Below are 1016061 nucleotides of genomic sequence, written 5' to 3'. Positions count from 1 at the left end.
TTAAGAGATAAAAATTAGTATCCATTTATCCAGATTTTTACCATTTTTGTTTGTTTTTCTTTCATTCCTAAATTTCCAAATTTCCTCCTGATATCAGTTTCCTTTGCACTAAAAAATTTCCATTAGCATTTTTTTAAAACCCGTTGACTGGTTACAAATTCTCTTCGATTTACTTTATTTGAAATTGCCTTTATTTTACCCATGATTCCTGCAAAATATTTTCACCGGATATACCCCACTTGTTTTCTTTCAGCACTTTAAAGATGTTTAACTGTCTTCTGGACTCATGGTTTATGATGAGAAATCAGTAATCATTTGAACTACCTTTCTTCTAAAAACACAGTGCTGTTTTTCTTTAGTCTCTTTCAAAGGTTTTAAATACTTTTTCTTGGTATTTAGTAGTTTTATTATGATGTGTCTGGGCATGATTTCTTTGACTTTATCTTGGTTGCCATTTATTGAATTTCTTAGATCTGTAAACTGACTTTTTCACCAGATTTGGGAAATTTTGGCCATCGTTTCTTCAAATGTTTTAATGTACCAATATCTATTCTTCTGGGATTCCAAGGACATGAATGCTAAACATTATGATATTGTCCCACAGATCTCTGTGGCTATGCTTATTGTTTTTCAGTCTCTAGTCCCTCTATCATTCAGATTGGATAATTCCTATTCATCTGTTTTCAAGTTCACTGACTCTTATCTCTATCGTCTCCATGCTGCTATTGAGTCCATCTAGTAAATCTTTTATTTCAGATTATATATTTTTCAGTTTTAAAATTTCCTTTTAAAAATAGATTTTATTTTTCTGCTGAGAATATTTATCTATTCATGTATTTCAAGACTATTCTCTATCTTATGGACCATCATTATGAAAACTGCTTTGATACCTTTGCCTGATCATTTCAAATATCTGTGTCATCTAGGAATTGGCATCTTCTGTCTTTTCCCTTGAAATTTTCTTCTTTTGTGTTTGCTGGGTAATTTGGGGTTGTATTCTAAACATTATGTCATGAGACTCTGTATGCTATTAAAAATCCTCTAGCAAATGTTGATATTTATATTTCAGTAGACCTTATTGTGTTCATATTGCAAGATCTGTACCCCCTTCTGTGGATGACTTTTCCAATGTTAGTTTTCAAACTGTTGCTATGGTGTTTGGGGTCTGTCCCATGTTCGGGCTACCCTGGGGTTAATCTGAGGCTTGAGTGGTGGTTTAAATTATAAGTCAGTTCTCAAAGATTTTCCCATGATGCTTTGTATCTGTCTGGTGCATTCATACTTCAGAGATAAGTCTGAGCCTTGTATAGGTTTATACACAGAATTAGAAAATTCCGTTTTCTGGGTCTTTCCTATAACTCCAGCATTCTTCTTTGTGATCCAGATGATAGAGGAGTCTTTCCTGATCCTCTGCTCACAAAGATGGGGTTTTACTTAGGGTTTTATCTGTCTGCATCCTTATAGGCGATAGCACCCCTCCATGACTGGGACCCATCCTCAGGGCAAAGAAGCAAGAGAAAAAGAGACGAGAACAAGGATTCCTCACATACTTTGGAGACTGCGGAGGCCTCTTTCCCAAATTATCTTGGTCAGAGAATCGGAGTTCCTATTAGAGTTTCAGCTTCATGCACTGCCGCACACAATTCCATGGCTGGGGCTTGTCTTCAGGTCAAACCTGGGGAGCTCATCACTGCACAGGTTGCTGATGCAGTTTTTCCACTTCCTTTCTCTGTCTCTTCTCTTTACAATTCAGAGTCCTCAGGTGGTTTCTTTTTTTAATCTTGCACATAGTTTTTAGTTGTAAATAAAGATTAGAGAGTTACGCTTTTGAACTGTGGTGCTGAAGAAGACTCTTGAGAGTCCTCTGGGCAGTAAGGAGATCAAACCAGTCAATCCTAAAGGAACTCAACCCCGAATGTTCATCGAAAGGACTGATGCTGAAGCTGAAGCTCAATATTTTGGCACCTGATGCGAAGAGCTGACTCATTGGGAAAGACCCTGATGCTGGGAAAGATTGAGGTCAGGAGGAGAAGAGGGTGACAGAGGATGGTTGGAGGGCATCATTGACTCAGTGGACGTGAGTTTGAGCAAACGCTAGGAGATGGTGAAGGACAGAGAAGCCTGGCGTGCTGCAGTCCATGGGGTCAAAAAGAGTCAGGCATGACTGAGCAACTGAACAACTACAAGGCTTTTGTGGGCTTTATCTATTTTTGTCTGACACCAGATGTTCTTATAATCCTTTTAAAGTTTCATCTTTTTACTTTTAAATCTGTGCTCCTTCTGGAATTAATTTTGGTGTAAAGAGTTATGTAGTATATACTATTGCTGTTGTTGTTGTTGTTATCCGAGGAAACCTTTGTTAGGAGAATAAGTCAGGTAAGAGAATAAGTCAAAATAAATCCCATAGTGGGAAGACCATGGGATTAGCAGTTGCATCAGCTTGCGTTGAAATGACTCCATCACTGACAAGTTTGTGACCTTGGACATAACCTCCCTAATCTCAGCTTCCTTACCACTATAGTAGGGATAGTGAACAATATCTGCTTTATGGAGTTGCTGTGACTATTAAATGAGATAAAGCTAGTAAGATATTTTGCACAGGGCCTGACACTTAGTAGGAACTTAATAAATGGCAGTTGTTGTGAGTATGGTGATGGTGGTAATTATTGTTGTTATATAAATAACAAGACACAGTCATCACACTTGTGAGTCAGGTGCATTGAAGGCTTAAGGGGGATGTTACTTAGTCACAGTACATATGTCAGCCACACAGAAAGCGACTCTTTGTCCCAGGATGCGTGTGAGGTCTGTATGAATGACATGATTTGAGCTTGTAGGATCGGGAAACATGACTGGGAAATGGGGAATGTCATAGGTAACACATTCATAGCTCCCTCGCCTAATGTTAGTAGAGAAGGAAAAAAGAAGAATCCTACATTTTCTAGGGTAGTGTTTTTCAAAATTGGTATAATCATCTGGTCCACCTGTTCCTATTAACATCCAGATTCTTGGGCCCCTGACCTAAGAAATTAGAACTATGGGCAGGGCCTGGGAATGTGCATGTAGCAGCCTCCCCAGGCAATTCTTTTGTGCACCAAAATTTAAGGAACACTTCTCCAGAAAGAAAAGGAAGAAGGTGGGTATAGGGATCTTGGGGGGAAGAGGAAAGAAAAACAGGGACAAAGCAGGAGAAGAAAGAGAGGGGAGGAGGGCTACTATCTGAGTTAGAATATTAACATCTTCCCTTTCTAAGTTTTCACTGGCCCACTGTTACTCACCATGATAAAATACAATCTGGATCCTAGTTCTTACACATCACTAAGAAATATCCATTTAGTCAACCAGAAGTTTTCGAGTTTGGCTCTGGACCAGACTCCTGGAGAGAGTCAGAGGGAAGAGATACATCATCCAGTAGTGGAGAAAGACACATTCGCATGGATCCCACAGGCAACCACAGTTCAGTATGGAGGTGCTGTGGTATTGGGATAAGTGGAAAGCTGAAGTAGGGGCATGAAACACAGCCTGGCAAGACCAAGAAGTGGCTTCTGGGAGGAGAGTTGCCTGGACCGAGTTCTGTGGAGAGTATCATTTGTCATGAAGAGGGGAGAAGAATTAGCAGGAAAAGAAAGAGAGCTAAAGACTCACAGCCATATATGTCTAGGAATATGCTACTTCTGAGTGTTGCTGGAGGGGACAGTTTGAGGTGGGGAGGTTATTTGGTTAGAATGGTGGTCAGTAGCCAATATTCCCCCCTTGTCCTTAAGAGTACAAGGCCTGTCACAGAAGACTCCATGGGCTGTGTCAAGGAGCTGGATCAATGAGGAACCACCCAAGAGTGGAAGCATAGGGAGACTTGGTTGGATTCTCATTTGGTTTTAACATTATTTCTTTAAACTGAAGTTAGCTGTATTGATTTTTTTCTGATGACAAAGGTAATTCATGCCTATTATGAGAATAAAAAAAGATAATTTAGAAAGGTGTAAGGAAGAAAGTAAAAGTCACCTAGAATTATAACACCCAGAAAAACTCTGCAATTAACATTTTCATATTTCTATTTCGAGACTTTCTTCTAGACGTGTGTACATTTGCTCATACACACAACACATTTTAAAATGAAACCACTTCATACATGTGGAATATTGCGTTTTAACACCTTTTCAATATTAAGTGGACATTTGTCTCTGTCAGTAAATATAAATTTATACCTTAATCATAATTTCTAATAGTACTGTTGCTCGTTCCGGCCTCCCTCTCACTCCTCCAGGCTGTGGTCCTCTTCCCATTTGGTCTCACTGCAAGTATCAGCTCAAGGGTGCAGCACCAAAGCCCATCAGATGCCTGGAGCTACTTTATTGTGAGACCTTGATTCTGGTAAGGTCTCTGTGATGGTTAATTTTAGGTGTCAACATGCCAGGTGGAGCTAGTGGTAAAGAATCCTCCTGCCAATGCAGGAGACACAAAAGGAGCAGGTTTGATCCCTGGGTCGGGGAGATCTCCTTGAGTAGGAAATGGCACCCCCTTCCAGTATTCTTACCTGGAAAATTCCATGGGCAGAGGAGCCTGGCGTGCCCCAGTCCATAGGGCTGTAAAGTGTTGGACACAACTGAGTACACAGCACACATCATTGAACCACGGGGTGCCAAGATATTTGGTTAAACATTATCCTGGGTATGTGTACGAAGACGTTTTTGAATGAGATTAACATTTGAATTAGTAAACTGAATAAAGCAGATAGCCCTTCCCAAAGTGGTGGGCATTATCTAATCTGTTGAAGGCCTGAATGGAATAAAAATGTGGAGTAAGGGGGAATTTGCTCTCTCTGCCTGACTGTCTTTGAACTGGGACATCTGTTTTCTCCTGCCTTTGGACTCATACTCAAACTGAAACTTACAACACTGGTTTTCCTGGTTCTCAGGCCTTCAGACTTAGATTAGAACCATACCATTGGCTCTCCTGGGTCCAGAACTTGTCAGCTACAGATTTTGGGGCTTCTTAGTCTCCACAATTGTATGAACTGGTTCGTTATAGTAACTCTCCTAATATATGTATGTATGTGTGCTTTTAACTATACGTGTTTATATATATTTAAATATATATTTAATATATTTTATATACTGCATATATATTGATATACACTATACACACACACTACACACACACACACACACACACACGCACGCACGCACGCGCGCGCGCGCGCGCGCGCGCTCCCCTAGTGGCCCAGACAGTAAAGAATCTATCTGCAGTTCAGGAGACCTGAGTTCGATCCAGGTTGGGAAGATTCCCTGGAGAAGGGCATGGCAACCCACTCCTGTATTCTTGCCTGGAGAATTCCATGGACAGAGGAGCCTGGTGTGCTATAGTCCATGGGGTCGCAAAGAGTCAGACATGACTGAGTGACTAACACTATATATGTATACACACACACACACACACACACATATTTAGTGTGTTTCTCTGGAGAGCCTTGCCTAATGCATTTTCCTCCCTTGTTTCTGTGTCTTTCTGGTCCACCACCTCCCTCTGTGCCCAAGTCCCTTGCTTTGTCCCTCATTCAAAGCAAGTCGGTTCTCAGTAATGCTCTCTCTGATCTATCTATCACTCACTGGCTTAAGGTTTCCATGGCCTCCATGGCCTTCAGGAAGAAACCCAGCCTTCCTAGGCTGGCCCAGGGAGCTTTCTTACCAACTATTGCAGCGTCTCCTCCCATCACCTCCAGTCACCCCTCCCTGACTCTCGGCCTTCATTTGTGGCAGCGACTTAAACTGCTTGGATTTCCTGCTTTGTGTTTCTCTTCTGTGGCTATGCTGTTGGTGCTGCCGGGATGCCCTCCCCCTCCAATTGCATCTGGTTCCCCTGGCTAACTCCAGTTCACTCTTTATGGCTCCACTCAGTCATCACCTCCTCCAGAATTGTCCCTGACGCAACTCAGCCTGCGTTAGCTGCTCCTCCTGTTGTTCCAGGAACACGCCATGTTTTCCTCTCTCGTTTCTCTTATCAGATGTATTATATACCTTTCGTATGCCTGTCTTCCTCACTGGGTTGTAAGCTCCTTACCTTATTTAACTTTGCATTCCAATCCCCTGAAATGTAACTGGCACTACATATATGTTTGTCGAATGAACAAAACTGAGTTTTTGTAGAAGGGCCTCTTTATTACCTGTTATCAAAGTCTTCTTGAACCACCTACTCCAGTGGCTCAGATCCAAGTGGTTTCCACCTGGATCTCTGCTTATCACCTCTTTCTGCTTCCTTGATGGCCCCGCCCCCGGACCTTGTACTTAGTTTGGACTTTGGCCTGTGGTGCTTACTTCCTGCCTCTGCCTGCTCACTTCTACTGATCTTCTGGTTTAGCCTTCTTTGCCTTATCCTTTCCAATACACCAATGATCTCCTGTCATCTAGGTCTACTTGAACTGCAAGACCCAACCTTGTCCTTCTAGTCCATCTTCTCACCTCAAAATAACCCCCGTTATCTTCAAGTTCTATATTATACTTCCTACACATTAAAATTTACCATAAATTTTATTTGATAATAATACCATGACAAAAACGTTCTTTATAAAGCAGCAACAGCAAATCTGTGCATTCGTGTGGTTATGTGAGATTTACAAGGTGCTTTCAGACAATTTATTTCATTAAATCCTCACAACAACCTTGTACAGTGGGTTATTATCCCCATTTTACAGATAAGGAAACTGAGCCTCTGAGTAGTTAAATGAACTGCTTGAGATTTCATAGCAGTTCATAGCAGGGGAGTGAGAGAGCCTGGACCTTGGATGACATCCTTTGACTTCAGAGCTTTGAACTCTTTGGAGTTCAGCATGACAATAAAACATGAGATACAGCCGATGAAAAACCAATATGATTGTTCCAATTCCAGTTCCAGTTCCAACTGCAACTGGAACCAGATGCAATTGGAGGGGGAGGGCATCCTGGCATCCTAGCTTAGTTAATTAAGCTAATTAACTGTTAGCTTAATTTAACAAAAAACTTTAATTCAGGTCAGATTTCTTTCCTATTACAATCCTGCGGTGGACCCTGGTCCCTCATCCAGTTACATGGGGTTCTCTTGAGTCCTGACCTCAGTCTCACCCTATGTTTTAGCAATCTCTACCATTTGCCTTGCTCTAAAGGGCAGTGATGGTCCATGCCTTGGTGCTCTTTGACCTAATTTCCCACCTCTAGCACATCTGCCTTTTGCCTGGCCAGTACCTCCTTCCTGTCTAGCTCAGGTATCCCCTCTGCTCTGGACTCCTATTAAACCTCCCTACCACCCTCACTCACCCTACTACCTTCTTCATAGTGTTATGGAATGAGTTATACCCTTTTGTTCCAATACCTCTGTTTGTGATGTTGCTTAGATTATCTATCTGCCTGCCTCTGAAGACCTCTATATTCCTCCAGGTTACCAATGAGTCCCAAGTCCTCCTGTGTTTATAGACACAGCACTTAGCACAAGTTCAACACAGAGTCAAAAATTGTGGATGTTTGAATGGCTGTCTACTGAATGGATAGTTAGAAGGACGGATGGACAGCTGGATGGTTGGATGGATGGATGCGTACATGCACGCAATAGTGAACTTCAAGTTGCCCCTTCAAATCCAGGTCTTCTCTATTTTCTCTGGTAGCAAAGTAATTAAATATTTTCTGTATAATATAGACTATAGGACTAACCTCTTTCCTCCTTAGTATAGTCATTGAGCTGTAGAGGAAATACAAAGTCACCTCTTTCAGCCCCCTCCCTTCAGACCAGTCAACTTGCCAATCATTTTATTCTTAGGTTATATTAATAACTTTCCAGGTAGAAAAAAAAAACCCTTTATACTGAACACAAGTCTGCCTCCATGAAACTTTTGCACTTGGGTCCAGTTTTGGCTTTTTGATTCAAGAGAACTGATTAATCCCTCTTTCACAGGGTAGACTTCAACATATGAGATCAGGGACTGCATTATTAGAACCTTTAAGACTGTTTTGTGACAGAAAACTCAGCTTAAACCAGGTAAATAAAAAAGGACAGTTATTGCCTCCTATAAACCAACTGCAGGATGGCAAGGATAGAGCTATCTCCACGGTTGACTCCACCTCGCCATTTCTCCGCTTGTCTTCTATTTGTGTTTTGCTCCACCATTTCAACTTCTTCCAGGTGGCTGGGGATCTGAGTACCACCATCTCTGCAAACACACACTTTAACTTCTTTCCAAGGGGGAAAAGATAAAAACCCTAGGGTAGGGCTTTGATTGGTCTGGTTCAGGTCACATGTGGCTAGAGGTCAGAGTACTGCAGGTAAAATCCCCTCCTAGAATCACAAAGAATAGAGGAAAAGCAGGTCCTCTACGAAGCAAGGGAAGTCGTTACCAGAATATGGAGGCAAAGGATTCTGGTTAAACCTGAATAGGACATCTGCCACACCCTGAATTCCCCTTACCTTGATGACTTAAGATTTTGAACTTAATGATTTGAGTGTGGCCCAGATATTGACCATCCTCTGTTCCCCTGGATATGCTCGAGTTTGTCAATATCCCATTCACACTGTGACCCTCTACCCTCAGTGAAATCTTGAGGAGTGCACTGTTCCTCAAGTGATCTGATCTGCACAGGACACAGCAGACTCCTTGGGGTCCTTGTTCTGAACATGAGTGTCCCAGTTCCAGGCATATGGTGGGTACTCCAGAAATAATGAATGCATAAAAAGATAACTGTGATTCTCAAGCCATCCTGCCTAAGCATTTCTCCCAAAGGCAAATAAGGCAGCTGTTTTGCAATCAATAAAATACAGTAAAAGAGAAACAACCAGTTGCACTGGGAATGTGGCAGGTTATGGGTGGGACACGTTGCCAGGTGCGCCTGGCACTCCTGCTTGGTGGGAGGGCTCTGTCCTCCTCTAAACTTTCAGTCCACAGGAATGAACTGCTTCTCCCAAAGGCAAGCAACACAGGAAGATATTTACAAAATAAAAACAAAACCCCAGATGTCAGCGTCCTTTTCTTGCCCAGGACTTTGGCTTCAAGAACAGAAAACTCAAAATGACAGTGACCTAAATATAAAAGACAATCATTTAAAAAAATATTTATTAAAATTTTTTTTTTATTTGGCTATGCTGGGTCTTAGTTGCAGAATGTGGGATATAGTTCCCTGACCAGGAATTGAATCCAGGCACCTCCCCCCACCCCCATATTGGGGATATGGAGTCTTAGCCACCGGACCACCAGGGAAGTCCCAGAAAGATAATTATTTAAACCAAGTGCAAAGGTCAGGGGTCAAGGCTGGAATGGCAGCTGGATGCAGTTCCTGGGGACCCAGTTTGCTCCTGTTTCTCTCCCATCTTATTGGTCCCAGGTTCCCATCATTCCACCGCCATTCTAACAAAGTCGGAGGGGATAGAGGAAGCAAGAGAGTGAAGGTATGTTCCAGGAGTCTCTTAAGATTTCCAGAAAGCTCCCACAACACTTCCATTTACATTTCATTGTTGGAACTTTGCTCTAGCTATGAGCAAGGCTGGGAAATAAGGCTTTTATTCCAAGCAGCTCTGTGCTCTTCTAAAGCCAAGGGCTCCATCACTATGTAATAGAACAGGAAATGGATCCTGAGGTGGGCAACCAGGATTTCTATCAAGGGTGCCAGGAAGGAAGAACTGATTCCAAAGTGTGAAGGCAAAGGCAGGAAAGTTAGAGCATGCCCTCCTGTGGTCCGGGCTACAATCCTGGTGGGGATTTTGGAGAGGAAGACTTCAGTCCATCAGTCAGGTTGCCAGAGGCATCTTCCATGAAATTAACCAGATCAGATCCAGGATCTCATCTTGGTTTCCTGTAAGCTAAACTCCCAAGCGTGGTATGCAAGGCATTTCTCAGCTGCCCCAGTTCTACCTCCCCTTCCTGTATCCATCTACCACTCTCTGTGCTAGGGCCACACCCAGCTCCGTGTCATTTCTGGCCAGTTCAGTTTGCCTCCCTCCGCATGTGAGTTTCAGGTGCTTGGAAAGAACTTTCCTCTTCTCCTATTGTGAAAATTCCCAAACAATGAGTTGAAACTCACAAGGACCGGCCCCCCCCCACCCCCGCACCCCCCCACCAAGGGTTCTGGGCTCACTGCTCCCTCCTTTGTGAGTGCTGGAAGCCTTCCTCAGATTTCTCATGCTTTGTCTTTATCCGTGTCTTCATCACTGACCACCCTATTTAAAACAGCAGCCCTCATCTCCCTCTAGATCAGGGGTTCCCAACCCAATATTCAGCAGGAGGTGAGTGGTGGGTGAGTGAGCAAAACTTCACCTGTATTTATAGCTGCTCCCCGTTGTGGCTGGCATTACCGCCTGAGCTCTGAAAAAACAAGCTCAGGGCTCCCACTGATTCTGCATTGTGGTGACCTGTATAATTATTTCATTGTATATCTCAATGTAATAATAATAATAGAAATAAAGTGCATACTAAATGCAATGTGCTTGAATCATCCTGAAACCAGCCCCCTCCCCCGACACCCGTCCAAAGAAGACTTGTCTTCTATGAAACTGGTCCCTGATGCCAAAAAAAAAAAAAAAAAAAAGGTTGGGTACCACTGCTCTAGACCCTTATCCTGCTTTTTGTAGGTAATTAACATTACCTAATGTGTTATGTATTAGTTTTTCCCATATGTTTTTGTGGGCCTCCCCTCCCATTATGTTTCCAAATTCCTGGTAAATATTTACTTTAGGGATTTCAGGGAAAAAAGAGGGGGGAGGAGCTTTTCGGAATTCTCCAAGTCATGTTTTTCCTCTATAAAAATAATCTCAAAAATATTTTTTCATAGCTTTACTTGTTTTAAAATGATAATGAGGTACCCAAATAATAAACAATGAATCCTTTTTTTTTCCTGTGATAAGGTTATGCCAACATTTCAGAGATGTCCTGTTTAAAAAACCTGACATATCAAATATGAACCATTTGTGAATCATGAACCTATGCATGGTGAGGCTACGTATTTCAGCAACATACGAAAATGATTACTTGATATTTTTGATAAAAGATTAAAAGAGAACACTAATACAAATTACCTTTTTATTCATTATATGACAAACATTCCAGGTGTAAGAAAACATTTCAGGTTGCATTGGTAGTTGTTTATGGAGTTCCAGAGCATCTTTGAGTTGGGTACGTATTCCTTCATGCACACTCCTTTCCTTGACAATGAAAATGTCTTGCCTGCCTACTTTGTTCAGCTTGATTATTGCCTCCTCAGAGAGGCCTGCTGGGCCTGCCTGATTCAGAGCCGTAGACCGCATCCCTGTCTGTTCCTCTTCCTCCCTTCCTCCCTTCACAGTAGGAGGTAAGTTCTAACAAAAGAGGGGAGACCATTTATAAGTTTCAATCAGGCCCTCAAAACTCTACCAGTTCAGCGTGAATCCACACTGCGGGAGAGTCAACCCTTAAAATATTCCCAGTTTAAAAAAAAAAAAAATTCGCAGTAGCAGTAGTAACAGGTAGCAACTGTTAAGAGCTATGCAATAGTAACAGTAAGAGCTATGTCTTCTTAGCTCTTTTTATGTACCAGGCATCCAGTAAGTCTTTAAAATTAAAGGTTTCTAGGAAGTAGATAGGATTATTAACCCCCACCCTCATTTTATTGAGAAGGTCACAGAATAAATAACTTGCTCAAGGCCATGCAGCTAGTAAGTAGCAGCTAATAACTTGCTCAAGATCCCAGAGAGGAAAAAAATTTACTTGCTCAAGGTCATGCAACGCTCCCCAGGAGGCATTGAATCTAGAACACTTGCCTCTAGATTATGTGCTTTTCACTGATATACTGCCTCCAGAAGAATTTTATTCTATGTACAACATGGCATACGTCCCCAGGGGAGAAAGCTAGGTATGTACTCATCGCCTTCACCCTTTGCTAGCCAAACCTTGTGGAAGAGGGCTGTGTTTGGTTTGGGGCTTTACTGGAGGGTTCAGAAATAGACCATGTAGGTTGAAGCTAAGAGCCTGTGGAGGCTTGACCTGGGGAGGAAAACGCACGTGACTGCTTTCCCAGTTTCTTTAGGTCCCTGCTCAGATGAGAGAGAGAGGCCGCTCCTGGTCACCCTGTTTAGAATGGCAACCCCATCACCCTGGTTCTTCTCCTGTTTCATTTTTTGTCATAGCACTTATTACCACATTTATTCTTGTCTGAAGGGTCTGTCTCCCCGACAGGAGAATTAACTCTGTGAGTTCAAGGATTCTGTCCAGCGCCATCCTTCCAAGGATGAGAGCAGTGCCTGGTACAGGGTAGACATTCAATCTATTTGTTGAGTGAATAAATAAATTCTGAGTCCCCCAGATAGAATATTTTCATTTGTCGACCTCCAGGGTCCCGCCCTTGTCAAGGAGTAGATGCGAATTTGTATAAACCTAGAGTAATATCACAGAGAGAATTTTATATCCTAAATTTTCTACTGATATTGAGCTAGGCATATTTTTCTTTTTTGGCTGCATTTAACCCTTCACTTCCCCTTTCTTTCCTACCTTCGCTTTCCCAAAAGCAGCTAATATCAAAAGTCTGTCCTACCCTATCTTTTCTCCATATAATTATGTACCTATATGACATGTACGTGGAAGTTTTTCATTGTTTTACAAAATGGTTGTATTATATATCTCTTCCGTTCTGCCATTCCCACCTATGTAAATATTTACTTAGGCTACTTACACTTCATGTAAGTATCTTCATGTAAGTGAAGGTATAGAATAAGCATGAAAAAACTCCCACAACATACTTAATGGTATAACTGTTTCAGCTTTTGTACATTTCTTCTGGGCAGGCATTTTGATTGTTTTCCATTTGTTGCCATTCTAGCAATCCTGCAATTTGCATTCTTACAGGTATATTCTTTTGAGGTTGCATTTCATTTGTTGCATTTTATAAAGTGGGATTCCTGGAGTATTAAGATGTAGGGTCAGAGCAGATTGGCTAGATTTCATCCCCAAAGAGCTATAGTAATACATGTGTCTATCAGCAAAGGTCAAATGAATGTCCTTTTCTCTCTGCAGTCTTATGGGGAAAAAAACCTTCTGTGTATTTCTCAGTGCTCCTGTAAAATGCCCTAGCATTTTTCCTGAGACAGAGAAATGTACCTGGTATGAAGACAGACAATGTTTGCCTTCACTTTTGATTGACACATTTTACTTTCCATACACTCTGAGAATTAGGTCTGCAGTTCAGTTCAGTTCAGTCGCTCAGTTCAGTTCGGTCGCTCAGTTGTGTCCGACTCTTTGTGACCCCATGAACCGCGGCACGCCAGGCCTCCCTGTCCATCACCAGGTCCCAGAGTCCACCCAAACCCATGTCCATCGAGTCAGTGATGCCATCCAACCATCTCATCCTCTGTTGTCCCCTTCTCCTCCTGCCTTCAATCTTTCCCAGCATCAGGGTCTTTTCCACTGGGTCAGCTCTTCGCTCAGTCGTGTCTGACTCTGCGACCCCATGGACTGCAGCACGTCAGATCTGCAGCCATTTGTTAATGCCTCTAATCCAAAAGGATAACAAAATTTCTCTTATCTCCCCAAGTGGGACAAATGATTATGACCTGGACTAAGATCCCTAGGTTCAGCTTCGTAAGTGTCAGGAATACTGGACCACTCTCTCTTTAGTGTGTAAATTTCAAAAGGGATGAGAGCTGGAACCTTGGAACCATTTCTTGGTTGTAAAAGCCTGAGGCAGCTACTGGGCTTAGCTGGCCTTTGGAGAGATGTTTTTATATTCCAAAAGGTTAGCGTGAGAATCCAGGATTCTTCCCATTCCTTTTCCAAGGGTCAAAGAGTTTTCTCTTTCCAATCCAGAGAGGAGAGAGATGGCTGCCTTGCCCCTGTATACAAATGGAGGAAATCTTTCTTTTCTTGCCATCCTTTGTGTATGGGATGAAATCTGCCACTCATAAGAGAATTTTTACCAGCATTACCCGTGGGTCTAGGTGTCAGGGACTGACAGTGCAATTGACTCTATTGAACTGGTTGCATCAATAAAGAACTCTTTTCCCAGAGCCAAGGGTCTGTACTTCAGCAGTACCCATGCATATGAAATACAAAAACCGTACATGTGGAAAAACATTCCAGACTCTTCACAGGTTTTGACAGAGCACCCTGCCCACACTGGGTATGATCATTCTTTTTCATTTTTGCCAGTCTAACGGGTGAAAACTGTCTTCTCACAGTCTTTTTTTTTTTTTATTTAAATGCCTACATTTAAATAATCTCTTTAAAAAGCAGTTAGATTAAGAGACTGAACAGGAGCAAGGCATCTAAGGCTAGTGAAATTGAAATTGAACATATTCCATTTAAGACATTTCAGCCCCCTTGCATGTGCATCTGTGTATCTGCTTGAGAACTGCCTTTTCATACTTTCTGCCCATTTTTCCAAAGTTTTCTTTGAAAATTGTCTTAGTCTCTATGAGCTATTTTCCTAGTCAGAACATAGCTATGAATATAGAATGAGGGTGGCTCTTCAACAAATGTCTTTCAAATACCTTTCTTCCGGTCAACCTTTTGGCATGATACCTGTCCTCATCCTGCTGTTCTTCCTACAAGATTTGTTTGCTTTCTGTGGGCTGTCCAGTAGGAAGAGGGTCCTTGATGCCTACCACTTGCAGGTCCAAATGCCAAAGCAGGTACCTGTCTCCTTATTGGTGAGGAAGGGGCTACAGTCACACACGCAGGGGAGAGCCTTCCTCAGGGGCTTACTGTAGGGAGAATGTGTTCCTTGTAAACCTCCTGCCTGAGTCTGATGAGAAAAAGACAGAGAAGCCTAGAGAAAAAGACAAAGAAGATGCTGATGGGGATATGCCTCCACCAGCTGGTCCCTGCAGCCCGTGGCCTGGGATACACACTCCACCCTGGCTTAGGAAGAACTTCGGCGTCCTGACTTCCACTTTATCAACTGGCGTGCCATCAGGATGCAGAGTTTCTCTCCTCTCCTCACTCCCCTGGAGTCAGAGGGTGGAGATAGGTGCCAAAAAGAGCAAATTAGGCTGGCCCCATAGCTAGAAAGAGAATTTGGTATTAGGAGTCTGTGTTTGGGCCAGAAATGAACAGGATGTGAAATGGACCTGAGGTTGCTGAGGCAGAGACCGGGGAAGCTGGACCCCCATCTCCATGCTGGATGCTGTGAGTAGGAAATAGATGAGGAGAAGGACCAGAGTGTCCTTGGGGAGGGGGATTCGAACAGTAGAGGAGACCCAGCCCAGCTGCCGCCTGGGGCCAATGGGCAGCCTGCTGGGCTCATTCCTTCAGTCAAGTTTCTTTCTAAAAAGAAACCACGTGGAAGCTGGTTTTCTTTTCCAGATGCAAGCTCTGAGTGTAGAGAAGCCAAGAGAAATCCAGGGCTTTATGAAAAAAAAGGGGGGGGGGTGGATTTCTTTGGCCTTAAAACCTCCAGAAGCTAGTAGAGGCTGGAGACAGTTGGCCATAACACAGCTTGGGGGCCGGAAGGACACGCCGATTCCCGAGAAAAGGTCAGCTGCGTACAGAGTGAGGCTGAGGGCGTCTGCCCCTTGGTCTGGCCACGGCTGGGGACTGACTCACGGCCGTTCTCCTGGGGGTCTGCCGCTGCACGTGCGGGAGGGCCGGTCACGCAGTCTCAGCCCTCAAATCACCTTCTTTCCTCATGTCTGGGTACTGAGGGTTCCTGCCACCCTCCTGGAGGCTGGGCCAAGCTGGCAGCAAGAAGAGAAAGACAAGTCAGGGTCGTGCTGCCCTACCGAGGCATTTGGGGCTATTTTAGCGAAGCGATGGGGTAGCTATGAGGGTGGTGGGCTGGTAGTGACTTTGCCCCCTGTGTGCGTGTGTGATCAGTCACTCAGTCCTGTCTGACTCTTTGCCACCCCCATGGACTGTAGCCTGCTAGGCGCCTCTGTCCGTGGGTTTTCCAGGCAAGGATCCTGGAGTGGGTTGCCATTTCCTTCTTCCTGACCCAGGGATCGAACCCATGCCTCTTGTGTCTTCTGCATTACAGGCAGATTCTTTACCTGCCAGTGCCACCACAGAAGCCTGATTTCTTGCCCAGATGTGTAAGTGAGAAGCATCAGATTGCCTGGCAGAACTTGCCATGGGGGTGGAAGAACTTAACACTCTCTGATGTGGTAACCACCAGGCAAGTGGCTGGTGAGCACTTGGGAGTATGCGACAACTCTACGAGCAAGAAAGTGGATTTTTATTGGAGTCTAGTTGGCTTATAATGTTGTGTGAGTTTCAGATGTCCAGTAAAGTGAATCAATTATACATGCAAGCTTATATATAATTCAGATTCCTTTCCCATATAGGTTCTTACAGAGGATTGAGTTCCCTGGGCCACGCAATATCCTTATTAGTTATCTATTTTATATACAGTAGTTTGCATATGTCAGTTCCAATTTTCCAGTTTATCCCACCCCACCCTTACCCCCTGGTAACCCTAAGTCTACTTTCTACATCTCTATTTTTGTGGATTTTAAATTTTACTTGATTTTCATTCATTAAAAGTTTAACATAAGTAGCTCCCATAGTGGCTAGTGGTTACCCTATTGGACAGTCCAGCACCAGAGCATCAGAGTCAGGAGTTTGGGCTCTTGGGCCAAAGAATCCTGTTACCCTCCCTTCCAAGCCCTGTGAACTTGGAGGTTAAGACCTATCTGTACTTCTGTTTCCTTTTATCTAAGCTGGGGCTCACGGCGCCAACCTCTCAGCCTTGCTTGGGGCTGTTGCCTATTCACAGACGGAAAGACTAACCAAACACATTACAAATAATTGTCACAGTGCTGAGAATCCACACCTGTCCGTCAAGGTGGAGCTGCTGGGAACTTACAGGTAATGTAGGAAGTCCTTGGTGCTGGAGGCAGGAAGGGAGGTGATGCTTTCTGAGAAAGGGGCTTGGAAAGAGCTCAGTTAATGGGCTTCTGTATCTCTGATGCCTGAGGGTTCCTGGGTGGTGGAGTGTGTCCCAGGGGGCTTTCCCAGGAGGAAACAAACAGGATGCTCCTCTCTGGGTGGGATTTGTTTCTGAGAGTTGTCTCCAGGGCCAAGTCCTGAGCTGCTCAAGACTTGGACAGATTCTAAGGAGACCCCAGGGGCAGCAGAAGTGGAGTGGGGTTGGAATCTATGTCCAGAGAATCTTGTTCAGAGAAAGGAGAGAGAACACCAGAGGCTAGGGAGAAGGTTACTTCCTCCCAAGCTTATGGTGTCATCCGCAGAACTGGAAGGAAAAGTCAGTCCTGGTGATCTGTCTTTGGTCTGAAGGCACCCTTGGGCTTCCTAGGTTGTGCTAGTGGTAAAGAACCTAGCCTGCCAATGCAGGAGATGTTGGAGATGTGGGTTAGACCCCTGGGTTGGGAAGATCCCCTGAAGGAGGGCATGGTAACCCAGTCCAGTATTCTTGCCTGGAGAATCCCATGGACACAGGAGCCTGGCAGGTTACAGTCCACAGGGTCACAAAGAGTCAGACACGACTAACGCGACTTAGCACACACACACCAAAGATACCCTGAGGCGTCAGTGATGGTACTAGTCTAGGAAGAGGGTAGGTACACACACGCCTAGAGCCAGGGAAGATGGCAAGGTCCAGGCTCAGGTTCCGTCTCTTGCTGTGAACCCAGAAGCAAGCCTCCAGCCTGGTTTATCAAGGCAAGTCTCAGGGTGAGGATAGGATTTCACAGCTGAGTGTTTTCTTAAATTCCACAAGTCAACCCCACCCGCTTGCCTGCAGGTGACCTGTAGACTGTCCCCGAGGAGAGGAAGCTGTATCGGATCCTGTTTAGGACCTGGTGACTGCGTGACAAGATGATGTCACTTGCCTCCTGTAATGTGATTTATAATAAGTATCACACACATGGTCTTCTTCCTCATCCCAGCCGTCAGGGCCACAGAGCTCCCCAAACCCTTGGAATTTCCTACCTGATGAGAACAATAAAGGTGTCTTTTGTTATGTTAATGAGGTGACTTTTGGAAAGCTTCTGTGGGTGGGGAACTGGTGGCCAAGCCTGTGTGATTAGAGGGCTGGAACTTTCAGTCACCTCACCCCCTACTCCAGCCTCCCTTGCCAATGGCCAATGATGTAATCAACCATGCCTGTGTAATGAAGCCTCCCGAAAACCCCCAAAGGATGGGGTTCAGAAGGCTTCTGGGTTGGAGATTCTCCTGGTGGTGCATTCCAGAGGGCATGGAGCTCTGAGCCCTTCCCTCTCCTTGCGCTAGGCATCTCTTCCATCTGCTTATTCCTGAGGTATCGCCTTTTATTAATAAACCAGTTGTCGAGTAAGTAAAGTGTTCCTCTGAATTCTGTGAGCCACTCTGGCAAATGAATCAAACCCAAGGCGGGGTTGTGAGAAGTTCTCATCTATAGCTGGTCAATCAAGAGCACAGGTGACAATCTGGACTTGGGCTGAGTGTCTGCAAGTGAGGAAGTGTTGGAGGGATGGGGAGAGATTTAGCCTTATGAGACTGAATCCTTAACCTGTGGTATGTGATGCCATCTCTGGGTTAATAGTGTCAGACTTGAGCTGACATCTGACTGCTGCTAGAGAGTTGCTTGATGTAGGGGGAAAACCCACATGTTGGAGATAAGTGACAGATTTGGACCTCCTTCCTGGACTCCCGCTCCCAAGCCTCTCCATCACCTCTCTGTCCAGCACATGTTGTGAGCTTGGTCTTCCCGGGAAGCCACTTTGCTCCTGGCGCAGCACTGTTCCTGACCACCCCTCTGACTCCCCCCACCCCCACGCCCACTCTGCTCTCCTGCTCAGGCTCCCGTGGGGTCCTCAGCTACATCTCATATCTCCAGCCTCTCCTCTCTGGTCCTTCTTCAGTACAGTCTTTCCTCTGCTCTCTGCCAGGAACGTCCTTCTTATCCAAATCCTGCCCCTTGGCTTAAGGCTCTCTGTTTTCGAAACCTTTTCTACTGTTCTGGCTCCTTCCACCCGGCTCTGTTTCCCGGACTTTCTCAGCACTTACATCTTAATCCTACACCAATCAGTAGGATATTTGGTTCTGAATAAGGGAGCACATCATTTGTCTTGCTGTCATAAAATCCTGCTCCTCCACTATGTACTTCCTGCTCCCGCCAAATCCAGCCCCATGGAAGGGTGCTGGGAGCTTGCACAATGGGCACAGCCTCTTCTCAGGAAAGAACTTAAGATTTTTTCCCCCACCTGCTCATACCAGCACCCCCGGAGGTCCCAAAGGTTTACATGGGGGCAAGGAGTGGGGGACCGGGGCATCAGAGCACAGTCAGAGAGCTGAGGCTAGAGGCTCTGAGAGCCCCCGCCTGCCTTGCTAGATCCTTGGCAGGACCCCCTAGGGCACTGGGTCCAGGTGATGCCATCTGGACCAAACCCCAGCCCATCACAGCGCCTGGCACACAGTCTCACTGCCGTCACACATCAGGACACCAAAGATGGATGGAAAATGGCAAAATCTTCCAACTGAATGACTAGTCTCCTCTTCTCTTTGGCAGCAACTTACTGCTGCTGCTGCTGCTAAGTCGCTTCAGTCATGTCTGACTCTGTGCAACGCTGTAGACAGCAGCCCACCAGGCTCCCCCGTCCCTGGGATTCTCCAGGCAAGAACACTGGAGTGGTTGCCATTTCCTTCTCCAGTGCATGAAAGTGAAAAGTGAAAGTGAAGTCACTCAGTCGTGTCTGACTCTTAGCGACCCCGTGGACTGCAGCCCACCAGGCTCCTCCGTCCATGGGATTTTCCAGGCAAGAGGACTGGAGTGGGGTGCCATGGCCTTCTCCGTTGGCAGCAACTTACTACCAGGTGAAGCTGCTTCTTGAGACCCTCTGGGGCCTGAAGGGTGGGATCACATTGTCTGTGTATTAAAGGACAGTTGTTGTGCTGGTTTTAGTTGCTAAGTCGCGTCACTAAGTCATGTTATTTTAGTTACCTAGTTTAGTTGCTAAAACCCCATGGACTGTATGTAGCCTGGCAGGCTCCTCTCTCTGTCCATGGGATTTCCCAGACAATACTGGAGTAGGTTGCCATTTCCTTCTTCAGGGACTGAACTCTCGTCTCTTGCATTGGCAGCTGGATTTTTACCACTGAGCCGCCAGGGAAGCCCCATTAAAGGACAGTGTGTGTTTTAAATGTCAAAATATTGTGCCCACCTCATAGGGGCTATGAGAAAATGTTCCTCTCTGATTTATAATCAATGATGCAAGGTGGTGGTGGGAATAATAATTAGAACAACAGACTTGGGTTCAATCCCTCTGCTATAAGACTAAAAGTCTAAGAGCCTCACCTTCCTTATCTGTGCAATGGGGATGGTGGTGGTTACTATTTCCTACAGTGTTGAGGGGATCAATGAAATCACGCATTTCAGGCACTTAGCACCATTCCTGGGACAATGGAAGTGATCAGAAGTGTTAGCCATTATTGACATTATGTGAAGAGTCCTATCATATCAGAATATAGATATTATTTAGACTTTAGTAATAAGTACATGGAAAGTACTTGGGTAGAAAGGTGAAGTTTTAGTTTTGTTGTGATTGCAGAAGTGAAGTGAGCCAAGGACCCTAGTGAAACGTGACCTTGGGGGTCTTAACTATCGACCGAAGATCTGAGTGTCTCTCTGGTTGCCTGAGTTTTGAAGTGCTTCTTGATACTAATGGCATCATGGTGATGCAAATAGAAAGTGAAAGTCGCTCAGTCGTGTCCGACTCTTTGCAACTCCACCGACCGTATAGTCCATGGATTTCTCCAGGCCAGAATACTGGAGTGGGTAGCCTTTTCCTTCTCCAGGGGATCTTCCCAACCCAGGGATCGAATCCAGATCTACCCTCATTGCGGTCGGCTTCTTTACCAGCTGAGCTATCAGAGAAGCGTCACGACAAGGAAAAACTTACACCAATGAAGTAAAAAAATGACCAGGGTTGAGTAGCTGTGGCTCATGAGCGCCCCCTGGAGGAAGGAGTGGGGAGGCGTTGGAAGGGGTTGTCAGGGGTGAGTTACTGATACGTGTGGGCAGAGTGTGAGCCTTCGATCAGGGACATCTCGGATCTGGAGTTTGAAAGCTTCTTGCACAGGCCTGCAGGCATGGTGAGGCCTGCGAAAATAAACCCCGGCCCCAGTTTGTCCTGCTTGCTGTGTCGGAGTGGGAGGAACGCTCAGCATTGGGAGATGGTGGCAGTCACTGACTGCCCTGTGGCTGCTATGAATGGTTTTAGGTGGCCATAACTGTGGGCATCCACTGCCCTGTTGTAGATCCTGCCCTTTCCTCCTTCTAAAAGGGGGCAAATCCTGCCTATGTAGGCGAGAAAGGTATTATTCCTGGGCTGTTGTTGTTATTGCCATCCCCAGCATCACCACTGTCAGTTACACAGCTGGAAAAGATAAGATATTGGTTGGGTCAGAACACTACCATCGAGTACTCAGAGTCCTCTGCTTGGATCTCAGCAGGAAAGAGAAAAGATGCTGCTAATGGGCTGTAAGAGACCAGAATGAACACTGAAGTCCATTTATTCAGAAGCAAAGGCCAGAGAAGGCAGAGAGGTGTCCAGGGCAGCCACCTTTCCAGCAAGATACCCCGTATGATCCTAAGGACCATTTTTGGTGGCTGACTATGCGGTAGATGCCCTGCAGGGGCTGTCTGCACAGTCTTGTGTAATCCTTGGGACAACCCCAGAGTGGAGGGGTCATTGTACCTCTTTTGCAGTTAAGGCAAAGAAGGCTCAAAGACCTTAAGAGATGTGTCCACTTGGATAGAGCTAGTAAGTGGGAGAGTGAAACCTGAACTTGGATCTGACTGGATCTAAAGTTTTCCATTTCATCACTGGGAGATGTCACCTCCCAGGGCTTCATTTTTCTTCTCAGTAAAATGGGGGTGGGAGAAACTGGTTCTAACCCTACTGGCTACAGGTGGCCATCAACCATTGGAAATGGGAAAGTGTAGGAAAGAACCCAGTTAGGTGAAACAGCAGTTCTGTGTCTGAAAAGGGTGATCCAGGCAAGAGGTGTGTGTGCCAGGGGCTGGTAGAGGGCACAGGCAGCTCTGGGAGGGAAACTCTGAGAAGGTAGGGGTTGAGACACACGGAGTCTGTCTTCTTCAGGGCATTTGGATCCCCTGGGAAGGACATTAAAGATGCTATTCTTTTTTTTTTTTTTTTGATGCTATTCTTTCTCATACCTTTCTGCCCTTTCTCCAGCTAGCTTTGGGCCACCAGGCTGGACTCTCAGCGCTCAGAACTATATTCTTCTTACCTCTGGATGCTTCCCCTCTCATCCCTCTTCACCGCAGACATAGCATCAGCACTAGGGGCGATGGAGGGGAGCTTTCCTGGAAAAGCGGCTGGAGATTTGATCCCTTTTTCCATGTCACCAGGCAGACCTTGCTTCTCTGGGAACCACTGTGAATGACCCAAATACAAAAGTGCAAATCAAAGCCCCCTGGCCCTTTGAGACTTTCACATTTTCACTGAACCAGCAACAGCAGCAGCTCTGTCTGCGCCAACGGCACCAGTATGACTGTTGGGGTTCAAACTGTCACCAGAACCCCAGCAGATAGATTCTCTGACCTCATGCATGATGCCAGAACATTCCAGCTCAAACTCATACCCAGCAACTGTAAGATCCTCCAAGACAGTTTCTACTTCCCAGTAAAACCCCCAGAGATGTGCATTTGTTTTAAAAACTGTTTTATTAAGGTTTAATTTACCTATTAAAACACATCTCTTTTACCTATCCATTTGGTGACATATTCATATACCTGTATAGTCTTTATCATGATCAATATAAAAAACATTTACATCATCCTAAAATGTTCCCTGTTCCCTTTCTCAGTCAGTTTTCCATCCCTGGCCCAAGATAACCAGTGATCTGCTTTCTGTCGATAGGTTTGTCTTTTTTATAGTTTTGAAATCTTTTATGTCATGTCTCTTTCACTCAGCATAAGTGTTGGGATACATCCATGCAATTGCATGTATCATAGGTCAATTCTTTTTTAATTGAGGTATAGCTGATGTACAATATCATGTAAGTTACAAGTGTACAATAGTGATTCCTAATTTTTAAAGGTTATACTCCATTTATAGTTATTATGAAATATTGGCTATGTTCCCTGTATTGCACAGCATGTCTTTTTAGCTTATTTCTTTTATACACAGTATTTTATACCTCTTAATCTCCTACCTATGTCTTGCCCCTCCCCCCTTTCCCCTTTCCACTGGTAGCCACTAGTTCTCTATATCTGTGAGGCTGTTTCTTTTTTGTTATGTTCACTAGTTTGTTATATCTTTTAGATTCCACATATAAGTGATACAGTATTTGTCTTTCTCTGACATTTCACTTAGCAGAATACTGTCCGAGTCCATCCATGCTGTTACAGGTCATTTTTATTGTTGCTGAGTAGTTTTCAATTATATGGATATACTTCAATTTGTTTATCTCTTTTCCTATTAATGGACAGTTGCATGGTTTCTACTTTTTATTACTATGAATAAAGTTGCTATAATATCTACATATTGGTCTTTGCAAAACCATGTGTTTTAATTTCTCTTGGATAGCAACCAGAAGTGGAACTGCTGAATCTGTGGTACAGAGGTGCTTAACTTTATAAGAAATTGGTGTTGAGTTTTGTCCAATACTCTTTTTGTATCTATTGAGCAAATCATATGGACTTTCTCCCTTGACCTGTTAATATGGCAAAATACTGAATTTAAAATGTTAAATATTCAAACACTAGGTCTAAGAGATATTAACTTTAAAAAATTTTTTTTTTTACATTGCCTGATTTGGTTTGTTAAACTTCTGTTACAGATTTTCACATTCATACTATGAAGGCTGTTGGGCTCAGTTTTTTATTTCTTTGGAGTGTGTTTGCCTGGTTTAAGTATCACAGTAATATTGGTCTCATAAAATGAACTGGGGAACGTTCTCTCTTCCTCTATTCTCTGGAAGAGTTTGTGTAGAATTGGTGTCATTTTTTCCCTAAATGCTTGGTAGAATTTATCAGTAAAGATATCTGGGTCTGAAGGTTTCTTTGTCAGAAGTTTTTAAATTACAAATTAATTTTCTTTAACAGAGACTGGGTTGCTCAGATTTCTTCTTAAATCACTTTTGCTCCTTTGTATCTTTCAAGAGACTTACCTGTTTCATCTAAGTTGCTAATTTTATTGGGAAAAATCTTTTTGTAGTCTTACTGTCCCTTTAATGACTTTAAACTGAGTAGGGATGCCACTTTCTTCATTTCTGCTATTGGTAATTGTTGGCTTTTTTTTTTTCTTTTTAACTTGATCAGTCTGGCTAAGGGTTTGTCAAATTTGTTGCTATTTTTCAGGGAATGAGCTTTTGGTGTAAATCTTTTTGTTTGACTATATTCTATTTCATTTATTTCTGCCCTAATTTTTGTTTATTTTGGTGGAAGTTTAGACAACTAATCTTAGATATTTTTTGTTTTTGTCTCTCTTTTTTTTCTTTTGTTTTTTTTTTTGTTTGTTTGGTTTTTGTCTCATTTTAAATTTTTTTAAAATGTGTAGAAATGTATACCTTAGAAAGTGAGAATTTCTCATAACCCATCTCCCCGAGGTAACTGCCTTTTTGCCAATATGCTGATCACTTAAGACATACCAAAGGACTTGACATCCTTCTAATCTACCACATGCCTTTGAACGTGTGTGCCTTTGGTCTTGGCGTTCCTTCAGAAAGGAATACTCTCTGCCCAACAGTCTCCACTTGCTGGATTCATAGGTATTAAGATCCATTTCAAATACCATTTCCTCCTTGAAGCCTCCTTCTGTTCCTCCATCAGAGTTCACCCTCTTCTCTGTACCACTGGACTCTGTAACATGACTATGCTATGCATACTGTTCATTGAAAGGGTAGAATTTGAAGATGGTCCATTTGCTCCGAAGTCTACACTTTTGTGTCCTGCGCTGCTTCCCTGGAATTTTTTGTTGGATTTTAGAGCAGCTTTCTATGATTTTTGACTTACTAGGCTGTTCTTGGAGGTTGAATTCACATACTATAATAAAATCCACTGTTTTAAGGTGCGCAATTATTACAAGATTTTAAGCCCAAATTTCCTTTTGGAAAGAATTATATATATCTTAATATTTCAGTTCCTGGTACAGTACATAACGTTCAATAAAATGGCAATGAATGTTTCCTGAATAAAGAAAATCAGTGTTTACTATATGCTCTATGCTGGTATTTCTCAAATTCAGTGCGTACAAATCACTCAGTTCAGTTCAGCTCAGTCGTGTCCGACTCTTTGTGACCCCATGAGCCACAGCACACCAGGCCTCCCTGTCCATCACCAACTCCCGGAGTCCACCCAAACCCATGTCCATCGAGTTGGTGATGCCATCTAACCATCTCATCGTCTGTCGTCCCCTTCTCCTGACTTCAATCTTTCCCAGCATCAGGGTCATTTCAAATGAGTCAGCTTTTCGCATCAGGTGGCCAAAGTATTGGAGTTTCAACTTCATCATCAGTCCTTGCAATGAACACCCAGGACTGATCTTCTTTAGGATGGACTGGTTGGATCTCCTTGCAGTCCAAGGGACTCTCAAGAGTCTTCTCAAACACCACAGTTCAAAAGCATCAATTCTTCAGTGCTCAGCTTTCTTTATAGTCCAACTCTCACATCCATACATGACCACTGAAAAAACCATAGCCTTGACTAGATTAACCTTTGTTAGCAAAGTAATGTCTCTGCTTTTTAATATGCTGTCTAGGTTGGTCATAACTTTCCTTCCAAGGAGTAAGTGTCTTTTAATTTCATGGCTGCAATCACCATCTACAGTGATTTTGGAGCCCAGAAAAATAAAGTCAGCCACTGTTTCCACTGTTTCCCCATCTATTTCCCATGAAGTGATGGGACCGGATGCCATGATCTTAGTTTTCTGAATGCTGAGCTTTAAGCCAACTTTTTCACTCTCCTCTTTCACTTTCATCAAGAGGCTCTTTAGTTCTTCTTCACTTTCTGCCATAAGGGTGGTGTCATCTGCATATCTGAGGTTATTGATATTTCTCCCGGCAATCTTGATTCCAGCTTGTGCTTCCTCCAGCCCAGGGTTTCTCATGATGTACTCTGCATATAAGTTAAATAAGCAGGGTGACAACATACAGCCTTGAGGTACTCCTTTCCCTATTTGGAACCAGTCTGTTGTTTCATGTCCAGTTCTAACTGTTGCTTCCTGACCTGCATACAGGTTTCTCAAGAGGCAGGTCAGGTGGTCTGGTATTCCCATCTCTTTCAGAATTTTCCACAGTTTATTGTGATCCACATAGTCAAAGGCTTTGGCATAGTCAATAAAGCAGAAATAGATGTTTTTCTGGAACTCTCTTGCTTTTTCAATGATCCAGTGGATGTTGGCAATTTGATCTCTGGTTCCTCTGCCTTTTCTAAAATCAGCTTGAACATCTGGAAGTTCACAGTTCACATATTGCTAAAGCCTGGCTTGGAGAATTTTGAGCATTACTTTACTAGTGTGTGAGATGAGTGCAATTGTGTGGTAGTTTGAGCTTTCTTTGGCATTGTCTTTCTTTGGAATTGGAGTGAAAACTGACCTTTTCCAGTCCTGTGGCCACTGCTGAGTTTTCTAAATTTGCTGACATATTGAGTGCAGCACTTTCACAGCATCATCTTTCGGGATTTGAAATAGCTCAACTGGAATTCCATCACCTCCACTGACTTTGTTCGTAGTGATGCTTCCTAAGGCCCACTTGACTTCACATTCCAGGATGTCTGGCTCTAGGTGAGTGATCACACCATCGTGATTATCTGGGTCATGAAGATCTTTTTTGTACAGTTCTTCTGTGTATTCTTGCCACCTCTTCTTAATATCTTCTTCTTCTGTTAGGTCCCTACCATTTCCGTCCTTTATTGTGCCCATCTTTGCATGAAATGTTCCCTTGGTATCTCTAATTTTCTTGAAGAGATCTCTAGTCTTTCCCATTCTATTGTTTTCCTCTATTTCTTTGCATTGATTGCTGAGGAAGGCTTCCTTATTTCTCCTTGCTATTCTTTGGGAGAGTGTTAAAATGCAGATTCTTGCCTGGAAGTGGAATCTGAGATCTACATTTCTAACAAGCTTTTTCATGATGTCCCAGCTGCTAATCTGAGGACCACTCTTTGAATAGTGAGTGAAGTGAAAGTCTCTCAGTTGTGTCCGACTGTTTGCGACCCCATGGACTGAAGCCTGCCACGATCCTCTGTCCATGGGATTCTCCAAGCAGGAATATTGGAGTTGATTGCCATTTTCTTCTTCAACTCTTTTTGAATGGCTGCAGCAGCAGCAACCTCCAAAGGACCTCGTCTCTAGAGTAAAGGTAGTTCTCCTGAATTCTCACAAGGGGGCGCAATGGGCAAACATTTCTACGGCTATTTCTGTTGTAACACTGTAGTGAATGAATTCAGTGACATGCTTCTCAACAGCTGTTTTGCTAATTACTATTTATTTCATGGAACAGGCACAGTGGATATCTCAGTATACTAAAAATGGGCTTTCCTTTAAGCCGTGTCTTTTGAAGAATTAGCCAAGATTATGCCCATGGAAACTGGAAACACTGCGTATCTGTTATCAGAAGTGTCAAATAAGAATAGCATTACAAATTTCTTAGGAAAGATCTGAAAGATGTGAAAATAATAATAATAGTAATAATAAAAGTAATAATGATAGTATCTGTCATTTATTGATACCTATTAAATGTGTAGTATTGTACTAGCTGTCTCACAGAAATGATTTCATTTAATTCTCACAACCGTCCCACAAAATAGGTAGGACTGCCCCCATTTTTACAGGTAAGAAAATTGATGCTTAGAAAAATTAAATAAAATGCCCAAGTTCAGGAAGTCATAACTGGAAGGGTAGCATTTGAACATGCTCTTTCCCAAAATTCACCCTTGTGTGCTATATTGCATCTTAGGAATTTTTCCTTCTTTTCTCTTTTTTTGGGGGGAGAGATTTTTCTTTTGGGGTTTAAAACAGTGATTTATGATTCACAATTTGCCTTACTCTTCTTATAAATTAAAATATGACTCATATGCCATAAAATTCATCCTTCTAAAGAACACAGGTCACTGGTTTATAGTATAATAAATGCAAGATGGTAAACTATTGTCAGTATTAATTGCAGAATATTTTTGTCACCCCCAAAGAGAAATGCATACCCTTTAACAACCTTTCTTCATTTTCCCCTCCCACAGCCCCTGAAAACCACTAATTTTCCTTCTGTCCATATGAATTTGTTTATTTCACACATTTCATATAAATGGAATCATGCGACATGTGGCCTTTGTGCCTGGCTTACTTTTTCAGAGAGTATAATGTTTTTAAAGTTCATCCATGCTGTAACATATATCAGTCCTTCCTTCCTTTTTATGTCTGAACAATATTCCACAGTATGGATACACCACGTTTCATTTATTCATTTACCAGTGAATAGACATTTGGGTTGTTTCTACTTTTTATCAATTTTTGAATAATGCAGCTGCAAACATTTAGGTGTACGTTTTTGGGCAAACGTAAGTTTTCATTCTTCCTGGGTAAATAACAGGGAGTGGAACTGATGGATTATATGTTAAATCTATGTTTTGCTTTTTGAGGGACTTTCAGGCTGTTTTCCACAGTAGCTGCACCACTTTACATTCAGTTTTTTTCATATACTTTTCACCAACAGGTTTTTCCATATACTTGTCAGTCCTTGTTGATTTACCATACTCTTGTGATCATGAGTTAATTGAAGGGGAGATAATCCAATTCTCAAATGTTTCAAAATGAGATGTCCTTTAATTTTTTTTAAGTGATCAAAGTGGGTTTCTGCCTACTGCGGTGAAAAGAACGTTGACCTGGGTGTCTTCGTCATTAGCTATCGTTTTCTGTCATTAACTCTGTGACCCCGTATTATGAGCTAGTCCTTCAGGCTCTCAACTGTAGTTCTGGGATAATAAAACCTGCCTGGCTTCCCTGGTGGTCCTGGCATGAAGTTAAAACCAAATAGCTAAGGCAAGAGGAAATACTTTCACAAATGACAGAGTTGCCAAAGTTAACGCAGTTAAAGCACCAGCACCTCTCTCTTGTGTGAACTTTTTCCAAGATCTCTGGCCGCTCTGTAACCCCCCTCCTTTAGAGGGCAGGCACTGGAGTGGCCAAGGGCATGCTGGGTCACAGCTAAAGGTAAGTCAGCTGGGCTCTAAGGGACTTGTTTCTAACAAAGTAAATCCTAGGTATCAAAGTCATGTGGCATCTTCGTCATTTAGTGATAAACTGTGTTGCATCCAGTATCCATACTAAGTGCTGGGAATACAATTTTTAAATAAAGGTTGGAAAGCAATTATTTTAGGCTTTTTCTTTTGTATTGGGGTATAGCCAATCAACAATGTTGTAATAGTTTCAGGTGAACACTGAAAGGTCATACATATACATACAGCATTATACACACATATAATATACATGTATCTACTCTCCCTGCCATCCAGGCTGCCACCTAGCACTGAGCAGATTTCGCTCTGCTACACAGTAGGTGCTTGTTGGCTTTTCATTTTAAATATAGCAGTAAGCCCATATCCATCACAAGCTCCCTGACTATCCCTCTCTCTCATCCTTCACTCCGGCAAGGATCAGAAAATTTAATGTAGCTTTCTTGGGACATCAACTGACAGAGCAGATTTAAAATCAGCGAAAATACAAAAGAATTACCTTGTAAGCCTGAAAAAATAGATACATATCCCTTACAGCCAACAAATAGAATGTGTACGTTCTTTCCACGTGCATATTAAATTTTGACTTCTGTATACCCAGGAGGGTAATCACCACCAAGAGTGTAATTTCTACCCATCACCATACAGTTGACCCCACTGACCTATTCCCCCAGCCCCACTTTACTTCCTCTGGCAACCACTACTCTTTGTTCTGTATCTGTGTTTGTTTTTGTTTGTTAACTTATTTAAAAACTTTTTTATATTCCACATATGAGTGAAATCGTATGGTATTTGTCTTCTGGCGGCTGACTTATTTCACTAAGTGTAATACCCATAACGTCCATCCATGTTGTTGCAAATGGCAAGATTTCATCTTTATTTCATGACTGAGTAGTTTCCACTGTGTGTGTGTGTGTGTGTGGCACACTTCTTTGTACATCGATGGGCACTTAGGTTATTTTCATACTTTGACTATTGTAAATAAAGCTGCAATGAGCATAAGGGCTTATGCATCTTTCTGAATTACTGTTTTCGTATTCTTTAGATAAATATCTAGAAGTGCAGTAGCTGGATAATATAGTAGTTGTTTTAATTTTTTGAGACACCTTTTTACTGTTTTGCATAGTGACTGCACCAATTTACATGCCCACCAACAGTGTATAAGGGTTCCCTTTTCTCTGTATCCTAACATTTGTTATATCTTGCCTTTTTGATAATATGTATGTTTTGATCATACATTGTGTGTTTATTAAAATTGGCTATGTTGTAGGCCACGGGAAAATGTCAGTTTATTCCTAAGAGTCAATCTTAGACAGGCTATGTTTTGTAATGATAATGCAATAAAGTTAGAAATCAATAACAATAAAAGAGTTTTAAAACTTTCCTTTTTCTGGAAAACAGCAAACAACGAAAACAAATCAAAAGCAGAAACAGTCCCCCACATCCCTGGGTTAAAGGGATCATCATACAAAATTCATGAGGCACCAAGTAGTATTTAGAGGGGAAAATTACAGCTTTAAGCAAGTTCATCAGGAAGCAGGACCATTCAAAGGAAAATAAACAAAACATTCAACTACAGTAATTTGAAGAAGACTCTAGTCGTGGGGTTCTGACTTACGCACCCACAGAATGCGGAGTGAGCCCAGCAGAGCCGCAGCTCACGTGGAGAGACCACACGTGCACCCACATGGCTGATGAAGTGTAAGGAAGCCGAGGGAGCTATCTGGGAGAAGTGCAGAGCAAGGGCGCTAAGGTGAGCAGCAGCCAGCGGCAGGGCAGGGAAGGCTTCCTACGGAGGGGAAGTCAGAGAGGAAGCCAGGGTTATGTCAGATGGTGAAAGCTTTGCTGTGAAATAAAACGCAGGCCTAACACATCTTTAAAATGAAAGGATGATGATTTAAAATAAGAGTATGAACTCCAGGGTCAGATGACACTGAATTTGAATCCTACTTAACACTAGCTGTGGGATTCTAGCTATGTCCTCATGGGCTGGTCATTTAACCTCTGTAAGCCCCATGTCCTCATCTATCCAGTGAACCAGTGAAGTTGCTCAGTCGTGTCTGATTCTGCGGCCCCTTTTAATTTTGTGGTTGCAGTCACCATTTGCAGTGATTTTGGAGCCCCCCAAAATAAAGTCTGTTACTGTTTCCACTTTTGCTCCATCTATTTGCCATGAAGTGATGGGACGAGATGCCATGATCTTACTTTTTTGAATGTTGAATTTTAAGCCAGCTTTTTTCACTCTCCTCTTTCACCCTTATCAAAAGGCTCTTTAGTTCCTTGCTTTCTACTGTTTTTAGTGTAATTGTTCATAGCACACCTTTTCACAATCAGAAGTGTCTCTGTTTGGCTGATAAGTTGTATGGTCATATCAAGTTGGCACTTAGCTTGTCAGCTCTATGGGTGTGTGTGTGTGTGTTTTAGAAAGATCATACTTAATGCATGTTGGAGCCTGGATTTCAAGGACACTATGCTAGAGACAGAAGGTCACTTAGGAGGGACCTGGACCAGGCAGCTGAGGACAGACTGGACAGTTCCAGAATAGAGGTGTATTTTTTTGGGAAGAAGGCGTATGGGATGGTGAATTTTGAACACATCAACTTTAAATATGTTCGGGGGATGGCAATGTAGAAGGGATCAATAGCATCAGAAAGCAGAATCTGAAGTTCAAGGGGAGGCTGGGTCTGGAGATAGAAATATGGGTCTTACCTGGATGTGTGAGCAGATGAAATCACTCAGGGAGAGAAGTGAAAAGTGAGATGAGATCAGTGCTAAAGACCAAGCCCAGAGGGATGCTGCCAGGTAAGCGTCCATGAGGGATGCTGTTGCCCTGGAGCTTGGGAAAGCTGGGAGAAGAGTCACAGCAGACAGGGAGGGCAGCGTCTTAGGAAGCAGTGAGCTATCTTTGGCATCAGTGCTCTGGAGCAGTTGGATAAAATAAGGGCATAGACGTGCCATTGAGATCCCCATGAATGACATGTTTTCTTTTGGAAGAAAGTTTCCAAGGAGTGGTGGGGTAGAAGGCAATTGCAGAAAGTTTAGTTTGAATGGTAGCTCAGGAGGAAAGAAGAGTTAAGTTGTATTTATAACTTTTCTCAGACTCATAGATTTGAGTCAAATCCATAACTGTGATAATTGAAAGAATCCCTTAGAAAGTTCTGGTGTAATTCTCATGGCTGACAAGTGAGCATCTGCAGTTGTTGTTTATCGCGTGCTAATTATCATGTGGTGCACTCTGGCCACAGTGTCTGGTGTGATAATCCCAGGCTGGGGGAGAGGAAGGCATCCCTTGACAAATGCAGAAACTGAAGTCCAGAGGATCCACCTGACCTAATCAGGGTCACACTATGTCACACACACACACACAGCTACACCATCCCAGAACCACCAGTTACCTCCATCTCTGATCCACCCCAAAGTCCACATTTGTTCCTCTGAACCTCAACGCCACCTCAAAACTTCTCCTCTTTTAAAAAAAATTTTCTTTTGAATCTTTATTTTTTTGTAGCTTATTTTATTTAATTTTATATTTTTATTTGATAGAGGAATGGATAAATTAGAAGGGTAGGCTTAACGTATGTGTGTGTGTTCAGTCCTGTCCAACTCTTTGTGACTCCTCTGTTCATGGGATTCTCCAGATAAGAATACTGGAGTGGGTTGCCAATTCCTCCTCCAGGGGATCTTCCCCCACCCAGTCATCGAACCTGCGTCTCCTGCATTGCAGGCATTCTTTACCACTGAGCCACCTGGGAAGCCCAACATATACACAGTATGTATAAAATAGATAACCAACAAGGACCTACTCTATAGCAGCAGGGACTCTACTCAATATCTGTAATAACCTGTATGGGAAAAGAATCTGAAAGAGAATATATGTATGTATGTGTATCACTAAATCACTTTGCTATACATCTGAAGTTAACACAACATTGTAAATCAACTATACTCTCCTCTTTTTTTTTTTAACTGTCCAAAAAAGCAATTCAACCCTCCTACTGCATAGTCACTACTTTTTAAAATAAAATGCAGAAGGTTCTCAGAACTGCCAAAGGAGGCAGTCACTTGTTCGTCACGGTACCACTAGCGTACCTCAGAAATGTGAAAAGCATTAAAAAAAAAAAAAAAAATCACTGTGCTTTCTTGTGTGAGAGGGAACAGTGGAAAATGACCTGTCTTTCCTACCTGAGCCTGCTTTAGGGGAAACAAGGAAACTTTGTATATCTTTCAATCCCAGAAAACAGGGGCCTTGTCTGTGAGTAAAATAGCAAGTTTTCCTTTAACTTTCAAGAATGATGTCTTTTCATGCCTTCATGGGATACCTGAAGCCCTGCCAACCTCATGAGTGAGAAACCAGACCTGCTCACCCTGGCCTGTCCACACCAGTTCCCGCCAACTCTGAGGCTCTTTCAGGGGTGTGAGTGAACCCTTATGCTGGGGCTCCATTCATATGTTATTCTTCATAGCACATGCACGTTCTTTATGGTCCTTTCTATGTATCAAGCATTTCATGATATAATTCCAAAGGCACTGCTTAAAAATATAAACAAAAGTAAGACTAACATTTTCAAAAGAAAAAGAAAAAACATCTTTGAATAGAGGAACGAATAAACAAAATGGGGTAAGACATTTCATGGAATACTAGATAATTCAAAGAATGGGTGAGACCCATTTGAATCAGCTTGGGCGAAGCTCAAAAATACATGATTATGTGAAAATAAAACATTGCAAAATGACATGCGTAGTGTGATACTTATCTACATATAAAAATGTTAAAAAGCAGAGACATTACTTTGCTGACAAAGGTCTGTATATTCAAAGCTATGGTTTTTCCAGTAGCCATGTATGGATGTGAGAGTTGGACTATAAAGAAGGCTGAGCACTGAAGAATTGATGCTTTCAAACTGTAGGGTTGGAAAGACTATTGAGAATTCTCCTGGACTGCAAGGAGATCAAACCAGTCAATCCTAAAGAAAATCAACCCTGAATGTTCATTGGAAGTACTGATGTTAAAGATGAAGCTCCAATACTTTGGCCACCTGATGCGAACAGCCGACTCACTGGAAAAGACCCTGATGCTGAAAAAGATTGAAGGCAGGAGGAGAAGGGGGCGACAGAGGATGGATGGTTGGATGGCATCACCAACTCAATGAACATAAGTCTGAGCAACCTCCAGGAGATGGTGAAGGACAGGGAAGCCTGGTGTGCTACAGTTGATGGGGTTGCAAAGAGTCGGACGTGAGTGAGCAACTGAACAACAACAACAAAAATAATAAAAAATGGATTTTCAATGGATATAGACCTATATAAATTTATATATTAAGGACATTATACCACCAGTTGTGATTACTTCAGTGGCTGGGAGATGATGGGTGTGCTAAAGAAATTGGTATTAGTGGATCAGGAAGAGGACTTCAGCTTGATCTGTAACAGCTGTTCAGAGATGGTTCAAGGATCCATAAAAGTCCCCATGACCCCTTCAGGAGTTTTTTGGAGTCAAAACCATTTTCATAGTTGCACAAAGGTGTTATTTGCCTGTTTCATGGTGCTGACATTTGTACTAGCGATGCAAAACCAGTGATGTGCAGAAATACAGGGTCCTTTGTAGGAATCAGGGAGTCATCGTTATACCCTGGGCTGCCACTCATTTCAAGTGAAAAAATAAACCTGCTGGTTTCACTCAAGAATGACCTGAGGAAGTGGTAAAAATTGTTGATTTTATTAAATCTTGTCCTCTGTGTTCATTCTTAAAAACATTCTAAGTGCTGAAGTGTATATGAAATACCTTTGCTGCACTTGATGTAATGGTTGTCTTAAGTAAAAGCACTTGTGTATTTGAGTTGAGAGCTCAATTAATTGCTTGTTTTTCACGGAACAGCATTTTTATCTGCAAGGATGACTGACAGACAAACTGTGGTTTTTCAGGTTGGGGTATTCGGCAGATATTTTCTTGAAAATGAACAAAACAAGCCTGTCACTTCGAGGAAAATAACTGACAGTATTTGTTTCCCATGATAAAAGTACAAGTTTTCAAGCAAAAATTAGAATTTTGGAAAACTTATTTCTGCCACCATGAGTTTGACAGCTTCTCAACCCTTAAAATGTTTGCTGATGAGACTGATAGTCATATTAACAAACAGGACTAAACTTATTTTTTCATTTTCTATTGGGGTATGGTTGGTTTTCAATGTTGTGCTAGTTTATGGTGTACAGAAAAATGATGATTCAGTTATGCATATACATATATCTATTCTTTCTCAGATTCTTTTCCCATGTAGGTTATTATAGAATATTGAGTAGACGTTACTATGCTATACCACAAGTTTTTGTTGATTATTTATTTTATATATAGTAATGTGTATATGTTGATCTCAAACTCCTAATTTACCCTTCACCCCACCCTGCCCACCAATCCCTTTTGGTAACCGTATGTTTGTTTTCTATGTCTGTTAATCTGTTTCTATTTTGCAAATAAGTTCATTTGTATCATTTTTTATATTCTACACATAAATGATATAATATGATATTTGTCTTTCTCTTTCTGACTTACTTCACTTGTATGATAATCTCTAGGTCCATCCATGTTCCTGCAAATGGCATTATTTCATTCCTTTTTATGACTGAGTAATATTCTTTTGTATATGTAATATATCTTCTTTATTCATTCCTCTGTCAACGGACATCTAGGCTGCTTCCTTGTCTTGGCTATTGTAAACAGTACTGCAGTGAACATCAGGGTGCATGTATCATTTTGAGTTATGGAACAAGCAGGACTGTTTGATATAGTATAATTAAAACAAGCCAACATTTGGAAGATCTGCCTCAGCTAGTGAACCAGTATTTCTGAAAGACAAATGCATTTTGTTACAAAATCATTTTATTCTTTTTTCCTGCATTTTCAACTCTAAAAAAACCATTTACTGAAAAAAAAAAAAAAAAAAAAACCATTTACTGTAAGGTGTTTATCTTAAAATAAATCTAGATTACTAGAACTAAAGTTATTTAGGGGTGGGCAACAGTTCACAACACATAACTTACAGCCCCCAAGAATTTGTACTTACCTTTCTCTCCCAATTATGTCATACTTCATCTTCCTTTTCCCCTACTTTTCTGCTTTCCCATTCCCTCTTTTCCCCCTATATTCACAAGTCAAAATGACAAATGTAGTCAAGAGTTGTTGATGTTGCTCATGTGTGTGCATGTGAGGCTTCTGATATTTTAGGGAGAAACTGATCACAGCATGTGCTGTGTGCTTAGTCACTCAGCTGTGTCTGACTCTTTGCGACCCTGTGGACTGTGGCCCGCCAGGCTCCTCTGCCCATGGGGATTCTCCAGGCAAGAATACTGGAGTGGGTTGCCATGTCCTCTTCCAGGGAATCTTCCCAATCCAGGGATCAAACCCAGGCCTCCAGCACTGCAGGCGGATTCTTTACCATCTGAGCCACCAGGGAAGCCGATCACAGCATGGCAGGTGTAAATTGAAGTGCCCACAATTTCATGCCTCCTCCTAACTCAGAGCTAAAGCCCATCCCCTTTCCTCCCACAAGGGGAGTCTGCAGAAGCCTGAGCTTGAGTTCATCCCTGTGAGCTCATCATGATTGTCCTTTGGGCCCAAGCGTGGCAAAGTCAACCTCCCAGGCAGGACCCATGTCCAAAAAGGTATTTCCAGCCACTTCTCAGGGACCTCTTGTGATGCTTTCGTGCTGTTAACATCTGCCTCAGTCGTTGTCTATTGAACATGCACTATATGCCTGAGCGCTGCTCATTTTATTTAATTCTGCAACAATGCTCTGAGGTTATCATCCTGTGTCAGGGATTGATTGTGTGGACACACAGCTAAAGTCTATTTCCCAAACTCCTTGACAGTTAAACCTGGTGATAGACTACGTTTTTGCCAAAGCTTTGCTAGCAAAAGTATGGTGTGTTACTTCCAGGCCTGCCTGCACTCTCCTCCCACATCTCTGACTCTCCGTGTTCTTTTCTCTTCCTGTATCTTATGAAGACACGCACACTGATGCTGGGGTTATAAACTGGAAGGAATCTGGCTTTTGAATCACATCTCAGAGGACAGCCACTGCTCAGTAACACCCATTTTGGACTTCAAGGGAGCAAAAATAAACTTGTACTGTATTAAGCCAATGAGATTTTTGGAGTTTACTTATAGCAGCTTGTGGTCCTCGCACTGATAGTCACCCCCATCTCACAGGTAAAAGAACCAAGCTTTGAAACATTTTCTTGGTCCACAGTCTCACACCTAATGAGCTGATCCACGCAAGCTTGAATTGTGTGTGTCTATTTCCTTGGGAATGAAGTAGTGAGGATCTCAGTTAGTTAGCAGTGTGAAGTTTGTGTGTGTGTGTTGTGGGATACAGTTCTATCAGTGTTTTGGGCTGATGGTTCCTAAGATCCCTCTTGATCTCAAACAGGAAAGAAAAATGTGACTTTCAGGACCATCCTCTTCCCTGGTCGAGGTACTGAGGGCTCCACCATGTACTTCTGCTCCTAAGTGCTGCTGAGCAAGGATCAGTGACCCCCAAAGGGACTGAGCCTCTGCCCCCAGCGTGGCTGCTGCTGGGTGGCTGACTGACAAGATCCCAGCCCTTATCTGGGCTGCAGAGGGCCTGGCCATGACGACGATGACTCCAACCTTCGGGAGAATGCAACTCTGTTCAAGGTCAGCTTTCCCAGGGGTATCAGTTTCAGGAGGCTGGCAGGAGGTGGAGGAAAAGCAATCTCAAGCCAGTTTACCTTGTGCAGGGCGGTCTCCCTCCCCTCTCCCCCATCACTTGGAATGTCCACTGGAGCAGGCAGAAGACAAGCCACTCTTGCCCACCACTCCGTGTCTTTTAAAAATTTAATTAATTAATTAATTTATAGTTTTAGCTGCACGGGGTCTTCCTTGCTGCTCAAGGGCTTTATCTAGTTGTGGTGAGTGGGGGCTCCTCTCTAGTTGTGGTGAGCAGGCTTCTCAGCACGGTGGCATCTCTTTTTGCAGATCACAGACTCTGCAGCCCAGTGATGTGGAGCACGGTCTTATTCGCCCCGAGGCATGTGGAATCTTCCGAGGCCAGGGAATGCCACCTGTGTCCCCTGCAGTGGCAGGTGGATCCTTTACCACTGGACCACCAGGGAAGTCCTACCCTCCTCTTCTTAGCTGACTTACCCAAGCTGGCTGACCCTTTCCCTCATAACTGCATCAGTATGGAAGTGCCTATTGGAGAAGGCCAGGCAGTGGCGGGCTTCTGTCTGTCTCCAAGGCACTCATCCATTGCACTACTACTGTGAATTCAGGAACTAACTGTTAGAACGTGGGTGCTCAAACAGAGCAACTATTTGGGCTGATATTCCCATTTATGGATTTCTTGGTTTTCTAACTGAGACCAGTTAGAAAGTGACTTGATAAAGATCCTATAACTTTTAAAATTTGAGGTCATTCATATAACTTCACCGATGCAATGAATGTGAACTTGGGCCAAATCGAGGCGATGGTGAAGGACAGGGAGGCCTGGCATGCTGCAGCCCGTGGGGTCGTAAGGAGTTGGACAAGATTGGGCGACTGAACAACAACAACAGTATATAACTTGCTGGTGGTGTATTTGGGCTCCTACTAGATGCTCAGCATCACTTCACTGCTGTGGGGTTGTGTTCCCAAGGGAACAGACTCTACGACCCTAAGGTTTTGTTGCAAGAAATTTATTGGTTGGTGCCCTTGGGAGGCCATGGCTATGGGCGTGACAGGGGCAGGACTGGGCAGGTGGACTTGAACTGTGATTTTGTTGCAGCAGAGACCCAAGTTGATCTCTGGGGGAGTGGTGAGACCGAGGTGGTCCTTCAGAGATGTTCCAAATGGAGGCAAGAGGACTGAAAGTGTGTACTCCGACCTGGACCAGTCATCCAGCCAACATCTGTAACATCTGTAAGCCCAGATGAAGCAGGTCCCTTCAACAGAGGGCAGTTTCCAGGGAGCGACTGTGTCATGAGCTAGGGGAATGAGTGTCCCAGTCCTGGGTCCCAGAGGGGAATTGGATGGAGGACCATAGCAATTGCTATACTTGTTTATAGGCACAATAGCACTGAGGTTTAAGATAATGGAAACTGAAGTTTAGGAAAAAGATGTCATTGAGGTCACATCGCCACTAAGTGAATTAGAAAAAATGTAGGTCTCTGGTTTCAGACTTTTAGCTTGGAGGCTCAAAGTGGCTGGAAGTCACTACAGAGGACAGACCAGGTTGATCTTGAGACTGGGGGACTTCCAGTGCAGGAAGTGGCCCGAGTTGGGTGAGTGGCCAGGGCTGAGTTGACCCCTGAAGTGTGTGGACAGAAAAGTTGGTGGGGTCAGGGGCAGAGGAGGGGAGAGACCAGGCAACAGGAGGAAAGGATGGGAGGAGAAAGCTTGGTGCTGGATTCCAGAAAACCTGGACTCCCAGGAAGAGCTAAGGAAGTCTTGTAAACACTGAATTCCTGTTTCCCTGCTGTGGGGGGCCTGGGGTGGGAGTGGCAGGGGGCGGCAGTGAGTGAGGTGGAGAGAAGGGACCGCTATAATAGTTCTGAGGACTGAAGGGGTACAGCTCCTCCCCAACCAGCAGACCCTTGTCCCCCTCCCCCACCCCTGGGATGTAAATGTCTTAGATGACAGGTGACATGTGAGCAGGTGGTCCTAACACCTGGGAGGCATATATTCTACCAGGAAAAATTGTGAAAGATTTTGAAAAGGGCCCAAAAGACTACTGGGTGCCTTTTCTAATGTACCGTATTTGTTTATCTGCCCCTTTCATTGCCTTTGAGTTGTTTTGTGATTCTGTCATTGGTGGAAAACTGATAGTAATGCAAATGATTCTTGCCCATAGAAATGCAAATGAATTTAGTCCAGTGGGATGCTGTTGGCTATTGCACAGTGGATACTGACTAGTTTTTGCATTTATTTATAAACTCCTTTCAGCATTCCAGCTTGCCTTGATAGGTATACTCTTTGAATGCTCCTTTGATCTGGTTGTAACACTTTACTGGTTCTCTTATTAATGAGTTAAATAAATCTTTGACACATGCTCATTAAAAATAAAAAAGGAAAAATAAATCCAGATTCCTTTTCTCTCAGTCGAGTTGCCCTAAGACCAGAGAAAGTTAAGCTGCAGTCTGTGGGGATCTTATTTTGTATATGAAAATAGTTCATCTTTATTGTGGGAATTGCAAGGCGCCCATACTGTTTCAATGCATGCACAAATCCTGTGAGTGAAGACCTTTCAGGGCCCACAGGAAGGGGGTTGAGAGGACTGGTGGAGACTCTGGACCCTCATGTCAATCAGAGAAGCTTGACTTTAGTCTACTTTTGTCTTTTATTCCCACAGGGAGCATCCATGTAAGATTTCATTGGAACCAAGATGTTATGGGTTGACATAACATCTCCCTCCAAAGATATTGTCCTAATACCCAGTCCCCATGAATGTGACCTTATTTGGAAATAATGTCTTTGCAGATGGTCAGTTTGAGATGAGGTCACTAGTGTGTGTTAATCACTTAGTCATATCCGACTTTTTGTGACCCCATGGGCTGTAGCCTGCCAGGCTCCTGTGTCCATGGCATTCTCCATGCAAGAATACTGGAGTGGATTGCCATTTCCTTCTCCAGGGGATCTTCCTGACCCAGGGATCAAACCCAGATCTCCTGCATTGCAGGCAGATTCTTTGCCATCTGAGCTATAGGGAAGTCCATGAGGTCACTAGGGCAAGCTGTAATCTGATACGACTGTGTCCTCATAGAAAGGGAAAATTTAAACCCAGAGATGGGCACACACGGAGTGGGGGTGGGGTGGGGAACACAGCTTGTGAAGAAGGCAGAGATTAGGTTGATGCATCCATTAGCCAAGGAAGGTCAGACATTCCAGCAAACCACCAGGACCTGGGTGAGAGGAATGGAAAAGGTTATCTCTCATAGCCCTCAGAGGCACCAACCCAGCCATCACCTAGATCTTGGACTTCTAGCCTCCAGAACTCTGAGACAATACATTTCTGTTGTGTAAGCCACTCAGCTTGCGATATTTGTCATGGCAGCCCTAGGAAATGAACGTGCCAGTCTTCTACAGCTGCAGGCAGTGTCAACCATTGGCTTTTGGCTGGCTGACCCTCTCTTTACCACGAGAAGTGGCATTAGGACTGCGGAGTGTTACAGGGCTTCAAGTACCCTAAATACAGCCACCATTCAAGAGGGGAGGCATGCCATCTTTTTGGTTGTAAAACTTCTCCGGGAAAACATAAAATCCAAAATAGTATGCCCAGCTGCAGTTTGACATTGTGTAATTACAGCTCTCCTGTTTGTTTTAGTCAAAAGCAGATACCCTCCCTGTGTCTGAACAAAAGGAGCAGACTGTTGCCTGAATGGCACTTGGTTACTGGGTCCTCAATTTCCCAACCAGAACTGTCATCGGTCATACTTAATTAAGCCATCTTCCCAGCCTCTTGGTATCCAGTAGGTTCCCATGGTAATTACAAAGGTTTCCAAGCAGGGCGCCTTTCCTGCCCTCCTGCACGCTCTCCTGGCAGGCAGGGGTGGTTGGGACTCTGATGAAATCTTGGCTTTTCCTGCAGCATATACTGAAGTAAGGGCTTCCCAGGTGACTCAGTGGGTAACGAATCCACCTGCAATGCAGGAGACGTAGGAGACAGGGGTTCAGTTCCTGGGTTGGGAAGATCCCCTGGAGGTGGACATGGCAACCCACTCCAGTGTTCTTGCCTGGAAAATTCCATGGACAGAGGAGCCTGTGGACATCACTACAGGCGTTCACCGCTGTAGCAGGAGTGAGGAACCACTTTATAAAGTTGCAAGGCTCCAGGAGACTCCTCTGAAGGCAGGAGAGAAGTCCATGGGCAGGAGGTTAGAAGTGATTAAAGGCTCAGCGAAAGAACTCACACAAGACACACCCGGGGACACCTGGAGGAGTTGGCTGTGACTTATCCCTGTGACTGCAGGGATGAGATGAGCTGAAATGACAGACAGCCCCGGCTCTGTTATGGACCTGTCTCCATCATGCAGCTGCTCTTTACAAAATAGATAATAATCAAGGTGCTTGCTTTCCCTGGCACCAACCACAATTCCTTGAGCCCTTATGACACTGCAGACTCAATGGTGCCAGTTGCTTTGTGTCTGCTTGTAAATGTTTATCCAGAAACTCGCAAGGCCAAATTTGTCTAGGCAATTGTATTCTCAGAGAAGAAACTTCCGTGGCATTTCTCCTGTTAAGTAGAAGAAGCTTCCAGAATAGACAAGCCTATCTAAGTGAATCAAGCCGAAGCAGTTGGTTAGACTGGAAAGCTAAAATCACAATTCAAGAAGCCACATGACAGGAACTCATGTGTTTTGGGGGGAGTTGGAGAGCTACTCTGAATGAGATTTCTCCTGTGTTAAAAATCATTCCTGATCCTTGACTTAGCAAATCCTTATGTTTCAGTTACAAGTGAAGGTTACCCAAGAATGTGGAGGTCATCCAGACCTGTAGATTTCAGTCTGTGAAGAAAGCCAGCCTGCCTGGAATGTAAGACGTGGTTTTCATTCACCTTGCCATGTCCTCAAACCATCCACAGGAGCTCACTCAAAGGGAGTGCTCAAGGCTCATGCGGATCTTCCTTGACTTACCATGGGGTTACATCCCAACAAACCCATCGTAAGTTGAAAATGTCGTAAGTCAAAAATGCATTTAATACCCCTAACCTACAGAACATCATAGCTGAGCCTGGCCAAACTTAAACATGCTCAGAACACTTGCAGTAGCCCACAGTTGGGCAAAATCACCTAACACGAAGCCTATTTTATAATACAGTGCTGAATATCTCACATAATTTCTTGAGAGTGCCCTGAAAGTGAAAAACAGAATGGTTGTATGAATAGTGAACAGTTGTAAGTGTATCACCCTTGGGTATCACCCAAGGGTAAGTATTTACCCTTGTGACCGTGTGGTCGATGGGGAACTGACACTCACTGCTGCTACCTAGCGTCGAGAGAGGATATACCAAATAACACTAGCCCGGGAGAATTTAAAATCCAAACTTCCCAAGTCAAGTGTCTATTGAAAGTGAATTGTTTGGTATCCTCGTAAGATTGAAAAATCATTAAGTGAACCATTGTTTGTAATATCGTTGCTAATGCGTAGTGGTCAAGGTCCCATTAGGAGACAGAAACTACCTGCTCTTTTATTTTTTCTTTTAAACACTACTGGCAATATTCATGGCCTGGAGTCTGGCCCTGGTGGGTGGAGGGTGGGGGTTTCCCAGAAAAGGAAGCTGAATGTGACTGGAGCCCTCGGAGGTGCCCTTTGATGCTTTAGGTTTGTTTGTGGGTCCAGATAAAGGGGCAGAAGAAGATGAATGGGATTCAAAACAGACCAGTATCACAGTGCAGACATCTCCTTCCCTTTTGCCAAGTTAGTGTGTGGCATTTCCAGCCTCCATCGGATGCCCTAGGTAGATTTTCACAGCTCCCACATGTCATGTGGGGCTCCAGTCTGTATTCTCTTTTTGGGAGAACATGAGACTTTGCTTTGTCCCTAAACCTTCCGACCACTCAAAGCCAAGTTCAGCTCTCATTCTTCTATGAACTGCTTGGCTTTAGTTTTTGCCTCTGAGTTGAGCTGTGCATATCTCTCCTTCATCATGTCTTTAGCTTTTCTTTCTTGCTTTCCAACTCCTCTAAGTATGTAATAAAGCTCCTTATGGGGAGGGGGTTGTATATTTTATCCTGGATTTATACATGCGTGTAGCTGAGGTGGGGAGGCCATTCCAGGACAGGTGAGTTTGTTACAGTGATCAAAGTACCCAGGAGAGAGATGTGCAAAGGAAATGTTAAGATGTTTGGCTGGGGCGGGGGTCGGGGGGATGAACTGAGAGAGTGGCAATGATGTGTATATACTGCTGGGTGTAGAATGGATGGCTCATGCGAAGCTGCTATATAACACAGGGAGCTCAACTGGGTACTCTGTGATGACCCAGATGGGTGGGAAATGGGGAGGAGGAAGGGAAGCTCAAGAGGGAGGGGATATATGTATACTTATAGCTGATTCAGAGAAAATTCCCATGGACAGAGGAGCCTGGTGGGCTGCAGTCCATGGGGGTCTCAAAGAGTCGGAGAGACTGAGCGACTAAGCACCCAGCACACACAGCTGATTTATGTTGTTGTCTAGCAGAAACTAACACAACATTGTAAAGTAATTATACACTAATTTAAAAAAAAAGGATGTTTGGCCAGAGACTAGGACTGTGGTCTTTTACCCGCCCCGGATAGCAATGTGAATTGTTTCAAATTACTTTTGATTATCGAACTATGGCCTGTTTTATTACAACTGCATGCACAAAATGCAGTCTTGCAGGGCTCCAGTTACATTTGAAATATGATTTCAGGTTTCTAATGATGGAGATTGTGAGTTTATCCATCTCAGTGCTGGCCATATAGGAGATCCTCAATCCATAACTATACAGCAAATACACACATGAATGAGTGAATGGGTGTCAGTTTGCTAGGACAAAAATCTTACAATTGGGGTCTTCCATCCTCAATAATTTGACAGCTCTGCTGACCCGAGGAGGTGCTGTGACAGTGACCAGCAGCTCCAAATGAAGTTAACAATAAACAATGGCTTTCCTGACAGAGACGGACACTCGGGAAATGTGAAAAGCAAAACTAGAAAGAGAATGCTTGAAGGAAAACATTTATTCAAGGAAGTGACAAGTTGAAGGTGACTTTGAAAAATAAAAGGAAAGGCATTGTTGACCTTATGGTAGAAAGGCTTTATTGTCTCTGTGGAGAAAAATCAATGAGAATTTTCGAGTGAAAAGAGAGGAATCATGGGTTTGTCAGAGCATGCTGTGTACAGGTGTAGCAACGGCTTTGTTTCAGGGGAAGCTTTTATAGCCTCACGACGAAGGGGCTTCCAGGGACAAGTCACAGGCCAACTGGGGTGCAGTCCTCATAAACTGAACAGTGGGTCTTTCAGAACAGGAAACTGACTCAGAAAGGATTTATACTTCGGTATTACAGGGAAAGGAAAGTGGACCCTGTAAGAGAGGGTTTGATTCAAAAAAGGGAGAAGACCTTGAGAATCACATTAAGTTGACGAGAATAAGTAGCATCGAGGCAGGTGTGAGAACTGAAGCTACATCAATGGCAGTGATCAGTGACATGGGGTCAGAGAGGAAGCCCTGGACAATGGGCAGACCATATTGGACCACACTTGGAGGAGAGTGGGGACAGGAAGCTGGGGAGGAGGGGGTAAATGAGGAGAATGATAGGGTCACAAGCTTGGCTCAGAGGATATTGACAAAGGAGGCAGAATGATTCCAATCTGTCCTTCCATCCTCTCTCTCAAGGACACTGTTTTCAAACCGGCAAGGTAGAACAAAGAGTGTGTGAAAGGGAATCGCAACCATGTATTGCTAAGGAAATAGGGAGAACCAGGCCCAAATGAACTATATTCCAAAGATTTAAAGAGTTAGGACTATATGAAGCTCTTGTCAATAATTTATGAGAAATTGTAGAAAATTAGTATTGTCAGGTAGATTGTCTTAGTCCACTGGGGATTCTATAACAAAATACCAAAGACTGGTTAGTTAATAAACAGCAAAAAAATTATTTGTCACATTCTAGAGGCTGGGAATCCAAGTTCAAGGTGCCAGCAGATTCAGGGTCTAGTGAATACCTTATTCCTAGCTCATAGATGGCTATCTCTATTGTGTACTCACACGGCAGAAGGGGACAAAGAACTGTGGGGGTCTCTTTTTAAGGGTAAGAATCCCATTCGTGAGGGTCTACTCTCAGGACCTGATCACCTCCCAAAGGCCTTGACTCCAAATATGCTCACATTGGAGGTTAGGTTTCAACATAGAATTTTGGGGGGGAACATGAAAATTCAGTCTATAGCACATGTTAACACAGTTTTCAGCAGAGCCACCACTGGCCTATAGGGAGCTTTTGTGTGATTTAGCTAAAGACACCTCTTCCTCAAGATATTTTGCTTCCATCTATTGGAAAATTATCATAATATCATTTCTAAAGAATAGGACATTTTACAGCCTTCTCCTGGAACAATTTTTATAATATTCAATGCTCAAATCTACAGTATTTACCATGTATGTCATCCCTCCTTATAAGTGACACACTTCAGTAATGGATTGCCTGTAGTCCTTACACAGAGTCTGTGATTTTAGGAGAGAAAAATGGTAGGTTATAGGAAATTATAGAATAGGAGTGTGATGTGATCCTTGGAAAAACTGAAGGACAGTCAACTAGCCTACTTGGGAACACTTAGAAAATAAAGTGATCAGTAGCACTCATTCAGAATGTTGATTGATGGAGAGAAGGTAACTTGATATACTAGTCTGTGAAAATTATATTTAATAGGGAAAACTTGTAGATTTCAACCCTTGAGTCTGAGAGCAGAGCCACAAGTGTAAAATCAGGGAAAGATGTGGTTTAGCAGACGTATGCATCAGAAGAATTCCTGTTGCCAGGAATCTCAACGAAAACAGCTGGTGAAAAGTGATGCCTATAGAGAATTTTGGGATCCTAGGCTACATCAGTAAACTTATTAATTAATTGATTTGTGGCCATGCTGGGTCTTTGTTGCTGCAGAGGCTTTTCTCTAGTTGCAGTGTGCAGGCTTCTCACTGTGGCTTCTTTTTTGTTGCAGAGCAGGGGCTCTAGGGCAAGTGGGCTCAGTAGTCGTGGCGTGAGGGCTTAGTTGCTCCAAGGCATGTGGTATCTTCCCCGACTGGGGATCGAACCCACATCTCCTGCATTGGTTGGCAAATTCTTAACCACTGAACCACCAGAGAAGTCCTACAGCAGTAATATTAGAAACACAGAGATTAGGACCCCTTTCAATGTTTTTTCAGCTCAGACCATGATTTTACATTTGGTTCCGGTTCCACACATGAAGACAGATACACCTAAACTGGAAGAAATTCAAGTGTTTGTCTAGGAAAGTGAGAAAAATGGAAAATACATTGTTTGTGTAGCCGTCTAAGGAATGGGTGGCATTAGCTTGTGTGATAGGAAAAATTACTCATAATTTATAACTTTCCTGTTGAGTAGTTGTGCTTGAACATTCTTTTGTTTGCTGAAAGCACAGTCTTTCTTGGAATAATAACCCTGGGCATTCTGGGATTCGAGACTGAACAGAGGGCAGCCAAGTGGAAAGATTTTGGGGAGGCAGCATGTGTAGGATGGGGATCAGTGGGTTGTGAAAGCCTCTCTCCAACACATCAATAAAATCTTGGGTAAAGTTTACATTGCTCACTCTGAGTTGTGGAAGGTAGTTGTTGTTGCAGGCTGAGATGACGTGTGGAGTCCTGCTTCAAGGTGGGCTAGGTCACCTTGGGAAAGAGAATTTTCATAGGGAAGGTAACAGATACAGAAGTGTGTAAGCTGAAAAAATTAGTAGCAGTCGCTTTCTTAAATATTTTTGAATCCCCTCTTCCCACTTTGTCAAACCATTCATTTGTGGAAGACAGATGGTCATTTCTTCTGCAGACTTTCCTCCATTCTGGACTTGGCTAGTTGCTTCTTGTGTAGTTGAGCTTGTTTTTCTATCCTTCTAGATTCTGTAATTTCTCTAGACCTATAGCTAGGTCTAGACACTCGATTAGATTCAGATTCAGTTTTGCCTATGCTTCACATTGATGCATACAATGCTCCATTTCCCCCAGTTTTTGTGTGATGCTAAGATGATCAACAGGCTTAAGAGCTGTCCGTCTGATCCATTCATTAAAAAATTTCCCATCAATTTGTTGAATGACACAGGGAACCCAAAGCCGGTGCTCTGTGACAACCTAGAGGGGTGGCATGGGGAGGGAGGTGGCAGGGAGGTTTCAGAGGGAGGGGACATATGTATACCTATGGCTGATTCATGTTGAGGTATGACAGAAACCATCACAATATTGTAATCATCCTCCAATTAAAAGTAAAACAAAATTTAAAAAATTTTCCATCAACTCAACTACTTAACATCCATCAGTGATTGTTGTGTAGATACACTCTTTAATTACGGGTTGCAAAGTGGTCTTTTAAATTTTATTATTACTTCTACACATGTTATCTGGAATTCTTCTATCAAGAACAACTTATTAAAAAAAAAAAAGAACCACTTACTCTTCAACCATTTGGTTGATGAAATATAGTTCACAGAGGAAAATCAAGATAAATTCTCAATTCTTGCCTTTTGTCAATTTTTAGAATAGTGAATTGATATCCCAGCAATCTCTAAAAGTGACTAATGCTTGTTATTATTTTAAATGATAATATAACCCAGGCAGTAGTCTTAGATGGTTTCCTTCTTCCTTTAATTCTTGACAGACTTTCCCTGGGATGGTTCATTCTTCATTCACCACATTTCCACTATTTCTTCATAAAGCAATTCTGGTCTTACTAAGAGTGTTAAATGAGATAAAGTGTTTAAGGCTCTAAACAGGTAGTAAGGGTTAGTACTATGGGAACTATTATTATGAGAAGATTCTTGTAGCAGACTTTCATCTCATCAACCCACCCAGACAAACGAGAATCCCTGCCAAACAAATACCTCCTCCCTGCTCGACCCGCGGGGATTCAACCTGCTCAGTCCTACATTATGATTCAATGGTAGCTTGATTCATCAGAAGATCAGGCAGCTAGGTCCTTGAAGCCTGTCCTGGAGAGAACTCACTTCCTCTCGCTTAACTGTGCTTACCAATACTGTTTCTTAATGCTGACACTATTTATCCTATACTTAGCTTTTGTTCCACATATGCATCTTTTGTGGACTTTTGTGTGAAAATGATCAATATTTCTCATGGTCATGGCACACTTGCGGCTCTGGATTCACTCTCCATCCTTTACTCTGCCCCATGTCAGTAGTCTGACTACATCCATGGGCTTCCTTGCCCTCTGGCTTCTGGTTGGGTTGTACCATTGGGAGCACAGACAGAGGACTTGGAGTGAGGGGATGGTTCATTCCAGCAGCTCCCTCCCTGCCAGCTCACCGTGGCTCCATCCTCTACCGTGGGCTGCAGCTCCCTCTGGAAGTCCTCTTCCTGTGTTCTCCCGACTTCCTGGCATGTGCTGATTCTCCATCAGGTACGAGCTGCCTGGCATTTCAAGGTACCAGGTAGTGTACCCTTCATTGGTTGCTTTTCCGAAATCCTCCCCTTGACTTTGTAATAGCGCTTTTTATTAAGCTCGGCTTAAATTTCCCCATGTAAGGGTACAAACTGTCCCGCTGAGTGATAGGTACAAAGTGTTTTATGTTATTAAAAGATCAGCAACAACCTAAAATAATCACAACTTGTAGGGGGTTAGTTTATCAAATTGTGCTGTGACATAATAATATGTAGCCATCTGAATTTGAGTGTTTGAAAAAATATTTAATGACAAATATATTCATGGTGTAATAGTCAGGATTATCCAGTTTTGTAAAATAAAGTGTGTATCTATGTGTGTATGTAGAAAAATGATTATTTTCCTTTAACTTAAGTTCCATGTGGGATTGTGGTTGATTTTGACTTACCTCATGCTCTGCATGCTTCCCAAATTAGAAAATGAAAAGGTGGAGTTTTGTAAGAATAAAATCAATACATTTCATTATTTCTATATTATTTAAATCAGTTTTCTACTTCATGTCATGAAGGGCAATTAAAGCAATGCCAGAAGAGTTACTTTGGGGCCTATGTTCTTTCCTATATGTATATTGTTATGCTGTCTGTAACTTGCTTTAAATTACTTCAGCATAGATATGAGTGTGTATATGTGTGAATGTGTGTGTGTGTATAAGTGTGTGCGTGTGTATGTGTTACTCTAAGCAGCTCTCGAGGGGTTGCCCTAATCAACAATTTACACCCCAGGGTTGATCAGCTATTACTTGATCAGAAAGGCCAGACCCTAAAGGCAGCTGCTATAGCATTTAAGCTGTCTATATCTCAATTACCACCAGGGCCTTCATTAATTAGCATAATGAATGTCAGAAATGAGTTTTCATGGATGAAATGTATGTCTTGTTAATCTACGTAACAGATGTTAGAAACAGGCACTTCTTAGTGGAAATTAAAAGGTCTCCCAATATGTGAATTGTCTAGACTACTTTAGAGACAGTTGCCAACCTTGCCAGTCTTACAACCTGTTCTCTTGGGGATGGCCCCTAAGGTTTGGTCCTTAAGTAGTTCTATGTCAAGTTGCAGAGTGGAATGATTCTGGTTGCTGTCTGTGGACAGTTAGGGTGACAGAATCCTGCCTCTGGGACATTGCGGCATCTGCCTCTGGTTAATGTTCCACGTAAGATAGAATCAGAGCATCTAAAAACCAAAAGAGCTTATATAACCTGGCTTGTGCTTACTCACTATTAAAGTTTGTTTAGTTGATATCTGTACATGTGGCAGAATTTGGTCTGAGACCTGCTTTCATAAAACCTGGTAGCAAGGTTGTGGAGGTGAGCTACTTTTGAGTTTGGCCAAGACAAGAGCCCAAGAGTCTTGGGTGACCCGAGTAGTATAAGTCCATTTGCAACATAGAGAACTTGTATTCCAAGGCACGTGTTGGAATACGATGAATTACAAAGAGCTACTTGAGGATGGAATCATGATAAAATGCTCTTTGGCCAGTTGAAAACGAAATAGCTAAAGAGTGTGCAGCAGAATGAACATTTCAGTATGAAATGAACATTGTGCCCTGTGCCTTCGTAGGGTTTCTGGCACTCACCTGGTCTTGAGACCAGGATGTTCCTGGTAGAGAACAGATCAGAGCCCCAAAAGGCGGACAGGAGCCTCCCAGGTCAGAGGAGGAGGAAATGGTTCTGAAAATAACTTCAGGACTGAAAGGGAAATGGTAGGCCCCTTGGATATCTCCACGAGACAGCACATAGATGTAAATCACTCAAGGCCTTAGTGACTCCTGAGATTAGGAAATAAGGCATCAGTAGTTGTGGGCACATTGAATATATTTGCACACTGTACTTGCTTCAGTTCAGTTCTATCGTGTTCAACTCTTTGAGACCATATGGACTGTAGTTCACCAGACTCCTCTGTTCATGAGATTCTCCAGGAAAGAATACTTGAGTGGATAGCCATTCCCTTCTTCAGGGGATCTTGGCCGACCCAGGGATCGAACCAGTCTCCTGCACTGCAGGCAGATTCTTTACAGTCTGAGCCACCAGGAAGTCAAATATAAATAATATTTCTATTTATTTAAATTCTAAAATTCCACTGTTTAAAACTATTAAGGCAGCTGGATAATATTATAGTCTATATAACAAAATGAAGTTAATTCATTTAGTATTTGATGATATATTTTATGGGCTAGGTTAACCCTATAAACCTTTCAGATACAGTTCTCTCCCAAAAGACATCAGGAGACCAGCTTATTGAGCAAGTAGGACTTTGAAAGTGAAAGTCGCTCAGCTGTGTCTGACTCTTTGTGACCCCATGGACTATACAGTCCATGGAATTCTCTAGGCCAGAATACTGGAGTGGGTAGCCTTTCCCTTCTCCAGGGGATCCTCCCAACCCAGGGATCAAACCCAGGTCTCCCACATTGCAGGTGGATTCTTTGCCAGCTGAGCCACAAGGGAAGTCCAAGAATACTGGAGTGGGTAGCCTCTCCCTTCTCCAGCAGATCTTCCTGACCCTGGAATCGAACCGGGTCTCCTGCATTGCAGGCAGATTCTTTACCAACTGAGCTATCAGGGAAGTTAAGCAGGACTTTACTTTTTCTCTGAACTTTTCTGTCAACTTGTCTTTCCCTGCCCCTTGATGACTATCTGGGAAGTTCCCATAGCTTTTCCAATAGTTCTCAGGTTAATACATAATCTAATTTTCCAAGCATTAGTAAGTCCAGTCCAGTTGCATAGGAAATTTTAATCTTCTGTCCAATTTAAAGTCTCTCCTGTCCACAGTGTGGACCCTTGTCAGGTAGATAGTAGCAGTGAGAAAGGAGACATGGTTGGATTCTTCACTGTTCCTCCCTCTTCTACTCATTCTCCTTGACTCTGTGGCTTTGGCTTCTCCAGGGTTAGGGCTGGAAAAAGAGGGAGAGGAAGAGGCAGAAGATGCTTGGCTTGTCTTAAAATGTAGATTACAAGGTAGTTGTAATGGTCATTGGTGTTCTCTGGGTGAGGCCAGTGGATAAAGGCCAATTCTTTCTCAATAGGGCTTTCTCATATGCCCACTCCCTCTTGAACCTTCCTCCCACCTCCCACCCCATCCCACCCCCTCTAAGCTGTCACAGAGCATAGGATTTGAGTTCCCAGCTCATGGAGCAAATTCCCACTGGCTATCTATTTTACATATGGTAATGCATACTCTCTCAATTCTACTCTTTCAATTTGTCCCACCCTCTCATTCCCCCACTGTGTCCACAAGTGTGTTCTTTATGTCTGCATCTCCAAAGGGCTTTCTCCTAGATTCGCCAGAGTTATCTTTCCTGGGGCCCTCCTATGTTTAGCTCAGTCGGTAAAGAATCTGCCTGCGATGCAGGAGACCTGGGTTCAATCCCTGGGTCAGGAAGATCCCCTGGAGAAGGAAATGGCAACCCACTCCAGTGTTCTTGCCTGGAGAATCCCATGGACAGAGGAGCCTGGCGGGCTATAGTCCATGGGGTCGCAAGAGTCGGACACGACTGAGCGACTAGATCACCACCACCTATGTTGGTTCCTTAATATGGACTTTCCAGGACAATCTCTGACTCTCAGTGGCTCCCTCCACACCCCTTCTGATGGGATCACCTTGTCCCTCCAGTGGATTCGAGCCTTCCTCCCTTCTGAGGGATCCCTATTTAACACTTGGGCTGCATATATGCATCTTTGCCCCTCCACTCTCTTCAAGTGCTGGTCAGTTGCAACACATCCCTCTTTTTTTTTTTTCATTTATTTTTATTAGTTGGAGGCTAATTACTTTACAATATTGTAGTGGTTTTTGTCATACATTGACATGAATCAGCCATGGATTTACATGTGTTCCCCATCCTGATCCCCCCTCCCACCTCCCTCTCCACCTGATCCCTCTGGGTCTTCCCAGTGCACCAGGCCCAAGCACTTGTCTCATGCATCCAGCCTGGGCTGGTGATCTGTTTCACCCTAGATAATATACATGTTTCAATGCTGTTCTCTCGAAACATCCCACCCTTGCCTTCTCCCACAGAGTCCAAAATTCTGTTCTGTACATCTGTGTCTCTTTTTCTGTTTTGCATATAGGGTTATCGTTACCATCTTTCTAAATTCCATATATATGCATTAGTATGCTGTATTGGTCTTTATCTTTCTGGCTTACTTCACTCTGTATAATGGGCTCCAGTTTCATCCATCTCATTAGAACTGATTCAAATGAATTGTTTTTAATGGCTGAGTAATATTCCATTGTGTATATGTACCACAGCTTCCTTATCCATTCGTCTGCTGATGGGCATCTAGGTTGCTTCCATGTCCTGGCTATTATAAACAGTGCTGCGATGAACATTGGGGTGCACGTGTCTCTTTCAGATCTGGTTTCCTCGGTGTGTATGCCCAGAAGTGGGATTCCTGGGTCATATGGCAGTTCTAATTCCGCAACACATCCCTCTTAACTGTACCACCAAGGGCCTCTTTGGCCAGCAAGACTCTCACATTTTGACAATTTCAGGTATAGGTCAGCTCCGGAGTCTGTCTTCCAATCACCAGAGTCTATCAAACTCTAAGACTTGAAACCCATACTTCCGTGGCTTCAACTTCCCACTTCCTTCCCCTTTACCAGCGGGAAGGGAAGAGAAATGCCACACCAAGTTCTTAAAAAACTCTCCACTTCCCAATCTTTGTGACAAATCCTCAAGCCTGTCCCAGGGTGGGGAGTGAAGGACTGCACAGCCCGCCTCTTACGTCTAAGCTCATCCTACCCAGGTGGTCTTGTCCTACTATACTCAGCAGCCAGGAGAGGGAAAGGCATATTTAACAGCTTGTAGCTCTAGCTACGGCTTCCCTGGTGGCTCAGTGGTAAGGAATCCGCTTGCCAGTGCCGGAGATGTGGGTTCAACCCCTGGTCTGGGAAGAAGCCCTGGAGAAGGAAATGACAACACGTTCCAGTATTCTCACCTGGGAAATTCCAGGAACAGAGGAGCCTGGTGGGCTATAGTCCCTTTGTACAGCCGTAAAAGAGTCAGACATGACTTTGCAACTAAACAACAAGAAAAACAAGCTCTAACTACACACTCCCAGAGGCAGTTCTGTTTAAAATGAAATATTGCAGAGGAGTCATGATAATTAAGATCTCACTGCAATAGAAGCAAGCAGATCATGCCTGCTCGAAAAATCTACCAGGTCAACATCATCATGTTCACTGCAATTCAGTCTGAAAAATTTAGAGACCACAAGTACATTAACTATTCAGGATTACTTAGCTTTGGGGAAGTCCCTGGAGACCTCCATTTTGTGTTGACTGCCAACTGGTTTATATCCATACTCCATGCAAAGTTGGAGCTACACCAACCCTCTCCAGATTCTCTCTCTCTCTCAGCCTCATATCAGGATGGAACAGGCAGTTCACTGAATAGTCTTCACTGGACTACAGTCTAATTCTATGGCTTTCATTGAAGGTCAGTATAATGAGCAACTGTTTGCAGTTTCCTTTCAGCTATACTAGAAACATCAGGAAAAAAAGCAAATCTAATGGAGAAATTACTAGCTATCTTTAATCTTCCTGCAGACATCAAAGTTGTGAGACAAAGATGGAAATTCTGGAGAGAGTACAGAAATATCAACACTGCCTTACAACCCCTGTGTCAGCGAGTCTGTGTTACAGGAGACACAGGACTGAAAATTACTGGTGATTGTTCTGCCTCATTTGGGGACAATTCCTATTAAAAATAGCAGAAAAAAAATTTTTCTGGAAGTTGTAATAATTGCATCTGGGCCAGACTGGAAGAAAGAAACTATTGGGACTATTTAGTTTTCATGCCAAGAACAAGAACAACTTTAAAATTTTTTATTTATTTTTAAACATTTTATTTTGTATTGGGGTATACTTGATTAACAAACAATGTTATGATCATTTCAGGTGAACGGCAGAGGGACTCAGCCATGCCTATATATGTATCCATTCTCTTCCAAAGTCCCCTCCCATCCGGGCTGCCACATAACATTGAGCAGAGTTCCATGTGCTATACAGTAGGTCCTTGTTGGTTATCAGTTTTAAATATAGCAGTGTGTACATGTCCATCCCAAACTTCCTAATTATCCCTTTCCCGCATCCTTGTCCTCAGCAACCATAAGCTTGAAGAACAATTTTAATGGAAGTAAAAGGTAGCCTCTGACTGAAACTTTCTTCTTGTTTGCCCAGCATCCCTTGAAATCTTCACAGCCTAGAGCACTGTTTCTTAACCTTTTATTCATTATAACCCAATAAGGAGCTTTTTCAGACATTTTTCCTCATCTCCTCCCATGAAAATTTAATACCATAAGCATAATTTTTGTTTATGTAAACATTAAAGTATGTTTATACATGTACCATCTTTATCTGCATACCTGTATCTATGTGTGTGTGTGATAAATAAAAGGAGCAAAAAAATTTTTTTTACCTATATTAACTTCTTAGGGCTGCCATAACAAAGTATTGGGTTGGCGAAAGAGTTCATTTGGGTTTTTCTGTAAGATGGTATAGAAAAATCTGAATGAAATTTTTGGCCCACCCAATACCATAAATTTGGTGACAACACAGGTTTATTCTTTTATGGATCCCTTGGCTTGCAGCTGCATAACTTCAATCTCTGTGGCAGGCTTCACATGGCTTTCTTCTCTCTGTCTCTGACCTCTTCTGTTTTCTGCAAGAACACTCTCATTGGATTAGAGTCTGCCCTCATCCAAAATGACCTCCTCTCATGTCTTACCTTAATTATATCTTCAAATATCCTATTTCTGATAAGGACACATTCTGAGGTTCTAGGTGGACATAGATTTGGGGAGATGCTGTTCAATCCACTCAGATCCCAAGAACCAATTTTTGTGTCCTTGAAGATGATATCATCCTTATTGAGAGTACCATAGCCTAGAAAATAAATGGTATTCAAAGCACTCCAGAATTGACATCCAGCTTATTTGGAGAAATGAATGTTGTCAACTCTCTGAAGAGATCCCCTGACAAGTGCTCTGTTGGTGACTTCTGTATTAATAGGTCTCTGCTAAGAGATGTTGTGGTCCCCGGAGGAAAGTCACAGCACTGTCAGTCCATCTGCCTTCCCACACCCCCTAGCCCACCTGCTGAAAGGGTTTTTAACTTCTCTCATCCTCCGCTGCATCATTTACTTCCTGGAGTTAATTTTGGCTTTAACTGAGGTCATGCACAAGGAAGGGTTTGCTCAGTGTCTGCCACAGAAAATCAATCAATGATTAGTAGGTTCTCTCTTTCTTTTTTTTTTTAGTTGAGGCTTGCAAACTCTTTGCAATCATGTGGGATCTAGCTTTGCAGCATGTGGGATCTAGTTCCCTGACTGTCAATTGGACCTGGGCCCCCTGCGTTGGGAGCTTGGAGTCTAGCCACTTGATCAGCAGGGAAGTCCTAGTAGTTGTTTTTATTATCATTCTTTTTCCCTGAGGATGTCTTCCCTGAGATATGATGTTCTCTTGCTAGTTTCTCTCTCGCACAGTGAGTTATGAGACTTCTTTTTAACTCGATGGGCATGAGTTTGAGTAAACTCTGGGAGTTGGTGATGGACAGGGAGGCCTGGCGTGCTGCGATTCATGGGGTCGCAAAGAGTCGGACACGACTGAGCAACTGAACTGAACTGAGCCATAATTCCTAGACTTTCCAGGTGGCGCTAGTGGTAAAGAACCCGCCTGCCAATGCAGGAGATGTAAGAGATGCAAGTTCGATCCCTAGGTGGGTAAGATCCCCTGGACAAGGGAATGGCCACCCATTCCAGTATTCTTGCCTAGAGAATCCCATGGACAGAGGAACCTGGTGGGCTACAGTCCACAGACTCACAGAGTTAGACACGACCGAAGTGACTTAGCATGCACGCATGCACCATGATTCCCATTTAATCACAGCCCATCTGATCTTTTATAAGCTTCGGCTTTGCTTTTCACCAGGAAATCATGAAAATTCCTTTCATTGGCTCACAAAGCTTGCCTTGATATATGTTGGCGAACCATGCACAGGGAAAGGCCAGCCATCAATGTGGTGAAGCAACTATGTCAGGAAAAAAGTGGGTGCATTGGTCAGCTCTGGCACTCTCCAGGGGTGGGGGCAGAGGGGCTTCTGTGTGACTTCTCTTCTAGAAAAGTAAGGAAACTATGCAGTGTCTTCTCTGGAAAATAGTATATCATATGCTTGTGAATAATTTGCATTTCAGGGCATTCATCTTGGCATACTTCTGACTTCAGGCTTTTTAATCTTTGTCTTTATCCTCAGGCTAAAATTCTGTGGCAGAAATAAAGGCGGAATGGGTGACCTTGACTCTGTCAGCCTGAGAGGGATTCTGATCAAATGCTCCCACTCACATGACAGGAAGCGATTCTTTGGTTTTGATTTTATCTCTGACAAGCAAGTTGAGATTTGTCATTACAATTCCATCTTTTCTGTCCATGTTGCACAAGTTCTGGGTAACATAGGATTGTGTGTGTGTGTGTGTGTGTGTGTGTGTACTCAGTCGCTCAGTTATCTATGACTCTTGGTGGCCACATGGACTGTAGCCCTCCAGGCTCCTCTGTCCACGCCATGGGATTTCCCAGGCAAGAATACTGGAGTGGGTTGCCATTTCCTTTTCCTGGGGATTTTCCCCACCCAGGGATCTAACCTGTGTGTCCTGCATTGGCAGGCAGATTCTTTACCACTAGCGCCACCTGGGAAGCCTCAGGATTGTGCTTATGATCATTTAAACACTATTTGTTTTACATACCCAATGTCAGAACCAAGCATTTGTGGGGACTTGAATGATATTGGGGGTCATTGCTCAAAGGACATGCTGATTACCCCCTCTTCTAGTTAATCGGTCATATATCCTTGAGTCAAACTAGATCACGGAGGGGACCTCCCTTGTGGTCCAGTGGTTGACTCTGCACTTCCAATGCACAGGGTATGGGTTCAGTCCTGGTTGAGGAACTAAGATCCCACACGCTGAGCAACATAGCCAAAAAATAAATAGAATAAGAATGAAAAAAATAATTTTAAAAAGAATTTTAAAAAAACTAGACCACAGAGACCCCAGAAGTTGGGTTGCACTGTCCTGACTGCGTGCAAAGTTAGTTTTGCTTAGGTGCTTCTTGGTTTGAGGCCGTCAGCATTTATAGGGATCCGCATGGACCCATCCCTAAGAAGTTTCTTGTTCTGTCAGTTGAAGAGCAAGGCTGAGGATGTGATGCTTTCCTTCCATGGTGTCCTGTTAAGAAAATGCTATTGTCTTTACTACTAAGATTGGCTTCCCTACTGGCTCAGTGGTAAAGAATCCACCTGCAATGTAGGAGCTGCAGGAGATGCAGGTTTGATCCCTGGGTTGGGAAGATCCCCTGGAGAAGAACATGGCAACCCACTCCAGTATTCTTGCCTGGGAAATCCCATGGATAGAGGAGCCTGGCGGGCTACAGTCCATGGGGTTGCAAAAGATTTGGCCACCACTTAGCAACTAAACAACAGCAACAACTAAGAAGATCGGTACTTCCCTCTCCTTTAACAAATTTTTTTCTTGAATTTTTCTTGAATGCTTTTTGCCTCATGGATGTTGGGAACTGGATGTAGGATCATGTTTCTTTTTTTTTTTTTTTTTTAATTTTACATGTTTCTTTTCTTATGTTGGAGGCTGCAAAGCTTCCAGCCAATAGGTGGTTCAGTATAGCCAGCTTGAAGATCCCCTCCACCAAACTCATTCCCATCCCTTTCCTTGTAGTTTTTTTTTCTTCTGCACCATTTACAATTTGTGCTCTTTTATTGTTTTTTAGTTCTCCTTGTAAGATTCCTTATATCCTTTTTGGAATAAAGTAGGAAAGATATTTTTGAGTAAATAAACATTTATTTGGGAGGAGAATTAAACTAATTCTGCATGATCCCAATGGGCAAAATGAGGATTCTTTCTTTTTTTCTACTTTCCCTGTCCCCCTTATCTTCCTCCTCTCCCTCCTCCCCTTCTTTCCATCCTCCTCTCCCCTCCTTTTTTCCTTATCTCCCTCTCCCCTCCCTCCTTCCATCCTTCCTTCTTTCTTGTTACTCAAATATTTAACATATTAATATATCAACTATCAGGAACTGAACTAGGAGACTTAGGGAGACAGAGGAGTCAGTTTCTGTTTAAGAAAGGACTTTATAACACTCAGTCGCACCCAGAGATAAACAATTACCTCTTGTACCAGAACTTCATAATTTACAAAGCACTTCTGCCTGCATATGACCTTGTTTTACCTTCATAGCAGAGCTCAATGGTAGGAACTATTATCTTCATTGATCAAGAACCTGAGCTTTAACAAGAATCTTGGCCAAGGTAACTTAGCTGCTAAATGAGAAAGCTATGAATGGCTTCCTGGTTTTCTGATTTCAAATCCTTATTTGCCCTTTCCATGACCCGATACTACCCCCACTTGTCCCCTCTCCACTCGTGGTAGGCGTGCCTTCTTGTTCTGAGTGTATTCCCTTTCCCTCTGAAGTCATTTTACCCAGAATGTGAATAACATTTCACATAGTGTCATTGCTATTTTTATTCTCTGTGATTTAAAAGCAGACAGAGATATGCCAAACACGTTTCTGCTTTCATGCTTCCAAGTTTTGCATGAGGAGACAGCATCTTCTGTACGGGGGCCACATGAATGCTGGTTGGAAAATAGGCAGGTCCAAGTGCCAGTCAGTCAGTGTTCCATCAGATGCAGCATATAGTATTTTTTATATATATATTTATTTACCTGTGCAGGTTCTTAGTTGTGGCATGTGAGGTCTAGTTCCCTGACCAGGGATCAAACCCCAGTCCCCTGCATTAACAGCTCAGAGTCATAGCCACTGGACCACCAGGGAAGTCCCTTCGTTCATCATTTTTGAGTCACCACATGTCACTGCCTCCACCTTGGGAGGTGGTTCTAGTTTGCTCTTCATGTGTGTATATATTGTGTATTATCTTAGGGAGAGCAGAATGCTACCTTCTGGACTCATGGCTCATTTTATCTTTAGACTCTTGTGGGAATATCATCAATTAGAACAAGAAAGATCGCCTCTCATTTTGCTGGCCCTTTCTAAGTTGACAGGTAGAAGATTGATCTTTAGAAAAGAGCACACAGAACTCTAATACTGTAGATTGTGAATGGATGATAAGATTTTCTGGGCAGTCTGATTGAACTCATTTGACATCATTCCCATTTTTCATGGCAGCTCCTAATGATCTTCCTTCCTTGGGGCTCCCTAGAGAGGAGAGGAGAATTAACCATGTACACTCTGCTTAGGTTCAGCAAGACAGTTTCCATTTATCTCAAATTTCACAGAGCACTATGGAATGTATGACTACTAGGGCCCTCCAAGACTCCACTGAGGGTCATGATTCCTTGCAGAGCCAAAAGGGCATGTAAGACCAGCTCTGTGCCAGTGAGGCCCAGTTCTCCCTCAGAACCGGTTCCTATCATCCCAGGGGGTTAACCAAAGGTGTAATATATGTACATCACTTGTCAGGTTGGAGCCCAGAGAGCCCTTCCAAGTTTCCCCACTTCTTCCTTCTCTGCTCCTCTGCCTTCTACCCAGCCTCCCATTCCACCTCCAAGGTCCTTGTTCCAACTAGCTGCTACCATGGTTGGCCAAGCCCAGGATGCTCTGTACCCATTTGGTCTGAGGTCACTGCATCTCAGGAAGATTAACAGTGGATCTTTGTATTCCTCAGAACAAGGCACCTACCACACTGATCCACTTCTCTCTTGCTAATACCCATTACCCTGAAAGCCTTAATTTTAATGCACGATTATGTTTTGTTTTGTTTTTTAAACTTTCTTCCCATAAGGGGAAGGAACAAAGCAGGTGAGCAGAACGGAATACCATGTGTGTTCACTTTGCTTTCTGAGGAAAGGAAAAATCTCAGAGAGAAGCCATGTTTGTGTTTGCATTGTTCTCTGCCTTCTCCCCAGTCTCCCATTTTTATGGTAAGAAAAATAAGCCCTGCCCTTTGAGAAGACGAAACAGGTTCAAGAGCTTCTTAGTCAATTCTCCCTTGATAACAACTTACTGGTTTCTGTTAGACTTCTCTTAGGTTATATAAACCAACCACCTTGAATGCTGACTCGGGGTAAGCAAAATAAACCAAAGGAAAAGCCAGTTAGAATGTATTAGTGAGGCATTTGTTCATAGAAAAATCACAGTTGGTCTTTGTAATGCAGAGAAAGGCCACAGCACCATCACCTGGGCAAGGGTTCCAACCTTTAGCATGACTTTAGTCCTAATATTCTTAATAGATTGCAATGATCTGAAGTCATCCTCTGTATTTCCAGCCTGATTCCAGCTTTTTCTGTCAGTTGTGCCTATAGAAAATGAAAAAAAAAAATGCAACTGATTCATAATGTAAAGATTACTTTGTTCTTAGAGATTTTTGGATCTGATTTTAAAATCCCAGAAGCTAGTGCTGCCTTTTAAAACAGCACATTGCTTGACACAAGGTTTAAGTTCACTTTGGTAGCCAAGAAAGAACCTAACACTCCAAGTTCTTTCTGAAATGTCCTCAAAGCCTTCCTAAGAACAGAGAAATGCTCTCCCAATCCTCCCTCCCCCAAATCATTGCATTTTCTTTCAGTTTACCACTTAATACAGTGATCAAATTATGTAGTGACCATTTTTGTATACCAGTCCATAGGACTGGAAAAGGTCAGTTTTCATTCCAATCCCAAAGAAAGGCAATGCCAAAGAATGCTCAAACTACCACACAATTGCACTCATCTCACACACTAGTAAAGTAATGCTCAAAATTCTCCAAGCCAGCCTTCAGCAATATGTGAACATCTAAAACCAGATGTTCAAGCTGGTTTTAGAAAAGGCAGAGGAACCAGAGATCAAATTGCCAACATCCGCTGGATCATAAAAAAAGCAAGAGTTACAGAAAAACATCTATTTCTGCTTTATTGACTATGCCAAAGCCTTTGACTGTGTGGATCACAATAAACTGTGGAAAATTCTGAAAGAGATGGGAATACCAGACCACCTGACCTGCCTCTTGAGAAACCTGTATGCAGGTCAGGAAGCAACAGTTAGAACTGGACATGGAACAACAGACTGGTTCCAAATAGGAAAAGGAGTACGTCAAGGCTGTATATTGTCACCTTGCTTATTTAACTTATATGCAGAGTACATCATGAGAAACACTGGGCTGGATGAAGCACAAGCTGGAATCAAAATTGCTGGGAGAAATATCAATAACCTCAGATATGCAGACAATACCACCCTTATGGCAGAAAGCAAAGAAGAACTAAAGAGCCTCTTGATGAAAGTGAAAGAGGGATTGCTTCTCGGCCTTTTGGCTAAGATCAAGTGTAGTATCTGTTCTTATCAGTTTAATATCTGATGCGTCCTCTATCCGAGGACAATATATTAAATGGATTTTTGGAGCTGGGAGTTGGAATGGGAGCTTGCTCCGTCCACTCCACGCATCGACCTGGTATTGCAGTACCTCCAGGAACGGTGCACCAAAAAGAAAAATAAAAAAAAGAAGAAAAAAAAAAAAAGAAAGTGAAAGAGGAGAGTGAAAAAGCTGGCTTAAAGCTGAACATTCAGAAAACTAAGATCATGGCATCTGGTCCCATCACGTCATGGGAAATAGATGGGGAAACAGTGGAAACAGTGGCAGACTTTATTGGGGGGGGGCTCCAAAATCACTGCAGATGGTGACTGCAGCCATGAAATTAAAAGACGCATACTCCCTGGAAGAAAAGTTATGACCAACCTATACAGCATATTAAAAAACAGAGATATTACTTTGCCAACAAAGGTCCGTCTAGTCAAGGCTATGGTTTTTCCAGTAGTCATGTATGGATGTGAGAATTGGATTATAAAGAAAGCTGAGCACTGAAGAACTGATGCTTTTGAACTGTGGTGTTGGAGAAGACTCTTGAGAGTCCCTTGGACTGCAAGGAGATCCAACCAGTCGATCCTAAGGGAGATCAGTCCTGGGTGTTTATTGGTAGGACTGATGTTGAAGCTGAAACTCAAATATTTTGGCCAGCTGATGAGAAGAGCTGACTCATTTGAAAACCCTGATGCTGGGAAAGATTGAGGGCAGGAGGAGAAGAGGACGACAGAAGATGAGATGGTTGGATGGCATCACCGACTTGATGGACATGAGTTTGGGTAAACTCCGGGAGTTGGTGTTGGACAGGGAGGCCTGGCATGTTGTGGTCCATGGGATTGCAAAGAGTCGGACAGGGCTGAGCGATTGAACTGAACTGATGAGAGTGTTTATGGCAGGGACCGCTAATGAAACAACAGGTAGGACATGGACCAGTTTCAACTTATCTTGCTTTTAAAAAACAGGCTGTTGATGAGTGAAACCTGGTCATTTTACAGCAACATCACCATGCATGTGCAACACGGAAACCTGTGCGTCCAGGGTGAGCCTGGAACCAAGGATCTTCAGTCTCCCAAATTCAAGGAATAGAAATGTTGCCACCAGAGCTAGTTATGAAGTGAGAAGTCCTTCAGTAAAGCAAATCCAGCTTCCAGCTCCAAAAGTAACTTATCATCTATCTACTGATTCAAGACTAACCCATCAGCTTCCATTTCACTCTTCAGTTTCACCCTGAACCCTGGATCTGGGAGGCCCATTTGAGCCCTGACTCCTGTGGGCTTGAGGGTCAACCTGGCAATAAAGTTCTTTCTTTCTCAAAAGCCAGTGCCAGAGTACTGGCTTCCCTGCACCGTGGGCAGTGAGCTTTCACCAGGTAACATTAATCTCTGGCACACAATATGTTTCTATTAATAATGGTACCACTAAGCCTAGTAGATACCAGGTGTTCAATAGATATTTGCTAAATAAATCTTATGTAATATCCCTGCTTAAAAACTCCCAAAGCCTTCCTATAAAATTTCAGCTTCCTCCTGACTCAAGTATTTAATTAAGAATTATTCTGTGTAGCTTGGAGCTGAGGGATTCAAAGACTATCCTTGGGTCTATGACCCAGGTTTTCTTTATTATCCCTAAAAACTTAGAGTATCTGCTAAGATTAGGAAGGCTTCACCACTTCATGTCCTCATTAGCTTTTCTTCGGACTGTTATTATAGTTTCTTATCTGTTCTCCTTGCCTCCTGACTCTCCCTCGTTTTAATCATTCATGATCACCCTCTCCTGAACTCAGGACCAGCCACATAATTTGAAGGTTCCAGTGCAAAATGAAAATGCAGGTCCCCAGGGACTTTCCTGGAGATCCAGTGGTGAAGACCTCACCTTCTAACCCATGGGGTGTGGATTTGATCCCTGGTTGGGGAGCTAAAAATTCACATACCTCATCGCCAAAAAAACTGAAACATAACACAGAAGTAATATTGTAACAAATCCAATAATGGCTTAAAAAATGGTCCACACCTAAAAAAAAAAAAAAGGAAGAAAGAAAAATGCAGGGTCCCTTATTCAAAATCACTCAACAAGCACAGGGCCCCTCTGTGATTGGGGTCCATGGTGCCAGCAGAGTTTGCACACGTGTGAAGCCAATCTTGCCTGCATTCAGTCTTCTAAGGCACAGTATCAGTCACAATAAGTCCTTTTTCAAAAACTTTCAGGGACTTCACATTGTCTAGAGTTGTGATTATAGAGACTTAAATAAATTCTGATCCCAGTCAGCTCTCCCCACTTTCTTTCCTAGAATTCCTCTTTATATGCCCTGTGTGTGTGCTTGCGTGCTTGGTCAGTCGCTTCAGTCATTTGTGACCCCATGGGCTGTAGCCCACCAGGCTCCTCTGTTCACGGGATTCTCCAGGCAAGAATACTGGAGTGGGTTGCCATGCCTTCCTCCAGAGGATCTTCCCAATCCAGGGACTGAAACTGCATCTCCTGCATTGCAGGTGGATTCTTAACCCACTGAGCCACTTGGGAAACCCTTATTTACCTATACTTTTCCCAAATAGAATGACTTAACTCTTGTCCAGAGGTATCCTCTCCTATCTCCATGCCTTATTTGTTGTATCGATCCCATTACTTAGTGGGCTTTTCCTCCTGCTTCCATCATCACAAATCCCACGTGAAGTCTTCTTGGATCCTTTCATTTAAGAACTCTTTCCTCCCTCTGATTTTCCAATATCATTTTAGCAGAGTCCTCTTTTGTCCTTTCACTCGTTAATGAACTCCCAAGACTGAGCTCAGTGCTGTGGAAGGTACAAAGATGAGCCCTGTCTGAATAAGAAAGATGATCTTGGCAGAAGGTTAAAGGCAGAGGTTTAAAGTAGAGAAAATAGGCGGTGCAAAGGCCCTAGGGTAGCATGAGCTTGGAGGAAGAGAAAAAAAAGACCAGAGTGGGCAGAGCAAAATGTGCATAGAGAGAAATATGAGATGAATGAGAGAAGGCCAGCCAGGAAAAGGAACATTAGTTTTTATTCTAAATGTGAAGGGATGCCTTTGGGGGATGGGAAGGTTGGGTTTAAATAGAGGAGGAATGACTTGAATTCTTTACTTTGTGGATACTGACCTTTGAGGGGGCAAAGCTGGAGACAAGGTGATATGAGGTGGCAATAGTCCAGGTGAGAAGATTTTTTTTTTAAAGGCTATATAGTGCTTTTTTTGCAGTGTCTTTGCTGTGTCCGACACATTTTAATGCATAACATCTTCATTATCTTTTGGTCCCAAATACTCTGACATCCATTAGGGATTATTCTTTGACCCACAGGTAATTTAGAAGCATGTTCCTAAACTTCCGAACAGGAAACTTTAACAATTACCGCTTAAGTTTTTAAATTGTGCTGTGACCAGGTAATATACTTTGTATGACATTGACACTTTGAAATATGACTTGTTTTACAAACTTTGAGAGTTTCCCCCACTGTTCCATGTGTGCTTGAAGTACATACTGTTTTTGGATACTGTCCTGTGTGTCCATCAGATCAAGCTTATGACTGCTTTCATCCTAACCTTCCATAGCCATCCGATTTTTATCTGCTTGTGTACCGATTCCTAAAAGAGATGTTAAAAATCTACCACTTTGGTTTGTGACTTGATTTCTTCTTGTAATTGTGTCAGTTTCTGCTAGACAGACCTGGTGCACAGATTTCCACCTTCCAGGTGATTTGAACCCCTTTTCATCACGTGGTGATATTCCTTCTCTTTAGCAGTGCCTTTTATCTTAAAATTGACTTCATCTTCTAATACAGCCAACACCAGCTTCCTTTTGGTTACCATCTGTTTCTTAACTGGAATTTAGTCAAAAGAATTTTATTAACAGGTTTAAAAAAATAATTTACATACCATAAAATTCACCTGGCTGCCTGTGAGCTGGGACTTAACTCTGCCTCTGTGTATCCTCCATTCACCTGGCTGAGTCTGAGGTTTTTCTCTCCCACCTCCTTCTAGATTGACACTGTCCATCCCACTCCATATTTCTTCCTCCTAGTTAGACTGTTTCTATCTTCTGTGGTTATTTTAGGATTTTAAATGTGCATGCTTATCTTAAATTCTAATCTTTACTCATCTTCCAAATAAACTTAGAATAATTCAATTCCAGGCAACCTGAGGATGGCCCCGCCTTCTCCCAGTTACCCGAGACCAGCAATTCCACCTTCGGGTCTGGCTTCAGGCGCTGTTTTTTGTCCTTTTCAAGTGAGTTTGGGGCTGACACAGCAGTCCCAAAGGCCATTCCCTTCCTGCTCCTGAGAACTCGGGAGATAAGGAGGGGGTCAGTGAAGCCCGCCCCTCCCTACCTGGCGCCCACCGCCTCCTCACCGCTCCCTCGTCCCCCACCCTGCAACTTTCAGGGAGCGTTCAGGCCTCAAGAGAGGAGGCTGGAGTCTAGGTGTGGATCAACCCTTCCCCAGATCGGAAGGCTCTTCTGCCCACGCGGCCTGAGCCCTGGACAAGTCGGTGAGCGGAGTGTGACAGCGTCCGCTCTCCACCCAGAGCCAGAGCCTGCCTTGGGTAGAGCATCGGGACCCTCAGGCCAGGCCGGTCTCCAGAACCAGGGTGCAGGATGCGGCCCTCCTCCAGGCGCCCCTCGGCCTTGGCCGCCTTCTTCTTGCGCAGGTTCTGCCGCCATCGGTCCGGCAGCAGCATCTTCCCCACCCCGTGGGCCGCGGGCCCTGCGCTTCTCCCACGTGCGCCCGCGCTGTCCCCGCCGCTTCTCCTGGCACTTCGGGGCCTCCGGCTGCAGGTGCTGGCTGTCGAGGGTCTTCACGCCTTTGGCCTTGGACAGCAGGTTCGTCCCTGCATCTTGGCCTGAAGCTCCCGGCCCTCGGCCGCGTCCCCGTCCGGCAGCTGCTCCAGCCCATCAGCCCCTTCACCTTCTGCCTCCTCTCCTTCCTGCGCTGCGCCTTGCAGGCCTGCTCCTCTTATTGACTCATCTCTAGCTTAGTGAAGAGCCGCCCGGCTGGCCTGGAACCTCAGGGGGCCCCTTGGAGACCTTGGCGGCTTTCTCCTTCATCCCCGGCTCCCTCTGGATCCGCTACTTCCGGTCCCGCTCCTTCTTCCTCAGCTTCCTCCAGCATCTTTTCTCCAAAGAGGTGGGAGACAGCTTCCTGGCGTTGCCCTGGCTGCGCGCCTCCCCTATGTTCTGCAGGCGCTGTCGCAGGACGTCCACGGCAAATGAAGAGTCGGGCGCTGGGGCCAGGCCATCCGCAGGGGCCGCAATGGAGCTGAAGGCCGCCGCGCCTCTTTCACTGCCACTGACTTCCTGCCCTGAGGCTTCTCCACAGGAACCCGCTCCTGGGATTTCTAATGTGCTTTCTTCCCCTTCTGTTTTGGGGGCCCAGCAGTTTCTGAAACTTGAGTTTTGCGCGCGGAGTTGTGCGTCTGGGACTCGGGACTGGGTAGGGAGCAGATCTTCTTGTTCAGGCTCTGCAGCTAGGCTTCCTTGGCAACCTAGTAAGCCCTGGCTGGAGGCTCGGGGTCCTGCTTGGGGAAGGAGGGCTGGGGTGCAGCGTCCCGGGCCGGTCCTACCAGTCTGCAACACACGCAGGGCCCCCCAAACCCCCAGTCTGCGCTACCTTCATTTACCCAGCTGCACTTGCCAGAAACCCCCCACGTGAGAACTGATGGTGGCTTGAATTAGGGTGGAAGTGGCTTGATCACCTGGATGATTGTTGGTGCTGTTCTTGAGGATGGAAGAGATTAGGAGAGGTGTAAGTTTGGAAGGATGTTGCAGAGAAATTCTGTCAAGTGGAACAAGAAGGTCTGGATGGACAATAAAGGATTAATCTTTCCCCCAAAGAGGTTTGGCCTTTGCCCTTGGCTCCTGGGAGGTAACCTCTAAGACCTCGGAAAATCTTGCCTTGATTTGTTTAACCTGAGGACCTTTGGCCAAGCCAGATAGCCTGTGCTAGCAGTGTGATTTATAGGAAGGGTCCTTGGGTCAGGTAGTATGTATCTGACCTCTTGAGACTAAGGTTGACGGCATGACCAGTCAGCCATGGCTATGTGACTGAGCCCCAGTAAAAACTCTAGATACCAAGGCTTGGGTGAGCTTCTCTGGTTGGTACTGGCTTGTGTGTATTGTCACACATTGCAGCTGTGAGAAATCAAGTGTGCATAACTACACAGGGAGAAGACAACTAGAGGTCCCATGCCTTGGGCTCTCCTGGACCCTTCTCCATGTCCCTTTTCCCTTAGCTGCTTTTAATCTCTGTCCCTGTTCTGTGTTAAACCGTAACTGGGAGTATATCCACTTTTGGTGAGCTTTCTGAGTCCTTCCAGTGAATTATCAAACCATAGAGTGATCACGGGGACCCTCTAACTTGAGATTGGTGACAGAGGTAAAGATGGTCTTGTAGACCCCCGAACATTTCAATGAGGGTATGTACGAATTTAACAAAGAGAAGCACTGGATGACTCAGGTCTTAACTCCATTCGTCAACTGTGTCCAGCTCCATCGCAGTCCCTGCAGATGGCCCAGCCCAAGAGCCTGGCTCTTTATTCTCCGTGGATGTTCTGCTGGCAACACCTGCATGAGAAGATAGAGGAGGCATGCAGCCAGGGCAATGCCAAGAAGCTGAGGAGTGAAAAGAGGAGAAAGTACCTTGTTGTCTCTTGACTAGTGTCTTAGAGGATTTCTCTTTTCCTTTTTGCCAGGGCCTCATTAAGAAGAATCTACTGTCTTCTGGTCAGAGAGCTGCCTACAAGTGTAACCTGGAGAGACAGCAAAGAAAGGCAATGTCTTTAGTCATTGTGCATAATGAAATCTGTGGGAAGAAATAACACCCTCAATATGTCAGCCACAAATATGGTTTCTGTCTAATTGAATCCATTCGTCATTACATTAAAAAAGAAGCTGATGCAATTGAAAAGTAAGTTCAATTAATCCATCCTCTCACAATAACAGTTTGTGTGTGTGTGTATTGATGTGAATCTCATCATAAAGAAAATAAAAACCCTGGCTTCAGGCACATGAAGGTTCATTTCCTATGGCAGCCTCCTTGCATACTGCTGATAGTTACAGCATGTGGAATTACTTATAACTAAAGCCTCTGACTGAAAATGTGGAGGTAGCACTCGATTTATCATCCTCTGAGATTTAAAAGCTCTTTAGAACACAAGCCAATACCAATTTCTGTTTTAACAAATCAGTAAGTATCTCTTCATGGACTAAATGACTTTCCCATTTGGCACCTCTCAAAACCCTTCTGCCGCCCTCCACCCCCACCTCCCGGTGGCTAAAGAGGTTGCCATATATGTGCTGGATACAGGCAGCTTGGAAGAGTGTGTCTTATCTTACAGACTCTAGCATGGTTAGCAAGACTAATTGTTCAAAACTGTGAAAAACAGACATTCTTTCCTTGATAGCTCAGCTTAGATCAGTATTGCACTGGTTATCTATTGCTGTATAGCAAGTTACCCTAAATATAATGGCTTAAAATTATGCACATTTATTAATACTCACAGTTTCTGTGGTCAAGGGTTGGGCATAGTTTAGCTGATTCCTTTGTTTCAGGGTTTCTTACAAGACTGAAATAAACTTGCTAGTTGAGGCTGTGGTCTCATTTGAGAGCTCAGTGGTGAAGGATCTGTTTCTAAGTTCCTCCAGGTTATTGGCAGAATTCAGTTCCCAGAGGACTGTTTGACTAAAGGTTACAGATCCTTCCCAGATCTTAGCTGGAAGATTTCTCTAGTTCTTTGTTCTGTGGACCTCTCCAGCATGGCCACTTTTTTCATCAAAGTATGCAAATGGAGAAAGCAATATGGAAAATCTAGCAAGACAGAGATTTTTAACATAATCATGCAGGTGAATCCCATCACTTATGCTGTATTCTGTTGGCCTTCCCACTCTCAAGGGGAGGGGATTACACAGGGTATGAATACTAGGAGATGGAGAACATTAGGTACTATCTTAGAATCAGCCCACCACAAGGACAGGATCCTTGGTTGAAGAAGTAACAGTAATAATCCTTTTATAAAGAATGTGCTGTATGTTTCTGAGTTTCAAAAATATTTGCGGATAGGCTCAGCAGGCAGATTATATCCTTGAAGAAATGATGATGCTTTGGTGGCAAGTATGTCTTTAGTCCAGCTGATTTTCTCATTTTTCTCATGTTATTTTCCATCTTCTCCAAAGAATCTATTTTCTTCCTTCTTTTATTATAACCAAAAAAATGTCTGGTCAAGTTAGAAGCTGGGAAGAGCTCAGAGTCCTTAAGGTTGGGGTGAATAGCCTAGAACTTAACAGGGAGGGCAGTAATGTGTCTGCTCAGGGCAGCTTTCAGAATTTCAGCTTTTCTGTTTTACTATTTCTCTTTTATATTTGTGAGGCCCTCAATCAGACACCACACAGCTCCAGTGTTGTTTCCTAGCAGTGTCTTCATGACAGAGCATTTCTACAGAATTCCACGCTTGACCCTCCAGAGTTTTAAAACCTACTGAGTTAGTTTCTACCAGTGTTCTTTGTTGTTGTTTAGTCACTAAGTCGTTTCTGACTCTTATGAGACCCCATGACCTGAAACCCACCAGGTTCCTTTATCCATGGGATGTCCCAGGTAAGAAGACTGGAGTGACTTGTCATTTCCTTCTCCAGGGGATCTTCCCAACCCAGGGATTGAACCCGTGTTTTCTGCATCGGCAGGCAGATTCTTTACCACTGAGCCACCAGGGAAGCCCAGTGTTCCTTACTAAAATTTACAGATGAGATTCTGACAGACTAATATAAAGCACCCATGTGTGCCCCCGCCCCCCGCCGTGGACAATAATCTTAGGGATTAGGAAATTATTTGTTGTTGCTGCTGTTGTTTTCAGTCACCAGAAAGTATGAAACGTTTATCTAATCGTTCATTCACACGTTGACCTTTACTCATTCAAGAACAGTCATTGGCAGTTGCGATTGAGAATGCCAGCAAAGTCACTGCCTTTATTAATCATCGCTCTTCTTTCCCTTCCTGGCTTTCTTCTTAGCATCCACAAATGTGTTTGCCTGCTGCTTTAGCCTCTCTTAGAGGTAGAAAGTATGTGCTCAGTTGCTCAGCTGTGTCTGACTCTTTGTGATCCCATGCACTATTAGTCTACCAGGCTTCTCTGTCCATGGGATTTCCCAGGCGAGAATACTGGAGTGGGTTGCCATTTCCTTCTCTTCGCATCCATAAATGTGTTTGCATGCTGCTTTAGCCTCTCCTAGAGGTAGAAAGTGTTTTATCTCTAATGCTTGTTTGGGTCCCAGAAGACTCAGAACTACTATTTCCTAGGTCTGAACCCAAAGAGTCAAGGACAGTTCTTAGGCCCAAATCAGCAGCTCCTTTTTTCATGTTCTTCCGCAGACCCAGGTGTGATCCAGAGCCTACTTTGCCTTGAGACAGACCTAAGAGGATGCAAGCTTCCTTTTACCTGCTTGAGGGTGATGGACAGAAAAGGGGAGGAGATGGGGGAATACCGGGATTCTGAAGTCTAGAGAAGATGACTGGAGTCTTTCAGAAGATGAGATCAGCAAATCTCTGAACCTGTGGTGAGGCTGAACCTGTGGTGATTTTCAAACAACTTAGGTTATGTCAGAATCACCTGTGGGAAAATTTTTAATATGAATTCTATTTGCAGATATTTTAGTCCAAGGAGGGCAAAACACAGCCCAGGAATCTGCATTTGCACTTAGCATTCCTCACATTTTAGATGCGGATGGCCTAAAAAGCACTGTTTAGAAATGGTGAGACTTTAGAGAAATAGGTAGACCACATGTAAACCATAAGAGGAAAAATTCAGGGAATGAATTTACTATTTGTTTTTCCCTTCATTGATTTCAGATATATAATCACACAGTAGCAGATACTTGTTTTCAACCAGAGGTGGAATGGTTGCAGTGCTTATTAGATGAGGGAAAACTGAAAGCTGTAATTAAACCAACTGGCTACTTAATTCGTTCATTCATCTACTCCGTCGAAGGAGCATTCATTCATTTCCTTTCTCTTCTGTGATCCAGGAACATAGTCACCTAGGCTTTATGAATGAAAGTCAGCAGCCTTTCACAGCTAGACAAATAAAGCCAGCTTGGGACAACCAGACAATGTCTCCTCTATATTTATGCCTCTAAATCACACTGTGAGTAGCCACCGCTTTTCTCTCTTGGGAAAAACAAACTGAAGTTTGGAATTACAAAGACCAGAGTGGGAAGTCTATGATATACCAAAGAAAAAAGAGCAAGATATGTGAATATGATGTCCATCTAATGTGCATATATATGTGATATTTTTTATGATGCAAAATTTTAATGATTTTTATTGAATACTGTGATATAATATTTTTATGAGAAAAAAAGGTGAAGATAGACTCTACCCTTAATATTGGGTATGTTTCCCCACTTTGGGGAATTGGAGATGAGATTAGTATGGGAAATTATTAACTTAATTTTTTATACCTTTGTAGTAGAATACTATAACAAGTAGTTATAGAATACTATGAGTAGAATACTATAACAGTGAACCATACCATTTTTTTTGTATAAAACTTAAAGAATATTGTAGTATGTAATAAATGCAAGGAAATTCCAGCTCTCAGGTCTCAAGTCTTGGGTATTTTAAAATTAAAGGAAGAACCTAGATATGGAGGTAGATGGACTCCAATTGGTCTCCCATCAAATGTCTTTGTCAATGTCTTTTAGATTAGATTTGCTAATTATTTGAGTTGATAGACCATCTACTTTCTTCTTTTCTCAATGTATGTATGCTACATGGGGTTTCAGTATGATCAAGAGGTCAAGTGGAGATCACCATATGGACAAAGCACCCCCCAGATTAGTAGGAAGATGGCAGGATTTCTAACGACATCAAATATGTCCTGATTTTGGAATTAAGATTTTTGTTTGTTACTTAAAGTAACTGACTGCTTATCCCTTAAGAGTAACCAGCAAAGTCCTGGGGCCTTCCCAGGTTTTGAGGCAGAGGTAGGGAAACCATTCATTCATTCACTAAATAAAATTTTAAAGGTGAGTAGAGGGTAAAAAAAAAAAAAAAAAAAAAAGCATTGCATATGGATTCCATCTGCTAGTAGCTCTTGGTCAACAGCTGGTTATTTTAGCTGTTATAATTGAAAATCAGTAGAATTCAATTTATAATTTAAGAAATCACTAAAAATGCAAAAGGACAAATATAATGTGATTACATTTATATGGGGTACCTAGGGGAGTCAAATTCATAGAGACAGAAAATAGGATGCTGGCTGCCAAGTACTGGGGGAGAAGATGGGGCAGTTCATGTTTAATGAGTACAGAGTTTCAGTTGGGGAGGATAAAAAGGTTCTGGAGATGGATGGTTGCACAACAGTGTGAATGTACCTAATGGTCACAAAACTGTACGCTTGAGAATGGTTAATATGGTAAATTTTATGTATGTTTTACCACAATTTAAAAAAGAGTTCACTTCAGTTCAGTTGCTCAGTTGTGTTTGATTCTTTGTGACCCCATGGACTGCAGCACGCCAGGCCTCCCTGTCCATCACCAACTCCCGGAGTTTACTCAAACTCATGTCCATTGAGTTGGTGATGCCATCCAACCATCTCATCCTCTGTCGTCCCCTTCTCCTCCCACCTTCAATCTTTCCCAGCATCAGAGTCTTTTCAAATGAGTCAGCTCTTAGCATCAGGTGGCCAAAGTATTGGAGTTTCAGCTTCAACATCAGTCCTTCCAATGAACACCCAGGACTGATCTCCTTTAGGATGGGCTGGTTGGATCTCCTTGCAGTCCAAGGGACTCTCAAGAGTCTTCTCCAACACCACAGTTCAAAAGCATCAATTCTCTGGCACTCAGCTTCCTTTATAATCCAATTCTCACATCCACACATGACTACTGGAAAAACAATAGCCTTGATGAGACGGACCTTTGTTAACAAAGTAATGTCTCTGTTTTTTAATATGCTGTCTAGGTTGGTCATAACTTTCCTTCCAAGGAAAAGCATCTTTTAATTTCATGGCTGCAGTCACCATCTACAGTGATTTTGGAGCCCCCCAAAATAAAGTCTGCCTCTGTTTCCACTGTTTCCCAATCTATTTCCCATGAAGTGATGGGGCCAGATGCCATGATCTTAGTTTTCTGACTGTTGAGCTTTAAGTCAACTTTTTCACTCTCCTCTTTCACTTTCATCAAGAGGCTCTTTAGTTCTTTTTGCTTTCTGCCATAAGGGTGGTATTGTCTGCATATCTGAGGTTATTGATATTTCTCCCAGCAATTTTGATTCCAGCTTGTGCTTCATCCAGCCCAGTGTTTCTCATGATGTACTCTGCATATAAGTTAAATAAGCAAGGTGACAATATACAGCCTTGACATACTCCTTTTCCTATTTGGAACCAGTCTGTTGTTCCATGTCCAGTTCTAACTGTTGCTTCCTGACCTGCATACAGGTTTCTCAAGAGGCAGGTCAGGTGGTCTGGTATTCCCATCTCTTTCAGAATTTTCCACAGTTTATTGTGATCCACACAGTCAAAGGCTTTGGCATAGTCAATAAAGCAGAAATAGAAATTACCCGACAGAGCTTGATGGAAAATGCAGGATGCTTCCAGAAATGTCTTCAAAGTACAGCATTCTTGGATCTTATTACCCTTGCAGTATGGACCTGATTATTACAGTTCAAGGGGAAAATATTGGGGTGACCAGGTGTCCCACTGTGCCTGGAACTGAGGGACTTCTCCAGATGTCAGACTTTTCATTGCTAAATTGGGAATCCCATGAAACCCAGAGGAAATTGGTCATTTTAAGGGTAGCCAGCAAAGGCACACCTTGGAGAACACAGACAGGATGGTAAGATTGTTAGCCATGGAGAACAAGGAAGGGCAGTGAGTGGTGAGGCAGAGTCTCAATGTGGGGAGGTAAGTCCAGTCAAGACTTCCTGCATCTACGATGGTGGAGATGCGTTTTATTTTTAAATTTCATTTGAAATATGAATTTTCTTGACTTCTTATGAATTTACCTGTGTGATTATCAGTGAGCAATTCAAATAAGGAAATGGTGCAGTCCTAGGCTTGAAGGTACTGGCAAAGGATACACTGTGGGACTTAATGCAGAGACTGCCTGTTTTGTCTATGTCCAAGTTAGCCCCCCAGGTCTTCCGGAGAATAAACAGATAACTGAAATTGCTTCCTTTGATGACCCATTTGGCTGCCCAAGGGCAAAAATCCCCAGACAACCTTCTGGCTGGCTGCCAGCTGATCAGCATTTTACCCAAAGCATGAAATCAAAAGTAGCTCAGTTTTTTGTTTGTTTGTCTTTGTGTTTATTTTTGTCTCCTCTCATTCTCTCTCATATTTAAGTCATTTATTTTGTGTAATTTTGTTGTTAGAGGAAATTAATTTATTATTGTTTTCCCTCATGCATAATTAAATGGTATGCTAATAACTTTACTGTATGTCCTTCAAATTATTCTTTGACTCTTATTCTGAAGGCTCCACTGTGATAACGCCCACCACAGAAATGTGTAGATTAAAGCGCACCTGGATCTTGTCTGGACCGGGACCCCTTGGGTCCTCGACTCATCTTCTCTTGGCTCCTGTGATAAGGCTAGTGTGGAGCGTGGAGACTGGGCTCTCTGGCTCTCACACGCTAAACTGATTCCTGGTCTCACCCGTTTCTGCTTCTGGTTAGACAGAATGAGTTGAATTTACCCTGGTGGCAACAATGGCGGCATCTGAGTTTCAATTCTATGACCTAACTGTTAAGTGATTTCTGTCAGTGGCAGTTGATAAGAATCCGTAATCTGATGTCCATGACCCTTCTTTTGTTGTATGCCTGAGGATTCTGATTGTTCCTGGCACTTGAGTGCAAAGTTGAAAAGCTTTTGCTGTTTTCCTTCCTACTGATAACATTCTCTCTCTTTATGTGTTCTGATTTGTGTCAATTTGGCTTCCTCTGACCCTCATGCTCAGAGCCTTTTTTCTTCTTTCAAAATTCTGATAATTTTTCATGTACATTTATTATGGTCCTAATCAGGCCAATATCTGCTAAGTTAAAACTCCTGCACCAAAAATTAAAAGGAAGCTAAAGCCCTAGTATTCAACCATCTATTTTGGTTCTTCTTAACAGTTGAATAATGCCCAAATTACTTTGTTCAGGATTTGTAAATTAAGGCTGAAGAGAGGAGATTATCACTATAGCTTTTTTAAAAAAAGGAAAAGAAAAAAGTATGGACACTAGAAAAAAGAGAAAGACTCATAAATTCAGAGAGAAAAATCAGAAAATTACACAAATTTTTCAACACTATGTTTCCCAAGGGGAACAAATGGTGATTAATTACATGTTTTTATTCTTTAAATGATCAATATACTTAATAAATATTAGTGCCTGTTCCAGTCAAAAGAGACATGACAACCAAGTGCAACTCACAACTCTGAACTGGGTTTTTTCCTATGAGAAAGTGTGAAAGTGTTAGTTGCTCAGTTTTGTCCAACTCTGGGTGACCCCATGGATTATAGCCCACCAGGCTCCTCTGCCCATGGAATTCTCCAGGCAAGAATACAGGAGTGGGTTGCCATTCCCTTCTCCAGGGGATCTTCCTGACCCAGGGATTGAACCTGGGTCTCCTGCACTGCAGGCAAATTCCTTATCATCTGAACCATCAGGGAAACCTATTTTATGCACGTGTGTTAGTCTCTCAGTCATATGTTTAACAGATGAAACAATCATAAGCTCACAAAATAGTTGGACATACTGCCAAGGCCTCTCATTTCCTGAACTATTTGAGAGTAATTTGCCAACCTTATGTCCTGTCACTCTGTCTCATGTGTACAATATTTCCTACAAGGCCATTCTTCCATAAAACCACAATACAACTATCAAAATTGGGAAACTAACTTAGATGCATTATTACTATTACTATATGTTATTGTATTACTATACAATCCTCAGACCACATTCAAGCTTTCTAATAATATCCTGTATAGGAAAGAGCTTTCCCGGTGGCTCAAATGGTAAAGAATCTGCCTGTAATGCAGGAGGCCTGGGTTCCATCCCTGGGTTGGGAAAATCCCCTGGAGAAGGGAATGGCAACCCACTCCTGTTTTCTTGCCTGGAGAATTCCATGGGCAGAGGAGCCTGGTGGGCTACAATCCATGGGGTCACCAAGAGTTGGACAAAACTGAACGACTAACATGTTCACACTTTCTCATAGGAAAAAAACCCAGTTCAGAGTCGTGAGTTGCACTTGGTTGTCATCTCTCTTTTGCCTGGAACAGTTCCTCACACTTGCCTTGATTTTCATGACCTTGACACCTTTGAAGATTACCAGTCAGTTATTTTGCAGAGTGTCCCTCAATCTGATTGGCCTGGTGTTTCCTCATGACTAACACAGGTTATGCGTCTTTGGCTGGAATAACACAGAAGTGATACTTGTTCTTCTCACAGTGTCCCATCAGGTGGAGAAGGGTGTCATTTGGTCCCATTACTGGTGATGTTCACTTTGATCACTTGCTTAAGGTCGTGTCTTTCAGGTTTTTCCTCTATAAAGTTTTCTTCTCAATAGCCCATTTGTCATTCAGCTAAGTTTCTTTCTCTCTCTTTTCCCCCTTCTTTCCTTTCCACTATTACTGACTCATAGATTTCTGTTTTATTCAATGGGTTATAATCTGTTTCTATCATCATTTCTGTTGCCCTCAACTTGGCTCCTGAAACCACATCAGTTCAGATTGGTATCTGTCCTTTCAATATGTTCCATCATTCTTTGAGTACTTCATAAATTGTTTCAGGCTTATCTTGTACTTTTCCAGTCCCAGTTCTAGAAAAAGACATTTCTCCAAGAAGCACTGGTTCCCTTTAGTGGAGAATGATGTCTAGAAACCCAGACTTGGGGACTAGATGTCCTGATTTTTATTAAGCTATCACTGCTCCCAGGCCCTCTCTTTGTGGGTGGGAATAGGGAATATGTGTTTGTGTGTATGTATTATATATACTGCCAGGCTCCTATGTCCATGGAATTTTCCAGGCAAGAATACTAGAGTGGGGTGCCATTTCCTTCTCTAGGGGATTTTCCCAACCCAAGGATCGAACCCAGGTCTCCTGCATTGCAGGTGGATTCTTTACTGACTGAGCCACCAGGGAAGCCCTACATATGTGCATATTTGTATCTTTATTTATCTCTCTATATATCTATATATAAATTGAGAACTGTGAGTTAACACCAAACCTCTTATTTCAGTCCAACACCATAGATTTAATTGTTTTTCTTTTGACATTTATTACTTCATTTTCTGACATTGAGAAACCAGACTCATATTATCCACATATATCTCTTTATTTGCTCAGTCTTCCATAACTGACCATTTTCAAATCTGTGCCATCATCTTCACTTTTAACCTGCCTAGGATTCAACCCTAATGGTGTGTATGTGTGTGTGTGTGTGTGTGTGTGTGTGTGTATGTGTTAGTTGCTCAGTCGTGTCTGACTCTGTGACCCTCTGGACTGTAGCCCACCAGGCTCCTCTGTTCAAGGAATTCTCCAGGCAAGAATACTGGAGTGGCTAGCCATTTCCTTCTCCAGGGGATCTGCCTGACCCAGGGATCGAACCCTGGTATTCTGCATTGCAGGCAGATTCTTTACCACCTGAGCCACCAGGGAAGCTCAATCTAGTATGGTGTTATTTGACAATGTCTCATATATTAAAAACAACTAAGGTGTACCTAGTTCTGATGTACTGTAACTTTAAAATATTTTACTATATATATAGTTACCTATACCTCATTCTATTCAGATAGCCATCTGCTGGAGACTCAAGTATTAGTATTTTTGCTAATAATGGGTATGTCTTCAGATTAAGATTTTCTTGAAATATAGTTGAGGTACATTATTGTGTTAGTGTCAAGTATACATAAAAGTAATTCAGCTTTATGTATGTATATACACACATGTAATTTTTTAGATTATTTTCCATTATAGGTTATTATAAGAAGTTGAATATTGGTCCCTATGTTATATGGTAAATCCCCGTTGCTTCTCTAGTTTATACACAGTGGTGTGTATATGTTAATCCCATATTACTAATTTATCCCTGCCTCTTTCCCCTTTGGTAATAAGTTTGTTTTTCTATGTCTGTGAGTCTCTTTCTGTCTTGCAAATAGATTCATTGATATTACTTTTTAGAGTCCAAATATAAGTGCTTTCATATGATTTTTGTCTTTCTCTGACTTGCTTCCCTTGGAATGATATTCGCTAGGTCCATCCATATTGCTGCAAATGGAAAGATTTTATTCTTTTTTATGGCTGAGTAATATTTCATTATATGTACATACCACATATTCTTTTTTTTTTTCCCCACATATTCTTTATTGGTTGAGATTTTGATATGGTATAAAAATAAAAGAAAAAAAGATAATGACTTATTAGAGACACTTCAATAGCTGAAACAAAATGGTTGTTAAAATTAAAGCCAAAACTAAAGAAAATGCTCCCAGTATCTGATCTGCCAACAAGTAACCATTGTCTGTATGGGCTCCAGAATTCTGGCAAGGCAGAATGGGCTACAAGTGTGTTAAAATCAAAACTATCCAAATTTTCAGAAGTGCTTACTCTTTACACTAACTCTGATATTAGCAACACAAACCACACCTGAAAACTTCTGTGCTCCCACCATGTGGAATGCTTACAGGAAGACCCCTTAGACTTGCTTGTTTCCCCATCTAACACTCTCCACTTCCTTGTACTAGTATTCATCCACTCATGAGGTCAAACATTTTTCTTGGGTTTCTTGGTGTCCTCACCTCGCCCCTCCTCAAGTTTGCTGGTTCTGACCCCAGATTGTCCCCAAGTCTGTGTCCTCCCCTCACCCCTCTTAAAATTGGCAGTCTGTACTTGCTTTGGTGCTTGACCTGACTCCTGCAGTGCAGATGGGGGCATGGGCCTCTCTCGTTTTCACAAGGAAATCGAAAGGTACATGGCACAGAAGCAAGATATATTCTAAAACATATTTGCTTTGTAGCACAGTAAGTTCAAGTCCAGAAGTATTCTGAAAAGCGTTGATTGTTAGCAATTTGGATGGGAGAATTCTATGATTTGCACAGTGCCATATTTGATCTGATCCATCTGTTCCTTTATGTTGAACTTTAATAGCCATTCAAAAATTGATATTATTTGAAAGACTACCCTGTACCCAAATATTTTCCCCAAGGCTAGTCACAGTGTCTGAAATCTGAGCATCAGAGATTCATTTGATGAAGAAAGGAACCTCTAAATATTTTGGGTCCTTAAGTGCCCTTTGTGGAAATAGGAATCTCCATGGGAGGATTGTAAGGCTGGGAGAGGTTCAGAGGTCCTTGAGATCGATTTCACTTTTCAGATCCAGCTTCTCTCCTGCTCACTAGTTTTGTTTGGACTTACACAGTTTCTAATGTTTTGGTGTTAGAGTGCTGTGGAAATGATGCTTATGAATATGGAAAATGAAAAGGGAGGAGGTGATGTGTTGTTGGAGACAAACACACTTAGTTCATCTTTGTAAGTTACTTAAGATGCTGGCGCAGAGGGCTGTAGCTCAAGTTAAAGAGAATGCCCAGGGGAAAAGTCATCTGTAATGTTAATTAGAACCATGAGTTAAGCCTAGGGGGCTGGAGAATGTGGATGTAGTTCAGAGAGGCCTCAAGGACAGCTTGGGAGGCAGAAATGCCACCCTAGGCAGAGGGTCTCACAGTTGGGACATATGGGCTTCTGGCTACCATCTTGTATGTCACACCTACATACAGTCAAGAGAATGGGCTTTGAACCAGTCATCTGGGTGGAACGGGGTGGGTGGAAGCTTCAAGAACTGCTGCCACCTCTGAGTTTTATAAGAAGGGTCCTTACTCCCTTCCTGCCACTCATTTGCTTAGAGGTGCGTTAAATGACTTATGCTGACTTGTCCTGAAACCCATACCTCCCTCAAGAAAACTTGCATATGCCCTGACTTCTCCTCCTTTATAACAACCAGCATATTTTAAAGAGGCCCAGAGGCTTCCCCTCACTGCCCATTCATTCCTAGGTAGCCATGTAGCCAGTTGTGTGACTCTGCAGGAAAGCTATGAAACATCCACATTTGTGGCTTGTGAACATTCAAACCCATCACAGCTGATCCCTTGAAACAGAGATTATAAAGGGCAAATATGGCCTCTGATACATGGGATTATTTAAAAATTTTTAGTAGTCATTAACCATTTTCTTCAGGGAGATTTTATGCAAAAGTAAAGGTGTTTTCTTGTTTTCCTTTAGAAAACTCAGAAGGTATAGACACACCAGACCTATATTCCTCCATGGTGGTAGTTGGCTGGGGTTGAGTTGAGAGTACGACTTCCAGATGGTGTATGGTCCCCATGGTTGGTCATAGTCCCTATGATTTTCTATTGTCCCTCTACTGGGCCCTCTTTGCTCATTTAAAATACATGCTTGGCAATATCACTGATGAGCATACATGCAAAAATCTTAACAAAATTCTAACAAACAGAAGCCAACAACATATTAAAAAGATCATACATCATGACCAAGTGGGCAAGGATTCTTCAACATTTGCAAATCAATCAATGTGATACACCACATTAAAAAACTGAAAGATAAAAGCCATATGATTATCTCAATAGATGCAGAGAAAGCCTTTGATGAAATTCAACATCCATTTATGATAAAAACCCTCCAGAAATCAGGAATAGAAGGAACATACCTCAACATAATAAAAGCCATAGATGATAAACCCACAGCAAACATTATCCTCAATGGTGAAAAATTGTAAGCATTTCCCCTAAAGTCAGGAACAAGACAAGGGTGTCCACTCTCACCACTACTATTCAACATAGTTTTGGAAGTATTAGCCACAGCAATCAGAGAAGAAAAAGAAATAAAAGGAATCCAGATTGGAAAAGAAGAAGTAAAACTCTCACTGTTTGCAGATGACATGGTCCTCTACATAGAAAACCCTAAAGACTCCACCAGAAAATTACTAGAGCTAATCAATGAATATAGTAAAGTTGCAGGGTATAAAAGTAACACACAGAAATCCCTTGCATTCCTATACACTAACAATGAGAAAACAGAAAGAGAAATTGAAGAAACAATTCCATTCACCATTGCAATGAAAAGAAGAAAATACTTAGGAATAAATCTACCTAAAGGAACAAAAGACCTACATATAGTAAACTATAAAACACTGATGAAAGAAATCAAAGATGACACAAATAGATGGAGAAATATATCATGTTCATGGATTGGAAGAATCAATATAGTGAAAATGAATATACTATCCAAAGCAATCTATAGATTCAATGCAATCCCTATCAAGCTACCAATGGTATTTTTCAGAGAACTAGAACAAATAATTTCACAATTTGTATGGAAATACAAAAAAACCTCGAATAGCCAAAGCAATCTTGAAAAAAAAGAGTGGAATTGGAAGAATCAACCTACCTGACTTCAGACTATACTACAAAGCTACAGTCATCAAGAGAGTATTGTACTGGCACAAAGACAGAAATAGAGATCAATGGAACAAAATAGAAAGCCCAGAGATAAATCCATGCACCTATGGACACCTTATCTTTGACAAAGGAGGCAAGAATATACAATGGAGAAAAGACAATCTCTTTAACAAGTGGTGCTGGGTGACTGCAACAGCTGGGAAAACTGGTCAACCACTTGTAAAAGAATGAAACTAGAACACTTTTTAACACCATACACGAAAATAAACTCAAAATGGATTAAAGATCTAAATGTAAGACCAGAAACTATAAAACTCCTAGAGGAAAACATAGGCAAAACACTCTCTGACATAAATCGCAGCAGGATCCTCTTTGACCCACCTCCCAGACTAATGCAAATAGAAGCAAAAATAAACAAATGGGACCTAATGAATCTTAAAAGCTTTTGCACAACGAAGGAAACTATAAACAAGGTGAAAAGACAGCCTTCTTCTTCTCTTTGAGAGAAAATAATAGCAAATGAAGCAACTGACAAAGAATTAATCTCAAAAATATACAAGCAACTCCTGCAGCTCAACTCCAGAAAAATAAATGACCCAATCAAAAAATGGGCCAAAGAACTAAACAGACATTTCTCCAAAGAAGACATACAGATGGCTAACAAACACATGAAAAGATGCTCAACATCACTCATTATCAGAGAAATGCAAATCAAAACCACAATGAGTTACCAACTCATGCCGATCAGAATGGCTGCTATCAAAAAGTCTACAAACAGTAAATGTTGGAGAGGGTGTGGAGAAAAGGGAACCCTCTTACACTGTTGGTGGGAATGCAAAATAGTACAGCCACTATGGAGAACAGTGTGGAAATGCCTTAAAAAACTGGAAATAGAACTGCCATATGACCCAGCAATCCCACTGCTGGGCATATGCACCGAGGAAACCAGAATTGAAAGAGACACTTGTACTCCAATGTTCATTGCAGCACTGTTTACAATAACCAGGACTTGGAAGCAACCTAGCTGTCCATTGGCAGATGAATGGATAAGAAAGCTGTGGTACATATACACAATGGAATATTATTCGGCCATTAAAAAGGATGCATTTGAATCAGTTCTAACGAGGTGGATGAAACGGGAGCCTATTATACAGAGTGAAGTAAGTCAGAAAGAAAAACACCAATACAGTATACTAATGCATATATATGGAATTTAGAAAGATGATAATGATGACCCTATATGCAAGACAGCAAAAGAGACACAGATGTAAAGAACAGTCTTTTGGACTCTGTGGAAGAAGTTGAGGGTGGGATGATTTGAGAGAATAGCATTGAAACATGTGTATTATCATGTGTGAAATAGATTGCCAGTCCAGGTTTGATGCATGAGACAGGGTGCTCAGGGCTGGTGCACTGGGATGACACTGAGGGATGGGAAGGGGAGGGAGGTGGGAGGGGGTTCAGGATGGGGAACACATGTATACCCATGGCTTATTCATGTCAATGTATGGCAAAAACCATTACAATATTGTAAAGTAATTAGCCTCCAATTAAAATAAATTAATTAATTAAAATAAAAGAGGAAACAGTTTTAAATTTTTAAAAGATAATAATAAAAAAAGTAAATAACTAAATACATGCCTGGTGTTTGTGTGCTGAGTTAAAAAACTCACCTAGAACTATCCTGGGCCTGCATCTTTGAGAGAATTGCACAGAGGTTAGAAAAGGAGTGGGGAAGACTGTACAAACAAAATTACCCCATTTCACAATGTTTAACTGATGCACACCATGCAGGCCACAAATCTTAGCCTGACCCAGACTTGGACCTTCTCAGTGACTCAAGTTCTCTGCCCAGGTAGGCATTTGTATCATACTCACTGAGCCGACATTGGAGATATACATGGAAATATTCTCTTTCACTCATTTGGAAAGAGACCAGGGTGTACTTCTGTTTTTCCTAAACAATCTGAGACTTCCAGGACCAAGAACAGTAGGTCTGGGGAGCAAGAAGATAGACTGATCTCATCCCATACTTTTCCTTAGCTTCTGTTCCCCAAATCTGCGCCCCCAGGAATGGCTCACACATCCAGCATGGCTGGGAGAGACACAGCCAGAAGAGGGAGGAGATGCCACAGCACCATCTCTTTCCTGAGGTTTCGATCTCAACCCAGGAATACCCTTGCTGTTTCATTGCACAGTAAGTTTGTAGGGATGACAGAGGTGGGGTAGGGGAGTGGTTATGGAAGAACACGGATTCTGGAAATCTGAGAAAGTAAAACAAGACTATTAACTTACCTTTTATTTAAAAATAGGCTGTGTTCATGTTTGGCGTTGCAGCATGAAATCTGACGAGTGTAGCTGCCTTGAGTGGAATGGAAGTAAATTTGTTGGATTTTGAGGAGTCAGGAAATGATGATGAAAGAGTTTACATAAGGCATTCATGTGATATGAGGATGACACCAGCCAAGAGAGGGGGTCAAGGAGTGTCCTTCAGTGTAACTGACAAAGGTGATGGGATGGAAAGGTTGGTATGCTTCACCTGATTCAAAGGAGGATATTTAAAAATTGTATCCAGAATGGAAATTTAATGGAGGAGAAATGGCAGCTGGGAGCCAGGAGGGTGTGTAAATTATGGATCCTTCCAATGATGGCACGTTTGCTGCCCAAAAATCAAATGATTTCTTATTGGGAGTATTTTACCTTATTTAACATATAACCAAAAACACAGTGTTTGAGTAATCTGTTGAATCACTCACTTTCCCCTAAGTCCTCTGACACTAGACTTTCACAGCAATCCAGATCAGTAGAAAATTAAGTTCCATTGGTTCCTCAGATATTACTTTTCTCCTGACCTCTCAGCGTAGCTCTCCTGGGAACATGTGTTTCATTGGTCACACAACAGATTACAAGGTGGTCCCAGCCCAGAGGGAAATGAGGATCAGCTTCTCGTTTGTTGAGGTCTGAATCCCCTGGTGGCACCTCAACGCTGCTCTTGAATGCTGTGTCTCAGTTGGTCTTATCATCTTTCAGTCAGTCATTCAAGCCCTGAGAATCAGGCTTGATGCCTTTCTCTTACCCACACTTCCTGTGTCCTGGCATATTTCTTAATTCTCTTTCCTTCCCATGCTAAATATAGCTGCCCTATTTATCATCTCTTGTCTAAACTATGGCAGCAGGCTTCTAACTAGGTGTCCATCCTAAACTAAGAGAGACCCTGAGTGTCTCCAGTTACAATTCTTGCCTTGTGATTTGAAGTAAGAAGGGGTGTTGTGTTTGCCAACATCATCCTGTCCCTTAGCGAAGCCTCTGCAGTCAAGGTCCTTTACTGACCTTCTCCAGCCTCATCCTTAAGCACCTTCTTCAGGACCATGGCATTGCACAACTCTGGGGGCAGCATTATACTGTATTGTATGTAAAAGGGAGTTCTGGTGTGGAGTGATACTGTGGTCCTTTTATTTGCCTCACATTCCAGCAAATGCCAGAAATAAGTAGACATCACCCTGCTGATTACTGTTTCTTTGACTTTAATTTTGTTGGTCCTTCTTTCTAGAACATCTTCTCACTACTTTTCCTCACCTCCTTGGACACACAGAGATACACACAGACATGTGCACACATGCACACTTCTGGTTAAGTGTTATTTATCCTTAAAGACATAGCCTGAGCATCAACTTCTCCAGCAAGATTTTCCCATTTCTCTATTCAGCCTTACCTTTGTAACCAGCTTATAACATTGTATTTCAGTTTTGAAATACAAAGAGTCAGTTGCTTCTGACTCTTTGTGATCTCCATGGACTGTAGCCTGCCTGACTCCTCTGTCCATGGAATTTTTCAGGCGAGAGTACTGGAGTGGATTGCCATTTCCTCCAGGGGATCTTTCTGACCTACATCTCCTGTGCATCTTCTGGATTGCAGGAGGATTCTTTACCACTAAGCTACTGAGAGCAAGCCATAATACATATCTATGGAGACCATCAACTGTAAAGACTGGATCTGAAAAAAGATATGTCCAAGAAAGTACAATTTCTTGAGATCTTGCTCAAGGGGAATTTTTACATTATTTTATTCAACAAATATTTATTAAGAGCCTACTATATGCTGGGAACTGTTCTAGGGTACATGTAAGTGAACAAAATAGAAAAATAAATCCTCACCCCCATAGGGCTTACATTCTAATGAGTACTTAATTGCATTTGCATCAGTAAATATTCTCCTCACATTTTTCTGAGAGCAAAAGAACAGTCTCCCTTCAAGGATAAATCAAAGTTTCCAATTCCAGAAGAGACAAATGGTTTCCAACTTGACAATGATCCTCCTTAAAGCATCTTCAAAAAAAAAAAATCTTGTGGGTGATTTTAGGTAGTATTACTTTTGATGTTGACATTTAATATTTGTATCAGGAGACGAGAGTATTTAATGAAGAGATACATAAGCCTACCTTAGAGATACCACCAAGTAACCAAATAGCTTCTCCAGTTTTATTCAGCATAGGAGAGCTGAAAAGATTATGCTAGATTAAGCATCCATAGCCTTAATAGCAATTGAACATCATCTAGCTCTCCTGGCTCTTGGCTTAACCAATGTGCAGTGTGCTTGGGTGACACTGGACTGGTTTCTCTCCTATGTGTGGTTAAGGGGCAGCTTTTCCTTGGCAAAGTCCCCTTGATGAGTCCATGGTGTCATTGGGTTATCTCTGAGAGGTCATTGTTCATCTTCCATCATAGGTCAGACTTGGCAGTGGTGAAATAAGTGTTCTTGCTACATCTGTACACGCATAATCATGGGCTGTTCTGAACACATACGTCATCTTGTGGGTGGGTGAGAGGATTTAAAAACAAAAAACAAACAGGCCTTTTCAGCTTTTTGAGCTAAAAGAAAACAATAAGTGTATTTCAACACAGAGGATGATCCCAGGTCAGTCATAGAAGTTTGTGTTGGCTGTTGGACTAGGTAGGTAACCCCCAGAATCCCTCCAGTCATCAACAGACTGTGATTGCAAGAATCGTCCATGAATCAGAAGTCAGTGCTATCAGTGTCTTGTCTGGGCAGATTCATATATAGAGGGAGGTCAATAGAAGACTGTGAAAAAGAGGGATAACGTTTGCCCATGTTTAACCAAAGAAAAGAGCTCTTTGCATTTTGCTGACATCCCTCCTGTCACAATTCTAGCATCAGTAGATTCACAGGAAGCTATTTGAGGTGACATATTTTCAGAGAGAACTAATTAATGGTGAAAGAAGAGTGAGACATGAAGGATAATAGTAACTCCATGATATTAATTCCAGCTCTGTAAACCAAGTTGGTGGGAGGCTGCTCTGAAGATGAATGCAACTCAATAAATTATGTAATTACACCCCCACCTCACAAACACACACATGTGCAGCTCTAGATGAACAAATACCCAATTTCTATTAGAGGTATATTTCTTTCCTACATACTAATGTCTCTAATGGTAACATTATTGGCATGAAAGTAAAAGGGTAGAATGATCCTTGTTATAAAATATGAAAAGTACATAAAGCTCCACAGGACATAATACTTCTAGGAGTATAGTTGAAATCCAGTAATGCCAAGCAAATTAGAAGACTGCTGTTTTTTTTATTTTAATTATTAACCTAACGGTTTGCTTTGGGTTTGTGGATATATTTGGATGGTTCCTGGAGCTTGACAAAGCAATTGTTCTTATTTTTTTCCTTCCCAGGTAGACTTAAAATGATAGTACTATCTTTGTCCATCACTGACAAGGAAGGAAAGTGAAGATGAACTCTGAATATACTTTCCAAGAAACTAAATTTCAGTCTAGGCAAGGTATAAACATTAACGACCTAATATATATGGAAAAATTTGAAAGCCCCATTTAGTCATTTTGTTTTGTTTTTACTTTTTTTAAAAGGTTTTTTTTTTTTTTAATGTGGACCATTTTTAAAGTCTTTATTGAATTCATTACAATATTGTTTCTGTTTTATGTTTTGGATTTTTGGCTACAAAGCATGTGGGATCCTAGTTCCCTGGCCAGGGAGCTAGGCCCAGTTCCCTGGCCTCCATTGGAGAGCCAAACCTTTACCACTGGACCACCAGGGAAGTCCCCCATGTAGTCTTTAACACAACACGCTGGCCGTGATTATCCTATGCTGGTGTCAGGAGTTACTGTAATGTGTAGGGTTGTGTGTTCCTAAACTGAAGGACTCCAAAATGATGTTCTGTTTTGTTGTCCTCTGCCCATTTTCACACCTGTCTTCCTCACTTTTAACTGCAACTACCTGAAGTAATGCTTTTCCTGTTTCTCTCTAACCTCTGCTAATTGTGTGTTTCTATTTCTAGTAAACCAGAAAAACCTTTCACCAGACAGGCTCAGAATTATATCTGAAGTAGTTCTATTAGGAGTTTTGTTTGGTTTGAATTTTGAAACACTAAGGCATGAACCCCTCACACCCACCCCCAAACCCATAATTCTGCCTATAATCTCAGGCAGATTGCTGAAGTCTGCCATGGTCCCCAGTTGAAAAAATTCCTGTTTCTAAAGCTTATTCATTATACCTATATAAAAATCCTGTTAGGTATTCTCTCAGAGCTGGTCATTCTGTTTTTAGACCAAGATGCTGAAGGTTTTGGTTCTGTTGATGAATTTGACTCTTTGTTAACAAATAACCTCAGTTGTTTAACTACTCTAAGCTTCAGTTTCTTAGTCTGTAAAGTGGTGATAATATTCTCTCAAAGCAAGACTGAGGGATAAATATAAAACAATGTATACGCAAGCAAATTGGAAACTCCAGACAAGTAGAACTTGGCCTGAGGTTCATAGACAATGGATGGACTTCATAGGTCCACAGACTACCTGATATTAAAAGCAAAATGTGGGTTTGTGTGTTTTTCATGGACTGAGAGACCACAGTTTTCATCAGATACTTCAGAAGGTTATGACCCTAAGAAAGGTTAAGAATAATTATTTATGGGCTGGACTTTATGATATTATTGTTTTATCTGTTTCCTGGTTCTAGACTAGATTTCAGATAATTAGTTATGTAATTGACTTTTAAGTCGTAAATATGTATTTGGTGTATTAACAGTACTTGGTGAGTCTAGCTTAAATGAATAAACTATTAGAGTATGTGTATTAATGGTTCCACACAGCCATAACCTGCTACTGTGTAGCTCTGCTATATATATGTCTTTGTGTGTGTGTGTGTGTGTAACATCCTCACTTAATCAATGAGAATAAACGAACTGATCGTCTATTACCTTTATCTGTATTGATTTCCTCTCTTCAATACTATGAAGATACATATTGATGGCTGTTAAACTGAGATTTTAAAGGCAAGTTACAGTGCAATAATGATAATGATGATGATAACTTATTACTGCATAGCTATTGTTCATTGTTTACTAAGTACCAGGCACAGTGCTAGGCAATTTATGCATATTGTGTCTAATTTTCAATCTAACCTTTAAAGATAAGTTTTATTGTTCTCATTTTATAGGGAAAGAAACCTGAGACATAATAGGTCCAAAATCACAAAGCTAGTCAATGACCAAGCTGGAGTTTTAACCAAAGTCTGTTTGACTCTAATGTCTTGTTATTTTTTCCCCCTAAAGCTAACTATAGCAAAAATGTATTTATAGCTCTTAACAAAGTCTAAGCCAGTCCTGTAAAATGAAGGTCTCATTTTTCCATTGCTTTTTAAAATTGTAATAATCAATCCACTAACTTCCAAGAAAGCTTCCAATTCATTAGCTGCCTTATGGCAGAAAATGAAGAACCAAAGAGCCTCTTGATGAAAGTGAAAGAGGAGAGTGAAAAAGTTGGCTTAAAACTCAACATTCAGAAAACTAAGATCATGGCATCTGGTCCCATAACTTCATGGCAATAGATGGGGAAACAATGGAAACAGTGAGAGACTTTATTTTTGGGGGCTCCAAAATCACTGCAGATGGTGACTGCAACCATGAAATTAAAAGACGCTTGCTCCATGGAAGAAAAGCTGTGAGCCACCTAGACAGCATATTAAAAAATAAAAAAATAAAAAATAAATTAAAAAAAGCAGACATTACTTTGCCAACAAAGGTCCATCTAGTCAAAGCTATGGTTTTTCCAGTAGTCATATATGGATGTGAGAGCTGGACTATAAAGAAAGCTGAGCACAGAAGAATTGATGCTTTTGAACTGTGGTGTTGGAGAGTCCCTTGAATAGCAAGGAGATCCAACCAGTCCATCCTAAAGGAAATCAGTCCTGAATATTCATAGGAAGAACTAATGGTGAAGCTGAAACTCCAATATGTTGGCCACCTGATTCGAAGAACTGACTCATTTGAAAAGATCCTGATGCTGGGAAAGATTGAGGGAGGGAGGAGAAGGGGACGGCGGAGGATGAGATGGTCGGATGGCATCATCGACTCGATGGACATGAGTTTGAGTAAGCTCCGGGAGTTGGCGATGGACAGGAAAGCCTGGTGTGCTGCATGCAGTCCATGGGGTTGTGGAGAGTCACATATGACTGAGAGACTGAACTGAACTGAATTGAACTTCCAAGAACTTAGGATGCACCTACAATTCAATTTAACCTTTATCTTAAAGTTAAGAGATGCCCATTGAAACATTTTGGGCTTCCCTTGTGGTTCAGACAGTGAAGAATTTGTCTGCAATGTGGGAGACCTGGGTTCAATCCCTGGGTTGGGAGGATCCCCTGGGGGAGGGCATGGCAACCCACTCTAGTATTCTTGCCTGGAGAATCCCCTTAGACAGAGGAGCCTGGTGGGCTATAGTCCATGGAGTCGCAAGGAATCTAACACAACTGAGTGATTAAGCACATTGAAAGATTTTAGGCAAGATGACTATATGATTAGATATGTGCTTTTGAAAGGTTGCTCTGGCTGTTCAATTGAATGGATTGGAACTAGATGTGATTGGAGGCGAGGAGGCCAAGAGGAAGCTTATTTTATCAACAGCATAAGCATAAGGATAAGAGAATGGCTTTGTGACTTTTCAGGAGGTAGCCCAGATTGATCTCGCTGACTGACTGCATACAGCAAGTCAGGATGTTAGGCATCAAAGATAAAGCCCAGGTTTCTGCAAGAACCCTTCCATCTGTGTTGTTAGCATAGGAAAATTCCATGAACAGGAGTCTGGTGGGTCCATGGAGTTGCAGAGTCAGATACGACTGACTGAGCACTAACCACATACACACAGGCAGGGTATTCAGTTCAATTCAGTCATTTAGTCATGTCCCACTCTTTGTGACCCCATGGACTGCAGCACGCCAGGCCTCCCTGTCCATCACCAACTCCCGGAGCTTACTCAAACTCATGTCCATTGAGTCGGTGATGCCATCCAACCATCTCATCCTTTGTCATCCCCTTTTCCTCTTGCCTTCAATCTTTCCCAGCATCAGGGTCTTTTCAAATGAGTCAGCTCTTTGCATCAGGTGGCCAAAGTACTGGAGTTTCAGCTTCAACATCAGTCCTTCCAATGAATGCTCAGGACTGATAACCTTTAGGATGGACTGGTTGGATCTCCTTGATGTCTACGGGACTCTCAAGAATCTTCTCCAACACCACAGTTCAAAAGCATCAATTCTTCTGTGCTCAGCTTTCTTTATAGTCCAACTCTCACATCCATACATGACTACTGGAAAAACCATAGCCTTGACTAGATGGACCTTTGCTGACAAAGTAATGTTTCTGCTTTTTAATATGCTATCTAGGTTGGTCGTAACTTTCTTTTGATTTCATGGCTGCAATCACCATCTGCAGTGATTTTGGAGCCCCCAAAAATAAAGTCTGCCACTGTTTCCACTGTTTCCCCATCTATTTGCCATGAAGTGACGGGACCAGATGCCATGATCTTAGTTTTCTGAATGTTGAGCTTTAAGCCAACATTCCTCTTTCACTTTCATTAAGAGGTTCTTTACTTCTTCTTCACTTTCCGCCATAAGGGTGGTATCATCTGCATATCTGAGGTTATTGATATTTCTCCTGGCAATCTTGATTCCAACTTGTTCTTCCTCCAGCCCAGCGTTTCTCATGATTATGTGCTCGGTATATGTAAAATAAGCAGGGTGACAATATACAGCCTTGACGTACTCCTTTTCCTATTTGGAACCAGTCTGTTGTTCCATGTCCAGTTCTAACTGTTACTTCCTTACCTGCATACAAGTTTCTCAAGAGGCAGGTCAGGTGGTCTGGTATTCCCATCTCTTGAAGAATTTTCCACAGTTTTATTGTGATTCGCAGAGTCAAAGACTGGCATAGTCAATAAAGCAGAACTAGATGTTTTTCTGGAACTCTCTTGCTTTTTCAATGATCCAGCTGATGTTGGCAATTTGATCTCTGGTTCCTCTGCCATTTCTAAAACCAGCTTGAACATCTGGAAGTTCTTGGTTCACGTATTGCTGAAACCTAGCTTGGAGAATGTTGAGCATTATTTTACTAGCATGTGAAGCAAGTGCAATTTTGTGGTAGTCTGAGCATTCTTTGGCATTGTCTTTCTTTGGGATTAGAATGAAAACTGACCTTTTCCAGTCCTGTGGCTACTGCTGAGTTTTCCAAATTTGCTGACATATTGAGTGCAGCACTTTCACAGCATCATCTTTTAGGATTTGAAATAGATCAACTGGAATTCCATCACCTCCACTAGCTTAGTTCGTAGTGATACTTCCTAAGGCCCACTTGCCTTCACATTCCAGGATGTCTGGCTCTAGGTGAGTGATCACACCATTGTGATTATCTGGGTCATGAAGATCTTTTTTGTACAGTTCTTCTGTGTATTCTTTCCACCTCTTCTTATATTGGGAGGAGATTTACAGGTGAAAATGATGAGTGAATTTTGGACATATTAGGTGTCAGGTGTCTGTGAAGATGTTACAATGGCCTTTGAGTATTCAGTTTTAAAATTTAGGAGAGTGATGTGGGTTGGAGATTTCATTTGGAATGAGAGCACCATGTCAGTGGGTAAATAAAGCCACAGAAGTAAATGAAATGGCACAGGGAGGGCATACACAGTAAGAATTAATAAAATTGAAGATAGACCCAGCAGAGCCCCAACATTTAAGAGACAAGTAACAGGTAAGGCATAGCTAGAGTTGAAGCAGTGGGACTTCATAGAAGAGAGTGTTTCAAAGCAGAAGGGGTGACCCTTGTATTGACCCCAAAGAAATGAAAACATGTTCACATAGAGAAAGAAAGTGAAGTCGCTCAGTTGTGTCTGACTCTTTGTGACCCCATGAACCCCACCAGGCCCCTCCATCCATGGAATTTTCCAGGCAAGAGTACTGGAGAGGGTTGCCATTTCTTTAGAGACCTGTACACAAATGGGTATAGTGGTTTTTATTAGTATTTTACACAATCTAAATAGCCATCAACTGGTGAAGATAAATTGTGGTGCATCTGTAGAATGTATTACAATTTAGCAAGGATAAGGAATTACCTATACTCACAACAACACGGAGGACTCTCAAAAGCATTTGCTAAGTGAGAGAAGCCAAACACAAAAGGCTATGCATATTGATTGATTCCACTTACAGGACATTCTGGAAAAAGCGAAACCATGGAGATGAAAATCAACTCAGTGTTGCCAGGGAGGTGCGAGGAGGGGCTTGCTATCAGGGCAGTGAGAGGAACTGCCTGGGGTGATGGTAATGTTCCATATTGTGACTATGGTGGTGACTTCATGACTGTGTAATGTACCTGAACTCACAGACCTGGACACCTGAAAGAGATGAGTGTAACTTATGCCTCGATAAACCCAACTTAAAGTTAAAAAAAAAACAACAACAATACAAAAAGGAGTGGTCAAAATGTCAAACCCTGATCCTAAGTCACATAGGAAGAGGACAGAGATGTGCACTGCAGTCAGCCTTGGTGACTCTAGGGGGAGCAGTGTCTGTGATGAGGCAGAAGCTAAGGACAGAGGAGTTTGGCAAAGATGGCTGGTTGTCCCCCAGTACCCATTTCCCTCTTCTTTCATGGAAATGGAGTCTCTGACTTTCAGCAATATTCATGACTATACAGACCGAAGACTGCTCCACCCAGGCTCCCTGGAAACTGAATAAGGTCGTGTGAATGAATTCTGGCCAAAGAGATGTGAATGAAAGTGTCCTGAGGCAGTTTCTGGGAGCCTTCCTTAAAAGGAAGTTGACGTGCTTCCTTTGCCTTTTCTACTGTTTGTGCTTGAAAATGGAATGCAGGCATGATGGCTGGAGTCTAAGCAGCAAAGTATCTTGGATCATGAAATCACTTTAGGAAGGGACACCACAAATAAAAGAGCAACATTTTGGGGGAGGCTGGGTCTCAGCTCTTTGAGAACTGCTAAACTGATCCAAGTCTCTGAACTTAGGAGGTAGAAGAACAAATCTGTTTCCTGATTAAGCCTCTTGATTCCTCACAGATGAACTTAATTCTATAGGCTGCAGGGAGTAAGTACAAGGAAAGGATGTAGAGATGGTGAGTATGGGCAACCCTTTCAAGAGGCTTGACTACGAAGCAGAAGAGTAAACATAGGATGGTAGCTGCAGAGGGACATGGGCTGAGGAAGGGTTTTCTGATCTCCAGATTCACCCTGGATCCTCTGAATGGAAACCTGGAGAAGATCTAGGATCTCTTTCCACAAAATGTCCTGTGAATCATCACTGGGTTGACTGCGGGGCTCACTTTTTAGAGGGAGAAGAAGGGAGTGAATCTACCCAGAACACTTTGTGCGGCTTTCTTTTCAGTCTCTTGAGTGTGCAGAGCTCTTCCCCATCCTGTCTAGAGCCACCAAACAAGTTGGTGGCTGCTTAGAATGCCCTTCCCACTGTGGTTTGCATTTCCCAACCTTCCCCTTCTCAGGCCAGCCCTTTAAAAGGTGGGTTTGGGGTGGGGGGGTACTTCCCTTTGAGTCTCCATCAGAATATTTTTTTTAAACTGCTATAATAAGATATAATTTATATACCATAAAATTCATCCAAAATGTACATACAGTTCAATGCTTTTTAGTAAATCCAAGAGCTCTGTATCATCATAAGTTCATTTTATTATTTTTTATAATTATTTTAAAAATAATATTTGTTTTTATTTATTTATTTGACTGTGTTGGGTCTTAGTTGCAGCATGTGGGATCTACTTCCCCGACCAGGGATCAAACCCCAGGCCCCCTGCATTGGGAGCATGGAGCCTTAGCCACTGGACCACCAGGGAAGTCCCTGTTTTTTATAATTATTTTTAAATTGTTTGGCTGTGCTGCGTCTTCCTTGCTGTGTGGGCTTTTCTCTAGTTTTGGCAAGTGGGGGCTGTGTGTGGCCTTCCCATTGCAGTGGCTTCTCCTTGCAGAGCACCAGTTCTAGGGCACAGCAGGCTTCAGTAGTTGCAGCAGGTGGCTCAGTAATTGCGGTTGGGTTCCGGGGCTCCAGAGCACAAGCTCAATAGTTGTGGCTCTGAGGCTTTGTTGCTCCGCAGCATGTGGAATCTTCCCAGACCAGGGATCAAACCCATGTCTTCTGCATTGGCAGGCGGCTTCTTTTAACACTGAGCCACCAGAGAAGCCCCATAAATTAATTTTAAGACATTCATCACAACATTTTACTGCTTAATTTTTAGAGCAATATCTTCAGCCTATGATGACCTGTTTATTTATTCATTTTTCTTTCTCTGTACTTTGTCCTTCTACATTAGTCTGAGATTCACCAAGGCAGGGACTGAGATGGCTAAGCTTAGCGCTGCATCCCCATCACCTAGCAGACACCTGCTCGCAGAGGGACCCGGAAGTAAGATGCAATGAGAGCTTGAAGCTTGTCTCATCCACTCTTCACTGCAGCAGGTGCAAGGCCCCTGGATGGGAGCCAGGTTCCCACTCGGGAAACCATTAGGAGCAGAGAATTCTCAGTGGGATTGTAGGGAGGGAATATATGCCCCGGGGAGGCTTATGACTCTGGGGTGGGGCCGTGGTAATTTGGGAAACCGTGTTCAGTCTATCTATTGTTTTCAAAGGACCAACTAGGGAAAGTAACTCTGGGAAATATCTTTCTGGCAGGCGAGAATACGCATAACGTGGAGTGGTAAGAAGGGCGTGGGGTCGCCAGTGTGATGGAACACCGCATTAACGCGCCGCAGCGCAACTGGAGTTTTCCTTGGGAAACAAACTCAAGACTGGATGGCCGCTGAGCTGGCACAATGGCGTTTCCGAACCTTGTGCCCAGTCTGTTGGGGGCAGTACTTGCTAGTTGCGGAGGCCAGGCGCTTCGTTCTCTTGCAACTTCCAAGCCGCAAGAGCTGCAACCTTGCCAATGACTCAATCGTTTCCCTGCACCCTCTGGGCTGTGCCACCCGCCGCAGCCGCACATCTCCCGCCTCCCACCGGTTCCCGGCGTCTCGGGGCAGCGCCGCCCGTCCCGGGGGAGCCGCTGGCGCACCTGGCGCCTCGGGCGCCCGGGCCCTGCGCGCTGGTGGCCACACCGCCCGGCGCCCAGCTGCTGGCGCGCTCCCTCCCCAAACACTTAAGTGGAGTGGCTTGTCTAGCGCCCAGCGAACAACATTATCCAATTGCTTCCCGTTTTATTCGCAGGCTGGGAGCTGAGAGAGCCTGAGCGTTCACTTTCAACCCTCAAGGGGAGGAGGGATTGCGGGTGGGGAGGGGGGACGCTCCCGGCTCCACCTCGCGCGCGCGGCGCGACCAGAGCGCCCGGCTCCGGCAGAGGAGAGCAGCGCCGGAGAACCCCGCAGCAGCCCGGAGCCCCGCGATGGAGTGAGTATCCCCGCGCCGCGCGCGCCTTTAGCTGCTTTCCCCTCCGCATGTTGCTATGGCGACCGAGGCAGCCGGCTGATCCCGGCTTGGGTCCCGGTCCAGGATGGGTGTTTAATTTCAGCCCCGTGTGTACGCCTGGCGTTTCTATAGCAGCAGCCGGGGAGGCAGGAGCCAAGGGATGGGAGACCTGGGATGTGTGGTTTTGGCCGCTGCCCCTTGGCCAGCAGGGCCTCGGGAGGGGACGATGTTGCTGAAGAGGGAGGCACGTTCTAGGTTTTCCAGTCCCTGCCCCAAGCTTCCGCCACTCAGGGAGTTGGCCGCAATAGCCATTACTTCCGATTCCTAACCTTGTCAGCATTATTGGACTGCAGTTAAAAAAAAAGGAGTGTGTGTGTGTGGGGGGGGGGGGGGTCACTGCGGATCAGAAGCAAATGTAGTTTGATATGAAGCGTGTAATGGAAGCATGATGAGTTAGTGGGGAATATGAGCCAGGGCTGCAGTGCCCCGGCTACTGGAAACCATGAGGACCCCCAAATAATTGATTTGTTCCTGGAGTAATTGAGAAAGGAGACAGAACCGTAGGACCAGCAGCTGAGGGTTGAATTACAACGTTTGGCACCGTGGGCACCGCATGGGAGGCATGGGGAAGAGGGCATGAAGGCAAGAGGGGCGTTAACCAGCAAAGACACAATGAAGGTCTTGGGTGGAGGTGCGGACTGGGATTCCTCTCTCCTCTCGCTTGGCATCCCTGCGTTGCTTTTTGGTCACTCTTCCAGGCTGCTGCCGCAGCAGAGCCACTCTGACAGGCGACAGGCTCCAAGAAAGAGTCGTTCTGGGAGCCAGCTATTAGATACCGATCAAGTCCTCCTCCCCTTTTCTTCCCACGGATACTCCCTGACATTGACGCTGTATGAAATCATATTTCAGCCCGGAGATAATGTCCTGTTTTCAGGTACTAGGACTAAACCCTAGATGCAGCTTGTGTGTTCCCTGCCCCCACCCCCTTCATATCTGATTGTGTAGATGCAATTTAATCCTCACCAACAAGGCTGCTAAAGCAGAAGTGAGGGATGGTGTGGCATTTTAGCAATGAGGAGTTGTGGATTTCAGCCTCTGCCTTGGCTGGTCCTTGTGCTGGTGATTTCCTACACCAGTAATTTGATATCTCTGAGCCTCAGTTTCCCTGTTTATACAACAGAGGTAAAGATGTTCCTTACTCATTTTGAAGTATTGAGAGGATCAGATAATGTTTCTTTCTCTTCTAAAGTGCTCTGTCAATTGTAAGGTATATGCAGATTTAAGGAGCTATTGATCAAGGCTCTGGAATCAGTTTGCAGGGTTTGAGTCCTTTTACACTTTGCTGCCACGACATTAGTCTCTCTGAGCCTCATTTCTGGAAACAAATGGTAATAATAGCAACACTTTTAGTGATTTTTGTGAAGATTAAGCCAGTTGATGCATACCAAGTTTTTCTTAGAACAGAACCTAGCACAAACTAAACTCAATAAATAGCATCAATTACCAGTGTTATTATTACTACTATGGTCTCCAGTATTTTCCACTGACACTTGATGGAGTCTCAGGTTGGCATCTGGCTTTTTTTTCAGACAATTGCTAAAGAAACACAGTGTCCCAAGGGCAACTGAGAGTGGCACAGTTTTAAGATACCATTGTAGATGCAGACAACCAGAAGACACAGCAGGCTTGGGGATACGGAACAGAAACTGGCCACCTTGCCTGTGGCCCCTCTCCATTCCCATCCTCATTGCTGTTTTCTGACCCAGAGGTTGTCTGTTTTAAGAGACTGAATGTAGGTCTAGTTATTTGCTAGGGGAGTAATTTTCATCTTTGCGATTTCACATTAACGCTCTAATGTATAGAACATTATCTGCCAGGCTTAGAGGGTGAGAGTTTAGTAACTGTGTATAGGATTTGTCCATTTACCTCTTCAGACCTTCCCTCTATTTCCTCTCCATCCCCCGCTAAGCTTTGTTCCAGGTGTGCCTGTTTCCCACCTGGAACTCCTTGAAAACAAAGGGTTTTCTCATTATACCCTTCTGCTCCCTCCGTGGGATCCCAACTGGGGCCTCATCCAGCCCCCTTCTCCCCATGGGCCTGGCCCTGGATTTCCCCTTCCCCTGTGATGTTCCAAAGCCCTCCTCACCTCCCAGTTAACCTCGAGCATTTCCAACTGTTTATCTGTTCTTTGCCTCACTCCCTCTGCGTCATTAGTATGATTTGCTTTTTAACTCTTTACTTCCCCTTTCAGAATACCACGGTTTTTTTTTTTTTGTCCTACCTTGAAATCTCCCACCTGCACTTCCTGTCCTTCCCCTCAATCTAAACCATCTCCAAAGCTCATCCTAGATAGGACAGTTTGCCTTAAATGTGGGTGAGATAGGGACTCAATTCTCCTTACTTACTATATCCAACTCAGGTTTATGGAAAAAATAAAAGAGGGAATGAAATTCACTTCCTTCTTTTATTTTTTCATTTAACCAACAAGTATTTGTGGAGGTTAGCACTGGTCAATGAAATAGTCATGATTCTTATCACCTGGAGTTCATTGTCTAATGAAGGGATAGATGTTACACCAGTAAACACAAATGAATCTATGTTGTTGTTCAGTCACTGGGGTCTGGTTCTTTGCAACCCTATGAACTGTAGCACTCCAGGCTTCTCTGTCCATCACAAACTCCCGGAGCCTGCTCAGACTCATGTCCATAGAGTCGGTGATGCCATCCAACCATCTCATCCTCTGCTGTCCCCTTCATTCTTTCAATCTGCTGTCCTCCTGCCTTCAATCTTTACCAGCATCAGAGTCTTTTCTAATGAGTCAGCTCTTCACATCAGGTGGCCAAAGTATTGGAGCTTCAGCATCAGTCCTTCCAATGAATTTTCAGGGTTGATTTCCTTTAGGATTGACTGGTAAAGTACAATAAATGCCATGGAGGAAAAAACACAGAGAAAATGACAGGAAGGGGATATAGGTTAGAATAGGGGGTCAGCAAAGCCCCGCTGAGGAACTGAAATGTAATGTGACATCTAAAGGAGAATCTAATGTAGGAATTGGCTGGTTAAAGAATAGATGGGAGAAGCACTCTGGGTTGAGAAAACAGCATGTGCTAAGGCCCTGAGACAGGAGAGACCTCAGCAAGTTGGAAGAACTGGAGGAAGGATCCTATGGCTGGAGTTTTGCAGTGAGGGGATGATGGTTCAGAGATGGTTATGTGCGTGGAGCCACCAAAGAACTTTCGGCACCTTTCCTTCTGAAGATGACCAACAAGGACCTACTGTATAGCACAGGGAGCTCTATTCAGTGTTATGTGGCATCCTGGATGAGAGGGGACTTGGGGGAGAATGGATACATGTGTATGTATGGCTGAGTTCCTTTTGCGGTCCACCTGAAACTATCACAACATTGTTAATCCAGTTCTATTCCAATATACAATAAAAAGTTTAAAAAATGAATGTGTCATAGCCAAGTATGAGAATGCTTTAAATGTCTGCAACTGGAGAAGAGATCATCAGTTTTACAAGCCAGACTGTTTTTGGTTTTTTTTTAATAGTTCATTCCCTTTTATTACTGAGTAGTATTCCACTGTATGGATACACCCATCATGATACACCCATTCATCTGCTAAAAGATATTGGGTTGTTTTCAGACAGGGACTGTTACAAACAAAACTGCTCTAAGCAATTGTATACAAGTCTTTGTGTGGACACATGCTTTCTTTTCTCTTGGGTAAATAGCTAGCTGTGGACTGACTGGACCACATAGTAAGTGTCCATTTAACTTTATAAGAAACCATCAAGCTCTTTTCCAAAACTTTGTAGCATTTTACTTCCCACCAGCAGCATGTGAGAGTTTCAGGTCCCTCACATCACCAACACTTGGTGTGGTCAATCTTTTTCATTTTAGCCACTCTAAAAGGTGTGTAATAATACTTCTTTGTGGTTTTAATTTGCATTTCCTAATGACCAATGATGTTGAGCATCTTTTCATGTGCTTATTACTCATTTGCATATCTTATTCAGTGAGATGTCTACTTAAATCTTTCGTCTATTTTTAATTGGTTTGTCTTATTATTATTGAAAGTTCTTTGTATGTTATAGACACAAATCCTTTATAAGATATATTATTTGCACTTATTTTCTCTGTCTGTGACTTGCTTTTTTTTTTTTCTATTTATTTTTATTAGTTGGAGGCTAATTACTTTACAATATTGTAGGGGTTTTTGCCATACATTGACATGAATCAGCCATGGATTTACATGTGTTCCCCATCCCGATCCCCCCTCCCACCTCCCTCTCCACCCGATCCCTCTGGGTCTTCTCAGTGCACCAACCCTGAGCACTTGTCTCATGCATCCAACCTGGGCTGGTGATCTGTTTCACCCTTGATAATATACATGTTTCAATGCTGTTCTCTCAGATCATCCCACCCTCGCCTTCTCCCACAGAGTCCCAAAGTCTGTTCTGTACATCTGTGTCTCTTTTTCTGTTTTGCATATAGGGTTATCGTTACCATCTTTTTAAATTCCATATATATGCATTAGTATACTGTATTGGTGTTTATCTTTCTGGCTTACTTCACTCTGTATAATAGGCTCCGGTTTTATCCATCTCATTAGAATTGATTCAAATGAATTCTTTTTAATGGCTGAGTAATATTCCATTGTGTATATGTACCATAGCTTCCTTATCCATTTGTCTGCTAATGGGCATCTAGGTTGCTTCCATGTCCTGGCAATTATAAACAGTGCTGCAATGAACATTGGGGTGCGTGTGTCTCTTTCAGATCTAGTTTCCTCAGTGTATATGCCCAGGAGTGGGATTGCTGGGTCATATAAAAGCCAGACTGTTATGTGCCCATAGCTGATCATTTTGAATAAGCCAAGGTCACTATTTAAAATGACACTGAGTTAAAATAAAAGCAAAATCATTTATTCATGAGATGATTGGTTTTAATAAAACAAGAGCATCCTAGTTAAAATGAGGGAAAAAAAATCTCCATCACAAGCTGAGAGGGTCCTAGATGATTGTAGTTGGCTAGGTAATTGTAGTTGGCTGCCCTCCTTGTTCGGTCAGCTGAAAGATCAGGGTATTTGTGGGCATGAACTGTAGTACATGCAGTTACTAATTTGATTCCACACCTAAAGGTTGTGCCAGGCACTTCTCTAGAACAGTCTGGGAGCCAAAAGGCAAAGAGAACGGAGCATAGAAACTCTTTATATTGCTAGAGTATGTCCAGTTTAGACTTGATAGGTTCTTTACTCAGCAGCTGAGGAAGTGAGAGACCATCACCTATTATTTACCATTTGTTGCAGTTATATTGTGAGTTTTACCTTTTCAAAGTTGTGAACATTTGCAGTTTTGGAACTGTAAATATAATTCTCACAGTTCATCTAATTGAGTTTTCTTTATGTATGAATCTCTGTTCTAAGCGCTGAGATTACAACAGTGAACAAAGCTGAACCAGATCATCTCCTCACGGAGCTTCTATTTAATAGTGGAGAACATGTATATAAATGTTAATGTCAGGAAGTGATGAATGTTAAAAGTAAAACCCAGTAGGAGATTGGAGGCTGATTAGAGCAGGTTACTTTTTTTTTTTAATTGAAGTATAGTTGATTTACACTGTTGAATTAATTTCTGCTGTATAGCAAAATGACTCAGTTATACATATATATATATATATACACCTTCTTTTTTATATTCTTTCCCATTATGATTTATCACAGGATATTGAATATTGTTCCCTGTGCTATACAGTAGGACCTTGTTGTTTATCCATTCTATATATAATAGCTTGCATCTGCTAATCCCAAACTCCCAATCCATTCCTTCCCACCCCCAAGGGAGGGTTACTTTTGACAGAGGAGTAAGGAAACAGGTTTCTGAGTTGGTGAGTTTGAATAGAGACTTGAACAAAGTGAGAGGTTGACCCATTGTAGAAGGAGAGAAGTTGCAAAGGTCCTGAGGCAGAACCACGCTTTGTGGGCTTCGTTTTCATCTTGGATCTAAACGGAGTCCAGATCACCATCAGCCCTTTCACCAATGGCCTCCTCTTTCCTGAGCATTTTGTGTTGATTAAGTGTTCAGTGGGAAGGTTTTATTTTCTAGGAGGGCCCAAGGGTGTTATATTCTGAAAGTCTTTCTGTGGCTTTTATGAACAAACAAATTGAATGCATAAAATTATGCAATCACATTCCTCCCCCCACCCCCCATAATTCTATATGATTTTTCCATTGTATTTCTGGCCTTGACTGTTACTCTGAAGCCTGAGGCTAGTCTGTTTAATTCCTCTGGCAATTTCATATTTATTGCCTTGATGCTGATAGAAATATTTTTAAACATCAAAGTTTAGCAACTTTTTTGGTGATATTTCTCACTATAAGTCACTGTGTAGTTTTTCTTGGAAAATGGTATGTTCCTTTGATCTGAAGATCCATATTTTCCTTTATTTTTTTGTAGAGGGATTTTCTTCTTAGCCTTCAATTAAAAAATTTATTCTCTTATCTGCTACAGGGTGCATCTATTACTCACTCCCTGCCATCATAACTATTTTGAATTGCTTTCATTTTTATCCCCCTGACTTTCCCATGAGTTCTTGTGACATTTTAAAATCTATCCCCTAGGTAACTGGTTTTTAGCAGTATTTGTTTAGTCCTTACTCATTCTAGTGTAGCTTTCACTTCTTTAATGGTTTTGTTGTTTTCTTCATTTTCTGGCACTGCCAGTTCATTTTGCGCTTATTTTTTTTTTTTTTTAAGCGTTTATACTTGGCTTAATTTCTTTGAATGTGTGGAGAAGAGTTTATCTGAAAATTCCATCTATTTCTTGTGTAATTTTCTGAAATAAATTTGCCTGCCTTTTGCTTGTAAATCTTTCCTTTCCTTTTTAAAAAAAAAGTAATAGTTAAGTATATAGAATCTATGCACATTGATAAATTTTTATTTATTACTCATTGCCAAATGCAGGTAATTCTAGCCAAAACTGCTATTTGTCCAAGAATAAGTGACAAGGATAAGGGCAGTGTTTGGGGGAACACAATGACTTTAGATGAGATGTTTTGTCTCATAAACATTTCTTACAACTCTACAATGTTTTCTGCTCTAAAAATACCTTGCAGTGAGTGAGCAGATCACTCACACAGGTCACACATCTCAGCTTACTTTGTGTGTGTGTGTGGGTTGGGGTGGGGAGACAGACAGCTACGTGGTGCTTATTTATCCTTGCATAATTGACTCTGTTTAGCATACCAAACAAAGGGGAGGGGGCAAGTCATCTTCAAAGGTAATTGTTATTTTCTTTCTTACATCTCTTGCCTCCAGACTAGTTCTCCGTGTTTAAAGTTTTCAAGCTTTCACAGATAATGAAGATAAAGGGCTCAGTGTCACTTCCTGCACCACTCCGGTGTAGAACCATTCCCTCCACATAGATGTTCCCCATGTCACCGTGACCTGTCCACATCACCCCCCACCATTCCAACACTGGGCCTTTCTGGACTGTCTCCTTACTTACAGAGAAATTTGAAAACCTTCTGAGATGTACAGAGGTAGAGATCACCCTTTAAGGCAGTCCGCTGATTTAATAAAAATTATCCTCTTTTTGAGACTCAGACTTAGAAAATGAACTTACGGTTGCCAGGGGGAAGGGATAGTTAGGGACACATGGCTATATTTAAAATAGATAACCTGAAAAAATAAAAAATAAAATAAAATAAAATAACCAACAAAAACCTATTGTATAGAATATGGAACTCCATTCAACTCTACCACTTATGTGGTGGCCTAGATGGAAGAGAGATTTGGGAGAGAATGGATACATGTATATGTTTGGCTGAGTCCCTTCGTTGTTCACCTGAAGCTATTACAACATTGTTAATCTGCTATATGCCAATAAAAAATAAAAAACTTTTTAAAATTGTCTCTTTTTGGCAGAGAATTCTTATAATCTGTGATTTGAGAATCCTAGCTCTTTGCTAGCTTCATAGTAGATCAATTTTTATTTATGATTTTTCATTCTTTTAGGTCCTTTCAGCAGGTTTCCTGCAGATAGAAAACTTGCCTTTACCATATCTTGAATGAATCAATGAATCTTGTGTTCCTATGAAAATAATATTGGAAACTACCAAATGTCATTGATATTAGAAAATCATACATATATTTTTCTAATGAATTCTTAGGAATGTTTATGTCATAGTAGGTTCGTGAATGATATTATAGATACTTTGCAGTGGAAGAGCTTTGGAAAGGGTATACATGGTGGATATTCTTCATCTCACCCATCACATCTACTTTCCCCTCTTCGCACACTGATTTGTGCCCTTGGAGGCTGGCCTCTGTGGTTTGCATCAGTTAGGCTCTCCTGCCCTTTGGTTTCCTATTGGGTTGGATCAAGGGGAGACATGAGCAGGGTAGAAGGAGAGTGAGGTCAGAGCATTTATTGCATCATCTCCTTTCTTGTAAGGAAGTGGGTTGGCAGTAGCTGCTGTTCTTTTCTGAAGGCCACAGCCCCTGCCTGCAGCCTGTCCTACATCTGTAGCTCTAGTTCTCTTCCAGTTCTGACACCCCGCCCCCTCCCTGGCTTCCCTACTTTCTTAGCCTTTGGTGCTTCACCATCCCTGTTGGTTTTTCTTCACTCTGACCATGTCTCTGTAAAGCAGGCTCTTTATTAAGCTCATTTCAGTTATTCAGTTTGAGTGTGCCATCTATTTTCAGCTGGGATTCTAACTCTCAAAGGATTAAAGTATTTAAAGTCTTACCAAAACATACTTCACATTTCTGGGACAGACCTTGACAGTTTTTGTTTATCCACACATTCTGGTCATTGGCGCGCGAGGCCCCAAAATATGGCACAAGTGTTGACAGTTATTATGAGTTTACCATGAACTTACTAAGGAGGAGCTTCAGTTCCACAAGGTACCAAAGTGTGTGTTTGCTTCACATTGAAAAATGTCATTTTTCTGATTACTTATAATAAAAATTCCCCTAATTTGACTCCTCAGAGGAAGACTAATCTCAGTTATGGAGAGGTTGGATTAGAATTTTATTCTATTTAAAGAAGTGAAATTTTCTTCTCATTAGAGGAGGGACCCTTACTAGTCAAAATTCTGTTTTTTTGTTTTTTTTTGTGCACAGAACTTCATTGTATTTCACCCACTGTTTAAACACAAGTGATAATTTAACTAATCAATAGTATGTAAGTGAATGCTTCCTAAACTGCTGCCAAATCAATAAAATCTGTGCCATCTTGTTTGCTCTTCTTCTTCACAGAGAGTTATCTCAAGAGCATAAAATATATCTAATCAGAACGTATATCTTACAAGTTCTGAATGTTGTTGTTGTTTAGTTGCTCAGTTGTTTCAGATTCTTTGCGACCCCATGGACTGCAGCAGGCCAGGTTTCCCTGTCCTTCACTATCGCCTCCTGCCCTCAGTCTTTCCCAGCATCAGCATCTTTTCCAGTGAGTCAGCTCTTTGCATCAGTGGCCAAAGTATTGGAGCTTCAGCTTTAACTTCAGTCCTTTCAATGAATTTTCGGGGTTGATTTCCTTTAGGATTGACTGGTTTGATCTCCTTGCTGTCCAAGGGACTCCCAAGAATCTTCTCCAGCACCACAGTTTGAAAGCATCAGTTCTTTGGTGTTCAGCCTTTTTTATTGCCCAGCTCTCACATCCATACATGACTACTGGAAAACCATAGCCTTGACTATACAGACCTTTGTTGATGAAGTAATGTCTTTTTTTTTTTTTTTTAACATGCTGCCTGGGTTTGTCATAGCTTTCCTTCCAAGGAGCAAGCGTCATGGCTTCAGTCACTGTCCACAGTGATTTTGGAGCCCAAGAAAAGAAAATCTGTCACTGCTTTCACTTTTTCCCCATCTATTTGCCCTGAAGTGATGGGACTGGATTTCGTGATCTTAGTTTTTTGAATGTTGTTTTAAGCCAGTTTTTTCACTCTCCTCTTTCACCCTCATCAAGAGGCTCTTTAGTTCCTTTTCACTTTCTGCCATTAGAATGGTATCATCTGCATCTGATATGTTTTACAAGTTCTGAATGAATGGGCTCTAAATTAAAGACATTATACGCCATCTAGTTTTTTTTTTTTTCTTTTTTTGCCATCTAGTTTTATAAGTATTTCATACTTAGAAAGTATGTTTTTTAGACTGCTTATCATCTTGCTTTGAGTACCACTTTCTCTGTCAATTATGTTCATTTATTCATTCGTTCAACTCATAATTGTTAAATATCTATTTGGTGCTAAGTATTGTTCTAGGTCCCTGTGATACAAATATGAATTTGACGTAGTTCCTGCCTTCATGGAGGCCATACTCTATGAGGAACAAGTATAACTGGCTACATAATTTTAATAAAGTGTGCTAAGTGTTGTACTATGGGAAAGTTTCAAGAAATATTGTCTGAAGCACGTAACAAGGGGACAGGAGTCTAAATGAATCTTAGGCATTCAGAGATCCTACATGGGGCCAAAATCCAAGCCTGATTCTTAGCCCCTTACATTAAGTTAGCATTAAAAAAAACAAAACAAAACAAAAAAAAACAACCTTTTTTAATGTCTGAACTAGTCATCTTACAACTGCTTAAGTCATTTTTCTAAAAAAAATTAGCCAAGCTAATTGCAGTATTAAAGCTAGATTGAATAATTGATAGTCTTCAAATAAAAAGCATTTGTTCTCACTAAGGAGCCTATGGCTGAGGCCCCCTCCGCAACCACTACAGTATAGTGGTAAACGTCTGCCCCCTGGAGGAATCAGAAACTCAATTTTTTTCAGATAATAGTGCCAATAGGATTCACTAAGGAAGTAAAGCAAAACAAAGAACAGAAGGCAAAGAAAACAGAACAAACAGACAAAAACACATGAAGATGTATTTGCTGGGTACTGCTAAACCTTTTTGGATACTTTACTTCTTTTAGCTGTCTTTGTTGAAATCATGTCCAAAGCCTCTCACTTTTGAAGAGCATTAAGATTTGCTACACTGTAGCTATGAGTCTTCCAGGGAAGAACTAAAGAAGTTTGTTTAGAAACAATTTAAAAGTTCTCCAACTTTCCAATGCTTTCCTTACCTTATTTTCCAAGACAGAGGTCTCCAGCATTTAAAGCTGATGACACCAACGATAAAAGTTTATTTCCTCAGAGACTCACACTGTAAGTTTCAATGAATCCCCTGGGAATAGTGTTAAAGGGCAGTTCCTGATTCTGTGGATCTGGGGTGGGACTGGAGAGTCTACATTCCCAACAAGCTTCCTAGGAGATGATAATGATGCTGCTGCTCTGGAGACAATACTTTGAATGGCAATGCCTACAACACAAAGACACAGCGCAGGGCTCTATATAATGCAAGAAGTGAGAATCTCGTCCTTTTACATGTCCTCCCCACCAACAACCCTCCTGGTAGAAGATTGCTGCCATGAACGGAATTCAGCAGTCTACAGAGCAGAAACTAGGCTCTTCATTTTAGTTGGCATAACTTGGCAGTTCCATGTGGATAAAGCCTTTATTTTCTAGAAAGTTAGGGCAGGATGGGGGTTGTGGGAAAAAAAGTGTTTAGGGGGTAAACATGAATTTTATCTATTTTTAAAAATATGAATTAAAAAAGTGTGGGGGTCATAAATAATTTAAAATCTAAAAAAATTTTTTTGGCCAGTTCCTTAATATTTAAAAAATAACTAATGAATCTAATTACCTCTAAGTATTTATAGATTGGTAAAATCTTGGTGTAAATGTCAAGTTATGATTCTATAAATATAATAGTCATGTTAATATGAATATGAAATGTTCAGGGCAAGAAGCTTGTGGTATTATATTTTTTGAACAAGATGGACAAACTTAGGGATCCTTACTGTTGAAAGCCAGGAAAGAGTGATTGATTTCATAAAGAATAATTTAAACATGTTATTATGTTGACTTTTTATGTGAGATGAGAATTATCCCGCAAATTCCTTCCTTGTTATGGGAGTTAAATACTCTGGGAACAATACATGTTTGAGAATTAAACTGTACAGAATAAAGTTTAGTTATGGATTCTTGATTGCTTAATAAAATGATGGCTCTCCAAACCTAATTACATTTGCGTGAATTGAACACATTTCTTAAGGGCTCTCGATTTGTCTTCCACCAGCGTGTGTCAGCTATGCCATGTGCCTTCCTGTTAGCGTCACTCCAGGTCTTGAAATTAGAAGCTTTATATTATATTATGGTGATGTGCGTACAGAATCAGTGCAAGAAGAGTAGGAGTGTCATGCCCTGCAGAAACAAAGATTTGGAGGGCGCGCGCGTGTGTGTGTAAAACTCTCTTTTTAAGGCCTCCTTCTAAAAGGAGTATCTGTGTCTTATTTTGATACTTTCCCATTTCCCCCATGCGTTACCTTGGGAATGATAAAAGGATTCCTAAGGCCAAAATCCTGAGGCTGATGGAAAAGCTTTGGCCCTTGTCTCCCGCTGTCCAAATTTGCCTGCTTCAGGGGATTGGTCCTCCTTGGGGTTATAGGCTGGCATCTGGCATGCCTCAGCCAGGAGACAGGGCTGGCTGCCTGTGTACACGCTGGGCTCTGGCCGGGGTAGGGAGGTTAAGGAGAAAGGGTGGGCGAGGACGTGGGGAGGGACTCAGACATTGTGATGCAGAAACACAGAGTGAAATACACGGGATCCTTGGTGCCTGTTGGTTTTTTCAGTACGGAAAGCTGTTTGGGTGGTCTGCGGAGGAGGCCACTGGAAGCTGGTCCCTCCCACTGCCTGGCTGATATTGATAACCTCTGATTTTCTTTCTTGTTTCTCTCTGTCTCTGTGCATCTCAGCTTTGCTTGTCTCTGGATGGGATGAAAATCAAATGGGTCCTTCATGTAGTGCCCTGAAACAGTGGGGAAGCTGTTGATTCATCCTGATCTCTCCCAGTGAGGGGGACTCTGTCTAACTGGGAAGTTCCCTTGACACTGAGCTATGCCAGCCTGGGGAATAAGTCAATGCAGACAAAATGAATTGTCTTCCCTTTTGTTTGGTTATTTTTCTTTCACTGTGTTATTGAAGTTTCTTAAGTAGACCCTTGAGCTCACCCAGAGCTATTTTTGTTCATGGATAGTTGTCTAATTGCTGATCTTTTTGGGAGACAGAGGCTCAGGTCTTCCATGTCATCATCTTGGTGATGTCACCCTGGAACCTAATTTAGCTCTGATCCATTTCCAAAGTACACAACAGTCTCCTATCATGTCTAAAGCTGTATCCCTAGACCCTGACATTCTAAGATGCAGGTACCATGTAGCTATCAAGATAGCTAGGGGCCTATCTTGATACTCTCAAAGCTCAGGTTGTCACTGCTTTTGATTCACAGAATAGAAGATCTGTAGGGTAGATTAGCATAAACCAGAGGTCAGAGGTAGTGTCATTGCCTGAAGTTTGCCTATATTGGAGTGGAAGTTTGGGCTTGCAGTTGATAAAGAAAACTCACCTATACTTAGGTATTAAGCTTATGAATAGATTTACATTTGAAGTCTCTTCCACCGTTAAATATTTCATATGTGGTACTTCATAGGTTCCCTTTATCAAATTCAGGATGTTATTTTTTTTCTCTACCCTCCTCCAGTCTGTGACAGTTTCTCAGACTTTTCCTGTTTTTTTATTACTACAACAGTTTCAAGGAGTACTGGTCAGGTATTTTATAGAATTGTCCTCCATCTGGGTTTGTCCCATGTTTTTCTCATGGTTGGAATCGGGCTATGGCTTTTTGGAGGAGGACCACAGAGGGGAAGTGCCAATCTCATCACATCATCTCAGGGGTATGAACAATCCATGTGACTCATCACGTTGATGATGTTAACCTTGGTCATGTGGCTGGGGCAGTGTTTGCCAAGTTTCTTCTTGGTAAAGTTACTTTCCCACCTTTTCCAGGGTGTGTCCCACCTCCTTGAGGGTAACTGGATATTGGAATTCTTCTATAGGGAGATTTATTGTTTCCGCACCATTTATTTGCTTATTCAATCATTTATACATATCAGCACAGGCTCATGGATATTTATTTTATATTTTAGGTTATTATTACCCAATGCTACGTTATTATTTTGTTAAATTTTTTCTGTTTTTGTCATAGGAATCTTTTTTAGGTTGACTGTGATGTACCTAAATGTCATCTTCTTGATGTTTCTCCTATAGGGTTTTGGACTTTCAGCATATATACTTTTCCCATTCATTCTTTATCCTTTCCTTTTAGGACCACAATTATTCATATTTTAGAGTGCTTGGTATTGTCCCACAAGTCATTGAGGCAATGGTTTTCTAAATGTTTTTCCTTGTATCATGCTTCTATTTTGATAATTTCTCTTGATCCATTTTCACATTCAGTTTTTTTTTCCTTGCATTGTCCAATTTGCTGTTAATCACATCCAATGAATTTTTTAATTTAAGTATTTTGTTTTTCAGTTCCAGGATTTCTTTTTGGTGCTTTGTTAATCTCCATATCTCTGTGAATTTTCTTATCTTTTCACCAGTTATATCCACATTTTCCTGTAGATCCTCTGACTTATTTACATAGTTATTTTAAACTCCCTATCTTCTAATTCCAGTATCTGGGTCTTCTGTGGGCCTGTTTCAGTTGACAGTTTTCTTCCTTTTTGACTGGGTCACATAGTCTTCACTCTCATTGTGCCTGTAGACGTTTTTGAAATGATGATGGGGGACTCCCATGTTAAGTGGTATCTGCCTAGCACCTCCTAAGGCAATCTGTTCTGCAAAATGTCTTACTAAAGTATCCAGAAGATACTAAAAAGATAAAAAGAAAATTTCAACACCCCAGGTTGAGACAAATGACCTTTTGTCACCCTCTGGAAGGAATTTCTATGAATTATGAAGTCAACAGAATTGGGAAGAGGACAGAATTCAGTGTCCTACCCTTTGCCTCTGGAAAAGGGAGTAGCCTCACATCCCAAGAACAAGGTCAAGAGAGTTCTCCCCATCCCTTACTCTCTGCTCAGTTGACCATACAGCCAGAAAATCAGGCAACTTTTTTTCATTTTAAGACATATATTAAATGACTGCTATGCCCAGAAAACAGGGAAGAAAACAGAGGAATTATTGTTTGTCCACTGTAATCTTGGATAGTAGCTAATGAGAAAAGTACTGCAAGACAAAGAGGTGATAATTGGTTGAACGTTGGTAGCTTCGTTAAAATAGGGACTATAGGAGACAAGAGTAGACTTAGGTGACAGATGATGAGTTCAGTTTTGCACTTGCTGAGTTTGAGGCTCCTGTGGTGTTTTATTAAGATCATTAAGATGTGAGGCACTTTTAGATTTAATTATAATCATTAAGACTTTTCAAATAGATCCAAGGGAATAACCGGGATAAACTTGGCCATGTGATTGGACTTTAAGTCAGAAGTGATATGGGCCTGGAAAGCATGTAGTAGTTGAAGTCAAGGATATGGATGAAAGAAGAGCAAAGGGCCCTGGACAAACCCCCACGGGGCACCAACATTTTAAGTTCAGACAAAGGACAAGGAACACGCCCAGGAGACCCAGAGGAGTGAAGGGAAAATGTCATGCAAAAAGTGATATCTCAGAGTCCAAGGAAGTAAAGTGCTTCAAGAAAGAGGACATGGTTCACAATGTCAAATGTTTCATATTATACAAGTCATAAGTATGTAAACTGAACGTATGTATTAAGTAAGATTAAGTAAGATGAGTGCCGAGACTTGATTGCTGGAATTGAGTACTCGTTATACACTGATTATTTTTGGCAAAGAAATTTCAGAGGAATGATGGGGGTAGAAATGAGATTCCCATGGGTTGAATGAATGAAAGGGGCAAAGTAAGGGTCACAAAAATCTTTCTAGAAATTTGACTTTGAAAGTAAAGCTAACAGACAGTAGCTAGAAGATTGTGTGTGTCTATGTGTGTGTTAGTAGCTCAGTCATGTCTGACTCTGTGCGATGCCATGGACTGTAGCCTGCCGGGCTCCTCTGTCCATGGAACTCTCCAGGCCAGAATACTGGAGTGGATAGCCATTCCCTTCTGCAAGGGATCTTTCCAACCCGGGGAACAAATTTGGGTCTTCTGCGTTGCAGGTGGACTCTTTACCATCTGAACCACTAGGGAAGCCTCAGCTAGAAGGTTATGTAGGATCATAAGAGAATTCTGTTCTTCATGAGGAAGACTTGAATACATTTATATTCTCAAGAGAAAGAAGCAAGTGAGATCAATATTGAAGAGAGAATGATTTATAGAGGTGGACCTAGAGAGGAACAGGTAAATTTATTGGCAAATCACTTACTATGTGGCTCCAGGACGCAAATAAGAGATTTTTTTTTTTTTTGATTCCTTAGTTCTTTTTTTAAAAAAATAAATTTATTCATTTTAATTGGAGGCTAATTACTTTACAATATTGTAGTGGTTTTGCCATACATTACCATGAATCAGCCATGGGTGTACTTGTATTCCCCATCCTGAACCCCCCTCCCACCTCCCTCCCCATCCCATCCCTCAGGGTCATCCCAATGCACCAGCCCTGAGCACCCTGTCTCATGCATCAAACCTGGACTGGCGATCCATTTCACATATGATAATATACATGTTTCAATGCTGTTCTCCCAAATCATCCCACCCTCACCCTCTCCCACAGAGTCCAAAAGACTGTTCTATACATCTGTGTCTCTTTTGCCGTCTCGCATATAGGGTTATCGTTACTATCTTTCTAAATCCCATATATATACATTAGTATACTGTATTGATGTTTTTTCTTTCTGGCTTACTTCACTCTGTATAATGGGCTCCAGTTTCATCCACCTCATTAGAACTGATTCAAGTGTATTCTTTTTAATGGCTGAGTAATATTCCATGGTGTATATGTACCACAGCTTTTTATCCATTTGTCTGCTGTTGGACATCTAGGTTGCTTCCATGTCCTGGCTATTATAAACAGTGCTGCGATGAACATTGGGGTACACGTGTCTCTTTCAATTCTGGTTTCCTTGGTGTGTATGCCCAACAGTGGGATTGCTGGGTCGTATGGCAATTCTATTTCCAGTTTTTTAAGGAATCTCCACACTGTTCTCCATAGTGGCTGTACTAATTTGCATTCCCACCAACAGTGTAACAGGGTTTCCTTTTTCCACACCCTCTCCAGCATTTATTGTTTTTAGACTTTTTGATAGCAGCCATTCTGATTGGCATGAGATGGTACCTCATTGTGGTTTTGATTTGCATTTCTCTGATAATGAGTGATGTTGAGCATCTTTTCATGTGTTTGTTAGCCATCTGTATGTCTTCTTTGGAGAAATGTCTGTTTAGTTCTTTGGCCCACTTTTTGATTGGGTCATTTATTTTTCTGGAATTGAGCTGGAGGAGCTGCTTGTACATTTTTGAGATTAATTCTTTGTCAGTTGCTTCATTTGCTATTATTTTCTCCCATTCTGAAGGCTATCTTTTCACCTTGCTTGTAGTTTCCTTCATTGTGCAAAAGCTTTTAAGTTTAATTAGGTCCCATTTGTTTATTTTTGCATTTATTTCCATTACTCTGGGAGGTGGGTCATAGAGGATCCTGCCATGATTTATGTTGGAGAGTGTTCTGCCTATGTTTTCCTCTAGGAGTTTTATAGTTTCTGGTCTTACGTTAGATCTTTAATCCATTTTGAGTTTATTTTTGTGTATGGTGTTAAAAAGTGTTCTAGTTTCATTCTTTTACAAGTGGTTGATCAGTTTTCCCAGCATCACTTGTTAAAGAGATTGTCTTTTCTCCATTGTATATTCTTGCCTCCTTTGCCAAAGATAAGGTGTCCATAGGTGCGTGGATTTATCTCTGGGCTTTCTATTTTGTTCCACTGATCTATGTTTCTCTCTTTGTGCCAGTACCACGCTGTGATCCCTTAGTTCTTAAGTGAAATTATGGTACTGTAGGGATCTATGTAGGGATCATAGACGGCTTTAACGTAAGGTCTGACTTGGCCAGAGAATTCTTGCTAGACTAAGGATAATGTTGGCTTTGTCCTTCCTCTTATTTTGATTGGACGCTAGTTGCTTTACAGTGTTGTGTTAGTTTCTGCTGTTCGGTTCTCATTAGTTATCTATTTTATACATCAGTTCAGTTCAGTTCATTCGCTCAGCTGTGTCCGACTCTTTGCAACCCCATGAATCGCAGCACGCCAGGCCTCCCTGTCCATCATAGTAGCACATATATGTCAATCCCAATATCCCCGTCCATCCCACCCTCCCTTCCCCCTTTGGTGTCCATACATTTGTTCTCCACATCTGTGTCTCTATTTCTGCTTTGTGAATAAGTCCATCTATACCATTTTTCTAGATCCCACACATATGCATTATATATGATACCTGTTTTTCTCTTTCTGACTTACTCTGCATGATAGCCTCTAGGTTCCTCCATGTTTCTGCACATGACCCAGTTTCACCCCTTTTCATGGCTGAGTGATATCCCATTGTATATATGTACCACATCTTCTTTATCCATTCCTCTGTTGATGGACATTTAGGTTGCTTCCATGTCCTGGCTATTGAAATAGTGCTGCAATCTTATTAAGACAGAGGTCTCTTCTACCTCCAACCCCCTAACTGCCACAGACAACCATAACATTAATAATATTAACAGACCAACCTAGTAAAAACAGTTTCATTCTAAACAGGCTTTGAGGTGATTTAATAGATATTTATTTTAATAATAGAATTGAATAAAAAGAAATGGGTGATAGAATCAAGACAAAAGGGAAATTAGGTTTGAGAATATAGATTAAGGCTGAGCAAGATTAGGACATGGCAAATGCGTGTCACATTGTTCCATTCCATTCATTGTTGCAGAAGTGGGCTGCACATTTGACTCTAGTCTTGCTAGTGGCTAGAACGAAGAGGAGAAGCAACTGGCTGCAAGGTTAAAAATGCCTAAAGGAAAGAAATAAACTAGTTATTAAAGGGAAAACAGTTTTTCTTAGGCCCAAGACTTGAAAGAAATTTCTGTCATGGATGCTCCATGTTCCCACAATAAATTTACAAGAATTTCCTTGCAATGCCCCTTGCTGAAAATGGATGACAAAACAAAGGTGTGCATTGCCTTTTATAGAATGAAGTATCAGTGGGGGGAATTAATGGGTACTAAATACTTTAAAAGTTCGAACTACTTTCATAGGTCCTATTACTTACCCCACAAAAGTTCCTTACACAATCTTTGTCCAGTGTTTCACCCTTAATTTTCACATCTTTTAAAACCCCTGAAATAAACATGATCTGCATTTCATTTTGAAGAAAGGATCTCTGTTTCAGTTCCCTTTCTCATTGTTGACTGTGCTTTGCACTCAATCTAAGAGAAGCAAAGCACTTGGTACTGGGAGCTGATAATGGTGGGTTTCATTTACAATCATTACGGTTTTCAAATAGGTGCCATTTCTCAGGGCACATACTTGCCTAGCAGAGATAATCTTGGGGCCTTCCTAGTGTCCAGCAGAGACAAGGTAAAGACAGAGGGAATTAAAGTTCTGGGAAGAGGAAATCACTGTTGGCCCAAATGTTATAGTAGCTTTTTCTACCCCCACCTGCCCCCCCCCCAGCTAGAAGTAAACCAAAGTTTAATTATACTGCTGATGGTCGGGCTTGATGAGTTTAACGGATGCTAATTCAGAGGTGGCCGGGAATCAATATAATTTTTTCAGCAAGTAATAACATGTTTGCTTTGAAATCTTTGATCTAAGTGTAAGATTCAGTGTGTAAAGTTTTTTGAGTCTGATAAAGGCAGTATGGCAAAGGCAGATTCCTGTCTAGGATTTCGATCGTCCCTCCTCACCTCTGGAGCATCATTTTAGAAATCTCCAGACACCCCCAAACCCTCCTGGTACTGTGTCTGTGTTATGTGAGGCCAGGCCTCCAGGTGTCTGGAACTCCATCAGCTTTCTATTGAGGCTTCTTCCTGGGAGTGTTCCAGGTTGCACATTGCCAAGCTGCAGCTGTGGAGGGCATCCTCCTGACAGCACTAATTTAAATGAAAATGCTTTCATCCTATAGATGTAGCAGGTTGGAGGGAAGCTGTTTCAGAAGTGACAAGAGCAAAGACACACCAAGAGACCAGTGGTATGAGAATGGGAACAGTCAGTGTGTGGAACAAGAAGTCATGTGAAGAGCTGGTTCCTTCACCAGCCAGATGCCCTTGTTCTCTGCTGTCTCATGGTTGCTGACCTTGATCTTCACCAGTGGAAGTAAACTACCACTTCGCTCTTGGAAAGGAATCCATGTATACCTGCCACTGAGTTTTGTCTTTGGCAACTCTTGACTTATACTATGATGTTTGGAAAGTAACTGAACTTCCAGGCTTCAGAAGCCACTATAGTAGGATTTAGACTAATTATACTTGACTTTTTCATGCTCTGCTGGAAGAGCTAGAGCAACCCCAAAGTGTAGAATTCTAAAGCTCAATAGTCATCGGGCTTGTGGGTGTGTGAACTCAGAGGTAAGCAGTCTCCATTACAATCTGAACCACGTTTTAAAAATGCACCCCCTCCCAAGGTTAAGAAACTCCTCTGGCTGATGATAAGAATGTTTCATTACTTTTAGGCAAGAAGATGCTCTTGGCAATGAGAAGTATTGTTGCTGGAGGTGGAAGTCCCTCCTGTAATTATGTTGGGCAGGCTGCTTCATTTACTATCTGTCTGACTTGGTAAAGTCCCCCTGTTCATTCTGAATTGTTCATCTGTAAAATGGAGTAGTAATCCTCTCTCTAGATTCAGGCAAGAAGAAAGAATGTTTTAAGCTCTTATGTACTGATGTTATTTTATAGTTTACTGACATTATTTCTGGGAAGTAACCAATTTTCATCGATGACTCACGTTTGCCTTACAGTCCACCGAGATTCCCAGGTGGTTCTGGCTACACCTGGGTCTGCTGAGCCGCATCTTCCTGCAATGTGTGTGGTCTGGTTTTGATTCAAATGGTTCAGCTTATGTTTAAACTCCATTCTCTGTTATTGAAGCCAAGTCACACACAGACAGGCCCGGACTCCCTTGCAGAGGGACACTTGCACACTCCCAGGCCCACTTTCTCTCCTGGGTGAGCCGTGCGGGACAGTCACACACGGGCAGGGTGGGGAGGGGGGCAGGAAGAGACCATGCTCTCACATCTGCTCCCATCACTGGTCCACAGCAGGAGAACCGTCCACGTGCAACTCTGCCCAAAGCTCAGAACTGCCTTTGGAAGTTAGCTTTTATTTTTTTTTTCTGGTACCACAGATTTTTCTGGCAGTTTGATGAAGCCTATGGATTCCTTAAAAAAATCCCATAGAATGTGTAGGATTACAAAATTTAGAAACATTTACACTGAAATATAGCCATTAAAACATTTTTTAAAATATGGTATAGTAAGTCATGTACTTTTTATTCATGCATTAAATGCCAAGCCTAACAGCAGATGAAATAACTACAGTTAAGTGATGAGTATATCAGTTATTTCTATATATCTGCAACAGTGAAAATATCTGTGATTTCTATTAGTGACCAAGCCAGAGGTACTGCTTATCCTACTGTGGTTTGTGACTTACATTCATAACTGGAAGAATTACAAAATTTCAGGTAGAAATTAGTGAAAATAAATGTCATTTTTTTCCCTATACAAGTTTATGAATTCCCTGAATTCTATCCCAGGTGAGGGACCCTAGATTTGGTCAATAATGAAAGCAAAAGAAGAGATAAGTATGGGAAAAATAGAAAACTTACCTTTTCAATGTACAGTTACATGAATATTAGGTACATTTCAAACAATGAACAACAAATGTGAGTTAGTTTGGTGCACAGCTTTTTTCATACGTTGTCTCCAGTAAATATCTGTTGAAGAAACTAACAGAAGCATTACTTTGCTTTCATGTATTTACTATCTTTTCTTCCTCCCATGGACTCTTTGAGGACATGCAGACTTCCCCATGATACAGGAGCCCAGTAAATCCAAATTAAAATAGACATATGATATAATGTCTGGAATAAGTCAGAATGTCTTCAAAATATCATCTGCTTAGCTTTGTAATATCCTATCAGATAAGAAAGAGAGAGTCCTCACTAATTTCTAGCAGAATTCTATCTGATAGATGCCATTTATTATTTATTGCCTGTCAAGGATATAATTGTCATTTAATACAATAAGCTTGCGAGTATGCATTACCCACATTCAGCAATACAACTCAAATATCATTAGTGTTTATAAGCCATGGCGGGCATTGCCCTAGGAGCAGGGGTACACTGGGGAATATAGAGATGAAACAGACAATGATTCCTGCCTGCAGATAGCTTATGATCCAGTAGTGGGGAAGATACATATAGACCTAATCGTGAGACAGGTTGAACAAGACAGACTAAAGGTCAGCATGACAAAGAGCACTGGGGCACATGGAGGTTTTTTTCTGGAAATGGTGGATTTTTGAAAGGAACGAAAGCTTGAGAAGGAAGAAGGAAGAAGAAAAGGCTGAAAAGGTTGAGATTTTAATTTCAGTGCCAAGTATTTTAGACTTCTTACATGCATAGTTCAAAAACACCATTGCTGTCCTCAAAACCGTATATGTCCTCAATGGTATGCCTCCTTCTAGTCACTGTATAGCAGATGGATCATGATTTTGGGGCCACTCTGAACACCTTGTGGCTCAGTTGGTAGAATCTGCCTGCATTGCGGGAGACCTGGGTTTGATCCCTGGGTTGGGAAGGTCCCCTGGAGAAGGGAAAGGCTACCCACTCCAGTATTCTGGCCTGGAGAATTCAATGGACTGTATAGTCCATGGGGTTGCAAAGAGTCGGGCATGACTGAGTGAATTTCACTTTCACTGAACACTATAGTGATTCTTGAGTTTTTCAGATTAAGTTTAATGAACACTGCTTTCCTCATCCCCAGTGGAAGTCTTGTTCAAAGAATTCAGGTGACTCCGAATTTCTGATGGGAACAGAGGCATCTAAGGGCCATATGTGACCAAGCTGACAATGCTAATCTGAAGCATGCTTTGCCCTCACTCTGGTAAAGCATCATCGTAGTGGTTCAGGGTAATTTTCTGAAATGAAAAATTTAACAGGATTGATAACACACAGTGATTTGATACAACTTTATTCTCTTAGACTAGCCAAGACCATTAGGGAGCCTTCATCCATGCCAGGCCTCTGTGTGTTTTAATGAGGAGTGCCTTGATTTATAGTGAAGTCTGGCAGTTTAATGTAGCTCAAAATGTAATTTGTAAACTCTAATGACCAATGTGCTAGTGACCCGAATGGTATAAATGGAACCATTTCTCAGAATATGTGCTGTTCTGATGTTTCTGGATCAGGTTGCTTTGCTTGCTCTAGGAAAAATATTACTTTGTACATGGTTCACTAGATAATGAAGCAGTTATATGTTTGACCAAAAATATGCTTTTCATATAATTGTCTAAGTACATCTGTGGCTTTTAAATGTATAGAATAATGAAATATTTGTGTAGATGGAACTTGAAAGTGTCCTAGGGCAATTGCCTTACTTTAAAAAAGGAGACTTTGAGATCCAGAGAGGAAAAAAAGATTTGCCTAAGGTCATTTAATTCCATAAGAGTGGACCTTGGATAAGACCCAGGCCAATGCCTTTGCCCCACTCAAGGTTGACCCCATGTGTGGGTTTTTAGCTCACTTGATCTTTTTTTTTTTAATGAATATGTATTTATTCACACTTTCTGAAGTTGGTTTAAAACACTTCTCACGTACTGCATTTCTTTTTGATGTTCCTATTATCGATGTCAAAAAATGTCACAGCAGAGCAAAAGAACTGTTACATTATTAAATCAAGAGAACCTTCAAGATTGTTTAAATAAAACTTCTGTGGATTTTCAGTTTCCGCTGCTGTCAGTGGCAATTAGCACTTGATCTTTTATTTGTTTGGAGTACCTTATGCTGCAAGAGAACATGTTTCTCTGCCAGGATCCTGGGGACTTCTGACCAAGTAGCCTTGTGTATTTTGCACTAAATGGAGAAGTTCCGGCCTTGATGAAATATCCTTCCTTCTCTGATTTCTTGCCTTTACTTCTGAACTTCCTTCTTATGATAGGCTGAATGGCAGCCCTCCCAAAAGATACACCCGTATCCTAACCCCTAGATCCTGTGAACATTACCTTATTTTGAAAAGGGGTCTTTGCAGATGTTATTAAGGTAAGGATCTCAAGATGAGATCATCCTGAACTTAGGGCAGGTCCCAGATTCAATGTTGGATGTCCTTAGAGGAGAAAGGTAGAGGGAGACTTGATACTCAGAGACACAGGGGAGAAGGTCATGTTATGAAGGAGGCAGAGCTTGGAGTTATGAAGCTACAAGGACCAAGGGAAAATGCCAAAGATTGCTGGCAGCCACCAGAAACCAGGAGAGAGGCATGGAAAAGATTCTCCATCTGGACCTCCAAAAGGAACCAAAGCAGATGCTAATCCATACTTACGGATTGAATGAAAGGCCGATAAATGTTTGCTTCTAAAAAGTGCATGGTGGTCCAACTCATAAGGCTGCCAAGAAGTTAGGCACTGCAGAGAAGATAAATACAGAGAAGACTGAAATGCTTAAGGAGAGGCAGATACCATGATAACCTTTGTGAAGCCTAACGTATCCTTCTGTAATCATGGGTTCTGGGACTCTAGTTGCTATCATCACTCTGAAAGACCTCAGTTCACATTCACCCACTGAAGAATCACATTCCCATCAGAGGACTAACTGATAAAACTCACTGAACAAGTGAGCAGTGGTTGACTCTAGGTCCCTTAATCCTTGGGATCTTCCAATTTTCATCTGTAAGATGAGTAAAAATTATACCTTCCTCAGCGTCTTTTCAAGGTCTCACCATGAGATCCCCATGATATAATACATAGCACCTCTTTAACAGGGTATAATACATAGCACCTCTATGACTTGCTAGAGTTCTGAACAAACTGAGAAATAAGACCAAAATAATCAATAGACAGAAGACAGAACTATCACCTTTGTGATACTGGTAAAGGCAAGGTGGAGGCCACAGTTTAGTAGAAGATGTCCATGAGGCAGCTGCATCCCTGCATGGGACACACTTAACCTTCCTGCCTCAGGTTACACTGGACCCAGCCTTTGGGAGGGTCTCTGGAGGGGCCCAGCAAGCCACAGGTTTCCAGTGGCCCGGCCCGCTTCTGAGGTAAAGAGGCAGGATAATGCATGTCAAAGTCCTGCCTCCCAATTCACTACTCAACCGAGGGCCTCCTTGGGCAAGAGTGAGCGAGAGGTGGACAGAGGTTGTGAGTGTCATGGAAATAGAGCTTCTTTCACATGAATAGAAACATTTGGAGTATATTTCTGTTTTGTTAATCCACTAGGGCTGAGCCTGTGCTCAGCCATGGAATAGCCTTCCCCCTGTGGGAGGGGAATCCTTGGTTATCGGGTCAGTCCTGTTCTTATCGTGACAAGACGGTTGTCCGTACCAGCTTACTGCTAGCCAACACTTCATCCTGTCTTGCTTGTGTCGCAATAATATCTTTAGTTCACAAATGAGAAGCATGTTTTTAAAAAATCTGTAGTATTTGGCAAGAGATCTTGAAAGAAATCAACTATAGGTAAATTATACCTTGGTAATTATGAAGTTAGAAGAATAAATCTTTTCTTCTGGATGCTGGCTTAAAAAGGAGATTGAAGCTCTCCTTTTCTCTGTCACACATACTCCTCCAAAGGCCCATCTAATCTCTGCTCTAAATTTATGTCTCTCAAGCTCAAAGAATCCAGTTGGCTTTAAAACTCCTCATAATTTTTAAATGGTCTTCAATTTTCCTTTCGTCATTGTAGTTAAATACTGTATAATTGGGAAGAATACATTGTGTTCACAGCTTGTAATAGATATGTCATTGCCTTTGTTCTCATATATAAATTTAGGGTTTTTCTCTGCCAAACTGAATTCAAAAATAAAATTAAGTAGGGTACATGGAGACCCAGGATTAAATGTTCTAAATAGCTAGTACACATTTGTACTTAACAAATATAACTTACAAATGTGTAAATTATAAAGACCCTCTTCTTTTGTGAACACACATTGGATCTGGTTACAAAGTTAGGACCTCGTTTTACACAATTATGAGATAAAAGATTTTAGTTTGAAAAAATTTTTTATTAAGAAAAATGTCTTATTGAAATATTTTTTGCTGTTGTCCAGTCCCTCAATCATGTCTGACTCTTTGCGACCCCATGGACTGCAGCATGCCAGGCCTCCCTATCCTTCACTGTCTCCCGGAGCTTGCTCAAACTCATGTCCATTGAGTCAGAGATGCCATCCAACCATCTCGTCCTCTGTCATCGTCCCCTTCTTCTGCCTTCAATCTTGCCCAGCATCAGGATTTTTTTCTAATGAGTCAGTTCTTCGCATCAGGTGGCCAAAGTATTGGAGCTTCAGCTTGAACATCAGTCCTTCTAATGAATATTCAGGGTTGGTTTGCTTTAGGATTGACTGGTTTGATCTCCTTGCAGTACAAGGGACTCTCAAGAGTCTTCTCCAACACCACAGTTCAAATGTATCAGTTCTTTGGTGTTCAGCCTTCTTTATGTTCCAACTCTCACGTCCATACATGACTACTGGAAAAACCATAGCTTTGACTACATGGACCTTTGTTGGCAAAGTAATGTCTCTGCTTTATAATACACTGTCTAGGTTTGTCATAGCTTTTCTTCCAAGGAGCAAGCATATTTTAATTTTTTGACTGCTGTCACCATCTGCAGTGATTCAATCTTAAATTGAAGGAAGTAGGGAAAACCACTAGGACATTAAGGTATGACCTAAATCAAACCCCTTATGATTATACAGTGGAAGTGACAAATAGATTCAAGGGATTAGATCTGATAGACAGAGTGCTTGAAGAACTATGGATGGAGGTTTGTGACACTGTATAGGAGGCAGTTATCAAGACCATCCCCAAGAAAAAGAAATGCAAAAAGGCAAAATGACTGTCTGAGGAGGCCTTACAAATGGCTGAGGAAAGGAGAAGTGAAAGGCAAAGGAGAAAAGGAAAGATATACCCATTTGAATGCAGAGTTCCAAAGAATACCAAGGAGAGATAAGAAAGCCTTCCTCAGTGATCAATGCAAAGAAATAGAGGGAAACAATAGAATGGGAAAGACTAGAGATCTCTTTAAGAAAATTAGAGCTACCAAGGGAACATTTCATGCAAAGATGGGCACAATAAAGGACAGAAATGGTATGGACCTAACAGAAGCAGAAGATATTAGGAAGAGGTGGCAAGAATACACAGAAGAACTATGCAAAAAAAGATCTTCATGACCCAGATAACCATGATGGTGTGATCACTCACCTAGAGCCAAACATCCTGGAATGTGAAGTCAAGTGGGCCTTAGGAAGCATCACTATGAACAAAGCTAGTGGAGGTGATGGAATTCCAGCTGAGCTATTTCACATCCTAAAAGATTATGCTGTTAAAGTGCTGCACTCAGTGTGACAGCAAATAGGGAAAACTCAGCAGTGGCCACAGGACTGAAAAAGGTCAGTTTTCATTCCAATCCCAAAGAAAGGCAATGCCAAAGAATAGTCAAACTACTGCACAATTACACTCATTTCACATGCTAGCAAGGAAATGCTCGAAGTTCTCCAAGCCAGGCTTCAACAGTATGTAAACTGAGAACTTCCAGATGATCAATCTGGATTTAGAAAAGATAGAGGAACCAGAGATCAAATTGCCAACATCCGTTAGATCATAAAAAAGCCAGAGAATTGCAGAAAAACATCTACTTCTGCTTTATTGACTATGCCAAAGCCTTTGAGTGTGTGGATCACAACAAAGTGTGGAAAATTCTTAAAGAGATGGGAATACCAGAGCACCTTACCTGCCTCCTGAGAAATCTGTATGCAGGTCAAGAAGCAACAGTTAGCACCGGACATGGAACAATGGACTGGTTCCAAACTGGGAAAGGAGTATGTCAAGGCTGAATATTGTCACTCTGCTTATTTAACTTATATGCAGGCTTATCTAAGGCTTGTGCTGGAGGAAGCACAAGCTGGGATCAAGTTTGCTGGGAGAAATATCAATATTGAAGTATAGTTGATTCAAAATGCTGTGTTAGTTTCGTGTGCATAGCCAAGTGATTCAAAGATACGTAATTGAGTCACTTTCCAGGTTGCGCCAGTGGTAAAGAATCCTCCTGCCAATGCAGGGGACACGAGAGACATGGGTTCAACCCCTGGGTAGGGAAGGTCCCCTGGAGTAGGAAATGGCAACCTATTCCAATATTCTTGCCTGGGAAATCTCATGGACAGAGGAGCCTAGCAGGCTATATATAGTCCATGGGGTTGCAGGGTCGTTAAACAACTGAGCATGTATGCACACCATGTATGTATATATATATATACTTTTTCAGATCCTTTTCCCTTAAACTACTGAGTATAGTCCTCTCTGCTGTATAGTAACAAGATCTTAGTTTTATATGTTATACTTTCTGCAACAACCATTCTGCCTATCTGAGATATTTCTCCTGATTTCAGCATGAGAACACTGGCCACTTCTCAGAATGGAGAATGAATGGGTATGTTTCAGAACAAAAGCTATACAAATGGCTTTTAGGTGCCCTTGGGAGGGGCCTGGAAAAATCTTGAAAGGGGGAAAGTTGAAGGGGTAGTTGGGAGAATTGGCTGTTGGCATACCATCAGAGGAGGTTCAAATATAACCATAATATACAGTATATTAATGTTCTCCTCCAGAGCACTTAGATCTCTGAGATGCATGAATGTTGTATTATTTGAATCAAAATTTACACACACACACACACACACTGTTTCATATGTTCTGTAGGTAGCCATAAACTGTCAGGGCAAAAGCTGTGTTAGTGAGAGAAAATGAGATTGAATCCAGTATCTGATTAAAGAGCAGAGTAGAAACATTTCTCTTCCTCTCCTTTGATTTTCTTTCTTTCTTTAATAATTTAACTCTATTTATTTATAACATGAAAGTGAACGTGTTAGTCACTTAGTCATATCTGACTCTTTGTGACCCCATGAATTGTAGCTTGTCAGTCTCCTCCGTTCACAGGATTTCCCAGGCAATGATATTCGAGTAGGTTGCCATTTCCTTCTCCAGGGGAATTTTCCCAACCCAAGGATCAAACCTGTGTCTCCAGCATTTTAGGCAGATTCTTTACCATCTGAGCCACTGTAGCCTCATGGATCCTAGGAGAGGGGAAAACATTTGGAAAGGAACTGGTATCATCTCCCACCAAATTTAGGAGTTTTCACCCTACCATTCCAAATTCTGGTCTTCTTATTTCTATTTGAAAGGGCCTAACAATGCAGAGGATGAGATGGCTAGATGGCATCACCAACTCGATGGGCATGAGTTTGAGTAAACTCCGGGAGTTGGTGATGGACAGGGAAGCCTGGCGTGCTGCGATTCATGGGGTCGCAAAGAGTCGGATACGACTGAGCAACTGAACTGAACTGAACTGAAGGATGCAGAGTTCTGAAATCATAGGATACCTGTGCTCTTTGCAGACCATGTTAACAATTAGAAAACCTTGTATCTAATGTAGATACAAGTAGTTGACTTTCCTCTCCCTGTAATATTTACCCTTTGCTTTTATTCAGTCTTTTAGAACTAAAGGAAATGAATTAGTTTCCCTGCCCACTCTCGTAAAAACGTTTTAAAATGTTGGAAGAAACTTCTCACGTTGCAACAAGTCTTTTTTGTCCAACTGATATCCAAGTCTTGCACAGTTCAACAAATGGCATTTTGAGGGGAGATCTGATCTTAACAATATTGAGTTTTCCAATCTGTAAAGATGGTATTAATATATATCGCTCTATCTCTGTATCCTTTAACTTCTCTCAACAATACTTAAAATTTTTTCAGTGGACAGATTTTACATATATTGCTAAATTTGTACTTATTTCATGGATTTGGTGTTTTTTTTCAGATTTCATAGTTTTTTCTACATAAACACTCATGGCATTTTTGAAAAACAGTTTTAATTCTTTCTCTAGTTCTATTTTTTTATCTCTATTTTGCATCATTACTAAACTTCTAGTAAACTGGTGAATAACAGTGATGAGAGCAGATATTCTTGCCTTGTTCTTGATCTTAGGAGAAGGCCTTTAACTATTAGGTATGATATAGCTACAGGTAGATGCCTTTATTAAACTGCAGAATGTCCTTCAACTTTCAGTTTATTGATAATTAGTTTAATGAATGAGTATTGAATTTAGTCAAGTGATTTTATCTATCATAGTGTAGTCAAGCCATTTTAAAAATGTTAAACCTTGCCTTTCTCCCCATTTGAATCCAATGAAATGAATCCCATTTGGTCAACCCCCTTTTCCTATATTAGTTAATTTGCTAAAAGGAGTTTTGCATCTCTGTGCACAACGGATATTGGTCTGTGATTTCCTTTTTAAAACAAAGTCTTAGGATCATTCTGTTAACAGAATAATGCCAGTCTCATAAAATGAGCTTGAAAGTGTTCCCTCTTTTTTTTTTTTTTTTAATTTTCTGGAAGATTTATGTTGAATTGGCTTTATATTCCCTTAAATGTTTACTAGAAGTTACCCAGAGAAGCCATCTGGGCCTGGTATTTTCTTTGTGGGAATGTTTTCAATTATGAATTCAAATTATTTAAAGCTATTGAGCTATACAGGTTAGTTATTTTTTTTCTTGAGTGAGCTTTGGTACTTTGTGTCTTTAAAATAATTTGTCCATTTAATATAAATTGTCAAATTTATTGCCATAAACATTCTTAGATATTAGCATATTATTTTAATGTCTATTGAATCTCTGAGAAATTTCCCACTTTTCATTACTAATACTGGTAATTTGTGTCTGCTCTTTTTTTCTTATTAGTCTGACAAGTGTTTTATCAATTTTACTGACCTTTTCAAAGAGCTGTTAATATCATTGATTTGCTTCATTGTTTTCCTGTTTTTTATTTCACCGATTTATGATCTGATGTTTATTTTTCCTCTCTTTGCTTACTTTAGGTTCAATTAACTTTTTTCTAGTCCCTTAAGTTTATAACGCTGATTTTAAACTCTTCTTCTCTAATTTTGTGCTAGCAATTCCCTCTAAGCTCTGCTTTAGTTGCCTCTCACTAATTTTGCTGCATTCAGTTTTAAATATTTTCTAATTTTCTTTGTGATTACTTTTTTGACTCATGGGTTATTTAGAAATGTGTTGCTTAATTTCCAAGTATTTGAGGACTTTTAAATATATTCTAATAATGATTTCTAATTTAACTTCATTATGGTCAAATAAATTTATTAAAATATCTTTTGTGGACCAATGTATAGCATATTTGGGGTTTCCCAGGTGGCATTAGTGGTAAAGAACCCACCCGCCAACGCAGGAGATGTAAGAGACTCGGGTTCAGTCCCTGGGTTGGGAAGATCCCCTGGAGGAGGGCATGGCAACCCACTCCAGTATTCTTGCTTGGAGAATCCCATGGACAGAGGAGCCTGGCAGGCTACAGTCCATGGGGTCTCGAAGAGTTGGACATGACTGAAACAAGTTAGCACACACGCACATAACATCTTTGGTAAGTGTTTCTTGTGTATTTGCAAAGAATGTGTATTTCAAATTAGTTCAGTTTTATTTGAAACAGCATCACAGATGGAGTGGCTTATAAACAAGAGAAATTTACTTCTCATAGTTTAGGGGACTGGGGATCCAAGATCAGGGTGCTGACTTGGTCGGGTGCTAGGAAAGTCTCTCTTCCAGGTTGCATGCATCCTACTTCTTGTTGTGTGGTCTCATGATGGAAGAGACGAGAGAGCTTTCTCAGGCTTCTTTTACACGGTCACTGATTACATTCCTGAGGTCTCTGCTCTCATGACCTAATCACCTCTCACAGACCCACCTCCTAATACCATCACTTTGGTGGTTAGGATTTTAACATATGACTTTGTGGAAAACACAGACATCCAATCTGCAGCAGCTACTAATGGGAAGTACATTCTACAAATATCATTTTAAGTCAAGGTGATACGTAGTATGTTCAGGTATTCTATATCATTACTGCTCTTATTTAGCTAGTCTATCAATTTTTGAGAGGGAAGCATTGAAATCATCAGTCTAACTGTAGATTTGTCTGTTCTCCTTTTATTTCTGTAAGTTTTGAATTCCTGTATTTTGAAGGTTTATTATTTACTGTATACACATTTCATATTATGTTCTTATGTTGAATTCACCCCTTTCTCCTTGTAAAATATCCCTTTTTTCCTCCCTGATAATAGTCCTCATTGTAAAATTTATTTTGTCTGCTGTTAATATAGTCATTCCAGTTTTCTTTAGGCTCGTGTTTTTGGATTACATCTTCTCCATTATTTTACTTTTAACCTCTATTTTTATATTTAACCTAGTTTTTTTTTTTAAACTGTGCAAAATTGGTTCCTACTTTTTTTTTAAATAATGAGACAATCTCTGCTTCTTAATTGAGGTATTTGGGTTGTTAGTGTTAATTATCAGTGTTAAGTGTTCAGTTGCTCAGTTGCATCTGCTCTTTGAGACCCCATGGACAGTAGCCCACCAGACTCAAGTATTAGTATGGTTTGGTATAAATCTACTCTCTTTTATATTTATTTTCTATTGGATCCATATGTTTTTATTTTTCCTTTTTTCCTGCCATCTTTTGGATTAACTGATACTTTCATTAATCTATTTCATCTTCTGTGTTGGCTATATAGTTTGCTTTAATTTTTTTGTGTGTGAGGTTATCTACTGTTTGTAACATATAGACTTATCATATTCTACTTTCAAAGAATATTATGTCAGTTCACAAATATAATATTTCAGAACACTATACTACCATTTTCATCTCCCAATCTTTACACTATTTATTGTCTTTAATTTTCTCCTAAATATGATGTGAATTCCATAATATGTTATTATTTTTCTCTAAATAGTCAATTATTTTAAGAGATCATTAAAATGAAAAGATTTTTATATATATCCACATTTCCCATTTCTGTTGTTTTTTTATTGCTGTCTATAGATTCAGATATCCATCTAATGTATTTCCTTTCCACCCTAAATATTTCTTGTAGAGCAGATCTGATAGTGAATTCAATTTGCTTTCATTTGTCTAAAAAGTACTTCAACTTCATTTTTGAAAGGTATGTCCAACAATAAAGAATTCCAGATTGACCCTTTTCTCTCTCCATACTTTCAAGATTGAATTTCATTGTCTTCTTTCCTCATAACTCCTAATGAAATGTCAGCCGTATCTTTGAGTCTCTGTATGTAATATGTCTTCTTTCTGTGACTGCTTTTAAGATTTTCTCTTTTCATATCTTTGCTCCTCTGTATGTAATATGTCTTTCTTCTATGGCCGCTTTTAAGATTTTCTCTTAAAAGCCTTACCTATTTTTAGCAGCTTGATTATGATGGCCCTGGTCTGTTTTCATTTTTTAAAATGTTTATTCTACTTCTTGTTCATTGAGCTTTGTGGATCTGTTGGGTTAGAATTTTCATCAAATTTGATAAAAGTTTGGTCTTTATTTTTTTCTTTTCATTTATTCTCCTTTTTTAGGATTTTCAGTTAATACGTATGTTATTTTACATATTGCTGAGGGCAGGTTAATTTTTTCCCCAGTCTTTTTCATTCTGTGCATTATTTTGGATAGTTTTTATTGTTATAGGTTGCAACTCACTGTTCCTTTTTTTTTCTAGTGTCTAGTCTAATGTTCAACCCATACAGTGAAATTTTTTCATTTTAAACATTTTATTTTTTTATCTCTAGAAATTCCATTTGGGCCCTTTTTATATTATCCATTTTTTTCTCTTCCTCATGATTAAGCTTTTCTCCACTTTCTTGAAAAATAATGAAACATTTATGATAGCTGTTTAACTTTCTTGTCTGCTAAATGAATAATTTCTGCCATTTCTAGATGGAGTCATTGGTTTATTTTTCTCCTGACTATGGGCTATATATCCTGCATTGTATACCTAGTAATTTTTGACTGGATGCCAGATATGAAAAATTTTTATTGTTGCTTCCTGGATTTTTTATATTATTTTAAATAGTATTGCCACTTAAATTATGTGCAATCAGTTGGTATTCTATTCCAAGCCTCATCTGGAGGCTTAATTTTAAGAGTTTTAAGGGTGTTATCTAGAACAACATCTTGTCTAGAGCTAATTTGGCCCCACACCTAAGACAATACCTTTCTGAGTATTCTACCTGAGGCCTACATATCACAAGGCCTTTCTACTCTGCCTGGTGGGAAAAAACTATTCAGTAGCTCTGTGTGATCCCCAGGAATTAGTCTTCCTGTTTCTTTCTGGTGGCTCTTTTCTTGGCTTAAGGTTGTTTTCTGTTGGGAATGCCAGGTCTGCACTCAGCCAGAGTCAAAGTGACCCGTCTGCAGATCTTTGGTGTTCAATGTATGTGTGGCTCCCTTCTCTGTGGCACTCTGTTCAGCAGGTTCTTTATACCTTCTGGGTCTCCTAGGTCCCTTACTCAGTGAGACCTCCAGGCTCTGTTTGGATTCTGCCTACAGCCAGTTAGCTGTTGCAATAGTAGGACTTACCTTCACTGTTATCCTTCTCCAAGAGAATACAGTCCCATACTGCCTATTATCCAATGTATGAAAACTTGATTTTCTGGTTGTTTAAGAAAGAAGGGCAAATCTGGTCTCTGTCGCTCCATCTTTAATGAAAGCAAAATCATTCTTCGGTCTTTAAACTTTAATAAGTTTATCATCACATCAAACTTCCTTGCTCTTCTTTATCCCAATTCAGCTTAGCTGCTGTCCCCTTCATCCTATGAAAATGTGCTATTTTTTGAGTAACCTCCACCCCTGTTTCATTAATCTAAAAATTTACAAGTTCAATTTTAGCCACACATACTTGTCTCAAGTAATTTTTAATTCTCAAGAAACATATCTATACTATAACTTCTCAACTGTGATTAAACTTTTTTTCCTAAGTATTCTTTTTTTCTCAGTACCATTTCTATCTTTACCCAGGAGCAAGTAGACTGGACTTCTGAAATAATACTCCTGAAATTAAACATATAAAGTTCTTTTGGTTACAACCAAATACAAGGATCTGTTTTGCAGTGATTTGCAAATTTTGAAAACTGAGGTATCATGGTAACTGTGGGGAGTGACTAGTCATTTCAACCCAAATTAAATTATTTCGCTTCATTATCATTCCCTTACTCCCTCTAAGTCTTTGATCCTCATAGTTTTATTGCAGTCAAGGTAGAATTGGATCCAACTTTTGGGTATATTTGTGTCATCTTTCCACCTTGTTACTCAGCTTGTAAAGATAGATCACGTCTTTGCAAACCAGTTTTCTGTGAACTTTAATCCTCAGGCAGGGATAAAATAATGTGAAACAGCATAAGGAAGAGTTTTTACTTGCAGTGAATGGTATAAACAATATGCCCATTTTTTTTTCAAATTGGGAGACTGAGCCAATATTTCTAGAGACATGTATCACTGAAATATTCTCTATTTGTAAGACAAATGCTTTAAAAGTAAAAATAGGAAAAAAGTGCCCAGGGAAAAATAGTACTGGCTGGTTTTTATTATACTAATAAAAGTAAGGTATATTGCAATCTTTTAAATAGTACATTATATTAGGTCCAAGTGAGTCTAAAAAATTTTTAAGTTGTTGAACAAAGAAACAGATGTACATTAAATGCCAGATGGACCTTCAGTTTATGTCAAAGTGTGACAAAGGACTGTATAATTCTGTACTGAAGGTCACTAATCTTTAACCCTCTTGGATACTTTAGGTAATGTTTTGTATAGGCTTACTATTCCTTCAGCATGTATGATTTTTGAACAGTGTGGTATATAGGGCATCATCTCTCATGAATGAGGAAATTGAGGCTTACATGACTTGGCCTGAATCCCTTGCTTGGTATCATACACTGCTTTAACAAACACTAGTGTTGTCCTTTGATGAAACATGACAAAAATATATATCCTGATTCTGTTTACTTCTCCTAGTCTCTCCAGCTACCACACTAGTTCACCCAGATGCCCATCTGTATAACTAGCACCTTCTTCCACTCTTGTCCGGCTATAATCCATCTCTACACAGTAGCTAGAGTGATTTTTTTAAAAAGATATAGGTAAGAGCATGACTTTATCCTTAAAATGATCTCATGATTTTCCATTGTAGATAGGTAAAAATCCCAGTTCCCTACCATTGTATACATGTTTGGATGCTTTTGGCCGCAAGTAAATAAGAAGTTGACTAATGTAGCTTTAAGTGATAAGAAAATGTATTGTGTTATAAATCTGGAGGTCCGTGACAGTCCAAGGGTGTCTTCTAAGATCCAGCTTCTTTCTGTCTCAGAGCCCAGAAACCCTGATGAAGGGTTGGTCTTATTTTAAAGTTGATTTATTTCCTTATCAAGAGATGGCTGTCAACCACTCACTGGGCTACATGCTTCTGTCCTCAGTAAGGAGGAGAGAGAAAACCTGTCACTGTATTATAAGACATGTGAGCATCTGGGACTAATGGATGGCACCATGTGGAACAGGAACTGGTGTAGACACCTGAAGTTCTTTCAGAATGGAGGGAGGAGGGGCGGATGTTGGGTAAGAAGCTAACACTGTGCACTATGCATGACATATAAGGGCCTTGGTGATCTGGCCCCCTGTGTCTCTGACCCCAGTATGTGTCACTCCACCCTTCTCTCCTTCACCAACTCCAGCTGCAGTGGCCTTTCTGTCCTCAGATACCCAGTCTTTCTCATGGCCTAGGCCTTGTGCATTTGACACCTTCATAATACTCAAGCTTCAGTTCAAATATCCCTTCTTCAAAGAGTCTTCCTTCACCTTGTCATTTAAAATATCTCCCTTCCCATCCATTTCCCTCCACTCCTTATCACAACAACTTGTTTTATTTGTTGCATATTACCTACCACTATATGGTACGTTATTGTAAATGAATTTCTTAACCTTGCTTAATTTCTATTTGTTCTTTTCCCTCCATCCTTTCTCCACAACTAAAATGTGTGTTCTGTGACAGCAAGAGTTTGACTGTCTTGTTCCAAGTATTCCCAGATCCTAACAGCTAGTAGGTATTCAAGTATTGCCTGCATGAATGATTAAATAAACACATAAATGAATTTATGTAACTTTCCTCAAAACACTAAGAGAATTTGTACGCTAGAAGTTATGTACAGGTTACACCATGGTGCTCAGATGAATACTTTAAAACTTCTCTTTGGTTAGAATAAAAAAATGTGAAAATTTGGCATGTATATATTTCTCTAAGTATGTCTCTAAAGAAAAAAATCAGTGTCTAAGAAAAATAATTTTTATGTATCATACACAGTTGCTTCTTAAATTAAGTCCAGATGATTTTCTTATGTGTCATACACAATTGCTCCTTAATTCAGAATTCTGGAAAATGCCAATCTACCTCACTTATAGAAATTTTTTTATAGAATTGGAAAGGAAAAACACAGACAACAACAAGGTAGGGGATATGATGGAAAAAATCTCATTTGCAACAGCAACATGAAAAATAAAATATCTAGTAATAAACTTAACAAAAATATTTAAGATCTATATGAGGAAATAGTCAAAACATGATTAAAGGATGCAAAAGTTAAATTGAATAAATGCCTCTTGGAAAAGCATACTTAATATTATCAGGTACCCATTCTTTCAATATTAATCTATAAAATTAAAATAATGCTAAAGAAACACTAAAGGTTCCTCAAGCATAAAAGGAAAGATAAATCTGCCAGTGTAGCGAAGATTCTAAAAGAAGACCAATAATCTGTGACTCACTTGCCACATATTAAAATATATTATAAAACAATCTTAATTTAAACTGTATAATTGAGGCATCATTGAAAAAGAAGAGTCTGGTAATACCCCAAACAAACAGAGAAACTTACTCCATAAAGGTACAATTTCATTTTAGGGAGGAAATGATTAATTAATTACTGTGTGGTGGTAGGACAAATGTGATGCCATCTGGAAAAAAAATGTTTTTCAGGTTGGAACCTTCCTTTACTCCTTACATCATCATAAATGCCAGCTGAATCAAAGATTTAAGTGTAAAAAATGCAACCACAAATGTCAATTTTAAAAAAACACTGAAGGATTTTTTTACAATTGTGGAGCCTTTAGAAATGTGACATAAAACTGAGATGGTGTTAAAAAGAATGATATATTAATTATTAAAATATTTTATGTTTTCTTTTTTTTTTTTTTTACGTTTTCTTATAAAATACCCTCAGCAAACTAAAAAGTCAACTATATGTATATGTTTTTTTCCACAAGCAAGGGCTAATGCCATTAATATAAAGAGCACTCAGGAATCAGTTTAAAAAAAAGAGAGACCAACAGCTAAATAGAAACATGGGCAGAGGACATAAGCAGGCAGTTCTCAGAAAAAAAAACTAGATCATGGCATCTAGTACCATCACTTAATGGCAAATAGATGGGGAAACAGGGGAAATAGTGTCAGACTTTTATCTTTGGGGGCTCCAAAATCACTGCAGATGGTGATTGCAGCCATGAAATTAAAAGATGCTTACTCCTTGGAAGGAAAGTTATGACCAACCTAGATAGCATATTAAAAAGCAGAGACATTACTTTGCTAACAAAGGTCTGTCTAGTCAAGGCTATGATTTTTCCACTGGTCATGTATGGGTGTGAGAGTTGGACTGTGAAGAAAGCTGAGCACTGAAGAATTGATGCTTTTGAACTGTGGTGCTGGAGAAGACTCTTAAGAGTCCCTTGGACAGCAAGGAGATACAACCAGTCCATCCTAAAGGAGATCAGTCCTGGGTGTTCATTGGAAGGACTGATGTTGAAGCTGAAACTCCAATACTTTGGCCACCTTATGCGAAGAGTTGACTCATTAGAAAAGACCCTGATGCTGGGAGGGATTGGGGGCAGGAGGAGAAGGGAACGACAGAGGATGAGATGGTTGGATGGCATCACCGGCTCGATGGACATGGTTTTGGGTAGACTCCGGGAGTTGGTGATGGACAGGGAGGACTGGCGTGCTGTGATTCATGGGGTCGCAAAGAGTCGGACACGACTGAGCAAATGAACTGAACTGAACTGAAAATATGTTCAAAGCTTCACTTAGTAAGAGAAATTGCAACAAGATGCCATTTCCTGTCAGAATGACAAAGATGAAATATTTAGTAATATATTTTCAGAAAGGGTGGGAGAAGATGGAAACTTTCACATATTTTGGGTAAGAGGGTAAGTTGGAGAGTAATTTGGGACTGTCTACCACAATTTTTAAGTGTTTATTGCTTTTAATTCAATTATTCCACTTCTAGGCATTAATCACTTCAGTGGTACCGACACATATACAAAGGCTGTGTCTACGAGGATATCAAGATTGCTTGTACTTGTAAAATTGGAAGGGACAAAATGTCAGTGTGGTGCCCCAGCTAGATCACTTTTTCTGAGCTAGAATATCCATCTTCAGTTGCTCTAAGTATTGGCCATTAATGGTGTATAGTCACACCCCTTTCCAGAGAATTATTCTCAACTGACCAGGATCCTTCTTACCTGGAAATGGCTGGAAGGCTACGCCTGGATGGAGCCCAAAGTCAGTGTTTGACATATATATGTGGTGGGACAAAAGCTCAATGCTTTTTGCTGGTGCCGTGTACACTCCTCAGCTCCCCACAGGATCAGGCTGAGGTTAGACATGACTAACATCATACCTTAGCTTCTTCCCCAGCCATATCTCTCTCTGGCTTCTGTATAGGTTTCTTTTGAAAATACTTTTCAAGGAATCACTTGCACATGAACCCCCATCTTGGGCTCCACTTCTGGAGAATTCAGGCTAAGAAATTCATTCACAGAGACCAGCTGAATTATAGTATTCTGCATAATGGTATACTTCCTAGACGTGAAGAAGAGAAGCAAAAGCTCTCTGAATGGGATGATCTCCAAAACAGAGTGCAAAAAGCAAGTTGCAAATAACTATGTGTAATACACTACAATTTATGTTAATGTATGCAATTGACAAATATGTTTGAATATGCACAGAATATCTCTGTAAGCACAGCCAAATAATAGTCTTTGCTTGATGCCAAGGGGAGCCCAATTGGTGTCTGTGAGATGGGAAGGAAGAAGACAGAGTTCATTGTATATTATATACTATTTTCTATCTTTTAAATGTGCTTCCATGGAAATGAATTACCTATTATTTTATATCAACAATATTAAAGCAAAAAGCATTTGTGCTACTGAGTCACTTAGGTTTAGGAGAATGTTACTTCTCAGAATTCTTTTGCCCTCAGGGATAGATTACATTTTAAAAAATTAGCATGTCAGTACCCTAAATATTTTTTAAGTCTTTGGAGAAAGCTTAAAAATTAATAATCTGTATCTTAAGGATTCTCTCTGCAATTTGTTAATTGATTTAGTAAACACTTCTTACAGGTAATGCCATGGTAACTTCCAACTTGCCTGTTCCAAATTATCAAATTGCCAACAACCTTCATAAAAATGAATGTGCTTTTTCTGAAATTGAGCTTAATGACTATTCATTTTACTGTATTAATTATGATGGATATCCTGCCTCCTTCATGCCTATGACCAAATAGATACCACACCATTATTAGTTTATATTTGGCTTTTGGTTACAAATTATACACATGTATTTGTTGTGAATTGTACATTATATTAAAGATCAAATATGCTGAACTTAGGGCTTAAACACAGAAAGCAATGACAATGCATAGTCCGGAGACTTGAGACCGCATATCATCTTTCTTATAAAAGAGGTCATGGCTATGCAAAAAACAAAAACAAAAACTTTTTGCAGCTAAAACATAATAGGAGATATGCCCGCCTCTCTCTGTTCAGCCCAGAGACCAGAAAACTGGCTTTTACCCTTCAACTACATGGATACTGCTTTTGGAGGCAGGTGAAGTGCTCTCTCCTAGTGCTTCACTCTTCCAGGTCCCCTCCCCACCTCTCACTCCTGCCACGTTAGTGATATCCATTCACAAAACACAGGGTGGAAAGACCGGTGTGAATGCATCTTGGCCAGCTGGACTGTACTCTTCCATTCATTCAGTCAACATTAATGAATCCTTATGATGTGCTAGCCCTAGGGCTAAACATCAGGGTACATGGTGGTGGGTATAATGCATAGCCGCATGGAGTTTAGACTTCATCTTAGGCAAGACAGTCAACTAATGAGAGATAGTAAGCAAATGTCCTTTTTAGGTACAAAAAAGGAGAGGGAGAAACAAGGTAGATGTGGGCACGTGTGTGTAAAATGTAATTATACATATATATTATATATGCCTCTGCATGGGTGAGTTGCTCAGTTGTGTCTGACTCTTTGTGACTTCATAGACTGTAGCCTACCAGGCTCCTCTGTCCATGGAATTCTCCAGGCAAGAATACTGGAGAGGCTGCCATTCCCTTCTCCTTCCTGACCCAGGGATTGAACCCGGGTCTCCTACATTGTAGGCATATTCTTTACCATCTGAGCCACCAGGGAAGCCATTATATATACCTATGTTTAGATTATTGGACTACATGAAGTTTCAAAACTATGCACTAGAAATAGTGTAAGAAAAATGGACAGGCTAAAGATGACAGGTTGATTGTAGCAGGTATGACACGAAAAGGTTTGCTCTTAAAAATTTTTAGAAAAAGAGAAAAAGATTGCTCTTAAAAATTAATAACAGGAAGAAACAGCTCAAAAGAAAAATGGGCAGAAAACAAACAGCTCTTAAAAGAATGAGCAAATGATGAGATACCGTTTGTATCTATTAAACTGGTAAAATGTTTTAACTGTAGGACCTCATGATGCAAGAATGAGGTTGGAAAGGCCCACACATACAGTCAGTAGTGGTATAAATTGTCTGATGGACAATTAGACTGTATAAATCAAACGTCTGAAATCGGTTTATGCCACTTGACTCTTCAGAATTCTATTTTGAGGAAGTAATCAGATGTAAATAAAGAGTCTTGTACAAAGATGTTTATTGTAACACTATTTATAATCATGAAAAATAGCAAACATCCTATTTCAAATTTAGATGTTTAAATCTATTATAGAAGTTATAGGGTAGAATATTATTCTACCATTAAAAATAATATCTTCAAAGAATAAATATGTGAGAAAATACTGAAGGTAAATTATTAAATGAGGAAAGCAGGTAAGAAAAAAAGTGAGTGATATGTACATAGAAAGGAATAAGTCATGTCAATGTCATGTCAAAGTCATGGCAAAAACCACTACAATATTGTAAAATAATCAGCCTCCAATTAAAATAAATAAATTTATTTAAAAAGAAAGGAATAAGTCAAAGCAGTGAGTGATTACTGCTAGGTGATGGAATAAGGAGTGATTTTTATTTCCATTTTGTTTTTTTAACCTATATTTTCCCATCTCAACTGTGAACAAGAATTACTTTGATAATATTGGGTTGACCAAAAAGTTTGTTCAGCTATTTCCATATAATATTATGGACTTTTTGGCCAACCCAATACATTCAAAGATTGCATCAAATGGTAAGGTAGAGATGTAGTAAATACCACCCAATTCATTCTGCACCCAATCTAGATATTTACATATGAATGGTGTTTAAAATTATTGTTTATTCAAACTCTTTAAAGTTTTTTGAATACAACTGTATCACAACATCTCAGATTTCCTCTAGGTTGTAACTTGCTGCTCATAATTACACCTCCAATGTGTCCTTGGAAAGTTTGGGCTGTTTCTAAACAGTTACTTGAAAATTCTTTGTTGTTTGTTGTTCAGTCGCTCACTTGTGTCCAATTCTCTGTGACCTCATCGACTGCAGCACACCAGCCTTCCCTGTCCTTCACTATCTCTCAGAGCCGCCTCAAACTCATGTCCATTGAGTCAGTGATGTCATCCAACCATCTCATCCTCTGTCGCCCCCTTTTCCTTCTGCTCTCAATCTTTCCCAGCATCAGGGTCTTTTCCAGTGAATTAGCTCTTCCCATTGGGTGGCCAAAGTATTGGAGCTTCAGCTTCAGCATCAGTCCTCCCAATGAACATTCAGGGTTGCTTTCTTTAGGACTGACTGGTTCAATCTCGTTGGAGTCCAAGGGACTCTAAGAGTCTTCTCCAGCCCCACAGTTTGAAAGTATCAGTTCTTCGGAGCTCAGTTTTCATAAAGAAGCTCAGTCTTCCTTATGGTCTAACTCTCTCATCCATAGAGGACTACTGGAAAAACCATAGCTTTGACTATATGGACCTTTGTTGGCAAAGTGACGTCTCTGCTTTTTAATACACTGTCTAGGTTTGTCATAGCTTTTCTTCCAAGGAACAGGAATCTTTGAATTTCATGGTTGTCGTCACTCTCTGCAGTGATTTTGGAGCCCAAGATAATAAAGTCTGTCACTGTTTCCACTGTTTCCCTCTCTATTTGCCATGAAGTAATGGGACTGGATGCCATGATCTTTGTTTCTTGAATGTTGAGTTTTAAGCCAGCTTTTTCATTCTCCTCTTTCACCTTCATCAAGAGGCTCTTTAGTTCCTCTTAACTTTCTCCCATTAGGGGGAGACCTGGGTTTGATCCCTGGGTTGGAAAGATCCCCTGGAGAAGGGAAAGGATACCCACTCCAATATTCTGGCCTGGAGAGTTCCATGGACTGTATAGTTCATGGGGTTGCAGAGTTGGGCACAACTGAGCAAATTCCTCTTTCACTTTCATCTGCCTATCTGAGGTTATTGATCTTTCTCATGACAGTCTGGATTCCAGCTTGCACTTCCTCCAACACAGCATTTCACGTGATATACTCTGCATATAAGTTAAATAAGCAGGTGACAATATATAGCCTTAACATACTCTTTTCCCAATTTGGAACCAGTCCATTGTTCCATGTCCGGTTCTAATGTTTCCTCTTGACCTTCCTGCCTCAGGAGGCAGGTAAGATGGTCTGGTATTCCCATTTCTTTAAGAATTTTCCACAGTTTGTTGTGATCCACACCCTCAAAGGCTTTAGTGTAGTCAATGAAGCAGAAGTAGATGTTTTTCTGGAATTCTCTTGCTTTTTCTATGATCCAGCAGATATTGACAACTTGATCTCTGGTTCCTATGCCTTTTCTAAATCCAGCTTGAACATCTGGAAGTTCTTGGTTCATATACTGTTGAAGTATAGCTTGAAGGATTTTGAGCATTACGTTGCTAGCGTGTGAAATGAGTGCAGTTGTGTGGTAGTTTGAACATTCTTTGGCATTGCTCTTCTTTGGGATTGGAATGAAAACTGAACTGAAAAGTTTTATCCTCCTCACGTATATATTTTAAAGTTGTTGTTAGATATCCCAATGACACCTGGGGTTCATTAAAGGTGGAGGGGTGAGAAGGTCCAGGAAAGATGCATTATTTTAGTCCAGATGCATCATTCCCTATTTCATTTTTGTCCACCTCTGCCACCTTATGTTTTCCATCTGTGCAGTTGAACAGCAGATAAAATTATCCTTTCATTGGAAAATCAAAACATGAACATGGTTGGCAAAAATACAGTAAGGCAATAATGTGACTGGAATTGTAACAAGGACAGAGTCTGGAAAATCACATATGGTAGACATGGACATTTAGGCTGAAATGCAAGTTTTTATAGCTGAGAAAAAGGGAATTCTTAAAAGAAGATTTTTTCATTCAGTATTAAATTTTATGAGATAATATAAGATTGGGATATAAACATTATAGTTGGAGACAACTGAACAATCTACAACATTTTATGGCTACAAAATAAATCCTTCAGCAGGATAATGGAACTTAAAAAAACCATCTTAAGAACACGTCTCATTTGGCTGAATTTAGGAATTCAGATGTACATACCTTTATATGTACATACATTTTGCAATGTTGTGGGTATTCAGGTCATTATTCCTGGTGAAAATTATTGAGCATTATGTAACTCATCACAAAATATTTTTCAGGCTTCATCTGGCAGAAACAGTTTTGGGAACAGGTGTGTGTTTGTGTTATGACTAAAAAGGATTTTTCTTATTACGTAAGTTTTCACTATATGAGATCATAGAATGGTTTCACTCATTCAAAACACTTATTGCATACTCGGTATGTTGCAGCCAATATGTTGTTCTAATAATTCCATTATGTCCTGAAAATGTCTTCAACTGGGACTTTGTAATGGCAAAATTTGAGGGAAAGTTCATAGATTTGTACTTTTTTCAAAATAACACCTTTGTTTTATATCAGAAAAATGGGAATTAGACAAAATCTCTTTTGAAATTTATGGCTAATTCCTGGAAATAATTTTCATACTTATTCAAATAAGAAAACATCATGTGAAAGAAAGGAGGATAGTGTGTGCTAGTGAGAAAGGCTATGCAGTGTGGTTGTATTTCATGGAAAAGAAACCTTAGATTTATGAACTGAATATTCATAAGTGTTCAGAGTAATAGACAATGAAGATCTTTCGTAGCAGTTGAAGAAGTTAAATAAAAGTATTCTTAACCTGGAAGATAACTTGAATATATTTGAGTTAATCTATGAAGGACATTAATTTGACTACACACCTCAGACACCAGAAAACTCATATTTTTATTTCCTAGAATTTTATTCCTCTTCTCTGAGCCTCTATACCCATGTCTGGGGAAATTCTATTTCAACTTGTTTTGTGGGCCCTCTCCACTCCTTCTGACTAAGGGTTTTTTTGGTTTTTTGTTTTTTAAAAAAAAAGGTCCAGACCACTGGGAAAGGATGTGCTCATTTTAGTCCACATTGACCACTTCTGAAAATCTCCTTGTGTCTCTCCTTGTGTCTTGATCCCTCACCCTGGGAGCCTTCCAGCCTTGGGACAGTGCTGAGGGGACATCTCTGAGAGAACAGATAGATGGCTTCCTGACTCTGTGAGCCTGAGATGGAGCTTAGGGCAGGAAAAAACAAGGGCCCAGGGGCTAAAAGGAAGAATGGAAGATGTCCTTTTTAGGGGAGGAGACTTAGGGAGGGAATTACCAGTTAAGATAGGAGGGCTGGTGCTCAGATGTGGCAGGTTCTAGACCATGACTGTGAAGCCCTCAGATTCATTTCCAAGTTTCTCAGCCTTTTAGCCCATAAAGTCAGAGCTAAACCAGCCCCTGGCTCTGAATGACCACCCTTTGCGCAGCGTGTAAGTGATTGAAACCAGAGCCATGGCTTTGAATCACTCATACAAATTTATCAGTTATTGACATGGTTCGATCAAACAGGAAAAAGTGGCAAAGTGTAGTCCTTGGTAACTCATTGCAGGGAGAGAAATTTTCAGACTTGATAGTATATAGAGTGGGGATTCTGATGGGAAAAGCGTATGCCTTCACAGGATATCAATGCATGGACGCACAGTCAGTCATCTTTACAGCGGCCACCTAGACCATAGGGAGTTTAGTGGGAATCCAGTAGGTGGCCACTGGTCACTGTTTCAGGGCTGCCTTTTCTCTCATCCTGGGCGTCTCACCAACTGGTCTCCTTTCACACCTGTAACAATATCCAAACCCACCTCTGCTGCGCTCTGCTTTCCCCACTCCTGCCCCCGCCTGCCCCAAAGGACCTAAGACTCACGTAACCACAAAGACTCAGCCCCCATGAGCTGCTCTTCCCTTCAGCTTTGCTCTCACCGCTGCTTGACAAGCCTTCTCTCCATTTCTCCTTGGCAGGTCTTCAAAATGGCGATTTTAAACTGTTCCTCTCTTCTTAGCCCCCACAGACCTTCCTGCTGAGAGTTAAGATCGTAAAATGTGTGAGAATGTGGATGGGGACATCAATAGCTTGTCCTACCAGTCATAGAACCTTCGTCAACTTTCTGTTTTTTAAAACTGAAGTATAATTTACAATGTTGTGTTAGTTTCAGGAGTATAGTAAAATGATTCATATATATATATATATATATATATATATATTTCATATATATATTCTTTTTCAGATTCTTTTCCCATATAAGTTATTACAAAATATTGAGTAGAGTTCTCTGTGCTATACAGAGGGTCCTTGTCCTTTTATCTGTTTTATATATAGTAGTATGTATATGTTACTCCCAAATTTCTAATTTATCCCTCCTCACAACCTTTCTCATTTGGTAACCACAAGTTTGTTTTCTATGGCTGTGAGTCTGTTTCTGTTTTGTAAATAAGATCATCTATACCATTTTTTTTTAGATTCCACATGTAAGTGATACCATATTTATATTTGTCTTTCTCTGACTTAATTCTTAGTATGATAATCTCTAGGTCCATCCATGTTGCTGCAAATGGCCTTATTTAATTCTTTTTAATGGCTGAGTAATATTTAATTGTATATATGTACCACATCTTTATCCATTCATCTGTCAATGGACATTTAGGATACTTCCATGTTCTGGTGAATGTGAATAGTGCTGCAGTGAATGTTGGGGTGCATACATTTTTTTCGAGTTATAGTTTTCTCTGGACCTTTGCCAAGTTTCTAAACTGCACCTGGAAAACAAAGATGATAATAAATAGAACTTAGTCTCTGAGCATTTGTAAATCTACAAAGAGAATATCTGGAAAGCACTTAATGCGTGAGGACCAGAAGCTGTTACCGTCATCTGTGATTGTGGATAACCTCCCTCCAAACGAATGAACAATCTCATTCCTCCTTTTACTTGGAAAATTAAGCACCCTCTACATATTCCCCTTCAGCTACTTGATTATAATTTCCACATATCACTCTTTACGTCTGTTTAATCACCTTTTCTAAAATGTACCTGCAAACCTGTGTTCTTGGATGTCATTGTTAGTGGGCAGGTTCCTTTTCCCACAGTGATCTTGTCTGCCACCTCCCTTCGCCTCCAGGCAAGCGCTGATGCTCTTGGAAACACTTCTTGAAACACTGCCCTCCCTCGAATTATCTTGCACCATCCACAACTGTGTGTCACTGTCTTTTCCACTTCTGGGTCATGTCTTAACACTTTGGCTTTTGTGTTTGTACTAGTTCACTCCAGGAGCTTTCACAGGATGTTGAGTGGGACAAATCATCGTTAAGTGCTCCACAGAGAATAGCCAATGTAAGTTGGAGCTGGATACCTCCCCATGACTTACCATGATGAGACAAAACTGCTTACGTAAATAAGTGATGTTTGTCCTTTTCCACATCCAAGAAAATGGTTAAAAGCACAAATTTTTGGATCCAGACCACCTGGGTTTGACTCCTGACTGCCACTGACATGCTGTATGCCTCTAGTTGAGTTACTTATCCTAGTAATTTAACCTCTCTGTGCCTCTGGTTTCTCATCTGTAACATACAGATAATAATAGTACCTACCCTGTAGGGCAAGTGGATTAAATGAATCCATTATCAAGAACAACAGCATCTTTGTAATTCACTAATCTTTCTGCCTTGCCCCAAGTCCCAGGAGGGGAGTAGTGGGGAGTGACAGAGTGAAGGAATAAACCACATTTCTCTCCTCACTTCAGATCTCCCCAGCTAAGAGTCAGAGGTGTACAGGAGAATAGGGTAGGGAGGAGATGAAATTTAAATCACATTTGAGATAGAAATGATTGAGAGACTTGGGCTTTTAGTAACTTCTCAGAAAATATCTGGAAAGCTATGAAACCTGTCCAAGATGAAATTAAGAATATTTTTAAAAGGCTTATTGTAATTTTGGAGAAAAAGGATCACTTTTTAAAAACTTTATCAGCTTGAATTCTCAGTAATGATGATGATGATGATGGCTAACTGCATCAGAATAGGTTTGCTTGGATATCCATAGCAAGCAATTAAGCTTGAAAATTTGCTTATTACTTTATGCTCACTGGGGTGGCTATATTTAGAAACACAGACAACAAGTATGGATGAGGATATGAAGAAGCTGTAATACTCCTACATTACTGGTGGGAATGTGAAATGGTGCAGCCACTTTGGAGAACAGTTTGGCAGTTTCTCAAAAAAGCTAAACATAGAGTTATCTCATGACCCAGCAGCTCTATTCCTGGATATCTACCCGAAAGAAATGAAAACATCTGTCCACACAAAGCTTGTCCATAAATATTCACAGCAATATTATTCATAATAGCCAAAAAGTAAAAACCTCAGTGTCCATCAGTTGATGAGTGTATAAACAAAATGTGATATCCCTATAATGGAGTATTATTCAGCCATGAAGAGAATGACATACTGATACATGCTACCATAGGGATGAACCCCAAAAACATTGTGAAAGAAGCCAGTCACAAAAGCCTGTATATTGTATAGTTCCATTCATATAAATGGAATCAATTATAGGATGATTATGTTGTACATCTGAAACATAATATTTTTGTCAATTATACCTAACTTTAAAAAAATGAGGAAATAAACAAAAAAAAAATGATCCTATACTTACTCCCTATTCTCTAGATTCTCAGGCCTCAGAAAGGCATTTATGCTCACATCCCATGCTTTCTTATTCTCTGGCCACATCTCTCACTAACTCTCAACAAGCCCATCTCATGCCAAAAGGTCAAATCCTGTTTTCATTTAGTCTGGCTCAATTTACTGCAGACAGTAGGCCCTCAATAAATCTCTTTAGTCTGGAGACAGACTAAAGACAAAATATTGAATTCACTCCTCCATTGTAAACCCCAGATTCTATGGCAGTGATGATGTGGGGAACAATAAAATAAGCATCAAGCATCATATGACAAAGTCTATTGGAATGTGATATTCTTGGCAGGAAATCACTTCAGAGTGGAAAATGTTTGCTAAATATAAACACTGCAAAGACATGTGTACCACCAAGACTTTATTATTAGATTCCCAGCAATTTTTATTTAGAAGCTGCAGAACTTGCAAGGCTATACAATTCTTGGAATGGAATTTAGGTTGGCTTTCTGAAATCAATCCAAGCAAGCCTTTCTACACACGAGCATTCTTAGAAAGTCTTTGAATGTCTATTCTTACTTATATTGGTGGCAAAATGTCCCCAAATAAAATCATCATGAGGTTCTGCCTGCTTCCTGCTTTAGTTGCGCTGGAAATCTTCCCAGGAAACTCAGGGACTTTGTAAATTCTCCTTTGCCTTTCCCATTGTCATTAGGTAGTTGAAAGCTAGGTCTAGGATGGTATTTGTGGTTCTACCCCCGATTCCAATGTGGGCACAATTGTTTCCTCCACACCAGCAAGCAGTTCTTGTTCCCCAACAGGATGTCTGAGGATTCAACTCAATTCTGACATTATTTATCTGGTAATAGCGTCAAATTCTACAGGTTAAGTCCTATAAGACTGTGCCTCTGCTCCCCACCCCCTTCAGGTGCTGGTTGACAGCCCAAGTTACCACCTGTGCTTCTGACCCACAGTCTATAGATAGGAGGATTTATGAACCACTCTTTGCACTTCAGACACATGTCACAAGTCCAGGTTGTTACCTATTGTTCAGTTGCCAAGTCATGTCCAATTCTTCACAACCCCATGGACTGCAGCACACCAGACTTCCCTGTCCCTTACCATCTCCCAGAGTGTGCCCAAGTTCATGTCCACTGAATCAGTGATACCATCTAGCTATCTCATCCTCTGACACCCTCTTCTCCTTCTGCCTTCAGTCTGTCCCAGCATCATCAGGGTCTTTTCCAGTGAGTCAGCTGTTTGCATCAGGTGGCCAAAGTATTGGAGCTTCAGCTTCAGCATCAGCCCCTCCAAAGAGTGTTCAGGGTTGATTTCCTTTAAGATTGACTGGTTTGATTTCCTAGCTTTCCAGGGGACTCTCAAGAGTCTCTCCAGCACCACAGTTTGAAAGCGTCAATTCTTCAGATGCTCTGCTTTCTTTATTGTCCATTTCTCACATCCGTATATGACTACTGGAAAGACCATAATTCTACCCAACTGGCTATAAATCTGAGGTTCCTATAACCCTCTCCCTGGGTTTGATTAATTTGCTAGAGAAGCTCACAGAACTCAGAGGAACATTTTACTTACTAGATTACCAGTTTGTTACAGTAGGATATAACTCAGGAACAGGCAACTGGAAGAGATGCACAGGGCAGCATATGGGAAAACGGTTTGGAGCTTAATGCCCTCTCTTGTCACACAACTCTCCCCAAATCTCCAACCCAGAACTTTCTGAACCCCTCCTTTTTGGTTTTTATGGAGGCTTCATTACATAGGCCTGATCAAATAAGTCATTGGCCCCTGGCGATTGAACTCAGTCTCCAACCCTTCTCCCCCTTTCTGGATGTACAGGTCAGGAACTGAAAGTTCTAACCCTCTGATCTCACAGTTGAGTTTCCTGGCAATCAACCCCCTCCTTAGGTGACCTGAGGGCTTTCCAAAAGTCATTAACATAATGAAAGACACCTTTCCTCTTTTATCACAGGAAATTCTCAGGAATTTCAGTTTTCGGATCTCTGTGCCAGAAACTGGACAAAGACCAAATATATATGGTTTTATTATAAATCACAACATCACAGATAGCGTGAACCAAAACCAGTCCAGAATTCTGAGCAGGAGAATGCAGAGGACTGGACTACCCTTGCCAAAGGTAGACTGGAAAGCCAGGGGAAGGGGGAGGGGGCTTGAGCCGGTCAAATGAGACTTGTATGACTCCTCTTCCTCCAGTGAGGCCACTGGGGGTCCAAACAGATCCTGACCTTTAGCAGGAGGGATTGAAGGGTCTACAGCCCACATTCTGAGGCTTTACAACTTGGCCTTTCTATTGCTGGGTCTGGCCCTAACTTTGGGCCCTGAATGTGATACAGTGAGAGTGTCTGGTCAAATTCTCATGTTAGGCCCATGTGAGTGATTGACACCTGCCCCTTCTCTCCTTACGCTCCCTTCCATGTGATTTCCCAAGATGAGTATCACTCCATTCTTGCTACCATAAGCCTTCAGACCAGTGATCAGCTCTCTTGGCTGCTGCTTGCTCCACTGGGCCAGGGTCTGTTGTTAAGGCCATGGCTTTTCATCAGTACTGTCCTTCACAACCTCCTGCCAGGCAGAGCCTATTCTGTTAACGACCTGTCTTCCCACCATAAGATCCTGCAGGCAGACCTAACTTCAGACCCTGACCATGTGTTGACTCTACCAGGCTCTACTCAGAGAGCTAGCAGGAGCTGCGGATGCTGTCATGGGTTAAAGACTGTTAACCGTGACTAGAGAGAATGGGTCAAAATCCTAGCTGAATGGCCAGTAGGAGTCAGAGAACACGCTGAGGAGACCAGGGCATCCATTAGCCCATAGGTGTCTTTGTGTGAAATGGAAAACCACATCGCTTCTGAGTGGAACAGTTAGAAAAAGCTACACTTTCTCCAGATGAATAGAACCTGAAGTGGGTTGATAAAAGTGAAAAGTAAAAGTGTCAGTCACTCAGTCGCATCTGGCTATTTGCAACCCCATGGACTACAGCCCACTAGGTTCCTCTATCCATGAGATTTCCCAGGAAGGAGTACTGGGGTGGGTTGCCATTCCCTTCTCTAGGGGATATTCCTGACCCAGGGATAGAAGCTGGGTCTGCTGCATTGAAGGCAGATTCTTTACCATCTGAGGCACCAGGGAAGCCATTTTTACTTTTGAAGTGGGTTGATGGTGGTCCTTGAAAAGATACATCCAAGTCCTAACCCCTGATACATGTAGATGTGACCTTATCCTGAACAAGGGTCTTTGTAATATAATTAAGAATCTTGAAATGAAATCATCCTGAATTAACAGGGTGGGCCCCAAGTCCAATGACAGGTATCTTTATAAGAGGAGAATCATGGAGGTGACACAGAGAGAATGCTCTATGGTGATGGAGGGGGAGATTGGAATTACACAGTTAGAAGCGAAGAAGGCCAAGGATCCCTGGGAGCCACCAGAAGCTAGGAGACTGGCATGGAGGGATTCACCCTCAGAGTTTCCAGCAGGAGCCAACCTTGCTGACATCTCTATTTCAGACTTTTAGCCTCCAGAGCAATGAGAGAACAAATCTCCAGTGTTTTAAGTCACCCAGTTTATGGTAATTTGTTGCAGTAGTCCTAAGTTATACTCCAGGAAGTGGTTATGGCTTCCTGGGCAGAATGCAGGCTGCTTTAAACCCCTTCCTGCCCCTCAGAAGTTCCTTTAAAGGCATTTATTTTTTTTGGGCATTCTCTTTCCAATATTTCACTGTTCAGTTCATTTCAGTCACTCAATTGTGTCTGACTCTTTGCGACCCCACGGAGTGCATCATGCCTGGCTTCCCTGTCCCGTCACCAACTCCCGGAGCTTCCTCAAACTCATGTCCATCAAGCTGGTGATGCCATCCAACCATCTCATCTTCTGTCGTCCCCTCCTCTTCCTGTCTTCAGTATTTCCCAGCATCAGGGTCTTTTCCAGTGAGTTCTTCTCATCAGGTGGCCGAAGTTTTGGAGTTTCAGCTTCAGCATCAGTCTTTCCAATGAATATTCAGGGCTAACTCCTTTAGGGTTGACTGGTTAGATCTCCTTGCAGTCCAAGGGACTCTCAAGAGTCTTCTTTAACACCACAGTTCAAAAGCATCAATTCTTCAGTGCTAAGCTTTCTTTATGGTCCACCTCTCACATCCATACGTGACTACTAGAAAAATCATACATATTTCATTGTAGTATATGTATTTCATATACATATTCATTGTAGGATAAAGGAATGCAGCTGATTTCTGAATGTTAATCTTGTATCCTGCTACTTTGCTGAAATCATTTATCAGCTGTAGGAGTTTTTCTATATAGTATCACATCATTTGCATATAGTGACAATTTTACCTCTTCCCTTTGGATAACTATCCCAGTTTGGATAACTTTTATTTCTTTTACTTGTCTGATTTCTGTGGTTAGGACTTTCTAGACCATGTTGAAGAGAAGTGGTGAGAGTGGGCATCCTTGTCTTGTTCAGATTTTAGCAGGAAGGCTTTTAGCTTTTCACCTTTGAGTATTATATTGACTGTGGGTTTGTCCAGCCTAGTTTCTTTGAACAGGTATACACTGCACAGCCTCTCCCCAAGGCTGTGATGGAGACTGAGGAACCAGAGCCCAAATCTATAAAAAAAATTAAAGAGTTTCAGTGTATGGCAGTAGGAAAAGAATGAATTCTGGAGGCAGACAGAAGTCTGGGATTCTGACACTGTCACAAGTTAATAGGACTTTGAGTATCATTTCTTATCCACAAGTTGGGGATGAGAAGGGAGAGGACAGTTATTGACCACTTTCTAGGAATTTTTATTCCTCTGACTTCACTGGATGGCTGTCAGCTTTGGACCAAAATGTACAGGGCATGGAGCCCCATCCTTCCTTGTGCTAAGTCGCTTCAGTCATATCTGACTCTTTGCAACCCTATAGACTGTAGCCTGCCAGGCTCCTCTGCCCATGGGATTCTCCAGGCAAGAATACTTGAGTGAGTTGCTATGCCCTCCTCCAGGGGATCTTCCCAACCCAGGAATCAAAACTGCATCTCTTATGGCTCCTGCATAGCAGGTGGATTCTTTGCAACTGAATCATTGGGGAAGCCTAATCCTTCCTCAAGAGATGCTTATTACTTTTCCTCTTCCCATCTTAGGTAACAGGTATGGGCTTCCCTGGTGGCTCAGAGGGTAGAGAATCTGCCTGCAATGTGGGAGACCTGGGTTCGATCCCTGGGTTGGGAAGATCTCCTGGAGGAGGGCATGGCAACCCACTCCAGTATTCTTGCCTGGAGAATCCCCATGGACAGAGGAGCCTGGAGGGCTACAGGCTCCATGCATCACAAAGTGCTGGACGTGACCGAGCAACTAAGCATAGCATCAGTATTGCAAGAGCAAGAAGGCTGCTTATATCTATGCCTGAGCATTGCTTCAGCTCAGGAAAGTTTGGCACCTTTTAAACAGCAGTCAGTAGTATCTGGCCTTGGCTTTTTTGGACCTTGCAGGGAGAATGAGATGAAAGTGCTTTCTGAGGGGAGAGAATGAATAAAGCAAGAAGTGCAGTTTATAAATTCTGTTTCCCAACATGGTCATAATTTGAAATCTACTCTGCATATTTATTTCAGATGTAATACTCTGTACATGCACAACTGATTTAAGACATTCTCCATGATGAACACAAGTGTTTTAACCACATTTGGTTCTCAATAGGAATTCAAGTGGGAAAGTTTTTTTTTTTTTTCTTTTCAATTCCAGTATGCCCTTATTTGGATATTGTGGCCTTTGCCAGTCAGGGGGAATGCCTTTGTTTTCATTTTAAAAAGGAAAGATGGTGGAGTTAGTCCTGATTTAGAAGAGAATGGATTTGCTTCCCCACCAAGTAGAGTCTCTCTGGTGATTCTGAAGCATAGGAATATTCTGAATCTGAACAGATGACATTGTTGAAATATTAGTATGCACTATTAAGAGGATTTTGATGATTTATAAAACTCTTGTGACTCATGTTTGAGAGAGGGATACTGAAGAGTCTCCATAGATCAAGTAATGAGATGTATGCCACTTGTATATTTTTCATTTGATTATGTTTTCAGTGTTGTGTTCTGACTATTTGATAGATAAAGGAAACCAAAGTCTTTAATTTTAGACGGAGATAATAATTGCAGTGTGACATTGGAGGGTGGTTTGTGAGTCTGAGTTGGGGAATTTGTGAGTCCCAGTGTTGGTCCTATGTGCCCTGGTTATAGAGGTGCTCAGGTGCCCAACATTGCAGTCTTCTGAGTTCAGGGATGACAATTAGGAGAAAGAGATGGTTGCACTTGTGTCCCTTTGCAATCTGCATTACTAAAGCTTATGTCCACCAGCGATGGAGCAAAGTGGGGCACAGAGGAGAGGGCTAATTGTACATTGTACATCCCTACACTCCCTATTCATCCCCTGCCCTATGCCCCACCTCCCACATCAATCCCTAGAGAAATCTGAACATATTTCTATTGACTTCACCATGGCTTTTCATGAGATGGCATTAGACTGTTCAATGGCTAGGGTCTTGTGGTTCTTTCAGAGCAGGGGATAAGAAAATCCTGGCTTTTCTTATATTTATGTACATACTTATCAATGAAGGCTTATTCCAAATGAGCTATCACTATGGATGTGCCTGTCCTTATGCATGTTTATGCTTGAGTGTGTGTACATATATATGAACAAGTTACATAACAAGTCAGCTTAAAGGATTAGTTTTGCCTTCTGATCCAACAGATGTATATATTTTAGAACTTTGAACTTGTCCACCCAATAAAGCCAGGGTAATATAAGAATCTTCTGTTTTTATGACCCATTTCAGCATTCTGAGGAACTCTCAGGCAGTTCATTGCTTAAAAGGTAGTTAAAGAAAGATGCTAAAGGATGAATTAAATATTAACCATGTGTTATGCCAAAGTTAGTGCCAATACCTACTGACAAAATAGAAGATTAATCTCTGAACCTTTCCCTAAACTGCAGGCTAACGCCCCAGTCACATCTCAACATACTTGTTTGCAGGGAGGCTGTTTTAACTCTCTCCAAGGTGGTATTGATAGACTTATGGAATACGTTTTCTTGTTCTCCAGAAGCTTGTCAGCCCTCCACTGACATGTCTTTGCAAATAATTCAGCTAGTCAGGTCCATCTGGAAATGGTTGTTTTGATACTTTATATCTTTCACGTGACCCCTACAGAATGAATATTGTTCGCAGAAAGATTGAGGCGTCCCAAGGTAGCATTTAATGCCCTGTTGACATTCAGACAAGTCAGCACCTTTCTCTTTGGAAGTTCATGCATTAACACGAGGAGCCACAGAAGCTTGGGGTGATGAAGTGCTTGCCCCAGAGGGGCTTAGAGCTTCTACATCCACCTCCTATTGCTGAGCCGTGTCTTCTATGACTTTCCCTCTCAATAGTCTCTGCACACAAGAAAGGGATGCTCACCAATTTGCAAGGCAGTCTGTTTCTACTGCAAGGCCACAAGAGAACAAGGAAAGTTCTCCTATGCACAAGGAAAGTGCCTATGTGACATTTGGTCCTAGTTCTGCTTCCTGAAGCAACAAAGAATAAATCTCATTCCCCAGGATGGACTGTGGGCTAGACAGACGGGTAGAGATACTGGGTTTGACCCTGCTCCATCACTTGACCAACTGGCCAATTTAGTATTTCTCAGAACCTTGGCTTCCTGATTTCTTAGATGAAGATCAGAATTCCAATCACCTGGGCTGTTTGTAGGTTTTGGACCACATAATGTATTTTAAACACCCATCCCGGTGCCTGGCATATCATGAGCATTTAGCGAAAGTTCCTGGCCTGCCTCCTCCTTGGCAGCTCTTCTGACACTTCAAGGCAGCATGTCTGTTTCCCTTTGGTCTCCTCTTTTCCCAGCTGCTAAACTCCAGATCAAAGGGATAGAGTTGAAAGTAGGGACTGGAGAGGGGAAGGGGGCTGGAAATAGCTAAATCAGTGTTTAGTAAGGTGTTGGCATTGAGAAGGATTATTTTTAGATAGCACTTGGATGATCATTTTACAATTTAAATTTATCTATTTAAATGATATATCTCATAGTTGTCTTTAATTACAGAGCAGGTGAATCTATTTTTCCTGGTCTGATAGTGATATAAAGTTTGCTTTAAAAATAACTTTCAGAGTAAAGGTGATTCAAATACCCTCTCCCCAGAGCTCTTATTATTGCCTTGCTTAAAATTAAATGAATTTTAAAACAAATCAAAATCTGACTCAAAATCTCATTAGCAGGCCAGTTGGAAAAGACTAGATCATCTATGATTCCAATTATATGACATTCTGGAAAAGGTAAAACTGTGGGGACAGTAAAAAGATCAGTGGTTGCCAGGGATTCAGGTTCAGGGGGAGGGAGGGATGAATAGATGGAGCACAGGGGATTTTTTAGGGCAGTGAAACTATTCTGGGTAACACCATAATGGTAGCTATGTCATTATACAGTTGTCAAAGTCCATAGAAGGTACAGTGCAAAGAGTGAACCCTTGTGTAGACTGTGGACATTAGTTAATAATAATGTATCAATATTGGCTCATCTCTTATAACAAATGTTCCACATTAATGCAAGATGCTAATCATAAGGGAAACTGGGGGTGGGTAAATAAAGGGGAAACTGTGCTTATGTTCACATATGAAAACTGCTTTATGCTCGATTTTTCTGTGAACCTAAAACTGCTCCAAAAAATCTTTTAATTAAAAGAAAAACCTCATTATCTAGGTAGATCACCAATCTGTTTATTTATTACCATATCTCCATTTGTTGGGAGAATATTTCATGTCAAATCCAAATTAATCACATCCTCCACCCCCACCCCCATAATTCCCTGGTGGCTCAATGGTAAAGAAGCTGCCTGCCAATGTAGGAGACACAAGTTTGATCTCTGGGTGGAGAAGATTCCAGGGTAAGGAAATGGCAGCCCACTCCAGTATTTTTGCCTGGGGAATCTCATGGACAGAGTCCGTGGGGTCACAAAAGAGTCAGATACAACTTAGTGACTAAACAAAACAAAAACCAAAACCCAGTTACCACCAACTGCCAACCTCTGAGGTCCTCAGACTCATCTTAGAGGATTTTGAGTTCTTATTCCTCCTCAATTTACTACATTCAGTTTACTATTAACTCTTCCTGTTCCTCCCCACCCCACTCCACCTCCTCCTCTTCCTCTCTCTGGAATCTCAGGCCTGTTGGATTTTCACAACTGCTGCCATGGACTAGGAACTCTCATCACCCCAAGCCTGCACAACTCTGACAGTCTCTTGGGTGGTCTTCTTATCTATAACTTCTCCATTCTAGATTATCTGTTAAAATAATGTGCTAATAATGTCTCTTGGATGGTCTTCTTATCTATAACTTCTTCATTCTAAGATTGTCTGTTAAAATAATGTGCTAATGTCAATTTCACCCCATTATTCCTCTGCTTGAGAATTTACAAATCTCTGTCCCCAGCCATCCAAATGGATGTTGTGATTAAAGACGTGGATATTTCATGTGCTCACCAGGTCAGGACAGGGACCTCGACACACATCAGCCACTGGCTGATCCAACAAAGATCATTGTTAGTTCAGTCACTCAGTCGTGTCCGACTCTTTGCAACCCCATGAATCGCAGCGCTCCAGGCCTCCCTGTCCATCACCAACTCCCAGAGTTTACCCAAACTCATGTCCATTGAGTCAGTGATGCCAGCCAACCGTCTCATCCTCTGTCGTCCCCTTCTCCTCCTGCCTTCAATCTTTCCCAGTATCAGGGTCTTTTCAAATGAGTCAGCTTTTCGCATCAGGTGGCCAACATATTGGAGTTTCAGCTTCAGCATCAGTCTTTCCAATGAACACCCAGGACTGATCTCCTTTAGGATGGACTGGTTGGATCTCCTTGCAGTCCAAGGGACTCTCAAGAGTCTTCTCCAACACCACAGTTCAGAAGCATCCATTCTTCTGTGCACAGCTTTCTTCATAGTCCAACTCTCAAGGACACAAAGGTGTGTGCTGGTGCCCAGGCTGTCCCTCATCCCCCTCTGCCCACTGCTGGAAATGTTGGTGGCTGGCAGCTCTCAGATGGGGCCCTCTCTAAAAATTGCTGTCACCTGAAGACAGCCACCTGTCAGGGCTAGACCACACCTAGTGACTGGTGTAAATGGAGTTATGTGGGCCCTACCTCTTAGCCTTGAAGCAGGACATTTCAGAAGAGCCATCCAGGCCCCAGAGCCGATTGCCCCATGGCACTGGCTGCCTGTGTTGTGACTGCATCACAGTTGAGTTCTCCTCCACTTCCCCACAGCTCTTGCTTCCCCGTGAACCATCCAATAAACTTCATGCACACAAGTCTCCATCTTGGCATCTGCTTCATGGGGAACCATGTCAATGACAGCATCTAAGGTCAATTAGCCTTTTAAGTCTGTGCTGTTCCCCTGACACACACAAATCTTTCCAAAACAGGTGGGTGTGGGGGAGAACAATTGATATTTTTGAGTACCTTCTAGGTTCCAGGAGCTGTATTAAGTTATTTTGTTTATATAAGTTCTACTTTACATCCACACTGTGACATAGGGCTGCTTTCTAGATAAGAATACTAAGAATTAAAACCAAGTTGGGAATGTGTAGAAGTGGTCCAGTCACAAAGGTGTTTGGACTTAGGGAAGTCCTGTAAGTGGTAGCAGGGAGGCAAAATGATAGCTTAGAACATGTATGGCTCAGTGCTGAGTTCTTACTTACCCCCTCTGGCCCAGAGACACACGTGGTACGAGGGGATAGGGGCTGAGTGGGGCCAGGAGGGCTGGGTCGTCATCCCCCACAACAGCCTCATGGCTGTCTCAACTCCCAAGGCCCCAACATCACTCACTCTCTTTCCACAGAGGAGCCCTCCATCCCAGCCCAGCTTCTCTGCTTTCCATCCCTTTCACTCAGTATAACTCAGCTCAGCACCTGCCTTGCGTCTGTACCTGCCTTTTGTCTGTGTCTTGTTTCTTCTTCAGAAATGCCCATTCATCAGCCCATGCCATTATATCCATTTCAGTTAGTTTAAAAATATGTCTCCTTTCTTTTTTTTTATTTTATTTTTCCATTTATTTTTATTAGTTGGAGGCTAATTACTTTACAATATTGTAGGGGTTTTTGCCATACATTGACATGAATCAGCCATGGATTTACATGTGTTCCCCATCCCGATCCCCCCTCCCACCTCCCTCCCCATCCCATCCCTCTGGGTCTTCCCAGTGCACCAGCCCTGAGCACTTGTGTCATGCATCCAACCTGGGCTGGTGATCTGTTTCACCCTTGATAGTATACTTGTTTCAGTGCTATTCTCTCAGAACATCCCACCCTCGCCTTCTCCCACAGAGTCCCAAAGTCTGTTCTGTACATCTGTGTCTCTTTTTCTGTTTTGCATATTGTGTTATCGTTACCAACTTTTTAAATTCCATATATATGCGTTAGTATACTGTATTAGTCTTTATCTTTCTGGCTTACTTCGCTCTGTATAATGGGCTCCAGTTTCATCCATCTCATTAGAACTGATTCAAATGTATTCTTTTTAATGGCTGAGTAATATTCCGTTGTGTATATGTACCATAGCTTCCTTATCCATTCATCTTTTAAGTTTCTTCATTTGGCTGTGCCAGGTCTTAGTTGTGTCACGTGGGATCTTTAGTTGTGGCATGCGAACTCTGAGTTACAGCACGTGGGATCTAGTTCCCTGACCAGGGATTGGACCTGGGCCCCCTGCGTTGAGAGCTCAGAATCTTAGCCATTGGACCACCAGGGAAATCCCAGAATATACCTCCTTCTAATGCTACCCCAAGAAAAAGTATTCACCCCCTTAAGTACTTAAACCCTCAGTGTGGCTATCACTCTGTCATCAATCATATCTTATAGGAGGTTGCCTTTAGAGTTTGGAAAGCTCTTTTCAATGAGTTAAAGATTTGGTTGGTGTCAGGCTCTAATCTCACTTGTATCCTGAATTAATCATGAAAAGACACAAGAAGCTAAATATAGTACTAAGTCTATTATGCTAAAATTCAGACCTGGGGATACTGACTTAGAAGAAAGAGCTCTGGTTTCCTACCCATTTCCCCAAATCTGACTCTGGTGCCTGATGCAGGTTTAGACAGGGGGTAGGAAGGGAACAAAAGCCCAGGCCCTGTGTGAGTTCTGTGAGTTCTGGCCAGGTCTGAAAGAAAGGAAGAGACCAGACCAATTTAATCTCACCAAGCAGGCAGGGAAGCCAGGGCAATGGGGGTAGAAGGGAATCTGGAATGTTCCTTCAATACTATGTCCTGGGGAGATAGGGGCTGGCCTCTCTCTTCTATGAACATGTGACAAATGGTGCCCTCCCATCCATCTCTTGAGCAGAAGTGGATTCTACTTAGTCCACTAGGATGTAAGCCCCTGGAGGCTAGCTCACCTCTTCCTCCACTTCTCCTCTGCTTTTGCTCTGAAGATCAGAAGTACCTCAAACTTGACATCATTGTGTGTTGCTTTTATGTAGCATCAGTGCTCCTTGGAATATCAGACCCCAGAATGCTAATTTTGACCAACTTTATGGAGCAGATGTTCTCTTCTCTGTTTATTACCACATCTATGGTGCCCATGTGATTTCTACATATTTTTCGGATGCTGCTGGCTCTGGACTTTTCTGCCAGGTTGACTGGAATGGTTAGAACATTTTATCATCTGCAGCTGGGGAATCACTGAACTGTCTGAATACTTTCCTATGTGAGTGATTCTTATGTCAGCCAAGGCAGAACTAAGATTTTAAATAAGCCTAAACTGTTCCATGATGTAATTCTAGGAGTGAGAATTGTGTAAAAATGCGAAAAAGTAAAGGTTTTTTTATTGTGATAACTGTCAGAATTCTCTCCCTTGTATGTCACATCATTGCCCAGAAAGTCTTAATATATTCTCCTATGTTTATAATATTATTGAGGATTAAAAACACATGAAGCAGAGCTCGACTGTGCGTGATTCCCATTTAATTCACTGGACTCATGAATTCCACATCAAGATTTATTGTCTGAATACCACTTAAGATGGCATAAGGGTTGCCAGGTAAAATCAGGATGCCCACTTACATTTGAATTTCAGATAAACAGCAATTTTAATTTTAACTAAAAGTATGTCACGTGTTTATACTAAAAAGTTATTTGTTGTTTATCTGAAATTCAGATATTCATGGGCAGTCTGCATTATTATTTGCTAAATTTGGCAACTGTAGGCTTGCAAAAACCTGGGAAGACCCTTCCTTCCACCAAGGAGAAAACTGGGTCATGGAGGGAAGTTTTGGTCAGAGCAGGGAAGAAAGAGCATTTTTAAACTATTTATTTTATTAAAGTAGAATTCATTTCATTTAAGATACCTCCTCTACTCCATTGTCTCCTTTTTATTATTTTTTTTATGGAAGTCTAGCTGATTTACAATGCTGTGTTAATTTCTTTCTTTTATTTTTTAATTTGACTTGTGTGTGTTTATTTATTTATTTTTGACTGTGCTGGGTCTTCACTACCGTGAGGGCTTTTCTCTAGTTGTGGTGAAGCAGGGGCTACTCTCTAGTTGTGGTGTGTGGACTTCTCACTGTGGTGTCTTCTCTTTGTGTGGAGCATGGACTGTGGGCGAGCGGGCTTCAGTAGTTGAGGCACATGGGTACAGTAGTTGCAATTCTCAGGCTCTAGAGCAGAAGCTCAATAGTTGTGGCCCATGGGCTTGGTTGCTCCATGGCATGTGGGATATTCCCAGATCAGGGATCAAACCCATGTCTCCTGCATTGGCAGGCGAATCCTTTACCACTGAGCCACCAGGGAAGCCCAAGTTGTGTTAATTTCTGCTGTATAGCAAAGTGATTCAGTTATACATATATGTATATAAATATATATTTATCCTTATTCATATTCTTTTTTGTTATAGGTTTTCATAGGATATTGACTATGGTTCCCTTTGCTACATAGTCGGGCATTGTTTCTCCATTCTATGTGTAATAGTTTGCACATGCTAATCCCAAATTCCCATCGCATTCCATTTCTCCCTGATTCTCCCTTCTCCTTGGCAACCACAAGTCAAGAGCATGTTTTTAGTGGTAGTGAAGACGGTCAAAGTAATATCCAATCAAAATGTGTTCTCCATTTGAAAAACAGAAACAATTTGGGAAGGTGGGCATAAACAATGGTCTGTGGAAGGTGGGGAATGAGCCCGATGGCCCCACATGTATGCATCTAGAAAATCAGTTGGCTGACGTGGACAGGTTCAGTCCCTGGTGGTGCTGGCATCCTGGGCCTGGGAAGGAAGAAGGAGGAGGTTACGGGAATCAGTATGGCAGAACTGGCTTGACTGAGGAATGGCTCCTGGTGGGATGTCTAGTTGTCTCATATTCAATCTTCAAAGTGACATGGCCAACTTGCCCTTGGTTTGAGCCAGCAATAAAATTCAATGTGATCCAATATGGCAGGCCAGTCATGAGAGACAGGCCTGGTTCCTTAAGAGAGAGGTTGGCAGGAGTTTGGATAAGAGTCAGGACTCATGTCCCAGTGGGGATGTGGAAAGTATGGAGGGCAATGGAGAAAGAAGCTGGTGACTAGAGAAGGGATGTTCATGAAGACGTCTTGAGTCTTTTGGGCTTCTCCCAACACTGAAGGGCCCTGTCAGGGCTGCCTGTGTGATCCTGGGTCTATCTCAGGAGTGACCTGAGGCAGCTCATGTCCTGTCAGTGGTCCTGCTGGCCCAGGTCCAGGAGATGCCCAGTCCAGGAAAACGATGCAAGAGCCACAGTCTGAATAGCTCAGGGGATCCTCGGGGAAGAGCCACAGGATTGTCTTTGCTTGTGACAGGGAGGGGTGCGGGGCAGAGAACAGGCTGTGTACCAGATAGCATTTAAAGAAAGCAGCAGAAACAGTTGGAGATGCAGGGCTGGCTGAAACAGGAAAGTACAGGCCAGAAAGGCAGGTGAGTCATCGTGTAAAGATAGTGCTAGAAGCCATAAAGGTCTTTTTCCTTTGAAACACAGAAACAATTCTCAAAAGGTGGGAAAAATGGCTTTGTAGGCTGTGTGTGATCTATGGCTGGGCTCAGCAGGAACCTGTCCTAAAAAGGCTTTCACTGAGGAGAGCTCGTAGGTGGAGCAGCCTAAGTTCTCAGCAGAAAGGTCCGTGATTCCTTTCGGTCCAAGGTCTCAATTGATTAATTGCATTTAATGCCTTGTACAAAGTCATAGGACTATATCCAAGTACATTTGGTGCCTCAAAGCTAACAAAGAGGAGAGTTTGGGGGAAATGAATGAGAGTTTAAAAGAGAGAAAGGAACGGAGATAAAAGGAGAGATAGGGAAAGAGAGAAAGAGACCACACAAACACAGGACCATTTTTCACCTTTTGTTGCTCTGATTTGTATGCTATGATTGAACATTCTGAAGATGAGCCTTTGCTAGACATTCTTAGCTTATATTTTTGTATTTAAGTTATATTTTGCCCTCAAAATGTTTGCACTGTGATTGTGTGCTCAGTCACTCAGTTGTGTCCAACTCTGTAACCCCATGGACTGTAGCCCACCAGGCTACACTGTCCATGGGATTTCCCAGGCAAGAATACTGGAGTGGGTTCCCATTTCCTCCTCCAGGGGATCTTCCTGACCCAGGAATCAAACCCATGTCTTCTGCATTGTCAGGTGAATTCTTTACCACTGAGCCACCTGGGAAGCCCCTTGCAATGTGATTACCAACTTCTATAAGATGTTCCTTACTGGTGTTGCTTTCTACTAAATTGATTTATATTATCTCAGGAAAATGTCCCTAAATGCTTCTTAGAGTAACTTATAAATGTACTTCTAAGTACCCAGGTCTTAGGCAATAGAGAGATGCTCCCCTCAGATCCTCGTTTTCCCTTGCCCTTTAAACCTGAACTTTAGCATCCTAGTCCTTGGTATCAATGTGTGGTCCCTGTTTAAGTGGTGTTTTCCTCTCACTTGCTTTTTGTATGGACCACATCTCTATTTACATTCTTCCATGTAAAATAAACTCTCTCAATGATTTTTCACACAGCTAACATTGAAACTGAGGCAGACATGCATTGTTTTGGCAAGGAAAAATATACTACTGGGGATAAAATAAAAACATTCATTTTCCAAATTTAAGGCTGAAGTCTGGAATTTCATCATCTCATAAAAATAAGCCATTTGAAAATGACTTAATTCATCACTGATTCAGTCTGGAAATTAGATATCAAGGAACAAAGACAATAAAGCTCTGTTAGTTGGCATGAAAAGGGCAGAGCGTGTTTTGTTCAAGTATTTAGGTTAAATAGTCCATCATTGGGGGTTTGCAGAAAACTTCAGTTTCAAAGAAGGCTCTGGAAGGTCAGCAAGGTATAGTCCTAAAAGCATGAGAACCCAGGAGCAGGCATCTACTTCCAGCTTTTAAGGCTGATTTGGGTCGTCTAAGACAAGTCACTTACCCTCAGGTCTGATGTTTTCACCGGTAAATGAGAGATAGAGTCGGCGCTATGGCCTGAATGTCTGTGTCCCCACAAAATCCATAGATTTAAACCTAATCCCATAGTGATGGTAATAGGAGGTGGTAGGACTTTGGAAGGTGATTAGTTCATGAAGGCAGAGCCAGTTGAATGGGATTATAAAAGTCCCCAGAGAAAGCTCCCTTGCTCCTCTGCCATGTGAGGTTATAGAGAGACGGCAGCTCTCTATGAGGAAGCAGGATTTTACCAGACGCTGAATCTGCCAAAGCTTTGATCTAGGACTTCCCAGATTCTAGAACTGTGAGATGAAATTCTGCTGTTTATAAAGCTACCCAGTCTAGGCATTTTTGTTATAGCATCCTAAATGGAGTAAGACAGAGAGGGAGCAAAGTTTTTCCCCTAATTCTCTTTTTACACACACACACACACACACACATATCAAATTCCCTAAACACTAAGGCATTTAAGTAGTAGTATCTGATGATTCAGGCTTTCCAGGTAGTGCTAGTGGTTAAAAAAAAAAAAAAAAAAAAAACCTGCCTGCCAATGCAGGAGATGTAAGAAACACAAGTTTGATCCCTGGGTCAAGAAGATACCCTGGAGGAGGAAATGGCAACTCACTCCAGTATTTTTGCCTGGGAAATCCATGGACAGAGGAGCCTGGCGGGCTCCAGACCATGGGGTCGCAGAGTTGGACATGACTAAAGCAATTTAGCACACACACAGCACGTCTGATGATTCACTTGGCATTTAGGTTCTTGCTGTAGATAAGAGCCCTGATATGAATGTTAGCTGTGGTGCTGATGAAATACAGAGGCGAGAATGAGCGGAGATTTTGAGGATTGAAGGCAAGATCAGTGCATCTGAATCATCCAGTGAGGAGGTGCACACGAAAAACGGAGGTAAACAGGAGGATGCTCAAGCCTACATCACCTGGCCTTAGTGCTCAGCTGCCCAAGGTTCTTCCCAGACGCGTCGAGGGCCAAGAAGATTAATCACTTGGACATCAACCTATAACACAGTCATTCAGGATGTTCTAGACTAGAAAGCAGAATGTACTGTGGAATGGAGAGTGATGTTTACACGATAAACATGATAGCTACTAAAAAGAATACTCCTTTTAATTTTCTCTTCTTCTTATTAAAACAAAATCCAGAATGAAGGAGGAGGGGCATAATTGAAGGGGATGAGACAATCAATTCAGTTGGTGACACACCAGTTCTGAGGCCTTTGAGACATTTGAGTTGAGATATTGAGAGGCTTCCCAGGTGGCCCAGTGGTTAAGAATGCACCCACCAATGTGACTGCACACACACATGGAGATGCCAGATGGATGCCCAGGTCTGGAAGGAAGTTGAGGTTAGAGTGTTGGAGGTCATTAGCTTGTAGAGATGAGCTTTGAAGCAATGGACAAGATTTCTCTGAGAGAATAAGCCACACATGGGCTCAGGGCAACAGGAACTCAGGGGTTGACAAAGAGAAGGAGCTAACAAAATAGATCAGGCTCATCTGGGGCATTTTACAATGTGGTTTAATGTCTTTTCATAAGTGAAAAACATAAGGCAAATTGCTATCCAAGTGTAGATATGATCTGTGTTTTGTAATGATGTACATAGATAGAAGCAAGGGCACACACATAGGGTGAATTTGTTCATTCGTTCATTCACAGTAAATGCATTCATCCTTTCAGTGAATGTTTACTGAGCACCTAGTATGTGCTTGGAATTATTCTAACCATTGAGATACAACAATGAACAAAACAAGTCAAGTCTCTTCCTGAGTGGAGTTATGTGTGGCACACCACATCACACATACCCACACATACCCACACATACATACACACCCCACTAAATAAAGCCTGCTCCCCACAAGGTAGAGTAGAATGTAGACCAGTCTGTATTTTTTACTGGGCCAGGATTCTTTATCCTCAAAGGATTGCTTGTCATCACCACCAACATATTGCTTTGGCCCCATTGTTGTATTTGTCTTTTATTCACTTAAAAGGTTAACTGGATGGTTGAATTACAGGATTCTAGCCAAAGTATGCTTCCCATAAAGGAGTTCCCAGCTCATCAGTAAGCTGCGCTGGTTTGGCATCTGTCTTACATTAGTAAGGAGCTGGGCATCTGCAGTCTGAGCTCATACTAAAGAGACATCAGCAAGACCTTGATCAGCCTTCATACCATCATTGCTGGATGACAGGGGAGCAGCGGAGGTCATGGTTCAAATCTGAGCTGGCAGGTTCTGAGGACAAAGCCTGCAGGGATCACTGTCTGTTGGAAACTCTTTCATTTTAATTCAGTGTCAGAATATTCCAACCCCAGGTCTTCCAACTCCAGACAAAGTGAAAGCAAATCTACCTTTTCTCTTTCCACCTTATCATTGCCTCCAGATTTTTTTCTTTTGGTTAAAATTTTCTCCGAAAATTAGATCAGGCTTCCCAGATGGCACAGTGGTAAAGAATCTGCCTGCCAATTCAGGAGACAGAGGAGATGTAGGTTTGAACCCTGGGTTGGGAAGATCCCCTGGAGTAGGAAATGGCAACCCATTTTAGTATTCTTGTCTGGAAAATTACATGGACAGAGGAGCCAGGCATGCTACAGTCCATGGGGTCACAAAAAGTCAGACACGACTAAGCACACATGCCATGGAATGCAAGATCTTTTCCACTTCTAGGCTAGTATGTTTTGGGTCCCCTTTAGCTGATAAGCCAACTCCATCTCCAAAATGTGCTATTTCTATTAATGATGCTATCCACTGGTGTCTCTAATCTCTCTGGTTATTTAATATCCCATCCAGGAAACATTTTTCTTCTCTGCCTTTTCTCCATTGTCTGGTAGAGACCTAGTTGAAAGCCTGAATGATATTGGAGATGGGAAGGAGATAGACTTTATAGTCAATAGTTCAAGTTGATCAAAGTGTTGGCTGTCCTATCCTTTTTATTAATGAACTTGAAGCAACCCTTGACTCTTTGCTCTTCCATCATCTGTCATATCTAATTAGTTATATATGAAATCAATTTCTTTAAAAACTGTTTGCACATGCATCCTTCATCCAGTAACTTTCAACAAATTCCTATTACAAATTAGAATCCAATACATTAGTCAACTGTTTGTCCCAGTGATGAATACTTTTAGGAACTTATCTTGCAAATATAGTCATACTCATGCAAAAACACCTCTTTGCAAAAATTATCATAGCATTATATATAATGGCAAAAGACAGGAAATAACTATGCCCATTAATTTGGGACTAATAAATTATTATTCATTTATACAGTAGATTACTATGCAGGTATGAAACAGTAGATTCTTTATATACTGATGGCAATGATCTCTAAACTCTACTGTCAAATGGAAAAAGTTAACATTTGTGAAAATGGGTATGTATTCATGTATGTATGTAGTCAGTCAGCTCAGTCACTCAGTCGTGTCCAACTCTTTGTGATCCCATGGACTGCAGCACGCCAGGTTCCCCTGTCCATCACCAACTCCTGGAGCTTGCTCAAACTCATGTCCATCAAGTCGGTGATGCCATCCAACCATCTCATCCTCTGTCATTCTCTTTTCCTCCTGCCTTCAATCTTTCCCAGCGTCGGGGACTTTTCCAATGAGTCAGTTCTTTGCATCAGGTGGTCAAACTATTGGAGCTTCAGCTTCAGCATCAGTCCTTCCATTGAATATTCAGGACTGCTTTCCTTTACGATTGACTGGTTGGATCTCCTTGCAGTCCAAGGGACTCTCAAGAGTCTTCCAACACCACAGTTCGAAAGCATCAATTCTTCGGTGCCCAGCTTTCCTTATGGTCCAACTCTCACATCCATACAGCACTGCTGGAAAAACCATAGCTTTGACTAGACGGACCTTTGTCAGCAAGGTAATGTCTCTGCTTTTTAATACAGAGAAATATCAATAACTTCAGATATTCAGATGATACCACCCTTATGGCAGAAAGCAACGAGGAACTAAAGAACCTCTTGATGAAGGTGAGAGAGGAGAGTGGGAAAGCTGTCTTAAAACTCAACATTCAAAAAACTAAGATCATGGCATCCGGTCACAGCACTTCATGGCAAATAGATGGGGAAACAATGGAAACAGTGACACACTTTATTTTCTTGGGCCCCAAAATCACTGCAGATGGTAACTGCAGCCATGAAATTAAAAGACACTTGCTCCTTGGAAGAAAAGCTATGACAAACCTAGACAGAGTATTAAAAAGCAGAGACATCACTGTGCCAGCAAAGGTCCACCTAGTCAAAGCTATGGTTTTTCCAGTAGTAGTGTGTGGATATGAGAGTTGGACCATAAAGATAGCTGAGTGCCAAAGAATTGATGTTTTTGAACTGTGGTGTTGGAGAAGACTCTAAGACTCTTGAGAGTCCCTTGGACAGTAAGAAGATCAAACCAGTCAATCCTAAGGGAAATCAATCCTGAATATTCATTGGAAGGACTGATGCTGATGCTGAAACGCCAATCCTTTGCCCACCTGATGCGAAGAACCAACTCATTAGAAAAGACCCTGATGCTGGGAACGATTAACGGCAGGAGGAATAGGGGATGACAAAGGATGAGATGATTGGATGGCATCACCAACTTGATGGACATGGGTTTTAAACATGCTCCAGAAGATGGTAAAGGACAGGGAAGCCTGGCGTGCTGCAGTCTGTGGGATTGCAAAGAGTTGGACATGATTGAGTGACTTAACAACAACAAAGTGGGACTTTGGCCCTTCAGTGGCACAATATTTGCATGCTCTCTTGGTTTACTAGAATAGTAATAGGTACAATATGATGTTGGAATGATAATAGTGAAATGATAGCTAGCAAGCATTTAGGTGTTCACTCTGTGCCAGGCGCTGGTCCAAGCACTCCACATGCACTAACTCATTTAATCCTCAGAGTAACTCTGTGTGGTAGGTGCTATTAGTGTGCTATTTTACAGATACAGCAACTGAACCCGAGACCCACAGAAGTCAATTTCTTGCCCAATGACACATAGCTGTAAAGTGGAGAAGCTGGAATTTGAATCCAGCTAGGCCAGAGATCAAATTGCCAACATCGGCTGGATCATCAAAAAAGCAAGAGAGTTCCAGAAAAGCATCTATTTCTGCTTTATTGACTATGCCAAAGCCTTCGACTGTGTGGATCACAATAAACTGTGGAAAATTCTGAAAGAGATGGAAATACCAGACCACCTGACCTGCCTCTTGAGGAACCTGTATGCAGGTCAGGAAGCAGCAGTTAGAACTGGACATGGAACAACAGACTGGTTCCAGATCGGGAAAGGAGTATGTCAAGGCTGTATATTGTCACCTTGCTTATTTAACTTATATGCAGAGTACATCATGAGAAATGCTGGGCTGGAAGAAGCACAAGCTGGAATCAAGGTTGCCGGGAGAAATATCAATAACCTCAGATATGCAGATGACACCACCCTTATGGCAGAAAGTGAAGGTGAACTAAAAAGCCTCTTGATGAAAGTGAAAGAGGAGAGTGAAAAAGTTGGCTTAAAGCTTAACATTCAGAAAACTAAGATCATGGCATCTGGTCCCATCACTTCATGGGAAATAGATGGGCAGACAGTGGAAACAGTGTCAGACTTTAATTTTTGGGGCTCCAAAATCACTGCAGATAGTGACTACAGCCATGAAATTAAAAGACGCTTACTCCTTGGAAAGAAAGTTATGACCAACCTAGATAGCATATTAAAAAGCAGAGACATTACTTTGCCAACAAAGGTCCACCTGGTCAAGGCTGTGTTTTTTCCAGTGGTCATGTATGGATGTGAGAGTTGGACTATAAAGAAAGCTGAGTGCCGAAGAATTGATGCTTTTAAACTATGGTGTTGGAGAAGACTCTTGAGAGTCCCTTGGACTGCAAGGAGATCCAACCAGTCCATTCTAAAGGAGATCAGTCCTGGGTGTTCATTGCAAGGACTGATGCTGAAGCTGAAACTCCAGTACTTTGGCCACCTCATGCGAAGAGTTGACTTATTGGAAAAAGCCCTGATGCTGGGAGGGATTGGGGGCAGGAGGAGAAGGGGATGACAGAGGATGAGATGGTTGGATGGCATCACTAACTCGATGGACATGGGTTTGGAGTAAGCTCTAGGAGATGGTGATGGACAGGGAGGGCTGGCGTGCTGCAATTCGTGGGGTCACAAAGAGTCGGATACGACTGAGTGACTGAACTGAACGGAACTGAGGCTTCCCAGGTGGTGCTAATGGTAAAGAACCCACCTGTCAGTGCAGCAGACCTAAGAGACACTGGTTCAATGCCTGGGTTGGGAAGATCCCTTGGAGAAAGGCAGGGCAATACACTCCAGTATTCTTGACTAGAGAATCCAGTGAACAGAGGAGCCTGGCGGGCTATAGGGTCACACAGAGTCAGACATGACTGCAGCAACCTACCACCCACCGCAGTCTGCCTCCCAAGCCCGTAAACACTGAGCATACTCTGCCAAGTGCCTTGCAAACCATTACTAACACAGTGATCTTCTTGGAATGACTTTTTGATCTCCATAAAAGATTCCCCTTTTATGAACCACTGACTTTCAACTTGACTTAATGTCCAAGGTCTCACCCAGCATGTAAGTGGCAAACCCGGATTTGGAGCCAGACAGTCTGGATCCTGAGGCCAGGCATTTGATCATTATGCTGGAGTGCCTCTCTGAAGTGAGGCTGGAGTGGTGGACCCTTTATACCAGTAGGACCCTTGACCCAAACCCTAGTGTTCATCCCGATAAGAGCAGGACTGTGGTTCTTCCATGTAGGTTTGAAGATGCCCCTTGTACTAGGGCTTCATCGCATGACCTAGTCAGTAACCTCAGACTGGACCTATCCATTGTACTCCCTTTCTGAAGTGTGGGTGGTGGGTATTATCCTTGATCACAGACCCTTTAATGGAGAGGAGGAGATGGGGTGGGGTGGAAAGAGTTGACAGAAGTCTCAAGCTCCTTCAATATTTACCCAGAGTTCTACTTCCCCCCAGGCAACCATGTCTACACACTCATCCTTGGTGATGTTCTCCCTTGAATTCTTGTAGTCCTATTGTGACTGCCCACAGCAGTGCTTGTGTGGCCACTTGCCTTGACACGCATGATGGTGCTATGCCCCCCAATCAACTCAATGCATCTATTGCTTTCAATAAGTATTTATTGAATACCACCTTGATACCATGTCACCAGGTGGCAAAACCATGATCAAGACACTATTCCTGCCCCCTTGGAACTCATGGGCCATTAAAGTAACAATTATATTTAAATGAGGATGCCATCACTGAGATGAATGAGACATGAAAGAGAGACCACCTAACTCTGCATGGGGCATCAGGAGAAGCTGCTAAGAGGAGACTGAATTTGACACAAGTCATGAGGATATGAAAGGAGTTTTTCATCATGACAAGTTTTCACATGACATGGAAAAAGAACAAGGGAAAGAAATATCCAAACAGGAAAATGTTTCAGAAGAATTACAACTAATTCAGTTTAGCTAAGGTACACAGTACTTATAAAGAAACAAAGGAGATGAGGATGGATCCGTAGGCAAGAGCTAAAACACAGTACCAATTCCTCTTGAATGTAAGCTTCTTAATGGCAGGGAGTTTGTATATTTATTGATATATCCCTGGTGTGCCATAGTGCTGGCACGAAGGAGGCTTCACAGCATGTTTTTGTTGTATATGAAAAAGAAATAAAGTATTTCAGGTCCAGAAATTTGGACTTAGTCTTGAAAGGTTATTTAAGAAGTTTAGGCTGATAAATATTGTGATTAGAAATTCATTTTTGGATAAGCACACAGACAGTTACTGAAAATGAATAAAAGGGCTCAAAATGAAGGCTGGATACAAAATAAACATGCAAACGTTGCCCATTTATACATACATGTACTTGCCAGTAATAAAATAAATAACAGAAAACTGTAGAATACTGAGTAAAACAAGAATGTGCAAGATGTACATTAAGAAAATGATAAAGCTTGATACAAGGGTAAAAAAAAGACTTGACTAAATAAAGAGAAACACCACGTTCTGGACAGGACGACTCAATATTGTAAAGATGTCATGCTTCCCTAAAATAATATATAAAGTTAGCACAGTTTCAGTTAAAATCCCAGTAGGTTTTTGTGGTACTTGACAAATAGCTTTTAAAATTCATTTGTATGTATAAATGAATGAGGACAGCCAAGAAAAACTTGAAAAAACCAAAAAAATGAGAAGGGAGCTTGCTTAACCAGATCAAAAGTCACTATATAAATCTGTGATAATTGAAACAGTATGATACTGGAGCAAGAACACACAGAAAAATGCAACAGAATAGGGTATCCGGAAACAAAATCATGTGTGTGTATATACTTAGCATATGATGATAGCCAATATTTATTGAGCACTTACTATGTGCTTGGCGCTGTTCTATGCATTTTGTATTACTCATTTGATTCTCAAAACTCTGTGTGAATGGGTCCTATTCGTGTTCCCATTTTACATACAACAAAGCACATGCCAGCCAGTGAGTGGTATCCAGGCTTTATGACTCAAAGCCTTCATTTTATTTTATTTTGTGTGGCTATAGTTGAATTTATTTTTGTATAGTATTCCATTAGAAAAATATAACCCATTTTATTTTTACATTCCCCTACTGGTGAACATTGGGTTGTTTCCAACTTGATGATTTTCCAAAGAACACTGCTCTGAACATCCTTGTCCACATACATGTACATATCTGTGTTGGGTATAATTCTAACAGTGGAATTGTTGGGCCATAGAGTATGTGTATGTCCATCCTTTGGAGATACTGCCAAGGAGTTTTCAAAGTTGAATGAACAGTTTATGCTCAAACAGCTGTGTATGAGAATTCCAGTTGCTCCACATCTTCACCGACACTTTGTATTGTCAGGTATTTTTGTTTCTTTGTTTGTTTTAACTCTTATGGTGTATGTGTAGGGATATCTCACAGTGGGTTTTTGTTTTATTGAAGTATAGTAGATTTATGATATTGTGTTAGTTTCTGGTACACAGCAAAGTAATTCAGTTATATACTTTTTCAGATTCTTTTCCATTGTAAGTTATTATATTAATAAGATATTGGGTATAGTTCCCTGTGCTATAGAGTAGGTCCTTGTTTATCTATTTTATATAAAGTAGTGTATGCCTGTTAATCCCAAACTCTTAATTTATCCCTCCCCCCCACCCACTTCCTCTTTGGTAATTATAAATTTATATTCTGTGTCTGAGTCTGTATCTGTTTTATAAATAAGTTCATTTGTATCACTATTTTTAGATTCCATGTATAAGTGATATCATATGATATTTGTCTTTCTATGTCTGATTTACTTCACTTGGTATGATAATCTCTAGGTCCGTCTGTGTTGCTGCAAATGGCATTATTTCATTTTTTATGACTGAGTAATATTCCATTCATTATTTATCCATTCATTTGTCCATGGATGCTTAAGTTGTTTCCGTGTCTTGGCTATTGTGAATAGTGCTGTTATGAACATTGGGACACATGTGTCTTTTCAAATTAGAGATTCCTCTGAAAATATGCCCAGGAAGGGGACTGCTGGATCACATAGAAACTCTATTTTTACTTTTTTAAAGAACCTCCATACTGTTCTGCATAGTGGATGCATCAATTTACAATTCCAGCAACAGTGTAAGAGGGTTCCCTTTTCTCCACACCCTTTCCAGTATTTATTATTTGTACTTTTTAATGATGAGCCTTCTCACCAGTGGGAGGTGATACTTCTTTGTGGTTTTGATTTGCATTTCTCTAATAACTAGTGATACTGAGCATCTTTTCATGTGTCTGCTGGCCATCTGTTTGTCTCCTTTAGAAAAATGTCTATTTAGGTTGTCTATCCATTTTTTGATTTGGATTGCTTTTTTAAATATTGAGTTGCATGAGTTGTTTGTGTATTTTGGAAATTAAGCCCTTGTTGGTTGCATTGTTTGCAAATATTTTCTCCCAATCTGTAGGTTGTCTTTTCATTTTGTTTATGGTTTCTTTTGCACAGCAAAAGTTTTTAAATTTAATTAGGCCCTATTTGTTTACTTTTGCTTTTATTTCTACTATTCTAGGAGGTGAATGCAAAAAAATATTGCTGTGGTTTATGTCAAAGAGTGTTCTGTCTATATTTTCTTCTAGGAATTTTATAGTATCTGGTCTTACATTTAGGTCTTTACTTAATTATTTAAGTAAAATAAAATTACTTTAATTTTGAGTTTATTTTTGCATATGATGTCAGAGAATGTACTGATTTCACTTTTTTATATGTAGCTGTCCAGGTTTCTGAGCACCACTTATTGAAGAGACTGTCTTTACGCCATTGTATATTCTTGCCTCTTTTGTTGAATATTGACTGAATGAAGGTGTGTGGGTTTACTTCTGGGCTCCCTGTTGTGTCCTATTAATCCACATCTTGTTTTTATACAAGTATCATGCTGTTTTGATTACTGTAGCTTTATAATATTGTCTCAAGTCTGGGAGAGTTGCGCCTCCAGTTCTTTTTCCTCAGGATCGCTTTGGCAATTCTGGGCCTTTTGTGGTTCCATATAAGTTTTAGGATTATTTGTTCTAGTTCTTTGAAAAATGACATGAGTAATTTGATAAGGGTTGCATTAAATCTATAGATTGCTTTAGGCAATAGAGCCATATTGATGATATTAATTCTTCCAAAAGCATAGAATATCTTTCCATTTCTTTGAATCATCTTCAGTGAATCATCTTCAATTTCCTGTATAAATGTTTTATAGTTCTCAGCATAAAAGTCTTTCACCTCCTTGATCATATTTATTCTTAAGTATCAGTAATATTGATTCTGCCTGTATTTAAAATTTTGATATTTGTTCATCATGGATTTATCAATATTTCCACTTATTTTGATTTTTAAAATATTGCATTAAAATATTATTTGTCTTGATTACTGAGTTTTTTTAATGCCTCTTTAAATTTTTTGTCCAAGCAAAGTGCCTTATGTATCTCATCCTAGTCTAAGCTCTGGATGGAAAAAGAAATTATTACTACCTTTGAGAATGATTTGCAAAATCAACATGTTAGGCCTGCTTAACCACCAATTAGCAATTCTGTTTCTTGGAATTTTACCTAAAAGTATGACTGAACAAGTACCCAATGATATATGTATGGTATTCTCATTGTAGCACATACAATATAGAAGAAAAAAATTGAAAAATTGAACTGACCATCAGGAGGAGATTGATTAAAGTATGGTACATTTGTGCAGTGGAATACTATACAGGCACTAAAAAGAATGACATAGAGGTATGTATATTTAAAGGCATATATTGTATTAAAGAGTAAATTAAAAAGCATGAATGTATAGAACTGTATATATACAATAATCTCAATTAGGCAACACATACACACAACTCCAAAAAAGTCTTAAAGAGTAATGTAAATTTTTTCTGAAGTGACATGAAAAACTAGCCAAAGGAAATATTACATTTCACAAAATCTCACTCATTATGGCAGTTACTCTAAAACTCTTGACTGTCTCTCTTAAAACTCTCTTTTTTGCCAAATCACCCCTCCCTCCTATTTCTCTGACATATTCTGTTTTCCAAGTGACAGTGGACAGAGCCATATGCCAACCCCTACCCCAACTCCCATGCCTTTAATTCTGTAGCTCCACTTATCTCCCAGGAAGCCTAGAACCTCTAACACATTAGCCACCTTGCCTAGGAGGCAGGTGTACTTCCCTTTGGTTAAGGGAACTCTTAAGCTCATGAGTCTGTCCCCCTCACAGAAGCCAGATTCTTGCTGTTCTAGCCTCCCTTGCAGCTAGAGCACAGGCATGTGGCCTTGGCTCAATCAACTGCCCCAGCCCCAGACTGGGAATCTGAAACCAGCAACTCAAAGCATCAGGTGCCATATGGAATCCAATCTAGCTGTGGCAGCAGCAGATCTATCCAGGGTCTGGATACAGCTCTGGCAGGGATCCTTGTGCTGGGACTCAATATCCCACAGCCCGGGGTTAAGAAGGCAGGCCACTTTACCCCTCCAATCCTGGTTTTCTGGCTTCCCAGAAACTCTGTGATTGACCTAATGTACTATCATAAATCCCTTATTCTGCTTAAATTAGCTAAGTTTATTTTCCATTGTTTGCAACAAAGAATACTGCTTCATGTGCATTTACTTTGGGTGCTGCCATATATAGATTTTATGGAGAGATCCGATGTCAATGTTCATTATTTTACCCCTTTAGGTCCATCAGAGAAAAACAAGCTGATAGGTCAAGTCAAGTTGTTACATTTTGGGACAGCTTTAGTTCATCTAAAGATTCATAGTCTGATATGGTAGCTACCAGGCTCCTGTGGCTGTTTAAATTTGAATCAATTAAAAGTAAATAAAATTAAAACTTAGTTTCTCAGTATCACTAACTACATGTTAAGTGTTCAGTTGCCAACTACGGCTAGTGGATACTATATTGGACAGTGAGATCTAGAACATTTCCATGATCACCAACAAGGTCTATTGGACTGCACAATCTAGAGAGATCTTAAGATCTTACCAGTCCTCACTGAACCATCAGCGAGAATCAGAGCACTCTGGAATAGATTCAGTGCAATATCTGACCATATCACCAATATTTTATGTTAACAGGTAGGTAATCTTGATACCTAGACTAGGGTGTATTATATCTGTACCATTTAAATTGTTCTTGCTTGTTCTCTGCTTTCTGACCTCTCTTTTCCCCTTCTCCCTTTCTTTGCCACACCCTGGTGTTGGTGAATTCATTGAAGTTACTTGGGCATATGCTCTAAGTCTTTGGTAATAGTATTTGCCCTGCCAACTCCACAGGGTTGCTGTGAGCATAATCATATCATGTAAAGGTGGTGGAAGGTTGATGTCGATGGTCTGTAATGAACCCTGAGATGAGATAATTTTATGATGCTAGCCAGTTGACTTTGAGAAATTACTCCATCTTTCTAGATTCCAGTTTCTTCACCAGTCAATTGAAGAAGTAGAATGAGAGCACTGCCAAGTTCTTGTCCGTTATCAACATTCAAAAATTCTATGATTCCATATGTAATCCCAAAGACTTTGTTTATTATCTCTTCAAGGGAGCTGAGACTAGAGTTCTGATGCTAGTGGGAAATGGTCAGGGAGGTGAGATGAGAATAATCTACAATGAGTCTTTATTCAAGATTTAATGTGTGGTAGCCCACTTTACCGGAGAAGGCAATGGCACCCCACTCCAGTACTCTTGCCTGGAAAATCCCATGGACGGAGGAGCCTGGTAGGCTGCAGTCCATGGAGTCACGAAGAGTCAGACACGACTGAGCGAGTTCACTTTCACTTTTCATTTTCATGCATTGGAGAAGGAAATGGCAACCCACTCTAGTGTTCTTGCCTGGAGAATCCCAGGGACAGGGGAGCCTGGTGGGCTGCCATCTATGGGGTTGCACAGAGTTGGACACGACTGAAGCGACTTAGCAGCAGCAGCAGCAGCAGCCCACTTTACTGGTGGCAAAGCACAGGATGTGAAAAGCAAATTGAGAAGCTACGATCTCTTTATCAAACTACCTAATGGTCATATTTTTCTTGCACTGTAGTTAATGTTTAAATGTTCAGAAGCAACCTGTAAATAAGTGAAGTTTTAAGTCTACACTTTCTCTTTGATTGGCCCAGTTTCATGCTTGGCAATTCATTCCTTGCTATGGGAACACAGTCTACCCAAAAGTGATTAAATTGTTATTCCAAATTACTGTGTTCTTTAAAAAAATTCAAACACATATTTCAAAGCTGCCCCTTGAGGTTAGCCACGTGGTACATCTTAGTGAAGTAATGTTGAGCAAATGGCTTTCTAGTCAGGAATTCAAACACACAGTGTCAGCCTATCTCTGTTGAACCTACTGTTCCCACAGCTTCTGTCACCAAATGTTAGGCCAAAGCTTTTTGAGAAGCAAGGTCACTCTTGGTGAGAGAGTATTAAATCTTGAAGATTTAGTAGCTTAATTCATTTCTAGAAGTTTCTGGTAGGAAAATGAATGTTCCTCAATTGTGTTACAATAGCAACAGTATTAATTGTCATTGGCTTGTGTGAGTGCTCAGTCATGTCCAACTCTTTGAGACCCCATGGATTGTAGCCCCACCAGGCTCCTCGCTCCTCTGTCCATGGGATTCTCCAGACAAGAGTACAGGAGTGATTTGCCATTTCCTCTTCCACAGGATCTTCCTGACCCAAGGATTGAACCCACATCTCCTGTAGTGGCAGGAGGATTCTTTACTGCTGAGCCACCTGGGAAGCTGACTTAATTGTCATTAAAATTCCTTAAGCATTTTCTATGTGTTTAACACCTTATTGACATTCCCATTTTACAGATGTGGAAACAGAGGCACAGAGAGTCTCAGCAAATTGCCTTGCCTTATAGCTCTGGTTGATCAAGTGCATAAAGTTGAGAGGATTTGAAACTTAGAGTTGGCACAGCCATCTTGCTACCACATGCAGATGGGAAATGATTGCAGCACACAGAAGGAAGAGGTAAAGGAAGCTGAGAAAAATCTTGTCCTGCTGACAGCAATTGAGCTCTAAAATTGATTGAGCCCAAGTCAGTTCTAGCCCTGTACTTTGAAGTTTTGAGTGCTCAGTCAAAGTTTTTAGGGGGCAGTTTTTCCTTCACTTGCATCCTCAAGAATCCTATTTGATATAGATTTGGTTTTTTAATTAAAATATTTGAAAATTTTATTACTACTATTATTTTTTGAAGTACAATTGAGCTACAGCTTTGTGAGTTCCAGGTATACAACATAGAAACATTTTATATTTCTGTGCATTACAAAATGATTATCACCATAAGTCTGGTAGCCATCTATCACTATATAAAGTTATTGCAGTGTTATTGATTGTGTTCCCCATGCTGTACATTTCATCCCATGTCTCCTTTATTTTGTAAGTAGAAGTGTGTATCTCTTCATCTCCCTCACCTATTTCATTCATCCCCAAACGTATTTTCCTCTGGCAACCACTGATTTATTCTCTTTATCTATGAGAATGTTTCTGTTTTGTTATGCTTGTTCATTTCTTACGTTCCACATTTAAGTGCAATCATATGATATCTGTCTTTGTCTGATTTATTTCACTTAGCATCATACCCTGTAGGTCCACCCATGTTGTTGCAAATGGCAAGATTTCATTCTTAGTGGCTCAGATGGTAAAGAATCTGCCTGTAATGCAGGAGACCCAGGTTTGATCCCTGGGTGGGAAAGGATTCCCTGGAGAAGGGAATGGCAACCCACTCCAGTATTCTTGCCTGGAGAGTTCCATAGACAGAGGAGCCCGGTGGGCTACAGTCCATGGGGTCGCAAAGAGTCAGACACGACTGAGTGACTAACACTATGGAGCCCAGGTGACTTGGAGTAGGTACCATCCTATTAGTGGTTGGGGCTGGGTCTGCTTGCAGCTGGCTGCATGGCCAGTAGAGAGAGGGGGTGGTCCCAGATCTGGTGCCCAAACCCCTAACACTAAAATGCTAGAGGGCAAACTCCAAAATGGCACTTACCCGCGCTAGTGACCTCATGGTAGAATGAGCTCTGGAATATGGCTGCTGACTCCATCTATGTCCCCAGGAGTCCTAGTTGTCTCTCCAAAAGGCTCTCCAACATCTGCACGTGGGTCTAACCCAGGCTTCTTTAACATTACTGCCTCTGCCCTGGGTCTCACTGTATGTCAGTTTTGCATGAGCCCTTTCAGAGTGGACTCTCCGATCCCTACTGCTTTCTGGGTCTCCTGTGAATAAGCCCTGTGGTGGTGGTGGTTTAGCTGTTAAATCACATCTGACTCTTGTGACCCCCATAGTCTAATAGTCTGCCAGGCTCCTATGTCCTTGGGATTTCCCAGTCAAGAATACTGGCGTGGGTTACCATTTCCTGTCCCAGGGGATCTTCCTGACCCAGGGTCTCCCACATTGGCAGGTGGATTCATTCACCACCAAGCCACTGGGGAAGCCCTGTGAATAAGCCCTTCTGGCCTTCAAAACCAGATGTTCTTGGCACTCATTGTCATGACACAGGACCCCAGGTTGGGGAGTCCATATTTGGGGCTCAGACCCTTCATTCTTTGGGGAAAACCTCTACAATTGTAATATCCTCCTACTTATAGATTGCCTACCCAGGGATGAGGGACTTCCTAGGTGGCTCTAGTGGTAAAGAACCTGCCAGCTAATGCAGGCGATGCAGGAGACACAGGTTCAATCCCAGAGTTGAGAAGATCCCCTGGAGGAGGAAATGGCAACCCACTCCAATATCCTTGCCTTGAGAATCCTGTGGACAGAGGAGGGCTGTCCTGACAAAGAGTTGAACACAACTGAAGTGACTTAGCCCACATGTACGCAGCCAGGGATGAGGGTCTTGACTATACTGCATTTCCACCCCTCCTACCTGTCTCGGTGCAGTTCTTTCTTTATATTTTCAATTGTGGAAAATCTTTTCTGCTAGTCTCCAGATTATTCTTGTGGATAGTTGTTTTGTAAATATTTGTAGTTTTGGTGTGCCTGTGGGAGGAAGTGAAAGTGTTAGTCAATCAGTCATGTCCGACTCTTTGTGACCCCATGGATTGCAGTCTGCCAGACTCCTCCATCCATAGGATTCAGCAGGCAAGAATGCTGGAGTGGGTTGCCATTTCCTTCTCCAGGGGATCTCCCGGACCCAGGAATCAAACCTGGGTCTCCTGCCTTGCAGGTGGATTCTTTACCATCTGAATCACCAGGGAATCCCACCTGTGGGAGGAGATGAAGTCTTTCTTTTCTGTCATCTTCACTATGCCTACACTTGTTTTAATTAACGTTACCAACACAAATATACATGACCTTGTGCAAAAATTTTAATACAGGAATATGTAGGAAAATACTTTTTTCCCCTGGGTAAGGCCAGTGAAAACCACCTCACCCCCAAGATGGCCTCCAAGAGCTGGCTGGATGTCAGACTCACCCTGCCCCCTCCCACCCATTCTGCAACCAAAGCCTTGAACGGTACTGGAGAAATAATTTAATGTGGCATTTCGCTGAAACATCCTGTAGATATTTTAGGTATTTGCACAGGGAATTTTTTGACCTTTGAATAATATATGTGCTGAGAAAGGTCTTGGGATATTTTAACAACATGTTGAACTGAGATATCCCTGAAGAGGTTTGTTTTGTTATCTTTTGGCAGCTACTCTTTTTCAAATCCTACTGGGATTTTTTTAGACTCTATGAGGACACAAGGTTTTTCTACTGCACCATATTTCATGCTGTTTGATTGTCCCTTCATCAAAGGTGACACGCAGCCAGGTAATAAACCTTCCAAAGAGTGGCTGCATTAATACTCTAGGTGCGTTCCTACCGACCCACGGCAGCCACCTGGACCTCCACCAAACACCTCCAAATTAATGTGTCCCAAATGGGGTGCTGGCTACTTAGAAGGGGAACATACTTTCCCAACATTTCAAACTGCTGCTTAATTCTTTGAAAATATCAGCACAGGTCATGACAGGCACAAACAGACCCGTATAGCCAAAGATATCTTGAAGACCGGATCTCTTCCACAGGTGGTTTTTGATTGAGGGGACAATTATATCAAACTTACCACATCAGCCCTTTAGCAGAGGAGACTGAATGTAATTCTGCTGTCAGTGCAGTATGACAGACCTCAGCTTAAGCTGGGGATTAATTAGAAGCACCTGCCTTGTGGCTATTCTGCCAAAAACACAAGAAAGCAAATTCTCCCAGAATGCAAGGTAGTCCCTTGGCTAGAGTTTGGCATTCTTGGAGGACCTGTTATCCTTTCTGTGCAATTAGGCTACCAGGAAATGTATTTCTGCCCCCAGAGGACCATTTGTTTCCTAAAAGAGAGGAACTTGTATTGTGAAAGTTTGTGAGTGAGAATGCTATGATTTGGTCTTAAATTATATTAAGGTTGATTTTCTTCCAAATTAATAAAAGAGCATGGACTCTGTCTTGCTCACTGCTGAGTTCCTAGAGTTTAGCACAGTGACTGCATACGGCAGGCATTCAATAATTATCTTGGATGAATAAATGCACTATAGTGGTAAGCAAATGCCTTGAGGAGACAGAAACCAAACAAGCTCCAGAGGAGAGTTCTGGAAATGGGTATCAAAGATTGAGTAGGAGGTCTTGGTCAAAGAAGGAAGGAGGGAATGGAGGAAAAGGGATTATAGTCAAAGAGAACAGTGTGAGCAAAGGAATGGAGACATGAATTTCAGCCGTCTAATAATTTGCAGCAGGAATTCGTGAATAAAATCTTGCATAAGGTAATAAATAACAAACCTTCACAATCAAAGTGCAAATAAAACCCCAATTCATAAATGTCCTGCTGTGGACATTGGCCAGAAGTTGGACTTTAGCCACAACGTAAGCATTATATTAGGCCAATTATCTTTGTGAGGTGATGAACCGTTTCTAGAAGTTGGCAGGTTCCTGCCTGCCAGTTTTTAATAAGGCTGTTGCATAATGTTGACTTATTCTAGAATATTGCCTGGGACTGCCCTACCAGGAGTAAATTCGTCTACAGTTGGTCTTTGGCTAACTGCCATGTTTTTGCCAATAGGGTGCTTCTGAGACTTTGAATTTGGCTTAAGAAATATAAGACAATTTTAGAAATCACTGTTTCTTAAAAAACAGCTATTGCCTTTTCAGAGAGTAGGTATATGCATACAAAGAGTCCTTAAGGAGTAATAATCACCCTTTACCCCAGGATGCTTCACAAAACAGAATAGGGAACAATGCATGTATATGTATGGCTGAGTCCCTTTGCTGTCCACCTGAAACGATGAAAGTATTATTAATTGGCTATCCTCCAGTACAAAATAAAAAGGTTAAAAAAGAGAGAATGGAGACATAGTCATTTCCAAAGGTCAGTCTGCTGGGTTCATTAGATCACATACCCTACTTACGCAAAGACAGGGGTGTCCGCAGTCTTTCTAACCAACTGCGTATCTTGAGTAGTACTCATTTGCCAGTGGAAAACAAGGTGTAGCTTCCCTTGTGCTAATTAACAAACCATCTGGTGTCGATTTAGCTAGCTATTCTTTAAGTGCTTGCCTATGACTTCCAGTAGTGTAAGTAAGTGTTAGGCGCTCAGTCATGCCCGACTCTTTGCGACCCCATGGACTGCAGCCCACCAGGTTCCTCTGTCCATGAGATTTTCCAGGCAAGGATACTGGAGTGGGCTGCCATTTCCTTCTCCAGGGGATCTTCCCAACCTAGGGATTGAACCCGGGTCTCCTGCACTGCAGGCAGATTCTTTACCGATTGAGCTACAAGGGAAGCCCAACTTCCAGTAAGGTCCGATCAAAAGCTAAACAATCATCCTGAAATATGAATTTCTTATTATACACTGCAGATGTTATTAACCACACCTGGAGTGTATATTAAAGTTAACTCATATATGCATATACCTACTGAAACACACTGAACTATTCATAAATAATTACAGAGAAAATTGTCTTAATTCCTGATTTTTTCCTAATGATCCCATATCTGCCCTCCTGCCAATGAATCAAGGAATCACTAAGGCTGTATGAATGAATTGACTTATATTGGTTATTTCCTTTCTTTTCCACATCAAATGATGGGAGTAGTACTCAAATATCTTGAAGTAGGTTAGTTTCAGCAAATCTAACCTTAACCTGTTTGTCCCATCTTCTATCCTTTCTGAAAATAATGAAAAAATTTACTTGTGTCCCCAATACAATCACCTTTTTGTATTCAGTAGAAAGAATAGTGAACTGAATTGTACACAAAAGTGAAGTTGTAAATTAGGATATTTTTATCTTCGCGTTATCTGACTGCCTGATTATCCTTTATCTTGATGGACCTTAAGTGTGAGTTTTATGATCTAGGGTTTGATCTTATTGTACTCCTATATGTGTTCTGAGGACAGTAAAGTTGGAGTTGGCAGCTTTCTGGTTGGAAGTTGGCACTATCCTGATGCAGGATTATACTCATATATGTGACCTGTGTGTCAGCAGAGAGGAGGAAGAGAAGATCTCTACCTTATTTGGCCTGAGGTGCCAAGTGAGAGAGCACCTGGGCTTTAATTCTTGTTCCAGCTACAGGGCTGAATAGGGATGGTAGATGGTGCCATAAATTACATTCTGGGTGGGTATACAGCCAGGTCAGTGATTTGGGAAGCCCCGCATCTTAGTGCCTTTAGCAGGACACAAAGGACGATGAGACAGGAAAATCCCTATGAGACCAGTCTTCCTCTAAAGGAAGGGCTTCGTTGTGGGCTTGGAAAGTATGCAAGGACCGATGCACAAGACCAACGCTGGTGAAAGACATTACACAAAAGAATAATGATCCTTCCATGTGTTCCCTTCTTTTGGGTTTTCCCAAAAGTTCTCAAGTACATTGCTTCAGAAGACTGGGAGGGTAGGGTGTGATGAAAATAGTACCAGCTTTGGAGGCAAAAAGGTGTGAGCAGCTCAGCCCCACTGTATCCTCATCAGGTCCTCATATATTCAATGCCTGTAATAATATCTCCCTGACAAGTTTCTATGATGATTAATGAGATACCCCTTGGGGAGAATTTTTATTTTATTTATAATTTATTGCTGTCATCTAAGGTAGGTAGATGATAGTAGTTGGAGGATTTTTTATTTGGTTATCAGATGGATGGGTGGTGAATGTATAAGCTTGGAAGTGTTAGAACAGAGCTACATTGCTTAAATGCATTTATTCAATACATGGACATTTGGGATATGGGCGAACAAGGCAGACAAAGACCCTGATCATCTGAAATTTACCTTCTAGTTGAGGGAGGCAGATAATAAGGAAATAGTCCAAAAAATGAATAATATGTGCCTCATGGTGAGTGCTAGGGAGGAAAAATAAAGCCAGGGCACGAATTTTGAGAATGCCTGGAGTAGAAAGGATACTCAGAGACGGCTTCTCTCTGAGCCAATGGAGAAAGAAATACACAACCCAGGGTGGAAGGGGGTTCTAGGCAGAAGTCTCTGAAGTACAAGGACCCTGCAGCTGGAACGACCTTGCAGTGTTTGATGGAATTCCCCAAGGAGATCAACTGACCAGGGTGAGTAGAGGGAGGGATGCATGGTAGGTGACAGGGTTGAGAGGTGGGCAGGGAGGATCATGTAGAGAGGCTTGGGCAAGGAGTTTGAATTTTATCCCAAGTGGGTTGGGAAGCCACTGAAGGGTTTTTAAAAGAATGTCCTGGTTGATGCTGGGTTTAAGAAAGGCGAGAGGTGTTTAGAAGCTTGGAAGAGAGGATGAGGGAGCTTAAAGACAAGAGACAGGATGCTTCTTGGGAAAGAGTTGTGGAGAAACACATCTTCCGCTCTGTCTTCCCATTGGCTTCACTCAAGGGGGAGCCTGGGTGGGAGAGAAACAGACAAGGAATGTCTGTTTGTTCAGAGTGTGGTGTGTGATGGAAGCTCACACCTCTCCTTTGCTAGAGAACCTTCAGATAGTTCTGCACTGGTCAACAATACTTTAGGGGAGTACATCCCAAATGGAGAATGTGAAGAAGTACTCTGTTTGATGTAATGGCTAAGCAGGGTAAGCATAGAAGCTGTGATACGTGGATAAATACCCTAGTGGGCACCGAACATAAACCCATTAAGTGTGCCCTTTTTCCCACCCCTTATATCTCATCCTGGCTTTGCTTTCAACTAGCATCCAAGGCCAATTCCTCATTTGTTGAATGACACTGAACCAGGCTGAATCCCTTCCAAGGTTGACCGTTTATAACCCAATGGCTTTTCATCTCCCAGAGAAGGCAACCTACTCTATGCAAATTTGCCCTCAGTTTTAATCATGGCATTTAGCATAATCATTTGGGGATCAATCTGGAAATCATCAGGGAATTTTTTTCTTTCTACTGTTACCACATATAGCAATTGTGCAGCCCAGTGCAGGAAAGAATTTTGCTTTTGATGTTGCAGGAAATGGAAAGTTGTTGCCGTCAGCCACTTAAAATCATAATTGCTTTTGCACCACAAAAGAAGGCTTGTAAGAAACTAGAAGATGGTCTGGGTAGTTGAAATTCAGTGGTTAATACATCATTGCATAGAAGTGATGCAGCCATGTTTGAGCAGTTTGATTAAAGAACAACTCAAACAGATTCTAGATGATTTAACCTTGACTTATTGTAAGCACAAGGGAGAGACCGTAATTATAACTGACTTCTCTTTTTCTTGGCAGAGTCTAGAGTTCGTTTCGTTTTCACTTCACTTACTGTATTTCCTCTACTCAATTATCTCCTTTTTATTTTTATTTTAATTGACTTTTTAAAATTGAAGTATAGTTGGTTCACAATGTTGTGTTAATTTCTGCTGTACAGCAAAGTGACTAAGTTATACATTTTTTATATTCTTTTCCATTATGGTTTATCCCAGGATATTGAATATAGTTCTATATGTTTTACAGTAGGGCCTTGTTGGTTATCCATTCAATATGTAATACTTTGCATCCACTAACCCCGAATTCCCAGTCCTTCCATGCCCACCTCAATTCCCCTTGGCAACCACAAGTCTGTTCTCTATGTCTATGAGTCTTTCTGTTTTGTAGAGAAGTTCATTTGTGCCATGTATTAGATTCCACATAAAAGTGATAGCATATGGTATTTGTCTCTTTCTGACTTACTTCACCTAAATCTCTAGTTGCATCCACATTGCTGCAAGTGGCATTATTTCGTTCTTTGTTATGGCTGAGTAGCATTCCATTGTATATATTTGCCACATCCTCTTTATCCATTCATCTGTTGATAAGCTCAATTACTTCCTTTTTAGATAATGTTAAGTGTTTTAAGAATCTTACAGTCATTTTCCCTTTTAGCCTTGTCCTGGGGAATCAATCTAGATGACCACAAATAATGCATCATAACTAGCATTTGTAGCTGGTACCAAGAGAATAAATTATAAATTGAATGCTTAACCTTATTTAATAAAGCTAATATATAGCTGTTAGGCATATATGTCTATTTAAATTTAAGTTAATTACAATGAAATAATATTAAGAATCAGTTCTTCAATCACACTAGACACATTTCAAGTGCTCAGTAGCCACACGTGACTAGTGTCTGTGATACTGAAAGCATAGATATAGAATATTTCCCTCATTTCAGGTGATTATTGAACAGCCTGCTTTAGGAGTTTTAATACTTGGAATCAAAAGAAGAGCTCCTTAGAATGTATAAAGAGGTAAGAAATTCTTGTCAAATGGTTTCCATGACATTTTAACTTCACACCCTTTAGCCGCTGACATCTTCAGGAATGGATCTGTATGTTGGAACCAACTAATTACCCCAGAAGAAGAAAAGTGAAGCTAAATTTTCTATAATTTCCGAAATGTTTATATTCCCAAGAAGTTAGGATATTTTGTAAAGTGGTCAAAAGCAATGCAGCAGGTGGAAAGAGGGCCCATCTACTGAGTAATCACAAGGCCCTAGAGCAATGAACTCAGCCATTCCCATCCCTGGAGAAATAAATCGAAGCCTCTTCACTTCCATCTTGACAAACACATTTACATTTCCTCAGTCAATGTGGGAAACAAAACACCTTCCCAAGGATGCAGTTCTCTTGGGGGCCAAGCTGTTTGTCCAGGGGCACACAGAAATACTAGCAACTCCCTTCTCAAACACTACCTTGGTCAAGAGATTGATGAGAACTTAAGCTTGTTCTCTAAGCATAGTTGGAGGGTTCGCCAGCTCTCTGTGCTACTCTCGCCACTCAGACAAAAGTTGTCCTCAGGGCCTGGCTATTGCCCTGGACACTAAATCCACAGGCCTTTTCCTGAAGCTCCTTTGTGGCTGATGCTGATCGTTTCCCCAGCAACTCAGCCTCAAGTAGAGCTTGGAGCCACCATTCTTTATGGTCTCCTAGTGATGCAGGGAAGAACTGTGTGCATATGCACATGTGCATGCTCTCTGAGAACTGTTGGAAACTGTGGTTCTAAGACTTCCTGCATCTTGTGAGCCTCAATTAAAGCCAACTTCCTAGAGCAAAATCCCTGCTCGAATTATATACTACAGGGAGCCAAGGCCTTAGTCCAGTGAGTTCCATTTTTAAAGCTGTGGAATTAAGCATAGAAAGACCTGATGAATGCCTGTAGTCACGCAGCAAGTTAATCATGGAGTCAAGAAATCACTTTTTTAAAAAACTGAAATTCCTATTACGTGGTTAAGAACTTTGTTCCCTTCACTCTGTTCTACTCTCCAAAGATGCTGTGTGAGCCTAGTGGAAAGGGACAGATGGTGTAGATGCTAATTATCACTTAATAGATTTTCCGTGGAATGTTGGTGAGTTTTGTTCAAAGCATCAATGGCAAGTTGGACCTTCTGCATCTCATCATCATGCTGATGATGGGAAGAAGAGAAGCAGGACAAAGATTCATTTTTTCCCCCAGCCTTTTAGTCCGTGACTTGGGTTTGTCTTCTGTTTATGTGCAACAGGCTTTGGAAGACAGGCCATCTCTCTGGCTCTCAGATGTTAAGGAATGGGGCCAAATGTAAAGAAAAAATTCAAGTGGGCGTTTCTCCCACGGTGGTTATCTTTAGTCTATGCTGAGGTCATTTCCTAGTGCGAGAAAGTTGTCTGCTCATGGGCTATGGGCCAAATTCACACTGATTTCTGGAGTCTGGAAAATCACTAACCATCCCAACATATGGGATCAGACTTCTTCAAGGCATAAGCAGGGTTAAAATGCCCTGTGTCTTGTCTTGCCCTTAGTTATCTATATGGAAAACAGGTCTCACAGGTCTAGTGCTGTGCAAAAAAAAAGAGAATGGTTTCAAACCCACATACATTTGTGAGTGGGTGGATAACCACACACTGTGGAAGCAATCTCTTTTACTCCATCGTGACTATGAACATGAGAGCAATTGATCATGTAAATTGAAGTTGAATGAGTCAATATATTACAAGACATGTTCAAAAAGTGGTCTAGGTGTCATAAGACTCTTAAGTTACAGTTGCCATGGCCAAACAATAGTCCTAGTAAGATGAGTGATCCTTTCTTCAGTTCTAGTGGAAGGCAGTGACACATGCTAACCTTTACTGCATAACTGAAAAGATTTAATGGCCCCTTTATGAAGGCTAGGAAAAGCCTCTTTTCCCTGATCACAGCTAAAATATTGGTATGAATGTGCAACCCAAGAATAATTGACAGAAAAGAGTTAAATAGCTTTAATGAACTGAATGCTTATGAGCATGAATAGTTGCCCAGTTAAGCCATATCTTTTGCACATTAAGCTTAGTCATTCTGATCTTTGACATCATTGTGGGAGAACCAGAAAGCATTTGAAATTGATTAGGATAAGACAACATAGCAAAAGATTCTTTAATCTCTAGGGAGATATCACTTGGGAAGGATTTTGTCCGGAAGCATTCCTTCTCATCCTAAATCCTAAGAGAAACAAAAAAACGGTTAGGGGATCACTATTCTGGATCAAAAGACATCAGAGGGACCCTGGGAACCACATGATCAGAGTAGCTTACAGAGATGTGGTGGAAAAGACTTAAGGACCAGTGGTTAGTCTAATCAACACACAGAGCAATATCCCCAGTAGCCTGAATGGTCAGTCAAAGCTGGAAGGAAGTGACCAGTGGATCCACATGTCCTGTGACAACAGATTTGGAATGTGTCCTTTAAAACCTGGGGAAGTGCCTAATAAACTCATTGACTCCCTGACCATGTGGCCAAGGGTGGCGTCTGGCATGATAATGCGGAGAAGTGTCACTTCCTCTGCCAAGTGTGTGTCTGAAAAGAGGCAGAAGCAAATGAAATGTTAGAGGCGACAGCAGCAGCCACTGTATACTGAACTGAAGCATGCCAGAGGCCTCACCGCAGACAAAAAGAAGTAAGCCAGGCGCACAAGCATGAAAAGTCAAAGGAAAACAAGACCAAGAATAAAACTGGAACGTTGCTAATTTTAGCTAGATGCATTCACTGCTCTCATAGTGAGAGCAACTGACAATCCTACAAGAAAATAACTAGTTGACACGCACTGTAATTAGTGAATTTTGACCCTACATTGTTTAGCAAATCTATAAGCAGTTCACTCATTGGGTTCCAAAGCTTGTGCTTTCAAAGAACCAAATTAAAGAAACCTGTTCAAACATTATTACTACTTGTAAAATGGATGGTCTCTTTCTAGTTTTAAGGTTTTGTTCTTATTATGTTTTTTCAAAATGATTACAACATTTAGGTATTGGATCTAAAAAGTCTGAGACCAGATAGAGGACTGCCAACTTGCCTAACATGGTCTTGGTGTCTAAGCATGGAAAATCTCAATTGTGTCTTCCAGGTGGCAAGAGGCACAGATAATCATTATATAGTCGGCTTCTAAACTGAGAATCTTCCTGACTCCAGTATTACCAAAAATTAGTATTCATTTCCTGAATACCAACTATGTGCAGTGTATTGCATTTGCCACACATCATTTTTTAACATGACCTTGTGTTTCTCTCATAGCATACCTGGAAGGGTGAATTACTATTCCCAATCTAAAGAAGAAGATATTGTATATTAATACATCTGTGTAGAATCTAGAAAAATGGTCTAGAAAAATATGATCTTATTTGCAAAGCAGAAATAGAGACATAGATATAGAGAACAAACATATGGAAACCAAGGGGGAGGGGGGAGTGAGTTGAATTGGGAGATTAGGATTGACACTATACGCCATTGATACTATGTATAAAATTGGTGACTAATGAGAACATTCTATATAGCACAGGGAACTCTACTTAATGCACTGTGGTGGCCTGAATGGGAAAGAAGTCCAAAAGGGAGAAGATAGATATATATAATGGCAACCCACTCCAGTACTCTTGCCTAGAAAATTCCGTGGATGGAGGAGCCTGGTGGGCTACAGTCCATGGGGTCGCAAAGAGTCGGACACGACTGAGCGACTTCACACATAGCTGATTTCCTTTGCTGTAAAGTAGAAACGAACACAGCATGGTAACGTTGTAAATTTTAAACTACCCTTCAATAAAAATTAAGGTATAAAAGATAAGGACACTGTGTATAAGGGGTCAAGTGGAATCTTCCTCCCCATTTTCTCACAGCTGCCCCTAGAGCCTGCTGCTCAGAGTGTCTACTTTAGAGAAACAACAGCTGCCTCTAAGGGCTTTCTGATGGGTGCATCAATTTTGAAGAATGAAATAAAAGGCATCCTAGGCATGGCCAAAATAAAAATTAATTAATAATTTTTAAAGGCATACTAGGAAAACATAAGTAGAAGAAGAATAGAAGAAAAAAGCTAGGGGGGAAAACCTGTCTTTTCTCATAGAATAATGATTATTTCTAGAGAAAATTAAGAAGTCTTCAAAAAGTTGCTCAAACTATGAATTTAGCAGGGTCTATGGATGAAAGCAATGGCACCCCACTCCAGTACTCTTGCCTGGAAAATCCCATGGACGGAGGAGCCTGATAGGCTGCAGTCCATGGGGTCGCTAAGAGTCGGACACGACTAAGCGACTTCACTTTCACTTTTCACTTTCACGCTTTGGAGAAGGAAATGGCAACCCACTCCAGTGTTCTTGCCTGGAGAATCCCAGGGGTGGAGGGGCCTGGTGGGCTGCCGTCTATAGGGTCGCACAAAATTGGACATGACTGAAGCAACTCAGAAGTAGCAGCAGCAAGGATGAAAGGTTGTTATACAAACAACCACTATATGTCTGTGTACCGGCATTGAACAGTTGGAAATGAGATTTTAAAATGTCGCTTTTGGTCTCTAGATTTTTTGGATGATATGTGGTGGATGAACAAGAGGCAGCTCTATTATCAAGTCCTAAATTTTGGAATGATTGTCTCCTCGACACTAATGATCTGGAAGGGGTTAATGGTCATAACCCGAAGTGAAGGTCCGATTGTAGTGGTGCTCAGTGGCAGCATGGAACCTGCATTTCATAGAGGAGATCTCTTTCTAACAAATCGAGTTGAAGATCCCATACGAGTGGGAGAAATTGTTGTTTTTAGGATAGAAGGAAGAGAGATTCCTATAGTTCACCGAGTCTTGAAGATTCATGAAAAGCAAAATGGACATGTCAAGTTTTTAACCAAAGGAGATAATAATGCAGTTGATGACCGAGGCCTCTATAAACAAGGACAACATTGGTTAGAGAAAAAAGATGTTGTGGGGAGAGCAAGGGGATTTGTTCCTTATATTGGGATTGTGACGATCCTCATGAATGACTATCCTAAATTTAAGTACGTTGTGCTCTTTTTGCTGGGTTTACTTGTGCTGGTCCATCATGAGTAAGAAGTCTGCCTTGCTGTTCCTGGAAGATGCTGTACTTTTTGTTACTGAATGTTTGGAGTAGATGTCGATCTGTGGTTGGTGGAATGGAGAACATATGTCAGCGCTTCTTGGTAGGACTGGTTTGCATTAGTTTGTGTTTCCACGCCAGAGTATGTGTGGGCGGGTGTGTGCACCACCACGCGCACTCGAGGGGACTTTCAATCACAGATTTTCTTATGTTGTCACTGTCACACTTCGCATTTTTGTACATCAGTGAATTTTTTATATTAAAAGGTTGAGCCAAAAAAAAATGTCGCTTTTATACAAATAGAATTCCTGGAAAGCAGTAGAATCTGGAGGATTTATCCTTGAGGGAATCTGCAATCCAGCAGAAAAGAGGAGTCCACACAGAACAGGTGGTAAGAAAATAAAAGTGTTCTGCATTTTACCTCCAAAGAGTTGAGACTCCTCAAACAAACTTTTACACAGGCCCAAAGTGATGAACTTTCCTGAAACCTCACCACTCATAAACCCAAAAGCTGGGATGTGAAATTCTGGCCTACGACTCAAAACTCTCTTTTTTTCCTGCCACAACATCCCTGAATGTGTACTGTGAATGGAGAGAGATCTGATATACACACTATTCAAATACTTGAAGGTTCAAAGATTCTTCCTGATCTCTCAGCAGTTCCATTTGGTTTTAGATTGGCTTTCAAAGTCCAATATTATGATAATACTATCTCATATTCACATAATAGTATTACTAAGCTATACCATGCATTACCTCACTGGATCCTCACAATGACTTGTTGATAAGGAAAGGCTCAAATGATCTTGTTTTGTAGATCGATATGTAGATTGGCTCAAGTTTTTTTTTTAATTGAAGTACAGTTGACTTTGTTGTTGTTCACTTGCTCAGTTGTGTCTGACTCTTTGCACCCCATGGATTGCAGCACTCCAGGTTTCCCTGTCCTTCACCATCTACCAGAGCTTGCTTAAACGCATGTCCATTGAATAGGTGATGCCATCCAACTGTCTCATCCTCTGGCATCCCCTTCTACTTCCGTCCCTCTTTCCCAGCATCAGGGTCTTTTCCAATGAGCCAGCTCTTCGCATCAGAACAGTTGACTTACAACATTATATTAGTTTCAGTGTACAGCACAGTAATAGATAATTTTATTGACTATACTCCATACAGTTATCATAAAATATTGACTGTATTTCCTGTGTTGTATATTATATTCTTGTAACTTATTTATTTTATACCTAGTAGTTTTGCCTTGACCAATGTCATGTTGCTTATACATAGCAGGATTAGAAATGGAGCAGAAACTTGCTGCCAAAACATCAGTCCACAAAGAGCACCAGGGTTGGCCAACAGACTGATTTCATTCATTCAAGCAGTTGAGTTGTTGACTTAGACAACATCTGAGCCCTGGAGTATATTTAAGGAAATGCAAGCTGTTACATCCATTTACCTGCATCAGTGTTCTGATGAGGATGGAGACAGGGAAGGTAGGCCTCATGTTTGAGAGAATGCCATCTGTTGTAGAAAGAAATGTGAACTCATTTGTAATAAGCCTATCTTTTTTTAAATTGGAGATGTTATGACTGAAAGCTTCACTTGGAAGAGTTGAACTCCTCAGTTTTAGAGATCACAAACTCAAAACATTTCAGAGTTGCAAAGTGATTATAGAGTCCTTCTGGCTGAACCTCCTCTTTCCTAGTGGAGGGAGCAGAAGCTCCAAGACTGTAGCTGATTCCTTATGGTCACACCACCAATTAGCGACAAAACTGGTCTTAAGAGACCACAGCCAGACGCCAGTCTACTTCTGTGGTCTTATACCCCACACTTGGGAATATTTCCCTGTTTTTAGTTTGTACTAAAAATGTTTTTACTGTAGTATAGTTGACTTATAATGTTGTATTAGTTTCTGGTGTACAACAGAATGATTCAGCTATACATATGTATTCTTTTTTTATATTATTTTCCATTATGGTTTTTTATAGGATATTGAATATATTTTCCCTGTACTAAACAATAGGACCTTGTTGTTTATCCATCCTATATACAATAGTTTCTAGTTTGTATTCGTTTTAATACTAACTTTCAGGTCTCTGGTTTCTAAATAGTTATGATTTTGGAATACAAATGAAAGCAGCTTAGAAACTCCATACCAGACCCACTGCGGGGCCACAAGAGGGTACTGCAGAATGTGGGTCACTCCCAGGGCCGTGTCATCCCCTGGAGTTCCCACTGTGAGCACAGAGGACAGTCTCATAGGTCATCTTGCTCTATGACTTCTCATCTTAAAGGACTTGTCAAAGTTGGCCACATAGGTCCTTAAAAATACTGCAGAGTTCTTTGAAGTAGGTTGTTTATTTTTCCTGAAACATCTGCTATTCATCTTATTTGTGTTTTGAAATGCAAGTTTTTTAGCCAGCAATTTGAAAGAGAAGTCTAATCAAAATTAAGTATATCAATTCAATGTGATTTTTCCCATCAGATCTACCTAACCTCCTGGAGAAGGAAATGGCAACCCACTCCAGTACTCTTGCCTGGAAAATCCCATGGACAGAGGAGCCTGGTAGGCTACAGTCCACGGGGTTGCAAAGAGTTGGACACAACTGAGCAACTTCACTACACTACTACACTACCATAACCTCCTATTGATTCATTCTTTCATCAGCTACTTAGTAGGTGTTTACTACATGCTAGAAACTATAGTAGCTACTTGGGAAATAGAAGTGAACAAAACAAAGTCCTTGCTATCGAGAGGCTTTCATTCCAGGGGAAAGAGACAATAAACAAAGGTGTAATTCACTTTTTCTAATTAATTTATATCAGATGTTGATGAGTGCTATGGCAAAGAAGCATGGGAAGGGAGGGCAGGGAGTGTGGTGTGGTGGTGGTGGTGATTGTGATGTAATTTATATAGGGTGCTTACGTAAGGCTATTCTGCTAATGTGGCATTTGTGCAGAGACCTGATGGAAGTGGAGAAACAAGCCACGTGACTATCTGGGTGAAGAACTTTCCAGACAGAGGTAACAGTAAGGCATAGGCCCTGAGTTAGGAGATTGCTTGGTATGTTCAGTTCAGTGCAGTCGCTCCGTCGTGTCTGACTCTTTGCGACCCCACGGACTGCAGCACGCCAGGCCTCCCTGTCCATCACCAACTCCCGCAGCTGGCTCAAACTCATGTCCATCGAGTTAGTGATGCCATCCAACCATCTCATCCTCTGTCATCCCCTTCCCTTCCTGCCTTCGATCTTTCCCAGCGTTGTATGTTCAGGAAATGGCAAAGAAGTCCTGCATGGCTGGAGTGGAGGGAGTGAGGTGAAGAGTCAGAGGAGCTGAGATCAGGGAGGTAGCAAGACCAGGTCACGTAAGGCCTAGAATGTTACTCAGCTTTAAAAAAGAATGCATTTGAGTTGATGGATGAGGTGGATGAACCTAGAGCCTATTATACAGAGCTAAGTAAGTCAGAGAGAGAAAGACGAATATTGTATATTAATGCAGGTGTATGGAATCCAGAAAGAAGGTACTGATGGACCTGTTCGCAGGGCAGCAGTGGAGATGTAGACATAGAGAACAGACTTGTGGACACAGTGTGGGAGAGAGGGTGGGGCACATGGAGAGAGTAGCATGGAAACGTATACATTACCATATATAAACCAGATAGCAAGTGGGAATTTGCTGGGTGACACCGGGAGCTCAACCTGGTGCTCTGTGACAACCTAGAGGGGTGAGATGGGGTGGGAGATGGGAGGGAGGGTCAAGAGGGAGGAGACGTGTGTCTGCCTGGCTGCTTCGTGTTGATGTATGGCAGAAATTGGCATCGTATTGTAACGCAATTATCTTCCAACTTTAAAAAAAGGTTAAAAACAATGGGACTTTCACCTTTTTTAAGTTAAGTTATAAAACTTGAGATATAATTTACATATAATAATAAAATGTGAGATCTCAAGTATTTGTTTTGAAGGGCTTTGGTGATTATATATGTCCTGTAACCACCACAAAGCCAAATGTAGGACATTTCATCATCTCAGAAGGTTCTCATGAACTAGTCAATGTTCTAGTCAATTCTCCCTTCAGCCCAGAGGTAAACAGGGTTCTGATTTTTATCACTGTTCTTGAACTTCAAAAAAAAATGGAATTATGTAGTATGTATGCTTTTGAGTCTGATTTCTTTTATTCAGTATATTGTTCCAGAGACTCATCCATGTAGTTGTCTTTATTGGTAGTTCATTGCTTCCCAGGTGGTGCTAGTGGTAAAGAACCCACCTGCCAACGCAGGAGATGTAAAAGATGCAGGTTTGAGCCCTCATTTGGGAAGATCTCCTGGAATAGGAAATGGCAATCCACCTCAGTATTCTTGCCTGGAAAATCTTATGAACCAAGGAGCGTGGTAAGCTACAATCCATAGCGTTGCAGAGTCAGACTCAAATGAAGTGACTTAGCATGCATGCATTGCTGAGTGATATACCATTGAATAAATACATCACAGTTAGCTTATCCATAGTTTTGATGAGTATTTAGTAAATATTTTTGAATAAAATTGCCATGAATATTTTTTTTTCTGGTACCTTTTGACCACCTTCACCCATTTCCCCATCCCCCATCCCCTGCCTTCAGCAACCACCAATCTGTCCTATGTTTCTATGAGTTAGGCCGTGAATATACTTGAATGGGTCTTTTTGTGGTTATGTGTTTTCATTTTTCTTGGGCCCATACATAGGAGTGGAGCTGCTGGGTCATAGGCTGATAATGGGGATTCTCCAGGCAAAAATACTGGAGTGGGTTGCCATGCCCTCCTCCAGGGGATCTTCCCAACCCAGGGATCAGACCCAGGTCTCCTGCATTGCAGGCAGATATCTTTACCATCTGAGCCACCAGGGAAGCCCATGATAACATGTTTAACTTTTATATAAAACAGCCAAAGCGTTTTCCCAAGTGATGTGCCACTTTACATTTCCACCAGCAGTGTTTAAGAATTTCAGTTGTGCCACATACTCACTTACATTTGGTATTGTCAGGTGGGTTTCTTTGTTTTTGTTCTAATTGTTTGAACACAGTTTGAAATACACTTCACTGTGGTTTTAATTTGCATTTATCTGCTGACTACGGATATTGAGCACACTTTCATGAGCTTTTGGGCATCTGCCTATCCTTTTTGGGCTTCCCAGATGTTGCTAGCAGTAAAGAACCTGCCTGCCAATCCAGGAGACATAAGAGACATGGGTTCGATCCCTGGCTTGGGAAGATCTCCTGTGGGGGAGCATGGCAACCCACTCCAGTACTCTTGCCTGGAGAATACCATGGACAGAGAAGTCTGGTGGGCTACAGTCCTTGGGGTTGCAAAGAGTCAGAAATGATTGAAGCATATCCTTTTTAGATGAAGTGTATGTTCGTATGTCTTGCTCAGTCTTTTAAAATCAGGTGTTTGTATTTCATTGTTATTTGAAGCAGTTTTAAAGGTAGATTTTGGTAAGACTCCTTTCACAGATCTTTCTCTCTCTCTCACCTATCTATGTATGTATCTGCCTCTATTTTTTTTAATTAAAGCCTGCAGGTTGCAGATTTACTTCCTTAATGGCATCTTTGGCTAGATAGGATTTGTAATAGGTGTGAAATTTTTTTTATCATTTTTCTTTTATGATTAGTACTTTTTGTGTCCTGTGTAAGAAATTTTGGTCTACTCCAAGGTCATGGACATGTTTAGAAAGATTATGGCTTTTGCTTTAGGATTTAGTTCTGAGATCCACCTTGAATTAATTTTTGTGAATACAGTAAGGGGGGATAAGCTGCAGATAGTTTCAGCACTGTTGGTTAAACTTGGATTTTTCCATTGAATTGTCTCTGCAGAAGTTTGTTTTCACCCTAAGTGAGAAGAAAGCTGCTGGAGGGTTTGAAGTGCTCCCTGAAGGCAATTAATACTTTTCACCTTGTATACTAGTTGCTTATGTGCCTGCCTTAAAACACATCCACACAGACGTTGAAAACTGGGACTGTATCTTGCTTGGGTTTTTACCCTCAGCCTCACACCTAGCCTCGTGCTTGGCATGTCATAGTAATTGGTGAATGAATGGATGGAGTCCAACAAATGACAAATTAGCCTCCCGCCCCCGATCCCGGCCCCTGCACTGTGTAGTGCATGGGTATACTCATTTGTCTGTGTTCCATATGGCTCCCACCCAAACTATGATCATTTCCCCTAGCTTTGTTAGTCCCAGATTTATAGGGCATTTCTAATGTGTGTGCAGGATTATATGTATTTCTTTGACCCACGCCACATAAACATATACTGGCCCCTTGCATGGTTAACTTAGCTTCTATTTTTGTTCCCATCTCTACTTGTCCTATTTGGGTAAAGAAGATTAAAAAGCATATGTGGAACAGAGAACTGGCATCTGGATTGCAGCCTGGTTGCAGCTCTCCCAAGTCTCCTAAAGTGCCCAGAAAAACTCAGAAACAAGAAAGAATGCTCACCACAGCCCTGAAAAGGATGATTGTCAGACAGCCTATCGCCAAGATCCAGCAGAGGTGGAGGGAGGGGAAAAAAGCTTTTGACACCTATCAGAGTCTTCCTCTTACAGAAACCCTTGGTTTATTTCAGCCAGAAAACTCAGTACCTCTCTCCTACTTCTGAGGGGCTCCTGCTTTTTTCAGTGGCCACAAAGCTGTTTCCCCGTTTACCCTTCCTTCTTTCTCTATCCACCCAACCTTAACAATTCCCCCAAACTCAACAGGATGGAAAAAAGGGAGGGATATTTTTTCCCTCTCTTGAAGCATGTTTAATTGCATCTTAGGAAGTATAGTTCCAAAAATTCAGACTTACATGAGCTCAAGAAGTAAAGATTTATCCCAGAAGTACTCTAGAAGTACTCTATAAGCTGGAGTTGGAGTTTTTCATGTACATTGAGTCAGAATCTCAAAAAAACAGACAATGGAGGCAGGAGGAGATGCTCCCCCAGGACAGCAGAGCTGTGTTAGAGTCTGGAGTTTGGATAGACACTGCACATCCACCTGTGGTCCAGCTGTAGGCATGAGATCATCATACAAGTGAAGGGGGAGGGTGTAGATGAGGCTAAGTCCATACCATGTATGATTGCTGTCTCTAAGTCAAGAGAGGGCTCGTATTATTTAAGTGGTCATCCAGAAAAAATAAATAGTCTAAAAGATGACTTAGAGCCAGTGGAAAAAATTGCCACAGATCTCAAGAAAGGGAGCGTTGATCTTAAAAGTTTAGAGGAAAATAAGACCTCTAAAAATTGTCTAATGCAGGAACCAGAAATGACCCCCAAAGTGTGGTATTCATAATATCTTTTGAGATTTAAACCTTTCTTAAGATTGGTAACACTTTCTACCTTGCATTATAGTTGTTTATAGTGTTTATTTCCTGATACATTTTGATATGGGGGCATATCTTGCTTTAGGGGGCATATCTTGCTTTAGAACCTAGCGTGGTGCTTGTTATGTCATAGATTCTGAATGAATGAATGAATTGCAGCAAATGACAAATGGGCTCTTTTTTCTTGTTTAGTATGTGAATGTACTCATTTGTCTATGTTCCCTATGGCCTTTAAAAATAGAAAAACCACAAGGTCATTGGAATGTGGAGGAATGAGATGAAAATGGAAATGAGAAATGGATAAAATATGCCTGAAAGCGAAAATCTCAAGAGCAGTATTAAAACCCTTATTAGAAGCAGTAAATAACTGAACTGAACCAGTTCAGAAGTGAACCATTATTGGAGAAGATAAATTAGAAATCTCTCTCGAAATGCAGAGAATAGGGGAAAGATATGCAAATGGCAGGAGAGATATTGTTAGATATTGCAGGCAAGGAATGGATTTCCAACCTAAAAACTGTATGTATTTTTGAGTTGGTAATAATAACCAGAACAGAAATCCTTGTAAAGACTCTGAAGAAACAATTTTCTGTACTGAAATTAAGAATATGGTTGTCACACAGCAGGCAAAATGAATGACCATATTTCTGGATCACACCGATAAAGCAGATTATCTTGAAAATCTCTGTGGACATTGTCTAGCTTCATGGCCTGGAACAATTTTCTGAGCCTCAGTTTCTTTATGTTGAAACGATTAGTAGGAAGTTACTAGGTCCCTGCTTAGACTTGATTATCTTACAATTTCATAAATGTTTTGAGGACTAGAGTGCCTAAAATACTGATTATTTTAACGTCACACTTGAGAAAGAGGAAGCAGTTGAGTTTGGTTTAAGTCCCTCCAACCAAGGCTGTATTTCCCCTTTAACATCATCTGCTCCAGGGTGTTAACTGGGATTCCAGGAATGTTATAAGCTCCCCAGATGTTCTCCTAATAGCAGCAGGGCCTCACGGCTCCAGCAGCATTCTCTTCTTGCTCTGTTCCTCTCTCACAGAAGAGTTAGGGCACAAGACCTCTTCTCCTTGAACTCCTATGAAGTCTGTGTGTCCCTTTAAAAGTTCCTTTAAGCCCTGCAATAATTTTTCGCTCCCTCAGCCCCTCCTTTCAGCTTAGGCATCAAGCACCTTTTCTGAGAGCTTACTCAAGGCTTCAATAAAATCTCATCAGTGAACACAGGTTTCAACAATGCCCATTTTCGGAGCCCTACTGTGGTGTTGGAGAAGACTCTTGAGAGTCCCTTGGACTGTAAGGAGATCCAACCAGTCCATCCTAAAGGAAATCAGTCCTGGGTATTCATTGGAAGGACTGATGCTGAAGCTGAAACTCCAGTATTTTGGCCACCTGATGCGAAGAGCTGACTCATTTGAAAAGACCCTGATACTGGGAAAGATAGAAGGCAGGAGGAGAAGGGATGACAAAGGATGAGATGGTTGGATGGCATCACTGACTCAATGGACATGAGTTTGGGTAAACTCTGGGAGTTCGTGATGGACAGGGAGGCCTGGAGTCCATGCTGCAGTCCATGGGGTCGCAAAGAGTAGGACATGACTGAGCAGCTGAACTGAACTGAAAATGTAAAGTACTTCATGTACTTTAAATGTAAAGAATTAGCTTTACATTTAAAATGTAAAGAGTTAGCTTTTAGCAAGTACTTTACATAAAATGGCTGGATGGCAGATCCAAATCATTTAGCGCTGCCCACCCCCCCACCCCCACCAACCCTGATTGCTATCAGACTTCCCTGGTAGCTCAGTTGGTAAAGAATCCTGCCTGCAATGCAGGAAACCCCGATTAAACCCTGATTCAATTCCTGGGTTGAGAAGATCCGCAGGAGAAGGGATAGGCTACCCACTCCAGTATTCTTGGGCTTCCCTTATGGCTCAGCTGGTAAAGAATCCACCTGCAATGCAGGAGGCCTGGGTTTGATACCTCGGTTGGGAAGATCCCCTGGAGAAGGGAAAGGCTACCCACTGCATTATTCTGGCCTGGAGAATTCCATGGACTGTATAAGTCCATGGGGTTGCAAAAAGTTGGCCACAACTAAGAGACTTTCACTTTCACTTTTCACCCACAACCCTGGAAAATTCCAGGGACAGTGAAATCTCGCAGGCTACAGTCCATAGGGTTGCAAAGAGTTGGACAAGACTGAGCGACAAAACCACCACCACCACCACCATTTACCAGAGATAGCCATGGGCTGTGTTTGAAAAGGAGCTCATTGTTCAAAGTTTTCACTTCCCTTGTAACTTTTGTTGCCTAAAATGAATGCTGTCTCCCTTCTTTCTCCTTTTCCCTGATCTCTGGAGTCAATTCTAGTGGCCGTATGCATGTGTGTGTGTGTGTGTGTATTTGCAGACATGTACAGACTTAGCTCCAAGAAGGAACAGACATGAATTGCACCAGTCAGAATAGGCACACCCTCTCCTGTCTTGCTAGATCCCACTCCAGGTTGTCTAAAAAGTCACTCCAGTGCCAGATTTTTAGCAACAATAGCAATGGGCAGACATCATCTGTGCTATAAACAATAAATACGTTTAGGGGAAAAAGTGGCTGATAGTAGAAGCCGCTGGCAAGTGTTTCAAAGGCATCTTTTCCCCCAAAGAACGTGCAGAGGTGGAGCAGCCAAGCCGCCCCGGCCCGTGCACTTTATTTACAAATGGTCTGGTTGCCCCATTTGTGACCACGCAGCTTGGCGCTGGGCTTCCTCAATTCAGACCCCAGAATACAGTTTATTTGTGTTATGACTCCATCCAAAACGTTCCAGGGAAGCCAACTCCCCTCACCCCATTAAAAAGGCATACTACGTATTTTTACTAGCCCGCGGAGCTCGGCGTCCGGAGGTAACAATATGTGCTTTGTTACTGCACAAGTTTGCTGCGAAGTGTGCTGTAATCTTTGCCAGGGGTCTGCAGCTCTTTCCCAAGAGAGTTCACAGCCCTGAGGAACACTTCAAACTGCTTAACGGCCTGCCCGAGCCTTGCCTTTTATGGTATTTTTCTTCGGCACATGGGAATGACAACCACTTAGAGTGTCAGCCAGGGAGGAACAGTTGACAGCAAAAAATCCACTCTGCTCTCAGTCCCAGGGTGTCCTATCTACCTCCAACTGTTGGTCTCTGAGCCCGTTCTCTGATAACAAACTTGGGAATGCCAGTAGGTTTGGAGGGAAATACGAGTCACTTAGAAACGCTCGCCTGATAATTCTCTTTTAGAGAGCACAGAAGAATGTCTTCCCCTCACCCTGGTAAGTTAGTTAATAAGCACAGCGCACAAGAAGCCCCAAATATATGGAAGAAATAAGAGTAAAATACAGGGTACAGTGTAGGTGCTTGACCTCATATGCTAATGTTTTCAAAAGTTTATCTTATTGAAGTATAGTTCACTTACAATGAGGTTAATTTCTGATGTACAGCAATGTGATTCAGCTGTACGTAAATATATTCTTTTTCATATTCTTTTCCATTATGGTATATTACAGGATATTGAATATAGTTCCCTGTGCTATACAGTAGGACCTTGTTGTTTAATATGCTTATATTTAATCATTTAATTTAATTCAATCTTTAGGTCAGAGTTAACAGAAATAAATTTGCTTATTAATTATTAACCCTTGTTAATTAATGATTATTAAAACCATATTGATAGACCCCAATGCTGGGAAAGATTGAGGTCAGGAGGAGAAGGGGGCAACAGAGGATGAGATGGTTGGATGGCATCACCGACTCAATGGACATGAGTTTGAGCAAGCTCTGGGAGATGGTGAAGGACAGGCAGGCCTGGTGTGCTTCAGTCCATGGGGTCGCAAAGAGTCGGACACAACTGAGCGACTGAACAACAACAAAAGAACCATAGGGAAGTGTCCTCACATGCAGAGTCTCGGGTTCTAGCCCAATAGCAAAAAGCACTAACTGTATTCCCCGGAGGTTGAAGGAAGGATGGCATAAATCTGGCTCAGGCACTGTTGTGTCTTAGAGCTAGTATCTTGTTTAATCATCTCGGCAACTCGATGAGGTAGTAGCATTCTTTCCTCATTTTGCAGCTGAAGACACCAGGGTACAGAGAGGTTAAGAAGCTTGTCTAAAGTCACACAGCTGGTTCACAGGAGCCTAGAGTTTAAACCCAGGCCATCTAGCTCCATGAGGGTTTTAACAGACATGGGGTGAGGCTCAGTGGGCATGGCAGAGATGGCAGAGGGAACAAGAGAAAAAGCATGGAAGAGGGAACAGGCATGTGTCTGGTTGGAATAAAGCGTGTGTAAGTGGGTAGCGGGAAATCACGCCAGAAATAAGGTACCAGTATATCGTGGAGGGCCTTGAATGCTGAGGTGAATGCTCCATAATTATTATGATTGCCACTACTACTACAAACCATTATCTTCTAGTTTTAAAAAATTGTTTATGGCATCTGAACTAAATATGTAATAGTCTATGTCTATTTTGCTGTGTACCTAAAATGGTCAAATTCACCAGCCTCATTTTTTTACCCTTGACCTACAAGTGGTTGATGTCAAGCTGCCACACTGATTTTCAACTTAAAAAAACCTCTGGTATTGGGTCTGTCATTAAAAATGCCTTCCTACATAGATGCTCTACTCCAGAAACGGTATTCAAATTCTACTTGATTCCATTTCTGAGTAATCCCTTACAAATTTGCCTAGGTAACAGTGTTTTGGGTTTAAGCAGACTTTGATATAAAACCATCCACAATCATGCAAAATCATAAGAAGAGCTGAAGAATGAAGGAGTTTTTCTTGCCAGTCACAGAGAAACATTTCTAAGTAAAAGACAAAATCATACATGATGTCCCTAAATGTTGCCCCTGTGGGGAGGGTCCAGTAAATATTGAGTTAGGAAGTAAGATTCCTCTGATTTCTAAAAGACTATAACACTGTAATTTTCAAGACCACAAAATGGCTCCACCAAAGGTATTATTTTGACCAGTTTTATCAAAATATTTACCAGGTAGATGTGGGGGAAGCGGGGCTTTGAGCCCAGGCAGACACGCCCAGCCCCTGTGCAATTTTAATTTTGCGCTTGGTGAGCTGAGCTTCTGTTCTGCACCAGGGGCATGTAGACTGCCCAGGTCCTTGTTCCCAATAGGGCACTAGAGCCTGTAAGCAATCAGGTACTATAAGAGGAACAAGAAAAATGGACCAGGGGCGGGGGAGGTCTGCAAGATGGCAAACCCTTTGCTTTTTGTATTCTTTGTACCAATATCTTGTGGCTCAGCTGGTAAAGAACCCGCCTGCAATGTGGGAGATCTGAGTTCGATCCCTGGGTTGGGAAGGTCCCCTGGAAAAGGGAAAGGCTCTCCAGTATTCTGGCCTGGTGAATTCCATGGACTGTATATTCCATAGGGTCGCAAACAGTCAGACATGACTGAGTGACTTGAAAAAAAAAATAGAAATAGAGTCCTGATGTTTCGTAAGTTAAATGGCTGACTCCATGTGTTGTCCTGTGGTGTGTCTTATTATGACTGGCAGTGACAGGTTTATGCTCTGGGTTGGGGAACTGCAGTTTGATGTTGAGATGGGATGTGTTTCCTCTTAGGGCCCCCAGGACAATGGGGCCATCTGCTTTAAGAGTGAGGCCACAGCACAGCTTTTGTATTGCCATCTCTATGGCAACACCCTGGGCTGCCCATTAGCCTTTGCAGGAGTTGGCCTAACAGGTCAGGGTGCCCTTCAGAAGAACCCAGGCCTTTCACAATATGTACTGGGCCACCTCCACGTTTCTTCAGCAGACTATTTTAATTGGTCACATACCCTGCCTTAGAATCACTTTCTTGGGCTTGGGCAAAGCCCTAGGGCTGGGAAACAATCCTTGAAATTAAGAGATTGTTCTTGTCCAGATTGCCACTGGTCTGCTCTTGGGCAAGTCTTTTCCTTACCTGGAGCTGATTTCCTTATCTAGGATATCATGAGCTTTATGATTTCTAAGACCAGCTATATGTGAATTGCTCTAGAAAGTGCAAACGTGCTTTCGCAGTTGGGGAAAAAAAATTATTTCCTAGGAATCTAGTGTTTAAGAAATTTCAGTTTTACAGCATATTTTCATGATAAAAGTTAAAGTATTAGGTAATCTTATAGAACGAGTCAGGACCATTTTGCTGTTGTCTAGAATTCAGCCTGTGATCTCCAGCTTGCAAATCTGACACATATTTTCTGAGCGCTAATTCTATACAAGGTGCCAGGGCTGAGCACTGCAGTTAGGATGCAGTCATTCAGAGGCAAATAAGTCTTGGTCTTCTGTTCCTAAGAACCCTAGCCAACCTGTTTCTGTCTCTGTGTATTCAGACACCTTGGCTAATGTCAAAGGTTCCTACGTTGGAGCCCATGGCTTTAATTCCTGGCTGCCCTTTGGCATTTAGAGCCTAGACAGCTCCAGGCTGGTAAACATCACTGACACAGCTTTATTGCTCCCACGAGAGAAGATTGCTCCTTCAATTTGCCTGAGTGCAGAACAGTGATTTGTGGGGCCAATATTGACAGATCTCCTGAGTTACCAAGAAAAACCCAGAAGTCTAGATTGTAAATAAACCCCTACATGATTGTATTTAAGCACAGAAAGACAAGAAACCAAAGGAGCCACATGAAATAAGAGAATGCCAGAGAACGGTCTATTACTTCCCTTACCTTTAAGATAAAGATGACTTACAAAGATGCCCCTGACATTAGCATGCTGGTTCCTGGTTAAAGAAGGAAAATAAAGAAAAATATATAAAAAATTAACATTATTATAGTTATGCAGAAGTAGTATAATGTAGGGTCTTCCCTAGTGACTCAGGTGGAAAAGAATCTGCATGCAATGTGGGAGACCCAGGTTCAATTCCTGGGTTGGGAAGATCCCCTGGACAAGGAACTGGCAATCCAGTGCAGTATTCTTGCCTGGAGAATTCCATGGCAGACCATGGGGTCACAAAGAGTTGGACATGACTAAGCAGCTAGATGACATGACATGAGTATAATGTTAAGAAAATAGCAAAAAAGAGAAAGAAACAGAGAAAATAAAATGTTCTGTGTCATATGAAAATAATCATGTAGTACCAAGTAACCAAGTAAGGTACCTAAATTAGAATGCCCAAAGGTAGCCAACTAGTAGAGACAAATCTCATTTCCCTTTTATCCTGAGGGCTGTATGTGTGTGTACACACATGTGTGTGTGTGTGTGTGTGTGTATACGTGTGTATATGTATACCAGGCAGCTAGCCTGGATGTGTGAACTTGGACTAGAGAAAGGGAATGGTTGGCTTGGGGCAAACTGGGTTGTGTGTCTTTTCTAAAGGTCTTTAGCAGATGGATTTTACTTGACTCCAGCCAATTGTTGCCATGCAGAAATTTGTAAAATGCTGGCAACCAATTTAAGACATTTTTTAAAAAGACATAATCTGGTCCCAACAAAGCAAGTCTTGGTCACTAATTTGCAACCTCTTTTCTAGAACATCCTTCAGAACTTTTTGTATTCAGTTCATGATGGGAAGGAGTAAGTGCCAAGTTGAGACAAATTTCTTTCCCACTGAAGAAACTCCAGACAGAAACCAGAGCAGGCAGACTCTTATACCTCTGCCCCACCGCCACCAGCCTTCAGGTTTCCTGTGCAGAGTGTACAGTCTACTTTAGTGTGCTATGTTCACGTGACTCTTTCAAAATATACCTCCATCCATCCAGGCAATCCTAGATTTGTCCAGGCAACTCTGTTTAGTTCCCCTCTCAATATTCCGCTCAGAAAATGTCTAAACTGGGTGGGAACTCCAGTTGAGTTGAGCATATAGAAGGATATCTTCAAAGCTAAATCTGCCCTAAATAGCCATGATAAGAAAAAAAAAAGGTTAAATAATAAATTATTCAAATGGACATTCATTCTTGAAACATTTTAAGGATGTTTACATTGAAACCAGATGCCTCCTCCACAGACAGCCCCCCATTTCTGTTGATTTAACAGCTCTCCTGCTCACTTCAGTTTTCTCAGTGGGATCTTTGTTTCACTCACAAGTAGAAAGAATGTTTCTTTTGTTTGCTTTCCTTCCCCATCAGTGCAGCCAGCCTCTGGAGGGAACTCCAGCGTGCTGTGACTTGGCCAGCAACCCTTTCATTTCACTCCTGAAAGTCACATGCACGTGTAAATCCTTTCTGATGCACCACGTGCTTGGGCTTTTCCTAGGGCCCTTTACCCCTGTGTGGTTGGAATTTTGCAGCAATTTGAGCAGCCATTAGCCAATGCTCCCGAATAAAGTTGAGTCAACTCAGAGAAACCCATCGCCTAGCAAGGCGAAGCTAGGATTTCTAGGGAATTTTTGGCCCTTCGAAGATGTCATCTGAACCCAAAGCTTTTACTTCTAACCTGAGCTGAATCCATAGCCAAGCAAAGAGCTGGAAGACTTATTTGTTCAAATGCCTGCAGCTATTGGCCTGGGGCAGTAACGGGAGAGGAACTTTTCTCAAGGGTTCCCTGTTCTTCCTTGGTTGGTTGGCAGCTTCTCCAGAATGAAGAAGAATCTAAGAAAAAGTAAATGGCAGAAAGATCACTCAGCAGACTTTTCCACTCCTACTTTTATTTGGCCTGGTTCATCCATTTGTCTATTCAAAAAGATATTTACTTAGCATCTATTACTTATTACCAGGCTTTATGCTAGGTACTGTGAGCAGTGAATATCTCCTGGTGGGGGTGAAAGAAGAGGCCAGAAAATTAAAATGTGGCAAATGACATGGAGAGAAACACATAGGATAATGGTCAACCAGGAAAGGCCTTCAGTGTAGATTAGGGAAGAAGGAAGGTAGAGTAAGAGAAGAATTCTGGAAGGAGGTCAAGCCTGGAGTGACCATGAGTAGGAAGCAGAAGGATCAGGGCTTCATACACGTTCCGGTGCATAGGAATCATCTGGGGGTTTTGTTATCCTGAGGATTCTGATTCCAGAGTTCTGGAGGGGAGCCTCAGAGTCTGGATTTCTAATATATCTGGATGATTGCCTCTCATCAGCCGATAAAGAGCTTTCTCATTCTGACAGTCGGGTAGTGTTTTCTGGGATGATGTATAAAAACTCATTTAACCCAAGGAGGAACAGCAGTGAATAACATGGTGCAGATCATTCTGCACATGGATGAGCTGTAGGATACGATTCGTGGAAGAGGAATTGCTGGGTCAAATCATAGTGATTTGTAATGTTAATAGACATCCCTGAATGCTTCTGCATAAAGGTTGTCCCAGGAGTAGCTGATTTTTCCTAAACTCTCTAATGAGGGTGTTTCCTGTACTGTGTTAACAAACTTAGTAAACCTTTTTTTTTTTTTTTTTAACCTGCCCTATGAGTACAAAATAGTGCAGCTTTAATCTGCCTTTCTTTTAGCCTGGGTGAGTTTAAGCATCTTTTCATATGTTTCAAGGCTATTTGTACTTTCTCTTCTATGAACTGTATTCATTTACTTTGCCCAGTTTTTTTTTTTTCTGGGACTGTTGATCATGTCTCACCAATTCATAGGAGTGCATATTAAGAGAAGTAACCACCTGACTAATTATGCTGAGGTTGAACATCTTTTTATATGATTAAGAGCCACTGTATTTTCTCTCCTGAACTGTCTATTTACATAGTTTCCTTCACCACCACCCTCCCCTCACCGTTTTTCTTTTGGATTATTGATCTTTTTCTTGTTGATTTGTAGAGTCACTTGTGAGTCACAGAATCTAAGTTTTCAGACCCCTTTCCAACCTCTTACACTAGGACATGTTGTCTCCTCTAGTGACATTCTACTTTTCTTCATTTCATTGAATGGAAGAACATTTATAAGTGGACATGTAAAAACAATTTCCTATGGACCGCAAACTCAGGAAATGTTGCCTCAAAACTGTGATGGTTTTTTAAGGGGCAAGATAATGTGAATCATTTAATCTCTGGTAAATGCATTATAATGTGCAAACTTTTAGAATAGAAGAATAATCAAACTTACAGTAAAATTTATGAGCAATTTATAGAGGCTGGAGACTAAGTTATTGATTGTAGTTGGTAGAGAAGAAAAAAAAAACTTAGTGATTAATTGCACTCTTCAGACCAGTTTAAATGCAATCTCTTCCATGATATATGTCTTGGTGTCCTGGATGAATGTTTCTCTGACCTCTGAATTCCCGGAGAACTTGTTTAGGAGGAGTATCAATGTCTGTCTTTATTAGTCAGTCTCTTAGAAGAGTATTCCCAGGAGCATTGCTCATTTCCTGTACTGATCATAGATTTTTTTCTTAAAGGAAATTTTGATGGTCCCAAGCCAGTCTTCTTTGACTCTAAAGTCAGGTTTATTGAGATATAAATTCCATACAGTAAAAGTCACCCTTTTCAAGTATACAGTTCAGTGAATGCTGACAAACAGGTGTGTTATCACCTGAAAAATCAAGATACAGAACATTTCCATTCTCACAAATTGTTTGTTCCCTTGGCCCCTTTGTCATCAATTCCCTCTCTCCATTCTTCTCAGCTTCTATCAATCACTGATCTGATTTTTGACCCTATAGTTTTGCCTTATCCAGAATGTCACATAACAGGAATCATTCATTCTGTAACTTTTTGTGTGTGGCTATTTTCACTTTCAGCCACAGTACTTTGCAATTAAACACAGAGAAAACAATTTCCTCATTGCTTTGTGGGATTTAGCCTAAGTAAATTCCACAAAGCAAAATCATACCAAAACTCACCAAAATCATACCAGTGGTTAGGCAATGGCCACAAGGCAGGGGTGAAAAGGAAGGAGGGAGAGACAGAAACTCCAGGCAGTTTAATATTTCTTGTAATATTCTTTACTACTTTGAAAATGTTACTTTGCAAGGAGCACTTCCAGTGTGCCCATTGTTTTGGGTAATCTGCATGACAATCTCATAGCTTGTTATCAGTCCCATTCTGCAGATGAGGACACTGAGGTTCAGATTCTATAAGTGACTTGTCCCCAAGCAGAACCCTACCTAGTAAGTGGAATACCGACAATGAACTGACCTCTGATTTGAAAGACTTTGTTTTGTCGCTTTTTCCAGGCTCCTTTCCCCACAGAGTCTAGTGCGGGAAGAGTTGACAGGAAGACCCATCAGCTCCCCAGGGAAGAGTTTCTTTCCGCATTCACATAGAAACTCATTTGCTAGAAACCCAAAAGCTAGCCCTGGACCACCATATAGCAGGTGCTCATTAAATATTGTTAAATGAACCAATAGAAGAGGAATCTATCTTTCTGATCTTCCCAATGCAAATACACTGAGTATTCCTCCCCTCTGGCTCACTGGGAGTTTTCCAATGGTTACATTTTTATTTTAATGTATCAGTTTTTACTCAAAGGAAAATGCAAATTATCTCTCAATCCTATGATTTGGTGTCATCCTAGCACACAGATTGAGTGAGTATAAGTGAGTTCCAGCTATTCTCTTTTAGATTGTCTGTCATTTGAGTGAAGGTCTGGGTTCATTAAAGACCACTCCAGAAGCATGAGTCAATTAATCATTCCTTACTATGTTCTATAGCTAGATCATGAGGAGTAAAAGTCACCCTTAAGTAAAATGGACTTAATATGAATACCTAGGAATGATTTTAGTAAATATTTAGTGTCTTAGATATATATGAATACAAAATAGGCTATATGTAAAGTAGTCTAGAAATGAAAGGAAAAATCTAATCTTACAGTATCTTAAGTTGCTGGCAAACCCTTTGGGTACATGGCAAATTTCTTCCCAAATAAGATGACTGCTTTTCTAAAAACAATCTGAATGTTTGAAAACAGATGAAAATGTCAGGAATGATGAAAATTCCACTTGGTAAAATGTTGTGAAATGATGTCTGAGAACAAGGATAAACAATGTAAAACATTGTATTATATCATATAAACCTGTGTGCTTCCTAAAGGGAGCTTTACAGTATTTCAGGGAACTCTGGGAAGTTTTTGAGCCTTTGATTTCTCATTATTCTTTTACATAATTATGTCTCTGAAATGGTTCCATTTTTGGCAATGAACTTGGTTCAGTGGAAGTGTGGTGGCACCTGGGTTGTAGGTCTGTGTCCATTTTTTTAATTTAAAATATTTATCTTTTTAATATCCTGGACCTTCCAATGAAATTTCATCTCAGAGTATTTAATAAAAGTCTGTTTTAATACTAGATGTGTAGAATCATGCTAAAATCCACCTTTAAATGAATTGATCAGTTATGCTGACTGGCACATTTGCCATCGCAGACCCACAGAGGAAATTGTAGGAGCTGGCTATTTCTTGAAATAGCAATGTGTGCTGTGCTTGTCACTTAGGTCATGTCTGACTCTTTGCAACCCCATCAACTATAGCCTGCCAGACTCCTCTGTCCATGGGATTCTCCGGGTAAGGATACTGGAATGGGTTGCCATGCCCTTCTCTAGGGGGTCTTCCTTACAGGGATCAGACCTGTGTCTCTTGCATCTCCTGCACTGCAGGCAGATTCTTTACTGATGAACCACTGGAGAAGCCCCTGAAATAGCAATGTAACCTCTCTATGGCAATAACACAGTAGATTCTGTGCTTTATCGTTGTAACCCAGGCTCATGTAACTCACTCACTGCGGTCCAGGAAAAAAGATAAAAACCTAAGTCATTATAAAGGAGCAAAAAGTATTTTTGCATGCTTTTTTTTTTTTTTTTTGGTCCCAGCCTTGAGCTGAGAGAATGGGAAATGTTTTAAAGGGAAAGAGGAAGAAAACAGCACTGAGGAAGCTGTGACCTTTTCCCTTGGAAGACATAGTTTTCCTCCCAGCCCATGACCTGGATGCCTCGCCTCCTCATTTTACAGGGAGACAGAGATGGTGGGAGGAGAGAGGCAGGGATGCTGAGAGCTGCTGCTGCTGCTAAATCGCTTCAGTCGTGTCTGACTCTGTGCGACCCCATAGACGGCAGCCCACCAGGCTCCCCCGTCCCATCTGAGAGCAGAGACCAGAATAAACACGAGAATCTGGGATCAGAAGAAGTTTCTGTGCTGGGAGAGAGCTCAAAGATGTAAGAAAAGCCAGAGCTGACACGGAGAAGAGTGGGCAGTGAGACCACTTTCCAGGGAATCAAGAGTAGGACCATTTTGAGGATGTATCTGGGGAGAGCCAAGGAGGACTTCTTGAGAAGTGAGTGCAAAGAGCAGGGCGAAAGTCGGCAGGTGAGGACATCTTGAGGGGCGGTGTGGCAGGGAAGACAGAGGCTGATGGAGACGAGAGGATGGGGGCCCCCCAGCACCTGAAATCTGGGAGGCTCGATTCCTCCGGCCTGCCCTCCAGATGCCCGGTGAATTGACATGCCCTAGTCATTCTTCCCACCTCCTCAAGTCTACTCCTTCCTCTCCATCTGTCTGACATGGGACCAGGGAGCTGGAAGCTCAGGCTCTGCTCCCAGACTGCCTGCGTGAGAAAGCTGCCCAGCCACCTACTGGTTTAGAACCCTGAGTGAATGACCAAGCCTCCCTCTGCCTCAGTGATCTCACCTGATAGATGGGAATGCTGCTGCTAGGACTTACCTTATGGCATGCTGGGGGTGCTACATGAACCAGCACCCCCTGCAGCGTTCACCAGGTGCCTGGCATAGAGTCAGTAGTTGATTTTAGTTGCTGTGTTAATTTCCTAGGGCAAATGCAACAAATTACCACAGACAGAGGGAGGAGTAGGCTTAAAACAATGGAAGTGTATTCTCTCAGAGCTCTGGAAGTCAGAAGTCTGAAGTCAAGGAGTCAACAGGGTTGATTCCTTCCGGAGGTTCTGAGGGAGAATTTGTCCCATGTCCCCCTCCTAGGAGCTGGTGGCTATCACCAGAATCCTCGACGACCCTTGGTCGATTGGCTTCCTAACTCCAGTCTCTGGCTCTGTCTTCATTTGGCCTTCCCCTCTGGGTCCGTGTGTCTCAAATCTCCTTCTCCTTTCTCTTATAAAGACACCAGTCTTTGGGGTTAGGATCCACCCTCAACACAGGATGCCCTCAGAGCAAGATCCTTAACTGCATCTGCAAAGTCTTCGTTTCCCGACAAGGTCATGTTAACAAGTACTGAGGACTAGAACTTGAACATATCTTCCAGGGATTATTCAATCCAATACAGTTGTCATAGCTATTATTTTCAATTCAGGAACTTCTCATTTCTGACTCTGAAAATAGTCCCCCTGCCTCTAGGCTTTACCCAAACATCTGTTCTTAATAAGTAGCCCCAGTGACCTTTCCAAAGTGACTCCCCTGTTTTCCCCCTTTGGTGGCTCCCCATCACCCACAGGAGGACATGTGATGTGCTGAGCGGGGCTGTGACCTGGTCCTGCCTCATCTCAGCAGTGCCATCTCCCACCTTCTTCCATCTTGCACATCCCTTTTCAAAACAGGATAGCTTCTAGCGTCCCAAACACAATGGTACTCTCTCATGCTTCCTGGCTCTTGCACAGCCTGTCCCCTCCCTATGGACCATCCTCCTCCCTACTGGGAGCCTGTGCATCCTTTGATATTCTATTCTCATTTTCCACCCTCTGGGGAGTCTTCCTGGACCCTCCCCAGCAGCACCCCCAGATACCAGGAACTGGCTTCCTCCTCTTTACCCCTAGTGCCTCTTGAACTTATCCCTGTCATCAAACTTCATTCATTGTTTTGTAAAGGTATGTTTAATGTTTCCATTGCTTCTTGAGGATTGTGCCTTACTCAACTGTATACCTCAACGCCAGGCAGTAAAGTGTTGAATACTGGTTGGTTGGTTGGATGGAAGGATGGATGGGCAGGTGGATATATAAGTAGATGGATGAATGGGTAAATGGTTGGATGTCTATGTAGATGAATGGATGCGTGGATGACATTGGGGGGATGGATTGGATAGATGTGGATGGAGGGGTGAATGGATGGATGAATGAATAACAACTGGGTAAAGGAAAACTGTTGAGTCAGGGATCATGTGGAACCACAAGGTGAAACCTGGATTAAATCTGGGACTATTTGTGGTTAAAAGATCTGACCAGTTTTTAGAGGACTGAATGTGACTACTCAAGGCTTGTATCTGAGTAGTATAAACTACCAACAGGTATGTGTTAAAACATTCCAGTACATAATATCCAAAGTAACTACTGAGAAAATTCATCACAGCTCCCTAGAGTATTCTGATTCGTCTCAATTTCCAAAGTCCTAAATTAAAGAAGCCCCTTAGGGAGTAGATAAATTGTGGTTCTCATATATTACACTCTAGTATGAAAAATATTCAGCTATTGCAGAAGTTTAGACTGTGACTCCCTAGGCCTCACCCCCAGAGATTCTGATAAAGTCAATCTGTGGCAGGCTCAGTGATTTGTGGAGAGGTTAAAAGCACAGATTTCACTCTGCCACATCCACCTTCTGTAACCTTAGATGGTTTCTTAATTCTTCATCTCTGACGTGGAGAAAATAATAGTACCTCTTTGTAGGACTGGGATGAGTTAATATAGTGATAACAAGAGTTTGACATGTGTAGGTTCTTGATCAGGTTACCTGCCATCTTTGCTATCATCATCATTATCAGTGAAATTCTAGATCAATGGCTCTCAATCCAAGCTGCATAATAAAATTTGAAAATAGATGCTACTACAGTTGGTCTGGAGTAGGGCCCCAGGGATGGGTGTTACTTTAAAGCAGCCCAGGTCTACTACACTGTCACAGTGAAGACCCAGTCAGCCCTAGATTGTTCTTGTTCAGTCATTCAGTCTTGTCTGACTCTGCGACCCCATGGACTGCAGCACACCAGGCTTCCCTGTCCTTCACCATCTCCTGGAGCTTGCTCAAACTCATGTCCATTGAGTCAGTGATGCCATCCAACCATCTCATCCTCTGTCGCTCCCTTCTCCTGCCCTCAATCTTTCCTAGCATCCAGGTCTTTTCTAATGAGTCAGCTATTCACCTCAGGTGGCCAAAGTATCGGAAATTCAGTTTCAGCACCAGCCCTTCCAATAAATATTCAGGGTTGATTTCCTTTAGGATTGACTGGTTTGATCTCCTTGCTGTCCAGGGAACTCTCAAGACTTTTCTCCAACACCACAGTTCAAAAGCATCAATTCTTCAGTGCTCAGTCTTCTTTATGGTCCAGCTCTCACATCTATAAGACATAACTACTGGAAAAACCATAGCTTTGACTATATGGACCTTTGTGTTGGCCCTAGATCGCAGCTTCTCAAATTTGAATCTGCCCAAAGATCACCAGGGAATCTTATAAACATGCAGATTTTGATTCAGTACGTTTCAGGCCAGTGAGAAGCTGCATGTCAACATTGACATGGTTGTTGCTGTCCACAGACCACACAAGGAGTAGTGAGACTTTGGAGTAAACCCCTGAGCCCAAGCAGATGAGACCTGCAGCTTGGTCGGGGGGTTGATGTCAGCACCAGGACTGATTGTGACAGAGGCCATGTGGTTGCTGGTTACACCCAGGGCCATCACATCCTAGTTCCTGGAAGCTCCCCTATCCCTCACAAACTCAGCCAGACCCTGGGAGGAGAGGCAGGCAGGCTTTCTCTGACTTCCTAGCTAAGATACGTCAAATGAACATTCATTACAGTCCCAGGAGTCCTTTCAGAAGCATTTAAGGAAATACTGCACATTTAGCACTTAGCTCTTCAGATTTCAGAGTTCTGGGTCATCATCTTGCCCACAAAAGGGCCATTTGTTTGTGTCTGAACTGCTGAGTCAATTACACTGCTGAGCGGGGATCATCGTTTTGTTGCCTCTGTTTTTGGCATAGACGACTTGAGGGTTTTCCAGTCATCGGTAAGTGCCGAAGTCCCTGGCTCTTGATGCAGCCCAGGTGGAATGGCTTGGAGACCTACAGTCAGACCAGGTTGGGGAGGGGGTGGGGGTTTAAAATCTGAGCCAGCTAACAGGTGTAGGAGTTAGTTCTTAAGTCTCCAAGATGGTATCTGCATCTTTTTGAAAGCTCACTGAGATTTTCTCCAAGTAGTCCACTGCAAGGTTTAAGTCGTAAGCAGAGGCCCTCGCTGCCCGGGTAAACAAGATGGCTTCACAAGCATTGTGAATTCACGCTGATGAAGGCAGAGCTGAGAGCATCTTCACTCACTGTGCATGTAGTTCATGTTACATTGTCCTTTCACGGCATATTGATGAGGCAAACTTGTGAGTCACTTAAGTATCTGTTGTGTAGTTGCTCAGCCGTGTCTGACTCTGTGACCCTTTGGCTACTTGGACTGTAGCCCACCAGGCTCCTCTGTCCATGGGATTTTCCAGGCAAGAATACTAGAGTGGGTTGCCATTTCCTTTTCCAGGGGATCTTCCCAACCCAGGAATCGAACCCACATCTCCTGTAATGGCAGGTAGATGCTTTACCTCTGAGCCACCTGGGGATCCCAAATATACTTTTACAAAGACTTATATTTTACATGACAAACCTATCCTTTAGGATAGGATAGGATAGGATGCCTTCATATTTTATGATTCCTAAGATCTGGAATCAACATTAATTACAATTTTAGAAGGCATGCATTATTTATCATCTTCATCACCAGAGTAACAAAAGCCAACACAGGCCTCCCCATGCACCCTTTAAGGTACATAATATTAACCTGAGTTTACCTGGGATGAAATTGAGGAAACTTAAGTACCTCACCCAGGGTCCCCCATTTAGTAAATATAGAGTTGATTTTGACCCGAGAACTTCCTGGGACCAATGCTCTTAACAGGAATGCTGCCACTCAATGTTTATGAGAGCACTTAGTACCTGCCAGGCACAGGGCTTGACATAGATTGTGTCCTTTTGTCCTCAGAATACCCTTACCGGTTCAGTTCAGTTCAGTTCAGTTCAGTCGCTCAGTCATGTCCAACTCTTTGCAACCCCATGAATTGCAGCACGCCAGGCCTCCCTGTCCATCACCAATTTCCAGAGTTTACTCAAACTCATGTGCATCGAGTTGGTGACGCCATCCAGCCATCTCATCCTCTGTTGTCCCCTTCTCCTCCTGCCCCCAATCCCTCCCAGCATCAGGGTCTTTGCTAATGAGTCAACACTTCGCATAAGGTGGCCAAAGTATTGGAGTTTCAGCTTCAGCATCAGTCCTTCCAATGAACACCCAGGACTGATCTCCTTTAGGATGGACTGGTTGGACCTCCTTGCCATCCAAGGGACTCTCAAGAGTCTTCTCCAACACCATAGTTCAAAAGCATCAGTTCTTCGGCACTCAGCTTTCTTCACAGTCCACCTCTCACATCCATATATGACCACTGGAAAAACCACAGCCTTGACCAGACGGACCTTTGTTAGCAAAGTAATGTCTCTGCTTTTTAATATGCTATCTAGGTTGGTTATAACTTTCCTTCCAAGGAGTAAGCGTCTTTTAATTTCATGGCTGCAATCACCATCTAGTCACTATTAATTTCCTTTTCTGATCAAAGGAGCCTGATCTTAGAGAAATTATGCAATTTTCCCATGTTTATACTCTTATTTTGTAAACTGGGGAGTTGAACCCATGGGGTCTGCATCCCCTCCCCTTAGCTGACATTGGATCCTTGTCCCCTGCCTCTCCTCCAGCCCTGGAGTGAAGATTTCCCGGGTCTGTCTCGGCACTAATTCCATCAGAGCCCACCTATGTTCATGCCACCAAAGTCCCTTTTTCCATGTAAGGTGACACGGTCACAGGCTGCAGGGACCAAGGCACGGACATCTTTGAGGTCATTATTCTGTCTACTACTGTCCTGCCATTCCATTGTTCTGTTGCAGGAATCCTGCATTGTCCTACATCCGATCTGCTCACATCTTCTCTCCCTCGTCACTGGCAGTCACTGATTTTTTAAGGTGTAAATACATCCCGTCACAGCGTGTCTAAACCCTCCCAAGGCCATGATCTGATTGGATCACTCTCTGGCCTCCTCTGTCACACCTCGACTCCTCGCCCCTCCGGCCCCCGTCACACTGGTCTCCTCAGTGGTCCTCCAGTGGATCTGAGCACACTCATGGAACAGAGCCTTCCCGTGTGCTGTTCCCTCGGCTCTGAATGCTCTTCCCTCGGTATTCTCGTGGCTCTGTCACTCACTGCACTCAGGTCTCTGGTGGAGTGCCACTCCTTCATCTGCATACCACTCTCCCTTCAATGTGCTTTTCTTTGGAATATTTCTGAAGTTCAGTTCAGTTCATGTCTGACCCCATGAACCACAGCACACCAGGTCTCCCTGTCCATCACCAACTCCCAGAGTTTACCCAAACTCATGTCCATTGAGTTGGTGATGCCATCCAACCATCTCATCCTCTGTCATCCCCTCCTCCTCCTGCCCTCAATCTTTCCCAGCATCAGGGTCTTTTCAAATGAGTCAGGTCTTCACATCAGGTGGCCAAAGTATTGGAGCTTCAGCTTCAACGTCAGTCCCTCCAATGAACACCCAGGACTGATCTCCTTTAGGATGGACTTAGATTATAGATTTTTCTATATTTAACGTCTCTCTGTCTCTCTCCCTTCCCTGGAAGTTCAGAAAGGCAGCTTCTTTGTCCCATTCTCTGCTGAACCCCAGCACTTGGGATGATGCTTGGGTATGGAGTATGTGCCCAATATGTGTGCCCTTTCTATAAAGAAAGGAAGGAGAAAGATGGAAGAAGTTGACTTAGCATTCTCCCCCTTTTGTCGTTATCTGAGGTCTTAATCCTCAGAGAAGATAATATTCTAAGTACCTCAAAAGGAATCATTTCACCTCTTTTAAATGCCTATTATTTATACAGATAAATTCTCCCAACATTTAAATAGTCCCACACAGATACTCTCTTCCAGCAGCATGAGCCGATCACCTGATATTATTGTATCTGCTCCTTTGAGCTGTGTGACCAGAAGCTCTCTGTGTCTTGGTGTCTCATCTGTAAAATGGGTGTAATAATAGTGCTGCCTTCATAGGACTGTGCTGAGGACTGTGTGTTTAGTTGCTCAGTCATATCTGACTCTTTGTGACCCCATGGGCTATAGCTCACCAGGATCTTCTGGTGGATAGCCATTTCCTTCTCCAGGGGATCTTCCCGACCCAGGGATCAAGCCCGCATCTCTTGGGTCTCCTGCTTTGGCAGGCGGAATCTTCACTGTTTGAGTCATTGTGAGGCTTACACTTGCTAATGTTTCCAAAGCACTTACTAATAGAAGGGATCCAGGGACAAAGTATCACATCAGTGCTTATTAAAGATAAAAAACCCACGAAAAACAAACAAACAAAACCACCTTTTATATTCAAATTCAAACTGCTCTCTCCAATACTCCTTAGACCTTCATTTAATTTAGAAATAAACTTGGAAACTTTCAACTTTTTGCTTAACTCAATTTGTTCCTGCTTTATTATAACTTGGGAAAATAGTAGTTTGTACCCCTATTAAAGTAAAACGGCAAAAGAGTATCTTAAATTGCCCATTTTTTTCCATCAGTGGTCATATTCTTACCAAATAAATGTTTCCTCTACGGACAAGGGCTGTTACAATGTTTTTTAAATAATAGGATTATCGAATTTAGGACTTCACTTGCTCAGAGGGCAAGTGTGAAACCTCCAGGCTGCCTCCAAGCCTGTTGAAGCTCCTCCTGAAAGAAAATATCTTTTGCCTGGCTTTCCAAGGGGCTGGGGTTTGAAACCTGACACCCATTTGTCCTGTGCCTCATTAGGTCACCACCCTGGAAAGGCTGCTTCCCCCTTATTAAGGAAAAGCTGGCTCCATTTATTTTGGCTCCAACCGACCTAACAGTGTCTTTAATTCAGCAATGGTCTATTTTCCTTGGAGGCTGGAGAGGTTTTGGACCGAGCTTGAATTCTTGTGGGAAGTTCCAAAATGGAAGTCAGATGACTTCAGCCAGCAGTGGTGGAAGCAGGAAAGTGGGGCAGGCCTTTGGAAAGTGGATTTTGAATCCTGGAGGCTGTTCATAAGATGCCTGACAGGATAGAGCCTAACCATTTGAAGGTGATGGCAGACAAATCATTTTATTATTCTGTTCAAACTGATCCCTGTTTTCTTTTTTTTTTTTTTTATTGTTTCCACCTAGAATAGAAAGCAGTTTCAACATGATTGTCGGAGGCCAGAAGGGATTGATAAGATGCTTACCGTACACAGATGCAAGACAAGCCCCTTCTGGGGGAGACCTGTGAGGGTCACTCTTGTTGTTCAGTTGCTCGGTTGAGTCTGACTCTTTGTGACCCCATGGACTGCAGCATGCCAGGCTTCCCTGTCCTTCACTATCTCCCGGGGTTTGCTCAAACTTATGTCCATTGAGTTGTTGATGCCATCCAACCATCTCGTCCTCTGTTGCCCCCTTCTCCTCCTGCCTTCAATCTTTCCCAGCATCAGGGTTTTTTCCAATGACTTGGCTCCTCATATTATGTGACCACTCTAGAAGGACTGAAGGCTGGCTATGTATTGGTCAGAGGAAGCCTTGGGGTGGGAGAAACATTGTAGAGGTAGCTCATGCCCACGGAGGGGCCTCATTGGTGCCTGTGCCTTTTCTGCCAGAAACTGTGGCGGGGAATTAAGGCAGGGCAGCTCTCAGTGTGGAGAATGGGCAGTCTGCACAGCCGCTGGGGAGGTCGGGGGAGGGGAGAGGTGGTGGTGCCCGGGGTGAGCAGGAGGGACCCCGACTTCAAGTCTCTTGCATTAATAACTAGGTTGAGCTTCCTGCCTCATAAAACCACTCTCTCTCATCTCTTTCTTGCCTCCCTCCAATATTCTAGGTTCCAGAGATTCTTTTTTTTTTTTTTTAAACCAGAGGTCCATGGATCTTCTAAGAGTGTCCATGGAAGAATTTAAGGTGGTTCCTGAAAGCTCAGAGATTATATAAAAAATGTTGTAGGCATGTTCATTGCCTTTAAGTCCATAGTTCACACCAGATCCTCAAAAGGACTCTCTGATCTGCCCTCCTGAGAAGCTTAGAATCACTGTTGTAGATGGTAGCATAAAATCACCCCCTAGGACACATTGCACTTTTGTCTCCTTCAATCCCTCATGATAGGTGCAGAATCTGGCAAAGCCAAAATGTTCCAAAACATTTTGTTTGGAACAGCATCAGAAGACCTTGGAGAGCCAACTCTAGAGGCAGGAAGCAAGGGTCCTGAGCTTTCATGAGTCGGTGCTGGTCTAGACTGAGGGCTGAATCGGCTGTACCTGGGGTCTCAGCTTCGGCGGCTACGAAAAATTATACAGACTGGTGGCTTAAACAACAAATGTTATTTCTTCCAGTTCTGGAGGCTGAAAAGTCCGAGATCAGGGTACTGAGATATTGGGTTCCTAGTGAGGGCCCTCTTCCTGATTTGCAGATGGTGATCTGCTTGCTGTGTCCTCATATGGTGGGACGAGACAGAAAAGCAAGCTCTCTACTGTCTCTTCTTTAATCCCATCATGAGGGCTCCATTCTCATGACCTAATTATCTCCCAAAGGCTGCGTCTCCATCACATTGGAGATGTGCGTTCCAACATTTGAATTTGGGAGCTCGGGCATGAACATGCAGTCCATAGCACCCAGTGATGGGCTGAACAAATGACTCGGAATCTTTGGTTGAAGACAAGCATATCTAGGTAAAAACACATCCAGAGTGACACAGATGGATGAATAAATAAGATTAGGTTCATGATTTTGAAACAGTATTCATGACCACCTTCAATATGTCAGGAGATACATTACATGATGAATACATAACATCACGTGGGCTTTCCAGGTGGTCCAGTGGTAAGATATCTGCTTGCAATGCAGGAGCTGCAGGAGATGCAGGTTCGATCCCTGGGTCAGGAAGATCCCCAGGAGGCGGGCATGGCTACCCACTCCAGTATTCTTGCCAGGAGAATCCCATGGACAGAGGAGCCTGGTGGGCTATATAGACCATGGGGTCACAAAGAGTCAGACATGACTGAAGCAACTTAGCATGTGTGCACGTGATATCACTGGATTATAGTCACTTGATTTTATGATAATCTTGTAAGATGGATACTAATATCTTTCCCATTTTACAGACAGAGTAAGAGTAACTTAAGCTCAGAGAAGTCAAGTCCATTTCTCAAGGTCATGAAGTGGTAGAATTGAGATGTCAGGTCCAGTTGGTCCAATCCATGCTTCCTGCCAACCTAGTAGCTTTGTTACATGCAACCAACCATCATAGTAGCTTGTACGATGCTGATGAATCTGAGATCTCCTTCAGGACTCTGATTTTATCATTTTTAGAGTTAACCGAGAGAGGGACAAGTCAAGTAAATAATTTGTTAGTCACACAGTATGTTAGGAATTGGGAGGGATAACCACTTTTCCTTCCCAGAGGGACCACCATGCGTACCCTGAGGGGGTGGGATTTCTGGAACGCAGTCGAGTTAACAAGAGGGGACTTGGGAAGTTAGAAAAGGGAGGGGGAGTCTGCATTCCAGGCATAGCTCATGGTATGAGAAAGCACCAAATTTGGAATGGGACAAACAGATGAAGAAGGTGTCAAGTTCTCTGGGGAGGAGTAGGGGGACTGGAGACTAAAAACAGCATAAAGCTCTGACAAAGATGGACGGTGACTTCTGAGCCGGAAACAAAGGAGAACCATCCCGAACCCTAGGAGCCTCCCCTGCCCCATCCCAGCAAAAAGGAGTTCCATGCCAAAAGGGGACCAGGCTCCGGCTGGAAACTGCCCATCTACAGAGGGAGATCTTCCATTCTAGCAGAGAGCTCTCCAGCCACGGGAAATGCCATCTCAATCTCCATGGCTTGTCCACTGGCAAAAGATGGCGTTACTAGGGCTTGACTTAGGGAAGCGTGAAAGTGAGGAACTAGAGGAGGAAAGAGAGGAACTGAGTGGGAAGGGGCGAAATCATTAAGGACCGACAGGAGACACCGGGGTCGTAGCACGGGCATCCGCAGTCTGACATCCAAATGTGGGTGCACAGCACTGAATCCAGCTCAGACCCTAGAAGGCAGCAACCCCTCTGTCCTCCACGCCCAGCCCAAGAAAGCTGTCCCCGGAGACAAAACAACGGGAGTGACATCAGCAGAGAAGGCAGGCTCAGCTGTGCCTTAGACGTGGCTCTGCCAGCTGCTTTTCCCCAGGGGACAGACACTGCTCTCACTGGGGAGAAGCCTGGAGAGTGGCTGAGTGTCCATTTCCCGAAGGACTGAGCCAGACCCAAGGGCTCAGGGCAGCTCAGAGAACTGCTTTCTCTAACGCAGGACCTGTAGTCTTGTTCGTGCTCACTCCCTCCTCAGCAGAACATAACACACGTTCCTTTGTCGAGTCAGCACAGGCTCCATCCTCGGAGCCTCCCTCAGGGGCTCCCCCCACCCCCAGAGCGCCTGGCTCCCAGTCAAGCAGACGCCTCTGCGTCAACTCTTTTTCCACCCCCACCTCCCCAAGTATGCCGTTCCCTCTCGTGGGATAAATTTAGCTCTGAATGAATGAGAAAGGAGGGCACAGTCATGTAAACACGGACCAGGTACCTTTCCAATCTAAGTTTGACACACACAGATGGCAGAAAAGATTCAAGGATTTCTGGTTCCTTCTTTCTGCTGCTTCCATCACATGCTCAGACCCTGCATCGTATTCTCTGCATTTTTGCAAAGCTAATTAAATATGTAGATCAGGATGTGAACCATTTGACTGGATAAAGCAGAAATCACTTGAGTGATTGAGGGACATTAAGGAGTCAAAGAGAGCCTTGGGTTGCATTGGACATTTTCATTTACTGATTTGATGGTCTTAGAAACTCATCAGACACCTGGAAGCTTCTTTTGTCTTATCTATTAGCTGAGTCTTTTCTCCGGGTGGGCCAAGCCTGTGGCTGCTAGAGAATATTGCAGTCTTAAAGACATCACCTCACCCCTGCTGCCACCCCACTGACCAGTCCTTACCTCTCTGAGTTCCTGACTTCTAAGGCATCTCTTTCACTGTTGTCTTTGCCACCCCGAGAGCATTTATAGTCCTTAAGGCATGTTCTCATTCATGAGTTCCTTTCATCCCTACAAGAACCTTGTGTGGTAGTTAGCTGTCTCTTCCCCAGTGTACAAATAGAAAACTTCAGCTCAGAGCAGTTAAGTGACTTTTCTGAGGTCACACAGTAAATGGCAGAGTTAGGATTAGGACCTAGTGTTGAGATTTTGTCTGGTGCTCTTCCCATTCTATCTTGAGCTGTTTTGAGAAAAGGCTGTCTGTCCATGATGCCCCAGCTGGAAGGGTTACATTGAGTAAGGAGCAATTTTTTTTGTTGTTGAAGTATAGTTGATTTACAACGTTGTGTTAATTTCTGGAGTGATTCAGTTATATGTATGCATGTGTATATGTATGTATATATATATATACTTTTTCAGATTATTTTATATTATAGGTTATTGAATGATACTGAATATCTTATAGTTTCCTGTATAAGGTCCTACACAGTAGGACTTTGTTTTTAATCTACTTTATATATAGTAGTTTGTATCTGTTAATCCCAAACTCCTAATGTATCCCCCCTCTTTTCCCCTTTGGTAATTATAAATTTTTTCTATGTGAGTCTGTTTCTGTTTCATAAATATATTCATTTCTATCATTTTTTTGATTTCACATATTAGTGATATCATATGATATTTGATATTTTTCTTCCTCTGTCTGACTTACTTCACTTAGTATGATAATCTCTAGGTCCGTCTATGTTGCTGCAAATGACATTATTTCATTCTTTTTTATGACTGAGTAATATTCTATTGTGGGCTTCCCAGGTGGCTCAGGGGTAAAGAATCCGCCTTCCAATGCAGGAGATGTGGGTTCAATCTCTGGATTGGGATGATCTCCTGGAGAAGGAAATGGCAACCCACTCCAGTAATCTTGCCTGGGAAATCCCATGGACAGAGGCACCTGGTGGGCTACAGTCCATGGGGTCACAAAAGAGTCAGACATGACTTAGCAACTAAACAACAACAACAATATTCTGCTGTATGCATATGTATGTATCTGTGTGTATCTGTGTGTGTGTGTATACATGCCACATCTTTATCAATGCATCTGTCAATGTATATTTTAGGTTGTTTCCATGTCTTGGCCATTGTGAATAATGCTGCTGTGAGCATTGAGGAGGGCATGTGTCTTTTCAAATTAGAGGTTTCTCCAGATATCTGCCCAGGAGTGGGATTGCTGGATCATATAGTAACTCTAATTTTAGTTTTTTTTTAAGGAAACTCCATACTGTTTTCCATAGTGTCTACACAAATTTACATTCCCACTTACAGTGTAGGAGAGTTCCCTTTCTCCATACCCTCAGTAAGGAGCACTTTTTGAGACTTTCTGGCTATTACCTCTCTATGAGAACAGCTCTAAGGGGCCAAACCCAAGTTGGATCCATTTTGCTAGTGTATGGAGGGTGGGGCATAGAGGGGCATGCAGGATTGAATCGCTGGACGTTCCAAAGGGCATCAGAGGGGCTCAGCATACATAGGTGATAGGAGCTGGAGCTAGGCTTTCCCAATTTCATTATTCATTCCCCAGACAGGAGGGCACACAGGATTGACCTGATAGGTCGCTGTCTCTGCACAGACAGCCCCCTAGAAAATCTCTCTCTTGTCAGCAGTGCTGACTTGCAGGATGCGTATGGTGTGATCACATCACGGTTAACAATGAAAGCGTCGATGGCCACACTGCAAAACAGGATTCAAAGCTGACAGGGCACTTCGTGGTCATTGTTCTAAGGCAATCTAGACTGGCCCCTAAGCTGTCTGAGAAGCCTATGACCTGATTGTGTCCACTGGCATCAGACAGCCAGATGGGCCTTCCCAAAGAGTTTTCCACTTTGTAGCTAATATACTCCCAAACCTTGAGTTACTTCCACCAAGGAGCACCTTTAATAGGTGGGCATGTAGCTCTCTTCCTAAACACTCCACTTCCTAAACACTTAAGCTTTTCTTTCCATCTTTTCCTTGGACTTAATCCATGTCCTCTTAAGTATTCCCTTGTCATTCCTTCTTATTTATAATTATTAAGTTGACTCACTCCAAAAGATAAGGCTGTAGGTGTCTATGAATCGTTAAAGGGAGAGTGTGGTAATGAAATTTCTAGGCAATAAATGACACAGAGCAGAATCCTTCCTCTTAAAAGATGAAAGAGAAGTACTTATTCATGTGGGGGACTTAGAGACTATTGAGAGTTCACCCCTTTTCTTAAAAGAAAAGCCTACATTTTGTAAAAACAAAAACAAAAACAAACCAAGCTAACATAAAAGGGTAGATACAACCAAGTCACTTACTTGATTTGGTCTGTGACAGCGTTAATGAAGTGGCAATTGGGTTGAATAATTAGGACCTACCATCACTGGAGCACCAACTGTGGTCAGTCTCCTGAATTTTCAATCTATCTTGATTCCCTGCAATGTCCCTATGAGGTTAGAGTTATCTTCTAACCTCCATTAGAGATGAGGATATTGAGCTAAGGGAATTCAATTTGTGCCACTGGTCAGTCCGAGTACCAGGATTCTAACTTGTCTTTACAGCTCATGCCTTTTCTCTGTCATACCCACCTCCTAATCCCACTTTTCAAAATGTTTATCAACATCTGAATGTCCCAGCAAGGTGAAGGTGGGATGACCCCTAACCATCCAGATCTTGTTCCTCTGTGCTCTCCTTATATCCCCTGGTTTCTTCCAGAAATTCACAGCGTTGATCAGCTGACATTGCCAAGGCTCATGCTGCTGTTCATGGGGTCGCAAAGAGCTGGGCATGACTTAGTGACTGAACAACAACAGTTGCCAAGGCTAGCCAAGAGAAAAGAAAGCCATCAAATGGAAGTTCTACTGTTCATTTCTAGATGGATTTCCAGTTGCTCATTTTGATTCTTCTATGTAGAGAACTTCGACAGTCTATACTTTAAGTGACATCCAGCCTAGTCTATTTCCCACACTGACACTCTGTTTTCTAACTTCTTTCTCTTTCTTGCACCATGGGGACTCTCTCTATGGATCTGTCATTTGAATCCCATTGAGAAAAACATCACATACTTGAAATCTCATCAACTTCCGCAAATTGTTCACAACCACAGGAGCCAAAAGGGCTCTCAGCACCATTCCCCTCCTTTTGATTCTGTGTAGCCATATGTTTTGAATGACCATGTATTGGAACAGATCTTAGGCAAAAGAGAGCTGATACAAATACAAGCATTTTGGACCACCTGGCATTCCTTTGAAAATTACTTTTGTCAAAGGAAAGCTTCAGGCTACTCTGAAATTTCACACTCTTAGCTTCTGTTCAGCAAAACTTTAACTTACTCAGTGGGTCTTGGCGAGTCATTTCCCTCTTGGTTTTCAGAACTCCTGTTTTCCCCACAGAGAATAGGCTGTGATCATCTGTGGTTCCCAAAGGACTCATGCCCTAAAATAGATTCTGCAATTTTTATTACCAAAGCATCTATTTTGCAAATCGAGCATTCTGTATTCTCTCCATACAATGCTTTGCAATACAGCATCTATCAGAAAAACCATTAAACAATACGGGCAGTGCTTATGCAATGTGGTTTAATGTCCCAGCAAGAACTAGTGATTTGTTACACACATTAGGCACCCATTGTAATAGATCTTTTGAGATTTCAAATGTGTGGAGGGTAAAAAGTCACCCATATTAGCACTAGACGAGGAATTCTTTGTAATACCAAGCCATTGCCTCATGTCTAGTATAGAATGACTACACAATAAAAGTTTATGAAAGAAATGGTACAACTTGGGTTATAAATGTCTGTGTTTGTAATGGTTTTGATGATTTAAAAATGCTAAAATTTAGAGATTTGAAGGGAGGAGTGTTGGGAGAGGAGAAAATGTTTTCCCTATACTCTTCACATGCCTTCCTGTTTCACTTAGGGCTCTTAGTCACAAGCAACAGAAACTGATTTGCATTGCTAGGAGCAGAGAAGGCATGAATTGAAAGTGTATTTATCACGTAGTTCGAAGAATAGCTGGGAGGATGAGAAGAGGCTTGAGCAATGGGCAGAACCAAAGATGAGCAAAAGCCTGAGAGAATTCTCTAACTCTATGTCTTCAAGGTCCTTGGCCAGTGAACGTATCTCACAGCCTGGATTGCATGCCATGTCATAACTTCCAGGGACCTGGGAAGCAAGAGCCTGGCATTTCCCAGCTTCTATGTTGGGAATTGGCTCTGACTCTCTCTATGGCTTATGATATGGGAATTCCCCCAAACATGAAAAGGGCTTCACAAATTGGGCAGCCAAAAAATATGCAAAAGTCTGCTACATTTCCACCTGGACATATCCCCAGGGTTGGGCATTTTGAGTTTCTTCTCTCCTTTGACTTTTTGCCATAGCTGCTTTGACAGTCCTCAGTGCTTAGTGAACACGACCACTGCATATCATCGTCCCAGGCAGTTGAAAGCCATGGAGGAAGTAAACACAACTGATCAAAGAGTCTTCTATCTATTCCTAGTAAACCCAGTTAGTACAACGGTTCATCCCTAACCCCTACCTCACCCCATAGATATTTAATTCTATACATGTATCCAGAGAAATGTGACCCAGGAGATTCTGATGCATACTTCTGATTAAGAATCGTGTCTTAGTTTTCCCCATATCCCACAGTATCTTTACAAACCACTTCTATTTTTCTGAAGTCCCACAGTCCCATCTATCTCAACCAAAGGCACTTCATCAGCTGAGAAAACTAGGCTTCTGATATATGCTCACTCAACTTCCCTCTCCTTCAACTAAAATGTCTTCACCTTTACTCATTCCATCTTTTGTCCTCTTTCATTTTCCCTTCTTTCCAAGGCTAACCTGGCCACCAGGGCTTGTCTGAATGCCCTCTGATCTAATTTGAGACCTAACACTTATCTTCCCTTTTGACTGTGTCTTTGGTCTCACTTCCCTGATACCTAATTCCCTTTGACTCTGAAACATTCAAGTCTCACCTCACCTAACAACCCTCTAACTTGCCTTTGCTTCCCATAGACTGCCTCCAGTTCTCCCCAACACCATCATCTTCCATATCCAAAGACCTCAAAGGAGTGTTTTGTACTCAAGGGCGTGCCTTTCCCACCTCTCATTCATTCTCAGCTCTCTGTCACTGCTTACAGGCTCACCCTGTACACACACAGCTCTTTCCACGTCACCCATGGCTTCCTGGCTGCCCAAGGCTCTTCTTAGTCTGCATCATTTTTTTTTTTAAACCTCCCCAAACCATCTGACCCTGTTGAAAAGCCTTTTTTTCCCATTGTGATTTTTCATAGAAACATCCATCTTGATTTTTTTCCTTCTCATCCTCAGATGACACTTCCTCAGCCTCCTTTGCTGGGCTTTCTCTTCTTGTTGTTTGTTCTGTTTTCTCACTCTGAGCATTCACATTTCTTTAGCTAGAACCACAACGTAGATGATAGCCAGATGTATGTTCTCAATCCTGATTCTTCTATCTTGAGATGCAAAGCTTTCAAACTGGTCACTTCCAAAGGTGCCTAAGCCCTTTGCTTAGGCATCTCACCTTCCATCATGCCTTTTAAAAATTTATCATAGTAAAATATACATAACATAAAACTGATCATTTAAGAGCACGGTTCAGTGACATTAGGTCCATCACATCATTGTGTTCTTCTAATTCCTTTTTAATATCTGTATCACCGGAGGGGAAGGGACCACTTATTCACCACTGAGGCTTGCCTCCCCTCATATGACTGGCTGAGCCTGGTGCCTGGTGGTTATGAATGTGGTCTCTGGAGGGCCTGATCTGAGCTGAAATCCCAGCTCCATGACTCTGACTGAGTCCTTCTACCTCTCTGGTCTCACTTCGCTCATCTTGTTATTCTCTGCCCTAGCTGGGTACACAGTCACTCTGCCGAAGTAATAACAGCTTTGTTTATCTGTGAGAAAACACCCTCAAAAGACTTGTCCTCTGGATTTGGCGCTGGAAGTAAAGAGAAAATGCAGCGTTTGAAGAAAGTGATGGGTCTTAGTCAGAAAGAAGTTCTGGGTATACTGGAGAGGGATGTCAAATCTGGTGTTGGCTTGGATTTATGACCCAAACAGCTCCACTGATGCCTGTTATGAAAAGAAAGGGAAATCAATCAATCAGTTAAACTGTTTCAGTCTTTGGGCAGAGTAGTAATTGCTCTTCAAGTGACAGGTGAAACCTCCCTGAACGTTGAAAAGTTGATTTAGTAGAAATTGTAAGAATTTTCCCAGGATAGAGGTAATTTAGAGAAATTTGGTGTGCATACCTTTAAAAATGCCTTAAGTCTTGCATTATCGGATCAAGCACCTGAGTAGGTCACATTGGTTTCTCCCCCATCCTTCCCCCCTCATGTTTATTTCATTTTATGGAAGAGAGTTTGCTTATGAATGTTGGAAATTCTAGCGGCCTCCTCCTGGATGGTAAGAGGTATTTTGTTTGCTTTTACCTTTTATTTCCGTTTAGACTGGATCTTCTCCATCTCTCGTATCCAGCCCAGGGCCTGGCATAAAGGATGCACTTTAGTACTGTCTCCTGTTTTAGTAAACTGAAAATGAAAGTGACTCAGCTATGTCCGAGTCTTTGGGACCCGGTAGACTATACCGTCCACGGAATCCTCCAGGCCAGAACACTGGAGTGGGTAGCCATTCCCTTCTCCAGGTGATCTTCCCAATCCAGGGGTCGAACCCAGGTCTCCCGTTTTAGTAAAGAAGAGGTAAAATATTGTAGTGACCAGATCCTACTTTTCCTTTCAGAGACTGAGTATAGAAGTAACAATTCTCGGTGTTTCAGCCCAGAACATTGCAGGATAATGTTAAGAACAGATTGCCCTTTACAAAGCACCTTTATATACTTTATCTCATTTAGCACTTCCCTTTTCAGATGAGGAAACTGAGGTTCAGAGTGGTTAAGTGACTTGCCCAAGGCTTTACAGCTATTAAATGGTCAAACCTGGCCAGCGGAGCACCTGTAACTACAAAATCTGCACCTACAAACTCGTGGTTGTCTTTCTAACCCACATCTGACCCCACAGAGGGATGGCCTGTGTTCAGCTGTACGCTGTCCTTGGCCAACTTGACCGCTGAGGATCCTGCCATCTGAGGCATGTGGGCGAGGCAGCCCTTCCCAGTGGGAAATGTCCCCCGTGTCGAGTTCAGGCTCTTGGCACAAGCCAGAAGGCAGGACGTGCTGGGGCCCGGCTTTCTACCTGAGGCTTTGGGGCTGGCGTCTGCAGGTCCCCAGTGAGCACGTGTCCACCTGGGCGCACCAACCCTGCGCCCTAGCGGCTCCCGTGCGCCCCGGGTGCCCACCCGCACGCGCGGTGCCTGGCCGCCCCCGGGGGAGCCCCCATTCCCTGCGGCTACAACCCGGTGGCTCCCGCCCGCCTAGAGCCGCCCGGGGGCCGTGGCCGCGGGCCCCCCACACCCCAGGGGCGGAGCGAGGCGCGGAGACGTCAGGGCGGAGAACCAGCGCGGGACGAGCGCGCCCTCCCGGCGGCAGCCAGCGGCCCACGTCCCCGACTGGCGCGGCCGGCGGCCGGGAGATGCAGGGAGCGGCAGCGCTGGGGCGCAGCCAGGCGGCGGGCCGGGCGGGGGCCAGACGCTGAGCGGGGCGAGCCAGCGGCGCGCACAGCTCTGCCCGCCACCCCCGGAGCACATCCCCGGCCGCCCGTAGGCTTTCCCTGGGGTTCTAGCAAAGCCCCCCACCCCCCGGGGTGCCCATCAATTTCCTGGGGTGACTACAGCGTGTGTTTTGTTTTTCTTTCTTCTTTCCCTCGCTGTGTGCCCTTCTCCAGGATGGCAGAGGCGGAATTGCACAAGGAAAGGCTGCAAGCCATAGCAGTAAGTCCACTTTCATTTTATTTTCTTGCTCTATTGTCCGGGATGGGAAGGGACCCCCCGTCCTGTGGGGCCGTCGACATTCCAGCACAGTAGCCACGGGACATGTGTTTTGGGGGATAAAAGTCTGTCAAGGCTCAGCTACGCTGCGTTTTATTTTATAGTCTGTAGATGGAAAGCCCCAGGGCGCGCTTTGGGCTGGGGATTTGAATGTGGAAGAGTGGCTTAGAAATAAGATGCTTGCTACTGGGCTTTGGGGAAAGACGAAAGAGAAGCATGGGGTGGGAGGGGGGACAATTCCTAGAATGTTACCACCCAGTGCTCACTAATACTTTGACTTCAGATGCTGGAGAAGGCGGGAACGGTCACCAAAAACCGTGACTTCCACGCTCTTTGCGGAAGCTGTTGGTCTGCTAAGTGAAAAACCAGCAGTCCACTCCGCTGCCAGCCACGCGGTAGAACCTCCTCCCTGAAACCGAGAGTATTCATTTTCCCTGTTCTGTTTGAAATTGACAAGGGCACTGGCGCAAAGCCACCACCTTGGGTGAGAGGAAGGTCTGGGGACTTCTTGGAACAACTGGGTCCTGGGAATAATATTCCGAGAGAGCCCTCTTCTTATGTGTGGTTCCTCAACCTATTTTCAGCATACAAAGGAACAACCAGTTTGAGCAAAGTTTATGCGCACTCTCAGAAAAGTGTACCCATGTGCATCTTGAGTTTAAAAGAGAGCTCTCCAAGGCTGCCTAAATTTGAGTGGTCCTGCCCCAGTGTTGCCAATGATCCACAGATGTGGTATTTTTACTAGAGCCACCACAGCTGGATTATATATTTCTTTAGCAGATGAAGGAATGATTACTGCTGCTCTATGAAATAATAGCAATTAAAAGAGAAGCTCTGTTAACACATTGGCATAAAAGAATCTCCAGACATTCTTCTACCTAAGTAAAAAAAAAAATTTTTTTTTTTTGGTCCAGGAGTTCCCTGGAAACACACATGAATTTGTTGGAGAAACAGCATGTAATGTTTTGGAAGCGAAGTATATTAAAATGTTTTCAAAATCCTTTGGACGGATTCTTCACTGGGAAATGCACACAGGCTCTTCTTTTTCTTTTTAAAGATGCATTTGATGTGGTCTCTGTGGCTCTGAGACCCTCTTTATCAAAGTCTTCTAATCTTAAATGTCTTGGAGACTTCACAGCTGAAGCGAGAAAGACGTTTGTTGGCATTGTTGACTGTTATGGCTTTTTTTGTCTGTTGGGCAATCTTTGAACTTGGTGATCAGAACTCAGGAACGCTTCTCCCCCTCCCGCCCCACCTTTTTTTCCTTTCCCTCTGAGCGTGTGTATTTTGATGGTTAGTGAAGTTGTTTTCTAGAGTTTGTGGCCAGGCAGTGTGGCCAGTATGTCATGAACTGGGTAAGAATGGAGATATTCAGTTCTTGGTGCCATGTAGCTGGTGGATGTTTTATATAAACTGAATAATAGGCTGCTTTAACTGTCCGTGTAGTGGCTGCTCCAGAGAGCATTCCATTGCTCCCATCAGTGGCCGCTGAAGGTTTCCAACAGTTGTCACATTTTCTGCCTTTGCATGACCAGCTTGTCTGGATGCCTGAGGAACAGCTGGGCCTCATGAAAGGGCTCGCTTTCCGAACAGGGAGCCAGTAGCAGCTCACACTTGGGCCACCCTTTTCCACGTGAGGCTGGGTCATTCCCAGCAGAGGCTAAATGGATTTTTGAGAAGGATCTAGCCAGTCTTCTGGGATTCTTACGCCCATGCAGTTGTGGAATTGAGTTTGTCCTGTACTTGGGAAACTGTTAATGATTCTCATGAATGATTCTGCCTCAATGAACATATCTTACTGCAGATTTTCTAACAGCAAATTAACTCTGTGTGTGTGTGGGGGGGGTGTGGAATTGAGAGAGGGAGTGGAGGCTATTCTGTACCCTTCTTTGACCTAATGCATACTCTCCAAATTTTGCAAACCCTGAGTCTGTCTGCCACCTTCCTAGGGTTCTCAGGGGACCCTAAGGAGCTCATAAGCCTGCCCCCAGAGCCTAGTCCTCCTGAAGTCTCTCTGGAGATGTGAAGGAGGAAAAGCATGACTCTCTATCTCTTCACCAACTTGGGCTCCTCTCCAAGAGGAGATTCTCATCTGTAGGTTCTTAGACACTCTTCAGTCTACACCTTGGTCCCTTCATCTGTAAAGAGGGCTCATGAGTTCTGCTCCAGGGGCTGGCTGTAAGATTTAGATATGGTGCAGGTGAAGGGCCTGGCATGCAGGGGCCAGCCGATGATCTTCAGCCAGAGCCCCCCATTCCTGTCTACCCTGCTGCCTCATCCTGTGAGGGCGAGAGGCAACATCTCTGAAACAGAAAGAGCCTGAACGGCCTTCTGTATCCTCTCCTTTACTCAACTGAAGGCCAGGGCTTGGCCTAGCATCAGTTCCACCAGCTGCTCAGACCCAGGTGCAGTGATATGACTGGAGGATCCAGCCATCCAGCAGGTTATTTACAAAGGGTTGCCTCTCGGAAGAAAGTGGCAACGCCAAAAAGTCAGTGTCCCTAAGTTTCAGCCATCAGAGGGAAGACTTTACTCTTTGCACACTCAAGTTCTGAAAAGGATCGATGTCCTGTGACCTATGTCACATGATCATTGACAGGATTCCCCCTGCCACCTCCAGGGAATGAAATACTCAGAAACTATAGTGCTTTAATTGAATCTTCCAGTTGAGTCCAGAGAATAATCAATGAGAAAAGATGAATCTCATCCTATTTCCTGCCAAAAGAGGAGCAGATCTTGACAAGTGTCTCTACTCCCAGGCTCTCATTCCATCAGTAGGGATGTTCCCAAAGCTGTAATTTTAGGAGAAAGCAAAATAATTCTGAGGCAGGATGAATGTGGCTTGTCATTCCAGGGAATAATAATACAATTGCCATTTATTGACCATCTTCTATTCAGCAAGGCCCTGTGTGTCATGGTTCTTTCCTTAACCTCAAGTTAATGGTTTAGCATAAACAATTACTAGCCAGGGGAAGGAGTACCTATGCAAATAAGCACACAAGTGGAGCAGGTAAACCAAGGAGCTGTAGAACACTTACCCGGAGAGATGTCTGAGTGGGTCTTGGAGATTTGGTATATTAAAATATAAAATAACACAAATACTTCCCCATGAACAGAAGGAATTTATTTACTTGTTTGTTGTTAGTTTATCATTTATTTGGAACAGTTAGTAGAAGAAAGGGAAAGCCAACCACGTGAAGTTAAGTCAGTAGCCAAAGGCACCAACTCAGTAGTGAGACTCAAGTGCATTTTTAACACAGATGATGTCATTTAATCCTGATGAGCTGATGGGGGAGGAACATCTAGATTATCCATGTTTTAAAGAGCCCAACACAGAGAGTGTCAAAGCCAGGATCAGAACCCAAATTGCAGGGCCCTGGAACCTGTTTAGTGACCACTGCCCAGAAATGCACCCCCCAAGATGGTGGCAGCATCTTGAGCTCCTCCCATGAGCTCACTGTGTGGGTGGTTTCGGCAGCCCCTGTGCAAACGGATGAGGGAGAAGCAGACTGATTCAGTAGCATCGGGAAAGGCTGAGACAAACCAGGAGGCCACATCCTTTTGAGAGTCTTCCAGCACATGGAAATACCCGGTGGAAGCTCTAACCAAGTGAGTAACCCGTTCCCTCGGGGAAGAACCCACAGCGTCTCAGTACAAACCAGTTTTCGGGGGAGGATGTTGTTATGTCTGCACGTCACCAGAAGAGGCTCTTCCTTGGGTTCAGGTGAAGATAACTGAATGTTTCAGAGATTGTCTTGGGCAAAAGCCCTCAGAGAGGTCTCAGGCCATATGTGCTGAGGTGGCGCTAGTGGTCAAGAACCCACCTGCCAATGCAGGAGACGTAAGACATTCAGGTTCAATCCTGGGTTCGGGAAGATGCCCTGGAGGAGGGCATGGCAACCCACTCCAGTATCCTTGCCTGGAGAATCTCATGAACAGAGGAACATGGCGAGCTACAGTCCATAGGGTCACAAAGAGTCAGACATGACTGAAGCGACTTGGCACACTCACGAGATGCCAATCCAACCTACACTGTCTTTTTAGGGTATTTGGTCGCTTATTAAGAACGTGAACTCTGGAATAATAAAAACGATCTTTGGCATTTGGGTAGCACTTTACAAAAACCTGCATGTGTTACCTTAATTCTGAGCTGTGCTAGGCAGGGCTCATTGTCTGCACTTTAGAGTATTCAGAAGTGTCTGGGCTCACAGTGACAAGTGGAAGGGTGGTATCTCTCTCCTGACTCCTGATTCCTAGTATTGGTGGCGTGTCTAGCTTTGGGCAGGGGGCTGCTCTGCTATGGGTGAGAGCTGCCTCTAGGATCCTTCAACTGGGGGCGGGGGGCGGAGGAGAGGGGGTGAGCTTTGGGGTATGTGGGCCTGGATGTGCCTCTGTGGAATCTGCCCTTTGGGGATTTCACTTTGGGCCCCTCTCCCTCTTAAAACTCTCCCCCAGGGGATACAGTTAGTGGCCTGTGGCCTCCACCTGCTCCCATGTTCTGTTCTGAGAAGGCCTGGTTGTAGGTGGGTGACTTAGTCTGGCTCTGCCCTGTACTTGCAAAGAGACAAGGCATTTCCTTGGCTTCATCTCTCAATGTCGTTCTTGCCTGAGCCTCTGAGCAGTTGGAATGTGGACCAAAGGCTCAGGAAACCAGTCAGCCTGCTCTGATCCAGGCCACTTGGGTTGGCCTGCCTGACTCGGGTAGAAATCCTGGCTGCCGTTCACATGTAATCCAGTCCAGCCTAGCTTCTCAGGTCAGGGGTCCCTCAGAGGTTCTAGAGACTCAAATCCAAGACTTACAGTAACACAAACTGTGGTTGTTGGGGAGACCATCCCTGTACATGTCCCCTGTGAACCTCTGTCATTGGCAGGCAGCTGGTAAAAGGATGGGAGAATTGAAGATGCCAGCCATTCATTTCTTCATCCTCTTCCACGTAAATGGTACCCTGCTTGTAAAAGTTCAAGCTGAAGTTTAAAATATGGTTTGCTCAGGGCAGTGGTGCTGAGGAAGGGTTTGCAGGACCGCCCAGTGGATAGGTGCCACTTAGGGCATGTTCAGGGTCGTTGCCAGGTCTGAGAGTGCCAAGGCAGGCCTTACACAAATATGCCCAAGGGTCATACACCTCTCTGACCAGTTATTTGTACCTCTGAGTATTTCAGGCTTTAGCCTCTTGGGACAAAGAGCAGTTGCTCTGGCAAGTGCCCTGTGAAATAGACCAGTCATCATTTAAAAAGCCAAGCAGGGGGCCTTGTGGGTTACGATTTGTCAATATTTAGAAGAAATCCAGGGCTCAGTAATAGCCCTTCTACATTTCTCTGGGGTTTTCCAGTGCTTTGGGGACCACCACTGTTGATCCTTTGAACTACCCACATTTCATCACTGATCCCTCTTGAGGATGTTGATCAACTTCCTCGGCAGTAAGAGTTGGTCCTCGTGTTGAAATATTGACTGAGACAACAAATGGCATTGATGCACAGACACAGTGGTCCCCAAGGCTGTGAGTGCCTTAAAGTCTGGCAAGTAACAAGCATGGATTCTGGCCTCCGAAAGCCTTGGCTCATATCCCGGCAGCCTTTCTATTAGTATCTGTGTGACCTTGCTTTCCCTCCGTTTCCTCATCTATAAGGTGGGGATAATGACAATACCAGTCTCATAGAATTGTTTTGAAGGTTATTTGACAGGTTTCATGGGAAATACTCAGTGCAGGCTTACAGAAATCACTCAACATAAGTTTTCTTTTTATAGTATGTAAATCAACATATCATAACTCATACATTTTTAAGGAGAAAATGGATGCAAAGGGTGAAAGATGAATTCTTTTCACCTCAACTGGTGAATTGCCACACTGGGAAATTTCATGAATATAGTGACACCTTTGCAGTGCAGGAGGATACTAATAATAACAATGAAAAGGATTGTTTACAGTGAACAGGATTTGCAAACCCAGAAGGACCTGGGAGTCAGCATGTAACATAAATGAGTGACACAGATTGAATGGGAAATTGTGAGGACCTGAAGAGAAGATACCACTTCTCAGTAAAGGTACAGTTAATTTATACCAGGTGTGAACGTGGGTCCTATGTTGTCACATCCACTGATTCTCTAGAGAAGCCAGAAATCTTCCTTTTTAAAATAGGAGAACTCCCATTTCAAAATCAACTGGCTTAAAAAGTTTTTAAAAATTTGTGGATGAAACAAAATTTCTTTTGGTCCACGGGTTGACCTCTTGTGACCTCCAGATATAGGTAGAGCTTTGAACTTTACACTGTGCTTTCTTTATGCATGGACTTATTTGGGTTTCATTAGGATGCTATCAAGTAGTACTACTAGTCCCCCTTAGAGCTTTCATGATGTTACAAAAGCAGGGTGCCTTTTCAGCAGGGCTTCGTGAGTTTGGTGTCCAAATGTTTGGATCACTGGGAAAAGTGCATATTTGCTATATCTGTTGATATTAAATTAGCTCTTTTTAACCACTGACATTATTATAACTCAAAATTCATGTCTAGGTAGATGATGGCTTTCTCAAAATTGACAGTAAAGCTTAAAATACAGCACCTTGATGTGGGAAATTCCACTATCATAGAAGCATCTTTAACAAGATAGTCAGGACTTCCCTGGCCATCCATTGGTTAAGCCCTTGCCTTCCAATGCAGGGAGTGCAGCTAAGATACCATATGATTCATGGCAGAAAAACCAAAACATAAAAAACAGAAGCAGTGTTTTAACAAACTGGATAAAGACTTTGAACATGGTCCACATAAAAATTTTTTTAAAAAAAGGTTGGGCAAATTTGAGCTGTCACACGTTACCAGGTGTTTGAGACGATTTTAATATATCAACCTGGAATAACAGACAATGTAGGGTGATCCAGCTGGTCTCAGGACTTCTAATAATAGCAGTGACTGCTACAGGACAAAGACTTTTGGCCAGCAGTGGTATAGAACCATGATTCTCAAACTGCAGTACATTAGGATCACCTGGAGGACTCCTTAGAACACAGATTGCTGGGTCCTCCTCCTAGAGAGTTTGATTCAGTAAATCTGGGGTAGGGCCTGGGAATTTGCATTGCTAACAAGTTCCCAGGGTTTGCTGTTCCTAGCTGCAGCTGCTGTTCTAGGGAATACACGTTGAGTAGCGCTGGTGAAGTGATAGAAGACCAAGGGAGATGATGGCCTGGGTCTTCGTTAAGTATCACACACTCACTGTGACATGCCCAGGAGTTTGTGAACTATGGATATCTTAAAGAGATGAGATGGAATAAGACACCAAATTCAAGCGGGCTATAGTCCCTGAGATCACAAAAGAGTTGGGCGTGACTAGTGACTAAACAATGACAACAAGAAACCTAGCTCAGTTTGAAAGTGATGTAGCTGTGTCCCTCTTACATCAATTGGCTGCTCAAGGGGAGATGTTGTTTGTCTTGGGTACTTGTTTTAATCTATTTGCGTGCATGCGTGCTAAGTTGCTTAAGTCACGTCTGACTCTTTGCAACCCCATGAACTATTATAGTCCTCCAGGCTCCTCTGCACATGGGATTTCCCAGCAAGAATACTGGAGCGGGTTGCCGTTTCCTGTTCTGGGAATCTTCCCAAGCCAGGGATCAAACTTGTGTCCCTGGTGTCTTCTGCATTGGCAGGAGGGTTCTTTACCACTGAACCACCTGGAAAGCCCAGATGATATGTGTATGATGCTCTAGATGGAGAAGTCCCGGAGCAGATCAGCCAGTCAAGTCTTGTAGCAGCCTCTCCAGCCTGCAGGCCTGATTCTCAATGCAGCTGCTTCTCATATGGGCAACTCTAATAGGAGGCCAGGGCAACTGAGGTTCACTTACTAAATGATGGTTAGTGATTCTCCTAAGTCAGTCTGGGCGCACAAGCCTGGCTTGTCATTGGCGTGTCAAAGAGGTGTTTATTCTTGCCAAGATGTCCTCCAGTCTTCCCTCATCCTAATGGTAGCAGCCATTGTGCAGACCAAGGCTTCTTATTCAGATGATTTCAGCCTCACCCAGACTCTTATTTGTCTTAAAACACAAAGCACAGAGGCCACATGTTGCAGGATGAGACCTAAAAGAAGATGAACGGGCTGCCGGGTGATGGCCGCCCAACACGAGGAGCTTTGTGGAGGAAAGTTTGCACATGAGCGCTGTGGGTTTGGGCGAATACCACACAGCTGAGACCTATTTCTGGCAGGAAATGCCGGCAGAAGCAGAGGTTTGTGGGGGTGGGGGTGCATGTTGGAGCTGCATATGCCCTTGGTTAATGGGTATGGCAGCCTTTTCCATTAGCCTCATGTTGAATTAGAATCCACAAAAGGAGATTATTAAATACACAGACGGACAGAGACAAGCCTTTAGTCTATTTACATAATGCTTGAACGTGTATTAAAAATACTTTGGGGCCAGTCTTTGACTCTAGTATCCATGTTTCTATAGCATCCTCTGAGCTTAGCTAGAAGAAAGAAAGAGGGAACCTGGTCCCTTTGCCTTGCATAAAATGGGAGGGGGAAAGAAAAGCCACATGCGCTCCCAAGATAAAAGCCCTAGCAAAGGCTATGAGCCAGACCTCAGAACACATCTTCCTGCTCTTCGTTTCCCCTCTAGCAGCCTATTTCATTACCCTGCGGGCTTCCAGGCTCTTGACAGTCTGTGCACTAGCAAGATGTCTTCAAGGCATTTGTAAAACCTGCCCTTAGTTTTTCTCTGCATGATACTGATTTACTTACTATTCTAGGTGGGTGGGATTTTTCCCCCCTTCTTCTAAATTATAACCAGTCATCTGAGGATTCACTTTATTTTTAAAGTCAGGGCTGAAACTTAAAACTTTGAGGGTTATAAAAAATGTTATTCTTAACAGAAAAACATAGGCTTGAAAACTTAACCCCTTGGTGGGAGCTAGGGGATCCTCTTTCTTGGAGTTTGAGCATTGATGCCAACAATTTTTGAGACCAGTAAATATCACATGGGGCTTTCAGGCTTGGGACCTGTGATGCATGTATGTCCTTATGTGATGGAGAGAGAAGCCGGAGGCATGGGGTCAATTCAGCAGCTCCCCTCTGGGCTTCTGGTTCATCTTAAAAAACAAACAAACAAACAAAAAAACAAAACCCCACAAAAAACAGTATGGTTGAGGATCATCTTTATTGTTAGTGATATATTATTTTGCCTTTTTATTTGGCCATTCTGTGTAGCATATGGGATCTTAGTTTCCCGATGATGGATTTGACTTGTCAGCTTGGGTTGATGATACTTGCTGCTTCTAATGGGTCAGGAAATGGTTCAAAAATTTGCCACAGTGGGACTGTGAGACATGTAGATTTGAAAAGTGGAAAAGAGTGTAGAGGTTCATCAAGAAGTTAAAAATAGAACTGCCATGTGATCCAGCAACTTCACTTCTGTGTATATATTACAAGGAAACAAGATTACTGTCTTGGAAGGACATCTACACTCCCATGTTCATTGCAGCATTGTTCCCAGCAGCCAAGAGATTAAAACAACCTAAGTGTCCATTGACAGATAATTGAATGAAGAAAATATCTAGAGTGGAGTATTATTCAGCCTTTATAAAGAAAGACATTCTGCCATCTGTGACTAACATGGATGGACCCTGGAGGGCATTCTGCTAAGTGAAAAAAGCCAGACAGAGAAAGATAAATACCTGTAATCTCACTTATATGTGGCATCTAAAAAAATATTGAATTTATAGTAAGAGAGGAGAGTGGTAGATACTCGAGGGTAGGAAGTGGGGGAAAGGGGAGATATTAAAAGGTATAACTTTAGTTATAAGTTGAAAAAATTCTAGAGGCCCAATGTATAGCATGGTGACTATGGTTAAAAACCATGTTAGTATATACATGAAATCTGCCAAGAGAGTAGATCTCATGTGTTATCATTAAACACACAAAAATGGTAGCTGTGTGAGGTGATGGATATATGAATTAGCTTAATTATGATCTTTATTTCCCAATGTATATCAAAAATATGTTGTACACTGTAAATATACACAATTTTTTTTCAATCATACCTTAAAGCTGGGGGAAAATGATCCATTAAAAAAAAACGATCTGGAAAGCTTGAAGCTAGTATGAGTGGCCTTGAAAGGAAACACTGCTTATCCAGGAAACACACACACACTATAGGTAGTGATAAGGCCATCATCTGAGTGCTCATTTTTCTTTTCCAGCTGGTATGTAGGCAGCCATGCTCATGAACAGTGAAATCTGAGCATATGTATTCAGAATTTAGTGCTGGTCATCAAATAAAAGCTGCAGCAAAACCCAAAAGATATTTAACAATAACTGAGATAGATCTGTGGGGATGGGTCAGAAGGCAGGGCAGGTCCTGGGAGGCTGGCTGTTGATATACTGTCTAGGTTGTCATACAAACTGAAGTAAGTAAAAAAAGGAGAAAACAAATATTGTGTATTCATGCATATATGTGGAATTTAGAAAAATGGCAAAGCAGAAATATAGATGTACAGAACAAACTTATGGACCCTGAAGGGGGAGGGGGGAGTGGGATGAAATGGAAGATTGGGATTAACATATATACACTATTGATAGTCTGTTGAAGGCTTCCCAGATGGTGCTAGTGCTAAAAAAAAAAAAAAACAAAAACAAAAACAAAAAAACTCTGCCTGTAAATGCAGGAAACCAAGAAACACGGGTTCGATCCCTGGGTCAGGAAGATTCCCCTGGAGAAGGTTATGGCTACCCACTCCAGTATTCTTGTCTGGAGAGTCCCATGGACAGAGGAGCCTGGTGGGCTATGGTCCTTAGGGTCATAAAGAGCAGACACAGCTGAAGTAACTTAGCATGCACGCATAAAATAGATAATAAGAACCTACTGTATAGCTCAGGGAAGTCTACTCAATGCCCTGTGGTGACTTAAATGGGAAGGAAATCCAAAAAAGGGGATATATGTATATATATAGCTGTTTCACTTTACAGTAGAAACTAACACAGCATTGTGAGCAATAAAAATTAATTTAAAAAAGAATATACTCTCTAACTCTACCAGCGACTAGAAATAAGACTCTGGCAGCCGGATCACTCCCCGTCCTTATTCACACGGGAGTGAGAATGATGAATGTCTGATCAGCATTGGGTCTGATGGCCATGATGAAGAGGAAGTGCTGGCCTTGACAACACAGAGGCGGCTGAGGTGAAAGTAATGTCAGTTCCTCAGTCACTGTTCTCTTCCCTTCCTGCCATCCTTGCTTTCTGTCCTGACGTGTCCCGGCCTCTAGAGGATTCCAGTTCCCTTCTGCCCTGAGCTCAGGTCCTCAGAGAAAATCTTGAGGCAGAATGGCTTATCAGTGAGGAGGACAGGAGGGGTGCTCAGGGTTCCCCTGGGCTCCCCAGGGCTCAGAAAGCAAGTCAAAGATGGTAACTTGATCCTGTAGCTTTCTTTCAGTGGGAGGAAGGGTCTCCCAGTTCCTGAGAGTTTCCCCTGGGCCGGACAGCTGGCTGAATGCCTTCTGTTGGGCATTAAAACCTCAGTTGAGCACGGGTGGCAGGTTGATGTGGTGGCTGAGCCTGTGGGACTCTGGTGATTGGAGAGAGTGGGCTCCCCAGGGAGTACTCAGCTCCAACTGATGGGCACTTTGTGGGAATACAACTCAAGGATCTTGTATTCTTCAAGGGCATCTGGAAAGCCAGCTTTTGAAGGAAGTCTGTTGATATTTATATCATAACCACTGAAGCACTGTGTGGACAAACCAAACACAGGTTTTAATCTAGTGTGGGCTGGATTCATTCCTCACCCCTGACCCCTTCCCAATCCCCACCCCAGGCCCCCAGTTTCCCACTTCGCCTTTCACAAGAAGATTGTATTTAATCGTAAAGCTGGTAATATGTGGAGATGATAGGGTGATAGTATTACAGCTTGAAACTAAGTCAAATGTAGGTATATTTAGTCCTATTGGGCAAATAAATAGGCAGCCTGCCAGAGGCCCATCGAGGACCATAAGAAAAATGTTGTCTCAGGTTAGAGTCAGTATTGCTACTTAAATCTGTTCCTTATCCAGCATGCTGAGTAAACCTCCCAGTTCTCTGTAAGAAATAACAACTGAAAACACTCCTTAAAAATGAAATTAACTTAGAGAGAAAGTTACCATTTTGATGTACACTTCTCCAAATTTTGTAAGATGTAGATTTATGTAACTGCCAGCACACTCAGGATGCAGAACAGTCCATCAACCCTAAGGACTCCCCCAGGAAGAACTGTTTTTTAAACTCTGTACACATTGTTGGAATGTAAGTAATTCTCCTTGTCTCCACCTTGTTCCCTGACTTTAAAGCTTCTGAAAATCACTTAGAGGTTAGAGGGTTAACCAGAACAAGTTCTTGCTTTTCCCCAATAAATACCTTCTGCTCCAGCCTAGTTTGTTTTTTCTGCTCTAGTCTCTACTAGAGGTATCACATTTAGCAACTAAAATTATAGGATGCCCAATTATTGCATGGGGCACACTTTTATACTAAAAAAAATGATTTGTTTGAATTCAGATTTAACTGGGCATCCTATATTTTATCTGGCAAGCTCATCCCCTTCACATATAGGCTGCATTCACAACTGAGTTCAGAACCCACTTTTTCTGGGTCTGTGTTTCACTCTTGCATGTGAATACTCAGTGAAAATACTCATGAAAATACTCAGTGGTTTTATTTTTTTCTCTTCCTTCTTTCATTTTTTAAAAATTTTTATTGGAGTAAAGTTGACTAACAATTGTGTTAGTTTCAGGTGTATAGCAAAATGATTCAGTTATACACGTACATGCATCTGATTTTCAAATTCTTTGCCCATTTATGTTATTACAGAATATTGAGAGTTTCCTGTGCTATACAGTAGATGCTTGTTGATTATCTAAATATAGCAATGTGTATATGTCAATCCCAAACTCCCAATCTATCGATACTCATTGATTTTATGTAGTAATACGTTTATGAGAAGATAGGGCATGTATTAAAAGGTTAAGGGGATCTCGTCAATACATTCATGTGTTTTGAACCCACTAGACACTAGACATGTCCTTTCTGGAGAATCAGAAAGGGATTAGTGTGTGTTGGAGGACAGAGGACAACTGGATTTCAGAAATTAGGACATTTCCCAGCCCTCTTCCAACCCCCTCCGCTAGCCCAACCTTTGAATAACATAAAACTGTGAAGACTAAACAAAGAGATTGTTCACACTGGGTGATTTTGAAAATAATCACTGGAATGCCAGCCTTCAGCAGCCAGTACGTCTTACACTGCATTGAGCAAGATGTGGCCTTGTGTGTGTCTTCTGTGAGTCATGCAGTGCTCACAATCAGCTCGTTCCCAGCCTGGATGTTTTGGTTGAGAATGCTGTGATGGTTGATTGGTGTCTCTTGTTTGTTTGCTTTTTCATTTATCAATTTTACTAGTGTGATTTCAGAATCACAGTGAGACGAGAAGGAAAATCAATTTTATAGAGTACCTTCAGAATGAAGAGTGAATGTAAATTCCCATTTTCTGTCTAGACCAAGGCGTCAGTAAACAGCAGTCTGTGGGTCAGATCTGGCCCGCAGTCTCTCTTCATAAGGCCTGTGAGCAATGTGTGGTTATTACATGTGTAAATGGAAATTTTTTTTTAAAAAATTTCATGACATGAAAATCATACGAAGTTTAGATTTCCATATCCACACATAAAGTTTGATCAGAACATACTCCTTACCATTCATTTGCACATGGTCTATGGCTAATTTCAGACTACAACAGAAGTGAGTAATTCCAACAGAGACCATATGGCCTGCAAAGCCTAAAATATTTACTTTCTGACCTTCATGGGAAAACTTGGGCTGACTCCTGCTCTAAACTCCATATCTTCTGTGGTTGTGTTTGCCTTTAAGGTCCTAGGAATCTTTTTTTATTTTTTCCCAAACTTTAAACTTTTTATTTTGTATTAAGAGTATAGCCAATTAACAATGTTGTAGTAGTTTAGGCGAACAGCAAAGGGACTCAGCCATACATATATATGCATCCATTCTCCCCCAAACTCCACTCTCATCCAGGCTGGCACATAACATTGAGTAGAGTTCCATGCGTTGTACAGTAGGTCCTTGTTGGTTATCCATTTGGAATATGGCAGTGTGTACATGACCTTCTCAAACTCTCTAACTATCCCTTCCCCCTGGCAGCCGTAAGTTCATTTTGTAAGTCTGTGAGTCTCTTCCTGTTCTGTAAGTTCATTTGTATCTTTTTCGATTTCACATATAAGGGATGTCATACAATATTTCTCCTTCTCTGCCTGACTTACTTCACTCAATACGACACCGTCTAGGTCCATCCATGCTGTGGTACATGGCATCATTTCATTCTTTCTAATGGCTGAGTAATATTCCACTGTATGTATGCACCACATCATCTGTAGCCACTCCTCTGTTAATGGGCATTTAGGTTGCTTCCATGTCTTGGCTATTGTAAACAGTGCTGCAATGCACATAGGGATGCATGTATCCTTTTGGATCATTTTTCTCCAGATATGTGCCCAGGAGTGGGATTGCAGGGTCATATCGTGGCTCTATTTTTAGCCTTTTAAGGAACCTCCATACTGTTCTTCATAGTGGCTGTACCAATTTACATTCCTACCAACATGGTAGGAGGATTCCCTTCTCCCCACACCCTCTCCAGCATTTGTTGTTTGTGGATTTTTTGATGATAGACATTTTGACTGGTGTGAGGTGATGGATCATTGTAGTTTTGATTTACATTTCTCTAATAACTAATGAAAGATGTTGAACATCTTTTCGTGTGCCTCTTGGCCATCTGTATGTCCTCTTTGGAGAAATGTCTATTTAGGTCTTCTGCCCATTTGTTGATTGGGTTGTTTGTTTTGATGCTGGTAAGTGTCATAAGACGTTTGTAAATTTTGAAGATTAATCCCTTATTTGTCACATCAGTTGCAAATATTTTCTCCCAACCTGTGGATTGTCTTTTTGTTTTGTTTATTGTTTCCTTTGCTGTGCAAAAGCTTTTGAGTTTAAGTAGGTCCCATTTGTTTGCTTCTGTTTTTATTTCCATTATTCTGGGAGATGGATTAAAAAAGATGTTGTTGTGACTTATGTCAGAGAGTTATGTCTATAAAGGTTCTAGGAATCTTTTGGCTAAAGATGTGACTATTATCTGGTTGCTGACAGTTCAGATCAGTAAAGCTCCTAGAAATATATCTGGAAGAAAAGATATACACACCTCAGTGTTCATAGCAGCACTATTTACAGTGGCCAAGACATGGGCTTCCCAGGTGGCACCAGTGGTAAGGAACCCACCTGCCTGTGCAGGAGACATAAGAGACGCAGGTTCGATCCCTGGGTTGGGAAGATCCCCTGGAGGAGGGCATGACAACCCACTCCAGTATTCTTGCCTGGAGAATCCTATGGACAGAGGGGCCTGGCGGGCTACAGTCCACGGGGTCTCCACAAGTTGGACGTGACTGAAGCAACTTAGCACAGAATAGCACAAAAAAGAATAAAATAATGCCATTTGTAACAATAGGATGGAACTAGAGATTATTATATTTTAAAAAATTGAAGTAAATTCAGCAAGACAAATATCACTTATGTGTGGAATCTAAAAAATATGACACAAATGAACTTATTTACAAAAGCAAAATAGACTCACTGACATAGAAAACAAACACAGTTACTAAAGGAGAGAGTGGGGTTGAAGGGAAGGATAAATTAGATTTAGAAGTGAAAGTGAAGTCGCTCAGTCATGCCCGACTTTTTGCGACCCCGTGGATTGTAGCCCACCAGGCTCCTCTCTCCATGGGATTCTCCAGGCAAGAATACTGGAGTGGGTTGCCATTTCCTTCAGTTTAACATATAAACACTGTAATATATAAAATAGATAAACAACAAAGGCCTACTGTATAGTATAAGGAACTATATTCAATATCTTGTGATAACCTATAAGGAAAAAGAATATATACTGAAGTTAAACATTTTAGATATATATAGATAGATAGATAGATCTCGCTATGCACCAGACTTGAAACTAACAGCATTGTAAATCAATTTCAATAAAATCAATTTCATATAAATAATTTCAAATAAATTTCAAATAAATCAATTTCAATAAAATTTCAAATAAATCAATTTCAATAAAATTTTTTTAAACAAAGAAGGCAGAGTGAATGAGAATGAAAAGCAGTAGAACATAGATACCCTTTTCACACTCCTCTGGGCTACTATGATGAGAGGCTTATAGTTAGTGAAATGCTCACGTGATGAGTTTTGCTTGTCTAGAGTTTCCTTGTTATATCCTCACTCTCTAGCCAACTATGTGTTTTCTTTCAAAAACCAGGAAATCTGATCTCTTAGAGGTATCAGTTTGGCCCATCTAAAAATAAATGATTACATTTAAAGCCATTTTTTTCCCATTGACAGGAGTTAAGAGGGTAGCAGAAAAGCCCTGGTGATTCTTCATGTCATTTTTATTTCTGGCCAGAAATTGCCAGGAGCCTCGTGCTGTGCTCCCCGGGGGATTATAAGGGTGCAGTGTCAGAATGGGAGGCAGAGAACATGCTCACCACATTCCCTGAGTCAGAGCAGGAAGCCAGTGGAAAGTGACTTCTGACCCACTGCCCTGTCGTTCATTAGCCCTTGGCTGAGGGTCAGTTACCTTATGGAAGCCATAGGGCAAATGGCTTCATTTGCAAATAAAGTGACCAGTGGGGGTCAAAGCTGCCTTTGGCCTGTGGCAGCAGACTCCACTTTGACCTCCCTGAACCGTCGACTGTTTCCTTTCTGCCCCCCTTCCCTTTTTTGTCCAAAAGGGCCAGCTGCAATTTTGAGTCTTGTCTGCCTGGAAATTTCCAAAGGGACTTTGGTGACTTAGTAAATATTTTCAAATTGCCCAAGGTTTGGAGAGAGCAGAGCCACAATTGTGAAATCAGATTTAGAAAGGGATCACTGCCATACTTGGACCAGCCGTGTGAGCTTTGGGGGGATGGGGGGCGGAGCAGGCTGTGGTGTGGACACTTGTGGGTCCTTCTTCGACCAGCGGGTAGCTTTTGCTTTTTTGGTCAGACATATGCCAGACCCTGAAATTCTCTTTCTGGATAACTTCTGAGCAGCTGCTGGGAGAATAGGAAGCCGAGCATGGGGATAGTGTAAGGTTTCCTTGACTGTGGCACTATAGACAGCTTGGTCCAGATAATTCTTTACTGTGGGACCAGGGGCTGTCCTGTACATTGTATGATGTTTAGCGGTCTCCCTGCTCGCTAGCCAGTAAATTCCAGTAGCATTGCCCATGCCCCAGCATGACAATCAGAAGTATCCCCAGACATGGCTAAATGTTCCCTGGAGGACAAAATAAGCCCTTTGAGAACCACCAATGTAGTATAATGTAAGGGTTATCTGACCAAATGTAGTTCCCATACTTTCAGCATTAGAGATTCATTGCTTTAAATCTTCCCTCTTACCCTGCAGGATTCATTCCTTGATGCCTTGGAGGCTTTTATAGTTTCCAGAATCACCCATGAAAGCTTCTCACAAAGGGTAAAGCCCTGAGCCTGAGAGGGCAAATGGTTTTCATCCCATGTCAACTCTGGCTGTCTTGGGAAGATGCCTGAGGCTGCAGGTGGGCTTGGGGAAAGAACAACATTATAGACGAGAGTCATCTTGGATGTACTTATGTCCAGGGGATAAGGACATCCTTGCCTACCCTTTGTGCATAAGAGGCCTTCTTATCTGGTGTCTCTGCAGAGATGTATCAGTCAGACCCTCTTCTGGGGTGGTCACTGCTCCCAGGGGCACCATTCACACATGCTTGCTATGGCTTCGTGTTTGTTAGGGCAGTTTTCTAGCAGGTGCCAGAAAGGTGTCTTGAGGAAGAGGTATCATTTCTAGATCCCGCAGAGCTGCCGTATGGACTGGCAGAGGTGCTGTAATTGGCTTGATGGGAATAAGCAGCGGGAAGCATAAGGAGGAGGGGAAAGAGGGTAATTCCCATCTCTTTCCTTTCATTTGATTGTAAGCTCCTGGAGGACAAGGACAATGTCAGTGTCATTACAGTACATTGCTGCCTTCAAGATACATTTTACATAGCGCCAAAGCCACTTTCAGTTCAGTTCAGTTGCTCAGTCGTGTCCAACTCTTTGAGACCCCGTGGGCTGCAGCATGCCAGGCCTCCCTGTCCATCACCAACTCCCAGAGTTTACTCAAACTCATGTCCATTGAGTCGGTGATGCCATCCAACCATCTCATCCTTTGTCATCCCCTGTCATGTATGGATGTGAGAACTGGACTATAAAGAAAGCTGAGCACCGAAGAATTTATGCTTTTGAATTGTGGTGTTGGAGAAGACTCTTGAGAGTCCCCTGGACTGCAAGGAGATCCAACCAGTCCATCCTAAAGGAAATCAGTCCTGAATATTCATTGGAAAGACTGATGTTGAAGCTGAAACTCCAATACTTTTGCCACCTGATAAGAACTGACTCATTTGAAAAGACCCTGATGCTGGGAAAGAGTGAAGGCAGGAGGAGAAGGGGATGACAGAGGATGAGATGGTTAGATGGAGTCACCTACTCAATGGACATGAGTTTGGGTAAACTCCAGGAGTTGGTGATGGACAGGGAGGCCTGGCGTGCTGCAGTCCATGGGGTCTCAAAGAGTTGGACATGACTGAGCAACTGAACTGAACTGAAAAATACATACTCTGATTTCTAATTATTGGTGAACATAAGTGATATTCATCTCCCACAACTATAATGTGATATGACAATACCTCTGATTGCTACTTATGACAAAGTCATAGGTACTAAAAATATTTCTGAGGCTTGTCCTTCTGTTTGTAACTGAAGGAGATGCAATATTTCAGCTCTAATAGCCTTTAAGTGGCTGCTGTGAGTTCTGGCTCATCCCTGGACTCCTTGAATTCTTTTTATTTTTTAAATAAGGTATGACTGTTTATTTTTATTTTATTTATTTATTTATTTATTTTGGTGGCACCACATGGCATGCACGATTTTATTAACTAGTTCTCAAATCAGAGATTGAACCCTTGCCCCCGGTGGTGGAAGTGTGGAGTCTTAACCGCTGGACAGTCAGAGAATTCCCCATGAATTTTTTCTTCGCCAAGTGTCGGCTTTAACGCTCCCTCTCTGCCCTGGAGTAGAAAAAAGGCAACCCACTCCAGTATTCTTGCCTGGAAAATTTCATGGACAGAGGACTGCCGTCCATGGAGTCACAGAGTTGGACACACTTGAGCACACACACACACACTGTTCCCTCACCTGATGCTACCCCAGCCACCTGCTTGAGACTCTTCCCTAGCAAGTTTCTCCAGGTTCCTCCTTCTGCACAACATCCCATCTAAGCTCTCCCAGCTGGGTTGTGTCTCTTGTCTTCTATCTAAGTTCAAAAGGCAAGGAAGCATCCAGCCCTCACTTGGGGTTCCCAAGTTTAAGAGAGAGAAGCCGTCACATCCTAGATACTCAGAAAGTGCTTGTTCAGATGAAACGGTCGCTTTACCAGCTTCCCCCTGTTTTATCTGGGGCCACGATAGGATGCTTGGGCTGTGTTGCCCTCACCAAAATTGCACAACTTAAAAACTGAGAATTATGTTTTCTTCAGTGACCTCACTGAGCACTGTAGCCGGGAATGGCAGCTTGTCAGACAGCCCTGGGGGACTGTTCCAAAGAGGTGAGGGAAGAGGCAGGGTACACAGGAGCTTTTGCTGATGAAACAAGCATGTAGTGCCACAACAAAAGATGGCTATTCACACATACACAAAAAAATCCAGACATCTCAAGTTAATGATTTTAGTGCTTTTCTATGTATGAGAAGATGCAAGAGTCTGGCTCATTGAAATTTCTTTTGATATGCATCTTAACTATCTAGGGCCAGTATCCTTTTTATTCTCCTTCTTGCATTCCTCTCAGGGTGCACATTTGGGGTATCTGCAGTTGCTGATGGCTTGATGGTGGATAGCAGCCTTGTTTGCTGGAATGGCAGGCGATGTTTTTTCGATCCACAATAATATTTGAGCTCAGTCCCCTCTTAATGCCTGCCTTCCCCACAGAGAGCAGCTTTCGGTCTGGTTCATCCAATTCCTGGAGGTCTGCTGATCTCCCCTTGAGAAAAGAGAGGGCTGGACACCCACTGTGACCTTGAAAGCAATAGTGAGCAGCATCCTTGACCAAGAGTGATCCCACTGCATGCAGGTACCCCAAGCAGCTGGGAACCAGGCATCCCCATCCCCATGGCACACCTTGCTGTGGACCATCACGGCAGGAGTCGGCCCATGAACCAGGAGCCTGGGTATTCAGGATGGCCACAAGGGAATTTCAAAATACATCAATAAAAGTGAGCCACTGCTCGTTCGTTTCCTCTGACTTTAAGGTCAGCAGGTTCCAGAATGTCCTGTGTGGGGTCAGTGCCTGTGTTTTTTACCCAGTGAACCCGTGGACATTCTAACAATTTGGACTACTGTGGCTTCTGAAGTTCTTTTTTCCCCTGGATTGTTATAAACAGTCCCTGTTAGTTTCTTAGGGCTGTCATAACCAAGTGCCACAGACTGGGTTGGTTTAAATGACAGAAGTGTCTGGTCTCCCAGTTTCAGAGGCTGGAATGCAAGATCAAGTATCTGCAGGCTAGGTTTCATCTGAGGGCTGTGAAGGCAGGGTCAGCTCCAGACCTTTCTCCTTGTTTTGACCCTGTCCCTGTCTTATCCCTTCACAAGCTCTTCTACATGTGCGAATGTCCACATTTCCCCTTTTCATAGGGATACCAATCATGCCAGATTAGGCCCTGCCATAATGACACAATTTTCATGACCTCTGTACGTGTGTGTGTGTGCTAAGTTGCTTCGGTCATGTCTGACTCTGCGACCCCAAGGACTATAGCCTGCCAGGCTCCACTGTCCATGGAACTCTCCAGGCAAGAGTCCTGGAGTGGGTTGCCAAGCCCAACTCCTCCTGGGTTCCAGGGATCAAACGTGTGTCTCTTATGTCTCCTGCGTTGGCAGGTGGGTTCTTTACCACTAGCACCACCTGGGAAGCCCGACACCTCTGTAAAGACCCTATTTATAAATAAGGTCACAGTCTGAGGTGCTAGGGCTGAGGGCTTCACTGTATCTGTAGTGGAGGGATGTAATTCAACCCACACTAGGGTCTCTGCTTATTATCAGGTGGAACTTGCATTTCACAGTGATGGCCATTCACATCCTAGTCTGCTTCTGGCTGTGGCAGTAGAAACCGTGTCCCAAGGGAAGTGGCCCAGGGACTCAAGAGTAGTGGGATGCCATTCACCATGAGTGACTCAAGCCTCTGCATTTTGTCACACTCCTGACTTCCTCCTAGCACCCAGGACCCCCAGGGTCCCCTAACCCTCTGTCTCCAGTGGAAGCCGTTTATGATCGAAGCCTCTAGTCAAGGCCAAGAACAGCATTTCACACTAAGATGTGATGAAGAAAGCTTAAATATTCCCTCCGCAAAAGCCAGTTAAGAACAGAGGGTAGAGCTTCAGACCACATCCGAGAACTCAGAATATCAGCTCAAGAACTGTCAGGGCTGTTTCATTCAAGGCCCTGGATTGTCCCCTTCCTCATCACCAAGAATGACTGAAACATTCCTGGTGGATTCATAGGTCTTTTAGCGTTTGCAGAATTCCCTCACTTTCCTGATCTTTTTGTGCCTCAAAGAACGGGACAGGTGGCATTTTCTACGTTTCATTTCAGAGAAAACATCAACTCGGCTCTGTAACTTGTCCAGGCTCATCCAGGGCTGTGTCCTGCACGTCCCTCTGCCTCCAGCACACCTACGCCATGGCCCTCCACCTCTCCTCTGGGTCCCCATGGTGTGGTCCATGTGGCCTGTGTCCCATAGGTTCGCTCATTCCCTTGCTCTGCCCCAGGGCTCCATCCGGCCCCTCCTATCCTCCCTAAAAGACCAAAAAGTAGCCTAGTCCTGGTGAGGGTGGCCAAGATGAGAACAGTCTTTGTTCCAAGTTCTAGGCCAAACGGGCAGCGTGGACAAAGGCTCAAGGCTCGTGATGGAGCAGAGCAGCAGGAGGAAATGACGAGGAGGTGGGTGTGGCTGGAGTGTGCCAGGAAGTGAGGCCACAAGGGCAGTGGGTGCTGGGTCACAGAAGGCCAGGTACGCCAGGTTCAGGGGCCAGCACCTGGCCCCGTGGTTGGTGGGGCCATGAAGACCCAGGGTTTATCAGAGATTGCTCTGATGGCAGAATGGAGGCAAGGTGCTTGCCTGCTTGCCCAGTGTCCCATTGCTGTTGGAGCTGGTAAGTTGCTGAAGCCTTCTGAAGTGGCCTGTCTGTTTTGTGCAGGGGTCACCTTTAGTTCTTATTATCGCTCATGTCATTCTCTATAGACGGAAACCCAGAAGAAGCATCTGAACCAACTTCAGCTGAAAGCCTGATTGTCAATGGAAGCCAATTTAGAGTTGGAGGCTATTTCTGGACACTGTGACATCCTGTTCAACTTTCAGAGGAGCCTGGGAATAAAGGGGTGACTCAGTCTGTGAGCTTATTTTTAGGAAAAGCTGAGAATTCAGTCTAGAGCCACTCAGAGTCCTCCTTGCCTGCCAGTGCAGAGGTGCTATTGGTGGAGAGGATGCTGAGCAGAAATGCTGTATTTATCATCAACTGTTACCCAGTGCCTCCTACACGCCAGCATGTGGTTTATTGATTTGAAAACAAGATGGGAATCAACGTAAACAAACCTTTGAGTCAGAGGAGCCTATTTTAGGGCATTTACTTTTGAGAACTGACTTTGGAGCTAAAGAATTAATATCATAAGTGCTTCTGTTTATTGGGCATTTAATATGTATTAATACAACATATTTTGCTTTGCAAACATTTAAAGGGAACTTTGATACTCTGTTAAAGGTATAGTGCTGTTAATAGGCATGGAAATGTTAACTCAAGGAGGTTAAATATTATTCTAGGCAAAGGTGACTGAGTTTGAATTTGACCTCAGATCTGGCTCCAAAGCCCATACAAAGGATCACTCCAGGTCTGGCAAATAACTGCCTCTCTTTGGTCTTGTGGGTTCGATCCCAGGGTCGGGAAGATCCCCTAGAGAAAGGAATGGCTACCCACTCCAGTATTCTTGCCTGGACAGAGGAGCATGGTGGGCTTCAATCCATGGGGTTGCAAAGAATCAGACACGACTGAGTGACTGACTAACTTGGTCCTGTGTATCACTAATTGATCATGGGATTATTGCCAGTTCAGCTCAGATTTGGCCTCAGAATCCTTCTCAACACAGTACTCTCAGTAGAGTTACTGCGACCAACCTAGCAGCTTAGTACTTGAGATAAAGCCCATCTGTCATCTTAATTTTATCTTTGCTTTAGTTCAAAATGGAGACTTTAAGTCTGGAGAATCTGTTATTGTTGATTTCTGCAGCTCTATTTATAGCCTTTTATTTTCTAAACACTTGGAAGCAATAGAGCATTCACTACAGTTTCCTTTTACAGTCAGTGGAGACTCTGTATTCTTTCATAGGGGTTTCTGACTGCCTTGGAGGGAAGAATGACATTTGAGGACCCCAAGCCTTGATTAGACAATTGGCTTATGTGTGGGTGTCTGCAGTGGTGCCTGGGAGATGGTGAATGAGCCTTAAGAACTTAGGCCATTTATAGCAGTAAACCTTTTAAATAGCCCAGTCTGATTAATTGCAGCAGGGAGGTGAGGTGGGATGGGCGGATGTGGTAGGCAGCCTGAGACAGCAAGATGGTGGGACCAGCTCTGGGGAAACTTGCTGCTCTTTAGTTGTTCTGAGAAACGTCACCTCAGCTGGCAAACCTGTTGTCCTCAGAGCTGAGCACTCATGGGAGCTTGAGGTCCCAATGGAGAGAAAATCTGAAAGTAAAGTGGAAGTTGCTCAGTTGTGTCCAACTCTTTGCGACCCCATGGACTGTGTAGCCCACCAGGCTCCTCTGTCCATGGAATTCTCCAGGCAAGAATCCTGGAGTGGGTTGCCATTCCCTTCTCCAGAGGAAGTCCTTAAAAGCAAGCTCAGACAAGAGAAAGGGGAAGAGGATTCCCAGGATGGTGGCAAAGGGGGAACCTAGTACCCAGCCATAGAATGAGATAGCAATCAGTCCAGAAGGAATTTCTTTTTTTTTTTTTAACTCCTTTGCAATATTGTGTTAGTTTCTGCTTGCAACAATATGAATCAGCTATAAGCCTACATATGTCCTCTCCCTGGAGCTTCCCTCTTCACCCCCCATCCCCCTCCTCCCCCCACCTCCCTCCCACTCCTCTGGGTCATCACTGAACACCGCGTTGAGCTCCCTGTGTGACACAGCAGCTCAGAACAAAGTTCTTGGTCAAGATCAAAAAACCAGAACATAGAGGAGGAATAGAGATGCATTGCTTAGAAACACGGAGGCTGCCATGATTTCTTCAAGATTCCAGATAGTTGAACTGCAGTGGAGTTGAACAGTTGAAATGGATGAAAGGTAGCACATAGGGGATCATCAATGCAGAGTACATTCAATAAAATTAGAACCTTTTTGCTTTACCTTTTCAAAAAAGAAAAGACAAATCCAGCTCAGGTCAGCAGCCTCTAGAGCCTGTCGTCAGTCGGTGTGCAGGATTTCAGACATAGGCCTGGGCTTTAGGGCTGGGATTCCAGGCCCTAGGAATGAAATAGCTAAGGGCGTGATGAGATACATCTGAAATCTGGTTGTCAGAACTGAGGCGAGAGGTCGGACAGAGGTGGAATCAAAATGCTGCTGCCCAGACTGATTGGTCCTGGCAGACAGTGCTCTCTCCCTGCTGATTTCATCCTGTTGAGCCTTATTTTCTGGGTGTGTACGTTATGCAAGCTTGGGGGACCCTTCAGATTATTTGGATCCAAGCCAGAAAGAGGGTTACCTTGGAGACGAATTTATTATTTCATCTCCTGAGATGCTGGTGAGTTGCCAAGCAGAGATCAGAGACCTGGAAGCTTTCACCAAGCTTTATGACAGACACAGCCCATCCAGTCCTCATCAGCCCAACAGTGTGATGCAGGTGTGTGTATCAGCTGCATGGGAAGGATGCAGAAGGGACAAAAGCAATTTAGTATCAACAGGAGGAGAAGGCACAGAGGCTTTAATCCCCCACCCCTCACCTTCCTGCTTCCTCCCGTAACAGACACAGTGCAGAGAGGAGATGGAGACAGCGGCTTGGAAATAGTGTCTGCGTTTGATTGGTATGTGCACCTTGAGAATTAAAAAGTAGATGAGATTAATGCATGTCTAAATGAAGACACTCGCCAAACATACACTCCTTAGAGCTTGGGAGCCCTATGGCTGTGTCCCAGACCAGACTCATAGAGTCCAGAGAAAATCAAAGACTGTCATATAATATAACTGTCTGGCCACCTTTGAAGCCACACTTTTTTCTAGGTGGCTCCAGAAAAGGCCAACTCCCAGCCCAGCTCCGACAGCTGAATTAGATGGCTGAGTTGTGGCATTGCTGCTGCCAAAACTGCTTGGATGGTTCCCCCGGGGGGCTTAAGGATGCAATCAAGTTTCCTGGTTTGCCCTGAGCTAAGCAGAAAAATCTTCACCTGGCCAGTTGGTGTTATGTCCATGTCACCTCATCATTGGAGAAAATGCATTACAACCTCCTGCAATTTCTTTCATGAAATGGAGCATGGCATCAAGGAAATAAGATGGTCAGCATGGCATCACAGCGGGTCAGAAATAGTATCATCTACATATTTTGATTATATTTTAAAATTCAGTTTACACACAATAGGAACTCAGTTAATTAACTCCAAGCTGTAATCTCAGTCAGATTTGAATGGATCGGCATTTCAATAGCTTATTCCTTCAGAATAATATTAAGAAGCCCCAGAGCAGCCTGTCATTCTAGGGCTAAAATCATAAAACTTGGTTGTTTTCTCCTCATTTTCAACAACCATTATTATTTATGCAATACTAATGAAATCAAGCAGTTAGTATGACTTTTTTGTAGTTGAGGTTAATTTGTCAATTTCCTGCCAGTCTTCCAATACCTCCAGCACACATTTTCCTGGTTAGTTGACAAATCTAATGATGGTATCGCCGAGTGGACTGGCAAAGTTTACTTCTGTGGATCTTTTCCCAAATCATAACTGGTTGATCTTTTTTCCTTTGAGTTTTCCAGGACAAAGGAATTCTTATATTTAGTAACATCTTTTCATTCTAAACAAAATGTGCAATGTGCAAAAAAGTGAAAAGAATGAAATCATTTAAAAGTGCCTGGCTTGGGGCCTGACACTAAATAAATATTTTAACATTCTAAAAGGAAAAACAATGCCCTTGATTTCAACACCAAAGAAATTTGGGGGATTTTCTTGGCATCGATTTTATGTAGGTGTGATCAGACTCCATATGTATTTTACTTCAAGTTTTTCCTCATTTAACATCTACATGAACGTTTTCTTATGCTGTTATGAGATTTTCATAAATAGAATTTTAGTTGGTTACATAATCATTAGTAAGGAGTACATTTGGCTGTATCAGAAAGCCTGAGAAACAGTAGCTTAAGTTTTTTTAGCTTCAAAGAAAAAATTGGGACAACTGAGGATGCTCTTGGGGTAGGGAGACTGCTCATTGAAGGCAGAAGGAGCTTTTCTTTTTTTGCACTATGTAATTATTTTTAATGTCTAGAGTTTATAATCTGAGGACCAGAACTTTCTCCCATACCCAAGTTTATAAATTCTCAAATGGCTTATGAGGCCAGTACAGATACTTCCTCCTGTCTAATTTGGTTTCTGGGAAGACTTCATTCAAGTCCTCAATGGTTATCTGATCAGGTGGAATTATGTTCCTCATCTTCTCCAGCTCTTTCGCATATTCCTAAATCCTGGTCTTTGAGAGAGACAAAAACTCAGCACAATTTTTCCTATCTTCTTTTTCTTCAGGATCCGCCTTGGCAGTATAATTTATCCTCCAGCATAGGAACTTTCAGGGCATTAAACTTCTTCTCGGAGTCACCCACCAAGCCAGGCTTTGCCACGCTGACCATGGAGGAAACCCAGTTGATGGCAGGTAGCTTCTCAGGCAGAGTAACCAACCTAGAGTTGAGGGACTCGTTCCAGGATTTCAGGGAGTTAGCAAAGGCCTTCTGGCTTCAGTGGATGGTCTCCCCAGAAGCTACCCAGTCAATGGCTTTTAGAGCAAGTTTCCATCCAGACATCTTGAGATCCTTCACTGACCCCGGCGGCCCACAGTCCACAGCAGCTCAGGAGGAGATCCTGATGCTCTGCTATCCTTAGGGAAGGCTGCCATGTACCAGGCTTGAGCCTTCCCAAAGAGAAGGAAGCTATGGTTTGGGGAGACTTCAGTCACATGATCACCCTCACTCAAAAAAGTCTGGGAAGGCAAGTTGATAACCTTTCCAGCCTCTCTGGTGAAAATAGGCAGGTGTCTTAGAATGAAGTGGTCAGAATTCCAATTACCATGTCAAAGGACCATGGATTTCTTTTTTCCAAATTCCAGTTTGATTGCTGCCTGGCAAGTGGCAGGATTTAAAGGGCTGTGCTCCATTTATGACCTCCTGACTTGGTGCTGGAAACACAGATGTACAACCAAGCAGTCGTGAAAGTTGCATCAAAACCAGTGGATATCAGTTTCAGGGAGGCAGCTGTCAATACAAGATAAAGAAAAATTCCTCAGCGTTTAAAGCTGGCCCTGTTTGAAATTAACTCCTCTATGGCAGCTGTCAATACAAGATAAAGAAAAATTCCTCAGCGTTTAAAGCTGGCCCTGTTTGAAATTAACTCCTCTATGGGATAATGAGCAATCTGCCCCAGGATGCAGAGACTGGACAGATAACTTGGTATGTAGGTAGAAGAGGCACTTTATGGATCCGGTGAAGTGGACCAGGTGACCTCTACCATCGATATACATCTCCATGTTTTAAAAATTAGGGTATATTTGCTAAAGTACTTCCCCAAGCACCTAGGGTATTGGCTGTGTGGTAGAGCCTTGTTCCCACGTTGCTTGTTAGTTACCTGAAATGTAGCTGGTAGAGTGATTGCCAGACACGGTGGATTCACTCTCCAGGCTCCAGTGCCGTAGGAAAGCCCTGTCTTAGGCTTCCAAGCCATTGCCGGGCTTATAAAGCAGCCCCATCCAAAGTTACACATGTCTTTTTCCTCACTGCCTATTAACACGACACTATTATTTTTCCAGAGGCTGTGAATTTCCCCTTTTGTGCCAACAAAAGACGCATGTTCCTCATGGGAAGGATGGTGTGGACTCTGACATAACTCAGTTGTAAAACAAGGAGAAACGTGAAAACCATTGACCCTTTGATTTATTTGCAAAATGGACTTGCTAAAATGGAAAGTTTCATTCATTAAACTCATTTTCTGTGAGCTTAAAGCTATAAAGGAAGTGTGATCGATAAACTAGTGAGTCTAAGCTTATGTAACTCAGGCAGCATGGGTTTTTTTTTTTTAAGTAACAGAATTCTTCATTTTATTTTATTTCTGGCTGCGCTGGGTCTTTGTTGCTACATGTGGGCTTTCTCTAGTTGGAGCGAGCCGGGGACTAGGCTTCGTTGTGCTGCCTGGGCTTCTCATTGCAGGGGCTTCTCGTGTTGCAGAGCATGGGCTCTAGGTCCGTGGGCTTCAGCAGTTGTGGTACACAGGCTTAGTTGCTCCAGGGCATGTGGGATCTTCCCAGACCAGGGATCGAACCCCTGTCTCCTGCATTGGCAGGTAGATTCTTAACCACTGGATCACTAGGGAAGTCCAGGATGGCTTTCACTTTAGGTGAAATGAGGATCCATTGGAGGATTTGAGCATCATCTGACCTATTTTTTTTTTTTTAAGGATCACTTTAGCTGTGGTGCTGAGACTAGATATAAAGATCAGATTAGTTACCAACGGGGAAGGGAGTTGGGAGGTGGACAAAATGAGTAAGTGGGTGATCGATGGGTACTTTCAAGAAGTTTTGCCGTAAAGGGCAAAAGAGAAAGGGAGAGGTAGATGAAGAGGAATTTGGGCTCAACTGCTTTTAGACATGTTAGAGCATGTCTGAGTGCTGTTGAGAATGATCTGGAGACTGGGAAAAGTTGCTGAGGCAGGAAAAGAGACAATTGCTGGAAGGACACCCTCGAGTTGGGGAGTGAGGATGTCATCGAGGGCACAGATGGAGGAGTCTTCTGAAGGTGATGGCAGAGCCTGTGGGACCAGCGAGGAGGCTGGAGCCCATGAGGGAGGGTGTGGAGGAGGCTTTCTGACTGCTTCTGGTTTCTCAGTGAAATGGGAAGCAAGGTCAGCCACCGTCAGTGAGGAAGGGGGAAGAGGCATTGGAAGTTTGAGGAGATAGAAGGTGTAATATCATCCTCTGAGACAGTTCAAGAGTAATTAAACTAGGGAAACACAGATTTCTGGATACCCCTGAGGCCTCCCTACAATTTAAATTCATGAATCAAAAGCAAAACCAGACAACATGGTCCTATGTTTTCCTCCAGCATTTTCAGCTGAATATGTGCAGATACAGACAGGCAAAGTATTGGATTTCATCTGAGTTGGGTTTTTGAAAGACTGTGGTCATAGTTATTGATGGTGGAATCTAAAAGTTTCCCAAAGAGGGAAGTGAGGGCATGAGGTGGGGAAAGGGCAGTGAAAGGGTGATAGGATCAAAACAACATAAAAAGAGTAGTATTGTATTTTATGAATTGGATTGTCTTTTATAAATTAAATCATATTTCCAATGCATGATGGAAAGTTAGCCACATTATGAAAAGTGAGTTTTCATATGTGAAACATCCTATATGATTAGGAATAATTATCTGCTGGTATTTCTGTTTACATTGTGTTTTCTTTTGTGTGTATGTGTGTGTTACTGGTTTTTTTTTAAAATCAGGGTATAGTTGCTTTACAGAGATGCTCAGCATCACTAGTTATTAGAGAAATGCAGATCAGAACTACAATGAGATATCACCTCGCACCAGTCCAAATGACCATCATCAAAAAATTCTACAAACAATAAATGCTGGAGAGGGTATGGAGAAAAGGGAACCCTCCTCCACTGTTGGTGGGAATATAAACTGACACAGCCACCTTGGAGTATATTGTGTTTTCTTAAAGCAAGTGGCGGTATATCTGGAAGAAACTAGATATAAAGCTTTCTGGGAGCTCTAAGCGGAAGCCATGTGTGACATAGGGGTCACTGGCCCAGCCCCCAGGCTACATGTGAACATGCAGCTGGTGCCCCACTGGCCAACGAGCGGCCGTCTTGGTCCCATAACAGAGCTAGGGATCAATGATGGGTCTGGTCGGAGGCGCAGAGACTACTCACAGGGAGCTGACTCCAGGCAGCTGACTACCTGGAGCCAGGATCTGAGGAGCTGCTGAGAGCTGAGGACGGCGGGCGATGGGAACGCCCATCTGAAAAGGGAGCAGGGTGGAAGGCAGTGTAATAGAACCGCCAAGGAGGGGCAGCGGGGAATCCCAGCCATTCCTCCTGAGTAACCAAGCCTGGATTTGGAGGTGAGGGTTGTTGGTGGAATAACGAGACCACAGAGGTAGCTCAGAAGGAAGGGAGGAACCTGGTGGTGGGGGTGTGTGGGGGGGTGATTCTTAGCTTTGAACATCCTTCCCACCGTGGTCTGCGCTGGCCGAGACACTGGGTAGGACTGAGCCTGAGGATGGGGGCACCGATGATCTAGCTGCAGAACCTGGGAAAAGCAGGGGTGGAGGAAGTGAGGAGGGGTTGACGAGGAACAGCTGTTCTCTTCCCTCAGAGCAGATGGGAGGTTTCTGTACCAGCACACCATTTATATCATCCATGGCAAAATGCGTGTTTACTTCATCTGTGGCCCCATTGTCCATATTTAACAGAAGTCAGGGCCAGGTAAGGGGCTTCCCAGGTGTTGCTAGTGACAAAGAACCCGTGTGCCAATGCAGGAGACGAGGGTTCGATCTCTGGGTTGGGAAGACACCTTGGAGGAACATGGCAATCCACCCCAGTATTCTTGCCTGGAGAATCCCATAGACAGAGAAGCCTGGTGGTCCTACTGCTAGGACCTCAACGAGTCGGACATGACTCAAGTGACTTAGCATGCATGGTAAGACAGGGTAAAGGGAAACCATGGGTCGTTTTCTTGGCCTCACTGAGCTTATTCTTGCCTAGGGCAGGTATGTATGTGTTAAGTATCATGAAATGGGATGACTGTTCCTGGCATGAGTCTTGATTCTAATCCAGCAGTGTCATGGTCTTGTCATGAGATCCTCCCATGTTTGAGTCTTCTCATCCTCGATAAGGAGTTAGCATTACCTGGTCTCTCAGTAGCAGCAGATAAGAGATATGGAAGTGCTTTGAAAAGCGTGATGTAGACGCAGCTGGAAGGCTTCTGCAGTAGGTGGGGATACAGAAGCCCTAACCTTGCAAAATGAAGTGAGGTCAGCGCAGATTAAGCAGACCAAATCAAATCTTTGATGGTTGAGTGATTTCTAAAAATGATTGCAGGTCGGCACAATTTAACAGGACTGCCCGGAGCAGCTGAAAACATTGTCCAGGACAGATCAGATAAAGCCAAGTTAGAAATTGGTTGTTGCTGTAAATCAGGCAGTAGGCTATCACTGACCTAGATTTTTCCCAGAAGTTTTCCCACAGGAAGTGAAAGAAAAACCACCCCGTGGCTGCCAGGGCTTGATTTGTCAGGAGCTACACGAGGTCTACATGGCATTAAAAGATTGCCTATCTCTCAGCTTGCCCTCATGAATTGGGGCTCATTGAATTCAAAGCCAGTGAGATGTGTAAATCACATCTATAGAATAAAATGGCCAGATTTCAGCCCCAGTTGCCCGCGATCCATAACAGCCTCTGGTTGCATCGTCCTTCCCTTAGCTACTAAATGTTTGGCTTGTTGCTGAAACTGCTACTTTTTAATGCCTCACGCTGTAAGGTCAGTATTTTCCTCACTTTCTGCCTCCCTTTAAGGAAGTAGGAATGAGAAATGGCATAAAGAGGGAGCTTGTTGTGGGCCCTGACCTGGGAGACCCAGAGAGCTAGTCCTGAAACCAAGAACTGGCTGGCTGTTCTCTCTCTGCATCAGAGGGTATGGGGCCAATCCGAGGGACCCAGGGATGTGGGAGCTATTCCAGAGCATCCTGGGAAGACCCAAGAGCCAAACTCTTCTCATCTTATGTCAAATCTGTGCTGTGCTGTGCTTAGTCACTCGGTCATGCCCGACTCTTTGTGACCCTTTGGACTGTAGTCCACTAGGCTCCTCTGTCCATGGGGATTCTCCAGGCAAGAATACTGGAGTGGGTTGCCATGTGCTCCTCCAGGGGATCTCCCCAACCCAGGGATCGAACCCAGGTCTCCTGCATTGCAGGCGGTTTCTTTCCCATCTGAGCCCCCAGGGAAGCCCTATGTCAGGTCTACAAAGCATGTAATATACCACACCTTGCACCCCCACTGATCAAAGTCAGGCACAGTCGCCACAGGCTGGTTTGTGATAGTCCCCAGGATCCTCCCCACTGCTGCTGTGTCAGCCTTCCTCTCTCCCGCATTCTGAACCCCTGGCCCTGAAGCTGGCTTTGACTCCACCTTTTCCCCTTTGGGTTTGTGTCATTACCATGACGGGGCTGATCGATACTCCCTGACTTGGTACGCGCGATGTCGGAGGAGTTTGGAGTGGCTTTGGTGATGACGCCGGAAAGCACCCAGTTGCATGTTAGAACGTGGTGGGTGAGCATAGTTCACATAAAGATAGAGATATCGTGCACACTTGTACCATCACCTCGGCTCCATTGCACTGCTGGCCTCTTTCACCCATGTGCACGTGGAAGTGTAAATGTGTACGTACCTAAATGTACAGGTGTCAGTGATGGAGTTTTCATGAGAAGAAAAATCTAAGAAGTATCCAAGTACAGGCCTAGAAACCCTGTGTGGGTCTGAACAGGACTGTGGTAGAATTTTAAGGCCCTGGCTGCCCTCTTTGTAGAACTTTGTAACAATCAGATGCCAAGAGCGGTATTGAGAAGTGAGCATCCCCTCACTGAAACAGTTGATTCATCCTTTTCATTTATTTATATGCAGAATAAGTATTGATCGCCTACTGTGTTGGGATTCCCTGGTGGCTCAAAGGGTAAAGAGTCTACCTGCAATGCGGGAGACCTGGGTCTGATCTGAGACCTGAGTTTGATCCCTGAGTCGGGAAGATTCCCCTGGAGGAGAAAATGACAACCCAGGCCAGTAGTCTTGCCTGGAAAATCCCATGGGCAGAGGAACCTGGTGGATTACAGTCCATAGGGTCACAAAGAGTCGGACATGACTGAGCAACTTCACGTTCACTGTGTGCTAGGGATTCTAGGACAGCCCAGCAAGCAGGATAGATGGATTAGTTACGAGGATTTATTAGCTGATGCTGGTAGTGAGTGTTCTGAAAGAGAGAAGCCTGTGGTGGTCTCAGGATAGGTACCTTGTCCATGGTCACAGACCAGTAAGTGACAGGGCTAGACTTCGAACACATGTCTGTCTGACACCAAAACTCACCTATCAGTCCCTAACCTGTAGTACTTCACAAACATTTCCCTGTAACTGGATGGGAGGGTAGAGAGAGGAATGGTGAGAAACAATGGTGGGAAGGTGGACCAAGCTTTTGTTAGGTAAGGGGTTTGGATTTTGTCCTGTAGGTGATGGGAGGCTCTGAGGGAGTGATCTAATGGCACATGCATTTTTGAGAGAGTTTTCTACTATAGTATAAAGTAGTTTCAGTTGGGAGAGACAGGGACCACTCAGAGGTGGTTTCATTGATCCCATAATGAAGTAGCAATAGCCGAAAGTATGAGAGGAAGGAGGTGGGTGGGAGGAACTGGGAGGTTGGAATTGCCACACATATGCTTAGTGATACTATGTATAAGATAGATAATATAATGAGAACCTACTGTATAGCACAAGAGAACTCTTATTTAATGCACTGTGGTGACTTGATTGGGAAGGAAGATCCAAAAGGGAGGGGATATATGTGTATGTGCGGCTGATTCATTTAGCTGTGCAGTAGAAATGAACACAACATTGTAGAACAACTATACTCCAATAAAAATTAAAATCCAAATAGAACAAAAAAGGAGGGTAGCTATGGAGATGCTGGAGAAGGCATGGATGCGGTAGTTTTGAGTTATGATTTTCAAGGTGATGTTAATCGACAGATCTTGAAATTGATTGAAATGTGATATGAAAGGTATGGAGAAATAAAGGAGAGAGCCAGGTGTCTACCTTAGCTAAGTGGATGGTTTGATGGTGTTATTCATCAGGATGGGGAACATAAGAAGTGTTAATGGCTCAGTCGTGTCCGACTCCTTGCAACCCCATGGACTCCAGGCTGCTCTGTCCATGGGATTTTCCAGGCAAGAATCCTGGAGTGGGTTGCCTTTTCCTTCTCCAAGGGAACATAGGAAGAGGAATATATTTGAGGGGAAGATGGTAAGTTTAGTTTGGACACGATGAGTTCATGATGCCTTTGGGACACATGTGAGATGCCTGGTAGGCATATGAACATACAGGTCTAGATCGCAGGATGGTGATCCAGTGTAGGGCCTTAAAATCTGCATTTAATGGTAACTTCAACCATGGGAGTGACTGAAGCTCTCCAGGGAGAGAATGCAGCATGTAAAGTCAACCCGATGACTCACGTCTTTAGGGATGAGGGTGGCCAGAGGCGTGGGAGGACAGTCAGGGCGGCAAGGAGGGTGGTAGGTGAAGATGAAAGGACTTCTCACGGAGGAGGGAGTGATGCATGATATTGAATGCTGCTGACAGACAATAACAGGGCTTCTGGAAGGTGTCCCCTGAACATGCCAACTGGGAAGTCACTGGTGGCCCAGACAGAATGGGAGTGCTGGTCAAATAGAGTGGTGAGGCGTGGAGTTGAGCTGAGAGCACATGGAGACACTAAATGAAGACTCTGGCTCCCCATGTGGTGTGGTTGTGGAAAAAGAAAAGGAATGAACTTTAGTTAGAGAGGGCATAGGATTTACATGGCTTCCCTGCTGGCTCAGATGGTAAAGAGCCTGCCTGCAATGTGGGAGATCCGGGTTCCATCCCTGGGATGAGAAAATCCCCTGGAGAAGGAAATGGCAACCCTCTCCAGTATTCTTGGCTGGAGAACTCCATGGACGGAGGGGCCTGCTGGGCTATATGGCCCATGGGGTCACAAAGAGTCAGATACGACTGAGCATACTCTCTCTCTCTCTCTGTATATATATATAGATAGATAGATAGTATCTATAGATAGATCTATAGATAGATAGTATCTATAGATAGATAGTAGCAGCTGCTGCTGCTACTGCTAAGACACTTCAGTCGTGTCTGACTCTGTGCGATCCCATAGACGGCAGCCCACCAGGCTCCCCCATCCCTGGGATTCTCCAGGCAAGAACACTGGAGTGGGTTGCCATTTCCTTCTTCAATGTGTGAAAGTGAGAAGTGAAAATGAAGTCGCTCAGTCGTGTCCAACTCCTAGCGACCCCATGGACTGCAGCCTACCAGGCTCCTCCGTCCATGGGATTTTCCAGGCAAGAGTACTGGAGTGAGGTGCCATTGCCTTCTCCAATATAGATAGATAGATAGATACAGATATATATGATTAAGATGGGTTTTTTTTTTAAGTCTAAATTATTTTTAATTTGTACTGGAGTCTAGTTGCTTTACAGAGTTGTGTTCGTTTCTGCCGCACAGCAGAAGGAATCAGCTCTATGTTTACATATATCCCCTCTTCTGTGGATTTCCTTCCCATTTAAGTCACCATAGAGTACCAAATGGAGTTCCCAGTGCTATATAGTAGGTTCTCATTAAGAAGTCTAAATTCTTAGGTGAACAAGCTAGTTGAAAATAAACAGGTGGAAACTACAGGTGAATGGAAGTATTAATGATGGCATTGGGTCTCTGAGGGATGATGGAATTCAGGGCACTGGTGATGAGCCTTTTATATACAAACAAAAAAATACTTATTTTAAAAATAGGCTTATTTAAATATAGGCTTGTGCTGGGAAGGGAGTATCTTCTAGTGAAGTTACAGACTGACAAAGGGCAGGCACAAGGATTCCTGGACAGTGTCAAGAGCCCCCCTGAGGTTGAAGACCATGATTCATAGTGTCTATCTCCTGCAATGTTATGGTACCCTACATAGATGTGGTACCCTACATGGATGTTTAATCTTGGGAAATCAGGATGGGCACTGAACCCTGACTTGGAATTCTGCTAGATGGGTATAGCCAGAGGATGAGGAGGTGAGGTGGTTGAGAATACAGGAAGACAGTGGTTGGAAATGATTGTTCACTTGATTCTAGCCAAAAAGAGATGAAAGGGAAGAAGACAGAGCTATGATGAGTGGGGAGAAAATAAAGCCATAGATGAGGGGGCTTGAAAAGCTCCTAAAGCACATGTGGTGAGGACACGCAAGGGGGGAGAGGGGAGGATGGGAGGCTGTGGCTGGAACCTGGGCCTTTGTTGCTAACATTTCATACTTAGTGATGAGGCCAGATGTCAGCCCTCGGGAGGGGTGTTTGATGAGGGGAGATCAAGGTTATCTGAGATGAGATTGTCAAGGAGCTGTGGGAATAACGGCTGGATGAGTCACGCGCACGAACACTGAGGTCACCAGGATGATGGTGGGATTTGATAGGTGTACTGTGAGCCAAGGAGTGAAGTCATCGGTGGATGTGAGGAAGTGACCAGAAAAGTCACTTGGTGACAGAGATGAGGATGATTAGAACAAGGGAACAAGCCAGACTTCCCAGGAGGACAGCTGTGGTCTGGAAGCAACATTAAGGAGCAAAAAAAAAAAAAAAAAAATCTTTGGACCTGCTTCTGATCCTGATACTATCTGGTTTAAAAGCCCATATTCTTAAAACTATTCTGTATTGTTCACTCAATCTGAAGGATAACTTTCAGTTTACCTATATCTTTCTAAAAAAAAAAAAAAGTTACAGGAAGTAATCTATTCTCAGCTTTATTCAACCAACTCTGTTCACTTCTACTGAATTTTCCAAATCAGCAAGCCCATATTTTAAAGGCTAAATCTTACAGACAAATCATGATGGAGATAGAATGACCTGTATCACAAAACTCCTTAAATCAATCAAGCTAATCTTATAAATCTCTGTTTAAAATTTAGACTGCAGTGGACACTTAACATGTGAAAACATTCCAGTTGGCACTTTTATGGCTTGGGCACAGTTGCTGGCCTTTTGGCCTGACCCGAGGCCGGCAATGAACTAGGAATACCCCTTGTGTAGGCATGATGTCCTGCTATTTGTAACACATGCTTGGCATCTGAACCTATCTGTTACGCTGAGAACTATCAGACCAGAGAATTGCTGTGAGTCACAAAGGCAGCAAATTTAACCAACCCCTCAAACTTCTATGATTCAAGATTCCATAGCTCTGTTACTCAGATTTTTTAATCTGAAAAACAAAATCACAAAGCAAACCTCCAGGTGAAAGTAGATGAAATCGGCTGTGTACGTTTGCAGTGGAAATTTGCCTCTGTGATGAGCTGTGCCATGCCTGTGGGTTGAAAAATGGAATCCAGAAAGCAAATAGTCGGTTGCCTCAGAGCTCCTGTGTCAGTGTTAGATAGTTGCTCGGTCTTTGCGACCCCATGGACCGTAGCCCACGAGGCTCTTCTGTCCATGGAATTCTCCTAGGGATCCTCAGAATTCCTTAACATCATGGTGGCGACCACTGAAAGTTTCATTCTGCTTTGTGACTTGACTTGCAGTGAGGAAGGTAGCACAGCTGTAAACCAGCTGCGATTCATCGATACTTGGAAACAGGGTTCTTTTGTCTGTTCCTGACACTCTTTCCCACTCCCTTAATCTCACAGACTTAGGTTGTTGATGGAAAAGTAGTTGTTGAAATAGAGGTTCAGTCTTGCTGAGACTGCCCCTCACCAGGACTTCTGGGGACCCTCGAGTGTTGAATTTAAGACAGCGAATCTTGTTTGTGGTATGTGGCAGGGTAAAGAAGTCGGTGGATTTCCTACCCATGCATTTGTGACTTCATTCATAGAAACGCGCTGATTCCTGAGCCATTTGCCAAGGATGGCCTTCCCAGCTATCTGGGAACATAAAGGGATGTAGCGCCGCCTAGTGGAGGCAATTTCTTGGCATGAAGTGAAGTGAAGTCGCTCAGTCGTGTCCGACTCTTTGCGACCCCATGGACTGCAGCCTGCCAGGCTCCTCTGTCCATGGGATTTTCCAGGCAAGGATACTGGAGTGGGGTGCCATTTCCTTCTCCAGTTTCTTGGCATGCATTCACCCTTATTCTGTAACAAATACAGGAATGAATGTATCTATTAAAAGTGGGTAGCAGTAAAACTGAAAGGTGTAAATAAGCCTTTCACAAATTTAATTTACTACACAGTAAATTTTAATGGTGAAAAAATGACTTTGAACCACAGCATCTTATAACTTACAAGGCTATGAGGATTAATAACATGGGAACTAGAATTGTGGTTACTTTTGAGTGAAAGGAGAGGGGTTGCAGATGGGATGGGACACATGGAGAGGCTTCTGGAAGTGACTGGCAGATTCTATTTATTTTGAATGGGTGATGATTACAAGGGTAATGAGGTAATGAGCTCAAAAAGAGCTCATTAAGTAAACATTGATTTTATAGTGTTTTTTGTATCTGTTATTTAATTGGAAGGTCAAACTATGGAAACTTTTAACCAAACACACCAGCTCCTAAATTTATAGCCCTTTTCAGAGAAACTCCATAAATGCTAAAGCTTGTATGGTTTTGACACTTTATTTCATCATACTTTCAAAATAAGTTTTAAGGACTGATAATATCTGCATTGACATGCCTGTAGCATCATTCAAGCCTAAGTTCTTTACCTCAGTAGATGTATCATGCTTTTATAGTGGACTGTGTATTTTTGTCCTATTGTGTATTTGAATATGAGCTTTCATGTTCTGTGGCACAGAATTCCCCATTCCCAGCTCTTCAGAGAAGCCCCAAATCAGTAATGCACTTGAAACAGCCAGTTGCCATGGAAATGACCATTTAGGCTACAAGTTCGTTTTTGTGACCAGTCAGAGAGAGAAATGAAGAATTACTTAGGAAGGTATCCATCCATTAGAAAAATCCTTTGCAGAGTCCCAACTTTTAAAAAATTACATTTCTTTTAGAAGTGTGGTGAACAGAGGCATTAGTAATGCTGACATATTTGACTGCTTCTTCCAAAGGTGAAAACTCCATTTTACAGGAGAAATTATTTAGGAGTGATATAAGTGAGAGCAAATCAACATTGGATTATAATAGCAAATCCAACATAGTTTAACTCTAAGTTATTCAGTTGTAACAAAATTTCTTCAAGACAATGCATTTTAAATTTCCCCTTAAAGGAAATCTCACAAAGGATTTCACATTTTTATTATCCAGATGAGAAATGAGAAAAAAGCAAGGAAGTTGAAAGACCCAAATCAATTCCAGAAGTGCTTGCCAAGTTTCCATAATGTCTCATCGGTTGTTTGTGGGGGAGGGAGCCTTGGGAAGAGCAAGGACTCTTTTCTAGGTTCTCAGGTTAGGAAGGGAGATTTTGATCTAGTTGAACTCATCTTGTATCTCTCTTCATGTTTTCTACCTTATCCCAGACAGATCTAGCCTCTTGGATGAACAGGATGTGGTGATAGCACACATTTCAGGGTCAATTCTTTTGCACTCATCCTGGAACTCTGCCAACCTCACAGTGGCTGGAATACACACACACACACACACTCTTAAGTGAAGACTAAATTATAAGTGTGTGTGTGTGTGTTGTATATCTTGGGCTTTCCTGGTGGCTCAGCAGTTAAGACAGCTTCCCTTGAGGCCCAACTGGTAAAGAATCCGCCTGCCCTGCGGGAGACCTGGGTTCAGTCCCTGGGTTGGGAAGATCCCCTGGAGAAGGGAAAGGCTACCCACTCTAGCGTTCTGGCCTGGAGGATTCCATGGACTGTATAGTCTATGGCGTCGCAAAGAGTTGGACATGAGTGAATGACTTTCACTTTCACTTTCAACAGTAAAGAATTTGCCTGCGACGCAGGAGATGCCATGGGTTCAATACCTGGGTCAGGAAGATCCCTTGGAGAAGGGCATGGCAACCCACTCCAGTATTCTTGCCTTGGAGAATCCCATGGACAGAGGAGTCTGGCAGGCTACGGTCCATTGGGTCATACAGAGTTGGACATAACTGAAGTGACTGAGCATGCATGTTATATATATTAATCTGGGTGTTTATGTGTGTACTCTTTTTTTCCCATCCTCTAGCACTGTGTATATGGAGATCAACCACTTTGAGTTGGAATAAACTGTCCTTATTTGTTTGGTGTTATGAGACAGTTTTGGGTGTTGTGAATCCAAAACTAAGTTTTCGAAGAAACATTAAAATAGAAGTGAGAGTGTGTGCCCGGAGAAACGTAAATTAGGAAGGATGGGGTTTTGTTATTGTTGTTGTTCTTTAGCATTGTTGGCAATGCTAAAATTGGGGACAGTTCTATAGGAAAAAAGGAAAATGGCTAAATATGGTATGTTCATAATCTATGTTTAAATAATAAAGTAGATATATATGTTCAGACATGAAAAAATTTATGTGCATAAATTTATGTACATGCCTTATGTAAATAAGGGGCTGGTGATTTTAGAGAGGGTGGGAAACAGGGGCTTGATCTTTTTTGTATCATTTGTTGTCCAGTCGCTAAGTCATATCCGACTCTTTGTGACCCCATGGAGTGCAGCATGCCAGGCTTCCCTGTCCTTCACTATCTCCCAGAGTTTGCTCAAACTCATATCCGTTGAGTCAGTGATGTTATCTAACCATCTCATCCTCTGCCGCCCCCTTCTCCTCTTGCCCTCAATCTTTCCCAGCATCAGAGTCTGTATCATTAAAGTTTTTTAAATATCAAAATTGTGTTCATATATTACTCGTGTAACTTTAAAAAATCAAATTAGCTAAATTTAAAACTTTTTTGGAATCTACTTTTTCAGAGTTATTTTATTTTATGTAGGGGTAAAGTTACCTATGGTTGAAGCTTTGACGGTAACCTAAATTCTTGGTCTTGTTGGACATTTTAATCTAAATTTTTTCAAACGAGGATTTAAGGAGGAAATCAGACCCCTGTGTGTCTGTCTGGGGTGCTCTCCAGGTGGCATGCTAATCATCTCAGTCCAATGTGTTGGTTGATTGCAATGGTTTAGGGCTCAGTATCAATCCCTCTGTGTCCACTGTTAGCTCAAGGCCCTTGTGGGGCAAGAAGACGAAATCATCAGATGCCAGCCAATCTTGGAATTTCCTGGGAACTCAAAAGCAGATGCTGTCTTATTCCAAAATTTCTTATGCAAGATACCACCAGCTCCAGACAGTCAATGGCAGAGACTCATTAAACATGCTGGCAATGCTAGCTGCTCATTTGTCATTTGAATTCTGGCTACTAAGCAGATCTTATGCCCCAATCAGAGGAAACCACAGGTCTTTTTCAGCTGTCATCTTTGGAGGAGTCCTTGGAGTGGCTAGAGACAGTGGATTCAGGCTCTTCCTTTGAACAGCAGTTTGCACAATGTGTACTAATGGCTCATAGACTTGGTGTTCATTACTGACACATTCTGTCTGGGGGCAGCCAGGGGTGCTGCCTGGACTTTTCAATTAGTGCATTATGCTGCATTCATTTACTTCTGTTTGCTGCTCCAAGCTCGTCCCAGCTGAGCTCTCAACTACCCCCAGGAACTCTTAGCTATAGCATAGCATCCTGATTTCAAGCTAATAAGTCAGTCTATTTCAGCCTCCTCAGTTTCAGGTCATTTTCAAAGTGCTGCCCCATTGCTGCACAAGGCACAGATACCGTTTCCAACTCCAGTAACTGCCAGTGGAGGTGCCTGCCTTATGAGCTGCCCGGTGGGACCAGGGAGTACCCAGATCTGGAGCCACCTGACGTCTCCATCTGTCGAGTAGGTGCCGAATATTATTCCTCAAGTGGCTGAATGAAGCAACATTTGTTTAATCTGGAAACTTGAGTGAGTCTCCTCCCCTACAACAGAGCCTTTGTAACTGAGCTCCTGGGATCCACCTCATGTAGGAATCTCTCTGAGGCCATCGTGCATCCATCTGTTCATACAACAAAAGGTGTTGATTAAGTACCAGATACTGTGCTTATGGGATATGGTGGTGGAAATGGCATGGTCCCCACCAACAGAAAAGAGACTCTGAGATACATCTGGGGTGTTGTATGTCCCCACGGATTAATTGTGATGCTTTCCCTGAGTTCACTGATCAGTAAAGGACTGTTGGCGCCTGTTTAACACCTCGACTGTCTTCGTCTCCTCCCTGACATGGCTCTATTGAACGGGGAACCCGTTCTCTTAGGCACTTTGGTAAACCCATCTGCCTGTGTAAAAAGGTAAAATGCCTCATATTCCACTGCTTAGAATGAAAGTTTGGGACCAAAGGCATTCCATTTTTTTAAAGGAAAAAAATAGTTTTTCCTAAGCTAATGTTTTTCCTTCTGGACCTGGGTGACCTTCTCTTATTCATCCTCTGCCTGGGCAGCTAAGAGATTTGAAGGGTAAACTAATACCAGACTCAGCATGTTACATGAGAAATGTATTAGTTAGAAGCCTGGGGTTCTATGCAATAGAGACCAGATCGAGCTAGCTCAAGGAGAAAGCGGTGCATTGTTATAAGAGATGCAGGGGTGTCTTGCAGAATCAGAAACAGGAATGTGTCAGGGCTGAAGCAGAGCATCAAAGCTGGGAAGCAGACAGTCACTGGAATCGTTTCACTGTTTTCCACCTGTCTGTTCACCTTTTTCACCCATCCATCTTTTCCCCTTCCCTTCTTCCTCTCTCTTCCTCTGCTCCGCATCTCTCTTTCTACCTCACTGCCTCTGCCTTTCTGGTCCATGTGGTCAGTCAAATTTTTCTGCCCCACAGCTTCTCAATTGATACATCACAAGTCCGGCCTCAGTACAGCGACTCCCTTCAAACCAGATGTGGTTGGGCACCAGGGTCATATTGTTCCAAAATGGTTCCTGAAAGTCATGCTTCTGGATGTGCATTAACTTCTAGAGAAGGGGGCACAGTTTGATCAGGATAGACATGCCCAAAGGTATCTAACGTGCCTGGGTCTACACACACAGACACACTTGTAGCCCAGACACCAAAATCCCTTCCATGATGGCCACACATTTACCTAGAGATGGTCTAACGGGTTCTGCCCTGAACCCGTGTGAGAGGATATGGTTCAGACTTGAGCTGCAGGATTCACAGGGCTCTTGTGGAGATTCTGGGGACAGTCCTGAACCTGAGCCAGAATACTTGGGATCCAGTCATGGATCCACCAATAAGTAACTCTGGGATCTTGGACAAGTTCTTATGCCAGCCGATCCTTCATTTCCTGTTTATGTTGAGAGTCACAGAGACGGCTTTCAACAATGTGGAGGGCCATAGTAATGGAGAAGGAACAGGCATGTTATCTCTTTAGTACTAGAGTGAAAAGGACAGGACACTACAGAGTGCTCACAGTGGCCAAAGAATCCAAAGAACTTTCTTACTATCAGGCTGCACAGACCCTAGAAGCTGGCATTCCCTGTCACTAAAACCCAAAAATGACCTACAAAATGGAGATACCAACCCATTTTTTAAAACAATTTTATTTCTTATAGGAGCAAATAGACTAACAATGTTGTGTTGATTTCACACATACAGCAAAGTGATTCAGTTTTACATATACATGTATCTATTCTTTTTCAAATCCTTTTCCCATTGAGGTTATTACAGAATATTGAGCAGAGTTCCCTGTGCTATACAACAGGTCCTTCTTTAGTTGTCTGTTTTAAATATAGCAGCGTGTACATGTCATTCCCAACTCCCGATCTGTCACTTCTCCCAACCTTCCACCTTCATAACCAAAAGTTTGTTCTCTATATTGGTGAGTCTGTTTCTGTTTTGCAAATAAGTCCATTTGTATCATTTTTTTTATATTCCACATATAAGCAATATCATATAATTTTGTCCTTCTCTGATATACTTCACTTAGTATGATAATCTCCCAATCTGTTTCTTAAAAGAATTATTTTTGTGTGTGTGCATGTGTGTGTAGGGGAGTTTTGAGTGCTCTGTGCCTTTTGCATTATGGTCTTAACAAGGGAGAAAAAGTATATTTTCATTTTGTACATTTGTTTAAACCTTTGAAGCATACTTTTTAGTGCTTGTGTCACAAGAGTTTCCAAGCCTGAAGAAGGGATTGATGGGGGCGTGAATGACATGCACTTCACTTAATGAAAACAATGCTGGTTGTTCTTCTTAGCCCCATCACTTTCATCTTTTGAATTCTTTCTCCTTCCCTTCACTCCTTTGTCTTTTCTGCTCCCTGCTGGACTCTCAGGGTAGGGGTGGGAATAGGAGAGAAAGCAGATTTTTAAAATCTACCGTTGTGTCCTATGTGAGGATCTATTGATGGAACGCCCCTTCTGGTCCTCAGCTGTGTGTTGCTGATGTCTGGTTATCCTTGTCTCTGTCACCATAACCTCTGATATTGTCACTTTCTCTTTCCAAAGTCTTGGCTGGAGTTTGAAGAGCTGAGACACCAGGGCTGTTCTGCTTTTGACAGGGGGTATTAGCTGAATTCCCTTTGTGAGGCACTAATGGCATATTTGTCTCTGTCTGTCTTTGGGCTCAAATACTCGCTTCAGATGGACCCTTTTGTTAAATCTCAGATTGCTCTGATAGTTTCATGCCTTTCAGTTTTTACCACCCTCTGGTTGGTTTTCACTGCTACTCAGTGGAGCTGTGTGGTCATTCAGAAGCAGGTACAGGTACGTATCTGAGCCAGGTATTTTGCTTAGTCGCTCAGTCGTGTCTGACTCTTTGCAACCTCTTGGACTGTGGCCTACCAGGATCCTCTGTCCGTGGGATTCTCCAGGCAAGAATACTGGAGTGAGTTCCCATGCCCTCCTCCAAGGGATCTTCCCAACCCAAGGAGCGAACCCAGGTCTCCTGCATTGCAGGTGGATTCTTTACCATCTGAGCCACCAGGAGGCCCATTTGAGCCATAGTACAAATCTAGAAATATTTACATAGTTATCATCTATAAATAGATTTGATGTATAGACCAGGGAACTATATTCAATATCCCATGATAAACTGTAGTGGAAAAGAATATGAAAAAGTATAACTGAATCACTTTGCTGTATAGCAGAAATTAACTCAATATTATAAATCAACTGTTTTTCAATAAAATTTTTTAAATATTAAAAAATTTAACAGCTACATCTGCTATATAATTAAAGTATAAAATATAGGATCAGATCTCTTGGGCCTATTGTTTTATGTTTTTCATATTATTGCTGTCAATGATGTCTTTTAAGTAAGACATTGATTTCACTATAGGAGTTGCCAACCTATAGAGATGTGACATGTGATTTAGTATTTAAATGTAAAAATAGTTACCTCCCCAGACTTGTCCACAGTCATAAGTTTTAACACCTAATGTAGCAAAATTAGTACATATTTCCAAAAAACTTGGGAAAGAAAGAAGTTTTAGAACTCTAGCAGTGAAATAAAATAGAATTCTAAACTTGAATTTTAAGAAACAGTTTACTTTTTAAATCCTGAATGTTGGTGATTGAGGGAAATGTGTTTAATTCGAGTCACTAAAGAAAGCAGATGAAATCTTTCACGAATATTCTGAAAGAGATTCTTGGACCTCTCCAGAGTTTAGAAGACAGAGACACTGGTATATTATTATGTGTAATTTCACTAGAAAACATACTTCTGACACAGTAATAATTACGTCTGTTCACATTATTTGGATTTTTTTGCCTTGCAAAAAGAAGATACGTGAAAAAAAGCTCTGAATTAATTGGTAAGAATTGGGAGAAAAGGGAGAATGCAGACAAAGCTAAAGAAAATGTCAGTATTTGTGAGAAGACTGCCTGAGAGTGACTAGGGAGGCGGGTGTGGGGTGGGTGTGTCTGGTAGGACTTGCCATTGGGGTGATTGAAATTGAGATCGTGTAGTTTTCCACATCTTTCATTAAGTGGGCACAATTGATTCAACACATAATAATGTTTTAGGACCAAGATTCTCGAAATATCCTCCTGACTGATTATAAACTAAGATAAAAATACAAGTTCTTGCTTTGATGAAAAATGAACAATCCCGTCAAATGCCAGCTTTTACGTATGACCGAGGGTTTCTAGAATAAACTACTAAGTAAGCTTTCAAAGGTGTTTCTGAACTCACATTGTCATATTAACACAGACTCTAAATAGTCAAGGACTCTTCAGTTCTACTAAAAAATCTAGCTGCTATTCAGTAACAAAGCACCTATAACGCAGCATTTGTGTAGATAGTTGGAATTACCAAAAGAGAAATGTGTAGGTAGGGCACAGACTGAGCAAAGTGGGCAGTGATCAAAGAAGTTTGACAGTCATTGGTTTAGAAAAGTTCTTCTCTATTACTCAGCCATAAAAAGAATGAAATACTGCCATTTGCAGCAACATGCATGGACCTATAGATTATTATACTAAGTAAAATAACTCAGAGAAAGACAAATATATTATGATGTCACTTTTGTGTAGAACCTAAAATAATGGTACAAATGAACTTATTTACAAAAAAGAAATAGACTCACAAATATAGAAAATAAACTTATGATCACCAGAGGGAAAAGTAGAGGGGGATAAACTTGAAATTTGGGATTAACAGATACATACTATTGTATGTAAAATAGATAAACACAAGGTTCTACTGTATATCACAGGGAACTATATTCAATACCCTGTAGTATCCTATAATAGAAAAGAATCTGAAAAAGAATATATGTATACATATATACATATGAGTCAAATCACTTTGCTCTACACTTGAAACATTGTAAGTCAACTATACTTCAATTTAGTAAGTCAAGTATACTTCAGTTCCAATATGAAAGAAAGGCAATGCCAAAGCATGTTTGAACTACTGCACAATGGCACTCATCTCACACACTAACAAATACTCAAAATTCTCCAAGCCAGACTTCAACAGTACATGAACAGAGAAATTCCAGATGTTCAAGCTGAATTTAGAAAAGGCAGAGGAACCAGAGATCAAATTGCCAATATCTATTGGATCATTGAAAAGCAAGAGAGTTCCAGAAAAACATCTATTTCTGCTTTATTTACTACACCAAAGCCTTTAACTGTGTGGATTGCAACAAACTGTGGAAAATTCTTCAAGAGATGGGAATATCAGACCGCCTTACCTGAGAAATCTATATGCAGGTCAAGAAACAACAGTTAGAACTGGACATGGAACAACAGACTGGTTCCAAATAGGGAAAGAAGTACATCAAGGCTGTATGTTGTCACCCTGCTTATTTAACTTATATGCAGAGTACATCATGAGAAACACTGGGCTGGAGGAAGCACAAGCTGGAATCAAGATTGCTGGGAGAAATATCAATAAGCTCAGATATGCAGATGACACCACCCTTATGGCAGAAAGCAAAGAAGAACTAAAGAGCCTCTTGATAAAAGTGAAAGAGGAGAGTAAAAAAGTTGGCTTAAAACTCAACATTCAGAAAACTAAGATATGGCATCTGGTCCCATCACTTCACGGCAAATAGATGGGGGAAAAATGGAAACAGTGACAGCCTTTATTTTTGGGGGGGGGGGGCTCCAAAATCACTGCAGATGGTGACTGAAGCCATGAAATTAAAAGACAGTTGCTCCTTGGAAGAAAAGTTATGACCAACCTAGATAGCATATTAAAAAGCAGAGACATTACTTTGCTGACAAAGGTCCATCTAGTCAAAGTTATGGTTTTCCAGTAGTCATGTATGGATGTGAGAGTTGGATTATAAAGAAAGCTGAGCACCGAAGAATTGATGCTTTTGAAATATGGTGTTGGAGAAGACTCTTGAGAGTCCCTTGGACTGCAAGGAGATCCAACCAGTCCATCCTAAAGGAAATCGGTCCTGAATAATCATTGGAAGGACTGATGTTGAAGCTGAAACTCCAATACTTTGGGCATGAGACATGAAGAACTGGCTCATTTGAAAAGACCCTGATGCTGGGAAAGATTGAAGGCAGGAGGAGAAGGGGATGACAGAGGATGAGATAGTTGAATGGCATCACTGACTTGATGGACATGAGTCTGAGCAAGCTCTGAGAGTTGGTGATGGACAGGGAAGCCTGGGGTGCTACCGTCCATGGGTCACAAAGAGTTGGACATGATTGAGTGACTGAACTGAACTGATACTTCAATTTTAAAAAATATTCAAAATACATTTTCCTTAAAAATGGTTTGGATTAGAAAAATAAATTCTCAGAATTGCAAATGAATGAATAAATAAATAACTTTAAATTTAAAGAAGAAGACAAGTTATTCTCAGTCCTGACTGGACATCAGAATTGTCTGTACTTCAGTCACAGTTCAAAAGTATCAATTCTTTGGTGTTCAGTTTTCTTTATATTCCAGCTCTCATATCCATACTTGACTACTGGAAAAACCATAGCTTAGATTAGATAGACCTTTGTCAGAAAAGTAATGTCTCTGCTTTTTAATATGCTGTCTAGGTTGGTCATAACTTTTCTTCCAAGGAGCAACTGTCTTTTAATTTCATGGCTTCAGTCACCATCTGCAGCGATTTTGGAGCCCCCCAAAATAAGTCTGTCACTGTTTCCACTGTTTCCCCATCTACTTGCCATGAAGTGATGGGACTGGATGCTATGATCTTAGTTTTCTGAATGTTGAGTTTTAAGCCAACTTTTTTACTTCCTCTTTCACTTTCATCAAGAGGCTCTTTAGTTCTTCTTTGCTTTCTGCCATAAGGGTGGTGTCATCTGCATATCTGAGCTTATTGATATTTCTCCCAGCAATCTTGATTCCAGCTTGTGCTTCCTCCAGCCCAGTGTTTCTCATGATGTACTCTGCATATAAGTTAAATAAGCAGGGTGACAACATACACCCTCAACATACTCCTTTCCCAATTTGGAACCAGTCTGTTGTTCCATGTCCAGTTCTAACTGTTTTTTCTTGACCTGCATATTTCTCAGGAGGCAGGTAAGGTGGTCTGGTATTCCCATCTCTTGAAGAATTTTCCACAGTTTGTTGTGATCCACACAGTCAAAGGCTTTGGCATAGTCAATAAAGCCGATATAGATGTTTTTCTGGAACTCTCTTGCTTTTTCAATGATCCAGTGGATGTTTGCAATTTGATCACTGGTTCCTCTGGCTTTTCTAAAACCAGCTTGAACATCTGGAAGTTCATGGTTCACGTATTGATGAAGCCTGGCTTGGAGAATTATGAGCATTACTTTACTAGCATGTGAGATGAGTGCAATTGTGTGGTAGTTTGAGCATTCTTTAGCATTGCCTTTCTTTGGAATTGGAATGAAAACTGACCTTTTCTGGTCCTGTGGCCACTGCTGAGTTTTCCAAATTTGCTGACATATTGAGTGCAGCACGTTCACAGCATCATCTTTTAGGATTTGAAATAGGTCAACTGGAATTTCATCACCTCCACTGGCTTTTTTCATAGTAATGCTTCCTAAGGCCCACTGACTTCACATTCCAGGTGTCTGACTCTAGGTGAGTGATCATACCATCGTGATTATCTGGGTCGTGAAGATCTTTTTTGCATAGTTCTTCTGTGTGTTCTTGCCACTTCTTAATATCTTCTGCTTCTGTTAGGTCCTTACCATTTCTGTCCTTTATTGTGCCCATCTTTGCATGAAATGTTCCCTTGGTATCTCTAATTTTCTTGAAGAGATCTCTAGTCTTTCCCATTCTATTATTTTCCTCTATTTCTTTGCATTGATCACTGAGGAAGGCTTACTTATCTCTCCTTGTTATTCTTTGGAACTCTACATTCAAATGGGTATATCTTTCCTTTTCTCCTTTGCCTTTCACTTCTCTTCTTTTCTCAGGTATTTGTAAGGCCTCCTCAGACAACCATTTTGCCTTTTTGCATTTCTTTTTTGGGGGGATGGTCTTGATCCCTGTCTCCTGTGCAATGTCACGAACCTCCATCTACAGTTCTTCAGGACTGTGTCTATCAGATCTAATCACTTGAATCTATTTCTCACTTCCACTGTATAATCGTAAGGGATTTGATTTAGGTCATACCTGAATGGTATAGTGGTTTTCCCTACTTTGTTCAATTTCAGTCTGAATTTGGCAATAAGGAGTTCATGATCTGAGCCACAGTCAGCTCCTGGTCTTGTTTTTGCTGATTGTATAGAGCTTCTCCATCTTTGGCTACAAAGAATATAATCCATCTGATTTTGGTACTGACCATCTGGTGATGTCCATGTGTAGAGTCTTCTCTTGTGTTGTTGGAAGAGGGTGTTTGCTATGACCAGTGCGTTCTCTTGGCAAAACTCTATTAGCCTTTGCCCTGCTTCATTTTGTACTCCAAGGCCAAATTTGCCTGTTACTCCAGGTATTTCTGGACTTCCTATGTTTGCATTCCATTCCCCTATAATGAAAAGGACATCTTTTGGGGGTGTTAGTTCTAGAAGGTCTTGTAGGTCTTCATAGAACCGTTCAACTTCAGCTTCTTCAGCATTACTGGTCGGGGCATAGACTTGGATTACTGTGATATTGAATGGTTTGCCTTGGAAACGAACTGTGATCATTCTGTTGTTTTTGAGATTGCGTCCAAGTACTGCATTTTGGACCTTTTGTTGACTGTGATGGCTACTCCAGTTCTTCTAAGGGATTCTTGCCCACAGTAGTAGATATAATGGTCATCTGAATTAAATTCACCCATTCCAGTCCATTTTAGTTCGCTGATTCCTAAAATGTCGATGTTCACTCTTGCCATCTCCTGTTTGACCACTTCCAGTTTGCCTTGATTGATGGACCTAACATTCCAGGTTCCTATGCAATATTGCTCTTTTCAGCGTTGGACTTTACTTCCATCACCAGTCACATCCACAATTGGATGTTGTTTTTGCTTTGGCTCTATCCCTTCATTCTTTCTGGAGTTATTTCTCCACTGATCTCCAGTAGCATATTGGGCACCTACCAACCTGGGGAGCTCCTCTTTCAGTATCCTATCTTTTTGCCTATTCATACTGTTCATGGGGTTCTCAAGGCAAGAATACTGAAGTGGTTTGCCATTCCCTTCTCCAGTGGACCACATTTTGTCAGAACTCTCCACCATGACCCATCCATCTTGGATGGCCCTACATGGCCCTATGGCATGGCTCATAGTTTCATTGAGTTAGACAAGGCTGTGGTCCTTTCCACAAGGCTGTGGAATTGTCTGTAGTGCATTTAAAAATTATGAGTTGCTGGATTCCATGATGGTGTACTCAGTAGAGATTACCCTATCCCCAGGAGACTTTGCCTTCATCTCGTTGGCTAAAACCTATCCACATGTCTACTCCAGAGGAGCTGCTGGCAAAGGAGATAGGGTTGTGAAGATTCATCCCCTGGAGCATTTCCTTGCTCTCCTAGGAAATGCACTGTGGTTTCAGCATTGTGCGGTGTACCATGGAGTGTAAAAAATTCACTTTAAAAATAACAAGAAGAAAGAAAAAGTCTCTGCCTTCAAAGACCATATACTATTCCCTTAAAAAGGCCAAACATTGTAGAAAATAACAGGATAACTAATTCATACAGGGCAAGAGGAGTAGAACCAACCTTTATTAAGTACCTACCTAACCACATGTGGAGTACTTCACATTGTCATCTTTTTTAATCCTCACTTCAGTCTTATGAGATCAGTCGTGTCCATGACCTTTTACAGATTAAAAAACTGTAAATTCAGAAATTTCAGGGCATTTGAATTGTATTCCTTATCTAGAATATGGTAAACTAGAATTTGTGGGGTTTTTTGGAATCTAGATTGGTTGATTTGTTAATTTTGTTTTGTCATGGCAATCTACCAGGTTGTCTCCTAATTAATAAGGAGATATCTTACCCTCATCCCAGCTTTCCATGTGACATGACCAAAATGCCTTCTATACCTGTACTTTGAATTTATAGGACAGATATGGAGTGGCCATGTTTATTTCCTCAGGATGAACCTGTGCATGAAGCTTCTTGAATCAGAACAATATTGTAAAGTCTAGTTCTGCTCATCAAATGTCAGTCAATGATTTATTGACAGGCCAAACAAGTAATCTGTTCATGTGAGTTTCTCTGCACCGTTTCTAAATCATTTCAAGCCTGCTCTGTAATGTAAGAATGATAGGTGTACAATAACTCTATCTACTGGTGCAGCTATACTGTTAACCAGAGTTTTTTGTTTGACTTTCACCATGATTTCACAAAATGGGAATTCATTTCATAAAGAAGTTGAGTTCATACAGAGAAACTGCACTTTGGGTTTTCTTAAGAGATGGTGATTCTTATGACATTGATCTCATGGGCTCATGTTGTCTGATCTTATGGAAAGAATAATATCTGTATGTGAATCAATAATTGAAAGGGAACACAGTAACTCTTCAGAAATAGACCTAAAATAAGCTCAATTTATGGTGATTTGAAAATGGATCTTGAAAGAGTCTTTCCAAAAGGTGATGATATAGTGATGGAATGTAGAGCTTTTTCTGTGAATGTACTCTTTTTTCCCCCAAATTATTGAGTTAGGTGCAAGAAATATGATTCATTTTGTAATGCTTTAGTTATCGATTTCATAGGAGTTTATTTTCTGCTTCAGCTATTGTTCATAGCCACTAACACACAGAAGAAATATTGCTTGCTTATTTAAAGAATTTTTTAAGATACAAAAATTCCCCGTGGTTAAACTTAGTTATTTGTATAGGCTCTGCTCTCCCTGAGATGTCCACCTCATTTCTCCATTGGCCTGGAGAGCACAGACCCTGTTGTATCACCTCCCCTATAAGGCCCTATGGCCATCCTCTTTCACAATTCCATCTTTTATATTCCATCCAAATGCATCTTGTATCCATAACATTTAGTGTGTTTATTATCTCCTTAACCTGCTTTTCTCAACTAGATAGTGAGCCCCTTGAGGATTAGCAGAGTGACCTGTTTGTCTTAATTTCCCCAGCACCCTGGAGCAAAGAGCGTGCCACATTGTAGGTGTCTATGCCAAATTTAATTCAAGGAACCTTGGGACTGCCCTGCTCACTGTGGAGAGGGAATAAAAGCTGAGGTTAAAAGTTTTCCACTTGCCCCAGCATTCTGGGGTCAAAATGTATGAAGGTTTTTTTGGTGCACACACAGAAGTCATTCATTTCACAGTTTTAAAATCTGTCCTCCTTTCTCTCTCTCTTTTTTAAAAAATCCAAGCTATATATCTTGTATCCCAGCCAGAGCATCATTTAGAGTGTGCTCAAGCAATTTTTCAGTGTCCTTGATTAAGGTCTCAGGACTGAGATAACCAGTTTTGCTTGGTAACCCTGTTCACTTATAAAAATCTATCCTTCGATCAAACATTAATTTTTATGAAAAGAGTCAGTACAAAATAAACCTTGATTTAGAATTTGAGCATGCAGACATTTAACATTGAGTTCAGTTAGGCAAACAAATAAAAAACTGAAAGGTGAGTTTGAGAGAAGGAATAATAATGATCTATTTGAATAGTGTGAATGATTCTTTGTGAGCTTGTGTCCTGCCTGGTCAGTATGAGGTAGAAGATGGATACATTTGCTGAAATCTCTCCTAGTCTCTGTTTATGATTTTAGTGTTTAAAGATGCAAGTATCTTTTTCATTCTTCTCAGCTCCTAAACAACAAGCCAGCTTCTTTATCTGATGGTCAAACAAAAAGGCGATGGCTTGGCTCATAGTAGGAGGAAGAGGCGATTGCATTGAATTCCATGTGAGACACTGCTGCTAGATGCCTTATGGATAATTAATGGATTCTGAAGGATAATTTTAATGAATTTCACCTTATACACAGACCAGAAACAGACAATGACATTCTTGGAGACACAAAATTTGTTGTCTGGATAGACTTTAGGGTTGGCAGGTTTTTTGAAGACGCTGTGTATGTGTGTGTATGTTTGTGTGTGTAGGGCTGAAGGGAGGTCAGGTCTGTTGACCAGATCAGGGGCTGGTGCTCATGTTTGATCACCAAAACATCTCTAGGCCTAGGATTCTGATCTTGGTTGAACTGCTGGCTGAGGTTGAGCAAAGCCTTTTCATGCCTTCCTTTCCTGTAGTGGTCAGAGAAAACTGTTAAGGAAAAGGAAAGAATATGCAATGGTTTCAGCTAAGCAGCAGTTCCATTTAATAAAGGAATGGAGTTTTTTAATTTAATTTGAATGGAAAAATCTTGGCCAATAGTTCCAAACCTGGGCTGGAATAACAGAATGGCCTTGAGGGAAAAGGAGAGAGGATAGGATGCTTGGTTTTTAGTGCCTGCTGGACATTGTGTGCTGTGTTTAATTACATGACAGCCCTTAGTGGAGGGGACAGCTCTCTCCATTGGGCCAGCATTGTGACTGGGGCTCAGGAACCCCTGAAGGTCACACAGTCAGTACTGACAAAGTCTGGACGGGAACCCAGGTTTGTCTCAACCCAAAGTCTATACTTCCTCTCATTGCAGCTCTTAAAACTGGCACAAGATGAAGGTTGATGGAGACTCCTGGGCACTACCCCAGATTTGGGTGGAACATCAGGTTTAGGGGTTATATGTCAGGAAAAGGAGTGGATTGTGAGTCTTTGGGTTCCCAGAACCTTGGAGAGAAAACGTGCTGATGGAATTAGGAGCTGTTCAGTTGGAGGGGAGGTGTTCAGAGTAGGGATTCCAGTGAAGTCATTTCTTTCCCATGGGTGACTATACTCTCTCCTGACAACACGTACGTGTACAGGAGTGTTCACACACATGTTCATGTACAGGAGTGTTCACATATATGTCAACATACACACACTCACATACAGGGCATGTATTTTTGCCCGTTCTTCCTTCCTTGCCCCATCTCCAGCCCATAGCCATGGGTGCCTCTCTGAGGCTGAACCTCGTCCTGTATTAGGGTGTTCACAGGTAAGAACTCTTCCCCCAGGGTCCAGAGAGTGCACCTCCTTCATTTTTAAGCCTCCCCTCCCCCACGGCTCCTGACCTGATGATTTGGGGTAACTTTTGACAAGTTAAATAAACCATCACTTGACACCCTTATGCTACTGTCTGTCCAGCTATATGGATACCTGTCAAATGAAGCTGGGTAACTTTTAAAATATCACAATAAAAACGGTCCCAGCAAAGCCAGTTCCCTGAAGGAGGCTGACATGCTTTCGATCTTCTGGGAGTTTTCTGCAGGCCTTGAGATAAGGGGCTGCTTTCCGGACTTAGCACAAAATTAGTGACAGACGCAGTTAGAAGAACAGAATAAAGATGCCTAAAATTATGCAATCCCTTTTAGTTGTTTATAATTGATATGCCCAGCATTTCTTGGTAATTACTGGAAAACATTGAGCTTTATAGTGCTTAATGTCATCAGTCCATTTCTTTGATGAGCCAACTGTCTTAGGCAGTATAGAACACTAACTTTTAAATTGCCAAATTAGTTATTTTTTGTCTTGGTAGAGAAAATAATTGAAAACAACCTCATTTAGGGTGACTGGAGCTGTCAGTTAAATTTAAAAAGCTAATTATTTTTAAGCAGTAGAGCCTTACAAATTTGAAAGCCACAGACTGGAAGCCAACCAACCACCCAGGGTATAAATATTTCCTTTTGGGGGAATACTGACAGATTCTTTCTACGTCATTCTAACTCCAGTCCCCCACCTCCATTCACTGGCATGAGACACAGGGAAGCCTCCCTAATTGGCAGCGCTGGACAAGTGTAAAGATTTGGTGCATGCAGAAGCAAGACTCTGGTCTTCTCATGGGGTCTGGCATTTGGGCTGTTTGGGCTGCATGGAAGGTGCTGGAGATGGTTCAGTCTTGAGATTTGCAAGTCTCACCGCCTAAGTTTGAATCCTGGTTCATTCACCTACTGGAGTATAAAGGGGGCCAAGTTACTTAGTGTCTACAAGCCTCAGTTTCAGTATCTGTGAAATAGGGATGACGGTAACCATGCTCACTTCCTAAGGATGTTGTGTTATGAGGGTTAAATCCATGTCGGCATGTGGCACAGGGTTGGACTCATACAAGGTGCTCAACCGAAGGTTAGTAGCTCTCTGGAACTTTCCTACTTAGTCTCAGGCTTACACAAGTCCCTGTTTCCTGCCTAACAATAATCCAAAGCCAATTTCCATGTTTGAAAGGAATGTTAAAGTTAAGAAAATTATACCTAGAAACTGAATTTCTCATTTAATTTCCATGCCTTCATGGAATGACCCAGACAGAAGAAGACTTTCACAAATACAGATTTCTGATCCAGAAACTTCCCCAGCACTAGTGATAAAGCTTTTACAAGCCCCACATTTCCTTGATCCCAGTGAAACCATTTTTCAGTCACAGATTACCTGACACAGTTCTGATGTGTTTCTCACATGATAAGAGCTTGTTCAAAATTGCTATTCCTGAACCCCCTCCCTAGACAGGCGTTGTGGAGATATTCATTGTGATGCTGGACATGAGTAGATGACTTTTTGAGATATTCTTCTCTAGGCCTTTGGGCTCCTTCCAGACCTGCAAAACCTGCTGTCCTTGGGGCAGGTGCCCTCTGGTCTTCATGCCAGGGTTGTTGCCCAGCCAGCATGCTCCACTAAAGGCAAAGTGACTCACCTTTTAAAATCAGCTTTTTGAGCACCTGCTGTGTGGTAGATGCCATGATGGGCCTGGAGTTTACAAAGATGAATTCAGCATGGCGTGTGCTGATACAGATCTCCCAGTCGGACTGAGGATCCCCAGCAGAATGGAAGACTTTTTGAACTCAACACTTACCTGTACTCATATGGACAGTCCCATGAGTTTTGAACTGATTTGACACGCTGCTTACTTCATCTACAAATTATTCATTTTAAACACCCATTTTATGCGTACTCCATAATGTAAATGTTAGTTCAGTGGTGCATACTGTTTTTCATTGTTATTCAGTCACTAAGTTGTGTCTGACGCTTTGCAATCCCATGGCCTGCAGCATGCCAGGCTTCCCTGTCCTTCACCATCTCCCGGAGTTTGCTCAAACTCATGTCCATTGAGTCGGTGATGCCTTCCAACCATATCCTCTGTTGCCCCCCTTTTCCTCCTGCCCTCAATCTTTCCCAGCATCAGGGTCTTTTCTGATGAGTCAGTTCTTTGCATCAGGTGGCTGAAGTATTGGAGCTTCAGCTTCAGCATCAGTGCTTCCAATAAATATTCAGGGTTGATTTTCTTTAGGATTGACTGGTTTGCATGTAGATTGTGTTAATCTATTATTTGCATGTATTCAGGTGGTACATACTCAAAATATTTTACAGAAAAAGGTATGTAAAAAAAAAATTGAAGACCACTCTGATGTATAATATATGTGCAGGGCGGGTTGGGAAGATCCCCTGGGGAAGGGAAAAGCTACTCACTCTGGTATTCTGGCCTGGAGAATGCCATGGACTGTACAGTCCATAGTTGCAAAGAGTCAGACACGACTGAGCAACTTCCACTTCTGGTACACATCACATGAGGGCCATCAGTGTTGATTTTCCTCCTCTTCCTCCCTGGAATGGAGTCCATAGTACTTAAGTGAACCTTGCTGATGAAAGAGGAGTTGTTGGTTTGATTTTTGGAACGAGGTGCATCTAAAGCTTATGCTACCCTAGGGTCTGTCCCCACCCCAGACAGACACGTGGAGCTCCAAACATTTGTAGGAGCCAGGACGAGACCAGCTGGCTGCCTGTGAGTGGCTTTCTTCTGTCACCACTGCACGGCTGTCACGGCCCTGGCTTCCACCCACCAGACACAGCCAAGAAGCTGAGCGAAGATTCAAAGCTGCAGTTCTGGATCCCAACAACCACACCCCGTGCTTTTGTGACTTGTACACAGAAACTACATTTTTCAGATTTGGGGTCTGCTCCTCCAACTGACTCTGCCTGTTCATGTGTGGGTGAATCTGAACATGGGATTCAGTTACTCCTGTCACTGTTAAGAGCGAATCTCATAGCTAACACTTACTGGGTGCATCGTATACCCAGCCTTCAGCTAAGCACCATTCCAGAATTATTTAATTTTCACAACAATCCCATGAAATCAGTTCTTTTACTAGCTCTGTTTTACACACCAGCAAACTGAGGCCTAGAGAAATAATTTCACTCAAGGAAAGTAAACAGAAAAGGAAAGTGACAAAGCCAGCATCTCACTGGTCCAGGAGCCATTTCCTCCTCTTTCAAAGCCCATCGTGTAAGGACTGAAGGGGAATGCCATCCTCAGTCATCAAATAGAAAGGCACTAGGTGCAGTGTGGATCCTAGATTGGATTCTGGAATGGAGAAAGAACATTAGTGCAAGAAAGGAGGGGTCTGGGCTGGGAGGGAAGCTCATGGCACTCAGGCGAGTATCTACGATAATAGGGACCTGCCTCTAGAGGAAGCGAAGTGAGCAGCAGGTTGGTGTCCCTCCTGGCTGCTGCAGAGACCAAAGAAAAAAGGTTCCCAGTGGGGCCGCCTCCTTGGTGAGCATCCAGCATCATACGAGAAGTCTCTGACCATTGTGGTTCTTTCTTGCCTGAGTCTACCTCTGTTGGCTGGCCTGCACCAAAGGGAGGATGCTGATGTTAGAATGGAGAAGGCTCCACACCCAACTACCCTTATCACCAAAGTCTTGGGTTTGGGGAAAACCCAGCGAAGGCTCAGAGACAGAGCTGGGTGCAAATACCTGCACCATCACTTCTTCCCCCTGTGCTCCAGGCTTTCACTCATCTGAGCCTTAGCTTCTTCCTCTGCAAAGTAGGGACCATGCAACCTTCTTCTGTGTTGCAAGACTTGAAAAACACCTGATAGTTCCAGGTGCACTTATCATTAAGTGGGAATCCTCTCCCTAAGTCCTTCCTGATCTTCTCCTTTCCTCTAGGTATAAGGAGTGCACCAATCCAAGACTCGTGAGACCTTGTATTTCTGTTTCCTTTCCCTGTGTCTTACCTACATAAGCCAAGCCTACCTAGCACCACCACCACCTCAAATGCACACACAAGTTGTTGACCAGACTTCAGTCTCCTAGAGCTCAATAGCAGAACTCAGGAATGACTGGTTCTTATATATATAAATTTTTGCTTATATATTTATTTAGGCTGTGCTGGGTCTTCGTTGCTGTGTGGGCTTTTTGCTAGTTGCAGCAAGTAGGGGCTGCTCTCTAGTTGTGGTGTGCAGGCTTCAGTAGTTGTGGTTTTCAGGCTCTGGAGCACAGGCTCAATACTTTTGGCACATGGGCTTAGTTGCTCTCTGATATGTGGGATCTTCCAGACCCAGGTATCGAACCTGTGTCTCATGCATTGGCAGGCATATATTTTACCACTGAGCCACCAGAGACGCCTGGCATGATTGAGTGTTGATACTTGGAGCCAGGGGTCTGCAAACTACAGCCGTTGGCCAGATGGAGAGCAGCCATGCCCATTTGTTCCTGTATTGTATGTAGCTGCTTTTTGCTACAAGGGCAGAGCTGAGTGTTACCAAGCCATACATGGGGTCTCCTCATCCGATGACTATTAAAGCCAATCTACTGATACTGGGTTGTGGCGAAGAAAAGTGTAGCATTTATCTCAGGGCCATGCAAGAATGGGCAGCTCATGCTCCAAAAACCTAAACTCCCTGATGACTTTCAGGGAACCCCTCCTTCTGACTAGCTGGTGGGGAGGGAACAGGGTGAAGAGTTTCAGGACTCTTCAATCATTAACCTTCTGGTTCCAACCAGTTCAGGCCTACGTGCCGGTGGTCAGCATGCCCTTAACTTCTTCCACCTGGTGAGGTTTTAGCATCTGCAGAACAACCCAAGGACATGACTCAGGGTATTATCTATAGCCCTTGAGGAGGGATTAAAGGTCCTTGACTTTGTTTATGGCTAAACCATTACTATTTTGTCTTCCTTTACCGTTTTCTTTTGTTTCTGTTTTGTTTTGTTTTGTTTTTTTTACTTCTCTGATTAAATTTTTCTTCTTGGAACTCGAGGATGGACTAGAAACCTAAAGCTTTTCTACCAATGAGAGGTGGGGGACACGGTGGGGTGTGTTCTCAGGAAGGCCATGCAGGGTCCTGTGGGTTTTCTCAAGCAGTGACAGAGACGGTGAAGCCAAAAATATTTAGTCTGTGGCTCTTTACAGAGCAAGTTAGCCAACTCTCAAACTAGAGGATAGAGGGATGTAGGCTAGAACATGGACTCCTCGTAAAAGAGAGAAGGAGTGGAAGGGAGATGGGGAAGGGGAGGGTGGGAGAGAGATCTTAGAGTTTTCACAAAGCCCTTTCTTCCCTGACAAATGCAGTGCCCTATCGAACTTTCGCTCTCTTGGTACCAATGCCCTATTGGTACCTTTAGTCCTCTGCTTGAAGGCGGGAATCTTCCAGGGGTCAAAGGCAGGGGCCAGAGCCTCGAGACTCCCAGCTGGCACTCGTTAATAACTCTTTAGGGAGGCAGGCATCTCAACGTGAGCCTACACATAAGGCACCAGCTGGAGATTGCACATAGACACCTTCCCCATTAAAATAGATCAAGAAATGACTATTTGGCATCACTTAATATAATCTTGTTTCTTGGATAGCAATTTTCTTTTCCAAGTCGGTTGGCTTTCACATGTCAAAAAAGCAAATGAGAAGTAGGACCATGTAATAAGAGGGGTGCCATTTGCCAAGTTTGTGATGTCCCATTCTTGCACTGTTCCCCCCCCCTCCCCGCCCCATTAAATTAGACCATTATCGGCCTGCATTCTTCAGTCTTTTTTTTTAAAAGACATTCAAAGTTATAATTGTTAAAAGTTATTAAAAGTTTTTTGATCAGGAACTTGCCTGAAACAAATGCTGTTAAGATGCTGGAAAGTGTGGGAACAGAGGAAAAGGATAGGATGGTCCACTTGTTCACTATATGTAGGGTATCCCAGGGAGGCTGAGTCAGTTCAGAGAGACCCATGGGCCTCCCAGGCCCTCACTAGAGCTGATTCCCTCTCCCTGTCTCCAGCTGTCATCAGTCACCAAAGGAGACCAAAGAGGGACCCTGTGAGCCTTTGGAGGTACATGTGGGATCTATCACCTATAATTCAAAGCTAGTTGAAGACCTACTCAGGCCATATTTATTGCTCATTCTCAGCCCTTGCAGCTGTTATAAGTGGAGCCTGCATAGAACAAACCTGTTCTCAGGGATAATCTTTTTCTTAACTGTTGTCTTTCTGAAGTTTGAAATTAAGTGTAGCATTTTAAAGTACACAATGTGTTTACCTGAAATCAAAGCCAGGTTCCATTTGATCTTCATCTGAGGTGTTTTCTGTGATTCGGTATCCAACCTTCCACCTCATCCCTTCTGACCCGGTTAATCATTCATGACGTAGGGTAGAAATGGTCAGCTAAACTAATCCCGAGGACGGGCATGAGGGGAGGGAGAGAAATAGGAGATACCAGCTGATAAGGATGATAAATCCTACAATAATAAAGCAATGTTGACTCTTGAAAGCCATGTGATCAGAACAAGCTCTCCAAGGCCTATGTCAAAACCCCCATCAACCTGTGGCTGAAACCCAGACTCCGAAGAGCAAAGGAAGCAAGGACATAATTGCTAAAATAGAAAAATGACTGACCCAGTGCTGTCTTCTAAAATTTAACCAAATAGCTTATTTCAAACTGATGAAGAAATAGCTCAAACCAGCTTAAGCCATAGGAACTGCTTATCAGCCTGGACCATGAGATTACCACATGCCCAGCAATGATTTTCCACCTCGGCTGATGTTAAAATTTCCTGGGAGCATTTACAGCTTCCTCCAATGCCCAGAACGATAAAATCAAAGTCTCTGGAGGTGGGGCCTGGGCTTGGTACTTTTTAATGTTCCTCTTGGGTGATCTTAATGGTCCTCTAGGGTTTTGCACTGGGGGAAGAATTAAGGTAAAGTGTGGTGGCATCCAGCTGCTCATGCGTGTTGAGAACTGGATGAGACTGGAATTCAGATGTTAATAATGGGGTCAGGGCACCACTTAGGCGGTATTAACAGCCAGAGATCTTGCATCTTGCCCCAGATTGCAGCCAGAACTCTGGAAGGTTCCCCAGGGAGATAGGCACATGGGGGATAATGGCAAAGGGAGAGCAAAGTTCCCCTTGATCCTGAGCCAGACTTAGGGGGATCCCTGCCTGCCTGCCCTCCATGCCTCTTTCATGACACATCTCTGGGTAAGGCCAATGTGGCTAGAGTGGGAAGTGAGGAGGAGAGAGGGACAAGGTGAGGGGCACGAGAAAGGCAGGCAATGGACCATGAATGGGCCTGCTTTGATTTTATTTCAAGCGAAAAGGGGAGTCATTGGGTGATTTGTAACATGTCATCTTATTTAACCAATTATTTGCTGTTTTGATTTTTTTTTTTTTGCTCTTGCATATAGCTCTGTATTGAATGTTCTTTACAAAAATCTTCAAACATATTGAAGAGCATTTCCTCTAGTAAACTCTGATAAAGTGGATCGAAACTTTTGAAATAGCCTTCTGGAAAGACAATTTATAATTCCAACAGAATTATACTTTTATAACTATTCATTATAATTCTGACAGATTACAGAGAGGGTCTTTTGTTTCACACCCTCTCCAACACAGAACACATGATACTTTAAAATATACTTTGGTGGGGTGGAGAGAATGCATTTCATAGGTGGAAAGTGACACCTCAATCCTTAATTTGTATTTCTTTGTTTATTAAAAATGTTGAAGATTTCCCCTATATTTTGTTCTTTTTCCTGTATTGAACTGTTTATATCTTTCTTTATAAATCATATTGATTTATAAGAACCCTATATTTACTACAGGTCTTAGTCTTTTGACATATACATGTTGCAGATATTTTTTTCCAGAGAGGCACTTGCCTTTGAGTTGCTATCTGTGGTCGGCACCATAAAAAGCAAAGCTTTAAGTTTCATGTAATGAAGTGTATCAGTTTTGTTCTTTGTGGTTACCTTCTTTTTTATTCTTTATTAAATGTTTTTACATTTTAGGTCTGTGTTCCATTCTGAGTCATTCTTTGTATATGGTGTAAGATATGATTGGTTGTTGTTGTTGGTTTTTTCTTTTTTTGCATAGAGATACTCAAGTTTTCTAATGCCATTTGTTGTTCAGCACTGCGTGGCATGTGGGATCTTAGGTCCTTGACCAGGGATCAAACCTGTGCCCCCTGCATTGGAAGGCAAAGTCTTAACCACTGGGCCACCAGACTTCTTCCTATGCTTTGCTTTTAAAGGCCTTTTCTACCCTAAAATCAGATAGTCACTCTGTTTTCTCATGTTTCCGGTTTTTACATTGCTTTAGTCCATCTAGAGATTATTTTGGTAGATGGAAAATTTTGTATTTTTAAATCATGAAGAATAGCAACAACAGCAGAAGGAATAGACCCTCTTTCATTATGGATAAGTGGGCACAACTTTGCTATGAGATAACGCTAATATTAACAGTGCAAGGAAAAGATGTACAGATTTGGTTCCTTCTAGAAAACTGATGGAGTCATAACAGACTTCTGTTTATGAGGTAAAAAATCATTTTGTAAACCTGAAAACATAGAGTAGTAGTCTATGATAAGGACAGATCACCCAAGTGTGTTTTAAGAACAGCTTACAGTTAGTAATAAGGTGACAGATATTTGCTTTCATTTAAAATGCCCCTGGGTCACTAAGGATAGGACTCATAAGGGGGGAAAATCATCAAAACTCTTATTAGTTGCTTGAGTCCTGTTTTTAAGTCAGATTTATATTGTTTAAAACACAGAGAACATGTTTTGAAGAGGGTAGTTTGGACCTGTTAAAGTTTTAAATGCTCAAATTCTTTGACACAGCAGTTGTACTGCTGGAAATGTACCCTACGGATATTGTCAAAAAGTACATATATGTAGAAGAAGATTCATTGCAGCCCAGTTTATAATAGCAAATAAAACACTGGGAACCACCTAAAATCTGTCAACAAAAGACTGGTAAAATAAGTTAAGGGACATTTGTGAAATACCATGTGGCAGTTACAAAAGTGGTGGTGGGGACCCAATTGGGGAAAATGGCATAGAAAAGGTAAGCTGAAAATAGGACGCCTATGGTATGATTGCTTTTATGTAAAGAATAAAAGCTCCATATGGATAATAGGTTGATAGACTCGTATTTTTCCCCAAGTAGGATACATACAAAGTCTAAAGGAAAGAAATTGATGGAGATGGAGTGAAGAGAAATTCAGCTGTTCATTTTATTTCTTTGTATACTGTCTAAATTTTCCTACAAACACATTAGTTTGATTTATATTATATTTTTTAATGCTATATTTATCTGGGATATACAGATATTCTCCTGAGGTTGGTATCCAAGGAAAACAAAAGCACAATTGGCCAAAGTCATAAAAGGTGTGTACCTCTCTAAAACTATGCTAATCTTCTGGAGTTCGCAGTCCTTGGTTGTTATCAGAATCCTGCACATCACGTTGTCTGTTTCTCTGCATCCTACTTCATTTGACGTTTGCCATCGCCATAGCTGGATTCAGTTTTGGCCCAGCCCCTCTGCGGTCCCTGTGGGCGGCTGCTCAGAGACCTGCAAGGAGCCAATGGGAAAGTTGCTTATAGCAAGGTCCAGACAGTAGTCCCGCCTACTTCCTGCAGAGGGATCTTTCCTCCAGGACCTTCCTAGGATTGGACCGTCAACTTAATGGACATCTCTGCTCCTTTCTCTTCCTGTCGTCTAATTTTAGGGAGATATATTCAGATATGGAGAAACCCGGGTTTAGAGAGTTTTCATGATCCCAATGTGGTGAATTGAGCGCTTTCCTGACTGCTGCCTCATTGCAAGTAGTCCCTCTGCAGTGAAAAGGGAAGAGAAATATTCTGCATTTTCTCGCCTTATCATTTAGTCCCCCAGAAATGTCTCCCAAAGGGGTTAAAGTAGAAGACTATAATATTGGTTCACCAGGCGTTTCCGAAGGTTCCAGTCCAGCCTGGACCTATTTGTTTGGAATTGACAGATGCTCCCAGATTTTGTAAGAGGCTTCCTGTCTTAGGAATGGAAGGATTTGACAGCAGAGTGTTTTGCATTTTCAACATCTCATTTATTCTGGAAGCTTTGGGCACACAAGCATTAAGATGGTGAGAGAATGTGTTTCATGTTTCCTGTGTGGAGCTAAACAAGTCTTAGCTGCCAACACACATCTGTGTTCATGATAAAGTGCCCTGAGTCGGATCGTCTCAGGTTCAACCCCTGCTTGGCTACTTCTTGGCTCATGATCTTCAGTAAGTTTACTTACACTTGCCAAGCCTTGACTATTCTCTTTCACAAAATCAAGGATATTGAAGGTACCTACCTCAAAGTGCTCTGAGGGTTAAATGAAAAACTGAAGGGACATGTTCCTTAGAAGGATGCCTGGCTCATAGTAAGTAGTGCCTGTTGACCATCTGTATAGCTTCTTTAGAGAAATGTCTATTTAGGTCTTCTGCCCATTTTTTGATTGGATTGTTTGTCTTTTTGATATTCATTTGTATGAATTGTTAATATATTTGGGGTATTAACCCCTTGTCAGGCACATCATTTGCAAATATCTTCTTGCATTTCATAGGCTGTCTAGCACATGAAGTTGGTCTCCTTCAGTTCAGTTCAGTTCAGTCACTCAGTCATGTCCGACTCTTTGCAACCCCATGAATCGCAGCACGCCAGGCCTCCCTGTCCATCACCAACTCCCAGAGTTTACTCAAACTCATGTCCATCGAGTCGGTGATGCCATCCAGCCATCTCATCCTCTGTCGTCCCCTTCTCCTCCTGCCCCCAATCCCTCCCAGCATCAGGGTCTTTTCCAATGAGTCAGCTCTCTGCGTGAGGTGGCCAAAGTATTGGAGTTTCAGCTTCAGCATCAGTCCTGCCAATGAACACCGAGGACTGATCTCCTTTTGGATGGACTGCTTGGATCTCCTTGCAGTCTAAGGGACTCTCAAGAATCTTCTCCAACACCATAGTTCAAAAGCATCAATTTTTCGGTGCTCAGCTTTCTTCACAGTCCAACTCTCACATCCATACATGACCACTGGAAAAACCATAGCCTTGACAAGACGGACCTTTGTTGGCAAAGTAATGTCTCTGCTTTTTAATATGTTATCTAGGTTGGTCATAACTTTCCTTCCAAGGAGTAAGCGCCTTTTCATTTCATGGCTGCAATCACTGTCTCCTTAGCATCATAGAATCCTAGAATGGGAGGAGCCATAGAGCAAAGCTGGTCCAACTTGCTCATATGACACATGGAATCTAAGATCCAGAAACAATAAGGGGTTTGTCTAAGTCACCCACGGGTGAGTGGCAGATCTTCTACCTGAAGCCAGCCGTCCTGACTCCAAGTTCAGTACTCAAGTGGCTTCATGGTGGGAATAACACAATTGGTTGAGAGTGGTGATAGGAAGACTGTCTTCTGCATGTGAATCTAATTATGTTATTTCTGGCATTTGGGACTTGCTCAGAGTTGTCTTCTAGTCTCTTTGTACAGAAAGTACGCAGTTTTTTTCCACCACAGTGGGCTTATCACTACCATATCAAGATGCAGGTTTGTTCCTCACCAGAGCTGTATCAGACTCCTTTCCTTCTTGGTAGCTAGAGAAGGATGCTAAAGGGAAGCACTCATAGCACAAAGAACCGTTTTTTTGTGTGTATAGTTACATTACAGTGTTGTGTTAGTTTCAAGTGTACGGCAAAGTGGTTCAATTATACACATGCATATATGCTTCAGATTCTTTACTTTTCAATGATAAGTTGTTATAACATATTGAGTGTAGTTCCTTGTGCGATACAGCAAGTCCTTGTTGTTCACTTACTTTGTATTTAGTAGTGTGTGTATGTTAATTCCAAACTCCTAATTTATCCCCCTTGCCCCCACATCCTCTTTGGTAACTATAAGTTTGCTTTCTATGTCTGTGAGTCTGTTTCTGTTTTGTAAACAAGGTCATTTGTATAATTTGTTTTAGATTCCGCACATGAGTGATATCATATGATATTTGTCTTTCTCTAACTTATTTCACTTAGTATCAAGTTTTTTGTAGGTTATATTATGACCATTAAAGCAAAAAGGTAGCTATATGTTTAAACAGTTGTTTAAAGAGTAATGCTATGGGCAGACCCTAAAAATAGGCTTAAGGTATAATTCATGTGGCTAGTAGAGTATCTACTAAAGACTTTAAACTGAAACTGTCTTTTGTTGTGCATTTGACTTGCCACTAACAGGCTAGCAATAGCAATTACTTGGTATAAGTAGTAACAATTTTACATCCGAATTCTGTAAGATGTTTCTTACAGTTTTAAATATTATTTTATTCTTTCTAAAGCCAGTGGTGAGGACTTCTCTGGTGGTCCAGTGGTTAAGAGTCCACCTTGCAATGTGATGCCTAGTCCAGGGAGATTCCACGTGCCTCGGGGCAGCTGAGCGCATGTGACGCAACTGCTGAGCCTGTGTGCTGCAAACTCGTGAAGCAGTGAAGACCCACCGCAGCCAAAAATAAAGTATTATTTTTTTTTTAAAAAGTCATGAAATTTGAATTAATCTATGTCTTCTTCTCCTATTTAAAATTCTTTCTTTATAATATCTGTTAAAAAACAATACTAAACAAGCACTTCCCTGTCTTACCAGTAGACAGTAAGCTCAAGGCCAAGTAATCAGGTAAGTAAAGAAGTTATGTAAGTGGAAGTGCTAATCAAAACTAAGCGATGAGGAATGAACAGAGCTGTAGGATTCACTACTCCATATGGTGATGTTGAAGGTTGGATGAGTGCATGACGAGGCAAGACAGTGTGATTACAGGAAATCTGAATTGGCCTTTTGACCAAGCCTTTTAAACTGACTCTAGATTCTGTTACTTAGTTTTCTGATATTACATACCAAGTTAGTTTTCAGTATACACAACTATGAACCCAAGAGCCAGTTTATTTACTTTACAGTGGGTGGACATTACAGGGAGCTTAACAAGGGTTATCTCTCCATTTAGGTAACTACTTTCAAAGCCTGAATATAGTCAAAATCCTATTGGGCGGCCTTAAAGTCAGAGCCAGGAGAGAGGGTCTCTTAATATCTAATGGAATTGAGATCAGATCACTGATTTCTAATGGAGGTGTGTCTTGCTGAGCAAATTCATCATTCAAGTTAGCCGGGCAGACAGCTATACTAGGCTGAGTGGGCACCTCTTTGATTGTTTTATACCTGATCACTCAGGTTCTTAGTTTCCAGACTGACCACCTTCCTTTCTTCCTGAGACATATAAATGACATTGGTTATGCAGCAGAATGATTCTGCAGCAGAATTAAATAAGGAATTATAATCCAACCATGAGTGAGATGGCATTCTGTAGTTTAATTCTTAGAATGTCACCTTATACTCTTTTTTATAGGATAGTAATATTCTAATATACATTTTATATATATGTGTATATATATATATGTATCAGCCATAAAGAATAATGAAATGATGAATAATGTCATTTGCAGAAGAATGGATTGACCTAGAGATTATCATACTAAGCAAAGTAAGCCACAGAGAGAAAGACAAATATCATATAATACCACCTATATGGTGGTTCAGATGATAAAGGATCTGCCTGCCATGTGGGAGACTCAGGTTTGATCCCTGGTTCAGGAAGATCCCCTGGAGAAGGGAATGGCTACCCACTCCAGTATTCTTGCCTGGAGAATCCCATGGACAGAGGAGCTTGGCAGGCTCCTCTATATCACAGTCCATGGGGTCGCAAAGAGTTGAACCCAACTGAGCAACTAACATACACACACACACACATATGTGGAATCTAAGAAAAGAAAGGATACAAATGAATTTATTTATAAAATGGAAGTAGACTAACAGACTTAGAAAACTAACTTATGGTTACCAAAGGAGAAAGGGGATAAATAGGAGTTTGAGATGAACATAAATGCGTTCCTAGATATAAAATAGATAATCAACAAGGGCCTACTATATGGCACAATATTTTGTAATAACATATAAGAGAAAAAAAATCTCAAAATGAATATTTTATATATATATATATATAAAATGGGGCTTTCCTGATAGCTCAGATGGTAAAGTGTCTGCCTGCAATGCGGGAGACCCGGGTTCGATCCCTGGGTCAGGAAGATCCCTTGGAGAAAGAAATGGCAACCCACTCCAGTACTCTTGCCTGGAATATCCCATGAACAGAGGAGCCTGGTAGGCTACAGTCCATGGGGTCACAAAGAGTCGGACACGACTGAGCGAGTTCACTGTCTCTCATATATTATGTAGCTGAATCAATGTGCTGTATACTTTGAAAATATTATAACATGACATTTTAAATCACCTGTACTTCAATTTAAAAAAAAAGTCACCTTCTTAGCATAACCTGTGTAAAGCCTGACACTAATTTAATTTCAGCATGGAGCATGTTCAAAGGAACACAGTCTAGTAGACAAAACCCCTGTATCCTTATGGGCATCTTTTGGAGAATGTTAAAGGTGATTCACTTCATAAGCCACAACAATATATCTGAAGATTCTCTCCCCCTTGTATTTTGGCCTTAATATCTCAGCTTCCTTATTTATAATTTCTTGAATTTTAAAACTGTACCCCCCCCCAAAAAAAAAACTGTCCCCACTCCTTTCGATTCTTCTTCTGTCATCCCTTCTCTCCTTTTTTCTGTCTTCAATTCCCCCCTCTATCTAGTATATTCACTCTTCCCTATCCAAGTGCAAACTACTTAATACCGTCTGGTTCGTACATTTTTTTGGCACTCTACTTTCTCCTTGGATGTTGCATCACCAAAGCCTAGGAACCAGCTAGCCCACAGTCACTTACAGGCCTGTGTGATGGAGGGGAGAACAGAATTGCCTTAAGCTCACAGTGGGAGGGGTCAACACAGAATTTGCTTTCTCTAGCAGTATACGGAGAAGAGGTTGCAACATTTCAGTTTTAGCTTATTTTCTTTTTTAAAATTTTATTGAAGTACAGTTGGTTTACAGTGTTTTGTTAATTTCTGCTCTACAGTAAAGTGACTCGGTTATACATATGTATTTTTTCATATTCTTTTCCATTACGGTTTATTAGGATATTGAATATAGTTCCCTGTGCAATACAGTAGGACTGGGTTATTTATCCATTCCATATACACTAGTTTGCATCTGCTAACCCCAAGTTCCCAATCTATCCTTTCCCCATTCCCCCTCCTACCTGGCAACCACAGGTCTGTTCCCTCTGTTCCTGTTTCGTAAATAAGCTCATTTTGTCACATTTTAGATTCCTCAGATCAGTGATATCATATGGTATTTGTCTTTCTCTTTCTGACTTACTTCGCTTCAGTGTGATAAACTCTTGGTCCATCCATAACATATTTCCTGTTTTCCCCTCATCAAAATTCTGGGATATCTTAGTGGCAATAGTACCTTGAGGAGGACTTCTGGTTCATGCCCACTGCTTTGCCCTGGGGCTTGAGGTATCAGCCCAAGCCAGAATGGCCCCCAGCAGAGGAAAGGAAGCACTGTCTCTCTGCCTCTCACAGCCTTCCTGCTCAGCTTCTTCCCTCTCTCACTATTTCTCAGAGACTCAGTGTGGACCCCTCCCCCAGCCACCCCCTAGCATTCCCCAAAACCTGGGTTGCAGCCCAAGAGAGAAAAGGGAGTCTTCCTGAAGCTGCAACAGGGTGGACACAGGCTTTCTAACTCCTTCTAATGCTGGTCTTCCCATCATACTTATTAACCACCTTTGAACAGATTGTCCTGTGTTCTATACAGGAGTGTCTTACTACACTAAGAGTTTGTGGTTTCATCATGTTGCAATACTTCCAGGAAACACTTGCCAGGAAAATACATAATTTGCAGAAAGATGATGAAAGTGGTTTGCTAGGCCTCCCAGATCGTGGAAAGATCTGGAAATCCTCCTAATGGATTGAGATCACTTCATTCCAAATGTCTCTTGAGGCACATTCCCCCTGAATAGTTTGCTACTGTCAGCTCATTATGCTTTCCCTGGAATTTCTATTTCTCTCAGCCTTTCTCCCCAAAATGAGCTTTCTGTGATTTTTTTCTCAGAATGAGCTTTTTAAAACTTTTCCTCTATGCAGAGCAATAAGGGTCTATTCCATGCGGGCTAACAGAAAGACACTTCCGGTTTTATGGACTTATGGCTCATGTGTTTTCAGTGTTTCAGTTTTACTGCCATTGAAATCATGAGTGCAGGTTTATGATGTTTTTGACTAAGGGATCTGGACAAACAGAAACATGATGGGAGAACAGTGTCTCATTCAGAGATCCTTACTGAGTGTCTGTTACATGTCTCACTCTAGACTTTGGAGATGCGTGGGCCAAGATCCTTGTCCTCTAGGAACCCATAGTTTGGTAGGAAGAGAAGATGTGTAAACAGTTAAGTACATAAAGTCCTAAAATGCTCAGGGTACTAAGTGGAAAGATCTATAGTTCATTAAAGGAAGAAAGAAGGAAAGGGTGATGAATTCTATTTGGATGGAGCAGAAAAGGTTTCTGTAATTTTCAGAACTCATTGAGTTGCAAGTGACAGAAACACCACTCAAACTAGCATAAGCAGAAGGGAGATTTATGAGTGTATGTAATTTAGGAAGCCCACAAATGGTTCTAGCTTCATGTGCAACTAGATCTGGGACTCAGACAGTGTCACTCGGATCCTCCTTTGTCTTCGAGCTCTGCCTCTCTGTCTCTACAGATTAATCTTTCTCCAGCATGGATGTGTTTCTTCCATGTGGCTTGGGAAAACTGCCACTGAGACATCATCGTGGCTTGACCTTAGTGAAAAGGGAGCTTTTCTCTCCTGGGATTCACGTGTCTATCCCTAGAAATGTCTCTTCTAGGTTCTGCTTCAGTCATTTAGTTGCTCCTTGGACCAGTCCCTATTGGAACAGGATAAGGTAGTTCAATTGTCCTAACCTATGTCACACACAAGTTCTTGTGGCAGGGATGAGTCGGGCTATATGTGACTGACTGTGTCTGGCATTTCCATCAATGCCATTTACAGTGAGCGTAGGTGGGTTCTCCAAAGAAAGGAAGACTGGTCAGGTGGTCACTCTAGCTTCATGGATATTTAAGCTGGTTGTCATGGAGAAAAGGCTTTTGTCAGATGAAGGAGTGAGTGAAATCCATTATTGTTAGAGGGAGCAGTAAGAGCAAAATCAGGAAGGCTTGAACCCACCTGGCAAATCAGGAAACTTAAGATCATGTGTTGAGGTTGGAGCATATGGTTGGCAGGTGGCGGGCAGGCATGGCTTGAGATGAAACTGAGATAAAGAGGGGCTTCTTGGCCACTGGAAGGAACTTAACTATTTGCACTGTAGGCAGTGGGAGACATCCTGGGATTTTAGGCCGGAGATGGAAGTAGTCAGATTTCTATTTTAAAATATTACTGTGGCAGCAAAACAGAGGGTGCCTTGCTCAGAGCCAAGACTCGGGGACAGGAAGACTAGTGAGGAAATCACTGCGGTAATCCAGATGGCCAGAGGATATAAACAGTTCAGCACTGTGGAGTGCTGACGTAGAGGAGTCTGCATGTGGGGGTGCGGAGGTAAACGAGGGAGGATTAAGGTTGTAATGTTACAGTGGGGAAGGGGAAGGTGTGCAAAATGACAAGCAGAAGCATCAGGACTTGGTGAGTATCTAGAATAAACCAGATTTCCGATTGGGATGATGTCATTTTCTGAGATGAAGAATACAGAAGGAATAGATGTGAGAGTAGGGCAGGAGGGATGGCCAACAGGATGACTCAGGGTTTGGTTTGAGGGGCTGGATATGAACAGTTGGCAGTTGGATATGGAAATTTGGAACTCAGAGGAGAAATCTAGGCTGAAAATATAGATCTGATAGTTATCTATACTGATATTATATAGGTTGTGTAGCTGTTGAGAGTAAAGGAAATCGTGTAGACTAAATGTCTGCATTTAGACATTTGAGAAGAAGTGAGAAGAGGGCCCAAGAGCTAGTGGTTTTGCCTTGATTAAGGGAAGGAGAAGTCTGGGAAGCAGTGGGCTAGCCAGGTGCGATGCATGGCCTGGCCCAAGTAAACATGCAATAGGAAGTCAGCAGTGACCTCCTTGAGCGTGCTGTGCTGTGACTCATGTCTGATCTGTACACGTGCGGATTGTACATCTTACCTCTTGTCCGGTTGGGAGTGACTTTAAGACCTAACTCCATCTCTGTGGAAGGGGTCATCAAAGACTCCCCGCAATAGTCATGGACACAAAAGTGTTCTTGTGCTGGGACCAAGCCCAGAGTCTTCATCAGATAGAACACAGGTGAGAAGAGGCTGATGCCCAGTTGTATGTGTTAACAACTCTTGGGTTTCTGGCTTCAGCCCAATACGGAATTTCCAAAGGCAATGTATGAATATGGAATAGATGGGAAAGCGGCACCTTCCCTCTGTTACCCGTTCCTACATCAACACCGTCTGTGTGGCTCAAAGCCAAGACCCCACACTGCCTCAGCCCCGATTAGTCCTGAGCCTCATCAGTTCTCTCTGCGTTGGTCCTTTACTTTTCAACCTGATTGGAACAGCTTTGAGCTAGGATGGGCCTGTTAGTTTATCCATCTCCACTGTACCCCAGGGTGAATGTAGCATCCTCCTAAAATGTTTTTTAATTGCATTTTTTAGCTGAAATATAGTTTATTTCCAGTGTTGTATTAATTTCTGGTGTACAGAAAAATTATTTGGTTTTATATATATATATATATTCTTTTTCATCTTCTTGTCTATTATGGTTTATCTCAGGATGTTGAATATAGTTCCCTGTGCTAAACAGGAGAGCCTTGTTTATCCATTCTATATGTAATAGTTTGCATCTGCTAATCCCAAACTCCCCTACCCTGGCAATCCATCCCTTCCCCTCCCCAGGCCCCCTAGGCAACCACAAGCCTGTTGTCTATGTCTGGACTCTGTTTTGTGAATAAATTCATTTGTCATATTTAACATCTCACATATAAGTGATATCATATGGTATTTTTCTTTCTCGTTCTGACTTATTTCACTTAGTATGATAATCTCTAGGCTTACCCAGGTTTTATTCCTTTTCATGGCTGAGTAGTATTCCATTGTGGGGCTTCCTGAGTGGCTCAGTGGTAAAGAATCCACCTGCCAGCAGAAGACGCAGGTTCAGTCCTTGGGTTGGGAAGATTCCCTGGAGAAGGGAAATCCCATGGACAGAGGAGCCTGGTGGGCTACAGTCCATGGGTTGCAAAGAGTTGGACACAACTTAGCAACTAAACAAGTATTCCATTGTGTGTATGTGTGTATATATATATATATATGTATATATATATATGCTGCTGCTGCTGAGTCACGTCAGTCGTATACACACACACACACACACACACCCCACATCTTCTTTATCCATTCATCTGTCAATGGACATTTAGATTGTTTCCATGCCTTAACTACTGTAAACAGTGCTGCTCTGAACACTGGGGTGGCATGTATCTTTTTAACTTATAGTTTTGTCTGGATATATGCCCAGGAGCGGGATTACTGGATCATAAGGTAACTCTATTTTTAGTTTTTTGAGAAACTTCCAGACTATTTTCCATAGTGGCCGCACCAGTGTACATTCCCACTTACAATATAAGACATCTTCCTAAGACATTTAATGATCTTCTCATCCAGAGGTCAGGAAACTCCGACCATGGGCTAAGTCTGGTCCACCACCTGTGTTTGTCAATGAAGGCTCATTAGAACAGACACGTGCATTTATTTACAGATTGTCTACAGGTATTTTTGCACTGCAATGGCTGCATTGAGTAGCTACAACAGGGACTGTATATTCCACAAAAGCTAAAATGTTTGCTATGTGGCTATTTACAGGAAATGTGTTCTAACCCCTATTAATCCATCCTTTACACTAGTGCAAGATGGTGTTCCTAAAATGCCATTTCACCATATTACTCTCTGGATTAGAACCCACAATGATGTTACATGGTTCATATAATAAAATCCAAACTTCTTGGCCTGGCATCCAAGGTCTCAGAGGTCTCTACTAAAGGCAAGCCCTGCACCTCAGTTTTATTTCCTTTCTATTTCCATATCCCTGGAATATGCAATGTGTTTCACCCCTGCTCACACATTCCCTGGAATGTACTGCTGATTCACTGTACCTACCTAATTCCTACCTTGGTTTATTCATTAAAGAACTAACTTAAAGTCATGCATCTTTCACGATCATAGCTGTTCACAGTGACCACTAGTGAGTCTACCTATATTAAGGTTCATTGCCTGTACCATCTGGTGATATTTCTTCTGTTCAAACATAGTTCATCAATATGATGGATGGCAACTTGCAGTGAGAACTTTACATGAACAAAGACTCAGAGGAGGGAAAGCCTAGGGAAGATTTGCAAATGACCAGATCTGTAATTAGAACACCACCAGGCTCCTCTGTCCATGGAATTCTCCAGGCAAGAATACTGGAGTAGGTAGCCATTCCTCTCTCCAGGGGATCTTTCCAACCCAGGGATTGGGTCTCCTGCATTGCAGGCAGATTCCTTACCATCTAAGCCACCAGGGAAGCCCATTGTCCATTCAGTTTCCTGTAATGAAATGCCATAGAATGAGTGGCTTATAAACAACAGAATTTTTTTACTCACAGCCCTAAGAAATCTTAGAAGTCTAAGATCAAGGCACCCATTGATTTGGTCTCTAGTGGGGGTCTGCTCCCTGATTCATAGGGAGCCCTGTTCTCAGTGGGTTTTTGCATAGTGGAAGGAATGAAAGAGCTCTCTGGGTTCTCTTTGTAAGAGCACTGACCCCATTCACAAGCCCCACCTTTATGACCTAATCACCTACTAAAGGTCCCACCTCCTAATACCATCATCACCTTGGGGGTTAAGTTTCAATATAGGAATTTTGGGGGAGAATGCAAACATTCAGTCTGTAACATACACAGCACTCAGTTAACATGTGTTTATTATTATTATTTTATTTTTGGATGCGCTGGGTCTTCATTGCTGTGTGGGCTTTTCTCTAGTTGCAGGAGTAGGGGCTCCTCTCTAGTTGTGGTGTGTGAGCTTCTCATTGCAGTGGCTTCTCTTGTTGTGGAACATGGGCTCCTAGGACTCATGAGCTTCAGTAGTTTTGGCACATGGGCTTATTAATGGCAACTTCTGATGGCAGCCCACTTCAGGATTCTTGCCATGATAATCCCATGGACAGAGGAGCCTGGCGGGCTACAGTCCATGGGGTTGCCAAGCGTTGGCCACAACTGAGTGACTGAGCGTGCATGTATGCAAATATACCTTGATAGCCCATGGGAATGAAAGATAAAGTCCAGTAAACTTACTCTTGAGAAATCCTGGAATATAGAGCTAGTGGTTCTAGATGTTTTTGCTTGATCATGTAGTACCTTTGAGATGCTGGACAGGTGGGTTCTTATCATTGGTCTTTCTTTTCCCGTCTACCTCCACATATTGTGTATTCTTGGACGTCCTCTGGGATTAAGCAGCATCGATGGTGCACCATGGATTGGAGTTCTTTGGTAAATAATAAGTTCCTAGAATATTCTCAGGTCTCACAGGAGATTATGTCCCTGACTTGGATATTATGTCCCAGTGGCTTGAAATTATAAACTACTCTTTCTTCAAAGTCTGTGCATTACACAGAAGAACTTGGTTATAACAAATTATTGCTGTGTTGATTTGAACAGCAGTGGTACAATCACATCCACAGAAACATCGCAATTGCATGAAATTAAAGGTTCCCTTCACATAGAGCAGGACAACCAGGCTTGTACATTTTTGTCTTCTTCAGGATGTGGCTGTTGTGTAAAACACAATTATATCTTGTCTAACAAGTTTCCCCCTGCTTATGTGAATAAAAGGAAATAGTCTAGTGCAGTAAACGTGTCAGTAAACCACACCCTTATGCACTTTGGAGACAAAATATTAACCATGTAAGCTATCATAAGGGCAGGCCTTTCTATAAGAATAGAAATTAATCACCTTTATGTGATGTTTATTGTTTCTATTTGCTATGTATAGAGAAGAAAAATACAAAGTGTACACTCCAGTGAAACATTTATGCTCTGAATACAAGGGAAATACATTCTTTTAAAAAGCCATCTCTAGGCATTGTCTAGAAGTAAATATGTGACAGTAAGTGTAATGGCAAATAATATTTATTGAGCATTTACTATGTGCCCGGTCATTGTTCTAAGTCCTTTACATGTATCATTATCAGTGCCCCAGCTATATGGTTTAGGTACGGTTCTTATCTTCTCTTTATTCCAGACCTAGGGAGGTAAAAGAACTTGTCCGAGGTCACACAGGTAACAAATAGGAAAGCTGGGAATTGGACCCAGGCAGCCCAAGTCCAGACTTCACATTGACCATAACCTGGGTGAGCCCTTGCCCACATGAAATGCTCCCTCCAAGAGGAGCTTAAACAAAGACCACCCATCTAATTTGCATTGTTTGGTCAGTCCAGCTGGATGATTTGTCCTACAAAATTTGAAATTGTATGGCATTATTTATATGTAGGGTTTCGATAACAAGAATCTAAGCCCAGAATTTCTCATGGTTTTATTCTCTTATCTTTGCAGTTGAGAACAACCTCTAATCTTCACAGTTGAGACATTTTTATTCTTTGTCTCTAAATTAACACCGCACAGAACATGACTGTGTGTGTGTGTGTGTGTGTGTGTAGAAGCTGCTTTCTTCTGGATTAAATTGTTGCAGCTTGGCTGAGTGAGGAGAATTCTCCCACTCACTGAGCCCACAGCAGACATGTTAGGAGAAGGCTGCTGCTTACAACACACCCAGACCCGGAGGGGCAGGTGACAAGGGTGTGCGCCCAGCATCTCTGGAAGGGTCTCTGCAGATGTGTACAGCCGCTGCTGCTTCCTGCCGTCAGATTCCCGGAGCCAACACCCACCCACTCTTACAGCCTCTCTCTCTCTTTTATTTTCAAGGAAAAAAGAAAGAGGCAGACGGAGATAGAAGGCAAGCGCCAAGAGCTGGACGAGCAGATACTTCTGCTGCAGCATTCCAAGGTAAGCAGCTGATCCCTCGAACCTGTCTGTTATTAGACATGCAGATCACACGCCAGAGAGCCGGGCAGAGCCTGCCCTGGGTGAAGGCACTGCCGAGGGCTGCCCCAGCCCTTTTTCATTCAGTCAGGAAACCATCCCTGGGCTGTTCTTGTGAATTTCTCAAATTCAGGGCATTGTTACACAGCGTTCCAATTTCTGCAAGCCTGATGAGATGATAGGGTGCCTGTGGATGGGTTTAGGGGGGTGGGGTGTGCCTCTGAACTGTGGTGGTTATATATAGAAATTGGAGGAGAATTTCCACATGGTGGGTGAGGCAGAGTTCCGGGGCTATATCTCTAATCCATAGGTGCTGTATGTATGTGTGCATGCGTGCAGAGGTTCTCAAAGATACATTTAACATAGTGCTCTTTATTAAATTCAAAATATCAATCTTTTCTTTCTTGATATGGAGGAGAGGGAGATCAGAGCAGTGTGGTCTGGTAAAAGAGCAATGCTGTGCATGCTGGATTATGTATGTGTTTTATTTCTACTTTAATAGTTTTCAAAGTGTCCTGTTAGAGTACTGTCAAAAGATAGCATTGAAATTATTTGACTTGGTTGCTTTTCATTGCACTACGGGGAAGAGAGAGATGCTTATTTATTTATTTTTCTTTAAAACATAATGCACTTAAGCATTATAATTGATGGCAGCCCAGGAGAAAGCTCTATCACCGTCACAGGGACTCCACCGGCTGCAGAACGTTGCTTTCTGCAGGCTCAGAGAATAGTGTGACCAGTGGCCAGCGGGGCGGTGCTGCTGGCTTTTCACTGCCCCTGGCTTTTTGAGAAAAGGTTTCTCCTGCTCACCTCAAGTTGCCGTGACATTGCACGTAGAGAAATTGGATCGCTCAGAGGGCTAGTTGGGAAGGTGGGGCTGACTCTCTGGGTGATGCTAGATGTGGATTATTTGGATTTTCTTTTTTTTTTTTTTAGCAAGAGGAACCTTTACAGTTGCGTTTCCCATTCTTTTCTAGAAGACAAGGTTGTGCTAAATGAATCCTCAGAATGAAATCATCAGCAACATGATTTTAAATAGCAACATGACCTAAATCTGCCTCCCATATTTATCAGTTCACCGTTAACTTGAACTAGAGAAAAGTGTTTAAAAGGAAAAAAAGCACGATAGTGAAAATTGCCTTTTTCTGTCTTACTGCTTATCATGTGAATCCATTTATGGACCTTTCCTTGTAAGAAGCTTTGCATCTGTGCTGTATGCCACTTTTTTTTCCTTACCATGTTCCTCAGGGAGGGCTGGGGGCCAAAGTTAGCATCTTCTTTTTACAGAGAGGTGTGGCTTGAGCTTACTTCATAGAACCAAGTGAATTGTTCAAGGTCAATCTGGACAGAGCTGGGTCTCTGGCTCAGAGTGCAGTCAACTCACTCCTGATAAGAGACCAAAATTTACTAAACCTCAGTGAATTCTTGCTTCAAAGGTGAACTTTTGAATAAGAATACTGAAAGAATGAGAGGATGTTTTTGACTAGACAGATTCTGTCCTCTTTCAGCTCAGTGAAGTTCTTTGCATCTGCATTCCTTGAATCAAAAGTCAGGCAATAAACATATGTCAGAAGATCAAGTTTCTTTTGTCTCACTTCTCATCTTTCTGGGTGTCAAATAAGATACCAAGGATTCATTCATTGCTGATCCAGTCCAATGTTGCAGTGTTTATTTCATATTTCATCTGTCTGTTATCCATCCACCCACTCATCCAATCAATAAAAATAACAGTACAAATGATTTAGTATTGCATAGGAAAGCAGTGAGATTCCTGCAAAGACTTGGAGACAAGGGAATAAGATAGTTCTCTGTGGTTATCCTGGTAAAATTATCACACAGTTGATGAGATTGACTATTTGAGGAAATACATGGCACTTTCACCAAGGTTACCTTGCCCTTATCTGGAGAGAAAGGATTGGAAATGATAGAAATTTAATGATGGAGAGACCAGTGCACTATATTTTTCTCTTACTGGGGAAAACCTCTATAGACAGAGTGGGAGTGGACCACTAGCCTTGAACAACAGAAAAAGAAAGCTCAGAGATCTCCAATGTGGTTCATCAGGTGTTACACTGGAGGGAGATGCCAGCTCTGGGAGGTCTCGAGTTTCTATGCCCTGGTGAGATTGGGTGAGGACAGTCACTAGCCTCGCTGCAACACAGGTGGAACCTACTTCATGACTGCCTCTCTTTGTTCCTGGTCCACCCTCCCCAAAATAATGGAGTTGTTTTACTATGAGGAAGGTGGTGCCTGACTGAGAGATATGATCACTGCAGGCACCAGAAAGGAATAAGTTCTACTTTAAATCAGTTAACTGTGCACTGACCTTAAATAGCATGAGTCACCTTCCCTGTGATGGCTCATTCTGGAGCTTGGCAGCCTCACCCCTGGATGGTAGTACATTCATTGAGGTTATAGTTCCCCCTGGGCTCTTGGTGGAGACCCAGCCAGCATCCTGCTGGCAACGCAGCAGCCACATCATCCCTTTGTCCATCATCAATGGTGACTACTCAAGAATAGTCATCACTGGGACTTCCCTGGTAGTCCAGTCTTTAAGACTTTACCTTCTAAGGCAGGAGTGCAGGTTTGATTCCTGGGATCCCACATGCCTCAAGGCCAAAAAAAAAAAAAAAAACCAGCATAAAACAGAAGCAATATTGTAACAAATTCAATAAAAATTTTTTTTAAATAATAGTCATCATTTTTTTTCAATGCCTAATGTGTGTGTGATACTTTAAATACATCCCCTCAATAATGACACCAAAGTAGATACTACTCCCCCTGGGTTACGTGAGAAAACAAACTGGTGAGATCAAGTAGCTTGCCCAAGAACATAAAAACTCCAAGTGGGGGAGCCCAGTTGAACCCCAGGACTGTCTCCATAATCATGCTTTCCCCAGGAGACTGTTTTCTTCAAATGAAATAATTTGTCTAGAGAGACGTCAGTTGTGCTCCTCGGTGTCTCTTTTACTCTAAATATATTTTCATGGGCTCTGGGAAGTTTGGACCATGTGGAGGTATGCTGCAGTGATGATTGGTAGTTTCTTGAAGTAGAAAATAGGTCAGTAATTACTATTTATTTTACCATTTTTCAAAATCCCAGATATGCTCTTAGGAAAAAAAAATAATCTCAGTGCAGATTTAAATGGAAAAACATTAGAATTTGATTTCATTTTTATTAATATATAATTCTCATTATCAAAGTCTTTGGATGCTTATTATTATGCCATGAAATAGAATTATTTAGACATTCACTGGTCTCTTGTCAAAGCAAATAAATAGAATGCAAGGCAATCATGTTGATACTTGTATATTTGATTAATATACTTGTTAATTGCAATAGTTAGGGCTATATAGTAACTCCACAACATGAAATATCATTACTTTCTATATGAGTGACAAGCAAATTCTATAAGGCAATGAAGGAGGTGTTGAAATATTAGCTGCTGCAACCCACAGATTAGGAAACCTCCGGGTACCTTGAGGTCCTGGCCAAATTAAACTCAGATTTCTTTTTATAAGATCCTTAGATTTATTGAGTATCTAATATTTGTGGCGAAGAATTTCTAAAAAATGCTCATGTATGGGACCAGCAAGCAATTTTAATAGATGTATTCTTTTTCTTGATTATAAAAGAAGAAGTGTGTAATCATTTCAAGAGTGAAATTTAAAAGTATAGGAAAATATAAAGCAAAAACTTATCAATTATCTGCTTACCACCCAGATATGGCCCAATATATTTTTATAGAATAAGATATGGAACCCTTACTATAGGCCTCATCAGCCTGAGAGTAAAATGAAATTACATTAACATTAGTATCCAAAATACATTAGCTTTGATCTCAGTTTTGATTTTTGTATATGGGTTCTTTGAAGTTCTCGTACAAAAGTTTATAATTTGTATGAACTCACATCTAACATTCACTTTACAATTTGTGACCTTGATGTTGACCTTGGAAAGAACATCTCCATCTTGAACACTTAACCTATGATGTTTCTTCTACTTCAGTAGTTTGTCGATTAAAATCTAGAATGTATTTTCCTATAAGGAACAAGGTAGGAATAACTTTACTTTTCAGTGATGGTGAGGCGGTGGCCTCAACATGATTTATCGATTAATTTTTTCCCCACAGATTTAAATGTCTTCTTTGTCACATACGTATTTCTCACTTACACTCAAGTCCGCCACTTGTGAATTCTTTTTATTCCATTAATCTGCCATTCCTGTGTTAATTTCATTCTCTTTAATCCCTCTAGCCATTTAATATGTGATAATATTTCATGCAGCAAGAGCCATCACTATTCTTCTTTTGAAAAATTGTCTTGGCTTTTAACTCCATGGACACAATTACTTATTTTTATTGTTTTTATTATGTAACTCATGATCATGTGAGTTTAAAACAGTAAATCAACTATTGGATTGTACCAGACAGAATTTAATATTCCCTTTGCCCCTTGGTTGAATTGCCTGAGATTTGTCTGTTTCATTGGGCATGTCAAGGTCCCAGCAACAGCAAGCCCTCAGTACAGATTGCCACGTGAATCCTTTTGGGACTGTCCCATTTATAAAGGTTTGTATGGCACATTGGCAGGGTCAGCATCCAGTTGCTCATAACCACATCTTCAGTACGTAAGCTGCCTTTGAATTATTTATTCATGAGCAGGAACACTGACTAGAGTTTTCTTCTAAATCCAAGCTATGAAAAAACATATTTTTTATATTTAAAGAACCACAGCCTTTTCTCTCCAGACGACTGAATGAAAAAACAAAGACGGACTTGTGACCCTGTGAGATGTTTATTATCAACACTCCAAGGTCATTTGCTGAGAAGCCTGAAGGTATCAGGAGCCTTGCTTACAAAGACATTACGATTGTGTCTCTCACAATTGTGAACCATTCAAACTAATTTTAGACTTTTCTTGGTTTTTAGTCTGTGTGAAAAGTCAAGTTCAAATTTGAAAATATTGACCAGGCAGGCAGGGTACATGGTGTAAAGGAACTTATAATGTCAGAACACCTCTGGAAAACTGAGTTCCCTGAGACAGGCCCACGGTCTTGTTCTGTTAGATCCCCTCTTCCTGTCCCCTACAGGGATACAACTCAGCCGGCAAGACAGCCACCAGCATATACAAATTGCACCACAAGATTTCACACCTGATTTTATATTATTAAACAATGCCCCATAAATTTTAAGTACTTTTTTACGGAGTACTTTTTAATCTTTTAAAATGAACTCATTAAGATGGACTGGATATTAAGTGTTCTTGGGAGATTTTATAATCAATCTGTAGATGCATAGGAAATGTCCTTATTTTTTAGAGACTCATACTGAAATATTTATAGGTGAAATGTCCTAATGTTGGTTATTTAAGAGGCTTCAGTGGGAAGGGCTTCCCTGGTGGCTCAGATGGTGAAGAATCCACCTGCAATGCAGGAGACCCGGGCTCAATCCCAGAGTTGGGAAGATCCCCTGGAGGAGGAAATGGTAACCTACTCCAGTATTCTTGCCTGGAGAATTTCCTGGACAGAGGAGCCATGGAATCCCATGGCCTGATATTGGTTATTTACTTTAAAATGCTTCTGTGGGAAGAATATACGGGGAAATATGACAAAATGTTTATAATTGTTAAATGCACATGAAATTACACAGGAATGCATCGTCTAGTTTCTTCTGTATGTTTTCAAACTTGTTAATCATAGAAAATGCGGGAATCAATCCTTCTGGTGGCTCTCTGGGCATAAAGCAGGAGCAAGTGGGGGCCCACTGCTGAGGGGTGAAGCTGAGACAGAGGGAGAGGACGGTGTGAACTGAAAGGCATCGTCAGTCCGTTCTCTTTCTTATTCCTACAGTCTAAAGTACTTCGAGAAAAATGGCTGCTGCAGGGTATACCTGCTGGAACCGCGGAAGAAGAGGAAGCCAGGAGGCGGCAGTCTGAGGAGGATGAGTTCAGAGTCAAGCAGCTTGAAGATAACATTCAGAGGTAGGTGGTTTCCGGTCCAGGGCCACACGCTGTGCCTTTACAGTGCAGTAACTGCCCTTCTCCTCTAGGAGGCGGTGCTGAACGCCATCGCCTTTTCCCAGAGCTTTAGAATTATCTTCCTCAACAGAGTATGTGCACTGTCGCTGCTGAAACTTTCCCAGAGGATCCAGAATTTTTACTCTGAGGACTAAGTATCATATTGCGCTGTCACGTAGTTTAGTGATGTCTTCATGGACCAACTAGGTGTGATGAGCAGCTTGCCCCTTCACTAAATGTCCCCCTTTTGAGTTCTTGTATCAGCTCTTGCCTTTTTCCTTCTTGAGCTCAGGCTGTTAGCTGTTAGTCTGTTGCCAAATTTACTACATTTGATCTTGAAGTGGGACATCTATAGCCAAGGGTCTTGGAATTGACACTGAGGGTCCCTCTGAAGGCTGTGTGCCTGTGCTCTGAAAGATTCACTAAGTATTCTCTGGTTTCTGTGCTGTAGAGGGTGCTCTGTGGTCCTCAAGCAGGTTCTGAACATTTCAGTCTAGGAGATAAGTGACCTTCCTATATGTCCAGTGTCTAGCCAGACTCATACAGAAGCAAAACAAATATAGGTTTCCATTTGGGAATTGTAGCCACAGCAGGTCCCAGGACACCCAGCCAGAGATGTGAGATGGTGCGGAAGATGGTGAGTGGAGGTGCCTTAGAACAAAATCTCCATCTCCACCTCATCCCCCAAATTCTGCCGGCAATCTCATCCTGGAGAGTGTCATCTCTTTCTCCTGGGGTTTTTGAACTCTTTTAAAATACAAAGAGTAATAGCTAATTTGCTTCCAGTCATTTGTACCCAAGAGTGAATGAAGCTGCTGAGAATACCCTGGGGACCCGAACAGCATCACCAAAGGGAGAAGCAGACTGACTGTAAGGCCCCAGGCCTTCTCCCTGCTTTCCTGGAGCCCCAATGCCCCTTGAAGAGTTCTTGGAGCAGCTTGGCCAAGCTTTGCTTGTGGGGGAAACCTGCTAAGAAAAAGTTCATATGAGATGTGTGTGTGTGTGTGTGTACATACATATACATACACAAGCACATTTTTCTTAAAATATAAAGGATAAAAGCTAAGTATTATATGTACATATATATATATATAATATTGGAAAGGCTAAATTATGTACTAACATATATATGTCTCTGTGTGTATGTATAGGATTGGCTGAAAAATTCATTTGGGTTTTGCCATAAGATGTTACAGAAAAACCCAAATGAACTTTCTGACCAACCCAATTATTTAAATATATATCTATATCTATATATATCTATATATGTATATCATAAGAAGAAGAAACTTTAATTATGTGAATGCTGACCTCAAGCTTGTGAGGACAAGTACCTCCAGGATCCCAGAGGGAAAAATGGGACTTCTTCATGTTAGAAGCCCAGAAGATAGGAAGGGGAATGGGCAGAATGAGTGGCCCAGTGTCCTGAGCTTTGGGGATTGCCTCGCCTCAAAAGTGGCTCAGCTTGCTGCATCTTAGACAAGATGAGGGAGCCATGAATAATGGGAAACAGCGACAGTAAGTTGAAGAGGAAAAGACAGCTCTGAGAAATTTCTTTTTTTTCTTTCTTTTGAGAAATGGTTTTATAGGAGGTTTGTTTTTAAGTCTCAAAGTGGCAAGTCCATGGTGCTTTCAGCTGCAATGACAGTTGAGACCATATAGCATCTCTTTGTCTTTACTCTTGTTAAAAGCTCTAGTCCATTTCCTGTCTCTTTCTTCCTGGTTTCACGTAATCAGGACAGATGGGTCTGGCACCAAGTAGATGCCCCATAGTTGTTTGCTGAATGAAAGGATTGGGGCTGGGTGCACCACATCAGGGGACCTGCCTGGCAGAGGGAGCCTGGGAAGTTACTCTCCAGTCCAAGCTGGCAAAACCCTGGGAACCAGTGACTTAGGTACAGTCTAGTCACAGCAAGAACTGTGGTTTGGGCTCATATGGGACAGCATTATACTCCTGAGGAGTTCCAGGCAGGATGAAGAAACAAAGATGAAAATTGCAGGCCCCCTCTGAAGTGGAGGGAGACAGGGTACACACAGATGGGCAGAAAATCTGATTTAAAAATCATTTTTTAAAACCCGGATGTCTTTTCTCACTGAGCCTGTCATGTACATTCATTTCATGTTGTAGGTGTTATTACAGATGGAAGGCAGACAGGGTTTGGAAAGTAGGATAAAACTAGTTCCATGACCTTTTCTACTTTTCTTAATTGGCATCAGAAAACGTGGTCCTCAGCAACACTGGCAGTTTCACTTTGACTTGAATACAAATATATTATGGTTCTGGCCCAGTAGGTAGTAACTCTCACCTGTCAGATGAGCCATTGCATGTGGAAGTAGAGTCTTAAATCAAGGCTCAGTTTTGGCCAAATTAATCATTGGAGTGAGATATAAGAGTGAAGTGCTGGTTTGTTGTTCAGATGAGCATGACCATACTCCAAAAAAAAAAAAAAGAAAAAGAAAATCTCTTTTCATCTTTTGAGTAAGGAAAGAACTCATTCAATGCATGCAATCTCCTGGAAGGCCATTTGAGAGAGAGATTCCCAAGCCAGAAGGAAAGAAATCCTAACAGACTAAGGGGCTAGGAGTGGGGTGCTTAGGCCTGGATTCAGGGGCTATTTCTTTCTGCCATAATCATGGCTTTGCTGGACATCGGCCAGATGGACATTGGCCATTTGCTGGGGGATGAGCTGTGGCCCCTGGAGCTGCTTTTCTGTAGGAGCAGGGCTGCCAATGGCATCACTTCCTCCTTAGGGCCTCTTGTGGGAGGAGCTTCCCCCTACCCTAGATGTCAGTTTCTGCTTCCCTTCATCTTCCTTACATCTTCTGTCTTCTATGGGGCTTAGCATCGCTAAGCTCCAGTCCCAAGGGAAGAAAGAAAAGCGCTTTCCCCCTGCTCCTCCCTTAAAGGATATTCAGTCACCTGACACTTCCCTGAAGTCAAACACTCGTTCTCTCTCACATTCTTAATCCCTTGAACTGCTTTAAAGGCTCACTGTAAACAGAAGCATCCTCCAGTTTTACAGAGTCTGTGTGGATTGGTTAGCCTGGCTTTGCTCATTTTAGCTGACCTTGGCTAAGTGACGCTAAGCTGTAGGTTGGATGAGTCTGCTCATACTTTCCCTGCACGAATGAACTAATCATGACAATTTCCTTTTATGGCGATGGCAGAGGTGCGGAGGGGCTGAAAGGGCAACAATGCATAGGCTCAGAACCGCCCATGAGCCATTAGCCAAGGTGGGTGGATGGTTCATCCCCAAACCCAGGGGAGGAGATGGACAGTCAGCCTTTAGTAGAAGGAACTCAGAATTATGGGGCAAAGAGTACAGATACAGGAAGGGGTGAAAATGGGGACTCATCCTTCAATCTTCCAGAAGCATGATTATTTCATTGAAAACTGCAAACATGAGGGAAAACTGGTCAGCAGGAGGAAAAGTACAGAAAAGCAAATGAATGTGAAAGGGGATGAACTAAAATAACTCAGGAATTCAGAGGAAAAGGAAGAGAATAAAGGAAAATATGAGTGGCTTTGAAGTCAGATCTTATCTTTACATAATAGGAATCCTGGAAACTCTCTGCAGAACCACCAAATAAGGGAATTCTAAAGGAAAGTTTCTTTGTTTGAAACAGAACATTAATTTGTAGATCTTAACATTTGGGTCCACTCGTCTAAGTTCACCCCTAGCAACAAATTAGATTTTCCTAAAGAGATATATGAATTCTTTTCAAACTGTATTAATATATAATATGAATATAATAAAGTATATTAGTACATTTGTGCTCTGAAGGTGTGTTAGTTCCTCTTGGTGAATTCAGAGTAGCTTGAAGAACCTGATGGAGCCTACAAGGAAAGATGAAGGGAAATTAGGCTCGGTTAGTTTAGAACAAGAGAAGGTAATGGTAGCAACCTAACTCAGAACTTGATGTGTATGTAGAATTTAGGTCACATCTGAATTCTTATGTCTGGGCTGTTCTGAATATGATGAAGACTTAAAATAAAGCATGAGAATTTGCACTTAGACATATGTCTGTTTCACTAGATATATCTTCAAGAAGAAAGAACATAACCACCTTTCTAATTCTGATTTGAAAACCCTTTATAGCTCCAGTAACTATACAGGCAGTTCCAAATTAACAGACATGTTTTCTTCCAAAATGTTATTTGTAAATTGGTGGTGGCTTGGAACTGAGATGTCTGTCTTTTAAAACTATAATATGTGGTGCTTGGGTCTTGAGGGCAGCCCACAAAGAGGACAGGAAAAACAGAGGGGAGGAGAGAGGGAGGGAGGGAAAAATGTAACTAAATTATTAAATCTAGGTGTTAGAATCACCTGGGAAGCTTTTGAAAAATATAAATGCCTAGGTCTCATTCCAGGAAATTTGGATTCAGCGACCAAGGTGAAAGTGAAAGTTGCTCAGTCGTGTCCGACTCTTTGTGACCCCATGGATCATACAGTCCATGGAATTCTCTTGGCCAGAATACTGTAGTGGGTACCTTTCCCTTCTCCAGGGGATCTTCCCAACCCAGGGATCAAACCCAGGTCTCCCGCATTGCGGGCAGATTCTTTACCAGCTGAACCACAAGGGAACCAAGGTGAGGAGCCTTGTAATTTATGTTTTTCAAACACTGCTCCAGGTAATTCTTTTGCATGGTCAGGTTCAAGAACAGTTTCTAAAATGGTAAAAAGCATAGATCATAAGTGAAATCCCTATAATTTTTATTTATAATTATAGGAATTTTAATTCCTATAAACCCCTAAGGGAAGTGAGAAGTAAACAGTGTTGTAAGAAAATTGATTTCATCCAAACACATAAAGGACAACCCTGACCCTTGATTCCAGACTGATTTGAAGGCTTTGACTCAGGGAAATTTGAACCCTGCTCTGGGACTTCTGTGCGTGCGTGCATGCTAAGTTGCTTGCTTTAGTTGTGTCCTATTCTGTGTGACCCCATGGACTGTAGCCCGCCAGGCCCCTCTGTCCATGGGAGTCTCCAGGCAAGAATACTGGAGTGGCTTACCGTGCCCTCCTCAAGGGGATCTTCGCCACCCAGGGATCGAAGCCTCGTCTCTTACGTCTACCTGCATTGGCAGGCAGGTTCTTTACCACTAGCACCACCTGGGAATAGGTGGGAATAAAGCTGTCTGGCTGGCATTGGGCTGAGGTCTGTCCCCCCTAGGCTCCATGATGAAGCCAAGCTCTCATTTGAACTTGATTAGAAACAGCCTTGGTTTGAAAGTGAAAGTGTTTGTCGTCAATTGTGCCTGACTCTTTGTGACCCCATGGACTGTAGCCCTCCAGGCTCCTCTGTTCATGGAGTTCTCCAGGCGGAATACTGGAGTGAATTGCCATTCCCTTCTCCAGGGGATCTTCCCAACCCAGGGATTGAACCCAGGTCTCCTGCTTGGCGGGCAGATTCTTTGCCATCTGAACCACCAGGAAAGCCTTGGTTTACCAAACACAAATTGATACAGATCAGGAAAGACAGCTACTTTCACGTAGGCCAGAAAATTCTACCAATTTTCAAAGGTTTCTGTCTGAAATTAAGAGCACAATAGCCTTGAAGTGATGACATCAAGGTGACAGGGAAAGAAGATGAGAACTGATCAGTATAATGGATATATTGATTGTTAAATTCTCTTGCACAACTTTTCACGACGTAGTGTTGGGATGGCCCAGTCAGTCTGTCAATTGTATTCTCGGCTCACTAGAAACCAGGAGCAAAACAGGTTTTTTTAAAAACAAAAAAGTTGGAATCATTGAAAGAAAAAGCTGTACTCTTTTTTAAAAAAATTGAATATCACATCTTCTGTCTGCTTTTCCATTGAAGTGCCATATTGAGAAAGCCCAAAGGATTGTGTCTGCCTTGGGCCCATCACCCACCATTGTCCATGCCATCACTGGACATGATGGGTCCCTGGGGGCCACAAGTGGGTTTCCCATCAATGCTGTTGGAGATTTTAGGTAGAGCCACACCAGCTCTGTCTATTTCACATCTGCTCCAGTCAACAAGTCTTGTCACTTGCCTTGTGGTTTTCCACCTAAGGTTCTTTATTTAACCAAGTGTTTGAAATATAGTGTTAACTTTCTTTCATTAGTGAGACATATAGGGAAAATTTGTCCACTCACCTTAGAATTACCCCCGAAGAAGATGAGAAACCTCATGCAGTGGTAAATGAAAAAGTAACAAACTGTGCCAAAGCCAAGATGCTGATTCTGGCTCTGCTGCTAATTTGCCGTGTTGCTTTCGATAAATCTCTCATCCTCTCTGGTCTCAATTCCCTCATCTTTTCAGTGGGAGGTCTCTCAGGATCCGTCAGCTATGGTATTCTGAGATCCTTTAATTTGGGAGGTTGGCCAAAAATCCCTCCTAAACAAATATACCTGTGCAGTGAAATATTAATATCACTATTGTAGAAGGAAATAGTTTTGGAGACAGGCCAGTATTGGGGAAAGAGGCTAAATTCTCAGGAAACAAAAGCTCCAGGTGTAACTGACTCATCCCAGAGGTGACTAATTTCATTTCAACAGCCATCAGTTCTAAAATATGTGACATCAAAATATTCACTGAATAAAAGATTCAAGTCTCAATTGCTAACCTATAGAGGGCCACACAACTTTTTAGAAAGAAAATTCAAGGTGCAAGTGGCCTGGTTCATTTCTACTTCTGACTCGAGATTCTTCGAGTGCCTCCGTTAGTCTCTGATGGATACCAGAATTCACTTAATTTTCCACATTCTTAAAGCACTCAAAGCAGAAGACTGGCGACATCAGGCATAAGCATGTGTGTGTTATATTATGGGATTTTGGCAACCAAAGGAGATGACAGTCACCCACAAATAGCTGTACTAGAAAAGGCAACCGCAGAAATGTTCGTTAGAATCACAAAGGACACTTGCTCAAGATTCAGTGTGTTCTTTCTGCTTGCTATTTTTAAGTCCATGATGCACTGTTCTTTCTCAGCATGGCATGGGGCATGCCACACTGGCATTCCACATCTGTGTGCTCCCGGCAGTATTCAGCCATCTAGCCCTGGCCTGATTCCCATTCTTTTCAAAATATATCCGTATAGACTGTAAAACATATGATGATATAATGGACTGTATTGTCTAATATGCATTGGTCTTGTCCTCTGTCCTGGGTACTGACATAACTTTGGGGCCTCCATGAATTCATTAATATTCTCATTTCATCCCCAGAACACGCTCATGAAATAGTTGTGATGATAATGATACCCATTATACAGTTGGATGAACTGAGTCTTAGGAGAGATAAGGTAACTTGCTGCCCAGAATGGCCCCATTAAGAAGTGAAAGAGGCATTGTTTAAATTCAGCTCTGGCTAAATCCAAAATTTTCAACAGAAATGGTTATTTTAAACTAAAAGTCTTTGAGACCTGTGATATTCAGTGAGATTACACCAAAGTTTACCTCATGGTGTAGGTGGATGGACAGATAGACATGCTCCTCTTCCCTCCTCAAGGGCCTGGGAGAGTCTGGGCTTGGATCCATTGTGAGTGAGCATCATGACTGGGGAGGCTGGCCCATTCAGCTTCTTTCAAGAAGTACAGGTTCCATTGTAGCCTTTCCAAGCCCTTGGCTCCCAAGGACACTTTCTTGGTTGTATACAACCTAATCTCTGCTGGAAACCGTGTGTGGTGATGCAAAGGTCCCCCAGCAGAGTGTAGTGATTAGGAATCTGGACCTTGGAATTTGATTGTGTTTGGTTTGAGCCCTAGTTCTGCATTTACAAGTTGTTTGATCTTGGACAAGCCCTGTAACTTCTCTGGACTTGAATTTTCCCACCCATACACTGAAGATAACGATGCCCGCCTGAAGAGTTGTTGTCATGTGTAGAGATCATGTTCGTGTGTGAAGTGACAGTGCAGTAGACTGTCAGGAAGTAAGCGTAAAGTGAAAGTGGCTCAGTCGTGTCCGACTCTTTGTGACCCCATGGACTATACAGTCCATGGAATTCTCTAGGCCAGAATACTGGAGTGGGTAGCTTTTCCCTTTTCCAGGGGATCTTCCCAACCCAGAGATCAAACTCAGGTCTCCCACACTGCAGGTGGATTTTTTACCAGCTGAGCCACAAGGGAAGCCCGAAGTAAGCATAGTGCTATTGTTATTTTCTCTATCCTTCTAGAGAGGGTTTCCAACAGTAACACTATTGACATTTGGGGCCAGACAGTTCTTTGTTTTGTGGGAGACTGTCCTGTGACTTCCAGAATATTTAGCAGCATCCCTGATGTCTACCCAGTAGATGCCAGTAACACTACCCCCGCACCCCCAGTCACGACAATCAGAAGTGTCTTCAGGCATGGCTAAATGCCTCCAAAATAGCCCCTAATTGAGAACCACTGTTCTAAAACCTGGAGTTATAGGTGTTGATACTGAAATAAAAATCACCCTGTCAAACATCCTCAGAATACAGAATCCTAAAAAGATTTATGAAGATAACATTAATGATTCTCAGTGCAGAATGACATAAAGGCTTTCAGTTGATTGAAAATAGAAATCTTGTCAAATACTGAGCCATGAAAGTCAGCTTTGTGTTAGAAAGAAATAGTTGGTTTCTGTTTTGTTTTGGTTTGGTTTTTGGCATCCAATGCTGTGCTGATTTTGCAAAGGCAGTGATTTTATGACAGCTCATGCAATTGCAGAATCTTAGAGTATGCATAACTGATGTGTTGTTACCTGGATCAGCTTTTATCTGATACTTCACAATTTGCAATGAACCCAGTGAGTGGGAGTCAGTAGACAGTTTCTCCCAGAGGCTGAAAGTGACAGGGAACTCACTTCCTCACAAAGTAACACTGAAGTCCACACTGGAACAATTGCTCATTATCACAAAGAATCCTCCCTTGGGATGAAAGTTATATTCTTTGCAATTTCCCCCTGCTCTAAGGTTTCTACCCTGCCCCCAGGAAAGTCCCTCTTTATAGATTCTAAAATCTGGACGCTTCTGGGTTGTGGTCAGTTTAGGAAGCTGAGCAGGCGAGGGAGGGAGCACTTTGAGATTGCATTCACGCACATCTGCATTGCGTGTGAGTTTCCTAGTGGCCAGTAGTGGAAAAGCCTACTGCCAGATGTTCCCAAGCATCTTGCCTTACTCAGGTTTTATAGGCTCCATTATAGTTGCCTCATTGATTAGGTAGATTGAGTTTAAAGTGCCCAGAATGATGAAAATAGTGGGAGAATTCCATCCTTACCCTGAGGCCATGTAAAAGTCACATTTGGGGATCGCTTGCATTTTCCAGCTCTTAGAACAATTGCTTTAGTCGAAGGAATTATGCAGAGTCAACTTTCTTGGCAGCTGGTCCCAGTTTTTTTGCCCTATGATTGCCATGCCTTAAGTTCCCTGTCTACAAATGCTTTGAAAATGGTATTTTAAAAAAAAGAAAGAAAGAAAATGGTATTTTTCTGCCCCAATAGCTTATAATGTGGTCACTTCTAACCCCTTTAAATTCTTAATGGAACAGAAGCATCAGTGGTCCTGTTGATAGTTTCTTCTATGATCTTTACCAGTTTACCAGTTGTGCATTCTGAAGGCAATGGATGGTCTCTTCCCAGGTCCTCCCCAGCAAGGACAGTCTATGGTCTTAGAACATGGGGGCCTTACAGTCAAGTCTGATGGCTGAGGTTCAGGAGTCATGTGGTCATGGGGACCCAGGCAGGCTTTGATGGGGAGCAAGTAGGCCTGCAGAGAGGCTGACCTGACACCTCCGTCACCACAGTCTGCAGCCTTGTCAATGTCTTTGGCACAAGGCCACTTGATATGCTCTCTTTTCACTGCCCAGGCCCAATGAAGAGTGTAGTGGGGCTCCAGGCTGCTTAAGACCTAACACTTCAAGGCTGCGTCTCCTGGCCTTTCTAGTTTCTCCCCCGATCAGGTCCACGCCTTGAACCCTCCAAGGCAACAAAGAGAGATAAACTGCACAAACCCTCTCCTGGTCTAGGGTTCCAGTTCCCCAGCAGACATGTGAGAACACTAGAAGAAATGCCTCTCTTCTTACCCCCCCCACCCCCAACCAAAGCACCTTCTGCCACCAAGGGTTCTTTAGATTTCTCACCCAAGGTGTGAGCCTTGAGAATGGGAATTTCAGGCCAGGTGAGAGAAAAAGGGTATGCAGCAATAGATGAGTTAGGTTTTAGGCCATGTTTATTAGGAGGGATTTGCCAACATCCTTGTTCCCATCCCTTCTTGGAGAAACTATCATTATTTTTGAGACCATTTGGAGCACATGTGCAATTATACTTGCAATGTGATGAGCTAAGATTCATTGTACTCACAGATTCTGAGTCAGGAGTTTGAGCAGAGAACAGCAGTAATGGCTTGTCTGTGCTTCACAGTGTGGGACCTCAGCGGGGAGGACACACCTGGCTGGGGATGACTCGAGGGGCTGGGTGCTGGAATCACCTTCATCGCATGTCTAGGGCCTGAACTAGGATGCCGCAAAGGCTGGGTGGTACTAACATCCATGTACTTCCATGTGGCCCTTCCACAGGGCTAGCCTTCTCCCTGCGTGGCAGCTGGGTTCTGAGAAGCAGCACCCCAAGGGGTTAGTTTAGAGAGCAGATATTCTTCCAAGGGATCCGGGAGGAAGTTGTAAGACTTCTTCCATCCTGGCCCCTCACAACTCTGGTCTCATCATTTCTACTGCATCTTACTGGTTTCAACTGAACCACTAAAGCCAACTCTAAAACTTTAAACACTAGAGCTTTTTCCCTGGTGGCTCAGTCGGTAAAGAATCTACCTGCAGTGCAGGAGATAGGTTTGTTCTCTGGGTTGGGAAGATCCCCTGGAGAAGGAAATAGGAACTTACTCCAGTATACTTGCCTGGGAAATCCCATGGACAAAAGAGCCTGGCAGGCTGTAGTCCATGGGGTCTCAAGAGTCAGACACGACTTAGTGACTACCTCCACCACCAAAGCCAACTCAGATTCAAGGCAGGGGAAATAAGAATCCACCTCTCGGTGGGAGTGGCAAGGTCACATTGCTGAAGAGCATGTGAGATGGAAGAGATTTTTAGGGACTGTTCAGGAAATATGGTCTGCTTCAGAGCCTATATTGTTTGGTGTGCATTTGAAGCCTAGTCTTTATTATTATGTATTTTTTGTTTGAGTGTTCCGTTTATTATTATGCTGTATTCCTCTTTGTTTTTATGAATATCAAAATCTTCTTTAATGCAGTTAAAAAATAAAGGAATAGAGGCCCCCAAGTGACTTACCTAAAACCTCATGTAAAGTGACAAGACCGCTGTGCTCCCTGCTGACTTAAAGCACCCTCCTCTCCTCACTGCTAAGGCTTTTGATCTCTTTTGAAACAGAATCTCTGCTGGAATAATACAAACTCCGGGGATTTGGGAGTCTCGTGTTTTTTCCTCCCATGTGAAAAGGCAAAGGAAAAAAGTGAATGATGTTTGCACATGGCCAGTGCACAGAGGATATCTGTGAGGTTAGGGGTACCGCTGCCAGCACAGACTGGCTCCCCAGTCAGGGTGCCCGGAGGAAGGGTTTTATGCTCCGCCATGGTATGTGGCATGAGGGTCGCCACCATAGCCAGGTCTGGCTGGAAGGACTGGACATCTCTGATCACCAGTGGCATTCATGGCCGTTGGTGGATTACATGACTCTTTAGTGCAAATTAGCAAACGCAGCTCCACATGAGGCCACCACTTGGAAAGACCACTGGGCCGGCCTCTGGCCTCCTCTGCTGTCTTGGCCCCTGTCTGCAGACAGAGATAAGCTGTCCAAGCCCATGCACTGGTCCTGCTCACTTCTTGGTCTCTGCTGGCTTCCTTCTTACTGGTCCTTAAGGTGTCTCAGTTTCCTCCCCTTCTTAGTCTCAGGTAAAGGCCAGAGGGGATGGAGAGGAAACTTTTTACAGGCCACTGGGGAACACAAACAACCAAGCCATCCATTACAAGCTGGTGGGATAGCTCCTATCATGAAGGTTCAAAAAGGGTCTGTGGGAGCCTATAGAGGGGAGGGGTGATTAACACTCAGATCAGGGAGTGCAGGTAAGACATCCTAGCATGAAGTGTGAGGAGAATGAGTTTAGCTCTTGAATTTATCTGCTGTTGATTTTCAGCAAATGGTTTTATCTTTTTACTTTACGTTACACCGTATTACCTTATATTACACTACATTGTGTTACATTATGTTCCTTCTTGATTAGGATATAAATTCCAGGAGCCCAAGGACTTCACAGGTTGCTCACTTCATAAGTTTCCTAAGGGTGCTGTAACAAATTACAGCAAACTTGGTGGCTTCACACAACAGAAATGTATTCTGTCACACTTCTAGAGGCCAAAAATCTAAGATCAGGGTGTCAGCAGGGCTGTGCTTTCTCCAGAGGCTCTAGGGGAGGATCCTTCCTTGCCTCTTCCAGCCTCCGATGACTCCCGGCATTCCTTGGCTTGTGACTGCATCACTCTCATCTCTGCCTCCATCTCCATGTGCCTTCTCCTCTCCCAGTGTCTTCTCTTCTTCTGTCTCCTAGAAGGACACTTGGCATTGGAGTCAGAGCCCTTCCAGATAACCCCAGATGATCACATCTCAAAATCCTTTAATTATATCTACAAAGACCCTTTTTTCCCCCCAAATAAGGTCATACTTACAAGTTCCAGGGTTAGAATGTGGTCATATCTCTGGGGGACCACCATTCAACCCGCTGGGCTCCCTAGGTGGCTCAGTGGGTAAAGAATCTGCCTGCAATGCTGGAGACACAGGTGACGTGGGTTCGATCCCTGAGTCAGGAAGATCCCCAGGAGAAGGGCATGGCATCCCACTCCAGTATTCTTGCCTGGAGAATCCCATGGACAGAGGAGCCTGGCGGACGGCAGTCCACAGGGTCGCAAAGAGTCGGATGTGACTGAAGCGACTGAGCACGCACGCATGCATTCACCTCACTACACCCACTGTGTGTGCATGTGTCCCGAGTGCCTAGGATACTGCCTGGTGTCTGCTAGACTGCTCTCAGTAAATATTTTTTATCAACGTAATTAAGATTTATATAATTTTCACAAGAGTAGGATACAAATGCTATTCAAGTTCCCATAGACTGTGAATTAGGAGACACTGAAACATGTCCAGGGACATAAAACAAGGTGCAAAAATGTCATGGTCTAATGATGCAACAAATACCTTTTAATTTAATTGATCTGTATCAGATTTAGGTCATCTAAAGGACTGTGATGAGGTTCAAAACCAACCTTTATGTCTAGAGACAGCATGGGGTTGTAGTTATGGCTAAGAGCATCAGCATCCCACTTGCTGGTTCAAATCCAGGGTCTCCGCTTGCTGTGTGTGTGATCCTAGGCACGTTCCATTAGATTCTCTCTACTTCTCTTGCCTCTACTACAAAGAAAAGATAATAAAATAATAATGAGACAGACTTTATTGGGTAGTGGTGACAAGCTAATATATACGGAATGCTTATTACTTAGAACAACCTAGGACTTGGTGCCCAATAGGTTTTAGCTTTTATTGTAAAAACAAAAGACTGGTGTGACAATACACAGTATGTAAACAGCCCCAAATTATTTTATTTTCCCAGACTCCCTCTCCATTCTCAAACAGGTGAGAGGGACGCCCCTGCCCTAAGCTTAGCACACTGTTTAGAAGTCAGCTGCAGCTGGACATACAAATCCAGGGGTGACTTGGAAGAACCAGCCCGCACCTCTGGGAGGTCCCAGGCAGAGGAGGAAAGGAGGCCGAGAGCATAGGGCTGAAAGCTGCTGCCTTGAGGACAAGAAGCAGCCTCTGTCTCCAGGGCAGTGGCTCGCCTCTCTGGTTCCCTCTTGCTTTGTGATCAGCTCCTGTCTCTCACCCTGAGGCCCTCAGCAGAAATTCCAGGGCTTTCCAGAACCTGTCAGCTAAAGCGGAGGATGAAAAAGAACAACTCCAAGGGCAAAAGAAATAGGACAATACGAGAGAGAGATTTAAGAAGAACCCAGACTAATTGTGGGGCAGACCCAGTTGAATAAGGTGAGAAGTTAGAGTTATCTCATCAGGTTATTTTTTTTTTAATGTAACCTTGTGCTTTCCAGTTGCTTATTAAAAAAAAAAAAATCATCTCGATGTTAGAGTGATACCCTGCTCAGGTCCTTAGGAGACTTTGCTTTGTTAGAGAAAAACAGCTAAGCGTACTGCTATTTAAAGTATGTCCACACAATTTGTATGGAAATACAAAAAACCTCGAATAGCCAAAGCAATCTTGAGAAAGAAGAATGGAACTGGAGGAATCAACCTGCCTGACTTCAGGCTCTACTACAAAGCCACAGTCATCAAGACACTATGGTACTGGCACAAAGACAGAAATATAGATCAATGGAACAGAATAGAAAGCCCAGAGGTAAATCCACGAACCTATGGACACCTTATCTTCAACAAAGGAGGCAAGGATATACAATGGAAAAAAGACAACCTCTTTAACAAGTGGTGCTGGGAAAACTGGTCAACCACTTGTAAAAGAATGAAACTAGAACACTTTCTAACACCATACACAAAAATAAACTCAAAATGGATTAAAGACCTAAATGTAAGACCAGAGACTATAAAACTCCTAGAGGAGAACATAGGCAAAACACTCTCTGACATAAATCACAGCAGGATCCGCTATGACCCACCTCCCAGAATATTGGAAATAAAATAAAAAATACACAAATGGGACCTAATTAAACTTAAAAGCTTTTGCACAACAAAGGAAGCTATAAGCAAGGTGAAAAGACAGCCCTCAGAATGGGAGAAAATAATAGCAAACGAAGCAACAGACAAAGGATTAATCTCAAAAATATACAAGCAGCTCCTGCAGCTCAATTCCAGAAAAATAAATGACCCAATCAAAAAATGGGCCAAAGAACTAAACAGACATTTCTCCAAAGAAGACATACAGATGGCTAACAAACACATGAAAAGATGCTCAACATCACTCATTATCAGAGAAATGCAAATCAAAACCACAACAAGGTACCATTACACGCCAGTCAGGATGGCTGCTAGCCAAAAGTCTACAAGCAATAAATGCTGGAGAGGGTGTGGAGAAAAGGGAACCCTCTCACACTGTTGGTGGGAATGCAAACTAGTACAGCCACCATGGAGAACAGTGTGGAGATTCCTTAAAAAACTGGAAATAGAACTGCCATATGATCCAGCAATCCCACTCCTGGGCATACACACTGAAGAAACTAGATCTGAAAGAGACACGTGCACCCCAATGTTCATCGCAGCACTGTTTATAATAGCCAGGACATGGAAGCAACCTAGATGCCCATCAGCAGATGAATGGATAAGGAAGCTGTGGTACATATACACCATGGAATATTACTCAGCCATTAAAAAAAATTCATTTGAATCAGTTCTAATGAGATGGATGAAACTGGAGCCCATTATACAGAGTGAAGTAAGCCAGAAAGAAAAAGACCAATACAGTATACTAACGCATATATATGGAATTTAGAAAGATGGTACCGATAACCCAATATGCAAAACAGAAAAAGAGACACAGATGTACAGAACAGACTTTTGGACTCTGTGGGAGAAGGCGAGGGTGGGATGTTCTGAGAGAACAGCATCGAAACATGTATATTATCAAGTGTGAAACAGATCACCAGCCCAGGTTGGATGCATGAGACAAGTGCTCGGGGCTGGTGCACTGGGATGACCCAGAGGGATGGGATGGGGAGGGAGGTGGGAGGGGGGATCAGGAAGGGGAATACATGTAAATCCATGGCTGATTCATGTCAATGTATGGCAAAAACCACTACAATATTGTAAAGTAATAAGCCTCCAACTAATAAAAATAAATGAAAAAAAAAAATATCCAGGGACCACTTCTGGTCAGGCAACTGTTTTTTACTAGTAATATCAGTCTATGACAAGATAAGGACAGCAATTGCCAGAAAGATGTCTGGAAGCCTTATGACAACCTGGCATTGTCCTGACAGCCAAGTCGGTGCTCGGTGGCTTGTTTCACTACATAGACCAGTCTGTGGGCTGTTGCATTCCTTGGCGAGCTGCATGTGTCATGAGCTTGGTGTTGTATGGGTCTGTGATGGATTGGGATAAAGCCCTAGGCCTACAAAGCAAACATCAGAGAGAAGAACATATATCCCCAGTTGGACTTGTAAAAAGTATGTCATGACTTTAATCTGCATGTCGATGAGTATAGAGAGGTCAAGGTCCTTCTGATATGTTTAACAGGTGTTTGTATTTATTCTTTTTATGAACTACCTGTTAGTACGTGTTGTTATTGTTTAGTTGCTAGGTCTTGTCTGACTCTCTTGCAGCCCCATGGACTGTAGCCCTCCAGGCCCTACTGTCCATGGGATTTCCCAGGCAAAAATACTGGAGTGGGTTGCCATTTCCTCCTCCAGGGATCTTCCTGAACCAGGAATCGAACCTGAGTTTCCTGCATTGGCAGGCAGATTCTTTACCACTGAGCCACCAGGAAAGCCCACCTGTTTGTATACTTTGTTCTTCTTCTGGAGTGTTGATATTTTTCCAGTCAATTTTTAAGAACTTTCATAAGTTTTGTTTTGCCATTTTTGTTGCAAATGGTTTTCAATTCAATGAAGCATTTTTCAGAACAAAAGTTTAAAAAGTATATATATACATATAAATATATATACATATATATGCCCCAAGATCACAGTTTTTGACTAAGTGTTTAAATATTGTCATTGCCATCTCTTTGCACCAATTTGTCTTTTTTTTTAACTTTTAATTTTCTATTGGGGTATAGCCGATCAACAATGCTGTGATAGTTTCAGGTGGGCAGGAAAGGGACTCAGCCATACACATACATGTATCTCTTCTCCCCCACTCTCCCCTCCCATCCAGGCTGCTATATAACATTGAGCAGCATTCCATGTGCCATGCAGTGGGTCCTTGTTGGTTATCCATTTTAAATGTAGCAGTGTGTACCTGTCCATCCCAAACTCCCTAACTCTCCCTTCCCCATAGGATACACCAATTTATCTTTAGATCTAGAAAAAACCTTGCAGAGTCTTTAGACTGAGCACCTCTCCACGCCTGAAGCCAGGACAGACCCGGGGACTCTCAGGATGCCCCAGCCAGCCAGTGATCCTCCTGCAACTAAACCGAGGTTCCCAGTGCTCTTTCAGAGCTACCATCCTTGCCCGCAGCGAATGCTAAAGAAAAGAGCAGCCCCTGACGAGGAATCCCAAATTCCAGATTAATGCCCCAGAGTGATGATGTGGTTTTCTTGGGAGCAGCTGTTTTATGAATAGGACTTGGGGGCATCTCAGACCTTCCATCTAGGGTAATGTGCTGCTGCTGGGGTCTGCTCTGGGAAGCAGAGGGCGGACTGTAAGACACTGACATTTGAACATTAGCCAAATGTCTTGGTGTTTGTCATCTTGAAAAAATCAGTTAATGTCCTGGGTGAATCTGTAAATAGGAATAAAAATAAAATTTGCTTTCCCTGGGGACATCTTAAGAATTTTGGTTGGGCTTCAAGAGGAGGCCCAGAGAGATCATCATTGGCCTGGGAACTCATCGGTAAGACTGTCTGGAATCATCTGGAAGACACTCTTGGTAGCTGGCGTGTTCAGCCCCTGCCTTCAGGTAGGACTACACGTACGCCATTTCAGAGTCATGCCCATGTCTCCTGTTTTTAAAGAAGGAAGGGAGATTCTACAGTTGAGTGACTGTTCCTTTGGCCAGCACTGTCATGGCCTTGACAGTGTTGATGGAGCCAGGCAGGGAGGAAGCCATCCTCGGGCCATGGTCCTCCTGGGGGAGAGTCAGAAGGGGGCATCCTATATCTTGAGGATGGCAGCACTTAGGTTCCAAGTGTGTCCTGTGCCTAGTGGAGTCCGATGCAGCTGTGATAAAGAATATTAAGATGCTCCTTGGGCTTCTCTTTAGACGATGTAATCTCACTGGCTTTCACATGTCCTACCTGGAATTTTCTCCAGCCATCTTTTGCTTCATTTAGCAATTAATCCCAAGTTCATTTTGCATCCTTGGATGTGAATCCCAGGCTACACAGAGAATTCCAGTAACTGGAAATGTGGATTTTCCACAATTTTAAATATTCACCTCTTGACTTTTTAGCAGAGATTTCTAGGGCCAACCCTTCATCCTCTATGGAAGGTTTAAAGTTAAGAGTCAGCATTCTCACTCAGCTTGAATCCTCACCTCACGACTTCTCATGGCCTTGGACTGCTTATCTTGTTTTGCTTTCAGTTTTCTCATCTGCAAAATGGAAATATTCAGAGTATATAGACTCTGAGCATTGTTCAGAGTATGGTATGAGTTAACACATGCAGTTAAGTGCTCAAAATAGTGTCTGACAAGGATGATAGCTGCTGTTCTTTTTATCATGACCCAAAGTCTAAGGTTTGCTTCAAGTGAACGGAATGATTCTCAGACCAAGTTTTTTCACTGTCCATTTATTAGAAGGGAGTCTAATTTAGTCCTGAATTCTGCTCCAAATCATATTCACTCTGTTCAGTATTAGTACGTATAGAAACAAAGTTGTTGGTTTTCCTTCGGGAAAGGCATTGGGAATGACTCCACATCACTGTTTCAGAAATGCCCTGTGTTCCTCTTGCTGCTCACCTCCTCTCCCTGAAATTCCATGGTGTTTGCTACCAGCTCATTCAGTAAGACAGTACGCCCACTTACTGTTTAGTTGCCATGTTCTTTAGTCATTAGAGTATGGGAATTTGCATTAAAATAAATTGTTAATCACATTAGCAAACCAGAAAGGTTTATTATTTAGTAGGGCAAAAAATAATTTACTGAAGTGCCCCTTGAAATCTATTAGTGGTTGTCTCCCTTCTCTGAAGAGAATTAATACTGGATATACCTTTAAAAAAATAATAAGTAGAACAAAAGGGCACAAGCCCTACTTCATTTGCAACAGTCATACAGTTCACACTTGCCCCAGGTCATAGCAACATCAAGGTCAAGCTCCCGGTAATGTCAAGTATAATGTACTTCACCTCTGCACATACACGTGCACACACTCTCCCACTCTCCAGAATGTTCTTGCCATAATGTTTTGTGGGTGAGGAAACTGACCTCAGTGTCTTTCTCAGCCATTGGAAGCCATTGTGCAGAGTGTGGAGTTTATGGTTCTGTTTTTGTATTTGTTAGAAATGTCTGTTGCCTGGATGAGTTTATGTTCACATTCATAAGCGCTGGCAGGTGTTCCCTTTATTAGAACATGCTCAACATTGCTTGTTGAGTGATTGCACCTTTTAAAAGTCAATCTAGAAAGTGAAAATTAGGAATCTTGATTAAAAACAAGATACTACTCGTGAAGATTCTGGGAATGCATAGCTGACTTTGGAACAGCCATTCACTGTAAAACCATCTCCCCATCCTCAGACAGACTCCACTGACTCCATACCCCACCTTCACTAACTATCCTCTCTCTGCTCCCCTTCAGCCCCATGCTTCTTGGAGCATCGACCATGCTCAGCATCTCCACCTCCTCATCTCCCGTTTGCTCTCCTGTGTGTCCTCTGACCCTGCACTTGCCGCATCTGCAGTGCTCAGTGCGAGGGAGAGTGTTTAATCTTCACCTTAGTTGACTGATAAATGTCAGATGAGACTCCTGAATGCTCCCTATTTCTTGAACCATCCTCCCTCCTTGGCTTACTAGGTATGACAATATCTTTGATTTCCTGTATCCTCTTCTTCTGTCCATCCTTCAGATGTTGGTTCTTTGAGGTTCTTATCTGGGTGCTCATCTTGTCTTATTCTCTATAAGCAGTATCATCTGTTCGCATGACTTCTGATATACAAATATTCTTTTATCCCAATTTTTTCTCCAGAGTTGTGCATTTGGCCAACCTTCTCCTAGACATCTCCATTTGGATTTCACCTAGACACCTAAACCTCAACATGTCAGAAATTGAGCTGGTTACTTTCTCTAATTTGCCTCCTGTCTTTGGTTCTTAATTTCATTGCACAGCACCACTGTGTACCCAGATGCCTAAGGCTCAGCCATCATCCTCAATTCCTCTCCTCTTCTCAACCCCATGTCTAGTCATTAATTTTATACTGCAGTCATTTCTAGAGTCCTTCCACTCTTTTCCATCCCCACTGCCATGACACTAGTCCAGACCGTCATTACCTTTCCTGTGGACTGCTTCAACAGCCTCTCACCCAATCTCCCTCTCGCTAGTACTGTAGCCTTCTAACCCAAACTATCCAGCCACCAAAAGTAGCTTTCGTAATTTCTGGTGATGTCACTCTCCAGCTTAAAAACCTTCCCCCATTCCCTTTGGACTTAAAGTCCAAACTCCTTCATATTTGTGATATGACCTCTGCTTACTTCTCCAGCCTTGTGTCATCATCGCTTCCTTCTTCTCCAATCACTGGCCATCCCCTCCAGTCACTTTCTGCAGTTTCCTGTAGAGACCATCTCTCTGGGTCAGGTTCTTTCTCCATGCTATGTTCTTCATGTTCTTCCAGGAACACTTCAGCTACTCTTCACCGGGCTAATTCCTACAGGTTCTTCAGGCCTGAGTTAAGATATTTACTTTCACTAAGCCCTGAACACTGGTTTGACGTCCACCAGAAGCACTGTTGGCCTAGGACTTACTGTGTTATAGCACACGTGAAGCCATTGTCTCTCTCTCCCTTCCTCCAGCCTCAGCTTCCTGCAGGAATTTCCTTCCAATGACTTGAGGCATATTAAACGTGCTTATTTTTTAGAAGTGGAACCAGCACTTATTTAAAAGATTCAGGTATTGAAAGTTCTGAGTTGGGCCCATACTGTGCTGTCTGAAGCCAAGGTTAACTCTCTTGGTGGTAAGAAGTACTTCTTGGAAGGGGACCTCCTAAGATCAAATGATGGGACTCATGAGCAACAGATACAGAAGTCCAGAAGGTTCCTGGATTTGAACAGTGAACAGCTTCCTGTTCACTTTTGTGTATTGCCAGATCCTAGCATACTGCTTGGCACAAAGGGCTTTCATATACATTTACTGGAAGGAGGAAGAGCAGAATGAAAGAAGACAGGTGACACACCCATGGTTGCCCTAAGTGTAAATGTTTATGAAATTTCTCTCTGATGAGCATTTTCTACTGAGTTTTGTGCTTTTGTCTCCATTACTTTGGTTGACATTTCATCATGACATGAAGTAAAGGAAGGAGATTGTTTCCTTGGCCTGGCTTTTATTTATCTAGAAGTGTGGACAGGTACTGTCATGAGCAAGTGGCCGTGCTTACTCCTCATTGCTCTGAAGGGTTGGCATAATATTCATTTGGAACTATATTATCAAATAGATATTCACTGAGAGTCATACACAGCAGTGGGCAGGATGTTGGAATTATACAAAACAGGCCATAGTCTTCTCCCCTGCTCTTAGGATCTAACAGTCTAGGCATCCCATGGGTGGAATATACATATGACAGGTGCTGGGAGCTGTCATACTTGTTATCTAGCGAGTACAAGTTCAGAGAAAGGAATCATCGTTGGGGGCCTTACAATTGGGGCTTTTTACCCTGGTGGGATATGGATGAGATCAATCTTTCTAAAATGGGTTCATTAATTCAATAAAGATTTATCAAAATGCTTATGAGAGAGGCCAAGAAGCTAGTTTAGAGATAGAAAAATGGTACAGTTGCTCCCTCAAGAGACCTATAGTCCACTCAATTATAGTGGAAGACCACACTTCAAGGTTCTTTAACTGTGAGTTTTCAGAGATCTCCTGAACCTTCTGCACTTTTGTTTCTGTTGCTCATGAGTCCCATCATTTGACCTTAGGAGGTCCCCTTCCAAGAAATACTTCTTACCTCCAAGAGAGTTAACCTTGACCTCAGACAGCACAATATGGTCCCAACTCAGAACTTTCAATACCTGAATCTTTTAAATAAGTGCTGGTTCCACTTCTAAAAAAAATAAAAAATAAGCATGTTTAATATGCCTCAAGTCATTGGAAGGAAATTCCAGCCTTGCAGGAAATGAACTACAAAGGCTGTGTTGGGACATGAGCTCAATGGCTGTCACTCAGAGGGAGCAAATACACATGGATAGCATCACGTGTAGCCAGACAGAGAAGTGGGGGCCCTTCTTTGACCTCAGTGAGGCCTTGGCCCCTTCCAGCCCCACGTTGGATCCCAGATCTGGAGCTGGACTTGATTTACTGGATGATGCGATCACGAGGACACCGGCCATGTGGGTGTTGGAACGGAGCTTCCCTGGCAATATCAGCTGGTTGTCATGGACGCTCCGTACTGACCAAGCTCACTTGGCTTGTCACAGCCCAGCCACCTGTTGTAAACAGCTGAGGGGGCCTGGCTGCCCTAGGAGGTTGTTACTATCTCTAGCATGTTGTCTCTGCCTGGAGTGCGGAGGGGAGCATGGACACAGCGAGGACAGGAACCAGCCCATTTCTGTTCTCGTGGAGTCACCCTCTTTATCAGGAGCGGGGTTCCAGGCGTGACCAGCATGAGGTCTTCCTTCTGCACGGGATCTGCCATCTCTTTGAAGACAAGAGAACCACAGGCCTTACTATAGAAGCAGTTCTGGAGAAAAGACTAGAATAACAGGTTGGAACCAGATCCTAGAGGGCCTTGAATACTGACCCTTTGGAATTTATCCTTGAGCCCATGGAGGGTGATTAACTGTTTTAGAGCAGGGGAGTTGTAATAAACCCAGAGTGAAACTGTGATGCTGGTTCACTGCTGCAGTTAGAGGAAGAGGGAGACAGAAGTCAAGGGTAGACTGGAAACCACTGGGCAGGCTACTAGTTTATGTTGAATTGGTAAGATCGAGGAAGACAACCTACCAACAGAGGATGGACCAGGGTACCAGAAGGCAAATAAAACAGCTCACCCAGTAATCTCGAGATCCTCATGCTTGAGCATCAAGCAGAGGTGGCCCAAGGCTCTGGAGAGGCACTAGTGCACCATGAAGGACCACTCGCAACCTTGGAGCCAATTCTAGACCTGCTCAGTAGTATCTTCATAGTCACTGTCGTCGTCTTCCTCCTCATTCTCCGTATCCCTGTCTCCCTCCCCCTTCCCCGCCCCCTCCTTCTCTTCCTTATTATTATTATTACTGTTGATCTCAACAGTATCTTGAGCCTAGAGTTCTCCTATATATCAGGGGTTCCTCTTCCCGTGTGAATGAATGAGCAGGGACTTATTGCAAGATGCAGTGAGAAGAGTATGTTCTTGGGCATTGACTGACCTTGGTCTGAGCCTCAGCTCTGCACTTCATTGATGGCATGGGACTTTGGGAAAACTGCTTAACCCATCTGTAAAGCAGGGATCAATCATAGGTATCTCCTTTGGCTTTTGTGAGGCTTCACTTAGTTAATGTCCATGAAGTGTCTAGTCTATGCCTAGCACATCACGGGTCCCAGCTCCTGTTAGTGTCCTTTTGTCTTTCTCCTCTTATAGTAAAGAGCTTGTCCTTCTGTGGATCTTGTTTCCCCCTAGCCAGTAGCAGAACCTTAATGGGAGGGATGTGAGTGGAACAGTAGGATTCTTTCGTTGTAAAGTCAGTTGAGCCATCTCCCCATTTTACCTTTACTGCCTCATCATAGATCCTGCTGGTCTCTCCCCGTACATGCACTGTGCCACTGGCTTTCCTGACTTGGAGATCCAAGGATGCACGTGACCAATTCATTCCGGGAGGAACTCCCTGTCCAGGGGGATCCCAGCTAAACCCTTACCCTGGTCCAGATGAGAGAATGTGGGGGAGAAGGTGTGCACGGGGGTGCAAGCCTGCATTCAATGCCACGGGTACCCAGGAGCTCCTTTGTACAAGTCCTTAGGATGAGTGCAGGTGTTCCTAAGATGACAGTGGACTGGCTTTTGCACTTGGAATTTCATAGGCTTCATGAACCTCTTCTTGTGCTTGACCTCATGAGCCAGGTGTCGCTCCTGGCTCTGGGTGCTGAGTTATCAGATGTACAGATGAGAGCTGCTCCTTAAGCAAAGGGCTGGAGAGTGCGCTGAGCCAGCCTCAGCCTCAGGGTGGGGACTCTGTGGGAGAGCACCCTGCAGGGCCTTGCTGCTGCTTTCCAGAAGTGGGAAGAGCCAGGGCCTCGGGGTCCATGTCAACGCAGTGACTGGCCTTCGGGGTAGGGAGGACATGGGTTTTGGGAAGGCCTGGCTGTATTGGACCACAGGGTCACTGTTTAGGTTGTTCGTCACTGGCCTTTGGGGATGCCTACCGAAGCCCACTGATGATGTCTTACATGATGTGACTCCTATAAAAATGAGATGATTCAGGAACTCCCAGCCACTGCCTCCTGAAGGTTGGAACCTCAGGATCTTCTTCGCCAGTGTTTCTCCCTGTTATAGAGCAGCTAACAAGTTAGGTTCACAGGGTTTGGCTGGAGACCTCTGCACACACCACTAGGAGCGAGCACACTGTTCCTTGGAGAGCAGAGGAACAAGGCGTTGAGAGTAATGGGCATTTTAATGTTGATATGCTGGGCTTTCTGTTCTCTGGTACACGGCAGCAGTTTCCTCCCAGATAGAAATTCTCACACACTCTCCTCAGTTGGTGGGATATGACTCTACCCGCCACTAGATGGCGCCCCGTGTGCGTATAAGCCTCTCCTCCATTAAGACCTGGAGTTCGTTGTGATGCAAAGAGCCGACTCATTGGAAAAGACGCTGATGCTGGGAAGGTTTGACGGCAAAAGGAGATGAGGGCGGCAGTGGATGAGATTGTTAGGTAACATCACTGGCTCAGTGGACATGAGTCTGAGCAAACTCCGGGAGACAGTGAAGGACAGGGAAAGATGGTGTGCTGCAGTCCAGGGGGTCGCAGAGAGTCGGACATGACTTAGCGATTGAGTAACACCTAACGTAAATTCCCAAACACACTACCTCAGTTGGTGGAATATGACTTTACCCGCCACCAGGCGGCGCCCCATGTGCTTATAAGCCTCTCCTACATTGAGAACTTGAGTTAAATTTCCCGGATTTTTAAAAACATGTACACACACACACACACACACACACAAATCCTAACACAATCATCAATTCTTTAATTTTCCTTTTAGAATTCAAATGATGGGTTTATTCACATTCTCTGGAAATTTGGTTTAATGTAAAGAATCTGTGGGTATTCTTGAATACTATGGGCCACAAGTCATGATTCAGAGGCTGCATTGAATTTATTCAATTAAATAGTATGTTTTGGTCTGTCTTGTAAAGTAGTGCATGTGGTGTTTAACAAAATAGTTTTTAAATTCAGGTTTTTTTTAAGACACCAGAGGATAAAATGAGAACACAAATTAAATAATGCTTACTCGATGGCAGGCCATGTTCTAAGATGTTTTAAATATTAACTCATTTAATCTTCAGAGCTTAGAAATAGCTCTTCCATATACATCATTATGGGCTTCCTTTGTGGCTCAGCTGGTAAAGAATCCACCTACAATGTAGGAGACCTGAGTTCAGTCCCTGGGTTGGAAAGATCCCCTGGAGAAGGGAACAGCTGGCTACCCACTCCAGTATTCTGGCCTCGAGAATTCCATGGGTCGCAAAGAGTCGGACACAATTGAGCAACTTTCACACTTTTGACTATACATCATTATGATCGTCTGATAGACGAGGAAATGAAGACTAAGAAAAGTAGGAGATTCCCCATTGTTTTAGCCAGTAAATGGCAGACTAATCCAACTCCTTCTGATCTGGACTCTTTTATGGTATTTTCTGGGCTTCCTTGGAGACTCAGATGGTAAAGAATCTGCCTGCAGTGTGGGAGACCTGGGTTCAGTCCCTGGGTTGGAAAAATCCTGGAGAAGGGCATGGCAACCCACTCCAGTATTCTTGCCTAGAGAATTCCATGGACAGAGGAGCCTGGCGGGCTACAGTCCATGGGATCACAAAGAGTTAGACACAGCTGAGTGACCACATGGTACATTCTCCTGCGTCCCACTGGTCCAGACAATCAGGAGAGGCTTCACAGAAATCAGGTGGTGGCATGAGAGGTATTTGAATTCTGATTTCTCTATTTTTCCTTCGTCTCAACTTTCTTATTTGTATCATAGGAACAGAACAGTCCCTAACTCCTGTGAGAGGACTTTGTAACCTGTAAAACCTTACACATATGTCTGCGGTTATCACTTGGGGGGACAGTTTGGGGTTTTGTGGGAACATGAGAACTCTCATATGTGAAGCCTGTGGTCCTTCCCTCATTCACACAAAAAACATTCCTTGCCGCTGTGTGAGAGCTCCCACACTGAGATGCCTGTACTGTTTCATCACTGAATCTGGTCTACCCTGAGCGCTCTCTTCAGCTGAATGTTGAGTGAGATTTCCTGTGCTTTCAGCAGGTGATTCTGGCTTAGCCTCAGGATCCAGAAATAACAGACTGTGGCAGGACAACTCCAGGGGTGGGACCCCAGCCTGAATAGAGAGATGGCCCATGCCAGTTCTACACAAGCCAAACCACCAAGATGAGGCAGGGTTTTTTAAAATTATTATTTTGGAGCGTAAAGTACTGTTTCTGAGTTTCCATTTCAAATGGCAGATCAGATTGTCCCTTTGACAGAAGGCTTCAGTTAAAACCCAAGTCTCCGCATCAGCTTTAAAGAGCACTCTTCTTTGGACCTGATGAAAGTCTTGCTTCTAAGAGCTTTGCTATTTTGGCTTACATAATGCTTTGTGACCTGGACTCTGATCCCTGCATGTGATTCATTTTGTATCTGGAAGTTCTCATTGGCAGACTCTTGGTATAAGAAAGATCCTGTTCACGTTGGGGATTTGAAAGCTCAGAAATACACATCCTTCTCCTTTGACGTCTCAAGATACTAGCTGTTGTAAAACAGAATCAGGGCTGATGGGTCTATTGGAATAAAGTTCATCAGGGAAAATATTTACAAGTTTATTTTAGTTCTGAACGTTTTTGTCCCAGAATCCTGTAATAAATGTGGTGTATGTAGCTTTCTTTACCTTCTGCTGTGCTTGTGTGGGACATGGGTCCACTGAGCTGCCTTAAGCAGGGTTTCTTAGAGCTCAGGCCAGCTGAGTTTATCCAAGGCCGTTATCTATCTGCCCAGCCTCCAAGCCACCAGGGGGCACCGTGAGCCAGGACTACAGGGGATGAAGCTGCTTCTCAAAACCAGATGTACCACTGGAAAGGGGCCCCACCAGGCCTTCTCACTGGAATTTTTTTTTTAATTTAATTTTATTTTTAACTGGAGGATAATTACAATATTGTGATGGTTTCTGCCATACATCAACATGAATCAGCCATAGGTATACATGCTGTGCTTAGTCACTCAGTCATGTCTGACTCTTTGTGACCCCATGGACTGCGGCCCACCAGGCTCCTCTGTCCAGGGGGATTTTCCAGGCAAGAATACTGCAGTGGGTTGCCATGCCCTTCTCCAGGGGATCTTCCCAACCCAGGGATCAAACTCAAGTCTCCCACAATGCAGGTGGATTGTTTACCAGCTGAGCTACCTGAGAAGCCCATAGATATACATATATAAAGACAAAATGTTTCTATTGTTGGTGTAAGATGGAAAAATAGCGCCTGGATAAATCCTAGTTGATCTTTCTGTTTTCATTCTGTCCCTCTGCCCTCCACCCACTTCTGTTCTTCACACAGCTGCCAATATGGTCTTTCTGGAACATGGCTGACACGATTACTCCCTTGAAACAGACCAATAAGAAAATGGTTTCCTGTTGCCTTTAGGACCGAATCTAAACTCCTGAGTCTGGCTTTCGAGAGCCGTCGCATCTGAACCCTCCTCTCCGCATCACTGGCTCCCCATCATGAACACACTCAGAAGAGCCTGGTCCTACAGAGATGCTTACACCTCCTTGCCCATTTCTGCCTCAGAGCATCTGTGTCCATGCTGTTGCCTTTGCCCATCATTCCCTCTAAAGACCTCTCTGCCTTGATCATTTTTTCCTCATCCTTCTAGAGCCTACTGAAATGTCCCAAACTCCTGGAATCCTGCCCCGCCTGCTCCTAAAGCAGGGTTAGTCAAGCTCTCTTCTTTGCATCCCCAACAAGCCCTGGCCAGGCCCCCTTAGAGCTCCACCGAGAGCTATTTGGTAAATGTTTATACACCTGCCTTCTCCATCAGATGATAAACTTATCAAAGATAGAGACTGGGAAGCTACCACTGTACTAGCTCAACACATGCTTGAAGCAGTCGATGAAAGACCCAGTCTAGTTAAGCCTCTCTTGGTAAGCCAGAGAGATCCAGACACTGTGGTGTCCTCTTACTACCACCTGGGCCAGAAACTGCGCCGCTTTTCTCTTTAGGCATCTTCCTCCCAGCCAAGTACCTGATCTCTGAGCCTCATATATACCTCGACCCAAAGCCACCAGTGTGGCCCTGGGCTCCGGAGAGGAAGGGGCAGGGCCCCGTGGTTGCGCCTCTGAGAACAGGCCAGCGAACAATGGCAGGAAGTGTCCAAGTGGCAAACAATCAGCCAGGCACAGCCCAAGTGGAGGCGCTTCCTGATTGGCTTGATTTGTTCTGAGCAGGAACTCTTAGAATAACTTTGGAATTATCCCAGTGGGATGGCAAATTTCTCCACGGAGGAGGAGCTGTCACCTGGTAACATCAAGCATGGAAAACATGATTGGAAAAAAACAAAGCCTAAGAGAAAGATCCCTTTAGGAAGATCTGTTTGGGTTTAGCAGACGCCCCCCCCCCCCCCCCCCCCGCCCGCCGCCCTGCCCCACCTTCCAGCTCCTACCACGACATCCCAGGGCCGTCTCCTTTGGAGTCTCCTCTCTGGGCCCAGTTGCGCGGACACCTGTGCCTTCCAGATGGAGACTGTTCTCCCTCCAGGGCTCAAAGGCCAGAGGCGCCGTTGCCCTTGGGTGCCCTGTCTGCGGCTCATGGAAGCTCAAGCTGTCAGGGGCCGCAGGCGGTAATGCCCCCTCTCAGAACCACATTCCTGCGGGAGACAGTGGTTGAGCGCCGGCTGTGTACAGAGCATTGCAGGCACCGCGAGGGGGTGTAGCGAGACACCAGCTGCTGTCTCTACTCACAGCGCAGTGATTGCCGAACCGCATTCTGCTCTATGGAAAGGCCACGCCAGGCGAGGATGGGGTGAGAGGAGGTGGAGGGGCTCCCTGTCAGCTCACGCCTCAACCAGGACAGCTCTCCCAGATTAAGTTGTTGGAAAAGAAAATTCTAGCAAAAAGAGGAAACCGAAAATCTTTGGGGGTAAGGGTGGTTTCATTTGCTTTTGGAAGGAGGATGCACAGGACAACAGTTAGTATCCTAGGCTCCACAGTATAATAACCATAATGGAAAAAAATTGGAAAAAAAGAAAAGAGCATATATACATATATTAATATATAGGGCTTCCCAGGTGGTGCTAGTGGTAAAGAATCTGCCTGCCAATGCAGGAGCCACAACAGACACAGGTTCGACCCCTGGGTTGGGAAGATTCCCTAGAGTAGGAAATGGCAACCTGCTCCAGTATTCTTTTTTTTTTTTTTTAATTTTTTTATTAGTTGGAGGCTAATTACTTCACAACATTTCAGTGGGTTTTGTCATACATTGACATGAATCAGCCATAGATTTACACTTATTCCCCATCCCGATCCCCCCTCCCATCTCCCTCTCCACCCGATTCCTCTGGGTCTTCCCAGTGCACCAGGCCGGAGCACTTGTCTCATGCATCCCACCTGGGCTGGTGATCTGTTTCACCATAGATAGTATACATGTTGTTCTTTTGAAACATCCCACCCTCACCTTCTCCCACAGAGTTCAAAAGTCTGTTCTGTATTTCTGTGTCTCTTTTTCTGTTTTGCATATAGGGTTATCGTTACCATCTTTCTAAATTCCATATATATGTGTTAGTATGCTGTAATGTTCTTTATCTTTCTGGCTTACTTCACTCTGTATAAGGGGCTCCAGTTTCATCCATCTCATTAGGACTGGTTCAAATGAATTCTTTTTGATGGCTGAGTAAAATTCCATGGTGTATATGTACCACAGCTTCCGTATCCATTCATCTGCTGATGGGCATCTAGGTTGCTTCCATGTCCTGGCTATTATAAACAGTGCTGCGATGAACATTGGGGTGCATGTGTCTCTTTCAGATCTGGTTTCCTCAGTGTGTATGCCCAGAAGTGGTATTGCTGGGTCATATGGCAGTTCTATTTCCAGTTTTTTAAGAAATCTCCACACTGTTTTCCATAGTGGCTGTACTAGTTTGCATTCCCACCAACAGTGTAAGAGGGTTCCCTTTTCTCCACAGCCTCTCCAGCATTTATTGCTTGTAGACTTTCGGATAGCAGCCATCCTGACTGGTGTGTAATGGTACCTCATTGTGGTTTTGATTTGCATTTCTCTAATAATGAGTGATGTTGCCTGCTCCAGTATTCTTGCCTGGAAAATCCCATGGGCAGAGGATCCTAGCGGGCTACAATCCATGGAGCCGCAGAGAGTCAGACAAAACTGACTGAGTATGCGCACACACACACAGACACATGTATCTGAACTGCTTTGTTAATTCACTTAAAACTAACACAGTATGGTAAAATCAATTGTGCTTCAATTTAAAGAAAAAAGATAAAAGTCCTAGGCTCCAGCAGGGGGCAGACCTGGGTTTGCACTCCAGCTCTACCTTCTATTGGTGGCTGATCACAAGTTACTGATCCCTTCTCAACCTCTGGTCTGTCACCTGTCAAGTGGGGATTATAGTAGTAGTTACTATGCAAACTGCAGAGAAATGAACAATGCTTGCAAACCACGTAGCTCGTTGTCTGGCCCACGGTAAATGCTCACCTAATGTTAGCTATTTAACTACTACTCCTCTTGGACATTAAGTAGTGTTTTTCCATGGATGACTCATTAATATACTAACTCAAGTATCTTGAAAGTGCTCTCAGCCTCCCCAGAGTAACCTTCTGTATAGGACAACAGGCAGAAATGTGTTGATTACCCCCCAGAGTGGGCATTTATAAAAGCTGTGGCTGAAGCCATGTGGATGTGCAGACACACATACAGAGGCTGATGAGAAACTCTCACTCAGCAGGAAAACTATCAGAGTGCTGGATTTAGGCACAAACAATGCATAAATGGGGATTTGGAAGAGAGGAATGCGCCACATAAACAATTTTCATAGTCAGAGATGAAAGCCCATGTGCTTCCTGCTTGAAGGAGTGAATTCAAAAAGAATCACAGGCGGAAATGAAGTAAGTACAGGGATGGTCCCTCTTTCTGGCCCAATTTCTGCACATCTGTTTCTCCTCCACAGGAGGTTTTATTTAGGTGAGCCCCAGAGTAAATAAGAACAGTATGTTACACTCAGACACACACATACATATACATGGAGTCAGGTGAAATTGTTTATTTGAGATATTTGGGGAAGAGTGAAAAGTCTAGAAATCACAGCAGCTACCTTCTGTGTCATATCAGAGAAAATGAATAAGACAAGTTTTTTTTTTTTTTTAATCAGTTCTTTGTACCAAATCCATAGTTGACATTATTTTTAATCTTTTTAAGAATCATTTTTGACTGAAGGAGTTGAGCAAAAGGGTCTGTCTTGAAGCTGCCTCCAAGTGAGGAACAATTCATGCATTCATTTATAGAGATTTCTTGAGAACTTTCATTAAGCCAGGTTTCTTATTAGACCCAAGCTAGCCTGATGCTAGAAGCCATATTCAAAGAAAGATAAAGGAGAGATGGTTGTTATCCTCAAGAGTTTTGCAAATGGGAGGTGGGGATGGAACTCCAGATCCATAAGAAAGTGATTAAAATACAATGGCATACGATTGGTGATGGAAATATGTCTATAAGATATGGCAGCAAGCAAGCATGGGAAAGGCGTCAGGGAGGACTTCCAGAAAGAGGAAATACCTAAGCAGATTAATAAGTGGTGATAACCCAGGGAACAAACTGACAGAACTTAGTGGCTCATATATGTGTGTGGTGTTTACCAAAGAGGGGCAAGTCAGAGGTCATGGTAACATCCAGAGACTCAGACATAGAGGAAAGACTTGTGTTGCCAAGGGGGAGGGAAGGTAGAGGAGTGGATGGGTTGGGAGTTTGGGGTTAGCAGATGCAAGCTACTGTATTTGAGATAGATTAGCAACATGGTCCTATTGACTAGCACAGGGACACAAGGAACTATATTCAGTATCCTGTGATGAGCCATAATGTAAAGAATATGAAAAATATATATATATATGTATAACTGAGTCACTCTGCTATACAGCAGAAATTAGTACAACATTGTAAATCAACTACATGTCAATAAAAATTTTTTGAAAAATTAGACAAAAACACAAGATAACATCCAGGTTTCCATCTTAAGTAGGACGGATTCATGGTGGTACCAGCAGCAGAACTAAAGAAGGCCAGATGGAGGAACAGCTCTATGAAGAGGATAAGTTTGGTCTCACATATGTTGGATTTGAGATACTTATGGGCCATCCAGGTGGAGACACTGAAAATGCAGTTGTTATGTAGAGGCTGGAGTTAGGAGAGAGGCTGAAGGTATCGGTTGGGTAGATAAAAGTCCGTGTTTAGGTGGAAATTAAAACTTGAGGGTGGACGTGATTAGCCAAGGATAAAGTATCCAGCCAAGCAGACATTTGGTGAAGAAGTAGAAAAGGCACCTGTATTGAGGATGTGGTATCTTAGCTTCTGAAGGGGAGGAGGAGGGGTCCTCAGAGTTTTATAAAAGGAAGAAGTCAGTCGATTCACACTGAAGGGTGTCTGTTAGATGTGGCAGTTAGGATGTCATGGACTTTAACAGGACCAGATTCAACGGCATGGCAGGTGCCCAGGTGCAGTGGAGTGGGTTGAGGGGTGACTGGGTGTGAGGAAGCTGAGACAGCCAGAGGCAGGCAAGTGCTATTGGGGAAATCTGGAAAAGAGATTCAGCAGTAATAGGAACACGACTCAGGGTCAAGAGAAGTTCACCTATTTTTGGTGTGAGAGAATTTATTCTAAAGGGACTAACGGGAAGGAGGCATCCTGGAGATAAGTTGAAGCTACAACAGAGAAGGGGTCTTTGATAAAGTGCCATCCCAGAGGCATTTGCACAAGGTCAAGTCCACAGATGGAGTCATTGACCTTCACCGGGAGGGTCCCTGATTCAGAGGCTGGAGGTGAAAGGCTGGATGAGATATTTTTTTCTCTTCCTGCAGAGAAAGATATTTCTTGGAAAGATAGGGTTTGAGTTACTGAGAAATGTATTGCTTTGGAAGGAGATATCTCATTTTCATGTAATCAAAACTCTTTATTTCTGATGAAACAGACTCACACGAGAATCACACCCAAGACATCAAGGCTCGGCGCCTGCTTGGAAATGATTTTCTGAAGCAGAAATCAACTTGCATAGATTCTGACAGTATGAGCCATGTGATTTCAGATGAGCTAAATATACAGGAAGAGAATAGGCTGGTTTCCAGAGGCTAAGAAAAACTGACAGATTTTCATTCATATTTACTTGGGATTAAATTTGATTGTACCAACATCAGTAATGAAAAGTGCTAATATGTCCCCGCAGTTCACTCAGATAAAAATAGAAAGCAATCCAGTATTGATTTTTTCCAATGAATATACAAATTTTAATACATTTGAGGGAGTGGTGAAAGTAGCAAAACCAAGCTGAGAGTTTAAAGATTAAATTGAATAGCACCATCTCCAAGTTAGTTTCACTGTAGAATCCCTTAAAAATGTATTCTTGCTTTGCTTTGCTTTTCATTCACTCAAAAACCATGTATCGGGCCTCTCTGTATACAGAAAAGAATATAAGGGAAAAAAGAATATATTGTACAGTAATAAAATCATGAAATATTGTCCTATTTCTCAGTAAGCCTGTACTCAGAGAGGGTAGCACAGGTCGGGTTGGGGAGGATGGACACATTTTTAATGCCCCAATACCAGGTGATGTATCCCAGGTATCTTAGAGGGTTAAGGATGCTCTTAGCTCTCTAAGGATGCCATGATGGGGATTGGGAAGGAGTAAACACATTAGGATGAGTGGGTTGAAGAAAAACATTACTAAGGCAACAGTTCGGGCTTGGATTATCAGGTGTGTTTCCAGGAGACAGAGTTGAGAGAGAGAGAAGTCCAGGCTTTTTCACAGAGCAGCGTGCTCTCTGTTCTGGCTGGGACACGGGAACGTGTAAGGCTGGGAAGGGGTGAGAGCAGACCATAGTGGGTGTGACCTTCCATCCTAAGAAGGTCAGTCAGATTCGGGAAGGAGATGGTGGGGAACCAGAAACTTTTCAACAGGGGAAAGGATATGAGCTACACTTTAGGAATTCTTAAAGGCACCATTCTCTTCTCGGCCATATTTCTGTCTCCGTGATGACGAAGGGGGAAAAAATGAAACGAGCTTGAGTTTCCACTGACACCTTGCAGTCAAGGAAGGTCCTGTTCTTTCACAAGGAGAAGTGGAAATCCTCTGTTTATTTAAAGGCCATTAACCTTTTTCACAGTAAAATACCAAATGATCTGTGGTGATTCCAGATATACTCATCTGAATAAAAGGAAACTGTCTCCTTGCAAATTGAGTCACAAATGAAAAATATTTGGGGAGTGCCATAGAAACAAGTGCACTGTTTTCCTGAAATGTGGAAAATGAATTTTATAGCATCTAGTTGTGTGAAAGGAGACAGTATTCTGCCCAGTGTCCTACCTGGAATACGGAAACACAAAGCTCTTAAGATAGATAGATAGGGAGAAGGATGGATGGACAGACAGATAGATGGATGGATGATAGATAGGTAAATAAATAGATGAATGGATGGTTAGATAGATAGAACTAAATATTCTTAGAATGGAGGGGTTACATAATCAGGTCCCAGGTAGAACTGAGGATCCAGGCAGCAAAAACTAACAGGGCAGTCTTCAGAATCCTGCTGTAGGAATGATTATCCACGCCCCTACCATTATTACTCATTCTTGGGTTACTCCTCCCAAGATGCAGATTTCTAACAGGAGTCCAGTTGACCTACTCCTGGCCAGGAATGTGGGACCCTTTGATTAATAGTTTCACCAAATCCACAAAGTACTCCAGAAAAACTGTTTCCCAGTGGAGGAGCTGCATGCTCTTCCCCAAAGGAAAGGGGCAGGGATCCTGGTCAGGTGAAATTAGTAATGCCCACCATCTTAGCATCTGTCACCTCACTCACTTCTGGACCACCTATATAATATGTCTTCTGATCCCACTCTGTAACCAGAACTCCAGGGTCGTAGGCAAGCTCTGTGTTGTTGAGTCTCCTGTGTAGGGGTGATTAGCTTACTCTGCTGCAAGGCTTTCTTCTGGGTCGGTCTTTCAAATGTGTGGACAGCCCAGTCCTGGCTATTTCTGGTACGATCCAGCTGGCAGAAGCTGTGAGCATCAGGCTGACACAAACATCGCAGCCCCAGCATACCAGAGGTGCTAAGACTTGGATGATTGTCGTTGCGCAGAGTGGTAACTTCCCCGCTAAGGCTTTGGATGGGGCAGGATGAAGCACAGCCCTAAGCAAGCCCTACCTTATAAGAGCTGATTAGCAGGAATGGATTGCAAACCTTGCGATTGTTCATTTTTTCCCCCTCTTTTGCTGCTGAGACATTATGAAGCTCTGGGCTGTGATTAGCTATGGCTCCACATCCTCAGCATACTTCTATAAGCAATTCATTCAAAATTCAACAATATGTGGTAAACTGCATCACCTAGGATTAAATGTCGATGCAAGTAACAAAGACCCACAGTCATAGTGGCTTACACAAGATGTTTATTTCTCACTCCAGGAAAAATCCATAGGTAGGCTGTCAAGCACTCTCTGGTGGCCGTGAGCTGGGAAGCCCTTAGGGACCAAGCCTTCTTCTAGCTTTTCCCTCTCCTGTCTGTTCTCAGAGTCCAGGATGGCAGTGAGAGCTTCACCCGCATATCTCTGCATTTCAGGCAGAAGGATGAAGGAAGGGATGAAAGAGGAAAGGGGTACAGAAGGTTCTAGAAACTGCTTGCCACACTTTGACTTACATCCCTTTGGCCAGAACATGCTGCCCGTGGTCACAAAAGATGCTAAGGAGTGTGGACATTTTTCTCTGTGGCTTGTGCCCAGCTTAATTTTAGGGATTATGTTGCAGTGAGAGAAGGGGAGGGTGGGTCTTGGTGAACAATTCGCAGCCTCTTTTACATTTTGCTTCATGCTGGATGCATAAACAGGCAGCTCTCCTCTCCTCTGAGGAGCAAACTTTCTCCCTGAGGTGCTTATTTTGGCAGGTTGGTCAGACAGGTACCCCCCACTTGACTGCTCAACTATGAAATTGCAATTCTAGGGGAAAGAACCGGTCTAAATTCAGCACCGTGGACCAGTCTGTCAGCATCTCCTTTTTATTCTGGGAGAATTTACCGCATCTCTAATACACGTCACCTGAGCAGCAATGGTTGACCTCTTCACAGCCTATGTCTGTGACCCGGGCCCAGGTCCCTTGACAGGAAAATTATAAAGGGTCCATTGTCAGGGAGAGGCTGGTCTTGCTCAGACCTTGTTCAGAAATGTAGTTAGAGTCCCCAGGATTTTGTGAAAATGTTTCTTTTTATATATTTTTTAAATTATTTGTTTATTTGCCTGCCCTGGGTCTTAGTTGTGGCACGTGAGCTCTAAAGTCTGGCATGTGGGATCTAGCCCCCTGACCAGGGATTGAACCTGGGCTCCCTGCACTGGGAGAGTGGAATCTTAGCCACTGGACCACCGGGGAAGTCCCTGAAATGTTTGTTTACTGCTCCTCTCACTTCAGCTTTTAGCTGGTGCTGAGTTGGTTCTATGAGGAAGCCCAGAAGTCCTCCTTCCCCTTGGTCACTCCACCCTTTCCCCTTCTACTCTTCCCACCAGCCCCCATCCCGCTAAAAAGTGAAACTGTTGGTTGGTCAGTCGTGTCTGACTCTTTGCAACCCCATGGACTGTAGCCCACCAGGCTCCTTTGCCCCTGGAATTCTTCAGGCAAGAACACTGGAGTGGATTGCCATTCTCTTCTCCAGGGGATCTTCCCAACTCCGGGATTGAACCCAGGTCTCCTGCACTGCAGGCAGATTCTTTACCATCTGAGTCACCCAGGAGGCTGGGCCCCAATTCATATCATCCATGCTCCCCACTGAATAGTAAGTTCCATTTGCCTTTGGTTTTCCCATTTCCCAAGTGGAGCCCCTGCAAGTCATGGTGTTTGCTAAACTTGACCTCTGCACTTCCAAGGGTTGGAACTCAGACCATGAGTGGAAGCTGGTCAACTTTCACTGACCACTGCTGATGGTCAGCACTGTCCAAAGAGGGAAGGGCTGCCTTGAGAGGTGGTGAGTTCTTTGTGTGCAGAGGATTTCAAGTAGAAATCCTGGGTGGAGAACAATTTAGGAGCTTTGTGTTTCTGGAAATCAATTAGGTTAAATGGCTTCTACCTCCAGCGTGATCTTCTGTGGTTCTATGAGCATGAAAAATCCATTGTGTTGCACTGTGAGTTCTTGAGGAAGTGAGGAAAAAGAAGAAAGTGATCCTAGAGAGGTAGCCGAAAGCAATGGCAAAGAGTCCTGATTCTCTAGTACTAGTTCTCCAGTACCAGGGTCCAAATCCTGGCCTCATTATGATTGTGACCCTGAACCAGTCAGTAGTATTCTGTATCTCAGTCCTTCATCTGCGTAAAGAAAGAGAAAGAATTCTTGTTTGATGGAATATAAAGATATAGTATCATAATGCATGTGAAACAGGTAGAACAGTGCTTAACACATAGTAAGCTCTTGACAGTGCTCCTCATTATTATACATATATATATACAATATATACATAACAAAAACAGTGTTAGAATTCTTAGTTTTGTAACAATTATTCTCACTATCTGGAGAAGGCAATGGCACCCCACTCTAGTACTCTTGCCTGGGAAATCCCATGGACGGAGGAGCTTGGTGGGCTGCAGTTCATGGGGTCGCTAAGAGTCGGACACGACTGAGCGACTTCACTTTCACTTTTCACTTTCATGCATTGGAGAAGGAAATGGCAACCCACTCCAGTGTTCTTGCCTGGAGAATCCCAGGGACGGAGGAGCCGGGTGGGCTGCCGTCTATGGGGTCGCACAGAGTCGGACACGACTGAAGCGACTTAGCAGCAGAAAGAAAAGATGGAATACACCTGAGTTTATTGGCAAAGCCTTCCCCAAATGGTTAGACTGTTGGAAACCCAGTCTGTATTAGTTTGCACCTTTTGCATTCAACTGAGAGATGCCCATGCAAAGGAAACACTGATTGGCTCCTGTGAGTTAAACAGGCAGAGATACCGCAGAGAATCGTGGCAAGCAGGAGCTAGAGAATCAGTGGCCCAGGCCCCCTCTTTTGTTCTCATCTCTCTGTTTGAGCCTCGTTTTCTCCCACTGAAGATGAAGGAAGGAAGGAAGGGAGGGTCCCCGCAGGGCCTGGAAGGCCAAGTATTTCTGGGCCATCCAAGGCCCAGCAGAATGAGAGCACAAAGTGAGCAGTGGGGATGAGGGACCTGGATGCTGAGAGCCTCTCTGAGGCATCTTGGTGAACCATGTCCTCTGGAGGGTAGAGTGTGCAGTCCCTGAAAAGGCTATGCAAGGCCACATGCTCCTGGGTGAGGGAGGGACATATGATATTCTGGGCCTCAGCCTGTGTTATCGCCTCTGCCTGGCCTGTTTTCTTCTCTTTTCCACCTGATGAAGGCATCCTTCAAGGCCCAGCTAACATAACACTTACTCAGTCAAGTTTTTCTCACCACTTTGTATCTGTAGGAAATTGCGTTTAGCTGTGATCACAACAGTGGCTTAAACTCATAGCAGAAAATCTGGAGTGAACTGTCCAGAGCTGGTGTAGTCACTTCAGGATGCTAACTAGAACCCAGGCAATTTCTCTCTTTCTGTACACTCAGGCACCCTTAGCAGACTCTTGTTCCTATGGACACAAGGTGACAACTCTGCCTATAGCATCATATTCCTTATGGTAGGCAGAGTAATGGACCCCCAAAGATATCTACATCCTAACCCCTAGAACCTGTAATTATGTTAGATTACATGGCAAAGGGGAGTTAAGGTTACAGATGGAATTAAGGTCTCCAAACATTTGACTTTAACATAGAGAGATTCCCCTGGATTATCTGAGTTGGCCCAATCTAACCATAAGGATTCTGAAAGTGGAAGAGGAGGCAGAAGAGAGTCAGAGGGAGATGTGACTGGGGAAGACTAGTCAGAGAGTTACAGCTTGCTGAGGGCTTCCCTGGTGGCTCAGTGGTAACGAATCCACCTGCCAAGGCAGGAGCCGTGGGTTCCATCCCTGGGTCAGGAAGATTCCCTGGAGAAGGAAATGGAAACGGCTCCAGCATTCTTACCTGGAGAATCTCATGGATAGAGGAGCCTGGAGGGCTACAGTCCATGGGGTCGCAAAAGAGTTAGACAGGACTCGATGACTGAACAACAGCCTTGTTGACTTTGACAGTGGAGGAAGGGGCCATGCGGTAAGGACTGTGGGTGGCCTCAGGGAGCTGGCAAAAGCAAGGAAGCACCTCTTCCCCAGAGCATCCAGAAAGGAGCATAACTCTGCCACCCCGTGACTGTAGCCTGGTGACATCCTTGTCAAACTTCTGACCTGCAGAAATGTAATATAGTAAGTTGATATTTTGTAAGCTACTAAGTCTGTGTCATTTGTTACAGCAGCAACTGGAAGCTAGTACGTCCCTCTAGCACCGGGTCCCTGTACTAGGCAGAAAGAAGGGAAAGGACAAGTGCCACTTAAATCAACTCTCCCCTTTTTAAGGAGCTTTCCCAGAAGTCTTGCCCAAAATGTCTATATACAGCTCACTGGCCAAAACTGTCCTATGGCCGCCTTTCTATGCAAAGAAAGCTGGGATGTGTAAATTTTCAGCTGGGTACATTGCCACCCATCCCCCATAAAATAAGGATTCAGTTAGCATGGGAGAAGGGGAGACTAGATCTGGGACAGGCAACTTGGAGTCCCTCCACATTCCCCAGCAGAACTGACAATTTTCCAAATTGCTATTCTTTCCTTCAGCTCTTCGTGGGCTCTTTTGCAATTTATGCATTTACTTGACTGTTCTCATTACTTTACTAAGAGGTCCCCCGACCAGACACCATAGCTGATTAAGCTTTCTGTCCCTGATGTTCAGCGCAGTGCCTGCTAGAAGGTAGGTGCTTGCATTAAGTTGGACAGATGGATGTATAAATAGATTTTGAATGAGAGAATGATCGATGCACTTCATAGCACCATAGGTTCTTTGTATTGTCTCATGACAAAGGTCTGTTGGGGTTAGGTTGGATTTTATGAGACCGTTTGGCCAGGATCACAACCTCATCTCCGGTAAATTGAACGTGCACAGCTGCAGTGTATCACCGGTCTTTACTGTCTATTACAGTCTGCTTCTTCCTCCAGAGAAACTAAGCAAGCTGGTCAAGGGCTGTTATGTACACCTGTCTCAGCCTAAAGAGCCTCAGTTAGCCTTGAGTGTAAATTACACTTCCTGCCTGTTCTTTATTTTTAGCTGGGCAGTATCTCCTTGGTTCCTCCTGGGAAGTCTGCATTAGATTTCGGTCAATGAAGCTGGAAAACACTGGCATTTCTAAGCCAACAGGGATGACTTTTATTAACCCCATGAATCTTGGTTTCTTGGGAAGCTCCTCAGGCTTGTGACTCAGGCTTTCCATGGAAAGATGGCAGTCTGGGCTTTCCAGTGCCCACACGTGCATTTGTAGAGAAATCTGCTATTTGTATCTGACTCATTTAGACATATACAAACTGTAGATTTCCTGAGTTCATTCCCTTTGGATTAAACTCAATTGTCCTTATCTTGAAAGCCTAGTTTTGTTGCTTTTTTCCATCCCCCCTCCTCCCGCCCCATGTTCCTTCTCAGTTACGCAGTATCACGACCCAGATCTTTAGCACTTGAGCTGTATAGCCAAGTGCCTTGAAACCAATAGGGCCTGGGCAGTGGAGATGATCAGGCCAGCCATTGGGCATCACATCACAGAGAATTCTTAATCACTTCAGGCTGCTTCATTGGGAGTAGTGAGTTACTTAGAGTCAACCTTTTTGTTTTAAGTCAGAAATTTTTAACCTAATTTTATGACAGAATCCCTTGTAGTGCCTGACTCTGAGTCCAGCCAGATAAGCTCCATCAGTGTTGGTAGAACTAAGTGTCAGTTGATGTTGTATTCATTTCAACACCCCACTGGACCTCAGCTCCGTTTTGATGCCACAGCCCACGAAGGGCAGCCTTCTCAGTGCTAGGCCAGAGGTGGCATTTTTAAAATGTGATTTATTGTTTTTATTTTGCCTAGATACAGAATATCTGATTTTTTAAATTATATTAAAAATATTGAAAATTAAAAAGAAGAAAATTAAAAACACAAAGTGTCTCATTACCCAAAAATAACCACCACTGATATTTTCCTATTTTCTCAAAGTTAAAATTTGTGAATGGGTGCCCTGTACTCTTCTTGATTTCTCTGAGGATTGGGGGAAGTGGGGAGAGGGTAGTTTATAGTTCTTCTAATCTTTTAGCTTCAGGTATTATTAGGATATACGCACACACACATACACATATATTTGCATGCATGTGTGCATGCTACGTCACTTCAGTTGTGTCTGACTTTCTGTGACGCTATGGACTGTAGCCCACCAGGCTCCTCTGTCAATGGGATTCTTCAGGCAAAAATACTGGAGTGGGTTTGCCATGCCCTTCTCCAGGGGATCCTTCCCATCCAGGGATTGAACCCTCATCTCTTACATCTACCTGCATTGGCAAGCAGGTTCTTTGCCACTAGTGCCACCTGGGAAGCCCACATATATTTATATGTGGATGGAACACATACTATTGGAATATATATCATTAGGAGGTATAATAATATAATACATATATAATGTGTATATATAAAACATATACATATTTGAGCTGTGTCACTTAGCTATTGGCCAAAATAGTGCTCTGTGACAAACTACTCTCAAACTCAGTGCTTCAAAACAAAAATCATATGTTCTCACTCTTCTGTGAGAAGAAGACTGGGTGTTTGCTAATCTGGGCTGGGCTTAGCTGAGTGGCTCTAATGGAAGCTGCAGATATGACTGGCCATGGCTTCTGACTCTGGGTTGAGCTCCTGTCTACTCCCCACGTGTTCCTTCCGGGGCTCAGGCTGAAGGAACAGCAGCTGCCCAGAGAAGCTATTCTTTTGGTGCCAGAAGAGGCTCAAGAGGACGAGCCCAGTTGGGTGGATATGTCCCAAGCCTCTGCTTGTATCATGTCTGCTAACATCCCATTGGCTGATGCAGGTCACGTGGCCGCACCCAAAGTCAAGAGCAGGGAAGCATGTCCCACCTCCCGTGAGAACAAAGCAAATCATGTGGCCAAGACCAGTATCAGTGGTTGAGGACATGTATGTTTTTCCCATGAAGGTGCAGGGGGAAGGGAGGGAATTTGAGAATAATGGAGTCAACCCACATTCTAGAGATCTGATGAGGTATTCAGTTTTTTTGAGATTCAAATGAAATCTGCTCAAAACTCACCTGGCCAATCTCTAGGAAACCTCTAGCCCGGAGCCCCCCTACCCATTGAATTGGTTCCATTTTAGGTCACTTGAGTTATCCCTATTCCATGCTCCTATTCCTTTTCTTGATTCCTCACAAAGTAATTGACACAGATGTATGTATCAATAAAAGATGTAATAAACATTTGGAATAGCAAAGCTTTATATCTCTGTTTATCTAGCGATGCTGCTTGGCCCTCTCCTCTAGGTTGTTTGCCTCTCAGCCCACACACAGCCTCTCAAGTCAAAGCTTACTGAAGAATTCACCCTGTTCTCAGAAACCTGAAGATCTCCTCTTGGCTGAGCTATATGACTTTCTGCAACTTGATTCATCTTTTATCATTCATTCAACATACTTGTATTGACTGTTCATGCCTTTCCCATGGTGAATTTATACTCTATTAATGGAAATTAATAATTTATGTATACTCTGATGCAGGGTTTAGAGTTACTAAACCTTGGCCCTGTTGGTTTTAGGGGGGCAAATCATTCTTTATTGTGGGGGGTGTTCTGTACTTGGTAGTGTGTTTATAAACTGCTACCCCCTAAATGCCAGTAGGACCAGCTCTGCTCTGCTTGAGTAACGGACAACCATAATATCTCCAGACATCTCCAACTATGCCCTAAGAGACAGAAGCACCTTGGTTGAAAACCAATGCTCTAACATATAGTGGACTTGATAAGACCACTGATATTGTTATTTCCTGATGATAAATGTATGAAAGCCTCATGAGGTGGGTGGTATCTGAGCTAAGATTTCAATAGTGGCTAGTGTTTGGAGATGGATTTTCTGGAGAAGGGCAAATCAGTGGTCACAGATGGGCACATAAGAAGTAGCTCTGTTTAACCAAAGCATAAAGTGAAATGGGCACATTGTTAAGAGCAGAGGCTCTTATAGGCACTAGGAGGCTAGATACTGTAGGGCCATCTTAGTCATGGAAAGAACTGCCACTTGTACTGTGAGGGAAGTGGTCAGTATATCTGAAGCTGTGTTCATCTGGAGGGAGTACAGTTATAGCATTTGTCTTCATGTTCAGTCGCTTAGTCATGTCTGACTCTTTGCTACCCCATGGACTGTAGCCCACCAGGCTCCTCTGTCCAGGGGATTTCCCAGCAAGAATACTGGAATGGGTTGCCATTTCCTTCTCCAGGGGATCTTCCCAACCCAGGGATCGAACCGTGTCTCCGGCATTGCAGGCAGATTCTTTACCTTACTCTTCAGAAGATCTCACTCTGAACGCTTTAGGTTAGGTCTCAGTTTAACAGACCTGGTTAGCCGATTCCCAGCAGCAGATTAGAAGATAGAAGAGGAAAGGGGGAGGAGAAGGACAAACATAGGCAGGCACGTTCTGCAGCAAAGCTTCCAACATGACAGAGGAGGAAGAGAGCAAAAGCAGAGTTGAATGAATGAATGAATAAATTCAGACTAAATGATTTGGAAGCATCATAGTATGGAGTCCTATAGGTAGGGGAACACCCATCCCTTCATAACCCCAAAGCATCGGTACATTACAGTACCGCCCTATTTAAGTCAACATACCCAGTGTGTAAAAAGGCCGGGCGTATGTGAAGTACTCTAGTGACGTACCACGTGACCAGAGTTTGGCACAACGGTGAGGAGCAGGGTCTAGAGTTATACTTCCTGGCTTAAACCCTAGCTTCAGTGCTCTGTACCAGTAAACTAGTTCCTTAGCCCTGCCTTGCGTTAATGAGTTCATCTGTAAAATGGGAATTCCCTGCTCATAGGGTCATAAGGAAGTTTAACTACAACAATCCACGTGAATTCTTGGCTTAGCTCTTGGCACAGATTTTGTACTCAAGAAAAGCTCAGTGGTTATTACAGTCATTTCATTGAAAGAATAGAGCTGATAAGGCCTCCCTCACAACTTCAGTGTAGCTGCTCTTCTGGAATATTCCCAGAGTCTCCAGGCTGTGCTGAAGTTTCCTTTTCAGAAAATATATAGGTTTTGTAAAAACTGAGGAATGTTCCAGAAGAGTAGGGGCAGTTGTATCAGTCCCTTCCATCTCTTCTCTTCTTGGCAGGAGAAGTCAGGCCACCGAGGAAGGCGACAGCAGGTTCACTAGCCACCAGCCTTGTCGTGGCAACATATTTCCTTTGAGCAAGACCAGCTCTTCACCCTTTGGCCTGCCTGACAGAAGAGCAGTTAGTACGAGATAGCAGAACATGAAGCTGTTTTCCTTCAGATAGTATATCTTAACCTATGAAAAATGGTGGCTGTTGTTTAGTTGCTGAGTCATGTCCAACTCTTTTGCAACCCCATGGACTGTAGCCCACCAGGCTCCTCTGTCCATGCGGTTTTCCAGTCCAGAATACTGGAGTGGGTTGCTGTTTCCTTCTCCAGCGAATCTTCCCCAACCAGGGAATGAATCCAAGTCTCCTGCATTGGCAGGCAGATGCTTTACCACTGAGCCACCTGGGAAGCCATGCTATGAAAAATATCTACCTCCAAATTAAGAATGCACAGGAGAAGACAGTTGAAAAGAAGGCAGCAAAGAGTACCGGAAAGCGGTAGCAGTGACTGGGTGGCCCCAACTCTGCGTGGTTTCCCTTTGACCAGTGTCTGCTCAGTGGCAAAGGCGGCAACATGGGCTGCTCTGTAAGGCAAAGCCTGGCCGGGTACCACGCCATCGTGTCAGACGGGGACCACCAGGGAGGCACCCGACAGGAAGAAGCTGCTCTCTGGCCAGAAGAGAAAGTAACCTGTCTTCCGTTTGTGTGTTTTCCAGGCTGGAGCAGGAAATACAAGCCCTGGAAAGTGAAGAGTCCCTGATATCTGCCAAAGAGCAAATCATCCTAGAGAAGCTAAAGGAGACAGAAAAATCCTTCAAGGACTTTCAGAAGGTGAAGGAAACTAATGTCATTTCTCTCAGTTATACCCCTGGGGAAGCGGGCACACCATGACAGTGCCAACTGGAGAAGAGGCCAGTTGGTGTGGGTGAGAAGCCGGGACCACACACCCTGCAGTGAGGGCTAGATGTGTGAGAACCAGAGCCGTCTCGGAAGCTGCGAGTGGCGGGTTGGTCTAAAAACCAATTCTTATGAAGCAGATTAAACAGACTCCCCGTGGCTTTAAGTCTTTCTTTTATAAAAAGGCCAGGAGCAAAACCGTATCAAATGGGCATGAATCCCAAAAAAGAAAGTGTCAGTGAAACATGAAATTTTACCGCACAGGCATGCCTCAGAGATATGGCGGGTTTGGTTCCAAACCGCTGAGATTAAGTGAATATTGCAATGGAGTGAGTCACATGAATTTTTTGGTTTCCCACAGCATATAAAAGTTATGTTTATACTATATTGTTAGTCCATTAAGTATGCAATAGCCTTATGTCTAAAAAACAACGTACATACCTTAATTAAAAATAATACTGTTGGAACAATGGTGCTGACAGATTGGCCTAACTGGGGGTTGTCAGACACCTTCCATTTGTTTAAAAAAAAAAAAAAGCAATATTGAGGCACAATGAAATGAGGTATGCCTGTCTATGAAAACACACGGTTCTGTGTAGCAAAGAGAGAATCCACAATGCAGCAGGTTCTGAATAACTCAGGACCGCCCTCCCCTCTGTTTTACAACTCCTGTTTCCTCAGGTACCCAGCAGTGATAGGAAAGCAGTCTAAACACATTCATTACAGGATGGGATTTTCTGTTATTGCTTCTCCAGCACAACCAAGAGTATTTGCTGGATAACTGAAATAAATGTCTACTGGGAGAAATTTAGGGTAAATAAGGTGCAAAAGGTAAACCTTTCCCTTAAATTTCGGGATCCCAAACAAATTTCCCAGAAGGAAAGAGAGCATGGGGTTTGCCTACCACAGTCAAGTTCTGCGGGAGAAAGAAGGACTGAATGAGTGAAGGGTCATCTCCCCACGTGTATAGTGACTCCCTGCCCTGCTTTTGTCTCCACAGAGCTTCTCCAGCGCGGATGGAGGTAAGTATGAGCGCTCTCTCATCTGTATCTGAATGTCCTCATCTGTCAGCTTAGTGGGTCTCATTAACACAGGCTCCCTGGGAGATATGCTGCTTTGGTTTGGAGGGGCATCAGAAAGAAGGGGAGCGCTGTTTGCGAATGCTCAGGAGGGCCATGCCCCCATCTCCTCTGTCTCTCCTCTTCAAGGACTACTTCTCGACCAACTCTTCCTCGTCTTAGACTGCTGGCCCAGCTCTTCTCCTTCCCGTTTGGTCTCCAAGGTTCACTGCTTGGATCTCTCTTGAAATACACTCAGCCCAGAGCACCAGCCTCAGGACCAGTTCCCTGGCAGGGTTGAGCCCACTGGAACTGGTGGTTAGGTCTCCAGGTAACAATACACATAAGAAGCCCATCATCTGATGTTTAAGAAACCTTCCTAAGGCCTCTGGTTTTACTTTGAATCAGAAAATCGCAGTTTCTCCAGCCTCCCTGGGAACCAGGGCTTCACAGAACTTCTCTCCCTGTGGGCATGGTTGGCCGGGGGCACATGAAGGTTAGGAGCAGGTCCCTGGCTTCCTAACCCCATCCTGGCAAGATGGGCCTTCCTCTGCTCTCTCTCCCCTTCTTTGCCCCCTGCTTCCCTGCTCTCCTTCGCTGGGGCCTTGGGATGAATTTGAGGTTGTGTGCCTCTCAGCTTTCACCTTGCTCCTCCAACTTTAGCTACAAACTCATGAAAACCACTTGATTTCCACTTTTCAGTCTGACCCTTAGCTCAACCTGTCCTAAAATGCCAGATCCTGTCAGAAGGAACAGATATTGTCTGCTCTCTTACAGCCTCTAAACCAGGAAGATGATGCAGGAGGTAGAATAAGCAATGGCATCAGTGTTTTCCCAATGTCTTTTGGAAATGTATGGTTAAAGATTTTAAAATGCAGAGATGGATAAGGCATTTTTCTTATAATGTCTAGCAAAGATCCTTGCAGTAAGGATAATTCTAACTTCAGAAAACAAACAAACAAGAAAAACTGGTGGTTTGTCCGGGTTCCCACTACCCAACAAATGAAAGGCAGGGGATATGAATTTTGGCCCCTTGGGTGATCTTTGGGAAGGTATTAAATTCATGATCCCAGTGCATGTGCTCGGAGACAAGTCCAAGTCGAGCCCACAGCAACTCCAGGAAGAGGACCTATGATAGTTCTACAACTTTCTCTAGGGTATAGACAAGTCAGGACACTTGTTCTGTGCTTTGGGGGTGGAGTATAGACTGAGGAGGTGGCCTTGGCTGTTTTGGGGAGTTTAGGGTGGCAGCATGGGAAAGATAGTGGAGTTCCCTCATGCTGGGGCTCCCCTGAGGTCATGCATGTGATTAGCAGTAACACAGTAAGTATCAGACATGGACCCACAGACACCCACACACCGGAGGCGTGCACATCAACCTCTTATTCTTTCACTTCTTTTTTTCTCTTCCCTTCTCAAACCAGGACCTTTCCTAGGCTTCTCTCTCTAATTAGGGAAGGGATGGAACCTGCACACTATGTCCCAGGGAAGGCTGTGTGGGCCGGGGAGACCCATGTAGTATGTGACTCGTTAACAAGCATCCACAAAGCCATGTCATAAACTCTCAGCACTCTCTCTCTTTTGTTTTCACCCTGAACTTCTCTCATTTCCTCCTGCTCCATGTACTTCCCACTATTTTCATCTGTTCACCTAAGTTGTTCATAGAGGTGGTAAGAAATCCAGTCATGACTTAGAAAGGAGCCTGCAGAGAAAAACAGCCCTTGTGATTTTATCCTCCATTGCTTTTTACAGGATGAGTGAAACTCAGGCTTAAGAGGATGCGAAAGTCTCAGGGGTCCCAAGAAATGGCCAGGGAAAAGTTTCCATGATCTTCCTTATTGCCCTGGATGGCGATATTTCCATGTCTGATTATAACTGAGCCTGGGGAGACCTTTCCATTACACCACATCTGTTAGCAAAGAAAGCAGTTTGAAGGAGGGGACACATCCTTCCAAGAATGTGGTCAGTGTTTATAGGTCACTCTGTGGGTAAAAACCCATCATGAAGCACATCCAGTTTAGGAACTTTGAACTGTCTGATTGTTTCCTCTTCCTTTGATTTCAAAGTTACCAAGACCCTCTTAGACTCAACCAATTGGTACTAAGACCTAACAAAAAATGATTGTAGAATAATAATGCCTTAGGACAGATACCCAACTTTTGAAACACGATGATTACAGAATCCAGGTCCAGCTGAAATTATAAAACTGTACAAGACACTGCAGAGGTCAGCAGAAGCATCGCCAGCGTGATGAGTGGCCAAGGAGTTGGCTGCTAGTGTGTGCTTGTATGATGACCCCTCTTCAGGTATCCTGTACATGTCCCCCTGTGCTTTTCAGAGGAAATAAAGATATTAGACTGCTGGATCACCAATGGTTTTTGATTACGTGGTAGCCTTGGCAATCAAGAGCAATGTATTTTAATTCTGAGTAGAATTTCTTGGCCACGTACTTCATGATCCCCCCCTACTTCCTCCCTACCCCACATACATCCTTGTCATATGGTGGAGTCAAAATTGATTGGGTGGTTTGTTTTTTACTGCCCTAAATAGGCACAGTGTTTTGCATAAGTATATATTTCACATAGTATATACCTAGAACTACCTCTGTTCTTTACCTGTTGGGGAGCTGGTGTGAAACCCTTGGCCAGAACTGGCAAATGTAAACATCTGTCCTGGGCCTGTCTCGTCCTTGCTGTTTGAGACTTTGTAGATTTCCGCCCCATCCCAGTCTGGGGCAGCCTGGAACCTTTCCCGCATCAAAACCCTCATGCCAATTGTTGGGACATAGTGTGTCTTCACTTGCCCAGAAGTCATGATTTTAGGAGAGTTTTCATCAGTTTTGTTTCTTTCTAACTTTGGCTATTTATGTTCTTCACATGGTGATGATTTTCGCAGTGCTGGGTAATGGGAAGGGCTCACATTTCTTCTCTGTTCTGTGACTGTTGGAGGAAGAAGCACAATAGACCACCCAGACTTTGCCAGGAAGAGGGCAGTTTACTGACTGAGGCCACGTGAAGGAATTCGCCCCCAGGAAGCTTTGGGCGCCCTGTTTCTTATTCTTTGTGTTGGTCTATCAGACCCCTCGGGGCTGCAGAGCCTCAGGAATTACTACTTAATGATATATTGAGGAGCTGCCCTATCCTCTTCCTTGGACCCCATGCCCTGCCACCTCTTATCAGGCACAGAAACCATGGAGCCCCAGCTCCATAAGAGCTGTAGTCCATGAACCTGTAGCCAGCGACCATTGGGCAAAGGTACCTCCATCACCTGCTCCCTTCTGTCAGGGAGCTGCCTCCTGGGGGAGGCTGAAATGTAAGCAGTAGGAGTCATGTGCAGAATTCCCTGCCTGCAGGTGGCTTTTACTTCTAGCTGCTAAAACTTTCAGTATGTAGAAATGTCCTATAAATTCTATGTATAGCATAGAAGGCACCAGACACGTGTGACCAGTCTGCAAAGTCTTACCTGGTCTTAATTGCTTGAGAGATTCAAATGCATCTCATTTGAACGCAGGCAGTCAGACTTACAGAGATTGCCCTTCCACAGATTTCTGGAAATCCTCAGGGAAACTCAGAAGTTGTGCACATCTGCTCTGGTCTTCTCTTATCTCCTAAATGGTGCTGCTCTTCCTTCCCCTGGACCACTGTCTCCTGCTCAGGCCCTGCTTTACCTCAACTATTGCTCTCTTTGGTCCTGCCTTCTGTGGCTTTGGGTCCTGACCCTTCCCACAACTCTCCAGAGTGACAGCAGAGTCTGCAAGCTAACTTAAGGAACACTGGCAGAGCAGTTCAACATGGAGAATAAAGGGCAACTTCAGACATGTGACCATACTCTGAGGCCCTGGCTCCAATTCAGGTCATTTCAGAGGGTCTCTATAGGCTGCTTCCTGGCTATCTTCCAGCCCAGCATCATCTCAAAGGCCCACCTTCCTCCCCTGCAGCGAAGGGCCTTCAGCTATGTCTGCCTGACCCAGTGCCCAGCTCCAGCACACATGAGGCCCCAGGGAGAAACAGTAACCTGAGCCTCACTCCAACCCAGGGCCTGCCTGCCAACTCCTGACTTCTGGTTCTGTCTCCCCAAAGAGTTGATACAGACTAAACCATTCTCTTAGAGAAGCTCCACCCCATCCGTTCCCTTTGCCCTGAGAACACGGTGGTCCAGTGTCACCACATCCTTGGTTGTTTGCCTGCATGTGAGTCCGCAGTGGCCTCGTCGGTACAGAACTCAACTCATCCTAATTTGGTGTCTGTTCACAGCCCTCTCCTACGTGAAATTTTTAAAAAAGAGAACAGAAACCTGCTGGAATTAAGTCAGCATCAGTGGGGATACAGAGGACGAGATGGATGTGGGAAGGCTGGGGGACTGACTGGATACCAGGAGAGGGAGGTAGGGGCACCGCCCAGGATCCTGGGTGAATTGTGGTGCCAGTGAGCTGAGATACGCTGTAGGGAGAAGCAGCAGATGAGTGGAGATGAGAGTTCCCTTTTGGACATGTTGAGCTTGAGATGATTTGAGGGCTATTGAATGAAATATGCGGTAAGCAGTTAGACGTGATCATTGACCAGTGATCGACATTCCAGGATTCTGGGGTGTGTCCGTGGTACACGGAAGGAATCGCATCACCTAGAGCCCAGCTTTCTAGAATGTTCCTTCATTTTTCCCCTGCTCTCTGGGGCGTTCACAGATTCTTCCCTTGTTTCACCCCAGTGGTTTCCCCCTCTCCTCCAATACTTCAGCACACCTATTGACTTCCGTGGCTTCCATCTCCCCAAATGAACTTTCAAGATATTTTCCCAAGCAGAGCCAGTCTCTCTTTTCCGCACGGCCACATTTCTTGCAGCTGAGCTCATGGTGTTTCACTGGTGCTGCTGTTTGGAATCTCAGGATTTTCTAGCTGAAACACCAGACAGAAGGACTAAAATTATGGGATAAATTCTGAAATTTTTTTTAATGCCTGTTAATCTTTGGAATGAATCAGACACATAAAGTGATATTTCCAGTTTAAGGAAAGACTCCCAAATCCGTTTTCCAATTCTGTTTAAGACATGTCTTCCATGTTTCTAGTTTGAAGTCCCATACTTGGCCCAATCCCATTCTTTGGTGGCTCAGACCAGTGTGAGAGTCCTGGGTTTGATTCCTGGGTCGGGTAGATCCCGTGGAGAGGGAAATGGCAACCCACTCCAGTATTCTTCCCTGGGAGATCCCACGGACAGAGGAGCCTGGCAGGCTGCAGTCCACGAGATTGCAAAGAGCTGTACACGGCAGAGCAACTGAGAACGCACCCACATCAAGCTGATAACGGCTCTCACTAGTCCATCTCGCTCCCTCTTTTTTTCTGTCCCCTGAACACATTGTGCTCTTAGAATCTAGAGCTTTCTGTTGAATCTTTTCATACATAGAGCTGTTCTGGGGCTTGAGCTCTCTGGCCGGGATCTCTCCTGCCTCAGCTACTCTACTGAATACCAGTCACTGGGCAAATGCTGGGCTTTGTTCACCCTGATCCTCTCTTGCAGTGGCCACCTCTGTGCTCCATTATGTAGGGCAGACAAGCTGCTGTCTCGGCAATGAATCCATTGGGCCTCTCAACACTGTGCCTAATTGTATTCCCTGTTCTCTGCTACCAGATGCGGTAAATCACATTTCCTCCCAGCTCCCTGACCTGCCAATCGTCTGTTCACGAACAGCAGAACCATCACCTGAGCAGGACAGAACCAGCAGAGCAGCTGGTAAGTCCTGGGGAACTGTTTGCTTTTGATGCCAGGACTGACCATGGGGCTTGCATTCCTCTGAGCTTTATTAATGAGGGGTGTCCAGATATTCTTACATGGAGGGGGGGACCCCCTCCTCAACACAGCTTCAGATGTAGAATTTACAGTGGCCACGCAGGGCAGGCACTGGTCCCTGAGGGGTTTCTGAGGGCCAAGGGGAGGGAGTATTGAGAAAATCATAGAGCGATTTTCCTCCTGCTTCGGAGGAGTCTGTCTCGTGTTTGTGGTCTTTATATCAGTTCTCATTCTACAAGATCAAATGATCTATGCCGGGAAGCTGGGGGGAAACTATTTTCAAAGTGTGTGAGAATGTTGCTGTAATCCTTTGGGAACTGAGCTGTTTGTACGCTGTGAACATATAGATTCTCAAGTCTCCTCATTTCTGGAGTTATTTCTTACCTACCGTGGTATATTTGGAAAATAAAAGGAGCAACTTAATGAATGTATGCTTCTTGCTAATATTCCTCACACTTGTGGATTGTAGCAAGTAATACATTTGTGAGTGTAAAGCATATGGAGAGCTCTGCTTTGCTCTGTTCAATGTGAATGTGTCCCAGAAATCAGACGCCGTGCTTAATAAATCACTATGCCAGTCCTTTCTGCTCTGTGCACAGTTGCATGAGGGCAGGGGTTGGATGGAAAAATGAGCTGCCAATGCTGTAGAGTTTGTGAAAATGTAGGTGAACTGGAATTTGAGCATCAGATTTACGCTTTATGTAATCCAGGTAAATTTATGTTTAAAAGAAGTCATGGAAGGATACCTTTATAAGACAATCATGGACTAATAAGTCAGAGGAAATTCTTTATACAGTATTGTATGAAGCAAATAAGCCTTCCTTTTAACATAAAAGTAAAATAATTCCTCAAGTATTGACATAATTGTCATGCACATTGGCAAAATATAAGTATCTCCTGGGGACTCTATAAATATCTTAGTATATTATTTTGCAAACAGATTCACAGGGTTCTAGAGTTGGGGGGGTACTGTAAGTGGTATCTGGTCAAACTCAAGCTAGGCTCCGAGGATAGTTAAAAAACTTGTAGCTACAGTCGTACTACGAAGGGACCATTGGCAGTGACTTAAGCTGCAGATTCTTTTAAATGCTCCAAGATGCACTTCTGAGATCAACTCGGGATAACAACTCTTCAAAAGGCACACACCTCCCTGCTTGTTATTAGACTGTTGGCAATGCCCAGTAGTGGTGGGTAAACAGCTTTCTAGCTCCTCTCCACATTTCTGCGACTCACAGGACGTGCAATATGACCTAACTCATGGATCAGTTCATGAAGGCAGTAGGGCCAGTGGGTGGGGACTGAGAGAGATGAAAAGGGTTTGAGCAGCGTTGGCAGTCAGGAATGTAAACGTCAAGAATGATACGTTACTGGGATTGCCGTTCTGTGTGCATAGAAATACACATACTATCCCAAGCTATCATCCTTCCTCTTGGAAGACACTGTGAAAACATAAAGAATCCAATAGCAAATGCCTTTTTGAAAAAGTATTATGTGCTCAGTCTTCTAAAACATAAGTTTACATGTACTTTTATCAGTTAAGAACCAATATGCATAAATGTATCTACTGTGGAAATACACAGATGCAGAGGCTTGAAAGGAATTGCATTTGATGTGGTTAACTGCTTTGTCCAGGCTGTTTTTGAAATAGAGCATCCAGATTAATGATCAGCTATGGCTAACAGTGACTACACAGAGCATGGATAGCATACAAATGAATGGCAGTCGCCCCTGGAATTCTTTCTTTTAGATATCATCCATCTTGCTTTAGGAGCGTCCTTTTGAAAATTTGCACAATCTTAGGGCCATTTTAATAAATGTCACTGGTCGTTACTCAGTATTATGACAAATATTCTGGTTGTCTGGAGTTTGGGAGGTTTGGGGTTCTGTATAAATAGGAATTTATTTAGAACCTTTGCTTTGCAGAATCATGAGGCTTCTGTTCCAATTCCTTATTCAAACATGGAAGCCTGGGGACAGAGCCCTGCCGATCAGACCGCAGGCACACACCATGACCTGTGTCTCCCCAGAGATGGCCATTCTGTCTGTAATTGGCTCTGACAGCTGGGAAGTTCATCCTCAGATGGAGCTCTCATTAGTCATCTTTTACCTATTTTTTGTATCCTTATCCTGCTCTCTGGAGCCCTTCAGAACAAACCTAAGTTCTGATTTCCATTTAAATATTTGAAAACGGCTACCACATCCTGTCTTTCCCAGGCCTTCACTTTCCATCTCCTTAATGCCCACAGCCCCGGTTGGTTCACCTGGTCCTGAGATGGTAGGTTTCTTGGACCCCCTTAGCCGTGCCTGGCCCTCCCCTGGGAACACGCCCCACTTGGCCTCTGAAGGGCAAGACTCAGGGCTGCCCAGCACACTCCGGGCCGCACGGTCCCCCCACAGAGGCCACGGCCCTGTGACTGCCTCGGCGGCCCACACGGCCTTTCAGCTTCAGGCTCAGGTACAGCCTCCGAAGTGAGCGACACGCGCCGCCCCCGGGCCTCCTTCCCTCTGTCTGGTGGAGTCACTGCTCCACAGTTACTTCAGCGGCAGTGAGAAGTCTGCTCCCCACAACTGTGCACGTACTGCTTCGCCTTCTCACATGCAGAAGAACCTACAAATTCCTTTCCTTCTAACCTTAGGAGGCAAAAATAAGGATGAGCTATGCGCCTCTTGGCCCTTGGTAGATTCCACATGACTGTTAAGTTTCTTCCTGTTAAAGTGTCCCTCAGGAGTGTCGGGGCCCCTGGGGTCACCGAGAAGTCTCCGGAAGGTGGGGAGGGAGCTGAGGTGAGGGGACTTGGTGTTCTGTCCCGTTTCAAGCACAGCAGCTTCCCTGGCCTTGTGCTTCCATATCATATTTCTGCATCAGGTTTCGTTTGAATAAAGGGTTTGACCATTTTGAAAGGAGAAAACTCTATGTTGTCAGGTTGTGGCTCTAAACTCCCTCACTTTTCTTCTCAGTTTAGTATCATCTCAGATCTGAAAAGCAAACTGGCATGATTTATCATCATTTTACTGATAAAATTGTTGTATAGTTTGATACAAAGTCAGAAGCCTACAGCTCACCGTTAGGGCTCCTCTGGCCCTGGGGAATTCTCACCCGGTAACTATGGGGCATGGCCCTTCAACCAGTGACAAGTTCTGGCTGTTGTCCTAACACTCAGGGCACGTGTTTCCGTCTTGTCCACATAAGGACAATAGGGACTTTGTGATGACCCAATATGCTTTACCTCTGTCATTTGTCTAATCTGTCTAGAGACCTTGAAGGAAAAAAATTGAGATTAATGTGCCCAGCTTCTGCTCTTTCAAAATTGACTCTAGAATTTAGCCAGCCATGATGTCCAACTGTTTATATATAGTTTATGGAATTCCTTCCTTCTCAGTTTTGAAAATTAGAACTTGTCGTTTCTGCCTCCAGTGCCTTTCCTGATATGTAAAATCCTTGGGACAAAGTCATTGATGTGGGAATTGGAGCGCAGGGCCCAAAGCACTGTGAGCATTTGTATCCCTGGAAGTTTTATTATCTTCCAATCTTCTCTACTCACCTGGGTTTCAGTTACCTCTTAGCAGTCCTGGGTTTCAGTTATCTCTTAGCAGTATTCTTTCCGACACTTCTCAAGCTGTAAAATGCCCTTCTTTTTTTTTTTTTTTAAATGCCCTTCTTGACCAAAAAGACTGAAGCAAAGTTAATATGAGAAATCAGCTTTGGCTTTTGCTAGATGGCATCACCAACTCGATGGACATGAGTTTGAGTAAGCTCTAGAAGTTGGTGATGGACAGGGAAGCCTGGTGTGCTGCAGTCCATGTGGTCACAAAGAGTTGGACACGACTGAGCAACTGAACGTTGCTGTCCTTCAACATTATGCCCTTGCTTACTTATTTTTGTTAAGACCACAGTGTCTTGGGCAAACCTTTGATTTGAAGAAATGTTTGATTACTGGGTTTTGAAGTTAGAGATTGCTCTCTGGGATGAGGGAAGGATTCACTCCAAATGAGTATCCTCATTTTCATCATTTTTGACATCACAATGCTAATTTTAAATTTTCTACCTCAAGAGGAGTAAACACAAATGCATATATATAGTTTTATGTTCAAAGAGATACATGTATGTATATTCATTCAATAAGCCTAGCATATGTATCATTTTTCTTCCACATGGTACATTGCCAGCCACTTGATGTGCATTACACAGCAAAGATCTCACTGCTGGGTGATGGTCCTGGTCTGATTGTCCATTGCCCTCCCTCCTCTTGGATTTGATACATCAGTGACTCACAAGCCACATGGGCTGTTCATGGCACCTTGGAATATCAAAGCTGGATACCATATACACACACATATATATGTATATATGTGCATTAATATTTGTATAACTGAATCACTTCGCTGTTTACCTGAAACTAACACAACATTGTAAATCAGCTATACTTTAATTAAAAAAAAAAAAAACTACATACCCTTCAAATGTACCTATGTACAAATGGGAAAAATGAGGCCCCAAATTGAGATGTGACTTGGATAGGAATTCAGACTCACTGTCCTTCTCCCTTCCCGTGACACCTCCCATATGATGACTGGTGACAATGGGACGTGTCTTTTTACACTTTACACATGGACCCTCAACTGTATTCTTCCACCCGCTGATGACAGTGAGTCAAGGAAAGTGAGCTGGGAGCAGCCTGGGTCAAGGAATTTAACAATGATCAGAAGTTCTGTCTTCGTGGAGCAGAGTTCTGTCTGGTGTGCTCTTGGCTGGGTTCTAAAATGGAATCTCACCAGTTTGTATCACTCTCTGCTTACCTGTGCCAGGGTACTTTTCCCTGGACCCCTTAGCCCTTGCAGCCGCTGTGTTTGTCCAGGCTGAAGGTGACAGGGAACAAGAGGGTGCAAAGAGCAGAGCAGCAGGTTTGACCTGGAATCAAGCCTTCTGTTCTCTTCACACCCTCTTTCTGGGCCCTGTGGTGTCCAGGTATCTTTCCCAGAGGCCTTCCATTCTTGCTCATACTTCAGAACCTAGAAGCTAGGCTCATCAACCCCGTTAAGGTATCTCTGCTTCTCCAAGGTGGCCCTTCTATGGATGAAAGAGCTGTGGGGGAGAAAAACCAAGGAAACCAAACACAGAGCTCAAAGTCACAGTACCAGTGATGTCATCCATTTGTATCCCTTTGCAGAAACTGGCCCCTTTCGTTCTTATTCTTCATTAGCAAAATGGAGATGCTCCTTGCTCTCTCACTGGGCTGTCGGAAGGCAGAACAGACATGCTTGTATCCTCCAGTCTCACGGCCATCAGTGTGTAATACTTGGAAATCAATACTTATATCCTTTTATAAAAACATACTTCCAGACTCCAATCAACCCATCATTGGAACATCTACTGCACTCCTTCTTTTTCTCTGTTTCCTGGTCCTTCCTCAAATACTTTTCTTTATGTCCATGTGGCTCTTTAGAAATCTCTTTCAAGGGCTCTCCAGAAACCTTCCTTCCCTGCGCAGTACCCTCCTCCTCATTTTTTTTTTCTTTTCAATAAGATGAACGCAGGTACCAAGCCCTTACGATCCTCATCATCGTGTACCTGTGGCATGGGGAAACTTGTGGGAAGAAAAGGGCAGATTAGAGAGCATTCATTGTGGTTAGGGATGAGGGCATGATGTGAGGGAGAGGTCTTTGGCAGCAGTAAAAAGCAGAATTTTAAAGATTGTTTGCATGCCTCCTAAACAAAACATAAATCTTATCTCCCTGCTGGTTCATATCCACCCTCGTTCATATTTGGGATATTATTGGCTAAGAGCTGAAGTGAAATAGAAATACTTAGTCACAAACAACACATTTAAGAAAAATGCTCACACTTCCTTTGTGATTTTCTGAATGTCTAGTAACATTCTCATATGTGTATCCATGAAGTCTAAATATTGTCTTAAGAGAGTAGATCTTTAAAGTTATCACCCCTAAAACTGGCAATTATGTAAGGGGGTGAAGGGGACAGCTAGCCTTATTTTGGTAATCATTTTGCAGTATATATGTATATCAAATCATCACATCATACATCTTAAGCTAACATATGTTATATGTCAATAATATCTCAAAAAATCTCAAAAAAAAAAACAAACAATAAACAAAAATATTGCCTTTGTCTAAGCTAGAGCTTCTCAAAGTGTTTGCCTGAAATGCCTTACTAAAGAGAAGAGAGTGAAGGCAGACAGGGAATGTGAGACCAAACCATGAGTGTGTTAATAGTGATAGGATGCAATATTTCATCCCAAAACTGTGCCTTTTAATATAAATGTAATATTTAAAGAACAGGTTTTTGGAGCCCATGCAAGATTTTAAATGCCTATTCTATTTGATAACACATTTTGTGGAAAATCAGGAAATAACAGACATAGTTCTCTTGATATTACCGTCATTGTATGAGTTGATGTACCTTTTTGACAAATATTGGTTGGCTTCCCACTGTGTCACTTAAAGAAACTCAAGATCTTTGTGCTGAGCAAGTGAAACTTTCAAAACGGACACAATGAAAATAAAGCATTGGAATTTGTTTCAAAGTCTTCTTAAGTGTTAACCATGATCAGATTATATCTTATAAGCAGACAAAATACCATTGTTATTTTTCACCCAGTACAAACATTAATCACTGTGTATACCTTTTCATCCGTGTCATATAAACTATTTGTCACTAGATTAAAACAACCAATTAGACTTTTCAATTAGTAGCATTTGTTTCACAGGTATGTTTAGCAGGTACCTTCTATCCAAAAGGCTCTGAGGTAGGTGTTTGGGGCAGGGAGAATCACTGAAAGATGCCAGGCAAAAAGCTAGCCTTCCGGGATCCTAAAAATGTGTGGAGCTAATAAAACATTCCCACAAATAATTAAATTACTGACTGGGAAGTGTTAAGTGCCCTTAGAGTTTAGAAAAAGTGTTCAGAGAATCTTGAGAAGAGAGGAATAACTTAGAAATGGGGTGATCAAAGAAAGTTCATGGAAGAGGGTGCAGTTGACCTGAGCATCAGTGGATGAGACACATTTGGATATAAAGAAACTCAAAAGTAGGACATTTCAAGAGAAAGGAATCTTAAAAGCAGGGAATGTTAGGTGTGAGATGGTATTTTTTAGCTGCTCTCCAGGGAAAGGAAACAACAAAACGTTGATTGGAAAGATAGTTTGGATCTTTTTAACACAGTGGGGAACTTATAGTTCAGAAAGAGATAGGGACTCAACGGCGATGACAAGCAGAGATGTGACACCAGACTCTAGAGTCTGTCAGTGGAGAAGGGACAAAACAGTCTAGGCAGAAGGACAGCATAGATTTGAATGGTCATGGAAAGATGTCCTGGGAACAGTGAGATCTCTGTTATGGCCTGAGTGCATGTGGAATGAGAGAGGCTGCAAGGCAAGACAAGACAAGAAAGGAAGGTTGCAGACAAATGCCAAGGGAATTATATGCCAAGCTAAGGAGTTTGGTGTTTACCCACTACAGACACAACAGCTGATGGAGAGTTTGTAAGATAACTCTGTGGGCAGGGTGGAGCCTAGGCTAACAGAGATCGGCTGGCTTTTACTATACAGGGCCAGATCATAAATATTTTAGACTTTGTGAACCATGTATGATCTCTGCTGGGTATTCTTGTTCTTTCCTTTTCTCTTTCTTAAATTCTTTCTTGCCTTTATTCATAAGTTCTTTCTTTCCTTTCTTCTTTTTCATAACAATTCTTTTTTTAAAAAAATTATTTTTAATTGAAGGATAATTGCTTTACAATATTGGCTTGATGTCTTCTGTACATCAACATGAATGCTTTTTTTAAAATTGTAAAAACCATTCTCCTCTCCTTTGGCCCTCTAGAAGTGAAATGACAGAAGTAGCAGATAGAAATCGGACACAGGCTATTGTGAAGAAGGTCTGGTCTAAGGTGGTGGTTATAGAGATAATGGTGAGGAGGTGCATGGGGATGGGTCTGAAGCAGAATTAGTTTCAGCAGTTGCTTGACGATGGGGAATTAGGAAGGAAAGGGAAAATCAAGTATGATTCTGAGGCTTCTTGCTTGAGAGACTAGGTATTAACTTCTCACCAAGACTATGCTTGTCCCACCAAGACTTTGCTCTCATCAAAACTGCAGGGAGTTTTGAAAGAAGATGGATTCAGTTTTGAAGCTGCAGAGGTCGATGTATCTGTGGGTCATTCAGGGAAAGGGTGTCTGGGGACAGTTGGCTCCGTGGGTCTGAGGCCAATTTTCCTCCCATCCAGAACATGCACCTCACGGGGAGCCTCTGAGGCAATAGGTCAGAAAGTATGGAGTGTCGTGAGAGTCTACAGGACAGGAAAGAGCTGGTCCTGAGGAAGCTCAGACTGGCCCCAGGATTTGGGATGTTGGAGAGGCTGAGAGTGGTACCTGGGAAGACCAGGTAGGGAGCTCTTGTGATCATCATCTAAGAGAGAGGGAGTCTATCTCAGATTGCGTGATGACAGTGGGGCGGAGAGAAGGCAGCAGCTGGGGGTGACAGCATGGGGCAGAACCTTGAGGGCTTGGCAGGGTGTGCACGGGGGCAGAAAGAGGCCTTCTGTGAGCGCTGTCCTCGAATTCCCGTGTCTTGGGATAATGCCCCCTCTAGTCTTTCTTCTTCTAGGTCTTGTCTTAGAAACCTAGCTAAGTGACTGAAGCCCACAGAGCATATAACCTGACTCCTTTCATAGCTTTCCATTTTTGCAAATGTCCCCTTTTAGAATACAGTAAAGGATGGCCATGTGCCATCTTGCAAAACCCTTCGCATAATCTCCATTCACAGAAAAGCGAAATGTCAAAAAAAAAAAAAAAAGAACACTCAGTAAAAGAGTTCTTTAAAAAGATTTAAGATTTTGGAACTAGGTTACATCCTAACCAAGGGCTTTAAAATTGTCTCAGTCTAGGGTACACTGCCAATCAAGGTGAACTTGCATGTCATCAGTTTCCCTGCAACGTGTCACAGTGGATCTCAACAGTCGCTCGTGACCTTATTTAGCTCCTCTTCCTTGGAAGTTTGAGTGCCGTTGAGAAATGGTGACTCTGTACACATCTTCCCAGTGCATTTAGCTGCTGTATTAAAACACACATATAATCACCTCTGTCCACAGTGCACCCACTCTAACACTCAAGATGCTTGGCGGTTAGACTAGAAAGGGCACAACACCGTTTTTTTGTCTGTTTGGCAATTAACCATTCACTGGCTTTTTTTGTTGTAACATGCACTTCCTTTCTCTTGTTTTCGTTCAAGCTGTGTACGCCATGGAAATTAATGTGGAGAAAGACAAACAAACGGGAGAGACCAAGACTCTCTCTACACCCACCATTGGCCCAGAGGGGGTCCATCAGAGAGGAGTCAAAGTCTTTGATGATGGTACCAAAGTAGTGTATGAGGTGCACTCAGGAGGCACCATAGTAGAAAACGGAGTGCACACATTAAGCTCAAAGGATGTAGAAGAGCTTATTCAGAAAGCTGGACAATCAAGCTTAAGAGGAGGGCACGTGTCAGAAAGGACTGGGATTGCAGATGGGAGCCTCAGCCACCCTAAGGAACACATGCTCTGCAAAGAAGCCAAGTTAGAAATGGTCCATAAGTCTAGGAAAGATCATTCTTCTGGGAACCCAGGGCAGCAGGCTCCAGCCCCCAGCACTGAAGGGCCGGAGGCAAACTTGGATCAGCCAGTCACCATGATTTTCATGGGCTACCAAAATATCGAGGATGAAGAGGAGACGAAGAAGGTGCTAGGCTATGATGAAACCATCAAGGCTGAGTTGGTCCTCATTGATGAAGATGATGAGAAGTCATTGAGGGAGAAGACGGTGACAGACGTGTCCACCATTGATGGGAATGCAGCCGAGCTGGTGTCCGGGAGACCCATCTCAGACACCACTGAGACACCCTCATCCCCTGAAGGGAAGGAAGAGAGCTTGGCCACGGAGCCAGCCCCAGGTACCCAAAAGAAAAAGCGCTGTCAATGCTGTGTTGTCATGTGACCACTTCTTTCTTCCCCTTTCTTCCGGGCAGCCTCTGTGCTCTCCACCACTTACGTAGACCTCACTGTACCACTAACTGCGATACTGTGAACTGGAAGCAAACACCTGCCTTGCCTTGCAGTTGGATTGCTTTGATCCCTCTTATTTTTTTCCCCTTTCGTTTTTTTTCTCCAGTTTCCTCAGCTCAGAGACAACATGCATGTGTGTGCTTCACTCTTTCCAAGAACTTGCTTTTCCTCTAAACTTTTCCTTGTGTCTTCAAGAGGGAATCGGTTCCTTACTGCTCGATTGGAATGGACTCTTCATATCAGCCAGTGATCTCGTAGCCTTAATTCATTTGACTGGAATTGAACCCGTGGGCACCAGGGGAATCATTTTGTCGTGTTCCTATCATGTAGTCACACATCGCCAGGTCGCTGATTTTCTCACTTGCCTCCCTTACTGTGGATCTTTGCTTTTGTATCTTATGTGGCAAAATGCTGTGGGGTCTAGCCAGACACTGGTGTAGCCAAAAGTGGACCTTACTTAGTTTGTTCGATCTAGGGTGATGCTTTTTGCTGCCTTACATAAGCTTCCAGGTTACAGTATTGTGCATCTCTGGCTTTCCTTCTGTTAAAACTGAAATGAAGTTGATGTAAAAGAAAAAGAACCCAGTGCTTATTACAGCTGAATTATAGGGACTAATTCCATAACCTGCCCATCAGCAGCTGTCTCTCTTTCTTATGACTTAACTGATGGACCCTTTATATAAGAAGCACCATTTTTAACTTTCTAAGGACATGAAACAAGCATTGTTTTGAGCATCAGTAGTGATCTCCAAACTTAGGCAAATCCCGGAACCTTGCTTTTATTCTCTAAAAAAAAAAAAAGTGTAAATTTTTGTATTGTTTTCTTTTTCATGGATATATTCCGATCAGTTAATCTGTTTTCAATGAAGTGGTCATTTTGAGAAGTTTCTCTGTAGTGACCATATTTCTAAAACAGGCCTTCTGACCTGCAGTGGTTGCTGGCATGCTTCCGGTCCATCCATTGTGGACGGTGCTGTTCCTGAATTAACTCTTCATTCACCTGCCCTGTTGATTCCAGAGCTTTCCATCTGGACTCTTTTCTTTATGTCCCTACAAAAAAGAAAATGTTACCTGTACCTTCACCGTGTAGGTTTATCCACCCCGCAAAATTAAACTTTAAAATGTAGGGGGGGACAAAAGGTTTCAAAGATGAAGAAAGACCTCTCTTATCACTTTAAGTACTTTGAATTCATTCCAAAATACTGATGGAGTGAGTGGCACATAACTGAGCTTCTTCAATATTGTTTTCTCAACTTATAAAGATTCCAGAACATCAAGGGTGGTTTTTATCTAGAACACAATGAACAGTTCTTTAAATTCTTAGCATTTCTCCCAAAGCAAATAGCCACAGGTATAAAAGAACCAAAGGGAAGCAATATAATAAAATAATAATAGAGCAATGAAATAAAGCTGTAGCATTTGAATTGATTTTAAAACAAATATATCTTTTAAGTTTTTTGCCAAATGTTCTTAGTATTGTTGCAGATAATTCACAAATTTATCCATGTTCCATAGAACCTAAATTTTAAAAATATATGATAAGATGCACTAGATCAAGTTCAACTTCCATGAAAAGTATTGAGAGGAGGCAAAAGCAAAGTGACCTGGAGAGAATTTTATTTCAGAACCAACTCAATTTGTCCTAAGTAGCTTTCTTAGTGCTAAATTTATTATTTTTAATATATTGGCTTGAAATTGTACTTATTCCAGTTAGAAGGGGGAAAAACAATGTTTTTTAGTTTTCAAACAATTACACTTAATGAGCACAAAATAAGTCATTTGATCACCAATATGTAAACCAAAAAAAGTTTAAAAAGGGAAAAATTAATGAGCTAAGTTCTACTTTCTAAGGTGATTCCATCCATGGCTTGATTTTGAACAGCTGAGGGAATTCTCTCTAAATCTCAGGTTCAGCAAAGCAGCTGTTTTTAAATAAACTGCTCTATTATCTAGAAATAATATCTGGTTTTGCTGCCTATAAACCTCACTACTTTCAGCTTCATGCTCCTCAGTAAATGCTTGTTTAAGCATCATTTTAAAAGTTAGAAGAAGACAAGCCAGAGAAACCTATTAGAAAAAGAAAGCAGCTTCAATGTTTTGGACAATCTCTGATTTTAATAATTTATTTAGAAAGAAATAATATAAGTTTCTGATATATTTTTTTTTCCTCACTTGAGGATGAAAACTATTCCGTATGAGTTTTTAAAAGCACAGTTAGTGAGTGGAATGATAGAATTTAGCCTTGGGTGTGTTGTTTGATAAACAGAACCAGAGTCTCTCAGGACAGCTGATTCCCTGATCTGACCTAAGCTTCCATCAGTGAGTTAGTTTTTCATGAAGAAAATTTTCTGTACCTCTCACTACAACACCACACATGAGATCTAACAGACCAGTGATATTCTGTGCTCTCATTTATTGATAATTAGTGTAGGGGTTAGCAGATTATATGAATTAAAGCTCATTCTCTGCATTTACTAGGGAAACTTATGATTTAAATGGTTTTTCAAGTAAGATGTGTTACCTTTATGAAAAATGATGTGTGGCCACAAAAAATGAAGATGTGTTTGGATATGGCATATATATTTGTATAGCTTGCCTCGTTTTCCTGTCACAGTGGGGGATTCAGAGTCAGCCAGTTCTTTAATGGGATGAAACCTGTAATCGCATCTACAGCAAAAAGGAACTATCTTTCATAGTGAAGATATAAACAGAATTGTGACTGTGAACATTCTACCTTTCCTGCTGGTGCTGGCATTGTCTCTGTAAAAACTTCATGATGTATGGCATCATGCCCTTCAAAAATTCAGGGTGTTGACCTACATCACCAGACTAATTAGAGAATCAGTAAGAAAGCTATCAATACAAAACCATGGTCATTTTTGAGGTCATAGTTGGACTTTCTTTCCAAATCATAGACTCAGAACCCTTTTAAATGGGAAGAGGGAAAGGAGGGACATTTCATTTACTTATAAATAGATTCTCAATGGCATGAAATTAAAAAGATTCTTTTAGAGTTAAAATGGTAAACATAAATCTTGCATATCCTGAAAAATCGTGGTGACTTGTATACCTTTGACTTGTTTTTTCCCTTTGATGTGCAATAGGACAAAAGGAAGGGGATTTTCTTTTTTCACTCTGTGCTTTATTTACTTACAATTATATTATTTTCCTTATATAAGCAAAATTAGTTGCCTCTAAAAGTGATTTGACAGTGTCCAGTAATGTCACTTAATATTGGGAGTAAAGAGGACAAGACACTAGGAATTCCTTTCTGGCCAAACCCCAATCATGGTTTCCTAAAACTATCCAAAGGCTTTCAGAAAACACAAACAAATTCTAGAGTTGATTTGATTTGACTCTGAAATGTTAATGACGCATATCAGCTTCTGATTCCCCTCTAGTCCATTTTACTTTTTCTGGCAATAAATGTGTTTTTCCTAAATGCAAGGAAACCTTTATTTGGTTAGGGGTAAGTTTTTATAAAAGGGGGGAAATATCTCTATGTAATTTCCTAGAGATACAGTATCACCTCTGGAGCAAAACGTTGAGCCCAAGTCTGAAAACAGCTTATTTCTTTTCACTTCGTTCAGAATTACATTTCAAGGGACCATAGAACACCCTTGATGATGACCATTTATTTAATGCCAGTGAACCAGTGGGTAGCAAAAGAGGTGGCGGGAATACGGTGATAGAGGCAAAAACTAAATCACTAAACCAGTTGTTCCTTTAAAAAAAAAAAGTAACTCTGTCAGTGTAAAACACAGATGAACACAGGCAAAATACGCATGGAGGACTTACTTTTGTTCTCACTTAAAATCTAGAAGCTCAGCCATCTCTGTTTGTTAACAGACCCACTTGTGGAGTTCAGCCCACCAAAGGGCCCATACCTTGTGGGAATATTCTGATCTCCTGCAATGTTACTTTGTTTACAACAAAAACCATTCCAAGGCAAGAACAGTTTTATGTTGTACTTTGGCAGTGTGCACATTCATCATTGAAACCAAGAATTCTCAGCATGGTTAAAAGATAAGTTTCCGAAACTCTGTAGATGTGTAATCTTTTAGAAGCTCCTCAATTTATTAATCAAGGTATGTGTAGCTCTGCTGATGAGGACAGAACCAGAAAGCGTCTCTTGTGCTACTGGGTAGTATTATTATGACCCAGCGCATACATGGAATGATGGTATATATCACAAAACAATTCCAAGTAATGAGCAGGATGAGATCTTGGATTCCTGGGACCAGTTCATCTTCATTGTGAAGACCTCTTCTGGTCTTATCAGGAAAACTTCCCTGCATTTTCTTGGGAAAAAGAAAAGTCCATCTTTTATGAGGAGCACGATGCTGATATATATCTGTATTTTCATAGCTTCAGCAAACTCCATAATATAACCCCCATTTTAATAGAAACCAAAATACTTATTATTTGAATGTAGAAAGGCTAGAATAAAAATTACATCCTGAAAGTTTCCAGGGGTAATTTCCCTGGGGAATCCTTGAATCAGCCTTGTCCTACCACCCCTTAATTTTGTATGACTTAAATAGGCCTCTGTGTCCCCTCTCCACTCCAGTCTAAAAGGTCTGAACTGTAGCACAAAAAACTTGCTGTCAGTGTGAAAATACCATATGTATCTTGTGGGGACCACAGACTTTCTGCATCAAAGATCTGGGCAGCCTTAACTTTTATAAAAGAATTTTCAATGCTGTCTTTTACTAAGCAGGGAAACAAAATGCTTCCTGAAATTAATGACTTTTCTATATTTTGTGACTATTTTCTAAGTTTCTACAGGTTCATCTTTTCCCCATATTGCCTCTTACTAGTCACCTGGGGCTATTTTTTGCAAGTCATTGCATTTTTATCAAAAGAAAAGTACATCTCATGAACCACAAAATTCCCTCTAGACTTCAGGCAGTCCTTCTGGAGTAAAAGAACAGAAACACAGAAAGAAATGAATGACAGGGTGGCTTTTGTGTTCCTATGGTTAATGTACTGTATGGTATATATGTTTACAGAATGTATCTGCCTTGTGATGTTAACAAAATGAATGACAAAAAAAAAAAAAATGAGTTCTGATGTGCCATTTGAAAGTTTGCCTTAGCATCGATGTTTATGTTCTTTTCTGTCCTTTCAAAATCACAGGTTGTATTCCAAAGCTGTTTGAGCACAACATTCTCTTCCCCACCCCTACCCAGCCCTTCTTTAGAGCTGTGAATTTCCTCCCAGGAGCCGAGGCAGAACCTTGCAGTTCTGAGCCAGGGGGAATAAAGTAGGCGGAGCTTGGGCGTTGCCTCTGCCCTTCTACGAGTCAAAGACTTCCTTGTGAGCACTCTCCCACTCTGACATTCCTGGGGTGGGCCTCATGCAAGGTGTGACCTCCTGCAGTCCTTCCCGCCTTAAGGGAGGTGAACTTGTGGACCCCCTACCTAGATCTGGGCGCATGTTTCTAAGCACAATCGGCATAGCTTCAAAAAGCAAATTGAATGAGACGGGCTTACATGCTGTGATTGAGCCTTCCCTGAGGGGTGTGCCATTCATTGTAGTCTAAGATGAGTGGCGTGGTATAGAGGGGAATAGGGAGTGGTTATAGAAATGGAATAGTTTATGTTTATTTATTTTTTTAAGGAAAAATATTTTTATAATGAAATCTAGATAAGTTATGAAGCTTGACTTTGAAAACACCCTTGATTTACTGAGTTATATTTCTCTATTCCATTAAGGTAACTTTCTGCTGAGTTCTGTTAGCACTCGCCCAGACCTTGGGAGGCATGAGCAGAGGTCCTGTGACCTGCCCCTACACCAGCAGATCTAGGTTGTACGATCAAACTTTCTATACCTGTCATTAGATAACCTGTTATATAGCTTGATAGCTCTCTGGGCCACACCTTTAATAATGTAGAATGATCTTTTGGAAGGAGATAGCTGTTTTAAATGAAAGCCAAGCCCAGCAATTATCAAAGTCTAACTCTTTCACATATTTAAGGAGTAATTGCAACTTGTGAGGTTAAGGGACCACTTATAATATTATGGTACATTTGAGTTATTTATAGGAAATGGTGAGTCAGAGGCATCTGGCCATCTGCATATTGTACACAATATACATGAATGTATAAACCAACAATATGAAACTTACCAAATGTTATTGGCCTTGTAAATATCAACAGGGCTGCATCTTATTTCCAGAGTTAAGTAGAGACTGGAAAGGATTATCCTTATCCATCCACAAAGGAGATACTGAATTTTTAGAGTTCTTAGATTTTTTCCTTAATTTTCTACCAAGTTCTTGAGTTCCCGTCACAGTCATACTCAGGCTCATGAATATCTTCACCCACACCTGTTCCACTGTCTGACTCACACCAGAGGTCAGAGGTCAAGCCTCAGCATCTGCTCCCTTCTCCTCTTAGACTCTTCTCCCAGGAAGCATCCTTTCCTAGGATGGGGTCATTTTCTCCTACCCTAAAAGACCAAGATCCTTTTTTTTCCAGTAAGGCAGAGTCCTAAACACTCTCCTTTTCAAGAAAAATAGCCTTTCTAATTCCCAGACAAATCATTTTAGTTTCTTTATCTTCAGAATCCCTCCAACAGGCCCAACTCAAGTCCAGCTGTGAAGCATACTGTCATGACAACAACTCCAGAAAGAGCTATGTAACTGCCTGAGGGTGGTAGGAAGAGCCAGTGTGCCCTTAGCCTCTTGTTACTATGGGAACCTCTCAGTTTCAAGATGAGGTGGTCAGGGAGACATTCAGTCACTTGGTTGTGCAACATGTCTTTATGTACAAAGAGGCCACCGGGCAAGGCCTGATCTCAGCTATTCTGTGTGCAGCTCCAACTCCAATTCTGTGACATCCCATCCTGGTCATTGGAAAGAGTTCTCTCCTTGGTGGAGTCCTGGAACATTCATTCCTCCTCTCAAGCTCCTAACTTAATCCCATCACACAGGGGTTCGAGAAAATGTTGTGTCTGCGGCAGCTTTTCAATGAATGTAGGTTGTTGATTGGAATGTTCAGCTTTAGCGGCTCACTCGTGGTGAGTGACATCTCTGTAAATATATCCATTTTGTGGTTGGTTGGGGGTGGGATGGGTGGGGCGGGAGACTGTCGTGCATACTCTGAACTAGACTTTCTGGACTAGCTGCTGTACTTTGTAACCTGAAGTGTACTTTGACTGTTCTGTCTCCTTCAGATGAAAAACAAAACAAAAGCTGACTTCAGAAATAACACTGCCAGCGACAGCCGATGCTGTACTTGTAGCTTCTCTCTGTTCCTCTGTACAGTGTTAATAGACAATAAACTGCCTTTTCACTGCATCTACCTCTGTGTCTGTGCCCACATTCTTTCCCCCTTCTCACCTGCCACAGCGGACTTCAGGCCAGTCCTCGTGGGGAGCACCTCCAACCGTTCACTAAAACTCCACGCTAATCCAGTGCTTTTCAAACCTAAACCTGCTTCAGCATCACCCGGTGGCATCTGCTAAGAATGTGGAAGCTCAGCCACACCTCAGGGACTCAAATTCAGATTCTGGGGTGGGGCCCAGTATTCTACCTGTTTAGTGATGTCTCCAGGCGATTCTGATACATACTCCATCTAACCCAGCCGTGTGTTTGGGGACCTCTCCGTGGCCTGCCTGTTCCAGCTGGTTTCCACATTAACTAATCCTCTCTCTAACCCCTTTTTGCACATCTGTCTCCACACCTGTCTCCCCTGGTCTTGTTTCTTATAAGCCCTCAGCAGTGGCACTGACTTTGATCCCATGGGTCAAACTCCGTCTCCCTCTTAGTTTAAGTAGGAAGTGTTCATCCAGTGCAGTCTTCTAAACAGGAGCCTCTTAAGACACCTGCGGACTTTGTTTCTCTTCTTTAGTGCTGTATCCTCTTTCTCTAGAATAGAATCAGCAAACTTTTCATGTCAATGGCAAGAGAGTAAATACTTTTGGCTTTGTGGGTCACTTGACTTTCGTCACAACTACTCAGCTCTACCAGGAAACAGCCATACACAACGTGTAAGTGAATGAGTGTAGCTATGTTGCATAAACTTTATCTACCAACACAGACTCGGGGCCAGATTTGGCCCTCAGGCAGGTAGTTTGCTGACCCTGGTCTCAGACAGAGCCTGGCACATAGTAGGTACTCACTGAAAAGTTAAAAAGTTATTGCATGAAAGAATGAACAAAGGACAGTTATGATGACACCTACAGAACTGTCACAATTGTTTTCTTTGAGGCTATGAAATAAACGAAATTTGTTGGGGAGTTCTCATCTGTTGGGTTTTGTGGTAGATTTTTCTTTTTCTTTTTTTTTTTTTTGTGTGTGTGTCTTTATGCCTGGAAACTACCTCAGGATTGAAACTGGAATGGTGCCTCCGACTACCACGCTGAAATTAACAAGAGTTTCAGCCAATAGAAAGTTAAAGAAATGCAAGGACCTCTTGTCCTTGTCGAAAGTGCACCAGGCGTATGAGATCTGGGTGGCCCCTGGGCATCTGTGCATTTGATCTTAGTGTTTGTGGAACCACATCTTATCTAGTCTATCCTCCACAGTGAATGGCAAGGGTTTCTTGACATTATTCTTTTTGTTAATTGAAATACTTGTTAAACAAAAGGCTGGAACCACAGTAGACCATTATTCCCCCCCCAACTCTAGGGCATATCCACAGTGACACGCTGAGTAGGGTGTGAAAAGCTGCGTGCTGACATCCATTTCCCAGTGTTGCTGTGACTTAAGGGAAGGTATATTTACACAAAGCACTCTGTAAGCTGGAAGTGGATAACGAATGAAGTTTACTTGTGATGAGAAAGTGTCTGTTCCTCTACTAAAGATCTTTTCTCAAATGTAAACATAATAAACTGGTCAGATGTGTTTCAGAACCAGTGTGAAAAGGAAGCTGCTTTTCCTCCATTGGGTTTGTGGCATATTATATTGAACCATATGAAGTCGCCATTTAATAAATCAATAATGTGGAATAGTGACAGTTCCATATAATTCAATCTAATAATTCTTTTAGATTCAGAGATCATTTCCCATCATGGAGGGCAAAAGATTAGCAAATAAACTCTAATTATAGCAGGAGGAGTTTAGATGAGGAAAGAACTTTGGAAGGGAACGTTGTTCTGTACTTAAAACTAGGCATTTCCCCTGGATAGGTAGGATTTCCTTTAATCTAATGTTGACCTTTTGAGGTAGACATTGCTAATATTCTCCGTAATACATGAGGAAACTGAGTCAAGGAGACAGTTTGTTGCTCAATATAGCAGAGCTAAAAATTAGAATGGAAATTGGGGAACAAGTTTCAGGCTCAGCTCTCTTCCACATAGAAGGCTCTTGTTGTGAGAGTGGTGTGGGGATACAGCTGAAACTGGATACAGAAAGATTTGGGTAACAGAGCCATCTATGCCCCCCCAGAAAAAGACAAAAATGGCACCAGTCCTTATTTTGTACCTTTATCTACTCAAGCAAAGGCTCAGTAATAACACTGCCCTCTGGAGGATGGGAGGTGTCTATGCAGCACTTCCTTCCCAAAAGAAAAGCAGTCATGCTTTATCTGTTCTTCTACCCGATTGTTTGGAGTCCTGTTGTTCTGCTTGACATTTTTCCTTCCCCATTCATAAAAAGAATTAACAAAATTTAAAATCTAGGAGTGGCATATCCATTTTCAAATAAGCAAAGGAGGTGTTGTTGTTGTTAATATTGTTATTATTTTGCCCCTGTTGTAAGAGCTTAGAGGAACAGTGTTCTATGGCACTGGGCAAATACCTCTTGTATCAGAAGGCGGATACATCAGCCTTCTGCAACCACCAATAGGACACACTGTCTCCCTAACAACCCAGATCCTCTCCCATTTTTCTCAAACAGTGTCAAATCCTCCACTATACAGGCATCACACAAAAGCCTAACTTTGCTATTTAGAACTCAAGGCTATGGGAGCTCAGATTGATCATCTAATGCAGAAGTCATTAAATGGTTAGCCACTGGCTGAATCTGAGGCTGTGTTGGTTATAACCTGTGGTTATGTTGGTTTTGCCTGCATCATGTTTTAAAACCATTTTTAATTCACTGCCAATAATAATAAATTAAGAGGAGTGTCATTTCAGAGATGGATTTCCAGCTACTCTTGACATTTCAGAGGCTCTGTCAACCATGGGCCTCTTTTCCTGGCTGACAGGTATCTAGAGCTGATGGTGGCTGCAGTCACACTCTCTTGCTCACCATCCCCGCCCCTCCTTCCTATTACCTTACTCTTGGCCAGTTTCCTTTGTTTATATTACCTGCCTGGCGCTTGTTGATGTATGGTAGATTAGGGAATCTACCATAACCTACTCATTTTATGGCTGGCTCCCAGATGAGACTTACCTAAAGGGAGATGGCAGAGCCAGAATCAGAGATGAACTTCTGAACTCCTTTGGAAAAATAAGTTTTGCACTAGGTTTGGATTTGAATTAGATGGAAACATTTAAAAATTTTGAACAGCCCACAAGCAGAAAGCCAATATCAGAATTTGATGCTTGTACTTTTACCAGAAGGACCCACATGACTTTATAATAATAGATTATCCCAAGGCTGGTGAACTCATTTACCACTCAAGAGGAAAAAAAATTCATTTCCTATGACAACTTCTAGTATATAGATTATTTTACTCTCTGTTTCTTTGGTTAAATGAATCATGTCATGTTTTAAGAACTTTGTGACATCATGTCTTATGGTTGAAAGTGGCATTCATGAAAAATAAACAAAAAATTGTTGTAGTCAACAACCATTGACTATTTCTGGGGTTTTGTATCCCTTGCTAGGAAAAAGTAACAAGATGCAAAGGCCATACGTGTTTAAATTTAAATGTGATTTTCTTTTCCCTCCTAATCCTTAGTCTCTTATTGTGCTCCTGAGGTCATGTGGTCACAGAATAGTAATAGTCTTTCACTTTCACTTTCTTATCTTACTAAGAGTAATAATCAGTAGAAAATTTGACATTTCAAAGACCTGATGAAATATGGATCTTTTCTCTCATAGCTTGTCATCAAAAATCAATGTGATCTAGTATTTTCTTTTGAATATTAGATGATAAATGACATTTTCCAACTTTTTTTTTTCCCACTTCTGAGTCACCAAGTATAGAAAATCTGAGCAGCAGACTTACCCTTTTAAAGCCAGGATTTTTAGGTCAACCCAAGGACAACCCAGAGGTGACATAAATCCTGTAGTCAGTGTGAATTGTTCATCCATCAGAATATGCAGACTCATATTCTTTCTCTTAAAGAGCTTATTTCAAACCAGAGTGCAAGGAGCAATTCAGTCATTTCTTCTTTCTCTGGAAGACTGACCAAATATTCACTCTATTCAGAGGCATGATATGAGATGCTGCCTCATACTTTAGCTCAATTTTTCCTAAACTTGGACTTTTGGTATCACCTTAATTTTTTTTGTCCTCTGTGTGTACCACCTGTGGACCATCATTTACTCTTTTAACCACTTTTTTTTTTTTTCCACTTAAAGGTAACTTTGTCACCCTACCATAAGTAAGTAGCTGGGGTTCAGATGGTAAAGAATCTGCCTACAGTGCAGGAGACCTGGGTTCGATCCCTGGGTCAGGAAGATCCCCTGAAGAAGGGCATGGGAACCCACTCCAGTATTCTTGCCTGGAGAATCCCATGGACAGAGGAGCCTTGCGGGCTGCAGTCCATGGGGCTGCAAAGAGTTGGACTCGTCTGAGCGACTAATGCTTTCACTTCCAAGTAGGTAGCACATGCCATAAAAGCAGCTGTTGAAATAAATGTAAATCAGCATTATTAAGCTTCAGCTGCACACAGTTGCCTAAGAACATATACAGTTACCTGAGACCAACTCTTTCATTGTTAAAGAGCGGAATAGCCAGATTAGAGACTAGACCCCCATCTGTTTGATATAATCGTATGGCGTGAAAGATCATGAAAACCATAATCATTGTCTCACTGTGTGGTTCAGTGTTGATTAATGCCATCTCATATACCCCTTTGGAGGGCATGGCAACCCACTCTGGTATTCTTGCCTGGACAATCCCAGGGACAGAGGAGCCTGGTTGGCTATAGTCCATAGGGTTGCAAAGAGTCCTACATGACTGAAGTGATGCGGCACACATACCTCTAAAATTTTGGAAGCACTGCCTTACTTCATTGCATTCCCTTAAAAGAATCCCAGTTCCTCATTTTGAAGATTGGGATGAGAAATACAAAGTGACTTGCTCAAAGCAACAGGAAATAAGAGCAGAGACACAGAGCTGGAATTCAAGCCCAAGTTGGGATGACTTCAGATTCTTTCTGTTTTACCAGGTGCCCATCATGCCATTCCTTTTATAAGGAATGAATTGAATACATCAGCAGCAAACTTAAAACTCTCCAGGAAAGCTCTCCATCATTTAAACAAACAAAAGTAACATCTGTTCCAGTTAGAGCTGTCTCTGGCATAAGCAGTTTTGCACTGATAGGGATCAGATCTAATTGGGCTCCTTCTGCCTTACTTGAGCGACGTTGCACAATCAGATGTGAATTTCCAGATAGAGCAGGGAAGTGATGCAATAGACAAGCACATGAGCCCAGTGGCTGCCTCCACTGTAAGGCACTCTGGCCTTCGGCTTCAGCACCTCTGCTGAGCTCTAGTAAGCCCACTCCTGCTCAGCAGACCTCTTGATTAACTCTTGTTGAGTCAGGGATGTAGTCATGGAGGCTGCAAAACTGATCACTAGAGAGTGAGCATAACTTAATGGAGAAAGCATCACTCAAGGACATCTTTTTTCTTCTTTTCCCTTCCTTTCCCATCCCTTCCCTGCCCTGCCCTTTTCCCTCTTCCCTTCTTTCTTCTCTTTTCTTCTCTATGGAATGAGTCTGCTTTTGACATAAGGTGCACTCCCAGCTGAAGGATGAATTGACCTCAAAACGTTCATTAATCCTCTCAGAAAGCACCATGTTCTCTGGTCCTCATTTCTTGCTTGCTGCATATTAGAATCTGGAACATTTTCTTAAAAATGTAATTATACTAGGGCCCCACCTCAGAGATTCTGATCTAATTTGTTTGGATGAGGCCTGGGGCATTTATTAAAGGGCTCCAAGTGATTCTCATGGGCAGTTAGGGTTGGAAACCATAGCACAGAAGATCCCAGAGCAGGCAGGAGTGGTCCAGGCTGGAATCCTTGTCTCAACTCTGCAAACCAAGCAAAAATAAATAAATAAATAAATAAATAAAATGTATGCTTTGGCATCTGAATCAAAATCAAGTCCCAAGTCTGTCACTGGTCAGCTTGGTGATTTGGGGGCAATTTACTTCAATTCAATAAGTCTTGGTGTCCTTGTTTTGTGAAATGAGAATAATACCTACACTGTAGGACTCCTACTGGGAATGTTTTAAAGTCTTTTCTTTCTGCTTTTCCTTTCTCCTTTCTCTCCCATTACAAAAGAAAAGTGAGGAGGGTTGTAGGCAAAAAGGCAGCTGAGAAAAATAGAGAAATTAGTTAAGAGAAAAATGAAATGAAACTAGAGGTCTCAATCTAGCGTAGATTTCTGAATGTTTATTTCTCTTTCTCCCATTTGTTTGAGCAGTTCAGCTTGTAAAATGTACAACACAATACTGCTAATAATTATCAACCAAACCACTGAATTCTAAGTTCTTGGATCTGTTTTTAAAACAATAAAAACATGAGATGATAGAATTGGCATTTGGAGTGTGAGGGGATACGGGTCTGGGCTCTCTTCTAGATATATCATTTACTATGTGACTTAGAAGTCCTTTTTCCTCTCTTGGCCCCAACTTTTTCATCTAAAAAATGAGTAATTTTACCAGATGACCGTTAAGAGGATTGTGAGTAACATTCTAGGTGGATGTCAACATCAAAGGTATTTCTCTATAGTTAAAGAAAAGGAAAAAAAAAAAAAAAACCATCAAACTGAGGAGTGTTTTTTCTAAAAGATGCTAAACTCCCTGGCCTTTAAAAGCCAGCACATAGACAATCCTCCTCAGCCCTGGCCTGGCCCTAGGAGTCCCTGGGCAAATCCCCCATCACCGCCTTGCTCCAGGTTCTTTCCAAGCCCCATGGTAAACCAGTAGCCATTTTCCTGTGTGTGAAATTCAGTGGGCAGACACCTGATTTATGCGGACTTATGGTTCATCATGGTTGAAAACAAGAATTTGGATTCCATTTAAAAAACATAAACAGACTGGCCTTATCAGGGGCCTGACATCCATGTGCCCTTCTCTCTCTCCTGATCTAGAAAATCCTGGAGTGTTGGTAAAGACATACCTAGAATCTCCAGGGAGTTGAGTGCAACAGATACATACCGCTGCCTATCTCTTCTAGATGGTTTCTTCATAGGAACCTTAAGGATTGGAGCAACAGAACGACAATGCTTCGCTCTGCGTGAATTAGGAACTCCTTCTCTTGTGCTCCAAAGCTGCGTGTCCAGTGTCATAGGATTTGAAATCAATAAATGAGTTCTGCTCCTTGATAGCTCTGTCTCTTAGGGCACAGGCTCTTAGCCTTTGTGTTCTGCAGCATGCCAAAGACTGTTTACTAAGCACAGGCGGAGTGGTGTTGATGCAAAGAGCTTCAGAAGCAGTAGATTAAAAGCCAGTCAAGGAAGTTCCAGTTGAATGAGGTTCGTTGGCTGAAGCTTGGCTGAGGACAGTTTGGTTTCAAGTCTTTTCATGTCCCAGGAGATAATTCCCCTTTCTGGACGCCGAAAGGAGAAGTGAGAACTCTCAGATTATTTCCTGAAGCCATGGCTGGGTAAAGAAATCCTTCATTGCATGTGTAGAAACACTTATCATCACCAAGGCACCTGGCTCCCAGCTTTATAAAACAGAGAATTCCTCCTTTATCCTTTCTTTCTAGAATCCTTCTCTCTGAAATTCAAAATTTGCTAAAATGTGACATCTTCTCCTCCATCTCTTTTCTCCACCAAACTTCAGGTCCCCCTGCTTACTAACATAAATGTGCATTTTTACCTAAGGAGTCCTCCACCACCCTCCACTGGCCACATTCTCACCCAGCTTTACTTATGCTGTTTTAGACACACCTAGCATAGGCCCTTTCCTCCCCACATTTTGGGAAGTCTTCCGAACTCAGCCCAGCTGGAATGCCTTCATCTCATTCTGCCCCCTGCACTTGCCTCTGACCCCTCACTGCCAGCCTTCCTCTGAACTCTTGTGTCCTTCTGTGTGGCTGTGCGTTTACTTGGAACTTCTGTATTCACATAGCCAAAGACTCATTTTCTAGCTCCAGAAATGGATCAGGATTAGCATTTCTTCTCTTGAAATTTGTTGATTTCATCCTGAGACACAGACTTACTGACTATGGGTTGAAAACACAATGAAGATTTAATGCCAACTAATTATTGGCTCCCAAGTCTCAGTGGGAAGCATGGGGCAGGAGTCTTTGTTTAAAAAAAAAAAATGGGGAGAATTTTTGTTTTAGTTTTTCTCTCCTGGTCAGTAAGAAAGAGGCTTGGTATTGTGCTGAGAGCCGTGGGTCTTCTCTTATCAGGCAAGAGGAGGGACTGAACTTAAATCAGTTTTCAGAGAAGTTTAAAGCAGAGCACAGACAAAACAGTTTTCTTGTGCCTCACAGGACAAGGGTGTGTAGGTGAGTGAGGGCTTAGTGCTTTTTAGCAATGGCTAGGCAAGCAGACAGTCACATCATCTGGAGGGTGTCCAGCGCTGTAAGGATTAGCTGCTGAAGTATACCAGTTCGGGCTGATGGGAAATGGGACTAGAGTTTCCCAGCAGGGCTACTGTGTATGGTCATTCAGGTTGCTCACTGCATAATCCTAGAGGGCTCCACTGACATAAAGGATGGTGTGAATGGTGCTCTCTGAGGTGTGCATTGCACGATGTGCCCACTGTGTGTGTTTAGGCAGAGACATGCTTAAGTAGTATGTAAACTCTTTAAAACACATAGGTGAAAAAAAAAAAAAACACATAGGTGAAAATCACCCAGAAACTTACATTACAAACAAAACATTAAACCCATAGCAAACTTGCTGTAGTGTGTCAGGTGATAAGAGCAAATTTTAACTCTAAGGACTACAGACTAACTCTTTAGAACCGGTAACCAAGACATACTCCTAGAAACGAGGCCTGTTTTTCCTTGATTTTCCTCCAGTTTGGCACAGTAATAAACACAGGGTATGAATGAATGGGTCATGGTGTCATCACTGAGAACATGGACCAGAATGAGAAGTAGGGCCAGTTGCTTTTTCTTCTAGGACACGGGTATTGCTTAGGCACAAAACATTCACCAGCAGCCACTTAGAAATCTTTCTTTGACCAGAGTGACCATATGTCCCACTTTGGATGTGTTTTCCCAGCCTCATTCTCAGTAGCGTTCCAGCTGGGATGGTCCAGTGTATGGTCACACTACCTCCAAGATGCAGATCGGCATCTCTGCTTGGGCAGCATCCCTACACCCAAGACTGGCCTTTGCTTCCATTGATCCCTTGGCAGTTCCTGTGATATGGACACAGTGTTGTAGACACAACACTCCAGGCACAGCCAGAGCCCTTTCTCCGGAGAGACGGATACGAGTCAGAGGGCTGTGGGACAGCCCACCATCACATCAAATCATTTCCTTTTTCCTTTGCCATTTATAATCAGTTCCATTTTACTATGGGCACTCGGTAAAGAGGAAGGATTAAAGACAGAAAGCAGAACATTCTCAGACCTGGTACTTCTTAGCCAGCTAGAGACTCAACAGAGGATATTGGCTCTTGGCTTGTGCCATTTGCCTGCTGCTCACAGTTGTCGCTAGAGAAGATTCATCATTGGGGGTGTTCAGTAGTTACAGTTACCATAGACAGCACATGAGAGGGAGGAGGGTGACTTAAAGGCCTTTGCAGATGCGTGTTCATCCAACAGCCATCAAGAAACTCATACAAGACAGTGCAGGTGCTGCCCAGGGCCTGAACCCATGGTGCATGGGGGTGCAGAGTTCTGATTCTCGAGTCCAGCTGCCACTTCTTTGTGCCTCTGTTCCTTTATGCATAAAGTGGTGATGAGCATTGAATCTCTTATAAAGTGTTTTGGACACTGCCTGGAAATCACAGGCAGAGTAAAACTATTAGCTATTGGTAGGAGTAGTAACCACAGCCTTGAGAATTAGAGAGCAAACCCTAGGAATCATAAGAAGCATGAATCAGGAACCATTACCCCTGGGGGCAAATCCGGCCCTCAGTCCATTTTTGTAAATAAAGTTTTATTAGAATTCATCTCTGTTCATGTATATGTATATTGTCTAGGGAAGGAAGCCATATGGCCCATTGAAACTTTAAAAATTGTCTCCTACCCCATGCTTGTGCTCAGTTTTGTCTAACTCTTTGAGACCCCATGGTCTGTAGCCCAACAGGCTCCTCTGTCTAAGGAGTTTTCCAGGCAAGAATACTCCCATGTGCTACTCCCACTCCGGGGAATTTTCCTGACCCAGGGATTGAACCCACATCTCTTGTGTCTCCTGCATTGGCAGACGGATTCTTTACCACTGTGCCACCAAGAAGCCCCCAATATTGCCTAATACTTTACAAAAAATGTTTGAAGTTACTCAAAGTCACTTTCCTATTCTCCTAGCATTTGCTGGACACTGATGAAATACCCTGAACTGTATTACACTTTTTAATATAACTTATTAACTTCTGTAAGAAGTAGCTCTTCGAGATCAGTAGAAATATGCCCCTATTTTACCTAGGAGGTTCAGAGCACTGGTGACTTGTCTAAAACTCAGAGCCAGAGTTCATTCTCTGGTGTCCTGATCCAGAATTCCAGGAGTCATCAAGGCAGACATCTTTAAGGAGTTGGGTTTGCATTTGCCCTTAAAGAATGTGTGGTTGTCACTACGCAAGGATGAGACCCTGGGAGGGCATTCAAGGCAGAAGGAACTTGTTGATCAAAGAGCCCACTGTGGGAAGCGGAGGCTGTCTGCTCTTCTGTTTTGGTAGAACAAAGGCACCCAACGAGTGGGAGGATGTGCAGCGGAAGAAGTGGCTTGAGGCCAGTGTGTGGGGAGATGGGGTGTTCCTCAAGGAAGAAGTTGCAACTGAGAGTTCACGGGTAGGCCTGTGGCTGTAATGTGTTTGACCTTTATTCTGTTGATTCATACAAAGATATTTTGTTTGCTTTGATTTTAATTTGAATTTACAACCAAGAAATTCCACAATTTCTTCTTCTCCTCTTGAAAAAGCAGATCTAGCCATCCTGGACGTTCCCAGGAGGCAAGAATCAGCTGGAGATGAGGCCAACTACCTCCTTTGGATATGAGGCATGATTGGTACCACCTTAGACCCAATCGAGGGGAGTCCTTGTCCTGCACCCTGGGTTTTAATAAGGCCTTGCTCTGGTTAAACCCTTTCCCATGAGGTGAGACATTTTGGGGCCAAGGGGACTTGCCTGTACCACCCCTCATCGCTAGCCTGTGCTTCAGGTGCCAGGACTCAGAATTCTCTGCCAAAAGGGCCAAGTTCACTTCCATGGGCCTCTTCCCTATGGCTGAGGGGTGTACCAAGGGAAAGCAGATTGTGTTGGGGGTACAGTGTGTGTGGATAGAACTTTGATGTTCAGGCTGGGGTGTCCAGCCCTGGCTGCAATGTCCCTGGAGTTGCAGAACAAAGGCAGGAGTAAGGAGAAAAGGGACATGGGTAACAGGCCAGAGGATCTCTGGGCACCTCTAAGTCTCAACAGGGGACTCCTAGGAATCTGAGAATGCATGAACTTGACCTTCAGAGTCAGTATGAAGTGCATTTGCTAACTTAGAAGGAGAGAATGCAGTTTCTTTACTTATTTTGAGCTTGATTTCCAACTTTTAAGTGCTGAGACAGTTTGAATGTGGGCCTTTATTTGTGTGCTTACTCCCAGGCTCGAAAACATCCAGGGTGAGCCTGGCTGCAATCCCCAACACCTTACACTACAGCTGTGTCCCTCCCCAATGTCTTACACTACAGCTGTGTCCCTCATTGACCTGACCTATCTGGTTGTTATTGGAGTTTGTGGCCCTTGCTCTGAACAATTCCTGGGGGGAAAGGTTGAAGATTTCTCATCAGAGCCACAGTTTGCCAAATGAACACCTAGAGACAGAGAAAGAGACAGGAAGGCCAGTTAGGGGCTACTGCTAGATAAAGTAGGATGGCTGTCATGCAAAAAAGGAAGGGATGGATTAGAGGCTCTTAATCAAGGGAGACCTGATAGACTTAACATACAGGGGGACAGGGAGGAGGCGGCAGAGTGTTCCATGTCTAAAAAAGAATAGCTTAGCCCTGAAGCCAGGGCATTCAGACACCAGCTCTGTTGCTTACAAGTTGTATGACCTTTGAGTACCTCCCCTAATCATTCTGTCCTTGGTTTCCTCATCTATAACATAGGGATGCGTGATCTGGCAGCATCTCTCTCACGAGGCTGTCATGAAGGTTGGATGAGTTTATATTTGTAATTAGCATAGTGTTCAGTACAGAATATATGCCTACTATTATTATCTGTCAGCTCTAGGTGGTAGGTATGCTAGAGTGGGTTATGTTATTTTTTGTATTTTCATTTTTTCAGTATTGCTTTAAAATAATGTTCTTCAAAAAGAGATATTGCAGAACCAGACTTCTTAAACTCCCGCATGCCTATGAAGCATTTGGTAATCTTGTGAAAAGGCAGTTTGGGGCTCAGGAGGTAGGGGACAGGGTCCTTGAGTGCATGCTAAGTTAGCTTCAGTTGTGTCCTACTCTTTGCAACCCTGTGGACTGTAGCCCGCCAGGCTCCTCCGTCCATGGGATTCTCCAGGCAAGAATACTGGCGTGGATTGCCAAGCCCTCCTCCAGGGGATCTTCCCAACCCAGGGATTGAACCCAGGTTTCCCGCATTTCAGGTGGGTTCTTTACCGCTCGCGCCACCTGGGAAGCCTGGGGCAGGGTCCAAGATTCTGCATTTCTAACAGGTTCCCAGGTGGTCCAGTGTCGCTGACCCACTGGCCACTCTGAGCAGCAAGATTGTAAAGGAATCGAGGTCCATTGATGTTCCTAGGACAGGACTGTTTTGGTTATCCATTGCTGCCGTACAAATCACCCAAAGCTAGTAGCTTAAAACTAAAACAAGTATTTGTTAATATTACTGCCATTATTGTCTTTGCTATTGTTACTACTGTCTCGCTCAATTCAGCTGTGCAGTTCTTGCTCAGGATCTCATGGTAGCTGGGGCTTGCTCATCTCGAAGCTCCCTCAAGCTTTGCCGTGCCCTGGGACCTCAACTGGGGCTGTCAGCCAGAACTTTACCTGTGACCTCTGCAAGTGGCACGAGGCTCTTCATGGTCCAGCAGCTGGGTTCCAAAAACAGGTGTCCCCAGAGAGAGAGCCAGGCTGAAGCTGTGTCACCTTTTCTAACCTAGGCTCCAAAGTCACTCAGTGTCACTTCTGCCACTTTCTAGTCTTTAGAAGCAAGTTGGGCTCTGACATACAGCATGGTGATTATAGGAAATGATAATTATTATATGTATATGCAAGTGTGTGTGTGCTCAGCTGTGTCCAACTCTTTGTGACCCCATGGACTGTAGCCTGCCAGGCTCCTCTGTCCATGGGGTTTTTCTGGCAAGAATATTGGAGTGAGTTGTCATGCCCTCCTCCAGGGGATCTTCCCAACCCAGGGATCGAACTTGCATCTCCTGAGTCTCCTGTATTGGCAGGTGTATTCTTTACCCCTGATCCACCTGGGAAGCCATTATATATGTAGAGAGGGTATATAATCCAAGAATAGTTATATACCTGAAAGTTGCTGAGAGACTAGATCTTAAATGTTCTCACAAAATAGAAATGAAAGAAAAAGTGACCCGATATGTATTTTGAAATGAAAAGAAGCTGTGTCCAGGAGGGTTGCACTGGTCTTAGATTTAAAATGCCAGGACTGAAATCCCAACTCTCCCCTTTACTGGGCAGGGAACTCCCATGCATAGCATTGTACTTTGGCCTCCATTTCTACATCTTGTGAAAGGTTTTTCTTCTTTGGAGATCTGAAAGGTATGTGAATGAGCCCAGCAAAGTGCCTGTGACTCAAATGATTGTTGGTAATTTGTTGTTGAGTAAGAAATCCAGAGAAGGGGTGGGCACATTTCACATCAGACAGAGGAGTCATCACTGATCCGAAACAAGAGTGCAGGCGACTAATAATGGTCCTAAGTGATTAGGCCAAATGACTGGATGCCTAAACATTAAAATATGATATATTCAAGGATTTTTTTTAAAAAGTGAGTCATGAAAGCTAGCCCATACACGGGGTGGGGGGGGGGGGCTCCATGTCTTGAAGGGAGAAATATGAAAGGATTTGGAGCTCTGTCTTAAAACCCCTCAGGGGTTTTGCTTCCTTGCTTAAGGAAGTTCTGGCAGGAACAGAGCTGAGGATGAGTGTCCTCGGGAAAGCTGACATGGTTGTGTTTAAATCCATGAGTTTGAAGTGCCGGGTGGGCCAAACGAGGCTCTTCCTGCAGTAGTCAGGGGGGTGTGTGGACATGTGTATATCCGTCTCCATCACTAAACTATTAGCTTCCTGAAATCACAGACTTGGCTCTTTTCTCTGCAATAGTCCCAGTGCCGTGGTCCAGCACAGCATTTGGTACCCAGAGAGGACCCAGTACATATTTATTGGATGAATGAATGAATGAGTGAATGGGAAGAGGGTTAGCACCTCGGCTGTGGGGTCTGGGATTCTGGCAGCCTTTCCCAGGCTTGGCCTTAGGGGCAATGCTCAAGGAGTGAGAGACTCCTGTGTCCACTCAGAGACCGCTGTGGCCCTGGGGTGTGGTCTGTGCTGTCGGTCAAGGGGCAGGGGACCGTGGGAGACCTGGATTTGCTGGGAAACCTCACTCTTCCACTAAATAGAAACTGAAACTGGAATTGCAGGAGGCAATGAAGATCAGCGGCTATTTTGATCCTCAGGCTATCTCGCTCCTAAACTGCTCTCTCCACTTCCTGTTTATAGCCTCAGAAGAGTCAAAGGGACCAAACCTCTGAGGCGAAGGTTTCCTCTGGGGATTTCTAGGCAGATCAGCAACAGGAAACCGTCAGGACTCTGCCAAGACAGATGATTGTCTTTCAGCCAACCTGGCAGGTGTGATGGTGTCCTCGCTGGGGTGGGCAATGCGGGTTTGTGAAAGAGGAGCCTACAGCTCTGTGTCTGGCCTTCAGCATCCACCCCTCTTACCCAGATCCCCGCCACCTGAATCCTGGGGACTGCACGTGAAGTCTGTCGGTGCAAGGACCCTGAAGGGGGCGGCCGCAGGGTCTGCAGGTGTGGTTCTCCGGCTGGGCGGCGTGGGCAGCTGCATTTCACTTTCAAACACCTGGGAGGAAAGGTTGTTTGTGGCCGGCCATCTGTCTTCATAAGAGGAATCTCAGGATTTCCTCCAGTGACAGAACAAGATCCCCGGGTTTTCAGAGAGTGTCCCTCAACCCGGTTCCTACCCTGGCCACAAAACTCTGGAGCCTGACACAGCCAGAAGGACACTCGGGGAATTAGGGGCTAAGAGAAAACGGTGACAGCAAAGCAATTGAACAGTGGTAGGATTGCAAATTACAAGGCCCTGTGATCTGACGCTTCTTCCCTGTACCCCACTCCCCTCATCATACACACACACCCACACACACATACACCCCTCCCAGAAAAAGGAGACCTTCTCAGCTGACACGTGAAAAACTAGAAGAGCAACCACGCGGAGAATATTCCAGGCGGAAGGGAACGCTGGTCGCAAAGGCCAGGCAGTTCCACTGCTGAGGTCTGGGTCAGAGAGGACAGCTTGTGGCTCCCTCCACACCCTCTGCTTCCCCACATCTGGGCCTCTGAGGCTGATCTCATTTAATATCCCCTCCCCCACCCCTGTTCTAACCTGCCAGCATCTTCCCATCCACTGTCACTTCTAAATTCATTCCCCAAAGGGTAGCAGGTAGCAATACTGGTCCACAAACTCCTGTGCAAGAAATAATGCTTATTCTAATCAAACGGTGGGGGACTCTGAGTCCCAGTGCTGCTGGCCTGGCAGACATCCCATCCCAGGCATTCTTGGGAGTCCATTTTCAGATTGCTGCCAAGGCGCCACGCTCACCCGGGTATAGGCCCACCATCCCTGGTCCTCACTTCCGTCTGGGGTTCTGGCCCTTACAGTCCCTTTGGGGCTAAAGTCTGCATGGCTCCTGAGCCATGCCTGGGGACAAGAACTAGGCAGAGGCTGGGAGCCCTGGGGCTGAGCATCCAGTTTCCCTGTGTACACACAGCATCGGCGTCCTGTGATCTCTCTCCTCCCTCGCCAGTGTGGCTAAACTGACCTCTCCTCCAGCTCCAGCTCCGGGAGGAAAGTACACCCCACCACCACCGCCCAGGCCTAGCGTCATTTCCTTCATGAATTTCAGCTTTTGCAAAAGCCGCGAAGGACCACTGACCAAAAGCAGCTTCTCCCACAATCCCTCCTCTGCCCCCAGGAATAGAACACAAAACTCACCCACCTGCTACAACTGGAAACGAGAGTGACATATAGGAAAGACCCACCCAGATGTTTCCTGGACCTGCCAATAGGATCTCTCTGTTCTCAGAGATGCAATCCACCCAGCCCCGGGGAACTTGAACTCCCTGAGAACAATGCTTCTCTAACCAGCTGTGGCAACGGATCAGATTGTATTTTCTTCTCTTTCAATTTCCAATTCATCTCAGAACAATACTTTCGTAAATTTTTTTTTATTTAAAAAAAATGAAATAAAAAGGTCAGGAGAATATAGGTACCAACTTTTTCTAATTAGATTAAACAAATTGCTATGAAAATTTCTAAGCATTTCTCTGCATTTCTAGACTGACCTCATCACAGAGGGATAACCACCCATGGAGGAGCAGAAATTAGTGGATCACACACTTTGAGGATCACTGTCTTAGAGGGATTAGGAGCAGGGGTGGGGTCTCGTCAGCCCAAAAAATGTGGAGCTTTGTCAAGTGTAGCCTCTGTAAGGGGTGCAAGTAGAGCTGGAAGCAGGTCCAGCCATTCACCAGTGAGCCAAGAAACTAAAATTCAGCCTCCTTTACAACTGCTTCTACTGCGGACACGCAGGCAGGTTAGGGGTCTGGAGCCATCTCCGGATCATGCTGACGACTTTGACCTGGGGTCAGGTCACAGCTCTGAGCCTCAGTTGCCCGTCTGTGCAATTCAGATAACAATACAATCTCATAGGGTGGTTGTAAGTACTGGATGGGTTAGTAAGTGGGTGATCATATAGACTTATGCCTGGAAAATAGTAATGCCTGCGTACTGTTTTTAAGACGTTTCCTCCATAAATGATAAGGACCTACTGTATGTCACAGGGAAGTATGTTTAATACCTTATAATAACCTATAATGGGAAAGAATCTGAAAAAGAGTGTGTGTGGTGGTGTTCAGTCGCTAAGTTGTGTCCAACTCTTTGCGACCGCATGGACTGCAGCACGCCAGGCCTCCCTCATTATCTCCTGGAGTTTGCCCAAGTTCATGTCCGTTGAGTCAGTGATGCCATCCAACCATCTCATCTCATGTATATGTATACATATACATATATAACTGACTCACTTTGCTGTATACTTGAAATTAACACATTGTAAATCATTGTAAATCAACTGAAGTTCAATAAATAATTTTTTAAGGGCTTCTCTCAAATGAAGCTGCAGAAGAGCAGGGCTTTTTGTTCCCTGACATTTCCAAAATGCCTAGAACTTTGCCTGGAGCATAGTAGGTGATCAGTAAATATCTATGCAGTGAACGAATGAATCTTCTGCTCCACGTTGAGCTTCTGACAGCCACATGAATCCATTCTTAACTTTTCATTACAGAAAGTGTTGGGATGGGGAGGGACCATCTGTTAGTCCTCTGTGCTGATCTGTGGGCTTAGTGTTTTTCAGGCCTTTTGAGGCTTTTGTCTTAAAGCCCCACACATTCAAGAAACACTTGAATTGCCTCTCAGGTATGAGGCCTTGCTGGGCAAGGTATTTAAGACTGGGACTCAAGATAAATCTTTACCAAATGGAAGACCAGATCTTCTTGGGCTGAGATCTAGACCCCCAAGTCTGGTTCCAACCTGGGTTTCTAGGTAAAGGATCCACCATGTGCTTTCCTGCCCAGCCGTACGGCCCCGCCCTGAGCCTGGTGGTCCTCCCAGAGGCCCTTCTCAGCCTGCCTGTTTAAAGATCACTCATTCTACCGAGCCAGGCGTCCATGCACCCAATATTCAGCCAGGGTTCATCTCTCTCCTCTGCATCTAATGATTCTCTCCTCTGTACTTCTTCTTCAGAAGGCCTTGTGAGCTGGCAAACTGTTTGCATGTCTGTTGCTTTTTTAAGGACAAGGGGCCACATCTGGAACACCTCTGAATAGCATCAGTGCTTTATGCAGAGCCCAGCATATAAATAAATGTTCACAGGGTTAAAGTCAATGGTGGGTTCCCAACTGCAAATGTAAGATCAGCAGGCTTCACTTTAGCCAAATGTAGGTGTAGACCAGAAGAGGAAATGAAAACCCTGTGCCAACTGTCCCAACACCTCATTTCTCTCTCCTTCTTAGTCATGGGTATTTTCTGAGCAATCTGATGGTGTAGGAGCAACAGTGGCTCCGATCTGAAGGGCTGTGACAGCTTAGGGTGGAGCTTCCTCGGTCTGGGACTGGAGGCAGACGGGACCATGGTTTGTGGGTAAACAGAGAGGATAGCCTGGCACAGGGCTTAGTGCTCTGAAGTCAGGTGCATCTGATTTTCCAGCGCTATGGCTGCATGGCTGAATGACCTTTGGCATGCTTTTCACTTTTCAAAGCCTCAGTTTCCTCATCTGTATAATGTGGGTAATGTTAGTACCTCCCCTGCTCGGGGCGTAGTGAAGAGGAAGCCAAGAGGGGTACCTATAACTGCCGGTCTAGGAGTGCCACAGAGATGCTAATAATTGCAAATTCTGGCATGGTGTTGTGGGGAGAGGAGGCTCACAGACATTACCTCACCCAGGTACCATGTGCTCTTCCTGTATCTCCATATCTCACAACAGAATGGTGAGGATTAAACAAGGTAACATGTATACAGGGTGTAAAACCAGACTTGGAACATTGCTGTCCAAGTATGACTTGATAAACATCAGCTAAAAGACTCAGTAAATAGAAACTACTATTAGTTGGAATGAATAGTGTGAAGGAGACCCTGGATAAGGTTTCTAGACTGCAGGCATTGCTGTGTCCTAATAGAAAGGGTCAGCTTTGCATCCCATAAAAAAAAAAAATCTACTTTCTTTCTATGCCAGAATATGCCACCTTGAATTCTAGTGATTAAATGTCACACCCAAACAAACCCAAAGTGCTGGAGCAGTTGATCTGGAATGTGTTTGTTCACCCCACAGAATTTTACTAAACTCATGCTTTGTGCCAGGCATTGTGTATCAGTCAGATTTCTCTTTGTATCATGCTGCTGTAACAAGCAGCCCCATCAAAGGTTTCTTTCTCACTTATGCATTATATTAGATGTGGGGTGGCTGCAGCTCTGCTCCAAGTGTCATCATTCCAGGACCCAGGGAGAAGGAGCAGCCTCTATAAAGCACAAGCTATCTTCATGACTGAGGGAAAAAGGAATAACAGAACCATCAATGGCTCTTAAAGTGCATGCTTGGATGTGGCATGTACAGCGTGTATCCCATTGACCAAGGCAAATCATGTGGCCCAGTTTTGCATTATGGGGTAGGGAAGTATTTTCCTCCTGTAAGGCTGCACGGTCAATTCTCTTGGTCATCAGTTCAGTTCAGTCGCTCAATCAGGTCCAACTCTTTGTGACCCCATGGACTGCAACACGCCAGTCCTTCCTGTCCATCACCAACTCCCGGAGCCTACTCAAACCCATGTCCATTGAGTCGGTGATGCCATCCAACCATCTCATCCTCTGTCATCCCTTCTCCTCCCACCTTCAATCTTTCCCAGCATCAGGGTCTTTTCCAATGAATCAGTTCTTCACATCAGGTGGCCAAAGTATTGACGTTTCAGCTTCAACATCCATCCTTCCAAAGAATACTTAGGACTGATTTCCTTTAGGATGGACTGATTGGATCTCCTTGTGGTCCAAGGGACTCTCAAGAGTCTTCTCCAACACCACAGTTCAAAAGCATCAATTCTTCGGCATTCAGCTTTCTTTATAGTCCAACTCGCACATCCATACAAGACTACTGGAAAAACCATAGCCTTGACTAGATGGACCTTTGTTGGCAAAGTATTGTCTCTGCTTTTTAATATGCTATCTAGGTTGGTCATAACGTTCCGTCCAAGGAGTAAGCGTCTTTTAATTTCATGGCTGCAGTCACTATCTGCAGTGATTTTGGAGCCCCCCAAAATAAAGTCTGCTACTGTTTCCACTGTTTCCCCATCTATTTGCTATGAAGTGATGGGACCAGATGCCATGATCTTAGTTTTCTGAATGTTGAGCTTTAAACCAACTTTTTCACTCTTCTCTTTCACTTTCATCAAGAGGCTCTTTAGTTCTTCTTCGCTTTCTGCCATAGGGATGGTGTCATGTGCACATCTGATGTTATTGATATTTCACCTGGCAATCTTGATTCCAGTTTGTGCTTCATCCAGCCCAGTGTTTCTCATGATGTACTCTGCATATAAGTTAAATAAACAGGGTGACAGTATATAGCCTTGACATACTCCTTTCTCTATTTGGAACCCGTCTGTTGTTCTATGTCCAGTTCTAACTGTTGCTTCCTGACCTGCATACAGATTTCTCAAGAAATCAGGTGGTCTGGTATTCCCACCTCTTTCAGAATTTTCCAGAGTTTGTTGTGATCCACACAGTCAAAGGCTTTGGCATAGTCAATAAAGCAGATATAGATTTTTTCTGGAACTCTCTTGCTTTTTCAATGATCCAGCAGATGTTGGCAATTTGATCTCTGGTTCCTCTGCCTTTTCTGAAACCACCTTGAACATCTGGAAGTTCACATTTCACCTATTGTTGAAGCCTAGCTTGGAGAATTCTGAGCATTACTTTGCTAGCGTGTGAGATGAATGTAATTGTGCGGTAGTTTGAGCATTCTTTGTCATTGCCTTTCTTTGGGATTGGAATGAAAACTGACCTTTTCCAGTCCTGTGGCCACTGCTGAGTTTTCCAAATTCACTGACATATAGAGTGCAGCACTTTCACAGCATCATCTTTTAGGATTTGAAATAGCTCAACTGGAATTCCATCACCTCCACTAGCTTTGTTCATAGTGATGCTTCCTAAGGCCCATTTGACTTCACATTCCAGGATGTCTGGCTGTAGGTGAGTGATCACACCATCATGATTATCTGGGTCGTGAAGATCTTTTATGTATAGTTTTTCTGTGTATTCTTGCCACCTCTTCTTAGTATCTTCAGCTTCTGTCAGTTCCATACCATTTCTGACCCTTATTGAGCCCATCTTTGCATGAAATGTTCCCTTGGTATCTCTAATTATCTTGAAGAGATCTCTAGTTTTCCCATTCTATTGTTTTCCTCTATTTCTTTGCATTGATCATGGAGGAAAGCTTTCTTATCTCTCCTTGCTATTCTTTGGAACTCTGCATTCAAATGGGAATATCTTTCCTTTTCTCCTTTGCTTTTAACTTTCCTTCTTTTCACAGCTATTTGTAAGGCCTCCTCGGACAGTCATTTTGCTTTTTTGCATTTCTTTTTTTGGGGGCTGGTCTTGATCCCTGTCTCCTGTACAATGTCATGAACCTCCGACCATAGTCCATCAGGTACTCTGTCTATCAGATTAGTCCCTTAAATCTATTTCTCACTTCTACTGTATAATCGTAAAGGATTTGATTTAGGTCATACGTGAATGGTCTAGTAGTTTTCCCTACTTTCTTCAACTTAAATCTGAATTTGACAATAAGGAGTCATGATCTGATGATACACAGTCAGCTCCCAGTTTTGTTTTTGCTGACTGTATAGAGCTTCTCCATCTTTGGCTGCAAAGAATATAATCAATCTGATTTTGGTGTTGACCATCTGGTGATGTCCATGTGTAGAGTCTTCTCTTGTGTTGTTGGAAGAGGGTGTTTGCTATGACCAGTGCGTTCTCTTGGCAAAACTCTATTAACCGTTGCCCTGCTTCATTCTGTACTCCAAGGCCAAATTTGCCTGTTATTCCAGGTGTTTCTTGACTTCCTACTTTTGCATTCCACTCCCCTGTAATGAAAAGGATATCTTTTGGGGGTGTTAGTCCTAGAGGGTCTTGTAGGTCGGGGCATAGACTTGGATTACTGTGATATTGAATTGTTTGCCTTGGAAACGATCAGAGATTATTCTGTCATTTTTGAGATTGCATCCAAGTACTGCATTTTGGACTCTTTTGTTGACTGTGATGGCTAGTCCATTTCTTCTAAGGGATTCTTCCCCACAGTAGTAGATATAACAGTCATCTGGGTTAAATTCACCCATTCCAGTCCATTTTAGTTCCTGATTCCTAAAATGTCATCATTCACCCTTGTCATCTCCTTTTTGACCACTTCCAATTTGCCTTGATTCATGGACCTAACATTCTAGGTTCCTATGCAATATTGCTCTTTACAGCATTGGACCTTGCTTCCATCACCAGTCACATCCACAACTGGGTGTTGTTTTTGCTTTGGCTCCATCTCTTCATTCTTTCTGGAGTTATTTCTCCACTGATCTCCAGTAGCATATTGGGCACCTGCCAACCTGGGGAGTTCCTCTTTCAGTGTCCTATCTTTTTGCCTTTTTATACTGTTCATGGGATTCGCAAAGTAAGAATACTGAAGTGGTTTGCAATTCCCTTCTCCAGAGGACCATGTTTTGTCAGAACTCTCCCCCATGTCCCGCCCGTCTTGGGTGGCCCTACATGGCATGGCTCATAGTTTCATTGAGCTAGACAAGGCTGTGGTCCATGTGATCAGATTGGTTAGTTTTCTGTGATTGTGGTTTTCAGTCTGTCAGCCTTCTTGGTCATGGGTGAAGACATATAATCTTCTTACCAGGAAGGCAGAAAATAACTGCCAAAATAAGATATGGTCTGCGTATCTAATTTTTATCTCACAGTAATCCTATGAGGTAGTTATTATCCCCATTTTACAGAGTGGAAAATTAAGTCTTGGTATGGCTATCTAAGGGGCTTCCCTGGTGGCTCAGTGGTAAAGAATTCACCTGCAATACAGGAGTTTCAGGAGATGCAGATTCGATCCCTGGGTTGGGAAGATCCCCTGGAGGAGGGCATGGCAACCCACTCCAGTATTCTTGCCTAGAGAATCCCATGGACAGAGGATCCTGGTGGGCTACAGTCCATAGGGTTGGAAAGAGTTGGACACGCTAAGGCACTAAAGAGACCTAGCGTGCACACACATATGGCTAACTAATTAGCCCAGGACGAAGCCAGCAATGTACATGGTGCCTGGTTTGAAGTTGGCTGTGATGGTGTGTAACCAACCTTGACCTGCGCAAGCTCCTTGATGACTCATTTTCATATAGATGTTGTCATTCAATAAATATTTATTAAGCACCTGCTGTGTGCCTGGCACTGTACCAGGTACTGGAAACAGTGTGACTTGCATGGCAGAGGCTATTTCTACCCCTCGTGTCTAGAGTCCAGTGGCGGAAAGAGGCAAGCAAGAAGGATGTAAGGCATTAGCATGCATCCAGAGGAGAGATCAGGGCAGGATGAGAGCCCAGGGTGGGGGCAGGTCTCTGATAACAGCTCGGAAGCTGAGAGCTGAAGGACTGTGTGACATGACTCTCACCAAGGCCCTGCCTGGCAAGGGGAGTGCCACGGCCAGTTTTGGGTTCAGAACCCTAAAGGGCACGCCCAGGAGCTCAGCAATGATGAGCACGTGCCCAGTGTGTGGCTAATGGATCTTGCCAAGGCAGTGGCGGTACGGCAGGATGCTGCGATCGTGTGTGATCCAAACCCTGCTGGCCTCTCCTGGGGCTGAACCATGCTTGCCACAAAGAACAAAGACCTGGAGACTTCAAAGTCTGAGAGCGAAAGGGAAACCCAGATTTGGTCTGATTTGGAATTAGCACCATGACACATGTTTACATGGCCCAAGCAACCAAAGCACACGGCTTTCACTTCCCTAAATGGCTTCCATTTTCCAGGCGAGGTAATAAAAAGGAGAAAGAAAGAAATCCCCTGCCATGGTTTGCAAAGTGTACCCTATCATTGTAAGAAAAACCCCTTTCTTCTCACAACTTCCTCTTTGTGGAAACGCAGGCCCCAGAATGAGGCCTGCCTCTGTCAACCCAAGCAATCAAGTGGTAACCAGTTGCCCCTCTGACAAAGATGGTGTGTGTGCTCTGAGACAGGTTGTTCCTTAAAGAGACTAAGCCCCCACTAAAAAGTTGCCACAGACTCAGCCTGTCCCTCTCGGGATGAGAAAGGGATCAGAAACGGGAGAACTTATGCTTTAGAAAGAGGTGACTCTGTTATCAGTTTTCTAAGGATATGTACATCCTTCAAAATTTTAGACTATACCAAAGCCAAATCTAAATAGACATATGGATATTTATGTATATGAAGGGCTTCCCTGGTGGCTCAGATGGTAAAGAACCTGCCTGCAATGCAGGAGACCTGGGTTCGATCCTTGGGTTGGGAAGATCCCCTGGAGAAGGACATGGCAACCCACTTCAGTATTCTTGCCTGGAGAATCCTCATGGACAGGGGAGCCTGGAGGACTACAGTCCATGGGGTTGCAAAGAGTTGGACATGACTGAGTGACTAAGCACATATATGTGAATATGTATAAATACTCTTCTAATCTGATCTGAAAGCTACAGATGGAAACTGGTTTGTTTTGAGTTTATATTCCCTTTAGAAACTGTCTTGGGGTTTAGATAGGAGCCCGTTCTAAGCAGACTGACTCAGGCCCAGGACATAGGCATGGAGTAGAAAAGGCAGTGCAGTTCAGTCGCTCAGTTGTATCCAACTCTTTGTGACCCCATGGACTGCAGCTTGCCAGGCCTCCCTGTACATCGCCAACTCCCAGAGCTTACTCAAACACATGTCCATTGAGTCAGGGATGCCATCCAACCATCTCATCCTCTGTTGTCCACTTCTCCTTCTGCCTTCAGTCTTTCCCAGCATCAGGGTCTTTTCCAATGAATCAGTTCTTCGCATCAGGTGGCCAAAGTATTGAAGTTTCAGCTTCAACATCAGTCCTTCCAATGAATATTCAGGACTGATTTCCTTTAGGATGGACTGATTGGATCTCCTTGTGGTCCAAGGGACTCTCAAGAGTCTTCTCTAACACCACAGTTCAAAAGCATCAATTCTTTGGCACTCAGCTTGCTTTACAGTCCAACTCTCACATCCATACATGACTGCTAGAAAAACCAAAGCCTTGACTAGATGGACCTTTGCTGGCAAAGTAATGTCTCTGCTTTTTAATATGGTGTCTAGGTTAGTCATAACTTTTCTTCCAAGGAGTAAGTGTCTTTCAATTTCATGGCTATAGTCACCATCTGCAGTGATTTTGGAGCCCCCCAAAATAAATTCTGCCACTGTTTCCACTGTTTCCCCATCTATTTGCCATGAAGTGAAGGGACTGGATGCCATGGTCTTAGTTTTCTGAATGTTGAGCTTTAAGCCAACTTTTTCACTCTCCTCTTTCACTTTCATCAGGAGTCTCTTTAGTTCTTCTTCGCTTTCTGCCATAAGGGTGGTGTCATCTGCATGTCTGAGGTTATTGATATTTCTCCCGGCAACCTTGATTCCAGCTTGTGCTTCGTCCAGTTGGCATTTTGCATGATATACTCTGCATATAAGTTAAATAAGCAGGATTATAATATACAGCCTTGACGTACTCCTTTTCCAATTTGGAACCAATCTGTTGTTCTATGTCCAGTTCTAACTGTTGCTTCCTGACCTGCACACAGATTTCTCAAGAGGCAGATTGGGCAGTCTGGTCTTCCATCTCTTTCAGAATTTTTCAGAGTTTGTTGTGATCCACACAGTCAAAGGCTTTGGTGTAGTCAATAAAGCAGAAATAGACGTTTTTCTGGAACTCTCTTGCTTTTTTGATGATCTAACAGATGTTGGCAATTTGATCTCTGGTTCCTCTGCCTTTTCTAAAACCAGCTTGAACATCTGGAATTTCACGGTTCACGTATTGTTAAAGCCTAGCTTGGAGAATTTACTTTACTTTACTTTACATTACTTTACTACCGTGTGAGATGAGTGCAATTGTATGGTAGTCTGAGCATTCTTTGGGATTGCCTTTCTTTGGGATTGGAATGAAAACTGACCTTTTCCAGTCCTGTGGCCACTGCTGAGTTTTCCAAATTTGCTGGCATATTGAGTGTAGCACTTTCACAGCATCATCTCTTAGGATTTGAAATAGCTCAAGTGGAGTTCCATCACCTCCACTAGCTTTGTTCATAGTGATGCTTCCTAAGGCCCACTTGACTTCACATTCCAGGATGTCTGGCTGTAGGTGAGTGATCACACCATCGTGATTATCTGGGTCGTGAAGATCCGACCTTGAGACTGATGCAGAAGCAGGAAGAACTTCACAGTGCTGGGTGCTGGGTGTGATTCTCCAGCAGGGCTTGTGTTTTCAGGGTCTGCCAGGGGAGAAAAAGCAGAGCCAATCCTGGTTTCCCATACTCTATGCCTCAGTACTCGAGACAAATCATATTTTAATACAATGTTTGAAGAAAAAATAAAAGTAGCAAACTATGACTGTGGACCATCTGCCTGTGTTTGTAAATAAAGTTTCATTTATTGAAACCTTTTTTTTTAATTGGAATGATTCCAACTCTTATTGGGACTGAGTTTACTGTGTCCCATGAAGTTTATACATGAGGCAAGCCCTCCCTCACCTCACCCTAGACCTGGTCCTGCCCCATATCCACTCACTCATCATTCCCTCATCCATCCCACACCTACAGAGGGACAGGCACTAGGAGACACAGCTAACAGTTATTGAACATTTGCACTATGCCTGGTACTATTGTACCTTTGCATGTATTGCCTCATTCAATCCCTCCCAACAATCCTATAGGTAAATACAGTTATTCATCCCATTTCTCAGATGAGGAAACTGAGGCATAAAAAGGCAAAGAAGCTTTGCCAAGATCAGTCAACTAGGAAGGGACAGAGCCACGGGTCATCTCCAAGCAGTCTGAGGGATGTGAGGAAGGATGTCCTGAGGAAGGAAGTATGAGCTCTGGGAAGCCATCGCAGAGGAGGTGACCTTGAACAGGGTGTTGAACAATAACTAGGAGTTTGCTAGGTAGAAAAAATAAATACAGGCTGTGATAGTGGGTGTTTTAGAAGAACAGACCCTCTGGACAGGTCCTCTCTGGTTTTCTTGGGCCCAGACCCTGCCCTGCAATCAGAACAGCAACAAAATAATACAACCAACCAACATTTATGGAGTGCTTATTCTAGATGCTAGGTACTGAACTAAGTACTTTATGCATATTATGAAATCCTCAAAACTCTTTAAGGGCTACTCTTCTCATTTTTGTTTTACAGATGTAGAGTCTGAGACTCAAAGAGGTTAAGTAATTTACTCGAGGCTGCTCAGATAGTAAGTGGCTAGGCAAGAATGTAAACTGAGGGGACACCACTGTACACACCTCCCAGGCCCTGTTCAGATGGTGGTCCATGCAAAACCCAAGGACCTGGCACCAGAGCTGCCAAAACACTATGCCCAGTTTCTTCCAGTTTCATCATGCATCATAGTCACCTTGGCAAGTGAAGTCGCTCAGTTGTGTCCGACTCTTTGCAACCCCATGGACTGTAACTTACCAGGCTCCTCTGTCCATGGAATTTTCCAGGCAAGAATACTGGAGTGGGTTGCCATTTCCTTCCTCAGGGGATCTTCCCGACCCAGGGATTGAACCTGGGTCTCCCACATTGCAGGCAGATGCTTTGCCATCTGAGCCACAGGGAAGCTAGTTACCTTAGAGGGCTTGAGAAAACAAACGGCTGGGCTCCACCCCCAGAGAGTGTAGTTTGCCAGGCCTGGGGTAAAGCCGGCCGCTTGCATTTCTAACAAGTTCTGGTGATGCTGCTTCTTTTCTGGTCCTGGAACCAAACACTGAGAACCTCTGTACTGCACTGACTTTTAGCAACAGTAAAATTGCACTGCTATCCTCGGCTACACTGGGAAACACAAACACTTAGGAAATTGGAGGAATGTTTCTTCCTTCTTGGTACATAGATCAGAAACAACCCACTGTTGAGCTTTCAACCTCTCTTCTTCCCAGTTGCCTTGCTTTTCTCTGGGCTTCCCTGATAGCTCAGTTGGTAAAGAATCTGCCTGCAATGCAAGAGACCCTGGTTCGATTCTTGGGTCAGGAAGATCCTCTGGAGAAGAGAAAAGCTGCCTACTCCAGTATTCTTGGGCTTCCCTTGTGGCTCAGTTGGTAAAGAATCCACCCGCAATGCGGGAGAGCTGGGTTCAATCCCTGGGTTCGGAAGATCCCCTGGAGAAGGGAAAGGCTACCCACTCCAGTATTCTGGCCTGGAGAATTCCATGGACTATACAGTCCATGGGGTTGCAAAGAGTTGGACATGACTGAGCGACTTTCACTTCTTTTCCGTGATGCTTGTTTAATTATCCAGGCTCTTAGTATTGCTCTCTGTTCCTGTGAACTTTCATGCTCTGCCCACATGCTGGTGCTTCCGCAGAATTAGGCAGCCCGACGTCCCACCACCTCTGTTCCAAGTCGGCTGTTTCCTGGATTGACGTAGATTCCGGCCATCAGTGTGAGGGGAGGAGCTCGGTGATCACATGTTTCCCGGTGGTTCTCAAGGCTCTCCAGGGGCCTAATTATACCAAATAGTAATTCCTTCCATGTGCTAGTCAGGAGTCTTTGGGCTACAAGTGGCAAAAACCCAATTTGAACAGATGGTCTGGGAAAATTGGTCACTTACTGATTCACAGAGCCTGGTCACAGGAAGGGTGAGGGTGCAGCTAGACCACAGGCATGCCCACCCAGGACTCCACATGCCGCTGACTCTTCACCCCCTGATTCTGCTCCTTTCTGAGTGTCAGCAGCAGCCTTGCAGGCAGGCTCTCTCTGCTCAGCTGGCTGCCACTCACTCTCCAGCCCTCTGTTTTCAGTCCCATCTCCAAATGAGAACATGGAGACATGGTTCCTACCTTCTGGGAAGGGCTCTGAGTGGCCCAGCTTGGATAGTGGTTCATCCCTGGATCATTTCGGATGTCCACCCATGCCAAATCTGGTTTGAGGTGGGATAGGCATTTTAGAGGATGTTAGGACTGCCCCTCAAATCCCTAAGAAGACTCTTGAGAGTCTCTTGGACAGCAAGGAGATCAAACCAGCCAATCCTAAAGGAAATCAATGCTGAATGTTCATTGGAAGGACTGATGCTGAAGTTTTAATACTTTGACTACCTGATGCGAAGAGCCAACTCATTAGAAAAGACCCTGATGCTGGGACAGATTGAGAGCAGGAGAGAAGGGGGGACGATAGAGGATGAGATAGTTGGATGGCATCACTGACTCAGTGGACATGAGTTTGTGCGAACTCTGGGAGAAAGTCAAGGACAAAGAAAGCTGGTGTGCTGCATATCGCAAAGAGTTAGACACGACTTAGCAACTGAACAATAACAACAACAACCCATAATGTTGTAATGAGTGAAGGAGCATTTCCCAGAAGTCAGAGGTGGAGATACCGGGTGAAAAAATAAAACCCCACAGGTCAGTGAGTGGGTGAATCGGAGGATGCACGCCTTCTCAGCTTCAGACACTGCGTTGGCAGCTGTAGCAAGTGGAGAGAGGTATGGCAGGAAAGCCCCAACTTTGCTGGAGCTGAGTCTAGAAAGCAAGCTAAGACATGTGGTTGTTGTCGGTGAAGCTGGGCGGGAATTTCTGCGGGTTACAGCAGGAAGCTCAGCTGTCACAGATGGGTTGAGAAAACCTAGGTTCTCCTGGCCGAACTTATGTCTTTACTCACCAGCCAACTGTTGAGCATCCACCATGAGTTATTTTCAGTACAACATGGCTGTATTAAATGAACTTACCGGAATGTTTTAAGGTGGTGTCACTCTTGTCCCCCATCAGCCAGCCACTCACAAAGCTATTTGTAAAGCTCCCTGAGGAGCATCTACATCTTGGCTAGTGACTGTCCCCAGCCTCCTTCTGGTGTCACATCTTCTTTCTCTAACAACGCAGGCTTTCGTGGTCCAAGTCACAGAGGACCGTTAGTCCGCCCTGTGGCCTTCAGAGTGAGCAAACGCACTTCGGATCCAGGAGTGGAGATTTTTTCCATCCCTTCACATACTTTCTTTTGACTTCCTTGGCATTCTCCCTGGGTCTCCTTGCTATCCTAAACTGTGGCTTCCAGAGTTTTCTAAAGAAAGAACTCAGTCATTGCCCATCTTCCCGAGCCATTTGACTGTGTTGTCGTGAACACGCTTGACCCGTTTCTCTGAGGGCTGAGCTGGTTGGCTGGTGACTCTGAGCACAGGGGGGAGGTGTCGTCGGCCTCCTTGCTCCCCCTTCTGTCTTTTCCATGTGCCGTCTGCTCCAGGTCTCCGATCCTAAGAGACTGGCCATGAAAGTGGAGGCAGAATCTGAGAGGCACGGTGGCTTCAGGGACTTGGTGTGGCAGTGTGGATGGGATCCACATCACCCATCTCTTCTTCCAGTGGGAATGCCAAAGCACCAGCCCCACTCCACCCCCACCAACTTTTGTAAAAATAGAGTCAGCCAGGTTTCAAGTTGTCTGGAGGCTCTTTGTGCTTTCCACACCGGCAGTACCTCTCCTGTGTGTCCATCTTCCCAGGAGCTTCCTTTCGGTCACTGCTTTCGTTTTCTTTGTTTCCTTGATTTCCAGCATATGCTTGCACACAGCAGGGGTGCAGTAAATGAACCACCCCTCAAATGGAACTAAGGGGCAAACTGGCTCACCTCCTCATGTAGAGGAAAGAGGTGCAGTAGGAACGTTTGTTTTGCCACTTTCCTATGATATTGCTGTGTTTGAGGAATGATAATTAAGAACACCTCTTACGTTTGCTTTAAATTCAGAATTGATTGAAAAATAAGACACAGTGAGCTTATGGTGGTGAGGCTGATTAGGGAATATGGTTTAGATCTATGGGCTGAACACATGCCTTACCTTAATTCAGCTCTCCTACCCAGTCTCGGAGAGGTCTGGATAACGGAAAGCCTCCCCAAGGAGTAGACTGTTTTTTGAAAGACAGAGGCGAGAGATAGGTGTCCTTGGGATGCTCCTAAAAGAGTGGAAAGGCTGTACCACGCATGCTCATGTCCCCATCGCACCTTCTCCTGACTCCCATCTCTGTTATTTTTCATCTCTGCCATTTTAGTAGCATCTGTACCCATTTCTATAATATATAAGGCACTTTCTCAGTCTTATTTACTTGACAGGTAGGAGCTTATAGCCATTAAAAACCTAGCTCTGGAGCTAGAAGGAACATAAACATCACATCCCACCCTGCAGTGTTGTTACCAAGAGTAAAGACTTCAATATACAGAAAGTACACAGAAGAGTGCCTGATGTGGAGTAGGTGGTTAGTAAATTTTTATTTATTTGCAAACAATGAAACCAGAGGTAGGCTTGTACAGGATCTCACAGTAAATGGCCAGAATACAGCCCTAACGCAGGTTTTCTGGCTTCACTTCCAGACTTTCAGGAACTTAATCTTTGCTTACTTTTCAAGGTCACTTTGAATATAAAGCAGTAAAAGGGCCTGGAACCCAGTCAACCAGCAAGTATTTATTGAATGTTTACTGATGTGTACAGGATGTCCTGGGAGGATGCCAGTGGATGTTATTAATCACAACTGAACCTGCCTCTAAGCTGTGGGGATGAGCTGGAAGAGTGGAGAAGACAGGGGGTGGTGGATGAAGAGAAGCCTTGAATGGCAGGAGCTGGTCTGGGCAGATGGCACCAGGGAGATGGGACCTGCTGAGGCCTGGCTGGGCTGCCCACCTGGCCCCACCAGCCATAAAACTTTCATAAAGATGTTCTGATCAGAGAAATGCTGCTGAACAGGTTAATTAATCATTAATACATGAATGTAACTTAGCAAAATTCTCTGTAACATCGAACTAAGACAAAGAAGATGAGTGGAGGGGAGGATTTTTGTTTTATTTCCTTCTGGTTTGATTTGGTTTTAAAGGGGGTAGAGCTTTCAGCTCCCTGAGGGTCTTCAAGCCTCATGAAACCAGGCCCCGTTCATCCTAAGGAGGGGAAGACAAGATATGGAAGAAAGGCTCAGAACTAGAAATGGCCTTGTCTATTTCAAAAGTTTCCCTAAAACTCTTCAAGCCTGCAGGAATGCATAAGAAAAGGGTCTTCTTCTATGGGTGAGAGTGGACACCCTTCTACCAAACCCCTGCTCTTAGGCTAACCATGTTCAATTTCTGCAGGCTTTTGTGGGCTAGCCTGGAAACCCAAATGTGTTCCTTTGAGAAAGTGTGTCCGTGGTTCTGAACACCCGGTGAATGAGCTGGCTTTTGTCGATACATAATACAAAAGAGAAGCCGGTTCCGTCTCAGTTTCTCCTCTACTTTTTCTGTGCCATCTCTCCTCATCTTTCACTGTTATCACTCTTCATGTTTTCTTTTTCTCCCTCCTTCCTTCTCTCCCTGCCCCTTGGCTTCATCTGTCAGTTCTTATTTTCCTAATGCTCATATTCGATAAATAGTTTTGGGTGACCTGCAGAAATGGAAACCAGCATTGAAGAATATAAGTAAGATCGCAAAAAATAAGATCCCAGTGATGTAGATGCAGTTTAGATGCCTGGATTTTTTACGCTCAGTGGCAGATATTCACAGCTGTCTTGCTGTGCTTCAGTGAGGTCCTTTTGCCTTAATTGATTGCCTGCTGCTGCTGCTAAGTCGCTTCAGTCGTGTCCGACTCTGTGCGACCCCAGAGACAGCAGCCCACCAGGCTCCCCAGTCCCTGAGATTCTCCAGGCAAGAACACTGGAGTGGGTTGCCATTTCCTTCTCCAATGCATAAAAGTGAAAAGTGAAAGTGAAATCGTTCAGTCCTGTTCGACTCTTAGCAACCCCATGGAATGCAGCCTACCAGGCTCCTCCGTCCATGGGATTTTCCAGGCAAGAGTACTGGAGTGGAGTGCCATTGCCTTCTCCAATTGATTGCCTCAGTTCATTTCAATCGGTCAGTCGTGTCTGACTCTTTGCGACCCCATGAACTGCAGCACACCAGGCCTCCCTGTCCATCACCAACTCCCGGAGTTTACTCAAACTCATATCCATCAAGTCGATGATGCCATCCAGCCATCTCATCCTCTGTCGTCCCCTTCTCCTCCTGCCCCCAATCCCTCCCAGCATCAGGGTCTTTTCCAGTGAGTCAACTCTTCGCATGAGGTGGCCAAAGTATTGGAGTTTCAGCTTCAGCATCAGTCCTTCCAATGAACACCCAGGACTGATCTCCTTCAGGATGGACTGGTTGGATCTCCTTACAGTCCAAGGGACTCTCAAGAGTCTTCTCCAACACCACAGTTCAAAAGCATCAATTTTTCAGTGCTCAGCTTTCTTCACAGTCCGACTCTCACGTCCATACATGACCACTGGAAAAACCATAGCCTTGACAAGACGGACCTTTGTTGGCAAAGTAATATTTCTGTTTTTTATTATGCTGTCTATGTTGGTCGTAACTTTCCTTCCAAGGAGTAAGCGTCTTTTAATTTCATGGCTGCAGTCACTATCTGCAGTGATTTTGGAGCCCAAAAAAATAAAGTCTGACACTGCTTCCACTGTCTCCCCATCTATTTCCCATGAAGTGATGGGACCAGATGCCATGATCTTAGATTTCCGAATGTTGAGCTTTAAGCCAACTTTTTCACTCTCCTTTTTCACTCTCATCAAGAGGCTCTTTAGTTCCTCTTCACTTTCTGTCATAAGGGTGGTGTCATCTGCATATCTGAGGTTATTGATATTTCTCCCGGCAACCTTGATTCCAGCTTGTGCTTCTTCCAGCCCAGTTTCTCATGATGTACTCTGCATATAAGTTAAATAAGCAGGGTGACAATATACAGCCTTGACGGACTCCTTTTCCTATTTGGAACCAGTCTGTTGTTCCATGTCCAGTTCTAACTGTTGCTTCCTGACCTGCATATAGGTTTCTCAAGAGGTGGGTCAGGTGGTCTGGTATTCCCATCTCTTGAACAATTTTCCATAGTTTATTGTGATCCACACAGTCAAAGGCTTTGGCACAGTCAATAAAGCAGAAATAGATGTTTTTCTGGAACGCTCTTGCTTTTTCGATGATCCAGCGGATGTTGGCATTGATTGCCTACTAAGAGTCAATTCTGTTAGAACAGGCAGGTAAGGAAGTGGCTGTTAAAGTGCCCAAGGCCAGCCGGAGTAGGGAATAGCCATTTTGATTCTGAGAACATTCTTGAACCTAAGTCAGTGGCCCTCAAATTAGCCCATGTACAAAACAGCATTTGAAATAGCTTACAAACTAGGAAAATCAGGTTTGGGGTATTTTAATGATTTATCACCCCAGACTGCAATATGGGAAGAGCATTGCTGACTTTGTTTCTTATTGACAAAAACAATTCCTATTGTTTTTTACTACCTCATATGTTCACATGATTCAAAATCTAAATATTATACAGAGATACCCATTGTCTTATTTTGAATGCATGTTTCCTATTCCTTTCTCTGTCACTCCCCGAAGGGAACCACTTTCAGTAGATGTTTTTATCAATGTGTTCCTGTATGCAAATATAATAAAACTCAAAGCTACATTCCATTCCTCTCCCATTTTTACACCAAAAGTGTGATACTAATACAATATTTTGTTCCTTTTTTCTTTCACTTAACATATTCTGGAGAGTTTTTCGTGTCAGTGCATGTGAACTTACACACACACAACTGCATAATATTCCATTGTACGGATGCCTGTATTCCAAGTTCTGGCTCTGTCCATTTCTCTGAGAGCATGCTGTGGGCTCTCATATTCTTCTGGAGCTTGCCTGTGCCTTAGAGGAGGCTCTTCAGAACCCTGTGGTTTGACCGTCAGTGACTCAAGACCAGGGCAAATCCTTGTAACTAGGAAACTCACGGTTTGCCTGAGGCCAGGCTCTCTAGATGGACCGTCCCCAAGGTATTTGAGTTTATTCAGAAAATGAGTATTGAGATATGAATTTATTGCGTAAACCAGTCTAATTTGTGTCTTTTTCCAATTTTGAGGAGAAGAATCGTTTAAGAAGAAATAGTTCTGATGGGAATACTAAAAATTCATCTAACACATGCATGACTTCATCCTTCTTATCAGTCTTGACCATTTTTTTTTTTTTTGGAGTTAAATTCTCTGTTCACTGTGAGATCTTTAATCCTCTCTATTTTTAATCATACTATTTGGGGTGGCTAAAATAAATGTGAAGTATGTCAGTATCTTAATTGAGTCTTTAATGAGTATATTCCTGGAAGTCTCCTTATATGTGTAATAATAGCAAATCTGCAGAAAACTGACCTTTTAAAGAAAACACAAGATGGCTCCTTTTGGAATTTAAAAAAATGCATGCTTTGCAACTTTGGATATTTAGTATATTTAACTTTTTAGAAAATAGGGCACTACTGTCGACTGTTCCTACACTAAACATTTCTGTCTATAATGAGGTAAAATATAGGGGCTTTTTCTCCTCCTTATGAAATATGCTTAATTGCTTGTTAAATTCTCTGACTTTTTAAGAAAACTATTATTCTAACTGCACAACCTGACATTTCTTTTGCCTCATTAAATTGGCTTCAGCTGGTAATACTTCATCAAATTCAAAAGAAATCTGATTCCCACACCAAAATCCAGTTCTGAAAACAATCTCAAGCAGCAGTTCAAATAAAAAGAAAGCTAACGTTTAATAAGGCCTTGATATAATGTGTTCCTTGAGTCAATGTTTGAGAGATTGAATGACAGAGAATTGGCTGAAAGCTTAGGGAGGTGGGAGTGCATTCGATGAAATATAATTAAATGTGTTTTCTTGATGTTTTTGCTGCTGTTCAAGGCAAGCTTCCCAATATGACAGTAATTTGCTTGGCCTTGGTTTTTCTGATCTGTCTTAATTTTAGCTGTCAATACTATGAATAACAGAACTCGGTTTCAGTGGTGACTCTTGAGAGTGGAATTCCGAAAATACAGCTCTATAACTGCCTACGGCAAAAATATTCCTATAGCCTTTCCATCTGATATGAACTTGACGGATTTTCTTTTTGTCTGGCTTTTCCCTACTCATTGTCTTTTCTGTTGTTCAGGAAGATGCAGACAGTTTTCTTACTGCAACAGCTTCTCTGACTTAGATTTGCTCTTCCCCCTGTATTTATGCCAGTTAAAGCACACCTCAGGCTGTGCTTATGACATATTTTCAGAAATTCATTGTCTAAGAGATGGTGACTGTCTCCCGTATTGTTTTTCCTTTGTCTTCTGTCCTCACTGTTTTACATTCATGCCCTTTCTCTTCTATGAAGCCTGTGTATTTGACAATTTTTGAAAAGATATTTCATACATTTGGGCTATCATAGTAGGTAATTACATCAAGGGAGAAAGCTCCAGATCACTGACATGGAATGACTTGTTCTAGAAGCATTTCCTAAAACACGTGCCAGTCTCCTGCACAGACCTTTCTCTGCCATTCATTTTGTGCAGAAGTTCCTATTTGAGATCTGATGTAGTCTACTTTTTCACAGTAGACTTCGAACCTTTAAAATAAAGGTTTCAGTTGGAGTAATAGTTGATAGAAACAGAATCTAGTGAACATTTATCCATCAGCTATCACTACAGAGTTGGATTTTCTTCAGATCTTTGGTAGAAGCTGTGTGCATGTTGACGTTAGGATTTGTGTTCCTATCCTTTTATATTCTGCTTTTTTTCTTCATAATGTGATTTTTCATGTACATATGTCTCTGTATTTTCTAGCTTTTGATAAACAATGTTTAATCTTTTGATCAGAACACCTCCAAAATACATATCTTCTCTAAAATGAATTATTATATCAAAGAATACAATCTAATAGCTTCCTGGAGTGCTTTTGCTACAAGTGACAGAAAGTTTTATTTCAATTGGCTTAAATAATAAGGAAATGATATAATTTCCCATAAGAAGGACTCCTGTGGTGGGGCTGCCCAGAGTGGTTTAATTTCACAACACGGTGACATCCTCAAGGGCTCAGTTTACTTCCATGTCTCCGTCCCGCCATCCTCAGGGGATCACCTCTGTCATGTTCCTTATGTTCTCATGGTCACAAAATGACTGCCGCAGTCTAGGCATCACCAGTCCTCGTACATCTGACAGTGTTCAATGGAAGATGAGAGGGAAGTTTCTTTCAACCGTGTCTCTTTTAAAGAGCAAGGAAATATTTCCCAAAGATCCCTATCAGGCTTCTGTTTCATTGTTCATTCAATGTTTTATTGGCAAGTACCTTTCCTACACCAGTCACTGGCAAGGAGCATAGGATTTCTATGGTTGAGTTAGTGAAACACAGGGCCATGTGGAGGACAGCAGCTCACCTGGACCGGATGTGCTCTGTTCTACAGGGGAAGAAGGGTTTCTGCTTACACTTCCTTACATGTACTCTAGATTAGAATACCACTTTCCAGCAGCAACCTGCAAGTCTAAGAGTGTGCTCATTCTTGGACTAAGCTAAGTTTCTATCACTTTTACTTATTGTTATAGATCTGAAAGGTAGTTTTATAATAAATGCAGTTTTAAGGTATGTTTCTTGAATGATAAGGGATATGCAGTCTCTAGGATGAGTGAGCCTGTTTTCATTTCCTTTAGTGTTTCATGCTTATTGAATTTGAAAACCCCAACCCAACCAATTTTATATAGTGATTGTACAAGGGTATTTGCTAGCACTCACGATCCCTAGATGATTTTTGAGTCAGAGTCCATGTCTACTAAGTAACCCTACATTGCTGGAAATCTTCCTTAGAAGGTACTAAAGTTTAAAAACAGGAAAAAGAGAAAAATGGGGAAAATGAAAGAACAAAGAAGTGTGCTGGGAGGTCTTCACTGCCAAGGAATTCTGGGTACTTTGGGACTTAAGGACTTAAGGACGGCTGCTGCTGCTGCTAATTTGCTTCAGTCGTGTCCGACTCTGTGCGACCCCATAGACGGGAGCCCAAGGACAGATGAGTCTGGAGCAAAAAGGACACCCACCCCTTTGGCAAAGTGCCATGTGGCTTCCCCCTCCCTTTATGTAAACATCAAATTGTGCCATCCTGTCATCCTGCCCCACAGTGATGGAAAGGCGGGCAGTGGGGCCCATCTGCTGCCAGTTGTCATAAATCTCCTGCAACCCCAGAGGGCTGTTGCAGGCATGTCTCACTTCTCCTCTCTGGTTGCACTTGGTGCTACTCAGAAGTGCCTCTCCCTTGTGGGCAGGCTGGTAGGAACGTAAGTCTTGTTTCATGTCATTACCCTCTTTGCAATCGTAGCTTTTTCTCTGACGTTTACCATTCTGAATAGGTTATTTTCAATACATTCTTCCAGTAAGAGACCTTGCACAGAGGAGCTCTCTCCAGTCGGGGATGACACAGGCGAAGTGACAGAGAGCTCTGTCCTGCCCCAGTCTCAACTGCTGATTGGGTGTCAGCCCAGAGGAAGCTTGCAAGCTTCTCCCAGCACCAGACTAGGTCCATCCTTTCTCTCTTTTTTAAGAGTACTTTAAAAACATTTATTTATTTATTTGGCTGTGTCGGGTCTTAGTTGCAGCACTCGGGATCTGCATTTCATCCTGAGGGGTCTCACTGCAGCGCAGACTCTCCAGTCGTGGCGTGTGGGCGCAGTCGTGGATTCTTAACCACTGGGCCACCAGGGAAGTCCCCGGTCCATCCCTTCTATTTCCGTCTAAGTTGTAAGTTGCTGGAGGTGGTTTCCTCCTTCACCACGGGCCATGTGGGCGCATAGATCATATTTTAATCTGTCTCCAATGACCCCCACCCTAATCTAAATGCTAACCTGCCACTTCCATTGTTTCCTAAACATCCACCAAGAAGGGAAAATGTGATTACTTCCTAAATTCTTCTTATACCAGGATGGAAAGAATTTGAGGAAAAACAAACTCCTGATGCTCATCACTGCTTAATTCATTTCCTTGTGGTTTGGTTGAAAGAAGTCCACTCCAAGATGCAGCGGGCTGCCCCTCCCTGTGTCCACACCAGTGGATGGCATGGTGCATGAATTTATTTCTGTGTGGTGTTGTCAAAGCACTTTCTGTAAGTGACCCCAAGCCGACCCCAGGCTAAAGATGGGCCCCTGAGAAAGTCCAGAACCAGCTTTTCAGATCCTTAGTCATCCAAGCTGCAAGAGCGACCTTTTAAATGCCCACCCCCCGCAATTGAACCCTCCATCAAAGCGACAGTAAAGAAAGCTGGTGAATTAGGACAAAGGCAGCTTCCCTTTACCCCAGGAGGCATCAGCAAGGCTACATGTCATCGGAGTGTGGGGGTGCAAACCCAAGTCAGTGGCATCACCAGAAACTGGCTCACTTGTCAGAACACCTTGCCTTGTCCTTTGCTGTGTCATCAGCATGTGCCTAGAATCCTGGAGTTCCGCTGTAATGTTCTGACTCTTGGAGAAAAAATACGATGATGTTAAGAGGCTTTCTATTTTCTAAATTTCCTCTCAGGGTCAAGGAGCTTTGTTTTCCATGAATGTAGGACTGACTCTATCTTGATTAGTGGGGACTTCCTCAAAATTAAGGGGGTATGGGTTCTCTGAGGGCAATTCCTCTTTCTCCAAGGTTCTCACTGCAGTGGGGGGTTGGGGAGGACCTGGCTCCATAAGAAAGATCCCAGAGTTCCTGGTTGGGAAAAAAGCTAAGGTTAAAAATATTTTTTATTGAAATATTTGGAGAAGGAAATGGCAACCCACTCCAGTATTCTTGCCTGGAAAAGTCCATGGACAGAGGAGTCTGGCGGGCTGAAGTCCATGGGATTACATGACTGAGCATGTGTGCACAAGGGTGGAGGGAAATGGGTTGGTAGCAATAAAGTGGTAGAACTAAAAAAAAAAAAAAAAAAAAAAAAAAATTTTTTATTGAAATATATTAATTTACAATATCCTATTAGTTTTAAGTGTACAGCAAAGTGATTCAGTTATATATATATGCCACTATAGATGGCACTAGATGCCAATATATGTGTGTGTGTATGTGTCTGTGTATATATATGTATATATATATGTGTGTGTGTGTATATATATATACCTTTTCAAGTTCTTTTCCTTTCTATTAGGGATTCCCTGGTCTCTCAGTGGCTCAGAGGGTAAAGAGTATGCCTGCAATGGGGGAGACCAGAGTTCAATGCCTGGGTCAGGAAGAGCCCCTAGAGAAGAAAATGGCAACCAACCTCAGTATTTTTTTTTTCTTCAACCTCAGTGTTTTACCGGAAAGTCCCATGGACGGAGGAGCCTGGCAGGCTACAGTCCATGGTGTGACAAAGAGTCGGACACGACTGAGCGACTTCACTTTCACTTTCCTTTCTATTGATAGGTTATTACAAGATATTGAGTATAGTCCCCTCTGCTATACAGTAGGTCTTTGTTCTTTACTTATTTTAGATATGTGTGTGCATGCGGGTGTGCTCAGTTGCTAAGTTGTGTCTGACTCTGCAACCCTGCGAGCTTCAGCCCTCCAGGCTCCCCTGTCCATGGGATTTTCCAGGCAAGAATACTGGAGGGGGTTTCCATTTCCTCTTCCAGGGGATCTTCCCGACCCAGGGTTCAAACCCACATCTCCTGTGTCTCCTGGATTGGTAGGTGAATTCTCTACCACTGCACCATCTGGGAAGCCCCATTTTATGTATAGTAGTATGTGTATATTAATCCCAAGCTTCTAGTTTATCTTTCTCTCCATCTTTCCCTTTTGGTAATCATAAGTTTGTTTTCTATGTTTGTGAGACCACTTCTATTTTGAAAATAAGTTTATTTGTATCATTTTTTTTTTAAGATTCCACATCTAAGTGATATATGGTATTTGTCTTTCTCTGTCTGATGTACTTCACTTAGTATGATAATCTCAAGGTCTATCTATGTTGCTGCAAATGGCATTATTTAATTCTTTTTTTTAAAATAAGTCAAGGTATTTTTAAAATGCTGTCTTTGACAAGCTTCTATGTCTCATAGTTTTGCTCTTTCCTCTAATAGCTTTTCATCATAGTGTTAACCATCACCATATTTCTCTAAAACTGTGAATGAAAAGGTATCACTTTGTAGGATTCTCAGAAGTAGTACCTGCTACCCTAGTAGTGGGTTATAGTCCAACCCAAGCCTTGTTAGCTCATAACTTGAAGAAGACACCGAGAATTCCTTGAATCATGTATGTGGTGGCCACTGAAGGATGGTTTACCCATGCCAGGCTGTGAGAGGCATGAAGATGTGAACAGCCTAGAAACGTAAAGAAAGAGATGTCTCAGTTAGGACATAATCACAACCTGGAATACTTGAAGATTGTTTTGTAGAGGGAAAAATAAATCTGACTTCAGAAGACTGAGCTGGGGCCAGTAGTTGCATAGAGTTAAATTTTAGCTCAATATCAAGAAGTGCATTCTGATATGAAACTTGCTAAAAATGAAAGGAACTGTTTGTTTGTTTCCTAAGGTTAATATAATAGAACGCCAGAAACTGGGTGACTTAACTTTTTTTTTTTCCTGGGCTGAAATGAATTCTCTCATGGTGTTAGAGACTAGAAGTCCAAAATCAAGGTGTTGTCAATGCTCTGCTCCCTCTCTGATGTCTTTGGGGGTAGATCCTTCCTGGCCTCTCCCGGCTTCTGGTACCCCAGGTCTTTCTTGGTTTGTAGCTGCATCACGCTAGCCTCTGTCTCCATCTTCATGTGGCCTTCTTCTCTGTATATATGTCTCTCTTCTTGTAAGGACATGAGTCACATTGGATTAGGACCCAGCCTAATGACCTCATCCTAACTTTGTTATATCTTCAAAGACCCTATTTTATGTATAAGGTCATATGGGGATATGCTGGCGGGTAGGATTTCAACATATTTTGGGGGGAATACAATTCAACCCATGACGAGCTGCCTATATGGGAATAAGTTCTTTATCCCTGGAGGTGTGTAAATAGAATCAGAGTGAGTTCCTTTTCAAGATGCTTAAAGAGATCTAAGCATTTAGAAAACAGGACTGGTTGACTTCTAGTATCTTCTTTCAAGCATGGCATTTCCTAATCCTCCTAATCCTGTTCTAAAGGGCTCTACTAAGTCCAGGGACCACCCTTAGTCTGGTCTTCGTGAGATGTCACATGCACAGTATTACAGTCCAACTTCCAAATATCATTCAAAGGCATTCGGATCTTTATTTTTCATTCTTGAAGCACATCAGTGGCGGGCCTTTCTTCCGTTCCCTGCAGCTGCTTCTCTTGGAATCTCTGTTTCAGTCAGCACTCTTTGAGTCATACATGACAGAATCCTAATTCAAAGTAGTTTTGAAATAAAATTTTCTGTTTTCTCAAAAATCATGAAGTCCAAGAGTTGTTCTTTTGACTTAGACTCCATTTCTCAGCTCCTCTTTCCTCTCTACTGGCTTCATTTTCTGGAAAGCTTTTTCCATAAATGACCACCAGTACCCTTAGGTTGAATCTTAGCAGTTTAGCAAACCCATTGGGAAAGGTCTCCCTTTCCAGCATTCTAAGCAGAGTCTCAGGGCTGATCTCATTGAGCCAGCCCTGTCCCCTTGCATTTGTCACCTGCTCATCCTAAACTCATCATCGAGACTCTGTTCACTTCCTGAAGAAGGAAATTGAGAAATGAAGGTAACCCTATGTGAATCACACAGACTAGCAATAGAGAATGATAGCCTCCCCAAAGGGAGATTGGGGTGCTATTGACATAATAAGAGGGAATCAGTGTTGGGGAGGACAGCAACAGTGTCCACCATGATTTCTTCATTCCTTCCTTCAAGCCATTGGTTTCTTTCTGTAAATAGATAGACAGATAGATAGATAGATAGACACCAGGAAAACAAATAGGAAGAGACAAGCTGGAGAGACAGGAAAAAAAGGGAAGGGAAAACCAAAAGGCATGCTAAGCTGCCTGGGTTTTACTTGCCTATCCACCTGTCCATCTATCTATCCATTCATTCATCATCCGTCCATTTATCTATCTATCCATGCCTCTATCTATCTAAAATCTAGGCAGTTTAACATCTCTCTTTTGGTTCACCCTCCCCTATTCCTCCTGCCTCTCCAGCTTGTCTCTTCCTACTTATTTCCCCAATTCTGGATTATAGATGCCTAGCTACTGAGCTGGCAAATACTGATCTCTCCTTTAAGGGAAAGAAAGTATAACAAATGGAGCCAACCAAGACTCAATTCCTTATAACAGCTGAGGGGAGGGAAGAAGGGAGAAAGTCACACTAATAATTTCGTCCCCATCATATATCAAATCACCAGAGTGAGCTTGTGTCATTTTGAGTTATGGGTGCTTTAAAAATTTGCATCTGTGTCCAGAAAAGCAATAGATAAATTTGCCCATGATGGTGAAAGGAGACTTCAGGGTATAAATATTCTGATGCAGCATTATGGATGCCTCCCAAAAGTCAAAACAGTATGTGTTTCAGCTTCCAGACTTCTTTAGTGGATCAAGCCAAACTCCCAAATGGGTTTTTAAACTTGAGAAACATCAGGATTGTTTGCTTCCAACCACATAAGCACTCTTGAATTGAAAACAACACAGGCTCATAAAACAATATAAAAATTAATTAATATCTCTGCCTTCTGCCTTCAACACATTCAGCCCTTGTGGCGGTTCAGACTCAAACTCTGTAAATAACTACCCGCTGGCCGCCTCCCTTACCCCCGGCCCACATGCACAAACAGCCTGCTAAGAGCATTTAATGTCCCAGCCAAGAGCTTTGGCCCTGTCTCTGGAATCCATCCGGACCGCCTCCCGCTTCCCCATCCTTCATCATGAGTCTCGCTTCTCCTCACTCTGTGACCCCGAGGGGAGGCTCTGATGCCAAAGCCCCGCTGTGGATCCCGTTCCGGGGGTTGTCCGCGGCTCTGCGTCTGTCAGCTACAAGTCAGAGGCTCTTCTGGTTTGTGCCCTGACTCTCTGTTACCCAAGTGGATTCTTTTGCCAGGGCTGCCTAAATAGCAGAAATGTCTTTTCTCATAGTTCTGGAAGCTCGAAGTCAAAGCTCAGGGTGTCCGCAGGCCAGGTTTCTCCTGAGACCTCTGCTCAGCTTGCAGAGACCACCTCCGTGTGCCTTCGCGTGGTCCGCACTCTCTGTGCACGCCTGGTGGCACTCTCTGTGTCCAAACACCCTCTCCTTAAAAGAACACCAGTCAGATTGGATTAGGTCCCACTTGGACAGACTCATTTTCACCTAATCTCCTCCTTAAAGGCTCCACCTTCAAATATATTCACATTCTAAGAAACTAGAAGTTAGGGCTTCAACATAGTTGACTCATAGTTTGAGGGAGCACAGTTCAGCCCGTAGCACCAGACTAGCTGCCTCGCTACCTACAGGCCCACAAATCTGCTAAAATCTCATTTTAGCAGATTTCCCATGTAGCTAAAGTAATTTGTGCAGAAATTTCTGCAGAAATTCCCATGAAGCTAAAGTAATTTCTATTTAAGAACTACAGTAACCTGGCGGGGGGATGGGGGGCAAGGAAGGGACCAAATCACCACTGGTATTTGTAGAAAAAATAGTTAACTAAGCAAGTTAGCAGAGGCACTAATTATGACCCCAGCCATGTAAAGACATTGACAACTTTGATTTAGATCCAGGGATCTGCTGTTTCTCCTGCCAGCATATTTCTTAGCTACAATCTGCCTTGCTGTATATTCCTAGAAGCCATTTATTTAACAGGGAAGTCAGTATGGCATCACAGAATAAAAAATAATAATAACTAACATATATTGAGTGTTTGCTCTGTTGCTGGCACTGAGCTGAGGAGTTATCTGTCCACAGCAAAACCCTAAGTGGTTTCCATTGCCACCGTCATCTTACAGGTAAAGAGAACTAAGGCTTGGAGTAGAGACATAACTTGCCATGGTCATGTGGTTCTCCTGCCAGTTCAGTAATAAGTTACTGAACTTTGTCAGTAACTTTGGTCAAATCCAATTTTTTCAATTGATGGTGTAAATTCAAACTACTTAAAAAAATCTTCTTTAAAAAAGTGGAAGGAAAAAAAAAAAAAAAGTGGAAGGAACTACTGTATATCACAGGAGCTATATTCAATATCTTGTAGTAACCTATAACGGAAAAGAGTCTGAAAACAAATCTATGTATATATGAAAGTGAAAGTATTAGTCGCTCAGTCACTGTGACTCTTTGCGACCCGTGGACTATGGCCCTCCAGGCTCCTCTGTCCATGCAATTCTCCAGGCATGAATACTAGAATGGGTGCCCATTCCCTTCTCCAGGGCATCTTTTGTTCCTCTGTGTGTGTGTGTGTGTGTGTGTGTGTGTGTGTGTGTGTATCACTTGCCATATACCTGAAACTAACACAACTTTATAGATCAACTAGACATCAATTTTTTTGAAAAAAGTTTGAAATGGGATTAATTCACAAGTTTTCTCAGTCTCCTCATGAGGGATACTGTGGCAATTAAACCAGATTGGGATGGCAAATTCAGATGCCGTTAAGGGCCAGACAGTTAACATTAGCGAGTGACATCAACCCACGAATAAAACGAGAGGGTGGTGGAAACTGAGGCCTCAGAGCAGGCAGATCTCATGGATAAAGGCAGTTACACAGCTCTTGGCAGTTGCTGCCAGGGAGATCCGTGGCTGCTGGGCCTCGTATTGCCAATCTTCTCGTTTTTCTCAAGAGGTACTAGATGTTTGTGTCAATTCTCAAGAATTTTGAATCTTAGCAACTAAATCACTTAAAGCAACCACAGAGCCTTGCAGACTCAACAAAGCACACCTACAAGCTAGAAGGGCCACCATTTGTAGCTTCTGGACCAATGATAATCCTAAGAACCTTTCTGAATTTTCCAGAAGGTTCTTCTAAAAATATCCTCCCCTCCCATATACTTTTACTTGATTCAGGTGGGTTTTCTGAATGGCCGAGTGAGTTCCCAGGGATTACCTGATACCACCACAGTGCCCCACCACCCCACGGAAGCAGAGAGGGCATTGGCAGGACGCCCAGCACTCAGGGCGGAAATGTGACATCCTGGCCACCCAGCCAAGGGAGGCCCCACACAGCAAGGGAGTGGAATGATGCTGGAAAGCAAATGGCCCAGAGAAAACCTCCTCCCAGACCACCACCTTCCTGAGGGCCTGGACCAGGTCTTCCCACCTGATTCTCCCCAGCCCAAACACTGTGCCAGATGCAGAGAAAAACTGCAATGAGGTCAGGAGGGATGTGAACACAGTTACATTTCTGCAAAGTAATGGTTGTGGTGATATGGAAGACTGATCTGATTTGGGAGACCTCCGGAAGCCTGAACTGGCGCAGCAAAAGTGGGGCTGGAGAGGAGGCAGCAAGTGGGAAAAAGCATGGCGGAGCCCACCTTCTTCATGTTTCCAAGGGCCATGCTCGCCACTGTGCCTTCCGTCCATGGCACTCTTTTCACAACCAAGAGAGGGAAAGGGTACCAACTGGGTGACTGACCCTCTAAAGAGCCCAAGTGAGTGAAAGTCACTCAGTTGTGTCCAACTCTTTGTGACCCCATGGACTGTCCATGGAATTTTTCAGGCCAGAATACTATAGTGGGTAACCTTTCCCTTCTCCAGGGGATCTTCCCAACCCGGGGATCGAACCCAGGTCTCCTGCATTGCAGGTGGATCCTTTACTAGCTGAGCCACAAGGGAAACCCAAGAATCTTGGGGTGGGTAGCCTATCCCTTCTCCAGTGGATCTTCTCAACCCAGGAATTGAACGAGGTCTCCTGCATTGCAGGCAGATTCTTTACCAACTGAGCTATCAGGGAAGCCAGACAAAGAGCCCAAGGACTCTAAATAAGTCCATGTCACTATGCCTTGTCTTCATTATTAATAGGTCAGTGCATCTCCTTTGCACAAGAACTGGATCCAAGATGGTGGTTTGGGTTTGTTTTTTTTTTTTCACTCTTTGCCAGTTTTATTTTATTTTTTATATTTTATTGAAGTATAGTTGATTTACAGTTTGTTTAATTATTTAATTTTACATGACATGTTTGGGGGCTAAATATGAAATCTTATCTTTCCAACCTATAAACCAGGCTGGCAGGGACTTTCCTGGTAGTCCCGTTGCTGGGACTCTCTGCTCCCAATGCAAGGGGCCTGGGTTCTATGGCTGTCAGGGAGCTAAATCCCATATGCCACAGCTCAGACTGCGGCAGCCAAACAAAATATTAATAAATATTTAAAAAATCAGGCTGGCAAAGCTAATAATTAGGATATTGTGGAGACCATAACAGAATCCTTATTGGATTTATGGGGGAGCCCCCTTGAGTGATAATATCTGCAAATTAACTTGAGGGTAAACCAGGCTTTAAGCTGTGAAATCTCTAACCTCTGAGTGCATGCTAAGTCGCTCCGTCATGTTTGACTCTTTGCAACCCCGTGGACTGTAGCCCACCAGGCTCCTCTGTCCAAGGGATTCTCCAAGCAAGAATACTGGAATCGGTTGCCATTTCCTTCTCCAGGGGATCTTCCTGACCCAGGGATTGAACCCACATCTCTTAAGTCTCCTGCATTGGCAGGCAGGTTCTTTACCACTAACGCCACCTGGGAAGCCCAACCTCTCAGTGGGGACCCTGTTTGTGAACAGTCCTTGAGTTTGCTACAAGGAACAGGGTTGCCTAAAAAGGCTTTAATTTCTGAGGACTGGTTCGGGCGAGCCCTAACAAACCATTTTCAAAATTGCCTCAGGCCTCCAGGGTCTTGTAAAACTCATTTTCAACACAAGCATGATCCTTTTTGCTCTCATTTTTGTGCATTTAGAATCTGCCTCCTACTCCATATAAAATTCACCTGTGAGAATTGAGCAAGAGGTGAAACACCTAGTTTCCCATTTACCCTCAGATACTGTCACTGAGAAAGGCTTTTTTCTTCTTAAAAGGAGGTCTAAGACTCCAGAGCATATAGCAGATCATAGCTGAAAAGTTGTTGCAGCTTCACACTTAATGGGTTATGCATATGTATATACGTGGGTCTGCAGTTGTGCACATAAGCACAGGTGTTTATGTGTGCTGGTGTGTGTGTACATGTGTGTACATAAAAGTATACGCATGTGACAGGCAGGTATGTGTGTCCACATGCTGTCCCAGTCTCAAGAGGATTCCTGCCCTTCTCACCGTGGACATCTTAGTGAGCAGAAGTGATTAGTAACAGCCTCGTATAGTGTGAGCTTTATTCACATCCCAACTGTGCTCCTTACTATTATGTGTTCTCGGGCAAATTATTTACTTCTCTAAGCTTCACTTTTGCTATCCAAAAAATAAAGATTAAAAATAGGAAGGGACATATGTATACCCATGGCTGATTCATGTTGATGTATGGCAGAAACCAACACAATACTGTAAAGCAGTTGTCCTCCAATTAAAAATAAATAAATTTAAAAATATAGTGCCTACTTTATGTAGGGTTTCTGATTGTTAGGTAATATATGTTAAATAAAGCACAACTAAGAGCGCATAATTAGCTCCCAGGAAACGATAACCTGCTATTATTGTTGTTGTTGTTACTCCTTCCTACCACATGCTTCCAGGAAGAGAGCAAGCTATGTTTTTTTTTTTTTCCAGCCCAGGGTGCTGTGAGTTTCCACTTCTTCTCTATTGAATGATTGCCTCTGAGATCACCCAGGGTTTTTGTCCCAGGGTTTTTTGGTGGAGTGTCTGAACCCAAGGTGGAGCTCAGAGGCACTCAGTTCTTTCAGAGTCTTAATCTTTGTCCATCTTTCAGAGGTCCTGCTGCGCAGGGCACCCTCTGCAGAACTAGGTTGTCACTGGATCCCACAGGACTGTGCCCGGAGCTTTCCCTGTCTGAAAGGAGAACCGCCCCATCCTAGCTGACCCAGAGAGGCCCTATAAACCCCTCATGAACGTTTGCTGAACTGTCCTCGGCTGGATTCAGCGGCAGCCTCAGCTTTACGTGTCTCCAGGAACCCCACCACAAAGCCCTTATTTGATCTGCTGAGTGTGATCTCAGAAACCATCTTGAATGGGAACCTCCAGGTAAAAAATTTCCCCTCTGTGAATCTTGTTTTTTTCCACTATGTCCTCAAGTTTCCTGTTCACTAATCCCTGAATACAAGAGACCTTTGGGGGTGGTGGTAAGGTAACTGGTTAGTCAGAGAACCTCTGAGGTTAGAGTGCTTGGTTGCATCACTTGCTAGATTACTTCTATGTTTTCTAAGTCTCAATTTTCTCCTCTGTAAAGTGGGGATAATATTATACTTGCCTCGTGTCCCTGTATTGTATAAGGATTGAAGGAGGTGACACCTATGAAGACCTAGTGCTTGACTCATCAGTTTAGCCGTCATGATTGATATTATTGTGGCCATGGTGGTGGGGGGAGAAGGCATGCAGAACACTCAACAAGACATTGAGGTCTTATTTTTGAGCTCCCTGAACATCTACCCCTGAGAGGCACCCAGGCAAACTTTCCTTATTCGAGAAGGTATAGGAGTTGGAAGGGGGAAGGCAAGTCCAGTGGCCTCAGTGAGTTTGAGGAAAATAACTCATAGTTCAAATGGTAAACTTTCTCTTTTCCAGTGAACTCTCCTCAAAGAGGAGATCAAACCAGTCAGTCCTAAAGGAAATCAACCCTGAATAGTCACTGGAAGGACTGATGCTGAAGCTGAAGCTCCTGTTCTTTGGCCACCTGATGCGAAGAGCCAACTCATTGGAAAAGACCCTGATGCTGGGAAAGATTGAGGGCAGGAGGAAAAGGGGGTGACAGAAGATGAGGTGGTTGGATGGCATCACCGACTCAATGGACATGAGTTTGAGCAAACTCTGGGAGATGCTGAAGGACAGGGAAGCCTGGCGTGTTGCAGTCCATGGGGTTGCAAAGAGTCAGACATGATTTAGTGACTGAACAACAACTCCTCAATGAGAGCAGCCAAGAGAGGAGGGGAATGCCCCTGCTACAATTGCTTCTAGAGACCCTAGGGCCTGGTCCTTCCATCTGCCCCAAGAAAGAGAAAGCTGGAGCTCAGAGCAAGGATGAGCCACCACCTGGAGGGGGGCGAGCTGGGGTGGGATCACATCCTGTCTGCTCCTTCAAGCCCTTGGGCGGGGCTTCCCATCCAGAGGAAGCAAGTCCCATCAGCTAATCCTTGGGTGGGGTTTCCCAAAGCTAAGTGTTTAGAGGCAAATCATTGTTCTGAAGTTCCGCTAAGTTTCAATGACCACCATGCTGAGAACTCCTCCAAGAACAAAGTGAGATTTTTTTTTCGAACCCAAAGGGAGCCAGTGGCGATTAAAAGGAGAAATATCTAGCCTATTCTCAATTCCAAGACTTGGACAAGGAAGACGTTAGACACAGGGGGACCCAGGACCAATGAAATTATCACAATGGGTCCATGTTTTGTCTGTAAGATGGCTGTTGCTGTTCAGTCGCTAAGTCATGTCCAACTCTTTGCAACCCCAGTGGGTGAGGCGGGCATGGAGGTGGGGCTGGTGAAGGGTCAGCCCTGTCTTCAAGGCACACAGGGTCTCACCACCCAGATGTTTTATATCTGGTGACTGCACCTCCAGGGGTTTGATGGCAAGTATCTAGAGCCACTAGGACTTGCCTGACTCTGGGAGAAAGGACCAATCACAGCCTGTTTCTTCAGCATCTAATGTGAATCAGCTCAAAAGTGGGACTGTTAACTGTTACCGACTTGGATCCTTGGACTCTTCCTTCAATAGAAATTGATTAGAGGCCAGATGAGAATTGTAGGAAAGGCTTTACTGGGACTCCTGCTGCAGGACAGGGTGATAACAAGGAACAGGTGCGGTTGCTGGCTCCCTGAGAGCAGCTGCTTGGGTCCTTAAATGGGGTAACAACAGAGGTGGGCCCATGGGTTGGACAGGAGGCGTAGCTAAGGTGGCGTGCCCATCCCCTTGGTGGTACCCTGTGCGGGGGATCATGCTCGGCACCCTGCCTTTGCTCTTGGTATCTCAGAAATGGCAGTGTGTGGCCTTTTTGTATCTTATTGTTCATAATTGCCCCAAATGTGCAAGCCTGCAGTTATTTTTAGTTCCTTATTGTTTCTTTGTTTCTGTTGCTTGAGGATTTGTCCAGGTGCAAGAACTCCAGTAATGGATCCCGGTCCCAGCCCCTCTCATTATTTCTTTGTGTTTCTCTTTTCTCCTTTGAGCAAACTCTGTTTTTAGCTAGGCCCCACTCTGAAGCTTGCCCTCTAACCTGGCTGCCCCCAAACTAACACTGCTCACTTAACAGACACTGGCGGAGACTAACTGGCCATCAGGTCCATTCCCTGTCCACAGGTCTTTATGGGCTGGTTGCTAAGGGCCTTCTAAGGCAGCATAAAGGTGCCGATTCTATCAGACAGACAGCTTAAGGGTTTTTCCTGCTCAAGCCCAAAAAGCAGGGCTAATGATCAGGGATGTGAGTTCACAGCAGAGGGAGGAGGTGGAAATGTCACTCTAGAGGCTCTTTAATTCTTCTTCCCTTTCTGCCATAAGGGTGGTATCAGCTGCCTAACTGAGGTTATTGATATTTCTCCTGGCAATCTTGATTCCAGCTTGTGCTTCATCCAGCCTGGCATTTTGCATGATATACTCTGCATATAAGTTAAATAAACAGGGTGATAATAGACAATCGTGACGTATTCCTTTCCCGATTTGGAACCAGTCTGTTGTTCCACGCCCAGTTCTAACTGTTGCCTCCTGACCTGAATACAGATTTCTCAGGAGGTAGGTCAGGTCATCTGGTATTCCCATCTCTTTAAGAATTTTTCACAATTTGTTGTGATCCACACAGTCAAAGGCTTTCGTGTAGTCAAAAAAACAAAAGTAGATGTTTTTCTGGGACTCTTTTGCTTTTTTGATGATCCAACGGATGTTGGCAATTTGATCTCTGGTTCCTCCGCCTTTTCTAAATCCAGCTTGGACATCTGGAAGTTCACGGTTCATGTCCTGTTGAAGCCTGACTTGGAGAATTTTGAGCATTACTTTGCTAGCGTGTGAGATGAGTGCAATTGTGCGGTAATTTGAGCATTCTTTGACATTGCCTTTCTTTGGTATTGTAATGAAAACTGACCTTTTCCAGTCCTGTGGCCAGGGCTGAGTTTTCCAAATTTGCTGGCATATTGAGTGCAGCACTTTTACAGCAAGAAGCTAAAGGCAAAGGAGAAAAGGAACCACATACCCATTTGAATGAAGAGTTCCAAAGAATAGTAAAGAGAGATAAGAAAGCCTTCCTCAGTGATCAATGCAAAGAAATAGAAGAAAACAATAGAATGGGAAAATTGCTCATTCGGGTCCAACTCTTTGCAACCCCATGGACTGTAGCCCTCCAGGCTCCTTTGTCCACAAATTTTCCAGGCAAGAATACTGAAGTAGGTAGCCATTCCCTTCTCCAGGGGATCTTCCCGCCCCAGGGATGGAAGCTGGGTCTCCCACATTGCAGGCAGATTCTTTATACTGTCTGAGCTACCAGGGAAGCCCCAAAGCACTCTATATCATACACCCCAATGGGAGGATGACAAGGAAGGTGTTAATCTGTTGTTCCTGCTAGTGGTCTTAGCTCCTTCTATCTCTCTCAGTTTGGGCATCTCCAAACGTGGAGAAATTACCTAGAGTTTCAAAATCTGTATTTTTTTGTACAACATGATCCTTAGTATAAGCCAACAGCAACATCTCATACTTAAAAGGAGAAATGGTCTGTTCTAAAGCAGGAACAGAGTGGTTCTGTTGGGTTTTCTGAAGTATGGTGTTAACTGGACTGTATGGGAGATTTAAGGGATTTTCAAGGGCAGTTTTGATCATGCAGCTTTGTGCCTTTTGTCTTTAGAACCAAAATCCTTCATGAGATGCAGCCGACCTGTGCAATAAGCACTGAACACAGTGGAATCAGGGAGTGGCCCCCAAGGAAAGTATGGGCCATTGAAACCTGCTTAGGAGACAATATTTAAAGGAAAGAATTTGTTTAGAGGACAGAACACAGATTTATCTAAAGACCTTGCTGTAATAGGAACCGGAGGTGGGTGGGGATGGCAGGTCTGGAAGGGCTCCATCCTTTCCTAAGACTAGGCTATGTTATTCTAGTGTCATAAACAGCCCCAATCCTGTGGCTTAAAATAATAAAACTTTAGTTCTCATGCATCAGACATGGTGGCCCTAATGGGTTGGCCGTATCTATGCTTTGTGTTACTCTCTTAGTTGGGCCTTACGCTAATAAAGTTGTCACCGTCTGGAACATTGCCTTTCACCATGGTGGAGGGAAAGGGTGCACTGGAGGATCTCTCATCAGCAATTAAATGTTCCAGCCTGGAAGTGATCAATGCCGCTGCACGCATACCCATCAGCCAGAACTAGTCACATGACCTCACCAACTCTAAGGAGGCTAGGAAGTGAAATCCTGTTATGTGTCCACGAGAGGAAGGAATAAGGGGGAGCATTTGGTGAAGAGTGCTAGTGACCCCCTCAGCCACCTGCTTTGTCCAGTGATCTATCTAAAACCTGTGTGGTCAGACGGGCTAGAGCAAGGGTCCACTCTCTTGCGTATGAGAGCCTGTGCTGACTTGTCTTTCTCTCTTTCTTAATCTGCTTTCACCTCGTGATACATGGTGATTCCAGGGGGTCTGGGTGATTCCAGCACCCTTCCGTGCAGTGCTCCCCTTTCCCTCTGGGCCTTGGACCCTTCGTGTGTATTTATTTTTAGTACTAGCCAGGATCAGAATTAAGGAAGTCAGCCCATGTTCCCTGGATGCCATCAGTTGCTTCCTCACCAAGCCTCCTTCCTTTTGCTTGCACTATCCTGTCAACAATACAGGTATTATTCCCGACAGAAATCAACAGAGAGGGGCCAAGACAACCAGCAGAATGCACTCTGGGAATTGAGACCCAGGGATGTGGGTGCCAGGGAACTGGAAGCTGGGCAAAGAGATGTATTTATCTGACTGTGAAGCTAAATAAGGAGGTATATAAAAAGCAAAGACAACAAATTCATGGCAGATTTGATTTATTGCTGCAAGATCTTTATAAAACTCTCCCTGATGGAGTATTTATAAGAATCCCTTAGCTACAAGTAGATGGGTCTCAGTTTTTCCACTACAGAGAAATGCAAAATTATTCTCTTCTGGGAGAGAAAGGTTATTTTTTCCTGAAGGTTTGTTCCAGCCTTTTAAAAATGGAATAAAAATAATAGTAGTATTGCTAGGGATTGTATGAATAATATAAAATATGGTTTTTCAAAAAAAATTGTAAGTAAGTTTGAGCAAAGGAAGAAGGGAGGCTATAAGAGAAAAGTGGTTATTTGAAAGTACAGTAAGTAAAACTACACTATGCGAATTACATATATTATATATTATGTATCAAATTACATATTGAGAATACATATGTATTGATGTCTCATGTCTCTTTCTTATGGCCATATATCCTGTAATAAAGATAGTATTGCTTACGAAAGGAATGATTGTAGCAGAGGAAAGATTGTTCCCAAAGTGGGATATAATATATAGAGATGGAAGTTAATACTTGTAAATGAATTATATGCAACAAAGGGGATTATATTTGCATAGTTAAAGATAAAAGTGCTTTATTTAAATGATTTTCACGTATAATTTTGGTGATAGATTATATCTTTCAGCTACTGTTAGAGTAATGCCGCTTGACAAATCATCCCAAAATGGAATCACTTTTATTATCATGCATATGCAGTTGAGCTGGGGATTGGCTGATCTAGACTTGGTTTAGCTCCAAGGTGCAGACTGGGTTCAAGTCAAGACATGGGTTCCCCATGACTCTTGTTTCCTTGCAGATCAACTGGGGCATGTCCTTCTCATGCTAGCTCAGAAGAGCAAGAGGGCGAATGTCACCACACAAGCCCATTTCAAACCTTTGCTTGCATGATATCCACTAACATCCCATTTGCCAAGGCAAACATCAGTAGGACAGGAAAGAAAATTTCTCCCACAGTGGGAGAGAAGGGCGCCAAATATTTGCTGAACAATAATTCACGTTAGGGACTTCCCTGGAGATCCAATGGCCGGACTTTATGCTTCTAGAGCAGGGGGCACGGGTTCGATTTCTCGATGGGGAACTAAGATCCCATATGCCACACAGCGCAGCCAAAAAAAAAAACCCCAAATTACTCTATAATTAAAAATCATATATTTGTCCATGCCCAATATCTGTGTCTCTCTGCTGGCCAGTTCCAGTAGGTACCAACAGTGTCTTAAACCAGAAAGTGTTTTAGTTAAATGCAAGATGTGTCTGGGAAATAATCTGATCATGTGGAAACAAGATTTCTTTCCCAGAAATGTGCATTTAAGACAAAGCCCACAACTTTCCTGAGAGGAAATTGTAGGGCAAGTCATCAAACTTCTCTGACCCAATTTCTACAACCCAGTGAGAGACAACTATTTACACTTTGCAATAAATTATAGCCCATGGATCTTGAGTAATCCATGGTGCACATTTCCTGTGAAATAAGACTCTCAAGGACTCAGAATATAAAATAAGGCAATGCAATCAGTGCTAATATATTAAAATCGAATTAATCTCATATTAGTTTATTTAACATGTCATGTAATTGCAAACTAGTGCTCTAGTTTCACCCCCGGATTTGTCCAGTTGATCCTTAGAAAAATGCCAAAGTATAACAATCTTTCCTAGACACATCTCTAGTTTCTTGACTTAGCACTGAGGCTGGTAATGCACATCTCATGAGCTAAATCTGGTCAGTGCCTGTTTTTGTAAATAAAGTTTTTTTGGAACCCAGTCATGTCCATTTGCTTATGTTATCTCTGGCTGCTTTCTCTCAATAATGGCAGCTTGAGAAGCTGCAACAGAAGTGGTCTGACCGTAGAACCTGGAATATTTACTATGTAGCAAACAGAAAAATACACCAGTTCTCATTTAATATAGTGCTCAACAGTTGAAATGTGGAATTTGGGTGATTCACACAGAGCTGGCATGAATATTGCCCTTGAGTTTTCCTTAGGGAAAATTATACAAGGAAATCAATAATGTAAATTAATATTATATAGTTTTAGTCTGTTTTAAAAAATAATCTTTTTAATACTTTAGGCTATGAACACTCATATCCCAGTAGGCAATTGTTATACCAGTTATAAAATTTGTATCTGCTTATTGAAGTGGACCCTGAGAAACTCTACTAATAAGTGTTACCTTCTTAGCTTTTAGGAAGATGACTTGACTTGCAATATTGTTTTAAAAAATATACCTGTCATTACTTCAGACTTTTCACTATTACAGACAATTCCACCTCCATGCACACACATAACTGCATTTAAATTACTGTAGTTTTACTATATTGTGATGTGGATATTTTCAAACAGCAGCCCCTGATATCTTTTTTGAGGTTGGAGAGAGCAAAACCTTGTCTCTTGCCAGATGTCCACTCTCAGAGCCTGACAGCTTAAGAAAAAAGGAGCTAACATGTATTAAGACTTGGGGAGAAACATATATAGATTTTAAACGTGAGTATAAACTCTCAGTTCTTTTCAGCAGGTGTGTAGAATCTAGGACAGTAAATAATCAAGTCATTTCTATTGGGTATTGAGTTAGATTCAGATGGACAGATTTTTGTATAATGGGAGTCGTTTTAAGCCCCACATAAGACCTAAGTATGAAGCCTGGATTCTAGAGGAGTTCATTTTAACCTCTTCTCCACTCTGGACTAGGAATAGCACTGTCTATAACATACAAGATTTATATATGTGTATATATATCCCTGGGGTTGGGGCTTCCGTGGTAGCTCAGTTGGTAAAGAATCTGCCTGCAATGTAGGAGACCTGGCTTCGATCCCTGGGTCAGAAAGATCCCCTGGAGAATGAAATGGCAACCCACTGCAGTATTCTTGCCTGGAAAATCCTATGGACAGGGGAGCCTGGAGGGCTCTAGTCCATGGGTTGTCAAGAGTTGGACACTTAGCGATTAAGTGGAAATCACTTAGCTATTAAACCATAACATACAAGATTTAGACAATGGCTCCAAACTTGGAGATTAGGTGAAAACAAGAGGTGCTGACTGACCACATTTCTGAAAGGAAGCTTTCCTGTTAACTGCCAGGCAGGTGAACTATGGATAATCACTGATTTCCTTTACACATCACATGGACTTGAAAGCTGCAAAATAGTTTCCATCCATGCCAACTGAATGCGCTTGGCTCAAATGGCACTCTTTTTTTTTTTTTTTCCAGGAGTTGGTTGGGAGAGTGTGCTGCTAACACAAGATGAGATAACCTCAGAGGCCATAGCATCATCCAGCGCAGACATGACTGTCAAGGTAAGGCATGCTTTCTCTAGTGTGATTCTCTAAGTGCATCTCTACAGCAGGGGTCCTCAACTCCTGAGCTACCAGTAACCTCCTATCAGATCAGCATTGGCATTAGATAGAAATAAAGTAAATGTAACACACTTGAATCATCCTGAAACCATCCGCCCCCCACTCCTGGTCCATGGAAAATTGTCTTCCACAAAATTGGTCCCTGGTGCCAAAAACGTGGGGGACCACTGCTCTAGAGGAAAGTGAGCCTGTGGCAGATATCTGGGGGTAAAATGAATACTGCTCCTTACCCTGCTGGGGTTCTGTATTCACTGACCTCAGTGGGTCAACTAGAATAAGATTTGCTGAAATTTGGGGCCTGCATTAGGAAATCACCTGAAAGCTAGAATCCAAGACTTGTGATTTCCAGTGGACTGGTTGTAGGGTCTTCAGTGAACGTCTACATGTTGACTGTCTGCAAGTGTCACCCCATGGGGACAGCAAAGCAAATCTGAAAATTCTGAGCTGAGAAACTCGGGCCCCACTGTGCATTGTGAAGAAAGGTCAGAAGGCATAAAGTAGCTTTGATCTTGACTCAAGATTTCCACTGATGTCAGCGGGAAGGCAGCACATGGCCCACTCCAGATGGAAGGCGCTAATGGCCAAAGGTTTACAAAATGAGTCATCTGCAAATCAACCTAATTATCACTGTTCAAATTAAATGCATGAATTTGTAATCATTGCCTAGATTAAGGAGTCTGTAGCAAAATATATCAGACACAATTACTTCCCTTCTATTACTGGAATAGACACAAAGGAACAGTCTTCCTCTCTTGGAATTCTGTTTATACAGGGAAGCCTGGCGTGCTGCAGTCCATGGGGTCGCAAAGAGTCGGACACGACTGAGCGACTAAACTGAACAAAGACTGGGAATAGGAGGGCTTTCTAACATTTTTGCTTGAATGAATAGAATTTAAATAAATGCCACTTAGAAAGTTTTCATGGAAAATGAAAACATAATGTCCTTTTTTAATATTGAGCTATCACTAGAGATTTCACTCTGGATTTTTTAGTAGAAGTTGTACAAAAGAATATACAGGATGAATTTATTCAAGCTTTTCTTTGTAATGTGATGGCTGAATTTGTGTTATCTGTTAAAAATGTTAGAGAAAGCAAAGAAAAATACAATCATGAAATGTATTATAAGATGGAAAAATAGCCTGTTGGTTAAATGAGTCAACTAATCTAGGTAATAATTATCCAGTGCTAAAAGTTTGTTTGCTTGTCTTTATGTTTAGTTGAACTTATAAAAATATATATGGCAATGATGTGTTGGTATTTTCCTAGCTATTGGTGCAAAGTCTGAGAAGTTGAGAAATCTTTGGCCGTGTTGAATTGAGAGAGGTGGATGCTGATAGTAGAATTTGATGGATTTAGATGTGCTATTGTGAAATTTGTTGTGATTTTAAGAATTAGTTTCTGAGATGTGTTGCTAGTCTACCTGCAGAGTTTGTTTTATAAAAACAAATGGTGTATTTGGATACAAACAAGTTTTGCCCAAGTCCCATTTTATAAGGCTACTGCATAATCAGCGTGCTCCTGGTATGAAGATCTTGACTAAAGTTGTATTTGGGTCTATTCAACTTCCATGTCATCCTCAACCTCTCTTTCTGTCTTTTTTTATTGAATGTGCATGCGTGTGTGCATGCTCAGTCATGTCTGACTCATTGGGACCCCATGGGCTGTACCCTGCCAGGCTCCTCTGTCCATGGGAATTCCCTGGCAAGAATATTGAAGTGGGTTGCCATTTCCTTCCCAGGGGATCTTCCTGACCAAGGGATTGAACTTGCATCTCCCAAGTCTCTTGGCAGGTGGATTCTTTACCACTGAGCCACTTAGGAATCCTCTTTTATTGAATACCTGGGAATATTTTATAAGAATAGAGGATTTTTAGTTCATAAGAACTGAATCTACTTAGAAGAAAGAACACTATATACTTTTAAAAAGTTAAGCAAGATACAAATATATTTAATACTCCAATAAATTCCTATAAATATTAAGTTCCTTATTAATGCCAGTCTCTTCTCAATAAAGGATTCTTAAAACTTCTAGATGAATGTAATTTAGGGAAATACTTCTTTTTAGATTCTTCTCCATTAGATTTCCCAGTTATAAAAAATTACCAATTTTTTTCCTTCGGTTCTATGCTTTTTCCTACCCCACACTGCTTTATGTATTCATCCTGCTCTTGTGTCTTTTTTTCTTTTAATTTTTACTTTTTGGCTGTGCTGTGTGGTATATGGGATCTTAGTCTCCCAATCAGGGATTGAACCCACACCCTCTGCCTTGGAAGCAGAGTTCTAACTACTGGACTGCCAGGGAAGTCCCCCCTTGTGTCTATCTTAAGCTATTATTTTTTTCTGTGTCTATAAGTACCTGATCTTTGTTAACTACAGATTTGTCATCATATATTCATGTCACTACAGGCTTCCCAGGTGGTGCTAGTGGTAAGGAACCCACTTGTCAATGCAGGAGATGTAAGAGACACAGGTTTGATCCCCGCCCGGGTTGGGAAGATCCCCTAGATAAGGGCATGGCAACCCACTCTAGTATTCTTGCCTGGAGAATTCCGTGGAAAGAGGAGCCTGGTGGGCTACAGTCCATAGCGTTACAAAGAGACACAACTGAAACAACTTGGCATGCATTCATATGTCTACAGCTATTCCTGCTTCTACTAGCTATTTTATATATTCTTGTAATATCACCTATCCCTGTTTTTTGCCCTGGGAAAACAAAATATTCTGTTAAAATATTTATTACAGTAAAAGTTGATACATTCACATTTCCCAAGGGGAGTATCAGCGGAAACCACTAAAATTCTTTGGTTTCCTCCCTATTACTCTTCTTGCAATAGATGTACCTTTCTTCATGTGTCGAAGTTTTCTTTCTGAAAAAAGCACAGCATTTTTTGTGATGTCAGTAGTCTGAATGTGGTTTTGTCTACTATATTTTTGCCTTTTAATACCATGTCTTATTCTGAAATGGCAAAGTCATGCTTCTAAAAATATGCATGGCTCAAATGAGTGAATTCATTTATAAACAAACCTGTCAGTCTGAACAATGTTGAACTGTGTGGGCATGCTTAGTTGTGTCCAATTCCTTGTGACCCCATGGACTGTAGCCCGCCAGGTTCCTCTTTCCATGGGATTTCCCAGGCAAGAATACTGGAATGGGTTGCCATTTCCTTCTCCAGAGGATCTTCCCAACCCAGGGATCAAACCCAAGTCTCCTGTGTTTTCTGCATTGCTGGCAGATTCTTTACCACTGAGCCTTCAGGGGTGCAGATTTGCAAAATGGATGGCTTGGAGGGAGTATACTGTATAGTGTGGATTCCCCAATCCTAGGGAAACCCAATGTTGAACTAAGAGCATTTATATTAAAAACACCCTGTATATTAAAAACACTGACGCATCATGTAGAAGCATCATGTAGGCTTGCTCAATGATTTTAAATCACTATTAGTAGGTTGAATGGTGAATCCCTTCCTTCCCCTCGAAACCATGTGTCCAAGTCCTAAATCCTAGTACCTGTGACTGTGACCATATTCGAAAAGGAGTCTTTGCAGCTGTAAATAAGAAAAGAATTTTGAGGTGAGATCATCCTGGGTTAACCAGGTAGACCTAAGTCCAATGACACATGTTCTTATGACAGAAGAGGAGACACAAAGGCCATAAGAAGAAACAGAGGCAAAGGTTGGAGTTCCATGCAGCCCAAGGCAAAGAACACCTAAAGCCACAAGAAACTGGAAGAGACAAGGAAGGATTCTCCCCTAACACCTTCAGAGGGAGCAGGGCCCTACCAATACCTTGATTTTGGAATTCTGGCCTCTTGAATTATGAGAGATTAAGTTTCTGTTGATGTAGGCCACTGAGTTTGTGGTAATTTGTTACAGCAGCCCTAGGAAGCCACTATGCTCAGATCTAACCCAGAATTATACCTACTCTTCTAGAGTGTCATACCATAGAGGCCAAAAACCAGTATCATACACGTCCATCACCATTTTCTTATTATACTATGCTCACTCTTTACAGGGCTTCCCAAGTGGCTAAGTAGTAAAGAATCCGCCTGCAGTGCTGGAGATGCAGGTTCCATCCCTGGGTCAGGAAGATCCCCTGGAGAAGGAAATAATCACCACTCCAGTACTCTTGCCTGGCAAATCCCATGGATAGAGGAGCCTGGAGAGCTGCAGTCCATGGGGACATAAAAGAGTCAGACATGACTTAGTGACTAAAACAACAGCAGCAGCCTTTACAAGTTGTTTTTACCTGCTCTTGTTTGAAAGAGCCTTTAACCTTTTTCAGCCTAAATCACGATTCACTAGAAGAAAAGGGTCATGATATTTTGGGATGACGTCTATATTATGTTTTCATCTGTTTTGCTGCTTGTCTAGACATCGCTTTTTAAAAAAAAAGTATGGATCAATATTTTCTGAAACTTGCCTGACTGTGAGAATTGTCTGCAGCAGTATTAAATATATACATAAATAACTTCCCAGGCTTCTCCTTTCAAAATTCAGATCCAGAAGAACAGAGTGTGAGAATTAGCATTTTTAACAAGCGCTTGGTGATTTTGGGGGTCAGCTTGGGAAAATGTTGTTTTGCATTTCACTAAAGCAGTATAGGGGTGTGGTCGTGTGATCCCTCCATTGCCCTTGGCTTTCTAGTTGTCCAGCTGGCTAAGACAATTGGCTAAGACTGACTAAGGCTCAGAACTGCAATTTCATTTCTAGTCCCATCTTCCACTATGTCTGTCTCTGGACCCATCCTTGCCCTCTGCACCCAGCCTATTTGTAGCCAGTATGATCTTTGAAATCATTCTGCCAATCCATATGATCATATGTGCAGTCATCAATAGTTGTTGCATGAGCAAATATATGAATGAGCAAGTGAAGACACATCTCTCTAGACTGCAGTTAAGGGGGGACCACTGGCCTTCCTCAAGCCTACTTACTCCCTGTTCTCACCTGACAGTCTGTCTCTTCTACCTCCCTGCTTCTCTCTCTGATGCTAGTTTTTTTTTTTTTTTTCAATGTAGTTGATTTATAATGATGTGTTAGTTTCAGGTCTACAGCAAAGTGATTCAGATTCATGTGTGTGTGTGTGTGTGTGTATGTGTGTGTGTGTGTACGTGTGTGTGTATCTATGTTCTTTTTCAGATTCTTTTCCATCTAGGTTGTTACAAAATATTGAGTATAGTTCCTTGTGCTATACAGTAGGTCCTTGTCGGTTATCTATTCGTATGCTACTTTCCTTCATATTTTGCTTGTTTTTCACTTCTTAGAGCCTCTAAATCACAGTCCTGTTTTTCCACAGTTCCTTTTTTAAAAACATAATTGAGTCATAATTTACATACCATAAATTTCACACATTTACGTATACAATAATTTCTAGTAAATTTACCAATGATTACCATAATCCAGTTTAATAATATTTTCATCACTCCAGTAAGATCCCTCTTCTGTCCTATCAGTTTGTCTCCATTTCACCTCCAATCCCAAACAAACACTAACCTGATTTCTGTCTCTGTAGACTTGCCTGTTCTCAACATTTCATGAAAATGGAATTTTTGTGTGTCTGGCTTCTTTTGCTTACTATGGTGTTTTTGAGGTTCATCCCTGTTGCAGTCTCTACCAGTGTTTCTTTTAATGCTGAGTAGTATTTCATTTCAGGGATGTACCAGAGTTTTGGTTTGTTCTCTAGTCCATTCACAAGTCAATGGACTTTTAGGTTGTTCCCACTTTTTGGCTATTATGAATAATTCCCTTACAAATATTTGCAAACAAGTCTTTATGTGGATGCATATTTTCATTTGTTGTGGACATGCACCTAGGTGTGGAATTGCTGGGTCACGTGTTAAATCTGTGTTTAACTTTTGGAAGAACTGTCTGTTCTCCAAAGTGGCTGCACCATATTACACTCTCACCAGCAGTGGACGCTGGTTCTGGTTTTTCCACCTCTTACCAGCTCTTGCTAGTGTCTGCATTTTGGTTGTAACCGTCCTAGCAAGCGTCAAGCAGCATCTTATTGTGCTTTGGATGTACATTTCCCTGTAGGCTAGGGATGCGGAATATATTTTCACCTGCTTATTCACCATTTGTATGCAGTTGATTTTTCAATGGCTTGGTTTCCTTTATGTACGAGAGGGTACATTCTGTTATTCTCTTATTATAGGTGTGTAGTCAGTGTTTTCCGAGTAAGGGACCCTCTTCTTAATGACGGGGGGGGGTTCAGTTCACATTTCCCCTTTAGGATCACTGACACCTCTCCCAACAGTGCCCTGGGAAGGAGTGGGAGTGTCTCATCAATCTCTTTTTCTTTCCATTTCTTTCCCTTTCTTTGCTTTCTCTCTCTCTCTCTTCTGGTTATTTCCTCTTACATCTCAGCTTTTTTAATATCATCATTTTAAGCCTATCAATGTTATATTTTTTATTGTGGTAAGATACACATAACAGAATTTTGCACTTTTAACCATTTTTATGTAGCATTATGTCATTTGTTCTGTTCTGCAGCCATTACCACCATCTATCTCCAGGACTTTTTCATTATCCCAAACTGAAACTCTGCACCCATTAAATACTAATTCTCCACTCCCTCCTCCCTCCAGCTCCCAGCAACTGCTTCAGTGTTGCAATTTATATGTAATGATATCTAGCTGTCTTCTCAAAGGGATTTTAAATACATCCTGCTAAGAGTAAAAAGCAAAAAAGATGGCTAAACCTCAACATAACATTTTAACATCCTCTGGACAAGGCAAGCTAGAAAGGCGGTCATTGTACATGCACACAAAAACAACGTTCCAAATAAAGTTACTGGGAAGCGGCTGCATGCCAGCTCTTAAAGGAATTTGCTGGTTACAGAGCTTCTGTTCTTTTGAGGAGTAAACTGCCCAGCGCTGACATCCTGGAAGTGTCTTGCCTTTGTTCAGCTGGTTCATTGCTACAGCCACCGATAGCACCTGTCTGGATCTGCTTTGTTTTCTCAAATTGTGTTTATTTGATGATTGTACAAAACTACATCAGTGCATGTTAAAAGAAGTATCCCTTGGCTTGATATAAAATGATTTGACTGCCATTTGAAATAGACCAGCTAAGTCCCAAAGGCCGTCTTCACTTTGCTCTTACATTTGTTGTTGTTGTTCAGTCACTAAGTTGTGTCTGACTCTTTGTGACCCTGTGGACTGCAACACGCCAGGCTTCCCTGTCTATCACTATCTTCTAGAGTTTGCTCAGATTCAGGTCCATTGAGTCAGTGATGCTATCTAACCATCTCATCCTCTGTTGCCCTCTTCTTTTGCCTTTAATCTTTCCCAGCATCAGGGTCTTTTCCAATAAGTTGGCTCTTCACATCAGGTGGCCAAAGTATTGGAGCTTCAGCTTCAGCATCAGTCCTTCCACTGGATATTCAGGGTTGATTTCCCTTAGGCTTGACTGGTTTGATGATGATCTTTTATATACAGAGACTAAAAACTATTTACAAAAAGGAGCACAGAACATTCTGGTACATACTTCAGATTTTTTTCTCAGAAAGAAGTCTTGTACTTATTCACATTGCTAAAAGATAAACTGAGCCATAATAAGAATTTTAAGACTTTGTTTGAGCAAAATCCCATGTGAGTTGGGCAGCATCAAACTGGAAGTGGTTAGTGGTGCCCTGCCCGCAGGAGTGGAGGAGAGACTTTTATAGAGGAAAGATGGGAGCAATGAAAGGAAATTAATCAATTGGCTGTAACTTAAAGCGTCACTGGCCGTTTGTGTTGTTTGGGGTTTCGATTTCGTAACCATTAGGCATTTACAGGCTTAAATTTGGCTTGCTGCTGAAATTCTCCATGGCAGTAGAGCCACCTCTGTCTCTTGGCTTCCTTGTTTAATTCATTTAACCACATAGACAATATTTTTCAGTTGTGCTTAGGCAAGAAACAGGATGGCTATCAGTTAGGCAAGTTGGGGCTGTCAAACTGTTTGAAAGGGGTGCATTTCCTAACCAAGGACACGGCAGAACCAGATAAAAAGAGGATGTCCTCTCTGTATGTAAAACTTACTGCCGGGAGGGTGACTGTTCCCTTGGACCGACAGATGTTCTCTGTTACAAAAGGGGAAAAGCATTTAGGCTCTTCCGGTGGTGAATAGAGGCCACAGGTTACAGCTTTCTTTGGAAGTTGCTTTTAAAAAGCCATTCTACTGAGGACCTTCTGTTGCCAGCAGTGCTAACTGGTTGTCCTTTGTATTCGCTGATGATGACATAGAGGATGGTTTGTGCAGAGGCTCTGTACAAGATAATACATTTGAGACCAGCAGTTCTTTCTGCATTGGGTACATACATAAAGATGGTTCTAAATTTGCTCCCTTGCCAAAAAAACTCTTTTTATGGCAGATTTTTGTCGTCCTTGAAACTTTCAAAGTGCTGGAACTCAAAGAGGGTTGGCAGTGAGGGTGGGGGATGGGAGGCATTCCAGGACTAACTATTGGCTCAATGTTTACCATACCCCCTCTAGGAGAATCACTCTTTTTTTTTTTTTAAATATACATTTTGCATTATTACAAAGAATAGTGCAAAAGGGCCCTGGTGCACACTGTCCTATGGTGTAACAATATTGGTTACTATCAGTCCTGTGTGCTGCTCCCTATGTGTCAAATAAAGTGAAGGTCAAATAAGTGAAGTCACAATTCATAGCTCTCCTTGTATTATATGTATAGATAAGGAATATTACAACAAATGAAAGATCTCAGGCACCTTCTCTGTCATTTTATTTATTCATCATGTTCTCCTGCTGATAATAATAACTAATATTGATTGAGCATTTGCTATGAACTGAGTAGTGTGTTAGGCCCTTACATGTACCATCTCATATAGTCCTTGAAATGGCCCCACAAAGGAGGAACTCTTATTCATCCCATTTTACAGATGTGGTGACTAGAGCCCAGTAAAGTTAAATGAATCATCCAAGATTTCAAAATGAGCATTAGAACTCAGGTGAAAAGTCAACTTATCACCTCTCTATTTGAGTGTTGATGAATGCAAATTAGTTTTACCATCAGCTAAAGCAGAGTAGATCCAACCATGGGGCAAGAGTAGTTATGCCGGATAATACACTGGACAGACAACCAGTTAGATTCAAATTTTAGATAAGCAACAAGTAGTTTTTTAGTATTTGTATGTCCCAAATATTGCATGGGACATACTCAGAGATTGATTATTGGTTACCAAAATTTAAATGTAACTGGCTGTCTTATGTTTTAATTTGCTTAGTCTGGCAGCCCTAGGCAGGAGGGGTATTGCAAAAGAGGTAAAGAAACAGGCTAATCCACTTGATTACTATGGTTTGAGATTATTTGCAGTTTTATATTTCTTCAATTAGTGTGACTTTATTTATTTCAGGATGATAATGTATTAAGTTCATTATATTAAGCTTTAAATCAGACAGATATACAGGTTCAGTCTGTACAGTAAACTGATAAGTGATCAACAGATCTCTCCTGATTAACTTTTTTTCCCTGAGAAATAAAACTTCCAAACTTGACCCATGCCAAGATCAGTACGTCATTGGTTTCTCTATGAAGTGAAACCATGGGAAATGCTGTTCCCGGTTTGTTTCTCTTTACTTAAAAAACAAAACAAAACTACTTTTCCTCAATCTGGGCTTGTTATGATTTTTCTGAAGTCTGTTCTAGGATTCTCACTTTAGCTGGGCTATCAGTGACTTCATTTTCTATAGAGAGCTTCATCCCAAGTTTTAAAATGATGAAATATTCTTGTGCTTTTAGCAACTTTATTGCTTGGTAAAATTCCCTTCTCTCTGGGTGGTCACCTCCTGAAATAGATGACACTGGCCTGCAAAGTCCGAGCAGAAGTACTAACATGTTCACAAATATTTCCTGAGTACATCAGTGCATTTCCTCCAATGCACATTTCTAGCGTTCCATGGGTGGGAGCGACTAATGATCACAAAGCTCTAGAACAGTCTCTGTCCTGCACGTCAGAGCCTCTTTGCAGATAGACCTGTCTTCCTATGAGTGATCTGCCCCAGTTTTGAAGCAGGATTCATTTGCAGTGACCAAAACACAGAACCACTGTCAGGAACCATTGGTCTTTGGTGCTCTAGGAAGGTTGCCAACTGGTTCCCATTAGGCGAGAATTTGCCTATCCAGTTAATTTATGAATAAATTATCATTAGTGTCTGAGAAGGTTTGGAATGGTCACAAGTTATTCCTGAAAAACAAATTATTCATATGGTCATTTCCAATAGGCTTTGTCCTTCTGAAACAAGTCTAGTCTCACAGAGGTCTCATAAATCTTTAGGGTAATTATAATTCTCAGGAAATATCTGTTGGATTCATTGGTAGAGAGATCTTGCTTCATTATATAAGCACTTCAGATAGTTTAGGCGAGCATCTAGCGTCCCTCTTGGTAAATTATCAATGCCTTCCTTTTCTGTGTCTTTTTTCTACCCATCCTGATGACCTTCCTCCTTGCTATTTTCTGTTGTAGTGAAAACTAGTAGTTAACATGAAGAAAATCTGACACACGTGTAAGTTGTATAAAAAAACAGAAAATGTGCTCAGACAAGGTGATTGCTGCATTGGCTAGAATAGGATGCAAGGTGATTTATACACCAGAAGTTGGGCTGTTTTGATGTCACCTGAGCTTACTATTGTTGCAGCAATTGTTCCTTCTTCAGAAACGAGCCAGTGGAGATGTGACATTTATTTCAGTTCAGCATTATCATGTATATTTCTGAAAAGAAAAAAAATATCAGTAGCCACAATCCCCATTCCCTCTCCCAAAGGGCTCTGTAGAAGGTAAGGTGATGGATGAGTCATCATATTCTCTATGTGCTCAGAGATAGTGCATTTTGATGAATTTTCTAGTGAATTTCAGTTTACAGAAATGAATGAGAATAATAGCTGACATTTATTGAGAGCTTTCCATGTATCGAGCGTCCACCAATTGCTTAGGGTATTATGCTCAATACTTAACCACAACTGTGTGAGACAGGTACCATGGATATCTACAATTTACAAAGGAAGAAAGTTTCAGAGACACTGAGTAACTTGTCCAAGGATGCACAGCCCAGTCTCAGAGCCCAGATCTAACCAGACAGCCCTTGTCCTTAACAGCTACTGCTTCCCCGGTAGAGCAAAGTGGTGATGCTCCTATGCAAATAGATAAAGTAGGTCTCACAGCCCCTGATCAATAAAGGAACTTTTATGTAGTTCTGTTTGCATTTGTTCTTCAAATGCAAAACTGCAGTTTACCTGGTGGAATTAGATTTGATTTTCATCCCAGAGCTTTGGTTGTTTTTCAGACTTGCCCTTGGGTTTTCATCCTATCAACATTCTGATTACATTTTCATTATCATTCAACTGCAGTGATTCATGAATATGATAAAAACAGAACTGGCTCTTCAATAAATAAGGGAAGCGGGGTTGACAGTGAATAAATAGACTTTGCTTTGAATCTGGAGAGATTCAGCCTACAGATGTCCTGTAATATTTATTAGGAGACCACTATACCCACCATGGGACTTGCTTCCCTGGTAGCTCAGACAGTAAAGTGTCTGCTCGCAATGCGAGAGACCCGGGTTCGATCCCTGGGTTGGGAAGATCCCCTGGAGAAGGAAATGGCAACCCACTCCAGCATTCTGCCTGGAAAATCCCATGGACAGGGGAGCCTGGTGGGCTACAGTCCATGTGGTCACGAAGAGTTGGACATGACTGAGCGACTTCACTTTCTTTCTTTCACTTCTATACCCACCATGCCTGAGCTTGGAGCAGTTTCTTCTTTCAGTTTTTCCTAAGATATCTGTATTTCTGTGTTATACAGCATTTCTTAATTTTTAGGTTAAAAAAAAACTTACTGAATGTTATGGTGCCTGCTCATATATGTGGTGTACTGTATTTAAACATATTCAAATTCTGAGGGTGATTTTTCAAACTAATGGCAATAAATCCTTTGGAAATTTTGAAAAGATAAACCTTATTTAAGTTGAGAAATAGACAAACATTCATGCAGCAAGAATTATTATTTTAAATATGTTGGTTCCTACAAAGAAAATATGAACAAAACCCAAATATGAAAAAAATTTCCAAGTTTATATTAAATTTATCCCATGAGTGACATAGGAAAATCCCTCTTAAGAGAAAAGGCATTGCAAAAGAGGAAAAGAATCTTTCTTTTTCAAATAAAAATATGCATCCTGTTTCTAAGCATTTTTCCTAGTATTTGATGGTTTACTAAAATAAATCTTTTTCCTCCATATGGATTTTGTCAAACTTTCTTATCCTATAATAGTCTTTGACCCACCCTTCCTATTTTTTCTCATCTCTCACCCTTGTTCCTCTGGTCTTCCCTGTCTTAGTCTCTTTTTTCTTCCTCCTTTCCTTCCTTCCGTGTTTTCTTCCTCATTCCTTCCCTTCTCACTCACTCCCTTTCTTTTCCGCAGCATTTACTAAGGGTCAGATGCTATGTTATTTCATGTAAGACTCACAAGTGCACCATGCAACAGGGACCCTTATTTTATTTATTTCAAGAGTTCCATGCTCTGAAAAAGTGACTTTCCCAAGGGCACAAAATCTGTAAGAACAGAGCCAGGATTCAGTCCTAGGTCTGTAATATTCCAGAGCCCGCAGTTTACTGCTTTCCATACAATGGGTATCTCTTCAATAAATAGGAAGTTATTTTAATTAAAATTTAATGACATAACTGACAAAGACAAATATTACATGATATTGCTTATATGTGAAACCATAAAAAAAATAATACAAATGAACTTTCTTACAAAACAGAAATAAACTCACAGACATAGAGAACAAACTTAACGGTTACCAAAGAGGGAAGGGGGAGGGGTAAATTGGGAATTTGAGATTAACAGATACACACTGCTGTATATAAAATAGATAAACGACAGGGACCTACTGTATAGCACAGGGAACTATATTTAATATCTTGTAATAATGAGAAAGAATCTGAAAAATATGTATATATAACGGAATCACTTTGCTGTATACCTGAATCACTGTATAGCAACTATAATTCAATAAAAAAGTTATTGATAGGAAAATAGCTATAATCCCCCAAGAGAAGGCATTAGTCAACAGCCTTTCTCATCTGAGACTGCTCTGGTTCTTTGGACTGGCCCACAGGGAACTTACAGAGCAGCAGACTAGCACAGATGAATAATCACAAATAGTTACTATCTACTGAGAATCTGCACGGTAGGCTCTTTGACCTCTATGAGCATTAACTCAAACAGGGCTTACCACAAGCCCATGATAAAGATGCTATATAATTGTCTGCATTTTAAAGACTAGGAAACTGAGGCACAGGGAGGGAAAGTCACCTGTGGAAGGTCCCACCCAGAATCAGTGCAGGAAGGAAGGTTTGGCGCCCAGAGCAAGTCCTCCTGCCTGTGACATCAGACCACCTCTGGCCTGAGATCCACATGTGCTCCTCATTTTCTCAGGAGATGCTGAGCCAGTTAACTTCCCAACCAACCGTTCACTTGCAGTTCAGATCCAGAGCGAAGAAAAGGCAAGGGAATCTGCTTTCCCCAGGGGAGGAATCAATAACTGTCAAGCCAGACATTCTTTGTGCAAGTGACATGTCTGAAAAGAGCTGTTTCTGTAATGAAGGAGTTAAGGGGAGAATGCCACAGATAATAAGAGGAAAAAGAAGAAAGGTCAGTTGAACTCACCCATGATAAATGTTAAAAATTTAAGGGTCAATGTGATTCTTTCACATGACATACTAAATTCTTCTTGGAAATCATCTTATGAGAGAATCTAATTTATTGTAGTGTTTCAAAAGTGCAATTATTTTTTTACCTAAAGTTCAAGAACTACTTTGCCCAATGTACTTTAAAAGCCTGTTTTGGTGAGTTGGTATTTCGTTGAAAGGAAATTTAGAGGGATTTCCCTGGTAGTCCAGTGGTTAAGACTTCGTGCTTCCAATGCAGAGGGGCTGGGTTCAGTCTGTGGTCAGAGCTAAGATCCCACATGCTGTGCAGTGCAGCCAAAAAATTAAAAAATTTAAAAAAAAAAAAGGAAATTTCTTAGAAAAATAACCAAATGGGGATTTTTTGAATAATAAAAACATTTTATCGTCATGAGAATAAGAAGTACACAGGCATGCGTCTGATAAATAGGTATTAAGTGTCTTCTAAGTGTGATGCTCTATGCCATGTGCGTGGTGCATCCACTTCTTCCAGTTATGTCTGAACTCTGATTCCACCATCACTATCACCACTACCCACAACCATCCTAGTTTAAGCCACTGTCACCTCTTGCCCAGATTACTATAGTAGCTTCTGAGCGGTCTCCTGGCCACTCCTTTTCTCCCCTGTAGCACAGACCTCATACAGAAGCAAACCATAGTGATCTTTAAAAATCTTAAATCATTGATCTATTTAAAATAAACAAGTGGCTTTGCATCCTATTCAGGAAAAAAATAATCCAAAGTACTTATCAAGGCTTGTGGGCTCCTCATGGTCTGGCCTGTCCTTCTTCCTTTCTGAGTTCACTCGCTGCCACCTCCTTCTTATCTCCTCCTCCTGACTGTGAAGACCTTCTGGCGTTCCATGCATGGTGGGTCTGAGTCTCCACAGGGGCTGTTCCCTATGCAGGAATGTTTTTCCCTTCAATGTTATATGGCTCACTCCTCTTTTTCCAATTCTCTCTTTTCTAGACCATACTACGTACAATAATACCTACTCCACTCTGCCGTTGGGCTTCCCTGATAGCTCAGTTAGTAAAGAATCCACCTGCAATTCAGGAGATCCGGGTTTGATTCCTGGGTGGGGAAGATCCACTGGAGAAGGGATAGGCTACTCACTCTAGTATTCTTGGGTTTCCCTTGTGGCTCAGTTGGTAAAGAATTTGCCTGCAGTACAGGAGACCTGGGTTCAATCCCTCGCTTGGGAAGATCCCCTGGAGAATGGAAAGGCTACCCACTCCAGTATTCTGCTCTAGAGAATCCCATGGACTGTATAGTCCATGGGGTCACAAAGAGTCAGACATGACTGAGCGACTTTCACTTCACTCCTGCCATCAATATCTGTCCTTTCCCCTGCTTTAATTTTCTTTATAACAATTACCACCTCCTGACACTAGTATAGCTCTAATAGCTACATGAGTTAATTCAATTGACCTTTAATTTTCTTTCCTATTATTTTATTTCATATTATTTGACATTCTTCTCCCTGTTTCTGTTTCGTTTTTAATCTTTCTCCATTCTTCACATTGTATTCGAATGTATGTTCCATGAACATATTTTTTTATTTATTCAACAAATTTTTAAAATTATGTATTTATTTTTCTCTGGCCTGAGTATTCGTTGCTACATATGGGCTCTCTTTAGTTGTGGTGTATGGGTTTTTCATTGCAGTGGCTTCTCTTGTTGCCGAGCATGGGCTCTAGGCACTTGGCCTCAGTAGTTGTGGTACTCAGGCTTAGTTGCCCCGTGGCATGTGGAATCTTCCTGAACCAGGTATTGAATCTGTGTCCCCTGCATTGGCAAGCAGTTTCTTAACCACTGGACCACCAGTGAAGTCCTATTCAACAAATTTTAATTAGTGCCTACTCTATGCCAAGCTACGGGCATCTAGAAATTAATGAAAGAGACTATATACCTGTATGCATGTAGATTACTTTTTTAGTAAGGGAAGATAGATAAGAAACAAAGAACCAAGCAAGTATATTATATTAAAGACAGTGGATAAAGTGCTTTGGAGAAAAATCAGAATGTTGTCGGATGGGAGTGACAACAGTTATGGCTTAGAAGACTGAGGTCTGTCTTTAATAAAATGGACAGGATTATGAAAGGAGCAGATTTGGGGAGGAAATTAGAAATTTGCTGAGTACTTGTTAAGTTTAAGATGTCGTCTAGCGATCTAAGTGGAGAGGTCAGGTGTGAGTCTGGATTTCGAGGGCTAGGGCAGGTCGAGATAGAACTCTGGGATTCATTTGTACATGCCACAAGATGGGCTGAGATCACAGAGGGAAAGAAGGGGTAGAGATACTAGACCTGGATCAGTCTATATTAAATGTTCAGAAGATGAGGAAGAAAAGGAGACCAAGAAAGAATGGCTTGTTACGTCTGAGTAGAACCAGAGAGGAGTATTTGGGAAACCAAACAAAGGAAGCAGTTCAAAAAGAAGTAACAGACCATCTGTGTCAGATCCCGCTGAAAGGTCAGGTAAGATGAGTTCTGAGAAATGATCACTGGGTTTGGCAGTCCAAAGAGAGGTCATGATGACTGTGACCAACACTCTGTTGGGGGGGTGATGGGGACAAAAGAAAGAATGGGGATGTAGGGGTAGGAAATGGAGACAGTAAGTAGAAATAGCTCTTTTTACGTATGTCTGATCTAAGGGGGAGCAGAGAATTGAGGTGGTAGCTGCAGAAGGCTGTAGGGTCAAGAGAATTTTTTTTTTTTTAAGTAGAAGAGATCATAGCAAATCTGATGAGACAAGAGAAAATTTATGTGGCAGGAGAGGATACAATCGAGGGAGCAATGTCCTGGAAGAGGTAAGAAGAGGGAAGGCCATCTTCTCATTGCTTCTACTTACTCAGTGAGATGGGAGGTCAGGTCATCAGATGAGAGTGACGTGGAGCAAGAAGCATATAAGGGGAAAGGAGAAGGTGTACCTAGTCATTCCAAGAATGGGGTAATGAATGAACTGGGGAAATGTACTGCTTAAAGTACCAGGCACTGCTTAAGGTGAGTGATCCATTTTAAGTGAGACTAGCCAGACAGTTGTTATGTTTTTCTCTGAGCATGTCAGCGTGTGAGTGCGGATGTGTGGAATGGACAGAGTTGGATTGATCCAGCATTACTGACTACAGGGTGAATATGGCAAAGGGAGGGTGAGATAAAAGAGTTGAGAGGGTACACAAAGGGTAGACCGTGGACTCCAAGCTGCAGAAAGAGGGAGACCAGGAGGGATGAGGAACAATGATGCGCAATAGAATCGTTGCATTAGCCTTGGTCATGGGTTGGAGAATTATTGGAGTTGGCATAGTAGTAGAAAGAGTGATGGTTAGAGAATAGGATGTTTGGAACCAAGATTACGAAGGCTGCACAGTTGTTGGTAATAACAAAGTCTAGACTAGGACCACGAGACTGGAAGACTGAAGTAGGAAGACAGTAGTATTTTTTATAAAGTTAAAATCTAAGCAGCTGGGATATTTAGGACTTAGCCACACGGGTGTTATAATCATTAAGACTTAGAATGTTGCTGGATTTTTGTTCTGTTTTTTAATTTATCTGGCTGTGTGGGGTCTTAGTTGCAGCACAGGGGACCTTTTGCTGTGGTGCATTGACTCTCTAGTTGTGGCACATGGGCTTATCAGCTGTTCCACGGCATGTGGGATCTCAGTTCTCCCACGAGGGATGGAACCCAAGTCCCTTGCATTGCAACGTGGATTCTTAACACTGGACCACCTGGGAGGTCCCTGGCTGGAGTATTGTCAGAGAGAGTGACAGATGCTAAAGTCTTCAGGTAATGGGGAAAGAGGATTTTATTGAGAAAGGGGGACAGGAGTCTGGAAGAAGCAGTGAAGAACAGGGAGAGCACCCATTCCACCTCCAGGCCCAGTGTGTAAGGATCAGAGAGAAAGCACTTGACTTTGTTCGCTGCCGCATCCCCCGCACCTACAATGGGGCCTCACAAATGGGAAAGTCTTAATAAATATCTGCTGAGTGACTGAGTGATAAGCAGTTTCTGTTTGGGCAAGAGGCTGTTTAGGAAGCTAATTCAGGTACACTGTGAAAGGTGGGCAGGAATGGGGAGAGGCGAAGTTCAGAGAGATCTGCTGAGAGGCCGCTGAATGGGCCGGGTGGGGACGGAGGAAGGAATCACCTGTGAAGAGGCAGTGGGGAGAGGAAGAGGGGAACACAGTGAGGAAGACGGCCAGTGACCTGGGGACTGTGGGACCCCTGAGTCAGGAAATACAGGGCAGATGAGTGCAGGGGGCTTGCTAGGAAGGAGTTGGGCTGGAGCCTGTATGTCTGACGGCTATTCCAGAGAAGATACTGAGACCCAGGTAAGACTCTAGGCTACCCCAGATAGTGTCTCTGTCAAAGGGTCAGGATAATAAGGGTGGGGGAAAGAGGTTGGGGATGGAGCCCTGGAAACAGCAGCCTTGGGGGCAGGCTTGAGGGAAGGAGTTGGATAGACCTTGCCTGGTGAGAAGGATTTTCTAGGTAAAGAGCAGAGGGGTTAAAGAACTGGTGGATCCAGGGCTGACTGAGTGATCCCGACCCAGAGAAAATGAAAGCAAAAGGTAGAGCCAAGGTTGGAAGGAGAGGGGAGCAGGGGCCAGGCAGTGGGGGCTCATTTCTCCCCAGCAGGGCCCTGCCCTGGGATGAGATGGTGCCCCCATCTTGTGGGAACCAAGCCGTCTGGATAGAGTGGTCACAAATCACAGCACACAAGAGTATCAGCCTAAAGCCTTCACTTCCCCTCTCTGATGTTCAGGAACATGGCAGCATCCCGTATCTGCAGAATGTTCCAGAATATTGAGAACAGGCTGGAGGCTTTAACAGAACTCAAAACTCTAGAACAAAAGGCTGAGAGGGAAATATTTTTAGGATATTGTGATCGAGATGGTGGATGGGTAACCACGCTGACACCACAGCTCCTGGACTGCCTAGACTGATGGTAACCACTGCGTTTGCACTAGTCTGGCCTCATGGCCAAGGCCGCCAGAGACAGGCCATAGATATGACTCTGGCCTTAAAAGCAATTAACCAGAACTTCCTCATACCATGTCAGGTAATTGTTGTTGTGTGCTGTTTTCTTTAGAAACAATAAAAATACCAAAGAAAGCAAAGGTACAGCAAAGAAATCGGCCCTGACCTAGGAGAGAGCAGGCCTGAGCTTGAGTCCTGACCTTGACCCAGTTTTGCCCAAAGGCTCTGTGTGAGTCCCACCCCCCTCCCAGGATTCAGTTGCCTTCACTGATAACAACTGATCTTGTAGCTGGCCCTGGGCTTACAGCTTTACATGGACGGCCTCATTTTACACTCACAACAGTCATGTTGTAGATGTACCATTTGTAGGTAAAGGTTCTCATGATCTGCCTTTTAAAGGTGGGGATTCAGAGGGATGGAGAGGCTGAGCAACTTTCCCAAGGTCACACAGCTAATAAATGACAGACCAGGGTTCAAGCCTTGGTCTTGGGCTCCAGACACCCTGGATTCACTGACACTTTGCTACATTGTAAAATGAGGTACATGGCTGGGGTGACGTAATGTTCCTCCTAGCTCTAATTCTCTGTCTCTGACATTTTGTTATGCCCTCATCCATTTCAAGCAAGTTAAGAAAATGCCTGATATAACACAGAAGCAGTGGCAGCCATCTATCTAAACACACTGTTCTCTCCCCATGCTGGCCTATCTTATCTCAGCCAGTCTATAAATTACTTAGCAGTCCTTCACAGGAGTCACAAACTGTTTCTGATACCTGGTAGCTTTACTCATTTATGTTATCTGTCTGGCTTTGAAAGGTATTTGAGTTTGTAGGGCCTGCTCCTAAAATCAACTAGGCTGTGGTCTAAAAAGAAAAGGAACAAGGAAGGGAGGAAGAAAGGTAGAGAGGGAAGGAGGGAAGGAAAGGAAGGAGGGAGGGAGGGAAGGAAGCGAGGGAGGAGAAAAGAAGATAGAGAAAGGAGGGAGATTGGAATTGACATATATACACTACTATATATAAAAGATGGGTTTCCCTGGTGGCTCAATGGGTAAAGAATCTGCCTGCAATGTGGGAGACATGGGTTCAATATCTGGGTTCAGGAAGGTACCCTGGAGAGGGAATGACAACCCACTCTAGTATCCTTGCCTGGGAAATCTCATGGACAGAAGAGCCTGGTGGGCTACAGTCCATGGGGTTGCAAAGAGTTGGACACGACTCAGTGACTAACACTTTCATATATAAAAGATAACTAATAAGATCCTACTGTATAGCACAGGGAACTCTATCCGGTGCTCTGTAATGACCTATATCGAAATGGAGTCTGGAAGAGCGTGGATATATGTATATATATGACTGATTCACTTTGCTATTACAGCAGTAGCTAACACAACATTGCAAACCAACTATACCCCAATAAAAATTTTTTTTTCTAAAGGAGAGAGAAAGGACAAGAGGGAGAAAAGGAAGCAGAAGGCAAAGGCCCTTACTTGAGGAGTTGGAGGCACTTCAGGGATTACCTGGGATTTTATGCTTTAGTTGACTTGATCAGAAGCTATTATGGTTTCTAAAGTGATTTTACATGGATCGTGGCCCCCTCCCAATGAAGGCTTTTAATATTCTGTAGAAGAAGCTATTATTATTCTCCATATCTAAATGGTCTTAATATTTCATAATCTTCGTGGTTATTTAGGTAAGTAATTAACTCACTCTGTGTAGATGAACTTAAACTGCCTTCATAGTATTCCCCCATCGTCTTCGGTGAACATACCTTCACACCAGGATGAGTAATTTAATATGTTCAAAAGTGTAGAAGGAAAAGTCTATTTTCTCATTGGGTTGTTCTCAATATTAAGACACTTGACAAATAAGTGAGAGACTACTTACTGCACAGACCACCCCTCTGTGATAATCACAATTATTAACATTTAAAATGTCAAGTTTAGTATTTTCCCCCCCTAATAAGACTGAAAAACCTTATGGTTCTTTTGCATAAATTAACAGCCTGTACTTAAAAGTTCTGAGGAAAACACTTGAGCATGACTGGGAAAATGTTACAGTCTCATTTTTTAAAAAACTAAAAAATCATTCTCACTTCAATTGAAAAGGAATTAAGAACTGCCAGAAAGAAAGGTAGTTTTGTATTTAAAACACAGAGCTCTGGGGAATCCCTGGGGGTCCAGTGGTTAGGACTCTGCGCTTTCACCGCTGACCCGGGTTCATCATGGTCAGGGAACTAAGATCCAACAAACCATGCAGAGCAGTTCAAAAAAGGGAATAAATAAAACAAAACAGATCGCTAATGAGACGCAAACTCACCGGGATTTACTCAGCAGAAAGCGGCCTCCGCGCTGGGCGTGCTGCTCCCATTGTCCCGTCTGTGAACACACTCTGTACCTTCCAGTACATTCCAAGTATATTTGGCAGATTTTGTGTTTGTAGTGCCATGCTTAAAAAGTACCTTGTTTTATGCTCTGTCTCCATTAGGGCATGAACTCCCAAGTGTTTACTAGATTTTTTTAAATGCTTCAGTTGTTAAATGAGATAAAGTTCTCAGTCAAGAAACAAAGAACTTAAGCCTCTGGGCTTTGTTGTCAATTACCGTAGCAATACATGAGTGCATTCTCGTCATTAACACAAAGCTTTGAGGGCTCTGAAGATGTGGGCCCCACAGCGGTTCCCTGAATGCCATCTGTGCCTTCCTACCTCCCTCAGAGGGGGACCCTTTCCTCAGCATTCTCTCTGCCTTTCCCACCCTGCCTTTCCTCTGCACAAATAGCATTTTTCCTCCATCCTTTCCAGCCAGGCACCTCCCACGTTGCTGCATTTCACTGATGCTTTTCATTTGGAATACTAGAGACCTACACTTTATAATGATACCATTTAAATAAATGTTTGTTATCAGGGGCAGTCTGGGTGCACGGTTGTCACTTTGTCAACGTAGAGAAGGCAGAAGTCCAGCTACACCATGTGGGACAAAATGAAAGCAGTTAGATGGGCAGAAGTTGCTTGGGTTCTGGAATGTTTCTCTGGAATGTTTGTAAAAGTCTTTGGGAAAAAAAGGAGTCGCAAGCATTGGGGTGAATGTCATCAGGTCACCATTTCCTTGTGTTAGAGGGTTTGGCAGAGGAGAGGCCAAGTGTGAGGATGCAGGGGAAGGAAATAAATGTGGAACAGGCTGGGAAGGAACTTCCTCGGGCACAGGAAGCCAGAGACCCTGGAGAGGAAATGAAGCAAAGGCAGGCCGCCACAAACTAGGCCAAGATCGGGGGTAAACATGGTCCAAGAGCCAAGTGTTCTTGTGTGACGGCCATCCTCGCCCCTGTGTTCACTTGCTCTCTCCTCCCCCTGCCCACGGATAACTGTGTCCACCCCAAGTGGGTCCCAGACCAGGCTGTGTCATAGAATCACGTGAGAAACTTAAACAGAGATTCCTGAACTCCAGATCTTCTAGGGAAATTAATTCAGGTTTTTTGTTTTTTGATCCCCACCCCCCCCCCCCCCCCCCGCCATTTTCCAGCTACACTCAACATGGGCTAGCTTGGGAAACACTGATATGCAACGTCTTTCCTTTTTCCTTTTCTTTCTTTCTTTTTTATTTATTTGGCTGCACCAGATCTTTGTTGCAGCATGTGGGATCTTGTTCCCCAACCAGGGACTGAACCCAGGTGCCCTGCGCTGGGAGGACAGAGTCTTAGCCACTGGACCACCAGGAAAGTCCTCAGAGGACGCAAAGTCTTAAGAGCTGACCATCACTCAGCAATCAGACGTGACCCTAGAGAAGAGATGGTTTTGAGGAGAGTGTTTTCCATTTGGTAAAACAACTAGAAGTCAAAACAAACAGCCCATAGCCTGTCTTATATGCTGTGCATTCATTCATAAAGCTGATGGTTCAAACATTATATGGATGGAATATCTCTTCTATGGAAAAGGCAAGGATGACTTCATTTCTTACATTACCTAGGGAAGACATTTTTGCCGTTTTATAAGAGTCAGAAATCAGCGGAGAAACATCTTAAGTGGGAAATTCCCTTAATGAAACAAACATCCTAGTCATCTAGTTTTACCACTATCAGAATTAGAAAATAAGCCAAAGGAGTGCATCCTAGGAGTTTGTTGGCTGGCAAGCCCTACAGCCTGCAAGGGAAAATTATTCCTTCTATATTTAAACTAAAATTACTTGGACCTTACCCACAAAATGTTAGAGGTGGTCCAGTGCCTACCCCCACTGTTTTTATGGATTTTTCACTCAGGCAGTTACCTCGAGTGGGATGGAGTTGGTTTTACTGGTCACTTCTTGTTCTGATTTCCTCTTTTGTCTGAATTCTTCTTCCTTTTTAAAACAACCTTATTTATTTATTTTTGGCTGTGCTGCGTCCTCATTGCAGTGCTGGGTTTTCTCTAGTTGTGGCAAGAGGGGGCTTCTCTAATTGTGGTGCGCCGGTTTCTCATTGCGGGGGCTTCTCGTGCTGTGGAACACGGGATCTAGGGCGTGTAAGCATCAGGAGTTGCTGCATGTGGGCTTAGTAGTTGTGGCACTTGGGGTTAGTTGCCCCAAGGCATGTGGGATCTTCCCAGATGAGGGATCAGACCCATGTCTCCTGCATTGGCAGGTGGATTCTTTACCACTGAGCCACCAAGGAAGCCCTCTTTTGTCTGAATTCTTAATCTCACATCCTTTTAGCCTGATATCCAATCTGCACCAAGTCATATATAAGCCCCTTGCCTTTGGCTCTCCAAATAAATGCTGTTATTAGAGGTTGAGGGGATATCTGAAGTACTTACAACATTACACAGCAAGCAACTTTAAAAGTTTATATTAAGTAATTTCTTTATTTTAGCCCTTTCTGTGATCAGAAATTTCTCATTCACTGACTCCTCCCTACCACCTCAGTCTCCTGACTCACGGATTTTATAAGTGTCTGAATTCCAAGAGTGAATTGCAAGTCAATGGTATAAACATTTTTTTAATTTTAAGAGCTATCACCAAATTGTCTAACCAATTTATCAATCTATTAATATTAGTTTATATTTCCTTCAACAATGTACAGTTAATTTTCATCAGTTTCTCACCAATAATAGATATTTGTATTTAATGTATTTTCTGATATCAGAGGCAAAATATATTATTCTAGTATTTTCACTTGCATTTTTTTTAGATGAGGAAGAGTTTGGGCATCTTTTCCTAAGTTTAATGGCCAGTTATACTTATTTGTCTATAAATGACTGGTTTGTTTTTTTCCATTAGAGAGTTGGTAATTTTCTTCAACTTTCATATTGATTTGTAAGAACTCTTTGCATATTAGATTGCATGTTAACATTGTTATGTATGTTGCTAATATTTCCCTGTTTGTTTCTTGTCTTAGATTTACAGTGGTACATCTGGTCTCATAGGGATGCCCTTGGGATTGGGATTGTTCCTAACATTCCAATGACTTTACCCGGTACTTGGTGGGAAAGTCCCACAGATCTAGGGCTTTTGGTTTGATAGGGGCCAACCTTTTTGGTGACAGTTTTGTTTGCTTTTCCATCTTATTCTTACTCTTTTTTTCTAGCAAGCGTTTGTTTTCTATGAGACACATTTTGGGCTTGAGGATTATACCCAACTGATGCTTATTGATGTCTTTCTCCTTGCTGGAAGTAGGAAATGGCAAATTCTTTTTTATGATTGACCAGTCTTGGCCCCTTCTTTGGGTTTTTAGCTCAGCTCTCTGAGCCACTCATGGGTCTTTTTTTTTTTTTTTCCCCCAGCTTCTACTCTTCTCTAAGCTTGGGGAGAAAGAAGAGGCTCTGTCAATCTGTGTCTAGACTTACTCCCTTGCCAGACACCCAAACTTTACTTTTGGTGTTTCTCTACTAAGTACATTCTATTTCTGGGGTCCCCTGGAGGCCACTCTTGCTCAGGAGCGCCATTTAAAATGGGCAGGTGATATGGCATGGTACATAAGCAAATATGTACACTTAGGTCATAGGGAAAAAATGTCCTGAACCTCCTCTCTTGCCAAGCAACAGTTCCATAGGCGGTTTTGCGCCCTAATGATGTAGGGAGCATTTAATATTTTCATATCCCAGCTATGTTTGTTTTTTTTTCCACAGAATCAATAGCCCTTTATTTGCTTCCTAAGTGCTTCTTAACATGGATTGAAGAGCCTATATATTTCATAAAACATTCTCAGCTCTAATAACTATCATCATGTTAAGACACATATGATGTGATGAGCCCATAAGCATGCATTGGGGAAATGGCAACCCACTTCAGTACTCTTGCCTGGAAAATTCCATGGACTGAGGAGCCTGGTAGGCTACAGTCCATGGGGTCACAAAGAGTCGGACACAACTGAGCAACTTCACTCCACTTCACTTTCTTATCTCCAGTGTTTCTCACTTTCCTGTTCTTAAGAATCCCTAGGGGAAAAAAAAAAAGAATCCCTAGGAGCTGTTAACACAGTTTCCCTGGTCCTGCCCCCAGAGATTCTGACTTAGTAGGTAAAGGTGGAGCCCAGGAGTTCGCCTTTTTAATAAACACAGACATGGTCCTGAAACCTGTGGTCCTGAGTCCTGGCTTTTTAAAAAACATTTTATTCATGTATTTATTTCTGGTTACGCTGGGTCTTCATTGCTGCAAGGGGACTTTCTCTAGTTGCAGTGAGTGGGGGCTACTCTCTAGGTGCAGTGCATGGGCTTCTCGTTGTGGCGGCTTCTCTTGTGGCTCGCAGGCTAGGCAGATGGGCTTCAGTAGTTGTGGTGCGCAGGCTTAGCTGCTTTGTGGAATGCGTAATCTTCCCTGCCCAGGGATCGAATCTGTGTCCCCTGCACTGGCAGGCAGATTCCTACCCGCTGCACCACCAGATAAGCCCCCGTAGTCCTGGCTTTGAGTCCAGGGCAAGATAGCTCAGCCTTGGCGCTCCTGACGTTTTGGATGCAATGACCCTTTTGTTGTTGGGTGACAGTGCAGTCAGTACCTTTCAGGATATTTAGCAACATCCCTGGCCTCTATCAGTAGCACCCCACACCCCTTATGACAATCAAAAAATGTCTTCAGACATTGCCAAAACGGTCCAGGGGTGGGTGTGGGGGTTGGGATGTCATATTACCCTTGATTGAAAACCACCGACCTAGGGGGAAAAATCTTAATTTAAAACAGTTTTTACTTTCATAGGCAGATGGTCATACCTTTGTATTGATTTCATAGAACAAATTAAACAAATATTTTTGGGTCCTGGTATGTACCATGCCTTTATATTTGAAAAGAGGGTAATTTAATCATGGCTTCCTCTTTAATATCTTATAAGATGAAAGAAAAGGAAATGTTCTTGTAAATTAATATCTATTGAATATGTATTTCTCCTAAATTAATATTCCCTGTAGGCTTCTATAGGATATGCCAGAAGTTTAAAATTAATATTAACAGAAAATTAACATTAATTCATATTTACACATAATATTACAGTAATATCAACACTGACATTGCTTTAGGAAAGAGTTCAGAATAAAGCTGGTGTAAATTGCTGTGTCTGACTCTTTGTGTCCCCGTGAACAAATTCCATGGAATTCTCTAGGCCAGAATACTGGAGTTGGGTAGCCTTTCTCTTCTCCAGTGGATCTTCCCAACCCAGGAATCGAACTGGGGTCTCCTGCATTGCAAGGCTGACTCTTTACCAACTGAGCTATCAGGGAAGCCCGTAAACTGCTGTACTGTTTCTAATTATGAAACAAATTTGATTTGTAAATGATACATTCTAATGTAAGAATATAGGAAGAAAGAGTGATGATGCACTTGCCCCTAATACTGTTTATAAAAATCTCACCTCTGTATTGTTAGAATCTTTCCTTGAAGAATCTATGGTCCATATAAATAAATAACTGTCCCCAAACATGTTCATTTCAATGTGAGTTTTCACATGATATTAACATGTTAAGAAACTTCCCTGGTTGTCCAGTGATTAAGACTTTGCCTTCCATGCAGGGGTTACGAATTCAAGCCAAAACATAAAACACAAGGACTATTGTAACAAATTCAATAAAGACTTTAAAAATACATATAAAAAATAAAAATGTTAAAAAGAGATTTAAAAAAAATGAAAAATAGATCATGATGTAGGGCACCCAAATATTTAACTCAAGTCAGTGACATGAAGAGCTGAAAGAAAGAAGTAGAGAAAGAGAGAAAGAAAGGAAAAAAGAAAAGAAGAAAGGAGGGGAGGAAAGGGATTTATTGAGGCTGAAGCTTTGTAATCTCGGCCACTGGTCAGTAAATTCTATTGAAATTCAATAGTCAAAGAGACAAACATGCCTTTTTGGTGAAACAATTCTTAAATGCCAACAAAAAGAAGCCTATAGACTTTCAGGAACCCTGAGGAGAACAGCTGAGGTCTGCATTGTAGTCTTTACCCCCACCCCCCACCTCCCCTTTAGGGAAGGTGTGAATAAACCTCCAACTGGTAAACCTTTCTGGTTGGATGCTATTTTTTAATGTGTCTTTAGCTGGACAGACTTTCTGGACAGGTCCCCATGTTCTCATTTTTTGTATAGGAAATCAAAGAAAGTGTTAGTTGCCCAGTTGTGTCTGGCTCTTTGCAGCTCCATGGACTGTGGACCACCAGCTCCTCTATGCATGGGATTTCGCAGGCAAGCATACTGGAGTGGGTTTCCATTGCCTTCTCCAGGGGATCTTCCTGAGGCAAGGTTAGAACCTGGGTCTCCTGCATTGCAGGCAGCATCTGAGTTGCAGGGAAACCCCATAGGAAATCAAGGACCCTGGCAGGCAGAACTGACTCTCAAAAGAGGACCCCAGTATTTTGACCAGCGGTTCAGAAAAAAAGCAGGCCAACAGAGGATGAAAGCTAGGAGAGTAAGGGTCTCTGACCTGCAGAGCTGGAGAGAGAAGATCACTGGGAAAATGAAAAACTTGACCATGCCTAGTGGAAAGCTGAATTCAAGAAATCTGATTATATATTATGTTCATATTACATTTCTCCTGCGGAGAACGCCTTGCTTTTAAAAATACTGCTGTGTGTGTGTGAGGTGTTTCTGAGTCCTCTAGGGATTTCTAGACGGTCCACTTTCAAAGGGTCATTAACATTATTTAAATATTCATAGTGGGGGAGGGTATGACATGCTGAAATTTCAGACAGTTCGGGAGTGGGGGATGGCTGGCCTCTCTCCGGATCGGATCGAGCCCCACGCGGTGTATCAGCTGCTTCCTTTCCCCACCGCTGGCTTTGTTAACACACGCGCTCTGGCAACAGGCCACCAGCTGCCACGACAGGAGTGCAGCGTGAAGGCTCTGGCAGGCCAGTGACCGGCAACATCCTGGTCCGCATCTCAGTCTCTGGACCACATCAGGGAGAAGCCCAAAACACATGGAGCCGCCAGCAGCATCACAAAGATGCGCCTCCCAACCGCTCCCAGCTGGCTTCCTTACCAGACACAGTCTCGAGGAACTCGACCCCTCGTATGGAACTCAGCAGTTTCGGCGTTGTAAGGACACACACACACCCATATACACACATATGCATGTATGTATACACCAACACACAAGTCCACATGCACACACGCCGACACGCCCACCCCTGCGCGAACACAGGTCCACGTTCCCAGACACAGCCCTCTCCCGGGTTAGGATATACTCGGTCTCACTTGCCCCATGCCTCCGTCCCTCCGTCCCTCCAATCTACCCATCCCCTCATTTCTTGGTTTCTCAGTTTGTGTAATGATTCCGCCAAAACCACAGACTGAAGGTGTGGGCGGTTGGGGAGGGGGTGTGGAAGCGGAGGGGCGGGCCGAGGTCCAGGGCACGGAGAAGGGGGCGGGGACGGGGCGGGCTCCGGGAGGCGGCGGGGCGGCGCTCCCCGCACTCCAGCGCGCCGGGCGGCCGCGGCTCTCGGCAGATGCGCTCGCCCCAGTCAGGGGCAGCCGAACGCCTTTCCGCGGAATCTCCCGGACGTCCCGAGGAGGAGGCAGGGGCCGCGCCAGAGCGCAGCCCGAGGACAGCGCCCCCGGGATCCGGCGCCCAAAGGTGGGTGTCCAAGCTGGGGCGCGGCGGCCTTAGACACCTAGTCCCCGGGGCGCCCTTCTGGTGTTGGGGCCTCTGGCGCGGGGATAGGGTGGCTCGGGAGGGACTGGTGATCTGGGAGGCCCCTGCCTGCACCGCGGACTTTAAAGGGCTTTTATGGTCCTTGCCTAGTGGAGCGTGTGCGCAGAGGGGGCCTGCCTGGAACGGGCTGTGACCATGTGGCTTTGAATTCCTAGGTTTGGGGGAGGGCCAGCGTTTGGCTGCTTTATTCAATACTTATTCACTTATATATGTTAAAAAAAAAAATAAGGTTAGGAATCCCTCCTCCCACTCCCTCCGCCAAACACAAGCAGAACCGGGCTGTACAGGAGAGGCAGAGAAAAATCAAAGGGCCCTAGCCGCCTCTCCAAACCTGGGAGCAGCGGTGGATGGAGCCGCTGGTTCCAGCTCGAGAGGAAGGTGCGGGTCCTGACTCCTTAGATGGTAGCGCTGGGGGCGTTTTCGGAAGTCAGGAGTTTTGTAGCGAGACGGAGGCCGAAAACGGCCGGGTCTCAAACCAGCCAGAGCTTTTGGGGCACGAGGTCTGGGAAGAAGCTCCCGGAGGAGGGAGCAGCCGTCGGCGCGCGGAAGGAGGGGAATCCGAGTCCGAGCTGAGCCTGGAAGTTTGGTCTGAGGCCGGGAGCCCAGCCATTAGCATCTGGTGTTTTATGCCGGGTAAAGCTGGAGACTTTAAGTCTTTGCTCCCCTCGTGGGGACACTGTGGGGGGGCCGTAGGGGCGGGTCGTGGTGGCGAGCGCTGGACAAAGTGTTCTGTTATCGCGGTGGAGAAGAGAAGGCGCGCCTGCCGGGATAGGAGCTAGGAGATACTGGCGGCCCTGAGAAATTCTAGAGAAACGTAGCGGAGAACTTGGGACCGAATGGAAGTCCGGGAGAGCCCGCGGCGGGAGGCGGGGCGGGCGGGGAGCGTCGGCGCGGGTGGTGGATGAGGGCGGAAGGCGAAGCGGCGGCTGCGGGTGGTGGGGAACCAGGCGGCGGGTGGACCAGCGGGAGCGGACCTCGCAAGGGGGTTTCTGAGCTTCCCCTTGCTCGGGTGCCAGATGAGCAGCCTTAGGGAATCTCTCCCCAATCCGCAAAAGTGGAGCATCTGGGAGCGAAGTGACTCGTTTGGAGCGATGGTGGATTATTTCTCCAGACCCAGTAAAGCCAGTTTCCGCGTGGGGGCAATAATAGTTTGGTTCTGATAGGCTTTGTGGTGAGACATTGGCAAATCTGTACCAAGTGCAGCGCCGTTAATTTGGGCAAACTTGCGGACCCCCCACCCCCACTTCCCAGGCAAAGTATGTACCTTCGAAAAGACCGCGCGCACTCACAGATATACACGTTTGTATGGTATACACGAGTCAGCTAACAACTCCTAGGGAGCGCCTTTCCATCTTAACCCCCGGTCGCTGGCACCTGGTGGCTGAATTAGTACAAACCCATCACTCACTGGTGTAATCTCGGGGGATTTGTTTCCTTGATTTGCTCTAACTGAGGAGAGTTCATTTAAGCATCACATTTTTCTTCCTGGAAATGTTCCCAATTTGATTAAACTTCTGGCAGCCTCCTCAGATTTGATCAATAAAATTTCAAGAGTAACAGGTCTAGAAATGAGGCATATTTAGTAAATGAGGCATATTTAGTAAGGAGGCCACTGCTTCTTTAAACATAAAGTCTTATAAGAATTGAAACTGCCTTAAAGCACCTTAATGACTGTCTGCTGCCAACCGCCCCTCCCCAGTTTTGACATAGGTTCTTTGCTTAAAGGGCATCTTCTCCTTTGAGTAGGCACACCATGGGTCTTGAGGGCCCAGCAGTTATTTTGAGCTGCACCAGTAAAATTAATCATGAGCCAGGAGAAACGAAAGTAATAGGACTTGAGTCTCTAGAATCCTTACTAACAGATTGGGCAATTAAGTGTTGAGATGTTTCTCTGGCAGTGGAGTTCATTTTCAACTTCTTTCTGGGATGCCAAGATGCTAGTGTGAGACTGGGCTTTGAGATGGGACAAACATTTTGAAATACCCATTATCTCATAGTTCTGGCATGGCAGTTGAAACGGCTTCCTGCCTGCAGAGTTTAGGGTAGTGTTGTCAGAATTTATTTCACTTTCATAAGTGGCTCCTTCTGACTCACTAGCCTCAGGATCTCTGGCTAATAAAATGGAACAGATTGTCTTAATTTAGTTATCAAGTGAGGGGGAAGTGATCCACTGGTGGTTTTATTTCTAAACCTTTCAATATTTTAACATAGAAATTACACTATTAAATTTTATTTTTTAAAGAATGCTAATACCCCAGACTTTCTAATTAATTATTATAATTATTGTCTAGATTCTACTGTCTCTATAGATTTGGTGGACTCTTAAAGCACCCATGTCCTAGATTTCTATCAAGGTTGTCATCACAAGTCTCTACTTATCTGGACAATGGAGAATGTTTCAGATAAAGATGAAATTGAACTTGGATGGGAGTTGTGTTGAGGGATTTTAACGATGAAAACAGGAGCATGTTGAAAATTGACTTCTGAAAACCAGTTCTAGTTTTTAATTTTATCCATTTATCAACTCTGGTATGATCTCTCATGAATTAGCCTCTGGAATGGCTGTCCTTTGGATCTTGAGTGGGAGGCACCATTTGCTTAGATTATTGGTCAGACAGCCTGTGCAAGCTATTGGAAATTTCAAGGAATTGATGAATACCCTTAACAGTTTCAACAATTTTAGTAAGTTTTGCTAAAAGATTGCTTTTTTTTTTTTTTTTTTTGGTGGTACTGCTTAAAGTTGACACCTAGAGGCAGGTTTTCTGTAATGCTAAAAGAGCTTAAGCTTCGGGGCCTTGCACTAGCACCAGCCTCATCCAGGAGCACTTTGGGTGGCTTGGGCCTGACAGATGCAGTGTCTCCTTGAACCATCATGGGAAACAGATGGAGAAGGAGAGGGAGAGACAGAAATATCTTTGTTAGAGAATCACCTCCTAAGAATTTATGACTGTTGTTGAGTTTTGGACATATGTCCTTCAAACACATTTTCCAGAAATGTATCATAGAAAGTGGAAAGCATCTCTTTTCTAACAGGAAAAACAACTACAGGTTTTTCCCACTTTCTGAAAGTTGGAATTATTGCCACTTAGCTTTTACCCAAGATCTGCATCTCACTCACTGAAAGAAATCCAAAGATTTTCATTTTTATGAAAAAAGCTATTATCAAATTATAACATGGGTCTTTCATAAAAGTGAAATGCCTGCTGTAACATGAAGTCAGGGATTCTCTTTACTTTATGCCATTTCAGCTTACCAAAAGTTTCATAGGAATGGTCTACTTTCGGATATTGGGGCAAACCTATATTTTGCTCAAAAAGAAAGTTATAGAGTATGTTTATGTGATTTAAATAGAACTTGATTAATAAGAATACTTAAGAAATGGCGTGCTCTATACAGTAACTAAAGTTTAAAACCAAATCTTAAAAATTTTTTCCAACTGTTGTTGATGAAGATGTTTGTAAGGTGTATTAAATGACTACCCCACTTTGACCACTTTCTGCCTTAATGAGTTTACCTTGCTGTATATACTGTTGTCCTCCTTTTGACTGTTCAGGATTTTGTTGTCTTAGTGTGTTGTTAGCATAGATATGAATTATAATTTATAGGAGGGCGGAAGTATAATTGCCAAACCTAGTCCAGGACAGGCTCTAGAGGCTGGCTTTTGAAAAAACAGAAATCCCAATACAAATGTAATTCCTGTTCTTTGCCCCAGTGTATGAAAGTTGAGCACCAGAAAAATGACTTAATCAAGATCTTGCCTTCTTCCTACAGTAAAGCAGGATGTGCTTTTCCCAGGGTTCAGCCAGAGGTTCTTTTTGCCTTTTGAAGTGAATTCTGAGACTGAGGAGGTGCAGAAGAGGACAGACATCATAGGCAGAGGGACTGAGAGCATCCTTGGGCCCATTGACCTCTTTCTCTTTGGAACTTATCTTTCAAACCTAAGAGCAATGAGTGTTACCAGGATGTGTGTGTGGGGGTCACGTTTGAGTAGGATCAAAGGACATGTAAGTGGCATTTGTTCCCTTCTTGGTTGGAATCTCAGAAAGACCCCATGGTCCTTGCAATTGGAAAAGGTACCCTTTGGAGGTAGAATGATGAGGCTTTCCTTATTCAGGCAGAGGATGGGGTAGGGATGAAATGATGGAGCTTCCCTTAGGTGGTTTCTTTGCCTTGGAGGATCCATGTCTGAGTTGAGGGGGTCATGGCGTGAATGCCAGGGAAGGGGACAAAGCTGTAGAACTTGGTGGGGATGTCACTGTCCTTTGAGCTCCCCCTTTTAGGGATTTCATGGTTGGTTTGATGTTTGACTGGAGCAGATGGGGTGAGCAGAGCCAAATATGCACATACTATACCACCCCAGTTATCCAGAGTCCTCGCAGGGCTCACACTCATTGGGTGGTGGTGGTGTAATTGCTAAGTCGCATCTGACTCTTGCAACCCCATGGACTGTAGCCCCCCAGGCTCCTCTCTGTCCATGGGATTTTTCAGGCAAGAATACTGGAGTGGGTTGCCATTTCCTTCCGCAGCGGATCTCCCCACCCAGAGATTGAACCTTCGTTTCTTGCATTGCCAGAGGATTCTTTACCACTGAATCACCAGGGATTCATTAGTGTGTTGGCCAAATTCTCTGTGAGGTCTAGAGCATGTCACAGGAACAGTCTTAGTTCCCTCATCTACAAAATATGAGTGTACCAAAACCTCCCTGCTGCAAAACTTGTGTTAAATGAGATAGAAATGGAAGCACCTTGCACATGTATTCCTCCCCAAGTTGGTTGTTTTCTTAAATTAACCAGAGTCTTCTTTCATTTTTGTGGCATATACAAATAAGTAAACAGTTTTTAAAGTTAACTTTAAAACTTCCAGCAATTGTGTAGCAGATCAATTGTTCATCCTTTACACTGATCAGATAAAGAATGTTTGCGCCTGGAGGTTCTCCAGGCCCGACCTCCATGCCACCCATAGCCCCCCCTTTTGACTTGGAGAATCTCACTGACATCCCTCTCCTTCCCTACCCCACAAAGCACTTGTGCTGTTGTATTGAGACTTCTTCCAGTCATCTCTGCTTGCTCCCTTGTGATACTTTGAGTAGATCAGAAGTTGTTTCTCAACTGGAAAATGGACCCAAATTTTTAGGACCAGAATCCTAGGCTTTCAGCTTAACTGGTGACTGGTAGTGGGATGCAGGTCACTGAGATCCCCTTTTACCAACTCCTGCAAGACTTTTTGTCAGCTCTAATAAGCTTACTCTGTCATAAGGAGGAATGTGGATGAATGTATTGAGTAAAGATTTGCCATGAGAGGTAAAATAAAAAAGGTTTTCAGAAGTGCCTGGGAAGCCTGGTAAATTCAGTCCTTTTTGTCTTACCATTGAACTTCTCATGGATCGGCAGTAGAGATTATCTAGCACCCGGATGAGAGACATACCAGAGACATAATTTTGAGTTTATTCTTTTTTTTTTTTTGAGTTTATTCTTAAGTGCTACAAATCTTTCTTTGAAACAAACCCACATAAAAGGTAACTTCCCAGGGCAAAGGAAACCATAAACAAAATGAGAAGACAACCCACAGAATGGGAGAAAGTATTTGCAGATGAAGGAACTGACAAATAATTCATCTGCAAAGTATACAAACAGCTCATGCGGCTCAATAACAAAAAAACAAACAACCCAATTAAAAAATATGTATATGTGCTGTGTGCTGAGTTGCTCAGTTGTGCCTGACTCTTTGCGGCCCCATGGACTGTAGCCCACCAGGTTCCTCTGTCCATGGGGTTCTCCAGGCAAGAATACCGTAGTGGGTTGCCATTTCCTTCTCCAGGAAATCTTCCCAACCCAGGGATCGAACACACATGAGGGATGCTTACACCTCATGCATTGGCAGGCGGGTTCTTTACTACTAGCACCACCTTTGAAGCCCCAGTCAAAAAATGGGCAGCTCTAAATAGATAATTCTCAAAAAAAAAAAAAAAAACAACCCACAGATGGTCAAAAAAGCACGTGAAGAGATGCTCAACATCACTAATTATTAGAGAAATGCAGATCAAAACTACAATGAGATATCACTTCACACGAGTCAAAATGGCCATCATCAAAAGATCTACAAACAGTAAATGCTAGAGAGGATGTGGAGAAAAGGGAACCTTCCTGTATTGTTGGTGGGAATGTAAATTGGTACAGCCACTATGGAGAACAGCATGGAGATTCCTTAAGAACCAAAAATAGAGCTGTCATATGATCTAGCAATCCCACTTCTAGGTATATTTCTGGAGAAAATCATTATTCCAAAACATCCATGCACCCCAATATTCATAGTGGCAGTGCTAAATATCCAGGACATGGAAGCAACCAAAATATCCATTGACAGATGAATGGATAAAGAAGATGTGTTATGTATGCAAAATGGAATACTCAGTTCAGTTCAGTCGCTCAGTTGTGTCCAACTTTTTGCGACCCCATGAACTGCAGCACACCAGGCCTCCCTGTCCATCACCAAGTCCCAGAGCCTACCCAAATTCATGTCCATTGAATCGGTGATGCCACCTAACCATCTCATCCTCTGTCTTCCCCTTCTCCTCCTGCCCTCAATCTTTCCCAGCATCAGGGTCTTTTCAAATGAGTGAGTTCTTCGCATCAGGTGGCCAAAGTATTAGAGTTTCAGCTTCAACATCAGTCCTTCCAATGAACACCCAAGACTGATCGCCTTTAGGATGGACTGGTTGGATCTCCTTGCAGTCCAAGGGACTCTCAAGAGTCTTCTGCAGCACCACAGTTCAAAAGCATCAATTCTTTGGCACTCAGCTTTCTTTATAGTCCAACTCTCACATCTGTACGTGACTACAGGAAAAACCATAGCCTTGACTAGATGGACCTTTGTTGAGAAAGTAATGTCTCTGCTTTTTAATATGCTGACTAGGTTGGTCATAACTTTCCTTCCAAGGAGTACGTGTCTTTTAATTTCACGGCTGCCATCACCATCTGCAGTGATTTGGAACCCCCCAAAATAAAGTCAGCCACTGTTTCCCCATCTATTTGCCATGAAGTGATGGAACCAGATGCCATGATCTTAGTTTTCTGAATGTTGAGCTTTAAGCTAACTTTTTCACTCTCTTTCACTTTCATCAAGAGGCTCTTTAGTTCTTTTTCACTTTCTGCCATAAGGGTGGTGTCATCTGCATATCTGAGGTTATTGATATTTCACCTGGCAATCTTGATTCCAGCTAGTACTTCATCCAGCCCAGTGTTTCTCATGATGTACTCTGCATATAAGTTAAATAAGCAGGGTGACAATATATAGCCTTGACATACTCCTTTCTCTATTTGGAACCAGTTTGTTGTTCTATGTCCAGTTCTAACTGTTGCTTCCTGACCTGCATACAGATTTCTCAAGAGGCAGGTCAGGTGGTCTGGTATTCCCACCTCTTTCAGAATTTTCCACAGTTTATTGTGATCCATACAGTCAAAGGCTTTGGCATAGTCAGTAAAGCAGAAATAGATGTTTTTCTGGAACTCTCTTGTTTTTTCAATGATCCAGCAGATGTTGGCAATTTGATCTCTGGTTCCTCTGCCTTTTCTAAAACCAGCTTGAACATCTGGAAGTTCCTGGCTCACACATTGCTGAAGCCTGTCTTGGAGAATTTTGAGCATTACTTTACTAGCATGTGAGATGAGTGCAATTGTGTAGTAGTTTGAACGTTCTTTGACATTTCCTTTCTTTGAGATTGGAATGAAAACTGACCTTTTCCAGTCCTGTAGCCACTGCTGAGTTTTCCAAATTTGCTGACATATTGAGTGCAGCACTTTCACAGCATCATCTTTTAGGATTTGAAATAGCTCAACTGGTATTCCATCACCTCCACTAGCTTTGTTCATATTGATGCTTCCTGAGGCCCACTTGATTTCACATTCCAGGATGTCTGGCTCTAGGTGAATGATCACACCATTGTGATTAACTGGGTTGTGAAGATCCTTTTTGTACAGTTCTTCTGTGTATTCTTGCCACCTCTTCTTAATATCTTCTGCTTCTGTCAGGTCCATACTATTTCTGTCCTTTATTGAGCCCATCTTTGCATGAAATGTTCCCTTGGTATCTCTAATTTTCTTGAAGAGATCTCTAGTCTTTCCCATTCTGTCATTTTCCTCTATTCCTTTGCATTGATCGCTGAGGAAGACTTTCTTATCTCTCCTTGCTATTATTTGGAACTCTGCATTCAAATGGAATACTACTCAGTCATAAAAAAGAATGAAATAATGCCATCTACTACAACATAGATGAACCTAGATTTTGTCATACCGAGTGAAGTAATGCAGGCAGAGAAAGACAAATACACTGCTGATATTTGGAATCTTAAAAAAATAAAAAAAACAATACAAATGAACTTATTTGCTAAACAGAATAGAGTCACAGATGTAGCAAACAATCTTGTGGTTACCAGGAGGGAAGGAGTAGGGAGGAATAAATTGGAAAGTTGGGATTGACATATACACACTAATATAAACAAAATAGATAACTAATAAGGACCTACTATATAGTACAGGGAATTCTACTCAGCACTCTATAATGACCTACATGGGAAAAGAATGATTAAAAAAGAGTGGATATATGTGTATGTATAGCTAATTAACTTTGCTGTACACGCCAAACTAACACAACATTGTAAGTCAACTAGACTCCAATAAAAATTGTAAAATAAATAAGAGGTGACCTTCACCCTTGGTCCAGACCTTTCCACCAAATTCAGGGTGCCAGCCAGCGTTGGGGGTCTGGACTGGAATAAGCCTGTACGTATTTAAGGAAGTGACTCAGTTAGAAAAAAGCAATTGGGGATTCACAAAAAACATGGTTAAAAAAGCAGAACATTGTAGCACCTAACCCAGTTTACAATGCCCCTGTGAAGTTTTCTTTTTCATCACTGTCTGCTGGAGGGAAGTTCCCCCTCAAAACGTCTCTGGAGGTGGGGACTCTTCACCTCAGGCCAGTGACTGTCCAGTGTCTGTCCTCAGTCTAGGGGCCTCAGCCCCACATGAAGACCCAGTTTCCTAGGGAATTTGTCTGTTCACTTGAGCAATATATCTGGACATGTGATTCTTTAGCCAGGTGACTACGGAAGGGGCCGACAGTGTCTATGTGATACAGACTGTCAGCCTCATCCCTGTGGGAGGAGCCTGGATGCTGCCTTTTGAGCCAGTTCTGCTGATGATGCCAAGAGCAGGTGATGATGGCAATCCTGGGGCTCCATCAACAGGATTCTAGGTGAGCATTCTATTCTGTTGAGTGCCCCAAACTCCATATCTCCTAGATAGGGTTGGTGAGCAATCAAATCAGTGTATACCAGTGCCAGCCTGGAACTATTAAGCTCTCTGCTCAGATGTTTTTTTCATGAGCTCTATATATGATTTAGTGAGGAAGCCTTGGAAAGGATGATTACTGCGCTGAGCAAGGATAAACAGTGATGCTAGAGCAGTTTTTCCTGGGTTGTCAAAGGGGACTGGGTTGAACGTTACCCCACAGGTCTTAGAATGCCCTGGGTTACTGAGGTTTAGAGAATTTTGCCAGACCTTCCAGGGTTTTTTATTTTTCTTGGTTAGAAGGAGCGCATGTATGTGGACCCGGTTACCCGTACCATTCCAAGTTCTGTGAAGAGAGAGGAGTTCTTTAGGTGACCGTCTGTCCATCCCTGTGATTTCCCCAAGGTGTGTGTGCTGATCCTGTGGGTCCAGGACAGAAGCTGGGGTTTCCTTTAGCAGAGACCAGCTGTGCAGACTCTGGGGGAAGCCCCAACCCCCAGATAGGAGAGAGGGAAGGACGCCTGCTTGCCTTTCTTCCCACCCAGCCTGACCGGGCTCGAATGCAGAGCTATGCAGGGCTGACTGAGCCCTGCACCTGGGTGTAAGTGTGTGGAAGGCCAAACCACACTTTCCTGTAGGCAGTTAACTACCAGGACAGCTGACTTTCTCGGCTTCTATTCACATGATGTCATTTGCATAGTGGAATAATGCAGAAACTTACTTTGTTTGGAGTGATGCCTCACATACTTTTTTTTTTTTGGATACAGCCTACAAATAGAGAAAGACACCATTGTTGAGACCTTTTCATATGTGTGGGGGGCAGGGGGGCGGTTGAGGGAATGATTTTCCCAAAGGAATTCATCTTAGTTAATATTCTAGAAAAATCTGCACAACTCTGAATTCAAAAGCTCTCTCTGTATGTGTGTTAAAATCAAGGTCCCTGTGCCATGTGTTCTGTGAACCCAAAAGGCTATATTTAGCCTGGCAGAGTAGTATTTTTGCATCAGAACATTTTATCCTTGCAAAGGATAGCAAGGATTCTCCCTGAACACAATTCCAGATGAAAAGACTTCATGCATTTGGGGAGGAATATGCACAAATGGTTTTGGAAATTTTGATCTGATCCAAAGTGCATCCCTATTTGAGATCAATTTTTCCTTTTGAGAAAAGTTTAAATCAGTGTTAAATGCAGCTCGGAGATGGGCCCAGAGAGTGGGAGAGATTGCTTTTGCATGAAATCACAATGTGTACATTGTTTTTAAATATTCTTTTCATCGTATGCTTCATTATGAAAACAATTCAACAATTCACAGCCTCCGTAGAGTGACAGATGTTATGGTGTAACCAACAGAGAGTGTGTAAGCTGGAAGAAAGAAAAGGGAAGAAATCCCTCCCTTGCCAACCACCACTCAGAATCAAACTGAGTTTTTTCTTCTAGGGGATTCCCTGTAATCCCCGGGGATGCCTTGACCTTGAGGTTTTTAGGCACCGGTGCTGGGAGGAGCTCAGAGAAAGGGGGAGGGAATTAACATTTTCCCAGTGCCAGATGCCAAACCAGCTGCTTTGTCTCAACCCTGTTACTTAATGCTTGCAATCACCCTGGGTTTTCAAGTGAGGGTGCTGAGGCACTGAGAGGTTACCCGGTAACCAGCCAGGTTATGGGATGTCAGCCAGTTTTCCTATGCTGCTCCCTCCTCCTGTTACTAAACCGGTGCTAAGGGGCGTTGGTGCTCCAGTGTGGTTTGAGGACCTGAGGCATCGGCATCATCCAGGGTCTGTGTTGAAACTAGAGTATCCTCAGCTCCATCCCAGACCTGCCAGTTTGATATCTGCATTTGTAACAAAAACCCCCAGGGATTTGTGTGCACATTACAGTGTATGACGCTCTGCTACCCCGGACCTGGAGGAGGAAGGTCTGGCGGATACCATTTTGAAAACTAGCCAAGCCTCAGGACGGCAATCCTGAGGCTGACTTGAGGGCTTGGTCTCTCTGGAGGGGGAATGGGTGCAACTAAAATCTAGCAGGATGCAGCTAAACATCCTAAAATGCACAGGATGCTCCGCCTCCCCTCTCAACTGAAGAATTATCCTGCCCCACCCGTCCGTAGTGCTGATGCTGAGAAACTCAGATCTAGTTGTCCAGATCTGGAATTCACATCCTGTAGATATGTTTCCATAGCCTCAGAGACACAGTGGAGCTCTCTAGCAAGCCTAACTTAAATGAGATGATACTGATTGCATTTTGCTTTGCAGATGTGATTCTCTTCACTGGCATTTGCAAAGAGTAAATTTCATGCTGCAATTGCAGCATGATAGATTTCCATTAAGGTTTTGACAGTGCCTGGCAGTGGTACCCAGGATGCAGTGGAAATGTTTCTGAGCAGGTGCTGAGTATGCCGTACTGGGGGTCACACCCCCACTCCCCAATCCTGCCTGGCAGCAGTGCGTTTTGCCTCTTTGTTTTACTCCCTAAACCTGCTCAGGCCTCTGCTCTAGCTAGCTCACAGCCCCCAGGCTTGCCGTGTTTGTTCTGCTGTGCCACCTGGAGGCTAGGGGAGGAAAGGGAATAAACAGCAAGATTGGTGCAGGGAGGCAAAGCCTCTTGCCCATCACCTTGCCTCCCAGCCTACTGAGATTTACTCACCTCCCCCATTCCTGGGTTCTGTCCCTTGGTTGGGGAGATCTCCTGAAGGATGGCAATAGCAACCCATTCCAGTATTCTTGCCTGGAGAATCTCTTGGGCAAAGGAGCCTGGCGGGCTACAGTCCATAGGGTCGAAAAGACTTAGACACGACTGAAGCGACTCATTTCTCATATTCTCACTCAGCTTCTGTAATTCCAACACCTCCACTGACAAACTTTCCTCTCTCCCCCCCTTTCTCTCTCTCTCTCCCTGTCTAGATTCTTGGTCCAGAACATCTGGAACTTGCTCCCCTCCATCCCCTCTGCCTCCCTCCCTTCTTGTCTCTCTGTTCTCCATTTGTCAGCTGAAAATCAACCTGAACCATGACTGGGGAAGTGAAATTAGCATGTCCAATGGGTAATAAAGGGGAAATAAGTTTTGAATTGAAATTCTATCCAATAATGAATCCCTATCATTCATCTCCTTCAGAATGGCTATGAACACCTCCACCTACTTTCTTGTTTTATGCTGATTAAACTTGCTTTTTTTATTTTCGAGCTCTGGAATTGGAAAACAGAGTTCTTTATGGGTTTGGGTGTGTTTTCCAGTTTTCTTTCACTGTTGGTATTATAACACTCATTCTTCTGTTCTTTTTAATAAACATAATCCATGAGGTAGATTGTTCTCTACAACTTTTGGAACCAAACTGGAGTTACCACCAAGGCATTCCAAGGAGAAGAAAACGTCTTTGCAACTTCTGTGTACTTTCCTTTCACGACTCTCTTGATCCTTTGCAAATGAAAAGGGGGAGGGCCTTGGGGAGTGACTAGTGGGCTACACAGAATGTCCAGCTCCAGCATTTGGACCCAGAGGCCAGGGCAGATGAAGCTGGGCTTCCAACCAGAGGGGAATGCATCTTCCCAGTATTGGGAAGCCTGTGTTTTTTCCAGCAGACTACCTGATCTGCTCCCGAGGGCTTTAAATTGGGAAATGTGGAATTACAGGGAATACTGGAAATGAGAGAACAGGAGATCAGTTTACTGTGGAGGATTATCACTTATGTCACAAAAAGGGGAGATTTGACACCTGGTAATTGATTCTTAGTAATTGTTTTGAGGAAATAACCAGGAAATCAGTATTAGAAACAAACTTGTCTTTAAGATCAGTCTTAAAGGTATATAAATGAGAGGAAGAAAACCTTAGAGGCCCTTGTCCCCTGAGGTGCCCCTCCTGACTCGGGCACACACCCTCTACGTGTGTTGTCACATCTCATGAATGCCTCCAGGGCCCTCTTGGGTTTGATAATGTATGCCATCTTTTGCAAGATCCACCAAATTCTTGGGGCTACAATTTATGCCTTTCAAAAATTGGTCTGGAAACTGCTGGTAAAAATCATCACAGAATTGACTACTGCAAATCCTTGGACCCATTCAAAGTAACAATTACTGGCACTTTATGAAGAATACCTCCAAACCAAGGGCAGAGTTTGTAAGAACAGAGGAAGAAATAATTCATGTACAATTGAAGAAAACCTTGAGCCTTTAACGTGGACCCATTTTCATCCACAAATTGGAATGAAGCTTCTTTCCAAAGAATATAACTTTAAAAAGCTCAAATTTTCACATTTCTTTAGTGAGTTGAATCTTCCATAAGAGCAGCTACTCTGAGATGATGATAATGAATATTTAATCTTGTCAATAGCTTGTTGTTATTGTTCAGTCACTAATTCCCATCTAACTCTTTGCAGCCTCGTGAACTGCAGCATGCCAGGCTTCACTGTCCCCCAGAGTCTGCTCAAACTCATGTCCATTGAGTCAGTGATGCCATCCCACCATCTCAGCCTCTGTCGCTCCCTTCTCTTTCTGCCCTCAATCTTTGCCAGCATCACGGTCTTTTCCAGTGAGTTGGCTCTTTGCACCAAGTGGCCAAAATATTGGAACTTCAGCTTCAGCATCAGTTCTTCCAGTGAATATTCAGGGTTGATTTCCTTTAGGATTGACTGGTTTGATCTCCTAACATCCATACATGACTATTGGAGAAACCATAGCCTTGACTAGATGGACCTTAGTCGGCCATGTGATGTCTCTGTTTTTAATATGCTGAGTTTGTTACAGCTTTTTTTACAAAAGCCAGGAAGAACCTTGACTCCTTGACACCAGATCCCCAAAGCAAAGCATCCTTCTGGCAGCCTGCCCGCCTAAGGGGAAAGAAGGTGGAGAGAAAGTAAAAGGAGAAGCTATTTATTAAGATCTTAGAAATATGACTGGAGTGGTGGTTGCCAGGAGCTGGAAGCTGGAAGGAGGGAGGAATGGAGAGTTAGTGTTAAATGGGTACAGTTTCATTTTTGCAAAATTGAAAAGTGTTCTCTGGATGGATGGTGGTGATGGTAGCATAACAATGTGAGCATACTTAGTGTCTCTGACTGTACACTTAAAAATGGTTAAAATGGTCCATTTTATGTTTGTGTATTTTACCACAGTAAATCAGGCATATCCACAGAGAAATTTTGTTTCATTTGTATTAACTTAAACTTAAAAAAAAATAGTCAAAAAATAAATCCATGTGGCAGAAATAGAAGATAAATGTCACCACCACCACCAACAGAAAGATGATGAGAATCTATCTTTTGAAAGCCAAAGGAGAACCTTGGTCTTGAAGACAGTGGGACCTAAACACCCAGTGAGTTGACTCAGGGAGGTTTGAGGCTCCAAGTGGTTTGAGGGTCCGAGCGTTTCCTTGATGAACACTCTGGGATGGACCTGTGGTTCATGGTGCCCTCATCGGAGGCCACAGGACAGATTTGAAGAGGAGGACTTGAGCGGAGCTGTGTTTTCCTACTGTCTACGTTGCTCTTTGGCCCTGGGATGAGGGCAGCTCCATAATTACCACCCCTCTGTCATCCAAGGAATCCTGAGTCGTCACATTTTTCAGTATTGTTTTCTTTGCAGTTCATTCCTGGCTTGTCACATTGCCAAGGTGAAAACTATGTCTCCCTGTTTTATTTTTCCCACCCTGGCTCCATGAGGAGGGAAATGATGGATGCCTGGACTTGTCTTCCGGCATATCCAGGGCACCGCATGTCTGGGTCTGCGCAGTCCCTGAAACAGGAAGAGGTACCTGTCGAGGTCTCAGAGACACCTGTTCTTAGAGTTGCTGTTTCCTCACGCTTCCCTGGCTGTCGGAGGGGCATGTTCCAAGAATGACCCGGGGACTGCGAGGCTGTGGAAACGCTGGGGGCAGCCCTGGATGGCTCCTCCCTGTCAGTGGGCTTCACCGTCACCCCAGCAGGGGACTTCCAGGCGGAGGGCCCGCTCCCCAACGCTCACAGCAGCGGGTCCCTTCTGCCTGCCGGGCCTGAGAATTGTGCTGGGGGCATTTCTGTGATGGACACGCCTAGCTTTTCCTCTTGTTTTGCTTGTTTTTCATTTTCATGGTAGTAAAATACACAGAACATAAAATTGACCATCTTAGGATTTCCCTGGTGATCCGGTGGCTAAGACTCCATGCTCCCAGGGCAGGGGGCCCGGTTTGAACCCTGGTCAGCGAGCTAGGTCCCAAGTGCCACAATTAGGAGTTTGCATGCTGCAACTAAGACCTCATGTGCTGCAACTAAGACCCAGCACAAGCAAGTAAATAAATTTCTTTAAACCTTAAAAATAAATAAATAAATAAAAATACTAAAGTAAAAAGATTAAAAAAAAATTGATCATTTTGACCATTTTCAGTGGCAGTAAGTGTATTCACATTGTTGTGATGCCATCTTTACCCATCCATCCACAGAACTTTTTCATCTTGTAAAACTAAAAGGCTTTAACCCATTAAACACCAACTTCCCTTTCCCCTCTACTTTCCAGCCTCTGGCAACCACTGTCGACTTTCTGTCCCTCTTAGATTGACTGCTCTAGGTAACCCATCTAAGTGAAATAACACAGTATTTCTCCTTTGTGACTGGCAGTTTCACTTAACATAATGTCCTTAATGGACATGAGTTTGAGCAAACTCCGGGAGATAGTGAAGGACAGGGAATCTCGGCGTGCTGCAGTTCCTGGGGTTGCAAAGAGTTGGGCACAACTTAGCAACTGATCAACAACAACGTCCTCAAGGTTCCCCCATGTTGTAGCAGGGATTAGGATTTCCATCCTTTTTAATATCAGTGAATTATATTCCAGAATATGTCTATACCACATTTTGTTTATCCATCATCCGTTGATGGACACCTGGGGACCTACTTTCCCCTTTTCTCTCACTCTTGTTTTAAGAGGCATTGTCTATCTGTGAAGTCCTCTAGAGATCAAAAGAATTCCCTAGTCCCTACTTACAAGGAGTTCACTTCTCTAGCAAGTACTGAAGTACAGCTACAGGAAAAGGAAATCACAGAGCAAAAGTCGTATAACGTGAGACATCCGACCAGGATGTGTCATGAGTGGGTGTGGATTTGCACAACAGATGGCTTAGAGGGAGTATATGCTATAGTGTGGATTCCAGAGGTAGATAGCCTGAGCCCCGATCCTGGCTTTGTCGCTAGTATCCATGTTGCTTTGGGTGAATTATTGAATCTCTAAGCTTCTGTTTCTTATAAAACAGGGATAATAGTACTTTCCCCATAGAATTGTTGACAGGATTAATTGGGAAAACATTGAAAAAGAGTTTAACAGAGAGTCTGACATGTGGTTAGCATTCAAAACTAACATACATATTACCCAGTAATGCCAGTCAGTTTTTTTTTAATATATTGTTCCTGTTCTCTTAATATAACTAAATAGTGGTATCTGCATTTGCCACAATTTTGCAAGCATTTGTGTTTCCTATTCTGTCTTTCCTCTTCACTTCCCTTTAAGATTATGATAGTTTGCATGGTAATTGATTTTAGAGATTCTCAGATTATTGAGTAAGAATAAACTGTTTTTACCAGATAACTGATAATAAAAGTGGATGTGGCCTGGCTTTCTTATCCACAGGAGGATATAGAATGAGGAAAGGAATGACCGTTAATAGATAACCTTCATCTAACTGGTGAGGAAGTTGGCTTTCTCTAGCTCTGGACCTGTTAGAAGGGGAGGCTAGGTTCCATCTCTTGGTAATGTAGGTCTGATAGATAACATTGTCCATGTAGATAATGCTCTTGTGGTGGTTCTTGCAATTAAAAAATTCAAGTTTAGATTATTTTAATCTTGAATTGAAATACTCTTATTTTTTCTAGTAATGCTTAAAATTTGGGGGCTTCCCAGGTGGCACTAGTGGTAAAGAAGCCTCCTGCCAATGCAGGAGATGCAAGAGATGCAGGTTCAAGATCCTTGGGTCGAGAAGACCCTCTGGAGAAGGAAATGGCAACTCACTCCGGTATCCTTCCTTAGGAAATCTCTCTGGACAGATGGTCCTGGCGGGCTGCAGTCCATGGGGTAGCAAAGAGTCAGACACAACTGAGCACAAGAAAACTTTAAAAAATTAAATTGATAATTTTGCTAAATTAAATATTTTTCTATACAAGGGTGCCCTAAGGTATTCTAGAATGTAGGTCTAGGACACATCTTCTGGCTGGTTCATTACTCTGTTCCTGTTTGTCTGCTTAGGATTTCCTACCCAGAGGTCCACTGACTTCAAGGCAATTGAATCCATTATTACCCATGAGGAAAAAAACATCTGAGTCTCCCTTGTCCCAACAATAGATTTCTCTTTAAAAAAAAAAAAAAAGGCATTTGAGAGGAGTGGGTGCGAACATAGGAATTTCCTCCTCCACCCTCGCTGTTGCTAAGCTGTAAGCTAATATTGTGAGAGAGAAAAACAGTCAAGGTCTCAACTTTCCTTGCCATACCACTTTGTATTTTTGTTTACTAGTGTTAATGAAGGTTTCCCTCCATCATATGCTGGTTAAAGCTGACCGGTTTGTCCTTAGGTTCCAGACTAGGGAGCTTTGCTTCAATTAGCTAAAGGTGCCCAGGCTTCTTCCACCCTTCCTGGAGTTCTATTTACTCCTTGGTGTCTTTCAATCAGCTTTTCTGATCAAGAATTTATTTATTCAGTCTGCTTATTTATTTACTTACTGATTTATTCGGTGTGCTGGGGTGGGTAAGGAATATTGTGCTACCTTTAAATGTACTCATCTATTTGCCATTACAAGTGAAAATCAAACTTGGAGATTTCTTTTCTTTATTTAAATTTGGAGACTTTTCTTTTTGCCAGAATCTCTGGAGAAGGATAAGGCCGCAGTGGTTGAAATGCTTCTGTGGCTTTTACCAAGGGAGGATTTAGCAAGTGCGTTTCCCAGGTTGGATTTAGATTCATATTTGTTTATGTTCCAAACTTTTTTCTCCTGTAATACCATAATTTTGAGTATCAGCAGAACTGGGGGCGGATCGTATTTCATGGAATGTGTAATCCTCTGGGGTTGTATATTTCACTCAAATAAACTTTCATGACGGGTTGTCTAAATAGGATGAAGTCTCCAGCAGGTTTCACTTGGCTAATTTTGTTCTTTTCCCTCTTTCCTGATCAGACTTCTGTCCAACACCCCCTTGAAGTGGGCAGCTGAATAGGGTCAAAGTAAAGATTTTGAGTGGTGGTGGTTACTGAGAGGTTTTTTGGGCTTGATATTATCTGATAGTGATACTAAAGCGATATAGTTGAGCTGCTCCAGTTGTGGATCTGGGGTGTTCTCCGGTGGTGGAGAGGTACTCCTCTCTTGATTGTCTCACTCCTGGGTACCAGAAATATTTGCCCTTGGTTAACAGGGTGTAGAACGGCCCACCATGGAGGGGCCTTCGAGTAGAGAAACAAGAATAGAGTGTAGGAAGGAAGTTGGCAATTTTCAGTGACAGCTCGACTTAATTTGCAAACTGTTATGTTCTCTAAAGTCATAGAATAATCCACAGATGAGTAATCCACTAGTAATCCTAGTCAAAAGGCTAGGTTGTAGGGAAAGAATCCTGTAGAACTGAGGCGTTCAGAACAACTTAATCAAGTTACTCTACCTCCCGAAGCCTTGGTTTTGCAAACTGCAAAATGGGGCTAATGATACCTATGATTGGTGGTTTCTGTGCAGGAACCAATCCAGAGTAGCTGGCGTATTTTCAATAATATGTTTTTAATAAATGTAAATTTCTCTCCCTCCCTCAACCATTCGGGATCAAGTAAGTTGCCATGTAGAAGTGTTTTGGAAACTATAGATGTTAATTATTATTTGACTCTTAGTTGACTTAAACATTTGTTTGTCCCAGGAATAGAGAAAAATATCCTTTGATCATGAGACAGGTGCATTTTCAGTATGTTAAATCCACTGCCTGTCTTTCTTGTGGCTTATTAATGTGGGTCGTTTCAACCCTTCCATGTTCTCGATGGCACAGAACCTTCAGCTCTTCTAATCAAGTTAGGTTCTTAGATTATCATTACTAGGCAATCATGTGAGTGGGTCTCTATTGGCTCCAAGCTAAATGATGTGTGCGTGTTCTTTCTGACTTCACTCTAAAGCTGTAGGATGACTGGGAGGCAGTGATGACATGACAGCTTCCAAACAGCCTGTTGGCCTCACAGAACCTGTGTCTCTGGGAAGACAAGCGAGGCAGACCTAGAGCCATAATGAAGTGACTCCAGTGGTCCCCTCCCACTCACTGGTTTCCACATCAGGAATGATGTGAACATGATTCAGAAATGGTTTTATGAGAATTTTTCTTGTGGCTGAATCATATCTGGTGGCTTTTTCCATTTTTCTAATGTTATCTGATGAGCTCAAGGGAGCCAGACTTTATTGTCCTGACTCACTGAGGGAAGCTGCTTGCTCATGAATGGGGAGACCCTGGGGAGGAAGAGGGTTGGCAGGCATTCCCACCTGATGGGTATCCTGGCAAATTCCAGGGAGGGGAGCATGTGACACGACTTCCCGTGAAGACTTACTAAAACCTTGCAGACGACCCGTTGTGGAAACACCTGCGTTAATACACCTGCTTTAATACACTCATCTTCCCCTGAGAGGAGGCTGAGCTGACATCACCCCATCCCATTTTGCACAAGAAGAAACTGAGTCTCAGAGACACTGAGGGAATGGCTTAGCATCCCACACTTAGATCTGATGATATTTCAGATGGATGCAGAGCACCAAAGATAAAGGAGAACAGAAAATTTAGAAAGACGTTCTCTTTCTACTTTAAACTTTTTTCTATTGGCTGAATAGCTTCCAAAGAGTTATGATAATTGTTTTAAAAACTAAAAATGTGTTATATTTATCTTTGTTATTCAACTTTAAGGAAATGAAAAAAGACCTAATCAATCCTTCAGTTCAGTTCAGTTCAGTTGCTCAGTCATGTCCGACTCTCTGCAACCCCATGGACTGCAGCATGCCAGGCTTCCCTGTCCATCATGAACTCCCAGAGCATACTCAAACTCATGTCCATCAAGTTGGTGATGCCATCCAACCGTTTCATCCCTGTCGTCCCCTTCTCCTCCCGCCTTCAATCTTTCCCAGCATCAGGGTCTTTTCAGATGAGTCAGTTCTTCACGTCAGGTGGCCAAAGTGTTGGAGTTTCAGCTTCAGCATCAGTCCTTCCAATGAACACCCAGGACTGATCTCCTTTAGGATGGACTGGTTGGATCTCCTTGCAGTCCAAGGGACTCTCAAGCGCCTTCTCCAACACCACAGTTCAAAAGCATCAATTCTTCAGCTCCCAGCTTTCTTTGTAGTCCAACTCTCACATCCATATATGACTACTGGAAAAACCATAGCTTTGACTATTTGGACCTTTGTTGGCAAAGTAATGATGTCTCTGCTTTTGAGTATGCTATCTAGGTTGGTCATAGCTTTTCTTCCAAGGAGCAAGCGTCTTTTAATTTCATGGCTGCAGTCACCATCTGCAGTGATTTTGGAGCCCAAAAAGATAAAGTCTGTCACTGTTTCCATTGTTTCCCCATCTATTTGCCGTGAAGTGATAGGACCGAATGCCACGATCTTTGTTTTCTGAATGTTGAGTGTTAAGCCAACTTTTTCACTCTCTTCTTTCACTTTCATCAAGAAGCTCTTTAGTTCCTCTTCGCATTTTGCCACATAGGTGGTGTCATCTGCATATCTAAGGTTATTGATATTTCTCCTGGCAATCTTGATTCCAGTTTTTGCTTCATCCAGCCTCGCATTTTGCATGATGTACTCTGCATATAAGTTAAATAAGCAGGGTGACAATATACAGCCTTGACGTCGTCCTTTCCCAATTTGGAGCCCGTCTGTTTTCCATGTCTGGTTCTAACTGTTGCTTCGTGACTTGCGTACAGATTTCTCAGGAGACAGGTAAGGTAGTCTGGTATTCCCATCTCTTTAACAATTTTCCACAGTCAAAGGCTTTGGTGTATTCAATAAAGCAGAAATAAATGTTTTTCTGGAACTCTCTTGCTTTTTCAGTGATCTAACGGATGTTGGCAATTTGATCTCTGGTTTCTCTGCCTTTTCTAAATCCAGCTTGAACATCTGGGAGTTCACGGTTCATGTTCTGTTGAAGCCTGGCTTGTAGAATTTTGAGCATTACTTTGCTAGCGTGTGAGATGAGTGCAATTGTGCGGTAGGTTTGTGTATTCTTTGGCATTGCCTTTCTTTGTGATTGGAATGAAAACTGACTTTTTCCAGTCCTGTGGCCACTGCTGAGTTTTTTAAATTTGCTGACATATTGAGTGCAGCACTTTCACAGCATCACCTTTTAGCATTTGAAATAGCTCAACTGGAATTCCATCACTTCCACTAGCTTTGTTCTTAGGGATGCTTCTTAAGGCCCACTTGACTTCGCATTCCAGGATGTCTGGCTCTAGGTGAGTGATCACACCATCATGGTTCTCTGGGTCATGAGGATCTTTTTTGTATAGTTCTTCTGTGTGTTGTTGCCACCTCTTCTTGATATCTTCTGCTTCTGTTAGGTCCATGCCATTTCTATCCTTTATGTGCCTTTATTAGTTCAGTCCTCTCATTTTTACAGATCAGAAGACTTGTGTTCTTAAGTAATTTGGTCAAAGTGATACATAAACTGACATGTGGTACAAAGTATATTTCAAAAACTTAGTAGACTAAGTGTGATTATTTAAGCTCTATATTCTACTAAATGCATGTTTAACTGCCTAGACTAGCCCAGATGACTCTGGCTGTACTGCTCACAGAACGGCTCCTGACCTTTGGCTTTGGGGTCTGTGAGACCCAGGTGGGAACTTGGTGCTTCTTGGTACCTTCCTGACCTTGGGACAATGGCCCTTCTTCCTTCTTTTTCTTCATCTGCAAATGGGAATTTTAATTCCCACCTTGCAAAGCTTGAATTAGACATTAGATGCAGTGAATTAGTAGAATCCATTGGAAATTACCATTTTTATAGATTAAGATGGGCAGGTATTAGAAATTTCATATAGTTTAACCTAAAATATAAAGGGGGCTTTGCTGATGGCTCAGTGGTGAAGAACCTGCCTGCCAATGCAGGAAACTGGGGTTCAACACCTGGATCGGGAAGATCCCCTGGTGAAGGAAATGGCAACCCACCGCAGTATTCTTGCCTGGAAAATCCAATGGACAGAGGAGCCTGGCAGGCTACAATCCATGGGGTCACAAAAGAGTTGGACATGACTTAGAGACTGAAATATAGCAAGAAAATATAAAGAGTCTAATAGATACTCAAATAGTAACTGTTCAACTTGTAATACAGGATAAAATAGAATTTTTATGGATATTATGGAGTGGTCCCAAATGTTTTCTTTTCTCAAGGAAACTATAAAGATGAAAATGGCTCTGCATTTTGTTAAATTTTACAAGTGCTCACTGACTTTGGAAAGCCTTCTTACTTGAGCACCCCCCCACAGGATGTGTTTCATCTTTTGATGTCTATGGCAGTTCATGGCTCAGTTGACTTTCTTCTGTTGCTCGTGGGGTCAGGTCCTGTATAATTCCTCCTTCTGGTTTTCTTTCATTGATGATCAATTATTTTTAGGTTAGAAACTTTTCTGCACAACAACTGCCCTGCCTCACTGATGCATAGAAAATGAGTATACTTTCATGGTTTTTAGTACTGTTATCATTTCTTGTTGGGTAAATTTTGGCTAAAACTCTATAAAATTCACTTAGACTGCAGTAATATTATTGAGTTCTACGAACCTGTGGATGACTTTTGGGATACCTGTGTTCTGGATATCACTGTGATATTAACTATTTTGCCTTGGACTCTATATGATTCATTTAATAATATACAAGATCTATAAGATCATTATAAGTAAGAAAAAATACTTATGATTTTTTCTTGGCAATATACATAGATAGTGCAGAGAGTGAGCGGAGGGAAACACTGAGGGGTGAATTATTATTAGTTCATATTATCATTTAATTGTATTGTATTCCAGTTTTTTATCATCATAAATTTTCTTTGAACCAATGTAATACTACATTCAGGGAAGTGTATCGCTTAAGGTGGTTGATAAAAGAACTTTTAACCATGTTTCATTATAAAACAAACCATTGACATGGGCAGAGGTGGGGTGGAGAAATAGAAGAGAAAAATGAGAAAATCTTAATATTCATCATTTTCCATAGACTTCAGCCCAATTTTCTACTCCCTAAAGTGACAGGCTATGCCTTTTTGTTTGTTGCCTTTGAATGATTAAGAAAAAGGAAGCTGACATTTGTGTAAAATTTAACTCAGTCAACAACTTCGGATGCCTGGTGGTGATACACGTCATTCTGCACACATTTTCAGGATTTATCTTGTTTCATTAAAACTGCAGACATATGTCATCTGTTTTACTTGTCTATGTAGTTTTATTATTAGGCAGCTTAGTAGTCTTATAATCTAGGTAACAACAGGAAATAGAAGAAATGGGAAAATTGGAAGAATAGATTCCACCACCTCCAGTGCAGCAGTGACTGTCAGTAATACTGAAATATGAAAGGATCTGGTTGATGGAGAGCAGCGTTGGTTGAGAGAGAATTAGGAAACAGTCATCCGTACGTGCATGCATTTAGATGCCCTATTAAGAAATCAGATCTAAGGTAGTAACATTCCAACTTTTTAAAGAAGTTTTATCATTTAGTTACATTTCCCAGGTGGCCACTAGAGAATGGATTTGGGGGTGCTTGCCGGTGGTCCAGGGCCGGTGAGGACTTCTGAGGGCAGTGGCAGAGGGGGGGCCACAAGGAAGAGACACATCTGTTCTTCCCTGACCTTTCACGTGACCCCTCGTTGGCTCCCTTCCCAGCCTTCCTCCTTCTGTCTTTTTCTCTGCTGTGAGTGAGGGCAGGATTCCATGGCAGCCTTTCAAGATATGCCCTTAGCTTACGCTCTGGGAATTTACCCAGTGAATTCTTGTTTCTCGTAAATAGTAACCCATGCCCATCAGCCAGGGTGGCATAAGAGAAACAGTCTGGGGTGTCCAGGACCAGGCCAGGATGTCCAGGACCAGGCTGTTAGCTCTGAAGCAGGGCTCATTGCAGCCCTGGGCTCTCTGCCTGTGTGTGAAGGATGGAGCAGAGCTGAGCTTAGACCACGAGGGCAAAAGGAGCCTCTCCATACACCCTGCAGCCATGCTGGGATGGTTTGGAGTGATGGACTCACTCTGGACCCGCTCCACATCTTGCCCGGCAGGTCACCAAGCAGAGTGGGACAGTCCCTGATTGATCAGAGGTCTCCCAAAACTGTCTGCTGCTAAGTTTGGACTGTTCTAGAATCATGCCGCTGACAGAATTTGCCTGTGGTGTCATTTGTGGGGGAAAAAAAAAAAAAAACAGAGGTGGACCTGAGAGACATGACCTGTCCATGGTCATGACATGTCCAGGAGATATGACCTGTCTCCATGGTCTGAGAATGGCACCAAGGGTTTGAAGGAAGGGAGGAGGATGGGGAGGACGTTGGTTGACAGAATTAGGAAACAGTCCTCCTATGTGCAGGAGCCCTGTCTTGTTTGGGGAAGCAGTGTTTATATGATGTAAATGCTCTAGAGGTATATGGACCACCAGGAGGCACAGTCTATCCATGTTGATGCCTGCCCAGATAACCCTCCTCAGAGAGCAGCCAGCTCTTAGACCACTTTGATTCATTGACTCTTCCTTAAATCTTGCTCTCATCTTGTGGGCTACTTAATTCATTTCCCCTCTAGAGTTTGGCCCCAACTTCACCTTGGTCGATACCACAAATGACCCTCTTTCTTATGCTCACCCAGCTGGCTTCCCTCTTTCATTCCTTGCTTAACTTAGCATGTCGACTTCAATGTGAGACTCTAAAGAGAACATTTCATTAGAAAATGGAAATCTGAGACAATCAGGACGAGTAGGAATACATCCCTGTTTATCCTTAGGTCCAAGAATTCACACAAGTGACCAACGCAAACTGTTAAGTATTGCCTTAGGAAAGATTTCTACCACTGTGCTTGCCAGGTACAAGAAAGGAAAATTAGAATTGATTCTGTATTGCTTTCAGAATAACCTCATCATAAATTTTCAAGCACAGAATGAGCCTTTGTGTGAAACCCTGAAGCTTCTATCTGCAAGCCCATCTTAATGACAGAGTCCCTGTTCTGAGCAAGAATGCGTCATTGCTGGTCTTATGTTTTCAGATAAAACACAAAGCTTTGGGGGGAAAATGCTTAAGTAAAAAGACTAAGGGTTGATCTCCCATGGGAGTTCCTGAAGTCTCTCTCAACTGAAACATTTGAAACAAGTCTCATGACCTGGCCTAAGCATTGCCATGGCTGACACATGTATAGTGTGTTCTACAAAGACCTATTTGTGATCCACAGACTTGGGTCCCGGTTAGCCTAGCTTGCTTTATCTCAGTTAAAAGACTTTTGTTGAAAGAACAAACAAGGAAGTTTACATGAGTCTAGAATGTATTTTATTGAAGAAGATGTGGTACATATATATATAGTGGAATATTCAGTTCAGTTGAGTTCAATCACTCAGTCATGATCAATCACTCAGTCAGGTCCGACTCTTTGCGACCCCATGGACTGCAGCATGCCAGGTCTTCCTGTCCATCACCAACTCCCAGAGCTTGCTCAGACTCATGTCCAGTCCATCGAGTGAGTGATGTCATCCAACCGTCTCATCCTCTGTTGTACCCTTTTCCTCCCACCTTCAGTCTTTCCCAGCATCAGGGTCTTTTCCAGTGACTCAGTTCTTCGCATCAGGTGGCCAAAGTATTGGAGCTTCAGCATCAGTCCTTCCAATGAATACTCAGGACTGATTTCCTTTAGGATGGACTGGTTGGATTTCGTTGCAGTCCGAGGGACTCTCAAGAGTCTTCTCCAACACCACAGTTCAAAAGCATCAATTCTTCAGTGCTCAGCTTTTTTTATGGTTCAATTCTCACATCCATACATGACAACTGGAAAAACCATTGCTTTGACTATATGGACCTTTGTCAGTAAAATAATGTCTCTGCTTTTTAATATGCTGTGTAGGTTGGTCATAGCTTTTCTTCCAAGGAGCAAGCGTTTATTAATTTCATGCCTGCAGTCTATATCTGCAGTCATTTTGAGCCCAAGAAAATAAAGTCTGTCACTGTTTCCATTGTTTCCCCATCTATTTGCCATGAAGTGATGGGACTGGATGCCATGATCTTCATTTTTATTTATTTATTTTTTAATTGAAAGATAATGGCTTTACAGAATTTTGTTGTTTTCTGTCAAACCTAAAAATGTGGAACGCTTTACAAATGTGCATGTCATCCCTGTGCAGGGGCCATACTGATCTTCTCTGTGTTCCAATTTAGTATATGTGTTGCCAAAGTGAGCATGGTCTTCATTTTTTGAATGTTGAGTTTTAACCCAGCATTTTCAGTCTTCTCTTTCACTTTCATCAAGAGACTCTTTAGTTCCTCTTCACTTTCTGCTATAAGAGTGGTATCATCTGCATATCCGAGGTTATTGATATTTCTCCCGGCAATCTTGATTCCAGCTTGTGCTTCATTCAGTCTGACGTTTCTCATGATGTACTCTGCATAGAAGTTAAATAAGCAGGGTGACAATATACAGCCTTGATGTGTCCTTTCCCAACGTGGAACCAGTCTGTTCTTCCATGTCTGACTCTAACTGGAGTGGAATATTTCTCAGTCATTAAAAAGAGGGCTTCCCTGGTGGCTCAGACGGTAAAGAATCTATCTGCAATGCAGGAGACCCAGGTTTGATCCCAGGGATGGGAAGATCTCCTGGAGAAGGGACTGGCTAACCACTCCAATATTTCTGCACGGAGAATTCCATGAACAGAGGAGCCTGGCAGGCTATAGTCCATGGGGTCACAAAAAGCTGGACACGATGAGCTACTAACACATTAAAAAGAATGGGATAATGCCATTTGCATGCTGCGTGGATGGACCTAGAGATTATCGTACTAAATGAAGTAAGTCAGAGGAGAAAAACAAATGCCATATGATATCACTTATATGTAAAATAAAAAATACAACGCAAATTGAACCTATCTATGAAACAAAAATAGACTCCCCAATGTAGAGAACAGATTTGTGCTTGCCACTGGGGATGGAAATGGAGGAGGGAATGATTGGGAGTTTGGCATTCATTCAGTTCAGTCGCTCAGTCGTGTCCGACTCTTTGCGACCCCATGAACCGCAGCACGCCAGGCCTCCCTGTCCATCACCAACTCCCGAAGTCTACCCAAACTCATGTCCATTGAGTCGGTGATGCCATCCAACCATCTCATTCTCTGTCTGGGATTAGCAGATGCAAACTATTATATATAGGAAGGATAATCAAGGTCCTAATGTATAGCCCAGGGAATTATATTCAATATTCTGTGATAAACTGTAATGGAAAAGAATATGAAAAAGAATGTGTCTGATTGAGTCACTTTGCCGTACAGCAGCAGCAGAAATTAACACAGCATCATAAATCAACTATATTTCAATAAAATTATTTTTTTTTAAAGAATGTATTTTAGATGCCAGCTCCAAGGATAGAACTAAAGGGCAAGTAATATTAAGTTTTCACAGTTTCTCCAGAGACTCAGGTTCACAACCAGACATCATCACTTCTGTATAAAAAATTTCCCTTAAGAGTCTTTTCTCTATGTAGGTTCTGAAAACAATTTGGGGAGTACTATATTTCTTAAATGTAAGTAGCAAATATATTATACAGATGTATTAACTTTTTTCTGAATAGTAAATTGATTGGTACTTAGCATAAACTTTTACCTGTCCTATTGTCCCATCAGGATGTTTATATAGCTTGATGTATCTCTCCACAAAATATGTACTAATTACAGAGGGAACAGAGTAAATACAAAGTAGAGGAACCTGGCAGACACCATCCTAGTCACAAGTTAAAAATTAACACCATCAGTAATTAGGCAAGCTAACATTGATCACCATCCAATGAAATGAGCAAGAGAAAAACACAGCATCACTTCTGTGATATTCCTGCAAAAACCAATAATTTGGATCTAACCATGAGAAAATATCAGATAGTGCCAAATTGAAGAGCATTCAACAAGATAACTGGCTTGTAATTTTTTTTTAAGCATCAAGATTATGAAAAACCAAGAAAGTGCCCCAAATTGAAGGGGACTAAAGAAACATGAGAATTAATGCCACATGGGACCCTAGATTGAACCATTTCGTTGATAACAATATCACTGAGATACCTGTTAAAGTTTAGATGGTGAGATTCTATCAATGTTAATTCTATGATTTGGAAACTGTACTGTGGCTAGGTAGGTTAAAAAAAAAAAAAAGTCCTTATTTTTAGGAAATGTACGCTGAAGTATTAGGAATAATGAGTCTTAGGTTTACAATTGGCTCCAGCGGTTTAGAAAAAAATATATATGCACATGCATTCCAATAATGTCTTAAGGTAAAAGACATTATTGTAGGAGATGAACTAGAAGGATATGCTCTTTCATACGGGGACAATGATTTCTGTGGTCAGTTTCACAAGCTTGAGAAAGTTCTAGCTGAGGCTCGGAATGCCAGTGTTTCATGCACCGATCCTGTAGTCTGCCCCCGCTTTTCTGAGATTTGAGTGGAAAGTAATTTCAAATATGTTGTGAAATTTACTAGTGTGAAATTGCTGCTGTAAACAGTATTTAATCTGTTTAGGGCTCAGAGGTCTTATCTTCAAATTCCTCCGACATGAAGTATTAGGCCTGTACATAGAAGTGTTTGAAGACTAAATTAGATGTGTATGTGATTCATATAAGCTTATAATTTATCTATAATACTTGTTCTCCTGATTATGAAAATAACTACTATAAAAACTGTAGATACACAAGAAGTATAAAAACAATAAGAAGAAAAGAAAGTTCAAATAGAATATCACCACTCAGAAACCATAGGCCACTGGTAATACTTAGGCTTATTTATTTCTAATATATATATTTTTAAACTGTACCCATTCATGAGATGTCCTCCTGAATATATAGTTTTTACTACAAATTCAAAGATATTAAATATAAAAAAACATTAGTTTTCTGTTTTTATTCATTTTAGCATAAGCAATTTCTCATTAATAAAATTTCAGATATTTTTAAAATTTATTTTTTAATTGAAGGATAAATTGCTTTACAGAATTTTGTTGTTTTCTGTCAAACCTCAAAGGTTTGTCAGAGATTTTTTAAATTTTTCATTTTAACATAATTTTTAGCTTAGAAAAGAGTTGCAAGACTAGTATAAAGAATTTTCATGCTGCTTTCACCAATGGTTAACATTTCTCATAGTTGCTTTCTCTTCATATTCACGTATATATGAATTTACATATATAATGTATTATTATACATATTGGAAGTTTGTGGCTCAGACAGTAAAGAATCTGCCCCTCTATGGGGGATATCCAGGTTCGATCCCTGGGTCGGGAAGATCCCTTGGAGAAGGAAATGGCAATTCACTCCAGTATTCTTGCCTAGAGAATTCCATGGACATATGAGCCTGGTGGCTATAATCCATGGGGTTGCAAAGAGTCAGACATGACTGAGTGACTATTTTTTTATACATATTTAGATATTCTTTTTAATACTCCTTTTTCTGAACCATTTAAAAATAAGTCGCAGACCTCATGCTCTTTTATGTTATTTTATATAATCAAAATAAAGTTTGAAAATTCAGGAAATTTGATACTGATACAGTACTAATATATAAACTCCATTTTCACATATTGCCGATTTTTCTCCAGAATGCCCCTCATAGCAATATTTTTTTAACCTCAAAACCAGGATCCAATTAAGGATCACTTAGATGTAGTGTTGCCTTAGCCTCTTTTCATCAGGAAAAGTTTTTCAGCCCTTCTCTTGACATTGACATTTGTGGAGAGTATAGGCAGTGTTGCCTACACATGGTCATAGTAGCTACGAAACATCCCGTTGAAATTTATTTAGATAATGGTTTATGTTGGGTGGTTTGGTGGCTTCCAGATATTTGCCTTCATAAATAATATTGCAGTAAACAGTCTTACACTTAAAGCTTTTGTAAGCATTCCTGATTATTTTTGTCTAATGAAATTCTGGAAGTGAAAATACTGGGTAAATTACCCCCTAATAAGAAACAAAACAAAACAAAAAACTGCTTGGTTTCTTTTTTTAAAAAAAAGAAAAGAAAATGCTGGGTAAATCGGCTTGGGTATGACAACGTGTTTCCAAACTGCTTTTCAGAAGAGTGAAAAGGGCAATTAAAAAAACCACACAGGTACCTATGGAATATATTTTATGTTGTTACTGGTTGTTAAGTTTTTCTCTTATATTTCTGTTAGATGGGCCGTGTTAGGTAAAAACACAGGGTCCTAAATTATGCACACATGTTAGAAGTATGGAGAAGGCAGGGTCACCAAAGCTGCTTCTGAGTGTGTAGGCAAGCCAGTTGTTCTGGATTGCTTGTTCATTTGAAATTGATCCTGGCCTCTATTGAGGTAAGATACCTGTATCTTTGTTGGGGCTCCTTTTCACTGCCTGTATAGGTAAAGCTTGAATGTTTATTGTATGGGCAATTCTTAACATTTAGCACATGAGTAAGGTGAAGAATCCTGCAATACCTGGGTCTGATCCCTGGGTTGGGAAGATCCCCTGGAGAAGGGAAAGGCTACCCACTCCAGTATTCTGGCCTGGAGGATTCCATGAACTGTACAGTGCAAGGGGTCGCAACGAGTCACGACTGAGCGACTTTCACTTGCACTTTCAAGGCAGTCACACAGACGGTATGATGGCACTTGTCTCAGAAACGATGCTAGTAGATCTTTGTTCTTTCTATGAAGTGGATAGATTTGGTGGCGAGCCCTCAGTCAGAGTTTTGAGAAACAGTGCTCTTGTAATTAACAACATAAACTCAGGAGTCTGACTCTTGGGTTTGAGTCTTAGCTTACCACTTACTGTGTGACAGTGGGCAATCCCTTAACCTCTCTGAGCGTTGATTCCTTTGTCTGTAAGAGGGGGATCATAGCGGTACCCATCTAATAGGGTAGTTGTGAGGACTAGATGAAATAACATAGAAAGCTCCTAGCAGGGCTCGTTCTAAGCCTGAATTCAGTGTTCACCTTTATGTTCATTGTGACCTTACATTCACCTTGAGGCTGTGCTATGCAGTGGCAAAATCACTTCCACATCTTGTGAGGTGGGTCAGGCAGGTATTAGTCCTTCCCTTAGATAGATGGGAAATCCCAGGCTGAGAAACTGAGCTGCCCAGGCTGTGTGTGCGAGGCTGGGAGAACATCTCTGTTCTCTGACTTGCAGGTCAGGGCTCTTGTTCCTGAGATCCGCTGCCTGTTTCATAACTATACCCGGAAGTCCAAACCTGTTCAGGCAAATGTTGAATCAACCCCAGGATATGCCTTGATATAGACCAGGCACCAGCAAATGTTTCTGTAAAGAGCAGGCAGTAAATATTTTAGGCTTCGCTAGCCATGTGGTCCATGTTGTAGTTACAGGCCTCTGCTCTGCCTTTAGAACTTGAAAACTGCCACAGACAATATGTAAATAAAAGGGTGTGGCTTTGTTCCAATAAAATGGCATTTACAAGAACCCGTGGCAGTCAGATTTGGTTCCTGCATGGGATGTTTTTTCTTAATCAACCTCTGATTTAGACAGTCAGTATACTTCTGGAGATGGTGGTGGGGGAAGGGGATTTCATTATGTTGGCCACACAAGAATCTATTTTTGAATCCTCGGATATCTTGAGAAAGGCACCAGTGGATTAGGCCTGGCACTTAGTAGGTATGGTCGTGTGTGCATGCATACGTGCTAAGTTGCTTCAATTCTGTCTGACTCTTCGGAGACCACATGGACTGTAGCCCTCCAGGCTCCTCTGTCCATGGGATTCTCCAGGCAAGAATACTGGAGTGGGTTGCCATGCCCTCCTCCAGGGGCCAGGGATAGAACCCGAGTCTCTTATGTCTCCTCCATTGGCAGGTGAGATCTTTACCACTAGGGCCACCACTGCTTGGCAAATACAATGAGAATTTCTTCTATCAGTCCATATTTTCCTATGGAGAATTTTTCTAAAGTTATATATTCCTATACTTTAAAAAAGATCATAGTATATTTAGCATCTGTGAATTTTTAATTTTGTTTTTGTAGCATGTCATTCTGAAATGACATAAAAAGCAGATTGGGAAAAGAATTCTTAGCTGCAAATTCATGCAAAAATTTTTTTTAGATATTCATAGTATTAGGTATCAGTTGGCTATTTGATTTTCATTCTCTTGCAGTGATGGTGATTTTTAATAAAAACTTTCCTTGGGGATTTAGACTGCTTTTGTTTTAATTAGAAGCCTGTCTCATTTGCACTCTTACATTATTGTTGACTCAAATAATTTAAAAAGTAAGGGCTGAGGACACATTTGTTCTTTCAAAAGTAAACAACTACTCTGTAACTGAGATAAGAACCAGCCTGCGGATACACATGGGGTTTGCTCCAAGAATATTATTTGTGATGTGGAAAATGGTAGTGGCAGCCTCTTGACCCTCCAGCCAGTGCATTTATTTTTATTTGATCCATGAAAGCAACCCCATATGACAACTAGTTTTAGGAAATTTGCGTACTTAATTTGAAATATTTCCCTGGGCAGTCCCACCATGGCTGAATAAAGAGGTTTGCTTTCAAAATCACTCCTTTGTTGCCTTCAGTGATTATTCTGTATCAACCTGCCAAGAATTATTATTTCCCATTTGTAGAATTTGATGAAGTCTCACAGAATCTCCTGGCTGCGGTCAACATTTCATCTGAAAGACAGCAAATAATACCTTTCTGTTGTATAGCAGGGAGTGAAAACATGTAGCTTTTTAAAATTTTATTTTTGGCCAAGCGCCTTGTGGGATGTTAGTTCCCTGACCGGGGATTAAACCTGTGCCCCCTGCAGTGGAAGCTTAAAGTCCTAAACCACTGGACTGCCAGGGAATTCCTCTACGTAGCTTATTTTAATCTTCAAACTGAGATGTTAGGTTAATTGCCAGTTTCTTTTGGTTTTCTCACGAGGAATCGTATGGAAAAGACTTGGACAGAATCATTGATCCGGCCGTTGAATGGACAGCATCATCCTGCTTCATTTTAGGGGGATGCACAGCACCTCACTGTGCGTGTCCCTCTGTACTTATTGCCTATGGGGAGAGATAGATGATGATTTGGATTAGGAGGCTGAGGTTCCCTATCTCAAAAAGGACCTTTCTTCTCTCTCTCTTCATCATTCAGTTTCATGAACCTAACATTCTGACAGCTACCATATGCAAGGCACTGTGCTAGGCAGCCCTGGGGATATAAACACGTAATTCATCACTAGTGTTAACCTGCTTCCTCCCAGAAGAGAGACCAGTGGGAGTCACTGGCATACTGGCAGGCAAGGTCTTCAGTGACTTGTTTTTTGAAAAGAAAAAAAAAAAAAAAAAATTGGGGGGGTGGGGAAGTCATGTAATCCATCAGTTTTCATTTTTACATTTTATACCATTAGGAAAAGATTCTATAGAAGTTGCCAAGAAGATTGATAGTTTTAGATAATCAAAATCACAGAGATGTGATGTCAGCTAGGGTAAAAGATGGGAGCACAGTATAGCCTGTCTACTTAGCACACGTTGTGGTTATGATTGGATGTGGAAGGCGTGTGTTTAGAGCACTGTCTTCCCCAGTCATTTTTCTGATCCCTCTGTTTGCAAAAGCTGTACCCACTGGTAACTTAGAAAGAATCGCATAGGCTGAATGTTGAAAGTATTTTGAGCTCAGGAAACCAGTAAACAGAAAGTTCAAGAGTCTGTGGTGGTGTTATTTTGTATCTTGCTAGAGATAAAATGGAAGGTCCATTACAAAAAGAAGTGAATGCAACCTTCTGTATAGCACAAGGAATTATACTCAATATTTTATAATAACTTATAAGGGAAAAGAATCTGAAAACTTTTATACTTATATATATACCTGAATCACTGTGCCATGCACCTGAAACTAACAGGCCTTTGCAGTAAAAGTGCAGAGACCTAACCACTGAACCGCCAGGGAATTCTTCTAATAAACACTGTAACTCAATTATACTTCAGTTTTTAAAAGGGACTAAAATTTTAAAAATAACTGAAAAATAAAGTGAATGCAGTAAGTAGAAGGAAATACTGCTTCAACCTGGTAACATGCAGAAAGTGCTTTGGGAGTGTTGGAGAAAGGCTGTGTACCTTCTCATAAGCAAGAAAAGGTGATTCTTGTGACACTCTGTTTGCTTACTTTTCCAAAGCCTTCTAGAAGATATCTGTTTTGGAAAATCAACCATACTAGCTTAGGTTGAAGGTTTCCCTCTTGATGGGAAGTAATGAAGCCAGTGATATTTTTCTCAGGGGGAAATGTTGACTACTTGAGTGAGAGCATTTCGAGAATTACTGTCATTTGCATTTGGAGGTTCACATTGTTAAAAAGAGAAATTTTGGAAAGGCAAGGGTGGACTCGAATTGTGGCTTGTATGTTGCCTGTAATCATATATCTCTTTTCTTAGGAACCTGTTTTTCTTAGTGGCTTATGTTCTTAAAATAGGGCACACCACATTTACTACCTGGCTTGGTGGGGCACAGCGTTTGTTTACAGTTTGGGCTTATGGTCTGTGGACATGAACCTTTTCACAGACAATCCCAGGGCTGAAAGGGCTCTTAAAGGTCAACTAGTCCAGTCCCAGCTTCCCCTTCCCAAGCGGTCTTTCTGCCAGCAACTAGAGCCTGATTTTCCAGTGGTCATCCAGGCTTTATTTGGCCGGTGCCCAGGTGACAGAAAATCCTCCCCTGTATGAACTGGAACCTCACGTTGCCTTCTCTTCTTGTGCTTCATCAATGCTGGGAGTTTCACCGAGTCTGTGCAGTTCAGATATTAGAGATCTGAAGGAACGTTTTCATGCCTGCACTACCTCCAGCCCACCCAGCCTTCTCCATCATGGCCCGCTTCTGCCGTCTGTATTTCATTTGGTAGCTAAAGCCCTTTGCCACCAACCTGAACCTTCTTAATTAAGGAATCAAGAAAGGAACCTGTGTCCTACTCCAGAACATCACTTTTCTGGCTCTTAGTTTTACACTTTTGTTAATACAGCCGAAGGTGATATCTTACCATGGGAGGGTCAGACTCTAAAGGGAGAAGTGCTGTGTGGTAAATCAAGGTCACCCCTGGAATCACCCATGAAGTACAATCTATAGAAGAAACACAAGGTTTTGTGTCTGTAGCCCTTACAAATATTCTTATTATCCTAAGGTTTGGAACTACTGATCTGCCCTAAAGAATGGAATTGTTAAAAAAAACAAAATTATCTGCAAAAGACTTCTGCATAATGAGGGGGATTGAACTCATGCATCTCCCTTTGCTCCCAACCAAACAAAACATTTCAAAGGGAGGTTTTGTTGTATTTTTACTTTATTGTGGTAAAACATGTGTAACATCAAGTTTCCCATTTTAACCATTTTGAAGTGTACAGTTTAACGCACTAAGTACATTCTCATTGTTAGACAAGCATCGCTACCGTCCTTTTCTAGAACTTTCTCATCTTTTCCAACTGAAGCTCTGTACCCAGTATATTCAGATTCCCCATCCCTCTCTCCCTCCAGACCCTGGCAACCATCAGCTTCTTTCTGTCTCCTATGAGTTTGACTCCTCCAAGTCTCTCGTGTAAGTGGAATCACTGGTATTTGTCCTTTTGTGGCTGGCTTCTTTCACTTAAGGCAATTTTTGTGAAGGCATAAATCCACAAGCATGAGGACAGCAGGAAAGGAGACGATGGGAATACAGTTTTTGGTACCAAGTTGAAGGAGATGTATAGTTAAAATAGGAGGACTGGTCTGTTTTGAGAAGGTCTAAACATTCCTGAATCTATTGCAGTCTTTCATATGAATTGTTTGGCTCTCAGCCTTCCCCAGTGACAGCTTAGGATCCTGTCAGGTCTGCAATGTTTTGTGTTTTTGTTTTTTTATTACTTACGTGTCTGCTTTCTGTCCTGCAAAGTTTTAAGAATCCGTTGGTGGCAAAGAGAAGATCCTATAGTCTTCCAGGGGTGGAAAAAAAAAGTTGACCACATGCGGAGATCAGGGATGGGTCTTCACATCTCAGCAGCGATGCTGGCAGTTAGAAGGCTAGGGAGCACTGCCTTCAATAGTCCGGAGGAAAATAAAAGCTAGAACTTTCTATCCAGCCAAACTCTTAATCAGGTGTGAGGGTAGAATAATGACATTGTCAGACATACAAGTTTTTCAGGAACCAGCTGGAGGGAGGTGGTTCACTGAAATAAAAAGAGTAAGCCAGGAGAGAAAACTACAAGTGAAGCAGGAAATCGGAGATCCGGCATGAAAGAAGCAAAGGAAGTTTCTAGAAGCTGTCTGTGGGAAATCACAGCTCTGCACCCAAAATGTGTCAGCAGACTCAGGAAGTGATTTCTTTCCCAAGGTGGAATTAATAGAATATCTGATAAAGATATGGTTAAAATTTGGGGCTTTAACTACTGAGAAATATATAAAATACTAAGTAAAGGGGGCAAAGTATTATCAGTTTTGGAGAAAGCAGTAAGATATTCAGAAAAGTCATTATACTTTACCACATGGTTCACCTGAAAGTAGTGTTATGTAATCATAATAATATTGATCTTTAAAATTTTCAGTGTAATTATATTGGAAGGATGGGCTTTCCTGATGGCTTAGACGGTAAAGAATCCACCTGCCAATGCAGGAGACGCAGGAGATGTGGGTTCAATCCCTGGGTCTCGGGAAGATCCCATGGAGAAGGGAATGGCAACCCACTCCTGTATTCTGACCTGTAAAATCCCATAGACAGAAGAGCCTGGCAGGCTGCAGTCCATGAGCTCACAGAGTCAGACACGACTGATCAGCTGAGCACATAATGGGAAAATAGGGACATGGGAAAGGTTCACTTGTGTAGTGAGGACATAGATCCTTATTTTCCGTATTCGGAAGTCAATAAATAGTGCCAGCAACTGAGAAACTGCAAAGAAGCAATCTAAAATTGTTACTGAAAATTATCTAGAAGAAATTAAAACATTTACTTCTTGGGAGGAAGAATTAGAGGGAAGTGGAGGGATGGAGTTAAGGCATTGAGTAAAATCCATAGAACTGTTAGGCACCTTAAATCATGTGCTTATATAACTGTAATAAAATAGTGACTAAAATTATAGTGAGTATGGAGAAAGGTACTGGAGGATATGCTCCAGTAAAACAAGGGAGCAAATTTAAAAAGCGGGCAGCGTACAGAAAACAAGGGATCCTGCAAAGTGAAGTCTAGCCATCAGCCAGGCAAGGGAGGAGCAGGAGGTTGAAGGGCTGTGGAAAACGGTGAAGTGGGTACATTTTCTGATCCACTCAGCTGTTTAGCAAATGCTATTGGGAGGCTTTACAGAACTTCTGGAATTGTGGGAAGAGTTTCACATTTCACATGACGCTAGTACTAACGTGAAGACTGAGGAAGAATTAACCAAAATTTGTAAAGTAAATAAAAATATGGGGAGAACAAGCACGAGGGAAGTCAGTGGATAATGCTTAAAACTGATAAATAAGCAACCTAAGGGATGGGAGATGGGAGGGAAGTTCAAGAGGGAGGGGGCATATGTATATCTATGGCTGTTGCATGGTAATGTATAGCAGAGACCAACACAATATTGTCAAGCAATTATCCTCCAGTTGAAAATAAATTTAAATATAAAACAGCAACAGAAGATAAACATATAGAAAATTTGGCAAATAACGTAAGAAATAACTCTCAAGAGTTGACAATCATACAAGACTAAGGAATGGGAGGCAGTGAATCAACTTTTTGAACAGTCTAACCCTTCTATTGCCATTTGATTTTTAAAAACCATGTGCCTGTTCTGTGCCTTTTTATCTAATGAAGATTAAAAATATTTAAAAATAGCAAAAAGGAAACCAATCACTGTGTAGCTGTGTGGGCAGTATAAAGGATCTTAGTCTTGTTAAGAGATGCGTTTATTGTTGTGACTATTGAAGGAGATCGTGTTTGGAAGAGTACCTGGCACACAGTCAGCTCTCAATAAGTAGATTTATTTATCTAAGTAGATGAATTTGCAGCTGAAGCAACCAGTCCCACTTAGAGACAGTCCCTTGGAAAGCTGCAGAGAGTAACTTGGCCATTTCTTGACCTGCCAAGATGGTGTTTCTTGCTGGGCGGATTATCACTGTCGTACCATGGTCATATGCGTGTGTGTTTGCATGCACATGCGTTAGGCTGTAAAATCAGCCCAAAGGCTGTGACTGCTTCAGCCTGTCTTGGCAGCCTGCCTTTTGGCCGCTTGACAGCATCAGGCTTCTGGACACACTGGTAGTATTTTCCATACCCTGTTCTACATAGTATATGTCTCAAGTGTCACACTCCTTTCCAACTCCTTCACTACCAGCACATCTCTAGGATCATGAAGATCATTAAAGAGCGGATAGTCATTTCATCCTTCTCCTTAAAGTCTCTTGCCCATTGCCCTAAGAATAAAACCCAGTCCTTGGCATTCAAGGCCTGTATGATCTGTGATGTCACCCTCCACCCGTTTCTCTAGTCTTATTTCTTGTTACCCTTTACACAGCAGTAAAACCAGAGTGTTTACAGTTCTGTATGAATAGTTTGCCATTGCACACCTAAGTATCTTGGCTCTTGCTGTTCTTCCGGCCTGGAATAGCCATTCCCCAGTAACCTGTTACATCTAACCCCTAACCCATACCACGATGGCACCCCTAACTCTATCCCCCTTCAAGATTTAGATTAATCAAATCTTCTTCCAGGAAGCCTTCCCTGACTACCCCAGACTGGGTGAAGTATCTCCTTTCCTTTTGTGCTTTCAGCCAAGCCCCCCTCATGGAGTCTCAGAGGTAAATGCGTCATCTTAGTATTACTGATGTGTCCTCTTCCAGAGGAGGGGAGCACCCACGGGAGGGGGACCCTGTCTGTCTTGATCAGTACCCTGTGCTCAGTAGCTGACACAGCTTATTCCCACAAGGACTAATGGTGTGGATCTTCAGGGTTGCAGCCATTTCGTCAGAGGTGGCTCTTCTCCATGGGAGGAGCTTCCTACACTTGATCTTAGCCAAAAGGCCGAGAAGCGATTGGGAGGAGCTTCCTGTCTGCTCTTGAAGGATCGCACGGCTGTGGCCTCCAAGTCTCCAACCTTGTGATCCTGGTTGGAGGCTCCTTTACCTCTTTATCATTTGAATGCGCAGCTGGCTGCTCTGGATGATCTGTGTAACATGGTTCCATAGGTCAAAGTTCTGATAAAGCAATTCACAGTTCACTCACCAAGGTAGGTGGACTTCCTCCTTTTTCCATTCCTTCAAGGAAGGAAGCACCTGGGCCAGTGCATTGATTCATTCATTAATTGACTCGGCACATATTTCCAAAGGGTCTGCTGTATGCCACGCACTGTTCTGGGTAGTTCTGGAGAGGCAGCCGAGAATCAGAGAGGCAAGGTTTCTGCCCTCAGGGACCTTGTATTCTAAGGGGGGATGCAAACAATAAAAAGCAAACAGGCAGAGTCATTTCAGGTGTTAATGAGTGCTGAGAAGAGAAGAAAAGGGAGTGTGGGGGTGATCAGGGGAGGCCCCCCCAGCCTTTGAGCTGAAGTCTGAATCATGAAAAGAAGTTGCTCAAGTGAAGAGCTGTAGCTTCGCAGTCTTATCTGGTTGCCACTGACCACACATAGCTATTCAAATTTGCATTTAAATTAATTAAATGACATTAAAAGGTCAGTTCCTCAGTCACACTGGCCACATTTCAGTAGTCAATAGCCAGAATATGGCAAGTGGCTACCATACTGGACAGAGCGGATATAGAACTTTTCCATCATTGCAGAAACATTTTATTGGACAGAGCTGAGCTGGAGCAAGAACATTCAGGGGAGAGGGACTGTTAGAGTCTTAGAAGGAAGAAGAATTGAGATCCTGGAGTAGGACCGCCATGGGCTGGGCGTGGCATCGAAGTAGCCCATCTGAGCCTTCCCCTTCCCCCAGCCAGCTTTAAATGTGTTGATGGAGTATTATTCAAACAAGCCCCTCAAATCAGTGAACCTGTGATGTCTGAGGAGAAAGGGAAAAGAGATTACTGGCAGAAGAGCGTGTGTATCTGTTTCAAAGAAGTGCCTCTTTTAATTTCACTTGTTGAAATTGGAGCTGAAGTCAAGATAGGATTTGTCTGATAGAATTTTTAAAGGAGAATGAAAATGATCTTAGAGATGTTATAAAGCAGGTAAAACTGTGTGAGAAAAGACCTATTGGAGAATAGGGCAAGGTATTGACAGGTGAATGGATACAAAAGTTATGGTACATGTATACAGTGGAATATTACTCAGGCATAAAAAGGAACACATTTGAGTCAGTGTGTTGAGGTGGATGAAACTAGAGCTTCTTATACAAAGTGAAGTAAGTCAGAAAGAGAAAAACAAATATTGTATATTAACACATATATATGGAATCTGGAACGATGATACTGATGGACCTATTTGCTGGGCAGGTATAGAGACTCAGGCATAGAGAACAGACTTGTGGACACACTCAGGAAGGAGCGGGTGGGGTAAATTGAGAGAGTAGCACTGAAACAGATATTTTACCATATGTAGACTAGATAGCTAGTGGGAAATTGGTGTTTAACACGAGGAGCTAAACCCAGTGCTCTGTGTCAACCTAGAGGGGCTGGGGAGGAGGTTCAAGAGGGAGGGGACATATGTATCCTTATGGCTGATTCACACTGTTGTATGGCAGAAACCAGCACAACACGGTAAAGAAAGTATCCTCCAATTTAAAAAAAAAATTGGGCAAGAATATAGCAAGCCCTGACTCTGAGAAATACTGGTTGACTCTGGTGGCCAGTGGGTGAGGGTCTGCCCCTTGGCCTTAGAAGCAGGGAGTTAGCCGTTTTAACTGAGGCCGAGAATGTAACTTCCCATGTCGTTCTCCCAAATCTCTTTTAAAAACAGGATGACGGTATTTTTTTGTTTGTTGTTTATTTTTAATCCTCTTAATAGTAGTTCTCAGTAAAAGTAGGTTTTTTAAAATTTTTATTGTATTATTTTTAATACCAAAAGCATTTTGTATTGGGGTATAGCTGATTAAAACATAGGATTTTTTACTCTTGTGTCTCAGTTGGCAAGAATAATATTCCTGTCCCATTAACAGGAGCATCTGTGTCTTGACTTCATTTTGTCTCACTTTTCATGAAGGGCTCGTCCCTTTTTGTGCCTGCCACTTTGCTAAACGGGTTTTCTTCCTCTCTTTGTGAAGGTTCCTTTGTTTGAATTAATAAGAGTTACTTGTCTTTACTGTAAACAAGTGTCCAGTGACTCTTCTTATTGTGCAGAGCCAGTGGCTTTGCAGGACGGAAACGGTCTTAAAGGTCACTTTCTGGTGTCTGTATTATAAAGTAAGTCATCAGAACTTAAAAAACCAAAACAAAACAGTGGAACTATCCCTTGCCTCTCCAGGGCTCTGTTATCCCATTGCCTTTGAATGCAACTCATAGCTCGAATTTGTTGAATCATAATTGATCTGATAAAGTGTAATCCGATAATTAGTAGCTGTGTACAAATAAATACACTCCTGTTTCATTTGCCCTTGAAGGCTCTAACACGGTTCCAAGTGGTACCTTTGAACCGGAGAAGTCGGGCCGGTTCACATTGCAGCGTGTACGCTTCTTCTGGGGCGGTGTCTACCAGGGACGTGTACACACAGGTTGCCAGCTCCGTGCCGCTTCACCTGAAATGCTGTGACCTTGCAGAGCGCTGTGTCCTTACGTCGGACGTCCGACTGAGGACAGGGAAACCGGGGCGAAGCTTTAGAAGCAGCTGGTTCCCAAGATCAGGTCGTAACTGAGGGAGAGTCGGGGTCATGATTGCCACCTGGATGTTCTTTTCTCTCTTTACGGTAGGTCTCCTGGGTTGCTTGCTTTCACTGTGGAATTCTGCTGGGTGCCCGCTCAGGGAACTTAGCACCTTTAGGGCCTCAAACTCACAAAGGCACATTTCCTGTTATTCTTTAGGAAAATTGCCTTTCTGAACTCCAGGCACTGGAGTCATCCAGAAAGAAAAAGGCACATCTCTGACGTTTCAGACACTGGAAAGTTCTAAATAGCTGAAGATGTGTTTCTCTGGGCAACTTTAAGAAAAGCAAATCAGAACAGCTGCAAAAATGCTATTTGGTGTCAAGTTCCAATTTTGCTGTGAAATAATTCTCTTTCTGTGAATTATTTCTCTTTCTCTCGTAATTACTATAAGACCTTAGGACTTTCCATTTATATAGCACTTTTCTTCTCAGGGAGGCATGCTTAAGTGGGAACGTTCTCTGGGCTTTTAACCTGATGATTTAATGCTATAATTAGTTCTAAACTAGTTAGTAATGATTGCGGACGCACTGCCAGAAAGCTAAGTATGCAGCTCATGAGCTTTGGATACGTGAAAGCTATACAGGCCCAGCTTTCAAATCTGATCAAATTATTTCCCACTGACCTTGAACCTGTTGGCAAGGTAGGTCAACATAGGGGTCAAGGGCAAGAATACACTTTAGGATTTGAAAACTTAGGGTTTGAAAACTATTAGAGGAGCTTCTTTTCAGAACCACTTCTGGCGAGGCATCCTGTCCCCTCCAGGGCTTGGGGGTACAGTTTTCTTATTTGTTTGCTGCTCCTAGTCCAAGTCAAAAAGTGGAGGGAAATATCTGTATATCGCCTCTAGTGAGAGTGAAGTAAAGAGAGGAAGCATGGAGTTGCACACAAGTTCACAAAGATCAGGTATTGTCCGTGATTAATAGATTTAAAAATATCCTCAACTCTAGACAGATGACTTCATTTTCAGAACTCTTTCAAATTCATGTGTGCTGATTATAAAGCAATGTGTGTGATCCTTGTGGTTTCTCTGATCCTGGACAGTTTTGTGTTGTTGATATATAAATATATACATATGTGTGTATATATATACATATATATTGTTTAAGATTCATTCTCTTTTTATTTACACACAGTAAAAACTCTCTGTTTTTGCTGTATCGTTGAGTTTGGACAAATGCATACAGTTGCAGACAAGGTACAGAACAGTTTTCTCTGTATTTTGTTTTGAATTTCTGTTGGCGTGTTTTGGTATTGAGTTTACTCTTACTACTGAAGATGGAGCCAAACCATTTTGTAATAAATAACACAGCTGTATCTGACACTTTCCCGGCTTAAGGTTGAGTGAGATATTAGAAGCAAGGTCTCATTTCCTGATTCTTTCCTCAAAGAGTTATAAATAGGAAAATTGCACTATCTAATTAGTTGCTTCGTCCTGTTATAATGAATGGATTAGAATGTCATAATGAATGGTACAATATATTAAAAATAACTGAAATTTATAATAAGTATGGTAATTAGTAAAAGTAATATAGTAAAAATGAAAAAAGTTCATGTTTTTTGCAGTTTAGGTTTTTTTTTTTTAATGTAAATTGAGTTCTGTGTGTGTGTTTTTTTTTTTTTAAGGGACGTGAAATGCTGCTAGAAGTCAAGGACTTCATAACTCAAACTGGCTTATGAAGGGGATCAAAAGCTCAGATCACTGAAAAGTTCAAGGATGGGTTTCAGGCAGGGCAGAATCCAGGGTTTCAGATGACATCATCAGTGTCCTGCCATCCCCATTCAGCTGTGTTCTCCTCTGTGTTGACTCTATTCCTGGCAGGCCCTTTTCCTTGTGGTGTCAAGATGACAGCAACTCCAGGCTTTTATCCCATTTTCTCAATTCCTTTCAGTCCCAACCAGTTTCAGGATGGAGTCTCTCTGGCTCTGATTGGTTCTCTTAACCCCTCATGGCTCCAGAGGGAGGATGTGGGGGGAAGACAGTGTTCTGATTGGCCAGGCTTGGGTCACACACACTCTTGGAGCCGAAGGGATGTCAGCTCCTCTGGACCAAAGGGCAGAAGAAGGTAGTGGCAGAGGTGTGTTTCTTTAAGGGGAATCATGGGGCAGACAAGGGCTTCCCAGGTGGCTCCTGCCAATGCAGGAGATGCTGGAGATGCTGGTTCAGTCCCTGGGTCTGGAAGATCCCCTGGAGGAGGAAGTGGCAACCCACTCCAGTATTCTTGCTGGGACAATCCCATGGACAGAGGAGCCTGGCAGGCTCCAGTCCATGGGGTCACCAAGAGTCAGATATGACTAAGCAACTGAGTGCACGCACGCACACACACACACACACACACACACACACACACATGGGGCAGACAAATCAAGATAACACATGTATGTAATGAAACTTCCTTAAAAAACCACAAAGACAAGGTTCTCAGAGTTTCTGGGTTGGTGAATGCATGGAGATTCAGAGGAATAGTCACTTGGAAACGGCATGGAAGCACCTTGCCCTTTCCTGTGCATCTGTGCCATCCGCCTGTTCCCAAGTTAGATCCTTTTATAACAAATCAGTAATCTAGGGAGTAGATTTCCTGGGTTCTTTAAGCTGCCTTAGCAATCTAATTGAGCGCAAGGGTGGGGGGTCATGGAATCTCAGATCCATAGCTGGTTGGTGAAAAACACAGATAAGTGTGTTTTTGAAATGGAAAAACACATTTGTGTTTTTCAAATGTGACATTTGAAATGGAGCAGGGACTGTCTTGTAGGACCGAGCCCTTAACATGTGGCATCTGATGCTATCTCCAGGTAGTTAATGTCAGAACTGAATTGCAGGATGTCTAGCTGGTGTCCTAGAATTGCTTGTTGGTGGAGGAGGATGGTGGTGGAAGGGCCCTCTGCTCCCCACTCAAACACACACACGTTGGAATTGGTGAGCAGGACATTTGTTTTTAAAGTAACATGTCCTCTGGCTAGGAATGATTTAGAAATGAGCTAACTGTTTAGATTGATTGTCACAGATTGAGAATCTGAGAAAATCCACTAAACACCACATCCTTGAATGGTGGGCACCTAGCATCTCAGTCAGTAAAGAGTCTGCCTGCAATGCAGGAGACCTGGGTTCGTTTCCTGAGTTGGGAGGATGCCCTGGAGAAGGAAATGGCAACCCACTCCAGTGTTCTTGCCTGGAGAATCCCATGGACAGAGGAGCTTGCCAAGGTACAGTCTATGGGGTCACAAGAGTCGGACGCGACTGAGTAACTAACCACATGTGCATGCACAGCATAGATTAGGTGTTCAATAAATATGTGTTGAATAAATGCAGTCCTTGTGCTTTAGTTGAGGATTGTGGGGAAAATTACTCAATAGACCTCTTCCAAATCACTGCATTTTTGCACAGATGACTTTCAGATCTTATCAAGAGCTGCCTCTGCCTCATGCCAAGTAGATGTGGGTCTCGGGCCATTTCAATGTTACTGTTAAGGACCTGGAATATAATGCCAATGTTCACCTCTGTGGGATGAGAAGGAAAATCTCTGTGAATTTGTATAGAAATCTCTATGGACATAAAGCTTTCGGAGAAATATAGCTGGATGAATTTTTATTTCTGCAAATGAGATCATTTTGTGAATTCTTGGAATGATAGCTCTGATGTGGTTTGGACCCTGAGATGTCAGAGACCTGGGTAGGAGTGCATCATAAACTGCTATGGCATTAACTTTAAAACCATTCTACTGCAAAGGTGGTCTGTTGGGCAGATGTCCGTGAAGTTGCCCCTCTGAGCTGGAATATACTAGATGCTAGAGGTACAAAGATAGCTAAGACAGAATCTCAGCTTCTGAGAGTCTTACCATCTAATTAAAAAAAAAAAATTGTGGTAAAATATACATAACATAAAATTTCATCATTTAAACCACCTGTTACTGCAAAACTCAGTAGTGTTAAGTACATTCACAATGTTAGGCAGCCATCACCACCATCTTTCCAAACCTTTTCGATCATCCCAAACAAAATCAAAGAGTAATTGTCCTTTTCTGCCTGGCTCCTTCTATATAGCAAAATGTTTTCAAATTTGCCATATTGTAGCATGTTTTGGAATTAAATTCCATGGACAGAGGAGCCTAGCAGGCTATGGGGTCGAAAAGAGTCAGACACAGCTAAGCACACATGCATTTGAGCTTCATAACTTTTTGTGATTGAATAATACACGTGTGTGTGTGTGTGTGTGTGTGTGTGTGTGTGTACCACATTTTGTTTATCCAGTCACCTTTTGATGGACACTTGGGATGTTTCTACCTTTTGGCTATTGTGAATAGTGCTGCTATGAACATTAATGTACAAATATCAGTTTGGGTTCCCTTTCAATTCTTCTGGGTAACCTGGATTACTGTCCAGTTTTATATCTTGCCTGACCACATCCTTTAGCTACTTCTGGCTAAGATTTCTGCTGATGTTTACTGCTGACAGTTACACTTTTTCCTTCCATACGTGTGGGGATCTGAATTGATGAACTTCAATAGGAAAGCAGAGAAATCAGGAAGTAACAGTTCTGAGAACAGAAATAGTGAATCTTTAATGTTCTGACTGCTGGCTGTTTGTAAACATCATTGTAAGGTAGCAGCTCTGCTTTTCCCTGGAACTTGTACCGAGGGGCAAAGAGATGTCAGGAAGCCTCATGACATCTTCCCAGAGACCTCTCTGAGGGCCATTGTAAATGGAGGACATTGTCTAAGTGGGTCATCCCGAATAGATGATGCAGGATAGAAACCTAGTTATTAAATCCTGCAGACCTAGAGGACCCTGGCAGTCTTTCTTTGCACAGACTTGCCAGCTCTGAGTTCTGTCGGGGGAGAATCCCAGGAGGAGGCCTGCTTTGAACTCCAGCTGCTTGTGTTTGGGTTGGTGGCGTGCCTTAGAAGCAGAAAGGAGCCAGCTCTCCCTTCAGCCACCCCAGGCTTTCCGGCTGAGTTTCCTTTTCACCCTGGGATTTCACATGGACCCGGAGCTCTGAAAGCAGATCACATATGGCCAGCCGTCACGCACAAGAAAAGCCTTTTGTCCGTGAGAAGTTTCACAAAGCGAGTGGGAGAGTGGGAAGAAAACCTTTTTTTTTTTTTATTATTATTTTTTTTCCAGTGGGTTTTGTCATACATTGATATGAATCAGCCATGGATTTACATGTATTCCCAATCCCGATCCCCCCTCCCACCTCCCTCAGAAAACCTTTTTTTAAGCATGAAAATGCATTACTGTAATTCTTCCCTTCCATCACCCCCTCCCCGTTTTGTGCTATTTACTGACACCAGGGCATTTGCTCTTTTCCTAGGGCTGAATCACAGTGGTTAGCCATAGCAGTGGCAAAGTGGTGGCTGTTGCAGTCTTAGAAGGAAGGAGAATTGAGATCCTGGAGTAGGACTGGGCATGGCATCCAACTAGCCCATCTCTGAGTCTTCCCCTCCTCCCAGCCAGCTTAAATGTATTGATAGAACATTATTCAAACAAGCCTCTCGCATCAGTGAACCTGTGATGTCTGAAATCAAACGCTCAAATCTGATTTTCAATTAGATTGGAGAGAACCAGGCAGTTTCATGCTACTCTTTCTGTGTATGAAGGGTGATATGTTTCTCCTTGGTTTATGCAGACTTGATTCATTCTTACTGCTCCAAAAAACAAAAAACAAAACTCTGCAGCATTAATGCCAATTTGAGGTCCCAGGGCCTCTGGGCACCAGTTGGTGATGGCTAATGTGATTTGGGTTTGGTTATTAAACCTGCCATAGGCACCTGACTCTTCCTTCTGACTAGCTTAAATGGAAACTTCTAGGTGGTCCATGTATAATGCATGGCATGCACAGTTCTTAACCTGTCAGTCATTTATTGAGATTTCATTAAGTGCCAAATGTAGAGACCCAAAATCAGTCAGATGTGCCCCTGTATCCAGGGGTGTAGCCACTCTCCTGCTGTTTCCTGGGAAAGAGATATTTTTTGGTTCAGGACAGCAAATTTGTCATAAACATGAAAAAGGAAGGCTGTTATTTTTATTTATAGTGTTCATGACGTAATGAGCTTCCCAGGTGGCGTTAGTGGTAAAGAACCCACCTGCCAATGCAGGAAACATAAGAGACTAGGGTTTGATCCCTGAATCAGGAAGGTCCCCTGGAGGAGGGCGTGGCAACCCACTCCAGTATCCCTGGAGAATCCCACGGAAAGAGGAGCCTGGCGGGCTACAGTCCATGCGGTTGCAAAGAGTCAGACACAGCTGAAGTGACTGAACACTCACGCAATAATGTAATAAATAAGAAACTCCACTATGTCAGACTTTTAATAGGATCGTAGGATTTTCAGACTGGTTCAGAATGCTGGCTCTTCAGCTGGACTGCCTGGGCACACGCCTCAATTGGCTTTACTGTAAAGTGGGGGTCGTCATAGGACCATATTCATAGATTTGTTGGGGCGATCACATAATTATTTTACAAAATGTGCTCAGAATACAGCCTGGCACTTAAAGGCGTGTTACCTTTAAATCTCTGATTCATGCATTCATCAAAAAATGAGTAGTGGTGATGGTTGCCCAAGTCTGTGAATATACTGAAACTCCCTGAACTGTAGACTTTAAAAGAGTGAATTTCATGCTGTGTGAATTGCATCTCAATGATGCTGTTATAAAAATAAAATAAATTGAGTACCTACTATATGCAGCCTCATGCTAAGTTGTGTCTGACCCTTTGTGACCCATGGACTATAGCCTGCCAGGTTCCTCTGTCCATGGAATCTCCCAGGCAAGAATACTAGAGTGGGTTGCCATTTCCTTCTCCAGGGGATCTTCCCAACCCAGGAATACAACCCACGTCTCCTGCATTGCCTTTTAAAACTGAGCAGGTCAGTGACCTGCTGAAGGTGAGTGACAGAGACAGTTCTAGACTCAGGTTCCTGGCACACAAGCCAAGCTTTTTTCAAACTATTGTCAGGAATGACACGAAGATCACAATTCGGATTAGAAGCTGAATTTCTGTCCTTTCGCAAAACCAGACCTTCAGTTAAGAAAGAAGAAAATAATATTTTAAAAAATACATATTTTAAAAAATAAATCACTGCTGTACAGCAGAAATTAACATAGCATTGTAAATCAACTATACTTCAGTTTAAAAGAAAAAAGAAAGTAGTATGACCTTAGACCATCTACGGTCACCAGATCTTTGCAGCAGTTCCCCTTACCTGCTGCACACACCTCTCTGCTTTCCAAGATTTCAGCCAGGTTTAAATACCTATATACACTATGGAAAAGATGCCAACATTCACCCCACATCAGCTCTGGATATATAGAATGGAGACTTTTCAGTTAGGTTTTTCAATGAGCTATTGCTTTCATAACCACTTTTTGACATTTAACAATTAGATCTTCCTCTTAAAAAAAAAGAAAGAAGGAAAGGAAGGAAGGATAGGAGGAGGAGAGAAAGAAAGAGAAAAGAAAAAAGAGGAAAGAAGGAAAGGAAGGCAGGCAGGCAGGAAGGAATGCTGTCCCTGCCTTGCTTGTCTCATTGCAGGACAAGGACAGTATTTAAAAATTGCCCCCACTTAGCACCACTAACAAAAACTAATAACAAATGTGTCCCCATGGTGAAGAAAGCTTTATCCATTCTTGAGATTTCCAAGCTAAGTCTAAAGATCCAGACAGTTTAAGAAGTTTAAGAAGAGAGGAGTGTTTTAGAAATAAGATAGTTTTCATAGACATATATACATCACCATGTGGAAGATAGATAGCTGGTGAAAAGTTCCTATATAACACAGGGAGCCCAGCTGGGTGCTCTGTGATGACCTAGAGGGGTGGGATTGGGGGAGAGGAGGGAGGCTTAGGCAGGTGATATATGTATAATTATGGCTGATTTTGACTTGTTATATGGCAGAAACTATCACAACATTGTAAAGCAATTTTCCTCCAATTAAAAAATAAATTTAAAAAAAGAAAAGAAAAAGGATGGTTTTGTTTTTTCCTGCAGAGTCCATTTATAAAGTAAATAGAAACCATCGTAGATCCGGAGCCTCCCCGCAGCCCTCGGCTTGCATCAGTCTCCTGCTTTTTCTGCCATCTGCTTTGTTCTGAGATCTCTTCCTCCTCCTGACATCTGGTTTGCAGGATAAGGGAAAGTCACTTCCTCCGAACTAGTGAAATGACTATCAGGAAAAAAAATGGCTCAAGTTTCCAGGCAGTTATGAATGAGATGTTTTTCTGAGTGTCCCGAGAAGCTGTCCTGAGGAAGGAAACCTGAGAAGGTGCAAGCCTTCGGCGCCCCCATTTCCCCAGGATGGGCTTGAAGCCCTTCTTCCTTTAGTGGCTCGGAGGGCACCCGGCTTTCCCGAGAGCAGATGGGCGGCATTACCTCACCCCACGGTTTGTGAATAGGTTTGCCCCCAGGGGGTGGAATTGTCCCAGAGTCTTATTATGAAATCTCATTTGCTTTGCATGAATCAATTCAGGAGTTCTGAGAAAACCAAATCTGAAAGATGAAAAATGGTAAAATAGGCCTGTCATTTGGGGCTACCCAGCTAAATCAGGTTTGCTCTGAGGTTGCTCTGACTTGGCAGGTGATGGGCAGAGTAATTTTGCATTTTTGTGATGGAGAGGTCTTTTAATTGAATTCCATTTCTAATGGGGAGGAGCAAAACCGATTATAAATACCTTTCCCCTTTCCCATCTCCCTTTTCTCTCTCTCTCTCTCTTTTTTTTTCTAGGACTGTAGCCTCTGAGGCATATAATTTAGCCCTGAAAGCTGAGAGCTGGAGGAAAAGAGTGAAGGGGGTGGGAATGAGAATGATAGCAGAGAATCATCCAAACAACAACACACAGCAACCTTTTTTTCTTTTTTAACTTAAGCTATTTTATCAAGAAGGGTACAGAGAACTGGGTTTCCCTTCAGCTAGCAATCTCAGGCCTTTTATAAATCTGACTTTCCAAGGGTTGGGCTTACCTGGCAACTCAGACAGTAAAGAATCTGCCTGCAATACAGGAGACCTGGGTTCAATCTCTGGGTCGAGAAGATCCCCTGCAGAAGGGAATGGTTACCCACTCGAGTATTCTTGCCTAGAGAATCCCATGGACAGAGGAGCCTGGTGGGCTACAGTCCATGAGGTCGCAAAGACCAACACTTCCTTTCTTTTCCAAGGGTTAGACATTGACCTTGACTTAAACTGAGGTTTGAAAGAGCAGGCTTGATATCTTTGGGCCCCAGAGGGAGGCAGAGGTTGCCTTGCTGCTGTTTTAGAAAGATGAGCTAGTGACGAACAAGGTCACGCAGCAGCTCCCCACCCGTGTAGAAGAAGCTGATAATTGTCTACTTGCTTCTCTGTTTATCTCTGGATCTAGCCTCTTCTCAGTCACATGGAGGAAACTGAGGCAGTTTATCATAGGATTCTGCAGAATCATTTTATAAGAAATGGGCTGAGGTTTTGGTTCAGAGAATAGGGTGATTCCCTTCAAGATTACATGGGCCGGAGTGGGCAGCCTGAGAAAGGCCTGGAAATGGATGGCTTAATTTTTATTCTTTTACTGTGTCCCACACAGAAGCTCCTTATACCCCAAACAGAAGACCATGTCACCTAGCTCCTGATATGTGGACACCCCATATTGCTCTCCGGCCCCTTGAAGGCCACCCAGGCACTCTTACAGAAGGAGGGATGGCTTTTAGAATTTATCTCAAGGAACATTTTTAGAGAGACTGAATAATTCCAAAGATTCCTATGATGTTCTTATCTTGGACACATGATAAAAACACATGAGGCTGGTACAGGCCCATCTCAGCCTAGAAAAGGAGTGTATTTTCACAGGTGACTTGAAGACGCTAGTCTGAGGATTTTCTATGAGGCAGAAGCGCTCTGCTGAGTGAGCCAAGGGTGGCTGTGCTCGAAAACCAAGTCATGCTGCCTCCTGACGTCAAAATGATGTTCCAATAGATGTTTTCTGGAAATCTAGAATGGAAGAAATGGGAATGGAGGTTATGAAGAACATCTTATAGGAGTTGAAGCTTTTGAGAGCCAACAAACCTTCATCAAGCAACTGAAGGTCCCTAATGTGAATGGCTGACTTTTCAGGCTTTTCTGTCAAATTAGAGATCAAACCTTGCTAAAGTAGAGATCTTAAAACCAGGCAGGGCTTCCCTGGTGGCCCAGTGGTTAAGAATTCGCCTTGTAATGCAGGGGATATGGGTTCAATCATTGGTCGGGAAACTAAGATTTCACATCCTCGGAGCTGCTGAGCGGGGGGAACACAGCTAGAGAGCTGGCGAGGCCCAACGAGAGATCCCACATGATGTGACTATGATCCGACACAGCCAAATGAATAAGGAAATAAACATGTGAAGCAAAACAAAAACCAGGCAGGCAGGGTATAGGGTTGCCCCTGGGAGTCACAGTCCTGCACACAGTCCCTAAGAGCCCCAAGGGCCAAGGCTGTAGGTCCGGAAGTGGAGCCCTTTCCCCCCCCCTCACTGTATCCTGAACATTGGCCGGAGGGAATCATCTTTCATGGCCACTTTCTGGATCTGTTTGAAAGAGAGATCGAGAGTAGGAAGATCTCAGTGCCTTGCAAGGTTACGGGCCAGGGCGGGGCCAGCGGAGGCAGCCACACTTGCCCTTGGCCACTTTTGGATGTGAGCGGCTCTCCATGTGAAACCCCCTGGCAGCTGCTCTTATCATTCCCACTGGCCTCCCCAGAGAGAGAACACGGCTGACTTCTGCAGGCCTGCCTGAAATCATCTGCAGCTGCTTGCATGCTTTCAAGATGAGAATAAAGGCATTTCAGCAGAGGTTAAGCTGGGAAACCCTTTTCATGGTTCCGTTTCCCTTGGCATATAATATATAAGCTACTTACTAGGCAGCTGGGTGGGTTGTTGGCCCACAGGGAGCTGTGGCTGTCTTCTCCAGATTATTCTACTGGTAGCAGCCTTCCTGCCACCATGACAGTCCTGAGAGCCAAACCCCGGCCCCGTGCGTGTTATGTGTGGGATCTCCTTGGATACAATGTCTCTCTAAGGACCAAATCCCATTTTCAGATAAGGAAACCCAAGGCTCAGTGAGGTCCAGTGGCTTCTCCTTCAGCAAGCAGGTACAGAACTAGGATCGAAAACTTTTTTTGTTTATTGCTGAACCCCACGCTCTTTCTAGGGCTTCCCTGGTGGCTCAGACGGTAAAGACTCTGCCTGTGATACAGGAGACCCAGGCTCAATCCCTAGGTTGGGAAGATCCCCTGGAGAAGGGAATGGCTACCCCACTCCAGTATTCTTGCCTGGAGAATCCCATGGACAGAGGAGCCTGGTGAGCTGCAGTCCATGGGGTCTCAGAGTCATATATGGCTCAGCGATTAACACTTCATACTCTCTACCTCTGAAGTTCAGTTTGCTTTGTATCAGCACTTATAGCCTCAACTGCTCATCTAGCACCATCTGAGGGCAGGAACATTCTTATTAACAGAATAGTGCCTAAAGGCTTACTTCTATAATCAAGACAGTGTTTACTGAACTGATAGAAAAATGCAACGTGTTTGGAAATAATACAGAGATTATTATTCTGTATTAGAGTATAAATTTTATCAAATGAGAGTAAATTTGCCGTCCAGTGTTACTGGCATCACATATTTTTTGTTTGTATTATCTTCAGGTCTGGATCAGGAAGATTAAGTTAAGAAAACAAGATCAGACGTTTAACAGTAAATGTGTTACTTCACGCCTGGGTTCAAATTTATTGGTTTTACGGGACCATGGAATTGAAATCCTGAAGTCCTTGGGCCCCTGCCTCTAGGAGGCCCAGGACAGCATGGCCACAGCTGGGATTCCATTCCCTCACCAGACTCCTGGCTTTGTTGGGGGTTAGCCAGAAAGCAGGCCTCTTATCAGGACAGAAAATCAAGGCTGGCTAAGCAAATGGTACATCATAAACCGCTCCTATGCTCCATGCGTTTGTCTTTTCAATGGCACCTGAACTTAAGACCCAAAGCCTGTATGGTCTGGCCAATCCACCTCTCTAGACATCTTTTCCAACATAAAACCCCTACTCCATCCCAAGGCAGGGAAGGGGGGAAAGGGGGGCTTTTCCTCTATCCAACTTGGGTTCCTTGACTGCAGTCTTGCAAATTAGACTGAGAAAAGACAAGAGAAAAGCAAACATATTTTTTAATGCATGCGTTCCGTGCAATACACATGGAAGTACTCGGTGATGAGTAACTCAAAGGGGTGGTTAGACCTTGGATTTCTGTATTGTCTTAGCAAAGAACAGTTCTTTTGTAGAGAAGTGACAAGACAAAAGAAAAGGACTTTGAGCTTCGAGGGTTAGCAGATTGTGAGATGGCAACTATATGGGGAGACTAGTGACAGATCGGGCTTCCCAGGTGGTGCTAGTGGTAAAGAACCCACCTGCCAATACAGGAAACGCAAGAGACATGGGTTCGATCCCTGGGTCAGGGGCGTCGGGAAGATCCCCTGGAGGAGGGCATGGCAACCTACTCCAGTATTCTTGCCTGGAGAATCCCATGGACAGAGGAGCCTGGTGGGTTACGGTCCATAGGGTCGCACAGAGTCAGACACGACTGAGTGAGCACACACAATGGTAGATCAGGGCTAAGAATTGTTAAGGGCCATCTCTGAGCGGATGAGGGTCTAGGGTTGCTTCTGGTAATTAACTTCTGTCCCTCCTGGTAGAGAGAAGAAGGGGGACACCTTTACAAATGATGTCCTGCTGCTGCTGTTGATAGGTGTTCAGTCACGTCTGACTTATCCTCTTCCGGGGGATCCTCCTGACCCAGGGAGAGAACCTGAGTCTTGCATCTCCTGCGTTAGCAGGAGGATTCTTTACCATTAGTGCCACCTGGGAAACCCTTGATGTCCTGCTTCTGGACAAATAAGGGAAAAGCAGAGAGAGGTGTTTTTTTTTAAACATCTGCTTTTTCACGGTTGCATTCAGTTCAAAATAAGCCTATGCCAAAGGACCATACTTTGGGGTGGCAATCCTGATACCATTTATCAGCTGCCGATGTTTCCTGCCGTTTCTTGTCCTTGCTTCTCTTGCCCCCACCCCAGGGCCTTTCACATCTTCCTGAAACAAGCTTCGGTTCTCACCATGGCTTAGTCAACTCGTCATCTTTCAGATGGCAGCTCAGTTGTCACTTCCTCACCAAAGCCTCCCCTAGCCGCCCCCGACCAGGTCAATTACCCTGTTAGAGAGGGTCAAAGAATCTCCCACTCCCATCAATTTCCAGAGGGCAGCTACATGCCTGGTTCTCCCCATGTGTCCCAGTGCCCAGCCCAGCACCTGAGACACAGAAGGTACCCGCTTGCCAGAGCAAGTGAATGGGTGCAGCTAAGCACCCCACACACACACCGGGCCCTCTCCCCCGCCTCCCCCCGTATCCCACTCTCCTGCTCATGGAGACTATGGAGTCCATGATAAAGTTGCAGCCAGGGAGACAGTAAGTAAGCGAACAGCTCACATGTCTCAATAGTGGTGTTAAATTTAGAAACAGAGCTTCAACCATAAAAAGGAATGTAATCATGCCATTTGTAGCAACATGGATGGACCTAGAGATTATCCTAGTAAGAAAGAAATTATCATAGTAAGAATGATGTCATTTACATGTGAGATCTAAAAAAAAAAAAAATGATACAAATGAACTTATTTACAAAACAGACTCACAGACAAAAAACAAATTTATGGTTTCCAAAGGGGAGAGGCAAGTGGGGGAGGAGCAAATTAGGAGTTGGGGATTAGCAGATACAGCTATTAGGTATAAAATAAACAACAAGGTCTTAGTATATATATATAGCACAAGGAACTATGTTTAATATCCTGTAATAAGCCATAATGGAAAAGAATATAAAAGGAGAGCTAGCCATGTCTCACTTCAAATTTACAGACTTCTAGACCTCAGCTTAAATAGCTCCTCTAGGGGAGGAGGGAATTCCAAAGATGCAGCTTTTCATAAAGCCTTGATCTTTCACCTCATGCAAATTCTGCTTAGAAAGGAGGTAGAACCTAAGAGTATGGCTGTTGTGGAGATTCTTCTTTGCAGTTTTCCCTCTGGCTGTTTTTTCTACTTTGTCTTGAATTTTTGTCTTGAAATGTCTCTCATGAATCCATGTTGTGTATATAAGTTGCCCTAACAGGTTTATTTTTGTTTGAAATTTGATCTGCTATCTATAGAGGCACTGGAACCAAGACCTCTGTAGTTAGAACTGAGCCCCTTTGAATGGAGAGAAATTATTCACTTTTTTGGCAAAAGATCCACTTTTAATTTTTATTTCTTTCTTGCTCAGCTTTCTCTTTTGGCCTTATGAACTTGGATCCATTGTCCCCCTCTCCTTTATGGCTGTGTCATGATCCCTTGAACATCTAAAGGGGTGCCATCTTGTAGAATTTCTCAAGGGTCTCCATCCTGAATCAGTAGAAACTCTTGAATTGCACCCTGGAAGCTCCATGTTTCTGTATGTTTGTCACTTGGACACAGTTCTCCTTTTTTTCTCCTTGCTTGTAATCTGAATGCCACCTAGGAAATTTACAAGAGTTCAACTTTTTTATTTTTTTTAAAGAGTAAGGTGTCATATCTTGAGTTCAGTTCAGCCTCAAACTGGATTCTATCCAGACTTCTTGTTTGGGTTTCAGATGTTTAGCCCCAAACAAACTGAGCTTTATATTGAAACGGGTCCAGATCTGGTAATGTTTGAGATTCCTCCCAGAGCACAAATGGTCCCTCACTTGAAGCTCTCCTAAGTGCAGTTCTTGAATCTTCCATCTCTGTGTTCCCAGTAAACACTCACGGTAGAAACAGTTAACAATTAATCCGCTTGTGTTCTAGTGACTTGAAAACTAAGCGTCAGCACTTCTGAAGCCTCTTTTTATCAAGGTCTGAAGGCTGGTAAAGGACTGGGTTTATCAGCTCCAATGGTCTGGAAATGCCTTAGACCTGAATATTTGGGATGAGCAGAGTGTGCTCAGCTTAGGAATTCCAAGAAGGCAGAATCAAGATAGAGAGCAGCCAAGCCTCCCAGGTGTGAAATGAAACCAGTTTCTAAACCTGACTCTTCTGCTTAGTCATAATATTTAACACTTGGATTCCCTTGAGATTTTTTGCACCTGGTTGGAATGTTTTGAACCTTGGAATAATAACGCTTCTTTGTGGATTTACCTGTGAAACATAACATAGTTCCAAGCTATCTCATAAGGCTGCTGTTGAGATCTTCAAAATGTTGATTTTATCTTCCTGGTGCTTCAGAAGTATGAAATGGTATTCTGAGACTATCTGGGCCCTTTCTCTCTATTGAAATCTTAGTTGACAGATGGATCAACTTGCTCAAGTTAGTGATACTGTCTCTTAAGTGATGTACCCAGCATCCCCATTTTACAGGAGAAATAAAGACGGCGGAAGGAGCAAGGCTAGAATCCCTTCCTTCTACACTGTTAATTCAGGCAAGGGTCTATATAACGCTTAATGGTTAGTTTTCTGGAGTTTCACCTCGAAAGATAATAAGTCAGAAGCTTGAATACACATGTATTCTGTGGCTCTTTTGAGACTGGCTTGCAGTAAACCCCTTGGGTTACTTATACCAGGAAAGGGCACACAGCCTGAATGTGTGATGTAAATGCTTGCATTGTAGTTCCCATGCAATAGCAATAATCTATGCTTGTGGTTCCCTTATAGCATCTAAGTGTTGATATTATTGCAACTTAAAATTTGGTTGCTTTGTAACTCCTGCATGGGAGTTGAATCAACTTCAGTGCACTTGACCAAAGTTTCTGCTTTTTCTCTAGTTTTGGGGAGGTTTTGTCATTAATGGCAACCCACTCCAGTATTATTGCTTGGAAAATCCCATGGACAGTGGAGCCTGGCAGGCTACAGTCCATAGGTTGCAAGAATCAGACACGACTTAGCACTATCTTTCTTTCTCTCTTTGTCATTAACAGGTGGTAGTTGTTTTAAAGGACTCGGTCGTTAAAAAAAATAATTAGGAGTTAATTTTTAATAATGTCCATTTGGTAGCTACAAATTAATATGTTTTAAAACCCCTGTTATTTGACCCCTATTCATTTCCTGCTCTTGATTGGTGGTGAACAGCAAGGCTGATGAAATGCCTAAAGACTGCTATGTTTCACAGCTCATTACTCTAGGGAGTTGGTCTTTTTTTTTTTTTAATGTAGGTAGACATAAAATTTATCAGCAGGCAAATCCATGAGGAACTAACTTTATTACGAGGATTCTTTTAGACTTGCAAATTCCCTCAGCTAGTTAATTAATTTTGCGCAATCATCTGTTTGGTTTTTATTCCAAAGCTTCTTGCATAATGCTGTAAGAAGGCTCTGCTTGATGAAGCAGTGTGGTCCAGTTGTTTTTTATTTATATATTTCCCTCTCTAGTCTAATGCTCTTTTTACCTCTCCAGATTCTTTCAAACTCACCCCTCTTATGTACAATATAAACACACAAATTATTACAAGTCACCAAGAGCCTTAGTGATTTGAGAAATTATCAAGTGGCTACATTGCATATTTTTGCATTGACAACTGTGTTTCTTTGGCAAGCATGGTTTAGATTGTTTTGAAGAGGTAAACCTCGGGTCCATCAGGCTGGTTTTCTCTGTGGTAGAGATGCTGGTGGAATCCTCTGGGTCACAGCAGGCTCACAACTCTGACCCCCAGATGATGAGACCTTGTGGCTAAGGTCTGAGAGAGTTGACTACAGAGGAAACCAGAAGTCCTGAGAGCCAGATCCAGAGGTGGCTGGCAGGAAGAAGATTCTAACACAGAAAGGCAGCTTCTGGGAGTGTGAAGTAAGGTTTAAAGGGGAGGGACCCTATGTCTGACCACCTCAAGGCTCCTCCCAGCATCACCTCCGGTGGACATGTAAGCCTGCAACCTCTCTTAGGGTAGAAGGGAAGCCTCGCTTTGGGTGTGTGCTAAAGGGAAGTTCCTGGGAAGACAGAGGCGATGGGTGCTCAGCGCTTGTTCAGCCCCAGCGCAGGTGCCCCGAGGCTCTTGCTTTGTGTGTGAGCACAAGCACGTGTGCTCCTAGACATCCATCAACAGCCCAGAAATTGGTTGCCATTCAGCTCTCAAACAAATGGTGAGTTTATTAAGCCGCAATCTGCTATCTCCATTAGGAAATATTCAATTCCAGCCATTAGCCCTGAGGGTTAAACAGCCCCCTCTCTTTCCTGTCTGCTTTGCTCTGTCCCTAAACAATGCTTTGATGTGTAGGGTGCTCCTAGTGGAAGATAAGTCATCAATTAACCCAACTGGAAGGTTCAACTGAAAACAGACTTTTCAAAGAAGGGATTATCTCTGAGTTGTTAACTACTGATTGAAGTTATCTGTCTGGGATATATTCTTATGCCAAGGCTTAATCTCCACCTATATAACAAAGGTGCAAAAGTATTCTAGTTATTTGGTTTGTTTTTCAAGTCACTGTAGAAATTGGATCTTCGATCGCTTGAGGCTGGGGTAGAGGTGACCATAGTCTTTCCCAAAGAAGTTAGCATTTTAATTCCTTCAAGAATTGGTCCTAATACTATTAAGTTACTATGGTGTTATTTTTTTAAAAACAAAATGTAACAGAACCATCTATTTTTAGAATTCTATTAGCAATATTGTGAATTTAAGCATTGTGCAGATGCAGCAAACCTATAATTGTGTGCTTGGGATTTGCAAGTCAGAACAAGGCTTTTTTTCTCCTTCCCCCAGATGCTTTCAAATGCTGACAAACTGGCGTTGATTTACAACTTTTCAGGAAAATATCATTTAAATAAGTTAAGCTATTTCACTGTTATTTTTTTCATTGTGCCTTTAGTTTTCTAACATGCTTATGAGACCAGCAAGGGGCTATAAAAATTAATTGCAAATATTTAGAAAGTAAACTAGAGTGGTCACTCCACTAACCTAATATTAATGCAATTAATAGTTATTTTATTTTCTTCTAGTCTTTTTCCCCCTATGTTTGCTACAAAGATATAATCTGTCTACCTAGATTCTGCTTCCAATGTGGTTAGCTTCACAGAATGTTTTAAAAATTACACTCCCTAACTGCTTAGTGGGTACAGAGTTTCTCTTTGGGGTGATGAAAAAATCTGTGGTGATGGTTGTACAACATTGTGAATGCCAATGCCCTGTACCCTTAAAATAGTAAAAATGGCAACTTATAAATATTTTATCACAATAAAAAAAGGTATATGAAAGATTTGAAGATATGCCTCCAGATTGATTTTTCTTTTTCTTTTTTTTTCTGTTTTGAGAACTAAAGCATTGACAGATTTCAGAGTTTGCAATGGGCTGGAAGGAAATTTTAGTGTGGAGTGTATTTTTCACAGAAATCAAAAACTTCAACTTTTCGATACTGCTTAGGGTTTGCAATAAACCTGTCATTTGGAGGGAAAGTTTCAGCGGTGGGATGGCGTGTTATTATAACATCAGAAACCTTGGAGGCTGAGAGGTGGTGTTTCAGGTCGAGGTCATTAAAACCCTCCCAGGGACAGAGGCCTCTGAGGACAGTGCCGACAGTCCTTGATTGACAGTGACTGATAGTGAGGTTCACAGGCTCGGGTAGGGAGAACCCTGGCCTCAGGGAGCCCCAACAGTGACCCAGCAAGTCCTCTAGAAGGAAGTGGAGATGCACAGAGCCATTCATTTACAAGGCTGTTTCTCACACCCAGAGACTTGGGATGGATCGGGGAGCAGGTTGGACGTGAGGGAGGAAAGGACCAGGTCTGAGGGGCCAGCCAGGGATGGACTTAGGAAGGTGGGGACTTCCCTGGTGGCCCAGTGGTCTGTGCTTCCAGCCTGGGGGGGCGCAGCTTCAGTGCTTGGTCAGGGAGCTGAGATCCCGCGTACCAAGCAACGTTGCCCCAAAAAATAAATAAGTAAGGAAAGCAGATCAGGTTTGGGAAGGGTGGCGGGCCCTTAATTCCAGACTCAAAGGTTTCTATTAGAAAACAGTCCAAGAGACACTGATCACAGCCCTAGCTGGGTCAAGCTGTGGTTGGGGAAGGAGGATCCAGACGCAAACCACAGTGGCACTCCTGATCTCCAGCACCCACTGGGTGGTGTTCAGATCCCTGACTGGGGGTGTCTTTCTGGACCACACACCTGACTTCCTTTGCCCCTGGGAGCCTCCAGTCCCAGAAGTGATTGTTACGGTACATTTATGCTCCTGAATTCTTAGGTGCTGCATAGAAGGATCCAGGCTTACAAAGAGGAAGGCAAGCTAGTTGTGTGAACCTCACTGGGCTCCATGTTTTAAATAGCTCATACTCTCTCAAGTGCTTCCTTTGTGTTCCTATCCCAGTCTCTGAAATTAACTGGCCTACTACCTGATTTGTTAGACATGAATTAGAGAGTGAAATCAAGCAGTGATTTTAAAGAGTACTTCTTACAACAGGCTCAGTCACATTACTAAAAGGAAGCATGTCAGCATTGCATGCTGATGCGGAGGGGGCTGACTTGGTGAGGAGGTGACAAGCCTCTTGGCGCCACTGCAGTTTTTTGCAGGTAAAGCCTTGCTCTCTCTCCCTTCCCCAACCTCTTAACGTCCACCATGCCCTGCCAAGATGAGGTACAGGAATTGCTTTTTTTTTTTGCAGGTGTTAACTCTTAAAAATTTTTTTTTAATTGAAATATTGATTTACAGTGTTTTGTCAGTTTCAGGTGTATAGCACAGCAATTTAGCTTTATAAATAAATAAGTGAATTCTTTTTCAGATTCTTTTTCTATACTGCTTATTACAAAATATTGAGTAGAGTTCCCTATGCTGTATAGTAAGTCCTTGTTGTTTATCTGTTTTATATATAGTCGTGTACATACGTTACTCCCAAATTCCTAGTTTATCCCCCCCACCCTTCCCCGTTTGGCAATCATAAGTTTGTTTTCTATGTCTGTAAGTCTGTTTCTGTTTTGTAAGTAAGTTCATTTGGAGATACAGGAGTTTTAACTGTCTGTACCAATTCTAAGGTTCAGCCTGAAATCACAAACAGAGGGAGCATGGCTTGATGTTATATTTGCTCAGTTTGCATAAGATGTGCTCAGAAAAACTTAGGGGAAAAATACGGGAGACTGAATGTTTTAGGATACAGCAAAGCAGCATCTTGGCTCAAGGCAACCTCTCTGTTCCGTCAGCCTTCTAGCATCTCACAGCTTGAGAAGTTTGTTGGTTGTGTTCCCAAGGCATTGAATGCTCCTCCCACCCCAAACCTAGTCCGTGTTATTTCCTGACTTGGAGCCCCTGCTCGCTTGGGGAGGGGTCCACATCCGGAATGGACTGGCTGCTCTCAGATCCTTGCTCTTGTGGTCCAAACTGTGTACTAGACAAAGAGACATTCTTGGGAGTGGCCAGACATTATCTAGAGAATTCCAACCACTCCACTGAAGAGAAAGTCATTCACCTTGAGCCTTTAGAAGAGAAGTCCAAGCATCTGAAGTGGGGGCAGGTGGCAGACACAGCTCGTTAAGACTACATCTGAGACATGCCTAAGAACTCAGAGTGAATTCTTAGATTCAGTGAGCCATGGAACATCCTGTGTCTTGGGACAGCAAAAAGGATGTCAACATTTGCTTCTTTATAGTGAACTTAAAAAAGAGGTGGGCAAGCCAGGGCTTAGAGCTTAACCCTGTCACTTAGTTGCTTTGTGTCCTTGGGCAAGTTGTTGAAGCTCTGTGCCTCAATATCTTTCTCCGCAGAACAGATTATACCCTACTTCAGGGTATTGCTATGTGGATCTATTGAGATAATGTATATAAAAGGCATAGTGAAATGTCTAGACATTGTAATGTTCAATTAATAGTTGTGACCATTGTCATTCATATCAGTTCTGTTTCCTGTAAAGGAAACTGGCACACAGCTGAGGCAGCGAGCTCATGGGAAGTGTTCTAGGATTCATTTAGGGTACGTGGTGAGGTAGACAAAGAATCTTGGGGCTCATCTTTCTCGTGTGATAAGTCCTACTGTTCCAGCTTCTTCAAGAGGCGAGATGGTAGATAAAATTCCTGAGCTGAGCAGCTTCACCACTTACTGCTGTATATCTGGGGACAAGTCACTTAAAAGTCCCTGAGTCTCAGTTTCCTGAGCTGTACAATAGCGCTAGGAAGAGGCTTGGCCTGCTAGGGTGGGTTTTGAGGAATAAACGTGATTTTGCATTCAGATTGCTTGGTCCGATGCCTGGTATATCATAAATGCTCAGTGTAAGGTTTTGATCCTCTGATCATCGACCTCAGCCGACCCCTGAGGTCTCTGGGCCCCCTGGTTTGACAGGTGCATGCCCATTGCCAGCTCCAGGACTGCAGCCTCAGTCTTCACTGGTCACCAGCATTCCCGAGCGCCTCTGCCTGCAGCCGTGCTACATGAGGATGCCCTGATTCCACAAGTATCTCTTTGCTCTCCCCAGTTTGTCCATGAATTTTCAAAAGTGCAAATACCCTGTGGCCACCCCTCTCTGGCAAAACTTGAAAAATCCCATTTTTGGCCTGCTGCCAGAGGACAGAGCAAGAGTGACCTGCCTGCCTTGTGTCCAGGGCCTCCCCTGCCCTGGGCAGGTGACAAGCTGCTTTCACGTGCTATCTCTTAGGGAATCTGTGTTACAGCCTTAGAAGGGAGATGTGTTTCCCTTTGCTGCCGTCATGAATTACCATAAATTTAATCAGGCTTGATTCCTTCTGGTGGCACATAAGGACAATCTGTTTCATGTCTCCTCCTAGCTCCGGGTGTTGCCAACAATCCTTGGCACTTTCTGGCTTGTAGATGAATCGCTCCAATTTCCGTCTCTGTCTTCACATGGAGTTTTCCTTTGTGTATGTCTTTGTATGTTCTTTCCTCTTATCAGAACACTGCACCTGTCACTCGACTGGGGTCTCACCCTAATCCGATATGATGTCATCTTAATCAGTTACATCTGCAAAGACTTGATTCCTAGATAAGGTCATATTTTGAGGATCCCAGCGAATGTGAATTCTGGGGGAGAGACTCTTTAAGCCACTGCAGTAATTAGTATACTCCTTTCCTGTCCGGCTGCCCAGTCATGTCTGACTCTTTGCAACCCCATGGACTGTATAGCCTCCCAGGCTCCTCTGTTGGTGGGATTATTCCTGCAGGAATACTGAAGTGGGGGGCCATTTCCTCCTCCAGGGGATCTTCCCAACCCAGGGATCTAACCCATATCTCCTGCATTGGCAGGTGGGTTCCTTACCACCCAGCCACCTGGGAAGCCCATTATACACTGTTAATAAATGAGTAACCCGAGTTTCAGAGAGGAGAAAATCCCTTACATAGCATCACACAATTTGTGTGATACCAGAGGATTCAAACTGTGACCTTCTCTTCTCTAGACTTGAGTTCTCCCCATTGGATCATCTTGCCTCTCACAAGAAAGTAGAAAATAAAATAAGGAGATAAAAAAAAACTAAGGCAGCAAACTGGTGAGCAGCAGTTGGCCACTGGATCAAAGGGGGGCTCTGCAGGGTAAACAGGAAGAACAGAGACTGTGCAAGTGAATGGAGACCCCTCCCCCCTTTTTTGTTTCTGGTTCTCAGACTTTACCCTGTTTCCATAGTCAGTATAACTTGTTGGCTTTCAAGCGCAGTGCTTGCTCCTGGGATTCCGCAACCCTGCGGAGAGAATCCTCAGAAATGGGACCTGAAGTGGTGACAGCAAGCCAAGGAAGGGCACACATTTCTTTGTGCAAAGCGAGATACCTTCTGTGACGCCACCTTGCCCCGACTAACTGCTAGCCAATGTTTATCATGCATCCCCTTGGTGGATGGGGAAATTCCACACTCTCCTTCTCTTGGAGAGGTTCCTTCCTGGCACTCAGCGCCACAGAAGCAGGTGACTGGCCCTCAGCTGCCCGCAGAGCCAGGTCAGGCTGCCCAAAGCTTTCCTGGTATGTGGTCCAGCATAGCTGGCCCCCAGCAAGACTGGGGAAGCACAGAGCTCTGGGCAAGGTGGTGGTGGGGGAGTCATATCACAGGCGTTCCCTGTTTCTGGCTAAATCATGGGCCTAGAGCAGAATCAGAACCAGGGTAGGTCCTCAGAGTCAAGGGCAAGTTTCTCTTGGTTTGGGCTCAGTATCCCATGGAATCAATGGCATCCGTTCACTGCAGGAGGTGGAGTCAGAAGATTTTGTGGGCCTGGCTTGAGCTTTTCAAAGTGTTCCTTGGCTACCTGCTTACACCCTGCTCTTCATCAGGCCAGTGTCCCCAACGCATGTGCCAATCCAGGGCAGTACACTCAAAATTGATATTCTGGACTGTCCTGGGGTCCTCTCTTCCTGCTCAAGCAAGTCAGAGTGAACTGGATCAGAGGTCTGTTTGCTGTGTAGCCTGACTTTGTGCTTTTGAAGAAGTCTAGGAAGGTACCGTTTGTGAGTTTTCAGATTGGCAGTTCATAGTGACACTGATAAGCATGATGATGAGGCCTATTGTGTGGATGAGAGTCTAAACCTTCTAGAGCCTTCCACTGGTTCCCTTGCAATCCACAGGTCCTGACTCAATAAGATCAGACGTCTTTTCTGTTGGTAAGTGGTAGATCCTTTTGCTGAGTGTTTTTCAAGCTCACCAGGTATTTCATGGAAGGGGTACCTTTGATTGTTGGGCTTTTCATTCTTCTCCAGTGTTGTGAGTGTTGTCTTGGGGGGAAGTAAAGCCTTCCTGTGGGACATCTCTTGCCTTTGAGCGGAGAAGAACTTGGTGGGCGAGCCTGTAAAGAGGACCTGGCTCCATGCTGAGTCCCCTTGCTGACCTCAGATGCTCAGGCCTGGCCTGAGGGCTGGAACTGCGTGACAGAGAGAGGGGATCCCAAGGCAGAAATGGCACCTGAGTCCAGGGTTCAGGATTGCCTTGCAGAATTATCATGCATCCCACCTTCCCAACACTCCTGTATTTATTTATTTTTTAAAAATGGGTTTTTTCTGGCCGTGCTCCGTGGCATGTGGGATTTTGATTCCCTGACCAGGGATCGAACCCTCGCCCCTTGCATTGGAAGCAGAGTCTTAAACCACTGTATCACCAGGAAAGTCCCAGCAGCATGTACTTTAAACATTAGTGAGATGTGGTGTTTTTGCTTACAGAAGACTAGACTTAGCAAACCCAAAATATTATTTTAAAACTCGACTCAAAGCTTTGAACTACTTTACAAGAACAGAAAAAATTGATTCAAATTCACTGAGTCCCTATTTGTGTATCTGTCCACCTGTCTCTCTGAAGGTGGGTGGGAAGCTACTTGATTGACTCCACTGCACAATTAAATTGAGTGCAGAGCTAAAAAAAAAAAAAAGAGAGAGAGAGACTTGTTTAGAATAACAAATCAGATCAGCCTCCAATTCTTGTTCTCTGCTTGCTAATCAGAGCTTGGAAAACTTTTTAATGGGGTTTTCCTATGACATATCCTGTCTGTGACACAGTTCATGAAACTCTATGACATTTGACTCCCAGAGAGGAATTTGGTTACTCATAGAGTGTTTCACAACTTTTCTGGGAATAGACAGCTCATGGAAGGAAAATGTCCATCTATAACAGATTATAGTGTCACACAATTGTGTAGTGTGAGCATATGATATATTATAGCACAAAAGCATAACTTCCTCCAGGGAAGGTCACTTTGGAAGCACAGTTGTCCATCATGGCTGAGTAAAGGCTTCCCTTCTCACCATGGAGATGGAAATTGGAGATTGAGAGGTGTTGCAATATCTGACAAGTAGACAAGATGGTCTTTTTTAAGTCTGTGTGTATTTAAAGGTCAAATTTGTAACATTTATTGATATATGATTACTTTAAGTGATTACTTTTCTAATTATAAAATTAATACATGCTCAATAATACAAACCTTTATAAAAGTTATAGGTTTCACTTCAGCTTATCACTCTGCCCTCAGCATTGAGTTTCCCCCATTCTCCAGGGTTAACCAGTTAATATATTGATGTGATTCTTTCAGATATGTGTATAAATGGTATCCTTGGCTTGGAGACAGTGATTAATTTTCAGGTGTATAATCTTCCCTCATGGTCCCATATTTCCTTTTAGCTTCTTGCCCATATCACTATTTATGTTTTAAAGTACTTAATTTTTTTACAAGTTAATATATGCACGTGGTTGAAAATTCAAAAGGTGTAGAAGGGAACACAGTGAAAAAAGTACTTATACATTATACATACCTGGAAACTTATACAAATATGTGCATGTGTGCCTGCTAAGTCCGATTCTATTCACATTCATTCTTTTGTTAACAGCTACCTCATATGTCCAGTCCACCCCGTTCCAGAGAAAACCATTGTTGTCTGTTTCACAGTTATGCTTTCTGGGAAGGTGCCCTGGAGAAGGGAGAAGGCCATGGCACCCACTCCAGTCCTCTTGGCTGGAAAATCCCATGGACGGAGGAGCCTGGTAGGCTGCAGTCCATGGAGTCGCTAGGGTTCGGACACGACTGAGCGACTTCACTTTCACTTTTCACTTTCATGCATTGGAGAAGGAAATGGCAACCCGCTCCAGTGTTCCTGCCTGGAGAATCCCAGGGATGGGGGAGCCTGGTGGGCTGCCGTCTATGGGGTTGCACAGAGTCGGACATGACTGAAGTGACTTAGCAGCAGCAGCAGCAGCCCTGGAGAAGGGAATAGCAACCCACTCCAGTATTCTTGCCTAGAGAATTCCATGGATAGAGGAGCCTGGTGGGCTACAGTCCATGGGATTGCAAAGAGTTGGACACTGCTGAGTGACTAACACACATACACACATCTATTACATATACATTACATACACCTAGAAACTAATACAAATATATATACGACTATATATTCACCTTCATTTTTTGTTAACAACTAAAGTAGCATGGCATATACACTGTCCTGTACCAGCTGTCACTTAACAGTAGATCTCTGAGATTGTTCGATACCAATTCTCAGAGAGCTGGGAGCTGTACTCACTCTTAAAGGTTGCATATAATATTTCATTTTATGAATAGTCCAGGCCTCTAACTTAGGTTATTTGTAGTCTTTTATTATTGCAAGAAGTGTGGCATTGAAGATCTTTGCATAGAGATCATTTTATACACGTGCCATTACACCTGGGTATGAATTCTTTAAAGTAGAATTACTGAGTCAAGAACATTCATATTTTAAAGCTGGATACATATGCCAAATTGCCGTACAACTTCATGGGATTGGACGAGGGTACCTTTTTCCTCCCATGCTGATAACTAATTTTCTTGGTGAAAAATTTATCTCATAATTTAGCTTTTCTCTATGTGACTGGGATTAGGAATCTTTTTCTAAGAATAATGTATATATGTTTTGTGTGTCAGCTGTTTTCCATGTCTTTTGTCCATTTTTTTGTGTTTGGGTTGTTAGTCTTTTATGTAGGGTTTGTACAAATTCCTTCTATATCATGAATATTAAACTTTTGTGATATGTTGTAACTATTTTCTCAGTTTATTTACCGAGTCCTTTTATTGTAGGACAAACCCCCTAGTGGTCATTGTACTTCATGTCAGCTCCCTAAAGTAGCAGTAGTTTTTGTATCCTTTTTACAGAGAGAGGCCCAGGTGTGTTGGATACCAAAGCCCATTCTTAACCAGAACTCTGTACCCCTCTATGCACAATATATTAATATAGCATCATTCCAGGTTGCCAGGCACTTTTCGAACTATCCTTTCTAAAGTTTGACTAGGATTCCATCAGTTCAGCAAATTGCAGTTTTCAGGTACTGATTTTAATGATTACACATTTTCACTGATGGCAGGTTTTTACTTTTCTAGACAAAATTGCAGTCGATGAATTTCTCCCAAAGCTTTGTTCTCCAAGATGCACCATAATGGCACCAATATTCCTGCAGGAGATAGGGGACAGTGTCTGAAGTAGCTAACAGAGGGACCTTTGGAATCTACGATCCTTGATGGAGGGACCCAAAACAGACTCAGGGCAGAAATGAGGTTCACAGCTTAGCGGTACTGTATTGGCCTTCTAGACTTTTCGGCCCCTTTCCCATACATGGTCACCACTAGCTTCCTCTGGTTGTGGAATGAAGCATACCATGTAGTACAATTCCATATTCTCCTCCATTCTAAAGCCTTCTTTTTGATCTGCACTGGAGGCAGGTTAGAGGGCGCAGTGGGGAGGCGAAGGGGATGGAAGTTGGTGAGCGATTTCTTTTTCTGTAGAATAATATTTCTTCCAGGAATAAATGTGATCATAGTACATAACATAGCTGGGTGGTCTGTACATCCTCGTGTGTTCTTCCATACCCCCTGCTCTGTGGCTTTCAGGGTCCTGAACACTGAGGAGGTGCCGCTGAGTCTAGATTTCCTGCAGCCTTTTAAGGGAAGTTACTCTTCTGTTCGCATCTCATCCCTTTTCTCTCAATAAATTAAGGTCTGATTATGTTAGTTTCCTGCATGCCCGTGCTCTGCGACCCTGTGAACTGTAACCAGCCAGGCTCTCTTCTGTCCGTGGGATTATCCTGGCAAGAATACTGGAGTGGATTGCCATTTCCTCCTCCAGGGGATCTTCCCAACTCAGGAATGAACCTGCATTTGATGTTGTTTTTTAATCGCTAAGTTCATCTCCGACTCTGCGACCCCCATCAACTGTAGTCCACCAGCTCCTCTGTCCATGGGATTTCCCAGACAAGAATACGGGCGTGGATTGCCACTTCCTCCTCCAGGGGAATCTTCCCAACCCAGGGCCAGGGCTAGAACCTGCATCTCCTGCATTGGCAGGTGGATTCTTTTAGCACTGAGCCTCCTGGGAAGCCCCTTAGTTCCCCACACTTCAAGCCAATTAGAGATTTTCCTGGGTAAACAAGCTCCTAATTTAAATTGTAAATATTCCCATCAAATTTACATCTACATGCAAATTCCTTTAAACCGCTTGGCTCCATGCTGAGATGTGGCACCTTTTGGAGGTGGGGCTGGAAGGAGGCACCCACAGGAAGGGGAGGAGGGCAGCAGCCTGGAAAGGAGGAGGTGGCCACGGCCATTTAGAAAGGACACGTGGAGATGTCCCAGCTGACATCTGAGGAAGCTGAGGCCCAAGCTTCCTTCAGCGTGCTGCTTGAGTTAGGTCTTGGAGCAATTTGAAAAGCTGCCAACTTCCATCTTCCCTGCACCATGGAGAGGGGGCCTTCCCCATGCTGACCTCACCCTTCCTATTCTACAGTTCCAGGCAGCAGGCTGGGTAGGACCATTTGAAGCCAGCCTCTCCCTCCATTGTCTGCTACATCTCAGCAAGTCTGTTTGGAACATTCTATCACACTGAAGGTACATAAATGGGATGGCTCTATTTAGCAGAATAAACTCCATCAACTAAAGAGATAAAGTTCTGACCAGGGGAATGTCAGAGACAGAGCGGAGTTCCTTCCCGGAATCCTTGAAATCTCTTGGCAAAGGTTTCGAGCAGTTTCAAAGAAAGCAGCTGCCCCCATCTGCTATCTGGCTTTCTCTTGACTCTGCCCGCATGGTCACCAGACTCACAACAATCCTGGGCTTCACCTCTGTCCAGGGGCCATGCCAATATCAGAGAAAACAGAAGTTAGGGGCAGAAAGGAGATGCAATTGGAGGGGTTCATCTAGCTTGGCTCTTTTATTTTACAGAGCAGAAAACAGACCCAGAAGAAAAGCCTGGACTTCCTAGGGTCATGGAGAAGCAGGCACGTGGTTTCACAAGCAGTCTTTTGCTGCCTGGAATTCACTTTTTAATTCTCCCCCTTTGATTCTTCAAATAATTCCTGGGTCTGCTCCGTCCCGAACTGCCATGGGTGCCTTCCAGGGGACAGAGCCCTGCCTCATGGGTGGGATTTGTGGATTCCAACCAGCTGTGTGACCCTGGGGAGGGTGTGGCTCCTGAGGCTGAGGCCTGCCCCTTGGTGGAATGGGTGAGGATCCCCACCTTGCAGCTGGTCAAAGGAGGGTAGAGAGAGGTTATGTGAGGGTGTGTGGCCCAGGGCGGCCCCCAGGACGCGGGCAGTAGACCTTTGCTGAGTGGAGATCACAGGAGCATTGATGACCTTCCCACCCCAGCTGCTGGGTCCTCACAAATTGTCCTTTGCTTCCCAGCCAACCAGGACCAAGTTTCCAAAGCGATTCCTTGCTCCCAGTGCAAGGCACCTCAGAGACTAAAACAGGTGAGGCTACAGCAGCTGGAGAATTAAACTGGCAATACACAGTTTGTTTTCATAAACTCAGAAAACCACCCCCAAACGTGGAGTCTGTGATGAGAGGGTGGAGGGTGGACACACAGCCTCGAAGTGTAGATACTGCTGGATTCTGCTCTGTTCCTTCCCGTCGGGAGACACACACTCCCAACCCACCCACCTTGCTGCCTCTTGAATCATCCCCTGCCAACAACTCAGGTGACTGGGTTTGTACTTTCGTGGTCTCCATCTAGCTTGCCGACTTCAATTCTCCCTCTGCCTCTGAGAACAAACCATTTTTCTGGAGCATCTTGCCACAGAGCATTTTTCCTAATTTCACCATATTTTTGCAGCCAGAGGGAGGGGTGTGGTGTGTACAAATATGAGTGATGCGTGTACATGTGTGTGTGTGCACAGGTGTGCATATGTGTGAGCATGGGTATTGCTTTGCTGGGCCTGTTGTGGCAGCATACACAAAGTGGGCAGCTGAAGCAACAGAAATTTATTGTTGCACAGTTTGGAGACAAGACATGTCAAACCAAGGTGTCGGTGGAGTTGGCTTCTTTGAGGGCTATAGGGGAGGCTTGTTCAAACCCTTCTTCTTGGTTGACGGACCCCTGTCTTCTCTCCTGGCCTCTTCACATTCTTTCTAGGCACGCCTCTGTGTCTAAAGCTCCTCTTTTTATAAGGACACTAGTCACATTGGATTAGGGCCCACCTGAATGACATCACTTGACTTGATTACCTCTGTAAAAACCTTGTCTTTAAATAAGGTCACAGTTTGAGGTCCTGCATGTTAAGACTTTAACTTACGAAGTTGGGTTTGAGGGAACCTAATTCAGCTCGTAACAGTGTGCATGTATGTGTGTGTGAGCGTGCGTGTGCGCACATGCGCACAGGCGTGTCTGTGTGTTTATGTAATAAACTATGACATCTCAGACTCCAGTCAAAAATGTATCTATTACTTAGGTAATAGCACTTTAAGAGCACATACAGTGCAGGGGATATGGGTTTAATCCCTGGTCCAGGAAGATGCCACATGCTATGGAGCAGCCAAGCCCGCACCTCACCACTGCTGAAGCCCACTTGCTCTTGAGGCTGCAAGAGCACATATGATTTCCTCTTTTGCCAACAGGGCAGATTTAAAACAATTTTTTCCATACCTCCTCGTGGGTACATTGGGGCAGGTGTGAGTATGTAGTTGGTCCTGGGTACCACTCCTGCCTCTTGGCTCGAAATCACCTCTTCTTGGAGGGCCGTGCCTTGCTCCTTCATTCCCGAGCAGAGCAGTGGCACCCTGGGTGTGGGATGTCCCCTCCACATTTTACTTTAGACCGTAAGTAGCATCTTAAAATGCATTTGGCCCTACAGTAGAACATTCCAGTTATTCCAAAGGGCAGGGCAGCCTAACTTCAGAGTTTCCATAGCATAGCGCTCCCTGGAGACTTGGGCATCACCCAGTCAGTCATCGAGAAACTCCCGGATATTTCTTAATAAAGTTCAGCTCATTAAAAATGTCATTTGGATGTTGTAAACAGTTGTAAAGTACACTATACATTTAGCCTCCTTGTCAGAAGAGACTGCCTGGGCTCCATCCACGCTGGTGATTCCTTCCCAGACTTGTGTTCCCGGGAGGTCGCAGGGGGTCTGCGACGCTGACCTGCCACCGTCTTTGGAAGCACCGTTCGCTGCTTCACCAGGATGACTGCTCCCAAACTGACCTCAAATAGATGGCCCCACAGGACCATGCTTGGTATCTGTCTTACTCTTTCTATTTAGTTCACTGTGAATCTCTGTTCTCTTCATCTCTTCTAAAATCTTACTGAAGAAAAGCAGTTCTGCATGGCCCTGATGGCCCTGGAATTCTGATTGGCTTTCCAGTCAGCCAGAACCCTAAATTATGCCCCAAACTGTCCAGGTTAACCCAGGATTTTGGGCGACCAGGTGAGTGGAAATTTGTCCACCCCGAGGCAGTGCTGGGAACCAGTCATTAACAAAGCATGAGCCTTAGTGTGTGGTGGTAAGGGTCTGATTCTCTGGTGAAAGAACGAGGGACCTATCTGTGGCAGTTGTGTCTCCCCAAGGCACAAGTGGATCTTTTCTTTTTTTTTTCTTCGTGGCGGAAGATACTTGTTAGCCCTGAGAAAGGGGAAACCACTCCCCCCAGACATCCCATGAATTTAGCACTCATTCCTGTATTCAAATTCTGTCCCATTTCAACATGGGATATAATGTAACCACTGAAAATATATCAGACCCTGACCCTTAAAGGACATAAAAACTGCTTGTGAGATAATGTGAAGTGAAAAAAAATTTGGCTACAAGATTGCCTATAGTGTGGTCTCAACTCTATGAAATACCTATTTCTAAAAAGGAGACTGCATGATTGCAGTAAAACATTAGCTCCCTTCCTCTGAGTGGAGTGAAGATGAATGACTTTTATTTTCCAAATTTCCTACAGTGAGCATTTATTATTTTATACACGCATATATAAACCCTAAAGTGAAGTCGCTCAGTCATTCGACTCTTTGTGACCCCATGGACTGTAGCCTACGAGGTTCCTCCAGCCATGGAATTTCCCAGGCAAGAATACTGGAGTGGGTTGCCATTTCCTTCTCAAACACACATATATAAATTGTCCTAAAAAGTTCCTTTAACTGGATGCAGTCTGTTTACATGGATCTTCAGGATCTGTGAGGTTTTGTTTTTGTTTTTTTTGCTGCCTTTAACGTCACTGAAATATTCATTCCTTGCCTGCCCAAGGCCCATCTCTGACTTTCCAAGAAGACAGCCCTAACTGGTTCCTTTCAGCATCACTAGCCTCCCACCTTCCCGCTCAGCCCTGGACGCAGGGAGTGGACGAGCGCGGCCTCTGGCTGACTGGCTGCTGCCCTCTAGGCTTGGGCCAGCTAGGGAGGGGCCAGGCCTCTTTGAAGGGGGTTAAAGTCCTTCTTTGTGTGAATGGCCTTTGAGGGAGCGGAGGGAGGGCCAGCCGTGACCTCACAGTCTTCTGTCAGGAGACTCAGAAGGAATTTGTCCAGCTTGAGCCAGGGCGCAGGAAACTGCCTGGAAAAAGAGGCAGTTCTGAGCGGGGAACGTGTGAAGCGGGCACTCTGGGCAGGGTAAGCCGAGTCTGCTGACCTAACGTACTGTCCTTTGCTTTCTGATCTCCAAGGAGAGGGTTCCCTCGTGAGGCCAGAGTCTTTATGGAGGAGGGACTCAGGGTGGGGACTGTGGCGCTGTGCTGTGGACGCCTTTCCTGCTGGAGAGAGTGGGCAGCCGGGCTTGGACAGGAGACTTGCTTCTTTTCTGACTCATCTTGTCAGACTCCCAGCTTTCATGCTGATCCGCAGAGCAAGAGCTCCGCAGTACACATATAGAGCAGGCAAAGGTGCACACCTCCTCCTTGCCAGATAATGCTTTGAAGATGGTGCTTGAGTGTGAGCATGTGCATGCTTGAGTGTGTGTGTGTGTGTGTGTGTGTGTGTATCCCCTTTTCCACATCAGAACCAAGTGGCCCACGAGCCCTGGTGACTGCTTCTCTTATTATTTAACCTACAAGCCCACGTTGTAGAAGTGCCACATTCATAGAGTGACTTGAGGCTTTGTGGGGGAACACGTATGCCCGTCTGTTGTGAGACCCAGGGCTATGTGAAAAAAACTGCAGCAGCTCTCTTCCTAAGTACAGGACTCAGCTGTGGACGAAGAGTTAATCTCGAAAGCCTCTGGCACCATTTTCTCCTGGCTTTGAGTTCACACAGTGGATTTTTTGCCGGGTCCACAGTGGAGCCCAGCTTTTGCTCTCTGCCATTACTGGTTGGCCAGGCCTGAATCCAAGATCCCGAACTATTTTAAAACTAAGAAGGACACAGCTAAGTTATACAGGACTGAAGCCAGGGACTTGCTTTCAGCAGAATCAGTTACCCTAGAAATTTCAGGCTGCGGGAGCCAAGTTCACTCTGTGGCCTTGACCTTGCTTTATTCTGGAGGTGGGGGAATGTTCTATAAGATAGTTTCACAGTGAAAAGGGTCTTTGGTGGGAAGAGCATCTGAGGACTCCTTGATACAAAGCTTGGACTGTATCCCATCAAGGAAGAGGCAAAACTTGCCTTTCTTGGAGCTGAAATAAGGCATCTCGCCTCATTCAGGAGAAATCTCCCAGTGCTTCTCAATCCCTTTGGTAGGGAATGGGTCTCCAAGTGACTGAAGAAAATAAGCTTTCACCAGCAGCTGCAGAAGAGGCAACAGCTTCTTTCCTCGCCTCCTCCCATCACACCCTCATCACACACACACTCTTTCATTTCTTTCAGAGAGAGCCCAAGCTGTAAATGTGTTCATCAAACCACACCTTAACATCTTCCAGATGTGCAGCCTGACATCTGAGCCACTGACTTTTCAGCAGGGTGAAGGGGATGCTATTAATAGGGCAGGCTGCAGTGGTGGGGAGACCCCCCTTACATTACAAAGGGACCACTTCTTTATCAGGATTGCCAGCGAGTCAAGACATAGCCCAGGCTTGTTTCCAGTGGGAGGGGGGGGTCCAGAAATGTTTTCATGCTGTACTCTGCAAGCCTGGACCTGAGACCTGAGACCTGAGCCAGAGAGAATAGCAGGAGGGTGATTGCTAAGTTGACCAAGACCATAGAAGCTCTCAGAAAGAAAAGCTGAGCCTGTAGGAACAGAAAGCTCTTTTTAGGACTGTCAGAGTCACATTTAGCCATAATGGCTTCATAGCAGGAGGTGGGGGGGGGGGGCACAGCAGGAAACCCCAGAGGCATTGTTAGTGTTGGCCCCCTCTATTAGGGGTCATGTCATTATCCCTGGGCCCAGCCAGTCTAAATTTAGCTGTAAGTACCCCGGAATGCTGGGGGTCCTAAATCTGCCTCTTGTCAGCCAGGAGCTGGGTCTCTGGCCTCCCTGGGGAGTGGCCCGCCTCCTGGCTTCCCACGGTCAACACCAGCCTTTGGTGTTGCAGGCCGGAAGACGCTCTGCTGGGGTGGGGTGGGGGGAGAGGAAGTTCTGCCTGGGACTGGAATGCCGTCCAGGTTAACTCCGGGGTCGCTCCCCTCCACTTCCTGGCCCAGAAGCCTGGAGCCCAACCTGGAAGCAAGCCATCCTCGGACATTCCCACTCCCTGTACCTTCACAGAGTGGGTGGAAGGGGCCACTCAGAGTCCCAGCGGCTTCCCTGCTGGGGGTGGGGGTGGGAGGGGAGGTGCAGGCCAGCTCCTGAGGAACCCTGGTGCTCCCAGCTTCCTTCATCCATTCTTCTCAGCCTGCCCCATCTGCCACCTTGAACAGACCAGGCGGTTTCTTTCTAGTTACTGTTGGCGCACTCTCTCCACTTGTCTCTGCTATCTGTATGTGAATCTGTCCTCTCTCTCTCTCCAAGGCTGCAGCTCCCTGCTGCAGCGTGGGGAGCACTCCAGAGCCTGAGGGTCCTCCCAGGGCCCCGGCACAGGGCTTGTCACTCTTTAGGTTCTCAGGACACGCCGCAGGGATCCACTGTTACCTCTTCAGCCTCTGTGCTCCCCTTCCATGCTCCTTGGGTTCCCTTGGTCTTCGGTCTGTCTCCCCCAGACCTCCCGACTGTGGCGCCACCCCATGCCTCCAAGGCTGAACAACTTTAGCAGACCTGGGTGGACATCTTACCAGTGTCTGGGCATCATCCCTCTGCCAGATCGCATCCTCTCCTCCCATTTGCCGTCCTGATGGAAACTTTGACCAGAAAATAAAGAGTCCTGAATAAACCATTAAAGTCAGCCGCTCATGGCCTATGGAACACAGCAGATGTGCCCTGTGTCTTAAAAACTCGACTTAGGAAAGAGAGGGAGGACAAGAAAAGGAAACAGAGATGCCCTCTGGTTTCACAGCTATGATGAAGTTTTTCTTCGTACTGTGCCCCTCTTCCTAGGCCAAGAACGAGTTCATATTTTTGGTGGAACTTAAAAATAACTAGATTAAAGGATCAGGTCACTTACTACCTGGGGAAACGTGTTTCTACTTTAAATATCGTGGCTTCAGTAGGAAGTAATCTGGGTTATTCAGAGCAGAGACACCTGCTTGTGGAGCGGGCGCCTGATGTTTGAGTGAATTTGGGTCACACGGTGCATTTAGGCTAGGCGCCTGGGAAGCTGGTGACAGACATCGTTAAGAGTAGGATGTTGTGTTAGTCGCTCAGTCGTGTCCAACTCTTTGCGACCCCACGGACTGTAGCCTGCCAGGCTCCTCTGTCCATGGGATTGTCTAGGCAAGAATACTGGAGTGGGTTGCTGCTCCCTTTTCCGGGGGATCTTCCCAACCCAGGGATCGAACCCAGGTCTTCTGCATTGCAGGTGGGTTCTTTACCGTCTGAGCCACCAGGGAAGCCCGAGAGTAGGGTAGACTTGGGAAGTGAGGAGAAGCATCTGCTTCTCACTTGACCTTGTAGCAAAGGACACCTTTCTGGTGTCCTCCTGGGCCCAGCCAGATCTGCTAAGGAAAATGCATTTCCTTCACAAGTTCTTTCTGTGCCTGATGCCCCCGGCCACAGGCCCAGGTGTCCGGGAAGAAAGAGCACAGAGTCATCCGTGACCTAAGCTGAGCAGGCCTCGGGGCGCTGATGTGTTTTCCTAGCATCTCACCTGTGCTGCTAACTCTGGTGCTAGGGAGAAGTCGCAGCCTTGTCCACTGCCATGACTGGGATGTGGGATTTCAAATTCTGCCTCTGGATGTCATCAGAGGAAGCAGAGGACCAGCCTCAGAGGCCAGATCCCCAGGCTGAGCAGGAGGTCCGCATCCCCAACTCTAGCCAGAGGGTCCTGCAGGTAGAGCAGAAGATAGGAGCTGAAACTAGGTCTTGAGGGCATCTGGTTGGTTTTGAAAGGGGTCCTCGACTTGTGAAGCCAAGTTGTATACTGTGACTTCTAGAGATTCAGGTGTGCCAAACCATCAGCCCGAGAGTCACGCAAATGATCTTCAGATCCATACACTTTCATACGACTTCCCTTGTCATTTTGGAAGCTTCCAGTCATGTAGAATATCTTTTGAGGTACTGGGATAGAATTCAGAAGGACTGACCTTCCTTCAGGTCCTGGCTGTGCCATTTATTAGCCAGGGCATCCTGGGACAATCTCTCTAAACCTCTTTTTTTTTTTTTTTTTTTTAATTTTTACTTTTTTAAAGTATGGAAGTATGATAACACATTTACATGAGACTTAGAGAACACAGAACAAGGTTACATATAGTCCAGTATGTGCGTGTGTGCAGTCTCTAGAGTCGTGTGTGACCCTGTGGACTGTAGCCCGCCAGGCTTCTCTGTCCATGGGATCCTCCAGGCAAGAGTACTGGAGTGGGTCGCCAGGCCCTCCTCCAGGGGATCCTGGAATCTCCATCTCTTGTCTCCTGCATTGGCAGATGGGTTCTTTACCACTAGCACCACCTGGGAATTAGTTGGGAGTTTTAATATCAAACTCTCAAAAATTAATAGGATGAATATACAGAGAAGTAGAAGGATATATAGTACACTTGATCTAAACCTTTTATTCTCCCCTTAATTATGCCAATTAGCACAAGCCTCAGGGGCCCTTGGGAGTTAAAGGGAGCTAAACTCCTGGAGGAGAGCAGGTGCCTATGGAACGTGGGATTTCTGATTAGATCCTGGCTGACCATTGTTGGCGTATGTGCTCCAGATTAGGGTGTCTGCTCCTGGAATGTAATTTAAGCTAACTTCAGACACACACACACAGCTATTTTATATTGTGTCTGCCTGAGTATTTTAAAGTAAATTGTAGACATCCTGACCAGCTGTTAGCTATTCTGGGAAACCAGGAGGCCAGCAGGGCAGGCAGATATTACATGCCAGATTGTTAGGTCTCCACCTAGAGGTGGTGGTCCCCCTCCACCTGCGGCAATTCGATCCTTGGGTCGGGAAGATTCCCTGGAGGAGCAATGGCAACCCACTCCAGTATTCTTGCCTGAGGAGTCCCATGGACAGAGAAGCCTGACAAGCTACCGTCCACGGGGGTCGAAAAGAGAACTGAGTGACTGAGCACACACCTACACATGCATAGTCTATTTCAGAAAAGACTTAACAGTCCATTTAATGAACGTTCATTTTATCTGAATTTGGAGCAGGCTCACCTTATCTGAAGCATGGAGAAAATTCTGGTCTTACTTATCTTCAAAGGGAGCAGTGAGTATTTATTGGTTTAAACATGACATCATTTAATGACGTCAAACCCAGACTCCTGCCATATCCTTGCACAGAGGGGTTCCTAGGCGACTTCCACTCACCTGATACAATTACGTGGTGCTTTGATCACATCAGGCCATCCAGCACAAAGGTAAATTCTGCCTGCTGAGACAGAACTCAGGAATTCGCTCTTTGGTTATAATTGTTCCTTAACGTTATAAAAACTCAGGAACTCTGAGGCAGAATTGTAAGCCAGCAATGCAGAGTTGTTTATCTCTTTAAGGACTTCTGCCCTGATTAGGGTTTAGAACTCTGCTCCCTGAGGTAGATAGAATCAAGTCTCAGGAAGAATTTTCTGAATTTGTGGAAAGGGGCTGAGGCCTCGTGTGACTAAGAGGAAGGAGAGCCTCTTTCCTGTTTATACTCCACAGTGTCTAGATTTTTGTGGACAGTATTGGAAAGCCATCACCTCAGATTACACTGAAACTCCAAATTTGCCTGTAATTAGCATTTTTAAAATGTCTGACACATCTCAGACATAATTGGCGAGACTCATTATTTCCAACTCAAGGCTAAAATTGTTTTGTTTTGTTTTTGATATTGCAAAAATGTACTGTCAAATGATGTTCTCAAGATATTTAAACTTTCGAATTGGGACAGTTGTTGCTAGTTCAGAATATATCCTTGGAAAAAGGATAGAGTTTTTAAAGTTCTTAAAAAAAAAAAAAAAAAGCTGTAGGGCATCTGCTCCTTCATTATCCAACATGAGAACCATGAAGCATCCAGGAGAAGGGGATGATGCTGACAAAGTGTTCCTGGGGATGCTGTGGAGACAGGCTCAGTCACTCCAATCTCTGTGATCAGCAACAAGAGGTTAATATAGGCAAGTGTTTCACTTCATCTGACCAGACTAAGTAAACCCCAAAATAGGTTTATGACTTCCTAGGAAGTATGGGAAATCCAGTTTTTGTTAAGAAAAGGGTGTTGTCTCCTGGAACTTATTGTTGCTGCTAATTTCATCATGGCCCTACAAAATAAGCCTCCTGCATTTTAAATGAATGAATCCATGACTAACTGAACTACAGAATTAATTATATGCCTTTCTGCTTCTTTCAATATCACAGTGTCCCTTTTCTTGTCATGTCAACTATTGGAAAGTGTTTTCTGTTTTAGTAGAGCAATATTTTTCACCATATTTCAGTCCCAGCAGCTTCCTATTTTCCTACCTATTTTCCCTCCCCAAAGCCAAAGGGATAGAGGGAAAGCTCTACTTACTCCCATGAAAATATTAGCAGTGAATCATTGGCCAAATGAAGCCATAGGTGGGAGCATCATGGGCATTCTGATTTTCACCATAGCAGTACTGTGTCTCTTTTTGTTGCTCAGCTTCCATGGAGTAGGCTAATTTTGACCTAGGTTTTCTTGACATTTGAATGGCAGCCAATAAGTTTCACGGATTCAAATTTCCTGTAATTCTTAAATGACGTAGAAGTTACTGATAATCACTTTAACAGAAGAATGTTTAATTAATGTTCTTTAAAGGACAGCAGCAGTTGTCTTTGTCATATCTTTTTAGTTGATTCTAAAGGGTGGCTCAGTTGTAAAGAATCTGCCTGTTAATGCAGGAGATACAGGTTTGATCCCTGGGTCGGGACGATCTCCTCTAGGAGAAAATGGCAACCCCCTCCAGTATTCTTGTCTTGGAGAATCCCATGGACAGAGGAACCTGAAGGGCTACAGTCCATGGGGTCACAAAGAGTCAGATAGGACTGAGTGAGCGAGCACACATGCTAAGATAAAACAGCCACTAGTTAATGGTGGTCCCAAATAAAATTAAAGATAGTAGAGATTATAAATCTTAAGTATCAGACTTTGACAAAGACCAGATCAAGACTGGAAGGTCCTTTGAGACCAGAAGATTTTGACAAAGAAGGAATATTTATTATTATTATCTATTATTGATGAAGGAATATATATTACTTGATTGATTAAGTGTAAAGAAGAAGGTGGGAAACAGTGAAGGAGGCCCTCCTCAGTTCATGGATAACCTTCCAGTTCATGATTGACCATGAGAGTTTCTCAATATTCTGACAGCAAGGCAGAGCACATAGCATGAACTTCCATGTTTTTCTAGATATTATGAACAGATCCATAATCATTGACTTTTCTTGAAAGAATTTTGAAATTAATCCCCTGAGGATTATCCTAGGTGGTGTTTTAATAGTATGTTCTAAGTCTTTAATAATGTTTAAATAAAGGAAAATTATACAACATTGCAATTTGCACTGTATTATATCAATAATACAAGGTACCCTCTAGACCTAAGACATGAAACAGAGCTGACAAAAGTATTAGTGAAATACTTGAGGGGAACTCAGATTAAGCTCACAACTTACCGCTGAATTTTCTGAGATAAACCAGAGACCTTTGGTATGAAAAACAAATCATCCTAGAGTTTGAAAATTAATCTTAACTAATGCCAAATAAACTGACATGCAATAGATAACTAATGAAAAATATGATGCATTTAAAAACATTAAAAAAGGTACAGTTTTATTATTTAACCACAAAATTGGAGCTGTCACATATAAGGCATTTTAGGAACTAGATGGGAGGTGCTGTTGTCTAGCTTTTCAAAGCAACATTCACTCCTTAACTAAGGAGCATTGTTTTGATGTTGTTCCAGGGAACAGAACTGTGTGAGTCAGTGGCTTTGGTCCTGTGTTTATAATGCACATGGTCAATTACAGCCATGCAGTGGGATACTGTAGCTCTCAAGGGGCCGTTGAAGAGATTTACTGTTTTCCAGTATTTTATTTTGGAAAAATTTTCCTCAAAGTTTCCTGTCTACAGAAAAATTGCATTACATCTGGCAGAGAATCATGTTTTCAAGATTGGTTCCTGCAAAAGGGCCTTCTTCTTTATATTTGGGGACGTTACAAATAGTTCTATTAACATTTCTGCAGAAATCTGCCATGAAATATTTTGAAAAGTTCTCATATGATTGATACTTAATCTCTTCCACTTCAGAAATTATTTGAGCAATGTCATCAGATGATCCAAATCCCAATTTACTTTTAAATGTAAAAATGGAACTAGCATTTAGTGAAAAATTTCTTGACACCAGGTAAGCAAAATGGAATCTGTAAAATTAAGAAAGTTTAGGTACTTGTTACTGTAACAAAATGAATATATGAAGGTCTTTTTAGAAGAGAAACCTCTATTCAAAAGATTCTGCCATTGTTGTTACGTTTTCCTTCCAGTTTATTATCAGCTCATGTCTCAGGTTCACATCCATAAGCAATGAGGTCGCTAACCCTGATTTCTGTTTTCTCTTTATTCCAGAAGCCTCCCGAGCTTTCTGAGGATGATACCCGGCTAAAACACGAGAGAGACAACTGTAGTGCCAAATCCCTGGAGTCTATCACCAGCTCTCTTCCCCCAGATCACAAAAACATGGAAATTGAGGTCTCTGTTGCAGAATGTAAGAGTGTTCCCGGAATCACCTCGACTCCACATTCCATGGACCACCCCTCCCCTTTCTACTCAACCCCCCACAATGGCCTCCTTGCTGATCACCACGAATCTCTGGATAATGACGTGGCCAGAGAGATCCGGTATCTAGACGAGGTGCTGGAGGCCAACTGCTGTGATTCTGTTGTGGACGGAACCTACAACGGCACATCCTCCCCGGAGCCTGGAGCAGCCATCTTGGCGGGAAGCCCAAGCCCGCCCGCCCCCGCGGCTGTCCAGCCGGAAGCCACCGAGAGGGCAGCTGGCAGACAGGCTCCTCCCCACCTTGAGCTCCATCAAAGCGACTCTGACACCATGGCCGAGGGCAGAAGAGCCAACGGCCACCCCCCTGAGCAGCCCCGAGACGTACTGGGGGACAGCCTGCAGGTGCCCGTGAGCCCCAGCTCCTCCACCAGCTCACGGTGCTCCTCCCGGGACGGGGAGATGACGCTCACCACGCTCAAGAAGGAAGCCAAGTTCGAGCTGCGTGCCTTCCATGAGGACAAGAAGCCCTCCAAGCTCTTCGAGGACGACGAGAGTGAGAAAGAACAGTACCGCGTCAGGAAAGTGAGGCCTTCGGAAGAGATGCTGGAGCTGGAAAAGGAGAGGCGGGAACTCATCCGGAGTCAGGCCGTGAAGAAGAACCCCGGCATTGCCGCAAAATGGTGGAACCCTCCTCAGGAGAAGACCATCGAGGAGCAACTGGATGAGGAACATCTGGAGTCGCACAAAAAGTACAAGGAGCGCAAGGAGAGGAGGGCGCAGCAGGAGCAACTGCTGATGCAACATCAGCAGCAGCCCCCACCGCAGCTCTGCACGGCCCCCGCCTCCTCACGGGACCGGCCCAGTGTGACCGACCAGCCGAAGGAGGACGTCGTCACGGAGCAGATAGACTTCTCCGCGGCGCGCAAACAGTTCCAGCAGATGGAGAATTCCAGGCAGACCGTGGCCAGGGGCCAGAGTACACCCAGGCTCTTCTCCATCAAGCCCTTCTACAAACCTCTGGGGTCCATCAACTCAGATAAGACACTGACCATCTCCAGACCAGCTTCTGTCGGGGCACCTCCGGAAGACTCCTCAGCAGCCAAGGGGCAGAAAGCCCACTGTGCCCCAGAGAGTCAGTCTTCTGGAGGAGGGGGCCAGGGCAGCACAGCTCCCCAGGGAAAGGAAGGGCCGTACAGTGAGCCCTCCAAACGCGGGCCCTTATCCAAACTGTGGGCAGAGGATGGTGAGTTCACGAGTGCTCGGGCCGTCCTCACCGTGGTCAAGGACGACGACCCTGGGATCTTGGATCAGTTTTCAAGGTCAGTCAATGTCTCTTTGACTCAAGAGGAACTGGACTCTGGTTTGGACGAGCTGTCGGTGAGATCCCAGGATACCACCGTCCTGGAGACCCTGTCCAATGACTTCAGCATGGACAACATCAGTGACAGTGGGGCCTCCAATGAGACAACCAATGCCCTGCAGGAGAATTCACTGGCCGATTTTTCTCTGCCCCAGACTCCCCAGACTGACAACCCCTCAGAGGGCCGAGGAGAAGGGGTCTCCAAGTCATTCAGTGATCAGGGTTTCTATTCCCCTTTGTCCACACTGGGAGACTCTCCGTCGGTTGATGACCCCTTGGAATATCAGGCTGGTCTCCTGGTGCAGAATGCCATTCAACAAGCCATTGCCGAGCAAGTGGACAGAGCTGGGTCTGAAACCACCAAGGGCGGAGCAGAACAACAGGGACCTCAAGCAAGTCAAGAGAAAGCTGGCCCTAGGGCTCCCAGCTCAGAGAAGCCTCAGAGCATGTTTGAACCACCTCAGGTGTCCTCCCCTGTTCAAGAGAAAAGGGATGTATTGCCAAAGATTCTGTCTACTGAAGACAGGGCACTCAGGGAAAGGGGGCCCTCCCAGCCACTGCCGGCGGTACAGCCCAGTGGCCCAATAAACATGGAGGAGACCAGACCGGAAGGGAGCTACTTCAGCAAGTACTCGGAAGCGGCTGAGTTAAGAAGCACAGCCTCGCTCCTGGCCACTCAAGAGTCTGATGTAATGGTTGGGCCCTTCAAGCTGAGGTCCAGGAAGCAGCGGACTTTGTCCATGATTGAAGAAGAAATCCGAGCAGCCCAGGAAAGGGAAGAGGAGCTGAAGCGGCAGAGACAAGTCTTGCAGATTACCCAGAGCCCCAAGGCAAAGAACGCCCCATCACTGCCCTCCCGAACGTCGTGCTACAAAACAGCTCCAGGTAAGTGAAGTGTCGCAGACCAGAGACAGATGCTGCAGAAATCGGTGTTGTTGGTTCCAGCTAACAGCGTTCTATGTGGAGCCACCTCTATGCGTGGCTAGCTCAGTGTCAGGGAGACACTGGTTCGGGGATTCCAGTGTTCAGAGACACACAATGGGGATGTCAGAGCGTCTTCTGGAAGAATCTTGAGCCTGGATGGTGTTCGCCATTTTCCAGAGGGTGTAATGGCTCCTTTCTTGTCCTTCTGCTCTGGTCTTCGTGTAATATGGAGAATTGTTCTCTGTTTATTGTTCTCTCTTGGTTGAGCTAGGCTGTGTGTGGTGCTGACCTAGAGTCAACTGTTGTGTGGACTGTGTTGATATCAGTAACTTGACCCTCGGTATCTGCAGTTAAATCAAGCATATCTGGTTTGGGAATGTCTTCTCCTAGCCCCCTCTGGATGCTGGGTCTCTTCCCAGCAATGACAGTTATGGGTTGGTATTGCAGATTGACCCATAGAAGATGTTTCTGTCCATCTTCTGTATAATGGGATTTGTTTTTCTTTAAATCACCATAAAGCAATTACTTAGGAATCAAGGTCATCACATCTATTTGTGTTCTGTGACCCTTTTGGAGAAGTTGAGTTCTCTATGTAAAAGACAAGCCTCTAATCTCCTCCCATTGCTTGGACAGTTCCCTATCTTGAATATTTTGTATAGATGGTTGATGTTAATTTCATTGATAGCTATTGTTACTACCGTTATAGATAACAGTGTGACCAGTAATTTTTATTTCCCATTTGGATATGATGTTACTTGGGGAACTGCACATCCTGCCACAGAGAAGGGCTGCTCAAAGTGTGGTCTGAGCTCATTTATGACTATTCTTGGTCCATGATAAGATCAGTCCAGACATTGGTAAAGAGTTTGAAAACTCTTGGAGCAATTTGATATTATCTTCAAATCCAAGTGCAGGATTTTGTATTTTTTAAAAAGTATTGATCCATAGTGGATTGGGCAGAAAAACTATTCCTTCACTGGAGAGAATTTCAGAAGTGCTGCCTTACTGTATAATTACTGTATTTAGCTTGGTCTATCCAGACCTTGGGCTTCCTGCATAGCTCAGTCGGTAAAGAATCTGCCTGCACTGCTTGAGACCTGGGTTTGATTTCTGGGTTGGGAAAATCCCCTGGAGAAGGAAATGGCAACCCACTCCAGTGTTCTTGCTTGGAAAATCCCAAGGACATAGGAGGCTGGCAGGCTACAGTCCATAGGGTCGTAAGAGTCGTACACAACTTAGCGCTATCTTTCTCCTTTTCTTCTTCTTCTTCCACACCTTAATCCCATCTTGATTCCTTAATCAAGATCAAATCTATAATGACACAAGTTAACTCTTTCCATGTTAAGCTTTAAATTTTGAAACAATCTCAAAGCTAAAGAAAAGTCCCCTAGTGAAGTACCAACATCGTTTTTATTCAGAAATATTTACGAGTAAGTTGCCAACATGATGCTCGATCACCCCCATTTTTATAGAATGTCCCTCAGTTTGGGTTTGTCAGATATTTTCTCATGATTAATTTCAGGTTATGCATCTTTGGTAGGAATACCACAGAGCTGATGCTTATTCTTCTCACAGAATTCAATCAGGTAGTACGTTGTGTCAAGTTTGTCCCATTATAGGGACAGATGTTAACTTTTTTCGCTTAATACTAATTTTGATGGCTTGATTTGAGGGAGTGTTTGCCAGGCTTCTACACAGTAAAGTTACTTTTTCTTTTTGTGATTAACAAGTATTCTGTGGGGAAATACTTTGGTGCTGTGTATGTAATCTTCATCCCTCTCCATAATAGATGGTCTTGTGGACTCCTGTTATATTTAGTAGGTTGTAATCCATTTCTGTTATTATTTTTATCCTTGATTGTTCAAATATAGTTCACAGGGGCCCTTTCAAGCTAACTTCAGTGTCCTTTTGACATGTCTCCATTATTCTTTGGGCATATCTTTACTTTCTGGTGCTGCAAAATGTTCCAGTCTCATCTTAAACTTTCCTAACCCTGAAATCAGCCCTTTCAATAGAGAGCACTAGTTCTTGTTAGTGGAGAATGGTGGTATTTAGAATGTGGTATTTTTAGTGGTATTTAGAAACCAAGATCTGAGTGCTTGGTGTGCTCACTGCTATTGGATAGGCACTGCTCCCAGGCACTCTCAATGGTCAGAATTCTATCTGTTGATCTATCAATTAATCAATCTACCTACCTACCTATCTTACCTATCTATCTACCTACTGAAAACCATGACCTCACCCTGATACCTTTAATTTTAATCTAATACCATTTTCTTTCTTCGCAGATTTGTAATCTTCTCCTTGGCAACAAGATACCTGGTTCCTATTAGCCTTCATATATTTATTATTTGATCAGTTTCCCCCTATGGAACCAATCTACTGTTTTCCTCACCAAACATAGACTCCAACGTCACTTTTTAGGTAGCCACTGCTGTCCCCTGCACATCCCTCACCCATCTTGGATTCCAGCACCCTATACTGGGTCACCCGTCTCCCTGCCCACCTTGCTCTGGCTCCCGCACCCCACGCTGGGCCACTGTGGCTCCTCCCCCACTCCTTGCAGAAACCTGTCTCTGTCAGCCCCACCTAATGGCTTTTGAACTAAATTGTTCAGGAAGGAAAGGGGAGGGAGCAGGAAGAGGGATACATGGTGACTCTCTCCTGATATGTTTTTTAATTCCTTCAGGTTACAGGGTAATAGGCAACTGAGTGAGTGAGTGAGGCAAAGAAGACTTTCAGGGGAGGTTTTTTTTGGTCTCTGCTTACTGGTGACTTGCTGGCTTTCCCCAAAGGTCCTTACTTGTCCAGTTCACTTCAAATTCTTGTGGGCTGGCTTGGCACAGAGATGGTAGTTGGGCATTCTATATGGTATCCTGGAAAAAGCTTTGGTACCACTTGAATTCAGCCCAATCTGGGGAGCCTACCCTCACAAGAGTGTGATTGTAAAGGACCTCCATAAGAGTCTGCAGTCTCACTAATGGAGGAAGTCTTTGCAGGCATCTCAGCAACTTCTGCTCACATGGCAGGCAGATTCCATGGCTCTCTGATCAGTTACAGCTGTTCCACTTACCTAGAACCTTCTCTGCATTGCATATGCTCAGTGATATTTTCAGTTTTCCCCTCTCCACCTCTTAATGGAACCCCTTACCCTATTGCTCCCATATTTTTCTAGCACACAAACAAAAATTAAGACATTTCAATACTTTCCTGACCTGCTGTGGTTTGTCAGGCTTCCCGCCAGACTTTAAACAAGACAGAATCCTAATGTATGCCCTGGGCAGCCCCATATTGATTTTCTTGTACTTCCCCCTATGCTAATGTTAATCTCCTCCCCCCCCCATGCTAATGTTAAACTCCTCCCCCCATATTCCATCCCTGCAGGGTTGATTCCTGCTCCTTTAGTAAGATGGTAATTCATCCCTGCAAGCCTGCTTGGGTCTGATTGTCACACTGAGCACAGTCATGATAATGACCTGTTTTGCAGCTCATTTCTTCATGTTTATCTCTAGAACATTGAAAGTAGGTGGCAGGACTTCCCAGAATTACAACACGGATTGAAAGAAACTGAATGCAAAAGGCGATTTTTTTTCTATCCATGCCTGGAAATGTTTAGATGATTGTTTGGCCAGCCAGCTTCTTAATTCGTGATCAGGAAGGAGGCTGACACATCACTCTGAGCCACCAAACTGGACCATTCATGGTCAGGATCAGAACTGTTGGCTCCAGTTTGGTTTTGTGAATGGAGATGTTGCTGAGTCCCTACTCTACTACTCCATGTTTCATGCCATTAGAGGTGATTCAGCCAGTTCATTGCATGACTCATAGTGACAATTTGATATTAAGTGATGAAAAATACACTTTTTAACATCTCCTATGCTGGTGACATGTTGGAATCCTAAAATCTTAAGGCAAGTAAAATTCACTGAGAGCCAAAATGTGATAAGGAAAGAAAAGTGCTTTCCAAATATTTCCCAGGTGTTGAAAAGATACTTGTTATTGCATTTGGTTCTCTTGCCTTTTGAGACTGGAAGATGATGGGATTCTGTTTTCAAAAGTATGTGATGATCTTCAAAGACGAATTATTAGGAGAAATTTTACGGAAATTTAATCTCACTGGTTCTTATGTGATTTTTTTGTTTAAAGCTTTTTTTTTTTTTTAATGTGGACCATTTTCAAGTCTTTTGAATTTGTTGCAGTATTGTTTCTGTGTTGGGGGTGGTGGGGGGGTTGGCCATGAGGCCTATAGAATCTAGCTCCCCAAACTGGGGATGGAGCTCCCACCCCCTGCACTGGAAGTCAAAGTCTTAACCACTGGACTACTAGGAAGGTCCCTCTTGTGGGATTTTTAAGGGAAGAAGAGTTTAAATAGGGTTTGTGTGGCATTTATTCATACAGAAATGAAAAAGGCAGGTAAAGTCTCCACCCTCAGGGAACTTAGTTCAGTAATAGAAGCATCCAACAAAGATAGGTGTTTGATCACAGAGAAGCGTGGAGACCTGTGTTAGCGTGGGGCAAGGAAGACCACCTTAGGGGGAGGGTAACGAAAGTCTGCCTTTCTCTAGAAACTATCATCTAAGCTTTGAACTGAAGGCGTAGAAGTTGGGTTCAGGGAATTGGAGAGGATGTTCCAGTCACAAGTTAGGGCCTTTAGAGAGGCCCCAAAGGAAGAGCACGTTTGAGGTGCTTAAATAAAGTTAGGGTGGGTTAAAGGAAGAGATATAAAACAAAACAAAAGAAAGTTGATTTGGAGCCAGACAGTGAAGAGCTATGTGAATCATGTTAAAGGTTTTAGATTTTACACTTTATCTTGTGGTCAGTGGGAAGCCAGGGAGGATTTTTCAAAGGGGTGATTATCTCCACATCACTAAAGCTATCCTGCCTTCATCCGGGAATTGATGGATTTTAAAAATCATTCAGCTTTCCTGAGTCTGTCCCACTGGCTTCTTTTCTACATAGGTCTAAAGGCCTGCCGCCTTTTTGACGAGTGCCCTGGATTATGAGAGAAGCCATGCTTCCAAGATGTGGTATGGTACTTAGAGAATAAAGGAAGCTCTTCAGCAGGTACTGGAGCCTGATTTGAAGGTGTAACCCCCACACTGCCGTAAAACACCCTTGAGGAATGAGTTTGGGAGGGAAACCCAAACATTTTACTCAAATTACAATCAAGACCTTTTCATAGGAAGGGTGTCAACAGACAGTTTTCTCTTTAGGGCTGTGTCTATTATTAGATATCCTGGTTTCACTTCCCAGTTCTTGGCAGGCCAGAGAAACCCAGTTAGTTAGGTGATGATTAGCATAGTTTTTTGAACTAGTTTGCATTTTCATGCCAGGTGTTGAATTGATTTACTAAGTCAGACAGTTTACCCAGTGGGACATTCTGGATAGCGGTCAAGGCAAAGATCTGAATATTGAGTCCCATAACTTGTCTGTTGAGGTCTTTTAATATGTGGAAAGATGTAATAGTTATACATCTTACAAAAATAAGATCTCCAAGGGTTTTTGACTTCTGTGGTCAGTTTGAATTAAGATTGCATGTGTGATTATCATTATATTAAGTTTTTGGACTGGGTATTTTTCTTTTCCCTTCATTATCTTCCACTGTCACAAAGAAAAAGTCTGAGGTAGAAAAAAATATTTACATCAGCACAGTATTCACGCAGCAGAGCTTGGTGGCCTTGTTCCACGATAAATAGAGCTGGATTAGGTTGAGTCTTAGTTGTTGTTCAGTTGTGAAGTCATGTCTCTTTGCAACCCCGTAGAGTACAGTGCTCCCGGCTCCCCTGTCCATCACTGTCTCCTGGAGTTGCTCAAATTCATGTCCATTGGGTTGGTGATGCTATCTAACCATCTCATCCTCTGCCGCCCTCTCTTCTCCTCCTGCTCTCAATCTTTCCCAGCATCAGAGTCTTTTCCAATGAATTGACTCTACACGTCAGGTGGCCAGAGTATTGGAGCTTCAGCATCAGTCTTTCCACTGACTATTCAGGGTTGATTTCCTTTAGGATTGACTCATTTGATCTCCTTGTATGACTCTCACTTGAGATGCCCCCAGTCCTCCACAGAGTGGAAGACCTGGTGTGGGTGACTGATGGAGGTATTCCCTCCCAGGTCCAGCTAAGAGGGCTGTCCTTCAGGAATGCCTAGCGTTTCCCTGGCCTGCTGGCAGGTACAGATTGTGCCACTTGCAGGGGCCCAGCTGACTGTGTAAAGGTTCTTTTTTTGTTTTCTTTTACAATTTTATTTGTTTATTTGACCATGTCACCAGGCATGTGGGATCTTAACTCCCCAACTAGGGATCAAACTCATGTCCCCTGCAGTGGAAGTGCCTTAACCTCTGGACTTTCAGGGAAGTCCTTGTGTAAAGGTTCTAAAGCTGAATGTGGTGTCCTACAGACAGTTATATCTACCAACATGTTCCCTGAACATTAGCTGGTGACACAAGCCTAATCATGGTAGCTACAACTCACCAAGACCTTAACATTGAGTACTATTCTAATTTCTTCATACACAGTTTACTCCTTTTCATTTCCACATTTAATCCTCCCAACAGCCCTCTAAGATAGAATCCAAATTATCCAAACTCTTGAGAGTATATTCCATATTTTTCCAGATATAGTCCACAGTTTTCTTATTTTAGAAAGGCTGGAAAGTGTACATACTATTACTTAGAAAAGCAGTTCAATGAATGTAAATAGTATTTAACATACCCAATAAGGTCCAGGGCAACAGTTGTCTTCAAATTTGATTTCTGTTGTGAAATTTAGGAAGAGTTAGTTCTATTAAGTGGAATCAGTAAAGACCAAGAAGAAGCTCATACTGGTTCACATCAGGTTTTGTTGCCAAAGAAGTTATGATAAAATTTTGTTTTTAGAGCTTTTTGGTGGGGTGGGGGCGGGGAGGAGGTTGGAATTGTCCCTTAAGAGATCATGAACCTGTAGTATTATTCCCTTTTCAGTAACAAAGCCCAGAGAGATTAGGCCACTTGCCTGAGGTCACCCAGCTGGCAAGTGGAAAAGCCAGGTTCAAGCTCAGGCTTGTTTGACTTCAAAGGCCATAGTCTTTGTACACCATTTCTCGCCCTCTGCTGGACCTGCTCGTCTGCCTCTGAGGTCTATGAGGTGCATGATAACAGCCCCTCTCTCCACTCAAGTCTCCCTCTACCCTCTCCCAGCCTCAGGGCTAGCCCCTGCTTTCTCTTGGGTCCTCCTCCTCCTGCTTTTTGGAACCACAATTGCTCTGGAGTCCTCTGCTCCCAGTGGTCTAGGTGGATGAATTTTCTTGCAGAGGCCATGAGACAGTGCTACCCTAGTGACATAGGATGGTTCCTTTGTGCTTTCAGAACTTAATTCCAGTGCTTCAAGTTATAGTAGGGAAAACTGCTGGTACTGTCCCAAGATCTAAGCAGAAGGCCGAGGGACTAACCGTCCACGTCAGCCATCTAGCCTGGCTGCTCTTATGAGTTCTTCCTGAACGTTTATGCCCAGGAGGAAACTCAGTCATTCACTCCAGAGAGAGGCTCATTGCCTGAAAGGAATGGGAGCTCAAGCAAGGAATCTATTTCTTAATCTGAGGATGAGTGGGAATAAGTGTTCATGCCATTGTCTGAACACTTCTGGCAGAGTGGGGCCAGAGCTGACCAAATTCATTTACTAGTGTTCATTGAACACCATGTCTGCTCTCTGCTTTTGTTCCCTTTTGCTCTTTAAGATAAGATTGTTCCTTTTGTCTTGAACCAGAAACTCTTTATATTTTATGTACCTGAACTTAGCAAATAGGTTCATTTAAAAAAAAAAATGCATGCTATTTGTAAGGAATTGGTAAGAAAGTTTAGATCAAAATAGTGTTTGGCAAGGGATGAAGGTATGCGATGAAATCAGGACTTCTCAAGTTACAGAATTCAAAGTTCTTTTTGGACATTGCCTTCAGTGGTTTAAAAAGGCCACTGCCACAGTTAAACCCATCAGCCTCACTTCTGAGAAGATATAGTTTCTGGTCTGTCTTCTGTGACAAGCCTGTGGTCGTGGCTTCTGGATCGTAGAACTTTGGAAAAGAACAACACTTCCTACCACTCCCATCTGCAACAGGTTCTGCTGTCACCGCTGATTGTGCTGGGTCTTCTGGTATACCCAGGGTTATGTGGGTTGTCCCCTGCCTTGCTGGGGACACCACGTGTTGGTCCTTTTCCTGAGTCTGGCTACTCTGTGCTCCAAGTTAGGAGAGCTGCTTCCAAAAATTCAGACTCAATCACATGCAAATCAATATGCAGTCATGAGCTGAGAATGAAGAGATGAATCAAAGGACCTAATTCTTGTAAAATTCCTGCTGTAATGCCTCATAAGAAATGTGAGCTAAATTTCATCTAAGCCAGGCCTGGGAGCAAGATAGCCATCATGATTGTTGGCATTTAGGGCAGGGTATGACAGTCTTGTGCTAACCGTGGCGACTTGCCATGTGCTTCCATAGGGAGACTGGTATTTCAGATCCAGTTCATCTTTGTGAATAAACTTACTACTTACAGGGTGGAGGACCAGGGACAGTCATGGGAAGTGTATGCAGGACAGGCCATTAGAGCCCTGGGGAATACATCCTTATCACCTGTAATGGTATTTTATTTCTCATGGCCTTGGTAAACATCAAAGGTTTCCCCAAAAGTTGTATGCATCTGACATCACATTGTTCTCAGTCCATCTTTTATTTCTCATTACTCAAATATAAATTCATGCTAAAGATGGGCAAGGAGAATTATGTGCTTAAATGTGACAGTCATTTCTCTGGATTCATCTCTAAAGTTTAAATCCTGATTCCGCTTCTTGTTAGCTGTGTAACTTACTTACTTCACCTCTCTACTTCACCATCTCAGTTTCTTAGTAAAATGGGAATAAAATAGCATCAGCCTCATCAACAAGTTAATATAGTCAGTGCACAAAAGGCTTCCCATTAGGGTTATTATTATTTTTGTTGTTATTGCAGTTTTTGTTATGTTTTAGGAAAAGACTTAGGAAACTTTTAGCAGAGTTACTTAAGAGTTATTCAGTAGCTATTGGAAGCCTGACATAAATGGCACAGCATGCTTTCTAAAATTGCTTTCTAGTCCTGAGAAGTATTCATTGTTACTTCCTTAGAATTAGTTTCTCTCATAACATCTGAGTTCACAATTAGCTTTCGATAGTCACCTGTGATTTCAAAAACAAAGGCCATTATTAAGGGTGTTGGTTGAGAATGAAATTACAAATCACTGTGAAAATATTTTCTTTTAGAGGGTGGGGGTGATCTTCTTCATAGAGCCAGGCTTACCATTTTGGTAGAAATGTGTTTAGCCAGAAGATCTTGGTCCAGGAATTGCTACTTACCATGATTTTCATTCTTACTAGTTTAGTTAAATTTTTTCCTTTTTTTTGGTCTTAAACTATATTTGCCCTGGAGATGCAAAACTCTTTTCTTCTCCAGTTTTCATTTTTGAGCTCTGTTCAGAGAAATGGCAACTCATCCCTCCTTACCTTGAAGTAGTAATATTTGGAAGTTTCTGAGACTTGTGTCAGCAGGTTGGGATATTTCTCATTTCTGAGCTAGACTTACAGTCTGAAGATCCATATCATCGCATTCTCCCACTCCTGGAGCCTTCAAAGGAGGAGGTGAGAGGAGCAAGGGTGTGTGGGTCACAGCTGGAACCATACAAGCCCGTGGGATTCAACAGGCAGGATATTCCCTTGTAATGGGAGGAAATGGAATTGCAAAACGTTAAGTCCGGACTCCTTTCTTTTCTGGCAATCTGCGAGTCATTTAGATGTTTGCAAGCGCACCCCAAGGCCCCGTGAAGAAAGGAGATCATTGAAGGAGGCTTGGGCCAAGGCATGTTATTTGGTGGGCGTCTTTGTTCGGTTTGGTTTTTAAATAAGAGTGGGTGATGGCTTTCTCTTTTCTTTTGAGAAATGTAGAAACAAAGGATCTTTGATTTTTAAGATGTCAGATGCCATGTATATAGAATATAATACTCACCAGGATGCTAATGTTTGACCGAAATAATTTTCTAAACTTTAGGAATCCACCCTCTTGGCTTCATAGAAGTTAGTCCTCTTCCTGAAGAGGGAGGGTGTGGGCCATTAGGAAAGGCAGCAACTGTGTACCCAGGACATGCAGCCTCCACTCTGGTTTCCTTGAGTGGGAGGAATTGTGGGGTTTTCTCTCTTCCCCCATCAGCACAGGGAAATCCATCTGTTTGCAAAAGCCAGAAGCGAGTCAAAGTGTGGCTCGCTCTCTCTGGACCAGAAAGTGTCTTAACTGTTTATAATAAACAGGAAACACAAATTCATGGTTCCTGGTTTTTTCTTCCACTCATCATGGGAGACAGCATTTATGAATTGGGAGTGAAATTCTGCTGCTCGCTCTGCTCCTCAGTCTGTCTCCCATGTCACGCAGACAAGACCAGTGCTTCTCTGAGGCCCCCAGGAGGGGTTAGCCCAGGGGTTCCCCTAGGCCTGTGCTGCCTGGTGAGACACAAGAACGTCTGGATATGCCTAATCCATGAAGGTTAAAGCCTTAACTTTATCTACTCTTGTTAGCATGGGTAGTAATACCTAAAGGAGAAAAATTCTGGCATGTTGTATAATTTAAAATTAATTCATGCTTATTGCAGAAAAAGCTTGGAGAACAAGGAATAAAGGTAAAACTGATTTGTAATCCTAACCACTACCTGTCTAATTATTCTCATGCACTTAGGTGCATGGAAGGTAACATTAGGTCTATATGTGTGTTAGTCTACGATTGCTGTAGCAAATCACAAATATAGTGACTTAACAGGGCTTCCCGGATAGCACTAGTGGTAAAGAATCCACCTGCCAATGCTGGAGATGCAAGAGTTGGTTTTCAATCCCTGGGTCTGGAAGATGCCCTGGAGTAGGAAATAGCAACGTGCTGCAGTATTCTTGCCTGGAAAATTCCATGGACAGAGGAGCTTGGCAGGCTACTATCCATGGGGCCACAGAGAGTCAGACAAGACTGAACACAGCACAGCACATAGTTACTTAAGACACATTTATCTTATAGTTCTCGAGGTCAGAAATCTGAAATGTGTTAGCTGTGGACTGAGTTTTGCCCCCCTCAAGTTGTTGAGGGCCTGAACCCTGATGTGATGGTAGTTGGAGACAGGATTCACCCTTGTGAATAATTAGAGTTAGATGAGGTCCTGAGGGTGAGGCCCCTCATGATGGTATTAGTGCCCTTATACAGAAACACCAGAGAGCCCCTTCTCTCGCTGTGATGTGTGGTCACAGCAGGAAGGTTAGCCATCTGCACGATAGGAGGGATACTGTCACTAGAACCTGAGCATGCTGGTACCCGTGCTGATCTCACACTTCCAGCCTCCAGAAGGATGAGAAAATAATTTCTGCTGTTAAAGCCACAAAATCTGTGGTATTATGTTTTAGCATTTCAAACAGATTAAAATATAGTCATTCTGGGGTGCAGTCAAGATGTTGGTGGGGCTGTGTTCTTTCTAGAGGCTCTTAGGGAGAACCATTATCCTCCCTGTTCCAGTTCTGCAGGTTGCCTGCATTCCTTGGCTTGTGACCTCTTCCTTCATCTTCAAAGCCAGCCACATAGCATCTTCAGATCTCATTCTCTGATCCTCCTCCATCACTTTTATGAGGACCCTTGTGATTACATCTCACCAAACTGAATAATCTGGAATAGTCTTCCCATCTCAAAGTCCTTAACTTAATCACACCTTCAAAATCCTTTTGCCATGTAAAGTAATATATTCACAAGTTTGGGAAATTAGGGCTTGGATATGCTTGTGGAAGCCTTTATTCTGCCCACCATAGGCTGTTCATCTTACCCTGATTTAGTTTTTACTATTTGTCATGTATGCACTTTTTATTTTTAAACTTTTACACAGCTAATAAGTAATGAACTAGGATTTAAACCAGGCAGTCCAGCTGTAGAGCCTGCACACTTAAACCCCTGCAGTATTTCTGCTTTTGTAATCTGCTTTTTCTCTTAATGTATTTTGAGTATCTTCCCATGACTGTAACTATTCCTTTAAATTTGAGAGACTAAAACATGATTTATTATGGCTAAATAATACTCCAACATCTGAATAAGCCATAACTAATTTAACCCTTGTGCCATAGTTAGATGCTTTTGTTGTTCCGCATATGTAAACAAAGAAACAAGCAGTAATAAAAGTTCTTATACATAAGCTTTGTGCCCATATTTAATTATTAGCTGAACTTGTGCCTACAATTGGTGGTAAATGGTTAACTAGTATAGAATAGTAATTTCCAAAACTGTTTTCCTTGAGATGTTAATAGGGATTGTATGAAATGAGGTTCTCTAATTAAATAAATTTGAGAAGTCCTGTACACCCATCCTTAAAACTAGGGATTCACAATCATATTAGCACTAAAACTTCAGAGAAGTCCTCTGGTAAAGAAAAATCTATCTTGTTTTATCTTTAAAACTTTCTTTAGTTTGAGTATGTCTCAAATTTATTTGACCAATGACTTTATGACTGTTTGCAGCATGAGCACTATCTTACAAAGCTAAGGTAATAGGTCATGATTTTAGAAACACAGCTTTGGCATCATCCTGCCAAGTGAAGCTGCTTACCCTCAAACACCTTTAAATGCTGAAATCTAAAATTACTCTAGATGGAATAGTTTGGACAAAATCATGTGTATGATGTAAACTTGAAAACATTTTCTACCCTCCACTCCGAATTGCAATCTAGCTTTTTTTTTTTTTTTTTTCATTTATTTTTATTATGCAGTCTAGCTTTGTTCTTTTGGTTCCTATGTCAGCCGTAAAACTCACATTACCCCTGCTCTGTAAATGTCAGGTACCAGCTCTTGGCCAAGACCAATACAGGTCTGCCCTGAGGTCTACATGACACCAACTGGGCTTCTTTAAGAGAAATGTTTTGTAGAGTATTCTTCCCAGGTAAGAAACTAGATAATAGGATGTTTATCATTGAAATGGAGGCCACTTTCAGCTACTGTCAGCTATTCAGTCCTTCTCCAGTTGAACAGACTGAGAACAAGTTTTGTTGAGACAAGTGGAGATGGAACCGGAGGGTAGTGGAATCTGGGTACATGCCAGCGAACACCAGAGATAACCATCACTGTTTGAAGATTCTGATGGGTGGTGTCCTAAGGGCCAAGGAATTGCAAGAGGCTCTCCAGGACTGTAGACAAAGATGAGAGAGACTCCTCAGGCCTGGACCACGAATTACTTGCATCACTTGTTTCCTTGTTTGTGTCATCAGGCCCAAATGGTGGTGTCTGCAGTGTCTACTACTGGGGGATGAGCATGAGACATTTTTCACCATCCTGACCAAGGGGAAAGGGACTTCCCTGGTGGCTCAGTGGTAAAGAATCTCCCTGCCAGTGCAGGAGACATGGGTTCGATCCCTGGTCCGGGAAGATCCCCTTAAGGAAATGGCAAACGCATTGTAGTATTGTTGCCTGGAGAACCCCATGAACAGAGGAGCCTGGTTTACTACAATCCATGGGGTCCCAAAGAGTTGGACATGACTTAGCAACTGAACAATAACAACAAATCAAGGGGAAAAGTTGATTGGGCTGCAAACTAGGTTTTTGATGACCTGTGTGATTCCTCAGCTGGTATGAGAATTCCAGGCTTAGTTGGAACCGTACTGGAGGCAGGGTGGTTGGAGATCACAGCAGAGAAGCCCCACCACGCTGACTGCCCCCGGTATCAACCAGACCAGAGGTCTGGGGGTGGGGTGCAGTGTCTCCTTTCTCTGGGGACCTGTGACTGCTTCTCCTGAGGCTCAGACATGAGCTTGGTTATCTGAAACCTGTTCTCTCCCAGATGTCCCAGCCACCTTCTCTAGAAGCCGTCACTTAGACCTGCTAAGGCAGTCTTTGGTCCCTGTTACCCATGTGACCTCTAGTGGTTGTAACCGGTAAAACTGGCTTCAGGGATGGATTTGCTGGAATACTAAGAAAGAAACAGGAAATGGCTTTAATGTTTAGTAGCCGACCACTTCTCTGTAGTAACTTTTCACCTTCTGTGATTCTCTTTCAGCACACACCCAATTATATAATTTAGCGACAGTCGACACAATTTGGGTTCCAGACCTAACCCTGATTGTTGCTAGCTAATATAATTTGGACTGATGTTAAGCATCTGAGCCTCCAGGGTCTAAACTGTTCAGAGATGTCATGACATCCACCCTGATTACTACATCCCAGGGTTGTTTTAAGGATCAAATGACATGAAGAAACCTATCATTGAAATGCTGTATAAATGTGTTTGTTGTTACTCCAAAGCTGTTCGTGTCTGTGGTTCTGTGGATCACAGTTGTTTTATTTCATGTGCTTTGGGGAAGACATTTAAACCCTTTCCTCAGATTCTGTATTGGGAATTCTGTCCCAATCCACAAGTTATTTAATTAGTGACTGCTATGTGTATTTCACAATGGACTTACTATGAATTCAACAACCACGAAGCTCCTGCCTTGTGCCAAATACCACGATTGGTGCTGGGATCCGGCAGTGACCAGGGCAGATAGGGTCCTGCTCTAGTTGAGTGTATATTCAGATGAGTTAGGGGGATTCTTAGCCTCCAATTGAAATGGTTCCTATCTTCAGGTGACTTTATAGCTTAACTAAGAAGAAAAATTTAAACAACCAGATGTGACACAAGTCAATGTGTGAAAAAGGCTTTCACAGAAGTATAAATAAAGTGTTCTGAGTCAGGGGTCCTGTTGTGGTATGTGTGAAGGGGTGAAGTTTGAGGCAGTGAATACAGACCGTCTTTCTAGGAGTTTAGTACTGGGGGAATGGCTAGTAGGAGATGACTGGGACCTCTTGAGAGATCAGTTGGAAAGTGACCAACCTGATCTTTTGGTATCTGTTTCTAGATTTAAAAGAGTTGCAAGATTTTTATGCAGAATTTCCTAGGAAATTGCTCACTGTTACTCCATAGACATAATTATTCTTTGAGATTCCAAGTAAATAATAACTAGACTCATTGGATGCTTACTGTTCTAAAGATTAACTTTATAAATATTAATTTGGTTCTTGTACCAACCGTATGAGGTAAGTACCTCTATCAACATGCCAGTTTTATAGATTAGGAAACAGAGATAGAAAAACTTAAAAAAAAAAAAAAAAAGGTAACTTGCCCAAGGGTATTTTGCTGCTAAGTAATGAACTCAAACCAAGCAGACTGGCTCTAGAACTGCGTGCTGGCCACTTGGCTGTATTATTTCTCAAAGCTTCATTATAAAAGTTAATCAAAATTTTTAGAAATACATACCAAGTATTCCAGAATTATATTGCCTGAGGCCTGAGATTGCTTCAAACATTTTCGTACAGAGGGGTGGGAGGAAGGCAGGCAGGTAGGACAGATGAAACAGGAGTGGTAAAATCTTCATAAATGTTAATATAGTTGATAAGTCCGTTGGCATCATGATAGCATTCCCTAATTTTCATAATAAAAAATAGAAATCATTTCCAGAGGATTTCAAGACCTTCAAATATTTGTACCCTTACTGTTAATATCAAAAGACTTTTTACCAGTGATCTGGGTAATTGAGATCAAAGCAATGAGTTTCATTAAGTTACTAATGTAATGGTGCCCATGTATTAAAAATCATTTCCTACATAATTGCCAAACGGGCTGGTCATATAATTTTTTTTTTTTAACCGGTGAAGGTTGATCTTCTTGCCAAATATGCTTGATAGAATAGCAAAATGTTTGAGTTAGAGTGGACTTCCAAGACAGCGTCTCCCCGTTTTCTCATTTCCTTGCTAGGGAAATTGAAACTTGGAGAACCTAAGTGATCAATCCAAGATTAAAGTGGGAACATAACATGGTTGTCTTCAGCCAACCTCATGGCTGGTTCATGAGAGAGCAGAAATTAAAACCCAAGCTGCCTGAACTCTGAGGGGCTTCCCACCTCCCATCAAAGGAGCTCTGCCTGATAAAGTCTTAGAGCCACCCATGTGGAGACACAGTCCCCAGGCTTCACTTGCGATTCTGGCTGGCTGCATCAGGCAGTCTGGGGAGTAAGGCAGAGAAAGATGAGCTACCTCCCTCCTGGGTCTGCAGCAGGGGGTCAAGTGGGTCTTGAACCTCCCCTGGTAGGTTCTGTGCTTCTGTGCTTGAATGGCCCCATATATTTTGTGTGTTTTCTCTGCATTCCTTGTTTATAGTCCCTGTGTCTCCCACAAGGGGCATAGTTGGAAACATCATGACTGTTGCACCTGAAGGTACTTCTCAGAGGTGCGTTTGGGGCTCTGGCAATAAAACCCACTCCCACCTGGGCCAGAAGTCAGGGCCAGGCATTTCCCAAGAGGGTGGGATGCAGGCAGTCTTAGCGGCAGTGCCTGACATCACCACACCACTGTGACTGTGGACCTGATCTCATCCTGAGAGTTCCTGTTTGGTATCTCAAAAGCTGAAACCTCACCTTTCCCAAGTCTGGCACACCCCTTTCCTACAACACTGAACTTGCGGTTGTTGGCATTCATTCCTTAAGATCTGGGAACTCAAACCTAAATGCTTTCAGGACCATGGCAGGTAAGGTAAAAAGTGAAGCTGGCTGATAAGTGTAAAACCGGGAAGAACAGGCTTGGTTCTCATTCAGGGGTTTTACAACACATGCTGTTTATACAAAAATCTCGGGCTGGTCAGCTGACCATTGGTGACCTCTGATAGAAGAGAAAGAGCCTGGGAAGGAAACCAGGAGACCTGGATACCATCGCCAGCCTCCTGGTGACTCAGCACAGCCTTCTCTTTGCAGAGCCTCAGTTTTCCTCATCTGTAAGAAATGGGTCTTTAAGATTCGAATAGAATACATGTCCCCAAAACAGCCAGAGCCAATGTCTGTCTGTCTGTCTGTCTTATCTGTCTATCTGTCTGACATATATTTGCGAAATGCTTGACAGGTCTCTTTGGTCTAACTGACTTTAGAACCAGTTTCCTTGAGGTCTTTGTTGGATGCGTTTGTGACATTAATCCTTAAGCACTTGGATCCTTGTAATAAAATGACCTGCACTTAACCATCATTCTGGTACCCACGCTCTTATGTCACAGGTTGCTTTTTTGCCAGTGTTCTCTTCTTTCCAAAAGCCGTCATGAGCAGACAAGCTTATTAGAAAGGGTGTTCTCTTCGTGTTGTTTGTTTCAGGGAAAATAGAGAAAGTCAAACCTCCTCCATCCCCCACACCTGAAGGTCCCAGCTTGCAGCCTGACTTAGCCCCCGAAGAGGCTGCCGGATCGCAGCGGCCCAAGAATCTGATGCAGACCCTCATGGAAGACTATGAGACACACAAATCTAAAAGGCGCGAGAGAATGGATGATAGTAGTGTAAGTTTCTCTTCCTTTCCTCTTTCCTGCATCCAAGGGTGAACATCGGCCTGGTGTATGGTACCGTGGATCAGGCTCTGATGTGTGTGTGGTTGTCTGGCCAGCATCATGGTACCAGCACCAATTTTCACACGTGTGGTTTAACATGCCTGGAGTTGGGTTGGGGTTTGTCTTGCTTCTCAAAAACATTGATCATGCAAAGAGTGGGTCCTTTTGCTGCCAAGTTCTGGTCTGAATCTATTGTCACGGCTTGTGCATGAGATATGGGATGTGTAGAAAGATACCATGCAGGGGGAACACAGAAAGAAGGACATAAGCTCCCCGAAATCACCCACAGACACCAGGGAGCTGACCACAACCATTGCTCACCTGCTCTGTATAGATGTTATTCCTCTAGGCAGGAGTCCCCAACCTCTGGGATCTAATGACTGATGATCTGAGATGGAGTTGATGTAATAATAATAGAAATAAAGTGCACAATAAATGTAATGCACTGGAATCATCCTGAAACCATCCCCCTGTCCCGACCCTGGTCCATGGAAAAATTGTCTTCTGTGAAGCTGGCCCCTGGTGCCAGAAAAGTCAGGGATCACCGCAGAGAACTATGACAAGGCTAATCCTTCGGTGTCTGCCCTGGGCAATCCCTATAAAAGGTACACAGTGCTCGGAAGACTCAGTATGTTTTGGGCTGTTACCAAGCCCGTGTGTACAGTTTGGCAGGAAAGAGCCTTTTAAAATGACAGTTAAAAACCACAGAACTACCTTGCAACCCTCAACTCCGAAAACTTTGCATGTGACGTTCCCATCAACCGCGAAGGAAGTCATCTGCTCTGTGGTTTCTTTCTCTAGTAACAGCCTTAAGAGCCCTTGTTCCCAACAGCCTGCACACCCAAAAGCCTGGGGATCAGCCTCAGGGGTCCGTGTCAACTTCCTCGGAGTCTGCTGGCTTCTGTCTCTTAGCATTTATTGAGGTAACTGCCTCCTCCCCTGAAACAGCTCAGGTCAGTTGAGGATATGCCCCAGCTGACCCAGGACAGTCCTGGTTTCTGCCTCTTATCCTCCTGTAATTATTAATAGCATCCCCTTTCCTTCTTAAAAGTGCCCCAGTTTGGATGATAAATTCTTTGCTCACCTTAAACTTGAACACGAAAGGGCTCACAGTAGGAATTCCATGCTGATTAACTGCCTTTCATATTCTAGTTGGCTAAGTTAAAGGATTTCTGGGGTTGAAGCCAGATACTGAACATTTTAGTGGTAAAGAAAGAAAGCGAACGTGCCTGTGGCAGCCGAATGACCCACTTGGTGTCTCTCACCCTCCTCTTCCCTGGGCTTGTACCTCAGTTGCTTGGAAAGCTAACCCAGCTCCGCTGTTGGGCTGGAATATTTCTGGACTGTTCCCTGTATTGTACAGTGGGATGGGCCTGGCCCTTGATGGCTGCTGCTGAGGTTTCCACCGCTGGGGTTCCTTCTCTGAGCCTGTAAGACCCTTTCTGCCCTTCTTTGAGCCCTTTTTAAAATTACGGAGTTAACCTTTAGGTATTTTCTGGAGCCTGTGACCGTCTTGAAGCTTAGGGCTGTGCATACGATTTCACACCGTATACCGGCAACCTGGGGTATGGGGATACGGAGGGATTAATGGATCACTTTGCATGTGACCCAGACGAGTGATTTTGAAGCACCCTCTCTGTATCTCTTTTGCATGCCTTTTGTGTTGAAGGGCAGGTGTCAGGGGAAAACGCCATACCTAGAAGTAAAGAGCCTGCTCGTACTCAGGTCATAGGCAGAAGCGAACAGACTGACACTTAGGCAGCCACCTGACATATACCACTCAGGTTGGATTTCCCCCTTTGCATGAAGGAAGCTGCTTGGAATCAGCCTTTTAACACTGATTGCCCTTCACTTACACACTTCTGTCTCTGGTGTTTTTTTTTTTCCCAAGTATATCAACGTTTTAGATAAGGAAGAAACCTACTAAGCAAACTGTTCATATTCCCAGATCTGAAAGGCAAGACCAAGTGTTCTGCACTGTCATTGACACTGCAAGAAAACCAAGCTTTTCGCTGTTGAAAGTTCTTAGGGATAGGAAAAAGACCTATCCAACATACTGTATCTCTTTTAAGAAACCCAAGTCTGGAAGAAACAAAAGAACAGTATACTACAGTTGCTTCTAAAGCAAATGAATGATCATCAGTGAGACTTCATCTCAGAGCCACCTGTTAACCTGTCTTAGTCCTTTTGATTCAGGGAATCTTTCTATTGTGTTACCATCAATCACTGCAGAATATGTTGAAGTTTAACTATAGGACTGAACAAGCCTTCATCTCTTTTCCTAGCTGATCTGTGGCCCTTCTTTAATTGTCTCTCATACCAAAATATTAACCACAGGGAGCAGATGGATGGCTTGAAGCCCGAATTTTGTCACTGGCTTCCCTGTCCCAGAAGCTGGTAATTCTTTTCTCCTTGCTCCATCCACATACACGATCCTCGGGGTAAGATGTGGCTTCTTAGCTCCTCCAGCTGCTGTCATCCTAACTCATTTGGGTCCATTGTGACTCAGCAATTGGGCCTGCCACCATTTCTTCCCCAAAGCCACTCGGCAGCTGTGAGTCGCTCACACGTGATCCGGACCCAACCAAGTGTCCACCCTTCGAAGTAGCAAGCTCTTTCTGAACCGAATGAAGAGAATTCTTACATACTCTACTTCCCAAGGAGAAGGCAGGCTTAAAAACAAAATTGGCACGTGTGCCTAGTGATGCGCTGGGTACAATGATGTTAATGAGGGTGGGAGGAGAGGAGAAAGAGAAGACAAATGGAGCTGTGCCTGCAGTTTCCATGAGTAGTTTTGCCAACCTACCTGGGGGAAAAAATTGATCCTTACCATCAAAACAGGTATAGCGTCCCTTCACCCCAGAGTAGCGCTGACGCCTGGAGACCTGTCCCTGGTTCAGGACCTTCCATTTCCCCGCTTGATAAAATATCACATGTGGGCTAGGAGGGAAGCCTCTGGCTCAAGCAATCCCTGGCAGGCAGTGGCACCGAGGCAGCTGTGCAGTATGTGGTGCTCTTTTTCATATTCTTCAGCTAGCCTCTCTCCTGCTAGAACCAAAGTGAGGGCTCAGAGAATGACAGAAGATGAAATATGAAATCATGAATCTCTCTCTCTCTGGGAACATCTGCCCAGGAGTCACTGTTTCGGTGATGTGAAAGTCATCTGTGGATGTTTTGCTTCATTTTGCAGTTGGGGATGAAGTCAGTGACAAGGAACCAGAAAAAAAAAACACCTTTTCTGAGAAAGTGACCCCCACATGGCCATCCTTGTTCCCCATCTCAGACCTGGAGCAGGATAATCCTTCAGTAGCAACGGTCTTCATCCTCCTGGCCTGGGGCCTCCTGCTTGGCATGGTCACTGATGAGTGTCACCATGCTTGAGGTTCAGCCAGGCTCCACCTCTTGGTGGACCCCTTGGCTAATTTAGGGGTAGGAGGATTGCTAACCCCAACCCCACTCACTTACCCTGGGCTGTTTACCAGCCTATACAGGGGTCTTGTGAGAATTAGGAAAAGGCACCCTTTTCCAAAACTCTGTGAGGATATAGTTGTGAGTCGGCTACACAGCTGGGGAGGAGACTGGGGGACTGAGTTCAACCTCACCCATCCCCCCACCTGGTGTTTTTGTGCAGAGCAGCCATCCTGCTCATAGTATAGGTTTCTCCTATCCGGAAATGTTATCTTACATGGAAATGTCCGTTTATCTGGGCCTGATGCTGTCTCTGGTCAGTCATGCAACTCATAAGGTCCTAATGAATCATCATTTCCTGTAGGGGTTTCTTGGTACCTTGCAAAGGAAGGATATTGAGGCAACACTGTTTTTCTGGCCAGTTTTTCCTCCAACCTGACCTGAGTCTTGGAAGGCAATGAGTTCTTGAGTCAGGAGTGCTCTTGAACTTGTTTGGTAGACTTGCTTTCCCTTTCTCGTGGAAGGGATGCCGTGCTGAGTCTAAAGTACAGCCTCCTGGGCTTTCAGCCCCATCTTCACGCCTCGCACAGAATCTGCCCTTGGTGGCTTTTCGTCTGTTCTCTTTCTTTCTCTTTTGCCCCCAAGATAGTTACTGAAAGCCTGAAAGGGCTTTCAGCCTTTCCTGCCTGTCTTGGAATAAGAGCAGGCCTCTTTGATTCCTGGGTTAAACCAAGGTCTCTTTGATTCCTGGGTTAATTCCTGGGCTAGAAGTCACTACTTTTCCAAGAGTTCCTGACACACTCTTCCTTCCAGACCATGACACCTTTGGGGAATTCTAGCTGAACTCTTGCTCGGGGGGTGGAGGAAACTTGTCTGCTTCCAATGCCCCCACACCGCAGGCTGAAGGCTCAGTCACCCTCAGTGATGCTCCGTGCCCCCAGCTCTCTCAGGTTCTCACACACACCCTAGGAGCGTGCAGAGGAGGGGAGCACTCCGCATCCATCAGCCCCTGGTCATCAGTCTGATCATGATGCAACATGGTTTTTCAAGTGCAATGCCTAAGAAGCAGTCGGTGATCACAGTCATATGATCCCCCATCCAGCCTATGGTCACCCTGCCAGAAACCAGTCAGTGCCTTCAAGGTCCCATGCAGTGTAAATGCAAGGTCATGACCACAAGTCTGGAGGGAGCTGTCAAAAGTCGGTCCTTCTAACTCATCACCCACAGCCAGGACATATTTTCGCTGAGCTTTCTTTACAGCGACCTTTAGTTTCCTAGAGGAACTAAAGGATTGTTCTAGTTCCTACATAATCACCCCATTCTCAGGAACCTGTCTTGGCCCCCCCAAGGTAGAGATGAAGCAGGCTGCTTGCTGTCTCTTGGCAACGCCATCCTCAGATCAGGTTCAGAGACTCTGCCTCCACAGACCTTGCATTCAAACCATTCTTTGTCTATGGTTAGGGTCTTCTTTTCACGGGACAGCAGATGACAAGACTGCTTCAGGCTCAGAGAGGCCTACAGGAAGAGGAAAGGGCTGTTTGTCTACAGATGACTACGGATTCTAACGAGTCCAACGTGACCCTTGGACCCTAAGGATCTTGCTGGGGGGCAGCTGGTTGCATAAACAACAGGGGAAAGAATCTTGTTAATTCAGATCATAGCAAATGGAAGTGACAAATCTTGAATTAACAAAGTCTGGCTTATCTGATATTTTTATGGAGGAATAATAGGGTATCTGCTTGCTGCAAAAGATACACTTTTAAATAAACTGATATCAGATGAAGCAAGTCTTGGTGTGGGTGTGTCCTGGTCTCCCGACGCCACTTTCCCTCCTGTCCCCCCCACACCCCACCCCTTCCCCCCACGTGGTGCTGGTCCCCAGCTGAGGGGTGTCCCCTGCGTCTCTGCCATTTACTAACCCTGGTTTTTCCCTCTCTGCCAGTACACCTCTAAGTTACTGTCTTGCAAGGTGACTTCCGAGGTACTTTTCCGCTTGTTTTGTCTTGGTCTCCCTGCATGCCTGAGCCAAGTGCATGCTGTCGTGGTTTGCCGTTTCCTGATGGGTTTTTTCCTCCCTGCCTTTTCTGAATGGGATGACTGCCTTGAGATGTTGGCGTGTGTGCAGCAGTGGTGTACGGGACTGTGCTTTGCTGTGCTGTGTGCTGGGCTGGACAAGGCCTTGCCTTGCTCATGGATCTGGAAGATGTTTGGACTAGAGGGCAAACAACAGGGAAATAGCTATTTGGATTTTTGTTTTTTTTTTTTTTTTTTTTAGAAGCTGATAACAAATCTCCTCTGGTCTGTTTAGAAAATCATGTAGCTCAAGAGAACGGGGCCTGTTGGGTTGGATCAGTCCTTGGTTTGGCTCAAACCCAGAGAGCTCCACGCGATCGCTTTAGGATAACTTACTCCAACTGTGAACCAATCCAGTTCCCCTTCCCTGCCATCTTTAAACCTGTGTTTTTGTTTTGGACGTTCCTGCAAGCATTAAATTTCCCCCAATGCCTCCTCCTTGACCCTACAACTTCCTTCTACACAAATTTCTCAAACTTGTACTGTGAAAAAGCACATTTTAAAATGTTTTCCATTTTTTCCACATTTATATTGACTTATTTATATGCTATGAGAAAGCATATTGGTTTTTATACTTTTTATTTCTATAGCATTTTCATTTTAAAAGAATTATTGCAGATGTACAGAATTGTAGAGAATCATTTATTCATTCACCTGGTTAACAATTTATCCAGGACCTATTACACATCAGGCGCTTTATAGGTTCTGAGAAGATAGTGGTCACCTGAACAATGCCCGTGATCCCATGGAGCCAAGAATGTGCCTGTGTGCCAAGTATATGACAGAGTTAAATAATGAAGCCAGCTTTGTCCATTCTTGTCATTTTGTAATATTTGCTTAATATTTTATAAAGAAATTAATATTACCAATACCATCCAAGCCCTCTTGTTACTTCTCCCAGCTCTAATTTCTTTCTCTCTTGAGAGATAACTTCTCTGGAGTTTGGCATTGATTGTTTCCATGCATGTTTTTATCCTTATACTATATACTATATATGTCTGTATACATAAATTATATATAATGGTTTTGCATGTTTTAAAACTTTCCATAAATATATCGTATTTTAGCATCCAATAAGCTTTATTCTGTCTGCATCATTTTTTAATGTGTCCGTGTTGATGCTTACAGCTCTATTTCACTCATCATAGCTGCTGTGTATAGTGTTCCACTGAATGAGTACATATGTATTGATTCATCTTTCTAGTGATGGAAATGTAGGTTGTATCTTTTCTCTGCCATTACAAACAATGAATCAATGAATGTTATTGTACATAGCTCTTTGTGTGACCCATGGAAGAAGGTCTACAAATATATCTAGAAGTAAAAGTACTTGTTCTGGGGCTTATACAGGCTCATATTCACTACCTATTGCAAATTATTCTTCAAATTGGCTATGCTAACCTATAGCACAATATATTGGGTTGACCCAAAATGTTTGGGTTTTCTATACCATCTTACAGAAAACCTGAATAATTTTTTTGGCCAACACAATATATTTTATATCTCCATGTTTAGCAAAATAAATGTAGTTAACTATAGATATGAATTGATGATTATCAGTGGTTTTTTTTTTTTTTTTCCAGAAAGTATAAAATGAATACTGCGAATATCATTACATGGACCTTCTTCAGTGTCTAACTGTGGTTCTTAGTCGGGGGAAGGTAGTTTAAGAATTAGACCCTAAGCCCACATTCCCTTTGAGTCAACATAAGATTGATGTAAATCTGGTCTCATCCATCCAAGGAAGATAAAACTGGGTCCTGTCTACCTTCAGTGGAAGAGTTGGGGGATAAAATATTAATACAAACATTACTTAACACATCTGTCTTTTGTTTCACATCCCCAAAATAAAATTGTCTAGGCTGATTGCTACTCAAAGTGAAGTGATTCACTTGAATTCCCTAAGCATTGGAGAGAAAAATTAATATTAGAAGATTGTTCAGAGAAAATTGATTTTTTTTTCTTTCTCCCACCAGACCTAAATCTGAATTAATTTGTGGAAGATAAAACCTTAAATCAGGTCTTTCTATTTTTTTAATGTTTTTTTCTTTCTATTTCAATGGAGAATGTATATTGTCCTTTCTGATTCTTCTTCCTTCAAATTCCTCCCAGCAACTGAACAGAAGTGGAACATGGTATTCCAGACCATTGACTCCACACCCAGAGTTCTGGGGTCAAATGTTAACTTTTCCTTCTACTAGTCTGATTATTTAAACCTCCTTTTGGTTCAGTTTTTTCATATGTGAAATGCAAGTAGTAATAGTATGAATCCCATAGAACAGTAGCAAGGATTAAAACCTCAGCTGGTTCATGGTACCCGTGATGTATGTGTTTATTATTATCAGAGCCCTGGAGGCAAGTGCTTTTCTTAAACCAGAACGGAAAGGAACACACTTTAGGAAATAAAGTTAATACGCAAAAATCTAGAACAAGGGTTCTAGATTTGCTAAAGCTTTATTCACACACACACACATAGTACTCTGTATTAATCGGGCAGCAGAAACTCATCTACATACCTTCCCCAATGGCTTGGCTTTTGAATCTTCAAAAGGCCAGTTGTAGGATGGCTTCACTCCTGAGCCAGTCCTAGATCATAAGCCTCGTGGACCTGAAGACAATTTTATAGCAAGGTCACTGGCTCTTTTAGTTATGCTCTGCTGCTTATCTGATCTGAGCCTTTACTCGCGACTTTATAGATTTCATCAGAAATCCAGGCTTATGATAAGTAGCATATAAATTAGGGGAATGAAAGAAGAAAAGAGGGCTCATTATTGGTACAGTTGAATTATTTGGGTTGCCACAAGTAGGTGTTCAAACCCAAGATGTACTGAATGTTTCCATAATTATAAGTATCATTTCTCTGCCCATTGCACTTTTTGGTGACTAAGCTCCAGGAGGAAGAGACTCTTCTGTCCTAAACATGAAGTACTGTGCCTGACACTTCGTAGAAACCCAAGAAATATCTGTAAAATGGTTGGGTAGTTGGATTGATATGGGTTCCCAAAGAACAGAGTAAAGTAAATCTATTTAACATGATTGAGAATTAAAACGGGGCCTAAGGCCATCTGAAATGGATGGGGACACTTTTTTTTCAGAACCTTAGATTGATTTTTAGCTCTTATGTAAACCATTCGGTTTGTGTCTGCAGTCTGCAAGGCAAACATATGACTGTTTTATACAATGAGAGCTCCTTGTCAAAATGCCTTATGTTAGAATACCACTTGATTGCTTATAAAGCCCTTTCGCATGATGAGAGAAATGCATAACTACTGTTTGAGAACTTATTATGCCCTGGAAGCTATGCTAAATGCTTTAAATGCATTGCCTCATTTATTCCTCAGACCAACTTGGTACTATAGTTTTTATTATCCCCATTTTACATGTAAGGAAACTGAGGCACAGAAATAATAAACCTTCCCAAGGTCATGTAGTTACTAGGATTTATTTAACCTTAGACCTGCCTGGACTCCAGAGTCCACCCTTCTTCCTGAAAGAGCCTGTGAAATAGAGCAGGTGTTGTGTTTATAGGTAAACTTTCTTTATACATAAAGTTTAAGAGACACAAGATGCCATGAACAGCAGCAGCATGTTCCAGGTAGAGAGCTAGAAGTAAAGCTGAGCACTTGCCGTTCCCGTCCCGCACTGCCTCCCCGTACCATGCTACCACGCGTTGACCTGAAGACTGCCATTGAACTCTGCCAGACTTGGAAGCATCCTTCTACTGATGTCTTACTCTTAGATATTGACAAAGTGACCATGATATGCTTATACACGAACACTTTAGGGCTTATGTTCTTCACGATGAACATCCCTTCAGGAGACCTGACTGAGTTGTGTCCCATGTGTCCTGTCCAGCCGTCCCTGCTAGGAGGACTAGGGAAGCCTTCCCATAGAAAAGTGCACTGCAGCTCTGGGAAGTCCATCAATTTATCAGAGGTGCAGAGAAGCAAACTGAGATGCCTCCCCCTGCTCTCCCCTGCCCTGCCCAGACCTTAATCTGTCCAGAGTCTGCTTATGTCTGGGCTCCCAGCACTGCCTGTAAACGTGCATCTCCTTGCTTCTCTGGAGTTGCCAGCATCTCTGTCGCTTGCCAAAATGATTGTTCTTTACATACACAAAAGCTTCATTCCATATTGGTTGGATAACCAACCAGTGTTGGCTCTGCTGGACTTTTCTTTAAATTCAAAAACTGCGCATCCTAAGCCAGCACCACAGTAATTGACCTGATTGGTGTGCATGGGCTTGCTTTTGGCGTAGTATTGTGAAATTGAACCGTTCTCCTGTGTTGGCAACCTAAACGTCATTCATGCGGATGTCATCTGGATCAAACTCAAGCAGGAGCTGACTGGCTGAAGGTTTCCCCTGGAGTCCAAGGCTCTTCCCGGGAACCAGAGGGAGGGTGGTCTCACCCTGGTGGTGATGAGCCAATTTGTCCTCGATGTTGTCACCTTCCATTTCCTTTATGAGTACCTATGGCCCTGATGCTACATCAGTATGCTCAGATTCCTTTATTATTGGCCCCAGAAGCTCATTTTCTTTCCACTTAATTCCTCTTGCAAGCTTAATTATACCAAAGTAGATTTTTGTGATATAAATAAGATCACAGCTTGCATAGGTCCATAAAGCTTGATGGAAGGAATCCACACTGGTTCAGTGGTTTGAAATTCTTTTCTGGAGACTAAGACCATTCATAGCTGTGCTAATGTGGTAGTCACTAGTTCTAGGAGGTTACTGAAATCAAGTATTTAGTTTCTCAGCCACACAAGCCATGTTCTAAGCACTCAGTAGCTGCATGTGGCTAGTGGCTGCCGTATTGGGTAATGCAAATGCAGAACATTGCCAACAGACTGCGCTCATCTAGAGCGTGTAGCGATCCGCTTTGTTATCAAGAAGCTTGATGCAGGGTCAAGTCTAGTTCAACAAAACGTGCAGAACATTTCAGGAAAATTAAATCTCTCTGCACTGAGAATGATGGGTCAGATGGCAAGTGAACTTTGGCTGTGAGATGAAGGCATCCCCCAGGACCTCCCACCGCCCACCTTTTCTTTCATTCTCTCCGGTCTTCCAGCTGGTTCAGACACTTTCCCGCTCTCCTCATTCATTAGATACTGTTGAGGGAGGGAAAGGACGAAAGAAACAGAGAACTCAGTTTGTGTACATGATTGATATCCATGAACTCTGAGTAATTTTTTTCCTTCTCTCTTAGGTCCTTGAGGCCACGCGGGTTAATCGGAGAAAGAGCGCATTGGCTTTGCGCTGGGAGGCGGGGATCTATGCCAACCAAGAGGAAGAAGACAATGAATAATCAACTTCCTTCCACCCAGGAAGCTTCTTTGGTGCTTGGGTTCCCAAGAAACCAAGAAATCAACTCATCAAAGCATTTTAATAGAATATTTATTAAAGTGCAAACGAACTCAGCAATCCTTATGCAGGCCAGAAGTTACAATTTACAGTGATGAAAAAATAAAGTGAAAAAGCAGTCCACCCATCAAACTCGAACTCCTGGGAGTCAAAAGAAAAAGGATTTTGTGTGTGTGTGAGACTCAAAGGATCGCCTGGGTTTGGACCACAGTTGATCCCAAAGGACAAAGAAATTATGAGCAAACCAACATGGTTGCTCCAGGCAGAACCGAGACCAGGCTGCCTGGGTGATGAGGAAAACAGTGGAGATGTGGCCATTTGGAGAATCTGAGAAGCTGGGGCTGTCCCCCTGGCAGAGGGTATTTCCCTGTGCCTGCACTGGTTTCCCACCCACGGCCACATCACGGGTGTCGGACCAACTCCATCCACTCCAGCAGCCATAAAATAAGGTTTCTCTCTCTATTCGCCCAGAAGAGGCAACTATTGTCCCATATCTCTTTCATTTAATTGTTTTTAATTAGGAGCAGTGAATGATCACAATCCGTATTTTGAAGACAAGATTTCTTCCTGTTGCAAACACAATCTGTTCTACATTAGGAGGTTGAGGAAGTGGGGGCAGAAAGCCAAACCAAATAGATTATTTTAGCTTTAGGATCTTGTCTGCTTATGATATTGACTGAGCTACAGTTTATGAGAACACATTTTCACAATTCTGTTTCTTTATATGAAGACTATATTTAGGGGGCAACAACTATTTTTATGATGGGGTGGGGGAATCTATCCATGTATAAAACCTGTAGACATTGAACAGCACGGTTCAAGAGGGGAGGGGTATTTTTAGAGTGGCAATAATTGAAAAAAGGGCGAACTCTGCCTTGGAGAGGTAGATGAGAAATAAAGAGGTGTTTATAACTATATTTTATATATAAAGTGAACCTTCAAGGGAGTAGGAAGATGATAGATTATTTTGGATCAGTCAGGAAGGAAAGGAAACAGTAAAGAAAGCTCATGAAAGGTAGAGAATAAGGGAGGGAGAAAGAGTGGGAAGATGAGGAAGTAAGGGAGATTATTTTTGCTGAGCAACCAATATTTTTCAGGATGATACAGAGAAAAATATAGAATAGAAATTTAAGTGCAGGCTTAGGATCAGCTACAAATCCTAAAGATGGGTGTGTGTGGGTGTGTGTGTGTGCGCGCACGCATGTGCGCCTGTGTGCCCACACATGCCTTTGTGTATTTTCACAAAGCGCATGAGTGCTCTCGAGTAAGGGGGTGTGTGTGTGTGTGTATGTGTGTGTGTGAGAATTAAAATTCCAGAATGGTCATGGGACAAAGGTGTTCACTTATTTCCTCCAAAGCTGTTTGCCAGCGTCAGGAGTGAGCGAGAATTTCTTTTTTATGAAAAGGATATAGAGGCTCCGAGCTGATACAGTATTTGTAATAATCAAGTTGACCTAACATGGTGTTTGCATGAGTCACAATGGCAAAGTTTTGAGCAGTTTTGTAATTTGACATTTAGGAAAGTTTCATATTTATTCTCACGCTTTGTATTCATGCTTAGTATAGGCTAAAGGATGCCAGCTTTACTCTGTCTTTTAAAGCAATATGATAAGGGCATTCAATCATGGAATGCCCTCAATTTCTGGATGAGAAATTTTTTAACTCTGGCCATGAGAAAAAAACTGACCAGCATTCTTTTTTTTTTTTTTTTAATTAGAGGATAATTACTTTACAATATTGTGCCCTTTGTTTTACAACTGTGTTTTTTTTTTTTTAAAAAAAAGCAATAAGTAAGTTAGACCTCACTAAAATTCCTTTTTGTTTTTATATTGTTCTGTCATAAGCGCTAATAGGTTATTCTGACAAGTAGCAGTTCCACAAAATTTGTATGTAGATGTCATGCACACTATCTTTGCTTCTGTTATTAGACTAATGTTGACTTTAGGGGAAAGTTTATTCATAAACAAGTGGTGGACACAAAGTAGAAATGGAACTGTCGGATAACTTACAACTTTGAAACTGCCAAGGGAACCTGCAGTTTGAAGCCAAATTCTGCAGATGGGTAATTAGCACCATCTTCAAATGGTTCATGCCCCTGAACATTCCGAACGAAGAGTCAACAAAATGTGCTAGCCACTGGAGATACGCGACAAATAAGATCCCTGTTGTTACGAATTCTTTTTTCAAGTGGGAGAGGCTGGCACAGAGACAGATGTTCCCAGGAAAATGAGATGAGGAGTCCTGACCAGTGACATGGGAGTACCCTGAGGATTTCCAGCATTGTTCCCAAGACAGGCACAGGAGTGACCACTGATGGGACAGTAGCATTGTGTGGCCCAGGGACACGGGCTGCTTGGATGCCTGGAGAGCAGAGCGTTCTGTGCTTCATGATTTCTGGACTAACTCTGGATCTGGTCATGACTGCAGACTAGATACAGATGGACTCCCCATCTTTTGAAAGAGTCCTCAGGACTTGCCTGAAGTGTTTGGTTCTGTTTTGAAGGAAACTGTGTACCCACTTTAATCCTCCATTTGAGAAGAGAATGGGCAGCTGAAAAGAAAGCTTAGAAGGCCACGCAATTCCTGCAGTTGCTGTGGAGGCAGATAAATCGGTCTTTGACTACAGTTGATTGAACCAGACACACTTACTGCGTAGAGTCACAGAGTTGGGATCCTTTGGTCCATGCTTTGAGTAGGCAACAAATCCAGCGTTTCCGTGACCCCCTCACAGTCACAAAGCCGTTTAACTGTGGCCCCCACATCTCCAGCCTTTGCTTGTTCCCGTCTGCTGCCGTCTGATGACTGCTCAGTTACAACCCTGTTAAAATGTACATTACAGTTCCCTTGGAAGAGCCAGGTTTTCTCTGCGCTCTTGAGTTTTTTTATTCATTTAAGAAACATTGGGCCATGGCTTTGTACATATCACTATGCTAGGCTCTGGGATCCCAAATTAACCCCTTAAAACTGTGTGAAGATGCAGCAGACCTGGAGGAAAATCACTCCTGCCTCATCCATTGAGAGGAAGAGGCTTGTCCACACATTGGCTGGCCTCTGATGCTCATCCCTGCCCCCAAATAGCACGCAAGCTTGTTAATCTCAGCTAGAACAAATGTTTAGATTCCGTAGATGTTAAAAGCTTTCCTGAAAGTATTCCATCCCACAGTGTTTATAGATGTCCACTTTCCTCCAGAACTGATTACCTACTGACATTCCTTGGCTTTCTCATCCAGAAATTATGGAAACAGGGTCTGTCAGTGGCAGGAGGCTGGGCTGTGTCCAACGCAAAGGACACATGCAGTTTCCTTGCCTTTTTACACCTGTGCATGCTGCCCACCGTAGACAGTGATGTATAAGCCGTATATATAGCTCAGTGTCCACATATATACACAACATACACACACAGCATAACAAGGAACACTAAAAACAGTGTTGACTCTTGTCTCTGAAGACAAATAATTTAACATTTTTTCCAACTGAAGAATGGATGTCATTAAACTATGTATTGAAAAAAAAATAACCTACGTGTTTAGAGATGGTGACTATATCCAGTTTTAGTGACAGAACCAATTTCCTGAATTTTAAGCATTCAGTGAGTGAGCTGCCAATTTTGATTTTGTGTTGCTCTTTACCCAAATGACTTTTTTTTTTTTCCCCTTTTTTGGAGGAGGGGGCAAAAAGCAGCAATACTGTGTTTGAATATGATCCTCTGGCTCTCCTGTGTATGTTAACCACTTCAATGTTATTATCCTGCTTTGGTTTTATAGTGATTGTGAGGCATTCAATGCAAGTATACAGTTATTTTCTCATTAAAACCCAGTGTGTGTGGTGTTTTTATAAATGATGGCCACTTGTTTGACTGGGGTGGGGGTGTTGGAGGACTGCGCTGTGCGAGGGTGGCATGCCAGTGCCCTTGCCTCTAATTCCATGGGGGGAACATCTGCTGCTTGCATGTTTGGAACCAAGAAAGCAACACGAGCTGGTGGGGCAGACCTTTGACAGGCTGTTGGCGATGCCCCAGCTGCCCTGGCTAGACTGGAAACTCCGATGGGACCGACAGAAATGACACGGGTGCCTCTAGAGAAGGTAGGCAGATTCCAAGGTCAGAGATGATGGGGCGAAGGGCAGGATGAACAGTGACGCTCACACTTTGCACGTAGGTCCTAATTTTTATTATCTGTTCCATTCCCCACACCCATATTTGGCTCTGATTGGGTGCTAAGTCGCTTCAGTTGTGTTCGACTCTTTTCAACGCTATGGGCTCTGCTCTGAGGCATAGAGAATTTCAGACTTTACCGAGCGTCTGAGACCACAGGTGAACCAGAAAGCTTCCTCCCCTGATTCCCTCCTGCCCTCCCTCCACTTCATCACCCCCAGCCCTCATCTGTAGCCACGCTGGGCTGTCTTCCATCTTAGACCCTGGAACTAACCTGCACCCAGACCTCCAGTTGCCTGTTCTTCCTGAGCACCTCTCTCTCTTCCTGGGGTCTCCTTTCAGCTGCTGCTTTTTTCATCTCTCCCCATTTATGTAACTTCTTTCGGTCTTCCCCCACCCCTACCCCACCCCACCCAGGATTGCAGTCATATTCTCCTGTTCTTCCCTACGGCATCATGTCCAGTCTCCGTGTGATGGGAGTTCTCAATTTTGAGGGGAAGGGGGCAGAATCAGGCCCCTTTGAAAATTTGATCAAACTCTATAATAGGAACGTATTAACATCTTTTAAAATGTGTTTTTAATTGGAGGATAATTGCTTGACAGTGTGTTGGTTTCTGCCTTACAACGACATGAATCAGCTGTGAGTACACATGTATCCCCTCCGTCTTGAACCGCGCCTTTCCACCCCTCATCCCCAACTCCCAGGTCATTCATTACAGAGCACCAGGCTGAGATCCATTTCACACATGGTAGATGAATAGGTAGCATTTATGAAGCACTGAGAAAGTGACAGGCGTTTTCTACAATTTCCACAAATGTAATCTATTTCTTACAACAATTCCATAGGGTTTTCTGTTTTGGTTTCTGTTTGTCTGTCTTTTGGGGCATTTTTTTTTTTTTTTTGGCTGAGCCACGCAGCTTGCAGGATCTTAGTTCCCCGACCAGGTATCAAACCCAGGCCCCTGGCGTTGAGAGTGGGAAGTCCTAACTACTAGATGCCTGAGAAATTCCCTGGGGTTGAACTATTTTGATATCCATTTGACACGTTAGAAAACAGATGCCACAGAGCTCATAAATAGTAGCGCTTGAATTTTAACCTGGGCAGTCTGATTCAAGTGTTGCTCTTACCTACTCTTCCCATAAAAACGCACATTGGCAACTTCACATGCAAGATCCAGTAGATCTGATGCTGTGTGTGGGTCTGGGTGACCTTACCACACCTCCTCCTGCTGTGGGCTCTTGTGAACCAATGCCAAAGCTGTGATAGGAGCTGGAGTCTTGGGGGAGAGCAGAGTTTTGGTGGCAGCCCACTTCATTCAGATAAAGTTTCTTTATTTGAATGAACTCCCTCTAGGCTCTTTCCTTTGGGGTCAGCTCTCCCAGGAGGTAGTGGGAGAAGATGACCCAGGCTTAGTGGGAGAAGATGACCCAGGCTTCCCATTGCCAAAAAGGAACCAGAAGTGACTGCAAATGGGTGATCAAAAGGTGCTAAAATTGAATTGTGATAGCTGCACGTTTATTAAAACTCATTGAATCGTACACTTGGAAACGAGTACATCTAACGGTATGTAAGTTATACCACAGTGAAAGCCACAGCAAAAAACAAAAGGATGGGGGACTCAAGGAACTGGAAGAAAAGCTCAGGCAAAAGATCCAAGGAGGTCGCACAGCCTGAGGTTGAAAAGAGGAGTCCTTCAGGCCAACATTCAGCCACCAGCTAATGAGGAAGAAAGCTTGCTGTCCTTGAGGTACCCCCCAGGAACCAGGAGCAGAAGAATTGTCGTCATCCATGGATTCAGCATCCCGGTCCTCTTTCCATCCATCACTGCTAACACCTGAGGGCACCAGGCAGCGCCAGGTGAGTTCAGGTAAACACAACTGAGATCCGGTGGGCAGGGCTGGCTGCTGGGCACTCAGGCTGCGTAGCGCCAGGGAGTGGGTGGAACTTGGAGCCTGATACAGTCAGAGTGAAAGGAATTTGGGGTGATTTTTACTGACGAGGCTCTTCCTGAAAACCCACTGATGTGAGGGGTTATCCTCTCACGAGTAGAGGGCAGGTGTGCCGGCCTTTTACACATCAGTGTAAAGGCATCAGTGTAGGGCATCAGTGGGAAGCTGGAGGGGACCTATGGCCACCACCCTGGGCTCAACGCCTCTATTTTTTTCTTTTTTAAAAAAATTGAAGTACAGTTGATGTACAATGTTGTGTTAGTTTTAGGTGTACAACAAAGTGCTTCAGTTGTACATACATTTCTATCTTTTTCAGATTCTCTTCCCTTATGGCTTATTACAAAATAGTATAGTTCCATGTGCTATACAGTAGATTCTTGTTGATTAGTTTAGATATAGTTGTGTGTATATGTTAATCCCACACTCCTAGTTTAACCACCCCCACCACACCCATGCTTTCCCCTTTGGTAACCAAAGCCATGTTTTCTTTGCCTGTGGGTCTATTTCTGTTTTGTCTATGCGTTCATCAGTACCATTTGTTTTTTACATTCCGCATCAGCTCCCCTGGTTTTATTGGTGCAAAGAAACGAATAATGAGGTTCCTTTGGAGCATTGCCCCTTTTAATTATGAGCTCCTTCAGCCACAAGAGGGTGGTGACTATAGCCCTCCCTGCACACAACCCACTCAGAACTCAGAATTGGACTCCTAGGGGAACAGAGAACAAGTCGGGAATTAAAGGGAGGAATTCAAAAAGTTTGAAGTGTGCCCGATGACATTAAGACAAAGAAGGGACCTTGGGAAATTCCAGGGTCCACACCAGCAATTCCTAAATATCACCCAAGCATTTCAGACACTTTCTCTCAGAGAAGAAATGTTTGCCCGATAGAGACTTTTAAAAATTGACTCCACCAAGAGAGTGCTCTCAGTGTCAATTAACCTTACAGGAGGACTAACCAGATGCTTTGCTCCAAATCCACAGGTGGTGGGCTCTGAACAAGTGGAGTGGATCCACTGGTCCCCTAGAGGAGTAAAGTAAAAAACCTTTCTTCCCCTTCTTTGGTTTTCCCCTGCCTTCCCATTTAGAGAACATTCTGCCTCTGCCGTGGCCTTCAGCTGGTACCTGTGATTCACCTCTGAGGAGGAGTGCTGTTTGTCAAAATTTTGAGTGGACCTCTGCAACACTTGGAGGGCTTGTTAACCAGAGATCTGGACTTGTACCCAGAGTTTCTGATTCTGAAGGGCTGGGTATGCAGCCCAAGAATTTTCTCATTAGTTTTTCTGGAATGCTGCTGCTTGTCTAAAGGGCCTCACTTTGAAAATCACTGGTCTGGAGTGTAAGTAATGAATAGGGTCTGGGCAAACAATTTATGTTTGAAAACTGGGGAATTGATGAAGGATTTATAAGCTGCAGATACATGTGGTTTGGGGATGGTTTTGAATATTCTTGGGGCCACTGTTTGCCCAACATAGCCACCTACCACTTTGTGGGTCTTGGTGAAGCAGGATCTGAGTTTCACTTAGACTGTTTGAGTGAGAACCTTCTAACTGGGCTGAGAACAGTTCTGTTCTCATATGTTCTGACTTTAATTTCAGGGTGAGATCGAGGGATTCATTAGAGCTTTGGAAGAAGGTCTTACTTTGTAGAGTGATAGCAACACCAGGACTCGGTGACATGAATTTGTTTGAATAACATGGTTGCGTAATTTAAGATGAGACGCAAGATGAGGGGTCAGGATGGCTTAATCTCCTACAGCTCCTCTCAATTCTGACTCCATCTGCCTCACCTGGAGAACTTTAGTGTTTGGATTCAATTGGTAGGGGCTTCCCAGGTGGCGCTAGTGGTAAAGAACTTGCCTGCTGTGTGTGTGTGTGTGTGTGTGTGTGTGTGTAGGGGCTTGCCTGCTGTGTGTGTGTGTGTGTGTGTAGGGGCTTGCCTGGTGTGTGTGTGTGTGTGTGTGTGTGTGTGTGTGTAGGGGCTTGCCTGCTGTGTGTGTGTGTGTGTGTAGGGGCTTGCTTGCTGTGTGTGTGTGTGTGTAGGGGCTTGCCTGCTGTGTGTGTGTGTGTGTGTGTGTGTAGGGGCTTGCCTGCTGTGTATGTGTGTGTGTGTGTGTAGGGGCTTGCCTGCTGTGTGTGTGTGTAGGGGCTTGCCTGCTGTGTGTGTGTGTGTGTGTGTGTGTGTGTAGGGGCTTGCCTGCTGTGTGTGTGTGTGTGTGTGTGTGTGTGTGTGTGTAGGGGCTTGCCTGCTGTGTGTGTGTGTGTGTGTGTGTGTGTGTGTGTGTGTAGGGGCTTGCCTGCTGTGTGTGTGTGTGTGTGTGTGTGTGTGTGTGTGTAGGGGCTTGCCTGCCTGCCGGGGTGTGTGTGTGTGTGTGTGTGTGTGTGTGTAGGGGCTTGCCTGCCTGCCGGGGTGTGTGTGTGTGTGTGTGTTTAGGGGCTTCCCAGGTAGGGTGTGTGTGTGTGTTTAGGAGCTTCCCAGGTCGGGTGTGTCTGTGTGTGTTTAGGCTCCCCAGGGGGCGCTAGTGGTAAAGAACGTGCCTGCCTCTGTGTGTATGTCTGTAACTCGCTCAGTCATGTCCAGCTCTCTATGACCCATGAACTCTAGCCCTCCTATGCGATTCTCCAAGCAAGAATACTGGAGTGGATTGCCATTCCCTTCTCCAGAGGACCTTCCCAACCCAGGGATCAAACCCGGGTCTCCTGAACTGCTGGCAGATTCTTTGCCGTTTGTGCTACAGGGAAGTCCAAATTAAAACTGAAAAATAACTACAGGAGACATAAGGGACACACTTTTGATCCCTGGGTCGAGATGCTTCCCTGGAGAAGGAAATGGCAACACACTCCGGTATTCTTGCCTGGAGAATCCCATGGACAGAGGAGCCTGGTGGGCTACAGTCCATAGGGTTGCACAGAGTCAGACACGAATGAAGCAACTTGGCATGCTTGCACAAATGGTGTGGGCTGGAGCCCAGGCATCAGTAGAAATTAAAAGCATCCCAGGGGACTGTAACACAGAGCAAGCTTTGAACGTCACTGTCTGATGCTATAGGTCTTTCCAAGGTCAAGCAATGTTTCCACACCTGCCTACTTAATAAGGCCACCCGGTGGCCACCTATAGTGCCTCAGATGCTTTTAATTTTCCTTCTCACATGGGGAGGAACCCATATTCTTCTATTCTGGGCAAGAGAGAACTATCCAAGTGATTAAGATGTTTTGTAAACCCACAAAGATCCCAGGAGTCATCAGTGGAGAGTCAGAGGGTTCTGGGAGCTTACAAGGAGAGATTTAGGAAGGAACTTCCCAAGATGAACATGAAAGTTGCAGAATCAGATCGCGGGGTTGGTGGAATTCCTCTTAGTATTCTCAATGTTTTCCATTCAATTCAAGATGCTCACCTTTGGCTGCAAGTGTGCAAGGTGGCCACTAGGTGGCAATGGTCTCTAAAACCAGATTCCATAGCCAAGAACCTTCCTAGGGGGTCAGGAGGCGCTTTCCTCCTGTCACACAAGACAGAAATCTGCTGAGATTTACATACAGCTACTCCAAAAGCACTGCAATGAAGACACCACTTGCACAATACATGGAGGTCAAATGTGGCCTTTTATTTACATTCACACTTCAGTGGAAAATTGATGGTTGCCACCAGATGGCAGCAGACTCCGGCATGCTTCCTCCACTCAGGGCCCGTAGTTCTTTTTTTGTTTGTTTTAAATTGGAGGCTAATTACTTTACAATATTGTAGTGACTTTTGCCATACATTAACGTGAATCAGTCATGGGTGTAGGGCCGGTGGTTCTTAAGGGCGAGCTCTGTACAGGGCAATGTGCTGAGCACTTTATATGGATTATTTCCTGAAGTTTTGTTTTTTTTAAAAAAAACACTTCCTTGAGGCACCTATTAATATTAGCTCCATTTTACAAATGAGTAGTTGAATAACTTGCTCTGGAGGATATGATCAAGGTGAGAGGAGAATTCAAACCCAGGCAGTCTGCACCAAAGCCTGAGTCTGACTGACCTCCCCAACTTTCCTTCTCACCGACTTGATTCAATAGCAAACAGACCTCCAGTCGTGGTCCTGAGCTGGCTCTGCTTTCTCGTAGTAGAGCCTATCTTCAGCACAGATCTGCATCAAGAGGGAGATGGAACGATAACAGCTGAAAATTGGGCTTGTATATGGAAGTGGCAGAAGTGTGGGGATATGAGTGAGACATGGACAGTCTCTGTTAAAAGCAGCCGCTGTCACTAAAAGCCAACACACAACAAAAATGTGGCCCTTCCCAGTTTCTTCTCTGAGCACTAGGTGAGTGGTCTGCCCTCCGAGTTATCACAAATACCTACTGAGTTATGTACATAGTTCGGAGTGTCACAGTAACAATCTCCAGCTCTCCAACCTGAAGCATCTGTTTTTCTTGGCTCCTACTAGTGGTCACACATTTTATGGAATCACCCCAGTTCTAAGTGTCTGTTTCCCTATCGGGTAGGGTACAGGTAGACTGTCGACAAAGTGACCCAATAATTAATTCAGTGGCTGAAAGAAGATAGCAGGTTATTTCTCTCTCACAGTACAGTCCAAGGGGAGCATTTGAGGTCCAAGGGCATTTTGTTTTAAGCCGTCTTTTAGAGTCAAACACTTTCCATCCGATTCTTCATCATCCTCAGGACCTATTGTCACAGACGCTGTGGTCCAGCCTTTGGAACTGGTAAGATGCAGTAAAGCCATTTACTGAAAACCCAGGTGTGCCTGTTCCCTGGATCCGCTGTAGGCATGGCTTCCCTGCATCTATTAAAGACAGCACACCAGCTTCTAAAGATTGATTAATTCTAGGATTTCCACTGCAACCACAGCTCAAATAAAGTCCAAAGGAATAAGGACTAAATAAGTTGCTAAAACTTGCTTAAGTTTGCACATCTTCCTTCATGACACAGTCCACATCTAGTTTATCTCTTCCCATATTTATAATTGCACAAACCACAGGAAGAACACTTACGAGGTCAGGTTAACACAGAACTACCCTTTAGTCCTGAAAAGTCCTCTGGATGGCTTAAGATAGCCCCTCTATCTTAGCACAAAGGCTAATGGACGTCTCCTTATGCTCCCCAAATATCACACTGAATACCCACATTCCACAAGCCCTGAATATGATAGGGGCAGAACTGGCATGCTTAAGGGGACAAAAGGGGTGTTTAGCCTAGGCTATGAAGCCACAAGGACACACACAGATACAAATAAGTCAACAGTGTTCAGATGTCTGTCAGTCACATGACCTGCATCTCACTCAAGGGCAGCTGGGGAGGGCTTTCCCGAGCCTCCCAGGTCACGCCGCTGCTTGAACTTGTGCTGGTTTCTCTGACTTTGGTTGCAAATACTGATTGACCTGGAGACCTTTCTGGTGGCTGCCATGTTGTTTAGTCTGGGTTAACCTCAGCTGACCTGGAATGACCTCATGCTTATCTCCGGAGCTGCTGGAGTGTGGCGGCGACCGTTAGCTACACTAACTCAAGATAAGTGGTGTTCTTTTCCCATGGGTTCAGGAGTTGTTCCAGGGAGGGTGGACCAGCTGGCCGGCGGTGCTGTGCAATAATAATATTAACTTGGGTTTATGATATGCATTTGGTGTTGACGGAATCCGGGGCTTTGGACTGAGGAGCTGGTCGGGTAACTGGAATGTGCTTAGAGGACCAGGTAGCTCACGATAAGACACCCCTGCCACTAGTAGACCTGAGGCTTCTGGTTCTCAGGTGCTTTGCAGGTGCATTGATGGTGGTGATGTGAGACCTATACCACCCTGTGCTGAGAGGAAAAAGAAGCCTGTGCCTGGGCGTGCTAGACCCCTCTGATGAGGCTCTCTCCTGTATTGCACCCTTGACCTGTAACAAGGTGGTCTGAGTATAAACTGAACTATGAGTCCTTTCAGCAGCAGAACATTTAAGGTAATTAATGTGTAATTTACACATATCTTCTTGATATAGCTTCATGCTCCTAATCTTTTTTTAAAAAATAATTTATTTTTGGCTGTGTTGGGTCTTTGTTGCTGCATGGTACTTGTGGTGAGCAGAGGCTACTCTTTAATTGCAGTGTGTGGACTTCTCATTACAGTGACTTCTCTTGTTGCTGAGCGCTGGCTCTAGGACTCATGGGCTTCAGTAGTTGTGGCTCCCAGGCTCCAGAGCACAGGCTCGGTGGTTGTGGCCACATAGGCTTAGTTGCCCTGTAGCATGTGGGATCCTCCTGGATCGGGGATTGAACTCACGTCTCCTGCGTTGGCAGGCAGGCTCGCCACCATTGAGCCCCCAGGGAAGCCCCTGCTCCTAATCCTAATGTCACGTAAACCATGCTTGCCGGGTGCACTTGGTCCTTAGCGATCAGTCCAGGGACTCGGAAAGGTGAAGGCTCACTGTAAGGGGAATGAGGAGGGTTCTCAACAGTAACTCTCTGGGTTTCGTCAATGTTACCAAAAAGAATTCAGGTGATCTTTACTTGCAAGTGAGAAGTAAAGGCATAAAGCCCCCTCCAGGCAGACAGAGGAAATTGAGGACTGGGCAGGTGGAGGCAAGGACCAGTTATCTGATGTCAGAACTTCTCTTTTCAAGTCCCATCCCTCAGAGACTTTGCCAGGGTCCCCTGAACCTATTTTGAAAGTGGAGGAAAAAATAAGTTTGAGGAGCAAGAGCATCTCAGATTTTACTCTCAGACTAAATTATAAAATTTCAGAATAAAATATACCATTCCAGGAGCCCATTTAGAACGAATCCTGGGCTTCAGGTGAGTAGGGCTAGATCGCCCACAGGGACTGAAGCACTTGTACAGAAGTAAGGAGGGATGCGTGGGCTGGGCCAGCTCTCTGAGGAGGAAGGCAGCTCTGAAAAGGGCCAAGTGCCCAGGGCAGACCCATGTGGATGAGAGAGGATCAGTCTGAGAGGTCAAAGAGGAACCAGATGGTTAGCTGGACAAGCAATACATAAGTTAAAACGTTATAATGTATTGAGGTGAAAATCACATAATATAAAATTAACCATTTTAAATTGAACAAGTTAGCACACTTAGGACATTCATGGTCCTGTACAGACACTGCCTCTAGCTAGTTCCAAAACAGTTTCCTCATTGCAAACAGAATCATCATCCCCAGAATCAAACTCTCTCTCTCTACTTTCTCCAAGCCCCTAGCAACCACTGATCTATGGATTTGCTTGTTTTGGACATTTCATATAAATGGAATCACACAATAGGTGACCTTTCATGACTGGCTTCTCTCACTGAGCAGAATGTTTTCAAAGTTCATCCATGCCATAGCATAAATCAGCACTTCTTTCCTTTTTGAGGCTGAATAATAGTGCATTGTATGGATTGATCATATTTAGTTTATCCATCCATTCACTGTGTGAACTGTTTCAGCTTGACTTTTGTGACTAGTGCTGCTCCGAACATGCATGTACAGGTACTTGTTTGAGTTTGTTTCTAATTACTTTGGACACACACCTAGGAGTGGAATTGCAGGATCATATGGTAATTTTATGTTTACTTTCATACTTTTTTCCCCTTTTTAAAAATCAAAACCTAGTTGATTTATAATATGGTTGTTTGTTCCAGGTGTATGGCAAAGTGATTTAGATATATGTGTGTATATATATAATTTTTTCAGATTTTTTTTTCCCTTATAGGATATTACAAAGTACTGAGTATAGTTCCCTGTGCTATATAGTAGGTCCTTTTCGGTCATTGGGCTTCCCTGGTGGCTCAGCTGGTAAAGAATCCTCCTGCAAGGCAGGTGATCTGGGTTCAATCCCTGAATTGGGAAGATCCCCTGGAGAAGGGAAAGGCTACCCACTCCAGTATTCTGGCCTGAAGAATTCCATGGACTGTACAGTCCATGGGGTTACAAAGAGTCGGACACGACTGAGCGACTTTCACTTCACTTTTGGTCACCTATTGTATACACACACTGTAGTGTGTATATGTTAACCCCAAACTCCTAATTTATTCTTCCCCATCTCTTTACACTTTGGTAACCACAAATTTGGTTTCTATGTCTGTGGGTCTATTTCTGTTGGGTAAATAAGTTCATTTTTATCACTTTTTATGATTCCACATATAAACAATATCATATGATCTTTGTCTTTTTCTGTCTGACTTCACTTAATGTGATAATCTCTAGACCCATCCATGTTGCTGCAAATGGCATTATTTCATTCTTTTTTATGGTTGAGTAATATTCCATTGTATTCATAACTAACTTTTAAAATCCCAAGTCAGTGATTAAAAGAGCTCAGAGGCCCACCCCCCACCAGAGAGGAGGGTAGGAGGAGCGTGCTTTTCCTCAAGCTGAGGGAAAGGGGATTTAAAAGAACCCTCAAATAGCTTGTTAAATATTCCCTGGAGAGCAAGGGAAACGAGGAGGACGCGGCACACCTGAGGATTCGGAAGGGCTCCACATTGGAGCAGGCAGCTTCCCAACCATCACAGCAAAGAGAGGTTGCTGTGAGTTTATCTCCCGCTCCTGAGCTGTGAGCACAAGAGACGGTGCCCCTTTCCCCGGGAGCAGAGCTGGGCATCCCGTGCAAGAGGGATGGCCAGTGAGGTCTGCGTGCATCACGTACCCGAGGGCTACCTGTCGCGGATAGGGGAAAGCGGCGGAAGGAGGGTGGAAATGTACCCGTGCGTGCGTGCCCTGCGTGTGTGCGTGCCGTGCGTGAGTGATGAGCTGCAGATGGGTGGTGAGCAGACATTGGAGCAGAGACGCGTCTTCCGGGTCAGCGAAGATCCCCATGCTGAGGTGAGTCTTCAAAACCAGAAAGAGTGTCCGCGTTGAATTCCTCTCCGCTCATCTCATGACAATATTAATCAAGTGAGGTCGTGCTTCACCTTCCTTCCTCCCTCCCTCCCAGCCTCTACCCACTCCCAAACCCAGAGAGGACACTCTCTTAGGAATTTAGGGGACGGGGGCTAGAGCCGCAGTGGGAGAGCAGTTCGCTTAGCTTCCTACCCGCTCCCACTGTGGACATCCAACCCCAGGCCTGCGGAGAAAGACGTGTTACCTTTAAGGAAGCCAGACATGTTTGTTTGTTTTGTAAATTACACCAGACAGGATGTATTCCGTGTTTGTGACTTTAGAGAAGGAGCGCTTTCCGTTTCTCTGAAGGATTAAAAAAGCGACAGGCCTCCTTATGAATATCATCCATGAAAATTCTGATGAGCGCAGCTGGCGCTCAGCCCCCAGAAACCTCTGCCCCTTGAGCAGCTTAGTTTTAAATCTGTGTGGTCCTGAGGCAATGGGTCTGAGTGCTGCCCGCACAGATCCAGGGGACCCTTTCAAGGTCATCCTCAAGACCAGCCCACCTAGACAGGCAAATGTGAAAAGAAGAGGGGAGCCGGAAATGAACCAATGAAAACAAATGTCTACCCAAGGACCTGTAAAAAATAATACTGGCTTTATTCACAATGGCAAAAAAAAAAAAAAAAAAAAGCAAAGAGGGCAACGAAAAAGTAAATCGTGACTAATTACTGGGAAGAGGCTAGAGGGAACTTTCTAGAATGCTGGAAATGGTATATTTTGATCTACATCACACAAGTGTGTATATATATTTGTAGCTGTGACAGCAAGTGTATATATACATGAAAGGGGACCCTTAAACTAAATATAAGATTAATTCACTTCCCATACTTCTCATATTTCATGCCTGATCAATATGCAAAATATCAATGATCAATGCTCAGGCCCTACTCCAGAGATTGTCATTTAATGGAATGTTCTCCAAGTTTCCTGATGATTCTCTTGTGCAGTCAGGGTTGAGAAGCACTGTCTTGGAGGCCAGGACTAACCTTGGTGTGAACCTCAGGCTAGAGGGAAGACGAGTCACAGAGACCACACAGTCAATGGAAGGTCCAACCCACTGGGGTTTGCGCGCTTCAGTTTCCTTGACGCGCACACACTTTGGGGCCTGGTGGTGATGGTTGACTGGTCTGGGGTCCTTGCGTGGATCTTGCCAGCCTGTGGTGGGCGGTCAGCAGAGACAAGCCTGGTGTTGAGGGGGCAGTTTGCCTCAGGTTGTGAGTTTAGCCTCACATATTGAGGGCAGCATCGTAAGAGGACTGCAAGGCTCCTGGGGGATCTGGTAGGTGGAGCCTGAGGCAGGGACAGGAACCCAAGGCTGGGGCAGGAGTGAGGTCGGGCTCTCTCATGGGAAAAGAAAATCAAAATGGCGGTCCATATGGCTAAAGGAGCCCTCTGAAGTGGGCCTGGGAGGCCGTGAAGGGAGTGTGACTGGTACAGGGCTCAGCTGTGCAGCATCTGACCTTTTGACCTGATCATACAAACACCTGCCAGAAACTCAGAGTACATATCAGACCCTTACACTGAAATAACTCCTGTCGGTCTATTTATAGAACCCCTACCCAAAAGGAACTTGTGATTCCTTAAGGACAAATGTTTTCTGACTTTTGTCAGAGTTGATCACAATTCTTACCAGACAACTGGTGATTAGTTGACGTAGAGTTCATTTACAGTGTTTTAGTATCTGCTGTATTAAAAAGCAGAGACGTTACTTTGTCAACAAAGGTCTGTCTAGTCAAGGCTATGGTTTTTCCAGTGGTCATGTATGGATGTGAGAGTTGGACTATAAAGAAGGCTGAGTGCAGAAGAATTGATGCCTTTGAACTGTGGTGTTGGAGAAGATTCTTGAGAGTCCGTTGGACTGCAAGGAGATCCAACCAGTCCATCCTAAAGGGGATCAGTCCTGGGTGTTCATTGGAAGGACTGATGTTGAAGCTGAAACTCCAATACTTTGGCCACCTGATGTGAAGAGCTGACTCATTTGAAAAGACCCTGATGTTGGGAAAGATTGAGGGCAGGAGGAGAAGGGGACGACAGAGGATGAGATGGTTGGATGGCATCACCGACTCAATGGACATGAGTTTGAGTGGACTTTGGGAGTTGGTGATGGACCGGGAGGCCTGGTGTACTGCTGTTCATGGGGGTCACAAAGAATCTGACTCGACTGAGTAACTGAACTGAACATGAAATTTCCATGTTCATGTTTCCATGTTTCCATGTTTCCATGTTCCCAGTCCATGGAGTCTCAAAGAGCCAGACACAACTGAGCGACTAAACCTACCTGAACTGAACTATTCCATTGTATATAGCTACCACATCTTCTTTATCCATTTATCTGTTGGGCATTTAGATTGTTTCCATTTCTTGGCTATTGTAAATAGTGCTTGTATGAACATTGAGTGTGCATGTATCTTTTCAAATTATAGTTTTATCTGGATGTATGCCCAGGAGTGGGATTGCTAGATTGTATGGTAGTTTTAGGGCTTCCCAGATGGTGCTAGTGGTAAAGAACCCACCTGCCAGTACAGGAGATACAAGAGATGTTCAGTCCCTCAGTCGAGAAGATCCCCTGGAGGAGGGCATGCAACCCACTCCAGTATTCTTGCTTGGGAATTTCCATGGACAGAGGAGCCTGGCAGACTGCAGTCCATGGAGTCACAAAGAGTCAGACAGGACTGCGCACAACAATGTACGTAACATATTGGAATGTGGCTGCTGGAGGTTGCTTCTCGTTCTGCAGTTTGCTAACTGTGCCCCCTTGAGCAAGTTCTATAACCGTGTTAGAACTATTGGCCTTAAATCTAGGGTACCCCACTCACAAGTTGGGATGCAGAGGTCTTTATGTTTTTTCTTTTACTGTGGTATCATTGTTTGCAATGTTACATTCGTTTCTGCTGTACAAGAGAGTGATTCAGCTATATGTATAGATAGGCCCTCCCTCTTAGACCTCCCACCACCACCCCCGTCCCACCCCTCTAGATCATCACAGAGCACCGAGCTGAGCTTCCCGTGCTGGTAGCAGCTTCCCACTAGCGTTCTCTTTTACACACGGTCGTGCACGCATGTCAGTCCTGCTCCCAGTTCTCCCCACCCTCCCCTTCCCCTGCCCTGCGTCCACATGTTCCCTCTATACATCTGCATCTCTATTCCTGCGCTCGAAATGGGTTCATCTGTACATTTCTCACATATATAGATTCCACATATATGTGTTTAATATATGGTTTTTCTGGGATGCAGAGATCTTAAACAGGATAGTCACCCCAAAGAAGAAAGATTCCCTCAGGAAGGACCTGATCCTAGAGGTAGCACCACAGAATATTTCTAATATTTCCAGAAAGCCAAAAGAATTGTTTGAATGCCTCTCTCAAAACCCAAGAAAATCAAGTTTAAAATCATTTTCCCCCCCAAAAATAATATATAAGGTAAAAAAAAAGAGACCAGGCACGAAGTATTAGATACTGGTCATGTGCTGCCTCTCTGGGGCACTGTTTCTCGCAGACAGTGGGACACGTGGTGGAGGGTGTGACATTCAGAGGGAGCATTTGACTCTAGCTCCCAAGGACGGGAGGAACTGGACTCTCAGCACCCTTCCTTCCATCGTCCCCACCAGCCTCCTCCATCAGCCACTGTGGGGGAACCCCTTCACCATATACACACACAGAGGTGCTAACACATTATTGACCAGAGACGTATTAATATGTTTCTAGAGAGCGATCCAATTACCACCACCGTGTGAAGTCGTTAGAGCTTAAGCTTGATCAAGGGTTCACTTATACAATTTAGGATTGTCATTATCATTCACACCTTGCGCCGTTAGGTTTTTGTTCCAGCCGCGTGTATATTTTCAATGCAAGTTTATTACCGTAAAATTTTCAAAAGTGATGCATCGTGAGATTGTGAGTGAAGAATTTTTAGTGAATTTTAAGCAGATACTTTCTCTGATTGACATAGAGGCTTAGTGTCTCAGAAGATGAGAGTTCTTCAGAATATAGTTCTGATTCAGACAGTGTGAATATTAGATCAATAAGAAGACAGAAAGCCTTAGTGACTGATTTGATGTAGAAAGTGAAGATGAAACTCCCAGTGCTGGAGAAGAATTTATAGATGTGTCAGGTGTAACAATTGAATGTTCAGCTCAGTTGGTTCAGTTTAGTTGCTCAATCATGTCTGACTCTTTGTGACCCCATGGACTGCAGCACGCCAGGCCTCCTAGTCCACCACCAACCCCCGGAGTCTACCCAAACTCATGTCCATTGAGTCGGTGATGCCATCCAAGCATCTCATCCTCTGTCGTCCCCTTCTCCTCCTGCCTTCAATCTTTCCCAACATCAGGGTCTTTTCAAATAACTCAGCTCTTCGCATGAGGTGGCCGAAGTATTGGAGTTTCAGCTTCAACATCAGTCCTTCCAATGAACACCCAGGACTGAGCTCCTTTAGGATGGACTGGTTGGATCTCCTTGCAGTCCAAGGGACTCTCAAGAGTCTTCTCCAACACCACAGTTCAAAAGCAACAATTGAATGTAATAACCCGCAAAATGTTTGTGAAATAACAATAATTTTTGACTGGCCAAAATAAAAATCGCCAGCTACAGGCATTAGTTTCTACAAAACTCTCCTGGTCAGTAGTAATATAACAAAGCCCTAGTTTATGAGGGAGCAGGGCTGTGGAAGAAAGCCTTTTTCTTAAATTGGTGTGAGCCACGGCAGCAAGAGTGCTGGAGGCACCTCCCTGGGGGAGCCTGAGTGCATAGGGAGGGGGCCGTGGACAGGACGCTGTACTTCTTGTGAGTTTGCCTGGAATCCAGATGCCCGGGAAGTTCTGGACTTAGGAAATGGCTGGGGATTTGGGTATTTTTGTGTGTGTGTGTGCCCAGTCAACAACTCAGCTTCTGGAGGTAAATTCTCCCTTCCACCTAGGGTTCTGTGTGTGCGTAGCCGCCTAGGGGTCTACTGCAGAATTAATTTCCTACTAAGAAGAAACAGTCATCTCAGTCGAGACACAGAGGGTGGCGACAGCGTCCCACATCTGCTCACAGCCCCCCTCAGTCTGATACAGCCAGGAGGTGGGGTGGGGCCAGGGGCTGCCCTGTTGAACAGCTGCTGCAATAGGAGAGTCGTGGTGCCCATGGAATCGTCCTTTTTCCCCCGCCCAGTGGTGTCTGTAATCCACAGCTGAAAACAAAAGGCACACAGAACCCCCGCGTGTTAAGGATTGCCAGGTCTGTAGGTCAGCCGTAGTCCCAGGAGCAGTGGTTTCCAAAATGTGTTTCCCAGTATGAGCATCAACAGAGACCTTGTTAGAAATGCAGATTCTTGCCCCGCCCGTTCACAGCTGCTGCTTGAGAGAGTGATGGGGTGGGGATCAGCCATCAGTGGTTGAACAAGCCGTCCAGGTGATTCTGATGCCTGCCCACATTTGAGAAGCCCAGCCCTGGGTGACAGATGCTCTTAATATTTTGATGGACTGGGCATGACCCTTTTTCTTCAGGGATCTGAGACTGCAGGAGGCTGTCCTTGAGAACTGACAAAGATTCTTTCCTTGACCAAACCCTAGCTAGGCTCCTCTGAGTCCTTTCTGTCTGACTGGCCCTCAGCTTTGGCCTTTGAAGACTTGAGCCAATGTGAACATGTTCTCTAAGGCAGCATCCTCAGGGACCCAAGCCCCCCTTAAAATGCCTGCCTGAGAAATTACAATGACGCCAAAAGAATTTATTTTACTATTTTGTTACAGCCAACACCTGGAGGAAAACAGGGTCCTTGTCTCCTGATCTCTGTGGGAGGATGGGTGCCTGCCTGCTAAGTCACCACAGTTGTGTCCAACTCTTTGCGACCCCATGGACCGTAGCAGGTCAGGCTTCTCTGTCCATGGGATTCTCCAGGCAAGAATACTGGAGTGGGTTGCCATGCCCTCCTCCAGGGGGATCTTCCCCATCCAGGGCTCGAACCCAAGTCTCTTATGTCTCACTGCATTGGCAAGCGGGTTCTTTACTACTGTTCCACCTGGGAAGCCCATAGCAACCTAATTTTGGTAGGTGCCAGTTAGCAGACCCAGATGGGTTTTATATGGACCAATCCTACACTTCTCCTTTCTGTAGTTTTTTCATTTTCCTGACCACTGGATCCCTACTTACCCACCTCCCTACTTCCTCATTCTCCCCCTTAAAACACTCAGTCTTTGGTGTACAAATGGAAGCTTTCAGTCCCTTATTGCAATAGTGTACTAGTGATGAAAATCTGTGCTTAGCATTTTTAACTAGTGTCCTGCTGTGTCGACCTTTTCAGGACATTCAGTATTTGAAAGTGAAAGTGAAGTTGCTCAGTCCTGTCGGACCCTTTGCGACCCCATGGACTGTAGCCCGCCAGGCTCCTCCATCTGTGGGATTCTCCAGGCAAGAATACTGGAGTGGGTTTACATTTCCTTGTATAAAGGCCATTCCCTCTTCCCTATCCCTGGAAGTGAGCACAAGAGAGAGAGAGAGGCTGGAAGTTCAGAGAGGTTTTTTTTCTTTTTAGGTTAGTATTTGCAAGAAAGGGGGCGGGGTGACACATTATTCCCCAACTGGATGATTGCTCAGCAGGGAGGCTTGCCCCGAGAGAAGGGGAGAGACCTCAGAGGGAGAAAGTCAGTATGAACCTCCGGGGGATAAGGTGTGAGGATGGTTACAGCATCTAGGTGCAGAGAATACCTCTTCTGTGTCTACGAGCCTAAGTGGGCCAGCAGAGGGCAGATGAGACCCTGGCCATGGAGGGACAAAGAGATGTGGACCTCTGATGCAATTACAGGGGCGGCTTGCAGTGGAGTTTCTCCTGTGGGTTAGGAGAAGTGGTGTGCCTATAATTGAGCAACAAAGATTGTTCTGGTCTAATGCTCCTGGCAGAAGCAGCCTTGTGGGAAAGAGTGGAAGGATTCAAAGCCAGCCTTCCTCTTGCCCCTCTCCCTTCAAGCTTTACCACGGGAACACTTAATCCTCAACTCCTCCCCAGGCACAAGAATGACCCCATCCCAGGAGAAGGCCATGCCTCTGGGGCAAAGATGCTGTCAGCCTTGGTGGACATCAGTTGGCTCTGGCTTGAACTTGCTAACATCCGGCGATGCTTCTTGGACTCTGACCTCTTAAAGCAGACAGAGGAAGAGTGTGGACTCTAGCAAGTGGGCATTTGGAGGTTTGCAGTGAGCCGTGCAAAATCTTGTTCTATCTCTTGCCTCTGAGGTCTGAGACTCCATATCCAGGAGCCCCCTTCTCTCCTGGTCACTTCTCTTCACTGTCTCCTCCTCTACCCCACTTCTGAGTAAGGACTGGAAAAACCCTTAGAGATTTTTCAACTAAGCAAATTGGGAGTTTTCATTCTGGACCTCATTCTGGACCCTGTCTTCTCTCTACACTCTGCATAGGTGTACCTTTCCAATTCTAAGTACCTCTACATACTCATGACACTTCAGTTCTTACGTCTAGCCCAGAACCCGAGTTCCATTTAAATACTTGCCTATTTGATGTTTGTGTGTCTCTGAGCATCTCAAACTCAGTATCCTTCAATTTTAACTTATAATTTTTCTTCAGTAAATCCTGTTGATTCTATCTCCAAAATATATTTATGTCATATGTGTCTACTTTTCTTTCCTTTCTCTGCTCCCACTCATGCTTTACCTAACAGTGTCTTTCCCACTGAACTTGCCCCGGTCATTTTTTCCCCTGGCATTGCTCTTTAGCATGACCATCAGTTCATTCTCCACGAACAACCAGAGTCATCTGGTTAAACTGCAGGTCAAATCATTTTAGTCTCATTTGTAAATCCCTTAACAGCTACTTACTATACTCAGAATAATTGATTGAACCTAATATTGTGACCTTGGAGAAGGCATTGGCACCCCACTCCAGTACTCTTGCCCGGAAAATCCCATGGATGGGGGAGCCTGGTGGGCTGCCGTCTATGGGGTCGCACAGAGTCGGACACGACTGAAGTGATTTAGCAGCAGCAATATTGTGACCTAGCCCCTCTCTACCAGTGTTAGTCATTACTTTTGTTCATCCATATTTCCTTTTGCTCATCCATATTTCCATTCTTTCTCTCCTTGTGGGCACATGGAATGACTGCACTTCCTTATACCCATGAAGTGGAAATATGTCTGTGTTACTTGTTTTGGACAATGAAACATAAGCAAAGTGGTTTGAGAGTTGCTTTGTGACTCTTAATGCACTTTCTTCTCCTGCTACAGTAATTAGGGAAACCAGTGTTAATAGGGTGGTGCCATAAGATTGAAGAAGCTTGAATTATTAGGAGTACTTGTAGGAGAGCTGGGCTGGAAGTTCGCCCAAATCCACAGTGAGATGTCTATGAGTGAACAAAAATAAGCTTCTATGGTGAGATTTGGAGCTTGTTTGTTACTCAGCAAAACATATCCTATCCTGATTACTATGGTAGAAAGAGGACTGACTCGTGGGAAGCCTCTTTAAAATAAAAGCAAAGGATAAAGTTGTTTCGTTTTCAGCAAAATGTCTTGTTTTTTATTAGACTGTAAAAAATTAACAACTGACTCATTAATTATTCACAAAAGGAATCAAAATGAATCCCCAAGTTGGAGGGAGTTTCTGGGTGGTTCAAGGAGAAGGCACATACGTGTTTTTGAGAGAAAATGACACTCCTAGCTAACAACTCTCCATGTGGGTGGGCAAGACTGAATCACCATTGGGAAAAAAGGAAGATGTGGGTAAAACTTTACAGAGAGAGAATCTAGCATGAGGAAAAGTCACCCTAGGTGTGTTTAAGTGTATTGATTAAAGTTAACCAGGTAAGATACTTTCTTCCCCAATAACCAAGTAACAGTATTATTTCACTTTGGTTTAAAATATACCAGGAAGGATCTCAATGATTCAAATGTGGCTGAAAAGGGAGCCGTTTTTGAGGAACATATACTTTCCAAGCAGGAACGTTTCTTTGTTTTCTTCTCCGAGGCTTCTGTTAGTATATATCTTCAGTGATGGGCAATGTTTAATTTGGAGAGAGAGAGATTGAGGAAGGGAAGGACAGAGAAGTCAAATAGGAAAGAAGGAAGGAAGGGAAGGATGGAGGGAGAAAGGTAAAAGGAAATCTATAATGAGGCTGGAATGTACAGTCTCAGTGAGAGGGGAGAGATGACCAACTCTTCCTAAAGACCCTTCAACACACAGAACAGTAGGTAGCATCGTTTTGACCCTTTTTACCCAGGGTGACTATACTCTGCGAGGCGGGGGCAGAAATGCTGTGGTCACTATGAATGAAGGGAGTGACTTAGTGTGCTGGCCTCCAGGCATAGCAACCAGAAGGAGGCAGTTCTCAGAGCTCCTCTTCTCCAGAACATGTGAGAAAGTCCCAGAAGTTACTGAAAACATGGTTGCCCATGCTGTTGACTCCAGGGCACTGCTGAGGCTTCCACCCACTAGGGTCTCTGTTTTATGTTTCAGAATTCTCTAGATCCAGGGACCGAGCCAATGTCCACAGCACTGTCGCCTTATGTGAGCAGAATGGGGCTGTGTTGATGGAACAGCACTCGTTCCCCCTGAGCTGTGAGCAGTCTGGTCTGGGCAGTCTTTCTTTTTTTTTGAGGCACAAGACCCTGGGCCCGCTGTGAAGTTCGTTTCCCACAGTCTGACCTACAATGATGTCATTCAGCTCTGCTCACAGCTCCAGGCCTTAGTTGTGTCTCTGCCTCCCAGGTTCCTTGATGAGGCCATACATGGCCTCACAGTTGAGACCTCTGAGTAGAGAGCTTCAGGCTGGACCATATAAGCCCAAGTTCCGGGCGGCCTGGGAGATCCTGGGAGTTTTCCTCTGGGGAAATGGATAGTGAACTGGTTTTCCAGTCCGGTGTGACCTTTTTATGGCAGTAGGGCCCTGAGTGCCCACGTGGAAGCCAGATCCCACCGCCTTTGTCTGTGACTTGTCTGCTTGGCACTCAGGCTGGGCTGGTCCTGGGCTGGTGGTTTCTTGCTGAGTCATCTGCGTGTCTTCAAACAAGCCTGGGAGCCTTTGCCCAGACCCCGTGAACTTGTCCTTGTGCTTTACGTGAAGACTGGTTCCCGGGTGGAAGGTTTGGACCAGGCGGTGCATCTCTAGGTGCGTGTGCCAGGGAGACTCGGGGGTCTGGAGACAGCCCCTGTCATCCTCCTCCAGCGTCTCCTCTGCCTCAGGAGCTGCCTCTTCTGGGGTCAAGGAATGCCTTCTCTCCATGTTAATCCAAACAGCACTGACCATGGACTCGGCTGGGGTGGGCAGGTTCCCTCCTGAGAAAGCAAGGCACCAACAGGGTCACCGCTGGAAGGGGCAGGGGCAGCCCTTGTTTGGGGGGTTCTCAGAGCTTTGAAGCTGAGAAAGGCCATGCCCAGTACATCAAGGAGGCCAGATACCCAGTGCCCTGCACTCTCTCTTAACACACACCCATTCACGAACAGTATTCATTCATTCCATTATTAAGTGCTTATAGCGTGCCAGGCATTATTTATTTGAGGTCTTGAGACAAAATATACCCCTTCATGATATGGTCTAGTGAAGTAGAAAGTGAAAGTGTTAGTTGCAGAGTCGTGTCTGACTCTTTGTGACCCCATGGACCGTAGCCCACCAGGCTCCTCTGTGTTGGGATTTCCCAGGCAAAAATACTGAAGTGGGTTGCCATTCCCTTCTCCAGGGGATCTTCCCAACCCAGGGATTGAACCCTTTCACTTTCTACTCCACTAGACCACATCATACGGAGAAGGCAATGGCATCCCACTCCAGTACTCTTGCCTGGAAAGTCCCATGGACGGAGGAGCCTGGTGGGCTGCAGTCCATGGGGTCTCTAAGAGTCAGACACGACTGAGCGACTTCACTTTCACTTTTCACTTTCATGCATTGGAGAAGGAAATGGCAACCCACTCCAGTGTTCTTGCCTGGAGAATCCCAGGGACGGGGGAGCCTGGTGGGCTGCTGTCTATAGGGTCACAAAGAGTCGGACACGACTGAAGTGACTTAGCAGCAGCAGACCACATCATAACGGGGTAGTTTTTGTCTCAGTGTTCATTACTGTATTCCCAAGTCCTGGAATAAACAATGAAATAGAAAAGGAATAAGCAAACAAACATGGTAATAACAATTCCAATGGTAAGCAGTGCTGTGGAAAAAAATTCAAGAATGAGAGAGTTTAATAATAGACTTCAGTCTTTGCAGTGAGGGAGTGAGTCCTAGGGAGAGCTGGGAAACTCACATTTGAGGCAGAGAGGAACCAGGAGCAAGGGCACACACATGTCCACCCACAGGTGTGATTCATGTACTCTGGACATTGGAAAGGGGTTATTCTTTTGTGTTATGGGATTCTAATGATGGGTTTAGCATCCAAGGCAGAGGAGGAGGGGCTGTGTTTGAAGCAGCTCCTTTCGGAGGACTGGTCTTTATCTTTTATCTCATGGCCACTGTCTTGGAAACACGTTGGTAGCACCGTCTGCTTTCCTGCCCTGGCTTCAGGGATGAGTAGGTGGGCTGATGCCTCTGTTCCTTCTCAGGGGCATCTTTTTACCATCTTGTGGAACATGGTAGTTTCTGGTCAACTCTTGGTGGTGGTGAGGGTTGGAGGGATGACTGAATGTCATTTTCCTACAGAAAGGAGGCCTGTGACAAGCCTGGAATTGCCTCTGAAATGTTGGCAGAGCTCCCTTGAGCATTCTGATATCTGTCACTGCGGAAGGTCCTGTAGGTAACAACGTCCACAGTGGGAGTAGAGAGATGGTGTTGAAGGAGTAAAGCTGGGAGGAGCCCTTGAACTCCAGTGCTAGGAATCCAAAACACCTGCCATTTCTAGAACCTGCGTACATTCCATAATGTTAAGAGGAAAGCTAATTCCAGAGCCTTCCTTCCATTAATAAGCTCCCAGAATACCTGCCCCTCCGGATACAACTCTGTGTCTTGAGGTGCTGAAATCTAGTTTTAGAGGGAGCCAGTCTTAACGACCACTCTGTCCTCCTGGGTCTCAGATGTGCTGGACACAGAAGATCCCTGTCTTCTAAATTCCCTCTACTTGCTTGGCTTCATGGCATTAACATCTCCTGGTTTTCTCCTCCATTTAAGAAAAATGAATTGTGGCAAGGCCCATGCAACATAAAATTTACCACCTTTAGCCATTTTGAAGTGTACAGTTCAATAGTGTTAAGTCCAGTCACGTGGTTGTACAACTGATCTCAAGAACTTTTTCATCTTTCCAGACTGACACTATACCCATTAAACAACAATTCTTCATCTCTTCCACCCCCACCCTGGCAACCTTCTACTTAACTGTCTCTGAGTTTGACCACTCCATGTACCTCATTTGAATAGATGATTACTCATGATCTACTGACTTTTTATGACTGGCTTATTTTGCCTAGCGTAATGTCCTCAAGATTCATCTGGGTTCATCCAAGATCCCGCATGTGTGAATTTCCTTCCTTTTTCAGGCTGTTGTTCATCTGCTGACATTTTGACTGCTGTCTTCTCTGACTTTTCTTCTTCTGCTTGTGCCTTCAATACTTTAGCGTTCTGTACCTCTAATTGTCCTCCCAGCCTCTTAACAGTTTATGCATTGGTCCCCCCACAATTTTATCCATGCCTGTGACTTCAACAATTTGTTGATGACCCCAAACCTATATCTCCAGCCCAAATTACTCTCCTGAGATGCAGGCTGGTTGGAAGTTTTACAGATAATTCCCTCAAATGCAGTGTGTTTAAAAAATGTTATTTGGGTCGTGCTGGGTCCTTGTTGTGGCACATGGAATCTTTAGCTGTAGCATGCAGGATTTTTAGTTATGGCATGTAGGCTGTATTTCCCTGATGAGGGATTGAACCCAGGCTTCTGGTGTTAGGAGGCATAGCCACTGGACCACCAGGGAAGTCCTCAAATGTAGCATATTCACAAATTTATCTCTCCCTATCAGAAATATTTTCTCCTATATTCCCTATCTCACTGGGTGGTATCACCATCCACCTTATTGCTAATGTGCAGGCAGAATTGTTTTCTTGCCCCTACCATCATTTTTTCATTTCATTTTTATAATCTGAAAGTGAACATGTTAGTTGCTCAGACTCTCTACTGTTTGAGCCCCCAGGGAATCTGCCTGCGATGCGGGGGACTCTGTTTCAATCCCTGGGTCAGAAGACCCCCTGGAGAAGGGAATGGCAGCCCACTCCAGGACTGTTGACTGAAGAATTCCATGGGCAGAGGAGCCTGGCAGGCTGCAGTCCATGGAATTGCAGAGTCGGACACGACTGTGAAGCTCACACGTTCACAGTTTGTAATCGGACTCTGGTTTCTCCCTGGGGAACACCTTACTCCTCACACCCAGTCCAAGTTCTTCAAGTATCCTTCCAACTCAGTCTCGTGTGACCTATGACCTGGTCCTTAGCCGATCAGCACAGAAAGTCCCAAGGAGCTTTATCCATAGTCATTTATTTCGTTCCCACCATGATCTTATACTCTGGGGACTATAGTTATTCCTGGTTGACAGATGAGGAAACTGAGTCACAGAGGAATTTATAGGATTTGTTCAAAGCCGCACGGAGCAAGTCGGCGGCAAAGCTGAGGCTCAGGCTGTCCTCCAGAGACCAAGTACGGGGGCGTCCCATCAGACAGCTCACTGTTTCTCAGTTAGAGCGGGAATGTGAACTCGCAGACCGCTGTGAAAGATGAACCCCGAAAGGTCCTGACCGAGCCTGCGGGTCAGAAACCATCCCTGGGGAAGCAGTGACCGAGCACTACCCCTTGCCTTAACCCGTCGTAACTCGTGACATGTAACTCATCACATGGTGATGATGGAGGCAGGAGCTCTGAGTTACAGGATGCAGGAGAAAGGGCCAGCAGGGAAGGTTGGGGCAGGGGTGGTAAACCTATGCGCTGTGCTGAGTTTGTGATGTCTTTGGGACATGCGCATCACATAGTTTTGTGAGTCTGAATCACAGGTGTGTTAAACCTGCTTTCACTTGATATGGGTTAAATGAATGAATGTTGAGTGGCTGAATGAATAAACACCCTTGAGGATGGGAAAGCTTTAGGGAACTATCAGCTCTGCCCTGCAGAGATGGGGGTGCTGTTTGGCTGTGCCAGGTCAGTGCAGACAGATCCCGCTGGTTGGCCCAAGTCGCGCGAGAGGGGCGCTTTTAGCCTGTGGCAACACACTTCCTGTCACTTCCCAGGCAGTGAGGTCCCTCTGGCCCCTGATTCCCTCCCAGCCCAGCCTGGGTGTGTTCCCAGGGAGTGTGAACGATGAAAACAACCACAGAAATTCCCTGGGCACAGACTATACTTTTCAGAGGGTCTTCCTACTTTTCTTGACTTGTTCCTCTGGGTTTAGAGGATGAGGGGCTGAGATTTGAGTCTTGTGCTCCTAACTTCCTCCTGGAATAAAGTTGAGTTCCTAATGGAAGGGAGGCTTCTCCCCTGAAGGAGGGGCTTCTATATCTCAAGGCTTCTCCGGCTGGTGGGTGAGCCTGGGTGCCTCCTGGGTCCCTGAGCCGTCTTTCCTCTGGCCGGCGCCCAAGCTGTTGGAAATATCACGTGTTCTGTCTCCAGAGCCCATTTCCCTGGTTTGCAGGAGGTGCTCGAGTGAGACCCAGCTAGGAAGCACAGCTCCCATCTCTCCACGTGGCCTAGCGGGAGGGCCAAGCCCGGCTCACCAGGCAGACCAGTTCAGCAAGATCAGAATCTAAGAGCAGAGTCCAGGAATGGTGGCATGCTGCCTGCCAGCCCCCTGCGGGAGCCCCCTGGCTCAGCTGGCACCCACACCAGCCCCTCTGTTCTGACCCTGCCTCCCTGCTTTTGTCCACCGGGAGGGCCCGCAGAGGCCTGGCCCTGCGCTGCCCACAGCTTTGCCACCCGTTCTGCCCACAGCCAGGTCCTCCCTGCCTCTGCCCCCAGCAGCTGCCCAGCCCTACCTTTCGGGAGCACCACGACGTGGGCCTGGGCCCTCTGCTTCCGTCTCAGGCCTTCATACTGGGCTCGCAGGAGCTGGATGTTAAGCAGGGGCCCTTTCGGGGGGGCCCGAGGCCCGGAGCCCTGGGCCATGTAGCAAGACCCCAGCTGCCAGAAGTGGGGCAGGGCGGGGCACGGGCAGGGCCACCCCTTCATCCGGATCCGGGAGGACAGCAAACACGGATGGGCGGGGCCCAGGGGGTGGTGGGGCTCGGAAGTGAGGAGGAAGGTAGCCAGATCCCGTGGAGAACCAGGTAGGGGAGAGAGAAATGGAGGAGGGGAGATGCGCTGGAAAGGGGCGGTAAGGAGAAGGGAAAAGTCTGGGGTGGGGCTCCAAGAGGGAAATTGAGGGAGAGGGAAGGAGGGGGTCCAAAGAGGGGATATAGAATGGAGGAAGAAGGTGACAGCAGATGGATGGGGGAGAAGCGTGAGGACTGGAGGGCAGGGAGTGAATAAAAGTGAGGAACTGAGGAGCTGGGGAAAGAGCGAAAGACAAGCCCAGCTGCTCAGATCCTTTTAGGGTCCAAGGGATGTCCTACTCCAGGTCTTTCACTGCTTGATCCTAAAGTGCAGAATCCAGGAGCTACCGTGACTCCTCCTGTTTCCTGGCAGAGCTGGAGCTAGTGCTGTGGAGGCCAAGTGCCCAACTTGGCTCACGCTTCTCGGACTGGACCGCGGATGCTTGTCAGCAAACCTGCCAGTTTGGTTGGTAGTTGGTGAAGGAGCTGGTGCCCAGGGGATATGCACCGGCATTGGGCAGAGGGAGACCGACCCACCAGCAAAGGTACCCTGAGACCTCCACTCACCCCCACGGTGTGCAACTCAGGAGAAAGCCCAGCCCCAGCGAGCCGTGGCCTCCAGCCAGCCCCACCCCTTTGACATTCAGTGTAGCCTCTGTGGTCTCAGCATTTCCCAACCAGCCAGGTTGGTGTTTGTTTTACCCACAACTGGGTGCACCCTCCCCCTCTGCTTGGCAGCCCCGCCATGCCTACATCCGGTTTGAATCCTAAACTCTGTCTCTCTCTCTCACACACATCAGCTTCGATCTACCCTGGGCTCCATTTGGCTGATTAGCTTTCTATATTCTCCTAACATAGTTACCCAAAGTATCTGCAGAGGCAGTGGAAACAGTCACAGCTGAATTTAGAGACATTTTGGAAAGCAGTGGGATGGTATTTAGCCATAGGACATTGGACAAGAGATGGAACGTAAATCTTTGTTAAGTGGTATATGCCATATGGGCTTCCCAGATGGTGCTAGTGGTAAAGAACCCGCCTGCCAGTGCAGGAGACATAAGAGATGCAGATTCAAGCCCTGAGTTGGGAAGATCCCCTTGAGAAGGGAATGGCAGCCCACTCCAGCATTCTTGCCTGGAGAATTCCATGGACAGAGAAGCCTGGCGGGCTACAGTCCATGGGGTTGCAACGAGTCGGACAAGACTGAGGGTACGCACACAGCACACATATGCCGTATGCACATAGGCTTTGTTGGGTAGTATGTGCTGCTTTGACAAGGTACCACACATGGGTTGGCTTCAACAGCAATCATTCATTGTCCCACAGGTCTGAAGGCCACAAGTCCAAGATCAAGGTGTCAGCAAGGTTGGTTCCTTCGGGGATCTAAGAGGGAATCTGTTCCAGGCCTCTCATTTTGCTTCTGGTGGTGTGCTGGCAACCGTGGGCATTTCCTGGCTTGTAAAAGCATCACTTGATCTTTGCCTTTGTATTCACATGATGTTCTTGTATGTGTGTCTCTGAATCCAACTCACCCTTTGTATAAGGACATGAGTCCTATTGGATTAGGACCCCATGCTAATGACCTCATCTTAAGTCAATGTTTCTATCTGCCATGATCCAGTTTCCAAATAAGGTCACATTCTGAGGTACTAGAGTTAGGACTTCAACATTTGGATTTGGGGGGACACACTTTAACTGCTACTGGGTAGAGAAGTGGTAGACCCATCATAGAGATGGCACAGGAGAGGAGCAGATTGGAGTGATGGAGAGGAGGAGGGACTTGTTTTAGATGTGATGTTTGAAGTCATTGCGTCGTCAGGTGGGAGCTGGAAGCTTGGTAGGGAGGTGCAGATGTCATCATTTGTGAAAAAGACACAGTTCATTATCAGAAAAGTTTTATCATTAGACAGTCATGCATACAGGGAATTGAGAGATGGTCCAAAGTTGCTCTCTTGTCCCTTTTCAGTCCCCGTTAGCTTGTTCAAGTTCATGTTTGATGGTAGAAGAGAGGTCTCTCCTGTGCGCTTCTGCCTTCTTGTCCCAGTGTCTAACTTCTTTCTCTTGGCTTCTGTTCTGTCGTTATGTTCTAGCTATTGAGAGAGGGGGATGAACGGTCTAGGCTAGTGGAGCTTCTACAAGATTACTTCTTAACATAATTTCTGTGCTACTGTTTTGTTTAAATGGTCTCACTGTCTTTCCCCCACCTCCTCAAGACCTCCACAATTATCCTGGCTTGGGTTGGGGAGGGCTCCTCTCCCAGTAGGAGAGTATATACTCCAGGAGGAGGGTTATGAAGGTGAAAATGTTCACCCTGCCTCCTAAGAATGGAAGTCTTCAGCGCATATCTGGCAGCTGAAGTCTTAGAATTGAATGAAATATCCAATTTAGGAGGCTATTTCAAGATACCAAGCTCTGGGAAGACCAATATTTAAGGGACAGGTAGAAGTAAGAAGGTAATGTTGAAAAACATAAAAAGGAAAATCAAAACGATAGGAGAAAAAGCAGTAAAGAGGGGCATCCCAGACTGCCAGGAGGGAAAGAAATGTCACCAAAGAGCCAGGTTGGCCAAAACTGGGGAGACAGAATCTCCTGATCTCCCTTCCTGCCCTATAGAATAGCATCTGAGAGATATATGCAGAAGACTGGTTCTCAGTCTGGTTACACAATAAAATCACCTTGGAAGGTTTTTGGTTTTTTAAAATATTTATTTGTTTAGCTGTGCTTATTTATTTGTTTCTTAGTTGTGACATGAGGGATCCTCAATCTTTCTTTTGGCATGTGGGATCTAGTTCCCAGATCAGGGATTGAACCCCCGGCCCCCTGCCTTGGGAGTATGGAGTCTTAGCCACTGGACCACCAGGGAAGTCCCAAAACCGCCTTGGGAGTGTTTTTTTGTTTTTTCAGTATTCATTTATTTATTTGGCGGCATTGGGTCTTTCATTGCGGCACACAGACTCTATAGTTGAGGCATGCAGCCTCTAGAGTGCACGGGCTTGGTAGTTACAGTGTGCAGGCCTAGTTTCTGTATGGAATGTGAGACCTTAGTTCCCCAACCAGGGACTGAACCCAAATCCTCAGCATTGCAAAGAGGATTCTTAACCACTGGACTACCAGGGAAGTCCCCCACCCTGGGAGTTTTTAAAAAAACACCCATGCTGGAGCGCCTCCCCTAAATATTCTGATTCACCTAGTCTGGGGTGGTGTCTGGATATTGGTGTGTGTCTAAAATTCTCCACTGCTCTGGAGAGTTAACTGCCCAGATTCTTGAGTCTCTGGGTTACTGGTTGAGAGACAGTGGTGGGAAATAGCCCAAGCTTCTTCATTCCTTTTTTTTATCAGGGAGCCTTTCTAGCAGCGGCTTCCCTGGTGGCTCAGATGGTAAAGAATCTGCCCACAATGGAGGAGACGCAAGAGACTCGGGTTCGATCCCTGGGTCAGGAAGATCCCCTGGAGAAGGAAATGGCACTTTTCCTTCTCAAGGAATGGAATCCACTTCAGGATTCTTGCCTGGAGAATTCCATGGACAGAGGAGCCTGGTGCGTTACCATCCATAGAGTCGCAGAGTCAGACATGACTGAGCAGCCAGTACTTTCCCTTTCTCTACTCGCAGCTGAAGATCATACGGGCCCCTCCATTCTAGTCCAGTTGCATCTGCCATAAAATTGGACTCAATTTCTACTACATTGACATCTGTCAGTCTTCATCTTTTAATAGTAATTGTTATCCTTTTCTCTGGTTGAATCTTTGTAGGTATTCCAATGGGAATTAGGAGAGGCTACCAGCTGCTGGCTGCTTGCCTGTTAGAAGCTTAAATTCTTTCTTTAATTCATATGATTCCTCTCTCTCTTTTAATACCCAAATCTTTCATCTATTTGGAATTGATTTTAGTATTAGAGTTTTAGATAAAGCATGAATCTAGCTATTTTTTCCTCCAGATAATTGCCCTGTTGCAGAGTACCACTTATTGAATAAGCTTCCCTTTCCCTATGATTTGCAATAACAGTAATAATAGTGTAAGAGAAAAAAATTGGCAATGGTATCCCATCCCAGAGAGTCCTCTGGAATAAATAAAAAATATGATTGAGCTGTAGCCCTTCTTGAAAAATGATGACAGCTACCACTAGAAGGACATGATTTATTATTTGGGTGGACTCACCAGTGGAGCAAGAAAAAAGCTTGGTTAGAGTTCAAGACACCAGAGAGGGATGAGATGCCCTGTTGTTTGAAAAAAATATTTTCCTTTTTCCATATGGCTTAAACTGTACTGAAGCTAAAAATGAAAGTCCATGTTGAGAGATAAGCATGTTTGTAATCTAACAGGGTCACTGATGAAAGGAACTGCTTTCCCTGGAGCTCTCAGGAAAGCTTATAGTAAAGGAAATGAGACCTAGAGGATCCAAGTCCACTCCAGTTCAAAGGGCCCAGTTCTTCTATAAGACGTGGGTGACAAAGGTGTCACTTATCACTAGAATACTATTCCAGAGGCACTATAAAGGTCAGCCAAGGGTGGGTGGAGATTCAGAGACTGTGGTTTGTGAGCCAAAGGCCAGGAGAGCCAGGTATGTGTAGGGGTGGGTGGTCAACAGGAGTGGATTCCATCTTGGTGCAGGACTTGTTTTGAGTCCTTTCTGCTAGAGACTCTACGAAAAGCTTATGATACCCTGATCTTTAGTTTTTCCTCTTCTCTGTACTAATTTCACTCTAAAATTATCCCACCCCACAGCTTGGTGATGTAGCCTTAGACCAAAAGAACAAGATGGTGATGGATGGGATCTTCCCTGGGTGTCTTCTTGTTGGCTCCAGTGAGAAGGAGGCTCAGCCTGATAGCTTATGGTGAACGATGGATTCATGATCTCCAAAGAAGCAGCTTTAGCTTCGGGACCAGGACCAGACTTGATCCCTCAAGAGATTTTGTGTAGCAGAATTTTATTAAAGTATTAAAAGGGACAGGGAAAGCTTCTGACACAGATATCAGAAGGGGGACAGAGAGTACCCTCTCACTAGTCTTAGCAAGGGAGCTATATACTTTTTAAATTGGTTATTACAGTAAATCAACAGACTGTCTTAAGGTTGTAAAGGTCTTACTAGATGGCCTCCCACAATTTACACTTAAGATGACAGGATTAGAACTAACAATAGAAAGATCTTACCAGATCCACTCCCTGTCTGACTCTTTTTGACCCCATGGACTGTGCATGGAATTCTCCAGGCCAGAACACTGGAGTGGGTAGCCTTTCCCTTTTCCAGGGGATCTTCCCAACCCAGGGATTGAACCCAGGTCTCCTGCAATGCAGGCGGAATCTTCACCCGCTGAGCCACAAGGGAAGCCCACTCCCATATTATACATTTTAAGGTAACAGGATTAGTCAGAAGGTTCTCAAGAAAGAGAAACAAGTCCTCAAGCAGGATACATTGTTGTTATATAATCTTTAGTACAGAGTTTAAGCTGAGTTGTTTTGTTGTGTAATCATCAGCTCCGGGCTTAAAGAAAAAAATGTTTTATGTGACTAAGACTAAGGAATGTAAAAAAAAAAAAAAAAAAGTCCTTTTCTCCTCCATGAGAACTCCAGACTTCCTGTCCCCTCCTTGAGAGCCCCAGACCCCTCTCTCCTCCTCGGGGACCCTGGACTTCTTATCAACCTACCTAGAAATTGACTCTCAAGCCTATCTAGTGGACTGTGACTTGGTGTTCCATGTGGACAGGCGGGAAACCTGGTGAGATGGGAAAGGAATCAGGATGTCAAAGAGTGCTCCAGGGCAGCTGGTGGTCATTTAGTCGCTAAGCCATGTCTGACTCTGCAACTGCAGGGACTGTAGCCCACCAGGCTCCTCTGTCCATGGGATTCTCCAGGCAAGAATACTGGAGTGGGTTGGCATGCCCACCTCCAGGGGATTTTCCTGGCTCAGGATAGAACCTGGCTCTCCTGCACTGGAGGTGGTTTCTTTACTGACTGAGCTGCCAGGGAAGCCGTCTCCAGGGCAGACAGACTCTTAAGTTCGAGGTTCTCAGCTTTATGGAATGAGAGAGATTCCTCTCTGAAAAAGGAGAGTGTGTATCAGACCAATGAAAACAGTGGCTTAATTCATTGAGTCCAGACGACTGTGGGCCAGATATGTGCTAATCACTCCATTTACATAATCAGTTTTTTCTTATGGTAAAATATACATAACTTGAAATTCACCATTTGAACCATTTTAAGGATACAATTCAGTAGCATTAAGGAGGTTCACAAAGTTGTATAGCCATCACGATTATCCGTTTTCAGGAGTCTTCATCAAACAGAAACTCTGTACCCATTAAGCAATAACCCTTCATTCCTTTCCCCCCACCCTCATCCCCTGTCCCTGGCAACCTCTATCCTGCTTTGTCTCTATGAATGTGCCTACTTTAGGTACTTCATAGAAGAGGAAGCATACATTATTTTTTCCCTTTGTGTCTGGATTGTTTCTTTTAGCATGGTGTTTTTAAGGTTCTTCTATATTGGAGTCTGTATCAGTACTTCATTCCTTTTATGGCTGAATGATACTCTTTTATGAATATAGTACATTTTGTTTATCCATTTGTCCTTTGATAGACATTTGGCTTGTTCGCATATTTTTTCTATTGTGAATAATACTTCCGTGAAAATGGGTACACAAGTATTTGAATCCTTTCTTCCAGTTCTTTTGGATATGTATCTTGGAGCAGAATTGCTAGATCGTATGGTAAATCTTTGTTTAACTTTTTGAGGAATGTGTTTGGAATCAGACTTAATCCCTCTTGAGAACGCTGTGAGATACAACGTCACCACCCTTTCTGCTTCACCTTTTGTATTGAATTCATCTCCACCCCAGGTAGTCTTCCCTGAAATCTATCCCAAACCTGTACACTTGCCTGAACCTCCACAGCCACGATCTGGGTCTCACTTTTCCTCATTTCTTTCTCCAGGACCACTCAACAACCTTGTAACTGGTTCGCTGCTTCTATATACCATGCTCTCACATCCATTCTCTTCTCAGCAATCAGTGTGTCCTCTTGAAGTCACAAGGCAAATTGCCTTATGTCTTCCCCCTAGTTAAAATTGATCCATAGTTTCCCAGCAGCCTCAGACTCACATTCAAGTCTCTCTCACAGCCTGTGAGGTCATGCATATCCTGGGTCTGTCTTACCACACATCTCTTGGTTGACTTTCCTCTTGCTTTCTACATTCTAGACCATATTTCCTACAAATATATTATACAGACGTGCCTGAGATGGAGACCTACAGACCCCAGGGCAGGTGCTTCCAGTCACCAGCAGCTCATCCATCTAATCCCATGGCCCATTCAAAAAGTAACATTTTCTAGGTGGGCCACAGTGTGAACAAGGGGAGAAAGTTCTGCCATGCTATCCCTCTCTCATTTTCTTGAATGCCGCTGATGTCTTTTCCTCCTTGGAGCTTTGCTGTGCACATTCTCTCTGTCTTCTAAAATACTCATCTATTTACCCTCATCTCCAGCCCCATGTCATGGCATCCCCACCCTTTGCAGTGCTCGCTTCTTTCCTAGCTGACTTAAAATCAGCTTCAGTTTTCAGCTTCAGAGTTAGGAGCATAGACTCTGGAGCCACTATGTGGATTTGTAGCTTGTCTTCCCAACTCTTAGCAGGATGCCTTGCAGCCAGCTTCTTCTTTGTGTTTACAGATAGAGCAGTTCCCAAAGAGAGGGAGGCAGTATGAGCTAAGTAAACAACCAAAACAAACTTTACCTAGCGTTACCTCCCATGAGCTAGGCTTTGTGGTGATATTCCACCTGGGTTCATTTAATCTGCACAGTAATTATATGCAGTTAGGTGCCATATTATGATCATCTGTATTTCCATGTTCCAGATGGGAAACTTGAGGCTTGGTGAGGATAAGCAACTTCCTGATACATGGCTTAGCCAAGATCAAGACTTTCCAATTGCAGATGCTCAAAGCCCAGAGCATCATTGCCCTATTTCAGTTATGTACAGAGTATTTACTGTAACGTTGTTTGCCTGGGGACAGTGAAGCCTCACCCTCCAGTGTTGGTCAGGATCCTATTGTAGTCAACAGACCCCACTCTTGCTAAGTTAAGCAGAAGGAGATTTCACATACGGACGTAGGTGCTTAGAAAAGCAGAAAGAGCCATTTTAGCCCACCAAATCACTCTATCCTTGTAACAGATTGTATTTTACAAGGAAGGCACAAAGAATAGCTCCCATCCTACATGCTCGTTTGCAACCGAGCTTGCCACTCCGTCACCAAGAGATGGAGACTGCATCTTCATCCTTGTGAACGTGCGTTGGTTGTGTGACATCATTTGACCAACAGAGAGTAGTGGAAGTCATGCTGTGCCTGTTGTTGTCATAGTCCTTAGTTTCTGGTGACTTTGGCTTCCTGCTTTTTTGAAATGTTGCTCCTGGGCTGCTCCTTCTCTGAGCCCAAAGGCTATGCTGTGAGCAGCCTGAGTGACGTGGAAAAGCCGCAAAAGCATCATGGAGGTGCTTCAGTCAACATTGCTGGATGAACTACCAGCCCATAGCCAGTATCAACTGTCAACCATGTGAGTGAGCCCCCTGGACATCCAGCCCAGTTGAGCCTTCAGATATCTGCATCCCAGCCAACATCTAAATATAATTTCATAAGAGACCTCAAGGGAGAATTGCTTACCTGAGTCCAGTAAATCCATGAGAAATAATAATAAGCAGTTGTTTTAATTCAGTAAGTCTGGAGATGGTTCATTACACAGCAATAGATAACCCAAACAATCCTGACTCTGAATATGTTGTTATTGCTGCTCAAACTACTGAATTGGGAAACTATCTGCTAAATTAGGAAGCTGCCAGGACAACTTCTAGACTTCAGGTCACACCATCTCTTCCATGAACCACACTTACAAATGGACACATGCATTCTGCCTCTGTGCCAATAAAAATTCTTGAAAGTGCATCTGATTGGTGGAACCCAAAGCATCTGTACTAGGTGAAGAGCATCCTAGCTGCAAGGAAGCCTGGGAAATATAGTTGTTTTAAAGCTTCCTAGGGTTTGTTAACCTAACGGAGGACTGAACTGGATGTTGAGAAAAGCAATCCACAGTATGAGCCACCCATCCTAATTTCTCAATGACTTTTTCAAGACTCAAGAAATGAAAAAGAATGCTTTTTAAATGTATGCTGCATAATTCAAGCTGTCTTTTCAACCAAAACATCTTTTGCGTTCATTACCCCATAGCCCACTGGGGCACAGTTAGTTCATCACACTAAATTATTACAGTTTTCAAAGAAATCTTATCAGTATCTGAATATTTATATTCTTCTGGGAGTTTTATGATCTTTGCTATGTTTTTAGCAAATACAAAAAGCAATTGAAACAAATGATAGAGCTTTGATGCTTGGTTGTATTTTAACCAAAAGAATGTAGATGTCTTGGTAGGGTGCGTGGTACAGACAATTGAATATTTTACAGTCTTGAAACAACAGAGAAAATTTCTTTATTTATTGGAGTCTTGTTGCTTTACAATGTTGGATTCGTTTCTGCTCTACAGCAAAGTGAATTAGTCACACATATGCATATATCCCCTCTTCCTTGGATTTCCTTCCCATTTAGGGCAAATTAAAACTTATTTTCAACATGTACTTTTTATGGAGGTAAAACTCATATAACATAAATCTCACATTTTTAACTTTTTAAAAGTGAACAGTTTAGGGGTTTAGCAGCAGCAGTACATTCACAGTGTTGTAATTTGTTGTCGTTTAGTTGCTCAGTCGTGTCTGACTCTTGCAACCTCATGAACTGTAGTCTACCAGGCTCCTCTGTTCATGGGATTTCCCAAGCAAGAATACTGCAGTGGGTTGCTGTTTCCTTCTGCATCTAGTTACAGACCATTTCATCACCCCAAACAGAAACTCCATACCCAGGGAGTTACTCTCCCTTCCCCTGTATCCCTAGTTCCTCCCAATCACTAACTGCTTTCTATCTCTATGGATTCTCCTCTTCTGGATATTTCATGAAAATGGAACCATACAATAAGTATGGTTCTTTCACTCTGCATAATATTTTCAAGGTTCATCTTTGTTATAGCCTGTTATCAGCACTTCATTCCTTTTATGATTGAACAATATTCCATTGTATGAACACATCACCTTTTGTTTATCCATTCATCTGTTGATGGGCATTTTGGCTGTTGTGAATGGCACTATTTTGAATAGTGCTATGAATATCAGCGTGGAGGTTTTTGTTTGAATACTTCTTTTCAGTTCCTTTGGGTCCTTCACCTAGGAGTAGAATTGCTGAGTCATATGGTTGTAGCATGTTGTTTTCATTGCAAAACTTCCTTGCCCAAAAATGTCTTGCCTTTTGATGAGATTAAAAGGGTTTTTTTTTTTTTTTGCATTGTAGGCTTTGGCTTTCCTGTTGCTATGTCAAGAGCTCTGTGCTGTAGCAGGCTGATCTTTGCCTGTTAGTTGGTTTGTGCGTTTGGCTTTTATTTTTTTTTTCCTAAAAGAGACTCTAATTTTTCATCATGCAGTGACAAAATAACTCCCTGTCTAGAAACAAGATTTTGGGAGGCAAGGACATTTTCTGACCTCTTTGTCCTTCTTTCCCCAACAATGTTATTTCGAATGGATTAAAATTTCATTGTGAAAAATGCACAGAAGTTTTCCCAAATTTATTCTGCTGTGGCCTGTCAGAATTATTACTGTTGGGAGCAGGATTGCATTTCTCCCTCTACACCTCTTGAGTCCTTGTGGCTGAACTGGTCATAAAATTGACAGGAAATAAATTAGCAGGAGAAAAAGAAATTCTTGTAGACAGAGGTCTCATAGAAATGGTATCCAAGAAGTAGCAAAGCAGGCAACCTTTATACTTTTTAGACAAAGAAACAATAAATTTGTGAGGAACTGAGAGGACAAAGGAACTTGGGTTTTTTTTGGGTGCTCATTAGTGAAGAATCTAAACAGAGTTTGGGCTTGGAGTAATAATGTAAAGAAGTAACAAGACTTGTTTATACAAGCTCCTCAGCCTGAATTCCTCTCTCTGTGATAAAGGAGTCTTTCTACCTCCAGATACAGAGAGTACACCCTTCACAGGAGAGGTCTATTTCCGGCTTTAGGGGAGACAGGAGGCTCACAGAGAAGTGAAGGTCGCTCAGTCATGTCCGACTCTTTGTGACCCCATAGACGGTAGCCTGCCAGTCTCCTCTGACCATGGAATTCTCTAGGCCAGAATACTGGAGTGGGTAGCCTATCCTTTCTCCAGGGGATCTTCCCAACCCAGTAATCGAACCAGGGTCTCCTGCATTGCAGGCAGCTTCTTTAACAGCTGAGCTATCAGGGAAGCCCTATCCAAGATAATCGATATGCCACTGCGGCATATTTTGAGGTGGCCCACCTACCTATGCAATTACTGTTTTATGTAATGATTGTATCAAATCATTAAGTGAATTGTACGGCAGTGTGGTGATTATGTGCCTGAAGTCCTCAGTCGGAATACCTGGGTTTGAATCCTAACTCTACTGTTTAATAATTTTATTTATGTATTTATTTGCTTAATAATTTTAAATCTTGTTTCTTTATCTCTCTGTGCTCCAGTTTCCCCATCTGTAAAATGGGGTTAATAATAGCGCCTTTGTAAGGATGTGAAGTCCTTAGAGCAGTACCGGCCTGAGGTCTGCATTGAAAAAGCTTGTTGAATGCACATTCACAAATTGGTCCAGATAATTACAGTACTTTTATATAATAAGATAATAGTGCAGGTTCTCTTAAAGGAGGATCTTGTGGATTTTTTAATTTAAAATCTTAAATTTTGTATTGGGCTGTAGCCAATTAACAATGTCATGATAGTTTCAGGTGAATGGTGAAGGGACTCAGCCATATATATACTTGTATCTATTCTCCTCCAAATCCTCACACCCTCCAGGCAGGCACATAACAGTGAGCAAGAGTTCCAAATGCTATACAATAGTTTTTTGTTGGTTATCCATTTTAAATATAGCAATGTTTACCTGACCTTCCCAAAGTCCTTAACTATCCCACTGGCAACCATGAGTTCATTCTCCAAGTCTCTTCAGTCTGTTTTGTAAGTAAGTTCATTTGTATCATTTCTTTTTAGATTCCACATATAAGGAATGTCATATGATATTTCTCCTCTGCCTGACTTAACTTCTCTCAGTGTGACACTTCCTACGTCCATCCGTGTTGCTGCAAATGGCCTTATTTCATTCTTTTTAACAGCTGAGTGTTATTCCATTGTATGTGTGTGTATGTGTTTATGTCTATGGACATTTAGGTATTTAGGTTGCTTCCATTATCTTGGCTATTGTAAACAGTGCTGCAATTAACATTGGGGTGTATGTCTCTTTTGGGGCCATGTTTTTCTCTGGATATATACCCAGGAATGGGATTGTAGGGTCATATGGTAGTTCTATTTTTAGGTTTTTAAGGAACTTCCATAATGTTCTCCATAGTGGCTGTACCCATTTACATTTCTACCACCAGCGTAGGAAGATTCCCTTCTCCCTACACCCTCTCCAGCATTTGTTGTTTGTGGATTTTTTGATGATAGCCATTCTGGCTGGTGTGAAGTGATATCTCATTGTTGTTTTGATTTGCATTTCTGTTAATAATGATGTTGAATGTCTTTTCACATGCTTCTTGGCCATCTGTGCATCTTCTTTGGAGAAATGTCTGTTCAGGTCTTTGCCCATTTGGTGACTGGGTTGTTTGTTTTGACGCTGCTAAGTGTCATGAGCTGTTGGTAAATTTTGGAGACTAATCGCTTGTCAGTCATGTCATTTGCAAATATTTTTTTCCCAGTCTGTGGGTTGTCTTTTCATTTTGTTTATTGTTTCTTTTGCTATGCAAAAACTTTTTGAGTTTAAGTAGGTCCCATTTTTTTTTAAATTTTTGTTTTTATTTCCATTATTCTGGAAGACAGATCATAAAAAAATATTGCAGCAATTTTTGCCAGAGTGTTCTGCCTCTGTTTTTCTCTAGAAGTTTTATAGTGTCCAGTCTCACATTTAGGTCTTTAATCCATTTTGAACTTATTTTTGTGTATGGTGCTAAGGAATGATCTAAAATCATATTTTTACGTGTAGTTGTCCAGCACCATTTGTTGAAGAGACTCTCTTTCCAACATTGTGTAGTTTTGCCTCCTTTGTCACAGATTAATTGATCATAGGTGCATGGGTTTATTTCTGGGTTTTTTAGGTGATCTTACGGATTTTAATTTTAACAGTGCCAGATGGTTAAGAATCCGCCCACAATGCAGGAGATCCAGGTTCGGTCCCTGGGTCTGGAAGATCCCCCTGGAGAAGGGACTGGCAACCCACTCTAGTACTCTTACCTAGAGAATTCCATGGACAGAGGACTGGTGGCTACAGTCCATGGAGTCGCAAACAATCAGACACGACTGAGCGACTAACACTTTCACTTTCACCATTCCCTATAAAAAAACATTATTCCCCCAAAATATAACATACAAATGCTATTGAAGAAGCATTATGGAACAGTCACCTAATAACTGACTTAAAGTACCTAAAAAGATATTACAAAATTTAAAAAAAGTATTTACTAATGACAAAACACCAGGTACTATAATAATAACAACCTGCACCTTTGGTTTTGACGTCATGATTCAATTCATTCACTGTTTATTCAAAGTACTTAGTCAGCAACTACCATGTTCAAGACTCACTATTCAGTACAGAAGAGTAAACTAAGGAGACATTATCCTCATGGAATTTCTAATCCAGTGGTAGAGATAGAAATGAAAAACAAGTTAACAATTGTATAATTACAGTTTCTCAGAAGAACTAGGTGAAGAGAATATTAGGAATGAATAATGCATGTATAGTGTTTAGGAGTTTCTGATCATTTGAATACATACATAGAGGTTATCTGTGATTATTCATTATTCCAATAATTATTATCATTTTACCAGTGTATTCACCTGTTTAAAAAAAAATCCATCATTTTGAAGTTTCCTGACCTCTAGTGGGGACTTTGAGTCATAGCCACACAAGCAGCTGAGGATCTCAAGTTGAGTGTTTTTGATGTTTCAGCAGCTGTTTAATGAGCTGCTTCTGCTGGTTGAGATGCCCAGTGCGGTACTGGATAAACCGTGCAAGACTCTTGGCAGCCACAGGGACCCACGTGCACATTACTTCCTCCAGAGGGCCTCCTCATGCATGCCAGGTGCCATGTGACCTCACCATCCTCCGTGGGCACCGTCTACAGCTAGTCAGTGGCCTATGACGTGGCATGGGATAAAAGCTGTACTGAATAAGGCTTTCTTTACAGGAGGGTGATAGGCCCGGCTAATCAGCCTTCAAAACATATAAAGACAGAGCCAATTAATCCAGTCAGAGAAAAGAGATGGAAAGTATTTGAACCATGAGGATGGCAAAGTGTCAGAGCAAAGAATGCCTGCTATTAACCAGCCAGGGCTGCCTCCCATCTCAAAGGTATTGCAGTCACCCCCAGGCAAGTCCAGGTGGAGTTAAGACTATTGCCTTTTTCCTACCTTCCCAGAATATTTTTACTGTCACTGAGTTAACCCAGGTAGTTCCAGTGTTAAAGAACCCAACAGAGACGCTTTAAATATTCAACCCATTTCTTCATTGCAACCTCCTGAGAAGCAGGTATTGTTATCGCTGTCTTAGAAGCTCAGAAAGGTTGAGTTACTTACCCAAGGTCTTACAGCTAAGAACTAGCAGCACAGAATTGACACCTTGCTATCAAAGTTCATGTTCATTCCACTACTCCATAACCCATATTCCACCGTGTTGAAACTGGACTTAAATGGAAACATGAGATTACATGTTCTCCCATGTTTGATTTTAGCAAAGCTCTTTTTTAAAAATAACTAGGTTAAACAGCTTCAATCAGGTCATCAGATAATATTTTTGTACAAGCTTTAAAAATACGCTGACATCTAGGAACAGTTTGACCTGTTGCCCCGTAATCTGTTTGCCAAGATGCATTTTTTATGAAGGGATGGGGCAGGGAGGGTGGCATGAAAGAAGGGATGCGCTGTGGGCCTGAGCTGTCGGCTTCATCTTAACACAGGTGTGGCCCGGGCCCTCCGCGCTGCTGCCCGCACTTTCCTCTTACACATTCAGGGGAAAACAGCAAATCTCATTTCACAGACTGATAGTCTGGACTTTACCCACAGCTGTTCGACCTGTAAATGTTGCCTTGTCTTGTTACCCTGACAATGAGTTTCTGCTCAGATGTGTTATCCAAGTCACAGGCTCCACTCTGCAGGCATGATAGATGGCTGAATAGCATGTTCATTTGTGCACAGATCCAAATTTATGCACAAACACCAGGGAAGTGCATGGAAAATCCTGTCATTCTCTGAGTCTGTTTTTACCAAGATTTCAACTGTATCTCTGTCTTTTGAATCCCAGGAGGTATTGTTAACAGCCTCTGTGGGCTTATAGAAATCACCCAACTTGAGAGTTGCTCAATTTGGCATAATTTTCCTGTTGATTTTTTAAAATTTAACTTGACTTTTGGATATACCGATGGGCTATTTTTGTGTATCATGTGGGTTTGGAGATGGGATGAGCCCAAGAACATACGGGCGTTTGAGGATTGGAGTCAGGTTTTAAACACTGGCTGAACCTTTAACCTCCTGGAAGTTATTTTTCCATTTGTCCCAGGCTGCTTGTTTCTTTCTCCTCAGAAGCTCTGCGTAGAGATAGACCCAGCAGCCTTCCTACTCCTTCACTGGTGAATCATGAAGGAATAAGCTTTTTCTGAGTCTCTACTTAGCTTCTGTGCCCCTAAATTTAGCCCTGCTCTCCTGGGAGAGGGGGCATTTCATTCATTGGTCAAAGGAGAAGGAGAAAAGCAGTGAAACAGTCTCTGACTTAAAATGTAGATCATTTGGGCCTTTAGAAAGCTTGTGAATATGGAGGGAGAGATCACCAGGTGTTTATAGCTCTGACTTCTCCCTACCTGCCATCTGTAGAAGCAAGGAGGCATGGGGTAAGAGGTTGGAGAAAAGTTTTGGTCCATCAGAAACTGGAATTTGTACTTTGCGCGAAGGCTAATTAATTGACATACTACCTGAAGACACCCTCTGTTTACTGATAATAGTCATATTCCCCCCAGAAAGTTCCTGTGTTGAATTCACTTAGGGGGTCCAAGCAGAAGGCAAACCTAAGTTAAAGAGATATCAAGTCATCTTTAACTATGTCAAAACAAAACTCCCTTGAAATAAAACAGCTTAAAATGTTTATAGCAAAGGTAGCACTGCAGAGTGGTGGGGGTGGAAGAGATGATCTTTTTAATGAACAGTGTTCAGTCAAATGAATATCCCATGGGAAAAAAGTAATCTTGACCTCTGTCTTAAATTATACCCCAAACTCAATACTAGATGAATTGTAGGTCCAAATATAAAAAACGAATCTTCTGGAAGAAATCATAGAGTAATATTTATTTACTTGGGGAAGGCAAAGAATGTTTAAACAGGACAGAAAAAAATAAAAATGACTACTAATAAAGGATATTATTGGTAAAATGGACTACATTAAAATTAAGAAATTCTTGATTTCTTATTGGAGATGCCATTAAAAGTAAAAATGCAAGTCACACAGTGGATATACAAACATCAGTCAGTAAAATACATACCTAGAAAATATAAAGAACTATAAATCAAAAAATAAAAATTAAAAAAATAAAAAGAGATCCAATACAGAAATAATCAAAAGACTTAAACAGGTACTTAAAAAAAAAAAGAGGCCAATAAGCTTATAGAAAATGTTTAGTCACTGAACATCACTGAAGTCAGTAGCTGTGATTTTATTTTCTAATTTTGGCTATATATACTATTTTATTTTGGTTGCACTGGGTCTTATTTGCTTTGATTTCTTCCAGAAGATTTGTTTTTTATATTTGGACTTGCAATTCATCTAGTATTGGGTCTGGGGTATAATTTAAGACAGAGGTCAAGATTACTTTTTTCCCATGGGATATTCATTTGACTGAACACTGTTCATTAAAAAGATCATCTCTTCCACCCCCACCACTCTGCAGTGCTACCTTTGCTATAAACATTTTAAGCTGTTTTATCTCAAGGGAGTTTTGTTTTGATATAGTTAAAGACGACTTGATACCTCTCTCACTTAGGTTCGCCTTCTGCTTTCTCTAGCTTCGGTGAGCAAGGGCTCCGCTCCACTGCAGTGCTCGGGCTTCTCTTGGCGGTGGCTCTGGGGCTTGTGGCGTCAGTAGGTGCAGACTCAGTAGTTGTGGCTCCCCCTTCTGGAGCACAGGCTCCGTTGTTGTGATGCAAGGCTTCGTTGCCAAGTGATATCTGGGATCTTCCCAGACCAGGGATTGAACCTATGTGCCCTGCATTGGCAGGTGGATTTCTATCCACTGTGCCACTAGGGAAGTCCAGTAGCTGTGCTTTTTATAATAGGTATAAGGTGAATGAAATATTCACCTCAACTTTATTCGTCTGGTAGTTCAACAATACATATAGTAACTGTTAGTTGAAATGAAATTTGTCCCTGCCATCATCTAACTGAACTGAATATAAATTTTTTGTTTGAAACTATGATCACCTCTTCTATCTGTTGATACAAATTCCGGTTTGAATTCTCTATCTGGGATAATAATCATTTGTCTTCCTGTGTTTTACTTGGTCATTCTAGCACCAAATTTTAAAATCATTCATACTACTTTCCATTATTGCCTATAGATATTGTGCAATCAGTTAAGCAAAGATTTCTTAAACAGGATGCAGAGTTCTTGGTTAACATTGGTTTGTTTGTCTTTTAAGAACTTTGAGCCAATATTCCATGTCAGCATGGACTTGTCTTTGTTCAGTATCATCAATTGTTTACTCATCTTTTTCATCAGTTCTAATAATTGCATATGTGCTTCCTTTTGTGCACAAATGATGTTTCATTCCCTTTAATGTACAATCCAGTTTACAGTCATAAATACCAACATTGGCCAGACATATTCCTGAAGACTGGTTGTAAAACACATTAACAGGAGTCATAAAATATTTTCCCTTGAACTTTGATCGTAGCAGCCAGTTTCTACAGTTTTTAAATGTAAGTTTTATTATTTCTACAGTAAGATGTGGTGAGGCCAGCAGATGAGATATCTCTCATTGAAAAGGTAGCTTATTAGTCACAGTTCCCAAGGAGTGGGGCACACCATGTCCCGCACGGACCACACAGGGAAGCACCAGGGTCAGGAGGCAGAAAGAGCGAGAGGAAATGTGGACCAGACCTGTTAGTGGGGTTTCCGCAGGAAGGAAGAGGAGAGGCAGGGTAAACAGGCTTCGGGGAGGCTGGTTTGAGTGATTTTAGTGGGTTCAGAGGCAAAGGGACCATCCCTGGTTGCCCGGTACCTGGCATCACAGCCTGGTGATGGCAAGCCTTGGATCTGGATTTTCAGAATCCTCGCTCTGGGCTCAGCTCGGCTGGGTAGTGGGATCCCATGGATTCAGTTCTCAGCCAGGGGAACAGATATCATACTGGTGTAAGACACAGCTGGGGAAGTTGTGGGGAAACCTTAGTCCTCTGTGCTTGTGACACATGGTGAGAAGTCACACTATGGATTCTTTTAAAAAATTATTTATTTATTGATTGATTGTATTGGATCTTCCTTACTGCATGAAGGCTTTCTCTAGTTGAAGCAAGCGGGGACTTCTCATTGTGGGGGCTTCTCTTGCGGAGCATGGGCTCTAGGCCCTCAGGCTTAGTCATTCTGGTGCACGGGTTTAATTGCCCTGCAACATGTGGCATCTTCCTGGACCCCGGGATGGAGCCTGAGCCCCCTGCATCACCAGGCTGACTCCCAACCACTGGACCACCAGGGAAGTCCCTGGCTTTTTAATGCGGTATTTGTTTTTCTTTTTGGCTCTGGGGTAGCTAGGGCAGGTTGGTAGTGGCTCTGCGTGTGAGAGCCTGGTAGAGGAGGCTGTGGGTTGTGTGGGCTCTGGTGAGTCCTGCAGGCTGGAGATGAGGCCTGTCCTAGCTCTAGAAATTGTCTGGCCTTGGAAGGGGCAGTCCCTCCAGGGTCAGTAAGCCCTCAGATGTTAAAACGTCAGAATAAAAAGACATGCTTAATACACTCTGTTTGGAAGACTTTGTGTTAATGAAATACTGTATTTTCTACTACGTTTATCCAGTTGGAAATTATTAGCGTTAATCTGAAGCATATTTGTGTTTTGCTAGAAATAATTTTATGCTATCAAAAGGGTTGGAGTTACTTTCCAATATCATCATCCAGCAAACATAGTAACATTCCAGAGGTTTTGTCCTCACTGATTTTGCTGGTTTCATGGATATATTTTCTTTATCTTGCAAGGAACAACCCAGGGTTACATTTGTGATTTCTGAATTATGCATTTGACCTGAATAATTCTGTTTTCCATCTCAATGTTTTAATTTGTAGCCAAAGAATCATTTAGAAAATAATATGAAATTGCAAGGATTTAATCTGACTTGAAGTTCAAGGTGTGAATTTGATAAGAATAACTGTTCTGTTCATTTTCATGGGTAGTTAAGTATTTGTTAATAAATAATTTATAATGCCTTATTTCTGGATTTTACATGATTATGCTTAATAAAATTTTCTAATCTTTTTGTTGCCAGTTTTTAAAATGTAAGCAGCCTTCTTTAGAAATTTTCTATTTGTCTCTTTTAGTATTTTTCTTTTGTATTATCTATTTCTAGTGTGATCTTGACTTGTATTGATTTCAGTGATCTAAAGGATTTTAAAAATGATGTGTAATTGTTATCAAATATTCAAAATTTGAATATATGTTCATCTAAAAGTGTAAATTAAGAGTAAGAAAATAAAAAAATTAGAATAGCCTCATATTTTCAAAAGTTATTTTTCTCTCTAAATAGTCACAGTTGCCTCCAAAAGTGAGGGACAAAAATATAGGAATTATCAAAGGCAAAATCTTTACTTATTTGTGAAATTAAGTCTTGTCAAATATATTTTTTTTAAGTTGGAGTATGGTCGATTTAATTTTATTTATTTAGTTTTGGCTGTGCTGGGTCCTCATTGCTGTGAGGCTTTTCTCTGGTTGAAGTGAGTGGGGGCTCCTCTCTAGTTGCAGGGAGCAGGCATCTTATCGCGGTGGCTTGTCTCGTCTTGTTGCCGGGCAGGGGCTCAATAGTTGTGGCACCTGGACTTAGTTGGTGCTCCGCAGCATGTGGGATCTTCCCAGATCAGGGATCGAACTCACGTCTCCTGCACTGACAGGCGGATTCTTTACCACTGAGCCATCAAGGAAGCCCTTGTCAAAAACAACACTGCTCAATCCTCTTAGTCAATATCTATCTACTTGTAAAGAATTACCATTAATGTCACAGTTCATATGTTACCCAGGGTGGCTCAGTGGTAAAGAATCTGCCTGCCAGTGCAGGAGACTAGGGTTCTATCCCTGGGTCAGGAAGATGCCCTGGAGTAGGAAATGGCAACCCACTCCAGTATTCTTGCCTGGATAATTCTATGGACAGAGGAGCCTGGTGGGCTACAGTCCATGGGGTTACAAAGAGTCAGAGATGCCTGAGCGACTGAATATGCACTCATATGTTACATGTAGGCCCATATATTTATATAAATTCAAGAGCAATATGAATTCTGTGATATTGCAGAATGTTCCTGGGGTGCCATGTGCAACTGGTGCAAACACTACATTCTTTTGTGAGTACCTCAGGTTCAGTTCAGTTCAGTTCCGTCGCTCAGTCGTGTCTGACTCTTTGCGACCCCATGAATCGTGGCACGCCAGGCCTCCCTGTCAATCACCAGCTCCCAGAGTTTACTCAAACTCATGCCCATTGAGTCGGTGATGCCATCCAGCCATCTCATCCTCTGTCGTCCCCTTCTCCTCCTGCCCCCAATCCCTCCCAGCATCAGGGTCTTTTCCAATGAGTCAATTCTTCTCATGAGGTGGCCAAAGTACTGGAGTTTAAGCTTCAGCATCAGTCCTTCCAATGAACACCCAGGACTGATCTCCTTTAGGATGGACTGGTTGGATCTCCTTGCAGTCCAAGGGACTCTCAAGAGTCTTCTCCAACACCACAGTTCAAAAGCGCCAAGTCTTCGGTGTTCAGCTTTCTTCACAGTCCAACTCTCACATCCATATGTGACCACTGGAAAAACCATAGCCTTGACCAGATGGACCTTTGTTGGCAAAGTAATGTCTCTGCTTTTTAATATGTTATCTAGGTCCTCAGGTAGTGAGAAGTAAAACATAAAGGGGAGCAAGAAGAAGAAATCTCTAGCTTTATGGGTAAGTGATACGTTACAATGGAAGAACCAACCACCTCAAGACTGAGAAGACTTGAGTTAATAACAGATAACATGCTACTATATATAAACAGCAGGGAACCTTATAGTACAGGGAACTATAAGGGAAAAGAATCTGAAAAATAATATAACTGAAACTAACATATCATTGTAAATCAACTATAGTTCAATTAAAATAAGAGCCAATATACATCATTCTTTTCTTTTTCCTATTGCTTCTTTCACCCAATTCCTCCCTGTATTCTAAAGTGAACCATCTCCTGCATGTGACCCAAATATGTCACAGCTCTTCTCAGATTGTGACAACACAAACAAACTCAGAATTGAGGCTTGGGGACTTTCCTGGTGGTTCAGTGGTTAAGACTCTGAGCTTCCTGTGCAGCGGGCTCAGGTTCGATCCCTGGTTGAGGAACTAAGATCCCACATGACTATGCCTGAAATCAAACAAATGGAGGTTTACAAGAACAGTGGTATATTAATTCTCAGAAGCTGGCCAGGTATATTCCTCACTGGTTTCACTGAGGGTCATTCCAGTGCATGCATTTTGGTGAATATAAGCACATATTTGGGGGAGTTTAACATTGGGGAATTCTTAAAGTCAGTTTTTTTCATCTTTTTTATATACCTACCTGTAGTTAATGATAGAGTCCTGTTGGTTCTACCTCCATAATATCTATCATTTCTCAAACTTTAGCCTTCTGAGAGTCACCTAGAAAGAGCTTATTTAAAATGCAGAATCACTGGGTCTGACCTCCAGGAATTCTAATTCTGTAGATGAAGCCCAGGAATCTTCATTTGTGAGGCATTCCTGGGACCACACTCTAAGAAACTACTGGTCTACACCAGCACCTCTCCAGTTCCATGCACAGGAACATTTCAGGTCCTCCAGCTTCCCCCTGCATAGGTTCCCCACTAATATCCCTGCCCTGAGCCATGCTGATATTGTGATCCTCATTACCAGCTACACATTTAAATCACCTGGAGAACTTTAAAAAATTTACTGATGCCTGTGCCTCAGCCACAGCAATTAAGTTATATTCTCTGGGAGTAGGGCCTCAGATTCCTCAGTAATTACAAAGCAAACCCAGTAGATTTGACTCTGTAGTCAGAGTTGAGAATGACTATTCCAATCCATCCACTGCTTCCCATGGTCTCTTTACCCTGCCTTAAAGTATTCTAACTTTCCTGGTGGCCCAATGGTAAAGAATCCACCTGCCGATGCAAGAGACATGCATTCAATCTCTGGGTCAGGAAGACGCCCTTGAGAAGGAAATGTCAATCCACCCCAGTATTCTTACCTGGGAAATCCCAAGGATAGAGGAGCCTGGTGGGCTACAGTCCATGGGGTCGCAAAAGAGTCAGACATGACTTAGCCACTACACAACAAACAAAAGTATTCTAAGAGTTCTTCTTTCCTCCAGCAGAGCTTCCCAGCCTGTATCGAAGAGAAGGCAAACAGGCTACAGGTGTGGCTCTTTAGGACACTGATGGACCAGTAAGCAGGCTGCTCAAGGTCCTGTGGGCCGCCGTACGAGCAGTGTTTCCTGTGGCTCCTTGGATAGTAGGGCGAGCTCAGTTGCGTTTGTCTTCCTCTCCTCACTCTGTATTCACCACTGCCTGTGGCAGAGAGGTACCCATCAAGATGCGGAAAGGGAACATGGCCCGGGTGCCAAGGAAGCTCAACCCCAAGGTATGGCTGGTTAGGGAAGGGCGTGGGGTGGGTGGAAGGCCCAGCTGCTGGTGGCAGCCCCCAGATGTTTGCCTTTACATGTATTCTGTTCTTTGGCCCGATGGTTGTTGATGTGCTCTCTGCATGGTTACAGGGTCACTACTCCAACTGTGCATGTGTGTTAGAGAAATAAGTTGCATTGCTATTTTGGAAGATTTGGTTTGAGGGCTTGAAAATGAGTTTGAAATTTCTTGGCCTTATCTCAGTCAATTTGAACACTGTTGTGCAATGAAAGAGGAAAAAGTGTTTCTTTTAAACAGTATTTCAGATGTTGGTTGTTCCATTGTTTAAAGTTTTAGCACCTGCTTATGCGATTAAAATGTTTTTTTGTTTTTGGTTGATGGTTACTAGCTGTAATAAGGGATAACTTAGAAAAGTGTGATTAAGAATTGTTATGTGTAGCACACCTAGCAAAAAAATGTTCCCAAATATTAAAGGCAATTATCTACCAGACCTCAAGTTTTCAACAATATTACAGTTTTACTCAAAACTTTAAAAAAAATTACAGTTTGCTGTAATATTACAAAAATATTACAGCTTACTCAAAAAACTCTATGAAGTAGGTGAAAATTCACAAGCTTGGAACACATTTGCAACATAAGTAGGTGAAAATTCACAAGCTGGGAATGTATTTGCAACATGAAATCAATGAAGAGCTGGTGTCTAGAATGGAAAAGGGACACTGAAAAATCAATAAAAAGAATGAACAGTAGAAAAAGAGGGGAAAAGACTTGAACAAGTGCTTCACAAAAGAGAACATCTTTTGTATAGTCATTAAACATATTAAAAACACCCAACATTATTAGAAATCACAGAAATACAAAGGGAAACCAGAAAATATGATTACACAGCCAGTAAATTGGATTTATTCTCATTTAAATTTTAAAATCTGAGAATACTCTGTTGGTGAGTATGTGAAGTAACAAGAGTTCTTATTTCTATAAGTACCTGGTAAAACTGGCATTACCTAATAAAATTGAGCAAATTCATGCTCAGGGTGTGTGGTCAGCAGCATTGGCATCCCCTGAGAGCTTGTTAGAACTGCAGAATCTGCAGACTCTGTCTCAGACCTACTAGCATCTTAAGATCTCCTGCTGATTTCATGTGCATGCTTATGTTTGAGAAGCACTGCTTCATGACCTACGGATTCCCCTTCACAAGTATACCTTAAAGCAGTGGTTCCCAAGCCTTTTGGCACCAGACAGCATTTGTGGAAGACAGTTTTTTCACGTACTGGTGTGGAGGGTGGTTTCAGGATGATTCAAGCACATTACATTTATTTTGTACTTTATTTCTTTTATTATTACATCAGCTCTACTTCAGATCCTCAGGCATTAGATCCCAGAGGTTGGGGAAACTCTGCCTTAAAGAACTTCTTTCATGGCAGAATGAAACAAACAAATAATGGTATAGCCATATAATGGAATACTATACAGTCAGGAAAACCAAAGATCAACAGTTTGGCATATTAACATGGGTGACACTCACAAGCATTAGGCTGCGTGCAAGGAGCAGATCTCAGAATAATACATTTAGAATAATTCCATTTATATTTGCACACGTGTCTTATTTTACAAGTGAATCTTTAAAAAAGTTCCATGAAAATAAGCTCCAAGTTTCACATTAAACTAGGATGATTTGTGGAATTTTTACATGAATTCAATATTTAATATCGTTCCTAATAGTTTGTATTTGATTTTTGTATTAAACCAAGTAAAATATTAGTGTTTCACTAAGATACATGGAATATGTGCTCAGTTGAATCCAGCTCTTTGCAGCCCAGTGGACTGTAGCCCACCAGGCTCCTCTGTCCATGGAGATTTCCAGGCAGGAATATTGGAGTGGGTTGCCATTTCCTCCTGGAGGGCCTCTTCCTGACCCAGGGGTGGAACCTGTGTCTCCTACAGGAGGATTCTTTACCCACTGAGCCATCTCTCCCCCACTGAGCAGTCACACATGGAGGTGTCCCCAGACCTTACGTACTTTAACCCAGTGGGCTATTCAATTATTGTTTACGTGTGTACCGTGACATAAAACACATTGCAATGCAGAGACCTCGAAGCCAAATTATTTCAAAGGCCTTCCAGGTTCCAGCCTTTCCTCATGGCTTCATTTGTTGCTTTGCTCCACATTCCAGTTGGACTCCTTGCCCTTCTTCAAAGCCACCACCCTGCCATTAAGCCTATGCTACCACCATGCTACTAAGCCGTCCCAAGGGATGCCCTTCTTTCTTTCCCTTAGGCTTTAGTCAAACACAACCTCCTTTGGAAAGGGTTTTCTCTATTCCAAGACAGTGTAACTCATTCTTTTCCAGACCCTTCGTGTTTGTGTATGTGTGAGTGTGCGCACGCACACACGCGTGGGCTCAGTCGTGTCCAACTCTTTGCAACCCAGTGGACTGTAGTCAGCCAGGCTCCTTTGTTCATGGAGATTCCCAGGCAAGAATGCTGGAGTGGGTTGTCTTCTCCTACTCCATCCAGACCCCTTTGATGACCAACTAAATCAGATGGTGTGTTGTTCTGACCTTTTTCCTCTGCCAGATCATGAACAACTCTAGAGCAGTGTCCTATACTTAAATTACAGTATATACATATAATGGAATACTGCATTTGCCTTCTTTTCATGACATTAGTTATTCTATATCCTATGGAACTGCAAATCATATATTTACCTTCATTATTACATGAGTTTGGTAACAAGTGCAAAATGCTTGCTATTATATCTAGATTTATTAGTTATCCACATCAGGGAAGCATCTTATGTGACAATTATGCTGTCCAGTTACTGAGATTTTTATAGAGTCTTTAGTGAACTCTAACATCTTTAATATTTTAAATAGCTGACAATGTTTACTTCCAGTTATGAAGCATATAACCACTTGGTCTGTGGTAAAGCAACCAAGCTTTGCAACTATGAAAGTTTGTTTGGAGGCTGGCAGAAAAGATCTATAAAACTCTACGAAGAGGGGGAAAAAAGACCCTGATGTGCTTATCTCCTGAAATGCTTCTGAAGCTAAAGGGTTATCTGTTAATGATCTTCTGTGACATTTTGCCTGTTTACCCATCTCACTCTAAGAGACTATCAGAATGAAACCCACTGACCACAATCATGGTCAGAAGTCTGAGCTTCAGGCAGTCCCCCTTCATCCCCTGGCTGTATTGTACATCTCCTCAACTGTTGATTCTCAGCCTTGGCTGCATATCTGATCACCTGGTGCCCAGGTAACACCCAAGACCCAGGTTAAAATCTCTGGGGGTTGAACCCTACTTATTTTCCTTAAAGCTCTCTAGTTGATTTCAATGTACTACCAAGATTGAGAGCCACAGCCCTATCTACCAAAGCCTGCCCCATGCTTTCTCCTTCCTGCCAGTCCCTTTGATGGTATCTCCTGGAATCCAGATCAGGACCTCTCTCCATATCTTCAGAGTGTTCTTGGAATCCATCACCTCCTCCTTAACAGGAATCACCCAAAGATTCTCCCTCCCCAGACTTTTTTACCCCATGTACTTCAGATCAGGAGGTGACTGGGGTTTTGCTTGTCCCCAATACCCCACACAAACCACTTTTTCTTGTGAAATCTCCTACTCCTTTGAGACTCATTCATGCCGTTCTTACCATCCTTATTGGTGCCATCTGCTGAGTATCACCCTCCTCATTCATTGAAGACAGCTTACCTCAAAGATGCTGTCGCTCTTCCCACATTCTTCTCAGCAACCCATCCAGTCTCCTGGTCTCGGATCCTTGACTGACTGAGTTCTGACCATTTTTCCCTACCCTCACCTCACCACCCTCTGATGGTCACCTTAATCCTTGTCTTCATTAGAAAATGCATTACCTCTAAAATCTAATTTTTTAAATCCCCCTCTGCCTACCATCTTCTGTCTTTTTAGTTTGCTTGCTCAATCACTCCCACTGCCACATTTCTTTGATTTGTTGAGATCTCTGATTCCCCAGACCCATCACTGTTTTTCCATCTCCACCAGCTTCCTTCTGGTTTTTCCTCTCTACTCATCTAAGTTTGATTCTATACTGTATCAGTATAGTCAATCTCTTGAAAATGCTACCAACTCCTTTGTATTCTCCCTCTATTTGAATCACCTAGGACACATTCCTGTTTGCACTCTGACTCGCCACCTTTGATTGCCTGCATGGAAGCGGCTGAATGTGACTGGAGAGGCACGGAACAGGGCTTTGAAGTGCGAACTAACTTCCTACCCTTCACTCAACCCTGCCCAGAAACGGTGCTCTGCTTCCTCATTTTGAAAACTGTTTCATACTTTTCCCTTACAATTGCCTTCTTACTCTCCTCAAATTTCCATATTAAAAAATAGAAGCTATTAGATGAAAATTCCATCTTCCTATTCCCAAACCCACAATCCTGTTTAAATTTGCATGCATCTTTAAGCATGGGTTTATTTCTAGCTTTTCTGTTATGGTCTGTTGAACTATGTGTCTGTTTTGATACCAATATCATACTGTTTTGATTAATATAATTTTCTAATACAGTTTGAAATCAGGGAGTGTGATGCCTCCAGCTTTGTTCTTCTATCTCAAGATTATTTTGGCTCTTTGGGGTCTTTTGTACTTCCATATAAATTTTAGAACTGTCCTATTTCTGTGAAAAATGCCATTTAAATTTAGTAGGGATTGCATTGAATCTGTAGGTTGCTTTGGGTGGTGTTAAAATGGACATTTTAATAGTATTCTTCCAATCCATGAGCACAGAATATCTTCATTTATTTGTGCCTTCCGTTTTTACATCAATGTCTTATGGTTCTCAGTGTACAGGTCTTTTACTTCCTTGGTTAAATTTGTTTCTAGGTATTCCATTCTATTTGATGTAATTGTAAATGGGATTGTTAATTTCTCTTATAGTTTATTAGTGTACAGAAATGCAACAGACTTCTATGTTTTGGTAGCCTATAAATTTTCTAAATTCATTCATTCCAACAGAATTTTTTTTTTGGTGGAGTCTTTAGGGCTTTCTGTTTATAAAAAATATCATCTGCAAATAGTGACAGTTTTTCTTCTTCCTTTTTGTATGCCCTTGGTTTCTTCACCCCCCACCCCGCCCCCAACCTCTAGTTGCTCAGGCTAGGTCTTCTAATACTCCACTGTTGACAGTGGGCATCCTTGTCTATTTCTTGATCAGCTTTTCACCATTGTGTAAAATGTTTGCTGTGGGCTTGTCATTTATGGCCTCGATTATATTGAGATATATTCCCTCTGCACCCACTTTTTGGAAGATTTTTTTTAAATCATAAATGGATCTTGAATATTGTCAAATGCCTTTTCTGTTTCTATTGGTGATCATATGTTTTTATCCTTCATTTTGTTATTATGGTGTATCACATTGATTTTTACAGATGTTGAGCTAGTCTTGTGTCCCTGGAATAAATACTACTTGATCATGGTTTATAATCCTTTTGTGCACTGTTGAATTTGGTTTGCCAATATTTTGTTAAGAATATTTGCATCTGTATTCATCAGGAATTGGCCTGTAATTTTCTTGCAGTGTCTTCTTCTGGTTTTGGTACCAGGGTAATGCTGGCCTTGTAAAATTAGTTCGCTTCTACTTTTTTTGGAGAGTTTGAGAAGGACTGCTATTAGTTCTTCTTTGAATGTTTCATGGATTTCACCAGGGAAGCTATCTGGTCGTGGACTCTTATTAGGAGGCTTTTGATTACACATTCAGTCTCCTTATTAGTCACCAGTCTGTTCATATTTTGCATTTCTTCATGATTCAGTTTCTTGTTTCCTGTCTGAGAATTTATTCATTTCTTTTAAGTTGTCCCATTTTTGTATAATTGTTCATAGTAGTCTCTTATGATCTTCTATATTTCTGTGGCAAAAAAAGGTCAATTTTTTTTCTTTTTTAGATTTATTTTTCATTGATTGATGATTGTTTTACATGGGTTTGATTTCTATCGTACATCAACATAAGTTAGCTACAGGGTACATATATCCCCTCCCTCTTGACCTTCGCTCCCACCAGTTCCCAACCCTCTGGGTTGTTACAGAGCCCCAGTTTGAGTTCCCTGAGTCAGGCAGCAGATTTCCACTGGCTGTCTATTTTGCATGTTGTTGTCGTTCAGTCACCCAGTTGTGTCTGACTTTGCAGCCCCATGGACTGCAGCATGCCAGGCTTCCCTCTCCCTCACCATATCCCAGAGTTTGCCCAAGTTCATGTTCATTGCACCAGTGATGCTGTCCAGCCATCCCATCCTCTGACACCATTTTCTCCTCCTGCTGTCAATCTTTCCTAGCATTAGGGACTTTTCCAACGAGTCATGTTTGCATTAGATGACCAAAATACTGGAGCTTCAGCTTCAGCATCAGTCCTTCCAGAGAATATTCAGGGTTGATCTCCCTTAAAATTGACTGGTTTGATCTTCCTGCTGTCCAAAGGATTCTCAGGAATCTTCTCCAACACTACAGTTCAAAGGCATCAATTCTTTGTCAGCAGAGGAATGTCTCTGCTTTTCAACACACTGTCTAGGTTTATCATAACTTTCCTGCCAAGAAAAAATTGTCTTTTATTTCATGGCTGCAGTCACCATCTGAAGTTATCTTGAAGCCCAAGAAGAAGAAATCTGTCACTACTTCTACCTTTTCCCCTTTTATTTGCTATGTAGCAATGGGGGCGGATGCCATGATCTTAGTTTTTTTAATATATAGTCTTAATCTGGCTCTTTCACTCTCCTCTTCCTCCCTCATCAAGAGGCTTTTTAGTTCCTCTTCGATTTCTGCCATTAGAGTGGTATCATTCACACATCTGAGGTTGTTGATGTTTCTCCTGCCTATCTTGATTCTTGTAATTCATCTACCCCGGCATTTCTCATGATGTGCTCAGTGTATAGATTAAACAAACAGGGTGACAGCAGACATCCCTGTCATACTCCTTTCTTGATGTTGAACCAATTAGTTATTCCATATAGGGTTCTAACTGCTGCTTCTTGACCCGCATGCAGATTTCTCAGGAGACAGGTAAGAGGGTCTGGTGTTCCCATCTCTTTAAGAGCTTTCCACAGTTTGTAGTGGTCCACACAGTCAGAAGCTTTAGCATAGTCGGTGAAACATAGATAGATGTTTTCCTGAAGTTCCCTTGCTTTCTCTATAATCCAGCGAATGTTGGCAATTTGATCTCTAGTTCCTCTGTCTTTTCTAAACCCAGCTTGGACATTTGCAAGTTCTTGGTTTGCATAATGCTGAAGCCTAGAATGCAAGATTTTAAGCTTGACCTTACTTCCCTCATAGCTCAGTTCATAAAGAATCCACCTGCAATGCAGGAGACCCCGGTTCTATTCCTGGGTTGGGAAGATCCGCTGGAGAAGGGATAGGCTACCCACTCCAGTATTCTTGGGCTTCCCTTGTGGCTCAGATGGTAAAGAATCCACCTGCAATGTGGGAGACCTGGGTTCAATCCCGGGGTTGGGAAGATCCCCTGGAGAAGGGAAAGGCTACCCATTCCAGTGTTCTGGCTTGGAGAATTCCATGGATTGTAAAGTCCATGGGGTCACAAAGAGTTGGACACGATTGAGCAATTTTCACTTTCACTTTACTAGCATGGGAGATGAGTGCGATTGTCTGATGGTTAGCACATTCTTTGGTACTACCCTTCTTGGAAATTGGAATGAGGATTGACCTTTTCCATTCCTGTGGCCACTGCTGGGTCTTCTAGGTTTGCTGACATAGTGAATGCAAAACCTTGATGGCTTCATCCTTTAGGGATCTGAATAGTTCTGCCAGAATTTCATCACATCTGCTAGCTTTATTAACAGCAATGCTTCTTAAAACCCACTTGACTTTGCATTCCAGAGTGTCTGGTTCTGGATGTCTAACCACACCATCATAGCAATCTGGTTCATTAAGATCTTTTTGATACAGTTCTTCCCTATATTCTTTCCATCTCATCTTGATCTCTTCAGCATCTACTAGGTCTCTACCATTTTTATCCTTTATTGTGCCCATCTTTGGGCAGAATGCTCCCTTGATATATCCAATTTTCCTGAAGAGATCTCTAGCTTTTCTCCTTTTTTTTTTTTTTCTGTTATTAAGCACTGTTCATTGAAGAAGGATTTCTTGTCTCTTCTAGCTATTCTTTGGAACTCTACCTTTAGTTGAATGTATCTTTCCCTCTCTCCCTTGTTTTGCACTTCTCTCCATTCTTCTGACCCTGGTCTTCTTATCAACCTGCCTAGGAATTGACTCTCTCACTTCCTCTATTTGGAAAGCCTCCTCAGATAACCACTTTGCCTTCTTGCTTTTCTTTGGGGTGGTTTTGTTCACTGCCTCCTATGCAATCTTTTGGACCTCTGTCCATAACTCTTCAGACACGCTGTTAACTAGATCTAGTCCTTTGAATCTATTTGTTACCTCTACTTCAAATTCATATGGGATTAAGTCATACCTGGCTGGCCTAGGGTTTTTCCTGATTTTCTTTAGTTTAAGCCTGAATTTTGATATGAGAAGCTGATGATCTGAGCCACAGTCAGCTCCAGATCTTGTTTTTACTGACTGTGTACAGCTTCTCTATCTTCGGCTGCAAAGAATGTAATCAGTTTGATTTCAGTATTGACCATTTGGTGATGTCCATGTGTAAAGTCGTCTCTTGTGTTGTTGAAAAAGGGTATTTTCTATGACTAGTGCATCCTCTTGGCAGAATTCAGTCAGTCTTTGCCCTGCTTCATTTTGTTCTCCAAGGCCAAATTTGCCTGTTACTCCAGGAATATCTTGACTTCCTATTTTTGCGTTCCAATCCCTGATGATGAATTGAACATCGTTTTTAGGTGTTAGTTCTAGGAGGTCTTCTAGGTCTTCATAGAACTGGTCAACTTCAATGGCATTGGTGGTAGGGGCATAGACTTGAATTATTGTGATGTTGAATGGCTTGCCTTGGAAACAAATATTTTTCTGTCATTTTTGAGGTTGCACCCAAGACTTTTCAGACTCTTTTATTGACTATAAGGGCTACTCCATTTCTTCTATGGCATTCTTGCCCACAGTAGTAGATACAATGGTCTTCTGAATTAAATTTGGCCATTCCCATCCATTTTAGTTCGCTGATTCCTAGGATGTCAATGTTTATTCTTACCATCTCCTGCTTGGCCACGTCCAATTTTCCTTGATTCATGGACCTAATATTCCAGGTTCCTATGCAATACTGTTCTTTGCAGCATTGGATTTTACTTTCATCACCAGACACATCCACAGCTGAGCATCGTATCCGCTTTGGCCCAGCCGCTTCATTCGTTCTGGAGTTACTGGTAATTCTCTACCACTCTTCCCACTAGCATGTTGGTCACCTTCAGACCTGAGGGACTCATCTTTTAGTGTCATATCTTTTTGGTCTTTTATACAGTACATGAGGTTCTCATGGCAAGTATACTGGGGTGGTTTGCCATTCCCTCCACGTTTTGCCAGAACTCTCTGCTCTGACTCGTCCATCTAGGGCGCGGCACGGCTCATGGCTTCATTGTGTTACCCAAACCCCTTCGCCATGACAAGGCTGTGATCTTTGAAGGGGCTGTTTATGTTAGTGTATATGCTTCCATGCTTCTCTCTCCATTCATCTCACCCTTTCCTTCTCCCCCACCCTTGTCCATAAATTTGTTCTCTATGTCTGTTTCTCCATTGTTGCCCTGCGAATAGGTTCATCAGTACCATTTTTCTAGATTCCGTATATGTGTTCCATATATTCCATAATATATGATATTTGTTTCTCTTTCTAACTTACTTTACTCTCTATAATAGGCTCTAGTTCATCTGCCTCATTAGAACTGACTCAAATGCATTCCTTTTTATGGTTGAGTAATATTCCTTTGTATATATGTAACACAGCGTCTTTATCCATTCATCTTTTGATGGACATCTAGGTTGCTTCCATGTCCAAGCTATTGTAAATAGTGCTGCAAGGAATATTGGGGTACATATGTCCTTTTCAGTTTTAGTTTCCTCAGGTTATATGCCTAGAAAGTGGTATTGCTGGGTTGCATGGTGGTTTTATTCCTAGTTTTTTTAAGGAAATCTCCATACTGTCTTCCATAGTGACTATATCAGCTTATATTCTATGGCATCAATTGTGTCTCTTCTTTATTATTGATTTTGAGTTTTCTTTTTCTTGTTGTGTCTAGCTAAAGTTTTGTCAATTTATCTTTTCAAATAACTATCTATTGGTTTCCTTTTCTTTTTTTCTATTGTCTTTTTAGTCTCTATTTCATTTATTTCTGCTCTTTATTTCCTTCTCTCTACTAACACTGGGCTTTGCTTATTCTTTGTTTGAGGTGTACAGTTACTTGAGATTTTTCTTGTTTCTTGAAGTAGGTGTTATTACTACGGACTTTTGTCTTAAAACTGCTTGTGCTGCATCATGTAAGTTTTGGTATGTTGTATTTCCATTTTCATTTGTCACAAGGTAATTTTTTATTTCTGTTTCATTGTTGTTGAGTAGCATATTGTTTGAGCTCTGTGTATTTGTGAATATTCTGGTTTCCTTCTTGTAATTGATTTCTAAAGTCATACCATTATAGTCAGAAAAGATACTTGATAAATTTCAGTCTCCTTAAATTTAAAAAGCTTTGGTTTGTGGCCTCGCATGTTATCTACCCTGGGGACTGTTTTAAGTGCCCTTTACGAACATGTATTCTGTTATGGATGGAATGTTACTACATGTCAGGTCTGTCTGGTCTAATATGCCAGTAAAGGCCAATGTTTCCTTATTTTTTTGTCTATTCTACTCACTGACATACTCAGAGTATTAAAGTCCCCTACTATTATTGCATTGCTATCTATTTCTCCAAAATATATATTTGCTTTATATATTTAGGTCCTCATGAATTAAAAAAAATTTATTGGAGTAGAGTTGATTTACAATATTATATTAGTTTCAGATATACAGAGAAGTGATTCAGGTTTTCTGCCATATAAGTTATTACAGAACATTGAATAGAGTTCCCTGTGCCATACAGTAGGTCCTTGTCCCTTGTCTACTTTATATATAGTATTGTGTGTATGTTAATCCCAAGCTCTTAATTTACCCCTCCCCCAGCATTTCCCCTTTGGTAACCATAACTTCGTTTTAAAAATCTGAGTCTGTTTCTGTTTTTAAAATAAGTTCACTTATATGATTTTTTTAAATTAGATTCCCCATATAAGGGATATCATGTGGTGTTTGTGTTTCTCTTTCTGACTTGCTTCAATTAGTATGAAAATCTCTAGGTCCATCCATGTTGTTGCAAATGGCGTTTCATTCTTTTCTATGGCTGAGTAATATTCCATGGCACGTATGTACCACATCTTTAACTGTTTATCTGTCAATGGATATTTAGGTTTCTTCCATGTCATGGCTATTGTTAATAGTGCTACAATGAACATTGGGGTGCATGTATTTTGGCAAATTATGGTTTTCTCTGGATATATGCCCAGGAGTGGGATTGCTGGATCCAAAATTATAGGAAGGTTTGGTTTTCTCCACACCTTCTCCAGCACTTATTGTTTGTAGAGTTTTTGATGGTCATATTCTATCCAGCATTGTAGTTTTGATTTGCATTTCTCTGATAATTTGTGATGCATCTTTTCATGTGCCTTTTGGCCGTCTGTATGTCTTTTAGAGGAAGAAATGTCTGTTTAGATCTGCTCTGCCCATTTGTTTATTTTTTTTTATTGAGTTGTTCAATTTTTTGGAAATACAACTGCATGAGCTGTGTGTATATCTTGGAGATTAATCCATTGTCAGCTGCTTTGTTTGCAAGTATTTTCTCCCATTGTGTGGGTTGTCCTTTCATTCTGTTTATGGTTTCCTTTGTTGTCCAAAAGGTTTTAAATTTAATTAGGTCTCATTTGTTTATTTTTTCTTTTATTTTCATTACTCTAGTAGGTGGATCATAAGAAATATTACTTTGATTTATATCAAAGAGTGTTCTGCCTGTATTTTCCTCTGAGTTTTATAGTGTCCAGCCTTACATTTAGGTCTTGGATTCATTTTGAGTTTATTTTGTGCATATTGTTAGAGAATGCTCTAATTTCATTTTTTTTTAACATGTCACCATACAGTTTCCCCAATACTACTTATTGAAGAGACTGTCTTTTCTCCATTTTATATTCTTGCCTTCTTTATTGTAGATTAATTGACTGCAGATGTGTCTTTGTTCATCAGTGATATTGGCCTATAATTTTTTTTGTGTGTGGTATCTTTGTTTGGTTTGGGAATAGCAGTGATGATGGCCTCATAGAATGAGTTCATAAATATTCCTTCCTCTGCAGTTTTTTGGTGTAGTTTCAGAAGGATAGGCGTTTACACATCTCTAAGTGATCAATAAAATTTGCTTGTGACGTCCTCTGACCTCAGACTTTGGTTTCTTGGGAGCTTTTGAATCACAGTGTTAATTTCAGAAGTTTTAATTGGTCTGTTCATATTTTCTATTTCTTCCTGGCTCAGTCTTTGAAGATCGCACTTTTCTAAAAATTTGTCCTTTTCTTCTAGATTGTCCATTTTACTGGCATACAGTTGCTTATAGTCCCTTAGGGTCCTCTTATTGTATTTCTGTGGTGTCTGTTGTAACTTCACCTTTTGCCATTTCTAGTTTTATTGGTTTGAGCCCTCTCACTTGTTTCCTTGGTGAGTCTGGCTAAAGTTTATCAGTTTTGCTTATCTTTTCAAAGGACCAACTTTTAGTTTCATTGATTTTCCGTTGTTTCCTTTGTCTCTACTTTCGCTCTGACGGTTGTGATTTCTCTCCTTGTACTAACTTTACATTTTCTTTGTTCTTCTTTCTCTAGTTGCTTTAGTTGTAAGGTTAGTTTGTTTATTTGAGATTTTTCTTCTTTCCTGAGATAAGCTTATACTAGAAACTTCCCTCTTAGAACTGCTTTTGCTGTGTCTCATACATTTTGGATTATTATGTTTTCATTTTCATTTGTCTCTATCAAAATCATTTCCTCTTTTGATTTCTTCAGTGATCCAGTGGTGGTTTCATAACATATTGTTTAGCCTTCATATGTTTTTGTTTTTGCAGTTTTTTCTTCTAGTTGATTTCTAAATCTCATAGCTTTGGGATTCATCAGATCTGAATAAGAGCCTTTCTGGGTAGAGTATTTTTGGTTGCAGATCTTTCTCCTTCATCACTTGAAATATATTGTGGCACTCCCTTCTGGCCTACAGAGTTTCTGCTGAGAAATCAACTGCTAGCCTTATGGGAGTTCCCTTGTATGTTATTTGTTACTTTTCCTTTGTTGCTTTTAATATTTCCTTTGTCTTTAATTTTTGTCCATTTGATTAATATGAGTCTTGGTATGTTCCTTCTTGGGTTTATCTTGTGTGGGACTCTCTGCACTTCCTGGACTTAGGTGACTGTTTTCTTTCCCATGTTAGGGCAGTTCTCAGCTATTATCTTTTCAGTATTTGCTCAGGCCCTTTCCCTCCCTCTTCTCCCTTTGGGACCCCTATAATGCAAATATTGGTGCTTTTGACATTGTGCTAGAGGCCTCTTAAACTGTTCTCATTTCTTTTCATTCTTTTTTCTTTATTCTGTCATGTGGCAGTGATTTCCATCACACTGTAGCTCACTGATTTGTTCTTCTGCCTCATTTATTTCTGCTATTGACTCCTTGTAGTGTGTTTTTTATTTCAGTTATTGTATTTGCAACTCTTTTTGGTGGTTCTCTACATTTTCTAACTCTTTATTAAAAAGTTGTTACTTCTTACACTGTGCATCCGTTCTTTGCCCAAGTTTTTGGATCATTTTCGTGAGCATTACTCTGAACTCTTTCTCAGGAAGATAGGCTCTCTCCATTTTACTAAGTTGTTCTTCTGGGTTTTTATCTTGTTCTTTCATCTAGAATGTATTCCTTTGCCATCTCATCTTGTTTAAATTTCTGTTTGTATTTTTATGTATGTGGTAGCTTAGTTACATTTCTCAACCTTGGAGAAGTGGCCCTCCATAGGGAATGTCCTGTTTTTAGCAGTACACTCCCATTCTGTCATGCAAGGGCCAGGAACCAGCTGGTCCCAGGGTAGATAGTGATCTGGGTTTGTAGACTCAGTTCTGCAGGCCTGTGGATCATAGTTCCTTTGCTTTTGGTGCCTGCTGATTGGTAGATAGATCTGGGTTTTGGCCCTGATGGGCAGAGGCATATCTAGAGGTGGCTGGAGGCTCAATAAATCTTTAAGCAGCCCGTCTGCTGATGAGTGGGACTTTGTTTCTGCTCTGTTGGTTGTTTGGTCTGAGGCTTCCCAGCGGCAGAGTGTGCAGGCTGCTGTTATTGTAGAGTTGCTCAGTCATGTCTGACTCTTTGCAATCCCATGGACTACATACAGCACACCAGGCTTCCAGTGTCCTTCACTATCTCCTGGAGTTTGCTCAAACTCACGCCCATTGAGTTGATGATGCCATCCAACCATCTCATCCTCTAGCCCTCAATCTTTCCCAGCATCAGGGTCTTTGCTAGAGAGTTAGCTTTTTGGCATCAGGTGGCCAAAGTATTGGAGCTTTGGCTTCTGCATCAGTCCTTCCAGTGAATATTTAGGGTTGATTTCCTTTAGGATTGACTGGTTTGATCTCCTTGCTGTCCAAGGGACTCTCAAGAGTTTTCTCCAGCACCAGAGTTTGAAAGCATCAGTTCTTTGGCACTCAGCCTTCTTTATGGTCCAACTCTTCCATCTGTACATGACTGCTGGAAAAACCAAAACTTTGACTAGACAGACCTTTGTGGGTAAAGTGACGTCTCTGCTTTTAATATGTTATCTAGATTTGTCATAGCTTTTCTTCCAAGGAGCAAGCATCTTTTAATTTCATGGCTGCAGTCACCATCTGCAGTGATTTTGGAGCCCAAGAAAATAAAACATCACTGCTTCCATGTTTTCCCCTTCTATTTGCCATGAAGTAATGGTACCAGATGCCATGATCTTAGTTTTTTGAATGTTGAGTTTCAAGCCAGCTTTTTCATTCTCCTTTTCACCTTCATCAAGAGTCTCTAGTTCCTCTTCACTTTCTGCCATAAGGGTGGTGTCATCTGCATATTTGAGGTTATTGATATTTCTCCCATAATCTTGATGCCAGCTTTGCTTCATCCAGCCCAGCATTTTGCATGATGTACTCTGCATAGAAGTTAAGTAAGCAGGGTGACAATATATAGCCTTCATATACTCTTTTCCCAATTTGGAACCAGTCTGTTGTTCCATGTCTAGTTGTAACTGTTGCTTCTTAACCTGCATACAGGTATATCAGGAGGCAGGTAGGGTAGTCTGATATTCCCATCTCTTAAGAATTTTTCACAGTTTGTTGTTATTCATACAGTCAAAGTTTTTAGTGTTGTCAATGAAGCAGATGTTTTTCTGGAATTCTCTCTTTCTATGATCCAATGGATGTTGGCAATTTGATCTCTGGTTCCTCTGCCTTTTCTAAATTCAGCTTGTACATCTGAAAATTCTCAGTTCACATATTGTTGAAGTGTAAATTGAAGGATTTTGAGCATTACCTTGCTCTTACATAAATGAGAACAATTGTGCAGTAGTTTGAACATTATTTGGCATTGCCTTTTTTTGGGGGATTAGAATGAAAACTGACCTTTTCCAGTCCTGTGGCCACTGCTGAGTTTTCCAAATTTGCTGGCATATTGAGTGCATCACTTGACCAGCAGCATCTTTTAGGATTTGAAATAGCACAGCTGGAATCCCATCACCTTCACTAGCTTTGTTCATAGTAATGCTTCCTAGGGCCCACTTGACTTCACTCTCCAGGATGTCTGGCTCTAGGTGAGTGACCACACCATCATGGTTATCTGGGTCATTAAGACCTTCTTTGTATAGTTCTTCTGTGTATTCTTGCCACCTCTTCTTAATATCTTCTGCTTCTTTAGGTCCATACTGTTTCTGTCCTTTATTGTGCCTATCTTTGCATGAAGTGTTCCATCTATAGCTCTAATTTTCTTGAAGAAATCTCTGGTCTTTCCCCTTCTATTGTTTTCCTCTATTTCTTTGCATTGTTCACTTAAGAAGGCTTTTTCATCTCTCCTTGCTATTCTTTGGAACTCTGCATTCAGATGGATATATCTTTCCTTTTCTCCTTTTCTTTTCACTTCTCTTCTTTTCTCAGCTATTTGTAAGACCTCCTCAGATAACCATTTTGCCTTGTTGCATTTCTTTTTCTTGGGGATGGTTTTGGCCGCTGTTCCCTGCACAAGGTTATAAACCTCCATCCGTAGTTCTTTGGGTACTCTGTCTATCAGCTCTAATCCCTTGAATCTATTTGTCACTTCCAGTGTACAATCATAAGGGATTTGATTCAGGTCATACCTGAATGCCTTGTAGTTTTCCCTACTTACTTCAGTTTAAGTCTGAATTTTGCAATAAGGAGCTCATGAACTGAGCCATGGTCAGCTCCCGGTCATTTTTGCTGACTGTATAGAGCTTCTCCATCTTTGGCTGGAAAGAATATAATCAATCTGATTTTGGTGTTGACCATCTGGTGATGCCCATGTGTAGAGTCATACAGGCTATTAGATGGAGCCAGGTCTCTTTGCCCAAAACGTCTGCCTCCAGCTAGAGTTCATGTAGGTCCCTGCTGTGTCCTCCACCAGACTTTGACCCCAGGGAGAGCCACAGAGGCCCCCCTACCTCCACAGGAGATCCTCCCAGACAAGCAGGTAGGCTTGGCCTAGGCTTCTATGGAGTTGCTGCCTTTGTCCTAGAACCTGGTGTATGTGAGACTGTGTGTGTGTGTCCTCCAAGAGAGGAGTCTCCGTTTTTTCCAGTCCTGTGCAGCTCCTCCAAGTCCTGCTGGCCTTCAAATCCAAAGGTTCTGGGGACTCCTTCTCCTGATGCCAGACTTCTAGGCTGGGGAGCCTGGTGTGGGACTCAGAGCTCTCACTTATTTTTTTAAAACATTATTTGTTTATGGCTGTACTTGGTCTTGCTGCATGAGAGCTTTTTCTAGTTGCTGTGAGTGGGCTTCTCCTTGCAGTGGCTTCTTTTATTGTGGGGCACAAACTCTAAGGTGCACGGGCTTAGTTGCTCTGCAGCATGTGGAATCTTCCCAGACCAGGGATCGAACCTGTGTCCCCTGCACCGGCAGGCGGACTCTTACCCACTGCACCACCAGAGAAGTGCCGCTCTCACTTCTGTGGGAGAAGTTCTATTTTATAGTAATTCCCCAGATCATGGGTCACCCACTTGGATAGTATGGGATTTGATTATATTGCAAGTGCACCCCTACTACTGTCTCATGGTTCCTTCTTTATGTCTTTGGATGTAGAATATCTTTTTTAGGTAGATTTCAATCTTTTTAATCAATAGTTGTTCAGCAGTTAGTTGTGATTTTGGTGTACCCATGAGAGGAAGGAAGTGAACTCAGGGTCATCCAACCTTCCCATCTTGTCTTCTGAAAGCTCCCCACCTTCCCCAGTTCTTTCTTGACTACACAAGGAATTCCCTTTCTCAGTTATCCTTTTCCCCATAAAATTGATCTCTACTTTGGTATCATTTCCATTTGCATACTAGCAACCCACTGTCTTATACACAAAATGTCTATTAACACACTATTGACTAGAGGATTTTTGCATAAACTAACACCTGTGGCCAGCAATTTGTTAGGTACGTGAATTTTGAAACATCTCTGGTCAATAACGCATTAACTGTGTCTCTCCGCTTGCCTTTAGAGAAATTTTTGCATGAGTTCTACAAGACCTTGCTTCCTTATCTTTACAATCTATTAAATTTTTTTGTTTTAACTTGTAAGTAATGTATGAGTACGTTCTTACTATGAAAAAGACGTTTGCAGATAAAACTAAAATCCATCAATCTCTACCTATTCTCTCCAGAACTGACTGCTGTGATTAGTTAGAAATGTTTCCTTCAAGATCTCATGTTAATTTACATTTAGATTGACCTAGAGATATCTAGCATGTCTTATTATTTACACAAATAAAATTGTACTGTTCTGTATTGTTCATATTCTGTAACATTTTTCCCACCCACTGACTCTGAAATCTTCCTATTTCATATTAATATTTCATTCTTGCTGGTAAAGAATCAGTGAATTGATTAATCAATCAGTTAATCTAAGAAACCACTGGAAAACTTTTTGAGCCAAATTTGAGACTTACAACCCAGAAAGAGCAGCTGAGAAAGTGCCAAAGACTGTTCTACCAGTTAGAAGTTGACATAGTTTGTAAGGTTTTTGAGACAGAAGGTTGTACGTTAAATGACATATTTTTTAAATTTTATTTTTAATTGGAGGATAACTGCTTCGTAATATTGCATTGGCTTCTGCCATACAACTGGAACCGGCCACAGGCACACATATGCCCCCTCCCCCTGACCCCCCCACCCCCCGTTGTCAGAGCCCTGTGTTGCGCTCCCTGTTACATAGCAGCTTCCCATCAGCTGTCACTTTCACGTGTTGCGTATACATGTCAGTGCTATTCTCTCCATTTGTCCCGTCCTCTCCTCCTCTCACTGTGTCCAGTCTGTTCTCTATGTCTGTGTCTCTATTCTTGCCCTGCAAATGGGTTTATTAATACCATTTTTTCTAGATTCCATGAAGTGAAGTCAAGTGAGTGCACTCAGCCACGTGCACTCTGCACTGCCATGGACTGTCACCCGCCAGGCTCGTGTGTCCACGGAACTCTCCAGGCCAGAATACCGGAGTGGGATGCCATCCCCTTCTCCAGCGGATCTTCCCAACCTAGGTCTCCCGCATTGCAGGCGGGTTCTTTACCGTCTGAGCCACCAGGGAACCTGTGTTAACATCCAGAATGTTTTCTTCCTGACTTATTTCACTCTGTGTAACAGGCTCTAGGTTCATTTACCTCACTAGAACTGACTTTTTATGGCTGAGTAACATTCCATTTCATATAAGGGTAACTTCTTTATGCACTCATCTGCCAGTGGACATCTAGGTTGCTTCTGTGTCTGAGCTGTTGTAAATTGTGCTGTATGAACACTGACGTGCATGTGCCCAGCAGTGGGATTGCTGGGCCAGAAGGCAGTTTTATTCCTAGTTTTTAAAGGAATCTCCGAACTGTGTCAATCACTCCATAGTGACTGTATAAATTTACATTCCCACCAACAGTGCAGGAGTGTTCCCTTTTCTCCACACCCTCTCCAGCATTTATTGTTTGTAGATTTTTTTTAATAATGGCCATTCTGACCAGTGTAAGGAGATACTTCATTGTAGTTTTGATTTTCATTTCTCTAATAATTAGTGGTGTTGAGCGTATTTTTGTGTTTGTTGGCCATCTGTATGTCTTCTTTGGAGAACCGTCTGTTTAGGTCTTCTGCCTTTTTTGACTGGGTTGTATTGAGCTGTGTGAGCTGCTTGTATATTTTGGAGATTATCCTTTGTGAGTTGTTTCATTTGCAATTGTTTTCTCCCATTCTTTTCGTCTTGTTGTCTCTGCTGTGCAAGTTTTTTTAGTTAGGTCCTGCTTGTTTTTTTCCTCTTTACTTCCACTACTCTAGGAGGTGGGTCAAAGAGAATATTGCTGTGATTTATGTGTTTGCCTATGTTTTCCTTTAAGAGTTTTTATAGTTTCTGGCTTTACACTTAGGTCTTTAATCCATTTTATTTTTTATGTGGTGTTTTAGGAAGTGTCCTAATATGCTTTTACATGTAGCGGTTGTTTTCCTAGTTCCACTTATTGAAGAGGCTGTATTAAATGATTATTGATAGTTTACATAATTCAGATTTAAGTACCACATGACCCACAAGTGTTGGGTCATGTGACTCTTTACAAGATAAGAAGGAATGTTATCTTTTAGGAGTTGTCTAATTGATGCTAGAATGTTGCTGTTTACAGTTGAGCAGGTATCTCTACTGATGGGGGAGGTTTGGCCAATGCGTGATGCAGAGAGGGGAGGGGAGGCCAAAGGTCCGGGAATTGTTATGTTTAAAATTCTCCTTGCCATAAATATGGACTTTATTTCACATCCTCTATTACCTAGGAAGGGTTTATCATATTGGACTTAACAATTACTGTACTGATGGGGATCCAATCTCATGCTGCTGTAAATGATGCTGCTGCAACAATCATCCTTGGGCATTTTCCTTACTTTGCTCAGGATGGCTGTTAAAAGTCACTTCCGCTCACTCACTTTCCAGGTCTCACCACCCTGGCTCCCATCCCTGTTTTTCTGTAAGAATTGTCACCATCACTCTGGATTTTGTTTTCCAATCATCTTAGGCTCACAGCAGCACTTGATAGTTAACACGCCTTCCTTTTTGAAATGTTCATTTTGCTTTAGGGGTTAAAGAAAAAAACAACAACAACAAAATAGCCCTCTTGTGTTTCCTCCTTTCCCTCTGGCTTATGTCTCTTTTGTTGGTTCCCACTCTACTTGGTCTCTAAATGTTGAGAGCTCAAGATGTTTTGAGACTTTTCTGGATGCTTTGTCCTGCATGTTCCCATACATCTGTTCTTAGCCATCTACATTATGATGTCTTTCAAATTCCTATTCTAGTCCAGACTAGTACCTAGCAGTCTGCATGAAATCATTCATCTTAAATGTACACCACAAAAGCATGTCTTAACATGTCCCAAGAGAACCTGACCTGCCTCCTCCAATCCCCACCTTACTCATTACCTGGCACCCCAACCACCTATTTGTTCAACCCAAACACCTGGTACTTTACCCTGGAATCCTGCTCGTAGGAGTCCTTGGATTGTCTTTCCTAAATGTTGAGTCACTTTGTCTCTCACCTCCCCACCATCTGTGCCCATTTGTTTTGGCCTTATAGTATGGTTTCCCAGGTGGTGCTAGTGATAAAAGAACCCACCTGCCAATGCAGGAGATGCAGGTTTGATCCCGGGGTCAGGAAGATCCCCTGGAGGACATGGCAACCCATTCCAGTATTCTTGTCTGGAGAATTCCATGGACAGAGGAGCCTGGCAGGTTGCAGTCCATAGGGTCGAAAAGAGACACAACTGAAGTGACTTAGCATGCACACATAGTACAAACCAGTCTATCAGTCATTAGTTTGCCTTCCAGAATGTACAGAGTGGCAGGGTAATAGTTGAGCATTTGTACCCTAGACTTGTTTGGTTTCAATCTCTGATCATCCACGGACGAGTGTGGTGCTCCTGTTCTCTCTCTCTGCTGGTTTCCTCACCGGGAAATGGGGATTATACTGCCTACTTCATAGGATTGTTGCAAAGATTAAATTATAAGGATGGTAAGAGGCATATGATTTAATTCTATGATTACTTTTTACTGCACAAATTTGAAAACTGTTTCTGCAAGCATTCTCGGCCCTTTGCTGTGTCTAGAACAAAGAAACAAGTGTTCTTTGAATGAAATAAACAGTAACTTCCACACTCTTTGCCACTTAGGTTGGAACTTCTATCTGGCCTATAAAACCAGTTTCTTACTTAGAATCAAAATTCCCACTGTAAAGTTTACTCACAAGGAGCTCCCTTGTGAACCACCTATGAGAAATTCCTAACTGGTAATAGGAGGACTCTGTTACCAAAGTTGGCAGCTCATTGTAACCTGAGACAGGAAATCTCAAATCAGAGATAAATAATTCCTTCATGGGCAGACATCAATTTTGGTCATAAGGATCATTCAGAGAACACAGGAGATATAAAATACTTTCTCTGTGCCTAAGTTTAAAAAAAAAATTTTTAACATACTACTGTTATCTGCATTGCCCCCAATAAGATTTTTCTAGAAATAAAAAAAAAAAACAAAAAACACCAAAAACCTTAAACCAGTGGCCTACAAGCTCACCAAAAAAGAATCAAGAATATATGAAAATAACTAGGACATTAAATTCCATCAAATGGCCAGTTTTCATTTATTTTGAAAACTAGGTAAAGACACGAGACAGTTTTAAAAAGTGTAGAGTTAATATTTTATTGTCACTTATCAGATGGCAGTAAGGTATATAATCTTCATACTTGATCTTTCTTTTGTGTAAATAAAAAAAATTACAAGTTTAAACAGCCAATGGCTGGCCATGTCTTCAGAAAACATGATTAGATTAATTCATTAATGGTGGCTTCAAGTTTTTCCTTATTAGCTCCAGAAAATTCACCCACCTGTTGAAAGAATATTGAATTGCCATTAGATGTAGCATTGCATCCCTATTTTGTGTATCAGATATGAAAACAGAATGGGTCTGGGGAAGACAGGAAGTATATACTTATTTAAAATTTATACCCATGGATAATAGTTAAGATTAAAAACAACAACAACAAAAGACCCACCCTCAAAAGTCAAGGCTCAGTTTTTCTACACAAATACCTCTGAACAAAGATAAATGCATTGTGATATAAATATGAAGTACCAATCACAGGGATTAATCAGCAAATCCCTGTGACTTAACAGAGATTAATTAACAATGAGATGTCCCATTATGTACTTAATGAAGAATAACACATTTAAATATTCTTAAAAGGAAAAAATGGGGATGTGCTTCCCAGGGTGAAAGGTAAGTCGCTTGTTTGTTTACATGCCATGCTGGCCTGTTACCCAGCTGGTTTTCAAGGTCAGGTGTACCTACCTTCTGTCCCTTTTTAAAAAACTGGAAGGTTGGCATGCATTTGACTTCACACTCTGCAGCAACATCCTGAGGGGAAGAGAGGTACAGGAAGAAGATGAAAACAAGACTGAGTATTGAGTGCTGACACCTGTGATTATTTTTCCTCTTACATGTCCAGAACTCAACATCAGGGCTCTGTCAATGTTTATATGCCTCAACAGTGATATGGTGGCACAAAAGCCAAATCGGTTATAGTCTCAATTAAAATTTTAATATGCACTCTCATCTTTGAGAGATACTAGCCTCAGCTACTATACAGTGACTCAAACCGTTTAACAGAATTATTCTGTTTTCTTGAAGTGAAGTACGTAGATGATGATCATAGGCTAAAGTTCAGAGTTTGCAAGAGAGACCAACTTGTTTACAAAGGACTTGTTCAAAAAGAAAGTCATGGTAACCTACAGGACAGCTGCACAGACTTTTCTGCTTTTACCACCCCTCACTACTCCACACCTTATTCACACCAGGTTTGGGGGGAAGATTCCATGAAAATGTTTTGGACCAGAGTTTCAAGTGAACAGATCCATCAGGGATTGAAAACATCAGCTCAGCACTCAAAGAGGGTAGGGAGAGAAATGCAGAGGAACCGTGCCGTCTGAAACTGCGTGGTTAGCAAAAGCTGTGAAGAACAGCAACCAAGGAGGCAGAAAGAACCCTGAGAAGCAGATCACAGAAACCAAAGAACTTTCACAGGAAAGCAAGGTTGGTACAAACACCGTGGTGTCTTCTAGTCAGGGACTTGGCAATGAGGAACACGGGAATTAAAAAATGGAGCGGCCCTGAGATTGAGCCAGCAGGCAACAGAAGCAGCCTAACTTCACCTCTCCCTCTGAGACTAGAAGAAAAGTGTGGTTTTACATCTTTATGAAATTGCACATGCACTGTTGCTAGTTTGGGCAGGAAGGGTGACAGACAACTGCTGCTCTTTTCCTGATAACCTTTACTTTTTCTTCAAACACTGCACACCAAGCAGCACAGGGCAGTGATGGCTGCAATAAAATGGCTAGGAATGTACTGAATGCCTTGTACATTCCAGGCACCAAAAACTTACTGAAAGTAAGAGTCATATGGAAATTAGCAAGAACATTTGTTTGAAACCAAAATGAAGATCATAACATTTTAATTGTACCAGTTCCAGTAATTCAGGATGAAAAATGAGGTGGAGAGTTGACAGGAAGATAGTGAGCTGCACGTGTCAAGGTTCGGGACCTTGAGGTGAGTAATCAGACCAGGCTTCCCAGATGGTGCTAGTGGTGAAGAACCCACCTGCCACTGTGGCAGACACAAGAAACGTGGGTTTGTGCCCTGCATTCGGAAGGTCTGCTGGAGGAGGACCTGGTAACCCACTCCAGTATTCTTGCCTAGAGAATCCCATGGACAGAGGAGCCTGGCAGGCTACAGCCCATAGGGTCACAGAGAGTTGGGCACGACTGAGCGACTTAGCATGCATGAACAACCAGGAGACCCGAAGATGACTAGTTAGAAGGGCAGGGGGACTGGTTTAGCTAAAAGATTTAAAAAATGGTTGTCTCTGGGATCAATCTGGTCCAGATAGGTTGCTTGGTTTATGTAAGTGCTTTTAAAAAAAAACAACTCTGTCTGAATTGCTTGAATATTTGGGAACATTGGCTGGCTCCTCCCAGCACTGCGAAAGCAGCTGTTTACTGCAGTTCCCTCACTCTTACTTTTAAGTCGCCAGGTGGATATCATCTTTCATGCAAGCAGTTGGCAGAAGCCTCAGAAGAGGTGGGTGTTAGAAGGGCAACGGGGTTGAAATGATGAGCCACCCTCTCCTGGACTTCTAATCAGAGAGACGTACAGATGGTACAAGTGACCTTCATCCCTATGAGAGAAGGAGCAGCAAGACGACAGGACTTGGAGATAAGGAAGATGGAGCAGAAGGACCTCCTCTCCTGAGCACATCAGAATCACAGCTAGCTACCGAACATAGCCATCCAGAAAGACTGGAACCTACCGAAAAAGGTATTCTCCATCCAAAGACACTGACCACAAGTTTCAGGTGAGAAGGCCACTCCCAAAGCTTTATGTGCAGAAAATACAGCGTCCCAATCAATGGAAATGATAGTCTCATTCCTATTCTGAGATACTGGGTGCTTTATACCTCACCCAGGCAGAGCCTGGCACTCCTGCATTGGTACAACTGCCTAACTTGGCTTATTTTAAGTCATGAAAACAGTAATGCTTTTGAGAAAGCTTCCAAGTGTTTTAATCATGTTCATATGTTTTATGTCTTAAAATTGCAGTCTAAGTCTTTACATGACAAATTTTTAGTTAAAGCATAAAGAATTCTCTCACTGGGTATGAAAGTGATATGACACTGTTCTTCAATCCCCATCCCTGAAAGTAAGCACTGCTAAGGTAATGAGAATATTCATTTTAAAGCCCCTAGATACACATGGTTAAACTAATTTGAATGTATCAATTTATCAGTATGTATCATGATTTTTGACATCCAGTTTGACTTTTCATGTAATCAGATCCATCAGCCCTTCCCTACTCCAATCATTGAAAGCATGGGCTTTACTGGATTTTTAATGACCTCAGTAAAGATTAGTTGTTGTTTACTTGCTAAGTTGTGTCTGACTCTTTGCAACCCCATGGACTGTATCCCACCAGGCCCCTCTGTTCATGGCTTTCTCCAGGCAAGAATATTGGAGTGGGTTGCCATTTCTTTTCCAGGGGATCTTCCTAACCTAGGAATCAAAGTTGCATCTCCTGCACTGGCAGGCAGGTTCTTTACCACTGAGCCACCAGAGAAGCCCCAAAAGGTTAGTTAGTCTGTAACTAATAATATTTGATCTCTATTACTTCTGTGAATGTTTCACTTTTTTTTTGTTTTCTATTACTTGTTCTATGCACTAATTTGCCCATTCCTGTGGGGATTTGAAAAGACACGTACACTTTAAGGAGTTACTGTTAAGGTTTTAAAAATATCCTTTATCCTGAGTTGATCAGTTCCCTCATTTAAAAACAGAAAGTTAGCCAGTCCCTAATGGCACCCCAACTTCCTGCCATTAAAAAAAAAAAAAATCTGGAATTTATGTAGTCACAGCATAATCAGGATACACAACTCTTCCCTCATTCCCCTAAAACCTCCTCAGTGGATCCTTTATGGTCAAACCCTGTCCCACCCCACCCCACCCCTGATCTGTTCTCCATCACCATAGGTTTACCCAGTCTCAGCTTTTTATTAGTTTTTACTAGTTAAGTATAACAGGGCTTCCCAGGTGGCTCAATGGTAAAGAATCTGCCTGCCAATGCAGGAGTTGCAGGTTCAATCCCTGGGGTGGGTAGATCCCCTGGAGGAAAAATGGCAACCCCCTCTAGTATTCTTGCCTAGAGAACCCCATGGACAGAGGAGTCTGGCAGGATACAGTCCACAGGGTTACAAAAGAGCTGGACACAGCTGAGCACAAATGTACCAAGTGTAACAAGGCCACATTTCACCTTATTAAAATTCTTTTTGGTGGTTTCTAGCTTAGCCTTTTGTCCCACATGGTGTAGTGGTAAAGAATCTGTCTGCCCAATGCAGGAGACAAGAGAGGTGGGTTCAACCCCTTGGTCAGGGAGATCCCCTGGAGAAGGAAATAAAAACCTACTCCAGTATTCTTGCCTGGAAAAATCCCAAGACAGTGGAGCCTGGTGGTCTACAGTCCATGGGGTCACAAAGAGTTGGACACTACTAAGTAACTGAGCACAGAGGACCAAAATACCTTTAAACCTGCTCTTGTCACCTTTTTTTCACTCACTCCTGGCTATTCTAATCAAAATGGAGACACATGGCAATCTAAGTTACTTTCTTTTAACTTACCAGTATCATACTCTGTAGAGCTGGGAGTAGAGTCTGCTCTTAAGGAAATAAGATCAGTCTATCATTTACAAAAGTAGTATTCGTACTTCACTATGCATACAGAATTGTTTTGTATGTATACCACATTACATGTCCATGCCTTCTGACTGTCCATTTGAATTTATTACACCTGAAAGATAATCTCTTCCACCTCAAGTGTTTAGAGATTCTTCTATTAAAACTAGGCGCTGTTTGCCCCCCAAATACTATAAACATTAAGTGCCCTGGGTTTGGAGTTCATGGACAGCAATTACCTGCATAAAAAATGTAAAAAAAAATTCATTCCTAAAACATTCCATCTACAATATGATCTAATGTTCAAAATGATGATGTCCCCATTATCCTTCATCTGCATTCTTTTAGAGCCAAAATAAGGAGATGGTTTTATCTACAGTGTTCCAAAGCAAGCAGAGGATCCACTCCTGGAATTTGTAAATTCCATGGGGAATAATTCGTGGACTGACAATGAATTGCTTTTTGTTTGCATTACCTCCCTTGCTAATTCCGCTGACTAACCAAGGTGTGTAGGAACAGACAGACTGTTACTGTGTGTATAGGACAACCTAAGAGCTCTGGAATTCAGTTTTTAATGCTGCAGAAGATTGATAAGGCTATTTAGATGGTAGAGTAGCAGTCACTAAGAGTGTGAAAAAAAAACACAACTACGTGTTGCTCAAAGCGAAAGGTCAACTTACGAGAGGGTCATTTTAAGGTCTAGACACTTTCATGGTGACGATGAGGATGCCTACCAGGCCTAAAGGAGGGACTGTCATACGGACATCTTGGCCTGCTCCGCGCACCTACTTCCCAGAGGTTCTGGACTGAGGCAGAGGGCATCTGCCCTGGGCCTGGCACAGTACTGCAGGGGCCAGATCCCCACGCTCTGCCTCTGACCTTTCTTCCTTCTGGGGTGCTCATAAAAAACACTTCTCATGGTCACTATCTGGATGAAATGACATAATACAGGTAGAGGGCTTAGTGCAGCATCTAGTATATGTTAGTACTTTCAAATAAAAATGTATTCACTTGATGTCTGATAGGATTAGAACCAGTTTCTCTAGCCCTTTCCAGGTGCCATTTGTACCTGGCTAAAGTGACCAGCTTAAGAGAAAAAGAATTAGGTTAAAACAGGAAGCAAGATTTTTTCATAAACACATACTGTCTGCTCTTAAAAAACCCAGGACACATCGGAATAACTGTACTTGAAAACCATATAAATTCATTCAACTTGTACCTACTATAGCCCGACAGGTGTGCTGTGTTAAGGGGAAAACAAAGTTAAGACAAGGTCTCTGATTCAAAAAGACTGACAGACCATAATGAAGGACAGACACAAAGATCAGTGTAGTAACAGCTAAGCTCACTAAGAGCGTATCATGTACCAGGGACGACTCTGAACACCCAAAGGTCTTCTAAGATACTGACAACTGCCTTACGAAGCTGCATCGACTTTGTGATTTTTACAGAGGCTCAGCCCACAGCTTTACCAAGCCCACACAGCTAACAAGGGACATGACCCTCCCGTCCCACAACAATCAAGCCAAGAAAAAGAAGGGCAGAACACACCAGGGGAACACAGAGGAGGGAACTAACCCGATCTGGGCATAGAAGGCAGAAACTGGAGAATTCCTGGAGAGGATGTGAAGTTTACACCCAGGAGTTTGTCCAGCAAGAGGTGAGAAATGTGCCGGGAATAAGCAGTGTGGTACAGGCTGGAGCCCACTGGCTTAGGCAGTACTGCCACATCCCCCTTTTTATAGACCCTTCTGGACCTTTAGAATTTCCATGTTTGCTCAGTGAGTAAGCAACCTTGTAGGGCAGGTATTAAGATCTGGTCATGGACAACGGAACCAAAGCTCAACGGAGACAAGGATGAGCCTAAAGCAGAGGTCACTGGGCCGGGACTGAACCCAGGTCTAGCACCCTTGTTGCTGCTCTGTACCTAACCCACTCTCGTCCCTCTGAGGTCAGGGGAACCTGCCCACACACCTTCAATCCCAGCTCTGCTACTTACTGTAACTCTACAGCCAACCCGTTTGTTTTCCCATGTGTAAAATGGGCACTATGACTGGACCAAGGATTAAATGAATTCATACTTGTTATGCTCTGAGCAGTGGTGAAGGCCAGGGAGGCCTGGAGCGCTGCCGTCCACGGGCTCGCGGTGAGTCCGACACGGCTGAGCGACCGAACAACAACGATGCACACAGAACAGTCTGCCTGACCTAAAGTGTTAAGTGTATTTCTTTTCTCAGCTCTCTATCAAGGTACCCTGGTGTTTGGTCTTTTCAACTTCTATTTGTTGAGCATCTTGGCTTGTTAGGTAGACTATGAAGGCTTTTAGAAAGAAGACTAGTAAAGTCAGGTAATAGATGCCTCAGTGATTTTGTTTTAGGATGTGATATACATAGCTCCTGACAGCTAGAATTAAATTAGCACAAGTACCTGTTCTTCTGAAGTAACTTTTTAGCTAGGGTGGTAGTTCTAGTGTTTTTCTTATTTATGAGAACAAGCAATGTGCAATTCAGAGAAAAAGGGCAAGGCAAAAAGTTCAGCATTATTCCAGATTTCTAGCCACATACCTGACAGTCATCCACATCTACTTCCAGGAACACCACATTGGAATACTTTTCAGAGAGAGACTGGAGAATTAAAAAAAAAAAAAAAGACACAAAGATTTATCACTGGCTAGTGGCAGTCAACACACTTAAGCTTCTTAAATGGAAACTTAAAAGTAGGGACTAAAGATCCAGATATTCAGGGACAGGTAAGCATAAAGGACACTTTCTCTGAATCAAATTCTTCTTAGTATAAAATAATTTAGAACACTGATTGTGATTCCTGAACTTCAAGTAGGGCCCATGTTTCAACTTGAAAGTTGTCTTCCATGGGCTGTATGTATCAAACTTAAGTTCTAAATTAAGTTGTTATGCTATGACTTTAGATGAAAGATCCAACAACAAAACCTCTTTCCTAGTGCTGGGACCACCAACCCCAAACAAACAGCTTACAAAAGCATAAGCTGGCTAATACTTACATGGAAGAAAGGCTTGATCATTTTGCAAGGCCCACACCACGTGGCTGAGAAGTCGACTACTACGAGTTTCTCTCCTGCACTGTTCAAGGCTTCCTGAAAAGCGTACTAGAAGGGAAAGAGGAAAGCTGATGTTAAATTATTTATTTCCAAAAGCCTTGATAAAATGTGACACAAAGCACAATTTGGAGGTCCTGTTTTCAAATTGAAAAAAAAATGAAAACCAAGCAAATAAACTGAAGAAATCCTACTGTGGTGTACAGTGTTACTTGCTAAGAATGAAACAAATATGATGTATACAGTGTATCAATATTCATGTCTTCACAAATCAAAATATTTGGTTAATCCACATCCAAACTAGGTAAATGAAAATAAACACATTTGTATTAAAAGTACTTCCACATCAAATCTAGGTATATAGTAGACATTCATTAAATGCTTATTGATTGATGCAAGGAGTCACTCTTCAACTGAATGTCACAAACGCAAAAAATTTTGCAACTAAAACACAAGTTGCTTTCAAAACTAAAACTTCTTGATTAAGCTAATTTTACCTATCTTATAACATTCAAAAGCTCAACCAAAAAAGAAAAAGAAAATAACTTCTCCACACCCTTACACTCAATTACTGTTGACTTTTAAGCATATATCCTTATACTCTTTTTAATGCAGTTTCCAGAATTGATATCATACTCTTGATTTATCATTAATTTCTGCTTTCATCGTTGACCAACTAAAAAAGTTTTTAGTTCTTCATGAAGGGAATTTTGTTATTTTTCATAAGCAATGCTTGTTGAATAGAATTCCACCATCAGAAATGATCAAGAAATTCCTCACCACCAACCTCCCTGAATAATTTACCAATGGTCTTGATACTGTAACCCTAGCAACGTAACATTCTAGTTAACAAGGGACTCATTTTTAACCACAGTTAGTCAGCTGGTGCTGACCAAAGCCACGGCCATGAAGAGCAATCAAAACACAAACATCTATATCTGAAGTCTCAGTTTCCTTCAAGGGAAAAGATGCCAGTCACATTGGTTTAATAAAAAACCACCACCACCACCCCCTTGCTTTGAAAGCCAAGAATCAGGTCAGATCTGGTCCACTAAAGAAGGAAAGTAAATAAAACACCATTAAAAATTTTTTTTAAGTGAATTTCTCTGAAGTTATTACTCTAGATTTCTAATTTCTACCTCATGTTTTAGGGAAACAATTCACAAATGGTGTTTCCCTAGGATGGTAGATCATGATTTGTTTGCAGTTATGCAGGTACAAACATGCATACAAATAAACACACCACACCTTTGGGTATGACAAAGTAGTGGTGTTTAGCGGAGGGGCACACAGGGTAAAAAGTATAGAAATTATTTTTCCAAACCATCACCTATATTTTCCAGATGAATTTCCTTCAAAGCCTTCCCTGTGATTTTTTTAGGTCAAACCAGCCATTCTTTACTGCAAGATCCAGGTAAAACAAGAAAATAAGGAATGACAGTGTGTCTGCTCAGATGAATGCATGGTTTTGTGAACATGGTTGGCTTTCAGTAAATACTGGGGAGGTTACTGTCAATCTAGAATATCTTTCGGCAATAAACTTTGGCTTCACTGAACATGAGTCACAGAGCCAGGTAAGACTTCATGACAAATTCTATTCTCTGGCCACTTAAGTTTGCCTAAAACAGACATCAGTTTGAAAATGAGTCAATATCCTCTTACTAAGAAGCAAACCATAATCTCTAGCTTCTAGAAACTACCAGTGAGCATTGATAAAGGTCCCCATCACTGACACAAAGGTTCTGAAAACAAAACAATGCATTCATATTTGGGGCAGATAAGTAAGAGTAGCTTCCAGCATCTCTTTTCCTAAACACACCCATTCCAAAGGCAATCAACAAGCCTAAGAGTGGTTTGTAAAGCATTCAGTAAAAGTGCCCGTGTGTTCAAATTAGGAGTCCAAGAAATGGCAGTGGCCATTCTTAAAACAAACTGTTGATTTCTTCTTCCTCACTTGTACAGTCTAGGTATCCCACTTGGATCTGAAATAGACCCCAGTGGCTCTGAACTACCAAAACCTCAGTTGTCTTGGATGACCAAATGGCACCAATTGTAGTCCATCAGGATGGAAATCGAAAGTGTACTCAATATTTACAAGAAACATTCAAATCAGCTTACCTTTTGTTTGACTCTGGATCATAGCTTTCAAGACCCACTGATTACAACCCCAGATCAGTGCTTCTTCTGAGTAATAGACTTCCTGTCACCCTTCTACATCTTGTCATTAATGAGGGGAGGAAAGTGCCACAACTAAATAGGAAACTAAATACGACAACTAAAACAGGAAAAGGCTGAATTTTGAAAAGACTGAGCTCCAGGAATCCATCAATTTTTGGTTCGTAGTTTATGGATTCTGAGACACTTCAGCTAGACCAAAGATTTTTCACTCCTTTCATGGGTTTTCAGAGATTCTACTGATGAAGTCGCCAGCCTCCACAGAGGATCACCCCCTACTCCCCCCCAGACTGTTATTAGTCACCTAATAACAGTAGATACTGTTAGAGGCTGAATACAGTAGATACTGACCTCAGGCTTTCCTGGGGCTCATGGTTAAGAACCCGCCTGCCAACACAGGAGATGCAGGAAATGTGGGTTTGATCCCTGGGTTGGGAAGATCCCCTGGAGAAGCAAATGGCAACTGACTCCAGTATTCTTGCCCAGGAAATCCCATGGACAGAAAAGCCTAGCGAGCTACAGTCCATGGGGTCACAAGAGTCGACACGACTTCACGACTAAACACACAACCGATGTTGACCCTAACCTGAGGAAACAGCCTCAACGCTGTATAAAGCGTCAGTAACAGAAACATTCATTGAAGCACGGAAAACTGCCTAAAATATCCAGCAATGTCTTCAGTTATTGAAATGATTCCAAAATCTTCTAATTACACAGAAAGAGTTCAGGCTAAATGAGACCACAAACACACACCTCAGAAATAAAAATGTCAATTATCTGTGGTTGCTTCTAGGAAACAGATCTCTCTCTTCCCAGATTTCCTACAATGATCTTTATGTTTCTTGATCATAAAAGGAAAAAAAGACAAGGAACCATTAACATTGAAACCTCCATTCCTCAAAGCCAACCCCAGATCTGAACCAAGTACGGGCGCTCCACTCGCCTTTCCCAGCTTTCCTGGGGTGGGGAGTATAGGAGGGTAAACGGTTCCGTCCCGCTGTTTGAGCAACATCAATTTTCTCCCACGGACTTAGTCTGACTCTGGATTAGCATCCAGTTCTTGAGGGGTCACAGTACACCGGACACTCTTAGGTTCTGAATTCTCTGAGCACGAGAGTATTAAGTTTGCAATAACTCTCGATATACCCAACACTTTTTGCCTTGGGCGTTCCTAAAAGGACACAACCGCGGTCAAGCACACAGCCGGGCGCGGCCGCACCCAGGGGACTCCGGGCTCCAGCGAACCCCACAGACTGAGAAAGAATCCCAGATGGGTAGGGCAGTGGAGGCCCCCGGGCCCAGTCTTGTGGACTGAGTCATTCCAAAGCCAGCGCTACCGGAAACACGCCCTGCGTCGCCGGAGGAGGAGTCCCGAGGGCGCGGCCCGGACTTCACTTCCTTGCCGCCACCTGGGCTACTAAAGCCGGACTCGTAGGGGTTGGGGGTGGGGGTGTCTCCAGCCCGGAACCGCCCCTTTCACGCGGCTGCAGCACGCGTCACCTCTACGGCCCGGCAGCCGGGGAGCGGGTGTCTCCGGCCTAGACCCGCTCCCCAGGGAGCTCACTGCACCCAAAAGCGCGGGTGGATCACGCGGCTCCACGAGGAAAGAGTGGCGGCCAGCAAGCCCGGGCTTTATTCAAGAAGCCCTCCACCTCCTTGCCCAGGCCCGTGTCCGGATAAAGATGGGGGGCCTAAGGCAGACTCCCTCCATCCTCTACCCAATCGCGGTTTCCCGGCAAGAGGGGTGGCGGGGGCGCAGTGGAGGACTCCCGGGCGCTCTCCGCGCGCGTGCATCCTCCAGACACTCTGGGTCACCCGGACCTTGCTCTCCAGGGAAACCTGTCCATCTCCTCCCTTCCTCCAGGGAAAGCTCCAGGCGCGCCCAGGCCCGGGCTTCCCGCAGTCCCAGGCCGAGCAGCCGCGTCCTCTTCCCCGAGGGATGCGGAGGGGTGGACTGCCCACCTTCGGCCCACCGCCTACCCCATCTGCCCGCGGCTTCGTGTCGCGCCCTGGCATGCCCCGGAACGCGTACCTTGCTCTCAATCTGCTTCACCATCTTGGCAGCTGGGGATCTGACGAACGACCTGACGGCGCAACCGATGGAAACGGATCCAAGGCGTCGGACGGAGCTTGGCCAGCTTGCAGCCCGCTTTCCCTTTATAGTAACGGGGGGCGGGGCGGGCGGGCGCGCGCGGCTTGCGTGCGGCGGGGGCGCGCCCGCTCGGGCCTCCCGCGCCCGCGCCGGCGTCCGGGCTAGGCCCCGCCTCCCGGAGCCGCCGGGTGGGGGCGGGACCGCCGGCAGGGGCGGGACCGGAGGGGAGGGGCGGACGCGGGGCGGAGCTCCTGGGCGTCGTCTGGGCTCGAAACCTTCGGCGTTGCCCACCTGTATCCCACCTGCGAGTGGGAAGGCGGAAGGGCTATTAGGTGACCTAAAGGGCGCACGCACTGTGCAAGGCGGGCGGGGGCCCTGCGGCCACACCCTGATTTAGAGGGTCACCTGGGAAGGGGCCAGGCAGGCCTTAATCGGACACGCCCAGAGAAGAGGCCATTTACGGTTTCTCGGAAAGGCCCGCCGTACCACCGCCCCACAGCCCCGCGAACCCCCACAAAATGCTGAGTAACGATAACCAGGAAGTGTCTCTTGGTGTGCCCCCCTACTCCCCTCGCCGCCTCCTTTCCGGAATGTACCGCGACGGTTCTCCTCGCCCCTTCCTCCTGTCCTTTCACTTTCACCCAGTAACCTGCTGCTGCATCATGACGCAGCAGTTTGGTGCCATTGTGAACTGAGCGGGCTCCCGCCGGGTGGAGTTGATGCTGGTGTTAAGTCCTGCGGGAGTGACACAGTTGTGACCCTGAGCAGGTGCTGACCTCCCTCCCGGTGCCTCCGATTTCCTTACTGTAAGATGAGAATCAGGATGGTCCCTGACCCCTGGCGGTGGTGTTTGGAGGATTAAACAAAATTCCTGAAAGGTGATTAGGAGAGTGCTTGACACACGGTAGGCACTCAAAAAATAGTTACAATTAATTCAAGATGGGAGCAGTCATTAGTCCTGCTTGGTGTCATGGGGGTGGGCACGCTTGAAGAGTTTATAATAATATAATAAGACACGTGTGTGATTTACTACCAGTGATAAAGCCTGGAACAGAGAAGTAGGCTGTTGCCTGTGGCAGGCTGGGGTTGACAGGATTGGGCATTGTGGAAGGTGAGCATGTGAAGCCAGAAGGGCAGCTGCAAGTGGGCAAGCTGTTAAGCTGGAGAGGGGAATGGAAGTGGGGAGACTGGACAGGAGTGGAATGATGTTGGAGCAGGAGAGCGGAGCATGATTTTTTCAGATGGAGCATTCTGGACGCGGCTATGTCTAGGTGTGATCGGCTGGGATGGTAAAACAGCCCCCTGGCTTCCTTCTATCTGCTCTTTCAGAGAGAAGGGAAGGAAACCAGAGGTTTTGATCCTCTTGTGCAAAGTTTCTAGAAGGTTGAGTTACACAGGGCCATGGGTAAGGATATAGACAAGGGACAAATTCTAAGGACAGCCCTAACAGAGAGAGGATAGGCTGGTCTGAATGCAGCAAACTTGCTGTAGAGAATAAGGACCAGTGGGGCAGAGAAGCGGCCTTAAGGAGTAGCAAGAGCACATTACATAATCTGCTTTGCTGCTGCCCAACATACATCTCAGCTTTGGGGCCTATTAGTTGGTACATTTACTTAGGAGATGACAATAAATAACTGAGCTGTAGGAAACAGAGGTACAGATATCCATTGACTATCCAAGCCTCTCCCACCTGACACCTCTTCAAGGACCTTTCCAATGTCCAGGACCAATATAGATGGGGATACGGGGGATGCTACAAGGGAGCAGATAACTGGGAGTCTAGCATGTGCATTAAAAGCCTGGACTTTGCAATTAGATTCCCTGTCCTCATCCTCACTCTACCATTTAGTGGCTGGGTAACTCTAGACAAGTTTAAACAGTCTCTGCTTCAGTTTCCTTATCTATAAAATGGATACAATAATACCCCCATGCTATTAGAAGGGTCAAGTGAGCTAAAATACATGAAAAGTGCTTAGAACCATGCCTGGTACACAGTGGTGGTGGTGGTGTAGTCGCTAAGTCGTGTCCAACTCTTTGCGACTCCATGGACTGTGGCCCGCCAGGCTCCTCTGTCCATGGGATTTTCCAGGCAAGAATACTGGAGTGGGTTGCCATTTCCTTCTCCACTGGTACAGAGTAAGTGCTATATAAACTATGATTACAGGCTACTATTGGAACGGTGACATCCCTGTGGAATGATGGCCGAGGTGGCAGGCAAGACTGTAGAACAGGTGTCAAAGTCTTAAGTGAATTAAGTTGTCAGGAAATTCGTAATGAAGACTAAGCTCTATAACATGAATCTCAAAGGAAAAGGATTTTCTCCCCTCAGAGGGTGAAAGAATATAGGTTAGACATGTCTCTACCCAAAGAGGAAGGTCTGCTTACTAGCTCATGGGACACTCAAGTCCTCAGCATTTCAGTTGGGACGAGGTGGTAACGTTCTGGGGAGAGGGAGGTGCTGGGGAATTGTTGGGACAGTCCAGTAAGGCAGGATCTGTTTGTGCAGAAAGGCAGGAGTGAGAAGACAGAAAGGGTGTCATGAAGGCCTTCACTTGGGGGAGCGGGGGTTGGTTCTGTGTATTAGTCAGAACTCTCAGGTGTAAGGAGAAATTCCAGTTCAAAGTAAAAAGAATTAGTAACTCATTCCACTCCAGGGGCCTAAAGATGTCACAAGAGCACCACAGTTGTTTAATTCTCAGTGGGTTCTCCACCTAATGTAAGACTCGCCCCTCCGGGCTTAGGTCCCTACTGATTTAGTATCCCGGAAGAAAGGACACTCCTCTCCCTCCTTCTAGTAAGTGCCCTAGAGGCTGACCTTATCTGACTTTAGTTGGAGGGGGGAGGAGGGCATCAGCCTTGCTTGGACCATTTGTTTCGACTAGTAGGAGTGAGGAAAATTCGAGGGGTTGCCAGAGAAAGGAGAAATGTGCTTCGGACAGGCTAAAATGGTATTTCTTCATTGTCAAGAAGAGCAGAAATGAGTAGCTTGAGTGATGAGCTTGCTTCAGGTTTCTGGGTCAGCTCAGTCTGAGTTTTCCTGGGGGACTGGAAAACTAGGTTTGCTGTCTTTGTCTAAGTTCGAATTTGAAGAAAATGCAGATCTGGGGCTTCTGAGCAAGCTTTTCTCAGATCACAGGTTTCCCTAAGTGTGGCCCTTGACTGCATCATTCAGTACAGCTCAAGGTACTTGATGATCCTGCAGATTTCCGGACCACACCCGGACAGATTTTATAGAACCACGATCTTCTGAGGAAGATCTCTGGACTCTGCATTTTAAAGCAGCATTCCAGGTGATTAGGTACAATAATATTATATAAACTTGCCCTGGGATCTCCAAAGAGAGGCCAGCAATTAGTGATGTGTAAAGACTGAGTCTAGCAAGAGAGTTGAGATAAGGGCACAAAAGTGATCTAAAATTGAGAGTTCAAAATATAATGATAAAGAAGATGGTTAAAGGAAAACAAACAAATACAAGTGTGGAACGGTCATTCAGTACCAGACCTGGAGCTGGGTATATCACATCATTCTTCTCAACATGCCCTAGGAGATAGATTTAATTCTTCCCATTTTACAGAGAAGAAAATCAAGATCCAAGGTCATCTGGTTACAACACATGTGCACCAATTCTTATACTCTGTTCATGAAGGAGAGGAAATGCCAACACAGTTTTCAAGCCAGCCCATCTACAGATCTTGAAATATCCTTCATGTCACCAGTGAAAAGTATCTAACATTCATTATGCTAATTTACACACTCTATAAGGATATTTGAATAGTTTGCAGGCATCCCCTCTAGAACATCAGTTCCTACTTAGGGATTTTCAGATGCTAATTTAAACACCCCAGGAGTAGACTCCTGATTAGGTACTTCAACTATTAACTGTTTATATTTTTAAAACTAACAAACATATAAATACATCCCACGTTTTCAATGCTAAGTGTTTTCATGTAAATTTCAAATAGTGTAATAACCCCTGTGAGTAGCCTACCCTCTTTACATTCCTTAATCTGGTGCAATTGTCCCCCTCCCTGTGTCCCTTTTCACTGTGCACCTTGCTGGAACTAGCTGGATTCAGCAGCACCAATATACTGTTAACCTCTTCTCAGATGTTTCTTTTGTCTTACCTGAGACTACTGCTCTTTTCAAGTGTGGGCTCCATGTACATAGGAGCCCAGGAGGTCAAGCAAACACTTCTCCTTTCTCCTTTCAGACTCTCTGTTTTTCTAGAAGCCAGTGGATATCTCTATTAAAAAAAAAAAAAAAGAAGTAAGAAACTTGACCTTTACCTTACACCATACAACAAAATAACTCAAAATTTACTATACAACTTCTAGAAGAAGATGTTGGAAATAAATTTTGCAACCTGGGGCAGATATTTCTTAGGCAGGACACAGAAATTCCTAACTAAAAAAGAAAAACCTAATAAATTTGACTTCATTAAAATGGGAAACCTCTGCTCTTTGAAAAGCAGTGTTAAACAACTGATAGAAAACATGGCACTGACCGGAAACCACACTTCTCCAAAGAAGAAATCTAAGTGATCGAAAGTACACAAACAGAAAAATGCTCACCATCATTAGTCATTAGGGAAATTCACAACCACAATGAGACAATCTTGTACCCACTAGACTGGTAGCACCAAATGGAGGTGAGATTGTAGATTAACTGGAAATGATTTTGATACGTTGCTGATAGGAGTGTAAAACTATACAAAGTACTTTAGAAAACAGTTTGGTAAGTTTGTTTTGTTTTCCCTTTTTCTTTTTTTTTTTTTAAAGTTAAACATATATTTAACATATGATCTAGTGATTCCACTTCTAGATATTTACCCCAAAGAAATTAAAACACAAATCCACACAAAGACTTTATGAATATTTATAGCAACTTTATTCAAAATAGCCTCAAACTAAACCCAAAATGGAATGATATGATACGTGCCACAATATAGATGAACTTTGAAAACAAGCAAAGTGAAAGAAGTCAGACAAAAAAGGCCATTAGTATATCTGAAATGACCAGAACAGGCAAATCCAGAGTCCACTAGTGGTTCCCAGGGGTGGGAGGAAGTAGGGGGTGGGGAGTGATTACTAATGGGTGTGGAATCCCTTTTTGAAATCTTGAAAATGTTCTGGAATGGTGATAATTACACAACTTTGTGAATCAATCTGGTCACAACAAATGTGTACCAATTCTTATACTCTGTTCATGCAAGTAAGGAAGTGCCAGCACAGCCCATCTATGTATCTCGAATATCCTTCATGTCACCAGTGAAAAATATCTAACATTTCTTATGCTAATTTATAAACTCTAACGATATTTGAATAGTTTGCAGAAACACCCTCTAGAACATCATACTTGGGATTTTCAGGTGCTGATTTAGACACACCAGGAGTGGACTCCTGATTAAACTAATGAACATATAAATACACTCCACATTTTCAGTGCTGGTGTGAATATACTGGTGAAGGACAGGGAAGCCTGGCATGCTGTAGTCCATGGGGTCGCAAAGAGTCGGACATGACTGTGTGACTAAATAACAAATACTACAAAAATGGGATAAAGATAATCATTATGCCTTCACCAAATCATTTAATAAAAATAAATTTGCTCTGTGGATTATAAAAGAAGAAAAAGAAATGACAACCCTTCCTACAGAAACCAGCTGAATCCAGTTCCTTACTTTGGAAATTTTATATCTTCAAAAGGCAGAGAGAGAAAATATAGGTATATTGTCTTTGCCCAGTGCCATTAACAACTGGTCCAGAGCTAAAAGTGATCCTGACTCTTGTGTGGAGGACAGCTTGCTTATCTATAAGCACCAAACAACCAGAAGTGCATATTTTTGATTATTTATCCCTTATCTACATGAATGCTGTGTGCCACACTGTTCATTGGCACTCTATTAACAATCCAACTATGTTACAAGGAACCTCAGACATGCAGATGATAGCACTCCAATGGCAGAAAGTGAAGAGGAACTAAAGAGCCTCTTGAGGGTAAAAGAGGAGAATGAAAAAGTTGGCTTAAAACTCAACATTCCAAAAACGAAGATCTTGGCATCTGGTCCTATCGCTTCATGGCAAATAGATCGGGAAAAAGTAGAAGCAATGACAGATTTTCTTTTTCTTGGGATCCAAAATCACTGCAGATGGTGACTGAAGCCACAAAATTAAAAGACACTTGCTCATTGCAAGAAAAACCATGACAAAACTAGAAAGCAGATTAAAAAGCAGATGTCACTTTGCCAACAAATGTCCGTATAATCAAAGCTATGGTTTTTCCAGTCATCATGTGTGGATGTGCAAGTTGGACCATAAAAAGGAGGCTGAGCACTGAAGAATTGATGCTTTTGAATTGTGGTGTTGGAGAAGACTCTTGAGAGTCCCTTGGACTGCAAGGAGATCCAATCAGTCAATCCTAAAGGAAATCGGTCCTGAATATTCATTGGAAGGACTGATGCTGAAACTGAAACTCCATACTTTGGCCACCTGATGCAAAGAATTGACTCATTTGAAAAGACACTGATGCTGGGAAAGACTGAAGGCAGGAGGAGAAGGGGACAACAGAGGATGAGATGGTTGGATGGCATCACTGACTCAATGGACATGAGTTTGAGTAAGGTCTGGGAGTTGGTGATGGACAGGGAAGCCTGGTGTGCTGCAGTCCATGGGGTTGCGAAGAGTTGGACAGGACGGAGCGACTGAACAACAACGACAATATGCACAAGCATCCTTACTAGCAGATAACCTTTAAAGAAAGAAAACTGAAGGCATAAAGGAATTTTACTTGGTTGAAGGCTCAAGACATAAAAGAAATAAGATTTCATTTGAAACACATGATTGTCTAGGCTGTCTAATTCTAGAACTCTTCAGTAATCACTTGACTAAAAATAAGTAATTTAATGGTCCAACAAATGCATGTAGAATTATTCCTGATATGGGTAGCTTTGAGGGTACAAGTCAAGGTATCACAAGCAAAGATGTAGACACATCTTTGTGTTTTTATACAAACATCTGTGTATTTTTACAAAGATGTAAACAACTGAAAAGTTGGATTTTTCTGTTACATTGGCCTTTACCTTTTATCATTGTCTCTTGGCACACGTTTGTGAGGCCCGTGTTCTTTCATGATCCTCCTCCTAAAAAAACAGGGTTAGTCTTTAATTAGAATGTTTATCAGCAAAGGTAACTAAAGAGATCACAATATTTAAAAATAAATCATTGTAAGTAACATTAACTGGTGTGAGGTCATCTTTGTTTTGCTCATAAAGGATATCTTTACTCCAGTAAAGCACTTTCTTCATTTCTACTTCATGGCTACTGCCCTCCAGACCACTTCATCTCCTACCTGGACCACAGCCATACACTCGGGACTCATCCCACTCTGGCCATGTTTGCTCCCCTATGACCCATTCCTTACACAACAGTATGTACATCTGAGCAAGTCCTTCTTCTGCTTGAAACCCTTTATACCGCCCACAGTTACAAAATGGGAAAACAGATTGTTTTGCAGCTCTGATCAGACCTTGTCAGGAGCCAAGATTTCCTCATAAAAACACAAGGACTGGGGAATAGGCATTTTAGCTCTACTTACTTTAGATCCCTTTTTGTCTTTTTCTTGATGGCAGAAACCAGTAACTACTTTGTCAAATAACAAAATGGCATGGTATATGGTACCCATTTCCATGCTAAAACAATTTCCAAACCACTATGACACACTGAGCCTTTTCTTCAATTTTCGTTTCACAATGTACAAGAATCTTATTTTAGTGTTACTCACACTTAGTCATTTTCTCAGGAAACTCATTTAGAAATCCATTCGTTTTTCTACAGAAATCTGATAACTGAAATATACAATCTAGCACAGCCCCATTTGCCCACCCCCAAATCAAACAAACCAGCTGTGTCAACTCCATTTAATCTTGAGTGGAGGGCAGCGTTTTCACTTTCTGAACATTTTATCACAAGTACTCATAGACCTCAAACACATACAATTATACTGAACTTTTAGCCATTCTCTCCTGAAAGCAAGCTATGAACTCTTAGCAGAAATGTGGTCTGACCACCACAACACTTTAATACGAAGCAAAAAATGAACTGCAAGGTGACTGAATTAACTGAATTAAAAGACAGTCGAGGGACATCCCTGGTGGTCCAGTGGTTAGGCCTTCAAGCTTCCACTTCAGGGGCACAGGTTCAATCCCTGGTCGGGGAATTAAGATTCTACATGCTGCATGGCACAGCCCCAAAACACACAAATAAAAAAATAAAAGGCAGTTGATCTTGTAAACTCTCTGATTTTGGAAGAAATTAAGCCCTACAGGAAAAATAAAGACACGAAGAAGTGTGGTTCCAGAGTTGCTTCTTTTGGTAAAGTTTCTCAGATTTCTTGGAAAGCAAATACTATAATATTATAGCAAAATAATACTGTAGCCTTTCCATATTCGTTGTTTCCGTATTGCTTTCCCTGCCATGGCCACATGAATCTCTAGGGCAAGTAGGAACATTCCTTTGATAGGGAAAAGACACAGACAGGCAAGGTGATCTGCCTGAAGTTAACAGCAGGAGACCCTGGATGAGACTCTGCCTAGAGGTCCAAGGCCTTGGTCCGAAGCCTGGCCGTGACTGTTCTTCACGCTGGACAATCTTACATCTGCCAGAGGGAAAAACAACTGGATCACTTCAACTCTGTCCCCAGGACAGGAACCACATGGACCTTAAAAAAGGGAACTTGGTAATTCCAGGGGTCTGGCTTCAGTTAAGACTTGCTGAAGAAGGTCAAGTGATGTCACCAGGACCTACTTTCTCTTTGATCTTTTGATTCTTCAGCCTCTGATTAGCCCTGTTTCTAGACAAGCCTCTTCCCTGTGGTAGCAGTTTGGTTGCTATAGTTTCAAACGTAACCTCCTAGGCCTTCAAATCCAGTGCAAAAGACAAAAAAAAAAAAAAAAGGAAAAAGAAAATCCCCCCCTCAGGAGTCAATATTCAGGTTTTATTATGTCCTGTTAGTTCAGATTGAGTGGACCAGTCAACGTGGCCACATATTGGGCCAGGCCGAGGTTACATTCTCTACCCTTTGGCTAGGCTAGGACTATAAGAGGTAGAATCCTGTAGAAGCCCCCTCAGCTTCTTCAGTAAAATGGCAGACTTTGGTTTCACTGTGTCTCTTAGATTTCCCATTGTATGGGAGCAATACTTTTCTATGGAGGAATCAGGGGATGTCAGAAAAAAGGAATGGTTGCTGAATAGGGGTAAAAACAAACAAACAAACAAAAAAACACCATCCCTGTGTTTTAGGAGCTTGTTCATGTTTGGAATTGTCAAGAGAACCTCTGCTTCATATTTGGCTTCCAGAACTATGCCAACTGTGAGGGAGTGAAGCTGAAAAAGGCTGGAGAGGCTGTGCCTAGCTTATGAGCACCATGTTCAACCTCAGCAAAAGGTTATCATCATTTAATGAGTCAGCAGCCCAAGCACCCCATTGTTCCCTGGGATGTGTGTGGGGTAGCAAATGTCACCACCCAGAACCAAGGTGCTTCCTTCACAGTCTAGAGAAGAAAGGAGGGCAGTGTTTCCAGTCTATAACTAATAGTGTAATTAAATTGCTCTATTATACTACCCAATGACAATGGATAAATTAGCATCAGCCCTCAATCCAAACAGAATTCAGATCATAAATAAGTCCTATTCCGAGAATGTAACAAGGTTAATAGGAATACAGTTTAATTCAGGAGCCAAAAAGTGTTATGTTTTTCTTTTTTTTCCACTGGAAAATAATTTTTAAAAGTATTATGTTTTTCATGCTACAGGTTTTTGTTATCTTCATATTGCTAAATGTAGTAGAAGTTAGATTATGATATATGAAAATAGTTTCATTTTATTAGTCAGGATAGGCTAAAGGAGGGCTTCCCTGATAGCTTAGTTGATAAAGAATCTGCCTGCAATGCAGGACACCCTGGTTCAATTCCTGGGTCGGGAAGATCCGCTGGATAGGGGATAGGCTACTGACTCCCAAGCCCAAGTATTCTTGGTCTTCCCTTGTGGCCCAGCTGGTAAAGAATCCACCTGCAATGTGGGAGACATGGGTTCGATCTCTGGGTTGGGAAGATCCCCTGGAGAAGGGAAAGGCTACCCACTCCAGTATTCTGCCCTGGAGAATTCCATGGACTGTATAGTCCATGGGGTCGCAAAGAGTCGGACACATGGGGTCACAAAGAGTTGGACACAACTGAGCGACTTTCACGTTCACTTCACTTTCAAAAGGAAAGGAAAAGTCCTAGTAAGGGACTTTAGCCTGTTTATGCCAGAATTTTGTTAGCCTTAACTTCTAAGTCACCGAATATTCCAGGATTGTTTCCATTTTACCCTTAGGTTAGTTGACACAGGAGGTGTTGTTGGGAAATTCCTTAAGGCACTGACTAAGCAGAAGCTTGCTATTCTAAGACCCAGACTTCAGAAGGCAGCACCATGCTACTTCTGCTTTAAAAATGTCCTCTCCCCTTTTATGTTTCATACTGACATCAATGCTAAAGGACTGGTTCACATTTTAGTAGTTGATGTTGAGGTTTGGATGATCAGAATTCAGAGCTGCAAGCAACCAAAGCTTACCTAGTATGATTTATTTGCACAGAATTTCTGGTCATGAAGAACTAGGCTTGGAAACTGAGCAGGAGTCAGGGAGGGACACAGAAGGCTGGACTGCAACCCCAAACAAGTCACAAACCCAGTGTGGTGAGGCCCCTCTGCCATTGCCCCTGAACACCTGGTTGCCCCTGGAAACTGGATTCCATTGAATTAGGTCTAGGGTAAATGTAGGATGCCTGAAGCTGAATTTTAAATAAATGATACTTTGATACCTCAAAGTGGCCTCTGTCTTCCACTAAATCTTAAATTTCTCAGACATACAGGTGGGGCAGCAATGAGGTTCAGACATTTGGGGAGAAGAAAGAGAAATGCCTACTCTATTTTCTCTTTAACATACAATCTTTCCTTTTCTTGTCTGGTGAGTTGGGAACCAGGCATGATGCTATCATTTTCTTTGCCATGTTGACTGGTTCAAGAACCCAGGTCTCTCCTTGACCACCAGGGGTTGTTTTAGGATGGAGTATATGAAACAATCTGGACCATGGAGATGAGAGGAAAGTTGGCTAGAAGATTCTGGGGAAAGTTACCTTATTCCTGAGATCTGCATTGAGAAATGATCTCATTTTCCCTCCAGATACTGTTTTCTGTAGTTGTAAGGCTGGGAAATTCTGAGCCATCTTACTTCCACCCTGAGATGAAGAACATGGAGAGAAACCATGGCAGAAAACATCATGGTAATTGCAGAGAATGGAACCACTGGAAGAAACCCATCCACCCCCCCTGCCCCCCAACCACCTGATGCCTCTCCTGTATCTGGACATTCAGTTCTGTGTTAACATACATTTCTGTCTGGCTTAAGCAACTTCAAGTTGGGTGTTCTGGCACTTACAGCCCAAAAAAACTTGACTGAGAAAAGGATTCATGAATATGTAAACCGAATATGTAAACCATTTTCATAAACTTATCATCTGTTGAATTTTGAAAGTTCAGCATTGTGTGTTTTGATTGGACTAGGAACTGTTACTCTTATGAAACTGTGAGGCAAAGATTAGTATTTAAATGAATGCAACACAAACAATTAGAGATCTGCTTCATTAGACCAGAGAAAGAAATAGTTTATGATTATTGCCAGATTCTTGCTTTTTTTGCATGAAGGATTATTGCCAGATTCTTGCTTTTTTTGCATGAATGCCCTGAGAGGATGAGCCAACCTCTGAGGGAGAGAGATGCATTTAAATTCCTGGAAAGGCCTCTAAAACAAACGTAACTACTATTTTAGAAAACACTGTCCTCCCTTCCTCTTCTTTCTTCATCCAGGGGACAGCTGCTGCTTTGGCCTGTCTAACAACCCTCCCCATTGCTTTGGGTAATGACACCCATCTTTTCCTTTGGATAACTCTCTCCCCTCCATTCCCTGTAATTCTGTTGGGGAATACCAACAGAGAATACCATACCTGCCCCTACCACTAGGCCCAAGCATGGGCAGCTGACTTCAGGCTAATCAAACTCTCTCAGAAGAGCTTAGCTCTCAAGGCTAATGATTACTCAAGGAGTAATGCAAGAGGGAAAAATCAACACTCCTAGAGGGCTTCTCCATGAATTTATGTTCCTAAGATGCCTGGAAATGCCCAATTCCTGTCCTTCCTGAGGCTTAATACTGGGGTCCTCCCCAGTAGCTTTACTTAAAGCAGTCAGCCTGAGTTTTCTCTTGCAGGTTGTCAAAAACCTTAGCTGACATTCTCTGCCTAAAGAACCCTTGAATACAATCAATCCTTCACTGAGGAGTTACATTTTTAATTTTTATTAGCCATATGTGAATATAAGTCAGCTATAAACCTGTTTATTAACAACTTTGATCATGTGCCTAAATGATCAGATGATCAATTATTAACAAAAACTTTACTGGGAACTAAAGCATTAGAAATTTAAGTAGTTTTATGACTGAAGGAACACATATATAGCATCTGTTGTGTCTAAGGCATTGTTTATTTGTCATTATAACCTAGTGATGTAAATATCATCGTTCTTCCCATTTTATAGGTTTTGAAGCTGGAGCAACGAAAAGTTAAGTATGGCCAAGGACACACAGTAAATGGGAGAGCTGTGATTCAAACCCTTACACTCTGACTCCAGTCCACCCATTGTGTAAAATCTGGCATCATCAGAATGCTGAGACTTAAACTATAAAATCAACTTCTAATGAACATTAGTTTTATGCAAAAGCATCTTAATACTAGAATGTCTTCCAGTCCAGAAGCAAGAGAGAGAAACAGAGTTGGCTGAAGCCTCTGGGTTTGGACTCTCAATTTTGGAGCCAAAATGAAGACCGCTTAGGGTTTCCAGGGGGGGGGGAAATCCTCATCTAATTAGTTAGCAAGCACGAACTAAGTCCAAACACCTGCTACTGTTTTTCTTTCACTGTTGCCAGGTGCTCCACGAGCAGCCTTGGATCAATAAGTAATTATAATGGAAGCTGAGTATAACTAATTATGTAACTTTAACTTATTAAGTTTATCTCCAGTAAAATGCCCCATAAAACTGGAGTATTTTAAAGGTGGTTAGAGAAAAGCGGAGACTAGAGAAAAGACTCTAAAGAAAAGACTTTAGAGAAAAGACTAAAGCCTTTTTCACATTGGACTCAGCTGTGAGTCATTTCCTCCATGAGGTGAGTTCTCTCATCTCACTATTATTAACTCTTGTAAATATCTATGAAGTTATTCACACACTCATTCAACTAAGTGTTGAGTACCTGCTAGGTGCTCAGCACTGTCTGGCTCTGGGATGATGGTGGTGAAAAGCAGATGAAAATCCTTGCCTTCATGGTGCTGGTAGGTGTAATTCCCCAGCTGTACAGTTGAAAAGGCCTTTCTCCCAGCTCCTGTTTCTGTTACTGTAATGAATGAAAGATGAGTTCATCTGAGGGCTGTGCGAGGCTGTGCAATTATCAGTTGGCCTGGTGCTTCCAGAGGTGGCCAAAGAAGGACACTGACCTAAAGGCTGCCTGGGAGAGGTGATCATATCTGCTGGGAGATGATGATGATCCATTATTGTCTGTCCAGGATTTCAGATGAATGAACCACGCACTCTGTATTCTCAAGTATAATTCTCACAACCACCTAAGCTCTAAAAGCAGTAGCGTCGCATCTCCTGAAACTGCTGCCTTGGGTTCATCTTCTCTACTTTTCGCCCTCTTCCCAAAGGTGAACCCCTCCCTTCATTCCACATCTTAGATGTGAACTTCCTGTCTAAAGACTATGAAGATCAACTCATTTGAAAATGGAAAACCAAGAACGAACAGATTCTTCCCAAAATACAAGTTGGTTATTTCAGAGGAGTTAATTTCAGAAGGAAAATGGATCAAGTTTGAAAAAACTTACATGGATCCTATTGGTAAAACAGGAACTTGGGAGACTGGGAAGCAGACAACCAGGAAAGGACTGTGGCTGTCTTCCTTGAGCTGTAAAGAACTCGTCATCGTTAAGTGCGTAGTCCTGGTGAAGCAGTTCTGAACCACCAGTGGGCAGGGCCTTTGGGGGGTGATTATGCCCTGATAGTGGGGCCCTCATGAAAGGGCTTAGTGCTCTAATAAAAAAGATCCCACAGAGCTCTCTGCCAGGGGAGGATACAAGAAGTCTGCAACCACAGGGAAGTTTCTCACCCGACCGTATCTGCACCCTCATCTTGGACCTCCAGCCTCCAGAATTGTGAGAAAGAAATTTGTGTGGTTTACAAGCTACCTAGCCTGTGGTATTTTTTAAAGTTTTTATTTTATATTGGAGTACAGCTGATTTACAATTTAGTTTCAGGTACACAGCTAAGTGATTCCATAATACACACATCCATTCTTGTTCAGATTCTTTTCCCATATAGGTTATTACAGAATATTGAGTAGAGTTCCCTGTACTATACAGTAGGTCCTTGTTGAGTATCTGTTTTATATGTAATCGTGTGTATATGCTAATTCCAAACATCTAGTTTATCCATTCCCCAACCCCAGTGTTTCCCCTCTGGTAGCCATAAGTTTGTTTTTTATGTGTATGAGTCTGTTTCTGTTTTGTAAATAAGTTCATTTGTATTATTTTTTAGATTGCACAGGTAAGCGATACCATATGATATTTGTCTTTCTGATTCAAGTCACTTAGTATGATCATCTCTAGGTCCTTCCATGTTGCTGCCAATGGCCTTATTCCATTCTTTTCTATGACTGAGTAATATTCTATCACCTCTATAGCCAGTTTCTTTCTCAAGCTCCCAAACAGCAGCTGCTTCTGGGCTTTCCTTACCCTCTGCGACACCGGCAGAGAATTCTGGGCAGTTGCCTCCATATATTGAAATCCTTGCTCCCCAAAGGTGAGGAGGGGGAGGGGTTGGACTCTGGATCAACTAAAGGAGAAGCAGGGACAAAACAGGATCAAATCCTAAGGATACAGAGCCAAAAGGGAGCTTAGAGATCACACAATTCCGACTTTCTCATTGTACAGGTGAGAAAATTTCCATCCCAGGTAAATTATTCAAAGTCACAGAGTTCCAAGAAGATGATGGTATATATGTATGAATATATATGTGTTTATGTGTAACAGAGAGAGACAGACATGGTTATAAAGGCAGGTGCCAATGAGGACTTTGCTAGGTTTAACTCAAGGTGTCTTAATATGGAAATACAAGTTTAATGATAGCTAGAGAAGGCAATGGCAACCCACTCCAGTACTCTTGCCTGGAAAATCCCATGGGCAGAGGAGGCTGGTGGGCTGCAGGCCATGGGGTTGTGAAGAGTCGGACACAACTGAGCGACTTCACTTTCACTTTTCACTTTCATGCATTGGAGAAGGAAATGGCAACCCACTCCAGTGTTCTTGCCTGGAGAATCCCAGGGACGGGGGAGCCTGGTAGGCTGGCGTCTATGGGGTCGCACAGAGTCAGACACGACTGAAGGGACTTAGCAGCAGCAGCAGCATAGTTAAATGAAGCTAGGAACACATAAAAATTAAGATGGGAGAAGGCCTTCTAAATGGTGAATGTACGTTTGCTGAGAGTAGATTATGAATCATTCTGAACTCATTTTCTTGAGCAGCCGGTGAGAAGGGCAGCTGGTGAGGTGATGACCTCATGGAAGTGTGTTCCTGATCGTGAGTGTCTGGGATTAGGGTACATGTCCAATAGAACATCTTGGCAGGAAATATGGGAATGGCAGTTTTTATGCCAAAACTGTTCTTTACTATTTTAAGAAAGAAATGCCTTTGTCTTCAATGTCTCTAGTACTAATTTGCCCAAACTTGGTCTATCAAGGATTTATAAAAGATGGTGTGTAGTCCACGAGTCACCTGGGTTAATTTTTGACCCTACTCTACCCTACTGTGGTTAAATACTGTCAGTTTTCTGAAAGGTACTAAAACACTGAACATCTGAAACACTCTGGTCTCTTTGGATGTCTACTGGAGGAAAAAATACTGCTTATGGTACTAGAGGCTGTTGGACAATACAAAAGAAGTTTATAAATAAGTCAGTTCATATGCTCAAAGAGATTATATTCTGGCTGGAACAGTAGACATAAAACATCATCATCCTTACCCCCATCATCACTTGAACACATGCTGTGGAGAGGTGCCATAGAGATGCTTCATGTATATTATTATATTTAATACTCACATTGACCTTTTGGAGGTATCCATGATGGCCCTGTTTACAGATGAGAAAACAGCTTCAGAGAAGCCTCTGGCCTGGCAGTGGCTGAGTCAGACCTGCAAAGGCAAGTTTATTTGACTTTAGAGCCTGTGATTTCTTCTATCATTGCACACTGCCCTCACAGGAATGCCTGAAAGCAAAACACTGTGATTCATTGCCTACCTGATTAATAGGGACAGAACTGGCCCCAACATGGAGGAGATTTGTCCTTGGCTGCAGCTGCTATTTATCATGCCTGTCTTTGGATTCAGTAGACCAAGTTCTCACCCTCACAATGTGATCTGTGTGGGAGACACCTATAGACTAGAAACATCAGTAGAAGCCATGCAGTCTGTAACTTGTTATTATGTGTGTTAAAGACAAGCTAGAGAGTAGTGTCAACAGTGGGTCTAGTCTGTAGATTATGAATGTATTAGATTTGAGCATGTTATCTTTCCCTCTTCCAAACCTGCATTTCTAGGCAGGAATAAAAATGTATTCCTGGTCTTAGCTGCATTGCACATACAGGGATGGAGGGCCACTACCTTTGTCTTAGGAAGCTAAGTCTCACTGGAGACAGACAAGGGGTTGCCAGGTTTAGCAAATAAAAAATACAGGGCACTCAGTTAACTACTACATGGGACATACTTACACTAAAAAATCTGAAATTCAAATTTTACTAGGCACCAGGTAGATTATCTGGCAACCTAGGCAGACAAAAAAAATCTACCACACCCTGATGGTTGTGCGTACAAAGCTCCATAGACACTCAAGAGAAGGAATGCTCTTCCCTGTCTGGGACCACGGAGGGAGGCTTCGCCTGACTGTGCAGACTCACTGGAAGGAATGGTGTGTTTGCTAGTGATGCTGAAGAATGTTTGGCAGGCAGAGATGCGAGGAGGCAATTTCAAATGCAGGGAAGACTACAGAGCTTGATATAATGATAATGCCTGGAGTCCATGGACAATGGGAGGAAGGCAAACATGAACATGAGGGCCAGATCATGAAAGGCTTTGGCAGAAACATGAATGATTCACAATTTCATTCTGCCGTCAACAGGAAACCATTCCACTTCTACTTGGTTTTTTTTTTCTTTCTTTCATATAATCAGAGTTTGGTTACATTTTCACAAAATGTAAGCCACAGACCCATGTGACCATGAGAGAGAACTTCAAGTAGTAATTTCTGATGATTTGGGGTAGTATGGGGAATGTGGTATTAAATAGCTTTGACACAGGGAGAATGCTATTTTTTTTTTGCTGTTCAGTTTAAACCCCTTAATTTTATTTTTATGGGTAGATGGACATGAGTTTGAGTAAACTCCGGGAGTCGGTGATGGACAGGGAGGCCTGGCGTGCTGTGATTCATGGGGTCACAAAGAGTTGGACACGACTGAGCGGCTGAACTGAACTGAACTGAAAAATTAATAGGCAGTATGTCCTTGTGGCACAATGGCTAGGAAGCTGCCTGCCAATGCAGGGGACATGAGTTCAACTCCTGGTCCCGGGAGATTCCACATGCTGTGGAGCAACTAAGCCCATGAGCCCATAACTGAGCCCGAGTGCTACAACTATTGAAGCCTGCATGCCTGGAGCCTGTGCTCCAAAACAAGAGAAGCCCCTGCACCCCAAAGAGTAGCCCCTGCTTGCCATAACTACAGAAAGCCCACACAGCAATAAAGTCCCAGTGCAGTAAAAAAATAATAGTAATTTAAAAAACATAGGTTTTTTTAAATTTTTTTATTGAAGGATAATTGCTTTACAAAATTTTGTTGTTTTCTGTCAAGCCTCAACATGAATCAGCCATAGGTATACATATCCCCTCCCTTTTGAATCTCCCTCCCATCTCCCTCCCCATCCCACCCCTCTAAGTTGATACAGGGCCTGTTTGAGTTTCCTGAGCCATATAGCAAATTCCCATTGGCCATCTGTTTTTACATATGGTAATGTAAGTTTCCATGTTACTCTTTCCATACATCTCACCCCCTCCTCCCCTCTTCCCATGTCCATAAGTCTATTCTCTATGTCTGTTTCTCCAATTGCTTCCCTGTAAATAAATTCTTCAGTACCATTTTTATAGATTCCATATATGTGCATTAGAATACAATATTTATCTTTCTCTTTCTGACTTACTTCACTCTGTATAATAGGTTCTAGGTCCATTAGGACTGACTTAAATATGTTCCTTTTTATGGCTGAGTAATATTCCATTGTGTATATGTACCACAACTTCCTTATCCATTCATCTGTCAATGGACATCTAGGTTGCTTCCATGTTCTAGTATGGTATCTGTCCAGTGTTGGAGAAGACTCTTGAGAGTCCCTTGGACTGCAAGGAGATCCAGTCAGTTCATCCTAAAGGAAATCAGTCCTGAATATTCATTGGAAGGACTGATGCTGAAGCTGAAACTCCAATACTTTGGCCACCTGAGGCAAAGAACTGACTCATTTGAAAAGACACTGATGCTGGGAGAGATTGAAGGCAGGAGGAGAAGGGGACAACAGAGGATGAGATGGTTGGCTGGCATCACTGACTCGATGGACATGAGTTTGAAAAAGCTCCATGAATTGGTGATGGACAGGGAAGGCTGGCATGCTGCAGTTCATGGGGTTGCAGAGAGTTGGACACAAGTGAGCGACTGAACTGATGTTAAAACTGAGACACTAACACAGGTATGTTACTGCGGACTAAGCACCAGATTTTACTTACACTTCATCATTTTTCCTACTTATGCCCCTTTTCTGCCCTAGGCTCCCATTCAGGGTACCATGTTGCATTTAACTTCATATCATGTGGGTCTCCTTTGGTCTGTGCTCTGGGCTGGATGCCAGAGAATTAGAGATGAGAAAGATAACACGCTCCCACCCTATGGGTATGTTTCAGCCTAAACACTGTAAGGGTCAAGAAAAGCAACTCAAGGTTCAACAGAGATCAAGAGAGCTGGTACCCCTCACTGCTCCCTGCTGCTGTCCGTCTCCTGTTTGTCCTTTCCTTAGTGAAGCAAACAGGTTGGTACTTGCATTTCAAGGGACTGAGATCAACTTATCTTTCAGAAGAAGTACAGCCACCTTTTTATGACTGCTTTTAACCTTTTGCTCTTGAGCTAACATTTAATTGGAAGATCAAGGAGGCCGAATACTCCAGGTGTACATTATTGCACATTTTAACATCTTTGAAATCGAGATGCCTCTGACAAGAAGTGGCCTCTCATAATCTCAGTGGACCAGATGGCAGGCCTGACTTGGTTGTCCCCGTGTGTGCATAGACTTGGCCGGAGCTGTTCATGTGTGGTCACCTGAATCGATTTAGAAGCACTGTTGATGCCCTAGAAGTTTTTAATTGCAGTTTAAAATGTCTTTTAAAAGAATACACTGTCAGCATTGAAGTGAAAAGTTATGATAGATGCAGAATGACCTGAACACACAGCAGGAGGATGCACATTTGGGACCCATGAGGGTGAAACAGGAGGGAAGGAAGCAGGGCTTAAGAATGACATAGCCCAAGGACATGACATAAACTGATTAGAACCAAATAGGTAAAACATGGCAAATAGCTTCCATCAGACCGTAAGCCTCAGTATATGCTCATTGTAACACACCAGCAAGCTAAATGACACACCCACAGGCACCATGACAGATCCAAGGCCAACCATAAACATCAAAAAGTGGGTAGTGACCCAATTCCTGGACATCCCCACCCCTTCTCCAAAGTAGCTGGAATACTCCTACCACTCATTAGCCTGTGAAGTTACCCAGCCCTATAAAAACTGACAGCCTTATACCCTGATGCTGCTCTCACCTTCAGAGATGGCTCACACTCTGTCTGTGAAGTGTTTCTCTCCAAATAAAACCACTTCTTACCTATCACTTTGTCTCTTACTGAATTCCTTCTGTGATGAAACACCAAGAACCTGATTCATTAAGTCTGTATCCCAGTTAAAGGACTGTGGGTTCAAGTCCCAAACATAGTTAAACCGTTTCAACATCATGTTGGTAGCTTGAAATCTACCAAGTATTTACACCACAGAAATTGGCGATCACTACAAACTTTTTCCACCCAGAGAGCCCATTATACATTTTACCCATACATGTCTACTTACAGGATTGTTGCAAATGTTAAATGAAGCGATGGATGCAAAGGACTTGAAACTAAGCAGGATCCCATGGGGCTCCTGGGCACAAAAACATTTCTGTGTCCCCTGTTTCTTGTTTGTAGGAAATAGGCTTCATTCACCCTCCATGCCCTCTCCTGAGTTCCAAACAGCAGGTTCAAATAGTTGCTAATAATGGAGAGAGACAAGGGAGGAGCAGCCAAGAAACGACAGTGCAGCCTTGGGGCAGGGTCCTGGTTCCCCCTCAAGTGGTATACACAGCAATATCTTTGAGCTGTTTTACAGATACTGAAACCCCACCAGGTGGGAAAAGTTAACTGCACAAAGCAGTTAACACAAAGCACAAAGACCCCAGGCCAGTTGCAACTAGAAGGCTGATGATGCTGACTCCCAGTTACCTCACCACCAACCAATCAGAAGAATGTCCATGAGCTAATCACACCCTCCTCTTTGAACAATGACTATAAAATTCCTCACTACCCTCTCCAGGTCAGGACACATAGTTTTGAGGGCATGACCTCCTTTGCCTGATAAAGCAATAGTTTTTTTTTTTTTTTTCTACTTCACCCAAAACTCTGTCTCTAAGGTTCCATTTGGTATTGGTGTACAGAGACCAAATCTCAGCTACAGGCTTGGCATATTGCCTAGCACATAGTAAGTATTTATACATGTAACCATAGCTATATACATCATGCTTTCTTTTATCCAGTGATATGGTTCCAATACAAGGTGATGCACTGGAGAAGAATTTTGTACCACAAACAATGGCTCAATTAGGAAGAGTTTGCTATATATTTGGACTGCACCAAGCCAATAAGACTTCTTTTTTTTTTTTTTTTTTTCAGTTCTCATTAGTTATTTATTTATTTATTTTTTTCTTTTTTTTTTTCATTGATATGAATCAGCCATAGATTTACACTTATTCCCCATCCCGATCCCCCCTCCCATCTCCCTCTCCACCCGATTCCTCTGGGTCTTCCCAGTGCACCAGGCCGGAGCACTTGTCTCATGCCCAATAAGACTTCTATATGTTTCTTGATTGCTATGATAGATCCCATCTTCTGCAATCTCTGGAAGACCTTCTCACTGAGCTGGTATTACTTAGCTGCGCAAGGCTAAGAGAATGGAAATGACACAATCTCTGACAGAACAAGAGTTTCGACAATTTTTGCAGTGAGATTGCAATATGGAATGCAACCTGTAAAGCATCAGGAGAGAGATCAATAGGACACCACAATGTTTGCTGGAAATAAAAACACAACACATTCACTGTGGCCTTTTAAAACATTGCAAGTGTATTTTGTCTTGGAGATCAGCTTACATGAATTCTCGAATCTTTTCTTCCAGTTTTTTAGCATCAGCTCCACAAAGTTCAAAAATCTGTTCACAAATACACAAAGGTGAAATATTTATTGGTTCAAATATGGCAAAGATGAAGCTTTGTGGAATTTTGTTCCTGTTTATAAATGTATCCACTACTCATTTCCATCGTCTGCAAGATACTTCAAATATAAATACACATTAACACACTAAATTTCTGATGTTTTAATTATTTGGCACCTTTTCAAAATTGCTTATGCTAATATTTTAACAGATTTATGTAATTTTCCATGATATTCCTCTAAACTAAGATCTAAAACATATCATGTTGTTGGAAATGAGGAAACCCAATCATTGAAACTTCTCAGGGCATTTATACACTGATCTTGAGGGCTTGCTAATTCATATACATGATCCCCTAAAATCAAATGGCTTGTGATTTCCCATGCCCTGACTTTAGTTCAGGTAATAGTAATGATTCTAAGAAGCACATTTTCTTTTCAATTTTTCACATCTCTGAATTAGGATGGTGCATCTATCAATGAACATCTTTTATCTGATGAAATATGGAAGTTAAAGACCCTTACTCTTCACGATCAGTTTAGTACCAACTGTATGAGGTGGGTTGGAGAAAAGGAAGAGTGTGGGTAAACTGAAGCTGAGACTTGGTGAAGACCTGAATTTCTAATGAGGGAGGTTTCAGCAGCCAGAAATGGTGTTAGGACTTTGGGGGGAGGGGTTAGAAGGGTCTAGAACTAACTTCAGTGCTCAGTGTACAACAGGGAAGACACTATGCCCACAACTAATGATTCTGCTTCCCCAGGTAGCAGCATGGCGCCTGTGGGCATCATGGTTCGTTCTATTTCTTGAAAGTCAACCCCACTCTTGTGCCTCTGTCTTGATCCCATTTCACTTACCGGCTCGCTCAGGGATCCACTTCTATAACAGCAAATTGCTCTTTTGATTCTCGAGAATAGGGTTACCTAAGTGTGGGTGCAGAATTTCATGTTTTATCTGGGTTGTCTGGTTTGCAGCCATCTCCTCTATAACTAGTTCTCTTGGCCTTGGCCACCAGGGGAGGAAGGTGTCAGAAAGGATCTGCAAAAGGCTCTTTCTTAAGAGTCACTGGCAGCTGGATGGAGCCTCTAGGGCATGATGGGAGTCTCATGCTCCTCTCAGGCTAGGGGAGGTACCAAGCCAAGAAGTCTTGGCAGTAACATAGGTAGGACTTGGTCACCTGAATGACCAGGCTTGGCCAGGGGTAGCAAAAGGATGGTAAGCTTAGCCAACTGACCAAAGTACTGAACCCATTGCCAGGAAACTCCTGATCAAGATGAGGCAAAGGAAGCAAGCCTTTGCCTGCTTGGCATGCTCCATGAAGCTGGGGGCTGGGAGCGGAGAGCTTGGGCATGCTTTTCTTTACTCTCTTCACTTGGGGATATTAGGACTTCCTAGACAGCTCAATCTGGTCCGAAAGGAACTTTGTCCCTGGTCTCTAACTGGCTGGGGTGGAAAGCAGGGTGGGAGAGGCTTGGGGTTCACTCCAGTCTCAATCTGTCTTTCCCCCTGTTTTTGACTATGTTTGCAGTGGCTCCCACTTATCCTTCCTTGTGGCTTCTGTCCAAGGTTCCTCCTGAGTCTCTATCCTCTACTCCTCTGCTTCAGGAGTGGCTTGACTCCATTGAAGGCACGTAATAGCTGAGCAGAAGAAAGGCACTGGCAAAGAAGGGATGAGAAGTTCCCAAGGTGTGTCTGTTCCCCATGACCACTGCACGTAATTCTAGACAGTCCCCCGCACCCCCAGTGGTCTAGAAGATGCTGTTTGATCATTCTTATGGCAATGATTCTAGTGGATCTGATTCTGACTCCTTATCTTAGGATCTCCCCCACTGCCAAAAAGCAGCATGGAGCCAGAGTTTGGGGGCCCCTAAAAAATGGGCTTCTCTTCTTGGATGAGACTTCCCTGAATGGAGGGGTGGCACAATCTCTAGGGGTGTAAGAAACAGGAGGGCTCACCTCGAAGGGAGATTTCCAGGGAGGGGTGATTTCCATGACGATAGGGGCTGTGGTATGCCCATGCTGTGACTTGGGCAGCCAGAAGCCACAAATGCACTAAGAGCCTTGGCAACCGTGGAATTTGACTCCTCTTTCTCCTAGATACATTGAATCTAATACAGGGCCACCATCACCCACCCAGGTACCTGAGCCAGGAAACTGAGGCCACTTAAAATATTCATATATATTCAGAACATTGCACAGATGGCAGCATACAGCTTGGCGAGTTATTACAAAAGAGAGGCTCCTCATATAACCACGTCCAGATCAGGATGTAGATATAGCTTAGCTCCTCGCTCCCAGTCATTACCCTGTGCCCAAAGCCAAAGTCTATTCCGGATTTTTCACCACAAATGGGTTTGGTCTGTCTTTAAACTTTTATAAATGGAATCCTATAGTATGTTGTGTGTATTCTTCTCCATCTGGCTTCTTACTCAACATGATGTTTCTGAGATTTATCTGTGTAATGGCCATACATTCATTTTCAGCTTTTTTTTTTTTTTTTAGTATTCTATTGCATGACTGTAACACAGTTTATCCATTTGGGCTATGACCAAGAGTGCGGCTAGGAACATCCTTTGTGCAGACATCTTTGGGGGCATATGAACACCCATTCTTGTTGGGTTCTTGTTGCACAGTTTACCTGAAAGGGGGACTACTGAGTTCAGCTTTTGAAGGAGTTACCCAACAGCTTTTCAAAGAGATTGCATCAGTGTAAACTCCACCAGCGGGGATAAGTGTTCTGCTTGTTCCACACGCTTGACAGCACTTGGTACTGCCAGTCTTCTTCATGCTAACCATTTGGTGGCTTTAGATGACATTAAATTTGTGTCTGAATTCCATGGCTTTTACCCAATCAACTTTCCCCCTGGATTTTAGCAACAGCTTACACATTCTTTCTCCAGTCTTATGCCCCTGAGACTTCTGCCCCTCAAAGCTCAAAAACACAAATCCTGTCATGCTATTTTTCTTTGTGAAATTCTTGAGTGTTTTTCCATCATCATAAAATTTAAGCTTCTTACAGGGATTCCTTGATTCAACCTCCACTGTGGCTCTCTACCATAAACTCTGGACTCAAGCAACAATTTATAGCTGGATTTGTTTGTTCATTTAATAAATACTTAATGAGTGCCTACATGATCCAGATATACAGTGAACAAAACAAGACAAAATCCCACCACAGAGCTCACATTCTAGTGATAATTAAATACTCTTGGTGTATGATTACCATATAATTCCTAACCTCTCATACCACAGACACTTTATAAACTCTCTGCTTCTGCTCACCTTAATCACTTGCTAATCTTAATAAGCCTTTAAGATTTAACTCATGAAGACTTCCCTAAAGTCTTTTTCTGTCATCTCATGGTACCCAGTGCAATTCCATAATCTAAGAGTTGATTTTATTACCCATCTTCCCTATTAGACCAAGGATGGGGACTATATTTTTTCCCTCCACAGTTTTAGTATCTAGCTCAGAACCTTACCCAGAGTAGGTGCTCTATTAGAATGGTATTAACCCTGAAGTGAACTGAGCTAAGTTGAATCCTGGTCATTGAGGGACGGGTCCAAGACTCAGTGCTAAGTTTTGGGGATTAGGTGTTATCTATCTTATTATTTCTTTGTCCAGTTTGACAAGGGCAAACATTATATTTATGTCTCCCTGTCTAGCACAGGTCTTTGCATACAGGAGTTTAATGAATGTAGGTAACAAATGAGGAGCAGTTTACTGATAAGGGCTCATTTCACAGGTAGCTTTCTTTTGAAGGGATATATTTGCAATATCTAATTTCTGCCCCAAATATTTTTTCACTTTAACCTGAATGTTTAGTTGTACCTCTCAAAGCATGCTCCACTCTGAAGCATTAAGGAGTAGTGTTAACCTCGCTCTTCTCAATGTCTTCATTTTTCTTGGACAGCTGCCATCCTAGTAATGACTGCTAATGAAAATTTCAAGCTCCAGTTTGCAAAGACCAGTGGATTATGTGGTGGTTGTTTATGCATTAGAGAACCATGAACCACGTCCAACAATCAGTGAAAAGAAAAACCCCAGGGACTTTCCTGGTGGTCCTGTGGCTAAGACTCTATCCTCCCAATGCAGAGGGCCCAGGTTCCATCCTTGGTTAGGGAAGTAGATTCTATATGTCACAACTAAAAGTTTGCCTGCCGCAGCTAAAGATCCTGCGTGCCGCAACTAAGACCCAGCACAGCCAAATAAATAAATAAGTAGAAAACCCAAACTTTCATTATGGACATTTTCAAACCTACACAAAAATAGAGAATAATAACATGAACACCATCCCCCCATTTACCCACCACCCAGGTGCAACCAGAGGCAGTTTTTTATGCCAAAGACATGCAATCACCTATAAAGAGTTTATTCCTAAAAATAAATAAATAAATAAATGAATAAATAAATAAATAAATAGTTTATTCCTGCCACTGGGAAAATGCAAGGGTGCTGGTGAGACAGTGACTTCTAAGACTATACATCCAGGAGTCTGACTAATGATGTCCTTATAGAATAAGTATAAAATGCTTTGGTCAGTTGATACAACTGAGTGAATACTGAAGTTACATTTGGACCACTTGTGTGAAAGTTCAACAATTTTCAGACATCTGCAGTTAGAAACAACAAGAGCAGCAATAAAATTCTCAAAGCAACAGCAACAACCATCATAAACCAAAAAGCCCAACCAAACTAACCCACCGAAGATACTTCTTGGGGGATGGGCTTACGGAAATTCTTGTATGAACAATACAAGTTTATAATTGAAATAGTATGATATTCTTTTTCTTCTAAGACATTATATGTGATTAATAAGATGAACAGTGTATATCCAACAAGGGAACATTTAAAAGTACCTCAACCTTCTACTGAGAGGTGGACAGTGTTAATTACAGTTGGTTCCTATCTTGGCTTTTTTCTCTGACTCTCTGCCTCCAGCCACACTCATTCTTTCCTCAGAACCATCTGCATCATATTGCAGGTATTTGCACACTTCCTCTTTCACTTTCACAACACCCAGGGCAGACTCTGCAGATGCAAGCAGGGAAATTAAGGTTTTTGGAGCTGAGCAAAAACTAACCAAGAAGACACGGCCTCTTTGAAGTAGTCTGTTTCAAACAACTTGAATTTACTTGCACCTGAATTCAGGAAAAGAGCATATAGAGCAATCTGTTAGCTAATCTTTCCTTAATCTATACTGGCCCTTTTCTCAACTTGTTCCAGTAGTGATATTTCAATAACCTACTAATTCACTTTCATTTTCCTGTAGTAGAGTTAGAAACTGCCTAGGCACCTGTTTCTCAGTTTTCTGGTGGCATAAATACTTTTTTGGTAAGGGACCTGGTAATACCCATCTTAGGTTTTACAGGCCATATGGTCTCTGTCGAAACTACTCAAATCAACTCTCTGTACTATCTGCAACTTTTACGTAAATCTAAATTTTTTCTCTATAAATCTATAAAGTAATTAGCCTCCAATGAATAAAAATAAATGGAAAAAAAAAGAAAAAAATCTATAAAGTTATATAGTATTGAAAATACAGTATACTTTTTATAATGATAATGCAGTAATAAACTTCCTTTTACTAAAGAAAAATCTACTCAAGTTATTAGGAGAACCACTGACTAAAACAACCCAAGCTGGCTAGGCATGATGGTGACCACTTGGGTGAGTTATCTTATGATAGGAGGTCCCGGTAAGGAATGTGGAACTAACAAGCTACATCAACTAGAAGAATTTGGGAAAGGTCTAAAGGAGAGGAGATGCCAGCTCATATGTCCTACCAACCTCCCAGAATCCTTCTCACTGGAATCCATCTTGGCTGAGTGATACGTGTACCACCAGGAAGAACCCTGAGTCATAATGATTGGCCAGAGACAACCCAGAAACTGACTCCATTACCATAAAACCTGAGACAGAGAGTCACATGAAAGAGCAGTTCTCCTGGGTTCCCTTACCTTCCTGCTCTCTGCTCAGGCGCCCCTTCCCAATCAAATCTTTTGCTTTTCAACACGTGCATCTCCTCAGACAATTCATTTCCGAGTGTTAGACAAGAGGCCACTCTCAGGCCCTGGAAGGGGTCCCCCTTCCTGCAACAAAAACAGCTATTGTAGTGCAAAGGTAGCTGTGATAACATTTAAACAAATGGGCATGGCTGTGTCCCAGTAAAACTGAGGGTCAGATTTGTCCCTGGGGCCATAGTTCGCCAACTATGAATAAGTATGGCCATCAACTGAAGCTGCCTGAAAGTCAGTCACTCAGGACAAGGGGCTTTCTGTTGGAGGGAAGAAAGAGGCATGAGTCTAGTGTTGTAGGAACTTATGTCAGCTGCATTGAGAGCACGACACGTGATTTTGGACTCTGGCCAGAGAAAATGTTATCCTGCCCATTACTGGAAGAGCGGGAGGGAATTTCGTTCTCGGAGATAAAAATAGTTTGGAGCCATTCCTTTCAATGGCATATACTATTGTTTTTATGTTTCCATTAAGCAATCCGCTCAACTGTCCAGTATTGGGAAAATATACCTGTTCGCTATATCCCTTCACTTTCTCCTCCCTAAGTTCAAAGGTAAGCTTATCAGCTGAGCCTAGACAAAGGAATGAGCTCATGCCTGTCCTCCTCTTCCTTTTAGGAGTGTCTGCTCAAGGGATAGGTCTGTCTCCTTCTGGAAAGCATATTGGAAGTAAGCCTAATATCTGCCTTTTAAAGATAACTCTGCAACCCACTCCAGTATTCTTGCCTGGAAAAGTCCATGGACAGAGGAGTCTGGCGGGCTGAAGTCCATGGGATTACATGACTGAGAATGTGTGCACGAGGGTGGAGGGAAATGGGTTGGTAGCAATAAAGTGGTAGAACTAAAAAAAAAAAAAAAGATAACTCTGGAAAGCCATCACCCTCCCTTTGGGGGCTAAATAGTTAGAAAAAGCAGCTTCCCTTTGGCTCAGGTGGTAAAGAATCTGCCTGCAAGGCAGGATACCCAGGTTTAATCCGGGTCGGGAAGTTTCCTTTGGAGGATGGAATGGCTATCCATGACAGTATTCTTGGCGAGAGAATTCCATGGACAGAGAAGCCTGGCAGGCTACAGTCCATAGGGTCTCAAAGAGTCAGTCACAACTGAATGACTAACACTTTTTTTTTTCACCATTACAAAAACAGTAGTATTTCCTCCACCTGGGTGGGTAAGTGTGTCCTCTGCAGTCCCAGATTCTCCCATAGATGGGTCATCTCAAGGTCTAGGTTCCAAAAATCTAGTGGAAAGTCTTTTGACATGGATCTAAGCCATGTTCTTCAATTACCACAATTTAGCACTATTGCTGCTTTTAATAAAGGTGACACATCAATTTTCCACATGAATCCATGTGAGAGAAAAGGTTAACATAACAGGTCTGGTTGCCTATTCCTGGTGTGTCTCCAAGAGAACCATGACTTCACTAAGTCCTCCAAGTGATTGGAGGGATTGTGGTCCTCCAAGTGTTCCTTGTGTTAGCGATCGATGATTTTGTTGTATATATCTCTGGAGCAATGGACTATGCCATTGCTGGCTTATTAAGCTGCTTTGCATAAACATCAATAATGATGATGTGCACCTAGTTTTACTGTTGAGTTTCCATTGTTATGGCTGGTTGTGAAGCAATGGTTGCTTAGCAAGGTATGTCTATGTGATCAGTCCCCATGTAAAAAAACTCAGACCCAGAGACTCAAAAAGGCATCCTTAGGCAGAGACATTCCATACATATCCTTGAAGTTCCAGCTAGGGAGTGCTTGTCCAGGGGAACTTAGAAACTTAGGTACTGCTAAATAGCCCTGGACAAGAAAGAACATCAGAAATTTGTGCTGGACCTTTCTAGATTGCAACAATGCCTATTCCCCCCGCCCCCCCCCCCCCCCGTTGCTTTAACTCTATGTTTATTGCTGTAATAAATCTTAGCTATGAATATAACATGCTATTGAGTCTTGTTAATCCTTTTGTGAATCACTGAATGAAACACTCCTATAATTTCAGCAGTTTAAAATTCAGAGAACAACAGGGCTGGGACTGGGGTGGAAAATTTAAGGGGTGCCAAAAAATTTTAGTAATGAAGATAAATAATATCTTAGTACTTTAAAAAAATACTTTAAAAAAAGTATTAAAATTTAGTGCAAAAAAACCATGATAAACAAAACATCAAAAATTCAAATGAAGACACGCTTCCACCCAGCAAGTGCAGTATCTTGCCTCACCCGAAACCCTGCCCTGGAGAAAAGACATACACAAGTAATTACTGCCTTTAAGTTGCTAAAGCTGAGAGCGTATCTTTAGCAATCTTTAGCAAGGTTGCTAAATGGTGGTAAATAGTTGCTGTACTTCTCTGACTTTCCCTTCATGTTCACTTAGTTCTTGCCTCCTCCAGTCAATTAATCTCTCTGCCAACACAATAGATGCTCATGGAGCTGATATGTAACCCCTTCGAGGCATTGATACCTCTTAGAGCCCTGAAGACCGCGTGAAAGCTCTTTTCTTTTTCTGCTCACGCAGAATGCCTCTGTAACTGTGCGGAATAAGTTTCTTCAGTCGTGTCCAACTCTTTGCAACCCTATGGACAAGGAGCCCACCAGGTTCCTCTGTCCATGGGATTTTCCAAGCAAGAATACTGGAGTGGATTTCCATGCCCCCCTCCAGGGGATCTTCCTGACGCAGGGATCTAACTTGCATCTTTTATGTCTCCTACATTGGCAGGTGGGTTCTTCACCACTCTGGCCACCTGGGAAGCCACAATCTATTAAGACTGAAAACCACTGGGTAGGTAACTCCAGAATGCTAAGATGACTTAGCTTAAATGCATATTGTAGTTACTCAAAGAGCTTTAGAGGTCTCTGATAACCTTTATTTCTCTATTTCTATTTACCTATAAATTTTCAGGGAGATAGGTACACAGCTAGGTCCTGGGGCTCGAATAATAGCTACATTTCATAATATACACCAAGTCTAGTGTGAGGCACTTAATTTACATTGTCACAAATTTTCATGATCAAGGTTCAAAGACACATGATGTTGTTGCTATGAAGGATGAAACTGAGTCTAAAGGTGGTCAAGGTACATTCCCAAGATCCTCACTAATAAGCAGCAGACCTGGAATTCAACTTACGATCATTTGACTCCAGAGATGGCAAGTCAGCCACAGACACTTTTTTGGAGTGGTGGGTCAAACGCTGTTTTTTATGAACAAAGACCGTTTGGGAGGGTGATTCTCCAGGGACGACCATTCTCCTCACTTCCTACTATCTCATCTATTGTCCCTGCCTGGCCTTTGAAGATGCTGAGTATGTGACCGCTGCTTCCAATCCTATCTTCTTTCCAGCACCCAACGGTGCCGCCCACTTGGGATTCTTTTCATCTCTGTGCCTCCTTCAAGGAGGGCGCTTGCTAGAAATGATGTCCCTGTCCTCAGCTGGAGCCCACAATTCACGCCCATAAGGGCAAGAGCTTCCTCTCACTTAAAATGAGAGCTCAGTTCTTCTGAATTATTCATTCGTGAATAACTCGTTTATTAGCATCTATGTATTTACATCCCATCGCTCTTATCTTTCCTAAGTGCTTTGGGAAACCATCTTACTCTCATATCAAAAGATGAAAAAGTGAAAGTCGCTCAGTTGTGTCCAACTCTTTGTGACCCCATGGACTGTCCATGGAATTCTCCAGGCCAGAATACTCAAGTGCATAGCCTTTCCATTCTCCAGGGGATCTTCCCAACCCAGGGATTGAACCCAGGTCTCCCACATTGCAAGCGGATTCTTTACCAGCTGACCCAGAAGGGAAACCCAAGAACACAAGAGCGGGTAGCCTATCCCTTCTCCAGGGGATCTTCCTGACCCAGGAATCGAACCAGGGTCTCCCACATTGTAGGCAGATTCTTTACCAACTGAGCTATCAGGGAAGCCCAAAAGATGAAAAGATGGAGCCAATTTCTGAGAGTTGGCCCATATTTAAGCAGTTGACTAAGACCTGGCAAATCTCTGTTACTCTTCCTTCTCTCTACTCCATAGACTTCTACTAATTTTAATCTGAAACCAATGTTATGAACATAGGGGATCTAGTGATTGGCTTCAGAGGCTCACTGAACAGCCTAGCAATATATGCACATTTTGATTTAGGTGCATACATATATTCTTCTGGAAAGAGTTTATAGCCTCTATTGGATTTTAAGAGGGTCTATAAACCAAGTTTATGAACGACTCTTAACAGAATATAGTATAATATTGTGGTCACAAAAATCAGCCAAGATTTTGGGTGTCCCATCTGAAAGACACCAGAGGAATGCATTTTTATTTTTTGTTTTCTTTTTCTTTTTAGTTTTTTAAAAAAATTATTTATTTTTAATTGAAGGATAATTGTTTTACAATATTGTATTGGTTTCTGCCACACATCAACACGAATCAGCCATAGGTACACCTATGTCCCCTTCTTTTTGAACCTCTCTCCCACCTCCTACCCCATCCCTCTAGGCTGTTACAGAGCCCCAGTTTGAGTTCCCTGAGTCATGAAGCAAATTTCCACTGGCTATCTATTTTACATGGTAGTGTATATGTTTCCAGGCTTTCTTTCTTTTTTTAACCACAGTGAATCTTACTGGATCACACTATGATGGCCTAGATGGAAACACTCGGGGACAGAGCAGGAAAGAACAATCCCACCATATTTATTACCTCGAATTTGCTTTGGCTGGCCTTTGGCCTAAAACTGTGAAATAATTAGAGCTGTTGTTTACAGCGCATCCTAGCCATATGTTCATCCAACCTCTGCATGAAAACTTCCAGCAGCAGGGAAGGTCCATTATCCACCATAACCCTAGGTCATGGTTATGTAACTTCATTTGATTTAGATTTTTAAAGTTTTATTTTGTGTATAGTCTATGCGCTTTGCGAATATTTTAAATGAGCAAGACTCAAGGGGCTAAAATAATAAAACCAGGGACTTTCCTGGTGGCTCAGTGCACCTGGATAATAATAATCCGCCTGCCAATGCAGGAGAGACAGGTTCGATCTCTGATCTGGAAAGATCCTATATGTAGCAGAGCGACTAAGCCCGTGTGCCAAAACTATCAAGCCTGTGCTCTAGAGCCTGGGAGCTGCAACTACTGAGCCCACATGCCTCAACTACTGAAGGCTGCCTGCCCTAGAGTCTATGCTCCACAACAAGGGAAGCCACTGCAACGAGAAGCCCACACACAGCAATTAGAGAGTGGCCCCCGCTTGCCACAACTAGAGAAAAAAACCTGCACAGCAACAAAGACTCAGCACAGCCAAAAATAAATAAAAGTATTAAAAAAATATATAACAAAGCCATTAAAGGATGATCCAGGGTGGAGTTGGCAGTTAGGAAACACCAGGAAACTGAAGGTAAGGGAGACTATTGTATTTGAGTAGAAGAGGTAATCCTGAGATTTTTGGCAGCAGTGAAAAGAGAGAAACCCAAGGGATTCTCTAAGTCTTCTGGTCTAATGAGAGGAAGCTGATCATATTTTCAAGGGAGGCGAACATTCCCCTAACTCTCAGTCCTATGAGGAATTATCATAAGGTTTTTTATACAGTGTACATTTTAAAAGGCATTAATGGACAGTGGCTCTCTGCCAAATGTTTTACCAGAAATGTAAAGACATTTCTCAAAACATTTCTTCATAGAAGCTCAACTCTAGGGGTTTTAAAAATACTAGATAAGTAGCAGTTAACTGCTTCAATAAGTCAATTTTCAGTTGTGCTGTCCCAGAAGAAAGAGGAGAACATTTATGGAAGTGGTCTCAGAGAAATGAACTTAATTTTTTGCTATCCCAGGAAAATGGTGAATGTTACAGTAGCCTTCCTATTGACAGGTGGGGGCAAATTCACTGGTGGTGGTGGTTGTGGTTTAGTCGCTAAGTCGTGTCCGACTCTTGCGACCCCATGAACTGTAGCCCACCAGGCTCCTCTGCCCATAGAATTTTCCAGGCATGAATACTGGAGTAGGTTGCCATTTCCTTCTCCAGGGGATCTTCTGGACCCAGGAATCAAACCCGGGTCTCCTGTATTGCAGGCGGATTCTTTACTGAATGAGTTAGGACAGAAGACCTATTCACAGGGACTTTTTTTTTTGCCTGGCCACTCCAAACTTCCTCTGGTTCCAGTGATTTTCTTGTGCAGATCACTACCAGGTAGAGCCTGGGGAGAATTTCAGAGGTCTCATGGTTTGCCCACATCTCTGGATGTGATGGTTAGGAATGAGAGCCTTATAGAAACCCTGCAGGGTTGCTCAGTTACCCAGTGCTGGGGGTGGAGCCAAAAGAGGTAAAAGATTCATAACGTGTGTGCGGGCATGCTCAGTCACGTCCAACTCTGCAATCCCATGGACTGTAGCCATCCAGGCTCAGTCTATAGAATTTTCCATGCAAGAAAGGCAAGAACACTGGAACAAGTTGCCATTTCCTTCTCTAGGGGATCTTTCCAACTCAGGGATCGAACCTGAGTCTCTTGCATCTCCTGCATTGGCAAGTGGGTTCTTTACCAGCTGGATCACTGGGGAAGCCCAAAAGATTTATAATACTGTGTCTATATATTTCTCCTACCCCATTTTTTTTTTTTTTTGGTGCCTTTGTCTTTTTCACAGAAGATTGATATTTTCTGTCAGTCAGAACCAGCATTACAAATCTTTTCCACAGGTTTTCAAATGATATCTCAATTGCTACAGATATGAATCCTTCTGGAGATATGATTACATATACACAAACAAAAAAATTTGGAAAACTCGGCAGTGGCCACAGGACTGGAAAAGATCAGTTTTCATTCCAATCCCAAAGAAGGGCAATGTTCTATGTTCAAACTACTGTACAATTGCATTCACTTCACATGCTAGAAAGGTAATGCTCAAAATTCTCCAAGCCAGGCTTCAACAGTCCATGACCCGAGAACTTCCAGAGGTACAAGCTGGATTTGGAAAAGGCAGAAGAACCAGGGATCAAGTTGCCAACAGCCACTGGATCACAGGAAAAGCAAGAGAATTCCAGAAAAACATCTACTTCTGCTTCACTGACTATGCTAAAGCCTTTGACTGTATGGATAACAACAAACTGTGGAAAATTCTTAAAGAGATGGGAATGCCAAACTACCCTACCTGTCTCCTGAGAAATCTGTATGCATGTCAAGAAGTAACAGAACTGGACATGGAACAACGGACTGGTTCAAAATTGGGAAAGGAGTATGTCAAGGCTGTATATTGTCACCCTGCTTATTTAACTTATATGCAGAGTACAGCATGTGAAATGCTGGGCTGGATGACTCACAAGCTGGAATCAAGATTGCTGGGAGAAATATTAACAACCTCAGATATGCAGATGACATCACCCTTATGGCAGAAAGTGAACAGGAACTAAAGAGCCTCTTGATAAAGGTTAAAGAGGAGAGTGAAAAAGCTGGCTGAAAACTCAACATTCAAAAAACTAAGATCATGGCATCTGGTCCCATCATTTCATGGCAAATAGATGGGGAATAAAATGGATATAGTGGCAGATTTTATTTCCTTGGGCTCCAAAATCACTGTGGATAGTGACTGCAGCCATGAAATTAAAAGACACTTGCTCCTTGGAATAAAAGCTGTGACAAACCTAGATAGCATACTACAAAGCAAAGACATCATTTTGCCAATAAAAGTCTATATAGTCAAAGCTGTGGCTTTTCCAGTAGTCAGGTATGATCTGAGAGGTGGACCATGAAGAAGGCTGAGCGCCGAAGAATTGATGCTTTTGAACTGTGGTGTTGGAGAAGACTCTTGAGAGTCCCTTGGACAGCAAGGAGATCAATCCAGCCAATCCTAAAGGAAATAAGTCATGAATATTCATTGGAAGGATTGATGCTGAAGCTGAAGCTCTAATACTTTGGCAACCTGAGGCGAGGAGCTGACTCATTGGAAAAGATCCTGATGATGGAAAAGATCAAGGGCAGGAGAAGAAGGGGGCCAAAAGAGGATGAGATGGTTGGATGGCATCATCAACTCAATGGAGAAGAGTTTGAGCAAACTACGGGAGACAGAGAATGACAGGGAAGCCCGGCATGCTGCAATTTATGAGGTTGCAAAGATGACTTAGCATCTGAACATTTGATATCATGACATAAACATGCCAAGTTTTAAAAAATAACTCCATAACCAGCCTGCTAATTTAGTGCTATTCAACAAGAAATTCTAGTCTCAAGAAAATTTCTTGGGAGATAGATATCCATGTGATAATCAAAGGCTTGCTGGATGACTCTGCAGTTAGAATACAGGGAGGCAGATCAGCTTAATGGACAGGGTCATCAGTTCAGTTGACTTTATTTTCCATTAGCTAATCAGCATAAAATTCAAATCTAAGTTCCTAGTGATCCCTAGAATACAGGTATCTTGTTCCATTAATTCAAAAGGGATCCGTACCCTACAGACACCAGTTAAATACTTGATGATAAGAGGTTGCTCCACCCCTAGGGCAGGGCTCTTCTACCTCCAGATAGAACCGAGACCAAACAGGACCAAGTCTTTCCTCAAAAGCATGGCTATGGATTTGCTCCAGAGCCTAGATACAGAATCAACTGAGAATCCAAAGTTTTACTTTTGTAAAGCAGAGAACAAACTGTTGAGTATCAGCAGCCATCAAGCAATATAATCTGTAAAAAGAAGGAAACCAGAAAGCTGTTCTGAGCTGGCGAGAAACTTTCTCTGAGTCTGATTAATACAAGGATAAAATCAGGAAGGGAGGCAAAGCTGGTGGGGGGATGCAGGGGAAAGACAGCAAGATTCACTTGTTCACCCATTCATTCATTTGTTCACTCGTTAGTGATGGTTTAGTTACAAGTAGTGTCCGACTCTTGTGACCCTATGGACTGTAGCCCACTAGGCTCTTCTTTCCATGGGATTTCCCAGGCAAGAATACTGGAGTGAGTTACCATTTCCTTCTCCAGGGGATCTTCCCAACCCAGGGATCAAACCTGGGTCTCCTGCATTGCAGGGGGATTCTTTACCAACTGAGTCACCATCAAACACAAAGTGTGTGTTTTTTATTGAGGGGAGATGCCCCTAGGCACTGGGGTTTCAAATCAGACATGAACAACTCCAAGTACTTGGAAGAGAATGAGAATAATATACAAAGTTAAGATCTGAGTCACACAAAAAAATGGGTTTGGGAACATAGACTGGGTTAAAAATCATGGAGAAATTCGAGTCAGACTGGAATACAAGGATCTAGTCTTAATTCTATAGGTAACGGCAGAGGAGGGGTATAAAAATTTAAATAAGAGGATGGCATACATGGAGCAAGGAATTATTTGGAAAAGAAAACAAGAGCTTTGGTGTGAACCTGAGGCTATTGTTTAAGTTAGAGGTATTTATAGCTAGAACTAGAATTGGGGGATGAAATTATTAATGGAGAGAGGTAGAATGGAAAAAAGATAGAGCCTTGGAAAAACACTTACATGTGAGAACAGCTGGAGATAAAGAAGCCAGAGGAAAACCTGGGGAGGAAGAGGAGGAAGCGTCCAGGGAATAGAAGCTGACCAGTTAATGCACTTTGGTGTAAGCAAGGGATACTAGGATTGAGAAATGGGAATTTAAATTAGGTGCAAGAAGATCACAGATGAGACAATGAGTGGAAAATGAGAATTGGAAGCAGTGAATACATCTAATTCTTTTAAGAGTTAGATTATGAATAAAAGAGAATAGTCTGAGAGAACAGATATATTCATTAGAAATGTTTTAGTTGCAAATGACAGAAGAAGCAACCCAAAGTTTATATAACTGAAGAATTTATGGGGGTAGTTCAGGCTTCAGACGTACATAGATTCAGGGTTCCATCAATGCCATGGGCACTTCTTGGCCTGATTCTGCTTTCCTCTGTATGGTAGCTTCATTTTTAGGTTCCCTGTGGTGGCAAGCCAGCTAAAAGAGCTTTAGCACTGTATCTTTCCAAGTTCAAAGTCAGTGCAATCAAAGTAACAGACTTTTACCGAGCTGCTTAAGCAAAATCCTGGAGTTGGCTCTGGTTGGGTTTGGATTGGCTTGACTGGAGTGAAGGGCCCATTCCTGATGGTGATGGAGTTCACTGATTGGTCTACACCTAGAGATGGACCCCTAAGGAAGTACATGGACTAAGGACTAGAAAGGGCTTGGTTTCCTGGAGGAAAATCAGAGAACTGCTAAAAGGGAATGGAGAATGGTAGCTGGGTAACAAAAAACAGTAAGAGTACAATGACCAGGTTTGAAATAGGGTAACACAGATGGGAGGGATGCGGTCAAGAGACAGAGGGAACTGACTTCAAAGGAGGAAGCATCTTCATTTCTGAGATGGAAGAGAAGAGAAGATAATAAAAGATGACACACAAACAATTTGATAATGTAGGTACGCGGAGTTGAGAAGGCATGTGTTAAACTATTTGTTTTCAAGTAAAAACTCAAGAGAGCAAACAGGTAGTGTTATCTTTTGGGGGAAGAATTACTTAAATCTATTGCCTCAATTATGTTACAGCAAGCACATATGAACAAGCAGAAATTGAAAATAAAATTCTACAGCTAGCATCTCAAATGCTCTGATTCTTTATACTGCAGACATAATCTTTAAAAAAGTAAAGTATGAATTTTTTTTTACTTTATGTATATTCCTCATAACTCTTTTTATTGAATCTTTTTAACTCATTTAAAAAATTCTAAAACACTTTTATAATTTTGAAAGGTTACTTTCCATTTATAGTAATTACAAAAAATTGGCCATATTCCCCATGTTGTACAATACATTCTTGAGCCTGTCACACCCAATAGTTTGTACCTCCCACTCCTCTACCCCTAATATTGCACTCCTACCCGTAACCACTAATTTGTTTTCTATATCTGTGAGTCTCTTCTTTTCTGTTTATAACTCTTTTTAGTTGTATACTCTTTTATAGACTAGATGGGCTTCCCAGGTGGTGGTGGTGGTGAAGAACCCGCCTGCCAATGCAGGAGACGTTAGAGATGCGTGTTTGACCCCTGGGTCAGGAAGATCCCCTGGAGAAGGACACGGCAACCCACCCCAGTTTCTTGCCTGGAGAATCCCATGGACGGAGGAGCCTGGCAGACTACACTCCACAGGGCCGCAAAGAATCAGACATGACTGAAGCAACTTAGCACACACACAGACAAGATGTATCATAAATCACTTAGCCACTTTACTAAAAAAAAGTCATTTACACTGCTTCCATATTTTGTTAGAAATAATGCTACAATTACCAGGCACTTAGATGTTTATTTTTCCATGAGGTATTTTCATCAGCAAAAGTTCCCCAAAACGGGGTAGTGTATGAAAGGGAATGAACAGTTTATTCCTCTTAAGTATGTTGCAAAATCACCTTTCATAAGGTTCACACAGGTGTCTGTGCTCCCAGTCATATACATTATTACTAGTTTCATCACACAAAGTATTTGAGACACTTCATTCCATTAATATCTTCAAGATAACAACTAACATACTTGTGTGTCAGGATGGGTCTAAAAGTTTAGTTGTGTTAATTGATTTCATTTTCAAAACAATCCTACAAGGGAAGGGGAAACTTGTTATGATTGATGTTTTTACAGATAAGGAAACTAAGACACCAAGAGCATATTAAGTAAACTGCTAGGAAATGGAAGAACTGGCTTTTGAACCACAGAAATCTGAATCCAGGCCCTGCCTGGTCTACCAGAAGGCCATGTGACTGCTTTTGACTGACATTCATTCAAGTGTTCTTAAAAATGCGTACACATTTGTGCAAGAATTTCATCATGTCTTTTCTTGTAAGATTATTTTTTAATGGTCATGTCCCCAGAGAGAAATAAGAGTGGGGTATTTCGTATAGATTTGGACACTTCAAATGGTCTGAATGGGAGATTTCTCACAGTTCACCCTTTTTTTTTTTTTTAACTCCTTGCCAATATGTAAGTTCAGAAACTAAGAACTGTATTGATATAAAAATAAGTACAGTTGTTTCATCCATCCAGGATACCTCAGGCCTTTTGTAGACTCTGATGGCTTTATAATCTATTTCAACCTGCCAGTTACAATAGAAACATACCTTCTTGGTTTGCTTGAACATCTGAAATGTGGGTACTGCTTTGATATGGTAAGTTTGGGCCAACTCCTAGAAAAGAAAAGAAGTGGAATGAAGTCATTATTTTTGTATCCTCTTTTTGGACCAAGAATGGTACTTGGTGATGTCCCAGGAGGCATGTCTGAGAGCCCAGGGATAGCTGATACTTTACAGATTTTCTTGCCAATAACTTTCCTAACATATTCTCAAAGCCTCCAGGAATGTTAAAACATAAAGTGACTGTTTTCAGCATGGACTGAAGGACGAAATGAGCTCTATTTAAAAGAGCTTGTGAAAGACTGCAGAAGGCCCCAGCAGAACCCAATATGGAAAGAGCATACTGCAAAAAAATAAGAATGAATAAAGGTCTCTTTACAACTCACACTTAGACATGGAGTGGTATATCATGCATTTTAAGTAAGGCTTATGTGTTTCTTTCTTATATGCCTTACACCTTTTCACTGCCCATTTCTGTAAAAGATTTTGTAGCCATGAGATAAGACAATATATCAGAATCCCAACTGTTCTAATCCATTACAATCTGATTTCAAGTATCACTTTTTTGTTTATCTTGTTTAAGAGTCAAGCGAAAATTAGCCACCCACAGTTCAGTTCAGTCGCTCAGTCATGTCCAACTCTTTGCGACCCCATGGACTGCAGCACACCAGGTCTCCCTGTCCATTGCCAACTCCCGGAGTTTACTCAAACTCATGTCCATTGAGCTGGTGATGCCATCCAACCATCTCATCCTCTGTCGTCCCCTTTTCCTCCTGCCTTCAGTCTTTCCCAGTATCAGGGTCTTTTCCAATGAGTCAGTTCTTCACATAAGGTAGCCAAAGTATTGGACTTTCAGTTTCAGCATCAGTCCTTCCAATGACTATATATTCAGGATTGATTTCCTTAAGGATGGACTGGTTGGATCTGTCTGCAGTCCAAGGGACTCTTAAGAGTCTTCTCCAACACCACAGTTCAAAAGTTCAAAAGCATCAATTCTTTGGCACTCAGCTTTCTTTACCCACTCCAGTATTCTTGCCAGGAGAATCCCAGGGACAGAGGAGCTTGGTGGGCTGCCGTCTATGGGGTCGCACAGAATCGGACACAACTGAAGTGACTTAGCAGCAGTAGCAGCAGCTTTCTTTATAGTCCAACTTTCACATCTATAAATGACTACTGGAAAAACCATGGCTTTGACTAGACGGACCTTTGTTAGCAAAGTAATGTCTCTGCTTTTTAATATGCTGTCTAGGTTGGTCATTAATTTTCTTCCAAGGAACAAGCATCTTTTAATTTCATGGTTGCCCACAGGATCAAAACACATCTTTCCCCTGCTGCCCACCCCTACTCCCAACACACACTAAATTATAATTTTCATGACCACAGTAATGACAACAATAAATACATTACTAGAAAAGAAAACTGTGCATTTTGTTTCACCTTAAGAGACAAAGAGCTATAAAAATCAAAGAGTAAAATAGTAACTAATGCTGCTGAGGATATGGAGAAATAAGAAACCTCTTACATTGCTGGTGGGAATGCAAAGTGGTGCAGCACTTTGTATGATAATTTGTAGGTTCCTCAGTAAGTTAGATATAGAGTTATCATCTGACCCAATAACCCCCCTCCTAGATATATAGCCAAGAGAAATGAAAATATATGCTTAAATGTTTATTTCAGTATTAGTCATAATACCCAGAAGTTGGAAACAAACCGAATGTCCATCAAAGAATGAATGGATAAAAAAAGAGGTAGTAAATTATTCAGCAATAAAAGGGAATGGGGGACTGATACATGCTACATCACAGATGAATCTTGCAAACTTATGTTAAGTGACAGAAGCCAGTCACAAAAGACCATGTTTTCTATAATTCCATTTATGTGAAATGGCCAGAATAAGCAAGTCTACAGACAAGCTAGGCTAGCAGTTATCTAGGGCTGAGGTGGTGGATAGAGGGAACTAGGGGGGATGACTACTAGGGGACAGTATTTCTTTTTGGAGTTGTAAATACCTTCAAAAATTGATTGTACTGATAGCGGCACAAATCTTTGAATATCTGACAGGTAATAATCTTAGCTGTTTATTCTGAATGCACAGTACATGATTCAGCTTAAAGGACCATTAAACACTGTCACACTTTGAGGGAAATAGAAAAATGAAACTTTTATTACATTCTGGGTATAATGCCATATATTTTGTGTCTTTTATTTTTTCATATTCTGTTAAATATTATTACTTTGTTTTACAAATAGAGGAATCGACATTTACACAGGTTAACAGATAAGTGGTCACAAAACTGGGCAGAGGGCAGAATGGGTAAATAATTGATTTTTTAATTATAAAGCTCAAATTCAATCCAATGTATGCACAGGCCACTTATTACTGCTCTTTTCCCTTGAACTTTTAAAAGAACAAGTACTAGGAAAAATAAGTTTTTAGACACATTGTATGTATTAATAAGCACATGTTGATTGAAAACATGAGGCTGATTATTTGGGGGGGTGTTGGGGTGAGGACGAAAGACTCTAGAGAAAAAAGGGAAAGGTTTCCTGGAATTCCCTGTGATTCTTAAAAAACTACACACACATACACACACACACACAAACAAAACTCCACAAAAAGCATAAGCTATAGAAAGGGGAAAGAAAGGTACATAAAAATGTCTGTAATGCACAGAATTGGATTTTAGAAATTTATTAATAATCTATCACAGGGGTGAAATTAAAAGATGCTTTCTCCTTGGAAGGAAAGCTATGACAAACCTAGACAGCATATTAAAAAGAAAAGCATCACTTTACTGACAAAGGCCTGGGCTTCCCAGGTAGCTCAGCTTGTGAAGAATCCTCCTGCAATGCAGGAGAGCGTGGTTCGATTCCTGGGTCACGAAGTTTCCCCTAGAGAAGTGATAGGCTACCTACTCCAGTATTCTTGGGCTTCCCTGGTGGATCAGATGGTAGAGAATCTGCCTGCAGTGCAGGAGACCTGGGTTCAATCCCTGGCTTGGAAAGATTGCCTGGAGGAGGGCATGGCAACCCACTCCAGCATTCTTGCCTAGAGAATCTCCATGGACAGAGGAGCCTAGTAGGCTACAGTCCATGGAGCTGCAAAGAGTCAGACATGACTGAGCAACTAACCACACATGGTTTCCATAAGGAAGGCTGAACACTTAAGAATGGATGCTTTCAAATTGTGGTGCTGGAGAAGACTTTTGAGAGTCTCTCGTATAGCAGGGAGATCAAACCAGTCAATCCTAAAAGAAGTCAACCCTTCCAATATTCATCAGAAAGGCTGATGCTGAAGCTCTAATACTTTGGCCAACTAATGCAAAGAACAGATTCATTGGAAAATACCCTGATACTCAGAAAGATTGAAGGCAAAAAGAGAAGAGGGCAGCAGAGCATGAGATGGTTAGATAGCCTCATCAACTCAATGAACATGAATTTGAGCAAACTCCAGGAGATAGTGAAGGATAGAGGAGTCTGGTGTGCCACAGTCCATGAGGTCACAAAGAGTCAGACACAGCTTAGCAACTGAAGAAGAAGAACAACAACATGGGTGAAAATAACTTTTCACTTTGAGCCCAACTCTAGCCAACTGGTATTGTCTGTCTAGAGCAACTCTGTTGGGCAGGATTGTGGGGCAGAGTCAAGAGCCATTGATGAACAACACTGGACTGATGAGTGAATTCTACCATAGTATGGGAGGGGGGCACATAGCAGGAGAGTCACATATTTATTGTCTTTAAAAGAATACAAAACATACAAGAACCTCTGAGGGCATTTACTACAGTTCATTACACTTTAAATTGCTTGTATAATCACTGAGACAGCATCTCAACATCACACTGGATTTTATGAATCTACAAGGAGGGATTTAAGATTCTTACCCGAGCATTGTCCACATCCACAGTAGCAAACATGACGCTTCGATATTGCACAGACATTGCCTTCAAAAGAATAAAAATTTCCCATTAGCTTAATGTTAAGATTAAATCACACCCTAGCAGTGTCTTTTAGCAAAAGCAAGAAACAAACAAAAGGGCTGAGAAAGAGAGCTAAGCATCATCCTGGCACTACTGCCTAGAATCTTAAAGACAGAAGTCAAGGGCTGGGTGTTGTCAAAGTCAAGTAAAGATCAATGGCAGAACCAGAGTCTAAAGTCTGTGTTATGTATCAAGACTAGATTTCCCAGAATACTCTGCCAGTTGTCTTCCTGTTAGGTTCTGCCAATGGGAAGCATTTGCAGGAAAATGGAAAATGGGAACAGTGAAAAACAACTCTTCTCTGCCTCTGTTCCAGACGTTCTGGAAGCATCTTTGACAGTGGTGGAGATAATGGTGGTGGTATAATGGGTGTACGGTAATGGATGCAGAAGCAGCCTGTAAATGTCAGCTCGTGGGATATTCTTTTTTTCCAGACAGCTGTGCTTATTCTTTAAAGGTAGTTAATGGCTTATTGACTTGTTTGCATTAACATCGTATCTCAAGCATTCCCACCGACCTGTTTCAAATGAAACCTCTCTTCCACGGTAGTGTGAGGTGTCCGGAGCATGGCCAAGTGGAGGCAACAACAGATGGAGCTGTCCCTGGGGGCTGCTCCCATGGACAGGCAGGAAGCAGCATGACATGAACTGATTAGGTGGACAGCAGGGGCAGAGCTCTGTTGAAGGGATTCTCTCCAATTGTATGTCCATGGAATCTTCAGTGGTTCATCAAGATGGGGAAATTGGGGGAAAACTCTTGGAAAACAAACATGAAGGCCTTTGGTATTTTAGAGTACTTTTCAGATTAAAAAAAAGATGCTGATTTTGATTGGCAGCATCTCCATGCCTGGCAAGAAGATGGGGCTGCCCAGGAACTCTGGGGAAACTGACTTGTACTTTTCAAGTTTAAGATATATGGATGTTCCCTGGTAGCAGTCAGGCAGGGAAATGGATTTGACAGATATGGACATCTGATTCCAGAGTCAGGTTCTATTCATGAAGTTTTCAGAGTCTCCCAAGTCTGACAGGAAATGGATAGGGTTATAGAAGTTGTCATTTTTGTATTGAGGAGTAGCCAGAAGACCTGGCCCAGTTGTGGGTTCCTTGCTAGGCTGACAGGTGTCCCTTATGAACACTTCCTTCCCTCTCTATTCCATACCATCCACAAAGGACCATCCTCTGTCCTCAACAAACACTCCTCCTTCTGCTCTATTCTTCCTCCCATACAACCTGTTACCATCTAGTCACCTATTCTCCTGATCTCAACTCTAAATTGTCTCCTGAATTTGATCTTTCCTTTTTCTCCCCAAACCACCACCCTAGTTCTGGTAAACCCAGCACTGACATTGTTGTTAAACCTGCCTCAGGCTTTTCAACCCATTCTTAGACAAACTGCCAAAATACAGCAACTCATTAAGCTATAACACAAGGGTCTTTTCCCTCTGGGCTCAGCTTCCTTTTGAAGGCTCACGGGTTGCCACTTCCACTGTATAAACTGAAAGCTAGCCTCACAGATTACTTGCCTTCTCATGATCACACCATGCAATTTCTCAACAAATTTATAATCCCCCTTTTCTCAAAAATGCTCTTTTTGGGAATCTATGCCTGGTGATTCTCTTAGCCCAGAGTCAACAATCTTCACTCTATACTCCAAATCCAGGACTCCACATGGTCTCATAAATAAGATTTTAGTGGAACACGTTTGTCCATTCATTTGCATATTGCCATTGCCTGCTTTTGTGCTACAACATCAAAGCTGAGTATATATAATATAGACCATATAGCCTATAAACCTGAAAATATTGACTATCTTTAACCTCCAGAAAAGGTTGCTGGCCCTTGCTTTCAGTCCTCAAGGCCCAGATCAAATGGGACCGTGGAACTCACTTAAGACTTAAACGCTTTAAATCACTTCTTAAAAACCACTTTTGGTTGTGATTTACTTTTTTCTTATTACCAGACATCCTTTAGAGATGTAGAGACTCAGGGTGGTCAACTTTCTGTTTTTGTGTATTTGAAAATATCTTGGATTCTTCCCCACCTAGAGTAACGGTGTAGTCAGCTCACTTCCATTCCACCTTCCTGCAGAGCCTGGAAAAGGGAAAAGGGAAAGATTCCTCGGATTCCCTTGCAGCTAGAGTTCTGGATGCAAATTGGTTTCACCAATGAGATGCATACAGGTAAGACTGGGAAGGCAGAAGTGAAACAGAGCTACTTTCTTTTTGTCTTTGGATGTTCCTTCTGGAAAGCAAGATCATGAGTGTTTTTGTGCTGGAGGTAGCAGCAGCTATACTAAGGGATCCAGTGCCCCAGCATCAGCTTCCAGATTCTGGTTCTGACTCTCCAACTGCTATTTCTCTGTTGTTGCTGTTTTTTTTTTTCTCCCAGTAGTGGCCTCTCATCTCTTCTCATATCTCATTATGGCAAATTTAGGATCCCCTCAAATAGGTCTGTGGTGCTCCTGAGTCATTCTTGGGGTTCCAGTCTGGAGCCCATTCATCCAGCCTTCTGATGATTTTATGAGCATTTAATTCCTTGTATTAAAGTTTTCTTTCTGTCTAATTTGGTCCCTGTTTCCTGTTTTTGACTCTGACTGATAAAGTGCCCTAGAGTAATAATAGCCTTTTCTCCAAATCCATTATATACTGTGGGTTTTTAAAAAATGACAGAGAATACATAAATACATTCTCTTGTAAAAGTTCAAACATCACAAGAAAAATAAAGCAAAATATGAAATTTCCATATTCTCAATCCTACTCCAATTTTCATTCCTTTTCACAGAAAAAAAAATCATTTGCTATGCACCTTCTGCTCCTCTTTGTCTACATATATATATAGATATATACTGATATATACATACACAGATACGTGCTGCATGCTTAGTCACTCATTCATGACCCCATGGACTATAGCTTGCCAGACTTCTCTGTCCATGGGGATTCTCCAGGCAAGAATACTGGAGTGGTTTGCTGTGCCCTCCTCCACAGGATCTTCCCAACCGAGGGATCGAACCCAGGTCTTCCATATTGCAGGCGAATTCTTTACTGTCTGAGCCACCTGGGAAACCCTGGTGTATATATATATGTATACTTATCTCTGCTTTACATAAATGGTACTATCGTCCATAAATTTTCCTATATTGTCCTCTTTTTACTTAATTCTATGCTGTCTTGGAGAGAATTCCATCATTATGTATGGGTCTACTTGACTCTTTTTATCATCTGAATAGTATTTCAGAGTGTGGATATACCCAAATTAAAAAAAAACAACAACAAACTGTGTGTGCATTAGTCTGGATTCCAACAGAAAACAGCACATTCAAGTTAGGATAATTTAGGGAGATTTATCACCAACAGGCTAGCTAAAAATAACTGTAAAGTTAAGGATGGGTGTGGAGGAGCTGTGAGAACCTGGACACAACAGTGGCAGAGACTTTATCATCCTTGGGGCCTGAAGGTATGACGGGAAGAAGGGGTTACTAAGCCTGAGCCTAAAATGCCTTGCTGGCCAATGAAATTTGATCAGCTTTGACTTTGTGGCAGGTGAGGATATTTACACTCCTAAAGCTAAACATTGGAGACACTTAACTTTTAAGTGTCTGAATAGAGAGGCCTGCCAGATATTAAAATATTCGCTGTGGATATTCCAATAATTTTAGGCACAGAATAGATGCTGATATGTGAACTGTGAACTTCCAGATGTTCAAGCTTGATTTAGAAAAGGCAGAGGAACCAGAGATCAAACTGCCAACATTCACTGGATCATCAAAAGAGCAAAGAGAGTTCCAGAAAAACATCTACTTCTGCTTTATTGACTATGCCAAAGCCTTAGAGATGGGAATACCAGACTACCTGACCTGCCTCCCAAGAAACCTGTATGCAGGTCAAGAAGCAACAGTTAAAACCAGATATGGAACAACAGACTGGTTCCAAATTGGGAAAGGAGTACGTCAAGGCTGTATATTGTCACTCTGCTTATTTAACTTATATGCAGAGTACAGCATGAGAAATGCTGGGCTGGATGAAACACAAGCTGGAATCAAGATTGCTGGGAGAAATATCAATAACCTCAGATATGCAGATGACACCACCCTTATGGCAGAAAGTGAAAGAACTAAAGAGCCTCTTGATGAAAGTGAAAGAGGAGAGTGAAAAAGTTGGCTTAAAGCTCAACATTCAGAAAACTAAGACCATGGCATCTGGTCCCATCACTTCAGCGAATAGAAGGGGAAACAATGGAAGCAGTGGCTGACTTTATTTTCTTGGGCTCTAAAATCACTGCAGATGGTGACTGCAGCCATGAAATTAAAAGACACTTGCTACCTGGAAGAAAAGTTTGACCAACCTAGACAGCATATTAAAAAGCAGAGACATATTTGTCAACAAAGGTCCATCTAGTCAAAGCTATGGTTTTTCCAGTAGTCATGTATGGATGTGAAAGTTGGACTATAAAGAGAGCTGAGTGCTGAAGAACTGATGCTTTTGAACTGTGGTGTTGGAGAAGACTCTTGAGAGTCCCTTGGACTGCAAGGAGATCCAACCAGCCCATCCTAAAGGAAATCAGTCCTGAATATTCATTGGAAGGGCTGATGTTGAAGCTGAAACTCCAATAATTTGGCCACCTGATATGAAGAACTGATTCATTGGAAAAGACCCTGATGCTGGAAAGATTGAAGGTGGAGGGAGAAGGGGATGACAGAGGATGAGATGGTAGGATGGCATCACTGACTTGATGGACATGAGTTTGACTAAGCTCCAGGATTTGGTGATGGACAGGGAGACCTGGTGTGCTGCAGTCCGTGGGGTCACAAAGAGTCGGATACGACTGAGTGACTGAACTGAACTGATGTCATGTAGCCAATTTCTTTATTTGAATATGTTTCTTTTAAATATCAAAGTTTATGACTGGTTAGAATGAATTCAAGTAGATTTAAGAGTTTAAGTCAAAAATTGAAATGTTAGAAACCCTGCTGAATAATAATATATTTTCAGCTGTGTAGAGAAATCTGAACTTTATAACTGAAGTAGGAGATTGCACAAAATGGACTGTAAATGTGAAACTCTGTGCAGTAAGGAGAAATGAAAAGAAAATGTCCTGAGTTTCTTTCTGCAGCATGTTGTACACTCCCCCCACCAAATGGTGTAAACACTTAAATGGGGTAATAGGAAAATTAACTAGATGAAACACTGTATAGACATGAAAATTATAATCTGGAGAGTTGATAAAAACATAAACCAATGTGTATATGGAAAAAGACCTGAATATAAATATATGATTACAATTAAGTGGAATATTTTACAAAGAAATTTTATAAAGGAGCTCAGACATGAAAGGAATAAGTAAGACATAGGATTTCTTCTGATAATAGGGTTGAAGGATTAGGGGTAGTTTACTCTTTTTTTATTATAGTTTAAAAAAGTACCATGTTCATCTGTAATCTATTCCAATATTTGGAAGTTCTGAACTCTAGAACTTTGGTAAAATGTCATTATTATGAATAATCCATTCCTTTATACAGTTGTACTCTTTTGCACATTTTGATGATCCTTGTAGAATTATCCGCAAACAAACAGTATGAATCTGGTGTGTGTACTAATGATCTAATTAGATCTCTAAATTATCTGCAGGTCAAGCAGGATGCTTCCAAAAAAACTATGATTCCATGCAGAAGATTTTAAGTGTAATTAGGTTCCATTTTTTATTTTTGTTTTTATTTCCATTACTTTAGAAGATGGATCCCAAAAGATATTGCTGAAATTTACATGAAAGAGTGTTCTGCCTATATTTTCCTTTATGGTATCTGGTTTAACATTTAGATCTTTAATCCATTTTGATTTTATATGGTGCTAGTGAATGCTATAATGTCACTCTTTCACACCTAGCTGTCCAGTTTTCTGAGCACCACTTACTGAAGAGACTGTATAGTCTCTTCTCCATTGTATAGTCTTGCCTCTTGATAAACTGATCTTGATAAATTGATCATAGGTATGTGGGTTTATTTCTGGGCTTTCTATCCTGTCCCATTGATCTACATGTTTGCTTTTGTGACAGTACCATGCTGTTTTGATTACTGTAGCTTTGTAGGATAGTCTGAAGTCAGGGAGCCTGATTCCTCCAACTCCAATTTTCTTTCTCAAGATTGCTATATGCTTTTTTTGTTTCTATGCAAATTAAAAAAATTTTTGTTCTAGCTCTGTGAAGAAAGCCATTGGCAATTTGATGAGGACTGCATTGAATTTGTAGATTGCCTTGGGTACTACAAGTATTTTAAAACAAACTTATGCTTACTAACAGAGAAAGGAGGGGGAGGGATAAATTAGAAAGTTTGTGTTGGGATCATTTATTGGGATTAACACATACACACTGATATACATAAAACAGATAACCAACAAGGACCAGGAAACTAAATTCAATATTTTATAATAACTTACAAGCAAAAAGAATCTGAAAAAACTATCTCTATCTCCATCTCCCTATCTCTCCCATCTATCTATCTAACTGAATCACTGTACTATATGCTTGAAGCTAACACAACATTGTAAATCAACTATACATCAATAAAATTTTAAAAATTAAAATAACAATAGTAATAAAGAATTAGGCACTAAGTGGGGGAAAAACTATCAACCCATAATGGCTCATAACTACCAAACTTTTAATATTTATTGGGAAAACTGTTCGAGGACTTTAAATTCCTTCTAAAAAACTGTGAAATTGACACTGATGATACTTACATGAAAAACCGGATAAATCCTTTTGCAAGGACCACACCATTTTGCTGAGAATTCAATTACCACAAGTTTGTTTCCAGCAGCTTTCAAAAATGCTTTAAATTCATCCTGAGACGAGAACATAAATTAGGAAATGTGTACAGTCACTGAATCTCATCTAGTCATGCAAGGCATAAAATGACAGCATAGTTATGGTGCCCCATCCCACTGTTCTCCAGGGGACCTGATCTTTCCTAAATGTCCCTGAGGGCATATATATATTTATCTTCCTAAGTATACATAAATGATGATAAACCCACACAAAAACTTTCAGTTCAGTTCAGTCACTCAGTCGTGTCCAACTCTTTGCCACCCCACAAAAACTTTAGGATTCTATTTACCAGATGGGTTGGTAATGATAGTTGATAATGGCTGGATACTTCTGGCAACAGACTGATGAATGGATGTTCAAGGTGGACATCTACATCTAATTTTTTAAAACAAGGACCTAAACATGCATTAACAGAGAAATCTAAACAGAGAGCTAATTTAGCACCTTTAATCATTTCTTCTTTTTTTGGGGGGGGGGGGTGCTGATCATTATTAAAGCTATAGTTAAAACCATACATTTAAGGATTAGACATGCTTCTTGCTGAATGTCTTAAGTGAATTTTCTATCAGCTATCTGTATCATCTAAATAAAGTAAGATTTTCCTTCTGGGACATCATGTCATGGTATCTATGCTTGATTGCTTTGTGAACAATATCCTACACTAATTATTTCATTCACAACTTGTCTTTCCAACAAGTCCCCTACAGAACCCAATCCTGATTCACTTCAGTGCCTTCATGGCCCCTAACTAGTACATGGTAAACTCAGGGAGCATTTAGTTGACTAAATGAATAATCCGCTAATACGTGGTGTCTGTTCAGGATTTATTTTTCCTTTTCTCACTGGAATTGCAATAATAGTATCTAATTTACTCGGTGGCTGGTATTCTCGTCCTTAATCTTTACAACCACCCTATGCAGTATTATTATTATTATCCCCATTTCACAGATGCATAAAATAACATTTTTAAACTCTCTCATGGTCAACCAGCTGGTGAATGTCATAGTTGGGATTACTAACCTTACTAGTTTGACTCCAAGGTCCATTTCCTTAACCACTATAGAAAATTGCCTCCTGAGTTCTTTATGGTAATGGAGCTTGCTCTCTCTCTCTCTAGCCCAAATGCCATCATTCATTCATCCCTGGACCACTAATTAAGATGGAGGGATGGGATCAGTAACTGAGTTAAATCAGTTGGGGCCTATCACTGGAAATAGGGATGGGATTTATTCCATCCAGATGGAATACACTCTATAACAGGGGGATCCTGACAATTACACTGTCATTTGATTTACTTTCAGGAGGTGAAACTGATGACTCAAGACACATTCTCCCTTTAATAATATGCCTCCAAGAGAGGGGCGATTGACTTTTCAGAGAGCCATGACACCTCCACTTCTCACTTGCTTCTGAAGTTGTAAGTTAGATGTCATCCTCAGAACCCCCCAATTCTTCACTTCCCAGTAGTTGTTAGGGTATAAACTGACCTAGTCGGTCCCATGAATTTGACTTGGCTAAGTTCTCTGTAGGTAATACTCCCATGGTACAGAGTGATCCCACATGTACCAATTAAGGCCTACTCTGTGCTGGCTGGACACACTGCTAGGATACAGCATGGACAAAAAGACAAAACATTACACCCCCTCCCTTCATGAAGTCTGCATTTAGGGGAAAGTCAATGCTAAGATAAGTGAAATATATAGTAAATTTGTGATCACTGCTAGTAAAGAAAAAAAGTGAAAGTAGCTCAGTTGTGTCCAACTCTTTGTGACCCCATGGACTATACAGCAGAATTCTCCAGGCCAGAATACTGGAGTGGGTAGCCGTTCCCTTCTCCAGGGGACCTTTCCCAACCCAGGGATCAAACCCAGGTCTCCCACATTGCAGGCAGATTCTTTACCAGCTGAGCTACCAGAGAAGCCCAAAGGAAAAAAGGAGAAGAATAAAATAAGAAGGAAGGATGAGAGTTGGGATTACAATTACAGTCTGGGTGGCCAAGGACCACCTCTATGTAATATACGAATAAAGGCATAAAGGAAACAATAGGTCCTCAGAGTAGGTACCTAAGAAGGAGATGGAGAGGGCTTCTCTATGAGATTCCCAGGAAACCAAAAAAAGAAAAGAATTAGTAAAATCATTAGCAAGTGTATGATATTTTTAAAACATTTTCTTAAGCCCAAGTTAAATGGCCATACCTTCTTTCAATCTGGTTGGTCTCCTATTTGTGATCTTAAACACAAGCATGTTTGGGAAAGTGTCAAAAGTCTAAGTCTGAAGGTGCTAGTGGAGGGAAGACCCAGGCCTTACACGTCCCCCTTCCCTCCAGCTCCTGGTACCCCTGAAATGAGTGGGTATCAGAATGTCTGGATGCTAATGCCCGCTTCACCTCTCTACTCTTTTAAAGGCAATTTTCTTCTTTATAAATAATTATCCCTGGCCTTTACATCTATTGAGATCTGTTGCAGCAGAATCACTGGACAATGGATGGAAAGTGGCTTTATGAAATACCACCTCAACAATTATTAATGCCCCCATTCCATCCTACAGGCATGTCTAGGGGTTCCCTTTCCTAGGATAAGAGAAAAATGTGGACTATTTTACTTCCAGAAAAATTTCCAGGTACAAGCAAGGTAAAATCGGTGGGATCAGATACAGGATGGGATCTGCTACAAGCTGGTCTGGATCCAGCTAGAGTAAAATCAAGAAATGAGAAGAAGGAAGGGATAGAACTCTTTTTGATCAGCTTTGCTCTTGGCTATTATCCAGAGAATGCCATCCTTCAAGAAACAGCATAAAGAAAAAGCATTAAAAAAACAAACTCTTCTTGGCTTGGAGTAATAAAGGAGTACTGGATGGAGGAAATATTTCTTAAAGCTAATCAAATCTGCTCTCAAAATGGTCTCTTTTGAAATACTCCTTGAAGCCAAATAAATACTTGCCATGTCTCTAATATTCTGCACCATGATTTACACCTGGGAATTGCTGACAAAACTCTTCTGTTGGTTCAGTTGGCAGACTGTAGCTGTCTCTTACCAATTATAGGATCCTAGCTGGAGTATAAGGGTACCTTCTCTATGACATCACCGAACATGACATCTTAGAACCTAGAACTTTGGAAGACATGGAGCTAACTTCATTTTTATGCCATGACTACTTGGTCAGTATGTGGTCAGTAAGAATCAGACAACTGCTGGCCTTGTGTGCAGAATCAATAACGTGTCTGTCTCTTTTTAATCTCCTACTACCTATTTCCATGCACCTCCCTCCCTCTCCCAGTCCTGGCAACCACCACATGAGAAATAAGCAAGGCATTCATCTATTAAATAGATCAAAGTTATTTTCACTTAGGATTTTGAAGGAATTATTTTGCAGTTGAGAAAGATACTAAAGCCTTAATTCTAAAATAATGCTTCTTGTAAATTTGGTTTTTGGGGTCCCAGATTCCCTAAACTTTGTTATTCTGCCTTGATTATTTAGGAGGTAGTAAAATTTCACTCTTACGGACTGACTGGACCAGGGGTTGGCAGACTTTTCCTGTCAAGAACCAGATAATATTGGGGGCTTTATGGACAACATGTTGGTTCATATTCTTTGTTTTCACAATCTTTTAAAATGTAAACATTTTTTACTGCTGGGCTTTATAAAAACAGCAGCAACTCCTCAAACCTTCTTCAGAGCAACAGCAACCACCACTACTAGCTGAATTCCCAGTAAAATTATTCTTTCTAGCTTTTCCATTCCTCCATTCAGACCTCTCAGGAATAAATTATCTGCCTTTCTTTTGTGTGTGTGTGCTAGATGAAAAACTATGAATATTTCTTGTATAGCTTCAGCCAAATCGTTTTTTGTAGCGGATATTTGTCCATTGCTTTCCAGTACCCATTTCTTCCTCTTTCTACCAAAAATACCCTGATTTTCTGTGGGCAAATTTATTCCTCCCCCATTTTATTGCAGCTATCCAGTTTGTATGGGCTTACTCTAACCCTAAATCCAAGATTCAACCCTGATGATTTTTTATTTTTTTGGCCACACCACGGGGCTAGGAGATCTTAGTTCCCTGGCCATGGATCAAACTCATGCCCCTGCAATGGAAGCATGGATCTCTAACCACTGGGAAACCAGGGAACTCCTTTGACCTAATGATCTTAATCCAACCAACAATCCTATATTTAGACCAAGGGTTACCCAAAAGAGGATAAGAAAGCAAGAGAAAGCAATGCCTAGCGTTTGTGACAGTTACTGAAATTTCCTCTTTATTTGGCTATAAATAAGATGCTGATTGGCAGCTACTATAAAACATGCAGGAACCCAGTCTTTGTAGAATACCAATGTTTCAGATCTTCCCTGTAGCTTAGATGGTAAAGAATCTGCTTGCAATGCATGAGGCCTGGGTTCGATCCCTGGGTCAGGAAGATCCTCTGGAGAAAGGAATGGCTAACCGTTCCAGTATTCTGGCCTGGAGAATCCCATGTACAGAGGACCTGGAGGTCTATAGTCCATGGAGTCACAAAGAATTGGGCATGACTGAGTGACCAACACTAATACTACTGTTTCAGAAAGCAGAGAGGAAACCTGGATTTTTGGTTTCTTGGTCCACAGGATGAAATATTGCCAGAAGTTCAATCAAAGCCTGGAATTTTTGTTTCCACAGACAGCAAATCCCCTTTATAGTTTAAACCAAATTAAGTTGGAATTTCTAATAATTAGCTGGTAACCACTCAGATATAGTATTATAGAAATTTCTCCATTTGGGTACAACTGCAAGAACTATGACTCAACATTGCCACTGCTGTTTAAAAAATCTCTCATTCAAGACACACAACAGTAGAGCAAAATCTAACTTTAGGACTGAGGAATCTAATTTCTGTCCTGCAATACGTCCAGACTCAAAATATTCATTACTACTCTGAAATAACTATTTACCAACTGGCATTCCAGTCATCTAAATTTCTTTCTGGGCTTCCCTAACTACTTAATATTTATCAAGGGAGAAGGTGGAAGGAAAACAAGCTTTAGACTCAGACAAATGTTATTTTTCCACTTTGCAATACATGAGAGGCACCAGACTTGGATGAAACAACTTGGTTTCAAACCTGAGTGCTGCTACTGTGAGCTCTTGAGCAAATGATTGCTTATCTAAGCTTCTATTTCTTTATCTGTAAAATGGAGTTAGTGTGCATCTCCTAGGGATATGATGATAATTAACAGATATAAAGAAGTATATTTAAAATTATTATTTCTTTATATCAGTTATATATACTTTTACAATGATAAAAGATAATGAACAGATATAAACAGATATGAAAAAGAGCTCCTAGCTCAAATCAGCAAAGGCATGTATCACTCTGACTTTCCAAGTTTCTCCTTCAGAAAGGGTTTTCTTACCTCTTAGTGGACAAAAGGCAAACTGCAAGTCAACATGCTCCCTTCTGAGCTGGCAGATCTCTGAAAAGGAGAAGCAACATAGGTTGTAAACTAATGTCCACAAGCCCCTGATGGCCCACTAACATTTATGAACTGGAATATTTTAGGAATAAACAAAGCCTCTTACTCATCTTGCAAGGAATCCTAAGATCTGGCAACCCTGGGCCTCTCCTTCTGTGTTGCATGATGCCTGTCAAACAGAAAGTAGTGGTTGCCCTGCTGGAAGGAGCATGCTCTTTCCAGCTGGGTCCTGTCCTCATCATCTTCCATTGCTCCAAGAACCCAAGGTGGAGTAGAAAGATGCCATTTTTGTTGAGGGTGTGCAGCTATTTGTCTTCTACCGTGAAAATAGGTACTTGAAGCATTTCTAATGTCTCTGTCCAGTATCTACTGTATTCTTTTTTTTCGTTCATGCGGGTGGTGTGCTTATTAATATTACTTGCCTGGCTTCTATTGGCATTTGAGTTTGAGCCTGCTGACTTTGATGCTTTTAGCATCACAGCCAGGAATTTTATTCATGGTTATCCACTAAAGATCCTGCCCTCACCTCTCCTTCTTTTTTTTCCTTTTTCATTCAAGAAGGAAAGATAGATGTTGGTACATATTGAACATCTTCTAAGCCCCCTGTTGAGAAATGCAGTTTCAAAGTATGGACTCTGTTCTTGGCATCACTTTGTTATTTTACAAATACTCTCCTAGTCAAGGTGACTGTGTCCACTCTACAGATGAGATGATCAAGGTGCAGCAGCAAGTTTAGATAAGTTATCCTAGCCAGAATTAATTTTGAATTTGAGTCTGGTCACCTGTCAGACAGGTCAGCTGATGAATCTTCAGGTCTCTTAGTGAGTTAGTTAGCACAGGATGAACCGAATGCAGTGAATTCCTTTTTCCCCCCCCCACAACAATAAGGTATCTACTATCTCCACTATCCTTTTCCTCATGGAACTAGCTCTTCTTGAACTTCCTTCCACTGCACTTGGAAAGGAGATGGTACAGATTTAACTCTTAAGCACAGCTACTAAACCAACAAACTTCTGCCATGTCCCTGGGTTCCCAGAAGTGGAGCAAGATTGGGCCAGGACGTCTGCCTTTTGGTACTAGGCTTGCAGATTTTTCCACATAATTTGTAGCAAAGCAGCTTTCCCAGCCCAAGGGCAGGGAGAGTAGGAGATGACGGATCTCAGAAGTCTGTTTATATCCAACTGGAATTAAGCACTATTATAAGGTCCAGGAAACAAATGACCAAGTTCATAAAAACCTATCTTTTTTATGTTTTGCAGAAAAAGTGCTTAGTTGGTAAGAAGTACAAGTTTCTAGTCCTGGATAAAAGCTATCAGTCAGGTATTTTCTAGAAAAGGGTGCTCTAACTTTTCCTTTTGTACTTGACTGTGTTCTTTGTTTCCCCAACATGCACTCACATGTATTTTCCTAGACCCATTTCTGACCTCATTGTTGGAATCATGAAGCTCCAAAACAGTTTGGGTGGAGTCTCTTTTTGAGTACTCGGGGTTGCATTAAAAAAAAAAAAAAATTATCCAGGGATGGAATCCTAAGCATGGGTTGAGAATTTAAAATCTTAAAAATATTAACAACAACAACAACAACAAAAACCAGAGTGGGAAGAAAAGTAAAGAGAGAAAAGAAGAAAAGAAAGTCAGTGAGAGGAAAAGGGAGTGAGGAAGAGCAAAAGAGGGCCAAGAGAAAACAATTTTTAAAAGAATAAAGAGATAAATCATTGATATATATGACTTGCAATCCACCTTAGAACTTACAGAGACATACCAACGTGTGAAGGACTATTTAGTACTAATGTAAGATTCAGATCATGATTAGTTTTACCCTAAGGAAAAAAAGATCAGATTCTCTCTTACCAAACACTCCAGTGGGTGATATCTTCTTTGAGTTGACTTACGCTTTAGTTGAGTATTGAGAAGCAGAAGTTCAAGGATATGTTTGCGAGAAAGAGTGACTTCTTTTTTTGCCTGGGTTCAATCCCTGGGTCGGGAAGATCCCGTGGAGGAGGAAATGGCAAGCTGCTCCAGTATTCTTGCCTGGCAAATCTCATGGACAGAGGAGCATGGTGGGCTACAGTACATGAGGTCACAGAAAAGTCAGACACAGTTTAGCAACTAAACAACAAAATGAGAGGAAGAAGGGGTTGTTCTGAAGCACTCTGCAACCAAGGCCTAGAATTAAAGCCATTTTAGGGTCTTACTACCCAGGATGCTCGCAGACTAACAGTATTAGCATCACCTGTGAATCCGTCATTAAAAAAAGAATGAAAGAAGCTGCAGGAACTACAATAACAAAGAGTAATAAATAAAAGAAAGATGGGAAGGGAATTGTGTACAGAGAGGATAAAGGATTTGTAAGGGAGGACTTTCATTATGTGGATGAAAAGCATGAATTCTCTTTAGAAGACCTTGCTCTTCAAGGTCATACAGACAGTGGCATCATCACCTGGGATGCTTAAAGGAAAAGCAGAACTTCAGGCTCCACCCCTGATGTTCTGAGTAAGAATCTGGATTACAAGATTCCCCAGGTGATTCTTATGCACAGTGGTATTTGAGAAGCTGCTCTAGAGATCCTTTTCGATCAGGGAGCTGTCTGTGGAACAGAGGACCAGGAGCATCAGCCTCAGGGCTGCCTGGGAATTGTGACAAATGCCAGTTCTCAGGCCCCACCCTGGACCTAACGAATCAGCATCTCTGAGGGTGGGGCCTAGATGTGTGGTTTAACTAGCCCTCCAGGTGATTCTGCTGGGTGCTCAAGTTGGGGAACCACAAGGCTAGAAGTTCTTTGTAACAAAGGGATTGATTTATACATTGATCTGGTGTATTGGGTTTTCCTGGTGGCTCAGCTGGTAAAGAATTTGCCTGCAATGCAGGAGATGCGGATTCGATCCCTGGGTCAGGATCCAGGATCCTCTGGAGATAGGAATCGCCACCCACTGCAGTATTCTTGCCTGGAGAATCCCATGGACAGAGGAGCCTGGAGGGATACAGTCCCTGGGCTCACAAAGAGTTGGACACACCCAAGTGACTAACCAAGCATCTGATGTATCACAGTTTGAGCCACCAGAGAAGCCCGATGATGAAGTAGCAGCAGTCAAAATCACACCCTGAGAATTCCCTGCCTATCCAGTGGTTAGGACTTCTATCAGGGTCTTAAGCTGCCAGAGGCAGCGAAACAAACAAACGACAAGAACAGAAACAAACAAACGAAACTTACACCCAGAGTGCCTTGGCCACTGATCAATCCAAATTTGTACCAGCTTAGCTGGTGGCTGGCCAGGTGTTAACCCCTTCAGTTGCTGGACTGTAGGGAGATCCAGGGTGTCCCAGGGGAGGGACTGGGGCAGCCTCAATGAGGTGGGACAGGAGCACAGAGGCTGCTTATTAGCCTACACATTCCAGTAGTTTAACAACTGGTTCAGCTAGCTATTCCCACACCTATCAACTAAGGATCAGCCTTCTGATATTGATGAAACATGCAACAACTGCTCTTGCTCCAGGGCAACGGTAACATTCAGAAATTGTTATTTACCAAGAAAAATATTTGCCTGGAGCTTTCACATTGAGATGGGAATAAAACCTTCAGGGATCCCTTAACTGTGCTGTGCTAAGCGGCTCAGTTGTGTCCAACTCTTCGTGACCCAATGGACTGTAGCCCGCCCGGCTCCTCTTGTCCATGGAGATTCTCCAGGCAAGACTACTGGAGTGGGTAGTCTTGCCCTCCTCCAGGGGATCTTCCCAATCCAGGTCTCCCGCATGGCAGGCAGATTCTTTACCGTCTGAGCCACCAGGGAAGCCTGATCCCTTTCCCAGAAGGAAGCAAAACTCGGCTAGGTCCCTAGGCTGATGGCTAGTCTATGGGACAGAGCAGGAAGGAGCTGTGCTACTTGAGAGGCGCTTGGCCCTGGCTCAAGGTTATGGGGCCAGAGCCACAGTGGCGGGTCGTATGAATAGTACAGAGCTCAGAGAGTGGGGAGAAAAAGAAAGGCAAGAGGCCAAGGACTCACGGAAACACCAAGACAGAAAATTTTCAAGCATCTCCTAACCACCCCTACAACAAGCCTTCAGGGAAGTGAAAGAAATTGTAGGTATCAAACCCTGCGCCAAAGGCAAAGTGTCCACAAAGGTGAGTTGTTTAGCATTAGGGTAATTATTAACATAACCATCATAGGGCCATTTCTGCCAGCTCGGGGCAAACGTGTGCCTCTGACTTCTGTGGGCTGTGGCTGCAGTACGTGGCTGTGAGATGATGGGACACTGTGGTAACGGTAAGGAAAAACATGTACATCATTACCCCGAGCTTCCTAGATTTGGATCCTAAAAGTCCTTGGATTTTCTTTCGGGCATGGAAAGAGCTGGAACACAAGCTGAGGTCAAGGAAATGCCTGTTACTTGCAGTGAGGGAGAAGTTACATGGGAGTCAGTTTAGAAAACCATCTGCTTGAATCAGCAAACGTTCTGTAAAAAAAAGAAAAGTCAGTGTGCCCTTAGATAAACTGAGGCATAGGGGATCGCCAAGGAAAAGAACTGACTAAAACCTTGCCATAGCCTCTTTCCTACTGGAAGATGCTCTTGTTTTCCTTATTTCAGAGAACACTGGGGTCTTCATTCACTTCTCTCCTGTCCACAGGTGGCTTACAGTCCTCCCACGGTTCCCAAAGCTTCTTGTAAAATCTATAGTTACTTGTGCATTTCTGATTGCTTTTTATTAAAAAAAAATTTCAAAATACTGAGAACAGGAAACTAGAAAAATAATTAATGGAGGTTTTATTTCCAAGATCATATTACCACCATTGTTTATATTTTGATGTTACACACACACACACAATTTAGTTTAATCAAATCACCATTTTATTACTTTGTGCTTTTGCATTCTGCTCTCTCCCTTAATGTTATGCTAGGGACATTTCCTGATTATTGAATGAACTCAGACTGCATAATTTGCAATTGTTGCATACCATTCTATCATTTGGGTGCATTGTGGGTTTTTTGGTTTGTTTGTTTGTTTTTTAATTTACTTTGGAGTATACTTGCTTTACAATGTTGTGCTAGTTTCTGTTGTATCTTCATTGACTTTTTCTTACGTTTTTTACAAATTCACAGTCACAAAGCATCACATAAAACTGTGATGAGTGTCTTTCCAATAATTGTGGAAACTCTTATTTTCTGAGAGTTATTTCCTAGGAAGGTACTATTTTAAGGAATCTTGATGTGTTATGCCAAACTTCCTTCTTGAGTGCTTGTGCCAATTTACTTACACCACCATGTCCATGAATTTGCTCATCTCACCATTTTTTAATTATTAGTATTGATTTTATGACTTTATTTTTTGGTAAACTGATAGGTAAGATGTTATATCATTATAGTTTAAAGTTGTATTTCCTTGATTACTAATGTGGTTGAACATATTTCTATTTTTTATATGAAATCATTCAGTATTTAATTTTTTATTAGGATGTCTGATTTTTAATTTGTGAGTGTCTCTTTATGTTTTAGGTTTTTCGGTAATTAATACTTTTTTTAGGCACAGAAGTTAAATTTTTAGTCAAATCTGTTGATTATGTATCTTGCCATTTCTCCACTGACTGTATACCAGGAAAGATACCTTCTTTTTGTGGTTATTAGTGAATACTCATAATTTTCCTGATAACAAAGTAATTTTAGTTTTTAAACTGTTTTTTGGTAATGATTAAAACACTTATTATAAAAACCTAGGACAATCATAATACATAAAGGACAAAGGATGTACCCATCCTTCAAAAAATAGAATATCACATATACTCCTCCCCCATTGTGCCCATGTACACTTTACTTTTTAATACTTTCACCATTTCTTTTGTTGTTGAGGAACAGATGAGGATATATTTACATTTTCCTTGATCCGATTTAGGGAATGTCAATCTTTCATCTGACGGGGCATGTCTATTTTTTTTTTTGTTATTTTTGTTTGTTTGTTTCTTTTTTGTTTGTTTTTGTTATGTTTTTTTGTTTGTTTCTATTTTTTTGTTATTTTTTCTATTTTTTCTATTTTTCTACCACTGCTTTATGTATTTATTCTTATAGCACACCCGTGTTTATCACACATTTAATTAAAATATAAAAACTCATATTACTTTTCCACCGCAAACTTTTCTTAGATATGAATAAAAGGGGGGGGGTAGGGAGAGATTAGGAATTTGGAATTAACAGATACACACTGCTACATATGAAATAGATACACAACAAGGACCCAGTGTATAGAACAGGGAACCATATTAAATATCTTATAATAACCTACAATGACAAAGAATCTGAAAAATATATGTGTGTGTGTATATATACATATAAAAATCAACAAATCACTTTGTTGTTCACTTGAAGCTAACACAATATTGTAAATCAACTATTGTAAATCAATAAGAGAAAGAAAAAGAAAACAACAGATCTGGAAAAAAATCTGTGCTGTTAAGTTATATTAAAAAATAGCTCCTTAAAAAACTAGACATAGAGCTACCATATGATCCAGCAATCCTACTCCTGGGAATACATATAGAGGAAACTATAATGAAGAAATACATCCACATCAATGTTCTCTGCAGCACTATTTACAATAGCCAAAACATGGAAGTAACTTAAATGTCCATCAACAGAAAGTGGATAAAGAAGAATAAAAAAGGCATGGCATATTTATACAAGGACTATGATTCAGCCATAAAAAGAATGAAATAATGTTATCTGCAGCAACACCAATGGACCTAGACATTATCATACTAAGTGAAATAAGTCAAAGACAAATATATATTATCCCTTATATGTGCAATCTAAAGAAAAATGATACAAATGAACTTATATACAAAACAGAAACAGACCCACAAACAAAACAAACTTACATTTATCAAAGGGGAAAGAGGTGGGGGAGGGATAAATTAGGAGTTTGAGATTAACATAAACGTGCTACTGCATATAAAATAAATAACCAACCAGGACCTACTGTCGAACAGAGGGAACTACATTCAATGTCTTGTAATAATGTATAATAGAAAAGAATCTTCAAAAAATATGTATAACTGAATTATTCTGCTGTTACCTGAAACTAATACAACATTGTAATCAGCTATATTCCATTAAATAAAAAGAAAGCAACAAAACAGCTTTTGCACATGAAGGACAATAGAGTGTTAATACATGACGTAGAAATGTGAGTTGTATAAAAGTTGAATGTTTGAACACTGTATCCCTCTAAGAGCAATTTGGAGATGAGTTGTAAGAAAACTTATTGGATAGGTAGACTGTGGTCAGATTACAAAGGGAATTTACAGAGAAGAGTCTGATGTTAATAAGCAGCTAAGAAGAAACATTACAGGTTCTTGAGAAGAAACAGCGAGGGTGGAAAGGCATGCTTTAGAAAGGATTTTTATACTAATGTTATGTGGCTTCAGTGATAAAGAACCACCTTCCAGTGCAGGAGACAGGGGTTCAATCTCTGGGTCAGGAAAATCCCCTGGTGGAGGAAATGGCAACCCATTCCAGTATTTCTGCCTGAAAAATCCCATCGCCCCCCCATGGCAGGCCACAGTCCGCGGGGTCAGAAAGAGTTGGAAGCGACTGAGCATGTGTCCTATACAAGGTAGAGGCAGAGACACTGATTCAGAGAAGCATGTTGGGAATTATAGAAATTCATCTATAGTAGAATTAGAAATTTTTTAAGAGTGCAATGGAGCAGAAGGCAATGTAGCATCCATATGTAAAATAGAAATGACGGCACTGGCTCAACAGATATTTACTGTTTCTATATAGTCTAGGTCTATAAGGGACAAGAAAGAGAGAATGCCACTATTACAAGTCTTATACTAGTAATACCACTGATCAAAAATGGGAACATTTTCTCCTACTGTGTAGGCTACAGGAATACGCCTTTTTCACTCAACTCACCATAACTAATCCCCAAAAGACTCTGTCCTCATTATTTTTCTCTACAATAATTCCCAAGGAGAACCCAAACATTTCTGTTTTGTCTTTTGTCCATCAATCCTTGGATGGAGAATCCAGTTGTGATTACTGGTCGTGTGCTCTGACTTACAGGTGATCTTCGCTTCCCTCCCCTCTCCCCAGGTCCCACGCAGGACAAACTCTAATGGGGGTTTTCCACCTGTGAGGTCCCTATCATCAGTTTATGCAGGAGGAGGAAAAGGGTCAAACTGCTCTCATCCTTCTTCTAGGTCTTGGAGACAAGCCCTCCAGGGTGATCTAGCCCATCTCATCAGAATATAAGGTGATGACTACTGACCTTACTTCAGTCTTCAGTCTTGAATTTTGGGCTGAGTTTGGTTCCTCTGAGTAGGAACCCAGAGGCTCCAGCCCTGTTCATGGTCCAAACATTCAGGAGGATTTGGGGAGCAGAGTCTCAGAGAATGGTCTTCTGGCTGACTCTGGGGAACTTTGTCACAAAAGAGCTGGACCTCTTACATAAATTTCATAATATGTTGGAAATGCGGGCAGTGCCCTTTGGCAATCATTATGCTAGGTTATTGCAACAATGGCACTGCCCACATTGTGAGCAGATTCTTTATCATCTGAGCCATCAGGGAAGGGATTTTATCTCCTTTCAATTCAGTCACTCAGTCATGCCCGACTCTGCGACCCCATGAACTGCAGCATGCCAGGCCTCCCTGTCCTTCACCAACTCCCAGAGCTCGCTCAAACTCATGTCCATCGAGACAGTGATGCCATCCAACCATCTCATTCTCCTCTCCTGCCTCCAATCTTTCCCAGCATCAGGGTCTTTTCTAATGAGTTGGTTATTTGTATCAGGTGGCCAAAGTATTGGCACTTCAGTTTCAGCATCAGTCCTTCCAATGAACACCCAGGACTGATTTCCTTTAGGATGGACTGGTTGGATCTCCTTGCAGTCCAAGGGACTCTCAAGAGTCTTCTCCAACACCACAGCTCAAAAGCATCAATTCCTCAGTACTCAGATTTCTTTATGGTCCAACTCTCACATCCATACATGACTACTGGAAAAACCATAGCTTTGACTATGTGGACCTTTGTCGGTTAAATAATGTCTCTGCTTTTTAATATGCTGTCTAGCTTGGTCGGAGCTTTATTTGAGACAAAAGAAATGAATCTTCTTTGAATTTTGTGTCTGTTCCTGTGTATTTTTGTTCGAGAAGGAATGTAGGCTTTCAAGATCTTTAATAGCATGGGGAGAAGAATACATCCCCAAGTCCATGTTAAATAATTTTACTGTAAAGAAAGAATGATCATGAATGGATCCAACCAGGGAAGATCCTCAAGTGGTGAAGGCATTTAAGGGGTCAAAGATTAGGGACCTATTGCCTGACTGAGGTGAGGGTGCCAAGAATACAGTCTGGGATGTGCTTTAACCCTTTCCACACACCTTCTACTCTTTGATGTGGACAACTGATTCTTCCTTGATCTTCAATGGAATCCTATGCAAATCAAGCTCCATTTCCCAACCATACTGCCGCACCTATAAAGTCACCACATTCTGGGTGATAACAGTGATGTCCAGGGCATGAGAAAAAAAAAAAAAAAACCCTTTTATGATCCAGAATGTCTACAAAGAGGATGACAGCTATTCAACACTGCAATCTATCTGATCTTCTTAAACTGCAGCTGGAGAGCATCTAAACACAGGGAAGAGGTACCTATTCCCTAGCGGTGGTCGCCAAGGTTCTATTACTTACTGTGTTGACAGTGATGATGTCACTCTGTATAAGTTCCTCAGCCCTGAGCTTCATGTTTAAAAATCTAAAAGTAAAGAGAGTCCATGACTCTCAAAGTCTGTATCCCTTCCAGTAACAATAACATTACAGAGAGGTGAGCTGTTAGCAGGACTGATTGGTTGTGATTGTGACTGTAGAAGCAGGAAGGAAGAATATAAAGCTCAAGGTCGGCACACCAAGAGAAAAGGGAAAAATGACCATATCAGCAATAGGAAGACCAGGACTTCCCTGGTGGCACAGTGGATAGGAATCCGCCTGCAAGTGCAGGCGACATAGGTTAGATCCCTGATCCATGTCGCGGAGCAGCTAAGCCTGTGAGCTGCAACCACGGAAGCCTGCACACCTAGAGCCTGTGCTCTGCAACGAGAAGCCATTGCAACGAGAAGCCCATGCACCTCAACAAAGAGTCACCCCTGCAACTAGAGAAATCCCATGTAAGGAAGCAAGGAAGACCCAGTTCAACCAAAAAAAAAAAAAAAAAAGGAAGACTAACTGTTCTTCTTCAGGGTGGAAGGGTGTAGTCCAGATACTGTTGCCAAACAGACAAGCCCTCCAGTGCATGCTAATGTGAGTCACCCAGGAACTTGATGACAAGGAAGATACTGGGCGGAGAAGGTACTTCAAGTACGTGAAAGGCAATGACTATTCTAAGTGGCATCTTAAGTGGAAAGAAGGTGGATTTAGCCAACTCCTTTTTCCCATAGCTTCCACTTAGCTGTAAGAAAAACTGACAGAATTGAGGGCCAGGGTAGATGCGGGTCAGGGTCTAGAGAGATCTTCCACAATGACTCATACTAACAATGATGCTTAGGAAAAAGCCTTTCTCAAATTAAAGTTCAGGGTTTCAAAGAACTTACATGTTTTTCTCCTATCTTGATGCTTACTTTTTTTTTTTTTTTTTTTTTTAGTTAAAAATAGCAGGGTTTAGAGAACACAGATTCAGTATGGCTTTGCACAGACCCAGGAAATATCTCTAGAGCTCTAAGCTTGTAAGTTTCCATATGCCAAATGTTATATTGATACAATGCCAGGAACTGAAGATGTCATTTGATCACTTCTTATAGAGTCTAAGCTACAATGATGGCAAGGTATACTCTTAAATTGCCAACCACACAATGCCATTTTAAGAGGTATTCCTAGTTTCAAGATGTTAAAAAACATGCATTTAGGATGAATGAAGCATGTTTAAAATCCTGTGATTTCTATTTAACTGCTACCCTAGCACTGTTATACTCTCTAGGGATGTGGTGAGGCAACTCTGGCCAAGAGTTTATTAATTCTCAGGGCCTTATTATGATACCTGGGTCAGAATCCTATATACCAAGCCAGGAGAACTAAGTGGAGAGGGTCATGGTAGTGTGTTGGTAGCAGGGGTGCTGGATAGTAACAGGAAAACTGATTGTCTTGGCAAACTGATCGCATGGCACAACAGACCAAGGATAAGAGTGCTTTTCAACTCTACTTCCCAATGCTGACAGTGCCCTTATCTCAATATTGTCCTTAATTTTTTTTAAAAGTATTTCATTAAAGTATAGTTGATTTACAATGTTAATTTCTGCTGTCCAGCAAAATGATTGAGTTACACACACACACACACACACACACACACACACACACATACTGTCCCTTCTTTAGTGGAAGAGGTTTGCAGTCATCCAGGCATCAAATCTGTAAGATCCACAAAATGTCTTATTTACTCATCTAGAGCATCAGCAATGGTGCATTGGGACTAATTTGCCTGCAATTTCCACTGAAGGGCTTGGCTTTCAGTATTGTGTCCAGGTTTCCTATAGTCTAGCCCAGCTGCTCAGACTGAATATGAGGTTAGGAGATAAAAGAACCTAGATTACCGACCCATTGACTATTAGCATAGTAGTGAAACTCACAAGGAAATGCACTTGATTGACAAAGATGGACTGACTCAGTAAATTCTGTGAGTATCTACTTATCTTCACAACAAGACTTGATCTTCACAACAATTCACAACAATTGGAGCAGGTCTTTCATTATGCAGATGAGGACAGACAGGCACGTTTTTCAATCCACACGGCTTATAACAGAAGAGGCTAGCACTTGAATGTGGTTGATTAAATTCCAGAGCTTGTGCTTTTAATCAACTGCACCTGGTAGATTAGCTGGTAAAGAATCTGCCTGCAATGCAGGAGACCCAGGTTAGATTCCTGGGTTGGAAAGATCCCCTGGAGAAGGGAATGGCTACCCATTCCAATACTCTGGCCTGGAGAATTCCATGGACTGTATAGTTCATGGGGTCGCAAAGAGTCGGACACGACTGAGTGACCTTTCACTTCACTTCACCCATAAATAAGAACTCAATCTAGCCATTAAGGAGATTCAGACATAAATCAGCCATGATAGAATGACAAAAGTGCTTTAATCGACATATGTATGGAATGCTATGGAGCCCAGGGAATGAAGCAACTAAGTTTATGTATCTTATATATTAATATGAAAACTAAGCATGAGAAAGAGTTAGCTATCTTTTTTTTTTTTTTTAAAGAAGGAACACACAACTAGTGAGCCTGCAAGCTGCAACTACTGAAGTCTGAGCACCTTCAAGTCCATGCTTTGCAACAAGACGAGCCACAGCAATGAGAAGCCCTTGCACTGCAACTAGAGAGTAGCCCCCTCTCACCACAACTAGAGAAAGCCTGCACGCAGCAACAAAGACCGAGCACATCCAAAAATAAATAAATATTTTTAAAGAATAAAAGAAGGAACACATCTTGCTGCTGCTGCTAAGTTGCTTCAGTCATGTCCAACCCTTAGCAACTCCATGGACTGCAGCCTACCAGGCTCCTCAGTCCATGGGATTTTCCAGGCAAGAGTACTGGAGCGGGTTGCCATTGCATTCTCCTGGAATACATCTTATTGTTTCATAATTTCAGCTTATGGGTTTCCAAGTACCATGCATCTGCTTGTTTGTGGCTCAAATCACAATGCTTTTACTCCCAGACTCCTGAATATTAAACCTGAGATTCATCGGCTACTAGCCAATAAATGCGATGTAAACATGTTTTTCTTGATTGTGGAAAATTTCAAACACTCACAAAAGTAGAGAAGAGAGAATAATGAACTAATGAACTTCAAGTATCTCTAACTCAACTTCAACTATTATCAACACTCTGCTGTTCTTGCTTTAACCATACCTAGCTTTCCTCTCCCACCTCCCCCCCAACCTGTTTTTCCTGGAGCATTTGAAAGCAAATCTAAGCAAGCACATAATTTATTAGTAAATACTTTGGTGTGACTGTCTAAACTACCAAGGCTTAAAAAATAATCAAAATGCCATTATGCCAACCAGTGAAATTGACAATAATTCCAAATATTCATCTAATACCCAGTCTATGTCTAATTTTTCCTGATTAATAAACATGCTTTTATCAGAAGGACTTTTGTCACTATCAAATGTCTTTCCAAACCTCTTCAGGGCACCAACTGTTCAGGATGCTGGACCTTTCTCAGCATCCTCTGAATCAATCCAGCTATCCCCATTTTCACCTTTCAGATTTCTTCTTTGACTTTGGAAAGGCAAATTATGAAAAAGGATTGAGAAACTGGGTTGTTTGCCTCTGAGGAAAAATTATACACACACACATATTGTCTAAAATATCATGTTATATTTTTATGATACTATATCCCAGGCTCCCCCTAAATACTTTTTTGTTATCTTGTATGAAAGCTTTTCTTCCCCAGTGGTCTTTACTATTTCATTCTTTCCTTAGCATCTATTCTATGGCAAATATCACCAAGGATAAATCGATAAATAAGACATAATTTCTGCCCTCATGGAGGGAGGCAGGCTGGCAAATGATACTATGTGCCATGGCCTAGCCTCAGAACCACAGATTGGAGAGGGCAACTATTGGTCAGGAGAAAAATAAGAAGGGTAATCTCCTCTATGAGAGAGAGAAAACGTATCAAGTTTAGAAGTAGACAGAAAAAGAGTTGAATTGACAAATTAAAGTGTTTTATGTATCAGAAGGTGAAATGAGGAGAAAACACAATGACTGATTCTGCTTCTTAGGGAGCAGGATGATGGTTACTGTGACTTAGGTAGATCTGTTTTCCTTCAACCTACTGGAGGATTAGTCAAATACTCATATAATAATACACATGAGTGGGTGGACCTTTCCGTGGACTCCTTTGATCCACTTGTTGGAGTTATCCGAGTTTGATCATCTTGACAACCTGGGCAATGAGGAATCAACTGGAGCTCAGTGCCTGTTCTTTCACTTTGATAGAAGACACCTTAGCACCCAAGAGTCTACTCTGTTCAAGTATACGCATATTCACACCATGCTTATAGGCTTCTGGGGGCCATCTCTGTATTTTGGGGTAGACTCAAGGTTCAAGTGTAGCAAGTTAGCCAGAGTCTTAGGACCAAGATTGTGAACTACTTTGATAGGAATAAAATGGTTTGTGGTATGCATGCACTTGTGTGTAATACCACTTCCAGATATACCTGACCTATTGTTTCTCCCCCTGAATCTTACATCTTTCACACCCATACCCACAAACACCCAGAGTATATTCATTCTACGCTTGAATAACAATGTTGGTTTGTCTGTTCTGCTAACTGGCAATGTTGACGAGAAGTGAGAATGGGATGGAGGCAGGAGGGTTTAGAATAAGGACAACAGTATCTGAAGGCTCAAAAACAAATGCTGTTGCTGATACTGGGGTTGGGGGAGAACTGGGAGTAAAGAAAAGTGACACAGATAAAGGAAATGTCTGTGTAAAGGCTTCAAGATGAGCCCATGGATATTCAGAGGACCGAAAGTCATTCGTCATGATAGCTTTTCAATGATGCAGCCATGACTTATGGAACATTTTGAGCTGTCCTTTAAACACAGCCTGGAGTTATCTGGTGGGACTCCTACGAAAACCAAGGTTGCTTTGTGATTAGGAACATTTTCTTTCACAAACCTCAGAAACACAGGCTGTAATAATAAAGTACCATAGTTATAAAGGTTCCTGAAGGTTTAGAATGTGCTGTGACTGGCAACTCTGAACCTTAGTCTTCAGGTGTCAGGCAATAATTTCTAGATCTTGTAGACATTGCTTCACTGCCTCAGTTTTCTTAAATGTAAGGAAGGAGCTTTGCAGAATTAGCTGAAATGCGGTGGGGATGGCCTAAAAAGCATGAGGGATGCAGTTATGTATCCAGCCACTGCTAAATGCCAGGCACCCATGTGACTTGCCGTTCTCACAACTTTATGAGACAATGAAGAAGAAAATACAGTTGAAATTACAAAGCAGAATACAAACTCTAAGGTGTGCAAAAAAAAGTTTGGAAACATCTCCCTTTTGACTATACATTTCATAGACTCTCAATAAAGGATTCAGCTTTCTTTGAAGAAAGTGGCATAACTGAGAAATGCACACAAGTGGTTTTTGCCACTTCTTTGTGATCCTCATCTTACTCCGTTCTTTCAGGTTTTTCTAGTTTGTCGGTTAGTGTTTATTACCCTTGCTGACCGAACACACTTTAACTTAGAGGAGCATAAACGAGCTTGAACACTGCTGGGAAAGTAAAAGATACAGTGGATGTAATGAAAGCAAGAACTTTAATGATTCAGAAGGGCGAGGATCAGGTGTGTAATTAGACAGGTCAGGACTCATGTGGGTGGAGCAAACACACTTCAGAGTGGTTTCTGTGAGGAGTGGGTGTGATCAGCATTTTCTCCGAAGAGAAGGAAACAGCGGTCTGTACTGTGATATTTACAGACATCCCAACCGCCTCAGTCTATGTGTGTCTCTTTTAAGCAGTTTGGCTGTGTGCACAAAATTTAACCGCCCAGAAATATTCCACTGAGGATCATATATTTTAAGTGACTTTGCCTGCTGATTACTGTGGCTGGAAGAGGTAGCTGCAGTACCAGTTGAAGACATGTGGCCCTTACAATATGTTTGCAGCTTTTTTATTATTTTCGAAACAGTGCATTTCTTTCAGGCGCTATGCAATGCTACACTTTGACCCAGGTGACCTTGAAGAGCTGATTGATAAGATAATTAGCGAGGGGGGAGGTGGGGTGGGTGGGGGGGAAGTGAAAGTCTGAAGTTACTGTCACTGTTTTAAGGTCAGAGTTAGGACAGAATCATGAGTAATTAAGTATAATTCCTCTAACAAAAAAGCAATGCTGTTGCTATGTTGGTTGTTAAGGAAGTATGATTCTGATGTAACTTGGCTGGTAAATTTCAGGTATTGTAAGTGTCTGTCTCTCATGTTCCCTGGAGCATAAAGCACATATACTCTATAAATACACTGAGAGTTGTAATAACTGATTTAAGTTCCTTAATTTGATCATCAGCAAATATTTCCCTTTGGTGTATATATAAACAGCTCACAATTGACTGATATTTCCTCTTGGTAACAGTTTCCATTTTTATGTTAACCTACTAACCATCTTGCTCTGAACTTTTCTCTAAAGTTTCATTCTAAGGAGAGTTTAAATTATACGGAGGCATGGTTTTTAAACTTATACAATACATGCCAACGCATATACCAGATTAATTAGAGAAAACAGAAAGATTGATATTATACTTTTACTTCAATTCATTTTCATGAATTTAAGTTTATTTTGTATGAATATTAAAGTATATTTAAGAATGTAAAAGTAATACATTTTCATTGAAAATAGAAATAAAGGGAAAATTGGATGGATGAGACAAAAATCACCATTTTTTTCTTAGGGAAAACCACTATTAACAAAGTTAGTAAATTTCTATGAATATTGCATATGCATATTCTAGGCAATTGAAAGCACATCATAAACACATTTTATATACTGTTTTCCACTGAGCACTATGCCATGATGATTTTTCCTGTTATTAAAACTCTTTGTAAATGTAATACTTAATGGCTTAATAATATTTAATTTTATGAATTCCATAACCAGTACCATGAATTCCATAACCAACTCCAGGAATTTTAGTCATATAAATTGTTGCTGATTTTTAATATTAAAAATGCTGGACTTCCCAGGTAGTCCGGGGTAAAGAATCTGTCTGACGATGCAAGGGGCAACAGGTTCAATCCCTGGTCTGGGAAGATTCCACCTGCCCCAGGGCAACTAAGCCCTTGCGCCACAAACTGACTGAGCCTGTGCTCTGGAAACTGCAAGCCACAACTACCGAAGCCTGAGTGCCTTAGAGCCTGTGCTCCGCAACAAGAGAAGCGGCTGTAATGAGAAGCCTGTGTATGACAACTATGGAGAAGACCCTGCTCACCGCAATTCGAGAAAGACCAGGCATAGCACTGAAGACCTAGTACAGCCAAAAATAAATAAATAGATAAAACATTTAAAAAATGCTGTGATAATTAGCTTGTGCATAAATATTTGCCTTTCAGTTGGATTTTTTTTTTTTAAATGAGGCTGTTTTAGGCAAGGAATTACTGTAGTAAATGTCATGCATTAAAAAAATTTTGATACAAGTTGCCAAATGTTTGGAAGAAAGGTTCTTCCAGTTTATATTCCCTACAAATGTTCAAGAAAATGATTTTATCTAACAGCCAACTGCATACAGTCATTAAACAAACACTGCCACCACCACAATCTTTGCCAAGTGGGTAGGTGAAAATTCATCTCATTTCTTTTATAATTAATGAAGTTGCTCATTTTCTACCTGTATTTCTCCTCTAGTGAGCTGCTTGCTTATCTCTCTGCCCAAAACATAGTTTTCTTATAGTTATCTGTTCAGTTCAGTAGCTCAGTTGTGTCCAACTCTTTGCGACCCCATGAATCACAGCACGCCAGGCCTCCCTGTCCATCACCAACTCTCGGAGTTTACCCAAACCCATGTCCATTGAGTCGGTGATGCCATCCAGCCATCTCATCCTCTGTCGTCCCCTTCTCCTCCTGCCCCAAATCCTTCCCAGCATTAGAGTCTTTTCCAATGAGGTAACTCTTCGCATGATGTGGCCAAAGTATTGGAGTTTCAGCTTCAACATCAGTCCTTCCAATGAACACCCAGGACTCATCTCTTTTAGGATGGACTGGTTGGGTCTCCTTGCAGTCCAAGGGACTCTCAAGAGTCTTCTCCAACACCACAGTTCAAAAACATCAATTCTTCAGCGCTCAGCTTTCTTCACCGTCCAACTCTCACATCCATACATGACCACTGGAAAAACCATAGCCTTGACTAGATGGACCTTTGTTGGCAAAGTAATGTCTCTGCTTTTAAATATGCTATCCAGGTTGGTCATAACTTTCCTTCCAAGGAGTAAGCGTCTTTTAATTTCATGGCTGCAATCACCATCTGCAGTGATTTTGGAGCCCCAAAAAATAAAGCCTGACATTGTTTCCATTGTTTCCTCATCTATTTCCCATGAAGTGATGGGACCAATATTTTAGAGCATTATTATTTTGTCATCCATATTTCTGCTTGGTTTTACAATGCAGTTTGTGTTAAATTTCAACTTATGAGAGAAGCTTCCACATTTTTGCAGTGAAACATATTTACTGTGTGGGTCCTTTAAAATTTTACTTAAAAAAAATTTCAAGTATATACTTCCGAGGTTTTTAGCATACTCATAAAGTTGTGTAGCTATCACCACTGTCTAATGGCAGAGAATTTCATCAGTCCTGTATCTATTAGCAATTACTCTTCATTCTCTCCTCCCTCATCTTCTCTATAGATTTGTCTGTCTGGGCATTTCATATAAAAAGAATCTGATACTATAGGGCTTTTTGTGTCTGGCTTCTTTGACTTAGCATAATATCTTCAAGGTTCCCAAGGTTAGCCTTTCTTTTTTGTCTCCTTTTGACCACATTTGGTTTTGCTACATACTTTGTCTTTTTTGAGAAACTACAGGAACTTAAAATCTATCTGTTCATAGTACACCTTAATCCACTGACTTTGGTTAATTTACTATTCAGCTTCTACTGCTTCTTACATCATCTTTCTAGTCTGAGTTTTAGAGATTGCTAAAAATAGAGGGACTTCCTTGGTGATCCAGTGGCTAAGACGCCATGCTCCCAACGTAGGGGGCCTGGGTTTGATCCCTGGTCAGGGAACTACATCCAGCGTGGTGCAATTAAGAGTTCACAGGACAAAACTCAAGATCCCACATGTCACAACAAAGACTGAAGATCCTGCACACCCCGGCTCAGCCAAATAAATAAATAAATATTTTAAAAAATGATATTAAATTTTTCTGAAAGGTTTTCCTACATCTATTGAAATGATCATATAGCTTTTAGTACTTGACGTCCCTATGATATACAGTAGGAGCAATTTTACTATAGTTGGACAAATTATTCATTCTTGCTACAAAAAACCATATCCTATTTGACTATCATGGACTGTTGAATTTGTTTTTATCTGTTATCATTAACTGTTTTATGTTTGCCATATGGATGTTCCAAAGTTAAGAAGCAGTCTTTGAATACAGTGATAAAACACAGGTATTTAAGGCCAGCATATCTGAGTTTTAATTCAAATTACAATACGTAAAATTTTGTGACCTCGGACATTTTCCTTTTCATCCTCATTTTGCATTATTTTTGTAGATTTTTGACCATGTGAATATAGAAAATCTTATATCTTCCTCTTTTCCTCACTTATTTTTACACTACATACATTTTCCATGTTATTGCATTCTTTTTGAAGGCTGGTATAATATATGATTGAGAATTGTGCTTGAGGTAGCATAGAGTTTTTTATTGGGACTTTCATCTATGTCCACATTTCACCAGTAATAATTCTGTGATGAGCTTTATTATGTTTAACACTTATGTTTTATTAGCTCAAAGCATATAAAAATACTTTTAGAGATACAGATCAGAGTGCTTTCTAAAATTATTATATTGATTTACACTCTCACTGGCAATATATAAAATGTCCTGTTTTATCCCATGCTTGCCAGCACTGTTTATTAACACTAAAAATAAGTCACTGCTAATCTGATATAAAAAATGTTTTCTCCGTATTTTTGAGGTTAAACTTTTTCTCACACACATGTGAATATACGGCATTTCTTTGGTGAGTTGTTTGAGTTCTGCAGTTCCATAAATTTTTTTCAACTTATATAATAAAACCATTATAATAAAGATTACTATTTGGTCTGTCATAAAAATATATCTTTCCATTTTATGTCCTTTTTCCCCTCTTTTTTTGGGCCAGACTGCTTGGCTTGTGGGATCTTAGTTCCCTGATCAGGGATCAAATCCAAACTCTTGGTAGTAAAAAATGCAGAGTCCATGGGCTTCCCTGGTGGCTCAGTGGTAAAGAATCTGCCTGCCAATGTAGGAGACACGGGTTCGATTCCTAGTCCAGGAAGATCCCACATGCCTCAGGGCAACTAAGCCTGTGCTCCACAATAAGAGAAGCCACCGCAATGAGAAGCCTGAGCATCACAACTAGAGAGTAGCTCTCATTCACTGCAACTAGCGAAAAACCAGGTAGCAACAAAGACCCAGTGCAGCCAAAATAAATAAAAAAAAGCAGAATCCTGACCACTGGACTACCAAGGGATTCTCTATCTCTCCATGTTGGTTATGATTTTTTTGAATGACAGCCCAAACTTCCTATTTATTTATGCTATCAAATCTATTATTCCTACCATAATTTCTCTGTAACTTCTGAACTAGAAGATTATTTTAAGTCTTTAAATTTTTTTAGATAATCAATATTTAACCCCCAATCCACCTTGAATTTATTTTTATGTGGCGAGAATACAAATTAAAAGATTTTCAAATTTTTACCAACTGTCTAATGCCAGTAACTTAACTTTCTAATACAACAAAAATTTCACTGGTTGTTGATGCTTTCTTGATGACTTCTGAGTTTTTAAGTAGAATATTCAAACTTGTAGGTATACACTTTCACACTGCTCTTTTCATGTTTCTCAATCCAGAATGCACCATTTTAATTCCTACAGATTTTAATACTGGACAAACACCCTTACTTCATTTTTTTTTAGAAATTGAAGAGTTCACAGTGAATATACTTAGTACTAAAGGCTTAAAAAATAACATCATTCTGTAAATTGGTACAGCCACTTTGGAAAATAGTATGGAGGTTCCTCAAAAAACTAAAAATAAAGTTGTCATATGACCCAGCAATCCCATTCCTGGGCATATACCCAGGAAAAACTATAATTCAAAAAGATACACGCATGCCTACATTCACAGCAGCCTATTTACAAAATCCAAAACAGGGAAACAGCCTAAATGTTCATCGACAGATGAATGGATGAAGAAATGTGGCATGTATAAAACAGACTACTACTCAGCCATAAAAAAGAATGAAATATGCCACTGCAGCAACATGGATGGACCTAGAGATTATCACACTAAGTGAAGTCAGAAAAAGAAAAATTTATGATATCACATATATGTAAAATCTAAAACATGACACAAATGAACAGACTCATAGACAGACGAGAGAACAGACTTATGGTTGCCACAGTGAGGCAGAGTAGGGTAGGGATGAACGGGGAGTTTGGGACTAGCAGATGCAAACTATCATGTATAGAATGGATAAACAACAAGGTCTTACTGTATACCAAAGGTAACTATATTCAAAATCCTGTAATAAACCAGGATGGAGAAGAGTATGAAAGATATATACACTATATATATATATGTAGTATATGCATATATATACAACATATAAACATATACTACATAAATATATATTGGCTTCCCAGGTGGTGCAGTGCTAAAGATTCTGCCTGCCAATGCAGGAGACGCAAGAGACACAGGTTCAGTTCCTGGGTCAGGAGGATCTCCTGGAGTAGGAAATGGCAACTCACTTCAGTATTCTTGCCTGGAGAACTCCTTGGACAGAGGAGCCAGGTGGGTACAATCCATGGGATCACAAAGAGTTGGACATGACTGAGCATGCATACACATGTGCCCGCACATGCACGCACACACATACACGTAACTGAATCGCTTTGCTACACAGCAGAAATTAACACATTATAAATCAACTATATCACAATAAATTAAAAAAGGTTTTTTTCAACTGCTTTTATTTCCCTGTGAATCACATTTTCAGTTATGTAGAGCCTCATATCATTTGCAAACCTCACTCGTATGGTGCTTTACTTCCTTGTCCGGTCTGCATAATGCAACTAATATAACTTACTGTCAAGTATACATCTTTTAATCTATTCAAACTAACCCAATACAAATTTTCCATGGTAGGTACATTTTCAGAAATGAGTTTTGCTTTTTTTTTTTTTTTTTCAGAAATGAGTTTTGCTTTTAAGTGTAGTAGCTTTCCCTAGCTTAAAATTTCTGGTACCACCTTGCTTTCTATTATTTAGATTTTGGATTTTATTTGATAGTTTTATAATTATAAATGACAAAAACCAACATAGTTTGGAAATCGATGGGGGCATCAATTAAATAAAAGGAATACTCATAAGCATGGAAGATTGGTCCAGAGGATGACTGTCGGAAGAAAGAAGGAAGAGGAATCAATGGCTGACAGAAGAGAAGACGGAGAAGAGAACCACTCGGACAGCCAAGATCTTTACCATGCGTCTCTTCACAGTGTTACACTGTGTGCTATGCCTTGTGTGGAAGCAGTTCTCCAAAGGATGAGATGAGCTGACTGCGATTTTCCTATTTTAAACAAAATCCAGTGTTGTGGCTTCCCGCCCCCCCAAAGTCTGAGAAAATCTTTATCCTGGTAGAAGGATGGTGATGGACTTAGGGGGAAGCAGTGGGAATTGAGGGGCAGCTCAGCTCTGCCTTAGGCAAACTCAGTCCTTTTTTTTTTTTTTTTTTGCAGGTGGAGCCAGGAGCACAATTGTTGCAATTTTCCCCATTTGCCTTTTCCTTTCCCCTTTTCTGTTGTGTTATTCCGATCTCCTTTCTCCCAAAGTAGTGAGTGGTGGGATTATGACCCAGAAATGGGCTCTCTGTTAATCTTCCAGTTCTTGCATTTCTTATTCCAGCTTAGAGAAGGAAGTGAAGTACTTTATTTTGTGAACCATGGTCATTATTTTTTTTCCCCCCATCCACTAGGTTGATGCCCACAGCTTTCCAAATGCTGGAGAAGGAATTAGTCAGGCTGCCCTCAGCACCAGAACAGTGTTTTGCATGGAGGATAGTGGGTCCAATAGTTACTTTCTGATTGAATAAAAGGAAACTTCTACTGTTACGTATATTGTAGACATGATGGATCTACCATGAAGGGGTCTCCTTTACTGTAATTTCTCAGTACATTGCATGTAATCTCATAACATGCTAGCGGCACCAATCATGAATCCTCTTTTCCCTCACAAAATGGCACTACTGGCAAAACATTATTTAGTAGCAAAATATATTTTAATTGAAAAATCATTTTAAGTAACTGAATAAAAATGTATACCAGGAACCTTCCAATAGACAGCAGAGTATGTACATTTTGTCAGAGTGGAGCAGCATCTATTTAATATATTTTTATATAGAAAATACAGGCATATTTAAAAATGGAAACATGTAAGAAGGTATGTCACAAGAAATAACAAACTATAACACAAAATAAAAGGTCAACCCAAAGTAACAAGTTGACTGAAACGAGACAAGACCCAGCACCGTGTTGGAAAGTCTTCACGTAAATTGTGCGATGTCCAGGACTGCCAGGAAGAGGTGATCCTGCATTTTAGGAGAGCTGGTTGGTTGTGCGGTGGTTAAAACCCAGTCCTCCTTTTCCTAGAACAAAAAACAAAGATTCAACAGTAAAGAAAGGGGGAACAGCTGTATGGGGGCTGATTAAAACACAACTGAAAGTCTCAGATACCTGGGCATCATCTGTGATGTGGTTTGGATGGATGGGGGTCATTCCTTGAGAAAACGAAGGGACACGGAGAAAAAGTACTAATGTACACGGCACAGTGGAGTTTGAGCCCTGGCTCTGTCACTAGTTTCCTGTCTGATAACCTGCTCATCTGCAGAATGAGGGCTTTGGCCTTCGTGAACCTAAAGGTCTCCTACAGCATGAACTGTCTATGGTTTTTATTTATGGTATTTGTTTAGGATCCATTTTCTGTGCATAGTCAGAGGAAACACAGTATCTTCCTTGAGGACTGAACAATTTGGGAATGATTCATCAGGAGAGAAGGCTACAGATTGAGGGTCTTAATGGAATGCCACAGGGTATTTCTCCACCAGCTGTCACGATGCCTGAAAACTGCTCGGTCAACCAGCTGTGTGTGCTAAGTCGCTTCAGTCGTCTCTGACTCTGTGAGACGCTACGGACAGCAGTCTGCCGGCCTCCTCTGTCCACGGGATTCCCCCGGCAAGAACATCGGAGTGGGTTGCCATGCCCTCCTCCAGGGGATCTTTCCAGCCCGGGGATCAAACCCGTATCTCTTACGTCTCCTGCATTGGCAGTGGGTTCTTTACCATGAGCATTAATTTTTCTGTCTTTACTAAGTATGAGGGAGACAATTTTTAAGGCACTCAATCTTGTGGAAGAGAAAGAAAGTATGTGTAAACATTTATTGTTTTGATTTCCCAGAAAAGCTTTCTCTCCATCTCTTTCATCAATGAATTGCCAGTCTCTTCCACTCTTTACCCAAAGGCATGGTAAAAGTTTTAGCAAAATGAACTTTCACATTAGAATAACCCAACCTAGGGTCACCATGGACTGATCCATCATGGGCCCTTGAATCAATCTGGGCTAATGAGTTCTTCTCCTGCAGCTTTAAAATGGGTCAGCACACTATTTCTGTGGGCAGTGGGGTCCTTCCACGTGAAATGAATAGCAAAGGAAACCATTCTGCAGCGGGAGGATGGAGAAGATGTTGGAGACAGGAGGTGAGATGGGAGGGGAGAGGCTTCAGATGTCTTTCAAGTCCTCAGTCTGTTTGTCCTCATGCTCAGCCAACCCATGTATGGGGTTCCATATGAGGTCCCATTATTGTGATAACAGATTGCTTTCTTTGCTTAAGCCACTTGGAGTTGCAATAAGAGAGTCCTAGCTAATATAGGTCTCCTAGAAAAATCCATCACAGTATAAGGAGAGGGGGGCTGCTGGGTCTTCTGGGTTGACCTTTCCTTGAATTTGCATTATTATTATTTTTTTTTGGATTCCTTTATCAAGCTTTTGAACTTAAAAAAAATCTAGATTTTATTACCTTTATTAATAGCATTTTATTGTTTATAAAGTAAGTTCTTTCTTGGCATCCTCTGGTCAAGAAAAAGTTCCTATAGGGGTAGTTGACTCTTGAATAATGTGGAGGTGAGGGGAGCGGACACTCTGAGTGGTCAATAATTGGTGGATGATTTTACAATCAGTTGGTCCTCTGTATCTGTGGTTCCACATCCACAGATTCAGCCAACTGAAGACTGTGTAGATCTATATTATGGATCTATTGGGAAAAAATCTATATATAGGTGGACTCATGCTGTTCAAACTCGTTTTGTTCAAGGGTCAATTGTATTTTGATATTAGGGAACCACACAAACTCTGAGCTTCCTTTATTTATCTGTAAAATGAAGTAGTTGAAACATAAAGCTTTAAATAATGTTACAAATACTTCCTGTTCCTTTTTGAGTCACTATCCTTATTGTTTCTATCTTTGTTTTTTCTTTTCTTTGCTCTCTTTATTTCCCCAGAAATCCTCTCCAGTCTGATTCTCATTTTCTTAAGTTCTTTCAACTCTGCTCTCAGGTAAAACTATCATTTTTATGTTAGAAGCTTCTAAATCTACTTGTACAATCCAAATTTGTCCTTTAGGGTTCAATTTTTTTTCTCTCTGCAGAGATGCATATACTTGAGATGATATGAAGAAATTCATTGGCATGAGACAGATATTTTCATCAATTAAGTTTATATGTAAATAGATTTTTGTCTTGGCAAGTTGACTTTAATTGTCCAATCAAAATTAAGTAAAAGGACATGAAAAAAAGAAATATTCTTCTCAGTTAACTGAATTTTTCACTTTAAAAAATAAATATGGAAATACTCATTTTTTCCAATGATTCCTGTAATATATAAGTAAATGTACATAATGCAAATCTAAGGGATGTAATATAATGATGTATATTAAAATTTTAAAATAGAGATGGTAATATTCCAACACTGCAATATTTATGAGGACAATGGTGTAATATTGAAAATATTTTATCAATGGTATGATGCAGTATGTAATCAAAATGATACAGTATTGGCATAAAAAACAGACCATAGATCAATGAGACAGAATACAGAACCCAGAAATAAATCCACATATATATGGTCAATTAACTTATGGTAAAAGAAGTTACCATAACTTCTTCTTTCTCCTAGAAGAAAACATAGGTCATAGGCTCCTTGACATCAGCCTTGGTATGGTTTTTTTTTTGGATTTGCCATCAGAGCAAAGGCAACAAAAGCAAAAATAAAGAAGTGGGACCACATCAAACCCAAAAGCTTCTGCACCACAAAGAAAAGCATCAACAAAATGAAAAGACAATCTACTGAATAAAAGAAAGTATTTGCAAACCATATATAAGGATTAATGTTCAAACTACGTAAAGAAATTACAGATGTATACGAAAAGATATTCAGCATCACTAACCATCAGGAAATACAAATTAAAACTACAATGAGATGTCATTATCTGAAAGGCAAGAAATAACAAGGATTGTTGAAGATGTACAGAAAAGGAAATCTTGTACACTACTGATGGGAGTATATATTGGTGCAGCCACTGTAGAAAATATTATGGAGTTTCCTCAAAAGATTTGAAATATAACTACCATGTGATCCAGCAACTCTCTGGGTATTTATCCGAATAAAATGAAAACATTAATTGGAAAAGATGTCTGCACTCCCATGTTCATTGGCATTATTTACAGTAGCCAAGACATGGAAACAGCCTGTGCCCATCGATGAATGAACAGATAAAGAAAATTTTCTTTAATAACACACACACACCTCACAATGGAATATTATTAAGCCATAAAAAGAATGAAATCTTGTCAACTGTGACAAATGGATGGACCTTGAGGTTATTAGGCTAAGTGAAATGAGTCTAAAAGAGAAAGACAGATACAGTATGATTTTGCTTATATGTAGAATCTAAAACAAAAACCAGGACCAAACTTATGGATACAGAGAACAGATTGATGGTTGCCAGAGGTAGAGGTGGGTGGGGGATTGGGCTAACTGGGTGAAAGGAGCCAAAAGGCACAAATTTCCAGTTATAGAATAAATAAGTTATGGGAATAGAATATATAACATGGCAATTATAATTAATAATACTGTACTGCACATTTGAAAGTTGCCAAGAGCAGTAGATCTTAAAAGGTCTCATTTCAAGAAAAAAATTTTTATAACTACATATGTGGACTTACATAGTTAACTATACTGTGGTGAGCACTGCACAATATGTACATATAGAAGTATTGAATCACTATGTTATAGTAATATACTAAACTAATATAATGTTGTATGTCCATTACACTTCAATAAAAAGTTTATGATATTTAAACTTTCGAACTTTTTTCTTCGATTTATTTTTGTGATAATCTTTTCTCAACTATGATATTTATCTGGTTACAAATGAGAAATCAATTCCTAGAACACATTTTTACATAAATTTTCTTGTAGTCCATTAAATACTGACTGTATATACTGTAAAAAATATGGAAAAATAATTGACTTTAAAAATAAATGGTCCTTATCATCAATTTCAATGCTATTTGTATTATAAATAGGAATGCAAATGAATATCAGTAAAACATACTGAGTTTATCATTTGCATTCTTTCTTATGAAGGGTGCAATCTACCATTCAAGAAGTCATTAACTTGTTTAATTAAGCTCTTTGCTTTGTCAAAAAACTTCACAAATTTGCACGTCCTCATGCAGAGGCTATGCTAATCCTCTAAAATTATGTTGTTTCAATTTTATTATTTGTGCTGTAATAAATGTGTGTTTTTGAGAAATCATTGTTTTATCTGTCAAATATTAACTAATACTTCTTCATTTGGCTTTAGTTCAAATCTCAAAATGGATATTTCTGGATACAAAATGCTTACCTTCAAACCTGAGATATCTTCTGGCTGTTGGGACAACTTAACCTGAACTTCAGTCTTCTCATGTTGTAGATAAACAGTAGTTTTTGGTTGTCTTACCTGGAACAGTCATGTCCTGTCCATGCCGAGAGACAATGGCATCGGTTTGGTCTTACGCATTTTCCACCATTTAAGCAGGGAGACTGGCAGACAGCTGGGATGAAAAATTCATGCATTTACTTAATGAACACTTAGCAATCATGAAGATGCTCATGAAGACACGCAGAATAAGATCTGACTCTGCCTTCTGCTCCAGCCGCCACCATTCCTCATGGACTGCATCCTGCCAGTTTGCTCGATCTCACATTATTATGTGGTACCACCTCCCTCTGTCCTTCCAAGCAAGAATTGATCTTTATATTTAAATCCCAGCTTAAGTTCTACCTGCATACTGAAACCTTTGCTGATAACTCCGAGTCCACTAATTTTTCTCTTCTTTAATCCTGATTTAGGTAACTAATTTTGACACTGTTTTGAACTGAAAATTATTCATATGCTCAATGAGACTGTCAAGCTCTTGAGACAGCCAGTAATGAACTCTATGACTGATGAAGTCATTATATCAGATGTTAATTCTTATGACACTAGATTAGGCACATAGACTGGCTAACATAACAAATGATTCAAAAGCCCTTTGCGCTTGCTAGGAAATTTATTTCATGGCTTTTACCAACTTGAATTGGAATTACAGAGCCTGGGGTCGAGTTAAAAATGAGCCACTGATGTAACCCTGAGTGAAAACTGGGAGATTTACTGTATAGTCATCTTTCTCACAGGTCCATAGTCTCAGGGTCAAACTCTTCTCCATGAATCTACTTGTTAAAAAAATCCTAAGGACACTAAAAACAGATGAAGACCAGCCAGTTTAATGTATCAAAGAAAAAAATAAGATGCCTGTTGGGAGAAAGCTGGAAATGAGAAACATGTTAGTCTCATTATAACTTGGAAAAGCAGGCTTCCCCAGATGAAAAACTCATCTTTGGTGAGAGAGGAAGAAATATCACTTCTTTATCACTTATTCGTAAAATATAGGGAAAACATCACCAATCCAGGCACTTGATAAGCATTGAGAGAGGATAAGAATGAAAACACACCAGTCTTTGCTCTTGGTGAACTTTCTTGACAAGCAAGCCAACAAAATGCACATATTTGCAATATAACCAAAAGGAAATTATGAAATGAAGCCGGGTCAAGAATAGCAAAAATAAAACTCAATAGTCTACAACTAATTCGCCATAGCTGCTTGCTAATATTAAAAAATCACTCCTTTTCAAGAGTATGATGATTTAGCAGTAACTGACTGTACTAAGAATTTTTCTACATTATTATTTTTCACTTCTCCATGTAAAAGCCTAACACCTTCCTCCTTTCCTATAACATGGGTGACCCCAGTGTTCCATTCTGGGCACCTTCTCATGCCACCTTCTGCACAGACTTCTTTTTTCCCCTCCACGAAAGTTTTCCAGTGATGACTGATACCTATCTTCAATGTAGTGTATCTTCTGGGAACATACATCATCCAATTGCCTGTCAGACCTCTCCCTTCTATGTTCCAACTCAGTGTGTTTTTGTGCATGCATGCATGCGTGCTCAGTCATGTCCAACTCTTTGCGACCTCATGGACAGTAAGGTACTTTCACCTAAGAATAATGGAATGGGTCGCCAGTTCCTCTTCCACAGCATGTATTTTCTCAACTCCTTATCTGTACCTTCAACCTCAGCCTGTCCTTACTTAACTCTTTATCTGTATCTTCAAACTCAGCCTGTCCTTCCTTAACTCCTTATCTGTACCTTCAAAGCTCTTCCTTTTGGGTTCTTTGTCTCAGCAAATGGCACCATCTTCCACTCAGAAGCCTAAACTGGAAATATCAACCGTGGCTCCCCTTAGACCTTTATTTCCACAATAAATCTATAACCAGGTAGTGTTGATTCATCTATCTTCTCTCAAATCTATCCTTTTCGGTCACCATTTCTCTAGACTTCATTGAATGTGAAAGTGTTAGTCACTCAGTCATGTCCGACTCTTTAGGACCTTCTGGATTCTAGCCCGCCAGGCTCCTGTCTATGGGATTCTCCAGGCAAGAAGACTGGAGTGGGCTGCCCTTCCCTTCTTTAGAGGATCTTCCCGATCCAGGGATCGAACCCAGGTTTCCTGCACTGCAGGCAGATTCTTTACATCTTGCCAATTCAGGCTGGGATAAGTCTTTAACAAGTCTATTTTTAAGTCTTGCTTTTTGCCCTTTTCTGTACTGTTCCCAAAGTAATTTTTCTAAAAGAATATCTAATCACATGATTTTCCTGCTTAAGTCCCTTTAACAGCCTCTGTGGCTCAGAAGCCATAATTAAGTACTCACTGCACTTCGTCATCTGGCTCTGCCTAGCTTTATACTCCACTTCCGGCCACACCCCTCCACTGCCTCTATGGCTTCCGCTTGCTCTGGCTCTAGTTAGCTGATCAAGTTTGTGTTACACTTCTATGCCTTTGTCTGGAATGAGCTCCACCTGGGGACTTCTCTTGCTCTTCCTTTGATTCTACGCTTGTGGAGCCTTTTTTGAACATCTACTGGGTCTTCCCTGGTGGCTCAGACCGTAAAGTGCCTGCCTGCAATGCAGGAGACCCAGGTTCGATCCCTGGGTCGACGACTGAGCAACCTCACTTTACATTTGGGTGGTTTACTCATTTTACCCTTAATCATGTAGAGAGTTCAATTAGCCTCCAGTCATTATACTTATGACTGGAGTATATACTTGTAAGTATATACAAGTATACTTATATAAGTATATACTTACACTTACTATACTTAATGACTCCAATCATTATATAGTATACCTCCATACTTATAGGCCATTCTGCTATAGGCCTACTACATCCTTTCTTCTTTTCTAGGCTGGATTCTGGAGAGCAAGATCTCCTGTTTTATACCCTTTTGTAGGTTTAATACCTAATGGATATAAATGGGATCTTTGCTGAGGTAGCTGCAGCAAAATTGAAAAACATAAAAGACTGTATGGCTCATGTCAGTAAGGTGCTTAATGTCAGGGAGCTAAGGAACTAAAAGAAATACAAATCAACCAGATTAACTGAGCTTTGAATGGCAACTGTGTGTGTTTAGTCCCTGAGTCGTGTCTGACTCTGTGTGACCCTCTAGACTTTAGCCCGCTGGGCTCTGTCCATGGGATTTTCCAGGCAAGAGTATTGGAGTAGGTTGCCATTTCTTCCTCCAGTGGATCTTCCTGATTCAGGGATCAAACCTGCATCTCCTGCATTGCAGGTGGATTCTTTACTGTTGAGTGACTGGGAAAGATCCCTAAATGGCATGGTTCTAGCTAACCATGTAATATCTATAGAGATGGAATGTTAGAAAACAGATTTTCGTGGTAGAGAGCAAGTTTAGGGATAACAGGAAACTTAGGCAGGGCTTCGGAGGTGAGTCTGAATAGGAATAGCCACGTCTTCAGGGGACAAGATGTGACCGGCAGGAAGGGAAGTAAGTGTATCAGGTATGTTGGTACCAGTCCATGCAGCACCTCAGGAGGCAGAAGAATCTGGGCTGGATGTAGAGACAACAAGCAACCATCTCAGGTTCTTAAACGGGGCAAAGATATGCCCAGAGCTGTGTGTAATGGTGTTATTTTGGAAATAGAAATGGGAAGATTAAGTAGTAGACTCTGGCAGTGATCCAGAGGAAAGGTCTTCCCCTAGCTGGTGATAGTGGAGATAGAGTAGGATGCAAGAGATATGGAGTGGGAAGGAACAGAAAGGAGTGCTGATACTGGTAGATGAAGGGGGAGGGAGAATTGAGAGTGTCTCTGTCTGGAAGCATGCTGCCAACACCTATAGAGGTAAGATGCCCAGGAAAGGGCAAAGCTGGTTTGCAGGTAGGTTCAATTTTGTATGCATGAGGAATATAGATAAATATCAAGGCTAGGGCTTCCCTGATGGCTCAGTGATAAAGAATCCACCTGCCAATGCAGGAGCCATGGGTTCCACCCCTGATCTGGGAAGATCCCACATGCCTAGGGGCAACTAAGCCTGTGCACCACAATTACTGGGCCATGCTTCAGAGCCTGGGAGCTGCAACTATGGAAGCCCAAGTAGACCACTAGAGCCTGTGGTCCGCAGGAAGAGAAGCCACTTCAATGAGAAGCCGGAGCACCGCAACTAGAGAGTAGTCCCCGCTTGCGGCAACTAAAGGAAAGCCCGCACAGTGACCAAGACCCAGCGTAGCAAAATAATAAACAAACAAATAAAAAGTTAAAAAAAAATCAAGGTTGATTTGTGATAAAGAAATACGAAACATTACTTTAAGACTGTCAAATACCCCTTGCCCTAGCCCTACTTTTTCTTTTATTTTTATTTCATTTTGTTTTTCCCAATTTTTCTTGAGGTATTTCAAATTGGTTCCTCTCCTCTATAAACAACAGTCATAACCAATGTAAGGCATTAAAGTAATCTAAAAGTTGTCTGTGTTTTCCATAAAAAGTTTAAATAATGAGTGAGGACATGGGATGGTGATATCAGATTTTAAGGGGTGTTACAGGCTTGAGACTTTAGTGAAAGTTTTGAGCCCGCTGATACAGCAAGATACATAACATATTAAACTTTTAATACAAGAGTGAAATGTCATGGGTTCCTACACCACCCAAAGCTCACCTATGGTACTCGAAAATCAACAAGGTTTACAATAGAGCGCTAATGATAATACTATCAGGAGTCAACCACTGTACCATTTCATTTGAAGTCTGCCTTTTCTCTGATGAAAATAAAAATGGAGAAATGCAAAAAAAAAAAAAAAAGAGTTTCAAATAAAAGCTTCAAATTTAGCCTCCAGTATTACATTTTTCCTTCCCTATACTCATAGATGGCTCACTTTCAGCTTTATGTGGGGTGGCTGCACATCTGCTTTGGCGTTTTTACAACTTTGACTCCCATTTCCCTGACTTGCTTCTTAATACTGCCCCTTTCATCCTCCAAAACCTCCCAGTTTGGAGGCTAAATTATATAGTCATTTGAGCCTTAGAGTTCGTGACAAGTTCTGGTGTCAGTTGGCCTGCTCTGTTTTACAATTAACCTCACTAGGAAGTGGTATAAATATTATTTACAACAGGAACAATAAGGGTTAGAGTTAACACAAAATAAATACAGTGAGTTCTATGCTTTTAACAGTTGCCTGACAATTAGGACATTAAAAAGGTAAAAAACCCTATCATTTTAGACTGCTGGATTATTTAGACAATTACTGAAAAACCTATCATATGTGGGCACTATGCTAGCTACTGAGAATATAAAGATCACAAATATCCCTGCCCACCAGTGGCATATAATCTAGTGAGGGCAGGGAAAGATCAAAATTAAGCAATTAAACAGATAGCAAAGTATAGTGGATAGGCAGGTATTTGAGCATGGGTTGCTATGAGGACAGGTTTATCACCAATTAAATCAACAACAGTGTGTTACTGTCTTCCATGATAAGGAACCATCTCTTGTTGAGTTATTTCACTTTAACTTCAATTGTATTTATTTAGAGCCTGTTCATTCTAAATAGTTACTACCAATTTAGTGATTTAGCTTCATAGAGATGTAAATAAATATTCTTCTGAACTTCTGCATTATTTTTTCTCTAATTCTGCAAAACAGAGCAAATGACATGAAGAAGGCTGACAAATGAGTCACCTCTGATGCGCTTATTTGTCATACAACCCTGAGAGGTGTCTCTGAGGCAGACATAGGTTGAGCATGAGACCACCATTCAAGGGACCGTCTTGAGGAATTCGTGAGAAACCCCGATACCCTTTGGACTTAACCACCTCTGAATCTGAGTCACACTCATTGGTGTTCTCTAGGGTTTCATGGAGTCCAGTCACCAAGAAAACCAACTCTGACAGGATGCCTACCTGTATGACAGCGGGACCCTGTCCAGCCAGGCGAGCAGTCACATTGATAAGGGGCCACACAGCGACCACCGTTCAGACAGGGAAGAATGCAGATCGCTAGAAAGGAGATCAAAACAGATTGGATCAAAACCCACACACTCAGATATGATCAGAGTTTTCAAAAGATATTTTCCAGGAGGAGTAAAACCTTAGATGACCCACTAGATAACTTTCCCGTATATGCTGTGTTTATTAATCAGTATTATTGGGAAAACACAATCCAGAAAGTCAATCTGGACCCTTAGCCTCGTGTAATGACTCCAACGCCAAATGCACTCTTCCGAGAGGACACACCAAAATCGATGCCTGCTAAGTGCTTTGCTTTCTCTTCACAAAATAAGCAGAATGTTTTTCATTTATTATCGTTTCAAATTTCCATTACAAATTACATAAAATGATCTAAGAGGGTTTGGCTGCCTTGAGGTTCTCTTCTTGGCTGTAATTAAACGTGAAAATGCAGTCAGATAAGCTCTTCCGTGGGCTGGTGTGGGTAACACGTTAGTAGCTGCCACCCTTTATTTCCTTGGAGCCGAGGCCTAATGGTGACTGAATCTGGCCTCCCTGACATTCTCCATGGCAATCATTTCTCCTACTAGAAATCACTGAGCTCCCGTAAAGAGGCATTATCTGTTTAAAAGAGACTGTCTACTGACTTGGTATTCAAAGCATGGTTCTCAAGACCAAAGCACTGGCATTACATAGGACTTAGTTGGAAATGCAGAATCTCAGGTCCTGTCTTGGATCTACCAAATCAGAAGCTGTACTGACCCTCTCCCAGGGGGTCTGTAAGCACAGGAAAGCCTGGGAAGCCCTGATCTAATGCCCTACAGGCACATGTTCAGCGAACTAAGCCAGGCCTGTCGTGATCCTTGGTGTTCTAGCAGGTCACATGTGGAAGCCCTAAGTAGGAAGGTAAGACTGGGGAGAAGTAGAAGGAAAAATTCTCTTCTTTCTGAATGACTGTGAGAACACTTGTTTTGGTGAGCTATTAGCAGCCTAAACTGATTTCCATTGTATATTTTCCTTTCTACATTAGTTGAAATACTTACACTTTAAAAAGTTTCAGAATTTCTAATAAAATGCTTGGCCTTAGGAAAAACTGATATAGACCAATGGCCATCATATCAATGACTCAATGTGATTAATATACTCCCAATAATTTTATCCATGTGTATGTATTTTTAGAGATTTTGAAACAAAGTATAGTTTAGATATTAAAAAAATTAAAACCACTTTTTCACATACTCCTGGAAACTCAAATTTAAATGTATTTTTTCCTGAGGACTGAAATTCTGTATTAAAGTATCAAGCATTGTATAGCTACTGGAGTACCAATTTATTTTTTTTAATTGGAAAGAGCTACCCTTAATGAATGATGGGCTCCCTATCTTACCTGCAAAGTACAATTTTATGCAACGCCATGAATTTATACTAATCTAGCAAGAAGCTGCACAGAACATAAATGGACTTGAGATAAAGGGAGACCAAGGTTGGGAAACCAACCCTTTATTATAAGCTCCTTCCCAAGAAAGTTCTTGGAAATCTGTGCCAGTAGGCAGGTTGAGATGGCCTTAGATGGAGCTTGATAACTGTATTTTCAAGGTCTGTAATATTCTAGATCTTCTGCAACTAAATGACATATATAAATCAGCTCTCAGACCTTTGTCTGGTCTGTCATGGGATTTAAGCAAGAGAATTCCTGCCACTGGTGAAGCCAGTTCCTAGTAATGCCCCTAAGTTGGCAGCTTCCAGGCAAACCATCGGAACTCAAAGTAAAATCTTAGGGCACAACTTGTAAGATATGAGGACAGACTCACGCTCTTCACAGAGGCGACCCATCCAGCCGTCTGGACAGGAACAAGCATTTGGGCGTTGGCAGATGCCTCCATTCTGACATGGGAATCGACAGACAGCTGGAAAACAAGCAGGATGGGTCATACATCTAGGGAATTAGGAAAGGCAAGGCTGGTTGTCAGAAAATAGGATTGATCATTTACATTTCAGAGTTATTTCCTTGAATCAAGTCTTAAGGAAGAGAAACAAAACCCAGTTTCAAGATTTGGTTGGGGATGAACATGAGGGGCTCAGGAGGGACATAAACAAGTTTGGGTAGTTCTGAGATTATAACTATCAAACATTTTAGTAGTTTGGGGATTCAGGGCAAAAGAGAACAAAGTGGTTTATATAAAAGATTGTCTCCGTTTATCTGGACAGGGGAAATGCCTTTCTAGGAGATTTGAAAATTCTCTTAAAGGAAGCCTTTGATAGCTAATAGCTCTCTGGTGCTGCCAGTGTTCCACATTATCTTAAAGAAGTGAAGAAATAAACAGGTAAACAGACACACAACTCTCATTTGACTTCTGACTTTAAGTGACACGAGCTATTTCTTAAGGAGGTAGCTCCTCAGCACCCCTCTCAAGAGGAGTTTGCATATTTTCTTACAACCTTTGAGCTAACAGGCACATGAAAAGATGCTCAATATCCCTAGTTATTAGAAAAATGCAAATCAAAACTATAATGAGGTATCACATTGGTCAGAATGACCATCATCAAAAAGTCTAAAATAATAAATGCTGGAGAGGGTGTGGAGAAAAGGAAACCTTTCTACCTTGCTGGTAGAAACGTAAACAGCCACAGCCACAACAGAGAACAATGTGGAAGCTCCTTAAAAGATTTTAAAATGTACTATATTAGTCACGATAGGATCCCATATGGGGCCTCATTCCTTATGGGGCACAGGGGTCCGCTAAGGATGGTTGGTTAGAACTGGTATCTGTATTGAAACACCTGAGTGTCCAGGAGGTTGACCTCATGACCCAGTCATGACACAGCTCTGCCTAGGGACTGGAGAACACTCCCAAGATCTGGAGAGGAGACTTGCTTAAGGTGTCATTGACTCAGGAAGGGGCCAGGTACTGGGCCAAAGGTCTATGTGCAAGCTTTCAAAACTCCAACTGGTAAAGTTAAGGAAAATAACACATATGATAAGAGAAAACTGAAAGCCAAGGAAAGATAAAATAGCATGCTTACTAGTTGTTGGCCACATCAGACTTCCATATACATTTTCCTACAGCTTCACTAATAACTAACCATTCAAATATCTCCTTACCTCTGCAGACAGGAGGTGATGTCCAGGTTCCATTCTCTAGGCAAACACTCCTCAGGGAACCCTCCAACATGTACCCACTGTAACAGGAGTAGGTGATCATGTCCCCATACTGATAATGTACGCCTCGGGCAATTGCATTTTCTACGTGAGTTGGTGGACCACAGGAGATTTCTATAGGAAAATAAACAAACAAAAAATAAGCTTGCGATACTAACCCAGCCAGTGGAGAAGAGAGGGCATAGTCTCACCTCTAAGACTTAAAGAAGAAAGATAAAATACACAAAGGTAACCTTTTTTTTTTTTTCCTTAGGGGGAAGTTTATTTCCCGGTCAGAAAAAATATGGAACGCTTCACGAATTTGCGTGTCATCCTTGCGCAGGGGCCATGCTAATCTTCTCTGTATCGTTCCAATTTTAGTATATGTGCTGCCGAAGCGAGCACCAAAGGTAACCTTTTTAACTACATTAAATCTAAAAGACACCAGAGACTAAAAGCATCACCTGCTGCTCTCTAGAAAAATCTGATGTACAAGATCAAAGGTTTTGCCTTCTGATTCATATGTTGAAGCTGAGGTATTTTATACTCAAGGCAGGAAGTCTTGTCTTCTTATACCTCACCAAAGAGAAATAAGAATTTCAATGCAGGATGCTTAGCTTATCAAATAAGAAGAGTCGTAGCATGCGGATTATTTACAGCTTATCACTTTAAAGATCACGAATTGCAAGACTACAGATACCATCATGGCTGTTTTATCAGTGCCTAGAACAGTGCCTGATGCAATGGGCTCTCAATAAATATTTGAAAAATGAGTAAAGGAATGAATATTGTCTCTAACCTAAAGATAACTCCATTTACACAGCTTGATGGGGTTTATGAAATTCAAGCTTTCACATTAGTTTCCCTCTTTTCAAGACTATAAGCAGTGACCCTCTTCTTTTGGAATATGTAGGACTGAAGGATAATCCTCTCTTTTAAAAGTGTATGCTTTGAATATTTAAATAAAAATGTTTATAACTAATTTTGCTTTGAGAATTTTATGGGGATAAACTAGATAACCAGAGTTGTTCTGTACTGCCTCACACAACAAGGGCTGGATTGGAGCCAGGATTCTCATCCATTTTCAGTTTGTACAAGGCTAACTTTTAGATGAGTTTTCATAAACTGGCTTTTAAAAGGCCACTTTCTGGACATAATACTATTTAAAAACTTGCCAGAGGCCATGATCAATTTTTATGATTCTTCTAAATTTTCTTTTCCTTCTAAGGTAGTTAAAAACATTAATTCAATCAGTCACATATCAAATAAACATGTATTCATGCCTACTGTGTACAAGAAACTAGAAAGAAATAAACCAAGAAAATGCTGTACCTTTGCTCAAACAAATGGGTGAAGATGGACAAAGAAATATAGTCATATAATTTAAAAACAGCTGTATCAGAGGCCTGGTTACCATACTGCAGAAAATTGAGGTCAGTGTAACTAATTATGCTTAGGTGGTTGTCAGTGACAATGGTCTTTGGACTAGACTGTAAAGCTTGAGTCAATCAGAGGACTATGGCTCCCAGGTTAGAGGAACAGTAGGTACAGAGATAACAGTGAGCTGCTGGGTGGTTTATAGAGGTGGTTATCAAGGCAGAGGTTTCAGGCCACCTATGTGGGAATCAGCTTGGATTCTTATTAAAAATGCAAACTTCTGGGCTTTCTGGCTTATGAGTCTGTATCTTACATACTCTCCCCAGGAGAGTGTCATGCCCACTGAATTTTAATCACTGATTTGTAGTGATAAATAGCAGGATGAGGTGAAAAGGATGAGGAAGGTGGCTAATTCGGTCTCAGGAAGGATATTTGTTCTAAGCCACAGACCTCCTGTCTAATAGAAAATGCAAAAGAGGGACTGAGGATAACAAACAACTGTGGAAACTGTCTCCTCTCCTAGGCAACCCCTGATCTTCTCAAGAATATTGAGGAGTAATTAAGCATGCACTGAAAGGACATTTGTAATAAAGGCATGTCCCTCCTTGCTGCTGCTTCCGGTGCTCTGAGTAGTAAGTCTCTGGGAGCCAAGACCAACGTGAGGATATGCGGGTAGAATCAGGCCACTTGGCTCACTTTAGTTCAGGCTAATGGCTTTAAAGTAGCCTAGACAGTCTGGCTTATACATACTTAGTTCTTTTCACTTAACTGGGGATAGATTTCATAAGGATTTGGGACCCAAAACTCCAGCTAAAAGTATGATAAACACTTTGCTGAAGTAAAATCAAAATTCTAATGCTGCAGTAGGCTGCTAGTGGGAAATTCAGGGTTTCGGGATTATTTTATGCTTTCTATCAGGAGATAGCAATATCATAAATATATATCAATTAATTTATTTTTTAAAAACAAACCTATAAGATATGAATTTCTGGTGCTATTTGCAGATGAGAACTCCAAAATTAAAGAAGTTAGGGCACCAGCCTAAGTTGAGGATTAGGACATTTTGAGGATAGAATTCAAACCCAGGAGGGTAGGATATTGGACAGGAAAGATGCATTACATGTGTTAAGAAGTATCAAGAGTTCTAAAAAAAATGAACGAAATAATGCCATTATTATTAATAATGGAATAATGCCATGAATGAAATAATGCCATTTGCATCAACCTGCGATTATCATACTAAGCGAAGTCAGACAAAGACAAATATCATATGATATTGCTTATATGTGGAATCTAAAAAAAGGGTGTAAATGAACTTATTTACAAAACAGAAACAGACTCACAGACACAGAAAACAATTTTACAGTCACTAAAGGGAAAGGAATTGTTATTCAGTTGCTAGTTGTGTCTGACTCTTTGCAATCCCATAGACTGTAGCACACCAAGCTTCCCTGTCCTTTACTGTCTCCTGGAATTTGCTCAAACTCATGTCCACTGATTGGTGATGCCATCCAATCATCTTATCCTCTGTCATCCCCTTCTCCTCCTGCCTTCAATCTTTCCCAGCATCAGTGTCTTTTCCAATGAGTTGGCTCTTCGCATCAAGTGGCCAAAGTACTGAGCTTCAGCATCAGTACTTCCAATGAATATTCAGGACTGATTTCCTTTGGATTGATTGGTTTGCTCTCCTTACTGTCCAAGGGAATCTCAAGAGTCTTATTCAGCACCACACTTTGAAATCATCAGTTCTTTGGCACTCAGCTTTCTTTATAGTCCAACTCTAACATCCATACATGACTACTGGAAAAGCCATAGCTTTGACTATATGGATCTTTGTTGACAAAGTGATGTCTCTGCTTTTTCATATGCTATCTAGGCTTGTCCTAGCTTTTCTTCCAAGGAGCAAGTGTCTTTTAATTTCATGGCTGCAGTCACTGTCCTCAGTGATTCTGGAGCCCAAGAAGATAAAACCTGCCACTGTTTTCATTTTTTCTCCATTTGCAATGAAGTGATGGGAGCAGATGCCATGATCTTAGTTTTTTGAATGCTGAGTTTTAAGTCAGCTTTTTCAATCTCCTCTTTCACCATCACCAAGAAGCTCTTTAATTGCTCACTTTCTGCTATTAGAGTGGTATCATCTGCATATCTGAGGTTGTCGATAGTTCTGGCTTATGATTCCAGCTTATGATTCATTCATTCCCAACATTTCACATGATGTACTCTGCATATAAGTAAGCAAGGTGACAGTATATAGCACTGACAAACTTCTTTTCCAATTTTGAACTAGTTTGTGTTCCATGTCCAGTTGCTTCTTGACCTGCACACAAGGTTTCTCAGGAGGTAAGTAAGGTGGTCTTTAATAATTCTCATTAATAATCTCTTTAATAATTTTCCAGTTTGTTGTGATCCACACAGTCAAAGGCTTTAGTGTAGTCAATGAAGCAGATGTTTTTCTGGAACCCTCTTGCTTTTTCTATGATCCAGTGAATGTTGGCAATTTGATCTCTGGTTCCTCTGCCTTTTCTAAATCTAGTTTGTACATCTGGAAGTTCTCAGTTCACATACTGCTGAAGCCTAGCTTAAAGGATTTTGAGAATTACCTTGCTAGCATGTGAGATGAGTGCAATTGTGTAGTAGTTTGAACATTGTTCGGCATTGCCCAAGAATACGATTGGGATTGGAATGAAAACTGACCTTTTCTAGTCCTGTGGCCACTGTTGAGTTTTTCAAATCGGCTGACATATTGAGTGCAGCACTTTAACAGCACTGTCTTTTAGAATTTTAAACAGCTCAGCTGGAATTTAATTATCTCCACTAGCTTTGTTCATAGTAATGCTTCCTAAGGCCCACTTGACTTCACACTCCAGGATGTCTGGCTCTAGGTGAATGACCACAGCACTGTGGTTATCCAGGTTAAGGCAGGGTTAATCAAGGTTATCCAAGTCATCAAGGGAAAGGAGCGGGAGGGATAAATTATGTATAAGTAAAAGAAAAAGAAAAAAGAAAACAGCAAATGCTTATGTATATTAAAATATTAAAAAAAAAAAAACCACAAAGACATGTCGAGAATTGTCACAAGGCTGCAAGAGAGGCTGCCAGATTGTTATGTATCAACACAGTGCTAGCCCACAGGTTCTCCAGTTGTGTTTTTAGGACCAGCAGTATTGCCATCAGCAACACCCGAGAAACTGTTAAAATTGCAAATTCTCAGGGCTCACTCCAGACCTACTGAGTCAGATACTCTAGGGTGGGCTCTGTTTGTACCATGCCTGCTAGATGGTTCTGCTATCTGCTGAAGTTGGAGAACTACTGTGAAATAAATTTTGTATTCCAAAGCCCATTAATGGATAGTTTAGAGACTCAACAATGCAGAGAAAAATTTGTATTTTAGATTTAACATCCTGCCCATTCCTAGAAAAGTGTGATTTGAAAATCTATTCAGTGAATCCTGGTCAGGCAGGTTTTAGCCTAGTTCTGGTAAGTTTCTCTTTATGTTTGGAGTTCAAATTAAATAAAAAAATTTTTTTAAATAGCAACACAGAAGTTGATGACCATGATAAGACAGAGATCTAAATATTTGTAAGTTACTTGATTGAAATACATGTAAGTTACTTGATTGAAAATAATCTCAGGAAGATGAGAAAATTTCATTCCCCACTAAGTAAACTCACTGGCTCCCACGTGTCCACTTACTTTCACATTTGGCACTTGTCTGCGTCCACGTCTCGTCAGGGTTGCAGGTGATAGTGCTCTGGCCCCGGAGCAGGAAGCCTTCCCTACACTTGATAGACACGTTTTGATCAACATAGAACTCCTTTTCAGAAAGCACAGCATTCTCAGGGATCACAAATGGGACAGGGCATGGATTTGCTGTTAAAAAGAAAGGAAAATTCTTATGATATTTTCTCTCCTTTTTTAGTTTGTTTCTTTGAAGGCAGAGTGTGAACTCTGCCAGAGTTCCCAGTGATGACATATGAGGCTTCAAAACATAGAACTTCAAACATTAAATAGACTTATTTTGCATCCCTATGCAATTATTTGTCAGGATAAAATAGGTAAGATCTGAAAACATCAAGCTCTTCAAACACTAATGCATGGTCCTAAAATTCTAAGATGGCAAATTAAATGCTTCACAACTGCAGCCCTTCCCCAGGGAAACCAAAGCTGTGCTAGAAACCAAGGAGTATATCAAACATCCCCTTCATATTTGAAGCCTATTAGGAACATGGGATGAATGCTACCCATTGTCCCTGTACTTTCTTTTACTGAACATCCTTCAGAAGGATGGGCCAGAGAAAAGTCAGACATTTCTCAGAGAGCTGAATATAACTTTAGACCCACACTACTCTATCAGAGCATCAGCACTTAAATTATAGAGTTTCTCAGGCTTTTTGGTAAAAATGAACTCATTTTTCTATGGGTTTGAAGGAAATGCAGGAAGTGTTGCTTTTAGTGTAAGAGTGTGATGCACATATCAACACCAATTTCATGCAATTTCAGTTTTTCTAATTTTCAATGGGCACAAATGAAGTCTTTGTGAGTAAGAAGGGTGTCAGCTGAATTCTAAAGGTTTGATTAATGTGTTGTAATACTTAAAATAGCTAGAGTCTTCTCAATTTATACCTTGCTTGGGAATACTGTTTTCATTCCAGTGGCTATAGCTAATTATCTTCATACACTATATTTATGTTTACTTTATTATATTAATATTGAACATTATATATATTTTCTTTTATCACTCCTATCATATGTAATTCATTATACATTTATGTCAATTTTTTAAAATTAAGTTGCATTTTCTGTGAGTGTTTTAGACTTGTACTCATCCAAGGAATCTTATGAAAGCTGATTCTCAGACAGGCTATTTTATATAATACAGTTGATTTTTAAAATACCCCATAGTATTCAGCTTGGATATGCACAGATTTCTTTCTCTGGGCCAATCTCACTTGTCAATGGAGTTTCTACTATGTTCTAGACATCCGGGGAAACTGAATCTGATTTAAACCCCTCCTACGGTCAACACACACGTTTGCAGAGAGGAACAGGGAGGCTCCAAGTCCCATTTTCTGTGCAGGAAGCCTCGGGCGCCCCTTCAAGGCTGTAGCCTCTGTTGCAGGAATATATCACGTTGGGCCCAGCGGTACTGTTTTCAACTTCAGCTTTCCCATTCAGAAACTCAAGTGGAGCTTCACACATGATCTCTATGAAGAAAAAGCAAAGCCTCATCTTAAATGATTCTCCCAACCCTCTTCTTTATACAAGGATTTTATATCATTTATTTGATAATTTAGAAAGAAAAAACCACAGAGAATAATAGGATTCACATAGAGTGTTCTATTACTATCTTGCATTCCAGAGATAGAAGCTATACAAACCATTATCACTGTAGTTTGAATTAAACCTACTGCAAAATGGAAACAATCCCCTCACCAACTCCATAAAGAAAGAAAGAAAGAGAAGTAGCTCAGTTATGTCAGACTCTCTGCGAGAAGCCTGGTAGGTTACAGTCCATGGGATTTTCCAGACAAGGGTACTGGAGTAGGTTGCCATTTCCTTCTCCAGGGGATCTTCCCGACCCAGGGATTGAACCCAGGTCTCCCGCATTGCAGGCAGATGCTTTACCCTCTGGGCCACCAGGGAAGCCCCCACCATAGCAGTTTCCTACTTCAGACATGTTTCCTTTTTGGTCCCCTCTTCCCTCCTCTGTACATACATTCACTTTTGATCATGCACCAAAAAAAAAAAAAAAAAAATGCTATTATCTGGAATGCCCATTGATGTGAATATTGAGATGTTACTCAATGTTTAGGTCTTTCTGTATGCACACACACAGAGTTCCCTTTCAGAGCTACAAAGTCATACTCTCCATTGAATTTTAGCCATATAATATTGCTTAAAAGACTTAAGATTCCTATTGCATACAAAATCAGCTCATTAATCTACATTAGAAACAAAGTGAACAAAACTCAGGTACCCCAAGTCCTAGTGTTAGCTTGCCACTAACTTCATTTCTGATACTGGGCAGGTCACATCCCCTCTGACCCAGTTCATTCTTCCTCATTGGTTAACTGAAGCGGGTAGAGCTAGATTATCCTAGAGGTCTCTTCTGGTTTGAAAATTTGATGACTCCTCCAGAATTATTGAGAAAACAAATTTTAAACTTGCCATTTGACTGGTTTGTAACTACTGCATTTAAATACATTGCTTTTTGGCAGAGGAATCATATGAGCCATATCCTAGGAACTGAGTCACTTGAATTCACCCACATCTTGCTAAATAAACCTGGCTGTTCTCATATGATGAATTAATGCAAAATTCCACCAAAAATGTGAATATTCATTTGTTGGACAGATGTGTCAGCATTCCTTTAAGAAGATGTCAGTTTTGCCCACTACTGTTACCAAGGCAACAGTTCTAAGTCTTCTAAATTATCATCATTTGGGGGGAAACCCACAAAAAGAAGGCAAGTAAACTCAATAATTAACTAGTTTCAAAACAAAATGTTTGCCATTCCAGAGTCAGCAAACTTCTGCTCTGTTCCAATCTAATCATTAATCTCTACCACAGTTTTTCCACTGTTTTATTGGTTTGGTGCCTGTGAGCAAAAGCCCATAAAAGACTTTCATATAGTTCATGGAGTCAAAATTTGTTTTTAATTACGGAAACAACTTGCAAAGAAAATGAGGCCACATTTTTATTGTGTCCTTAGTATCATTTTGGGACTAAGAGTCATTTGACTTACTTTTGCATGTTGCCACCCCTCCACTCCACTGTCCGTTCTCCTGACATACCCGTTCTCTGTTCCCCTGAGAATCAATAAAAACAGGTTACTGACAAGACGATCCCTCTATAATGAAAAAATACGAGAATGCAAAGCCAACTAAGCTGTGAACTTGAAATTCTTGGCATTGGGATGCTAAAATGAGTTCATTAAATAAATACAGTTTAAGAAGTAGGTTTAGACTTTCAAAAATGTTTTCATCAAATTACCTCAAAATTCATATTCTGGCTGACCAGGGTAATTCAGGTACAGACTTTGTTTCACTTTCTGCTTAAATGACAACTAATTATAACCAGTAGCAGAATGTGTCTGAAATGTCTGAGAGGTATATTTGCTTAGGATTTTAAAAACTATTTTGAATTGAGTTCATTTTTCAGTATCTGAGAGGTACAGCAAAGAAGTGAATTTGTTTATATATACCCTTGGACATGAACTAGGTCAAGATATCTTATTGATATCAGGATTGAATTTTTTGACAATGTAACTTATCCATTATATATAAACTTACTCTACTAAGGGCCCAAGCAAGTAAAATTTTAAATATTTTGAGCAAAAATCTAAAAATTTATTTATTTATTTAGGTTTCCGAATTTTCTTTTCCTTTTTTTTCCATTTATTTTTATTAGTTGGAGGCTAATTACTTTACAGCATTGTAGTGGTTTTTGGCATACATTGACATGAATCAGCCATGGGTGTACATGTGTTCCCCATCCTGATCCCCCCTCCCGCCTCCCTCCCCATCCCATCCCTCTGGGTCTTCCCAGTGCACCAGCCCTGAGCACTTGTCTCATGCATCCAACCTGGGCTGGTGATCTGTTTCACATTTGATAGTATACTTGTTTCAATGCTATTCTTTCAGAACATCCCACCCTCACCTTCTCCCAAGAGTCCAAAAGTCTGTTCTATACATCTGTGTCTCTTTTTCTGTTTTGCATATAGGGTTATCGTTACCATCTTTTTAAATTCCATATACATGCGTTAGTATACTGTATTGGTGTTTATCTTTCTGGCTTACTTCACTCTGTATAATGGGCTCCAGTTTCATCCATCTCATTAGAACTGATTCAAATGTATTCTTTTTAATGGCTGAGTAATAAAAATTTATTTCCCTGCCTTCTGAAATAGAGTAAAAATAATATAAACTTATTTGAAAAATCATTTATAGTTGTTATCCTCGATGGACTTTTGATATATTTTCCTACATCCCACAGCCCTTTGGCGTGGGGTGGGGGTGGGGGAGGGGGAGGATATCAGCTGTTGGCCCCTCAGAGTTTACTATATGCTGAGCTAGGCTAAGATTACTGGGTTTTTATTTCTGGATACAATTTTTATGTGTCCTCTTTTTTTGTGGTTTATCTTTTCTTGTAATCACAACTGTTTCTAATGATAACCTTTTCCTATGTTTTAAATTCCTAATTTGCTGTGGAACAATTAATAAGATAAATAAAATTCTGTAACATTATGGTAGTGTGTTAAGGGACTTGGTTTTAAGTATATGCTTTTGTCTCACAGTTTTTCAATCCTCAGAGTTCTTTGGATACACATTCTCATAGCTGGTTCTAAATTAGCAATATGTCTGAAAAGGAGCTATCGCCTCTACTTTGATTTTTATCTGCTCAACTGTTGTCTTTTATCCTTAATCTTCTACTACTCAAAATTATTTTCTTTGAGTTTAATTACTGACAAAGCTTCACCTACAAAAATTCCACTGATGTCTATGGAAGGATACTCACCTAATCTTCCAAAAAATAACTGAACCAAAAAAAATAAATGTTTTAAAAAATATATATTATTTTCTTCTTATTTAAAAAGTAATATGTGTTGATTATAGAAGGCTTAGAAAATATGAAAGAGAAGTAAAAAGTTTTCTAGAATTCTTCATCCAGAGATAAACCCTGTTAATATTTGCTGTACTTTTCCTGTGCTTATATACTTACATATGCAAAGGAAAATAAACATTCTAGTTTGTTAACTATTTATTAATTTTGAGGAAGTATATGACAAGCTCTTGAAGTCAGCTCCCTATTTGGGCATTCCAGAGTGGACCACACTCAAGTAGTTAATTTAAGCCAACAGAATTTTTCTCAATAATTTTTTTCCTTCTTTAATATTTTGCATAATAAATATTCTGTTTCAATCATGTCAATTTTTGTTCCAATAAAATTCTATTTTCTGTAGCTGTTGCTGTAAAAAGAAAATCAAACACTATCCGTTGGCTCCCCTCTTAGCAAATTGCAAATTTTACTATTTATTATTTTATGATTTATTATTTACTTTCCTTTCTCTCTTTTTCTCTCTCTATTCCTTTACATATCTTGTTTTTGATGATTAAGCTGGAGTTTTAAATCCAGATTAGCATCAAGTTACTGTTTTTGACATAATATATCTGCTTAATCAGCAATTAAGTTAGATAGCTATATTAATTTTTAGAATCATAGAAACCACTTTACTGCTCATTAACAGCAATTTTAGAGCATGATTATCCCATTTTTGTGTTCTTTATTTTGATTTATTCTTCAGTTGCCTGTAGGGATTTATATTTTGAGACGATCACATGTGTAGTGACATTTGGGGGATTTAGATGTCTCAAAAAGTTTGGCAATCCTTATATAAAAATGATAACATTTACAGAGTAGAAAAACTGACCATGATTTACATTAGTTGTCTTAATTGCTTTGTCTGACTTTGGTAATCATATGAATACTAGGAGTAATGACAATTACTACCCTCTATTGAGCTCAGACATTGTATAAAGTGCAGTGCTTGCCACTTTCTTTTATCTCTAATCCTTGTAGTAACTTTGCAAAGATGGTTATTACATACTGCAGACAGGATGAAACAGAGGCCTGGAGAGGTGCAGTCAGTTCCCCAGCATCTTTACATCCAGCAAAAGCAGACAGCCTGCAACAGAGTTCTGCTGGGACTGAGTCCCTATTCCTTCCCAGCCACTGACCTTTGGCACTGGGGGAACTTGTTAAAAAATGCAAAAATTCAAAAGTTCTTCTTATGGTAAGACTTTTCCCCTAATGGTTTGTTTTTCCATTGAGAGGCATGATGTCTGGCTCCATTATTATTATTATTTTTGACATCAGTAGCCATGCTGATGAAAACCTAAATCCATTAATTCATAAGAGTTGAAAATTCTGAGATTTGAATTCTATCATTATTGACTGGAGCTCATTTACTATTTGGTTATCTAGTCATTTAGTTGGGGTTCTCTGGTGGCTCAGCTGGTAAAGAATCTGCCTGCAGTGCAGGAGACTTGGGTTTGATCCCTGGGTTGGGAAGATCCCCTGGAGAAGGGAACGGCTACCTACTCTAGTATTCCAGCCTGGAGAATTCCAGAGACTGTATAGTTCATGGGGTCTCAAAGAGTCATTGAGTTAGCCTTGAAAAGATACTTTTCCTCCTTTTGTTGTACTTTCAAAATAATGAATTTGCTCATGGAAATCCCCGAAAAGTCACCAAATAATCTTTTAGTATCATTATGAGTCTGTCATTCATGATGTATTTGATGTGTCCATTAAAGTTACTACCCTTAACTACGCTAAAAAGGTTTCATTTTGGCCATCTTGGGAACCTCATTCAATTGGCTCCTGAGGTCTTTTCTTAAAACTTTATTTACTATTTCTGGCTTTGTTGGATCTTTGTTGCTGCATGGACTTTTCTCTAGCTGCGGTGAGCAGGGGTTACTCTCTACTTGTGGTGCACAGGCTTCTCATTGCAGTGGCTCCACTTGTTGCAGAGCATGGCCTCTGGAGTGAGAGAGTTTCAGCAGATGCAGTTCCTGGGTTCTAGAGCAAAGGTTTCTAGAGCAAAGGTTCAGTAGGTGTGGCGCACAGGCTTAGTTGCTATCCTGGCATGTTGGATCCGGAGAAGGCAATGGCACCCCACTCCAGTACTCTTGCCTGGAAAATCCCATGGATGGAGGAGCCTGGTAGGCTGCAGCCCATGGCGTCACGAAGAGTCAGACATGACTGAGTGACTTCACTTTCACTTTTCACTTTCCTGCATTGGAGAAGGAAATGGCAACCCACTGCAGTGTTCTTGCCTGGAGAATCCCAGGGACGGGGGAGCCTGGTGGGCTGCCGTCTATGGGGCTGCAGAGAGTTGGACACGACTGAAGCGACTTAGCAGCAGCGTGTGGGATCATCCTGTCCCTGGGATTGAACCCATGCCTCCTGCGTTGGCAGGTGGATTCTTTACCACTGAGCCACCAGGGAAGTCCGTCTCCTGAGTTTTCTTTCTTTTTTTTTTTTTAATATATTGTCCTTGATAGATTCCTCCTATCTCATATGATAAAGATTTTCTAGGCTAATCTTTTACATACCATGTTCTAGACCTAGATTTGATTATTTCTGTAAATAACTGGACATAAATATTTAGAGATAGTCTCTTAGGTGCTTCAAACATGTAGCTTGGAATAATAACAACTGCTATAACATCTCTTTTGATTTTGTGGTTACTACTGGGGTATTTCCAAAAATTTTAAGGTAAATTATCCACTTCCTCAAATTTAATGACCCATCAGTTTTCTCTAGATTTTATACCACTTTTCTTCTTAACAAAATGCAAGGTTAGTACTCTCACATGAAGAACAACTGAGTTTCAAAAACAGAAAAGCTCTCCAATTGCCATGAACCATTACATTATTATCCTTTTATCCCCTAAAAAAGAATCTTTTGAGGAAATAAAACAAGATCCACATAAGCCTAGTTTCATCTCTCATGGACCTTGCTTATGAAAATTCTCTGATTCTACGGTCAGCAGGAAAATAATGAAACACACCATTCACATTTAACAAATCTCTGGCAATGAACACTTCTGAAAAACCTACATTTAATACCATTATAACAACAAAAACAGGGAAGAAAGTTTCCTGAAAAACCAAAGGGCAACATCATACAATATAAAAAAGGCCTCTTATATTTCAAGTTTGATGATGTGATCATGTTTTGATGGCAGCATTCCCACAAGAGTAAATTGGTGCGGTTAATAGGATTTTAATATTACAAACCAGGCGGGCGTGATCTTGAGACCCATCATTTGGTTAAAACAGCTCTGAGGAGTCTTTTTCAGGCTATCCCTACCTTAAGGGAACCTGGCATCTCAATAAAAAACCCTCCAAGGTATTTGAGCCCATGGCTTGAGGAAATTCTAGCTGTGCATACTTAAATCCCTGTAGACACTGCCCCATATGGTTAACAGGAGGCTAAAGCATAGGTTTAAGTGACCAACTAAAGTAACAATATCAGTTTTGGGGCGGGTATGTAAACTCCGTTTTTTCATGGCTTTATTTTTTTAATTTGAAACTTATTCTGCTTTTTAAAATTATAAGTCACTTTAAATACTTCTAAGAAAAGATTAAGCTATAAGGCAACAATGTATAAAAAAGTGTAAAAAATTCTTTTAGGACCCAAATCAATGAGGTAAAATGGTATAATACTAAAAATATTCCTAGGTATATTGGAAAAACAAATTAATTCTAGTTAAACAATTTGTTTGCTTACCTCTAATTCATAGCCAGTTTCACAGTGATAAGTAATCGTGCTTTCAAAGCTGTATTCACTGCCAAACACAAATCCATGTTCTGGACTTTCAGGTTTCCCACAAGAAATTGGACTGCAGGATTCATCAGAAAATGGGGGCTCCCAGGTGCCGTCAAGCTAAATAACAAATTATAAGTTACACTTAGGAATTAGTGCACATGAATGAAGACATCTGCAAATACTGTTCATATAACAGAATAATCCTCAAATGATAGTCAAAGGATCTAGAACTTGCTACTACTTCTGCTACTTATTATCTTTGACCTTAAGAAACACACGTTAATTATCAGATGGTCATCAGTAAACAATTTTAGACATTTCTAAAACTCATAAAACAAGCATTTTCTTCTTAATAAAATTCTTAAAAAAAAATCAAGAACACCAAGAAGTACGTCTTCATTATGATGAGAACTGTATGGTAGATACAAATATTCCATGACTTAATACACCCTTATATTTTACACAATTCTACATTTTAATCTAAAGCTGATAAGAAATTGTCACGTTTAGGCATATCACTTAAAGTTTAAAAAGATGGCTTCCTTTTCTCCATGTCAACATGAATACTTGAAAACATTCTATGACATATTGTGAGCAAGTCACAAAGTTGAAAAAAAAACCAACACCACACACAGAGACATTACTTTGCCAACAAAGGTCTGTGGAGTCAAAGCTATGGTTTTGCCAGTAGTCATGCATGGATGCAATAGCTGAACCATAAAGAAGGCTGAGCACCGAAGAACTGACACTTTCAAACTGCGGTGTTGGAGAGTCCCTTGGACTGGAAGGAGATCAAACCAGTCCATCCTAAAGGATATCAACCCTGAGTATTCATTGGAAGGACTGATGTTGAAGCTCCAATACTTTGGCCACCTGATGCAAAGAGCCAACTCACTGGAAAAGATCCTGATGCTGGGAAAAACTGAGGGCAGGAGAAGAAGGGGGTGATAGAGGATGAGATGGTTGGATAGCATCATGGGCTCAATGGACATGAGTTTGAGCAAACTCTGGGAGATAGTGAAGGACAGGGAAGCCTGGTGTGCTGTAGTCCATGGAGTTGTAAAAAGTTGGACGTGACTAAGCGACTGAACAACCAAACACACACACACATTTACTTTATTCCCCCACCACCACAATTAGTATTAACATTTTCCAGTCTTCTTTTGGGGTGTACAAAGAGGTGCATACAGATGTTTCCCTTGAAGACAGTTATTCTCTGCTAACATTATATTGTCTTCTTTGAGGAAATAGCATATGAGTTGAATAGCATTCAAAACAGGACTTGAGACTAAACATTTTATTCTACACATGAGCCGAAAGTAATTTTATATATATTAATATACACCTGTCACATAATTAACCATTCCCTTAATGTTGGAAATATACATATCTAATTTTTCAATGCTGTAAATTATGCTTCAATAAATATGTCTTGCACAGATTATCCTAGGTATTACTATTAACTTTTAAAAGCTACACAGTATTATTTTCTTTTGATGTATATGGAGTTTATTTTAGCATGTATTAACTTTTCCCCTAGTGGGAAAAATTGTCATGATTCCTTTATTAGGATCTGCTTTTGACAATTTCTTCCATTTCATTCATTTCTCCTTCCAAAAAACTTCACACTAATGCCATGCTGATATGTTGTTGTTCAGTCACTAAGTCGTGTCTGACTTTGCAACCCCATGGACTACAGCATACCAGATGTCTCTGTCCTTCACTATCTCCTGGAGTTTGCTCAAACTCATGTCCATTGACTCGGTGATGCCATCTAACCATCTCACCCTCTGTCGTTCCTTTTTCCTCCTGCCCTCAATCTTTCTCAGCATCAGGGTCTTTTCCAGTGAGTTGGCTCTTTGCATCAGGTGGCCAAAGTATTGGAGTGTCAGCTTCAGCATCAGTTCTCCCAATGAATATTCAGGGTTGATTTCCTTAAGGATTGACTGGTTTGATCTCCTTGCAGTCCAAGGGACTCTCAAGAGTCTTCTCCAGCACCATGATTCAAAAGCATCACTTCTTTGGTGCTCAACCTTCTTTATGGTCCAACTCTCACATCCATACATGACTACTGGAAAAACGGTAGCTCTGACTATATGGACCTTTGTCAGCAAAATGTCTCTGCTTTTGAATATGCCAGCTAGGTTGGTCGTAGCTTTTCTTCCAAGGAGCAAGCGTCTTTTAATTTCATGGCTGCAGTCATCTGAAAATCCCTAATTAGATTGGATTAGGAATGCTATGCTGACAGAAGCTAAGCAATTCTAAGTAACTTTATAAAGTGACATAAGCAGAGGCAGAATTGGACTCCAATTTCTTTCTTCTGCCTCTGCTCTTCTACTAAAACCAGAAACATATGTGGTAACAATCAGGGCTCATTTCTATACACAGACTGTGTGTAAAGCATTCACATGGTTAATCTGTCATGAAATCTTTTGTTATAGATATTTTAACATTTTATCTATCCTTGATACTTTTCACCTACCCTTGGCACTTTATTTTTAAAAATGAGAATATTGGAAAGAAATATATGCTTTTATATTTCTATGAAAAAACTCCTCAAAGTCTTTGACAGGATTGGAAACTTGAGGCATTTTCTCTTTTCAGGATAGCAAGATACTGCCTGTGTGGCTATATCTATATCCACACACTTATACACACAGTTACTTATACACTTACACATATATCCATATGCACACACACACAGCATAATACACACTTACATATATATCCACATACACACACTCACATATAGTATAATATATATATAGATGAGTTATACCGTACATGTTCCAATTAAGAAAATCTTACCTGACATGTTGATATATTAACTCCCTCATAGGTATACCCTTCTGCACATGACACAGACACTTGCTTATTCACACTGAAATCATCTCCATGAACAAGTACATGTGTTACATTTGTTGGCAGAGGACATTTTTTAGGACTGCAAGAAATTATCTCAGGGAACCAACGACCATCCTTCTGACAGGTGAATGTGTCTATGTCTGTATCCATCACATAACCTTCTAGACACCTGCAATGGAAAAGAAAGTGAGTGCCTTAAATGGAGTGCAATGTATTTGGTGACTTATTCTTGGGTTCAAGAAGTTGCTACAAAGCTCAGCAGGCATTTTATATGACATATTAAAACTGACTCAAATGTCAGGGAGATGGTGTTGCCACGCAAAAACACCAGGATAACAATGATAATCAGATCAATCCTCAGTTATTCACATTAAAAGAGGAGCCACGTCTAAACTTGCATTAAGTTTTGTTGACATGATTTACCTTTGCTCTGGATAATACAATTATTGAACTCATTTTTATTCTGAAAATACCTAACAGTTCAAGAAATTCTAGACAAGGTTCAAAATAAACTCAGATACTAGTAAGAATACAGCGCAATTAGTATTTACTGGGAATCTATTTTGTTCCAAGAATTGTTCTAAGTCCTCTACATAGTGTGTGTCTTTTAATCTTGTTTAGTAGCTATCACGTAACAGTAGTATTGGTGTTTAAACTCAAGTCAATCTGACGCTAAACTCTCAATAATTTTGAAAATTTTGCATTTTTTTCATTCAACAAATGTTTAAAGAATATTTATTAAATTCCACTCACTGTTCTAATTGCTCTACAGATACTAAATCAGTTTCATGTCAACTCTCTGAATAGGTGTGATTATTTTTATTCCCATTTTACAGGTGAAGAAACACACCAGAGAGATGAAATAACTTCCCCAGGAAGCAGCAGAGCTGAGATTCCTGCCTAGGGAATCTGGCTCTAGAGGCCCTGCTTTTACCACTATACTGAAACCATTTAATTAATATTTATTGGGTGGGTATATTTTCAAAATTTCACAAACCACCAGGCTATGTAACAGTCACAGGTTTGCAAACTTGGAATGATCGGCTTACTAACAAGTGAAGATCTGAAGATAGTCAACACACAAGGAACAACAAACAGAAGAGTCTTAGGAAGATTTCTCAAGCTATCTGATACATGAACATCCAAACAGAAAACTGCAAATGCACTTCAAAAGTAAGGAATAGTTTTTGTTTTTCCTCTTGGTGCATAAACCACTATTCCTTAGCTTTCATTTCACTAACAATCTTCCCTTGGGTCTGTTTCTTACTGCAAGTAAGAGAAAATGAAGGGCTAAAATGTCTACAACAGACAGGCTGAAGAAGAGTTATTATTCATAAAACTTAAGAAGCCAATATGTGAAGAATAATCCCTAATTCCTTCAGAGATACCAATAAAATCTAAATTGATTTAGAGGGCTGAGATATATTTGCACATTACAGGCATTCATTCCAATAAAAATCTAAATTATAAATTAATTCCATATTTTCTCATCTTTTTTTAATAGTACATTTTAAATAGAGAATTTTTCAGCAAAACATCACCATTTGTGCATTAAATGCTTAGTTTGCTCAGACAGCATAGTTTAGACATCCTCTTAAGACTATCTCCTTATTTATGTTGCCCATTGAAAGTATGTGACTTTTGACCTGAATTCTTCAGTTTTTGCCCTATTTCCCCAACATTTACATAGATGAATATAATTCTAAGGTGATACCAAAGAAATTTATCAGTGTATCATTCAAAAAAGTGCCTATGATTTAATAGGTATTAAAGCTGGTTAGAGGATCTTGCTGGTCCAAGAAGCTCAACAGAACACATTAATTATGATAACTGTATTAGAAACTATAATCTGAAAATGTGGAAATTTACTTTTACAAGCCAATGTATGGATAATTATGGGCAGAATAAGGCCAAGTGTTAAAAGCTTCAGTTTTCAGAGAATAGCCCAGAGAAGATGTTTTCTTCCCAACTGGCTTAATTTCTGATTTATCACCTTTCATTTTACAACCCTCCTGTCTGCGCCCCTGCCCCATGGAGACTCTAGAGCCACAGTCTTACCTGAGCTTCACTTGACTTTCATAGGTATATGCTTCTCCAGTTGCCACTGCATTGGAGACAGATGGTGGAGGTCCACAGGACAGGGGCTCACAGGCTGGGGAAGGCTGGGTCCACGTCCCTTTCTCTGTACAAATCAGATCCGAACTGCCTTGGATGACATAGCCAGGCTTGCAGTTGTAAGTGATCACATTTTCCTCCAATGAACCCCTCTCAATGATGAACGCATTTGGTATCGTTGGAGGAGAACCACAAGAAGGGTGTTCACAGCGTGGGAAGTCAGAGCTCCATCGGCCATTGGCTTCACAGGTGATCTCGGAGGGTCCCAGGATCTGGAAGCCTTTGAAGCACCGAATCTGAGCTGCCTTTCCACAACCGAAATCTGTCCCATTAACAGCTCCACTCTGAATGGTTGGTGGGGAGCACTTGCAAGGCAAGCAGGAAGGTGGGCTGCCACTCCAGGAGCTATTAGAGAGACACTTTCTTAAAGGACTTCCATGGAGCTTGTAACCGGGAAGGCACTGATACACTATCTGCCCCCCACGATAAAAGGAAAAACCATTAGTGAAGCCGCGATCAAGATCTTCAGGAGGGCTGCAGTTGACTGGTTTACACACAGGAACCTGGGCATCCCAGTTACCATCTGACTGACAGGTGAGTTTGGGGGCCCCATGTAATGCATACCCATCCTGACAATGGAACACCACTTCCTTCCCGAAGCCATAGTCCAGGCCATCCATCACCCCATTTGCCACCTGTGATGGGGGAGCACATTGGACGGGCACACAGGTGGGAGTGTTTCCACTCCAACTTCCATCAGCAAGACAAACACGACTGCTGGCCCCCTCCAGTAAGAAGCCCGTGTTGCAAGTGTACTCAACCTCTTTCTGGAATGTGTATTCCTCTCCCGTTACCTGGCCGTTGGCTGAGCTTGGAGGTGAACCACAGTCCACGGGAATACAAACTGGCTCGTCCCCATCCCACGTTTTATCTTCCTGGCACGTTCTCCTGCTGGTGCCATTCAGCACATACCCAGAATTACACTCATAGTACAACACGCTCAGGTACGAGTAGTTGCTTCCTTGGATGGAGCCATCCGTAACTGGATTCGGTTTGGGGCACGAGACGGGCTCACAGCGTGGGGAAGCACCGCTCCATTCCCTGTTCCTTAGACAAAGTCTGATGTCGGAGCCCACCAGAGTGTGCCCAGGTTTGCAGCTATACCGCACGGCACTGCCCGTGGTCGTCTCTGTAACTTGCAGAAGGCCATTTTCAGGAGCAACGGGCAGGTCACATTCAATTGAAATGCATGACGGTGCACTGCCATTCCAAGTTCCATCTTCCTGGCAGATCAGCACAGCGTTCCCCAGGAGTTCGTACCCCGGATTGCAGCTGTATGAAATCAGGGTGTTGTACCGAAATTTTGCCGAATGCATAGCAGGAGACCCCTTCGTGTTTCCCAAGGCTTTAGCCACTGTTCCCAGATGATGAGGGGGGTGAGGAGTCACATGTGGAACTTCCATCATATCATCTTCTTGGTTAAAATATCCCTGACCATCTCTGACCACAGTAGAGTCTCCAAAATCAATGTGAGGGGGGAGACCACAGTCGATGGGTACACATGTTGGGATGGAGCTTGACCATCCAGACTCTTCACAGGTCTGCATGGCGTGACCAGCTACCTGGAACCCAGGGAAACAGCTGTAGATGATCACGGCGCCGTGGCTGTAGTCTGCACCTTCTACAAACCCGTTTTCAATGGGTTGTGGGGGATCACAGTGGATGGCATTGCAAGACGGGGCATCCACATCCCAATCACCTGTCTCTAAACAAGTCAAGGCTTTGGGACCTTCGAGCCTGAAGCCTCGGTCGCAAGAGTATGTAATGGTTTGCCCATAATGGAGCTTTGTGTAAGAGAATTTGCCATTCAAAATCTCCTTGGGCTTTGGGCACTCAATGGGTTTACAGGTTGGTTTTTTCCCAAGCCAGTGACCATTTTCTCCACAAAGAGTGGTGGTATTACCCACCAACTCAAAGCCTGGCTTGCAGGTGTACAAGGCTGTGCTTAGGTAGGCAAGACCTTGCACATCGACGATGCCGTTGAGGATTTCCTCAGGTTGCGGGCATTCTACTGGCACGCATTCTGGCAGTGGAGAGCTCCAGGTACCATCAGCTTGGCAGGAGGTGGTAGGATCTCCTTTTAAGAAAAACCCATCCACACAAGAATACTTGACAGTACTTCCAAAATGAAGAGCAGAAGAAGGAGCAGGGACACCGAAGGAAATGAGGGGAGGTGGGAGGCACAGAACCATCTTACAAACAGGAAAAGAATCATTCCACTGCTGGGATGGCAAGCATCTCAGGACAGAGCGGCCCTGGAGGACGTGCCCTTCCTTACAGGAAAATGTCACCACTCCCGCCTCCGTGGTCAACTCCTTCAATACGAGCTGGTTCTCCAAGAGGGGTGGCTCTGGGCACTTGGCAGGCACACACTTTTGGTTTGGCTTCTTATTCCATTTGCCAGATTTCAGGCATGTCCAAGAATGATCACCGATAAGCTCATAACCCTCATTACAGAAAAAGTGAACCTTGGCCCCTACTTCAAAATTTTCTCCTTTTGTGTAGCCATTCTGGATTGGGGGAGGTTTCCCACAGTTGAGAGGGATGCACGACAGAGGGGATTCACTGTGCCAGTGGCGATTGGCTTGGCAGACAAACACAGGACTTCCGACTGACTTATAGCCTGGGTTACATTGGTACCTCACTTCACTCTCAAAGGTCCTGCCAGTTGTATGCTGGGTAACAGGGAGAAACAATTAAACACAGTTTGTATAACATAATATAACTGACAAAATACAATGAATCATAGGAAAGAACTAAACTGTCTGTGTTAAAATAAATCAATTAAAACATAAGCAAATGAGGACTTATATTTTTCCAATAGGTCCACTCTACTTTTTCAATTTAAATAAATGAAAAAGATGGTAGAAGGTCAAATTAAGTAATCAGTCCCTACAGCAGAAATACTAGCCACAGTGGTAAGACCATAATAAGGAAAAAATCAAGTCTCTAAATTGATTGATGAGAAGATGGAGCAATACCAAAAATTATAAACTGCTTGGTAAATTAAAAAAATCTCACAATGCTACAGTTTGTTGTTTTACTCACAGAAAAGAAAACATACACAACACAAAGATACATCTGTTTGTGCTGTTAAAAAAATTTTTTTTAATGGGTATGGACCTATTGTCAGCTTTGCATCCATTTTTAATGCACTTTAAAAAAATTGCTGTCATAAGGGTGGAAAATAAAAAATAGTATTTTCTCTTTTAAACAAAAAATATAATATTCATGATCTCAACATTCAGATACATAAATATATAATAATCATTTTAGGCAATACTAAGATGAATGAGTTATGAAAACTTTAAAAACATTACAATGGTTCTTTCATTAGTGATCACGGTAAAGTGTAGCTTCTGTGCTACAGTAATCCTCCCAGTATTTGGACATAATTATTTACTTTGTTTATGTACTTATTTCTTGGGTACCCCACATACATGTAAATACAATGATGGACCTAATCACAGATCTATTCCAAATTATTAAATACTAGATCTCGATTGCTTACCTGATACCTAGTAGGAGCTCCAGAAATATTTGTTAAATGAATAAATGAAGAAAGCCTTCTTACATATACTAGACACTCTCATTTCAATGGAAAGTTAATACATCTGAGCAAAGGTCTCAGACAAAGGCTTTCACTGTTTTAAAATATAAAGGAGAAACGGTGCTATATGCATGTGTGAATTTTTAAAAAGTATTTAATTAGAATATAATCTCTTTAAAATGGCCCTTGATTTGGGGGAATAGATTTTTTGATAGATTTAATGAGCAGACACATATTAATGAGAAAGGAGGACATTTGTGGATATGACATAATGCTTTGCCCTGATAAAATCACCTTTAGGTGCCCTAAAAGAAAATCGCAAAAGCCGTCCTACAGTGAATGGATGGTTTACTGCCCTCCCTTGTGTCTAAAAATTAGAGATGATAACAGATTTCTCTAGGTTCCTTTTCGACCTTGATTTCTATAAAAATAAATAAGACATCCATCTTGCAATAACTTTTATAAAGCAAAATAATATTTTCTTAAAACGGTTTTATTCTAACTTCATGGTTAGGGCTAAGATATTGCTAAAAAGTATTTCAAGTGTCTGTATGCTAGCAGAAGGGAGAAAGCTATAGATTAACAGGATTTATAACCTCTTTAAATTCTCTCCAATATTTACTGCCTATAGATTTAGTCTCTTGTTATTCAGTTGTACGCCCCTGCTTCTCTATTTTTCAATAGCATTTAAAAAAAATTGGAGTAGAGTTGCTTTACAATGTTGTGCTAATTTCTGCTGTGTACAGCAAGGTCGATTAGTCACATGTATAAGTATATCCCCTCTTCTGTGGCTTTCCCTCCACACCCCTGCTTCTGAGTAAGCCACACAGTGGGCTGGCCCTGTCCGCGATGAAAGCCAGGGACACTTGTGAACCAGTCTCTTACCTCCAGGAAGCCGTTCTCGACCTTCGGGGGCTCACTGCAAGACACAGGGTGGCAGGTGGGCATGGGGCCGCCCCACTGCCCTGTGGCTTCGCAGGCACTCTTCTTCTCCCCTTTGATGTAGAAGCCCCTGTTGCAGCTATAAGCCACCATGGCTCCAAAACTGTAGTTTGACCCAATTGCATAGCCATTCAGGATGCTGGGCGGCTCCCCACAGCGCAGAGGGATGCACCGGATGGACATGGGGGAAGGCTCCCACTGCCCGCCTCGCAGACACTCAATCTTCGCTGAGGTGTTCAGGACGAAACCCTCCATGCATTTGAAGCTCACAACTGAGCCTGCTGCAAATTTTGCTTTGCTCACAGATTCCAAGATGCTGTAGGAAACAGCAGGGGGTTTTTCACAGAAATGAGCGATACAACGGGGCATGGCCTGACCTTCCGGGGGAACCCACTTGCCCTGGGCATTGCAGAGGAGCTGGGAGTTGTCTGCCAGGCTGTAGCCGTCTGAGCAATAGTAGAACGCGATGTCTCCAAATAGCCGATGGGCGGTCTCTGGGGAGGCGTGTTCCACGCTGGGCGGCTCATCACAGGAGACGGCCAGACATTGCTGGTCACTTCTGCTCCACTGGCCACTGGCCAGGCACTCAACAGTATCAGGACCAGCAAGGGTGTAGCTGTTAGATTGGGGAGAAAGAAACAGTAGCCAAGTATATTATTTGAGAAAAGCTGTTTGCATCTTCTTATTCTGTCTTTATTTTTGATCTTTCCAACAATGACTTTACTTTTATCCTTTTTTAAAACAATATTTACTGCTTGAATTTGAGCTTATTGACCAAATCAGCTTCATTTAAGATACACATCTTGGTAATAATACTAGGGCTTGTTCAGAAGGGAAATGGATTTTTGCTATTTAAGAAACTCTAAAAATGTTACACATTTTCTTACAAATAAAAATGAGGAATAAGTTATGATTCTGTTTGACTCAACTTAGTTGGAACTTCATCTGTCTACAGAGGGTTTCAGTTGCTTGACTTGATCATTAGTCCTAAAGGCTCTGATGAACCATAGGTAGCCTCTATGTAACTCTTAGTTATTCTCTTATTTATAATCAATGAACTTTAAAGGAGAGATTATAATTTCAGTCTCCAATGTTTCCTAAGGCCTTAACCACACTGTTAGCATTAAAAGCTGTGTCTGAATATGGCTATTTGACCAGCACAAATACATTTTGCTTAATAACTCTGTCTTTTTTATGTACAAGGCTCTTCACCATATATGATGATAGACTGATGACTTACAAAAATCTTAAATTATTCTCGAGTACTCTCTCAATGAAGTAGAACACAATATTAGGATATGCAGTATTACAACAATTACACTGTGAGTTTCATTTTCACTTTCTTACTGAAGATAAAGAGGATGGGGAGACTGAAAGGAATGCCTAACATCCAATCGGTCCGTCGTTCTGATACTAATGATGGGTAAGGGGACTGAAATAATTTGGTAGCAACTGAACTCTGCTTAGAAATATTAATTTCTTCATTTTACAGTGATGGTTCAGAAGGCCACATAATCTGCTGATAATCACACAGATGCAAGCAGCAGAGTTAGGATGTGATTTTGGTTTACTGAATTCTAACTTCTGTCTTCTCTCTCTCCTTCTCTCCTTAAAATGAGGTCAGTTACATCACAGATGGTGGGTATCCTGTGGAAACTGTATGTCAGTGTTGTTGGTACAAATTATCTGACCAACTCTTCAGCAGATTCTCAAATCATCAGCTAGTAAACATCTCCAATTTCAATTATGATAGAGAGGGCGGAATTCCTTTATCTTTGTTGGTAAGATTTATGAAATCTATAGAAAACAGAGATCAGGTAAAAAATGATCGAGCAACATCAGAGATGTTTGTAACCTCCCTATCTATAATAATCATATTATATTTTTATGCTGTGGGTAGAAATGGTCTCAAAGCAAACACTCATAGCTGTACTCAATAGCTAAGGAGTCTCCAGTTGGGGTCTGCTGGAGCTCAAGGTTGTGAATTAGCTCAGTTCTTTGTATAAGAATCTGAACTTAATAAACTGTTAGGTGGCTTCCATCTTAAAGGGTCCGGGAAGATATACAAAGGCAGTATATTAAAACTTTAAGTTTATTTTTAAAAATCCATTGTCCAAGGTCTGAGTGCCTAGCTTCAGCTATTACTGTGTAGAATGTGCTCCATTTGTAGATATTCTCGATGTTTTCTATTTTCATGGCACAATTTACATCCTTGGAACCATGCATCATCATTTTCACAAGGTCCTTTAATGCTGCTACTATATTTCATTGGCTGAAGTTTACAGACATCACCTGAGACATACCTGATTTACGAGGATCCTTTGTGCTATCTATAAACTGCTTCCTTTATGTCATGAGACTAGCTGCTTTGAGGCAGAAACCTCTGCCTCCAAAACCTTCCTTATTCCTGAAGGCCTCTCAGGGACACAGAAATGGCGCTTTGTAATCTGGCAGCATCTTGTTAGGCCTCTGACCTCTGATCTGCTGGAAAATCTCCACTAACTACTCCCACTAACTACTCTTTCCTAATGGGAAAATCACAGCAAAAAAGCACTTCTGTAATGTAGTAGGAGATTACCACTAAGTACTTGCATTTTGAACAAAATGAATTTAAAGAATTAATAGCATTTTTGATACTATCCATACTTTCCTAGAATGGACACCATCCCTTTGTCTTGACTTTTCTTTATTACTCTCAATCAACATTTAGTCCTTCATTGGACAATGAGGCGATGCTACGTGCTAGAATCCCTTCCCCGAGGGCACAAGGCGATACCAGTGCCTATACTTGTTTACACATCTGTGTCTCAGATGAAATAGCTTTTGAGAGGAGTCATGAAAAAAGCAGGAAAGGATGAAAAGTAACAGGAGCAAAGAAATGGGAGTGTGGTACAGCCAGGGCCTTCTGCAGACTTACAAACAGGAATGGCGTGTGAACAACTGGAAAAGGAAGCAGCGGTCTCTAGGATCTCGTGTGTTTTTGACAGGTTCTGATGGCTAATGAATGAAAGTGTGGCAGGCACAAATGAACTGGAAACTGTATTTGACAGTTGCTCTGACAAGGCGTCTCATAAGATTTTAGCTGACAAAATGTTGCTAGAACAGAAAGATACTTAAGTGGTTTATTAACTGGATGACCCAAAGAGTACTGGTTAACAGAAGTAAGCTAGCTGGGCATTTCCTATCTTGTGAATGCCACAAAACTCTGTCCTTAGCCCACTGGTTTGTAAACAACACATAACTGCAGGGTGAAGGATGAGGGTTTTAACAGTCCAGTTCAATGTTTCTAATCTTACAAGGGAATACTTAACAAAGATAAAATGGAGGTCCGGTATATAGATGACAAAGAACAACCACGCAGAGGGAAAGCCAGCTTAGAGGCAACCAGTGCCAAAGACTTTAGTTTCATCAAACGAACTGAGTGAGTCAATGGTGACATCCTTAAAAGGGTTACTGTATCTCTAGAAACTCAGTTACTCAGAAAGAGAAGAGAGATGAAATAAACAGTTATGTTTTAAGTACCATGCACCAGTCCCTAAATTTAGTGTGGTTTTTGTTGCAGTTATGTTCTAATTTGCATGTGTCAGTGTACATTCAGCTCTGGGTATCACAGTTCAAAAATGGCTATAGGCCTATTGGAATAGGCTCAGAGAACAGTGACTCTGAGACTGAACAGACTTGGAATCACTTCCATCTATGAGAAACAGAGAGGCAGATTTGAGGTTGAGCTGGCTGAAATGTCTGTCTCCTGACACCTTCACTTCCAACGCTGCGAGCTTAACATCTTAACCAGAGTGTAGGATCTTTTTTTGTTTTTCAGTCATGGGAATGTATGAAGGGCTGTGATCCCTTTCTGAAACCTATCAATTAGCTCCAATGATCCACTTGTAGGAGAACCTTGGGACCAAGCCATCAAATCTTGAATAGCTGGCATTTCAGAGAAGCAGAGAAATTTATACTGAATCACTTCAAAAAGTGGAAATAAAGCCAGTGCTTTAGACTAGATAAAATATTCAATGAAGATGAGGACAGGAGCTTATTAAAAATAACTGCCTTTTAAGATACATCAGTTAGTCTTTTAAGATGCTAAAGAAGCATATGTTCGCTGAACGGCAAAAAGAGGAATTAATTTGTAGTTACTGCCTAGATACAACTATAACCAGTCTTTGATCAAACTGCCACATCGTTCCATTATGTTAGGAATCTAAATGAGTGCTAAGCTTTCTGGAGGATACAGTTAACCTGCTTATGTAAAAGAATCATTTAAAAATGATGACGTTTTATACCGATGATAAGATACAGCCTATATATGTTGGCTACCAAAACAGGAAAAACTGGAATTGGTAAAAATCTGAAACGTTGAAATATTTAATTTTACTCTGTGTGACATTTTGTAGTCTCATTCAAAAAACAATGCAGACACCCTTGAAGTCTGTTATTTAAAACCAGGCCATATATATTTTAAAACAAGGAAAAATTTCTGTAATTCCAAAGAAAACTGTCCCACTGATATTACAGTGATGCCATAGAAGGAACATTTTAGGATGAGCTGGCTGTAATGCAATATCATACTTTTAGAATGATTAAAAAAATCCTTTGAAAATGGGCAGAGTAATATCCAGATGCAATTTTCAGTGGTTTGATTCATGGCATGAACACTTACTAATGGGCCTGGGCAGCTTTTTTTTGGAGGGGGGGGGCAGCTTTATGAGAAGACTTTATGAGTGGGTTTATGAGTGGGTTATTAGCTCTTCTCTTAAGAAGTCTTAAAAGAGCAGCATACTAGATATTTAAAGAGCTGTAATTTAATAAGATCAACAGAAAGTATAAATCTGTATCAGCAAGTAATTCTGTTTTCAATTGAAAAAGATTATAAAAATGTTATTATAGTATATACAGTAATTGCATTTTAAAAGTCTTTATTTGAGAAGATTCAAAAGGGAAACATTCTATCAGGATGTAAGGCTGTCAATAATCCTTCCTTCCTATTGAATTTCTTACCAAGAGAGAATACATAAGGATGAAAAGGAAAATGGGAAATAAGCGATCATTCTATAAGTTGTGGCAGAAAGCTAAAAACCCCCAGGGTAATGTTTTGATAAGAGATGGATTTGGAAGGCCAATTTCAGGGCAGGAGACAGAAATGAGACATTCCTTTTCTGCCATTCATCTTACTACTCTAGGCTCCTAAAGTCTCTGCTCTTCCATCCTTATCTTGAGAGGGTATATAGCTCCTTCTGAATCCAAGGAAAGGCCCATGCAAAGCACAATACCGGTATAAGGAGACAAAAGCACTGAGACCAAAGCAAGAAGTGTGTATGTGCTCCCAATAAGCAGGAGTGGGTAGCTCACACCCTGTGCAGGGCAGTGGCCCGTGTCAGGCAGCCCAGGGGAGAAGAGGAAGCTGAGAGGCTTAGAGAGGGAACAGGTTCTTATCAGGCCAACAGCACCTTAGGAAACCGGAGGAGAGGACAGCACACAAAAGCCATTACACAAAAGCTATGACGTGAGCACAGTGATTCTATCCTGGCATAGAACAGACACAGGGCATGTTCTATGCACTCTCCCTTGTGAGGGAAGAGATGGAAAAGAAGTGAAGTGATAAGGACAAGCACTGACTTCTTCTTCTGGCTAGAATATAATCTGAAAACCGTCTCTCTGTAACACTTGATGAAATACAACAAAAATTATTTTAAATGCATAGCTAAGCTGACAACAAATGTGCCAGAATTGAAGAGGAAATTAAAAACAGAAAAGTCTGTGAATGAATGCCATGGTTGCCCTTGGGTTGGCCAGGAAAGGAAAGAAGTAAGGGCAGTAAATATAACCTTGGAGTTGAAGTAGAGGGTAAAAGTTGAGCCTCTGGTATGATTCTATGTCCTGGAAGGACATTCAATGAAAGGATATTCACTAGAAAATTTGCACCTTGAGGCCCAGTCGTATGACAAGTGAGATCCCTGCACTTGCTGGGAATCTGGTTAGAAAAAAAAGTTCCAGCTAAGGTAGCAGAACCCAGGCTGCATCTCATGTGGATTTGAGGATAGGATTTATACCAATCGGGCTTCCCTGATAGTTCAGTTGGTAAAGAATGGGCCTGCAAAGCAGGAGACTCCAGTTTGATTCCTGGGTTGGGAAGATCCGCTGAAGAAGGGTTAGGCTACCCACTCCAGTATTCTTGGGCTTCCCTTGTAACTCAGATGGTAAAGAATCCGCCTGCAATGTGGGGGACCTGGATTCGATCCCTGGGTTGGGAAGATCCCCTGGAGAAGGGAAAGGCTATCATTCCAGTATTCTGGCCTAGAGAACTCCATGGACTGTATAGTCCATGGGGTCACAAAGAGTCGGACACAATTGAGCGACTTTATACCAATCATTTCATGTGGAAAGCCTTCAAACTGATAAATAAATGTAAAACTGGGTTTTGGTTGGTGATATTCCTGGGGTACGCAGTAGAAAAAATAGCCCATATACTCAGACCACTAAAGAACTGTCATAGATAAAACAAGCCCCAATACTGTAAGGATACAATATAAATTGTAAAACACATGTATATTTTTCATCATGAATGGGTCAGTAGACAGAACAAACAGCAAGATGAGGGCACCAATAAATTGAGATAATAGAAAAAAGTGGTCTAGAATCTAAAAAATAATATGAAATAAATATATTCAAATAATTAAAGACAAAAGCCTCAAAATTCAATTTAAAAAGAAGAGACTATGTAAAAGGACACTTGAAAAATAAACAAAGAGTAATTTTAAAAATAAAAATATAGAAAATAAAACTTTTAAAAAATGGACACAGTTCAAAAGCAGATTATAGACAGAAGACAGAAAAACGAGTGAACTGGAAGATATAAATTAAGAAGTTACCCAAATGCAACCCAAGTGTTTAAAGATATGGAAAATGTGACAGATAAATGAACATGTAAAACAGAAATAAAAGCTCTAGTATATATCCAATAAAATGAATATATATCTAGAAATAGAGAAAAGTGAAAGTGAAAAAGAGTGAAGTAAAAGAGAGTTTATTCTAAAACTGGTGAAGGATACAAATCCTCAGATGTAAGAAGTACAGTGAGCCCTGAGCAAGATGAATGACAATCAACACAGCTTTAGTCATAACACAGAGAACCACCAAAGCAACAAAGACAAAAAAAAAAAAAATCAAAGGGAAAACACATTGTGTATAAAGGAACAATTCAACCATTCTTTCAACCTCAGCACTACCGACATTTTGGACCAGACAAATCTATTTTGTGGGGGTCTGTCTTATGCATTGCAGTATGTTTTAGTAGCATCCCCAGAGTATATCCGCTCACTGCTAATAGCATCTTTCCCTCAACTGGGACATCAAAAACATCTCCATATCTTGTCTAATGCTCCTGAAGAGCAATACTGTACCTGATTAAGGACCACTAAATTAGACTGATGGAATCTTCAACAGAAACACTAGAAGTCATGGAACAATGGAATAACATCTTCAAAAATGTTGCATTGCAGGGAGATTCTTTACCACTGAGCCACCAGGGATGCCCAACAACGATACAGAAAAACTGATAAAGCCACAGCACTTCTTGCGTATATAAAGCACTTTAATAAAAACGGCTTCATGCCCTTTAACAACTTATCATTTAGGTGGGCAGACTTGGTTTCCATCTTTCCAATGAGAAGAAAGCTCCCACAGAGTGTCTATTTGCTTAGAGCTGAAGGAGTCTGTATGACAATATGGCCCCAACACCTTGTTTTAACTATAAAATGGGAATAATATTTCTTCGGCCAAAACCCCCTCTTTGTGGAAGGGAACACCTGAGATAATTCACAGCAAAGTCCTCTGAAGAATGCAAAACCGTCTACAGAGGCTGGGATTTTATCATCATTTTCAATGTTATTTTTAGTTCGTTTTTTAATAAATCTTTTTTTCATAATATACGGATTTAACATTAGGCGGGTACAGAACTCTTCTTATGATACAAATGAATGATTTATACAAGAAAAAAGAAAATATAGAAATTTTTATAAGAGATGAACTTTAAAACTATATGCGAAGACAAAGTTCTAGCAGGAGATATAGTAAAATATTACCAGTGTTTATCTTTGGGCAATTTAAAAAATATATTTTTATTTTCTAGTTTTACATAGTGGCAATAGATTAGTTTTGTAATCAGAAAAAAACCCAGAAGTAGTCAATATCTAGTTATTACTTGAAACATTTATATTTGAAAAGATTTCACAAACATTTAAATAACTAATCTTATATAGTACTATGCAGTTCATTAGGAAGCAGTTTTTAAATGAGTCAATCCACAGGGGAGAGATGAGGCCATCAAAAGTTAACTTCTACAAATTAACACAACATTGTAAATCAACTATACTTTAATAAAATAAGTTTTGAAAAGCTAATTCCTACACTGACATTTTAATATTCAAGATTTCTTTTTTTCACTTGTTAAGTGTTAAGACCACTTAACAAGCGTTAAGTGATGTTAAGATCTGGGATTTCTGTCAACTATTTGAGTATTTGACGCTCAAGAGCTTTTTGCAAGAAAATGTTGTCGCCACCTTCTGGCGGCCGGTATTAGTGGGATGGTCTTTTTTTTCTTTTATTTTTTTTTGAATATTTATTTATTTATTTGGCTGCTCGGGGTCTTAGTTGTGGCATGTGGGATCTTTAGTTGTGGCGTGTGAACTCTTGTGGGATGGTCTTTTTAACTAAGTGAAATGAACTTCAACAATCATGTTCTAGAAACTGTGTCCTCTCTTCTGACGTCATAATAATGGCAGAGTTTGCTGAGATATTGTCTTCTGGCTAGTCCATGCCTTATATAGTTTTAATCCTCACAATGGCCATAAGGAGTACGACCCTTTAATGAACTTGTAGAAAAAACACAAAGAGGTTATACCACTTTCCCCAGGCTACACAGTAAGCAAACGACCGAACTGAGACGCACACCAGAAAACGGCAACCCCTCTGCTGTTCCTCGTTACAACTGTGTGAAAAGCAACTGTAAATCTGGAGTGTGAACGCTATCAACTGTCACTGCTAAAACATTTACTGAGGAAGCACGGGAAAAAATGAGCAATTAAATGCCAGATGATCTGGGATTTAATCACCCTTCAATTCTTTACTCCTTGCCTGAGACCTTAGGCAGATCACTGTCCCAGAGGGAACCTTTCCTTTCTCTGTGTCCTACATGGTTTCTGTGGGGATAAAATGAGACAAGGAGTAGGAAGGCACTTTGTAAACTGCTTCCTATTTGCTTACATCTCTAAATGAAATGAGACCAGTAAAAATCTGAACTCTATTATCTTTTTTTTTTTTCATGCAGACGTGGCATCTTTGTGCTGTGACCTAAAGTCTTACCTTTGGTTTTGCAGGGGACAAGACACAAATGTGCTTTTTGCATCTGTAACTAAAATATCAAAATGCTTTCCACTGTACCGCCCAATGTCCATTATTCAAGGCCCAATTGGATAAATTACTTTAATTCCGGGAAAACACTATTTTTACAGGAGAATATCCTCCCTTTCTTACAAGAAAAGAACATCAAGCTCTCTCTGGCTTTGGCTGCCAGGAAATTTAATTTAGTGTTCAATGGAGTCCACCTGCAGTTGGGACCACCCTCTCCCAATAATCCTTTCCTTCCTCGGGTTTACTCACCCTTCTCTGCAAGCGTAAGTGACAGTGTTCCCGAAGGTGAAGTTACTCCCGGTGGTGACAGCGTCTTTGATGGCCGGCGGCTCGCCACAGGAGACCAGACGGCAGGTAGGTGGCGCTCTATCCCAGCTGCCCGAGGCCGAGCACTCGATGACCGAAGGGCCCTGCAAACTACAGGAAAGGGAGGTGCCGCTTCTTTCACTGGCTGCTGACTTACTGCTCTAGAGGTAAACTAGGAAGGACTTAGAGAACAGGGGCCACTTGGGAATTTTAACACATGAGCTTTCTTTCTATTTTACTGTTTTATATAAAAACAAAGGAGATCTGAGTTTGGCTGTAGATTCATTTAAAACTATGAGTAGGCTAAAACAACATAGCAAGAACTGGGGTATAAAATACAATGGTTTAATGTGCTCAATGGTGATCTTGTCAGGTGCTCCAAATCCTGTGATTAGCAGATTACTTGGATGAGAAGCAGTATTAGGCTGGTTAGGGTCCAGAGATAAGGGAGACAGACACCCAGGAAGTCAGAGTAATTCAAATCAAAGGGCACCATCCTTGCCATGAGCCTGGGCATCTGAACAGTGTTGCTCATCACTCTGACCTCTGGGCTGCCTTTGAATTTAAAAACCTAGGAGCTCTACGGCATGGTTTACCCAGCCTCACTTGCTAACCAGGTTTTGATTGTACAACTCACTCCATTTTCCGTTCAGTTGATCTGTTAGCCAAGTTTTTGATCACAGCCTGACTCTTTCACTTCTTTTTGAACACACACACACACACACACAACATTGATCAATTAATCAATTAATACCTCTTAACAGTATTAAAGACCCAGGCCCTTATCTTGACATGATTTTTTAACAAAATTCTACGCAATGTTTTGTTTACCAAAAAAAAATCATCAAAGCATTTTATTAGGTGTTACGTTATGCTTCATAAACATTTTTTGCTTTCATGTTTAGTGTCTAAATGTTTATACTATTGAACTGGAGCTCTCAAAGTTAGATGGAATATTTCCCTGAGCATTTACTATAGGCTGAGCCTTAAGAAGCAAACATGTTTAAGAATATCTTTTACACTTAGAAACTCGTATTTAGAGCCAGCCAATCACATGGAAGTGAAACCCACTGAGTAAATAATGAATAACAGGGTACTATAGGAAGCTGGGCTGCTGTGTAGGACTGTACCTGTATCCATTCTCACATGAATACGATGCAGTAGAAAGATAGGTAAGCCCACTCAAAATATAGGTCCCATGATTTATGTCTTCGGGGCTAGAACACTTGACCAGTTCACACACAGGAGGAGAATGACTCCAAGAACCACTAGCAAGACACGATGATTCTTTCTCACCCTCCAGAGTATATCCTTTATTACACCTAAAGCAGATAAAAGAAAATGACAGAATGGAATTCACTTTGCATAATTTCATCTGTACCAAAACCTCCAAAAGACTAAAAATTTATACATATTACTAGAATATGTCCTACTGAAATAATGCTTTGAAAAATTTTTTTTCAACATTGAATACTATGCATCTTGCCCACAGGGACCCTGCTGGGTAATAAAGAGAAGGATGGATTTAAGCATTTGGCTTGCCTCCAGTTTGTGTCATGGGTGAGCATCTGCCAACAGAAAGTTCACTCTTTAAAATTTAATTGAAGTACAGTTGATTTATAATGTCGTGCCAATTCTGCTGCGCAGCACAGTGATTCAGTTATATGCATGTACACATTCAGTTATGCATATATATATTCATATATACATGTGGCTCAGATGGTAAAGAGTCTGCCTGCAGTGTGGGAGACCCGCGTTCAATCCCTGGGTCGGGAAGATCCCCTGGAGAAGGAAATGGCACCCCAATCCAGTATCCTTGCCCAGAAAATCCCATGGACAGAGGAGCCTGGCAGGCTACAGTCTATGGGGTCGCAAAGAGTCAGACACAACTGAAGCGACTTCACTTTCACTTTTCACTTTCATACATTCTTTTCCATTATAGTTTATCATAGGATATTGAATATAGTTCCCTATGCTATACACGAAGAGCTTGTTTATCCATTCTATGTATAGTAGTTTGCATCTGGCTAATCCCAAATTCTCAATCCTTCCTTCTTCTCCTCCCCTCCCCCTTGAATAACTACACACCTGTTCTCCATGTCTGTGAGTCTATTCCTGGTAAACCGAAAATTCCTGGTTTGATAATGGTCCTATCTAAAATAAGGCCTTAAGATGCTTGAAGGCCCTACAAGCTAATGAATATTTTTGGTTATAAACTGGAGCTTTGGAGCCAAGCCCAAATATAGAATTCAATTAATTCCATATTAATCTGAAAACATCCTCTGGGATTACTCTTTGTCTTTTTTTTTTTTCCATGAGTATTCTTTCACTGCCAGCATGTTATCAACAACATCTACATGCAGTGTTAATCTTAGACACTCACCTATATATTACTTTATTGCCATAGGTAAATGCAGATCCATCAACGCCACCATGTTCTGGGCTAGCTGGTGCAGCACAGGAAACAGCTTAAAGAAGGAAAACCAACAGGCATTGCTTTTCATAGCCAGTATGCATAAAAATCTCTTTAAGGGCAGCTCCAAGATTCTGGTCATGTTTAAATGTGAGCCTAGGGACTTCCCTGGTGGTCTGGTGGTTCAGATTCTGCCTTCCAACGCAGGGGGTGTGGGTTTGATCCCTGGTCAGGGAGCTATGATGTACATGCCTTGTGGCCAAAAAACCAGAACATGAACAATAGAAAGAAAACTCGAACAAATTCAGTAAAGACTTTAAAAATGGTCCACATCAAAAATAAATCTTAAAAAAATACATTCAGTCCAATATTGGGCTTTAAATATAAAAAATATTGGGACCACACTTGGCATTTCTCCACCCTGACTTTCTAGCACTGTTGTACACCACACACACGGGGGAACTTACTCAACATACCTTCACAATATGGTATCAGATGACTCCATTCTCCAGACTCCAAACATGTGATCCTCGCCGCCCCCACCAGCTGGTATCCTTCTTCACATGAAAATGTGACCTCGGCACCCACGGTATAAGTCTCCCCGGAAGAGTGGCCATTTTCTGGATTTCCGGGAGTCTTACATTTTATAGGTTCTTGAAAGAGAGAAAACAGTTTTTGTGGGTCAACAGGGTCTTTCACATAACCACATGAGGTCTCATAGCAAAAGAATTCCACTGCAGTTAAGGTACCAATTAAATCTTAAAGGAGGGGAGGAAAAACTTCTGAAGGGAAAGGCATGAATTCCAAGGACAGACCAGATCATTTAATAGGCATTTGAAAAACAGTATTTTGAAACAGCAATGAATAAGAAAAAGAAACAAAACGTCTCTGTCCCCAAAGGAAGCTGTTTAGGGAGGAATTGGTGGTGGTGCCAGGGCATGGCTCAGAAGGGCTTCAGCCCCTGCTCCTCCCAACCTCATCTGTTGTTGGTCAGACGCTCAGTCATGTCCTGCTCTTTGCGATCCCATGGACTGCAGCACGCCAGGCTTCCCTGTCCTTCACCATTCCCTGGGACTTGCTCAAACTCATGTCGAGTCAGTGATGCCATCCAACCATCTTGTCCTCTGCTGTCCCCTTCTCCTCCTGCCTTCAATTTTTCCCAGCATCAGCGTCTTTTCCAATGAAAAGACCACTTTTTAAGTGCAACTGACTTTCTCTCTCAAGATGATACAGAGGCAGCCGCAAAGCACACTGGGGGGAAGTTCCCCGCCTCCCCTTTCAAACAGCCCCCAGATCATCAGGCTGCTGTGTGCAAATCCAGGGTCAGTCACCCCTTCTAGGAAGGGGGATTATAGAAAGGGAGATTTAGGGCTAGAGTTGAACAATGGGACCAAATGAACACTGAAATTCTCAAAAAAGGGAGATACACTGATTCAGTCTTTCTGAAGATCTCTTGGACTTTACATGGAACCCTCGCAAAAAGTAAATGCAATTATAAGACTGATTTTGAGAATTCCTCATTAAGTTCTAATTTTTCTAGTAGCTGCTTTCTCACAATTAGTATAGAAAGACATTGATGGGTTGAGTATTATCGACCTTACCACAAAATACAGGTAAAGCAAGTGGTAAGGCAAGATGTCTATTTTTTCCCAATGATTCTGTGTGGCTGAGGCAGAGGAAAAATTCTGAAAGAGAAGAGGTGATGAAGTAACCTCTTTGCTCTGCCTGAAGGCAGCAGAGGCCACCGCTTATATTTATAGATTCACTCTATTATTCTTCTATTATGGAGACATTTCTTCAACAGTCATGTGACAAAGTCGGCTCTCAGTTTTGTTTTTCAGAAATTGGGATCTATGGCCATACCACCCTGACCGTGCCAGATCTCATCTGGTCTCAGAAGCTGAGCAGGATCAGGCCTGGTTAGTACTTGGATGCGAGAATTGGTGAAGTTAGGAAAAGCACAGTGCTAGTTTAAAGCACCTCCAACTGTTGCTTGTGTATCTTTAAACACTTCTTACTGAAGTATAAGTTGATTTACAATGTTGTGTTAGCTTCAGATGTACAGCAAAATGATTCACTTATACATATATAAATATATCTATTCTTTTTCAGATTCTTTTCCATTACACATAATTATATGATATTGAATATAGCTCCCTGTGTTATACACTAGGTCCTTTGATTATCTATTTTACATATAGCATTTATAGTGTGTATATGCTAATCCCAAACTCCTAATTTACCCCTCCCTCCACGTTCCCCTTTGATAACCATAAGTGTGTTTTGTATGTCTGTGAGTCTGCTGATGTTTTCTAAATAAGGTAACGTGTGTCATTTTTTTTAGATTTCACATGTAAGGGATATCATGTATTTGTCTTTCTCTGTTTAAGTATCTTTTTAAAGATGATTTTTCTTCTCCATATCCCCTTTGAAGTTGAAAATACTGTCTTATTTTTATATGACATACATTTAAACTATATACTTGAATTAAAAAATTGAAAGAGACTTCTCAGTTACACATAGCCTAGTTACCTGCACAGTTTTTACCATCTCCTGTGTAGGGTGGGATACATGAGCAGACGTAGGATCCATTTGTATTCAGGCAGGAGGCGTGCTCACTACAGTCTGACCCAACTGCACATTCATCAACGTCTAAAATAGAGATCGTTTACAGGCCATAAGGCTGATGGATTTGTCTTATGGAGCAAACATTTGTTTTTACTTTTAAATCATTATGTATCACTTAATGCATCACATTATATATATTTTTCATGAAGTTTAGATTTAGTAGTCATAATCACATTGCAGATCTACAACAAAAGCTATTTCCACAGTTTATAGGTGGATAAGTAGAAGAAAGAAAGAAAGAAAAAGATATTCTTATGTTGGGCCTGGTAAAAATTTAAAACATGTTTGGCATGTCCATGGACAGCTGCTTTGTCACTATGGCTTGCCCAGAGCTGACTAGGACAAGATGAAATTAACAAAGGCACGCCGCAAGAGCCTCAGGAATTTGGGATAATTATCTCCCACAGAGTCAGAATAAAGGCACGCAGTAATTGCCAAGATCCATCTCACCAAGACACGATGGTGAAATGCCATTCCAGCTCCCATTATCCGTACAGAACATCCTTGAATCGCCCAACAAATAGTAGCCATTGTTGCACTGGTAGGTCACTGTGCTGCCAGCATGGAAGTCCTCGGCTGAATAGAAGCCGTTCTCCAAAGGGGGTGGCACCCCACAGCTAATGCCTGGAATGTGACAGTTATGTTAGGAGCAAAATACTCAACGGACATCTAATTTATATTAAACCTGTAGTTGAGTTAAACATGAACTCTTCAATGCACACAAACATTACACTGAGAATACTATAGGAGTGGTGGCAGGCTGCAGCCACTCTTGTGCCCAGAGCATCAAGCCCAGTGTCCGGCTCACAATGGGCATGCAATTCATTCATTTAAAAGATAATTATGAATACCACTTCTGGGCATACACACTGAGGAAACCAGATCTGAAAGAGACACATGCACCCCAATGTTCATCGCAGCACTGTTTATAATAGCCAGGACATGGAAGCAACCTAGATGCCCATCAGCAGATGAATGGATAAGGAAGCTGTGGTACATATACACCATGGAATTTTACTCAGCCGTCAAAAGGAATTCATTTGAACCAGTCCTAATGAGATGGATGAAACTGGAGCCCATTATACAGAGTGAAGTAAGCCAGAAAGATAAAGAACATTACAGCATACTAACACATATATATGGAATTTAGAAAGATGGTTAACGATAACCCTATATGCAAAACAGAAAAAGAGACACAGAAATACAGAACAGACTTTTGAACTCTGTGGGAGAAGGTGAGGGTGGGATGTTTCAAAAGAACAGCATGTATACTATCTATGGTGAAACAGATCACCAGCCCAGGTGGGATGCATGAGACAAGTGCTCCGGCCTGGTGCACTGGGAAGACCCAGAGGAATCGGGTGGAGAGGGAGGTGGGAGGGGGGATCGGGATGGGGAATAAGTGTAAATCTATGGCTGATTCACATCAATGTATGACAAAACCCACTGAAATGTTGTGAAGTAATTAGCCTCCAACTAATAAAAAAATTAAAAAAAAAAAAAAAAAAGATAATTATGGAGGGACTTCCCTGGTCATCCAATAGCTAAGACGTCACGGTCCCAAAGCAGGGGGCCTGGGTTCCATCCCTGGTCAAGGAACTAGATCCCACATGCTGCAAGTAAAGATCTAAAGTGTCACAACTAAGACCCAACACAGTCAAATAAATAAATACTAAAAAAAAAAAAAAATTATGGCGACCCCGCTACCTGCTAGACGTTGTCTGGGTGCTTAGGTTGAACCAAGCAGACAAAATCCCTGCCTTACAAACTGTAGTGTCTAGTCAGAGATGAGATACATGAAACAGATAAATAAGCACCAGGTGGAAAGAGATGTTATGGAGGAACTTCCCCAATCACCCTGTCTACAATAGCAGTCCTGCTCCCACCCAACCCTCTCACTTTATATCTCCCTGTCCTGCTTTTCCCCTGGTGGCTCAGTCACTAAAGAACCTGCCTCCAATGCAGGAGACACAGGTTTGATCCCTGGGTTGGGAAGATCCCCTGGAGAAGGAAATGGCAACCCATTCCAGTACTCTTGCCTGGGAAACCCCATGGACAGAGGAGCCTGGAGGGCTACAGCCCACGGGTCCCAAGAGTTGGACATAACTGAGCGACTAAACCACCACCACCACCACCCTGCTTTAGTTTTCTTCAAAGCCTTTATTCTGGCCTTTGCTGTTCTTACTTACTATAAATAAATAATGTTACCTGTTACTTCTTGCCTTTCCTACCCACAATGTAAACTCCACAAGAAGAGAGACTTCCCCCAACTGCCGTATCTCCAGAACTTAGTTCGGTGTCTAGCACACACTGCTGCTGCTAAGTCGCTTCAGTCGTGTCCGATTCTGTGCGACCCCACAGACGGCAGCCCACCAGGCTCCCCCGTCCCTGGGATTCTCCAGGCAAGAACACTGCAGTGGGTTGCCATTTCCTTCTCCAATGCAGGAAAGTGAAAAGTGAAAGTGAAGTCACTCAGTCATGTCTGACTCTTCGCGACCCCATGGACTGTAGCCTACCAGGCTCCTCCGTCCATGGGATTTTCCGGGCAAGAGTACTGGAGTGGGGTGCCATTGCCTTCTCCACTAGCACATACTGGGTACTTTCAAAATTGTTAAATGAATGAATGAATGGGTGCATCCAACTTAAAGAGATATAGTCCTGTTTTCCCACCCAGCAACGGCCCATCTCCCTCTGGGCTCCAGGCTTCACACCTGTCTTTCCCTCCATTCATTTCCTTGGGCCACTTGGGTGCCTTCACAGGTGTGGGCTCTCTGTATCCTCATCTCCCACCTCCCTCATGGTGCCCAGCACACTTCATTACACAAAGAAAGTAATGAGTATCTGCTATATTGGCTGTTAAGAAGTACTCCACTTTTATCTAGCATTCCTCAAAAGGTGTTCTTAGGGTTCCAGTAATTTTCAAGAGCTACTGAAATGCCTTCAACAAAGACTGCTCACGTTCACAGTGAGGCAGTGGTTGTGTCCACTGTCCTTGATTCAGGCAATACTGCACAGAGTTTCCGATCATCTGGAAGCCTGGATCACAGTACAGACTGATTTTGGAGCCTGGCTTTACGTCTCTTGATGCAGTTCGCAGATGAGGTACCGATCCTTCTAAAGATGGGCAATCTGAGGGCAAAGAACACTGGTTCAGAACTTGTCAGAAACACACAGGCAACATCACCAGGTTAAGGGTTTCAAATCATATATTGTACCAGCATTTGAGAGCCACTCTATTGATACTAAAACAAGATAACATGTAACCAGATCTCTGGCATGCAAAATTTCTAGAAAAAAACTACTGGATTCAACAAACAACTTTTCCTCTTTCAGCAGAAGTCTGCTGAATATTTTTAAGGAAAATGGTATTTTTGAATTACAAATAGTATTTCAGAATTAATAAAATGTCCTTATGAGTTAACAAAAGCCATGAATTCTAGGATATCTTCAGAACTTCTTTAAATATTATATATTGAATTTTAGAAGGGAGCTGGGACCAGAGGGCAGAGTTTGACCACTCAGTATGTATATTATTATATCTATTTCTCTTCCCTCTCTGCTACCTGCACGTGGATGACGGCTAGGAATTACAGAGCCAAGAGAGTACCCCACCTCAAACTGGGGGACAGGACTTCGATAGGTATTTAAGAAAAATTAACCATATCGCTCTGCTCATCCTATTTTCCTTATTTTACCTTTGTTCAAGTTTCCTGCACAATTATTTTGTGCAGTATTTTGTGCAGTATTGTGTATTTACGTATTAAAAAATAACAGACCCTTTAGATAAGGTAGGCTAAACATGAATTATAAGGTAAACTGACAAGCACACACTATTTGACCAGTAGAGAATCAAATGTCTCCTTTTGCTAGAAAATCCCGGAGTAATCAAGAGACAGCAGAGTCTAAAGAAGAAGGAAGCTAACCCGAACAGAATACGCTCTTCGGATTGATCTTCACTCTCCCCACAATTCCCGACAGGAAATCAGGCCAGGCTAGCACGTTTCCTTTACTGAGTTCCTCTGGGCATGAGGTGGCCAGCGATTTCACCTGAAAATTTACAAATCCATCTTTTAGACAAACCTCACTTGCTTCTGGAAGACAGAGTTATTATATCTTAATCTGGTCCTGCTGAGAACATTCACATACTTGTGAGGGGCAGGGGGCGGGAAGCAGAGTTTTGGATGTAGGGTGTGATTTCAGGGGCAAAGGGAAGTTCTCTTCCTTTTCTCTCTCTCCCCTCCCCTCCACCATTCCCTTTACCAAATATTTCATAGTCACTGGAAATTCTGAAATTCTACATATAGAATTTCTTGTCTAAAACTCTGCAGTTTGTCAAGGTGTTGTAGGGGCGCTTCCTCTCTGGCCTCCTATGTCTGACCTGGAGGTGAGAAAGCTGAGGTTCAGGCAAGTTCTGCCACAATAATAGTAAGAGTAAACATCTATCAAGCACCTTTGCTGTTGTTTAGTCACTAAGTTGTATCCAACTCTTTGCAACCCCATGGACTGCAGCCTGCCAGGCTCCTCCATCCATGGGATTTCCCAGGCAAGAATACTGGAGTGGGTTGCCATTTCCTTCTCTTGGGGATCTTTCAGACTCAGGGATCAAACCCACGTCTTCTGCATTGGCAGGTGGGTTCTTTACCACTGAGCTACCGGGGAAGCCTGTCAAGCCCTTACTATGTGCCAAACGATACCTCAATGTTATATGCAGGACTTGGTTCCATTCTGCCAAAACTCCACTATGCAATTCTATTTGTTTATCTTTAATAGATTTGAAAACTGAAGCATAGAGAGATGGGGTAACATGTTCAAAATAAGCAGAGTGAGTTCATGGTGAAACTGGAACTTGAACCCAGGCCATTGGACTGTAGGCTGGCTTTAACCACTAGTCCATCTGTTACTCTGTATGTGTGATCTTGTGCCAGCCCTAAATTTCTGCTTCTTGAGTCAGAGGGATTGGAAATATTCTTCTCTATGATTCTTTCTAGTTCTGAAATCACAAGATTTATGAAAGTCATGTCCAATAAAATTATAAAACATCACCAAGACACTGTAAATAACCTCTGCCTAGCTTAGTCTACTACCGTAGCATCAAATGATACTGCCGGTAACTTCTGAAAGCTCAGCGGTGGCATAGATACGGTAGCATTAGGCTGTGCACATTTGTACTAGGTTTGTACCTTTGCATGTCATTACTGTCATACACTGAAAATGGAATTGACCTGCAGTGGAGACAGGACATAGTCCCAGAGGTTGAGCTGGCTTATGGAGCCCACAAAAGACTCAGCTGGGTTGAATCCCTCTCCTTTTGTGTCCTGTTCTTGCCCAAGAACCAATGAACCACCACCTAAAGAGAAAAGGAAAGAAAAAAGGAAGAAGAGTGGCTTGGCTGTTATTTCTAAAATGCTAACTTAATGAAGGCACAGCCTATGCAAATGTATCAGGGGAAATTATTGAGAAGTTAAATTATCTACATTCACTGCATGATTTATCAGTAAGATGAGTTCGACATTTTATACAGCAACTGAAAAATCAGTCAAAGACGATTTGGAACACAAGATTGGATTTATAAATATTTAACTATAAAACTACATATATACTTATATATGCACATAATATTTTATGTCAACAAAGTAGCTAAGTCCTTTTTTGCCTCTTTTGCTCTAGGAAATTACCCTCTGTGACAGATTACCAGTAGCTGCTCTTCATTATCTTATTCTTTAGCCTATAATGCTTAAAGTTCTATTACCAATTCCAAGGAACATTCCTTCCAGTGGCCACCTAATGACCCAATCCAAAGGAAACTCTTCAATATTCACCTCTGGTGACCTCTCTGTATCACTTGTTTCTTGGAAGCATTTCATTCTACTAACCTGCCCTTCCTGGCACTCTAGAAGGTCTGTACCCCTCGAGAGCCACCCTTCCCCTTTTTCCACTCTGCTTTGTGGCCGCAAGGTTGACACCCATGGACTATACCTCCTGGTTTCTTCAGTCCTCTGGCCTCTGTTTGTCTGGCCAATGGAGAGACCAGCCCGAGGTAAGAAAGTGGGATGAGAGACAAGTTTAACTTCTTGGATAACTTCCGCCCAGGCAACAGATGGAAGGGGCTGCTTTCCTCTCTCTTGCATCACTGGTTTGTAGGCATGATGGTTTGAAGGCAAACCATCACTACAGGTTTGCCTACATTCTGGTGACAACTCCCACTCTGTCACTTCATGTGCATCTCTTGTGACTTTCCATCGCTACTAGTCATGGGGTATTTTACTACATTTTGGTTCTCTTAACCTTGCCCAGGACAGCATGCTAAGTCATTTCAATTGTGTCTGACTCTTTGTGACACTATGGACCACTGCCTGCCAGGCTCCTCTGTCCACGGGATTCTCCAGGCAAGAATACTGGAGTGGGTTGCCGTTTCCTACTCCAATGGATCTTCCCAACCTAGGGATTGAACCCGCACCTCTTACATCTACCTGCATTGGCAGGTGGGTTCTTTACCACTACCTGGGAAGCCCACATCTTTGAAAACAGTCCTTTCATGAAATTCTTCAGTTATCCTTCTTGTGTGTGTCACTTGCTTCCTGCCAGGAGCCCTCCTGATTGCAGCTGGTTTCCATGATAGCATCCTCCCCTGGTTCTCCTTGAACCTTTCTGCTCATCCTCACTCTCCCTTCTCCACCTGCCTCTTAGATTCTGATGAACCCAGGATTCTACCCTTGGCTTCCTCTCTTCTTCTTTCAGTTATTCTCCCATGCCTGCCACTCCATGTCTGTAGAACCCTCATTTGTGATTTCCCAATCTATATCTTTTTCTTATAAAATTAACAATTAAAAATGAATACATACACATGGAAGAACATTTTTAAAAATTAAATATAAGGAATTCTTCCTACTCAGGAAAAATCATTTAACAGTTCTGTGTATTTCTTTCTAGATTATATGTTTTTAAAATTATTTTTTTTAGTATGTGTGTATGAGAGAGATTTTAAAACACATAGCATAGGTCCTACTACATATGATGTTGGAAGCTTGCTTTTCTTGAACATATTTTCATTTCATGAGTTTTAATAGTTACTTTATTATGTGAATGCGCAACAATACATAATTTTCTTAATTAACTAAGTTAACAACTATTTCTTAATGGATACTGGAGTTGTTTCCAGGCTTGGTACCAAGGTAATGCTGAGCTAAATATATAGATACATAGATATTTGTTCAGATCACTGATTCTTTCTTTTTGATTAATTCCTGGTAGAGAATTGTTGGTTCCATGCAAAGAGTTTCTCTAAGGCTGTTGATGAATGTTTCTAAATAGCTTCCCAGAAAGTCTGGATCAATTTTCACACCCCCCAGGACTCTATAAGAGCATTCACCATGCTGAATTCTTGACAAACATAACCTATCACTAAAAGACAATTCTGTCATTTTGATATAAAATGGTATCAAATTATGTTTTTAGCTGCATACATTCGTGGGATTAAAATTCATACTCAGTATGTCTAAAACCAAACACAGAATCTTCCTCTACCCCTAATTCTTGCTCTAATAATGGTCCTTTCCCAAGAATTTCTATTTCACCTAATACAGTCTTCAATAAATCTGGTCAACCAAACCACAGTCAGTCATTCACTAGGGTCGGTCAAATGGAGTTCTGCAATAGTTATGGACTATAATTCATTCTTATTACTGTGGTCAGAGAACTGTCCCCGTGGGTAGCTACTATTATAGTTCCAATTCTTTTAAGATAGAAACTTTTTTTTTTTTTTACCATAAATGAAATAAATGCTCATTATAAAAATATCAGAAAAGGACCAAGAAGAAATATAAAAGCCACCTAAAATCTCACCACCCAGAGAAGGGCGAGTTAAAAACAACAACACAAAAAGAAGCCAGCACTTCCCTTCAGAGGATACCACCACTTCCTGCAGAAACACTTTTAATGTTTCCTTATTTACTACAGGGAGCCTCCAGATGTTCCTGCTCACATGACATACGTCACAGAAGAACCTAGATAGAGCAGGCTTATTGCCAGGTACAATGCTGAGAACCCTGGAACACTTAATACTTCTGCATTCCTTCAAAACTCAACTCTCTAAATATTTGTTTAAAAGTATTTTTAGAAGAGAGTCTGAGTTCTATGAGAAAAAGGGCATAAAAGATAGATAACTATTAGCAGTGCTCCAGCTTATATTCTGAATCTACTTGTTTAGTGTGTATTCTGATCACAAACCACACCTAAAAAAAAAAAAAATAACAGACAAAACCAACAAACAAAACACCAGCAATTAATCTCCTTCTTGGAAGATAATTTAGTAGTCATGCACAGTCAGTTCAGCATGCATCTTGGTAGTCTTATTTTCGATCCCAAAGGCATTTCTTATACAAAGTCACACAGTTCACCTAGGAAAAGCTTCTAATAATTCACAGTCTGGATAATTAGGAGGTGGTGAATGGGAGTGATGACTCAGCAAACTTGATGTTCATCAAAGCACCACCGCCTCTAGCATCAGATGGAATTATATTCTGTTTGCTAAGACGTACCAGGGATGGGTGATCCAACAGAGAGGCCCATGCCACCGTCGGATAACTTCCCATCGATGTAGACTTTCCAGGCTCCACCAGTACTCGTCCAAGTGATGGCAATGTGATGCCAATTGCCGTCATTCACAGCGGGACAGTCTGTTATTTTTTCCTTGCCATTTACATAAAGAACCCAGCTGCACAAAGATTCAAGGGATACAATCATCAGTCATATGTTGTAATCCCATATGTGGGGCATGTTACGATCTTTCTTCCTTTTTGTGGGTAAAGTACTTTGCATCCAACCATTACCTCTTTTCCTCCATTTGAGCCATGTTTCATAGAAGCAGATTTGATTACTAATTACCTTTGATTGTTTTGTAGCTCATTGAAAACTGGTTTGCGTTTCCTAAACACTGAGGGGTAGGGAAAATGCCTTAGGACATGCTGAAACAAACTGGCCCAATTTGAGATAATTCACCAACTGTCTATTCTAGAGAGAATGAGTCAAGAATGGAAGGAATGAGAGTTTCGCAAATGTCAGTCTGGTTTCTTTTCTCTAGGATGTATGTTCCTACAACTTGGAACAGACTTCAGAGATGTCCTAGGAAGTCAGTCCTATCTCTCTGTTGCCAGAACAGTCACTTGGCAGATGAAGTACATTGATGCAAGAGAAAGAATCATTGGTACTAAACTAGGTGACCAACCACAAAAGGGTTCCAACAACCATGTCACTTCGAGAAATGTTCAAGTTAAGAAGCAGTGGAAAGTGGAGTATCTTCAAAACCAAATGGAGAAAAAGAAAAGATTAGGGGGAAACTGATAGAGAAGAAGTCATTAAGTAACTGTATCAGCAGCTCCTAAACCCCTATTCAAAGATGATTATGAAAAGATATTTCTAAAACACAAATTGTTTCCCCACTGTTTTTCCTCCCCAAACTCAAGCAGGCAACAGGTTTTCTCTTCCTATGCAATCTGTCTTGGGGGAGGATTTTGAAATTTCTTACATTTTGTTTCTGAATGTTCAAGTCCACTAAGAAGGATAGGGTTTGAGGATGTGAAGATTTTCACCAGAATAGTGAGAATCTCACGGACTGAGGCAAGGAAGGAGAGCTCAATGTGTTGTCCTTGAGGCCTGCAACCGGAGCAAAAGGCCACATGGTTGGGCAGACCTGGGAGGAAAAGGCCATGTGGCATGCCACAGCATCTTTCTTAATCAAAAGGCATAAACTCGCAGCCTTGCCAAGGACCCCAAACGTGGCAAACAGCAGAGGTTCTGAAAGGACCACAGAGGCAGCTCAGTGATCGGCAGGGTGGACAGATAACCAGTGATGGAAGTCCTGCCTGAGCTGGTGGCTCTTTAGCAAAACTCTGTGGGTTTTAGATGATCCATGAGTATCTAAGACAGGAGAAGCAGTCACTAGTGAAAGAAATCAGAGAAACAGCTGAAGTTGACTTTCCTATCAGCCCAGAAGGATGGGGCCCCGAACTGGAACTAATTGATCCAAAAAGACAACAAAAAATGTCACCTTGTGCACTGGATATTTCAAATGGATTCTTATTCAATACAAGGGTCTTCCAAGGACCAACAGTGCCATGGAAATCCTTTGACCTTTGGCCACTCTGATATGCAAATAAAGGAGCACTGGTCTGAACAGTCAGTTTGACAATTCTGCCACTCCCATGGTGTGAGTTTGGGCGGGGGGGGGGGGTAAAGCATTTAGCTTCTCATTCATTTCACCTGTTAAGGGGCATCAGTTCCTCAAGTCCTTGTGAAGCTCAAATGAAATAAAACATCTGAAAATACCTGGGCTTCCCTGGTGGCTCTGATGGTAATATTTAGCAAATAGCAAAACACAATACACGTATAAGGTACTGCCACTGAAACGCTGCCTTCGTATAGGACCTGTCCAGATGCTCTGTTTGACTCGTCACCCTGTTGTCCTGTTGGAACACTTGAGCCTCCTACCGCTCCATCCCCACCCATGTCAGTTCTAACCTGGTGCCAGGATAAGTCCTAACATGGCCTTCCTGCTGTCTCTGCTTACCCGTTATAATCGGTTAGGAGGAAGGTATTGTCACTGCCATTCTCCAGGGCATAGGAGATGGGCGTCCCGTAATTAGTGTCGTCAGACGATTTCATCCAGAACGTGCAGGTTATAGCATGGAGGGACGGAAGCACACCATCCAGCATGACGTAACCATAAATGGCAGAAACTTCAAAATCCAGGTTAAAGCCTGCAGACTGTTCTGCAACAAATAAGAAAAGTATGAGAGGACATACAGATGGCCAAAAGACACATGAAAAGATGCTCAACACCACTAATTATTAGAGAAATGTAAATCAAAACTACCATGAGGTATCACCTCACATGGTCAGGAGAGTCATCACTAAAATATCTACAAATAATAAATGCTGCAGAGGGTGTGGAGAAAAGGGAATCCTCCTCTACTGTTGGGAAGGCAAACTGGTACAGCTACAGTAGAAAACAGAATGGAGGTTTCCTCAAAAACCAGAAAACAGAACTACCATATAACCCAGCAATTGCACTCCTGGGCATATATCTGAAGAAAAGTCTAATTCTAAAAGATACATGTACTTCAATGTTCATAGCGGCACACACACATACACACAGAAATGGAATACTACTCAGCCATAAAAAGAATGAAGTGGAGTGAAGTCACTCAGTTGTGTCTGACTCTTTGCGACTCCGTGGACTGTAGCCTACCAGGCTCCTCCGTCCATGGGACTCTCCAGGCAAGAATACTGGGGTGGGTTGCCATTTCCTTCTCCAGGGATCTTCCCAACCCAGGGATCGAACCTGTGTCTCCTGCATTGCAGGCAGACGCTTTACCCTCTGAGCTACCGGGGAAGCCTGGTAATGAATGAACTAATGCCATTTGCAGAAACATGGATGGACCTAGAGATTATCACACTAAATGAAGTAAATCATATGGAGAAAGACAAATATCATGGTATCACTTATCTGTGGAATCTAAAAAAAATGATACAGATGAACTTATTTACTAAACAGACTAACAGACGTAGAAAACAGGCTTATAGTTACTGAAGAGGGTAACAGGATAAATTCGGAGTTTGGGACTAAAAGATATAAACTACTGTACATAAAATGAACAAGTTTAGCAAAGGGAGCTGTATTCAATATCTTGTAATATAGTATAGGGAAAAGAATATGAAAAAGAATATATATACATGTGTATATAAACATATATAACTGAATCACTCTGTGTACACCAGGAACTAACAAAACATTGTAAATCAACTACACTTTAATAAAAAGAAAATATCATGGCAGTTGTGAGGCATTTTTCAATTGTCTAAGGTAGTAGCAAGTACACAATACTATCGCCAAAGAAGCTCATTTCAGTAAATGTGATACTCTGAGAAGCAATTTCAAAATAAATACATATTGCTTACAAAATAAATAACATATTCCCTCTTTTGTATTTTGTACGTCTTTTATTATTATTATTTTTATTGAGATATAACTGATTTACAATATTAAATAAGTTTCAGGTGTACAACACAGTGACTCACAATTTTAAAGGTTACATTCCATTTATAGTTATTATAAAATACTGACCGTCTTTCCTATGCTCATCCCTGCAGCCTATTTATTTTATTCATAGTAATGTGTACCTCTTCTACCCCTATACCCACCCTACCTTCCCATCTTCCCCCTTCCACTAGTAACCACTAATTTGTTCTCTGTATCTGTGAGTCTGTTTCCTTTTCGTTCAACAAATTGTTTGAAATAAAACCAACAGTGCATATCCAAGACAGGAGAAGCACTCAGCAGTGCAAGGAAGCTTTGAAACAGAATAGCTGGAAGGAGAGGTGGGGCTGGGGAGTCATTCAAGATGAGAGACTAAGCACCTGTGGGCTGATGGGAATAACTCAAGGGAGTGGGGTAACTCAATGGGAACAACTCAAGTAACTGACACTGCAGGAGAGAAGGGGGGGTCCACTGCAAGGGCAACAGTCCATTCCTGCTCAGGGCCCTGGCTCTTCCCCATTTCAGGAGCCCTAGTCCTGCATATCCCACTCAACAGAACAAAAGTCCTATAGCTAGAAGACTCCTATGCTCTGAGAAAGCAGTTGAGCATTAATTCTCTAAACATATCCATGGACTCTGAACAATCTAAATCAAGTGACTTATCCAAGTGTCCTTTCTAAACACACAGAATGAGAAGAGTTCTGTTAAATTCGATTTTCTCCATTTCACCCTTGCATCTCTAAGCTCAACCTCCTCCTCTGTGCTCCTGGAGATAACATGAGCCAGTTTACTGGATAGCTGTGAAGACTAAATAAGTACAAAATGCTTCACATAGTTTTTTGTATACAGATTGTGCTTAGCGCAGGTAAAAATTGATGTCGTTATTGTATCCCTATACTTGGTATCGTCCTTAACAACATTAAGCTCACATATACCTGTTTCACACCTGCTGCCTGAAAATCCTGGCTGACATTTACAGCTGTATGAATTTAATTCATCCACACAGGTGGCCTGGTTTTTACAGGGGTTAGACTGACATTCGTTGATGTTCAACTCACACTGAGTCCCTGTGAAGCCTGCCGCACAGTGACACCTGAAAGAATACAAAATGTCGTAACAATTAGCATAGTTGCAGAAAGGCATTAGAAGCAGCCTCCCATTAATGACAGCACTGTCTCAAAAGACTCTGGAAAGTTTAGTGCTAACATGAGCTCTCTTGTATGTGGAATCTAAATATACATATGTGTATACACACCCACCCACACACACACCTGCACACACACCCACAGCCTACAAAATAGACTGGTGGTTGCCAGAGGCATGGGGTGGGAAAAATGGGTGAATTGTTTTGTTTTTTCTTTTTTTTCAGTTTAACTGAATTTTTAAAAAATCCTGACATGCTGAAACACATTTTCCACATTAAAATGGTGCTTTAACTATTACTTTTTAAAGTTCATTCAAATAAACCTATTTAAGACAACATATACTTGAAATGTTACAGTGGTAAAAAATAAAGTAGAAATTAGTTCAGGTCAAGGTGAAGTATTGGCACGTTGGCAATTTCTCTCACCACGAAGTGCTAGGAAAAAATATAAAAAGTTAACACACTCTTCTAAACACTTATATATGCCATGCCAAGTTGCTTTAGCTGTGTCTGACTCTCTGTGACCCCACGGACTGCAACCCGCCAGACTCCTCTGCCCATGGGATTCTCCAGGCAATAATACTGGAGTGGGTTGCCATGCCCTCCTCCAGGGGATCTTCCTGACCTAGGGACTGAACTCGTGTCTCTTATGGTCTTCCTGCATTGGCAGGTGGGGTCTTTACCACTAGCACCACCTGGAATCCCCACATACATTAAATCAATCCTTATAACGATGAAGAATATTATTATTCCCAGTTTATAATGAGGAAATTGTGGTTCAGAAAGGTTAAGTTGCCCAAGTCCTCTTGATACTAAGTTGAGGGGGGGGGGGACTTTGATCACAATCAGGATGCCATACAGTCTCTGGGGAATGCAAGAAGCCATTTAAACTCCTCCAAATGGAAAATACATTGGATGATGTCAAATACTGACAGAGTGGCATGAACCATGTGGCAAAGTCAAAGAAAGTGGTGGGTTTGCACTTTCAGAGCCCTGTATGTCCACTTCTACTATGAATTCTAGGAGATGACTGTCCAGGTGTGCAAGAACACGTACAACAGATGTTCACAACAGCATCATTCTGCATGTTCATGAAGAAGTGAATGGGAAAATAAACTATGGTATAATTATCCAATGGAATACTAATTGGCAGTTGAAATGAGTAAACTAGAGGCAAATATACCAACATTGATAATACACAGTGTTGAAAGGAAAAACAAAATACAAAAGGATTATATATACGTATATATATATATTATGAAACTACTTATATTAACATGTAAAACTATACTATTTATTGTTTATGAAGTCATATATGTAGTAAAGCAAAGTCTGAATGAGAAAGCTATAAACTGACTTCAAGACAGTGGTTACTACTAGTGAAGAAGAGGAATGTGTGTGTATGTGCACACTTATTGGAGGGACTCCAAATCTATCTTTAGAATTTATTTTTGTAAAAATGAAAGATATGAACCAAATATAGCAAAAGACTAAGGATTGATCACTACTTTGGTGAGTGTATGACTTTTATTATTCTTCGTGATTTTTAGTATATCTGAAATATCTTTAATTAAAAAGGATCTGCCCAAGAAATGTAGTTAATATTACTACTAGCATCTTTATATGGGGACCTCTTTGATATTGGTAATAATATAAATAAGCAGTATTTGGAGGTTTAAAAGAAAATTTCAGTTGGAATTGGCGGGCATCTTTATGGAGTTCTGTGTATTTGATGGTAAACCACTAGAATTTTACTCATCTTTATCTGTCCATTTTTTTTTTTGCAATACTTTAAAAATATTTGTTTTTTAAATTTTATAGACGTATAGTTGATTTACAATGTTGTTTTAATTTCTGATGTATATCTGTCCATGTTTGATATCATTATAGTAGTTCAGTATCTCTGTGAAACAGATTCACTTCGGTGGCAACTAGCATTGCTTTTGAAGTAGGAGAGTTTGCCTTCTTCACCTTTCCTCTAGTTAGGATTTAGACAAATTTGGTATTTATCAATTGTTTTGGACCCTGGGGAGAGTTTGGAACTCTTGCTGTTCATCTGGAAATGTCTCATTGCCATATGCTTGAAGATACAAAAAACCTACGACAAGCTGATGCTACACGAAGATCTCATTTTCATATTGACAGTGAAAATCTCACTGGCAGAACTGGCTCCCTATTTCTTCCAGATAGTGTCCTAGCTCTCTTGGGGGATGGTAATGGAAGGGGACTAGGAAATGTTGCAACTGAGGTAGAAATTTTTTTTTTTTTGCTTTTAACTTTTGAAAACTTGCAGAACCAGTTGCTTGCTGAGGACAGTAAAGTTCCCTAAAATTCTGCAAGCAAAGCCAGTCTCTTTTTGTACTGCAGGAGCCACAGATCTTGCAAGGGGACGTGAATGGAACAGAGCAGAGTTGATAGTGATTAAAAAAAAAAAGTGTTGGTTTTCAAACTGCTTTCTACTGGTACCCTAACACCTGCCTCAGGAAGCCAGTCTTTCTCCCCCAAAACACCACTATTTTCAACCACAAGAGCTTAGCTTTAATTTTTTTGTTTACACTCTGATTTCCCTGGAAACAAGGGACACTAAACTAAAAAAAAAAGTTTGAAAACCATGGTCATAGAATGGCACTGTGACAGTAGAACTGCACTATTCCTTCTGATTTTAGTTGGTGGGAAAACTCCAGCTAAAATATAAAACATTTGAAACTGGGTTTTGAGTAGTGATTCTCCATTTGCTTTTGAATAAATGTCCTTCCTTTTATCTTTTATGACTTCCCAAGCATAGGATAGTGGTTTCAAAGTCTGGCTGTGCTTCAGAAACACAGGAGAACTTAAAACATATAGATTGCCTATTATAAAATTCCAGACTTTACCCAAGAGGTAGGAAATCAGAACATCAGGTGGTAGTCAGATTCTACCATAGCCTATCCTTGGGCTAGGATTTGGGAAGGGCTGGCCTGGGATTCAAAGTAATACTCGTAAGATGGCAGAATGACTGAACAGTTAAGATAAGAAAAACAGCAGAGAGAGTCAGGCTTAGTCTATCATTACCTGAAGCTATTGGCACCATCCTTGCAGGTAGCTCCATTTTTGCATGGTTGGCTGAGACACTCATCCATATTTATGTCACACCGGGTGCCCAAAAATCCAGGTGGGCATTTGCACAAGAACCCCCCAAGCTGATCTTCACAGACTGCGTTATTTAAACATGGGCTTGATTGGCATTCATTGACTTCTGTTTCACAGTGTAGGCCTGGGGATGGATGAGGATGACAGACAGCCCAAAGGTTAACCCCTTTGGAAAACTGGAATCAAGGTGAGGACTCCTTGGAGGATGCTGCTTCGAAAGGATGAAAGGGAGGCTGCAGAGCCACTGGCTGACCAGACAGGTTTGAGACCTATCCCTAAATAAGTTCTGGCTTTTCTAAATCATTTTAGGACTGTATTTTTGATAATCTGCTCTTTTAATCTTACCTTTTTCTGGAACTAACATTAGCAATGAACATCTAACTGAGATAATGTTTAAATAAAAATGAAACTAGCACATATAGTTCAAAATGTTCATCTGTATCTTTGATCTTGCCTCTTTCTATCACTGATCATTTTCTGTTTTGGACTTATTCTTTACCAGTTATATATGTGTGTGTATATATATATATACAATACACACATATACATTCTATGATTTAGCATTCACTTACAATAATATTTTATATAATTCATCTCCAGTTACTTCTTGAGTGTTTGTCTTAGCATATAAACTCAAGTCTTCTCTGTCTCTACATATACATATATACACAGACATGTACAAGAACATATTACTTTTTCTGAATTGCTTTAGTCAATTTTAGACCCAATGCTCTCTTACCTCTAAATACTTCAGTGTGAATTTCCTCACAAATAAGGACTTTCACTTATAAAATCATGGCACAGTTATAAAATCAGAAAATTAACATTAACTTTTATAATATCACATATATAACAGTAAATATAATGATTTATGAGGCTTTATAGAACTATTTAAAAGACAACTAGGAAGAATGAAAACATCTTACCCATGTATCCTTTCACACACATGCAGTGATAACCATCCAGGCCATCAACACAAGTTCCTTTATTTAAACAAGGACTGGAGCTGCACTCATTTACATTTTCTTCACATAGCTGACCTGTAAAGAATCACAGAATATTTGCACTTGACAAAACTGAAAGGAATTTAAGACTAATAGTTTCAAGCAAGTTGTTCAGGTGTAAGAGCAGAGAAATTGGAAATCAAGGCTAATATGCTTGTGGAAAAAATACGCACTTTGCCAAATATAATTATTTGCTGAATAATATTCCAATAAATGTTATACATAGGGGTTCCCAGGTGGTGCTAGTGGTAAAGAACCTGCCTGTCAATGCAGAAGACATAATGAGATGTGGGTTCGATCCCTTCCCTCCAGGAAGATCCCCTGGAGAAGGGCATGGCAAGCCAGTCCAATATTCTTGCCTGCAGAATCCCATGGACAGAGAAGCCTGGTGGGCTACAGTCTACAGGGTCACAAAGAGTTAAGACACAACTGAAGCGACATAGCATTGAAGGATATCTACCTACCTACCTCCCTCACATTTTCTTTATCCATTCATCTCTTGATATATACTTAGCTTGTTTCCATATCTTGGCCATTGGCTATTGTGAATAATGCTGCAATGAACATGGAAGTACAGATATCTCTTTGAGATAGTGATTTCATATCTTTGAATGGATACCCAGAAGAGGGATTGCTGGATTGTATGGTAATTCTATTTCCAATTTTTTGAGGAACCTCCATGCTGTTTTCCACCATGGCTGAAGCAATTTACATTCCCACCAAGAGTGCACAATAGTCCCCTTTACTCCATGTCCTCACTAGCACTGTTATCTCTTACCTTTTGATGATAGCCAATCTAACAGGTGTGAGATGGTAACTCATTATTTTAAGGTTTCAAAGGTTTATACTGTAAGAATGAGACACTCTTTCCTTACCTGTGTAACCAGATGGGCATTCACAAATGAATTCTCCAACTCGGTCTTTACAAATTCCATTGTTGTGGCAGGGCAGTGAGCTGCATTCATCAATGTCTATCTCACATTTTAAGCCTAAAATGCAAACACTGAAGGTCAATCAAAGAAAGGATGAACAGAACTGTCCTTTAAAGGTAATTACCCCAATAACCTGAATTTATAGGGAGTGGCAGTGACAAAGAAAAAGGCAATATCTTAGGAATTACCATCTATTTAAGTATTTCATGAAGGTATTACCTCTTTCTAAATAGATTTAAGCTCTCCTTACAAGGATACATAAAAGACAGCAAAAGATCCCAAGTCAGAAGTAGAGGGGAAAGAGGGAAATCTGGAAGCATAAAATGGAGCCAGGAATTAGTTTGATTTCAAAGTGAAAAGTAAAAAGTCATATGTACTTGTTACCAAGGCCACTTGGATGAGGAATGGGGGTGGTGCTAGATCCTGCCAGATCTCAACTCATGCCATGTGTCCTAGAATAGGGTTTATCTTCTCATAGGGTACACACAGTCTTTCTATGGACTAATTCTGCTGAAACCCATGTTCTTCTACACGAGGAGATCTCAAAGAATGGTCTCTGGATCAATAGCATCAGTAATCCCCTGGGAATGTGACAGAAATGCCACAGTCTGTGTTTTAGGAAATCCTCCAGATGATTCTGATGCGCATCAAAATTTGAGAATCACTGTCATATACTATGCTTTTCTCAATAAACTCTCATTTATAAAATTCTAGGACAAGATTATTTCTTATGGAATGTTGGGACAAAAATTCCTATAAAAATTGAAACATACACACACATACATGTGTGCACATGCTGAAATAAGTGGAATGACAATATTCTGTATTTTGTCTTCCAACTTCTCTTTTGTGGTAAATTCTTTCATCTAAATACCACTTTTCGCATTAAAATACTTCATGCTGGTGACACAAAACTCAAAAAGGAAAAACTGCATTTCTAGAAGAAAACAGGAAATTATTTTAAATGAGCTGCAACATTTAATATATAGTTCATTTCTCCTCAGAAAAAAACATTATCTTTCTGTACTGAACTGGAATTTGAATCAAGCAGCAAGAAAACACAATTCTTACATAATTCCTACATAATCAAGTTCAAAGCCATACTGTTTTCCTAAGCACAGCTTGCAGAAAGACAGAAATAAACAACACATCATGGCCATAAGAACTTCCATTCGTGTGAAACAAATGAGAGAAACTGGAGTTTGTTTAAAAATGTTTATGCTAGACAATCTGTTCTAGGTTGAGTGTCATGCATTTAATTTGTGTCAGAATGCAACCTTGGACATGACCTCTGGAACCGTATTCAAATTTAAATTATAAGTTACGATGTGATTTTTTCACAGAGAAGATGATTCTTTATTCTTCCTCCAAAATATACAAAGAAAATTGTCATTTGTAAGATCTGTATAGTTTTTTCACATATTGGTTTGTCTTGTTCAACCAAATTTTTGTGCATCATTATCTTTTTAAGTTTGTTTTTTTTTTTATGTAGACCATTTTTAAAGTCTTTATTAAATTTGTTACAATAGTGCTTCTGTGTTTTGGTTTTTTGGCTACAAGTTATGTGAGATGTTTAGCTCCCCAAACAGGGATCATACTTGTACCCCCCTGTCTTTTCGAAGGTTAAATCTTAATCACTAGATTGCCAGGGAAGTCCCCAGCCTGATGTATCTTATGGCATTCATCTTTAAAGTTTCAAAGTTTGATACTTCAAGTTACAGTGATGCAGTAGGAAAGACACATGGAAATTTGCATTCCTCTGTGTTACCTGTATATCCAGGCAGACAGAGACACACATAACCACGGCCCAGTTGTTGGCAGGTTCCACCACTGCGGCAGGGGTTTAAGAAGCATTCATGGAAAACCTGTGAAAAGAAAATTCATCAGAGACGAGTCCATTTCAAAGCAACTCTGAGTAGGAAGTTAGAAGATTCACAGCGTTAGCTGGCTCATTTCCAAGTGAGCCCAGCAGGACTGCTGCCTGCGTAACATTGGTACCCGCCACATACGGGCACAAATGCTATATACTATTTCTGAGTGATGCTCAGCTAAACCCAGGCAGTGTCACTCAACGCTGGCTGCGTGTCAGACTTCATTTAAGGCATTTAAAAAGTTTGCTAAGGACGGGTCCCAACCCAGACCAGTTAAATCAGGAATCTCTGGAAGTTACATCTGTGCATCATTATTTTAAAAAGTTAGCCAGTGGATTCTAATATGTCTCCAGAGGTGACAGCCATGTCTTTAGAGGTTCTATGTCCATTGGGCTCAGTTTCAAAGCTTCACTTATGAAGCCCTTACAAGTGAGAATGTTTGGAAGCAGGAAGTTAAAATAAGAAATATAACTTCATTATCCTCCTTAAAAATACTTAAAGCCTTGGAATTTATTATGACATTGGGCAAGGTGCATTCAGACTAATGACTGAATCACTCAAAATAATTGGTCTTTACTAGTCTTTAAAAAATAAATGGAGAACAATTATGAGTTATGTTTCTTAATTTTTAAAAAAGTCACAACTTTTCTCCAATAAAGATTTCCCCCATTCCCGCTGGCAAAAAATCTAAATATCTTTCATGGAAGTTGAGTAACTTGTCCTGCTAATCAGAAAAAGTCTTTGGCTAATCCCAACATGCTTACTCAAATGATGGGTTATGCTCATGGTACATGTTAATTATTAGCAAATCAAAAGACTCTCCACATCCACAATTCTCTACACCAGACATCACAGGGAAAAATTCCAATTTCTGGTACTTAGGACTTATAATGGCACATTCTTGGAAAGTTCCTATTATAAGTCATACACAAATATAATTATTCATTGATAATATTCATGAGCCTTGATTAGTTGAAGTTTCAAGTCTGGTAGTTTTCCTCTGTGTGACATGTATAATGACAAATTGTTTTCCAAGCACTCCATTAGAGAAAATTTTATAAGTACAAAGTAGACTTGCCTGACTGCTGACTTCATACTTCTTTTTGACATGGCCAGGAGAAGCAAGAAGTACTGTACTTTCCTCTGCTGCGGAGAAAGTTGAACTAAAGCCTAATAAAGTTAAAGGGAAAATATCTGAGAAAAGTATTTGGTGTAGTAGATATTGCCAATTAAGTGCATTCTATTTTTTTCCTTTTTCTTTTTTAATTGAAGTACAGTTGTCTTTGAATATTGTGTTAATTTCTGCTGGGTAGCAAAGTGGTTCAGTTTTAAATATATATATATATATAATGAATATATAATAATATATATTTTTATATATTTGATTCTTATTCTTTTCCATTATGATTTATCATAGGATACTGAATATATAGTCCCATGTGTTATACAATAGGACCTTGCTGTTTATCCATTCTATATATAATAGCTTATATCTGCTAATCCCAACCTCCCACTCCATTCCCCCCTCAACCTCCTCCCGCTTGGCAACCACAAGTCTGTTCTCTATGAATAGACTCTATTTAAATGCCATGGTCAAGATTTTGATTCTCAGAGTCAGTAAAGCCACATATATTTTCCTTTAGTCATGTAAAAAGACAGAACATAAGAGACAGATGTGATATGTCATTAAATTCTAGACTCTTAGAAATTTGGAGGTTATCAAGTTCGACATTCCCAGAGTGAAGCATCGAGTCATTGTCATCAAAAACACCTTCAAAAGGACAGCTAAACACATCCAGACACCCAAAGGCACTGAAAATAAATAATATTCGCAATCAAAGTTACCGCAGAGATAAACAAAACTCTCCAATACAGGATAAGATGAGAAATGAAGTATTATCATCTTACTGGAACAATCTGTGATGGATCTGGCACCCGTGATGGTTGTAGTTCCATAAAAGGGACAAGATAAACAGAAGGACTTCCCTGGATTGGGCTGGTAGTAGTCTTGAGGACATGGATAACAGGGCATTAACCCAGAACGAGAGAATTCTCCCACTGGACAAGGCACTGCAAAAGAAAGAAAAATCATTTGCGCTTATAAAGTAATATACCCTACCTTCTAAGAGAAGTGCATTAACCTTTGGTTGTAAGAAAGCTATCACATTGCTGATATTTTCTCTTGCACGTATTTAATACCTAGGTCATTAAATAATACTCAGACCACTTAAGTAAATATTTTGTTGTTTCCTTCCCATCTTTAACAACACACATTAACTTAATAAAAATCAGAATTGTTCATATAATATTGTACTCCAATTTTTCTACTTTATAACAAGTAAATCATTCCCCAAATCATTAAATAACATGATGTTTAATAAATGAAATATATTATATCTCACTGGCAGACCATAATTATCTTGTATTTCCCCTACTATTGAATAATTACAGTTGTTTCTACTAGTTCTATTTGTTTCTAATAATTTCTAATATTATAAATAATGCTGACATGAAATTTTCTATATAAATTTTTTATATAACTGATTATTTCATTGGGATAACACTTGGCTTTAGTTAAAGCTAAAGATATGAAAATCTAAAGCCATAAATATACCATGCTTGAATCATTAAAGAAATGTAATTTACAGCCCCATCAGCAGTGTATGAAATTACCCTTCCCATTGCATGCTCATCAGCACTGAAAATGATACCTTTTTTCTATTTGAAGGTAAAAATGGAACTGCTCTGTTAATTTGTATTTTCGTGATACATGAAGTTGTATTTTTATGTTTATCTGAAATGGTTATTGCTCCTATATAGTTGTCTATTATGTATTGGGGGGGTCTTTTATTTTTAAACCTTTTAATGTTATTTTGTGTTTTAAATGCTTTTCATATACTACATGCAGTTGAATGTTGTCATTTAACCAAGTATGAAATTCTCTTGCCAACCTTTGGTGGAATATGAGAAAAGATCCCCAGGCTTCCCTGGTGGCTCAGTGGTAAAGAACATGCCTACCAATGTAGGAGACAGGAGTTTGATCCCTGGTTTGGGAATATCCCACAAGCCACAGAGCAACTAAACCCATGCATCACATCTATTAAGACAGTGCTCTAGAGCCTAGGAGCCACAGCTACTGAAGCCCACACGCCCTAGAGGCTGTGCTCAAGAGAAGATACCGCAATAAGAAGCCCAAGCATCACAATTAGAGAACAGCCCCTGCTCACTGCAACTAGAGAAAAGCCCAGTGAAGCAGCAAAGACCCAGCACAGCCAAAAAATAATTAGATAAATAAATAAAATTAAAAAGAAAAGAGCTCAAAACCTAACATGGATTTTCTTCAATAAATTTTGGTTACATTTGGCGGAGGGGCAGTGACGTAGATTATCCATGACTAAATCTGTGGGTTGGGGTTTTAGACAATGATCCAAAGACAAATACAGGTGGAGTGTGTGAACTGGAGTCATTTGGATGAGCCTGAAAGTCATTACAAGCTGAGAAAACCACTGTAACTATTAAGACCTATCTGTATAAAATTAGGCATGGAAGACAGAACACAGGGAAACAGCTACTCAGTGTTATCAGCATACTTACCCTTTAGGTCTTGGATTCTTGATAACAAAAATCAGTTTAGCAGAAATAATTACCAACAAGGTTGAAAGATTTAGAGACACACTTGAGGCTCAAGGGAGCAGGATACTCCAAGTGGTGGCATCTCTTTATCGGTAGGACAATAAACATTAAATAAATGACAACACATCTGTCATAATCTCAAGATGCTTAGATCAAATTTCTTAAGCAAAAACAGCCAGCCAAATCTTTTGCAAAAGATCTCTTTTACATACCCAACTGACAAAAACTCAGGAGTTGAATCAAGAGATGGCAGAAGATAACATAGATATTAATGCATATTTAGAAAAAAAATTCTGGTGGATACATTTGCCACATTCAAGAAAAGTTTTAAACTCTAAATTATCTTTGTTTCACCAGGAATAAAATAATCTTCTCTGTTACTAGAGGTAACAGAGGCTTTGCACAAAACATAAACTTAACAGGAGTTTATAAAGAATTCCTGATTCTCAAATTTCCAAAAATGATTGCCTATTTAGAAGAGGTATTAATACTTGCCAAAAAGCTAATTATTAATAGTTAACTGAAAGCATAAATCTTCCACTGGAAAAAGCATAAATTTTCTGTTTGAAAAGATATCTGTGAATGTGTATCATATGCTAGAAACATAAATGCTGCCTGTAAAACTCAAGATGCTATAATGAATTAAACTATTTTTTTCATATAATTTTTTCAGTACAACCTCACTCTTAAAAAGAAAATAAGACTGTGCCCTAAAACCTGACAGAATTATACTGTCAGCTGTAGTGTATAATTATACTATAACATTCAAAAATTATACTGAAACATAATAATAGAATCTTAAGATTAAAACTCAATAAGCCAGTTGGCATCTCAAAACAGCAAACATGGTACTGTGTTGTCTATTCTATGCTTTTTGATCCAGAAAGTGCAAAATAAACTTTCATGTGGAAATTAGTTTAAATTACATTCCAAGGGCAAACAAGTATCACAAATGTACTTTCTAAGAGTGGATAATCAGCATTTAATATATAATTTATATATGTAGTTAGTACATACACATGCACACATGTGGTGCTAGTGGTAAAGAACCCGCCTGCCAATGCAGGAGATATAAGAGATGCGGGTTCCACCCCTGGGTAGGGAAGATCGCCTGGAGGAGGATGTGGCCGCCCACTCCAGTATTCTTGCCTGGAGAATCCCATGGACAGAGGAACCAGGCAGGCTATGGTGCACAGGGTTGCAGAGAGTCAGACACGACTAAAGTGACTTAGCACGCACTCATACAACATATGAATGTATAAACATACACATATACATAATGATAGCACTATCTACTACAGCATTAAATATACAGACGACACATACATGACACAGTTCCCAATGGATTAACATCATAAGGAAAGAGGGGAGAAAGCTTTCGTTTTGAATCTTGGACAAAGAAACTATGGTTTCTAAGTCAAGAAAAATGAAACAAAATCCTTTTCACCTCTTCTATGGCAGAGAAGGAGAGAAAATATTTAAAGATGCCAAAAGTGATATAAAAATAGAATTAAAAATAGAGCACTGAAATGAACAGGAAAAAATGTAACCCCACACGCCTGTCCCCTGATGGTATAAAGGGAAAAATATAGTCTTAGAGACACTAGTTTCTGATGACAAAGCCAGAAGTCAAAGCCTCTCATTTTGAGCCTCCTTTTAATTTCATCCTAGAGGGTCAAGGTAAGACGTGATATTATCTTGTTCCACAAATAATCTTTCCTTCTATTGGGACCATATGTAAACCACACCATCACCAAAAACCCATTTGTGGAACTTATTGTTTTGGTAAAAATCTTTCTAAAAACTGAAAAATTTCAGACTCTTGTAACCAAAACTCAAGACTGTTAACCAAGGACTCAAAACTGTTTAATATCCTAATACATGATGATAGGTGAAATGTATAAAGAATATTACGTTATACTAACAGCTATATTTGTACTTGTTTAGTTGCTAAGTTGTGTCTGACTCTTTTTGTGACCCCATGGGCTGTAGCCTCCTAGGCTTCTCTGGCTATGGGATTCTCCCAGGCAAGAATACTGGAGTGGGTTGCCATTTCATTCTCCAGGGAATCTTCCTGACCCAGGGATTGAAGCTAGGTCTCCTGCACCACAAGCAGATTCTTGACTACTGAGCCACTTAGGTAGCCCAACATAGTAATATACTTAAATATAATCATTATATTTATTAATGATGTTTTAAGTTCAAAGGCTAAATAATGCAAAAAGTGATACGTCAGCAAAAAATAAGGTAAACTGCACAACATGCCCATAAAAATAAACCAGTACAGAAAGAAAAAGAGGAAAAGGAGATAAAGAAGGGGTGGGGACAGAAAGGGGGCTGATTGAAAACTACAGAAATATATATGAGGGACTATTCTAGAACTCACACACACTTAAAGTAAAAACAAAACGGTGCTTATCCAGCACCACAGGGGAAAGTGTCATTACCAGTTACTACTTATATTCCACTCACGACAAGTAGAATATGGTCAAACATATGCTAGGAATATTAGAAATAGAGCAGTTACCAGAAGTTTAAAGATTTTCTGGGAATTACAATTTCTTAATTGCAGCAATTTGGTATGAGAAAACCTCAAGGCTTATTCGGAAACTTAAAGGAAAAAATTGTCAAATATGAACTTATTTCACTGTGAAAATCCCAGTTGGCTTCTGCAGTTGGAGGGAGGGAGGAAGGGAAAGAGAGAACACTTATTTTTCCTGCAGACTTTGTTCCAAAGTTAGACTGTATACTGACAAAATACGAGAGTCTTTGGTAGATCTCTTTTAACCATAATGTGAGGTTCTGTCTGACTTTCAATTAAAAAAAAAAATCCACAGCTGGTATTACACAACACACATGGTTTATGAGTTTCAAGTGGTTCCTAGCTAATCTTTCTTCTCATTTCTTCAGTGAAGCATTAGGTTGATGAACACTTCTTGCCCAGTTCCTCATGTCTAAGATTCTGTGCCCAGTTCCTCATGGCTAAGATTCTGTGATTCTGGTTCTGAGATTCAAACAGATGCAGCATATAAAACATATATTTAGGGTAGCACTTAACTTACGGGGACTACAACTCCCAGAACGCAATGCTGGACATCCCCTGCCCCCTGCCCACATCTACACTCAAAACATCCTAAGTATTTATTTTCTAGGAAGCTCAGTCTCTAACTGGATACAGATGTATATATGTGTGTGTGGCTTGGGGAAATCAGGAACCACCAGACTGGCTAATAAGCCAATGATGATTAAAAACATCACTCATTCAATAAGGGAAGTTTTTACACTTTCAGATTGTCATGCATACTTGCTAAGTCATTTCAGTTGTGTCCGACTCTGTGTGACCCCATGAACTGCAGCCTGCCAGGCTTCTCTGTCCATGGGATTCTCCATGCAAGAACACTGGAGTGGGTTGCCATTCTTTTCTCCAGGGGATATTCCCCACCCAGGGATCAAATTCATGTCTCTTAAGTCTACCTGCATTGGCAGGTGGGTTCTTTACCACTAGTGCTACCTGGGAAGTCCAGATTGCCACAGGTCTTGGGTTTTTCAATAAGGATATACAGAATGGGTAGGACATACAATTTTTTTAAAAGTCATCTTTTGCCAGGCATGCTTGTTCTGTTCCCAGTGGTATAACAGATGGAGGTCAACAACTTTTTATTTTTTGCAAAGTTCCCCTTGCATTCCTATACACTAACAATGAGAAAACAGAAAGAGAAATTAAGGAAACAATTCCATTCATCATTGCAACGGAAAGAATAAAATACTTAGGAAAATATCTACCTAAAGAAACGAAAGACCTATATATAGAAAACTATTAAACACTGATGAAAGAAATCAAAGAGGACACAAATAGATGGAGAAATATATCATGTTCATGGATTGGAAGAATCAATATAGTAAAAATTAATATAATACCCAAAGCAATCTATAGATTCAATGCAATCCCTATCACGCTACCAACTATATTTTTCACATAACTAGAACAAATAATTTCACAATTTGTATGGAAATACAAAAAACCTCAAATACCCAAAGCAATCTTGAGAAAGAAGAATGGAACTGGGGGAATCAACCTGCCTGACTTCAGGCTATACTACAAAGCTACTACAAAGTCATCAAGACAGTATGGTACTGGCACAAAGACAGAAATATAGATCAATGGAACAAAATAGAAAGCCCAGAGATAAATCCACGCACCTATGGACACCTTATCTTCGACAAAGGAGGCAAGGATATACAATGGAGAAAAGACAATCTCTTTAACAAGTGGTGCTGCGAAAACTGGTCAACCACTTGTAAAAGAATGAAACTAGAACACTTTCTAACACCTAACCCTAACTCAAAATGGATTAAAGATCTAAATGTAAGACCAGAAAATATAAAACTCCTAAAGGAAAACATAGGCAAAACACTCTCCAACATAAATCACAGCAGGATCCTCTATGACCCACCTCCCAGATTAATGAAAATAAAAGCAAAAACAAACAAGTGGGACCTAATTAAACTTAAAAGCTTTTGCACAACAAAGGAAACTATAAGCAAGGTGAAAAGACAGCCTTCAGATTGGGAGAAAATAATAGCAAATGAAGAAACTGACAAATAATTAATCTCAAAAATATACAAGCAACTCCTGCAGCTCAATTCCAGAAAAATAAATGACCCAATCAAAAAATGGGCCAAAGAACTAAACAGACATTTCTCCAAAGAAGACATACAGATGGCTAACAAACACATGAAAAGATGCTCAACATCACTCATTATCAGGGAAATGCAAATCAAAACCACAGTGAGGTACCATTTCATATCAGTCAGAATGGCTGCTATCCAAAAGTCTACAAACAATAAATGCTGGAGAGGGTGTGGAAAAAAGGAAACCCTCTGACACTGTTGGTGGGAAAGAAAACTAGTACAGCCATTATGGAGAACACTGTGGAGATTCCTTAAAAAACTGGAAATAGAACTGCCATATGACCCAGCAATCCCACTGCTGGGCTTGCACAATGAGGAAATGAGAATTGAAAGAGACATATATACCCCAATGTTCATTGCAGAACTGTTTATAATACAATAGCCAGGACATGGAAGCAACCTAGATGTCCATCAGCAGACGAATGGATAAGAAAGCTGTGGTACATATACACAATGCAATATTACTCAGCCATTAAAAAGAATGCATTTGAATCAGTTCTAATGAGGTGGGTGAAACTGGAGCCTATTATACAGAGTGAAATAAGCCAGAAAGAAAAACACCAATACAGTATACAAATGCATATATATGGAATTTAGAAAGATGGTAACAATAACCCTATACGTAAGACAGCAAAAGAGACACAGATGTATAGAACAGCCTTTTGGACTCTGTGAGAGAGGGCAAGGGTGGGATGATTTGGGAGAATGGTACTGAAACATGTATATTATCATATGTGAAACAGATCACCAGTCCAGGTTCAATGCATGAGACAGGGTGCTCGGGGCTGGTGCACTGGGATGACCCAGAGGGATGGGATGAGGAGGGAGGTGGGAGGGGGGTTCAGGATGGGGAACACATGTACACCTGTGGTGGATTTATGTCAATGTATGGCAAAACCACTACAATATTGTAAAGTAATTAGCCTCCAAGTAAAATAAATAAATTTATTTAAAAAAAATTACACTGAATTTGCAACGTCACTGCAGGATTTTTTTTTTTTTTTTTTTTTTTTTGAGTTTCTGGCAATAGTTTCTGGCTGACATTGATTTGTCAGATGGAGTCCCACCATCATTCTAAGTTTTCATCTTTTACTTTTGTTTCTGTCTTCCAGTTTTTACACTGCTGGAAAGCTGGACCTGGTAAGGATGGTAGAACTATTTGAAACTCTAATCTTCATATTTCTATCTAACCAGTGGCTCTCAGTGTGTGGTCTGTGGACCAAGCAGAATCAGCACCACCTGAGAACGTCCAACACTTTGTGACCCCATGGACTATACAGTCCATGGAATTCTCCAGGCCAGGATACTGGAGTGGGCAGCCTTTCCCTTCTCCAGGGGATCTTCCCAACCCAGGGACTGAACTCAGGTCTCCCACATTGCAGGCAGATTCTTTACCAGCTGAGCCACAAGGGAAGCCCAAGAATACTGGAGTGGGCAGCCTTTCCCTTCTCCAGGGGATCTTCCCAACCCAGGAATTGAATCAGGGTCTCCTGCACTGCAGACAGATTCTTTCCCAACTGTGCTATCAGGGAAGCCTGAGAACTAGTTAGAAATGCAAATTCTCAAGGCCTTTACCAGACCTGTTGAAATAAAAACTCTGGGGTGGCCCCAGGTACCCATGTTTCAACAAACCCTCCATGGTGACTGTTGAGAACCAAAAATTAGTCATATTTTAGAATCACCTGGGGGAACTTTGGGTTTCCCTTGTGGCTCAGTGGTAAAGAATCTGCCTGCAATGAGGAAGACACAGGTTTGATCCCTTAGTCGGGAATATCCCCAGGAGAAGGAAATGGCTACCCACTCCAGTATTCTTGCCTGAAGAATCCCAAGGACAGAGGACGCTGGTGGGCTACAGTCCATGGGGTCACAGAAGAGTCAGACATAACTTAGCAACTAAACAACAACATGGGGAGAGAGGGGGATCTTCAGAAGAAAACCAGTAAACTTACACCAGAATTATCTGGGGGGTGGAGATTGGGCTTCAGAATTTTAACATGTTACTGACTGGGGCATTTTTTGCAGAAATTAACACCTGTGGCCCAGTGATCTGTTATGTAAGTGAATACTGAAACATTCTGGTCAACAATGTTCAGGTAACAAATGATGTACTAACATGTCTCTAGTCATAAGTGGCTACAATACTGATATGAATGTGCAATGATTCTAGTAGGCAGCCAGAGTGGATAACCACTGCTGAAAATCTTCAGACTGTAAGGAACAAAGGTCATAATCCAAAAGATGTATTTTTCAAGTTTCAAGGAACATAAGATAAGACCTCATTTTATACATGAAAAATCTAAGTTCCTGGTTGACAAGTATTTCTCTCATACCATGTGGTCACATGCTTACTGGTGTTGAGGGCTGGAACCAAGTCATGTGCTTCTTGTATGTCCCTAACAGTACCAGGGTGGTGTTTATATTACGGGTGTTTACACTTAAGTACCGACTGGCTGAATATAAGGAAATGCTCTATGAAGAGACAGTTATTTACATTCTTTGCATATAGCAGACATATGGCTCTCCTAACAAGATTCCACTCTTCCATGCACAGGCTTGCACAGACTTGGGGGAAAAAAAAAAAAAGCAATGTGTAAGACTTAACCTCCACAAGCAGAAATATCCACGGCTCCTCTCTTCACAGTTGAAGTGTTTTCTGGACATAAGAGGCACCCCCGGGAACCAAACGCTGGCTGATAGCTGCCCAGTGGACACGATTCGCATGTTTCAAGCCCATTTGATGAATAGGTGCCTTGTTTACACTGAGCTACAATGAAAAATGTAATATGGTTAATAATAATGACATCAACTGTACAAAAGTAACACTGTGTACAATAGGGTTTTCCATATTTTGATTTCTTTGGGATAAAATGAGGGTCATAAAGAACTCCAAGCAGACACATTATCTTTTAGATTCTTCATACTTCTGTATACTAATAAGTTATAGGCTCATTTCCAGTTCCTTCTATTATGACCTAGCATGGTGTTGGACACACAGAAAATGTCGATAAATAGTTTTGGGGTGAAGTTAGAAATCTGCATCTGACAAGGTCAAGCTGTTACAGGGAAACTTGCTCTTGTACAAGTTCCCAGCTTGTACGCTGTTCTCTTGAGTGACAGAAACAAAACCCACAATTGGCCTTTTGTTTCGTAACCATGCTGGTACCATTTTCACACTAAATAAGAACTGGCCCTCTTACCTCCTCGTGCTTACAGACACCATTTCATTTGAGGGTTGGCAGAGGAGGAAGTAAGAGCAGTCTTGGCATCAGGCCCAGAGAGGTGAATTAAGCAACCTTCCAAAACGCACAGCAATGGTTTTGTAGTAGAGTGGGCCTCGGGCCAGATTCCTCCACTCCCAGTGCACTGTCCTCTTCTTCTGCCCTTTTCCTCCAGGTTAACCTCACTTTCAGCACTGCCAACATTTTCAGGGCATTTGCAGTCACCCAGCACTGCTCTCAGGCTTACGTGTGTCACGAAGCACCCACCCCTGCACTGGCAGCAACAGGCAAGGAGGAACCACCCTGCAATTCCTTCTTTTAGGTGCATCTTAACCATAATGTGAAAGAGAATGTTTCCATTTGGAATGGTCATTGAGAATAACAGTAACAGTATTTTGGAAAGACTGGATAATTTAGTAGCAAGAATATGTGCATATGGGTCTGTGGTTATTCATGTCCAAGCAAATGGAGTTAATCTCATCATATCAAATATTATTCAAACAAAAAGCAGCCCAATGCTTGCTAAGAGTCATGAAAGTCCCTTCCACCAGTTAATGTGAGATTCACTAAAACACATGGAATTAATTGATGAAAACAGGTTAAAGTTCTTGACAGTGGAGTCTGATTTAGACAGCAATGGGCTGTTCCAAAAGGAAGATAAATGGACTTCTCTAAGTGAGGGAAACATTCAAGTAATAGCTTATAATTGAAAGAAAGAAAAAAAAATCAGTTAATGAAATTGCTTTAATTAATTTAATCCTATTTGCTAGTGAGATTTCCTAAGTGGAAATCCTATTTGCTAGCGAGACTTCCTAAGTGGAAATGAAATTCAGGCTTCTGGTCTAAGCCTCTACCTTTGCATTCCGAGCTGCTCCTTGAATGGAGATATTCCGTGTAAGTTCCAGTCGGACAGGGTTTGCACTCAAGCTGCCCTTCTTCATCTTGATAGGAGCCCATCAAGCAACTCTCACAGACAGAATGCTCCAAGGAATAGTACGTTCCCAAAGGGCAGTTGACTGAAAATAAGCAGGAAACACTGAATACTGTATGGAACATACTTTTTTCCCCTAGGTATGAGACTAATAAAGCCTGCTTCCAGCTACTATTGTTTATGATTTAAATTTTACTGTCAGAGGTTTATTCACAAGATAAACCTTCCATAAATGCAGTCCTCTACCCAAGATTTTTTTTTTTTTTTGAGAAAATGCAAGTTCTTAACTGACCAAGCTTACAGCTTATAGAATGGGGGCTTTGAAGTGTGGGTTAAAGCATACAACAGATCATTCTGGAAACACACAGCTAATGGAAGAAAAGAATAAAGCAGTTAATTTGGGCCTTTGAGATATTAAAAAATGGTTTCTTCGCAGTTCTGAATGGTTTCCCTTATGAAACTGTCCATTACAGCATCACTTCTAGAAATAAAAACAGACAAGGGTGGTGAGCTTAAAACAAATGAGTTAAGTCGACCCCTCTTCCTGCTCAGACTGCTTGCACTGAAGCCAAGTGCAAGTCTGAGGCATCCTTAGACCCAAACACCCCGCGGAAACTGGCCAGTTTCAAAACCTTCCTCCCCCGGAGATTTGGTCTACTATTTTGGCAGGCTTGGAGTGCAGAATTTCTGAAATCAAAGTGGGATATTAAATTCCCTGAGAGGTTGCTATCAAAGTTAGTATTCTTACAGAGAGAACACCTGAAAGAATCACTTGGGTGATTCTGAGGTGTTAATGTGAGAAAGAATTATCAGTAGTTGATCACAATTTGTATGGAAATACAAAAAACCTTGAATAGCCAAAGTAAGCTTGAGAAAGAAGAATGGAACTGGAGGAATCAACCTGCCTGACTTCAGACTCTACTACAAAGCCACAGTCATCAAGACAGTATGGTACTGGCACAAAGACAGAAATATAGATCAATGGAACAGAATAGAAAGCCCAGAGATAAATCCACGGACCTATGGACACCTTATCTTTGACAAAGGAGGCAAGGATATACAATGGAAAAAAGACAACCTCTTTAACAAGTGGTGCTGGGAAAACTGGTCAACCACTTGTAAAAGAATGAAACTAGAACACTTTCTAACACCATACACAAAAATAAATTCAAAATGGATTAAAGATCTAAATGTAAGACCAGAAACTATAAAACTCCTAGAGGAGAACATAGGCAAAACACTCTCTGACATAAATCACAGCAAGATCCTCTATGACCCACCTCCCAGAATATTGGAAATAAAAGCAAAACTAAACAAATGGGACCTAATGAAACTTAAAAGCTTTTGCACTACAAAGGAAACTATAAGTAAGGTGAAAAGACAGCCCTCAGATTGGGAGAAAATAATAGCAAATGAAGAAACAGACAAAGGATTAATCTCAAAAATATACAAGCAACTCCTGAAGCTCAATTCCAGAAAAATAAATGACCCAATCAAAAAATGGGCCAAAGAACTAAACAGACATTTCTCCAAAGAAGACATACAGATGGCTAACAAACACATGAAAAGATGCTCAACATCACTCATTATTAGAGAAATGCAAATCAAAACCACAATGAGGTACCATTACTCGCCAGTCAGGATGGCTGCTATCCAAAAGTCTACAAGCAATAAATGCTGGAGAGGGTGTGGAGAAAAGGGAACCCTCTTACACTGTTGGTGGGAATGCAGACTAGTACAGCCGCTATGGAAAACAGTGTGGAGATTTCTTAAAAAACTGGAAATAGAACTGCCATATGACCCAGCAATCCCACTTCTGGGCATACACACTGAGGAAACCAGATCTGAAAGAGACACGTGCACCCCAATGTTCATCGCAGCACTGTTTATAATAGCCAGGACATGGAAGCAACCTAGATGCCCATCAGCAGACGAATGGATAAGGAAGCTGTGGTACATATACACCATGGAATATTACTCAGCCGTTAAAAAGAATTCATTTGAATCAGTCCTAATGAGATGGATGAAACTGGAGCCCCTTATACAGAGTGAAGTAAGCCAGAAAGATAAAGAACATTACAGCATACTAACACATATATATGGAATTTAGAAAGATGGTAACGATAACCCTATATGCAAAACGGAAAAAGAGACACAGAAATACAGAACAGACTTTTGAACTCTGTGGGAGAATGTGAGGGTGGGATATTTCAAAAGAACAGCATGTATACTATTTATGGTGAAACAGATCACCAGCCCAGGTGGGATGCATGAGACAAGTGCTCGGGCCTGGTGCACTGGGAAGACCCAGAGGAATCGGGTGGAGAGGGAGGTGGGAGGGGGGGATCAGGATGGGGAATACGTGTAAATCTATGGCTGATTCATATCAATGTATGACAAAAATAAATAAATAAATTAATTTAAAAAAAAAAAAGAATTATCAGGCAAATTACTAAAATTTCAGATTCCAAGGACCTGACCCCAAAGGGTCAGAGCCATCCCTTGTGGATTGGGACCTGAATCAAGCTGCGATTTGACAAGCACTTCAGGGGATGCTAACACAGGTAGTCTGAAGGCCACACTAAGAACTGCAAAACGCTGGCCAAGGCAATTCCTGATTTTTACTCACAAGTTGAGAAAGAAACGAGAGGAGGCTCAGAATGACAATATTAATGTGCTTTTGATGAGCTGGGTTATTTCAGTGTGAAAAATCTAGCTGAGCTCTGGGAATAGCAATGAGAACTGCTGATGAAGGTTTTCTGACCAGGACACAATATCCCACACTATAGAGAGATTAACAGAAGCCTCATGTCATTTGGTTCTGTTTGAGCACATAGATTTTGCTTGGAGGAGACTCTGCTGTCTACAAATGATGACTCATTAGGAGAGAGACTGGAATTGACTCAGATGTGACAGTCTAAAGTCAGAGTAAAAGCTAAGGGACTGGGTGGGGAGGGAGAATGGGGACCTGCACTTTAATGGGTCTGGGGTTTCCTTTGGGGTGATGAAAATGTTTTGGAACTGTGATAGAGGTGATGGGTGAATGTCACTGTGACTATACTAAATACCACAAACTGCATACTTCAAAACAGTTCATTTTATGCTATGTGAATTTTGTGCTGGCTGCCTGGATGGGTATATCAGCTAAATCACTTATTGTCTTAAAAGACTAAGTTCTTAGCTTCTTGGCTTGGGTTTTCTCATGCATAAAATGTACTTAATAATAATGGTACCTCATACAGTAGCTAAACAGGATTAAACAAGACAGGGTCTCAGTCAGCACACAGAGGTGGTCAGAAAAGTTTTAGTTTTTGTTACTGGTGTTGCTGCTGAAAGCTGTGAGGTCTAAAGATCTATAAATAAAACTAAGATTTTAGTCCTTTACCTAAAGCAATCTTACCCTGACCAACAGTGGTTATCTAGACTTTTGAGACAAAAGGCATGTAACAATAACAAAATGTTGGTTTCATGATAATACCCCTTTACAGCTATAGGAATACTCTAGCTGTGTCATTTGACCTAATAGGCACCAAATATTTTTGGTGACAGGGAGAAATCTTACCACACATTCGGCCTCTCAGCATGGAGCCTGGTCTGCAGAAGAGGAAAGCCTTTTCTGTTTCTAAGGAATTGCTGTCAGCTACAAGCATTTCAGAGGCAAGCTGAAAGGAATACATGGGCTCCTTAGTAAGGGTCCTTTTCAGTCGATTTGTGATAGTTTCCAATGTCTTAATGAGCCGCTGCTGATTTTCCAATTCAAGGGTATCATTTCTTTCATCGGGTAATGGCACACTAGCTGAGATAAAAACAAAACAAAAGAAGACATAACACACACACAGGCCGTATTGCAGCAAACCATTTGGAGTGAGTTTCTACCCTAAAAAAATGACATGCATTAACTTTAAAAACGCATTCCAATATACAGTAGGTGCAGGCAAATAGTGTTTGATTCCACTTATACGAGGGACCTAGAATAGTCAAATTCAAAGTCAGAAAGGACAGTAGTAGTAGATCCTGGGGTCAGGTCTGGGGTGGGGAGCAGGAATGGGGACTTACTGTTTAATGGTGACAGAGTTTCAGTTTAGGAAAGTGAAAAATCCAGGAGATAGATGATGGTGGGAGATGATGCATGTATTTAATGCCACTGAATTGTACAGTTAAATATGGTTAAAATAGTATGTTTTATATTATGTGACTTTTCAATCACAATTAAAAAAACATTCTAGGAAAGATACACACAAATTTAAATATTATTTACTGAGTAACTAGTACATGGAGAATATTAAGAACAACATGTTTTGTTTTAATCCTTCTCTCCTATGCTGGATCTATATCACCGTTTTGTAGAGTTCTTAATGATTACATATTTAGTTCCTGCTAACTCTCATTTTTTAAAAACAGGCCTTAGTTCATCATGTCAAGATGAGTATGAAGCTGAGGGCCTGTTGCTATGAGAATCATAAAATATATCTGTGATATTATGAAAAATAACAGAACAGGTGATTGTGCTTGCCCTAATATACAGTTCCAGGGTAATTTCCTAATAATGACAACACATAGAAAGTTTGAAAATAGATCTCCAACCAAGAATTTCCTATTGTATTAACCTTTTCAAACAGACAGTCTATTCTTACCTGTGATGTTAAAAATTAACCTAATTTTGTGGTCGGATAATGGGGCACTTCTTTCAACCCGTGAAGATCTGGCTTTGCCAGCACCCGTGGGTGTTTCTCGCACTGTGTCCTGGAAGTCACCGTAAGAGTAATCCAGCCTGTTGGCTGCACCCCAGCCACCCGGTCCTGAAAAGTTGGAGTAGAGAAACAAAAGATTGTAGAGCTGCATCTTGGTCATCTGGACAATCTCATGGACAGAGGAGCATGACAGGCAACAGTCCATGGGGTCACAAAGAGTCGAACATGACTGAGTGACTTCACTTGCTTTCTTTATATATATATATACAGCTAGAATAAATATACACATACTGTACTTTTAACAAAATAAGATCATACTATATGCATATATTATTTGCTAATCACTTTTCAAATTTTCTCAACAATATAATATTTCTGCATCAAATGGTTTAATATCTTTTTCTATAGCTATACTACAAACTAACCAAGTTTCTATTTTCAGACTTTGAGGTTATTTCAAAATTTTAGAACATCCTTGTGCATACACTATGTCATAAAATATAAGACACCATCAGTGAGAAGACATTACCCAATTCCATAAATACCCAAATGAAAAATGTACATCTTAGAATTTATAAAATATGATACATGTTTGTACATTAGTATGACTTCTATCTTGAGAAATAACCTCAGATGGGTCTGAGCATTTTTAACCCTTTAGTTACATATTGCCAAATGCCCTTCAATTTCTTCTCTACACACAATATGTGAGTATGATTTTTATATCATGACCCCCTTGCCAACTCTGGGTATTGAGATTTTTACTCAAATTTGTTAATCTGACAGATCAAAAATGGCATCTCATTTTAGTTTTAATTTGAATTACATGATTAGTATAAGATCTAGCCATTTTGGTATATTTATTGGCCCTTTATTTTCCACACATTATGACATGCCAAGGTGTTATAAATATTACTGATTTTGTCAGTGGTGTAAAGACACTTGAGGAAGAGGTTTGCCTCTTAGGATCACTTGTATCACTTGCACCATACAGCATTCAGATTCTTACAGGATGACAAAGATCACCCATCACAAAGTCTCATGATGATAGCTGACTCACTCTGTGTGGCCCTGGACCCTTGCAACCTACCTCAACAATCCGGGGGCAGTGGGGACCTGGGTCACATGTGACAGAAGAGGCATTGATATTCTAGATGTGCCACTAGGCATTCTTCTTCTAGACATGCCACTGCCAACTCCCCTGCCAAAGCCACATTGTGTTCTTCTGTCTAAAACTTTAACTTCCATTATGTTCACTGAGAAGTTGTATATAATTGTTAAAATTGGAAAGCAACTTAAAGTCTACCAATAGGAAACTGTTTATATAAATTATGGCAAACTGATAACATATGTAGCCACTAAAACTGCACTGAGCTTCAACACTGGTGTATTTAAAATGGACAACCAACGAAGACCCACATACAGCACACGGAACTCTAGTCAATGTTCTGTGGCAGCCTTGATGGCAGCGGGGGTGTGGGGGAGAATGGATAATGTATATTGATGGCTGGGTCCCTTCACTGTTCATGTGAAACTATCACAACATCGTTAACCAGCTACACCCCAATAGAAAATAAAAAATTCAAAACATTGCATTGAAGTATAATATTTATGACATAAAAGTATCCTCAATAAAATATTAACTAGAAATTCATGTTTATGAAATAGTATGGGTCTACACACAAATGCAGTACAGTAATATACCATTAATATAGTAACAATTATTTCTGGAACTGCAGGTTATCTTAATTTCATTCTTTTTTTAAATTTTTAATTCTTTAATTCTTTTTCATTCTTTATTTTTCAAATATTTGCAAAAAACATATATGCAGAAATAATATTTTTCAATTTAAAAACTCTAAAGCAATAGTCAGTATCACTCTTAATGCTAAATCACTGAGAGAAATATGATTAGTGTCAGAAACAAAAAGAATGTCCACTGTCATGTGAATTAATACTGCTTCAAATAATCTTCTAAGCACTTTATTATTCTTGTACTTCCTCATTTAATCCTTACAAGAGCCCCATGAGTTCAGCACTCTTATATGCCCAATTTAAAGATGAGAAAATTGAGGAACAGAGTGATTTGAGAACTTAAGTTCTTCCCCTGCCTCCTAGTAGGTGGGTAAGCCAGGATTCAGACATTTACTAGTTGGTTGTAGAGTTCATGTATTTAAACGGGACGGTATCACCACTGTGTTCTAAAACATTACTCTGCAAGTTCTGTAGAGACAGTTTTATAAGAATGAAATAAAAATAAGTATAATTACGGAAAAGGACAAAGAAATCCCATAACACACTTTGGAGTACACTTAATCAAAGTTGTATGTCAATTATATCTTAAAAAAACAGAAGAAAAAAAGTTCAGCATCTACATGAAGAAAACATCCAAATTCTACTTGAAGGTATATCAGACTTGAATAGATTGAGTCTTAACATTATAAGTGAGGTATGTGAATATTTTACATTCATAAATAGAAATATTTACTATTTTGAACAAATGACTTACTTGCAATTTAAGTTAAATGCCATATAAAAATTGCTGTTAGTACTTTACAACTATTACTATTCTAAGATATCATACAAAGATTTGAATTTTACAATCACAATGTGACTTGGTTTTCTTAGTATTTATCATCCTGAAGCATTCTGGCTAATATTTTGAAAGAATTACATATCCATAAAGATCATTATGTATAGGATCAGGTTATCTAGTCATCCTAGAATTCTTGATGAATAAATAAGTGAAAGGTCATTTTTTTTCTAATTTGCCCCACTCTTCTGTAATGATTTTCTTAGTTTGCACAACAGTTTTCCCAAATACCCACACCAAATAATTTCATTACCGATTGCAAAGCCATTTTCATAGTCATAATTATATTCGAGGCAGTATTTTTTGGTCAGATCCTCCAGTCTGCAGTCAATGTCATCAGCATCACTACAAAATGACGGGACCTGCAAATAAAAAATGAAGAGGAGAAACTGTGCTTCACATCTGGGTGTGCCTTGGATAAGCTCTATGCTCCTGTTCTTCATGTCTCCACGAGTAGGAAGGAAGAAAGGACCCCAGAGTGCTCCCTGTCCTTAATAAGGCTCCTGATCCTCCTCCCTGCCCTCCCCTACCTCCTCTCAGCACAGTGGACCACCAAGATCAGTCTCAAGCCTTTTCTCTCTGTTTATATCACTTATCGCAAGGAACTCAGGACACCCGGGATATCTGTCTCTGAATTTTCGCCCCAATTGAGGTTTTTTTTTTAATTGAAGTATAGCTGATTTACAATTTTATATTAATGACTTTTTAGACCCCTTTTCTCTGAGCCCATCTCCCACCCTCCTCCAAGTAAAGTCCTCAAAACTTTCTTTGGTGGCCTCTGAAGTTCAGAGTCAATTACCAGTCAAACCCTTATTAGTATTTACCTCCTCTCTCTATGTTCTCTTCATTTTTGCTCTCAATGAAACCTGACTTCCTTGTTTTTTAGGTGGTGGTCATGGAGGTGAGGAAGCATCCGCCTTACTCCTTAGTGCTGTTTCTAGATCACACTCCCATGAACTTCCTTGAAGCCTCAGAGTTTTGAAGCTCCTGCCATAAGCTATGCCACACACTGATCTCCTGTGCCCGCCACCTACAGCCCTCCTCTATTCCGAGTCACTCCCTCATTCCAAGAACTTTAGTAAGTGTCCCTGGCATAGCCCTTGGTGATTTGTATATTCACCCAGCTGATCCTTCCATCACCTTGAATTCTCACTTCCTCTTCCATCTTCCAGCTTTACTTTGTCACTTACTCTCACAGTCATACCCTCAGACCTTGTCATTACCAGTCACTGCACCCTCTCTTAGACCCAGGAATCCAACAACTCTTTGACTTCATCAGAACCTGTAATTCACTGACACTGTCCCCTCTTCACTGTCCCTCAGCCCCTGATGTCTCACTTCCTTATTTACCCATCTTGGATCCCATCTTGATCCATCACCATAAATTACCTACTCCCTTGCATGCACCCTCCTTGGTCTATCACCATGAAATACTCCCTTGCATGCACGCTCCTCAATTTGTCTGGAGAACTTTAACCCCAGTTAAATTTATTGCTCTGCTTTCTCCACATCTGTGCCCACATGTTCAACTATAGTCTGGGAGAAAACACATCCCTGCTTACGGCCAATCCTACATTTCTCTAGTATATTCATTTATGCTCTCCTAGAAAATCAGTTTGTACCACATTCTCTTTTCTCAAACCTCCAACAACTCCTCCCCAACCTTACTCCAGACTGATCATTCTGCATCTTTTTTCACAGATCAGATAGTCACAAAAGATCCTTCTTTCACACGTATCACATGTGGACTAACTTCTGTGGACTAACTAACCTGTGCTCATGTACGCCACCCCTTCTTGACACCTCTCATTCTCACACTCTATATAAAATCTACTACTATTGCATCTACTTTCAGAATCTATCCAAAATCTAAGCCACTCAGCTCTGTTAGGGATATAAATATATATATATATATATACATATTTTGTATGTACTCAAGATAGCTCTGGAGTTAACTACACATTAAGTTGCTTAGAGAACTATGATTTCACAGAAGTTATAAATACATACACACACATATATATAATATAAATATATAAAAAACATATATAAAACATTTATATACCCACATGCATATAGAACATTTCCTGCTTTCAAGATGCTCAATACATTTAAATACATTGCTTTGCTCTCCTGGAATCCCGAAAGAGTCCTAAACTTGCATGAAAAAGAAAACCCTTTAAATGTTCAGTGATCATAAAAGAAGAACAGACTAAGAAAGCTGTGGTACATATACACCATGGAATATTACTCAGCCATTAAAAAGAATACATTTGAATCAGTTCTAATGAGGTGGATGAAACTGGAGCCCATTATACAGAGTGAAGTAAGCCAGAAAGATAAACACCAATACAGTATACTAATGCATACATACAGAATTTAGAAAGATGGTAACGATAACCCTATATGCAAGACAGAAAAAGAGACACAGATGTACAGAACAGACTTTTGGACTCTATGGGAGAAGGCGAGGGTGGGATGATCTGAGAGAATAGCATTGAAACATGTATATTATTAAGGGTGAAATAGATCGCCAGCCCAGGTTGGATGCATGAGACAAGTGCTCGGGGCTGGTGCACTGGGATGACCCAGAGGGATCGGGTGGAGAGGGAGGTGGGATGGGGGATCGGGATGGGGAATACATTTAAATCCATGGCTGATTCATGTCAATGTATGGCAAAAACCACTACAATATTGTAAAGTAATTAGCCTCCAACTTATAAAAATAAATGGAGAAAAAAAAAAAAAAACAGACTACAAGGGCATTTTTGTCATGCTTTAAATAACAAAGCAGACATTCTCAAAGCAAAGGGACTCTAAGTTTTTCTGAGTGTTTTAAAAAATGCAAAGTGCTTTAACACAGATTTACTTATAATTCACTCCAGGAGACCAAAACCTATGAATAATGCTAAATATGAGGAGCAAGTTTGGGTCACAAAGAAAAAGGAAATCATCAAGACAAAGAATTTCTGTTGCAGGTGATGCAGAGCAACTATGGAAAACCTCAACAGCATCCTTTAAAATATGGTGACCAACCAAGGAATGCTACTGACATACCATTTTCCCCAGGGTGGTCTCAAATGCTTCAGAAAATTTCTTCAACAGATCTGTGTCATCACAGCGAGTTGCTTTGTACAGCATCTCAAAGGACTTGTACCCATGATTTGCAAAACGTTTTACTGGAAAAAATTAGTTTCAGTTGGTTAGTGTTTTCAAAACACAAATTTAATTTCTGTGGAATTAAATTGGTATTTTCATCCTGACATGGTTTGTGGGATTGTTATAAAAACAAAAGTTGACAGTTAAGGAATGTTTCCAGGCATTAATCGATCATAATAAACCACCAGCCAAGCAGCCGTGTACCCAAGTTACCTGGTGATATATTTGCTTTCTATATTATTCTTTACCTTCCAATCATATGACAGAGTGAACATTTAAGGGAAAAAGAGATATAAACATTTTTTTCATTATATTTCTGGGAATCATCGAAAAATTCTGGTTGCAAAGATATTATATAAGTTTATAATGTATATGTTTATATTATATTTTCAACCAACAGACACTAAACGATTTCTGAATGGTATGTGAAATTATATTTCTTAAAAGTGTAATTTCACAGAGATAAACTTTTCCTTGGATCAGAAGTTTAGAAGTTAAGACTCAGCAAGATGTCTTGAGATATTCACAGTCTCCTAACAATATCAACATTAAAATCCTACGGTCTAAATCTTTGATAGAGGTGAGTAATATCACTTGTATTTCCCAAATTTAGGAACAGTACAGCTCAAGTAAGTGGGTTTTACTTTCTAAGACACTGGCATTTAAACTTCATCTATAGTAGTGGATCAAATATCCACTCCAGAGATGATCATTTACACAAGATAAAGACATTGGATTATTTTTAGAATAATACACAAGATTACAGAATAGATCTAAATCACTTCTAAAGAGTGTATGACTGATCTGACTGCATCATGTATACAGGCTCTTACTTTAAATATAAGTTCTTCTCCAGACATCAGACTATACGTTAGTTCAAGTTTACAGCTCAAGAATGACATCTTGACTCTTCTGACAATTCTGGTAAATAATAATGAGGGGACCAAGATGTTTTTCCCATAAACTGAATCTTGTCCTATAGCAATCCAATCAGCAATAAGATTCTGGGCTAATATTTTAAATTGAAGGATGGACATTTCTCCTATCTATAAACACTTCAAATTCATGGCACCATTTTCTACTCACCAAATCTAAACCCTGTATTAAGGCAATTTTATTCTTTAATGTTAAGAAATTTACACATATAGGTAGTTGAACACATATTTACACATACTAAAGAAGCCCAGAAAAATTTAGAACTTACTAGCACAGTCTGGCCATTCAGTGGAATATGGTGGTTTCCAGATACCATCTTCATAAGCACAATAATACTTGTCAGTAGATCCTTCTGTGAAATCATAGCCCTCTAAGCAACTTAATGTGCAGTTAACACCAGTACTATCTTGAGTACATACAAAATCCCCATTTACAGGTGTAAATGGAACTTCACAGGGGGAACCTGTGTAAAAAAATTGAATTATTCAGGAACCTGTGTAAAAAAATTGAATTATTCATATACAATGGCATAAAAATATCAATTAAAATCTAGGTGTCTAAGCTGAATTTTGAAAAGGATTCCTCCTGTCCACCACTACTCCCAGAAAAACTCTCAAAATAAATCCATAGTGTGAGGTTACTGCAATTTCTGCTTTTTGATTCCTAGGTGGGTATGCCAAAAAGCTGTACCAATGTGTAATTAATGATCTATGCATAACTGTGCATAATTTATGAAAAGCTAAAAGTACTTCTGATGTGCAACTGATATTTTTGGCATTCTTTTAATAAAAAGGAAAACCAAATAATGTTACATAGCAAATACATTTTCGGAATCTGTCTCCTCAAGCATTTAAAATAGGATTATGACAATACTTTGTAACTTTGAAGAAAATATTAATAAGTGGTTACAGACTAGCTCAGAAGAAAGCATGTGTATTTACCATGAAGTGAAGTAATAATAATTGGAAACCTCAATATAATTTGTCAGTATTCTAACTTTAAACAGCTATGTTCATAGCCTATTTTCTTTCACAAAGGAGAGTGCCACAGTGATTACATATCTCAAGTGTCAGCTAGATTTTGGAGGCTTACGCAGAGTATACCTTTTACGACAATGTGGATGTCACACGATCTATTATTGCCTGAGGGGTCAGTGGCTGTATACCGCACTATCGTCTCCCCATGAGGGAAAAGGTCTCCTGGTGTATGGCTTCTGGTGATGGTCAACACGGCCCCTACAAAGTAGAGAAGGGGAAAGAAGGAATCCAATCTGGGGGTTATTGTGTGCAGTCACTTTATTTGATTTGAATTTTCATTTACTCTTTATACAAACCAGCTGAACATTCTATTGGTACTAACTGGGCTGCTAACAGAAAATAAACTATAAAATCTTACACTAAACTATAGAAATAGTTGACTCAGAAGCCTCATTAAATGAAGGCATTCTTGCTAAATAGATTATTTTCCTTTACTAGGTCAGTCTCTGTGAATATTGGAAATTGAATTAGAAGCCTATTTCACTTGCATTCTTGTTTTCAGGGTGTTTGTGAAAACTTTAAAGTGAACTTCAGCTATATTTGCTCACTTTTTTCTGTTTTCCCATGAGCTTTTGTAACATTTTTGGCAAATGTTTGAGAACTGAGTATGAATACATAGAACTGCATTAGATTTGCCAATAGGATGCACAGCTTATGTCTCTAGGATAAAGGAAGCTTAGAGGCTCAAAGAATTTACTAGAACACTTTCAAATAAAATACACTGTACAAGTTTAATAAATCCCCACTGAATAATGAATGAAAAGCCATAGTCAGGAAAGAATAACAATGTTAAAATATACAGAATTATCCTAGCATTAAAACATCTTAGGTAATTATCCATGCTACTATATTTAGATGTAATTTGCTTTTTATTTATCTTTTTTTGGTATTTTTTAATTTTTTTAATTTTTCACTTATTTTTATTAGTTGGAAGCTAATTACTTTACAATATTGTAGTGGTTTTTGCCATACATTGACATGAATCAGCCATGGATTTACATGTGTTCCCCATCCTGAACCCTCCTCCCACCTTCCTCCCCATCCCATCCCTCTGGGCCATCCCAGTGCACCAGCTCCAAGCACTTGTCTCATGCCTTTTTTATCTTTTTAAAAGCTTTTTATTTGGTGGTAACATGTTGACAACAAGATACCCGCATTCTCACCTGAGTTGTCTGAAAACTGAGGCTCGTCCCAGGTTGCAGCATGCTCCTTCTCAGAGACCTGGACTGGAGGCGGGGATCTGCACCAGTCTATGCTAGGTGGTTCTACATCTAAAAAACATGAAATCAGAGGATGAAGTCACAACTGATGTTCAACACTGATGAGGAGGGTTGCAAGAGAGAATCAAAGTCTACCTGTGCTGGCGGAGAACCTTGACCTTGACACAAGGCTGGCCCTGGGATCCCTTTGATGATGACGTGGTAAAGAAACCACCTGCCAATGCAGGAACTATAAGAGATGTGGGTTCAATCCCTAGGTCAGGAGGATGCTTGGAGGAGGAAATGGCAACCAACTCCAATCTTCTTGCCAGGATAATCCCATGGCCAGAGGAGCCTGGTGGGCTATAGCCCTTGAGCACACATGCATGTTTCATCCCTGATCTCAACATCACAAGAAAAAGCTGATTCTTGCTATGCTTCATTCTACTTGTTGAAGAAATACTGGATTGCTAACATCACCATGAGCACAGCAGTATAAACGGTAAATTCGGGATGTGGTGAGCATTTAACTTGTGAGTTTTGCCAGTGGTAGTTGAACTGATTCACCCAGAAATGAAGAAAACATTCCCAGATAATCAGAAGGCGTGAAATGACCAAAGCAGTCATTTCACAGGGATCTCTTGAATCATCCTCCTCTTAACTGAAGGGTTGACAGATGCTACATGGAAGACCAATGGGCAGAGATCTGAGTCGTGCTGCAGAATATATAAGTCATTTAAGTGTCATTGTCGTTGTTAAGTTTCTCGTTATGTCCAACTCTTTGCGACCCCATGGACTACAGTGTATCAGGCTTCCCTGGTGTTCACTATCTCCCAAAGTTTGCTCAAACTCATGTCCTTTGAGTCGGTGGTGCTATCCAACCATCTTATCCTCTGTTACCCTCCTGCTCTCAATCTTTCCAGCATCAGGCTCTTTTCCCATGAGTCAGCTCTTTGTATCATATCAGGTGGCCAAAGTATTGGAGCTTCAGCTTCAGCATCAATCCTTCCAATGAATATTCAGGGCTGATTTCCTTTAGGATGGACTGGTTAGATCTCCTTGCTGTCCAGGGACTCTCAAGAGTCTTCTCCAGCACCATAGTTCGAAAGCATCAATTCTTCGGCACTCAGCCTTTTTATGGTCCAACTCTCACATCTGCATATGACTACTGGAAAAACCATAGTTTTGACTATGTGAGCCTTTGTCAGCAAAGAGTGAGGATGTGATATTGCTGAAAGGCCAGGAGATTATGTCCATAGGTGGGACTATGGGGTCTAAGATACCTAGGTTGATAAATTCCAGTTAAAGACAAAGAACAGCATGTGGACATGGGAATAGGGGGCTGAAATGGAGAGGGGGTGAAAGCCACGGTAGAAATGAAAGAACTGTGAGTCTGTTGCTGGGCACTGTAATCTACATTGAAGGAAAGGTTTGAGGGGGGTGCGGGTGAGCCAGGTTTCAAACTCTGATGGAATGCGGTGGAATTTGAGGAGGTCAGAAAAGTACAACCAAGAAATAGTTAAGGAGGATATTTTCACATAACTATTGATTTTTACATATACGAAATATCCTTCTATCTGTAGTAACATGTCTTTGAGGGAGACTGGACAAATAATATTTTTCTCATTATATAGGTAAGGAATCTCAAACCAGGCAAATTTACGAGACTTTCCCGAGGTCAGTAAGCTGGTAAATTACAGTCATAGGCATCAAGACTAGGATGATATACTATCTATGTATATGGAAACACATATCCTGAAATGAAACAAGCTGTACCTATAAGAATATACAGATTTCTGCTTGAAGCTAAGTCTTGTGAATAAATATTCAGTTTTTCTCTTTTCCTAGTATTTGCATTTCCTTAGTGTAGGATCTTTGATTTACTGCTTTCTTAGGCTGTGAACTCTGTCAACCAGCAATGGAGCCTCTTTGGCTCACAGGTCTTCACGGCCTAGCACAGCACCTGGGCCGTAACAGATGCTCAGAAAAAGTTGCTACATGAAGGAAAGAATGAAGGAATGCTCGTAGGAGGCCAGTGCACTTTGAGAATTCGGAGTCAAGCCAACACATAGTTAAATTTATAAATCTAACAGTATTTACTGTGCTCCCCAAAGAAAGCACAAATGAAATAGTTCCAAGATTTTCTAAAGTTATCTGATTTTAGCCAAACATTTAAAAATTGCAGATTGGGGATGAGAGAGAGCTGTCCGCAAAGGCCAATGACTGTCAAATAACTGGAGGTTTCAGCAGATGCAGCATCTCCAGAAAAAGAAAGTCCATTTCAAAGCACATGAGACAGCATTCTGTGGAATGTTAAGCAAAAGCATTCCTACTCCCTCTCATTTATCATTAAGACACCAACACTCTGTCATCTGAGGAAAACAAGAAAATGTAGGCTTTGGAATATTTTCGGTCTCCCTCTCCCCCTGCCTTCCCGGTCTCGTTACCTCCCCTTCTTCCGTTCCCTGCTCCCTCCCATTTCCTTGCTCTCTTTCAGAATTTGAAAATTCAGCTAGTATCTAGCTAGACACTCGAGTATACTTTTTATACTTCACCATGCTGACTCTTCATTGTGAAAAATGAAAACGTGGCAAACTCTTGACTCATGTCCATGTTTAAAATCACAGCACCATAAAAATAAACCCAACATATTTTTCATGTGACTGGTGATGTTCATGTTTAAAATATTCAAAAAGCAATTAAAGACAACTAAGCACTAGGACATAAACATAGGTTTTTATATAAGTCAGTTTATTTACTTTCACCAAAACCTATCATTTCTAGGGTAAGAAGCCAGTTTGATACACATTAGTTATTTTAAGAAGTTATGTAAAATTCTTAAAATGAATTCAATGTACTGAATTTTAAAATAAACATTAAAAATATATATGAAACCAAAAGAGCAAAATGTTAGTATATTTACATAGAGCTTAATGCAGGTCAGGAAGCAACAGTTAGAACTGGACATGGAACAACAGACTGGTTCCAGTTAGGAAAAGGAGTACATCAAGGCTGTATATTGTCACCCTGCTTATTTAATTTATATGCAGAGTACATCATGAGAAACGCTGGGCTGGAAGAAGCACAAGCTGGAATCAAGATTGCCGGGAGAAATATCAATAATCTCAAATATGCAGATGACACCACCCTTATGGCCGAAAGCAAAGAAGAACTAAAGAGCCTCTTGATAAAAGTCAAAGAGGAGAACGAAAAAGTTGGCTTAAAGGCTCAACATTCAGAAAACTAAAGTCATGGCATCTGGTCCCATCACTTCATGGCAAATAGATGGGCAAGCAGTGGAAACAGTGGCTGACTTTATTTTGGGGGGCTCCAAAATCACTGCAGATGGTGATTGCAGCCACGAAATTAAAAGACGCTTACTTCTTCGAAGGAAAATTATGACCAACCTAGACAGCATATTAAAAAGCAGAGACATTACTTTGTCAACAAAGGTCCATCTAGTCAAGGATGTGGTTTTGCCAGTATTCATGTATGGATGTGAGAGTTAGACTATAAAGAAAGCTGAACACTGAAGAATTGATGCTTTTGAACTATGGTGTTGGAGAAGACTCTTGAGAGTCCCCTGGACTGCAAGGAGATCCAACCAGTCCATCCTAAAGGAGATCAGTCCTAGGTGTTCATTGGAAGGACTTATGTTGAAGCTGGAACTGCAATACTTTGGCCACCTGATGCGAAGAGCTGACTCATTTGAAAAGACCCTGCTGCTAGGAAAGACTGAGGGCAGGAGGAGAAGGGGACGACAGAGGATGAGATGGTTGGATGGCATGACCGACTCAATGGACATTGATTTTGGGTAGACTCTGGGAGTTGGTGATGGAGAAGGAAGCCTGGTGTGTTGCAGTTTATGGGGTCGCAAAGGGTTGGACACAACTGAATGACTGAACTGAACTGAATGTGTCAGATGCTACTTCAAGTAGTTTGTATATCTTAACTAATTAAAAACCTCACAATAACCCTATGAGGTAATATATTTATTAATTCTATTTCTGGATGAAGAAACACGCACAGAGCAGTGGCCAGTCACACTGTCTTAAGTAGGAGAGATGGCTCTGGAGTCAAGCAGTTTGTGTTCACAGTCTGAACTTTTGAGCACTACAGACCACCTCATTCATATATTCCCCACATATTAAGTCTTATTGGTGGCTATCTATCTGGGCTTCCCTGGTGATTCAGATGGTAAAGAATCTGCCTGCAATGCAAGAGACTTGAGTACGATCCCTGGGTCGGAAAGATCCTCTGGGGAATGGGATGGCTACCCACTTCAGTATTCTTGCCTGGAGAGTGAAAGTGAAAGTGAAGTCGTTCAGTCGTGTCCGATTCTTTGTGACCCCATGGACTGTAGCCTACCAGGCTCCTTCATCCATGGGATTTTCCAGGCAAGAGTACTGGAGTGGGTTGCTATCTCCGAGTACCATCTGGTATCTACTGAATATCTACTGAATTGACTGAAAGTACAAACATCAGTTAGGAGATGATGGAGTAAACCAGGTCAAGAAAATGAAATTAAAAAGAAGGACTGATCTATAGCAGTGGGATGTGAGGATGGAGAGATGGGGACAGATTTCAGAGATATTAAGTCGATGAAACCAGTAGAACCTGATAACTTATTGAATGTTGGTGACAGACGGAGAGGAGTCAAGAATGACTTCCAGATTTCTTGCCTGGTAGCTAGGTCTTCACTCTGTTTTCTGAGCTAAGAAGTATCTTAAGTTTGAGTGAATTTGAAATGCCTATGGGGCAATCACATGGGAAAGTTTAGTATGCAGTTTTATATATAAATTTGAATTTAAGGAGAGAAATCTGAGCTGGAGACAGAAATCCAGGAGTTGTAAGTTAGCAAAATTACCAGGAAAACTAGAGAGAAAGAAAGAGGGTCAAGAATAGAATCCTGAGGATGATCCATATTTGAGAGTTGGTCTAAGGAAGAGAAACCTAAAAAAGCAATCAAGGTGGAAAAAATGAGAAAAATGGGGGAAAGAAACAAGAAAGACTGGTGTCCGAGAAGACAGGGAAGGAGGCAGTTTTGATAAAGAGAACATTGTTAATAATGTAAAATCTATGGAAACATTATATAAAATAAGGACTAAAAAGTGTGCAGTAGGGTTAACTCTAGAGATTACTGGTGACCTTGATTTCTATGAGTAGAGGAGACAAAAGCCAGAATTGAGCAACTTTGAGAATAAATGGCAGTTAAGCCAAAAGATATGGCAACCACTGGGGAATTTCAAAAGGCTCAGATAGAAAGGAATCAAAGAGATATAGTGATAGTTAAAGGGTACATAGGTTTCAAAGAGGAAGCGGCTTCGATGACAGAAGGAAGAATCAGTGAAAAAGGAGTTGCTGAAGATAAAGGAGAGGCAAAGCTTTTGGGGGTTCTGGATTATTTTCACAAACTTACCAAAGTAATCTGAAGACTTACCAATAACCTTGACATGGAAGGTGCAGCTGGCCTGGTTGCTGGATGGGTCAGTTGCCGTGTATGTGACAGCAACATCTCCAATTGGGAAAAGATAAGGTGGGGTAAAAGCTGGATGAACGTGGATTGATACCTTTTGGAAAGAAATTTCCAAATATTTGGAAAGTTAAAGTTAACATTAATGGTACTTTTATTACTTTTTGGTTTATAATATATTATTAGCAAAGTGAAGTTAAAAATGATACAATATTTTACGTATAGTAAAAAGGAAAAAAAAATCAGGCATAGCCTTTGGTGTATTCCTTTCTAGGCTATTCTACCTAGGCAGTTTATAGAGTTTGGATAGATAATATAATAATGCTGGTTTTTGAAAGTAGAGTAAGAAACACTGTTATCTTCTTTAGACTATCATTTCAGGATCATATTTTAAAAGATATGTTTATAAATAGGAACTAAGATTGATTCCCCATCTTTCTTTTTCTTAAAAGATCTTCAGAGCATAGTAAAGGGCCAAGAATTTTTAGCCAAGTAATGTTAGAGGATACGCAACACAAAAAAATCCACGGAATGAAAAGTTTCTGTTTTTAGAGATTTTCATCTGAGATTTCTAACGAAAAATTCAAGGCTGATCATTCTGTTATCAGATGGGGCATTTGCATTTATGAGTAGAGTATAGCTAGAGACAGTGCAATCATTAGAGTACTGGAAAGTTTTCAATAGCACACATATTTACAGTGAATTTAGAGTCCATTTGGAAAAGGATACAAATATTTGCTCAAACCTTACCTTTTCCCCAGAGTTGTCTTTAGCTGTTGGGATTTGCCAGGTGATATTAGCAGAGTCTTGCTGTTCCTGAGTCTCAGCCTCTATGTCCGCAGGACAGTTGATCTGAGGAGCTTCCACGTCTAATTCAGAAAATTCACATAGCAGTTAACGTATTGATGCAGTGATATAATTCTAAGTCATTTAAGAGACTGGGGCATGCATGCTCAGCAGCTACGTCGTGTTTGACTCTTTTGTGACCCCATGGACTGTAGCCTGGCAGGCTCCTCTCTCCATGGGATTTCCCAGGCATGAATACTGGAGTGGACTGACATTTCCTTCTCCAGGAGATCTTTCTTATCCAGGGATCAACCACATTTCCTGCATTGACAGGCAGATTCTTTACCATCTGAGCCATCAAGGAAGGCCACAAGAGACAGGTAAGAAATATTTTTAATCCTAATCTAATCATAGAGGATTTCTAATGTACTTCAGCATGGCTTCTGAAGTTCTTCCTGAACTGGTACCTGCTTCTCTCTTAGCCTCATCACTTACAGATCCCCAGTCATAACCCAGTCTCCACATCAGATGTCCCACAAGAGCACCATGATCCTTCTTATACCTGGGCCTTTGTTCATGCTCTTTTATTTGCCTGAATCAATGCTCTCTTCTTCCTTGAGGCAGGTAACCTCTACTTGTCCTGTAATTCTCAGCTTAGACACAAGCTCCTCAGGAAGCTTCTCTGACCCACTGGTCCATTTTAGGTGCTCACTGCACAAGTTCTGATTGCCCTCTGTCCTTCCCAGCCGTAATGCACCTTGCCATTTTTAAATTGAATTTCCTCCCCCCAAATAATTGAAGTTCTTTGAATGCCATGATTTCTTATTTCATTGTATTATATAGTGCCTGGAATATAATATGAACTTGATTAATACTTATGGAATGAAATAAACAGGAAAAAATGAATGCTGAGTGTGGTAGGAAGGGACTATACTTGAAAACAGACTGTCAAGTAGAATTAATTAGTATGCTAAAATGTACTGTCAAAGCAAACAACAAATTAAAGCCAAAGATATTTTTTGCAGTGTGAAACTTTGCGGTACAGATACTGCATTAGATGTGGTAACATTCCACATAACTGCAACAGTCACTGTAGAGCTAAGTTCTTATTATATAATAAATCCTCTTCAGTTATATTAAGTCTTCTGCAACTTGCAGCTGAATATATCTGGATTAATCTGTGTCTCACTTTCTTCTTTCTTAAAAGTTTTATCCAATTTATATTTTCCCTTTCTCAGAGGGGCTAATATGTAGACAATTTTCCGCCCACAAAGGTGCATGAGCATATCGACCCTTAAAATCTAAACAAGCATTTCATTTTTCCTTTATACTTGAATAATAGCTTGAATGAACTTGGAATTTCAGGTTTATATGGACTCTCCCTCTGTATTCTTTTAGATTCTTTTTTTTAATTAATTAATTAATTATACTTTACAACATTGTATTGGTTTTGCCATACATTGATTTGAATCCTCCATGGGTGTACATGTGTTCCCCATCCTGAAACCCCCTCCCACATCCCTCCCCATCCCATCCCTCTGGGTCATCCCAGTGCACCAGCCCTGAGCACTTGTCTCATGCATCCAACCTGGACTGGCGATCTGTTTCACATGTGATAATACACATGTTTCAATGCCATTCCCCTAAGTCATCCCACCCTCGCCCCCTCCCACAAAGTCCAAAAGACTGTTCAATACATCTGTGTCTCTTTTGCTATCTCATATCCAGGGTTATCGTTACCACCTTTCTAAATTCCATATATATGCGTTAGTATACTCTATTGGTCTTTATCTTTCTGGCTTACTTCACTCTGTATAATAGGCTCCAGTTTCTTCCACCTCATTAGAACTGATTCAAATGTATTCCTTTTAATGACTGAGTAATATTCCATTGTGTATATGTACCACAGCTTTCTTATCCATTTGTCTGCTGATGGGCATCTAGGTTGCTTCCATGTCCTGGCTATTATAAACAGTGCTGTGATGAACATTGGGGTGCACGTGTCTCTTTCAGATCTGGTTTCCTCGGTGTGTATGCCCAGCAGTGGGATTGCTGGGTCATATGGCAGTTCTAGTTCGTTTTTTAAGGAATCTCCACACTGTTCTCCATAGTGGCTATACCAGTTTGCATTCCCACCAACAGTGTAAGAGGGTTCCCTTTTCTCCACACCCTCTCCAGCATTTATTGCTTGTAGACTTTTGGATAGCAGCCATCCTGACTGGCGTGAAATGGTACCTTCCTCTGTATTCTTAGCACACTGCTCCATTTCCTTCTGGCATTTCGAGTTGCAAACGAAAAGCATAGTGTAATGTGAGTCTGAATCTTGTTTCCTTTGTGAAGTTCCTCTTTTCTCTCTGGAAACCAGATTTTCTCCTTACCTTTGGGTCTTAAAGATTTCACAGAGTAGTGAAAGTATACCTGTCCAACACTCAGAGGCTTTTCGACTCACATTATTCAGTGTCTATGTGCATATGGATCAACAAACTCTTTTCCTCTGATAATGGAACTTCTTATTTTTATTGAGGCAGAGTTGATTTATAAAGTGCTAGTTTCAGGTATACAGCAAAGTGATTCATACACACATTCTTTTTCAGATTGTTTTCCATTACGGGTTATTATAAAATATTGGATATAGTTCCCCGAGCTATACAGTAGGACCGTATTGTTGGGGTGGGGGAGGGGCAAATTAGAAGCTTGAGATTAACAGATATAACTACCTTATATAAAATAGATAACCAACAAGGTCAGAGGTTATTTTCGATCTAAAAGTTCAAGCCTTTCTGTAGCTCAGGGAAACTTTCTTCTACTGGTAGGAAGATTCTTCTCCTCCATCCCTTTTTCTCTCTGTGCTCCTTATTAAAGGGCACTGGTGTTTCTCGGTTTCTCCTGGGTATCTCTCTTAACTTCTATCTTTTGAACTTGATCCACTGGGATATTCAAGTTCCTTGTTTAGAAGTTCTCCCTTCTGAAGGAATTTCAATTTGCTTCTTCAAATTGCTAATCCTGTTTTCAACAACTTCCACTCCACTGTTTTGCCCTTTTCTTAGAGAGAGATATATTTTTACTTCTAAGAACTTTTTCATGCTCTCCAGACCTCCTTTTTCATAGCAGTCTGCTCTTGCTGTAAGGAAGCTGGCAATGTTCTCTTGTGAATGTACTGAGATGCAGGTTCCAAAGTGCTGGTGACTTGCTTTTATAAGAAAACAATTAATTTAATCTCACTTGCTTAATAGGAGTCAGAAATTCTTCTAAAATTTTCAATTCCCAATGGAAAACTTAACCTGATTTCTGGCCCTAATATCATCCTTAGTTTTCTATCTTTTCTATCATTGCCTGGCATGTGGTACTGGATTTTTGTAAATTCACCACCCCAAAGCCAAAATCTTCATAGCATGTATTTTGGTGACATCTACCCTTTTACCATAGGTATGCAGCAAAAGATGCAAAGAGGGACAGTCCAACACTACACCAACACACCATTATATAGAACTTGGTTTTCAACTTGACCGACGTGGGGACCTACCTTTACAAGCAGCTGTCTGAACTTTGGCACTCCATTTTCCAGAGGTGGTACACCTCACTTCTTCTCTGCCCCCCGATAAAATGAATCCTTGGCGGCAACTTAGCTGACAGATCGTCCCAGGTTTGGCTGGATGCCTGCCACAGTTGGGAGGCGATACGGTAACACCTTTGGGCTTCTGAAAGGTGGCACAGTAGCGTTCTATTGCAGGAGAGCAAGAGAATATTATTTGCATTCTCACAAGTTACAAAATGCCACAGATTCACTTTACTCAAAAAAAATACAATTGGTCTGCATGCAGATGTCTGCATATGACACGGAACAAATATTGTATTGTTAATTATGCTCAACCAGGTAGTGCTAGTCGTGAAGAACCTGCCTGCCAATGCAGGCAAACGTGACATGGGCTCAATCCCTGCATCAGGGAGATCCCCTGGAGAAGGGAATAGTTACCCACTTTGGTATTCTTGCCTGGAGAATCCATGGACAGAGGACCCTAGCCACACTGGAGCCAAAAGAGTTACAAAGAGTCAGACATGACTGAAGCGACTAAGCGCACACACACATCTCTTTAGTTACCTCATGTTTTCTGCCAGTGTATCAAAACTTTAAAAGATTTCTAACTAGTATTTAAATCAATGCTGATTGTGACTTTTATCATTTGCTTAGAGAACCTTCAGTTTACAGACTATTACGTTATGGCTCCAAAGTGTAAAACAGTGAATTAGATTCTATCTTTCATGGGGTAAGTGATGATTCAACAACCAGTTTCCATTTTTATGAGCTTATGGTGGCATCTTTAAGCAAGCATATTTTGAGAAAAGTTTTTATCCTCTCCCTAGAATCACTGTGTCATGTTAGGGCCCAGACTCTTACTGATGTTATTTTCAGCACTGATGAAGAACAGCAGGTGAATCAGGTAGAAAAGAGAGAGAAAGGAAAATCAGATGAAGACTTAATACAAGATATGTGTGTGTACGCACATGAACCCACATACACATTTGTTTATTGTAGTGGTGATTCTAGTGGTAGCACAGCCAGCATCTTTAGTCTGTATTTCCCATGTGATAATCACTAATTTATCCAGTGTTCACGTGCCAGGCATTATTCTAAGTGCTTTACATGGATAGACTCATTTAATCCAATGCAGGAAGGACTAGTGTCATTATTTTCACTTACAAACAAGAGCGCTGGAGCATAATAGTAATTCTCGTAGTTAACTTTCCTGAAGTTACCAACAGGTAAATGGCAGAACCCGTGTGCCCCCCAAATATTCTACAATCAAGCCTCCTCCCTGAAATGACTGCTTTCAAACCTCTCTGTCAACAGAAGTAATTTTTCCTGACAATTGCTATGTTTCTTTATTTTTGCACAGAGAAGCCTGGTGTGCTATAGTCCATGGGGTTGCAAAGTGCTGGACATGACTTAGCGACTGAACAAAAAAGAACAAACGTACCAGATGACAGTCCAGATTTCCTGTTCTGCTTTGATCAAGAGGACTGTCAGAGACAAATCTGTGGTTCAAATATAAACAACATATGGGACTTCAAATCCTTTATTTCAGGACAGTTGTTTATAAATTAGGAAAATTATCCTTTTAGCTCTCATATCAAGATTTTATTCCCTGCTAATATTCTCTTTCTTATTGTTTGTTTATGGCATTTTGAATTTTTATATTGTTGTTTAGTTGCTAACTCGTGTCTGTCTCTCTCTGACCCCATGGCTGGAGCCCACCAGGCTCCTCTGTCCAAGGGATTTCCCAGGCAAGAATACTGTAGTGGGTTGTCATTTCCTTCTCCAGGGGACCTTCCTGACCCAGGGATTGAACCACGTCTCCTGCACTGGCAGTTTAATCTATTCTAATGTAATGGAGAATCTTTTCCCATTGCTTTTATGTTTAATACATTCTGAAATGGAATAATACTTACTTTGTGTATATTAACTATACTCTCTTCTAGCTTTTAATGGCTTTATTTTTAATGTATATTTTAAAACTATAAAGTATTTACATTGGTGTCTGCTGTGTATTAAAGACATATGAAAACTTCATTTTGATTCATTTTGTTTTTTCCCAAGGAGCGAGCCAATTTTCCTATATTATCAGTTGAATAAATCTTATCTTCTCAACTGAGCTATGATGCTTCCTTAATAATATATGAAACTCATAAGTTTGGGAATCTATTAGTCCCACTGATCCGATGGCAATTCTTACATACTTTTCATTTTTGTAATTTAGTATATATTTTAAAACACAGCAGAATTACTTCCTTTTTACTATTCTTTATTACACTTCCCTTTCAATCTTATTTTAGTGAGTTTTGCCTGCACATTCTTCCAGATGAATCCTGGAATCACTCCCCAGTTCCAAGAAGGGGAAAAAAGAAAATCTCTTTTGGGCTACTGAATAGGTTGCATTTTACCTATACATATATTTGGAAAGAACTTTGCCTTTTGAAAATTTTATAAATATATTAAAATGTTCTTTCTATCTAAGCTATATTTTGTAGTTTGTGTAATATAGGTTCCATATATTTTTGTTTGAGGTTATTCTTACATATTTCATATTTTATATAGGTCTCTGACTGTGGTTTTCATTATATATTCTGTTTATCATTTATACAGAGGAGTTGTTTATTTGGTATTCTTAAGACTTTAATGAACTTTCAGTCTTTCAGTAGTTTCATTTTATTTTAGAGGTAAACACATAGTTTACAAATGATGATTTTGAATCCTCTAAGCTCTAACGTTATGATTTATTACAAGAGCTAAATCTTAGACAATCTTACCAAATAACATGGATGATTCTAGCATCCTTTTCGTTTTCCAATGGTAAGATGTGGTAAGACTGTCCACATCTTTTCTTTAAGTAGATACAGATGTAAGATGAACTTTTTTTTATGTCAGTTATCAATGAGTTTCTAAGAATTTTATCAAAAATGTGTTTTAAATGATAATGAATACATTTTTATCTTATATTGAGCAACCATATGAATTTTTCCTATTTGTTATGAAGTAATTTATTATATTAATAGAACATCTAATTTTAAACCCTTCTTGCATTCTTAGGATAAACCTTTACACATCCTGGCAGACCAATCTTTTGAGTATGGATTGCTAGTATATTTGCTGTCATAGTTCTATTTTCTCCTCTTGGTAAATGTTGTCAGATTGGCAACAGAATAACAATAGCTCAATAGTATGAACTGATTAATTTTCCACTATTTGGGCCAAATTAGATGGTATGATAATTGTTTCATCTTAAAAGTTTGAAAGAGTTTCATTTTTTCCTCAGTCATTTTCAAATGCTTGGAAAGATTGAGGGCAGGAGGAGAAGGGGGTGACAGAAGATGAGATAGTTAGATAGCATCACTGACTCAATGGACATGAATCTGAGCAAACTCTGGGAGATAATGAAGGACATGGAAGCCTGGTTTGCTGTAGTCCATGGCATCGGACACGACTTATCAACTAAACAGCAAGAGCAACAACTAAGCAAACTCTGATATTTCCATTACTTTGTAAATCACTTATAGCTAAGTATTTATTTGCTTTTCTACTTTTTTTCTTGGTTCATTTAATAGTTTTCATTTTCTTAGAAAATCATGCATCATAAATGGTGTTTCATTACTTTAAAAACCTCAGACCTCTATATAGTCCTTTGGTATAGCTTCTTAGAAAAATTCCACTTTTGCATTTTTCTTTCTTCTTTCTACAATCTATGACTTTATTTAAAGATTTTCCTTTCATCCACTCTACTGCATCCCATCTCCTTTTATAATTCATCTTTACATTATTATGTGTTTCTTTCAACTTCTCTTACAATCACTCTTTTCCTAGTATTTAATTTAATGTTTAGTTATTTTCATTCTTTCTGTTTAACGAAAATATTTATATCTGTGAAATTACATCAGTATATAATTTAACTTAGGTCTCATAACTATGGCTTCAGAATTTTCTCAATTTTGTTATTTTTTTAATTGTATTTTTAAAATGTCTCCTTTGTCCATTTAATTCATTTCTTTTATCCCTCTTTGGAGTCTTCATATTTTTGTGTTTTGGTCTAGTTTCATATGTCAGAAAATGTTAAGGACCTTGACTTTTTTATATGTGTTTCAAATAACTTTTCCTTTTTCTTGTTTGCATTTTAAATATAGAGAATATATGTCTGCAGTACTGAAATTTAAAGCTTTATATATTTAGATCTATTGCCCTTTCCTTTTTAGGAAGTTATGCTCTGTTAAAATCCATAGTTTGCACATTTTCCTACATTTCACTCCTTAACCTGCCTCATTTAATTAATAAAATTAATTGAACTTAATTTTTTAAATGAAGCAAGAGTCCAAACTAATTTTTAGATAAGCTTTTCCCCTACGGATATCTAAAATTTCCCTTATTGAATACTATATTTTTCTACAAACTAATGTTTGTTTCTGAGGCATGCTTGCTTCCATTGTTCTGTGCATCCTTGTACCATAAATCTAACATATTAATTACTGGGTGTTCATAATTGGCCTAACAATGGTAAGAATAAGATTTCTCTCATTGTACTTCATGTTCAGAATTTTCTTATTTTGCAACTGTCTACTCAAAACTCTTTTAAAATTAATTATTTTATTTATTCTTGGCTGCATCAGGTCTTAGTCGTGGCATGAGGGATCTTTCCTTGCAGTGCACAGGCTTCTTTCTAGTTGTGACTTGTGGACCCCAGAGTCTGTCACAACTATTGAGCCCGCATGCTCTGTTGCCCTGAGGTATGTGGGATCATAGTTCCCAGACAAGGGTTGAATGTGAGTCCCCTGCATTGGAAGGCAGATTCTTAACCACTGGATGACCAGGGAAGTCCCTAATACACTTTCTATTCATGTCCATCAATGTTTAAGTGGAAAATTTCATAGTAACTATGGTTACTGTCAGAATTTGGGGGCTACAGTGAGTTGTTCCCCAATAAATTGTATTAAATAAGGACGGTTATACTTCAAATCGACCAAGACTGACATCTGCTTTAAATCATTACAGGGATGGGTACAAAAATTTTAAAGAGAATTCTTAAAGCTTAAAGAATTTTAAAAATTTAAGTTAAACTTAAGAATTAAAGTTTTAAAGAATAACTCCAGAGCAACCTTATTAAATATATTACCACTTTTAATTCAAGACTAGGTCCCTCACAAGAAAAGCTGCTCAGCTATGGAACCACAGATGATTCCTGGGAGTAAACATTAATATCTAGGTACAAATTCTAAGGCAGGGAGACAACTTTCCAACAAAAGGGATTTATTAAAATTTAATGTTCCATTGCTAACCCATCCTTTTTATGGTGGACAGATCCATCATTTTCATTTAATTCTGTGAAATATCTGGAGAAGCTAACTCACTTTGTTTTAGTTTTATGCCAATTAAGTCTAAGGTTATCAGTAACCTCAGGTATGCAGATGACACCACCCTTATGGCAGAAAGCAAAGAAGAACTAAAGAATCTGTAGATGAGAGTGAAAGAGGAGAGTGAAAATGTTGGCTTAAAATTCAACATTCAGAGAACTAAGATCATGACACCTGGTCCCATCACTTCATGGCAAATAGAAGGGGAAACAGTGAAAACAGTGACAGAATTTACTTTTTGGGGCTCCAAAGTCACTGTAGATGGTGACTGCAGCCATGAAATTAAAAGACGCTTGCTCCTTGGGTGAAAACTTTTGACCAACCCAGACAGCATATTAAAAGCAGAGACATTACTTTGCCAACAAAAGTCCATTTACTCAAAGCTATGGTTTTTCCAGTAGTCATGTATGGATGTGAGAGTTGGACTATAAAGAAAGCTGAGTGCTGAAGACTGATGCTTTTGAACTGTGGTGTTGGAGAAGACTCTTGAGAGTCCTTTGGACTGCAAGGATATCCAACCAGTCCATTCTAAAGGAAATCAGTCCTGAATATTCATTGGAAGGACTGATGCTGAAGCTGAAACTCCAATACTTTGGGCACGTGATGCGAAGAACTGACCCATTGGAAAAGACCCTGATGCTGGGAAAGACTGAGGGCAGGAGAAGAAGGGGACAACAGAGGATGAGATGGTTGGATGGCATCACCGACTCAATGGACATGAGTTTGAGTAAACTGCGGGAGCTGGCGATAGACAGGGAGGCCTGGCATGCTGCAGTCCATGGCGTCGCAAAGAGTCAGACACAACTGAGCGACTGAACTAACTACAGCTAAGTCTGTCTATGGTTTAGGAATCCTTGCAGCTTCTGCCTCCCGGGAAATACAATGCCTGTCAGGCCTACATCTTTCAGTAGGCCATAACAGCTATCTCATTGCTAATAAACTTCACTTATTTTTAATATTTTATATGCCCCTATAAGCTTTCTGAGCCTGCACAATGAGGGTCAATGCTACGACTGTTTTTGAATCCCTCAGTAAAGCCCAACATCCTTCCTGGAGACACCCTCTCTTAGCCTTGGATCTTACTAGATCACTAGATCATACTAGACTAAACCTAGAAACCAATTTAAAAAGTCTTCCCATCTAGGATCCTGGCATACTGTAACTTATTCCCTACATAAAGTTCTCGTCTCTATTTTGGAAGTTGGTTATTTAATGAAATAGCTGTTAGTGCTCCCAGGTTTACTGTATCTTCCATCTTTTAAGGGTTCACTAAATGGCGGTTATGATTTCATCATGATCATTGTTGTTGCTCCCACTGCTGAAGTGTCTGTGGTGTATAAGCAGCAGCAAACTGGAAAAGCTGCATTCATCCTGGACCCAACTACAGGAGTGAGATGTCACAGCTCTTAGTGACGGACAATGAAGAAAAATCTTCTGATGAAACAGAATTCTACAGCCAAGATTCACTGGTTCATAATTTCATCATTTCAATAACAAGGTAAAAGTAAACTGTTTTCAAAAGTGAGGGAATTACACGGCATTTGCTTTTAAAACAAATCTGTTCCAAATGTGCCCCAAGTATAACAAAATTCATTATTATTAGAAGCTGTACACTTTAGGGAGTTGGAAGATTGGATTCTGGTGTAGAAGTCTTTTTACCAGTGGGAAGGAGTAAAACCACATACTTGTTCATGTATGTACACGTCATATATCTATATACACATGGATGCGTATTTATACACATATGCCTGTATACATATGGATGTGTATTTATACTCGTGTATCTATATACACATGGACGTATATTTATACTCGTATATCTATATACATATAGATGTGTACTTACACTCGTATCTGTATATATATGCATGTGAGTTTATACTTGTACATCTATGTACATATGGATGTGTATTTATACTCATATATCTGTATACATATGCATTGTATTTATACTCGTATATCTATGTACATATGCATGTGTATTTACACTCATGAGTATAAATGTATATCTATCTATATACATATATGATACTCGAGGGAGCTGGAGGTATTCAGGATGGATGTGTATTTATACTCATCATGAGCTAGTTTTTAGTTCCAGGTCTTCACAGAAAATAGGAGAAACCAGAGAGCTACAGAAATGACCCATCCAAGGCACCATGCCCTAAGAACTTACCCACACACCGGGGTTCTGGGCCATCCCACTGGGCGTTGACTTGGCAGGTAAGCCTAGCACTTCCTTCTAGTCTGTACCCTTCGTCACAGGTGACCAAACACACGGTCCTGTAGGACATTTCTCCAGTTGAACAGCTGAGGCGGCCATGTTTGGGCTGGCGGAGACGAGGGCATGTTCTCACTACATGAAAACGATTAGATAATATTTCACTCAATAAAGACAAAGAAACAATTATAAATTTAATAATGCCTACACATTGCAAGCAGTAAATAACACACTATTATTTTTTTAATTAGAATGGGATAATTAAAAGTATGTATTTTATCAAATGCACTGCCTAAATAAATACTCCTGTTGTCTGCCTCTGCCTACAGGTAGGAAACTTAAGCTGTTGAAGGAGTTTGGCCCTGGATGGCTGAAGACTGATGGCTGACTAAGGGAGGGACATTCAGCTCTTAATGGGCCTTTGCTGTGATTCTCCAGGCTACGTTCTAACAAAAGGAAAGGGTCTTTTCTGGGACAGAGTTCAGGTTCAATTCAGTTTTCAGACCTCTTATGAACTTTTCCTTACTTTCCTATCCTGGTTAAAAAAAAAAAATCTTGTCATCTCTTACAGACAGAGCTGAAGGTGAGAGAGTGGTCATTTTTTTTCCTTATTGCTTTCCCAGGTCATTCTCTCTCCCTTCTTCCTGAACACCTCCAGCTCCTCTCAAGTATCATATCATATACCCAACAACCTTTCCCCTAACTGTCTGCTGGCTTCTAGGCCGTTTCTCATTCTTTGATGATTTTATATTTCTCTCTTTCTCCCCTTTCTTTCTTCCCCTCTCTCTTTCACATACATATGCACACACACGATGGTGATTTCATTATCTATATAGATGATCATTCCAGTACCCTAGAGTCATATTCCTCACTTCCTCTCCAATAAGCACATCCTTTCCCTTATTTCAGCACCCCCTCCAAGCCTTAAATCCTCCAGACCTGACCATAACCAAGCACCCCACTCTCTGACAACAACCTATCTTCCCAGATTACTCCCGCAAGAGCTTCAACTCCAGCAAACTCTACACCCTGTTGCAGCCTCTGATCCATTACATGTTCTTCTTCAGATAAAACCATCTCTAAAGAGTTTAAACTCTTTTCATGCTTCTTTGTCTCCAGTTCTAATTTAGACTCACTCCAACAGCATTTCAAATCAGGAGGAGGATGAAGGAAAGGGGGAGAATAAGGAGAGGTGAGAAGGAAGAGAAGAGAAGGGGGAGGAAAGGCAGGCGATAGAGAAGAAGAGGACGGGAGGGGAGACATGGAACAAGACTGGAAACGACAGTACGGGGAAGGGAGAGGGAGAAGGGGAGAGCTGCACACCCATGGCTGTGATCCTTCCAGTTAGATGGCATGTACATCCCAGTCTTAAATGTACGTACATCCCATCTATGTACCCCAGAGATACATACAGGACAACAAGGTGGATTACTGTTGAATGTGCCAGCAGATGGGCACATACATTCCTATTAATAGCTTACAGGTTTTATCCTAAAAGCATCAGGCACCGTACAAAGCACAAAAACCACCCCTGCAAAAGAACAAATTTCGGTTTGCTCTCACGTAACACACCTGCAACACTAAAGGCCAGAAGACCAGTAGTAATCAAGAACTTTGTTGGGACTCTGGGTAAAATGTCTTTCCTTCTTTTATGAATTTGTCAATTTTTCTTACCAAGCAAGTAGTTACTTTTGATGAAAGTTTAATTTTAAAATAATAGGAGAGGAAGGTGGGGTAAAATATTCAGTGCATATTCAACTGAAGTCATGGTTTGACAGAATCTACTCAAAGAAACCCATTCAAATTATGTGAGTTGACAGAATATAAATTCCGATTTCATGAAAGATATATTTAAGATTGATTACTCCTTAGAGAAAACTCAAGAATTAGAAGTTAAACCATAAGCCCTAGATTTTCAATTAGTTTGAAATGAAGTCAATTATTAATGACAAATGAGTATAATTATGTTGCCTTCTATGTTTTGATTTTTATTGAGTGTGTCCATCATGTAAGTAGAATTTTTATTAAGTGTGTCCATCAAGTGCATAGAAAATATTTTGCCTTCATATTTTGGCTTTTCTTGAGGTAATCATCAGGGGTAGCACAATGCCAAATGCCAGGTAGGATTAAAAGTGAATAAGATAAATTACTATGATCAAGATATATAAAATCTAGAAAACCACATTAAACAACTGCTTTTCGATTCAATAAACTGCTGAAATGATTCCAGGTTTCCAATTAGGGACAAAACGAACTTGCAACATGTCTCAAGAGAAATGATAGTAAATGAGAACTGGTGTTTCATACACATGCAAATTATATGGCTTCTCAAAAGTGTTAGTTTTAATAAACTTTCATTGCTGCTCTGGGAAAACAAAAGCATATGTAATAAATCCTATTTAGTTCTTAAATATTTTATGTTCCTTTTCAACCAAGAATGATCATTTTCATCATTTTCGATAGGAACATGCTTATATATGAATTTCAACTTCAAAAACATTTTTATTTCAATAAGCTGGAAAATTCTGCAATAAGTGTTTGACATTCACATTAAAACAATCCTTAAATATTTATTAAGCCTTTCGAAAACAGCAATTTAATATTTTAAGAGAACGATTTACTTGGTAGCAGGCAATTTAAGAACATGTTCTGGTTCTCATTTGAAAGAATTGCTATATTTTTTCTCAGACTCACAGTTTCTGTCCATCTCCCAACTGTGACAGCCTTAATGAAGAATGTATTAGAGAAACAAGAATCAAGCCTATTAGTTACTATCTAACACTACAAAACATTAGGATGTGACATGAAATTTGTAAAAAGTTTTACATTTTAAACTGGTCTTTCATTTCTGTCTCACTTTTAGAAAGACTTTTAAGAAAACAAAAAAACAGCTAAAATTATCCTCTGTCTTTAAAATCAGCTTTAAATTAGATCTTTAAAATGCTACTTTCTCCATACTATAAATAAAAATAATTTTATTTCTAAAAATGTTCACCATAATCTGACAATATGGGGTTTTTGATTTGTAAAAAAATGTAATATCAGCAAAGCAAAATAAATCAAAGTGCAGTAAAATGAAGTATGCCTATAAAAATCTATTAATGAGGAGCAAGAGGAAGAGCCTGAACTAGTACCTTCCTTCAGGACAACCTTGTTCACTGATAAGTTAGGAAGCAGCATTAGAGGTGAAATGGAAAGAATTTTAGGAAAATTCACTTTCTTGAGCATTGCTTTTACTTTGACTAAATTTATTTTATTTACATTATGCAAATTGCATAAAAGGCAATAACCCTGCTTTGTAAAAATGAAACTGCATGATGGGAAGTGACACAGAAGACCACCAATGTAATTTGTCAATGTATTTGTCAGTGTAATACTTACCAACACGTGTATTTGTTAAATTCAGATTTTCAGTCATTCAGCAGAGGTATAACCAAGGATTGGTTGGGGTAGGAGAAGATACATTCTATGCTCATAATGAGTTCACAGACTAGCAGAGATGATAGACGAGCTAATTAATAAAAATACGGTGGTGTGTATTGTAACAAGCTGGTTAAGCTGGCAAATGCTGTCAGAATCCCCTTACAGTGGGTCAGTTTAGGGTTGATCAAAGAACCTGCACTTGATTGTGGAAGATGGAAGAGAAGCAGTAGTCATTGCAGGCAGACTCACTGATGGACAAATGTAGATGTACAGTAGGTTCCAAGTCATGTTTCTTTACTTGTCTCCACCCTACATCTCAACTGCTAACCCTGTTGACCCAAGGTGGCCCAAGCTCACTGCTAGGCTCTTGGCTATAGAACATCAGGGCGGGGTCATACAGAAATGAAGCTTCTCCTAGGCTTCCCAACACACTTCTCTTGCGATTCCACTACAGCAGCTGCCTGGGCTTGGATTCCTGGGCTGGTAGTATCTCTTCCGAGGCTCCAGTTTCTCTTTCTGAAACTTCTACTTTCCAGCTCCTTCTAAAATTGTATAAGGTCTGATTATTAAAATAAGTTCCTTGTCCCATAACACAGATGGGGTATTTCCTGGGTTTTCTTGACTAGCCCTGACACATGGAGCATAAAGGCTAGAATGAGGGCACAAGAGGTCTGTGTACGCACATGTGGAGGTTAGAGGTCATCCCATCCCAGCGGGAGGTCGGTGATGGGGCGGGCTTATCTACAGGGGCTACAGGTCCCTGTAGATCAGAGGATCAAGGCTGTTCCAACAACTTACAAAGGGATGGCTTCCTGACAGGTGTGGTCACTTCTTAAGGCTTTAGCACAGGATTCAAGGTTCAGGATGGAGACTGTAGAGGGTCAAAGAGGCAGGGGCTAGATCTTATCCTAAAGGGATTGTCTGCCTGATTTTCTCACTCTCCTTTGGAAGGCCAGTAAGGGGAAAGTTAAAATGTCAGGCTTTCCACCTTTTGCCATGAGGTGTTTAGGAGAAGGGGTAGAGATTATACATAGACCTTAATAATCATACAGGAATATATTTAAGAGGTTCTTACGATTAACTTTTTCAGGAACGGGCTTTTTACCATTTGAAACTATGTGACTGAGAAGGTCTTGCCTTTCCCACATAAACAATCGCTTGTCAAAGTTTAGAAATCTAGGGTCTAATTCTTTTCTTCCAGAATTTTGGAAATATTCACTGATCTTCTAAAATTTAGAGTGGCTGGTAATGGGCTCAAGGCAAGTCTGATTCCCCTTCCTTCATAGGTAATGTTATTAAACATTTCTAACTGTGAAACAGGCACAATTTTCTAATTTTTCCAAGGCTTTCAGAAGTTTCAGTAAGATTATTTCCAGACATGGATCTGTTTGCAATAATTTGTTTTCTGGCACTCAGTAAGTGATTTTAAGTTCAGTATCAAAGATTTCAGTCATGTGTATCTTCAAGATTTCAGCTTGCAGATACGTTCTTTGATCTTCTAGGAGGGCTTCTCCTCGGCTCCATTTTCCCTCTGGATTCCTAGTCTGCGAAGAGTCTATTTCCTGTGACTGTTCTCATGTCATTTTATTCTTTCACCTTTTTCTAATCTTTCAAATGCTGCTCTACTTTCAGAAGGATTTCTGGGGTTGATTTTCTAACTTATTAATTTGGCTTTTGACTACGATCTCAGGTTTATCCCATTTCTTGGAATCCTAATCTTACTTTACCAATGCAGTTGTAACTGCCTTTGAATCTCAGTGATTCCATTACCGCCCACCTTTACTTTCAGTTCTCCTTTGTTCAATCTGTTCTTTTTGTAAATATAGGTAAGAGTCTGAATTAGGACCTGGATTTAAGCAAATCTGTAGATGAGTTCAGTATTGGTAGCTGACAAATACAAAGATGAATGTCTCCTGGGGTTCACAAGTGACCCTGAAGTTGTGAGTAGGTTGGCTTCCCTTATGGGTGTGGGAGCTGAGAGAAGCCAAGACGACAGAACTTCTCACTCTACTGCAGTAAGCAAGGTAATATGGGGGTCTTGGAGCAGTCAAGGCCTCAGCAAAACTTTTACGGCATGCTGTCTATTCAGAGTCAAGGCTGGGGAGGTACATGTTGGCTAACTACTCTTAGCACAGGATATGGGCATGGTTCCCCAAATCCTGCCATCAAAACAGACATCAAAGCCCCGTGCTGACCATCCTCTAACTCTCCCTGGACCCTGTCTTGGCTGCTTGAAATCTGAGGTTTAAGGTAACCTGTCCATTTCCTTCCCAGGCAGGCCTTTCCCCTGCTTGTTCATAAAAGAAACACAGGAGGCATAGTTTATGACAACGTGGTCAACTGAACTTAGTAGTTCTGACTAAACTTCCTATAATTTTTTCTCTTTCTGTGGTCCGTGGTCCATGAACTCAAAAGCAACAAAGAATTTACTGGTCCATTAGAGTTTAAATCAAGGACATGGAGCAAGACAATCAATAAACAATGTGAACTGGCAGTCTGCATACCTCTGCAGGAGCTTTCGGAACCGGACCACAAACCATTGGGGAGACACAAGAAGATGCTGCTTCCCACGAGGTCAAACCCAGGGTGACATCGGACCCCACAGGCTGCATTGAAGTGGTTGTTGCAAGTGTTTCGGATAAAGTAACCGTTTTCAGGAGGCTTCAGGGCAGGGCAGTGGACAACTAACATTTATAGAAACAAAATTAAAAAGCAAAGCTAGCGTTTGTCTATAAAGCATCCTCCTCCCACTTTTCCTGTTTAAGAGGACATTTTATACACAGAGCTAAACTACCTCCAGCATTCCCATTTATTGCATGTGAATTTGTAAGTGCATATTTGGAAGAACACTTACATCTCATGCTTAGTAGGTATTTGTTTCTAATTAAAGACAGACTAAACATTTAAGCCTGAAAAATCTTTTTATCTATGTGAATATGAAATTTTCTAGTTCTTGACCTTCATGTGTCATTAGCTATTTTCCTTCTCAGTTAAAGCAGCATAAAATAAAGAATGAGTAAGGCCAGCAAAACATGTCTGTCACAATCCCAGGACCCGCAGCTTCTTGTACAAATTACTGGCTAAGTAAATATTTTTAATTTTTGGTATGAATAATTTCAAGGCACATTACTTATAAAAATATTTTCTTTAAATGGATTTAACCATCACCAGGGTCCAAAATAGCTCATTTATTATTCAAATTTGCTGTTAAATTTGAGACTTCTCAGGACTTCCCTGGTGGTCCAGTGGTTTGAGAATTCCTCGTTCTCAACACAAGGGGCACAGGTTTGATCCCTGGTCGGGGAGTTAAGATCCCTCATGCCACATCCTATGGCCCCACCAAAAATATTTATCTGAAAAAAACCTTATGACTCCTCTCTTAACGTTCATTTTAAATCTTTTATAAGTCTGTTTTCATAGTTAATGATACTTCTGGAGTCTCAGACCTCCTGTCTCTGAAACAAGATATGGCTATGTTCAGTGATAAGAAATGCTAGATAATAAAAATAAAGAATTTCCCTCAAATAAGATTAGAAGATCATGCCCAGCGAACTGGATGAAAACACTGGCCTTACCTCCCTAAAAGAGATCAGCTTTTATATTTCCTATCTGCCAGCGGTGGGATCCTTACCTTTGCAGGTCTGGCCGGAGGCCTGGTACCCCTCCTTGCAGACACAGTCTTCAGGGGACGTACTTCCAGGTGGAGACGTGTGATGTTCATCAGGACATGGAAGGCAAGTACTGATTCCTCCTGGTGAACCTTCTGGTTTGTATGTCCCGGATGGGCAAGCTGTGGGTAAGCCAGGGAAGTCCATTTTATGTGATATGTCAGTGGATAGTGAACAACATTCTGGAAACTAATTGGGGCAAAAAGAATCCCAAACAATAGCTTTCCACAGAAATAATCATACAATTCAAGCAAGGAGAGAAATCAAGATTTTTTTTTTTTGAAGAGTGATGTAGTTTGTAATTTTCAGGTTATGAAGTAGCCTCTTAATGTCCCACAATTAGTTACAATCACAACACACTGCAGCATGATATGGCTGGGCTGATTTGTGGGAAAACTCAAAACAGTGTACTTGAGGGGACTAAAAGGAATCAATGATGCTCAGCGTGATTACTCAAGAAAACAGGTTTGCTTAACCACAAAACTAAGCAGGCTTGCTTAGCAACAAAACCATGCAACAGAAGCATGAGACATGCCCCAAAACAATAAAACAATGATGGTATGACCCATATCCTGTTCAGTGAGCTCAGTAAGTTAATGATCCCTAGAACATGCTCTCTATACACATAAAAAACAATAAATTTGTGGACCTAGCTTGACCATGTAGGGACAAGGAAACTCTCTTGCCCAACCTGGAGGAGGGGTTGATGATGGAAGCGTGACATCTCCCTTCTCCACTTTTCCTTTGATTATACAACTGTAGCCCAATAAGTTCTTGGGATGTGGCATCCTTTCACCTGTCCAACTTGTAAACCTCACAAATGTCCTATTCTAATAAATCACTTCTCACTATCAAAAAAAAAATCTTCTAAAGACTGTACACCCATATTCTAACAACCCCCACCCCAACCTCTGCAGCTGCATCTCCTGCACTGCGCTCCTAACACTCACTCTCAGTGGAGAAGAATGACTGTAGACGTGCGAAAGTTACTGTGTCCTCTGGTTTGGTTCAAAGTACTTGACAAAGGATGAGGAGAAAGTAAAGGGCTTGAGGGAAATGATCCTACTGATGAGAAATAGGCCCTTTGAAACAAAGAGAATCACAGACTCTGCTTTTCCCAGGCTCGGGGCGGGGGGGGGCGGGGCGCGGGGGGGGGGGGGTTGAAAGCAGGATCTAACTGACCTTGCTTCATATCTTCCCTTTGTACCAACAATGTGGCTTTGAACCTGTATTTACTCTCTCTAGAGTTACACTTCTGTAAAATAACTGAAAATTAAGAATTCAATAATAGAAGAAATTGTGGAACTAGAACTTGCAGTGCCTAGTGAAGCCAAATAAATGTAGCATGGTCAAGTAAGCATTAGATCATTTTTAAAAAGTAACAACCAAGGAATGTGCACTTATGTGTGATGCTATTTGATACGAATGATCTCATTTAATACTCACAGTACTAATTAGTATTAATAATTGCAAATATTTCTATTAATAAGTACATTATTTTTATTAGTGCTGTGTCCATTTTAAAGAGAAAATGGAGGCTTAGAGTAACCTGATGATTAGGCTAAAGTTACTCAGTTAAAAGGTGATAGAGCTATGAGTTTATTTTTTTTTTTTTAGTACTTAACATTGGCTTATTATATTTTTAAATTGAACATTCAAAATCACATTTATCTTGGTTGTAATTGGCAAGCAAAATATTTTTAAATTAAATACATATAAACTTTTCCTCTCCCTGTTATCATTTGTTTAAGGCCTGTTTCTAGGTAGATAAGCTCTGGCTTATTTTTTTATTTAAAGATTTTTTTTTTAAGGTTTACAACAAAATTGAGATGAAAATCTGTACTAGAATTTTACAGCAAATGTTTATATAGCATTCACTATGTCCCAGGGACTGTTCCACATATTTTGTAAATTATCTTCTTAATCTCTTTAAGAAGTATCATAGAAATGATACTATGAAGTATCATTTATCTCATATTACAGATGAGAAAACTAAAGCACTAAGAAGTTAAATAACTAGCCAAAATTATATAGTAAATGACAAAGCTGAGATTTGAACTAGGAGAATTTGGATCCAGATGCCACGTTCTTTATCACCACACGTTCTATGTCTCACACCCCAGTATCCTGGATGCAAAAGTCCTTGTTTCAACAACTATAATGCTAAAACCAGAAACAATCAATGTTGAGATAGAAGACTCATAATGTTATTTTTAGAAAAAGTACTCATGCTTCTAACATTCTTGATTATATTTAAAAATGAAAGAGAACATTTTCCCATGTATATAGTAGAAAATTCCAGAACTTGATAAATCTGTAGCTATTTAAGAATGAAAGAAACATTTTATAAATGTTTTTATAAATTTATAACTATTTTATAAATAGTTATAATGATGTGTGACTTACGAAAAGTACTTCAGCAGGAAAAAGGGGAACATGACTTCAAAGCATCATAACATTAAATATTGAATTATTCATATTTCTTAATATTCATTTCTATAAAAAGTTCAGTAAATATTTGCACAGATCTTCACAAAGATGCAAGACAACACTGTCTCCCTTAAACAGAGTCAGCAGCTGTAGGAGAAAATGATTAAGAGAAATACAAAGATGGAAAAGAAAACATAAACTGTAACAGCAAAATTAAAGTTGTCATTGGAGGCAGTAAAAAGTAGCCATAAAATTCCAAATTAACAGAATTGAGTAGACCTTGGATAAGTTGTGATATTAATGTCAGAAAATACTCTTTACTTGAAGTTTTAGTGCCATAAAACTCATCAAGTTCCAAGCAAAATTAATAGTGTTTCACATCTAGAATAAAGGAAAAGTATTACAAGCAACTAAGAAAGAAAAAAAACAGAAGGAAATGAAAATCAAACTGACATTTCATTTCTCCTGTGCAAAAACAAATGTTAGGAAAAAGCATAAGATATATAACTATGTGGAAAAAATATTTTGAACCCCAAATTCTGTATTTCGCGCAAACTATTGGCAGAAATGAGGAAACAGAAAGACATCTGAGAATGTGCATGGCTTCTGGAAATCAATATGTATTCCATTGATTGAAAAGAAGTCAAAATAAAGAACTCATACTTGAGAAAAATGTATTGAAAAAATTGTTTGAGATTAAGAAACCAGTGGAACATGTAGTATATTGCTAAAATAATTGCAAAAATGAAAACAAGTGTCAGATAAAGCCCCTTCTTAAAAAGATATATCATCCGAGGGAAAAAAAAATAATCTTTACATATTACAAAAAAAAAAAAGATTTAAAATCTGAGAGAAACTGGGAGATGGTTGGGAAGAGAAAAAGGTGAAGTTCTCATTTCATATACTCCAATATGATAAAACTGAAAGAAAAACAGGTTTAAATTTGGACACAAAGAATACACAAAACTATAAATAGAAAAAGAATGTACTACCATCAAATCAGTGGGGGAGGAAAAAACACAAATAACAAAAGATATAAAAACACAGGACAAGAAAATAGCAGAGAGAATAAATAACAAAATATCATAAACTAAGGTAATGGAAGTAAAACCAAACATATCATTGACCATCAATAAGAGTAAAGGGTTAATTTAACCCTGTTGATAAGATATAAACTTAAAACAAGCCAGAGAAATAGGTTAAAAATAATTGGATCTACCAAGACATGTTAAATATTTCAAAAAATCTTCAAGAAGCAAACAAGTTACTACCTTAAAGAGAAATAAAAGTTTAACACATAAAGGGCTTTTTCTAATATATGAAAAATAGGATAACTTCAACAGAAAAGTTAACAAAGAACAAAAGCTGGAGATTAAAGAAATGACAATGACGAGTAATTGTTGCATACATAGTCTAACCTCACTATAATGAAGAAATGCAAACTGATGACTACTTTTTAATTTGAAAAAAAATTAAAGGATATTAATACCCATTCCCATTGTTGGCAGGCATGTGGGCAAACAGGCTTTCTTCCACTTTGTAGGGAAACCTGAGGGTAGACACCAAAACCCTCAAATGGAGCCCTTCTTTTGATACAGCAATTAATTTCTAAGAATCTGTCCAAGTGAAAGTCAACATTTTTTACCTACACATAAGTACGAATAACTTAATTATATACATAAGTATGTATAGTTATTGTTTGTCATTACACAGCATTGGAGATAACACAAATGTCAAGACATGAAGGGTCTGTTAAATTCTTATGACACATCCATCCAGTGGCATATTAGCCATAAAAATACAACTGTTGACAAGGAAAGTCAATAAAATTGTGTGGTCAAGTGTAAGTAAAAGCATGTCTCAAACACCATATACGTTGTATGATCTTTCGGCTAATAAAAGCATAGAAATCTACAAGGTTATGTACACATGGTTTGTTTTTCTGTTGGCTCAGATAGTAAAGAATCTGCCTGCATTGCAGGAGACTCAGGTTTGATCCCTGGATCAGGAAGATCCCCTGGAGTAGGAAATGCAACCCACTCCAGTATTCTTGCCTGAAGAATCCCATGGACAGAGTAGACTGGTGGTCCACGGGGTCACAAAGAGTCCAACACGACTGAGCGACTAACACACATGGTATCTATTCATGGTAGAATTACAAGGTTTCCAAGGTTGTTTATTTTTGTTGATCTACATTTCCTTGTTTTGTTACACTGAATGGGTACTGTGCCAAAACATTAAAAGTAAATGAAAATTATATATAAGAGAAAGTCATTATCTCAAACACATATGTTTCATTTCACAGTTACTACTTCTCTGACCTCAGAGATCACTTCGATTCCTCCTTCTCCTTCCATCTCTTTCAATATTGAAATGAAAACCATGTTGTTTGGATTTTACTCCATAAAAACCCTCCAAATTTTGCCTATCTCTCCATCTGCATTTCTCTTATCTTAGATCTGAACTCATCACCTCTCTTTCAGGTTTTCACAAAATCATATCACTGGTCCCTCAGCCTTCATCTCTACTCTTTAAACCATCTTAGATGTTGCTGCCTGAACATTTTTCTAAAATATAAATTTGAGCAAATCACTTTCTACCAAAAACTGCACCAACAGGATGAAGTCTTCTCTCTTTACTTAGATCTATAAAGACATCTTTGATCCATCTGTACCCATCCTGTCAGTCTGCTACAATGAACGGGTGAATTCCATATCCTGATCAGAAGCTGCTTCAGAACTGAGCAGAGACTAGTTGTTTTTGTTTTCTTAATTTATTTATTTTAAAGCCTTTATTGGACATGTTACAATATTGTTTTGTCTGATGTTACAATACTGTTTTGTCTGATGTTACAATACTGTTACAATACTGTTTTGTCTGATGTTTCATTTTTTTGGCCATGAGGCAAGTGAGATATTAGACCCCAGACCAGGGATCAAACCCACGCCCCCTGCGTTGGAAGGCAAAGTCCTAACCACTGGACCGCCAGGGAAGTCTCAAGCAGAGATTAGTTTGCACCACACCTCCCCCACCTCAGTTTACAGGACTTGGCAGTTGGACTAATTTACTTAATTTTTCTGAGATTTAGTTTCTTTGTGTGTAATTCCCTTATAAATTTGTTGCTAGGATTAATCAAAATAATGTAAGAAACATACCAGGCATGTAGTTGGCATTCAGTAAATGTGATAATGATGCCCCCAACTTTTAATCTTCTTAACCATGAAAGCGATAATTATACTTCTTTTATAGGCTTGTTGTGCCCAGTAGATGCTCTGGTACTTGGTAAATATTATCTCCCTCTCTCCCCTCTCCTATCTTCCACTTAGCTTCTGCCTTGGCATATGCTGTCCTTTCTCTGAGTGAACCTCCTGCATCCCTCAATGACTCGTTCTTCAAAGCTTCCCCAACTCTTTGAGATGGATTTTGTCACCTTCATTTCTGGGCCCCGGAGAATGTTACTCTCACCTCCCCTGGCACCCATCACACTGTATGTAACATACACACCTGTCTCTGTCCCGCCATGGGGAACACACTCTTGTAAGTTTAGGGAGTCTTCTGGTCATCTGACTCAGCCTTTGCTCATCCCATTCCCTGAGCCAGCAGTCACTCAGACAGAGGAGGACAGAAGGTGGAGGATGGGTTAGTGTGACGGAAGGACCGAAGTCAGAGGGACTACCTACCAGGGCAAAGTGAAAGGACGTCAGACTCTGAGTCAAGACAATTGAGTTGCTATCTTGGCAGCTCCACTAACAAGCTACAGGGTCGCTGCCAATTGTTTGTTTGTTTTTTTTCCTTTTCCTACAAAATACAGAAGTTACATGTAATGATGGCTGTGACCTTTCTGATGCTAATACTGAATGATTCTATAAATAGACTAACACTAAAAAGTAAGTTAAAGAAACCTGTCACATGAGCAGTCAGATTTTATCTACAGATTTTATAACTTATTTGAAAATGGTATTACACAAAAATGAGTTAATCTTACACTGTTACTCCCCAAAACCTTTTAAGAAATAAAGAATTTACAACACTGGAGAACAATGTTTTGGATAAAAATATCCAAAAGTACATTTGGAAGTGTATTGTGAAATTCATAATGATAATCAAAAACAGACTTAAGAAGAACTATTTAAAGGCATTGCACAATTCTAGTGGGAGAGGTGTAATCAACTTCTTTGATTCCCAAAGGAGAAAATTCCTCATCTAAAACCAAGCAAAAGTTGAAAAGATGAAATTAACTGTGGTTTGAAAAAGTTCCACAAGTGATGGTAAAGACTAGGGTACAGTCTTTTTCTTTGACATATGAAATGATTCCTCTCCTGGAAATGTACCAAATATTTTTTTTAAATTGTTCTTTTTGTTGTCAAAATAAAATTTCTCCTTTCAGAAACATCTTAGCAGTTATCAGCTACGATTACTGGAACTGTGCTTCTTGAAGATATCATGTGCTAAGATTAGATTTTCCTTCTGCCAACACAATTTTTGACTGAACAAATGAAAATATCAACCAGTTTGCAATTCATAAAATCTAAAGAAGTCTCCATTCTTTAATTATCAATTCTTTAGATGACTATTTCAGTTAATAATATTTATTATACAGTAACTTATACTTCATAAAATTCCTTCTCATTAATAATCTAAGATTAATTTTAAAACTCTCCATAAATATTAAGAGCCTCTGTTCTTTGCACAAGTCACCTTTAAAGCTTAATGAATTTCTTTAAAGAATATAGTTTTAGGGCAGTTGCATCAGCTGCCTTCAGGCTGTGAAGTACACAACTCCAAGAGAGACCATTCATGAAGATGAAAATATACCCAGGAACTGTGGAAACCAAAAGCTTTCATTTCAGCTATATCTAAGTAGGGGGCCCTTGGAAGAAAGTTCTTTATTATTACAATATCATGCTTCTTCTCAACTTTATGGATTCATTCTGAATAAGCAATTGTCTCTATAAATAGTGTACCAGGGTTTTGAACACAGGGACCCACTGCACTAGAAAAGAACCAGCTTTCCCCACGCTGTCAATCCTTGTCACAAGTACCAGACAAGGACCTAGGCATACATACAAGGGACTTTCTCATTAAACAGTCAAGATCCTTTCTCTTTTCATCAAGGATTAGACGAGGAGACTACTGACTGCCCTGGATTCTGCACATCTGAATCTGTGTAAAATGAATTCGCATCCTGCCAACCTCCCTGTGATTGGTTAACTCATTTGGCTGGAACACAGGTTATCTGGACAAAATTACGGGCAACTGCGTGGTGCCATGGCAGCAAATGGCACCCTAGCTGCAGGAGGCCATGCTGCCAATGTAAACACCTGCTCTGACTAGAAAGGAGATTAGTGACGGATTAGGACAAGTCTATACAAAAACAAAAAGCAAAATGTTCAAAGACCGTGTCCAAAAGAAGACAGTGAAATAAGTCATGTTATGAATATATGTGTACACACATACATACACATATAGACATAATATATACATACCACACATAAACACATATATCACACACAAATATAACCTAGATGAGTATATAACACTTATGCAAAGTCTTTTTAGTTGAAAACTCTGTATTCTTAATTGTTTTAAGGTATGAACTGTCTGCGTGAGAAATGTGAGATCATTCTGAGTTTTATAACAAAAACTCTGTGTCTAATCACTTTGAGGAAAAACCTCTGGAGGTTTTATTTATTTATTTTTTTTATTTATTTATTTTTTCATTTATTTTTATTAGTTGGAGGCTAATTACTTTACAATATTGTAGTGGGTTTTGTCATACATTGACATGAATCAGCTGGAGATTTTAGAATTATCTTTAATTTTATTTATTCCTCCTAAAATTCCTCCTGAGTTAACAACTCAGACTTGTATAAAGAAGAAAATAAGATTTACCATAAGCTATACTACTCTGGTTTAACTATGCTTTAAGTGTTTCATATTTAATTGGATTCAAAGTGTTTACAATTAAAAACAACTTTCCTACAATCACCTTGTTCTTTATATTTTTCATCCACTATATTTTTTTCTTAGCAAAATAATATTAACTTTTCATTAGCCTGTTGCTGTTTAGGCACTAAGTCATGTCCAACTCTTTGCAACCCCATGGACCATAGCCCACTAGGCTCCTCGGTCCATGGGATTTTCCAGGCAAGAATACTGGAGTAGGTTTCCTTCTCCAGGGGATCCTCCCAATCCAGGGATTGAACCAAGTCTCCTGCATTGCAAGCGCATTCTTGACCACAGAGCAACCTGTGATATCGGACCCGAGAAACAAGTCAACTGGCCTAGTGTTCAACATAATGCTACCAAAAAACCCGAAAGCCTTAGCATTTATATCTCAGACTACAACATAGGGACAATTCTCTTTAAGCTACAATTTCATGATTATTTAGAAAATCACTGATCTTCAGACAGTAAATTCATACTATACTACTAAGTATTTCATTAGCCTACTGTCCATGGGGTTGCAAAGTGTCACACACGACTGGGCAACTAAGCCCAGCAGCAGTATTGTCAAATTATTGTATATTCCCATCATCAAGAATAAAAATACATCTTTTATTGTCATCTCATTACCACTGGGTATTAACAGTTTTTTAAATTACCAATTAATCATTATTTAAATGTGAAGTCCCAGACTTCCCTGGTGGTCCAGCGATTAAGAATCCACCTGCCAATGCAGGGCACCCAGATTTGGTCCAAGAAGGGCAGCTAAGGGCAACATGCTGAAGGGCAACTAAACCCATGTACCACAACTACTGAAGCCCGTGTGCCCTATAGCCTGTGCTCTGCAACAAGAGAAGACACTGCACTGAGAAACCTGTGCACCACAGCTAGAGAAAGCCCACAAACAGCAACAAAGACCCGGCACAGTCAAAAATAAATAACAAACACATACAATTTTTTAAAGTTTAAAAAAATGTGAAGTCCCATGAATTTTAATGCAACAGACTTTCAACTTAAATTTAGGGCACCTCTCTGAGATTCAGACATGTAGAGGCCCAACAGACGTCTATTTGCTTACAAAAGTTGAGAACCTTCTGGGTGGAAACTTTATCTGTGGTAAGGGTAATATTTAAAATGTTACCAAAATGGCATGATCGTTGATCAACAAGAGCATACATAAGCTATAGCATTAAGCAGAGTTCTGACATGCCCACTCATCTGCTGGGCTTCCCAGGTGGCACTAGTGGTAAAGAACTTGCCTGCCAATGCAGGAGACGTAAGAGATGCATGTTTGATCCCCAGCTTGGGAAGATCCCCTGGAGGAGAGGATGGCAACCCACTCCAGTATTCTTGCCTGGAGAATCCCATGGACAGAGGAGCCTGAAGGGCTACAGTCCATAATGTCCCAAAGAGTTGGACATGACTGAAGCGACTTAGTGCATGCATATACGTGCATACACGCATGCGTGCACACACACACACACACCCCTAATCTGCTAGATGAGACCTCTCTAGGTGCTGGATTGTAGGAGAGATAAATGAGCCTAGAGAAAGGGGTCAGATCAGTAAAAGGGCATTTAGGGACTTGGGGGCAACACTATTTTTACCAACGAGTATGTGTGTACTTCAACATTTTGACAACTTTTATAACTGTACTGATGCACATGTGATGAATTAGCTCGTGCTAAGGAACAAGATAAATGATACACATTTGGACCTAGTAACACTTGTCTTAGTAGTCAGAAAGGAAGAAAGATTCTGAGTGTGGTTTGGTGTTGTCAAATATGTTTCCCTTTGGGTCAAATAAAGAGTGATGAGGTATGAGTAAAGTCACAGGCCATAGCTGCCTTTCCTGTTTTCCTTTCCTCATCTCCTCTACCTCAATTCAGTAGGACTTTGGGGGTTTGGAAGTACAGATAAATATCAGTTGCTATGCCCCCTGTTGCTGTGCTAATTTTGGACCTTATTATTTTAGGACTTCATTTAGCTGCAACCTCTATATACATATTTCTTATTCTAGGATATACAGAATCAGTGATTTCTGCCACAGATACCAAATTAATATTCTTATAACATGCCTCTCACCATGCCATATTCCTGCTCAAAAATCTTCATAGTTTATAGTTGCCAGTTGACCATAGGCTATCTCTATAGCCTGGAATTCAAGTCCCAGTACAATTTAGTGCCTCCTTACTGTTCTTGACCTAAATCCCACTTGTTCTATTGATTTAACCTACTTTCCCATCCGTACAAGCTAACTTCAGTCCCATCACAAGTCTGCACTTTTCATTGTCCACAATAGTATCTGCTTTCTAATGGTGCTAATCCTATTTTTCAAACCCAGTTCATCTTCACAACAGTAAATATTTTTTGAACAGCCATAGCATTTTATATATCACATATGTATATTTTATGCATCACATTTTATTTTTATTTGATCTCAATTGCTTAGAACTGGATTAAATGTAACTTTTGGTTCATAGCACACATTCTTACTTCTTTGTAATAATTATAGGCCTAATTCATATTAAGTTCCTTTAAGGCAAGTACTATGCAATAATCAAACCTTCTGAAATACCTAAAAGATATTCAATAAATAGTTAAGGGAGTCAATGGACAGATGGAAAAGATTTCCTTCTGTAGTTTCCATAAAACCTGATTCAGAATGACCCGTTCTGCCTGGCATTCTTTCTGATCTGTGTGGTTTTATCCACTGCACCTTGAAATACTCCACTCATCTAGTCACGGTTTCCCTTCCAGATTCCCATATTTAAATTTTTGTATTATTTTCTGAATTTTAATCTGCGTGTAAAGAAAATTGAAAGTATTTTACTTTGGCAATTACAATGCTTTCAACATGTTAAATTTCACCATGTCATCACCTTTCTCCCTTACCATCCCTTAAAGGAGGGTGTGGTGCAAAAGCCACAAGGCAGAATCCTTGGATGAGAATTCTGCTAATTACTACTGGCTATGACACTGTCTGACCTTCTCTGTGTTATGTAATCAATTGGAGAACTGTTTTTTTCCATCGTGACACATGGGTGATCAAGTTTACAGCCAAGTGATTGTAAAACTAAAATGCTATGAGCCTCTCTAGGGGTGAAAAGGATATGACAGGTAATGGAATTCCTAAGATAGAAGAGTAAGATAGAGCTTTGCCTGACGTCTTCAGCAGATGATTATAAAGGGGCAAAGTACCATGTTATGTAATAAAACATAAGGGAGATGTTACCCAGACTTGAGGCAGGGGTGGGTGGTCAGGTAAGCTTTGTTGGTCAAAGAGATTTCAGAGGTGAGACCAGAACCATGCATAAAAGTGAGGGGATACAGAAACAGGGTGATGGCATTTCAGACAGAGGGATCAACATGTGCAGACTCAAAGGCAAGAGAGGACAAGCTTGAAAATATTAAGAGTTGTCTCTGGCTGGAAGAAAGAGGGGTGAGGTTAGAAAGGTGAGTGCAAGAACCACTGGGCTGAATAGGTCATTTTCAAAAGCTAGGAATTTATTCTTAAAACAATGAGAAAAATGACAATAAGTTAGGACTTGTGACAAGATCACCTTGGATGCCTTCTGGAGAATGATTTTGAAAGACAATAATATTCATCCTCAAACATCAAACATGGAAAGACTTACCTCCTCCCATATATCTCTATACATAAGGATAATTTAAGAACTTAATTACAGTTAACTTTTTTTTTTTTTTTGCTTAACTGATTTACTGTTTTTCTCCATGACTCCCATTTCCCTTTTGGCTACTTCTAGTTTTCTAGAAATATAAGTCATCACTGGGCATAAAATATGAGAAAACTGACATCACCCATTCTAAAGACATAACATGTAAAGAACAATACCACTGGATTGATACAGCCATCATGGAAAAAAGTGTCAACAGAGAAGAAAGAGATGATGCACATGAAAAGCAGAGGCATCTGTTTCTGGGAGGATGGAGTAGATGTATTTTTTCCTTAGTCCTTCTGCTAAAGTACAGCTAAAACCTGTAGATGTTATATATAAAATAAACATGAAATGACACTGATAAGGCAGACCTGCCAGGGACCTCACAATTCAAAGAACAACATGCTGGTAAGTTCTCTGGGTTTACTTTTCCCTCACATATTCCCGACTTAGAGCTGAAGAAGCTGGAAACCTCAAAACACCAACAAGGGTGGACATAAAAGCCCCCAAACAACAAAATACACTTCTCTCAGCCAAAGGATGAAGAAAAGGGCAGCCTAGCAAAACAGATCACTTCCGGAGAATAATCAATCAACCCTATTCTAGCCAAACGCCGCAGAAAAACCTGTGGCCCAAGCTGAACCTTACCAGGCAGAGGCCAAGTAAACAGCCTAATTTCCACTCCTGCAAAGATCCAGAAAGGTACCCCCACATGTCTGCCAGGGTTGGTATGAGAGAAGGCCAAGAAGAGAGATGGGTCTTTCATATCAATGGAGACCATAGGGGTGAGGATGGTGTCTCGCTTCCATACTCACCCAGAAGTAACAGAGAGTCCTTCCCTGCTCCACTAGAGTGGGTCTCAGAGTACGCTCTGGTATATGAGAACTTGCATGACATCCAAGCAGTGAAGAGGTTCCCTCCTCGCAGTGTCAATGGAGGGCACATGGAGAGCAATCAGCAGGCATCCAGACCCCTTCCATCCCAGGGGAACCAGTGAAGGCTAGCAAAGAGCATGGACTTCCATCCCCATCCAGCAGGAATGAGGATCCCCTCACACACACACACGTCAGTGTCAATCAACAGGGCAGATGAGGAACCTGGGTTTCTATATTTACCTGCTGGTGCTCCTCCCTCTGCTGGAGGACTGTTTATATAACACTCACGAAGTGACAAAATCAAAGATTCAGAGAACGGACTAGTGGTTTCAAGAGGTTAAAGCAGGGGCAATCAGGGGTAGGAGGGAAGTGATTGTGGTTCTAAAAGGACGTGTTATGGATTCTCATGGTGGTGATGCTGTTCTATAACTTGACTGTATCAATGTCAATATCCTGGTTGTGATATTATATTACAGTTTTGCAAGATGATACCATAGGGAAAAACTAGGAAAATGGTAATAGGGGATTTCTCTGTATTAGTTCTTAAATCTGCACGTGACAATAGTATCTCAAAACGTGTAATAAAAATTTTAAAAGTGAAAGGCAGAGAAGCAAAAATTTCAGGGTGCATCCAGAAATACCCAAGACACAGAAACTTTGCCTTGGAGCCTGCAGTATCTGGGTCACTACAGAGGTATGCCTGGTTGCAGGCAAGGGATACTGCTTTATACATGGAACAGAATATGAAGAAGATTGTGCACGAGTATTAGAACGACTGGAAAGAGGTATTCGGCCTATAGAAATTTACAATTTGACCTCTTATGCATCTATCAGCTTCTATAAAATTTTACAGTTGCCCATGAGGGTCACACATTTCTCTTTGAAACTATTCTTAGGAAACACTTTTTTTTTTATTACTATAAATTGGATTTCATGACATTTTTTAAATTTAATGTTTCATTGATATGAGGTCTTTATCCTGCCACCTTACGAGTCTGTTCTATTAATTCTAGTGGTTTTCCATGGATTTCTTTGGATTTTCTAGGTTAGCAATAACATCATATGCAAATAGTAAAACAACTCTTTTTTGTTTTAAATATTGATGGTGAAAAGGAGTAACCGTGCCTTATTAACTTTTATGGCTATGCCTTTACATGTTCCACATTTCACATATAATGTGTATTTGATTACCTTTTTCATACTTATTCTATAGTTCATGATTTATTTTCCTACACTGCTTCTGTATTTTGACAAAATCTATAAATGTCAAGGTTTTATGAAAAATTTCCCAAACATGAACATATGCTTCCTTGGTGGCTCAGTTGGTAAAGAACCTGCCTGCAATGCAGGAGACCTGGGTTTGATCCTTGGATTGGGAAGATCCCCTAGGGACGGAAATGGCAACCCACTCCAGTATCCTTGCCTGGGAAGTCCCATGGACACAGAGGCCTGGAGGGCTACAGTCCACAGGGTCACAAAGTCACATACACCTTAGGGATTCAACCACCAATAACATATGTTACATTCAGCAATAATGGTTTGCTTTGTATTTGCTAACTAATGCTTAAGTGGTAAAACTTCACAATATCCTGGAATGTTCTCTTCACTGTGGTATGAATTAAAACACTACCCAAACTATCAATTATCAATACATGCAAATAGCTTTACACATACAAACAGACATAGATACACAATACCATGGTTTTAGAACTAAATTTGTAAAGTAACCTCGGTGTAACTAAACAACATGAAAGGCATAAATGTGTGATTAGCCACTTCCTACTGTTGCACTTGAGCTTCCAGATGGCTGACTTTGATTCTTAGCCAGTGCTTCTAAGGGTCAGTAGACTTGTTCACCTTCATTTCTCTAAAAAAGGAATGGAAAATTCCCAGGAAGTTGGGAACCAAGCAGAGTTTCCATATGCTGTGTTCTAGTATCTTAACATGCAATTTACTTTATTTACTCATTCATTCATTCACTCAAAATTTATTAATGCTTACTCCAAGTTCATGGCCATGTAGCAGAGGCAATAAAGTGGGGGGGGGGGGGGAGAGAGACATGGACATAATCCTCCCCTAAAGAGATTCAGAGAATATCAAAGGAAAAAAATCATACCAAAAATGGTGATACTGTGTGGTAAGTGCTAACAGAAAAAAGATATTTATGAGAACCAAAAAAATCTAGATCAAAGTGTGCCAGGACAACAAGGAATGGAAGGGGAAGTTTCATAAGAAATGTGAGTTTGTTGAGAATCCTGATGGACTTGGTAAAAACTGAACAGGCATGGACTATTCTAAGCAAAGGAGGATAAATTCGGAGCCATGAAAGGGCTTTAAGCCTAGGAAGGCTGGAGCATAAAATACTGTAATGTTCATACCCAAGACATTATTTAAGCCTGATAGAATCGCATGGCTTTAATCTTTTTTTTATCAAACTTTCAAAAGAGATAATGTTTTCTCAGTCTTTCATGAAACCATTAATTCACTTTGTCAATACAGAGCAGATGTCTCAACCTCAGTAGAGGGGGACATTTGGAACTTGTCACAGCTGTTTGGTGTACTATAGGCTATTTAGCAGTGTCCCTGGCTGTTAGTCACTAGACAGCAGTAGTTCCTTCCAGCTGGGACAATCAAGAATGTCTTCAGACAAAGCCAACTGTCCCCAAAGAGCAAAACCTCTCTCTGTTCAGAACCACCACTGGTAAAGCATCATGATTTAAATTAATCAAGGACTTACTATACGCCAAGCACTGTAATATGCTTTTTACACATACTATCTCCTTGAATTTTTGTAACAATCCTACTTTATTAACCCCACTTCATAGACTAAGAAACTAAGGTTCACAGAGGTCAACAAACTTGCCCAGAAAAACCCAGCAAGGAAGTGACAGAACTAGGATTCATCCCTAGCATTCATGCCACTAACTGCAATCTGTAACAATTTATTTATAGATTTATGGATTTACAAGGTTGTATAAGGGTTTCTCAAGTGGCACTAGTGGTAAAGAACCTGCCTGCCAACGCAGGAGACATAAGAGACACAGGTTCAATCCCTGCATCGGGAAGATCCTCTGGAGGAGGGCATGGCAACCCACTCCAGTATTCTTGCCCGGAGAATCTCATGGACACAGAAGCCTGGCAGGCTACAGCTCATGGGGTCTCAGAGTGTTGGACACGACTGAAGTGACCTAGCACACACGCACACATGACTCAATCACATATCTCAGCATTGCCAGCATTTAGCAAGCTCACCGGGTCCATTATTTCTCTGAGCGTGACTTTTGTCTAGCTTCAGTTCAGTCGCTCAGTCGTTTCTGACTCTTTGCAACCCCATGGATTGCAGCACGCCCAGCCTGCCTGTCCATCACCAACTCCCAGAGTTTACTCAAAGTCATGTCCATTGAGTTGGTGATGCCCTCCAACCATCTCATCCTCTGTCGTCCCCTTCTCCTCCTGCCTTCAATCTTTCCCAGCATCAGGGTCTTTTCCAATGAGTCAGTTCTTCACATCAGGTGGCCAAAATATTGGAGTTTCAGCTTCAGCATCAGTCCTTTTGTCTAGATTGGGCTATCATTTTCAAATTGCTAACTTTGGCTACCATCCAAACATGGCTCATCATCTCATATTTAGTGAGTACCAACTCCATGCAGAGCCCGGGGAACAAAACACGGGAGATGCTAAGCTACAACTGAGAAGCAACTGTTTATTTTAAATGTAGCCTGGAAAGAGCAGCAAAATATTTCTGAATCATTTCTTTGACAGATAAGGACAGTGCAATGAGTGCTATGGAATGACTGTTGGCAATAAAATGGAGCAGAGAGTGTGTTGGGTTCTGGGCTCCCGGAGAGTTGGGTCTGCACACTAACATCTTCAGAAATGAATGACATTAGGAAAATTTAACATTCTTTCACACTGCCTCCTGTTCTGCAAATGAGGAACATAAGAAGGCGAAGACTTTGCAAGAGGGTAGAGAGGGAGGTGGGAGGGGGGATCGGGATGGGGAATACATGTAAATCCATGGCTGATTCATGTCAATGTATGACAAAAACCACTACAATATTGTAATTAGCCTCCAACTAATAAAAAAATAAATGGGGGAAAAAAAAGAGAGGCATGTGGGTATGGCATGAATTATCTTAGCCAATTTCCAGGACTTCAGCATCCCTATGTACTCTTACCTAAACTGATGTGCCAGAGAAAGCATCTATTGCACCTTGACACAATTGCCCTTCGTTCACTTTTCAAAAGCACCATGTACTTTTCTTTCTTTTTGTTTGTTTGCATTTGTTTTTTTTTTTGTTTGTTTTTGTTTATTAGTTGGAGGCTAATTACTTCACAACATTTCAGTGGGTTTTGTCATACATTGACATGAATCAGCCATGGAGTTACACGCATTCCCCATCCCGATCTCCCCTCCCACCTCCCTCTCCACCCGATTCCTCTGGGTCTTCCCAGTGCACCAGGCCCGAGCACTTGTCTCATGCATCCCACCTGGGCTGGTGATCTGTTTCACCATAGATAACATACATGCTGTTCTTTCGCAACATCCCACCCTCACATTCTCCCACAGAGTTCAAAAGTCTGTTCTGTACTTCTGTGTCTCTTTTTCTGTTTTGCATATAGGGTTATCGTTACCATCTTTCTAAATTCCATATATATGTGTTAGTATGCTGTAATGTTCTTTATCTTTCTGGCTTACTTCACTCTGTATAATGGGCTCCAGTTTCATCCATCTCATTAGAACAGATTCAAATGAATTCTTTTTAACGGTTTTATTGGAGTATAGTTGCACAATGGTTTTTAAACATCAATACAGTACTATGGAAATGCCATCTTTAAAAACCCTGTTGAAAAGTTTGGATGGCCTCTTAAAAAGCAATGAGGGGCACATACATTTTCAATCTTTCTTCGGTGTTTACATGAGCAAAAATATTTGAAGATTACTTATTTAGCAGGTGTTAACTGTTTTCCCTGTCTCCCTTTCACTGCTATAGGAAAGAGTTACTTATAGTGTGACTAGGGGAAAGGAGAAGGAAACGAGGAATATTCTACAATGAGAAGCAGGAATTGTTCATAACCTTTTTTTCTTTGACAATTTCAGAATACTGAGTATATTTTTATGAATATTTCTAAAGAAAACAACACACTGACTTTGGGAGGTCTCCGTTCAAGACGGTGATGGAGGAGGATTCCCGGGTCACCTCCTCCCACAACACGCACTGTATCTGCAGCTATAATATATATGGTACAACTTCCTCTGAAAAAAACCTAAAGGCCGTCTAAGCAACTACAACACATTGGGCAAGGCTTCCCAGGTGGCACAGTGGTAAAGAATCTGCCTGCCAATGCGGGCGCCATCCCTAGTTTGTGAAGATTCCCCAGAGAAGGAAGGTCCATCTAGTCAAGGCTATGGTTTCTCCAGTAGTCATGTATGGATGTGAGAGTTGGACTATAAGGAAAGCTGAGGGCTGAAGAATTGATGCTTTTCAACTGTGGTGTTGGAGAAGACTCTTGAGAGTCCCTTGGACTGCAAGGAGATCCAGCCAGTCCATCCTAAAGGAGATCAGTCCTGGGTGTTCATTGGACGGACTGATTTTGAAGCTGAAACTCCAATACTTTGGCCACCTGATGCAAAGACCTGACTCATATGAAAAAGCCCTGATGCTGGGAAAGATTGAAGGCAGGAGGAGAAGGGGACGACAGAGGATGAGATGGTTGGACGGCATCACCGACTCAATGGACATGAGTTTGGGTGGGCTCTGGGAGTTGGTGATGGACAGGGAGGCCTGGCGTGCTGCAGTCCATGGGGTCGCAAAGAGTCGGACACCACCGGGCATGCAGACACAAACATTGGGCCAAAGAGACAAAGCCCCCATAGAAGCAGACAGGAGGAGTTGGGACAAAACCTCATCATGAACCCCATCCCTGCATGGCCGCCCACAAATCAGAGAGAACTCAAAACCTGGAGCTGCTCCCTGAGGAGGGAGGAGTTGAACCCCACAGTAGGCTCCCGACTTGTAACACCTGCATCTGAGAGACAAGATCCCAAAACATTTAGCTTTGAAATCCAGCAGGGCTCAAGTCCAAGAAACCCACAGATTATAAGGAACTGAGAAAAGCCTCTTAATGGGGTCTTTCATGACTCACCTGCCCCAGGGCTCAACGCAGAGGCAGAGGGTCCAGGAGGCATCCAAATTTGATACGACTCAAGTTCATTTGCTCATCTCAAAGCGTCTGAGTTTAGACACACACAGGGGCCTGCTGGCTGGCGGACACCATCTTTTACCCTCTTTCTCTTCCTCATGCTGGCCAGTGGATACCATCTTTTTTTCTTATTTCCTTCTTTCTCCCAACAGGCACCATCTATATTCTCTCCCTCTGCTATGCTCTAGGGCCACATCACCTCCGAAAGGGGAGCTTTCAAACGAGGCCGGTGTCCCAGTTCTCGTGGCTGCTCAGCAGCCACTACCCATAGATCGCTGGGCGCTGGAAGTGGGTGGGGCTTATGCTTCCCCAAGGGAGAAAGAGCAACCAATGGAGAAAAAGTTCTTAAACCACCTCGGCCCCCAAGAGACAGGAAGAGGCAATAGCCCCTGGGAACACAGACTTTCTCTGTTAATTAACTGCTCTGCTGCAGCCCCAGGGGCAGGTTTCTAATTAAACCCACGTGTAAGTGCTAATTACAATCCTTTCCAGAGCTCTCCAAGGGGAGGGGTTAACTTCATGCTCTCCTTGGACAAACCAAAATGCCAGTGTCTCCCAGAGGGAGGCTTCACACGTGTCTGGTGGCCGGGTTTTACCCAGAAGATGCTCCTGGATTGCCTGGCTCTGGAGATGGTGGTGGGGGTGCTTTGGAGTCCTTTGGGCCTTGTAACAATCAGAGAGACTGTTCTTGGCAGGCTAGCACCCCCAGGGCACTGCACAGATTATAGAATGAAACACTGCTCTGACTTCCTATGAAAGAGGCCTGTTTGCTTCTTCTGGAGCCTGAGGGGTGGCCTCAGGTTTGCCAAGCACACAGAGGCCTAGAGAGGTGCTCTCAGGGAACCCAGGCAGTTGGATGCCATCTTTACTTGCTCTCTCCTCTCCACACCTTGCTGATACTTCCTGGAGAGGAGTTTAGACGCTCATCTGGAGCCCCAATTTTTGTGACTACCACCCTGGGGACACCTCCAGATGGCCCGGCTCTGGCAGCCAGTGAGTCTTCCACTTGTAGACTGTATGTATTTGCATACTTTAAAAGCCGCTGCCTGAAGGTATGAATTCCAAACAGCCTGCATCTAAGCGCTGACTGAGGTCCTCCCCATTGGAACACCTGCAGGTTTTGGCACACCCTCAGCTAATGGGAGCCATTAAAAATTTTAAAACAGGCTGTCCTATATAGCACAGGGAACTCGACTCAATAACGCTCTGCTGCTAAGTGGCTTCGGTCGTGTCCGACTGGCGACCCCACAGATGGCAGCCCACCAGGCTCCTCTGTCCCTGGGATTCTCCAGGCAAGAATACTGCAGTGGGTTGCCATTTCCTTCTCCACAATAATGCTCTATGGTGATCTAAATGGGAAAGAAATCCAAAAAAGAGGGGATATATGTAGAGGTACAGCTGATTCACTTTACTGCAGAGTAGAAACTAACACAATATCGTAAAGCAACTCGACTCCAATAAATTTTTTTTTAAATAATAAAGTACAACAAAATAAGCTGCCTGGACAATCACAAAAGTTTAAGAGACAACCAAGAGCTGGGGAGGGTTGAAAGATACAGGTCATCTCCTACATGGGGCCACTTCTTCGAGACTGAGCTGTTTTATCTAACGCATAGAAAGCAATGTAGAGAGTCAAGGAAAATGAAGAAACAGAGAAACATATTCTATTCAAAGGAATAAGACAAAACTTCGGGGGAAAAAAAAAACACCTTAAATAAAGATAAGTAATTTGCCTGATAAAGAGTTCAAAGTCATAGTCATAAAGATGCTCACCAAACTGGAAGAAAACTGAGGGAACACAGAACTTCAACAAGAAATAGAAACTACAGGAAAGTACCAAATAGAAGCCACAGAGCTGAAGAAGATAATAACTGAACTGAAATACAGTATTCTGACTTTGAAGTTGGGTAGTGTTTCACACTGACAGTCTAATGATACATGTTGTCCTGTTATAAAAATTATGATGGGCTGGAAAACGCACCATCAGGACTGAATCCCTACCTCGTTCAGTGGCAAACCAAACTAACTAGCCCAGTCCAGGCAGCAATGACCCATCCTCCTTAAGCTGATGAGAACCACTGTCAACATGCCAGCAACATTCCCTCGTAAAAAATTGAGTAGGAATACATTGTACAAATTCCTTACACCTTACAAATCCATTATTAGGCACAGCCAGGGAAGTTTTCTGGGAGAAAAAAAAAATAGCTCTGCTCTGCTCAGAGAACAAGGTTTCCAAATGTTCTGGTTTCTGTTCAAGAATGTCTACAGCTCTCTGTCCTTTCTCTTTCCAAAGAAATGATACAGTAGTTAGGCAAGAAAATGAGTGTGTGTGCAGGGTGAAGGTGGGGATTTGTGTGCATATATTTACATGTGTAATAAGATATTGCCACATAAATATGTCACTGTTTCCATTTCTATTGTGTATCCTCCTTTTATGAAAAATAATATAACTGGGGCTTTGGCTCATTATCTGGTCCTCAGCCTTGGCCCCCATCCAGGTATAATTTTCAACCTGCTCACCATTCCAAATTCACTGAAACGGAGCCGATGCCTGCAAAGCAGTGTCCTCAAGATGCCTGTTATCTCCATACTCTGTCTCTCGAATCCCTTGAGGGGAAATTCACAACAGCTGCAACTGCTTGGATTTACAGCAGGAGTTCATTGGCTATGCACAACTAGCCTTTTAAAATGACTCATCTAGGGAATTAACCATTGCCATGCACTGTATTTGATTAATTGTTGACAAAAGTTAACCAAATGTCAATATTTTGCATTCAAGTAAACTGAGTACATTCTTAAGAAGTCTTAGCCCGTGCCTTTGTGCTAAGGATCCCATGGTGCCCAAGGCAGACGTGGACACCAGGCAATTGCCTCTGATTTATATAATGAGTTCTTTGTTCGCTTAAGGTTCTGGTATTAAACTTGGCCTCATACTTACATCTGTTTTCTTGATGGGCACTGTTAAAGCAGGCAATGGAGATGCACAGTGAACTAGAAAATCACTGCCCGTTAAATCACTAGTCTGATGAAGTAGGGACAAGGCAAATAGTTGGTTGTGGTGGAAAAGGGGACTCGAAGAAGCAGGAAAAAAGGTCTGAGCAATGAAATCATGTGGTTTTTTGGGGAAACTATAACTAGTTCCAGCTTTTAGCTCAAAGGGTAAAGAAAGGTCAAATCATATAACCTTTGTGCTCTGCTAAGGAACTTGTAGCTTATTCCATGAAGTGAAAGTCGCTCAGTCATCTCAGACTCTTAGCAACCCCATGGACTATACAGTCCACAGAATTCTCCAGGCTGGAATACTGGAGTGGGTAGCCATTCCCTTTTCCAGGGGATCTTCCCAACCCAGGGATCAAACCCAGGTCTCCCACATTGCAGGCAGGTTCTTTACCAGCTGAGCCACCAGGGAAGCCCAGCTTATTCCATAAATGAGTAATAATTTAAAAACTGTAAGCAGTGGCAAGATCAGGTTAGTCCTTTCTGTCATTCATTCTCTTGTTTTCCTGCCTTGTATTAGATTGAACTGCATGAAGCTGCCACCTCGTGGGTTCAAAGTAAACAAATATTGATGATCTCATGAGGGTCCAATTAATACTTATCAGCATTTTGCAATTATATTTTTAATTGTGTTTATCTGTTAAATGTCTATTTCTGTGGCTAGATGGTAGACTCCAGAGCCAGACAATTTTGGTTCATAAGTCAGCTCTTATTAGCTGTGTGACTCTGGATAAGTTACTTAACCTCTCAGACTTCTAGTTTCCTTGTCTCTAAAGTAGAACACTATTCCTGAGAGTTATTTGAACATCAAAGAGTTAATATATATCAATGCTTGAAATGATATTTGAGATATAGTAAAGCGAAAGTCACTCAGTCATGTCCGACTCTTTGCAACCCCATGGATGTATAGTCCCTGGGATTCTCCAGGCCAGAATACTGGAATGGGTAGCGGTTCCCTTCTCCAGGGGATCTTCCCAACCCAGGGATCACACCGAGGTCTCCTGCATTGCAGTCAGATTCTTTACCAGCTAAGCCACCAGGGAAGCCCGAGATACAGTAAGTGCCACTAAAATATTGATATTAGCTATTATTATTATCATCATCAGTTTTTACTGCTATCATCAACATTGGCCTCTTCTTCAGTTTCAAATGCCTTTGTTAACTGTGAAGAATGAGAAAGCAAACCTAGAGCTAGAAATTGGAAGCCCTTCTTTTTGTTAGATTCCATAGGTTTTCAATCTTCTTCCCCTAGCTTAAGTTCAATAACTAATCCTAGAAGGATATTTCCTTAACCTTTTAAACCTGCTCATGTAGTATTAAAATTCCATACCTGAATTTCTGAATTATACAAAATACCTGCAATAAATGAAAGTAAGTTATGTCAGTTTATTTAAAAAGACAAAATATCAACAGCCTTTCATAAAGCACTGATTTACAACTAAAAAAAAAGAAAAATAAAAACTTCCTTTGTGGGATGCACTTTCCTCATCTCCCAAGTGAATGTTGAAAAAGACCCTTATAGCTAGCTCTAGTATTCTGCTTTTCCATGAAGTTAGTTAACAAATACAGTTTGCCTCAGCATATAACTTTTCCCCAGTCAAGCCAACAATCTCTTCTTCAGTATACAATGGCACATTATCCTACTGCCTTTTCTCACCCAGGATTCTTGCTTTTCACTGGATACTCATTAGGTCAATATAGGCTGTCCACCTTTAGCAGCTGAAATGCTTCTTGATGGTACTCACCTGCATGCAGGGATTCTCCGTATCCTCCTGACAGCACAATTTCTCAGGTTAAGGGCACTAGTCTCACCCAGAAGAGTAGGATTTACAAAAGAGATGCTGTCCTTTATCTCCCAGTATCTCGTTCTTGAGATTAGCATTTTAGTGTTCATTCATTAGTTTTCTCACAATATTATATCGTAACAATGACTATCACTGATTAAAAACTGACAAGCCAGATACTGTCCTAGGCACTCCAGGTGTATTGTCTCAATTACCCAACCATCTATCTATCTACAGATATATATCGATATGTATACACACACATATCTACAGATATACCTAAGTATACATAAATATTGGGTTGGTCAAAAAGTTTGTTTGGGTTTTTTATACAATGTTACAGAACAATCTAAATGAATGTTTTGGCTAACCCACTATGTACATATACACATATATATATATATATATATATATATATATATATATATACACACACACACACACACACATGTGAAACTAAAAGTGTTAGTTGCTCAGTCATGTCTGACTCTTTTGTGACCCCATGGACTGTAGCCCATCAGGCTTCTCTGTCCATGGAATTCTCCAGGCAAGAGTACTGGAGTGGGTAGCCAACCCTTCTCCACTGGGATCTTCCTGACCCAGGGAGATTTTTTATCATCTGAGCCACTGGGTGTATATATACACCCAGTGGCTCAGAAGATAAAGAATACACACACACACATCCACACACACACATATATACACACACACATAAAACTATACCATTATGAAGCCCATTTTACAGAAGAAACAGAGAATTAGAAGGAATTAATCATTCAAAGTGACATAGTTTGCATCAGAGGCTGAATGTGAGCCAGTCTTTCTGGATTTCTAAATACTTTGAGTACAATTCAGTGTTTATGGTTTCTGAAAAGCAATGAATACAAGAAGTTTTTCAGAAAAAAAAGCAAAATAAGCAGTTTGATATCTTGGAAACAGGATTTAGGGAAAAATGTCCTGGGTCCCTTCCTGGGTCCTACTGATTGCGGGTGGGATATGCCCTCTTGAGCAAAATACTCATCTTTCCCTGAGACCTCAATTTCCTCTTGTAGAAAGAAGAGTTTAGAGCAGATTACCTCTAAGGTTTCTTTCGGCTCTAAAGAGAAATGATTTGCTTTGGAAAGGCATTGTTTCTACATGAGGATAAATGCTCAGAATTCCAACTATTCTGAACGAAAGGTAACATTCTCTCCTGAAGCAATTAAATAACTATCTTTGAGCCACCCTTCAGATCTTGGTTTAGAGAGTAGGATATTAGTCCAACCTTCCCTGGGATCCCTTCTTCATACTGTATCAACACAGCACAGTCTGCAATTACAAATTGCTTTGTGTAGCTAGATTTTAAGTTCCTAGCAGGTAGGGAACATGTCTATCGGTCCCCCACTGAACCCCTGACTGGCACAGAGAAACTGCTCAGGAACATCTCTCAACTAAATGTATTTTAAAAGGGGCTCATGGCTTCCAGGTTTTCAGTACTGGGTGATGGAGAGCTAATATTTCTTTCTACCTTTCCAAGCGGTAAGAGTCTAGTAATGAGTCTTTCAGGTCATGGGAAGGTTATAAATTATTTTCTTAGCTTGTAGTATGCAGAAGTCAGTGATGAGCAGAGCCTACCACAAGTGTGCAAAGCACAACTTGGAGTTCCAATACCACTTTCTCCCATCCCTAAGAAACAAATATTGAAGATGATAACAGCAACTTGTATATCAATGAACTGGATCTAGCTGAAATCTTGCACATAAGGAAGGCTTACTAACTGAAGCAAAGGGATGGATAAATGAATCCTTTTGTGCCTGGTGTTCTTGGCTGGAACCAGCAGCCAAAGTGTTTCTGTCCCCTCTGCTGAGGCTCCACTGATGAGCCCACCCACTGCATACATCTTAAAGACAGCTGTGCCTTGCAGCCTGGAATGCACAACTGGTGGCAGCCACAGCGACTTGGGTAACTGGGGGCAGTGGGTTTGTGATCTGCCTCCCTCTCTTCGTGCAGCCTGTCCCCTGGGATGCAAGATTACAGTGCCCAGGAGCAGCAGGGGCTGGGCACAGCATGGCCAAAGCTGCTGGGCAGCCACTCGGCAGTGGTTTATTGGCAGGGAGCAGCTCAGTCTCGGACCACACGGAAACAGACATGCTGACTACAGCATGCAGCAAAGAAACCCAGAGCTTCTGACTGTGTTTGGTGGGCTCGGATGGGCGGAGGGAAGGAGGGGGCGTCGGGGAGGCTGCCAAGCTGCGCTGTTCATGGAAGTGTGGGAAGACTCAAGGGGAGGCGTTTTGCCAACTCAGAGGCAGTTGGGCAGACTCTCTACACCCCCCACTTTTTTCCCCCACTTAAATGAGAAATCCTGCTGGGTGGAATGGGAGTGGGGCCAAGAAAGGAGTGATTCTGCTGGGCAAGCATGGATGCTCGCACCCAGGAAGGGTGTTCGCCAGATGGGATCAGCGCCAGTGGGAGGGGGGTAGGGGAGGAGGAGAAGAAACTGGGGGAAGGGAGATGAGGGGCAATGAGAATGAAAGTCAGTGTCGGAGACTGGGACTAGCAGATGCCACCACTCATATATTGAAAGGATCAATAAGGTTCTACTGTACTGCACAAGAAACTATATTCAGTGTCCTGTGATAAACCACGATGGAAAAGAGGATTAAAAAAGAGAATGTACATATGTATGACTGAATCACTTTGCTGGACAGCAGAAACTAACAACATTATAGATCAGCTACACTTCAATTTCTAAAAAAAAAAGTAACAGCAAGTAGAAAGAGCAAAAAGAAATGCTCCACAAGGAGAAGAAAAGAGAGAAAAACAGATCAGGTCAAAGCTGGGAAGTTCAACCCTGGAAGAACCACGTTTCTGTGTTACAGAGCAGACCTACCTACCTTCCAAATGTCAAAATGAAACAATGTTCACATGAAACAACAGTGAAAGACCACACCGGACAGTATAAAGCAAACCTACTGCCCGGAAATTCTCCTGGTGGGTGTTAATTTCCATGGGAATACATTTTTCCCAAGCAGCAAACCATGGAAGAATTGTTTTAAAAAAAAAAACAATAAAACCTCTAAAAACCATGCTGCTTTTTAAGTAAAACAGAACAAATAAAATGCTGTCACAGAAAAACCACACACTACTTCTAAATATTCGATATTTCCTAAAATATAATTTAAAACACAAGAATCCTAAGTTGTTTTTCTAACAAAATATTAAAATGACAAAGATATTGTGGTAAGGAAACCTAGAGAAGGTAAAACTACAGATGTCAAAGAAGTGAATTCCATTTTGAAGTGATGTCACTTTTAAAGCTTTTTTTTTTTTTTTTTTAAGAGCTTTTTGATGTTCCTTCGTGGAGACTTATGAGGCGCTAAAAGACCATAAAGTGAATTTTACATTTTTTTTGTGACAATCCCACAAGCTCCAGGTGCCCTGAGGACCAGAATCCCACTTGTTTCAGTTTCTTACAGAGGTTGAAGCATAGTTTGACGATTTGGCTATTGACTGATTACAAATAAAAAACTCCAAACCTTCCCCCTTCCCAGATCTGGTTCTAGGCTTCAAGAGGTCCTAGAAGCCTTCTACTTTGTCTTGGAACTCTGTGCCCACCACGTGAACAAGACTGGGCTGGCCTCATGGAGTCTGACAGGCCACATGAACAACACCCTAGAGATCCTGGGCAAGCCATTTTAGATAAGCCTCCAGCCAGCTGATGCCCAAACAGGTGAGAGAACTCAGGTAAGATCGGCAGGGCAGCCAACCCTCCTCACGGTCAATGACAAATGTAATAAGTCACCACAGCTGAGGACCAAAAGTGCTGCCCAAACTGATTCACTGATTCATGAGCAATATCAAATACTCTTGGGACTTCCCGGGTGGTCCAGTGGTTAAGACTTTGCTTTCCAATGCAGGGGGTGCAGGTTCCATCCCTGGTTGGGGAACTAAGATCCCACATGCCTCGTGGCCAAAAAAACAAAGTATAAAACAGAAGCAATATTGTAACAAATTCAATAAAGACTTTAAAAGTGGTCCACATTAAAAAAAGAAATCTAAAAAAAAAAAAACACACAACTATAAATTCTTAGTGGTTAAGCCATTGAGCGTGGGGCTCCATTCCTACAGAGCAACAACGCAACCGACCGATATAGTTGCCACAGACCAGACACTCACCTGTGCATTCGTACTGGAGACCTTTCCCGTAATACCCCTTCTCACAGATGCACTCAAACTGACCCGTGTGAGTCCCACATTTGCAGCTTGCCATATGGTCACAGCAGTCTTTGCCGGCTTCACATAGATAGGAGCAATGGGACATATCCTCTTGAATAAAACTCCCAGAAGGCAGATCTACAAGCACATATGACAGGGAGGTCATAAAAAAAAAAAAAAAAAAGAAGGAGGAATGAGCAGTGGAATGTTACATTCTCTTGTTACAAGGAAATATCTTTTCATTTCCGTCAAATTCCCAATCGCTCCCCACTCCCATCCGAATAGGAAAGTGTGTGATTTGCACAAGTACAGGCTGGGGATTTGGGGCAGCCGGTTCAGCTCTTTCAGTCTGGGACCTCATCCTCAGTTCTCCAGGCCAGGCAGGGTCAGGCAGAAATTGAGTCGTTTCAGTGAGGAATCTCCAGATGCAGCAGGAAGTTCTGCAGTCGGTTCTCCAGGTCAGTCTCCTGGCTTCCCCACCAGCATGAGGTCAGGCAGCAGAAACCAGATTTCTAGAGTCCCTGCTCAAATAAACAAAAAGCTGCAGCCCTGACTGCTGCCTAAAGGTGTTGATTGCGGGCAACTGACTTAAAACACATATCTTTACTTCTATAATTATTTGATTAAAGACTGAAACAATGGCACCACACAAGTTGAATCATAGAACTAGGATCTGCTTTGTCTCTCAATTTTAAATAAATTTTCACATGTAAAAGGTGACCGTTACTAATCTTACTCAAGCCATGCTCTAAAGTGAGCCATGCTGGGAATTCAACAACTCAGGTAGAGCTGTCCTGTTCTGAAAGTGACTTAACAGGGCAGGGTAAAGTTGATTGCGACTTACCAAGAATCGATGGCCTAGAATAAGGCACACAGTAAGTTCTATGTACCCTGTGGAAGAGGTTCAAAAGTCTCAGCCTAAATTTTAGTACTAGGTCCATGGTGCTAGGCCCAGATACAGTGATGGGATCACAGGAGGAACTCAGATGGGTGAGTTTCAGCAACATACATGAACTGCTAATGAATACCCAGAAAAGAGACAGGTGATGGCCTCAGTTATGGAACATCTCTCTCAACACATTAAGACCTGAGCAATAATAGGGACTAAGTAAAGGGAAGATTCCAGCACTAAGGGAAAGAGACTAGTGCAACCAAATACCCTATTAAAGCTCATGCAATAGATTGTGGTATGGGTACAAGGTCTGCAACACCGGCACCTAGGAATTAGCTCTGGGACACAGGTTGATCTGGCAGTCTAGGGAGCAGGAAACTGTAGCTATAAGACTGGTGCACTGGCATTTAGGTCTGGGAGAGATAAATGAACAAGTTGCACATCGGGAAAGTTATTATTCTGGAACCTATGTCCTCTGAGAATGGCCACAAACACGGACAGTCTTGAGGCCAAAAGTGCACTAAGTTGTTTCAGTCATATCTAACTATTTGTGACCCTGTGGACTGTAGCCCTCCTGGCTCCTCTGTCCATGGGATTCTCCAGGCAAGAATACTGGAGTGGGTTGCCATTTCCTTCTCCAGGGGATCTTCCTGACTCAGGGATTGAACTTGTGTCTCTTAAGTCTCTTGTGCTGGCAGGTGGGTTCTTTACCACTGGAGCCACCCTCAGAATCTAAAAAGTGGACCCATCCAAATTGAAAGTAGTTTCAGCAGACCCAAAAATACAGCGAACTAGTGGTTACCAATAGGAGGATGGGCAATAGAGGGGTGATGGACCGAGAGGTACAAACTACTGGATATGAATTAAGCCACAAGGATGTATTGTACAACATGGGGGATATAGCCAGTATGTTCCAATAACTGTAAATGGAAAGTAACCTTTAACAATTGTATGAAAATAAAAAACTATTGAAAAAAAAAAAGAATCCAACTTCAGAGAACATCAAGACAGGGGAAATGAGGTTAATTTCTTTTGCTTTGATGATGTTTTTCAGAAAAAAACAAGATCTCTTCTGATGGAATCTGGAAACTCCATCAGAGTAGTACACATTTTTAGATACTAGTTTACAGTAATAAAAGTTATGCCTTTCAAAACCCTGTTGCAATATGGTAACCAAAATCCTTTCCTTGAAGGATTTTGTCCCATCCAGTTTCTGGCTCACATCAGGGCAGAAGGGCCCTGTCCTATAAGACAGAAGGCTGGTAGGACTGGAAAAAAGTCCTCGACGACACCGCTAATAACACTCATAATTTCATAATCCCATCTAGTGCAACAGCCATTCTGTCTTCCCACTCAACATATCACTTTTCCCAGAGAATAGGACAAACAGAAAAAAATCCCACGTGGTGAACTTCTGCCAAGTGCCAAATATTACATTGGTGAAATTTAAATATTTTATTTAGTCCTCTTGACAAAACTATATGGCACATGTTATAATAGCTCCATTTTAAAAGCAGATGAAACTGAAGGTCATAGATGTTAGATAAATTGCCTAAAGTAACAGCAATAAGGGACAGTTATTGACAGCTTAGTATTATAAGCCCTCAGTAAGTTTTCTAGTCACTTTATGTGTGTTAATCCATGTAATCCTTGGAACAAACCTATGAAGTAGGTACTCATCTTGTATCCTATTTCATCAACAAGAAATCTAAGGAGTACAAAAGTCAAATAATCTGTCAAAGCCGCTCAGTTACTAGTTGACTGGCTGGGACTTTTTGTGCTATGTCCATAGGCAGCCTGAGATGCTGCTCCAAACTCTTCTGCTGAAACTACAGTAGGGCTGACTCACTTCTTTTGTGTGTATATTAGTCACTCAGTCGTGTCCAACTCTTTGTGATCCCATGGACTATAGCCCCCCAGGCTCCTCTGTCCAGGGAATTCTCCAGGCAAGAATACTGGAGTGGGTAGCCATTCCCTTCTCCAGGGGATCCAGTTCAATCCCTGGGTGTCCTACATTGCAACAGAGGCTTTACCATCTGAGCCACAAGGGAAGCTTATCACTAATTGTGAGGAAATCTTGTGTTGCCATGATTTACCCATCAAACTGAATCTTTCATGTGGATATCTGAAAGATCAAGCCTAATTTGCTCCATGGCTTTGGTCTGAGGCTATATCCTTGATCCCCTATTCCCAATCTACACTTTCTCTTCTGGATCATGGCAACATACATGCCCATACTATACCTGGAAGTGCATCATCTGACTTAAGTCATTCAACTGAACATCACTATGAACAGTGTCCAAAGAACTTAATGAATGGATTTACTGATACTATCCTCTGTTGCTCTCACTGCTCTTCGGTTTAGCATAAGCATATCATATCAGTCTTCAAACTGTCAGGTCAATAAATACGTGTTAAGTATTTACTCTCTCTCTAATCTTCATGAATATTTCTGGAAACATTCTGGTGAGATTCACGAAGTCTGTCTCTCAACGTTTACTTCATCCTTCCAGATAACTGCAGATGAAATCTAAGTCAAGGTGTCTGACTCCGTGTGTGGCCTTAAAACACACCTCCATTCATTCCACTGATTCTAATGGTCCCAGGTGGAAGCATATGGATATTTTAGTGAAAATATATCACAGCTGTTAAAAAACAAAACAAATACTCCTGTCGCAAGGTCAGAGGGTCATCTCTACTTATGAAGTTCAACACATCTCGTAATACACAAGAGACACATGGCTATCATGCTCAGCAAAGACCCCATAGGGCTTGGTATTGTCTTCCCCACGGGGTGGGTTTCAGGCAGTAAGCAAGAAGGAAACCCCCATATAAAGACACTGTGGTGTGCCATTAAGCTTCCATTACCTTCATGCAATGCCCGGCGAGCTAAAGCCTCAAATTCTTCAAAACTGTGGAGCAGATAGCAATGTTCCTCCTTTGGGATGGAAGCCATGTCATTCAGCTCTCGAATGTTTCCTTGCCATATGCCAAACGTAAAGATTTCCACCCCAAAATCTCGCAGCAATGCCGCGACAGGTCTTGGATCTCCCCCGTTGGAATATCCATCCGTAATGAGAAATATAACTTTTGTTGAGTTTTCTCTAGAATGACGAAGAATTTGCTGTAATAAAATAGAGACAATTAGCATGAGTCTGTATTGTGTGCCCTACTCTGTGCCTCCCTTTTTAGGCAATGGCATGCTTGTGTTGACCATTGACATTCTACAAGCGTGGGGAATGGAACACCGATCAGTGAGGGTAAAACAAACAGGCACAGATAAGCACCTACAACGGTCTTCTCACAGAACCATAATAAAACTCAAAAGCATTTTGTATCATCATCAGCGTCCTCATCATCACGATGATTATTGCCATGCGTGCTAAGCTGCTTCAGCGTGTCCGACTCTGTGCGACCCCACGGACTGTAGCCCACCAGGCTCCTCTGTCCATGGGGATTCTCTTGACAAGAATACTGGAGTGGATTATCATGCCCTCCTTCAGGGGATCTTCCCAAACCAGGGATCGAACCCAGGTCTCCCTCATTGAGGGCAGATTCTTTACTGTTTGAGCCACTGTGGAAGTCCATAAAAATTACTTAGCATAGAGCTTGCTAATAAAGAGCAACAAATGTTTATAGAATGAATTTGTATAAATATTATCAATTGTGGTTATTTTTAAATTGCTTTTCAGGCTCAAAATTTGGACCAAATCTGACTCCTATATATCTACTTCCTAGCATATCTAGCTAGTTACCCACTTACCTACCTAACTGAACCACCTCATGATCAAACACTAAAAGCTGGACCAGAAGAAAATTTAGCAGAATACGTCTTTTCCAGAGTTAACAATGGCTCACTTGCTTCCTCTATTTGTTTTTCCACTGCTCTTCCAAAATTGGAGAATTGATTCAACACTTCATCTTTTTTGGACCACCCAGTATTAGCACAAAAATCAGCTGTTTTTTTGGTGGTGTCCTATCTTCATGAGAAAATACTACCGCTTCACTCAATTTGTCAGTAGGGCTTTAATGTTTTAGGATGAGTGAGTTACGCTTTATAGTGTTATATGCTATTTCTTCTCATAGATAAAAAGAAAAAAATGAAACCTTTTAAAAAAGGTGTATATTTTATTGCCATTGATGTTTTGTAATATCATACTGTAGAGGCACAGAAGATCCAATGGTGAACCTGGTTTATAATTAAACTCGTTATTGTTGCTGTTCATTAGAAATGGGTCAGAAAGGTAACGAAGCACCAGGGGACATTTTCTGGCAAGTTCTTAGACAGAATTCCATGTTTTTAGACAGTGATTCAAGAACAGCAACATTGCAACCTAGGGTTCTATTAATGTTAAAAGGAGATATTATGATTTTAAAAATAACTTTGCCTCAATTTATTTTAGGGGACAGACTCAACTATAAGCTCTAGATTCTCAGATTTTAAGATTCATGTCTATGTACATATTTCATTGGTACATAATTAAGAAGTATTTATTCTAATTCAGTCATTGCTGCCAATTTGTTTTAGAGTCTGTGAGCAAAAGATAATGCTGTTAAATCTGAATTTATAAACAAACTAAAAATTACTCTGGAAAACATCTGGAAAGCCAGCATTTTGAGAAAAGGTATTCAAACACTTCAATCCACTCCTTCGCAAAAACCAAGCGAAGTATAAACAAAGTCCTAATGTACAGCACAGGGAACTATACTCAATATCCTGTGATAAACTACAACGGAAAAGAATATGAAAAAAGAATGCATACACGTGTACAACTGAGTCACTTTGTGGTACAGCAGAGATTGGCACAACATTGTAAATCAACTATATACTTCAACTAAAAAAAAAGTGAAATAAAGAAAAACAAATAGTGCCGAGGGACCATACTGAAGCAGGACCTGAGGACAGGTGTGTGATGCAGGATAACGTGGGATACTGATGGAGACATTTACCAAGTACACACATCAAGGGGCTCAATCGACAGTCTCAAAATTCTCAGTGTGTTTTCCCCCCCAGTTAGCTTCAAATTTATTGGCATAAGCTAATCATAATAAGATCTGTTTACTGTCTACATCAAAGTTCTTGGCTCTTAAAGCCTAAAAATCTACCCTCTTGATGAGTGACAAAAGATTTGGAATGAATACTCAGTACATGAGAGCTAATTCCTCACTCCAGACAAGAAAAGAACCTCTGAATGACTCTCCTCAAGACAAACAGAAGTAACTAATATTGGTGAGAACGGGGCGAAAAGGGAACACATGTACACTGCTGGTGGGGTTGTAAATTGGTTCAACCACTGTGGAAGACAATATGGAGGTTGTGCAAAAATCTAAAAAAAACAGAACTGCCATATGTTCCAGCAACCCTACTCCTGGGTCTTTATCTGAAGAAAGCAAAAAAAAAAAAAAAAAAAAAAAAAAAAAGAAAAAAAATTGAAAAGATACATGCACCTCAAAGTTCACAGCAGCATTATTCACAAATGCCAAGATCAGGAACCAATCTAAGTGTTAACAGATGAATGGATAAAAAAGAAGTGGTATACCTACACACAATGCAATACTACATATCCATAAAAAAGAAAGAAAATTTGATGCTTGCCAAAACACAGATAGATTTGGAGGGCACTAGGCTAAGTAAAATAAGTCAGACAAGAAAGACAAATACTATATGGTGTTATGTGGAACCTAAAATGTACAATAAACTAGTGAATATAACAAAAAAAAAAAAGCAGACTTCCAGATATAGAGGAGTGGTTAAAACCACTAGTTTAAAAACCAAACTAGTGGTTACCAGTGAGGAGACAAAGGGAGGGACAATAAAAGGCTAGTGGAGTGGGAAGTCCAGACTACTGGGTGTAAGCTAGGCTATAAGGATGTATTTATTATACAACATAGGGACACAACCAATATTTTATAGTAACTGTAAATGGAATGTAACCTTTAAAAATTGTGTAACAAGTAAAAAAATAATAAAGAAAAGAACTCCAAGGAGAGAAAGAGAGTTCTAGGAGAACAAGAGATTTTAGATATTGCTGTGAGGTTCTCTGCTCTACACCAAACTCTCCACGTCCACCAGCTCAGTCACAGAAGGAGCATGACTGCCATCCCTTTATGGAGATGGGCATAGAGACGCATGGCTTCCCTAGTGGTTCAGACAGTAAAGCATCTGCCTACAATGCAGGAGACCTGGGTTCGATCCCTGGGTTGGGAAGATCCCCTGGAGAAGGAAATGGCAACCCACTCCAGTACTCTTGCCTGGAAAATCCCATGGACGGAGGAGCCTCATAGGCTACAGTCCATGGGGCTGCAAAGAGTTGGACACGACTGAGCGACTTCACTCATAGGGATATATGAGTCCTCATTCCATGTGCTTATTTGGGATAGTTCTAAGTCCCACAGAAGTGCCACTAGTCACAGTGATATGATGCAATAGAACGTAACTATGTGGGATGTTCAAGGGAAGAGGATCTGAAGAGTCTTGTATATTCCTGGAGAGACTTAGAAGAGAGATTCGGGACAATATGAAGACTTCTGGAGCAGCCCTGCAATATTGAGGATGTGTTGGAGAAGACTCTTCAGAGTCCCTTGGACTGCAAGGAGATCCAACCAGTCCATCCTAAAGGAAATCAGTTCTGAACATTCACTGGAAGGACTAATGCTGAAGCTGAAACTCCAATACTTTGGCCACCTGATATGAAGAACTGACTCATTTGAAAAGACCCTGATGCTGGGAAGGATTGAAGGCAGGAGGAGAAGAGGACGACAGAGGATGAGATGGTTGGATGGCATCACTGACTCAATGGACATGAGTTTGAGTAAACTCCAGGAGCTGGTGATGGACAGGGAGGCCTGGCATGCTGCAGTCCATGGGGTCGCAAAGAGTCGGACATGACTGAGCAACTGAACTGAACTGAGTGGCTAACAGCATGGACCATGGAAGCCACGCCTCTCTCACACTGCCTGAGAGGAGAAATCCTGGAAGAAATCCTGGAAGCCCTAGGATACAACTGTACCAAGGGTGACAGAGATGACAAACCCATATGCAGATGACCAAAGAGGATCATCATGACCACTGAGGAGAGAACTGAGACAGTTCCAGAGGATGAACATGTAGAGTGTGTCAGGGCTGAGAGGTGGACAACTCCTCCCATGCTGCAGCGTTGCAGAAGCTTTCCAAAGCGCAGATTCAACTAGAACGTGAAAGGGAAGAGGAAAACCTTCCTGAATGTGGCTCAGTTTCCAACAGTGCAGCACTTGAGAAATGTCTCATTTTGAGTTTGCTTGAAGTTTTATGTCATCGGGTGGAGTCTCCAAATAGAAATGACAGTTGGTATTAGAAAAGAAAAAAAAGACTGGAAAAAGATCTTCATTGGTGGATAGGGAAATATTTTCCTTTTTAATAAACACAGTTTCTCTTCCTGATGGAACCTTGTGATATCTTAGAAAACAGGCAGAAAAAACTCTTTGGAACTCTATCTTATTTAGAGAAAGAGACAAAGATTGACGATGAAGGGCAGGTGGAGGGAGAGAAGGAGGTCACTTGATCCAACCTCCTTACAGCCCAGCTCAAATGTATTCAGAGGTGACAAAGTCAAGGACAACTTAGACAAAAGCCTAGTCTGGTCCCCAGATGTAACTTCCTTGAAGGCAGGTACTTTTGTCTATTTTTTCAATTCTTTAATTCCCAACGTCTTGCATGTTGCTTGGCAAATGGTACACACTCAGTGAATAGCAGTCAATAAATAGAAGCCCATGGTGCAGCCAGCGCTTGGTCCAAAATCCTTGGTGTAACCTTACCTGTTGTCTCTTCTTGCTTTAGAAAGCTTCCCCTCCCGAAGTCTGTTAAAATATTCTCATATTCTTTTCTCTAATATTTCTTTTTTCTTTAAAAAAATTATTAAATCCATATACTTTTCTTTGATGTGAAGTAGATATTTCCTTTATTTTTATCCAACCTCAGAAGCCATTTTCCTCAAATCATTTATTGACTGACCTGTTTTTTTCCCCTGTTTTATTGACTTATTTGCCTACTCTTGGTCAGTATCACATAGTTTTGGTTACCACACCTTCATAGTATTTTTTTCATATCTGGTGAGGAAAGTCTAACATCCTTTTATTTTCACTTTTAAAAAGCTTGCAGTTAACCTTGAAAACTCTCTTCTCCAATACAGCTTGAGAGTTAGTTTATCAAATTCTTCAAATACACAGAGGCCAAAGAGAAAAAAGACAGAATCAAGGACCAGCCTCATGAGAAATGACCATCCGTAGAACCCTGACCACTATCTCCAAATACCATTTACCACTGAGAGGAACCAAGAATTCTTGAACAAATGATTGATTCAGGTCAAGAAATATACAACATGAGCTTGGAATATCCTGTTATGATAGAAAGCAAAGAAGCTCTTAAATGCTATAAAGACATAAGAAAGTGAATCAGAAGCCAGTCTGAAGAATGATTCCTTCTATCCTTCTGGCCAAAGAAGTATATCAATAAAAGTAATAATTGGAGTTATCAATTATGATACATATATATGTGTGTGTGTATGTGTACTTACATTTTCACTTAGCACACAACTCAAGCAAAAAGTCCTCTCAATATAAATAATAACTGAAATAAACTGAAACACACACACATTTTTTAGTTCAGTGTTACCTCTGGGGAAAAATCCAATTATCTGTTATGGATGGCAAGAAGTGAGACATTATTTTATGTGTCTTTAAAGTTATACATATGTTTCAAAGGGTAACCCCTAGCTCTAGTACGTCAAGATGTGGGCAAGTTGTGCTTACACCACCCTTGCCCTTTACTTAAAGTGATAAAGTTTTTCTGAGTTGTTCGACTTGGAAGTTATAACCTAAACTCTATGGACATCCCCTAAAAGCTTTTGCTCATCTTCTCTCTCCCTTCTATAAGGCCGTGGCAATCAATGGTAAGCAAGACACCGAAAGAGTGACAACTGTGATGGAGAGGAGAAGAGAAAAAAATGTAAACTTTTTTTTTTTGGTATGATATTCTTGATAGTGCCTGGCACAGAGTATATGCTCATAAATATTTATTCAATGAATGAATGAATGAATAAGTGAAGCAGATAAACTTGAGGATTTGCTGGAGAGAGTTACTTGAGTAGGTTGGTCTTAAATGAGCAGTGGGAATATACAGCATGTGTGTGTGTATGTGGGTGTGCTACATGTTGTTTTGCACAAAAAAGATAAAGCTTTCTTTGTGTGCTGTTATCATCCTTCTGACACAAATACCATCTTGCAATATTAATCTTAATTTAACTCCTGTCAATAACATTCCTTAATATCCAGGTTAGGATTTGCAGAGAGTTCTGGCTGTACTACTTACTACATAGAAAACCCTTTAAGCTGTGATTCTATTTTTTCTTGTCTTGCACAGAACTGCTGTTACGGGAACCATTATATCTGTTGGCAAGACAATATATTAAGCTTAAAATAGTAAGAAAAATAGCAGGACTAGAAGTCCAAGCAAAGAATTACACAAGATCTGGGTTTGGAATGCACTTTAACGATGGAGGTGGGGGAATGGATGATTTACTGAAAATAATTTACCCCTCCCCCAATCTCTGGGCTTCATCATACTTGAATAAGGACATAATTCAATAGAAACATTTTTTCATCCCACAGATTTAAAAAGTAAATAGATCTGTGGTAATGTTGGTGGAATGTGGTAGAGGACCAACTCTGGATTCTCCTCTTAGTGTTCCTGAAATAGTTTACATCATCTGCAATCCTTTGAAAAGCATTTAAGAAATGGAATTTTTTGTCCAGAATACTGAATGAGGCAAACCCTTTGTGGCCAACAAAAAACTCAATGTGAACTTTGTATAGCGAAAGGTTATCACCATCTGTATTGTATCAAGCTCTGATTAGTTTGTATAAATATCTGGCAGGGAAGTAAGCTTCCCTTGTCCAGTAAGAGTCATTAGAATGATAAAAATGCAGGGTTGTGTAACGTTGTTCTAACACCCGAGATCCATCACCATTACACAAGATTGCAATCCCCTCTCCCCACACCCTCCAAGTTAGACCACAAGAGAACTGCTTTGAAAAATGATCTTGAAAGAAAAAGAGAGGTTACAACAACGCTGACGTGGGTACAATATATGCCCTTGGGCTCCATTAATTAAACTACATGTAGATATAACACCAACCTCAGCACAACCTGAGCTGCAATTACTCACTGTGGCCAACCTTGACTGAAGACAGCAACTGGGGAAACTCATAAGTCATCTTTTAATAAAAATTTGATTCTGTGAATCGATACCTATTATGATTCTATCAAAGGCACTTTCCTCCAGGGAGCAGAAAATTAGTAAATTATGCCAGTGTTTCAACTTGTTTTCCATGTACGTTTCTCTTCCATGTTAGGAAACATTAAGTACAAACAAGACGCCCTAGGGATTGTAAATTGGTACAGCCACTATGGAAAATAGCAAAGAGGTTCCTCAAAAAAGTAAATTTGAGTTGCCAGGTGATTCAGGAGTCCTACTGGGCACCTACCCAGACAAAACTGTAATTCAAAAAGATATGTGCACCCCTATTTTCATAGCAGCATTATTCACCATAGCCAAAACATGGAAACACCCTATGTGTTCATCAGACGAGTGGATAAGGAAGATGTGGTGTGTACACACACACACACACACACACACACAGGAATACTACTCAGTCATAAAAAGAACAAAATAATGTCATCTGCAGCAATATGAATGGATTTGGAGATTACCATTCTAAGTGAGGTAAGTCAGAAAGATAAAGACAAATACCATATGATATCACTTATATGTAGAATCTAAAATATGACACAAGAACCTATCTATGAAACAAAAACAGACTCACAGACATAGAGAACAAGCCTGTGGATGCCAAGGGGTTGGGGGTGAGGGAGAGATGGATTGGGAGTCTGGGAGCAGATGCAAACCAGAAATAAATATAGAATGGATAAACAACAAAGTCCTGCTATATAGCACAGAGAATTATATTCAATATCCTGTGATAAACTAAAATGAAAAAGAATTTTTAAAAGAATGCACACACATATACATACATTTATGTATAACTGAATCTCTTTGGGGTACAGAAGAAATTAACACATTGTAAATCAACTATACTTCAATTTTTTTAAAATACCATAATCTATTTATACTACTTTCCTTATCCTTCAAATTGCAAAATTTCACCAAGGTTCATCTGTTATTTAGTTAACATTTTTAATTTGATTACTCAAATATTCTTCAGTTCAAGGAATATTTATTGATTTACACTGATGAATAGTATATCTGGGAAAAGAAGTTATTCATCTGTTGGTTCATCATGTTTCTGGACACATTCTATTCTTTTATTTTTATCTCATCCTACTTCCTTCTGAATTTGGTGGAAAAGTCTCAAGCTTTTCTTCCATATCACCGGTTTTATGCAGTGTTGCTTTTCTTCTACTTCCAATTAAGAATTAATCCTGGATCAACAGATATCATACTAAGTGAAGTAAGGAGATAAAGACAAATATCATGACATCACTTATATGTGGAATCTAAAAACATGATGCAAATGAACTTGTTTACAAAATAGAAATAGATTTGCAAACATAGAAAATAAACTTATGGCTACCAAAGGGGAGGGGTTGAATAAATTAGGAGTTTGGGATTGAAATATACACACTATTGTATATAAAATAAACAACAGGACCTACTGTATAGCACAGGGAACTATATTCAATAACTTGTAATAACCTATAATAGGAAGTAATCTGAAAAATCAGATACATACAATGGAATCACTTTTCTGTACACCAGAAACTAATACAACCTTGTAAATTAATTGTACTTCAATAAAAAAAAACTTAAAAATCACCTAAAAACTGGCACTTTAAAAAAAGAATCCTAGCATTGCATTTATTTTTCTTGTTACAATATTTCTTTGTTTCACATAGTTTTCTTTTAATTCCTTTTAGCTTCTCAGGCAGTTTTGCTTTCTTTTCTGCCCTTTGTTTATCTCATTTCTCATCACTATTTCAGTGTTTTATTTACATATAGTAAGTACACATAACCATAAAGAAGACTGAGCGCTGAAGCGTTGATCCTTTTGAATTGTGGTGCTGGAGAAGACTCTTGAGAGCCTATGGACTGCAAGGAGATCCAACCAGTCAATCCTTAAGGAAATCAATCCTGAATATTCATTGAAAGGACCGATGCTGAAGCTGAAACTCCAACACTTTGGGCACATGATGAGAAGAACTGACTCATTGGAAAAGACCTGATGTTATGAAAGATTGAAGGCAGGAGGAGAAGGGGACGACAGAGGATGAGATGGTTGGATGGCATCACCGACTCAATGGACATGAATTTGAGCAAACTTCGGGAGACAGTGATGACAGGGAGGATTGGAGTGCTGCAGTCCATGGAGTTGCTAAGAGTCGGACATGACTTAGTGACTTAACAGCAACAACAACATAACTGAATCACTTTGCTGTGTATCTGAAACACTGTAAATCAAATATAATTCAATAAAAATAAAAATAAAGTTAATCTATATAAAAAATAAGATTCAAAAGATCTTTGTCCTTTATTCAATAAGGCTCATTTCTCAAATGCAGAAGTAGACTAAAATTAAGTCTTTTGCTATTATGCAACACAATAATTGTGCCAATTAAAAGAAAATAATAATCTAAGGCACTAAAAAGGCATTCAATAACATTTTCTGCTTTTTTATGAATAAAAATTAGAAATAAAAAGATAACTCAGTAATATGATAGAGTATTGATCTCAAAGAAACACTGTAAGTCATGCTCAGCTGTGAAAACCCAGCATATTTCCCAATTAGATAAGGAGCAAATCAGTAATTCTAAGCATTTTCACTCTTATTTAAAATCTTTTTGAAATTTCTAGCCAAAGCAATAAGACAAAACCATAATTAGTATCGCATTTCTCAAAGTTTCTGTTCTGTATCAAAAAAAAATCAAAATTAGAAAGCAAGGGACAGACTAGACAATATATTCATCAAATCAAGCTTATCAGATAGAGTATTAAGGCCTTTCAAATATAAGAAAAAACTTCTCTATATCTCAAAACAAAAAGATTTTGAAAAATAACAGAAACAAAGGGCTTTTTTTAAACAAAATAAGGACCCCAAAAATGAATTATATTTGTCAGAAAATGTGAAAAACATTTAACTTTACTAACAACCAAAATAAAGTTCAATAATAGAAACACTATTTTTTCACTTCTCAAATGGTCAAAGAATTTTTTTAAAGTTGTAAAATACATGGGAAATAGTACTTCTATTGAGAATGCCACCTGAACTGGTAATATTTGGGAGTACAGTGTGACAAAGTGACCATAGCTGCAAAAATGTCACGTGATTTGAACTACAATTCTACAACTAAGAATAGCTTAAGGAAATAACCATGGAAACTCATGAAAAGTGATCAACAGGATGAATATCCTAGAAAAACTTGAAAAACAGAAAATACAAACAACATGAAATTTCAACAAAAGATTACTGGTTTATAAATTACAGGGCAATCATGAAATATCCTTATAATAATATTGTTGAATAAGATTAAATGTAAAAAGTAGCTAACCAAAAATAATGGTTTTATTACATTAGTGTGCATGTGTGTGTAAAGGTACTACACATGACTACACACACATGTCTAAGTGCTTAATGGCCCTTAGAGAATGTATGAGAATGACTACCAGCGTGTACATCAAAATGTTAACTCTCTCTTGGTAGTATATTTACGGGGTTTCACTTACTGCTATTTTTTACTTTTGTATCATTTCCAAAATTTCTCTTTCTCTTTTCTCTATTCTTCCCCTAGGGAATGTCATGTGAATTCAGAATTTTGAGTCTCACCTATAGACTAATGACTCCTAAATCTATTCAAATAAACTCATATTCCTAATGTGAAGCTTGAGAGGCCCAGTGGACACCTCTACCTGAAGATGGCATATGTCCCTCAAACTCAATATATCCTCTCCATGAACAAAAAATGGTTCCCTCATCCTGCTTTTCAAATATGGCAACATAATCTATTCCATTTTATAAATCTGCAACCTTGGAGTGATCTGTGATGCCTTCTTTGTGATCCATCGCCCATTGTAACCCATCCAGACCTATTTATCTCTGTATCATCTACCTGCCTCACGATCCTAGTGTCCCCAGCTAGGTGTAGGTACCAGATACTGGTTTTGTTTGGATTATTAAAAAACACCAATTGTTTTCAGCATCTCGAGCTGAAGCTGCTCTTCTTTCAATCCATTGTCTGACCTGCCATCCAACTTCTCGGTCTGAAATACTGAACTAATCATGTTTAAAAATTCCATTTTTCCCTCCATCTACAAAATAAAGTCAAAATTTCTTTACAAATCTTTTTATCACCTAGTTTTAAATAACATTCCTAGTCACATTCCTTACCTCATCCCTATATTCTACTTCCCCAACCTACCTTTTACACCATACTCTTGCTACATCATTCTATTAGGAAGTTTTAAGACATATCATGCTTTCCTTCTGTTTGTTCTGTCTGGAAATTAACAACTCTTTCTTATCTCCCACTATGAATATCTCCACTTGTACCAGCTCTTTGGAAGCCAGATCAAAGTTCATCTCCTCAGTGAAACTTTCCCGAACATTAAACCCACCTCAGTGTCCCCCACTACCTTCCATTACACCAATCCCATCATAATTACAGTTAACACATTTGTTGATCAGTCACTCAGTCATGTCTGACACTTAGTGACCCCACGGACTGCAGCGCGCCAGGCTTCCTTGTCCTTCACCATCTCCTGGAGCTTGCTCAAACTCATGTCTACTGAGTCAGTGATGCCATCCAACCATCTTGTACTGTCATCCCCTTCTTCTCCTGCCTTCAATCCTTCCCAGCATCAGGGTCTTTTCTAATGAGTCACATACATATGGCCATATCCCAAGCTAGCAAGATACTCTACTGCAAGGCTGACATATTTTTACTCTACTGAAGATCAAAAAATAACTATGAAATATGTGGATTAAACAATAAACAAGCAGATGCCTTTATTTTCACTAGCTATATGTCCAACATGCAAAATAAGCTAATAAATTATAGGCCAAATTTTTTGGTACAGTAATTTTGCTATGCAATTGTGAAATGAAAAAATCTTATGAATGTTATAGTTTAAACTTAATCCACCAAACCTACATTGAGTCTCTACTATAAACCAAGCACTGTGCTACAGACTTTTAATCATTCTATTTGATGATACAACAGAACCACTCACTAAAAACACACAAGCCAAATGTAAAGCAATGACAAAAGCACAAGTAGAAAGAGTATTCTGCAGTAACTAAGCTTTCCTATCCATACTGTAATATAAAATCAATTATATATAGTAAGTCTTATTTACTCAGCCTTTCTAGACTCAACAAAAATGTTGGCTTGAGTAAGATTTAGGCTATTTTTTTATAAGTCTAGCCAAATCAGTGGAGAAGGCAATGACAACCCACTCCAGTATTCCTGCCTGGAAAATCCCATAGACGGAGGAGCCTGGTAGGCTGCAGTCCACGGGGTCACTGAGTCGGACACTACTGAGCGACTTCACTTTCACTCTTTACTTTCAAGCACTGGAGAAGGAAATGGCAACCCACTCCAGTGTTCTTGCCTGGAGAATCCCAGGGATGGGGGAGCCTGGTGGGCTGCCCTCTATGGGGTCACACAGAGTTGGACACGACTGAAGCGACTTATCAGCAACAGCAGCAGCAGCCAAATCGGAAAAGACCCCAAGGGTCAAAGAAGAACTTAATCTCAGATTTATGGTCACAGAGTTTTTCCACCCACATACATGCTTTAGTTATTAAACACGGACACAAAACATTCTAAAGTGGACCCACTGGGACAGTACATCAAATTGAGAAATGGTGTGCACGGGAGTTAATGAGTAGTAGACTTAGTCCAGACTGTAAAAAAAATCAACAGAAGAAACACGCAAAAGACCAAACAATCTTGCAGTAATGCCAAATTTCACCATCCATCCTAAAAATATTCCAGGAATAAAGAAAATGTGGATAGCAAAAACTGCAGTTATCAGAATCCAAATGACAGTGAAAGAGGGCTAAAGGACATGTCATTCAAACTGCTAATCTACTACAAAATAATAAGATAAAAATTCAAATTTATGATTAACATTGTTATCAATCAACTTATAAAATGATTTCAGCTGACATGTTAAATGTCCATACAATATAACTGAGTAGCTGTTAGCCCATAAGGTCAGAGATATTAGGGAGTCTATTCTTTTGCTCACATCAAGTGGTCAAAGGAGAAAGCAACCTTGAATGATACCTGGGTATCAGTTTATGGTTTTACAAATGACTGAGGCAAAGAATACAAGGGTACTGACTTAATATAACAGAAAGAATAAACCAATGGGCAAAAACATGCTTGAAGCATTCTCATTAAATTTAATAACAAGGCTAGACTGTCTCATTACTTCTATGTGGAAAGTCTAGCTAATATAATGAGGCAAGAAATGGAAATGTGTAATTAAAAAATTTTATATTTTTTCAGATGAAAGAGAATTAAATTGTGAGGAAATACTGAGAAATGTTGAGAAAGAGTCATGCATGGGATGACTATTTTAATTGCAAAGTTCTGTAATGACAACTGACTGGTAATACCTAAAAATTCAGTTGTGATAAAATAGGAAGGCAATTTTTGGAGAATTTTACTGTATGGGGAAATTTTCAATATGCAGCTTTAAAAATAAAACTTAAAAAACATTCTTTCACTACATAATTATATATGTACTTATATACATATAAAAAAGAGTAAAAGACAAAAACTATAATAGTTATATTTTTGTTTCACCTAAAACTATTAATTGATCTATTATTTACATAATAAGGAAAAGATGCAAAAATTATTTGTAGAGAAGCACTTGCAAATGGAAGTCAGTAAAATCTCTGAATGGTTATCTTTGAATTAAAGGTATATGGACTATTTCAAGATAAAAATTGATGAAGGGTGTTTTAACCATGCCTGGTGGTCAATAAAGATTTGATACCCACTGAGTTAGCTTAAGAAAAGCAGGGGGGTTATTGGAAGTATATAAAAATCTCTCTCCAAACCTAAGAGCAAGGAGAAGAAATGGGCTTTAAGAACTAGAACCAGGAATGATCAATGCTGTCTTCAACCTTCCATCTCTTTCCTTCTGGGGCCATGCTGCATCACGTTTCAGCTCCTGTCACACAGACAGGATTCCTCTGGTTCTCTCTGCATAGTCTTACCTCTGTTTCCTACCTACTGGGAAAAAAGTTCTACTCTCTCAGAGTTCTTTGGGCCTGAGTCCAAATTCCCAGGAGAAAGATTACAAATGATCCATCTGAAACGCTGGCTTGCCACCCACAATCCATCCAGAATGGGGCAACTCCACAGGAGGACAAAGGATTGAGGAGGAAGACGGGTGTGAGTCTTGGGGGAAAATGGATGTTGACATGGACTACAGAAGAAATGAGCTAAAAGGGAAAGGAAGAATTCAATGCTGTGCCTGGACCTGTCCAGCAGAAAAACTGCTTTGGAAATTTATCAGGTCAAACTGTCCTTCCAAAAAAACACCAAATGCTAGGAAACATGGTGTAGAGAATTCAAGTGTAAACACGTAACTGAGAAAGTAGAAACACTTTATTTATGATCCAAAGCTGTCAGGAAAGAAGATGTCTTTTTACCAGGCATTTCAATAGTAACTATGAAGGAAAGTTTAGCAGGAGCTTGTACATGTGTGCATACTAAGTCACTTTAGTTCTGTCCGACTCTTTGCAACTCTATGGGCTGTAGCTTGCCAGGCTCCTTTGTCCATGGGATTCCCCAGGCAAGAAAACTGGAGTGGGTTGCCATGCCTTCCTCCAGGGGATCTTCCTAACCCAGGGATTGAACCTGCATCTCTTGCGTCTCCTGTATTGGCAGGCAGGTTCTTTACCACTAGAGCTACCTGGGAAGCCCTGAGCAGGAGTTCAGAATATACTAAAGACACAGAGACTCTAGCCAATCTATTGTAAATATCTGGGCTTCAGGAACAACCCAACTTTTCATAAAGCCAGACGTATTTTACATCAACTGCACTGATGCATGGGAGATTCCAAGAGGTTGGAGGTTGAGAGGAGATTTTCAGTTCATGAACTTACTGTGTATTGTATTTGGTATAATTAGCCTAAATTTATAAAAAAAAAAAAACACATTTAATTGTAACATTTATTAGTATTCTAAATAAATGACATTTGGAAGTTTATTTCTTCTTTTGTTTTTTTTAAAATATTTTTGTTTTGCTTTGTATTTCAATTTGTATGAAGAGCTACATTAATTGCCATTACAGTGTTTCATTTTTTTGTTTTTGCAAATTTTTTTTAATCACTGGAGTAAAACTGCTTTATAATGCTGTACAGTTTCTGCTTTACAACCAAGTGAATCACTTGTATGTATACATTTATCCCCTCCCTCTTCAGCCTCCCTCCCACCTCCCCCATCCCACCCCTCTAGGTCATCACAGAGCACTGAGCTGAGTTCCCTGTGCTATGCAGCCTCCCACTTGTTATCATGTAAGTGTTTCATATCTTAGAAAAAAACTGTAATTAGACCCCAAATGGTTTACAGTTGAGTTTGCATAGAAGACTTATCATCTGTATATATTTAAGTGATTAATCAAAGACTGTAGTCACATTTACATCCATCATCATTCAAAGGTGTTGATTTTTAAAATTACTATAGTATAGTCTCTAGTGAACTAAACAATTCATATAAATACATGCTTAGAACACTGACAATGTTCCTTAAATATGCACTGAATACATAAATGAATCCAGTTCATTACCTAAGGTACTTGAAGAAAGATTTGTCTAAGCATTGACGATCATGGAGCCGATTGCTAAAGTGAGGTTTCCTTATCTGAAGAAACTACTAAAATAGTCTTACGGGTGATTGTTTTTCTTTTGTGAGCTGGAACGGCATATTAAAAAAAAAAGGAATGTAATTATGCAGGGGAACACTGAGTATCCCAGATCAGGATAAATTAATTTAGTTGGAAGACCAAGTTTTATACTGAGGCTTGGCAAATAAATTTATAGACTGAAGTTTACACAGTATGACATTTTGAGACACGGTGTAGAAGAATCTAGGACTAAAAAATGGACCAGGAGAGATCAGCCTTTCAGTAGGAACTGTCCTCTTCCCAAAGGCAAAGGTTCCAATGCCTGCTCCGTTTCCGGGTCTCAGTTTTTCACTTGATTCTCAGCTCTCTGATGGTATAAACTAGAGGAGGGTGCTAGGCAGGGGCTGAAGGAGATTGTGCAGGGCTGCACGTGAGTGCATGCTAAGTCACTTCAGTCGTGTCCTACTCTTTGTGACCCTCAGGACTGTAGCCCACCTGGCTCCTCTGTTCAGGGGATTCTCTAGGCAAGAAGACTGGAGTGAATAGCCATGCCCGCCTCCTGAGGATCTTCCCAACCCAGGGATCGAACCTTCGTCTCTTCCATTTCCAGCACTGGCAGGTGGGTTCTCTACCACTAGCACCACCTGGGAAGCCTGGAGGACTGCAGAGCATCCATGAACTCCGAGGACTGTATCACTCACAGCTGGTGGGTGGCTCTCCTTAAAATGTGGACTATTCAGTGCTTGTTACTTTAAACCATGGGTCCCAGGGCCAAATCTGAGACCACAGAGAAAGTCCTACATCACATCCTGTTGCCGATGAGTACTTAAAATGTAGACTTTTACTACTCATTAGATACAAACAGCCTAAACTTTGGTATCTTTATTGCTAGAAACTTCCAACAATAACTGGCTGGAATCACCATTTTGGGAGCAACATTTAAAAGCCAAGCATGCATATTTTGAAGGAAATTGTGACTAAAGAGAAATCTTGGCTAGAAAAAGTACTGAGAAAAACACAAATAAGCAAGTAAAAATTGCCTAATTTCTTTCAAAGTCGATGACAGATTCATCTGGAAAGGTAAAACCTACAAAACAGAATTAAGACGAGGCTGTATTTGCAGACATGACTCGATTGGTGTAGGTCAAAATGAGTAAGCCAAGTTGAAAGAGATGCCATTATCAAAACAGTCTATCAAATAACACAGCTGAATGCGGCTGAACACCCTTTATAACAACAGCAAGCAAACAGGCTGCCTGTTTCTGCATAGGACAAAAATCATGATTTAAAAAAATGAACTTTGAGAGCTAGGGAAGAATGGATTATGGAAAATGGGTCCTTTGAGGCATTTATTTGCATGTGATGATATTAATGGACTGTGTGTGTTAGTCGCTCAGTCGTGTCTGACTCTCTGCAACCCCAAGGACTGTAGCCCACCAGGCTCCTCCATCCATGGAATTCTCCAGGCAAGAATACTGGAGTGGGTTGCCATTTCCTTCTTCAAGGAAATTAACGGATTAGAGAACATCTTTCTGCACTGAGAATGTCTTTTTTTTTTTTAAATGAAGGAGAAGGAAAGAGTGGCTTTATTTCTTTGCCAGGCAAAGGGGGAGCACAGTAGGCTAGCGCCTCAGTTACTGTCAAGACTGTCTTTGATGAGTGAAAGTAAGAGGGATGGATGGGGTAGTGGGTCGGCATCCCTCTCCGTGTGTGACAAGCCAAAAGGAAGGCCATGTTCCCCTAACCTCTCAGCGCGTGATGGAGTCAGTTTCCACCATCTGCACCCTCAGCACTCTGCTCTATGTCACAGCGTGGCCAGCCATCCGAACTCCTCTGAGCAAACGGCGAAACAATCGCTGTCATCTGTGTGCAGATTTCTATGTGAGTTTCGATCCTCAAGACGCTATGCCACACGAGGAAGGAGAAAGGGGACAGCTGGAGGGCATAACAGAATCTGTAGGGTCTGTGCTTTCAGCCCAGGACAATTCTCCCGTTCGGATGGGTTCAGCGCAACAGCATTTGGGGCTTGACAAAAAAAATAAAAAAGATTGGAATTGTTTCACTTCAATTTCCTGATAATCCGCTAAAGTATCATTTTTATTTCTTAAATCTGAGCTGTAATGTGGGACGGAATATAAAGTTCTCATGACAATTTAGGTAAAAGCTGAGATTTAAAAGGATTTTTATACTTGAGACCAATCGCTTCAGGCTACACCTCCAGATGCCCCAAAGGCATGTCTTCAATCATCTGTGTCCAGATGAGCAATGATATGTCGCTTCCCAGTAAGGAACACATGCTCATTATAACTAGTTTTTCAAAGGCAGAAGAAATGGACTTATATAAATGAATAAGTATATTACGTATTGATAACTATGGTTCATATTTTGACATTTTTCTTCCCAGTTGTTCTATTGAGTGCATTTATTTTATGAAACTAGACTTTTACATATAAACACACAAAGTTTTGGCTCATTTAATATTTGGCCAATTTACAAGGCCATTAAATAGCCTTTAAAGATAGGATGTTATTGAATATATTTCACCGTGAATATGTTTTTATTTTGTTAAACTTGGAGCTTGTTTTTTTCTGCCTCTAGTTTCTGGATGTAGCGTCAGCCATCAGAGTTACCCTCCACCCCCCTACACCCCCACTCTCACCCTTCCCCTGGGAAGGGGGGTCCCTCAGCCTCCCCCTCTCCCCTTTTCTTTGGCCTCTGGCAGCCTGTCTGCGTTTTATAAAGATAGGCTCCATGTGTCAAGCACTGCCTGCTTCTGGGGATGCAAGTCAATCTAATTTAAAGATTCGCTACTAGGGAGTTATGCACCTGAGCCACATTCCGTATTAACTTGATGAAGGCATTCTTGATTCTCCACCTGCCTTCTGCTGTATTCAACTGATCAGAACTCAGAGGTGGAAAAGGTGTTATTTATTAAACCCTTCCAAATCACAGTCAGATTGTATTATAATTCAACTGATTTAGAACTGTTGCATTATAATTCAACTGATTTAGAACTCAGGAGAGGTGGGAAAAGGTGTCATTTATTAAACTCTCCCAAATCATAGCCAAATTGTACTATAATTCAACTGATTTAGAACTGTTGTTATTATAATTTAACTTATTTAGAATTCAATAAAGGTGAGTCATTTATTAAACCCTCCCAAATCAAAGCCAAATGGTTTCTAAATTCCTATTCCAAACAATGCTGGGATGAACATCCTTTTACAGGAATCTCTGTATGTTTCTTGAATGATTTCTTATGAGAAGCTAGCTCTTTGATGGGTAATAACTTAGCTTTACTGTTCATACTTTTAAGACTGCAAACATACTGACAGCTTCCCATACTGCTCTGGAAACATACTGCCAATGTTTAAATACACAGACGTATTGTGAATGTTCTACATGAAGAGAAATGCAGCTATTAAGAGAACGATCTTGAAGACAGAAGAAAGAAATATTCTGCAGAAGATCTTCCTTGACTGAGGAAGGAGACCCTTACTCTAATAAAGGTAAGGAAGTATGATTAAATATGGAGGCTCTTAGGGTTAGAGATGGAACTACTAGAAATTTGAGACTTCATATCTGAGAAAACTAGAAGTATGTGTACTAACTGTATACACATTACCTACATTTTAAATATCACTGGCAATTTTATAAAATTGTATTTTACATTAGCAACCAGGATATCCTATAACCAGTAGAGCAGGATGGACATTAAATAACGAAAACTTCCAGGACCATTTCAGAGGGAACTAATAGTGCAGCAAACTCATGTACCTCAAAATATATTTTCTATACCCACTCTTGAACTGGAAAAATACCCAACTTGAATTTTACTTAGTAAACGACTAAGGGGGCTTCCCAGGTGGCTCAGTGGTAAAGAATCCGCCTGCCAATGCAGGAGATGCAGGAAACATGGGTTTGATCCCTGGGTTGGGAAGATCCCCTGAAAGAGGAAATAGCAACCCACTCCAGTATTCTTGCCTGGAAAATCCCATGGACAGAGGAGCCTGGAGGGCTACAGTCCACAGAGTCATAGAGTTGGACGTGACCAAGTGATATGAGAACAGGCACATGCACACAGATAGATACACACGCGTGTACACACACACACACACACACAATGACTAAGTACATTTACTCTATAAACTTTACTCCATAAACGATTCAGTCTTATAATAAGCCCTGCTAAGAACTTTCTTTCAAATGTTTTTTTCTCTATTAATCTCATAGGAAGTTTTGTCCTTAATTTTGAATGACATCTATTTGCAAATCAAGCTACAAAACAAGGTAGCTGTCAACATATTTAGTTATCAGACCCTCTCCTCAAGGTTACAGCTTTCACATTCACTGAAGCTAAGAAGAAAGTATGCTCTGAATTTGAAAAATTGTTATTGCTTGACCCTTTACACAAAGAAATGGCAACTGCTTAAATGACCTCATGACAAAGACAGATAGCAAGGAAGATGAATATTTTAAAAAATCTTTTCATCAGAATAGATTAAGAAAATGCACCTCCTAATGGACTGCAGACTTCATTTTCTTCCCACTATCATTCATTTCAAGTGAAGCACTGTAACAACATTCATGGGCTACAACAACATCTCAGAGAATGTTTCCTATCCACAATTAGCCCCCAAGCTAAAGCAGGTTACTGTATGTAAGCAGATCCTATGCCAGAAATACATTCTTCATACGGCTGGGGAAGATTTAGAGAACAGTCTTAAAAATCTATGGGAAAGACTGAGATAATACAGAACAGGAAATTCCTTTTAATGTAGAAGTCTCTTAACCTGACAGCTTCCTCTGAAAAGTCAAAGGAGAACCACATTTTCCCGAAAGGTTCATTTGGGTTTACTAAACTGACGACAAAATATTGATTATATTTTGTGGGATGCATTTGTTTCCCCGTGATGCTCAGTATAATCTTTTATTTGGGGGTGAATGCCGTATTATTTAGAGGCTTCTGGGAAACTAAGATAAGAAGTTTCTGTTGCCAAAATTTAAACGGATTGCTCAGGAACTTTGATAGCTTTTTTTCTAAAGGAAAAAAAAGTATGATCTAGCACAAGGACAAAGGTATTTTGCAGTTAGGCAAGGCCTGGCTCTGCCATCTTGAGCTGGGTTAGGCCATTTGAGGAAGACACAAAGAGGGATTTCCAGACATTTCTTTGGTCACACACACACACACACTCTTCCTGACACACCGGTTTGGTGAAAACCCCTCATCACTTCCTGAGTATCCACATTCTCCTTCCTCTTCAGTAATAAAACTCCATAAAGCTAAGGATGGGATTGAGACCAGGTTCCCCCCAATGAGATCTCCATGGAAGTATTGTGTGGATTGCTACAGTCTTCTTAAAGAGCAATGTGACTATCTTTGTCCTTTCTTCCTTCTGGGGTGTGGAATGAGCCCCTGATGGTAGGAGCTCCAACAGCCACCTTGGACCATGAGGTAAGCAGACAATGATAGAGCAGAGGGCTGAAAGCAAGAATTCCGGATCCCTGAAGACAGAGAGCTGCCATATTTCCTCTGACTTTTCTACTCAAGACTTAATTTGAGAGAGAACCAACTGTTTATCATGTTTAAGCCAGTGGTACTTTAGATTTTTCTACTACATCCAGCTAAATTTAATCTTAGCTAATTTACTGGTTAAAAAGCAAGCTCAGAAGACAAACTAGAAGGGATTAAGCCATCTCAGGGTCTGCCAATGATTTGTCCGTGTTATAGTGTGGAACACAATCAAGGATCACAAAATGAAATTATCAGGTGGGGGTGGTTAGTCTCCAAGTCATGTCCGACTCTTGTGACCCCATGGACTATAGCCTGCCAGGCTCTGTCCATGAGATTTCCCAAGCAAGAATACTGGAGTGGGTTGTCAATTCCTTCTCCAGGGGATCTTCCCGACCGAGGGATCAAACCCAGGTCTGTCTCTTGTATTGCAGGTGATTTCCTGCGTTGGAGGCAGATTCTCTACCAAATGAGCCACCAGGGAAACCCAAGTGTCCGGTGCTGATTAGTTGTGAGAAATCACACCCAGAGTCGTTACACATTCCAGTCTGTCAAGAGTAAGGCTCCAAACTCAGAGTTTTAAAAAATGCTAGCTCCTGATTTTAAAATGCCTGCCAAAATTAAAACATATATTAAATATGCATGTATATTTTAAAACACACAAATACATACACACACACACACACACAGGCCATATATATATATATATATATCTCACACATGTTGAAGGCCAATTGAAAAGCACCCATGGAATGAATACAGCTTTAAAGCCACAGTGTTTGTCTTCTGGGTTAGACTGGCATTATATCTTCTGTAACACTTTCAAAGCTCTGGAGATGGAATTCCCTGCTTCCCCCTGGCTTTTGATGCAACTCAACACATGAAGGTAATATAGTAAGATGTGGGTGGGGGGTGGGGGGAGGGGAGGAGAAAGACCAGATGACAAATCAGATGTCTCGACTGACTCTGCCTTTGGCATTTACATAGCCTTGTAAGTAGCATTTAGCTACCTAACCTCTCCTCGTATCCATGTCTTTTCTGTAAAACTAATTCTGTAAAATCATAACATAAAAGTGCTTTGTAAATTACAGTTTGCTTTACAAATTAAAGGTATATCTGGTCAAGAATGAATACATTTAACAATTCTCCTTCATGGTCATGGTTACAAGAAATCCTCTCTAGCACATTTTTACCACGAGGACACCGGGGGAGGCTTTCCTATCTTTTGACCACAGAAGTGAAGTAGAAAAAGCAGCCTACCCTTCCTCTGTGTTTAAGTATTAAGTCATTGACCAAGTATCTTCATGATGCATTTCAACCAAACGTCATAGAATACTGGTAGCCAATAGTGATGTGTCTTTAACAGTAACACAGATACACCTTCTGAATACATTTCACAGTGCCCTGTATGCTGGGAATAACAAAACTAATAAAATATGCAGATACTAGACTAAGAAGAAACTGGAATTCATATTTGATCATTATTTGTGCACGTGTCCCTCCCCCTCTCTTCCTGTTTCTCTCCTCCTCTCATGATTTTCAGCACCATCTTTACCTGGGAAATATATAAGAGGTCTGGATCAGTTTAAGCACTGAGGCTCCATTCATGCATTCATTCACATGTCTAACGTACTGACGGGATTACAAAAGAAGTTCCTATAGAAGGCCAAGGCAATATGAAAACTGTTTAAAAGTTTAAGAAGCACAAAAGAGAGACCATTTTCAGAGGCCCATTTAGAAAGATCATCTTTCCAGCATCAGAAAAGAATTTAGCTCCCTCAACAGTGAGAAATTCATGACATTTAAAGCAAGGGTCTCTGATTCTGGAGCAGCTGAATCCACTGTAGACTGAATGACTTCCTCCCACCCTTTCCAACAGGGAAGGAGAACCTACACCTTCCTTATTCCTTCAGCATTCAGGTCATCAGAAAGACTGCTGCACAGACTATTATTGGTTCATTGTATGAAAATAAAATAGTTCTAATTTTATTCATCAGAGTTTTCATCTACTAGCCTCTCACACAACTCCAGGTTTTATCAGAAACATAAAAGCAGATACTTTTTTCCTACGAGGCTGACAGCAGAATACTCCCCAGGTAAAGATGCGAACATGCACCAGTGTAGACATATAATGATGATCTCCTTTCCTTGAAGCTAGAAGGAGTCTCTGCCTATCTATTCCCAGTCTTCTGTCCCTCTAAAGCACAGATTTTTGGAGAGGCAGGCTATTCCCCACCAGAGGATCATATTTCTGGAACTCTGGAGCAAAAAAAGAACTTTTTTTCAAAGGAAGCTCCATACTATGTTTGTATAACAGATAGCCAAAGTGAAGTGGAAGGAGGGGCTCTGATTTTATTATAATGTGAAATGCTCAGATGATGAAGAGTTTTGCATGCAGAAAGGGGTCAACCCAAAAAATACACACTTGAGGAAAGGCAGTTTATAAATGCATGATGGAGAGAAAAACCAAGAAGAAAGGTTGTTCTGAAATAGTCATCCCTTGGAAAGGAAAAGCTGAAGAGCATTTCGTTTATTTTTTAAAAGACTTTCATGTAATTAAGTTCAAGGTGCTAAATCTTTCCCCTATTCTATTGATTGTGTGTCTGGAAAGATCTGTACTAACTGCCAAATTCACTGCTTTTGTCCTGTACTCTTTGATAAGTGTTGGGTGTGGTCCCCAAGAAAAAAATATCTACACTGCAGTTCATCCATTCAAATAAAGTGCGTCCAAGCATATATTCTCTCATTAAGTAGTACAACTCTGACACCCTATAAAAAATGAAGCAACACTGTTATCTTTTTTGTTTTGTCAATCATATGTACTGACAGATAACAGTAAATTTCAAGTTGGTAAAGAAAATTCTCCATCTCGAGATTTTATATAAGAGGAATAAGATGTCTGAATTGGGAGGGTAGTCATGTACTTGCAAGCGTGTCAATATGTGTATGTTTATGTGTTTGCATATTTGTCTGCCTGTGTTTGTGGCTGTGGATAGCTGTGTGGTCATTCACTTTCAAACGGAAAAGGTCTGAAAAGCTCATTTTCCTGGGGTTTTAAGGTTTGAAAAACCTCAAAAATGTACCTGTGGTTTCCAGTTTCACATCAAGGCTAGATCACAATCAGTTCCAATATCACCATTCTATGCACACAGGGGAACCTAAAAAACTGTCTCATCTCCATGAAAGAAATGTCTCAATTCCCAAATCAAACCGCACAGCTTATCATTTTCAAACTAATCTTGTGATAAAACAGACTTTGATTCCTTTGCCAAAATTCCCATTGAAACTTCTTCTAATGCCATTTCTAAACACTGATCATCTTCTATCAAATTTCTTCATGAATATCTCATTTAACTAAACCTAAGCATGCTCATCAGAGGCCTGGCAAAGTTACAATAATGACATGTAGGTTGCCAGGTCAGACAGGAACTGAGTCCAGCTGACCCTCTCCTGCACCTTCTCATAACCCAACCAAAATGAGAAAAGGAAAATAAAGTCAAGGGAAAGTTCAGTTAACACAAACGTTTGAGAAATCCCTGCTTGTTGGATTACAAATGGATCCAGATTGAAGAAAGGCACTGGGACCCCTTCGGCAATTTTACTTTCCAAGACAGGATGTAGTATTTGGAAGGAGAAGGCTGAAGAGTAGGTTTTGAGGAGAGCAGTTCGTACTCAACTCATTATGCATTTAACTGTTTTGGATCAACAATACTGAGAGGCCCTGGGCAGACCTGGCCAAGCCAAACAGAGGAGCTGGTCTATGGCAAGTTCTTCCTGATGCTTCGAGGTTCTTCTCCACTAGGAGTGAAGGCCAGCAGAACTCTGTGGGAGAAGGTGAGGGTGGGATATTTCAAAAGAACAGCATGTATACTATCTATGGTGAAACAGATCACCAGCCCAGGTGGGATGCATGAGACAAGTGCTCCGGCCTGGTGCACTGGGAAGACCCAGAGGAATCGGGTGGAGAGGGAGGTGGGAGGGGGGATCGGGATTGGGAATACATGTAAATCTATGGCTGATTCATATCAATGTATGACAAACCCACTGGAAAAAAAAAATAATAATAATAAAAAAAACAACAACAACAAAAAAAACTGAGCCTATAAAACTGAACCCTGCCTGGGGCAACTATTAATAGTTCAATACACAGGGAGCATCTTTAGTGAGTTCTTTTCTCTCATAAAGGCCTTTCAAACGTCACAAAACAGGGGAAAAAAACACAAATGAAAAGTAGATTCAATATACTGAAAAATGGTAGATGCTATCATCATAAACAAAATTCAAAGGCATGTGAAGCACAGAGAAAAAATACTTGCTGCAGACTTGGGGACAGAAAGGTTAATATCATTAAAATTTAAAAGAGTATTTACAAATCACTAAGAAAAAGAACCACTTTCAAATAAAAAATGGTTAATAATCCCAAAGTATTTTAATAGGAATTTTTCAAAAAAGCTGTATATGGCCAGTGTATTAAAAAAGTATATGAATGGAGAAGGAAACGGCAACCCACTCCAGTGTTCTTGCCTGGAGAATCCCATGGACAGGGGAGCTTGGCAGGCTATAGTCAACATTATAAAAAAAAAAAAAAAGTATATGAAAAAAGTGTTCAACCTCACTAATAAGAAAGGGCAATATAAAAATGAGATTCTATTTTTCACATATAAATTAGAGGGTCATGTTCAAGTGATACTAAACTGTGTTGGCTGCATCCTAGATATGGACCTAGGCACTGCATGTAGGAGTATAATCTGGTACACATTTTCTGCAGAGCCACTTTGCACAGATATCAAAGGCCTCAAAAACAGGCATCTTCTCTGAAGAAATAATATCCACCAGTTCAGAAATTTGTATTCAGGAAATTATTAGAGATATGAGCAAAGATTTGGTCTCACCGTGTTGCTCTTAACAGCCTGTGCGTATGTTAATCGCTCAGTGGGTGTCTGACTCAGTGAATCCATGGACTGTAGCCCGCCAGGCTTCTCTGTCCATGGAATTCTCCAGACAAGAGTACTGGAGTGGGTAGCCATTTCCTTCTCCAGGGGGTCTTCCTAACCCAAAGATCGAATTAGGATCTCCTGCACTACAGGTGGAATCTTTACCATCTGAGACACCAGGGAAGCCTGTAACAGCCTAAATACATGATAATAGGTAATTACATGATACAAATAAATGCACATCCTATAATGGAATACTGTGTGGCCATGAAAAATGATAAAGTAGAAATGTATTTCTTATTATGGAAAGAAGACTGCAAAATATGATGGAAAAGTTAAGTTAAAAAAGAGAATATACAATATGATGTTTTTTTGGGTAAACATTATTTATACATGATATATGTATATGTATGAATATATACCTATTACCTGCTGCTGCTACTGCTGCTAAGTCACTTCAGTCCTGTCCGACTCTGTGCGAACCCATAGACGGCAGCCCACCAGGCTCCTCTGTCCCTGGGATTCTCCAGGCAAGAATACTGGAGTGGGTTGCCATTTCCTTCTCCAACGCATGAAAGTAAAAAGTGAAAGTGAAGTCGCTCAGTCGTGTCTGACCTATTACCTAGACAACTGCGAAAAGATCAAGATGGATATGTGCCAAAATATTACAGTGTATTTTCAGAAAATTTTCTGATTATTTTATCTTCTAAGATAAACACTTATTATAAGTAAAACAAAATGTGTTTTTAAAAAATGAATCAAAGAGAAAAACAAGCATCTAGATATAGAAGTCATGTTTAAAAAATCAACGTTTCTTTACATCAAGAATAATTATTTACTTGCTCATATAACTCAGTAACAAAACAAAATCCAATCCAATCGAAAAGTGTGCCAAAGACCTAAACAGGTATCTCTCCAAAGACATATAGACGGCCAATAGGCACACAATAAGACACTCATCGTCACTAATTGTTAGAGAAATGCAAATCAAAATTACAATGAAGTAACACCTCACTCCAGTCAGAGTGGCCATCATCAAAAAATCTACAAATAGGTGGCACTAGCGGTAAGAGATGTGGGCTGCACATCTGTCATGACATAAGAGACATAAGAGATGTGGGTTGGATCCCTGGGTTGGGAACAATCCCCTTGAGGATGACATGGCAACCCACTCCAGTATTCTTGCCTGGAGAATCCCATGGACAGAGGAGCCTGGTGGGCCACAGTCCATAGGGTCACAAAGAGTCAGACACGACTGAAGTGGCTTAGCACAGCACAACAAATGCTGGAGAGGGCGTGGAGAAAACGGAGCCTTCCAACACCACTGGCAGGAATGTAAGTCAGGGCAGGTGCTATGGAGAACAGAATGGAGGCTCCTTAAACTAAACACCGAGTTGCCATAAGATCCAGAAATCCCACTCCTGGGCATGTACCCAGGCAAAACTATAATTTGAAAAAATACATGCACCTTTATGTTAATAGTAGCACTATTTACAATAAGCAAGACACGGAAACAACCTAAACATCCATCAACAGATGAATGGATAAAGAAGACGTGGTACATGTATACAATGGAATATTACTCAGCCATAAAAAGGGATGCAATAATGCCATTTGCAGCAACATACATGGACCTGGAGACTATCATACTGAGTGAAGTCAGTCAGAAAGAGAAAGACAGCTACCATATGATATCACTTATATACATGGAATCTAAAATACAACACAAATGAACATGTCTGTGAAACAGAAACAGACTCACAGATATAAAAGGAAAGACTGTGTTTGCCATGGGGAAGGGAAGTCAGGGAGGGAAGGACTGGGAGTTTGGGATTAGCAAATGTAAACTAGCATATATAGGATGGATTAATAATGAGGTCCTACTGCATAGCATGGGGAACTACATTCAATATCCTGTGATAAACCATAATGGAAAAGAATATGAAAATATATGTATAACTGAGTCACTTTGCTGTATATCAGAAATTAACACAACATTGTAAATCAACTATACTTCAATAAATTTTAATTTTAAAAAATAATTGTTTAACATTTAATTTGAAAAGATGCTATTCATGATAGCAATATTGAATAGAATAAATTTAAGTCTAAATTTGAAAAATATATGCAGGACTTAATTACTAGAAATCTACAACTTTATTGAAGGGTATGAAGAGAACTGGTTAAAAATGGACATACTATAGTCTTGACCTGGAAGGACTATAATTATAAAATGTAAATAATGCCCAAGTTAATTCTATATTTTATATATTGAAATCAAAATCTTGGTTGGTTTCATTTGGAATATATGAAAATGAATTAAAACTTCATATTAAGTAATAAATATATAAGAACTGACTTAAAGAGAAAAAAATAAGAAAATGGAGACTTCTCATGATACGGTATTTAAATAGATTGTAAACTTATAATAATTAAATCACTTTTGCAAAGCTTAAAATTAATAGATAACAGGATGAACTATCCTATCTCCAGGATAATAAAAAATTCATAGAAAGCCGGGAGAAGCTCAAATACCCATAAACTTTTAGTGTATGACAAAAGAGGCATTCAATTAAATTGGAAAAGGATGAATGGCTAGTAAACACATGATGCTGGGGAAACTGGTTAACTATTGAAAAATAAAATTAGATATCTTTGTCATACCATACACTAAAATAAGCTCCCGATAGATTAAACTGTGAGATGGGAAAATACTTCTCTGATATGGGAAATGAGAAAGCCATGCTAAGAATATAAGCAAATGTAGGATCTTAAAGACAAAGTTTGATAGATTTGACTATATACAAATTTAAACCATCCATTTAACCACACTGTGATAAACAAAAGCAAAAGGCAGTGAACTGGAAAAACATTTGCAGCATGTACACAAATAGCTACCAGTCTTACTATATGAAGAGCTTTTACAAATGATCAAACCAACAAACATAGTTGCAAAATGGTCAAAAACAAAGACCAGGTAATCATCAAAGGAAAAATACAAATGTCCAGTAAATGTATTAGAAAATACTCATTCCATAATAAAAATGAAAACAATTGAATTTGCTAAAATGATACCTCGGCTCACCTACCAAATAGGCAAAGACATTAAATATATTGGCACATGTTACTGGTGACCCTGTGGCAAAATTACTGCTCTGGTACTCTGCTGAAGTGAAGTGAAAGTCATTCAGTTGTGTCCAATCCTTTGGGACCCTATGGACTATACAGTCCATGAAATTCTCCAGGCCAGAATACTGGAGTGGGTAGCCTTTCCCAGCTCCAGGGGAATCTTCCCAACCCAGGGATCGAACCCAGGTCTCCCGCATTGCGGGAGGATTCTTTACCAGCTGAGCCACAGGGGAAGCCCAAAAATGCTGGGGTGGGTAGCATATCCCCTCCCTAGGGGATCTACAATCTGGGTCTCCTGCATTGCAGGCAGATTCTTTACAAACTGAGCTATGGGGTGGGGGTGGGGGGGGGAAACTCTGCTGACGGGAATGTAAATCTATACAACTCAAGGCAGACCTGGACAAAATGTATCAAGTAATTCACAGATGTTCACATCTCTTAATTTAGCAATTTTACAGAAATTCTTCCTAAGGAAGTAATCAAAGGGGTCTATAAATATTTGTGTTTACAAAAACCTGTGTTCAACAAGAGGTGACAGGTCAAATAGATTAGAGACTATAATAAACTAGCAAGTAAGGTAGGCATATAATAACTACATTATATTAGATACACAATGATATAGATGATTTCATGATATAACAAGTGAAAAATGTAGGCTACAAAACTGCAAGACACTAGTTTGTTTTAAAGTATGAGCAGATGTGCATACTGGGCAAATATTCAATAACATCTAAACAGTGGCTTTTTAAGGGTGATGAGATTAGAGGGTCTCCCCTCCTTTTCCTCCTCTGGTTTCATTCATTCCACACACACTGGCTTGCGATCGTGTGCCCAGATACGCTCCAAATTGTCTTCAAATGAATATGCATTACACTGTAATCGGAAAAAGTTAAATTTTGGCAAAGTAAAAGCCCAGCATCTGAAACTGACTTCCTTCCTTTAAAAGTCTGGTAAAGGACTCAGAGCAACGAAGTGCATATTGAAAGTATAAAACCACATCCCAAAGAACTGGGGAAATGTTCAGGTCACTCCACCTCTTACCTTTAGCGACACTTCCTAAAACATACTCACCTGTTACAGTTTGCCCACAGTTTGTTCCTATGGCAGTGAATGTGAACAGCATCTCAAGGACTCCTTCCTAATAGAGTTCTCAAAGACCACTTAATGAGCCTGACATCTCCTTAAGCCTTTAGAATCCATCCTTCCAAGGGAACCCCCTCCCTCCCACAACAGGATAGGTATGATTCTGACTCTGGAGATGGGGACGCTTGACTTGGGGTGCTACGTCTGGCCCGAGGCTGAGCCCGGCTTAAGGCCGGGCAGGCGGTGGTGGGTGGGAAGGGCACCTTACCGCGGCTTGCTGGAAGGCGCCTTTGGTGTAGGTGCCACCGCCTCGGTAGGTGATGGCCGGGATCTCGCGGCTGAGCAGCGCGCACTTGTGTTGGTGCGCGCGGCGGGAGGAGATGTAATCGACGCGCGGCACCACGTTGTTCTTGGACGAGAAGGTCACGATGGCCACGCGCGTGGCCGTGGACACCACGGGGAAGTCGGACAGCAGCTTGCGGACGAACTTGAGCTCGCTGAGGAAGTTGGCCTGGCCCACGCTGGACGACTCGTCCACCAGGAAGACGAGCTCCAGGCGCTCGCTGAGCTCCCGCAGCCGCCGCACGCGTCGCCGGAAAGCCTGGCCCAGCCGCTCCACTTTGCTCTCCGCGGCCGCCGCGTCCTCGCTGGGCGCGGGCGGCGGGGGCAGCCGCCCGGGGGCTCCGGGCGCCGCCTCGGGGAAGAGGCGGAAGCTGAAATTGCGCGACGGGGACAGCTGCTGAAAGGTCGCCCAGCCTGAAACCAGCGCCAGACCCCAGCAACAAAAGGCCAGGCGCGCCCACATTGCGCTGGAGACGGAGCGGCCGCCCTGAGCGCAGGCGTCTGCCCGGCGCTGAGAGATGCTCGGGCGCCGGGGTCGCCGAGGGGCGTGCGCGGCGCGGGGCGTGGGACGGCGGCCGCGAGCCTCAGCACTCTCTCATCTGACACTGGGGACACAGCCCAGACTCCTCCGGCAGCCCGAGGGTTAGGGAAGGAAGGCGCGCGCTCGCTACCCCTCTCGCTCCCGTCTCTTCTCTCCCCTCACTCCTCCTCCTCGCTCTCCCTGAAGCCTATAAAATGTTTGAAGGCAAGGGGGCAGTCAAGAAGAATCTCCCGCTTCCCTCCTTCTCTCCCTCCTCTGTCTCTCCCTCTCCCCTCGCCTTCCTCTATCTCTGCCTCTATCTCTCTCCTCCCCCTTCTTCTCCTCCCAGGTTCAAGCCAAAGACTCTCGGAGATTCCATGACACCAGAACCCCGCGTCTGTCAGCCTGTCAACATTCCCGCAGCAAGCGCACCAGCGCCGAAGCCCTGATTGATCCCATATGTCTGGCAGGAGCCGCAGAGGAATTCACTGGAGATGGATCCAGATACCGAGAGTGCCACAGTAATTGGAAACACTTTGTAGAGGAAAACACACACGAACTGGCCAGGGAGTTGAAAGCATCCTTTGAAAATTGCTTGCTCACCTTTTGTGTCTCTTTCCCCTTCTCCGGAGAAGCCTCAAAGCCTTCTCCAAGTAGGTGTTTTATTCGACTTTTGTGGTGGGGCTTTCTGATCAGTGGGGTGTGTGTGTGTCCTCTTGAGGAGTCCCCTCCGATCACAATATATAGGGGTTGCATCTACCCCTATGCAATCTATAGAATGAGTGTCGTGGCGCTGCACGCATGCATTTATTTATTCATCCATTTGGTGACCCCTTCATTCATTCAGCAAATATTTTTGAGCACCTGTTGTGTGCTAGGACACCTGGAATATAAGGAAGAACACAAATTGACATAGGTCTTGTCCCCAAGAAACTTACAGGGTAACAAGTGAGATGACCATTAACCAGGTATTTCAGAAATAATGTATATAATTACATCTGACCATGCTAAGTTCTATGAAGATCTTAGGCAGATAGACTTGACCTTGGAAAGGTCAGGGAAGCCTTCACTGAGGACATGAAGTTTGTGCTGAAATCTGACGATGAGTAAGAGTTTCTATCCCCCAGTCCTCTTTCATATGCCCGTGACCTGTTTCAACAGGTGAGACCCATAGAGGCCTACCTCCTTGACTTTAAATGGTATCTAACACATAACTACATACCTACACAGGTTGCCACCTGGGGATAGTTATTTTTCCAAAACAAACCCTGAAAGGGGTAGTGCAAGTGCAAAGAAGGAGTAAAAACTTTGCAAAAGTAATTCTAGTGAGGAGTCAGGAGCCTTGTGCAGATACGTTTCTGCAATTATATAAATCACCTGAACCCAGACACTTCCAAGTCTTAGCTTCAGTTTCCGTATCTGTTTCATGATGGAAATCAATAATCTCAGGATTTCCTTTGTCCCTAATATCAGATGATTTAATTCTATCCGTATTTAATGAAATACCTTCACAGTGTACATAATGGTTGAAGTTTTAGGGCTCTGGAGTCCGTTTTCCTGGAATGAAATCTTGACTCCGCCATTCAGTAGCTGTATGACCTTGACATCAGTTTGCTCATCTGTAAAATGGAGTAATATCAAATAATAGCATATTAGAGTTATTGTGAAGATATCATACAAAGTTCTTGGACTAGCACTTAGGATATAGTATGTAGTCTACAAATGCTGATTGCTATTATTTCCACATTTAATAATGAATACTCCTCAGATCTTTATTTTTCTAGTAATATTTCTTGACCATCTACCATACCAGAATAGTAGATACTAAGGTATTAAAACTGAATAAGACTCAGTTCCAATCTTCCAGAAGTTCAAAGGCTATCAGAAGAGGGAACAGACTTTGCAAACAATTATAGAGCAGTAGGATGATTGCCAGGATGGGGAATAGGGAGCAAGAAGAAAAAATTCTGTCGTCCTGGATCTTCCCAGGGAATAAGCAAGACCTCATTTGAGCTGAGACTTTTGAAAAAGAGAAAGTCTGTCCAAATTTCATCTACTCTGTGCTATTTCAAATACATCATTAAGAGAGTTAACATTTCAGGGCCTTTATGTGCCAAGCACCATGGCAACTACTATATGTACTCACTCATATATTCCCCACAGCAACCCAGAGAGGTAGATGATTGTTTTAGTACTTTCTGGTTGCAAGCAATAGGCACCCAGCTTCTCCTCACTGTAAACAAGAAGGGATTGCTTGGCCCAAACTGGAGAAAGGGCAAGGGTGGATTTGTCTCAAAAAAGCTTGGAAAAGGGAATCAAGAACGACCTAAGTCTTCCATTTTCCTCTCACTTCTGTTTCTCTTAGAATGTTAGATTTAGTTTGTGTCTTCAGATATATGAACTGAAAAGAAAAGACGTTTCCCCAGGAGCTCAAGTTAAAAACAATTCAACAAAAAACAATCACCACTATGACCACAGAGAAAGATGTCATTGACGCACGCATGGGTTACATGCCCATCCCTAGCCCAACACTGGGGAGGACATGTGCTGTGCTTAGTCGCTCAGTCATGTCCGACTCTTTGCGACTCCATGGACTGTAGCCCACCAGGCTTCTCTGTCCATGGGGATTCTCCAGGCAAGGATACTGGAGTGGGTTGCCATGCCCTCCACCAGAGGATCTTCCCAACCCAGGGACTGAACCCAGATCTCCTGCACTGCAGGCAGAGTCTACTGTCTGAGCTACCAGGGAAGTGGTGGAATGCATGGACCATTATAATTGCCCTAACTTAGGTCATATGTTTACTGTGGCAGAGACTCATAGTCACCTATCTAGTACATCTCTTCTAGAAGGGTCTAGTAGAGAAATATAGCTGAGTTTTTGCTGGGCACAAAATTATCCAAAATGAAGATGTACACATCCCAGCTTCCATTGCAGATGGATGCAGCCATGTAGCTAGGTTCTGGGCAATGATATACAAATCCTGGTTTTGTGTGGCAGCTTCAGAAAACCTCTTTAAAAGACTGCTGCTCCTTTTGTCTGTTGTCTCTTCCTTTCATCCCTTATTCCATTTTCGACCTGGAACGTGAACGTGGTGGCAGACCTCTAGCAGCCATCCTGGATCATGAGAATAATGGCCACATTCAAGCAACAGGTGAGTAGTAATCTAGAAAGAGCATGGATCCCTGCACACTTCACAGAGCAGAACCACCACACTCATCTCAGATTGACTATCTACCCCTTTTGAGTTTTCCTATTACATTCAGCTGAACTTGATCCTATATAATAAACTCAAACCTGGAGCCATAGAAGCTATCCTCTCAATACATGCTTTCATAAATGCTATGGGAGAGAAAAGAGGACATAATGAATTACTCACTACTCCCAAACACATCACTTGTTTCATTTCATTGCCAAAAAAAGATGTATGGCCATGTATAATTCCAAAGGTTGTGACGTACAATCTTAACATTGCTCTAGAAATCAGCTAGAAATATTTGGTGAACACAGCAAACAATTACAATCTTGAGTCACATGAAATGGGAAAACAGCTGAGTTCAAAAAGAAAAATCAAGAAAATTCTGGGAAGCTTAATCTGCCCTAATTTTTAGGAGATTCCTGTAGAAAAGAGTTAAAAATCAGTTTTCGCAAGGACTTTCTGATCTTTGGTTGGGGATAGTAAATTCACGTGGTGCCTGCTGTATCTTCTATAACTATGGTGAAGTACTTAGAAGTGGTCAACTCTAGCAGAAGTTTGTAATTGAGCAACTGTGGGCATTTGATAAAATTCTTCTTTTCTACATTTTTCATTCCAGCTCTTCTTGGAATTTTTGTCTTTTTTTGGCACCAAAAAAAAAAAACCCACCCAATTATACTAAAATAGTTATTAAAATGTTCTTTAAAATTATATTTGTCATATAGTAAGTGTATTTGTTTAAATACCCTATTAAATAATATTACCAATCAACTATTCTAGTAAATGCCTTGTTTTCAAAGTGTTGATGAAGTAATGATATTCTGCTATGGATCTAGGTGCATTTAAAGTTTCCTGAATAATTCTGACACATGCCCTAGGGGCAAGAGCATAAGACCAATATACTCTGGCATTGTGTATTTCCAATGAGCTAAACAGTCAGGTCTACGTTACCTATGCTTGTGATAAGGAGTGGAAACTTAGAGAAATCTTGCCTGTATGTTATCAAGATTACTGCTCTGCGCCTGGTACTGCCCCCCAGGGCTCTCTAGTGTGTTATGCTCTTTGGTCTAAAGCAGTGATTCTCCTGGGGGGTGACTTCACCGACTTCACCTCACCGACTTCCCCACCCCTACCACCAGGGAAGACCAGGAAATGTTTGGAGATATCTGTGTGTGAGGGGGGAACAGTGCTACCAGCATCTAGTGTAGAGGTGGGGAATGCAACTAAACATCCCATGATGCATGGGACAGCTCCCACAACCATCCAGCTCAATGTGTCAGGAGGGCCGAGGCTCAGAAACTCTGACCTGTATGCCAATTAACAGGCACAAAATAAGATAAACTTCCACTATAGGAAGTAAGTCAGAGAGAGAAAGACAAATGTCATGTGGTATCACTTATATGTAGAATCCAAAATATGACCCAAATGAACTTACCTATGAAACAGAAACAGAATCATGGACGGAGAGAACAGACTGGTGGTTGCCAAGTGTTAGGGAAATTAAAATGGAGAAAGCCTTCAGAAGCAGGAGAGCAAGCCTTTGATATGCTTCTGATCTACCTGGACCCTGCTTGGATTCCATGCTTACATGCAAGCATAGTAAGTCAGGCAGCACCTTAGATAAGAAAGGGAGTGGGTCTTGGAATTCTTGAGCCCCTGGAGGTCTGGCCAGCCCCCTGGGTTCTAATGAAATGCTATGATTCACAAAGTTAAACAAACAGCATTGTAAAAAGGTTTAAGTAAAAACAGAGCTGAAGTTTTGCACATAAATCAGTTTGCAGCCCGGGATTATAAGCAGGAGCCCATCAAACTTTAATTTGAAGTCTCACCTGTTGGGTCAATACACCGCCTGGGACCTTTTCTCAATTGGGACTCCAGTTTGCTGCTAATGAGAGACTTCCCAGGGCTGTTTAAAATCTGGATGTTGGTCGGCCCAATTGCTGATATATGTGCTGTTACTTTTCTCTATTGTTTCTATTTCTCTTCTTTTAATGACTGTATATTAAAATTAAGTCAATTAATCCTCTACTAAATATTGAAATTGTTTATGTGTGTGACGAGTGGTTTCTTTTGTTAACGAGTCCTTCAAACCTAAAACAAAAGTAAAACCTGCAGCAAAACACAAGAGGTTAGGGGAAGGATGGAGTGGGACGTTGAGGTCAACAGATGTAAGCTTTTATATATATAGTGAATAAACAACAAGGTCCTACTATACATAGCACAGAGAACTATATTTAGCATCCTATGTTAAACCATAATGGAAAAGAATATTAAAAAGAATGTATGTTATATATGTATTGAATCACTTTGCTGTAACAGCAATAACTAACACAACATTGTAAATTAACTATACTTCAATTGAAAAAAAAAACTTCCACTCAAGAAAAAATTAAGACTGAGAAGCAACCTAAAAGTACTGAAATGACACCATAGCCAGACTAAGAAAAACGACCTGGGATTCGTCTCATGACATAAAGACTTCTGTGAGAAAGCAATGTGTGTTGGTGGTGTAAGGGATGGGGGATATGTTATATTTTTCTTGCTAGCTGCACACTGATAAACAAGAAACTGAACTTCAATCCCTGCCTATCCCATGGGACTTTCATTAGGGACATCCACCTCCACTCCACCCTTCAGAGCAACCATCTTCCTGAATTAAAGCAGGTGCTGTAAAAAGACAGGATGGATTTAAGGTAGGGGAGATGGAAGGAGAAAGAAGAAAGCAGAGAGTGGTGCTAGCAAAATGTCCTTCTGAGATGTCAAGAATCAAGTCCAGTTACTGGAAGCAGAGGGAGGAAAAGTTTCACTTTCCAGGCCTGCTGGGCACGGGGTCTTGTTTTAAAATCTGTCACACAGTGTTAGTGAACCACAGCGACAGGCAGTAGGGACAGGAGGAAGATGCCACCTGGTGACCGTATTTTATAAGACTATCTTTCAGTTGGGAATTTAATAAACAACATTCTCCCCTGTACAGCGATCGTTTAAGTAGAATTATCTGAAGATGGAGTTCATGATGGAAAAGTCCTAGCAGTGGACATTGTAAGCAATTAGACAATTAAATAAATAAAAATAAATGTTGTCAATCTGACTTTAACACTTTGTGGTAGTTGTTGTTTAGTCGCTAAATCCTGTCTGATTCTCTTGCAACCCCATGGACTGTAGCCCACCAAGCTCTTCTCCACGGGATTATACAGGCAAGAATGTTGGAGTGGGTTGCCATTTCCTTTTCTAGCAAATCTTCCTGACCCAGGGATTGAACCCATGTCTCCTGCATTACAGGCAGACTCTTTACTGCTAAACCACTATGGAGGCCCAGTTTTAGCACAAAATACAGATTTTAAAAATGTTTAAATACATATCATTTTATGTGCTTATTTCATTTAATCTTGCCATAAATCCTCAAATAAATATAATGGGCATTCCATTTCTATAGGTGAAGAAATAGAGCTTATGAGGTGGCTGTAATGTCTGGAAATAGAAACGGTTTATTGCTATTACATTTTAATGCCTGGCATGTTAAACATGTTGGCTCTTGCTAGCAATGCAAGCTTGCAGTGAAGGTGGTAATTAACACATCATTTGTGTCCATCACTGCATCGGTATCTACAGAGCACTGCCTTAGATAACCTGATCTCAAACATGACTCTTTATCCTCGAACCTATCCTCAGCTAAACTTTGTAAGGACTTACATCTTGAACTGGTGAAAGGCACATGGATTGAGAATTTTTCATGTGGTAACAAAAGGTACCCCCAGTTTCTAGAATGCTCTGGGACTATTATGTTTACAGTGACCATTGTCTTTACTTCTTCAGAGATAGTCATCCACAAAAGAGCACGCCCAAAATATTGCCTGTGTCCTTGAATTTGTGAACCAACTTTCCAAAGGTACTCTTCCAGAAGGACATGCGCTGAAGGACCCTAGATTCACTGACGGGACCATCCCTCATGCTCACTTAGAAGTAAGAGCTTAATGTGTTCATCTTTCATCATTTTCAACCTGTAAAAAATAGAACAGTATCATTTATATTTATAGACATTATATCCAAGGTCAAGGCTCGAACCAAACTCAGTTTGTGATCTTCACCATAATTCTGGAGGTTGCTCTGCTAAAAACAAACAGTAATAATGATAAAAGTTTTTAAAAGGCACATTCTCTTTATCTCTTTTTTTTCCTCCCACCAGTGTGTGGAAGACAGAAAGATCAGAAAAGATGATTAATTTCCTATTGACAAACTGTGACATTACCACTCCCATGTGGAGGCAGCCATAATTATAGTTACTTTATAAAATTTTTAAATTATCATGTAGTAAAATTGACTTTTAGCGGGTGTACAGTTCTATGAATTCAAACACACACATAGATTCATTTAACCACACCCACAATCAGGATACAAAGTAGTTCCATCACTCCAAAATGCTCACTTTTGTAGTTACACTGTCTCCTGACTCCTAACTGGCAACGCAACTGATCTCTCCATTACTGTGCTTTTATCTTTTCAAGAATCATATAATTGGCTTCATATAGTATGCAATTTTCTGAGATTAGTTTCTTCTCATTTGGCAAAATAACTTTGAAATTCACCTAAGTTTGTGTACAGGTTTTTGTGTGAACTTAAATTTTTATTGACTTAGGATAAATACCCAGAGATAGGATTACTAGGTCATATGGTAAAGAATGTTCAGTGTTACAACAAACAGCCAAGATATTTTTCAGGGTGCTGCATGTAGCCTTGCTCACTCACAATGGAAATGTATGAGTTCTAATGGCTCAGCATCCCATTCAGCACTTGGTATTGTGTGTGTGTGTGTGGATACATGTACATATTTGCTTGGGTATGTATTTATTATATATATAAATCTAGATTGATAGTACTCCTCTTTTTCTATTATCTTGAATCCATTATTGAGCCCATTCAGTAAACTTTAAATTCCAGTTATTATATTTTTCAGTTCTACAATTTTCACTTGATTCTTCTTTGTATCTTGCCTGAAGTTTGAGAAAATACAAAAACAGGGGGAGGAAAACCACACACACACATACTCTTTTCCACTCTAAGCCTGAACTCGAATGCCTCTTGTGAATCTCTCTCTTTGAGCACCCATGCCTACTTGTGGCTTCAGACTAGAGTACTGAGCCACAAGGAATTTCAGAGGGGGTAAAATGGTAAACTCACTGCTGATTCAGTGATATTTTAAATTCTGGTCTTCTCCCCCAAGTCCCCTGCTTTATTAACTTTTCTGAGTCCTCAAATAGTGGTTACATGCACCCTCTAGATTTTATAGTTGCCATTAGATAGGGTGGAATATACTTATACCATCTTACTACTTAGAACTAGTATCACTGTGTGTGTACATCCTCAGTTGTTCACTTTACAGTTAAATAACAATTTTATTTTCCTTTACTACTCTTACCAAGGTGATCTGTTCATTTAAACTTTCACACTTCTTAAGAAAGTCTTAGTAATTTACATTCTAAGTTAGGAAATCGTCCTTAATTTAAGTGTAGATTTTAAAATTATTAACTAAAAAGTTTAAGTAGCATACCTTTTCAATTATTATATTCTCCTCCATATATATGGTATTATTTAGCTTCTTTCCAATGTTACACATTGGTCATTTTACTTTTTCCCCTCTTGATATTTTCATAAACATTTTATCTATTTCGTGGTGCTTTTTAGGGACCCAGTGCTTGGACTCCTTGTTTTCTGATACATTAATTTATGCTTTTATCCTGAATAATATTTTATAGTTCCTTGAGTCCTTTATTTATTATCATTTATTGTCTCTTATGGCAACCCACTCCAGTATTCTTGCCTGGAGAATCCCATGGACAGAGGAGCCTGGTGGGCTACAGTCCATGGAGTCGGACACGACTGAGCGACTTCACTCACTTTATTGTCTCTTAAATAGAGCTCTTAAAGATGTCATTCCTACTGAGTATAACTTTAGCTAAACCTCACGTGCAGTGTCATTATTGTTTTCTGTGTGTGTTGGAGGGCTTAGTCACTCAGTTGTATCCAACTCCTTGTGACCCCTTGGACTGTAGCCCACCAGGCTCCTCTGTCCATGAGATTCTCCAGGCAAGAATACTGGAGCGGGTTGCCCTGCCCTTCTCCAGGGGATCTTCCCAATTCAGGGATCGAACCCAGGTCTCCTGCATTGCAGACGGACTCTTCACCATCTGAGCCACCAGGGAAGCCCCACTGTTTTCTATGCAACATATAATTAGATTTTGATTTCTTCTTTGGTCCAGAAATTATTAAGTGGGAAATTTCTTTTCTTTTTAAGTTATTATTTTAACTCTGAGTATTTGTTTGTATATTTTGTTAAACTATTTTAAAATGAATTTTCAAGTTTACTTCATTGGGGTCAGAGAATAGGACTGTACATTTTTGTTCTTATTAAAATTTCTTATGACCTAATATATGACACACAGTAAAACATACCATTAGATTTTGAAAAAAAAGATAAGCAGTTTTTTGTAAGATATAAATTATTCTGTCTTATAAATCAACGTTATTGTATACATTATTCAAACTCCCCATATCCCCATTTACGTTAATCTAGTCCATCTGTTTAAGACTGAAAGTATGTTAAAATCTGGTACAGTCATTTTTGACAATTTTTAAAAATATTTTTAGGGTTTGCTTTGTATTTCTGTGATATATTAAATTTTACCCATACATATTTTAAAAGTTGTATTCTCGGTGAATAAATATCTACTGATAAACAAGTTAACTACAACTTCAACAACATAAAATCAGCCTCTATTCACTGAATACATATATTTACCTTGAATTTCACTATGTCTAGATGATGCCTCAGCTTCACTATAATTATCATCAACATGATTAGCATCACTGTTTTTAGTTTGCTTGCTATTTCCTTACTCAGTCTTTTTTAATCTCCTTTTTAAGTCTGTTTCTCTTTGAAATGCCTTTGGAGGAGGAGATTAGAATTCTGATGCATTGAGTAAGTGAGTGAAAGTCACTCAGTCGTGTCTGACTTTTTGCAACCCCATGACTATATAGTCCATGGAATTCTCCAGGCCAGAATACTGGAGTGGGTAGCTTTTCCCTTCTCCAGGGGATCTTTCCAAGCCAGGAATACGAACCCAGGTCTCCCACACTGCAGGCGGATTCTTTACCAGTTGAGCCACAAGGGAAGCCCAAGAATACTAGAGGTGGTAGCCTATCCCTTCTCCAGTGGCTCTTCCTGACCCAGGGATGGAGCCCAGGTCTCCGGCATTGCAGGTGGATTCTTTACCAACTGAGCTATCAGGGAAGCCCCAAGCATCTGATGCATTAAAGAGACAAATATGAATTAAATCATGAAGAAACCAGAAGATATAAATGAACATTTCTAAGATTGTAGCATGTAAAAAGTTTTAAGCATGTAAACAAAGGAATAAATCACAAAAAGAACCATTAATTTATTTGACCACATAGTCATTAACACTTTTATCATCATAAAATATCATAAACAATTTATAAGGACAATGACAAATTGGAAAATGGCAGAAAAAAAATCTTATCGTCTTTATATATAATGCATTCTTATAAGTCTACATTAGCAAGGCAATTAAGAATATAGACAAAGAATAAGGAAAAAGAAAAAAAAAGAATAATGAAAAAGAAATTCTGAGAAGAATAAATGCAGATAAGACACCAGGCATATAAAAAGCTATGGAGCCACATTTATAATTGTGGAAATATGCATTATAGCAAAAACAATAAACTTTTTTTTTTTTCATTTCACGTTGGCAAAAATCGATGAGTATATATTCAACCTTGGAACTGGCTAAGGCTGGGTTGGCAGACACATAGCACATATGCTTTTATTCTTCCGTCCCCCATTGAGGTTAAACACCACTTATTTATTTTAGCATTCTTTACTGCTGGATCCAGATGTGGTCTTACAGTCCTTCCCATCAAGAAGTACCAGGTCACCACTATTAACTCTAGATGGAATGTATTTGCCATTCCTAAAGTTTGATAAAAGTAGAACTATTCTACATGGTTAGCCCTTGGCCGCCTAATTCAACAATATGATTCTTTTTAAGGTATAATAATGATCATATAGGGCTTCTGAGTTGGATCTAGTGGTAAAGAACCTGCCTGCCAGTGCAGGAGACCTAAGAGGTGACTTCGATCCCTGGGTCGGGAAGATCCCTTGCAGAAGGAAATGGCAACACACTCCAGTATTCTTGCCTAGAGAATTCCATTGACAGAGGAGCCTGGTGGGCTACCACCCATGGGGTCGCAAAGAGTCGGACATGACAGAAGCGACTTAGCACATTACAGCAGTGATCATATATCATATATCACATATATGATCACAACAGTTATCATATATCCTTTACCTAGGATTCCTTTCCAAGGAGATAATCAGAAATGAGCACACACACATTTATGTACAAGGCTGGAGTTTACAGTACTAATTATAAAAGTAAAATGTTGGGGATATTGGAAATAATTCTAACATATAATAATAGAATGGTTAAAGCATATTAAATACATAAAAAGAAAATCTAAACATTATGCTTATATTTTCAAAAAATTTAATGTTATAAAAATACTCAATACAACCTGTTAAATTGGGCTGGGGAGGCTGAAAAACTTGTTATGTGAATTTTTAAAAAAAATACGCACATAGAAAAATATAACAAAAGGAAACATACAAATATGCAATAATGTTTATCTTAGAGCAGTAGCTATCAACTCTTCTTTTATTCATTATATTTTAAGGGGGTGGAAAGACAGACTCTAACTCATCATAGGGGAGTAGCAAGACCACATGGCAGAAAATCATGTGGAAGGAAAATATTATTATGGAACTCTTTGAAAAATATATTGCTACTCAATATTAGAAGCAAATCTGTAATTTTTAGGAATCTCCCACCCGCTCTTTCAATTGCCAGCCTCCTACTTGAGAATTCTAATTCTTCAAAGAGCTTTAATATATTCAGTGGGTCTTAAGCCAATGTAAAGTCTAAAAACTAGGAACTTCTCTCTTATTTCACTACTTGATAAAGAACCAATTTGCAGTAGCACAATTTATCCCTTATGGAATGTGATTTGATCTCAGACTTACAATGTTTGCAAACTTGTACAGTTTAAAATGAAGCAACATACTCCGCTAATTTCTGTTTATCCTGTTAATTCTTGCATTGTTTTCCTCCAGCCAGATGTTTCTTATGCTTAATTTGCCTAACAACATTCAGACTAGAAAACCATTCTAGCATTCAAATGATGAACCAACATACCCACATTCCATATCCTTGGCTCTTTCTAGGTCTTGCATTTTTCAACATCCTTAATTTCTATTGAACCCAGATGGAATCTATGTTTGTCAGGAAAGAAAGAAAACAAAACATGTGACAGCACTTTATATTTTTCCGTGTTATGTGGAAAAGGCCTAAAGATATATAGTCTTAAAATTATGCTAGTTTGAGTGGTTTTTAAGATCATATCTCCAGACTCAAAGCCGTAATACTCCTAGAAGAAAACATAGGTAGTACACTCAGTAATGCAGGTCTTAGGAACATATTTTAGGATCTGTCTCCTTAGAGAAGAGAAAATTAAGCAAATGGGACATAAGCAAAATTAAAAAGTTTTGCACAGTGAAGGAAACCTTCAACAAAACAAAAAGGCAACCTACTGAATAAGAGAAGATATTTGCAAATGATAAGGGGTCAATATCCCAATTATATATAAAGAACTCATACAACTCCATATAAAAAAAAAACTAACATCCCAATTAAAAAATGGGCAGAAAAGCTGAAGAGGCATTTTCCTGAAAATATGCAGATGGTCAATAGGTATATGAAAAGATGCTCAACATCACTAATCATCGGGGAAATGCAAATCAAAACAGCAAAGAGATATCACCTCATACCTGTCAGAATGGTTATTATCAAAAAGACCAGAAATAACAAGTGGTGGTAAGGTGTCAGGGAATGTTTAACGGGAGGATTCCTACGTGCTGTCTCTCATGAATCCTTTGTCCCTCTTCAAGCGGAACAGCACGCTGCTCCCAGGGACTGAGGTCATTGTGTGAGGCAAGCATGAGTCTCCTTTAGTAAACATTCTCCTTAGGACAAAACAGCTTAGTCTCCTTCCCCTTTCTTGAGATAGGGATTGTCTTCTGACCTTGTGACTAACTTTAGCCCATGTTTCCTTGGTAACGTTTGCTGTACATTTGGTTTTCTGATCTCTATCATTCCCGAAAGAAGTTTCTTGTACTGCAGCCTATATATACTCATAGAAAAATCATTAAAGCACCTTTGCTCCATCAGAGCTTGGGTCCCCGGGTCTTTTTTTGTCTTTCTCTCTCTCTCTCTCCTTTTCTGGCTGACTCTCTGGAGCGTGGAGACCCGTCGTGCTCACTTTTCTGCCTGGGCTTCTAAGACCCCCTCGAGAGGGCGCCTGGTGCCTTCGTGAGCGATGCAAGTCCTGTGTCAAGGACTTTATTGGTCCTCTGCGTAAACCAAGGGACATCGGCCTCTTTCTCTCTTTCACTTTCTTATCGTCGACTCCGTACCTCCAGATTCCGGTCCATTAAGGGACCTCAACAGTAAGGATGCAGAAAAAAAGAGAACCCTCATACACTGTTGGTAGAAACGTAAATTGGCACAGCCACTATGGAAACCAGTATGGAGGTTCCTCAAAATCTTAAAAATAGAGCTACCATATAACCCAGAAATCCCACACATAGGTAAATGAAGAAAATGATAACACTAACACAGAAAGATATATGCACCCCAATGTTCATAGCAACATTATAATTAGATATAGAAGCAACCTAAGTATCTGTCAACAGATGAACAGATAAAAAAGCTGTAGTATATATTCAATATACACAGACATATAATGGAATACTACTCAACCATACGAAAGAATGAAATTCTGCCATTTGCAACAGCATGGATGGCCCTGGAGGGTGAGTGAAATAAGTGCTTAGTGAAATAACTAGACAGAAAAAGACAAATACTGTATGTTTTCATTTACATGTAGAATCAAAAAAGAAAAAATAGAACAAAACAGAAACAGACATAGATATAGAGGGAAAACTAGAGGGGAGCGGGATGTAGGAGAACCAAGATATATGATGGGGGTTAAGAGACATAGACAAATAGATATAAAATAAAAAAGCTACAAGGATATAATGTACACATGGGAATACAGCCAATATTTTATAATAGCTTAACATGGAGTATAGTCTATAAAATAGAGTTATCATGCTATATACCTGAAACTAATAGTGCAAGTCAATCATACTTCGATTTAAAAAATCATGCACATCATGCATTTGATATAACGAAGTGTGGTGGACAACCATTGAAACGAACCCTAATGATCCCTACCTCTTGATATTCATTTTGTGTCTTTGTAATTCTTTCCCCTTGAATGTGGGGTTGTTCTTAATGATTCACTTCCAACAATAAAACATGGCTGAAGTGTTAGGATGTCACTTTCAAGATGAAGTCACGAAAGACTCTGTTTTCCACTTTGCTCACTCTCTCCCTTTCCTGCTCTGAGGAAAGCCAGTTGCGATGTTGTAACTAATGATGCTTGATGGAGAGGCCCACAGGGCAAAGAACTGATGTCTCTGGCCAACAGCCAACAGGGGCCTGCCGTCTGTCAACAGCCAGGTAGTGAGCTTCAGAGTAGGACGTCTGAAGCCTATCAACAGTCATATGAGTGAACTCAGAAGCAGATCCACCCACTGTCAAGCCCGAGGATGACCGTAGCTCTGGGCAACATCATGGCTGCAGGTTTGCCAGACACTTTGAGGCAGATAACCCAGTAACACCTGGACTCCTGAGCCACAGAGAATGTTAGATCCAAAAGGTTGATTGTGTTAATCTACTACATTTTAAGGTAATTTACCATGTCAGTAGCAGTGTGGGCACCTAAAGCCCATAAAGAAAGCTTATGCCTTTGACATAGGAAGAATAAATAAAAGGGCCCCTGTGGGTCAAAGAATTCAAGGGAATCACTGTTATTTTTCTCTCTCTTTCTCTTTTCTCTTGCTATTTCATCCTGATGGCCATCTCAGTAGCATGTGCTACACAACTTGAAAGGAACTCTGGCTTTCCAGGCCAAAAACTAGAAACAGGAACCATAAGGGACAGAGCATACAGGGGAAATTCTAGGGAGAAGAGATCTGGAGAAAGAGATCCTCTAATTCTGTGTATGAATTGACCCAAGTGCTCAGTCATAAGCTGAAATGCAAGAACAGACCCAAAGAACCATAGCTTTGAGAATGAAACTACAATAATAATCAGTATCCATTATTCCAGACTAACTCCTATGAGGTATGTGCTTGTAGCAGACTAAACAGAACAGTAAGGGCTTTGAAAATTGACCTTACATTAGACTTGCCATCCACAGAAGGAGAGTGAGAATGTGTGGTCTAAACCTTACTGGGTTTATTCACTGTGAAAACAAAACAAAAGACAAAAATGGGTGTCTCCAGAGGATTTTAACAAGACCTAGAATCTTACAACATAATATTCAATATGTCCAGGATACATCTCAAAATTAATTTTTAAAAAAACAGGAAAAAAGAAAACTTGGCTCACTTCTTCCTAGGAAGAGACAATCAACAAATGGAGACCCCAAGATGGTCTAGATATCTGGATTATCAAAGATAATAAAGCAGCTATTATAAATATGTCCCGTAAGATAAAGGTGAATACTCTAAAAATGTATTTTAAAAGTAGAAGTTTTGAGTAGAGAAACTATAAAAGTGAATCAAATAGAAATTTAAAAACTGAAAAATGTAATATCAGAAATTAAAAAAAAAATTCCTCAACAGGCTCCATGGCAGAAGGCAGTGATGATAACAAAGGAAATATTCAGTTAACTTGAAAATAGAAATTATCCAATCTGAAGAACAGAGTCGAAAAATGATTGGGGGTGCTGAAGAACAAAATCTTTGGCACCTGTGGGAAAATATCCAAGTTCTAATTTTGTGTCATTAAAGTCCCAGGAGAGAGAAAAAAATAGATTGGTGCTACACACATACACACACACATACACACAATATATGAAATAATAGATGAACACTTAAACTTAGTGAAGACATAAATATACAGATTCAAGAAGTTCTGAGACCCATCACAGAATAAACTGAAAAGAAAAAACCCAGACACATCATAATCAAGCTATCAAAACCCAAAGATTATATATATATTAATATATTAATATAAGATTATATATATATATATATACACACACACTTGGTTATGTCCAATTCTTTGTGACCTCATGGACTACAGCCTGCCAGGCTCCTCTGTCCATGGAATTTTCCAGACAAGAATACTGGAATGGATTGCCATTTCCTCCTCCAGGGTATCTTCCCAACCCAGGAATTATACAAGGGGTAAAATGTAATGCTGCAAATAAAGGAAGAACAACAGAAATGGTAAATATCAAAGTAAATAGACTGTTTTTCTCCTTTTACACATTCTCTTCAAATAAGCATAACTATCACATGCAAAAATTATAGCATTGTCTGATAGAGCTTTTAATGTGTGTTACAACTATAATATAAAGAAATTGATATAAGGAACTTAAGTGGATGTAAGGCTTCTACATTTCCACATTTCAATAAAAAACAGAGGTTTTTAGGTAAGATTTTCAAAAGGACTCAATTTTATGCTGACAATAGGAAACTCATTTTAAAAGTAAATATAGTGGATTGATAAAAGTATAAAGAAGGTAAGAGAGACACTGTGAAATCACCAATGACTTCTCTGGTGGCTCAGATAGTAAAGAATCTGCCTGCAATGCAGGAGACCTGGGTTTGACCCACGGGTCAGGAACATCCCCTGGAGGAGGGCATGGCAACCCACTCCAGTATTCTTGCAGAGAAAAAATCCCATGGAGAGAGAAGCCTTGCAGGCTACAGTCTATGGGGTCACAAAGAGTCAGCCATGACTGAACGACTAACACACTATATTATCATAGTCAGAGTAGACTTTAGAACAAGGAAATATTATTAGGGATGACAAAAGACATTAAATATTGATAAAGGGGTGAATTCTAGAAGAAGATAAAATAATCCTAAATATGTGTGCTCCTAACAACAGACCTCAAACTACATAAAGCAAAAACTGATAGAACTGAATAAAGAAATAGACAAATTAACAAACATAGTTGGATATTTCTATGCATGCATACGTGTATGTTAGTTGCTCAGTTGTGTCTAACTCTTTGCAATGCCTTGGACCGTAGCCAGCCAGACCCTTCTGTCCATGGAATTCTCCAGGCAAGAGTTCTGGAGTGGGTTGCCATCCTCTTCTCCAGGGGATCTTCCCGACCCAGGGGTCGAATCCAGGTCTTCTGCATTGCAGGCAGATTCCTTACCATCTGAGCCACCAGGGAAGCCTGGAGATATCTATAACTAGTTATTAATAGAAGAACTTGACAGAAAATCAGCAAGGATAAAGAAGACTTAAACAACACTAATTGTCATTTATAGAACATTCCCTAAAATAAGAGCAGAATACATACTATTTTCAAGTGTTCATAGAACATTCACTAACATAGATGATATCTTGAGCCATAAAATGAACCTTAATCAATTTACACGAATTGAAACCAGATGAAGTATGTGCTCACTACAGTGGAATTAAACCAGAAATCAGAAATTAAACAGAAGAACATCTGGAAAAACACCAAACATTTGGAAATGAAACAACCCATGGAGCAAAGAAAAAATCTCAAGAGAAGTTAGAAAATAACTTTAACTGAATGAAAATGAAAATACACCATATCATAATATATGGAATGCAGTTAAAGCAGTATTTAGAGAGAAATTTATAGCACTAAATGCTTATATTTTAAAAGAAGGACAGTCTCAAGTTGATTTTCTAATCTCATATTAAGAAACTCGTGAAGAAAAAAATTAAACCCAAAATGAGTAAAGGAAGGAAATAATGATTGCATTATTAGGGGCATATACTCTATATAAGGGAATAGAAATAAATGAAGTGGAAAACAGAAAAACAGTAGGGAAGAATCAAGGGAACCAAAGAGTGGTTCTCTGATTAAAACTCAAACCCAGGCAGATAATGCAGAGGGAAAAAAGGTGCAAATTGCCAGCGTCAGGACTGAAAGAGGAGATATCACTACAGATCCCACACACATCACAAAGACAATAAAGGGATACTACAAACAATTCTATCACACAAATTCAACAACTGATATGAGATGGGCCAATTTCTTGAAAATTACAAACTACCAAAATTCACCCAAACCAAATTGGGGGAACTGTAGAGTATCTATCTCAGGAGATGCCCCAGGGCCTTATTCAGGACCACTGCCTGCTCCCAGCATGCAGTTTCTCCAGCCTCAGGATAAGTTCTCATCTCCATAGCTCCAGCTACCATCAAAGCTTAGTTCTGGATCTTGGTCCTTTTTTTCACTGGTCCACACTTTTTGCTATAAACCTCCAATTGCACCCTCTTCCCTTCCCAGACCATTCTTTACTGAGAGGTGAATTAATACAATTTTTAGGAACTTTGGACAGGTTAGGTTTTGCAGAAAAATTTGAAGAATCCAATTAGCCTCTCTTAGGAGCCCCTTTGCCCACTGCCCTCTGCCTAAACGCTCTCAGCAGCACGTGTACTTTGTATTAATACACATTCAGGGAGGTTCAAAGCACTTGCCTGCCTCTCCCTTCATCCAGCAACCCTTCTCCCCAAATCAACCAGCTGTCAGTAGCATGTGGCTTTTCTCATGAGTTTTATTTCCTGCTTTAAAAGACCAATAGAGACAGAGAAGAGCAAAAATCTGTAAAGCAAGTATCTTCAATAAATAAATAAAAACAAAGACCAATAGAATCCTCAGAAAAACTAAGCTCCTTGCCCGAAAAATTGATACAAGGTTAGGATGCTCAAAGGATATCTTCATTCTAATTTAAGGGAGAACTTTCTGTATTTTGCACAGCTTATGTCTATAGATTTATGGTTTACGCATTAACATCTAGGGTCCTTCCTCTCCTGTCAGCTTTCCAGGTAGTATTGTGTTAATTTATAAAATGAAAAATAAAAAACCTAAAAGCATAGTTCTCAATTCTGTCTGAAAGTGAAAAAAAAAAAAGTCGTTTTTACTGATTTCCTATAGTTTTGGAGCAGTATTCCCGAACTAACAATGCCTGTGAGGGACAAACATGTTCCCAGACAGCAATTGCCAGCATCTGGATAGGCAGGACAAGGTGCACTCCTGGCAATATTTTGAGAAATCACAAAAGCAATGGAGTGTGCAATAGACTCAGTAGTTAAGCCATAAAGTTATACTGCTTAAACTTCCCAAGAGCCACTCCCATAATTAACATGGATTTCTTTATAAACGACCAGAGCTGGGCTTCCTTCCTCTCCCACACTCCCTGGGAATTTCGACTCTCATCCAAGACCTTCCCTTAAAGACCGGCAGGTCATGCTGTTTATGGTCTCGACAAAACTGGACTCTTCCTGTTGGTTATATGTTGAGTAATTCCTCATTGAAGTGGTCCCCACCTTGGCAGACACACATGAATGCTGCCGCCAATGCTTCTCTGAGCTGAGCCCTAGCCCCGTCTTTTTTTTTTTTTTTTTCCTTAACTGGTGTATAGTTGCTTTACAACGTCGTGCTGGTTTCTGCAGCATCAATCAACCATAAGTATACATGTATCCCCTCCCTCTTAGATCTGCCTCCCACCCCCTCATCTCCCCCATCTAAGTCATCACAAAGTACTGAGCTGAGCTCCCTATGCTATTGAGCAGGTTCCCACTAGCTTGCCACATCTCTTTTGTTTGTCTTTCAGAACCAGAATCAGCAAGTGCTCATCTTGCTTTCTAAGCAAATATAACTCCTACTCATTTCTTTCCTACCTTTTGGCAGCAGCAGGCTCTGCTTACTATACTCTCACATAATTACCTACCTCTTTCTTTATGCTCGGCCCCTTCTCTAAACAGGTATTTTTTTCTTTTTGTTCTCTTGTTTCCCCTTTCTAAATCCCTAGGAGTATAAAAGCTAGGACTTGGTCTGCACTTTTGAAATGTTTCCCACACTTGTGGCATGACTGTCACTAGAGGATTTATATTAGATTAAGTGAAGAAAACAAATGAAGTGCTAGAGGAATGAAGGATGAAAAAAACTCGCCTGTGATAGATCAATCAAAATGCCAGTCAATGATTCTTTACAGATAAAACATAATGTCACCCCATAACTTAAATTCTGAGAACTGCAGCCAGTTGGAGTAATCACTAAAATAAATGTGCCTAGTCTTTCTCCTTTAGGATAGTGATTTTCAAATTTGAGTACCCACTGTATCACCTGAGAAATGTTTTAAAATACTGGATACCTAGATCCCATCCACAAAGATCCTGATTTAACTTGTATGGGTTGCAGCCTGTGCATCACAATTTTTTAAATTTCCCCAGGTGACTGTATTGTGCACCAAAGGGACTCTATCATGTAGGAAATACCAGCAGGATCAGAAGCACCAGTAACATTTGATAAAACATAGATTGCTAGAGTTTCTGATTCGGTTGGTTTGGATGGGGGCCTGAGAATTGCCATGTCTAACGAGCTCCCAGCTGATGCTTATGGTGTTGTCCCAGAGACCTCACTTGAGAACCGGTGCTTCAGAGGAATTTCATGTGCATCTGAATCACTTTTCTGTGCCTAGGAGTCTGTTAAAAAGGTAGGCCTGCTTCAGCACAACTGGGATTGGATCTGAGATTCTGCATTTCTAATGCACTCTCAGATGATACCAATGCTGATTCCTGGACCACACTTTTTTTTTTAAGGTTTTTAAAATAACATTTATTTCTTAAAAGTTAACATGTGCATAATTGGAAACCCAAAAACACAAGTAAAAAGTCATTTATAATCACAAGCAGTTTACTGTTTGATGTGCCCTTCTAGATCTCATTTGTGTATTTTCACAACTAAACATCCATTTTCTCTGTAATTAAGATCATACAATAATGTATCATGCTGTTTCACACATCATGAATATTTACCATTTCGAAGTCCCCAAACTATGAGTATTTTGATAACCAAGAATATATTAAAGCAACTCAATCTGGAAGGAAAAAATTACAATCCTGCCTTACTTGGCAACAGAAATTTCAGAGAAGACAAAAATGGCAACAGGCCTCTAGATAAAGATATTGGCAGAGTCTTGATTAAAATGGTACATTCCCTTAATGTTCAATTAAAGACAAGACATAAAGCAACAGAGTACACAAAGTATAATGCTTCTAAGACGACTCATTATCTAATCAAAACTATTAAAGTATTAGCAAGGATGTATGTTTCCACTGAATTAATTACTTAACAATGCATCCCTATAGAACAGCCAAGAAATGCACACACATCAGTGGTTATCATCAAAATATAAATATTCATTGGAGGAACTGATGGTGAAGCTGAAGCTCCAATACTTTGGTTACCTGATGTGAAGAGCTGACTCATTAGAAAAGACCCTGTTGCTGGGAAAGACAGAAGACCGGAGAAGGGGATGACAGAGGATGAGATGGTTGGATGGCATCACTGACTCAAAGGACATGAGTTTGAGCAAGCTCCGGGAGATGGTGAAGGACAGGGAAGCCTGGTGTGCTGCAGTCCATGGGGTTACAAAGAATCGGACACGACTGAGCGACTAAACAACAACATAAATATGAACACATCCACACACAGCCCTCCCTTTATACTTCCTTCTGCCCCTCTGCCACTGGTTTTTAGGGAGGGCTGTGTCTTTTGAACCACACTATTAGAGCGAAAGATTACAGTATAGGAGGTCAACTACTAAGAGTAATCATTAAATAAAAATGATTTTGTGAAAAGAGTGAGGAAAAAAAATTAGTACCAAAGCACCAATTTGAAGGGAGTTTTCAACAGTAATTTCAATATCATTACACAGATACATGGTAAAAATATTAGCAGCTTATTTGGTAAATGTTTGTTACAAAAGTCAATGGGTATTGAAAAATGTCAATAGGTAGTTGGACACTACTCATATTGTGATCATCTTTCTCTTTTTTAGTTTTCTAGGCTTCTGCCTTCTCCTTCCACCAATTAAATGCTTCCTTTATGCATATTCCTGGTTTTGGCCCCATATTTTCATCCTAAAGGAGATCAGTCCTGGGTGTTCATTGGAAGGACTGATGTTGAAGCTGAAACTCCAAGACTTTGGCCACCTGATGCATAGAGCTGACTCATTTGAAAAGACCCTGATGCCAGGAAAGATTGAGGGCAGGAGGAGAAGGGGATGGCAGAGGATGAGATGGTTGGATGGCATCACCGACTCGATGGACATGGGTTTGGGTGGACTCTGGGAGTTGGTGATGGACAGGGAGGCCTGGTGTGCTGCGGTTCATGGGGTCGCAAAGAGTCGGACACGACTGAGTGACTGAACTGAACTGAACTTTCATACTCCACACATTCTCCTTGGTGACCTCATCCACTCTCAAGTATTTATGTCATGCAAATCTCCATTGACAGTCCAGACCTCCCTCTAAACAACTTGTTAATCACCATGGGCATTTTCAAACTCAGCATGTCCAAGTGAAGTTATCATCTTCAACAACCCTTCAATCTCCTGTCCCAACTATTTCTCTCCTATTATCCACATCCCTCCCCCCCGCCAAATTAACTTCAAGTGTTTGTGATTACCCCCATAATAACCACTGGTATTAATTTATCCATGTGAAATTCAGAATCACCTACATTCATTGATCCATGTGGTCTTTTCACCCATTCATCACCATTTTCTGCATATTTAAGTAAGAAGAATATCTACTTATCTCAGTAGTCTTGTAATTATTTCAAGGCTTTTTCAAATATATTTTTGTGAATTTACAATGCAAAATATTCCATCTTTTAAGTTTGTAACTTTTGGCTAAGAAAACATTAATATTTTTATTCAAGTCATCTGGGTCTTAGAGATAGCATGTACTTTTGATAATTATATTTAAAATTATATTATATACTTATCTTTAAAAATTATTTCAGGAATGTTATTTGCTAAATTGCTTTTCCTTTTTGTTTTCCTGAGTGTATTACAACTAACTTGCAATTTAAAGAAAAATTTGAAAAGGCTTATATTTAAACAATTTCAAATTAACATCACAAATACCAAATGATCAAATTAAAACATTAATAACTGTAGATAACTCACATGTTTCCTAGACTTACTGTTTTGTTTTAATGTTATTTTTCCTCGACATTAAAAAAAAATCCTTTAGCACCATCTGCTCCTATAGTATTTTGCCATGTTTTAAAAATTTCATTGCCAGACTCTGCAGTTTTAAAATATCTCCATGAAAGTTTCTTACAGGAAGTCAATTGGAACAAGAGTTTCCATTCCTCTTAGTTTGTTTCTTAACAAACATCAGACGAATTACTCAAGAAACATGGAGCCACATATTTTTTGTTATAATCAGACATCTCCCTTCTGATTTTCCCTATGACCTTATGGCTATATGGTGCCTGAAGAAACAGTATTTTATGTGCTGTATACACAACTTGTGCAATAATTTTACTTTAAAATATGTGGATCTAGTTCTATAATCTGAACCACAAAATGTGATGAATTTCCATGTAGTCTCATTCATTTTATAGATAAACATTTAACAAATGACTGCATTACCAAAATAAATTCTCCAAGGGACATAGATGGACTAAAGCAATAATTTCCAGCAAAATAAATCTGATAAAGTAAACAGACTCTTCCTCTATGAATCAGATTCCTCTAGTTTGGGACAGCAGTAATGGAAGATTAAGTGGCTCACTTTTTCACTGTGTACAACTCAAGTCTGATGTTGATTTAGAAATAGAAAGAAGTGGCATTAAGATAGTGATGGTGAAATTGTGGTAGAAGAAATAGCAATAGGTCAACAGTTTTCTCAGGGAAGTACAAACATGGGTGTGAAATTGTTTACCAGTGTATTTATCCTTGGAGAAGGATATGGCAACCCACTGTAGTATTCTTGCCTGGGGAATCCTGTGGACAGAGAAGCCTGGTGGGCTGCTGTCCATGGGGTGGCACAGAGTTGGACCTGACTGAAGTGACTTAGCATGCATGCATGCATATTTATCCTGTTAGTCATTATTCAATATACATCAAACACTAGCTGTGTCTAGATTCTATACTAGCTTCTGTAACGAATCAATAATTTTCTTAATAATTTTAATTGAAATTGATTCATCATCGTAGAGATGCACCTGGACTCCCTTCCTTCAGTATTTTCTCCTCTGGTCCAATTTTTTCACATACTAACCAGAATTAGCTTTGTAAAGTTAAAATTATATTGTAAGATAAAGTTCAAGCTCCCTGATGTGGTTTACAGAGACTTGATGCTCTCACGATTACTTATCTCTCTAGCCTTGTGACCTCCGGTCACACTGAATGACTAAGCATTCTCAGCAGTTAGGTATTTCCACAGCCCAAATGCTTTTCCATCTCTCCCTGTCTCTTTTTTTCCTTGCCTTTTAGTTTCTGGCTTAAATATCTCCTTAGCTAAAGCTTCTCTAAGAAATAAAACCTGGTAAGGTGAGCCTCTTATGCAGTCAAATATTCTACACCTGAGTTCTACCAATCAGGTGAGTCTCTTATGCTTTCCACCCTTGAGCACCTAACACAGAAGCTTATTAACTTTTCTTCCTCTCCTACTGTCCTTCAAGGACAATTGTTTGTTCTGGAAATCTTGCTGTGTGAAATAGGGCCTTGATGATAATTGGCTGAATGAGTAAATGGAAAAATGAAATATGTTTTTCCAATTTATTTTCATGAGGTCATTTTATAGTGGCTTGTGAGTATAGTAAGGAAAATTATCCTTGGCCTCACTACTTGACTATGTGGACTCAAATATTTGATGGTAAATGCACATACTTAGGGGTTTCCTTCCACTAAGTGGCTCAGTGGTAAAGAATCTGCCTGCCAAGCAGGAGGCATGGGTTCAATCCCTGAGTCAGGAAGATCCCCTGGAGGAGGAAATGGCAACCCACTCCAGTATTCTTGCCTGGAGAATCCCATGGACAGAGGAGCCTGGCAGGCTGCAGTCCACAGGGTCGCAAAAGAGCTGGACACAGCTTATCGGCTAAACAACAACAACAATGCACATACTTCAGCATATTCTCCCTTTTAACACATTTTAATTTTAATTTATTATTAAAATGTTTTGTACTGAAATCAGCCTTTCCTACTGAGAAGATTGAGAGCTTATTCTTGCTTTGATGTATTATGATGAGTCAAAATACAAGGCAACTGCAAAATCAACTTAAATTTATTTTCTTTTCCTCTTTTTTGAAAGCTGAGTAAGAAGGAATTGCACTAACAAAAATTATTTCCTGGTTGAATTTTACTTTCATTTTTAAACTCTCCAATATTTTCCTAAACATTGACATTGAAAAGGTCAAAAAGGAAACCAATCAACACTTTAACACACAGGAAAGAGCAGAAAAGATAATGACATTGTTCAAATGAGAGATCAGTAATATGGGTGATCTGTGACTTTCTTGCTACCTTTAAAATTCTATAATTTTATGACTTCTCAATTGTGCTATGTAAAAATTTGTAGATTTCAATCCATTCTAGATACAGTAGGGGTTTAGCTAGAAATGTCTGTGAAATGTTCTATCATGACAGAAATAATTAATGAAAAGATTTACATATGAATTTAGTCATAATAAAAGGTAAATGCCTTGCACACAGTAAGTACTCATGAAATATTAAATGAATAAATCTATCACTTGGTCAACAAATGCTATTCCTAGATGAAGTTTGTGTATTAAAATCCTGTCTCTGCTGCCCTCCAGTGGCTCAATGACTTAATTCTGAACGACTTCTATTTCCAGGTCATTATTTGAGGGGAGTATGAATGCTCAGGTTTGGAAGCTTGGTAGTTTTCTTGGGCAGTTTTGCATCTGTTCTCTGAGATACCACCTTAGTGCATCAAGACTAAGACCCCAAGACCAAATACATGATCCATCTCCTCCTATTTACACAAGGTTTAACTTTAGCAGTAGCAACCGATGTTATCAATATGTAGTAACATTTGCACATTCATAGATTATATAGATTTTTCATTTGTAATCACATAAAACTCCCCATAAGAAATAGTGGTGGACTTCCCTGGTGGTCTAGTGGCTAAGGCTCTGTGCCCCCAATGCAGGGGGGCCTGGGTTCTATCCCTGGTCAGGAAAGTAGATCCCACACGCTGCAATTAAAGATCCTGCATGCCACAATAAAAATCAAAGATCCTGTGTGCCACAACTAAGACCCAGCACAGTCAAATAAATAAGATTTTTTCCAAAAGAAAAAAAAGTGAAAATGACAACAGTAATTGCAACTGTTTTATTAATATTAGAAATAGCTCTGGCCTTTCATTAGTATGAAAAGTGGGTGATAGTTTGCTTATATGCTTTCAGGCATGAGGGTTTAACGAAATGATACATGCTAAAAGCAGCCTGGAAAAATAAATAAATAAAATAAAAGCAGCCTGGGATGCCAAACTGACATGGAATCTAAAAGTAGTGCCATATATAAAAATGTTAACTTAGCAAATACTATCACAAATATCAGTTCTGCAATTGGGTGAGCTACAGAAGTGAATTTTTGTATTGTCTTGGCCTGTGAGAATTACATCCTAGAGTAGGTGCAAGAGAAAAACCTTTTCGTTTCCAAAAAAAAGGACTTTTTGACATTGGCTGTGAGCTAACTGCCAGATCGCCTGTGCTTCAGGCCTCGTCCTGGGGTTTTAGATAATGATCTCCAACCGAATCTTTAAATGTTTACCTTCTCTTGTTATTATAGTTCTTCTGGAATTTCCTTTCAGTTTTAGCCAAAGAAACGTCTAAATTCCTTCCTAGTTTGCCACCATGTCTCTAGGTGATATGATTCTTTTTTTTTTTTTTTGCTCACCTACAATCTATCATCTTGAATAATAGTCTCTTACTTAAACATTCTTGGTTTTTTTTTGGCTTTCATTCACTGACCATTTATTATATTCTTTTTTAAAATTAATTTTTACTGGAACATAGTTGCTTTATAGTGTGTTAGTTTCTACTGACAGCAAAGTGAATCAGTGAAAAAATATATATATATATATCTCCTCTTTGTAGGATTTCCTTCCCATTTAGGTCACGACAGAGCATTGAGTAGAGCTCCTGTGCTATGCGGCATATTCTCATTAGTTATTTATTTTATACATAGTATCAATAGTGTATATATGTCAATCCCAATCTCCCATTTCATCCCACCCTGCCTTACCCCCTTGGTATGTATGTCCCATTTATCCTTCATAATAACATTTGTGTTTTTCTTAGTTCAGTTCTGCTCAGTCGCTCAGTCGTGTCTGATTCTTTGCGACCCCATGGACTGCAGCACACCAGGCTTCCCTGTCCATCACCAACTCCCAGAGTCTGCTCAAACTCATGTTTTCCTTAGTTTCAATTACATTATTAATTTTTCTTAGTGTCAATTACATTATTAGAATTTTGTGTATTTTATTAATGTTTTAATAAACTCTCGAGATTATTTAATATTTGTATAATTTTTCTACTTTTTACTTCACAGTAATTTTGCAACTTGTTTTCAGTTAATAATATATTGAGAATATTATTAAAGAAAAATTATTTTTAAAACTAAATCCTAAGAGAATAATTTTCTCACCAAAGCATCTTTATGACAGTGAAGCATTTAAAAAGAATAAGTAAATAAATGTCCATCAAAGGAGATGTATTATATAAATTCAATATCATAAAATGCAATAATATTTACTAATTAAAATTATGTTTTATCTAAGTACTCATTTGTTTGTTACAAGTCCATAAAATATAAAGTTAAAATTACATTTTGTGAGCTAAAATTATAAAGTATTTTAAAGTATTTTTTTCCACTTTACAAATGGATGTGCATGGGGTATTGTGTGTATGTTTTACGTGTTACATATACGCACACATACATGTCTGAAAGAATATAATCTAAGCTGCTAACAGTGATTTTATTTATTTTTAATTGGAGGATAATTACTTTACAATATTGTACTAGTTTCTGCCATACATCAACATGAATCAGCCATAGGTATACTTATGTCCCCGTCTTCTTGAACCTCCCTCCCACCTCACATCCCATCCCAACCCCTCTAGGTTGTCACAGAGCACCGGGTTTGAGCTTCCTGTATCCTACAGCAAATTTCCATTGGCTATCTATTTTACCAACCTAGATAGCATATTAAAAAGCAGAGACATTACTTTGTCAACAAAGGTCCGTCTAGTCAAGGCTATGGCTTTTCCAGTAGTCATGTATGGATGTGAGAGTTGAACTATAAAGAAAGCTGAACGCCGAAGAATTGATGCTTTTGAACTGTGGTGTTGGAGAAGACTCTTGAGAGTCCCTTGGACTGCAAGGAGATCCAACCAGTCCATCCTAAAGGAGATCAGCCCTGGGTGTTCATTGGAAGGACTGATGCTGAAACTGAAACTCCAATACTTTGGCCACCTCATGCGAAGAGTTGACTCATTGGAAAAGACCCTGCTGCTGGGAGGGATTGGGGGCAGGAGAAGGGGACAACTGAGGTTGGATGGCATCACTGACTCAATGGACATGGGTTTGGGTGGACTCTGGGAGTTGGTGATGGACAGGGAAGCCTGGCGTGCTGTGGTTCATAGGGTTGCAAAGAGTCGGACACGACTGAGCGACTGAACTGAACTGAACTGAATGTATATGTCTCAGTGTTAGTCTTTCAATTCATCCCTCCTTCTCCTTCCCCAACTCTTGTCCACAAGTCTGTTCTCTGACTACATCTCCAATGCTGTCCTGCAAATAGGTTCATCAGTACCATCTTTCTAGATTCCATATATATGCGTTAATAAACGATATTTGTTTTTCTCTTTCTGATTTACTTCACTCTGTATAATAGGTTCTTGGTTCATCTACCTCATTAGAACTGACTCAAATGCATTCCTCTTTATGGCTGAGTAATATTGCATTGTATGTATGTACCACAACTTCTCTATCCATTCATCTGTCAATGGACATTCAGGTGGCTTCCATACCCAAGCCACTGCAAACAGTCCTGCAGTGAACACTGAGGTACATGTGTCTCTTTCAGTTTTGGTTTCCTCAGAGTAAACCTTCTATCAGTTAACCCAGTAGCAGGATTGGCTGATGTGATTTTATCTGTGGTGTGTGGTTGTTATGATCTTGATCTAGAACCAAAAATATCCCAACATTCATTATTCTTCATGAGGCCTTTAACCAAATTCAATTATGCCTTAAAATTCAACATGTATTATACTTTAATACAATTTGCTGAACACAAAAACGTTATGGAGATTACACACACAAAAGCAAAAAAAAAAAAAAAACTGGGATATTTCTCATTCTTATTGCAACAAAAGTGAACCGAGAACACAGTGAGAAATTATGTTAAGCCAAGTGTCTGGTACTGTTGTTATGGCAGCCCTAGGAAACTAGTATCTTTAGGAAATTATCCATTTTATCAAGGTTTTAAAATTTTACTTGTATAGAAGTCTATATATAAAGCAGTCTCTTATGATTTGTAATTCCTTCTGTTTCAATTTTGTTTCACTCCATTCTTTTTTGCCTTTTACTTTCTTTTAAGTTAGAGGTATTTTGTCTATTTTATTTCACCTCAAAATAAGGATTTTATTTATGAGTTAGAGATATTATTTTCTATTCTGAACCTCAAAAGTTCCTGTTTTACCTTTACTATGTCTTTGATTATTTCCTTGGTTTATTTTGTTTTTTACCTTTATTTTTTCTTGTCTTTTGTTTACTTTGTTCTTGCATTTTGAGCTGGCTATTTAATTCATTTATCCTCATTCTTTTATTTTTATTCATAAACATGTTTAAGGCTTTGAGTTTTCCTCTTACCAGTACTTTAAATATCTTCAACAGATTCTGATATATAGTGTTTTCATTGCTACTGGTTTTCATTAATTCTATAATTTCAGTTTATATTTCCCTTTTCACCCATTAAGCAGAACTCAATTTAATAGTAGGCTTTTCAATTGCCAGGTGGGGACACATCTATTTATTTATTTATTATTAATAATTTTTCAGCGGATGTTGGCAATTTGATCTCTGGTTCCTCTGCCTTTTCTAAAACCAGCTTGAACATCTGGAAGTTCACGGTTCACGTACTGCTGAAGCCTGGCTTGGAGAATTTTAAGCAGTACTTTACTAGCGTGTAAGATGAGTGCAATTGTAAGGTAGTTTGAGCATTCTTTGGCATTGCCTTTCTTTGGGATTCAAATGAAAACTGACCTTTTCCAGTCCTGTGGCCACTGCTGAGTTTTCCAAATTTGCTGGCATATTGAGTGCAACACTTTCACAGCATCATCTTTCAGGATTTGAAATAGCTCAACTGGAATTCCATCACCTCCACTAGCTTTGTTTGTAGCGATGCTTCGCAAGGCCCACTTGACTTCACATTCCAGGATGTCTGGCTCTGGGTGAGTGATCACACCATCATGGTTATCTGGGTCATGAAGATCTTTTTTGTACAGTTCTTCTGTGTATTCTTGCCACCTCTTCTTAATATCTTCTGCTTCTGTTAGGTCCCTACCATTTCTGTCCTTTATTGAGCTCATCTTTGCCTGAAATGTTCCCTTGGTATCTCTAATTTTCTTAAAGAGATCTCTAGTCTTTCCTATTCTATTGTTTTCCTCTATATCTTTGCACTGATTACTGAGGAAGGCTTTCTTATCTCTCCTTGCTATTCTTTGGAACTTTGCATTCAAAGGGGTAAATTATAAGATTCTTAATTCAAAAGTATCTTCTTCAGTCTGTCTAGCAAAATAGAACTTTCTTGATGGTTTTTGTTTTTCTGTAGGGGGTAAAGAGAATGGTTATGTGCTCTTTGATATTTTAATTTCCTTTTGTCTTCTAAGATCTTAAATTTCCCTCTCTTGCATCTTTTTCTCATTTATTCTGAATTTTCCAGGATGTTTTTCCCATCTGTTTAACCCCACACCTCCCCAAACTTACTCTTTTCTAATTGCCTCCTTGCATCCTCTGTACATTTCTCAGTCCCTTCCATGAGGTCAGTACTCCTTTTCAGTAATTTTATACTTAGGTGTGGCTTTCTTTTTCTAGAAGTAATTTCTAGATTAACCTTAAACCCACTGCCAGTTTCTGTTTTCTCACTTTTAAGCAGTTTTTAATAGACTGCTTTGGCTCTCCATTGACACTTCTATAAGGAATGTGAACAGTCACTTATTGGTATTTTGTTTTTTATTTTTCTAGTTTTACAAGTGATCGGAAGTTTGGACATTCTTTACTACTAGAGTTTGTGTAGTTTTATTTCTTCTTGTTGTTCTGACTTTAAGAGCATATGTTGAGAGATATGAATTTACACCACTGCCATTGCCTTCAGTTCAGTTTAGTCGCTCAGTCGTGTCTGACTCTTTTGCAACCCCATGGACCACAGCACATTAGGCCTCCCTGTCCATCACCAACTCCCGGAGTTTACCCAAATTCATGTCCATTGAGTCAGTGATGCCATCCAACCATTTCATCCTCTGTTGTCCCCTTCTCCCACCTTCAATCTTTCCCAGCATCAGGGTCTTTTCAAATGAGTCAGTTCTTCGCATCACGTGGCCAAAGTATTGGAGTTTCAGCTTCAACATCAGTTCTTCCAATGAACACTCAGGACTGATCTCCTTTAGGATGGACTGGTTGGATCTTCTTGCAGTCCAAGGGACTCTGAAAAGTCTTCTCCAACACCACAGTTCAAAAGCATCAATTCTAGAACTGCCATATGACCCAGCAATCCCACTTCTGGGCATACACACTGAGGAAACCAGATCTGAAAGAGACACATGCACCCCAATGTTCATCGCAGCACTGTTTATAATAGCCAGGACATGGAAGCAACCTAGATGCCCATCAGCAGACGAATGGATAAGGAAGCTGTGGTACATATACACCATGGAATATTACTCAGCCGTTAAAAAGAATTCATTTGAATCAGTCCTAATGAGATGGATGAAACTGGAGCCCCTTATACAGAGTGAAGTAAGCCAGAAAGATAAAGAACATTACAGCATACTAACACATATATATGGAATTTAGAAAGATGGTAACGATAACCCTATATGCAAAACGGAAAAAGAGACACAGAAATACAGAACAGACTTTTGAACTCTGTGGGAGAATGTGAGGGTGGGATATTTCAAAAGAACAGCATGTATACTATTTATGGTGAAACAGATCACCAGCCCAGGTGGGATGCATGAGACAAGTGCTCGGGCCTGGTGCACTGGGAAGACCCAGAGGAATCGGGTGGAGAGGGAGGTGGGAGGGGGGATCGGGATGGGGAATACGTGTAAATCTATGGCTGATTCATATCAATGTATGACCAAAAAAAAAATAAATAAATAAATAAAATGGAAAAAAAAAAAAGCATCAATTCTTTGGTGCTCAGCTTTCTTTATATATAGTCCAACTCTCACATTAGCTTCCCTAAATTCTCCCAAGTTTAACTGGAACATTTTAATATATTATCATCATTAAAAGTAACTTTGTAAAATATATATTTAAAGCAATGAAAAAACAATCCTGCGAAGTGCGTGAGATGCTTCACAGCAGAAGACTTCTAAGTCTTCAAGCCTGTGTTCCAAAAAGAATTGCTATTGCAATTCTGGAATCACTACTAATGACCTTTGAGATACCAAAGGAACATGTGGAAATTGCAAGGATACCGCAAGTGGGTAAATCCTGTTGAGATCTTCACAGAATGGATTATGCAAGATAACTATAGCAATTTTGACTTTGAGCCTAAGCAGTGTTCTAGGATGATTCAGAAGGCATTTGGAGTTACTCAGATGAAGCACTAGTTGAACATGGGTTCATTGTGAAGAAGTACTCTCAGGTTAGCTAAACTACTCTTTTTGACAGGATGGGCCAATTTGGGAATAATGTGAATTATAATGAATCTGGAATTGAGAAGACATTTGCCAAATCTTTTATTACACCGTTTGGGCAAGATGGAAAAATATAAGCTGTATTATAATATCATCTTTTTCTTATTTGCTCTAAGCTAGCAGACCTATTTGTGTTAGGTGCTCACTTCACTATGTAAAAGAGGTCCAACAACACATTTTTTACCCCATTCTAAACAATTTTTCCTTGTTTCATGTTATTTTACCCCAACTTCTGACCTGATTCATTTTCCCATTTATGACTTTACCATGAGGTTCAGAACTGTGGCTCATTACAATTTGCTGGCTTAGCAGCTACACTTGGCGGGAATTCATATTCTCTCTTTGATTACTGCTACGAAAAGGGATGACTATAAATTAAAGATGATAAAAGTATAAATAAAATGAAGAAATGAAGGAATGACAGACTCCATAATAAAGATTTTGGAAACTGTTTTTAACAGCACCATAAATATGCTGTACTAAGTAAATTCCATAAGATTCCCCATATATATTCTTTTTCTTAAATATTTTATGATGTTTAATTTTGATAACTACCATCTTCCCTGAGATCTAAACATTTTGTTGTTGTTGTTCTGAGGAAACAACTCCAAGATGATCAGCAGATGGCACTGCTAACTTGAGGAACTAATTCCTAGATGAATTAAAAATTGGAGATGTAACTTTAAAAAACCAATTAACAGCCACTATATTTTTGCACTAGTGTATTGAAGAATAATGAGAAAATAAAGTTAAGCAGATGGAAGAAATTTTAAAATTAGATAAATAACATAAAAAATCACTGCGAATATTTTAGTATATCAGTTCAGTTCAGTCGCTCAGTCGTGTCAGACTCTTTGTGACCCCATGAACCACAGCACGCCAGGCCTCCCTGTCCATCAACAACTCCCAGAGCCCACCCAAACTCATGTCCATTGAGTCAGTGATGCCATCCAACCATCTCATCCTCTGTCATCCCCTTCTCCTGCCCTCAATCTTTCCTAGCATCAGGGTCTTTTCAAATGAGTCAGCCCTTCGCATCAGGTGGCCAAAGTCTTGGAGTTTCAGCTTCAACATCAGTCCTTCCAATGAACACCCAGAACTGATCTCCTTTAGGATGGACTGGTTGGATCTCCTTGCAGCCAGGTTTTATAGTCACATGTTAAACAAAAATGGAATATATCCTGCAAAAACTTAGTGACCAGGTTTTTTTTTTTAATTAACAAGGTATTATAAACAAATTGTTATGTCTCTTTCTCAGCAGCATGATGTTTTATGCGTGTAAAACTATGTCACAATGTAGTTATCTAATAACGTGTTGTCTGATATTTGGGTTATTTCCAATTTCTTATTCTCATAAATAAAACTGTTGTGAACATCCTTGTGCCTAATACATTGGTCACAAACATTACAAACTGAATTGTCTCCTCACAGGAGAAATTTTTAGAAGTAGAACTTTTGTTTCAAAATATATCTTCATTTTTAAGGTATTGTTTTCAAATTGGTCACAAGAAAGGCTATACTAATTTACACTCTCCTTCTTGCTTTATTTATATACACTGAATATTATATCAAAAAGCCTTGGTAGACTTCCTTGGTAGTCCAGTGATTAAGAAGCTGCCTGCCAAACCAAGGGACATGGGTTCAATCCCCAGTTCAGGAAGATTCCACATGCCACAGGGCAACTAAGCCCACATGCCCTAGAGCTCATGATCCACAAGAAAAGAAGCCACTGCAATGAGAAGTCTGCACATTGCCACTAGAAAGGATCCCCCACGTGCCACAACTAGAGAAAGCTCACGTGTAGCAATGAAGACCCAGCACAGCCAAAAATAATAAGATAAATTAAATAAGTAAAGCCAACTCTATTTTTTTAAAATGCATTTGCTTCAAAATAGGTATAAAAATTAACTTTTAAAAGTGTCTTTTATTAAGTATTTTCTAACTTTCAATAGGCTTATTATCTGCTTGATTTCTAGAAAATTCATATTCAAGTCTTTTACACCTTTTTGAAAATAGAATAATCATGATTTCTCTGCTTAATCTGTAAGCAGTCTGTATATGTTAGAGCTTCCCTGATACTTCAGTTGGTAAAGAATCCGCCTGCAGTGCAGGAGACACCAGTTCAATTCCTGGAAGATCCCCTGGAGAAGGGAAAGGCTACCCCCTCCAGTATTCTGGCCTGGAGAATTCAGGCCAGAATATACAGTTCATGGAATTGCAAAGAGTCGGACATGACTGTGTGACTTTCATTTTCACTTTTCTGTATATATTAAGGTTATCATTGCTACTAAATATCTCAGTACCATTAGCTCAAGAGTTATTTAAGACAGCATCATTTTACTTTAGAAGATATATTTATCTGTAAAGTTTATTAAATTTGTTGAGTATTGTTTTATAATTAATTTTAATAAATGTCCCCAGGGGTTATGAAAAGAGCTGGTCTATAATTGTATATTTTACAGTCCTGTTATATTTCTCTTATTCTCTATATAATGCTATTTATTTTTGACTACTTGGTTTCTCATGGAGAAGAGAGGCCAAAATTTTCAACAGTTATGTTTCTCTTCAGTTATATTTGTTTCTTCCTTATATATTATATCACTATATTATTATTTGATACATTAAAGTTAATAACTCATACTTTTAGTGTGGATTTTGCATTTCAGCTTAAAGTCTTTTACCTATCTCAATTATTTCTTTAAAAAAACTCTCAAATTATACTTAGTATACCTAATTCATACATCAATTGGTACATTATTAATTTATTAGTTAAGAGATGCTTCTAAAGTGGTAAAAATATTTGATCTTTTCAGTAGCTTTAAACATTTTACCCATAATGTCTCCTAAGTTTTTTCAATGGCTTCTTCAAACTGTCCCATTGGTTTTGGGCTTCCCAGGTGGTGCTAGTGGTAAAGAATCCAGAGGAGGGCATGGCAACCCACTCCAGTATTCTTGGAGAATCCCCAGGGACAAAGGAGCCTGGGGGTCTACATTCCATACGGTCACAAAGAGTCGGACACGACTGAAGTGACTTACCACACACATGCATTATAAATTAACAGAATTTGAATTCCATAATATAAATGCTACAAAAAAGGATGTGTCTCTTAAGCACTTCATGTTTAGGGAGCTGCCTAGTTGGAATAGAATATGTCTCATGTAATTCAATGGATTTTTAAAAATAATTGAATTCACTTAATGACAGAGTTTTCAGGATAGGAGTATTTACTCATCAAAGCATCTCCATGAAGCAGATATTATTATTATTATTACTTCTACTACAACATTTTAGGAATGAGGACCAGAAAGATTAAGTTATTGCCCGCAGTAACACAGCCAGGATCCAAGCCCACACAGCAAAAGCATCTGAGTTTGTGGTTTTAATTCCACAACCAAGCCAGAGAGAGAGGCCTGTGAATAAAAACTTAATGTCTGATTTTATTTAGGACTCTGTAAGACGACAGTGTGTGGCACAGCACCGCTGGGGCCTGGGGGCTGGGGTGCCCCGGGGCAGCACTTGGCTACCACCGTGAAGAGTGTTTGCACAGGTTAGGGGGTGTTAGGAGACAGTCCCTCAGGCAGGCCTAGCGACATTATTACAGTGAGCGATAGAAACAGCGACAGTGATGAGGGGCACTTACAACAGGCTGAGCAAGGCGCTGACCAAGGAAGCTGGGGCAAGACGGGAAGATGACCGCAACGGAGCAGGTCGAGCCTCAGCTGGGAATTCAAGCGCACACACTGTCCCCTGGGGACTCCCAGTGAACATGATAGATCCCAGAAAGGACCTGATGCCACAGGAGGGGGTGAAGTTGAAAGCAGAAGGTTTTGCTTATTTCTTGACAAATTGTTCCAATTCTAGCTGTCTGCTGGTTTGATCTCCTTGCTTTCCAAGGGACTCTCAAGAGTCTTTGCCAGCACCACAGTTCGAAAGCATCAAGGAGATCAAACCAGCCAATTTTATAGGAAATCAGCCCTGAATACTCTTTGGAAGGATTGATGCTAAAACTCCAATGCTCTGGCCAACTGATGTGAACAGCTGACTCATTGTGAAAAGACCCTGATCCTGGGAAAGACTGAGGGCTGGAAGAGAAGGGGGTGACAGAGGATGAGATGGTTGGATGGCATCACTGACTCAGTGGACAGGAGTCTGAGCAAACTCCAGGAGATGATGAAGGACAGGGAAGCCTGGCGCACTGCAGTCCATGGGGTTGTGAAGAGTTGGACACAACTTGATGACTGAACAAGAACCTGTCTGCTAGTATGGCCTAGAAAATACAGGACTCTACTATGGGGATGGGGAGAAGCTTTACTGACAAAGCAAAGGCAATGTAACCCACTTGACAGGAGTTATATTTGCAAAAATCAAAAGACTGGTTTACACGGTCACAGTTCATACCTGACCTGCAATGCTTTGTGATGGCTTAGATCCAGTTATCCTGATCCTACAAGTCTTTTCACCAAAGCATCTGCAAATCATAAAAATAGGGTTTGGAACAGAGCAAACACAGGATTTAGAAGAATCACCCATGGGACTTCCCTGGTGGTCCAGTGGTTAGGAGTCTGCCTGCCAATGCAGGGGTAGTGTTAGTTACTCAGTCATGTCTGATTCCTTGTGACCTCACGGACTATAGCCCACCAGGCTCCTCTGTCCATGGAATTCTCCAGGCAAGGATACTGGAGTGGGTTGCTGTTTTCTTTTCTAGGGACTCTTCCCAACTGAGGGATTGAGCCCAGGTCTCCTGCATTGCAGGTGGATTCTTTACCATCAGAGGCACCAGGAAAGCCCCAGCGCAGGGGACACAGGTTCAAATCCTGATCCAGGAAGATTCCACATGCCACTGGGCAACTAAGCCCATGTGCCATAACTATGAGCCCTTGAGCCCACGCTCTGCAACGAGAAGCCACCACAATGAGAAGCCCACATACCTCAACTAGAGAGCAGCCCAAGCACAGCAATGAAGACCCAGCACAGCTGAAAATAAAACAAGATTTTTTAAAAATTTAAAAAAGAATCACCCATGGGTTACACACCATAGTGTTTTTCATAAATGATTACTAAATTAGTCATAGTGGATATCTATCATTTCACCTGCAGAGTTGAAGCCCTGTGTGATCTTAGGGAAAGCATACACCTGAAAGTCTTGGTACAGACACCTCTGCTGACCACAAACTTCCCATATTTCAAGCAACACTGACCCTCAACTAAAAACAAGCATCTCTCTTAAGGGTGAAATTAGTGACCAATGGACTGAAAGATTTTTGAATTTTGTTGATAATGAAATGAAATTCTGTTAGGGTAACTAGCCAAAAACAAAATAAAACAAAACAGGTGACTTTCAATGGCACAAAAATTAGATTTGCCTCAAACTTCTGAAAGGTTGTTGCTGACCCAAGAAAAGACGCCAGGATTCTTGGTCTCCAGAAGGGAAGAATTCAATCTGGGGCCAGAGGACGAGACTTGATTGCTCAGAGCTTTTGTGCAATAGAGTTTTATTAAAGCATAAAAGGGATAGAGAAAGCTTCTGACACAGACATCAGAAGGGGGCAGAAAGAGTGCCCCCTTGCTAGTGTTAGCAATGGAGTTGTATACCTTTTAATTAGCTATTACAAAGAATCAAAAGAATATCTCAAGTCTGTGAAGATTTTACCAGACCTACTCTCACAATTTACAATTTAGGATAACAAGATTCAGTTCAGTTCAGTTCAGTCGCTCAGTCGTGTCCGCCTCTTTGCAACCCCATGAATCGCAGAACGCGATGTGAGTCAGCCCTTCACATGAGGTGGCCAAAGTATTGGAGCTTCAGCTTCAACATCAATCTTTCCAATGAACACCCAGGGCTGATCTCCTTTAGGATGGACTGGTTGGATCTCCTTGCAGTCCAAGGGACTCTCAAGAGTCTTCTCCAACACCACAGTTCAAAAGCATCAATTTTTCGGTGCTCAGCTTTCCTCACAGTCCAACTCTCACATCCATACATGACCACTGGAAAAACCATAGTCTTGACCAGACAGACCTTTGTTGGCAAAGTAATGTCTCTGCTTTTTAATATGCTATCTAGGTTGGTCATAACTTTCCTTCCAAGGAGTAAGCGTCTTTTAATTTCATGGCTGCAATCACCATCTGCAGTGATTTTGGAGCCCAAACAATAAAGTCTGACAAGATTAGAATTTAACAATAGAAAGATCCTCCAGACCCACTCCCATAATATACATTCTAAAATATCAGGCTTAGTCAGAAGGTTTTCAGGAAGTAGAAACTGTCCTCCAGCCGGATACATTGTTGTTGTATAATCCCTAGTACAGAGTTTAAACTGAGTTGTGTAATTGACCAAGACTAAGGAATGCAGAGGAAAAAAAAGTTTGTCCTTTTCTCTTCCTTGAGAATTTCAGACCCCCAATCTCCACTTCGAGAGCCCCAGACCCCTTTCTACTCCTTAGGGACCATGCACTTCTTATCAATCTGCCTAGGAATTGACTCTCTCACTTCTATGTAATATTAGATGCCAGACAACACTGAAGAAAAGTCTACACTCAGATCCACTGCCTTTCACCTTCAGAAGATACTCTCTGATTATACCAAGCTTCAGAAAACACATCTACTATGTATACTTCTTGAAAAGAAAAATATTTCACTCAACATAAAAATGAATCAAAATTCACAAGATGATTTTGAGACACAGAACTGACAAACCCATGAATAATATATAGAATTGCCTAAAGAGTATTATAAGCATAGCTACAAAGATGAAATATGAATACGAAAATATGAAAATTATTTGTTTATTAATTTATACATGCAGATGTATATTTAAAAGCAATACAGCAGAAATTAACACAACATTGTAAATAAATTATACTTCAATAAAATAAATTTTTTTAATAGGTAACACAAAATTATGGTGAGGAATTTAGGTAGTCAAAAAAGTAGAAAGAAAAAAATTTATTTGTAATTCTATTAATGAAAAAAATTCTTAACAGAGTATTTCCTCCAGCTAGGGATATGCATGTTGCAAACCATACTATAAGTAAATTTTATTTTTACATTTAAAAATGTAATGGATAAAATATAATAGTCTGAATTTCTAAAAACACAATTTTTAATACTTCTGCATAATATTACATTCTACAGAAATCCCATAATTTCAAAAGATTTCCCTTTGGGAGCCATTAGATGATGTAGTGATGTAAATGTCTTTTCATCTCTGAATTGGATAGAGTCCTGAAAACGAAATTGAGTGAGTCAAAAGGTATTATCTTTATAAAGTTCTTGATAAAAATTTCCCATTAAGGGGTTCCCTGGTGGCTCAGTGGGGAAGACTCTGCCTGCCAATGCAGGGGACAAGGGTTCGAACCCTGATCTGGGAAGATCCCACATGCCGTGGAGCAGCTGGGCCCAGGCACCAGAACGACTGAGCCTGTGCTCTAGAGCCCAGGGGCCGCAGTTATGGAAGCCCTAGAGCCTGTGCTCTGCAACAAGAGAAGCCATCACAAGAAGACTGCTTCTTAATTTAACTAGAGAGCCCTCACTGGCCCCAACTAGAGAAAAACATGCACAGTGACAAACACCCAGCCCAGCCAAAAATAAACAAAGAGAAAAAATTTAAAAATCCTAATTAATTTATACAACCACCATCTGTGCAGGAAAGTAGTGGTCTCACTATGTCATCAAGAACAATGATTATCTCTAGAAAGTATAACTTTCCAATTAGGAAGGCATGTGTGTGTGCAAAGTCACTTCAATCATGTCTGACTCTTTGCGACCCCATGGACTGTAGCCTACCCGGCTCCTATGTCCATGGGATTCCCCAGGAAAGAATACTGGAATGGACTGCCATGCATTCTTGCCTGGAAAATCCCATGGACAGAGGAGCCTGCAGGGCAACAGTCACATAGCATCGAAAAAGAGCCAGACGCAACTAAAGTGTTTTAGCAGGCACGTACACCTTATGGCTTTCACGGAAATTCAGACTGGGACATTTTCCTTGGGTAAATGTGATCGGCCAAGGAGTCAGGCAGTAAATGTTCTGTCTTGATATGTTATCTCAGCACACTTGTCTATATCCCGACCACACACACCCCTCAACCAACCAGACCCACTTTTACCAGCCCATCCACTGCTCCCTCACTGCACTGTCTTTCCAGCCCTGAGCAAATGTCCTATCATTGCACCATCCACCATATAGACTGAAGTAGAAGAAATGCAAAAAAGCAAAATGGCTGTCTGAGGAGGCCTTACAAATAACTGAAAAGAAGAGAAGCAAAAAACAAAGGAGAAAAGAAAAGATATTCCCATCTGAATGCAAAGTTCCAAAGAATAGCAAGGAGAGATAAAAAAAAAAAAAAAGCCTTCCTCAGTGATCAAAGCAAAGAGAGAGAGAAAAACAACAGAATGGGAAAGACTAGAGATCTCTTCAAGAAAATTAGAGATATCAAGGGAACATTTCATGCAAAGATGGGCACAATAAAGGACAGAAATGGTATGGACCTAACAGAAGCAGAAGATATTAAGAAGAGGTGGCAAGAATACACAGAAGAACTGTACAAAAAAGATCTTCACAACCCAGATAATCATGATGGTGTGATCACTTACCTAGAGCCAGACATCCTGGAATGTGAAGTCAAGTGGGCCTTAGAAAGCATCACTTTGAACAAAGTCAGTGGAGGTGATGGAATTCCAGTTGAGCTATTTCAAATCCTAAAAGATGATGCTGTGAAAGTGCTGCACTCAATATGCCAGCAAATTTGGAAAACTCAGCAGTGGCCACAGGGCTGGAAAAGGTCAGTTTTCATTCCAATCCCAAAGAAAGGCAATGCCAAAGAATGCTTAAACTATCGCACAATTGCACTCATCTCACATGCTAGTAAAGTACTGCTTAAAATTCTCCAAGTCAGGTTTCAGCAATATGTGAACTGTGAACTTCCAGATGTTCAAGCTGGTTTTAGAAAAGGCAGAGGAACCAGAGATCAAATTGCCAACATCCGCTGGATCATCAAAAAAGCAAGAGAATTCCAGAAAAACATCTATTTCTGCTTTATTGACTATGACAAAGCCTTTGACAGTATGGATCACAATAAGCTGTGGAAAATTCTGAAACAGATGGGAATACCAGACCATCTGACCTGCCTCTTGAGAAACCTGTATGCAGGTCAGGAAGCAACAGTTAGAACTGGACATGAAACAACAGACTGGTTCCAAATAGGAAAAGGAATACGCCAAGCCTGTATATTGTCACCCTGCTTATTTAACTTATATGCAGAGGACATCATGAGAAACGCTGGGCTGGAAAAGCACAAGCTGGAATCAAGATTACTGGGAGAAATATCAATAACCTCAGATATGCAGATGAAACCACTCTTATGGTAGAAAGTGAAGAGGAACTAAAAAGCCTCCTGATGAAAGTGAAGGAGGAGAGTGGAATAGTTGGCTTAAAGCTCAACATTCAGAAAACTAAGATCATGGCATGCGGTCCCATCACTTCATGGTAAATAGATGGGGAAACAGTGTCAGACTTTACTTTTTTGGGCTCTAAAATCACTGCAGATGGTGATTGCAGCCATGAAATTAAAAGACGCTTACTCCTGGGAAGGAAAGTTATGACCAACCTGGATAGCATATTTAAAAGCAAAGATATAACTTTGCCAACAAAGGTCCATCTAGTCAAGGCTGTGGTTTTTCCAGTAGTCATATATGGACATGAGAGTTCGACGGTGAAGAAAGCTGAGCGCCGAAGAATTGATGCTTTTGAACTGTGGTGTTGGAGAAGACTCTTGAGAGTCCCTTGGACTGCAAGGAGATCCAACCAGTCCATCCTAAAGGAGATCAGCCCTGGGTGTTCATTGGAAGGACTGATGTTGAAGCTGAAGCTCCAATACTTTGGCCACCTCATGTGAAGAGTTGACTTATTGGAAAAGACCCTGCTGCTGGGAGGGATTGGGGGCAGGAGGAGAAGGGGACGACAGAGGATGAGATGGCTCGATGGCATCAGCGACTCGATGGACATGGGTTTGGGTAGACTCTGGGAGCTGGTGATGGACAGGGAGGCCTGGCGTGCTGCGATTCATGGGGTCACAAAGAGTCAGACACAACTGAGCGACTGAACTGTACTGAACTGAACTGAACTGAACTGAAAGTAAGTAGGGTTTGGGTGGGACTACAGCAAAGGAGATCAAGCCAGTTCATCCTAAAGGAAATCAACCCTGAATATTCACTGGAAGGACTGATGCTGAAGCTGAAGCTCCAATTCTTTAGCCACCTGATGTGAAGAGCCGACTCACTGGAAAAGACCCTAATGTTGGGAAAGATGGAGGGCAGGAAAAGAAGGGGGTGACGGAGGATGAGATGGTTGGGTGGCATCATGGACTCAGTGGTCATGAGTCTGAGCAAATCCTGGGAGACAGTGATGGACAGGGAAGACTTGCATGCTGCATTCCATGGGGTCACAAAGAGTCGGACACGACTGAGTGACTGAACGACAACAATAACCATGTATTACATGCTGCCCGTTGACTAACATTCTCCTTCAGTTTGCTATTTAGAAATGGGGAACCAATTCTTACTGGTACATTTGATTTAATGCTTTGATGAGATAAACCTTAATAATATCAGGAATTAAGTTATTCTTGCAGTCACCAGCAGCTGATTGGTACAAAGTCATGGTTTGCACTTTATCATTACCATACCAGCTGCACAGAAGCTGATGGATCCTGTTTTTCTCTCCAAGGTGGAATGATAACTTTAAGAAACTTTATATATACATTAACATTTACCATTTACATTTCTTTGAATACTAACTAGTTTGAGAATTTTCATGTTATTAGGTCTTTATAATTCTATAACTTATGTCCTTTGTTGAACTTTATGTTAGAAACTTTTCCTTATTAGTTTATATGAGCTCTTTGAGAACAAGTAATCAATTGCAATTTCTGTAACAGATGTTTACCCTTGATTTCTCTTAGGTAGAGAATGGTCCTACCTCACTCCTGATATCTATATATGAATTCTATGTGTATTAGATTCCTGGACATATTCTGACCTTGCTATCATTTCTTCCTAAGAGAGAAGCAGGATCATGATCTACTTGATGAGTTTGGGAGCTAAATCTATCCGTACATAGCTCAGTACTGTTTTCAAGGGGTTTCCCTGGCAGCTCAGCAGTAAAGAATCTGCCTGCCAATGCAGGAAACACGGATTTAATCCCTGGGTCAGGAAGATCTCCTGGAGAAAGAAATGCAACCTGCTCCAGTATTCTTGCCTGGGAAATCCCATGGACAGAGGAACCTGGCAGGCTATAGTTCACAGAGTCCCAAAACAGTTGGACATGACTTAGTGACTAAACAACAACCCCTTTCAAGTCTTTTCTAATTTGAGAGCAAACCTTCCCCCCCACTGAGACAAAAGGAACAGCTTCTTTTCTGCTTTCTCACACTGTAGGTTCAACAGGTGCAGACCCCAAATGTGAAGACTTGGGTTGCTCCAAGGCTGCCTGTGAGTGGACAGGTGGTGGCGATTGAGTTGCTAAGTCATGTCTGACTCTCTTGCGACCCCATGGACTGTAATCTGCCAGGCTCCTCTGTCCATGGGATTTCCCAGGAAAGACTACTGGAGTGGGCTGCCACTTCCTTCTCAAGGGTGGACAGGTACCTAAATCAATTCAGGGGCTCTGTGATAGCAAACTCACTTGTCTATTTCCCTGTCTGGCAATACTCTCCAAAATTAGCTTAATAATAATGCAGTATTTTGGCCTCTATCTATTGACTCATTTCCTTTATATTTCAACTGGTTCATTTGTTGGGCAGGGGAGAAGGATACTATTTACTGAAACTTTGAACTCCAATAATTTGTTTTTTAATGATGTGGTGTCTTAATAATACAAAATAGTTTAATTTTTATAAAGTCAAATTTATTATTGCTTTCCTTTATTCCTTACATTGCTTTCATCCTTAGAAAATCTGTTCCCATGCTAAGATCATTCAGGTTTATCTATATTTTCATCCAGCACTTATACAGTTTGGTTTTTTGTTTGAATCTTTACCATATGAGCCATCAGGGAATTTGAAATTAGCTTATGAACATGATGTAAAGTGCAGATTTCTTTTCCAAAATAATTAAGAAAACACCCTGGCAGAACTTTTTTGAATAATCCTTTTTATTCACAAAATTGCAATGACCTTATCATATACTAAACTACCAAATATGTATGCATGGCCTCACCAACAGCACCATCAGGATCTGGGACCTGCAAGACCAGAGTGTGGTAAGGGGCTGGCAGGTAACTCTAGTGGAACCAAGAGCATTGTTGTCAAAGATCAGACCATCTAGACCTGGCAGTCTAGACTCTTGCCAGCAGTGCTGAGACCCAAGGAGGGCCAGGGAGCCCCAGGAATACCAACTCATGTCTCAGATAATGAGCCTATACCCCCACCTTTGAGAGGACTGGGTGCTGGTGGGCACAGCCAATGGCCAACAGCAGCTGCAGCACATCAGTGGGAGCCGGAAGTACATGGTGAGATGCAAGAACAGCAGCATCCTTTGTCTAATCTTCTCTTCCCTCCACTAGTGATGGATGAGCACTGAGATGGCCCATCTGGTCAGCATCTACCCAAGGCAGCCAAGGTGCTCCTGGCACCTGAGATCCCTTCCATCATGTGCTGTAATGTGTCCCCCCATAACTGCCTGATGGTCATTAGGGTTCAGCAACTACTACTAATGTACCAGATCATGTAGTGAGGGACTCGCCACTGTCGTCCTAACTCAGGGTCCTTTGGTGTTTTTTTTCCCCCAAGAGTCAGGGGAGGTGGTAGTGGTGGAGCTGTGTGGTGGGAGCCTGAGTTTCTTTGACGTTGCAAGATTGGACTGGTGATCTTTGTTACATGCAATAAAGCAACCAAGGAAAACAATACCCCCCTACACATACATATGCTATGTATACATACATATATTCATCTATCTGTGTGTTTACGTACATATTAGTATGTCATGTCTCTGGATTGTCAATTATATACCCTGTTGATTTTTTTGCCAAAGTTCTATTTTTCAATTATGATAGCTTCATATTTTTTTATTAGGTAAGGAAGATGGTGAAGGACAGGAAATCTGGGAGATGGTGAAGAACAGGGAAGCCTGGTGTACTGCAATGCTTAGGGTCACAAAGAGTTGGACACAACTGAGTGACTGAACGACAAGGAAAGTTCAACTTTGCACAGTCTCATTGTATGAATACATGTTATAATCAAATGCCATTTTTGACTATCAAATTTGCTAGCAAATGATAATCTCCTACAATAAACTTTTATTATTTTGTAAGTGTGATATCTGCACATTGTTCATGCCTGTGAATCAGGCGTGGACTGGACTGTGGCTTGCACTACCAGCTGGCCTGCTACATGACTGAGAATGGTCTCCACCAGTCACAAACTACATCTGTTTGTGCCTCTGTTTGTTAGACAATCTGGCACCAGGAACAGCTGAGAAGAAAGACTGAAAACATCTTGCTTGATTGATGTGTCTAGAGTTATCTCTAAATCCAAATAAAATGTTAAGTGCTATCAAGAAATCATAAATCAGGCATGTCTCTCTTTGAGCCAGGAGAAGGTCTCACTAAAGCTTTTATGACACCCATTTGTTAGAGACTGGCTTGCATTCAAAAAGAGATTTTAGACCTGATTTTTCTACACAATTAATTAGGTTACATTTCTAACCCAACTGAGCTGTGAGGTGTAGCGCAGGGCCGAGCATTAAAGTCATGGTGATGAAAACTGTCGGAACTAGGGTTGTCCACCAGGTAAGAGGAATACAGCACCAAGTAAGAATGCAGAAGGTGGTTGATGCCAAAGACTATGTTGGGAGAGCAGCTGTGATCCAGGGAATGTGTTCGTGGGCAGTGAGATGGGCATGAACAATACAGGGAAGCTGAGCAAAAATCAGTAGGACACCAACCTGGGGGAAACCCCAGTACTGAACCTTCATGAGTAATGACAAAAAGTTTTCAAAGGAACCTGTTTACACTGTAGGTGGGAATGTAAATTGGTACAGCCACTATGGAAAACAGTATGTGGGTTCTTCAAAAAAACTAAACATAGAGCTTCCCTATGACCCAGCAATCCCACTCCTAGGCAAACACCCAGACAAAACTATAAGTCAAAAAGATACATGTACCCCTGTATTCACAGCAACACTATTTATAATAGCCAAGACATGTGTGCATGTGTGTGTGCTCAGTCGTTCATTGTGTCCAACTCTTTGCAACCTCATTAACTGTAGCCCACCAGGTTCCTCTATACCTGGAATTTTCCAGGCAAGAATACTGGAGTGGATTGCAATTCCTACTCCAGGGGATCTTCTGGGCCCAGGGACTGAACCCTCATCCCTTGCATCTCCAGCATTGGCAGGCAGATTCTTTACCACTGAGCCATTTGGGAAGTTCACCCAAAACAATGGAAACAACCTATATGTCCATTTACAGATAAATAGATAAAGAAGATGGAATACTACAATGGAATAGTACTCAGCCATTAAAAAGAACTGGGTAGATCTAAAGATTATCATACTAAGTTAAGTAAGCCAGAAAGAAAAAGGCAAACACCATATGATATCACTTATACATGGAATATGAGGTTATGATAACCTCAGTTATGCAGATGACACTCTCCTTATGGCAGAAAGCAAAGAGCTGACTCATTGGGAAAGACCCTGATGCTAAGAAAGACTGAAGGCAGGAGGAGAAGGGGATGACAGAGGATCAGATGGTTGGATGGCATCACTGACTTAATGGACATGAGTTTGAGCAAACTCCAGGAGATGGTGATGGACAGGGAAGGAAGCCTGGCATGCTGCAGTCCATGGGGTCACAAAGAGGTGGACGCCACTTGAGCGACTGAACAACAAATATGTGGAATATAAAATACAACACAAATGAATATATCTTTGAAACAAAAACAGACTCACATACATAGAGAACAGACTGTGGTTGCCAAGGGGGAAAGAGTGTGGGGCAGGGAACGATTGGGAGTTCAGGACAAGCAAATGCAAACTAGCATATATAGGATGGATAAACAACAAGGTCCTACTCTATAGCACAGGGGACTATATTCAATAACCTATGATAAACCATAATGGAAAAGAATATGAAAAGAAATATATATATATTCATATAATATATATACATATATAAAACTGAATCACCTCACTGTATACCAGAAACTAGTGCAACATTATAAATCAACTGTCCTTCAATAAAGATGGAGAAGGAAATGGAAACCCACTCCAGTACTCTTGCCTGGAAAATCCTATGGGAGAAGCCTGGTAGGCTACAGTCCATGGGGTCGCAAAGAGTCGGACATGACTGATCGACTTTACTTACTTACTTACTTCAATAAAGAAGCAAGTTTTCACATTTTTATCTTTGTAAAAACCCTAAAGGCCGCATGAGAGTGCAAGTGGACCTCTTCTTTAGTCAGAGGTTTTTAAAAATATACTTCTTAGCTGTTGTATTAGATGCCACTGGTTAACACCAACAATGCCTCATCTTGGCTGAAAAGTAATTACTGGAAGAATATTGTGAAGTTCACCGAATCAGCGGGAAGACTAATGAATCAAACTTGGAAAATGGGTAAAAGCCCAGGAAGGTCAGGCAGGAGGCACTGCGTCAAAGCCACATCCTAGGAGCACTGGGCTCTGGCGATATCCTTGTACCAGCCTCTCTGCCCTCCACGCGGCTGCCGTGTGCCACGTCCATGAATGAATTCTCAAGTGTCTTTGGCTTTTGCTGATTTACGTAAGACTGGAAGTCATGGTCAGGAACATATGATGGACTGATCCTGGTCATGTGCCCACCTAAGTTTGGAGGCAAGTGGGGGAGAATCTGGAAACTTGGGCTTCCTTAATGTAAAGCTCAGTTTTGCTGCCTTAGCAAGAGGTGGAGAACAGGAGGGGAAGGAGTCTGGGTGTTAGGTAGCAAAACACATACACACACATACACACACACAAATATACCAACAATGAATTTCTGTACCTGAAATTTCAACATTTTGAATATTTTTTATAAACATCTATTTGTTTTCTGCAATAATTTGTTTTTAAAAGCCTATTTCTTAAGGTCTAATTTTTTCCACTTTCTCTGAGAGAAATATTTTTTGTTTATTCATTTCTTTTTGACAGGGCCCTGGTATATCTCCCCATTAATAGGGTGTTTACACACACCCGGACTTCCCCAAACTCTCCGAGGTCTTCACAAGAAAGGCTGGTTCCCAGCTCCTTCCTCCAGGAGCCCAAATGGAGTGCAGAGAGATCCAAGCAATGGGCAGTCCTGGTAGATAAACCTCACTTCTGAGATTTCTGGGCAATGCAGCTGTCCAAGACATCTGAGGAGGAGGGTTTACCTATGACCTGATGGTCCATTTCCAACTCAAGCCCTAGACCATATAAACTAATGTATATTTGTGGCACTTAGGATTTCTTCTTCATTTTTGAAAGCCTCAAGTTTCTAACAAAAGAGATTTGCAAGTCAGTCCTGATTATCTTTTTTTAAGCAGATCCCATATGCATCATAATTAACAAAAATTCTAGCATTTGGATGGTACCTGCCCTGGTTTTTGATGTGAATGTAACTGTTTCTCCATTTCTTTGCTCATTTCACTAGCTATTGGGAAGAGAAATTAGACATCTGGTGTCAAGTAGCTACCTTCCCACAGATGGCAACAAACTCTGTGTTTGTTCTTTTTATATTTCATTTCACCTCTTCCTTTGAGTTCTTGTCTCATTGCTTTCTCTTGGCATTCTTAAAAGGGTATGAGGCCAAAATGAATGAGGCGTTCAGAAAAGAAGTAATGCATTTCTCTCATACCCACACATCTTGGAGAGGTGGTTGCCCTTGAGCTTTACTTCTCTCCCTGCTCTCCCGTTTACCTAATTAACAACTGCTCAGCTCAAGTGCTCTCCTCTATGAGGGATGATCTCAGAATGGCCTCACCATTTGTGTGACCCCCATCAGCATGCAGAGTGCCCCCCACAGTGCTCTAAATACACCCCCCTCATGCCTATCATCATTGTCATGCACTCACCCATCCCCCTAGTCAGACTGTGAACTCTCTGCTAGAGTCACTTGTCGCTGGATCCCCAAGGTCAAGTTGAATTAGTGAAATGAATGAACAGGTTTGGGAAAGAGATAGCAAAGACAAGAAGAAAACTTTTCTTTGAACCTCTAGACTATTCCTAAATTGGTAACATGCAAGACCTTTCACACTTTGTTCAACCAATCTGGGAGGACAAATGGGAAGAAAAAAGAAGAAAGAGCTAGATTATGGGGCTGATAACTATTTCTGTTTATTCTGTTAAAAGTAGAATTCATGTGTAAGAGGTTCACATTGTAAATAGTTACCAAGAGCAAATAAAGTATATAAACATAGTCTTTGATAACAGCTTCTATATAATTCCCATTTCTTTATAATAAAGGCACTATTCTGCATTTATTATTAGAAAAACGAATTGTCCGCCGTGTAAGAGTTACCCATCAGCCTCACGGCTCCTAAACAATATACAAGCTTGTCTTTTATGGCTCTCAGCTGCACCCTGCCTGGAAGATGCTTTAGACATGAGCCAACTTTTTACGTCGAACAAATGCCCAGTAAAAGACACTTTGAATTCCAGTCAGGCTGAACTTGCCCCTGATCCAGAGGGCACATAAATGAATAAATACATCGTGCACACACATTATGCACGCACGCAGTCCTTGGAGCAGCTGTGTTATATTATAAGTTGGAGGCCTTTTGTTAGTTCAGATGTTTCAGGTCTGTAAAAGCACTCTGGAGAAGAAATAAATATTATGAGTAAGTCTCGTTTCCAGGCTTGTAGTGGGGAAACACTTACTAGCACGGTTTACTACAGCTTTATACTCAAACAATCTCGTAAAAGAATACCAGGATTACTCACTCAGCACATGACGGCTAAGACAAAATGGTGTTTGTTTTATCCCCTAAATATTCAAAATGTGATTTCATTCAGACCATTTCCCAGATGAATTTTCTTCTCAGTAAAACTAATCAGAATAATCATGGATCATGGACTCATTTTTTTTCTTAAAGCATTCATCTTTCTTTCATTTCACTAAATATTAAATACTAATAAAACTTCACAATGAGAGAGATAAGGTATATACATCTGAACTGTCCAAGGAAAGGCAGGAAGTTGGGCAAGAACTCACATGGAATCCAGACCATTCCATTTGGGGATCCGGGGTTTTTGCTTTGAAGGCTCAGGGTCAGAGGTTGACAGATTTGGTAAGAAGAAGAGAATATACTGAAGACTAATATAAATGTGAACTTATTAATTTACAAGGAGAAAGGACTCTGATAATAAGCAAAACACTAAAAGTCTGCCTATCAGTGCACTCTCTTATTATCAAGCCCTATGTGAAGCTAAATTATAATAATATATTTAATGGACATAAAGTCAGAAAAAGGGGACAGGGAGAAATTGATTATTAATGGCACTGAGAGCCTGATATGTCCATCTCCCTATGAAATCTTGTTAAAGAGATTAGAAACACTTTGCCATGTGCATCCCAAAGCCTGGTACATTCTTCCCCCATTCTTCACTGACTTTTACTAATCCATCTAATCTTAGATTAATTATCACTTTCTTAGAGAGACCTTTTCTGGTCTTCTTATCTAAGGAAGGGCCCTCACTGTACACTCCAAGGCACTTTGCAATTTCTTTTTATAGCCCTTCCCTCAATTTGTGCTTATCCACTTATTTATTGCTCTAAGTCCTGTCTACCTGTAGACTGTAAACTCCAGGAGAGCAGGCACCATGCTTGTTTTGAGTTCTACCAGGTTCTTAACACCAGCCATAGTGCCTGGCACCTCTGTGAGCATTCAGCACATATTTGTTAAATGAATAAATGAATGTTCATCCCCAAGCTGCGTGGAGTCACAGCTAAGAGCACAGGTGCTGGATTCAGGCTCCCTAGATTGAAATGCTGGCTCCACCTCTTAATAACTATGGGAGCTTGAGCAAATTACAGAAGAAGATCCCCTATCTGTGAAATGAGGACACTGACCATGCCTGCCTCATAGCATCCTAATGAGGACTAAATAAGTTAACAGATGTAAATTACTTGGAACACGGACTGGCACAGTAAGCACTCAAGCAGAGTTAGTGCTTAATAGTTTTTTCAAAAGACAATTCTAGGAAAAACTGAAAGATTGGTTGCTAAAACTCAATGTCCCTGGGACATTATTGGGAGGTACATGTAATCAATACTAATCTCTGAAGATATTTATTTATGTTTCCATGGTTTAGCAGACCATCTTTTTAATTTAAAAATCCTTTATTATTAAATATGTGGATATATTAAGACAAGTCATACCCAGGCCCCTCCAGCCTGGAATTCACTTTATCTTCTCACGGTGTTTTGTCCACTATGCATGGGCAACAGAGCTTAACTCTAATGGCAGCTGAATTATTCTCATCTCTGAGTTCTTGGAAGAGCCACCTCTGTAACAATGAATTATGGACAATAATACTCAAGGTGAACATTGTATAAAATTTAGGAAGGAAAGAGGATAAACAAAATAAATACACAGAATTCTGTTACAACAGAGGTAATCATTACTGTATTCATTTGCTTTTAAAGGTTTTACTGATAAACACCATGGGGTATGTGCCATATTGGACAACTATATATTATAATGTTAAAAGGCAAAACTCTCCTGGTTGTCAGAGTCTCACACAATGATGTATGGGAATGCACTGCTGAAACAGCAATTTTTCCCCCCTCACTCTATATACACATGAAGTGCATCCTTTGATCACTAGCTGTAGGTCCTATTCAAAGAGCTATTTCATGTTATTTTCATGAACAACTGAGTACTTTTACTTGAAAATACATTTATTTATTAAAACCTGCTCCTTCCTTAACTTTAAGGAAGTTAAAGTTCCTTTAGGGAAGTTAAAGTTCCTGATTTGGGTTTAGCAGACCATCAGGCATGCTAAATCAGGCCTTTCTGATATGCCTTTCTATATTTAAGCCTTAATTTGTCCCTTTTCTCCCTGTTGGGATTCTTCATTTTCTTATTCCCTTATATAGGAACTCTGGTGTTTTCAGTCCTCAAGATTTTAACCATGAATATTCCACAGACTAAATCAGTGTACTGAATCTCAGAATTGGACCAAACTCAAAGATCTTCTTTGCTGAGTTTCTTCTTACAAGAAGCAAAGCAAAACAAAACTACAATAAAATATTAATAAAAGAAATTAGACAAAAATAAATGAGAAGATAGCTCACTTTCATGAATTGGAAGAGTTAATATTGATGTTCATATTACCCAAAGCAATCTATAGATTCAGTGCAACTCTGTCAAAATTCAGATGGCATTTTCACAGAAATGAAAATTCTGAAATGAAATAGAAAATAGAAATGAAAATAGAAAAAAACAATTTCAAAATTCATGTGCAACAAAAGGACTGAATAACTGAAGCAATTTCAAGCAAAAAGGGCAAAGCTGGAGGCATCACACAAATTATATTACAAAACTATAGGAATAAAAACAGTATTGTATTGGCATAAAAACAGAAACAGGGATCAATGGAACAGAATAGACATGTTAGGTGCCAGTTGAACATGAGTGGGTCCTGCCCATCCTGGACAGGGTCATCTTTTTCTCCCCAACCCAGACGCTGGTGATCAGAGCATGTACAGAGATCCTCCCTCCTCTAGTCAAGGACGACTGCTAAATTTTTAGCCATATCAGGATCAAGCAAGAAAAAACTGCTGGTGCAGTTTGGCACAGACACACTCAAGATCTGAAAGGTGACTCAAAGCAACTCAGGATTCATAATGCTGTATTTGTAATAAATTAGCACTGTGTTTTTGCTCCCACATCCACCCTCTGTGGGTTTTGCTTGAGTGCTTCTAGGTAAGCTGGGAGAAATGTTATATAACCTAAAACTGTCAACAAATTTATCAGTCCAGTGACACAGGAACAGAGAGAGAGACCACCACTCTAAAAAACTCAATTCTACCCCACTGGGGAGCTGCTTCTGGTTTCCAAACAGCCTCTGTCATCCTTTCTTGGGAACGTACTTTCACTCTGCTTAATAAAAATCTTGCTACTTAAAACTATTCTATGCCTCTCAACTCAATTCTTTCCCTTGAGAGGGCAAGAACCAAGGAAATCATCGATCTACCAGTGATGGACAGACAAGAAATAAATCAATAAACATACAGTCAGCTATAATTTTTGACAAAAGAGATAAGAATACACAACGAGGGAAGGATAGTCTCTTCAGTAAATGGTGTTGGGAAAATGCTATTTCCATGCAAAAGCATGAAATTAGGGCTTCTCTGGTGGCTCAGTGGTAAAGAATCTGCCTGTCAATGGAGGAGACGTGGGTGTGACCCCTGATCCAGGAAGATCCCACATACAATGGGCAACTAAGCCCTTGGGCCACAACTACTGAGCCTGTGTTCCAGAGCCTGGAAGCTGCAACTACTAGCCCATGTGCCACAAGTACTGAAGCCCAAACACCCTAGAGCCTGTGCTAAGAACCAAGAGAAGCCACTGCAATGAGAAGCCTGTGCACCACAATGAGAGAGTAGCCTCCACTCTCCACAACTAGAGAAAGCCAAGATGCAGCAACGAAGATCCAGGCCAGACAATAAATAAATAACTTTTTAGAAAAAGAATGAAATTGGAATAAAACATACACAAAAATTAACCCAAAGTAGAGTCAAACTTAAATGTATGCCCTGAAAAGGTAAGACTTTTAGAAGGAAACACAGAACACAGGAGAAAATCTCCCTGACACCAGTGTCGACAATGATTTTTTAGATTTGACACCAAAAACAAAGTGATGTTTAGCACATTTTCATGTACCTATTAGCCATTTGTATGTCTTCTTTGGAGAAATGTCTACTCAGTCCCTCTGCCAATTTTTAAATTTGTTTATTTATTTTTACTGAGTTGGATGAGTTCTTTATATATTTTGGATATTAACCCCTTATCAGATATATGATTTGCAAATATTTTCTCCCATTTGGTAGGCTGCCTTCTCATTTTGTTGATGGTTTCCTTTGCTGTGCAGAAACTTTTCAGTTTAATATGGAACAATGGATTGGTTTTAAATTGGGAAAGGAGTACGTCAAGGTTGTATACTGTAACCCTGCTTAGTTACCTTATATGCAGAGTACATCATGTGAAATGCTGGGCTGGATGAAGCATAAGCTGGAATTAAGATTACCAGGAGAAGTATCAATAGCCTCAGATATGCAGATGACACCACCCTTATGGCAGAAAGTGAAGAGGAACTAAAGAGCCTCTTGATGAAGGTGAAGGAGGAGAGTGAAAAAGCTGGCTTAAAACTCAACTTTCAAAAATGAAGCCCTAATTTCATCTATTTCCCCAAACAGATGGGGAAAAATGGAAATAGTGACAGACTTTATTTTCTTGGGCTCCAAAATCACTGCAGAAGGTGACTGCAGCCATGAAATTAAAAGACACTTGCTCCTTGGATGAAAAGTTATGACAAACCTAGACAGAAGATTAAAGAGCTGAGACATCACTTTGCCAACAAAGGTCCATATACTCAAAGCTATGGTTTTTCTAGCAGTCATATATGGATGTGAGAGTTGGACCAGAAGGAATGCTGAGCACCAAAGAATTAATGCTTTTGAACTGTGGTGTTCAAGAAGACTCTTGGGAGTTCCTTGGACAAGAAGGAGATCAAACTAGTTAATCCTAAAGGAAATCAACCCCGAATATTCATTGGAAGGACTGATGCTGAAGCTGAAGCTTTAATACTTTGGCCACCTGATGTGAAGAGAGGACTCGTTAGAAAAGACCCTGATGCTTTGACAGCAGGAGCAAGGGATGGTAGAGGATGAGATGGCAGGATGGCATCATCGACTCAATGGACATGAGTTTGAGAACACTTTGGAAAGGACAAGAGAAGCCTGGTGTACTGCCATTCATGGGGTCACAAAGAGTTGGACATGACTAAGCAACTGAACAACATGAGTCCCATGTATTTATTTTGTGGTAATAAAGGCAAAAATAAATACCTGGGACTGCATCAAACTAAAAAGTTTCACAACAAAGGAAACCATCAACAAAATGAGAAGGCAACCTACCAAATGGGAAAAAATATTTGCAAATCATATATCTGATAAGGGGTTAATATCCAAAATATATAAAGAACTCATCAAACTCAGTAAAAACAAATAAACAAATTAAAAAATTGGCAGAGGAACTGAGGAGACATTTTTCCAAAGAAGACATACAAATGGCTAACAGGTACATGAAAATGTTTTCAACATCACAAGTTATCAGTGAAATGCAAATCAAAATCACAGTCAAATATCATTTCACACCTATTAAAATGACTATCAGCAAAAAACAAGCAATAGCAAGTTCCAACAAGGATGTGGAAAAAAGAGAACAATTTTACATTGTGGCTAAGAATATAAATTGGTGCGATCCCTATGGAAAACAGTACAAAAGCTACTCAAAACATTCATAATTGAACTACCATATGATCCAGCAATTCCACTTCTGGATATTTATCCAAAAGAAATGAAATCCGAATGTCAGAGAGATATCTGTACTCTCATGCTCATTGCAGCATCATTTAAAATAGTCAACAAATGGAAACAACTTAAGTGTCCATCAATGGATGATTAAAGAAAATATGGTATTACATACAACGCAACATTATTCAGTCTTAAAAAAACAAAGAAATATAGCATTTTTGACAACTTGGATGAATCTGGAGGATATTATGGTAAGTAAAGTAAGTCAGCCAAAGAAAAATAATGTACTTGTAGGGGTGGAAAAATGGGAAGAAGTTGGTAAAATAGAACAAACTTTCAGTTGTAAGATGAATCAGTTATAAGAATCTAATTTACAGCATGATGACTATACTGTACTGTACACTTGAAATATGCTAAAAGAGTAAGCTTTAAACTTTCTCATAAAAAAAAAAACTGGTAACTATGCGAGGTGATAGATATGTAATTAACTTGGTAATGAAAATCACTTCACATTGCATACATATATCACATTATAACACTGTACACTCGAAATAATTACAATTTTGTCAGTGGTATCTCAATATAGCTGGAAAAAACCTACAATTTTTCCATTTGAATTATCAATTACAAAGAGATGTGTTAAAATCTTCACAGTGGTTGGAATGGTTCCACAATGGATGTGGATTTGCCAATTTTTCATAATTCTATAAATTTTTGCTTTGTATTTATATAATTTATGCCTATGCTATATGTTATTTATATAAAATATGTACATATCAGGTGCATGACACTACAGTACATGACAGTGGGTGAAGAATGGGTAGACATTAATGAAACACAATGTAATGTAAAGCATCTTTATTGTGACTCTCTCACATATGTGTTCATGGGAGACCTTGGCAATCAATCATGGCCCTCTATCCTGATCCTGAAGTTGTTACAGAATATGTTTAACATAGTACTCTATGAAATCATCAATTCACCCCTCAGGGTGATTCCTTTTTGCCTTTTCCTTCCCCAGCATCTCACTGTCCTCAAGAACTGAATACAATAAAAAGATGAAATCTCAGATCAATGGGAGGGGTAAGAGATTACTTTTTAATAAATGGAGTTATTATCTATTATTCAATTTATTAGATGGAGATTATTATTTAATAAATGGATTATTTAATAAAGAAATCATTTAATAATTGATACTTTAAAAAATAATATATTTCCAGAATGAAACTAGAACACTTTCTAACACCATACACAAAAATAAATTCAAAATGGATTAAAGATCTAAATGTAAGACCAGAAACTATAAAACTCCTAGAGGAGAACATAGGCAAAATTCTCTCTGACATAAATCACAGCATGATCCTCTATGACCCACCTCCCAGAATACTGGAAATAAAAGCAGAAATAAACAAATGGGAGCTAATTAAACTTAAAAGCTTTTTCACAACAAAGGAAACTATAAGCAAGGTGAAAAGACAGCCTTCAGAATGGGGGAAAATAATAGCAAATGAAGAGACAGACAAAGGATTAATCTCAAAAATATACAAGCAACTCCTGCAGCTCAATTCCAGAAAAATAAATGACCCAATCAAAAAATGGGCCAAAGAACTAAACAGACATTTCTCCAAAGAAGACATACAGATGGCTAACAAACACATGAAAAGATGCTCAACATCACTCATTATTAGAGAAATGCAAATCAAAACCACAATGAGGTACCATTACTTGCCAGTCAGGATGGCTGCTATCCAAAAGTCTACAAGCAATAAATGCTGGAGAGGGTGTGGAGAAAAGGGAACCCTCTTACACTGTTGGTGGGAATGCAAACTAGTACAGCCACTATGGAGAACAGTGTGGAGATTCCTTAAAAAACTGGAAATAGAACTGCCATATGACCCAGCAATCCCACTCCTGGGCATACACACTGAGGAAACCAGATCTGAAAGAGACACATGTACCCCAATGTTCATCACAGCACTGTTTATAATAGCCAGGACATGGAAGCAACCTAGATGCCCATCAGCAGACGAATGGATAAAGAAGCTGTGGTACATATATACAATGGAATATTACTCAGCCATTAAAAAGAATACATTTGAATCAGTTCTAATGAGATGGATGAAATTGGAGCCCATTACACAGAGTGAAGTAAGCCAGAAAGATAAATACCAATACAGTATATTAACACATATATATGGAATTTAGAAAGATGGTAACGATAACCCTATATGCAAGACAGAAAAAGAAACACACATGTATAGAACAGACTTTTGGACTCTATGGGAGAAGGCGAGGGTAGGATGATCTGAGAGAACAGCATCGAAACATATATATTATCAAGTGTGAAACAGATCGCCAGTCCAGGTTGGATGCATGAGACAAGTGCTAGGGGCTGGTGCACTGGGGTGACCCAGAGGGATGGGATGGGGAGGGCGGTGGGAGGGGGGTTCAGGATGGGGAACACATATAAATCTTTGGCTGATTCATGTCAATGTATGGCAAAAACCACTACAATATTGTAAAGTAATTAGCCTCCAACTAATAAAAATAAATGAAAAAAATATATATTTTCACTTTTCATCATACTAAGAATAATTCTGAATTGATCACAAAATTTCACATAAAGATAACAAACTCCTAGTTGGTCTAGAAGAGAATATAGGTGGTTATTATCTTTTCTTGGGATCCAGAGATACAAATGTAAAACAGGACCTTGGTAGAAGGCCTAAGGAAAAAAGTTTGATAGATTAGGTTTTTATAAAAATTAAAATCTTTTGTAAGTCATAAAAGGCAAGCTAAATAAATGAGGGACAGTTTGGTAATGTATATAACACTTAGTGAAAGTCGCTCAGTTGTGTCCAACTCCTTGTGACCCCATGGACTATACGGCCTATGGAATTCTCCAGGCCAGAATACTGGAGTGGGTAGCCTTTCCCTTCTCCAGGGAATCTTCCCAACCCAGGGATGCAATTCAGGTCTCCTGCATTGCAGGCAGATTCTTTACCAGCTGAGCACAAGGGAAGCCCATATAATACTTAAGTTCTTACTATATTACAGGTCTTTATAAATTAGAAAAAGACAAATATCCTAGAGGCAAAATAGACTAAGAACAAACTCACATAATTTACAATGGAAGTATTAACAACCAATATACATATTGCAAAAGGTTACATTCCACACACAAAAAACCCATAAAATACCTATTTTATCCATCAAATTATCATGGACAGAAAGCCAAAGTGCCTATTATTTCATTTATATGTGGAATTCTAAAAACAAATAAACAAACATAGCAAAACAGAAACAGAGTCATAGATACAGAGAACAAACAGGTGGTTGCCAGAGGGGAGGGGAATGGTGGGGTGAGAGAAATAGGTGAGAGAGATTAAGAGGTACAAACGTCCAGTTACAAAATACATGAGTCATGAGAATGAAATGTACAATGTGTGGAATACAGTCAATAATAATGTAATGTCCTTGGGTGGTGACAAATGGTAACTAGAATTAGCTTGGTGATCATCTTGTAATGTATAGAAATACTGAATCACTTTGTTGTGTACCAGGAATTAACATAGCACTGTAGGTCAATTATTCTTCAAAAACAAACAAACTTACAGAAAAGAAGAGCAAATCTGTGCTTATCAGAGGTGGGGGGAGGGGGAGAGGTGGGGGTGTTGGATCAAGGTGATCAAAAGGTACAAACTTGCAGTTATAACATAAGTGAGTGCTAGGGATGTAATGTACAGCATGATTAATATAATTAATATCACCGTATGTTACATATGCAAGTTTCTGGGAGTAAATCCCAAGAGTTTTCATCATAAGGAAAAAAACAACTTTTTCTTTTCCTTTTATTTTGTATCTGTATGAGATGATGAATGTTCACTAAACTTATTGTGAAAATCACGTATGTAAGTCAAATCATTATGCTGTATGCCTTAAACTTATACAGTGTTGTAGGTCAACTATGTCTCAGAAAATTGGAAGAAAAATGATCATAGTTCAAAAATGATATCATGATAGAGTGAAAATTGGTGACACTGGTAAAAATATCTGGAAGGAAATATGAAGATTTATATCAAAGGCTTTATAAATATTTAGACTCAGTTATGCTGTTTCTTTATCTAAAGGCCAGAGGATCACATGAACAAGAATGGATGAGATACTGATATTTTACTTCTAAGATTAGAAATTGGAAATAACAAAAATTGGGGAATGACTACACAGGTGACAGTATCTCTGTATATTAAAATAAAATCTATAATAATCAATGTTCAGAGATATGTACACAAAACAACATGCAGTATCCTTCAAACGTTAACATATTTTCTATAACGTGTAATATAAAGTTGAGAAATGAGTGTATAAACATGGCAATATTTGTTTGCTAAGTCTGGGGAGTACTATTAAGTGATCAATTGTTGTTTTTATTGTTCTTATATTTTTTTTGTGTGCTACAAATGGCTAAAAAAAGAAACTGATTTTTAAAAAGAAAATGGCAGCAACGTGTCTAAAAATCACATGACTACTGCAGTCTTCAAATATTTCATAATCCAGAGAAGTACAACCACTGACAAAGAAACATCCCCCAAATCTTACTTCACACCAAAGCTAAAAAACCACTGGAAATGTCTCCTTGAGTATGAATTGTAGCAAGTCCTAAAGCCCTGTGTAAACTGCCGCTCAGAATCTCCAGAACTTGCCCTAGTCTGCCTAGTTCAGTCTGGCCCTTGCTCTGAGCTAAACAAAAGGAACCTCTCCTTTGGTCCACAGGCCACACACATGCAGGCTTTGCAAGAGGGCCAGAGGCATGGTTGGTTTGTCTACACTAACGCTGGTGATTACCAGGATGTTACAAAATAAGACTTATCTGTGGGTTTATATTTTTATTAAATGAAATCTCCTGAGAGTGTCAAGGTTATGCATAAGCCACATTTATTAATCCTTGCATCAGCTCAAAGAGATCACTACAAAAATAGACTATGAATAAATTGACCACATCATAATGATTCAGTTTGCAGTGTAATTTTCCAAGTGTTATTTTGTGCTGCTGAGCTGCTGAGGGGCTCAATGAAGGCTTCTCTTTCCCTGAGGTGGTATGTTTTTCAGAACTGGAAAATTCTTTCCAGGCCACTTGGACATCAGTACACACTTCCTGAGCCCTTATTTATCCAGTGCATCACTATAAGCGTACTGTGTTGTTTATAGAAATGCTAATGCTAGAAGATGTACCTAGCATCTTGTCCACTTTGTTTAAAATGACTGAATTTAATCACATAGAGAAGCATTTTCATAGTCTGTGTGTACAACTAGCAATTATTGCTAGGCAAGGAGAAGGGAGAGCTGACTGTATTCCTTTTTTGATTGTTTAGTCACCTGGCAAAAATAAGGGCTAGTAATTTTGGGAAGCAAATGCCAAAGCTACTTTAAGTATGGTGTCAACAGTTCAAATATATCATGTTTTTGTTTTCAGAAACAAGGATTTCATAAATCAGATTAAATCAAACTGGAATTTAATAAACATAGAGATCTCCTAAGAATTTAGCACATGAATTGTTGTCTGAAATTTTCTTCTATGCTCATGTCAGCACTTAAATCTGCATGTTTGAAATATTCCTGACAAGGTCACCAGCAAGCACCACAAGGCCAAATCTGATGGACACCTCCCATCCCTAAAGTGCCTTACCCCCAGCAGCATTTGACTAAGTTAACCACTCCTTTCTGCTTGAGGAGGACTTTGCAGGTGGCACTAATGGAAAAGAATCTGCCTGCTGATGCTGAGACACAAGAGATGTGGGTTCGATCCCTGGGTCAGGAAGATCCCATGGAGTAGGAAATGGCACTCCACTCCAGTATTCTTGCTTGGGAAATCCCATGGACAGAGGAGCCTGGTGGGCTACAGTTCATGGGATTGCAAAGAGTCAGACACGACTGAGCACCTGCTTGAGGAGCTTTCTTCTTCCCAAAAGAATATGCACATCTGGATTTCTAGCTTGTCTGGCAATTGTTTCTCACTCTATCTGCCTTATTAACTCATTCTTTGAAAAACAGCCTCTAAAAGTTGGCATTCCTGATAGTTCAGTCCTGGGGCCTCAAGTATATTCCACCTATGCTTTCCCATGACAATCTCTGCTGTCTAGTGAATAAATATCAACATGCTGAAAACACCCAAATTCATATGGAAGCCCAACCTTCTCTTCTGAATCTCAGCCCTAAATCCAACCTGCATAGCAGACATTTTTATTTGGATGTCACAAAGACGTCTCAAACTTCACATCCAAATTCAGAATCAGAATTAAGAATATTTTCCTTCTTAAGCTGTTTTTCTCCTTTAAAAACAAATCCAGTCTTCAGCATCTTAGTAAATGATACCACATCCACCCAGTTATTCAATCTAAAACCATGAACATCACTTTTGTTCCTCCTTCTATTCACCAAATCCTGTTGTTCTCACACCCCAGATGAAGGAACAGTCTTTTTATAACCTAATATCGGAAGTGACATACCATTGCTTCTGCTGTGTTATATCCATTAGAAGTGAGTCATTAAATCCAGACCACACTCAAGGAAAAGGGATTACTAAGGGGCATTCCCCATTTGTGGGCTATCTAAGAGGCTGTCTAAACACTCCACCACTGTTCGGTCAGGCTTGGTGAGGATTGCTCTGATTCTTCTTCAGTGCTCCAAGCCCTGCCAAGAGCTTCTCTGCTTACATTGCCACATGGCTCCGTGGAAGCAGTTGTCGATGTTTCTTTTGGATTCCAGTGCCTGGCATGAGGCCCCGTAATGACCTGTTGAACTGAATTGAATTGTATGTCTCTAAGCCATGGTCAGAATATGTAAACAGTGTGGATGGCTGGAACTAAACTGAGAAATAAAGCTTATAAAATGGAGGCGATCTAATTCAGTGTTCTGAATTTCCTTCGGAGGTGATCTAATTCAGTGTTCTCCAATCTTTTCCACGGGGCCCTGAAAACAGGTCTAATGTTTTCTGAGGAATATATGGTAGGAATCTGGAACACACCAGTTACGATGATGAGGAAGAAAGAAGGATATAAGTGGTGAGAAATAGGGATTACTTTCTCATCCTTGCAAGGGGTTTAGATGATGGTTTTTGGTCTTTGCTGCATCCCTCTGTCTCAGGAAATTCCAGATGAAGTTTAAGATTGGGGAAAGCAGAAGAGATGAGGATACAGAAGGGCAGCTTACAGGGCACTCAAGTACCAGCTTTATTATAAGGAAACTGAAGGAGGACATTTGCTTACCACTATCCTCAGGCTCCCAAATGATAAAGGCCAGGGAATGCTCAAATCAAATTCACTCTTTTCCTGTACACAGAGTATGTCTAGAATTCCTGCCTATCATTCCCCCAATGATCTGGGTAAATAACATAATCTTTCTTTTCTACAAAAGGTATAGACTCAAGCATCCAGCCCAAGCATCCAGCCCTGCTTTTTTCTCCGGTGTTGCATGTGCCTTCAAACCATCATTTCTCAAGCTGCAAAACGCAATGCTGCATGGCCTAACACTCCAAACGCTACTCTAGAGGAAAGAGAAAACTAAGATCTATAAAAGTAAGCCAAGGAAATCCCTCTTCATGCTTCACTCCCTAATCAAAAGAATCTACTGCCAAGGCCAATATTCCTAGGGAGAAATGAGGATACTGTTTCATTTATTCATTTCTCATCATGATATAGGTACCAGAGGGTACAATACATCTGGAACTCTGCTAGGCATAGGAATCACACAAATAAAAGATACAAAAATCAGCCTTCAATAAGCTCACACTCATGAGCAGATAAAAATACTACTGTACAGTGTGTTATGACAGAGAAGGGGACACAGGGTTGGAGCGCTAATGAGAACAGAGAAGAGGAGATCCTACCTGGGTTGAGTCATCAAATGAGACTTCTTAGGGAGATAAGAACCAGGTGGATTCCTGAAAGACAAGCCGTGATTGGCTAAAAAAAAAAAAGGAAAGAAAGCAGAAGAGTAACATTTCATAGGAAAGGAAGCCATGTCAAAAGCAGAGAGGCCAGAAAGAATGTGGTGATTTCAAGATACTACAATTACTCCCCAAAGCGTGTGAAGAAGGGAGGGGAAGAGGAGGGAAGGAGAGGTGAACAGAGGTTTTCGTTGCTAGGGAGTGTGAAGTTTATCCCCCAAGTCAGTGGGAGGCCATAAAACATTCCAGGCAGGAGAATAATGTGGCCAACTTTGTATACTAGAAGCAACTCTGACATCAGTGGAGAGAAATGATTGGCAGGGAGACCCATTAGGGGGCTGCTGTGGTGAACAGATAATAAACTAAAAAGGCAGTGAGGGCACTGAGAAAGGGACACGTTAGAAAGGCCTTCAGAGTGTAAATCTGGTAAGTCTCACATTCAATTTAAGTTTAAAGAAAAAACAAAACAAAACAGGATGTCAGGGATGATTCACAGCTTAATGACTTGAAAAGTTAAGTAGAAGATGGTGATACTGACCCAAACAAGAGATAAAGGAATTCCTACATTTCAGGGAAGATGATGAGTTTAGTATTGGACATATTGATGTTGTAGGGACTTAGGACCAATTTCCTTTGTCACTAGGATCTTGGATTCATTTAAATTAAAGACAGATCTTTTCGTCGGTAGGGATTTAGACTCCATGTTTTGAGAGCTTTGTAAAAATATTTTGAATTAGATTTGATCATCTCTGAAATCATAATACCTTCCCAAACTATCTTCCCACAATCCCCAAAATAACTTCCCACTACTCCAACAGGGATTGGAGCATATAGGGGGTCAAACAATGGAGACTATCTTATTCAAAGACAGCTGTATAGGACTAGCTCTTTGTCTGTTATTAACGTACTCTAAAGAGACTTCAACATTGAAAGTCATATTTTACAGGTGGTTTAGAGCCACATTAACTTGAAAAAAAAATGTATTGGCATATAATTGCTTTATAATATTTTATTAGTTTCTGCTGTACTATAATGTAAATCAGCTATATTTACACATATATCCCCCCCTCTTGCACCTCCTTCCATCCTCCAAAACCCATCCATCTAGGCCATCACAGAACGCTGAGCTGAGCTCCCTGTGTTACATAGCAGCTTCCCACTAGCTAGCCATTTTACACATGGCAGTGCAAATATGAGAAGGCAATGGCACCCCACTCCAGTCCTCTTGCCTGGAAAATCCCATGGACAGAGGAGCCTGGTGGGCTGCAGTCCATGAGGTCGCTAAGAGTAGAACACGACTGAGCGACTTCACTTTCAATTTTCACTTTCATGTGCTGGAGAAGGAAATGGCAACCCACTCCAGTGTTCTGGCCTGGAGAATCCCAGGGACCGGGGAGCCTGGTGGGCTGCCGTCTATGGGGTCGCACAGAGTCGGACACGACTGAAGTGACTTAGCAGCAGTGTACATATGTCAATGCTGCTCTCTCAATTTGCCCCACCCTCTCCTTCCCCCATGTCCACAAGTCCATTTCCTACATCTGCATCTCTATTTCTGCTTGGAAAAGTTCTTAATTTATGTTCAACTCTTATTTATTAGACATATTCCATATGCCAGTCACTCTTCTAAAGTAAGTGCCTTCATAGAACTCGCCAATAAGAGGAAACACGTATTCTCCAAATTTCCACTGACCTCTTCATTTATAAGACTTTGGAACTAAGTCTTATTTCTGGAGATGTGTGGGTTTCCAGGAATATTTTAGCTCAGTGAAAACAGTAGAAAGCCATTATGGAGATATGGCCTATAGGTGACAGTTTTGTCTTAAAGAGCCCCTTGCAGGGGTGAGGAGAGAAAGCAAAATCTGAAGGTTTCTGTCCTCTCTGATCTCACTGTTAATTCTAGTTGTATATTAAATATTTTTAAGATTAAAAATATCATATCTCAAAAAAAAAATATTGTATCTCAACAGTTGAGTTTCAGTTGCTGAGGGACAGTCATGTAAGTGACCAGATATACAAATGTCTCCAAAAAGAGATTTAATTCAAAGGTATAGGTGAAGGAGTCATACGTGCATAGATATTATCTAATGCTGGAAAATGGTTAAAACTACTCTTAGAGTATGTATGCAAAAAAGGAGTGCCAAGGACTTGATGCTGGAAAAATCAATATTTAATTTCTACATGGGAGAGAAAGGGTTTTACGAGGGAGACACCAATGAATGACAAGAAAAATAAGAAAGAGCACTAGGCAGAAAAACCAAGTGAAAAAAAAAAACCTTCAAGTAAAAAGAACTGGCCAACATTGTCATATGCTGAGGGAAATTCAAGCAACATACTGAGATATCTATTAGCTTAGCAAGTTTTGCTTTTTCTTTTTTATATTTTGCCTTTTGGCAATATGTTTTCTAAGGTAGACTTGAAAACTATGTAATCAAATGTATTCATCCTTATATGACTTGTAGGTTATATATCATATGACTTTTCCACAGAAATATACACATCTATTTTTTTCATGTATTCTTCTAGTACTTTTGCTTGTTCTAGAATTTTACTTTGGTGTAATATATGAAGTATATGTATATAATTAATATTTTTAGATGGCTACCCAGTTGACATAATGCTATTTTTTGTCACTGACTTAAAATATCATCTTTATCATTTTAATTTTCCATTTATCTATTTATAGTCTAGTACCACACAATTTTAATTATTATAGTTTTCCAATATGTTTCATTTCTAGACAAATAATGCCTTGTCAGTCTATTTTTTCAACAATTTTCCTTGACCATTTTTCTATATATGGATTCTAAATCAAATCTCTATTTCCAAAAATACTACTGGAATTTTCTTGGGTTTCTTTTAAATGTAGAGGCCACACGCTATCTTGGGGAGCAATAGTTCTGCTAAAACTGTGACTTGCTCTTTTTCTTCTTGACAAACTGCAGTAGGAATAAGTGAAATGCTATTACCACTAATTCTCCTTTAAAGTCTAGACCTCCAGCTTTAAGCAGGATTACCGGAACTAAGGATACAGGCATAGGATTGATGTCAAACTGAGGTTCCAGTGGAGGGGGAAATACACACTTCTATATAAGAACAAAACAGACCTCCAAACCTATTCATCATTTGTGTGCTTGCCTGACATCATAGGTGTTAATGTTACCAAACCAGGTTCACTTGCCCTGGATGCAATAAGCCAGACCCTGAGGTGCCAAAATTTGCTGCCAAGAGAGGGTTTATTCAGGAGGCAGCCACATGAGGAAATGGGTGAATAAATCTCCAATCTGCCTTGGCAAAGTTGAAGGGCTCAGGATACTTCTGGGATAAAGCTGGCACACGAGGAACATGGGGGAAGGTGACTGGAGATAAGAAAAAGGTGAGGCATCCTGTTCTGCGAAGGTGCCAACTAAGCTACCAGCTTCAGAGGGGTGGCAGCAGCGTGTTCTGAGGGTGGAGCTCCGGGTTCTTTGATGTCCAAATGTCACTGAGCAGACACTCATGCATGCCCATGTCAGTGGTCCTAACTAGTCTTAACTGGCTTGAGCTCAAACTGGACACAGCTGACTCCAGGTTTTTGAAAAAACAACTTGGAAAAAGACCTCATTGTTTAGACTACAAGGTGCCTGAAGGAAATGTGAGTTTTGTAAAAAAAAAAAAAAAAGTAAGTTTGATCCAGTGAAGGCAGGTTAGTTTATTATTTGTTAATGCCCTTGGTTTCACTAAAACACCAAGACAGGTAAATGCACAAGAAGTTCATATTCAATATTGATGATGAGCTAAGTAGTTAAAATCCAATAACCAAGTCTCCCATTCATAATCCTGTGAGTGACAAAAGCAATGGGTAAACACAAATGACAGTAATTCGGTGGAGAAACTCCCAGCTTTCTAGGGCCAATCTCTGATGCTATCATCTCCTATTCTTACAGGGAAGTCATTACCTCCTGCATCTCCCCAGAAAACAAGAACTTTGCGGCGTGAGATTAGGTTTGGAGGCAGTTAGTACTCAGTTTTTGTTTTGTTTTTTACCTAGGCACCAGGAAGGGAAGCAGTGACTTGGATGAAAACCCTGCATGAATCGTCTGGTCTCCTAGAAGTTCGGGACTATTTCAGCTTTGCCTGCTAAGGAAGTTACTTTTGGTCCCAGAGAGGAGAAGCCCTATACTTACCTGCCTTCAAGTTTATTAGACTGAATCCCACCAGAAACCTACTGATCTCATCAGTAGTTATGAGTACACACTGCCTCACCATCTGAGCTAGGCCGCTAGCCATGACTGTTCACAGCAATTTGTAAAGAAGCCTGGATGACGCACCTCCAAACAGCAAGTTACGTCTAAAGTGATCTTGGGACAGCATTTGCCACCTCCATCCTTCTTCCAGAGCCACTGGATAGCCATGTTTGCTGTTTCCCCAATTTCCCAGTTTGTATTCATCAGAGAAGATAATGATCACCTTACCTTGATCACTTAACCTTGACTAGTTTAACCTCTAAGCTTGTCTGGACATTAAAACACCACCTATCATATGAAGTATGTACTCTGTGTACAATGTAGATGCAGAGGTTTGAGGGTTGGAGGGGGAATCATACTTGGAAGCCAGACAAACCTGCATTAGAATCCTGCCTCCATCACTCACTAATTGCAAAACTTCGGCCACATTTTGAACCTTTCCAAGCTTTAATGTTCTTATCTGCAAAGTAGACACTTATTGTTGCAATCAACCAAAAAATGACTCTGGTTAATTTAGGAGCAAAGGAATTTAGGGGAAGGATATTGAGTAGCTTACGGAATCCCTGGGAACACTGAAGAGTCAGGCAGGAAGCTAAGGCAGTCAGGTGGCAAGCACTCAGGCCAAGGTCTCAGCAGAGGAACAGCCTGGTCAGGGTGACGCAGCTCTGCACTTGAACACGGGCATAGCTGCTGGCACCGCCATCGCCGGACACCGGATACTGCTGAGGCACTGCCATGGCTGCATGCTGCTCCTGGCACCCCTGCCACCGAATATCTGGTGCCTCCACCACTGGAATGAATTCTAACTACCGCCTTCTTTGTGAGACACGCACCAGATCCACAGTCCCAGCAAAGGCGTCTGACTGTCTAAGCTTAGGCCACTTATCCGTATCCAGCTAGCAGGGTTCACAGGAGTAAGTATTCACTGTTCTTAGCCCTTACAGGGAGAGCAGAGATTTGCCTCCTACCAGAATCCACACAAACACAAGAAGAGGTTCAAATACTGAGTTTGAAAACAAAAACAAAATTTCACTTTAGAGGATAATATCTTTCATGCAAAAGATGTTTTTTTATAATTAGTACCTGGTCATAAAAGGACATTCGCAGTTATCATTTTTTAGTATTTATCACTTTCATCAAAACACAATAGTCTTGTACTTGACTCTTTACATAAATTCTTTTTTTTTTTTTTTTTAAGACTTAGTATTTTCAGAGTAGTTTCTAGGACTTCCCTGGTGGTGCAGTAGATAAGAATCTGCCTGCCAACGAAGAGGATACAGGTTCAATTCCTGGTCCAGGAAGATTCTACATGCCAAGGCACAAATAAGCCCATATGCCGCAATTACTGAGCCCATGTGCTGCAGTTACTGAAGCTTGCACACTCTAGGGCCCATGCTCCATAACAAGAGAAGCCACTGCAATGAGAAGCCCATGCACCGCAATGAAGAGTAGCCCCTACTCACCACAACTAGAGAAAGCCTGCATGCAGCAACAAAGACCCTGAGTAGACAAAACTAAATAATTTTTTTTATAGAAAAAGGATGAACCTATATTGACACATCATAATCATCCAAAGTTCGTAGCTTACCTTGGTGTTCAATCTTCATGCTGTACATTAAATGAACAGAGGTATGATGTTATATATATCCATCATGATGATATTATATGGATAATTTTCACCACCCCAAAATTTCTTGTTGCTCTGCTTATTGATCCCTTCCCTCCTTTCCCTGCCCCTCAAAACCACTGATCTTTTTACTATCACTATGTCTTTTCTAGAATATCATATAGTTGGAATCATACATAATGTAGCCTTTTCAGATTGACTTCTTTCTCTTAGTAATATGCATTTAAGTTTCTTCCATGTCTTTTCATGACTTGATAGCTCATTTCTTTTTAGCACCAAATAACATTCCATCAACTAGATATACCACTGTTCATTTATCCATTCACCTACTGAAGAACAGCCTGATTGCTTCTGAGATTTGACAATTATGAATAGAACTGCTATAAACACCTGTGTGGAAAAGACCCTGATGCTGGGAAAGATGGAGGGCAGGAGGAGGGTGGGGCAACAGAGGATGAGATGGTTGGATGGCATCATCAACTCAATGGACATGAGTTTGAGAAAACTCCAGGAGATAGTGAAGGACAGGGAAGCCTGGTGTGCTGCAGTTCATGGGGTCACAAAGAGTTGGGCACAACTTAGTGACTGCACAATGAACCACAAACACCTGTGTGCAAATCTTTGTGTGGACATGTTTTCAGCTCCTTTGGGCAAATACCAAGGAGTGCAACTGCTGGATCATATGGTCAGAGTATGTTTAGTTTTTCAAGAAACCACACACTCCTTGTCTTCCAAAATGGCTGTACCATTTTGCATTCCCATCAGCAATGGATGTAAGTTCCCATTGCTCTACATCCTCACCAGATTTTGGCCATTTTAATAGGTGTGCAATAGATAATTATTTAAATTACTTGAGAATCCTACTGGCAGCAGGATTAAGGGGTTGAACAGCCTGTGGTGGAAGACTGAGGCAAGCAAGGTAGACAAAACCTCAACAGTAACAGCAGCTCCATACATTTCTCTAGCAGGTAGCTGATGAAATTGGCATTCCCAGTAGGCAGGGTGGAGGACTTCTCCCAGTGCCATTTAAGTCATATCTAGAAACTTTATGGTCCTTGAACTGTACTCATATTAGAATTTTCCATAGGTTTTCAGACAGATCTCGATGCTGCCAGAGGGGATAGATGAACCAATAAGAAGTGCTGAATTCAGAAATATGAACAGGCTAAAGTCCCAGAGAATACTTTTGTTCCATAATTTACAAAAGCCAGAGAAGTAGATCCATAATCTGGAAAAGCCCCTGTAACACACTGGAGAACAGAAGATGTACTTCAAATGGACCTAGGGTATTTGATGTAGAAGAAGCATAATCAATCTTCGGGAACAAGTAGAGAGGTGGGTGAAAGTGTGGCATGATGATTCAAAAAGCAACTGTTGCAACAAATGGGAATAGCATCATTCTTCACATGTGTGTTCCAGGAAAAGCTGGGTTTCCTCAAGAGATCTCCTGATTGTCCTTCTGTTTATTCTCTAGATCCATTTCTCCCCTGCTCTGTGCCTGTGCAAACTGACTTGTTTGGACTCTACCAATGGGCTTTCTTACCCTCCTATTTCCTGTTGGTTTCGGCCAGTGGCAAGAATCTACCAAAAATCAAAGGCGCCCTCATGAGCTGGCTGAATCCTCAACCAAAGGTCTTCACTCCTATTAGAAGATTTCTCTCAACACAGGCATCTCTGCCTCTTAGGTTCCAGTATCTGTTTTTCATGACCCTTAAGCCCTTAGGTCTAGAGATGGCAAAGGGCAACTACCTGTTAGTGGTTTAGAGTTTCCATACTGGGGTTTCCCAACATCTTACACCTTTGTGCATATTCCTTTATTCTGCTTGAGTGGGCCACCTGTTTTGTTTTGGGACCCAGACAAGCATCCCAAGATATATAAGATATACATTGCCTTGTTGTTCAGTCAACCTTGTTGACTAGTTGTGTCCAACTCTTTGTGAACCCATGGACTGTAGCATGCCAGACTTCCCTGTCCATCACCATCTCCTGAGCTTTCTCAAACTCATGTTCATCAAATTGGTGATGCCATCTAACCATCTTGTCCTCTGGTGTCCCCTTCTCCTCCTGCCTTCAATCTTTCCCAGCATCAGGGTCTTTTCCAATGAATCAGCTCTTCTCATCAGATGGTCAAAGAATTGGAGATTCAGCTTCAACATCAGTCCTTCCAATGAATATTCAGGGTTGATTTCCTTGAGGATTGAGTGGTTTGATCTCCTTGGTGTCCAAGGAACTCTCAAGAGTCTTCTCCAACTTCAAAAGTTCAAAAAAAGGTTCAACTTCTCCAGTTCAAAACCATCAATACTTTAGTGCTCATCCTTCTTTATGGTCCAACTCTCACATCCATACATGACTACTGGAAAAACCATAGCTTTGACTATACAGACCTTTTTTGGCAAGGTAATGTCTCAGCTTTTTAATATGCTGTTTAGGCTTGTCATAGCTTTGCTTCCAAGGAGCAAGCGTCCTTTAATTTCATGGCTGCAGTCATCACCTGCTGATTTTGGAGTCCAAAAAGATAAAGTCTATCACTTTTTCCATTGTTTCCCCATCCATTTGCCATGAAATGATAGGACCAAATGCCATGATCTTTTAGTTTTTTGAACGTTGAGTTTTAAGTTAGCTTTTTCAGACTCCTCTTTCACTTTCATCAAGAAGCTCTTTAGTTCCTCGTCACTTTCTGCCATAAAGGTGGTGTCATCTGCATATGTGAGGTTATTGATACTTCTCCTGGAAATCTTGATTCCAGCTTCTGCTTCATCCAGTCTGGCATTTCGCATGATGTACTCCGCATAGACGTTAAATAAGCAGGGTGGGTGACGATATACAGCCTTGACGTACACCTTTCCCAATTTGAACCAGTCCATTGTTCCACATCTGGTTCTAACTGTTTCTTCTTGACCTGCATGCAGGTTTCTCAGGAAGCAGGTAAGGCGGTCTGGTATTCCCATCTCATTAAGAATTTTCCACAGTTGTTGTGATCCACACAGGCAGAGGCTTTAGCTAGTCAGTGAAGCAGAAGTAGATGTTTTTCTGGAATTCTCTTTACCTTTTTTATGATCCAGATGTTAGCTATTTGATCTCTGGTTCTTCTGCCTTCTCTAAATAAATCCAGCTTGAACATCTGGAAGCTCTCAGTTCACATACTGTTGAAGGCTAATTTGGAGAATTTTGAGCATAACTTAGCTAGCGTGTGAGATGAGTGCAATTGTACGGTAGTTTGAGCATTCTTTGGCATTGCCTTTCTTTGGGATTGGAATGAAAACTGACCTTTTCCAGTCCTGTGGCCACTGCTGAGTTTTCCAAATTTGCTGGCATATTGAGTGCAGCACTTTCACAGCATCATCTTTCAGGATTTGAAATAGCTCAACTGGAATTCCATCACCTCTACTAGCTTTGTTTGTAGTGATGCTTCCTAAGGCCCACTTGAATTTGCACTCCAGGATGTCTGACTGTAGGTGAGTGATCACACCATCATGGTTATCTGGGTCATGAAGATCTTTTTTTATATAGTTCTGTATATTCTTTCCACCTCTTTTAATATCTTCTGCTTCTGTTAGGTCCATACCATTTCTGTCCTTTATTGTGCCCATCTTTGCATGAAACGTTCCCTTGGTATCTCTAATTTTCTTGAAGAGATCTCTAGTCTTTCCCATTCAATTTTCCCCCTCTATTTCTTTGCACTGATCACTTAGGTAGGTTTTCTTATCTCTCCCATCTATTCTTGGGACCTCTGCATTCAGATGGGTATATCTTTCCTTTTCTTCTTTGCCTTCCACTTCTTTTCTCAGCTATTTGTATGGCCTCCTTAGACAACTATTTTGCCTTTTTGCATTTCTTCTTCTTGGGAGGCCTACCAGCATATAATTAAATACTCCATTTTCTATATTCACTCAATTATTTCAAGTTGGAAATCTGTCTTAATGAACAAATCCATCTGATTCTCCTTTCCATATTTGTCCTAAGTCTATCCTTTCCTCTCCATCCACACTATTAAAACCTTTGTCCGTCATGTGAATAGTAACAGCTTCAGAGCTGGTCTCTGCTCTAAAAATGAGCTTAACCACACATAAGCAAAATGGCCCAGGGTCATGGTCTACGTTCCCATGGTGAACTCCTAAACTCATTTAAACCTACTTACATCCTTGAGTCCCTCCCTTTTCATTGCTTGCTCCCATTGTCCATTTCCTACTTTCTTTGTTCTGCCAGTTCCACCACTCGTTTACTGATCATGTCTATACTCATTATGGGGCTTCCCAGGTGGTGCTAGTGGTAAAGAACCCGCCTGCCGATGCAAAAGACATAAGAGATGCAGGTTCAATATCTGGGTCGGGAAGATCCCCTGAGGAAGGGCATAGTGACCCACTCTAGTATGTTTGCCTGGAGAATCCCAAGGTCAGAGGAGCCTGGCAGGTTATAGTCCATATCGTCGCAAAGAGTCAGCCGTGACTGAAACAACATAGCATGGATGCAAACTCAGTACATTCACTTTGCTGCCTATCATAATGCGTCATTCTGTCTTCTGGAATGCTGCTTCCCTGGGTTAATATATCACTGACAAATACTCTTTCCTCCCCCCATCCCCAAAATAAACCTAAACCATTCAACATCTGTTACACAGAAAGCTGAGACATGTTAGAGAAAATAATTACACCAGCGTATATGAGAATCAGTACAACTCTATATGAACAACCTCACTGTGTGCGCCCTTCTCCAGAATAACTGTTTTAAATCTCCTTCAACGTCATCTATTTGATAGATATGAAAGAAGTCATCAGATGAGGGCTCAGTAACTTCTTTGTCATTCCTGCCTATTAATTTCCATATTTACCCCTTCCTGGAGAAAGGCATGGCAACCCACTCCAGTATTCTTGCCTTAAGAATCCTGTGGACAGAAGAGCCTGGTGGGCTACAGTCCATGTGGTTGCAAAGAGTCAGATACGACTGAGCAACTCACACACACACCCCTTCCTCATCATCTTCTATTACAGGATCCTGTCACACCTGCCTTTCTTGAGAGCTTGACTTGTCTATTATCTCTTTTCTATCCTGTGTCTTTAACCACTTTCTCTCTACAGGGTACTTCACAGCACACCTTCAAAATAAATGAAAAGTAAAAATTCTGTCTTCATCCAACCTCTCCCTCTAGTGGCTTTACTTTCTTTACCCCTTCAACATCACTCGTCTTGAGAGAATCATATTCACATACTGTCTCTTTCATACCTCTTATTCATTCCTCAATCACTGTATGCCACTCTGATTTCTTACTTCATTTCCCATATCCCAGAGATTACCCTTCATCAATATCGTAAAATACATCTATGCTGCTAAATTCAATGGGAACCTTTCTTACTCAACCTCTCAGTAGCATCTGAACACTCCTGGAAAGCAGGCTCTCCTGGAAATGCTCTCTTCCCTTCCCTTCCCTTTGGTTACACTCATCATTTTTTTTTTCTGTCTCACTATGTGCTCTTTGTCAATCTTTCTCTCTAATTCTTAATCTTCTACTGACTTTTAAAGGGTTGGATGTTTCATGGCTCAATTCTGGGGCTTCCTCTTCATCTACACTCTCCCCTTAGCATCAGCTGATTCATTTTATAGCTTTAACTGTGGTCTACATTCCCATGACAATATCCTGCTCCTAGAATGAAGGCCTTACTGAAACATAAAAGATCCTGAATGACCTTGTCTACCTGCCTCTGTAGGTTCTACCCTAACTCTTTACTCCAAACATACTGACCCTCTTTCATTTCCATCACATCACCATGTTCCTTCATGTTCTGGGTCATTTCCATATTCCTCACCCACTAAAGGTTATGGTCTACTCCCAGACCTCCCTAGTTTAGCCATCTGGCTTTTACTTATTCTGCAGAATTTAGCCTCCCTAGTACCTTCGCAGAGAAGCATTTCTCAAGCCCTCAGACTGTCAGGCTCAATTCTTATATAATTTCACAGCATAACATATCTCTTTAGATTATAATTTAGTTAATTATTTCATTTAGTCCATCCTAAAGGAAATCAGTCCTGAATGTTCATTGGAAGGACTGATGCTGAAGCTGAAACTCCAATACTTTGGCCACCTGATGCGAAAAGCTGACTCATTTGAAAAGACCCTGATGCAGAAGAAGGGGACGACAGAGAAGGAGAAGGGGATGACAGAGGATGAGATGGTTGGATGGCATCACCGACTCAATGTTTGAGTAAATTCCATGAGTTGGTGATGGACAGGGAGGCCTGGCATGCTACAGTCCATGGGGTCACAAAGAGTTGGACATGACTGAGCGACTGAACTGAACTAATTACTGACGCAATCATATAATATTAACTATATCACCATTTTTTCTTGCTCCATTGATTTCTGCCAAATGTTCAGCCTATAGTAGGTAGTCGATATAATTCCTTCATTCATTGAACAATCATTTTAAGAGTCCCTCCCATTTTTATAAGGTATGGGTTTGCAACATATTGATGTACCTCTCACTGACATCCTGATATTTAATCAGACATTACATTCATTTGTGAACATGGAACTCTTTGACTTCCCAGGAGTTTTCTAGAAAGGGCGATCCACATGGCATTTCTGACCCACTGTTGACCAGTGAGGCAGAAGACTAGGTCACTGCCCTCTGTGATCATGAAGGGGCTCCTTGCCAATGTCACCAGATGTATGACAGCAGGGTGTAGACCAGGAGCACTAATTTGGTGATGCGTTGATTCTAGCAGGAATGAGGCCAGTCTCATCAGCTGCTGTATGGTTGAATTCCAGTGTCAAGTTCAAGATATGGCTCAGCATGGTGCTACTTGGTGTCTCAGCCAGCTCTTGAGATGAAGAAGCAGAGATACTAGAGGTGGCAAGGCAAATTTACTTGGTGGCTGAGTGCATTTTATGAAAGGGAAGACTGGCCATCAGCCCCATAGTCTCTCCACTATGAGAGAGACTCTCTCAAAAAGAAGTCAAATAATTGACTGCCACCCCATCTCCACTCTCTGTGGCTGAATGAGCCTACTTTATAAGGAATAGATCTGCCTGTATTATAGGATGGAAGGCCATTTTGTATCCAGGGTCCAAGAAACTGCAGCAAGGACAATAATTAGCTGACAGCCTCCAGCTACAACATTTTGGGGTCTGATGCCATGTTCATGCCTAAGCCACACTCTTCACAGGATTCTCTTAGCAAACAGATTAACTAACAGATTAATTTTATTTAGTTTTTGTTTTTTTCCAATTTTTTAAATTGAAGTATAGTTGATTCAAAATATTGTGTTAGGTTAGGTATACAGAAAAGTGATTCAGTTCTATACACACACACATTTTTTTTTCAGATTCTTTCATCTTACAGGTTATTATAAAATATTGAGTATAACTCCCTGTGCTATACAGTAAGTCCTTATTGTTTATCCATTCTACATACAATAGTTTCCATATGTCAATCCCAAATGCCTACTTTATCCTTCCCCCACTTCCCCCTTGGTAACCATAAATTTTCTTTCTATGTCTGTGGGTATATTTCTATTGTGTATGTAAGTTCGTTTGTATCATTTTTTAGATGTGGTGTATTTATACCATGGGATATTACTCAACCATCAAAAGAAAGAAATAACGCCATTTGCAGCAACATGGATAGACCTAGAGATTATCATACTAAATGAAGTAAGCCAAAGACAAATATCATATGATATTGTTTATAGGTGGAATCTGAAAAAATGAAACAAGTGTACTTCTATACAAAACAGAAATCGACTGGTTCATCTTAAACCAGCCCTTGTCCACACATTCTGGCTTTCCCTCAACAGAGCTTGGTCTCCCCTTAGTTTCACACAGTATTCTTGTTACCTTCAGGCTCAGGTCATGGTGGAATTTGAAATAGGGTCACTAGTCTAGAGAATGCAATTCCTACTGGACTCAAAATGAGCACCATCAATGCTTGTTCTACATTTTAGGGAAAAGGGAAAGAGAATGAAGAGTGCTTATTCCTAAATCTTCCTCCTGGACATTTGAAGAAAGAGGTCCCTTAAGTTGCTCACCTTGGACTTTCCTTTCTTAATGGCTGGTGGTGATCCTGAGTTTATCTTTAAGCTCACAGGTCCATAGTCATCCAAAATCTCCAGAAATCTGTGCTCTTCCTAGTGCTACTTGTGGGGATGGCTAAAGTCTTTTCATCCTGCTGGTTCCTAAATTTCGGATTAAAGTAAAAAAGTGCTCATTCAGCTAATGTCAAAGTTTCCCATGAGGTACATAGCATTCACAGGATATTCTCAGAACAGAAACCACATCAAATTTATACCTCTTCTATTATAAATTACATAAGGATCATTTCAGTCGCAATTTAAGGAATCAAATTCATATTAGCCAAGCCAGAAAAAAGGATAAAGGAATTTATTAACTCCCACAACAAGGAAAATCAGTGGATACATCTGACTTTCATATTATTTCCTATTAATGAAGCAGGAAGTCTCCAACAGCCTTGGTTTATCTAATCCTCACAGGTGGTGATCAAAAAGAAGGAGCTTATTTTGTATTACATCCAGTAAAATAACAGGGAGACCTTGAGCTATAAGCCAGTTTGAGCCATAAGCCCATTTCTGAGGCAATCACTATGTCTAGGTAGTAGAGCTAGTCTACATAGAAAATATTTGAAAAATATACAATGGATCAATGATATAAAATTATTTCATTCAGAGTATTTTTTAAAACTCCTATAAATTAATAAAAAAACAGACTTAAGAGGAAAATAGGCAAAAGTCACAGAAGAGGAAAATGAATAACAAATATACAAAAAATTCTCATTACCAACAGTAAGAGTGGAACACAAGTAAACTAAGACAACGTCATACCCTTTTTATTCTACTTAAATGTAAAAATTCAACGGTAAGTGTTGATGAGATTGTGGGGAAATGGATTCTCTTATGTATTTCTGAAAGTGAAAGTGAAAGTCACTCAGTTGTGTCCAATTCTGCAACACCATGGGCTGTAGCCTGCTAGACTCCTATTTCCATGGAATTCTCCAGGCAAGAATACTGGAGTGGGTAGCTGT

At 41.7% G+C, this 1016061-nt stretch overlaps 6 protein-coding genes, 1 long non-coding RNA gene, 3 other non-coding genes and 2 pseudogenes across 19 annotated transcripts; 3 read left to right on the top strand and 9 right to left on the bottom strand.

The window, feature by feature from the left end:
• The first annotated feature begins 62509 nt into the window (after positions 1 to 62509).
• Positions 62510 to 62700, top strand: LOC122673121. The gene has a single exon (XR_006334607.1). It is a non-coding gene; the product is annotated as a U2 spliceosomal RNA (small nuclear RNA).
• A 4295-nt stretch (positions 62701 to 66995) lies between these two features.
• Positions 66996 to 68191, bottom strand: LOC122709885 (annotated as a pseudogene).
• A 29335-nt stretch (positions 68192 to 97526) lies between these two features.
• On the top strand, positions 97527 to 588509 carry PALM2AKAP2 (PALM2 and AKAP2 fusion). Of its 9 annotated transcripts, XM_043927344.1 has the most exons (12): positions 97568 to 97722; positions 231706 to 231751; positions 309681 to 309761; positions 315649 to 315779; positions 361035 to 361149; positions 362216 to 362237; positions 367895 to 367996; positions 377299 to 377997; positions 442350 to 442435; positions 554031 to 556428; positions 573629 to 573807; positions 584543 to 588509. In XM_043927344.1, the coding sequence occupies exons 1-12, from the start codon at positions 97718 to 97720 to the stop codon at positions 584639 to 584641; spliced, it is 3963 nt and encodes a 1320-aa protein (XP_043783279.1). In that variant the 5' UTR covers positions 97568 to 97717; the 3' UTR covers positions 584642 to 588509. The 9 variants fall into 9 exon arrangements, with proteins under 9 accessions (XP_043783285.1, XP_043783279.1, XP_043783278.1 ...); XM_043927343.1 differs by lacking the exon at positions 573629 to 573807 and having other exon boundaries at positions 97703 to 97722; XM_043927342.1 differs by lacking the exon at positions 97568 to 97722 and having other exon boundaries at positions 231226 to 231751.
• LOC122709960 (signal peptidase complex catalytic subunit SEC11A-like) lies at positions 191162 to 191807 on the top strand. Its single transcript, XM_043927351.1, has one exon. It carries the CDS (start codon positions 191178 to 191180, stop codon positions 191685 to 191687), a length of 510 nt encoding a protein of 169 aa, XP_043783286.1. The 5' UTR covers positions 191162 to 191177; the 3' UTR covers positions 191688 to 191807.
• Positions 258475 to 258961, bottom strand: LOC122709961 (annotated as a pseudogene).
• On the bottom strand, positions 497785 to 497887 carry LOC122673093. Its single transcript, XR_006334584.1, has one exon. It is a non-coding gene; the product is annotated as a U6 spliceosomal RNA (small nuclear RNA).
• Positions 588510 to 608099: 19590 nt separating the features above from the next.
• On the bottom strand, positions 608100 to 615178 carry C16H9orf152 (chromosome 16 C9orf152 homolog). Its single transcript, XM_043927833.1, has 2 exons — positions 614531 to 615178; positions 608100 to 609882 (listed from the first exon to the last, which is right to left on the bottom strand). The coding sequence occupies exons 1-2, from the start codon at positions 614721 to 614723 to the stop codon at positions 609371 to 609373; spliced, it is 705 nt and encodes a 234-aa protein (XP_043783768.1). The 5' UTR covers positions 614724 to 615178; the 3' UTR covers positions 608100 to 609370.
• Positions 615179 to 659633: 44455 nt separating this feature from the next.
• TXN (thioredoxin) lies at positions 659634 to 671670 on the bottom strand. Its single transcript, XM_043927834.1, has 5 exons — positions 671514 to 671670; positions 667253 to 667357; positions 666798 to 666857; positions 660309 to 660374; positions 659634 to 659844 (listed from the first exon to the last, which is right to left on the bottom strand). Exons 1-5 carry the CDS (start codon positions 671535 to 671537, stop codon positions 659782 to 659784), a joined length of 318 nt encoding a protein of 105 aa, XP_043783769.1. The 5' UTR covers positions 671538 to 671670; the 3' UTR covers positions 659634 to 659781.
• Positions 671671 to 675702: 4032 nt separating this feature from the next.
• Positions 675703 to 685223, bottom strand: LOC122673063. Its single transcript, XR_006334570.1, has 4 exons — positions 684906 to 685223; positions 682744 to 682845; positions 678652 to 678711; positions 675703 to 675816 (listed from the first exon to the last, which is right to left on the bottom strand). It is a non-coding gene; the product is annotated as an uncharacterized LOC122673063 (long non-coding RNA).
• A 7981-nt stretch (positions 685224 to 693204) lies between these two features.
• On the bottom strand, positions 693205 to 727851 carry TXNDC8 (thioredoxin domain containing 8). 2 transcript variants are annotated; one of them, XM_043870644.1, is made up of 7 exons: positions 727731 to 727851; positions 727565 to 727624; positions 722092 to 722196; positions 715263 to 715322; positions 711367 to 711432; positions 694166 to 694231; positions 693205 to 693308 (listed from the first exon to the last, which is right to left on the bottom strand). In XM_043870644.1, the coding sequence occupies exons 4-7, from the start codon at positions 715317 to 715319 to the stop codon at positions 693246 to 693248; spliced, it is 252 nt and encodes an 83-aa protein (XP_043726579.1). In that variant the 5' UTR covers positions 715320 to 715322; positions 722092 to 722196; positions 727565 to 727624; positions 727731 to 727851; the 3' UTR covers positions 693205 to 693245. The 2 variants fall into 2 exon arrangements, with proteins under 2 accessions (XP_043726579.1, XP_043726578.1); XM_043870643.1 differs by lacking the exons at positions 693205 to 693308; positions 722092 to 722196; positions 727565 to 727624; positions 727731 to 727851 and having other exon boundaries at positions 693843 to 694231; positions 715263 to 715649.
• A 22782-nt stretch (positions 727852 to 750633) lies between these two features.
• On the bottom strand, positions 750634 to 937274 carry SVEP1 (sushi, von Willebrand factor type A, EGF and pentraxin domain containing 1). The gene is made up of 48 exons (XM_043870637.1): positions 935967 to 937274; positions 904992 to 905247; positions 901193 to 901369; positions 873082 to 873240; positions 871955 to 872134; positions 865983 to 866162; positions 858435 to 858632; positions 854876 to 854994; positions 854093 to 854222; positions 848617 to 848724; positions 847520 to 847651; positions 846685 to 846879; positions 845379 to 845500; positions 842575 to 842683; positions 839672 to 839836; positions 838600 to 838833; positions 834961 to 835122; positions 833491 to 833652; positions 824472 to 824633; positions 823642 to 823733; positions 822461 to 822557; positions 820636 to 820749; positions 819683 to 819796; positions 818679 to 818880; positions 815419 to 815576; positions 813014 to 813215; positions 810987 to 811162; positions 807672 to 807796; positions 806373 to 806496; positions 805408 to 805578; positions 802900 to 803073; positions 802354 to 802473; positions 800298 to 800474; positions 799792 to 799876; positions 798539 to 798730; positions 797352 to 797519; positions 787635 to 788307; positions 783083 to 785874; positions 780968 to 781193; positions 778121 to 778276; positions 772572 to 772635; positions 770857 to 771030; positions 769520 to 769696; positions 764414 to 764584; positions 763122 to 763217; positions 761266 to 761361; positions 755431 to 755524; positions 750634 to 751018 (listed from the first exon to the last, which is right to left on the bottom strand). The coding sequence occupies exons 1-48, from the start codon at positions 936501 to 936503 to the stop codon at positions 750997 to 750999; spliced, it is 10719 nt and encodes a 3572-aa protein (XP_043726572.1). The 5' UTR covers positions 936504 to 937274; the 3' UTR covers positions 750634 to 750996.
• Positions 764748 to 764854, bottom strand: LOC122673134. The gene has a single exon (XR_006334611.1). It is a non-coding gene; the product is annotated as a U6 spliceosomal RNA (small nuclear RNA).
• Positions 937275 to 1016061: the final 78787 nt, after the last annotated feature.

Source organism: Cervus elaphus, chromosome 16 (genome assembly GCF_910594005.1).
Source record: "Cervus elaphus chromosome 16, mCerEla1.1, whole genome shotgun sequence".
NCBI classification, from domain to species: Eukaryota; Metazoa; Chordata; class Mammalia; order Artiodactyla; family Cervidae; genus Cervus; species Cervus elaphus.
The sequence above is the reverse complement of the archived record's forward strand: the minus strand, read 5'-3'. Positions and strand labels throughout refer to the sequence as shown.

Excerpts from the sequence above, each read along its gene's own strand:
- PALM2AKAP2 (XM_043927344.1), top strand. Across the intron at positions 442,436-554,030 it reads GCGCAGACATGACTGTCAAG|AAGCCTCCCGAGCTTTCTGA; the intron begins GTAAGGCATGCT and ends TCTTTATTCCAG. Across the intron at positions 573,808-584,542 it reads AGAGAATGGATGATAGTAGT|GTCCTTGAGGCCACGCGGGT; the intron begins GTAAGTTTCTCT and ends CTTCTCTCTTAG.
- LOC122709960 (XM_043927351.1), top strand. The coding sequence starts at position 191,178 with ATGTGGTGGATGAACAAGAGGCAGCTCTATTATCAAGTCCTAAATTTT.
- C16H9orf152 (XM_043927833.1), bottom strand. The coding sequence starts at position 614,723 with ATGAAGGGGTGGCCCTGCCCGTGCCCCGCCCTGCCCCACTTCTGGCAG. Across the intron at positions 609,883-614,530 it reads CGTCGTGGTGCTCCCGAAAG|GAGGGAACCTGCCCACCCCA; the intron begins GTAGGGCTGGGC and ends TTGCTTTCTCAG.
- TXN (XM_043927834.1), bottom strand. The coding sequence starts at position 671,537 with ATGGTGAAGCAGATTGAGAGCAAG. Across the intron at positions 660,375-666,797 it reads TAGATGTGGATGACTGTCAG|GATGTTGCTGCAGAGTGTGA; the intron begins GTATGTGGCTAG and ends TCTTCCCCTCAG. Across the intron at positions 659,845-660,308 it reads TTTTTAAAAAGGGACAGAAG|GTGGGTGAATTTTCTGGAGC; the intron begins GTAGGTACACCT and ends TTCTTTCAACAG.
- TXNDC8 (XM_043870643.1), bottom strand. The coding sequence starts at position 715,319 with ATGTCTGTGCAATATCGAAGCGTCATGTTTGCTACTGTGGATGTGGAC. Across the intron at positions 711,433-715,262 it reads TGGATGTGGACAATGCTCGG|GAGTTGGCCCAAACTTACCA; the intron begins GTAAGAATCTTA and ends TTTCTTTTCTAG. Across the intron at positions 694,232-711,366 it reads TGTTCAAGCAAACCAAGAAG|GTAACCCTATTCTCGAGAAT; the intron begins GTATGTTTCTAT and ends ACCCACACTTAG.
- SVEP1 (XM_043870637.1), bottom strand. The coding sequence starts at position 936,503 with ATGTGGGCGCGCCTGGCCTTTTGTTGCTGGGGTCTGGCGCTGGTTTCA. Across the intron at positions 824,634-833,490 it reads GGATATTTCTGCTTGTGGAG|TGCCTTGTCCAGTGGGAGAA; the intron begins GTTAAGTCTTAC and ends TTTCTTTTGCAG. Across the intron at positions 806,497-807,671 it reads ATGTCCTGTCTCCACTGCAG|GTGAAATCGCTGGCCACCTC; the intron begins GTCAATTCCATT and ends GTAAATTTTCAG.